Source organism: Schistocerca cancellata, chromosome 12 (assembly GCF_023864275.1).
Source record: "Schistocerca cancellata isolate TAMUIC-IGC-003103 chromosome 12, iqSchCanc2.1, whole genome shotgun sequence".
In the NCBI taxonomy this organism is placed as follows: domain Eukaryota; kingdom Metazoa; phylum Arthropoda; class Insecta; order Orthoptera; family Acrididae; genus Schistocerca; species Schistocerca cancellata.
The window spans coordinates 169,044,391-170,197,823 of record NC_064637.1 but is presented as its reverse complement, the minus strand read 5'-3'; the positions used below and the strand labels follow the sequence as shown (position 1 = coordinate 170,197,823).

General features: G+C 44.3%; 5 protein-coding genes across 21 annotated transcripts in view; 3 read left to right on the top strand and 2 right to left on the bottom strand.

The window, feature by feature from the left end:
* The first annotated feature begins 201,506 nt into the window (after window positions 1-201,506).
* Window positions 201,507-647,984, top strand: LOC126109559 (acetylcholine receptor subunit alpha-like). Its single transcript, XM_049914574.1, has 13 exons — window positions 201,507-201,606; window positions 330,204-330,343; window positions 443,439-443,483; window positions 487,172-487,281; window positions 506,345-506,525; window positions 544,615-544,730; window positions 551,174-551,342; window positions 557,464-557,600; window positions 568,776-568,922; window positions 574,822-575,016; window positions 615,730-616,030; window positions 621,510-621,711; window positions 646,231-647,984. Exons 1-12 carry the CDS (start codon window positions 201,507-201,509, stop codon window positions 621,705-621,707), a joined length of 1,839 nt encoding a protein of 612 aa, XP_049770531.1. The 3' UTR covers window positions 621,708-621,711; window positions 646,231-647,984.
* Window positions 647,985-654,634: 6,650 nt separating this feature from the next.
* On the bottom strand, window positions 654,635-725,593 carry LOC126109846 (uncharacterized). Of its 8 annotated transcripts, none has more exons than XM_049914909.1 (6): window positions 725,438-725,473; window positions 705,447-705,511; window positions 688,374-688,519; window positions 686,134-686,253; window positions 672,564-672,722; window positions 661,666-662,357 (listed from the first exon to the last, which is right to left on the bottom strand). In XM_049914909.1, exons 3-6 carry the CDS (start codon window positions 688,512-688,514, stop codon window positions 662,205-662,207), a joined length of 573 nt encoding a protein of 190 aa, XP_049770866.1. In that variant the 5' UTR covers window positions 688,515-688,519; window positions 705,447-705,511; window positions 725,438-725,473; the 3' UTR covers window positions 661,666-662,204. The 8 variants fall into 8 exon arrangements, with proteins under 8 accessions (XP_049770867.1, XP_049770868.1, XP_049770870.1 ...); XM_049914907.1 differs by lacking the exon at window positions 725,438-725,473 and adding an exon at window positions 725,079-725,390 and having other exon boundaries at window positions 688,374-688,523; XM_049914905.1 differs by having other exon boundaries at window positions 661,667-662,357; window positions 688,374-688,523; window positions 725,435-725,589.
* A 53,078-nt stretch (window positions 725,594-778,671) lies between these two features.
* Window positions 778,672-842,156, bottom strand: LOC126109848 (myosin light chain 1). 2 transcript variants are annotated; one of them, XR_007523737.1, is made up of 7 exons: window positions 842,027-842,156; window positions 818,522-818,549; window positions 802,022-802,162; window positions 791,221-791,388; window positions 788,595-788,681; window positions 784,891-784,977; window positions 778,672-779,123 (listed from the first exon to the last, which is right to left on the bottom strand). XR_007523737.1 is itself a non-coding variant. In XM_049914914.1 (6 exons), the coding sequence occupies exons 1-6, from the start codon at window positions 842,027-842,029 to the stop codon at window positions 779,065-779,067; spliced, it is 486 nt and encodes a 161-aa protein (XP_049770871.1). In that variant the 5' UTR covers window positions 842,030-842,156; the 3' UTR covers window positions 778,672-779,064. The 2 variants fall into 2 exon arrangements, 1 of the variants encoding a protein (XP_049770871.1); XM_049914914.1 differs by lacking the exon at window positions 784,891-784,977.
* A 166,196-nt stretch (window positions 842,157-1,008,352) lies between these two features.
* LOC126109880 (protein roadkill) overlaps window positions 1,008,353-1,153,433 on the top strand; it is a 695,429-nt gene continuing 550,348 nt past the window's right edge. The window contains exon 1 of the mRNA XM_049914959.1: window positions 1,008,353-1,008,364. The gene's annotated coding sequence lies outside the window, so the exon portion shown is untranslated. The remainder of the gene's footprint in view (window positions 1,008,365-1,153,433) is intronic.
* LOC126109878 (programmed cell death 6-interacting protein) overlaps window positions 1,118,080-1,153,433 on the top strand; it is a 157,669-nt gene continuing 122,315 nt past the window's right edge. For 8 of the 9 annotated variants that reach the window (XM_049914956.1, XM_049914955.1, XM_049914952.1 and 5 more), the window contains exons 1-5: window positions 1,118,080-1,118,389; window positions 1,119,898-1,120,016; window positions 1,123,146-1,123,273; window positions 1,130,552-1,130,705; window positions 1,149,632-1,149,756. In XM_049914956.1, the coding sequence (XP_049770913.1) occupies window positions 1,118,184-1,118,389; window positions 1,119,898-1,120,016; window positions 1,123,146-1,123,273; window positions 1,130,552-1,130,705; window positions 1,149,632-1,149,756 (732 nt within the window). In that variant the 5' untranslated portion in view covers window positions 1,118,080-1,118,183. The remainder of the gene's footprint in view (window positions 1,118,390-1,119,897; window positions 1,120,017-1,123,145; window positions 1,123,274-1,130,551; window positions 1,130,706-1,149,631; window positions 1,149,757-1,153,433) is intronic. The other variant, XM_049914958.1, reaches the window with a different exon arrangement.

Here is a 1,153,433-nt window from a genome sequence, read left to right as displayed (position 1 = left end):
GTTTTGATTATTATTACAAGGCCAGATCAGTCAATCATCCAGACTGTTGCCCCTGCAACTACTGAAAACGCTGCTGCCCCTCTTCAGGAACCACACGTTTGTCTGGCCTCTCAGCAGATAACCCTCCGTTGTGGTTGTACCTACGGTACGGCTATCTGTATCCTTGTAAGTGTCGTCGTAAGTGTCGTCGTAACTGCCGCCTGCTTCACGTCTGCTGTGCAGCGAGCTACCTTAATTTAAGTATTAACTGTATTTCTCTTACTTGTCACTTCTTCTTCCGTGTGTATTTGCTTTTAGGAAGCTTTAATTTTCGAGTGCTAGTAATAGTGTTCCATAGATTTCGTGTTTGTTTTGAATACAGAGTGAGTCCCTGTAGTCAGCCATAGTCAGTGTCAGTGTCGTCGTAACTGCCGCCTGCTTCACGTCTGCTGTGCAGCGAGCTACCTTAATTTAAGTATTAACTGTATTTTTCTTACTTGTCACTTCTTCCGTGTGTATTTGCTTTTAAGAAGCTTTAATTTTCGAGTGCTAGTAATAGTGTTCCATAGATTTCGTGTTTGTTTTGAATACAGTCAGAGAGAGTCCCTGTAGTCAGCAATAGTCAGTGTCGTCGTAACTGCCGCCTGCTTCACGTCTGCTGTGCAGCGAGCTACCTTCATTTAAGTATTAACTGTATTTTTCCTACTTGTCGCTTCTTCTTTCGTGTGTATTTGCTTTTAGGAAGCTTTAATTTTCGAGTGCTAGTAATAGTGTTCCATAGATTTCGTGTTTGTTTTGAATACAGTCAGAGAGAGTCCCTGTAGTCAGCCATAGTCAGTGTCAGTGTCGTCGTAACTGCCGCCTGCTTCACGTCTGCTGTGCAGCGAGCTACCTTAATTTAAGTATTAACTGTATTTTTCTTACTTGTCACTTCTTCCGTGTGTATTTGCTTTTAAGAAGCTTTAATTTTCGAGTGCTAGTAATAGTGTTCCATAGATTTCGTGTTTGTTTTGAATACAGTCAGAGAGAGTCCCTGTAGTCAGCAATAGTCAGTGTCGTCGTAACTGCCGCCTGCTTCACGTCTGCTGTGCAGCGAGCTACCTTAATTTAAGTATTAACTGTATTTTTCTTACTTGTGACTTCTTCTTCCGTGTGTATTTGCTTTTAGGAAGCTTTAATTGTGTTCCATAGATTTCGTGTTTGTTTTGAATACAGAGAGAGTCCGTTTAGTCAGCCATAGTGCCAGTAGTGCTAGTGTTTGTTTTCAATACAGTCCAGAGACAGGTAGTGCTATTTTCATTGTTTTCTACAATAAGTGGCTAGCAACCACAGTTTAGTGAATAAGCAGCCGCCTTTAGTGAATTAGCAGTCTAGTTAAAGGTTGATTAACTCTCTTCAGTAAATTGATTCCTTAGGATGGATAGGATGTGTGACTGCTGTGAACGGACGCAGGAGCTGGCCACTGTTCGCGAACAGCTGAGCGTGTTGATGGCCGCGGTCAGCCGTCTTCAGGCTGCTGCCTCGGAGTGTAGCGGCAGTGGGGAGTCCGGTGCGTCGCGAGGTACACCCCAGGTGTTACATGCTTCACCCACTGTCCCTGCTGTCGAGACATCTTCGCGGGTACCGGGCGCGGTTGGGCCACCCTCTCCCCAAGGGGAGTGGCGGGTTCAGCGGCGTTCGCGGCGCACGAGGCGGAGGGTCAATGTGGAGGCTGGCCGTGTGGCATCGCCCGCTCTGCCTGTGAGTGGACATGTGGCTGCTCCTTCAGCAAGGTCCGAGCAGGCACACGGGGGGAGGGGTTTATTAGTTATTGGGAGCTCCAACGTTAGGCGGGTGATGGAGCCCCTTAGGGAAATAGCGGGAAGGTCGGGGAAGAAGGCCAGTGTTCACTCTGTCTGCTTGCCGGGGGGCCTCATCCGAGATGTGGAGGAGGCCCTACCGGCGGCGATAGAGAGCACTGGGTGCACCCGACTGCAAATTGTTGCTCATGTCGGCACCAATGACTCATGCCGTCTGGGTTCAGAGGTCATCCTCAGTTCGTACAGGCGGTTGGCGGAATTGGTGAAGGCGGAAAGCCTCGCTCGCGGGGTGAAATCAGAGCTAACAATTTGTAGTATCGTTCCCAGAACCGATCGCGGTCCTCTGGTTTGGAGCCGAGTGGAAGGCTTAAACCAGAGGCTCAGACGATTCTGCGGAGATCTGGGCTGCAAATTTCTCGACCTCCGCTATCGGGTGGAGAGATGTATGGTCCCCCTGAATAGGTCAGGCGTGCACTACACGCCGGAAGCGGCTACAAGGGTAGCGGAGTACGTGTGGAGTGCACATGGGGGTTTTTTAGGTTAGAGAATCCCCTCCTTAGGCCCGACAAGATGCCTACTGAGACGCGGCAAGGTAGGAGTAGGCAAAATGCAACAGGGAATAACAATATTAATGTGCTAATAGTAAACTGCAGGAGCGTCTATAGAAAGGTCCCAGAACTGCTCTCATTAATAAACGATCACAACGCCCATATAGTACTAGGGACAGAAAGTTGGCTGAAACCAGACGTAAACAGTAATGAAATCCTAAACTCAGATTGGAATGTATACCGCAGAGACAGGCTGAACAGTGAAGGAGGAGGCGTGTTAATAGCGATAAGTGCAATAGTATCGAAGGAAATTGACGGAGATCCGAAATGTGAAATGCTTTGGGTGAAGGTCGCGGTTAAAGCAGGCTCAGACATGGTAATTGGATGTCTCTATAGGCCCCCTGGCTCAGCAGCTGTTGTGGCTGAGCACCTGAAGGATAATTTGGAAAATATTTCGAGTAGATTTCCCCACCATGTTATAGTTCTGGGTGGAGATTTTAATTTGCCGGATATAGACTGGCAGACTCAAACGTTCATAACGGGTGGCAGGGACAAAGAATCCAGTGAAATTTTTTTAAGTGCTTTATCTGAAAACTACCTTGAGCAGTTAAACAGAGAACCGACTCGTGGCGATAACATATTAGACCTTCTGATGACAAACAGACCCGAACTATTTGAAAAAGTTAATGCAGAACAGGGAATCAGCGATCATAAAGCGGTTACGGCATCGATGATTTCAGCCGTAAATAGGAATATTAAAAAGGGTAGGAAGATTTTTCTGTTTAGAAAAAGTGACAAAAAGCAATTTCAGAGTACCTGTTGGCTCAACACAAAAGTTTTGTCTCAAGTACAGATAGTGTTGAGGATCAGTGGACAAAGTTCAAAACCGTCGTACATTATGCGTTAGATGAGTATGTGCCAAGCAAGATCGTAAGAGATGGAAAAGAGCCACCGTGGTACAACAACCGAGTTAGAAAACTGCTGCGGAAGCAAAGGGAACTTCACATCAAACATAAACATAGCCAAAGCCTTGCAGACAAACAAAAATTACGCGAAGCGAAATGTAGTGTGAGGAGGGCTATGCGAGAGGCGTTCAATGAATTCGAAAGTAGAGTTCTATGTACTGACTTGGCAGAAAATCCTAAGAAATGTTGGTCTTATGTCAAAGCGGTAGGTGGAGCAAAACAAAATGTCCAGACACTCTGTGACCAAAATGGTACTGAAACAGAGGATGACAGACTAAAGGCCGAAATACTAAATGTCTTTATCCAAAGTTGTTTCACAACAAAATGGTAGATATCGAAATAGACGACAGAGGGATAGAGAGCCCCCCTGCGGGTCCGGGGATTAGAATAGGCCCGAGGTATTCCTGCCTGTCGTAAGAGGCGACTAAAAGGAGTCCATCCCCCTCACGGGGGTAGTTAGCGCCTGCGTCCGGAGACGGACGGTTTCACGACCTATAATCGTGGTCTTTTTGGTTTTAAACTTCTCGTTTCTTCCTTCCTTTTGTTGGTCCCTTTCTTTGCTCTTCTCCACCTCACTGTCTTCCTTACTCTTTCCCTTGACTTCTCCTCGCCTTCTCATTGCCTTTTTCTCCTTGCCTTCTCATTGCCTTTTTCTCCTTGCCTTCTCATTGCCTTTCTCTCCTTGCCTTCTCATTGCCTTTTTCTCCTTGCCTTCTCATTGCCTTCTTCTCCTTGCCTTCTCTGGTCTCCGCCTCGGCGTTTGAGACAGTCTGTCCTCTTTCTCCCTCTCTCTCTTCTTTTTCCTCTTCTTCCTTCCTCCCTGTGCGTGTCTGAAGGCCGACCCACGCGTTCGCACGCGTAGCCGGTGACGGGGTAACGCGTAAGTCCCCGCCCTGGGTAGACATGTAAGGCACGTGCGTACCCCCTGGTAAAGGCCAGACCCGGGGAGGGGTGATTGCCTGAGCTGATACCTTCTGACCATGCCGATTGGTCCCTCCGTCTGTTTCTCGGGAGGTGTGACCTGAGGTGTAAACATTCACCTAAGGCGGGAGTGCCCTCTGAGAGGGTCCCCACAAGGAAGGAGCGCGCCATCGGAGACGCTGGCAATCATGGGGGATTCCTCCGCAATGGATTCTACTCCATCGCTTTCGACTTCGACCCAAAAACGGAAACGTGACCAGCCAACAGTGACAAAAGTACTACCGCCTGCCCCACAGTTCCTCGTAGTTTCTCGCACTGAGGACGGAAAGGATTTTTCCTCTGTCAACCCTTTTGTTATTCAGAAGGGCGTTGATGCCATAGCCGGATCTGTCAAATCTTGTACCAGGTTGCGTAACGGCACCTTATTACTAGAAACTGAGAATGCCTTTCAGGCACAAAAACTGCTTCGGGCCACCCTCCTGTACACGTTCCCTGTCCGGGTGGAGGCCCACCGAACTTTGAATTCGTCTCGTGGTGTCGTGTATACTAGCTCCCTCGACGGATTGACTGACGAGGAGCTTCAATCTTTCCTCGCTGAGCAGGGCGTGACGGCTGTCCATCGGGTCATGAAAAAGGTCAACAACGACCTTGTACCGACCCGGACACTCTTCTTGACCTTCGATAGTGTTAAGCTGCCATCGCGCATCAAGGCGGGCTACGAGGTTATTTCTGTTCGCCCCTATGTCCCGACACCTACGCGCTGCTACCAGTGTCAGCGTTTCAATCACACTCGACAGTCTTGTTCCAATGCGGCTAAATGTGTCACTTGTGGCAGGGATGCCCATGAGGGTGACTGTCCACCTCCGTCTCCTCATTGTGTGAACTGTCAGGGTGACCATGCCGCATCCTCCCGCGACTGTCCTGTCTATAAGGACGAACGTTGCATCCAAGAAATTCGTGTCAAAGAGAAAGTGTCCACCTCGGCTGCTCGCAAGCTATTGGCTAGTAGGAAGCCCACGCTGCTCCCAGCGGGGAAATATAGTACTGTCCTCGCCTCTCCTCGGACTACCCGGGAGGTCGCAACCCAGACATGCGATCTGACCTTCAGCACCACGGTCGTCCGTTCGGCCAGTGCTAAGATCGCGCGGTCGACGTCTCCTCTTCCTCCCATCACACCACAGACACCAGCCACTTCCTCAGCTTCTGCTAAGTCGAAGACACCGAAGTCAGATGCACGGTCCTTCAAGAAGGAACCATCCCGTGCAGACTTCCTCCGTCCCTCGACCTCCCAGCCTTCGACCGATACTTCCACCAAACGTCCTTCCAAAAAGGCGCATAGGAAGCACAGTTCTCCTTCTCCGCCACGGCGCATCTCTTCTCCTGCGCCACCCAGCGGTTGCCGCCCCAGGCCGTCATCCGTTTCGCCTGGCCGCACCGCCGGTAGCCGTACATCTGGCCGTTCACCGGCGGAGGAAGCTCCCCCTCCCGGCCATCCTCCCGAGCTGGCCGATGACCCTATAGACCCCATGGACGATGACTGTCCGCCTACTGATAGCGGCGGCAGTGCTCGCTCGAAGCCAGGCCCTAAGCGGCCTTCGAGGTGACCCCTTCTCTCATCTTCCTTTTCTTACGATGGCACTTATTCACTGGAATATTCGCAGCATTCGCTCCAACCGAGAGGACTTGAAGTTGCTGCTCCGCTTGCATCGTCCGCTCGTCGTAGCCCTCCAGGAAACGAAGCTACGCCCATGCGATCACATTGCCTTGGCACACTACACCTCTGTGCGTTTTGACCTACCCCCTATGGTAGGAATCCCAGCTCATGGAGGGGTTATGTTGCTGGTCCGGGATGATATTTACTACGATCCCATCACGTTGCACACCGGCCTGCAGGCAGTCGCCATCCGCATTACTCTCCCCACTTTTACGTTTTCCTTTTGTACCGTTTACACTCCCTCGTCATCTGCCGTTACCAGGGCAGACATGATGCAACTTATTGCTCAGCTACCTGCACCGTTTTTGTTAACTGGAGACTTCAATGCCCACCATCCCCTTTGGGGTTCTCCAGCCTCCTGCCCGAGGGGCTCCTTGTTAGCAGACCTTTTCAACCAGCTCAATCTTGTCTGCCTTAATACTGGCGCCCCTACTTTTCTTTCGGACACATCTCATACCTATTCCCATTTAGACCTCTCTATATGTACTCCCCAACTTGCACGCCGGTTTGAGTGGTATGCACTTGCTGATACATATTCGAGCGACCACTTCCCGTGTGTTATCCATCTCCTGCAGCATACTCCCTCTCCGTGCTCCTCTAGTTGGACCATCTCCAAGGCAGACTGGGGGCTCTTTTCTTCCAGGGCGACCTTTCAGGATCAAACCTTCACAAGCTGCGATCGTCAGGTCGCACACCTCACGGAAGTCATTCTCGCTGCTGCTGAATATTCCATCCCTCACCCTACTTCTTCTCCACGTCGCGTACCGGTCCCCTGGTGGACCGCAGCATGTAGAGACGCTTTACGTGCTCGTCGACGTGCTTTACGCACCTTTAAACGCCACCCTACAGTGGCGAATTGTATTAATTATAAACGATTACGTGCTCAGTGTCGTCGTATTATTAACGAAAGCAAGAAAGCCAGCTGGGCTGCTTTCACAAGCACCTTCAACAGTTTTACTCCTTCTTCTGTTGTCTGGGGTAGCCTGCGCCGGCTATCTGGCACTAAGGTCCACTCCCCAGTTTCTGGCTTGAAGGTCGCGAATGAAGTCCTTGTGGCCCCTGAGGCTGTCTCCAATGCCTTCGGCCGCTTTTTCGCCGAGGTTTCGAGCTCCGCTCATTACCACCCTGCCTTCCTCCCCCGCAAACAGGCAGAGGAGGCTAGGCCACCTGACTTTTGCTCCTCGAATTGTGAAAGTTATAATGCCCCATTCACCATGCGGGAACTCGAAACCGCACTTGGCCGATCACGGTCCTCCGCTCCAGGGCCTGATTCTATTCATATTCAGATGCTGAAGAACCTTTCTCCTGCGGGTAAAGGTTTTCTTCTTCGTACATACAATCGCATCTGGATTGAGGGACATGTTCCCGCATGCTGGCGCGAGTCTATTGTTGTCCCGATTCCTAAGCCGGGGAAGGACAAGCACTTGCCTTCCAGTTATCGACCTATCTCACTTACCAGCTGTGTCTGTAAAGTGATGGAGCGAATGGTTAACTCTCGATTGGTTTGGCTGCTTGAGTCTCGACGCCTACTTACAAATGTACAATGTGGATTTCGTAGGCGCCGCTCTGCTGTTGACCATCTGGTTACCTTGTCGACCTTCATTATGAATAACTTCTTGCGGAAGCGCCCGACCGCGGCTGTGTTCTTTGATTTGGAGAAGGCTTACGACACCTGTTGGAGGGCGGGCATTCTCCGCACCATGCATACATGGGGCCTTCGCGGTCGCCTCCCTCTTTTTATTCGTTCCTTTTTAATGGATCGACAGTTCAGGGTACGTGTGGGTTCTGTCCTGTCCGACACCTTTCGCCAGGAGAATGGGGTGCCACAGGGCTCAGTTTTGAGCGTCGCTCTGTTCGCCATCGCGATCAATCCAATAATGGATTGCCTCCCAGCTGATGTATCAGGCTCCCTTTTTGTGGACGATTTTACCATCTATTGCAGCGCGCAGCGTACACGTGTCCTGGAGCGCTGTCTTCAGCGTTCTCTTGACCGTCTTTACTCCTGGAGTGTCGCCAATGGCTTCCGTTTTTCTGCCGAGAAGACGGTCTGTATTAACTTCTGGCGCTACAAAGAGTTTCTCCCACCGTCCTTACGACTTGGTCCCGTTGCTCTCCCACTCGTGGAGACAACCAAATTTTTAGGCCTTACCTTTGACAGGAAACTTAGCTGGTCTCCACATGTGTCATATTTGGCCGCCCGTTGTACCCGTTCTTTAAATGTCCTCCGCGTTCTCAGTGGTATGTCGTGGGGAGCGGATCGAACCGTCCTACTTCGTCTATATCGGTCGGTCGTCCGCTCCAAGCTGGATTATGGGAGCTTCGTATACTCCTCTGCACGGCCATCCATCTTACGCCGCCTCAACTCCATACAACATCGGGGTTTACGACTTGCGATCGGAGCATTTTATACCAGTCCCGTAGAGAGTCTTCATGCTGACGCTGGCGAATTGCCGCTCACTTACCGGCGCGATATACTGCTTTGTCGGTATGCCTGTCGGCTACTGTCAATGCCCGACCATCCGTCTTATCGTTCCTTTTTTGACGACTCTCTCGACCGTCAATACGGGTTGTATGTCTCTGCCCTGCTACCCCCTGGAGTTCGCTTTCGTCGCCTCCTTCAACACCTTCATTTTTCACTCCCTGCAACCTTTCGAGTGGGCGAGAGCCACACGCCACCTTGGCTCCAGGCTCAGGTCCGCGTTCACCTTGACCTCAGCTCGCTCCCAAAAGAGGTCACCCCCAGTTCGGTCTACCACTCCCGTTTTTTGGAACTTCGTTCGAAGTTCATCACCATGACTTTCATTTATACAGATGGCTCTAAGACCAATGACGGGGTCGGGTGTTCCTTTATAGTCGGGGCACAAAGTTTCCAATACCGGCTCCATGATCATTGTTCGGTCTTCACAGCTGAGCTCTTTGCCCTCTACCAGGCTGTTCTTTACATCTGCCGCCACCGACATTCTGCTTATGTCATCTGCTCAGATTCCCTGAGCGCCATCCAGAGCCTCAGTGATCCGTACCCGGTTCACCCTTTCGTACACCGGATCCAACGCTCTCTTCAGCGGCTGGTGGACGTCAGTCCGCCAGTTAGCTTTATGTGGGTTCCTGGCCATGTCGGTATCCCTGGGAACGAAGCTGCAGATGCCGCGGCCAAGGCTGCGGTCCTCCAGCCTCGGACAGCTTCTTGTTGTGTCCCTTCTTCCGATTTTAGCAGGGTCATTTGTCGGCGCGTTGTGTCGCTGTGGCATGCCGATTGGGCTGCACTTACCGACAACAAGCTTCGGGCCTTAAAACCTCTTCCCGTGGCTTGGACGTCCTCCTCACGCCCTTCTCGGCGGGAGGAGGTCGTTTTAGCAAGGTTAAGGATTGGACACTGCCGGTTCAGCCATCGCCATCTGCTGACGGCTGCGCCGGCGCCGTTCTGCCCATGTGGGCACTTGCTGACGGTTAGACACATTTTAATGTCCTGTCCCGATCTTAACCAACTGCGCCTCGATCTTAACCTGCCTAATACTTTCGATGCCGTTTTAGCGGATGACCCACGAGCAGCTGCTCGTGTTCTTTGTTTTATCAATTTGACAAACCTCGCTAAGGACATTTGATGTTGTTTTTTAATCCTATGCCTGTCAGTCTCTTTTAGCGTGTTTTCCCTTTTAGTTGTTGTCAACTTGTGCCTCGCGGTGCATTTTTAGAGTAGTCAGGGCGCTAATGACCATTGAAGTTGTGCGCCCTAAAACCACAAAAAAAAAAAAAAAAAAAGAGGGATAGAGAGACAATTAAAATCGCTCAAAAGAGGAAAGGCCTCTGGACCTGATGGGATACCAGTTCAATTTTACACAGAGTACGCGAAGGAACTTGCCCCCTTCTTGCAGCGGTGTACCGTAGGTCTCTAGAAGAGCGTAGCGTTCCAAAGGATTGGAAAAGGGCACAGGTCATCCCCGTTTTCAGGAAGGGACGTCGAACAGATGTGCAGAACTATAGACCTATATCTCTAACATCGATCAGTTGTAGAATTTTGGAACACGTATTGTGTTCGAGTATAATGACTTTTCTGGAGACTAGAAATCTACTCTGTAGGAATCAGCATGGGTTTCGAAAAAGACGGTCATGTGAAACCCAGCTCGCGCTATTCGTCCACGAGACTCACAGGGCCATAGACACGGGTTCACAGGTAGATGCCGTGTTTCTTGGCTTCCGCAAGGCGTTCGATACAGTTCCCCACAGTCGTTTAATGAACAAAGTAAGAGCATATGGACTATCAGACCAATTGTGTGATTGGATTGAAGAGTTCCTAGATAACAGGACGCAGCATGTTATTCTCAATGGAGAGAAGTCTTCCGAAGTAAGAGTGATTTCAGGTGTGCCACAGGGGAGTGTCATAGGACCGTTGCTATTCACAATATACATAAATGACCTGGTGGATGACATCGGAAGTTCACTGAGGCTTTTTGCAGATGATGCTGTGGTGTATCGAGAGGTTGTAACAATGGAAAATTGTACTGAAATGCAGGAGGATCTGCAGCGATTTGACGCATGGTGCAGGGAATGGCAATTGAATCTCAATGTAGACAAGTGTAATGTGCTGCGAATACACAGAAAGATAGATCCTTTATCATTTAGCTACAAAATAGGTCAGCAACTGGAAGCAGTTAATACCATAAATTATCTGGGAGTACGCATTAGGAGTGATTTAAAATCGAATGATCATATAAAGTTGATTGTCGGTAAAGCAGATGCCAGACTGAGATTCATTGGAAGAATCCTAAGGAAATGCAATCCGAAAACGAAGTAGGTTACAGTACGCTTGTTCGCCCACTGCTTGAATACTGCTCAGCAGTGTGGGATCCGTCCCAGATAGGGTTGATACAAGACATAGAGAAGATCCAACGGAGAGCAGCACGCTTCGTTACAGGATCATTTAGTAATCGCGAAAGCGTTACGGAGATGATAAACTCCAGTGGAAGACTCTGCAGGAGAGACGCTCAGTAGCTCGGTACGGGCTTTTGTCAAAGTTTCGAGAACATACCTTCACCGAAGAGTCAAGCAGTATATTGCTCCCTCCTACGTATATCTCGCGAAGAGACCATGAATATAAAATCAGAGAGATTAGAGCCCACACAGAGGCATACCGACAATCCTTCTTTCCACGAACAATACGAGACTGTAATAGAAGGGAGAACCGATAGAGGTACTGAAGGTACCCTCCGCCACACACCGTCAGGTGGCTTGCGGAGTATGGATGTAGATGTAGATGTAGATCGCTGAGGCACGCAAGCCTCCCCACCAACGGCAAGGTCCATGGTTCATGGGGGGAAGTTCACCTGGTAATTTGTGGAAAATTTTTATAGCAGCATATTTTACCCCTTTCTGTGCCGAAGATAGGTTGAGTAAAGAATAGGGTAAGTCTTTCTTTTTTCTGGTATTAAAATCATGAATTTCACTGTTGTTTTTAGACTGGTCCATGTTGTTGAGAACAAATTTCATTAGTGAGTAAATGTACTGTGAGGCTGTTGTAAGAATTCCCAATCTTTTAAAGAGATGCCTACAAGATGTGCGACTATGAACCCCACACAATATTCTAACCACTTTCTTTTGAGCAGTAAATACTTTTTGTCTAAATGTTGAGTTACCCCAAAATATTATTTCGTATAACATCAGAGAGTGAAAGTATGCAAAGTATGTTAGCTTACTAATTTCTATATCCTCAAAATTGGCAATTATTCTGATTGCAAAAGTTGCTGAACCTAGTCGGTATAGAAGATCCAAAATATGAATGTTCTAATTAAGATTCTCATATATGTGTACACCCAAAAACTTAGTATGCTCTACCCTGTCTACTGACTTCTGCTGATGTGTTATATTTATTGAAGGAACTGTACTTTTTGCAGCAGAAAATTGGATGTACTGTATTTTTTCAAAGGTTAGAGCAAGCCCATTTGCAGGAACCCAATTAATGACTTTTCCAAAGACCTTATTTGTATAATTTTCAATTGGAGTTTCTTTTACCAGATTAATAATGATGCTTGCATCATCAGCAAATGCTTTCAGTTCAGCTTCCTGCTTCAGATACGGAGGTCGTTCACATATATCAAGAACTGAAGGGGACCCATGATTGAACCCTGTGGAACACCTAATGTAGTTTCACCCCAGTTAGATGAAGTGGCAAACTTATTTAAATCACTTGACCCATATAAAGAAACCTTTTGCTTCCTGTTGTGTAGGTACGACTTAAAACAGTCATATGCTATTCCATTTATACCATAGAACTGTAATTTCTGTAACATATTGTCATGGTTCACACAATCAAATGCTCTGGACAAGTCACAGAAAATTCCTATTGGTGACATTGTACTATTTAAAGACTATTATGTGGTCAGTGAAATTGTATATTGCTGTCTCAGTGGAACAGCATTTTTGAAATCTGAACTGTGATTTACTAAGTATCCTACTGTTGGTTAGATGGTCTCATTCTCCCTAATAGTAATACTACCTACCCCAGTGGTTACTTTTCCTGTCTCCCTCCTAACAATATTCCATACTGATTTTATTTTATTGCCGGAGTTGCTAATTTCTTCTCTAACATACATATTTCTTGATTTCCTTACAACTTTTCTCAATATCTTACAATAATTTTTAAAACTATATATGGATCTTTACTAGTTCTTCCTCTCTCATAAAGTTTTCTTTTTCTTTCTGAAGACACTTTAATACCTGTAGTAATCCAAGGTTTCTTTGAAAAGCCTGTGGTGTTACATTTAGTAATTTTCTTTGGGGAACAATGTTCAAAAAGGGATATAAATTTATCGAGAAATATGTTGCATTTATCATTAGCATTTGGTTCATTATATACATCTCCCCAATTAATTTCTTTGAAGTGCTCTATAGATACTGGGCTGAGCGACCTTACACTTTTACTTAATGGTTTCCGAACTGTACACCCTGTTAGGTTTTGTAACTCAATCAGTTGTGCATCATGGTCTGACAGTCCATTTACCACAGGGAAGGCATATGTTTGTTTTACATCCTCTTTCTGTACAAAAAACATTATCTACTAGCGTGCTACTGTCTTGAGCTATATGTGTAGGGAAATTGATCTCTGATTCTAAGTTATATGTTGTTAATAACACTTCTAGTTCACTTTTCCTCTCAGAATTATTAAGAAAGCTTACATTGAAATCATCACAGCTTAATAACTTCTTCTTTTTGTCTGACATACAACATAATAGGGAGTCAGACGTTTTTATGAATAGCTCCCAGTCCCCTAATGGGGACCTGTACACTGTTGTTAATATCAGTACTACATTATCTAGCTGAAGTTCACATGCACAGACCTCGAAGTGCTGATCAACATGAATTTCCTTACTTCTACAGTTTGTTTTATGAAAATGGCAACTCCTCCTTTATCCATCGTAGATCTAAAAGTGTAAGATGCTAAATTATACCCACTTATACTGACACTATCCATGCCCACAGTTACATGGTGTTCAGAGAGACAGAGTATATCAATGTCAGTCTTATTTTTGAGATAATCTAAACACACTAATAGCTCATCTACTGTATTTTTTATTCCCCTGATATTTTGATGAAGTTGATACTGCCTTAGCTTTACCCCTATTTACTGTACATGAAGCTTCTTTTATTCTGTTTATCTTGACTGTGATCTGTCTGGACTTTGGTTTTAACCTAAGAAATCTGTCTGCCTGGACCCAGGTGTAATGAATTTAAGAGCCTCGTGTCTGTCCAGTTTGGCCCTAACTGCGTCCCGCAGGACGCACGGAATCGGGTGGAGCGGCGAGAGGTAAGACACAGACCACAGGATGAACAGATCCTTCATGTGGCCCTCTGTTGGTTTAAGTTCGCACTTGTTTCTAAGAACTTCGCCTCATGCAATCGAGTCTGGCTGCGATTTCATTGATAAGTAGCAGCTAGAAGTCGCAAGTAGCAACTTAATGGAGCATTTAACATTCAACACCACCTGCTATCTATTTACCGACGTTTGCACTTGTTCTAAGAACCTCGAGTCTCAGACTGGATATATGGCCCAACTACGGTTGAAGAAATGAACCGAGAAGATAATTTTCTCCGACAAAAGTTTTCAATTTGGCGTTTTAGCTAGCAAAGCACTGATATGTTTGGCCCGTGAAATCACGGTTGTGTAGTGTAGCCTGATTTTACATTAGGTTGAAATGTTGAGAGTGAAGCCAGCGAAAGCGAAATAGAGGTTGCAGTAACAGATTGACCTACAGTGTAGTGTAACGACTATCTTCGTGCCGTATTTGCAAAAATGAAACGCATTTTTCACCATAAAAACTGAAAATGTAATGTAAGTGCAGAAAACTTATAGTAGATAACGGAGAAGACTCCGACAAATATTTTGATGCGTATTACGAAACTACGAAAAACGCGCCATGCGCTTAGTGGGGAGGGGGGGGGAGGATGTCCCATTACGTCAATTTTATCAAATGTTTAAGTGTTTTCACAAGATAGACACCTCTTCAGTACTACAATACACAGGTAAACTTTTGTGTGTATGTTTGAGTATTGGTGTTAAACTAGTTAACTTGTCAACTTTTAACTGGAAGATATCTTTTAACTGGCATATGAGCAACCTTGAAACAACCTTCCACAACTTATTCGCAATAGATTTAAGAGTCCGCAATGGCTTTAATAAGGGGAGAACGGAATTTTGATTATTCACTCACTGTATATTTCACCTTTACGTATCATCCCTCTCAAATCGCATAATGATTTGAATGACAATTTCGAAATTCTCAGGTTGCACACTTTTCAGGCGAGAAAGTATCACATCCGCTACAATAACACAGTTCACCTGACCAGAAACACCAGTTGGCAGATACATTTACGAGTGCCCGTTAGTAGCTACTTGCGACTGATCACAGTGTAACGTCTACAGTTATAAACAGCATTTTAAAGTTGCGTTAATTGCGATTCTAAACTGTGTCGAATCGCGGCATTTACGGAAATGCCTGATATGGGAGTCCTCCTAGTGAGGAGGACGACTGCGCCCATTGGCCGGCTGGCCGGCGGCCGCTGCTCCTCCGCATGCGCGGCCCGGCTGCCCCTGCGCCTCCCGCCACGCGCCGCGCGCAGCTCGCGCTCTCAGTTTCGATCGAAGCGCCGTGCGGTGCGAACCGTCCCGCCTGCTGTGCTGTGCGCGGCGGCAGTCGCCTGCTGCGATCCGCCCAGGAGTCTCTGTGTCTCTCTCTCCCTCTGCCTCCGGTGAGCGCCGGCTGCTCCGCTCTGCTGTGTCGCGCTGCTGGCTCCGCTGCGATCACTCAGCTCTGTGCTAGCGCTGCCGCCCCGTCCCTCCCCGACCCTGAGGAGGCAGAAGGCGTGGCCGCCACAGTGTGGGCGGCGGGCCGCCCCCGCCATCTCTGGTCGTGGCGCGCGCCTCACATTTCGGCTGCCGCCGGTTACCCCGACTTTTGTGGAAGCGCGTTGCACTAGGCTTCTGTCTTGTGTCGTCGAAGCTGGTTTATTGTTCAACTGTGAAATAACTTTTTGTTCGTTCATTCTGGAGCATGTAGGAGATTAAAACCGTATCATCGTGTGTATGTAGGTAGTGGGTTACGTGTCGCGGGAGTTATCTGTAATGTATCGTTCGTCGGCAGTAATAAGTAAGTGTAAAAATGGTAAAGTTAATTGAATCTGCTCAGTAGTATGCAACTGATAAATTACAGGTTTTCCACCGGAAGGACACGTCACAGATGTGACAGCATGGCGTCTAGGATTTACATACGAAAGTCTGAAAACTACTCCATTGAGTACTGATTCACTTTCCCGTAAAGAAAACGAAACGGCTATCGCGCACTGATGGGCGAGCGCGTCAGACCCTGGGTGCTAAAGAATGTACCATTATTCGATAAGCAGATTGACCACGAAAAGCGTTACTTTAGTTTCCACCTTACGCAGCATAGAAACATATGTGGGGAATCTATAGCTGTGTACATTAATAGCAGACACTTTTGGTAAAGCCAAGTTACTATGCAGAAAATATGAAGTAAAACGTTCGCCAGTTACACATCTCTATGTATTGCAAGTAAGGACAAGCGAGAGTAATAACAGGAACGAGCTTTTCGATCAACAAACTTCTAATGTTCTAAGAAATGGCACATAGGTTTTTTACATATCGATACATTTATCTGACTTTATTCACTTACATAAATAGCCTCTACTTTTGTAGTCTTATCGGAGCGTCTACTTCCATGTTTATCTTACGCTTGAATGGATACATCTTATTATGACAGTATGAATCAACAAAAAATGTCATTATTTTATTTCTCGTATTTTATGCCACATCTGTATGTTAAGAAAAGTATATTGTACCTGTCTAATTTGCATACACATAAATAACAGATGATAATCTTCAGTCAAATACGGGGTGAATAAGAAGTCTTTCGCCAAATTTTTGGATCAAAGAAATAAAAAACCTCTAGGGCTTGTGGACTCTAAAAGGCATACATTACAAGCCATGAGCATTTGTTGATCTTCGACACCATCAAACGCATCTCTTTTACTGCAGGCTTTCCATATTTTGGAAGGAGGCAGACGGTTAAAAAAGAAAATGCCCAGTAAACATGTGTCTTAGGAGCAATGAGCACTTGTCCGGTAGAACAGATGTGTTTCACACTAGCCAAGATGAAAAAAAACAGCAGCTACGACTCTTAAGGTAGTCATTTTAAGAGCCGACGCAAACTGGAAATTTTTCCTTGTTTTGAGCCATACTATCATCTATCAAAATAAGGAAAGCAAAGAGCTTTCAGTAGAATAGACCTGTTTCACAGTATCGAAGATGAACAAGTCCTCATAATTGCTAAGGTATGCATTTTAAAGCGAAGGTTTACTGGACAGCTTTTGTCGTTTTGGTTCATACTTACTACCTTTGAAAGTTTGCCTGAGGAGTTCTGCTTCAACATCTGTAATAATCAGCTTCAGGGACAAGTGTTCACTATTGCTAAATGATCGAAAGCCTTTTATACAGAAGTAACCAGACAAGAGTTATGCAATAAACGTACTCTCCTACACCAGCAGCAAAACTTTCATAACTATTTCTATTGGTACACAACATATTGATGTGCCAAAAATATTCATGTTCTGTATCAGTGCAGACAGTGGCCTATGGTTTGCTACTGGTCCAGTACTGTTTCTTTATTGTATTTTTATGTGAAAGACTTTACACAGACTACGAACGGTGAAGACTTATCTCGGAGGTTGTGCTCTATATTTGATTGAAAATAATCATTAGTCATTTATGTCACGCAACCGTGTCCGTAAAACTGATTTTTCTTTACTGTATTTCACTTGGTTCTACCAAGCAGCGAAGGAAAAATATATTACAATGTACGAATTATTTGAAGACACACAATACTGGGCTAAACCGTCTCATTCAATACGGAACAGCAAACTAACTTTCTGCCACGTAATTTCAAATTTTTAGCTACTAACGACGACTGCAGCTTCGTAAACACTGCCGTAATTAGGCAAGAGGTAATGGTGAAGAGAGATAATTCGATAGTTTGGAAGTAATGCGGTCGCTTTCAATGAACGAGGATACAGCACTGATTTACGTTTCACTGACATGTGCCGCTACTTTGCTCTAGGACGTGTTAAAAGATTGGGTTCTTAGTTCTTCCGAACACCAACGGATAACTTCCAAATTGCTGAAGAGAATTTATACTTCTTTGTTCAGGTTTTCGACCGTGACATCACAAGTTACGTACACAATACTTTATTGGTGACCGGAGACACAAAAATCAGAACTATTGAGGTATGGTGGTCTTTCTTGAGACCAACGCCAACCATGTTCGCCTCGACGTATCTATCGTGGACAATATCTGTGCGTTGCACGCGTCATGTAGCAGCACAATGTGCCACATACCGAACTGCGCCCATATTCTGCAAAGCACCAGTAGTGGGTAGCTGCCTTCATACCAGATACTGCGGTTTCTTGCAGCTCCATTCACGTGTGCAGTGCGGAAAGATTGACGCGTAAAATGCCTCTGTGTGCGGTGTAATTAGTCTAGTCTTACGAGACTTTAGTAAGTATGTATATTCCTCAAGTAACTTTGTAAGTAGGTTTCCACGTGGTGTCTAACGTCTGTCTGCCCTCCAACACATTCTTTTTCATTTCCAAATCTTTCTCTCGTGCTTCTGAAAAAGCTGCAACCAATTGCCCTAATCCTCTTCGGGCAGGTTCAGTATCCAGTTTAATCATATTTTTTATGCGCCTCACTAGAGCAATAGTCTAGTAAACAATGTTGCTTATAGAGTGAATGCATTTTTGTAGTATATTATTATAATGTATCCTTCCTTTTGGGCAGATAATAAAGTGAGGAAAATAATTAAATCGATCGAAAAGTGTGCAATAACAATTTACTGTCAGTACGAGAATTTTTATTCAATAAATACGGTAAATTACAGGGCCGAATCACACGCACATCCTACAGGTTTGCAGACATCATCTGAAATGAAGTCTGTTACAAGAAGAATCTTATGCTCTGAAAAAATTGAATCAGGTTTAGATTTTCTTTTGCATTTCTCGTATCACTGTCGTTGAATTACAATCAATATTCATTCTCTAGTCTTCAAGTTGTATACATCTTTTATGATATGCTTCTAGTACTGATTAATAATTTCATCGTAAGAATTTTAAAAAATGAAAAATAGTACCTCTTTTACAAGATTGTTTCATTACTAATGAATCCAAGTGTACAATCTGCTTTACCTATGACTGAGCCTATGTGACAGTTCCATTTCATAGTGTTAACCTCAAGCTAATTCGACTGTTTCCAGTTGCAAATCGTTCATATTGTAGTCATAGCATACTACGTTTTCACGTTTTACACTTCAAAACGTCTAAAGCCGGCACCAGGGAAGATCTGTTTCGACTCTGGAGAAACATAGGAACACGCGAGGCAATACTGACCTTAAGACTTATCTTAGAAAATAGGTTAAGAAAAAGCAAACATATGATTATAGCATCTGGAAACTTAAGGGAAGCTCTTGAGAATGCTGACTGGAAAACTCTCTTAGAAATTCTGAAGGTCTTACTGGTAAAATACAAGGAGCGAAAGGCTATTTACAACTTGTACAGAAATCAGAAGGCAATTATAAAGAGTCGAGGAACATGAAAGAGAAGCAATAGTTGGGAAGGGAATGACACACGGTTGTAGCCTATCGCCAATGTTATTCAATACGTACATTGAGCAAGCAGTAAAGGAAAATTTGGAGTAGGAATTAAAGTTCAGGGAAAAGAAAACACTTTGAGGTTTGGTGATGATATAATTCTGTAAAATATAGCAAAGGTCTTGGAAGAGAAGTTAAATGGAATGGACATGGTTTTGAATGGAGGATATAAGACAAACATCACCAAATCAAAACAAGGATAGTGGAATGTAGTCTAATTAGATCAGTTGATGCTGAGGGAATTAGTTTATGAACTGATACACTTAAAGTAGTTGATCATATTTGTTATTTGGGCAGCAGAATAACTGATGATGACCGAAGTAGAGGGGATATAAAATGTAGACCGACAACTGCGAAAAAGTATTTCTGAAGAAGATAGTTTTTTAACATCAAATATAGTTTTAAATGTTAGGAACTGTTTTGTATGGAATGTAGCTATGTATAGAAGCGAAACATGGATGATAAACAATTCAGACAAGAAGATAATAAAGGCTTTTGAACTGTGGTACTAAGGAAGAATTTCAGCATTGTTCTGTAGCACCCAATCTCAACACCTTCTATTGTTACATGGACAGATCATGTAACAATTGAGGTTCTCAACAGAATTAGGGAGAGAAAAATGTGTGGCACAACCTGACTAGAAGAAGGAATCAGTTGATAGGACAAATTCTGAGGCATGAAGGAGTCACCAATTTAGTACTGGAGGTAAGTGTGGGGGTTAAAATGGTAGGAGACCAAGAGATGAAGACAATAAGCAGATGGAGATGCATATGGGTTGAAGTAGTTACTCGGAGGCTCACACAGGATGGAAGAGCATGGAGAGCTGCATTAAGTCAGTCTCCAGACTGAAGGCGATGGGCGTAAAGGAACTTGTCTGTCTCAGCACCATTCTGAGATATTGTCAAGACGTAAACGTAGGCTTCCGTGGCCGTTGTAACAGTCAATAAAATTCTTCTGGGTTTGAGGCCGCATTGTCAACTATAAAATTCCGACGTTAGAAGTACACCCTGAGGAAGGCGTCTTGCAACAGTCGCCGAAACGTCGGAATTCTATAGTTGACAATGCGGCCTCAAACCCAGTAGAATTTTATTGACAATTGTCAAGATCTTTCTGAAAAATTATGCAGCATCTTGTTATACAGCTTCATTTTAGATCATATGCAAAAACGGTGAGGCTAGTATTAACTCTCTGTGCAATGTCTTTAATATACAAGATGGACAACAAAGGTCCTATATACATGTACTATCTACACCTGGCCGCACGTTACTGTGGCTCAGACTGTTAAATGGAAAATTTCTAAATGTGTCGGAGAAGTGGACATGCGTCCTAATCTTCTTTCCTCCTGTCACTGTCCATCTCCTCTGCCCCCTCTCATTGTCCATCCCCTGTTCATCACCTTGTATCCCCCCTCCTCATCTTGTCCCCCCTCACTCTACATGTCCTGCTGCCTCCCCTAATTGTCCATCCCCTCATCCTTCCCCCTCTCCATTCATCACCTTGTATCCCCCCTCCTAATCTTCTCCCCCTCACTCTACACGTGTTCCTGCCTCCCCTCTACTTTCCACTGACCATCATCTACTTTCCTTTCTCGTCCATCTCGTCTTGTTCGTTCATTTCCCGCCGTCTCCTCTTGCCACCTCTCTCTACCATTGAGACTCGGTTATTGTTATTGCAAATTCAGATCCTATAGCAGTATCCTAATTATAATCCGATTACCCACAAATACAACTTTTTTTGTTCGCCAACATTTCACACACACACAATATATACAAAATCCAGACGCCCCCGAAAACATGTTTTTCATATTAGGTGCACTGTGTTGCCACCTGCTGTCAGTTACTCCATATTAGCGACCTCAGTAGTCATTAGACATAGTGAGACAGGAGAATGTGACACTCTGCGCACCTCACGGACTTCGAACGAGGTCAGTCGATTAGGTGTCACTTGTGTCATACGTCTGTACGCGAGATTTCCACACTCCTAAACATCCCTAGGTCCACTGTTTCCGATGTAATAGCGACGTGGAAACGTGAAGGGACACATACAACACACAAGCGTACACCCCGACCTCGTCCGTTGACTGACAAAGACTGCCGACAGTTGAAGTGGTTCGTAATGTGTAATAGGCAGGCATCTATCCAGATCGTCTCACAGGAATTCCAAACTGCATCAGGATCCACTGCAAGTATTATGAGAGTTAGGCGGGAGGTGAAAAAACTTGGATTTTAAGCCGCACATCACGCCAGTAAATGCCAAACGACGCCTCGCTTAGTGTAAGGGGCGTAAACATTGAACGATTGAACAGTGGAAAAACGTTGTGTGGAGTGACGAATCACGGTACACAATGTGGCTATCCGATGGCAAGGTGTCGGTATGGCGAATTCCCGGTGAACGTCATCTGCCAGTGTGTGTAGTGCCAACAGTAAAATTCGGAGGCAGTATGGTGTGGTCGTGTTTTTCATGGAGGGGACTTGTACCCCTTGTTGTTTTGCGTGGCACTGTCACAGCACAGGCCTACATTGATGGCTGCAGCACCTTCTTGTTTTACACTGTTGATGACCAATTCTGGGATAGTGATTGCATCTTTCAACACGATCCAGCACCTGTTCGCAATGCACGGTCTGTGGCGGAGTGGTTAGACGACATCCTTGTAACAAGAAACCTTCCAGCACCTGACTGAACGTATGCCTCCGAGAGTGGAAACTGTCATCAAGGCTAAGGGTGGGCCAACACATATTGAATTCCAGCATTACCGATGGAGGGCGCCACGAACTTGCAAGGTTTCCGGATACTTCTGATCACATAGTGTATGTACCAAACAGAATTGTACGAGATGGAAAAGACACACTCTGGTTAGACAACTGTGTTAGGAAGTTGCAACGAAGGCAAAAACAGCAAATTTAAACGTAGCCAAAGTGTCACAGGTAAACAAAGTCAAAATGTACGTAAGGAGGGCTATGCGTAAAGCTTCCAGCGAATACGAAAGTAAAGCTCTTGCTACCAACTTGGAAGAAAATCCTAAAAAGTTGTGTTATTACGTTAAATCAGCAAACGGATTGAAACCATCTGTCCAGGCATTCTGTGACCACAATAGTGGTGAGAAAGAATGCTTCTTCCGACGGTGATTCACAGAGGAATATCACACTGAAGTTTCTCCTTTACACCGTCACGCGAACGAAAAAATGACAGATATCGAAATAAGTGACCAAGCTGAAATCGCTCACCAGAGGAAAGGCCACTGGACCCGACAGGATACCAGTTCGGTTATACACACACAATCCGAAAGAAGTTAAAGAACTCGCCCCTCTTCTAGCGGTAGTCTACCGTAGGTATCCCTAGGAACAAAGCGTTTGTAATGACTAGGAAAAAGCACAGACCTTTCCTGTTTTCGAGAAAGGTCTTCGCAGAGACGCACAAAACTATAGGTCTAGATCTCTGACGTCGCTCTGTTGTAGAATTTTGGTTCATATTTTATGCTTGTGCATTATTTCATGACCGAAAATCTCCTCCGTAGCAGCCACCGTGAATTCCGAAACCAACGATCGTGTGAAACAGAGCTGACTGTTCGTCCACGAGACGCAGAAAGCAGCAGGTGCGGGCGCCCAGGTAGATGCAGTGTTCCTTGACTTCCGAAAGGCTTTCGATATAGTTCCGCATTGCCACCTAATGAACAAAATACCAGCGCACGGAATATCAGACCAACTATGTGACAGTACTCGAGAGTTTCTAGCAAAACAGAACACATCATTGCATTCTCAACGCAGAGAATTCTTCAGAAGTATTGGTTGCTACTAGCGGGGCCCAGAGGAATTTTATAGGACCATTACTTTTCACAATATATAAAAATTACCTAGTACAGAATGTCTGACTTTCCGTGAGGCTTTTCGAGGATGATGTGGTTGAAGACAGAAATCGGCGACATAAAAATCGTTGCGAAATTTAGGAAGAGCTGCAGAAGATCGACGCCCGGTGCAGGGATTGGCAACCGACACTCAACACAAAGAATTGCGACATATTGCAAATATGTAGACAGAAAGGCCCTCTATTGTACGTTTCCAAAATTTCAGAACCACCGCTGGAAGCAATTACTTCCACCAAATATCAGCGTGAGATTCATTGGAAGAGTCGTCGGGAAATGTATGGCGTCAACGAAGGAAGTTGCTAATACAACACTCTTTCGACCACTACTTGAATTTTGCAAATCAGTGTAGGATCCGTACCAGACAGGACTGACAGAGGAAATAGAGAAGATCCAAAGAAGAGTAGCACGTTTCGTTACAGGTTCATTTAGTAGGAGCGAACACGCCACGGAGGGCTCAGCCAACTAAAGTGGCAGACGCTGCTGCTAACTCAAATTTTGTATAGCATAGGACAGGGACTCCGGCGATCGTTCGAGCTTTAAGTTTCAGCGATTCAGCTGTTTCTGACCGTCACTGACACTAACATCTACTGTATTATTCACTGATGTGCCCGCAGTTGGCTTTTCTTTGCGATTCTTCTGCTGGCTACTGGTTAATGTGTTGTGTAACGGTGCGCCAGCACAAGTTGCTGGCATTGTCAGAAAAATCGCTAAACAAACGTAGGATAGAAACGTCGGAGACAATGATCAACCGGAAATAAAAGGAACGATTAAAAAGTTACCGTTCGAAGAAAGCCGTAGAGTCCAGAATCGGTATGCCAGGTCTGGTGTAGCCGCCGTGAGCACTGACACAATCATCCCACCGACGCACGTGGTTGAAGATACTCCTCTGGTAAAACACCGTGTCCAGCTGCGTAAGAAATCACAGCGTCGTATCGGCGACCTTGGAGGTCTGACATCAAGACTGTGGGGCGGCTGCTCGACAGTCTCCCACTTGAGTTGGCGCGAGTTGAGCCTTACGGAGACGTGCGTTGTCTCGCATCGCCACGTCACAAGAGGAATTTCGATCCGGGACTTCGTTAAAAACAATATTCGTTTGTTAAATACCATACTTTGAACTCAAAAACCGATTGTACATCATCAATTTCGCCATGCTGGTAATGTATACCACGTGAAAGTTTCACTGGTTGCCCATCCACACTAATGTGTCCGACGTCACCGTGCAATAACCACCCCCAGTCGGCAGGTGGCATAAAGCGTGTCTAGATGACGCAGAAAACAGTACAGTCTTTGTGGTAACACGGAAATGTCACGATTTGTCTGACGCCCGCAAGGGCATCGTCTCTGGCTTGCGGTCTGCCCCCTTAACTGAGACTCCGTCTAATAGGTCCAGGGAATCCCCCAGTCGGGGCTGGGTACTGTGTTGTCATCAACATCGACACGCAAGCTGTCCAATGTGCCGTCACCTGAAAACACTTGCAACTTGGTGGCCGAACGTTCCCAAGCGGGGACTCCCGGCTATCGGTGCCATACGATTACTTCATTTCATTGGCATTTGGACCGAGGGTGGAAGCATTTCCAAAAGCGCAATGTTTGTAAGCTGTCTGCGTACCGCTGGCAAAATGGAGCTGTATAAATCGGCGCCGAGGTAAACCGGGGGTAAACGACCAAGCAACACCAAATGTATACCAACTCGAGCACGTAGCGTTAAAGCCTTTTACCGAAGGCGAATGCGTAAAGGAGTGCCTCTTGCACATGTTCGATAAGAAAAAATAAGAGTTCAAACAGGTTAGTTCACCGAGACGAGCAGCTGTTCGTCGAACTGCATCATAGCTGATGACATTTGAGAGGTGGCATGAGCCCCCTCTCATATTTCTATCTTACGATTCTCCTCTATAATTGCATGCGGTGGAAAGTTGCTATTCCTTCACGCGCGGACTTCCCACGCAGCGTCTCTCGTCACCCGGGTGGTCCGGTGACAGGCGGGCTCTGCTGATCTGGAAAGCTTTAAGCCGACGGGTGTGAGGAAGTCGAGTGAATGCTTTGCAGACACCGACATTGTCAAGAGGCACGCCCGCAGAGCTTGAAGTAGTAGCTGGGCTAGAGGTTCCGTTACTTCGCAGAAACTTAGCGAAAACACTTTCTGGCGGGCTACCAGCGAGGCGTGGGAATGACTTGTGTACCCAGGCAGCTGTGGCGGGAAAATTCCCGCACTTTCTGCAAAATAGTAACTGTGATTGGCTTGCTCAGGGCATAGCTCCGTGACGTAGCAAGATCGGCGCAGAAATTGGCGCCAAGAATCTCCATTGGTGGAATGGTAGCGTTCCGGCAATGGAGTGGAATTTCCGCCGGTTTTCGAGTTGCTGATTGGAACGTTTAACCACGGCCACTGTCGTGGGGGCGGGAATGTTCTGTGTTCGGTTTTTGTACGGGTGCTCTTGTAAGGAGTCGTCTCTCGCCTTTCGGTCGAGGACGTCGAAGCAACCAGCCAACGGCTCCGGTACGGCAGATCGTGTCCTGGGAGTCAAGAAGGCGGTTTGGTAATGTATGTCCGCAGCACCGGCAGATAGGGATTTTCCTAGGTGATAATCAGAGCTCAGCAGAGCGCGCCTGTTCGTCTTTTTTCTAACCTTGTTCTGTCATGGGTAGCAGCAATTAATGTTGGGTTGGCTATGTGTTTTCTCTAAGATTTGAGTAGGAAGGAATTGGCTGCACATACCACTTCGTCATAATCCTCGCAATCTAGTTTAGGGACAACTTCACCTTCACAGCGTTTGTTTGAGTATCCCATTTGAGCCAATTTGATGTATTGTAAATGTTCATGTGTCTTTGCTTATTATTTTGTGTTTAGTCTTAATAAATCATATTGTTATTTTGGACCGAACTGTCATTCTGTTAATCGGTAGAGCAACCCCATCATTCCTCACTATGTTAATGAAACCTTCGTTTATTTAACTTATTTATCAAATTAAATTATTGCAGGTGCCAAACTCTCTTCTACTCCACTGGCAGGGTTGATTAGAGTCAGTTCGCGTATTTTTTTTTATCCTTGTGCAACAGAAAAAGTTGGAGTTAGAATAGGGGGGGCTTAGAGCATCATGTACATATGTAAATTCTAGAAGAATTGAGTGTTAAAAACACGGCTAGCCCCGGCACCTCGCATAAAATGGCGACCCTTGGCCTCGGATCTTCCCTGTGAATCTCTGATAAGCAAACAGGATTCTTAGTAGGAACATTCAATTTTTTTCTCTATTTTTTTTATTGATTAATACCCAAGTTTTTTCTGGTAGTTCCGCGTTTAGTTTTAAGTAGCGGTGCATGATTACTGTTTTTGTTTTCAGTGTATATATTTTTTTTGTTCAGTGTTTTTGTGTTTCGTCGATGTGGTGTCCGTACCACATCGCACTTTGTCGGATTTGTGTGCGGTTTCTGTACCACATCAAATTGTTTTTGTAATTACAGCGTTGGAACAGCGTTGTTGAAATTTTATGTCTATGTGGAGAAATATATGGAGTAGATTATTTTTATTGTGCATCGTAGATAAATTAGTTTTTTTCATGAATGATCACGAGAAGTAAGGCACGACTATTATCCAGCGAAGCTAAAACAAAAGAGGATACATAATGGATAAGGGGCAATTTACTGACGGGGATAGGTTCGGAGATGAGATGGGTACATTTTTAGCAGGACAGGACGGCAGGTTCATTGATGAGGAAGGTGATTTGGACGCGATCTCAGAGCAACGTCGCGGCCGTGATTATGATAGTGAGGTAGAGGATGAAACAGAGACAGTCACACAGGTCGAGACGGTAGCAGAAGTTTATAATCAAACGAACGAGAGCAGACAGGGGCCAGCTCGGCCACGTCAGAGCTCTAGCGCCCAGGTGTCCAGAGTTACATCGCCCATGGGTGACGAGGATCAAAATGATGACATTAACCCAATACTGAGCTTCCTACGATCAATGAAAGAAGAAGCTGACGAACAACGTAAGAGGGAGAAGGAAGAAGCTGACGAACAGCGTAAGAAGGACACTCAGGCAATAATTTCGCATATAGGGAAAATTCGTGGGGAATTACTAACAATAAAGAAAGAATGTGGAGAAGCAAAACAAATGTCATTGGTAGCACAAAAAGTAGCAGGCCTAGCCAAAACGGCAGCAACGGGGGCAATGAAAGTCGCGGAAGCAACTTCTAAACTCGCAGGGCGCTTGCGACGTACAACACAATCCCACTCAAAATCCCTAGCATTCTTAAAAACTCAAGGTAATATCGCGGTTGCGAACTCCACGAAACGAATGGAAGAAGTAGAGAGTCGAATAGCAAAACTAGAGCAAAACGGGCACACGAGCACTGCGCGTTCGGATACCCATGATGGAGTACACAGATTTGTGTCTCCGAGGAAAAGCCCGCCGTGCTCTAGCCCAATGACCGAGTGCGGAACTAACAATGCACACGCAGAAACAGCGAGTAATAGCTCCAATAATTGTAGCCCACTTGTGAATTCTGAGTGCCACTTCCACTGTGATACAGAGGTAGCACATCACAGTTATCACCAAGATAGAACAGGACACTCAGCAGACGTGCAAGTATCGGAAACGAGCGACAACACCAGTGCGAGGATCAGACAGGATTTTGATCAGAATCATTTCCTGTCGATACTAAAATTCCAGAAGTTCAAAGAAAATGGAGGGCCGATGCATCCGAAGAGCTGGGTGATGCAGTTTACAAATTCATTACCGGCATCATGGCCAACCCAGGCAAAATTAGAATTCATGTGTGGACACATCGAAGGCCAAGCCGCGGAAAAGATGCGGGGTGTAGCAGTGACGTGTCGGACTTATCAGGAATTTGTTGGTGCATTTCTGCGGACCTACTGGTCAAAGGAAACGCAGGACAGGATTAAAGAGGAAATAATATTTTGTCCTGAACTGGAAGTGTCCGGGTATAGGAGCGCAACCAAATTTCTTGATGAGTTACTCAAGAAGAATCAATTTTTAGATAGTCCATATAGCAACGGAGAAATCATTAAATTTTGCTTTTCCAAATTGCCAGTTAGGTACCAACAGACACTTGTCGGCAAGTGTGGATCTGACATAGAAGCATTCAAGAGTCTATTGCGCGAACTCGAAGTAGTCTTTGATAAACAAGACGCAAAGGACAGGAAGAAGGGGCAAAGTAACAAATACCACGGGCCAGGAAGGGAAGACGACAACAGATCGCATAATCGCACTGGTCAGTTAGGAAACCAGGGTTACGGAAGTCAAGGTTACGCTATTCAAGGTTATGGAAACCAAAGACACGGAAACCAGAACGTCAGGGAGCAGGGTCAATCTAGACAAGGAATCTGGGATAGGAGGAATAACGAACGGCAAAGCGACCGTAATTGGAGAGAGCGTAACCAAGGACAACAGTGGAACCAGGAGATTGAAACTAGACCCGCAAATCCTAATGCACGTCAGAGGAGGGGGAGCTTAACAAGGGATTGACGCCAGACTAGTGCGAACACAGGCCGCCGGAATTTCGCACGTAATCTCGGACCTGGCCAACTACGGATGATACATTACGAAGATTTATCAGAAATCCTGCTCGAGGAACATAAAGCAACTCCTCGACAAGATCGGCAGCCTCTTATCACAGTAGCAATAGCTGAAAAGAGTATGAATGCGATAATAGATAGTGGAAGCTACATAACAGCAATATCTGAGGCAGCATACAAGATGTGCTCTCAGGAGATGGACTGGCCTGTCCTATCGGTTAAGAAAACCAAAATAAAAGGGGCATTAGCGGGAAAATGTACGGAGGTCACCCAACAAACAAGACTGGAATTCTCCTGCCAAGGACACAAAATAGAGTCTAACTTCTGGATTGTGCCAAATCTGGCGATCGACATGATAATTGGAACGGACTTCCTAAATGAACATGAAGCGATAGTTGATCTAGGACGAGGTGAAGTGGTTTTGAGGAAAGGGAATCCCGTCCACATTAAATTCGACGATCAGCTGATCCCAGCTCAACTACCGTCTAACTGTGTACGGATAAACTATGCGTGTCTGAAAGACAGAAAGGAAGAACAGGTCGACGTTGCGGGTAGGGGAGCGAACACAGATGAGAATGAAGTCAGAATAATGGGGGAAATAAAGGAGAAAATAGGAGAAAAAGTGGAAGCAATAAAGAATATAAGGTGCGACCACCGCAAAGAACTTCATAAATTACTAGTAGAACATGCGGAGGTCTTCATTCCCAAGACAGGATCAATAAAGAACTTCCAATATGAATTTCGTGTACGTCCGCACAATCAGTTTCGTGTGCCACCCTATCCAATCCCCTTGGCATATCGACAGAAAGTAGCAGCTGAAATTACCCGAATGTTGAGTGAAGGAATAATAGAACCTACGGCTTCAGCCTATAATAACCCGTTAAGAGTAGTCGAGAAGGCAGATGGTAGTATTCGTTTAGTCTTGGACTCGCGACAAATTAATACCATAATAGAACCCGAAACAGACAGACCGGAACGATTAGAGGAACTCTTACAAAACTTCCATGGAATATCAATCTTCTCATCAGTTGATCTAAAATCGAGTTTCTGGCAGATCGAGCTCCATCCAAATTGCAGACAGTACACAGCCTTTTTAGCATTTGGAAGATGTTACCGGTTTCGTCGTCTACCATTTGGTTTGAACGTTTCATCTGCCGCATTCATTCGGGGGCTGGACGGCATACTAAGCGATAATTTGAAACGTCATGTCACCAGCTATGTGGACGATTTGCTGATCGCGGAGAAATCTTGGGGAGAGCACAATGCGGTCCTCGGTGAACTCCTTGCGACATTCAAGGAATACGGAGTGACTATCAATATCGAAAAATCGAATTTTGGGACGTCCTCTGTCAAATTTCTGGGACATATCATCACGGGTGAGGGCATTGCGCCAAATCCCGAAAAGATCGAAGCGATTGAAAAGTTTCCCATTCCTACGACAAAGAAGCAGTTAAGGGGGTTCTTGGGGATCATAAATTTTTACAACCGCTTCATACATGTCAAAACTCAGAGCAGTCCTAGGTTGCATCAACTTACAGGAAAGAAGATTCCTTGGGAATGGGATGAGGCGGCCGAATCCGAATGGAAAGCATTAAAATTCGCATTATTACAAGCACCCATCCTATCACACCCTAACTTAGCAGAAGAGCTTTGCATAGTAACGGACAGTTCATACTCAGGTCTGGGTGTCATGGTGTTCCAAGACTATGTACACGAAGGAAACAGGGTGTGGAAGACAATTGCGTTTGGTAGCAGAGTACTAGCCAAGAGTGAGAGGAATTACTCAGTAACCGAGTTAGAGGCGCTGGCTATTGTATGGGCGTTTGAAAAATTCAGATACCTTCTGTTTGGTCGCAAGACGAGGGTCTACACAGACCACAAGGCACTCGAGTTCTTGATGACTGCAAAGCTTAATCACAGGCGGCTCATTAGGTGGGCATCATATCTGCAGCAGTACAACTTTTCGATAGAATATATCCCCGGCAGTCAGAACATTATTGCAGACGCCTTATCACGGTCACCGATCGGATTGGAGCACAACATGGAAGAAGATCTGGAGGAAAATCACTACTGCCTTTTCTATATGCAGAAAGTAGCCTTTGAAAATTTTATTACCTGTAGTATGCATGACATCAAGAAGGAGCAAGACAAGGACCCTGCCCTAGTGTTATTGAAACAGAAATGGATAGACAGAAGACACGCCACCATCAGGCAGTTCTACCTCTTGCGGAAAGGCATAATTTTCCACCGAAATTATGCCAATGACACTGAATGGGGGGTATGCATCCCTGAACACCTAATAAACAAGGTTATATGGCATACTCACCTCAGCTATGGACACTTCGGACCACGCAAGTGCAATCTCAAGCTAAGGACCATGTGTTACTTTCGAAACATGGAGCGTCGAATTCGGAGGGTACTGTCGGTGTGTAAAGACTGCCAAAAGGCTAAGCACACCACTGTGAGCATGCAGGCACCATTATACCCAATCGTACCGACCAAATTAAGACAATTAGCAGCAACAGATTTGATGGGACCTTTGCCAAGAACAAGAAGAGGATATACTTACGTATTAGTGTTTGTTGAACTAACGTCCAAATATGTTACCTTTACGCCACTGAAGAGGGCGACAGGACGAACTGTATCTCGAGCCCTAATCCGGGATTTCCTACAACAGGTTGGTCATGTGAGTAAAATTATTTCTGATAACGGGCCACAGTTTAAGTCAAAAACTTGGAAGGAGACGTTGCGTCGATGTAAAATTGATCCCATTTTTATATCTTCGCACCATCCGAGCTCGAATGCTGCAGAACGGGTTATTAAAGAACTCGGAAACTTGTGCCGGTTGTACTGTAACAAACAGCACACGACATGGGACGTTTTCCTTAAAGACTTCCAGGAGGTGATCAATGAGGCACCCCATGGGATAACAAAATTGGCACCCATTACAGTACTGAAAAACCGGATTCCTAAGGACTTGATAACCGAGGTCGTAAACTTCCCACCAAGGGCGCGAACGCAGCACCAAGCCATAGTGGATTTGGCTCTCAAGAGGATACGTGCTGCAGCAGAGGTCAGGAAGAGACGTGCCGACAGGGGAGCTCGTCTACGACACTTCCAAATTGGACAAAAGGTGCTCATTAAGTCTTTCCGACTTTCGAACAAACAAAAAATGAAATGCCAAAAATTCTATTCTATTTACAACGGCCCGTACCGTATAAGGAGAGCAGCTCACCACAATGCTTATGAATTGGAGACGCTGAAAGGAAAGAAGTCCATAGGACTCCACCACATCTCTCACATAAAGGAGTTCGTGGAATAGAGTAGTGTAAGTGGTGTACGTAGTAGAATGGGCAAATATGTGAACCTTGCTATAGTAGTAGTGTAAGTGGTGTACAGAATAGAATAGGCAAAGATATGAACCTTTCTTCGGGGAACAATAATCGTTGCATTAATAGATTAAGATTGTTAAAGTATTAACACGCTGCGTTTTCTCGCATAAGAATTTACTGCTGCTAATTTTTTTTTCTGTTTATGTTCGCAAGCTCCACTGTCAATGCGATAAGAGGCACTACCTTTCCATGAGCAATGTTTTTGTCCTTTCCTATCTGGTGTCCATGATAAGGGATAGTGATGAGTGACGAGATGTCGCACAAACGGGCGCATACAAGAACGTGCTCTTAGAAGCGTTCTGAGAAGTCGTGATACGCTCAATAGCGGCCACAACCAGTTCGTGAGACGTTCATACCAATGCTTGCAGGCACGCGTCAGTGCACTGCAAGATTGTGGTATATTGCGTGATTTTGAGGATGAATATGGGCAGCATAGTTGTTTTTGCAGAGCTGCGCCAGCATCGTTGTCTTACAAGTCGGGGTTAACCTGTGAGCGTTTGACTCCAATGGTGCCCTAGAGCCCAGACGGTAGAAATGCGGGCATAAAGCCTACCATGCCAATGTGCTGGTTGGGGATTTAGCGTGCTGCTTGTGACTGTCACAGATGAATAACCAAGGAGTTATACTTGGTAGTTCGTGACATACTGTGTAGCTGATGTGTGGTGGGCGCCGGAATCCTCAACAGGAACCAGTCCTGGCTTGGTCATATTACATTGCCTCTGGAAAGGTGCGCTGTGATCGCGAAAACCGCATCACATAGAGAAGGAAGTTGCAACTATAAATTTATTATCTTATATAGCCATGGCTAACCCAGTCGCTGGAGTTTCAGTGAGGCGTAGTGAGAACTCGGAGGCCATGTCGTACGGCGCGCACATCACTGTCGTCAATAGCGGCGAGCAGCGAGACATCTCAGCGTAACAGTAACTATGTAAGAGTGTTGTATAAGGTAAAAAAAAAAAAAAAAAAAAAAAAAAAAAAAAAAAAAAAAAAAAAAAAAAAAAAAACAATAATAATAATAATAATAATAGCGAGAGTACCATATACTAGGATAAATTAAACTCTAGGATTTTACAATTACTAGATCCTTAATATTGTGGCGGTTTTCTACCACAAGTGTTCGGCGCTTGTTAAGATGCTATTTTCCAGGTCACCAAACCACAGACCCGAGATGGAGGGACGACGGGCGAGCGAAAGTAGCATAGTTGCATGTTCTTTATAGCTCAGTAAAACTTAGACCTGCGTAACAACATCATTTAATTAAAAGACATTGAATGTAGATCGTTGGCAAATGGTAGTTAATTCTTGAGCATGTCTACTGTCGATCTATATAATTAATAGTAATATTAGTGCGGGCCCGCACATTTAGTTGTTCATCCATTACATAGCATCAGTTATCACACACCATGTACAATACTGAGATCGGTCTCTACACAAATATCAAGATAAATTATTTCCATTTTTTGTTATGATAGCTACAGATAAATAACTATAAAATTAAAATTACAGTGTCTGAAATGACAGACCATCAATGTATCGTTATGTAAATTTATTATAAAATAGAAGGTCATGGGGAAAAGTTAGGCATAGGATTTTTGTAAGAATTGTGCAGATGACGGGGATTGTTGCAATCCAGAGGCCAGCCGGAGGTCATCGGCTACCTGCAGGAGGAGAGCGTCGGCGCGCTACCTGACGTGAGGGGCGCGAGGGCGTCCGGTCCTACAAGCTGACAGTCACCGGGGCGTGTACCTGAGGGATTAGGCGGGATCCTCGCCGGGCCACAAGCGAAAGTGAGGCTGGCCGTTGACACTGACACGCGACCCACACGAGGCAGCCGTTTGGAGGGATTCCCTGCGGCAGACCACGTAGTCGTGAGTACACGAAGAAGATCACATATGGTGTCATAACCGGCGTCACATGTGCCTCAGGACAGAAAGGGACGCTATATACTCACCTGTTTGGGTTTTTACAACTCACTAGCATTGGCCGATCTGCATACACAAAGCAGTATCGTGCCACACTAACAAATGTATGGTCTCATTTCTAACTTCTCCTCTCTATTAGAGAGCAGTTTTAGCAATCGTCGCTCCTAGTTCGATCCTGTATGGATGACCTCACACACTTGTGGAGTCACTCCACGTGCCATCATCCATGGTCGAACTGCAATATTGGGAAACGTAAAGTACTGTCCAGCGAGAGAAGAGACCTAGACTAGTGATGTATCCCAACAAGTAGATCTCAGAGACAATTAATGGACGTGAGGAGAGCCTATCACTGTGTCTTCCTACCGTACTGCCGTGATCATATGCGTGGGTCTGACTACAATCTCAACAGCGAACTGCAGACGCTCCAGCACTCCCTATTGCTGTTGCAACAACGTAGCAACAACACCCGACGTTTAGCCCTATGTGATGTCAGTACTGTGGCCCCATCCCAAAAGCCCCCCCCTCCAATGCTCAAGACATGGAACCACGTGCATCAATGCATATGACTCAACATGCCAACCCCCTCAGAGAAACTAATGAATTTGTGAAGTGCTTCGAACATTTCTAACAACGTGATTTAGTGCCTCATTCTCAGCACAGTCGTGAACAGTGTGCAATGTGCACGCACAACTTAAGGTCCCATGAACCTTGTTTTTTTTTTAATTTCTTTCTCTAGTGTTATTTTTGTAATGTATGTGATACCTTGTATGTGTTTGTTTTACACTGTAATTCTCATTACAAATTACTGTATTGTTCTCCACACCATTTTTTTTATCTTGTATTTATTGTTGAGTGTATGGAAACAGTGTGCCTGAAGTCCCCATAAACTGAAGCAGATACCACCTCTGTCATTGTGAATGGACCATCAGTTCAGGGAACATTTTGTAAAGGTTATTCTTGCTGCAGGGAGACAGAATGAATCGGAGGTCGTAATTAGATTCTGAAAGCTCACAAAGAGATTGTTAACTTAAATAGTATCATGTGTGAGTGAGTTCAGGTTAGTTTAATGATTAAAATTGTTGTAACATCTTGGGCATTTAATTGCGGAGCACTCCAACTCTGATTGTAAAGAATAAATTGCTCCATATTTGGCTCACATGCCCGGGCCATATTTAGAGAGTGAATGTCTGTGTGAATCGGTGTTTGGAAGGGGCTCCCTGGGTATGGATGTGTGATGTGAGTGTTAGTGTTCCATATTAAGAAGGTGAAGTTGGCTACATCATAAATAATCCTCCCTCTATGAGCTGCATTTTTCAGTTGCAGTTATTTTCTTTATAGAGTGCGGCATGTGCAGCCAGTTTGCGAGATTGTTCTTGGGCGATTGACTCACTACCTTGCTCCTAAGTGAGCCAACCGCTCACCAATTACAATCTAAAATGGCGTAGGGGCTATGAGAGGTGGCATGAGCCCCCTCTCATATTTCTATCTTACGATTCTCCTCTATAATTGCATGCGGTGGAAAGTTGCTATTCCTTCACGCGCGGACTTCCCACGCAGCGTCTCTCGTCACCCGGGTGGTCCGGTGACAGGCGGGCTCTGCTGATCTGGAAAGCTTTAAGCCGACGGGTGTGAGGAAGTCGAGTGAATGCTTTGCAGACACCGACATTGTCAAGAGGCACGCCCGCAGAGCTTGAAGTAGTAGCTGGGCTAGAGGTTCCGTTACTTCGCAGAAACTTAGCGAAAACACTTTCTGGCGGGCTACCAGCGAGGCGTGGGAATGACTTGTGTACCCAGGCAGCTGTGGCGGGAAAATTCCCGCACTTTCTGCAAAATAGTAACTGTGATTGGCTTGCTCAGGGCATAGCTCCGTGACGTAGCAAGATCGGCGCAGAAATTGGCGCCAAGAATCTCCATTGGTGGAATGGTAGCGTTCCGGCAATGGAGTGGAATTTCCGCCGGTTTTCGAGTTGCTGATTGGAACGTTTAACCACGGCCACTGTCGTGGGGGCGGGAATGTTCTGTGTTCGGTTTTTGTACGGGTGCTCTTGTAAGGAGTCGTCTCTCGCCTTTCGGTCGAGGACGTCGAAGCAACCAGCCAACGGCTCCGGTACGGCAGATCGTGTCCTGGGAGTCAAGAAGGCGGTTTGGTAATGTATGTCCGCAGCACCGGCAGATAGGGATTTTCCTAGGTGATAATCAGAGCTCAGCAGAGCGCGCCTGTTCGTCTTTTTTCTAACCTTGTTCTGTCATGGGTAGCAGCAATTAATGTTGGGTTGGCTATGTGTTTTCTCTAAGATTTGAGTAGGAAGGAATTGGCTGCACATACCACTTCGTCATAATCCTCGCAATCTAGTTTAGGGACAACTTCACCTTCACAGCGTTTGTTTGAGTATCCCATTTGAGCCAATTTGATGTATTGTAAATGTTCATGTGTCTTTGCTTATTATTTTGTGTTTAGTCTTAATAAATCATATTGTTATTTTGGACCGAACTGTCATTCTGTTAATCGGTAGAGCAACCCCATCATTCCTCACTATGTTAATGAAACCTTCGTTTATTTAACTTATTTATCAAATTAAATTATTGCAGGTGCCAAACTCTCTTCTACTCCACTGGCAGGGTTGATTAGAGTCAGTTCGCGTATTTTTTTTTATCCTTGTGCAACAGAAAAAGTTGGAGTTAGAATAGGGGGGGCTTAGAGCATCATGTACATATGTAAATTCTAGAAGAATTGAGTGTTAAAAACACGGCTAGCCCCGGCACCTCGCACATTATAAAAAGCTTTTCTGATCTGTCTGCCACATTCGAAGCGCTTGCGGACCATATTAGTGGTTTGCCATACACAGTTCAGCAATTTCTCTTCGTGGTATAGATATGAAGTGCAACGTAATGAAAGAATTATTAGCATTACAGCAATTCAAAGGTACCACTACTGAAGACATTTTTGAATAAGTGAAAAAAATCATCGAAACTTTCAATCTGCAGTGGAGTCAACATTTGTAAGTTTGTTCCGATGGAGCCTCTGTGATGGTCGGTTCACGAAAAGGTTTTATTGACACATTGAATGAAAAATTTGCTGGATTAAATGTTGAGTAAGCGAAATTAATACTTTTTCACTGCATTATTCACCAACAGTGTGTGCTAAATCAGTTAAAATGAAAAATGCCATGGATGTGATTACCATGTGCATCATTTTATAAAGTCCCATACATTAAATCACCACGTATTCAAACAGTATTTGGACAGTCTGTATTACGATCGTGAAGATTTGACTTATCACAGCAAGGTGAGAAGGCTGACTACGGACACTATCAAAGATAAACAACTGACTGAAGTGCATCAGCCCCTATGGATTTGTGATGACGCATTTCCGGTTGACATAACCCGTCTTTTAAATGACTTAAGTTACAAATTCCAGAAGTAAGACCACTTATTTCCCGAATTATACAGTCATAATAAAGCTCTTCACACTAAGGTGCTCTAGTGGGAAATGCAGATGAGAGCTGGAACCCGTTACCATATTCTTACAGTGACACCTCAGGAAAATATTAAGTTATTTATGATGATGAAGTGAAATTCTTACTAGCAAAATGAGCCACAAAATTTTCTGATTTCAGGTACAAAAACAGCATTTTCGCTATATCTGCTAACTCAGCAAAATGTGACGAATGGAATGCGTCAGAAAACCTTCAAATGAAACTAATTGCACTTCAGACAGATTTTTCTTTAAAATCTAAATTTGAAGAAGTAGACCAGGTCGAAATTTGTGAAACTTATTTGACTGAAGAAAAATATGCACATCTGAGATGAGATGCTACAAAGAAAATTTGACTTGCCGGAAGCCATGTAAGTGTCGACAATAGTTTTCTCTCACGAAAATAAATGCGATAGGAATACAAGGTTAACAGTCGACAACCTGGAAAATACCTTAAGACTGTGTCAGTGATATACAGGGTATTACAAAAAGGTACGGCCAAACTTTCAGGAAACATTCCTCACACACAAATAAAGAAAAGATGTTATGTGGGCATGTGTCCGGAAACGCTTAATTTCCATGTTAGAGCTCATTTTAGTTTCGTCAGTATGTACTGCACTTCCTCGATTCACCGCCAGTTGGCCCAATTGAAGAAAGGTAATGTTGACTTCGGTGCTTGTGTTGACTCATTGCTCTACAGTACTAGCATCAAGCACATCAGTACGTAGCATCAACAGGTTAGTGTTCATCACGAACGTGGTTTTGCAGTCAGTGCAACGTTTACAAATGCGGAGTTGGCAGATACCCATTCGATCTATGGATTAGCACGGGGCAATAGCCGTGGCGCGGTACGTTTGTATTGAGGCAGATTTACAGAACGAAGGTGTCCCGACAGGAAGACGTTCGAAGCAATTGATCGGCGTCTTAGGGAGCACAGAACATTTCAGCCTATGACTCGCGACTGGGGAAGACCTAGAACGACGAGGACACCTGCAATGGACGAGGCAATTCTTCGTGCAGTTGACGATAACCCTAATGTCAGCGCCAGAGAAGTTGCTGCTGTACAAGGTAACGTTGACCACATCACTGTATGGAGAGAGCTACGGGAGAACCAGTTGTTTCCGTTCCATGTACAGCGTGTGCAGGCACTATCAGCAGCTGATTGGCCTCCACGGGTACACTTCCGCGAATGGTTCATCCAACAATGTGTCAATCCTCGTTTCAGTGCAAATGTTCTCTTTACGGATGAGGCTTCATTCCTACGTGATCAAATTGTAAGTTTTCAGAATCAATATGTGTGGGCTGACGAGAATCCGCGCGCAATTGTGCAATCACGTCATCAACACAGATTTTCTGTGAACGTTTGGGCAGGCATTGTTGGTGATGTCTCGATTGGGCCCCATGTTCTTCCATCTACGCTCAATGGAGCACTTTATCATGATTTCATACGGGATACTCTACCTGTGCTGCTAGAACATGTGCCTTTACAAGTACGACACAACATGTTGAGCTCCTGCACATTTCAGTCGAAGTGTTCGTACGCTTCTCAACAACAGATTCGGTGGCCGATGGATTGGTAGAGGCTGACCAATTCAATGGCCTCCATGCTCTCCTGACCTCAACCTTCTTGACTTTCATTTATGGCGGCATTTAAAAGCTCTTGTCTACGCAATCCCGGTACCAAATGTAGAGAATGTGTGTGAGGAATGTTTCCTGAAAGTTTGGCCGTACCTTTTTGTAACACCATGTAAATCTAGATAAGAACTGTCTTGTGTTAAAAATTTAAGTTCAGAACTCACACGAATTTACTGCTGATTTTTTTTTTTCATGAATTAATCATTTCAAAGGATTTATCTCTGCATTTATTAAGTGTGACTGTCGTGATTTCTAGTAGCTGAAGGAAAAATTTTTTATCGTATTGAGGGAGATAAAGCCGCCAGATGAACACTAAGTGAATGCACTCTCCAAAACGCGAGGTTTTAGGCGTAATCGGATGGCGCGATGTGTCAGCAAGTGGCGCCGTTCCACTCCAAAGACATTAACGCCTCAGATGCTATTGTTCTCGCTTTATGCGCTAGGAGTTTCCTCACGTACTTACTCTGTCTCTTCATCTTCAGTTTGCTGCGTCGGCATGTATACCTGAAATATCGTTATCATAGTTGGTCTGTCGTCGTTTCTGTTCAGAGTAACACACTCTCTTCACTGTGTTTGTCCGTCAGTCTTTTAGAATACTGCTGCGCGGTGTGGCGTCTATACCAGATAGGATTGGCGGAGTTCATCGAGAAAGTTCAAGAGAGGACAGCACGTTATGTATTATCGGGAAATAGGAGAGAGAGTCACTGAAACGATACAGGATTTGGACTGGATGTCGTTAAAAGCAAAGCGTTTTTCATTGCGACGGAATCTTCTCATAAAATTTCAATCATCAACTTTCTCTTCCGAATGTGAAAACGTTTTGTTGAAGCCGACCTACAAAGGGAGAAACGATCATGGTAATAAAAGAAGGGAAATCAGAGCTCGGAAGGGAAGATATCGGTGTCCGTTTTTTCCGCGCGCTGTCCGTGACTGGAGTAACGGAATTATCGTGAAGGTGGTTTGCCGAGTATCCACGTAGATGTGGAAGGTCTGGGCAGAGGACTGCAGCAGGCTGACGGTGGAAGAGAACTGCCAGCTGCAGCTGCAGCAGTCGCCGCCCTGAAAGACGCCACTCTTGAAATCTGGGCAGGCCTCATCGAGTGGGGGAAATTTACAATTTCTCAACATTTCTGATACAATTTCTTTCCAGTCAATCAACGCCGTCAAGATTTGCACAGTCCTTCTTTGCATACTGTGTTAGTGCGACCTGATGTGTGTGCCGTACAGGTGTTTATTTCCCAATCTCTTTTGCTTGCCAGACATGAAACTTAATACACAATAGGCCGACAGCACTATTTTCCAATACTTTACAAATTAGTTGAAAACATGGCAATTTTTGTGAAGGTGAAAATAGGTTATATTCGATACCTTTTACAAATGCCGTTTCTATTAGAACTTCAAACCCATTATCGTCCGAAACAACGTGTTTAAAACACCCCCCCCCCCCCGAAAGAATAGTGGGTTTAGTGAGTTTCATTTTCCAAAATGGGGTATGAACGTTACATAAACTGCAGCAAAGTACCCAAATAAACCGCACTGAGAAAAAAGTTTTTACTTTGGCATCTTATATTTCGTTGATTAAAGCCGTGATAACCATTAACCGTGGACATACTAACTTAGCAACATAGGGGTATTCAATATAAAATATCACCGACATACTGAGTTCAAACTTTCTACAAAATCAGTTCAAACTGTTAGATGCAATATACACGCGCATCTTTGGAGCAGCGTGCATTTTATAATGCCCTCTCAGTTCTTGCAGCTACAATTAACTAATTGGCTGGTTCGTTTCTCCACAGTAGGAGCTAGGCGATGCTACAGCTAATTTCTAGGTGTACATCAGCCACTGTGAACGCAGAGTTTCACCCAAATTTCTTCTCTGCGTCGTACAGAGCGTTATGCGCTCCATTCTGCACTAGACGCCAGTTCAAAGAAGAGTTCCGAAAATTTCCCATCTTGACTTACTCATAGCCGAACTGTCTCCCCAACTGGGTTCTTTCGATTCCGCTCAAACATGCATTATAGGAACGGTGTGTTAAGTACCATCAGTTGAGTATCATCCCTTTTTGCATTACATACTGCTGGGCAAATTTGCTCACTACCGCCGAATTAAGTTAGTTGTCGTATTCACCTTCCCATTGTGATGTAAGGTGTGAATCTGACCTTCATTTATTCTGCCACCTTACATATCCTCCATGTTCCATTTTGTACTGGGTCAATCAATGGTTGAGAAATTGATTGAAGTCAGTGCAAAAATTGGTTGCAACTGCTGACTATAGCAACTGACATATTTACTGACCCAACTTCCTATTTTAAGATTTTGTATAACTTAAACAGTGTTTTGATTCAGTCTCATTACACTTCTAGTTTCCATTGTATTCGATTTCTTGTTTAGAGATTAGACCTCCTAAGTGATTTTCTTTCTTCCTTTTAAATTTTAACATTCTTATTAAATTTTTGCTTTTCTTACAACTCTATTTATTTTTTTCAAAATCGTTGTCTACGTGAAACTTCCTGGCAGATTAAAACTGTGTGCCGGACCGAGACTCGACCTCGGGAACTTTGCCTTTCGGGGGCAAGTGCTCTACCAACTGAGCTACCCAAGCAGGACTCACGCCCCGTACTCACAGCTTTACTTCTGCCAGTACCTCGTCTCCTGCCTTCCAAACTTTACAGAGGCTCTCCTGCGAACCTAGCACTCCCGAAAGAAAGCATATTGTGGACACAGCGTGGGGGATGTTTCCAGAATGAGCGAAAGTCTCATTCTCGTTGTCTATATTTTAATTGTAATTTTAAATTCAAGCCATTTGATTAGATATACAAAATTGTATCATACCTATCGTTTTTCTACTTTGAGACTAATCTGTTTCTTGCTTGTTTGATTTCTGTTAAATGATGATGACTATGCATTGAAATTGAGGGAACCTTAATATGACATTATCCTCCCCTTTTACAAAAAAATTTATGTCAATTATAATTTAAGCAGTTTAATTACTTACAATAAAGCTTTCTTCTCCTTAAATTATAATTTAAGCAGTTTAATTACTCACAATAAAGCTTTATGATCTGTAACTCAACCACTCCCATGACTTTACTGGCATAATCCTATATACACTCCTGGAAATTGAAATAAGAACACCGTGAATTCATTGTCCCAGGAAGGGGAAACTTTATTGACACATTCCTGGGATCAGATACATCACATGATCACACTGACAGAACCACAGGCACATAGACACAGGCAACAGAGCATGCACAATGTCGGCACTAGTACAGTGTATATCCAACTTTCGCAGCAATGCAGGCTGCTATTCTCCCATGGAGACGATCGTAGAGATGCTGGATGTAGTCCTGTGGAACGGCTTGCCATGCCATTTCCACCTGGCGCCTCAGTTGGACCAGCGTTCGTGCTGGACGTGCAGACCGCGTGAGACGACGCTTCATCCAGTCCCAAACATGCTCAATGGGGGACAGATCCGGAGATCTTGCCGGCCAAGGTAGTTGACTTACACCTTCTAGAGCACGTTGGGTGGCACGGGATACATGCGGACGTGCATTGTCCTGTTGGAACAGCAAGTTCCCTTGCCGGTCTAGGAATGGTAGAACGACGGGTTCGATGACGGTTTGGATGTACCGTGCACTATTCAGTGTCCCCTCGACGATCACCAGTGGTGTACGGCCAGTGTAGGAGATCGCTCCCCACACCATGATGCCGGGTGTTGGCCCTGTGTGCCTCGGTCGTATGCAGTCCTGATTGTGGCGCTCACCTGCACGGCGCCAAACACGCATACGACCATCATTGGCACCAAGGCAGAAGCGACTCTCATCGCTGAAGACGACACGTCTCCATTCGTCCCTCCATTCACGCCTGTCGCGACACCACTGGAGGCGCGCTGCACGATGTTGGGGCGTGAGCGGAAGACGGCCTAACGGTGTGCGGGACCGTAGCCCAGCTTCATGGAGACGGTTGCGAATGGTCCTCGCCGATACCCCAGGAGCAACAGTGTCCCTAATTTGCTGGGAAGTGGCGGTGCGGTCCCCTACGGCACTGCGTAGGATCCTACGGTCTTGGCGTGCATCCGTGCGTCGTTGCGGTCCGGTCCCAGGTCGACGGGCACGTGCACCTTCCGCCGACCACTGGCGACAACATCGATGTACTGTGGAGACCTCACGCCCCACGTGTTGAGCAATTCGGCGGTACGTCCACCCGGCCTCCCGCATGCCCACTATACGCCCTCGCTCAAAGTCCGTCAACTGCACATACGGTTCACGTCCACGCTGTCGCGGCATGCTACCAGTGTTAAAGACTGCGATGGAGCTCCGTATGCCACGGCAAACTGGCTGACACTGACGGCGGCGGTGCACAAATGCTGCGCAGCTAGCGCCATTCGACGGCCAACACCGCGGTTCCTGGTGTGTCCGCTGTGCCGTGCGTGTGAACATTGCTTGTACAGCCCTCTCGCAGTGTCCGGAGCAAGTATGGTGGGTCTGACACACCGGCGTCAATGTGTTCTTTTTTCCATTTCCAGGAGTGTATGAACATATTTATATTCCCCAAAAATCTTAACTCTATACATTATAACCTTGCAAAATTTTTCAAATTTTTTTTCAAAAGCATATTAAGTTTCTAATCCTACTAATTACTTTACAAACTTTTAAATTGACATCATGGAATAGCTAAACCCTTCATATTTATCTGTCCTATAATTTTATGGATTACACTAGAATCTTAACCTTCCAAAAATGTTGTTATTAGGTTTTCTTAACTTTAATATGCTAAAAAAATGTCAAGTTCAAAGAAATATTATTGATATGTCAAGATAAAAAAAATCTTCAGATTCACACATTTGTAAACACAGTAAGAAAATTTCCCTTTTTTTTCTCGTATAAGTCTGTCACAGACAGTTCTTTCCCCTACATCTTTAAAATGGTTTATAAAAAACTGTCATTTTTTCCTTCTTCCGCCGAACATGGAATGACGGTCGTTCGTGTGCCTCACCGTGTCTCTGTCGAGCATGGAACGACGCTCGGTTTGCGTCTCGCCGCGTTTCTGTTCAGTATGGCAGAGGGAAAGGTTGCTAAAGGTCTGAGCGTGTCGTGAGAGCGTGGTTGCCTTTGTTTCATGCTGCATGTGCCCATGGTGACGTTGTATTGGAGATCACTTTTCGGCAGCATAAACTTTTCTTCAATTTTCGTCGAGTCTTCACTCCGATTCATCATTGGTCACTTCGTCCTAGGTTTCCATACGATTTGTTATCTCCCGTTTTACGGTATGACATCTGAAGGTGCTGCAATTTGCCATAAAGAATATTGGATGTTTATATCGCTAGAACAGTTAAATTGTATTCTTGTTGGTAGTTAAATGCAATAATGGTCTTGTATGGGAAGGGATTTGAAAAGGTTTCTTGATCTCTTCTGGTCCAGGTTCTTCCTTCTTCCAAATCTTCTGCGTTGCATCTTCCGTTCTTGGTGCATCTTGCTGTCTTCTCACTTGTATCTTCGCTCTTCTCTGGACTGGGAATTAGGATTGAAGGCCCGTTTAACCTCGTTCTCGTTTAATCCGTTCTTATGGCGTCTTCTTTGCAATTGTTGTGTATTCTTCATTGTAATCGGTTGTTCGTCTAGATAAGTTGGACAGCCTTCCATCGTTTTCTTCTTCCGTCCCATGAGTGTTCAGGGATTGTTTTACAGTTGTCGAATTTCGTACGATCTGATAAGTTTCCGCTGAGTCTAAGCCTACGCTCGTCCTCGCTGTAATATGTCCGCCTCCGTCCCGGTTCGGTGGACCTCCATTCTCTCTTCAGCTGCTGCTTTGAATAGTTCGCGACAAAAGTGCCACGTATCGAACACTTTCGCAAAACCATTGTTATAACGCTTGTGTGTGGCTTTCATATGAATAAAGCTCACGCCATGGTACATGTTGGTTGTATCCGGGACGCGTTGTAGCTCTCCAAACTTCTCCACAGAGGAGTTATCCCCTAGGAACGTTGCATCTTCTGTCGTTATCACGTACCAGGCACTCGCACTCGGCGTCCCTTCCTCTCACGCCACGCCTAGCCGCTCTCCTCAGTCTTGTCGTCTATCTGGCCGCAATGATGCTGCACCTTGTTTGCTGACTTCATATCTACTGCAATGTTTCTCTCTTAAATTAAGCTAAAACTTTACAAACATTAAACTTCTTTCATGACTTTACAAAAAGTATCATTTACATTATAAAGAAAATGTATTTCTTATCACTATCTTCCTCCTTATTGACCATTTACTTAATTCTTCCTTAAGATAAAAGTCATGGTTTCCTCATCTTCATCAGATGGATACTAAGAGCTTTCTTCCCTCATCATACAAAATGCCTATCTCCTACCCACCTAATTATGTATTTCCTTCCTACTTCTTCACTTCCTTTCCTCTTCAAACATCAAATTCCTTTTCCTTCACACTACGTCTTTAAGAGAGAATCTACTACTATTTCGTCAAACTATCCACATGCTGATCTCTATTTTTCTCCTTACTTTCAACTCTTTCCCCAGAACGCATTTCGTTTGTAGAAGAGTTACTTTAGTTCTTATTTTCCTGTCATTTCTCATCACTCTCTCTTTACCTTACAAACAACATTTACTTTATTTATTTAATCGAGATAAGTACAAGTTAAAAGTTTTATCTGTGTGTGTTTTGCTATCTTTCATTCTTTTTTATCTCTGGACATTTAATTCAACTAAATTCTCATGTGGAGTTACTCCTTCTTCTTTTGTCTAACCTTTGTATACTCTTAAATGACTCACATGGTGCAAACCTTATGATTTTCCTGTTTCTTGATTCATCAATTCGACTGCATTATTTTGGACTACTTTATTTACTTCCATGGGGCCTTTGCAAATATAAAAGAGTTTGTTTTCAACGCTGTAACCTTCCTATTGCTTAGTGCTAATTTTACAAAAAGTCGATGTTTTAATTTAGGTACTGGAGGGACTTCACTTTAACTTGGGTATTTCTATTGGTCTTCGTACTGTTCATATAGTCAATTTCTTTACCTGGGTTTGGTGGCCTCAGCTCGACTTCTTCTACCGGTTCATTTCGCGTGTTTTGTCCCACTGAAGCTTGATTTTCCCAACCTTTCAACGTTCTGGTCATTCCATTATCACCTGAATAACCTAGATTTTGCTGCTAAAAACCTCTAAACCTTCCGCCTTCGTTCGCACGGGGATTGTATCTCGGATCATAGCTACCACCGTAGTTTCTAGGACCGAATCCACCATCCGCGGCCCACCAAAACCATAATTGTTATTTGCCCTTTGTGCGTTTCCAAAACCATAATTATTATTGTTATCTCATGGGCGACTACCACTCCTTCCAAAACCATGACCTTTTCCTACAATATTATTGCCACTGGAATTATTATTATTATTATTATTAAAACCTCATCGGTTGCTGTTATGCCTCATATTATTGTTTTCTCTGCTTGTACGTTGTTTCTTCGCGTCATCTTAACTGAAAATGAATTCAAGTTCCCTTAGCATTCCTTTAAATGCTTGTACGTTGTCCTACCAACCAATGATTGCTGATAACGTAACGGTAATTTCATTGTGCACATCCGTTTCTGTTCCCCATCATTGTATGGGTTATCTAAACACTGGTTTTTCTTTGTCATTTCTTCGAAAAATCTAACGGGTTTTTTTCTCCCGAATTTTCGGACAACTCTTTCTGTAATAACTCATACTTTATTCTATTTTGTGTTTCTATGGACCAGTATCGCTCCAAGAATGCGGATTTAAATTGCTCATACGATTGACAGTTTACAGCTACTCTATGCATGGATTCCGCTATTGCGCCGTCTATATGCCCACAAATGATGTCAAGTTTATGGCTAAGTGGCCAATGCGCTAGGTAAACCGATCTGAAATTGATTTATAAACGTACGTGGATGTAAGCCGTTCCTGCTTTCTTTGCAATGTTGGAATTTTCTGACTGTCAAAAAGTGATCATTGTCAAATTATTCTCTATCACCATAAGGCGTTTGTGTTTTCACAACATTATCCGTTCCTTCCAACTGTGTCATTTTCTCTTGTACTCGCTCTACCACATTTGGGTTTTCATATGACGTATGTATGCCCCATTTAGTATCGTATCAATGCCGTGGTGTGCAGTCATCTAAACCGCACCGTTCCTCATGTGTCAGACAGAAAGATTCGTTTACATTTCCCGTTAATGGCTCAGTATTTTGCCTTTCTGTTATATTCATTTCGTCTTGGGGTCTATAACCTGTTGCACTGTAACCTGGAAATCGCGAAATTGGTACATGTGTCACCGTAACTTGCTCTGCCCTCGCGTCACTCGCGTACGTTCGGAGGGTCGGCTGCCACTCTGTTGGAATGCGCGCATTTACCGTTTCTCGCTCCCTTGTCTGCTGTGACCGCACATAACCTGCCTCGCTCAGCTGTGTTAACTGTTGTTTTCCTATTTGCTTTTGTTTCGCTTCCGTATTTATGGACGCAGCCTCTTGTGGATACACGACTGGAATTTCATGACGTTTTTGTGTTTCCGCTACTGCTACGGAAGATTGCGCAACTGACTTGTTTATTTCCGGATTTCTGTCCATCACTATGTCGGATGATACAATAGATTCCGTTGCTTTGCTACTGTTTTCTGTACGATTCTCGATACACTGTTTTAGTTCTGTACGAAGGTGTTCGTACTGTTTCTGATTTTTCGAGACTATGTTTTCTATGCGTGTGTCGAATCGCTTTAATGCGGCTCGCGTGACACGTTTTCTGACATTGAGCTGAGCTCTTCCACGATTTGTTGCGCCTTACTAGACGTCTTACGTGCTAACTCATCCACTCTTTGATTAACGTTAGACACTGAATCCTGCACTTGGTCAACGTCAGAACGCATCTTTTTCTGATCAGCCATTAACGATTGTATAAGCTCGCGCGAGTCTGTCGCCTCCCTCCGGATTTCAGTAAACCGTTCATTAACTGCCATTCGTAGTTTCTGCTGATCTTCGCGGACTTTTTTGAACTCCGCGTAAGTTTCAAATTGGAGACTTCTTAAGGCAGCATTTGTCTCTGTTTTTAAATTTGCCGTTTCGATTTTTAAGTCTTCTAACCTTGCATTTGTTTCCGTTTTTAAATTCGCTTGCCCACAGCTCGTGGTCGTGCGGTAGCGTTCTCGCTTCCCGCGCCCGGGTTCCCGGGTTCGATTCCCGGCGGGGTCAGGGATTTTCTCTGCCTCGTGATGGCTGGGTGTTGTGTGATGTCCTTAGGTTAGTCAGGTTTAAGTAGTTCTAAGTTCTAGGGGACTGATGACCATAGATGTTAAGTCCCATAGTGCTCAGAGCCATAAATTCGCTAACCTCGCATCTGTTGCAGCTATTAAATTCGTTAACCCTGCATTCGTCTGCTTGAAGACCATAGTGAGTTGCTGCAATATTGCAAACACACTGTCTGACTGTTTGCCATCTTCACCTGTCACCATTTGATGAAATTTTGCCGTTTGAGTCTTTCACGTCGCGTTTCACCGACTTCTATGCACATTGCGGACTCACTCACACACATTCTTTCTGTTGGAAACTGTCCCGTTTGGTTCAAAATTATTATATTCGGTTCAACATACCGAAGTTGCTCGTCCTTTGACTCTATTTCTGACCCACTACATCCGTTATTTGTTTGTTTTCGTGCATTCTCAGACTCTGATACTAATCGTGAAGCTGCTACCATTCCCTCTGCACTATCACTACGTTCCGTTCTGTGACTCACTCGATACTCTTTGTTCTACAGCTATCTCTGTCTTGCCAAGATCTTCAGTTTGACCTATCTGCGACACTCGCCGTTCTTCAGCCATCTCATGTCGTCTCGCTGACCTCTGTTTTTCTCGAATTGAGCGAGCTTGCACTCCCGTCAACACCAAGTTATATGATCTTACACGTTTCCAAAATATCATAGAAAGTTTCTTAGATTATTTACTCATCATTAGCAACACTGTTCACTGTGTGTGGATTTTCAAATCTAGCCCAACAACGCCGTGAATAACTTCGCATGCACCAGTAAGGTCTTACACTAGCTACTTCTACACAGTGACAAGTGTTCATCTACACTCCTGGAAATTGAAATAAGAACACCGTGAATTCATTGTCCGAGGAAGGGGAAACTTTATTGACACATTCCTGGGGTCAGATACATCACATGATCACACTGACAGAACCACAGGCACATACACAGGCAACAGAGCATGCACAATGTCGGCACTAGTACAGTGTATATCCACCTTTTGCAGCAATGCAGGCTGCTATTCTCCCGTGGAGACGATCGTAGAGATGCTGGATGTAGTCCTGTGGAACGGCTTGCCATGCCATTTCCACCTGGCGCCTCAGTTGGACCAGCGTTCATGCTGGACGTGCAGACCGCGTGAGACGACGCTTCATCCAGTCCCAAACATGCTCAATGGGGGACAGATTCGGAGATCTTGCTGGCCAGGGTAGTTGACTTACACCTTCTAGAGCACGTTGGGTGGCACGGGATACATGCGGACGTGCATTGTCCTGTTAGAACAGCAAGTTCCCTTGCCGGTCTAGGAATGGTAGAACGATGGGTTCGATGACGGTTTGGATGTACCGTGCACTATTCAGTGTCCCCTCGACGATCACCAGTGGTGTACGGCCAGTGTAGGAGATCGCTCCCCACACCATGATGCCAGGTGTTGGCCCTGTGTGCCTCGGTCGTATGCAGTCCTGATTGTGGCGCTCACCTGCACGGCGCCAAACACGCATACGACCATCATTGGCACCAAGGCAGAAGCGACTCTCATCGCTGAAGACGACACGTCTCCATTCGTCCCTCCATTCACGCCTGTCGCGACACCACTGGAGGCGGGCTGCACGATGTTGGGGCGTGAGCGGAAGACGGCCTAACGGTGTGCGGGACCGTAGCCCAGCTTCATGGAGACGGTTGCGAATGGTCCTCGCCGATACCCCAGGAGCAACAGTGTCCCTAATTTGCTGGGAAGTGGCGGTGCGGTCCCCTACGGCACTGCGTAGGATCCTACGGTCTTGGCGTGCATCCGTGCGTCGCTGCGGTCCGGTCCCAGGCCGACGGGCACGTGCACCTTCCGCCGACCACTGGCGACAACATCGATGTACTGTGGAGACCTCACGCCCCACGTGTTGAGCAATTCGGCGGTACGTCCACCCGGCCTCCCGCATGCCTACTATACGCCCTCACTCAAAGTCCGTCAACTGCACATACGGTTCACGTCCACGCTGTCGCGGCATGCTACCAGTGTTAAAGACTGCGATGGAGCTCCGTATGCCACGGCAAACTGGCTGCCACTAACGGCGGCGATGCACAAATGCTGCGCAGCTAGCGCCATTCGACGGCCAACACCGCGGTTCCTGGTGTGTCCGCTGTGCCGTGCGTGTGATCATTGCTTGTACAGCCCTCTCGCAGTGTCCGGAGCAAGTATGGTGGGTCTGACACACCGGTGTCAATGTGTTCTTTTTTCCATTTCCAGGAGTGTATTTCCTAATACAACTTTTCTACACTTTGGATCACACATTTACTGTATTCTGTCCACTATACATTTACATACATTGGGTAACCTCGACACAAAACAACATGAAATTTTTTTTTCAAAATTAAAATTTTTTTATTTTTGTTACTAATTTTACTAATTGTCATCCAGGCAGACCAATTGCCATCCTGGCAGGGTCGCTATTTGTAAGATGCAATATTTCTGGTTTACTTGTTCTAGGATTGAGAACAACTGTGTAACTTGAAATGACATGTTTAATGTCGCAATATTAGCACAAAAATACACGCTTTTACACCGTTTCCAATGTGACAACAACAAAAAACAGCTATTAGGATAACGCATGTCGTCAACATCCAAAAGTGAAATAATCCTCAACACAACTATATTAAATCTCACCCCTCAAAAAGTTAAATAATTCTACAACACAACAATATTACAGTTTAACTGGAAGTTTCTTTTCAAAATTGTTCCTACACTTACGTTATGATGTTGGTCAGTACTACGAAAATCGTCCGATTCTGGTTTAAAGTTCAGTACTATTTTTAGGATGACGATCAAGTCTACGGTGGATGGGTAGTGATGTGACAAGTTGAGCAAATGTATCACCCTAGGCAGCTCCAGTTTACAGTGGACGCAAACTGGTGAACCAACAGTTTTACGCCTCTGTACGCGGAATTTACCTTAAGCTGCAATGGTCTGTCGTTTGCTAGGCCGCTCTCTACCGCTGAAATTCCTACAAAACTAATTAAACCTTTGCTGAATTTTCCTGCAGAAACTTTCCCTGTGTTTCTCGTTATGCGAGAGAACATGTATTCATCCCTAGTCTTAGAATGTGGCGATATACATGCACATGGTTGGAGCAGCGTGCATTTTATAATGCCCTCTCAGTTCTCACAAGAAATAGTTCTCTTTTTGCATTACATACTGCTAGGCAAATTTGCTCATTACCGCCGAATTAAGTTAGGTGTCATATTCACTTTCCCGTTGCGATGTATAAAGCTCTCATGTTGTAAGGTGCGAATCTGACTTTCATTTATTCTGCCACCTTCGAAAACATTTTCGTTTTGTAAAAACTCTAAAAATAGATCACATTCAATTTGCTTTCAAAGAATCTGTTTTGCATAACTGATTAACTGACTTGAGACTAATCACAGTTGCAAAGAGCAATTATCCAAGCATTCACCAAATCGAGTTTGATTTTTCAATGTACTTTAGTAGTATCTGGAATGGCGGACAAATTTGAGGGTATGTACCACGGCAGCAGGCTACATTGCAACATCCTGTTGTCAGTGTTTCGTTGCATGCGGTGGTGTTTTGAAATTGACAAGTAATATCTCACCATATTGCATCTCACTACGCTGCGTTAGTGCATGGTGACGTTGGCACTATCGGTTCCTCGACACCATTGCCATTGGGGTCACACCCAATAGCTGTGCAGTACCAGCCACGAGTGAGTTTCAGCATCCAAGTTCGTAAGTCTGTAATTTGGTTTCTTAATTTAGGTTCCAAAGGCTTGTTCGTGTCGTGGTTTGCTGAGTACCTTATTTCCGATTCTCAGATCTGTAAGGTGCCAAGCAAAAAGTAATATCATTTTGATTTTCAAATTATCAATGCTGATAACATTTTTGAGAAGTCAACAGAAGAATGGCTTGGCAAGCAGACTGGTTTCGCCGCAAAGTTCTGGAACATAAATTAAGGAGCTAAATTACAGGCTTGTTGATGTGGGCGAAGAAACCCATCTGTGGTTGCAGGGACGTAGCCAGGGGGGGGGGGGGGGGGGGGGAGGTGGTCGGATTTCTTAACAAAGACCTTAAAATGATACACGTTTTTCATTTATTCTTAAAATTTCCATAAAGAACGATAAACCATTTTATTCGACAATGATCTCGGAGTTTTGACCAAGTGGGGATATAATCTTCTTACTTAGGAGCGCCGTATTTTGGCAAACCACTATCAAGCAGTCACGTTGCAATTTCGCTTCACCCTCCAAGGTCATTTTTACTCTTTTCTTCTTTCAGTCTGGACTGGAGATGAGGAAGTTACCAGGAACAGACGATCGCTGATTTTTTGGGGCACAGTGATTGTTACTGACAGGGCTTTTGGAATAAAGAGATCTCTGTTCGATGGAGAAGCCAGAACAGTTTTGGTGGAGAAAATGCGAAGGATCCGGAATTATTCAACCTTACTCTTTCCCATATTTCCTCATTTAAGTATGCATCTCTCACTTCTTGCATTGTAAGATCATTTACTGCATTAAAGACTGTCCCAACAGGCAATACATGAGCCTAAAAGAGGAGAATTTCTTTATCCTGTGGCTTTCAGTGCCAAATTCTCAAAAGAGATGCTCGGCTTGTCTTTGATTTAGTAGCTCTTTTGATTTGAACAGTGGGGCTGCATGTTTTAGGAAATTGGAATCTTTCAGGAAATAAAGGTATTCGGAAGGAACTGGTTGTGGTGGGATCCACAGAAAATCAGTTTTAAAGTTGCAAGCGGATGGATTCAAACTGCCTCGCCTTCCGTATCCATGGATTGCCAGCTCTGCAGTCTAACACGTAGAGCTACCCCAAGTCGGTAGAGAATACGGAAAAACTGGTTGTTGTACACTGTTTTAAAATAAAGTAAAATGCATCACAAGGTTAATTTCTGACATTGTATGTTTTTCTTTAATTGTGTGTTTTAGTCATTTGATAGTCGATGAATGCATACATATTTTAAGATTTAATTGTGCACGAAATTTCTGGCTTCAGTCGTTACAGATGTATAGATCAAATCTATCATTGGTCTTGTTGGCTATCGATAGTGCATATCCCTTTCTCGTCGTATGAGTGAAAATCAAACTATCTTCCGATTTCATTACATGACAACTAGCTCGTGTGTAATTTCATTTAGGTGATCGGGGGGAGGGGGAGTCTGGAGCGCTTCCCCCTCCCGTTTGCTATGGCCTCGGTGGCTGTTGTTGCACAGCTATCGGGCGTGACCTTTATAGCGGTGGGGTTGCCGGTTCATGTTCTTCAAGCGGTAGTGCCAATGCCGTGACGGAGCAGAGCAGTAAAGTGAGGTATTACTTCTCACTTTAAAAACAAAAATCACATGCAAAGAAACACGGACAGCAGGATGCTGCAATATAGCTACCGCCACAGTTGACTCCCTCAAATTTGCCCATCATTTCATGTACTACTCGCCTGAAGATGGCTGTAAGGTTGTCAGCCGAAATATCGTGGAAAGAAGTCGACGAGATCCGGCTGCAATCCCGAAATCTTGGTGAATGTGATCTTTTTTATATAATTTTTGCAAAAACAATAAAATAAAATTAAAAATGAAGTTTGGGCTGATTTTGTAGAAATTTAGGTAGCCGTGCGTGAATGATATTTTGTTGTGAAAACCCTTATGTTGTTAAGTTACTGTGTCCAAGGTTCTACATCTACATTTATACTCCGCAAGCCACCCAACGGTGTGTGGCGGAGGGCACTTTACGTGCCACTGTCATTACCTCCCTTTTCTGTTCCAGTCGCGTATGGTTCGCGGGTAGGTCTGAAAGCCTCCGTGCGCGCTCGAATCTCTCTAATTTTACATTCGTGATCTCCTCGGGAGGTATAAGTAGGGGGAAGCAATATATTCGATACCTCATCCAGAAACGCACCCTCTCGAAACCTGGCGAGCAAGCTACACCGCGACGCAGAGCGCCTCTCTTGCAGAGTCTGCCACTTAAGTTTGCTAAACATCTCCGTAACGCTATCACGGTTACCAAATAACCCTGTGACGAAACACGCCGCTCTTCTTTGGATCTTCTCTATCTCCTCCGTCAACCCAATCTGGTACGGATCCCACACTGATGAGCAATACTCAAGTATAGGTCGAAGGAGTGTTTTGTAAGCCACCTCCTTTGTTGATGGACTACATTTTCTAAGGACTCTCCCAATAAATCTCAACCTGGTACCCGCCTTACCAACAATTAATTTTATATGATGATTCCACTTCAAATCGTTCCGCACGCATACTCCCAGATATTTTACAGAAGTAACTGCTACCAGTGTTTGTTCCGCTATCATATAATCATACAATAAAGGATCCTTCTTTCTATGTATTCGCAATACATGTTTATCACGGATTTAATCAAAGAAATATAACAAGCCAAAGCTAAACTTCATTCGCATTGTGTTTCCTCGAATACTTTGCCTCAATTTATGTAGCAGTGTGAGCCCATATTGGAAACAAAACCCACTGTTCTGTGTGGGGTGGGGGTGCTGAGCTTAAAACACTTTGTTTCGTATTATAATGGTTTTGAAGCTTTAATAGAAAGTGTCTTTTGTAAAAAGTGTCAAATATAGCCTATTTTCACCCTTTCACAAAAAATCGTCATGTTTATAACGAAGTTGTAGATTATTGAAAAATAGTAGGTGAGTGAAATTTGACATTCCTCATCTTCGTGCTACCGATCTACTGCGTACTGAGTGTCATGTTCAACAAGCGTTTTTTCTACGAGATATAAGAATCCGAATTTTATATTTTTTGTGTCGCGATTTTCGCGCCCAACTTTGATTCTAATTATCTAGCGTTGTTAGTCTGCGTTGGATAACAAAATACACTTTTTTAGTTGTTAAAACAATGATCTTTCTAATGTTTGTAAAGTTTTGTAGAAATAGTTTTTTGCAAAATCAGGTCGAAAATAACGCACTTTTTATCTTTTTACAAAATCTTCAGTTTCGCACTTCATTTATTCAGTATTGAAACATGGTATATAAATGAAATTTTGCATTTGAGAACTTTGTATCATTAGGTTACTATATGCCTATTTTCATGTTCGTTATACGTTTAATCAACTAGATATAAGAATCCGAACTTTCGGAACCAATTTTTTCGGGCGTATTTGTGCGAAATTTTGTGGCCTAATATGGTTCGTAAAATTCCTTTCATTATTATTTTTAAGAGAACGCATAAGCTTGTACAAGATGGCTAACTGTTTTTCTTTCAACAGAATATTGCCCGATATGTAACAGCCTAAATTCGCCAGGAATTCAAGCTCGCTCTGCGCAAAGCAACGCGTGCAGTCCGACGAGGGACTATCTCGGCCAGTGTTCACTGGGGCCATGGACGAATGCCCACATAATATTTCTCGAAATCCGTGGTGGTCGAGGAGGAGGCCTAGTTGAGCTGACCATACTGAAACTTTTACTGGGTAGGATTTTGTAGCAGAGTATGCAAAAAGGCTGAGATTCCAACTAACACTGTCTGCTAAGTCGTCAAAGCATAAAATGAACACCAAGTGTGTACATGTGGGACATTGTTCAAAAACAAATACCTCTTCATTGGTGATTCAGTCTACCCACCTAATCTTTAGCGTTCTTCTGGAGCACTATATTTAAACAGCTTCTATTCTCCTCTTGTCTACGCTGTTTATTGTATATAAGGATACAGTCCTGACAAATATTTCAGTCATAAGGTGGATTTATTTATGTATATTACTCTGTTCGATGTTTGAATAATAGAGAACTGTCGTGAAGATGGTTCCATGAACCATCTGCCAGTGTGATTTGGTGAGTATCCACGTAGATGTAGATTTAGATGTACATGTATTACGAATCCATATGTAATCCGTAATTCAAAACTGGAAAACAACACTGATTGCAAACTTTCTGTTTGAAACTTAATTTTGAAAATTCCGTTAATTTATCATTAATGCTGCAAGTTCTTTCTCCTTTTCTGTTTTTTTTAATCGGTCTTTCCAGAAGTTGTCATTAAGTAGCATAAATCTTCATGACCTCACTGATAGCCTGTGTTCCTTTATTTTCAAAGTGCTCCCTGTACATTACTTTAGGCTCATAATAAATGATTTTCAGGTCTGCTTTCAGGCCTACCCACATAACAAAATTACGTATGTATTAACGCTACCTCCGTGTAACGCGGATTCTCTCCTTGATTTGGCCGCTATCCGTAAGTGTGGGAATACTCGCCCTAAGTGTGGGAATACGTTTCAGTAAATCCTCTACGCTAATTCTTCTGTTATACCGATGGCAATATTGGCCTTGGGTAATAGTAGCCGCCTCCAAAAGCGAATCTGTGTTCTGAGCAATATTGTTAATTGTGTGATTTAAAAATAACTGATGCGAAGAAACAGCACATGGCTGTAATTGGAAAGGGTCACTAACGAACGATAATTGCAATAAATGATTAACTACACAACGAATTAATTGATTCCGTTATTTGTATTTTTGCATCAATTACGAATACAAAAATACGCACATAAAAGCTATAGAAATTTTGGGAGTATTTGTTGATCAATAGACAAAAGAAATCAGGATGAAAATTTGTAAACCGTTGCCTGCTCCAAATTTTATTATATGGAAAAAGAGGACCGCATTAAGTACGAAAATTGCTTGAAACAGTAAAGGAGTTCAAAAAACTGAATTTAACATCTACCTGGGATTATAAAATTCACAAACAGTGTGAACTGGAAGTGCATTGCCACATAGGTCATTGGAGTGTCCTTGCAAAACAGAACTTGCAGATAGGCTTCAAAATGTAAGGCTGGCTCACCTGCACACGCAGATATTGACATAAGATGCAGAAGAGCTTCAGTGGCCCATCAGTACGAGCGGAAATAGTAGACATCGAGAAGCACTTACCCGTCTAGATGATAGAACAGCATCTGGAACAAAGAAAGCGAAGCTGTCGTCGTTCTGCTAGCTTCACACACAGACAAAAACGGTAATTTCTCATTCAACAATAAAGTCACTGCCTGATTCAGGGCCGGATCTTGGGGAGGGGGGGGGGGGACAAAGTGGGCAGCTACCCAGGGCGGTAGAATTTGGGGAGACGGATTTTTTTTTTTTAAGAAGAAATTCTTAGGAAACACCCTAATGCTGCATTCATACTATTGTGGCTATCTAGCAAACAGTTCTTTGGAATGAAATGTTCAGATCAAGTTGCAATACATCTAGTGCCTTTTTGAGTTGTATTACAAGTCTACGTTATTACAATGCAATTTGTTGAGAAACCATCCCATAATCAAATCCTGGCTGTGCCTATGAAGTGCGATAGTTATTCGAGGAACCACTGCTGCGCTGCAGCCTCATTGCACCAGACGTCACGCAGTTGGCAGCAATAATCAGAATACTGACTCCAGCACCTATTAAGCTATCTGTTCTAAAGGTCCATCCAAAATATTAATACCATTATTAACCTATTGGAACTCCTTGTTTGAACGTAAATATTTTAATAACAATGTGCATCTAGTAGTTAAATAAAATTATTTAGTTGTATTTGCAGCAATACAAGAAAACTGCCAGAATTTCGGCTGTCGCCTAACAAAAACATTTTCTGGCTTTGTATTCCTTAAATTGGAGAGCATCGGCCGAAAATCGGCAAAGATGTTAGCACTGGCTGACAGGGAGTAGTTTCACACTCAAGCTCTCAGACATGAGCCGCGCCGCCTACGCTCTCCCGTCGCCATTCACTGTTGGGGCGCGACGGCGTTACGTGGCGTACCACTGTTTTCTGTTGTATTGATCTCTATTGTTCTTCTGTTGTGTATTTAAATTTGTTTAATAACTTTTATAGTTGACGGACGGTCGAAAACGGAGTAGTGGGGCGATGTATAGAAAAATAGCAGAAGAGAAGAAAGAAGTAAGTGAGGTGTTATCTCAGACACGAAAATTGGATTACTTTTTCACAAAGTCTACTGTCAGTAAAGAAAACGAAACATCGTGGAAGATTATATAACTTGAATTTAGGGTATTTTGTGTAATGACAATGTTGTAAAGGAGACTTTTCTAAAAAAACAAAAGAAAATAAATGCAAACCACTTGCACGGTTTAACTTAATCCCAACCTGAGGTCTTCAAATTATCGCTAATGTCTCCAAACTGCAAAATCGTCTTGCACTTACAAATAAAAATGGCCGCCATTCAGTAATAGTGCAAGATAATTTTTTTACATCTGTTTTGTTCTCAATTATACTGTAATCACATTAAAAAATCAAAATATTTAAAAATGGTCAAGCAATCCTCGCTGGGCCACTTCATGTGGATTGACTCAGGTATCAATCCCTTACAGTTACTGTAACACTACCTCAACGGAGAAGGACGTAAACAAATGACTCAAACACAGTAAATCTCTCAATTCCAATATGGATTATATATTTTTTGGTTTCAGGTGAAACGAAAGATCACCCGAGTACAAAGGTAATAGACGACACTGTGAAGTAATGTGAAACACTACTTCCTGGAACATCACCTAGTGTTCAGCAAAAGGATGAAACTTCTGAGTTTCAATTTGATTTTAACGATCCTGGTACATGTCCGAAGAGGTTTTATGACTATGAAATATGTAACATAAAAAAGAGATCATAAAACGAACGTGATCCTGACATCGATCAGAGCTATAGGGAAGATCACAAATTAAGTAAAGATTGGTTTCTAAAGCAGTTAAAAATGGGACAAAAGTTAAAAGATCATAGTTCGGTTATAGTGAGAGCAAAAACGCTTTATATTGTATTACCTGCTCATTATCTTGTCACTTAGGCTCAAATTCTGAATCAAAATCATTCTTAGGGATTGTTAATTTATAAAAAGCTTACTGGAAAATTGCCCGCCCATGAAAATTCACCAAACCATAAATTTTGTTTCTGCTCTTGGAAGGCTCTAGCGTCTTCTCTCGGAAGCGGAGCCACTGATACAGAGCTGCAAGATCAGATAAAAAAGAGGAAGCTCACTGGACAGCAGTGTTGCACTACAGTATGGATGCTATCGTCTTTCTAGCAAAGAAACGAAGTCCGTTTAGAGGAACAAAAGACGTTGGTGATTTTGGTGTTTCGCAGAGTGAGAAATTTCTAAGTGCCATTGATCTTATATCACACTATAGTGTCTCCTTTCATCTGCGTATTGAACGCCACAAGAAACGGCAGATTATCTATTTTTCCAAACATATACAAGATGAGTTCCTTGATTGCCAACAAAATAAGACAAGACATAATTAAAGATATTTTAGATGCTACATGTTTGACTGCACTCCAGATATCAGCCACAATGAGCAGATGACTCAAGTAGTTCACTATGTCAAGGCAAATAACTCAGAGTTTGTGGAAAGTTTTGTTAAGTTTTTTATAGTTACAGACAGAACAGGAGGAGGTCTTACTCAAGAAATATTGAAAAAAAATAGAACAAGATGGGTTGAACATTAAAGCTCAGAGGTCAGTTCTATGACAACGGGGCAAACAAGGCTGGAAAGTACAAAGGGGTCCATTCAAGAATAATTGAGAAGAATAACCTGGCCTCTTTCGTACCATGTGCTGCTCACTCTTTAAATTTAGTAGGGGCACATGCAGCCAACACATCTGCTGAAGCCCAAACGTTTTTTGGAACTGTCCACCGTTTGTATCTATTCTTCGCAGGTTCCGCATCAAGATGGGAAATCTTACAAAAACATGTTCCCACAACATTAAAACCGCAGAGCAAGACTAGGTGGTCTGCAAGAGTAGAGGCAGCTGAAGCAATTTATAAGCATTCTCATAAAGTTGTAAAGGCGCTGGAGGAAATTGAAACCTATAAATTCTCAACACCAGAAACAAAAACAGAGGCAAGCTCATATTTTTAAAAAAATATGAGAAAACTCAAATTTATTGCCTTAACTTGTTTCTGGTATGCAATATTAAAAAAATAGATCATGTTAATCAGTTTCTGCAAAGAGAAAACGTTATAATTGATAAAGCTGTTCGAAACATTCAAGGCCTTTTGAACTTTCTGGAAACTTCCAGAGACTCTTGTACCTCTGAAACTATTTCTGAGGCCAAAGTGCTAGCAGAAGATAATGAGGTATCAACGGTGTTCTCAGAAAAAAGGAATCGAAGAAAGAAAAAAATGACCGATGACCTTTGTGAGGATGAACTATCCAAACGTTCACAGGAAGATTTGTTCAGGATGTCCCTGTTAGAAATAATTGACAGAGTGATAATGGAGCTGAGTACCCAGTTTACTGCACTGGAGAACATTAGTGCAAAATTTAGTTTCCTGTGTGGTGTCCAAATTCAAGAAATAGAAGTGGAGGACTTAAATGCCAAAGCAGCAGAACTGTCTGATACCTACACGGAAGATCCAAACAAGGAAGAATTTATTTTTGAAATTGAAAGTTTCAAACACCATGCCCTGGTAATAGAGGGAGAGACTTGCAAAATGCCACTGCATCATCCACATTAAGTTTGATTTATAAAAATAAATTGGTACAGGGGTATCCCAACATTACTACAGCCTTAAGAATATTCCTTACCATACCAGTTTCTGTTTCCTCTGGAGAAAGACGTTTCAGCAAGCTTAAACTAATTAAAAATCATTTGAGGAGCGTGACTGCTCAACAAAGATTAACTAATCTCAATGTAATCTCCATAGAGCACAAACGAGCTTCTTCCATAAACTACGATGATATCATAAGTTTCTGCAGCTAAAAAAGCTCGGAAAGCGAAGTTTTAAATTGATTATTGTATGGGAATTATGGTATATTCTCGTACATTTGAAAATGGTTTGTGTTTGTTTTCTTTCATCTTAATTCATTTAATAAAATAAGTTAACGTTGTCACATACTGGCATTTATTTCGAAATATCTTACCCAAATTACTCTACAAAATTTTTGATTTTTATGAGTGGGGGTGAAAGGAGGGGCGGAAAATTTAAGCTTTGCCGCTTCGTAAAACTCCTAGACACGGCCCTGACCTGATTGACACACATTTTGCGTATATCTGCTCGAAACAAAAACTCAGAAGCTGTTTTGAACACTTGGCATATTGTCCGAATTGCGTTAGCACTTGTACGAAGACTTTGTTAGTACTGAGACTGATATTTTCAGTCCAGCTACCGTGTCTCGCCGAGGCGCTGCCAGTCGGCGCAGTTCTGCGATGTTAACTTACACACGCCAGTCAAATTTATGGACTAATGAACTAACGTTTTTGTTAAAGTTCATTTTACGAAATTAGGTGTCCGTCTCTACTTTCTGCTGTAGTTTGACACATTCTATGTAAACTGAGGCGTTAATAAATTGATAGTACTACTTTATGACGTCAGCAGAACTCCTTCGGGTACTCACCAACGACACAGTCGTTCCGTGCGTTTCCCACGCTACGCTAGGTCTACATACACCACGAACTTTCTGGAACATATGTCAGAGAAAGCTGCTTTCCCGCGCACCGGATGCTATGACAGTTTTTGGCCATTTGTGTTGGCCACATCCTCGCCTTCTCTATGTAAAGGCCCTCGTGCAGAATCAAACTTGTTTGTGAAATTTGCTCTTATCTAGCCACGAATTTGTCAAACAAGACTGTACACGTAACAACAAAGTTTGTCAGCTCTACATTACTTTTGAATAAGACGCTGTTCGTGTAAATGCTGTATATTGACACTAGTGGGAATGACTACAAATTGGGTTAAAGCATTTCTAACATTGACTCTGGCACTGTGTTTAAAGAAGAATAAAATTTCACCAAGAAATACACACCTGTAAGGAAAATGTTATACTCAGAACCTGATGATTATTTCGACTTTCTGGAAATGCACAGTGAAAATTTTAATAATTGTTCAGAGTTACTTCGAAATCACATTGAAAAAGGAGACACAAGCATGCGAAAATTTATTCTCTTCCACTTCGTCCTCTAGTGAGAGTTCACTAAAATAACATGGGAACTGCCTCGGGTGTGGATGTGTGTGATGTCCTTAGGTCGGTTAGGTTTAAGTAGTTCTAAGTTCTAGGGGACTGATGACCTCAGATGTTAAGTCCCACAGTGCTCAGAGCCATTTGAACCATAACGTGGGAACATATAACTCACATCATCTGTGGAAGAATTGGAGAACTGGGATTTATTTTTTATTAATGAGGCAGTTTCATGTATATAATGTGTTATATCTGTAAGCATAAATCAGAGCTCTCTTCCCAAAGCCCAGCATCGATTTGCACCAAATTTGGTACAGAAACAGCAAATCCCACGGGTATCTGCACAGTGGGGTCTATAACCACCTAGCTCCAATAGGAGGGCAGATACGAGCAAAAACGTGTTTTTTCCAGTCCCTGGTATATAGAACGCCCTGGATAACAGGTGTGTTGTGTGGGAGCAGCGTTGGTCTGCCAAATCAACTAGCTGCGCAGGGCAATCTATATGTCAAGGGGCAAGAACTTTTTTGGGCCCTGACATACTGGCTGCCCTGCAAGACAGGTGTGTTGTGGGTGTAGTATCGGCCTGTTTTATTGAACTGTATTGCAGGGGCTACATGTGTCAGCATGTTTGGGGACATGTTGAGATAGACAGATAATGGGACTGTCAGAGTGAGGAGGAGGAGGAAATGGATAGAGACAGCAGAGGAGGTGGAAATGCACGGGGAAGGTGCAAGGCGAAGAGGGCAGATGGGCAAACGATAAAGAATGAGGTCGAGGCAGAGGTAGAGATGGAAAGAGAGATGGAGGAAGAGAGGATATGGTCAATGGGAAGGGATGGAGGAAATGGAGAAAGAGAGGTGGAGGAGGAGATGATGAGGCAGAGAGAGAGAGAGAGAGAGAGAGAGAGAGAGAGAGAGAGAGAGAGAGAGAGAGAGAGAGAGAGAGGGGGGGGGGAGGGGAGGGAGGGAGAGGGAGGGAGAGGGAGTGAGGGGGAGGAGAATGACAGATGGAGCAACAGAAGAGATGGACACACAGAAGGGGCGAATGAGGTTTGTTCAATATGCACTGATGGAAAAAAATGAGCGAAAGCTGGTAGGCGTGTCTGTACGTCTAGAAGGTGATATCTGTTCAAATTTCGCGCCATTCGCAATGTAGCGCCACTGTGAGGATGCAAGTCACGTTTGCTTTAAATACACGATGTAACAGTCGTGGGTGTTACTTACCTTTAAAACTGAACACGGTGAACTGATATTAGTCAAAAATGCCTTTAAGGCGACAGAAACACCATCAACAATACACTGAGTTGGAATGGGGTCACGCAATAGGGCTAGAAGAAGGTAGATGTTCCTTCTGAGATACTGCAGAAAGACTTGGCAAGAATGCAGCCGCTGTACACGACTGCTGGCAGCAGTAGTCACGAGGATGTACACGTTACACTATTGAGGGGGAAGACCAAAATGGTCGGTGTATGGCTTTGGCGCATTGTATTGCATTCGCAGCAGCAATCTGATCGGCAGTTCGCACCGCAGTGAGACAGCAAACTGTTACAAACAGGGGCAGCTCCGAGACAGGCGCCCTGACCGCAAACCACCGCTATTTGCGAGAGCTCACTGTCGTGTCTTCTGACCAGTGACGGCCCTGTGTCGGTTAGAAAGAGTTGCAACCGACCTGTCTGCACGCTAGACACACCGGACCTGCGGCTGCAGTTACGGTCTGGGCTGCGAATTCTTATGACACCAGGAGAACTCGCACGGTTATCCCACGCATCACGACTGCAAATTCGACCAGTCTGTTGCCATTCGTGGACGGCATCCAGGGAGTGTTTTCCAACAGGACAAATGTCGCCCACGCACCGTTGTTGCCACCCAACACGCTCTGCATGTTTCGTTGGCCTGCCCGATCACCAGATCTGTCTACAATCGAGCACAAATGGAACGTCGTCGAGCAACAACTATAGCTTCAAGTACGACCAGGATTAACCGTCCCTGCATTGAGCGACCACGTGCAACAGGCTCGGAGCTCCATCCCGTAAATTGACTTCCGGCACCTGTACAACACAGCACGTCGGCGCTGTAGAATACTCGACGCTCGGACACCGGGCGGCTGCTGTGGCGAGCACACGGTGCGGGCGGAAGTTTGGAAGCCGTGCTGTCGGAAGGCGACAACCGCGTACCGTAGCTGTTCCTCCTGCCTCGGCCCAGCGCTGCGGGCTCCGCGGTTGCCAGGCAGCGCCAGTGCGGCATCACACGGCAGCCGCCCTCGCCTCCTGGCGGCCGGCCGCGCCCACGTGGGGGCGGGGGAGGCGGAGGCGGAGGCACAGCGGCCCGTATTGATCGCCGGCAGCGGCAGCGGCAGCTGGGGGCGGCGGGGGCGGCCGGAGGCGCACCGCGCTGGACCGGCCCGCCGGCTCCGGGGGACGAGAAGAGGCGTGACGTCGCTGTCAGACTGGGCTGCCGCCCCTTCCGGGGTTTGCTGTGCCCGCCGTCACACAACACGCGAAACAGCTGCCAACCTGAAGGACATGTCCCACTGCCCCGTAATCACTAGATTCCTTTTCGACCCCTTATGTCGAGCAAAAAATGTGTGTACGACTATGTTAATTACCTCAAGAAGCTGTCCAGTCCTTCCAAAACAGCGTTTTCTTTAAATATCGGCGTCACAATATAGAGCGTCTTTCCAGACGGCGTTAGAATGAAAGTAAAAGTGTGTAACTGTTAAAACAGAGCAATGGTATCAGAAGCAATAATAATTTGTTTCAGTACATTTCTAAAAACTTGAACTGACTCTCTCGTAACATTGTGCGCGATGCGGTCGCTGCTAACATAAAAAATGAAAAGAAGCTGTCGTAGAATTATTACGCGGAACGGTACTGATGTAGCCGACATTACAACTTGTGTCCCCAACAAACATTTATGCAGCTCTGACAGAAACATCATTGTTCATTCTAATCTACCAATCGGCTATCGAGCAGGACTAACCATTCGAGTCACAGGCGACATTACTAAAGGGATTCGAATAAACGTAAATTTAATTCCTCATTAAAACGTACCAAAGCATCTGCTAGTTTTCGTCTTACTCAACGACAGTCAGCGGATCGACCGTACATTCACTCTTTCAGTGTTTAAAATGCTACCTAAACGGTAGATGACAGAGAGGAGGTCGAAATACTTAATGCGGTCTTACGTAATAGTTAAACCGCGGAGGTTCGCAGTCGAGGCCTTCTTTTACCTGACCGCCGATATCACAAACACCCAAGCAAGTCGACGCGCAATGCAAAAGCGACTACAATCGCTTAGTACTGGAAAGACGTGTGGATGGGTCGCGACACTGGTAAGATTTTTACAGAGATTCTGCGAAGGAACTCGCTCCCCTTTTAGCAGCAGTTTGTCGTCGGTCGCTCTACCGACGAAGGCTGTCTAGCGACTCGAAAAAAGCACAGCTCATTCCAGTTTCCACGAAGAGTCGCAGCACAGATACACATACTTGTAGGCCGATACCACTGACACCGGTGTATTGTAGGATATGTTTTACGCTCACCTATTCTGACGTATCTGGAGGACAAAAACCTCATCTAAAACTGCGAAGCTGACGTCTCGCTGTTGGTCCACGTGGTGCAGACAGGGGCGCCCGACTTCCAGGGAGTCACTCACCTCAAGGTTTGCCGCCTATGTACATGTTGATGTAAGGTGACCAATGAAGATTACTTTTATCTGTTTACAACCTGACAAACCCGGCATTGCCTGGGTATTCATTCTGCCAATTTTCTATTAAAAACGAAACAAAAATTCAACTTTATTTGCAATATTAGTACCGGAAAAATTTCATTTACATATATTCGTGAAAACGTCTTTGAATTTATGAAACAGTCGTACAATGAAGTATGTATAATGTAGAAATGTGTAAGTAGAGCTGCTTCGCGTGTCCAAAACGCGACTTCGTCAACGTCGGTACGGCGAGACACTGCATAGCTCTACGGGCGGCAATTGTGAGCACCTGTAGCCGTCTGCGCTTCGCAATTGAAAGCTGTCAAAAGCGCTGCGAGGTGTGAGGGATTTACGTAAGCTGCACCTCAGTAGTAAAGGGTAAACGTATCGTAACTTTACGCCTGATGCGACATTTTTTCTAGCATCTCAGTGTTTAGGACGTAATATTTCTTGATCCATGATAGATTGATATAATTTTGTAGATACATTCAGCGGCATATGCGGATACCGTCTGCAAAATAGAATTAGTCACACAGAAATAACAAATTTTAACGTCATGCATAATGCGGTGGTTTCTTACGCATCTCATTGTTTATGAAGTGTGATAGGCAGGTGGTTCTGACCCCTGACAGCAAGGGATGGATATGTGCACGTCTGTCCAGTGGTAGGAGACGTGGAACACACACACACACACACACACACACACGTCAATTTTTATGAAATTCAGGACTAGCCTACATCTACAACCACATTCGCACTCCGCAACCCACTGTATGGTGCGTGGCGAAGGGCAGCCCTACCACTACTGGTCATTTCCCTTCCTGTTCGCTCGCAAACAGAGCTAGGGAGAAACGACTGGCTAAATGCTTCCATATGAGCCCTAATTTCTCGTATCTTGAGTTGGTGGCGATAAATTCGTTCTGCTGTCAGTGCACAATTCCGGCTTTGTAAATTCTCTCAGTAGTGTTTCGAGAAATGAACATCGTGTTCGCTCCAGGGACTCGCGACGTAACTCGGTAATACTCGCTTGTTGATCGAACCTACCGGTGCCAAATCTAGCAGCCCGCCTCTGAGTTACTTCGTTGTCTTCCGTTAATCCGACTCTGCGTGGATCCAAAACACTCGAGAAATACTGAAGAATGGGTTGCATTACTGTTGTATAAGCGGTCGCCTTCATAGATCAGCTACGCTTTCCTAATGTTCTCCCAGTAAACTGAAGTTGACCGTTCACCTTTCCTACCATAATGCTTTATGATCTTTCCATTTCATACAGCTTTGCAACCTTGCGCCTGGATATATATGCGACGTGATCGTGTGAAGTATACAACACTAATACTGTATTCGAATATTACCGGTTTGTTTTTCCTACTCATCTGCAGCAATTTACATTTTAATACATTTGCAGCAAGCTGCCATTCATTATAGCAACTAGAAATTTTGTCTAAGTCACCACGTATCCTCCTACACTCATTCAACGACGGCAACTTACCGTACACCACAGCATCATTAGCAGACTGCTGCCCACACTGTTCGTCAGAGCGTTTATGTACGTAGATCGAGAATACGAGCGGATCTATCCCACTCCGCTAGGGCACTCTCGACAATACGCTCGTCCTGACTAGGTTCTACTACCAGACAAGTCTTGGAGCTACTTCCGTATCAGGGAAGTCCACATGCTCGTACCTTCGCAGTGGGTCTGCAGTGGGTCACGGTGTCAAACGCTTTCCGATCATCTAGGAGCGTGGAATTTGCCTGTTGACCTTATTTCGTAGTTGACACTGTATCGTGTGAGAAACGGGCAAGCTGAGTATCTCACGGGCGTTTCTCTCTAAATCCGTGGTGATTTTGTGGATAAAAGCTCTTTCGTCTCAAGGAAATGCCTTACACTACTGGCCATTAAAACTGCTACACCACGAAGATGACGTACTACATGTGCGAAATTTAACCGACAGGAAGAAGATGCTGTGATATGCAAATGATTAGCTTTTCAGAGTATTCACACAAGGTTGGCGCCGGTGGCGACACCTACAACGTGCTGACATGCGGAAAGTTTCCAACCGATTAGTCATACACAAACAGTAGTTGACCGGCGTTGACTGGTGAAACGTCGTTGTGATGCCTCGTGTAAGGAGAAGAAATGCGTACCATCACGTTGTAGCCTATCGCGATTGCGGTTTATCGTATCGCGACATTGCTGCTCGCGTTGGTCGAGATCCAATGACTGTTAGCAGAATATGGAATCGGTGGGTTCAGAAGGGTAATACGGAACGCCGTGCTGGATCCCAACGGCCTCGTATCACTAGCAGTCGAGATGACAGGCATCTTATCCGCACGGCTGTAACGGATCGTGCAGCCACGTCTCGATCCCTGAGCCAACAGATGGGGACGTTTGCAAGACAACAACCATCTGCACGAACAGTTCGACGACGTTTGCAGCAGCACGGACTATCTGCTCGGAGGCCGTGGCTGCGGTTAACCTTGACGCTGCATCACAGATAAGAGCGCCTGCGATGCTGTACTCAACGACGAATCTAGGTGCACGAACGGCAAAACGTCATTTTTTCGGATGAATGCAGGTTCTGTTTACAGCATCATGATGGTGGCATCCGTGTTGGCGACATCGCGGTGAACGCGCATTGGAAGCGTGTATTCGTCATCGCCATACTGGCGTATCACCCGGCTTGATGGTATGGTGTGCGATTGGTTACACGTCTCGGTCACCTCTTGTTCGCATTGACGGCACTTTTAACAGTGGTCGTTACATTTCAGACGTGTTACGACCCGTGGCTCTACCCTTCATTCGATCCCTGCGAAACCCTACATTTCAGCAGGATAATGCATGACCGCATATTGAAGGTCCTATACGGGCCTTTCTGGATACAGAAAATGTTCGACTGCTGCCCTGGCCAGCACGTTCTCCAGATCTCTCACCAATTGAAAACGTCTGGTCAATGGTGGCCGAGCAACTGGCTCGTCGCAATACGCCAGTCGCTACTCTTGATGAACTGTGGTATCGTGTTGAAGCTGCATGGGCAGCTTTACGTGTACACGCCATCCAAGCTCAATGCCCAGGCGTATCAGGGCCGTTATTTCGGCCAGAGGTGGTTGTTCTGGGTACGGATTTCTCAGGATCTATGGACCCAAATTGCGTGAAAATGTAATCACATGTCAATTCTAGTATAATATATTTGTTCAATGAATGAATACCCGTTTATCATCTGGATTTCTTCTTGGTGTAGCAATTTTAATGGCCATTAGTGTATATTGGATCTGAGAATATGTTGAAGAATTCTACAGCGGACCGATTTTAAGGATATAGGTCTGTAATTTTACTGGTTCTATCGTATACCCTTCTTATATACAGAAGTCAACTACACTTTTTTCTAGTCGCTTCGGACTTTGCGCTGGGGAAGAAATTCGCAGTGAATGGAGTCTAAGTAAGTGCGTAATGCCACAGCGTTCTCTAGCATCGGCCGCGTGCCCGTCACCAGCGTCATATTATCTGCTGGTTTCTGAGAACATGTCAGAGACACTTGCCAATGACAGTGAAATAATTACAGAATTACATGACTTCTGATTAGCATATTAACTTTGGATATTACGTACTTATCAATGGCGATGTGCTTTTACTTTTATTTATCTACCTTACGGCGACAACAGCGAATATTGAGAAATACATACAGTTTAGAAATGTATATTTAAGGATTTAGGCACAAAACTAATAGTTCCAAATTCTTAAAATCAATAATTGAATATTACTAAAAGGAGGACGTTTAAACTACAACAGTAGGACTGTTAGTTCAGCATCTGTTTCATGAAGCCAGGTGATAGCAGAGGTAGCAGCATTAACGGAGTCACTGGGCAGTCTCTGACAATATGCTGAACGGTTTGTCCTCGGGCGCCACAACCACAGGCTGTCCCCCCTCTCGTGCGTCAGAGCATCGCAGCTGGCGTGACGAGTTCTTACCCTGTCCAGTCACTTCTCTTCAGATCAAATCCTGTTAGACTGGCAGATGCACCTCGATGTTTTATTGTTGAAGCATTCCATCTCCTGCACCACTCTCCTTCAAGGTCAAACTTCTTGTTGTTTTGTTCCACTATGCTACAGTGGAGTATGCGATATTAAGCGGTCTGGAGGAGGGTGTTTTAATGATGAATGGAAGTTCTTGAGGATAGTCGGAGTGATGCAGCTTCCTCCATTCTCGATCGGTTGGCGGAATGTTAGTGATGGTGTGTAGCCGAGGGATCGGTTTGGGCTTTAGTGTACCGTAATAGTTCTCTTTGATTCATTCAGGCGGATGTCTAGTTCTGGTGTGTGAGCACTGTGGGGTGCAGTGTTCAGTTTCGGAGATGTTGTCCGTAGAGTGGAAGCTTCAGCAGCCCAGGCTGTGCCAGCCAGTTTCTTTATGACGTTATTTCGAGTCTAGCTTTTAGAGTCTTTAGCTTTAGTGCGACACCAAGGTGTGGAGACTGGAAATTGTGTCTAGTCCTCTGTTGACAGAAAGTCACATTGAGCTGTCGGTTTGCAGTTCTGTTGCCTAAGTGGAATGCGCAGACTTCCGTCTTGGCTGCACTCGGTTCGAGTCTCCGTGTTTAGTAATACGTTTTCTGATTTGCTACGTCTGTAAACAACATATTTCCTTCTTTCTGGAGTGTGCTGGTTTGTGTGGCTATGGCAAGGACATCGACGTCGCTTTAGGCATGTCACTGGTATTCAGATTGAAGAGCTGAGTCGGATCCTTGGGGAAGCCCATTTTTATGGTAGATGACTTACTCTCTTTCTGTCCGACGCTAATAGTGAAGTAACCGTTGGTTAACATCTGTATTCAGTTTCTCACTTGGGACACGCTTTCTTGGCTTCAGCAGTAGTCCACCTGGCCAGACAGTATCATATGCTGCTGACAGATCAAAAACACCACCGATGTCTTTAATTTCTTCTGGAATCCATCCTCAATGTAGGACGTCAAGGCTACAACCTGTTCACAGTAGCTGCACTAGCTTGTAAGCCGGGTCTGATAAATTGGAGTTATGTTATTTATTACTCCTCGAATTCTGTTAAGGATAAGTCGTGCCAGTAGTTTGAAGCACACGCTGAGCAGTGCAGTTGGCCGTAACTTGAGGGCTCATCAACTGGCTTTCCGGACTTTAGGATGCATTCGCACGATTACACGTTAAATCCAGACCAGCAGTCAGAAGAGCGCATTGGACGAGTGCAGTTTTGTGTACGGCTTTAGCACCAAATGGAAGATAACGAACGCTTTATACATAACGTGATGTGGACTGACGAATCTAGCTTCACCCGTGAAGGTGTTTTCGACCTCCGTAACAGCCACGATTGGTCGGAACACAGCCCACATGTCACCTGTGAACGTGGTTTTCAGGCACGCTATGGCACAAACCAGAGGGCTTTAATTGTGGAAGGAGTGCTTTTGGGCCCGTTCCTATTCCCGGACTTGTATGGCACGCTTCTTTGCAGTACTTTCCGTGACACATCAGAAAAAGGTTCCACCAGGTGTTCGACGACAGCTGTAGCTTCAGCATGACGGTGCACCGCCACACTTTGGAATTAATTTGTGTAACTATTTAAATGAAATGAAGCGTTTCCAGGGAAATGGATTTATCGTGGAGGTCCATTGTTCTGGCATACACGTTCCCCGGACCATAATCCACTAGATTTTTGCTTGTGGAAACACTTAAAGGAACACGTTTATAGTACTCCACCCACGGATGTTCACGAGGTAATAGCTCACATGCACGCCGCTCGGACAATGGTGGATGCAGGTGAGTTGCCCAAGGTGCAGCGAAGTACGAGACAGCGAGTGGCGAAATGTTTACAAATGCGAGGTGGTCGCTATGAACATCATCTGTGAAGTGAACGTTGCTCGTTCGTGTACGTACCGGCTGTGTCAAGATAAGTCTGGGACGTATAGTGTAGGGGACCTGTTGTGTTCTCTGTACCCCACTGGATGCAGACGATGTTACCGTATCCACTATTATTTTCGATTGGCTTGGTCGTTTATGTCTATAAGTAGTTCATTTTATCTCTTAAAGTTTAAATAAAGGTAACATAGTGAGAAAGAAATACAGAAGATACTGTATTGTGGATACTGTTTGATGGTTTAAGTGAAAAGTTAGGCGCGAACGCGACTCGAACATCTGCGAGTCTGCATATCCGTTCGCCGCGGCATTGCCTCGTGTCACGGAGCTAACGAGACATCTCGTGCGACCGTTTTCGGCCACGCTGGACGCAGTTACAGCGTTGCGAGAGTATAGCTAGTTTAATCGCTTTTCTATCGAGTCAATTGGAGGGACTAGGTTTTTCTAGAAACTCTGTTGTCTCAAACTGGGACGAGGAATCGCAAGCCAGCCGCAAAATGTGAAATTTTTTGTTCACGTTGTAAATGTAAATTGCAGAGCACTAGTTGTTCAGGACAATATTTCTATTCTGGTTATCGTCAGTTCGTAGTATTTCCCACGAAATTTACTGAATTTAAAAATAAAATACTGCTTTCGGCTAGTACCATACACGTGCAGTTGTCGATCTTAAATAGCCGAGCAGGTGCACAACTGATCAGTAGAGTAGTTTTCCCGTAAATGTTAACACGTTTTGTTTTATCGCCATTCCACGTCAGACTGGCAACAGAAAGACTAGCTTTTGTGTAAAAGAAGTATAGGTCAATATAGAACGTAAGTTTCTTCGGTGATCTTTCCCAAAAGTATTTGTCTGGAGTGTAGGCTCGTATAAAAGAGAACTGTGGAGGATGACGATCAGCACAGATAGCGAGACGAAAGAAACTTTTCAAGTGTGGTCCCGCGAGAGAACGCTGAAGGTCGGATGCGTAGATCGGGTAAGTAATGTGGAGGGGAGTAAAAGAAGGGACAGACTGAAAGGAACAGGTAGTCTGCTGGTGGCAGGGAGGCGCGGGGGCCGCGTGGAGGTGCACGTGTCGGTCACATCACAGGCGCGGCAGACTGCCAGCTGTCTGGTGAGCAACTCGAGGCTCACCGACCGTCGTGGGGCGGCAGACGGCGGTGTTTTGTGGGGGCCGGGCAGCCGCTGGCCGCCCTGCGCCCTTTGAGGGCGGCCGGCCGTCCCAAAGGGCGCGGGGCCACCCTGTGACGTCGGCCGTGCTCGCCCGACACGAGTTGTGCGATTAGGACTCGTTGGCCGACACGAACGCAGCAGCTGGTGGCACGAGAGAACACGTCGTCCGTGGCCCGCGACACGTCGTGCTGACGGCGTGGGGCGCCTTCCGCCCGTGTAGGGGGAAAGCGGCAGAGGCGCGGGCCGACCACACCGAGGGCGAGTGACAACGGTGTGCTACGAATTGTAACTGTTGCCGTTCCTTTTTATCCGACCCGTGTATATTTCCAAAAGTAAAGTGTTTTCATAATTTATTTATTTACGTAAAGCATTAAATGTGGACTTTTGGTTGGTTTTAAAACGTCAATAATTGGTACTACACTGTCAATTTGTGTTTAAATAAATTAACAGCTACTTTTTTATTTGTATGTGTTCAACCTCTGTCTCTCTCTTCCAACTGGTTAGGTTCCATCATAAATAATTCTCTTTCGGTAAATTCTGTGGTAAAGTCAACAGAAAGCATATAAGATGCAACTGTTTAATACTTTAGTGACTTAATCGTTTGTTCTTCGAGCGTATACTGTCGCTTGTCGCACTTTTTTCTTTTTTGCGACAAATAATTATCATCATTCGTCAATTGTCTCGGGATTTCTTTCCTTCCTATAGTTTCACAATACGAATCATTCTTATAGTGTATATTGCACCGAATTAACTTCGAATAACTTTTTTATATCTTTCATTTCCAAGCCAACCAGTGCTTCGGCCTTCATCCAGACGCAAAGTTCACTATTAAGTAATCGCCTACTCATAAACATGGACGAAAAACTGAACTATTGTAGTGTATTGTTTGTTGACCGGGGACGTAGAAACGACGGAGAGGCTCCGTCCCCGCCGCAGCCGCAGTGGTCCACAACCCCACGACGACTACCGCAGCCCACACTTCACCCCTACGCCGCCCCACACAGAACCACTCTTTCAGAGTTATTGTGCGCTGCCGCCCCCGGTGGACATCCCCCCCCCCCCCCCCATCCCCCAGGGAACGCGTCACACCAGACGAGTGTAAGCCCTATCTTTCCGTGGTAGAATGATGGTGGTGTGCGCGCACGTGGAGAACTTGGGTGCGCACCAATCGCCGACATAGTGTAGCTGAGGCGGAATAAGGGGAACCAGCCCGCATTCGCCGAGGCAGATGGAAAACCGCCTAAAAGCCATCCACAGACTGGCCGGCTCACCAGACCTCCACACAAATCCGCCGGGGACCAGGCGCTCCTTCCCAATCGGGAAAGCCGTGCGTTAGACCGCACGGCCGACCGGGCGGGCAAAACTGAACTAACTTGTTGGCACTCTATGAAAAGAAAAATATCAGAAAGAAACAGCACTGACGAGAGGCGATAACACAGTGCACTCGACAATAATGATTTAGCAATGCCAAAGCGATGGAATCTTTTCATTCATTGCCAGCCACAGACTGGTGTCACTCCGTAGTTTTCGTTCGGTTGTTGGCATCAGTAGGAAGGGTCACCGACGCAACCACAAACGGTGCCAGCCAGCAACGGACGTGGACGCGAAATACCGACACACCCCGCGTCCCCAGACCGGACAGCGCAATAGGCCCTCGTCATTTTCCTTAGGCCTGCAGGTGAGTAGGTTAAGTCCACCCGTGAGGTTTGCACTGGATGATTTTTAACATATTCTCAAAAGCCTAACTCTACGCCTCGATTCGCTTCTTTGACACTATTGGTAATCCTCTTAAACGGAGGATTTCTGAATTGAGTCGTTGTCAGTCACGAATTTCGTGAATTGGCTCTGCGAAGGATTCGCTCCCATTGCAAATGCCACGACAGAAGCTCCAGAAATAGGCTCGTGTCGACTGCTGTAAGGATATTCGCAACGTATCCGGCCGAGGAGTTGCCAAGTGCGCGCGCGACACCGCAACGAGCCGACCGAGGACTGCAGAGTCCTTCAGCCGTGCGGCTAGCTGTGCAACGAAATGCGGAGTGCCGAATATCGAGTCATCTGCTGCGCCTGTAAACAAATCGTTTCATGTAAAAGAAGCAAAGTTACATCCGTCTACGTAGTTAGTTGTTCGTTAAGACTTTTGCAGTGTGCGTAAAAAATTAAATGGATTTGCGTGTGTTCCGCGAGGTGCAATCTTTCGCACTACACTGTGACGACACTGTTCTATAAAAGAGTTGATTTTTACGCGTCGTATAGTCTCGCGTCACAGACTGATAATGAACTAGCTTTCTTTTCGTTGCTGCCCGTACGTGTCGTGATACTTCGAAGTAGCTAAAGTGAAACACGGCAATTATTTTGAAACGTTTGCAAGTAAAACACGTCGTGGCCGGCCAGTTTAGGTTTAGTGCATTTGCTTCGTAACAGATGTAGCTCACGTATCGAAATTGTTTTTAACGCTGGAAGGAGAACAAGACGTCTGTCCAGTCCCGAGTAAACGAGCGACGTAAATCAGCGCTCGGCCGCTTCGGGCGGCGAGTAATCCCTGCAGCCTGCCTCCGCCGCAGTCGTTAAAGCAGCTCAATCTGACGCAACGGACACACGAGAGCACATATGTAATGAAGCACGGTGGCTGAAACAGGCCAGCCTGGGAACCTTCACAGGACCCGTTCAGCCTGCTACACCTGACAACAGGATGCACTGTGCATCCATTGCGACAGATTGGTGTATGTTTTCGTAGTAATTTTCACTGCAGTTCGCTTATCGTAACGGTGGGAGCAGCAAAATGAGCAAACCAAATTTAAAGGAGATGGCGGAAATATTAACAATTACGGAATATATATACCAGTCACGAGTCCAGCAGGATAAAAGTTGTCGTGTGTTTATGAGGCAGCATGAAATGAATCGGTACGTGTCTTCCAATGCAAATTCTGTAAATAGTTACGAAACACTGCATTATGTTACAATATTTTTGTAATTTTGATCAGCTGCTTCCTGACTCCATAAATATTTTGAAAGAGGATGAAGATGAGTGGCTGACAAGTGTGTGGAAATATATGCTAAGGACTTGCGGCCGTTTCGCATTATACAGGGCTTACAAATTTAGGGCAAATGTTGCACTAAATTATGAAAAATGCCTCAGTGGGTATTAAAAATCACATTCAGGTCGTACGCAATGTAATGCGAACACAGCTTAATATACAAGAAAAGCTTATTCTTTCAGATGTGTGCTTTTCAGATTAACATAGTATGAAAAACGAACTTCGTGGGGCACTTATAATAAATTCTGCGAATGCGCAATACACATCCTGGGAAAAGTAATTAAAACTGGTGTAACTGGGATCATATTTGGCTGGAACACACTAAGGTTACATAAACTAGACTTCTAAAACCTTACTTTAGTTGGCGTTGCAGAATAATACACATCTTCAGGTTCTTAGGTGCAAAGGACCTCGACTTTCGAAGATAGTTCTGATAGGTATGTACTAAGGTCTGATCAGGGTAGATCCAGAAAATAAAGTCGGTAGTTGCCAACCGCAAGGTGGAATGAGTATAATGTCTTTGAGTAGGGGGATCTTTGATGGTTAAGAGAGCCGGCCGCGCGCAGTAAAAAACTCGGGAGTCGGGCTGATGAAATGGTACTCGTCTGATACTGGGGTTGTGGAACAAAGCGTCTTGCATTTCCGTACTGAGGTCTATTGTTCGAAAACTGCCTGACGTTATTACGGAAATGGTTGTCTCTATTCTTTTGTGTTTCCGGGAAAGAGTGTTGAGTAGATCGTGGATTGTGTGTTTCATCCAAGAAGCTGTAAAACATCACGAAAAGTGTTCACGTTTTCTGTGCGATTCCCTCTCAGCAACGGAACTCTCAATGATCTAGGTGATTTAGAAATACCAAGCTGAATGAGACAGGAAGGGCTGTAAGGTTCACTTAAATGTTGATTCTGCTTAATCATGTGGTGAAAATATTGTGTCAAAGTGCCAAATTCTGAGTTATAAAAAGGTGGCATATTTAGCAACTGATCTTTCACAGCACGCTGTGAAGTGAGATTCCAGTAAGCATCAAGAAATTGTTATTGGAATGACTGGAAAGACAAACATTGCCGTGCAATGTATCTCATTCGCGTTACAGGTTCGCCTTCCAAGAAACTGCAGACAAGTTCTAATTGATGTGCCACTGGCCAATTTGGAGAAAAGAGAATGTAAATTGCTGAATCCAATCAAGAGAACGTAAATCATTCGGGTTATTCCGGAAGGTCTTAAATTTCTTGATTGACAGGAAGTGTTTGTCATCTACATTGTCTTGGCGTGGAAAAGAAGGAGCATCACGGGGCAAAGGAAAATTGGCTGGGAAGGTACTACTTTGTACAGGGTAATCTTGTGCAAATGGAGCCTGTGAAGATAAGAATGGGGGCTGTTGTTGGTGGTATGCAAACAGATTTTGCTGCTGTTCTGGGACAAAATTACGAGGCGCACTGTCATCCTGTAATTGTTGCTGAATATCGGAAAGTTTACTACGAATTGAGTTGAGTTCTAGTTATTGTTGTTCATTAACAGTGATTTCTTTACTCTTAAATTTAGCCAGAGCTTGGTATTCAGTTGTCTTTGAAAAGGGAACTGGGGTTGTCTGATCTAATTCATTTTCTGTTTTAGTTTCCAAAGCGGCTTTTCTTTCCGTTATGTTTTCTAATTGTGAGTGGAATTGCTCACCCTGTTCACTGATCTTTGTTTTAAGTTGAGTGACGTCAGATGTCAGGGATTCGGTACATGATTCTAAGGCCTGTATGTGCTCAGAATGAGCAGCGGAAGTTTGTTGCAACTTTTCAATAGATTCTGATGGAATTACTGCATTGATTATGTCCCTAAGGTCAGTAACGTCGCGCTTATGCGTTTCAATGATATCCTGTAATTTATTGTCAGTTACTTCTTTAAATGTGTCGATAGTTTGGGTTAATTTCTGAATGCTACCGGTGAGGTATTCGTCACGTTTTGCGTTCTGTTCATCACGTTTAGCATTGTCTGCGCGGTATTGAGCAAATTGTTCATCACGCTTTGCGTCACGTTCGCTCAGTAGTCGAAGGAAAAATCTGATTTATCTTCAACTAGAGCTGGGGATGTCACCTCGGGATTTGAGTGTTGCAACTCGTATTGCTGGGGAGGGTTGCTAAAAACTGTTTGAGATCTCTCAGATGAAACAATTTCTGTGCCTGTGGAAGAATATTGCAAGAGAAATTGACTGTCGGAATCAACCACATGGCTTTGTGAAGGTTGAATTAAGATGAACGAGTCATGGGAAACTAATTGGCTTACTGCGTTCTGAGAATCCGAAGGCAGAAGAGGAACCGATGCGGAATTTTGTCTCTGTGGCGTCATTACTTGACGCAGCATTGTTATCAAATTCCTGATCACTTTTTGAAGTAGGAGGGTTAGCTGACAAAACTAGGTCATTGTCCGGTTGTTGTTGCTTACGCGATTTTGAGGAACTGTACTTTATCACCCTGTCGATTTCTTTTCGACATCTTGAGGGAGACAATATGGCGGACAAAATTTCAAAATGGTCGTAATTAACAAGACGACATTTAGTACACAATAGGTAAAATATTTAGAATAGACACACAAAATTAGTATAAGTAGAATCAGAGATGGAAATAAATATTCACAAGCGTAGCAGCAAACGCAATATAACGCAACTAGCAATGCAGTGCACAGCTAAAACAGTGGTGGCGAAAAGAATGCTCGAAAACAAAATCCACAGTTACGGAAAATATATCCAAGAACGCCAGCACAGAGGATGTTGTTAAGTGAAAGTGTCTAACCAAAATTGTTTCCTTTTTAATTAGTGAAAGTATCAATGTTAAGATTGTTCCAAATTAATTATTCTACAAACCTGCATCTCACTGCGTCTGTGTAGCCTACTTGTTTCTTGCACTCCTCCATTTTGCCAGAAATGCAACATGTATTTGACTCAGCAATCAAGTTTAAGAGAATAATGCCGTTTGTGCAATGACATTAAGATGGTACTGAAAAATTAACTTTTGGCCCTGATGTTTACTTAATGAAATTATATCTTGACTCGAATAATGACAGTTGTGCAGTGACATAAAATTAGTTATTTGAAATAACTTTGCTCTGATAACGTTAGTTATGCCAAAATCGATTTCAAACCATGAACTGTACATATATATTGCATAGAGGCCTCATTTTCTTTACGTTCTTTCATTGGTGGGTAACTTTACAGTACTACTCATTTTCATATTCAATACAAGCAAAGGATGTGGATTATGACTCAGATTTAAACACATGTTGATCTCAATATATATATGTTGTTAAAATTTCAAGTCATACACAAAACCTACCATTTTCAACATTTTTGTGGCACGAATCACTCTTACAAAAAATTTTACAAAACGCTTACTGTGTCAAACCTTGGACATACAGATCCTAACTCTGAAATCATTATATATCTTCTCTCATTTACGTGCTAAGGTTTTCTTAGGGTAACTGCGTAGCGAGCGCGACTCCTACCTTGCACCTGTCACCACACGTCTGCTTTCTCCGGGCACCTACCTGCGACTCCTGGGTTTTTTGTTGCGCGCGTCCGGCTCTCTTAACCATCAAAGATCCTCCTACTCAAAGATATTATACTCATTCCACCTTGCGGTCGGCAACTACCGACTTTATTTTCTGGATCTACCCTGATCAGAACTTGGCACATACCTTTCAGTTCTTATTACTACAGAAAACATGTATTAGAAGTGACCTCAGCACGGTTAGGATTGAGAACAGCCAATACTAGTCGAAAGAGAGTGAAGTCTAAATAAATAAAAAGTCCGAAATACCCCTAATAGGAAAAAAAGGACAAATGAAACCACCACTTTCTGGCCTACAAAGAATGAATGTATATTTCGTTGGGCATCGCCTTGTAATACTCTGGTGTCTCGATCAGCTTCCTGATGCCTCTACAATGAAACTGCTACGAAGCAAAGCACAGCTGGTAGGCGGGCAGGCGATCCAGACTCGGCTTGGCGTTGCGCTGGTAACGCGCCGCAGTTCGTCGTTTATGAAGTCAGTTACGGTCACACTTTATGTTAACGCTATGTTAAGAGCTTTTAAATTTAAAAGTAGAGACAGACATTCGCAGAACGAAATGTTCACTCTGCAGCGGAGTGTGCGCTGATATGAAACTTCGTTCCACCAAGTCAGCTACCCGAGCACAGCTTTAATCCCGCCAGTGGGACACGAAGTACTGCCGCAGTTAAAGCTGTGAGGAGGAGTCGTGAGCCGTGCTCGGGCAGCTCAGCTGGAAGAGCGCTTGCCAGCAAAAGACCCGAGTTCGAGTCTCGGTCGGGCGCACAGTTTTAATCTGCCAAGAAGTTTCAGACTTTGGCAGATCCGTGGACAGAGTTACCTATCCACTGGATGTGTCTTCTTTGCTTGTTTGCACTAACAGTTTTATTCTCCAAACATTCAGTAACTATTATTGTAAACTAAGTTTCAAAAATTAAGAAAGTCGATTTGATAACAATTTACTTTGCGGTTATATAACAACAGAAATTCAAAGCACGAAAGGAAAATACACTTTCCGTTCTAGAAAAAGGATAAATATCGTTACAATGAAGTAGCTCTCTTCGTAGCTGCGAGGAGGCCAAGCAAGTAGACTGTCTTAACCCTTTTTTTCCATTTTTACAGCTCTTGGTCACGACAGATCCTCGACACTCAGCGGTGGTGGTGTACGTGGGGTTAAAAACAGAACAACACACCGAAAGTAGTGGATACAGAGTAGTCCGTTGTTACAATGATCGTTTTACGTTTTGTTTCACAACTACGGAGGATGAATTGAAATTTTTCATCTACCTCAGAATGTACTTCGTAGGCCTCGATTAATTACATCATCGCCTAGAAACGTTTTACAGAAGCAAGGCCCGAGACTAGCTATACCTGAGTCGAAATAACTTTAAGGTAAGGGAATTCTAGCGTACTAGTATTGTGTCTCAGCCGAAAATTATAGTAAATCAGTCACGTCTACTATTATTTAGAAAAGAGCTTTCACGTCAAATGTTTTGAAAAAGTTAATGATTAGGCCAATAACTGAACAAGATGAATTTTCTTTTCTTTACTGACAAATGAAAAGTCACATATAAATCTGTCTTCTCTCACGATAAGAGACATCAGTTAACTTTAAAGTAATAGGATGTGTGTACCAAATGAGAGGGTGAGTAACTCCTTTTAGTTTACTTTTCTGTAAAAATGCTTAACTCAGGCTCAACGAACGCAGGAGAAATAAAAGTGCTTTGTTCCGTAAACGTCAGTCCTTTTAGGTCGACACGCGGACCTCGTTCTGAGATTGCAACTGCCCTAATTGAGGAGCTGCACCTTCGTTATAAATATTTCCCGATGAACGTAACGTTTGAAAATGTCCCGGGCTCATTGCAGGCATTCGTAAGTGTCGTACAGCTTGCTGACACGTTGCTCAAGAACCTCGAAACTGTTACATTTTGCGTTTCGGATGCGCTGAAGTAGGCGTAAAACCTCGATACGGAATTTTAGTTTTTGATCCGTATCAGACATGGTGGGAACATGTCATTCTATCAGCAATACTGTCGAACAAGATCTTTCGCTGATCCACGAGTTACGCCGTGGGTAGACATAATGTTGCATTGCCATACTGACCTCCAAATCTTACCGTTCAACGTTTCTCATGAAAAGAGACATCAATTAACTGTAAAATAAAGTAATAGGATGTGTGTACCAAATGAGAACGAGAGTAACCTATACTTGAGTATTGCTCATCAGTGTGGGATCCGTACCAGATCGGGTTGACGGAGGAGATAGAGAAGATCCAAAGAAGAGAGCCGCGTTTCGTCACAGGGTTATTTGGTAAGTGTGACAACGTTACGGAGATGTTTAGCAAACTCGGGTGGCAGACTCTGCAAGAGAGGCACTCTGCATCGCGGTGTAGCTTGCTGTCCAGGTTTCGAGAGGGTGCGTTTCTGGATGAGGTATCGAATATATTGCTTCCCCCTACTTATACTTCCCGAGGAGATCACGAATATAAAATTAGAGAGATTCGAGCGCGCACGAAGGCTTTCCGGCAGTCGTTCTTCCCGCGAACCGTACGCGACTGGAATAGAAAAGGCAGGTAATGACAGTGGCACGTAAAGTGCCCTCCGCCACACACCGTTGGGTGGCTTGCGGAGTATAAATGTAGATGTAGATGTAGGTATTGTACTCCTCCCCTATGGGCTCTAACATTGGGGCTATCACTTGATTTTTATGTGCCGCGTTGAGACAGACGCGCGTAAACTTCACAAAATTTCCGAACTTAGCTAACCTGTAACTTGCTTCACAATAATTATCTTATACTTCTGCAAAGTGGTAGTTTTTCATGTCTTGTCTGGGTCATGACTGCACCATATTTAGAAAAAATCTGAGTGGGGGGGATTGGATACGTCACTTTCGTCCATTTAACTCACGTGGGACTATTCATTACGGTTAACGTGTTCATCACGGGAGCTGACGCAACCGCGCATTCTGTGCACACACTGACAGCGATTCCATCTGGCGCTGGATACTCAATGTTAGTAATTATAGTTATTTTTCGTTGCCATTGATACTAATATCATTCGTTATGTAATTTTATTTGCAGTAGAGAAAAAGATCACAATGTCACCAGAAAAACGCAGAAGGTTGAGGAGGTGTTGCACTGATACGTAATTCCGTTACTGTTTGCCAATTTAAGGATTTAGAAACTGCCTCTAGGGCAGACGAGCACAGATTTGCTGACACATATTCTGCTCACGTGACGCAGAATTTCCCACTACTCTGCCGCAATGTATCTAAAAATTGAAGAATCGACGTAGAAGCGCAGTGGGCACAAAATGAGCCACCTGCCTCGATAACGGCCTCGATTCGGCGAGTCTCTCTGCATGCCATTCCGATCGAGGCCACTCGTAAACGACAGCCACCAGACAGCGACGACGACGACGACGACGACGTCTGCGGCGTGTAACCCGCTGTTCACACAGCCCCCGACATTCCCTGTGGGTTTTAGGTGGGCTGATTTACCGATAGGGCGGCTGAGTCGACGTTTCCGCCATTGTATCGCATCTCCACAGTGACCCATTTTACCGCGATGGTACACTTCGCGAAGGAAACGTGTCTGCTGGTACGGCTTTGCAGTGCAGTCAGCGGGCCAGTTTCCCCGACCGACAGACAGGCTCGTGTGCGCAACCTCCCAAAGCGAGCAGTGTGGGCTTTTATGTGGAGTAGCGGGGACCAACATTTTGTTCTTCGATATAATATTAAACCCTGCCTTGTTAATAGGTCTCAGAGGAGACTGTGTTCATAGAGAGTAACAATCTTCTCAACACTTATTTATTTATTTATTAACTCAATCGTGTCAGAATCATAGTTACTCGTAGCATGCAACAAACTATAAGCGTTGTCATTTGTGCATGCAGTTTGCGGCATCGGCTAATCGCTGCCGACAGCAACGGTGTGGCCAGTAAGCGGCTTCCTCGTTCTCGGGAGAGCTCGTCGTCGTGGACCGGGTCGCAGGCAGATGGCCGCTGTTTCAGGCGGATTTTCGTTCTGGCAGCTCCACGCCGCAGCCTCTTGACCTGGAGAGAGGCTTCCAAAACGCGCCACCCGCCCTGCAAGGTGACGGCATTCAACCTGAAGAATAAGGCAGGCTCCCCTCCCTGCTGCCTCCATCCTCCGGGTCGCCGGCTGATAGCCGTACGTACCACCAGTCCTCAAATTCAGTGGCTTTTATTTGTTCAGCCTGGAAGCGCATTCGCGGCTAAAATGTGTAGGCTGAAGATCAGGCAAAAACTAAACCCTTTCACGTATTGCTGATATTAAACAACCTCTGGCGTCGTTTCAGGCGAGACCTGTACCGACACGGCAGGTGAACTCTACTGCTGAATAACGGAGAGCTCTGGCTCAAGTTGTTCAGATGCGACAGTGCTTCCCCCGAGGTGCCCCAGATAATTTCCGCCTATGCCTTCTTTTGGTGTTAAAGCATTCTGCTCTCTTGACGAATGCTCAGTCGACAGTTACTCCTAGATATGCGCCAGAGAAGCAGTGTTCTAGTTGTGAATCTTCAGGTTTTGGCGGCGCAAAGACTCTTCCATTAAGTTTGGGGTGTGCAGCCGCAAGAATTCTCCTTCTTCTAATATTTCGGCTGTATAACGTTCAGCCATGTTCAGACTGAGCCGCAAGACTGCCGCTCCAGTGCTCGCTTCGTTGTTCCGCGCAACTGCTCGTGCGGCCACAGATGTAAGTGCGCCAGAGACGTTACGTCGGTCGGCGGGAGAGGCGTGCCCAATGCGCGAGTTACATCTCTGACTCCGCAGTCGATTTGTGTCGGCATGTCGATATATCATTGTGAGCTGCACTGTGACGACGTCTTCGTGAGTTTATTACAGCAAGTGCCGGATTCCGTGATTTATCGAGGTTGAAACCACTATCTCTATTACTTAAATTCGCTGTCAAGCGAATTCCAATTGCCTCCTTCACTATTCAGTCCCAAAAAGATGATGTAGTTGCCAAAATTTCGACTTCGTCATACAACATACTGTGTGCTACGCCAAGATTCATCTGCATTAGTAAAGCTCTTTTTTTCATTGCGGCCAGGACCGACAATTAGTATAGGTGTCGAAGAATACAGGTACTAACATTTCCTCGTGCAAGGTTGCCTTTTACATTCACCCATCTGTTTCGCTGGCGTTGAAACTCAACATAGACCTGTATATTCTGCATAAAGCACTCAGTCATTCGAATGACTTACTCTGTTCACTTTCCTAAGCTCGTGTCGTAAGCTGATGTCACGCCAATAAAAGCTACTGCACCGATTTTCTTGTTTCCACAGCCGTCTTCTGTAAAGGATGTCCCAGGAGGAGTGGTCAGCATTCATGAACGATCATTGTAACCAAAAATGTCCGGTAAACGTGTACTCTGAAATGAATACCGTAAGAGCTTTTGGCACGTATCCAGTAGAAGAGATGCGTTTCGCAGTAGTGGAGATGAACAAGTGGTCATAGTTCTTAAGGTATGCGCTTCAGAGCCCATGCGTACTCGACTTTTTGGTTCGAAAGATTGTTCCTGTCACATCCCTGAATATTCCTCGTGCGTCGCTATGGACACTGCGTGAGTCGCAGCATTTGGGAAGTACAACTTTTTCTTGGCCGAAGCCTGCTTGTTGTGGTACGAGCGATGTATCTACCGCATCACATAGGCGGTTCAACATCATTCGTCCTAACATTTTGTGTGAACACCTACAAATCGAGGGCATTACGGTAGTTTGCAGTCACTGCTCCACTCCGAGAATTTGGTCAATTACTTCCGAACGGTATCTCGCGTTCGATGAGTTCTAAGACCGACATAGTTCCTTTTCAGTTTCTTGACTTGTATCCAATTAGGGAGCGCGTCTGAAGATACGTGGCGCTTGCACTGCCGCTGCGTTCCTTGCCCCGCCGTTTCGGCGGCCTCAGGGAGCCAAGTTGGCGACCGGACAGACAGCGGGCGCCCAGCGTCGGGACACACAGGCGCTGCAGCTGCCGACTCACAGCAGGTCATGGGATGCACTCTTAGTGGGAAACTGAATTACAGAATCGTAGCAAGTTTTGGACCGTTGCCCGTTAACGTTACAACAACACCTGGGAGGCAGTCAACAAGCACCAGACTGGACTTTTATGTACCTGGACTGTCGCTTAGCACAGACGCACGACGTACGCCTCGGTCAGCAGCAGTCCTCTGTAAAACGATGTCAAGTTCATGGCAGAGGGTGCTTATTACTAAAAGCGAGAAACAGCACCCGACTGAAAGTGGAGATAAAAAGGAGTCCGAAAATGCATCGTTGCTACGGAAGATGGCGATCGATGATGAATGACGGTTCCTCTGACCACGTGCTGTGTGTTCCTCGGGTGTTGCAGGCTGCGTGATGGACGCAACGTGCTGTAAGCAGCAGGATGGCTGGGAACAAGCCGGCACGGCGTTTGTGTACGGCCAGCCAGGTGGAAACGGTACAACACAGTACTGGAATGAATATTCAGACTGACATAGGCTATGAAATATAGTTTTAAATTACAGTTTACAGCTTTTTCGTTGTTGCGAGTAACAAAATGCTGTACTCTCCTGTGCTGCAAAACTGCGGTTTCATTTTGTTTCTCGCAGTCAGAGGGCATCTAAACCATTAGACAAATTGCTTCTGTATATATTTTTGAGCCTTACATACAACATAAGAGAAATCGTATTCAGAGCAATGAGCTATTTTGTTTTCTTTTTTATAGTCGGATTTAATAGAAACGGAAATTTTATTTATCTCTCATTGGCTTGGGCTTACGACACTACTATGTAATCTGAAACCTCGTAATCCTACCCGTTTGGAGATTAAAACCGTGCGAAATACTGCCTGTTCTCCCAGAGTGAGCAGCTGTACAGTATGCCTGCGATCGCAACGGATTTAACCTTCCATTTCAAGTGACACCAGTACTGAACCAAGGATTCGTTACGAGTAGCAATAGACAAGGCTCATCGTCAGAGAGAGGGAGGGGGAAGAGGAGCAGGGCAGAGTGGGGGGGGGGGGAGGGAGACAGAGGAGGAGGGAGAGAGAGAGAGAGAGGTGGACAGAGGGAGCGTGTAGCTGGAGGCGTGCGACGTCATTAAAATATAGCACGAGCAGCGAGGGTCCAAACACAGTTCAGGTTACTCGACGCCTCTTCCTCCTGCCTGTTTCTCAACCTCTAGCCCTAAGCTTCCGATTAAGACATGTACGATTGTCTCTGTTCCTTTGGAAGTTCTTTCCGATTACTATATACCGTAGAGGGTCCCCGTGTTTACGAAATGTTCTACTTGGTTCATATAAATCGAGCACACGTTCAACTAGTGCTCTTAACAAGAGTCACAGTCGTTCTACATTTTTCTCTCCACAACTAATAATTTTATGCTAGTCATTGAAATACTGCGGCCCTGGCTCTGTACGTAGTATGCTGAACATATAAATCCTTCCATCTGTTTCAGATGGTCTTTGGACTTGTTGTTACAGCTGCATCACGGTCACTGATGCCACTTTCAAAGCGGGCGACCTGAAAGAGGTCAGCCCTGTTGGTTTCCATTAAATAAAATACTTCTTCACCACGAGTATGCTGGTAGACTGTCTGTTGTAGACAGTTTTAACAGAAGTCATTTAGTAATGTTTCGCAGGATATCTTGTGACGCCCACTACTTAATAATGCCAACTGATTGTTGGACGATTAAAGTCTTCAGCCACGTCAACAGTTGGAAGTATCACCAACTGAAATGTGAATAAAAGCAAACATTAAGATGCGGTTCTCCCACTCGGGACCGTATCTGAACGTCCAGCACACTGCAGTGGCAGACAGGCGGGTTTCCGTCGAATCTGGAAGAACGTGTGTTCCGAGAAGAGTCGGCCGGCGTGTGCCTCTCTAGACGGGGACAGAAGGCCACGCCGAGGCTTCCGCCACTCCGTCTCCTCCTGAGGTCAATTCATTTCCGACGCGCGCCGACTGGTCAAATACTCGGCGGCCACGCTGCTCTCATTCAGTAACTACACTGAAAAAGTAACCGCCCACATTAACCGAAACAGTAGTGGACTGAATTAAAGGCCGCCTGGCCTCGAACCTTCTTGCAGAGCTGGACGGCAATATTGTGACCGTGAACAGCTGCAAGATGAGGAGGGGATAAGTATTTACAAGTGCAGGAATCCCCGTATAGAAGGTGTATGTATATTCGTAACGATTCCCAGTGAGCGATGTGCTATGTCTCAGTGTGGGGCAGCTCTCCTACTGCGGCGGACTGACACCGACCCAGCGTAGGGCGTGTGCCGCGGTGGTCTCGCGGTTCTAGGCGCGCAGTCCGGACCCGCGCGACTGCTACGGTCGCAGGTTCGAATCCTGCCTCGGGCATGGATGTATGTGATGTCCTTAGATTAGTTAGGTTTAAGTAGTTCTAAGTTCTAGGGGACTGATGACCACAGCTGTTAAGTCCCATAGTGCTCAGAGCCATTTTGAACCAGCGTAGGGCGAGGGCCGGCAGCAGGGAGCGGCACGGTCTGCAGTGCAGGGCTGCACGTGGGCAGCCTCACGACGACAGAACGAGCAGCTAAGGGAAGGAAGGAGGTTTACAGTCACAGAGCCAAAGACTGTGCCTCCCGGTGCCTGGATCACAAGAGAGAGACAGCCAACTGTGTTCTCCAGCGTCCACACACGTCACTCGTATTCCACGCAGGCTGTTGGCTAAAACCGATCTCGGGGATTCGCTATTAATTCAGCCATTCTACAGAAAGACTGTTTGTCCTAGTAGGGGCCTTAGGGATCTGTTACAGTATTTCATTTAGTGTAAGTGAGGAAACTTACATGTAGTAAGTTTACCAAATTTCATGGGATAAAAAAAACAGTAACATACTAACTCTTCAAATTTTGCGCTGAAATTCAAAAGCGTCTGTAATAATTGAAATCACCACTATCCATATAATCAAATCTTAAAATAAACAAAGTTAAAATCGTGTCACAGCGCTTCACAAAAGGGGAATGAACTACTATGGTTTGTGTTAGGTTGAGGAAAAAGTCTGTCATAGAAAGTACATGCTGGCGGAACAGAATCACTACTTATCTTTCAATGGTTTACAGGCGCCACTAGAAATGTGTAGTTGTTTCTACTATCGTTGCTGCAAAATGAAACTAATACCAAAACATAAAGTGCACCAACAGCGTGTCGGAATACTTTATTCTATGATAATCGAAGTATTTGGGTAAAAAAAAAAGACATAATAAATCCTGTTACTGCAGAACATTGACAACTAGTACGCAGAACGTCTGAAAAAGACTAATAAGCTAAGTAAGATCTTGCTACGTCATGTGACTGTTGTCGCGGATAATAGTCGCACAAACTCGTCCGTCTCTGAGCCGTCCACGGATAGCACAATGGTGAGCCAGCCGCTCGCAATAAGCGGCGAATCCGGGTTCGAGTCCCGGTCACTGTCGTCATTTCGTTCTACGGCTGACGGCAGCCATTACTCACAATTGCGAATTCATTTGATGGTTTCGTAACGGCTGTGTTTGTGGCAGTGTCTGCTCCATTGGACACGCACGAATGTCCGAAGAAATTAGAATATCGTAAATATCTGTCTTCAAACATCCTGGCAGATTAAAACTGTGTGCCGGACCGAGACTCGAACTCGGGACCTTTGCCTTTCACGGGCAAGTGCTCTACCAACTGACCTACCCAAGCACGACTCACGTCCGGTCCTCACAGCTTTACTTCTGCCAGTACCTCGTCTCCTACCTTCCAAACTTCACAGAAGCCCGTGAAAGGCAAAGGACCCGAGTTCGAGTCTCGGTCCGGCACACAGTTTTAGTGTGCCAGGGTGTTTCATAACAGAGCACACTCCGCTGCAGGGTGAACATCTCATTCTGGAATATCTGTCTTGTCAACTGTTCTTCGAGTTTACAGTTTTCAGATTATCAGGGGACCTTCACTGGCATAACAAAAGTTTGTAAAACAAAATTAGAGGCATTGAGAAAACCACGGCAAAACTCTAGAAAAGATAATTAAAATGTGTGTCCACAGTGACAAAACAGCTAACAATATCCTCTTTCTATTCATAAAACTTCGCAAAGGAAGAAATAGAATGTAGTCAGTTTTTATGCAGTTCACAAGATACGAAAAGGTTCGTGGCTAGAGCGTGGCAGACGCGTAGTGAAGTTTGTAACTGACGGGAGAAGATGCGACAGTATGACGTCGCCAGACCGTAATGGCGGACGGCAATGTAGAAGGGGGGGCTGGGGGTGAAGACTAAACTGTTAATGGTGAGAAAAAAATTGTTCTCCTTATTTTTCACAGATTACACAGAAAAATGAGCTTTCTTCGAGGAACTCTATATAATAAACAGAAGATGATATTCAAGCTAAACGTGCGCAAAGTCGGTAGCGTTGTAGAATGATAAATTAGTATGCATTGAGGCGGCGGTTGGAATCGTGGTGGGTGTACACTTTCCTTTTTTTATTTTTATTTTTTTATCCCTGACCATTTAAATATGTAATTTATCAAAGATATTGTAAGTAACCCATATTTAACCATCATTTTTCAAGAAAACTGCGTATTTTCTATTTTCTAATTACATATCGCAGGCAAAATACTGGTTTTCATTGCAATTATAAATTCTTAAGTGTCCGTATTTTGTAAAAGATTGTGAAAGATGGCGGAAGTTAAAAAAAAACATTACACAGTAACCTTATTTTGAGAAAAATGAAAAATAAAATACTCTTTATTTGAAGATGCCCGTTGTTTTGTAGAACAGGTGTTTTTTCACACGAGCCAGAGTGGTAAGCGTCGTAGAAACACGGAGAACAATAGTTTTTACTGCGTCCAGCGCACTGTACAAACGCTGCATTTTTAAAGTTGTCACAGTAGCACTGTTCTCTGAATACAATAGAACTGATCTAGAGCCAAGTTAAGGGATTTGTCACGAGAAATAACAAGACATTTAAGCTGCCAAACGTACTGGAACTAATGCGCGAAGCTTCGTGACACGTCACTGCCAAACGATGGTGAAATGCGGAAGAGAACGTCATAAAAGAGGAGGGTGAAATGTGGACTCTTTGGTGACTTCGGATTCTGTTGCTGATCGCCCCGTTCTCACCGCAGCAATACTGAAATCTATTCGGCAGAGTCCGATATGGAAGTAGTTCAGAGATTACCAGGCGACTGAAAGATTCCGTAGCGTAATGTTTTCACGGCGTTTATTCTCGCGATGAACGGAGTACAGTCGGCGGCAACAGCAGAGCCCGCGACGCGGGCGTCCCGGCCGGTGGGCGGCGGCGAGGCAGTGTGGCGACAGTGGGCGGCACAGGTGGTGGGCGGCGACAGCCGCGGGGGCGGCGCGCGGACCGAGGCAGGGGGCAGCCGCAGGTCCCTCTCCATTCAGAGTCAGCTGGTGGCCACTCAGCTGGGCCGGCTGCTGCGGCCGTCAAATGGGGCAGCCGCGCACGCAGCACGCACGTGCGCCGTGGAGAGCTGCTGCGTGCGGAACAACAGCGGCGAATACTAACCGATCACACATCAGGCATGAAGCTAAAATAAGAAGCCGCCATTGTTGTGCCCCTCTCACCTCTTTCTTTCTCCTCTCCCTCATAGCTTCGAATTTTACCATTCTATTTCTCTTCCTCTAACCTAGCTACCTCTTCTATGTCTCTTTCACCCCATTCTATCGTCTTATGTCTCTGCTCGATGTGAATAACTCACAAGCCGCAAGAACATGTCCATAATGTTCTGTACAAACTGAAATTCGTTCAATCTGAGTATGTCTGGTTAGGTGTAAGAGAGGGCCTGAAGGCCCTAATCTTGCCGGGTAAAATAAATGCATAAATAAATAAATAAATAAATAGACTGCCGCCCTATGGACCGATCGGTGGGGACGAATCGCGATGCACACAGGCAGTGAGAGGAAGAAGGTTATTGCACCCGGCTTACGACGACAACGTACTGCAGACCAGGACTCGTGGGTGGGCATCCAAGCCTGCCGTTAAATCACTGAACAGAAAATTACGTAAAATAAGGAGAATGTATTCCAACATACGGAATACGAGACGCGCACCTTGGGAGAAAGTTACCAGGTTTAGACCAGTGTAGGAGGACGAGCAACTGAAGAAAGTGGAAGAGGAGACGGTTCACGTTAAGATATGTTGGCGGCCGGTCACGGGACTCAGAGGCAAAGGTTGTGCCTCCCAAAAAAGACGTCCGTTCTGCTCGACCCCTGGACCACAAGAGAGACAGGTAAGTGTGTTCTGCGCTGTAGAGTCCACACACGCGACCTGTACTCCACACACACTATCGGTTAAAATCGATGTCGTGCATTCGTTATCAATTTCAGCAGAGGACTCGGGGCGTCTTTTGAAAGCAGCTTTACCTGGACAGTGGAAGTTATTCTGGGAGAAAACTTGAAAATATTTGACTGGCGCCTTTCAAATAAAATTTTTAACCCAATTCCCTAAAATACTCCTCGACTGGCTGTACAGGGTGGTCATTCTGGACGAGAGATAGAGATCAGCCCAGTGTACGGTGCCTGGTGTAGTGAAACAGGCAGAGATCAGCCCAGTGTACGGTGCCTGGTGTAGTGAAACAGGCCGAGATCAGCCCAGTGAACGGTGCCTGGTGTAGTGAAACAGGCCGAGATCAGCCCAGTGAACGGTGCCTGGTGTAGTGAAACAGGCCGAGATCAGCCCAGTGAACGGTGCCTGGTGTAGTGAAACAGGCCGAGATCAGCCCAGTGAACGGTGCCTGGTGTAGTGAAACAGGCCGAGATCAGCCCAGTGTACGGTGCCTGGTGTAGTGAAACAGGCCGAGATCAGCCCAGTGAACGGTGCCTGGTGTAGTGAAACAGGCAGAGATCAGCCCAGTGTACGGTGCCTGGTGTAGTGAAACAGGCCGAGATCAGCCCAGTGAACGGTGCCTGGTGTAGTGAAACAGGCCGAGATCAGCCCAGTGAACGGTGCCTGGTGTAGTGAAACAGGCCGAGATCAGCCCAGTGAACGGTGCCTGGTGTAGTGAAACAGGCCGAGATCAGCCCAGTGTACGGTGCCTGGTGTAGTGAAACAGGCCGAGATCAGCCCAGTGAACGGTGCCTGGTGTAGTGAAACAGGCCGAGATCAGCCCAGTGTACGGTGCCTGGTGTAGTGAAACAGGCCGAGATCAGCCCAGTGAACGGTGCCTGGTGTAGTGAAACAGGCCGAGATCAGCCCAGTGAACGGTGCCTGGTGTAGTGAAACAGGCAGAGATCAGCCCAGTGTACGGTGCCTGGTGTAGTGAAACAGGCAGATATCAGCCCAGTGTACGGTGCCTGGTGTAGTGAAACAGGCAGATATCAGCCCAGTGTACGGTGCCTGGTGTAGTGAAACAGGCAGAGATCAGCCCAGTGTACGGTGCCTGGTGTAGTGAAACAGGCAGAGATCAGCCCAGTGTACGGTGCCTGGTGTAGTGAAACAGGCAGAGATCAGCCCAGTGTACGGTGCCTGGTGTAGTGAAACAGGCAGAGATCAGCCCAGTGTACGGTGCCTGGTGTAGTGAAACAGGCAGAGATCAGCCCAGTGTACGGTGCCTGGTGTAGTGAAACAGGCAGAGATCAGCCCAGTGTACGGTGCCTGGTGTAGTGAAACAGGCAGAGATCAGCCCAGTGTACGGTGCCTGGTGTAGTGAAACAGGCAGAGATCAGCCCAGTGTACGGTGCCTGGTGTAGTGAAACAGGCAGAGATCAGCCCAGTGTACGGTGCCTGGTGTAGTGAAACAGGCAGAGATCAGCCCAGTGTACGGTGCCTGGTGTAGTGAAACAGGCAGAGATCAGCCCAGTGTACGGTGCCTGGTGTAGTGAAACAGGCAGAGATCAGCCCAGTGTACGGTGCCTGGTGTAGTGAAACAGGCAGAGATCAGCCCAGTGTACGGTGCCTGGTGTAGTGAAACAGGCAGAGATCAGCCCAGTGTACGGTGCCTGGTGTAGTGAAACAGGCAGAGATCAGCCCAGTGTACGGTGCCTGGTGTAGTGAAACAGGCAGAGATCAGCCCAGTGTACGGTGCCTGGTGTAGTGAAACAGGCAGAGATCAGCCCAGTGTACGGTGCCTGGTGTAGTGAAACAGGCAGAGATCAGCCCAGTGTATGGTGCCTGGTGTAGTGAAACAGGCAGAGATCAGCCCAGTGTACGGTGCCTGGTGTAGTGAAACAGGCAGAGATCAGCCCAGTGTACGGTGCCTGGTGTAGTGAAACAGGCCGAGATCAGCCCAGTGAACGGTGCCTGGTGTAGTGAAACAGGCCGAGATCAGCCCAGTGAACGGTGCCTGGTGTAGTGAAACAGGCCGAGATCAGCCCAGTGAACGGTGCCTGGTGTAGTGAAACAGGCCGAGATCAGCCCAGTGTACGGTGCCTGGTGTAGTGAAACAGGCCGAGATCAGCCCAGTGAACGGTGCCTGGTGTAGTGAAACAGGCAGAGATCAGCCCAGTGTACGGTGCCTGGTGTAGTGAAACAGGCCGAGATCAGCCCAGTGAACGGTGCCTGGTGTAGTGAAACAGGCCGAGATCAGCCCAGTGAACGGTGCCTGGTGTAGTGAAACAGGCCGAGATCAGCCCAGTGAACGGTGCCTGGTGTAGTGAAACAGGCCGAGATCAGCCCAGTGAACGGTGCCTGGTGTAGTGAAACAGGCCGAGATCAGCCCAGTGAACGGTGCCTGGTGTAGTGAAACAGGCCGAGATCAGCCCAGTGAACGGTGCCTGGTGTAGTGAAACAGGCCGAGATCAGCCCAGTGTACGGTGCCTGGTGTAGTGAAACAGGCCGAGATCAGCCCAGTGAACGGTGCCTGGTGTAGTGAAACAGGCCGAGATCAGCCCAGTGAACGGTGCCTGGTGTAGTGAAACAGGCCGAGATCAGCCCAGTGTACGGTGCCTGGTGTAGTGAAACAGGCCGAGATCAGCCCAGTGAACGGTGCCTGGTGTAGTGAAACAGGCAGAGATCAGCCCAGTGTACGGTGCCTGGTGTAGTGAAACAGGCCGAGATCAGCCCAGTGAACGGTGCCTGGTGTAGTGAAACAGGCCGAGATCAGCCCAGTGAACGGTGCCTGGTGTAGTGAAACAGGCCGAGATCAGCCCAGTGAACGGTGCCTGGTGTAGTGAAACAGGCAGAGATTAGCCCAGTGTACGGTGCCTGGTGTAGTGAAACAGGCCGAGATCAGCCCAGTGAACGGTGCCTGGTGTAGTGAAACAGGCCGAGATCAGCCCAGTGTACGGTGCCTGGTGTAGTGAAACAGGCCGAGATCAGCCCAGTGAACGGTGCCTGGTGTAGTGAAACAGGCCGAGATCAGCCCAGTGAACGGTGCCTGGTGTAGTGAAACAGGCAGAGATCAGCCCAGTGTACGGTGCCTGGTGTAGTGAAACAGGCAGAGATCAGCCCAGTGTACGGTGCCTGGTGTAGTGAAACAGGCAGATATCAGCCCAGTGTACGGTGCCTGGTGTAGTGAAACAGGCAGAGATCAGCCCAGTGTACGGTGCCTGGTGTAGTGAAACAGGCAGAGATCAGCCCAGTGTACGGTGCCTGGTGTAGTGAAACAGGCAGAGATCAGCCCAGTGTACGGTGCCTGGTGTAGTGAAACAGGCAGAGATCAGCCCAGTGTACGGTGCCTGGTGTAGTGAAACAGGCAGAGATCAGCCCAGTGTACGGTGCCTGGTGTAGTGAAACAGGCAGAGATCAGCCCAGTGTACGGTGCCTGGTGTAGTGAAACAGGCAGAGATCAGCCCAGTGTACGGTGCCTGGTGTAGTGAAACAGGCAGAGATCAGCCCAGTGTACGGTGCCTGGTGTAGTGAAACAGGCAGAGATCAGCCCAGTGTACGGTGCCTGGTGTAGTGAAACAGGCAGAGATCAGCCCAGTGTACGGTGCCTGGTGTAGTGAAACAGGCAGAGATCAGCCCAGTGTACAGTGCCTGGTGTAGTGAAACAGGCAGAGATCAGCCCAGTGTACGGTGCCTGGTGTAGTGAAACAGGCAGAGATCAGCCCAGTGTACGGTGCCTGGTGTAGTGAAACAGGCAGAGATCAGCCCAGTGTACGGTGCCTGGTGTAGTGAAACAGGCAGAGATCAGCCCAGTGTACGGTGCCTGGTGTAGTGAAACAGGCAGAGATCAGCCCAGTGTACGGTGCCTGGTGTAGTGAAACAGGCAGAGATCAGCCCAGTGTACGGTGCCTGGTGTAGTGAAACAGGCAGAGATCAGCCCAGTGTACGGTGCCTGGTGTAGTGAAACAGGCAGAGATCAGCCCAGTGTACGGTGCCTGGTGTAGTGAAACAGGCAGAGATCAGCCCAGTGTACGGTGCCTGGTGTAGTGAAACAGGCAGAGATCAGCCCAGTGTACGGTGCCTGGTGTAGTGAAACAGGCAGAGATCAGCCCAGTGTAAGGTGGCGGTTGTAGAGTTTCAGGAAGAAAGCAGTCCAGTGTATGGTGGCTGATGCTGGGCGACAGGCAGAGGGCAGCCCAGTGCAGGGTAGCTGTCGTAGCCAATGGGCAGAGCGTGGCCCTGTGTAGGGCTGCTTATGTAGGCGCATCCTAATGTAGGGCAGCTGTTCTGACAACTACCGCACCAATTGCTCCGTTCCCCTACCTGTCTGGAACAGCCAGTTCTGCTCCCGCCATAGAGATGATTGGCCAATCTGCAGCGATCGCCTCCAAAGGCCGGCCGCAGTGACAGAGCGGTTCTAGGCGCTTCAGCCTGGAACCGCGCGACCGCTACGGTCGCAGGTTCGAATCCTGGCTCGGACACGGATGTGTGTGATGTCCTTAGGTTGGTTAGGTCTAAGTAGTTCTAAGTTCTAGGGGACATGACCTCAGAGCCATTCGAACCATTTTCCAATTCGCCTCCAAGGGAGAGAAGCCAGTCCTGTTGTGGCTGCCCACAGCTTGCCCATGCAACGGAGGCGTCAGTGCATTTCGCCTCTGAGTCTCCTGGTGAGGGCGATGTGTGTTGCCTTGGCTTCACCTCAAACTCACGCTCTCAATTTGTGTGCCAAGAGGCAAAAAAAAAATGGCTCTGAGCACTATGGGACTTAACATCTATGGTCATCAGTCCCCTAGAACTTAGAACTACTTAAACCTAACTAACCTAAGGACATCACACAACATCCAGTCATCACGAGGCAGAGAAAATCCCTGACCCCGCCGTGAATCGAACCCGGGAACCACGAGCTGCGGACGCCAAGAGGCAGTCATTGCGCAAAATTGCACTCATTGACTGGTAACCACATGAGGGTAGGCTGGAAGCTAATGCGAACAGCCTTGTAAAATGTTATCTAAATGACCTTCTCCTCTACATGCATGCGCGTTTAGAACGTTTGATTCAGAATGACCGATGAACCACTCCGAAGGGTGTCTCAAGCCATATTGGAATATCTGACGAAGACGTCGGTTTCATTATTGAACAATTAGGATGCCGTAAACCCATTCACGATGGGTACCATGCCATGGGGGACGAGTTACGTATCCATCATAACGACCCAGAAGAACACTGAATATCGACATTCGTATTCTGCTCAGGCGAAGAAGTTCTTAACACAATCATCAGCAAGAAAAATCTTTTGGCTGTGTTTCGGGATGCTCACACGACTGACTTTGTGGTACGAGGGGCAACGGTAAATTCTTGTCAGTACACAGAGGCTCCAAAACGTGTCCGCTGTCGAGTTTGTCGCGTTAGAGGGAGCTCGGTGCCAAAAATTATCCAGCACGATAGCCGTCGTCCAAGCAATAGCGCCACCAAACGTGCTTTGCGAAACCTGAAGTCTGAACACGTAGCACGCCCTTCTTACTCCCAGGTCTAGCACTTTACGAATTTTATTATTTTTTTTTTCTGCACTCGACAGAGACTTGAAGGGTAAACTTTACTCCTCGGACGTTCAGGCAAAGGCAGCTGTTAAGGCCTGGATTCGAGAAAAGTCCGAAGAAGTTTTCAGTGACAGATTGAAAAAAACTTGTTACACATTGGTAGAAATGTGGTAGTCTTAACGGTGACTTACGTTGAACAATAAATGTACGATTTTGAAGCTTAAGAATTGTGTCTTACTGTGCTTTTGGTCCGGTCTTCGTGTTCTACACGGATGTGTGCACTAGTTTTCAGCCTACCCTGGTCAGGAATCACTTCAGTTCTTGCCTCCCCATCATTATCGAACTGAACTGGGCTGGGACTGACAGCGCACTCCGCTGCACGCCGTGCAGCTTTCCGCGCTCCTCCATGTGCAGCGCCTGACGCGTGTTGGCGCTTCGCTGAGCCGCTTCTCGCTGCACCGGGAGGCCGGTAATTTTTTTTCCGGGAGCCGCCTCCCCGCCTCCCTCCCGTTTGACCTGTGGAGCCAGAAGACTTCGGGAAGCGAGATTTCTTTCCGTTTGAACCGGCGGGGCGGCGGGGATCCCTGGCGGGCCTCGGCGGGCCTTTGTGGGCGCCGCCTTTGTGGCGCTGCAATCCGCCGCGGGCGCCGCTGCGCGCATGCGCGCCGCCCCCGCCTCCGCCTCCCTGCGCTGCGCTGCGCAGCAGCCACACTCCAGCTGCACACGACCGTCGTGTCGTGCCAACGGGAGGTCTAGGTTAAGCCGAGTACAGCCTCTGCTAAGGTTTACGTCCGCGTCACGTTACATCCGTAAGTTTCAGCCGATCGACACACCAGTTCGACCGAATGCACTCAGTCCGCCATCGTGCGGAGACGTTAACCCCGGTCCTACTAGATGGCTCTGTCGTCGGTCCTTTCCAGCAGACGCAACAAAGCAGCAGCTCGCTATGCCTCCAGGTGCCACTTGAGAAGCTGTTACTGCTTTTCCTTACTTCGTAACTGACAACTGAACGACTTCCGCAAATTTTATAAAAAGTGGACTGCTGATCTGTTAACGAAACTTGGCCGTCGAGCTTTGAAACTCAGAAATGTTCAAATAGCAACTGTTTACGTTATCTACCGATTGTGGTACTTGAGCTAATGAGAAACCAATACCCGTCAAAATATGGAACTCGCTATTGTTATCAAATCCCTGCCGGTGAGGCTAAATAAATAAGCAATCACACTCTATGTAAAAGAGTCATTAGCCGAGCTTTTTAGCGCCTGCCAGGTCGCAGCCTTTCTCTTCTTTTCTGCCGCATGCTCTCGGCAATCCCAGCATTACGGAAACAGCTCAGTTTATAACCAGTTGATGTGCCGCCACGGCTATAGTGTACCGTGCACGGCAAACAGCGCTATTCGAAACTGTGGTGCACCGCGAGCCGTAGACGACAAGAGTGGAGATGCGTACAACGAGTAGCAGCTGAGTGGAAGGGCTGCGAGCAGTGTGTCCGCTCAGCCTGGTGAATCTGCGACAAAGGCTGCAATTTGCACCCCAATACCGCAACCGAACATCCAGCTGGCCATTTTATGCTCCGTCAGACACACGGCTGTTAGTGTTTTTGCATTAGGAGTCGGTCCCCTTATTGCGGTTGAGAACCGTATGGACAGATGTACAGCATTCTGTACTGCCTACAGCGGAGGAACAATTCGCAGACGATGGTGGCACTGCACGTGGCCTTACACCGTATATTTTCGGTTATCTACACTGTGACAGGGGTGATGAAGTCACTGCTGGAAAACAATGACACCACCCATTTAGACAAGACTCGAATAACTAATAAAATCCGAACTCGGTGCAAATAAGTTTAGATTCCGTAGAAATGCAGGAACACGGGAGTCCTACTGACGCGGTAAATTCTACTACGAGACAAACTAAGGTAAGGCACTTTCATACCTATATTATTTTTAGGGAGAAGCAGGTCACCTACAGCTAGTACAGAGTCGGAGGACACGAAAAGGGGTCAACAGTGGAGAATATGGGCTGGGGGCGTGGGGAGGGGGAGAAGCGGCTGTGACTTATCCCTCGTATTGTTCAATCTGCATATTGAACAAGCAATCAAGGAAAGCAAACAGAAACTTATGAAATGAATTAAAGATCGCGAAGAAGAAATTAGAAATTTAAGATTTACAAATGAAGAAGTTCTGTCAGACTGGGCAAAGACATGCGAGAACGGTCCAGTGGTACGGATAGTGTCTTCAACATGTGAGCGCTCACATTTAAATATATGGCCGAAAGAGTCAGCCTACAGGAATTACGAATCGAAACCTGTCGTCCAGGACCGCATGCCACAAAGCGCGCAGATTCACCACGAGGTGGAGAAACTCACAGGCGTCTATTGTCTATTGAGGCCCAAGCGCTGTAGTGTGCGAGTGAGGCAGACCGAGAACCTGCGTCATAGGGAAACCCAGAAGAAGGCTTTAGTGGCCGAGGAGACGTAGTACTGTAAAATATGGTGGACCTAAGATCGGCCATAAAGGGAAACATATATCAAAACTATTTAATTCGTGGTGATCCCAATAAAACTTGAATATTGATCATATCTATAATAGTTTAGGATTTACTGTTAAAGTGAAATTAACAAGTTTTGTAACGAAGACCTGAATGCTAACATCTGAACGCCTTGGTCGATATTAACGATCGACATTTCATACAGAAGCTCATCATTAAAATGACAAACGTAGTAAATATCAGCTTTGTAACTGTATTTGTTTAAAAGATATAGTAAATTGAAATTGCCGGCCGCGGTGGTCTAGCGGTTCTGGCGCTGCAGTCCGGAACCGCGGGACTGCTACGGTCGCAGGTTCGAATCCTGCCTCGGGCATGGATGTGTGTGATGTCCTTAGATTAGTTAGGTTTAAGTAGTTCTAAGTTCTAGGGGACTTATGACCTAAGATGTTGAGTCCCATAGTGCTCAGAGCCATTTGAACCATTTGAACCATTGAAATTATGAGTATTTTCAGTTAAGCATCAGTTCATCATTTCCTCCACACAAAACACATTGAACGATGACAGCATGGCACCTTATTGAATCATTAAGTAATACAATACTTGTTGTAAAGTTTAGTGCATAATACTTACTTTTGTTCTTTATTTATTTATCAGAAAGCACATTGCTGCCAGGCTACTGGCCGCGACATTCAAAGTTAAGAAGGAAATCGTACTGGTTTTGTGTAAAAGAATTTAACAATGGATATTATTGTTGCTTTATTTAGAACGTGAAAGTGGTCGAGCTTTGATTATTTGAATATGTTAAAATGTAAAATAATGTAGAATAAGCTGTAGCCAATCAGATGGACGGCTTCGGGAAAGGGAACTGCGCCAGGCAGTTGAGCAGGGATATTCGGAGCGCGGGAAACGCGGCTGGGGACGGACACGTCGGACGGAGACGCGAAAGCGGACAGTGCTGGTGGAGGCGGCCGGTCTTTCGGTAGCTGGGAAGGAGGAAACTTCGCGTTTTGTGGTATCTCTGAGCGGTGAGCAGCCGCGCGCCTGGTTTGAACTCGCGGAGTACTGGGCTTGTGTTTCGCGATGAGATGGTGAATGAGCGACGCTACCAAATGGACATGCGCTGAGTGTAACAGTACGACCACTTTCTGAATAAACATTATTCTAACCAAATCGCAAGTGTGTGGCCTACGTCATTTAGTTCCCGATATCATTATTACTATTACTGTATGTTATATTTGTATTTCCCAAACTTGCCATCAACCAAACAATTTAACTTAAGGGCACAAGTGTCTAATTAAGGGCGTGTAATGCGACACGAACGGTTCACCCCCTAGACGAGTTGGAGCCAAGAGATTTCGACGAAGAGGAAGCGCATTGAGCCCGAACATCTCTGGAATGTTAGTTCGCAAACAGAGGTTAAAAGATCAACGTGAGATGAATTAAAATAATAATAATGAAATGGAGCCGAATTAAATCACGCGATGGTGGGGGAATCAGAGTACGGAATAAGGCACTTATAGTAGTAGACGAGTTTAGCTATTTGGCACGAAAACGACTGGCGATGGCTCATCGAGAGGATATGAAACTGAGACTTGCGAGACTAAGAGAAACGTGTCTGAAAAATAAAAGTACACTATGTCAAAAGTATTCGGACAGCTGGCTGAAAATGACTTACAAGTTCGTGACGCACTCCATCGGTAATGCTGGAATTCAGTTTAGTGTTGGCCCCCCCTTAGCCTCGATCACAGCTTCCACTCTCGCAGTCATACGTTCAATCAGGTGCTGGAAGGTTTCTTGGAGAATGGCAGCCCATTCTTCAATGAGTGCTGCACTGAGGAGAGGCATCGATGTCGGTCGGTGAGGCCTGGCACGAAGTCGGCGTTCCAGAACATCCCAAGGGTGTTCTATAGGATTCAGGAGTCTGTGCAGGCCAGTCAATTACCGGGATGTTGTAGTCGTGTAACCACTCCGCCACAGGCCGTGCATTACGAACAGCTGCTCGATCGTGTTGAAAGTTGCAATCGCCATCCACGAATAGCTCTGCGGAAAGCAAGAAGGTGCTTAAAACATTAATGTAGGCCTGTGCTGTGATGGTGCCACGCAAAACAACAAGGGGTGCAAGCAACCTCCATGAAAAACACGACCGTACCGTAACACCACCGATCCCTGTTGTCTGGCCAACATTTATGTTTCAAGCACCTTCTTGCTTCCCACTGTTGAAGAACAATTCAGGGATGGCGATTACATCTTTCAACACGATCGAGCACCTGTTCATAATGCACGGCCTGTGGCGGAGTGGGTACACGACAATAACGTCCCTGTAACGGACTGGCCTGCAGAGAGTCCTGACCTGAATCCTATAGAACACCTTTCGGATGTTTTGGAATGCCGATTTCGTGCCAGGTCTCACAGATCGACACCCACACCTCTCCTCAGTGAAGCACTCCTCGAAGAATGGGCTGGCATTCCCCAAGAAATTTTCCAGGATCTGATTGAAAGTATGCCTGCGAGAGTGGAAGCTGTCGTCTAGGCTAAGGGTGGGCCAACAATACACTGAAATCCAACATTACCGACGGAGGGCGACAGGAACTTGTAAGTCACTTTCAGCCAGGTGTCCGGATTCTTTCGATCACATTGTGTATTCATTCTCCTTATACACGGTGTTTCTGTAAGAGCGTGGAAACCTTTAACAGGACATGGAGGATACTCCACTGAACAATTTGGGGTGAGAACCTGGGATCGGGGATAACAATAATAAAATCACTTTACTGTGTACTTCTTTACTCACATCAGTTACAGTTAAGTACAAATACCATCACTGACACAATGAACACACCATTTGTACCGTCTCTTAGAAAATGAGCTGAAACTGACGGCCATCAACCTCAATGCAAGCACGACATCGGCTGATAACATTCTGACGCACCCTGGCAAATAGCCTCGGTGTGTTTCGAATCACATCACAGACAGCCGGAATTCTGGCAACTACACTGCTCAAAACAATTAGGGGTCAGGTGAGATATCATACAAAACAGACATGTGGTAACGTATTTTGTTCAGATATCGGTTACAATTGTAATTTGTGTCTGATACAGTACGATATGTCGCTGTCTCATCTCTTTACTTGAGATTTACATGACGTTTACGTAGAGCGAGGCACCATGGGGCTACCACATAGTGAAGCAATTATTCTCGTTGCCCTTTAATGTGGTGTGTGAGATCACCTCGGTTGGCCAGGACAGTTGCAGACCTGCGTGGCATGGACAGGATGAGGTTATCAATCAGTTCTTGAGAGATATTTGGCCATTCTTCTACGAGTGCAATATCCAGCTCGGCAGCCGTTGTGGGAGGTGCCGGTGTGGCTGCAACGCTTCTGCCAAGTGCATCCCAGACATGCTACAAGCTGGTCACTCCATTGGTTCAGTTCCCTCAGCTTCGAGCACGTTGCAGCTCTATGGGGACGAGCGTCCCACATCTGGCACTCAATAGGACGCAGGGGGTTATTTTTCATCGTCCACCGGAAGGAAGCTATCTCCTATGGCACCAGCGTAGGGCACAACTAAACGCCGAAACATCTCGGCTCTATACCTGTGAGTAGTCAAAGCGCCTTTTTGAACGGCATAGCGGCCCGTACGTCCGCCAGTACTGACTCCTGCCCACACCATTCGTCCACCACCACGATATGGTGAGTTTACTGCAGACAAGCAGGATTGTTCCGAGTTCCACGTTCTCTCCAGATGGAACGACGATTGTCCGGCTGAGCACAAAATCTTGACTCATCTTTGAACAGCACGAGGCGCCATGCCTGATGTTCCTCCGGCCAGTTTCTGCAGTGGTTGTAATGGGACATACACCACAGAGGGCACGCTCCCGAAGGCGATCTCGGACCGTCTGCGCGCTGTTGCTGCCTGGATGGTGCGTTGCAGCTGAGTTGAATTCAGCCTCCTGTCTCGACGGGCTATTAACCAGAGATAGCGGTCACCTCTTGCTGATATTACCCGTGGACAAATTTTACTGTTGGCAGTACACACGCCGGCAGATGACGTTCGCCAGGCATTCGCCATACCCACACCCTGCCATCGGATCGCCACATCGTGTACCGTGATTCCTCACTCCACACAACGTTTTTGCACTGTTCGATGGTCCAATGTTTACGCTCCTTACACGGACCGGGGCATTGTTTGGCAGTTACCGGCGTGAAGTGTGGTGTACGAGCAGCCGCTCGAGCACGAAGTTCCAAGTTTTCTCACCTCCCGCCTAACTGTCATACACTCCTGGAAATGAAAAAAAGAACACATTGACACCGGTGTGTCAGACCCACCATACTTGCTCCGGACACTGCGAGAGGGCTGTACAAGCAATGATCACACGCACGGCACAGCGGACACACCAGGAACCGCGGTGTTGGCCGTCGAATGGCGCTAGCTGCGCAGCATTTGTGCACCGCCGCCGTCAGTGTCAGCCAGTTTGCCGTGGCATACGGAGCTCCATCGCAGTCTTTAACACTGGTAGCATGCCGCGACAGCGTGGACGTGAACCGTATGTGCAGTTGACGGACTTTGAGCGAGGGCATATAGTGGGCATGCGGGAGGCCGGGTGGACGTACCGCCGAATTGCTCAACACGTGGGGCGTGAGGTCTCCACAGTACATCGATGTTGTCGCCAGTGGTCGGCGGAAGGTGCACGTGCCCGTCGACCTGGGACCGGACCGCAGCGACGCACGGATGCACGCCAAGACCGTAGGATCCTACGCAGTGCCGTAGGGGACCGCACCGCCACTTCCCAGCAAATTAGGGACACTGTTGCTCCTGGGGTATCGGCGAGGACCATTCGCAACCGTCTCCACGAAGCTGGGCTACGGTCCCGCACACCGTTAGGCCGTCTTCCGCTCACGCCCCAACATCGTGCAGCCCCGCCCCCTGCGGGTCCGGGGTAAGAATAGGCCCGAGGTATTCCTGCCTGTCGTACGAGGCGACTAAAAGGAGTTTCAACCGTTTCGGCCTTCCATGTGATGGTCCCCCTTGGGGTTTGACCTCCATTTTTCTAAATTTCTACAGAAGTACGAGCCTTTTGGGGAAGGACACCTTACGTGGTGTACCACTGGTCCTAAGTGCACTCAGACCTTGGCACTCAGCATTGCACCGGCGTTGTAACCATACCCACTATTACTCAAATTGGGCCTAAACGCCTTTTGGGTTGTCCCAGTTACGCCCATAGTGCGTCTCCATCTGCACCAGCGATCATGATGGACTTTCCATGGCACCAGAAATGCAGCACGGTAGCCAGCCCGTTGTGGTGGGGTCGTCATGTACCCTCTAGGTTGTAGCCCCCTGACAACACAGGGATCGTACTGCCGATACCTGAGCTGCACCCTCCCCACGTCGGCCAAGGAGTAGATGCCCGTCTCCTTGGGGCATCAGGACTCCCGGCAATCGTCATCCTGCCAGGTGGCCCTTGCTGCGGCTGGGTGGCGCCCGTGGGGAGAGCCCCTGGTCGGAGTGGGTGGTATCGGGGCGGACGTTTCGCAGATGAAACGTCACCACGTATCGGGTCGCTCTGCGGCCGAGTCTTTCAAAAGAAAAGGTACCGTTTCTAGTTCTGGTTCTCCTGCCCCTTCCCCCTTGGCCACTCCATGGGAGGAGGGACAGGCCCGCCAGCTTGGAGCGAAGTACTTCCCCCGCTATTTGGTCTGTTCTCGAACCGATGGGGGGACATTCGCCACCTCCAAGCCCATGTTCTTTGTTCAGCACATTGAGGACATCTTCGGGGAAATCGAGGCTCTCAGCAAGATGCGTTCAGGGTCCGTTCTTATCAAGACCACGTCCGCCACACAGTCGGCGGCGCTCCAGGCGTGCGACCGCCTAGGGGACATCCCAGTCTCCATTGTCCCACATCTGGCACTCAATAGGACGCAGGGGGTTATTTTTCATCGTGACCTCCTGCTACAATCTGATGAGGAGCTCAGGGCCAACCTGGAGCGCCGAGGCGTGCATTTCGTCCGGCGAGTCCAGCGCGGCCCCAAAGACCGTCGCATCGACACTGGGGCCTTTATCCTCGCCTTCGAGGGGGACGTTCTCCCGGAGAAGGTAAAGGTAATGTGCTACCGGTGTGACGTGCGACCCTACGTTCCGCCTCCTATGCGCTGTTTTAGGTGTTTGCGCTTTGGGCACATGTCGTCACGGTGTGAGGCTGAGCCCCTCTGTGGCGATTGTGGACGTCCTCTTCGTGAGGAACATACATGCACCCCACCACCTCGGTGCGTTAATTGTCCTGGCGTCCACTCGCCTAGATCCTCAGACTGCCCCGCATATCAGAAGGAGAAGAAGATACAAGAAATCAAAACTTTGGATCGGCTGTCTTATTCTGAGGCCAGGAAGAAGTACGACCGCCTCCATCCTGTGCCATTGACCACTTTGTTTGCCTCAGTTGTGTCCACTCCTTCCGCGGTATCCTCACCCCTCTCCTGTCCCCCCTTTGCCTCCTCCGCCCATCAGGGGGCTCTGCCTCCGCCTCCCAAATCCCTCCCTTCCAAATCCCCCTCCCCTGTGGCCCCCACCCCCTCTGCCCCAGGGGCCACCCTTCCTCCTCCTTCTCCCCACACGCCACCTGAGAAGCGATCCTCTTCTCAGGCGTCCATCGGGGAAACGTTCCGGACCCTGGCTTCCGAGGTCCGGCGTTCCAAAACGGACCCCGCGCGTGAGGACCTTCTTCGGGTCCAGCCCACCATCTCTGTGCCTCCTCAGCCTTCCAAGAAGGCCTCCAAGAAGAAGTCTCTATCCCCCTCTCCACCCCGGCGCGTTTCGACTGACGCTCCATCCGTGAGTCGCCGCTCCCGGCCGTTCTCAGTTTCGCCGGGACGCTCTGCTTCCAGGCGCTCAGCTGGCCTTTCGTCGGCAAATGATGCTGCCCCTCCTACACAACCAGGGACAGCGGCCGCAGCTGGCGACCAGTCGATGGAACCGGATCCGCCTCCCGTCGGTTGTAGCGTTGTTCCCTCGCCACCTGGCCCTCCGCGGCCGTCGAGGTGATCAGCTCTTCCCCCGTCTCGTTCCCCCAACTTTTTGACTAGCGATGGCGTTGTTTCATTGGAACATAAGAGGTATTCGATCTCATCGGGAGGAATTACAACTGCTCCTCCGCCTGCACTGTCCGCTCGTCCTTGGACTCCAGGAAACCAAGTTGCGCCCGACTGACCGTATTGCCTTTACCCACTATACCTCGGAGCGGTATGACCTCACCCCTGTGGATGGTGTCCCAGCTCATGGTGGGGTCATGTTGCTCATTCGGGACGACGTCTATTACCATCCCATCCCATTGACCACCCCACTCCAAGCAATAGCTGTCCGCATTACTCTTTCTGCTTTTACTTTTTCACTTTGTACCATCTACACTCCACCGTCGTCTGCTGTTAGTCGGGCTGACATGATGCACCTGATCGTTCAGCTTCCCCCACCGTTTTTATTGTTTGGCGACTTCAATGCCCATCATCCCCTTTGGGGCTCTCCTGCATCCTGTCCAAGAGGCTCACTCTTGGCAGATGTCTTCAACCATCTCAATCTTGTCTGCCTCAATACCGGCGCCCCGACTTTTCTCTCGGACTCCACTCATACCTACTCCCACTTGGACCTCTCGATATGTTCTACCACTCTTGCCCGTCGGTTCGAGTGGTATGTCCTTTCTGACACCTATTCGAGCGACCACTTCCCCTGTGTCGTTCGTCTCCTGCACCACACCCCATCCCCACGTCCTTCGAGCTGGAACATACTGAAAGCTGACTGGGGACTTTACTCATCCCTGGCGACCTTTCCGGACCACGATTTTCCCAGTTGTGACAGTCAGGTCGAATACCTCACGGCTGTTATCATCCATGCTGCCGAACGTTCCATTCCTCGTACTACTTCTTCACGTCGCGTTTCCGTCCCCTGGTGGAACGAGGCTTGTAGGGACGCTATCCGTGCTCGACGACGTGCTTTACGCACCTTCCGCCGCCATCCTACGTTGGCGAATTGTATTGAATACAAACGACTCCGAGCGCAATGCCGTAGAGTCATCAAAGACAGCAAAAAAGCTTGTTGGGCCTCTTTCACCAGCTCCTTTAACAGTTTTACTCCCTCTTCCGTCGTTTGGGGTAGCCTGCGCCGGCTGTCGGGCATTAAGGCCCACTCCTCGGTACCTGGCCTGACCTCAGGTAATGCGGTCCTTGTTGATCCGGTGGCTGTCTCCAACGCCTTTGGCCGCTTTTTCGAGGAGGTTTCAAGCTCTGCCCATTACCATCCTGCCTTCCTTCCCAGGAAAGAGGCAGAAGAGGCTCGGCGACCTTCCTTCCACTCGCTGAATCTGGAAACCTATAATGCCCCCTTTACTATGCGGGAACTCGAACGTGCGCTTGCACTGTCCCGGTCCTCTGCTCCGGGGCCGGATGACATTCACGTTCAGATGCTGGCACACCTTTCTCCGGCGGGCAAAAGCTTCCTTCTCCGTACCTACAATCGCGTCTGGACCGAAGGTCAAGTCCCCATGCGTTGGCGTGACGCCGTTGTTGTTCCTATACCCAAACCCGGGAAGGATAGACACCTTCCTTCTAGTTACCGCCCCATTTCTCTTACAAGCTGTGTCTGTAAGGTGATGGAGCGCATGGTTAATGCTCGGTTAGTCTGGATTCTTGAATCTCGACGGCTACTTACTAATGTCCAATGCGGCTTTCGTCGCCGCCGCTCCGCTGTTGACCACCTCGTGACCTTGTCGACATTCATCATGAACAACTTTTTGCGAAGGCGCCAAACGGTAGCCGTGTTCTTCGACTTGGAGAAGGCTTATGACACCTGTTGGAGAGGAGGTATCCTCCGCACTATGCACAGGTGGGGCCTACGCGGTCGCCTGCCCCTTTTTATTGATTCCTTTTTAACGGATCGAAAGTTTAGGGTACGTGTGGGCTCCGTATTGTCCGACGTCTTCCTCCAGGAGAACGGAGTGCCTCAGGGCTCCGTCTTGAGCGTAGCCCTTTTTGCAATCGCGATCAATCCAATTATGGATTGCATTCCACCTAATGTCTCAGGCTCTCTCTTTGTCGATGACTTCGCGATCTACTGCAGTGCCCAGAAAACATGCCTCCTGGAGCGCTGCCTTCAGCGTTGTCTAGACAGCCTCTACTCATGGAGCGTGGCAAATGGCTTCCGGTTCTCTGAAGAAAAGACGGTTTGTATCAACTTTTGGCGATATAAAGCGCTCCTTCCGCCATCCTTACATCTCGGTCCCGTTGTTCTCCCATTCGTGGAAACAACTAAGTTTCTAGGGCTCACGTTAGACAGGAAACTGTGTTGGTCTCCACATGTCTCTTATTTGGCAGCCCGTTGTACACGTTCCCTTAATGTCCTCAGAGTTCTTAGCGGTTCATCTTGGGGAGCGGATCGCACTGTCCTGCTTCGCTAGTATCGGTCCATAGTCCGATCGAAGCTGGATTATGGGAGCTTCGTCTACTCGTCCGCTCGGCCGTCCCTCTTACGCCGGCTCAACTCCATCCACCATCGGGGGATACGTCTTGCGACCGGAGCCTTCTACACTAGTCCTGTCGAGAGTCTTTATGCTGAAGCTGCCGAGTTACCGTTGACCTACCGGCGCGACTTACTGCTGTGTCGGTATGCCTGCCGGCTGTCGTCTATGCCCGACCACCCCTCTTACAAGTCCTTCTTCGCCGATTCTCTCGACCGTCAGTACGGGTTGTATGTGTCTGCCCTGCTGCCCCCCCGGAGTCCGCTTCCGTCGCCTGCTTCGACAATTGGATTTTGCCCTCCCTACCACCTTCAGAGAGGGTGAGAGCCCGACACCACCTTGGCTCCAGGCTCCGGTTCATATTTATCTCGACCTCAGCTCACTCCCGAAGGATGGTACTCCGGCTGCAATGTATTGCTCACGGTTTGCCGAACTTTGTGCTCGACTTGCCGGTCACACCTTTATTTACACCGATGGCTCCAAAACTGACGATGGTGTCGGCTGTGCCTTTGTCGTCGGGGCCGCCACGTTTAAATACCGGCTCCTCGACCAATGTTCCAGCTTTACGGCCGAGCTTTTTGCTCTCCATCAGGCCGTTCAGTATGCCCGCCGCCACCACCATTCATCATATGTACTCTGCTCTGACTCACTCAGTGCTCTTCAGAGCCTTGGAGCTCCCTATCCGGTCCATCCCTTGATTCAACGGATACAGCATTCCCTCCATTCTTTCGTTGATAACGGTGGTTCTGTCAGCTTTCTGTGGGTTCCCGGACATGTGGGAGTGCCTGGGAATGAGGCTGCGGATGCTGCAGCCAAGGCTGCAGTCCTCCTGCCTCGGCCAGCCTCCCATTGTGTCCCGTCATCCGACGTTCGTGGGGATGTCTGTAAGAGGCTTGTGTCGTTGTGGTGGGATGCTTGGTCATCCCTCCAAGGAAACAAGCTCCGGGCAGTAAAACCGCTACCAACTGCTTGGACAACATCCTCCCGACCATCTCGGCGCGAGGAGGTCCTTCTGACCAGGTTGCGGATTGGGCATTGCCGGTTTAGCCACCGCTACCTGCTCTCCGGTGACCCAGCCCCGCAGTGCCCTTGTGGTCAGGCATTAACAGTGCGCCATGTTTTATTGTCGTGTCCCCGTTTTAGTCAATTTCGTGTTGTCCTGTCCCTGCCATCTACTTTAGCGGATGTTTTAGCTGATGACGCTCGAGCAGCTGCTCGTATTCTGCGTTTTATAACTTTAACTGGCTTGTCCAAAGACATTTAATCTTTTTACTTATTTTGTCTGCATCTTTGTCGGGTCCTTCTGGTGTCCCCTCCATCCCCTTGAGTTTTACCAGATTCCATGTGCTCTAACAACAGTGACTGGGCGCTAATGACCTCAGCAGTTGAGCGCCCTTAAACCCAACCAAAAAAAAAAAAAAAAAAATCGTGCAGCCCGCCTCCAGTGGTGTCGCGACAGGCGTGAATGGAGGGACGAATGGAGACGTGTCGTCTTCAGTGATGAGAGTCGCTTCTGCCCTGGTGCCAATGATGGTCGTATGCGTGTTTGGCGCCGTGCAGGTGAGCGCCACAATCAGGACTGCATACGACCGAGGCACACAGGGCCAACACCCGGCATCATGGTGTGGGGAGCGATCTCCTACACTGGCCGTACACCACTGGTGATCGTCGAGGGGACACTGAATAGTGCACGGTACATCCAAACCGTCATCGAACCCATCGTTCTACCATTCCTAGACCGGCAAGGGAACTTGCTGTTCCAACAGGACAATGCACGTCCGCATGTATCCCGTGCCACCCAACGTGCTCTAGAAGGTGTAAGTCAACTACCCTGGCCAGCAAGATCTCCGGATCTGTCCCCCATTGAGCATGTTTGGGACTGGATGAAGCGTCGTCTCACGCGGTCTGCACGTCCAGCACGAATGCTGGTCCAACTGAGGCGCCAGGTGGAAATGGCATGGCAAGCCGTTGCACAGGACTACATCCAGCATCTCTACGATCGTCTCCATGGGAGAATAGCAGCCTGCATTGCTGCGAAAGGTGGATATACACTGTACTAGTGCCGACATTGTGCATGCTCTGTTGCCTGTGTCTATGTGCCTGTGGTTCTGTCAGTGTGATCATGTGATGTATCTGACCCCAGGAATGTGTCAATAAAGTTTCCCCTTCCTGGGACAATGAATTCACGGTGTTCTTATTTCAATTTCCAGGGGTGTAGTACTTGCAGTGGATCCTGATGCAGTTTGGATTTCCTGTGTCTGGACAGATGTCTGCCTATTACACATTACGATCCTCGATGTTTGTTAACAGCGTTTCCCCTTTAATTGTTACAGGCACCTCGCTAATAACCGGTATGTCCACCTTTGGCACGGACAACAGCGGCGACGCGTCACGACGTGCAAGCAGCGGCCTCGATACGTCGCTGGAACCACACAAGTTCTGCGGAAGGGGCGACGACAAGATGAGATGAGCTCCGACGCCACGTTCAGTCACGTCCGAGATACGTTCGATCGGGGTCAGATCAGAGGTGTTGGCGGGGGGGGGGGGGGGGGGGGACAGAACATCAACTGTAACCCGCCACTGTGTTGCTCGACGCACTCCATCGCACTCCGCACTCCTGGTTTTGTGAGACGGCGCATTACGTTGTTGAAAAATGCCACTGCCGTCGGTAAACATGATCGTCACGAAAGGTGGTCTGCAAACAGTGCACGACACTCCTTGGCCGTCACGGTGCCTTGCACCATCTGCACTGGGCCCAGAGATGCCGACGTGAATGTTCCCCAGAGGATAATGGAGCCGCCACCACCTCGTCTCCGTCCCGCAGTACAAGGAACTGTTCCCCTGCCATCGGCACGGTCAAGAAGGTATCTGCATTCACGAGACCGTGCAACGCTCTGCGTACGTCGTCGTCGGCTGCGGAGGCTCCCCGGCAGGATAGTCGCTGCACCGCGCGTTCACACGCAGCACTAATGCCTGGTGTCAGTTCCGCCGCAGTCCACCGTCTGTCCTGTTCTACCAGTCTGCCCGACCTCTGTAAGGAGGGCTGGGCGCCCAACCCCACGACGCCTGGACGGGTTTCCACTTTAGTTTCGCCACGTTTTGAAGACGCTCGCCACAGCACTCCTCGATACCCCGACAAGTAGTGCAGTTTCTGAAATGCAATACAATCTGCCCTCGGTCAAACTGTGGCAGACGGCGCGCCTTCCCCTTGTACACGAGGACAGCTCGCTCGCTGCGCCTGCATCTGATTAGCAGTCAGTCCTGGACGGTTTATATCGACGCTAGGCCGGAGATCATAATGTTCTCGCTCATTTATGTACCGTATGTATCAAAAATATGTATCCTATGTTTGCCCAAACGTTTATTAGAGTATTGTACAAATATCTGAAGAAAATCAGTCAAGAATTTTTTGAGCTTTTCTCTCAGCGTTTCTCCATACATACACTTCTATTAAAGAAATGTATAACCTATATGGATCTGAATGTGGAGTATCACATAAGTATCTAAGTTAAATCTGTCAAGAACTTTTCGAGATTTTTGCTAACCGACGTTCCCTCTATATGTATCACATATACTTTAAAAAATGTAGAACGTATGTCTTTCCAAATTTTCATTAGAGAACCGTGACAAAATTTCAAATAAATTGGTGAAGATGTTTTCGAGACTTCTGCTAACAACGTTTTTCCTTTATGCACCATACGTGTTAAAGAAATGTAGCCGATGTTCGTCTGGACTTTCACAGATGGTGCTGTCAGATTCGTAAAGGCATTGTTCCACGCGAAAGTACAGGGGATGCAGTTCTCCGCTGGTTGCCTGAAGACCACATTTACTCTGAAACTGGCAGTCTAAATCTTTACGCCGAAGCTGGGCAGAAGATTTTATAATTGGCTCCCCTGGTTATTGCTTTTGCAAGGTATTTCGACAAGTGCTTAAAAAGACTCTTTGACTGAAGTTCCATCAGCGACGATAAGACAATCCAAATCTTCAGTACCTGCACTGGAAAGCCCGAATAGTAATTTTGAACAAAGAGGTCACGGTTTCGTAATACATTATCTCCACGTATTTTTTCGTCGATGTTATGGAAGGAGTGTGAAGTCTTAAGACAGGGTGAACACAAGAAATTTTCAGAAGAGCTGCAGCAGCAAGTCATGAACAATAAGAATTAATAAATTTCATGCCACTAATCGAGAGTGCAGTTCGAGTGTGAGGAAGTACATTGAAGATACTATTCAAGAATCCTCCTTTTCTACGGTAATAAAGGCACATGTCATTATTGTCCATATACATAAGTGATTTGGTGGACAGGGTGGTTGCTTGCTGTCTGCGGGAACGTTCGTCGTTGAATGAGTGTAGAAGGATACACGGTGACTTAGAATTTCGCGTTGTTCTAACGAATGACAGCTTGCTGTAAATGTAGAAAAATGAGAGCTACTGTGGATGAGTAGGAAAAACAAACAAGTAATGTTCGGATACAGCACGTCGTTCAAATGTCTGGGCGTGACTTTGCAAGACGATGTGAAATGTAACGAGCATGTGAGCACTGTTGTAGGGCCGACTTCTGTTTATTGAGGGAATTCTAGGAAAGTGTAGATCATCTCTAAAGGAGACCACACATACGGCGCTAGTGCCACCTGTCCTTGACCGCTGCTCAAATGTTTGCGATTCGTACCGCGTCGGATGTAAGGAAGACATCGAAGCAATTCAGAGGCGGGCTGCTAGATTTGTTACTGGCTTCGGACACCACGCAAGTGCTACGAACTTGCTTCAGGAAATCAAATGGGAATCCCTGGAGGGAACGCGACATTCTTTTCGTGGAACACGATTCAGAAAATTTAGAGAACGGGCATCTGAAACTGACTGCCGAACGATTCTGTGGTCTTCAACATACATTGCGCATAAGGACCACAGACATAAGGTTCGAAGAATTAGGGCTTATAAGGAGGCATACAGACAGTCGTTTTTCCCCGGTCTGTTTGCGAGTGGAACAGGAAAGGAAACGGTGAGTAGTGGTCCAGGCAGTGGACTGCGGAGTATGTATGTAGTGTATATGTAGATTGTTTACAGCTTATTCGTAAGTCAAAACAGATCTTTACACTTTTCAAACGTCTTGGAGTGGGGTACCATCTTGAAATTACCTTAAAACAAGACACAGAAACGCGATGGAATTCGAAGTTGCTTATGTTGATTTCAATTTCACGCAACTTTCAACAGGTACCTTTATTAACACATATCACATCGATGATTCAGCACTATTTCTAACCGGTGCTACTTTATTTTATTTTTTTTCTCAGATGAGTCGTATTGTGAGGACTCTTTACAAACACCATTCATTATTCTGTCGCCGCCAGAACAACAAGCTGTCTTTGAATTAATCAGTTTTTTGACTGTTTCCGTGGAAGAAACAGACAAAATAGAACCTGCAACAGCACCGACGGCTGAGTACGTGCTTATGTCGTTGGCTTGGCTCGTAAAATACTGCGAACTCGAGGGCAGCTAAATGCGGCAATAAGAAATCTCAAACGCAAATCGCGACCTGTGCTGCCTGAAAAGTTTGTACCACACATCTGCAAAAAGTAACCGTGTTTTTACGGCCACAATTCCGACATCTTAAAATGCTGATACAAGAGGGTAAGAACAAGGTATGCAAGTTTTTTTGTCATGTGTTTTGTATGAACCGAAGGACAACAAAGTAGAAAGTGACTTAATTCTGTGCCGGCCGCGGTGGTCTCGCGGTTCTAGGCGCGCAGTCCGGAACCGCGCGACTGCTACGGTCGCGGGTTCGAATCCTGCCTCGGGCATGGATGTGTGTGATGTCCTTAGGTTAGTTAGGTTTAAGTAGTTCTAAGTTCTAGGGGACTGATGACCACAGCTGTTAAGTCCCATAGTGCTCAGAGCCATTTGAACCATTTGAACTTAAGTCTGTACCAGGTCAACGCTGAAATCAGAAAACTTTGTTCCACGATTCTGTTCTACAATAATGCGACCGAGCCAGGTATAGCGATGACGTGATGACTGCTATGACGAATGGGGTGACAGCGACGGAGAGAAGCCCACCTCAGGAACAGTCCAGGAGGTGGCCAACATCTGTTTGGTACTCTAAGGCAAATTTGTCAACTTTTCGAGAATCAGAAAATTTATTTTTAGGAGTATGATATATTTTCTGCAATGATTTGGGTTTGCAGGAACAACGTTACCCGAAACTCCCGAACATGGCGCGAAAAATTTTAGGAATACTAGCTACCAGCGTTTCATCTCAACGTGTGTTCAGCGCAAGTGGACAATTACTTTCGGCAAGGAGGTCAAATATTTTCCCTGCAAATATCGACAACATACTGTTTATGAACAGTACCCTACGAAATCTCCAACGGAGGAGAAATTAGACACGAAGTCTGTAACTGCTGGAGACAACAGTGTAGCTAGAAGTTTTTTCTTCGTTAGAAACAAATTTGACAATTATAATTCGTTGTCAATTTTTTCAACGCAAATCTAATGCTTCGTTTTGCCCAAAATTTACAGCTCCACAGCTAAATGAATTCCCTTCAGTAATTTCAGTATTCGGTTTATCACTTTCCTTTTCGTTATACGTAACCATACGCAATCGTTGTGGTAATACTTGGTGAATCTCAGGGATACAGCAGACACTTTCTTCACATACAACACGATAACTCCACAGATAACACGAAAGTCGAATTCTAAATGCATTTAACGTGCACGAGGCCATTATCGCCACTGTCTTATGACTTGGCTTAAGGCCCATTCACAGTTAAAAATGGTTTTATATTGAAATTAGCTTCTCCTCTTCTTCTGCATTATGCAGTTTGGGCACATCGAATTGTTGCGCCTTCTGTTACCTCATATACTGGTCATTCTATGACCTCCTTTCTTTTGGGTGTGTATTGTAAGGTCATTTTTCGAATCCCTGTTTCTTTCATTCCTTCCAGATGCTCCTTCCAGTTTTGTTTCTATTCATCTATATTATAATTTACTGCAAAAATATTTACTTTTTTTTTGAGTCCTGTCCAACTTATTGCAACGTTTAACTGTTCGTAAATATTTCATTTCCGCCGGCTGAAGGTGGCTGGAATCCTTTCTCTACATAATCAGGGTTTCACTGCCGTACTGTAGAAAATGTGTGGCCATTAACTTACAGATTTAATTTTTGTGATTCTTGGTGTTTTTTTTAATGTTTGCCTTAGTTTTATGGAGTGCTGTTTTAAAATTATAATCGTTTGCAACAAAAATTCAAAAGATCGATTGGCTTTTGAAGTTAGTTTTCAGAATTAATCATTAGTACAATGTCATTGGCATATTATAGTACGGTAATGCGTTAATTTTTTGTTTATATGGGTGGGTTCTGGAGCTCTCTCCTTCCGTTTTCGGATGGCGTCGCCTATGCAACTATTAAAAGGAGCAGCCGGTAAAGTACTTCATTATCTTACAATTCGGTTTATTAAAAATTTTTGTCCTATGTAATCTGCCTCACAGTCACATTTTAGAGAACTGGCTGTTTATAATCCTAGCTGAAGTGAAAAGTAACCAATTATTACGTTCTTCACATTATTTGTTGAAATTTGCCCACGTACGTGTCGAACTGCCTGCACCTGTCAAGCCCAGTTATGGAAAAAGTGTCTTCAGTTCCATAGCCGTCCCTCTCAAGCCCAGAGTTACGCAAAGGAACACAAGCTCTTACATAATCTATAGAAAATAAGTGAAGCCACCGTATTTTCCTTCTTTTCGAACGATTTGAGTTAAAACTCGTTTAAGCAATTCGCCGGTGCTGTGCTGAGGGAGGGGGGATGAATGAAATGAGGGCGGCTACCGTGTCAGGCGCCGCTCTCAGCAGCAGCCGCACAAAAAGAAGAAAAAAACCCGTAGCCGCGGCGGCGGCCCGCGATGTGAGCGACAGACGCAGCGGCTTTACAGAGGCTGCTGCCGACCTGAGGGGCACGCGGTCTGATGGGGCAGCCAGCACCCGCCCTGCCGTGACGTAGCGGCCGCGTCGCCTGGCAACCGCGTAGCCGCGGCAGCTGTGGGCCGCACTCCTACCTCGGAGGCTGCGATTCTTCGCGCGCGTTGTCGCTTTCGTGTTGTTACTTCTGTGTAGTGAGTGATTTGCAACTGGAAGTGTTCTCAGTGTGTGCAAGCAATGCCAGATTATGCTATTGTCGACTGTAATTGTCACAACTGCTACGCAAAAGCACAACTTCGTGCTTTTACTCGCGATGCAATTGTGCAAAAGATCTGGCTGTCGAAATGCTGCAGAAAAGACGCTGTGAATGTTGCAGATGCTACAGTACGTTCTCTGCATTTCAAAAACTCTGATTACGACAGAGACTTCCGTTCGAGCTGCTAAATTTACCGCGGAAACGAGTGTTGAAGAGCGGGACATTTTCGTCTTTTAATTTGCATCCTACTAATAGCGCCAGTGACAGCACAGCACGTGCAACAGAAGAAAGGAAGGAACGTTTCGACAAAAGGGAAATTCATTGAAGAAGCATACAAACTTTAAAACGCTTTCACAACGGAAGAATGCACAGTTACAGATGAAGTTATTTGTAATGGTCCGGAAAAAGTCAGTTTACTGGATTCCGTTGAGGTGTTAAAGAAGAGAAATGATCATCTGAGAAACAAGAGCATTGAACTGTGAACACGTAATGAAGATCTTCCAAGTCAGCAGTCATCAACGAAACGATGTCTGCACGATGAGGAAATAAACAGAAATGCACTTGTATCTTGTGGAAATTCATTCAATACGCGGCAAAATATTTTCACCGAACCTAATCAGAAGTGGATTAGACGGTTCAAAAGGGGATCGATTGGACGGAGGACGCTGGCTGTCGTCAAAACACAAGATACAGAAGGCACAAGCAGCTCATAGTCCCTAAGCAAGGAAGTGGCAGTTGACATCGCTTCAGGGTAGAAATGAACAAAATTCGCGAAAATTAAGTTATTTAGGAACCTGGATTAGTGACCGAACTGAAGATCCTCAGACTGTGTTCGTTTGACAACTGCATAGCAAGATTCCAGGACTGACGGTGCCAAGGTTTCACTTACTGCCTCGCACGCTACATTCCAGCTTTGCTGAACGGCAGGCACGATAAGTCACCTTGTTTATATTTGGCATAAATCATATTTTACAGCGCTGTTAGAACGTTCTCAATCTAATGTACCTCTACATGAGTTAATCTGAATAACTCTGATCATCATTCTCCTCCCATTTGGTTAAAAAATGCTGAGGTTGGTGGAGTGACTAAAACTGTAAGCGTGAGTGAAGCAGTTAGATTAGCTAATTCCAATGCTTCCTAGAAATGAGACACTCGCATAATTTCTTGGGTGAAAACGTCCGTGTTCACGTATTAGCCGAAGTTGTTTCAAACTTGTGAGGCATACAAAATGAAAATGAGTGTTAGCGGTAAAGATCTTGTTTATTTGTTAAAACTTTTCTCTGAGACAACTTAAAAAACTGCATTTACTAGGACAAAAAAAATTGAAAAACAAACTATACTTTGCGCTTATTTTTGGATGTTTCGATTCGACAGAGGTTTGAATTCTTTTTGGGTCGGCAGTATCTGAGCATAAATGAGCGGCCTGTACGTTATAACGCTGACAAAATGCGTTTTTAAACTGTTAACTCGCAACTCGGCGTATACGTAGTAACGAGAATTGCATCTTCTACTGCAGGGCTTCCCAACCTTTTCAGCTGGCGGACCCCTAGTCAGTCAAGAGCACAGTAACTTTAAATTTCAGAGCGAAACCCATGGGAACTGAAAGCTTCTTAATGCCATGTTCCCAATGAACCCCCCCCCCCCTCGAAGTATCAATAATCCTTGGTTCAGAGATGAATGAATACAACTTGAAATTAACGATCCAATTTGAATTCCCACTGTATCCAAACACGTGCTAGTGGATTTACTCCCTTTGTTCAACACACTATAGCCTGATTAAAATTGCTTGGTAATTGACATTTCACACGTTGGAGCTGCCTTCCTCCAAGAGCAATCAACGTCACGTCCAAACTGTTCGCTGTTGACTTGCTGCCGCTTGTGGTCTGTTCACTTTCACTGTTTGGCTACTTTGTGTAAGGAGCATGCATATTTCGTAACAGTCGTGTGTGTGTGTGTATGTGTGTGTGTGTGTGTGTGTGTGTGTGTGTGTGTGTGTGTGGTTTTTCGTGAAATCCGAAGAAAAATGTTCACATGTATTTAAAGTCTATGGGACTTAACTGCTGAGGTCATCGCCGGCCGATGTGGCCGAGCGGTTCTAGGCGCTTCAGTCTGGAATCACGCGACCGCTACGGTCGCAGGTTCGAATCCTGCCTCGGGCATGGATGTGTGTGATGTCCTCAGGTTAGTTACGTTTAAGTAGTTCTAAGTTCTAGGGGACTGACGACCTCAGATGTTGAGTCCCATAGTGCTTAGAGCCATTTGAACCATTTTTTTGCTGAGGTCATCAGTCCCTAGTCTTTCACACTATTAACCTAATTTTAACTTCCGCTAAGGACAACACACACACACACACTCGAACCTGCGGCGGGAGCGGCCGCGCAATCCACGACGACGTGGTCCCAAAGACTCCGCGGCCATTCCGCGCGGCTGTGAAGAAAAGAGGCAGACCCATGATTCGGGATACAAACACATCACGAAAGAAAAGAGGCCAAGGGATTGCCTTCATCTACATCTACATCTACATGTATACTCCGCAAGCCACCCAACGGTGTGTGGCGGAGGGCACTTTACGTGCCACTGTCATTATCTCCCTTTCCTGTTCCAGTCGCGTATGGTTCGCGGGAAGAACGACTGTCTGAAAGCCTCTGTGCGCGCTCTAATCTCTCTAATTTTACATTCGTGATCTCCTCGGGAGGTATAAGTAGGGGGAAGCAATATATTCGATACCTCATCCAGAAACGCACCCTCTCGAAACCTGGCGAGCAAGCTACACCGCGATGCAGAGCGCCTCTCTTGCAGAGTCTGCCACTTGAGTTTGTTAAACATCTCCGTAACGCTATCACGGTTACCAAATAACCCTGTGACGAAACGCGCCGCTCTTCTTTGGATCTTCTCTATCTCCTCCGTCAACCCGATCTGGTACGGATCCCACACTGATGAGCAATACTCAAGTATAGGTCGAACGAGTGTTTTGTAAGCCACCTCCTTTGTTGATGGACTACATTTTCTAAGGACTCTCCCAATGAATCTCAACCTGGTACCCGCCTTACCAACAATTAATTTTATATGATCATTCCACTTCAAATCGTTCCGCACGCATACTCCCAGATATTTTACAGAAGTAACTGCTACCAGTGTTTGTTCCGCTATCATATAATCATACAATAAAGGATCCTTCTTTCTATGTATTCGCAATACATTACATTTGTCTATGTTAAGGGTCAGTTGCCACTCCCTGCACCAAGTGCCTATCCGCTGCAGATCTTCCTGCATTTCGCTACAATTTTCTAATGCTGCAACTTCTCTGTATACTACAGCATCATCCGCGAAAAGCCGCATGGAACTTCCGACACTATCTACTAGGTCATTTATATATATTGTGAAAAGCAATGGTCCCATAACACTCCCCTGTGGCACGCCAGAGGTTACTTTAACGTCTGTAGATGTCTCTCCATTGAGAACAACATGCTGTGTTCTGTTTGCTAAAAACTCTTCAATCCAGCCACACAGCTGGTCTGATATTCCGTAGGCTCTTACTTTGTTTATCAGACGACAGTGCGGAACTGTATCGAACGCCTTCCGGAAGTCAAGGAAAATGGCATCTACCTGGGAGCCTGTATCTAATATTTTCTGGGTTTCATGAACAAATAATGCGAGTTGGGTTTCACACGATCGCTGTTTCCGGAATCCATGTTGATTCCTACATAGTAGATTCTGAGTTTCCAAAAACGACATGATACTCGAGCAAAAGACATGTTCTAAAATTCTACAACAGATCGACGTCAGAGAGATAGGTCTATAGTTTTGCGCATCTGCTCGACGACCCTTCTTGAAGACTGGGACTACCTGTGCTCTTTTCCAATCATTTGGAACCTTCTGTTCCTCTAGAGACTTGCGGTACACGGCTGTTAGAAGGGGGGCAAGTTCTTTCGCGTACTCTGTGTAGAATCGAATTGGTATCCCGTCAGGTCCAGTGGACTTTCCTCTGTTGAGTGATTCCAGTTGCTTTTCTATTCCTTGGACACTTATTTCAATGTCAGCCATTTTTTCGTTGGTGCGAGGATTTAGAGAAGGAACTGCAGTGCGGTCTTCCTCTGTGAAACAGCTTTGGAAAAAGGTGTTTAGTATTTCAGCTTTACGCTTGTCATCCTCTGTTTCAATGCCATCATCATCCCAGAGTGTCTGGACATGATGTTTCGAGCCACTTACTGATTTAACGTAAGACCAGAACTTCCTAGGATTTTCTGTCAAGTCGGTACCTAGTATTTTACTTTCGAATTCACTGAACGCTTCACGCATAGCCCTCCTTACGCTAACTTTGACATCGTTTAGCTTCTGTTTGTCTGAGAGGTTTTGGCTGCGTTTAAACTTGGAGTGAAGCTCTCTTTGCTTTCGCAGTAGTTTCCTAACTTTGTTGTTGTACCACGGTGGGTTTTTCCCGTCCCTCACAGTTTTGCTCGGCACGTACCTGTCTAAAACGCATTTAACGGTTGCCTTGAACTTTTTCCATAAACACTCAACATTGTCAGTGTCGGAACAGAAATTTTCGTTTTGATCTGTTAGGTAGTCTGAAATCTGCCTTCTATTACTCTTGCTAAACAGATAAACCTTCCTCCCTTTTTTTATATTCCTATTAACTTCCATATTCAGGGATGCTGCAACGGCCTTATGATCACTGATTCCCTGTTCTGCACTTACAGAGTCGAAAAGTTCGGGTCTGTTTGTTATCAGTAGGTCCAAGATGTTATCTCCACGAGTCGGTTCTCTGTTTAATTGCTCGAGGTAATTTTCGGATAGTGCACTCAGTATAATGTCACTCGATGCTCTGTCCCTACCACCCGTCCTAAACATCTGAGTGTCCCAGTCTATATCTGGTAAATTGAATCTCCACCTAAGACCATAACATGCTGAGAAAATTTATGTGAAATGTATTCCAAATTTTCTCTCAGTTGTTCTGCCACTAATGCTGCTGAGTCGGGGGGTCGGTAAAAGGAGCCAATTATTAACCTTGCTCGGTTGTTGAGTGTAACCTCCACCCATAATAATTCACAGGAACTATCCACTTCTACTTCACTACAGGATAAACTACTACTTACAGCGACGAACACTCCGCCACCGGTTGCATGCAATCTATCCTTTCTAAACACCGTCTGTGCCTTTGTAAAAATTTCGGCAGAATTTATCTCTGGCTTCAGCCAGCTTTCTGTACCTATAACGATTTCAGCTTCGGTGCTTTCTATCAGCGCTTGAAGTTCCGGTACTTTACCAACGCAGCTTCGACAGTTTACAATTACAATACCGATTGCTGCTTGGTCCCCGCATGTCCTGACTTTGCCCCGCACCCGTTGAGGCTGTTGCCCTTTCTGCACTTGCCCGAGGCCATCTAACCTAAAAAACCGCCCAGCCCACGCCACACAACCCCTGCTACCCGTGTAGCCGCTTGTTGCGTGTAGTGGACTCCTGACCTATCCAGCGGAACCCGAAACCCCACCACCCTATGGCGCAAGTCGAGGAATCTGCAGCCCACATGGTCGCAGAACCGTCTCAACCTCTGATTCAGACCCTCCACTCGGCTCTGTACCAAAGGTCCGCAGTCAGTCCTGTCGACGATGCTGCAGATGGTGAGCTCTGCTTTCATCCCGCTAGCGAGACTGGCAGTCTTCACCAAATCAGATAGCCGCCGGAAGCCAGAGAGGATTTCCTCCGATCCATAGCGACACACATCATTGGTGCCGACATGAGCGACCACCTGCAGATGGGTGCACCCTGTACCCTTCATGGCATCCGGAAGGACCCTTTCCACATCTGGAATGACTCCCCCCGGTATGCACACGGAGTGCACTTTGGTTTTCTTCCCCTCCCTTGCTGCCATATCCCTAAGGGGCCCCATTACGCGCCTGACGTTGGAGCTCCCAACTACCAGTAAGCCCACCCTCTGCGACTGCCCGGATCTTGCAGACTGAGGGGCAACCTCTGGAACAGGACAAGCAGCCATGTCAGGCTGAAGATCAGTATCAGCCTGAGACAGAGCCTGAAACCGGTTCGTCAGACAAACTGGAGAGGCCTTCCGTTCAGTCCTCCGGAATGTCTTTCGCCCCCTGCCACACCTTGAGACGACCTCCCACTCTACCACAGGTGAGGGATCAGCCTCAATGCGGGCAGTATCCCGGGCAACCACAGTCGTAGTCCGATCGGGGGATGCGTGGGACGAGCTGGCCGTCCCCGACAAACCCCCATCCGGACCCCCACAGTGATGCCCATTGGCAACAGCCTCAAGCTGTGTGACCGAAGCCAACACTGCCTGAAGCTGGGAGCGAAGGGATGCCAACTCAGCCTGCATCCGAACACAGCAGTTGCAGTCCCTATCCATGCTAAAAACTGTGCAAAGAACGTCTGAACTAATCTACAGAGAGCGCAAACAAAACGACACAAAATTGAAGCGGTTATTAAAATACAAGATTGCCTAGTAAATGCAGTAATGCTGCCACTTGTGCACTGCTGACACACTGCTCGGCGGCGGAAGGAGACTACGCGATTTAACACTATTCGAGTACTAAAACGTGATGCTACAACTCTCAAATACTATAATACGCCCGAAATTTATGAATTAAACAATGCAAGTACCAAAAACACGCAAAGAAATTAAGAATTAAACTATGTAACAAATGAGTGAGCTAGGAGTATACGACTTGCTGCTGCAGCTGCTTATCCAACGGCGGCAGGGAGCACACTGACTGTGACCAACCGACACTGGCCGTTCAAAACAAAAACAGTTGACAGACGACTACGCGAATTTACACTATTCAGGTACTAAAACGCGATGCTACAACTCTCAAATACTATAATACGCCCGAAATTTATGAATTAAACAATGCAAGTACCAAAAACACGCAAAGAAATTAAGAATTAAACTATGTAACAAATGAGTGAGCTAGGAGTATACGACTTGCTGCTGCAGCTGCTTATCCAACGGCGGCAGGGAGCACACTGACTGTGACCAACCGACACTGGCCGTTCAAAACAAAAACAGTTGACAGACGACTACGCGAATTTACACTATTCAGGTACTAAAACGCGATGCTACAACTCTCAAATACTATAATACGCCCGAAATTTATGAATTAAACAATGCAAGTACCAAAAACACGCAAAGAAATTAAGAATTAAACTATGTAACAAATGAGTGAGCTAGGAGTATACGACTTGCTGCTGCAGCTGCTTATCCAACGGCGGCAGGGAGCAGGGAGCAGTGCCTTTAAAGGACTATTGTGACATCTGTTGTGCAATGTGTGGGAATACATTCACCCAGTTTACACGCGTTTCCAAAACCGGATTTCGTAAGCCGAATTCCCAGTTCCGCTTATGGTTGGTCAGGTAAACACTTCAAAATCGATCCTGGAAATCTGCTTTTATAAAGCCGTTTTCCAGTTCCACAATCGATTTTCGTGCCCATGTAAACAGCTGGGAAAGTCTAGTTATTTTTACGTCTTTGCGTATCTACTGAACGGCAGCTGTCAGTCCATAGCCGGCAGCTAGCAGGCGGCGTTGCAACAGTGTTCTGTCAGTTTGCAACTGGCAGGCGGCGTGACAACAGCAGACATCATCAACTACTACTTGGACACGACTGTAAACAAATTAGGAAAACAAACAAACAGACTCTCTTATTTCTATATAAGAAGTCAAAGCATTTCACAGAACGTAAGACTTTTTTTTTCTTAAAGGAAACAATTCTGGCAGAGGGGGTTTACCTTTTACAAAGCGGCACGTGAAAAGTCCTCATTTGTTTACGCTCGCAGCCAGTTGCCACAATAGTGTCAGAGTAATAGCAAGTAATTGTAATTGAAGTATAGGCAGGCCAACTTTTTAACTGAGAGGACGGAATATATTAGAAAGAAAAGAAATTAGCTTTAGAGATCATTTTAATTTTCGTAACAAAAATATCAATGCCAACAGAATTCAATTAATAATTATTTTGTAAATGATAGAAGACAGAAACAAAATTCCTACAGAGTTATAGTACAGGTACGTTCACTGAGCATCTACGAAGAAAAATGCTTTCTTCTTTACTATAGATGAGTCTGTAGGAATAATAATGGAATCCTTATGCGACGGTTGAAGGTGCTTCTGCTGACACAATTGTAAAAAGTTGGGTTCAGTTGTCTGGTCCCGCATCTAGACAACTTCGGTACTTAGTTTTGTGGGAAGCATAGATCGAGAATCCAGATTCACACATATATGTTGTGGCAAATGGAAGAAGTACACGTTTTGCCTTTTCTACAAGGGGGTAGTCTTTCTTGTTATCCAAACGGATCCAAAAGTGTGAGTAACCGTCAATGTCAAAACTTGATTTCAAGGTAGGGTCTGTGACAATTTCTATCAACAACTCATATTCATTTGATGATAGAATGTTCGTTCGGCTTTTTGGATACAGTGAATGGGTTGACCACCCATTCGTATTTCTGCAGCTCCTCATATTCAGCTGTTGGGAAATAGTGCTCCAACAATGACATCAAGCTTCGGAATTGTTCCAGGATTTGATGAAACAAATTCTTCCCAAGCGCCAATGTTTTGTTTTTCAAAAACTCTTTGAGAACAGGAAAACACTCGACCTCCCGCTCCTCGACACTCTCTGCCCAGAAATTGGTTTTCCTCATGAATGGTCGAACTTTGTCGACAGCACTGACCTTTGTTTCACTTTGCCCTTGGAGTGAAATATTCATTTCGTTCATTTTAGACAAAATATCTGACAAATAGGCAAATATACATTGCCAATTTTCGTCATTAATAAGGTCTGCTAATTTGGTTTTATGCTCCAATCTTAATTCGTACAACCGAGAGAGTGTATTCCCACGAGAGAGCCAGCTCACTTCTGTGTGGAGAAGCAGGGAACGATGAAGGCTTCCCATATCTTCACACAGTATTGTGAAAAGTCTTGACCTCAACGGCCTTGATTTTATGTAGTTAATGATTTGAATGGATTCGTCTAAACCGTTCTTGAACGAAACAGGCATTTGTTTCGTAGCTAAAGCGTATCTGTGGAGAGCCCAATGACTACTGCTGCAATTCTTGGCGTTTTCTTTTATTTTCGTTATTGCTCCGACTGTAGGACCTGTCATAGCTTTTGCACCATGTGTGCACACATCTATGAAACAGACCATGAATCTCCGTTAGTCCTCAAAAAATCATCCAATAGACGGAATATTTGAGCACCTGTTGTGTTGACAGGTAGTGGTCTGCACAATAAGAGGTCCTCCTCAAAACATCCAGAGTATTCGTAACGGACGAAAGCCAATAGAATCGCTAATCCTGCAACATCAGTGGATTCATCTATCTGCAGAGAAAATGAATTGCGTTGGATGCGAGAAACAAGAGTGCCTTCCACATCATTTGACATGGCAACAATGCTTCTCTGGACAGTATTGTTTGATAATGGCACCAAAGATACAAGCCTTGCTGCCTTTTCGTCTAGCATGCAAGAAACAGTATCATTAACACACGGCTTTATGAGATTTTTTGCAATGGTATGAGCTCTGCCTGTTTTGCCACTCGATAACTAACCGAGAAAGAAGCTTTTAATGAATTTTCATTAATTGTTTTAGCATGAGTTTTCATGCAATTCTGAGAAGCAGCTAGTTCAGCACTCTTTCTTTTGAAAAAATCGATGTCTTTAGCCTGGAAATCCGGGTGACTACCTTCAAAATGACGGCGCAATTTAACTGGAACCACTGAACTGTTCGGAAGGACTCGCGCACAAATTACACACTTAGCTTTACCCTCCTTTGTCTCCATAAAGCCCATTTATAAATAGTTTTCGTTGTACTTACGCTTCTCGGTTATTCCACTTCCACAGGATATTGCAGCCAATGGAGTACTTGCAGCGTTTTCACATAATAAATCCGGCTGTGGAGCTTCTTGTGCTTGTTCTTCCTTTGGTCTCCTCCCTCCTCATTCATTTCAACTGGAAACTTCCCTTGTGAAAGCGATGGAGAAACTGCACACTTCTTCAATGATCCTGACTTCAGCCACCGATCCATGTTAGGAGTAATAAACTGGTCAAAATTCGACTTATGAAACAGGTAGTGCACTGAGAAAGCATGTTCAACATTTCCTGATGCCTGGGGCCGCATACGTGCCAGCGAGCGCTGTGATTGGTCGCGCGTGCGTAAAAGGTTTCAGCCGTGAGCCGGCGCACAAACGACCCCCGTATTGTTGCCAAACAGTCGAGGCACTGAACTGTGTATGCGTTCTCACTTAGGAACCGCAAAGGCTACTTGGGAATACGACCTGAAGTAAAAGTACACGTTTCTCACAAGAAAAAAAATGGTGATGAATTTGATTTTCACATTTTTTTATTCAATAATTTTACTCATTATTTTACACGATTTGGTGAAAGGTCCACATGGATAGAGTCCACATGGGCACCTGCAGTATGAGTAGCAGTTTGAGGTGAGGGACTGGGAGCGCCGTTAGGAAATTGGAACGAACACTTGTGGAAAGCTGTAGAAAAGGGTGCGACTGCAAGATGTGTAGGGTGTGACTAAAACCAGGTTGTGATTTTACTGTAGCAGACAGGTTCGAGGAAGGCGCCTCATTTAGATATATGAGAGTGCAAGATATATGATTCACTTGTGGGTGTGAGTCTATGCGTGTATGTGCTTGAATGGAAAGACCTGATTCCGAATGATGGGCGTAATTTCTAACATACAGCGTAACACTAGAGATCTGGGAAGCTAGCGCACATTTCTTTCTCCTTAGGACCACATCGTCTACTACTACTGTTTGTGCTCCTTCTCAATCAGTCATCGCCTATAACTCAGCGGATATATCGCGGAACCTCTGATACGGTCTCGAGACAGAATGCGTTGCAAATATTAAAGAATTTTCTAGTTTGGGCAGTGTGAGGGAGTCGGAAATTCCTCTTACATACCACGTTCCTTAGCACAATCACTTTCAAAGTTGATTGATTTTATGACGAGGTTGCGTCGTTGGCTGACAATACGTATTCGTACGGTCGCCGTCACGGTATCTGTCGTTCAGAGGGTATAGCATTTAATATGAATACTTGTGCGCACCTGTAGAACAAAGACCGCTTGTGACAGTAACATGCAGTAGTTGTTGGGATGGTGTTCTTTCTTTGACATCTGGTCGATTACGTCTGTGACAGAGTGGTAGGACTCGCAGGAAGAACGTGAGACATGCACACGGATCATTGATTTTCGGTCAGTATTGTTTCGTATCGTAGACAAACAGTTATTGACATAGTATTAGTGCTGGGTGCGTGATACGTTCGCATTTCAGCATGAGGTTAATAAAGTTTGTTTTTGTGTAAAGGAAATGACTGTGTTCAACGGAAAGGTGGGTATGGATTTGACTTGGGGTACTGCAATGGCAAAGGGAAGAGTATGTCCGGTAGTAAGGAAGGTACAGGTATGTCCATTTGCAAAGCAACAGCCTTCAGCGGTGTGTATTTCCGATACTTCGCTCATTGCCGAATGCCATTCAGTTAAGACCGCGACCGTGACATTTAATTGTAAGTACAATGATAGAAGATATATGTGGCCCGTTTTCTAGAATGTTTCTGTGTATGCAAAGTCTGTGGTGGTACTGATTAACGTTCGCCGTTAACGGCAGCAGTCTTCTGAATGCGGAGTGTTATTCTCTCCCATGTAATGTATAAAAGTTAACTATGCAGTCCTCTACACGACTGAATAGGGAACTAATACTTAGTACGTGTTGGGCAGCTTTCGTGATCAAGTGGAAATTTGAGATGGTGCGTTTGCGGTGGAGCGTTATTCTCTGCCACGTAAACTGTTCCGTCCACTCCTTCTGCACATTTGGCGCCTTTATTTCGATTGTGGTGTGTGCAAATGGCATGGGTAAGACATGGGTGCCTCTTCTCTAGACATGGGAAAGACCTTAGTTGGCTTGTAAATTATAGGGGTGATTTGGACTGTGCTAGATAAGCGAGATCGGTATTCGCGGGTGGAAATATGATGTTTAATGTGTTTGCTTCTAGTTACTGAGTGATCTAGAGCACGCTCCACGTAGCTAAAGTTTCGGGTTTGTAGAGAAATAATTTCCAGTGTATATCTTCGGAATTATGTTGCGCTTGGGATCGGTAGGCTACTGCTTTATGCTTGATATCGAGAAGTAGGGCGAAAATAATCTAATATTATGGTGAAAATAGGTGTGTTCATGTAATCCCAGAGTCTGGAGATGTCTCAAGAAACACAAGCAAGTAGGCAGGTCCGGACCAGAAAGAGTAGCGATGGGGAGACGAGTGTTCTTTGTACATCAGTTCTGAGAGTGACTTCGATTTCTCATGTAAAATGTGTGATTTTGTACGGCGTAGGATATGAATTGTGTGTTTACTAGATCGACGCGGTACGCGTTGATATATTGCTGAGATCGGTTTAACACACTATATTCAAGCCCCTGGCCCCAGCGGGAGGAGAGTAGATGTGTTTACGTATTTGACGATATGTATGGCACTTTGCGAGGTTTAGTTGTCGGTGCGAAGCGGTGATCAGTGTAAAGTAGTTTATTACCGCTGAATGGCGCGTCTGCAGAAAGAAAGAAAGGGCTGATGATGCTTCGCCAAGACTGGGGATCATCGTAACATACAGCTGGTGTGAGTGTAGGAGTACGATAATTTTTTAGGGTGCTGTACAGATGTAAAAGGTATCTGCACTGTTTGTCTAAAATGTGTATATATTGTATTATTAAGTTAGTGTGGTTTACATTGTGTAAAATGTGTATATATTGCAGTGTTCCATTGTAAAGTTAGTATGGTTTATGTTATGCCATGACTAGAGAGGATGACTGTGTGTCCTATTATGAGGGTCGTTGCATCTCATCCTTGCTGGAGTTTTTACAATGGTTCTTACAAAAAGTTTTACTTATAATCATCTAACATATGTCTAGTACCTACATTGTTTTACAACTTCTTAAAAAGCTTTACAAACTTCGGCGCCCTTTCCATATTACAATTCTAAGATATTTTGAGTTTTAACGTTTACAAGAATCCTCAAATTCGTTTTTTATTTTTGTGTAGTGTCGTGGTGTATAGCATTTTAGTATTTCATGCTGTTAGACTATCTACGCTTTTTCCCTTCACCTTAATCTATGGTACTATCGATGTTATTTTTGTTTTTATTGAAACCACTTTCTTTTTCCCACCTTCCTCTCTCTTCATTCTTCTTCCTCCTGACGATCTTACCTGCAACATAATCTTGAAATATTGTGCTGATTATTTACCAGTAATAAAATTAATCTTCAAACTTGTACTGAAAGTGTTTAATACTGCCAGTCTTAGGTAAAAATACCTCTGCTTTATCTCGTAAAATACCCTCTAATTCTCTTTTACTATGTTCCGAAATACCTTGAACTTCTTGCAATTTTTCGTCGATTTCTTTATGGACTTCTAACATGAGTTGAGGCGATTCCCCCTTTTGTGCATACCATTCTAATTCTTCATCCTCTTTATCTCGCGTCATTCTTAATTCTTTGTTTATAACTGGTATTTCTTCTCATTTTAGCTTTTGCTCAAAGAGAAGTGTGACATTCCCGAATGTTACGCTACCTTTCCCCATATCTATTATCGCTCGTCTCTCATTTAAAAAATCTGCACCTATAGTCAAATCTATAGTTAGTTTAGGTATAATCACGAAGTTGGCTTCGATCTTTTGACCTTGACACGAAAGAGTTAACCTTGTTTGTCTCGTAACTTCCGCAGCATTGTTTCTAATAGGACCTCTTACTTTAATCTTACGTGTTTTCAGCACTGACAATTCCTCATTGGCATTACACTGCATGAATAATTTTTCTGAAATCGCAGTCAGTTCACTTCCGCTATCAATTACAATATTGACTGGGATATGCTTTACCACGGACTTCACAACTGGTTGAATTTGAAAGGGTTGGTTCTGTTCTTCTTCTTCTTCTTCTTCTTCTTCTTGCATCAACGAATCCTCCACTGAATCATACATGAGTCTTTTTAGGAATTTCCCTTGTGAATTCGAACTTTCTGTAGGATAAGCTTCGACTGCTACTTCTCTCTCTTTTATTTCCTCTTCTCTATTTATTCCTTCATTTACGCTTTCTTCAACATCCTCCACTTTTTCCTCATCCTCGTCCTCGCCGATACCCCAGGAGCAACAGTGTCCCTAATTTGCTGGGAAGTGGCGGTGCGGTCCCCTACGGCACTGCGTAGGATGCTACGGTCTTGGCGTGCATCCGTGCGTCGCTGCAATCCGGTCCCAGGTCGACGGGCACGTGCACCTTGCGCCGACCACTGGCGACAACATCGATGTACTGTGGAGACCTCACGCCCCACGTGTTGAGCAATTCGGCGGTACGTCCACCCGGCCTCCCGCATGCCCACTATACGGCCTCGCTCAAAGTCCGTCAACTGCACATGCGGTTCACGTCCACGCTGTCGCGGCATGCTACCAGTATTAAAGACTGCGATGGAGCTCCGTATGCCACGGCAAACTGGCTGACACTGACGGCGGCGGTGCACAAATGCTGCGCAGCTAGCGCCATTCGACGGCCAACACCGCGGTTCCTGGTGTGTCCGCTGTGCCGTGCGTGTGATCATTGCTTGTACAGCCCTCTCGCAGTGTCCGGAGCAAGTATGGTGGGTCTGACACACCGGTGTCAATGTGTTCTTTTTTCCATTTCCAGGAGTGTAGCTCTGCAATACTCATTACTTCGTCCTTTCCTCCTACATTCGTTGTGCATGCCTCTGGTAATTCATCTTCCTCGTCAGTATTCTCCCAATTAATTTCGTCCCAACACGATATTGTTATTTTCTTGTCTTCGTTTTCATCTGGTCCCTGCGGATTTGTTTCTTCCTTCTTCTCTTCTCGTGATAAGATTTTTACTTCTCTGTTCAAGGTGCTGCAATTGTCCTTGGTCGGTGCGTCATTCTTTGGCATGGGCGCTTAGCTGTCAATTCGAACGTTTATCGGGATTTGGTGGTCTTACCTCCACCTCTTCTATCTGTATTCTCTTTTCTTGTGCAGCTTGTTGATAGTGGTTTCTTTGTTGATAATATGTCGGTCTATTGGTTCTCCAGTACCCGTTGCGGTTGTCGTTATTCCCTCTGTCATAGTTCTTACCGTTCCTGGGTGAATTATAGTTATTGCCATATTCTCTTCTAAATCCATAACCGGTTCTTTGTTGAAATCTATTCTCGTTTCTTGGTGCGAAGTTATCACATGGTTCGTAATTATTGTTTCTTCGTACTGTGTCTTGTGGATTCCACTGCTTTTTGCTTTCGTTTTCACGTGCGCTTCGTCTCCCGAAAATATGAACTCTAGTTCCCTTAGAATACCTTTAAATGCTTCGACGTCATTGCCTCCGCGACCTACTAATGATTGCTGGTATTTCAATGGTAGCTTCATCGCGCATAATTTAATCAACTCTCCGTCACTGTATGGTACATCTAAGCATTGATTTTTCTTTGCCATTTATTCGAAAAATTTCACGGGACTCTTCTCTCCCGAATTTTCAAAATATGGGTTCTGTAATAATTCGTACTTCACCCTGTTCTGTGCTTCGCTGGACCAATATCGTGAGTTTCTGCGACTGTTCCTGACATGTGTGCACATATAAAGTCTAATTTGTGTGCTAGCGTCCAGTGTTCTGGTAATCCTACTCGTAATTGATCAATAAAAGTTCGTGGACGTAATGAGTTTCCTTCTCGAAAGTGTTGAAATTTTCTGACTGTGAGGAAATGATCGTTGTCGTACTTCGTCACAGTTCCATATGAAATTCGCGATTCTTTTCTCATTTCTCCCGTCGTTCTTTCCGGTTGTGGTAGATCCATTGGATATTGTCCACTGTAACTTTCGCCTACCCTTGCGCAGTATCGTTGGAGTGGTACGCAATAATTTTCTTCTATTGGTTGTGAACGTGTAGCTGAATGCATTGCACTGTACTCTTCGCGACTTGGCTTTCCATTGTCAGGTATTCGTTCGGTATCTTGTCTGGCTAACCTTGCTGCTTCATTGCACGATCCAAACTGTCTTGAAACATACATTTGTGGTTCTGCGTGTGTTTGTGATGACGTTTGTTCATCAAGAATTTCGAAACGTGAATGTTGCTGTGCAGGCTGTCTGATTTCACGTATGTTACTTTCCGCCTGTGATTGGAATCGCAAATGCAAGATAACTTCGTTAATTGCTTGTTTTTCCGGTGCTGTTACAGATACGGACGTGGTTGCAGACTCAGTGCTTGTTCGATCCTGTTCACTACGCTCTTCAATGGTTTGCAACAACTCTGTTCGCAATTTCTGAAATTTTCGCTTCGTTTGCGCTTCTATTTTGACTATACGGTTATCACATCTTTTCAGCGCTGCTTTTGTGATACGTTTGTGTAACACACTGTTTTCAACAACTTCACGCGCTGTACCTGCTGCTTGTCTAGTAATTTCGTTTATCTGTTTCTCCAGTTTCTTAATTTCTCCCTGGGTGTTGTTAGTAATGTTTTAATCTCGTCCTGAGTGTCATTACGCAATATTTGTACGTCCGCTTGTACCTTGTCAATGTCTGTTCTCAATTGATTGTGACCTGTTATTAAGTTTCCTATCACTTCTCGAGATTCTTTTGCCTCGTCTTCAATACGACTTAGGTGTAACTGAATTTTTTTGTTTCGTTCTTTAATCTCACGCATTTGTCTCGTGGTTTCCGCATTCTGAATTTGAATTTGGTTCGCTATGTCTTTATTTTGCTTGTCATGGTTTCCGTAATTTGTTGTAATAATTCTGCCAGATTGGTGGGTCCTATTGCGTTTTCTTCCGACGTCCTACGCTCTGCGTTTTCGTCCAAGTGTTGGTACGCAACCGATTGCATTGAACTGTGCTGTGACACGTTTCTGCTCGCATTCCTTGTACTCTGTGGTGAGGGAGCTCTGATTACTTGTACTATGGGTTCTACGTATTCAAAACGCAAGTTAGAATCCTCATCGACTGTCTCTCTACTTTCCTGCTCATCTGTCGTATGCTGACTTACGTTTTCTATGCCTTGACGTACATTATCCTCGTTATGGTGCGTTATCTGTCCTATTGCTCGCGATACTGCATCGTCTGTTGTACTGTCCTCTATTCTCTGTCCGTCTTCATGTTGGGTCTCTACCTCAATTCGGTCAAGGTCTCGATCTGCCATTGCTAATCTTTCCGAATCCCTTATTTTCTGTTTTAAAAGCAATTCACGCGCCCTACTTCGAGCCAACATGCGCTCATACGATCTCACGCGTTTCATAAACATTTTGCACACACGACTTGACAATCCATTCACTTACTTGTTGGGTCAGAACCAACTTGTCAACGATGTATCCGCCACCTGTGCGCTTGCTTTGGAGAGAAAACTTAATTCTAACAATATTAAAATTCATAACTTAATTATGCTATTGTCTCTGCTAGAATGTCTCGCTATTTATCGCTGCAGCTACTGTTTTCAACTATTTATGCCTTTCAAAAAAAAAATTTTTTTATTACGAAAATTTTTTTTAACTGGATATTTTTCTGACCTAGTTAGGCATGTCGTCGACCTTCAGTCATGGTATTTTACCATCCTGACAGGGTCGCCATTTTCTAACATTCTACGTGGTGTCTGTTTGTTCTATATCGTGTCTCCGTACCACTTTCGCGCAACGACGCTCTGAGCGTGTTTTTTAGGTAATTGACTAGTTTGAACCTGGGACCTGTTGCTGGTAAGGCGACGCCAGACCACACATGACATGTAGAATTCAGAAGAGTTCAGTGAGACTAGCGATGATATAACCAAATACTTAATGATTTCAGCGTCAGCTCCACTGCACTCCCTGTAAAAGAATCTTAATACTAACTAAATTTAGTGGAAAGGGTTCAAGGCTTTCCTATTTTTAGTTAGCTGGTAAAATAACGTCGAAAAAGCAGTTAAGTTTACCATTGGAAATTTTATTCTACTCACAAAACATCGTTTATAAATTGCACTATTGATAAAAGGAAATGTTTTAATACAGGATGGTAAAAACCAACTGCGTTCAACAAAAATGTGAACGAATATTCCCTAAATGGGTTTCCAAGTTCTACAATGGATCGAAGGATGACCTATGCCATATCACATCTATAATCTAGGTTTAAATTAAGTTTCATAAAAGAGCAAACTATCAAAATGGTCTACAGTGACCCTCAATTATCTTCAATTACTTATCTAACTTGTCGTAAATTACAGTGGCTGATGTGGCTTCTCAATAACTATATAACAGAAAAATCATCGTGTTTCAGATTTTTACTTCTAGTGGCAAATGTGAACACCATGAGCTTTAATTGACGATCGACACTAGTATTACGCAAAATGGGGTGTAACAGATGAGACTTCTGTAGTCCTGAGTGAAGCTTTATGCGCTGTTACGCGGCATCGCATGCGTTCATTACCTTATAGGTGTTCGTCAGGGGGCGGCGGACAGCACAGCTCCGCTCACCTCGCCGTCTCGGAAGCAACTCTCTCCTAACTTCTCCTTACTACAATTTACCGAAGTTGGTTTAAAAAAACTATCTGGCTGTGTTTTCATCTGACCAATCAGGGTCTCAATGTTAACGTTAAGCTCCGCCTACAAAAATTCTGTCTATCCAATGAGAAACGTTATACTTTTCCTGGTGGGGCAATGTTTTTAAAGTTTGCAACGTAACAGAGACGCGAAAAAGTCTCACGCTAAAACTTGCAGCTGGGGTGGTCCTAGCGGTTAGCTGGCAACGTGGGTGTCCGTCCCCTATCGTAGGGCCTTTCAGCTTAACACGGTTCTGCTCTCGGCTTCTGTTCTCGTTTCTCCCCTCGGAACTGTGTCTGTCTCACGGTGGGAAGGTATGACATGCATTTAGGCATTCTTGTGTTAGTCTGTGGTATTCCATTTGCTCACTCGTTACTCGTATTACTTTGGTTAATTTAATGTCACGATTTATTCGGAGCTATGTGACATACTAATGGATTTGCTTATCATGTCAGGGTTTTCATGGAAGGTGTTGGATTTGCCTGACACCTTACAGGATGTATAAATTCAGCAGATTGATAACGGCGAGGGTATAAGTGAAACTTGTAAGTGGAAAATTATATTCGCTATAAATACTGAAGTACAGTCGTCAAGAGGAGAGATTACTTGTACATCGATTGGTGTCAGACTGTAGCAGCGATAGTAATATTTAATTGTAGTTACAGTGGTAAATATGTTCCTGACTTGCAATGTTCTGGTATGTTTTTGATAATGTGGAGAAAATTTTGCGGATTTGACTGTGAATGCAATTTAGCGATCTGTGTAATATAACGGCTGAAAGCACGAGAAACAATAGGTGGAAGGTGCTTCGATACCGGCGGCATAAGTAATCCGGCGTGTAAATTCGATAAGAGCAAATCAGAATGGTCGATGGATTAACGTTTGCGCTGCGATAGAGGAGCGGAGGGAACGTTTGCGTATGTCGAAATCTGGAGGCGAAAGACGTTAGGAGCGCTGGGATGAGTACATTAGATGTTATTTTCGTAAGGAGGTTCTGTTATAGTAGGAACATCTGTGCATACAGGCTGGGACAAATAGAAAGCTAGCGTTAATTTTTTCTGGGAGAATATACAATTCCGGAGAGGTCGAGTTGGCTATTATTCTTTTTACAAAGCCGTGTGACGTAAGAGTAACGTCGGGAATGTTGTTACTTGGCGAGCCGCCACGCAGACGTTTCGCCGGGAGACGCGGCGGGGGCCATGCCGGGGCAGTACGCACAGCCGAACACGTCACGTATGTTCCATTAGATGGAAACAGGCTGCGCTATTCTGCCATCCGCGGTACAGACAGTGCTGACCTGAGTATGGGAGTTCCGTGACCTGGGTGTAAGGGAAACTGTATAGACGCAACTTTCGCCTGCGTTCGGGGGCAGCCTACAGCTGCGCTCCCGCCCGATCGTGTCAACACGTGTCCAGGTGAACACGTATCTGGATAGGAACTTCTCAGAAATGAAGTACGAATGAGATGTGGCCGCCTCATGTTTGCGGGTCCTGAGCGGGGGGCTGTGCGTGGCGTGACGGCTGACGGCTGACGGCCGCGCCACGTCGCTGGTGCTGCCTGTGCGCTCTACTGGCCAGGGCTTGCCGGAGGGCATCGATTGAACTATTGTGCGAGCAGGCGTGTAGGCTGCGCTGTGAGTTTTGCGAGGACCGAGCGTGTCTAGACATAACTGTGCTGAATTATTTAGGAGGAGCCTGAATGTCTGTAATTAAAGTATTTCCGTAAGTTAGGAGTTGTTTGCGTGTCTGCAGACTGCGTATTGTGAGCGCAAGCCTCAGTGTGATACATATATTCGATCTCTGAATAAAATGTTCTAAAGTAAATAGAGTGGACTCCTTCCTTACTCTCCCCAGCAGCCTAGCGCAGCCTGAGTAATTTTAGCATAATTCTCGCCCCTACAGACCACCATCTGGGATTAGGTCATAGGACAGTACGATCTGATGGCAGTAATGTGTACTATGTCAGTTGGACAGTAAACCTCGTGGTGGAGACACCGCCTGCAAAGTAAATACTTGTGTTCAGCTCTGTTTTCCCGCCATTTCGCCCCACCATCTTGGATGACGTCATGCGCTGTGCACGTTAGTACAGGTTAGTGCGCGTCAGCCCGCCAACGTGGGTCGGTAAGGGGGCGCGGTGCTGGGATGAGGATCGTGGTGGAGAATTTAACTATTTGATTCCAAGTCCAGGTGGGTGTGGCATTGGTGAAAATTTATTCCGAGTCCTAAGTTCTGTTGTTGTGGTCTTCAGTCCTGAGACTGGCTTGATGCAGCTCTCCATGCTACTCTATCCTGTCCAAGCTTCTTCATCTCCCAGTACCTACTGCAACCTACATCCTTCTGAATCTGCTTAGTGTATTCATCTCTTGGTCTCCCCCTACGATTTTTACCCTCCACGCTGCCCTCCAATACTAAATTGGTGATCCCTTGATGCCTCAGAATATGTCCTACCAACCGATCCCTTCTTCTGGTCAAGTTGTGCCACAAACTCCTCTTCTCCCCAATCCTATTCCGTACCTCCTCATTAGTTATGTGATCTACCCATCTAATCTTCAGCATTCTTCTGTAGCACCACATTTCGAAAGCTTCTATTCTCTTCTTGTCCAAACTATTTACCGTCCATGTTTCACTTCCATACATAGCTACACTCCATACAAATACTTTCAGAAATGACTTCCTGACACTTAAATCTATATTCGATGTTAACACATTTCTCTTCTTCAGAAACGCTTTCCTTGCCATTGCCAGTCTACATTTTATATCCTCTCTACTTCGACCATCATCAGTTATTTTGCTCCCCAAATAGCAAAACTCCTTTACTAATTTAAGTGTCTCATTTCCTAATCTAATTCCCTCAGCATCACCCGACTTAATTCGACTACATTCCATTATCCTCGTTTTGCTTTTGTTGATGTTCATCTTATATCCTCCCTTCAAGAAACCATCCATTCCGTTCAACTGCTCTTCCAAGTCCTTTGCTGTCTCCGACAGAATTACAATGTCATCGGCGAACCTCAAAGTTTTTATTTCTTCTCCATGGATTTTAATACCTACTCCGAATTTTTCTTTTGTTTCCTTTACTGCTTGCTCAATATAGAGATTGAATAACATCGGGGAGAGGCTACAACCCTGTCTTACTCCCTTCCCAACCACTGCTTCCCTTTCATGTCCCTCGACTCTTATAACTGCCATTTGGTTTCTGTACAAATTGTAAATAGCCTTTCGCTCCCTGTATTTTACCCCTGCCACCTTTAGAATTTGAAAGAGAGTATTCCAGTCAACATTGTCAAAAGCTTTCTCTAAGTCTACAAATGTTAGAAACGTAGGTTTGCCTTTCCTTAATCTTTCTTCTAAGATAAGTCGTAAGGTCAGTATTGCCTCACGTGTTCCAGTATTTCTACGGAATCCAAACTGATCTTCCCCGAGGTCGGCTTCTACTAGTTTTTCCATTCGTCTGTAAGGATTTCGTGTTAGTATTTTTGCAGCTGTGGCTTATTAAACTGATTGTTCGGTAATTCTCACTTCTGTCAACACCTGCTTTCTTTGGGATTGGAATTATTATATTCTTCTTGAAGTCTGAGGGTATTTCGCCTGTTTCATACATCTTGCTCACCAGATGGTAGAGTTTTGTCAGGACTGGCTCTCCCAAGGCCGTCAGTAGTTCCAATGGAATGTTGTCTACTCCGGGGGCCTTGTTTCGACTCAGGTCTTTCAATGCTCTGTCAAACTCTTCACGCAGTATCGCATCTCCCATTTCATTTTCCTCTACATCCTCTTCCATTTCCATAATATTGTCCTCAAGTACATCGCCCTTGTATAGACCCTCTATACACTCCTTCCACCTTTCTGCTTTCCCTTCTTTGCTTAGAACTGGGTTTCCATCGGAGCTCTTGATGTTCATGCAAGTGGTTCTCTTTTCTCCAAAGGTCTCTTTAATTTTCCTGTAGGCGGTATCTATCTTACCCTAGTGAGATAAGCCTCTACATCCTTACATTTGTCCTCTAGCCATCCCTGCTTAGCCATTTTGCACTTCCTATCGATATCATTTTTGAGACGTTTGTATTCCTTTTTGCCTGCTTCATTTACTGCATTTTTATATTTTCTCCTTTCATCAATTAAATTCAATATTTCTTCGGTTACCCAAGGATTTCTACTAGCCCTCTTCTTTTTACCTACTTGATCCTCTGCTGCCTTCACTACTTCATCCCTCAAAGCTACCCATTCTTCTTCTACTGTATTTCTTTCCCCCATTCCTGTCAATTCTTCCCTTATGCTCTCCCTGAAACTCTGTACAACCTCTGGTTCTTTCAGTTTATCCAGGTCCCATCTCCTTAAATTCCCACCTTTTTGCAGTTTCTTCAGTTTTAATCTACAGGTCATAACCAACAGATCAGAGTCCACATCTGCCCCTGGAAATGTCTTACAATTTAAAACCTGGTTCCTAAATCTCTGTCTTACCATTATATAATCTATCTGATACCTTTTAGTATCTCCTGGGTTCTTCCATGTATACAACCTTCTATCATGATTCTTAAACCAAGTGTTAGCTATGATTAAGTTGTGCTCTGTGCAAAACTCTACCAGGCGGCTTCCTCTTTCATTTCTTAGCCCTAATCCATATTCACCTACTACGTTTTCTTCTCTCCCTTTTCCTACACTCGAATTCCAGTCACCCATGACTATTAAATTTTCGTCTCCCTTCACTATCTGAATAATTTCTTTTATTTCATCATACATTTCTTCAATTTCTTCGTCATCTGCAGAGCTAGTTGCCATATAAACTTGTACTACTGTAGTAGGTGTGGACTTCGTATCTATCTTGGCCACAATAATGCGTTCACTATGCTGTTTGTAGTAGCTTACCCGCGTTCCTATTTTCCTATTCATTATTAAACCTACTCCTGCATTACCCCTATTTGATTTTGTATTTATAACCCTGTATTCACCTGACCAGAAGTCTTGTTCCTCCTGCCACCGAACTTCACTAATTCCCACTATATCTAACTTTAACCTATCCATTTCCCTGTTCAAATTTTCTAACCTACCTGCCAGATTAAGGGATCTGACATTCCACGCTCCGATCCGTAGAACGTCAGTTTTCTTTCTCCTGATAACGACGTCCTCTTGAGTAGTCCCCGCCCGGAGATCCGAATGGGGGACTATTTTACCTCCGGAATATTTTATCCAAGAGGACGCCATCATCATTTAATCATGCTGCATGCCCTCGGGAAAAATTACGGCCGTAGTTTCCCCTTGCTTTCAGCCGTTCGCAGTACCAGCAGAGCAAGGCCGTTTTGGTTATTGTTACAAGGCCAGATCAGTCAATCATCCAGACTGTTGCCCTTGCAACTACTGAAAAGGCTGCTGCCCATCTTCAGGAACCACACGTTTGTCTGGCCTCTCAACAGATACCCCTCCGTTGTGGTTGTACCTACGGTACTGCTATCTGTATCGCTGAGGCACGCAAGCCTCCCCACCAACGGCAAGGTCCATGGTTCATGGGGGGGGCCTAAGTTCTATGAAGTCGAATAACGTGACTAATGCAGTAGCTAATAGGTGTGCAGCATTATAGGGTGGGCGGTGCTAGGACGTGAACAAACATTGCGCCGATAGTGGGTTAATGTGGAACTTTTCAATTGGTCATTGAATATTGAAATTGTAAATTGACTTATTGAATATTATTACAATTGAAATGGGATTAAGTACTTAGGTCATTGATAGGTTAGATGAGAGATGTTGGTGTCACTTGTGTTCAGTTAAATTCGTTAGCATATTTACAGAAGACTATGTCCGGCACGAGTACAAAGGCGCGGGCTTGAGGCTGTGACGTAAGCACTCGCTCGCTCGCGGGCGGCTGACGCGGCGCGTGTCCGGCTACAAACCTGTGAGGTTACAACACACACACTGTGTGGTCAGTAGCGCCTTCTGGTGGCCACGATACGAATTGTGTCGGTTGGGCTCTGGAGTTCGCGGTGAACACTGGGTACCGCCATCTCGAATCGCATCACCTTACGTCACGCTGGCGTCCTCTGGTGGCGACGATATGAACTAAGCCAGTTGGAGTGCAGACCCAATGGAGAACACACCTGCTTGAAATTAGTTAAATAATAAAGACAAGTACAGGGCTATTATAAATGATTGAAGCGATTTCATAAATTCACTGTAGCTGCATTCATTGACATATGGTCACGACACACTACAGATACGTAGAAAAACTCATAAAGTTTTGTTCGGCTGAAGCCGCACTTCAGGTTTCTGCCGTCAGAGCGCTCGAGAGCGCAGTGAGACAAAATGGCGGCAGGAGCCGAGAAAGCGTATGTCGTGCTTGAAATGCACTCACATCAGTCAGTCATAACTGTGCAACGACACTTCAGGACGAAGTTCAACAAAGATCCACCAACTGCTAACTCCATTCGGCGATGGTATGCGCAGTTTAAAGCTTCTGGATGCCTCTATAAGGGGAAATCGACGGGTCGGCCTGCAGTGAGCGAAGAAACGGTTGAACGCGTGCGGGCAAGTTTCACGCGTTGCCCGCGGAAAATTGGCTCGTGCCACAACTGGAGACCGACAGCGCCGACTTCATCTTTCAACAGGATGGTGCTCCACCGCACTTCCATCACGATGTTCGGCATTTCTTAAACAGGAGATTGGAAAACCGATGGATCGGTCGTGGTGGAGATCATGATCAGCAATTCATGTCATGGCCTCCACGCTCTCCCGACTTAACCCCATGCGATTTCTTTCTGTGGGGTTATGTGAAAGATTCAGTGTTTAAACCTCCTCTACCAAGAAACGTGCCAGAACTGCGAGCTCGCATCAACGATGCTTTCGAACTCATCGATGGGGACATGCTTCGCCGAGTGTGGGAGGAACTCGATTATCGGCTTGATGTCTGCCGAATCACTAAAGGGGCACATATCGAACATTTGTGAATGCCTAAAAAAAAATCTTTGAGTTTTTGTATGTGTGTGCAAAGCGTTGTGAAAATATCTCAAATAATAAAGTTATTGTAGAGCTGTGAAATCGCTTCAATCATTTGTAATAACCCTGTACTTTTTTCCCGTCATTTTCTTTGCTTAGTAGAGATAACTGGGGTGTGGTGCATTACCCTCCTGGAATTTGGACTTCTTGCCATTTTAGGGGGGGTGGGGCGTCGTACTATACCGCCAAAATTTAAACTTCCTGCCAAACTCCGCCATCTTGATTGACGTCATCTTCGCCATCTTGGATGACGTCATCACCGCCATCTTGGATAACGGTACTTTTTCCTCGTGCCACCCTTGTTCCAGTACTCGCTATATTTCGAACTTCTGCAAAACATTGCCAATCTTGGGATTTTGCGTTCCTTTAAATTTGTCATGCTTTTTTCGTTGCTTCTGCAACAACGATCTGACCTGTTTTGTGTACCATGGGGGATCAGTACCATCACTTATTAATTTATGTGGTACATATTTCCAGGTTGCCGTCGATACTATCTCTTTGAAATCATTCCACATGTTTTCTACGATTAAGTGATCAGAAGGGGTGGAGACTGTCTCTTAAAAAGGCGTTAAGGGCATTTTTATCAGCTTTTTTAAACAGATGTACTTTGCGTTTCTTTTTGGGGGTGTTACGGTATCCAGCCTAGCAGCAACTGCCTTGTGGTCGCTAATCCCTGGATACTCCCCATCAGCCTAGAATTCTTTGTTGCTAAGAAGTCAAGTATGCTTCCGCAACCATTGGGATCATGAACTAAATGTTCAAAATAATTTTCTGAGAAAGCATTCACTACAATTTCGGATGACGTTTTATGCCTGCCGCCGGCTTTAAACGTGTAATTTTTCCAGCATATCGAGGGTAGAGAGAAGTCACCACCGACTATAAATGTATGGGTGGGGCAACTTTTTGAAATGAGACTCAGGTTTTCTTTGAACTGTTCAGTAACTATATCTTTTGAGTCGGGAGGTCGGTAAAACGATCCAACTAATAGTTTAGTCTTAACCTCTACCAATACTATTTCGCAGGAACTATCTACTTCAATTTCACTACAAGGTAAACTACTTGTGGCAGTAATAAATACTCCACCAACAACTGTATTTAATTTAGCCTTTCTGAACACTGTTTGGGGGTGTGAAAAATTTGGGCTGAACTTATTTCCGGCTGTAGCCAGTTTCCCGTAACTATAACCATTTGAGCTTCAGTGCTTTCTATTAGGGCTTGGAGCTCTGGTTCTTACCCAACACAGCTACAACAATTTACAACTACAATACCGACCGTTTCTACAACTACCTTACTGTGTTTTACCTACCCACTCTTAGACGGACGCCCTTTCTGTGGTTTCCTGAGACCCTCTAACGTAAAAAACCACGCAGTCCCTTCCACACAGCCCCCGCTACTGGTTTAGCAGCTCCATGTGTGTGGTGAACTTCTGACCTATTAAGCGGAACCCGGAAACACACCGCCCGATGGCGTAAGTCAAGGAATCTGCAGCCTACACGGTCACAGAACAGTCTGAGCCTCTGATTCAGACTCTCCACCCGGTTCTGTCGACGATGCTGCAGATGGTGAGCTCCACCTTAATCCCGCAAACAAGACTGGGAGTCTTTGCCATTTCCGCTGGCCGCCCCAAACCAGAAAGAATCTTCTCCGACCCAAAGCGACACACGCCATTGTTACCGACATGGGGCACCATCTGCGGTTGGCTGGACCCTGTACTCTTCATGGTATCCGGAAGCACCCTTTCCACATCCGGAAACAAGTTGAGTGTTGCGGCATCGTTCCAGCCCAAGAGGAAATACCCCGCCAAATAAGAATGTGTTCCGCTATAGTACATCCTCCCTGTGAAATTATGGATGATGGATGACGGTTGACTGTGTATTCGGGAGAGCTCGCCTGAAAACCAAAAGCTTCAGGCTTTTTGTATACCGGTGCCTCTATAACGAACATAAGCCAAGAGAGGTGTGGAACTTCAGTGGAAGGCGCCATCGCTCTGATAACGTCTCAGTGGGATGCAACCGAAGAATAAACGCATTAATATCAAACATTCATCTCCGAGACGGTGGAGAGTGCCACGGCCAGCAGTTGACCGACTAATTTTAAACCTTAATGGGAATAGAAGAAATAGTCAGCAATAAAGACTGATTGAACGATTGCCAAGGCTTTAAAGAAACCCCAAAACGATGGGAACTGAAAATCATTTCTGACTTGTGTGCCCTACTCACAGGAGTTAAAATGACGAAGAAAATGTCAGATTCATTGAATCATTTGTAAATGTTGAATAGTAGTTTAATGTTGTAAATAAATTTAATGGGAGACGAAACGAGACTACCTCCTCGTCGTGTTCCCTGGGAATGACAACACGTCGGCAAAATAGCCCTCGAAATTTGTAAAATACTCCCTAATGAAGACTGTCCAGACTGCTCAAAGACCAAGTTCTTTCTAGGGAGTAGTCGCAGCATTCGCCTTGAAAGGTTCTTAGAATGAAAAATTGTGTGGGCGGACACCGAATACAAAATCTTTGCAGCGGAAACGCAGGCAATGAAATCCGTACTTTCTCCCTCCGTTAGAAGATAAGCAAACCAGTATGAAACTAGCAAAGACAAAATAAATCATCATAAAAAATGACTGATGGCAGTTTTGCAACCTCTTAACAAATGTGAATACTATTTTCTCGTAACAAATGTTGTAGACTGCAGCAGGCCTGCAGGCGCCGCGTCGTTGCGTAACGCAGCTCGGCCGGCTGGCAGCCTCAGATACCAACGTACAGCAAGGGCGGCGCACTGCTTAAGGGGAAATTATATAGAGATGTAGCACTACCCAAGTTTGCAAGTCCGTAACTTCATTGGTTTTCGAGTTTGGAATTTTAATATGATTTTAATGATATTGTTGAGAACCAGGTTTTGGGATTCACAGCGCAATTTTCTCATGACAGGTTCTGTAAGTTCATCCTCAATACTTGTACAACGGTCCTGTGCATTCATTTTGTGAGAAATATTAAAAATTTTGTTTTCAGCGTTTATTTATAATTTCAGCCTTAAATTTTCTCTAATTATCGGTACATAAAATGATAAAGTAAACAAATCACATTTTCGATAATATTAACGCATAGAAATACGCATACACATTAAGCCACTCCCTGCAAAAGTTTCGTTCAGATTGGTTAATAATTATGATGAAAACAATCGCACTAAGCTTAGAACAACAAACTTATCGTGAAACGGATTTTAACATTTTATCAAAAAATGAATGTTACTGTAGACACATCCCATTAAAATTCACCAGCGCCATAACATTTGCCCTTCTTGCTTATATGAGGCTTCTTCTTGTAATTTCAAGATCGAGATAGCTTTTTCTCAAATTTTTCTGAATAAAAATCTACCCACAGTCTTTTTGAGGACGTACAGTGGTAGGGACATCTGGTCCTAATCCTATGCGTGTTTCCTCGGAGCTTGTTGATTATACTTCATCGTATTCCCTAAATTTATATTTAGACAGTCAACAGGTTGTTGTTGTTGTGGTCTTCAGTCCTGAGACTGGTTTGATGCAGCTCTCCTTGCTACTCTATCCTGTGCAAGCTTCTTCATCTCCCAGTACCTACTGCAACCTACATCCTTCTGAATCTGCTTAGTGTATTCATCTCTTGGTCTCTCCCTATGATTTTTACCCTCCACGCTGCCCTCCAATACTAAATTGGTGATCCCTTGATGCCTCAGAACATGTCCTACCAACCGATCCCTTCTTCTGGTCAAGTTGTGCCACAAACTTCTCTTTTCCCCAATCCCATTCAATACTTCCTCATTAGTTATGTGATCTACCCATCTAATCTTCAGCATTCTTCTGTAGCACCACATTTCGAAAGCTTCTCTTCTCTTCTTGTCCAAACTATTTATCGTCCATGTTTCACTTCCATACATGGCTACACTCCATACAAATACTTTCAGAAATGACTTCCTGACACTTAAATCTATACTCGATGTTACAAATTTCTCTTCTTCAGAAACGCTTTCCTTGCCATTGCCAGTCTACATTTTATATCCTCTCTACTTCGTCCATCATCAGTTATTTTGCTCCCCAAATAGAAAAACTCCTTTACTACTTTAAGTATCTCATTTCCTAATCTAATACCCTCAGCATCACCCGACTTAATTCGACTACATTCCATTATCCTCGTTTTGCTTTTGTTGATGTTCATCTTATATCCTCCCTTCAAGACACCATCCATTCCGTTCAACTGCTCTTCCAAGTCCTTTGCTGTCTCTGACAGAATTACAATGTCATCGGCGAACCTCAAAGTTTTTATTTCTTCTCCATGGATTTTAATACCTACTCCAAATTTTTCTTTTGTTTGCTTTACTGCTTGCTCAATATAGAGATTGAATAACATCGGGGAGAGGCTACAACCCTGTCTTACTCAACAGGTAAAGGAATTGATTTCCAACGACTAACTGCCAATTGTTTCGCTTCAGTTTTCCTGGTAATCTTGCAACTTCTTTTACCCAGTTTGAGTTTATGCCAAGTTCGGTGTAACGCTGCTTTTGTTTGACGGCGATAGAAATAAAAGATTATCTTTGGCTCCTTTTGGTGTGCCACACCCCCTTATGCAGTAGGTATTTCAAATATGTCTTGACGTAATTCGAATACAGACAAATCATTCTCGGATCTAGATCCAAAGATGTGAAATAATCTTTAAATCTATTTTGAAAACATTGAAGTTTAGGATGGAGTCTCGCCTTAAAAGAGAGAATAGCTATTTGTAAAGGGGCAGAAACGTCAAAGCAGTCACATCAACATCAATCTATCAGTGCAGGATGCCTAGTCTACATATTTGTTGTACGTGGTGGCATCTTCATACGCTTAGTGTTCTATTAATGTGCTTCGAAACATTGAACAGAAAGAAAAAGCTTCCATGCAAAAGATTATGGACACTTGGAAGGCGAACAGCGAGAAGCTGATGTGAAAAAAAGGAAGAAAAAAAAAACGCTTTTAAGCGATATGACTAAAGAAAGTATTCATCATATGGCAGCAGAGAGATTAACATCTTAGCAACGTTTCCAACATTTTCACTACGAATATACATTTTTGTTTTAGTGGAGGAAGTTCAACGAATGAATCTGCAGTTAGATCAAGTTACAATAAACTTCGTTTCACCTTGCAAAGAGTGGCGCAGTTTCACTGATTATCGGCTTATGCAGACAGCGTGGAAACTCAGCTAGAGGTAGAAGGTACAGTGTGACGTTTGGATGATTAGAGTTTCATAGGAAAATTAGTGTCATCGACTTCTGTTCTTCAATGTGCTGGAGTTCTGCAGCTACGATTATGTCAATGTTTAGACTTACATGTACGTGCTGCTTCTTTTATGCAATGAAGAGAACGAAATCCGTCCACAGAAGCTCACTTGCAGGCTTAAGAGCTTGGCTTCGAATTAGTATTACTTAAAAAATGGTTCCAGATGTTGATCCTTTGGTGAAAAGTAAAGTAAGTAACAGTGATTGACATTCTGTGTTTTTCTGTTTAACGTTCAAATAAAATGGCAATGAAATATAAATTTGTCGATTTAAATTTCGCCCTGAAACGGCAGCCATCGTAAAGCTGAACTGTTCAATTTCGTTGCCATTTCTCATTACCTTGAATTTCATTGATACAAGAGTCAAATGTGTTCAAAAACAAAAAATGTTCAAATGTGTGTGAAATCTTATCGGACTTGACTGCTAAGGTCATCAGTCCCTGAGCTTACACAGTACTTGACCTATACTATCCAAAGGACAAACACACACACCCATGCCCGATGGAGGACTCGAACCTCCGCCGGGACCAGCCGCAGAGTCCACGACTGCAGCGCCACAGACCGCACGGCTAATCCCGCGCGGCAAGAGTCATAAAAATAAATTTGCCACGAAACGCGTCAATGAGATATCCTGAAGCGATATACGGTTGCTCACTGTCGGTGTGAGCGCGAAGCACCAGCAGCCGTGCCGAACTGCCGGACCTGACAGTGTGGCTGTACCACGGGCTCCGTGCAAGTGTCACCCCGTCAAAGTGTTCTTACCCCGTTCTGTGCCTCTCTTCTTGCCGGGTGTCCGCACTTTTTATGGACCAGACTCTTCTGCACAGTATTTCTCCTTGCAAAACCTGACGACGAAGTTGTTGTGTATCTCCAAGGCGTCTGCAGTTACTTCCACTATCTTTGTTAGAGGCAATTGTCTCTCTCTTTCTCGAAATATTCTCGCACCGAGCACACAGATTCACCTGTCTGACCACGCAAAATATAAGCAGACAATTGAACTCGAGTTTAGTACCCACATTTTTTGCGCTCTTCCACTACGAGCTTCAGTCATTCTGTTGCGCAAAATAAACTCGCCGCACGGAGAAAGAAAGCATACAGGAAACGGACCACAACTCTTACGCTACCAGCCGCGACTGTGGTCTAAAACCGACTGCCAGCAGCAGCAGAGGGATAGGGATCTGACAACGTCGAAGGGAACAGCAGGCGGCTGTCGCTGTGGTGGCTGCCCTGTGAACAGCCACACGTCAATCACTGATCAGAGTATATAAGGGTTCCGGATTACCGTTTAACGTACGGAACGCAAAAAAGTGGAAACGAGTGTGGAGTATAGAGTACTGAGAGAAAAGGTTTTCGAGCTAAACGAATGAGGTAGGCCGTGAATTTTTGACGCCTCGTGCTGCCGGGAGCGGCAGCCTGGCGGCGCAGCCCGAGGCGGTCTGGTCCCGGGAGCTGCGGCGGCACACTTGAGAGGCCAACTATGCCGGCGGCTGTGTGGAGAGCCGCGGCCCACTTGGGGAGGAATTTAATCATGCAGCGGTCGCCAAGTCGCGGGGTCGGAAAAGTGGGCGGCTGCGGTGCTAATACATTACTGCAGGCGAGGGGGTGGGCGGCGCTCTGCCACTGCCGCACTCGTTAAGGCCTCGGAAACGATCAAACAATTTGTCAGATTTACGTTTCTCGAAGATTTCGCCTCGTATTGTGATGTCTGACCTGTTTGTCAGGGGTAGTTCGTTTTGCACTTGTCCGTCGATCGTAGATTGTGTTTGACGCGTTTGTCGAGTACAGATCGGCTCTGATATGTTTGCGAGAAATGTCGATTGACAGAAACTTTGAGGAGAAGGCGGAGTCATAGTTTTGTTACAATTTATCTCACTGTACTGTAATTTTCTACGACGATCGAGAATAGAAACAAAATAGCGTTCGCAATTACCAAAATGGTAATTTATTTCCCAACCGTATACTACGGAGGGACAGGTTGACAAGAAAATCAGTATTCTACACACGACACGAAAGCAGAAGAGCAATGAAATAAAGAAAAGTCGGACCGAGTAGAAGAGAATAAATTTTCTCATAATTGTGTCTTCATTTGATTGTGAGGGCGAAGTAACTGTACAGAAGTTATTAAAAGTTTCGCTCGTAGTAATTGCAGACATTCGCTGCGACCAGACACTGACTGAAACCAATGGGGAGAGTTGAAAGTTTGTGTCTGACCGAGGCTCGAAGCCGGGTGTCCTGCTTACTAGGCGGATGCCCGTCGGCACACAGTGGTCACCGCAGCTGCACGGACTAGCCTAGCGCGCCTACCGCCAGATCCAGATTCACAACTTACGCACGCCACGCACTACTAACGCCCTCTGCCCTCGTTACTCGCGGCATTTCGCCGTAAGGGTTGGAGCCCGCAGAGCACCTGCACCGGAGGGGCCCGAGATCGGGTTGGAACGCCCCCCCCCCCCTCCTAAATGCGAGAGTTGGCATTCTGGGTCAGCGTGAGGTCGATTAGCGAGCGACACGCCCGCCGCTGCACGTGTCGGCCGGGGGGCGGCAGGCACGGGGTGGGGGTGGCAGCGGCAACAAAGCCGGGCAGACGCGCCGCGCCGCGCTGCGTAATTGTCGGCAGCAGCGGAGGCGCAGCACGCGAAGCCACGTGGCGCGGCGCGGCGTTCCTTCACCCTGCGCCCTAATCACTGCCGCAGCCCGCGGGGGCGGCGGGGGCGGCGCGGGCGGCGCTTATTTCGGGAGCCGTGCCGCAGCGGCCGTCCGCCGCAGCGCCGCAGCCGGCCGGCCGTCCGTCTCTCTTTCTCACTGTGTGTGTCTCTCTCTCTCTCTCTCTCTCTCTCTCTCTCTTCCTCACTGTATGTCAGCTCTGCAGCAGAAGGTCGGCGGAAACGTACTCCATAGCGTCCCAAAGGGGCGACGATTGAGGTTCGAGTCTTGAGAAACGATCGACGATCGATGTTAGTAGCTACACGGAGGCAATACCGAAATAAAAATCGGCAAACAGTGGGCCCTACACCCAACATCAATAGGTGTTTTTGCATGCAACGTCATCGTTATTAACGCCTCAAACGTGTCGAAAGTCTTACACGTATGTATGGTATGCGCCAAGTTGTGGTATATAAAACTCAGATTGCCGAAAAACATTCGACGGCGTCGCCAAAACACGAGCAAAACTACACCTCCGGTTGGTTCAAATGACTCTGAGCACTGTGGGACTTAACATCTGAGGTCATCAGTTCCCCAGACTTAAAACTACTTAAACCTAACTAACCTAAGGACATCACACATATCCGTGCCCGAGGCAGGATCCGAACCTGCGAATGTAGCAGCGGCGCGGTTACGGACTGAAGCGCCTAGAACCGCTCGGCCACAACGGCCGGCTCCTACACCTCCGGCTGTGTTGCAGTTCAGTTTGTCGCCACAGCGTCGCCAAAGGCGATATACTAGTCAAGTAAAAAACAGAATCCGAAGTACTCTTCCTCTCGGCAATACGCCATCTTAAATACATCTTATAAACAACACGGTCCTATCCGCGGCTCTCAAGAAATAAACGATCTGTTATCGGGAAGACGTACGAACGACATCTACAACTGAAAGATACAAATACAAACCTTCGAGACGCCATCTACATAATACACCGTAGGAATGTAGTGGTGGCTCGAAACTGCGCCCAGCCGCAAGACTGGGCCGTGCCGCCAGCTCGGAGGCGAGTGGCTCGCGTCGAGGAAATCTGCCGCTGCCACTTCTTCAGGGGAACCGTCCTTATACTGCGAGTATCCGCTCTAAACGATTTACGGAGACCGCGGAAAATCTGGTCCACTTGTAACGCTGGAAATGCATATCCTCTTATTTCCATCTAGTGTACTGTAATTTTTTCCTTGTTTTGTTACCTCAAGATATGACATTTCTGTCTCTTTATATATTGTAATTGTTTTACTGTTTGTATATATGTATGCACTTATGTCGATGTATAATTGGTTTGTTTCGTAAATATTATTTGTATTTTTACGCTGGGTCTTGCCTAGGGAAAACTGCTATCGAACGATTACATCGATAGTTCGTGTGAAGAATCAAAGTGTGTAGGATCTTTGGTAGTGTTAACTCTGCCGCGTGGAGCGCGGGCTGAGCAGAAGGAGTGGGGCGGGAGCATTAGCTGGCGCACATCAAGAGCCCGTTTCGTCTGGTGACCGTGTCGAGAAGAAGGCGCGCCAACATCCAGCTTCTGCAACAGCGACGGCCGACAATGAGTGACTGTCGCCACCTCCTCGACCGACGGCTTCAAACCTTCAATCAACCGACGAGGAAGACTGGACGCACGTAAAGTTTTAGAACTGTATGGCAGACCTCAGCTTTTCAAACTGTTCCATTTTCGTCACTATAATTACAGCAACTTAGCATGAACGTTTGTTGCTCATTGTCCCAATTGCATTACCAAGCAGGGTCCCTTCCTTTTCCGGAATGAACCCGAGTGTCATTGAAATTCAAACGCCAGCATTAAAGTAATATTCTATTTCAATGCTTTAATTTCAAATTTCAATTAAGGTACTCACAGCTGGCTACAATATTCAGATTACACAAGCACGAATTAAGAGTGCGAGCTTTGTTACCGTATTTTAGCTTGCCTGTGACTGCAGCTCAGCTTGGTACGTACTAAAATTTACTATTGTTAATTGTTCGGAATCATTTAATTCAAGTTCAAAGTTAAATCTCTTATTTCTAAATTGCGTAGATTCAAGTAGTTTTTGAAATGATTGTTGAGGTAGTCCAAGACTAACCGTATTTTACTGAATTTCGATGTGCTTCAGAAAGAAAGCTCACTATTAACTTCAGTCACTAAATTAACTTTCGATTTTTCGGTCTTATTAATTCTTTTGCTAAATTAAGTCAGGGTGTAGCGAAATTTATTACTTCTGACAAACTTTCAGTTTTCACACTACACGTGTCAACCTTCAGTTGCCACGCTTCTAGTGCTAATTATATGTGTAATAACCTTTCTTTTTCAGTTACTATAGTAATTGTCCTTAGGACTGGCGACCGTGATTTCCCCCAAATCTCAAATACCTAATTACCGCTAGTTAATTGTTAACGTAACGGCTGCACATTTACTTTCTTTATTAACTTTACCCCTTTTCAAAATTAATTTCCACCAGTTTCATTAGCACATTTCCTTTCATTTAGATGTAACCCTTTCCTCCCTCTTTACCGACAGGTTAACTTCGGTGACGATTGCTTTTCCAAAACTCCCATTAGGTACACGCGGTTTCATTTTTCACTGTCATTAAGGTCGGTAAGTGAGGGGGAGGTTACACGTGGCGACCTCGTGACAGGACAATCTTGGAATTTGAGGTTGTTCTGGACACGAATTTTGCATTGTGCAAATCTCGTAACAAAGTTCTGGTTACGAAATGGTCGTTACGTCAGCGAGAATAAGGAGTGGGAGTAATCCTAATTATATTTGAGATTTGTCATTTATATTGAAAATTATTAAAATGAGTGAAGGCAACAATTACCAAAATTTGGTAGACTTGGATACGGAACAATCGGTCGAACAGTGGGAAACGCGCACGGCGGTTCCCATTGTTCAGGGGCAGGCGGCTAGCATGAAAGACGCGACCGCCGAAACGCAACAAAGAGCAGAAATGGAATTCCAAACTTTAGAAAATGTTTCGGAATCGGAAGCGAAAATCAAATCTGTACCCCTTGATGATGAATACGGGGGAACATATATAGAGGAACCAGCTACGGAAGTAAAACCGGTAGTCTCCGGGAATTTAACTGATTTATTGAATGTTTTGATTAATGAAATCAAGAGTCAATCGGCAGAAATTAAAGCTCTGTCTGCCAAGCAAGAAGCTCTGTCTGCCAAGCAAGAAGCTCAGGCTGCCAAGCAAGAAGCTCAGTCTGAAAAAATTGAACGAAAGCTAGACAATCAGAACAAAGCTATTAATGTTGTTAACAACAATGTTGGAGTTGTTAATACAAAAGTTGATAAAATCAAAGAAGATATTGTTGTAATTAATACCGAAATCGGTAATCTTAAACAGGAAATGATAGGCGTTCAGGCGGAAATTGCGAGCATAAATACTCGTTTTGATTCCGAAATTAGCATAATCGAGAAAAGTGTAGGAGAAGCAGTTGCTCCGATCATCGAGAATAAGGTGACGGAACAAATTCAATTAGTGAAAAAAGAGGATCAACAGAAGGTGGAAACTTTAAAGGCTTTAGTGTCCGAAGTAGACACTAAAGTGAGGGAGCAGGCTAATACCTGCGAAGAGAAAAAGAGGGAAGTGGAAACGCTTGCGACAACCACTTGCCAAGTAATTACGGGAGTGTCGGAATTAGAAAAGAAACTTGACGAAAAACAGAGCTATGTGCCAATCTGTGCACATAGTTCGGAATTGTTGACGAAAGAGGAGCGGTTCGACCCCTTGAAAAAAGGCGGTATACACGCGACGGATTTCATTAAAAATTGTGAAAGAGTTTTACCCAGATCATGGACTAATGAGAGAAAAATTAATGCGGTTATTGATGTGCTGGCTGGTGATGCCAAGCGTTGGGGCTTAAACCTCAACATTACGAACCTGACTTTTAACGAGTTTAAAAATTTGTTTCTGGCTGAATACTGGTCAGAGCAAAAACAGCAAAGTGTCTGGCGCGAATTTGTCGTATCGAGGCCTTTCGATGCGAATTCGCGCGGTTCGATGAAGGAGTTTTGTGAGGGCTGGATCCGCAAGTTGGAATATTTGCGTGATCGCCGCACAGAATCCGAAATAGTCTGGGAACTCTACAAGAAGCTTCCAGATGATACAAAACGCTACGTAGGAAGCAATTACAGGACAATCAATGATTTCCTGGAAAGAGTTGAGGACGAGGACAATTGGCGCAATAATCGCGACAGTGGTAGAGGCCGTGGTAACAACAACGGGTACCACCCCAACCATAACAACGATAACCATGGGAATAATGCATACCGCAGCAATAACAATAATGGTTCGGACCGTAATAACAATCGGTACAATGCAAATAATAACAGGAATGACAGAAACCAGTATCATACTAACGTGATACGGGCTTCACAGAATAGTAATAACGCCAGAGGGTGTGATCAGCCGCCTCAGCAGCATCCGGGGAGCGTATCTGCTGGGACGAGACAGGGAAACCATTAGCCGCGCCGGTGAGGGGCCGAGCGGGCGTGGAGAAATTTTGGCGGCCCAATAACAGGAGAAAACCCAGGTATCGTCATTATGAAAATTCCGTGTGGAATAATCAACGGCGGGAGTGTGTGCCAGTGTTAGGAGAAAGGAGTGCGCCCACAAGTAGTAGATCAGCTGTATACACGGCAGTAGGTAGTACATTCACTGTCAGTGAGAACAATTTAAGTAGTGTTCCGGAAATCGATTATAAAGTGGCAGCTGTAATACCCACAGCGGAACTGGAGATTGAGTTTAGGAATGATTCGCAAGTGTTGACAGGAGATCAGATGTCGGATAAAATGTCCGTCATCGAGCGAGGGGATGCAGAGAGGGATGAGGTCTGGTTAAGGCAGTTCGGTCGCTTATACGACGAACTAAGAGATTATAGGGGCCTGTATGGGAGAAGTGTTTATGGGGAGCGCGTGCAGGATTTTCCGCGTCTCGTCCCGCAGGAAGATAGTGTTTGTGAAATGATAGAAAGTTCTGGCCCTAACCGGCAGACTTTACTAGAAATAGTTGATGTTAATGGGGAGCACGAGCAAGATTCGTCGTGTTTCGTCCCGCAGGAGTTGGATGTTGAAGTAGTAACGGAAAGTTCTGGCCCTAACCGGCAGACTTTACCGAAAGTTATAGTGGTGGAAGTAGCCGACCCATCCGACGCAAAACCTCCAGTTTAAACATTGCGAAAGTATTAAGGAGAAAGATTACGAAAATTTCAGTGATAGCCGGACACGATTGGTAGAAAAGCACGTAGATTACAGCGTGTATGAGGTTAGAGCTGACGTTATACGGTCAGACGGTAGCAGTGTGGGTTGCGCAGATCCAGAGGAAGTAATTGCAGATAATACTGGGCACATTCCTCCAGGTAGATTGGCAGATGAGATTAATCTGACCAAAGTGGAATCAACGAAGGTGACGATTAATGAATTGATAGCAAAGCAACACTCACTAGTTGACGAGTTACAGGAAAAGGTGTCGGTATTGGAGGCGAAGCTACAGCCTCAGGACAAACGTGTTGAAATTAAAACTGTATGTGAACAGAGGCTGAAAAAGCCGCCAGATAAGCCGGATTTAGGATCAAAGCCTGATTGTTTTTTCTGGAATGACCTGGATATAGACGAGGATTTACTGTGGGAAAATAAAGAAACAGTCGAGGACAAGTGTAGACAGATAGTAGTGTCTGTTAATATGTACGACCTACACCGGTGCAGAATTGAGTGCTGTATCTGCGAAAATATTTGAGTTACTGAAAGACAGACCTGACATCGTAGTTATGCCAATAACAGGAGTGAAAATTATCGGTGCTACTGGGAAGGCCAGTAAACCGGTCACAAAACAGATTTTTGTCAACTTCAAGATATGTGGGGCACGATTTGAACAAGAGTTTGTCGTCGTGCCAGACTTGACTACGGAAGTAATTATCGGGTTGGATTGGCTATTAAAGTACCGTGCAGTGATTAATTGTGAAAGCAAAACTTTGACATGTATGTCACAAGATAAAACAATAGTAGTTAGTTTTGAAGATGCAGGATACGGTGTGCATAGGCAATACCAGCCTATACACATTGTTAACTGGCCGGATGCTATTGACGTAGGTATGAATTTGAACTGCCGTAACGTGAAGAATCTCGGCATTGACAATAATGTAGAAAGTGAATTGGAAAGTATTGTAGACGGGGTGTCAAACGTAACACACGAACAAAGACGAGGCCGACTTTCCCGTACCTATTGCCATCACAACCATAGGGCATGGGGCAAATATGAAGCAGAATTTAAGAGAATTATGAACACCTTGAGACATGAATCGACGGGATTTTCTCCAGAGGAAATCCTGCTGGATGACAGAAGTAAAAGTTTAGTGGAAGAGATAATCAAATTCCCTCCACGGATTGACATTAGTATTGGTGTGAAAAAAGATCGTTTGCGAGAAGTAATGAAGCTAAAAGCCGATGCTCGCATACGTCGTCGTGACGCTAAAGCGCGTTTTGCTAAGTTTGCAATCGGAGACTTAGTACTTGTAAAAGCTCATGAGAAATCGAGCGAGATAGACCATGAAATCTCTAAATTTAAGCTTGTTTATAATGGACCATATAAAGTCATTGGTATACCTCACACAAATGCTTATTGCTTAGAGTATCCGAGCTCTGGAAAACGATTAGGTATACGGAATATTGTAGACTTGAAATTGTACCAACCTAGGATCGATTAATACCACACAATGGGTAATTTGTACAGTATGTAAATATAGAGTGTAAGATTTAAGGATGTGCCATGTTACGATGCTTTTGCCTGACCTAGAGGTCATTAAAGAAGTTTTAATTAATAAGTAATTAATTTTGACTAAATGATTTAAGAGTAACTGATTAGTAATCATCTGAAAAATCCAAGCTGCTAGTTTAAGTTTTCAGCTGAGTCACAGTAGATTAAGGAATGTAAATATGATTTTGTAACTTGCTGTAATATTTCATGAATGTGTGTTTTTATTAGTCATTGCCGATGTACTTAGACGCTGTTTTAAGTTTCAGGCTAGTACATGCGTGTGATGATGGACAGTGTTGAGTTATCCACTGTGATAGTGTTTATGGACTCCATGAGATTACTCGGGAGTGAGTTTTTCCGAAAGAATTCAGTGAAACGGACGTTCTGGAAATGCCGTTACAAGGGGGAGTGAGATCAAGCGTGCCGCACAGGCGGGCGCAACAATACTGGCAAGACTGAGCGCTGTCGGCTCTTGTGTCGCTGTCGGCTCTTGTGCCGCTATCGGCATTCTTTGTACTTGCGAGTACGGAATGTGGAGTTGCTTTTCTTCCCGGACAGCTGATGTGAAAGAATTCTGCTGTCAAAATTCATGTTTTTTTCGATCTGCTGTATATTATTTTCTTGTTTAGCGTTAATTGGACATGACGAGAAAATTAATTATGAAAAGGTTACATAAAAATGTGTATTCTATGTAATTAATCATTAGTTTACGTATTTTGATATACCTGTTTTTTATGACCATGTACTCTGATTAATTTTGCAAATAGTATTCCATTTCTTATAGTGTTACGAATTTTAATGATTTTGGAATAGCTAAACCATTTTCTATGTTTTTTATGAATTTTGATATGTTGTCAACCTGTTTTACTTTGTGCAAGATGACAGAGTGGAATAAGATTAGGAGTATCTCCACTCAATTATTATTGTATAAAAATTGGTTTATGATTAATTAAACGAATGCTAAATTGTTTTGATGTTTTGAGCGTATGCATTTCCGCTGTTTCTTTTTTGGGACATTTTCTGAGTCTGTTTAGGTTACACGAACATCCTCAGACAATGTGGGGCACGTGTAACGCTGGAAATGCATATCCTCTTATTTCCATCTAGTGTACTGTAATTTTTTCCTTGTTTTGTTACCTCAAGATATGACATTTCTGTCTCTTTATATATTGTAATTGTTTTACTGTTTGTATATATGTATGCACTTATGTCGATGTATAATTGGTTTGTTTCGTAAATATTATTTGTTTTTTTACGCTGGGTCTTGCCTAGGGAAAACTGCTATCGAACGATTACATCGATAGTTCGTGTGAAGAATCAAAGTGTGTAGGATCTTTGGTAGTGTTAACTCAGCCGCGTGGAGCGCGGGCTGAGCAGAAGGAGTGTGGCGGGAGTAGCGAGTGGAGCAGGTGTGTTGTGTGACGCTCCCGCGAGTTGCCGCGCTTTCGGGGTATGGCAGCATGTAATTGCGCTCGACTTGCGATGATAGTTTCTGACACGGTGTCGCGGACGGGAAGCATTAGCTGGCGCACATCAAGAGCCCGTTTCGTCTGGTGACCGTGTCGAGAAGAAGGCGCGCCAACATCCAGCTTCTGCAACAGCGACGGCCGACAATGAGTGACTGTCGCCACCTCCTCGACCGACGGCTTCAAACCTTCAATCAACCGACGAGGAAGACTGGACGCACGTAAAGTTTTAGAACTGTATGGCAGACCTCAGCTTTTCAAACTGTTCCATTTTCGTCACTATAATTACAGCAACTTAGCATGAACGTTTGTTGCTCATTGTCCCAATTGCATTACCAAGCAGGGTCCCTTCCTTTTCCGGAATGAACCCGAGTGTCATTGAAATTCAAACGCCAGCATTAAAGTAATATTCTATTTCAATGCTTTAATTTCAAATTTCAATTAAGGTACTCACAGCTGGCTACAATATTCAGATTACACAAGCACGAATTAAGAGTGCGAGCTTTGTTACCGTATTTTAGCTTGCCTGTGACTGCAGCTCAGCTTGGTACGTACTAAAATTTACTATTGTTAATTGTTCGGAATCATTTAATTCAAGTTCAAAGTTAAATCTCTTATTTCTAAATTGCGTAGATTCAAGTAGTTTTTGAAATGATTGTTGAGGTAGTCCAAGACTAACCGTATTTTACTGAATTTCGATGTGCTTCAGAAAGAAAGCTCACTATTAACTTCAGTCACTAAATTAACTTTCGATTTTTCGGTCTTATTAATTCTTTTGCTAAATTAAGTCAGGGTGTAGCGAAATTTATTACTTCTGACAAACTTTCAGTTTTCACACTACACGTGTCAACCTTCAGTTGCCACGCTTCTAGTGCTAATTATATGTGTAATAACCTTTCTTTTTCAGTTACTATAGTAATTGTCCTTAGGACTGGCGACCGTGATTTCCCCCAAATCTCAAATACCTAATTACCGCTAGTTAATTGTTAACGTAACGGCTGCACATTTACTTTCTTTATTAACTTTACCCCTTTTCAAAATTAATTTCCACCAGTTTCATTAGCACATTTCCTTTCATTTAGATGTAACCCTTTCCTCCCTCTTTACCGACAGGTTAACTTCGGTGACGATTGCTTTTCCAAAACTCCCATTAGGTACACGCGGTTTCATTTTTCACTGTCATTAAGGTCGGTAAGTGAGGGGGAGGTTACACACTGAACCACTCGATCCTACTGTATGTCCTCTGAAGTGTGATGGTGTCACGTGCTCCACAGATGGCAACTTCCACATGTTGTATGTTTGTGCAAAGTGAGCGATATTACCGTGTTTTCCTTTCTGTACGTAATTTACTTCTCGCGTCGCGAACTGCAAACTTGCGCAGGAAACGGGAGGTCAGGTGGGTGGTGGAACTAGGTACACAGCACGCACGCGCACACACGCTTCCTCCGTCCACACGACACGCCCCCGCTCCCCCTGCCGCGCGAGACCCGCACTCAGCACTGGCCGGCGCCTTTGTTCGGCAGCAGCCGGGAGGCGACACCCGCTGTCCGGCCCCACTGGTGTGGCGACCTGCCGACAGCCAGAGCAGCCGCCCTCTGCAGCGAGGCGTCGGAGAAGAGAGTCGGTGAGGTCCCGGAAGGTGCCGACCGAAATGTGGAGCCAGTGCCGTGTCCAGCTGCACTACGTTTCTCGGTCGAGGATCCATTTTGCGAACAGCCCTATTGACGTGGTTCCACATATTCTCCACTAGGTTCGAATCCAGCTTCTTTTGTGGCCAGGAGAGCACGGTAGTCTCTCTCGCTGGTGACCTTTGAACTACCCACTCACAGTGCGAGCGGTGTGACACCTCGTGTTTTCCTGCTGCTCGGTGTCTCCGTGCTGAGGAAAAACGACGACAGGTGCATACTCGTCTCGATACGCTGTGCTTCCATAATGACGAGATCTCCCAGGCAGTGCAATCGAAACATCCCTCCTCCAGCCCCGACTCTTCCCGCTATTGTCGCTGGGCCGTTAACCCGACTGCCATTCGACTGACCACGATACGCCGTTAATCTGAAAAGCCCGACTTCCGTCACTCACTACACTTCTGGCTGCGGTACTGGCGTTCGAATTCCGGTCTGCCTCGCCACGAACAGCAGTCGACGAGGGCCCTCGAATAGGACGTCCATACGCAGCTACGTTCGGTAAACGGTCGTCGAAGACACGCCATCGGTGGCTCTCCGAGCGATCTCGGCAGTCAGTTGCTCGACAGTCGCGCGTCTCTTCGCCCGTACACGTCTCCGCAGCTGGCGTTCGTCTCTGTCGTCTGCGGCCTGTGGTGCACCGCAGTTACCTCTGGTGCCTATTCTGAATAGCGCCATTTTCCACTCGCAGTATACTTTAACCACAGCGACACACGAACAGATTACGAAGTTATTCGTTTCGAAAATGCCTCCACCCGAGTATTGGGACAAAGCCTTTTCTGACCCATCCTCCATTGTTGCCAGATGTATCAAATTTGGCGGGGATGACGTCATCCGAGATGGCGGCGTGTAGACTTGGCAACAGCGCATCACGTCATCCGAGATGATGGCCGTGACATCGTCCGAGATGGTGGATTTTGGCAGGAAGTTTGAATTTTGGCGGGAAGATGGGTCAATTGGGCAACCGCCACTAACCTAACCGCCTCCCCCAGAAAATGGCGGGAAGTTCAAATTCCATCAGGACGATGCAACACACGTCTACTAACCTAAGAAAATGGCGGAAAAGATAGGGCAGTTCGGCTACCTCCACTACGCAAAGTCACCCGAACGCCACCTCATCCTAGCAAATGGCTGGAAGAGTACTCAACCTGTGCTGGACGTAAGTCTTTATTATTTTGCATGCACCAGTCTTTATTTAAACAATTTGATGCAGTACAGCCATCCAGTGTGTTCACCACAGGGTCCAGACTCCAACTGGCCTAGTACACAGTACTGCCACCAGAGGCCACTCTCATTTACAACATAATCAAGAGGGCGTTATGACGCCAGCTGATGATGCAAATACCGTTATCCAAGATGGCGGATTTTGGTGGGAAATGTGCGTTCACCATGAGGTATGGACCTAGTAAACATTACTGTCACCAAAGGGAGCTGTTGTCCATACTGTGACATAAGATGGCTGTCTCGAGAGGAAAATGACTAAGCCTGCGCTGGGCTGCTGGAGAGAGGAAGCAGTGTACTTTATTTATTGTGGAACAATTTATTTGGCTTTGAGCACGATGGGACTTAACTTCTGAGGTCATCAGTCCCCTAGAACTTAGAACTACTTAAACTTAACTAACCCAAGGACATCACACACATCCATGCCTGAGGCAGGATTCGAACCTACGACCATAGTGGTCGCACAGTTCTAGACTCTAGAGCCTAGAACCGCTAGGCCACCCCAGCGGGCAACAATTTATTTAGGGATGGATTTGGAAGATAGTATATCCTGCAAGCCATCCACAATACATGTGTATACATAGACATACAGAAAGCAGAGCAAACGCTCTCCAAATGTGGAGGTGACTGGATACAGTTGATTACAGCGCTTCACTATGCCTCCCGATCAATGCATTCGGGCTAAGTGTTGGCAGATGTACTACATTTACAAGCAATTCTAGAACACAGAACGAGAGGTTATGTCATGGTTGCATGGATGGAACTGACATAAAATCGATAGAATAGCGGAAAATGATGGGGGGATAGGTATAAATTGTCCAAATATACACCAAAATGTGGGTAAATTGAGGAAGTACTTGCGGATCCTCTGGTTGGTGCAGAACAATTTGTACACGGGAACAAGTATGCAGCAACAAGAGGAATCCGAGAAAAAGTCGACATGGAGGTGAAGGGAAACCGGGAAGCAGTCATTTTTTTCCATTGAGGCAGCATTATACTGTATATCTATTGAGGTACCAGTGATACATGTGAGTTGACTACTGTACTTGATGCTTCAGGAAGATTGAGAAATCCGCCTCTAAACTTACATGCATCTGCAATAAAGGGGACAGAGAGTGGACAAGGTGATCGATTCAGATGCAACTATGCTGAGGTACGATTTAATGGTAAACTGATGATGCATTCTACAGAGAGAGAGAGGTTGCTGTTGGTCAATTTTTTCCCACTGTTCTGTCAGAATGCATCAGTCGCGTGACATAGCCTGCGTTCGACTCGTATACAGCCACATGTTCTGTATGTGATTTAAAGCACTGTCTACTTGCGAACGTTAACAGTAAACCTGTCAGTTATCAGTGGACTTTCATCTCCTGTGTGATGAAACGTGATTTATGCAATGTACTCCATCCCTCTGTCGCATCTTGGGTATAAAATCAAGACGTCAGCTTCATAACTAAGTTAGTGATAGGTGCTTGTGAGGTACTACAATCCATGTGTATACATTTTCATGACTAATGTGATGCTTACAGAGTTAGCGGTGGAATGATTTGTATCTATCACATGTCGGACGCTGCTGCTATGCGTTTATCTGTTTAGTTGTAAGATGTGTTCCCCATTACTAACCATAATTTTATATAGGTCTGATTCAGGCAGAATATAATTTCTAAAGTGTGATAGGGTGGGAACAGTGGACTCTATATATCATTGGTAAGCTATATTGTGCTCGTACCAGACAGAGCCGATGTTTTAAGGAAGTTGTTTTTTCGTTTTACAGTTCGATAACATAGTTTATTGTAGAGAAACAGGGAAAAGGATGTATGTCATGTGCTTGAACTATATATCTTACATTGGAATATTAACAGCACTACATTCCATATGACTGATAGGTTGGAAATGCACGATCTAACATTATAGCCTGTTTTACGTGCAGAACCTTGTCTGGAACTCCACTCGACATAAAAATCAACCATTTCTTGTTCTTCTTCACCATCTGCTATTTCACTACTGGACTGGACGATAGTGCCCTCTGGTGAGAGTACTGTGTACTAGGCCCAGACCTTGTGGCGACCACATTGTTTCCTGCTATTTTCCCCCACCGTCTTGGGTTACATCACGGAATGGACGACAGTGCTCTCGTGTCAGTACTGTGTACTAGGTCCAGACCTCATGGTGAACACACTGTTTCCCGCCAGATTCCGCCATAATGTTACTTGCATCATGACGCCATCTTGTATTACATCACAGATTAGAGCATCCTCTGGTGGCAGTACTGTGTACTAGGCCACTTGGAGTCCAGACCTCGTGGTGAACATACTGGATGGCTGTACAGCATTAAATTGTTTAAATAAAGACTGGTGCATGCAAGCACAGGTTGAGCCCTCTATAAGTCATTTGCTAGGACGATGTGGCGGTCAGGTGACTTAGGGTAGTGGAGGTAGCCCAACTGCGCTTTCTTTTCCGCCATTTTCTTAGGTTAGTAGAGATAGCTCAAGTGACGTTTCTTTACTACCACAATTCAAACTTCGTGCCAATCCCTAGGAAGAGGTGGCGGTCGGATGACTTGGGTTAGTGGAGGTAGCCCAACTGCCCTTTCTTTCCCACCATTTACTTAGGTTAGTAGAGGTGTGCTGCATTGTCCTGATGGAATATGAACTTCCTGTTCTTTTCTGGGCGAGGGGGTTAGGTTAGTGGAGGTAGACCAATTGACCTATCTCAACACTGACTCAAAGGAAGGCCTCGACGGTTGTTGATGACGTCACGTCAGCTAGGCACGGCGAACGCCAGGTCTGTTGCAGGCAGAAACGCCTGGGTGTGCTTATCACTATAAATCTCTTATTTTTGGACAAAATGTTTGGTATTGTTTTAGATTCTGCAGTTTTATTTAGATGAAAGATTTTCTTACTATCGTAAAGCTGCAAATCAAGATCATAGTTCTGTATTACTGAATCCTGTCGAAACAAACATAGAACAATATGAGAAGACGCTTTGCCGCATGCAAGCTTCGGAAATTTTACATTCAAGTAACTATATTTACTTGATCCATTTTGTTATCGAAACTTACCCCAACCCCCTTACAATGAACTCGTTTCTTTTATTTATTTATTTATTTTCGTTTGACATTGTCACTGGAAATGTGAACTAATTTACATGTGTAAATGTCCAACTGTTGCCAGTCATTAGATTACAGGCTTGGTATTCAGTTGTCTCTGAAAAGGGAACAGGTTGTCTGATCTAATTCATTTTCTGTTTTAGTTTCCAAAGCGGCTTTTCTTTCCGTTATGTTTTCTAATTGTGAGTGGAATTGCTCAGCCTGTTCACTGAACTTTGTTTTAAGTTGAGTGACGTCAGATGTCAGGGATTCGGTACATGATTCTAAGACCTGTGTGTGCTCAGAATGAGCAGCGGAAGTATGGTGCAACTTTTCAACAGACTCAGGTGTAAGTACTGCATTGATTATGTCCCTAAGGTCAGTAACGTCGCGCTTATGCGTTTCAATATCCTGTAATTTACTGTCAGTTACTTCTGTAAATGTGTCGATAGTTTGGGTTAATTTCTGAATGCTACCGGTGAGGTATTCGTCACGTTTTGCGTTCTGTTCATCACATTTAGCATTGTCTGCACGGTATTGCGCAAATTGTTCATCACGCTTTGCGTCACGTTCGCTCAGTAGTCGAAGGAAACAATCTGATTTATCTTCAACTAGAGCTGGGGATGTCACCTCGGGATTTGAGTGTTGCAACTCGTATTGCTGGGGAGGGTTGCTAAAAACTGTTTGAGATCTCTCAGATGAAACAATTTCTGTGCCTGTGGAAGAATATTGCAAGAGAAATTGACTGTCGGAATCAACCACATGGCTTTGTGAAGGTTGAATTAACATGAACGAGTCATGGGAAACTAATTGGCTTACTGCGTTCTGAGAATCCGAAGGCAGAAGAGGAACCGATGCGGAATTTTGTCTCTGTGGCGTCATTACTTGCCGCAGCATTGTTATCAAATTCCTGATCACTTTTTGAAGTAGGAGGGTTAGCTGACAAAACTAGGTCATTGTCCAGTTGTTGTTGCTTACGCGATTTTGAGGAACTGTACTTTATCACCCTGTCGATTTCTTTTCGACATCTTGAGGGAGACAATATGGCGGACAAAATTTCAAAATGGTCGTAATTCACAAGACGACATTTAGTACACAATAGGTAAAATATTTAGAATAGACACACAAAATCAGTATAAGTAGAATCAGAGATGGAAATAAATATTCACAAGCGTAGCAGCAAACGCAATATAACGCAACTAGCAATGCAGTGCACAGCTAAAACAGTGGTGGCGAAAAGAATGCTCGAAAACAAAATCCACAGTTACGGAAAATATATCCAAGAACGCCAGCACAGAGGATGTTGTTAAGTGAAAGTATCTAACCAAAATTGTTTCCTTTTTAATTAGTGAAAGTATCAATGATAAGATTGTTCCAAATTAATTATTCAACAAACCTGCACTATGGGACTTAAGTGCTGTGCTCATCAGTCTCCTAGAACTTAGAACTACTTAAACCTAACTAACCTAAGGACATCACACACATCCATGCCCGAGGCAGGATTCGAACCTGCGACCGTAGCCGGCGAAGATTATGCACTCATCTGAGGTGTGGTACTGTCTGAAAAAAGCTGCATAAATATTCATCGGGATTTTGATAAGATTTCAAAATTGTGCAAAGATTGGCAACTCGCTTTAAATGCTTAAAAATGTAAAATCGGGCACAATACAAAAAACGTAGTATCCTATGACTATAGTATCAATCACGCACAGCTGGAATCGGCCAGCTCATACACGTGTACGGCTGTAACAATTTGTATGGATATTGAATGGAATGATTAGATAGGTTGAGCCGTGGGTAAAGCAGGTGGTTGATTTCTGCTTATCGGCAGAGTACTGGGGGAAATCAATCGGTCTAAAAAAGAGATTGCGTGCAAAACATTGGTGTGACCCATTCTAAAGTAGCGATCAAATGTGTGGCGGCCGTACGAAAGGGGATACTGAATGTACACAGGGAAGACCAGCACGAATGGTCATATGTCTGTTTGATCTGAGGGCCAGTTTCAGTCGAACTTTCGCGAGGACGAGACTGCATTAAGTTCAGGACAGAGGCGTTCAAACAGTCACTCTTCCCCCGCTCCATACGTGAACGAAACAACAGGAAGGAGCCCTAATGAATGATTCAGCGGAATACACCCGCTGCCGTGCACTTCACAATGGTTTGCAGCGTATGGATGCAGATGTAAAAATTTTTTTATTTCCTTGTATTGAGACGAGGGAAGTTTGTGTGAATCGAGCGGTGACAGTGACAGCGTTGTTAAAAAATTGAAATTTCCCGTCAAAGTTTTCGGTCCGCAATTTTGTGCAATTTCGGTAAAGGCTCAACTCGACAAAGACGTGTCTGATCGCTTCGTCCAACCTGTCACCGTCAGAAAAAGACTGTTTACAAGCGAAGTCCTGTGCATAATTTAGTCGCGGTTCTGCTTGTGTATACGACGGATTTCGTTAAGCATTTTTTGTTATATACGGGCTGATTATAATTATAATTCCAGTTCTAAATCGCTGTAAAAAACGAACCACCGCTCAGAATGGTCACAAATATGAACAAATTATTACCGAAGAAGGCGAAAGCGTTATTGCAACTAAACAATTAAATTTTAGCACTAGATGCCGTTTTTGCCGTCAGGACAATTAAAAACCGATTTTTCCCATACGATACGGATACGTCCTTGCCTCGGTGTGCGAGCTTACTTAACAGTGCCACAACTGTGCGATCAGCACAATGCAAAGTACGGTCGATTTAATGTGCAGCTCAACCGTAACCGTCGTATAGCGGTTCATCTGTCATTTGTAGCCAAATCCATTTACATTGTGACGTTAATGTGCCATCTAGCGGAAAAATTTTCGTTAACTTTTTTTGTTCCCATAGCGTTTGCCGCTTCGTCGACAATATTCTGTTCAAATTTGACAGTGTTCTGAGCAGTGGTCGATTCTTTACAACGCTTTGAAACTTGAACTCGAACTACAATCTTATCCTGTGTTTAAGGCTTAAGTCAGACAAGTAACGAGTTATTACGGAACCGCCGTAAGACGATCTGTTTAAAAATAAAGAAAAAGGGGACAGCCAGCTAGTGGGTAACTAAACTGCAAATGAAGCTAACTTGTATAGAGAACTGTACGCAGAAACTCGTCTACTGGAGAAATCGGCTCTGCCCGTCGAAGTTGAAGGTTTTGGCTGACTACGTGACGATAAGAAACTTGCGAATATTCTTAATCGTATATTTAGGATCTGAGAGTTAGGGCCTCCGTGTTGGTAGGGCGCAGCGCAGTATGCGGCAGTGGCTTGGCGTAGCCAAACAGTGGCGCCTCTCTCCGCAGACAGCCCAGTTAGTGCCTTTCCTCTTCCCGCAGGCTCGACGGACTGTTAGCAACGGAAGCTGATCCGTCAACAGTAATGTAGCGCAGCAGGAGTGGTGGGATTTACACACACACACAGAGCTGGCCCGCGGCAGTGCAGGGGGAGGGGGCGGCAGCAGGCGGCGAACGCATAAATAGCACCTTAATGTCAAGAAGCCACGTGTGGGTAACTACTTTCCCGGAAAAATACTGTAGTCATTGACTAAATATTCAGCAACAAATGGAACATGAAGAGGACCTATCTAAAATTAATAAGGAGGCAGCGCGTTTTGTTACTCAAAGTAGCGGCTTCGCTTCAAATTTACCGAGTCTCGTTCGGCTGGTGTAAGCAGAAACACTTTTACTGGTAAAGGAAATTAATTCCTGAACGAGTCCGCGCTCATTGTGCATATTTTGTGTGTAAAACCGTCTAAACCTCTTAACGCATTGCGTGCAGATCACGCGCCATCCGTTACGGACGGAGCTGCAGGCAACTTCTTCCCGTCTGCATAGGCCATCCGCTGTGACGTCGTCTGTCCAAGTGGTTACACTGGTTGTCAGTGTATCAGATTGATTCTCTCCGTGTACGTTCGTTTATTTAGCTTGTTCATTGTGTTTTGATATTTCAGATAGCTACAATTTTCATCTCGAAGTTCCTCCTGCTTTCAGAGACGGCCCAACTCAGCAAATGAACGAATTTGAAACACTTTGGCAAGTTTGTGACGACGATTATTCAAATGTTCCTAGTGAGAATGAAGATCCTGATGACTGTGTGGATCAAAGTTTTTATTGTTCCGAGAACAATTCCGTGGACGCTGACATCATCAGTCCTGTAAGGAAGTGTAAAGCGGCTGTGTTATCAGGGGATTCCGTTAATAACAATGAAGGTGATTATGTTCTCGCGCATAATTTCTTTTGTGATAATATTAACATGTGCCGTCATTTGTCACCTCGTTTACAACTGATGCCATCAGCACATCTCTAATTAATATTGATGCAACACGAGAACGAGAGGCTACAAAAACTGAAACAGTAACTGGTTAATATATTTTTTAAAAGTTCTGCACCAGGATTTAGAATTCGTTGAAACAAGACTGTGTGGCACGGGGAGCGAGTCGTGCGTTCTTCCGCGAGATGGAGCTCGCGTAGGCATTTCAATTTAATAATCCGACTGCTTTATTATTTTGTGATCTGTTTTGCAAGTAAGTTTTAGTTCACACGACACAGTTTACATCTGTGGGACATCCGCAATTCTAAGGAAAAGTACATCTACAACAGCATGTTAATGTGTAATGTGCGTGATATTACAGTTTATGCGACTGTTGTACAAATGTTATGTTAAAGCAGATTCAGTGAATACTTAAGGTGAAATTCACCTCAACTCAGTATGGAGTAATTGCCACCATGTGAACAGCTAGTTTTATGAATGTGCAGTTACTCTCATTTAAACCGTGTTTTATAATTTGACTTGCAATGTTTGTGATTTAAAGACTGTCCGTCATTTTATGAGTATGATCAGAAAAAAAGTTTGAAGGCAACGTCCTCCTCTCTCGACTAATCTTTGAAATATTGTCTGAGCCAAGCTGACAGTACACTCTCCGATTACCCGTAACTTATACTCGGAATCTCGTTCTACATGACGGCGAACAACCCCGCTCCCTGCTTGTCGAGCGGGTGGGGGAGGGGGGGGGGACGACGACGATGAAGAAACTGGATGTGAAAAGTAGCTGGCACATATTGGTCTGGTTTCAGAAGCAAAATAAAGACGACTCATTACTGAGGATGTGAGTGTCAAGTTGCGCAATGGATTGATCGAACAAGTGCCCTTTGGCTCCTGCAAGAAACAATTTCCACCTCACACTACTACAGAAGTCAGACAGACAATCCTAATGTACCAACAAGAACTGCTTGAAAAATATTCAGCAACAATATCTTCTGGAGTCGTCCGCATAAGGAAAAGACGCAGAAATATTTTATATTCTTACGTAACTAGTGGAATACTTGGGTATTGGAGTATTGCTAGTTAGTGTAAGAAAAACATTAAACGAACGAAAAATATTATTTATCGGAAAAAAATTCTGAGAAATCGAGTGAAACTTTTTCTTATAAAATAATAAATTTTCAGGTTCTTTTTGGAACAGTAGATTGCCTCTTATGGATAGGAATGCTATTATTTTACAAAGTATGGAAAGGTTCTTTTCTCCGTTTTCTTGAAGAATGTTATTTACTAAGCAGAATGGCTGAGAGCCCCGCCTACACAACTCAAATAACTTTTCTAGGTACGGTCAAGGCTGTCGCGTGAGAAATGTAATGGAGTGTACTGTTAAGGAGGACAGATGGGGCTCGCATACGCTGCAGCACACAATACCGTGGGCTGCGACAACACTCCGGTTTGCTGGCGACAGAGGTGCTCTCCCAGTGAAGTACTGAGGACAGACTTTGCGTACAAGTACGAGCGCACTCGCTCTCGTTACGTGTTCCCATTCCGAGAGAGACAACGGAATGGCTCCTTTTTCTGGAAAAGTTGCTAGGGTGTATCATTCACTGTCTTCCCTCACTCCTCTGGCTCTTTGCGTCAGAAATATTCCGCCAATCAGCGTTGCTCTTTTAACCGGGAGAATGACGTTTCGTTTAAGTCGACCAATGCGGAAATATGTAGCATCTCCATTAGACGTATACTGTCTTCCTGTGAGAACTCCGTAACTACGCAGTCAGTCCGTCAAAAAGTGCGTCTTCTGGGCGCTCCCACACAATGTAGCAGAATTTGCTCAAGTAGAATACAGGGTCGTTATCCCTTCGCTGTGTCCTCTCTGGGCGGTCGCTCCGGCTGAAGTAGGTGTGTTGACTCGGCCCTCTGAAGGGGCGGGCCCCCCAGCAGGCTGGCTGCCTCTTTAGAACGAAAATTCCTGTGGCCTCACGTTGTGTACGCCAGCCTCAGCTTTTTCAACCTCAGTGCGGACTTGCGTGTATTTACTAGATTTGCATATTGCTTACACGAATTCATACAAAATTGACTCTACCTTGTCGAGTTTGGGTTCGAATGAAGCGTCTTAATGTGCTGAATACGATTGTGAGGACGGAATATGTAAGAAACAAAGGTCAGGAGAGCACGCCACCTTACAAGGAGACTGACAGAAAGGCATGGCTGGCTGTTAGGATTGATGAAAAATGTTCTGAGGATATGGACGCACAGTTTCAAATTACTCCTCAGTTTAGGTGAAGATGTATTCGTGCCGGTGTCGCAGTGGAAGGAGCGGCAGTGCAGTGAGACGTGACCCACAGCTCGCGGTCCACAACCTGGCGCGTTCTCTGGTACCCAGACCAGTGCGTCCGGAGCCCATCTCACCTCAGCCCGATCACAGCGAGGCAGGTAGGCTCGTGATGAGGTTTATAGTTTCAGATCGCCCGTTACCTCGCGATTCCACACACGTGACTGCGAACTGGGGTCGGTCAGATAACGTCAAGTTCGGAGACCCGTAACAGCTACCGTCCTGTGACTCCAGATTCGGAGACCTAGAGGAGTCCGAGTTTAGAGACTCAGATCAGATGCTGTCCAGAGAAGGTAGGCATGTGGAACGATATCCTCTGAAGTCTAGTAAGTACCGATCGAGAATTTCAGATCCGCAACAGTACCTCTGTACATTTTCTCGCGTCGCACATACTCAGGAAGACAATTCGGGTTCGGGTTATCCTCCCCAGCAGTCCAGGTCATCATACACCAACCCCGCCCATTCTCATTAGCCGAGGCGGTCAGACTGCTGCAGGTGAAACTGTAGACGTAGTAACTCTTAACTGGTATTTGCGGATAGTGGCTTTTGTTTGTAGCGCCTAACATTGCAACTCCTGGCGAGTTGCGAGTAATATTGAAATAACTTTAGTGTTAAATTCATATACACTGTGTAGTGCTGAACTTACACATACAGTGTCGTGGGTGCACCAATTTGTCTATGTTTCAAAATATTATATGATAATTGAATGCAGTTGGAATTAATTTGTTCAAATTCTGTTACATATAAGAGTCCGGTAATGTGATACTTACGAATTGGCCTGTCTATTTTCTGTTAATGTTTTGCTTTTGTTGCCACATTAAACAAATTGCTTTTCCTATGTATTACGTGTTGTTTCTCAGTGCATATTATTTTAAACAAAGCTGTACACAGATGAATGTGCTATTTTACTTCCTTCCTTCCTTTCGGTTGCAACAGAAAACTTGTATATTAAGAAGGTTGTATTTATGGCTCATCGGCTTACAATTACAATACTACTACATAATTAGTAACGCTACCCATTCGCAGATTGAAAGTACGCGAAATAGTGTCATCGAAGTTACTGCACTGGTATATCGAGCAGCTGAAGAGTGTCACCAATCGATTTGCCCATTCAGTCTAACCTGACGTAGTTAAAACCTAAGGCGAGAAAATAGACGAAACCTCTTATTTTCCCAGCATAGCACATCGTAACATTTTCTTTCTCGCTGTCGATTTTATTAGAAACTCTGTACTTATTGTTAAAAAAGCAAAAGTAGTACATTTATGTTGGTTATTAAGGATACAGTGCAAACAAGTATTTCAACATTGTCTTTTCGGAAAGAGATATTATGAGAAATGCAGCTGTAGTAGAACTACAAGAACTATAACTTGACTGTACCAGCGCGACGTAAAAACTGATTGGCATTTAACCGTTACCGGTTCTGCACTTGTAAACAGACGCCCAGTCCAAGCTAGCCCGCCGGGGTCCGTCCTCAAAAATGGTTCAAATGGCTCGGAGCACTATGGGACTCAACTGCTGTGGTCATAAGTCCCCTAGAACTTAGAACTACTTAAACCTAACTAACCTAAGGACATCACACACACCCATGCCCGAGGCAGGATTCGAACCTGCGACCGTAGCAGTCCCGCGGTTCCGGACTGCAGCGCCAGAACCGCTAGACCACCGCGGCCGGCTGGGGTCTGTCCTCGTGCTCGCTAATTGCTCGGTGTTCTGAGATAAACAAACTTTTTCTTTGTTTAAAATTTGACAGTCTTACGGACAATGTGCGTAATTTGAGGAATCACACATATTCCGCGCGAGTATTGTAAATTTTACTCAGAAATGCGTTTCAAAAGCTGCAAGGTGCGCGGCAGAGGGCAGTGCGCTTCCCCCCGTGTGTGTCGCCTGCCGTGCTCAAAGCTGTGCGGGAACGTCTCTACATTTCTTTAATTACATATAAACATTTTAATACAAATACACATACATCAATAAGCACACAAGCAACATTTTTCATGAATAAGTGCCAGATTCATAAAGGAAATACTTCTGTACTGTGTCCAACAGTTAAATGTACAAACTGCATCCTAAATATACTTTATAAGAAAGTTGTCTTTATATGTGAACATATAATTATACGCTAAATGCAAAACAGTTAACAGTTTATAAGAATTAAGTACTTTCATCAAAATTATTTTTGCATTCTGTTCAATAGTTTTATGTTAAACAGTACTTTAAGTGAAGAATTCCTTTCCTTGTTGTAAACTATTCCATTACCATCATTGAATCATAGGATAGAGATGGCAACCATGGATGTTATGAAATAGCCTTTTCGAACCTTTAATATTCCTCACACCAGTGCACTAAACCGCAATGGGCCGGTTAGTTTTCAAATCTAGAAATATTCTTGTTGAAAGTTATAGTATACAAATATCTTGCATACAAATATAGAATATAAATATAGGAGCTATTAAATTTCAAGCAATACCATGATGTTGTTCACAAAATAGTCTTGTCCTGGATAGTTGTGAAACAGAAATTTTCTTTTATGTCTTCTTGTATTTTTCTTACCCTTTTCCGTAACTAAAACAATAGTGCCGCGTTTGTATGACAAGTGATATCTGTCTTCAGGTAGATGACTAGTAATCTTCGGATTAAAGTGTCTTCTTGTACAAACTAAAATTGCCTCCCTGCCAAATATAGGAAAAAAATAAGAAATAATAATTATATTAACATAGGATAGGTCTATAAGTTTTGCAGGTTTTCCATGTTCTTGTGAAACGTTGTTTTGTACTAAATGGTGACTTAAATAAATTGATACTCATCTGCACCATAATTTTCAACGTGTTTCCATACGTGTCAACGTAATCTCTTTGCCCTCATGTTCGTATTCCACATACATACAGTATTCTTCAAGTGTTGTGTGACAATGGTTGATAATATAAGCAGCGGCGTGACCTAAAATCCAAAATATGTTAAAAAATGACGAAATTCCTCGAGTTGTATTAAGGTGTTGGTTTTACTGGCAACTAGTTTCGATGTTGTTACAACATCATCTTCAGGCCCATACTTGTTGACAGTAACCGTATGTGTCTAACACTTGTAGTCAGTGGTGAGATAGGCTCACCACTGACTTTTCAAATCTTGAAATATTCTTGTTGAAAGTTATAGTATACAGATATAGGTGGTGAGATAGGCTCACCACTGACTACTGGTGTTAGACACATTCGGTTGCTGTCAACAAGTATGGGCCTGAAGATGATGATGTAACAACATCCAAACTAGTTGCCAATAAAACCAACACCTGAATACTGCTGGAGGAATTTCGTCATTTTTAACATATATTATACTAGCTGACGTCCCAAGTCGTCCGTTTCAATTATGGATATACGAAGATTAAAATAAAAAAGGCGGCATTTTGCTTCCTGCGTGGATATCGTATATTTCCTGGTTGGTTAATTCCATGATGTCGACGTTGTGCGAAACCGTGCGGTCAGTTATCGCCAGTCTGCTTCGCATGTGTGCCACGACCAGTCCAGCTGCACCACAGAATACAGGCGGATGTTGGGCTCGTGTGGATGCTGCGGAGTTTCTTATTGGTTGGAACTTTCTTGTTGATCATTAGATACCACGTAGACCGGATGCGTGATGGCAATATAGAGCTGTGGATATTTCGCCAGATGATGTTCCACGTTGCTTGCGGGTATATTTGAATGACTGTTTCCTCTACCATCTGTTGTGAGAAGAATACAGATTTTCTCGTTGGTATAAGGTGTATGGACGTTGATGTATGAAACTAAACTCGCAATTGTGCAATCTAATATGGCGAAAGGTTATTGGTATCATAGCTTCGTTAATGGGTGGCATTATACTCTATGGCTTCCAATTTAGCATGAAGTTCATAATTAACCTCAGTGTGTCGTTGTTGATAATTTTATGCATACGGTTGATTAGTAAGGTCCAACACTGATGAGACCCATCACTCCTCGTGAGGTTGGCCAGGTCAACGTTTGAAAGCTTACTTTGAAAATGTGGCCTCTGAGGACATAAGAGCAGAACGCCTTCTGTAAGCTGTCTGCTAGATGATTTGAGACTGGTAGGATTTGGCCTAGATAGTACATTCTGACTGAGTGTACACTTTGCAGGAGATCTAATTCCGTGTCCTAATGAATGCATGCAGTGGCTCAGGTCGGGTACTGCACCTCAGTAGACTCCGAGAGATTTGTTCTGTGGCTCAGTTGCACACCAAGCGGAGCTCACCATTTGCAGCATCGTCAGTAGAACCGACTGTGGTCCTTTGGTGCAGAGCAGAGTGGAGGGTCTGAATCAGGGGCTTAGGCGGTTCTGTGACCGTGTAGGCTGCAGATTCCGTGACTTGCGCCATCGGGTGGTGGGTTTCCGGGTTCCGCTTAATAGGTCAGGAGCGGGGGCTGTGTGGAAGGGACCAGACGGTTGTTTAGGTTAGAGGGCCCAGGAAACCACAGAAAGACCGTCCGCATAAATGGTGGCAGGTAAAACGCAGTAAGGTAGTTGTAGAAACGATCGGTGTTGTACTTGTAAACTGCCGTAGCTGTGGTGGGAAAGAACCAGAGCCCCAAGCCCTAATAGAAAGAACTGAAGCTCAAATAGTTATAGGTACGGAAAGCTGGCTAAAGCTGGAAATAAGTTCAGTCGAAATTTTTTCAAACGACCTAACAGTGTTCATAAAGGATAGATTAAATGCAGGTGCTGGTGTAGTATTTATTGCTGTCAGGAGTAATTTACCTTGTAGTGAAACTGAAGTAAATGGTTCCTGCGAAATAATATTGGTAGAGGTTATACTTGACAATCGCACTAAAGTACTAACTGGATCGTTTTACTAACCCCCCGACTCAGAAGATATAGTTAAGATAACTGCTGAACAGTTCAAAGAAAACTTGTGTCTCATTTCAAATAGTTACTCCACTCATACAGTTATAGTCGGTGGTGACTTCAATCTACCCTCGATACGCTGGAAGAATTATACGTTTAAAGCCGGCGGCAGGCATATCCAAAATTTTACTGAATGCTTTCTCAGAAAATTATTTTGAACTATTAGTTTATGAGGCCACTAGAAGCGTAAATGTTTGGAAAAGCACACTTTGAGTTCTTAGCAACAAATAATCCTCGTCAAATACGGAATATCATTACCAATACAGGGATTAGCGACCACAAGGCAGTTGCTGCTAGGCTGAATACCGTAACGCCTACAACTATCAAAATGAAACGCAAGGTACATCTGTTTAAAATAGTTGATAAAAAACTTTTAACGCCTTTTTAAGAGACAGTCTCCACTCCGATCGATCTGATCACGTAAGCGTAGAAAAGATGTGGAATGATTTCAAAGAGATAGTATCGACGGCAACTGAGAGATATATACCACATAAATTAATAAGTGATAGTACTAATCCCCCAGGGTACACAAAACGGGTCAGATCGTTGTTGCAGAAGCAACGAAAAAAGCATGCCAAATTTAAAAGAACGCAAAATCCCAAGATTGGCAAAGTTTTGGAGAAGTTCGAAATATGGCGCGTACTTCAATGCGAGATGCTTTTAATAACTTCCACAACGAAACTCTGCCTCGGAATCTGGCAGAAAACCCAAAGAGATTCGGGTCATACATAGAGCACACCAGTGGCAAGAAGCAATCAATACTTTCACTGCGCGATAAGGTCGGTGAAGTCATCAATGACCATGCCACTAAAGCAAATTTATTAAACACGGTTTTCCGAAACTCCTTCACCAAAGGAGAAGTAGTAAATGTTCCTGAATTCCAATCAAGAACAACTGCCGAGATGAGAAACAGAGAAGTAGATATCCTCGGAGTAGCAAAGTAGCTTAAATCACTAATAAAGGCAAGGTCTCCGGTCAAGATTGTATACCAGGCAGGTTCCTTTCAAATTATGCTGATACAACAGCTCCATACTTAGCAGTTATATACACCCGCTCGCTCACAGAAAGATCCGTACCTAAAGACTGGAAAATTGCTCAAGTCACACCAGTACCCAAAAAGGGAAATAGGAGTAATCCGCTGAATTACAGGCCCATATCACTAATGTTGATTTTCAGTAGGATTTTGGAACGTATACTGTGTACCTCGAAAAAAACGATTTATTGACACAAATAGCACGGATTCAGAAAATATTGCTCTTGTGAAACGCAACTAGCTCTTTATACTCATGAACTAATGGAATATCGCCTCAGTTGTGCGACTGGATTCGTGGTTTCCTGTCAGGAAGGTCACAGTTCGTAGTAATAGACGTAAAGTCATCGAGTAAAACAGAAGTAATATTCTGCGTTCCCCAAGGAAGTGTTATAGGCCCTCTATTGCTCCTGATTATATTAACGTCACAGGAGAAAATCTGAGTAGCCCTCTTAGATTGTTTGCAGATGATTCTGTCATTTACCGTCTTTTAAAGTCATCAGATGACTAACACGAAATGAAAAATGATTTGGATAAGATATCGTATGGTGCGAAAAGTGGCCACTGACCCTGAATAAAGAAAAGTGTGAAGTTATTCACATGAGTACTAAAAGAAATCCCCTAAATTTCGATTACGCGATAAGTCAAACAAATCTTAAGGCTATAAATTCAACTAAATCCTTAGGGATTACAATTACAAATAACCTAAATTGGACCGATCACGATGTTGTGGGTAGAGCAAACCAAAGAATGCTATTCGTTGGCAGAGCAGTTATAAGGTGCAATATGTCTAGTAAAGAGACTGCTTACACCACGCTTGTCCTCCTTCTTCTAGAGTATTGCTGTGCGGTGTGGGATCCGCATCAGGTGGGACTGATGGATGACGCCGAAAAAGTTCAAAGAAGGGCGGCTCGTTTTGTATTATCGTGAAATAGGGGAGATAGTGCCACAAACATGATACGTGAACTGGAGTGGCAATCACGAAAACAATGGCCGCGTTTTTCAATTCGACGGGATCTTCTAGTGAAATTTCAGTCACCAGTTTTCTCCTACGATTGCGAAAACACTGTTGGCAGCCACCTACATAGAGAGAAATGATTATCACGATAAAATAAGAGAAATCAGGGCTCTGGATTAAGCAAGGTGTTAGGTCGCATTTCATGTATCCTTTTGCTGTTTCCTTTTTTTGGGTAAAGGCGCAATGAAGCCTTTTGCGAGTTCCTCTGCTACTGATTCAAGCTGCCACAATTTATTAGCAAGTTGAGTTAATGTTGGGGCCAAGATATACCAGTAGTGTTGATAAAATTCCCCTCCGAGGACGTCGAGTCCAGGAGATTTTCGTTTCGTGGCGCTGAACACGGCCTGTTATACATCATCTTCACTGATTGGAGCCCCAGGCGCATCATTGTCATCACGAGACAATACGGAAACTATTTCATTGAGTACTTCGGTGGAGAGCGGGTCACTGATCTCCTCTGCAGTAGTTGTACACTTGTGATGAGACATCGCATTGTCTTGTAAATACAGTCCCCGTCCCACCAATAACCACTTCAGTTAGCTTCGCTTTCCGCCGCCGCGATGTTCGTAAAGTGTGGTACAGAGAGGCTGTTTCTTCTTATCCGATGTTCTTTGGTTGGGGTCGCGTTATCTTGCCTTCCATTTGTTTGCGGTACAGGGTTCGTAACTTTTGCTATGTACTTCTTTATACGTCGATAAGCGTCATCAGCTGTCATGTCGGTGGCGTCGTACAGTTCGCCGAGAAATAAAATTCTATTTTTTGTTTGACCCAATAGGACTTCTCGTAACCGCAACTTTTTACTGTTGATCTAATTTCTTGTTTGGCTGTATGCAGCCACCATTCAATAGTCGATCTGTATTGGGTTTTGGATGTCTGCATCCAGCTGTTTGTCTTGCAAAGGCTGACGTTCATTCTCGAGTAGCCTCTCCCACGAAACACTTCTGGGTGTCGGAGGTTTATGTAGCGTTGAGTGGCACGGTGGTCAGAAAAGACGACTGGAACAATATCACTGTCCACTACGTTATGATCGACAGTGGTAGAGACGTATATGCGGTCTATCCGACTGGCGGAATTGCAGGCTATGTGTGTGAATGCGACGCGGTTCAGGTGTATATTTTGCCAGGTTTCAAATAGTTTCAGCCCAGAGACTAGGTGGTCGAGTTCTGTGCGTTTATTTAAGTTCTCTGTCTCTTTTTCTGAGATAACACAGGTAGCCTACGATACAATTCGACCGGCCGCGGTAGCCGAGCGGTTCTAGGCGCTTCCCTCTGGAACCGCGCGACCGCTACGGTCGCAGGTTCGAATCCTGCCTCGGGCATGGATGTGTGAGATGTCCTTAGGTTAGTTAGGTTTAAGTGGTTCTAAGTTGTAGGGGACTGATGACCTCCGATGTTAAGTCCCGTATTGCTCAGAGCCATTTGAACCATTTTGTCCGTCACGAGCCTCAGTGTGATCCGTGACGTCTGTAAGCTGTGGTGTCGTCGTCATTGGTACTGTTACGTTTATTCAAAGAGGCTGTTGCAGGAACGTCGGATGTGACAGTAGTAAGGAGGGAGGCAGACTTGTGTTCATTACTACGATGTAATTAGGCTAGAAACAAGACTGGTTACAAACGACACGTGCATCCCGTCTTAGAAAATTACTAGAGTGTGCGGATGGCTTGCATCGTATAGGAGTAAAAGAGGATCCGGCGGTGCACAAGATGTGTCTTCCTTCCCTGCAACGGATTATTTCAAAACTGAATCGTCTACGGAGCTGCGTGAGTGCGAACTGAGTTCAGGAACAACTTCTGAGGTCATCTGTCCCCAAGAACTTAGAACTACTTAAACTTAACGACATCACACACACCCATGCATGAGGCAGGATTCGAACCTGTGACCGTAGCGGTCTCGCGGTTCCAGACTGTAGCGCCTAGAACGCTCGGCTATTCCGGCCGGCCTGTCTCACCTAAACTTATGTTAGTTTCCTCCCCAGGCCGACCCTTGAAACACTTCTGGAGCACCACTGTTCTGTTGGGTTTAGATTGTGACTTTCTTTTAGTCTGAAGTACTGTGCGAGGACTTGAGCCGTCTATTAGTTTAGTTTGTTTTAATTTTAAAATAAGGTCTTCAACTGACTTAAACTAAGCTTTCAAGATTGATTTGCTTAAAACTATTTTAATAAAGAGATTTGGTTCCATTTGAAATCTTTGTTATCCAGGCCTTAAGCCTCGAGTTGTTCAATGTTCAGTATGTGGCCTTTAGCCTAGCTTTTACGTGAAATATTTTTAAGTAAGGCCTTAAGCAGCGTGTATTCCATAAGGCAATTTTAATAACTTGTGTCCTTTTAAGGGCATGAGTGATTAAGTGTTTTCAAGAAAATAAAGTTTATGTGTTTTGTGCAACTGACGGTAACTGATTTTTGGCCCTTTTCCACAGCCGTAACCTGATCCTCTCTATCCTGCGAAACCAGATTTCAGCAACGTTTGCACGAACGTCGGACATTTCCACATCAGCGCTCCGTTCGTCATAAGAATAAACCTCATGTAAACATTACACTATGTGTTCTTCTGCGTTTGCAGGAATCTCATTGGATTTCGTTTCACGTGGAGCAGAAGCCAAGCTGTCTCGAGTACAGTGAAAGGTGGCTACACTGAGCCACAGCGCCAGAAATCGCGCCAGAGAGTATTGTTCCGCCGCCTCCACTGGCAGTGATTATTGAGACGTAGCGGCAAGCAGTTCTTGCCGAGAAGTTGTGGTGGACACTGCTTGTAGCTGAAGTTGGAGTGAGATGGGGTAGTAGTGAGTGTTTGTTCCATGTTTTATGCAGCTATGTGATGGGAGAGATAGCAGATGTTATTCTAATGGAGACATTGTAATGATCAGAGTGCATTTCGTCAATATAAATTAAGGTAACAAACTACTTTTATTCTTCTCTCTCATTATTTCAGTGACCTGAATAATGTGTCATTACAGGTTCAGTCAACAAGCATCTGGCGTGTGTTCTTGTATTAGAGTGTAATTTTGGTTTTCTTGCACAATTATAGTATTTGTAATTTTCTTTTATCACGTCAGTATAATTGGTATTTAAAAATTCTTGTCTTGTTGAAGAAGAACCGTGCCAGATGTGCGTTGAGTCATACTACCACATACAGAACAGCTACACTTGTGCTTTGTTGGTTTCGTAGGTTTTATAGTTGCTGGGGGCTTAATTAATTAATTGTGCTAACAGAAATTTTCTTACGTTCTTTGTTGTCATTCTAAGCAGTCAGATTGCGTACTAAAACTAGTCAGGGCCAGCCGTTTACGAAACAGCGTAATCGGACATACAGCGACAGAAAATTAAAAAGTATTTGCATTGCATTCTTATATCTTTATTTTAATTAAGCACCCATGCAACAGTCAAGTACGATAATGAGGATACGTTTTATGCTGGGCGTTACGCGTGCATCGATTCAGCGATAGTACGGGACAACAGCCATATCGGCGCATTTAACTTGGACACCACAGGCCAGCAACCTGGTCCAACAACCTGCAGTGATGTGAACAAGAGATGAGCACAGAACAATATAGTCTTGGATGTCATTCAGTTTTGAGACAGAAGGAAAAAATGATGAAACTCGGGCGGTACGCTTCTTAGGTGACCTAATGGAAAACACAGCATGCAGCATAGTACTGACATTAAAAAAAGTTCCTCACTTTAACAAGGGAAATGTTTCTGCATGAGCTATGTGCGGCGTAAAAGCGCACTGCTGGAATTTCACCATGAAGTTAAATATTGAAGCCAGTCAGTCGTCTGGTACATTTCAGTACTGCTGCGTTGATAACTAGGCGATCAGCAACAGAATCTCAAGTCCACATGTCCTCTTTTATGACGTGGTGTTTGTTTTTCGCCAACGCTCGTCAGTGACGTGTCACGAAGCTTCGTGCATCAGTTCCAGATCAGTTCTGTTGCATTCAGAGAACAGTGGTACTGTGAAAAATGTAAAAATGCAGCACTTGTACAGTGTGCTGGACGCCGTGAAAATTATAGTTTTCTATGAGTCTACGCCACTTATCACTCTGGCTCGTGTGAGACCACATCTGTCCTATAAAAGAATGGGCATATTCAAACAAAGAGTATTTGATTTTTCATTTTTATCCAAGAATTTAATTATGTAATGTTTTCTTAACTTCAAAATCTTTAACAATCTTTTATAAAATATCGGTGATTAAGAACATGTATTTGCAAAGAAAACCAGAATTTTGCGTGTGACGTGTGATTAGAAAATAGAAGATGTGCATTTTTCTTGAAAGATGATGGTTAAGTGTGAATTAATTAACTTATATTTGATAAGTTTCATATTTAAATGATTTAGGTATTCAAACCGAACAAGAAAATTGTAGACCAAAATGGGTTTCGAATCGCTGCCCACCAGCCCAATCGATTATAAATCAATATGCATCTCTATATTTATTACACAGTGTTTCTGAAAAGAGGGTCAAAGCTGATTTTTATCTGTAATGTTGTGAAAAACATTAAGAACAGTTTGTTTCTAGCGCTCGTGTTTCACTACAAATCAGGAAGCAGTGTCATCCATTTTCGCGGTACAATCAGAGCTCGAGCAGCACTTACAGAGACTGTTTCACGATGTTTCAAATAAAAGTTACGTAGCTAAAGTATGATTAAGTAAGACTTTGATGGCCGTCAGTGACATTGTAATAAGTATACCTCGGATTTTAGGTAAAAACGTATTTTGTTCCTCATCAAATAAAGGCAATAGAAGTTGTACATGCACGAATTACACCAATCTATGATCGAAATCACTAGTTTTATAGCACCTAGAAATACCTAATTTCAAGTTAGTACCCGATTATACCTAAATTTTAAAAATGCAATTAAATAAAAATTTTTATGGTTAACGTTCTCTCGTGGTCTTCTCAGCTAAGAATTACGCAAATATTTTATCAAAAATTGTAATTTTATAGTACCTAAAATGCCAAATTTCATGTTAGAACTTGATTGTACCCCATTCTTAAAAATCCTGAAAATTCCTATACTCGGGCCGCTGAAACATGTCACTTGACAGCTCGCGTGTGGCTGGCTGCACTGCTATTGCGAGGATGCAGTAGCTGCCACCGCACACGCCCACAACTCCGAAGTACGTTTTGTAAATGTAAGCTACGATCAACGTTTATACGTAAGTGCAACAAAGTACGTTTTTCTAACAATGGAGAGAACGACGACGGAGACCAAGCGTTAAATAGTATATTAAACCGGGAAATAAAAACACCTGAAGTTAATGACAATATCTATGGAAAGTCGTCCAAATTGTTACAGTAACAGCTGCATGTAAAACGTCGTATAATAATGCAAATCTAAGCATACCAAATAACACGCTATCCATACTCATAGAAAGAAATAAAGCAAAACATACATAGCCTACCCGATTGCAAAGAAAAAAGAATTAATTCTGTATACATTTACGCTCACCAATTTACGATGTCAATGGCGCAATTTCTTCCAGTTCTCCTTCACTGTCATCGGAATCGGCGCCAAAACCGTTGTCTTCTTCATCGTCATCATCATCATTAAGAGAAATCATTAACTGTTCGTTTTCATTTGTAATTCCATCTATAGTCTGGGCTTCTCTTATCAGTTTAGCAACATGGCCTACTTTTTTCCTCCATGAGGTAGCGTCTACAGTAGCAAGACTTTCACGAAGCAGTCTTTCCACTTCTGCTATAGTAGAAGTCTTGTTGTTACTTCTAATGTACGCCTTGACTTCACTCCAAACCAATTCAATTGGATTAAAATGACAGTGATAAGGCGGTAGCATAATTACCAAGTGACCCTGTTCGCTTGCAATTTCATCTGCAACGTATTTAGGCGTCACAGGCTTATTTTGTTTCACCAGCGAGAATAACAGCAGCTTTGTCATCCTCATGTCCGCAGCAATGTCTCTCGCCTGCAACCACTGCACCATAGTTTCTTTACGGTCACTGGTAGTGGCAGCTTTACCTAAAATCACGGAATGGTACGGTGCATTGTCCATCACAAAAACGGTCGGAGCACTAAACTGGAGAAACAATTTTTTTAAACCACTGTAGAAACCGTGGGTGGTCCATATCCTCATGATAGTCAGCGGTTTTTTTCGATCGAAAAACTAGAAGTCCTTCAGGCACAAAGCCGTTTGAAGATCCTGCGTGGGCCACAATTAATTGTGATCCTCTTCCTTTTGGCTGATGACCACTGCTATTCGGAGTATCATCTGTCCAGCATTTCTCAACTGATTCTCCAGCGTTGACCGAGGTATCGTCTAACCATATGACTGAGTGTATGTCCTTTCCTACAGTTTTGTGTAAGATAATGGTACGAGCTGCAACGACATGAGCTTTTTCTAGTAACAGTTTTCGTCCATCTAACTTTTTTATAACGGAAAACCCATACTTTTTAATCTCATCTTAACTGACGTTTTCCCCCCTGAGAAAAGTTCACTTTCTTTTAAAGAAATTAGCAACTTCGCTATTGTGGGGTATTCTTTCCTTTTATAGTATCCGTATATGGGCCGACGAATTGCACCGGATTGGAAAGAATCAATATCTGTAATAGGACGAGGCTGCCTCTTTTTCTTGCCCGGAGTACTTAAAAACACACTGTTTCTTCCACAGGGGCGCTTTCTTCCACACTGTTTATTTCACTGTCTTGTAAGTCTTGAAGTAGCGCCCCTTTCCTTATAACTGTTCTTTCACCGAGTCCTAGAGTTTTCGAGGTACGCTCTAAAACTTTATCGGCAAGAATCGACGCATGCCCATGAACAGAAACAAATTCTTTTTCTTGCTCGTAAGACTCACGCGTCCTCCGTAGTAATTCCAAAGCCTCACTATTTAATGGCACTCCACGGCGCAACGGATTGTCGCTTGGTGAACGACATCGTTTTGGAGACATTGGTTAACAAACAAAAACTGTAGTCGACGCGGTAACACAACGTGACAGCAGGCGTCCGCGCACTAACATACAGTGTTTACACGGAAGCCGGCAACGTGGTAGGGTCGACGCCGGAACCGGCTCTTTTGCTCGGTGGTTTCTGGATCAGTAGACGCGTCGGCTCCCGTTCCTCACTTGTTTGTTAGCTATCCTACCAACTCTACGGCGCTTGGGGAGTGACCTTGAAGTGACATATTTTAGCGGCCCGGGTATAATTTCATGTTAGAACCTGATTGTATCTAATTATTAGAAATGCAGTAAAATAAAATTTGTATGACTAAAACTACACTTACGGTCTTACCGGCTACATAGAAAACAGTAACTAAATGATAACTGGTTTGTTTGCATGCGTGAACGCCAATCGTGCGTCAGACGACGAAAGCCAGGCTGTTCTATCCAGCCCGCCCTGCTGCGCAGAGCTTTGTCGCTCGCTGTGAACCGTCAAATGGGCCGGCAGGGCAGGAGCCTTGTTACCTGCCTAGGGCGCCTTCCTGTTTTAAACACCTGCACTGTCTTCATGCAGACGGTCAGCGTGCTGCTTGGATGTAGTGAAGTATTTCATAGCGACAGTGTGTTTGTGGATAGTGAAGCACGCCGAAAGTAGCCAGCTCCATATCATCTCTGATTCGTCAGTGGTTTACGAGAATTTCCTGATTTCTCTGGAGACGGAAGAGTTATTCACTGCATTTTGTGCAACGAAGGCGTAAGTAAAATGTTAAACTTTTATCTCCTACGCCCACTCAGAGAACATGATGCCACTGTTTTTCCAGAGTTAACTTGGACCCGACACACGAGAATGCAAAAATATTTTTCTAAACACGTAATGTAGGTTAATTTTGCTAAGTAGATCTCATACGTAAATTCTTCCACAAAGTATTTCTCATTTCTTTTTGTTTTTAGATACGTTCTGAACAGAGGTCGCATTTAAGTCAGCATCTTGCAGGGATTAAACACCAGGCAGATTTAAAAAATAAATCAAACTTGAAACAAACGTTTGTATCTAAACCAAATGCAACAAACAGAAACGAATTTCATCTTGACCTGTGTCGATCCATTGCAGCAAACATAGCATTCAATGCAGTTGAAAATAGCAGGTTCAAAAGTTTTCTAGAGAAATACTGTCACTGCAGCATTCCAACAGAATCCTGACTGAGAAAGAACTGTTTAGACACTTTATATGAAAATACATTGAGCAGGATAAGGGAACATATAGGCGATCCATACATTTGAATCTCTGTCGGTGAGAGAGCTGACAGACAAGGTCGATATTTGGCTAATTTGATTGTTGGAAAGTTAGATGCTGGTATTCGCTGTGTACCTCATCTGATCTGCAGCAAGGAGCCAAAAAAGACTAACCAGGAAACAATTGCTCACTTTGTTAATAAAGCCCTCAAATTACTCTTCTCCAACAGTCTAGATGAAAATAAAGTACTTATAATCTACACTGATGCAGCCGCATACATGATTGCTGCTGTTAAATTGTTGAAAGTATTTTACCCAGCCTTGCTCCATGTCACGTCTTGCCCATGGCATGAATTGTGTAGCTGAGACTAGCAAAACGGTTTTTATTAAAGCAGCTACAAGAGTCCAGTTATTTCGAGAGGAACTTCCCTACGTTCCGCTTCCACCATAACCCATACTTACTCGCTGGGGAACGTGGCTAGAGACCGTGCAATGCCACAGCGAGCATTTGAAAGACATTAAGAACATTGTTCTTAAATTGTGGGAAGAGGCAGTGAGCTTTACTTCAGCTAAAGATCTTCTAAAGGACTCCAACAATTTCCAACGTCATTGCATACATAAAATTTCATTATGCATTTTTGGTCCCTGTTATTAAAGAGTGTTCAGGGAATCCAGTCTACACGCAACTGCGATTATTAGAAGAGGTGGAAAAAAAGCCCACTTGGTGCCAGATTCTGTTGGTACGAAACTTAGTGAGAAACTAAAGACAGTGCCACAAAAAACCCAGGACTGATCACCCTCTGCACAGTGGCTGACATTTTATCAGGTAAATCAACAGATTATGCACCAAATACAGTCATTTAAATATGCTCCGGTAACATCTGTTGACGTGGAACGCTCATTCTCGGCATATAAGATGCTATTAACAGACAAGAGATCCAGTTTCTCCACTGAAAACCTGGAGAAAGTGTTCGTTATTTACTGTCATTGTAATTATGGACATGGACAATAATATAATGTGGCTTTTTGTCGATCTATTTATCTTTCTACACAATAAAATGTCAGATTTTGGTCACCTATTTTCTGATTTTTATAACCTATTTTTGTAAGTGATAGAACCTATTTTAGGTACCTAATTTAAGAATTTTAGAACCTAGAAGTCCTAGGTGTAGTAATGAGATACCTAATACGTAAGTTCGACCTACTTCCAAGAGAGGAACAACATTGCTGTGCGACAGCTACGGGCTGCTGACCAATCGTCGGGTTTGTGTTTGTTTACATCAGGTATATTCTTATGATGAACGCAGACACTTCAGTTACCGTTGCCGCGGCAGCGAGTTCTACGTCATCGGCTGTCGCTGCGCGTAAACTGTTGGCGACTGCGGCGTACTGGGGGCCCCGCATCTTAACTGGGCAGGGAGCTGCTTCTTAAAATTTTGTAAGTCGGCTGATTCACGTCTACGTCCAAGAGTCTGTCTAGCCGTGTTCGCCAGCGTATCCGTAACTCTGAATTATGAGTTAGACAAACCTGTGACGATTTGTACCACTCTTCTCAGTATCCGTTAAGTATCCTCTGTCAGTCCTATAGGGCGCGGGCCTACAAACGGGCTGTACGTGTGGTTCGTAACCAGGCTGTCTTCTAGCCTAGCGATGAACAAAAGTCTTTCTCTCTCCTTAACTATGCCTGATACATTGTGATGAAATTGCAATCTGTTTCTGATGCTGCTCGGCAACAGTCATATAGCATGAAAGTCGCGAGCTCTTTCTTCTTATCTCGTGTTTTCTACTGAAAATCTCGTGTTTGTGCTCTTGTTAACTTTACTATTACAGAGATTGTCTAAACTTTATTTTTTTTATTGGTCCTGTGCGCAAAAAATAACTTACTTGGTCTTTCTGCTGCCACTGCTTGATCTACTGCATTCCATAATTTAACAAAAACAATATAAAAAACCATTATTCGTGGTGAGTGCAATGCATGTTCTGTATGGCGACTCCTGCTGTTGCTGCGGCTGCTGCTGCTTACTACAACTACATATAATTCAAGAGAAAGGGTTTGGTCAAATCTAAACTCGATAAATGATAACCCAAACACATAATTCTTTTTTTTAAAACTATATTCTGAAAGCGATTCTTTCTCATTCAATTCAAAACGTTAGAAGCTCTTTGAACAATCGCTTCGTATGTAAATCTGCCTCCAGTAGCATTAAAGCAATATTGCAAACTCTTAAGACAGACTGAAATACTTCTCAATTAAATACATAGTGAAACAATTCCCTGACAATTACAAAAGAAATCAGTGACAAAAATCAATACTTAATCTAACAGTGGTTTCCCTTAAGAATTCAACTTCTATCGTTATCAAAATTACCATCTGCTGCTACGCACATACACAAACCCTTTTCTTTAAATTAATAAGCGCGCTGCAAATTATAAAAAAATATCAACTAAATACCAAATGCTGTGTCGCTGCTGGCGGACACGGCAGCTCGGCGCCCAACACACGTGCTCACCACAGCAGGCGGGCTCCTACTACACTGGCTTCCAACTGCTGCTTGTTAGTCCGCGCGCTGCGAAACGCGACAACAGTATCTTGGATTCCAGAGCTTGTGTGTGCGCGCTGTAGCCAACCTTTAAATCCTAAGAGAGTATTGCCAACTCTCAAGCATTTTTTCATTTTTTGAAGGAACACACCACCATTTGACCATTTCATTGTTTATTTAAGTACAACCCTGTTCGGCCTTTTACGTCATTTTAAGTGCTTGATTTTATATCTTTAACATATATTGTCAGTCTTGAAATTGGCCATAAATTAAGAAGAATACTGGCTTCCCACGAAATGCCTGATGTAAAGTCACCATCTTGTAACAGATCAGTAAATAATCGTGGGAGCACGTCATATTTAGTAAATAATATATTCATATTTAGTAAAAACTAAAAGGGTTACCAAATGTTTCACTACAGGAAAGAGCAATAAAGATGGAAACGGCATACCAGCTATGCCGAAATGTATACAATAAAAAGTCGATCTCCATCAATGCCAAGCTCAGGCACTACAATGCGGTAATAAAACCAGAAAGTTTGTATGCGATTGAATGCATCCCACTGAACAGAAAACGTCTGTTGGAGAAATTGGAAATAAAAGAGAGAAAAATACTGAGAAAGATCTTAGGACCTAAAAAGGATGGACAAGAATATAAATTGCGATCCAATAAAGAGTTATACGAGAAAATTGAAAAACTGACAGCATCCTTTAAAAAGAGAAGACTGAGTTTCTATGGGCATGTCAAAAGAATGGCACCAGAAAGAACGGCAAAGAAAATCCTGGAATACATGGAAAGCAGAAAGACACAAATTAACTGGCTGAAAGAAGTAAAAGAAGACATTGCAGAAATGAACATTATACCAGAGACAGTTTACAACAGAATGGAATATAGGAATGCCATCAACAAAATACAGGGATTCAAAGACCGAACGCAATCAAAGAAGACGGGAACAACCTGGTCGCAAGAACGTAAAGAAGCCCACTCAGAAAAAATGAAGAAGTACTGGGAAGAACGCAAGAAAAAGCACAAGAAATGACTGATGCTTAGCGTAGTCCAAAGTTGACTGTAACGAATAATAATAATAATAATTTAGTAAAAACTAAGCCTCTTTTTACTATATCTGACGAGCTCCCACGATTATTTACTGATCTGTTACAAGATGGTGATTTTACATCTGGCATTTGTTGGGAAGCCAATAATTTCTCTTATTTTACGGCCAACTTTGAGCCTGACAACATGTTAAATGTCCTGCAATAGACATTAAAGACATAAAATCAAATACTTGAAAATGGCATAAAAGGCCTGAAGCTGGGTTGTACTTACATTAACAACAAAACAGCCAAACGGCGATGTGGTTCTTTAAAAAACTGCAAACTGTTACACCTAGAATGTTTTGAGCTGACCCATTCCATTTGTGACTCACTGATATTGTTGTCATAGCATACCATGTTCTCGGTTCTGTGAAGTGCACAGTTTTACATTCTTTGCACTACTATGACATTTTGTCAAAATCCGGTTGAATATTTGTGCCAATTTTTTCAGACAGTAATTCATTATAGACTACTGCTGCATCTGCGAAAAGGCTGCGGTAACTGTTAACGTACGACACGAATAGCGAGGGCCCCGACACGCCTGGAGTCATTTTTACAACTGTCAACATATCTCCATCCACGAAAACCTACTTCGTCCTCCCTAACGAGAAACAATCAGAAATACTGCTGGACACCCCGTACTACCGTACTATCGACGGTGAGGTAGCGGTGGTGCTGAGTCGGAGTTCCAGAAGTAGCTCACTCACCTAACGGCCTCCGTCCACGGCTTTTAGGATTTGATTGGAAAAAAGAGATAATTAGGTTTCACTTAATCGATGTTTTTGGAATCCATTCTGCTTGTCATGGAGATGCCTGTACGGCACAGCTCACAAGCTCACTGTAGACAGAGTTTAAACACTGACCTTTTTCTTCAGTGCCTTAATGAGAGATGATCTGTTTTTTATATCTGGGACTCTTCTCTCGGATTTTTATATCCAGAAAACTTTTCTGGCATACACGATTCGATTTTCACCTAGTCGTTAAGATTCTTCATTACTTATTTGTCACAAGACTTTCTTTTCTAATCAGATACTGACTTTCGTCCCACGTTTACATTAGTTTCGCGTGTTTTGTTAAAGGGATGGACTTGCGTTTCCAGATCCCCCGTTCCAATTCATCCCCGTCTTCACTTCGTACAGTCCAAAACTCTTCTTTCGTAACCTCGGCATGTGCAATTTATCTGCTCCAAGGGGGCTGTGTCTGCTAGGGCACTTAACTGTATAGATTATTTAAGCAGACAATTTTTAAAAGAAAAAGGCGACACAAGTAAGAAACACTTTGTACAAGAGCTTCGTGCTAAACTGCTTTGCGACGTACGATTCCTTAACACCGAAATAGCGCTCGTACAACAACTAATGCTCCGACAAAACGCGTCCCCCTACGTTCACAGCAAGAATCGGTGGAAGTCGCTTGCATGAAACGTATCCGTACTGTGTGGATTGTGAGGCCACAACCTAGTCGAACAAGCTGGTCGATTGCGAGCGATAAACTTGCACAGCAATGGAATTATAGGACATCAGTGACGCGACAGTAGACGGCCTGCGTTACACCGATACCAGAGGGATCGAGATACGAGATACCACGATGCCGCAAATTCAGTTACTAAACGGTGCAGGTAATCAGTTTCTCGTTGTATAACGGTGAAAGGTGGCTACACTGAGCCACAGCGCCAGAGATCGCGCCAGAGAGTATTATTCCGCCGCCTCCACTGGCAGTGGTTATTGAGAAGTAGCGGCAGGCAGTTCTTGCCGAGAAGTTGTGGTGGACACTGCTTGTCGTGAAGTCGGAGTGAGATGTGGTAGTAGTGAGTGTTTGCTCCATGTTTTATGCAGTTTTTTTGATGGGAGAGATAGCAGATGTTGTTCTAATGGAGATATTGTAATGGTCAGAGTGCATTTCGTCAATATATATGGAGGTAACAAAACACTATTTTCTTTTATTCTGTCAGTGTCCTGAATAATGTATCATTACAGGTTCAGTCAACAAAGCATCTGGCTTGTGTTCTTGTATTAGAGTGTAATTCTGGTTTCCTTGCGCAATTATAGTAGTTCTAATTTTCTTTTATTATGTCAGTATAATTGGTATTTAAAAATTCTTGTCTTATTGGAGAAGAACCGTGCCAGATGTGCGTTGAGTCATACTTCCACATACAGAACAGCTACACTTGTGCTTTGTTGGCTTCGTAAATTTTATAGTTGCTGGGGACTTAATTAATTAATTGTGTTAAGAGAAAATTTTCATTTCATTCATTGTTGTTATTCCATGCAGTCAGATTGCGTACTAAAACTAGTCAGGGCCAGCCGTTTACGAGACTTGCGTAATCGGACTACAGCTACCAAAAAATATTTGCATTACATTTTATTTAAATTAAGCCCCCATGCACGTGGCGACCCTGCCAGGATCGTCCCTTGGAATCTTCTGATTGTAAAAATAGTAGACAGTAGTATTGTTGTAGTAATTTGTAGTTTAGTAATTGTAGTCTATTTTGCATGTGTAGATTTGGTAATCGGCATTCTTCTAATGGTATTTTCAAAATTTAAATTTGTTGTCTTGTCTACGGGTTTGACAATTTAGTGCAATTATTTCAATTGTTCGTTAATCGTGTTTGAGGGAAACATTTCGTGTGAATGGTATTGTTGGAGATAAGGAGTCATTGTGTGTAATTTTCGTACAGTGACGAGCTTTGTATGTTTTGTAAATGATTACGCGATCTATGAAAAAGGCAAAAATGATGGATAGTGAGAATGACGAAATTGTTAACATGGCGAACTCGCCAACAGAGGAAAACAGTATCATGAATAATGAAGTGAAAAACAATTTAAGAAGTCGGGAAAATAGTCCGGAACCATTTCAAAATTTTTCTCAATCAGAAAATTCACAGAGTACGAGATTAACGATAGAAGATTCTGAAATAGTATCGAACACAGATAGCTTTATGGCTATGCAGAAGGAAGTTAGTTTTGCGGGAAATGTTAGGGGCGAAAAGAATTTCGAACCGGTTAATATGGAGCAGTTGGTGGGTGCTATATTACAGTTGGGATCACAGATGGGAACTTTACGATCTGAATTTAAAACAGAGATAGGAACAATTAAAACAGAGATGGGAACTTTGGGATCTGAATTAAAAACTGATATGGGAACAATGGAAACACGGTTTGGATCTGAATTAAAAACAGAGATTGGAAAAATTAAAACAGAGATGGGAACTTTGGAAACACGGTTAGATTCACGAATAGGGACATGTTTCAAAAATATGAAAGATGAATTAAAGAAAGAAATCAGAGGAGAAGTACAACCGATTTTGAATTCTCACAATTATAGATTAATTGCAGTAGAGATTAGACAAAGGGAACAGGATAGAGAACAGGAGGAAAGAGATCGCGTGATAGTACAGAAATTTTCAGTGTTAAATTTACAACGTGCACACGATAAGGAAGAAATACTTGAAAGAATCGAGGAATCCGTACCAAATGACAGAATAAATAACCTAACACAACAGTGTGAACAGTTAACTACTAAATGTGACAATACCGAAACCCGAGTCGCGACACTTACAGAAGACGTAAATAAACAGAAAGAACAAATAGGTGACTTATCGGAAAGAGTGGAGGAGATTTCAGATAAATTGACAAATCTTAGTTTAAATGGGAACAGAGATTCAGATGATACAGCACCATTGCCATTTGCAGAAACCGAAGAGTACCAGAACATAAATAAGCATGTTGAAAATCAGGGAAAATTTAATGAACGCGTTAAAAGGGAAGTTGAGGCATTACGAAAGCAAGTCAAGCAAATTGAAGGCGAAATCGTAGGAAAAGATAGCAGAAGAAATTTAGAATCACAGGTAGCAGAGGGGTTTGAAAAAAATAATTTGTTTCATTTACGGAATGCGACAAGAGAGCTCCAGGCGCGCGAACTTGACAATAATCGTCATTGGGACTGGGACAGACGCGGTAGGTCTTTGTCGCCACGAGGCGAAAACTTTGACTATAAACATTTCTTAACTGTTCGGAAATTTAAGATCTTTCGCAAATCTAAGAATGACATACATCCATGTTCATGGTTAACTCAATTTCTGTACGCACTTCCGCCAAATTTGCCACTAAGTCACAAACTGAACTTTATGTGCAGCTATTAATGTCCTCAGGGGATTCACTACTCTAAGTGAATATGTGCCGTAGCGAGCATAGGGCCCCGAGCTGTAGTGGTGCTATTTCTCTTTTAGTTTTCTGCACTGCTGCCTACTCTTTCACTATTCTTTGCATCTATCGAAACAACTCTTCAACTATCAATCTATCTAGACAGTAGGTAAAGAATAACCGGATATGACTATTTTACCCAAAAGTGACTTCGGAAATTACCGTTTGGACTTACTGTATCTTCAGCAGCATTCATTCGTAGCTTAAATGAAATTTTACCTGTTTATCTTCGTGACAATATTACTTCATATGTTGACGACATTCTTATTGCTAAACATTCTTGGAGTGAACACAACAAAATTTTGGATTCATTATTACGTATTTTTGCAAGAGTTGGCATTACAGTGAACTTAGAAAAATCTGAATTTGGTCGTTCTCAGGTGAAATTTCTTGGTCACATTATTTCTACAGAAGGTATTCTTCCTGATCCAGAGAAACTAGACGCTATTCGTAATTATGCTGTTCCTACCACAAAACGTGATGTTCGTAGTTTTCTTGGTGTCTGTAATTTTCTTAGACGCTTTGTTAGATTGGACGATTTGGCCACACCTCGTTTATGTGAACTATCTGGAAGGAAATCTAATTGGTGTTGGGATGAGGAAGCTCAGTCAGAATTTGAACAACTCCGTGATGCTTTAGTTGCTGCTCCACTTCTTTCACATCCGGATTTATCTAAAGATTTTTGTTTGGCGACGGACTCATCATACAAAGGCCTAGGTGCACATTTATTTCAAGAGATAGAAGAAAACGGCGTTGTAGTACAGAAAACTATTGCATTTGAAAGTCGTGTTCTTTCTAAATCAGAGAAGAATTATTCGATTACGGAACTTGAAGCTTTGGCTGTTGTTTGGGCTTTTACAAAATTTCGGACATTTTTGTTTGGCAGACATACTAAGGTTTATACCGATCATCGAGCTCTGGAATTTCTTATGTCAACAAAATTAGCTCATGGTAGATTGTCACGATGGGCGTTGTACCTACAGGAATTTCATTTTAGTATTGTTTACATACAGGGTTCTTCAAATATTGTTGCTGATGCTTTATCACGTGCACCTGTGGGTCTGAAACAAAGTGCTGAAGAGGACTGCAAAGAAAACAATTATTGTTTGATGTATATTCAAGGTGTTGCGTTTGAGAACTTTATTTCGTCGTCGCTCCAGGACATCGCTAAGGAGCAAAATAAGGATCCAATCTGGAAGGACATTAAGGAGAAGTGGAGGAGAAAGGAAAGCGTAGCGATTAGACAGCATTATTTAGTTCGCAATGACATTCTTTTTAAACGAAAATCGGTCGACAACTCTGTTTGGTTAGTTTGTATTCCTGATGAGTGGGTTAATAAGCTGATTTGGTATACGCATTTCAGTTATGCACACTTTGGTCCCAGAAAATACTTTCGTAAATTACGGGAAAATTGCTACTTCAATAATATGGAAAAACGTATTCGAGCTGTTCTGGCCAAATGCAAATTATGTCAAAAGGCTAAGCCGCCAACAATTTCTCACAGAGCACCGTTGTTTCCTATCATTCCAGCCAAATTAAAGGACATGGCTGCAGTTGATTTGTTCGGTCCAGTGGTTCGATCTACTAATGGTTTTGCGTACATTTTCGTAGCAGTGGATTTGACATCAAAATACCTTTACGCAAAGCAACAGCTCGTTCAGTATCTAATGCTTTCATCAAACATTTTCTTAAAGAAGTGGGTCATGTTGATAAGGTTATATCAGATAATGGATCACAGTTTCGTTCTAAAATTTGGCTTCGTACTCTACAGCGTCGTAAAATTAAACCAATCTTCATTTCACTTTTTCACCCTCAATCTAACGCTTCAGAGAGATGGATGAAGGAAATCAATAAATTGTGTCGTCTTTATTGTCATCAGAATCACAGAACTTGGGATCAGTATCTTCATATTTTTCAAAACATTCTGAATGAACTTCCTAATGACTCAACTTCTTTACCACCTATAGTGATATTAAAAAACAAAGCACCGACAAATCGCATATCTGAAATCGTTCCTTTTCCGCCTACATGGAAACTGTGGCATTCTGAAGTTGTGAACCTGGCTCTACAAAATATTGCCTCTGCGGCTGCTAGAAGAGAGAAATCAGCTAAGCGTCCTGGTCATTCAAAAATTTTGTCAGTTGGTCAAAAAGTGTTAATTAAGTCTCATCGTTTGTCTCACAAAGGAAAAGGCTTGTGTCGGAAATTTTTTCTGCTTTATAACGGCCCATATAGAATTCGCAAAATTATTCATGATAACACTGTTGAAGTAGAAACTCTTAAATCACGACGCTCTAAGGGAATACATCATATATCAAACGTTAAAATTTTTGTGGAATGACATACTTTCGAGAAACCAACAGTTTACGTAAACATGCAGAGAATACAAGGATACCGTGCTGTGTTTTGGCGGCGGCATATACTCAAAGCAACAGTCAAGTCTGCGCGCCGCACAGGGCAGTCGTTGACCGCAAACAATTGCTTTCTACGTCACGCGCCTACAGCTGATCGAGCGCTCAGTGCGAATGCACTGACAGCCGTAAACAATTACACAGTGTTTAATTTCTCCGATTAAATTGAGTATAAAGCTATAGTGACTTGATGAATTATGTTATTAACATTCAGTATTTTTCAGGATACGGTTCTATAAAATATTTAAGAACTTCAGGTAAATTCTGTGCGTGTCCGACGTTAAGACGACTTGCTATCGCGAAAATTTCAGGAAAAACGTCATTTAGAAGAAGAAAGTAATAAACTAAAAAGGTAATTATTAATTGAGTTTATTTTCAGGTAACATATTTCCACTTAGGTACGTACTTTAGACGTAATTTGCTGCTCGCGATTACGTGATTCATACTTTGTGCTAAATTTCATGTTCTATGAATTTACTTGTGAAGCTACGTGCTTGCGTACTTTAACTGGTATTGACAATGATTGATTAATGAACAGGGTTGTTACTTGTGTATATTATGCAACGCTTGGCTGCACTGCTTTTTCACTGATGTCATATTTTTCTATTATGTGCCTGCTGTGCTTAGTTATTTAAATTATAATTGTCACTTGATTAGTTGTGCTGATATGTATGTAAGTTATACTTTGTGATTTATCTGCTTGCGCCTTCATGTTTACTTAGATGACATGTGAACATTTATTTGCTTATGCTGATATGATGCTAATGACCTGTTTATTACGTAAGATATATGTTTACTGTTATGCGTATGGATTGCATATTTATACATTTCTGTTTGTCGTCACAACTACTCTTTAATTTGGTATATAGCAATGCTGATGTACAGTGTACGGACATGGAGTTTTGGTTACGCTGTGGTATTAGTTACAGATTGTTCGCTTGGCAGAGCCTCGTTGTAGGAGTTGTGCTGCATCCACTTGTTGACATTCTGTTCACTACTGGTATATTTACTCGCTATTGCTTGTTTTGCTTACGCTCAGTGCCTTATATTTTTAAGATAAGAAAATGAACTGCTATAATTCGACGAACGACATTAGTACAAGAAACGTCATAGAAGTCACATGAGCTGGAGGTTTTATGAAAGCTGTATAAATTTATGCTAATAGGAAGGAAGCTAACGACATGACATACCAAAAGTAGGTTTAGACCATTGACAGTTATTACACTGCATTTTTCGTGAGCGATTGAAATAGGAAGTGACACTTGACACAAGAAATACTCCACATATTTGCTTCTGTTTGCCATAATTCTTGAAGTGGTGTACACACTGTGAAATATTATGATCATTCACACTCCGTAATTGTACTTAATTACTGAGAGTTATTCGAACTAAGTCTGTTAGAGGTCATGCATGTATTTCTTTTGTTTATAATTCATAATGAGTAGAAGATTTGGATCAGATGGATTACCCAGAGGTTGTGTGTTGACAGTGTGTCTTCAGATTGTATGGGATGATGAGGTTTGCATTAGGATTTTGTCTGTACTTGTTCGAGGAGACTGACTAGAGGAAAGAGTTCTTATGGAAGTGAAATGATATTGGTGCTGAGGTTTATATGTGTCGACGTATTGAAGAGGTATTATTGAGGTATTGAGATTATATGAAGTTGATGATTATTGGAGTTTTTGTGGATAAGAGGTAAGGTAAATGATATTGATGATAAGATTTATATGTATCGACATAAGAGGTATTATTGAAGTATTGAGATTATGTGATGCTAATGATTATTGGAGTTTTGGTGGATAAGAGGTAAAGTAAGTGAGGTGCATTTTTTTTTTTTTTTTTGTTGGTCTATATGGAACAAGGAGGATGAAGATAGCAGACTAGAACACTAAAGTGGAAGGAAGATTGTCTACACACACTTTGTTAAATCACTAAGCAGTATGTACTTTTTTTTTTTTGAGAGAGGAAGCATTTGCATATCTTGGCTCACTGACAGTTGTTCAGCAACCGTACATTTTGATCTGGCTTGGCAAACATTGGTCTTGACATGATGACTATGACGTTGACTTAACTATTATTGACTGTTATACATTGCTGCCACTACTACTTGATACACATGATGAACATGAAATTTTGACAGATTTGCATTTACACAGTTAACACTATTCAATTACACAGTAGTACTTAACGTGGATGAAAGATGAGTGAGTGTGTTTTGTGTGTTTTCCTTTCCCAATCCCAAATTGGTACCGACCTATCTCCTAAATATTATTTTATTTGTTTGTAGTGGCTTGCACTGACACCCATAAGTATTATAGGTTTACTGATATTTGAGTATTTGTAATAGTAATATGACAATTATCTGATATCATTTGTGTGTTTATTAGAATTTGTATGTTTAGTGTAAGAGCATTGTAAAAGCATTTGTATGTGTATTCAAACTATTGTTCATACTTGAACTGTCTGATCAGTGATAGTAAATATTATAGACTGTTACTTGTACTTTTTCTACATGATTGGTGCCAATAGGACATGTTTACTTTCTGCTTATAAACTCTGATGAACAGTGTGATTAGTGATAGTGAATATTGTGGACTGCTGTCTGCACCTACTCAGCATTGCTGGGTGCCACTGATGGACTGCTTCTACTGAAATGATGTCACCTGTTGGAGTCTGCGCCTGTTCCACAATGCTGGGTGCCACTGATGGACTGCTTCTACTGAAATGATGTCACCTGATGGTGTCTGCACCTACTCAACATTGCTGGGTGCCACTGATGGACTGCTTCTACTGAAATGATGTCACATGATGGTGTCTGCACCTACTCAACATTGCTGGGTGCCACTGATGGACTGCTTCTACTGAAATGATGTCAACTGATGGTGTCTGCACCTACTCAACATTGCTGGGTGCCACTGATGGACTGCTTCTACTGAAATGATGTCACCTGTTGGAGTCTGCACCTGTTCCACAATGCTGGGTGCCACTGATGGACTGCTTCTACTGAAATGATGTCACCTGATGGAGTCTGCACCTACTCAACATTGCTGGGTGCCACTGATGGACTGCTTCTACTGAGATGATGTCACTTGTTGCGGTAGCACCTGTTCAACATTGCTGGGTGCTACTGCTGGAACTGTCAACTACTTGTTGTGAAAGCATTTTATGTGAATATTTGTATAAACTGATTTTTTGTGTATTACTGTTTGTGAAAAGTTATGAGACTCTTACCTGCACATATTCGTCATTGCTGACACTATCGATTGAATTGTTTAACCACATGATATTTGTGTAAACTATTATGTAAAGTCATATGTATGAAAGAATTTGTATTCCTTACTGTATTTTATATATTAGGCTATTGTAAGGTCAGTGCAAAGCCAAAATTTTATCTAGTTATATGATATTTACGTATTAATATTATCTTTTATTTTTGTCTGTATTTTTTTTGACGAATTTGGTGGTATTTTCACCACCAATGCTGGTAAAAATACCATCAAATTCTAGCCCGTGGAGGAGGGGCATATGAAAGGTGGCTACACTGAGCCACAGCGCCAGAGATCGCGCCAGAGAGTATTATTCCGCCGCCTCCACTGGCAGTGGTTATTGAGAAGTAGCGGCAGGCAGTTCTTGCCGAGAAGTTGTGGTGGACACTGCTTGTCGTGAAGTCGGAGTGAGATGTGGTAGTAGTGAGTGTTTGCTCCATGTTTTATGCAGTTTTTTTGATGGGAGAGATAGCAGATGTTGTTCTAATGGAGCTATTGTAATGGTCAGAGTGCATTTCGTCAATATATATGGAGGTAACAAAACACTATTTTCTTTTATTCTTTCAGTGTCCTGAATAATGTATCATTACAGGTTCAGTCAACAAAGCATCTGGCTTGTGTTCTTGTATTAGAGTGTAATTCTGGTTTTCTTGCGCAATTGTAGTATTTCTAATTTTCTTTTATTACGTCAGTATAATTGGTATTTAAAAATTCTTGTCTTATTGGAGAAGAACCGTGCCAGATGTGCGTTGAGTCATACTTCCACATACAGAACAGCTACACTTGTGCTTTGTTGGCTTCGTAAATTTTATAGTTGCTGGGGACTTAATTAATTAATTGTGTTAAGAGAAAATTTTCATTTCATTCATTGTTGTTATTCCATGCAGTCAGATTGCGTACTAAAACTAGTCAGGGCCAGCCGTTTACGAGACTTGCGTAATCGGACTACAGCTACCAAAAAATATTTGCATTACATTTTATTTAAATTAAGCCCCCATGCAACGGTTTCAACGTTTTATGACGCGCTCGTTTTTTACTTTACTTTTGCTCAGAACGCAAAGCGCGTGTAAAATAACTGAACTCTTGCTACTTGTGTGTGCGTCGCAAAACAATTGACGTATTTTATTTTCTCGTGGTTGGAAACAGTATTGGAGGAAAGCGACAACAGCAGCGGGCGAGTGAGAGCGTGTGTGGTGTTGCAGCCGGCCGCATGTGGAGGCGCGGCCGCCGCCGCTGACGACATGCGGGCCGCCGCCCCCGCGTCGCCGCCGCCGCCATGATGCGCGACGCCCGGCCGGCCGCCCCCGCCGCCTCCGCCGCCGCCGCCGTAGCCGCCGCCGCCGCTGCGCTGCTCGTAGTCTGCGCCTCTCTGCAAGGTCGGTGTCGGGCTGTCCCGTACCCTTACCTCAGTCTATAACGAATGAAAACTTAACGCTTCTTCACTTGCACAATGGTCGACTACGTAAAAGTTCCGAGATTAGATTCTGAACGCGTCAGTGGTAGCAACCGAGACATTCAGGAGGGGGCAACCAGCCACTGTGCGCTTCAAAGTGTGCCGCTGTCTCTGGACGGCGCGGCGGTTCAGCTTCGTGTCGTCCGCGGAGAGGCCACGACTCCTGTCAGGACTTGTCCCCCAGCCGGCCGACGTGGCCGTGCGGTTAAAGGCGCTGCAGTCTGGAACCGCAAGACCGCTATGGTCGCAGGTTCGAATTCTGCCTCGGGCATGGATGTTTGTGATGTCCTTAGGTTAGTTAGGTTTAACTAGTTCTAAGTTCTAGGGGACTAATGACCTCAGCAGTTGAGTCCCATAGTGCTCAGAGCCATTCGAACCATTTTGAACTTGTCCCCACTGCTGCGGCTGCCTCTCGCGCCACACCACTTGTCGGTTCCGCGCTTTCTTTTGTAGCGCGAAGTAAAGCGGGGGAGGCAGGCGACTCTTAGGCACGTGCACCACACCCGAGTTCACATTTCTTCACTTTTGACGAGAAGTCGCTTAGGAGATCAGCGACCATCTGGATTACTGAATGAAAATACGCTACTCCTGGTCACCAATTCATTTTTATTAACTGATGCCAACGTGTGGGCTCTGATGGTGCGCCAGAACGTAATAGCAGAGAACACGGGACGGAACACGGCTTTTCGCAGACCTAATGGTGGGGATGGCCCGAAACGGGTAATGATGAGATCTTAATGAAAATCGTGTTGGTGACCGAGACTAACGTATCTTTCGTTCAGTTCTCATTTGATTCAGTAAGCGCAAATACGACTGGTAAGTAACCTGTAGCATGTGTATCTATCTCTAAACAGGGAAAATACAAAAAAATTGAATGAATCTTCGTGGTAGTTAATATGTTGAATAACTACACTGACAAGCTTAAACATGGACCTGTATTACGTTTTAAAGTTTCGTTAGTATTCCTAACGGATCCAGTGCATGCTGACCTTCATTGTACATATTTACTTCTTTATTAAGGATTTTTCGTAGGTGAACTCACGATTCGTAGAAAAAATAATTAAAAATCTACTTTATTTTGCAAAATACTGCATTCTAGATTTATACCGCACATGTGCAATGATGCACATAACAATAAACGTACTTACTCCTGTACAAATTAGAACTGTAAATGGCGTAGTCTACATTTTACGACTGTAATCGTTTCTCCAATCTGTTACGTTTCCACAGATTTAAAAATAGATGCGAATCCCGCTATCTACGCGCCGTGTAACGATGACAGTGGTTGCTAAGTCAAAACCACTGTGACCGAGGCAGCTGATGTGCACGTGAGTTTCATCTGTTACAGTGAGCGGTTAAGAGACGTATCCACGCGTGTGACCGTGAGACTGCGGCAAGTTTTTACAGCCGCCGATTTCCTGCAAAAGTGGACCGGGTAAGACTACCAGCACTGTTCGGCCTGTGTCTGTGGGCTGTTCGAGGGCTACGCAGACGGAAAGCACAGCCCGAATTTTTAAAATGCAATTTTGTTCACTAAACAGCTTTATCTCTTTCAAAGCACTCTCCGTTATACGTAAGACATTTGTCCAATCGGTGGTGGTGCCAACATTCCTTACAGAGATGGCTGACATCGTCTCTCTCGCCGTTTCCTGGAACGCTTTTTACGTCCCTTTCCCGGGTGCAGAAACCAAAATACGAGGCACAACGGTAGGGAAGTACAGCATACGTGTGGGCAGCAGCTTTCTCGCATTGGAGAAACCAGTCCCATACCTCCTTGTCTGCGACACACAACACTCTCAGTACCTCTAAACAGAAAATTTTCATTAACGTTCCGGGGGCGCGGCGTGATTCAGAAGAACGGTATGTTTTCAATCCGCGCTGGCTATGCCTCAGCAGGTCCTATCTCGGAGGTGTTTCATAACGTTCGAACACAGTATATGTTTTAAAATCTTAATGAAAGTCGTTGTCAGTGACACGGATCTATAATTCAGTTCATTATTCCAAGCACGTCTTTGCTGGTCATTGGGGATCAGTTCGAAGCGGGACTCATCACTGGAGACAGTTCTGTTGCAGTCAGTGTGGTTCCAGGCCGAGGCGCCGCGAACAGTGCTGGGGTTCCCGCCGCACAGCCCGCTGGTCTGCGGTGGCGGCTCTCTTCACAGCACAGTGGTACTCTACGCCCCGTTTTGCAGACACCCTGAGCTCCCACGGTTTCGACTGCTTGTCGGACCCCACCTTGGACAGCAACGTCACCGGAACTCTCCGCAGTTGAGAATTATGGGCAGGACCTTCCAACCAGCTCGGGAGTTGGACGATTTAACGCGCCAATTCTCTCAAATAAACCGTACAATTTTTCTGAAATTGTAATAATTTGTTTGTCCGTTCGTGTACATCACATCAACAGAACTCTGTCGCATTCGGATGATTCCTTTGTGGTGCGTCATTTCTTTTTATTTATTTATTTATTTTTTTTTCTTACAATGTAATATTTGTGTCTGAGAGCCTAAGTAAGTTGACCAGCGTCACGCATTCGCTTAACCTTCCGAAAATCCACAAAAGCTATTTAAAGTTCTATAATCGCCGACAAACAATATTCAAAGTGTTAATCGCTCTCAAAGTTACCTCCAGGACAATTTCTAAAGTTTAGACTAACGAGGAGAACACGGCAAATACCGTAGACCGATTTCCCAGTAACTTTGATAAGTGGAAGAGGAGTCAAAATAACGGAACAAGTGCTTTCGCTTATCGACCGTATCTGAGAAAACGACGGTAAAAGTTTTCGATGTAATTTAGATGCCTTTTAGTGTGCGATAATATCATCCGACAAGGTGGCACAGTGGCTAGAATTACAGCCTCTTACTTCTGCACCCCATGTTTGAAACCCGATTATTATTTTTATTTAATTTTATTTATTTACTTCTTCATTTATGTATCTATATCCATCGAAGGTTACTACACGAATGTTTCTTATCATGTTAGGGGATACATGGGGGTTATTTAATTGTTAAATTACAGCTGCGTTTCACAATATCGTACATTTATTATATATTTGTGTACGGTATTCACAGTAGTTACAATCTTTTTAAACTTTTTTATTCTTATATTTCACTCGTGTATCGGTTATTATATTAATCCTTATATTTTATTCTTACGTTTATTCTTCAGGAAGATGAGGTACATTCCAGTGGATGACACTGATCGTACAAACACCACGAGCATCGGGAGAACGCAGGTTTGTCGCAGCGACATTTCTTCACTCACATAAGGAAAGTCGTTAACAATGCTCAGCATCTCGTTCGCTGCCACTAATTCCGTGCAAGTCATGCACAACGGGTCACTTTTTCGAAAACTGGCGCTCGCAACTGATTATAAATTACGATGCACCACAGGAATGTCTCCGAAAACAATAAAAAATAATTCTGTCATTCATTTATTGTTTTTTTTATTCACTCCTGAGACATGTAGTTAGTTGACGACTAAAGACAGCGGGCCGCTGTGGCCGAGCGGTTCTAGGCGCTTCAGTCCGGAACCGCGCTGCTGCGACCGTCGCAGGTTCGAATCCTGCCTCGGGCATGGATGTGTGTGATGTCCTTAGGTTAGTTAGGTTTAAGTAGTTCTAAGTTCTAGGGAACTGATGACCTCAGATGTTAAGTCCCTTAGTGCTCAGAGCCATTTGAACTATATCTATGGATTACCCGAGATGTGCGCTCGCTTATTCCGACTCCACTTTGGCTGAGCAAACTATCCGACATATAAGCTTATGGAACTTGTCGCGCTCTCCTCGTAAATCACCTAATCCGAAATTATTCAGAGTTCTCACGCTGAAAATGTTTTAAAGTAATTGTGACTGTCACATGCAAAATACTTTTCCAACCAAACAGTTCGAATGGCGGTAATTTTTGTAATTATTCATGATTTAAAACTATTCAGAGTTTTCACGATCATCACACGTGAAATTTTTACAGGTCCGCGACCAAATACTTAGAAGGTGTTACTGTCAGACAGCCGCACATTCGTCCCAACTCTGTTCCAACTGACTGTCGAACACGGAGCCAGTACTTGCAGGGCGCCCTGATGCGAGTCAAGGTCGTGCACTTTTCACTTACGAAAGCGTGTATAAACCGTAAATTTTAAGTTATATGGGGATAGTACACACGAATCTGGACGCGAAGTTCATCAGCCTTTCAATGTTGCTCGTAGTTTACACGTTACTCTTGTGGTGTGGACTGATTCGTGCCATTATGTCGTTAATGAATATTAAACAGTTAAACTAGTGACATAGACCTCAAATTACCTCTATTTGCTATCGTTGCCACTACTTTCTCTATTTCATCTACATCTACATCACACTCCGCAAGCCACCTAACGGTGTGTGGCGGAGGGTACCTGATCCCTCCAACCCTGTTCCACTCGCGAATAGTGCGTGGGAAGAATGATTGTCGCTAAGCCTGTGTATTGGCTCTAATTTCTCGAATTTTCTCCTCGTGGTCAATATGCGAGATGTATGTGCAGGTAAGGAGAAGAAGGTGTAATTAGATGAGTGGTTCAAATGGCTCTGAGCACTGTGGGACTTAACAGCTGTGGTCATCAGTCCACTAGAACTTAGAACTACTTAAACCTAAGTAACCTAACAACATCACACAACACCCAGTCATCACGAGGCAGAGAAAATCCCTGACCCCGCCGGGAATCGAACCCGGGAACCCGGGCGTGGGAAGCGAGAATGCTACCGCACGACCACGAGCTGCGGAAATTAGATGAGTGATGCACACGGACCTCACTTAACGAAGGTTTATTCAGCACTTGCACGTACAAGAGCGCGGAACGAACTGCCTCCCGCCAGCGCACATACCGTATATATACAGTCACAGAACATTCCAGTACAATGATTCTTTACATTTGTAGATACTTTGAAACGTCCCCTTTGAACATTTATACAAGACTGTTCTTAAACTGACACACAATATTTTTTTAGCGCAACGCAATCTGACTTTCAGAAAACCCTACAAAGGAATGGCCCTGACTAACATTAACCTGTACCTTTCACAAATCACTTACCTCACCAAAAATATTCGTTACTGGAACTACTGCAATACAGCGAGCGCCACTACTGCCAGCTAAATAAAAGATTCAAACTACTGAAGGCACTAACTACTGATAGGCATAGTTAGCAAATGAAAGATTTTAATAGAGAACAAACAATGTATTTACCTTAATAATCATAATATATATGCCATCCAGTCTTACAAATTTCAAGTCTCCGCCATTTCTCTCCCCACATCCACCAGTGCTGGCGGCTCACCTCCAACTGCGCAACGCTACGCGCTGTTCACATCCAGTTGCCACTGCCCAACACTACAATGGCAGACAACAATGCAAACTAGCCACAGACTGCACACAGCACAGCCAGTGATTTTCATACAGAGCGCTATGTAACGTTGCCAATAAGAAAACATAAACAGCCTACTTACATAGCCCCCATGCTCCCCACAAAAAATTTTACAAATTGTTTTGGGCAGTGGCCAAGAACGATTTGATAAAATTTTTCATAATTACAATAACAAAGATATCAAATGCACTCACTTATTGATACAATGTTGGTCATAAGCTAAAATTTTCTCACAGTCCATAAAGACAGTCCTGATCATTCATCACAGTAAAATTGCAGAGTTTTTCTCAAAGTCTGAGCAGTAGAAGAAAATGCACACGGAAGTGGTGGATTTCCCTGCAGTCTTGAAGATGTAGTGTTGGCCTTCCAACGAAAAGTGCTGATTCTTGACATGCAGACAGGTAATGGGCCACAACAGAGCAAACCCACCGCAGAGTCAGTCAAAGTTGATGAATATTGGTAGGTAGGTCAACACAGAGTAGACCCACTGTAGTCCTGGTAGAGATTGTGGCATTGGTGGGCCACCAGAGGCGCAGACCCACTGCAGTCCTTGTAGAAATAATGGTACTGGTGAGTCAGCAAAGGTGTAGACCCACTGTAGTCTACATCTACATCTACATCTACATCCATACTCCGCAAGCCACCTGACGGTGTGTGGCGGAGGGTACCTTCAGTACCTCTATCGGTTCTCCCTTCTATTCCAGTCTCGTATTGTTCGTGGAAAGAAGGATTGTCGGTATGCCTCTGTGTGGGCTCTAATCTCTCTGATTTTATCCTCATGGTCTCTTCGCGAGATATACGTAGGAGGGAGCAATATACTGCTTGACTCTTCGGTGAAGGTATGTTCTCGAAACTTTGACAAAAGCCCGTACCGAGCTACTGAGCGTCTCTCCTGCAGAGTCTTCCACTGGAGTTTATCTATCATCTCCGTAACGCTTTCGCGATTACTAAATGATCCTGTAACGAAGCGCGCTGTTCTCCGTTGGATCTTCTCTATGTCTTGTATCAACCGTATCTGGTACGGATCCCACACTGCTGAGCAGTATTCAAGCAGTGGGCGAACAAACGTACTGTAACCTACTTCGTTTTCGGATTGCATTTCCTTAGGATTCTTCCAATTAATCTCAGTCTGGCATCTGCTTTACCGACAATCAACATTATATGATCATTCCATTTTAAATCACTCCTAATGCGTACTCCCAGATAATTTATGGTATTAACTGCTTCCAGTTGCTGACCTGCTATTTTGTAGCTAAATGATAAAGGATCTATCTTTCTGTGTATTCGCAGCACATTACACTTGTCTACATTGAGATTCAGTTGCCATTCCCTGCACCATGCGTCAATTCGCTGCAGATCCTCCTGCATTTCAGTACAATTTTCCATTGTTACAACCTCTCGATACACCACAGCATCATCTGCAAAAAGCCTCAGTGAACTTCCGATGTCATCCACCAGGTCATTTATGTATATTGTGAATAGCAACGGTCCTATGACACTCCCCTGCGGCACACCTGAAATCACTCTTACTTCGGAAGACTTCTCTCCATTGAGAATAACATGCTGCGTCCTGTTATCTAGGAACTCTTCAATCCAATCACACAATTGGTCTGATAGTCCATATGCTCTTACTTTGTTCATTAAACGACTGTGGGGAACTGTATCGAACGCCTTGCGGAAGTCAAGAAACACGGCATCTACCTGTGAACCCGTGTCTATGGCCCTGTGAGTCTCGTGGACGAATAGCGCGAGCTGGGTTTCACATGACCGTCTTTTTCGAAACCCATGCTGATTCCTACAGAGTAGATTTCTCGTCTCCAGAAAAGTCATTATACTCGAACACAATACGTGTTCCAAAATTCTACAACTGATCGATGTTAGAGATATAGGTCTATAGTTCTGCACATCTGTTCGACGTCCCTTCCTGAAAACGGGGATGACCTGTGCCCTTTTCCAATCCTTTGGAACGCTACGCTCTTCTAGAGACCTACGGTACACCGCTTCAAGAAGGGGGCAAGTTCCTTCGCGTACTCTGTGTAAAATTGAACTGGTATCCCATCAGGTCCAGAGGCCTTTCCTCTTTTGAGCGATTTTAATTGTCTCTCTATCCCTCTGTCGTCTATTTCGATATCTACCATTTTGTCATTTGTGCGACAATCTAGAGAAGGAACTACAGTGCAATCTTCCTCTGTGAAACAACTTTGGATAAAGACATTTAGTATTTCGGCCTTTAGTCTGTCATCCTCTGTTTCAGTACCATTTTGGTCACAGAGTGTCTGGACATTTTGTTTTGCTCCACCTACCGCTTTGACATAAGACCAACATTTCTTAGGATTTTCTGCCAAGTCAGTACATAGAACTTTACTTTCGAATTCATTGAACGCCTCTCGCATAGCTCTCTTCACACTACATTTCGCTTCGCGTAATTTTTGTTTGTCTGCAAGGCTTTGGCTATGTTTATGTTTGCTGTGAAGTTCCCTTTGCTTCCGCAGCAGTTTTCTTACTCGGTTGTTGTACCACGGTGGCTCTTTTTCATCTCTTACGATCTTACTTGGCACATACTCATCTAACGCATATTGTACGATGGTTTTGAACTTTGTCCACTGATCCTCAACACTATCAGTACTTGAGACAAAACTTTTGTGTTGAGCCAACAGGTACTCTGAAATCTGCTTTTTGTCACTTTTTCTAAACAGAAAAATTTTCCTACCCTTTTTAATATTCCTATTTACGGCTGAAATCATCGATGCCGTAACCGCTTTATGATCGCTGATTCCCTGTTCTGCGTTAACTTTTTCAAATAGTTCGGGTCTGTTTGTCACCAGAAGGTCTAATATGTTATCGCCACGAGTCGGTTCTCTGTTTAACTGCTCAAGGTAGTTTTCAGATAAAGCACTTAAAAAAATTTCACTGGGTTCTTTGTCCCTGCCACCCGTTATGAACGTTTGAGTCTCCCAGTCTATATCCGGCAAATTAAAATCTCCACCCAGAACTATAACATGGTGGGGAAATCTACTCGAAATATTTTCCAAATTATCCTTCAGGTGCTCAGCCACAACAGCTGCTGAGCCAGGGGGTCTATAGAGACATCCAATTACCATGTCTGAGCCTGCTTTAACCGCGACCTTCACCCAAATCATTTCACATTTCGGATCTCCGTCAATTTCCTTCGATACTATTGCACTTCTTATCGCTATAAACACGCCTCCCCCTTCACTGTTCAGCCTGTCTCTGCGGTATACATTCCAATCTGAGTTTAGGATTTCATTACTGTTTACGTCAGGTTTCAGCCAACTTTCTGTCCCTAGTACTATATGGGCGTTGTGATCGTTTATTAATGAGAGCAGTTCTGGGACCTTTCTATAGACGCTCCTGCAGTTTACTATTAGCACATTAATATTGTTATTCCCTGTTGCATTTTGCCTACTCCTATCTTGCCGCGTCTCAGGAGGCGTCTTGTCGGGCCTAGGGAGGGGATTCTCTAACCTAAAAAACCCCCATGTGCACTCCACACGTACTCCGCTACCCTTGTAGCCGCTTCCGGCGTGTAGTGCACGCCTGACCAATTCAGGGGGACCCTACATTTCTCCACCCGATAGCGGAGGTCGAGAAATTTGCACCCCAGATCTCCGCAGAATCGTCTGAGCCTCTGGTTTAAGCCTTCCACTCGGCTCCAAACCAGAGGACCGCGATCGGTTCTGGGAACGATACTACAAATAGTTAGCTCTGATTCCACCCCGCGAGCGAGGCTTTCCGCCTTCACCAATTCCGCCAACCGCCTGTACGAACTGAGGATGACCTCTGAACCCAGACGGCATGAGTCATTGGTGCCGACATGAGCAACAATTTGCAGTCGGGTGCACCCAGTGCTCTCTATCGCCGCCGGTAGGGCCTCCTCCACATCTCTGATGAGACCCCCCGGCAAGCAGTCCTTGTAGAAATGGCCAGCACCATCTGTTGTGACTGTGCAGGTGCACAATCACCATTGAAGAGTCTTGCGGATAATATAGCAAGTCCATAACCACCACTTGTGCACTCACAAAGTTTTTGGAATTGTCCTTAGAACCAGCAATGCTGTTATCCAGTCCCTTGCTGAATTATTAACACACATGCAAACACTAACAGTCCCAACTTCTCACATATTGTCCATGTACTATGACCAACAGATACATATGGAGTGAAATGGAACTTACAAGTTACTTAATTTGATGACCTGGTGTCAATTACAATTTTATAACATAAGAATACAATTACAAAGGTACAAAATAGATCATTAAAGAACATAACAATACAGATAAAATTTGTAGTAAAACAGGCTTTACAAAAGAATAGAAATAGACATATACATCAGTGTTACAGGAATTATGACATAAGTAAATATATAAAAGATCAGAATAATTATTGAAACATCAACTTCACACATGAGCATTAAAACAAAACAGAATAAATAATGTCTAAACATCTTTACAAGGTAAATAACATATTATTAATGCCAATTATATTCGAGGATAACAGCATTCCTCATCATAGTGAATGTAGCTTAGTATTAGAAGAAGAAAAAAATCTATGAAACTACGCAGAGACAGGAAGAAAATAAATGCACAAGGGTACACAAACACATAGTGGGATAACACAAAAGGAAAGGACAGGGTTTGTTTTCAGTGTAACATTTGGTACTGCAATCCAACCCAAAACTTCGTTCCATAGATCGTTGCTCTTATTTCAACATTTGTTTCCACCAAAAAGTCCAATCCAAGCATGCTTTCTGTATTTATCTCGTATAACCTCTCAGTGCATTTCTTCAAATTCATCGCAACTCATTCTCTTATAGGCTACCCCCTCTTAAGCTAACTTAAATCTACTGGGCTCAGATGCTAAACTAAGGGACGAGGCAATGCAGCAGCACAAAACAATTAACACAAACAAGCAAGGACAAAAAAAATACAAATTGGCAAAGTAAGCAACAATATTACAACTAATATAAGGCAATGAGCAGCAAACAAGAAAAATAAATCAGCAGTAAATTGGCTTAGAAGAGTAACACAAAGTCAAATTCAGTAACACTATGCCTGGCAAACAGCAGCAGCAAATGAAATAACTTATATCTAAACATGACATAGCTCAAGCAGAAAAAAAACATTACACTAAAGACAATAATGCAAACAAGGGAAATGTATATTCACATCTTAATGTCTATGTAATTAAAGTGGTGCACCACAACTTATTCTACAAAAGAAATTGCCAAGTACTTGAAAAGAAAATTCTGTATGCAATTCGTGTGAAATGTTTTTGTGCTCCTTCGTTTTTTTTTTTTTAAAGTACATCATACAGTTATTTTTTTTACTGGATCTGTAGGCATAAAATATTTATATTAGTACATCTATAAAATTTTCTTTTAACCAATGCTGCTGCAGCTAGAAACTTGATATTAAACAAAATGAGCAATCTCTCTACTAGAAAGACAATAGATATAAAATTTTTCTCATCATTTCATTAGGCGTTTCAGTAAATATCATAAATTAAGACCTCCACAGTGTAATCATACGTTTTCAAGTTTGAGTGTGTCGTATTTGCGATGCTTTCTACAAAGGAATGTCAATAGCGAGGATAATGGCCTCCCTTTTTTTTTCTACCTGTGCCTCTGAAAAGTCCCACACTAATGGCTTTTTTTCCAGGCGTCTGACACAGCTGGGTGCCCACGACGCATTACGTGCAGGTGGTCACTTAACTTTCTTACGGAAATATTTACGACAGCAGTTTCCGCTACAGTGACAGTCTCATATACAAAATTTCACGGGTCGAGATTTTGCGTTACAAATCTGTAGAAACAAAATGCTATTGATATAACAGTGTCCAAAAAATTTTCGTCGGCATTGTAATTCATTCACGCATTTACATACATTTCATAACTCTTAAAGTACGATTCTTGGTTTCCAACAACCTTTTTCACAAACCGGAGTCCCTAACCACTACTCATTATTCCTTACCTTATTCGTCGACACCTCTTCAATATTTCATCATAACAGATATGTAGCATACTCAAATAACTCATATAGCATCAGCTTATTGATCATAACCATACCGCAACAGCATAATACACATAGTCATCGTAATAATAACATCATAACACCTCAGTCAACTCTCAAAATCGTCGTAGCTTCCTCCAATAATTAAAAAAAATTCTCTGCTCATGTCAAAAGTGTCATCTGCCTCAAATGTACTTTAAAAATCGTGAGCCCATACCAAACATATCATTCAAAGCTCTCATAATATCACAATGGGTCCAAAAAAATATGAACAGTTCACAAAGTACAGACAAAATACAATTTCGTAAGTGTGAAGTTATCCAGCTGTGTAATTACGTCAACATCTGTCACTGATGTAGTCGAATAAATATTTGTCTCTCTCAGTTAAATGATCAGATAGCTGTGTTATTCTGTGTTAGAGAAATATGGTACCGATGTGTAAAGTTGTATAAGCAAATACCATATTAGCTAGGGCTCCTTGTGCTTGCCACACATATGGTACACAAAGTAAGCATGTACCCCCCTGAGGATTAATGTAATTATACCCTCAGGTATTATAGATTATAACAATGGAATGAAATGTATTACGGAAAACCTTTGTGTCATTGTACTTCAAATATCTTTAAAAATAAATGATTTAAGTACAAAATTAATCACTCAAATACGTGTCCTGTATCGCTAAATGTGCGTCTTGCTGTAAGATAATCTCTGTGGAAGTGTCGTAGTTATCCATTGTTTTCCTGCCAACTGGTCATTGGAGCAGAGGTTAGAATTTATGTGTGGCTACTTGGAGGATGAACCAGCTGTAAGAATGCGATCGGTCATTCACGATTGTCACAGTGAAGGAGAATTTTACCATGTGTTCCTCTCAGCATATTGGTCTCAAGCTACACAAGACCGAGTAAAACATAGCATCATAATGATGAAACATTTCGAACAATCTGAATTTTCCAGTCTTGTGAAATATTTTGAAGACATATTGCACAAGAATCAGTACCTGTCAAACCCATACCACCCTTCAGAACTCATCCACATTTGCTTAATGAAATTGCCTGAACATGTAAGAAATATTATTTTGGCAGGGCGTTGCAAAGACGACATTGAAGCTTTTCAGGGACTCTTACAAGAATTAGAAATTGACACAGACAGCCGCGGGATGCGAAAACAGGAAAACAATCACTACAGGTCACATCCGTCGCAATTCCGCGATGGAAGAAACAATAACTGGACATGACAAGGCTATTCTCACAATACAAATCGTGAACAAAACAGACACCACCCATACGACAACCACTGGCAGAGTAAAAGTTACAGAGAAAGATCGCACTTCCGTAACTATGAATATGACAGAGATAACCATAGGAACAGACAATATGGAAACCAAAACAATTATTATCAAGGGAGACAGAATAACTTCAGACGCAACAGTTCAGCGCGCAGTTACGATTCCGGGAGAAATTCTCCACCACATGACCGACAAACAAGAAACTATGTAAACTACCGACAAAACGACAGGCCTGAATTCCATCAGGCTGGGCCCTCTCGGCAAGGCGAATTTGTAGAAGTTAGGTCTCCTAATCCAAGGAACGACACGCGGCAACAAAGAAACAGACAATGACTCGCACCGCAGGCAGCCACGTGCGCCTGCTGGCTCAGGGAAAAATAACATAGACGCTAACCTTGAGAAAAATTCCAGTATTCTTTACCGGCGTATACCAAATGATAATTGCGGTAAATTTGAAACTCTGCGTACTAGGAAGAGCAAAGGGTTGCACCACATTTCATATGTAAAGCCGTTTATTGAGAGATAATCTGCTTTTTAACTTAGTCTTTGCTAGAAAATTTTTCACTTCATGCTACTAGTACAATTTGTCACACTGAGAAACTGTTAACATGCAACTATGTTTTGAAGTTAACTATCCAGTCAAGAACCTAGGGAACTTAGACAAGTAATTACGAATGCATTGTTATTATGAACAGACGACACAGTGTTGTTGTGTGTGTACATTCTTGCTTGTTAGTTGCACGATTACGTAACGACTATGAGGCTCACATACTTAGAACGTATAGTGGTACTGCTAATGAGACGTTACAGTGCAGTACATTCTTCATCACGCCAATAAGCATAATAACTACGATATCTATACGCAAAGCATTTCGCTTTTGTTTATCATGAGGTTAAGTACATTGGCTTCTGCAGAACTTAGCTTTCGGAGGAAAATAACTACGACACTTCCACAGAATTATCTTACAGCAAGAGGCACATTTAGCGCTACAGGACACGCATTTGAGTGCTTAATTTTGTACTTAAACCATTTATTTTTCAAGATTTTTGAATTACAAAGAAAGTTTTCCGTGATACATTTCATTCCATTGCTGTAATCTGTAACACCTGAGGGTATAATTACATTAATCCTCAGGGAGGTACACGCTTACTTTGTGTATCATGTGTTTGGCAAACACAAGGAGCCCTAGCTAATATGGTATTTGCTTATACAACTTTACACATCGGTACCGTATTCCTCTAACACATAAATTACATAGCTATCTGATCATTTAACTGAGAGAGACAAACTTTTTTACTACGGCAGTGACAGATGTTTACGTAATTACACAGTTGGATAACTTCACACTTTCGAAATTGTATTTTGTCTGTACTTTGTGAACTGTTCATATTTTTTTTTGGAACCATTGTGATACTATGAAAGCTTTGAATGTCGCATTTGGTATGGGGTCATGATTTTTAAAGTACGTTTGAGGCAGATAAAACTTTTGACATGAGCAGAGAATTTTTTTTAGGTTTTGAAATTATTGCAGAAAGCTACGACGATTTTGAGATTTGACTGAGGTGTTATGTTGTTATTATTACGATGACAATGTGTATTATGCTGTTGAGGTATGTTTATGATCAATAAGCTGATGCTATATGAGGAATTTGATTTTGCTATGTATTTATTATGAAGAAATATTGGAGTGTCGTCACAAGATTGACGTGTCGATGAATATGTATGTGTGTAATAAGGTAAGGAGTAATGAATAGTGGTTAGGGTCTCTGACTTGTGAAAAAGGATGTTGGAAACCAAGAATCGTACTTTAAGAGTTATGAAATGTGTGTAAATACGTGAATGTATCACAATGCCGGCGAAAATTTTTTGGACACTGCTATATTCATAAGATTTTGTTTCTACACATTTGCAACGCAAATTCTCGACCTGTGAAATTTTGTATATGAGACTGTCACTTTAGCGGAAACTGCTGTCGTAAATATTTCCGTAAGAAAGTTAAGTGACCACCTGCACGTAATACGTCGTTGGCACCCAGCTGTGTCAGACGCCTGGAGAACAAGCCATTAGGGTGTGCCTTTTCAGAGGCACAGGTAGAAAAAAAAGGAGGCCATTATCCTCGCTATTGACATTCCTTTGTAGAAAGCATCGCAAATACGACATGCTCATTACTTGGAAACATTCTTACATCTGCACACCTGATTATGACAAGTGTCTTTCTACGAGAGTTGAGAGATTTTTTTACTACTTTATGAAATGCCATATGGCTAATGAATTATGTTTCATGCCTTCCTTTGTACATATTTTCATTTTTTTTAATATCTAGCTTCTAGCTGCACTGCAGCATTGGTTAAAATAGAATTTTATAGATGTACTAATATAAATATTTTCTGTCTACAGATCCAGTAAATACTAATTTTGTAATACATTTCCCAACAATGGGGGAGCACAAAGACATTTCCCTTCACAGGAACTGCATACATAATTTTCTTTTCAACTACTTGGTAATTTTTTTTGGTAGAGTAAGTTTTTGTGATGCATCACTCTAGTGTTAAGATGTGACATAGGTATTAGACATGGCCATTTTTACTGTAATATTTTTTCTGCTTGACCTTTGTCATGTTTAGATATAACTTATTTAATTTGCTGCTGCTGTTTGGCAGGCATAGTGTTACTGAATTTGACTTTGTGTTACTCTTCTAAGCCAGTTTACTATTGATTTATTCTTCTTGTTGCTCATATTAGTTGTAATGTTGCATTGCTTGGTAATTTAGATTTATTGCAGCTTGCTTTGACAATTTCCATTTTTTTTCATTGCTGTTTGTATTAATTGTTTTATGCTGCTGCATTTCCTCGTCCCTTAGTTTAGCATCTGAGCTCAGTAGATTTAAGTTAGCTTAAGATGGGGTAGGCTATATATGTGAACGAGTTGTGATGAATTGGGAGAAATGCATTGAGAAGCTATAAGAAAATGGTTTGGCCAAAAAAGTATTTTGAAAGTGGATATGAACAAAAAAAGTAGGGTTTAGGGACAACAGGTTTAGGTAGGATTTTCTTGGAAATAAATAATGAGGTAAGAAATATGTGAAATAAATACAGAAAGCATGCTTTGATAGGATTTTTTGGTGGAAGCAAAGGTTGAAATAAGACGAAAGATCTATGGAATGAAGTTTTGGGTTGGACTGCAGTACCAAATGTTACACTGAAAACAAACCCTGTCCTTTCCTTTTGTGTTATCCCACTATGTGTTTGTGTACCCTTGTGTATTTGTTTTCTTCCTGTCTCTGCGTAGTTTCATAGATTTTTTCCTTCTTCTAATACTAAGCTACATTCACTATGATGAGGAATACTGTTATCCTCAAATATAATTAGCATTAATAATATGTTATTTACCTTGTAAATATGCTTAGACATTATTTATTCTGTTTTGTTTTAATGCTCATGTGTGAAGTTGATGTTTCAATAATTATTCTGATCTTTTATGTATTTACTTATGTCATAATTCCTGTAACACTGATGTATATGTTATTTCTATTCTTTTGTAAAGCCTGTATTACTACAAATGTTATCTGTATTGTTATGTTTTTAATGATGTATTTTGTACCTTTGTAATTGTATTCTCATGTTATGATATTGTAATTGACACCAGTTCATCAAATTAAGTAACTTGTAAGCATTCATTTCACTGCACACATTTCTGTTGGTCATAGTAATGCACAATATGTGAGAAGTTGGGACTGTTAGTGTTTGCACGTGTGTTACTAATTCAGCAAGGGGCTGGATAACAGCATTGCTGGTTCTAAGGACAATTCCAAAAACTTTGTGAGTGTACAAGTGATGGTTTATGGACTTGCTATATTATCCGCAAGACTCTTCGATGGTGAATGTGCACCTGCACAGTCGCAACAGATGGCTGCTGGCTGTCTCTACAAGGACTACAGTGGGTCTGCATCTTTGATGACCCACCAATACCATTATTTCTACATGTACTACAGTGGGTCTTCATCTTTGATGGCCCACCAATACCATTATTTCTACAAGGACTGCAGTGGGTCTGCACCTCTGGTGGCCCACCAATACTGTAATCTCTACCAGGACTACAGTGGGTCTACTCTGTGATGACCTACCTACCAATATTCATCAACTTCGACTGAATCTGCTGTGGGTTTCCTCTGTTGTGGCCCATTACCTGTATGCATGTCAAGAGTCAGCACTGTCTTTCCGTTGGAAGGACAACACTACTTCTTCAACACTGCATGGAAATCCACTACTTCCATGTGCATTTTCTTTTACTGCTCAGACATTGAGAAAAACACTGCTATTTTGCTGTGATGGATGATCAGGACTGTCTTTATGGACTGTGATAAAATTTTAGCTTTTGATCAACATTGTATCAATAAGTGTGTGTATTTGATATCTTTGTTATTGTAAGTATGAAAAATTTTATCAAATCATTATTGGCCACTGCCCAAAAAATTTGTAAATTTTTTTGTGGGGAGCATGGGGGCTATGTAAGTAGGCTGTTTAGGTTCTTATATTGGTAACGCCGCCGCCACGTAGCGCTCTCTGTATGAAAATCACTGGCTGTGCTGTGTGCAGTCTGTGGCTAGTTTGCATTGTTGTCTGCCATTGTAGTGTTGGGCAGCTGGATGTGAACAGCGCATAGCGTTGCGCAGTTGGAGGTGAGCCGCCAGCAGTGGTGGATGTGGGGAGAGGGACGGCGGAGTTTTGAAATTTGTAATACTGGATGGCATGATCTGCTATATATATAATGATTATTGAGGTAAATACATTGTTTGTTCTCTACTAAAATCTTTCATTTGCTAACTATGCCTATCAGTAGTTAGTGCCTTCCGTAGTTTGAATCTTTTATTTAGCTGGCAGTAGTGGCTCTCGCTGTATTGCAGTAGTTCGAGTAACGAAGATTTTTGGTGAGGTAAGTGATTTGTGAAAGGTATAGGTTACTGTTAGTCAGGGCCATTCCTTTGTAGGGATTTCTGAAAGTCAGATTGCGTTGCGCTAAAAAATATTGTGTGTCAGTTTAAGCACAGTCATGTATAATTTTTCAAAGGGGACGTTTCAACTTCTAGAATTAACTCGAACCGAATATAGAAATTGAAATTTTACAATTCAGGTGAGATTTGAACTCACGACCCTCCATGCATCAGTCTAGTATCACAACCACTACACTACGGTTTCTGCACTTGCTTCCTCCCTAAGAATACAGCGTCTCGGTGTTACGTCTTCCTAGTCCGGGAACGAGTCATCGGTCCTGCATACTTCAACTCCCGATGACTAATGTTCGCCCTGGCGGTGATCTTCTTAGAACTTCCTTTGCCGCTACGCTCTTCGTCACATTTCCACTTGTTGCCTGTCGCTGGAGCTTCGAATTTGCCCTGGGTAGCAGGATCCTTACAGGGCTTCATTCGAAGGACGTGGACCGTATCTCTGATCTTTCGTCGTTTTGTGTCGGGGTCGAAATCTTCAACTTCGTAAGTAACATCAGACAACTGTATTACAACCTTATAAGGTCCAAAGTAGCGCCTTAGGAGCTTCTCAGAGAGACCGACCTTCCGAACAGGAGCGAAGATCCAGACGAGGTCACCAGGCTGGTACACAACACGGCGGCGGCTCGCCTCATACCTTCGGCGATCGTTTTCCTGAGCCTGCAGCGTGCGGAGTCGAGCTAACTGCCGAGCTCCCTCAGCTCTGGTTAACACCTGGCCGATGTTGTCGGCGTCCGCGTAATCAGGATGTAACGGAAACACAGTGTCTATCGTCGTAGTCGCCTCACGCCCATGCACCAGGAAAAATGGCGTAAATCCTGTGGTGTCTTGTTTGGCGGCGTTGTAGGCAAACGTCAGGAAAGGTAGCACCTCATCCCAGCTGCTCTGCTCAACATTGACGAACATTGATAGCATGTCGGCCAAGATCTTATTAAGGCGTTCAGTAAGCCCGTTGCTGACACACAGTATGCTCTCTGGATTATTGGTTGATGGTCTCCAGTGCTAATCCGGTGCTTCACCGTCGATTTGTCTAATTTGCTCTTCACCTGTGGATTGAAGCATTCAGAAAATTCTTAAAGAATGGCAAGTACCTTCTTTTGTTGTTACTTAGTGAATCTGGTAATAGTCGAGCTAGAAGATCTTGTCTCGTAGTGGTAGTGCTAATTTCGCCCACAGACTCGGCATGGAAGGTTTCTATGACGCTCTGCTGTTCTGTAATTAACAGCCCAACGTTTGCTACGCACATGTGTCTTGAAAGGATCTGCGCTTCTCGGCGACAGTTAACTATCCACAGTTCACCGGATCCGTACTTAAACGAGACGACAGAGGCTGGGATTATTCTTCAGTGGTATGCTTTTCTTACATTCCACTACAAGATCCGTGGGTTGATGCATGGCATGACACGTGACAGCTAACTTTCTGGCGCAGACTGCAGGAATGATCACTTCATCCAGCACCCGTAGTCTCCACACATTAGGATGCACGTCTTCCTGTCCACAGTAGCTCATCTCGTCTGGCATAATCTTCGAGCGATCACAATCTGTAATTGCCTGAGAAGCTTTCAAAAAGTCCCATCCGAGAATGACGTCATGACTACACTTGTAAGACGATGAATTCTAAGGGCTGTGTATGGCCACTTATACCCACGGGAATGGTACATCTTCCTGTAGGTTTTATATATTTCCCATTAGCCACCTTCAGCAGAGATGGTTTGTTGCCGACGAATACGGTTTTCTGCAACTGGTGACGGTACTTCTCCGAAATAAGTGAATATGATGCTCCAGAGTCCACAAGAGCTTGCTCTGGTCGGCCATCCATGAGGATATCGACATAGTTTCCTATCATATTTGTAGTGATCGACGAAGGAGGATTTTTCTCTTCGGCGGCCTCACCTCCAAGGAAGGTCGCACCCTTTAAGTTTCCTTCAGGTTCGTCCCGGAGTTGGCGTCGGCTAAGAGCAGTCTGCTGTCTTCCGGCGCGGGCGTCATCAAATATCCGCCGCCTTTCTCGACAAAAGCGCACCACATGTCCGGGTCATCCGCAGTGGAAACACACTGGTCGGTTATCCTGGGTCCTCCAGACATCTGTCTTCCTTGGTGCCCAAACAGGTTCCTCATGCGGCATTGGAGGAACGTAACTTCGCCTGGGTCTCGACTTTTTCACCGTTTTAAAGGGAAATGAAGGACCAGAGATTGGCTTCAATGTCTGTTATTCTTCCTCCCTTACGACCTATTGAAGCGTCTCGGTTTTTCACTCGCCGTGCAATCCAAGTGGCTTCTGAACTTCCTGCCTCACTATCTGACGAAGAAGATTTGTGAAATCAGTTTCTTCCTCTATCACAGACACCGATACGTCGTTTGGAAGCCGTTCAAATTTCTTGCGTGTAATTCTTTGTTGATGCATTGTCTCGATATACTGGAACCATTGTATGAAGTCTTCTGCTGTCGAAACCTCCTTCAGGAGTATGGCTTGATACATGTCCTCCGCAACACCCTTCGTGAGATGTCCAACCTTATCTTCCTCCTTCATTCTAGGATCCTCTATTTTACACAGCTCTAAGACGTCTCGAATGTAGGATGCTGTAGTTTCTCCTGGACGCTGTGCCCTCCACTTTAATTTATCTTCAGCCTTGCTCTTCTGTCGTTGTGTGTCGCCGAAATACTTGCGCAGTTCCACCTGGAATACTTCCCAGCTTGTGAGCTTCTCCTCGTTGTTCTCATACCATTGCTTGGCAGTGCCCTCCAAGTAGAAAAATACGTTATCCAAACACACGGTGTCATCCCATTTCTTAAATTTGGCTATAGGCTCATATACCTTCAGCCACTTGTTTGGATCTTGGCCATCGTCGTCAGAGAACCCGAAAAGATGTCTCATGTGGTGACTCACAGTTGCTGTCATCGTAACGTCCTCTTCTTCTTCTGTCTCCGGAAGATTGCAATCTGTTGAATGTGGCTCGAACTCGGCTTTCTCGCCACGTAAACGGCGGCTCTGTCGTGGCCTCATGGGAGCCACACTGCCGTCGGTAATGTGCGCTGTCACAAGTTCCAGTACCCGGCGCCTCCCACAGAATAATGTCACCTAGGAGAAGGTGTAATTAGATGAATGACGAACACTGACTTCACTTAACGAAGGTTTATTCAGCACTTGCACATACAACAGCGCGGAGCCAACTGCCTCCGGTCAGAATACACACGGTATATATAAAGTTACAGAACATTCCAGTACAATGATTCTTGACATTTGTGGATACTTCTAGAATGTACTCGAACCGAATATAGAAATTAAATTTGTACAGCGCAGGTGAGTTTTTAACTCACGACCCTTCATGCATCAGTTTAGTATCATAACCACTACACTACGGTTTCTGCGACAATATGTTGTCCGACTCCTCCCGAAAAGTGCTGTCCCGAAATTTCAATAGTAAATCTCTCCGTGATGCACAACACCTCTCTTGTAACGCCTGCCAGTGGAATTCGTTTCGCATCTCCGTAACGCTCTCTCGCGAACTAATCGATCGCGTGACGTAACGCGCCACTCTTCGCTGGATCTTGTCTAGTTTCTCTACCAGTCCTACCTGGTAGGGATCTCAGAGAGACGAACAGTACTCGAGAATCGGGCGAACAAGCGCCTTATAAGCCACTTCTTTCGTGGATGAGTTACATTTCCTTAAGATTCTTCCGATAAGGTTGCTCTGGATAGTTTGACGGCAGACGCTGTCTACAGCTGTTTGTCATCAACAGTGTACTGGATTTCTTTTCCTATGTATGCGCAATTTGTTACATTTACGAGGGTTGGAACTTAAGTTGTGGCAACTATTTATTTACAGTTCGTAGAATATAAATACGTGTTTCAAAGTTTTACTGACCTTGACAGTAGTCACCAGCATTGTGTATAACCCGTTACCAGCGATGTGGAAGTCGTAGGATACTCTTGGCAGTTCCATTAGTGTTGACAGTTCGAGGGGCGCGGTCTGTTGCCCGACGAATTTGTAGCAGTTCTGAAGCGAATGCCGTGAAGTGTTTCCTTCTGTTTAGAAATCGAGTTGAACTCACGAGAACTTAAGTCAGGGGAGTGCAGTGGGTGGTATAGCACTTAGCAGCGCCATCAGTCAAACAAATCAATAACAGCTTGCACTGCACGGGCTTGAGCACTGTCCTGCAAAATGGTAAGGTCCTGCAGAAAGTGTCATCACTTCTGTCTTTAAGCTGGTCGTAGGTCGTGTTCTGAAAATGAACTGTCAACACAACTGGCACTGCTAAGAGTATCCTACGACTTCCACATCGCTAGCAACGGGTTATACAAACTGCTGATGACTACTTTGAAGGTCAGTAAAACTTTTGTACGAGCTGTAAATAAATGATTGCCACTATTAAAGTCCCAACCCTCGTATTTACGTTCAGGGTCAAATGCCATAGCCTGCACCAATCATCAATTCTCTGCAGATTCTTACCATCTTCTGGCGTTGCTACTTTGGTATAGGCAACTGCATCACCTGCGAATAGCCTCAAAGAGCATCCGATCATTTACGTATATTGTAAACAGCAACGGTCCTATCACGCTTCCCTGTGGTACTCCGGATATTACCTTTACATCTGTCGATTTAGTTCCATTAAGAGCGACGTGTTGAATCCTATCGCAGGTCTGCTCCGATACTCCGTAAGCTGGTTTCTTTCCATTGAACGGCAGTGTGGGACGGTGTCAGATGCCTGATGAAGTCGAGGAACACGGCACCAGCCTGAGCGCCGTTGTCCACTGCGCTGTGGACCTCGTGGAGGAGCAGAGCGAGCTGACTTTCGCAGGATCTCTGTTTGACGAATCCGTGTTGATTTCTATAGAGGAGACGGTCATTTTCCAAAAACGTCATAATTCTTGAGCATAAAACATGTGAAACGTCCCCTTTGAAAAATTATACATGACTGTGCTTAAACTGACACACAATATTTTTAGCGCAACGCAATCTGACTTTCAAAAATCCCTACAAAAGAATGGCCCTGACTAACATTAACCTATACCTTTCACAAATCACTTACCTCACAAAAATCTTCGTTACTCAAGCTACCGCAATACAGCGAGCGCCACTACTGCCATCTAAATGAAAGATTCAAACTACTGAAGGCACTAACTACTGATAGGCATAGTTAGCAAATGAAAGATTTTAATAGAGAACAAACAATGTATTTACCTTAATAGTCATCAAAAGTCATAATATATATACAGCAGTTCATGACATCCACTTTTACAAATTTCAAAACTCCGCCATCTCTCTCCCCACATCCACCACTGCTGGCGGCTCACCTCCAACTGCGCAACGCTACGCGCTGTTCACATCCAGCTGCCCAACACTACAATGGCAGACAACAATGCAAACTAGCCACAGACTGCACACAGCACAGCCAGTGATTTTCATACAGAGCGCTACGTAACGTTGCCAATAAGAAAACATAAACAGCTTACTTACACATGTTCCATAATTTCACAACAGATTGACGTCAACGATATACGTCTATAATTGTCTGGATGTGTCCTACGGCCTTTCTTAAAAACAGGAATGACCTGCGCTTTTCTCCAGTCGTTAGGTATGTACCTTTCGTTACTCAAGCGATCTACTATAAATTACTGCTAGAAGGGGAGCAAGTTCTTTCGCATAATCTTTATAGAATGTTATGGGTATCTCATCTGGTCGTGAAGTCTTTCCACTACTAAGCGATTGTAGCTGCTTTTCAGTTCCGCCATCGGTTATCTCTATATCAGCCATTTCGATGTCCGTACGACGATCGAAAGGAGGGACAATCTTCCGCAGTGAAACAACTTCGGAAGGCCGAATTCAGTATTCCGGCCTTCTCTCTGTTATCTTCCGTTTCGGTGCCGGTCTGGTCGCTGAGAGAATGAATTGTTGATTTTGACCCACTTACTGATTTTACATACGATTCAGTTCTCTTAGTGTTTTTACTCAGGTCGGTCGACAACGTCTCACTTTCAGAATCATTGGACGCTCCTCCCATTGCTCTCCGTACGCTCATTTTAGCTTCGTTCAGCTTTTGTTTGTCAGCTATATTTTTACTTCTTTCGAATCTATGATAAAGTGCTCTTCGATTACGTAGCACTTTTCTAACACGGCTATTAAACCGTGGTGGATCTTTCCCATCCCTTAAAACCTTACTCAGAACATACTTGTCTAGGGCATATTGAACGATGCTTTGAATTTTTTTTCCATTTGTTCTCCACATCTCCGTCCTCATCACCAAATATTTGATGCAGATTGCTGAGATATTCTGAAATTTGCATTCTGTCACCCTTGCTGAGCAAATATATCTTCCTACTTTTCTTAACATTCCTTGTAGGACCCATCGTCATAGACGCTGTCACAGCCTTACGATCACTGATACCTTCCTCTACGTTAACTAATTCGATAAGTTCATGTCAGTTTGTCGCCCGGAGGTTTTACTAATGAGGCAATTCGCTTTTTTATGTGTGAAATATACATTCTGACCTATAATTTAAAGTACTTAGTTTTTACAAGAAATCTATTATGACAATTCGACAGTGCTCAGTCACACACACACATTCGTTCGCTCTCTGTTAGTGGCAAATGGTTCAAATGGCTCTGAGCACTATGGGACTTAACATCTGAGGTCATAAGTCCCCTAGAACTTAGAACTACTTAAACGTAACTAACCTAAGGACAGCACACACATCCATGCCCGAGGCAGGATTCGAACCTGCGACCGTAGCGGTCGCCCGGTTCCAGACTGTAGCGCCTAGAACCGCTCGGCTCTCTGTTAGTATGAATCGCTTAACGCATTCCATTTTATATCTAAACACCGAATAACTTGAAAACTGACTCTCTTAGGGAGGGCGCGTGTCCCCTCACGCCCTCGTCTAATTTCTGTTTTTACAACAACGTGACTGGCTCCTCCATCACTGGTTTGGTTTGGTTTTTGTTTAGAATTTCCCTTATATTTACTCGACTTAGTCAGTGCGGCCAAGGCGGTTACCCTACTCAGTCCATTCAGACGGTAGCGTTTTCGCCACCGCCGGGTTCAGAGCGCCGGGCTGGCCGACCTGTTCTCACAGGGGAAACTGCCCATCGCACCACTCTTAGATTTAGTGCTAAGATGGCTCAGCCGATAGCCCTCCGAAAACTGAACACACATCAAGCATGGTAACAGGAAGAAGATGTACTGAACTGTGAAAAAAAAGCAAAATGGAAACAGTGAACGGTTGAAGTATAAGAAATGCTATATAAAGCAGCATACATCAGGAACGGCGACGTGGTTGTCATAGTGTTGGAGTGCTATGCGGGTTGCCCCGTGTTCAAAAGTCCCTCGTCTCTTTATTTTTTATTTTTTCCAAAGATTGTGAAGTGTCCGTGCGGCCATTGGAATGTTTGTTCTCTTTCTGTAGTGTTGGGAGTTGTCATTCTGTACACTTGTTATAGAATATGATTCACGTGGTAAGAAACGTTACTGTTGCAGGTGAATGTGACGAATACTGAGAGCAGGCCAGGTACCACATAGACGTCTCACAGAAATGAAAACAACAAGTAGAGGGGTGTGAACTGTGTTACAACAAAGGAATTCAAGAGTCAAAAGTTCCAGAACGGAACGCAACTTAAAAAACGTTAAAAATATATGATTTGGCAGAACAGAGAGAAACTGTGTGATTGTGATACTGTTGCGTACATTTGTTGCAGCTTACAAACTATTACCTTTTCATATTTCCTTGGGAATGATCACATTCATTCGAGCGTGTAAATTGGAGAAGGAGGCATATCTGACTCACTCAACAGGCGTGTAAATTAGGTGTGTCGGTAAAAGATTCCTATCACTAATGCCGTGTATGACATAGCGGACGGATTTTCGGTGGAGGATTAGGTTGACTTGTCGCCTTATCATCAAATGTTTGCGGTTCCCATTCGAAAACTAATTCCTTTCGGCTGCTAACAGAGTCGTTTTGCAGAATCATCTGTCATTTTTGGTCCCTTCCTTACACCTCGCTGTTGCAGACGGAAGTTACACCACGACGCACATGCATATTTGAATACAGCGAACAAAACAAAAAAACGAAAAAATTAGAACGAGGTGGGTTCGAACACGGTTCGCCCTCCTGGCAGTGCAACACCGTACACGCTTTTTTTTTTTTTTTTTTAATTCGTTACATTTGTTCGGGGCAGACGTCCAATGACACCCGTTCAGATTCATCGTCGATTCACTCACTCACTGTTTTTGATGCAGAGGGCAGACGACCCTCTGACCGAACAACCGCTCAGCCACGACGCTGTAGCTGTTACGCGGTGCTCTCTTCTTGTCCTTCGACCTTCCACTATTTTGCTTTTTTTTCCATTTCGGTACACCTGTTTCCTGCTTTCGTGCTCGATTTGTGTCCAGGTTTTGACGGGCTGTCCGCTCAGCCCTGTTATCCCTGCATCTGAGCGTTGCGAGGTCCAGCAGCCGCAGGGCCAGAAGGCGCGCCCGCTGCCGCACTTTTCCCAGGGTGGCCCGCCTGCCCCGGGGAGGCCTCCGAGCTGTCCGCCTCGCAGCACGGCTTCACTCTGCTCGCGACAGCAGCGCCACGACCACCCCCCGGCTCCACCGTTCCCGAGACCGTGTTCCCGGGCGCCGCGCCAGGGTCCGTGTCGGCGCCACTGCTTGTTGTCGACCTACTAAAAACGAAAGCGAGAACATTTATCTGTGTCTGTGACGTAGCGTTGGTGACGCGGTATAATGATTTTACAAATTCACAAACGATTCTCACACGGGATTTGGGAACTCTAGACTCAAAGTAAATGAAACCAAAAGTGAATCGATCACCTTCCGTCCCAATAACAGGCACGCTGGCCGTAAAGCGCCAACTCCATTTACCTGCTGTCGTATAACCCATTCCCAAATGCCTCGGCGTGGTCCTGGACCACTCCCTAATATATTGAAAGCAGTTAACTGAAACAGCCTGAGAAATGAGAAGCCAAAGCGACGTATTACGCCAATTCTCTGGAACAAGTTGGGGAGCTAAGGCGTCAGCTCTGAAAAACAACTACCCTCGCACCCGTGTTTCCTGTTGAGAAAGTCGGTACCCAGTATGCTCATACGGACGTGGTCGATACACAGTCGAATGTGGTCGTGAGAAGTATATCTGGCACAATAAAATCCACATCCGCAGAATGGCATCCTGTTCTGTCTGACATCGAAACACCGAAGACAGGACGTCTACCTGGGCCGAAAAGGGAATGATCCTTCCTACACGTCGGTCAGGGTGTAATATATCGGTGAAAATGGCTGCTCAACAAAATAACACTTTGGAAATTTAGACGGCTCAAAGTTGTGTTGATTTGACATTCTAAGCCGAGACTTTGCTAAGGGATGAAAGTAATTTATTTTATCTGCACTTGGTGTATATCGTGTTACCAGACACAGACGGCAGTGTCCTCGCAGAGGTCCCGGACCGCAGGCTCTCCAGACGGCGTCACATTCCGCAGAGGCCGCCTCTACAACACAAGTTGCCGTAGTCCAAGTGCAAATGTGGGATTTCAGTGAAGTGACAAAAACACACCGGAATAGGGCGAGTATTTTACAACGTGCTCTCTCTGGCTTTTGGCTTTCAACCATTTTCCACTGTGGCTATCCAAAATGGGATAGCAATCCACGCGTCGGCCTTGTCGAGAGTCAGCAGCGTTCTACTCCCGATGTGTCTGAATCGGTGCACGCCTGCACTTGGACGATTCGTGGCCGAGAACCGTACCACACCGCAGTAGCTTCTGTTTCGTTAAATATGGCTATGTACAGGGTGTCCAGCCAAGCATTCCGTGATTTCAAAATTAAATACGTCGAAAACCTAGATTCACAGACGAGTACAACAAAAGACATGTTCGTGGTGATCTCAGTAAGCATTTTGTACAAAAGTCGCACAAATTTCGCTATAGTACGAAAAACTGCTAACAAATGGCGCTGTACGCTGTGCAATTCGTACATTCTGCGGCGTGCGTAATCAGACTCGCCCTGTGCAGGCGGTCTCTGCAGTCACATCGCAGTCTCTTCGAAATGTCCGCTACTCGCAGTACGGAGGTGGCGCAAAGGAAGAACGAAGCTCGCCGTCACACCCTGTTCTGTCTCAGCTCACAGGTCGCCGGTTGGAGGTCGTCCAGCGCCACAAGAAGCACTCACTGCGAGTTATATGGGCCACTCCACCCGTGCCCCAGAAAATCTGCACTAATCCAGCGCTGTAACTCTGTTCACGAGGTATTCGTCCATAAAGCGAAAGACGCCTTCGGAGTGAACCAGTCGGTGGCTGGAGACACTCCTGTGTGGCGACAAACCGTTCCACCATCGCAACGTCCACTGGTGACCGTAAAAAGGGCCAGTAATGCCTCTGCTGCGTACTGCAGCCCAAACACTAATTTTCGGAGGCTGCAGTGGTTCAGCTTCACACATACGAGGATCTTCGGAACCCCAGAATCGCCAATTTTGTTTATTCGTGACTCCGTTCACGTGGAAGTGTGCTTCGTCTGTGAAAGAGATGAGGCCAACATCGGATCTTTCGCTATCAGTTGCTGTGAGAACCTGGTCCCCCAGTGCGGCCCTCCGTCTCACAGCTCTGGAGTTTGAGTGGAAACACGAAGAGGCTCTGTCTCAGTATTTCTGCGCGCTGGGACGCTTCGAAACGGGCTCTGGTGCAATTCCCATGACGGATTTCCTGGGATTTTGCTGAGTAATTCCATAAATCGTGGCGACAGTTTCAGGCTTAAGCGCTGTTTGCCTGGCGCCGCCATTCCCCGTTGGATCGTGAGCAACGCCGCCTGTCTGTCGGCAGTGTAGCGAAGAACTCCCGAACGGTTCTGGCACCGGGTCCTTTTCAGACATCAAACTGCGCCTTGTCGCCGTAAGACTGTGTTCTAAGCTGTAGTATTGTAGTAGCAGGAAAACACGATTTCAACCTTTTCCTCCTGTACGCTAACCTTCATTCACGTCTCAGCGATGAAACTGATCTCTCTGAGCTTCGCCGTACTATTTACAGGCACTACGTGTCACAGCTACAATGCCATGTGTTAGCGACTTTTCGAGCTATTTCGAAACTTCTTTATAACTTCAGCAGAAAATGAACGTCGACCTTAGTTTTCGATATACTTAATTCTGAAATCAGTCACTCCTTCGCTACACACCCTGTAAGTGTTGACACGTGTTTTGAAGGAAAATATAGCTTACTGCTAAATGATACCTCTGTCGGTGACAATCGATATGGTATCAATATTGCTGTGCGTGTCGCGCTTGTTTTGTTTCTAGCTTTCTTGTTTGTGTGTGAAATCTTATGTTACTTAACTGCTAAGGTCATCAGTCCCTAAGCTTACACACTACTTAACCTAAATTATCCTAAGGACGAACATACAGACCCGTGCCCGAGGGAGGAGTCGAACCTCCGCCGGGATCAGCCGCACAGTCCATGACTGCAGCCCCTGAGACCGCTCGGCTAATCCCGCGCAGCTGTAGCTTTCTTAACCTTCAAACACGAACTGCTCGTAAATACATAGTTATGTTGTAAATGATGCTAATGAGTTATAGAACAGACCCTGTGGAGTGGTTGTCTAGCTAGGACTGCTATCTTTTTACCAAGTTCACGATATCACAATCAAGAAGGAAACCATGTCACGTCGGACGAAGAGGAAGTAAATCCCTCGGACCGCTTCGATGCTGACGCAGAAGGGTGTTTTGCATTTGTAGTGGGCCCCATTCAACTACAGCTGCAAAACAACCGCGGGGGGGGGGGGGGGGGGAGGTCGGGGGCGGCAGGACGGGCACAGCTGGCGGCGATATATCACCCCCGACCCCACCTGAGACAGCAAATGGTGGAATTAATAAACAGAGGGAGGCTCGCTACAAAGTGCGAGGCGTGGACGGTGCGAACAGAAAGTTGCAGTCCCTCTCTGCCGGTTTTTGTATTGCCGCGTCGCAAATACACGTAAATCCGCCTGATGATGGAAGTTTAAACCTCTGAAACGCCTGGTAGAAATGAAATAAACTGCGACTGACAAGAGTTATCTTGTAGTTTCACCTGTTATCAAAACGCAATGAGTTTATAGCTTGGAAACTTGTGGACTGTAATGTGGAATCAGACAAACCTAAGAACGTTACTCACTGTAAATGGTAAAAAGTAACACAGAAAGCGAACTTTGAAATTGTGCGAGCCCTGAAGTGTGTCAACCGCCACTCCGTGAACCTGTCCAGTTGCCTGCCTCAGCGGTGACGCTGTGCGCAACGGAAGCAGTCTGCGCGTGTGCCCCAGTCTCGTGGACCCGCACAGCATCCGAAGAAACACGAGTTGCTCCCGTAGCCCACGTGTGACGCTGTCACACGTCTGCATACACACTCCGTTAGCTGCCGTAGGGTGCCAGGCGGAGAGTACTCCGTACTAGGCATTTCCTTTCCTGTTTCACTCGCAAATAGACCGAGGGAGAAGCGGCTGTTATATGTCTCCGTATGACGCCTGATCTCTCGCGCTCTTACGCGCAATGTTTGATAGTAGCAGAAGAATCGTACTGCAGTCATTTTCGAATGCCGCTTCTCTATAACTCCTCAACAGTTTTTCTAAAAAAAAAAACGTCGTTTTCCCTTGAAGGATTCGCATATGAGTTCCTCGAAGCATCTCCGTAAAACTTGCGTGTTAATTTCAGCCTACCGGAAACAAATCTAGCAGCCCACCCCAGAACTGCCTCGATTTCTTCCTTTAATCCCACCTGGCTCGCATCCCAAACACTCGAGCAGTACTCGAGAACACATTGCACTAGTCCTAAAATTCTCCAAATAGACCAAAGTCGACGGTTAGCCACTGCATACTGAGTTGCTGTTTGAATCGGTGCTACTAACCTGTACCGTGTTAGTTGTACAGAGACTGATGAACAGACGGTGACTGCGTGGGTTGTCTCGACCCCGCACTAAGATCGAATAAGCGGTTATGTCCGACCGTATGCGGTGTGAGTAGGTTTTAGACATTTTATCGAGTGGTACTGTACAACGTTCCCTCCCACCCTCCGATTTTTAATCTTTAAATTATGCTGTGACTAAGTCCGTCTTTTAAAAGATGCTTTGACGTGTACGACAGATCGAAAATCGGCATTCGGAGGGAATTGGCGAATAGCGGAACATAGAAGACGGTACAGAAACGCAGCGTCTGAGGGTAAGTGACTTCCCGAGTACAGATCTGAGTCGGATATGCCCGATGGAACAGGTGCGACTCAGACGTCCACATTTCTGCATCTCCTCGACGGCTCCTTGACGTCTGTTTGAGTGTGGATGCTCTGCTGTCGTCCGGACTGCTACGGGAATCAGTAACTGGCGCGCAGAGGGTTCACGGACGACGGACGCCCCGGCAAGCTGCGGTTCTGGCTGGGACGGAAAGCGTGTCCGGATGGCCGAGGCAGTCGGGGGAACCGTCCTAGAGAAGCGGAGTGCCGGGCCGGCACAAATTTCCAGCTATCGCCATTGCGTTACCGCAGTGCCCTGTGCAGTTCGAAGTCACGAATTCCCCACCCGGCCTTTCCCTTTCTCTCCCCATACCGCATTTTACATAAATAAGTGCGTATCAAACTTTGTAGCGAAAAAAGACACGAGCGAAAGTTTACGGCAGAAGAGGAGGAGGAGGAGAAGGGGGAGGGAGGGGCTCCAAGTCGCTCGTCACGGAGAATGTTGCGGAACAGGCTGTGGCGTGTGGATCATTCGGCGGCGGTGGTGTGTTCGCGGACGCACCCTGTGCAGTAGCACGTGGAGCCTCGAATCTGTAACGCACACGAAGATGTGGGGACGGAGCGTCCCGCGTCGCAGCTGCGCCGCGCCTTCCTCTCGGCCCCACGGGACGTATCGGTCTGCAGACGGCGGCTGCCATTGTGAGCGGCCCTTTAGTAATTCAGCGGCCGGCCTCTGCCATCTGCCCGCCTCTCCCGTCTGCTCTCCTCCACCTTTGTACTGGACCGCCGGCCTACCTCATTCCCTACACGACCTCTCTATTTATTTACCAAAATGAAAAATGCTACTATAGTAGCACAAAGAAAGGCGAATATGTCGTGGGCAGAATCGGCGATGTAAAAGAAGCGAACTAGCTTCTCGACTTACCTGAGAGTTCATTTGAAAGACATTTAATCAGAACATCCCTGACATATTCGCGCTTTTTTACTTGTCCGTCTTAGTACCTGTGTCACATGATACAATGCGTAACACGACACGATGTCTTGTCGTATAACGTGGCACGTGCCACAGTATTATTCTTGCGTCTTCATAACGAATGTAGCTGGAGCTGCAGCTATGCCACTTCTTTTCATTGAAAACATTCCCCTATCATTAGTTTTAGCATATCTGAAACCGATATCTTTTATGTTTTGAACTGACGAAGCGCTACCTCTGCAGCTAAATTTTCTCATGCAGGGTTGTAACACGTTCTAGTTAAGTCGGCTATTCGTCAGTGTTGCAGATTTCTTGCGATTTCAATTTTTTACATACGACACTATACCAACAGTTCCTGATACTTTCCTTTACAATTCCTCATAAAGTTCTCTTGCGGCGCGTTCAACAATAGGAGCCCCTCCAATTTTGTCGTATGATGACATGATGGAGACCGTGGCTGTTGTTTGAAAACAAATGTTGATGGTGTTAGGGCAGCAACCAGCCACAAATTTACTTTCAGTTCCTTTACTCAAAGGAAACCGTTACCGGTTTCCAATCGTTGTGATTCATCCTCAGACGGTTTACACGCTTTCTTTATGACTTTTGGTGTGCTTTTACATATTAATTGTCCTAAAATATAAATAAAATGGCCGAGCGGTTCTAGGCGCTACAGTCTGGAACCGCGCGACCGCTACGGTCGCAGGTTCGAATCCTGCCTCGGGCATGGATGTGTGTGATGTCCTTAGGTTATTTAGGTTTAAGTAGTTCTAAGTTGTAGGGGACTGATGACCTCAGATTTTAAGTCCCATAGTGCTCAGAGTCATTTGAACCACTTATAAACAAAACATAATTATAAGCACGCCACACACCGATGGTTGCGTTACAGATTTTCGTTGCATGTGACTCACGTGAAACGTCGGTTTCGAGTGTTTGTTTTCATAACATTCGCCCAACAGATGTAAATGCATTCCCACTGCATCCTCGTTGTTGCACACGTAAATAGTTCTCACTGTACACTTTAGATTTGTTGCTGAGATCATTTCAACCACGCACCACATGTTTTGATACATACAAAGAGCTTACAAACATATGAGTATCACAGATGCTATGATATATCGTAACATTTGACGATGATGTCCTATGTTTGGACACGATCAGATATTCATTTACACAACTGTAATGCCTTTTACATTAGTACAGAGACATTGAATCTTTGAGTTGATATTGCTAAATTAATTATAAAGTTTTTTATATATATTTAGAACTGTATAGGTAAAATAGGAGCCCCTGTTTCAGATTCGAGTTTGAAAAACATGTAAACGCGCTAAATAAACCCCGTTGCCTGCTTGTGAAGCACTTAATGTTTATTGCCCTCACCTCTCGTATTTATGTGGAAACCACGCTCATACATTTACCACTGAATGAATAATTCGGTCGTTCTGTCATTGAAATTGCGTCGACATAAACTGTGGCAAGAGGACAGGTACCCTCGGCTGGCAGCGGTCAGTGGAGGGGGCTGCGCGAACTGTATACAGGCTACAGAATGCAGCAAGAAAAACGTTCATCAAAACGAGGAAGTTGTCAACATTGAATATAAATCTGAATGTTAGAAAATCTTTCCAAAAGCTTTTTGTACGAAGTGCTGCTTTGCACGACAGTGGAGCATGGATAGCAAATAGTAAGTACTCAGAAGCAGGGAAAAGAAAGTTTGAAATATGAGGTGCTAGAGAAGAATGTTAAAGATTAAATGTGTAGATCGAATAACTAGTGAAGAGGTAGGGAATTGAATTAGGGAGGAAACAAGTTCGTGGCACAGCGTGACTCAATAAAGGGATTAGCTGCTGGGCCACATCTTGCAGCATAAGTGGATAATCAGAGTTTGGAGGCGTGAAAACCGTAGAAGGGGATGACGGTTTTGAGTTCGGTGATCACGTTCAAGTGGACACGTAGGTTGCTGTAGTGATGCAGAGGTGGGGAGTCTTGTACAGGAAAAACCACCAGGGAGAGCTGCATCGCCGTACTTTTATATAAAAAAATGGTTTTTCTATCTTTTCCGGTTTTGCAGCTGAGCGTTCTGTTCACCAGGATTCACAGCAACCTCTCAGACCGTTGCATCTGGATGCAGAACCAGTGAACCTGAAGACAGTTAGCGACAATCTCAATATCGACCTGTGTGCAGCATCAAAATGGGCGCAGGATATAAGGTTAAAACTCAGCCCATCCAAAATCCGTGTTGTACTGGTTCGTCATTCTAGGCTCATTATGCCGAAATATCAGAAACCCCTACCGTCTTTAAACGTGAATGGGACAAATATCGAATTCTCTCCTTCAGCAAAGAGTCTAGGAGTAATAATAGATGAAAATCTACATTGGACTCAGCTCGTAACTGCTTGTGCAAGAAGGAATTAGCATCTCTCAGTGCCACACAACAATACAGAAAGCTACTCTCTCATCTTGAACTACAAAAGAGAACTAAACAGTGATTGATTACAGAGATGTTAGCCTGAAAGGCCTTTTATTAGGAAAGCTCACAGTGGTTACGTTCGTTATGTCTGTGATATTCGACCTCATGTTTCATCATCATATGGACAGCAATGCTGGCTGCTTGCGGGCAAGTGCAGAGATTTCCATACCCTCTGCCTTCTCTACTGTCTTGCGAACGCACGCTGCCCCTCATGTCTCCGCCACCTCAACGCTCTCATCTGAACAATCTGGCAGAAACACTCGTTTGCATCAGAGCAAAACCCTCCCTGTCCCACTCCGTCGTTCAGCTGCTTCCTCGAAGTCCTTCTCCGCAGTAGGCACCCGGCTATGGAATAACCTCCTGCATTATATTAGAGGACTGAATAACATCTCAGCTCCGTAAGGCAGTTAATTATATCTCTACTAAAGCAATAATAAGGATTACCACTGTCCCCGTATGCACTCGTCACCCTTGAACATCCTTCTCTCCAACCAGATCTTTCTAACTTCCCAGTATTCTTGGCTGGTACAGTCTCCTTGAATTTCCTTTCATCACATCAGAAAACATGCGCTTTGTACGCCTGTAAATTCTTTTTATGCCTGACACTATCGTGATTGTTATTATTGTCATTATTATTATTATTATTATCACTATTAGTGGCAGCAGCTCCAGTAGAACAAGTAATGTCATTGTTAACTTTGTTAGTTCATAGTCGGTATAATTTACTCACACTGCCACTTCAGACACTCAAATCATTTTAATAGTATTTGTCGTATTAAAAATGTTGTTCCTTAGGAAACTGTGATGTAAAAAAGGTACAGTATGTGTGAAACCCTGGCCCGATGTAAAAAAGGACCTGATGGCGCCAATTGGATCAAGTTAAATAAATAAATAAACAAAATGAAATGAAAAGCGTAAATTACCAGAAGTTTCGTAGTCAATCAGAGAGGGTACCTTTATTGGCCACAGTGTGGACACTGCCACGTGCGTGTGTGTGATTCCGGAGAACGAGTCGACGCACGGAGCAGAGCTTGGGGTGGTCAGTCGCCGTTGAGCGGCGTCCGGGTTTTATTTTTACGAGCGCGCTGCCCAGAGCAGAGCCACATTAACGTACCTGTTGCTCTGGTCGATAGGATTTCATTGTGGCCCGCCTGTGCAGGAGTTCTCTGGGGATGTGACGTGATGTGATCGCTGCGATAGCGCTGCAGGGGCTCAACACGTGGCAACACCGCTCCCCCTCCACCTACCGCGCGCTGCTGCCTTTTATTTCTTCTGTTCGTCTGATAGGAGGAGGGGGGGGGGGGGCACCATCGCATCTGCTCTGTTACGACGCGACCGACTGACCGTTTCTGCACAGGATTTTCTACAATCTCGGACCATGTCAAAGCTTGCGATGCGGTCAGCCGCCACATTTTACGGAGCACTTCAGAAAGGCGAGTTATTAAAAACCCTGTATCAGGAATGATAGAGATCCCGGGTAAAAATGGTTCAAATGGCTCTGAGCACTATGGGACTCAACTGCTGTGGTCATCAGTCGCCTAGAACTTGGAACTACTTAAACCTAACTAACCTAAGGACATCACACACATCCATGCCCGAGGCAGGATTCGAAGCTGCGACCGTAGCGGTCGCGCGGTTCCAGACTGCAGCGCCTTTAACCGCGCGGCCGCTCCGGGAGATCCCGGGTAGAGGCAAGTCTGCAGCCCACGCTTGTCAGTATCTGCCGGGTGCGGAGCGGGGCAACTGACGCGGTGGGAGGAGGTGACGATTGCAGGAAAGCACTCCGCTGAACGGTTGCGAGATACGTGGCTGCAACTGCAGTTTGGAGTACTGTCCCAGTTAGCTGCTGAGAGTACGGCCTCGGTCCGAGAAACTTTCCGGTTGGCGCCTTCTCTCGGAGCACGGCCATGCGACATGGAAGTCTCGCTGGCCTTTGTTGTATTCTCTTAGTTAGGACAAATGCGTTTGAACTGTAAAAGTTTCTATCACAACTCCGTCTAATTGGTCTCAAGTTTCTTCCATAGTCTGTGTGACGGTGCGGTTACCGATAACCAGTTACCCTGCAGTGACTTCTTCTTCTAGTCAAAACGTGACTATAAGGGATTGGTCGACAGGACATGTTCTGAGATCACCAATTTAGTACTGGAGGAAAGCGTTGGAGGATAAAAATCGTAGAGGGAGACTGAGATGAATACAGCAAGCAGATTCAGAAGGATGCAGGTTGCAGTAGGTATTCGGACACGAAGAGGCTTGCACAGTCACGGGCCACGGGCGAAATCTGAATCGAATTAGATAGAGACTTTATCTAACAGTTCAGCCAACGGCCTTGCCGCAGTGGTAACACCGGTTCCCTGCTGATCACCGAAGTTAAGCGCTGTCGGGCTGCACGGGTGGCCATCCGGTCTGTCGAGCGCTGTTGGCGAGCGGGGTGCACTCGGCCCTCGTGAGGCAAACTGAGGAGCTACTTGATTGAGAAGTAGCGGCTCCGGTCTCGTAAACTGACACACGGCCGGGAGAGCGGTGTGCTGGCCGCATGCCCCTCCACATCCGCATCCAGTGACGCCTGTGGGCCGAGGATGACACGGCGGCCAGTCGGTCCGTTGCGCCTCCACAGCCTGTTCGGGCGGAGTTTAGTTTTTTTTATCTAAAAGTTTGTTTGTCGCTTCAGCTAACTCGGGCAATACTTGTGCTGCAGGCGGCTGCCGCCCGTGCTCCCTCGGACACGGCTGCTGGCACTCTCTGCTCCTACCGACGTATCTGAGCCGCGTCAGTTTTCGCTGTTCACTGTGACAGACGCTGCATCTTGACTCTGTTGGACAACCGATACTCGGGATCTACTGACGCACTCAAATAGAACCACAATTTGCTGGTGACGATTACAGTCCTGCAAGAGAGCAAAGAGCAAAACATTGAGTTTCCCAGAAATGTGAGGACAAAGATTATACTTGTAGGAAGAGTCGCTGTAGGTTCTACAATAGCGCCGAACGGCCATCTTTTAGAACAAGTTTCGTATCTTAGCGTCTTAGGTCGCGGCGTAAGCAACCAGATTGATAAAGACATACAGTAAAGTTATAATAAATAACAGACGACATGTGGCACAATACACAGAACATCAGCCAAGAAAATGCGATAGAAGAAACAAAAATAAATTCGTATGGGATAATTGCTGCATCTGTTATCTCATAAGCTTGCGGGTCGAAGTGTTTAAGAAAGCGAGACCAAATGGCTGTACATATCAGTCAAATGGAATTTATCCAGTCAGTGACATCAGACGAGGAATGAAGACATCGGAGATTCTTTGCGAAAGAGTTCAAATAACGAATTAATAAACCGAAAGAGAGCAGACTGTTTGGTGATTCCAAGGCGCCACCAATGACGACTCGTTACGTGCAAGTATGTGCGACAACAGTCGCAATTCGGGTTGCAAAGGCATTTATTTGGCCGTATCGGTCGAACAGAAATAGGAGAAGAGAAAAGCGATTGTGCTATATTCCTATTCTGTTCGAGAGAGGCAGAAATTTAAATGTCTGCCATAATTTATCGGATGGCAAACATAGGTTGACCAAAAGTTACAGTTTATAAGCATGACCAAACAAATGAAGCGGATGCGGATTTCACTGAGGAACGCAATTTCCGCTGAGAGGTACACCAGTGCTGCTACGCGCTCCAGCCACGTCAATGTGACAACCGCCAGAGTTCGCCGTCAACGTGCAGTGACCGCCCACAGTTAGTAGGGGCAGCATTAGCAGTGGAGGAGAGGCGTGCAGTCGTTGTCGTGATGCGGAAACGGAGCCATTTTATCTGGCCTCCAAAAGGGGATGATCTCTGGCTGTCGGGTCGAGAGTGGAAGTATTTCCGAAACGGCAAAGTTTTCAAATTGTTTGACTGCCGCCGTGCTCGAAGTATACTGTGCGTGGCAAAATGGCGCTATCGAAGACTGACGGCGAAGCAACTGTGGTGGACCCCGGTGAGGGACGGCGGCAGCGGGCGACGGGCGACCGACTGACAGCACAGCCCAGGTGAACCAAACGGCTGTCAACGGCGCCTCTTGGACCACCGTTCGGCGAACGCTGCTGCGCCTGCTTAATGCACCGCACCCATGCTGACGGGGGCTGTAAGCTGCACGCCAACACAGCAGCTAGAAGCGTAGCACGTTTCATGCTCCGTCTGACAGATGGCCGTTGCATGTATGTCGTGAACTGTCTTAAAGCAAACATCCTGCAACAATCGTCCGAAGGGTCCGGGCCGAAGGAGGGGCCGTTACGTCCTTCGCAATGATTTCGCAGCATTCTTTCGGTGACCACGTCATCCTGTGAGGCACAACGGCTCAACACAAGCACGCGCCTGTCCTCGGTGACCGTGTCACCCCTACGTGCAGTTTCTTTTTGCTCTGCACGATGGCGTCTACCAGCAGGACAACGCAACATGTCACACAGCTCGAATTGTATGTGTGTAGTTCGAAGGGCGCCAGGATGACTCTACCGTACCGCCCTGGTCTGCAAACTCCCCGGATTTAAACCCAATCGCAATATGTGGGACTGTTCTCAACTGAGAAACGACGGGAGTCGGCGTGGCTTCACATCCCTTCCAGAGCCTCACTGACCTCTCCTTGCACGCCTCGTGCTACAAAGCTTCGTTCCTCAGGCTCTCGATAGTTTTTCGCATTAATGTTATGAAACGTCCCCTTAGAACAATTTATACACGACTGTGCTTAAACTGACACACAATATTTTTAGCGCAACGCAATCTGACTATCAAAGATCCCTGCAAAAGAATGGCCCTGAGTAACATTAAACTATACCTTTCAGAAATCACTTACCTCACAAAAATCTTCGTTACTCGAACTACTGCAATACAGCGAGCGCCACTACTGCCAGCTAAATAAAAGATTCAAACTACGAAAGGCACTAACTACTGATAGGGATAGTTAGCAAATGAAAGATATTAATAGAGAACAAACAATGTATTTACCTTAATAGTCATAATATATATAGCAGTTCATGACAAATTACAAAACTCCGTCATCTCTCTCCTCACATCCACCACTGCTGGCGGCTCACCTCCAACTGTGCAACGCTACGCGCTGTTCACATCCAGCTGCCGCTGCCCAACACTACAATGGCAGACAACAATGCAAACTAGCCACAGGCTGCACACAGCACAGCCAGTGATTTTCATACAGAGCGCTACGTAACGTTGCCAATAAGAAAATATAAACAGCCTACTTACAATGTGACTTGACAGTGTAATTTAATTATATTACTTTTGTCGTCTGGTATGCGGGTAGTAAAGCTGAAATGCGTCCGCCAAAGCTTGGCTGTCTCGTTTCATATTCCTTAAGAGCAAAACCTCGAGTTTCATTTTCCTTTCTTTTCCATTCGCACGGGACTTTACGATAAATGCAAGCTAAGTAAGGCGCCAATTTCACTTTAAGTAGATTGAACGGTCTAATTACCCACCGTCTCTGTTTGAAGACTCGGTCTCTCCGTGTATACAGTTACTTTAGAGCTGATAACGTTTTTTCAATAAAGTCGTTATTTGTAAAACACTCGGAGTGTTTTTCATTTCAGTGTCTATTCCATGCTTTGCCTTGTGTAATAGGGGTTTTTAACTACATACTCAAGGCTCCTTCTAACGTAGGTCAACCTATTGTTTCCCTTGTTCCTGAACCCAGTTGCCTCATCCAGAGAAACATTCAGGTGTAGGAAGCGAAAACAGACATCCAGAGTGCAGCGTTTTCCTTTGTTCTCGGGTGTACCAGGGGAAGGAGGATACGAGCATACTTCACTTTTTTCACCACTTTTCGTTTGGTATCACTTTTCATTCCCCAACATTTTTTTAAATTTGTAAACGTATTGTTCTCCTTCGTGTCACCCCTTAACCTATTGTTCTCTAACATAACGTTTGGTTTTCTAATCTAGTGTTCTGTGCACACTATTAATATGAAATTAATTATGCAAACTAATTAACTGATCAATTCAATCAGTCCTACCCACCGGGTTTTCTATGTCACCTTCCCCTTAACGTAGTGTATGCCTTTCTCGCCATCCTCCTCTAGCACCACTCTTGATTAAAAAAGTTGTGCTATGGAATTGATTGAGTAATTAATTAAGTCGATATCCTTTTATGTACGTGGAACAGTTTCTTCTTTTTCCTTCCTTGTGTCCTATTGGCGGAGTTCAGTCAAAATCCGTACTGCTTTGATTCCATGACCCCCAGTTCGGCCTCCCACCCCGTTCTGGGTAAACAAGAAAAATATTGATTACTCCATATAATATCTCGTTGACTGTTTTGGGTAGCACTTAAACACAGGGCAGGGCTGTGAAGCTCAGAAAGATCGCTTAAAACGCGTCTGGCGAAACAAAACACGCCGAGAGCGCCGCCCGGCGGCCCTTGGCCGCAGGCGAGAGTGAGGAAGGCGTGCAGAGTGCCGGCGGGAAAGCTCGGCTGCCGCTGCCTCCTGGGGCAACTGATTCACTTGAAACGCCGAGTGAGCTCAAGTCAGGGATATGAAGAGACTTATTTTCTTGTTTTCCTCACTTTTCGAAGCACAGTTCTACTGTGGGAAACCCACACTGGTGTCTAAGCACAGACGGGGAAATCAGAACAAGCACATATCTAAAAGTTCATCAGCTATTTCTAAACCCACAACACATAATGGAAAAAAAACACAACAGCGGTTCGGATGTATAACAGATTCTCCTAGCATTTGCAGCACTCTCCTACAGAGGAGAAAAATGGTTGGAATTTTCGATGAATTTCCGATGTCCTACAACTGCTGCTGGTCTAGAGAAGCTCTAAAGCCTTATTGTACGGTGCGGTCTGCCTGGACTTGTCTCTGTACCTTCAACCAAAAAATACACGTAACTCTCTGACGTCACGGACATTTCTGTAGATGACTTCTTCTGCTCGTGTCTTGTTGGAAGCATTATACAGCGACTATTAGGCCCCCTACAAAAGATGCCTTATGACTCTCTGATGTTACGAAACTTCCTGTGAATGAAGCATACTGCTCCTGGTGTGGGACCACTGTCTGCCACTTTCTCCAGGTGGGAAAATTACGAGAATTTCAGCGGAAAACTATTTTTGTACAAATCGAAAGAAAATACAGCGATCATATTGTACTGAAAGCTAAACCCTGCAAAAGGAGTCTGCAGATCATGAAATACGAAAACTATTCCAAAGACACTTCGTCAGTTACGCTGTTCTGCTACTGTCGAGGAAAGCTTGAACTTTTCTGCGTGAAACCGATCTCCAACCAGGCTTTATCAACAAAGACGATTTCACCACCGTGCCGTATCGCTACGTTGAATGGTTACCTTCCCCGTTGTTATCTTTCTTCTCTCTCTCGCAATCTGTGCCAAAGCGTCTCATATACACGATGCTTACCCGCTGGGTTCGACGCTCGGAAGGATTCATTGAAAGGGGACTGGCCCGAAGTTAGTATTTGATTGATTATGTGATTTTCGTATTAAGATCCCGCAACGGATAACGCGGGGGAGGCCTCAAGCAACCAAGTGGGCAAATAAGTAATTACCGCGCTCTGACATGATCTCTATTCTCTAGCCTTGTTAATTTTCATTCCCGCCAGATTATGATGACTTCAATTTAGTACTAACATTGTTCTCTACACAGGATGGGGGTGTTATGATCAGGCACTGAATCCATGAAATTAAATTCGTGAGACATTTTTATTAATTACCCGGAAACTTTATAAAAGTTATAACCATTTTTTTACTCGCTACTTAAGAGATATCATAATTGCAATTAACAAAGCAAAGACGAATAAATTCTATGTCATCTAGCACTGAAGCTGCCCGTATTATCAGAAATGTATTCAGCACTCTCTCTCACTGAAGATGCTTATATTATCAGAAATCTGGTCTCGTTTATAATATTGTGCACTGGGAAAGGGGAGGGACCTACGTTACTGCATCTGCAGTCCGTCTGCCTGGACAGTGATTGAAAGTCGCACCCCATGTTGTTACTCGGACCGAGTCGTTCTGAATTAATGAAGCGCGCTTCGCTTCCTCAATGATGACTCTCTCCATCGTAGCAAAGATTCTTGGTGGGAAAAGGGGCGAACAAAGCAGACACAAACATCTCTCGTATACACAAAAAACAATTTCTTTAAATATAGAAGATCCTATAAAATTTGGCACACGCATATTAAGAATTTACGGTACATGCACACATCCCATTTTCAAGAACGAACTGGTGGTGCAATCCGACACCACGTGGGTGATCGATACCAACAGCTAATATTTTTTGTACTCACCCCACTGTTCCTTCTTGTTTTCAATCTGTACAATTATTCACACTCGCAACTGATTATTTACCAGTTAGTTAGGACGTGGACCCTCGTCTAGGTTGTTGGTTGGAAATGGGAGTTCTCACGAATCGAAAGATCCGTGCATAAAATTTATGAATTACGCTTAGAACCTTAAGTAACTCACACAAAACACACGCATATCCTAGCAGGTTTCGCACGGAATCATGGTCTAAATTTCTCATCAGCAGTTACGACCACGTGTTAAGCTAAATAGGCGGGGCGAGGCCCCATGTTACTTTAGCAAGACCAGTAAGAAATTTAAAACTGCAAAACGCTGCTGCTAAAAGTGTAACTATATGATTTTTGAAACTTTTGCTGCTCTCGTGTGCTGAAGGCACTAACTGATTGCATTACTGCAAATGGATAACGTGAGGCCGTATGCTCACCTCTTGAAAAGAAATCCTAACTGAAAATTTTAATTTTACAGGCAAGATTTCTCAAAAAAATGAATGGTCGTAACGACATGCTAACTACTTGTATCCTGAAAAAGATGATGAATTATACCTCATCCCACAAAGAAGACGGAGATCGCCGTCAATTCCCCCAGAGTGACCCTGTCACGGCGGGGAGGGGAACCTGTCACCAGCCCCGAGCTACCCCTGGCAAGCAGGTGCATTTATGTTGGCACTGACCAACCCACAGAATGAGCTCATCTCTGCCTTGCAACTACCAGCAGACGAACTCTTACTACAGACTCAAAGTTAATTAACCCAAGGCAACGTAGAGGGATTAAGGAAAGGAACTGCATTTACGTAACTATGAATTAAATAAACAGGTAGTCCATTTCTTCAGTCGAGTTATACCATTTCTTAAATTTAGAAAAATGATGAGAGTATCTGAAACATCTAAAGTATTCAATATAATGCGACATAACAAGCAAACTGTAGTGAGATGGAACCAGCTGTTCCCTCTCCGCTCCACTTTAGTAAACACAATTCATGCGCTGCGCCATACGAAATTGTCCCCTCTGTATGTGGCTGCCGACCGCCAGGCACTCCGTCATACACTGAGAAGGCACACAGGTCCCGAAAACAGAAGCTCGTGCGCCGTAAGAAGCGTAAACATTGGACGATTGAACAGTGGAAAAACGTTGCATAGAGTGACGAATCACGATACACAATGTGCCGATCCGTTGGCAGAGTGTGGATATGACGAATGCCCGGTGAACGTCATTTGGCAGAGTGTGTAGTGCCAACAGTAAAATTCGGAGGCAGTGGTCGTGTTTTTCATTGAAGGGGCTCGCAGCCCTTGTCGTTTCGCGTGGCGCTATCACAGCACAGACCTACATTGATGTTTTAAGCACCATCTTGCTTCCCACTGTTGAAGAGCAATTCGGGGATGGCGATTGCATCTTTCGACACGATCGAGCACCTGTTCATAATGCACGGCCTGTGGCGGAGTGGTTACACGACAATAACATCCCTGTAATGGACTGGCCTGCACAGAGTCCTGACCTGAGTTCTATACAACACCCTTGGCATGTTGTGGAACGCCGACTTCGTGCCAGGCCTCACCGATCGATATCGATACCTCTCCTCAGTGCAGCACTGCGTGTAAAATGGGCTGCCATTCCCCAAGAAACCTTCCAGCACCTGATCGAACGTATGCCTGCGAGAGTGGAAGCTGTCATCGAGACTAATGGTGAACCAACACCATATTGAATTCCAGGGCGCCACGAACTTACGTCATTTTGAGCCAGTTGTCCGGCACCAGGCATTCCGTCATATAGCGCGAAGGCAGGCTGGTCCCAAGAACAGAAGCGCAGGCGCCGCATGTAGCCGCGGTGCTGCATGTCGGTGATCCAGCAGGCACTCCACGACAGGATGGGCGCCTTCCTCCTGCACACGACTGTTTCTGGCGACGCCTGCTCGCTGTCACGGTTTCTGCAACGAGTTGGGGCCATCTACAGACTCTGGGATCACGAGAATATTTACTTTTTGAGCTCTGTCAGTGAGAAATGCGTCGTCAGTCACGAAATAGTTTGCCGATCTCGAAACCGGTATCAGCTGCAATATCCGATTTTATGCAGAAAAAAAGATTATATTTGCGACACTTTTATGCTGAACTCATCGAGTTGCATATGAAAATGTACATAATATCGTGTATTTTCACAAGCTTTGCCGGACTATCACAGCATTTACGGGACTGCTTTCGACATCAACAGCATAGCAGTACGCCACTGATCGCTTGCACAGAATAATTCTGAAGATAAGGAGTGGAAATTATATGCACAGAATAATTCTGAAGATAAAGAGTTGAAATTATATCTTTAGAGAGCCGAAACTTTAGCGTGGGACATACAGCAAACTATTGAGTAACTAGGAACTTATCTGCTAAGATTTTTACGTGAAAACTCGAAAAAGGGGAAACATGTAGTTCCATTAGAATTTTTCTAACGAATACCTATATGTCTGGTATAACAGATTCCAGTTCACGCTTGTGCTTTACAAAGTCAACTAAGATTTTAATCCGCATAATCATGTGTGTTTCTCATGTATAGAGAACCAGAAAATGTCTCTTCCGTCGGCATTTCACCATCTCGATGCAAACAACACATCACTCTCAATGTTCTCTCAATCAAATAAAGATGGAAAATGTGTAGAATGCCAGTAGACCTCACAGTCGAGCAAGAGCCTTCTGGAATTCACAGACCTACAGGACGAGACAGAGAGAGAGAGAGAGAGAGAGAGAGAGAGAGAGACCGAGTTGTAACAACTTGTCTCGCTACAGCCCTAACAATGTCTTTGCTGGTCACATGGCTTCACATTCGAAAAACGGCTTCTGTTTCCGGTCTCCAGAAATTGGTCACATATGGACAGAAGACTCAAGAACAGGAGGCTTCTGCAAGCAGTTCAACGTATTGCCCCTGGAGGAATATCAAGATACCTGACTATTCGGCACGGATGAATAACTGAACGCTCAACAGCGGTGTGCCGGCACTGTCTGAATGTGGTCCTCGGCCAAGTGAAATCAACCTCATGTAGCTGTAACCCTAGGCTGCTCGAAGCTACTCTTTGACGCTTCTCACTGCTGATGTCTCCATACCTACACCTGCCGGAAACTTTTAGTATTGAAATACGTCTCCTGTGCGCATTCCCGTTCGTTAGATGTAGTACGAAGCGTTAAACGTGTTAAGGTTTTCCAGAAGAACTAGCATGTTAGACTGCTCAAAGTTACTGTTTGACACTTCTCGCTGCAGATACCTCCATACCTGTATCCGCCGGAATCTTTTATGGGCTGTCGTTCATTGTATTTAGTATCACGCGAGAGATGTTCACATTACTGCTCTTGAAAAAATTGACAGGAACGCTACATTGCTGTATATCCTAGTCGTTCGTTCAAAATACTTCCGGAACGCGTAAATGTCGCCCAGTGGCGGTGGCTGGCGAGCGTCGCCTCAGTTGCCTGGGGAGATGGCACGTGGAATGTGCGAGAGTAGCGTGGTCCATTCTGCGGTATGCACTCAGCTTCACGTGTTTAGATGGACAAGAGCCAACAGAAACTGGCGCTGGTCTAGAACAACAGCGTACTGTTGTGTGAGGGATATGCAGCCAGTGGTCCCCTCCGTTCGTAAATAAAGGACTCTGCCCATCATTTTCACTGAAAAAGTGAGTTACTGCTCTCTAATCTCCCTGTTGTCAAAACTATCAACAGCAGCCTTCAATAATAAGGCTATTTCCAGGGCATTCTGCTAAAAGCTTTCTCAGCAGACAGAGAGACAGAGACAGAGAGAGAGAGAGAGAGAGAGAGAGAGAGAGAGAGAGACAAAGTAATACTTGTCAAAACCAAGCAGTTGTTCGTAAACTAAATTCCTGTCTAGAATATCTCACAAACCGTTAAACGTTAACGCTTCAAAGACGTTCTTGAACACTGATGGGAAATCCTTTCTGCACTGAGAACAGTAGCAAAGTATCTGTTTGCTGACCACCCCTTCCTAAATGTATATCCTGCCCGGTACTCATAACGACTGAGGAAACACGTGTTAAAGTATCGTGAAAATCCTGTACAGCAGTATTGTTACATCTGGTTAAAAAAAAGTTTGATCTTACCTGCTGCGTCCCCTAAGAAGAGCGCCTGGTTACCACTGCAACACACGAATCCTATCCTTGGGCGCTACCGTCCTCCAGAGTGGATGCCGTATTTCAGGAACGACCGCATCTTTTTTCAAGAAAATATCCTGCCTGGGGTGAGCTCCTTGTTCCGCGATCGCAAAGTTCACATCACTAGACAGGTCGACAAGTCCACCCCGGATTTGTCGCGCAAACTGTCCGATTTACGTGGGAAATTAATTATTCGCTGATTTCAGAGTGTTAGATGTAGTTCCGACGTGAACAGAAATGTGTAAAAACTACAACTTCATTATGCGAAAATTAGACGTTATTTATTGACTTGACCGTGTGAGGTATGTATACGCGGTAAAACGCGGATAGAGTGTACGTTTTACATGACAAATGCGAGATGTATCAATGCTTTCAGCAACATTGTCTTCTTGTGTAAACAGAACTGACGCTGTAATGCATACCGATATGCTAACAACAACGGTTCCCATTTTTTCAGGAACTGGCAGTAAATCACATATCTTTTCTGACTTCTGCAGAAACGATATAACTTTGCTTTCACGTTTCGACATTCGACATCGGAATCCAGTGGAAGCGTTTCGTGTCATTATAACGCACAAGTCCTTATGCAGTCCTGCAGTGCATGTGGAGTACGCCGCGTACTGTTGTCGCCGTTACAGCGGAGCTGGCCGCGTTCCAGACAGAACCACAGCCGGCCGCGGTGGCCGAGCGGTTCCAGGCGCTTCAGTCTGGAACCACGCGGCTGCTGCGGTCGCAGGTTCGAATCCTGCCTCGGGCACGGATGTGTCTGATGTCCTTACGTTAGTTAGGTTTAAGTAGTTCTATGTTCTAGGGGACTGATGACCTCAGATGACAAGTCCCATAGTGCTTAGAGCCATTTGAACCATTTGATCAGAAGCATATCACGCTGCATGATTCACGTAGCAGTACTGTGTAGCCCAAGGCTTTCTTCATACTGAGTGAGCATGCAGGAGGGTGTGCTGTTTGTGGCAGCGCACACGGCGAAGATGTTCACAACTATACAAGTAGGTGGAAGTGACCACGAGTTGAGGCGCGTTGCACTGTTAGGGCACAGTGGAATTTTCACTACAGTCCTACAGATGGGAAAACTGCGAAAGAAAACAGTGTCGTCACACCGCCTTTAAAAATCCATGCAAATTAATTTGAGCGTCACATATTCTTTTAGTTTAGCTCACCAACTTGTCAGTTCCTAGTACTTGGATTGTTTTCCTTACGATTCCAAACCCGACATACGCATTCCACTTGAGTTCGCTCCAGGCGCTTACTGCTACACATTTTACAGCAGTTAACGCTCCAGATGACAGTGTGTGGGATTTCTAGTCCTACAGGTCTTTTTTTGTTACATTGCAGTCTCAACTTTATCTATAGTAATCACAGAAGCTAAAGAAATGAGTTAAAATTTGTCTTGTTCAGGACTTGAACCCAGGTCTCCTTACTAACCAGGTAGGTATGCTAGCTGTTACACCACTGTAGCAGCATCGTGATGATTCGAGAAGGGGAAATAAGTTGAAGACGTGAACTGCAGGTTGTGTTAGGGAGGGCATTGGACTAGGTTAGTCCATGTGTTACTTATACTGCTATAGGTGTAATGGCTACCGCAACTGCCCAGCAAGCAAGGATACATGGGTCGAGCCCTTTTGGTGGCACAAATTTTAATTCGTTTATTCAGATTTGATCTTTTCTCGTCCTATTAATGCGCAATAGATTTAGATACCTTCAGATCAATAACCAATTCCTCAAAGGTCTTCCCGCATAACTGCAGAACACTCAATCACCTGTGAACATCACTCATCTGAAACAAATACTCTGCAGGCGGCTGTACACATCAGTATTATCGATTATCTTTGTATCAAAATCTCACGTGCTGATTGAGTAAAAATTGTCTTTACAGATCCATACATACCCTAATCCACCCTGATGTTTCTGGGAGGCGTTTCCAACAGATTTTTTTTCTGTCACATATTTGAATGGAACATGCCAACCTATATGACTCTAGCAGAAGGCATATGATGCTTTCGCTTTACATATCAGTTGCAAACAGATGTGGGTTCACAGGATTGGTAGACAGCGCGACTATGCAGTATCGAGCTGTCGTATCGATGTTACTGTTCAACAGTACATATCATTTAATCAGAAATGGGCCTATGTATAGCAGCTTATAGTGAAAATTGAGAATGTGTAGTGAGATACGTAGGTGGTGCTCGTTCAAATAGAATGGGAAGCAATGTGGCAAACTGACATACATATATCGAGGATCAGGTGACGGCTAAGTGCCACACCTTCTGTCTTGGCATTCCGTCTTCCACAGCACGCAGTGTTAGCGTAGCTGCTCTTGGCGTTGCTACATTGAAATTGGCAGCTCGAGATGCATCACTGGATGTATTTCTAAACCAACAAATTGCCTTCAACACACGCACACGCGCGCACACACACACACACACACACACAGGAGCACTGAGCTGGAGATGTACTGTTTGTGATTTCAGCCACTAAATCAGATGTCTGTCAAAGCTATTTAAGTACAGCGATTCTATGTGTTCTACATCTACATCTACATTTATACTCCGCAAGCCACCCAACGGTGTGTGGCGGAGGGCACTTTACGTGCCACTGTAATTATCTCCCTTTCCTGTTCCAGTCGCGTATGGTTCGCGGGAAGAACGACTGTCTGAAAGCCTCTGTGCGTGCTCTAATCTCTCTAATTTTACATTCGTGATCTCCTCGGGAGGTATAAGTAGGGGGAAGCAATATCTTCGATACCTCATCCAGAAACGCACCCTCTCGAAACCTGGCGAGCAAGCTACACCGCGATGCAGAGCGCCTCTCTTGCAGAGTCTGCCACTTGAGTTTGTTAAACATCTCCGTAACGCTATCACGGTTACCAAATAACCCTGTGACGAAACGCGCCGCTCTCCTTTGGATCTTCTCTATCTCCTCCGTCAACCCGATCTGGTACGGATCCCACACTGATGAGCAATACTCAAGTATAGGTCGAACGAATGTTTTGTAAGCCACCTCCTTTGTTGATGGACTACATTTTCTAAGGACTCTCCCAATGAATCTCAACCTGGTACCCGCCTTACCAACAATTAATTTTATATGATCATTCCACTTCAAATCGTTCCGCACGCATACTCCCAGATATTTTACAGAAGTAACTGCTACCAGTGTTTGTTCCGCTATCATATAATCATACAATAAAGGATCCTTCTTTCTATGTATTCGCAATACATTACATTTGTCTATGTTAAGGGTCAGTTGCCACTCCCTGCACCAAGTGCCTATCCGCTGCAGATCTTCCTGCATTTCGCTACAATTTTCTAATGCTGCAACTTCTCTGTATACTACAGCATCATCCGCGAAAAGCCGCATGGAACTTCCGACACTATCTACTAGGTCATTTATATATATTGTGAAAAGCAATGGTCCCATAACACTCCCCTGTGGCACGCCAGAGGTTACTTTAATGTCTGTAGACGTCTCTCCGTTGATAACATGCTGTGTTCTGTTTGCCAAAAACTCCTCAATCCAGCCACACAGCTGGTCTGATATTCCGTAGGCTCTTACTTTGTTTATCAGGCGACAGTGCGGAACTGTATCGAACGCCTTCCGGAAGTCAAGAAAAATAGCATCTACCTGGGAGCCTGTATCTAATATTTTCTGGGTCTCATGAACAAATAAAGCGAGTTGGGTTTCACACGATCGCTGTTTCCGGAATCCATGTTGATTCCTACGTAGTAGATTCTGAGTTTCCAAAAACGACATGATACTCGAGCAAAACACATGTTCTAAAATTCTACAACAGATCGACGTCAGAGATATAGTTCTATAGTTTTGCGCATCTGCTCGACGACCCTTCTTGAAGACTGGGACTACCTGTGCTCTTTTCCAATCATTTGGAACCTTCTGTTCCTCTAGAGACTTGCGGTACACGGCTGTTAGAAGGAGGGGCAAGTTCTTTCGCGTACTCTGTGTAGACTCGAATTGGTATCCCGTCAGGTCCAGTGGACTTTCCTCTGTTGAGTGATTCCAGTTGCTTTTCTATTCCTTGGACACTTATTTCGATGTCAGCCATTGTTTCGTTGCACTCCATCGCACCATTAACAAATACTGCATTAAAATTATTGTCTTCCATGTCATATACATGTATGTAGACTCCATTCTAATTTCGAAATGTAATTTGCCTACGAACAAAAAATTACCGAGTAATCCTACGGTGCATTGGAATGAGTTGCATGTAACATACGTCCCAAACGACAGTATAGTGACGCTCTATATTGTACTCCCTTGCATAATTAATAGATGTTCCTTTAATGCTACAGTCTTCTGCACCCACGCTGATTTTTGGAATGTACTTACGTGTTGCTAACATTTAGACAGGACGAAACTCGTTCAGTTCATTCCCGTGGTATTAAATCGGAGCTTAAAAACCAAATTGCTTCTAACGGAGTGATCTTCCTGTCACTTTTCTGCAGAAGCAAAAACAGCCCACGACACAGTCACTGGCAGGAAGGTAGATTTATGATGAAATGGTGGCTAGATGTTGGAAAGTATAAGAAGATGAGCTTAAGCTATAGGAAAAAGAATTGTAAGAACTGCTAGCTACTGCAATATTCCAGACAACTTGTAAGTAGCCTGTTTGAATGTTGGAAGCGCTGCAGGCCGTGTTAATATCGCTCAAACGCTCTGCGCCCTCGGCAAGAAATTCTGTGGTAGGACGGCGTAGCAGTTAGCGAGTGGAGACTTGATATTCTTAGTGGAGACTCTGTGTTGGTAGCATATGCATTGTAAAGTGAGATGAAATGTGTTTGTAAGAAAATACACAAGGAAATGTTTGAAGATGGATGTTTGGTTGATAATATTTGGGCAGTGGAATTATTGACAACTACATAATTTTTAGGACTAGATGTCAAATGAATAAGGTAAACTTTCCTAGATATATTGTTTGCTCTTCAACAAAATCTTGCTTTCACTAACCACATGCCTCCTAGTCGTTAGAGTCTGTAGCAGTTAGAATCTTTTTTTATTTAGCTGGCTCGATCGTGTTGAAAGCTGCAATCGCCATCCCCGAATTGCTCTTCAACAGCGGAAAGCAAGAAGGTGCTTAAAACATCATCTGTGCTGTTGATAGTGCGACGCAAAACAACAAGGGGTGCAAGCGCCCTCCTCGAAGAAACACGACCACACCGTAACACCATCGCCTCCGAATTTTACTGTTGGCACTACACACGCTGGCAGAGGACGTTCACCGGGTGTTCGCCATACCCACACCCTGCCATTGGATCGCCACACAACGTTTTTTCCACCGTTCAATCGTCCAATGTTTACGCTCCTTACATCAAGCGAGGCGTCGTTTGGCATTTACTGGCGTGACGTGTGGCTTATGAGCAGCCGCTCGACCACGAAATCCAAGTATTCTCACCTGCCGCCTGACTGTCGTGGTACTTGCAGTGGATCCTGATGCAGTTTGGAATTCCTGTGTAATGTTCTGGATAGATGTCTGCCTGTTACACATTACGGCCCTCTTCAACTGTCTGCGGTCTTTGTCAGTCAACAGACTAGGTCGGCCTGTACGTGTCCCTTCACGTTTCCACTTCACTAGTACAGTGGACGTAGGGATGTTTAGAAGTGTGGAAATCTCGCGTACAGACGTTTGACACAAGTTCGAAGTCCGTGAGTTCCGCGGAGCGCCCCTTCTGTTCCCTCACCAGGTCTGATGACTGCTGAGATCGCCGATATGGGGTGCCTTGCAGCAGGTGGTAGCACAGGGCACCTAATACGAAAACCGTATGTTTTTGGAGGGGTGTCTGGATACTTTTGATCACGTAGTGTATTTGCAGAAGTGACGATTTTGTATGGTGCACTGTATCAATTGTGTTTACTAAAGTGACGTAGCAATATGGGATGGTGGTACAAACGTCTGTGTTGATAAAACCTGGTTGGAGATCGGTTTCACGGAGAAAAATTCAAGCTTTTCTCGACAGAAGCAGAACAGTGTAACCGGCTATATGTCTTTCGCAATAGTTTTCGTATTTGCTGCGCTTAGCTGTCAGTGCAATATGATTGCTGTATTTTTTTTTTTTCGATCTGTACAAAAATAATTTTCCGATGAAGTTCTCGTAATTTGCTCATCTGTAGAAAGTGGTGAACAGTACTCCCACACCAGCAACAGTATTTTGGCAGGAAAATTCAGTAAGATCCAATCAGGATGCTTGATTCACAGGAAGTTTCATAACATCAGAGAGTCACAAGACATCTTTTGTGAAGGGCCTAATATAGAATGCTTCCAACAAGACAGGAGCAGAGCAAGTCATCTACAGAAATGTCCGTGACGTCAGAGAGTCACGTGATGTCTCTTTTGTTCGAGTGTTCAGAGACAAGTGCAGACAGCCCAGCCTGGTCTGGAATGCTGTCTGCACCATCCATTGAGGCTCTAGAGTCTCCAAGCAGCAGCAGTTGTAGGACAGCGAAAATTCACCGAAAATTCCAGCCATTCATTCCCTCTGTAGGACAGTGCTTCAGATACTAGGAGAATGTTTTAGAGATCCGATCTGCTATTGCGTCTGTGTTTCTTTTCCACAATCTGTTGTGGGTTTAGAAAAGTGTGATGAACTTTTAGATATGTACTTGGGCTGATTTTCCTGTCTGTGCTTAGACACCAGCGTGGTGTGATTGAATTGAGCAATTACTTAATTTGCATTTTTAATTTGGTATCAGAAGTGATATAGGGGAGCAGTAGGTTAAGGGCTGACACGGAGCAGAAGAGGTAAAAAAATGAGAAAAATAGGTTAAAAAACGAAAACTGGTAAATAAGGCAAGTGTGCTCGTAGCTCCCTTACTCTATTATTCGTGATGTACCAGTTCAGTTATACCCTCATTGTCAGGGTTTAAAAGCGTTGAGCATTTGTGTCTCCTAGTCCTCTCGCGCTGTGGTCAGCACGCCACTGCCAACTGCCCGTGCGCACTGTCTCTGTGACGCATCAGTGTCAAACCGCATGAACACGTCTTGTGAACATGTTGTGTTGTGATCTCCACCTGAAGAGTGTTAGAAATGTCAGAGACACCCAGTAACCATTATGTACTCGTACTATTTTTCATATGTAAGAGTTGGTTTTTCTGTGTTCCATTGTTCACATTTATATTCAAGCGTCTAGTAGCTCAGGGTTGTCAGCATCTCAATGTCAGTCTCTTGTGAGCCAAACGAGCTTGTGATCATCGTGGTGTGGATTTTCGCTGCAGCTTTGTTCACATACATCTTCAGCCTGTATACTTTTGCATCTCCCCCACCTCGTTCACCTCTCTCCTCCCATCTCTCTGCCCATCTCATCCTCCTGTGTCTTTTCGTCTTCCACCTGCCTCCTACGTCTCCCCATCTTAATGTATACACATCAGACTACTGTCGTGCAGGGCAGCCTACACAGCGGCTGGCAAAGCGGCTGCAATGCAAATCACAGTGGTAAGGCAAGCTGACACTACTCCCACGCAATCCACCTGTTGTGCAGCGCAGCCTTTATAACAGGGCGGCGAAAAACTACCTTTTCGGCCGCATCTCCGCTAGGAGGCTGTAAACGACTGTACGGATAATCGTGACACGTGCTCTTTCTGTGGCAAATTTGGTTTAAATCGACCTAGGGGTTTGGCTGGAAATCCGAGACATACACACGTACATACACACTGCTTTCTATATGTAACAGGCAGGTGTTTTCTAAATTATTTCCTTTGTTGGTCGACTGCATTCCCCCAGTATTCTGCTAATGACCTGCCTTGCCTATGCCTGAGCCTGTGGGATTGTTCCAGTTCATATCCTTGCAATGTATTTTGCCCAGTGTTCGAATGACTGATTACAACTGTGATTGTAGACACTGGATCTAGACTTTTCTGCTTTTCGTGATGCTACAATTTTACTTTTCTGAACATTTCAACCAAACTGCGAATCTTTACATCACTTTGAAATCTTGTTGCGATTCAGCTGGGTGTCTGTGATGCCTTTTTCAGGTGGTTGTTCACTACAGAGATTACTGTTAATATTTCCTGGAATGTCATTAATACACAACATGTACAACATTGTTTGCAACCCAGTTCACTGAGGATCCACAGAAATTTATTAATTTTATTGTTATGTGTTTGTATGTAAGTTTCTGTGGGACTGTGCAACCCATAGCTAATTTCCCATGGAACGAGTCAGTACATCATTTGCAGAACACTGATGAAAAAATTTTATAATCGACTTAAATAAACAATTAATAAAAACATGAAAAAATTATAAGATAATAGGGGCCTATATCAATAAATTAAGCATGCCAGAGAAAAGTTCCCAACTGTAGAGAGGAATTCCTATACAGAACAGCAGTGTTCCAAAAATAAAATCTTCCTATTTAGATTTGAGCAGTGCATTGTTTCAGTTCTGCTGGAAGTCTACTGAAAATGAAACATGTTGAACTGTGCACCTTTCTGTGCAACACTTGAGGATGTGTTATCCAAGTGCACATTACTCTTTAATCTGAATGAACCAATATCGTCAACAAAACAAATACCACCATGGAAAGCATTTTGTGCAGTGCTTTAAGGAGTTATATAGGTGTATATGGTTTCCGCGTCTAGTGGTCACTGAATCAATGTTGCAGTGTGCCACAAATAAAATCTTCCTATTTAGATTTGAGCAGTGCATTGTTTCAGTTCTGCTGGAAGTCTTCTGAAAATGAAACATGTTGAACTGTGCGCCTTTCTGTGCAACACTTGAGGATGTGTTACCCAAGTGCATATCACTGTTTGATGTGAGTCAGTAGTTTCAAAAATAAATCGCATTACGGAGTATATTTACAGGGTCGCTGGGGTTACGGTTCCGAGATATCTGAATAACGGCCTACACGAAGTTTGCGAACTCACCACACAGATCTGCATGATCGCCCCTAAGAATATTCTCGGTGAAGGCACAGATTGCACAGAATATAACAAATACTATCCGAGATAACAGAGTTACACAAAGCAAAGCCTTTGCGTTTCGGCATCAGAGACAATGCAGACCATTCTTGTCGCAAAGACAGCAGCATTCCGTTTCTGCACAGGAACTCGAACGAGATACTTTCAAGAAGGCGTTCTATCGACCCTCAGTGCTCGAGTGTTTCAGCATATTGAGGACTTTAAAATTTTGTTCCTACAAGAGTTCCGTGTCATGAACTGTACGTATTCATTGTGTTTGTGGCAGCCGAGAGTGAGTGTGTTCTCTGAGAGTCGCGTGCTGCTGCTGACTGTTATGTGTTCAATGGACTGATCGCGTGCTGATGTTACATATTATATCATTTATGTTGCTAACTGCCGTATTTGACCGCGCGGATGCTCCTGCAGCTGCTGTGGCTGACACGGGTGGCATCCGTGCGCATGCGCAGTTACGCAGCCGTGTTCGATAGTCAGATGTTTGCCGCCTGCGTATAACGGCCGCGGGGTAAACAAGGGAGCGTCGTAGTGGGGGTAATGCGGCGAGCTGAGCTTCGTTTACGCTTGTTGGAGGGTTCTGCAGCCGCCTGTACAGCTGTCTCACGTTTATAACCAAATCACGTCTCTGTCAGGCAGTGACACTGAGGTGTGCTGCGGCAGAGAGCACGTTGTTACGTTTCTCGTCCGTTCGGTTCTGCTGTGAAAACGAGGTGTGGTAGTGGTCGAGGCACTCGGCACGACAGCTATTCAGATCGCTGACTCGCAAGTTGGGTACCAGTCATGTAGGTGTTAGTGTCAGCAGTGTTGCGAAACGGGCGGAAGTGCTAAATGGCAAGAAGGCCACAGGGTGCTACTCCTGTCAGGTATTATAACACAAGCTTCGGGCAAGTTAGCCATTTTTCAATAAGAATTCACTGTAGATCCTTCTAAAGAGAAAATGCTGTTCCAAGTAGTTGAAAAAAAAAAACAAAAACAAAGGCATACCAGTCTACGAAGAGGGTAGCTGAATACTCTGCCTGGCCAAAAAAGTGAAGCACCCACAAGACATGGCGGTATGTCGGCATAGCGTCGCACACTTACACACGCACATCAGTGGGATTGTGAATGACTACAGTTGCAATTCTCAGTGACAGGACGGTCACCAAATTGCATTGTTGTTGTTGGCGTTTACTGTTGTTACCAGACCCAGTTGGTATGTAATGGGCGTCGGCAGCGTCAGACGTCGAGTGATCACTGAGGAGGAGACGGAGAAGGTCCGTAACTTGGGCGAGACAGCGTCGTCGGCATCTGACGGTGTCTGAGAGAGCCTCCCCATTTGGCCGGCTGGTCGAATCGCGCAACCTCCAGATTTGTGCGGTTTTTGCTGTGACAGTAGCCTGAAGTTGGACTACGCGGGAACACGAGGGCCGCCATACACGTCGTCGAGGTTCTGGTCTACCGTGTCTGACCACCACAACAGAGGGCAGCCGTACTGTGCTCCGAGCTGCTCGTAGCTCCTTTGCGTCTGCCTCTGCCTTGTCAGACGAGTAATGGACTCCTGCAACATTCTCCGTCATCGCGCACCATACATCGGAGAGCAGCAGCGGCCGGCATTAGGCGGTCTTCAGCAGCACGACGCGTGTGCCGCGGCCGGGAAGCCTGCGCTGTCGACGCGTCGCGGGTCTGTCCTAAGCCGGACGGCCGTCGTTGGCGAGTACTGTGGCGAACCACAGAGAGGTCCCGATCTTCCAGTGTTTCAGAGGACCACTGCGATGTCGCTCTCGGCGTTGGGGCCTAGAGAGGAACCGTGTATGACCTGAGGACACGACTGCTAGCGACATCCTGTGTTACATCTCGTGTGACAGTAGTGTGTGGTGCCATTTTTCAGCAGGACACTGTTCGTCCGCGGTGTGAGCGCTGCTGGGTTCTCCCGCGGCCAGCGAGATTCCCAGGTCTGTGTGTGGAGCAGCTGCGTCCCAGTGGCAGCAGCCGCGATATCGAGGACCAGTTACGACAGTCGTGGATCACCTGGCCTCAGCAGAGGATTCCCAATCGAGTCGGCGCATGCGTCTAGGCCATAGGGCTTCAACATCATACCTGTTGATGCAGAGAAGGTACAGAGTTTCTCTCGGTTTCGGAAAAGCATTAGGAAAAGTACAGTCGCACGCGGTGTTAAAAGACATTTATGGATGGAGTGGGGGGTCTCTCGGTAGGCGGGACTTTGCCTTTTATCTCCGACGGAGAGTCATTGACAGACGGAGAAGTAAGTTTGAGCGTGTTCCGAGCAGTTGCGTTGCGAGCGTTCGTTGGCCCTGTTCTTTGGAAGTGATCTGACAGAAGTAATAACCTATGCAGGTTTTCCAGTTAAACGTATACATAATCAAGTACTGTCGGTATCTGGGCAGACTATCAACTTGCTTTCGACGTTCTACAATGTAAAACTGTGTTCTCCATAAAACGCAGAAACGCTATCAGTACAATGTGATTCACTCACTGTAGGAAGCAGTCAACTCATGTAGATAGCTGAGTGTAAAAATTTATGGAGTCACGAAGCGGAATGGAACCATAACACGGGTGCAGTCACACGTAAGACACGAGGCAGATTTGGGCTGATCGGCAGGGCACTGGGGAAATGCAGTCAATCGACCGAGGAGTGTGCTTACAGAACAGTGGTGTGACCTATCTCAAATCGTTGCTGAAGTGTATGTCAAGTATACCACGAATAAGAAGGGATATTAAATATACCCTATTTTATCAAAAGCAGGCGGACGCCCCTATCTAATGCGGAATTGTCCACAGGACGTCGCGAGAGGCGGAACTGCCAGTATTTAAGCAGGTGGGGAATAAAGAAGCAGTAAGAGCAGAGTGGGTCAGTGGGGAGAGCTGTTTATCGTCTGAGTAGGAAGTCCAGCCTAAGTCGATGTGATTGTGAAACCGGAAGACAAAGGAAGATTCGCAGCTAAAGCGAGACCAGCTGTCGGACGGGGGCCGCCGAGCAGTTTAGAGGGTGACTACGAAAAACTCCAAATAATCAGCCGAAACATCACTCTGGAATTGCAATGTCCTGCCAGCAGTCGAGCTAACAGAATGACCGTGCCTAAGGAGTGGTTGCTAAGAGACGCTCGAGGTGGTGTAAAGCCCACTATTTTATCATTGGACAGTGTACGACGAAACGAGTGATTTCGAAGTGACGACTCGCGCTCTGCGCTTTGGCAGTCCGACTGCGTGGTCTGTTTCTGGCGACAGTGGGCTCCTCCTATTGCGCTTAAGGAAACACTAAATGCAGAAGGATACGCTCGCATTTTACGGCGTACAGTCGAGGAACAGTTCCGAGACGACCATTGTTTGCACCCTGTGATGAAGCAGCGCCTGTGAGGCAACAGTTTGTGAACAGTACAGGCCTGTCCAGAGTGAAGCCAGTGAAACACCTAAGGAATTAGTTAGGATGTGAACTACGCTACGTCACTTCTTTGTCTGATTTTGGCTCTCGAGGCAGAATGGGCCGTTACTCCTGCAAAGGCATTCAAATGCTCCGCTGATGCATCCCGAGCAGACTGCCGCCTTCATAAAGCCGAGGGCGAACACGCCCACTAACGGCTGCCCTGATACTTCTGATCAGATGGCGGTTGTAAATACAAAGCGGAGAAATCGTAATACATCTACATCTACATCAATACTCCGCAAGCTACCTGACGGTGTGTGGCGGAGGGTACTTTGAGTACCTCTATCGGTTCTCCCTTCTATTCCAGTCTCGTATTGTTCGCGGAAAGAAGGATTGTCGGTATGCCTCTGTGTGGGCTCTAATCTCTCTGATTTTACCCTCATGGTCTCTTCGCGAGATATACGTAGGAGGGAGCAATATACTACTTGACTCCTCCGTGAAGGCATGTTCTCGAAACTTCAACAAAAGCCCGTACCGAGCTACTGAGCGTCTCTCCTGCAGAGCCTTCCACTGGAGTTTATCTATCATCTCCGTAACGCTTTCGCGATTACTAAATGATCCTGTAACGAAGCGCGCTGCTCTCCGTTGGATCTTCTCTATCTCTTCTATCAACCCTATCTGGTACGGATCCCACACTGCAGAGCAATATTCAAGCAGTGGGCGAACAAGCGAACTGTAACCTACTTCCTTTGTTTTCGGACTGCATTTCCTTAGGATTCTTCCAATGAATCTCAGTCTGGCATCTGCTTTATTGGCGATCAACTTTATATGATCATTCCATTTTAAATCACTCCTAATGCCTACTCCCAGATATTTTATGGAATCAACTGCTTCCAGTTGCTGACCGGCTATATTGTAGCTAAATGATAAAGGATCTTTCTTTCTATGTATTCGCAGCACATTACACATGTCTACATTGAGATGCAGTCTACGACTCATCTTAGAGGAACGATTAAGGAAAGGCAAACCTACCTTTCTAGCATTTGTAGACTTAGAGAAAGCTTTTGACAATGTTGATTGGAATACTTTCTTTCAAATTCTGAAGGTTGCAGGGGTAAAATACAGGAAGCGAAAGGCTATTTACAATTTGTACAGAAAGCAGATGGCAGTTATAAGACTCGAGGGGTATGAAAGGGAAGCAGTGGTTGGGAAGGGAGTGAGACAGGGTTGTTATTCAATCTGTATATTGAGCAAGCAGTAAAGGAAACAAAAGAATAGTTCGGAGTAGGTATTAAAAACCATGGCGAAGAAATAAAAACTTTGAGGTTCGCCGATGACAATGTAATTCTGTCAGAGAAAGCAAAGGACTTGGGAGAGCAGTTGAACGGAATGGACAGTGTCTCGAAAGGAGGGTATAAGATGGATATCAACAAAAACAAAACGAGGGTAATGGAATGTAGTCGAATTAAGTCGGGTGATGCTGAGGGAATTAGATTAGGAAATGAGACACTTAAAGTAGTAAAGGAGTTTTGCTATTTGGGGAGCAAAATAACTGATGATGGTCGAAGTAGAGAGGATATAAAATGTAGACTGGCAATGGCAAGGAAAGCGTTTCTGAAACAGAAAAATTTGTTAGCATCGAGTATAGATTTAAATGTCAGGAAGTCGTTTCTGAAAGTATTTGTATGGAGTGTAGCCATGTATAAGTGAAACGTCGACGATAAATAGTTTGGACAAGACGAGAATAGTAGCTTTCGAAATGTGGTGCTACAGAAGAATGCTGAAGATTAGATGGGTAGATCACATAACTAATGAGGAAGTACTGAATAGGATTGGGGAGAAGAGGAGCTTGTGGCACAACGTGACTAGAAGAAGGGATCGGTTGGTAGGACATATGCTGAGGCATCAAAGGATCACCAATTTAGTACTGGAGGGCAGCGTGGATGGTAAAAATCGTAGAGGGAGGCCAAGAGATGAATACACTAAGCAGATTCAGAAGGATGTAGGTTGCAGTGAGTTTTGGGAGATGAAGAAGCTTGCACAGGATAGAGTAGCATGGAGAGCTGCATCAAACTAGTCTCAGGATTGAAGACCACAACAACAACAACAACAACATTGAGATTCAATTGCCATTCCCTGCACCATGCGTCAGTTCGTTGCAGTTCCTCCTGCATTTCAGTACAATTTTCCATTGTTACAACCTCTCGATATACTACAGCATCATCCGCAAAAGGCCTCAGTGAACTTCCGATGTTATACACAAGGTCATTTATGTATATTGTGAATAGCAACGGTCCTACGACACTCCCCTGCGGCACACCTGAAGTCACTCTTACTTCGGAAGACTTCTCTCCATTGAGAATGGCATGCTGCGTCCTCTTATCTAGGAACTCCTCAATCCAATCACACAATTGGTCTGATAGTCCATATTCTCTTACTTTGTTCACTAAACGACTGTGGGGAACTGTATCGAACGCCTTGCGGAACTCAAGAAACACGGCGTTTACCTGGGAACCCGTGTCTATGGCCCTCTGAGTCTCGTGGACGAATGGCGCGATATGGGTTTCACACGATCGTCTTTTTGTAAACCCATGCTGATTCCTACAGAGTTAATTTCTAGTCTCCAGAAAAGTCATTATACTCCAACATAATAATGTTCCAAAATTCTACAGCTGATCGACGTTAGCGATTTAGGTCTATAGTTCTGCACATCTGTTCGACGTCCCTTCTTGAAAATGGGGATGACCTGTGCCCTTTTACAATCCTTTGGAACTCTACGCTCTTCTAGAGACCTACGGTACACCGCTGCAAGAAGGGGGGCAAGTTCCTTCGCGTACTCTGTGTAAAATCGAACTGGTATCCTATCAGGTCTAGAGGTCTTTCCTCTTTTGAGCGATTTTAATTGTTTCTCTATCCCTCTGTCGTCTACTTCGATATCTACCATTTTGTCATCTGTGCGAAAATCTAAAGTCTATTCACCGAGAGCTGGGACGAAACATAAACAGTGTCATGTGAGCGACTACGCTCGTTTCCAGAGAAAGCATTCGGTGTTCACGTGATACGTAGGGGTGTGGAAAATCCTTGGCGCACGCTTTCCAGCTGGCGGCGTTCGGCTGGCTGCCGAGCTGTCACAGCGGGCCGTGAGAAACCTGGGCAACAATGTACGAAATAAATTTAACAATAATGTTAAAATAATGTTAAACTGAGATCATTCTGTCGAAGCAGATTTATTTTCATTCAGGTTGCTAACAAAACGCTCCATTAAAACACATTTAATTGTTAATTTTAATAACAATACCAGTAATAATAATGAGAAAGGACGAAACAAGGTTCACTCTGTCGAACTTGAACTGTTTTCATTGAGATTTATAACAAACTGCTCCTCTCTCTCCTCTATAATGCAGTCTAATTTCCACATTTGAGTTTCCGCTTTTTCTACGACATGGAGGACGCACTTGTTCGAATCCTCTGCAGTCACTGTTCTTACTGCTTCTTCTAGCAGTACTTTAACTTCCGGCATTTTGTATATTTTGTTTTTCACTGCAACATAGCCTTTGATTCTGGCCCACACTAACTCTATGGTGTTTAATTCAGAGTGGTATGGAGGAATTATGAGAACTGTTTTCCCTGCATTATTCGCCATTTCATCTATTGCGTATTCGTTGTGCACTGTTCTGTGATTTTTAACTATATCTAAAAATTCTTTCTTCAACATATCGTCTTCGAAATGGATGTTTTTAGATTTTAGCCACTCTGATATTTCGTGCTTATTGGAATTCGCATTGGGAACTTTTTCTTTTCTCCGAGAATGGTACGGCGCGTTATCAAGAACAATAACTGCATTTTCCTGAAGCCGAGGAATAACATCTTGAAACCACTTCTCGAAGGTTTCGGCGCACATCTCCTCATGATAATCTCCACTTTTCTTGGATTCGAAAGTCCACAAACATCCTTCAACGAACCCTGCTTTGCTGCCAATGTGTGCGATAATCAGACGTTTCCCTTTACCTGATGGGCCCTTGCTTCCGGTGGATAACCGGGACAGAAACGCTCGTTTTGAGGAATTTATAGTGTCATCTACCCAGACGTAACTTCAGGTATGTCCTGCGTTCACCCACGTCTCGTGCAAATAGTAAATGGGTCTGCCTTCATCTCTCAACCGTTTAATGGTTCGAAGATAACGCCACCTCCATAAGAAGATGTCATCCCTGTCTATTAGCATGCTATCGCGCGCACGCCGGACAAATATGAAATTCATTTCTCTCAATAACTTATAAAATATAGTTCTCCGAAAATTGGCCAGATCTGCATCTTCGTTCACGACTGTAACCACTTTGTCAATTGATGGCAATTCGTTACGAAAAAAAAAATTCGTGTACTTTCCTTCGTATCGCATTTCTATCGAAGTCATCAACATTTTCTGAAAGTTTGTCGTAATTTTCCTTTCTTGGTAGACTTCAAAGAGTGTGTGGCCTTGTACTCACTTATCACACGATACACTGAAGAACGTCCAACACCTGTAGCTGCAGCTGTTTTCGAAACAATATCACTCATCGACTGCTCTGGATGTAAAAGTTCCGTTTTATACACATTAAGCACCATGTGCTTCTCAGAACTTGATGATTTCTTTTTTGCTCGCTTCTTTGGTGGACTCAAAACTGACACGTCGACCTCGCTCGCTGAATCCGTGGATGACATAATAAGGACAGCCGTATGTGATGCTAATGAAATAAGTGAATATATAAAATAAGAAACCATGTGATGCTATTGGATGCGCACATAAACAGTGAATGCTCAGCATGACTACAAACACATATACTTACTCTAATAATCAACAACTAGTCTTTCAAGCGTCTTTACAGATGAACATAAGATATGCTGAAATCGCCGCTGTACAACACCCACTAACGAGCTCACACCTGCAACTGAGGCGGCCACACTGACTGAGCGCCGCGCCTGCGAACCGCACAGTGCATCGCTCATAAAGGACAAACGGTTGCACCCATCACATTCGAACAAACTACAAAATTAAATTCATACCTTTCTGAAACTTTTCTCGCTTACACCCCCACAAAAGAATTTAAAGGGAAAAAGTTTGTCGCTTACTATATTTCGGATGATGATTTGGTAAAAGTTCTATATCAGACGTGAGATTTTAATTCATTGCTTCACTATTACTGACTCTATTGGGGAGAAAATTTGCAGACGTCGTCAACATATAGCACTGAAGGCAATTATAAAATTATTTTGCTGTGCGACACACAGTTTAGGAGATATGGCGAGATAAATATAGAGTAACGCGAAAAAACAACTTTTCCTGAAAGCTTAAATATTTCTCTTTTTGAGTGACAATAAATTTTAATGTAATGTAAATGAAGGTGTCGGAAGGTAGTTCTCGGATCACTTTATCATGTTCAGGTGCCAAATTATAAAAAACGCGACTTTCATTTTTTAATTTCTGACGCCCCAGCCTTGTACACCCCTCGACGGCAGCGCTGTGGTCACGCGCCTTGCTGTGTTTACAGTACGTCTCTTGTTTCGGTGAATGGAGTATAGAGAGGGAACTACAGTGCAGTCTTCCTCTGTGAAACAGCTTTGGAAAAAAACATTTAGTATTTCGGCCTTTAGTCTGTCATCCTCTGTTTCAGTACCATTTTGGCCACAGAGTGTCTGGACACTTTGTTTTGATCCACCTACCTCTTTGACATAAGACCAAAATTTCTTAGGATTTTCTGCAAAGTCAGTACATAGATTTTTACTTTCGAATTCATTGAACGGGCCTTGCATACCCTCCTCACACTACATTTCGCATGCCGTAATTTTTGTTTGTCTGCAAGGCTTTGGCTATGTTTATGTTTGCTGTGAAGTTCCCTTTGCTTCCGCAGCAGTTTTCTAACTCGGTTGTTGTACCACGGTGGCTCTTTTCCATCTCTTACGATCTTGCTTGGCACTTACTCATCTAATGCATACTGTACGATGGTTTTGAACTTTGTCCACTGATCCACGACACTATCTGTACTTGAGACAAAACTTTTGTGTTGAGCCGTCAGGTACTCTGAAATCTGCTTTTTGTCACTTTTGCTAAACAGAAAAATCTTCCTACCTTTTTTAATATTTCTATTTACGGCTGAAATCATCGATGCAGTACGTATCACAGTGGGGAATCCCTCTGAGGTTTGCAGAGGCCGGGTGTGCGTGTGGGTAGTGTAAGTGATGTGAAAGCAGCGTCTCCTCAGACAGGCGTAACTCGGCGCCTCGTGTGTAGGGTAGCAGACGGATATTGTGGGAGACGGGGTCTGCCGCTGGGGACGCTGCCGGGGTGAGGCGCGTGACGGCACATGTCTGGAACTGGAGACGGCCTGGAGGGAGCTGACAAGCAGTGCCGGCAGAAGCCTCGCCGTGAGAAAGGAGAGAAAAACAGCGACCAGCATTCTCGAAAGTCTTAGAAACGGCAATATGTATACGAGCGGCTTTTTAACCGTCTGTATGCAAATGCAATGCCAAAGAGATGAAACGTCCCCTTTGAAAAATTTATACATGACTGTGCTTAAACTGACACACAATATTTTTAGTGCAGCGCAATCTGACTTTCAATAATCCCTACAAAACAATGGCCCTGACTAACATTAACCTATACCTTTCACAAATCACTTACCTCACAAAAATCTTCGTTACTCGAACTACTGCAATACAGCGAGCGCCACTACTGCCAGCTAAATAAAAGATTCAAACTACTGAAGGCACTAACTACTGATAGGCATAGTTAGCAAATGAAAGATTTTAATAGAGAACAAACAATGTATTTACCTTAATAATCATAATATATATGCCATCCAGTCTTACAAATTTCAAGTCTCCGCCATTTCTCTCCCCACATCCACCAGTGCTGGCGGCTCACCTCCAACTGCGCAACGCTACGCGCTGTTCACATCCAGCTGCCGCTGCCCAACACTACAATGGCAGACAACAATGCAAACTAGCCACAGACTGCACACAGCACAGCCAGTGATTTTCATACCGAGCGCTACGTAACGTTGCCAATAAGAAAACATAAACAGCCTACTTACATAGCTCCCATGCTCCCCACAAAAAATTTTACAAATTGTTTTGGGCAGTGGCCAATAATGATTTCATAAAATTTTTCATAATTACAATAACAAAGATGTCAAATGCACACACTTATTGATAAAATGTTGGTCAAAAGCTAAAATTTCTCACAGTCCATAAAGACAGTCCAGATTGTTCATCAGTGTAAAATTGCAGTGTTTTTCTCAAAGTCTGAGCAGTAAAAGAAAATGCACACGGAAGTAGTGGATTTCCATGGAGTCTTGAAGAAGCAGTGTTGTCCTTCCAACGGAAAGACAGTGCCGACTCTTGACATGCTGACAGGTAATGGGCCACAACAGAGCAAACCCACAGCAGAGTCATTCGAACTTTTGAAGAATATTGGTAGGTAGGTCATCACAGAGCAGATCCACTGTAGTCCTGGTAGAGAGTATGGTATTGGTGGGCCACCAGAGGTGCAGACCCACTGCAGTCCTTGTAGAGATGGCCAGCAGCCATCTGCTGCGACTGTGCAGGTGCACAATCACCATCGAAGAGTCTTGTAGAGAAGATAGCAAGTCCATAAACCACCACTTGTGCACGCACAAAGTTTTTGGAATTGTCCTTAGAACCAGCAATGCTATTATCCAGTCCCTTGCTGAATTAGTAACACACGTGCAAACACTAACAGTCCCAACTTCTCACATATTGTGCATTACTATGACCAACAGAAATGTGTGCAGTGAAATGAATGCTTACAAGTTACTTAATTTGATGAACTGGTGTCAATTACAATTTTATAACATGAAAATACAATAACAAAGGTACAAAATACATCATTTAAGAACATAACAATACAGATAACATTTGTGGTACAGGCTTTACAAAAGAACGGAAATAAACATTACATTAGTGTTACAGGAATTATGACATGAGTACATACATAAAAGATCAGAATAACTTGCAAAACATCAACTTCACACATGAGCATTAAAACAAAACAGAATAAATAATGTCTAAGCATATCTACAAGGTAAATAACATATTATTAATGCCAATTATATTTGAGGATAACAGTATTCCTTATCATAGTGAATATAGCTTAGTATTAGAAAAATTCTACAACATAAATCTTACTAGCTAAACACATAAAGACAGGAAAAACTCAAATACACAAGAGTACACAAACACATAGCAGAATAACACAGGGGGAAAGGACAGGGTTTGTTTTCAGTGTAACATTTGGTACTGCAGTATTTTGCAAACAAAATCTTTATTTCTTGGAGATCTCCCTTCGTTCATCATTATTCCCAAAAAGTCCTATCTATATCTGCTTTCTGTACTTTTTTCGTATAACTTCCCAATGCATTTCTTCGAATTCATTGCAACTCATTCTCTTATATAGTCTACCCCCTCTTAAGCTAACTTAAATCTACTGAGCTCAGATGCTAAACTAAGGGACGAGACAATGCAGCAGCACAATACAATTAACGCAAACAGCAATGAAAAAAATGCAGATTTGAGAAGCAAGCAGCATTATAGAAATTAGCAAAGCAATTGCAATATTACAACTAATATAAGGCAATGTGCAGCAAACAACAAAAATAAATCAGTAGTAAACTGGCTTAGAAGAGTAACACAAATTAAAATTCAGTAGCACTATGCCTGGCAAACAGTAGCAGCAAATGAAATAACTTATATCTAAACATGACGTAGCTCAAGCAGAAAAAATATTACAGTAAAAATGGCCATGTTTAATACCTATGTCACATCTTAACACTAGTGTGATGCATCACCTTAACTTACACTACTAAATAAGTTACCCAGTCATTCACAAAAATTATGTATGCAGTTCCTGTGAAGGGAAATGTCTTTTTGTGCTCCCTCGTTTTTTTGAAGTAGATTATAAAATGGTTATTTACTGGATTTGTAGGCATAAAATATCTATATTAGTACATCTATTAAACTTTATTTTAACCAATGCTGCAGTGCAGCTAGAAACTAGATATTAAACAAAATAGGCGAAGTGAGGTGTGAAACGTCATTCACTAGCCATATGGCATTTCATAAGGTAGTAAAAAATCTCTCAACTATAAAGACAGTAGTCATAATCAGGTGTATAGACATAAAATATTTCTCATCATTTCATTAGGCATTTCAGTAAATATCATAAATTAAGAGCTCCACAGTGTTATCATATGTTTTCAAGTTTGAGCGTGTCGTATTTGCGATGCTTTCTACAAAGGAATGTCAATAGCGAGGATAATGGCCTCTCTTTTTTTCTTCTCCACCTAATGTCTTTCTTTTGCCAGACGACTACCTCTCAGCTGGGCGCCCAAAACGCATAACGTCAAGGTGACCTACCTTCCTTACCGAAATATTTACGAAATCAGTTTCCGCTACAGTGTCGGTCTCATATGAAAATTTCACAGGTCGAGAATTTGCGTTACATATGTGTAGAAACAAAATCCTGTAAATATAACAGTGACCAAAAACTTTCTCCGGCATTGTGATACATTCACGCATATACACACATTTCATAATTCTTAAAGTACGATTCTTGGTTTGTAACATACTTTTTCACAAATCAGAGTCCCTAACCACTACTCATTATTCCTTACCTTATTACCCATATACATATTCGTCGACATTTCTTCAATATTTCATCATAATAAATTCCTCATATAGCATCAGCTTATTGATCATAAACATACCTCAACAGCATAATACACATTGTCGTCGTAAAAATAACATCATAACACCTCAGTCAAATCACAAAATCGTCGTAGCTTCCTCCAATAACTTCAAAACCTAAAAAAAATTCTCTGCTCATTTCAGTAGTGTCATCTACCTCAAACGTACTTTAAAATCATGCTCCCTTACCAAATACATCATTCAAAGCTCTCATAGTATCACAATGGGTCCGAAAAAATATGAACAGTTCACAAAGTACAGACAAAATACAATTTCGTAAGTGTGAAGTTACCCAACTGTGTAATTGCATAAACATCTGTCACTGCCGTAGTAAAAAAATGTTTGTTTCTCTCAGTTAAATGATCAGATAGCTATGTAATTTATGTGTTAGAGGAATATGGCACCGATGTGTAAAGTTGTATAAGCAAATACCATATTAGCTAGGGCTCCTTGTGCTTGCCAAACACATGGTACACAAAGTAGGCGTGTACCCCCCTTCGGATTAATGTAATTATACCCTCAGGTGTTACAGATTACAGCAATGGAATGAAATGTATCACGGAAAACTTTCTTTGTAATTCAAAAATCTTTAAAAATAAATGTTTCAAGTACAAAATTAATCACTGAAATGCGTGTCCTGTAGCGCTAAATGTGCATCTTGTTGTAAGATAATCTCTGTGGAAGTGTCGTAGTTATTTTCCTCCGAAAGCTAAGTTCTGCAGAAGCCAATGTACTTACCTCATGATAAACAAAAGTGAAATGCTTTGCGTAGAGATATCTTAGTTATTACGCTTATTGTTGTGATGATGAAAGTACTGTGCTGTAACGTATTGTTATGCTACGGGAAAGGCTGTCTCCTTGTAGCTATACCACAAAAGTTACTACTAAAACATGTTTTACTTTCCAGAATAATACAGAAAAACTGTGCAGATATAAAACAGATACACCGCAAAAGCAACATTGTAAATTGTCACTCATTAGTAGCGTCGTGATAAAATCGTGTAGCTGTCACATAAGCTAACCACTGCGTCATCTGGTATCTCACAGAAAGTACTTTAAATCCAGAATATATTTTCAAGCAAACCAAAATGTTGCATTAAAATCTCATTAGCAGTACTGGTAAATGTTCTAAGTATGTGAGCCTTATAGTCGTTACATAATCGTGCAACTAACAAGCAAGAGTGTACACACACAATAACACTGTGTCGTCTGTTCACAATAACAATGCATTCGTAATTTCTATTTAAATAAGTTCTCTTGGTTCTTGACTGGATATTTAACTTCAAACATTGTTGCATGGTAACAGTTTCTAAGTCTGACAATGCATACTGGAAATGTGAAGTGAAAAATTTTATAGCAAAGACTAAATTAAAAAACAGTTTATCTCTCAATAAACGGTTTTACATGTGAGATGTGGTGTAACCCTTTACTCTTCTCAGTACGCAGAGTTTCAACTTGAATGCAATTATCATGCGGTATTCGTCCGTAAAGAATACTGGAATTTTGCTCAAGGTTAGCGTCAATGTTATTTTTCCCTGAGCCAGCGGGCGCAAGTGGCTGCCTGCGGTGTGAGTCATTGACTGTTTCTTTGTTGGCGTGCGTCGTTACTGGGATTAGGAGGCCTAACTTCTACAAATTCGCCTTGCCGAGAGGGCCCAGCTCTGTTAGAATCCCGCCAGTTCTGATGCAGTTCAGGTCTGTCGTTATGATTATATCGTCTGTCGTCATGTCGGTAGATTCCATAGTTTCTTTCTTGTCGGTTAGGTGGTGGAGAATTTCTCCCTGAATTATCACTGCACAGTGGGCCGTTGCGTCTGAAGTTATTCTGTCTCCCGTGATAATAATAGTTTTGGTTGCCAAATTGTCTGTTTCTATGATTGTCTCTGTCATATTCATTACTACGGAAATGCGATCTTTCTCTGTAACTATTACACTGCCAGTGGTTGTCATACGGGAGGTGTCTGTTTTGGTCACGATGTACGTTGTAAGATTAGGCTTGTCGTGGCCAATTATCGTTTCTGTCGTTACGGAATTGTGACGGATGTGACCTTTAGTGATTGTTTTCCTGTTTTCGCATTCTGCGACTGTCTGTGTCAATTTCTAATTCTTGTAAGAGTCCCTGAAAAGCTTCAATGTCGTCTTTGCAACGTCCTGCCAAAATAATATTTCTTAAATGCTCTGGAAGTTTAATTAAGCAAATGCGGATGAGTTCTGAGGGGCTGTATGGGTTTGACAGGTACTGATTCTTGTGCAACATGTCTTCAAAATATTTCACAAGACTGGTAAATTCATATTGTTCGAAATGTTTCATCATTATGATGCCATGTTTTATTCGGTCTTGTGTAGCTTGAGACCAATATGCTGAGAGGAAGGCATGATAAAATTCTCCTTCACTATGACAATCGTGAATGACTGATCGCATTCTTACAGCTGGTTCATTCTCCAAGTAGCCACACATAAATTCTAATCTGTGCTCTAATGACCAGTTGGGAGGAAAACAATGAGAGAATTGATGGAGCCAGGCTTGTGGATGAATGTCGTTGGCAGAATTCTTAAACGTTTTGAATTTACATGTAGTAATGAACAGCTTATAGTCAAAATCATCATGTCGGCGAGTCGCATGACGGTCATTGTTACGTAGTGTCGGCGGTTCTATCTCAAAATTCGGTGCACATTGCCAATTTCTTTCATAATTTCCGAAATGCGCTGTGTTATTATTTTGTGGCTGTTCCGTATTTCTATGTCCCTCTTCCCGTATTGGGGCGCGAGTGTCCTCTGAAATGCGTAATTCTTGAATTACCTGTGTCAGCTGATCTTGTACTTCCCGGATTTCTCTTTTGTGTTGCGTATTTATTTGATTCTGATTTTGTTTGAATTTCCTAATTTGTGCATACTCTTCAGTGTCAGTAAAGGCTACAGGTCTTGTGTCATTCAGATCATCATCTACCTTTGTAGATAAATTATTTAGCTGATCCGAAAGTTCATCTACTTTATCTGATAATGAACTAATTTCCTCCATGTGTCTTTCTGAACCAATTTTCAGAGTATCTACTGTGTCCTTTAAGTTTTCTTGAGTTTTTGCAAGTTGCGTAACCGAATCGGTAGATGCAACTAAGTCAATTTTAGATTGCAAGGTCTCATGATTTTCATGAACAATAGTTTGCAGTTCTTTTATGGCTGCTTCGTGATTCTGTAATGCATTTTCATGCCGCGAAAAAATAGGTTGAAAATGCTCACAAATTTGTGTTTTTCCATCATTACAGACTTTTTGACATTTCGATTCAATGTTATGTAACTCAGTAGTTAAATCTTCACGTGTTTATTCAAGCTTATGTTCCACTGAGTCTAACTTTTGAAGCTTTTGTTCCATTGTGTCTAACTTTTGAAGCTTTTGTCCCATTTGTTGCATTAATTGTAATAATAATGCACTGGTGTCTGAAACATGTTCCTCAGTGCTTTTCGGCAGTGAATTTGCACCGGCAACATTCACATTTTGGCAAGCGGAAAATGTGTCTTGACTCATTTGAGAAAACGTTGAGAACCCAAAACCTGAGTCTACAGTATTTGCAATATTGTGTTCTGTCATTCCCGATTCCTTAGGCGAGCTGTTGCCGACCGATCGATCGATAATGCTTTCCTGTTCACTACCTGTTTCACTGTCTACTCCATTATTTGACGCCCGCTCCATTTCCCTATGCACAGTTACCAAATTACTACTTTGAATATTAGTTAATTCATTACATGGTGGGGCTAACACACTGCTTTCGTCTTCACTGTCATTTCTCAGTTTACTTTGGAGCCTAGTATTACGTTTTTCACACGCCATTATTGTCACAATATTTCACACGACAACACAGAAAAAAACAATTTGAAGAGCAAAAATAGGGGAACACATTAATATAGCACTGAAAATAATACCTAGTTAATTGCAAGCGCAGCTGCGAAATATTTGGTGCAAATCTACATGCATGCCACAACTGTTTTACTGTACAACAATGAAAGACTGCAACTACAAAGGAGATTCTCTCTACAATTACGCAATAGCAATAAACAAAATCTACACTAATTACACAAACTACAAGAAAAAATCAGAAGATTCCAGTGAGGTATCCTAGGCGCAGGGTCGCCATATGAAACGTCCCCTTAGAACAATTTTACATGTGAAATGTCCGCTTAGAACAATTGTACATGACTGTGCTTAACCTGACACACAATAATCCCTACAAAACAATGGCCCTGACTAACATTAACCTATACCTTTCACAAATCACTTACCTCACAAAAATCTTCGTTACTCGAACTACTGCAATACAGCGAGCGCCACTACTGCCAGCTAAATAAAAGATTCAAACTACTGAAGGCACTAACTACTGATAGGGATAGTTAGCAAATGAAAGATTTTAATAGAGAACAAACAATGTATTTACCTTAATAATCATAATATATATGCCATCCAGTCTTACAAATTTCAAGTCTCCGCCATTTCTCTCCCCACATCCACCAGTGCTGGCGGCTCACCTCCAACTGCGCAACGCTACGCGCTGTTCACATCCAGCTGCCGCTGCCCAACACTACAATGGCAGACAACAATGCAAACTAGCCACAGACTGCACACAGCACAGCCAGTGATTTTCATACCGAGCGCTACGTAACGTTGCCGATAAGAAAACATAAACAGCCTACTTACAGAGACAGTCTGAATTTCTAGTGGCTTTCGGTATCGAAAAGGCTGTCTAGACAGCGAGAACGTGCGTAATTCGTTAGACAAGAAATTATAGAGTTGTAGCATATTCTGTGATATGTCAAAGACATTTGTCTAAATTGCGATATCCTTATAAGCAAATCTGAATATCAGGGTGTAGCAGGAAACGTTGCAAATGGTTCCAGTCGTATCTCCATGATAGTTACTCTGTGACGACCACAAAAATGGAATGAAAAAAAAATTATCTAGTTGTTGGCTTTTATTAACAACAAACTTCTTACAAAGATTGTGGTGCGTGAGATCCACAACCTGAAATTGCTGAATGTTACATTCTTTATGAAAAGTCGCTTCTACTGCTAAGGGGGAGACTTCATGACTACCTCAATTAGACTTAAATTTTTAGTTAGTCAGAAACTTAATTGGGAAACTATAAAACTATTACATAGTCTGGTAGAAGGATTCATTGAAAACAATCAATGTCTTTTTCAAAATTTTGTACTTAAGGTATAGGACTAGGTTACAACATTTACAAAAGGTGGGCACAAAGTAGCGGCCGGTGGTACTGCTAGGGCACCCACCAGCTGGGAACTGGCAGGCCTGTGCAGAGCGACTTCTGGACCGAGCAGGCAGCGGCCGCCATCCCCAGCAGGGACCTTTACATCTCACTCAGCTTGCTCAGCAGGCAAACTATTCGATCTACAAATATATAACTGGCCTCAACGCGTTCTAGAAGAGCTGCACTACATTCTGACTCTTTATCTGCAGCAACAGACTATTAAGAAGGAATACGGACAGTTTACGAAAACGCGTTTTCTGACGACGTTACGGAAGTCTCGACATGCAGGAAACCTTATTGTTACAGAAGTTAGCTGAACATGTTATGCGAACGAAAATATTGGGAATGCATTACCTATCTCCTCCAAGCTGCAAATCTGTCAGAGTTTTCTAACACGAAATAATTTCAAGTAAATGTGACGCACAAAGGTCCGGTTTCGCGGTCGCGCGTACCGTTTCGTTATGAGAAATTAACGTATCAGTAATTTTTCACATCTGCCTACTTATTTCTAACAGAACAAAAGATGAGACCTAAGCGTGTTTATCAGGATGAGAAAACGTATCTAAAATAGGCCAACCGGTATTGGGAGAAAGAACAAAAGCGATGCAAGAAACTACTTCAGTATTGCAGCAGTTAGAATGTAAATATAGATATTTAATTTGTGTGAGACGGACACAATTCCCGAGATCAACAACATTGGAGTTAGCAGTTGATAACGTTTTCTTATTAAAATATCAAAACCCACGAAAACATAATTATGTTATGTAGCTACTTTACATCTGTAACCTTGTAAGTAGGCTGGTTAGGTTTTTGTATTGGCAACGCCAAGTAGCGCTCTGTATGAAAATGACTGGCTGTGCTGTGTGCAGTCTGTGTCTGGTTTGCATTGTTGAAAAAATTCTCTATTGTAGTGGGCAGTTAGATGTGAACAGCGCGTAGCGTTGCGCAGTTGGAGGTGAGCCGCCAGCAGTGGTGGATGTGGGGAGAGAAATGGCGGAGTTTTGAGAGCGGATGACCTGGACGTGTGTCCATCAGAGACAGTAAATTTGTAAGACTGCATGTCATGAACTACTATATATATTATGACTTTTGAACATTATTAAGGTAAATACATTGTTTGTTCTCTATCAAAATCCTTCATTTGCTAACTATGCCTATCAGTAGTTAGTGCCTTCAGTAGTTTGAATCTTTTATTTATCTGGCAGTAGTGGCGCTCGCTGTATTGCAGTAGTTCGAGTAACGAAGATTTTTGTGAGGTAAGTGATTTGTGAAAGGTATCGTTTAATGTTAGTCAGGGCCATTCTTTTGTAGGTATTATTGGAAGTCAGATTGCGTTGCGCTAAAAATATTGTGTGTCAGTTTAGTGTTGATCAAAATAGGTAAAGAGCGAAATGTCTGAGTACGTTCAGTTCTGCTCAGCTGTTTGAAAATCAAATAATGTAAGAGGTTCGTCAGCACAGTCATTCACTAATTTTTCAAAGGGGACGGGACCTTTCAACCTCCGGACATGAAAGATGCAGCTGAATCGCAACGTAAAATGTTCTAAAACGCCCCGTATGAGAACGGAATTCCTCCGGGGCTCGTATCTCGAGGTTTGTTGGTGACGGAAAGGTAGGATCAAGTGTTTCGGATAGTTCTTGGTCTACTCTAGAGAGGACTACTAAACAGGAGCATCGTTACTCACTTCCTCCTCCTTAGGCAAATGGAGTACTGGTTGTTTTTTGCATTTGATGTGGTCTACGGTCGGCCTTAAGGTGTTTATGGACGCACCGTAAGTTCGTGGCGGTTCCTCGGAAAACATCGAGAAAAGGGGTTTTTAGCAGTTTTTCGTACCATAACCGAGTCGCGGATTCCAAGACGACTATGCGCATCAATTGGCTGAAATTTATACCATATGTTCTTAATATCCAGCTATTGAACAAACTTTAAAATTTTCTGGATATATTTATCCCTGTCTGGTATATAGAGATTCAAATTTAAGCAACTTCTACACGTAAAAACACACGTAATATCCAGTATCAGACAAAATCTAAATAATACAAAATCGCAGAAAACTGCTCAAATTTTAACGATATATTCTCTAGATATGGATGTAGAAATGCCGCCTTCGTTTTTCAAAATTCTTTATTAGTTCGTGCGCGGTTTCTTAGAAAACTCCGAAATTTTTGAGGAGACTTTTAAAGGTACTGAGGCAGCTGGTACGCCACGTTTTAGGCAGAGTCTTTTAAACGACCATATCCGCTCCGGTAGCTCCACAGCTATGGTGCTAATGAAGAACCTCCACTCACGGTACTGACGCCCGCTGACCCCAGTCTGCAGACCGGATGTTCTTAACAGCTTCTCTTGTGAGTGCTTAGATTGCAGAGAGGGTAAATTTATTAGTATCCCCGGCAGAGTAATCTTTAATTGGAGCGCAAGTTAATCTATTGAGTTGAAATGGCAGTGATAGGGCGTATCTTTTGCCAGCCCGTCGACGTCGTACGTGGAAACTGACCTCGTGGACAGATGCCAGTTCCACAAGCTCCACCTGTCTATGCTCATCTCTTACGTCGACGTCACGACGCTGAAGCCGTTGAGTCAGTTCGTCCTTTTCCCTTTGCCCTGGTGGGTGCCTTCTCAGCAACAACTGAATGGTAAGCAGCGTTAACGAGAACAAATGTTTTCGATTTTCCCAGTTTTGGAAGTAGTCATTCTACAAAACAGTAAACGTAAGTCGATTCATTTCTTCATGGTAATCTGCTGTGTTCTTTGATTGCAAAAATAGCAAACCGTTTGACAGAAAACCTGCTTGAGGAAGAATATGTCTGTCTGTCCTCCTTGCCATTATTCCTTTATTTTTTTTTCATCTTCAGCATTTCGTCGATATGGGACGAGCATCGTTTATCTAACAGTCCGTGAAGTGTTTATTAACAAAATCTGTCCCAGTTGCCGTACATGTGTTTGTCGACTAGTTTCGAACCAGCTGGTTCATTCTCACGCCTCATCTACTGGGGCTGCACTGGAAGTGCCTGATATTAATAACAAATATCAAACTGGCAATATATGCTTCACAAAGTAATCGCAGATGACCGGCACAATCAACATGAGCCTATTTAGCAAGTCGGAATGAAACCTGAGTTGAGAGTTCGATTCTGTCTCGCTAAGGAGGCACAAGTTGATTGTGGCAATCATCTGCGATTACTTTGTGAAGCATTTTTCGCCAGTTTAATGTTTGTCATTAAGATAAGGCCGCTGTGGCCGAGCGGTTGTAGGCGCTTCACTCTGGAACCGCTACGGCCGCAGGTTCGAATCCTGCCTCGGGCATGGGTGTGTGTGATGTCTTTAGATTAGTTAGGTTTAAGTAGTTCTAAGTTCAACGGGACTGATGACCTCAGATGTTAAGTCCCATAGTGCTCAGAGCCATTTGAATTTGAACCATTCAGATGAGGCACTTTCAATGCAGCGTCAGTAGGTGAGGTGTGAGAATGAATCAGTCGTTTGGAAACTAGTCGATAAACACACGCACTGCAACTGGGGCAGGTTTTACGAGTATTAACAAAGGCTTCGCTTTCCAGTTGTGTCGTCTGTTTGGTCCAGGTTGAGTGGCTTTTCATCCAGCCTCGGCACTGCGTCGATATCCACGCGACGGATATGCCTTAAAAATCGCCATCGGCATGCAGTTCGTATATCAGCCCTCCCCATCAGCAGCATAAGCCCACAGAAGTAGTTGTGGAAAAATGTGAATAACGATGTGCGATTGTCTTGAGAAACTCCCGATTCCTTTAATAAGTTGTTGAGCGTCGAATGTTCTTTTGTGCAGCAGTAATAAACAAGACGGCGATTCGCATCCTCATAGAGCAAAGTATATTGTCAGTCCGTATTTTTCCCCAGAGATTCAATCTTCGATTTTTTCCCTCTTCCTTTTCTTTCCCGAATATTTTCTTACCACTCGTGGGAGTAGTGTTTTTATTGATCTCGATTACCTTGTCAGTGGAGAGCAGTGGTCAATATTGAGTTTACCAGTCTCAGAGTAGGCGCTTGACACGCAAACCGTTTTTCTCCACCGACCAATCTCGCGCGGCTACCACCTGCCCGAGGGAAGGACATGGAATTTTTGGACTCGTAACTTCCGACAAAGTTCCTTCTGACGTTGTTCGATACTTTCTTCTTCTCGAGGCGCCTTCCCCTGATGGAAGTTGGCGGTGCAGCGCGGAAGGCACATTGTGAAGATGAATGCCCAGTACCGCACAAGAAATGACAGGAAGATCGAATAAAGTAGTAACTCCTGCAACCGTAAAAACCAACGCAGGACGGCGAGCTGCCCGAAACTGAAGCACAGCGGCAGTGGGAAGTGTTGCGGTCTTGCCGGGGTTGGAGGTTTGACAACTGCTGTCTAGAGATGGGGGATCCGCTCTTGAACTAATTCATAGAGTTCAATCTTTCAAAGGAGTGAACAATCAGTGATTCAGAAAAAAAGAACGGTAGCTCCAAACGTTTCCCACGGCAGAGAGAGAGAGAGAGAGAGAGAGAGAGAGAGACGGAGCATATCAGCAGCGCCTCTGCTGGTCAGAGCACAGTGCACGCCACACAACACAGCCAGCGCCGGCCTCTGCCCTGCTTCTACCTTGGCTGCCTGCATTGTGCAGTGCCCCATTGGATTTTGTGTTTCACATATGCCGTGCTGTCTCTGTGCGTCGTCTGCCGTGTGCGCTGTGCAGTGTCTGGCGCAGCTTAACTTCGCATCACACTCTGTCGGCGATCGTTTCAGTCGCACGTCCTGCCCTCTGGGCAGTTGATGCGAGCAACAGGACAGAGAGCCACCTAGCGGATAACATAGGAACTACTTGCAAAAACCTGCTCGCAAGGGAACGGACGATTTGTCTCGGAGCAGGTGAGTTCACCGCTCCCCCCCACCCTCGGAACTCACCCGCTCAACGCTCACCCCACCGTCTCGACTCTAGCCAGAGCGTCGAGCAAAGCGACTCAGGTGTCACTCTGGTCTCTGCGGTCTCAGCTCACGCAGTAATACAGCTTGCGCCTCGACCTGCTCGACTAGCGCCTCTGCATCGGAGTTCGTCCCCACTGGATATTGTTCTTCGTAGTAATACCGCAATGTATATTACATTAATATGTTATGTATACATCAATTGTTTTTATTTTATTTTTATTTGTTTAAACTGATTAGATTAGGTTCCTGATGACTCCTCTTACTATAGGATTTTTATTATGGACACTCGAATTTACGCTTTAATTACGAGCGAACCGATAAACGTATCGCAAAATGTGATACACCAATATTTTCCTTGTTTTATTCTGCGTAAGGCTATTAGCAGCACTTTCGTTTTACAGTCAAATTTATATTTTTTTTCGTATTCTGGTACGGATTTTGCGATTTTAGGCGTCTTCGAAAGGAAACGTTCACTTTAAAAATATATGGCTTGCGATGTATTTGTATGAGGTTGATGAAATTTTAATACATTATAGCCAAATATATTGTTAATGTAAATCTCAAGTTACAACATTTTCCGATCACCCAAAAAACCACGATAGTGCAAAATAAATCAATAATCAAAAACTTTGTCATATTGTGGAAATTTCAATAAACAATACAAAATTCTTACTCATTATCTGTGTTACTTCAAAATAGGATCAAATAAGATCAAAATACAGGTATAGTACTGGAATAAACCAAGTTTAAAGGGCAATGTGCCTTCCACTTATTTTCTATTGTAAATGAGTGGTGAGTCATGAAAAAGAGCTAATTCATTTCAGGGAGTGAACAGTTCTGATCCAATCTCTGAAAAGAACAGTTTTGCCCATCTCTACTGCTGTCACGTCCGTCTCTGGTCACTGCTGGCTGTACCGGCTTCGTTAGAGCGCCCGTCCGCTGTGCTTCCGCGTGCGGTGCCGAACAATATGCCAAGGTTTCACATCTGGTTACGCACAGAGTGAGTTATACACATTTATATTTGTTTAGTGAAGTGTGTATTTCATTTCGGTCCTTGCGCGGTCGTGGGAGGATGCTCGAAATGGTAGGCTGTATATACCACACAAGTTACGCGATCAACTGCGGCACACCAGCATTTCGCAAAATTTTTCGTGTCAGTTGCAGCTTCAAACGTGTGCTTTATGTCCAGTGTTTTTGTTTACATTGTAAAGTTTATGTAATAAGCAAAGATGTCACGTACATGTTACGCAAAGAATGTGTCTAGCAGGTGCAGCTGCTTCATATCGGAAAGAAATCTCTGTGTACGAGAGTGAACTTGCCATTTAAAGACTACAAGACACGTTGTCTGGCACAGGTTTTGTATTTTCTCTACCGATGCGGAAGTCTGCGGCTGCTCTCGGAACAGGTGGCCGCCCGAGAACTGCGAAGAAGACGGCGGGCGCGGCAGGTGTGGGCAGCGGCTCGGCGGGTGCCGGGCAGGTGTTCCGCGCACCTGCGCCGCGGGGGGCAAAAGATTGAGTGTTTGGCAGGAGTAGGGTGGGGCGCCAGCAGTTCGTGTCTCGCTAGTTTCCAGGCAGCGACCGGCGCGGGGGAAAGAGCACGGGACGGTAATCCGAGGGTCGTGGAGTCGAGACCTTACGCCGGAACCTTTTTTATTCTCCATTTTTTGCATTAGTTACACTGCAAGTAAACCGAAATAATGCTCGACACATGGTATTTATTAATGTATTCGTAAAAGGCACGAAAAACGAAAGGTATAGGAAAAGTTGGGTCCTTGACTTGGCAAATAAATTTCCAGGAAATAAATGTAAGGTCTATACCGGAACAACTAATATCAAATTAGATCCTTGTAACATTTTACAATCGACGATTTAAGCGTCCTGGAGTTATATTCGTTGTAAAAATAGGGGCAGCAGTAATTTTCTCGGCTTCTTGCACACACTATAAACGCCGTATTTTTAATGAATTGTTTGTGTTAGTCTACCCGAGAAAAAACGAACTCGCTTTACATTCATAAAAGCTTCTCTTTCATCGGAAAATCTGCGGCAAACCACCCCCGACAGTGCTGGAACGTCATTATGCAACTAGCTTAATACGAAGTCTTGTACGCTTTAATTACAATCCTTTCTTGGAAAGTTGCTTACAGATTCCTCGTGAACGCTGGAAGTAAAATCCTGTCTTCGTTATTTACTCGCAGTCTCAAATTTTCCTTTGCCTTTACTTTTTCAACTTCTTATGCAAATAAATATCTCGATACATTCGTAATGTACAGTAGCGTATAAACATTTCCCGCGCAGGACCTCGACCTCGCGACTGGAACTCCAGGTAACACACTGCGAGAGCGCAAGTGACGAGCCAGCCGCCTCCTCCAACTGCCCAGCACACGCTGCGAAGGCACAGGCAGGCAGAATGCACGGAACGCAACTTCAGGTCTTCTCGTACGGCGTCCTCAAAGCCACGGATCGTGGCAGCGAGGTGGATGCAGCTGTTGCTGACCTCCGAAATGCATGTGACACAGTGACATACCGAGGCTTGTTAACCAAAGCACGTTGGAACTCCGTAGCAAATGAAGTACATTGTTTCACTGTGAATTTTTTGGTGGAGTGGACGCAGCGTGTTATTTCGGATGAAGAGTCTTCGACGAAACAAGGAGTTAACTGGGGCGTGTCCGAGAGAAGTGTGACCGTGTTGTACATTAATCACTCGATACAAAATATTAATAGTCATCCCAGACCTTTCGCGTATAGTGCAGTGAGCTAATGTAATGTGCGGAAAGAATAGCAAATAACTCAGTCAGGCTTCCATAAGATTTCGAGCTTTCACAAAGATTGGCAGTTTCCTTTAAATGTTTGAAACCTAAAACTGTAGACTCTACAAAACGAAAACTCGTAGTATCCAATCCGTGACGATCGGCACCTCGCAGCTCATACAAATAACTACGTGTAATAATTTGTGGGGATACGAAGTGGGAGGGCCACATAGGCTCGGTCGTAAGCGCAGCAGTGCTCGAAACTGCTCAGTACTCGGCTGATGTGTTGACAATTAGTTTCTACTTGGAGGTTGTAACGTATTACTATCTTTACGACGTTTCTCATCGAGTCATATACGTTATCTCGCATTTCTAGCTGCTTCTCTCACACAAATAATGACAAAAATTGAGAAACTCAGGGTCACCATCAGCCCAAACCCTTCCTAACAATTTTGGAAAAAATGGAGCTGTAAAATTATTAGTTTGATTACTTTAATAATTTAATTACAAGTATACAAATTTCTTTAAGTAGTCAGATAAATAGCTCTCCATGTCCTGCATGAAGCAACTTGATTAATTCAGGATTGGAAATCGGAGTAAGTGGATAAGATCAACATCACAGAATTTATCTTTCACGTAGATTATTTATCTGGTTGCACATCCTAACTACACATAACTGGTGCCTAACTAGAAATATTTAAGTAAGAATTACATGAGAATGTAACAGAGCACAATTTAATTACAGCAAGAAGAAACACAGAAAACGGGGGACGAAGACAATGACACTATCATCTGCTTTGCATTCATACCATAAAAATATGTCAGTGAGAGTCGCGTTACGATTCCACGCATGCACTATTCTGGACAGAGGTTTAACCAGTGCACGAGGTTGTGCGATAATTATTCAACATACTAAGTGCGTCTGCTGCTTTCAAACGGCCGAACTAGAGCACGTGGTGCATTCCGAATTAAACTGTTTTGCTGCTTTGTAGAAAGCGCACGAAAGAAAAGATATTCTTGCAGAAATTATAGCTCATTAAACAAGCAAACTGTTAAAATAAAGCCTATTGCGGTGCCGTGGTGGACCAGAAGGGTTATTGATTACCAAACACGTGGCACAAAATCGACAAAAGCAACTTCCACAAAATATAAGATTAAAATCATTACAAATCATACTCGCTTCGACACAGTGTTACATTCCCGTACGGTTGAAGTGATCCTAACCAGCTTTTGCTAGTCAGATTTACCGTTTGAAATTCTACTTCATCGTTGTTCAAAATGAACAAAGTAACTTCGACACTTTTAACTCAAACACCCAAAAATCGCCGATTTAAATCAATATAATTATAGCACATTCTGAAAAATAACTCGCTTCACACGCTTCAGTTAAGCCGAAGTTCTTAAGTATTTCTACAGTTAAACATAACGAAGTCCTAACTCAACCTGCTTCCCATCACCTGAAACCTCCCTGAAGAGCTACTATCCGTACTCACCAGGCGTTCACCGAAGACGTTGCGCGGTCCAACTTCCGACTCGCGCACTGATATTAATTTGTGTTTAACTGGTACAATTTTCTCATTTAAATTCTTTATTGTGGGACTTCGGAGTGGACAGTAGAATGGTTACTTTTTGTGTCTGAAGAATCTTTTTGGGTGGCAGTTAGACTTGTAATAAAATCCTTATAAGTGATCCGGAACTTCCTTTTTCTGTCCATAACCAGTGAACGTGGCGAGAAGTTTGTGATTCTGCGTTTCAAATCGTCTTCTCGAACGTAGCCGAGGTTGTACTCTGGGCATTCGAATGCTGAGAGTTGCTCTACGGTTGCGTCGTTTACTGAAAGCTCGGTTCCCTTATGCTGTATCCGATCGAAGGCCGTAATTTTAGTTTTATTGAGGGAGATCTCCGTGTCGTGCATTTTCGCTGATCTGTAGATCGTCCCCGCGTTCTGCAGAAAGTGCCTGGACATCTGCAAACACGAATGTACCTAGGTCAATTTGTGTACGTATCTCGATTCTGCCCTGGGAATTTGTCTCTGTCCAGTGCTCTATACACGGTCCAGTCACACAGCCTGCGTTCGACGTCAAAGTGTAACAACCACTCACAGACGAGAGGTGGGAGAATGTAGATAGCGTGAAAACAGTGCAGCCTTTGTCGTAATGCGGAAATGGAGCGATTATCTGACCTCCAAAAGGGCACAATCGGCGGCTTTCGTGGCAAGAATGGAAACATTTCCGAGACGAACAAGTTTCTAAACAAGTCACGTGCCGCCGTGATTAGAGTATACCGTGCGTGACAAAATGGCGCTATCCAAAACCGACGCCGAGGCAACTGTTGTGAAGCACAGGCCACAGATGACGGGGGGAAACGACGCCTGCCCTGCAAGATGTGTGCGGGCGAGTAGACGTGCAGCTCTCGAGCCAGAGGGCTACCGGCAGCGACCGCCTCCCCAACAGACTTCTGGGTCGACGAAAGCTGGAGTTTGCTCGCCAGTACCCAGACTGGACGTCCAGTCAGTGTTGGCAGCTGGCATTTCCACACGAATCGCGTTTTCTCCTCCACCGGACAGATGGCGTGAAACGTCTGAATGCGAGTGGAGTGCTACGGTCTGGGGAATATTGTCGTGGCATTCTGTAAGGCACAATGGAGCAACACACATATACATTTATTGTCAGGGACCCTGTTCATCCCTACGTGCAGTTTGGCACCCGACAGAAGTGCAGTGACGTGCATCGTCCAGCGCCCTGGGTCCACACCTGGCCGCGTGGCTCCCTACCTGCCAGAACCTCATTCGCCCTCCTGCTCGTCTCGCAGCGGTCTCTGGTTACTCGAGCTTTTGAAAGGTGGTCACATTAACAGAAGCGTGAAAGCAAACACCGTAGGTTTACTCGCTGGTCAGTGTTCCCACTGCGACAGCTGTTGTCTGGTTCCTACTGCAATAATGTTCTGGTTGTACGTGTCCTGAACCGAACTAATACACGATATTTCATGGAGACAGGTTTGTCCGACTTGGGTTACGCTGGCACGGAAAACAGCTACATAAGGAGATGGTTGAAGATAAACGTCAGGCGTCCCGAGAAAATATTTTTGCGTGGTTTCAGGAGCCCGTATTGAGCGAAGAATGTACGAGTATACTACAGCGACCTGCAGTAGGTGCCAGATAGCAACATTAATCACCGTACCGTGTTCGTGGAGGCGTTTAAAGGGACACTGCACCCAAAAGCTTAACTTTTTCCTCCTTTGCCTATTTCGAGAATATTTTAAAATCGTGTGTATCCTGTAAAGATGTAGCAACACTCAAGTCCGGAATTCCACAACTTCGTAGCTTTTTGAGTTTTGAATTATAATGTAATTTTGAAAACCAGCTATTGGTTGTCAGATTACAGTTTTCGCAATCGCGATGTTTTATGTACATTCAGAAGACACAGATCGTTACTTCTATCTTTTCATTTTATGAGAAATATTATTAATTTACTTTCCGAATTTTTTCAAATTTCAAACTAAATTTGTTTTAATCACCGGCACGTTAATGTGACAGTAAAATATAGAAACTACGTTTTCGATAATATTAATTCAAATAACTCAAGTCTACTTCCTGTAAAAATTTTGTTGGGATTGGTTAATACGTAGGATAAAAAAGTCGGCATTGAACTTAGAAAAATAAACTTGCTGGAATATCGATTTTAAAATTTTATAAAACGATGAGTGCTAATACAACATACATACCCATTGAATGTAAATAAGTTATATAGAACAGCAACCAGTCAGTTTTTTGAATAATCGTGTTTTATACATGAACCGGTTTTCGAGCCTTTTCAGGTTCATCCTCAGATGGTTTCTGGAGGTTACATCATTATTTTTAGCGTAATGCTCTGTGACAAGAAGATAGAACTCGCTTTAATGTATCGCCTGGACTATTGTTTATCTGTCGATATGGATGCTGATTTAGTTTCTTTCTTACTGCCACAGTATGGGCGGCTTTTTTTCCATTAGTGTCCATCAGGAAGCAGACAGTTCCATCTTCTTGTCACAGAGCCAGCACCCAGCATTATGCTACAAACAATGTTGTAACCTCCAAAAACTATCTGAAGATGAACCTGAAAAGGTTCGAAAACCGGTTCTTGCAATAAAACATAATTATTCAAAAAAGTGACTGGTTTATGTTTTATGAAACTTATTTACATTCAATTAACAGTCACGCGTTCTAAAGTGTCCGTAATGGATAAGCTTAATATCCATTAAAATTCACGCGGGACATACATTTTCCGTTCCTGTTCGTGTGTAAGCTCTCCTTGTCGTAGTTTGAAATTTTCCTCCTCTGGGCATCACCTGTCGACTGCTTCGTCGATCTTCTTCTGGCAGGATGATAATGGAGTGCTGAGACTCCTGCTCCGTTGAGGCTTCAAACATCCCATACTGAAGTGAGAAACTGCTTCTACTAGACCCAAAACCATCTCCATTTTAGACACAAAAATTTCTTTGGATACCTCGCATCAAATGACGCTGCGCAAAGTTTCACTCGCATTTATGTATTGCCTGTATTACATCAGATGCGGGTCTCTGAAGGTACTGTCTTCATGTCAGCATCTCTACTAGCAGGGTGTCGATATTCTCTCTGTGAGATCCTGGTCGGTTCTAGGCGCTCAGTCCGGAACCGCGGGACTGCTACGGTCGCAGGTTCGAATCCTGCCTCGGGCATGGATGTGTGTGATGTCCTTAGGTTAGTTAGGTTTAATTCGTTCTAAGTTCTAGGCGACTGATGACCTCAGAAGTTAAGTCGCATAGTGCTCAGAGCCATTTGAACCATTTTTGAGATCCTGGCACTTCACTTGGTACTTATAATTCGAATACAGCCAACTATTTTGGCTTCTATGAGTACTCCAATGATGTGAAAGAGCCGTTAAACTTTTATTAAAAGTGAAATTTTAGGATGAAGTCACCTCCTCAGGCAGACGTTGTCCGCCCAATCTATTCGCGAGTGCAGTGGCACAGGAGCGTCGTAAGTACCCAGCGCCGCGCACCTGCAGAGACTATAGGAGGGACACCTCCTCTGTCGCGGAAGCCCGGCAGTTTCAGCAAGAAATGTTGGCTCCGGCGTTTACCGACAGAACGGGCGGTACATTGCGCGAACGCGGGGTAAGCGACCGAGTAGGTCGTAGAGCGGAAAAGGGTAAAAGCGATCCGCTCGCGATGTCGAGAGTAAACCGCATACCGCGTGGAAGTCCCAAAGTCTTTGTGTGAACGACCGAACAGCCCACGAGTACGGAAATCACCGAACATAAACGAAGCCGCAAACTGGGGACAGGCGGGTAAGCCGGCCTCCTGTGACACCGGCCACGGAACAAAGTTCGTACTCGCTGCCACGCTCGTGTCTTCAGGAACGCCATAGAAGTTTACAAACGCGACAGCAGTTTGAACAAGAAGTAGGAAGGTCTCGAGGTGGGGTCCTGGACGGCCTTGCTGCAGCGAACGACCGCTGGAGTCAGCAGGCGCTAAGGATCCTGGGGAGCGCCATTGTACTCCAGCCACACGTCACCTGGACTCCAGTCCTCTGACAGTACCGGCCACTCGCGCTGGCGAAACTCAGGAAAACCGTCAAACTAAGGCCGTAGGGCGTGCGGGCGTTTCTAACGTAGCGTCAAAAACTTAGTAATAACAATAATCGGGATATAACACTTCGCTAAAAGAGTCAGCTTACAATCACCAAAGAATATGACAACTTCCAACAGCCAGAGAGATTTAAGGCAATTACGGCGATAGGATAAATAAGCCCGATTCTTTAAGCAGCTACGCGAATTACAAAACATAGACGAATTGCGTTTACATAGATATTCCAGCATCTTTTATGTAATCTTGGTGCAAACATACACTACATTTTAAAGGCCGTTAAATGGTGGCAACCACAATAGAAATAATCGTTTAGTAAACCATTAAACCTTTTAACATTACTCGAAAGATAAATAGTTGCAACATAGGTAGCCAGTAAGAAAAACACAAAGCTTAATGCTAGTTTTAAATGACGACGGGGGAATGAGGCCGCATATTGATATTTAGTCTTGCGAGAGAACCCCACTTGTACTAAATTCAATTACACCAAAGTACACAATCTAGATAAGACAGTATTTTAATGTAGGAGGCAACCGCAAACGACGCAGCCGACAGCGGCAGACACAAACGTGCGAGACGCCGCGGCCTCTGTGCAGCCGAGGACTTCTGTGTGTAACGGTTCTCTTGTTCGTGTGCTATCTGACCTTTTTATATGCCGTTAACTCTTTTGCTCAGAAATTATCTGATCATCGTCGTGTGCAGTATGTACTGAGGCGTGCAACGACCAAGTAGCTTTGGCTCGGACGGAACTTGAGAGACAAATAATAATTCTGCACAGGAAGTCTGGGGTGAGTATTGGGGTATCTAGAAAAGTCGCTACTAAAACCTGCAACATTCTGCAGCCTTCGCTTCATAATCAGGACATCCTGTTGTTATGCGAAGACCTCCATTTCGATGACAATACGCCACAAACGTGCGGTTTGTAACTGTTTTGTTTACGTTTTTGTGCGTGAACCGGTTTCCTATTCTTAACTTTCCTGTGTGTCTGTGTTGAATGTGAATCTGGACAAGGCAAGTGGTTTAATTACATAAACGCTATCTGATAAAGTGTCGCTAAATGCATCTGACATTGTGTAGCTGCACGACAATTTACTTTTACTAAAATTAATTAAAATGATGAACTCTATAAAGCATTCTGTCCTGTGCAGTCCAGTGGGCAGCGCTACGATGCGCGACGTACGGTGCTCGTCTTACAGTTCCAACACTCATAAATAAACGAGTTTTGAAAGAATAAATGTCCAAATACTTGTATTAAAATGGCCTGTAAATTTACGTACGCAAGCTGACTAAATAAAATTCAAAATATTAGAATATACACACCCAAATCTAACATGCACTGTGACAGTAAGAATGTCTGCTTAACAAATGAAATCTGAGCTTAACTTTACCTAAACCGACACTGAAGATAATTTTGAAAGGCAGTGCTTAATTGTGAATGATTTTAGTGCGCCCCAAGTCTTTAACAGGTATGATGATGACTTATCTTGTGGCACCGGAAACTCGGCATTGTTCGGAAGTGGTGGAACTTAAAATGTAGCGCAGCTGCAAACCAGCTAAAGGGAAGAAAAACCGTCGCCCGAGCGCAGTGCGAGCAAAAGCAGCTATGGTGCCTTACGTTTTAACCAACTGTGTCCCGCCAAGTACAATGCGGCAATAAAACTTTTCTGAGGAGACGGTGTTAGAAACTGAATTTATTGAATGGTTCAAAACGCTCTAAGCAGTATGGGACTTAACTTCTGAGGTCATCAGTCCCCTAGAACTTAGAACTACTTAAACGTAACTAACCTAAGGACGTCACACACATCCACGCCCGAGGCCGGATTCGAACCTGCGACCGTAGCAGTCGCGCGGTTCCAGATTGTAGCGCCTAGAACCGCTCGGCCACCCTGGCCGGCTACTGAATGGTGCTGAAGAGACTAACATTTAAAAATTGTATTGTGAACTATGAAAGTCATTGCTTTGTAGCTACAACAATCTTTACAAAATTCATTTCCTGTTTACAGAAAATTCCTCTGTCATGTAATACATTACTGAACTGCTAAGGGTATGGTGACACCGTAAATGTGTCACTTACTTCTGACAGAATGCTACTTTGGCAACGACAACATTACTGCGACCAAAGATCACTGTGATTCTACTTGGAACCTCTGTAGATCAATTATTGAAGACTTGTGTTTGAAAAAATTCCAGTGTACGGATATGGAGTATAAATCGCCAAATAAAAAGACAGTTCATATCACTTCCACTGAACACCAAAGAAGAAGCTCCTAAACTTACAACCTGTGAATTTTGTCGATTTCTTTTGTGTACATCGCAAGGAAACAATCCGACACGATGGACATACACAGTTTTCAAAGGTGCCCACTGCAGTGTCGTATGCAAAGCAAATAATAACTGACCGAGACGTTTCCTTGTAGAACTTAGCGAACTTTTTCTTTTGGTAAGTATTTTTTTTCGCGTGTTGCACTACGAATATATGAAACAGAAGTAAATCCAATGCAGCCCGATCCCACGGAGACACGCCGACAGTGATTTCTTCCCGGCAGACGTAAAGAGAAACGCGGCCAGCTGATGCAAGGGTAGTCAAGCGAGCCACACACACACACACACACACACACACACACACACACACCACGCACTTCGGTGGCCCGCTCAGTGTAGCAGTGTACTCGCATGGCAGAGTACTAGTGTAGCAGGGCACTAGTGTAGCAGGGTAGTAGTGTAGCAGGCCAGTAGAGCAGCCGTGCAGGACCCGGATGAGAGGCGTGCGTGTGCGTGGGCGTGTGCGTGGCGGAGCTGCGGGGCTTCCGAGCGGCCAGGGGCTTCGCCGGTGCGTGGGAGGCACGGCGCTGCTCTGCTCGTCTGCCGTCTGCCGTCTGCAGGCTGAACGCGCAGCTCAGGATTGTCACCGCGTCCGCGATTCTCTGTGTTTTCCGTCTCTGTTTCCATCCGCAAATCGTCGATGAATCAATGTTTTTTCGAATGACGTTTTATATCGATGCTTTGTTTGAGATTTGAAACAGTGCCGTTGTTTGTCAACCGCCATTCAAATTAATAGTTTACTGTCTTCCCAGCTGTCTTTATACGTGTCTGGGACGTTGGTGACCTAAGGAAGGGGACCGACTACGATAAATTGATTGGTCAACAGTAACTTTACGTGCTAAATTTGTGATAACTGTGAATTGCTGGTTCAATCTTAACTCTGGAGTTGTGTGTACATACCTTGTTTGTTGTTCGTAATAGTTTAGTTGTTGTTGGTGTTTGGAATACAATTGCTCTTTAACGTCAGGGAAACTAGTCCGTTACTGGTCCAGTCCTAGTGTGCTCCTCTCTTACTTCGCGGAATATTTTATTGTGATGTCTGCGTTTATATATTCGATTTGTCCATAAAAAACTACTGTTTGGATTACATATTTCGATGGCAATTTCCCACACAAAGGGACCTGTCGGATTAATTCGTAGGATACTTTTTATGTCGGGAAGGGTTTCGCTGGGATTATTTTCGAATGTCGCGGGCAATTCAGTAAAGTTACCTATAACTAGTTGATCTAGGTCACGGTACATCTGTCTGCTAAATACCGCTAGTAAGTGGCCCGAACGAAACCGTTAATAAGTCTATCAAAACGTTCGATTATACTGGAATTAAAAAGTGAATTATGCAAACAAATAATAAAGCCATTTAAGAATCAAATATAACTCGATTATGGTACTGGCTGCTGCGTTTGACCGAAGGCTTACGGAAGTTATTATATTTAAAAGAACCTTTGGCCAAGAGTGCTGACAAAGGGACTCACAGACGAGCCAATAAAATCAGTAACCAATTCGATTATTCTCACGAGTCAAAAAAGGAAGGTGAGACTGTAAATAAAAATTTAGCACGTAGCAGTATAAAGTTTAGACAATCGTCGTGTACTGCTACAGTGGAGACCAAAGTTCAGATGTATCCTGGTTCATCTGTTGCTCTGATTCCACGTTCCCGGCACTGTATAAGTACACCGTGAAATATTTTCCACTTATAGGAACGTTGGTCCTAGCGAACCACTTTTTCCAAAAATTGTGCGACAATAACTCAGCAACGTAATCGTTTGACGATGAAACAGCTACCCAAGTGATCGTCCTTAAATTTAGTTACTGAGCAATAAAATATTACTTTGACTGCTAAAAAAAAAAAATTCTGATTACTGATGACAGCGATTACATTGTTATGTACTCTACTTGTGTTAGATAAAAATTTATAATAGAAATGTAAAATTGTAATCCAATATCATTTTATCAAAATTTGTGTTAGCCGATATTTAATTTCTTCCCGACGCGCACTTGATAGTACAGTAAAAACGTAAAAACTAATAGTTTTTGCTCCGATTAAAGAAATAGAAAAATAATGATGTTTCGATATATCGATGCCTTCTGTCAGACGATTCCTTACATCGATATACGCCTCACAACATCGATATTTCAATACGTCGGTGTACATCATAACGACGTTTGCGTCCCTACCCCCAACATCGCGTTATTCAGAGTGGATATGTGAGACGGCTGTATGTCGAATGCTACACACGCCGAAAACTTAGAGAGTATGTTATCTGTATGCTCTGTAACTATAGATTTTCGCTTTGTTATAGTACATGTTTATCTTTGAATGGTTCTTATATTATGTGGAATACCATTTGGACCCTCCGAATGATTTGAAAATTCGTCCCAAACCGAAACTAGTGACTGAGTAAAAAAGAGTGAAATTTGTAGCTGCGAGTGTTTTTCCGTTGTATGTAGAGAGACGCGCTTGCAGCACAGTGCGGCTACTTCCAACACACGAACATTGCAACACACTTGCATAAACAGGATTTTATCAAATGGCTCTGAGCACTATGGGACTTAACATCTATGGTCATCAGTCCCTTAGATCTTAGAATTACTTAAACCTAACTAACCTAAGGACAGCACACAACACCCAGTCATCACGAGGCAGAGAAAATCCCTAACCCCGCCGGGAATCGAACCCGGGCGCGGGAAGCGAGAACGCCAGGATTTTATCACATATGTTTATGCTGAGGGAATTACATTAGGATATGAGACACTTAGTGAAGGAGTTTTGCTATTTGGGGAGCAAAATAACTGATGATGGTCGAAGTAGAGAGGATATAAAATGTAGACTGGCAATGGCAAGGAAAGCGTTTCTGAAAAGAGAAATTTGTTAACATCGAGTATTGATTTAAGTGTCAGGAAGTCGTTTCTGAAAGTATTTGTATGGAGTGTAGCCATGTATGGAAGTGAAACATGGACGATAAATAGTTTAGACAAGAAGAGAATAGAAGCATTCGAAATGTGGTGCTACAGAAGAATGCTGAAGATTAGATGGGTAGATCACATAACTAATGAGGAGGTATTGAATAGAATTGGGGAGAAGAGACATTTGTGGCACAACTTGACTAGAAGAAGGGATCGCTTGGTAGGACATATTCTGAGGCATCAAAGGATCACCAATTTAGTACTGGAGGGCAGCGTGGAGGGTAAAAATGGTAGAGGGAGGCCAGGAGATGAATACACTAAGCAGATTCAAAAGGATGTAGGCTGCAGTAGGTACTGGGAGACGAAGCAGCTTGCACAGGATAGAGTAGCACGGAGAGCTGCATCAAACCAGTCTCAGGACTGAAGACCACAACAACAACAACAATGTTTATTTTGAACTTTTTGTCTTCGAAAGCAATAACTTTATTTCTTAATTAATACGTACATTAGGTAGTCCTAATACGCTGAGCAGAACGATAAAAAGATTTGCATTCCGACATTTAACATTAAGTTGTGTTGGTAATAAAATTATACATATTTCGATTTTAGAATAAGTAATATATTTGGAAATACTTTTCGCGACGCAGTCATACAGCAGATCAACATCTCTTAGACACTGACTGTACATTGTCAGTTTCATAACAGAATAAGAAAACCTTCGCATACATATTTTGAAATAAACACTGGAACAACTTTAGCAGTTTGTCTCTGCTCCCGGGGTAACGTTTCACAGGAGACTTGCACGTTCCTGGTTTGTACGAATAGGTATTTGATTCGGGTGCTAGACTGTACGCCTCTCGCCTCTAGTTGGAACTAATGAGGTGCGTTAGCGGCCGAAAGCGAGGACGGCCTGACAAATAAAAGGCAATCTGTGTTCAGTCGCGCGAGTCTCTTTGCGTACTCGCAATGAAATGCAATCACTGCAACGCAGTCAGTCGTGTCTGCTCCACACGTGGCCGCTTCGAGTTCTGGCAAATGTCCCACGTCGTGGACCTGCAACTGACTTGTGTGTAGGATCAATTTTTGTTCGATAGCATCTGTCTCGACTGGCGTATCTCCCCTCGCATTAAATGTAACGAATTCAAATGATCGGCGAAGTTGTCACCAATCTACTTACCGTGAACTCTGTTTTCTCCTTAACGGCCGCCTTCAGTTCTGTCGCGTCCTGGAGGGGGAGCTGAAAACAGGACAGTTACCTGTGGAGAGCAGCCACTACAAACACCGGCAGGTTTTAAGAAACTCGGCAGGTCACACCCCCTGCGCCACCTCCCCCGCCACGCCTGCTGGCAGTGCACCACCGCCCCCCCCCCCCTCGCCTCCAGTGCCGCCTCCAGCTCCACCTCTGTTACCGCTACGCGACTCCGTCCTGTCGCGAGCATTTTCTCACAAAATGCACTGAGGCGTTTTTACCTATACGCCACACCTCCTCCTGACGGGTAAATTTTTGGAATCATCGCCGTCGAAATATTCCCAAAAATTTCTTGTACGTTTACTTAATTTGCAGAGTGCCTGCTTAGTCATTTATTGCGTCTTTAGATACGTGACAATAATTTATCTTTTTTTTGGACAGTGTTGGAAGTTCTCCGAATCACGTATTTGTCATTATACAAAAATAACGTGATTCACTTGTCTGAAAATTTTTCCATTATTTGCTTTGTACGAACTGCGTTGTGCTCGTAACACACATTTCACTTTTAATTCCATTACATATCAGAACCCACTTATACTACATACATCTTACGTCTACGGTTCTCCGCGGCCTTAACGCTTTATTTATACCCTTATCATCGCTTACCTGTTCAGTGCGAGGGACTTAAATTATCTGGTTCATAATTTTCTCTCCTGTGTGAAATAAATGTTTGGCTACGGTTCGATAATCTCGCCTGTTCTTTAGGAGTATAATTCATGGGCACAAGTTCCTCTTCGTAAATGGCAGTCTTCTCGCAAGGAGGGTTCATAACGTTTGGCTGATCTTTCACTGTATCCGTTAATCCTAAAAGTTCTTTGCACTAGTCTAAAACAGTCTTCATAACATTTACAATATCTGAAAGCGCCCGAGCGCACGTATCTGCACATTGAGTAATAGCTGACTGGTAGGCCCGTAAACGTAGTCCGTAATCAGTCACATCTTCGAGTTCGTCCAGTTCGTGGCCCAGCCACTCTGAAACCATCCTCCTGCCTCGCTAAATATTCGTTAACTACATTAAAATGAAGCAGTGACATATTTTCCTTTTCCTCACCTAGAATATGACATCCTAAATCCGAACTTAAATTACGCACAATTTCATCATGTTGTATGACGGATCTAACACTGCGTTCTCATTGATTACTTGTCTGGGCTCCATACCCTCTAGATTTGTCTAAAAACTTTAATTTACCTGCAGCTCTAACTATTATGTCATATTGTTTTTCCTCATTACATGTTAACGTTAAGCACTCGTCTTTGGGGTGACAAAAATCTACTCATTACTTCGTATTTGTTTCCACAGGCTCTCATATTGCTTTCTGCATAAAGCTGTGTGGAATTACTGTTATAGGCTGTAAGATTCTCGCCTCGTACATCGCGTGTTCGTAGGTTGACAATAATGTTTGCGTCTGTATCCTTTGTTTTACAATTATCCTTTTGTGTCATAAACCGTGGACCTCGCCTACAGTGCGGTGGCTTGCGTGTCTCAGCGATACAGATAGCCGCACCGTAGCCACAATAACGGAGGAGAGCAGCTAATTTGATTGGAAACTGCAGTCCTTTAAATTGGAATGGGAGGTCAGTGTTATTCTCGGGATAAATAGTCTGTATCCTTTGTACTTTCCGGTCATAAGTCCTGCTTCGCTGACTTTATTCGACAGCTGTTTGACGATCATCCTTGTTCCATTACTTAGTTTTGGTGAGTTCAGATTTCTAAGTTGAATGGTCGGGGATCCAATTTTAAGTCGAAGGCAGTGTGATGGCATCCCCATTACTTTGCAAAGACTTTAGAAATTCTGTAGGGAAGAAGTTCACACTTTCTTCAACATTTACTATCGTGTCTATCGATTTGTATATTTTCTTTTGAATATTAAAGTTGATATCGTTGACATATTATTTTTAGTTGCCAACATGCCGTTTCAAACAGACACTCCGGATTGGTATAGCGGTGAACAGTGTTTGGATAAATTTGGTCGATGAGTTCGTACTCAGCAGCGGCTACGTTGCAGAAATCGCTGTCGATTTTGATGAGGCTGGTCGCCTGGTGCCCCCACCTTTTTGTAAAAGTTGTGTTGCTTCATCTTTCGATAGCTTAGCTCTAATGTTTTTTGTTAGTCGCAGTATTTGTATGTTTGGCCAGAGACGGAATTTTTTAAAGCATGCTTTGATCTCGTTTACTGATGTTGATTTGGAGATAACCTCCCGAGAGTACGAGTACAGCTCCTCCCGTCGCCTCGGAGTCCTCTCGCGAGTCCTGCAATGTTCTGTCCGTGGCTCCGTGTGATTTGTTTGTGTGCCGTTGTGCATTCGTCCCAGACGATAACTTTCGCTTGCTTTAGAGGTTCGTACCGGGAATTGTTCTTCGGCTGTATTCGACGGCAGTTGTAGGGCGGAATGGGCAGTTTGTCCTCTTTCCGCAAGTGTGGCTTCAAAGTTGGATGATATCAGCGCGACTGCGGTGTGTTGTTTAGAACGTAGATACGTCGAAGTAACGTAGATACGTCGAACTGAATAATTCCGCCAGAGTTACTGTCGATCCGATCCGTGATAACGTTGTAAATTTCCTTTTAATCGTTAGCGAGGAGTGGTTTGTTGTGAGCAATGTATTGAAGTAGTTCTTTCGTGTTTTAGGTTTTTCCCCTTGTAATTTCGACGTTTAGCACACTGACAGCATCTTTTCATGGTGCTTGCATCCCCAGTTATACTGAGGTCTTATCGTTTGCTGCTAGGAGAATGAGTGTGCCATTGAAGATGTCGCCGTTGAAGTCGACGAGCTTGTCGAATTCGGTACAGCGTGTCATCACTCGTACTCTGTTTGAAGGAGTCCCATAGCTGTTTTGGATTGGATGGGTTACACGTTGTTACAATTATGCCAAATAAGTCATTTGTTGAGCTGTGAGTGAGGCTTCTTGCAGTGGTTGTCGTTTCCCAGTAGTCGTAAGCGTTGCCAAGCTTCTCTTTGCGTCTGGCGTAGGTAACCGTCAACAGTTTTCGAGATCTGTGAAACTATTGGTCTCCATGTTTCGTGTAGCAATAACCGGAGATAGAAACATTCGCCGTTGTTCGGATGTACGGTATATACTCGGCGTAGTGCGCCAGTTTTCATGATTCCTGGATGGTCTTCTACTGGGATATCGTGTTTTCGTCATTGAAGGGTTTTTCTTGTTGTGTTCCACGTAGATGGGGTGCTGCTAGGAGAATGAGTGTGCTGTTGAAGATGTCTTCGTTCAAGTCGATGGTCGGTTCAGGACGAGCTGAAAACTCATACATGGCGAATTGGGGTTCAATGGGTCGCATGGCACGTGAATCATGTTTTTCACTGCTATGTCGTGCAGTTCCTTATCTTCGTGATTGGATAATTTTGTCGATGTCCGTGGGATGAATGTTGTCGTGTAGCCGTATGAGATTGAGTGAGGTTCTCCTCGTTTTTGCCATATAGTAACGTCTTCGCGAATGATTCTGTTTGGCAGAGTTGGTAAAAAGCTGTTAGTGTTGTATTGTGAGGTGCTTTGCTTGCAATTTTTCCGGCGGTGTGTTTTGTGAAGTAAGTTCTCAGTCCATTTCGCGAATGTGCTGATAGATGTTACACAGTTGTCTTGCGTTCGTGTGTGGGAAAACCGAAAATCCGCCACGCTTCTGCGTTACTGTTGATGCATCTTCCCATTTGGTACGTGATGATTTCATCGTTTTTGTTTTGTTGTTCGCTGTCTTTAACTATTTGAAATGCTGCCATGTCACCGGCTTTGTTCACATACTTACTGAAATATCTGATAGATTTAGCTGAATAGCAGTATTCTACGTTTATGTGTCCTCGGAACATTTTGAAAAGTGGTGTGCTGTATGGTACTACCCACTGATTATCTGTTCCCAGTTGGTCGCTGCCACGAATTCGTATTTTTGCTGTGAAGCCACTGATTTTTTTGAGCATCTTTTTTATTTGCGGTAGCCATCAGTTCTGGTTTGTGTGTCGTCCAAGAATGGTTTCTGGTATTTCTTGTACATTTTCCATTACTCGTACATGGCGAATTGTGGTTCAATGGGTCGCATGGCACGTGAATCATGTTTTTCACTGCTATGTCGTGCGGTTCCTTAGCTTCGTGATTCGTTGATTTTGTCGATGTCCGTGGGATGAATGTTGTCGCGTAGCCGTATGAGACTGAGTGAGGTTGTCCTCGTTTTTGCCATTCGCTTGTCTATATCCAGCATCTATCAGTTCCAAAATGTGGCATTTTGTGATGACTTCAATAAATCTCATTTGTTTTTGTCGGAAAACTCGGGCTATTTCGTGGTGCATGGAGGCTTGTGCGTATCTTCGTTGTTTTTTGATTTCTGGCCACGACGAGTTGCATGTGGATGTTTTGAAGAGGTCAGGTAGTCCGTATTTTCTTATGCAGGTCATGGCATCTTGTGTGTATTCGCGCATGTGTCTCGGGCGCCCTATGTAAGATTACCGTTGTTCCAATGTCGTCAGTGTTTCCGTCATTTGTAGCTGTGTCTTCCGTGCGTAGTTTCTTCTGATTCAATCTTATGTCAAACACCCGTTCCGCTTCTGTTATTCCGTACGTACCTACTAGAAATTGCTGGAATAAACAGAGAGCGTTGAGAATGTGATTGTATGTTTCACTGTCTCTGATCATTAAGCGGTAAGCATGGAACTCCTTGGAAGTAACGTCTTCGTTTGTTTCTGTGCCTGTTTCAGGTTGGATTAGTTTCACATTAAAATGATATCCGTCCTGTCCGTACAGAAATATTAATGAATACTGGAGGGCATCATACGAACGGTGTATCTCTGCTATGCTTCTCTTCTTCGGTGTACAACTACGTCACGGCTTCTGTTTTCAATGTCCACAGTTGCGATGGCGACTTCGTCTCTCTGACGTTCATTAAATCGACGTTCGTGTTCTCCAGCTGGTCTTTTGTCGGCTCAAATTACAACTTACAGTCATCAGAAATCATTCCGTCTAGTGCTGTTACGGATATGTGAATCAGCTGATTGTATTTGTGTAAGATCCTCTGTCTATCTTGGACTACTTCTCGTCTCAATCAACTGATATTTGTGCATCGTTGATCAATTTCTGTTTCTTCATTTCCGATGAAATATACTTGCAGAAATTTGTGGTCTTCGTTGGGTATTGGTAGTAATGATCCCATACTGTGATAGATTTGTCCTTGGATGGAAAAAACATAAGCGATTTCATCTCTGTTAGTGTTGATCGAACTGAAACCGAAAGAAGTCATTTGGAAGCAGGCGTTGTACGCTTTTATATTTTGAAGGAAGTGTTTTGATTCTGGAGTTTCCCGGTCGTGTAATATAAATATTCCTGCGGAGGTGCTTCCAGTGGTGGTAACCGAATTTTTCCATTCATACAATACATTTTCCGATTACGACGCGTATGTGTTTGTTATATTTTTTCGTCGGTTCATAGTGGAATGCATCATTTGTTAGCTTGTAGTATTTACTTGTCCTCGTCCGCGCTTCTCACAGGGTAATATTTTCATGGCTGGATTGAGTTCACAGTCTTTAATTATAAGATTGTGTCGCAATTCTTGATTCTTCAATCCGTTCATTTCGTCGTTCTTCGGTTTCTCTGTTGCTCACGGTGCTCATTGCTGTACGTTGGGAACTTCGCGCTCTTCGTCTGTTTCATTTTTTCGCTCTTTTTGTTTTCGCCGTTTTGCTTCATAATTGGCAAGATCTTCCCCTCTTTTGTGTTTGCGCATTGTCTAAAATAAAAATCAAATCAAAATTTTATTATCAAATGCACTAAGTACACTTTACACGCATTGCACACTTTATTTTCGATTTATATTGAGTCACTGTATCACTCTGACTACGCACACTTCACTGTTCTTTTTCATTCTCTCTCTGAACTACTTTTTCGGTTCCTCCCTTTGCCACTGATAACCCTACCAGTGGGTAGCCCCACCAGTGGCGAATTCCAGAATACACCAAAAAGGCTTCGAATGATCCACAATGTTCCAGAACATTCCAAAATTTTAGAGAGTATTTTAAAATGTTCCACAATGCCACAATGATCTGGGATATTCCTGAGTGTTTCCGAACATTGTGGAATCTTCCTAAATGTTCCAGACTATTGCTAAGCATTCCAGAACATCCCGGATCATTGTGGAGCATTCTGGAATGTGGTGCAATGCTCTCGAATAGTCTCGAATGTTCTGGAATGTTCTAGAAATTTCTAGAGGGTGAAACTTCCCGGCCCGTATATCTTCAAAACCACCCCTTTCAGGAAAAACGGGAACCATCTTCATGGATGATGGATAGAAGGCTACCTCACCATATATCTCCCTTGATCGTACCCGTTTTTGAGTTTTAGCGATTTGCACATTGTACACTTACTTTTATAATGTATGTTGATAAGAAAATAGGAATGTAGGTAAACTATTGTGGACAATAAGTTTCCTTTAATTTACGTCTATGGTCACAAACAATCAAGATTGTGACCATAGACGTAAATTAAAGGAAGCTTTTTACATATACGGGTCACTGTGTTTTTTCGCGACGATATCGCAGCTTGAGTAATATGGACAACATAGTGAACGCATTATCGTAGCAAAGATAGACACGAAGCACAATAATACAACATTATATGCCAACTAGCTCCGAAGATGCTGAAGAGATTGAAGAAATGTCTGAGGAGATAACAGAAATTATTTGGATAGTTAGAGGAGACGAAAATTCAATTCTGATGGGGGACTGTAATTCTAGAGTAGGAAAAGAAAGAGAATGTAAAATAGAAGGTGAATACGGATTGTGGGAAAGGAATGAAGAGGAAGCCACCTGGTAGAATTTTGCACAGAGCATAATTTAATCATTGCTAAAACTTGGTTTAAGAATCATAAAAGAAGGCTATACGTGTGGAACAGGCTTGGAGACAACAGTAAGTCTCAGATTGATTCCGTAATGGTTAGACAGAGATGTAGGAACGAGATTTTTTATTGTAAGACGTTTCCAGGGGCAGATGCGGATGTGATCACAATTTATTTGATTATGAACTGTAGATTAAAACTGAAGAAATAGGAAAAAGGAAGGAAATTAAGGATGTGGCTGGTTTGAACCGTCGTCCTCCCGAATGAGACAGCAGTGTGCTAAACTCAGCAATGTTTTGCTTCACTCGTCTTGATGGCGATTAACAAACGTTAACAGCTTGCTCGGCTGTCCTCTCGGTCTGTTCAAACTTATTTCCTAACTCCTTAACATTAATACGACTAATTTCCGTATCGGTGTAATACAGTCCAGGTGACGACTGAAGCTGGCGGCGCCCCTCCAGTGCTCTTCTCACCTTTCGTGGCCATACCATCACGGCGCACATCGCCTTCACGACACTTTCCTGCAGTCACGTACCTCCATGCTGTGCCTTCCTCTTCTGTGAATCACTACAGGACTATTCATCTCTATTACTGAGTACGGACATCTTCTCCAATGGCTATCGAAAATTGTGATCGCTTTCATCGTATAACAATACTCTATCTCCAGGACTGAAATCTACTGGGCTTTGTAATAATGATGAAAATGGTATATTTATTTTGTTTGCAACATTTACTGTTGTTAATGTAGTATAAGAAACTAGGCAAAATTGATTTCCATCTCTTATTAGTTTCTATCATATTGCTCTTCATATTTCTCCTTAGATTTCACTTGTTTCTCCCACGCACTTTGGTGTATGTACTGCATTCGCTGTTTCAGTTGTAAGACTTAATCGTCGTAGTTGTACATTAAATCTACTGGATCATTTTTGCACTGTCATTGGTATACCACGTGTTCGTTCGAAATAGTTCGAACGCTGTATGTGTGGATGCAATTGTATACAAATATGGTGTAAGGAATCGAGGTGTCCCAGTCAGTTTGTGTCCTATTCACGCAATGACACAAGATCTCGGGTCACTCCGTTAGTTTGTAGGTGATACGCTGTACTCTGTATTTTCTCTGTTTGTAGCAACTTGCAAACACGATTCTTTGTCTATCCAATGAAACTGCCACCAGTATCACTAAGCAGTGCTGAGGATCTGCCAGATTGTAGCGTTATTTTCACTACAAGTATATGCGCCAAAGTTTCAGTGTCTTGTTGCTCTTTCAGTTCCGCTACTATGAATTTCGTCTTGGAATGCTAAGAAATAATTGTTTCCGTCATTCGTGGTATTTAGGGATCCGACAGTGTTGATGTCACAGCGTTTAATAACGTATTCGCATGCCAGTGTTATTGCTAAAGGCATTCGTGTCTTCACTTGCACGATTTTATTTTTCTGATACCTCTCGCAACATAAACTTCAATATCGGCTTCCATACGTCTCCAAGTATGATACTTTCGTTTGATCTCGTAGCCTGTCCCTTGATAGCCTCCTATCGGCAAGCTGTGAAATTCTTTCAGAATACTTCCTTTCTCTGTATTGGTTAGCTCTTGCATCGATCGTTCCTCATCTTTCATCTACGTACATGCCCAACTCTTCCGCTTCATTGATTGCTCAACCTCACGTATTGTGGACAAATCATCTGCTACTTGTTTTATTTTTTCCTCTTCATACAAAATTTTATAGTCCTATTTACCTAATTTAAGCCGAAATTTCATTAACCTTATCAATGCATCGGACTGAATAACGTCAATGTCTTAATGATACACAGGGTCTAAAATACTTCACTGACCAGCATATATATATATTCGTTCTATTGTTCTGTACCCTTGTTTACATTTACTTAAAGTCCTAGAAATGTAGGCTAGTGGCATTCTGCCTGGCCTCAGTCTTTACTAGAGTCTGGGTGTTGCAGTACTGGTGGTTTTATTAGCCTCTCCTTGAGCCATGCAAATGCACCTTCTTATGTGGCCAGGTGTATGCCACGTCTTCCTTCAGCGCTTCATACAGTGGTTTGCCATTTTACTAAAATTGTTAATGAGACACCTGTAATATGTGACTAATCTGAGATATGATTTTAACTGCTTTGTGGTCTTGAGCTGCAGATACGTCTCTACTGCTGTGACTTTACTGCCGTCAGGGTTCAACCCGGCATTGGTTAGTACGTGAGGCAGAAACGTTACTTCTTTCCTCAGAAACTCGCATTTGTCGATCTGCAAGTTTAATTCGTATTTTCTCAGTCGTCTGAATATTTCTTATACCTTGCTGTTGTGCTCTCCCCAAGATGATCCAAACACTACACTATCATCTACATAAATGAATACTTCTTCTTCCTGAGGCCTGTTAAAATGGAAGTCATCCATTTTTGAAAAGTGATAGGCGCTGTTTTCAACATCATCATCATGCAAGAGTAAGGCTAAGGCCCACATGCCGTGCTAGATGCCGTTTTATCCAAATTCCTTTAACCTAGTAGCACTTGGTAGTATCCTTCAGAAAGATCAAGGATAAAAAAAATATTTCGTCCATTCCTGGTGATGGGTATTTTACATTTAACAAAATATCATTTAAGCTTCAGAAGCAGCTACGATTCACCATTTGCGAGTTCTGCTCACATCGACCTTTTTTGGAATCATAATGAGTGGCAAGATCGAGGCATTTTCGGTAGACGCTAATATACCGGTATCTTCCCTCAACATTTTACCTATCTCTTTCTGTAAGCACTGTCTGCTTGTGCGGAAAGTGATACAGTTGCTTATTGATTAAAGTGCGCTGACTCTCAAGCAACAATGTTATTTGGTGCTTTACTACATCTGTATACGTTAATCGATCTCCATCTAAATGAAATATATCATTATAATTCTGACCTTTCCTCACTGCTGAGGCAGTTTAATATTTTATTAGTCTGCCTAGCCTAGATTTACTTATCACTTCTGACTTATCGGATTTTGGCGACCTCTTTTCTCCGTCAGTGGTACCCATTCTGCTTTGAATATTACTCTATGAATATTGACTGCATTTTTGCCGATGATGATACATTTTCCGTTTTTACCGCACTAATGCTTCGAGTGCATGCAGTCCTGGCTGTACTTATTGTCTGGGTACGATCGGTTCAGTTACCCAACTAACTACTACTTTCTTTTGACAGTTATCTACTTTTGTGGTCGTATTTCTATTACGGCATCTTCGCGTTTATATCTCTCGTTTTGCGCACCTTTGTGTTCAGTGAGATCCCTTTTTGTGGCGCAGCCACTTCCGATTCTCGCTTCCTTTGCCTCGCTGCATCAGCTGTTCCTGTACTAGTTGCTGTTGCGGTAGCTTTTAACTTTTTCAGCTGTGTGTGACGCACGCTGTCGTGGAGCAGAATTACTCACCCCGAGAGCAGCCCCTCTCGATGGATCTGCGTAGCGAACCGGGTGTCTCGCAGTACACGTCACTGTTAATGGTTTATCCGCGCTCGAGGAATTCGACGAGCATCGGACATCGGACATCGTGAAAGACGGTTAGGAACCCCTTACTGCTGAGAGCACAGATGTGAATTTCTTAGGGACAGCTGACACACTACATTGGTGTTCCTAGATGTCTCACTACGTTATCTCAAAAAGACTACAATTTTCAACCTGTTTGGTTGTTACGACGTGTCGTACGTACGTGAACACTTCTTATAACATACCACTTCTTTTGTAAGTTTGTTTTTGGCTTGTTTTACTTGTCCGGAGATCGTGTGACCTGACAGAACAGGAAGAGTTTCGAGATCACGAATGGGCGACTCCTGCAGTTATAAAAGACGAGGCCTTGTCAGCAGATTCCCAGGTCCATAACTGGAGTGAATATAATTATTTCGTGATAGTTAGTCTACAAACTGTCTATTGGCTTCTGTCTCGGGTTCTTCGGCCGACGTTCGTCTGGTGCCTTTCTGACGTTTCGCCTGCATCAGTGGCTGGCATTGTCAAAGCTTCGCCCTCCATTGCCGGTGACGAACTGTAGCCGAGCTCGCGGCCGCAGACTATACTGTATGTACCTGGCGCGCCAACGTCCGGGGGCTTCTCCGCGGTCATTTCCGGTGCGGTTCTCCTCTTGCTACCTGCGGCGGTCGTTCGCTACAGCACGGGAAGCCAGGATCCGTTTACCTTAAGGCTTTCCTCTTTCTTGTTGAAGCTGTTCCCGTGTTTTTGTATTTCTACAGCTTCTCTGAACAAGCGGGTGTGATAGTGCTTCTCTACAGCCAGAACTTCCGTGTCTGCGAATTTTATTACGTGGTCGGTCTCACTCAGTGCGTGCTCTGCCACTGCCGATTTCTTCACCTGCCTCTACCTGCAATATCGCTTATGCTCTTTGATCCTGGTGTTGATTGATTGCCCAGTCATTCCGACATTAACTTCTCCGCATGTGCACGGTATGCGGTATATTCCCGACATTGCAAGTCGGTCCCTTTTTTCCTTTGCTGATCTAAGACACTCTTTGATCTTCCTTGTCGGTTTGCAAATCTTCTTTACGCCGTGTTTGCACAATAGTACGAGCAGAACGAATATGTGAGCCACAGCATTTCAGACGTGAAATGCGAGACCTGGAAAGTGTTCTGAATAGCTTCAACAAGAATCAGGAAAGCCATAAGGTAAACGGATCCTGGCTTCCCGTGCTGCAGCGAACGACCGCCGCAGGTAGCAAGAGGAGAAACGCACCGGAAATGACCGCGGAGAAGCCTTCGGAGGTTGGCGCGCCAGCTATAGTCTGTCGGTAAACTGAAGAGCGAGCGAGCGAGTCCCCACTCTGCCTACTCAGCTACGTCACGAGGCGCTTCTACAGGCTGCTTCACAACTTAGTACCGGTCCTGCCGCGGCGCGCGTTTTAAATCTTCGTCGACGCCGTGTACAGATACGTCCTGGCAGCGTTTATTTTTAGACAAATGCGTTAAGACCATAATGAATCCAAAAGACGATAGCTTCTTCCGAAACACAACATTATAGAATAAGTAATATTAACGTAGGAACGGAAGTCAGGATTCTGCTACAAATATAGAACCGAATGCCTGTTCATGTGAATGTATGTACCCTCTACTGCTATTCGCAAAACGAACCCCATATGGTGCAATCAATCTGTAGAATTTAAGCCTTGTTCTTACTTTATGTTTCTATTAAAAGCTAGAAATTTCCAGGTAAATCCCATTTTACGCTGTGTCTTACGTGAAACATCTTTCTGCCAAAGAAAACAGATATTTTTTTTTTTTTTTTGACGGCAGTAAGCAATGTCCATAATGTCGTCATTATTTTTTGGTTTATGTGAAAGGCCTCCATCGTTTGTCGAATGACCGATTTTGTGAAACTGCCTATAACGAAGAGTTTCCTCCCAAAATTATCAGTTTTCCTTCGTGGCGGTTCCAGTAAACCACGCGGTTTATTTTCGCGTTTCTTCCTTATGCGTCCTATTGTGGCGAGGCTGACGTTTGCATAAATTGCAGCCCTCTGATTGGGACTGGTAATATTAGCCCACAGTTCTTTTGTGCCGCCTCTTTAACACATGATGTTGTATCATTACAGACAATCAAACGCTCGTTACTCCATAAATACCTCCTCTTCTCCATATTCTGCACATTTTCTTGCAATGCAGGGCTGTTATCCATCACTTCCGGATACCGAAGTATATCAGTAAGCACACAAAATTAACTGTCTGACACTGGCAATTAAGATCCCACGAACAGAACGACGTGTATCACAGCTCGCTGATCTACACCGCTAGGCAGGTAACGGGCAACTGATTTTGGGTGCCTCTGTAGGCCAGTGGCAGGGTTCTCCTGGGAAAGGCCGCTTCCCCCACCTAAAGCACTGCTCGCTCTTGAGTTTACAGACAGACTATACATACAGTCTGCGGCAGCGAGCTCGGCTCCAGTTCACCACCGGCAATGAAGGGTCAAGCTTTGACAATGCCAGCCACTCGTGCTGCCGAAAAATCATCAGACGAGTGTCGGCCGAAGAACCCGAGACAGAAGCCAGTAGGCAGTTTGACAACAAGTGGCCACGAAAGCCTTAACAATTTTGGATCATTAGTTTGTCTAAATTACGGGTGCCTGATATGATCCTAAACTTAGCGAAAACGAAAGAAAAACTTTGTGTGATGATTGTTTATTGTTATTGATCTGACCAAAATAAAATAAATGCTCCACATCAACATGTGGAGCTGGTGCTCCCTCCGTCCTGCTGGTAACTCGCTGTCAGCCGTCTGCACGTTCCACTCTACCCCTCCTTTCATTATGGTGGTCCGTGACGCCTTTCTTATAGGGACAATCGAGCCATAACTCAGCATAAGGAAGTATTTTATGAACCGAACTGTCATTTGTGCAGTTGACAATGACACTGAAGGCTAATTTTCATGTGATTCAGTGGTTCAAAATAAAATTGGGTAGCCTAACAGACTGTCCGTTCTATTCTCATGCAAATCATCTCCGTAATACAAGTTGTTTTGAAAGATGTGAGGAACCTTAGGGATTTATACTTGACATCAAAACATGGGTCAAAAAATCCTTCACAAGAGTGATACATTTATCAGATACATTAAGACGACTGAATGGATTCTTTATTAGTGCCACAAAAAATACACTTACCAGACATAGTTACATTTTCAGAAGCTGCGCAAATGACCACCTCCCGCTTGCTTGCATCCCCTGATCTTGTCTCTCATACTTTGCCGTAGCTGTGCAAAACTCCTAGTGTGTTCTGTGTTTGGTCGAATCCATTTTGAATACATGCACTCAGAACAGCCGCAGTACGAAGAACCAGTTCTTCGAGGTCAGGCGTTCGTACATCGCGTGGTCCCCCATCATCTGTCACTATCTTCTCAAATGAGCCCGTCTCTTGCAAGTATTAATGAAGTACAGAAATTCTTGCAGAAGATAACTGCCTCCAAAAGGTATCGTTCAACATACATTTGATCTCTTACGTCGTCATTACCGTATGCTAGGTCGTAAATGTAGAGGATATAAATCATCTCTGACACTGAATACATCTATTGATGGAAGGTACTCTAAATCAGAACAAACGACAGTTGGACAAAAAACGTGTCATCACCAACTCTAAACAAGAAAGTGAGTAGAAATACATACGTGAGGTAAATTACACAGCTGGTATTCACTACCGGGAATTTCTTTCGTAACTCCCTAACGAAGGATTTTCGGGCCCATGTTCATATCAACTTTTTACAACGTTTTTAAGGTTTGTGACTCACAACCTAAGTATCTTTTGAACTGGACTGACTTGGAGATAGGAAGGCTAAAATCATACGAAAACGGAAATCAAAATTAACATACTGTGGGTCATACGTTTTAGTAATAAATTACTAATCTGGACTTGTGATAGCAATATATGTCGTAAATCATCGATTTATTTTCTACCACTTGGATGAAATAAATTACCTGAATCGAGGTACCTCGACCTCGTACACCAGCTACGATGCTTCAGCTTCTGACGCAACTACTCCAGCCACCTTTGTGGTATACCAAGACACGTTCACCAACGCTCGTGTGCGGTCAGACAAAGAGGTTCAAATTAGGTACACATTTATATTTCTCTGTAATACTGAGACCCACGTTAAAATCAAGACTCTAGCATAATTCATTTCTTAATATACTTTTATTGCTATTTGTATATACACTACTGGCCATTAAAATTGCTACACCAAGAAGAAATGCAGATGATAAACGGGTATTCATTGGACAAATATATTATACTAGAACTGACATGTGATTACATTTTCACGCAATTTGGGTGCATAGATCCTGAGAAATCAGTACCCAGAACAACCACCTCTGGCCGTAATAATGGCCTTGACGCGCCTGGGCATTGAGTCAAACAGAGCTTGGATGGCGGGTACAGGTACAGCTGCCCGTGTAGCTTCAACACGATACCATAGTTCATCAAGAACAGTGACTGGCGTATTATGACGAGCCAGTTTCTCGGTCACCATTGACCACACATTTTCAATTAGTGAGAGATCTGGAGAATGTGCTGGCCAGGCCAGCAGCCGAACATTTTCTGTATCCAGAAAGGCCCGTACGGGACCTGCAACATGCGGTCGTTCATTATCCTGCTGAAATGTAGGGTTTCGCAGGAATCGAATTAAGGGTAGAGCCACGGGTCGTAACGCATCTGAAATGTTACGTCCACTGTTCAAAGTGCCGTCAATGCGAACAAGAGGTGACCGAGATGTGTAACCAGTGGCACACCATACCATCACGCCGGGTGATACGCCAGTATGGCGATGACGAATAAACGCTTCCCATGTGCGTTCACCGCGATGTCGCCAAGCACGGATGCGACCATCGTGATGCTGTAAACAGAACCTGGATTAATCCGAAAAAATGACGTTTTGCCATTCGTGCACCCAGGTTCGTCGTCGAGTACACCATCACAGGCGCTCTTGTCTGTGATGCAGTGTCAAGGGTAACCGCAGCCGTGGTCTCCGAGCTGATAGTCCGTGCTGCTGCAAACGTCGTCTAACTGTTCGTGCAGATGGTTGTTGTCTTGCAGACGTCCCCATCTGTTGACTCATGGATCGAGACGTGGCTGCACGATCCTTTACAGCCATGCGGATAAGATGCCAGTCGTCTCGACTGCTAGTGATACGAGGCCGTTGGGATCCAGCACGGCGTTCCGTATTACCCTCGTGAACATACCGATTCCATATTCTGGTAACAGTCATCGGATCTTGACCAACGGGAGCAGAAATGTCGCGATGCGATAAACCGCAATCGCGATAGGCTACAATCCGACCTTTATCAAAGTCGGAAACGTGATGGTACGCATTTCTCCTCCTTACACGAGGCATCACAACAATGTTTCACCAGGCAACGCCGGTGAACTGCTGTTTGTGTATGAGAAATCGGTTGGAAACTCTCCTCATGTCAACACGTTGTAGGTGTCGCCACTGGCGCCAGCCTTGTGTGAATGCTCTGAAAAGCTAATGATCTGCATATGACAGCATCTTCTCCCTGTCGGTTAAATTTCTCGTCTGTAGCACGTCATCTTCGTGGTGTAGCAATTTTAATGGCCGGCAGAGTAACTTTAAAGGCCAGTTTCTCGTCGTGGAAACTGATTTGTTATAGGATCACCGCGAGAGAACTCGACGGCTTCTCCAAAATGGCGACAACCGTTTAGAAACCGTCGAAAATTTGAATGGGATCTTCTTGAAAGAGACGCACCGCTGCAGAAAACGTCCTCCCTCGCGTCGATTGGCGCCATGGCAGGATGGGAAATCCGTGAGGATCGAAGTCATTATCTGCTTTCTACGTCCCAGCGGCTGCAACTGTCCCCTGTCATTCTCAGCAGTCTTCTGCGGGGAAGAGGGCGGAAACCTACGAGAGCCACAATCAAACGGCGATGCAGACACGCTGCATACAACTTTGCATTCATATTTCTCAAAAACAGGATTGCAGACGAAACAAATTCAGTATTATTTATTTTGTGCGTGCTGAAGATGTAATACAATTTTTATTTCGTACGACCTGTTGACATACAGAAAGACGCAGACAATTTCACCGACTTTGGCATTCAGGCTACTATGTAAAAGTGACTTATTTAGTTTCATAATCAAAAGAAGCCCTCACAAACGCATCTGTTGATCGATATATTTTATCACTTTCGCAGTTGCATTGTCGAGAAGTAGAAGCCCTTTCAGAGGAAAATAAGGTAGACCTCCTGGTCAGTTTTAAGGTAAAATAAGATGGCTTTTAAGTGGGAACTGCACCGCAGATCGATCAGAAATGGCTCAAATGGCTCTGAGCAGTATGGGACTTAACTTCTGAGGTCATCAGTCCCCTAGAACTACTTAAACCTAACTAACCTAAGGACATCACACACATCCATTCCCGAGGCAGGATTCGAACCTGCGTCCGCAGTGGTCTCGCTGTTCCAGACTGCAGCGACTAGAACCGCTCGGCCATTCCGGCCGGCAGATCAATCAGTTCCATTTACATATGCGTAGGAGTGCTTTCAGCTGAAACGGCAAATGGTCTCGAAAACAGGTGTAATATTGGTAGTGTTGTCAAACGGTTTAGAAGACTTACCTTGTAATTCTTGAAACTTCGGATTTTCTTTAACACCAGTGAGCTTAGGGAAACTGACGGTGTTTTTTGTTAGAGTTTGTCCCTTTCACAATACGATTTCTTGTCAGATGCACTCCATGAAATCGTAAGTATTTGTAAGTAATTCTCATTTTCCAGTGTCTGACTATTGGCAGCGTGCAGTTGAACCCACTTAAAATCCTAGGTCTGGAATCCATACTGATGTACTAATTTTCGTTTCCGCTCTCCTTCATAACTTGAACGATAGCGGATTTTAAATCGAAAATTCGTTCCACGCGTGCTCCTTGACTTAAAATAGTGCTTTGCAGTAATGTATGAAGTCCGCGTACTGCTCGTTCAGTTTCATCGAAAAGTACTGCAACTGAAAGTGGAATAATGCGTCCGGCTTCAGAAAATTCACAAGTCGTACCGTCGGTTTAATCACGTGCTCTGTGCCTGCAAATTCAGCACTAAGTGCTTCTCGATACGCAGAACAATGAACCCCGTCTGACGCTCACTGAAATTTTTCGCTCTTTCATCGTGAATCGGTCCTTTAAATTCGGTCTCCACGGTGTCGTAATGTCGTTCCGTATCAAATTTGTGGTACCCGTAGATTATGCGACTGCATATCGCATAACAGATATTCAGAGTTGTCATCCTCGTCTTCTTTCATTCGCATTCATTTTTGAAAGGCTCGTTGCGGTAGACTGCCACTTTTTACGGATCTGTGATCGTCTTTTATACCACCAAAAATTAACGAAAACTTAAGAAGACTGACAGCACGGTTCTGGCGAACTAAAGAAAGTCACTCCGTGCCGCAGTACCGAGCGAAACGCCGGGCCGCGCCGTCTGCCTGCAAAGCCGAGGCGGCCGCCGTGGAGTGGGGCAGGCGAGGCTGCTGCCAGGCCTCGTGCACTCGTCTTGTGGCTGCAGTAACGGCCCGTTCTCCGCCACGTTGTAGCCGCTAATCGTTTAGTAACTTTCTAACAATGCGTATTTCCCTGTAGGAGGCAGTGTTCCATTTTGACTGATTTTTCCTTCGCTTCTTAATAGAACACCATAATTATCTCTCTTACATAGTTACTTCATTTCGGTTGCCGGTTTTCGGCTCACAGAGCTACCGTGAGACCTCGTGATGAGCCTGAAGCCAGAAATCGGTGACCAAAATACATTAATTCTCTGGAACACACACCGTATTGTGCTTGTCAGTGTTTTACTTCTGGCTGTCTGTAATGAATTTTTGGCTGGAGCAGCACTTTCGTCGAGGCTGTTCTCACCGATGCGAAATTTAATTATAGCCTTCTCCACTGTGTGTCGTAGCCCGTGTGCACCTCCTCATTTTCTTCACCGACACTATGCTGTTCGGTGACACGACGCCGGTGTCGCGCCGAGCCTGTCGCACAAATGCCCGTGGCTCGCACACAACTGCACACATTGCCGCTGGCACCACACTCGAGTCGTGCTCGCGCTGGCCACACTTTGGCGCCGTGGCCACAGCTGTCAATATTGCGTGCGTTCTGTGTTACGGAACAACAGGTTACACACATTAACACGTTGGTTCTTTTTATAATAACTCGTACGCTTTGATAATGGCAATCCAAGGAGAAGATACCATTATACCTGACGAATGTGGAGACAGGTTGTCTGATATTCCAGTCGATTTTGAGGACTGCGAAGAAATAGAAGACATTACATCGCCAGAAATACAGGGTGACGCAGAATCTTCTGATGGCTCTGAAATACGTACACAGAGAATTCGGCGGACACTACCGTTGTCAATTGATAGGGAAGAATCAGACCAAGATCACAGGGTACAGTGGTCAGATGTTGATTTACCAAGGACCAGCAATGAATTTGAAGGATTTCTGGATCGTAACGTATTTCCCAGAGACACAGAGAACGTCGAGGATGTCGTTGAATTATTTATAGCGAACAATTTGCTTCCCCTTCTTACTACCGAAACAAATAGGTTCTACAGTCAGACTTCAGACGGGAAGAATCCAGAGAAAGGAGGTACCAAATTTTGTCGGCGTGAAGGCAGCTAACTTAGAAAATGGTTCGGGCTTGTTATTCTTATGGGAATCATAAAAACAAGAATGGCGATTATTGGTCGACGAATCCGTTATTGGATACACCAATATTTCGCAAAACGATGTCTCATAATAGATTTCGACGAATGTTATCATTTTTACAGTTTCCGGAAAACAGTAACAAACCGGACAATACCGGTCGAATCTTGAAGATGCAAAGTATAACTGATTATTTCTCTAAAAAGTTTCCAGAAAACTTCAATCCCAGTCAAAACTTACCAAGGCTTGGACGATTACATTTTAAAGTTTATAACCTATCTAAAATTGCAAAATATGGTATATTCGTCGGGATGCTGTGCGATTTTATAACGGTATATATTTCCGCTTTCAGAATATACTTTGGCGTTAGACAGGCTTTAAAGCATGCAGTGAGGGACTTGTTGACACAAAACGACACCAGCTGTACATTGATAATTTCTACAACAGTATAGAACTTGTGGATTATTTGCCCACAAAGGAAATTCGGGTTTGTGAAACGCTGCGCCAAACAAAGGATTTCCAGCGAAGTTAGGGAATGCGAAACTAGATGTATTTCAAAGTAAATAGCAACGAGAAGATGAAGCACTCTCACAATTATTGAGAGCATCGAAGACCAAAATGGTACGAATAATTTCTACCATACATACGACGAATTTAGTTGACACATAAAAAATATGCAGAAAAACGAATCGCACGATTCAAAAACCTGGAAGTCTATTGGATTATAATAAATACATGAAGGAAGTGGATCGGGCACACCAGTTCCTTAGTTATTACCCTATATACCACAAAATGATAAAGTGGTCGCAAAAAGTGGTGTTACACCTATTTACTAGCGCTTTATGTAATGCGTTCACACTGCATCAACATTACAATGAAGGATGCAAGAGTCTCCGGTTTTGTCAGTTTTTATTGATTACCTGCTACTGAAGAGAACTTGGAGGTTGCTACTACACTGCGTACTTCAAAAGCTACATCAACTAACACAAATTTCAGAAACCGACAAACGAAAATGACGAAAGTCCAATGTATATTAAAAAAATTAGGACCACAGATATAATGTGTAAGTTCTGCTGTGTCGCGTTACACTTCGAAGATTGTTTTGCTTCCTATTATTTAAGAGACAAATCCTAAGTATTCAAGAAAATGTCACTAAATAAGTAGATGAAACAAAAAATCTTGTATTTGGTTATATACAGTCAAAACCTGTTTTTGTGTAGAAGACTGGGATCGCATAAACAACAGCCGATAAAAAGCTGCTCAGAAACCACATAAATAACTATAACAAAATATTGTTGACCACATTGTAAAGAAATTTGTTACCCAGTGGAGAGAGACCGCATAAAAAAGAGCACGAAATAAATAGTACTAAGAAACTCACATAGAAAAGGACCCCTCGAAAAAGGGTTCGATTGCATATCCTTCAAATTTCGGGAAAATGGAGGGACAGAATAGAGACCTCGTGGGAACTGACGATGAGATTAGTAAAACTTGAGGATGTACGATCTTCCGGGGACCCCGACAAGCCGCCGGCGTCAAGCCGCATGATCCTGCTCGGTCCTACCGGCGCCGAACAAAATAATCCCGAGTGTGCGGGCAGCATAGTGTTCATGAGTTTAAAACACCTCGCAGTTAGGGTCAAATGCGATTGCGTGACCAGAAATCGTAATTCATTTCCCCGCAGACAGGGTAATAGGTGACAGACATTAGCCTTCCCTCTCCCAGATAGAATGACAAACTGCTTCAGTATGCTTTTCAAAGAAAGCGCCGAAAACTGCGTCGAGCAGTGCCGTTGCGGCAATAGTTGGTGGAAGCTGTTCCCCAGCTATTTACTAAATGCCTAAACTCCCAGCTGATGGACGCTGCCGCTCGTCTGTGCTGCTAACGGGGGAAGCCCAGATGGCCCTGTGGACAGCTGAGCACGGGAGGAGGGAGGTGTACTGAACTGCGAAAAAAGAAGCAAAATAGAAACAGTGAACGGTCCAGACTTAAGATGTACAACATCGATCAAATGTGAACAGCCACGACGTCGTGGCTATGTGGCTACGGTTACGGTGTTGGACAGCGTGTTCAGACCTCCCTCCTCCTCTTGCTCCATACTTTTTGTCACAAAGTTATAAACAGTCCACATGGTCTCTGACGCGTCTGTTCGCTGTATTTAGATTTGTGTCTGTGTCGTGGCGTAACGTCCGTTTGCAACAGCGATGCGTAAGGAAGCGACTTCCAGATGTACGCAACTCCTATTTGTTCTACACAAGTACCACACGGTATGACTACTGCGTTTCTTTTTAGAAGTTTTGACCCCCGAATGTCTTTGTTCCAACATAGTTCACACACGTTTATTTGTTGTTTTCGTTTCTGTGAGAGGTCTGTGCGGCATCTCGCCTGCTCTCACTATTTATCACATTTCCTCTGGTGGCAATATATTCTTACCACATGACTCATATTCTATAACCAGTGTACTCTGTGACAACTACCGAGGCTGCAGAAGGAGAGCACACCCGTCAAGGGCCTGACGGAAAGATCATAATTTTGTGAAAAGAAAAGGGCATACGGGAGATTTGAACACGGATCTCCAAGTCGGCGGCCCACGACCGTGGCCACACAACCACGACGCCGCATCTCTCGTGGTTTCCTCGAAGTTGCCCATCTTGCACTTGGAGCGTTCACTGTTTCTGTTTTGCTTCTTTCTTCTTCTGTTTGCGTGCTTTATCTGTGCTCAGTTTTTGGGCCGTTGTACCAGTAAATCTGAGGGGGGTGCAATGTGCAGTTTCTCTTTTAAGCAGCTAAGCCGGCACGCTTAGAGTTGCGGATTGCCTAAACTAAAGGCGCCCAGGGGTAACATTCATGGTATTCAATATTTCATAAAGTTATCGAACGAAGAGAGAAATTTCATTATGAGCTATAATACTATTTCAAAGTTTTAAGACTGCAAGACAAGTATCACAGTTACAAACTGTGTATGTCTTGTGCCAGTGCAAATTCCCCTGGCTATATTTGTCCAGTTTTTGGCTGTGAGTCTTCCAACAACCTCCACACACAATTTCGAACCTTTACGATACATTTTCCCGCTGACACCTCCCACAAAATGTGGAAGGGAAAAGGTTTATCATTTACCACATTTTTGCTGTTCATGCAGACGAACTTCGGCATCGGGCATCAGTTTTTAATATATTACTTATTTACTACTACCTCTATTCACAACATATTTTTCACACCATATCGACATCTAGCGCTGAATGGACCTGCAGAATTATACAATTGCGCGACATTTACTTTAGCGGATATGACGTCATAAACATTGAGATTTTTCTTAAAATGCATCAAAAGTTATTCAGATTATGCCCATACAGTCTTTGATAAGAAAGGCACTTAGCGCCTTCCAATAAACTGTACACCTAATTTCACATCTTCTGTAAACTTATTCTATCTTACATGCTTTAACTCGTTTGGAATCAGACGTTTGCGGCTGTATTATATATATTTATATATAACAGTTCGATTCTTTAAAAACATAGGGGGTGTGGGGTGTAGTGGCATAACCTTTCGAGTCACTGGAAATAAGAGGTAGTTCTGTCTTCCAGTCAATGGTAGTACAGAACAGGGTATAATTTATAAGATGGAAATCAAATCCTGTAACTGGATAAAGTAGTTTCAAGTTAAAAAAATGGATATGGAGAGAGATGTGTAATTTCAACCATTTATGTTGTAGCCAAAAGTACCTGTCATAACAGAAACAACATTTGTTACGCGAAAATTTAGATCATGGTGAACAAAGGGCCTCCTCATAAGCAATCTGAAGATATACATGGAGTGCTCGCATGGATCTTTGAACTACGGAAAGGGTGGGGGGTTCGGTAGACTCGTATCACTCGTATCAGTTCGACTCACTGCACAGCCGGGTTGCACACATTATACTGCATTTCGCACTCCGTGTATCCAGGCACCGTGTACAAATTTGGTTATGTACTCCAAGTGCTCTTCCGTGTAAGTACAATAACTAAAATTTCGTTACTTGCTGCGCTTCCCGATTATGGAACTTTAATGACTACCAGTGTCTGAGCACAGATTCGATTTTTGCGACAAGTCCATACATTCCACGTAGGCTGAAAGAGACTGAGCGTCAAGACATGCTGCCTTCATTTTTTTCGACAGCAAAAGTGCACGAGCGTTTCTTTTGAATGCGACTGATTGATGTGTAGAAGCTCGTCGGTATGGCTGGGTCGCAGTCCGATGGAATGACTGGCAGCTCTTCTATTAACGTTGTCGATTGAGTCTACCTGTACATACGGTTTTCTTTTAATGTTTGAAAAACAATATCCTTCAGCACACATTTCGCAGCGATTCGACACGTGTAGGAGGTGAAGATCTAGACTTCACGTCTATCCCAAGATGATAGCATTAATTTATTGGGACTACAACTTGATAAAAAATTCAACTTGGAAGATTATTTCAGATAGCTGCTAAGGCGTGGGTGTTGTCGGACATAGTTGATACAAAAACTTGAAAAAACCAGTGTACTTTGCTGACTTTCATTCTGTAAAGTCTTGCGGAATCTTCTTTCGAGGGGAATTCATGAAGCGAAGGTTTACAGAATCCAAAACAACATGATACAAATTAACTGCCGTTTGAACTGAAGAATGCGTTGGAAAGGTATGTTCAAATAATTACAGTTGCCAACTAGTGTTTCCAAATATATTTATTCCATGAGTGAATTTGTCATAGTGTATCTCTCTTTGAAACAGACACCTCATTTACTTTGCTCCAGAAATGTCTCTGACGTTGAGGAAAACATATTTTCAGTAACTTTACAGCATCACAAAAACTTTGATCACTAACAGTGTTTAGTATAAGAGGAGCCGGGAGCCTTTATTGGTGCTTTTCCTACACCACTGACGAATTTCTTACTAGAACCAAGTGAGTTTCTATAATATTGATAATATCAAATAACTTGAGTTTAACGTAAAAAGCTGAATTTTCCACACTTTAGCGGAGTAATGTGGTCATTGTGAATAAACGTTAGCAGCTGCTGTCGTTTTGATCTTATGTGGCTACAGTAACCCCTAAATAGTCATCGCACCTCAGTATATTGCGGATTTCCTTGTTTTGTAACACGATTGATAATAACGAAAATTAATTTAAAACGTTTTGACTTACTCCACTCCCATAAATAACATTCCACTGAGTATGTGTGGAAGGGACATTATAATACAATCTTTTTTTTGTAAATATGTTGTATGTTTTCTTGTTTTACGACATATTCTATAACCTTGAAGATGTACATCTAGTCTTATCCTATAGAATGGCAGGTAGCACAGAGCTTCCCGGATGTCTCGAATGCTACAGATTACTCGCTCACTGGCGAGCGCAGTCTGCGGAAAGCGAGTTTATTTGCTTTCCGAGTTGTAAGCAGAATAACCAGCCCATTCTTTGCTGTGTCGGGGTTTTTTAAGTCGTAAGACGCGCTGTCGCGGGGAAATATGGACTTTCTTTATTCTCCTCTCTCTCCGCCTCTCACTTTTCTCTCTCTCCCTCAGCGCGAACAAACACGCTTTGTCCCACCGACGTTCATTCGCGGCAGCTAATGAGCAACAGAAATTTCCGAAGCGCTCCGAACAATTGGCTGTTTCGAACACGGCACACAATGGGATGGCGGAACCCTCCCCTCTCCCTCCCCACCCTGCAACCCTGAAGGCGGGCGTGTGACGTCACATCCTACTACCAATCACCCTGCAGCTGTAGCTAGGAATGTCACCCGCCAACACCCACACCCCATCCCCTTTCTCTTTTTCGAATCGTGAACGGTGAGCGGAAAGACCGATTGTTTTTGAAGCTCCGTAAGAGCTCAAATATGTCTAATTTTTACCTTCGCGGTCTGTTCGCCAGATGCATGCGCGAGGTGGCAGTAGCAGGAGAGACAGGTGCGACAGGCCACGTAAGCTGTGTGTGGAAGCAGAAAACCTGTCGAGGCGCGGTCTCCCCCGAATTACAGCAGACGATGCGCAACTTTTGTGACGTACGGAGGTAGTTTTTAATTTTGACAGCTGCCGGATTATGTCAGTGACTTTATTTTCAAGAGGAACACTAAACTTTTCCAGTGGGCTTGTAAATAGCCTTGAGAGACGACTTGGACGATGTAGCAGGTGTGTAACTTGATCGAATAGTCACAAACGACCTGTCCCACTCACAGGAGAAGAGGTCTCAGAAATGAAAGAGTAACCTAGGCACGGTTTCTGTGTTGTTTATTATTATCACTATCGTCTGAAGTCTACAAAATGTTCACCGTGAGCACCGGTACATCACAGTGTAAAGTGATTTGGGACATGTAACATTCCACGTTGAGTTTCGTCTGGCCTTATCGCAGAACGTGCGCATGTTGTATGGCGTTCCAGTCCTTGTGGAGCTGTGGGTGTGTCCTTGTACATCTCTTGTCTTCTTTTTCCCACAATTAAAAGACAATATAAGTTACATCTGGGGAGCATGTCGGCCATTTTGTGTTCTTGAAACTACAAATCGAATGATGTCCATATCATATGTTAAAAAGTTCAGTAATATCTGTGGAGAAATGGGCTGGGCGTTGGTCATACTGGTACTGCGTCAGTTACAATGTCTCCTGTACGATGTCTTCCAATAACTGCACCAGATAACTTGTTAGAAACTGAACATACTTGTTTCGGTTTAATGTCCCGAGGCCAGGAGTGGTCATTCCCCACAGTGTGTGGTGGAGCTGGTGTGGCGAAGGTCACAGAGCCAGTAGTTCACCGACTTGGGCGGGGAAGCAGTGGAACGGAGAGTGGGCGCAGAGTTGTCGTCTGACATTTCAGCACGAGAACAGCATTGCTACAGGGTTCGTTTATTGCCTAGCAAACTACACCACTAGTAGCAATGTTCGGGGGAGCTGACGCCCCCCCCCCCCCCCCCGAGGCATAAGGTGCGCACGACCCGGCGGGTGTCTCAGGCAGGCGGCCTGCTGCCACTGGCAGTCAAGTGGTGACGGCAGCTACTCGCCTGGGATGCTGGCAGCCCACACACCCGAGGCTGCCACGTGACTCGGGACGTCACGCTCTGGAGCACTCAAATCAGCATGTGGCCTCAGTGTGGAGGTGGCCCAGCAATACAGCGCCCTTGTACGACGTGGAGTCTCTCCTACAGGTGACGGCGACTGAACAGCTGCTCAGCTCCAGCCACAAACTTAGGGAAAATTTCACATCGACGTGTTTGGTCTTTCTACATACATTCTATGAAAAAAGAAAGAAAGACGACATTAAATGAATGAGACGGAAACAGCTGCATAGCACGTACATGCACTGTCAAAGAAATGATTACAGTTTCAGAATAATTGGATGATTTATTCAAGACCTTCACAAACTGACTAAGTCAGTAAGCCATTATCCAAGCAGCTACTCGCCTTGCATTGACTGATCGAGTTGTCGGATTGCCTGACATGGTCTCACAGGCGTCACCTGGGCTAGACACTGGGGGAAACATCACGCTAGGCCTGAAGGCCAGTACCTTGAATATGGGGAAGTTGCGGGGAGTATGGGCAGTGGCAGGCACCGTTACTCTAACAAGAGTCTTTTTTCCATTAAAATTTTACAACTCTGTTTACTTGGTATTAAAATAGCAAGATACTCAATACAGTTTCTTAATGAAAGTTCCTGAAGCATTATTTAACCACCAGTCTCTTGAATAATAACTGATCAAAGAACAGTTCTCAGAATCATTTTACAACGCTTAAAGCTCAAAATCCCTTTTCAAGCGAAGGACAAAATACAAATTGCATAAGGCAAAGATAAATAAAAGGTTCTAACGCCACGTGGCAATACCAAAATTTTCCTAGATATCACCTCTAAAGGCAATAAAATATTGATCACAAAATTTTAATTAAAACAACAACTTAAATGCAGTAAATTCTGATTACTATCAACGTACACTCAAACCCCACAGGCGCTACGACGCGCACCGTATCACAAAATATTTTCCTTTCTTTTAAACACTTTACACCATATACCTCATTATATGTGATGCATACGACACCAAACGAATTAAATAAGTAAGCATAGATGTTACAATTAACCAGGTATGTAAATCTTTTCCTTTGAAAATAAATAAAGAACACAAAACTCACCTCTTAAGCTCAGTGGTTACATCCGTTGAAAATAATATACAATACTTATCTCGTTATTTCGTCGTGGTCACGCGCTGTTGTGCACTGCGCTCTCCTTCAGGATCACATGCGGCGCGGGAAGGATCTTCCACAATGTACAAAACCGTAAGAAGTGAACTGCAATTAACACGATTCTTATGCGTCGGACTGAAAAGCTCCACAGTCAGTATTTCAATTGCTACAAACACTTAGCAGTACCTCCAAAGTTCACTCGTGGACATAATCAGAGTGTCAAATTACTCGTTATACCTGTAGATAACAGAGTTTAACACTCCGGGGGCAGACTTAGGTTTCTTAATAAGACAAGCAATGATTCGGTCCCTCACTTGGATCCACCTTCGGTCCAAAACAGTCATTTACTTTATAGCAGCCGCATAGATGACAATGCCGATATCAACACTCTGCTTCCAAGCAGTGCTCTAACTTGAGACTGCAGCACCGCAAAGCTTACACCACTCACGGGTCTGATGTGCGCTTCACCAGCGTGGACCTTTTTATAATTCTTATGTTCACCTCATACACCAAACTTGCCATTAATTCTTCGACGGAATCCGAGGGCAGAACCAAGAAATCACTTCTGACCCTCGAATGATCACACGATGGCCGCCATCGGGACAACACCGGCCCTCCACACTAGGATCTCGGAGCCCACGGCGCTCCGTCCCCAGCCGACTGCTTCCGCTGGGACCACCCAGCCGACTGCTTCCGCTGGGACCACCCACCAGGCGGCCTCGCCCTCCGACACCGACGCCGCTCCTCGCGCACAGTCCACAGCTGACTCCCAGAAACCCCTCCTTCCTCGTTTGTCGCCTCGCGGTGCGCGGGAAGCCACCTGGCCAAAGATATGCGGCGACCAGAGACTCCAATCGGATCCCGATATTGACATCGCGGCGAGTACTGAGAAGGCGTGTGATTTCAAAAACAAAAAATAATTTAAATAGCGAGCTGTACTGGCTCAGATATCGTGCCAAATTCCGTCCAATTGGCACGAGCTGGTCGGTGAGCCCTGCCCATAATGCTCCGAACATTCTCCATTGGAGAGAGATCCGACGACCTTGCTGGTCAAAATGGAATTTGGCAAATACGAAGACGAGCCCCAAGAAACTCTCACCCTATGTGGGCAGACATTAACTTGCTGAAACGTGAGCCCAGGATGGCTTGCCTTGAAGGGCAACAAGATGGAGAGCAGAATATCGTCGACGTACCATAAGTCTGCCGCGGATGACAACCAAAAGGTACCCCAGACCATGCCTGCTTTTCTCGGGCCATGTGGCAGGCGACACGCCTGGGCCGTCCCCAGGCACGTCTCCCCTGCAGCCTCGCTGACCGAAACAGGAGTGTCCTCAGCGACGAGTGCCACGTCGGACCGAGCCCCGATGACCAGAGGACACGCGTCTGGGGGTGCCCCGGGCAGCAGCGGGACACCGGGCTGACTGTTACTCGCCGTACGTTCTGATGGTTTGGGGTGACATTTCACTTCGTAGCAGGAGCCTTTTGGGTAGCATCCGCGCCACCCTTGCGGTTTTTTTTCTTTTTTGGGTCATCTGACTGGTTTGAAGTGGCCCGCCACGAATTCCTTTCCTGTGCCAACGTCTTCATCTCAGAGTAGCACTTGCAACTAACGTCCTCAATTACTTGCTGGATGTATTCCAATCTCTGTCTTCTTCTATAGTCTTCGCCCTCTACAGCTCCCTTCACTACCGTGGAAGTCGTTCCCTGATGTCTTAACAGATGTCCTATCACCCTGCTCCTCCTCATTGGCAGTGTTTCCCACATATTCCATTGCTGTCCGGTTCTGAACAGAACCCCCTCACTCCTTACCTCGTCAGTCCACCTAACTTTCAACATTTGTCCCTAGCACCACACCTCAAACGCTTCGATTCTCGTCAGTTCCGGTTTTCCCGCAGTCCGCGTTTCACTGCCACACAATACTCTGCTCCACACGCGCATTCTCAGGGAGTTCTTCCTCAAGTTGAGGCCTGTGTTTGATACTAGTAGACTTCTCTTGGCCAGGAATTCCCTTTTTGCCAGTGCTAGTCTGCTTTTGATGTCCTCCTTGCTCCGTCCTTCATTGATTATTTTGCTGCTTAGGTAGCAGAATCCCTTAACTTGCTGTTAAGTTTCTAGCTGTTCTCAATCCTGCTACTTCTCATTAGTTTCACGTTTCTTCGATTTACTCTCAATCCATATTCTGTACTCATTAGACTGTTCATTCCATTCAGCAGTTTATGCTATTCGTTCTCACTTTCACAGTCAGGATGACACTGTGATAAGCAAATCGTATCATTGATATCCTTTCACTTTGCATTTCATTTGCACTGCCGAACCTCTGTTATTTCCATCATCGCTTCTTCGATAAGCACATCGAACAGCAGGGGCGAAAGACTACGTCCCTGTCTTACACTCATTTTAACCCGAGCACTTTGTGGTCGTCCACTCTTATTATTCCCTCTTGACTCTTGTACATATTGTGTATTACCTGTCTCTCCCTATTTTTCTAAGAATTTAGAACATCTTGCACCATTTTACATTGTCGAACCCTTTTTCCACGTCGACGTATCGTATTAACGTATCTTGATTTTTCTTTAGTGTTGTTTCCATTATCAACTGTAACGTCAGGTTTGCCTCTCTGGTGCCTTTACGTTTCCTAAAGGCAAACTGACCGTCCTCTAATACCTCCTCAATTTTCTTTTCCATTGTGCTGTACATTATTCTTGTCAGCAAGTTGGATGCTTGAGCTGTTGAGATGATCGTGCGATAATTCTCGCACTTGTCAGCAATTGTTTGGATGATACTTTCCCAAAGTCACATGGTATGTTGCCAGACTCATACATTCTACACACCAACGTGAATAGTCGTTTTGTTGCGACTTCCCTCAATGATTTTATAAATTCTGGTGGAATGTTATCTGTCCCTTCTGCCTTATTTGACCTTTTGTCCTCCAAGGTTGTCTTAAATTTTGATTCTGATACTGAATCCCCTATCTCTTCTAAATGAACTCCTGCTTCTTCGTCTGTCACATCAGACAAATCTTCCCCCTTGCGGTGCGTCGACGATATTCTACGTCTCGGTTTTTACCTGCCCTTTGTGGCAATCTGTCCCGGCTCAGAGAAACAAAAGAGCACCAAAGGGCGTAGTGGGTGTCGAGAATCAGACTTACGATCACCCATGAAAAGCGTTGCGATAGCAACGGCAGCTCACAGCCGGGTTCGAGCTCACGCAGCGAGTACACATAATAGCAAAACTTGCAGCGCCGGAAGAGGGCGGCTGGGTGTGTGGACGAAACATTGTGCAGAAAATTGGAACAGGAACTCGGCCGAACTCCCGATAATCAGTCACACTGAGAAACGATAAAAGACCACGACGAACCAAATATTTTGGAGAAGCCGAGAAGTGATGCAACTGTGGGAGTCATTCACGAACATTCGTAGACAGGTAATGACAACAACGCAGAAGTTCAAAGTCCAGCTGCCGAGGATGAAGAAATGACTCACGTGGAATAAACAGTGAGATGGTTACAGTAAGGTCATAAGGTCATGTAGGACTCTGGGATATACTATCAGAAATATTTTATGCAGCGGCTGGTACATACAGATATTGAACAAAAAGATGGAGACACTACGTTAGCGTGCCTAAAACGATGTAGGAAAACCATTGGCATTCAAAACAGCTTCCAACCGTCTCGGACAGCATAAATATAGGTTCTGTACGATTTTCAGGGGAAGCTTATTCCATTCTGCCTGCAAAATAGTGTCGATTTGAGGTAACGGTGATGGAGGTGTATAGCAGTCACGCGCCCTTCTCTCCAAACTACACCACTAAGGCTGAATAATACTGAGAGCTGGTGGCTATGGTGGCCAGGGGCAATGCTGTACTCACAACACCAGCTGTGTGAACACGGGCCCTGCTGCCTTGGAACACAGCATCGCCGTTACGGAACAAACTGTGCTCCGTGTGTTGGTCACAATAGCCACAATGCTCAGATAATCTGCGACCTTGCAGAGAGACAAAGTGGCCCATGTAATACTACGGCATGGCTGCCAAAACCACCACCGGTTCTGCTTCATGGTTACACTTGAAGAGTAATCTCGACCACAAGTTGGAAACGGAGTGCAGCTAGTCTCATCCGACCAAATGACTCTCTTCCGTTGCTCGGCAGTCCGCGTTTTCCTGTTACGGGCATTTGCATCACCGATGATTGGGTTTGGACCTGCAATTCCCTGCTCACGCAGAACCCTTCGTGTTGTTTTGGTGGTGACAGGGTTGAGGAGTGCGGCACTCAGCTCTTCCTCATATCTTTTGTCACAGTACTCCCCGTCACCTTCACGGTGACTTAGCGGATGACGGTTTTCTGCTTTCCCGGTATGCGGTATAAACCTTCGAGACTGTGTCCCCTGAAACGTTAAAGACTTCGGCTTCCTCGGTTACGAAAGCACTCGCCATAAGAGCATCAAGAATCCCCCCCCCCCCCTCTTTTGAATCCACGTAGCTTCGGCGTAATGTACGCACAACTACACAGAACACAGTTCGGACCGCGTCGACAGGAGGGGTTCGTGGTCTGACACAGCAGCGCAGCCCGCAGTCTCGGCCAGCAACTGTATTCATGTTCGAGCCTACGTTTCTCGTGGTGTTCGAGGATTGTCGTCGGACCCCTGCAGGTAGTAACAGTAAGAGAGGTACTCAGTGTACGCCTACTAAGTATGACGTAAGACGAACACCTGACGAATGTGGACGATACAGATGATATGCATGAACTTATGTTAAAGTGACACGTTCCACATCATTACGAAATGTCGTCTTCATGATCTATGGAACAAGGATTATACATCTAAGGTTGTAACAGCCTGACAATGAACTACTTCATCTAAGGTAGAAAGGGGATGCGAGAATGTGGGATGTACTGTATTTCCAGAAATATTTTACGCAGTGCCAGATATGTAGACAGGGAGGCCATTTGGTTACGGTAAGCTAAATAAAAACGCGTGGCTGCAAATTTAACAGTCAATATTAATGTGTTAGCGGATAGTATTAGTCGCTGTCTTAGGCTTATTCCAGACGACGAATTACTGTTTGGTAGAAACTGCAGTTGCATCGATGTATATTTCACAAAACATTCGCCTGCTACATGGACCGTGTGGTAGTGGGTCTCAGCTAAACCACACGATGAGTTGCATCTAGCGGAGGCAAGCACTCACTGATACATTTTAAGTTATGGCCATTCTTTTAGAGATATATTTTTAATTACGTTCCAACATTTTGAAGCAGTTTGGTAATGGAGGAAAGACGAGGAGGTGAAGGGGCTGAGACAAAGGGGCTTACACAGGATAGGATAGCGTGAAGAGGTGCGTCAAAGCAACACCACAACGACGTTGCTTACATTCACTGCTTACAAGGTAATTGCGATTCAGTACGGCATTTATGTGATAGTGATAAATGAAGTGATTATTTTTGCCAGCTACCAGTACGAGTACATAAATACAGGGTGACTTTTATTAGAGTTTAAAAACCCTCGAACTACGTAGATGACGCTGAGGCAAGTGATTTAGAATGAGACATACTGGGCAGTAAATTTCGGGAAACGGCCCAAAAGTGGACGACAAATGATGACCGTGTGACGTCACGCGCCGCACATGCAGCGACTCAGCTTGTGGACGCTACCGTCTTCGTAAGTGGTACACATCGATCCACTACACTAGGCTAGGCTGCTTTCGAACAAGTTTTGTAGATATGATTTGTTGCAAACATGGAAATTACGAAATTATTGTCCTCGCTATAACCGAAGAAGAGCTGTTCTTATTTTTTTTGTTTCTTTCCTTTTATTCATTCGTTTTTTATTTAGAGGCTTTATTTGGTAAACGTCACGTGTGTCATTTACTGGTAGCGATGCAATTCTGAAGGTTATACTTGTTTACTTGTGACGCAATACAGTACTCTGCAATTTGCGAGCAGAAACCAGGAGACCGGTAAATAAAATAATAAATCTTATCTCAATATAAACACGCAGTGCAGGGAAGCACAGCCTGCCAGGCGCAAGACTCGAACCCCGCGCCACACGCGCCAAAGCCGAGACACCGGCGTCGACACTCGACTCGGGCCGGGACGGACGAGTGCGACGCGGCGCTTTCAGTGACGTCAGCTGTTCAACATTCGTCACCTACGTTTGGGGTGTTCCCCATTTGCTGTCTCATGTGTCTCTTCCAATAAATAACTTGTCTTAGCGCCATCTACGCCGCTTCTTTACAAGAGACTATCCCAAAACGGTTAATATCTTCTAACACTACGATTAAGAGTAACTTAATAGTTGTTGTTGGCTCGGTTTGCTGCGACTACCACGTGAGCGGCTCTTCATCTCTGCGAGCCACACGCATTTCAACTCGCTTGCCGTGTTTCCCTCTACTAGTTTTAACCACCAGACTTTCGTCCAGACTCTTTGACATCTCAGGATGTACGCTACGAACCGATCCTTCTTTTAGTCAAGTTGAGCCACAAGTAGATTTTTCCCAATTCGCTTCAGTGCCTTCTCATCCTACCCGTCCAATCTTCAATGTTCCCTTTAGCGCCACAGTACAAAGCTTGTAGTCCAAACAAGTGCAGTCGGAGTAGACATCCTAGCAAAAAAATGGTTCACATGGCTCTGAGCACTATGGGACTTAACATCTATGGTCATCAGTCCCCTAGAACTTAGAACTACTTAAACCTAACTAACCTAAGGACAGCACACAACACCCAGCCATCACGAGGCAGAGAAAATCCCTGACCCCGCCGGGAATCGAACCCGGGAACCCGGGCGTGGGAAGCGAGAACGCTACCGCACGACCACGAGATGTGGGCAGACATCCTAGCAGATGAGTTTATATCTGATGTTACGAAATTTCTCGGAATTTTTCGAAAATGAATGTCTCGTTGTTGCCTGCTGCAAATGTATCTTCTCTACTGCGGCCGCCGCTAGTTATTTTGGTATCTTATGTACGTATCCGTCTTACGACTGTTTTCCAAGACACTATCTATTCCGATCGGCTGACCTTACAGATCGTTTAATGCCTGTGACAGAATCAGAATGTCAGCCACCGAAGCAAAAGTTTTTAATCACCCTTCTCGATGTTTAATTGGCTTTCCAAATGTCTCTTCAGTTTCCTTTATTGCTTTCTCAGTTTATCGATGGAATAGCGCTGGGAATAGGCTACAAGCGTGCTTAACAATCGGATGCCCAGTCTACTAACGAAAATCTCTGAGTCATTTCCAACACTTTATATTTATTTTTATTTGTCGATTTATTTATTTAATATATAATGATTCGGACAATAAGTCCTTCTCGTACATCGGAACAGGATTCTACATGCACAATACACGGTAGTTAGCCTTTAAGAAATAACAATTTTATACGACAGATAGTATTTAGGTACCATGAGAAGAAACCTGAGACCGCGAGGTGGACGAAGGCGGGAGTCGTTGCCAGCGGGGAGTGGGCCCGCAGCGCCGGCCTCGGCACTGGCCCGGCACCTGGCTAGCTGTCTGAGAGCGGCCTGACCAGATACGTGTGCAGCCCTTCCCCCTGTGAGACGGGCGCCGCCCCCGCGTGTTGCAGGCGCGGCCGCCAACCCCGACGCGAAGCGGCTGTACGACGACCTGCTGAGCAACTACAACAAGCTGGTCCGGCCCGTGGTCAACGTCAGCGACGCGCTCACCGTCAAGATCAAGCTGAAGCTGTCGCAGCTCATAGACGTGGTGAGTACCCAGCCCCAGCGTCCACTCCAATGTTTCTGTGCGTTTCGATAAGCGGAGACTACGGGTGTGAGAGGAAGGGCAGCCTCGCGTCAAACACGCACTCGCTCTATTCCCTCAGTTCGAGGTACCGAAACGATGTTTCCGGCATATGGTAGCAGACGAAAGAGGAAGTAATTGCATTCTGTGTCCAGCCCACGGAACTATTGTTCCAAACGAGATATTTCTGTCACGCACTTTTTAATCGAACGATATATTCTAACGGCACTCTAGAGTTCTCCTATAACGCTCTTTAATACTGGCGTCAAAAGTTTTCGCAAAATATCCTAAAAATTAACTTAAATTCAAAAGTTGGACGGTCGGGATCGTAAACACTGCCGAGACGGCCTGCCTCTCGTACCTGTTCCCTTGTTTCGACAAAAGCTGGTTGCTTAGAAATAACGACTTACATTTCAAATAGTTTCTCGTGATACTTTCACGATACGTTGGAACGTCGCATATACGTTGCCCCGCCAAAAGAATCCGGACGCCCCTACGTGAAACCTAACTGGCCATTACATGCCGGCAGACGCGGACCCTTCAGTGTGAGAATAGGCCGGAACGAGACTCGAACTCGGGACCTTTGCCTTTCGCGGGCAAGCATCTGAGCTACCCGAGCAGGACTCACGCCCCGTCCTCCCAGCTTTACTTCTCCCAGTATCTCGCCTCCTACCTTCCAAATTTTACAGAAGCTCTCCTGCGAAACTTGCAGAACTAGCACTCACGAAAGATGCCGGCACGGTAGCTCAGTGTGTTCGGTCAGACGGCTAGTGGCTCTCTGTAATAAAAAAAAAACTTAGTAAATGGATCAACAATAAAATGGAACGGGTGTCTATCGACGTCCGCTCAGAGCAGATAGAGCGAACGAAAACGAACGAAAAGAGATTAAAAAAAAGAAAGGATATTGCGGAGACATGGCTTAGCCACAGCCTGGAGGATGTTTCCAGAATGAGATTTTCACTCTGCAGCGGAGTGTGCTCTGATATGAAACTTCCAGGCAGATTAAAACTGTGTGCCGGACCGAGACTCGGGACTTGCCCGCGAAAGGCGAGGTCCCGAGTTCGAGTCTCGGTCCGGCACACAGTTTTAATCTGCCTGGAAGTTTCATATCAGAGTACACTCCGCTGCAGAGTGAAAATCTCATTCCAGTATAATGTTGTCAGGAGAGAAGCAGTGGGTCGCTTAGGAGAGTTCAGTGACTCGCATCGTTAGCTGATCACAAATCCATCAGGGACATTTCAACCCCTCTAAACGTGCCATTGTGAAGTCGAAACACCTCGCAGTCACAGCTGAAGAAAGACCACGGAGACCTCGCGTACTGACTAACAGCGACCGGAGAGTGGCTGTAAAAACTGATGCCAAATCGGCAGGAGGAGTTACACGTAAGTGCCGAAGTGCTGACAGCAGTGCAGCTGACGCAGTGACTCTGCGTAGGGAGTGAAGAGATATGTGGCAGCTCCTCATAAGCCACACATTCGTGCAGTCAGTGCTGAGCGACATTTCGGACGCCGCGGGTCTGTCGGTGACAACGAGACGAGTGGTGTGGAGTGGCGAACCGCGCTGCAGTCCGCGGCAGTGCGAGGGAAGCGCCACCATCTGGCGAACGCCCGCAGCTTCGCGGCCACAACCCGGCTTCCACACTGGTGCGCCGTCCTGCACGTGTCCGCCGGCAGCAGCCGTCTGCGGACAGGTGGCGGAAATTACGAGCCTGTCATCTGTGGCCGAGAGCCGGCGCTCCTGGAACCTCTGTGGCGCGCGGGCAGCGGAGTCCACCTGCCGGGAGGCTCCGCACCGTCGTCTGGCGTGGAGGCAGCTGCGGGGGGGGGGATACAGTTAGTACGGACATCGCATTACAAAAGTTTGATTACAAATGTGCAAAAGATGAAATAACTTTTGCCATTGTCACTTTTTCTACGACTTTAAGGACATTCTTATTTGACTGTTGCTTCTATTCAGCAGCAGACTCTTTAAAGTGCGTGAAATGCAAGACCTTACACAAAAAACAACAAAGTCCAAGATATCCTACTACAAGTACTTCAAGAACTCTTTTAGACAAAGCAAAAAAAAAAAAAATTCTGCCATGTTACTCTTACATTTTTTTAACGTAATGTGAGTGCATGTGTGTTGTGTTGTGTTGCAATAGCAGGACTCAAACGAAGTGCAGCTAACCTCGTCACTGGGTGCCTATGTCCGCTCCACTGCGGTACCCTTGTGGGACGAACCAGAATGTCTTTGATGGTACCACCTCATTAAGACTTCAATCGCTAATACGTTATTGATGGACATTTAATTATAACAAATTGTACCAAAAATAACGGATATTTGAGAGACCTTAAATGTGTGGTTGCTTTGAAACCGCATACTTGCATAATACGCAAGATATAGTACGAAAATAATGAAATAAGAAAACCTTTTAAGCGCCAGTATAACGGTACAGGTCGTTTGTCCACGACCAGTTGTACAGATACCGAGAGGTCCTCAGCATGCTGCTACCTCGCAACATCACATACTCATAAGGCATCACTTGTAACCTTGTTGTTGTTGTTGTTGTGGTCTTCAGTCCGGAGACTGGTTTGATGCAGCTCTCCGTGCTACTCCATCCTGTGCAAGCTTCTTCTTCTCCCAGTACCTACTGAAACCTACATCCCTCTGAATCTGCTTAGTGTATTCATCTGTTGGTCTCCCTCCACGATTTTTACTCTCCACACTGCCCTCCAATACTAAACTGCTGATCCCTTGATGCCTCAGAATATGCCCTACCAAGCGATCCCTTCTTCTAGTCAAGTTGTGCCACAAACTCCTCTTCTCCCCAACTCTATTCAATACCTCCTCATTAGTTATGTGATCTACCCATCTAATCTTCAGCATTCTTCTGTAGGACGACATTTCGCATGCTTCTATTCTCTTCTTGTCTAAACTATTTATCGTCCATGTTTCACTTCCATACATGGCTACACTCCATACAAATACTTTCAGAAAAGACTTCCTGACACTTAAATCTATACTCTATGTTAACAAATTTCTCTTCTTCAGAAACGCTTTCCTTGCCATTGCCACTCTACATTTTATACCCTTCTACTTCGACCATCATCAGTTATTTTGCTCCTCAAATAGCAAAATTCATTGTTTATTGTTACTGTGATAATTCTTAAAGACCTGTAATTCACTGACATCTAACGCAGAAATTAAGCGGGATATGCCATTAAGAATTAAGTACAATAGTCTTTTCAAGTAAGTACCATTGTTTCACCTAATGTAGCCTTTCTGCTATCGGGTCCGAATCTTCATCTGTTTCGCTAGTTCGTGACGGACAATGTCAAAAATATATTGGAAAGTTTGTTTTGGAAAGTTTGTCGTGACATTCGTAACTGCCTGAAAGAGTGCTCTGCAGATTTTTTTGAGTTCCTGGTAGAAGTGGTGACAGCATCCGGAGTGTAGGCGTTCTGCACGCAGTTCCTCCTCTTCCTTCTCCTTGTCAGTAACCACAGTTTCTGCGGCGAGAAAATCACAGCTACTGTCATCAGACGATGCGGAGAGTACAGCCTACGCTTCACAGCACCGCAGGCAGCACCCTGCCAGCGAGCGGCCGTGTGCTAGCAGCTCACTGTGACAGACGGGCCAAGCGGGTCCGCCGTGCAGTTCTCGCCTCAACACAACTCTGTTTCACGTCACACATTACGTGGAATAAATAGCGGACAAGATACACTACTGGCCATTAAAATTACTACACCAAGAAGAAATGCAGATGATAAACGGGTATTCACTGGACAAATATAGTATTATACTACAACTCACATGTGATTATATTTTCACGCAATTTGGGTGCGTAGATCCTGAGAAATCAGTACCCAGTACAACCACCTCTGGCCGTAATAACGGCCTTGATATGACTGGCGTATTGTGACGAGCCAGTTGCTCGGCCACCGTTGACCAGAAGTTTTCAATTGGTGAGAGATCTGGAGAATGTGCTGGCCAGGGCAGCAGTCAAACGTTTTCTGTATCCAGAAAGGCCCGTACGGGACCTGCAACATGCGGTCGTTCATTATCCTGCTGAAATGTAGGGTTTCGCAGGGATCGAATGGAGGGTGGAGCCACGGGTCGTAACACATCTGAAATGTAACGTCCACTGTTCAAAGTAGCGTCAATGCGAGCAAGAGCTGGCCGAAGCGTGTAATCAGTTGCACCCCATACCATCACGCCGGGTGATACGCCAGTATGGCGATGATGAATACACGCTTCCAATGTGCGTTCACCGCGATGTCGCCAAACACGGATGCCACCATCGTGATGCTGTAAACAGAACCTGCATTCATCCGAAAAAATGACGTTTTGCCGTTTGTCTCCGAGCTGATAGTCCGTGCAGCTGCAAACGTCATACAACTGTTCGTGCAGATGGTTGTTGTCTTGCAAACGTCCCCATCTGTTGACTCAGGGATCGAGACGTGGCTGCAGGATCCGTTACAGCCATACGGATAAGATGCCTGCCGTCTCGACTGCTAGTGATACGAGGCCGTTGGGATCCAGCACGGCGTTCCGTATTACCCTCCTGAACCCACCGATACCATATTCTGCTAACAGTCATTGGATCTCGACCAACGGGAGCAGAAATGTCGCGATACGATAAACCGCAATCGCGATAGGCTACAATCCGACCTTTATCAAAGTCGGAAACGTGACGGTACGCATTTCCCCTCCTTACACGAGGCATGACAACAATGTTTCACCAGGCAACGCCGGTCAACTGCTGTTTATGTATGAGAAATCGGTTGGAAACTTTCCTCATGTCAGCACGTTGTAAGTGTCGCTACCGGCGCCAACCTCGAGTGAATGCTCTGAAAAGGTATATCATTTGCATATCACAACATCTTCATACTGTCGGTTAAATTTCGCGTCTGTAGCGCTTCATCTCCGTGGTGTAGCAATTTCAATGGCCAGTAGTGTAGCATCAGTGCGCAGTGGAGTATGACTCGCAGTCTGGCGCTCTACCGAGACACTGGCTGGACAGTGTTTTCGGGAGTGTGCTCCAGAGTTCCAGGCAGGTCCTTCAGTGAGAGCCTCCTCCAGTTCGACTGGCAGCCGCCGCTGCAGCAGCAGTCACCGCAGCCCACTTGCCCAAAGAGCATCCGCCGCTCTCGGGCAGTGCCTGCGCTGGATAGATGGGGCACTGTACCCTGCAGGACTAGGTACAATGTACAGTCATATATTGAGGCGGGTTTAGAAAGCATCGCTCGTGCGAAACTCAGCTTGCCCTTTTCTCACGCCATATTCTGCCACACATCTGTGAAGGGCAACAGCTAGGTTCCATATTCCTAGATTTCCGGAAAGCTTTTGTCACGATGCTCCACTGCAGACTGTTAACGAAGATACGACGATTCAGAATTGGTTCGCAGGTATGAGAGTCTCGAGTAACAGAAGGCAGTACGTTGTCCTCACCAGAGACAAGAGTGTCGTCAGGAGTGTCATAGAACTCTGACGGACAGGGGGGCAGCATTCTGTGGTTCTTTGCTGACGATGCTGTGATGTACGGAAAGGTGTCGTCATGGAGTGACTGTAGGAGGATGCAGGACGACTTGGACAAAATTTGCAATCGCTCTGATGAATGACAGGTTGCCCTAAGTGTAAGAAAATGTAAGTTATTGCATTTGAGTGGGAAGAAAGAAACAATTCTGTTGTGCTCCAATACAATGTCGGGGGTGTGCTGATTAAATATCCAGGCGTAAAGGTGCAGTGCGGTGTGAAATGGAACGAGTCTGTAAGAACGGTAGCAGGGAAGCCGAATGGTCGACTACGGTTTATTTGTCGAATTTGAGGAAAGTGTAAACGATCTATAAGGGACGACGCAGGCACAACACTAGTGCGACTTATTCTTAAGTTCGTGTTGACTGTTCGGGATCCCAGCAGCTGGCACTGAAAGAGGACGTCGAAGCAGTTCAGATGCGGGCTGCCAAACTTGTTGCCTGTAGGTACGATCAACAAGCAAGAATTACGGATATTGCTTGAGAACTCAATTGGGAATTTCTGGAGGAAAGGCGACGTTCTTTCCGAGGAATACTATGCAGAAAATTTAGAGAAGCGGAATTTGAAGCTGACCACACGACGATGCTACTGGCGCCAACGTCCATTCCGTGTAAGGACCTCGAAGACGAGACAGATTAGGACCCATACGGAGGCAAACAGACAGTCGTTGTTCCCTGGCTATGTCTGCGAGCGGAAACTGCTGCTAGTGGTACAAGGTTCCAAACACTACACGGTGGCTTGCGGAGTATATATGCAGAGACAGCTGTAGAGGTGTTGGGTTTCTGTGCGACTCTGAATACATGTTGTTGTTGTTGATGTGGTCTTCAGTCCTGAGACTGGTTTGATGCAGCTCTCCACACTACTCTGTCCTGTGCAAGCTTCTTCATCTCACAGTATCTACTCCATCCTTCAGAATCTGCTTAGTGTATTCATCTCTTGGTCTCCCTCTACGATTTGTACACCCCACGCTGCCCTCCGATACTAAATTTGTGATCCCTTGATGCCTCAGAACATGTCCTACCAACCGATCCCTTCTTCTAGTCAAGTTGTGCCACAAACTCCTCTTCTCCCCAATCCTATTCAGTACCTCCTCATTAGTTATGTGAACTACCCATGTAATCTTCAGCATTCTTCTGTAGCACCACATTTCGAAAGCTTCTATTCTCTTCTTGTCCAAACTACTTACCGTCCATGTTTCACTTCCATACATGGCTACACTCCATACATATACTTTCAGAAACGACTGCCTGACACTTAAATCTATACCCGATTTTAACGAATTTCTCTTCTTCAGAAACGCTTTCCTTGCCATTGCCAGTCTACATTTTATATCCTCTCTACTTCGACCATCATCAGTTATCCTTACATTTGTCCTCTAGCCATGCCTGCTTAGCCATTTTGCACTTCCTGTCAATCTCATTTTTGAGACGTTTGTATTCCTTTTTGCCTGCTTCATTTACTGCATTTTTATATTTTCTCCTTTCATCAATTAAATTCAATATTTCTTCTGTTACCCAAGGATTTCTACTAACCCTCGTCTTTTTACCTACTTGATCCTCTGCTGCCTTCACTACTTCATCCCTCAGCTACCCATTCTTCTTCTACTGTATTTCTTTCCCCCATTCCTGTCAGTTGTTCCCTTATGCTGTCCCTGAAACTCTGTGCAACCTCTGGTTTAGTCAGTTTATCCAGGTCCCATCTCCTTAAATTCCCACCTTTTTGCAGTTTCTTCAGTTTTAATCTACAGGTCATAACCAACAGATCAGAGTCCACATCTGCCCCTGGAAATGTCTTACAATTTAAAACCTGGTTCCTAAATCTCTGTCTTACCATTATATAATCCATCTGATACCTTTTAGGATCTCCAGGGTTCTTCCATGTATACAACCTTCTTTGATGATTCTTGAACCAAGTGTTAGCTGCGATTAAGTTATGCTCTGCGCAAAATTCTACCAGGCGGCTTCCTCTTTCATTTCTTAGCCCCAATCCATATTCACCTACTACGTTTCCTTCTCTCCCTTTTCCTACTGCCGAATTCCAGTCACCCATGACTATTAAATTTTCGTCTCCCTTCCCTATCTGAATAATTTCTTTTATTTCATCATACATTTCTTCAATTTCTTCGTCATCTGCAGAGCTAGGTGGCATATAGATTTATACTACTATCGTAGGCGTGGACTTCGTGTCTATCTTGGCCACAACAATGCGTTCGCTGTGCTGTTTGTAGTAGCTTACCCGCACTCCAATTTTTTTATTCATTATTAAACCTACTGCTGCATTACCCCTATTTGATTTTGTATTTATAATGCTGTATTCACCTGACCAAAAGTCTTGTTCCTCCTGCCACCGTACTTCACTAATTCCCACTATATCCAACTTTAACCTATCCATTTCCCTTTTTAAATTTTCTAACCTACCTACCCGGTTAAGGGATCTGACATTCCACGCTCCGATCCGTAGAACGCCGGTTTTCTTTCTCCTGATAACGACGTCCTCTTAAGTAGTCCCCGCCCGGAGATCCGAATGGGGGACTATTTTACCTCCGGAATATTTTACCCAAGAGCACTCCATCATCATTTAACCATACAGTAAAGCTGCATGCCCTCGGGAAAAATTACGGCCGTTCGCAGTATCAGAACAGCAAGGCCATTTTGGTTAGTGTTACAAGGCCAGATCAGTCAGTCATCCAGACTGTTGCCCCTGCAACTACTGAAAAGGCTGCTGCCCCTCTTCAGGAACCACACATTTGTCTGGCCTCTCAACAGATACTCCTCCGTTGTGCTTGCACCTACGGTACGGCTATATGTATCGCTGAGGCAGGCAAGCCTCCCCACCAACGGCAAGGTCCATGGCTCATGGGGGGAGGTAAATTGCGTTAATAGCGACATATTTGAAAAATGCCGTTATCCGCTATTTCATAGCTTTGGGGGTGGAATATCGAAAAATTCGTTTTTAAACGACCGCCTACAGTGTAAGTTTGGGCTGGCCGATGATAAGTAAGTGAATGAGTCAGTCGAGACACTGCCTTTGATGTGTAGAGATAGGCCGCGGAGAATACGTCCTGTCTGAGGCAGACTGAACATAAGAGTCGGTGAGAGTGTGAACGGCTCCCCACCAACGGCAAGGTCTATGGTTCATAGGAGGAGGACAGGGGGGGGGGGGGGGGGGGAAACATGTGTCGTTTGAAAATATAATTGTAGTCACTTCAGTAGTTTTGTTTAGTGGTACGCGTACCTGGTTTTTGGTCGGGGGTAGCGACGCTGTTGACATCGACACGAAGAGCACCTTTGCGTTTATTGTTTATGACAAATTGTAGCTACGAGAAGGAGCACTGGCCCCACGGGAATACGCTCTCTTTCCCGACGGTCGTGTGCCCACTGGAGTCGGGGCAACGTGGGTACACGCTAGTACCGTTATCCAAGATGGCGGCCGTGACGTCACAGACACACCCCTAGTGACGTCAATCAAGATGGCGGATTTTTGCGGGAATTTTGAATTTTGGCGGGAAGATGGTCAATTGGGCTACCTGCACTAACCTAACCTCCCCCCCCCCCCCCCCCAGGAAATGGTGGGAAGTTCAAATTCCAACATGGTAATGCGTCACACCTAGGAAAATGGCGGGGAAAATGGACTTGTAACCAGTTTCGAGCATGTGTGTCCGCCACCGGGTCTGGACCCAACTGGCTTACTTCGTATCGTCGCCGCCAGAGAGCGCCACTGTGACGTCAGATCGTGAGGCAAGTACGGTTATTCGAGATGGCTGCACCCAGGATATCCGCCACGTGGCTTGTACACAGGGGACGCTGTCTTGACGTCAGCTGATGTTGCGAGTACCGGTATCCAAGATGGCGACAATTTTTTTTTCTCCACTCAGATGACCGGAATTGGTGGTGCACATTCAGTCTTTGCTGACCTGTCGTTGTCAAACTATCGTCATGTGTTCCATCATCGAGATGAATGTGAAGGATAGAACAGCTGTCAATAGCTGCATTACAAGTAGACATTCGAGGGAGGACTGTAGCCACAGTTCACTACATCACTTGTGGAAGAATATGATAATTGAGGAGTGTAGGAGGAATAAGTACAAGAATTGTGTTCAGCAGATTTCGGCAATGCAGAGGGATGGAGCCAGGATGCATAGCTTGACCAGCACATGCTCATGCGCAAACTGCCGAGATATTCATCATGAAGCATTCGCTCTCCCAAAACGAAAGAGACGTCCAGTTGATGTCAATTCTCTTCGGTCTAAGCATATGGGTATACTCCATATATACCATTGAAGATCAGCTGCTCACACCCCGTCCTCGTGGCCGATGAGTTATTGGTGTTTGAGCGGGATGAGCTTAACAGCTATGTAGTTTGTAAGCATACAGCCGAGGACTGCCCCCATAGCCTCCTACATGCGGAATGGAAGCGCGCATTAATGCTCGAACATATGAATGGGAAGAATACGGTCCTGCAAACAAATGCGTTGCAAGGGGTGCTTTAAAGATGCATTGCCCATCTCATGAGGACCTTGCTATTGTTAGAACTGTCTGCCTTTTCTAAAAGCACCGTATAAGCTCCTAGCCCACAAGAGATGAGTGCCTCCGATCCAGCATATCGAAGAACTGATCTAGTTCACGAGCTCACCGCTAGAGGGCACTTCGATAGGTCATGTGACCACACGATTCTGCCAATATGAATACGGCATCATGATGACGTAGGTGGATGGAGGACTCGGCAGCTGCTCGATCTCTGTTCAGGTCGGTCAGTCAGTCAAAAGGAAGTGTCAGTCACAACAGCAGCAGCAGCAGCAGCAGAGTAGGAGGAGGAAATAGCAGAAAAGTAAGTATCTATTTCGCAAAATTGCTATTACTATTATTATTATTTCTGTAGCAACAGCACATTATGCTTATGAATATACTCTTTTTCCGCTGTGACGTCAGCATCAGCAGGTTCCAACCTGTCGGGGTCCGCACACGTGGTGACCTCGGACTCTTGCCCGCAGGATCCTGTAGCTCAGCTTCTCAGCACGCTGGAGCAGGGTAGCGAGGTGCTGATGTCAGTGCCAGAGACTGCGTTTGGGGCGGCTTCACAGGACTGGACTCCTTCGTACGCGCCGTCCATTGTTCATCACACAAGAGACGTACAACCACCAGTGCAAGGAGAGTAGGCTAACCGCGCTGGCGTGGAGTTGTGGATGAGAAGGTACCGACCTCCAGTGCACCACAGGCTTTACTGTTCGAGTCGTGCTATGTGTTAACAGTTAGTGGTTCAAAACGTCTTCTTCTAGGACTTAAAGTTTCACAAGACGGCAGCCTGTCAACTGTGTTAGTGCTCGAAAATGTGCCCAAAAATATTAAAGTTAGGTTTTCTGACTACGAGTGGGATGAACTCTGTCGCGTAAAAACACACATCAAGAAGCATATGACTACCGAATACGCTCCACCCCACTCCTACCAGGACGTGTACTGTGCCAATCTAACTGTATTCTATCAATTTATGACGATGCTACACTAAAAGTGCTGAGGGTCATAGTATTTTCGTGCAGCACTCGACAATTGATAACTTATTCAACCTAGAGATGGCAGTGACTAGTACAATAGAGAGAGTAACCTGCATTAACTGGCTTCACACCTGTACCGTTCACATAGAAGATATAGATCATTGTTTTAGTACCTGTAGAACTGCAGTACCAAAGTCTTGTGCTATTCCTCGAATATGTGTTGAAAATGTTGAACTCAAATTTACTGATGGAATACCAGACTATTGCAGTGCGCCTATCACATTACGAGATACACGTGCCGAATTTGAGAGATTTAAGAAGCAGCTATTTTCCTAATACTGTACTTCTGCTGCATCGTTTGAAAAAGAATGAAGTTATTTTTTTCCATGCTGATCATAATTGTAGATCGTGAATAAATACGTATATTTATAATCTTAAATTTCTGTTTGTCTTTTTATTTCTCTTGACAAAAATGTCACATACGTTAATGCACGTTAGTATACGTTTATGTACGTTAATGTATGTGACACTCTTCCCATGAAATATATCACTTGGAGTTGATTCTATCGTGTAGCCGTTGTAGCTCAGCTGGTGAGGTGACTGCGCTATAGTGGCTACACACACATATTATTTATCGTATACAAGCCTATTGCACGCCAGTACCTAGCAGAGTATGTATCGTGGCAGGCTGGCTGAAGCAGCCTCGCCGCAAGGACTTTGTTGTAGGTGGCTGGTCCTGTGATGATGACCGAGACCAGAAGACCAATAAGAATGCAGCACTCCTACCTGACAGCATACGGGCTATAATTGTAGGTCCTTCCACCTGTGGTAAGACAAATGTCCCCACGGCTCTGTTAACACACGTAGACGGAGTCCGCTTCGAGCACCTTTCCGTCTTCTCCAAAACACTCTCTCAAGCCAGCTACCAGTTACTGTAGAAAATATTAGATGGGGTAGATGGTGTAACGTAAAGAGCACTCGGTGAAAGCGACGACATCCCCCCACCTAAGAGGAGAAGCCTAATACTGTCTTCATATTTGACGATGTGGCTGTTGAAAAGCAGGATCAAATCCGTAGATATTTCTGCTTTGGTCGTCATATGGGTGTTGACGTATTTTATCTGAGTAAGACATATTCCAGAATCCCAAAACAGTTGATGAGGGATACCGCCAACCTCATTATAGCCTTCAAACGAGACAATCTCAATTTAAAACACATTTACCAGGCTCATGTAGGGACCGACATGTCATACAATGAATTTGTAAAGATATGTGCTGATTGTTGGAACCACTCACAATACGGGTTTCTCGTCATTGATAAAAGTCGTAAACTGAATGACGGTAGGCATAGCCGGAACTTCCAGGAGTTTCTCCATATATAAGAAAATGGCTGCGCACGGCGGGACAGTCGTGCTCCTCCCCGTGACCACGTTTCATGTGAGCAGCCACCGTGGGCGAGTTTAAGCGTATTGCGAACGGCGTGCACTTTAATCTCGCTTGTCATTTGAGGCCGTACAATAAGCAATTAACCACTTATCCCGTTATATAAGCAAAGCTGCAAACGTGTGAAACCACGGTTTTCTTACAAGCTGCACCCCAAACCGAGTCAGAGTGGCCGTCACACTGACACACCCGGCCACGCCCCACTGCAGTATGTTGAGCACGCTCTGGTCCAGGAAACTGCACAGTCTCGTTCCGGCACGGGTTCCCCTACTCGAGCACCGACGCGTACGCAAGGGATTGGTGTAGGAATGGCGACTCTCCGACGTGCGTGCGGTAAACTGTGCCTTCTTTCTCACCAAATGCGTCCAAACAGAACCGGAGCGCTGTTATTCTTATCTTTCTGTCCGACAACAGATGCTGGTAAACGTCCGTCGGATAATGAAGAACGTGTAAGGGTGGTTCTGCCGACTCGCATCGGATTCTGGAACAGAAACTTTTAAATCGCCTCTTATATCAAAAAATATGTATTTCCGGGTTTTCGTGAGTCACCAGCCTCTGGTATGCTATTAATGCAGTATTTATGGCAGCTGCGACACGATTAGCGGGCGGGACGGGTTGTACGTCGGTAGCTGGCTGCGGTTGCTCACTGAGCAGGGCTGCCAACCTGCGTGGAATGCCAGGCATGGGATTCCCCTCATTATTAACCCACATTCCTGCTGCTGCTGCTGCTCCTGGCTGCCTGTTTTACAGGAAGCTGGCGCTATCACCCTCTCTGCTTCTCTCTCTCTCTCTCTCTCTCTCTCTCCATCTCTCTCTCTTTTTCACGGGGATGATGGATCATGGATCGCGCGGAGTGGGGAACCAGCGTCAAACGCTGTGCGCGAGTGGACATACGGTACGTTATTTGGCCTACCTGTGCTGCAATTTCGGGTGAGGGTCATCTACGGATGAAACTGCTCAACTAGACAGTCTCTTAATCTTACTGGTGCTCACATCGTGCGGTTCAAATTCAAAACGAGAAGGAATGCCGCACAGCTACCGGAAGCAGAGATGAGCGGGTTTACACTGGGCGTGTTCAGACTGTAGGCGTCCAGACTGATCACAAACTGAGGGAGCCGCAGAAAGTACGTGTGAATGTGGGGAAGTTAAATTACAGAAACCTTTGCAGAAAAGAGAAACATTTCCATATAAATGGTAAGAGTTCTGTGGCACGCAAGTACTGAGCAACCGAGAGAAGGTTGAAAACTGACACGGATATACTGTGCGTCCTGTTTATCTCGACCATCTCAAATAAATTTTTGTCCCGAAGCAAAATAAAAAGAATGTTTCGAGCAAATGTTGTCCAGCTACCAGGGGGACTTGAACCAGCAGCCGTTCGTATAACTTCGTTCATTGTAAAGATACGAGCAGCAGTATTTTAAATAGTACACTACAGTAACAAAAGTCACGGGATAGCGATAAGACGTATACAGTTGGCGCTGGAATCGCGTACACGAGATGTGAAGGGGCAGTTCATTGGCGGAGGCGTCATTTGTACTGAGGTGATTCGTGTGAAAAGGTTTCCGACGAGGTTATGGCAGCACGACGGGTATTAACAGACTTTCAACGCGGAATGACAGTCGCAGCCAGACGCATCGGCCGTCCCGAGATCCACAGCGTCGAGAGCGTGCCGGGGGTGGCAAACCTGAGGCTCCACCTCTGGCCACGGACAACGCACTGGCCGACGTCCTCCACTTAACGACCTACAGCGCTGGCGTTTGCGTGCAGTTGTAAGTGCTAAGAGACAAGCAACTCTGCGTAAAAATAACCGCAGCAATCCGTGTGCGGCGTAGGACGTTAGTGTCCGTGGCGTAGTTTGCCGTTAATGGCCTGTTGCAGCAGACGACCGACGCGAGTCTCTCGTGGACTCGTGGCCGTGTCAGCTGGAGCCTGGACCACTGGAGAACCGCGCTCTGGTCAGCTGACTGCCTGCGTTCAGCTGGTAGGGTTCGAGTGCGGCGCACACCACACACACATGCACGGACGCAAGTTGTGGACAAGGCAGTGTGTGAACTGCTGGTGTCTCCATAGTGACGTGGGCTGTGTTTACATTGTAACGTTCTTTTATAAATGGTTCAAATGGCTCTGAGCACTGTGGGACTTAACTTCTAAGGTCATCAGTCCCCTAGAACTTAGAACCACTTAAACCTAACTAACCTAAGGACATCACACACACCCGTGCCCGAGGCAGGATTCGAACCTGCTACCGTAGCGGTCGCGCGGTTCCAGACTGTAGCGCCTAGAACCGCTCGGCCAACCCGGTCGGCCTTCTTTTATAAAAATGAACTTTTTAAGATTACGTTGAATGAATGTCTGAAGTGTGGAATGGGTACTGAACTAGAATTATCGTGTAGAGTGTTGTAACCGGAAGTGGTGTGTTTACTCTGTGTTATTGTTAGAAAAAACTTTACACAAATTGATCGCGCGATGCAGCTCCCAATACCAATAAAGAAATACAGTCACAGCAAAATACATTCAGCCCCTTAAGCACTGAATCATCTGGCTCTGTTCAAAACTGATAACTTTGGTCCCTGTGCACATAACAAGCAAGTTGAATTGTCCTACCTCTAAAGCAGCAACGGAGTGACGCGATATATTCTGCTCTCACAAAAATATTTATATGTCAACTACATGCTCAGCTGTGCGCAATGCTGGCCATAATACTTGAAATGCACATGAAGCTCTTTTGGCTGATAAACGATAACATTTAAGAAAATCCAACTTCTTCAAAAAATATATGACCTGGACAGGGAGCCGGTACTGATTATGCTGAATTACTAACACTGAGTTTTTTTTGAAGAATTATATTGGAAGTAAAGTTTGTCTTTTCAGAAACATTTGACAATTGCAGTTACATTACTCACAATCGATTCATAAACAATGAGATTTAGACAACACCTATTATCTAACTTCATTAATCCAACATAAATGCAAAGCATCAAATTAAATATAGCTCTGTTAACAAATCTTACAAACATTACAAAGTGAAATATCCAAGTAGCCTTTTTATCAAATCGGATTAGATACCTTCTGGGGTTACTCGACAATTACAAATTATCAGCCAACTCATCTATAATAAAGCGCTGGCAAAAACAGAAATCATAATTACTTAAGATTTTTACCATGCTCGCATGAAGACTTCTGCTTCCATCTTAAACAATATTGACATACTTAAATTAATCTAACACTTGGTGGCTTCAGGCAGCACACCACAAAAACTGCCTACTCCATCGTCTTTCGGTCACCGACAGCCACCGCCTACCAGTCAGCGCCAAGCGGTCTCTTACTCCAACACTATAACAGTCTCAGCGTCTCTGGGTCTATACTCCTGTCAACACGGATTATTCACTGGAAATGGTTGACCATCTGCAGCCACTGACGGACTTCACGTTCCGAAAAAAACAATTCGAGCCCATCCAGGTCGCCCGACGTGAAACCCACCGAAGATTAATCGAGAGGCCAGTTCGCGCACAAAATCCTGCGCCGGCAACACCTTCTCAACATTCAGGGCTGCAGAGGCAACGCAGGGGACTCCGGACGACTTGTCAGTCCGTGTCACGTCGAATGCTGCACAAGGAGGTCCGACGCGACACTTGGACGTATCCAGTGAGTTTTGCCACCTCTGCGTACATCATTTGTTCTGTACTCTGCCTCTCCTCGAGAACTGTTCAAAAACGCATCACAGTGTACTATTCACATAAACGCGACGCTGTTAAAAACGTAACACATTACTGACTTACACTGTTCTGTACTATAAACCTGGCGTAACGTAACTAAGAATATGTGAAGTCTTATGGGACTTACCTACTAAGGTCATCAGTCCCTAAGCTTGCACACTACTTAACCTAAATTATCCTAAGGATAAACACACACACCCATGCCCGAGGGAGGACTCGAACCTCCGCCGGGACCAGCCGCACAGTCCACGACTGCAGCGCCTGAGACCGCTCGGCTAATTCCGCACGGCGTAACGTAACTTTTGCATTTGCTGGAGCTGACAGTAAACAGTTGGGAATAATAGGAAAATGTGCACTGGCCATTTAGCCAGCTGTCTTCAGTTGAAGGTTGGTGTGAGTACAATGCACAGGGTGTTTCAAAAAGAGTATACGTATTACTAAGTATTATCTTGTCCAAACTATCGATCGCTGGGCATCGACTCCGCTATTGGAGAAACGAATACATAGTCTAATTTATATTAACAGCCGCAAGATGTTAGTTGTTTTCTGTTTTGCTTTGTAACCGTCGTGTGTTTAAAATGGCTACTCCGCAGCAGAAATCATTTTGTGTTCTCGAGTTTACGAAGTGCAATACCGTGATTACAGTGCAAAGACGTTTCAGGTTGAGGTACCAAATTGATCCTCCGAATGGGTGGAACATTCGCCGATCGTATCGACAGTTTCTAGATATAGGATGTGTATGTTAAGTGCACATATACATCTACATCCATACTCCGCAAGCCACCTGACGGTGTGTGGCGGAGGGTACCTTGAGTACCTCTATCGGTTCTCCCTTCTATTCCAGTCTCGTATTGTTCGCGGAAAGAAGGATTGTCGGTATGCCTCTGTGTGGGCTGGAATCTCTCTGATTTTACCCTCATGGTCTCTTCGCAAGATATACGTAGGAGGGAGCAATATATTGCTTGACTCCTCGGTGAAGGTATGTTCTCGAAACTTCAACAAAAGCCCGTACCGAGCTACTGAGCGTCTCTCCTGTAGAGTCTTCCACTGGAGTTTATCTATCATCTCCGTAACGCTTTCGCGATTACTAAACGATCCTGTAACGAAGCGCGCTGCTCTCCGTTGCATCTTCTCTATCTCTTCTATCAACCCTATCTGGTACGGATCCCACACTGCTGAGCAGTATTCGAGCAGCGGGCGAACAAGCGTACTGTAACCTACTTGCTTTGTTTTCGGATTGCATTTCCTTAGGATTCTTCCAATGAATCTCAGTCTGGCATCTGCTTTACCGACGATCAACTGTATATGATCATTCCATTTTAAATCACTCCTAATGCGTACTCACAGATAATTTATGGAATTAACTGCTTCCAGTTGCCGCCCTCGTGTTCCTGAAGAAAATGTTACACGACTTCAAACTGCTTTCCAACGTAGTCCTTCACTTATCAACTCGTCGTTCCAGTCTGGTGTTACAACTGCCTACAACAACAATTTGGCGTGTTTTGAGACGTCGGTTGGCTATGAAGCCGTACAAGTTACAGCTGTTACAAGCTCTGCGTTCTGATATAAATGGAAATGCCGTGTGACGAGGGCCTCCCGTCGGGTAGACCGTTCGCCTGGTGCAAGTCTTTCGAGTTGACGCTACGTCGGCGACTTGCGCGTCGGTGGGGATGAATTGACGGTGATGATAAGGACAACTCAACACTCAGTCCCTGATTGGAGGAAATCTCCGACCCAGCCGGGAATCGAACCCGAGCCCTTAGGATTGACATTCCGTCGCGCTGACCACTCAGCTACCAGGGGCGGACTGCGTTCTCGTGACAAACGCAAACGTGTGGCATTTTGCAGCGAGATTCTCGATGCTACTGGCAGTGATAACACTGTCGCACAAAGCATCGTGTTCAGTGATGGAGCGACTTTCCGTGTTGGTGGTCAGGTAGACAAGCACAGTGTTCGAATTTGGATCGTACAGAAACCACATGCAGCAATTGAACATGTACGAGATTCGCCCAACGTCAATGTGTTTTTTGCGGTATCCCGATCCTCTGTTTACGAAACTGATTGTTTCCGAGGCTGCACGAAGACAACTTCATTTTTCAACAAGATGGGACACCCCTTCACTGGAGTCTCCAAGTGCGTGAATATCTGAGTGAAACTCTACCGAAGCATTGGATTGGTCGTCCAGCAGCTGGTGACTTAGTACGTCTCAGCTGGGCTCTACGGTCACCGGATTTGACACCCTTTCACTTCTTCCTGTGGGGTTTCGTTAAAGACAACGTTTATGCACCACCAGACCATGCAAGAGTTGAAGAATCGGATCCGCACTGCCACAACATCAGTGACGAAGGATATGCTTGTCCGAGTGTGGGAGGAATTTGAATACCAATGTGATATGTTGGTGTCGCTGATGAAGGACATATTGAACATGTGTAATCTGAACTTGAGAGGTTCGTGAATATGTGTGTTAAGTTCCATATTCATATGTCTTAAAGTTTAATAAATATACGCATTCGAAATAGGTATATTCTTTTTGCCTGTATACTAACGAACTGTACTGCAGGTACTCGTAAGTCAGAAGACTTTTTTATTTCAGTTGCTGTTCCGCTGAGTATCACTTCTACCCAATCGGAATCAGACTACATTCCCTGAAAATTACTGACATTCTTGACAGCGCCGGCTGTAACGAAAAAAACTATACCACCTCCCACGTAAGATACACCAGGAGGGCCAAATACCCTCAGTTTTCAAGAGTAACGTAATAATTTCAAATAATAGAAACACGTGAGGCGATACTGACCTTAAGGCTTATCTTAGAATAGGGGTTGAAGGAAGACAGACATACGTTTATAGCATTTGTAGGCGTAGAGGAAAGCTTTCCACCGTTTTCGCTAGAATATTCTCTGTTAAACTGCGAAGGTAGTAGGGGTAAACTACAGGGAGCAACGGCTTATCTACGACTTGTGCAGAGTCCGTACCGCAGCTGTAGGAGGCGACGGCGTGGCGGAGAAGCAGCGTTTGAGACAGGGTTGTGTTGTTCGCTCTGTACATTGAGCAAGCAATAGAGGAAACCGAGGAAAAACTTGGAAAGGAGAATAAATTCCGATGACATTGTAATACTGTCATAGACACCAAAGGACTTGAAAAATCGGTTGAACGGAATGGACAGAGTCTTGAAAAGAGGTTGTAAGATTAACACCAACAAAGTAGAACAAGGCGAACGCAGTACAGACGAGTTAAATCAGTTGCTGATGTGGGAATTATATTAAAATGGGGACGCTAAACTTAATTGAGTTTTGCTACTAAGGCAGAAAAGAGAGCGGACGATGGCCGAAGTACAGAGGACACAAAATGCAGAATGCGAACATAACGTACAGAATGCCAACAAGGAAACACAGAGAAATTTGTTAGCATCGAATATACGATGCAGAGAAGTGAAGCGTGGTCGATGAACAGTTTAGCTAACACGAGAATAGAAGCTTTTGAAATGTGGTGCAGGAGGGAAACACTGTAGATTAGTTGGATAGATCCTAACGTACTAACGTTGTACTGAATCTAATTGATGGAAAACGAATTTTATTGCGAAATTTGCCTAATAGTAGAGTTGTGAGACATTATAGGCATCGAGGAATAGTCGATTTGCCTTTGGACGGAAGTACAGTGCGTGAAAGACGCAGAGGGAGGCGAAACGATGAACGCGGCAAGCGGGGGTGGTCACGCGCTCCAGTGGCCGGGGGTGGGCCGCACCCCCGCCCCCCACACCTCGGATGGCGACAACGCTATACGACTGTTCCTTTACCTTGTTTCAGTCGACTACTTTAATTTGAATTCTTTCTTTATTTCTTTCCGTTTTTCGCACAACCAGTCCATTGTTCAACTGCGTCATTAATACCCTTCATCGGTCCATCGCCTTTGTTCACAGCTGTTGTTCACCCGCTGCGGTGCCCACTGCGAGTTCTTCGTACCGAAATAAAAGTCAGGTGTCAGCTGCGCTACTGTTCGGACTTTTCTCGGAGAACTGTGTAACTTCATAACCCGTTCTTAAGTGGTAGAGCAACAAACGGATATCATGTTGAGTGTTTTTAAATTTTCACGTGGCGTGTTCCGCTTCTTCGGTGCATTTTGATTTATTCAAGTTAATTAAATAACTTTCTTCTTAGTATGTAAATATCCATTCTTTGAATATGATCGTAGAAAGCAACTGTTCAAATGTGTGTGAAATCTTATGGGACTTAACTCCTAAGGTCATCAGTCGCTAATCTTACACACTACTTAACCTAAACTATCCTAAGGAGAAACACACACACCCTCATGCCCGAGGGAGGACTCGAACCTCCGCCGGGACCAGCCGCACAGTCCACGACTGCAGCGCCTAAGACCGCTCGGCTAATGCCGCGCGGTAGAAAGCGACTATTCTCTTCCCGACTGAACTTGTAATTTTTTGAAATATGACCGTACAGATGTGGTTATGACGTTTTCTGTGTTCTCTTCTAAATATACGAATTTATTGGTCTGATTAATCTGGCGACATTTAGTTACCGTATTGTGTAGTGGTTGGCAGAGAGAGGGTTCAACGAAGCAGACTATTTCCGTACCGTTTCATTCTCGTATAGTGAGCAGGAAAAATGAATACAAAATATCTTACCATGCGACCTGCGACTTCACGTATTTTATTAATAATTTCTCACATGTAGGTTGGTGTCAACAAAATATTTTTGCGTTCTGAGGAAAAATTTGTAAATTGAAGTTTCGTGAAAAGATCTCAACGCAGGGAAAAAAACTTGGTCTTTACCACTACCACCCCAGTCGGAGTATCATGTCCGTGACACGCTACCCTACTTCCCGATACTACAAAACGAGCTACCCTTTAATGGACTTTTTCGGTGTCCTCTGTCAATATTATTTAGTGAGGATCCCGTACAGTGCAGCAGTAATCTAGAAGGCGTAGCGTAGGCAGTCTCTCTGCCAGACCTGTTACATCTTCCAAGTGTGCTGCCAATAAAACGCAGTCTCTGGTTCGTCTCCCCACAACGTTATCTATTTGATCTTTGCAATTTAAGCTGTTTCCAACTGTAATACCTGGTATTTAATTGAACGGACAGCCTTCAGATTTGAGTGATTGATCGTGTAACCGAGGTAATTCGTAATGTTAGAACACAGCGTGTGTTACAAAATTCTTCAGCAAAACGACGCCAGTGATGTGAATTTGTAATTCGGGGGATTACTCCTCTTTCCTTTCCTGAATACTGGTGTGACCTGTCCAAGCCTGCAGCATTTAGCTACGGATCTTTCGTCATGCGAGTCGTTGTACGTGTACGACTCCTAAGTAAGGGGGTATTATATCAGCACTACGATGAAAGGCACTTAATTGGTTTACAATGTGGACCGGGAGACTTGCCTTTATAAGGGGTTGTCTTAATTTGCTGCATATTTATCTTTTCTCAAATGAGATCCGAAAATTTGTTCATTTTTTTTAATTCGATATTATTATTTTGAAGGTGTTGCCCCACAGGCATAAGTATTTGAAAACAGTCACATTTCGCAATAGCCAAGAGCTGCTGATGGATCACTCTTTATTAAGAATTGGTTTGAGTCTTGACAACACTCGAAGCTATTTATAACAGGTGACGTGGCGAATAACATAAAAGGCGACGTTTGTTACTGCTCTCAGTAGAAAAATGCGTTACACAACTAGTAAGAAAACATGGCACGGCTGTTAATCTAGGATCAAGTATTACACCTGAGTTCCCGTTCGCACGTTATTTACCGCCACGGATTTAATATTGCCGTGTACTCTGTTACAGATGAGTGCAAGCTGATACGAAGATGGAAACCGATTACGGATATAAAAGTAATCAGTGGACGCTGCTGGCGCTTTTGCAGAACGACGTCGTTGTACCAGAATCGGCCTTGACTTGTCTTCTGAGTGCAGTGGGTGTTGTGGGCTGGCAGTGAGGGGATCGCAGTCGTAATGGTTGCCGTGGGATGAGGAGGGCGCAGGGGCAGCCGTGCACAGGGCAGAAACAGGCAGTTCCTTCCTCGCGTGAATGAAAGTCTATTCGAATCGAGGAAGCTATAATCTCCGCAAACTAGATTTCAGTCACCCCACTTTCTCCCTGTTATCATCAACCCGGGTATGCTGCCGCGCCTACACAAACACATACCCACACAAACTGCGTATCCTATACCAATGCAACTTCAGCCGGTCACCTCTCATTTATCCCCCTCACCAGCTGTAACCCTCCCCCACCTATCCCTCTCCACATGAACGCTCCCCCCTGCCCTCCCTCTGCAGGCCGGTCTGCCCACAAGACTCGCTGCTCCCACCTCAGCTCTAAAGGCCCCTATCCTTCTGACCACGCAGACTCTCGCCTCCGGCGCTACTGCTCACCCTAGTGCAAGTCCTTCAGCTTCTCAAGTGCAGTGCGTCTATGTTTTATCAAAAAGATTTCACATCCCTGCGATGTGTTTCTATACTGTGCATATTTCCGCTTTTTACTCTCAGCCTTTTTTATTTAATTTAAAATAGAACACAACCCACATCGCGTATGCACATCACAGTATACATTTTTTTAACGAGCTTGGCTGAAGAGCGCAGAATCGTACACATCCCCTCCACATGGGAGAAACAGCAGACAAAGGCAAAAATGCAAAGCAAAGCGACGTGAACAGCACTCAGGTCCACCTGTCGGCTGATACACACCTACAGTATGCAGAGCGGAAAGGCAAGTGTTTATCTTCCCTTCGTAGTATATTTCATTAACTTTGAGAGTGTTTTTCTGTTTAAGAAATACAATGTCGCGTTTTTCTAAGAGTACATTTGTACGTAGGCGTTTAGGTTTTTTATGTTGGTAACGCCATGTAGCGCTCTATATCAAAATCACTGGCTGTGCTGTGTGCAGTCTGTAGCTGATTTGCATTGTTGGAATTTGCTATTCTAGTGTTGGGCACTTGGCTGTTAACAGCGCGTAGCGTTGCGCAGTTGGAGGTGAGCCGCCAGCAGTGGTGGATGTGGGGAGAGAGGTGGCGGAGTCTTGAGAGCGGACGATCTGGACGTGTGTCCATCAGAGACAGTAAATTTGTAATGTTGGATATCATGAACTGCTATATATTTTATGACTTTCGAAGACTATTAAGGTAAATACATAGTTTGTTCTCTATCAAAATCTTTCATTTGGTAACTATGCCTATCAGTAGTTAGTGCCTTCAGTAGTTTGAATCTTTTATTTAGCTGGCAGTAGTGGCGCTCGCTGTATTGCAGTAGTTCGAGTAACGAAGATTTTTGTGAGGTAAGTGATTTGTGAAAGGTATCGTTTAATGTTAGTCAGCGCCATTCTTTTGTAGGTATTATTGAAAGTCAGATTGCGTTGCGCTAAAATATTGTGTGTCAGTTTAGTGTTGATCAGAATAGCTAAAGAGCGAAACGTCTGAATACGTTCAGTTTTGCTCAGCTGTTTGAAAATCAAACAGCGTAAGAGTTTTATCAGCACAGTAATTCATAAATTTTTCTAAGGGGACGTTTCACATTTACTCCGTTTGCGGTGCAGGTGTTGCTCATTTTTGACAAGTGTCCGTTAGATTAGTAACCCAGATAGTGATACTCCAGCTCTCAGCTGATATATATCTACATAGGTGCAAGTTTGGTTGTTATCTTTTCTCATATTTTCCTCGAAGTGCAGGTAATTAATTTGGAGAGCGTTTTTCAGTTTTAGAAAATTAATCTCCCGTTTTTGTAAGTGTAAAATATGTCAGTCTGTAGCGCAGTACTTGCTCATTTCTTTTGTTTTGAAGACAAGCGTCCGATCGTTTTGTAAGCTAGTCAGTGATCCTCCAGTTTTCGTCTCATTCCTATGTACAGTGGGGCAAGTTAAGTTTTTTTTTTCCCTCGTGTTTTCCTCGTTGCCTATTTCTCAAATTTCGTGCGTGTTTCTTTTTAAGCGGTACAAGTTCGCTCTTTGTAACTGTTATAAGTTCGTGTCTGTCGATAGCACAGTTTTGATTTCTTGTAATAATCCAGGTACATAGCTCATCGAAGCGTCAGCGTCAATTTGTGACACATTATGAGTGTAGGAAGTTGCATATTTGTCTGCTTTTATATTTTACTTTTCAGTCCTACTGGGACGCGATACAGCTTTGCCGCAGTTCACGAACAGCTGAACGCACTTTTGACTGCGGTCAGTCTCCTTCGGGCAGAGACTGCGGCGCGTCGCTGGTTTCAGCCACGGGCCGTCCTGCTGAGGCGCGCCGCACTGTGGAGCCGCAGGATGAGTGGCGGCTGGTTGCGCGTGGAGGAACACCCTGTGGGTGGACGTGTGGCTGGGGGCCCACTGGTTGTCGGGGGTTCCAACGTTAGGCGCGTTGAGCCCCTTATAGCGTCGGGAAGAAAGCCAGTGGGCTGTCGGTACGTCTGCTTGGGGTCTCATGAGGGATGTGGGGTGCAGTCACCTGCAGGTTGTGGCTCACATCTGCGTTCCGGGGCTGGCAGTGGTCTCACGTGTGGGGTAATAGCAGGCTACTGTGCACAGAGCTGGTGGAGCCGAGAGCACGGTTTGAGCCATTCGTCGACGCTTTGACGACCTCGGCTGCAGATTTCCAGACCTGTCATGTGTGTTGAGGATTTCTCTTAATAGGTCAGGGGTGGCCTGCACAAAGGAAGCAGCTATCTGGGTAGCGGCCTGCTTGTAAAGAGCAGATGAGGGTTTTCTTAAGGCTAGGCAGGTAGTTCGAGGTACTCTGATCGACACTCGCCAGTCCGTTCGCAGCAGGGGAAGTCAGCGTTCAGAGTAAAGACGCTTCGACTGTCAAAATCTTGTCAGTAAACTGTCCAAGTTCCCGAATTTACTGCTTTCCAGGAATGTTCTCGCGTTCAAATTATTCTTAGGACAGAGAGCTGGCTCTGAGATATTTAATGCGTCGTCGAATGTACTATATCGGAAACACGGATTAGAGGTACAGAAGGGGGACTGCTCTTTGCAGCTGACAAAAACGTACCCACTATAGAGGTCGCAATTGAGTGTTGATGGTGACAGTCAAGTTACCTGGTCGCATACAAAAGTTTCCAGGTGAAACCAGTTTAATTATTGGATATTCAAAGAATGGCTCTAGAACTGTCACAGCAGAATTTGATGGCCAGTAAAAATATCCAACAATTAACCTGGTTTCACGTAACCTTTCAAAGAATGTTTGTGGTCAGTTATGCGTAAATATCCAGAATACGCATTGCTGGTCGGAGGCAACTTTAGCCTACCGATTATTGACTAGGATATCTATGGATAAATTGGAGGGGATGCAGATAAAAAGTCGTCTGAAATACTTTTGAACACGTTTTCTGGAAACTATCTTGAGCAGCTAGTTCGGGAGACCACACGAATTGGAAATATCTTAGTCCTCGTACCTAAAAATATGTCGGACCTTATCGACAACGTCAGTTTAGAAACGGAGGTCAGCAGCCGTGATGTCATCATAGCAACTATGTTCACGAAAGGTAATAAATTAGTCAAGCAGTCTGTAACAGTATTTGTGCTACAAAAAGGAGATAAGCTGTCGTTAGCATCTCACTTAGTGAATTAACGTTACTTAGTTCCTGTAAGATTGAGGTGGAGGAATTATGGGCAGTATTTAAGGAGTTTGTGAATCGTGGTCTAGTGTAAGAGGAGTAAGAAGGGACAAGACCCACCACGGTTTAGTAACGAGATTGGGAAACTCTCGGCTCAGAAGAGAACGCGCAAATGACGACGGTTAGCGTAGCAGGTTCTGTGATCTGATCTATGTACGAAGCATACAACTACTAACACCGTCATACGTTAGTAAAAGATCTGGTAGAAAACCGGAGAAATTCTGGTCCTATGGAAATGTCTAAGTGGATCTACCAGGGGAATCTCCCCATCGCACACTCCCCCCCCCCCCTCCCCCTTTCTCAGATGGCCCAGTGGATATTCCGTCAAAAACTACATGAAAACAGGAAGAAGGCGTACTGAACTATGAAAAAAGCAAAGGAGAAACAGTCAACAGTCGGAGTTTAACACGCGCAACGTCGAGTATAGCGTTACACCTGTGTGGCTGGTTTAGCCGTGACAGGAGCGCTCCACACACGTTTGTTTACTCGCTGTGCGGCCGGGCAACGGTGGAACTCACGTTCGACGATTCCTACGAGCGTCCAAAGGCTTATGAAGTTGAACGGTTTTTGAGAGACGACATTCGTGTCGATCCCCAGGAGCTGATAGGCATACATCCGTCTATCACTTCCAGTATCGTCTACCCCAAGATGGAGAACGAAGAGGCATGTGACAACCTAGTCCGACGTTCCACCAACGGCTATCGCTTCCGCCACTGTGACGGTAACGTAAGCACGATAACTGTGGACGACGCGGGTGAGGGTGTGCGTCCGAAGTCCCAGCAGCGCTCGTTACTGACGCAAATGCCGTCGCACCTGTTCGTCGGCAGTTGCCGAGCCGTCATTATTTGTGACGGACAACCGCGGAGGGCCACGTCCGATCCAACTGCCTCGAGCGCCGCCTCGTCCAGGACCCAGGACAGCCTGCTGCTACCGCTTACGTACGTGGAAGCGGTGCGGCCGGTGTGGCCACGCTTGCAGTCCGACGCGCCCGAGAGCTGAGCCGTCGACGACGCCGCGACTGAGGCGCCCTCGAAAGACACGACGCCCGCAACCAGCAGCACCGCCTGCGTCTTACAGAGGCGTCGGTTCCGGACGCGGGCCACACGGCCGAAGGTGCTGACCCCAGCCCTGCGACGGGAGCGGACTCACGGACGCGAAAACGACGGTCGCCGAAGCGTCGTAAGGAACGCCGCCTCTCGCGGAGATGGGGAGCAGGCTGCCGGCGCCGTCGTCGCCAACGGAATCCACCAGCACCGCCGCGAGGCAGGCATCCGACAGCACGGGCAGGACGGTGGCCTCGCCCAGCGCAGGCCAGACCTTCCCACGACTGAAGCAGCCCCGCAGGACAGAGACGGAGCACGACGGCCGTGACGACGCGCCATCGCCGACCCCTTCCCCGCTCGGTGTCTGGGCTGCTGGAATGGAGGCAGAAGTCGCGCAAGGCACCCTTCGCCACACTCCTTCGCCACACGAGACTGGCGCCCCACGTGGGGAGAGCCTGACACCCGCGCAGAAAGGCCGCGTTAAACGTACCTGCCGCAAAGGAAGGGTAGCCGAGCGGTCCGTTATCACTGAGAGGCCGCCATTTGCACCTACTCACCCCTACGCTCCGTCATCAGAACGCGCATGTCACGTGATGTGTTCCGGGCGGCGGACCTGGATATCACCCTCCTTCGAGAAGTCCGTCCAGAGCTGCAGTTGAACATTTACGGATAAACAGCCTACAGTACCCCACCGAGCGACGGTGCCGGCGGAAGCGCCAACCCATTACGCGACGGCATCGGAGCGTCAGAAGTTACGTATCTGCCACCTGCACGAGGTGTTGCCGTCACGGTGGGAGCAGTCCGCGTCGTCAGTGTTTACGCGCCCTCTCGGACATCTCGTCGCAGAGAAAGGCTCACCTTTTATTCCGACGAAATTGCTCCACAGCTGAATGGGAATACGGAACACTACGTCATAGGCGGCGGTTACAATAGCGTCTCTACGAGCCCGGCACTACGGGCTCTCGTGTGTGATCTGGCGCTACACACCACGTGGCGTCTGCTTCTCGGGACCGCCGTGGCTGTACATGTCTCACCGACCACTCTGCCAGCCGCCTCGACCGGATATGCGCCTCACGAGGACTCCGCGCCGCGCGGAACTCTGCCGGAACGTGTCGGCGTGAGATGGCCGCTGCCTCCGGAGTTTGCGTTCGGATCCTCCCACCTCACATTGGTGGCTCGACCGCGCCAGGTGGGTGCTCCGGCGGACACTCGTGCGATACGGCCGTCACGGAGCGTGCGGGCGTCGGGCGACGTCGGAATTTTATTACACTGCGCTGAGGGAATTCGTGACCCAGCCGCCATCACGTGAACGGCAGGCAGTGGTTAATCGTCTCAGAGCTTTCCTACTCCGTCTCACCGCAGAACAGCTCGACGGAGCCCGAGTCTGGGCAAGGGTGCGGGATACCATCCCCACAGACATGGCATCCGTATATCACGTTATCAGAGAGACGCGCCACCTTACCACACCGGGAGAGGCAGCGGAGGGTCGGCAGTGTGCCACCGCCGCGGCGTTCGTCCGGCATTACAGGACGCTTTACGCCGAGGACCCGCAGACTGTCCGCGAGGACGAAGACATCCTGTGCGGTCTGCCTGACCCAGAGCAGAGGCACAGGGCGAACAAGTCACCGGCCTCTGACGGCTTACCGAACGAATTCTACGGCGCCTTCTATCCGCTGACGGTGGATTCAGATGTTTCCAGATCTACTCCGCGACGATTTCACCGTCCCCAAAGATTTCCTCGAAGGCATCGTGATACCCTATCCCAAACCGAGCGGTTCTCACTGTTGTCACGACTATCGTCCTCTCACGCTCCTGAACGCGGATTACAAACTTTTCGCCCGTATCCTCAGCACACGTATACAGACCACCATAGGACCCGCGGTCCCTCCTGAATACACGTGTTTAGGCGCTGACAGCAACATCCACAGGGCACTTGGCGCCTACTGTGACGTCACGGCGCTCTTGTCGCCGTCCATTTCGATCACACCTTCGATCGACCACAGTTTCCTTCGCGCCATACTCGAAAGCATAAATAAACGAATTTGACCCAATAAAGTTCTCTCGATCCTGCTGAACCCCTCTCCTTCCTCGGCTCTGAGACGGCGGCAACGGGACACTGAGGCCAGGCCTCGGAAGACGAGCCGTGCCCTCTTTGCCGCCGACCCTTCTCTTGGGTCCCTAAAAAAAAAATTTCACAACTTCACGAAGTCTCCTTCCGGTCATTGAAATGTTTGTTCTCTTGCTGTAGTCTCGGCAGTTGTCGTACGACACATTGGTTATAGAATACAAGTCAAGTGGTGGGAATACATTACCGTCGCAGCTAAATGTGATGAAGAGTCAGAGCAGGCGACATACCACATAGACGTCTCACAGAAATGTAAACGACAAATAAACGAGTGTGAACTACGTTACAACAAAAGAATTCGAGACTCAAAACTTCCAAAACGGAACGCAACTTCAAAAACGTTAAAAACATGTTTGACAGAGCACTGAGAAACTGAGTGATTGTGAAACTGCTGTCATATAATGTGACAAACTATTGTGTTTTCATCATTTCCTTGAGAGTGATCAAATTCGTACGAAGACCTAAATCGTGCAAGGAGGCACGTCTTACCCACTCATCACTCGTATCAAGTAGGTACTACGGTATTACACACATACTGTCGCTAATGCCGTGTATGGCACACCAGACTTGTGGAGGGTTCGGATGACTCGCCTTGTCATCAAAACTTTGCGGTTCCCATTCGAAAGCCGTTTCCTTTCGGCTGCTAATAGAGTAGTTGTCCACAAGCAACTTCCATTACAGGTCACTTCCTTACACGTACCTGTTACAGACGGACGTAACACGACGACGCAGACACAAATCTGAATACGGCGAATTCCGAAAAAAATTTAAGAACGCGGCCACAGTGTAACACAGTGACGACACCGTCGCTTCTCTTCTACGCTCAATGTTTGCAGTTGCCAAGCTTGGACCGTTCGCTGTTTCTATTTTGATTTTTCTTCGCGGTCCAGTACACCTTCTTCCTGTGTTCAGCTTTTCACAGGCTGTCCACTGCGCCCTCTTACCAGTGAGAGTGTGCCAGCTGAAGGTAGCTAAACAAAAGCCCAAGTTTCAGATTTCACGTTTCAGAAATCGTTCACGTAGGACAATCGCACAACCATTCCGTCATTTCAGCATCGAGCAGACTCCAGTACGGACGACATAATAATAACCATCCCTGGCGTATAAAAACAACTGAACGAGATCCGGGTGGAATCCCAATTCGGTTTTTGTAAGGGTACTATACGACTTTGATACCTTACTTTGCTTGCATTTATCACGAATCTCTCACCCAGCGCCAAGTCCCACGTGACTGGAAAGACAAAAAAAGCAGGTGACTACTATGTACAAGAAGGGCAAAAGAACGGACCGCAAAATAAACACCAATATTCTTAACTTCGATTTGCCTCAGATTCCTTGAAAACATTCTCATTTCGAATATAATACATTTTCTTGAGACGGGGAAGCTCATGTCCATGTATCAGTGTACTTGTATGTATATGGTGTACACCATTGATGACCTGCAGCCGTCTAGAACGAAATTAGAATTAATTTAATACCTTCATCCACTGACAGGCACTGACATACACTCCTGGAAATTGAAATAAGAACACCGTGAATTCATTGTCCCAGGAAGGGGAAACTTTATTGACACATTCCTGGGGTCAGATACATCACATGATCACACTGACAGAACCACAGGCACATAGACACAGGCAACAGAGCATGCACAATGTCGGCACTAGTACAGTGTATATCCACCTTTCGCAGCAATGCAGGCTGCTATTCTCCCATGGAGACGATCATAGAGATGCTGGATGTAGTCCTGTGGAACGGCTTGCCATGCCATTTCCACCTGGTGCCACAGTTGGACCAGCGTTCGTACTGGACGTGCAGACCGCGTGAGACGACGCTTCATCCAGTCCCAAACATGCTCAATGGGGGACAGATCCGGAGATCTTGCTGGCCAGGGTAGTTGACTTACACCTTCTAGAGCACGTTGGGTGGCACGGGATACATGCGGACGTGCATTGTCCTGTTGGAACAGCAAGTTCCCTTGCCGGTCTAGGAATGGTAGAACGATGGGTTCGATGACGGTTTGGATGTACCGTGCACTATTCAGTGTCCCCTCGACGATCACCAGTGGTGTACGGCCAGTGTAGGAGATCGCTCCCCACACCATGATGCCGGGTGTTGGCCCTGTGTGCCTCGGTCGTATGCAGTCCTGATTGTGGCGCTCACCTGCACGGCGCCAAACACGCATACGACCATCATTGGCACCAAGGCAGAAGCGACTCTCATCGCTGAAGACGACACGTCTCCATTCGTCCCTCCATTCACGCCTGTCGCGACACAACTGGAGGCGGGCTGCACGATGTTGGGGCGTGAGTGGAAGACGGCCTAACGGTGTGCGGGACCGTAGCCCAGCTTCATGGAGACGGTTGCGAATGGTCCTCGCCGATACCCCAGGAGCAACAGTGTCCCTAATTTGCTGGGAAGTGGCGGTGCAGTCCCCTACGGCACTGCGTAAGATCCTACGGTCTTGGCGTGCATCCGTGCGTCGCTGCGGTCCGGTCCCAGGTCGACGGGCACGTGCACCTTCCGCCGACCACTGGCGACAACATCGATGTACTGTGGAGACCTCACGCCCCACGTGTTGAGCAATTCGGCGGTACGTCCACCCGGCCTCCCGCATGCCCACTATATGCCCTCGCTCAAAGTCCGTCAACTGCACATACGGTTCACGTCCACGCTGTCGCGGCATGCTACCAGTGTTAAAGACTGCGATGGAGCTCCGTATGCCACGGCAAACTGGCTGACACTGACGGCGGCGGTGCACAAATGCTGCGCAGCTAGCGCCATTCGACGGCCAACACCGCGGTTCCTGGTGTGTCCGCTGTGCCGTGCGTGTGATCATTGCTTGTACAGCCCTCTCGCAGTGTCCGGAGCAAGTATGGTGGGTCTGACACACCGGTGTCAATGTGTTCTTTTTTCCATTTCCAGGAGTGTATATCAACGGGTACAGGTGAAAATGTGTGCCCTGACCGGGACTCGAACCCAGGATCTCCTATTTACATGGTAGACGGTCTGTCCATATGAGCCACCGGGGGCACAGAGGATAGTACGACTGCAGGGCCTATCCCGCGCACGCCTCCCGCGAGACCCACATTCTAACCTTGTATGTCCACACACTGCATTCCTAGTCCCCCTCCCCCACCCCCCAACACACCCGTTACTCCTGGAAGACAGTCTTACCAAGTCCCGTGAGAGTTCGGGGAATATGTGTGCATCCGCACAGAAGAAGAAGAAGGTCGTGGCCGGTACTGCCAGAACTATATACTTACATGGATATGGTGTCTGTTCTTTCGGACATGTCCCTGCAGTCACACTATCCTCTGTGACCTCGGTGGCGCAGATGGACAGAGCATTTGCCATGGAGATACCGGGTTGGAGTCCCGGTCGGGGCACACATTTTCACCTGTCCCTGTTGATATATATCAATGCCCGTCACCGGGTGAAGGTATTAAATTAATTATAATTATGTGTCAGTATGGTTTGAGAATGCATCGCTCATACGAAACACAGCTTGCCATTTTCTCACATCATATACTGCGAAGGGCAACAGCCAGATTTCGTGTTTGCAGATTTCCTTAAAAGCGTTTGACACGATGTCCCATCGCAGAGCATATGGAATAGGTTCCCAGATGTGTGAGTGTCTCGAAAGCTTCTTAAGTTGTAGACCCCAGTACGTTGTCGTTGACGACGTAGATTCATCAGAGGTAAGGACATCGTGAAGCGTGCCCTAGGGCAGTGTGACAGGAAGGACCGCCGCTGTGCTCTGTGTACGTGAATGGTTTCGCGGACAGGGTGGGCAGCAGTCTGTGAGTGTCTGGTGGTGGTGTTGTGGCGCGCGGTAAGCTCTCGAAGTTGAGTCATTGTTGGAGGTACAAAATGATGTAGACGAAATTTCAAGTTGGTGTTACGAATTGCAGCTTGCTCTAAATGTAGAATAATAATAGGTTAATGTGAATGAGTAGGAAAAACAAATCGGTAATGTTGGGATACTGCATTAGCAGTGTCCTGCTTGACGCAATCACGTCGTTTAAATATCTGCGCGTAACGTTGCAAAGCGAAATGAAATGGAACGAGCACGCAGGGATTGTGGTAGGAAAGGTGAATGGTCGACTACGGTTTACTGTGAGAATTCTAGGAAAGTGTGATTCAGCTGTAAAGGAGAACGCATACAGGACGCTGGTGCGACCTATTCTTGAGTACTGCTCCAGAGTTTGGGATCCGTGCCAGGTCGGATTGGAGGAAGATATCGAAGCAATTCACAGGCGGGCAGCTAGACTTGTTAGTGGTAGGTTCGAACGACAGGCAAGTGTTACGGAGATGCTTCGGGAACAGGCAAGTGTTACGGAGATGCTTCGGGAACTCAAATGGGGATCTCTGGAGGAAAGGCGATGTTTCTTTCGAGGAACAATGTTGATAAAATCTTAAGTTGAGCGCAGAACGATCATTGCCTCCAACGTATGTTGCGCGTAAGGATTGCTCACATAAGATACGAGAAATTAATGCTCGTATAGAGGCATATAGAGAGTCTTTTTCCCTCGCTGTATTTGCTAGTGGAAGAGGAAAGAAAATGACTAGTCGTGGTACAGGTTCCCTCCACCACGCGCTGTAAGCTGGATTGCGGAGTATCGATGTCGCGACATTGTCGATTCCTAGCTACCTACTGGAGATACGACAACGCGCCATAGTCGTTTGTGAATGACGCACCGGACCGTATCGTCTGGGAGTGTGAGATTAGACAAAACGTTACAGACTAGTAGAGGAACGTCTTCGGTAACACCGCAGTGCATAGCCTAAAAGGGGCGAGGAATTGTGGAATAAATTGGATTCGCTGAGAGCTAGAGTATCAGCCTACGAACAGCAAACCAACGTTTCTGAGAGACAAGCAGGAAGAGACCTCACACTGACAACGAGACGCACCACCGCAGGATATCTACCCACCACAAATTTGAGGAAGCAGTAAGCAGATGGGCCCCAGGAAGGAGCAGGAAGGATTTACTGAGAGCCTGACACCCGTCTCCCAGGCTCTCCGACCTCGGGGAGTAGGGCAGTCGAGCTCAGGAGCTGAGTATCCAGGCAAACGAAGAAATCTTTCTAGGGTCTGATACCTAGTGCGAGAGTGTAGTGGTGTGCAGTGTAGTGTTGTACAGTGGACCAGTAGCACGTGCCTTCTGGATTCCGGATGAACTCATATCTGTGCGCCAGGTGGCCAAAGAATAGTATGTAGATTATTCGAAAATTAATATTTCTTATGTAGATATACCAATAGATAGTCGATGTTCCTCAGCTATTGTAGGAGGGAGGGATGGAGAGAGAGAGAGAGAGAGAGAGAGAGAGAGAGAGAGAGAGAGCCCTTGGTCGGGCCACACAACAGACCCCCGCTGGAGCACTGATGGCGCGGCCCCCATAATGCGCGCGCTGTCCCCATCTTCTGGGCTCGTGATTGGATATCGAGCCGCGATTACGCGCGGTCGCCATCAATGTGGTGGGAGGGAGGGAGGGAGGGAGGGAGGGAGGACCCCCGCGGTTCGGCCCCCGAGTCAAGTACCAGCCGAGTCTTTGTGCCTCGTCGATAGCAACTGTGGATATGAACATCGCATTTCTGCCATCACACATATCACGCAACATTTTTCTATTCTTTTACTCGAATATTATCTGCGTTAGCTAAAATATGAAAATTGGTGCATCCGTAATAGTTGTCCGTGTAGATTTTCTGTTGTACCGTTGCTGTGCCCAGAGAGATCAATATCTGTCTAAAAATTAGAAGCACAGAAAGTTGAAGGAAGGCCGACGGAAGTGATATTATCTGAACGTCGAATGTATTAAATTGATGAGTACAACAAGTTTAGGGCTACTAGTTAGTGAGAAAGGTGTTTAAGTGTGGAGTAAAGATCGTGAGATTGAAAGAGGCTGAGGAGCTGATGCGTGGCGTAAGTGTGTGGCTTTCACTGAATTACAGTTAGCAATCATTTGTTATTAAACAGTGCTCGGCATTAAACGTCTAATTGTTTAACGTCATTCTTCTGCTTAATCAAAGACCGCGTCCACTACAAAGATACGACGTCTGTTCAGAAAATTCCTGAACGTTGTCCACAAAATTTTTCTACGCTTGCCTTTTAGTTATTGTGCACAGTGTCCTCCACAATTCGTATACTGGTCTCGACGCCGTTTTCACTTCCGGAAGCATCCTCGGTTCGCCTCTTGCTGGATAGAGCGAAGCTCCGTCCGCGAATTTTCTTTTTTCTCGTGTATCGTTGCAATTCTTCGTTCTTTCAACGGGGTTTTCAGCTCTGGAAGTAAAAAAAAAAATGACCCCAGGGGTCATGTCTGGAGAGTACGGAGGATGAGGCAGCACAGTGTGCGACAGCCACGCACCAAAAGGTTGCGTGTGCTGGTGCGTTATCGTGACGCAAGAGCCACGAACGGTCTCGCCACATTTTCTCGCAGACGTCGCAACATTTCCCGATAGTACCATAGATTAACAGTTTGTCCCTGTGGCACGAATTCGTGATAAAATAATCCCTCAAAGCCAAAGAAAAGTATCAGCACGGTTTTGACATTTTAAGTGACATGAGCAGTTTTTTTGGTCTCGGAGGAGCTGTCGCATTGTGAAGATTGAATCTCGGGCTCCACATCATAACCGGAGATCCACGTCTCACAACCATTTACGATTTTCTTAAGGAACGTCTCGTTCTCATTTGCACGGTCCAAAAACTCTTCACGGACTGCGACGCCAGAGTCTGTCTGGTCTTGACTCGTGAGCCGTGGGGCGAACCTGGCGGCAACGCGACGCGTTCCGAGGTGCCGCGTCTGGATTTCGTGACCGTCCCTGCGCGCTCTCTCGGACGGCCAGTCTTCTGTTGTTGTTCCTGACACGAGCGTCTTCGGTAGATGTCGAAGGGGGTACTGTACGAAGGTCACCTTTAACTTCCGTCCGGACATTTTTAAACAGTGTGAACTATTCGTACGGCTTAAGCACCCATCACCGTAGGTTTTCTGCATCATTTGGTGTCTCTGTAATTTAATGCGGACTCGTTGCTCCTGTAACTCTGCTATCTGGAAATTCGCGAACTGTGCGATGCAACGTTCTGCTCAATACAGCACTCAACCCTAACTAACGGACGCACAACAATGAAACCACTAGCAGGTACACACGGTAAACTCTGGCGAATGCAGGGATGCCACCCGCATTTCGCTCCAACTCACAACTGGCGTGAAATTACGAATGTTCGGAATTTTTTGAACAGATGCCGTACATTGGGTTTCGCGATCAAGTATAACTCAAACTCGACGATGGTGAGCGACTTGAAAATATCACAAATAGCGATGCCGCGCGCTACCGGTAGGTTCCGAAACTGGATTTTTCCGGGGCTCTTACTTCAGGGTCTGTTCGCGATAGAAAGGCAGGGTCGAGTGCTGCGAACAGCTCTTAGCCGACGGACCATTTCTATACCAAACACAAGAATCGTCTTATTGTAACTATCCAGCAGTGCAGCGTCAGTTTTTGAATATTACGCACTCCCTCAATCTTAGGAAAGTGGAGACAGTCTTCTGGTTCTTTTTGTGTTTGTTGTCTACGGTGAGCCTTGAAGGGCTTATGGAGGCATCATTTACTTCGTGGGCAGTTCCTGAAAAAACTCGACAAAAGCGTTTTCAGACATTTTTCGCAGTCAGTAGCGGATGTCTATATAACTAACAATAGCAAATTACTCTGATTTTTGGGGTGTGTTCTATACTAAACTAGAGGCGCCATCTTACCATTTTCGAAAGTTTTGATCCGTTATCGATAAAACCCCCCACCAAAACGCGGTTTTCGCGCACCAAAACCCAGCCGCTGACTCCAAGACGACTACGCACAGTAAATGACTGAAATTTTTACCACATAATTCTAAAATGCTAATCTCGAACAACCTTCATATTTTTCTAGATGCCTGTGTTTTTTTCCGAGATACAGAAGTTCAAAGTTAACGTACTTGTACGCGTGAAATACGCACGTAAAATCTGGTGTGACGCGAAAACGTAGTTGACAAAGTGACGTAGCGCAGAGAAATATGCTGTGGAGTGTGTCCGTCATCATCAGAAGCGTTCTGGAAACCCCATCTTGTAGTACTGAAGCACCTACAAAATTTTTGTGCTCGTAAAACCCTGTCTGAGTTTTAATATCACTTTTGCGTTATTTCAATTTCACATAAGTAAACTATGACGAACGTTTCATGGACATATTCCAGAGTGGGTTACGCTTGCATTACGCAACAGCAGGAAACGGCAGCATGAATGAAAAAATGGTTCAAATGGCTCTGAGGACTATGGGACTTAACATCTGAGGTCATCATTCCCCTAGAACTTAGAACTACTTAAACCTAACTACACCTAAGGACATCACACACATCCATGCCCGAGGCAGGATTCGAACCTGCGACCGTAGCGGTCGCGCGGTTTCAGACTGAAGCGCCTAGAACCGCTCGGCCACACCGGCCGGCGGCAAGAATGAATATTTGAATAAATTTTTGATCACAACTATATAAAATTTTGACTTAGCCTTCAGGTGTCGATCCATACAGGCACCTGATTACAGTTTTTAATCTATTGTGCTTAATTATTACAATTTCTCAAGATTTTTTAACTGGTTCAATTAGGTCGGGTACAACATTGTTGTTTAAGTACATGGCGAGATATGACTAATTAGAAAGATATAAGATTTGATCACTATGTGGCACAGCGCTAGGTCAGTTAAAACAAAACATGGAGTCAAACAGAAAGAGACAAAACCGTAATGGAACGAAGACACTGCGTAACTAGATAATAGTTATGTTACTGATAGAAATATTACCATGCACTTCCAGCATAGGGACTGGGCGTTTGTGTTGTCCTCATTTCATCATTATCATCGTCATCATTCGTGGCCAGTGGCTGGATGATGAACGCTCAGTTGAGCGCCCTACAAACCAAACACGATCAGCATCGCTCCCAGCATAGGGTACAGAAGAATCAGCCACAGTTAAGTGTATTAAGTCGCGAAATTTAACAGGTAATTTTAAATTTACAAGTTTGTTCTATCTCAAATAAACTGACTACACAGGGAGAGAGTGAGTGCCGTATCTCGACGCAGGGAACATTCTGGCTCTGCAGCTCGTTGCCTTCGGCTGTCGCGACCGAAAAACAAGTGCTTTACTGCATGCTGAATATAGAGATTGAATAACATTGGGGAGAGGCTACAACCCTGTCTCACTCCCTTCCCAACCACTGCTCCCCTTTCATGTCCCTTGACTCTTATAACTGCCATCTGGTTTCTGTACAAATTGTAAATAGCCTTTCGCTCCCTGTATTTTACCCCTGCCACCTTTAGAATTTGATAGAGAGTATTCCAGTCAACATTGTCAAAAGTTTTCTCTAAGGCTACAAATGCTAGAAACGTAGGTTTGCCTTTCCTTAATCTATTTCCTAAGATAAGTCGTAGGGTCAGTATTGCCTCACGTGTTCCAACAGTTCTACGGAATCCAAACTGATCTTCCCCGAGGTCGGCTTCTACCAGTTTTTCCATTCCTCTGTAAAGAATTCGCGTTAGTATTTTGCAGCCGTGACTTATTAAACTGATAATTCGGTAATTTTCACATCTGTCAACACCTGCTTTCTTTGGGATTGGAATGATTATATTCTTCTCGAAGTCTGAGGGTACTTCGCCTGTCTCATACATCTTGCTCACCAGATGGCAGAGTTTTGTCAGGACTGGCTCTCCCAAGGCGGTTAGCAGTTCTAATCAAATATTGTCTACTCCCAGGGCCTTGTTGCGACTCAGGTCTTTCAGTGCTGTGTCAAACTCGTCACGCGGTATCATATCTCCCATTCATCTTCACCTACATCCTCTTGCGTTTCTATAATATTGTCCTTAAGAACATCGCCCTTGTATAGACCCTCTATATACTCCTTCCACCTTTCTGCTTTCCCTTCTTTGCTTAGAACTGGGTTTCCATCTGAGACTTTGATATTCATGCAAGTGGTTCCATCTTGGTATCTATGTTTAAATCATTAAATAATCTCCTCCGTCAGTACAGTAAGTGGTGCTACACATTGTATAACACTACTTGCTGTATTTATGGAGGAGATTACGTAGTGATTTAAGAATATATCCTAAAGTGGCAACAGAGAATTGCCGAATCCGGTCTCGTCTATATAAATAAACGATTTTTAGTGATCTTGGCAGGTGAGAATTTATTCAGTGTTCAATGGCACTCACGACAAAGAAGTTTTGTTGAGGATACAGAGTTTCTCACGTCGCTTATAATATCCGGGTTAACCCACACCTAAGCGTGAGGTCAGGTAAGTCTTGCACCAGTTTCTCCCGATATAACGGCGCACATTTGATAAGGTATTTCCTCCTCAAGTGTGATGATGGTTCGATCGCTTCAGCGAGAAGTGCGGCAGTTGTAGGTGCCACGGCTCCAGGGCAATATATTTATAGCAGCCTTATACTGCCACCTGCTTAGTTCTTCGGACAGACTGAGTGGCATGGACAGAAAACAGAGGCGAGCTTAATATAACAAGGGGACGCCACGACGGTGGGATGACGGAATTATTTCAGACTTGGTACGCCATCAAAAAAACAATGTGCACTACTCTAGCAGTTCCGAGAAAATCGACAGAGAAGTCTAGCGCGTCTTTCGCCTAGAACCGCTCGGCCAACCCGGCCGGCTCTTTCATGTAACAGATGTATCTGTGCGTAGGTGCCGGACGCTAGAGTTCACGGTGGACAAACGGTTAGCGTTAAGAAGAACATGTACGAGGCAACGGTTCGACTCCCGCTCAAACTTTCATTCTTGGTGTCAAGTTTAAATTCTGCGACACTTAAAAAATTTGCACCTACACTATTCTTGCTACATTAGTCACGCCTCACTGCCTCTGTGTCTGCAGCTCGAGGCGTTGAGGTGCAAAGTAGTTCCGGGCACCTTACCAGGCTGCACGTGTAATGGGTTTCTTCGTGTCATAAATATGTTTGTTCTAATAATTAAATTTAATTATAAATAGTGAGGAGTCATATAAAGTGAAATTAATTATATTATTTATCAGATGTCATATAAATTAAATAATATGGCCAGTGATAAAGAAATCTAGTTTAAAAATTAAGTTTGCGTGGGAGTGGAACCTTCGCCTCGTACACGTTCGTCTTATGTAGCTCGAACTTGACCACCGTGAACTCCAGTCTCTGGCGCCTACGCACAGATATATCAGTTACACAATAGGCGCGTAAAAACTTCTCTTGCGATTTTCTCGGAATTGCCAGAGTAGTACACCTTCGTACTTGCACGTCTTGTTGTTTAAACGGCCAATTAAAGGTGTACAAAGTTTGAAGTAAGTCTGTGATCCCAACGTGGCGACATCCTCGGCATACCAGTGCTCCATATACGCCAGACGTGTATTTGTATAATTACAATTACCGCCCTATTATATCGACCATTTCTTCACACCTGCTTACTGCGTATTTGGTACGTGGGGCTCAGCTTAGTGTGCTGCCGGTGTAGAGAGCCAGAGTTCCACAATCTTCGTCGCAGGGAACTGAGAAGACCGAGTTCTGTTTGTTGCCTCTCTCGATGTCCTCGTCTTTTGTAGATAAAGAGGGACGATTTTCTCAGTGACACGTCCAGTTTTCTCTTAGCCAGCTGCTAAAATCCGCTAATGTTCTGTCACGCTTCTTTTCCCTTCACCTAAGTCGTCACTAATTGTGCGAATGCACAGGTCCTCGGCATACTGAGCTATCGTAATATCAGGGCGAAAATACTCTTCATATATATCGTAAACATGTTAGAGGATGGGACACTATATTGATCGTTCAGGCAAACGCGCACTACTATGTCCTATCAAGTTGTTACTGACTTTATGTCCACAAGTAAGGCACGAAGGTCTACCATAAACAAAACAAGCAGATTAGCAGATTAATTTTTTTCATCTTCTCCGACAGAAGGGATAGACTAACGCTGTTGTAAGCATTATCCATACACTGTTGCGGAATATTGGTGTAGGAAGTCTTCGTAGACATTGATTCTGTTAAAGTTGCCTCTGTCGAAAAATCAGCGTCCGCTTAGAGAATGATACCCTCTCTACAGGCGACAAAAGTCGTCGCTCCCCTAATATCGTGCCTTACGCCATGTCGCCCGGTGTAGGGCACGCACCAGTTCCACCCACCGTGAACTGGACAAGTCACTGGAAGTCCTCCGGCAGAAATGCAGAACCGTGCTGCCTCTGTACGACACCGAAGATGCCGGTGCAGGATTTTGTGTACGAACTGGCCGGGATGTTCTTCAAACCAATCGCAAACAGCTGTGGCCCCAGTGACATGGCGCGTTGTCATCTATAAAAACTCCATCGTTGTTTGGGAACATGACGTCCATGAATGGCTGCAAATAGTCTCCAACTAGCCTAACATAACCATTTCCAGTCAATCTTAGGTTCAGCTGGAACAGAGAACTCAGTCCATTCCATGTAAACACAGCCCACGCCCTTATGCAGCCGCCTACAGCTACATGGATACACTCAAGAGCCTGGCAGAGGGTTCGTCGACTCAGCTTCGCAGTAGTTCTGTATTACTGCAGTCTCGGTCAGCGCGTGGAGAAAACGAACACCTATATCTTTCCAAGCGAGCTTTTATTGTGAGGATCGTTTCTCCCTATGCAGGTCGCCGTCAACAAAATATTTCCGCATTCGGAGGGGAAAGGTAGTGATTGAAATTTCGTGAGAAGATTCGGCCATAACGAAAAAGGCGTTTATTTTAATTATGTCTATCCCAAATCCTGTAACATGTCAGCCACACTCTCTCTCCTATTTCGCGATAGTACAAAACGTGCTGCCCTTCTTTGAACTTTCTCGATGTACTCCGTCAGTCCTATCTGGTAAGGATCCCACACCGCGCAGCAGTACTCCAAAAGAGGACGGACAAGCGTAGTGTAGGCAGCCTCCTTAGTACATGCCTTACATCTTCCAAGTGCTCTGCTAATCAAACGCTGTCTTTGTTTCGGCTTCCCCAAAACATTTTGTGCGTGTTCTTTCCAGTTCAAATTGTTCGTAATTCTAGTTCCTAGGAAGTTAGTTGAATTTACGGCTTTTGGATTTGACTGATGTAACGTGTAATCTAATCGTAACGGATTCCTTTTAGTACCCATGTGAATGACCTCACACATTTCAGTATTGAGGTTCAATTGCCAATTTCCGCACCATACAGGTATCTTATCTAAATCGTTTTGCAATTGGATTTGGTCTTCTGATGACTTTACTAGACGATAAACGACAGAATCACCTGCAAACAACATAAGACTGCTGCTCAGATTGCCTTCTAAATCGTTTATATAGATAAGGAACAGCAGAAGGCCTATTACACTACGCTGGGGAACAGCAGATACCAATTCTGTTTTACTTGATGACTTTCCGTCAATTACTACCAACTGTGACCTCTCTGATGGGAAATCACGAATCCAGTTACATAACTGACACGCTATTCGATAAGCACGCAATTTCACTACTAGCCGCTTGTGTGGTACTGTGCCAAAAGCGTTCTGGAAATCTAGAAATACGGTGTGGTTAAAGAGATAGTTGTGTTTTGCAAGAACGATGTTTCTTAAATCCGTGTTTACTGTGTGTCAATAGACCGTTCTCTTGTAGGTAATTCATAATGTTCGAAGTCAATATATGTTCCAAAATCCTGTTTCATATCGACGTTAGTGATATGGGCCTATTTCAGCCGTCTTTATTCACACAAAGATACATGTGAATAACACAAGTAAACAAACACTCTTAGGAGCTAGTGCGCCGTACTCCCCGAGAGGAGCTCACAAGGGCGCCGGTTACCGCTGTTGGTGTAACCGCAAGACATTATATTATTCACAAGTACAAAACAAATTACAAATTATGAATACAAAGACGGTATTGCTCCTGCTATTGAAGCCCCAGGAGTCAGGGCAAACTAACCTAAGAAACACCAACTCACTAGCCCACGCCCTCCCTGTACTTCGGCCTTATCGACGTCATTTTTTCAAAGATTCCGAAGATCCATGAAGTCCCTCCGAGCACCCGCGTGCTTATGGTGCTTAATTCCCGCCTGCGGAATCCCAGTTGCAGGAGCTGGCGGGCAGATGTAGGTGCCCAAGTCCCCCTCCAGTTTAGGGTCACTGTCTCGAACTGGAGGCTGCTGGCTGTGGGTCGGAGTGCGCCGACAGCACGCCGCACCGACGGGACATCATACTTCGCCGCCTTCTGCCGGTGACACCAGTCGGTGTCGAGGTGGTCGCCGACTATTTGCGCATCCATGACATGCGCCACGCCATCCTTTGACGCTACGATGTCAGGTCTGCGGACTCCTTCTGGCGTTCGGAGGTGTGGCTCGACAGACACGTCGAACCCTCGTTGAGCCAGCCCGCGAGCGACGTATTTCACAACTGCGTCGTGACGCCGCACCCGGGCTCGGCTGGTGAGCCCGCAGCCCTGGACGACGTGGTTCGCAGTCTCGACGGCGTTGCACCTTGCGCTGCACATCTTCTCCCTGTCTCGGCCGCGACTCCTGCGCGCTTTAGTTGGTAGAGCGTTTATCCGCGTGCGGATGCACGCCACATAGTCACGGCCCGACAGGAAGCGACTGGTGTCCTCGACCCAGCTGTGTTGGCCCGATGTCCTGGCCGACGACGAAAGGGCTGCCCCGTCGAAGGTGATGTGCAGGCGTGCCGCCCACATCTCTCCGACTTTCGCAGCCGATGGCAGCAGATGGCCCTCCCACGTCAGGTGTCGTTCAAGCGCCGCCACTTCGTGTCGTGCCTCCCCCAGGTCTGCGTCGCCCCAGGTCTGCGTCGGTGGTAGAAGGCTCGAGCTGCAACAAAGTGAGAAGCCTGCCCCGCCTCAGGGTTGGCCCCATCCAGCGAGCGGATGGAATCCCAAGGCCCCCATAGGCTATTGGAGCGTGAAAGTAGCCCACGGGGGTGTCCGCTGGGAGGCGGAACCATTTCCTCACCGCAGCCCGAACGCAGATGTCCATGGCCTTGAGCGCACCGATGCGGGTGCGGCTCAGGGCGAGGCCATGGTACAGGCCCGGGAGAAGAACCTCACGCAGTGCATACAGCCGCTGCTGCGGCTTCAGCGGCGCCCGCGAAATGATGGTCAGCTGCTCTTCGATGTGGCGCCTCGGATGGAAGAGGCACCGCCCAGAGGAGGAGAACTGCAGTCCAAGATAGCGGAAGGTCTCACCCACTCCCAATGCCGGCATGGTGGTGTCCCCGGCATTGAAGGTGACGCTGGCATCCACCTTCACCTTCTTCTCGCGGCCGGACGCCACGAGTGCGAGGGTGAGACACTTCCGCGGGTTGACTCGCAGCCCCAGTTGGTCGAGGGCTGCCACCGCTGCGTTGATGAGGGACTGCAGGCCCCCCCTTGTGGAGGCGAAGAGCAGGATGTCGTCCGCGAAGGCCGCCGCGTTGATCTGGCGGCCCAACACCTTAACACCTATGTGTGAGGGCAGCTGGTTTAGAACACAATCAACAGCGAAGTTAAAAAGGAGAGGAGACAAAGGATCACCCTGCCGGACACCTCTCGCTGGCCGCACGGCCGGGGACTCGTCGCCGCCCCCCGCAATTACCGTCGCGCTGTCCGCATAGCAGCCCTCGACGTATTCGATGAATTCGTCCGGAAGACCATGGGCTTTCAGCACAGGGCGGAGGGCCGCATGGTCCAACGAATCGAACGCCTTGGACACATCGAGTGATGCCATGAACACAGAGCGACAGCGGCGGACGGCGCCGACGAGCACCCGGTCGAGAAGGAAGGTATTCTCCAGCATCCCATCCCTTGGGATGAAAGCCCGCTGACGTTCGTCCACAGCACACATCCGCATAAGGCGAGTCGCCAGAACCTTATGAAAGGTTCTGGCTAACACCGAGCAGACGGTGATGGGCCGAAAGTCAGCGGGGGATGCTGGGGCGGCTGTCTTAGGGAGCAGGGAGGTCCTGGCCCGGAGGAGGGATGAGGGAAGCTAGCGGGTCAGCAGGAAAAGGTTTAATAGTTTGGTGGTGACCTCCGCTGGAAGGCGGCGCAATTGCACCGGCGAGAGGCCGTCAGGGCCGGCAACGGAACCTCTGGGCGGCAAGGCTGCCGCGACCTCTTCTGCAGTGATCGGCCCCCACAGGCGCTCAAAGTCAACGGACTCCGAGCGCGGGAGAAGCCGGTCCGGGATGGAGCCTGTGTTGGAGGGTGGCTCCGTCGTGAAGAGGCTGCGCCAGAAGTCCACCAGCCCATGGATGTTCGGCGGCGGCTGGAGCAGGGTGCCATCCAGGAGGCCACGTACACATCGTGCACGGTTCCTCCTGAAGGCATCCTGGCATCTGGCGTACTCCCACCGGCGGCGCTTCCGTTTCGAAAGCGGAGGACCACCATCTGGCCGCCGCTTGGATGGCGGGCGCGGCGTCTTCCTCCTTGATCCTGCACGGAGGGCCTCAGGCAGCCCAGCCGCGACCGCTGCCGACGGCGTACCCGGTCCCAAGCACACGAGGTCATCCAGGGCCGAGAAGCGCGCGGCCGACCGCGGCAGACCGCCGAGGTGTCTCCATATGGCTTCGTCGACAGCAGATGTTGGTGGCGGGCGCTCTGGCTCCGGCGGAGAGGGTGGCTCCTCCGGCAGCGACTCCACGGCGGGTGGGTGGTGCAGTCCTTGCTGCGCCTGTTGTTCCCGCGTCAGCTCCCCCACGTACTCCCGCACCATCGCCTTGTGCGCCGCCGTCCTCCTCCTACACTTGATGGCGTCCAAGGTACGGTGCGGAAACAGGGGTAGAAGCTCCTGGTTGGCAAATAGAAGTTTGGAGTCGCTCGCACAGAAAAACCTAGCCTCCGCCAGGGCGAGCTCCCGCATCTCCTCTTCCGCCCACCGAGCTCGCTTCCTGTCTGTGGTGATCTCCGCATTTGCCGCTTCCGGATGGGCGCGGCGGCGGTGTTGACCGAGCCCGATCTTGCTGCGGAAGGCACGGCTGCAGATGCTGCAGTGGAACCATGGATCTCCGGCTTCCTTTACTTCAGGGACGGTTGGTAGGCTAGCAGTTGGGACTGTTGGGTCGGGTCCTTCAGCGGAAGGCCCGGTACCCGTATTCTCTTCTTTTGTTGGCCCAACGTTGAGGGTTATGCGATGGGGGGCTGGTAACCCCCCAAAGCCCCAAGTGCGGACTTCCACTCAGCTTACCAGCCCCATGAGGGCTGGCGTATCGGCGGGCCCACGGGAAGGGGGGAAGCCGCAGGCAAGGAGAGGCTAAGAGGGCTAGGACCATGTATTGCGCTTCACTTGCCCAGTAACTACGACCTTAAGAGAGTCATAGTTACTCCATGGGCCTATAATTTAGTGGACTACTCCTACTACCTTTCTTGAATATTGGTGCGACCTGTGCAACTTTCCAGTCTTTGGGTACGGATTTCTCGTGGAACGAGTGGTTGTATATGACTGTTAAGTATGGAGCTAATGCATCAGCATACTCTGAAAGTAACCTAATTGTTTGCTTCACTACTGCGAGGATTTCTACTTCAAAGTTACTCATGGTGACAGCTGTTCTTGATTCTAATTCTGGAATATTTACGTCGTCTTCTTTGTTGGAGGAATTTCGGAAGGCTGTGTTTAGTAACTCTGCTTTGGTAGCAGTGTCTTCGGTAGTATCTCCATTTTCTACCAGGTTTCGAGACAAAGTTTCGTTGTGGAAACTATTATAAGCATATCTTATTGAAATCGGCGCTAAATTTCGAGATTCTGTAAGAGGTACCCAATCTTGGCGATTCTGGGTTCGTTTAAATTGGCATTTTGTTGTTGTTATTTCTGCAACAGTGTTCTAATCCATTTTGTGTACCGAGGGTGATCAGCTCCGTCGTTTGGTAATTTATTTGGTAGAAATCTCTCAATTATGTCGATACTATTTCTTTGAATTCAAGTCACATCTGGTCTATACAGCCAGATTGTTAGGAAGACGTCACTTGAATTATCTGCTTTTTTTAATAGATAATTTTCCGTTTAGTTTTGGATGCTTTGTGGGTTACAGTATAGAGTCTCGCTACAGCAACCCTGTGCTCACTAATCGCTGTGTCCGTTTTGATGGTCGTTGTTAGCTCAGCCAGCTCGCACAGTGCCTCGTTGACAACTCGGGGTTCCCCGGCTTCGCGGTGTTCCCGCCACACTCGAACCCTACCATCGGCTCTTGCCAGCTGAAATAGGGGCTCGCCTGACCCTGCCACGGTATTCCAGTCGTGTGGGGTACAACCGATACGGTCACCAGCCCAGCAGAGACGCCGCGGGCGGTGTCGTGTCGTGGTGTCGGCGAAAGCAGCCGCGACAGGCTAGTGATGCCAAATTTAGCCGCACTGTCTTAACGGATGCGTTCGTCGTACGTCCCACAGTGATTTCTGTGGTTATTTGACGGAGTGTCGGTTGTCTGTTAGCACACTGTCTTCCTTGTAAGCGTAGAAAGTACGACCGGACATCTGTCAGCTTCTAGAAGTCGGTGTGTACCTCAGAATTGTGGGCGTGCTGCACTGCTGCCGTTGTGCCCCACTTCTGCTGTCGTCACTCTGTGCAGTCGTTTCAGTTTGTCCCGGCAAGCGCTCGCCTGCGCCGCGACCTGCTGCTTGCGGCCGCGGCTGGAGAGGGAGGGAGGGAGGGAGGCTGCCACTCGGCTCAGCTGGACGACTGTCTTCCGTGGCAAGCGCTCTGAGAGACGCACAGCGGACGTCCGCACCGTCAGACAGCGGGAAATGCTGGATCGCGATTTCTTTGATCACTTCTCAAAGTTTAGTTACCTGATTCGGCGGACGTAGTCTACAGCTGCTAGGTACACTAAGTCTAATTAGGATGCGAACCTCAGCGTGCACAGGTCACACCAATATTCAAGAAAGGTACTAGGAGTAATTCACGAAATTATAGGCCCATATCACTAACGTCGATATGAAACTGGAACATATATTGACTTCGAACATTATGAATTACCTAGAAGAGAACGGTCTATTGACACACAGTCAACACGGATTTAAGAAACATCGTTCTTGCAAAACACAACTATCTCTTTAACCACACCGTATTTCTAGATTTCCAGAAGGCTTTTGACGCAGTACCACACAAGCGGCTAGTAGTGAAATTGCGTGCTTATCGAATAGCGTGTCAGTTATGTAACTGGATTCGTGATTTCCTATCAGAGAGGTCACAGTTCGTAGTAACTGACGGAAACTAACACCTCTCAAAATGAGAAAATAAAGTACAACTATCACATCGAACATAAAACTATTACCCATTATGGAATACTGTGTATAGCAACTTCCGTCCAGCGGATACTAATCACCCTACATAACTCCCGCACTGCTGCAGACAGTATATGTACCATCCGACCGTTAACGGAATAACAAAAAATGAAGAATAATACAAAAAGGGACCGGTTGAAGCAATTTCGAGAAGCTTTTAAAAGTCGAATATAATCTAGAAAATGCGAGAGTCTCAACAGCACCACACACCTTTCAAGTTGTAAAAGACACGAAAAGAACTGAAAAAGGCTCCTGCTGATTAACATTTCTGCTGAAAGCAGACTTCGTAGTAAAGTTCGTGCTCAAATTAAAAATGCAGCTTCGGGTGTCAATACAAAAGCGGGCGTATTGTCAAAATTTACTTTGCAAGTTACTCGGTTCAAAACTAACAACAGACGAGAATTTACTGTTGCACTTTGACAGACCACACAGTATACAGGTACCACGGTATATGAAACACTGAACAAAGAAAAGCACCGTACAGAGTTCCGAGCTCTGGAGATGAAGCAGCCGGAAGGAACCTGGACAGACTCAACTGGACGCACGAAACAACGTAAACTGGCAGATATCGAGAACACATTGAGAGCGTGTCGTTGGTATTCTGTCATTCTGCGTAACGGATTAATCTGAGATGTACCCTTTACCCTGTGGCTCCTGCAAGATGCAATTTCCACCCCCACACTACTACAGAAGTCAGACAGACGCAGGACCGTTCTAAAGAGAAATGCGTGAAAAACGTTCAGCAATAAATATCTTCTGGAGTCGTCCACTGTAAGGAAATGACACAAAAATTCACAAAATTTCTTGCATAACTAGTGGGATACTTGGGTACTGGAGTAGTGCTAGTTAGTGTAAGAAAAACATGAAACTGGCGAAAATTATTATTTATTTTGCAAAAATTCTGAGAAATCGCAATTGCACTTTTAGTTATGAACTGAACAAGTTATTTCCAGGATCTTTTCGGAATGTGAAGTTACCTCTTGAGGATAGGATTCGCTAATGAAATTTCTATAGTAAGTTTAAGATTGTTATTGACTTGGCAGAATGGCTGAGAGCCGCGCCTACTCAACTCGAATAATTATCCGTTAGAATGTTGCTAGGTACGGTCGAGGCTGTCGCGTGTGAAATGCAGTGAAGTGTACTGTTGTGGAGGAAATATGGGGCTCGCAAGAGCTGTAGCGCACAATACCGTAAGCTGCGATGACTGCTGTCTGCGCCGCTCGCTGCTGACAAATAAGATAACTGCCGTTCTATCTGGATTGACCTTCGCCAATCAGACTCTCCCTACGCCTTGATGAAGTCGAGGACTCCTATTCGCTCCTAGTCTAACTATTGACGTGGTACACCGGTCAGATAACCAGTCTACCACGATGCCACTCAAAAATTCGCTCGCAGGCGTTTAACTATAACTCTGTCCGTTCACACCGCACAATAAGTGTGGCGGCCAACACAGTGGACAATGCTTAATCGCGAGGACTCAATAGAGTCGCACTCCGATTCGCTCTCGACAGAGGTGCTCTCCCAGTAAAGTACTGAGGAGAGACTTGTTCCTCGCTCTTTGAGTACACGTACGAGCGCACACGCTCTCATTACATGTTCTAGCTCCGAGAGCGACAACGGCTCCACGCCAGACGTGAAGGGGTATATCTTTCGGTCTCTTCCATTACTCCTTCAGCTCAAGGCGTCACGAATATCGTTTGCCAATCAGCATTGCTGTTCTCAGACGGGAGAATGACGTTTCGTTTAAGGCGACCAATGTGGAAATCTGTAGCATCGGCGTTTGGCTTTTGCTGTCTCCCTGTGAAAACCTCTGAAACTGCGTGCTACGTTTGTAAAGAATGCGTAGGCTGGGCGCTCCCACACAATGTAGCGGAATTTGCTTTTAAGCCGAACACTGGGTCGTTCTTCCCTTCAGTCGGGCAAACGCTGTGTGCTCCGTGGCCGGTCGCGCGCCGGCGTAGATAGGTCGAGTCGTGCTCTGAAGGGGCCGGCCCCCCAGCGTGCGGTTTGCGTCTCCCAGTCTAAAAGCCCCTGCGACCGTCGTGTCTGGAATGTGTGTGTGTGTGTGTGTGTACGCCAGCCTCGAGTATTTCAACCTCAGTGCGCATTTGCGATTTAATAGTTAATTGGATATCGTTTACATGAATTCGTACAAGATTGACTTTATCTTCTCGAGTTTGGATGTGCGAAATATGATTGTCAGGGCGGAATATGTAAGCAATGAAGGTCAGGAGACCACAACGTCTTACAACATTTGCTAACGAATGTAGAGCTTTCCATTGTTCAGTGGTACCTGTTTACTACGTCGTGCATCACAGTGCGAGACTAAATTTTCGTCTGTTACTACTTTTTAACAGACTCGTAATAATCGAGAATTTCTTCTGCAGTCACGAAATGGATGACAAATTTCCGTGTACGCCAATTTTTGTTTCGATACTTGAATCTGCATTTAATTTGTGCACGAACTTTATTGTGAAGTCTGCTTTCAGCAGGAGCGTTAATCAGTGTGGAGTCGAGGAGCCTGTCCCAGTCCTCGCTGCTGCACAGACTCCTCGCCTGCTCTCCGCCAGCATTGACAAGCAGAGGGGCGATTACCAGCGGAGCCAACAGCGAGAAGGAAACTCTCAAGTTAGATCGTTAGAGACTCCTTTTAAAAATAACAGATGTGTAAATAATAATTGGGTATTTCTTTCTGTCACATCGAAATCAACGAGATTATAAATTTTAATCTTTCTTTTCATCTCGTTGTGGAAACATTCGATTTCGTAAAATTAATTTCTGTAAATTCGAATTATTGTAGCAAGGGTATATAAGGAAAATCAATGTTTTATGCCGATACGTGCGACTTTGTGTATTCAGATGGAGAGACAATTTTTTTTCGCGAAACTGTGTCATTCTGCTGGCTCCGACGCACGCCTCGCGCAGCGACAGCCAAGCCGAGGGGGAGGGGGGGGGGGGGGGGGGGGAACCGCGGCCGGTGCCGGCGACGCCCGCCGCCCCTCGAAGTGACGCCCAGCGGAGTGCGGGGCTACGTGGACTCGCGTGCTTCCGTGTTTTCACTATCGCTGCACGTTAGTTACGTGTTTTAGGGGCCCCGTGTCGCCAGTATCAGTTAATGTACACAGATACGTGAAGACAGCTGTAAGAGTTACGAGCTGCAGTTTGCGTGAAGATCAGTTAGACCTTGCGTCGTGACTACTTCCCCTACAGCGCACAAAAACTCAGATAACTCCAGTATTATTATGGAGTGCCTGCTATGAACTTCCGCGAAGAGCAACGATGGAATAGGTAAATAACAATATTTGGCGATATCTGTTCTCAAATTTCTTCTAAAATACTGCAACGTACCTGTTACTTTTGGTGTTGGACGCAATTACAAATTGAACCTCAAAATTTTTCGTAGTCGAAAACAGCAGGAGCGATTCAGCATCGTTTGAGCATTAGGGATTGTAAAAAACAAAACTGTAAAACAGACTGTAATTGCTCTGGAAATCACTGCTGAAGACACCGACACTGGTCTCGCAGCTGTTTTTGTTGTTTCACTATGTCGCAGCCTAATTTGCGGAATTATTTTATTCGAACAGAAATACACATGTGGTGGTCGTGGTCAGGGGGTGGGGGTGGGGGTGGGGGAGGGGTATAGGGACTTCATTGGGGATGAATGTGAAAGGCAGCACTACAGCGTCATCCACACATATATTGTATCGGCAGCGGTCGTCACGGAGCGGTTCCTTTTTCCGGAAGCGCGTCCGTCACCTGGAGTCTCCAGGTGGCTACGGTTGGGCATAACGGCGGGGCAGGGCGGAGGGGAGGGAAAGGGGAAGGGTGAGGGGGGGGGCGCACAGTAACTTCAAACAGCACAGCAGGCATCCATTTCCATGTACAGCTGATCCCTGCTGTACCTGGTTCATTTTACGAAGATGCTGACATTCTAATGCTTTGATTATACAGTAATAACAGTACATGCGTTCTGCGTGGATGTATCCTCCATTGGTTATACACTGAACAGCCAAAGAAGCTGGTACGCCTGCCTGATGTCGCGTAGATCCCGAGCGAGCACGCAGAAGTGCCGCAACACGACGTGGCATGGACTCAAAGAATATCTGAAGTTTTGCTGGAGGAAAATTACACCAGCGGTAGTGTTTAAACTCAGAAGAGTGTTCCTGGGCCTCTCTGTACCAATTCTGTACGAGTGGGGTGTTGCATTATCCTGCTAGAATTGCCCAAGTCCGTCGGAATGCACAATGGACATGAATGCATGCAGGTGATCAGAGAGTCAACTGTCATAGTCGTATCTAGGTGTATCACGGGTCCCATATCACTCCAACTGCACACGCCCCACACCATTGCAGAGCCTTTACCGGCTTGGACAGTCCCCTGCTGACATGCAGAGTCCACGGATTCATGAGGTTGTCTCCATACCCATACAGGTCCGTCCGTTCGATACAATTTGAAACGAGACTCGTCCGACCAGGCAATATGTTTCCAGTCATCAAAAGTCCAATATCGGCGTTGACGGTCCCAGGCGGGCGTAAAGCTTTGTGCCGTGCAGTCACCAAGGGTAGACGGAGTACTCTGAAAGCCCATGTTGAACGGCTCGCACGCTGGCACTTGTTGATGGCCCCGCATTAAAATCTGCAGCAATTTGTCGAAGGGTTGCACTTTTGTAACGCTGAACGATTCTCTTCAGCCGGCCGGGATGGCCGAGCGGCTCTAGGGGTTATAGTCTGGAACCACGCGACGGCTACGGTCGCATGTTCGAATCCTGCCTCGGGCATGGATGTGTGTGATGTCCTTAGGTTAGTTAGGTTTAAGTGGTTCTAAGTTCTAGGGGACTGATGCCCGCAAAAGTTAAGTCCCATAGTGCTCACAGCCATTTGAACCATTTCTTTTTTTTATTCTCTTCAGTCGTCGTTGGTCCCGTTCTTGCAGGAACTTTTTCTGGCCGCAGCGATGTCGGAATTTGATGTTTTACCGGATTCCTGAAATTCACTCGTGAAATGGTCGTACGGGAAAATTCCCACTTCACGGATACCTCGGAGATGCTGTGTCCCATCGCTCGTGCGCCGACTATATCACCACGTCCAAACTGACTTAAATCTTCATAACCTGCCATTGTAGCAGCAGTAACCCATGTAACAACTGTGCCAGACACTTGCTGTTTTATATGGGCGTCCCCGACCGCAGCGACGTATTCTGCGTGTTTACATATCTGTGTATTTGAATACGCCTGCCTGTAACCAGTTTCTTTGGCGCTTCAGTGTACGTTGTCAACTTATTCCTCATTATTAAAAATCATCCTAGTACTGAATAATTTGTAGATTAATAAGATTAAATACTAAATATTTTACGCCGGCAATAAACTAAATAAAGTTCGCCACATGGTCCAGCATGTTTGATTTGGGTTCCGCTGTTTGTCATTCGAATTTTCAGGAGGACAGTACAGAAAGAGTGTCTCCTGCCTCAGCAAGGCGTTTTATCGATAAAAGAAGCCTAAAATTTTAAGTAGAATGCAACAGATGATAAAAAAATCTGATAAATCTAATTTTCAGCGTGTTTTTAGCACATAATTTCGCCACAGACTTAGGGGAGGGAGAGGGAGAGACAGAGAGAGGGAGAAAGAGAGACAGAAAGAGCTAGGCATTTTAACTGCACCGTCACAGTACATGTATTGGCTAATGAAATTCAACATAAATGAATCACGACAATTTGAGAAGAACAGTGATGTCCATACCTGCAGCACTACAAAGCGATGAAAGATGTTTCTTACCGATTGTTAAAACTGTCAGTGGCTCACAGAGGATTTGAGTACGCGGCAACAAAAATTTTTGATTATTTTCGCAATAGCGTAACACCAATTTAAAATCGTGTCTCCTGTTCTATTTAAAATGTGGTAGCCAGTAAAAATAAAAAAATAACTGTTGAAAAATTGTAGTTGGATGAGTAGGAATATAATGGTAATGTGTTCATTAATCTGGTAAACTGACTCGTTTCACATCACCTCGACAAAAGGATCGTTCAGACGATGTATGGATCACGCAAGAACACAGTGTTTGCTTGGAGGCGGCCTTTTGCTCCTCCTCTGCTCGCCGCCCCAGCTGCAGGGAGAAGAGGGAGCGCCTCGGTACTGGCGCCACAGGGGCTCCTCTGGGCCCGCCATGACGCCAGCTGTGCGCTGCTGGCGCCAGTTCCGAGGCGCGCACTGTCGCCAGGCGTGCCAGAGAACTGGCGGCCCTCCAGGGAGTGGCGGACGACTCCCGCAGGAGGGATCCGCCTGCTGGCGCCTCTATAAATTGGCGCCAGTAATGCGTGCTGCTCGCAGCAGGAAAGAAGCTAGGTGGCGCCACAGGGAGGGCACAGCACAGCAGAGTTCAGGCGGGACAGTAGCCTAGCGCTCTCTCTCTCTCTCTCTCTCTCTACATCCATCCCTCTCTCACCGACCCCCTCCTAGAGTTTATAACGTCTCATGTAGTCTTCTGTTTCCTCGGACACCTTTTTTTCCTTAACTCGGTGGGCGGCGCCTTTTCCGTCGGCCAAAAGGCGCCCCTTCGTAGGGGAGGCGCGTCGCCCACTCCACGCGCTTCTAAATTTCGTTCTGTGCGCGTCATCGCATTTCAGCTGTTCGGCCGTCGGAAGAAGCTTCGACTCGACGCCCTGGTCAGACAACTTCCAGGCAATCGTCTGAAATTCGGAAGATACCCTGCAGCGGTGTTAACTCGAAATAAAAAACAAATTGTGCACCACAACGCTATTTGAGTTCCGCCGCATAAATCAGAATCTGTAACGGTTCTGTGGTCGTGCTCAGTGTTGCTACTGATAACAGACCCAGTAGACAGGTCGTCAGGTCGTTCCACTGCTGCACACTCTCGTCATTCGGACAGTGCGTGGCAGAGTAAGAGGGGGGGGGGGGGGTGACAAAGCGAGGCGGGACGCAGTGCTCAAGTCGTGGGACGCCGGGCAGCTGCCGTCACGTCACGTCACGTCACCGCTGGGCCGGAGCGCAGCTGCTCCTCACCGACTAACACTGAAGGCGAGTCGCGGGTTCCGGAACGTCGAGGTCATGGTGCTGGTGGTGGCGGTGGTGACGAGGAAATGGAAACAACGACAAATCCGTATCCAGAGCGGGACAATGACGTGTCTGAGAAAACGAGTACCACATTTCCTACGGCTACAAACGAATGAACATGATCTCGAAATATGGAGAATTGTGTACCCTTCGCATCCGTCGAAGTGATCTATCTGTAAAAGTATGACATTGTCTACAGTAATTGGTTGAAGGTGAACGAGTGTAAGGCCTGCAGGAGCACCAGTGAGTGAAGAAATGACGCCGCGTCGCACACAGCTAGCACCGGCGCAGTGGGCAGCGTGACGAACCACTCGCCAGAACGCTAGGAACGTCCACTACTTCCAGAGTCATCTTTCCCAAAATAGATGTCACTGTGTTACGAATTTCTGTCTTATTCATCATGGATGTACAAATATGGAGATTGAATAAAGTAATCCACCAGAGTGGAACGGCTTGTGCCACAAACGTAATTGACTTCAGAATTTTGATGTAATGTTTGCGACTAAAATTTGGTTTAACAGAGGCGAGAAAGGAAATAGAGTTTCTTCATTTAATGCTAAGCTGGTATTCTGTGATATATTGACTTTCGAGTGTTTCCAGTAGGGTCATCGTCCTGCTGTCCTTGACAGAATGTAAAATTTCTCAATCTGCATCACGTCAGTGGCTTTCTATTAAAGGACGATCGTTAAAGATTCAATCTTCCTTTTTCAGTTTTCACTCATTGTCACGCTGAAATACTATAATTGCCTGACTGACCAATTTATAATTTTCCGCCCTGTAACAGTGGTTGCAGCTTATCTTTAGCGTCGAACGAGTATGCTGTTGGTATTCTAAAATACAGGTCTGTAGTTCCAACGCTAACTTTTTCGCGAGGCTATCTGAAATTTTGCAGACATATGGAATGACCTATGAACTAGTCACTCTTTCCTGTCGGGCAGAGCGTCTCGACACAAAAGTTTACGTCGTTACTCACTTTCCGCGCGACATTACAAATGTTATACTTTTCTTTATAAATACTGTACATATCAATTTTGCCTATTTCGCATCTGCGTTTGGGGCGTTCATCTCTCACTTTACGACGGCTTAAGGATCAGAAGGCTGGCTTGTGGTCAAATAAAAATAATTTTGTGGAAAAGTAGGAAATATTTCCTTTTTAATACTGTTTGGTGTTTTGCGAAGTACAGACGGAAAATACAGTCAGTGATCGGAAGGAGACTGCAGTAGGGCGAGTCTTTTGTTGAGGGTGGGGGCTGTGAGACGTGCAGCGGACGGCGGCGAGTTGGCAGCACACTTGGTGAGTCTGAGGAAGGGAGGCCGGCTGCGGACTGCGCGCCCAGCTCTGCAGCCGAGTTCTGCTGCAGCCTTACGTCTCCCACCGCCATCAGGTGCAGAGCTCGGGAGCCCATTAGCACCTCAGCACGGGATTGGCTAGCGCCTCCCTCTCTCTCCTAATTTGCGCCTGGCCCGTTTTCAGGATGTTAAGTTACGGAAACATCAGCAGCGCTAATGCAGAAGTTAGCGAGCGCGGGCGTCTGAGGATGCGGCAAACACACACACACAGACACACACACATACACACGTATGTTCAGAGTAACAGAATCGGCGAGTAGCTTTGGCGGACAAAGACCGTTGCGAGCAGATCGTGGGATTGCTATATTCCCCGTGGTCCTGTGGCCATGGAACACGCACTCATTCCCTTGATTGGATCCCTGACTCTACATTTACGTTCACATCGACATCCACAACCGCAGCCTCAAATGCGCTGTAAGGAGCGTGGTACAGGGCATTTACTGTCGTACCGCGGAAAGGCACTTTACTGTACGATTTGAAATTGCGGAAGAGTGACTGGAAGCACTTAATTTCACAAAATATCTCAGAGTACGGTCGAATTGATCGACCAGATAAAAGAAATCGCGAGTAAGTGAAACGGCAGACAGATCCACTCGAAAATCCTCTGGAAATGTAGGCCGTCAACAAAGGAAGCTTAAGTATCCAGTTGTGGGATGGTGGACAGATTAAAGAAGACGGTGCCTAGGTAGCAGTGGGCAATAGAAATTTATTCCCAGAAGAAAACTGCCAGAAACGTAGAGAACAAAACCCGTTCTGTGTGGAAGACTGTAAGAGATCGTCGTGATAATAAGAGTAACTGTCAGTCGACAAATGCAGCTACACGAAGGTGCGAGAGAGTGCGCCGCCATAGATGAACACCGCAGGGTCGGTGTCGGCCTTCGACCATAGATACTAGTAGACTGGCCTTGCTGTGCAGAAGCTATAGGGCTGGTGTGGCTCCAACATAAACCACGTGACTGTTGGCAAAACGTGGCGGGATTTCAAATCAGCGGTCTGCCATCCTATGTTTGTATCGTATTTTACCCACATTTCTCAGTTGACTGCCAAACGCTTCCAACAAAAATTACTTTTTTATTTGCGAAAAATTATGTCAGAACTACATTTGACCTGGATTTGTTCACAGTGCCATTTATAAAATCTAACAAATACATCGAACGCCCCTCTAGTGGGCAGAGGGACGAAATTACTATAAACTATCAATTAAAGTAAAATGTCGTTAAAATTCTTTAAACAGTTAAGAGTGGGCTCGTGTCAAAACTTCTAACATTGGATTCGCCGCGTTTTGAGCTCTAGTCACTTATAAAAGAAAATGGGATATGGGAATTACGTCAACTATAGGCGCCAAAATTGTCGACTTTAGGAGCAGGTCCATTTTAGAGTATCAATTTTAGGTGCACTCTAAAGGTTCAGTTCCTACTATTTTTACAAATGTTTAAACTATCAGTTTAAAAAAAAATGATATTTTAGATGAAAGGTGAGACTTTGAAGTTTCAGAAAATAATTTTGGAGCCTACATTTATTTAATAGTATCAGAAGGTAGAAAAAAATTCTCTTCATGTGTCGACTATAGGTGCTCTTAACTTATTATAATCTCACTTGTATATACAAAAAGGCGCGTATGTGCAGATGGCTTAAAGTTTTTCCATTTCAGGGCCTGTATCCAAAGCTGCCTTCGGTTTTCATCCTTAGGGAACCTATGAGTAGGAACGAGAAACAGTTATACTTACTTCTGTAACCGAATTATCACAGATACTTTCGAAAATGGAATATGAGTCTGACTTTACAGGCATCACTTTCAACACTTTAATTTACGTGGTACTCTATTTCAAGTGTAAAAAACATAAAAGTCACTTCAGCAGATTTCCATAAACGCATCTGCACCATCATAGGAACATTTACACGTGAAATGTAATGCCATTTCCCCCGACAAAACGCTGAGTACAGCCGTAAGCGCAACACGAAACAACCATGTTTTGCCAACATTCACGTGACTTTAGCCCTGAGATGTTGGAGCCACGAAAATGACGTCAGGGCCAGTCTATTATATTTATGTATATTTATGGTCGAAGGTGTCGGCGGCGCTGCGCCGCGGACTCCTGCCCGACTCCTGCGAGTGGCCGGCGGGGCGGCGCTGCGTGGCGGGTCGCCGTCCCGCCCCTACAAGCACTTGAACACTGCTCGCCGTACCAGAAAAAACGGAGCACATCCTAAGGAGCGCAGCGCGACTCGTTACGGGCTCATTCAGTGAGCGCGAAAGCGTTTCAGAGAGGCTCAGTGGCGAACCGTACGCGAAAGAAACAGAGGAAGGTGGAAGTGAGGCTGGTACACAAAGTATTGTCTGCCACGCGCTGTAAGGTGGCTTGCGGAGTGCTCACGTGTTATACGGTTTTCTCCCGTTCCGTTCACGTATGGACCTGCGTGGTCTCCAGTCAGTCAGACTTCGTCCTCGCGGTCCCTGTGGCAGAGATACGTAGCAGTGTGTAGTATATTTCACTGAAGGCACATACTTGAAAGTTTGCAAGCCAGCTTTTTGGGAATGAATTGCACCGGTCTCCTGTAGTGTAACCAGTTAAACTCTGTAACAGGCTCGCAAAGCCCGTCCGCGAGTGAAGCAAACCCCAGCCATTCGTGCTGCCCTTCTCTGTATCTCCTGGTGGTGCTGTCCACACATCTCATCAGTATTCGAAGATGGCTGGCACAAGTGGCTCGTAGGCAGTCCGATTTTAGGCTGACTGTATTTTCCCAATATACTACAAGTTGTAAGACTACAAGCAAATCACAAGCTATTTATCGAGTGAATGTGGGTACCATTTCTACATAATCTGTAAGAACACTTTGTGCAAATAAGTTTATGAGCTACATTCCTTCACATAAACTCATTATTCAATTCTGTTAGTTGAACTTTTGAAGTATTTGTCTTATTTCTGATCGTCTTCTAGCGGTGTCTTTCGTGGTAGTAAGAAGCGTTCCTCGTCAGGGCTTAATTTCTGTCGGCACGCACCGGAACGGCATTCCTGCACCTCCCAGGGAATATTCTTTTGAACTTACTGGAATAAGACTGGAGCGTAGGTCTAGTGTAGCGCACGTGTAGTAAATACCGCAGCGTCAACTCTCATTTGCAGCTGCGCCGGCGTCTGTCAACGTGACGATGAGTGAGCAACGTGTTGCGATGTCCAGGGCCGTGGGCCCAAGTGCGCTTTCTCTCTCTCTCTCTCTCTCTCTCTCTCTCTCTCTGTCTGTGTGTATATTATAAGGGACAACCCAAAGTTTCCGTTTGAGGGTGTTGGAACACAGTACGTGCAACGTTGCGTGGACATAAGCAGCAGCGACATGTAGCCAAGGGACGAGTGTAATCCGTCCGCCGTACGTGCGGTAAATGTGGAAACGTCAACTGTGACGCCATTATTAGCAAATGCGTCCAAACACGACCAACGTGCTGTTATTCTTTCCTCTGCTGCCAAAGGAATAACAACAGTAGACATCGATCGGAGCGTAAAGACTGCGCATGTAGCAGCATATATGTCCAAAACCACCGTTTTAGAATGATGCGCCAATGGGCCCTCTTGCTTCACGATAAAGCACGTCGCCATATCGCAAATATCGCAACACAGAAGTTACGCCAACTCACTCGAGCAGCGGCCCTACAATCGCCATCTCTGCCAGTGCGGTCCCTTAAAAAAGGCCTCGAAAGGCTGGCGATTGCTATCCGTTTGGCTGCGTAGTAGAGTTGTTGACTTCTTCACGCAGCAGGACTCGTTGTTTTACCAAAGGGACATCTTCAACTGGGCTATCCGTAGGACGATTGTCTCAATACTCAAGCCGATTTGGCCTCATTCGCATACCGATTCTGGAGTGTACGGCCTTCGAACGCAAACTTTTTGATCGCTACTTATAAATCTCGTGGTTTTATTGTTTCGATTATAAAAAATTATGTTTTAATAAAAAATAAAACGCAAGAATACAAGACTGGACAAACGCAGTTACCAATAGGCCAAGAAGCAGTACGTGTCGAGCAATGTGATGTGCTACAGCTACGACGACGCCGCCCACTACCAAGAACCCAGAGGGCCGTCCGCACCCCCTCATGGTTGGTGGTCCCCTCTTGCTGCTCCCTCACATCTAATTTGGGATCAGTGGCTTCGCACCATCCTCGCACTCGGAGAGGAATCACCTTCCTCTGGTTTCTCTCGCCTCTGGTCACTTCGAACTGGTCTACAACCGCACACCAGCCAGTGGCTGAGCGAGCCACAGGCTGTTGGCGCAGGGTTCACGATCATCATCTTTACCTAAAACTGATTTGGAGAATCCCTCACAGTTACAGAAACTCTCTAAGGAGAGGCAAGACACAAAAAATTCCTCCGAGGAGGACATTCCAGTGGCTCCCACGCGCACCACATCCCACCTGTTCACTGCTTCTGGCCGAGGTGGCGATTCCTGTGGTCAGTTCGTACCACATAAAGGAACCCAGAACCTGTGTACTATAGCTGCCTTGTGCCCTTAACCAGTGGCTGCAGGTGACCCGTAAGGCATAACCTGCCCTCTTGATCCCTTCATGGCCTCACTGTACATAGACAACATTATTCTCCAGTGGAAATGAAGCATTTTTTCCACCATTTGCCTGAGCTACAACATCTTTAAGCACTTACCCTGCCTTCTGTACTACTCTTTTGGAGACTTGGTTTCCAGCAAAGTTGACCCTGGCCCTTTGTGGATACCTGGTATATCATAAGAATCGTGCTACATATGATAGGGCTTCTTGGGTGTAATTTGCACGTATGTTCTGCACACTGTGTACAGAGAACTAGTGTCTCTTAACACATCTTTGGGAGCTGTGGCATTTCAGGATATTGCCATCTGCAGTGTTTGCATCCCTCTCGAGGGTGAATTGCTGAGAACATACTGTTTGCTTTGGTTTCTCTGCTCTTCCCAGCTTTCCTAATCTTTGGTCATTTCAACGCCCATAACCATCTGTGGGGTGGAACCATGGTTCTGGACATAGTAGAGAATTCGAAAATTTACTGGCACAACTCGACCTTTGCCTCTCGATTACTGGTACCCCAACACATTTCACTGTGATGCACAAAACCTTCTCAGCCAGTGAGCTTTCCATTTGCAGCCCTTGTCTTCTCTCATCTGTCCATTGGGGGGTCCAGAATGAGCTGTATGGAAGTGACTACTGTCCCTCCCTCAGTGCCCAGATGCTGACTGGGATGCTCTAGCCTCTGCTCTCGACTTTGGTTCCCCACCACATGAAGATATCGATGTGGTAGTCCAGAATACAACTACAGCCATTCTTTTGGCAGCTGATTTAGTGCCCCCCTATTCCACAGGCCTGCCCCAACAGAAGGCAGTACCTTCTTGGTCCACGGAAATCTCAGAGGCCACTCGAGATTGTAGGTGGGATCTCCAATGGTGGGTGGGAATAGTACATTACAAACATCGGACCACATACCACTCTGTCTCAGGTTTGGGCTAAGATCAGTGAAACTCCGTCAAGTTTTAGGTGCCTGGAATACGATATGGCTCGCTCTGACATCACCAAACAAACTACTGGTGATAAGGGAGACTACAAATCTGTTTATGCCCTCCAGCCAGGCCTCTAGTTAGGACTGTACCGTCCTTTGCCTTCTCCGCAGTGGCCATACTTGGCTGACTCAGTTATCTCCATCATAGCTCAGACATGCTCCACAGTCGTTATAGCTCCCATCTGATGGTGGTTCTTGTGGTATCCGACGCCAAATGTGGCGTATTGACAGCAAATGTAGTGGGTGGGATGCCAGGAAGTGCCGTATCAAAACTCGGCGAGAACTGTCCAGATGATTTATTCGTTTCCTCTACAGAGCTCCGTGCACCTCGGTCTGCGTCACAGGTGGCCCCCCAGTGGTCTGTGCAATGCAACGCTGTCGTGCCGGCCTTGTTTGCCGGCTGCAGAGTTCCGATCACGTCAGGATGGCTTCGCCAGCAGCCGACTGTCCTCATTGTCTCCGCACTGCTCCACTGGGAGACGTAGGCCAGCCCCGATGCTGCTTTTCCTCGCTAGCGTAGCTGAGAACGCGGTGGCACCGACCACCCGCGATCCGGCGTCCGAAATTGTGGCCCTCGTCAAGGAAGTGCCCGGCGTGTGTCGGCAGCTGAGGCGACTGCCCGCGGTAGCGAGCCGAGGAGTGGCCCGCCCTGGCTGGCTGTGGACCCCGCGTCGGCCTCAGAGGGTCGAACCGACGACCTGCCGTCGACTGGGACGCTGTCGCCCCGTCTGCTGCTGCATGCAGCCCGGCGGAGTGTCACGCCCCGCCGTCCAGGAGAGCTGCCACACTTGAATGAATCCACCTGTTTACACTCGGCTGCGCGCCTCTGCTCGGCTGATGCGTCGCTTCACGTCACGGAGGCTCCACACCCCGGCTGCGACAGCTTGCGCCGTGCGAACCGCTGCGTTTACTCTTTTCAGCGGTTCGACGGCCCTGAGGGGTCCATTCCACTTCGCAACCACTGGTCAGCATAACTTACTACAATCCGGCCCACACCTGGCTGTAACTTGTTCTCAGAATATCGCACAAAACTAACTTTCTCTATCCTAAACGGTGGTGCCGCTACAGTGGTCTACATTTTGCTGGTCTGTCCCAGCCTAGCCTCTCTGTGGCGGACTCTTCATCTTCCTGACTGGCTACCCCTGGTGTTATGAGACGATGCCCCAGTGGCTGACTTAGTTTTACGTTTTATTCGTGAAGTGGGCTTTTCCCAATCTCTTTAAGGGAGTGCCACTTAACCTTACCAGCCCATTGAGGGCTCGATAGAACACTGTTGCCTCCTCTGTCCAGAATGAGCTACAGTTGTCTGGCTTGGTGATCCAGCCCAGTCCTCTCCCTACCTGGTCTTTTACTCTCTCCTTCACACTCTCTCGTGTTGTTTGTTATACTTGTTTGTGTTTGTCTCTGTGCATTTCTCTTGCCCTGTCTGTGTTTCTAGTCTCTCTGAGGCAATCTCGGAGTAGAATACCTCTGGTAAGTGATGGCGGCTTGGGGCTGTACGTCCCCTCATTGCATTCTGATTTCAGGGGGTTCTGGCTGCTCCCTAGATGAGGCATCTTGCTTGCCTTTCTTCCTCTGTCTCCCTTTCCTCTTTTTGTCCCTTACCTCAACTTCACTAGCTTCACTGTGATCGATATACGTTAGGGTTATCTTCCCCCAGGATTTTGCGTGGAAGGCTATCTTTGATCTACAGTCTTAGAGTTCTATCTGTTCGAGGACAAGGGAACTACTGACCTAGTATTTTAATCCCTTAACCAACTGAAACGTCCCCTTAGAACAATTTCTGAATTACTGTGCTGATAAACCTCTTACATTATTTGCTTTTCAAACAGCTGAGCAAAACTGAACGTACTCAAACATCCACTAAAGTGACACACAATATTTTTTAGCGCAACGCAACCTGACTTTCAAAAATCCCTGCAAAAGAATGGCCCTGACTAACATTAATCTACACCTTTCACAAATCACTTACCTCACCAAAAATCTCCGTTACTCGAACTACTGCAATACAGCGAGCGCCACTACTGCCAGCTAAATAAAAGATTCAAACTACGGAAGGCACTAACTACTGATAGGCATAGTTAGCAATTGAAAGATGTTAATAGAGAAAAAACAATGTATTTACCTTAACAGTCATAATATATATAGCAGTTCATGATATCCATTTTTACAAATTTCAAATCTCCGCCATCTCTCTCCCCACATCCACCACTGCTGGCGGCTCACCAACTGCGCAACGCTACGCGCTGTTCACATCCAGCTGCCCAACACTACAATGGCAGACAACAATGCAAACTAGCCACACACTGCACACAGCACAGCCAGTGATTTTCATACAGTCAAGTACAGTGGCTACACTCCTGCCAAGTCTTTCTGCAACATCCAGCTTCTCGTAACCCTGTGATACGACCTCGTTCAAGCTCAGTGACGAGTTGATAATGCTGTCTTCCTTGCCTTAAAAGCGTTCTTGACTATCATGAATTGTCCACGACCTTTACAACGTGTATTTGCATCGTCATAGTCTACATCTACATCTACATCTACATCTGCATGGATACTCTGCAAATCACATTTAAGTGCCTGGCAGAGGGTTTATCGAACCGCCTTCACAATTCTCTATTATTGCGATCTCGTATAGCGCGCAGAAAGAACAAACACCTATATCTTGCATACGAGATCTGATTTCCATTATTTTATCGTGGTGATCGTTTCTCCCTATGTACGTCGGTGTCAACAAAATATTTTCGCATTTGGAGGAGAAAGTTGGTGACTGGAATTTCTTGAGAGGCTTCAGTCGCGCTACTAGCGCCATTCCCATGCGAGTGGCGCGAATATTGAATAAACGTCAACTTTCAGATGTAGAAACAGCCTATCAACTTTCATTTATGTCGCACAACTTCATAATGTACCCCTTATTAACTCCACATTTCTACAATTACTTTGTGGCTTACTTTCATAAAAGTTTCTCTCTCAGCGCACAGTGTGGCAGCAAACCATAGGGAATGCGACATTTCGCCAGATCCGAGAATAACTGGTGATGTGGAATGGAAAGTATTCTGATGCAGTCTTCTCAGGACGTGCTTTCTTCCTTTCTCTCTCTCTCTCTCTCTCTCTCTCTCTCTCTCTGTAAGAACAGTATTGAAGCTGTTAGAAGTGCTTCTCTCTCTCTCTCTCTCTGTAAGAACAGTATTGAAGCTGTTAGAAGTGCTTGGTAATGTGAAATAGCACTTTGGGATTTCTGGGACGGATTACGTTCACTGGATGATGTTGCTCAGTCAAAAGTGGATATGGAATTTTACGTATGCAACAGAATACCTACCTAAGGTGACCACAATTAATATCTCTCATTATACCTCTCCTAATAAAGCACTCTCCTTCACCACATCAGCTTGGTTTAGTGCCACCTAATGAAACACGTAAATTTTCTTTGAGTAAGAAAGCTTCCATTTATCGTGAATCTCTCAGCCATCACAAAGTCCCAAGCGACTGGGAAAAGGGCATGTGACACCATTATATTAGAACGATGAAAGAACGGACCCACAAAATTACAGACCAATATCCCTAACTTCTGTTTGCTGCAGAATCCTTCAACGTATTCTCAGTTCGAATATAATAAAATTTCTGAAGGCTAAGTAGCTTATGCCGAAGTATCAGCACGGTTTTAGAAAGCATTGTTCACGTGAAACTCAGCTTTCCCTTTTTATCACACGATCTACTGCGAACTATGGATGAAGGGCAACAGGCAGATTCCATATTTCTAGATTTCTAGAAAGCATTTTACACGGTGCCCCACTGAAGGCTGTTAATGAAGGTACGAGCATATGGAATAAGTTGACAGGCATGTGAGTGACTCGAAGAACGCAGTATGTTGTCGTCAACATCAGAGACGAGGGAATGATGAGGAAGTGTGACAGGACGGCTGTTGTCCTCTGTGGTGGGCAGCGTGGGCAGCAGTCTGCCATTGTTTGCAGCTGATGCCACCGTAAGGTGTCGAAGTTGAGTGACTGTACGAAGATACGGACAGACAAAACGTCCAGTTAGTGTGATGAATGGCAGCTAGCCCTAAATGTTGGAAAAGTTAATGCAACAAACCTGTAATGTTCGAATATAGTACTACTAGTGTCCTGCTTGACACAGTCAAGCCGTTCCGGCCTTTTTATGAATAAAATGAAGTGCTGTGATGCTGGCCCTCAACTATGCACCCTCTGACTCAGAGTTGAAATATTAAAAGTTTTGGCTGGTTTCGTTATCTAGGGGCTGGGATACGTAGTTGCCGCATTACAAGCCAAATACTTCTGAGTCTACAGTACACAATATCAATATACACACGAATCGAATGGTCGAAGGTTCCTATCACTCGCCAACTGCGAATTTTGAACGTGATATAGACGTTTATAAATGGAAGATTGCAATTAAATAAAATCTGCAGGTACTATGTTAACGACTTTAAATGATGAGTACGGTAGTAGAAGTACGTTTGAGAATGCGGTATATTTCTGGAAAACAAATAACTTGAAATTAAATAAATATTCCTACTGCTGGACCATAGACAGGCTCTAACACACATTATTAAATACATAAACAAATCAAATAAACATATGTCAAAGGAAAGCAAATGGTAGGCCAGTAGCCTAATGTCTCTGTGCTTTCTGAAACACAGTAAATATTTAACCAATTTCTTCGTGCATGGTATATATCGGATATAAACAAAGACATAGATGAATAAATATATTTATAAGCATGCTGCTACCGTTTTTTCGTGTAACTGTGGAGTAATTATTGCCTGACCCGATCGATAGTAATCAGGCATTTTGATCTCCAATAACCCATGTACTATTCAAGTTACATGCGTGTAATTTATACCAATTTAGGTCTATACTAATGGCTTTCTAAAAACACGTCGATCGACAAAACCGGTTCAGTCGTTTAGATTTTGGAAATTCGTTGCTGGGTGTTACTTGTATAATTTATTGTCAGATGCTAAACTTTAAACTAATAAAGATATTCAAAATACGATTGCACCATCAGAATCGTCGTGCGAATAACGGTAATGTACAAGTTTGTTTTTGAGGTATCATGATTCATCTGTCTACTATTAATTTCTGTACGAAGTGTGAAATGTCTGCCATTAATGTTTCATAAAGTCCGCCACCTTTGGCAGTCCCAGCATGTCTCCACGGAACTGCCAGCCACGCAGCTGGACCACGCGCTGGGGCTGCCCTCCTTGCTGAGCACCACGTGGCTGCAGGGTACCACATCTCGCCCGGTTCCTCACACCGTTTAAATATCTGGGCTAAACGTTGCAAAGCGATACGAGGTGGAACCAGCATGTGAAAACTGTAGTAGGGAAGGAAAATGGTTGACGTCGGCTTATTGGGAAAATTTTAGGAAAGAGTGGTTCAGCTGTAAAGGAGATGGTATATAGGACACTGGTGTGACCTATTCTTGAGTACTGCTAGACTGTTTGGGATCCGTACCAGGTAGGATTGAAGGAAGCAATTCAGAGGTGAGCTGCTAGATTTGTAACCGGTAGGTTCGAAGAAAACGTAAGTGTTACGAAGATGCTTCAGGAACTCAAATGAGAGTCCTTGGAGGTGAGGCGACGTTCTTTTCGAGCAGCACTATTGAGAAAATTTAGAGAAACGGCATTTGAAGGTGACTGCCAAACGATTCTACTGCCGCCAACATACATCGCGCGTAACGACCACGAAGATAAGATACGAGAAATTAGGGCTCATATGGGGGGGAAGGGGGGGGTACAGACAGTCACTTTTTCCTCGATCTGTTTGCGAGTGGAACAGGAGGGGAAATGACAAGTAGAGGTACAGGGTACTGTCCGCGACGCACTGTACGGTGGCTTGCGGGGTGTCTATGTGGATGCAGAAGTAATTCATCTATAAAAGTCTGTCGCATGTGCAGTGGTTGGGCCGAATCGGAGAAGAAATTAAGCCCTATCATGAATCTAATTGATAAAGCAATATTTATTTATTTATTTGCTTATTTAGCCTGACCAGCTTAGGGCCTTAAGGCCCTCTCTTACATCTGACCAGGAAGAACACATACAGATATATTACTAAAACATTCATGAAAATGATAACAATCTTAGAGATGATAATAAGCTAATAATAGTAATAATAATAATAGTTCACGATAATGAAAGTAAGGATAAATGGCAAATAATGACAGTAATAATAAAACAAAGTGCATTAAAAATAATACAGATTAGTTTAGAACAACTTAAATCATGTTTAGTACTGTCAGAAAAAGAAAGGATGAAGAACAAGAAAATGGGGAATGGCAGTAATAGTGGCTGTTAGGAGAGGACTTGATTGAAGTAAATAACTCTGTAAGCGAGGAGAAGGGAAAAGTTGTAGTGGGAGGAGGGATTGAAGAATGTGGGCTGCAGACCAGTATGTGGGAGAGAAGGAGAGCCATTAGCTGTGTTTTGAAGCCTGGAAGTGATTTAATTTCTCTGATATTTTGAGGAAGATTGTTCCAAAGTCGGGTTCCGGATACGGAAAATGATTTAGAAAACATGACGGTGTTATGTGGTGGTACTGAGAGGATCTTCCTTTGTTGAGATCGAGTATTTCTGCTGTGCTGTTCAGATAGTAATGTAATGGCTGAGGATAAGCAAGAGGGAGTCTGATGACTGAGAAGACGATGCGGTAAACATAAAGTGTACTAGTCCCTACGTTTGTCAGCACGTAGGCATAGGATGGAGTGATACGCTCGTAATAACGAACGTCACAAATATATCGGACGCAAGCATTCATCGCCAGTTCAAGCCTGCGAGAGTTTTAGTACGAAAGTCCTTGAAGAATAGCATCGCCATAGTCGAGAATACGGAGTATAATTCATCTATAAATGTCTGTCGCATGTGCAATGGTTGGGCCGAATCGGAGAAGAAATACGCGGTGGTAACGCTAGAGGCCACCGATCGTACGACGATACGATTTAGTTTTCTAACAATGGGAAGTACAGGATGAAGTGTAACGATGTAATGAAGGGGATAGTTGCTACTCACCATATAGCGGGCATGCTGAGTCGCAGAAAGGCACAACAAAAACACTGTCGGAAAGTTAACTTTCGGTCAACTAGGCCTCTGTTAAAAAGAGGCAACATACACACACGCCAGACTGGCTTCCGCTGCCAGAGACGGTGGTCATGCGTGTATGAGTTGCGTTTGCGTGAGTGTGTGCGTGTGTGAATGTTGCCTCTTTTTAACAAAGGCCTTGTTGACCGAAAGCTAACTTTCCGACAGTCTTTCTGTTGTGCCTTTCTGCGACTCAGCATCCCCGCTATTCGGTGAGTAGCAACTATCCTCTTCATTACATCGTTACACTACCCTTTTCATTATACTGATTTAGCTTTCATTATATCCTTTACAGGTATTATAAAATTCTTAACAAGTGCTTTGCAAATTCTCATACGTTAACTATCTGTGTGTGGGGGTGGGGTGGGGGGAGAGATGGGTGTGCTATAATGATTAAAAAGGAGATCTTGTAGGTAAATATCAAATTTATCACAGAAAGTCTGTTACTTTTGGGTGCAAATAACTAGAAAAGTAGTCATCGTAATTCACTGTATCATCTCACAGTATAGTCTGCTCGGACCTGATCCGGATCTCATCTCGGTAGTGGCCTCTGTCTCTCTCTCTCTCTCTCCTTCTCTCTCTCTCTCTCTCTCTCTCCACAAAGAGTGTGTGTACGTACAGAAGAGTATACAGAGCGCTTGATTGTTCCTGAAAGAAGATAACGATGCTGCTCGAAACTAAACGGGAATAATAAACATGCAGACGACGTCGATAGGACGATTAAAAGAACAAAGCGACCTCCCGTCGGCATCTTTACGTATCTTTAACGCAAATTCTTTACGTGATTCTCGGGTGATTGGAAAGCAAAATTTTTACTTCTGTCTCGAACAGAATTTATCAGTTAACTTCACTACACCAACCATTTATCCATTCGACTCGTGGTCCCTGGATGACGCACCAAGTTACAAGACCTCTCTGTGGGAAAGCTGTTCGGCAATATTGATTTAGGACACGAATTCAATAACAGGGAGGAAAATCACTGGAGACAAGACTGATCACAATACGCGCGAAAGACATCACTTAGCATAGCTAGCCAGTGGGGCCACGTGTTTGAAAACTGAACATCGGACAAAGCACGAGCACAAAGCCCAAAGCGGTTCAGAACTGAATGAATTTCACACGCAATAAGTAGAAAAATACGAAAAGAATTTACAAGGGAACAAGAAAGCGCTGATACTTTCGTTTATAGATTTCTTAATTCAGATACACCACGACTCAGTCGAATTTTGTGTCCACTAGGAACACCAAGGGGTGGAACACGAGGACAAGCCCACAGCAGCGGGCAGATGTTTTAGGAGGGGGGGGGAGGTGGCGTCGGCTGCGTTGGCCACTGAGGGTGGCCAGGAAAGCCGCCAGGGCGACCCCAAAAAGGCAGGCAGGCTTGTGATTCGCTGAAGCTGGTACGGGAACACCTCTTTCAGACACCAAAAGTACCTGCAAAGATAAATATAATACTTTGGAGAATAAGTATAGCGAATTCTTTGGCTTCTGCAAAGCATTCGAACCATTCGACCGTGCTTTCAAACTAAGTGGCCAAGGCGGGAAAAGGAAGCCATTAACGCTACACGAGATACACTGCTGCATTTAAGGATAAATAAAACAAAACACCTTACCCCTATCCTTCCTCAAGTATCAGTGTTATTTTGATGTAGCAAATTAAGAGCAACGATATCGTGCCATCGCGAGATAAAAAATGAAATAAATCACGAAAGGAGTGTGAAGCGAGCGCACGCCTCTCTCTTTTTGATCAAAGCGGAGTGACAAGCCTTCTGTCTCGCAAAATCTCGCCCTTAAACTGTGGATTTGTTTGTCCCCAACAGTCAGTTAACACAATAAATCTGTGTTCCCATATCTAGGACTTCGTGACATCAGTTAAAAGATTTTAGTATAAGGGTGTTGCAAGTTTCTCAGATGACGTAATGATGACGTTACTATATTTTGCCTTTGCCTTCCTTTCCACGTCTTTTATGAGAACATAATAAATACTGTTTATCGAGCATCATTACGATTTATTTGCAGTGTATGTAGAAATCGAGAATAAAAATAGATTCCCTGTGCTCATGTCCTAGTTCATGAACCACGGGCAACGTATGAGTGGCCAAGTAACTGGTCCCGACAGTCGGGATACCAGTTACTTTGGAATAAGGCTGGGCATCTCGGACATATTCTGAGTCGTGGTCACCTTTGTGCTCATACGGCAAAGACTACCAAATCCACCGGTTAGTCCCTCAGCCGTTAGGGGTAAAACCCAATGGGACTCGGGGCAAGTAAGGCTAGCAACCTGCTTCCCTGGTACTTTAAATATGATGCTGGCAACAATCAGAGCAAAATGCCTCGGACCTTTGGAGGTGACGGACTCCCACCTCTAACTGACAAACCAGGGACTCCTAAGATACGACTTGGCAAACAAATGGTAATGAGATGGGGAGCTATTAGTATCAATGGGGGCTACTCTGGGAAGAAGGTAGAGCTGGCAGAGGCTGCAAGTAAGATGGGGCTGGACGTTTTAGCTGTTAGTGACATTCGGGTAAGGGGTGAGAAAGAAGAGGAAGTGGGAGAATACAAGGTCTACCTGTCAGGAGTCAAAGCAGGAATAGCACAATGGGGTGTAGGGCTTTACATCAGGAAAGAAATGGAACCCAGCGTAGTTGCAATAAGGTATGTAAACGAACGACTGATGTGGATAGATTTGACAGTGTCTAGCAAGAAAATTAGGATTGTGTCAGTATATTCGCATTGTGAAGGGACAGATCAAGATAAGATGGATAGTTTTTATGAGGCACTCAGTGATGTAGTTGTTAGAGTAAAGGACAAGGACAGTGTTCTGCTCATGGGTGATTTTAACGCCAGGATTGGAAATCGAACAGAAGGGTATGAGAAGGTTATGGGTAAATTTGGAGAGGATATGGAGGCCAACAGGAACGGGAAACAACTCTTGGATTTCTGTGCCAGTATGGGCTTAGTAATCACAAACTCTTTTTTTAAACATAAGAACATTCACCGGTATACTTGGGAAGGCAGGGGAACCAGATCTGTCATTGACTATATAATAACAGATCAGGAATTCAGGAAGGCTGTGAGGGACACACGTGTATTCAGGGGATTCTTTGATGACACTGATCATTATTTAATCTGCAGTGAAATTGGGATTGTGAGGCCAAAAGTGCAGGAGGTCAGGTCCATATGTAGGAGGATAAGAGTGGAGAAACTTCAGGATAAGGAAATCAGGCACAAGTACATAACAGTTATCTCAGAAAGGTACCAGTTAGTTGAATGTAGTCAGTTACAGTCATTGGAAAAGGAATGGACAAGGTACAGGGACACAGTACTAGAAGTGGCTAAAGATGTCTTGGAACAGTAGTGTGTAAAAGTAGGATGAAGCAAACAGCTTGGTGGAATGATACAGTCAAGGCAGCCTGTAAAAGGAAAAAGAAGGCGTACCAAAAATGGCTACATACCAGAACCCAGGTAGACAGAGAAAGTTATGTTGAAGAAAGAAACAAAGCCAAACAGATAATTGCAGCATCCAAGAAGAAATCGTGGGAAGACTTTGGAAACAGGTTGGAGACTGGGTCAAGCTGCTGGAAAACCATTCTGGAGTGTAATTAGCAGGCTTCGAAAGGGAGGTAAGAAGGAAATGACAAGTATTTTGGACAGGTCAGGAAAACTGCTGGTGAATCCTGTGGATGCATTGGGTAGATGGAGGGAATATTTTGAAGAGTTGCTCAATGTAGGTGAAAATGCGATCAGTAATGTTTCAGACTTCGAGGTAGAATGGGATAGGAATGATGATGGAAATAGGATCACATTTGAGGAAGTGGAAAAAATGGTCAATAGATTGCAGTGCAATAAAGCGGCTGGGGTGGATGAAATTAAGTCGGAACTCATCAAATACAGTGGAATGTCAGGTCTTAAATGGCTACACAGGATATTTGAAATGGCCTGGGAGTCGGTACAGGTTCCATCAGACTGGACAAAAGCAGTAATCACACCAATCTTTAAACATGGAAACAGAAAAGATTGTAACAACTACAGAGGTATCTCTTTAATCAGCGTTGTGGGTAAAATCTGCTCAGGTATTGTTGAAAGGAAAGTGCGAGTATTAGTTGAGGACCAATTGGATGAAAATCAGTGTGGGTTTAGGCCTCTTAGAGGTTGTCAGGACCAGATCTTTACCTTATGGCAAATAATGGAGAAGTGTTATGAGTGGAACAGGGAGTTGTATCTATGCTTTATAGATCTAGAAAAGGCATATGACCGGGTTCCTAGGAGGAAGTTATTGTCTGTTCTACAAGATTATGGAATAGGAGGCAAACTTTTGCAAGCAATTAAAGGTCTTTATATGGATAGTCAGGCAGCAGTTAGAGTTGACGGTAAATTGAGTTCATGGTTCAGAATAGTTTCAGGGGTAAGACAAGGCTGCAACCTGTCTCCACTGTTGTTCATATTATTTATGGATCATATGTTGAAAACAATAGACTGGCTGGGTGAGATTAAGATATGTGAACACAAAATAAGCAGTCTTGCATATGCGGATGACTTAGTTGTGATGGCAGATTCGATTGAAAGTTTGCAAAGTAATATTTCAGAGCTAGATCAGAAATGTAAGGACTATGGTATGAAGATTAGCATCTCCAAAAGGAAAGTAATGTCAGTGGGAAAGAAATATAAACGGATTGAGTGCCAAATAGGAGGAACAAAGTTAGAACAGGTGGACGGTTTCAAGTACTTAGGATGCATATTCTCACAGGATGGCAACATAGTGAAAGAACTGGAAGCGAGGTGTAGCAAAGCTAATGCAGTGAGCGCTCAGCTACGATCTACTCTCTTCTGCAAGAAGGAAGTCAGTACCAAGACTAAGTTATCTGTGCACCGTTCAATCTTTCGACCAACTTTATTGTATGGGAGCGAAAGCTGGGTGGATTCAGGTTACCTTATCAACAAGGTTGAGGTTACGGATATGAAAGTAGCTAGGATGATTGCAGGTACTAGTAGATGGGAACAATGGCAGGAGGGTGTCCACACTGAGGAAATCAAAGAAAAACTGGGAATGAACTCTATAGGTGTAGCAGTCAGGGCGAACAGGCTTAGATGGTGGGGTCATGTTACACGCATGGGAGAAGAAAGGTTACCCAAGAGACTCATGGATTCAGCAGTAGAGGGTAGGAGGAGTCGGGGCAGACCGAGGAGAAGGTACCTGGATTCGGTTAAGAATGATTTTGAAGTTATAGGTTTAACATCAGAAGAGGCACCAATGTTAGCACTGAATAGGGGATCATGGAGGAACTGTATAAGGGAGGCTATGCTCCAGACTGAACGCTGAAAGGCATAATCAGTCTTAAATGATGATGATGATGATGATGATGATGTAAAGCCTCGAGCCAAGGACCTTCAGGTTAGCGCTCTGCTCTCTCTACGGTGCACGAACTGCCGCCTCGAAACTGCGCCAAGATAAGTGGTTCGTCCCTCGGCAAATTTCCTGATTTGGTGCGCCGTGTCTTTTCTTTAACTCTTTTTCATTTTCAGTATTTATATTTTTTTCTCTGGGTGTTCACATATACAGGGTGGAACATAAGTCAGTTATCACTAACAGTTTTGCCTAACGTTGTGGTAGTCGGTTATGAAGTTGACCAGTGTGTAGTACCCATGAAGTCAGTTGACACCGGCACTTTCAGGTTATGTTGTTTCTTGCTACCTGAGAAAGAGTTAATAGAAAGTTAACAACTACAGAACAGAGTGTGTTTGTTTTGCAAGGACGGTGTGAACGTGTCCACTGTCTTTCTTTTTGGAAAGTTTTCCAAACATCCAACCACCGTATCGACACGGTATTCGAAAATTGAAGTTAAGTTCTGAAGACACTGGGTCGCTAGCGGAACTTCCAAATTCAGGTAGACCAAAGTCTATTACTACAGAACAGAATGATAATGTTGAGAGGCACTTACATGCCTTGCTCATACTGTGGCATCAAGCAGTCAGGCCTGCAAGATGAGTGGTCTGCCAAGCGAGTGGATTCATTCTTATTTATCGAGTAACATGAACTCTCGTACTCACAATTAAGTTACAAATTATCCTCCTGTATGAATAATACGCAACGGAAACACGCATCTGACTATCAGTAATTTATAGAACTCTGACTGTACACTACGCATTGGCAATACCACATTTTCTTTCCTTTTTTATTTAACGGCTTTTGTCTACACGTGGCCATCGCACTGAATATGAATGGCACACACATCATAAATTCGGGACATTATGGCAACATACAATTCAATGGAAAAGTCCACCAATCTTTTTCTTTTCACTATCTTGTTTATTCCGATAAATTCTCTAACCTAAACACACAAATTCTATAACGTACAACAATAACACATGAGAAATTCCGCCCAGTAGGCATGACTTTACATTGGTGAATCTCTATATTATGATCTCGTAATTATTTTAACGCTACAGTGCACTTTCTGGATAGGATGGTGGATCTTTTATTATACCTCACACTTCGACTCTCACAAACATCATCACAAAACTTTCCTCCAGACCGAGCGGTACAGAAGGAACTAGCATAACCCACTAACCTTTGGAAACTACTTCGCTACACTCCCATGCAAACCACACATACCCAAATTACATGACATACACCACACTACAATATGAAATACAAGACAGTGAATAGTCACAACATTATCACTTTCAGCTTTCCCACTTCAATTAATATTTATCCCAGTTTCACACGACACTGCCCCACTTTGTAATTCTACTTTCCTACTATGAACTCTGGAGATATATGCACGTCTTCCTGTGCAATGCAAGACATGTGGCGTTGCTGGATAGACGGCCGACTCACCTTGCTTCTCTCTCAGAGTTTGAATATAGCGTCACACGGAATCGTATCACGTAAAGTAATATTACGAACTTTTTCATCACACACGCGAGTCCTCAACTGATACCATGGACGAGTACTTCTCTTCATGCTTTGTCTCATACACAGCTTGAGACTCACACAGTACTCACCACATGGAAGTACTCGTCTCTAATTCCAAGTCCTGCACACGCCATTTCTTAAATATTTCAACTTATGGTACACACGCTATTTCTTAAATATTTCAACTTATTGTACACACGCTAGTAATTCAGCTTAACTTAAGCACACGGAAGTATTTCAACTTATTGCTACACGTGGTTTCTTTGTGACTGTTGGTCACTTCCGAAGATTACTACAATCCCATTAATATTACCTGCCTGACATTTAATTCTCCCCACAAAAGTTCCTGAAATAGAGAAATTATTGTGATTCTTGAGTTTCTCCCGGCGTATTTGATAATCAAAATATCCACGGGTATGCTGCCGGTCTATAGTGTCCAACAGGCACAATATTTCGGCGATCAAACATGTCGCCATCATCAGGTGAACTGACGGACTGAGCTCCTGTGAACGTACCGGCACAGAGATCCGTACGCTATGGCTGCTCAGAGGGAACTGGGTTCGGTCGCGGCGGCGGCCGATTTAAATACCCTCCGCCCGCGGCGCGCTCCCTCCGCCGTCCGCGCCCAGCGCCACGGTCGCGCGGTGGAACAGATTGCGACGGCGTCTGAGATGTCGTCGGTGTGATGGCTCTGTCCGCCGTGGTCGTCACAACTATACGTCTGCTCGATTTACTCTTGATTAACCCGATCGCTGGTTCCCAAGCCTTGCTAAGATTATAGCCACAGTCCCGGTTTATGAGGTCGTCATTGGTGCGAATTTCGATGGCCTCTCTAACAACGCTGTCCCAGTATCTCGACGTCTGTACCAGAATCCTCGTGCGGTCATACTCCATATGACCGCACGAGGATTCTGGTACAGACGTCGAGATACTGGGACAGCGTTGTTAGAGAGGCCATCGAAATTCGCACCAATGACGACCTCATAAACCGGGACTGTGGCTATAATCTTAGCAAGGCTTGGGAACCAGCGATCGGGTTAATCAAGAGTAAATCGAGCAGACGTATAGTTGTGACGACCACGGCGGACAGAGCCATCACACCGACGACATCTCAGACGCCGTCGCAATCTGTTCCACCGCGCGACCGTGGCGCTGGGCGCGGACGGCGGAGGGAGCGCGCCGCGGGCGGAGGGTATTTAAATCGGCCGCCGCCGCGACCGAACCCAGTTCCCTCTGAGCAGCCATAGCGTACGGATCTCCGTGCCGGTACGTTCACAGGAGCTCAGTCCGTCAGTTCACCTGATGATGGCGACATGTTTGATCGCCGAAATATTGTGCCCGTTGGACACTATAGACCGGCAGCATACCCGTGGATATTTTGATTAGAGAAATTATTATTTCAAACTACTCTTAAATATTCCACATGCATACCATGCCTCCACTCTTTCGTCATTACGGAGCACAACTAAAACAGGTGTTAACAGCACGGGATCCTGCGGCAGAGTGCCGAAACATGGCCGTTCTCCAGGTCATCTCCCATCTCTGTCGAGGTGGGGAAGCCCCTTACTACCCTATTGGCCAGCCACATTTCAGGCGCTCAAAGCTCTGGTAAATTTAATCTCTTTGGTTCCACCAAAGGTGGCCAAAGGATCGACTCAAAGATGATCATATATTCACATTCACTATCTGCGGTTAGCAGACGACCATACATTCATTCATTTCAAAAGATCTCACCAAACTGGATGTAGGGATTTATTTTGTGGGAGTGCACATATGATAAATTAAATAAATAAATTGTCATTCTTTCCTACACTGGTATCCGGCTTCGCTGTATTAATTGAAATTGAGTTATTTTACAAAAAAAATGTGTTGCTCTGACAAAAATAATGAGGTATGTTGTACCTATTTTCAATGTCGGGCGGTACTGTACCCTTTCAATGTTGACCCGGAATGTTTTTGCAGTCGCCGACTAAATCTTAAGGGTTCAGAGAAAGCTGACATTCAGATCATATAGGCCTACTTTACTTCGAGGCCTACATGAAGATGATCCGGACAGAAGACGTACGGAAGTCTGCGAGCTGTACACAGACGGCGAAGCAGCCGTTCCTAAGTTCCGGTTAAGCATTCTCTGGAACGACTAGCCGACGTTCCGGGCTACTGGCAGTGCGAGCAGACTCCGCCGTGTCTGCTGTGGCTCTGTAACTCCCCGTGCTGCGATGGAGACGCAGGTAAACTCTCCCGGCGTGAGCGTGTGCGCCGGGTTTCCGACGATGGGCTAGTGGGGCCCCGATTTGTTTTTCTGTAAACTATGTAGATATGTTGTTACAGCTGGAAAATAGTCCATTTTCTGAACATCTACAGCCGGTTAAGGAAGAGTTGATATGGCAACAAGTCGGCGGACACCCCTCTCCCCCCCTCCCATCTCCTGCATTATGGAGTTGTTGTGAAAGACGTCTTACTCGAAAACTGTGATGAATGGATCGGCAGACGGATTACTATTCAGTGGCCTCCACGATTCGCAGATATCACACCCACGGATTTTTCAGTAGGGGAAAATTAAACAGTCAGGTTTATTCCGCCAATTTCGTACTGGTAATGTTGAGTACTTGAAAGAATGAATCCAGCCAGAATTTGAAAACCCATGGTCCCTGATGATTTGAGACAAAATTTGTAAATCACTGTTTGAAAGATCCATGTTTGTTTAGAACAGCACGGAAACCAGTCTGAGCATATTTCGTAGGGTCATTGAGCTCTACATGTACTTCTGCGTCGGTAATAAATTTGTATTTTCATATGTTTAGTATTATTGCACCAAACTCAGTTTTACCCTGTACGTGCATACAGCAGATCTCTGAAAATCTTAGACCGCCCTGAGATGTGATTTTCGGTTAAGATTTTGCGGCTTGGTATACCAACTACCTGTCAAACCGTCAAGGACACAACAGTTTGGAAATAAAAACGGATAGAGGCACATACAGTGAATACCTTTCCATTTTCATATGTACCTTGCCTTTTTCTTCCCCCCCCCCCCCCCCCCATGAACCATGCACCTTGCCGTTGGTGGGGAGGCTTGCCTGCCTCAGCGATACAGACAGCCGTACCGTAGGTGCAACCACAACGGAGGGTTATCTGTTGAGAGGCCAGACAAACGTGTGGTTCCTGAAGAGGGGCAGCAGCCTTTTCAGTAGTTGCAGGGGCAACAGTCTGGATGATTGACTGATCTGGCCTTGTAACACTAACCAAAATGGCCTTGCTGTTCTGATACCGCGAACGACTGAAAGCAAGGGGAAACTACGGCCGTAATTTTTCCCGAGGGCATGCAGCTTTACTGTATGGTTAAATGATGATGGCGTCCTCTTGGGTAAAATATTCCGGAGGTAAAATAGTCCACCATTCGGATATCCGGTCGGGGACTACTCAAGAGGAAGTCCTTATCAGTAGAAAGAAAACTGACGTTCTACGGATCGGAGCGTGGAATGTCAGATCTCTGTCGGGCAGGTAGGTTAGAAAATTTAAAAAGGGAAATGGATAGGTTAAAGTTAGATATGGTGGGAATTAGTGAAGTACGGTGGCAGGAGGAACAAGACTTTTGGTCAGGTGAATACAGCGTTATAAACACAAAATCAAATAGGGGTAATGCAGCAGTAGGTTTAATAATGAATAAAAAAATTGGAGTGCGGGTAAGCTACTACAAACAGCATAGTGAACGCATTATTGTGGCCAAGATAGACACGAAGCCCAGGCCTACTACTGTAGTACAAGTTTATATGCCAACTAGCTCCGCAGATGACGAAGAAATTGATGAAATGTATGATGAGATAAAAGAAATTATTCAGGTAGTGAAGGGAGACAAAAATTTAATAGTCATGGGTGACTGGAATTCGGGAGTAGGAAAAGGGAGAGAAGGTAACATTGTGGGTGAATATGGATTTGGGCTAAGAAATGAAAGAGGAAGCCGCCTGGTAGAATTTTGCGCAGAGCATAACTTAATCATAGCTAACACCTGGTTCAAGAATCATGAAAGAACGTTGTACACATTGAAGAACCCTGGAGATACTAAAAGGTATCAGATAGATTATATAATGGTAAGACGGAGATTTAGGAACCAGGTTTTAAATTGTAAGACATTTCCAGGGGCAGATGTGGACTCTGACCACAATCTATTTGTTATGAGCTGTAAATTAAAACTGAAGAAACTGCAAAAAGGTGGGAATTTAAGGAGATGGAACCTGGATAAACTGACTAAACCAGAGGTTGTACAGAGTTTCAGGGAGAGCATAAGGGAGCAATTGACAGGAATGGGGAAAAGAAATACAGCAGAAGAAGAATGGGTAGCTTTGAGGGATGAAGTAATGAAGGCAGCAGAGGATCAAGTAGGTAAAAAGACGAGGGCTAGTAGAAGCCCTTGGGTAACAGAAGAAATATTGAATTTAATTGATGAAAGGATAAAATATAAAAATGCAGTAAATGAAGCAGGCAAAAAGGAATACAAACGTCTCAAAAATGAGATCAACAGGAAGTGCAAAATGGCTAAGCAGGCATGGCTAGCGAACAAATGTAAGGATGTAGAGGCTTATCTCACTAGGGGTAGGATAGATACTGCCTACAAGAAAATTGAAGAGACCTTTGGAGCAAAGAGAACCACTTGAATGAATATCAAGAGCTTTGATGGAAACCCAGTTCTAAGCAAAGAAGGGAAAGCAGAAAGGTGGAAGGAGTATATAGAGAGTCTATACAAGGGCGATGTACTTGAGGACAATATTTTGGAAATGGAAGGGGATGTAGATGAAGATGAAACGGGAGATATGATACTGCGTGAAGAGTTTGGCAAAGCACTAAAAGACCTGATTCGAAACAAGGCCCCCGGAGTACACAACATTCCATTAGAACTACTGACAGCCCTGGGAGAGCCAGTCCTGACAAAACTCTACCATCTGGTGAGCAAGATGTATGAGACAGGCGAAAAACCTTAGACTTCAAGAAGAATATAATAATTCCAATCCCAAAGAAAGCAGGTGTTGACAGATGTGAAAATTACCGAACTATCAGATTAATAAGCCACAGCTGCAAAATACTAACGCGAATTCTTTACAGACGAATGGAAAAACTGATAGAAGCCGACCTCGGAGAAGATCAGTTTGGATTCCGTAGAAATGTTGGAACATGTGAGGCAATACTGACCCGACTTATCTTAGAAGCTAGATTAAGAAAAGGCAAACCTACGTTTCTAGCATTTGTAGACTTAGAGAAAGCTTTTGACAATGTTGATTATAATACTCTCTTTCAAATTCTGAAGTTGGCAGGGGTAATATACAGGGAGCGAAAGGCTATTTACAATTTGTACAGAAACCAGATGGCAGTTATAAGAGTCAAGGGACATGAAAGGGAAGCAGTGGTTGGGAAGGGAGTGAGACAGGGTTGTAGCCTCTCCCCAATGTTATTCAATCTCTATATTCAGCATGCAGTAAAGGAAACAAAAGAAAAGTTCGGAATAGATATTAAAATCCATGGAGAAGAAATAAAAACTCTGAGTTTCTCCGATGACATTGCAATTCTATCAGAGGCAGCAAAGGACTTGGAAGAGCAGTTGAACGGAATGGAGAGTGTCTTTAAAGGAGGATATAAGATGAACATCAACAAAAGCAAAACTAGAATCATGGAATGCACACGAATTAAGTCGGGTGATGCTAAGGGAGTTAGATTAGGAAATGAGACACTTAAAGTAGTAAAGGAATTTTGCTATTTGGGGAGCAAAATAACTGATGATGGTCGATGTAGAGAGGATATAAAATGTAGACTGGCAATGGGAAGGAAAGCGTTTCTGAAGAAGAAAAATTTGTTAACATCGAGTATAGATTTAAGTGTCAGGAAGTCGTTTCTGAAAGTATTTGTATGGAGTGTAGCCATGTATGGAAGTGAAACATGGACGATAAATAGTTTGGACAAGAAGAGAATAGAAGCTTTCGAAATGTGGTGCTACAGAAGAATGCTGAAGATTAGATGGGTAGATCACATAACTAATGAGGTACTGAATTGAATTGGGGAGAAGAGGAGCTTGTGATTGGCTTTCGCATTACTTTATGTCCACACCGTTGTATTCCCGCTTTGCAGTGGTAATGCAGTGAGCTTTTTCATACAATTGAATAAATGTGAAGATGGAAAAGTGCGACGTACGTTTATTGACTTTCTCGCTGTGTCAGCTAAAATGAAGATGACGGTACGAAAAACACACGCCATATAATGACGCCACGGGGCGGTGTTTGGTGCGCGGCGGCGGCAGGCAGATGAACCCGGGTGACCGTGCTCTGCGGTCTGTGGCGGCCCTCTCCGCTGGCCGCCCGCCTGTGACGTCACCGGCCTGCAGGGCAGGAGAGGCCCTCGACAGCCGCTGACGGGGCACACACCCTCCACCACACTCCACCCCCACCCCCCACCCACCCTGCCGGCGAGCGCCCTACAGGTCGGCCGACGTAACGGAATCCGTGGGGTAACGCGCTGCACATAACTGTTGCTAAGCAAAGGCCGACAGCGGATCTGTCTGCGCGGAAATACACAACCTGCAGGCGATGACCGCCTGTGCACCTGGAACAGGTGGCAAGGAACGCGGTGGAGTGGCTAACCCTCTGCCACCGACGAGCTGCTGGGCCTCCCTGCTCCTCAACACTGCGATCATCACCACAGTTCCCAGCCACAGGCCGGGTCTACCTGTACAACGGGCCTCTCCACCAGCATCTGCCCTCACTCGATCCAGTCTCCTTTCGTCTTTCGCACGCAGTCTTTCGTCGTTTCCAATCTTTCGCTCTTCATCTTCGCCTCTTCCCCTTCCCTTTCGTGCATCTTTCGGGGTGTCTTCTTCTGCATTCGCATAACATATCCGTACTATCTGCACCTCGATTCTTCTGACCTACCCTGTAATGGTTCCTCTTTCAATAATCTCCTGATTCTCTCATTTCTTAGCCTGTCCGTCTTTGTCGCTTCAGTGCTATTTCTCCAGAATTTTGTCAGCAGTTGGACAGTGAGCAAAGCTAGCCACAAGACCAACTTCACAGGAGCTCCTGTCTGGGTCGGGTATTTTGTGTGCTCGGGACTGTGTATGCGCGTGTTTTTTATCATCGTCGACTCGCAAGTCGACGAAGTGACGCCAAACAAAAAAGATTTGGTCCAGTTGGCCGATCATCTAGGTGGAATCTCCTGGACAATAGTGTCGAATGTACATTTCATTTCAAGAATTTCGTGTCACCAGCTTTGATTTAGCTTGTCTCTCTTCCTTTCATTACCAGGTCTCGAAGACATTCGTCAGGACTGGAACTTAGTACGACCGATGTACAACACTTCCACTGGTTTGAGGGACATCCTTGCTCCGTTTTGGGCTTATAATACTCTTCTGGAGTGGTTCTCGTCGTCTACCCAGCGCATTTACTTCCGTCGTTTCTTCCATTCCCCTGTACTATGTTTCCCAGGTACTTGAACCTCTCCACATACCTTGGTTGTTCCCAATTAGCTGTGACACTCTTCTCATCCTCGTTATTATCGTCGTTTCACACGAGCTTGAGCTAAACTTCATGTCAGACCCCTGTACTGTTTGTTGCGATACGTCCAAGTGCTCCTGTACGTCGTCCTCCTTGTTTCCCCAAATCACCAAATCGTCTGTAAACCCTACTGGTTTCATCTCTCCTTCACCAGTTACTTGTGCCACTCTGGTCAGTCATCTGTGACCACAGTGAAGAGCAACGGTGAAAGTTCACTCCTGTGCCTCCAGTAGTGCTTCTGTTCCACACAGTATGATCCTCCTCCTTCCACTTTCATACAGCTGTTGTAAATTCTTCTTATCCACCATATAGTCTGTATTTCTACTCCCCTGTTCTCCAGGTACTTCTTGTTTCCACACACACTACCACATGCTTTTTCAGTGTGAAGGAAGGCCATCAATAGATGTACTCCGTGGGTGACAGTGGTGTTCCTGGAGCTGTCTCGCAGCGGAAATTAGATCTCCTATCACTCTTCCTACTCTGAACTCATATTGTTCTTGCCTCATCCTTCCTTCTATTTTTGTCCCAAATTATGTTTCCAATAATTTCTCAAGGACCTTTGCACGTTGCTCATAAATGTCATTCCTCAATAGGTTTTCCAGTCATCTCCATCATCCTTTTCGAAGATCGGGACACTTATTACCGTCTCCCAGCTTTCATAGGTTCTAGTCTTTTCCCACACAGTTTTCATTACTCGATAGAGCCATTCTACCTCACCTCTGCTGCTGTTCCTCTCACCATCTGCACACCAACGGCCACATCAGTCCTCCTCAGCGCCTGGCAGTGTGTGACGCGGCCTACTTCTGATCACCCATCCCTCTTCTATTCGTCAAAGGAACGTGGGCAGAATGCTTGTCTCTAGAAATCTGTACTAGCTCTGATTTCGTGAATTTTCTCGTCGTGATCATTTCGCGAGACGTGTGTGGGAGGTAGCAACATGTATCCGCACGGTTCCTCCGGAACGTATATTCTCGAAATTTCAACAGTAAACACACATCCGTGATGCCTTTCTTGTAGAGATTAGAACCGGCGTTTGTCGAGCATCTCCGTTACGCCCTCTCGCCGACTAAACCATCCCGTGACGAAACGCGCCGCTCTTCGTTGGATCTTCTCTCTCTTCTGTCAGTCCTACCAGGTAAGGATCCCAGACTGGTTGGCAGTTCTCAAGAATCAGCCCAACAAGTGTTTTTTTAGCCAATTCATTCGTGGATGAATTCAATTTCTTTAAGATTCCCTCTCTGACTCTGTCTGGCATCTTCTTTCCCTGCTGTTTGCTTTATCCGACCATTATGCACTAAGAAGTTCCCCCTATATATCCCGCGGTAGATACTGTTCCCACCAATTTGTCATCGATAGCGCCGCTGTACAGTAGTGGATTCGTTTCCCTATGTATACGCAATGTGTTACATTTCTTTGCCTTCAGTGTCAACTGCCAGAGCCTGCACCATTCGTCTGGTCGTTCTGCAAATCCGTACTGTCTTCTGGCGTTGCTGATTGCTTATAGACTACCGTATCAGTTGCCAACAGTGCTAAGGACCTTCCGACGCTTTGTACTAGATAATTTATATGCAGTGCAAAGAATAACGGTACTCTGAAAATTACTTTTACGTCTGTCGATTTTGTTCCGTTAAGAGTGATGTGTTGAATTCTGTCTACAGGGAAGTGCAGTCACAAACCTGATCCGATACTTGTTGAGCTCCTTTTTTTTCAGTAGACTGCAGTGCGGGACGGCGTCACACGCCTTCCTGAAGTCGTCGAACGCCTTATGAACCTGAGCGCCGCTGTCTGCAGCGGTGTGGATCTTGCGGAGGAACAGAGAGAGCTGAGTTTTGCAGGGTCCCTGTTTGCAGAATCCATGTTGACTTTTATAAAGGAAATTTTCGTTCTCCAAAAATTGCCGTAATCTTTTAGCATAAAACGTGTTCCATAATTCTACAATAGATCGATATTTACTACTTAGGGCTGTAACTGTGTCTCTCTGCCCTGCAACCTTTCTTGAAAACGGAAATGCCGTGCTCTTTCCTTCCAGAGGCTAGGTACCCTTCCTTTCTCCAGCGACATTTGCAATTGTGTTTTTGCAACGTTTAGCCGGGATGAGCCCAGACACCTGCTGTGACTCCCAGTGTCAACAGAAAGCGTCGGTTTGTTTTCCATTACAAAGAAAATTATTTTAAAATTGGAATTTTTACGTGCCCGTTCGTTAGAGTGCTTCCAAGTTAGTCTGGCCCGATATTAGTTTCATCGATTTGTGTTAACAGTGACAGTAAAACACGAAGAATAAAGAGCAATCCAGCAGGGACTCACAAGGGAAATTCCCCATCGCAGCCCCATCAGATTTATTGGTAAGATGACGTAGGGGATAGACCGTGAATAACTGAACACAGATCAAGTATGAAAACAGGAAGAAGGTGTACTGAACTGTGAAGAAAAAAAAAAAAAAAAGCTAACTGTCCCAACACACGAAGTGCAACATAGAGCAGTGTGGAATAGACACGGCGTCACGGTGTTGAGGTACAAAGCGAACGAGAGGGAGTCAAAACTCCCTCGTGTCACGTATTTTTATTTATTTATTTTTTTCACAACATTATGAACTGCCCGTCCGGTCATGAAATGTTTCTTCTCTCGGTGTAGTCTTCGCATCTGGTTACAGAACATGAGTCATGTGGTGAGGATACGTCACCGTCGCAAGTAAATATGATGAACAGTGAGACCAGGCGAAGTACGGAAACAACGTGTGTGAACTACGTTACAACAGAGGAATTCGAGAGTAAAAATTTCGAAAACGGAACGCAACTTCAAAAACGTTAAAAACATGTTTTGACAAAGCACAGAGAAACTGCGTAATTGTGCCAGTGCTGCGTTCACTTGTTGCAACTAATGTGACGGACTGTTGTGTTCTCATCATTTCCTCTGGAGTGACCATATCGACACCGATACGAACATCTAAATCGGGCAAGGAAGCATATCTCCCTCACTCACCAGGCGTACAAATTAGGTGCGGCTATCATACGAGACACGTACTGTCACTAACGTCGCGTATGACACACCACACGGTGGAGCATTCGGTTGATCTGTCATCAAACGTTTACGGTTCCATTCGAAAGCCGTTTCCTTTCGGCTGCTAATAGAGTAGTTGCGCAGAATTATCTGTCATTACAGAACCCACCTTATATTTCGCTGTTGCAAACGGACGTCACACCACGCAGAGACAGAATTCTGAATACAGCGAACAGCGCCGGCTCGGCAGCCCAGCAGAGTAGCCGCCCTCCTTCCGGCACTTCCCGTTCTTCGGCCGCTGCTTTTCCTTTCTCAGTCCAGTCCGCCCTCCCTCCCTCCCTCCCGCCACTGAATCCCCCGCCAGCAGTGCTGAGTGCTCGCCCAGCCAGCTGCTGGAGTACCGGCTGTTCACGTCGATGAAACGAATATAGGACTAGACTAATCTGGCGTGGCCCTGTCGAATGGTAACGTTAAACTGCGATTTAAAAATCATTTTGTTTAAATAAAATAAAATATATGGGAGAAATCCGAGAACCATTCGAGATACATACTGTGGTCAGACAAGGAGATGGTCTCTCACCGCTTTTATTCAACGTGGTCTTTGATAAAATCGTCAAACAATGGGAAGAAAGAGTAAAATGGATTTAGTTAGGAAGAACATCTACATCTACATCTACATCCATACTCCGCAAGCCACATGACGGTGTGTGGCGGAGGGTACCTTCAGTACCTCTATCGGTTCTCCCTTCTATTCCAGTCTCGTATTGTTCGTGGAAAGAAGGATTGTCGGTATGCCTCTGTGTGGGCTCTAATCTCTCTGATTTTATCCTCATGGTCTCTTCGCGAGATATACGTAGGAGGGAGCAATATACTGCTTGACTCTTCGGTGAAGGTATGTTCTCGAAACTTTGACAAAAGCCCGTACCGAGCTACTGAGCGTCTCTCCTGCAGAGTCTTCCACTGGAGTTTATCTATCATCTCCGTAACGCTTTCGCGATTACTAAATGATCCTGTAACGAAGCGCGCTGCTCTCCGTTGGATCTTCTCTATGTCTTGTATCAACCGTATCTGGTACGGATCCCACACTGCTGAGCAGTATTCAAGCAGTGGGCGAACAAGCGTACTGTAACCTACTTCCTTTGTTTTCGGATTGCATTTCCTTAGGATTCTTCCAATGAATCTCAGTCTGGCATCTGCTTTACCGACAATCAACATTATATGATCATTCCATTTTAAATCACTCCTAATGCGTACTCCCAGATAATTTATGGTATTAACTGCTTCCAGTTGCTGACCTGCTATTTTGTAGCTAAATGATAAAGGATCTATCTTTCTGTGTATTCGCAGCACATTACACTTGTCTACATTGAGATTCAGTTGCCATTCCCTGCACCATGCGTCAATTCGCTGCAGATCCTCCTGCATTTCAGTACAATTTTCCATTGTTACAACCTCTCGATACACCACAGCATCATTTGCAAAAAGCCTCAGTGAACTTCCGATGTCATCCACCAGGTCATTTATGTATATTGTGAATAGCAACGGTCCTATGACACTCCCCTGCGGCACACCTGAAATTACTCTTACTTCGGAAGACTTCTCTCCATTGAGAATAACATGCTGCGTCCTGTTATCTAGGAACTCCTCAATCCAATCACACAATTGGTCTGATAGTCCATATGCTCTTACTTTCTTCAATAAACGACTGTGGGGAACTGTATCGAACGCCTTGCGGAAGTCAAGAAACACGGCATCTACCTGTGAACCCGTGTCTATGGCCCTCTGAGTCTCGTGGACGAATAGCGCGAGCTGGGTTTCACATGACCGTCTTTTTCGAAACCCATGCTGATTCCTACAGAGTAGATTTCTAGTCTCCAGAAAAGTCATTATACTCGAACACAATACGTGTTCCAAAATTCTACAACTGATCGACGTTAGAGATATAGGTCTATAGTTCTGCACATCTGTTTGACGTCCCTTCTTGAAAACGGGGATGACCTGTGCCCTTTTCCAATCCTTTGGAACGCTACGCTCTTCTAGAGACCTACGGTACACCGCTGCAAGAAGGGGGGCAAGTTCCTTCGCGTACTCTGTGTAAAATTGAACTGGTATCCCATCAGGTCCAGAGGCCTTTCCTCTTTTGAGCGATTTTAATTGTTTCTCTATCCCTCTGTCGTCTATTTCGATATCTACCATTTTGTCATCTGTGCGACAATCTAGAGAAGGAACTACAGTGCAATCTTCCTCTGTGAAACAGCTTTGGAAAAAGACATTTAGTATTTCGGCCTTTAGTCTGTCATTCTCTGTTTCAGTACCATTTTGGTCACAGAGTGTCTGGACATTTTGTTTTGATCCACCTACCGCTTTGACATAAGACCAAAATTTCTTAGGATTTTCTGCCAAGTCAGTACATAGAACTTTGCTTTCGAATTCATTGAACGCCTCTCGCATAGCTCTCTTCACACTACATTTCGCTTCGCGTAATTTTTGTTTGTCTGCAAGGCTTTGGCTATGTTTATGTTTGCTGTGAAGTTCCCTTTGCTTCCGCAGCAGTTTTCTAACTCGGTTGTTGAACCACGGTGGCTCTTTTCCATCTCTTACGATCTTGCTTGGCACATACTCATCTAACGCATATTGTACGATGGTTTTGAACTTTGTCCACTGATCCTCAACACTATCAGTACTTGAGACAAAACTTTTGTGTTGAGCCAACAGGTACTCTGAAATCTGCTTTTTGTCACTTTTTCTAAACAGAAAAATCTTCCTACCCTTTTTAATATTCCTATTTACGGCTGAAATCATCGATGCCGTAACCGCTTTATGATCACTGATTCCCTGTTCTGCGTTAACTTTTTCAAATAGTTCGGGTCTGTTTGTCACCAGAAGGTCTAATATGTTATCGCCACGAGTCGGTTCTCTGTTTAACTGCTCAAGGTAGTTTTCAGATAAAGCACTTAAAAAAAACACGTGCAAACGAGACAATCATAATACACAGAGGGGTCCAAAAAATGTATCCACTGTTTAAAAGTCCATAAATGGCAAACTATTTGACGGAGTTGTCTCATCTTTGGTAGTGTAATAGTTTGTAGTTCCGGCAATCGCCACACAAGCGTTGTATTGCGTTGTTTTGTTTTCTCAGATGACAGTCGCCAGATGGTCAGTGTTTTGTTCTTAGTTCCACCTAGTTACTCGAGTAAACGTGGCTGGCGCAAGGCTTACATTCGATGAAACGAAGTCAGTTTTGAAGTGCTATTTCAAGTACGAAAACAGTAATGACTTTCAACGGCAATCGCGAAATGAGTATCAAACAGAGCCACCGACACGTTTAACGATTCGTCGCATTCGAGACAAATTTGAAGCCGAAGGCTGTGTTAAAGATGTACACAAAGAACGATCTGGACGACCTGTAACAGTTAACAAGTCCATCTAACTCCCGTCGTGTGTTATAACAATTCACTCGCTCACCACATACGTCTGTGAGGCAGTGTGCCGGTGAAACTGGAGTGAGTCGCTCAAGTGTTGGGCGAATTTTGAAGACAGCAAAGTGGAAGTGCTACATCCCACCATTACTACACGCAATGGACGAGGACGACCCAGATCGTAGAATGGAGTACTGCGAATGGTTTAAAACATGGTGCGCAACGATGAAGAGTTTGCAGAGATGATTGTGTGGTCTGATGAGGCACAGTTCAAGCTCAGTGGTACAGTAAATCGCCACAGCTGCATCTACTGGGCCGCCGAAAATCCGAACGTCTGTGCAGACAAAGCCGTGCATTTGCCAGGGGTAAATGTGTGGTGTGGGTTGTCTTACCGGGGCTCGACTGGGCCATTCTTCTTTGACGGCACAGTTACCGGTCAGGTGTACCTTCAGAAGCTTCAGACATCCATTTTACCTGCCATCCGAGACTTGTATGGAGACGGAAGAGTTTACTTTCAAGATGGTGCCCCATCGCACTTCCAAAATCGTGTTAGGGCGTATCTCGACGAAAATCTACCACGAAGATGCATAGGCCGTAGAGGTGCTGTGGAGTATCCACCACATTCCCCAGACCTAACTCCTCTGGACTTTTACCTGTGGGGAACATTAAAGGACGTCGTTTATCGACAAAATCCACGCACATTGGATCAACTTCGAGAATCCATCGTACATTCGTGTGCAAATATCCGACTGAACACGTTGCAGTCAGTAGTTCATGCTGCAGTTCGGCAGCATCGTTTGTGTGTGGATGTTAATGGTGACCATTTCGAACACCTACAGTGATATCTTTAAGTTGGACTTTAAGCTACACTTTCACCAAAAATGAGACAACTCCGTCAATTAGTTTGCAAGTTATGGACTTTTAAACAGAGGATACATTTTTTTGGACCCCTCTGTATATCGGGTCTAGTTTGACAAAGATGCAAGAGGTATTCGGCTGTGGCCTTATAGTGGAACCTCCCTGCATAACCTGAAGTAATTGAGGGAAACTACAAGAAAACTAAATCAGCACGTCCAGTAAACGTAAACTATAAAAAAAAATTGTCAGAAAACCGTTCAACTTAACACAAACTATTATATTAAGAATAATGTATCATGCCAATGGTTAATTAACAAGTGTTAAAGGAAAGGCAGAGACTATGTACAAGTTATGAAAGGTAAAACTGATCTCTGTGGAAGAATCACATTCATTTTTCTTAAAGAAACAAAAGATTTTTTTTAAGGCCGTGTAGCTTTCCTCCTCTAACAGCTTTCTTCTGTTGTCGCCGCCCATGTGGTAAGAGATAATGCTGCCGAATCCCATGGTTTGTACTTTTATGAAATAGTAATGCCTTCATTCTTAAATACCAGGCGTCTGCCAGTGATTGCATATAATCTCTGATATCACAACACTGTACCGGTGAGTGAATTTGTGTGTTACTGATGGATGTCTCGGTAAATTGCGCTCGCATTGTCTGAAGACAAAGCGGCCGATTGCTCATCGCCTCGTGTCGTTTAAATATTTTACTGATCACAAGTCGAACTTACTGATTTTAACTAAGTCCGATCGAATATTCGTTACCGCTTTTTACAGGGAAGTCACAATGATATTTTGACTATCAACGAACCTTCAAACAGTGGCCACCTGAGAGGCTATATAACCGGCGATGGCATAGAAGTCTGAAACAACAGTGACTGAGTATTGCACTGTGTTAAATTACTAACCACATTGTACCATCGCATTTGTGATGTGTCTTTTGGGAGGCAAACTCATATTCATGCACGGCACGCTTTTTATTACATTAAATTTTTCTCTCCCCTTTACCAGTCCTGAAGTGTTTTTCTTGTCAGTTTACGGTTTTATGTACCTGCTTTCTCGCTCCTTGTAGTTGAAGCTGAGTCAGAAGTCTTCATGAGATCGATCACCCGACGTAGTATCTGACGCATTCACCTTCTTCTTCCTTAAAAAAATCCGGTCTCCGTTGTTGATTCCCTTCAAGCAGTATCTCTGAAATGCCGTGCGTAGCCGAGGAAATGCTTGACTACTTCACGTTCTCCTGCCGGTATTTCAGCAAACGAAACTTGTACTCATACAAAAAAAAAAAAAAAGAAAATCACGTCCACTGCTTCCCTTTTACTAAAATTTCCTCGAATGGGTGTACAGATCGTTAGAGTAGCTAGTGAGTTAGAGCAGAGCACAACTTTCCATACGACATACGGGTCGAAGGCTCAACATCGCCGCCAACATTACATTATATTTTATTTATCACAAAACCAGCTTGCCTTTCGTTTTCATTCTCGGAGTGTGTGGTTGGTCGTCAGCATTCAGGCCGCAACGACAAAACGTAGAAGTCGCCGCCCACACCAGGTGAAGCCCTTTTCTTGTCGTCACACCTTGCCGTTTTCTCGTATTCCACACATCCCGCTTAATGGCTGCACATACGAAAGGAAACACCTGCGCATGGTACATGTCCCGCGATTTACTCCGTACTTAGTATTATTCTGTCACGATCATCTTTCCTTGTATTGCACAAGAAGTGTGCCTAAAAGGCATGTGACATTTCAGTCACCCGAGAAAGATATATTACATCGGATGGAGATTGGAACCTGCAACCTCCCGCGTACAATGACAATCTCTCTGCAACAGAGAAACCTCATTCTGTTCATCCCTAGCGTACGGTACCGGTCTGATGATATATTGCTGCAAAGAAGTTCTTTCTTCGTGTGAAAATCTATTAAGTACTATACAGTTGGTCCATTGCGTAGCTTTGCTGTAAGGTTTTCCAGGAAAGAAAAGAAAGCATTACAGTGTGAAAGTGTGGTGTGAAACGACGGAGGTGTTTCATTATAATTTACTTGTACTGCACTTTTCCCACACCCGTACTGCGTTACTCCCAAGTAATTGCTTCCGTCAACCTTTGTAACTGAGCTCGTTCCAGCAGCATCTTTAACCTCCCAAGGAACCCGTGCCTCGGCGGAAGATGCTGTCGCGTCTTTTCCGGTAAGCGCGCTTCTTTGGATGCCGCCGTCTGCCGTGCGTCGTGGTTTCCCAGTTCCAGTCAGTCCGTGCTGTCATCGACATCTACATCTACATCTACACCACTACTCTGCGATCCACGCTCAGGTGTTTGGCGCGGAGTCCACAGAACAACACTCGGGCTGTTTCTGGACCATTCCATTCTCCAGTAGCACGTGAGAAAAATGAACACCTGAATCTTTCCGTGGGAGAGTTGTTCTTTCTTTTATTTTATTACGAGTGTCGTTTTTCGGTATGTAGGTGAGAGTGAAAAAAATTTTTTTGCATTCGAAGGAGAATGTTGATAATCGTAATTCCGTTAAAAATCTCTTCACAACGAAAAACGCCTTTGTTTCAGTGGCTGCTACCACACACGTGCGGCACTCCCTGCCTGTTTCGCGGCAACAGAAAACCAGCCGCCCTCCTGGGAACTTTGTGACGTGCCCCGCCTGTCCCACCCGATGAGGCTCAGGAGGAGTGGGACAGGCGCAGGGCGGCCAGTCCCACCTGCTGCCCCTTCAAAGTGTTCTGCCAATAACTTCCCCACAGCATTTTCTGTTTGGTGGTCCCAGTTTGTGATTGTTTGTGATTGTTATTCGTAACTATTTAGATGAATCGACAACCTTCAAAGTCGTTCGATTTATCGCGTAACCGAAATTCAACGGGATCTTTAAGTACTGATGAGGAAGACATCAGAATTTTTGTTCGTTGCCGGCAATTACCATTTTTCGCACAACACAGATGACTTCCTTAATTGGCTTGTAATTGGTTTTGATCTTTAGATGACTTAACGACAGTATCGTATGCAAACATTCCGATAGAGGTGCTTAGATTGTTGCAAACAATCTGAGAAAGTTGCTTAAATTGTCTCCTGGACGTTTACATAGATAAAAACAGCAGGAAAGGGAGGGGGGGGGGGAGCTTCATAGCAGTTGACAGGGGAGTCCCAGATATCACTTGTGTTCAGTAGATGGCTTTCCATCAGTAACTACGAACTGCTGCCTTTCTGACAGGAAGTGACGAACCGCGTCGGACAACTAAGACGATACTCCGTAGGCACGGAATCCAGTTACGAGCCTCTTCTTGGGAACGGCGGCACAAAGCTTGCGGAGATCTACAAATATGGATTCAACTTGGGATCTGCTGTCGGTAGCACTCTTTACTTCGCACGAATTATCAGCCACTTGTGTCTCACAAGAGTAGTCCGTCCTGCTTGTACGTCAACAGATAATTTTCTTCGAGGTATTAGATAATTTTGGCGCACAGTATACGCTGCAAAGTCCTATCAGAAATAGAATCCAACGATACGGGTCTGTAATTTAGCCCATTACTCCTATGTCCTTTCTTGTGTATTGGTGTGGGCTATTCAAGTTTCGACTCTTCAGATACACACGTTTCGTCGTGCGAGCTGTTGTATGTAATTACTAAAGTTGGAATTATCTCACTGGTACGATCTGAAACGAATGTAACTGGTATGGAGTCCAGACAGGACGAGATGCCTTTAGTTAAAGTCCCGGAAGCTGCATACCAGTCCGCCGGCTCGCCACCAGAGTCTCAGCCGCCATCGATCCGCAGGTCGGCGCTGGCTGCCGGCCACGTGCCCTGCGCATCTGTCCCTCTGAACCTCGGCACGAGCTCTCACATTATCGCTGTCTTACGTCTCCACCACTCCCTCCCTGTCCCACACAGATGAGCACTACTCTACATTTTGTAAACCATTGCTCTCGCGTGAGAATTATATTTCCTTCAGATTCTTTCAGTAAAATTCAGCCTGGTATCCGCTTCTGCTAAAGTTAGTTCTGTGTCATCATTCCACTTGGGGTAACTGCAAGGTGTTTTGCGGTAGTTATTCTTTCCACTACCTTACCATCACTAATGTAAACGAAACTGACGGATAATTTCGTCCATTTATCGAAAACACGTTACCTCCGTTTGCGTCGATGGTCAGCTGCTGGTCTACATGCACGCACACACACCGCAGGCCGTCGCATGGCGGGCACCCTGCACCACTACCGACCGTCTCCTTTCCTGTTCCAGTCGCCCGTAGAGGGAGGGAGGAACTAATGCCTGTTATGCCACCGTACGAACAATAATCTGTCTTAGCTATCTAGCAGACCGCCTGCGAATTGGTTCGATGTCTTTCTTTAATCCGACCTCGTTCGACAGCCAACCACTCGAACAGCACTCAAGAACTGTTTACAGTCGTGTTTTATGCACAGTCATAGGTGAACTACACTTTGGTAAAATCCTCGCAATATTCTGAAGTCGATCATTCAGCGTCCTTACTGCGGTCTTTAAGTGACCGTTTCGTGTCACATCGCTTTACACACATTACACTACTAATACTGCACACGTTATTCGAACTGTACGTTTTTTTTCGTAAGCGTCTGCATTAAATTACATTTTTCTACATTTAGAGCAACCTTCCATTCACAACCATAACTACAAATTTTCTCTAAGTCGCCTTCTATCTTCCTACAGTCATTCAACTTCGACCGACATTGTGCCGTGCACCACAGGAATTTAAGCTGTCCACTTCGATTCCTGTCTAACCGCACACTCCGAAATCGCGACATATTCGGGAAAAACGTCCGAATGTTTTAAACAACCATGATGACAGATGTCATTGCTCGTGATTTCATCCTCAACAATCTCATCCTTCATTTTATAGACGGGCAGAAGTCACAAAATTGAAAAAAATCGTCTCGAGAACGCACGCTCTCACGAGTATCGAATATTGCAGGACGTATTCCTCTTACATTCCTAGTAAACTCTCACAATGTGTTAAAACGCTAAAATGAAAAAAAAAATTACACGGCAGGACACGAGCCTTTGACTCCATAAAACACATCCTTATGCACTACACTTCACGAAAGATATGCAATTTCAGACTCAGCATCTCTTGAAGGCTTTTACCATCGATGTGTCATTGATTCGTGTTTAATTATAAGAAATCGTACCTATGCGAAAAAAACTAAATGCGGCGAAATCTGTCGCTCTGTTATACCTCCCTGGTTGCATCGAGTGATACGTCATTTTGACGTCACTCCCCGGTAAGGCAAATGTGTCGCTAGCTTCTCCTGCTCTGAGACCGCTTAACGCAACATTCTGAATCTGCCGATGATCCTAACAACCCCTTCTGTCCTCTCGAACTCACTTTTTCGCTTGCGCATTCTCTGTAGGTTGGAACGATATGACGGTTTATATCTGCAACCGTCTCCCGAATCCAATCGCACATCTGCTTTGATATTCGGTAAAGTTTTACTTAATTCACAAAACTAGAGTGCATGACTGCGTCGTACTCGTCCCGAAAGTCAAGAAACCCCGCACCTCCTGGCGACGCAACACCCGCCTTGCTGGTCGTTTTTCCTGCCCAACACCCAGACGAATACTTGCTGTCAGGATCGTCGACCGTTTCAGACTTCTTTTTCAGGGAGAGCGCCACAACGATTTGGATTACTGGTGAACAATGGGGGTCAGGGCGATGCTCGGCGGCTGCGGCAGAGACGTTACTACGCTCTCTCTCGACGAGGAGCAGACACGAAAAAAACCATTCAAATACACAATCCTAATTTTAAAACACAAATAACATTGATGATTATTAAATCTCTGGCGCTACACTCGTAGGATACATCCATCGAATACTGATCAGTCGAAACGTCTACCGCAAGGTTGCGGACACACAACAGCATGTAGGCGGAGCAGACGCGACCGGGGATCTGAGCTGTAAATGGGGAAATCTTTCACAAAGGAGACGTCATTATTACGCAGAGACTGTGAACGAGTATCTCGAAAACGGCGAAGCTAGTCGCATGTTCACGTGATACTGTCGTGGGCATCTACGGAAATGGGTAGGAGGACCGAGAAACTACCACTAGGTGCTAAGTGGTTGTAAGTCCACGACTGTTCGCAGAACGTGGGGTTCGGAGACTCGTGTGTAGCTGATGCGTGCCATCTCTGCCGAAAGAGCACAAGACTCGCGCACGCACAAGTGTTTCGGGGCACAATGTTCGTCGTAAATAGTTGAATGTGGAGCTCCGCGGCAGACCTCACAAGCTGACGCGACGACACCGCCAGCTACGATTGCAGTGGGCACCGGACCGTCGCGATTGGAGCGTCGGTCGATGGACACGTGTCGCCCCTCCGGGTGAATCACACTTTCGCTGCAGTAGGTCGCTGCTTGTCTCCACAAAGGCCGTCATCGAGTTGAACGGCGGCTCGAAACGGGCAGCGCTCCACGGTCACTGGCTGGTGGCAGCAGTATTGTGCTGTGGGAGACGATCTCCTGCGTTTGCGCGGGACCTGTGGCAGTAACCGAAGACACCCTGACAGCTGCGAAACACCTGCGTCGCTTCGTGCTTGATGTCTTCCCCGACGGCGATGTCATCTTGCAGCAGTATAATTCTCCGTTTCTCGGAGCCAGAACCGTGCAACAGTGGTTTGAGGAGCACTAAGCGAACTCACGTTGATGCCTCAGCGGACTAAATTCGCCCGATGGAGAAGCTGTGGAACCCATCCGGGTAGCTTTCGGATGCCATCACCGCGCACGCAAATCAGCGGCCGACTCTTTACGCGAATTATATGACCTGTGCGTACATGTAATGTCACATACCTCCACAAACCTACCACCCAGCTGTCGGATGCCTGATACACGGAATCAGTGACGTAGTTGCTTCCAAAGACGTATAATGTTTTGGGTCATCAGTGTACCGTCACCTGCAAACTGAATGTTGGGAGACGTTGTGCGATTGTCTTTAGATTTGCGTACATTACATCTTTTCATACCTTCGTTATCAACAGCATGGTGTCAGAGGAAGTACCACAGTACTGTACGGAACGGTGGGGCTTCCGACATAAAACCAGCTTGCACAGCCATGTGGAAACGTTTCTGTACTGGCCTGTTTTCATACAGTGAATGTTTAAGTGCACCTGTGGTATAAGGATACGGTAGCTCAGCGTGTTCGGTCAGAGAGCTGGCTGGTCTCGGTAATAAAAAAAAACTGAGTGAAGGGATCAACAACGAACTTCAACGGATGTCATGTGTCGTCCGCTACGACCAAGTACAACGAACAAAATGAAAAACAGGAAAAAAAGGGTAGCAGTTTTGATTAGTAATTAAAACGTCCTCGGTCTTACGTTCGAAACCCGCCTCCGCTTAAATTTTGATTAATAATCAGCATTGGTGACCGAAGACTTCCATCATAAGAAGTCAGCCTCATTCTGCCAACGGGCTGCTCAAGCGGACACGGGTTCACAGCACACTCTTGTCCTTGGGGTGGGAAACTGCCCCTGAAGGCGGAAGAACCAGCGATGATCAGCGACATGCGGATGCAGAAGGCAATGGAAACCACTGCATTGGAGACACATAACGTGTATCCATAGGACATGTGGCCTGCAATTCAAAAAGTGTCATGAAGATATCTCCATTGGCAAAAGATTCTGTAATACTCCCCCATTCGAATCTCAGAGAAGACTGTCAAGGGGGAGACGACCATGAGAAAAAAACTGAATAACCAGCCAAAGGATGACATTGTACGAATCGGGGTGAGGAATGTCAGAAGTTTGAACGTGGTTGGGAAGCTAGAAAACTTGAAAAGGGAAATGCAAAGGCTCAATGTAGATATAGTAGGGGTCATGAAATGAAATGGAAAGAAGACAAGGATTTCTGGTCAGATGAGTATTGGGTAATATCAACAGCAGCAGAAAATGGTATAACGGGAATATGATTCGTTCCAAGAGTTCCGGAAAGTGTACAGAAAACTGGAACAGAGACCAACATAAACAATATTTCTTCTCTTCTAACTGCTCACGAAAACCACACATTGCATGTTGTACCATCATACAGCGAGACCTTCAGAGGTGGTGGTCCAGACTGCTGTACACACCTGTAATACCCGGTAGCACGTCCTCTTGCATTGATGAATCCCTGTATTCGTCGTGGCATGCTATCCACAACTTTATCAAGGCACTGTTGGTCCAGATTGTTCCACTGCTCAACGGCGATTCGACGTAAATCCCTCAGAGTGGTTGGTGGGTGACGTCTTCCATAAACAGCCATTTTCAATCCATCCCAGGCATGTTCGATAGGCTTCATGTCTGGAGAACATGCTGGCCACTCTAGTCGAGCGATGTCGTTATCCTGAAGGAAGTCATTTACAAGGTGTGCACCATGGGGGCGCGAATCGTCGTCCAAGAAGACCCTGCCGATACGGTTGTACTATCGGTCGGAGGATGGCATTCACGGATCGTACAGACGTTACGGCGTCTTCCATGACCACTAGCGGCGTACGTCGGCCCCACATAATGCCACCCCAAAACAGCGGCGAACCTCCACCTTGCTGCACTCGCTGGACAGTGTGTCTAAGGCGTTCAGCCTGACTGGGTTGCCTCCAAACACGTCTCCGACGATTGTCTGGTTGAAGGCCTATGCGACACTCGTCAGTGAAGAGAACGTGATGCCAATCCTTTGCACTGCGCTGCACGGTGTCGTGGTTGGAAAGATGGACCTCGCCGTGGACGTCGGGAGTGAGGTTGTGCCTCATGCAGCCTATTGCGCACAGTTTGAGTCGTAACGAGACGTCCTGATGCTGCACAAAAAGCATTATTCAACATGGTGGCGTTGCTGTCAGGATTCCAGGATTCCTCCGAACCATAATCCGTAGGTAGCGGTCATCCACTGCAGTAGCACACCTTGGCCGGGCTGAGGGAGGCATGTCATCGACAGTTCCTGTCTCTCTGTATCTCCTCCATGTCCGAACAACATCGCTTTGCTTCACTCCGAGACGCCTGCACACTTCCCGTGTTGAGATCACTTCTTGGTACAAAGTAACAACGCGGACGCGATCGAGCCACGGTATTGACCGTCCAAGCATGGTTGGACTACAGACAACACGAGCCGTGTACCTACTTCCTGGTGGAACGACTGATTGGCTGTCAGACCCCCTCCGTCTAATAGGCGCTGCTCATGCATGCTTGTTTACATCTTTGGGTAGGCTTAGTGACATCTCTGAACAGTCAAAGGGACTGTGTCTGTGATACAATAACCATAGACAACGTCTGTCTTCAAGAGTTCTGGGAAGCAAGGTGATGCAAAACTTTTTTTGATGTGCGTAATTGGAACTTAGGACAGAGAGTTTATTACTGTGAACAGTTCAGTGAGAGGGTTTTTCTTATCGGAATCGACAGCAAACCAACGCCGACAACGATACTTCAGGTATACATGCCTACACCGTAAGCTGAAGATGAAGAGATAGAGAAAATGTATGAGGGTATTGAAAGGGTAATACAGTACGTAAAGGGAGACGAAAATCTAATAGTCATGGGAACTGGAATGCAGTTGTAGGGGAATGAGCGCAAGAAAATGTTACAGGAGATTGTGGGCTTGGGAGAAACACTAATTGAGTTCTGTAATAAATTTCGGCTACTATTAGAGAATACTCTGTTCAAGAATCACTAGACCAGGAGGTATACGTGGAAAAGACAGGGTGATGGGGGAAGGTTTCAGTTCGATTACATCGTGGCCAGACAAAGATTCTGAAATCAGTTAGTGAATTGTAAGTCGTACCCAGGAGCAGATATAGACTCAGATCAGCTGCGTGTAAAAGCAGCTCCTGCCAGCCTCCGCAACGTGATCAGTGCTACGCTGTCAGTATCGAGTGTTTCCTTGGACTCTGTGTACAGCACGAACTGTACTGCTTTCAGGTCGCCTCTCCCTAGCGACATTTGCTGTAACGAAAGTTGAGTATTGTCAGTTTGCTTTCTGGAAATAAAACTACTAATGTTATTTGTATGAAACTGATGGATACCATTCCGAGAAGGTTGCATCCCGTAGGAGCCCTATTAGCGATGAGTGGGCAAGAGCCCACACATCCAGCAAGTAGTTGAGGACGTTAGTTGCAAGTGCTACTCTGCTCTCAGGCATATAGTAGAAATCTATAACCATCTACATATCTGGATGTAATCGCCACCGTCTTTTCTCTAGTAGTAGTTCGATAGCCAAGAGAACTATTAAAAAAAAAAAAAACAGCGGGGGACGGTTGCATTCTCCTTCTCCCCCGCCTTCCACATCATCTGTCGTGTGCCCCCAGCACTCCTCGCACTTGCAGTTTACATCTTCCTCCTCTTTTTTATTTTTTAACTCTCATGAAATTATGTAAATTGTAATTTCCAAATGTTGGATTTAAGCTACACAGCTAGCGTATTGGTAGACAACATTACAAATACTGATCGATCGTTTCTGTTGGAACTCGAACATGCGTAGACGTACAGTTGTGCAGTTGTGCACGTACTCTTGTAGACTAATAAAGCAGAATTGTTGTAACTCATATCTTATCAAAAAGGTTTTGTTCTGCCGGTTGTCTGTGATACGCTAACAAAGCCGCCATGCATGTCGGTAAGGGATGACTAAGCTTCACAAGTTGTTGCATAAGGATTGCAGGAAATATGGAACAACCAAAGAAAAACCGATCTTCATTCTCTTCTTCTACACGAGAGCAGGAACACGTCTCTACGATGTGCAGCCTGTGAAGCTGTTTACGCAGACATTCGTCAGTTTAGGGCGTAGATTGCCTCCACATAGTCTCGTTGTCGATATGGTCCTAATGTTCAGAGGCAATGGTGTTTTTGCCCTGATGTGAGACAACTGTTGCCAAGAACTTGGCAGGGTAAATAAATCTGTATTAGCATGTACAAAGACAGGACGTTGTTTAACGTTGTTTTCAAAAATCTCCATAAGTTCTTGACCTATTTACTTCAGATTTTTACCCGTTACTCTAATGAACATTCAGACGGACTTGGGTTACATACTTTTTAGGAAACAGTTTAGTGCCTTATTCTTGTAAGCAGGTGTGAAAAAGAAAGTGCTGTGGTGTAAAAAGGTGTGGTTTCGTTTTCTTTCTCGCTATCAGTTTCAGCTATGACGTCAGGGCAGCTCAACCGTGTACCTTCTATCTCGTCATACATAACTTTAAACGGAAATTGTATAGGGAACAATGTGCTGTTTTGATTTCTTGCTCGTACTCAGTTGTAACAGAAAGCAGGAAAGTTTACGATCAGAATACTACTACGCAACCTGGAGCGTCCGAAACTTTGCAGTGCTACCCGTCCACAGGTAAAAACTGTAACAAGTAGCGTCACTGAAGGCGTTGATGTTATCCTCACACGTCCGACTGCTGGAGAGGTCTCTCTGACACGCCACACTCCAGTCAACCAAACTGATCTGCCCACTCATTTTAAGCGACTTCAGTGCCCAGTCGAGTTTGGTTTGCAGTAACAGTGAACAAGGTTGGAGGTGAGAGAGAGGGAGTAACAGGAGGCGGTAGGAGAGAGGAGGTGGGAGGGTTGCGGAGGAAGAAGGGGCAGCAGGAGAACGTGGAGAAGGGTCAGCAGAGCGACGAGCAGACGGACAGGGTGTTTATCGAATTCCCTCGCGTGTTCAGGGACTGCGAAGCACTGCCGGCTTCGTTGAGGTGGCACAGCGCAGGCTGGGTGCCGGGCGCTCCGCTACGGCGGCTGCAGCGCTCGCTCGGAGCTCCGCCGGCCCCGCCGTCCCCGCCGCCCCCGCCGCCCCCTCCGCCCCCAGGCCGGCTGTCATTACGGCGACGGCGGCTGCCTGGCTGCAGGCTGGCGCTAATCGCCGCTCGCTAATTCCATTTCCCGCCGACGGCGGCAGCGAGGTCGTTACTGCCGGGCAGAGTTTTGCTCCGGAGACGGCGGAACTGGCGGCCGCTCACCTCTGCGGCAGACGACTGTGTGGGGCGCGAAGCCGACTGAAGGTGCGCGGGCACCGGGCTAGGCGGGACAGGCGCACGTCGCAGAAAGAAGCTCCAAATCCTCGTCTTGCCGGTGTCGGATTACGGCCCACGTTTAAGCGTACCTTCTAATGCTATCAACGACTAAACCCGGCGATCTTCGTGGTGAGCGGATAGCTCTCGTCGAGATCGTGTGAATTGTTTAACAAAAGCTGATACATCTCAAGTTAAAACAGGGGTGGGCTAGCCGTGCACGACATACAGGCACCGAACCACACGAAGATAAAATGATTAGCGTTTCATCTAGCTACGGAAAGAAACAAAAGATCATACTAAAGTCCTGTTTTTACGAAAATGCTTAGAGTTTGCTTCTGAACACGGAATGGACAAAACGAGTAACTATCAGGTGCACGAGGCTATAAATGAACTACATCGACACGACCCTGACAAATGTGGAAAAACCTGGGACGGAACTGATCATGAGGAGGGAAATTAACTACGTGAGGGTAAACCGTCAGTGACTCCCGAATGAAGTATAAGAATCAGAACAGAACACAAATGCGTCAGTTCCCGCGTGTCGAGTCCAGCTCGCTGAGAGCGCAGCACAACCGAGGGAGTCCGCAGCCGGCTCAGCGCGCCGCCGTGCTGGCCTGCCGGAGGAGCAGCGCGGCCGCGGCGTTCGTCCAACAGCCGAGTCCGGCCCGTCGCCTGTGAGGACGGCGCTGCGCTGTCCGGCAGCCCAGCCCACCAGTGTCCTCTCTGCTTTTCTCCTGCTTTCCCCTTTTCGGCTGAGCACGCTTCAGACTGCCAAATGACAGCACTTACCAATTCACTTCTTCCTGGTGAGCCGACATCCTCCCCTGCATTCGCAGTTTATTTATCGCTAAGCGACTGACGGCCGGGGCTCAGAAGGGTCGAGAAAATCGCCCCCACCCTCTCCCCGTGCTCGTGTCTCTGCCAGTGGGTACGTGTAGCCTCGCTCAGTCCCGCTCCCCCACTGCGTCTTTATTTTGCTAAACCGATCGTGCCTACTCTAACAAAATTTTAATTAAATTCTCTGTGAGACGTCGAGTTCTTTGGAGCGTGGTGGGTCGCCCTTTCCCTTAGCAACTCTTGCCTTTTGCAAAGTGTCCCTTTGACCGCTTTTGTGAATGCGGTTTCACAGCCCGCATGTTTCGGCTCCCCGGTCTCGTACTGTTCGTGACGGGCTCCTGGCTTCCGGCGTTGATGCCCTCGCTGATCTTCCTCGAGAGCGCTCCCTGTCCCCGCAGGCAGCAACCTGCCTCGACTCTACACTTCTCTCACCACACAAGTCCCAGTTATTTTTGCAACCACTGGCTCCTTCTTCCGCCATCGCCACCTCACTGAGAGCCCCGCTGCGTGCCTCCTTTCTCTCGGCTGGAACAGAACGGTCAGACGTGGCATTCTCTTTGCACTCATTCTTTTTAAGTAATCTCTTATTTTCTTCAGTCTTCTCGTTAGTATTATAAACGTGTAGTTCATTCCTAGTATCTTCATTTCTTATTGATAGCCCCTGGTGACCACTGGCATTTACTTTAATTACGAGGGCAGTTCAATAAGTAATGCAACACATTTTTTTTCTGAAACAGGGGTTGTTTTATTCAGCATTGAAATACACCAGGTTATTCCCCAATCTTTTAGCTACACAACACTATTTTTCAACGTAATCTCCATTCAATGCTACGGCCTTACGCCACCTTGAAATGAGGGCGTGTATGCCTGCACGGTACCATTCCACTGGTCGATGTCGGAGCCAACGTCGTACTGCATCAATAACTTCTTCATCATCCGCGTAGTGCCTCCCACGGATTGCGTCCTTCATTGGGCCAAACATATGGAAATCCGACGGTGCGAGATCGGGGCTGTAGGGTGCATGAGGAAGAACAGTCCACTGAAGTTTTGTGAGCTCCTCTCGGGTGCGAAGACTTGTGTGAGTTCTTGCGTTGTCATGAAGAAGGAGAAGTTCGTTCAGATTTTTGTGCCTACGAACACGCTGAAGTCGTTTCTTCAATTTCTGAAGAGTAGCACAATACACTTCAGAGTTGATCGTTTGACCACGTTCGCACGCTCCGCCATTGCAGGAGTCACAGCTGTGCACGGCCGGCCCGCACGCGGGAGATCAGACAGTCTTGCTTGACCTTGCGGCGATGATGACACACGCTTTGCCCAACGACTCACCGTGCTTTTGTCCACTCCCAGATCACCGTAGACATCCTGCAAGCGCCTATGAATATCTGAGATGCCCTGGTTTTCCGCCAAAAGAAACTCGATCAGTGCCCGTTGTTTGCAACGCACATCCGTTACAGGCGCCATTTTAACAGCTCCGTACAGCGCTGCCACCTGTCGGAAGTCAATGAAACTACACGAGACGAAGCGGGAATGTTTGAAAATGTTCCACAAGAAATTTCCGGTTTTTTCAACCAAAATTGGCCGAGAAAAAAAATGTGTTGCATTACTTATTGAACTGCCCTCGTATTTGCATACTCTCGTAAATTACATGGGATTAACTTTAAGTACATTGAGTTATTGAACTGAGTGGGTTATTAATTACGCTATGGAGCTGTTCTAAAAAAACCGTTATGTAACACCGGCATCTCGGCTTACATAGCTGTAAACTTGTCAGCTAACGGCAGTATGTAGCAATAAACAAAGAGTCCAGTGAAAAAGTTCTGATAAAAGGTTTTCGTATCATAACTTTTTCTGATTAAAACAGTCAAAAAGTATTAACGTATACAACTGTTACTTTACTATCAGTGCTTAACGCTAATGCCATTCGAAAATTCTTCTACAGTTAGTAATCAAATTTACTGTTCTCATTAAACATTGGTCAGTTTAGACAGACGTAAAACTGCTCGCGAATAGAGTGTCGCTACAGGCGACACACAAAAACTGGACAGCACGACGAAACACGCCAATCAGTATACGTTTCATAAAACTTGGTGGTTTTATAATTTTAGGGTTCGATCGAGTAGGCTGAACGCCTTTCCTCTGCCTGCGTGTTCTTGTACGTGCCGTGCCAGAGAGGGAGACCGCAGTGAGGGAGTTTTGCAGCGACCTTACCTACGTCCGATGCTCGGCATCAGTGTTGCTGTACTCACTTGTTCTAAACACGGATGATCGCTGAACTGAATGAACGTCGGTGTACTTAAAAACGAATGCGACTGACTGTGTGAACTCTGGCGAAAATTCTCCGCCCAACGTAGCAGCAGAAGCGCGGGAACGGTGGCTGAAATTTCAGGACCGGCTCGAGGCGCCATTCTGGCGGGCGACGCTTGCGGCTCCCGGATGCGCTTCCGTCCGAGTTTTGGACGTCAGGCCGAGTGGAAAACTTTGAGGTGAAGCAGCCGGACGTCTTCTGCGCTGTTACTGTTGGCAAACTGCTGGGTGGGTGCGTCTCACCGCCCGCTGCGCGCTGAGGCGAGGCGGCTGCGTTTCAGGCAGCAGTCGCCGGGTTGCGGCCGTTCTCGATATGAGGCGCTGCTTGTGCGCCGTACTCGGAACTGAGGTGGCGGATGCTTGTTTGCTCAGTTTTCGGGTAGAAGTCTCTTTAATGATTAACCTCCAGCATTAGGACCGCTGTGGGGTTCTCACGAGTGGTAACTTCTCTACTGTTTCACTAAGAATCAGATGACACAACTTCAAGCATCGTGTGCCCAGTTAACTTTCGTGATTCTTTTCGGTGTAAGTCACAGCTCGCCTTTGACGATTCAGTAATTTCCGGAAAACGGTGAACTTTGCTGTCAGCTTCTCTGCAAGTTTGAAACTTTGTTGGTGAACTATTACAGTCCGCCGCTCGCGATTAGCCGAGCGGTCTTAGGCGCTGCAGTCGTGGACTGTGCGGCTGGTCCCGGCGGAGGTTCGAGTCCTCCCTCGGGCATGGGTGTGTGTGTGTTTGTCCTTAGGATAAGTAGTGTGTAAGCTTAGGGGCTGAAGTCCTTAGCAGTTAAGTCCCATAAGATTTCACACATTTTCTTATTACAGTCCGTTCCGAAGGAACGGTAACCTTAGGTATTTGTGTGTGTTCCATGTTAGTACCAGTAATTGACTAATACCATCTTTGTGCTCCTGACTTCTCAAATGTTCTATGATTAAAAGGTGGTTTAAATTTGGTTTTGCAAATATTACATCTGAACTTATTGCCTCTGTTTATTAATAATATTTTTGTCAAATTAAAATTGGTACCACATATATCATTTTTTGGTTTAATTTATAATGAAAAAAATTCAATATATTTTTAAAATATGAAAACATTACATCCTTTATTCTAAAGTCTAAATTTTTCGTGTATGACGTTTTCATAATCAGTTAAAATGCTAATTCTTCCGATTTTCTTTTGAATCATTGGATTTATATATAGTGAATAAATTAGACTGGGAATGAGGGGGGTGGGAGAAATCGACAAAGTAGATGGAAATAGCCATTAAGACCCACACCTGGGCCAGAATTGGCCTTTTCCGTCTACTGAAGCATTGTTGACTAAACGCCTGCCGTCACCAGCAGCTGCACACCACTTATTTTTCAATTCCACTTTAGTCGATTCAAAAGTCGAGTCAAAATCGTTGCGGATTCGAGATCTTTACAGACTTGCCGTGTTGTAACCAGTGTAGGCGGACACCGGTAATGATCGTGCGCTCGACTGGAGACGCCGCGGCACGGCCGCCACCCCCTCCCCCCCCCCCCCCCCCTGCAGCCCCTGAGGCGGCTGAGGCCCGTCACTCGCGCTCGGCGAAACCGGCGCTGCGCGGCTGTGAACCAGTGCGGGCCTCACAGCTGCGGTCGTTGTAAGAACCGCACCCCCGCGTGCAAAACACCTTCAAACGTCTCATTACCGTACAAATTAGTTGGTGTGTTAAATGACTGACATTGAACGTGTAAGCGAGAGAAATCGTTGGAAATACCTGAAACTATACTTAAAGTATGTGGGAAGTGATTAAGTGCTCTCACTATCGAACACTGGCTCAGTATGAGCTGGGTAATTCGCGCGCCCTTTCGAAGGAGGGCCGTGTTTTGACGCATCTCAATGTTCCTGTTTATGACGTCACATTTCGTGAATTACGTGTCGTACAAAGATACGATTTTGCGCGTCTATTCAGTGGAACATGTCGATACCGTCTGCAAAATATGTTGTAAATACAGGTACCAGTAAAGAAGTAACGAATTAAAACGTTCAAGTTTTACTGCAGCGACAGCGAAAATCCAGTATACAGTATCGGTTTTTGCTTTCATCATTTTGTGGGAGGCGTCGAAGAAGAAAAATGTACAAAGCTTCTGAATTACACGTAAAGGTTGTCAGGAGCATCTAAGTGGTCTCATCCTCAAATATTAGACGCACAATTGCGGTATTTCCGTGTCGTGACTTATGCTGCCTCAAGACTTGTACATGGTTTCTAACCCTAATACTTGCGTCGCTGTGCTAAACTTTTAACATACCATATTTCTTAATGTGTGGATTATGACAGAATATTACGTTTTTAAATTTGGGAAATATTTATACGAAATACTGAAGATCAAGTTTTGTTGCCCTCGGAAGCCGTAAGATAGGCAGCTGGCAGCGGGTTCTATCGGCCGGCTTAGCCGTATAGTGAAACAGATGAAAGGAGCCCGCACAGACGGACAGCGTAACTCGACATAACGTAACGTAACGGAACGGAACGTGACGCTGCTGTCAGGGTCCTGACCTGTTCATTTCCTCTCTCCCGTTCAGCAGACGCACGCCAAGTCCGGGACGGGTGCCCCGCGCGGCAGACCGCCCTGTTGCTGTACGGCAGTAAAAGCAAAAACGCCGACGGAAAAAAAGATAACACGGCGCTCCGCCCCCGCCTGCCCCCACCTGTTGGGGTTCCAGTGTGTCACAGCGAGTAGGCGGAAGTCCCGACACGTGCCGCCAGATGCCCAGGGACTGACTGACTGATTGAACACCGCCTGCTGGGCAGTGAAAGGGACAGACTGGCAGCAGAGGCACCGCGCCTTAATTAACCCACAGCAGGAAGCTCGGCTACTGTGGTGGCCAGTGCTCGGGGTGATACGTAATTGCTGACTAAAAACCAGTGGGATGTACACTCGAGCATAAACTGAAAGAATCATTACAAGTTGGTGTCGGGAAGGCTTAGAAAAAAGCGATCACAGCCCTGAAAGTTACTCTATCCTTCGTACTGACAGATTACATTTCACATTTCAGGATCTCCAAATCCTCCTTCACTATTACTGTCCTACGCACTGGAAAATCCGTGGCGTTCCACTTCCACAGATCTCAGTGGGAGTGCAAAAGTTCTGAGATGTGGCCCGAAGATCAAAAGTGACAGGATGGAAGACTGGGAGACAGCGCTGGCCGGACAAGTCGGTGACGTCCGGTCCACCTCCCAGGGTGGTGGTCACTCAGCCAGAACGGGCTGTGACAGCGTGGAAGGGGCTCCGTCGCCAACCAGCCACCTGGAACATCAAGTGGAGTGATTGTAGCGGCCTGAATGGGCCTCCAAGATGGCGTGTGGATTTTCGTTAGTCCGAAGGTGGTAACCGTGTCGATTGAAAATGCCGTTTGTGATTGATTTTGCTTCGTCCATCACCAGTACTCTACAGACGAATTGTTGATCCTTGGGCGACTCGGTTCAGCAGCCGAACGCAGAATGTTCTATCAGAGCCCGCGTGCAGCCCCTGCAGAGGTCCCACACGCAGCTCTTTGCGTACCCTTCCCCACACAGACTGCGGCGTGCAGCTGGTCACGGAGCACTAGTATTCCCTGAGCGTTCCACAGTTTGGAGAACCTCCTCCTCTCCAATCGTCCACACAATAAATCCAGTCCAGTACAGAGTCTAAAGCTACAGAGAAATCTATAAGGCGGCGTTCGGTCACAAAATGGTGAACACACTGGGGAGATTCTTTGTAGCCGAAGCGCGGTGATTCGACTATTCCGCGTTTGTAAGATGAATCACGACTGATGCCACGTGACATTCTGTCGAGTGTCTTCCACACGCCGCGAGGCATCTCCATGCCCGGTTGCGGTGAAGTGCAGTCGGTAGTGGGTGCAGCGTGACCTGATTTCGTTGCCTCCAGACCTTCTCTCCACATGGCGTTAATCTTGAAACTGTCCCTCAGAGGTACTTTCGTTGATGGTAGTGGGGGAGGGGGAGGGAGATCTAGGCTTAAGCCTCTGCGGAGCATCTTCAGTCAGGACAGTGCGCAGTGGAAGGTGCGGATTGGCTACAGATTTGTTGTACACCCTGACTGCGGACATAGGGAGGCGCGATATGTAGCCGAGGGAGGGGAGAGCTTCTTATTCAGCCACAAATCATTATCTTCGTCTCATTCAGTTTGGTTTCAGTCTTCTTCACCTGGAGGCTGTTTGACCAGATTGGAGCGTAGTATTTGGCAACCAAGCGCCTAAAAGTTGCCCCCTTCCACAGTGGTAATGCATAATTTGTCGATTACATTTTTCCTGCTACTGGGTTTTGCTTTAGTGTTTTCTAAATGACTCTTAAAAGACACTGTTCGGCCAGTTGCTATCTCCGAATATTTTGGGAAATAATTGTATCGAACTATGCTCTCGTTAAAATATACTTGGAGCTTTAGACGTACTTGTTTTTCATGGACGTGAAAACACGACATGTCAGTTTTGGTCTTGTTTGGAATCAGTCTCCAGTTGGCAAAGTATCTCGCTAGCTCTGTAAGGTCTTCCGGGGAGATGCTGCTGCCTTCCTCTACGAACTTCTGCGGGAGGCAAGAGCAAAGTCGTCAGCACATATAAATTTTCTAGATCTCGTATTTTGTGTATCCGAAATATGTAGGTTCTTTTTTATTTAGATGTCTGATTTTACTTTTACTGTTACCTGTTGTTAATTGGAAAGGTGTGTCGCAGAGAATATATTATTTAATAAAGATCTTATTCGACGGCATGGTACCGCATTGAGAATTTTGTAAATAAACCTTGCCTCCAAACCGTCTCGTGTGCAGAGGTCAATACACTGCACTCTTGTTTTCAACCGTTTCTGACATCCGGCCTCAGTGGGTGTTGTTCGGCTGAGTACCTGGTCGACAGAACTGCGACGGGGTCCCAATCCATCGCTTTCAACCGGAAAGCTTTCTGGTATCAGTGGACCTATTCCCTCTAGAACCGTCCTTTCTCTGAAACTTTCTATAACCTGTGGTTCTTTCAGTTTATCCAGGTCCCATCTCCTTAAATTCCTACCTTTTTCCAGGTTCTTCGGTTTTAGTCTACAGTTTATAACCAATAAATTGTGGTCAGAGTCGACATCTGCCTCTGGAAATGTCCTACAATTTGGAACCTGGTTCCTAAATCTCTGTCTTACCATTATGTAATCTATCTGAAACTTTCCAGTGTCTTTCGGACTCGTCCACGTATACAGCCTTCTTTCGTGATTCTTAAACAAAGTGTAGCTTAAGCTGCAACGCTAGATTTCCAGCGTCCACTTGCGCACCGTCTTAGTTCTGCATTTGCAAATTATGAAACTGTGTAGATTGTACCTCACATTTTTATGTAGTTTAACAGCGCTAAATTAACAAATGGAACTCTTGGAATATTCGTCTGGTATTGAGCGGGGTGCGGTACTTCGGCAGTCTGCGGTTGTCTGCCGCGGGGCGCCGCTCTCGTATCCTCTGGCGCAGTCCTCGCCACTCACACGGAGGCTGCTGTCGTGCTCGAGGCCGCCGCCCCGTGGAAGCCGCCGTCTTCGTGCAGACGGATGCCCGGAGCCTCTTTCAGACTGCAATCCCGGACTGTGGGAGATGCAACGCTGTGCCAAAGCGGGCTTCGTCGAGTGCAGGTTGACTGTGTGGCGTCTATGTTCGGTGCATCTCTCTGGTACCGCACGGGTAGTCGGGCCTTCGCACGCTGTGCCTGCACTGGCAGGGGTCTACATTCCAAAAGAGGCGGGGACTGTCATCCTTACAGCAAAAGAATGAAGTTCCACACTCCTGCTGACACGCACAGTGTACAGACAAACGCGTACAGCCTGATACTGGATGACACCTGCAGAGGACAGAACACGATCGTACCAGCCGAGTGAAGCAGGGCGGCCGCGTCGCTCAGACAGCACGGACGAGCTCCGGTCCGCGAGGCGGGAGTGTCCCACTGTGCGACGGCGAGCAGCCCACGGCCCACGGTGGCGGCAGGCGGCTGTGGCGGGCGCTGCCTCCTCAGTGCTGGCTCACTGCACCTCGACTGCTCACACTCGTCCGTCAGAGGCAGTGACGTCATCCCTCGGCGAGGATGGCCGAGTGTGGCCCGGTTCTCTGCGCTCGTAAGCGGTGTTCACTCTCGGTTTCTCAGCTGTGGCTTTCAGCCCTTCGGCATGCCGCTTCCCACAATGGCAGCAGGCTGAAGGGCGTTCTCGTGTAAGGTTTACGTGACGTTACGACACCCCGCACTGCTGCCAGAGTGAAGTTATCGCCAAATAGGCGATTCACACGTCTCGCTCGAGTAATGTGTGCCACAGTATTTGCAGCATCGGCTCTGCAGCCTGATTCTCGTTCCGGGCCTAAAATTGCACTCGGCACGCTTCGGCATTGGCTGGGGAAAAGTTCAGAAATGTTTACATCCACCCCCAGAACGTCTTTCTGTGGTGCAACCCTACTATCGATCTCTGAAAGGAGAAATAGTCCGTTTTAGAACTTCGATTCATTCGTTGTTTGATATTTTTCATTACACGATCAAAAATTTTCAGATCCCGATTTTTAAAAAAATAATCGCATTTCTTTCGGATAATGTCTTCCGTATTCTGTATTTTATAACTCCTTATTTCTCTACATGACACACACCCAATTTTAGATTCTATGCTTTACTGCAGCATTCCCCATATCAGAAACAAGGTCTAAGAAACGGAATAAAAAGCAGCTGCCGTGGACATACACTTAATGATGGTCAAAAAACAAGTGAATGACGCCAGCTGAACAAGTGTGAGAAGCGTAAACACGTCTTGGCGTAAGTAAAGTTATATATAAATCGTCCGGTTGCTGTCTAACAACTTTGTGACAGTAAAATTCTCTATTGTATGTCGAGACATGTCTTGTACCTCGTTTCCTGTGTATTACATGTGTTGTGTAGTCGTCCGGACGCCCACACGACTGGCGTAACTAATTCTTGTTCTTCTCTGTTTCAGAATCTGAAGAACCAGATAATGACGACGAACCTGTGGGTGGAACAGGTAAGTCTTCTCCGGCGTCTCAGTGCATTTTTTACATTAACAGCTCATAGCTCACCTTTCCTCTTCCTGGTTATTCTCTTCTGTAGACACATACAGCACACAAGCAGCGTTACTAGGGAGTACGTTTCCCACAAGAACAGCATCTGAAAAGTATACCAACATCTGTACACCACTGTACAGCGCATGGCAGACGGTATTTTCTAGCAGTGTTATGGATTTAGTGTCCTACTCCAAATATGGTGATGGCCCAGAGTGTGTGTCCGTTCATTTATTTTGTTCATTTATTTTGTCCGTTCATTTATTTTGTTCGTTCGTTCAGCCACTGACGGGTCCTTCTGTAAAGTATAGCGACAACAAAGTACGACGGGCGCTATCAAACCGATAATTATGGGAATAACCCCTTTATTACCGTGTACGTCTATTTTCGGAAAAAGAGAACAGCTATACTGGAAAGAACGACTGCTTTCCCCCTTACCCTGCTCGTTCTTCAAACACAGTGTTTACGTAATACAGAAAAGTATCAGCACTCTGTATGCATTAACGTCAAGGTCTACATAATTACACATCAGAACCCGTAGGAATTTACATTTGAACAAACGCCTGTCAGTGGATTGTCAACGTCATATCCTTGCCAGCATTAGCCACATCTGGAGCGAGGTCGAGCTCCAATGTCAACGGCGAGAAAGCATCGTCGTTCCAGTAGTGAAACCGTGTAAGCACCCACTACTAGAGATGGACAGTTATCGTCCAATTAGTCTCACTGCAGTTCACTGTAAGTTTCTTGAACACTCAGGCACCCGGTAGCTGCGTTGGCTCTTGAGCTTGAGGACCTCTAGCTTTGTCCCATGGTGGTTTTTGCCAAGACCATTCCACTAGTGATAACCTGGTTTACCTGGAGTCTGCCATCTGAACAGTTCCTGCTCGAAGTCAACACCTTACAGCCATCTTTCTAGACTTTCAAAAGGCTTATGACAACACAGGGCGACAACACATCCTTGCTGCCTTGCACAAGTGGGGCCTCCGGGGCGTGCTCCCTGTTTTAATCCACAACTTCCTGTCGCAGCATACACTCCACGTACAAGTTTGTGCTTCCCGCGGTACCCCCATATCCAAAAGATTGAGATGCCTTAGGGCTCTGTACTGTGTGTCTCTCTCTTTCTAGTAGCCATCAAATGTCTAGCAGTAGCTGTGGGGTCCTCAGTATGACCCTCCATCTATGCTGACGAATTTTGCCTCTACTGTTGCTCCCCTAGTACGTGTATCGCTGAACTTCGACTGCATGGCGCCATACAAAAAGCACAAGCATGAACCATCATCCATGGCTTTCCATTTTCAGCCGCCAATACGCATGTCATGCACTTCTGTCAACGTTGTACCATTTGCCCACAACCAGAACGTAATCTCGACAGCTAGCTACTCACTGTGGTGGAGACTTATCGGTCTTTAGGACTAGTCTTTGATTCTCAGTTGATGTGGAGACCCCATCTTCGCCAGCTTAAGCGAAAGTACTGGCTGCACCTTAATACACCTTACTGCCTGAGTAACACCAGCTGGGATGCATATCACACTACCCTTCTATAGCTTTACAAAGCCCAGCCGCAATCCCGTTTTCATTGTGGGAGTCTGGCACACTGTTCAGCAGCGCCCCCAGCACCGCAGGCACTGGATGCAATGCACCACTGTGGGGTTCGACTAGCGACAGGAACCTGTCGGACTAGTCCTGTGAATATTTTACTCATGGAGGCTTGCTTTCCTACATTGCCAATCAGGCGCTGAAAACAGCTTGTCAGTTAGTTGCCCACACTTGCAGCTTTCCTAAGCATCTGAACGACCATCACCTCTTTCCAAACAGAGAAATCCTTCTCCTGCAATGGTATCCAAGTGCAGTGATTCCAGTCACAATCCCTGTCTGGTCCCTCCTTTCTGAACCCTGATTGTTTGCTCTCCCGCCACCACAGCTTCATCTTGACCTATCACATAGTTCAAAATTCTCGGTCCTTCCTGAGGTCTTCTACCACCAATTTTTCTCCATCCTTGGCGCATCCAGGAATTTAGAAGCAGTCCGCACTGATGTCTCGATAGTTGCTGGATACATGGGACATTCTGAACTGCTCTACTTTCCAGATAACTGTAGTGTTTTCACTGTGAAGTTGGTAGCTATTTCTCGTATTCTTGAGCATATCTGTTCCTGCACCAGTGGGATCTTTCCTCATCTGTAGTGACTCAAGCAGTTATGAAGTTCTCGACTAGTGTTACCTTCTATCATTGCCATTCAGGATTCCCTGTGTGCGCTAGAGCAATGTGGATACTCAGTGACCTTCATCTGGAACCTGGGCCATGCTGGGATCCTGGGGAATGAACATTCATTGATAGCCTGGCCAAACTGGCTTCCTATAAACCAGCTCTTGAGATCGGTATTCCAGAAACAGACTTCTGATCTGTATTATACAACCAAGTTTTGAAATCTGGAATGTGTGATTTCTCAGTCTGACTTCACTAAATAAACTACTGGTGGTAAAGGAGACTACAGATCTGTGGCTGTCCTCCTAGCAGGCCTCTCACGAAGACGCTACCGTCCTTTGCAGGCTCCGCATCGGTCATACTTGGCTGACTCGTGGTCATCTCCTCCACAGCGAGGGCAAGTTCCATTGTCACTGTGGTTCCTGTTTTATGGTGGTCCACATTTTGCTGGACTGTCCCAACCTAGCAGCTCTGCACGGGACTCATCACCCTGACTCGCAACCGCTGGTGTAAGAGATGATGTCCCAGCGGGTGATGTAGTTTACATTTTATCGGTGAAGGGGGCATTTATCACTCTCTCTAGTGGAGGCCACTTAACTCAACGGCCCATTGAGGGGTCGGAAGCGTACTCCGATGCCTCCTCTGTACAGAATCGGCTAGAGCTGTCTGGCTTGGTGGACCAGCCCAGTTCTCACGCTCCCTGGTCTTTTTCTCTCCCCCACCCCCTCTCGCATTGTCTGTTAGACTTGTTTGTGTTTTGTCTCTCTGCTGTTCCCTGGCGCTGTGTGTGTCGCAACTCTCCGAGGCAGTCTCAGAGTCGAGTACCTCTGGTAGGTGGTGGGGGCTGGGGGATGTACGTCCCTCTTTGCACTCTGCTTTCAGGGGCTTCTGGCCGCTCCCTAGATGGGGTACCCTGCTTGCCTTTCTTCCTCTGTCTCCCTTTTCTCTTTTTGTCCCTTACTTCATCTCCACTGACAGACCGTGGGGTTTTCGTTCCCTGGTTTTGGCACGTTAGGCTATATCTGATCTACAGACACGTAGAGCTGTCTGCTCGAGGAAAGATGACCTTGTAGTTTAGCCCCTTTAATCACCCAACCAACCAACCGATCGACACACTGCGGGTTAAACGCCACACCGCGTATCTTTCGAAAAGAGGCCCAGCCGTGACTCGTCGCACTCCGCTACAGTCCCCAGTCAACTGTGCACAGTTTCTGGGTGTTCCTCCCATTCGAGACGCGGAGCTTCACGTGGCGTTTTGTGAGATACGCGACTCCGGATTCCATTGTGTGCAGTTCCCTTCGCAGTCTTTTCTCGGAAGCTGTTTGAGGCGGACGTGCATTCACTGCCAGCAGCAGCAGTTCCCGTGGGGTTTGAAACCACTTGTCATTGGCGAGCCGTCACGCTTGTCTCTGGTCCCTGTCCGTCAGTATCTTCCCGCAACCACTGTTCCTGACCAGCGCTACAGGGCGGCGCGTGCTGCACCATTCCTTGAAGACACGCTGGGCTGTCCTCGTCTGTACACCTGTGTACGGGGCAGCTTCCTCCAGCTTTTGTTCACGGACACGTCCAGAACAGGAGAGCTCCGGGTCTAGCCTTCTCACTGCACTAGCTGGTACGTACGCGTCATCAGCAGTGGAGAGTCAGATAACCACGTACCTGGAAGCAGCCTATAGCTCTACAAACTGAGTAGTCTGCTCTCTTAATGGGGGAGGCTAAACAGCAGTTTTGAGGGTGACCTTTTCTGCATCAAGTCAACATCAGACTCACGCAGCCGTGGTTGCATTTATCTATAACAATCTTCCTGTCTCAACACAGGTACACTGACGGAAGAAATCGCAACACCAAAAAATAATTAGTGGAATGGCATTTCGGGAATACATTCATCTAGGCAACATATGTAAGTTATTGACATTCCAACATCGCAGTGTGAGGCGGCAGGTTAATAACAAAAATAAGTCATAAGTAATAGGAAATATTAGAATTTGTTCGCTGTCTTTCACAAGAGCCTAGGAACTATTTTCGTGGTCAGCCAGAAAGTGATGGAGAACATACTGACCGTAGTTTCCAGTCTGCGAGTCAACATTCTTTTCCAGCCCACTGAAATAAATGTTTCTATTCTGTATTTACTCAACGGGCTCAGGAACTATGATTATAAATGAAGATGTTGAGTTCTAATTGGTAGATATATCTGACAAATTTTCACACGCACAACATTATTTTAATACTAATAATAATCTAAACAGCACTGTGAGCCGTTCAGAGGCGACCTTTACAGTAAGTTCCCAATACATGATCTTTCGCCCTGACTCTTGATAATCGAAATAATTGCTCGTCATAAAAGTGGAAAATAGTTGTCACCACTTGCCACGCAGATTTGTTAACATTACGCGCGGCACGCTAACAGTTACTTCCGCGAAATGTAAGCTATCGAGGACGGGGTACGGTCCTCGCGGTTTCACTTCCTATTTCTACAGAAAACGTGAGTTTAATTGCGGTCTTGCTGTGACGTCATCCGAGGCATCGCGTACTCCGGCGTTTGACTGATGTGGAGCGTTACGGTAGCTGGGTGCGAACTCAAGTCTTGCCTGTGTGGCCGTATTTACAAACAGCCGCGGCGGTCAGCTGCTGTTGCCCGTCCTATGCCCAAGAAGCAGCCTTTAAACGGCCACTTTCTCGGACACGCAATATTTTATAACAGTGTCATGAATCAATTTAGAATCTTCGTAACTTATGTATGAATGTAGTTAAGTTGGATATAATCGCAGAAAAAGACTTAGCTCGCCTACATATAAACTTTGCCATCTAGAATTTTTAGAACGGTACTGACAGCAGAACATGACTGCTGAACTACAACTTTAAGAGATCTTTGATTTGTTATTATTTACCTCCAGGCCTTGTTATAGCTCTATTCTTTAACAGGTTTCATCGCGTGCTGTAATCAGTACTTTCTAGCACTGAGATAACAGATACTTCATCTACTACACATAAGGACGTTTTTGTTCCAAATTTAGTTTTCAGTAAATTACTCGAAAACTATTAGAGATAGCTTAATGGGGTCACGTAGTTTTTATGTTGAACTGAAGCTTCATACAAATTTTTGGCTTTCTACCTTTATTATTTAGTGCCACTTATTCTTCGTAAAAATGAGGATTCTGACTAAAATTTTGTTCCGACCAAGTTGAAACATGTACCAGGTAATTTTGACGGACATCTGCACCTTATGACCAGTGTTTGGCTTCCTAGCTTTATTATTTAGCGCCACTTAATTTTTTTCTTAAAACGATGTATTTAGGGCAACAGGTGGGATCACCAGACTGAGGTGCAGAAATGTAGTGAAGGTGCGTGGGATAACCACGGGAGCGCTCCCGCTGCCCCCTTTTAGCCAATGAACAGCCGTACTGGCACCAGAAGGCACAGCAGGCCTGGACTCTGCCCTCTGACGAGCGCTCACCTGACGTGACGTGTTTTGGGGTCAGTGGACTCTGGCTCGGAGGTGGTGTCAGCTGCTGCTGCAGATGCGCCAGAGTCGTACGCCGCACACGATGGCCGTCCCACTCGGTGTTCACACGTGGCCGTCGTCTGGAGACCGCAATGTCTGCCGCTCGCCGCTGCCAGCAGTCACGTGCAGTGGCTGCTCTCCTGCCAAGCCTTTCTACAGTATCGGAGAAGCAACATTCTCCTAGCCCTACACTACTGGCCATTAAAATTGCTGCACTGAGAAGAAATGCAGATGATAAATGGGTATTCATTGGACAAATATATTATACTAGAACTGACGTGTGATTACATTTTCACACAATTTGGGTGCATAGATCCTGAGAAATCAGTACCCAGAACAACCACCTCTGGCCGTAATAACGGCCTCGATACGCCTGGGCATTGAGTCAGACAGAGCTCGGATGGCGTGTACAGATACAGCTACCCGTGCAGCTTCAACACGATACCACAGTTCATCGAGAGTAGTGACTGGCGTATTGTGACGACCCAGTTGCTCGGCCACCATTGACCAGACGTTTTCAGTTGGTGAGAGATCTGGAGAATGTGCTGGCCAGGGCAGCAGTCGAACGTTTTCTGTATCGAGAAAGGCCGGTACAGGACCTGCAACATGCGGTCGTGCATCAGCCTGCTGAAATGTAGGGTTTCGCAGGGATCGAATGAAGGGTAGAGCCACGGGTCGTAACACGTCTGAAATGTAACGTCCACTGTTCAAAGTGGCGTCAGTGCGAACAAGAGCTGACCGAGACGTGTAACCAATGGCACCCCATACCATCAAGCCGGGTGATCCGCCAGTATGGCGATGACGAATACACGCTTCCAATGTGCGTTCACCGCGATGTCGCCAAACACGGATGCGACCATCGTGATGCTGTAAACAGAACCTGGATTCATCCGACAAAATGACGTTTTGCCCTTCCTGCACCCAGGTTCGTCGTCGAGTCCACCATCGCAGGCGCTCCTGTCTGTGATGCAGTGTCAAGGGTAACCGCAGCCTTGGTCTCCGAGCTGATAGTCCGTGCTGCTGCAAACGTCGTCGAACTGTTCGTGCAGATGGTTGTTGTCTTGCAGACGTCCCCATCTGTTGACTCGGGGATCGAGACGTGGCTGCACGATCCGTTACAGCCGTGCGGATAAGATGCCTGTCATCTCGACTGCTAGTGATACGAGGCCGTTGGGATCCAGCACGGCGTTCCGTATTACCCTTCTGAACCCACCGATTCCATATTCTGCTAACAGTCATTGGGTCTCGACCAACGCGAGCAGGAATGTCGCGATACGATAAACCGCAATCGCGATAGGCTACAATCCGACCATTATCAAAGTCGGAAATGTGATGGTACGCATTTCTCCTTCTTACACGAGGCATCGCAACAACGTTTCACCAGGCAAAGCCGGTCAACTGCTGTTTGTGTATGAGAAATCATGTTAGCGCGTTGTAGGTGTCGCCAGCGGTGTCGTCCTTGTGTGAATGCTCTGAAAAGCTACTTATTTGCACATCACAGCATCTTATTCCTGTCGGTGAAATTCCGCGTCTGTAGCGCGTCATCTCCGTGGTGTAGCAATTTTAATGGCCAGTAGTGTATTATACGACCTCGTTCAACTCAGTGATGTGTTTATAATGGCTTCTTTGTCGTCTTATATGCATTCCTGACTACGTCGACTAACCATGTCCGTTGTCAAAGATAATTAGCGCTTAAGATCGTTGCAGAGTGTAGGCTACTCAAGGCAAACCTGACAACGGTTCTGGTAGCACCACTCTTCTGTGACTGGTTTCAAATTCCAATGGACATCATCTTTCAAATATAGGAACATTCCTACAAACTTTCGTTTGTCACACAACTCTATCTCGTTGTTGCAATTTTTTCTATCAATGTATTTTTTATTGCATAATTTATCCTCGTTCGTTTCGACTGCTTCCGTAACACTGCTGCTAGTGTGGTTTACGTACGTAATTGTTCCTGACTCTTTACAGTTTCTGTGGTTGTGGAGTCATTTCAAGGTAGGGAGTGGCCGGAGGGTAAGTTTTTCAATAAAGAAAATTTGTGGGCAAGAGAGGGCACACACGATAAATAACAATTTTCCCTTGCCCGATTTGGGTGTGCAACAGGAGTGGAAGGGAGTGAGTAGCGCTGGTAGAAACCACCCCCAACCGTGGACCGCAGGATTGCTTACAGGGTGTTGCACAGAATATGATCAACACCGCTTGGTGGTTTTCCTGGGCACAAAAGGCATAATTATAACATCAGCATACTGCAGCGATGCAGGTAGCTGTGCTATGTGTAAGACTGAAATAGCTTACGTGCAGACATGAGTTGGCCTCCGGTTTATTTAGAAACGTGACATGACGGTTTTCTGTTTCATTTACACTTTAATACGTGAGGCAGATAACCGTATAGTCTCCTCTCGACAGTCCAGATCAGACGAGACCAGACAAGACCAGACACACGGCCTCTGTTAGTCACCTGTTTGCAGTTTATCAACACTCAATTTATAGTCTCTAAAAGTCTCAACAATCACTTGTATTAACTTATAGTAATTTTCGTATAATATATCGTTTTACATTTCGTTTCGTCGGTTGTCCAAGGATAAAAGACGTTTAGACTCTGAAAATACTCTTCTTAATCCAAATTTCAAATTTATACTTGCGTTTTTATTATTAATTTCGTATTTAGTTTTATAGGACAAATATTTAGCTTCCACACTCGCCTACATGAATAAGATGATTTAAGATGTAGCTACGTTCGCAGCAATTTCAGATTTTATAAAAGACCCAAACTTAATCTGAAATACGTGGAGTTACATTGCGCGAACAATGAAGTACGCCACACATGTGTATTTTCATCAGACTTTCGCTAATTACGAAATCTAATTAAAAAGTAGTGAATATCTATAATTCGCAATTGAAAGTATCAGTTGCCTACTCAGAATCATATGACACTGCATATGAAACATTTTGTACGTCGTCCGAGACCAAATGATTTCTCCAGAGAGAAATGTGATGGTACGAGGCAGCCCTCATCTCTGGTCCGTAACGCAGGCGCATGACCTTGAAGCGGACTTAGCCGCTGAGCGAGGCAGCCGCGCGAGTGTGCGATGAAGCTGATGAAGCTGAAGTCAGATGTTTTAAGGTGTCTGCACCAGTTGGAGAATAAGAAGGATTCGACACAGTCCACGGAAAGCAAATCATCCTGGCCTCTCGAGGGACCAGGCGCTCCATAATGAGCTGCCATAGCGGAGCTCCAGGCTGGCCAACCCTCGGGCGCCAAATTATTACCCGTTTTGCGAAAGAAAAAAGGGAGACGTTTGCGGAAGTCGAGGGCGGTGAGTCGCGAAGCAGACCGGGGCAGCTGCCAGATCAGCAACAGGCAGCGACAGGCACATGGTAGCGGTGAGTGGCGGAGGGTGGGTTCTGCTGCGTCTCAGAGCGCCGGCTGAGTCCGCAGAAAAGTCGATGTCGGCGTACATTATTAATATTTATCTGCGGTGCCAACTTTCCGGGCAGCTTCAATAATAGAAGCGGTTCATGCACCGAAGCCAACTCGAAAACTAAACTCGCAACCCCAAAACTTTTTCACATCGAGCGACGCTAACTGCTTGGGAGGTTTCCTCTTTTGTTTTAGATGTTTTCCCTTCTTCCGAGACGGTAGGGCCGTGAGTTAGCGCACCCTACGACGTAGCGCGGTCCACCCTGCGCGCAACTCACCCTCGTTTTGTTTTGTCTCGGGTTCTGGTCCGTAACGTACGGAATGATGGGTCGCAGTAGTAACAGCGCGACACGTGTAATGGAGTGCGTTTTAAGGAACAACGACGTTATTAAAATCGTAGGTCTCTTCCGTAACAGTGACGGTTTGATGAGGTCTTCAGTCCGAAGACCGGTTTGATGCAGCTCTCCCTCATCTCTGCATGCGACTGGCTGAACATGCTTACTGTATTTTAAGCATCGCACTCCCTCCACAGTTTTGACCTGCCACACTTCCCACTATTCCTTTGCACCTCGGAATATGTCTTATCAGCCGATCCCTTCATCTAGTGTAGTTGTGCCACAGTTTTTTCCTGCTCATTACCTACTCGATCTGCCCCTCTGTCCTTTAGCATTCTTCTGTACTACATATTTCCGAAACTTCTGTGCACTTCCTGTCTGACCTACCTGTCAACTACGTTTCACTTGTGTACAAAGCTATACTCCAAACACTTTAAGAAAATACTTGCTAACTCTTAAATTTATAGTCGATCTTAACAAATTTCTCTTTTAAAGGAGCGCTCATCTTGTTATTGCATGCCATCATTTTATATGCTCTTTACTTCGGTCGCCCAAATGCCAAGAGTCATTTTCTACTTCCAGTTTCTTATTTCCTAATCTGATTTAATTCGACTAGATTCCGTAATCCTTCTTTTACTTCTCTTGATGTTCAAGTCATAACTTTTTTCGAAGCTCTATCCATTCTGTTCATCTTCTGTCTCAAGTGCTGTGCCGTCTGTGATAGAATTACAGTGTCATTAGCAAACCTCAAAGTCTTTTTTTCTTCATCCCGAGTTGTATTTCCCTGTACAGAGATCTCCTCGCTTTCGATAAGGAGTGATCTGGTCACTAGGAAGGTGACGGTTATTAACTTATGTAAGGACCACAACAGTCTCTAATAGCGAATATTTGTTTATTCAATTAGCGCTTTCAGTCACAATGATCATCTTCACATTGATGTGCCTTCAGGAAGGCCGGTAACTGAATGGAGACATATCTGCTGTCAGTGAGTGTTGTGGTTGCGGTTCTTCCACCGCAGCTTGCTCAGTATACGGACTGAACTCCCTTCTCAAATACCTCTCGCCTTTCACGACCTTCGACTCTCATAACTGCAGCCTGATTGTTGTATGAATTGCGAATAACGTTTCGCTCCCTTTATTTTATCACTACTTTCAGAATTTCAAAGAGAGTAATCCTTTCAAATTTGTGACAAGCGCTCTTTAAAGCTACAGACGCTATAAACGTTGGTATCCCTTCCTTCAGCCGCTCATCTGACATAAGTCGTAGGTTCAGAGTCACCTCGCGTGTTCCCACATTCCTCTGAAACGCAAACCGGTCGCCCACGAGGCTGGCTTCTACTAGCTTTTCCATTATTCTATAAGTATTTCGTACCAGTGTTACCCCCGTCAGCATGTGCGTTTTGTGGATTTGGAATTACTGCGTTGTTCATTATTTTTGAATTCTTAGGATACTTCGCTTGCTATCTTCCATACTAACTTTGATAGTTTTTTGTGGCTTAGTTTTGGCAAGAAAATTCTCATCTACTCCAGGGCCCTTGTTTCGATTTAGGTCTTTCAGCGCTACGTCAAATCGTTCTCGCACTATCACATCTCGCATCTCATTTTCATCTGCGTTCTCTTCCCTTTCCAAAATATTATCATCAAGTTCGTTTTCTTTCTGCAGGAGTGGAAGCTGTACTCCAATAGCTCCCTACGAAGTGAAAAATTAACAAATAAAATAGATGTAAGGCTCTGGAAAAACGAAATGACTAAAGCTATGGAAGAGCAGAAATGTATGTGGAAGCTATTTACAGACCCGTGAAGATGCATGTAACAATATATTTATCAACATACATGGCATATTACAGCCTAAGTTTCCGAAAGGCAGAGAGGAATTGGTATAGTGTTAACTCAACAAAACCCTTTTTGAGTCTCGTTTCACAAAAGTCGTTAGTACTCTACGACCTACGTTTCGCGTTATAAGCCCATTTTATAGTACAGTGGTAGTGTAGGAAATGGCTTTATAACACGAAGCCTAGGTCTCACAGTAATAATAGATGTCTGCGAAACAAAGCAGGGGAAGGGTTTCGTTTATGTGCAATGCATCAGCAAGGACCCACGGTTGATCAACTAAAAGAGAGAGGAACAGTTATTGACATTTTCCCTACTGGAGACGTCATAACAGCTGCCAAGTTGCTCTGGTCTGGCATTGCAGTGCATAATTTTGAAGGGCAATATGAAGTAATTAACGGGTGATGGTGATTTTGACGAGAGGGTCATGTGATACTCATTCACTTCATTATGAGAGTTAGGTTATCCCAGGTGACTGTAGGTGGGGACGGAGATGTGCGGAGTATCAGAGCGAGTGCCGTAGTAGGGCAGGGCCGTGGGGGAGGAATTCTCGGAGGGGAGGGGAGCGCCGGCTGGCCGACGGAAGCAGAGGCAGAAGCAGGCGCCGCGCCGTGGCGCCTGCCGAGGGCGGGGCCCGCCCCCACAACTCGCGTGGCGGCTGCTTTGTCCGACGTCCACGGCGCCGTTTTATTGGCATGTGTGAATGACATCTACATCTACATACATACTCCGCAATCCACCATACGGTGCGTGACGGAGGGTACCTCGTACCACAACTAGCATCTTCTCTCCCTGTTCCACTCCCCAACAGAACGAGGGAAAAATGACTGCCTAAACGCCTCTGTACGAGCCCTAATCTCTACCTTTGTGGTCTTTCCGCGAAATGTAAGTTGGCGGCAGTAAAACTGTACTGCAGCCAGCCTCAAATGTTGGTTCTCTAGACTTCCTCAGTAGTGATTCACGAAAAGAACGCCTCCTTTCCTCCAAAGACTCCCACCCGAGTTCCTGAAGCATTTCCGTAACACTCGCGAGATGATCAAACCTACCAGCAACAAATCTAGCAACCCACCTCTGAATTGGTTCTATGTTCTCCCTCAATCCGACCTGATAGGGATCCCAAACGCTCGAGCAGTACTCGAGAATAGGTCGAATTAGTGTTTTATAAGCGGTCTCCTTTACAGATGAACCACATCTTCCTAACATTCTACCAATGAACCGAAGACGACTATCCGCCTTCCCCACAACTGCCATTTCATGCTCGTCCCACTTCATATCGCTCTGCAATGTTACGCCCAGATATTTAATCGACGTGACTGTGTCAAGCGCTACACTACTAATGGAGTACTGAAACATTACAGGATTCTTTTCCCTATTCATCTGCATTAATTTACATTTGTCTATATTTAGAGTTAGCTACCATTCTTTACACCAATCACAAATCCTGTCCAAGTCATCTTGTATCCTCCTACAGTCACTCAACGACGACACCTTCCCGTACACCACAGCATCATCAGCAGATAGCCGCACATTGCTATCCACCCTATCCAACAGTGAACCTACCACACTTCCCTGGGGCACACCAGATGATACCCTCACCTCCGATGAACACTCACCGTCGAGGACAACGTACTGGGTTCTATCACTTAAGAAGTCTTCGAGCCACTCACATACTTGGGAACCAATCCCATATGCTCGTACCTTAGTTAGGAGTCTGTAGTGGGGCACCGAGTCAAACGCTTCCCGGAAGTCAAGGAATATGGCATCCGTCTGATATCCTTTATCCACGGTTTGCAAGATATCGTGTGAAAAAAGGGCGAGTTGCGTTTCGCAGAAGCGATGCTTTCTAAAGCCGTGCTGATGCATGGACAGCCACTTCTCTGTCTCAAGGAAATTCATTATATTCGAACTGAGAATATGTTCGAGAATCCTGCAACAAACCGATGTTAAGGATATTGGTCTGTAATTTTGAGGATCCGTCCTTCTACCCTTCTTATATACAGGCGTCACCTGCGCTTTTTTCCAGTCGCTCGGGACTTTACGGTGGGCGAGAGATTCGCGATAAATGCAAGCTAAGTAAGGAGCCAATGCAGTAGAGTACTCTCTGTAAAAGCGAATTGGAATCCCAACACGACCTGGCGATTTATTTATTTTCAACCCATTCAGCTGCTTCACAACCCCAGGGATGTCTGTCACTATGTCCTCCATACGGGAATCTGTACGAGACTCAAACGGCGGTATGTTTGTACGATCCTCCTGCGTGAAAGATTTCTCAAATGCTAAATTTAAAATTTCAGCTTTCGTTTTGCTGTCTTCTGTTGCCAGGCCAGACTGATCAGTGAGTGACTGGATCGAAGCCTTGGACCCGCTTACCGATTTTACGTAAGACCAGAATTTCCTTGGGTTTTCAGCAAGATCTTTTGCTAAGGTATGACGGTGGTAGTGGCTGAATGCGCGCATCGCTCTTTTTACAGTAGCACGAATCTCTACTAACTTTTGCCTGTCCTCATTCTCCCGATCTTTCTCGTACCGCGAGTGCAACTGCCTTTGCTTCCTGAGCATTCTCCGAATTGCGCTGTTAAACCACGGTCGGTCTTTTCCGTCCGTAACCCACTTTTTCGGCACATACTTGTCCAATGCGTGATTTGCAATGTGTTTAAAATTTGCCCATAATTCTTCCACGTCCATCGTACCGGAAGTAAATGAAGTCGATTCATTTACTAAGTGGGATGCTAACAACTGCTTATCTGCTCTTTCTAGGAAGAATACTCTCCTAGCCTTCTTGGCCGACTTCTTAATTTTCGTAACCATAGTCGTAATGACATCATGATCACTGATCCCTGTCTCAACACTGACACCGTCGATGAAGTCTGGTCTGTTCGTGGCTACCAGATCTAAAATATTTCCATTAAGTGTTGGCTGTCGATTTAGCTGCTCAAGACAGTTTTCGGATAATGTGTTCAAAAGTAATTCACACGACAGCTTGTCTGTACCACCTGTAATGAATCTATAGACATCCCAGTCTATACTGGGTAGGTTGAAGTCGCCTCCGACTAATATAGCATGATCCGGGTACCTCTGCGATACAGAGTGTAGACTCCCTTTGAATGATTCTAGAACTGTCACGGTGGAACCTGGTGGCCGGTAATAACACCCCACAATTAACTTTATTTCCTCTAGCCCTGTTAAACGTGTCCAGATAACTTCACAATCACACTCTACTTCGACCTCAGTAGACACAATATTTTTGTCAACTGCAATGAAGACACTACCTCCTACGGTGTCTAATCTGTCTTTCCGATACACGTTCCAACCCTCACTAAATATTTCAGAACTTCCTATCTCAGGGTTCACCCAGTTCTCAGTCCCGAGGATAATTTGTGCGCCACACGGTTCCTGGAAGGCAGTAAATTCAGGAACTTTATTCCGAACACTCTGGAAATTTACTGCTAATATCTTGGTAGCTGGAGTGTCTTTACACTGAGCGCGTCCTGATTTCCCTGCCCACACGTCGACTGGTGAGTGTTCATCAGGACTCCTCGCACTACTGCCTAGACTAAGAAAACCCCATGGGCACGCCACATGTACTCTGCTACCCGAGTAGCCTCTTCCTTTGTGTAGAGCACCCCTGACCTATCTAGGGGCGTCCTACAATTCCCCACCCAATAGCGCCAGTCTAGAAATCTGCAGCCGAGACCGCCACAGAGTCGACGAAGCCTCTGGTTGAGACCCTCCACTCGGCTCCAAACCAAAGAACCCCGATCCACTCTGGGAACGATGCTGCAAATAGGGAGCTCTGCTCGCACCCCGCGTGCGAGGCCAGCGGTCTTCACCAAATCCGCCAGCCGCCTGTTCGGACTGAGGAACGCCTCAGAACCCAAGCGACAGGCATCATCGGTGCCGACGTGAGCAACTACTTGCAGACGACTGCAGCCCGTACGCTCGATAGCCGCAGGCAAGGCCGCCTCCACATCTTGGATGAGGCCCCCCGAATAACAACTCTGCGACACGCTCATCTTCATTCAGCACGAAACAAAACAAGAGAGCGATGTGTTCCGCTGCAGCGCTGTCTGGCCTCGGTTTGGGAACGGCACGGCGTGGAAGTCTCTCTCCCGCTTCTCTTCTGTCGGCAGCTCTGCCCAGCTCACCCCAACCGCCGATGACCTGCCTTCTTTTATTACGTTCTCTTTCGACGTCGTTCTTATGGCGTCAACGATCCCTACTTTTGAATTACCACGTGCGCTAAGAATCAGATGAACCATTTCTGCTATTTCCAGTGTTGCCGAGGGCCAATTTTCAATGTGACTCGTGGACGAAAATAGTAATCGGGGAACCTACGAAATTGCTGGCTCCGTTTGCGTGTAAATCATCTATATGCAGTGTGAACCAGAACACGGCTTTCAAAGATGGTAGCACGGATCATAACAAGAAAAAAAAATAGTAAACGTGGGTTATAAAATGGATCAGTGTTTTAATCAATGAATATTTGTTAGAGCATTCTGTTTTGGATGAAAAGTCCTGAGACAAATTAAATAAATAGCTGTTGAAAACGGACACAAAACAAACATGATAGACAAACTAAACCAAAAAATTAGCGGAAAAGTAAAAAGTGCACCTAGCACATAGCAGCAAACTCATCAAACAGAGCATAAACACACACAATACATCTATAAAAGAAACATCAACAACAACAAACGAATAGCATACACTGACCTATAGCATTTGACAGGATATATTCATAAATTCTAGGCTCTAAAATAACTATCAGAGGTTCAAAACGCACATAAAACACACGCACACACAGAAACACACACACACACACACACACACACAGACACACACATACACACGCACAGAGAGAGAGAGAGAGAGAGAGAGAGAGAGAGAGAGACTCCAGCCCAGAGAATAAGATGGCAGAAGAAGTGAACATCACACAACAGTGAAGATCTGCATACAAACACCCTGTAAAAGCATGAAAACTCGACGTCTTTTACAATTAGAACAAGAAAAATTGTGTTTGCTCAAGGCAGAACGATATTTCCTTATTACAAAGAGCGTTCAAATGCAATGGTAGGAAACTTCGTGACAAATCGGTTGAAGTTTGCATATGCCACTTTGGAATAACGTTGAGAGACATCTATCCAAAGGAAGCAGGCATCTTCACCGGCCCCCTAAGAAATTCAAAGCTGAGCTCTTAGCGGGCAAGGCGATGCTCACAGTCTCTCTGGACGTTCGACGTCCGTCACTCATCGAATTCCTCGATCGCGGGAAACCCCGTCAACGGTGGAGACACTGCTCGGTGTACGCGAGTCCGCCGAGGGCAAACGGGCCGGGCTCCGCGCATCTAGTGGGAGGGTCGGCCCTCATCAACTCGGACACATTGAAATGTTGGGCCCTGTCACAGCCACACGAATTCTGGGAGCAGGGCATCCTTTGGCTCACGAAACAGTTGGCTAGTCATGCTCAGCCCTGTGGTGGTTACTTTCGAAGAAAGGCTTAGTTATACCCACGATGCTGTTTTTTGTCGAACACCCCTCGTGTACAGTGACAGTAGTCAAGGACTGTAAACAGAGTGGAAACGTGGCGAAGGCGACTCAGGCCAAATGCCGCGTGTGGATGCGAGGCGCACATGCACACAGCAGCAGGCAAACGCGTGCGCTGAACGTGCTTTCTGTCCTCTTCCAGTTTCTGATAAAACTGGAGCGGAGAATGTGGATCACCTACACCCTGAGTCTACTACATTGCGAGTGCAAGAAGGAATCTTTCGTGACGAGCCAATATGTGATCCTAGGGGTGGAAGAAGAAAGTACGGAAGTTGTTCAGAGCACTTTACCTCTAGTAAACGTGAAACGCTACACAAAACCTGTTACAGAGCAGCAAATATTTCAAGAAAGCCTGTTCCAGTATGTTTATTAACGGTCGAGGCCAAAGAAGACAAGACTGCATTTCTCTGCGTGAGTAGCAGGCCTACATGTTTTGAGTGTGGAAGGCCTCTTAATGGTGCCATGTGACTATGACAGAAATACTGCGTTTACTGTGGGACCGACTCAGAGCAAGCGGCAGCCCTGCTGGACAGAGGCGACAAGAGATTCAGCCACAGCTCACAACACCACCCAACCGAGGAGTCTGCTGCAGTTAGGCGCTTTTCCTTCCGTCCCTGTCTTGTGCCTTCTACCACGCTCACCCATTGTTTCCTCTTGCGCAACGAGCCACCCCCACAATATGGCTGTGGAGCCAGACTTACGATGTCCCATATATTGGTGAAATGTCCTTTTGGCCCTTAGTACTAAGTTCCAGATTCCTTGTCTTTAAAATTAGCACACGATTCGAGGTCGGTTCCACTGATCCTCAGTTTCCTACGTGATAGTGGTTTTTATTTTCGGATTGAGATTCCGCTTTTCTCCTGGAGCAGGGGCTGTGTGGTTGTGGTTTCTAGCTCTCTTCTCCTTTTCTAGGTCTCAGACCCATGACCACTCCATCACGCAAAGGCCACTCTTTTACCCCTCTGTTTCTCCAGTCGTTAGATTTGGTGTGCCAGCTTATGCCTTCTACTGTGTGTGTTTGACCCTCTGACTGGATCCGTCCACTTTAAGGGGCCCTTCTCTTATGCAAGTAACGTTGTAGTCGCGGGACTGATGACTTCGCCGTTTAGCCCCATAGCCCCTCCTCAATCGATCAGTCAGTCAGTCAATGTAACGGCGCGCCCAGGTAACGCCACTGTAAAGCTGCTCTCACACTGGCAATTTCGTCGTCGCGATTCAGCCGCGCGATTCGATCGCTGCTATGCGCGACTATCGCGCGGCTGAACCGTGCGACTGGATCGCCAGGCATGAGGCTCCACCGCGTGGCGGCAGCTGTCTGTGTGCTCGTGTCAGCCAGTTCCGAAATGGATTCTGACGAGGAAGTGTTGCTTTCAGCTCTGTTGTTGAGAAGGAAATACAGACGTCACCGCGTCAAAGAAAATACTGGATTCATCCTCTACTGAATACTCGAGAGAAACACAATTTTTTCACAATTTTTTACGAATTAAGAGAAAACCCTGAAAAATTCGTGAACTATTTCATAATGCTTACATATACCTTTATTTTTAAAGTAAGTTTAACAGTAATTTGCTCCAATGTGTAGTAACTAGTAAGCCAAAACAGTGATATTTCGCTACACAGAGAATAAATCAGTGACGACTAATGAATCAGATGATACAGGTGAAAGTGTGGCATCACGATTTGATGAGCATGGGCTTGGATTGGATGCAGGTACAGCTATGGGTGAATTTGAGTATACAGGCATTGGTATTTGCGAAGTGAACTGAAAATTGTAGTTGTCTAGTGAACTGTAAGAGCTGCTGCACTTCCTCAAAACTGATATTATTTCAAATTTAGCGTCCATTTTCAAATGTTGTGGCACAGATTTCAAATCATCTAATAATGATAGTACAATATGTTTCTCAGTGTAATCTGTTTCGGCCATTGATGAGTTTTTTTTTCTTGATGTTTGCTGAAAGTACCTGAAATAATTTCTCCTCGTCTGCCATCTTTTGTCTCTTACGGGAATTGGAGGCAGCTCCATACTGTACATCAGAATTATTTGTCTCATCAGTATGTGCATCAGCTTCTTCCAAATCTGGTGGTTTAGTAGGACTTAGAGGTGATAGGAAATTAAGCATATCGAAATATACATAGTTTTTGTGGGTTTCTGCAGAAGAACCACTTTTTGAGGCTTTTATCGTGTTGAGTTCTTTTCTGTAACAGTCACGAATGTTCTTCCACTTCTTCTGTAACTGTGTTGCTGCAAGGAAACAAAACTCTCTGATTTCAGGTACCTTGCTACAGGCTGTACATTTACAGAGCTACATTATTCCTTCAAATGTGGCATTTCAACTATATCAAAAATCGTGCTACCTATAACGTGGTGTCGCGTATCGTATCGTTCCTTCCCGAAATGTTTAGAAAGAACCAGTTTATTACCTCGCGTAGGACTGGCTCAGCACACCGTCTCACATCCGCTCTTCCTCGAGCCGAGTCGGGAACTGGAATTTTCGCAGTGCGTGCACTGCTGGCACACCACGACCTGAGGGCCGGTGTATTCTTCGTGCTTGTTCTTCTAAGTTCCTGTACGCCTGAATTCCCTTTTTTCTAACATCCCGAGTTTACTCGTCTTAATAAATCAGTCAGGCAGTATTCGTTGTTGTTTGGAACACGTCCTTTCTATCTGTCCTCTCACACTGGAGGTTTGCTACGATCATTATCCAGCAACGTTTCAGTTCCTTTCTCGCTGTTAACACTCACTCGATGAATTATATTTTCGAGATCGCCCTCAGAGTGAACGTTTGCCAATGTTTATGGTGGTAAATTTTTGTGCACGAGAATAAAGTCTGAGGTGTTAGTTTTGTGTTTCACGTAAGTAATGAAAACTTTACTGAGCCATAAAGTTCTTTTCATCCGAGTGGAACGCCCTGTGACAGGGAAAACAAGGAAACCGGGATAAAAACGCTCCTTTCCGAGCACTAAAATGGTGGATGTGCCCTTGTTTAATAAAAGACTCTGACTGAAAATTACGGTACCAGCTGCCTCATTATATTCGAGGTTTTTTTTTTGTGACGAGAGAGGAGGAGACAGTGGCGGTGGGACAGGGATAAGGAAAGGGGAGACAACGACAGTGACAACGAGGACGAGAGAGATGGTGACAGAAGGGACAGCAGCAGTGTGAAGGAACGAATAAGACAGCAGCAGTAAGAGGGAGAGGAGACGGTCGTAGTAGGGCAGAGGGAGGGAGGCTGTGAGACAGTGGCAGCTGGGGAGGCGCGAGGAGATGACGACAGCGCCTCGATTGAATCAGTGAGTGGGGGGGGGGGGGGGGGTGGACGGGCACGAGTGACTCGGAGCGATGCACTGGTGGCTGTGAGTCTGGGGGGCTGCGCGCTGGGCTGCTCAGGGGGGTGGAATGCGGCGGCTGATGCTCTGCTTTACAGGCCGAGTCCTTGAACCGCATTCACCGCTGTCGCAGAAATTCACCGCTGGTCAAGAGCGTCGATGGAGAAATTTCACACCACCAATGACATTTTTTTTTTTTTTTTTAAAATGGACTTGTAGTCCGGGGTGATAGGTTACAATACAGCATCACCGGTCTATTGCGGTCTAACTGTGTTGGTGAGCCAGTAAATTTCCACTGTGCAGTGACTGCGTCACTGCAATTCACTTTGGAGGTGTGGCGGTGGGACTCGTGGTCCCGTACCACCCTCTGACGGTGATAGTACTACATGAGTCAGGCAGAATTTATTGCCTAACATGTGCAGGTGAAGGTGTGGCGGTGGGACTCATAATCCCGTACCGTGGGTGTGTCACCACCAATGACAGCGCTATTTAGCAATTATAAAAACTATCAGAGCAATTTCGCCTACGAGAATTCTTCTAAAATTATCTGCTTCGTTAAAATGATAATCGTACTTAAATTATATGTTCTTATTACACTTTCAATTCAGACGTTTCTCAGATTATTTCTGATTCACTTCTCTACTGTTTTTGTGGTCCAAAATGAACCCAGTGAAGTCTTTTCTAGCTTGTAACGGCTGATGGTGCAAACTCTGCCTTCTCCGATGTAGCTAAGATGGCGTGGCAGCTCTCTCGGTTTATTGCGAATATGCATTAAAATAACTATTGACCGTCTTTTCCTAGCAACGCTCGAATGAAAGAGCTTTCCTGAAAAGTACCTACACACTTGGAGTACTGTATGAAGGAATGTCAAGGTTGGACTAATATTCTGTCGTATTCGATCGCAACGCCCGTCGTATATAAGCAGGGGGCAGAGGGCGATCCTTTATTGCACAGAAAAAAACAGAAGTGTGTAATTTGATCCATCATCTCTCACTGTAGTTCAGTAGAAAGGCACATTGTTCCCATCGTTAACAGAGCTTCTCTATGCTGATAAGTCGCACGCAGAAGATGAACAGTTCAGATCCACAGTTTCACAGACAGTCTCAAGGCATTGCTCTGCCTACGCTCAATGTCCCTCAGCTGTCCGTCCCTGTGTATTCATGTCTCCGTGCAGCACTCGCACGACAGGTAATACCATGTACGACAGCTGCAGACACACATATTTTACGAAACATACGTAATACCCTGAAAAGCCAAACAAACTGGCGCACTTGCCTACCGTGTAGGCCGTAGGACTCCCGCGAGCACGCAGAAGTGCCGCAACACGACGTGGCGTGGACTCGACTGACGTCTGGAGTAGTGCTGGAGGGAGCTGACACCGTGAATCCTGCACAGCTGTCCATAAATCCGTCAGCGTACCAGGGGCCGGAGATCTCTTCCGAACAGCACGTTGCAAGCCATCACAGATATGCTCAATAATGTTCGTGTCTGGGGAGTCTGGTAGACAGGGAAAGTGTTCAAACTCAGAACAGCATTCCTGAAGCCACTCTGCACAAATTCCAGACGTGTGGGGTGTCACATTCTCCTGCTGGAATTCTCCGTCGGAATACAGAATGCACACGAATGGACGCAGGTGACAGATAGGGTGCTTATGACGTGTCCCCAGTCAGAGTCGTATCCCATAACACTCCACCCCACACCATTACAGAGCCTCCACCACCTCGAACAGTCCCTGCTGACATGCAACGTCCACTGATTCGTGAGGTTGTCTCAATACCCGTACGCGTCTATCCGCTCGATGCAATTTGAAACGAGACTCGTCCGAACGGGCAACATGTTTCCACTCGTTAGCAGGCCAATGTCGGTGCTGACGGGCCCAGGTGAGGCGCAAAGCTTTGTGCTGTACAGTCACCGAGGGTACAAGAGTGCACCTTCGGCTCCGAAAGCCCGTATCGATGATGTTTCGTCGAATGGTTCTCACGCTGACACTTGTTGATGCCCCATCATTGAAATCTGCAACAATTGGTGGAGGCGTTGCACTTCGGTCACGTTGAGCGATTCTCTTCAGTCGTCGTCGGTCTCGTTCTTGCAGGATTTTTTCCGGCCGCAGCGATGCCGGAGATTTGATGTTTTACCGGATTCCTGATATTCAGGGTACACCCGTGAAATGGTCGTACGGGAAAATCCCTACTTCATCGTTACCTCGGAGATGCTGTGTCACATCGCTCGTGCGCTGACTATACACCACCTTCAAACTCACTTAAATTTTGATAACCTGCCATTGCAGCAGCAGTAACCGATCTAAGAACTGCGCCAGACACGTCTTATATAGGCGTTGCCGACCACAGCGCCGTGTTCTGCCTGTTTACTTATCTCTGTATTTGAATACGCTTAGCTATACCACTTTCTTTGGCGCTTCAGTGTTTTTAATAAAGACAAAGAAAGAAAATATATATAAATAAATACGTGAGGAAAATTCGGTCACAGACGGTTCCTGGTCTGGACCAGCAGCAGTGCCGGAGGGCATGAATGACGCGGGGTGGAGTGCCGGCAGTTGTGGGAGCGCGCAGGGCAGACACGGCCGGCGTCCGGGGGACTGGCAGTCTGCGAAGCGCAGCGTGCGGCCGACCCGGCCAAGCCGTAAAACCTCACAGCCCACTTCTGCTAGAGTACCAATAGGAAGCACTGATACTCCAACCGTTATAGGCACTGAAAGCTGGCTAAAGCCGGAGGCAAGTTCAGCCGAAATTTTTGCGAAGAACGTAACGGTGCTCCGAAAGGATAGACTACACACAGTTGGCAGTCGCGTGTTCGTTGCTGTTACAAGTAGTTTATCTTTTCGCGAAATTCAAGTACATAGTTCCTGTGAGTTAGTATGGGTAACCGGAATAAAATAATAATTCGATTCTTTTACCGACCTCCCAATTCAGATGATACAATTGCTCAAAGGTTCAAAGAAAACTTGAGATTGATTTCAAACACTTACCCGATTCACACAATTATAGTTGCCGGTGAGTTTAATGTATCCTCGATATGTTGACGAAAATATATGTTGAATTCCGGAGGTACGCATAAAACATCATCTGAAATTGTGCTGAACACATTCTCTGAAGATAATTTCCGATCCACGCGAATAGTAGACGGTCGTGAAACTACGCTTCACCTCTGAGCAACAAGTAGTCCCGAAGTAACAGCGGCCACCGAAACGGATACAGGGATCAGTGAACACTGGGTTGTCGTAGCGAGGCTCAATGCCGTAACTCCCAATTCATCCAAAAATAAACGAAAAATATACCTATTCAAAAAAGCAGATAAAAATTCATTGGGCACCTTCCTTCCAAATTAACATACAAGTGTAGACTATATGTGGCTTGAATTCAAAGAAATAGTATCGGCAGCAATTGAGAGATTTATACCAAATAAATTACCAAAAGACGGAGCTGATTCCCCGTGGTACAAAAAACGGGTCAGTACACTGTTACAGAAACAACGAAGAAAACATGCCAAATTTAAACCGACGCAAAATCTCCAAGATTGACAATCTCTTACAGAACCTCGAAATTTAGCTCGGACTTCGATACGAGATGCTAATAATAGTTTCTACAATGAAAGTGTCTCGAAACATGGCATCAAAATGCAAAGAAATTGTACTCGTACGATAAGAATCCTAGCGGCAAGACACAATCGATGCCTTCTCTCCGCGACAGCAAAGAACATGCTATCGAAGACAACGCTCCCAAAGCAGATTTACTAAACACAGCCTTCGCAAATGCCTTCACAAAAGAAGAAGAGGCAAGTCTTCCGGTCAAGAGTGTACACCAATTAGGTTCCTTTCAGAGTATGCTGATGCATTAGCTCCATACTTAACAATCATATACAACCGTTCGATCGACGAAAGATCCGTACCCAAAGACTGGAAAGTTGCACAGGTCACAACAATATTCAAAAAAGGTAGTAGGAGTAATCTACTAAATTACAAGCCCATGCTATTAACGTCGATATGCAGCATGATTTTTTAACATATATTGTGTTCCAACATTATGAATTACCTCGAATAAAACGGTCCATTGAAACACAGTCGACAAGGATTTAGAAAACATCGTTCTTGTGTAACACAACTAGCTCTTTAGTCGCACGAAGTGTTGAATGCTACTGACAATGGATTTCAAATGGATTGTTTGTTTCTGGATTTCCAGAAGGTTTTTTGACACTGTGCTACACAATCGGCTTGCAGTAAATTGTGTGCTTGTGGAATATCGTCTCAGTTGTGTGACTGCATTCGTGATTTCCTGACAGAGAGGTCACAGTTCATAGTAACTGACGGGAAGTCATCCAATAAAACAGAAGCCTTGGGTTGTTTGTGGATGACGCTGTCGTTTATCGACTGGTGAAGTCATCAGAAGATCAAAACAAATTACAAAACGATTTGGAAAAGATATATGTGTGGTGCGGAAATTGGCAGATGGCCCTAAATAACTAAATGTGTGAGGTCATCCACATGACTGCTAAAGGGAATCCGTTAAACTTCGATTAGACGATAAATAAGTCAAATCTAAAGGCTGTAAATTCAACTAAATACCTAGAATTGCAATTACGAATTACTTAAATGGGAAGGAACACATGGAAAATGTAGTGGTGAAGGCTAACCAAAGGCTGCTTTATATTGGCAGGATACTCAGACAATGTAACAGACCTACTAAGAGGGCTGCCTACACTACGCTTGTCCGTCGTCTTTTAGAATTCAGCTGCGGAGTGTGGGATCCTTACCAGATAGGACTGGCGGAGTACATCGAAAAAGTTCAGAGAAGGACAGCACGTTTTGTATTATCGCGAAATAGGGGAGAGAGTGTCACTGAAATGACACAGGGTTTGGGGTGGACACCGTTAAAAGAAAGGCGTTTTTCCTTGCAGCGGAATCTTCTCACGAAATTCCAATCCCCAAGTTTCTCCTTCGAATGTGGAAATATTTTTTGACGCCGACTTTCATAGGGAGAAACTATCACCACGATAAAATAAGGGAAATCAGAGCTCGTACGGAAAGACACAGGTGTTCGTTCTTTCCGCGCGCTATACGCGACTGGAATATTAGAGAATTGTGAAGGTGGTGTGGCCCACGGTAGTCGCGAGCTGGCGTCCAACGTAGCGACGGGCGCCTTCACAGTGGGGCGTCCCGTTACGTCATTACGCTGATCTACGTACCGGCACTCGCAAAAACGACGCGTCGATGGTAGTGAAAATGCGTTATGACACCCCATAAATGTTTTACCGAAACACCGTCAAAACTTGAAAAATCTTTCAGATGGGCGGTCTGGTTACCGCAGCACGGAGGGTGGGGTCCGACGTGCCGCCTGCGTTCTGACGTTCCTCAGACGAGCCGTGCCTGTATGTGGGCGAGCACGTAACTTCTGAGAGTCTGCCCTGAGAACTAAACTTGACAACAAATACGCAAAACTTATTGTATCTCAAAAACTGATACATGTTTAATTTGATACCTAAATAAATTATCCGCAACGACACAATCCTAGAGAAAACATTCTTTTCCTCCTCCAAATTTTACACTTTTCCCCACTCTTATACCACAGAAAATGGTGAATCATCTCAATCAAACTTGAAGCTCCTCTTCACGGTTTTCCGTGTGTACGATTTAAAATTTGGGTTGTTCTGAAATTCGCCTTATGCAGACATTATTTATTTGTTTTTATGTATTGAAACTGACATGTTTCGACACCTGTATGTCCTCTTCTGTGGGTCAAATATGTTTTTCTAAAGTATAATATAAAGTGTATAACCATCTATCTATTGTAGGCCTAAAAATTATAAAATGTCCATACTGCTTGGCTTGTTTAGATGTTGTTGTGTTGTTGTCGTCTTCAGTCCTGAGATTGGTTTGATGCAGCTCTCCATGCTACTCTATCCTGTGCAAGCTTCGGCATCTCCCAGTATTTACTGCAACTTACATCCTTCTGAATCTGCTTAGTGTATTCATCTCTTGGTCTTCCTCTACGATTTTTACCCTCCACGTTGTCCTCCAACACTAAATTGGTGATACCCTTGATGTCTCAGAACATGTCCTACCAACCGGTCCCTTCTTCTTGTCAAGTTGTGCCATAAACTCCTCTTCTCCCCAATCCTATTCAGTACCTCCTCATTAGTTATGTGATCTACCCATCTAATCTTCAGCATTCTTCTGTAGCACCACGTTTCGAAAGGTTCTATTTTCTTCTTGTCCAAACTATACATGGCTACACTCCATACAAGTAGTTTCAGAAACGACTTCCTGACACTTAAATCAATACTCGATATTAACAAATTTCTCTTCTTCAGAAACGCTTTCCCTGCCATTGCCAGTCTACGTTTTATTTCCTCTCTACTTCGACCATCATTAGTTATTTTGCTCCCCAAATAGCAAAACTCATTTACTACTTTAAGTGTCTCATTTCCTAATCTAACTCCCTTAGCATCACCCGACTTAATTCGTGTGCATTCCATTATTCTCGTTTTGCTTTTGTTGATGTTCATCTTATATCCTCCTTTGAAGAGACTGTGCATTCCGTTCAACTGCTCTTCCAAGTCCTTTGCTGCCTCTGATAGAATTGCAATGTCATCGGAGAACCTCAGAGTTTTTATTTCTTCTTCATGGATTTTAATACCTACTGCGAATTTTTCCTTTGTTTCCTTTACTGCTTGCTCAATATACAGATCGAATAACATCGGGGAGTGGCTACAACCGTGTCTCACTCCCATCCCAACCACTGCTTCCCTTTCATGCCCCTCGACTCTTATAACTGCCATCTGGTTTCTGTACAAATTGTAAATAGCTTTCCGCTCCCTGTATTTTACCCCTGCCACCTTTAGAATTTGAAAGAGAGTATTCCAGTCAACATTGTCAAAAGCTTTGTCTAAGTCTACAAATGCTAGAAACGTAAGTTCGCCTTTCCTTAATCTTTCTTCTAAGATAAGTCATAGGGTCAGTATTGCCTCACGTGTTCCAATATTTCTACGGAATCCAAACTGATCTTTTCCGAGGTCGGCTTCCACCAGTTTTTCCATTCATCTGTAAAGAATTTGCGTTAGTATTTTGCAACCGTGACTTATTAAACTGATAGTTCGGTAATTTTCACATCTGTCAACACCTGCTTTCTTTGGGATTGGAATTATTATATTCTTCTTGAAGTCTGAGGGAATTTCGCCTATCTCATACATCTTGCTCACCATATGGTAGAGTTTTGTCAGGACTGGCTCTCCCAAGGCCGTCAGTAGTTCTAATGGAATGTTGTCTACTCCCTGGGCCTTGTTTCGACTCAGGTCTTTCAGTGCTCTGCCAAACTCTTCACGCAGTATCGTATCTCCCATTTCATCTTCATCTACATCCTCTTCCATTTCCATAATATTTTCCTCAAGTACACCGCCCATGTGTAGACCCTCTATATACTCCTTCCACCTTTCTGCTTTCCCTTCTTTGCTCAGAACTGGGTTTCGGTCTGAGCTCTCGATATTCATACAAGTGGTTCTCTTTTCTCCAAAGGTTGTTTAGATAGCTCACCCAAAATTACATTATTAGTGAACCTGCGTTATTGTAGATGGGTTTGTGTAGATGGATTTATCTGCCCATTTTTGTCGTTTTTGACAGCATATCGTCTGCAAAGTTGTAACGAAGACAACATTTTTCTGCAGTTGCAAAGTACTATTTCATGGGTAGTGCTTATGTGCCATGATAAGCCAAACCATTTTGACCACGTTGACGTTGACGTTGCGGCCACGCGACGCGATAAGACAAGTACGTAAGCAGAGCAGACACGGACGGGGGATCGCCCTAGCGAATCCTTTGAGACAAGTGACTTTGACAAAGGGCACATTATTATTACGAGGATCTTGCGAACGAGTAGCTCGAAAACGGCGAGGCTGGTCGAACGTTCACTCGCTACTGCAGTGAACACCTACGGAAATAGGTAGGAGGACAGTATAACTACCATTAGGCGCTAAACGGTTGGAGTCGCACAACTCTTCACAAAACATGGGGTGCTGAGCCTAGTGTGCCGTGTAAAGTAGAAGGGAGGGTAATCCGTGGCATGTCTGCCGGAAGAGCGCTTGAGAGGACACAGTGGAACACGGGGCTCCGCAGCAGACGAGCCCTACGTGTGCACACACTGACCCGACGACACCGCCACTTCGACTTCAGCGGGCACGGCGTCGTCGGTCAGTGGAAACGTGTCGCTTCTTCTGGCGAACCACTTGGTCGACGGTCGCCGCCATCGAGGTGAAACGTGCAGCAGATTGGTGGGAGCAGTAGTGTATTGTGCTGCGGGAGACACAACGCCGCGCTTGCGTGGGACCTGTGGTAGTAATCCGAGGCACGCTGACAGCTGCGGAGCACCTGCATCTCTTCGTGCTCGATATCTTCCTCGACGGCGATATCATCTTCCAGCAATATAGTTGTCCGTGTCTCGGAGCCGGAACCGTGCTACAGCGGTTTCGAGAGCACTATAACGAACTCAACTTTGATGTCTCGGCCACCTAATTCGCCTGATGTAAATCGAGCCGTCCGGGTCGCTTTCGGACGCCGTCACCGCGTACGCAAATCGGCGGCTCGTTATTTATGCGAATTCAGTGACCTGCGCGTTGAGGTATAATACCACAGACCCTCTCAAACCAACCGACAAACTGTCCTGTCCCTGATACACAGAATCGGTGACGTATTTCCTTCCCAAGACGGACAGACGAGGTATTAAGCAGGCGGGCACAATGTTTTGGCCGATCAGTGTACGTCAGCATACTTAAACTTTCCGTCCTGCTGCGGTTCTCTAGCGAATGTCTCTGTCTACTGCTACTGAGTACACTTTTCACACTGTTATGTATAAAATTTCGCTCGCATGTTTACTTCACAGGTATTTTGCAAAACGTGAGTTGAGCACACTCTTGTACCTCCATACTCGTGAAGAGGTGCGGTGTTGTTGTCGCTGCCCACTTGTTCATCCTTTGCCTCACGTTTCGTGTGGCGGTAATTTTGAATGTTTCATGAGAACTATTGTAGTATGTCTGCTTGCAGAGAGGGAATGATTGTGATGCTCTCTCTCTCTCTCTCTCTCTCTCTCTCTCTCTGTGTGTGTGTGTGTGTGTGTGTGTGTGTGTGTGTGTGTGTGTGTAAATTGCGACAGAGAGAGCGAGAGAGAGCTGGAAAGAGGAGAGAAGGGGAGGGGACTAAGAAAACAAATGTTTTAGGTATTTGGGCAGCAGAATATGGTATTTTCTTTCTCCAGTGGATGTGTTATGATGGAATATAGATGTATACACGCACATTATATCGTGGCCGTGTTCTTCCAACTGTTATACAATAGCTCTGTCGTATAAACGTAAATGCAGAATCTGCGACCCGTTACGAGTTTTCTTTTTGCACACACAAGCGGTAAAGCACTGTTGTGATCACGTTGTACATCTGCGAGAGGAGGGTGTCCCTCTGGGGACGTACTCGCTGCCACGTTTACTTTGTGCAGGGAATCGACGGCAGAATCCGTGCGCCGGGGTGACGAACCGGATCCTGTCTGCTCGGCGAGCGTCAACCGGGAAGCGACAGGGTGGAGGTCGAAGCCGCTGTTTCGCTAAGCACGTGTCCCTCTGGACAGCGGACCGGGACAGAAACTGCAGCCGTACCGAGGAATCTGTGCGCTTTTCCGTGGCCAGAGAGACCGCCGAAACTGCAGTATTTCTCGTTACGGTCGCCAAAGTGCAACCTCCAGTTTAGTAGAGTCGCAGACGACGTTTGCTACAAATTCGAGAACATTTTGTAATACGAATGAAATCCCGCTGTCCAAAAGCCGGCCGCCGCCCGCGTGCTTCTCAGTGACGCCTCTGCCTCTGAGACAGTCGAGACAGCACAGGACAGCACGGGACAGCACAGGACTGCAGAGGACAGCACAGGACAGCACAGGACAGCACAGGACAGCACAGGACAGCACAGGACAGCACAGGACAGCACAGGACAGCACAGGACAGCACAGGACAGCACAGGACAGCAGAGGACAGCACAGGACAGCACAGGACAGCACAGGACAGCACAGGACAGCAGAGGACAGCACAGGACAGCACAGGACAGCACAGGACACACGCGGCTGGCCTACGAGGGCCGCCGAAGCTGGAGCGACGCCGTCCGTCTCGCACGCCACCGGCTTAGTCGTGCACTCACGAACTGGAAAGTTGGCATTTATACAAATTTTACTTAATAATTTTGCGAATTTTAACAGCGTAAAATTAACAATAAAATCGCTTTGTTCGTGTGGCGTCCTCCTTATTGAGAGACTACTGCGCTTGAAAATGATAAGTTTAGAACGAGTTGTAAGCGTAATCAGTTTTGTACCAGCACCGGGGTTCGATCCCCGGTCCCCTCCGTACCTGGGAGACGTGCTGATTGGAATCTGTATCTGGGGGCGAGATGGACTATGGTGATAGGTTTTTGTATAACTTCCGGAGAAGTTTGTTTTTCATTATGCTAACGGGAAAGGTTAATTTAATAACGTGAACGAAACAGCCGAATAAGCCGGTGGCGTACAACGGGCCACCAATCCCTTACTGTGACTACGCAACGGTCTTTTAATATTACTATTGACCGATTATCGTTAACTAAATCGTTACAAGTTGACAGAAATACGTAAAATTGCTAGTTACCTTCGTCGCAAAAGGCTAACTGTCCCACGAGGGGCCGGCCGGAGTGGCCGAGCGGTTAAAGGTGCTACAGTCTAGAACCGCACGACCGCTACGGTCGCAGTTTCGAATCCTGCCTCGGGCATGGATGTGTGTGATGTCCTTAGGTTAGTTAGGTTTAAGTAGTTCTAAGTTCTAGGGGACTTATGACCACAGTAGTTGAGTCCCATAGTGCTCAGAGCCATTTGAACCATTTTTTTGTCCCACGAGGGGAATGACGAAGCGCCTGAGGCAAAGTGTGTAGGCTCCAGCGACGCTATTCCGCTTATTTCAACTGTATGCCCCATGTCATGCGCCATGAATCTGTTTTAAAAAAACCTGTCAACTTAATACAATTATGGTATGTTAATTGTAATACATAACAGTATATAAAAGGTCGGAATTGCTTTACATGCAAAAAGTATTGAACAAACATCTGAGGAAGGCAGAAACCACAATATATAAAAATGGTGGGGCTATTCCACCCAATCGAGAGGGTATTCCATTCAGTGAATGTCAGTGTCAAAATCACAAGCATTTACCACAAGCAAACGTTTTTCGTGCACTTGCGTACACGCACTCTTCGTGAAACCACGTAACATATTACTGGTACTTTAACCAGAGGAACTGTCCGTAACAGTTGTTACTGCTTTTCTCATGTGTTCCTCGAACCGTGAAGCACTGGGCTTTTTTCTGTTCTATGAACGAACCATCTGAAAATAAACCAACAAAACGTGTTCTCTAGAATTTCGCAATTTAACATCAGTTCTACCTCTACATCGACACTCTGCAAGTCGCACGTAAGTGCCTGGCACACACTAATAATTTGACTGGACGGAAACACCCCACGTGCGCGGGACAAAATAGTCACGTGTGCGGACAGTTAGAAAGGTGCGGCAGATCAGACCTTTGTGCAAAAAGTCTGCGATATTTGTTGATACATACACTGCACAACCTGTTCTTCTACAGGTAACGTTGAGCGTTTCAAATTTGATCGTACCTGTTCACGGTACACCTTAATTTGTTATACTGTATTGCTTAACTATGGCAATAATCCACCACACTGAGCTTACCTCTAGAGGCTGTTCTTCTGTCCTGCCGACAGTGTGGCAAGAAGCACCCTTACCACAACCACAGGGGACGCGCCACTGCCCCACTGCTGCCGCATCTCTTATTTCTGGCGGATTACGCAGTATCTCAACTTCAAAAACAGGTGATTCGAGACAAGTTCTCATTCCGAACTGGGATCTGCCCGCCCCTCGGCCAGCTGGACTGGTGTGGCTATAAAGGCCCGCCTTCCCTTCCCGGAAGGGGAAGATAGCAGCAAGGGACGGCCGTCTCTCTCTCTCTCTCTCTGTCTGGCCTCCTGTCCCGGACACCGCCTGCCGCTGTTGTTTCGGCGCTTTTCCCCCGTTCTGTCAGACGGCCAATTTCTCAATCCACGCTCTCCTGCCAGTCCTCGCAACACATTGCCATTTCTCGTATATTTTTGCTAACGCAGTAGCTGGAAGCAGCCTGGGCCGCACTGCGTTTGCGTCCTCCACTTGCGTCGTCTCGTTTCCTGCGTCTCTGCTTAAAACGGCACCTGTAGCGTGAGCTAATGTAATTGCAAAAGTTACGAAACATTTGTCGCCTGAAGTTAATTACAGCCAAAAATTACGTGCCGCTCACGAGAACGAGCACTTTCACTGGCCACTGAGCTGGTACGTATACGGGCAGTGGGCAGCAACCGTACCGACACACTAAAGTCGAAATAGTATTCTCTTTAAATAACAGGGCTAAAATTGGTTGACCGTGGCTGGAGAAGGTGTGCCAGTTTGAAGAGTACAGCAATTCCGAAGAACCTAATTCACAGATGTGTAGCCACATGTGAAGGACTTCGTCGTCGATATTCCTCCACTGCTTGCTTCAGCTGGATTCTCTTCTCCCCACAACTGTGGCACCACTACTCAAAACGCAGGCAGGAACCACCTGTAAATAGTAGCTGGCATATCTGGCGCCGCCCGGGTGTTCATTTTCCCAATTCTCTATTAGAAACAGAAAAAAAGGATGAACTGTGTTTGTAGTGTAATATCGAAAAAATTTCTTTTCCATGTACTCGTGAAAACACCTTCCAAATTATTAAACAGTCGCACAAAGACATACGCGTAATGTACAAATGTGTAAGTAAATGTGCTTCGCGTGTCTACAACGCGATTTTGTAAATGTTTCCGTGGCGAAGCCTCTTCAAAGCTCTGTACACGGCCTACAGCCGCCCGCGCTCGGCAGCTTGAAGGCGCCACTTGTCAGGCAGTTCCTTACTCCTATCCGACTGTAGGAGTGTCTCCGGAGCAAAGAACAAATCCACTGGAACTTCGCACGATGCGGCACTTTATCCTCGCATCTAAGTGTTTACTTCATATCGCCTGGCTGGTTCTCATACCCCAGTGACTGTTGCCTGTCAGTAGGGATATTTTTGTCAAGTTCGGTTAAAATCGTTCCAGTGGCTTAAATATTGATTAATAATCAACATCGGCGGTCGAATATTTCCGGCATAAGAAATTACCGTCGTTCTGCCAACGGCCTTGTCAAACAGGGCGAAGGAGCGGACAGAGGTTCAGGACGCTCCCTTGTTCTCGGGGTGGGAAACTGCCCCTAAAGGTGGAACAACGACATGAGGATGCAGAAAGAAATGTAAACCACTGCATAAAAGACACACAACGTGTATCCACAGGACGTGTGGCCAGTAACTGAAAAACTCTCATGATGATCTCTCCATTGGCGAAAGATTCCGGTATAGTTCCCCATTCGAATCTTCGTGAGGGGACTGCCAAGGGGGAGGTGGTCATGAGAAAAAAACTGAATAATCAAAGAAAGAATGGCGTTCTACGAGTCGGGGCTTGGAATGTCAGAAGCTTGAACGTGGTAGGGAAGTTATAAAATCTGAAAAGGGAAATGCGAAGGCTCAGTCTAGATATAGTAGGGGTCAGTGAAGTGAAATGGAAAGAAGGCAAGGGTTTCTGGTCAGATGAGTATGGGGTAACATCAACAGCAACTGAAAATGGTATAGCGGGAGTATGATTCCTTATGAATAGGAAGGTAGGGCAGAGAGTGTGTTTATGCAAACAGTTCAGTGACAGGGTTGTTCTTATCAGAATCGACAGCAAACCGACACCGACAACGATAGTTGAGATATACATGCCGACGTCGCTAACTGAAGACGAAGAGATAGAGAAAGTATAGGAGGATATTGAAAGGGTAATATAGTACATAAAGGGGATGAATACGTAACAGTCATGGGGAACTGGAATGCAGTTGTAGCGGAAGAAATAGAAGAAAAAGTTAGAGGAGAAAGTGGGCTTGGGACAACAAAAACGGGAGGAGAAAGACTAAGAGCTCTGTTATAAATTTAACTAGTAATAATGCATACTCTGTTCAAGAATCACAAGAGGAGGAGGTATACTTGTAAAAGGCCGGGTGATACGGGAAGAGTTCAGTTTGATTATGTCATAGTCAGACAGAGATTCCGAAATCAGATACTAGGTTGTAGGTCATGCCCTGGAGCAGATATAGACTCAGATCACAATGCAGTAGTGGTGAAGAGAAGGCTGAAGTTTGAGAGATTCTTAGGAGACTGAGTTAAACTTCTGTGTATTAAAAGAGTTTCATTGTTTTAGGAGCAACAACGGACAGAAACATTTCTTTTACTAAAGCACTCAAGAAGACACTACTGTGGCTCTGTACTTTAATGCTAACTGTACTTGAACGAAGAGAGGAAACTTTCATTTAAGCTGCCACATAAAAACTGCGTGATCTGACACGAATACAGTGGCGAAGATTTTGCAGTTGCATCTCACAAATAAATTTTCAGCTAAATACCATACGTTTCACTACTCAAGAAGAAATGGAATGATTATGTAGGCAAATAAGATATAAATAATTACAAATACTCGATCTAGTACAGTATCGAAAGTAGAATCGTATGACGTATCAAGCGAAATTTGTGACTGGACTGAGCATCTGTTGGCAGGGAGGAAACAAAATCTTACCTTGGACGGAGACTGATCGACAGACGTAGCAGTGAGTTTAGGTGTGGACCAGTAGAGGTGTGCTTGGATCCTCGCTGTTCTTTCATATATCAATGACCTCGCAGACAACAATAACAGTAACAGAGATCTATCTATAGCGAAGTACTGCCTGAAAAAATCTGCACAAATATTGAGTCGAATCTTCATAAGATTTCAGAGTGATGCAAGATTGTCAGCTAGCATTAAATGTTGAGAAATGTAAAATTCCATTCTTCAGAAAATGAAAGAACGGAATATGCTCTTACTATAATATCAAAGGGTATAAATTGTAACTGCTCAACTCATACAACTATTTGTAGGCATTTGAGTCGGTTGAGAGGTGGCATGAGCCCCCTCTCATATTTCTATCTTACGACTCTCCTCTCTAATTGCATGCAGTGAAAAGTCGCTATTCCTTCACACGCGGACTTCCCACGCAGCGTCTCTCGTCACCCGGGTGGTCCGGTGACAGGCGGGCTCTGCTGATTTTGAAAGGGTAAGCCGACGGGTGTGAGGGAGTCGAGTGAATGCTTTCCAGACGCCGACATTGTCAAGAGACACGCCCGCAGGGGCCTGAAGTAGTACCTGGGCTAGAGGTTCCGTTACTTCGCAGAAACTTGGCGAAAACACTTTCTGGCGGGCTACCAGCGAGGCGTGGGAATGACTTGTGTACCCAGGCAGTTGTGGCGGGAAAATTCCCGCGCTTTCTGCAAAATAGTAACTGTGATTGGCTTGCTCAGGGCATAGCTCCGTGACGTAGCAAAATCAGCGAAGAAATTGGCGCCAAGAATCTCCATTGGTGGAACGGTAGTGTTTCGGCAATAGAGTGGAATTTTCCGCCGGTTTTCGAGTTGCTGATTGGAACGGTTAACCACGGCCACTGTCGTGGGGGCGGGAATGTTCTGTGTTCGGTTTTGTACGGGTGCTCTTGTGGGCAGTCGGCTCTCGCCTTTCGGTCGGAGTAGGTTACAAGACTGAGCTCTCGCTGCTCTGGTCAGCCTGCTTCCGTTGGCTGTCTAATATACGTTTATTTAATTGTAACTGCTTGACGAAGTTGCTGAAGTTTCGACTTCAACGTAACTTTCTGAGTACAGTTGGCAATTGAGCGTTCTGCGTACAAGAGGCCTATGTTGTCTGCCTTGAGCAGTTTTGGCTAAAGTTGACTGTATCGGAGTTACTGTGTGACTTCGCTTGTTAAAATCAATCACTGTACCGTCAGTGATTGGGTGGCGAGCCTTCTTCGTCTCCCTCAGAGGCGCGTTTGTATTGCTAGGAAGTCTTTAGTCTGGAACAACCAGACCAGGACAATTTGTTTCGGGCTATACTCGCGACATTATCATCACCACGACGGGACGTCGAAGCAACCAGCCATTGCTTCCAGTACGCCAGATCGTGTCCTTGCAGATAAGAAGACAGCTTGGTAATGTACGTCCGCAGCACCGGCAAAGTAGGCATTTTTGCTAGGCGATAATCAGAGCTCAGCAGAGCGCGCCTGTTCGTCTTTTCTATCTTTGTTCTATCTTGGGTGTTCATTGTCTGAGTTCTCACTAATGTAGCAGCAATTAATGTTGGGTTAGCTGTGTGTCTCTCTTAAGATTTGAGTTGCTAGGAATTGGCTCCACATACCACTTCGTCATAAACGTCACAATCTAGTTTAGGGACAACTTCACCTTCACAGCGTTTATTTGAGTATCCAATTTGAGCCAATTTGATGTATTGTAAATGTTTCATGTGTTTTTGTTCATTATTTTGTGTTTAGTCTTAATAAATCATATTGTTATTTTGGACAGAACTTTCATTCTGATAATCGGTAGAGCAACCCTACCATTTCTCACTACGTTAATGAAACCTTCCTTTATTTAATTTATTTATCAAATTAAATTATTGCAGGTGCCAAACTCTTTTTCTACTCCACTTGCAGGGTTGATTACAGTCAATTCGCGTATCTTTTTAATCCATGCGCAACAGCAAAAGTCGGAGTTAGAACAGGAGGGGGGGGGGGGGCTTAGAGCATCATTTACGTATGTAGATTCTAGAAGAATTTAGTGTTAAATACACTGCTAGCCCCGGCACCTCGCACGGTTGACAAGATACTGCTATAAGGCAGTGAATCTACAAGCGAGACTGGTTACGAAACAGTCGTGTGAGCCACTTCACAATATTGCTCGGGTGTGTGGGACTCGTAGCAGGTAGGACAAACAGGCAGAGAAGGGCAGCACAGGTTTGTTTGAGCAGTGGGAGAACCTGACTTAGCTGCTGAAGAAACTAACCTGGCATATCCTCGGGAGACAGACTGAAACCATCCCGCAGAAGCCAACGCGCACAACTGCAAGAACCGGAGTGTGGGAACATGCTGCAGACTCCTGCGTCCGCCTCACACAGGGACCGCCGAGTCGAGAGCCGGCCAATCACAACGCGCGCAGCCCTCCTTCCCGGGCGAAAACCCTGGAAAACACCCCTGGCAATGCACTTCACAATGGATCACAGAGCCTGGATGAAGATGAGCACAGATGCGTACAATTCTTTTCCACAAATGACAAGAAAAATAACGCTGACCTTCCGTTGCAGAACTAAAAGGTGTAAGGTGGCATTTTGCCGTAATTACGCTTGAAATACAGTACTGTACACAGCCGGCTGTGTCAGCTCTGCCCTCTCGTGGACTGAGCTCGAGCAGACGAAGCAAACTCCTCATATGTTGTTGTGGTCTTCAGTCCAGAGACTGGTTTGATGCAGCTCTCCATGTTACTGTATCCTGTGCAAGCCTCTTCATCTCCCAGTACCTACTGCAGCCTACATCCTTCTGAATCTGCTTAGTGTATTCATCTCTTGGTCTCCCCCTACGATTTTTACCCTCCACGCTGCCCTCCAGTACTAAATTGGTGATCCGTTGATGCCTCAGAACATGTCCTACCAACCGATCCCTTCTTCTGGTCAAGTTGTGCCACAAACTTCTCTTCTCCCCAATCCTATTCAATACTTCCTCATTAGTTACGTGATCTACCCATCTAATCTTCATAATTCTTCTGTAGCACCACATTTCGAAAGCTTCTATTCTCTTCTTGTCCAAACTATTTATCGTCCATGTTTCTTTCACTTCCATGCACTCCATACAAATACTTTCAGGAACGACTTCCTGGCACTTAAATCTATACTCGATGTTAACAAATTTCTCTTCTTCAGAAACGCTTTCCTTGCCATTGCCAGTCTACATTTTATATCCTCTCTACTTCGACCATCATCAGTTATTTTGCTTCCCAAACAGCAAAACTCCTTTACTACTTTAAGTGTGTCATTTCCTAATCTAATTCCGGCAGAATCACCCGATTTAATTCGACTACATTCCATTATCCTCGTTTTGCTTTTGTTGATGTTCATCTTATATCCTCCTTTCAAGACACTGTCCATTCCGTTCAGCTGCTCTTCCAAGTCCTTTGCTGTCTCTGACAGAATTACAATGTCATCGGCGAACCTCAAAGTTTTTATTTCTTCTTCACAGATTTTAATTCCTACTCCGAATTTTTCTTTTGTTTCCTTTACTGCTTGCTCAATATACAGATTGAATAACGTCGGGGATAGGCTACAACCCTGTCTCACTCCCTTCCCAACCACTGCTCCCCTTTCATGCCCCTCGACTCCTGTAACTACCATCTGGTTTCTGTATAAATTGTAAATAGCCTTTCGCTCCCTGTATTTTACCCCTGCCCCCTCAGAATTTGAAAGAGAGTATTCCAGTCAACAAGGTCAAAAGCTTTCTCTAAGTCTACAAATGCTAGAAACGTAGGTTTGCCTTTCCTTAATCTATTTTCTAAGATAAGTCGTAGGGTCAGTATTGCCTCACGTGTTCCAATATTTCTACGGAATCCAAACTGATTTTCCCCGAGGTCGGCTTCTACCAGTTTTTCCATTCGTCTGTAAAGAATTCGTGTTAGTTTTTTGCAGCCGTGGCTTATTAAACTGATATATTCGGCATATTTCCACTCACGAGGACAACACGGCAAGCGCCATAACCTGATTTCCCAGAAACTTCGCTCAGTGGAAGAAGAGCCAAACTAAGCGAACACGTGTTTTGCCTCACCCAGATATACTCAGAAGACGGCTGTCAAAGTTCATTTTCAACTGACGGATGCCTTTCGGCGTTTTTACATCAGTTCTTAATTCTTATATTTGATTTTTACGTACGTTCTTCAGGAAGGTTTGGTACATTCCCTTTCTCGATAGCGATCCTAGAGACATTCGAAACATAGGAACATAGAAATTCCGAACACTACGAGCATCGCGCGTAGGCAGTTTTACAGCACTGACGTTGTTCCATATGAAGCTCAGCCGGAAAAGAAACGACGTCAACATTGTGGAAGATATCGCGGGTTGGCAATTTTCGCGGAAAACCACGCATTACGGATCACTTTTCCGAAAATTGGCGCTTGTAATTGATTATAAATCAACATATACTACAGCAATTTCACGGAAAACAATTTCATCTGAGTTCCTCATTCCTTTATTGTCCTTTTTTTAATTCATCCACCAGACATACAACTAGTAGTCGAATAAGGACAAAATTATTTTAACATTAACTGGAAAACATTCGTGTCTTATCCTTCCGCGGACATGAGTAGATCAAGGAGAAACAGAATAAAACTAAGAACAGTAACTGGATGTGGAACACGGCGCTGAAAACTTGGACCGTCGTTCTCTCAGGGAAGTCGAGCATCAACGGACAATTCGACACACGTGTCCGCTTCTTTTGGTCGCTCTTCCACTGAGCGATGTTCCTGGGAAAGTCGATTATGGCTCTTGACGTGTTCTTATCGGCAGTTGTGTCTTGTGGAATAAGTTTCTGGTGCAACTCACCATGTACAAAGAAACAACTGACTCCACAAAAGCGAGCGGTAGGAATAATACGGCGTCTTCTGCCGCAGGCGTCATGAAGTAAGCCCTTCCAGGAGCTCGGCTTTTCAGCTGGACCGACACAATACGTATATTTCCTATAATGAAATGCGTCGTAATAATCCATCATAATTTGAGAAGAACAGTGATGTAAGTACGTGCCGCACCACAGGAAAAAATGATCTTTATTTCCCCGTGTGTGACGCACGTGCGAAACCCTGATCCGACGTAAGGGGTAGCCGTCAGTGGCTCAGGAAGGAGTTCAGTTTGCAGCAGCAAACATATTTGATCCTTCGCCCAATTACATAAAATGTCTGGTAGGTAGCAAAGGAAATTTTAAATCTAAATTACAGTCATTTCTCCTGGACAATTCTTTCTATTCCAAGGACGAATTTCTACTTAAAAACTCGTAGTCTGTAAAACAAATTTGTTATAGTTGCATGAGTAAGACTGAAAAACATGTTCATTAATGCTAACACACATCATGTATACTTATCTTGTAGCCTGACTCGTTCTACATATTGTCGATGAAAGAATTGTTAGTGCTGTGTGGAACGTGTAACTACGGTCTGATTGCCTCCATATTCAGGTTTTAGCGCTTCCCCGTCTCGTGGCAGAGCATCGCATAAAGAAGAAATGGTACGCTTCTCTCAGGGAAAGGTCAGCTTGCAGAGAATGTGAATAACTGTGCACTTGAGATATAACTTCATAATAACTTCAGCAATAGTCCTTTCCCAGTGTACAAGGCGGTTAAAAGCCAATATCGTGGATACAAACGGCTGTGACCTTCAATTGCATAGCGGTACAACGATAAATATTGCATAGAAAAAATACTTGATCGTTGCGCCACTGCAGCGTGTCGGAAGTACAAACATTGTACAGTCGTTTTTTTCCTCATTGAGCTAGTTGCTTCAAGAGATGTGCTCGAGCAGTGGCTGGCGCCACCGCTGTGACACGCATTATGTCTCCCGACGAGAGGAAGCCAGAGTCCGCTGTGGGAGCGCCGCCGGGGCTGTGCTGTGGGCGAGCCGCCTCCCCACTCCATCCTTTCTTCCGGGAGTGCCAGAGGTCGCCCCGCGAGTTTCGGAGCAGAACTTGTGCGAAGTTTGGAAGGCAGGAGACGAGGTACTGGCAGCAGTAGGGCTGCGAGGACAGCTGCCGAGTCGCACTTGGCCTGCGAAAGAGGAAGGCCGCAGGTTCGAGGCCCACATTTGTAGTCTTCCAGGAAGATTCGTGTTCCAGACCGTTGACCGGTCGCATCGCTGCTTCCTGCTCTTCGCCATCCCCGGACGCGATGGACACAGATTCCTTTTATATGAAAGACCCTGTGTGTGGGTCTTCTTTGTCGAGATTTCACGTGTGGTATGAAATATGTTACCACTTACAATGTTGCCCGTGTGATCGAGGAGAGTCGTATAGAAACCCTATAAAAATCGTTACAAGTATTTTAAGTGTTATTTTACAGTCACTGAATTCTTATCATTGTATTGCCATGCATTAAATTGTCGTAGCTAGGGACTGGGAAAAATCGTTTTATTTTTTGGTCAAATTCGGTGCCAATTTCTGTATTATTTTTGAAAATTTCGGTGTCATTTTATCCCCAGTTTCGGTGTCACATTTTTTGCCACTTTCGGTGTCATAATTTTTGCCAGTTTCGGCATTACTCCTTCTTCGTATTCGGCTTTACTTCTTTTCCGTATTCGGCGTTACTTCTTGCTCGTATTCGGCGTTACTTTCAGCCAGATTCAGTGTAAGTTTTTCGACAATTTTGGTATTTTGCCAATTTTTGTGGTTTTTCGCCAACTTCGATGTTTTTCTCCAATTTTTGTATTATTTTTTGCCAAATTCTGTTTTTTGTCAATTTCGGTGTTATTTTTGACGTTACATCATAGTCCATCGCTCAGGAAATGAACTTTTATTTTAAGATTACAGACGAAACTCAGTATAGAGGAAAAAATGAGTCAAATGCAATTTCAGTGTTGAATAAGTATCGGTTATCAATACAAATAAAATGCCGACTGAAGATTTATAACATTTTATATGGGAAGAATAATAAATATGCAGAATATTGCGTGATAGTATTTTGTAAAAATGTGTTAGCATAGAATCTCGTTAGCAGGGAAACACGATGTCGCTCGCTTATAAACGACCACAGTGGTCGCGCTGCGGCCTGCTGACCCGCGGAACAGCCTCAGGTCGGCCCACAAAGGAAGCCGCCCAGTCTACCGCGCGAGAGCTTTGTCGGCTATTTCGTAAGCGTGATTACTCTAAACTTCCGCTCGTGGTTAACAAAAGACAAGGGAATTTCGGAAATGTTAAGCAGAAAATAATTACGTTTACAATTAGACCTAAAATGGTTGAAATGGCTCTGAGCAATATGGGACTTACGATCTGTGGTCATCGGGCCCCTAGAAGTTAGAACTACCTAAACCTAACCAACCTAAGGACATCACACACATCCATGCCCGAGGCAGGATTCGAAGCTGCGACCGTAGCAGTCGCGCCGTTCCGGACTCAGCTCCTAGAACCGCTCGGGCACCGAGGCCGGAGATTAACGCTTATGAGCTCAGTAGTTTCGTAGAAAGAAGGTCAGACAACTAAAACGATTTAATTGTTAATTGTATTGTTACAGAGCATTATGTGGGAGGAACGGGGATGAGGAGGTAGGCGTAATGCACCACTTCTAAGCATAATTTTTCTGTAAAGACCATCCAAACTTTTAAAAAGAACACAAAATAATGGATTTGAAACAATATGTCAAAAAAAAACTTTACAATGAAGCTTTAATGCCTAATCTTGACCAAGAAAAACTTTGCAACCTTCATCCTATCAAAATTACTGCAGTTGCTCATTCGTCTATTCTCGCTCAATGCAAACTGTTAAAAAAGAAACCAACCCACCAGCATTCGTCTGTGGACGGGACACGAAAGTAACCACCTAAACGCAGTACATACGAATAGCGCGACAAGTTTCCGGACTCCACCTCCCGCAGAGTTCTCTGAGCCACATAAAACACGCGTGGAATTCACACCCCTGGGCGACGACCGTCCCCTTCACCACAGCTCACTACAACTCAGAAGCTTAGTGCTCGGTCGCCGACACCGACCACAGGCTTCTTAGTGTCCGGAACATGTCGTGTAGCCAGCAGGTGGCGCAGTGTGGGAGCTGGCCGGGGTGGCCGAGCGGCTCTAGGCGCTGCAGTCGGGAACCGCGCGACTGCTACGGTCGCAGGGTCGAATCGTGCCTCTGGCATGGACGTGTGTGATGTCCTTGCGTTAGTTAGGTTTAAGTGGTTCTAAGTTCTAGGGGACTCATGACCTCAGATGTTAAGTCCCATAGTGCTCAGAGCCATTTGAACCATTTGGACGCAGTCTGGCGACCGTTCTCACGCAGCTGGTGGCTCCGGGCCAGGGCGACACCGAAGTGGCGCGGGAAGGCTGCGCGCGGACGTGTGGCGATGATGCTGTCGACACAATATACTGCTGAAATCCACAATTTCTTGAAGGGAAATTTACTCAAACGTTATTTTAATATTTTGTAAGTGCAAGAACGGAGGACTGTCGCGGTCGACTCGGCCAAAATCTTCCGCGGTGCACGTGGGCTGCAGTTCAGGTGCCTTTTTCAGGTCAGTTTGTAGCTGTTTCCCGGTTTGATGGACCGCAAGTGCCCTGTATCAATTTGTCCATCTCGACTTGCCCTACCCCACTGAGGTAATTACCGCTCACAGCACGCATGTGGACGCGCGGTGTCGTTACGTGAGTAGCTTTGTCGACTCGCCTACACCTCGAGTGACAGACTGCAGCACGCCGTCCGCCCCGCCTTGCGCCTTGCCCCGCCCTGCTGTGCAGCTGTGCAGCGCCTCGCAGCTGACGCTCCGTTATGTTGGCAGTCCTGGTACGACTACAAGCTGCAGTGGGACCCGCGCGAGTACGGCGGCGTCGAGATGCTGCACGTGCCCTCGGACCACATCTGGCGGCCCGACATCGTCCTCTACAACAAGTGAGTACACCACCGACCCCTTCTCACAGTCCCCATCTCTAGAAATATACTGTATACTGTGAACCTTGGGATGGCAGAGCGAGGTGTAACTTAACTGTACGTTTCTCGGTTCCATTGACATTGTGACTGCGTGAGCCACACTTCGAATATTAATACCAAAGCTCAGTGTTCAGTACAAATAAATAATCTAGGAGGTAACTGAATCCACAGTACAATCAATTTGTTCCTCATAAACAATGTTGTGTAGTGAATGCGAATACATATTCGAACAAAAGACAGGAGGTAATGCTGTCTGGCTACAGAGGTCCAAATTTGCTCCACGGTCTGTATATTTGTGACCACATAATAAGTACTAGTTCAAACATTACGACTCGATCACCTGTATGGTATGAGAGCATAACTACATGCAATCTTCTGAGGTGACACGACTACTGAAGCAGTGCTGTTTTGCTCAGCATTCATTAATGTTACTGCACGGCAACTGAATGTGCTTTAGTACTGCTTCACGTGACTGCAGACTGATAATTCTGCACGAAGATGTGTGTCGAATAGTAATGCTGCTGTACGCTTCCTCACACGAGAGACTGGGCAGATGGCGTCAGAGAAGGTTTAGCAGCTGCTCTCACCAGCACTGGGAGAGGGTTAGCAAATGGACCGTTGCCCTCTGTGCAATTTCACTTAACGCACTAGCATTCAACACGTTTATTCTCTGCATTTGATTACAAATGTGGCACTAATGAACTCAGGTACCATAGCAGCCCCTGTATGTGGCCACATTCTCGGACGACTGTGACAAAATTCCGCGTTTGGAGGGACTGTTTGTAATGTTCACCGCTTAAATAAAGAAATTATTCGATAGAGGTTTTCAAGAGCATGCACGTGGTGAGAGCTTAGACACTGGAAATTGGCGAACTTTACCCGTAGCGAAAAGAAGGGCTTTCAAAATTAATATGGCCTCACACTTCATTGATAAGCTCTGTTTACGAAAGCTACCACTGCAAGCCGGGATGAACTGGTCGGATGCAGTGCCGCGCCCGCACAACCACAAAATCTCAGTAAACGCAGAACACGGCCTCCCTCAAATTACGTACCTGACGTGAATATCGCGACGTGAACGAGCAGAAATACACCTGAATGAGATTTTCACTCTGCAGCGGAGTGTGCGCTGATATGAAACTTCCTGGCAGATTAAAACTGTGTGCCTGACCGATACTCGAACTCAGGACCTTTGCGTTTCGCGGGCAAGTGCTCTACCGACTGACCTACCCAAGGACGACTCACGCGTCGTCCTCACAGCTTTACTGCTGCCAGTACCTCGCCTCCTGCCTTCCAAACTTTACAGAAGCTCTGCTGCGAACCCCCAGGCTCCGCAATATCCTTTCTTTCAGGAGTGCTAGTTGTGCAAGGTTCGCAGGAGAGCTTCTGTAAAGTTTGGAAGGTAGGAGACGAGGTACTGGCAGAAGTAAAGCTGTGAGGACGGGGCGTGAGTCGTGCTTGGGTAGCTCAGTCGGTAGAGCACTTGCCCGCGAAAGGCAAAGGTCCCGAGTTCGAGTCTCGGTCGGGCACACAGTTTTAATCTGCCAGGAGGTTTCAGAAATACACCTTTCTACATACTGAGGCACGGATGTACCTCGCCAGACTCTGCGAGCTATCTCGCCACAACCTGGCGGTGTGAGCCTCGTGTGTTGATCGGCCGGCAGCGCTGCCCTGCATGGCGGTGGACTGACCTCTGACCTCTGGTGACGTCACAGCTCGTACTGCGGGGAGAGGCGGGCAAGTGTCCTTCCCCTTCGCCCATCCTTCCCCCCACCCCGGAGCATCCAAAATAGACTAAGATGACCAAAACCATTAAATGATCATTCCTGTAGATTCCAGACTTCCACAATCCTCTACACCACCGATTCCCAAACACTTTCTCACACGATGCAGTTTCAGAATCCTGGTAGTCTGATGGATTACGTCCCTGATTTTGGAGGTTAATGAAATTTTAAGAAGTGGGAACAACTTCTTTTATTCAGTGATTACTTCAACTAATTACATAGAAATCGTAATAAAATTTAAAAAAATAATTAGTATCGTCAAAATGTCGAAAAAACAGTTGTTCGCGTCGCACTTATTGACTTCCTGTGCGACACCCGTGTCCCGCGGAACCCTGCCCCAGAGCTGCGACGCCTCTGCCGACGTTGCTGGGGTGTGTGAAACCCGAGAACTCAACCACTCCTTACTCACTCCCACAACTATGTGCTTCTGCCTCGCCCCCGCATATCCTCTCAAACTTGACAAAACTCCCCGCATTCCTCGAATGTCTTGACAAATTCTGTACGTCTACAGCAAAACTGGAGTGTCGTAGCAGTAATGCTTCGGCAGTGTTGGACTGCCACCGCGCCTCCCTCCCTCCCTCCGTATCCCCTCGGCAGGCTGGCGCCCCCTTCGTGACGTCAGCAGCGGCGCCTCTGCCGGCCTCACTGTCACCTCCACTCAGAAGGCCCGTCGTCCCCCCCCCTCCCTCCCCCCCACCCACTCCCACTGTGTGTTGCCTTGTCCCTCCAGCCTTCTTCCCCTGCCATCCAAAGTTCTGGGAGTGACTGGCCGGTTTAATCGTCGCCGCAACCAACAGCCATTATTGTAATGGTGTAGCTGTAAAAAAAACACGGTCTATACTGTAATGGTATCCGGCCGAAGTCCGGCACTGCGCCTGCCGCCAGCCACTTTCTGCCGCGCAGCGCAGCAGGTGCGCGTGGCTCTGGCGCGGTCGCGCTGTGTCATGTCGACTGTCGTGTCCTGGGTCTACGTCAGCGGAGGAGCACGGCCTTTGGGGTCGACCCTGGCCCACCGCGTGCTTCTCGCCTGTGATCGCCGTGCGTGGGCGCCGAGCTGCGTCCTGCGTCGCGCCCCGGCAAACCCCTCCCCTCCCCCCGCGACGGCACTCTTCGCTTTAACAGAGCCACATGCGGTCCTTGTCCGGAAGTGCGGTGTAAACTCTCCGTCTCTTATCTTTGCTATCTCATTCCCGTTGCCAGCTAACTGTGTCCCCATTCTTTACGAGTCGTTTACGTCTTTTTTGTTCCCCATTTCCTTAGTTACCTCGTCGGTTCTTCCCATCTCAAAGCGATACGCTGTGGCCTGATGCCTGACGGTAGAGTCGCACACAGCCGGTGCTGTTGCTTCAGACGTTGACCTCGGAAGCTACTCTCTCTAACCGCGAAGGAAGCCTTCAGATCTGGGAAGAAGAGAGGCCGACAGCGAGGGGGGCGTCCGAGGCAGCGAGCCACCGACTGCAGCGTCGCCCTCAGGTACAGGTGAACAGCGACAGCGAATGCTGTCAGAGCAATGAGCAACTCTGAAAATCAATTAATGTAAGTCTACAATAATCTACAGTCAATGAATGCAAAAGAAAATGGCAGAAATTAACGTCAGCTCTGAGAATTAATTCTTGTTTGTAGTTCAGTTGACGACAAATGTGAATTGGCATCAAAAGAGAGGAAAAACGGCCCAAAGTAGCTTTGAAAAACTAAATAGTGTTTTACAAACAAAACTTCCTTTGTGTTCGTATGGGTAAGTTTGTTCAGTGTGTGTTGCCAGTCTTGACTTAGGGCCTGTAAATGCGAAGCACGGACTTAATAATTGAAGAAGTCATTTACAAACAGAGGCTCGATTAATAACTAATGGTGAGACGTGCTGGGAATTTCTGTGATACACAAATACGAAGAAACGGGCCAGGGAACAACCTGGCAAGGAGAGTTTAATTGCGGCAGTGGCCGAGATGGCGTGCAGGGGTGTGCGACGCGCCGCCGCTCTGTGGGGCTGACGGAGACGAGGGAGGGGCGGGAGGGCACGCAGGCCGAGGCCGCGGAGGCTGACCGCCATAACGGACATAACGACCATTCTCACGATGACAAGGAGATAACGATGATGAGAGTGTGTCCTGGTCCACTGACTGACAGTTGCTGCACTGACAGTGCTGCACTGCACTGTGTGGTCTCGTGGGGAGTAGGAGGGATGGGGAGTGAAATGTGTGAATGCGTGGCCGCTGTTACTGCGAGTGAGTAACACCGTCCCTGAGCCGGACCCAACAGTTTTCAGCTGAGTGCTCCTCGACCATTCGATTTTCTGTGTGCTCCCGATGTGGACTTGTAATCTGCAAACGTAGCCGAGAGCAGAACACCGAATGAAAGCCTGCAACGAGAGTGAGGGAGTCAAGGTACGGCGCTGGCTCGAAATCCAATAAGCAGAACACGATTCTGAAAGCCTCAGAGGAAGAGGCGAAACTGATCCGAGCAGCAATACGGACGGTGGCGATAAACCTCCTCACCGAATCAGCGAGCATACGAGCCGTGACAGGTGACTGCAGCTGGAGTCGGCTAAAACCTGGCACACACCGTAGTGGCAACGACAGCCCGTGGTGGGAGCAGGGCTCCATGTCTTTTCCAGGTATCATTATGACACTCCTCCACTGGGAATCTACAACGCACATGCATTGCCAACACTCTTATTTAATGTCCCCCATTTTCGTTACTTCAATTTGCCTTTGTTACTCATTATTGTTACCTTAGCAGTCCGTCGTCAGTCCACGAGTGGCCTACCGGGACCATCCGACCGCCGTATCATCCTCATCTGAGGATGCGAATAGGAGGGGCGTGGGGTCAGCACACCGCTCTCCCGGTCATTATGACGGTATTCCTGATCGAAGCCGCTACTAATCGGCCGAGTAGTTTCTCAGTTGGTATCACGAGGCTGCGTGCACCCTGCCTGGATGGTCACCAATGCAAGTGCCGACAACGCCCGACAGCGCTTAACTTCGGCGATCTCACGGGAACCGGTGTGAACGCTGTGGCAAGGCCGTTGCCATTGTTACCTCGAATTTATGTTATTTAAAACAATATTTGCTTGGAATAAGGAACAATTTACGTCATAACATCACATTTTTTTTAAAATGCACGTCATGTTTTGAAAATATAGGGCAACAAATCACTAAATATGCAAGAAATGAATTGAAATGCGGCACAGGTGCGAATATTCTTTGGCACACTGACACATGTTGAGGCAGTGCATTGTTTGTCAATGGCTTCATTATAGACTGTCTTCAGACTAGGGACAAAACTTTCTCGAAATCCTTGAATCCCACGTGACATTGACATGGGCGCATTACCCGTGTTAAATGAATCTGTAAATCAACCTGTTTTTAGCCTGCCGGTGTGGCCGAGCGGTTCTAGGCGCTTCAGTCTGGCATCGCGCGACTGCTACGGTCGCAGGTTCGAATCCTGCCTCGGCCACGGGTGTGTGTGATATCCTTAGGTTAGTTAGGTTTAAGTAGTTCTAAGTTCTAGGGGAGTGATGACCTCAGATGTTAAGTCCCACAGTGCTCAGAGCCATTTGAACCATTTGAGAACCTGTTTTTAATGTGCTATATTCACTCCGAATGTCAACTTATCGCTTTACCCGATAAAACTCTCTTTTTTCTATCAACTGATGACAGTTCCAGTGAATATTCTCATAACTTTGAAGAAGAGGCTGAGAGGTCCACAGCTTTGTGCGACTGGATTCAATATTTTCTCGCCACGGCGAGTAACCCCAGAGCGGCTCCCTCTCCCGCGCCCGCCTCCGCCAGGGGGCGACGGCCGCCTCTGCCCGCCGCGCGGAGGACGGGGGTTCGGTTCCCGGTAGGAGGACTGGAGTGGGCTGCACAGCAGTGGAGCGGCGGCTCCAGTGTCTGGAATGCTGGAATGCTGGCGACGGCGTCGAGAGCGGAGTGCCCCCCACCCCTACCCTAGGCTACCGCACCGAAACGGCGTCATACGGTGCAGGAAGACACGGCGACCGGCCGACACCTCGCGATCCGCTGGACCTCTGATGACGGACTCAGGCTTTTATTTCTAAGGCCTCCTGTGACGTTAAACCGGATTCTGATTTCATCGTCCGGTTAAGCAGAATCGACGTGTGCCTCCACAGCCACTCATATTCCGTCTACCCGACACAGATTCGGGAGTGCTGGGCAGACTTTGATCCTCGCAGTAGCAGAGTCTTCTCTCTGGTCGCTGTCAACCGGCACGGAACGCGGACGCGGGACAAACACGCGAATTACTTGGCAGCAGTTCACGCGGCAGTGAACCGAGCGGGAAAGCTGGTGAGTCCTGCGTGCAGTCGCTGGGGGGAGGGTGGGGGTGGAGAGGTAGGGCTGCGGGTGGCTGGGCTGCCGTCGCGGAATTTACGAGGCGGCGGCTGTCGCCGTACCAGTTCATTCTCTCCCCACTTTTTTGCTCGGCGCAGTGGCGTAAACAGAGCTGCGTCACAGCCACGAGAAGCAGTGACACGGACGTTTGGGTGGAATCGATTTCCCGCGAGGCGTACGATAGTATCAGTGGGTGCCTTTAAGAAAATATTCACTCTGTGTGTGCTGCAGGTGCTCACCTTCGCTATCGTGTGACGCCGAGAGGAGGCGACGGGGCGCCGCCGGCGTGAGCCCACACAGTGGCGGCCTGACGTCGGGCGCCCGCTCACCTGCAAGCACAACCGGCGAAACGACTACAGTTCTGTACCAAAGCACACGTCTATTCGACAACACACAAATATTCGGCTCGGAGAGACCACTGTACAGTATCCCCAGCGTGTGACGGTGCCTCAGGGCGGCAGTCAGTGGACAGCAGAGTCCTCTCTGCAGCCCGCTCTCTTCACACGTGTTCTAATGTCGAGGGGCTCGGTTGGTTGCTTAATTTGGGGGAGGGAACCTAACAGCGAGATCATCAGATGAGGGAAGGACGGGCAAGGAAATCGGCAGCGCCCTTTCAAAGGAACCATCCCGGCATTTGCCAGAAGCCATTTAAGACACGGGATTGAACAGTCGTCCTCCCGAATGCGAGTCCAGTGTGCGTACCACTCCGCCAAAAATGGTTCAAATGGCTCTGAGCACTGTGGGACTTGTGAGCTCATCAGTCCCCTAGAACTTAGAACTACTTAAACCTAACTAACCTAACGACATCACACACATCCGTGCCCGAGGCAGGATTCGAACCTGCGACCGTAGCGGTCGCGCGGTTCCAGACTGTAGCGCCTAGAACCGCTCGGCCACCTCGGCCGGCCACTCCTCCACCTCTCTCAATGTGGAGGGGAATAATGCTTACTGCACGGATTAATCGCGCAGTCTGACTGTACGTATTCCAACTGAACTACACCCGTGGCTAACGCAATCGACATGTAATGGACTGCTGCAAAAACTGTAGTAACTGTTATATTCTCATCATTTCAATAGACTTAATGAGACTGTGGTTCCAGTTGTCTAACCACAACTTTACTGCTAAATAACCACTCATGTATTCTCATAACATATTCTTCAAAGATTAAGCAGAATTCATAATTCTTTAATGTGAGAGATTTATTTACTTCAATCATTTTACGAACACATTCATCACTCTGTTTCGATAATAATACTTCCACACTTTGTAGGACCCTCTCTGTAACCACAGACACTCTCAAGGAAGTTATCGATGCTGCAGGCTAAGAAAATTGGCTATTTGGTGCTGGGGGAAACAAACCTAAATCATAAACACTTCGTGCTTCAGGCGTAAGCAGCCACAAAGTTGGCTGCATAGTGGTGAAATGAAAAACCAATAAATAAGTTAGTTAATCTGGGTGTGTGCAGACTATAGGAGCAGTGGGGCAGCACAGAAGCCGGTGCAGCGGCAGTCTGCGGGATGGTAGGCCCGGTCAGCGGCGAGAGCGCACCTCTTTCCCTGACGTCGGCTTGTTGGAGGTGGCCTCAGCTCACCCTGAGGGGAAGGGGGAGGGGGGGTGACTATATCGTCGTGCGAAACATCGAGGTCTCGCGTGTATAATTGTCATACTGATACGAGAGATCAAATCTCAACTAATTCCAGTAAAACACGATGATACGTCCCCTACGGACATGTCTCGAGACAAACTGTGGTGACAGCAGCCGTGGAACTGGAACTGGTCCTGCCTTTCGCTGGAACTGTCGCAGCCAGTAAAGCCACAGAGCGCTCTTTATATCCCGGTGCACAGCGGTACTAACGTCCGCGGCGTCTGTCCCGCGTGTTTCGCGACCTCTGCAGCGCGCCGCTGGAATCTGCTGGCGCAGTCGCCCGTCCTCCGTTGCTGGAGGGAAGTCTAAGTGCCAGGAGTCGCGACTGTGGGCGACGACAGTCTGCGTTTCGTACATCCACATACAGCCGATCAGAGGCTGCGGCTAACTGCTGCCCGACTCTGGCTTTACGAACGGTGGAGCTTCCCCAGCTTTGTCCCGTAAGGCGTTAGGTGCCAGCGACCAGCGTCTGCCCGGCCGGAGCTGGCGGACTGCTGCAGAGTGGGGCGCCCAGCTGTCAGCGAAATCGCTCCGGTCGGCAGCGGCTCGGACTGCAGTAGCCGGGCAGGCTGACACGGGAGACCGCCGCGAAATCTGCGCTGAACCTGCTGGGGACCGCGAGAACGTGTACACCGCCGGTGCCTGGATACGCTTTAGTGGGCACTAATATGGGCTGTGTGTGTGGCCACCCTTAGGCTCGATGACGTCTCGAACTATGCTGGCAGCAGCTTCAGTGACCTGTGTGAACGTCTGTCGAGTAATCGCAGTCCATTCCTCCACGTGAACTGAAACCGGAGAATATAGTGATGTTGGACTCCAGGATATGGAGCAAAATCGGGTCGAGGTCGCGACTCGGGCCATGCCAGACCGTTTTGTCGACCGACCATTGGCTCACAGATGTTGCCTTACCGTCACGTCGACACAAATGACCACTCTGTCGTAGCTGTCGCTGTACTCCACGTGGTACACAATGCCGCACACGGTCCTTCTGCATTTAGCGTTTTCTTAAGCGCAATAAGGGGCTCACACCCTAAACGAGAAAGACGCCTGCGTACTGTAGTACCAGCCCCTCTGCACGCCACTGGTGGAACTACAGGTGATGGTAGGAAGAGTTCTTCAGCCGTTCGCCGGAGCCAAACCCTTCCGTCAGATTGCCATGCGGTAAAGTGTGATTTATCACACCGAATCACTCGCTTCCAGTCATCCACTGTCGAGTAGCGTCGTACAGCACTCCCTACAGGAATGTGTGGCTGCTCGTCTGTTGCACCCCACTGGTTAGCTGGCTACGTGCAGTCACTGTGTTACCTGGGCTGCTGCTAGCACTTTGGAACTCACGAGTGATTTCTTCAGCCGATTTCTTCCGATTTTTTTCGTAGCCACCCTTCACAATGCTCGACGGTCCCCCTCAGTCCGTGCACGAGGCCCGCCTGGTCTCGAATTAGTCGGTTTTGTTCTTCGCGTTTTCAGTTTCCAATCGTGACTCCGATAGTCGAATCGGGCAGATTAACGATCTTCTTAATGACCCTTTTGTATTTGCTACTCGAGTGACATCCAGTGACGAATCCGCAGTGGAAGTGACTGAGCTCTCCCGGGCGACCTGTTCTGCTTCTCTCCCCACATCGCGACTCTGCGCACCTCCTTCCGTACTGCCTGGTGCGCCTCTCTTAATTGCTGCCGCTCACTACCGAATTACACAGGAGTGTCCACAACTTCCGATCGTACAATCTATGTGGCTACCGCGGAACACTTACTTCTCGACTGGAAGCGACCAAATGTTGACATCTGCTTGCTGAAAAAATTCCCATGCTGAAAGGGGAACGAAGCTGTGGAAGACAGTGACGAAAAGTTGTCTCCCGACCAAAGCGAAGCTGCGACCAGCTGACTGGGACTACTCGGCAGCTCGCTAAACACTTGCCAGTAACGATGCACTCTGTGTACTTACAGAGTCGTGTATCCGAAGACAGAATTCGCTGTGTTTTCGTAAAATACTGGCTCATTCGTCACCGAAGTACAGAAGAGGATTGTCAGTGATACAAAAGAATGGTACAGCTTGTGGCAGAAGTCCGGTTGAAGTAATCGTCGATACGGCCGCGCCAGCGCGTACGGAGCGGAAGCGATGGGGAATGTCGCCTCACTGCACTCGACACATCCGTCTGAAGAGAGTTGCTCTCAGCTGGGATTCAACCTCTGTGGCGAGTGAGGGAGGAATGTACCACAACTTTGTGCAAATGCTGCATGCGCCAACATTACAAGTTTAAAGCAAATCTCCACCGTAATGTCGAATAATTACGCGTTCGCTGCTCATCTCGATGCGCTGTTATGTCGCTCCCTTACGCTGCTGTTGTCCTCAGGAACTTCCCCTCCGTCTGTCCGCAGCGGTGTGCCGGGCAGCACCAGTGGCGACGCGCGGTACTCGAGATCGTCTGCTCGACAAAGTGCAGATTTAGTCCAAGGCTTTCATTGGCCAATCTCACAACTCCAAAAGCAATGATAAAAAGCCCTTTAGCTCTCTCTATCTACCCTCGGGAACATTCCGAGATCGTCTGGTCCCTACCAACTTCTGCCTCGAATCTGCCTAATGGCAGTCAAAAGGAAAGAAGATACATGGAAAAATTAAGTAGACTTTATTATTTCAAAGTAGTTGGCTCAGTTATTGATGCGTTTACCTCTCTGTGCAGCAAGGTGGTCAGTGCTTTCGTGCGGCTGCGATTGTTCCCAAGCCTGTACCTCTCCGTCCGAACCAAATGGACGGCCGAGAAGATCTTTCTTCGGGGCTCCAAGAATATGGGAGAGATCGAGGCTATACGGAGGATGTGTGAGCCGGCCGACATATTGCCGAGGTTGTGTGGGAAACGCTACAGAACTTTCGCTGGAAGGCTCTTACACATTTTCCACACAGTTCCGTTCTATCCCCACGCGATTTCCATATTTTTGGAGTCCTAAGGAAAGAAATTCGTGGCCGTCGATGTGCGTCGGACGAAGAGGAGCGAGTCTAGGCACAGTCGTGGCTTCGTAGGCAGCCGCAGGCGCTGACTGTCTTGCCCCACAGTGGGACAAGTGTATTATTAGTTGTGGTGATTACTTTCGAAGTAAGGATCCGACAGACTGAGGTCTGTAAAAACATGACCCTTGTAGAATCATATTCCTGTCCACCTGTCCGTCTGTCTGCCCCTCTCTGTCTGTGGAACGGTTTGGCGTGTCAGCTTCAAATTCATGTCGCGTACTTAAAAAAAGATTTGGTCGTTTATATTACATATTTTGATACTGGCAGACTCATTCGTCAAGATAGAGAGTACTCCCCCTTAACCTCGAATGATGAAATTTCTGCAAGGAGCGAGGTCTCACAGTACAAGTAAAGCAAAAAAATATGACACGTGTTAAATTATATCAGATAGGGGAGAGTGGGGCATGTTAAGACAAATTTCAGATTTTATATTTTACATTTTTTTTGTTTTATTTTTGTTTTAATGGGGAAAATTATGATATTATACTTCAATTAGTTGTGCACTTTTTTATGGTATTGACGCTTTGATTAATCACATATATCTCCCAAATTAAAATATTTGTTTAATGCTGCAAAGTGTATCATAGTTCCCCACATGGGGGCAAGTTGATACTAGCGAGAGGCAAGTTGATACAAATGTATAAATAATAAGCTAATTGACATTAAGGTAGCAAATAATCACTCAGTAGATAATCGAAAACATTTATTAAGCAGAATATAGTACAAAGGCAACGTAAGACATATTATTAACTTATTTTAAACACACAGATCATGATTACAAAGTCAGATATACAGTGAATACAAGCGTACATCTTACAGTCTTTACCACATTGTATATGGGCCCATTCTTTGCAAGAAATGCACTGTATCCAGTCCTGACCTGGCTTGGATTCGGAGAATGGCTCCAAACATATGAGACACAACGCGTCGTTCTCTTCCTCAGACTCTGATGCAACCTTCATTTTATTCTTTGGGACGCATTTCTTTTTCTTCCCCTTGTTCTACTCCTTAGTCTGACTCTCTATCAAAAAGCCTTTTTTTGGCGTTTTCTGACTTGGCTACCATTTTAGCTTGCTTTTCTTTGGCTTCCTCTTCCAGTCTTTCCTTTACTGGTGTGCTAGTAAGGATAGCGGATTTTAAAGGTTTCTTCGCTTTTCTGATATTTTTTCGCTCTCCAGCTTTAGTGTAGGGGCGGATGCCTTGAGGGCTTACAGTGAATACACCTAGAGAAACATTCCTACTTGTAGATGGAACTGCAGTTGTAGTCTCAGTTCGGTTCACTTTGGACTGTCAGCCATCGGCATTGTTTGTCCCAGCCTGAGAAGTCTTGACAGTGCTGTCTTGTGAAGTCGTCTCTCTATCCGCGACTGCGCCGGACAAGACGTCATCATCAGCAAACACTTCTCTGTTGTATGCTCTAGGTAGTGTCATCTTTACTATGCCAGGAATTGTTACAGTTTTCCCTGGATTGTTGGTCATCCAGTCGTCGACTGAAGCGAAGCAAAATGTCTCGAAAGGCCCATAAACCGACCTGTCAAGCGGTTGCAGGCGGTGGGAAGCGTGCGGGGGAAACGACAACATGACGATACCATTTTCTTTGCAGAAGTTGAGCACTCCAATAGATAAATGTGATTCATGGTTATCCAAAACCAACAAGCAAGGATTGCCCTTGACAGATGTTACGTGGCCGTGAAAATGTTTAATGAACTTCAAAAACGATTCAGATGTGATCCATCCGGATGGGTAGGAAGTTCCAATACATCCTGGTGGTCCGTTAATGATGAAGTGATCCTTGAAGAATACTCTTGGAAATATGAACATCGGAGCAACTGAGTTGAGTTGCCGATGGCACTGACAGCCAATACCGTAGTGACAGTCTGCCCCCTTTCCACTGACGTAGTTTTCTCTACTTGGCGTACTCCTTTCTGAGCGACGATTTTGTTTGGTCTCTGAACTGTTTGCACACCGGTCTCATCGACATTCCAAATATCCTTAGGTTCAAATTAGTATTTATCCAAAGTACTCTTCAAATTGTTAAAAAAGAGATCAACATTGGCTTTATTAAATCTGGTAGCGCGACTAAGGCTCGTAGCCTCAGGCTCCCTTGTTGATAGTCGAGGGTGTCTTTTCATAAGTAAGCTAAACCAGTCCTTTGTAGCCATTTTATGGTTCATCCATGAATCAGGCAATGTAATGATATTCCTATTAGCCACAGCAAGTTCGTAAGCTAAAACTTTGATGTTTTGTGGTGTAGGTCCGTAGTAGATTTTAGTAGAGTGTATTATATACTCTTCGAGTTGAGATGCTAGTTGGTTTGGAAAAATTTGTCTCGGTTTGGCATACCGTTACACTGTAACCGTTTGACCTCGCGATTCATCTTTTTTTCTTATAAATCCAAACAATGTCATTTTGTCGATCTCGAAGGCTACAGCTGTTTCCCGTAAAGACACGGTTTTGGTCTTGGCGGCTTCATAGGCTTTTTCAAAGCTCTCGTTCGGGATTTCCTCTCGATCTGTCTTCCTCGTGTAATTCCACACCATGTTTCTGTAAGAAAAGACAAAATTCTAATTTATATTGGGGTACGTTGATACACTGTATCAATTTGCCCCAGCTACGCGTATCAACTTGCCCGATTGGATAAGTGTCTCTTAAGTCAAACTTTCTAAAATATAAAGTCTAGAAAGATGAAACTATCATGAAATTCTTACCAAGAAACAGGAGTTTAACTGTGCCAACAGAGAACTTCCTGAAAAATATCCTCTTGCTGGTACGCCAACTCAAACACACTAGCCAACAACTACTTTCTACTCATGGAAACACAGTTTCAACAGTAAAAACGCGTAGAGTACTGTGTTGACAGCTGGACGCCGTGTGGCGCTGCGTCGCGGTAAACAACAGCCTCTACTCACTCACGTCCGCCCTGCGCACGCGTGTTAGCGCACAGTCCCATCTCTATCAACTTGCCCCACTCTCCCTTAATATCTTTTCCCATCTGAACATACATTCGATTCGTGATTCGTCAGATGCAAGACAGACGAACACTAGTACACGCAGACTTAAAATGTAAGTTGTACTCATGTTTTATTAACTAATTAATTTTTTTAACAAATCATCTCTCTCTCTCTGCATGCTTAAAGTAAAGTCCCCTGCTCGCTTGTTTTCGTATGTCCTCTCTAGCCCGAGGAACTGCTGTGGAGATTTTGATATGGTGCTAGAATTATCCGGACCGATATCTTGGCAGTATCGATATCGATAACAGGTAAAAATGGTCCAGAATCTCGAGTCCTAGCACGGACGAACTATATATTCATACGTAATTACGTAAGTCCGTACGGACCGCTGAGTGCGCGACTCGTACTCGCACTCGGGCGGCTTTCCACCGTGTCTCTCCTCTTATTTGACACGCTTCTTGTACCGACCGAGCACGCGCTCGCTAATCCGCAATCCTCACCTAGGAAAGCAGCAGAATGTCTACAGAAAGTTACAGGTACGCACGAATGCACTGCACACTGCTTCGAACGATTTGTACTGGAAAAGTCAGGTCGTTGATTGCGCGGCGTCAGCAATTCTAGAATTCCCATCCGATGAAACACAAACTCCACTCTAAAGCGCCCACGAGTTGCTTTCTCAAACCCCCGTTGGCTGCCAGCTGATTACCATTTCACGGACTTGTCCAATTTCCAGAACCAGCATCCACACGCAGGCAGTTCCACTGCCCATTTCCCAGTCGCCCTAATGACATCCCACTACCGAATGCTGCTCCCTGTGTTTACTAACAGCAGGTTCTGGGAAAAATCCTCCCTGCTGCCATCCTGGGGAGCGAAATCAGTCGCCGCTGAGCTGGCCTCTCTGACCTCTCCCACAACCGATTTAGGAGGATTAGGGAAAGACGGGCCTCTGACCCCCAAGCTGGAAGAGGCTACCTCCCGAGGAAGCCAGTCCATGTGTGGACAGTAACTACAGGAGCAGCACGTACACTGTGTGATCAAAGTATCCGGGCACCCCCAAAAACATACGAGTTTCATATTAAGTGCATTGTGCTGCCACCTACTGCCAGATACTCAATATCAGCGACCTCAGTAGTCATTAGACATCGTGAAAGAGCGGAGTGGGGCACTCACTGACTTTGAACGTGGATAGATGATGTGAGATTTCCACACTCCTAAACGTACCTAGGTCCACTATTTCCGATGTGATAGTGAGTGGAAACGTGGAGGGACACGTACAGTACAAAGCGTACAGGTCGACCTCGTCTGTTGACTGACAGAGACCACCGATAGTTGAAGAGGGTCGTAATGTATAATAGGCAGACATCTATCCAGACTATCATACAGGAATTCCAAATTGAATCGGGATCCACTGCATGTACTATGACAGTTAGGAGGAAGGAGAGAAAACTTGGATTTCATGGCCGTGTGGCTGCTCATAAGCCACACATCACTCCAGTAAATGCCAAAAGACGCCTCACTTGGTGCAAGGAGCGTAAACATTGGACGATTGAACAGTGGAAAAACGTTGTGTGGCGATCCAATGGCAGGGTGCGGGTATGGCGAACACCCGGTGAACGTCCTCTGCCAGCGTGTGTAGTGCCAACAGTAAAATTCGGAGGCGGTGGTGTTACGGTGTGGTGGTGTTTTTCATGGAGGAGGCTCGCGCCCCTTGTTGTTTTGCGTGGCACTATCACAGCACAGGCGCACGTTGATGTTTGAAGCTCCTTCTCGCTTCCCGCTGTTGAAGAGGAATTCGGGGTGGCGATTGCATCTTTCAACACGATCGAGCACCTGTTCATAATGCACGGCCTGTGGCGGAGTGGTTTCACGACAATAACGTCCCTGAAATGGACTGGCCTGCACAGTGTCCTGACCTGAATGCTACAGAACACCTGACGGAATTACAAATTTGTGGAACGCCGATTTCGTGCCCGGCCTCACCGACCGACATCGATACCACTCTTCAGTGCAGCACTCTGTCAAGAATGGGCTGCCCTAAGAAACCTTCCAGCACCTGATTGAACGTATGCCTGCGAGAGTGGAAGCTGTCATGTAGGCTAAAGGGTGTACAAACACCATACTGAATGCCAGCATTACAGATGGAGGGCGCCACGAACTTGTAAGTCATTTTCAGCCAGGTGTCCGGATACATTTGATCACATAGTGTACGTGCGGCCGGGAAAGACGTGTTATCAACCGTCAAATATCAGTTGTACTTGTAATCTACCATACTTTAGAAATAAGGTAAATACTGTGGAATTGTAATGTCTTTCCGGGCATTCTGCCGATTTGCTGAGGGGACGTGTGAATTGTCGGATAACTGCGTCGTTATTTGTGCACAGTATTTTGCCAGCGTGACTCGTTACTGTCATCAGATGCCACTCCAGACTCCTCATCGAGTGAAAGATTCTGTATCGTCGTTCACGCACAATATTTTAGCAACGTGAGTCGCCACCTACTCACGTTGCTAAAATATTGTGCGTGAACGACGACACGGAATCTTTTTAAATTGTCGAATGTTTATCATGGTAGGTTCAGCAAAGTTCTTTAAGTATTGACCGCGTGTATTGAAACGCCCCACAGCACACTGCGGAAACCTGCTGTCGTGCCCTTCTTCGTGGCCTCTACAAACAGGACAGCTGCCGTTCCATTGGCCAGGCACTCCCGCACCCGTTGCGTGACGTCACCTCCGAGTACTGCACATTGCGCATTCACTAGCGTACTGCAACTTAAAATATCTCTGCCACCACGTATTAAACTATATTTAAATGGAAGCAGTGACCTTTATAGTCACGTACAAAAATGTAGACCTCAAGGAGTGACTCCATATTCTAAAATCATTGTTTGTGTCACCACTGCTAGCTGCTCGCATTCGTTTCGATTTTCATAATGTGTTGTAGCGGCCCAGTCGTCCGCTATAGCCTGTAGTTTCTCAACGCGGCATCCTTATGTAAAATCTTCTCAGTATTTATACCGCGATAAACAGGAGTTACAACTCGAGCTTTCGAAGATTAACACTGTGTTCTTCGTCAGGAGATGACTGACAGCGGCGAGCGAGGCAGCTCGGCTGCTACGTAACGGCGACCAACCGTGTGACTCATCGGATGACGTCGCTCGTAATTCTAACCTTTATGGCGCGGTGACGCCACCTGAAGGTTAGGATTCGTACGCGCATATGCAGGAAATGGGCAAAGACGCAACACGCTCCCTTCCTCCCAGCGGGTCTCGACTGAGTGGCGGAGAGCGTCGCCTGTTCGCCACGGCTTCTGGTCGTATTTCTTGGAAGATGCCCCGTCCCAAATGCTCCTCCCCAGGCACCTCCGTCTCTGTCAAAACTGCTACTCCACATCCGAATTTCTGCGGCTCATTGAATCCCGGTACGCGAGTGCACGGGATTCCCTCATCGTCGACCTCGCGGCCTCGCGCCGCCGCTCGTTTCTGGAGACCTCTGTACCTGTGCTCGGCGTGCCGCCCGCCGACTGCCGGGCCCGCGCAGTTCCCGCGCTGTGAAGAGCGGGCCCGCGCACATCCGGACTGCCGTTCGCCGGACGCAGCTCTGCTTCACTTTCCGTGCAGGTCGGAATTTCGGTCTAATACCACATTTACGTAATACGGGACAAATCTTTTATTGAGATCGATCTGCACACTGGAAGGAATGCCGTGGGGTTTTCTTCATACATTGGGCCTGCGCCTACGTTTATCAGCGAATAGCGCTCTAATTTGACGCAGTTTGAATCCGTTTTACCTGAACGAGTTCTTAAGCTGCTTCAAAGTCGAAAGGAGATTACAGTTTAACATCCCGTCGGCGGCGAGGCCGTCAGAGATTGCTGAGGTATTTCACTTCAGGTGGCAGGTGGTCGTGGTCTGAAACTGTGTGGACCCCGTTTAATGGAGAGGACGCTCTCGAGCTGGGTGGCGGTAGCCGCACCTGTGCTGGCGCCGCGACACCACCCGCTCCACCCAGAAAGCTCCTGGCACGGACAGTCGGCAACTGCAGCGGTCGCATTCGAAACTCTGAATCTTCGGTTAACGCTATTAAAGGCGTACACTTAGTTCCTAGTAACGCTACGGTGAGCCTAGATGTGGTTTCTTTATGTGCACAAGTACTGACAGCACATGCGTCGGAACTCGGAGCTGGCCATTTTCCGCCTGGCGTTCCAAAACTTTTTCAGCGCTTACTGACGTTCGACTGCGTCTGTGCTCAATCACTTTGACTTCCGTGCAACAGAACACGTGGTTTAGTACGGAATTGAAAATGAAGAGCAAGTTTCCGTTTTTGGAAATGTCGGTCGGACGAAATTTGGTTGGACGATTATTTGTACAGAAACGAGAACCGACAGAAGTCTTTATTTAAGTGAGCACAGTTTCCAGCATTCAGCTGAACAGCATTCTGTCATCAATACTTTAATAAACAGAGTGCAGACAATTTCAGGCGATTATCACCTGGTATCTGCACTGAAACCCCTTAAAAATTGTTTGGGCAAAAATAAAAGCAGAACACGTCGTATTAGTCCTGCATTCGCTGGTAAACGTGGGCGCAAACCCACCAGGCAAACGGAAGAAGAAGGAATGCCGCGGGATTCCTGCGGACGGACCTGAAGCACAACTGGGCTCGAGAGTATCTGGTGTCTGCAATGGGCCACACGAATGTGGCGAGAATTACGTAGGACAGAAAATCCGCACCGTAGCCGCGCAGTCACCCAAAGTACCGAAATAGGCGATAGCGAAACACGGCCTTACGGAAGGACACGAGATCGACTTTGAAAACGAAGATCCTCTCCCACAGTTCGACCTACTGGGATTCTGTAGTAGAAGAAGCCGCAGGAATTCGCATGTACAATAACACTTTCAACAGAGACTGAGTTCGTAATCTGTGTAGCGCCTGGAGGTGACCCCCTGTGACGTAACCCACTAGGGGACAGACGATGCTGGTGGAGGGGGGATGGGGGGGGGGGGTTGACACGACACTCTACATTGCCTATTTCCTCCATTTGCATCTGTGAATCCCACCCTGCGCGTAACGTCATACCGCCATTATAGAATTCCAAGAGACGTCCCCCTACCAATGCCGAGCTCGAACGCCGCTGTAAAGGGAGTCAGACTTCGTTTCCGGCACTCAGTCACCCCCTGATGAACAACACGGTGATAATGTTGGAAAGCTCGCGTTTTGCCGCGGACCTCACACGGTCTGAACACTGACGGGATTTGATGTGTGTGTGTGTGTGTGTGAGACGGCTGCCCGCCTGCCCGCAGCGCCGACGGCAACTTCGAGGTGACGCTGGCGACCAAGGCGACGCTGAACTACACGGGCCGCGTCGAGTGGAAGCCGCCCGCCATCTACAAGTCGTCCTGCGAGATCGACGTCGAGTACTTCCCGTTCGACGAGCAGACGTGCGTCATGAAGTTCGGCTCCTGGACCTACGACGGCTTCCAGGTCAGTGCTTCTCCAGTTCCAGACAGCATTTCACTGAGCACCACATTGGACGCCTACTAACTAAAGTACGATGCTGTACGGGTGTATAGGCAAGCAGGCCTCGGCTGAGTAGACATCCTGAGGCACGGATGATCAGTGGGGTAATACAGGGAAGTGTGATTGTGGGCTAAGAATGGTGCAGGCAGGTGGAGGGCTCAGTGCAGGATGTGCGTGTGGGGAGCAGAGATGTTGAGGCGCGCTCGGGGTAGATCAGCACGCAGAGCGGGACAGAAGACCACAAGGGAACTGCAAACGCCTGTACGTACATCCAGTGGTATCGTCACCGCAACCAAGTAACGGAACTCGACTGGAGGCTGTGCTATGTGACACGTACAGCGGACGGGTAAAAGTACGGAAGCACCGAGAGGACGGAAGTCGAAATGCCAGCCAAGCCGGCAGGCTGCGCTGTTGTGTTTGGCCACGAGCGGCACCTGTGTTGTGCGTGACAGTCGTGGTCCGAAATGTATTGCGTGTAGTAGTGAGTGCACTAAGTCGGAGCTCAGTTAATTCTAGCGTGGGGAAATGGTTGCTGCGTGTGTAGTGGATGCAGCCGAAGTGCCTGCACCATACCGTCAGTTCATACCCCATATGGGGAAAGTGGAAAAACGTCATCCACAAAGGCGCAACTCGGACGAAAGTGTGTGCCGAGTGCTCGTGACGTACAGTCATTAAAGAGGGTTGTCAGGAAGAGCACTACAGCTGCAAAAAAAAAAAAAAAAAAGAAGGAAAGGCCAGTGCAGAACTGAATGTGGCACTCGCGAACCGTGTCAGCACCAAAACAACACGAAGGCAGCTCCATAAGCCAGGAACTGCAGGGCGGACTGCAATTCGAAAACTTCCACTTGTGATTCAGATCCCCATAATAGGAAAACGTGATGTCGAAGTCGTAAGTCCGGTCGAATGTCTCTTGTTTATAATGTTGCCAACTTCTGGCCGAGTTTAGGTCCGAAACGTGAAACGTGGCTGGAGTTGGGTGATTCGGGCAGCCGTATAGCGGTACTACGTGGGCTCCAAAGTCGAATTACTGCCAAGGGTTGTGGAAACATTGTGGATGTCTCCAGCGCTGTGTTCCAGCACAAGGACGGATTGGCGCGCCTTCCCTGGCCACCACGGTCGTCAGACCGCGACATTATTGAGCCTGTGTGGTCTACCTGGGAGAGAAGCTATAACATGAAGACTGTTTTGTATATCTGAAAATTTAATGCATCCTTATGAAAGAATGAGTTAAACAAACAGTAAAAGAACCTTTGAAAACCGAGTCTCTCGAACGAGGTGCTTTATAGAATACACTCTGGCAAGTAAATGGAGAACGGAGAAGTTTCTATCGCCCAATGGATTTTCAAGAGGAATTTGCAATTAGCATAATAAATGCATGCTGTGTTTTACGAAGTAATGTGGCAGAAAGAGACTGTTCTCAATTTGAAGACATATTGTACATCCCTCCAAAACTGGAAATTTCCCGAGTCCTGTCGAAAGCCACCCTGAGACTTGTTTCAGGCTGCTTCTACAAGTGCAGCCTCGTACAGTAGGCTCTCTGCGAGGCAGCGGCAGCGCGGGCTGCAACGCACGTCGCTTCTTTACTGGCTGCCGCAGACGGCCTGCTAACAAGGGAACCTCCCCATCGCAGGCCCCTCACATTTAGTTATAAGTTGGCACAGTGGACAGGCCTTGAAAAACTGAATACAGATCAATCGAGAAAACAGGAAGAATTTGTGTAGAACTATGAAAAAAATAAGCAAAATATACAAAATGAGTAGTCTATGTGCAAGATAGGCAACAACAAGGATAGTGTTAGCTCAGGAGCGCCGTGGTCCCGTGGTTAGCGCGAGCAGGTGCGCAACGAGAAGTTATTGGTTCAAGTCTTCCCTCGAGTGAAAAGCTTACTTTCTTTATTTTTGCAAGTTATGAACTGTCCGTTCGTTCATTGACGTCTCTGTTCACCGTAAAAAGTTTAGTGTCTGTGTTTCGCGACCGCACCACAAAACCGTGTGATTAGTAGACGAAAGGACGTGCCTCTCCAATGGGAACCGAAATCATTTGATCGCAGGGTCATAGGTCAACCGATTCCTCCACAGGAAAACACGTCTTATATATTCTATACGACACTGGTGACGGCATCTGAGTTACATGATAGGAATATGTTGTCGACCCACCTAACTTGTACACTTGGCGAATGGGTAAAAAGATTCTTCTACCTTGCCCGATTTAGGTTTTCTTGTGGATGTGATAATCACTCCCAAAAAGTGATGAAAACATTAGAGTTTGTCACGTAAACTGCAACAAATGAATGCAACAGATTCACAGTCGCACAGTTTTCCCTGTGCTCTGTCAAAACATATGTTTTTAACGTTTTCAAATTTTTCCGTGTGTAGTCCGTCAAATCCTGCATATGTCCGAGCAAATCTGAGCATGTCCTGGCATTTTGGAGAGTGAAGTTGATTATGTGTGAGTGCCTGAACTTTGATAATTGTCTGAAAATAAAAAATTAGACTTTTCTCTCGAGGGAAGATTTAAACCAAAGACCGCTCGTTGCGCAGCTGCTCACGCTAACCACGGGACCACGGCGCTCCTGAGCTCACACTATCCTTGATTTTGCCTATCTTGCGCATGGACTACTCATTTTGTATATTTCGCTTATTTTTTTCATAGCTCCACACAACTTCTTCCTGTTTTCTCGATTGCTCTGTGTTCAGTTTTTCAAGGCCTATCCACTGTGCCAACTTATAACTAAATCTGGGGAGGTTCCTTGTAAGTGTGTCACAGCCCTACTACACCCGTCTCTGCACCTGCCTATCCGTCTCCCCCTCGCACTGCTAACACGCCGCAAGAACCCTACACAGGTAGCCGACGATGAGAAAGCAGGCGAAACAAACTCTCAATCTTCGAGACCTTTCTAAGATTGCTAACACTACCGGATATGCGTGTGTCCTTAATACACTCCTGGAAATTGAAATAAGAACACCGTGAATTCATTGTCCCAGGAAGGGGAAACTTTATTGACACATTCCTGGGATCAGATACATCACATGATCACACTGACAGAACCACAGGCACATAGACACAGGCAACAGAGCATGCACAATGTCGGCACTAGTACAGTGTATATCCAACTTTCGCAGCAATGCAGGCTGCTATTCTCCCATGGAGACGATCGTAGAGATGCTGGATGTAGTCCTGTGGAACGGCTTGCCATGCCATTTCCACCTGGCGCCTCAGTTGGACCAGCGTTCGTGCTGGACGTGCAGACCGCGTGAGACGACGCTTCATCCAGTCCCAAACATGCTCAATGGGGGACAGATCCGGAGATCTTGCTGGCCAAGGTAGTTGACTTACACCTTCTAGAGCACGTTGGGTGGCACGGGATACATGCGGACGTGCATTGTCCTGTTGGAACAGCAAGTTCCCTTGCCGGTCTAGGAATGGTAGAACGACGGGTTCGATGACGGTTTGGATGTACCGTGCACTATTCAGTGTCCCCTCGACGATCACCAGTGGTGTACGGCCAGTGTAGGAGATCGCTCCCCACACCATGATGCCGGGTGTTGGCCCTGTGTGCCTCGGTCGTATGCAGTCCTGATTGTGGCGCTCACCTGCACGGCGCCAAACACGCATACGACCATCATTGGCACCAAGGCAGAAGCGACTCTCATCGCTGAAGACGACACGTCTCCATTCGTCCCTCCATTCACGCCTGTCGCGACACCACTGGAGGCGGGCTGCACGATGTTGGGGCGTGAGCGGAAGACGGCCTAACGGTGTGCGGGACCGTAGCCCAGCTTCATGGAGACGGTTGCGAATGGTCCTCGCCGATACCCCAGGAGCAACAGTGTCCCTAATTTGCTGGGAAGTGGCGGTGCGGTCCCCTACGGCACTGCGTAGGATCCTACGGTCTTGGCGTGCATCCGTGCGTCGCTGTGGTCCGGTTCCAGGTCGACGGGCACGTGCACCTTCCGCCGACCACTGGCGACAACATCGATGTACTGTGGAGACCTCACGCCCCACGTGTTGAGCAATTCGGCGGTACGTCCACCCGGCCTCCCGCATGCCCACTATACGCCCTCGCTCAAAGTCCGTCAACTGCACATACGGTTCACGTCCACGCTGTTGCGGCATGCTACCAGTGTTAAAGACTGCGATGGAGCTCCGTATGCCACGGCAAACTGGCTGACACTGACGGCGGTGGTGCACAAATGCTGCGCAGCTAGCGCCATTCGACGGCCAACACCGCGGTTCCTGGTGTGTCCGCTGTGCCGTGCGTGTGATCATTGCTTGTACAGCCCTCTCGCAGTGTCCGGAGCAAGTATGGTGGGTCTGACACACCGGTGTCAATGTGTTCTTTTTTCCATTTCCAGGAGTGTATAATAAGGTAAATCGTAGTTGTAGTGCTACAAAACGGTGAAACTAAGCAGGAAATAGGAGGTTCCTAACGATTAACATCGTCAGACTTTTAATCTAAAGCCTCATGTATATGGAATGCTAATGGACGACAAGTGTCATCCGTAATGTTTTAGGGTTAAATTAGAATTAATTTAATACCTTCAGCTGGTGATGGGCGTTGATATATATCAACGGGGACAGTGGAAGTGTGTGCCCCGACCGGGATCTCCAGCTTACGTGGCGGTCGCTCTGTCCATCTGAGCCACCGAGGGCACTCAGGACGGTGCGACTGCACGGACATACCCACATCCATGCATAGTTCTGGTAATACCGGCCATGACCTTCCTCTTCTGTGCTGATGCACCCATATTCCCTGAACTCTCACGGGACTTGGTAAGAATGTCTTCCACCAGTAATGAGTGTGTTGGGGTGGGACACTACGAATGCAGTGTGTGGACATACGAGGTGAGAATGTGGGTCTAGCGGGAGGCGTCCCTGCCGTCGCACCATGGATAGAGCGTCTGCCATGTAAGCAGGAGATCCTGGGTTCGAGTCACGCTCGGGGCACACGTTTTCACCTTTCTCCGTTGATATTTATGAACGCCTGTCAGCAGCTGAAGGTATTAAATTAATTCTTATTTCGTTCTAGACGGCTGCAGGTCATCAATGGTGTCTGTTCTTTCGGACATGTCCGAAATAACACACGATATCCATATAAGTTTTTAGGATTAACTCAGAGTCAGCTTGCCATTAGAATATGGAATAGTTTTTCGATCCGTCATATGTAGAGTTTCGAGAGTTAAAAATGTTGGAAGAGACCCTTGGTTTGAGTTGCTACAAAGCAATGCAATTGTTGCTAGAAAGTCTTAAAAACAAGCAGTCACCCCTATTGCTGTCCATGACGTAGGAAGGCTTTGAACAAACCTCTGACATATAATAGCCAAAGAAATGTTAAAGAACTCGGGTCACGAGTTCCGAATGACTTTCTGACGTAAAAAGGTGATTTTATTAGGAACCTGGTTTGACAAGTCAATTATTTGCCACAAACTACAGAGCAACTGATGATTTCTCAATTTTTGTTGAAGAAGATTATGAGTTGGAAGTCATGCATTGAAGTCATGACTTAAGACGAGTTAAGGAGTACATTGCACATGTAATTTTTTTTCTTTAATATCAGAATGGCAAACCTCTATGAACTAAATAAGGTGTCTGATGAGACGTTTCAAGAAAAATTTTTTTGTGAAAACTGAAAGAAACGAAAAGTACATTCGTTTAATAAATGACAAAGAATTTGAGCTATAAATGCAGCTGTATTTCAGATTTATCTATTATCCTTAATAATTTTTATTCAGAGTTGACGAATAAGTGTTTTTATTCGTGTAAGTGAATAATGTTTCGAATTATATATGTTATTCAGGAATAACGAATATTCGTCATTCGCATACATTTCGTCCAACTCCGATGCTAAGTGAAGAATATCGTGCGTGTGCGTACTGTAAGTTCGCAGCCTGTGTGCGACTGAGTCCAGGCGCGTGAAAAGCGCGTGGCCCACGCGCTGAGACATGCGCTCACGCGGCTTTCATTAGCATCGGTAATCTTGAAACGTCCCCTTAAAACAAATTATACATGTGAAACGTCCACTTAGAACAATTATACAAGCCTGTGCTTAACCTGACACACAATATTATTTAGCGCAACGCAATCTGACTTTCAATAACCCCTACAAAACAATGGCCCTGACTAACTTTAACCTATACCTTTTACAAATCACTTACCTCACAAAAATCTTCGCTACTCAAGCTACTGCAAAACAGCGAGCGCCACTACTGCCAGCTAAATAAAAGATTCAAACTACTGAATGTACTAACTACTGATAGGGATAGTTATCAAATGAAAGATATTAATAGAGAACAAACAATGTATTTACCTTAATATTCATAATTGACATTCAGTCTTACAGATTATCAAAACTCCGCCATCTCTCTCCACACGTCCACCACTGCTGGCGGCTCACCTCCAACTGCCCAACGCTATGCGCTGTTCACATCCAGCTGCCCCTCTACAATGGCAGACAACAATGCAAACTAGCCACAGACTGCACACAGCACAGCCAGTGATTTTCATATAGAGCGCTACGTAATGTTGCAATAAGAAAACATAAACAGCAAACTTACATAGCCCCCATGCTCCCCACAAAAAATTTTACAAATGTTTTTGGCCAGTGGCCAATAATGATTTGATAAAATTTTTCATAATTACAATAACAAAGATATCAAATGCACTCACTTATTGATACAATGTTGGTCAACAGCTAAAATTTTTTTCACAGTCAATAAAGACAGTCCAGATTGTTCATCATAATAGTAATTACAGTTTTTGTTTTTCACAAAGTCTCATTAGTAAAAGAAATTGCACATAGAAGTAGTGGATTTCCATGCAGTCTTGAAGAAGTAGTGTTGTCCTTCCAACGGAAAGACAGTGCTGACTCTTGAAATGCTGACAGGTAATGGGCCAGAATGGAGCAAACCCACAGCAGAGTCATTCGAAGTTCTGACGAATATTGGTAGGTAGGTCATCACTGAGCAGACCCACTGCAGTCCTGGTAGAGAGTATTGGTGGGCCACCAGAGATGCAGACCCACTGTAGTCCTTGTAGAGATGGCCAGCAGCCATCTGTTGCGACTGTGCAGGTGCACAATCACCATTGAAGAGTCTTGCGGATAATAGAGCAAGTCCATAACCACCACTTGTGCATTCACAAAGTTTTTTTTGGAAGTGTCCTTAGAACCAGCAATGCTGTTATCCAGTCCCTTGCTGAATTATTAACACACGTCCAAACACTATCAGTCCCTACTTCTCACATATTGTCCATATACTATGACCAACAGAAATGTGTGCAGTGAAATGAATGCTTACAAGTTACTTAATTTGAGTAACTGGTGTCAATTACAATTATATAACATAAGAATACAATTACAAAGATACAAAATACATCATTAAAAACATAACAATACAGATAATATTTGTAGTGCAGGCTTTACAAAACAATAGAAATAAACATATACATCAGTGTTACAGGAATGATGACATGAGTACATACATAAAAGATCAGAATCACTTTTAAAAATTCAACTTCACACATGAGCATTAAAACAAAACAGAATAAATAAAGTCTAAGCATCTTTACAAAGAAAATAATAGAGTATTAGAAAAATTCTACAACATAGCTCTCATCAGCTAAACACATAAAGACAGGAAAAACACAAATACACACGGGTACCCAAACACATAGTGGGATAACACAAAAGGAAAGGACAGGGTTTGTTTTCAGTGTAACATTTGGTACTGCAGTCCACCCCACAACTTCATTCGATAGATCTTTCGTCTTATTTCAACATTTGTTTCCACCAAAAAAATCCTATCCAAGCATGCTTTCTGTATTTATATGTTCACATATTGCTTACCTCATCATTTATTTCCAAGAAAATCCTACCTATACCTCCTTCCTGTATTCTATTCATATTTCTTTCAAAATGATTATTTCTGATTGTACAATACTCATTTGGGCCCAAATCTTTTTTCATGTAACCTTGCAATGCATACTTTACCTATTCTCCATAGTCAGTTTCTTATATAGTCTACCCCCTCTTAAGCTAACTTAAATCTACTGAGCTCAGATATATATACCAAGGGACGAGGCAATGCAGCATCACAACAAATCAACACAAACAGAAATGACAAAAAATGCAAATTGGCAAAGCTAGCAGCATAAATTAGCAAAAGTCAAATTCAATAACACTATGCCTGGCAAACAGCAGCAACTTATACCTAAACATGACATAGCTCAAGCAGAAAAAATATTACAGTAAAAACAACAATGCAGACAAGGGAAATGCATATTCACATCTTAATGTCTATGTAATTAAAGTGGTCATCTTAATGTCTATGTAATTAAAGTGGTGCACCATAACAACTTATTGTAAAAAAAATATTACCATGTACTTGAAAAGAAAATTTTGTTTTTCCTGTTGCTAGTTCCTTCTTATTGTTCTTTCCTTTCCAAGTGCTCCTTTTTAAAGAATGTGGATCATAAAATAATTAATTAATAAATCTGTTGACAGAAAGAGTTCACATTAGCAAATGCATTTCATTTTATAAGAGCAATGCTGCAACACAGCTGGAAACCAGACATCAAATGAAATAAGCAACTACGAAAAACAAAGCATAAAAATATCATTCAGTAGTCATGTGACATTTCATTTCATAAGTTAATTGCTCTCAACTCTCGTACAAAGACTCTTGTCATAATCAGGTGTGCAGATGTAAAAATATTTCTTGTCAATTCATAAGCATTTCAATAATTAGCACAATGTGCGAGTAATCATATGTTTTTAAGTAACGAGGGTGTCGCATTAGCGATGAAAGGCACGCCCTAATGGCTTGTTCTCCAGGTGTTTGACACAGCTGTGTGCCCACAACGCATTACAAAAATCATATGTTTTCAAGTAGCGAGCGTGTCGCATTAGCGATGCCCTCTACAAGGAAATGTCATTAACAGGGGTATAGGCCTCTCTTTGTCCTTCTCTTCCATCTGTGCCTCTGGCACACCCTAATGGCTTTCTTTTCTACCTGAGCGTCTGAAAAGGCTTGTTCTCCAGGTGTCTGACACAGCTGTGTGCCCACGTCACATTATGTGCAGGTGGTCACTTAACTTTCTTACGGAAATATTTACGACAGTAGTTTCCGCTACAGTGACAGTCTCATATAAAAACATTTCACAGGTCAAGAATTTTATTGACATAAACATACCTCAACAGCATAATACACATCGTCGTCGTAAAAATAACATCATAACACCTCAGTCAAATCGCAAAATCGTCGTAGCTTCCTCCAATGATTTCAAAACCTAAAGAAAATTCTCTGCTCATTTCAGTAGTGTCATCTACCTCAAACGTACTTTAAAAATTATGATCTCATACCAAAATACATCATTCAAAGCTCTCATAGTATCACAATGGTACCAAAAAAATATGAACAGTGCAAAAGGTACAGACAAAGTACAATTTCTTAAGTGTGAAGTAATCCAACTCTGTAATTGCGTAAACATGTGTCACTGACGTAGTAAAAAGGATGTTTGTTTCTCTGTTAAATGATCAGATAGGTGTGTAATTTATGTGTTAGAGAAATATGGTACCGATGTGTAAAGTTGTATAAGCAAATACCATATTAGCTAGGGCTCCTTGTGCTTGCCAAACACATGGTACACAAAGTAGGCGTGTACCCCCCTGAGGTTTATTGTAATTATACCCTCAGGTGTTACAGATTACAGCAATGGAATGAAATTTATCACGGAAAACTTTCTTTGTAATTCAAAAATCTTTAAAAATAAATGTTTTAAGTACAAAATTAATCACTCAAATACGTGTCCAGTAGCGCTAAATATGCGTCTTGCTGTAAGATAATCTCTGGGAAGTGTCGTAGTTATTGTCCTCCGAAAGCTAAGTTCTGCAAAAGTCAATGTACTTACCTCATGATACACAAAAGTGAAATGCTTTGCGTATAGATAACTTAGTTATTACGCTTATTGCCGTGATGAGGAAAGTACTGTTCTGTAACGTATTGTTGTCCTACGGAAAAGGCTGTCTCATTGTAGCTGTACCACAAAAGTTACTACTAAAACATGTTTTGCTTTCCAGAAGGATTCAGAAAAAACTGTGCAGATATAAAACAGATACACCGCAAAAGCAACATTGTAAATTGTCACGCATTAGCAGCGTCGTGATAAAATCGTGTAGCTGTCACATAAACTAACCACTGTGTCATCTGGCATTTCACAGAAAGCACCTCAAATCCAGAATCCACTCTCAAGCAAACCAAAATGTTGCATGAAAATTTCATTAGCAGTGCTGGTATATGTTCTAAGTATGTAAGCCTAATAGTCGTTACGTAATCATGCAGTACACACACAATAACACTGTGTCGTCTGTTCGCAATAACAATGCATTCGTAATTTCTGTTTAAATAAGTTCTCTTGGTTCTTGACTGGATGGTTAGTTAGCTTTAAAACATAGTTGCATGTTAACAGTTTCTCAGTGTGACAAATTGTACAAGTAGCGTGAAGTGAAAATTGCAAAGACTAAGTTAAAAAGCAGATTATCTGTCAATAAATGGTTTTACATGAGAAATGTGGTGTAAACCTTTACTCTTCCTAGTACGCAGAGTTTCAACTTGAATGCAATTATCATGCGGTATTCGTCCGTAAAGAATACTGGAATTTTGCTCAAGGTTAGCGTCAATGTTATTTTTCCCTGAGCCAGCGGGCGCACGCGGCTGCCTCGGCTGCCTGCGGTGCGAATCATTGTCTGTTCCTTTGTTGGCGCGCATCGTTACTGGGATTAGGAGGCCTAACTTCCACAAATTCGCCTTGCCCAGAGGGCCCAGCTCTGTTTAAAGCTCGCCAGTTCTGATGCAATTCAGGTCTGTCGTTGCGATCATATCGTCTGTCGTCATGTCGGTAGATTCGATAGTTTCTTTCTTGTCGGTCATGTGGTAGAGAATTTCTCCCTGAATCGTAACTGCGCGCTGGACCGTTGCGTCTAAAGTTATTCTGTCTCCCTTGATAATAGTTATATTGGTTCCCATATTGTCTGTTTCTCTGATTGTCTCTGTGATAGTCATTACCGCGGAAAGGTGATCTTTCCCTGTAACTATTACTCTGCCAGTGGTTGTCATATGGGTGGTGTCTGTTTTGGTCACGATTTACGTTGTAAGAATAGGTTTGTCGTGGCCATTTATTGTTTCTGTCGTCACGGAATTGTGACAGATGTGACCTGTAGTGATTGTTTTCCTGTTTTCGCATCCCGCGACTGTCTGTGTCAATTTCCAGTTCTTGTAACAGTCCCTGAAAAGCTTCAATATCGTCTTTGCAACGTCCTGCCAAAATAATATGTCGTAAATGTTCAGGCAGTTTGATTAAGCAAATGCGGATGAGTTCTGAGGGGCTGTATGGGTTTGACAGGTACTGATTCTTGTGCAACATGTCTTCAAAATATTTGACAAGACTGGAAAATTCAGATTGTTCAAAGTGTTTCATCATCATGATGCTATGTTTTACGCGATCTTGTGTAGCTTGTGACCAATATGCTGAGAGGAACGCATGGTAAAATTCTCCTTCACTGTGACAATCGTGAATGACCGATCGCATTCTTACAGCTGGTTCATTCTCCAAGTAGCCACACATAAATTCTAATATGTGTTCTAATGACCAGTTGGGAGGAAAACAATGAGAGAATTGATGGAGCCACGCTTGTGGATGAATGTCGTTGGCAGAATTCTTGAATGTTTTGAATTTACGTGTAGTAATGAACAGCTTATAGTCAAAGTCATCGTGTCGGCGAGTAGCATATCGGTCATTGTTACGTCGTGCCGGCGGTTCCATCTCAAAATTCGGTGTACCTTGCCAATTTCTTTCATAATTACCGAAATGCCCTGTGTTATTATTTTGTGGCTTTTCCGTATTTCTAAGTTCCTCTTCCCGTGTTGGAGCGCGAGTGTCCTCTGAAATATGTAATTCTTGTATCACCTGTGTCAACTGATCTTGTACTTCCCGGATTTCTCTTTTGTACTGTGTATTGATTTGATTTTGATTTTGTTTGAATTTTCTAATTTGTTCATACTCTTCTGTGTCAGTGAAGGCTATGGGTCTTGTGTCATTCAGATCATCATCTACCTTTGTAGATAAGTTAGTGACCTGATCCGAAAGTTCAGCTACTTTCTCCGATAGTGAACACATTTCCTCAGTGTGTTTTTCTGAACCAAGTTTCAGAGTGTCCATTTGTGTTGAAATCGAATCTACTGTGTTCTTTAAGTTTTCCTGAGTTTTTGCCAGTTGCGTAACCGAATCGGTAGATGCAACTGAGTCAATTTTAGCCCACAAGGTCACATGATTTTCATGAACAATGGTTTGCAGCTCTTTTATGGCTGCTTCGTGATTCTGTAATGCATTTTCATGCCGCGAAAAAATAGGTTGAAAATGCTCACAAATTTGTGTTTTTACATCATTACAGACTTTTTGACATTTCGATTCAATGTTATGTAACTCAGCAGTTAAATCTTCACGTGTTTGTTCGAGCATATGTTCCACTGAGTCTAACTTTTGAAGCTTTTGTTCCATTGTGTCTAACTTTAGAAGATTTTGTTCCATTGTGTCTAACTTTTGAAGATTTTGTCCCATCTGTCTCTGATTTTGTTCCATTTGTTGCATTAATTGCAATAATAATGTATTAGTGTCTGGAATCTGTTTCTCTATGCTTTTTGGCAGTGCGTTTTCACCGGCAGCATTCACATTTTGACAAGCAGAAAATGTGTCTTGACTCATTTGAGAAAACGGTAAGGACGCAAAACCTGAATCTACAGTATTTGCAAAATTGTGTCCTGTCATTTCGGATTCCTGAGGCGAGCTGTTGCCGACCGATCGATCGATAATGCTTCCCTGTTCACTACCTGTTTCACTGCCTACGCCATTGTCTGACGCCCGCTCCATTTCCCTATGCACAGTTACCAAATTACTACTTTGAATATTAGTTAACTCATTACATGGTGGGGCCAACACACTGCTTTCGTCTTCACTGTCATTTCTCAGTTTACTTTGGAGTCGAGTGTTACGTTTTTCACACGCCATTATTTTCACAATATTTCACACGATAACACAGAAAATCACAATTTGAATAGCAAAAATAAGAGAACACATTAACATAGCACTGAAAATAATATCTAGTTAATTGCAGCTGCGAAATACTTGGTGCAAATCTACATGCATGCCACAACTGTTTTACTGTGCAACAATGAAAGTCTGCAACTACCCAGGAGATTCTTTCTACAATTACGCACTAGCAATAAACAAAAGCTACATTAAATACACAAACTACAAGAAAAAATCAGAAGATTCCAGTGAGGTATCCTAGGCTAAGGGTCGACATATGAAACGTCCCCTTAAAACAATTATATATATATGAAACGTCCACTTAGAACAATTATACAAGCCTGTGCTTAACCTGACACACAATATTATTTAGCGCAACGCAATCTGACTTTCAATAACCCCTACAAAACAATGGCCCTGACTAACTTTAACCTATACCTTTTACAAATCACTTACCTCACAAAAATCTTCGCTACTCAAGCTACTGCAAAACAGCGAGCGCCACTACTGCCAGCTAAATAAAAGATTCAAACTACTGAAGGTACTAACTACTGATAGGGATAGTTATCAAATGAAAGATATTAATAGAGAACAAACAATGTATTTACCTTAATATTCATAATTGACATTCAGTCTTACAGATTATCAAAACTCCGCCATCTCTCTCCACACGTCCACCACTGCTGGCGGCTCACCTCCAACTGCCCAACGCTATGCGCTGTTCACATCCAGCTGCCCCTCTACAATGGCAGACAACAATGCAAACTAGCCACAGACTGCACACAGCACAGCCAGTGATTTTCATATAGAGCGCTACGTAATGTTGCAATAAGAAAACATAAACAGCAAACTTACAATCTTCGGCAACTTCCGCCAACCTAGCGATCTCACTCGCGCTCCACAGGCGCGTGCAGGCCACGTGGATAGGGCACGCGTTTGCAGGGCTCCAGTACTTGCTTCCAAACATACCGTACGTGACGTTTTCTTCAGTTTTGTTCTTTCCAGTTTGTTCGTATACTGTACATATTTTCCACTGTGGTACAAGGGACGTGTGGTGTCGGGTGGCTCGTTACGGAAGCACGACGGTCATCGCTGTCGGAAGAACTGAGGCTGTTTGGTCAGTCGATTTGGGGGAGAGGACCAAACAGCGAAGTCATCGGACCCTTTCGACGGAACCGTGCCGGCTTTTGCCTGAAAGAAACCTAAATTGGCGTGGCTGGATGTGGGCTCGAACCACTGTTCCCCTTAATGCGAGCCGAGTGTGCCCCCTCCCACTGCATCCAGTGAAGCCACACGCCAGGTTTTCACTAGCGAACCTGTCCGCACCGCTGTGTACCACGACCGAGCAGTACTGAGTGCGAGCGAGAGGGTGTAGAGCTGAGTGGGCGTCGCCGTAGTGGTGAGTAAGTGTCGTCGCTGAGTGCAACAGCAACACGTTTCTGTCCAAACAAGCATACTGTTAACATTTGCGCTGTCATGAGGATATTTTAAGTACAAAACAGCTGCAAGCATAAACAGGGGGTTAAGAAAGGACACCAGTTATTGTGTGATGAGCCACAGGAGGCCCTGGGCTCCTTGTACCGAAGTACTCAGGAAACAACATGTTGTTCTATTGCGTACGACTTCGTACACAACGGTAAGGAGAGGTGTGCTACAGAGTGGAGTGGCAAATGTCGTCGCAGGAAAGCTGCTCGGGGGCATAGGTAACAAGTGAGCAAGTTAACACAGTAAACAGAAGAGTTACTTAACTCGAAACATACGGAGATTTAATACAAATAACGCTGCAAGAAACAGGGTCCAGCTCGTACAACAGCAGCTGTGACGACGTCGGAGCCGCGGCCAGGCGGCACCAGCACGACGTCCAGCAGCTCCGAGCAGAGGGGGGGCCGCCGGCGCCTCACGGAAAGTCGCTACTCCTTCGATACGGCACCTGCAGCGTGGTCTCGGTACGTGATACCGCCCGGTCGACGCACGGAATGTTGTAAGGCAGCGACTCTGTGTTTCACAAGTCCTCTCTGGGTTTCCGAAGGTGTCCGGCACCAGAAATCTACGCTCAGATCACGAAATTTGCGTAAATCGCGGACCAGCGTTTTGTGAGTGAAGAGCTCGTGCCTAATGGTGTCCCAGGTGTGTTCTGACAGGTTCAGATTGGCGAGTGTTGTCGCCAAGAAATGAACACGAGTTCTGTAATGTGTTCCTCGAACCACTGTAGCTCGATTCTCACCTGGTGACACCCCACAGGAACGTGGAACGCGGAGGGCCGCGGGTGGTCTGCCGCAGTGCCTTCCATTACTGACTGCCACAGCTCCGCTGGAAGCCCTGGCCCACCTATCGTGGGCAAGCCCTCCACCTCCAGTTTCCGTCATCACACCTCGTCGCCTTTTCGTTTTTGCACTGCTTACAAGTACTTTCCACGTATGCTCACGGCCAGTAGCACGCCAGTAGCCCGTCGTCAGCTTCGTCATTTCAGCATTTCAGAGATGCTCATTCCCAGTCTGCCGTTAGTCACAGTCGACATTGTGGGCGAGTTTCCCGCCGTCGTTAGATTCCCCCCATTCGGCTGTGTACTTCCCTTACGTGCCTCCAGCGCCACCTGTCCCACCGTGGGCAGCGGACAGACTGTGTCGATCGTTGACTGTGCTTGTCGTCGTCGTCCTTAGCCAGTTGGACCGGTAGCTGACGTGGCCTCTTGCAACATAGGATCCCAGTAGGTTTCTGCCGATATTGACCGTCCCATTGGCGGTTCGTTCCTGTCTCACCTGTCTGGTAATCGCGCTCTCGGTCTTTTTTCGTACACTGGGTTCCAATCTAGTATTTGCTTTGATCACCTGTCGTCTTTTCGTCGATCGGCATGACCAGGCCACACCCATTTCGACGCGTTCATTCTTTCCTTTATGTCACTGATCTTTGTTGTGCGTCTCATAACTTTTACTCTCTTGCTGTAGCTCAACATTGAGCTTTCCACTCTTCTTTGGGTTTCTGTTGGTTTTCTAACAGTGAAATTTAATGCCCGTGTCTCACCACTTTCTTCAGGTCAGCCAACGGTTTACACTTCGAAACAGAAGAGTATCTTCCATAAGCTTCCAGCCCAATTTGTATATGGCAATATTTCTGGTGTTAGATCTCCTTTGACATTAACAAGTTTACTCAGATACACGCACTCGGTGACGCTTTGCAGCTGCGTATTTCCAACACATACATTTCTCTCCATTGTCCATTCACGCACTATGATCTAAGTTTTATCGTACTGTATTTTAGACCAACTTCAGAGCAGACTAACCCAAATTCCTTAACCAGTATTTGTTGTATACTATTACAGACTGAACAAATTCATCAGCAAGCCTCAGGTAATTTAATGTCTTTCTAAGAAGATGCATTCCCTTAGTTTTCCATTTTAAGTTTGATACTGCTTTTTCTAGGCCTGCTGAAAACAATTTTGTAGATATAGAGTCACCTTGTTTTATACCATTTTCAATTTGAAATTATTTATTTCTTCGGTAACGTTCACGAACGCTGTGGAGATTCTTCTGTATGTGCTGCTCTTTCTTGTTCTCTTACATGAAACACAGCTGCATGACTGATCGAATCGAATGCTTCTTCGAAACCAATAAAGGCGAGGCAAGGCAAGGCTGCATATGGGGCTACTTGTCTCCTGCAGAGTGAGAATGGTGCCAAACCCTGAGGGCACCAGGGCCAGCTCAGCGCTGGCACACAGGGTGCTTCAGGGTAAACTTCCACCTCAGACAGTATCCTAATATAGTATTCACCCATATGAATTGTGAGATAGGCTTCACAAACTGACGTATACGTTCTTTTCTTAGCTATATTGATTACAGAGGTATCGGTATCTGCTTGTTTCGTTTATTTTTCAAACGTAACAGTAGAATATATGCTATTAGTATCTTACTTCTAAAAGATACGAATTCAACGTCGTTTCAGTCTTCAAAAACTAATTAATAGTTTTGGAGTTATTACAATATTTATGGTTCGAACATGAAAGCGATTGCTGCGTTATGCGGATGTCGGTGACGTCATACCCAAATAAGGCAGTAAGTCACATCACACAGTGAGGAAGCAGGCACAGCGGAAAGTAATGTGGCTCTCGTTCTGTGTGGCGATTGCTCGTTAGTCTAAAGGAAAAGTAAATGTTTTTCACAAACCGAGGGAAAGTATATGAGCAATTTCTTTACGGAGACTGCAGATGCAACCCGCGCATACGATGTACAACAAGAATGACGAGTCAGCGAATGTAGGAAAACTTGCTACTGGAAGTGTGCTGGAGAACCACGCCGGTGTGCTACGAGAGCAGCGGCCTGGACGTCATCCAGGCGTTGTGCGCGCACACAGCTTCCGTCCGTCTCGTGTGTCGCTCCGGCAACAGGTAGAGCGGAGCAGTCGCACGAGATCCGTGCAACTCTGTCTTTCGGTTTTGATACAACTTCAGCACGGTAGGTTCCTCCTTCAAAGAATTCTCCTTACATCCTCACCGATGATGCAACCTGTGAAAATGACGAAAATCTGAGCGTAAGCGACGTACGCCACTAGCGTAGCGCCCGCTGCTTCGCTCCCGCAGACTGTACTAGCTGCACAGATATTTTTTATTTTACTTTAATCGAATTTTTATGTCCACAAATTGGAACTCATTCTAAACTTTTGACGCCAATTAAAGCCGTACAGGCATAGTCTTTTCCGAATGTACTTGTAACCGTAAAGCGATTTGTGATAGCTGGAGTTGAAAGTTTCTGTTAATCGTGACTTTTCCAGTTTTACTTCCATAGAAACTTTCATCCCCTAACCGAGAACTGAGATACCAGTCTTCATAGATTTAGCTCGATTTTAATACAGCGAAATATATTCTTAAAAATAGGTCGTGTTTCCACCTTCTTGGTCAGGTCGTCCGTGATGTGTCTGGTAAGGTAACGACGCTGCCCGCCCCTCGCACGTGCTCACTGCCTCCACGCCTCTTCTCGCCAGACGGAGCGGACGGCAGCGTCGGGAGCACTTCGCCTCTGCTCCGGGCTCTTCTGCCCCTCCGTCACGGCTGTGGGCCACACCACACTCCGCACTCCCCCGTTGCGGGCCTCGGCCTTCCACGCGGCCTCCGAACAGATCCGGCAGTTCTCACGGAACACCTCGCGACTCGTTTCGTGACAGCCTCCTGTCGAGCTTCCTCCTCCAAAAACAGTGAGCTGAACCTTCCCCTTTTCACGCGGAATTCTGCAGTGGACGTTTTACTGAGTAGGAACTGCTTCTGGCCCTCTCTTCTTCCCACGATTCAGCTCCTGACACTGATTCCATCCATTACAAATTACTTCAGCACCTCCACAACGCCACTACCTCCTCCAGGTATTTTACAGTACTTGGCTCCAAGGCATTTTCTCCTGTCAATCGAGGGACAATATTAAGGTTCCTGTCCTTAAGTCTGGCAAGGAACCGTCGTTCCGTGACGGTTGCCGGCCCATCAGCCTGACCGGTGTCCCCTGCGAGCTCTACCTTGATGCCCGACATGTGTTCCGTTTCTCGGGTCTTCTTTTTGACCTCAGTCTTACTCGGTTGCCACATATTCATCATTGAAACGTTGACTGTTTGTGTAAACTCAGAGTTTTTTGCTTCTTTGCCCACAGCTTTTTCGGCACGGACCCTTCTCAACCTTTACATACATTAGTTCTATCTCAGTTGGAGTGTGTTTCTCAAGTTTATGGACCAATTACCTCTTCCACACTCCCCCCTTGGACCCAGTTCACCGTTGTGGTACATGTTTAGCCACCAGTGCCTTTCACACCAGTCCTGTCGACAGCCTTCTGGTTGATGCTGGGATCCCTCCCCTTCGACTCTGCAGGCCCAGCTCCTTGTTCCTTATGCCATCACTACCCCTTCCTCAGCCCTCCTGTTCCATTCTTTTCCCATCCTTATGTGGGATTACTGTTTGGGCTCTGCCTCGGTTCTCTCCAGTGACTTCCATCTTCCCTCCTCGTCCTCTTCCCCATGTTCTCTCCCAAACACTCCCCCCTTGATTAGTTCCTTGGCCACTGATTCGGATGGATCTCTTCTGGAGTGTGCTCCAATGGCATTTCATCGTTTTCTCTGAATGCTATAATGGGAGGTTCAGGACGCCATTATTTTTTACACCGATGGCACTAAATCTGCTAATCATGTGACATATGCCTTTACATCTTCCATTGGCATGGAGCACCGTGCCACATGTAGGGTGTTTACTGCAGAATTGATGGCCATCTATTGGGCCCTCTGTTTTATTAAACGGTTCTCCACCCCCAAAATTTTGTTGTGTACAGACTCAATGAGTGCCTTGAGGCTATCTCTCGGTGTTTTACTGCCACTCCATGATCTCTGCCATCCGTAACCTTGTCGCTGATCTTAGCGATACTGTTTGTCTGGTTGACTTCTTTTGGGTTCCTGGGCATATAGGTATCCCAGATCACAAGAACTGGCTCATCATCTGGCTGGGGGGGGGGGGAGACTTGGGGGTTGGCCACCTACCCCCCCCCCCCCCATTCTCTCTGATCCCTCTGGGAGCAGATCTGCGGCTTTACATCAAATCCCTTGTTGTTCGGAGGCTATCCCCCTGTCTAATAAACTTGGCGCAATCAAGGAGACTCGCACCACGTGGCGTTCTTCCCTCTCCTGGCGGGAACCTATCATCCTCTGCCGTCTTCGTATGGGCCACACTAGGTTGACCCACGGGGTTTCACTCCGCAATGAGCCCCCTCCCGCTTTTCTAGTTGCAGGGCTCCGCTCACGGTGATCAATGTTTTGCTGGACTGCTTCCTCCTTTTGGTCTTTTGCAATAAATATGTCCTCCCAAGTTCCTTGTGTCGGCTGTTAGTGGACGACCCTCGCACGGTTCCGTCTGTCCTCATTTATCTTCACGAAAGTGGTTTGTGCTCTCAGGTATGTCCTTGAATTTTCCTCTGGAATTTGAGTCCCTCATTTAGCGTAGGCGTTGGTTATGGAGGCCTTGACCTTATCTCCACAAGTTCTCCCCGCCTTGCCCCTACATTTCGCCTGGTCTGTTGTGCCGGTTCTCCCTCTTTAGTTCTGTCTTCTTCCCCTTGTGTTGTCCCCACAGTATCGTGATAATGGTGTGGTGTGGGTGTCGGGACGGTTCGGTGGTGGTGCTGTAGCGTTTCTGCGGCACCCCTGCTCTGCCCACCCCCTTTTGCTCTTTCGTCTTCCCACTACCATGACGTCACTTTTTCCTCTTTGTTTGCACTGGACTGTGCTGTTTATGTTGTTCCTCCCTTGATTTCTGCCATCTTGTATCATGGAATCGATGATATGGCTGTTTCGTCCCCTCTCCCAAATCAGTCAACCAACCATCCTTTTCTTAGAAATTTTCATCCCCTATTTAATACACCTAGGGGATGAATTTCCAAAAACACTGAACTATGTTTCTTTTTTTATTTGGAACCGAGAAGTCAAGTAACAATTTTCGTAAATGTAGCTTTAAAAATATTTTATTACTTCTTTAATAATGATTTATTTTCAAAAACAAATTTCACCCATTATTTCACTCCCTTAGGGGCTTAATTTCCAAAAATGCTCAAACACTTATTTCTTTATTTCTCACCGAGAAACTAAATGCCTGTTCTCGTAGGCCTACCTTCAAAATTGCGTTAATAGCGACATATTTTAAAAATGCCGTTCATCCGCTATTTCATAGCTTTAGGGGTGGAATGTCGAAAAATTCGCTCTTAAACGTCCGCATACAGCTAAGGTCACTGCAAATTTCCAGTTTCTAAGCTTAGTGGTTTGGGCTGACCGATGATGAGCCAGTGAATGAGTCGGTCAGTCGGTCGAGACACTGCCTTCGATGTATGGAGATAGGCCGCTGAGAATACGTGCTGTCTGAGGCAGGTTGAGAGTGTGAACGGCTGGTGCTAGATTTTTGCCTCTCGTCTTTGCTTCATTGAAGAAAACTTGACAAGTAAAAGACACGCACAGTTTCTTAACACAGTGCTAATGGCTCTCCTGAAAGAAATACCGTATGACGTGTACGGCTGCCGCTCGTGGCTACCAGAGCGCTCACACAGCTACGTGCTTCCTGCTCGCTGGACTGGAACGTGCAGACGCCGCTACACATTTTTTCTCTGGACCAATTCCAAGATTAAGTCTGCACACATGTTCTGGCTACCCAATAGAGCTTAAAAGGTCGTGTTGCCGGAGCATGTTCGATGATATCGAAGGAATGTCTTCAGTCTGTCCAGACGTCCTTGCACCACCGACTGCAAATTTGTATTGCAATAGGCAGTGGGCATTTGCAATACTTTGTGAGATAAGTGCAATTTTATGGAAGACTTTATGCCCAACATTCGCTGGTGATTTTCTTTTTATTACTGCTGCTCGTATAATATTGCATCTTGACATTTCTACGTCTACATCCATACTCCGCAAGCCACCGTGTGGTGCACGGCGGAGGGTGCCTGTTGCACTCGCAGACGGAGCGAGCGAAAAACGATTGTCTACGTGCCTCATATCACCCCTAATTTCTCTTATCTTCGCCGTCCTTAAGCGAATTTAAGTTGGCTGCAGTAGAATCGCTCTGCAGTCAGCTTCAAGTCTCCGTCCTCTAAATTTTCTCGATGGCGTCACGCGAGAAGAACGCCGTCTCCCACCCAGTCATCCCGTAACACTTGCAGGTTGTTCGAACCTCCCGGTAACAAATCTAGCAGCCCACACCCGAACTGGTTCAGTGCCCTCCTTTAATCCCAAGCTTTGTGGTACTTCCGAATGACTCGCACTAGTGTTCCATAAGCGATCTTCTTTAAGGATGATCTACACTTTCCTAAAATTCATGCAATAAACGGAAAACCTTTCAAACTATCGTCCTTGCGTGCTCGTTTCACTTCATACTGCTCTGCATCGTTACGCAACGTACTGGACCGTCCTCGGGCAGCGCACTACAAAAGCTGTATTGCAACGTTACGGGATGGGTTTTCCTATTCGTCTGCATTAACCTACATTTTCTACTTAGAACAAGCTGCCAGTCATCACACCAACTAGAAATTCTGTGCAAGTCATCCTGTATGCACCAACAGTGACTAAACGACGATACCTTCTCCAACACGATATTGTCACCGGAAAAAGGGTCGCAGACAGCCGCTCAGCCCGTCCGTCAGATTGTCTGCGTACAGAGGAAAGAGGAGCGGAGAGCGGCCTGCCACACTTGCTGGCGGCACTCGCCGTCGAGGACAACGCCCTGGCTTCTGTCACCCAAGAGAAGCACCTGGAAGCCTAATTCGTGTGCTGGCACCTTCGTTAACATTTCACCTATAGCGCGAAACTCTTATTCGATAATCCTTATATCTCAGTTCCCTATTAATCCATTCATTTATTTATTTAGCGTATGGAAAGTACAAATCTCGTTTATAGAAAAATAAGCTGCTACAATAACTTTATAACTTCGGCACTAAAAACAAGACATAGAGAATTAAATACAAATATGTCATGAACAACATATATACTGGGTGAGTCGCCTAACGTTACCGCTGGATATATTTCGTAAACCACATCAAATACTGACTAATCGATTCCACAGACCGAACGTGAGGAGAGGGGCTAGTGTAATTGTTTAATACAAACCTTACAAAAATGCACGGAAGTATGTTTTGTAACACAAACCTACGTTTTTTTAAATGGAACCACGTTAGTTTTGTTAGCACATCTGAACATATAAACAAATACGTAATCAGTGCCGTTTGTCGCATTGTAAAATGTTAATTACATCCGGAGATATTGTAACATAAAGTTGACGCTTGAGTACCACTCTTCCGCTGTTCGATCGTGTGTATCGGAGAGCACCGAATTACGTAGGGATCCAAAAGGAACGGTGATGGACCTTAGGTACATAAGAGACTGGAACAGCACATTACGTCCACATGCTAACACCTTTTTATTGGTCTTTTTCACTGACGCACATGTACATTACCATGAGGGGTGAGGTACACGTACACACGTGGTTTCCGTTTTCAATTACGGAGTGGAATAGAGTGTGTCCCGACATGTCAGACCAATAGATGTTCTATGTGGTGGCCATCATTTGCTGCACACAATTGCAATCTCTGGCGTAATGAATGTCGTACACGCCGCAGTACATCTGGTGTAATGTCGCCGCAGGCTGTCACAATACGTTGTTTCATATCCTCTGGGGTTGTAGGCACATCACGGTACACATTCTCCTTTAACGTACCCCACAGAAAGAAGTCCAGAGGTGTAAGATCAGGAGAACGGGCTGGCCAATTTATGCGTCCTCCACGTCCTATGAAACGCCCGTCGAACATCCTGTCAAGGGTCAGCCTAGTGTTACTTGCGGAATGTGCAGGTGCACCATCATGCTGGTACCACATACGTCGAAGCGTTTCCAGTGGGACATTTTCGAGCAACGTTGGCAGATCATTCTGTAGAAACGCGATGTATGTTGCAGCTGTTTGGGCCCCTGCAATGAAGTGAGGACCAATGAGGTGGTCGCCAATGATTCCGCACCATACATTTACAGTCCACGGTCGCTGTCGCTCTACCTGTCTGAGCCAGCGAGGATTGTCCACGGACCAGTAATGCATGTTCCGTAGATTCACTGCCCCGAAGTTTGTGAAACCCGCTTCATGGGTAAACAGGTAGAACTGCAACGCATTCTCTGTTAATGCCCATTGACAGAATTGCACTCGATGATTAAAGTCATCACCATGTAATTGCTGATGTAGCGACACATGAAACGGGTGAAAGCGGTGACGACGCAGTATGCGCATGACACTACTTTGACTCAATCCACCGGCTCTCGCAATGTCCCGTGTACTCATGTGTAGGTTCATGGCAACAGCAGCTAACACACCAACTGCACCCGCTTGTCCTGTGACGGGCCTGTTACGGACCCGTTTGCGAGCTACGACCATACCTGTTGCATACAGTTGGCGGTAGATGTTTTGCAATGTGCGGCACGTTGGATGCTCTCTTTCCGGGTACCGTTCTGCATACACCCTGCAGGCTTCAGCTGCATTTCGTCGACACTCGCCATAGATGAGTATCATCTCCGCCTTTTCAGAGTTCGAATACACCACGGTCACAGTTCCTACAACACTACACTATCACAGACGTCTGGTAACACGGTGTACTACAGTTGGTCTGCGTGCGGAGACGAATGCAGAATAACAATAGCAGCAAGCGCTACATGCGGACACTGCGACAGCTAGACCAAACCACAACAGTGCACTACAGCCACACTCGTAAACCCGGTCGTCATCGTAAGCATGTCCCTGCAGATGCTGCTCGCCGACCGTGGCCCGTGTTTGTTACAACACGCAACTGAACGTCGGAGGTTTCAAGCGTCAACTTTAGGTTACAATATCTCCGGATGTAATTAACATTTTACAATGCAACAAACGGCACTGATTACGTATTTGTTTATATGTTCAGATGTGCTAACAAAACTAACGTGGTTCCATTAAAAAAACGTAGGTTTGTGTTACAAAACATACTTCCGTGCATTTTTGTATGGTTTGTATTAAACAATTACACTAGCCCCTCTCCTCACGTTCGGTCTGTGGAATCGATTCGTCAGTATTTGATGTGGTTTACGAAATATATCCAGCGGTAATGTTAGGTGACTCACCCTGTATAATTACAAATTAACATTTAGGTTTTTAATATATTGAACTGCACTTCGAGTCGCATCCAGGAAGTCCGTTGTTTGACCTGAGTACGCTCTCAGAGGGCGCTCTGCAGTGATGTGCCGGACCGTCTGCTTGTCAGCGCCGCAGTCGCACTTTGGGGCTGGGGCGGCGCTCTTCCCCGTTTGTGCAGAGAGTCCGCATATCGACCGTGGCCCGCCCTCATCCTGTTTTACGTGGTGAGCCAAAGCCTGGGGGTTTCAGTAACGTGTTTACCTGTGGTGGTGCCGATTCTTCACATTCCACTTTCCAGCGTTCTTCAAGACAGAAACCATTTTCCTCCAGATCTTTGGCCCTTATAAGGGGTGGATGTCTAGAGCGCAGTCTATCTCTGTCAATGCCATTGCTCAAAGCGTGAATCGGAAGTTGCGGGTTGTCTTGTATTTTTTTAAATTCTCTGAGAAGCATTGTTCTCTTCTTAAGTGAGGTAGTGGTATGTGGCTCAGTACAGGTAGCCAGTGAATGGGGGTTCATTTTATTGTACCTGAAATAATCCTAATAGTTTGGTTCAGTACTGTGCCCACCATCTTGGTGTGAGCGCTCTTTAGCCAAACAGGGGAACAGTACTCTGCCGCAGAGTAGACAAGTCCCAAAGCAGAGGCGGAGGAGCCCCAGCTGGTACCACACAGTTTCTGAATGATATTGTTCCTAGTACGGATTTTTGCAGCAGTGTTGATGAGGTGTTGTTTGTAGCTCAGGGTCACTCCCAGGTATTTTGGATTTTTATTATAATGCAGAATATTGTTATCAAAATATATCTCTAGGCGTCAGTTAGCCAATTTATTATTCAGGTGGAAACACATAGCCTCAGTTTTAGTTGGACTAGGTTGTAGTCTCCATTCACGAAAGTACGTTCCCAGCGAGGAGAAGTCGCTTGTCGGGACAGTCTCAGTATTCTCCATATCTCGATGTTGTGTAGCTCAGGCCCAGTCATCTGCATATCCAAACTTTTCAGATTCAGTATTAGGCACATCGGCTATATACAAGCTGAAAAGTAGCGGTGCCAGGACTGATCCTTGGGGCAAGCCATTATCGAGCTTCATTGTTTTGCTCCTATAATTTCCAAGTATCACCTGGAATGGTCTGCTGCAGAGCATCTCGTTGGTAACGTTAGCCATTTTCAAACATGGCACGATGCGGAGTAGTTTGTAAATCAAGCCTTGCCTCCATACAGTATCATAAGCCGCTGTCAGCTCTATAAATACCACGGATGTTTTTTCTTGTCTCTGGAAGCCTGCCTCGATGTAGGAAGTTAGTGAAAGGACTTGATTTGTGCAGCTCCTGTTTGGCCGGAAGCCTGCTTGTTCCACAGGGATACACTTTAGCATATCTGGACTTATTCTGTTACATATAAGTCTCTCCAGTAGTTTGTAGATCGTGCTAAGAAGAGCAATTGGGCGGTAGCTGTTTGGTTGGTCATTCGGTTTACCTAGTTTCAGTATCGCTAAGATTTTTGCTTTCTTAAGGGTATTTGGTATTCTTCCAGTTTCCATTATGCTGGAGAAGAACTGTGCAAGCCATAATTTTGCAAATTTACCGCAGTGAATCAGAAACTCTGGATGAATTCCATCAAAACCTGGGGCTTTCCGTGGCTCGATGTCTCTCAGAACCAGTGTTTTCTCTTCTATTGAGCAGGGCTGCGAGTGTAGTGAACTGTTTCCTACTACAGATTTCAACTTTTGAAGTTCCTTTTTAACTTTTATGGTATGAGCTCGATCTCCTGGAGCTCTAGAGGCTTTCCTGATGTGCGCCGCAACCGTGTTTGGAGAAATAGAGCTGGTTGGTCGTTGGTCCCTGCTACTGCCAGCAAGCTTCCGAAGTAGCGACCACGCGTTTCTGCTTGATTTTGTGAAGTCCATTTCCTCAACAGTCTGTATCCATTTAGTGCGCCTGGCAGCGTCCAGACTGTGCAATAAGTCATCTGCAGCCTCCCTGTCCCCATGCTCTAGGAACTGTTTGTAGAGGCGCTCACACTTTTCGTTCCACCCCGGCACGTATTCTTTTCTAAATCCTCGGGAATGCTGTTATTAGCTGAGCTGATGACTGCTCCCACAAATCTTTTGTAATTTTTATAAGTTGGAGGTATCCATCCGAGGCGTTTATCAAGTTTTTCTGAAAGTAGCCCAGTCCGCTTTCCCAAAGTTCCATCTGGGCCGAGGATCGAGGAAATTAGGGGGATAGTAAGGCCTATTTCTATGAGCACCGGACGATGTTGGGAGTGAGGGAAGTCCCCAAGTATTCTGCGGGAGGCTGGTATAGGTTTGTTATTAGTGTCAGCCGTAACAAAGCTTAGAGAGGGTGGGTTTCAGTTCCACATGCAGCTGACTTAAATGCACTTTGGTCTTTGGCGTCTAAGATTAGCTGTGCATTGCAATCTTCAGCCCATTTCACCAAGTCTTCACCATTCTGGTCAGATGTGCGGTATTTCCACAGTTCGTGGTGGCTGTTGAAGTCACCCACATATATTGTGGGCTGAGGCAGGTGTTGTAGAACTTGTGGAGGCCACGAGTGGCCTGGAGGTTTGTAGATGTTGTTAGTTCACCTACTTTTACAGTAACTTCGTGGATATCACATGTGGTAGATGTAGAAATAAGGACTGCATCCTGTATGTCCTTTCTAACGTACGTTGCTGTACCATAATGCCTGTGACGTGTGGCACCTGTCAGGTCATAGCCCGTTACTTTACCTCTCGATCTTAGCTGCTCATCGTTTTCTGTATGGGTCTCCTGGATTGCAACTATGTCAATGTTGTACAATGTTAGAATTTTGTGCATGTATTGGCATTTGGCTTTACTTATGCCTTCAATATTAAGTTGGCAGACTCGTACGATCGGTCCGAGCTGCCCTCAGAAGGACACTCAGCATTCCGTTTTCTGTGAGTCATCGTGATTTGATTATGACCAGGAGATCGTTTCCGATTGTCTGGTCGCCAGTACGGTGCTAGTTCATTTAGCGTTACCCAGGGTGCACGTGTAGTTTTCAACTACGGACGCGAACTAGCTTTACCATTCAATTCTTGATTAACACCTTTCTTTGTAGGCTCTTACAAAAACAAGAGTAAATGCATTACCGTAGTTAACTGACGAATCATCCTTTCTTGCAGTTACGTATGTCGTTCCAACCAGATGTCTGCAAGTGCGCCGGCCGGAGTGGCAGTGCGGTTCTAAGCGATACAGTCTGGAACCGGGCGAGCGCTACGGTCAGAGGTTCGAATCCTGCCTGGGGCATGGATGTGTGTGGTGTCCTTAGGTTAGTTAGGTTTAAGTAGTTCTAAGTTCTAGGGGACTGATGACTTTAGAAGTTAAGTCCCATACTGCTCAGAGCCATTTGAACCGTTTGACGACAGTGAAAATTTGTGCCGGAAGCGGCATTCGAACTCTGGGCTCCGGCCTCACGGGCCACGGCGGGACCCAGACGTCCACCAGTCGTCGTCCGTGCATCACAACTTGTACACACGTCATGTAATTCCCGTACAGGGCAAGACACTTTAATTGTTGTCACTGCCTGGTATCGGCGTATAAATACGGCAGTGGAGTGCGTGTGTGTGTTGTTAAGAAGAACGGCACAGCGCGTGGATACATGCGTGTCCGAAAGGACATCGCGCCGTTCCTCTTAACAACACACGCACTCCAATGTCGTAGAATACACTTGATTTACTGAGGGCGTTGTCTCTATTTACTTGCGTAAAAACACGATTACGATAAGTTAAACGGGGCAGGAAATACTCGAGGTGAACCGCTTATTGTATATTGTACTAGAGCCATATTAGTGGCTTAATTGCTCTAAGCGTTTATTGTACCTAAAGATATAACAAAAGCACAAATATTTGTAAAGAGGATAAGAATATTTTCATTAGGCGTGCTCATGACGTATAACCGCTAGCACAGCGACTGGTTGAGTGGAGGAAATCAGTGCAGGGAGTCGAGCCGCGGCGGTCGTTACAGTCGCGAAGCCCCGCAGCGGCTGCCGGCAGGCGGGGGCAGAGCGCGCCTACTGGCGGGGGGGCGGGGGGGGGGGGGGTCTGTACCTACTCCATATAACATTGTGGGCAGAAAAGGGGCTTCTGAAAGGATACGCTGGGGATACCGTTCCTAGGGCAGAACAATTTTTCATTATCTAAAGCAGAGCACAAATAGGCTACAGTTATGCTGGAAACAGGAAAATATCTTTAACATTGAGTCGAATTTTTAAGAATTCCTTTTTGTTCCGTAAAATAATAAACCACGAATCACTTAAGGAAACGTACTTCAACTGAGTGTTCTGTGGTTAGCTCCTCCACTACAGCCGTCAGACTCGTCTAACAAAAGCTTATCGACTATTCGATTCAGGACCTGCTAGCAGATAGAACTCGACGTGTCGTCGAGCGGCTCTAGGCGCCACACTCTGGAACCGCGCGGCCGCTACGGTCGCAGGTTCGAATCCTGCCTCGGGCGTGGATGTGTCTGATGTCCTTAGGTTAGTTACGTTTAAGTAGTTCTAGGGGACTGATGACCTCAGATGTTAAGTCCCATAGTGCTCAGAGCCATTTGAACCAACTCGACGTGACGTGCTGAACACTGTTTCCGGGAGTAAACCGAGGCAGTGGATGAGGACATTATAAGATCAGCGTATAACTTACGGCGCTGATTGAAGATTAGCATAGACGATACAGTTATCTATAAAAGAGGTCTACTAGTGTTCTATTACACTATAAGCGAAGAGTCGCTGCAAACAGTAACAGTAACTGCCGTAAAATGCCTAGCAGTAACTACGCAGACACACAAGTGGAATAACAGCACAAAGCAGATAGAAGGGAAAACGGAGGCCTCGGTGAGATCCACTGCAAGATTGATAGCGAGATGTATGCCACCCACGAAAAATGTGGCCTACGAAACGCTCATTCGACTGGTCCTTGAGAATTGCTTATTAAACTGGAACCGTCACTAAATAGGATCACGAGAAGAGTTACGGAAGATGAAGCCGAGAGCTGTGCGCCACGTCACGGGAACGTGTAGTCGGCGAGAGAGCGCCAAGGAGGCGCTGAACGAGCTCCAGGGGCAGCCACTGCAAGCAGGCGATCATTCTCACAGGCAGACCTAGTTTTGAAATTCCTAGAGCACATATTCCAAAAACAGTCGGGTAACGTCTTACATCCTCCTACACACGTCTCATAACATGACCACAGCAAGAAAATTCGGGAAATTACTCGCCATACACAAGTTCACCGACAACTCGTCGCACGCGAAATTTCCGAAAGTAATGGGGAACGAGAGATCAGATAGCGGTACCAAAAGTACCCTCCGCCACACACAGGTGTCTTGCTGTATGAACCTGCACACATGCACAAATAGTGGCAGATTTAAAATTCTCTATTATTAACAATAACGAACGGAATACTTAGAACAAATTAACTGTAACATTTGGATCACCTAACTGCATCGCTCGTCCTGCATATTTACTGTGGCCCTATGCTGCTGCTGTGTCGTCATGCCGCCGGTACCTGTCTCACTGAGAAGCACACCTGGACAAGGAACACCGAGGCCTGTTATCGACTGCAGACTCTTCACACACATCACCAGCGACGCTGAAGGCCAACAACTGGACAGGGTTGCTGCCACGGAGAGGATGTGGCGAACCGGATCAGAGAGGCGGTAGACGCAGTGAATCAGACCAGAGAGGCAGACAAGGTGGTGAAGCACTTGAAAGTCTCTTTGGGTTTGCTGCCGGATCCTCAAATCAACTTGACTCGATATTTCGGCAATCCAACTGGTCGCCATCTTCAGGAAAATGCTGCTTCTGCTGATGAGTCCCGCTGAGAACTGAAAGCGTACGTAATCACAAGGTGGTGATGGATGGGTGAATCAGACCAGAGAGGCAGAGAACGTGGTGAAGCGGACCAGAGAGGCGGTAGAGGTTGGGAATAAGACCAGAGAGGCGTAGAAGGTGGTGAAGCGGACCAGAGACGCGGTAGAGGTTGGGAATAAGACCAAAGAGGCGTAGAAGGTGGTGAAGCGGACCAGAGACGTGGTAGAGGTTGGGAATAAGACCAAAGAGGCGTAGAAGGTGGTGAAGCGGACCAGAGAGGCGGTAGAGGTTGGGAATAAGACCAAAGAGGCGTAGAAGGTGGTGAAGCGGACCAGAGACGCGGTAGAGGTTGGGAATAAGACCAGAGAGGCGTAGAAGGTGGTGAAGCGGACCAGAGACGCGGTGGAGTTCGTGATTCAGCACAGAGAGGAGGTGGAGGCGGTGAATCAGACCAGAGAGGCAGTGCAGGAGGTGAATCAGGCCAGAGAGGCAGTGGAGGAGGTGAATCAGACCAGAGAGGCACAGAATATGGTGAAGCAGAGACGCAGTGGAGGTGGTGGAGCAGACCAGAGAGGCGGTGGGGTGGTGAATCAAACCAGAGAGGTACCACATCTGCATCTTCCGCATGAGCAGGAGTGTCTCAATCAAAGTGTGAATGGGCTTCTCCGAGACCACCTTCGCTTCGTTCAGGCGCTGTGGAACCATTTCCCTACAAAACAAATTACGCTATTTTGAGCTATTTTCGGAATAATATATCATAGAAAAGCAGATACTATGACACGAGGAGAGTGCGGATAGGATTTCGCTGAACGCCTCTAGCAGAGGTAGCACTTGTCTGATGAGGTGACAGAACAACAAGTAGAAGAAGATTTGGAAGAAATGGCGGATCCGATATTAAAATCAGAGTTTAACAGAGCTTTCGAAGATTTGTGATCAAAGAAAGTGGAAGGCATAGCTAACATTCCTTAGGAATGTCTAAAACCATCGCCCAAATGCCGCCTAGACGAGTATTCCTGTTACTTTTCTACAATCTATGAGACTGCATGCGTGCAGTTAGACTTTTGGAAGAATGTCATCCACACAATCCCGAAGATATCAAAGACATAGGTACAAGAAGCGTTGAATAATCATCATCAAAGCTCATGCATCCATGTGTGTGTGTGTGTGGTTTTTTTTGTTTTTTGTTTTTTTTGTTTTTTTGTTATTACAGACCCCGTAGAGAGTAGTAAGTGTGTAATTATGTGTCGTCAGGTGACCGTGGCGGCTACCGAATCGGACAATCTCGTCCTGTCCTCCTTTCGTAAACTGAGGGATACTTACTGAATGTAGAGACGAGGTGGTGGCCTATTCTGCTGGAATATGACATCGGGCAGCTGGTGTTCCAGTTGTGCGGTAGCGAACTCTTGTAGCCCGCTCAGGTAAACATCGCTGTTGACGGCAGGGTCGCTGAAAAAGAACGGGGCAGTTGCGTAATTGTCAATAAGTCACTGGTGCAGTAAGAACACGGCTCAGGTGAACTATGTAGAGCGAATTTATTAAATATAGTATCCTTCGTGGAGTTTTGAGTTACATACAAATGGACGTTCGGCTGGCTACTTGAGTCGAAGAAGGAAGTAAAGTACAGAGAAAGGGGCAGAAGGCCAAAGTGAGCAACGAAAAGCTTTAACTCCAGATCACTGGCAATGTTCTAGAGTTAAGTACACACGTAGTCGTGGTCTTGGCAAAGGCAGGCCACTTGCACTTAGTTGCCGTGAAGTCAGAGTCTGAAGAAGTAAACCCACTGCCCTAGGCTCGGTAGGTTCAAATGGTTCAAATGGCTCTGAGCACTATGCGACTTAACTTCTAAAGTCATCAGTCCCCTAGAACTTAGAACTACTTAAACCTAACTAACCTAAGGACATCACACACATCCGTGCCCGAGGCAGGATTCGAACCTGCGACCGTAGCGGTCGTGCGGTTCCAGACTGTAGCGCCACCTCGGCCGGCGGCTCTGTAGGGACTAGGACTGAAAAAACAGCACGGGGACCGCCACGACGGTTCCCCAGCCAGCGTCGCTGGACCACTGCTGGAGTTCCTGTACGCCCGTGCTCGTGACTCGAGGTCTAAGGGACACTTACGTAATAAAATGTAACGCCTACAGCCGTCCGTATGATGTCATTTATTTTATGGCTACCCGTTTCAGCGCTTTGGTGCACCATCTTCAGGCCTTAGCTGACGCTAATAAGGTTAGCACCATCCCTGTACACACCGTGCATCAGTGGCCAACATCTATAACTGGTTTTCGCAGAGTATCTTTAACAGCTTCAAACATCAACAATCACCTCAGTCGGTTGGGGAGACAATCCCGCTGTTAAAGATAGTCTGCGAAAACCAGTTATAGATGTTGGCCACTGATGCACGGTGTGTACACGGGTGGTGCTAACCCCATTAGCGTCAGCTAAGGCCTCAACATGATGCAAAGAACCGCCGAAACTGGTAGCCACAAAATAAATAACATCATAAAGACGGCTGTAAGTGTTACATTTTATTACTACTGTGGTTGCGCGTGGCCCGGACAAGTTGAAGGAATAACTGGTTCGTTAGCTGAGAGCGAACTGCCTCTCCGACGCACACACAGCGGCAGCTGCTAGCGGGCACGCGACACGGCGCGCGGAAGTCTGGCAGTGCCCGCCAGGGCAACGGAAGGCCGCCGCGCTGCCACTGTTGTTGTCGTCGTTCATAGATCGTTAAATACAACACAGTCCGTGTTTCAAACGATTCACATGTAGCAAAAATTTAACGTATCAGTTTACCATATAACTGTTCTCATATACATTTAAAGAACTCGAAACGATCGAGATTGTGCACAAAAATATCTATGGAGGACTTAAGTTCAAATAAGGCAGAAGTCATCGATAACATTCCATCAGAATTTCTAAGATCATTAGGGGAAGTGGCAACAAAACTACTATACACGTTGGTATGTATAATGTATAAATAAGTCTGGCAATATACCGTCTGACTTTCGGAAAATGTCATCCACACAATTCCGAAGACAGCAAGAGCTGACAAGTACGAGAATTACCGCACAATCAGCTTAACAGCTCATGCATCCGAGTTGCTGACAAGAATAATATACAGAAGAATCGAAAAGAAAATTGAGGATCTGTTAGATGAAGATCAGTTTGACTTTAGGAAAGGTAAAGGGTCCAGGGCAGCAATTCTGACGTTGCGGTTAATAATGGAAGCAAGACTAGAGAAAAATCGAGGCACGTACATAGGATTTGCCGACCTGGAGCAAGCTTTCGACAATGTAAAATGCTGCAAGATGTTCGAAATTCTGACATAAATAGGGGTAAGCCATAAGGAGAGACAAGTAATTGTACAAGAACCAAAGGGCAATAATAAGCTTGGACGACCAAGAACTAAAAGCTCGGATTGAAAAGGATATTAGACAGGGATGTAGCCTTTCGCCCCTATTGTTCAATCTGTGCATCGAAGAAGCAATGGAAATGGAAATGTCGTGTGGCTAGGGCCTCCCGTTGGGTAGACCGTTCGCCTGGTGCAGGTCTTTCGATTTGACGCCACTTCGGCGACCTGCGCGTCGATGGGGATGAAATGATCATGATTAGGACAACACAACACCCAGTCCCTGAGCGGAGAAAATCTCCGACCCAGCCAGGAATCGAACCCGGGCCCTTGGGATTGACAGTCTGTCACGCTGACCACTCAGCCACCGGGGCGGACACCGAAGAAGCAATGATGGAAATAAAAGAAAGATTGAGTAGTGGAACTAAAATTCAAGGGTAACAACGACGCGATTTGCTAATGATATTGCTATCCTGAGTGAAAGTGAAGAATAATTACATGATTTGCTCAACGGAATGGACAGTCTAATGAATACGGAATATAGACTGAGAGTAAATCGAAGAAAGACGAAAGTAATGAGAAGTTTCAGAAATGAGGACAGCGAGAAACTTAACATCAGGATTGATGGTCACGAAGTAGATAAAGTTCAGGAACTCTGCTATCTAGGCAGCAAAATAACCAATAACGGCCGGGGCAAGGAGGACATCAAAAGCAGAGTAGCACTGGCAGAAAGGGCGTTCCTGGTGAAAAGAGGTCTGCCGGTGTCAAACACAGGCCTTAATTTCAGGAAGAAATTTCTGAGAATGTACGCTTGGATCACAGCATTGTATGGTTGTGAAACATGGACTGTGGGAAAACCGAAAGAGAAGAGAATCGAAGCATTTAAGACGTGGTGCTACAGACCAATGTTGAAAATTAGGTGGACTGATGAGGTAAGGAATGAGGAGCTTCTGCCCAGAATTGGAGACTAAAGGACTATGTGGAAGATAAGTGACAGGCTGATAGAACATCTGTTAAGGCACGAGGGAATGACTTCCACGGTACTAAAGGGAGCTGTAGAGGCAAAAGCTGTGGGGGGAGACGGAGACTGGGGCGCACCCAGCACGTGGCTGCCCACTCGAGGTGGAGAGGTTGCCACGGGAGAGGAATTGGCGGCGGGCCGCATCAAACCAGTCAGAGGGCTGGTGAGATAAAAAGGAGAAGGCCGTCAGCAAACCAGTCACTAATCACCGTGTTCATGTAATAAGTTCTCATTCGGAATTAATTAGTAATTACTGTTACAGAAGTCATGATTTGAGCTCACGAGTAATGAAAACACACTGTAGGGAATGTATGCGAATGTTTCGAAATGTTAGTCATCGGAGTACGGCACGCTGCTCACGACACGTGTTGCCGCCTCTGTTCCCAACCGCAGACTGCCTCACCTCACATGTGACAGAGCAGTCATCTTAAATGAAATAGTTCATCAAACTCAAAATAGTGAACTTTATAATTAGTGAGTTAATTTAAAAATGCTACAAGTCAAATGGAACATAAAAAATATATGAACAAAATGATAATGCCTAAATTCAGAATATAACAGTAATTTTGACATAATGTATAACTAAAAGTTAGCAATAGTCTAAAGCCTGAATAATAATTAATTTGGGAGATAATTAGTTTCAGACAGTTTTAGATGCCTTACCGAAAAGTTGGAGACATGTACTTTCAAATGATAGTCGTTAATATGCTCATATATGTTTCCTACCCGTCACTCAATATATTAGGTCGCACTATATGAACCTCTATAATTAACAATATTTCATAATTAACAAATTAGATCATTGCAGCTATATTAGAAAGTAATATGTAATGAGAGAATTCAGTGGGAAAAAGCTTATTTACGAATCCGAAATTACTATACACTCACTGATTACTAGCTGTCGTTGTTGTCGTGGTCTTCAGTCCTGAGACTGGTTTGATGCAGCTCTCCATGCATACAGTAAAGCTGCATGCCCTCGGGAAAAATCACGGCTGTAGTTTCCCCTTGCTTTCAGCCGTTCGCAGTACCAGAACAGCAAGGCCATTTTGGTTAGTGCTACAAGGCCAGATCAGTCAGTCATCCAGACTGTTGCCCCTGCAACTACTGAAAAGGCTGCTGCCCCTCTTCAGGAACCACACGTTTGTCTGGCCTCTCAACAGATACCCCTCCGTTGTGGTTGCACCTACGGTACGGCCATCTGTGTAGCTGAGGCACGCAAGCCTCCCCACCAACGGCAAGATCCATGGTTCTCGGGGGGGGGGGGGGGGGGGGGGGAGGGATTACTAGCTACAGTACCATATTTTTACTACCACACTTTAGGAACAAATTTAGAAAATCTTGGGAGGTAGAAAAACATAGCAACTGAGGGCTGGATACTGAAGTTGCTTTGCCTCATTCCCTTGAAAATAAAAGTAAAATTGGGTTACATTGTCAGACGTCGGAAACCAGTTGTTACTGTAGAGTACGGTTGAAAGTTTACCGTCTTACCTCCTTGCCTAGGGACGCCAGATGAAAGTTGATGTCGTCAAGCCCTGAATGAGAATTGCGTGACGGATAACTGGGGAGACGAGCTACCTAGAGAGCGTGTCCTTTCTGTACGATACTAGGCAAGGGGCTGGAGGGATCACACGCTGATGTCTGGGTCCCTGCATTCTATAGCTTTTATTTTAAATAAATTCCTTTAACTTGACTTCTTTGTGATTTTTAAGGTATGTTAAAGATAGATGACAGTTGATTACCTATTTATTTTGAACATTATTACTCGACTTCACACCGATAGCAGCAATTGTTTCAGTTTGCAGATATTACAATTTTACACCTTATAGCTCGGGTATATTACATACTGATCTGCACGCACATTTCTACGGGCAAGACGGAATTGCGTTGGCTAAATGTATATCAGTAAAGTCTCCCAATATTTTACATAGGACATCCACTATGTGAGGAGGATAACGGGCCAACTGGGGACCAGATACATTAACACAGGGGGTCAAATTTCCTAAATTAATCATTCATTTCCTCACACAATCCGAAGCTGGAAATAAAAGAATTAGTACAAATATTCAAATACCTCTCCTCCATGCGTGAACATTGAGACAGACGCACTGAGGGCACGTCTGCTCACTCACCCGTCTTCTGTAACTCCCCCAGAATATGGCGGCCACCCGGAGGTCTTCCTGGGCCCCTGTGCAGGGGTGGTCGAACCACTTGGCCGTGACCAACCTCTCCACCCCAAATCTTGTGACACTGGAAGGTCTTTGACTTTTACCTGCCTGTGCTGTCTCTCTGATCCCCTAGCCAGGAGTAAGGTTAGCACTTCTATACTACGCAACTACTTCCCAACAAAGATTTGGCCACGCTTTACGGAAATGTGTGAGGAGGATTAGGAAAGTTCGTGTGTAGATTCACATCCAGGTACAAGAAATGCATAATACACGACACATATAAATACGTATTATGAAGCCAGACACATTTCTTTCCACCCGTCCACATGGGTTCTGTTGCACCCGCGGCCGGCCGCGTCGTGTAATAAAATTGGCTGCGGAGCCGCCTCTGTTTCTATTTTCCGGTGCGAGCGGGCAGCGAAACCTGCTGCTTATAGAGAGGAAACTACTGTACCGTTTCACGGTTTTAAATTTATTAAAGTCTAAAGCCTCAAATATAATTCGTGCAGCATCTGCGAGGTTTAAATATGACACTGTGAAATCTTTTATTTAGCTGGCAGTATTAGTGCTCGCTGTATTGCAGTAGTTCGAGTAACGAAGATTTTTGAGAGGTAAGTGATTCATGAAAGGTATGTGTTATTGTTAGTCAGGGCCATTCTTTTGTAGGGAGTGTTGAAAGTCAGGTTGCCTTGTGCTAAAAATATTGTGTGTTAGTTTAGTGGTGATCAGAATAAGTAAAGAGAGAAATGTCTGAGTGCGTTCAGTTCTGCTCAGCTGTTTGAAAATCAAATAACGTAAGAGGTTTATCAGCAGCGTAATTCATAAATTTTTCTAAGGGGACGCTTCAATTGATGTGTGCCTGTGACGTGCTCGAAAACCTACAAAGGCTATCGAGTACCTGCGACGTTATTTATAGTGGAATGAAATGTACGTGCACAGGAGTTCACCTATTCGAATTTGTTGATTTTTCACAGGTGGACCTGAGGCACATAGACGAGGTGAAGGACTCGAACGTGGTGGAGCTGGGAGTCGACCTGTCGGAGTTCTACACGTCCGTCGAGTGGGACATCCTCGAGGTGCCGGCAGTCAGGTGGGTCTCCGCACAGCTTTGAATACCTCGCACCCTCCCCCCTCCTGTTACAGTCGCAGTGCAACTCGGTATAGCGATTGTCGGTAACAATCCATCTTTTTGCAATATATATGTGGGAGGAAGCAAAATGTTTGTTGTTCTTCTAGACACGCGCACTCTCGGAACTTTGACAGTGGATGATACTGTGATGCAGCACCTGCCCCTGGGGCTGGCTGGTATCACCGTAACCCTGTACCAGTACTATCTGGTACGGATCCCACACTGACCAACAGTGTTAAAGAATCGGTCGAACTACTGTTTTGTAAGTTACACGCTTCACAGGTTGACTATACAACCCTAGGGTTCTTCTAATACAATACGAGTATCTCGGATCGTTATTTACCTTACGTGTGATTAGTTTGATGTACTGATTCCACTTCATTCTATACAAGTGACTCCACAGAAGAGACCTCCTTCAGACATTCACCATTGCCCTGGTGGAAACGCGCCGAAGGTTCGAAGCTCTGTGGAGCACCATCTCGAAACGAGGTGGTGTGAGTAACTGATGCACAGTGGAAGCCCCGTAGTGGATGATGCACGCAGCTAATGAATGTATACGATCAGGTAGCGAGGCAACAGTGGAACTTTATTAACACGACGCATCAAGAACGTTCGACAAAACGCTCCTTCAGAATAATCCGACTAAAAGAACGTCCAGATTCGATATGAGAGTGACACAATACACAGTAACAGTTTGTTAGAAGGTACAGGCTCGTCTCCGTGAGTCAGTCAAGTACGACACTCCGTCCTAATCGGGTGCCACTGGCGTGCTCTACTCGTGACGACGCAGTGTGTGAGGCCGACCGATGTCGTGGAGCGTGGAGCGTGGAGCGTGCTGCGCACTCGACTGAGCAGCCGAGCAGCAAAGACAACCGTCAGCTCGACTCCCGACGTCGACTGCCAGGAATCGTCTGGGTGACATCCCACAAAGTCGTCTGCAGGAAGAACAGCACCAAAGTGTGGCGGCAGCGCTGTGTACGGCACGAGCAGCGAACGCCCACGCCGCAGTCGTCTACGAGCTGCACACTGGCTGACAGCGCTTTAAATCCCTGTTCCAGTAGCTTTCGTTTCGTGCGAATTGCCTGTAATGTTTATTTGTCAAAGCTCGTCTACTCACGACAATGTCCCGTACTGCAGAAAGAGTGCTGCAGGAAGGTGTCGGCGCTTTTAATGGCGAAACCTGAATGATATTTTTTTTTAAATATTTGTGCTGTGTACGGCACAGCACAGTGAGAAGGTGAATCGCTCTAAATCGAGACACCGATAAAAGGAAATGAATTCAGTTTAAATACTCTCGTTTTACAAAACGTCGCATTTGCCAGTTAACGTACGGGCCACGATGGTGCTGTCTGCTGTGAGATTTCTCTGTGTACGCGACCGCTGCTGCCAGCTGCCACACATTTTTGTGTTTCGTGAAACGGCAGAAGAGGTGCACTCGTCGGCTTCCGGCACCAGCACTCTATTCGGTTCGACGCGGCACGTTGGCGGCATCGCCTGGACGAGTACAGTGGGTCGAAGCGAGTTGTGTTTGTCGTTGTTATTGTCGAGTGTACCAGGGAGCTGGGGGCATGACATTTCGTTTGCATCTGCAAGATTTACTGCGAGCTGCAGTAAGACAGTCTGAACTTTTATATATCTTATATTAAATGAAATTAACTTTTGACTTCCCTCTAGTGGGAATATACATTCCTGTTCTGGTGCTGGGGCGGCTAAACAACATCAAAATCTCCGTTTTTTACACTTAGACAGGGATTTATCCTTACTGGAGGGATGGCAACTATCAAAAGTAATTACACTGTTGAAATATTTCACTCAAAGATATTGTTACAGTTTAACTGTGCTGCGGTGTATGACAACATAGAGTAGCAGTTCCTATGGAGCGAGCATTCAGATGCGTGCCAAGGAATTTAATTTTTGTCGCCAAAATACAGGGGGACCCAAAAGTCCTGTAACATTCGAAATTGCTCTGATTCGCGGAATGATGTAGGTAGATAGATAAGAATTCACACACATGCCTGAAATGATACGGGGTTTTGTTGCAGTCGTCAACGAATGCAAAACTGGCCGACAGGTGGCGCTGCACAGCAACACGCGAGAGTCGTGTGTGAAATGACAGGGAATGAGAACGTCCTAGCCTGGCCGGTGAGCACCTGCTGGAAGGTACGGCGCTGCACGCCAGCTTGCAGAGCTCTGACGCGGCCGTCCAGCAGCTGACCAGCACAGCCGCTGACGCGCTGCAGCGTCGCCCCTCCAGTACAGGTCTTGCTGATGAACGACGGCCGGCATGTCGAGCATTTCTTATCAAGAACATCGTCTTTGCTAAAAACCACTTATGTTAATAATCGATTTTGTATCATGTGAAGGGTCATCTGTTGCTTATTTTGTGCACTTTCTTTGGTTTCAATGAAACCGCGTGCCACTTCAAGCATGTCTGTCGATTTTTACCCCTCCACCTACGTTATTCCGTGAAGTACTGAATTATGAAATGTTAACGGACATTTTTGTGACCCAGAAGATGGACTGCAACAGTCACCTGGCAAGGGTTTATCGATAGTCTTCCAGACTACTACTACACAAACCTGCGTTGGAAGTCGTAATCCTAGGGAATATAAAAGCACAGAGGTACTGGCGTGCACTTCCAGCTGTTATTAAAGACTGAACTGGCAAGTGGCCTCGTAAATACAGTTTACTCTCTCTCTCTCCCTCTCTCTCTCTCTCTCTCTCGCTCTCTCTGGTCAAACAATGACGCTGCTTGCTCATACGTTAATAATATTCGCTACATATAAAATCTGACGTTGGTCATCTTTCGTTGTGAGCTACCACTGTCTGTTTACTGTGTGTCTGGTTTTCTGCATGTTCCATACGAAGGGTCGTGGTCGATGTGGTCACGCGTACCAGAGGCTTAAGTTTCCTTGGTCAGACCTGAATCGCTGCATTTGTGCTTTGAAAATGACGGGGTTTTCAGCCACCGAAATGCCGGGGGTTGTGGAAGACGCCCCCTAGTTTATCTAAACAATTCTTACTGTCTTATCCGAGCTGTCAGCATTCCTCCACAGCACCCGATTTTAGTAGTTCCTACACTCTCCCTGTCCATAATGTTCAGCTTGCATATACACATATTTCATATTCCAACCAAATATTTTGAAAAAAGATTTCTTAAAACTTAAATTTGTATCCAGTGTCTAGAAATGTGTCTGTTTCAGGAGACTTTCTCTCGCTATTACTAGGCAAGAGCTGATGTCCTCTCTACTTCGGCCATAGCCAGTTATTTTGCTGCCAAATATCAAAACTCATCTATTAGTCTTAGCGCTCCAGTTCTTAATATGATTCTCTCAGCACCGTCTGACTTAACTGGACTACACTCCGTTAGCCTCGTTTTAGTTTTGTCGGTGTTCACCGTGTAACTTCATTTCAAGGCACTTTCCATTCCGTTCAGCTGATCCTCCAAGGCAGAATAATAGTGTTATCGACAAACATTTAAAATTTTAGTTTCTTCTCCCCAGACATTAACTTCCTTTCCAAATTTCTTCTCAGCTTCCTTCACTTAATGCTCATCGTGCAGGTTCAACATCGTGGGGGATCTGTATAGTGTATCAGGTATTTTGTACCATTTCTGACAAACGCATTAGAAACCAACGAATGTCGAAATGCTGCATCCTCAGTTGCTGTAAACGCAGTTATATCACTGCTGGAGGTAAACCTCTTCCCTTGCCCTGTTTGTCAGTCTTTATCGACGGTAGGAGAGTTAATTAAAGGCAGTCCGATGTTGTTTCGTTGGAGCTGAAGACCTCACATAAAGGTAAAACAGGGCAAGTCCTGAGCGCCTGGCTTCTACTAAAAGGCGCAGGACGATTCAGCTGCTCGCACATCGTTTACACTCAGTAATTGATATTCTCACTCTGGTTAGTGCCAGTGTGGGAAAATCAGTAAGGATCGGAAGAAAGCCTGTGTAGCGCGGTTGCTGTTTCTTAACATTCACACGCAATTGTTAATCGTACAACATGAGCCACTGTAAATTCGAATAAAGCTCGCTTAATGACTCGCTACTGCCATCTTTCCCTCTGAACCCTCCACATAACACTCTTCCTTTCGTCTCATTTTCATTGCTCGCGTATTAATGGAAACTCGTTTGACTTTTGGTGTTCGCTACTGCAGTTCACGCTGTTGCAGGAAGCACGGGTCCGCGAAGGAGCCGCTTACCCAGCCGTACAGTCAGCGAATCTCTCTCTCTCACTCTCTGTCGTGATAGCGTATAATGCCGACATCCGAACCTTCCTGCTGACTAGCACACATGTAGTACCGTACCCGAGCTACGACCAGCTGAAAAACATGCTAAGGAAGTTTGGTGACTCAGTATTGAGGATAAGAAATTGTCCGTAGAAAGCTGTAGAGGTAGAGGCTTAATGGTCATTGTGCACTTGGACTCATGAAAAAGTGCAATTAACAGTAAGTATCCCCTCCCAAAAAATTTAATGTGCTTTCAGATTTCTTTGTAAAGCAACAATTTTTATTCATTTTAACATTTAATGCGAAGAACACATGAAAATTTCTGAAAATTTCAATTTTATTTTGCAAAGAAATCAGTGAACTTTTTCTGCTTCGGTGATCTCCAGTTGGCTTGGTTAAGGGCGTTCGCTATTGTGAGCAAAGCCGGGAACACATCGTGTGTATTTCCATCGTAATCACGTACACGCTCAACGTTCGTCAGTCCAAAGTGTTCCGAGACTGCATTACTAAAAGAAAAGAAAAGTCAAGATGATGGTTTTAATGCTTCAGCTGTTCTACATCGCCCCCCCCCCCCCTTTAGTACAACGCACAGAACATTCACACAACCACGTGAAGCTGTCAAAAGGGTCCTTCAGTAGTATTTTGTTCAATCCGCACGTCACATCTGCTCCAATGTCAGTTATATGGTCAAAGCGTCGCCCTTCATGTGAATTTCTGCACTTTGCCGTTTTATGATAACACCGAGTCTCTTTTTTCAGAAAAGAACTGTCGGCGTTCCGCATTTCAGCCAAGTCCGTGCGTTGTGGCACACACTTTTGTCTTCTTCGAAACATTCTGGAGGATGTCTCGAACACTTCGTGTAGAGTCGTTACTGATACACCAGAGCTGCACATTCGCCACTTGACACCGTCTCCTCACACACCTATTAAACCTTCCACCGTGGTTGCTGCGCTCACGCCGCTTATACGCAAGGAATAAAAGCGGTCTCAGAACTTTTGGACGTACTCTGTGCTATATGTGTGCCGGAAGAGTTGAGTTGAGGTGGCCCCCTCCCTCTGCCCCCTGCCCCCCGATACAATCACGCGAGCGACAGACTGCAGCGATCCGCCACAAAGGCGCGCAGTGCGTTCTGCAGTTCTGCACGTCTCGGCAAATCGCCGATTGCCGAACGCTCGCAATTCCCGCGCAGTCCGACGAATCGCACGCGACCTGTGGCAGCACGGCTGCTGGGCTGCGACTGATTCGTCCAGTCACTGAGCGTGGCTCTGTAGTTCGGTTTCGTCGAGTAACCAGTTCATGTTACAATTTATGGACATTCCGGTGCCACGAACCGCTCTGAGAAGTTACGTTGCTTGTCGAGTTGCCACTTGTCTCAAGAAGTAATACAAGTTCGTATTTCGAGTAATTAACATTCTGAAGCTTATGCTACAGCAGGGGGACTGATGGGAAAGTCGTAGCGACAGCGCTCCATCTGATGGTTCTGAGTTATCTATGAGAGAACTACAAGCATGACCAAAGATTTACTGACGTACAGTACTTTAATATTAACAAGATATTTTAATTTAAATGTGTTAGACGACTCTACTCAAGTCACTCGCCATTTCATATAATCTACCTCTGCCTCACTCAGTTGGTAACAAGAGTTGTGGTAGTCAGCAGTGCTATTATTGACAACATCGATGTTGTCGCGCGGAGATTGCAAAACAAATCGTGTAGACACCGGCAGTTCGAGTAAGGCTACTAAATGAAAAAGAAATTGTGGACTAATAAAATGTAAAACGCGTTGTATTAGCCCACTGGAAAGATTTACACGAGCCACTTGGGGTCAGTGAAAAATGTAGTGTTTTCTGTGAAGTAACGGACAGTTCTCAAGAAATGCATTTCAAAAGAAGTTTAATAAATTTCAGCTACCGTTTTCATTTCTTTTTTTTTTTTTTTTTTTTTTTACACATTCGCTTTTTGCAAGTATTCGAATTCGACAGGGATACGCAGATCAGCTGCTAACTGTAGCAGTTGATTTTTTGTTGCAGAGCTACTCGGCTCGTGGTGCCGGTCGAAATCGCTCGCCTGTGGCGAATCGCTCGCCTGTGGCAGTGTGGTTTCCAGTTATCGAGTGCACGGAAGCGTGCACGACTTGTTCGAATAGGGAGCGCAGTGCGTGTGTGTGTGTGTTTCAGGAACGAGAAGTACTACACCTGCTGCGACGAGCCCTACCTGGACATCACGTTCAACATCACGATGCGCCGCAAGACGCTGTTCTACACGGTCAACCTCATCATCCCGTGCATGGGCATCTCCTTCCTCACCGTGCTCGTCTTCTACCTGCCCTCCGACAGCGGAGAGAAGGTAGGCGCAGCGCGGCAGTCAAAAAGTTAAACTGGTGGAAAGCAGTCTGGATCGCACGCCCATTTGTTAAACATAAGAGCAGCTTCGGCGTCTAGTCGTAGGCCATCTGGCTGGCGGTGGTGACCTTTGGAAGCCACGCCCCGCGGCCGGGTCAGCACGGCTGATCCAGGCGTCTTCAGATGGCTGTTTCCACGTATCTTACCTGAAATTATGATGGAATAAAAATGCTAGTAGCACTAGTGCCTCCAGGGTTCCCTACAAACTTAGTTACACTACTGGCCATTAAAATTTCTACCCCAAGGATAAATGCAGATGATAAACGGGTATTCATTGGACAAATATACTAGAACTGACATGTGATTACATTTTCCTGCATTTTTGGTGCATAGATCCTGAGAAATCAGTACCCAGAACAACCACCTCTGGCCGTAACAACGCCCTTGACACGCCTGGGCATTGAGTCAAACAGAGCTCGGATGGCGTGTACAGGTACAGCTGCCCGTGCAGCTTCAACACGATACCACAGTTCATCGAGAGTAGCGACTGGCGTATTGTGACGAGCCAGTTGTTCGGCCACCGTTGACCAGACGTTTTCAGTTGGTGAGAGATCTGGAGAATGTGCTGGCCAGGGCAGCAGTCGAACATTTTCTGTATCCAGAAAGGCCCGTACAGGACCTGCAACATGCGGTCGCGCGTTATCCTGCTGAAATTTAAGGTTTCGCAGGGATCGAATGAAGGGTAGAGCCACGGGTCGTAACACATCTGAAATGTAACGTCCACTGTTCAAAGTGCCGTCAATGCGAACAAAACGTGGCCGAGAAGTGTAACCAATGGCACCCCATACCATCAAGCCGGGTGATACGCCAGTATGGCGATGACGAATACACGCATCCAATGTGCGTTCACCGCGATGTCGCCAAACACGGATGTGACCATCATGCTGCTGTAAACAGAACCTGGCTGGCTCTGAGCACTATGGGACTTAACTTCTGAGGTCATCAGTCCCATAGAACTTAGGACTACTTAAACCTAACTAACTTAAGGACACCACACACATCCATGCCCGAGGCAGGATTCGAACCTGCGACCGTAGCAGTCGCGCGGTTCCAGACTGTAGCGCCTAGAAACGCTCGGCCACTCCGACTGGCTAAACAGAACCTGGATTCATCCGAAAAATGACGTTTTGCCATTCGTGCACCCAGGTTCGTCGTTGAGTGCACCATCGCAGGCGCTCCTGTCTGTGATGCAGCGTCAAGGGTAACCCCAGCCATGGTCTGAGCTGATTGTCCATGCTGCTGGAAACGTCGTCGAACTGTTCGTGCAGATGGTTGTTGTCTTGCAAACGTCCCCATCTGTTGACTCAGGGATCGAGACGTGGCTGCACGATCCGTTACAGCCACGTGGATAAGATGCCTGTCATCTCGACTGCTAGTGATACGAGGCGGTTGGGATCCAGCACGGCGTTCCATATTACCCTCCTGAACCCACCGATTCCATATTCTGCTAACAGTCATCGGATCTCGACCAACGGGAGCAGAAATGTCGCGATACGATAAACCGCAATCGCGATAGGCTACAATCCGACCTTTATCAAAGTCGGAAACGTGACGGTACGCATTTCTCCTTCTTACACGAGGCATCACAACAACGTTTCAGCAGGCTACGCCGGTCAACTGCTGTTTGTGTATAAGAAATCGGTTGGAAACTTTCCTCGTGATAATACGTTGTAAGTGTCGCCACCGGCGCCACCTTGTGTGAATGTTCTGAAAAGCTAATCATTTGCATATCACAGCATCTTCTTGCTGTCGGTTAAATTTTGCGTCTGTAGCACGTCATCTTCGTGGTGTAGCAATTTTAATGGCCAGTAGTGTATGTGGAGAACATAAATTCATCCATCCCGAGAATCCAGAATTTAGATGATTTTTGCCTGTTACCATTGTAAATACTGGCAATCGTGTATCAAAATGTGTGACATAAATGGTCGTATCTTCTGATTTAATTGACTTATAAACCTACATTTTTTACACCGCCAGCGGAGGATAGAGTTTAATGTGAGACTTCAATTTCGACTCGTTACATTTACCTCCTCTTGGAAACAAAAAAGTATTAACAGATGGACGAAGAGGCAGTCGGGCAACACGATTAAACAAAATTTCGCGTTATATTTTTACAAAGGAATAATTTTCTAATTTCTTCCTTTAGTTGTCTTGTCAAACTTTGCTGCTTGCCAAATTTCATGATTCTACGTGATGAGTGAGTTTGCGAGTATCAAAATATGTGACATAAATTTGATTGCATCGACTTGGCTTATATTTATTTCACAGTTAAGGGAGCGTACACCTCAGTATGTGACACAAATTTCAACCTGATACGGGAAGCCGTTCCTGAGGAGAAGGCTTCTCAACAGACAGAGAGAGACGGACAACAGAGCGATCCTGCGACGGTTCCGTTCTTAGCGATTCAGTTACAGAACTCGTTGGCTACGGGGCCAAGATTGCACCCAGGTGCGCACCTCCAGGAACATGGAGATATCGAGACTGTATGGATGACGTGTAAGGACGCCGCAGCGCTGGCTACGTGTGGGTTCGCCCACGGCTTGCAGTATTCCCGCCCTCGCCATGTTTTTGGATCTCTGGAGAGAGGCGCTTCGACCGGAGAGGCGCGCCGCCCCGCCTCACAGACTGATAGACGTGCGCGGCGAGCATCTGTGGCATAACAGACAGTCTGCTTACATTCTGTGGCGTGTCTCGTTTACAGTTGGATGTCGCTTAGTATTCAACTGAAAGGTTCAGTCGTACGTTGCTTACCCAACCGCTATCGGGGAGCAACAAAGATTCCATTCTCACTGTTTGATACAGATACTGACCGAATGTAAGAATTTAAAACGACGTGAAGGTGTGCTCACTGTGAGGTATAATCTTAAGTTGAGCGTTTAAAACAGGAATACCTGGAAACCGCCAGCGTAACTGTGGGGGCCGCAGACACCCACAGTGATGACCGTATCTCATAGCGAAAGCACTTTCGACGTAATTCGTATCCTTTCCAAAACTCTATTCCGCTTACATTGTTAACCTCAAATATTGAACACATTAACGCTTTTGTAAAGTAATGAGAGGTCTGAAGCTTTTGTCTAGACGGTAGTTCAGTTACTCAGAGAGTCAGAAGTGGGAGCCGGAGTTCACTGCGGCGTCACTCTGATTCCCGTGTGAAGGCGAGCTGCGCGGAACGGTGGACTGCTTTTAATAGCATTGCAAAACTCTAGACGAGACGAGCGCGTCGATGTAAGGCTTGCTGGTACTGGAAACGACGCGGTTCGCAGAAGTACACGAAAAGCAGCTCGGGGAGACGGTGCGCCGCCGGCTGGTGCGGTGCAGCTGGCTGTGTTTCCGCAACAGGCGGGCGCAGCCGCGTTTGGAGCGCTGCTCCCGGGTCGCTAGTGGCTCGCACACAGTCCCGTTCGCGGCAGTCGCGGCTGACGCTTTGTCTGTGTCGTAGCGAGCAGCGCCGAGAGAAGACGCTCGTCGTTTTAGTGCTGCAGGTCTGCTCGGCTGCTACCGGTAGAGACGGAACCAGCACAGGATTCCCGCCGCCCCATCTTTCGCTTTTGGAACATCTTTCGGATAATTAATGAAAAGCCACTGCGGTTGCTTACTTGGAACTTTATTAAGTCCACACGACAGGTTTCGGTCTCTACAGTAGGCAATTAGCAACTGTATCTGGAAGTTATGCCGTAGAGAGCAACGTGTTTTTTTTGTTTTCTTTTTTTTAATCATTTGCCGTTGCTTCTCCAGAGTGTGACTTTCAGAGATGAGTGTGACGACCTGACAGGAGCGTTTCACAACGCGGACCGCTGCGAGACGCGCAGGAAGGCAGCCAGTGAGGTTGTGGAAGTCCGGACACGCGCCGAATGCAGTGCCGATGCCAGCCGCAACGCTTCCGGCTCGAGCATCCAGTGCGCGAACAGTTGGATCGAGGTGGTGTCACAGGTTCCGCATCGGGCTTAAATGCGGCCTCCGTGGTGGCCAGGGCAGTGCGCCGAACTCGTCCCGCTGCTCTCCGGACCACTGCGAGCTGCGTGGCACGTCGCATTGTCGTGCTGGTAGATACCATCGTGCCGAGGAAGGACAAAGTGCACGTAGCGGCAAGGATAGATGCGTACTTTTGTTGGTCCAGTGTGCCTTCGAGAATGACGAGATCGTCCAGGGAATGCCACGGAAACATTTCCCGGACCGTAACACGTGGACGGTGTTTGCTTTCAGACGCTTCGTGTCGTACACGCCGAGGACGGTGCCGGCTGCAGCCGCCAGCAGGGCTGCGCGACCCGGGCGCCGCGCTCTGCGGGCGGTCGCCGAGCAGGCGCTGCCCTCGGCCCCCCGGTCCATCCCGTTCGGCCCCACACGTTTACGCAGCCGCCCGTCCTCCCCTGTGGTGCACCACAGATGCGTCGGCGCCGGTTTCGGCTGGGACCGTTTCGCAGTGCACAGTGTACTTTTATTACGGCGGCACGTGAACATTGTACAGACTTTGCCTTTTCGGAAATGCTTCCACCCTCGGCCCGAAAGCCAACGAGCCTCTCCTTTTGGACGTCACGTAAAGTCGCTCCGTTCCCGCATCGCGGCGACTGCACTGTTCCCCGCGTCCCCCAGAAACGCTTTATATACCCATCACTGCCAGTGGTGCCACATGCAATCTACGTGTGGTTGTTGTAGTGACATTAATGCGACTGGACCGTGTATAGAGGCCGAAACCGGTCGTGTGTACTCGATAAAGCTGCAATTAGGCAACTGCAGTGGCTTTTCGCTAACTGAACAATAGTCGTGGAATCAGCGTCGTCCGAGAAAGGACAAACTAATAATTTATCGGATACCTCTGCGAAGCTTTCCGCTGTCGATTTCGAACGAGGTTACGTCACCGTACTCGTCTTTGCTAGAGCTTCCGAATGCGGGTAAGCAAGTATTCAGTTCTATAAAAAGACATGCCTGCTACACGTAGAGCACGGAATCATGTGGCCACCTCTGTGCTGCAGTGAAAAGCCTGCCTGCACGTATAGGTGGGAACACGTGCGGCCTGGCTGCGAATCGTCTTGCGCTCCACTTTCTTTTTCTTATTAATCTCATTTTGCCCGTTTTCGTTGGTTGCATCTGCTCGGGGTGGACGTCGTAAATCATCCCTTCAAGTTTCTCGTCGATCGGTTAGCTCTTTTTTTTTTTATTTTATTTTTTTTTTTTTTTATTACAGAGGGCAGCTGACCCTCTGACCGAACACGCTGAGCTACCGTGCCGGCTGACAGCGAGGCTGGGGGCCCAGGGCCACTGCCGCGACGGTGGCGCACCCACTGGTAGCCGACACGTTCTGTTATTGAAGTTGAAGAACAATACACGGAAACCATAAACAAGCTGTACCTAAACTACACGGAAAAAATATCGGACGCACTCCGAAGATTTTTTTTCCCGTGTATTTTCATAGGACACACACGTGGACACCACTGACTCACAACAGACTAATTGAATTTCGTTTTGATCCCATATCCCCATTCATCACAGCGTCTGGATTGTACCAACAATATCTGCACAACAGTGCGAAAGCCGACGGTACGCGTCGTGTGTGGTGTACGGAAACAAACTAATTCCACTCGGTCACACTACTTGTTCTGCAGCGACTCTCCGCATTCACCGCTGCTCGCGTTTTTTTCCGAGACATTGTTACAGGCACGTCGCGACTCCTCAGCAGGACAGACGCGACTATTGACGGCGCGTGTTCCGCGAGTGCAGCGGAGGCGCCAGTCACAGCGCAGGCCCGCCACTAGTCGCGTCTCTCCCACTTTATTACTGGAGCGTTTCCATAATAACATACTGCAGACTTTCGCACTCAGAGAAACAAAGGTAAAAGGCGTAATAAACTGAATAACTGACACGATTAATCTCTTACGAGCCACCAGGCACCGTGGGCCGAAGTACCAAAACACAAAACTTTGCCGTCGGAGCTCGCTTCTACCTTGTGTACGCGCATTCACATACCTGCAGTGGCAGCTGGCCCGGCATTCGCCTGAAGTGGTTAAGGGCGGACAAAACTGTAAATGTGGTGGCTGGCTGGCTGGTGAAGCTGCCCCTGCTTGCCGCAGGTGTCGCTGTCCATCTCGATCCTGCTGTCGCTGACCGTGTTCTTCCTGCTGCTGGCCGAGATCATCCCGCCCACGTCGCTGGTGGTGCCGCTGCTGGGCAAGTTCGTGCTCTTCACCATGATCCTCGACACCTTCAGGTGGGCTACTTTGTTTCCGTAGTCGCCACTCGCCCCCCTTATCTGGTTACTGTCGCCAATTGTGTTTCCGTGTCCGATCCTTTTTCTATTGCTTTCAGCTACTGGATACATTCCGCGATCAAACCTGATTAAATCTTACGCCAAAATAATGGTATCCTGCATTGTGTAAAAGATATTTGACGATAATTGAAGCACAACGTTTTTCTACTTATACTATGTATTTTTGATTTCCACGAAAGTTCATGTAGGCAATCCATTAACGTCCTTGCATAAATTATTGTTTTTGTATAGGCCTTACTGTAAGCGAAAATGATTGTTCGGATTATTTTATGAATTAAGTTGTTCTTGTTCGATCAAAAACATTAATTTCTATGTTTTCAGTAGATTTTTTTCGCTTTAGACCACAGTACAAAACGTAACACTTACGTAGGAAAATTCGAGGTAGTAACGTTTCAGCGTAACCGACACTCAAACTCAGCACAAGTTGCCCCCATAGGTAGACCACCCGTCACACATTATTATACAACTCACGGATTTTACACGGTGTGCTTACAAAAATAAATCTTTTAAAATAACTGATCACAAGTTAACTTCTGTATGTAAACAATGTGTTCGGATGTACATAAGAAAAAGTGAAATAACTCATAAATTTATTTCGTGATTAAAAAATAAAAAAAATACTGATTGCTCGCGACGCACACACACACACACACACACACACACACACACGGATACGCACACATACGCGCTCGCGGACACACAAAGTTGTGTTTGCTACAAAAAGGAATCTACAATGATATAACAAAGTTCCAAATAAGAAAATCTCGAAATGAATAAATCAAAATCCACTTTGGATAGCATATGAAGGGACCTACACCTCGCAGAATGATATTTTGTAGCTCTAAAAACATTATGCGTGAGAGCACGAACATCTTCAATTTCACATACACAGTCTTTACGCGAGATATAAGTACGAGGAAGCAATGTATTGGTTGGCTCGTACGGAAAGATATAGGTGTTCGTTCTTTCCGTGCGCTATACGAGATTGGAATAATAGAGAATTGTGAAGGTGGTTCGATGGACCCCCTGCCAGGCACTTAAATGTGGTTTGCAGAGTATCCATGTAGATGTAGACGTGTGTGCTCCTAGGCGCGCACAATTCCGCAGTTGTAACACCAAACTCAGCCGCGATGCACAACGCCTCTCTCGTAGCGTCTGCCACCGGAAAATTCGAATAGAGATCAACGTAAACATCACTTCTGCCCTTCTTATTGTACCACCATACAGTGAGACCTTCAGAGGTGGTGGTCCAGACCGCTGTACACGCCGGTAATTCAGCACGTCGTCCCCTTGCTTCGGTGCATGCCTGTATTCGTCGTGGAAAACTATCCACAAGTTCATCAAGGCACTGTTGGTCCAGATTGTCCCACTCCTCAACGGCGATTCGGCGTAGATCCCTTCGAGCAATGATCAACGGCATGAGGATGCAGAAGGAAATGGAAACCATTGTATTAAAGACATATAACGTGTATCCACAGGACGTGTGGCATGTAATTCGAAAAAGTGTCATGATGATCTCTCCATTGGCTATAGATTCCAGTATAGTTTACATTTCGGATCTTCATGAGGGGACTGCCAAGGGGGCGGTAACCGTGAGAAAAAGATTAATTAATCAACGAAAGGATAGCGTTCTACGAATCGAGGCGTAGAATGTCAGAAGCTTGAATGTGGTAGGGAAGCTAGAAAATCTGAAAAGGGAGATTCAAAGGCTCAATCTGCGTAGATATTGTAGGAGTCAGTGAAGTGAAGTAGAAAGAAGACAAGGATTTCTGGTCAGATGAATATAGAACACTGTCAACAGCAGCAAGAAATGGTAGTACGGATATGATAGGAAGGTAAGGCACAGAGTGTGTTACTGTGAACAGTTCAGTGATAGAGTTGTTCTTATCACAATCGACAGCAAACCAACACCGACGACGACACATCAGATATACATGCCGACGTCGCAAACTAGAGATGAAGAGATAGAGAAAGTGTATGAGGATTTTGAAAGGGTAATACAGTATGTAAAGGGGGATGAAAATCTAATTACAGTAGATTATATTAGATTAGTACTTGTTCCATAGATCATCAATATCACACTTCGTAATGATGTGGAACGTGTCAGGTTACACAAAATATTACATGACACTTAATATTTTTTTGTGGGGGGTGGAGAAATTACCCACTTACTATATCCAAAAATTCATCTAATGAGTAGAAGGAGTTGCCATTCAGAAATTCTTTTAATTTCCTTTTAAATGCTACATTGCTATCTGTCAGACTTTTGATGCTATTAGGTAAGTGACCAAAGCCTTTTGTGGCAGCATAAAAATTACCCCCTTCTGAGCCAAAGTTAGATTTAACCTTGAGTAGCGAAGATCATCCTGTCTCCTAGTGTTGTAGCCATGTACACTGCTATTACTTTTGAATTCGTTCGGATTGTTAATAACAAATTTCATAAGTGAATATATATATATATATATATATATATATATATATATATATATATATATATATATATATATTGTGAGGCTACAGTGAAGATCCCTAGCTCTTTAAATAAGTGTCTGCAGGATGATCTTGGATGAGCTCCAGCAATTATTCTGATTACACGCTTTTGTGCAATGAACACTCTTTCACTCAATGATGAGTTACCCCAGAATATGATGCCATACGAAAGCAGAGAATGAAAATAGGCGTGGTAAGCTATTTAATGAGATGTATATCGCCAAAATTTGCAATGACCCTAATGGCATAAGTAGCTGAACTCAAACGTTTCAGCAGATCTTCAGTGTGTTTTTTCCAGTTCAACCCATCATCAATGCATACACCAAGAAATTTTGAATATTCTACCTTAGCTATATTTATTAATGGTGTCATTCCATTTACTTTGTGGAACTGTATGTACTGTGTTTTGTCAAAGTTTAATGAGAGCCCATTTGGAGAGAACCACTTAACGATTTTCTGAAAAACATCGTTTACAATTTCATCAGTTAATTCTTGTCTGCTGGGTGTGATAGCTATACTTGTATCATCGGCAAAAGTACCAACTTTGCATCTTAGTGAATATAGAATGGAAAGTCATTAATATACAGGGTGTTACAAAAAGGTACGGCCAAACTTTCAGGAAACATTCCTCACACACAAATAAAGAAAAGATGTTATGTGGACATGTGTCCGAAAACGCTTAATTTCCATGTTAGAGCTCATTTTAGTTTCGTCCACCTACGCTCAATGGAGCACGTTATCGTGATTTCATACGGGATACTCTACCTGTGCTGCCAGAACATGTGCCTTTACAAGTACGATTCAACATGTGGTTCGTGCACGATGGAGCTCCTGCACATTTCAGTCGTACGCTTCTCGACAACAGATTCGGTGACCGACGGATTGGTAGAGGCGGACCAATTCCGTGGCCTCCACGCTCTCCTGACCTCAACCCTCTTGACTTTCATTTATGGGGGCATTTGAAAGCTCTTGTCTACGCAACCCCGGTTCTTCGTGCTCGTATTGTTTACGGCTGTGATACAATACGCCATTCTCCAGGGCTGCATCAGCGATTCCATGCGACGGAGGGTGGATGCACGTATACTCGCTAACGGAGGACATTTTGAACATTTCCTGTAACAAAGTGTTTGAAGTCACGCTGGTACGTTCTGTTGCTGTGCGTTTCCATTCCACGATTAATGTGATTTGAAGAGAAGTAATAAAATGAGCTCTAACATGGAAAGTAAGCGTTTCCGGACACATGTCCACATAACATATTTTCTTTCTTTGTGTGTGAGGGATGTTTCCTGAAAGTTTGGCCGTACCTTTTTGTAACACCCTGTATATTAAGAACAGCCGACGACCCAAGACCGAACCTTGCAGCACCCCATTCTTGATTGTTCCCCAGTCTGAAAAATCAGCAGTTTGCAATGATTTAAACCATTTGATCGCTGTCCCGCACAGCACTTGAACTTATCTAGAAGTATTCGATGATTTACACAATCAAAAGCCTTTGAGAGATGACAGAAAATCCCAACGGGATTTAATATTTCATTAGTGAAAGTATATATAGCATTTTCCGTTGGAAAACGTTTCTGGAAACCAAACTGACATTTTGTTAAACTTCATTTTTACAAAGGTGTGAAGCTACTGTACAATACAGCACTTTTTCAAGAATTTTGGATAAGGCAGTCAGAAGAGAGATTGGGGGTAGTTGTTGACATCAGACATATCCCCTTTTGTATGCAGTGGTTTAACAATGGCATACTGCAGTCTTTCTGGGAAAATACCCTTCTTCAGAGAGCTATTACATATGTGGCTAAGAATCCCACTTATCTCTTGGGAACAAGCTTTTATTATCCTGCTGGAAATGCCATCAATTCCATGTGAGCTTTTATTCTTCAGAGAGTTTATTGTATTCCTAATTTCAGAAGGAGAGGTGGGTGGAATTTCAAATGGTGTGGGTAAGGCCTCTTCCATTAACTGCCTTGCTTCTTCTAATGAACTTTTAGATCCTATTTTCTCTTCAACATTTAAAAAATGATTATTCAAAATGTTTTCGAATTCCGGCTTGTTGTTCGTCAAGTTTCCTTTCGCTTTGATGGTGATGCCGTCATCCTGTACTCTTGGTTGCCCTGTCTCCCTTGTAATAATATTCCAAATTGTTTTGATTTTGTTATCAGAGGTATTAATTTCTGACATGATGCACATGCTTCTGGACTTTTTAATAACCTTTCTTAATGTAGCACAGTAGTTTTTATAATATTTATTACTCTTTCTTGTTGTTAGATACAGTTCCCTTTTGTGGTTACAAGATATTTTTATTCCTTTAGTAAGTCAAAGTTTTTGCATGGTTTCTTATAATTAGATTTAACTACTTTCTTGGGGAAACAGTTTTCAAATTCTCTTACAAGTGTATCATGAAATAAGTTATATTTTAAATTGGCATCAGATTCCTTGTACACGTCATCCCAGTCTAACTGCTGAAGATTTTCCCTGAAATTTCTAATTGTTGAGTCATTAATTGAACGTACAACTTTGGAGGGTAGTTTTGAATTACTGAATGGAGCTATGTCATATACTGTAACTAGCTGAGCACCATAATCAGATAGGCCATTCTCAACAGCACAAGAATTTATGTTTATAAACTTACTTTGGTCTATAAAAGTGTTATCTATCAATGTGCTGCTGTCATTTACTACCCGGGTAGGAAAATTAATAACAGGTGTCAAAGTGAAAGAACCGAGCAAGACTTCCAGGTCGTTCTTCCTATTACACTCTTTCAGTGAATCAACATTGCAGGCCTCACAAATAATAATTTACTTTCCCCTATCTGACAGATAGCACAACAAGGCATCCAAGTTTTCCAGGGATAAATGAAAGTTTCCTGAAGAGGACCTATATACTGTTACATTTATAAAAAGAGTCCTCCTTCAGTTTACGTTGACAGGCACGTTGCTCTAAACAAAACTTTTTTGTATCTAAGCTTTCTGCACAGCGATAACTTTTGACATTTATTAGAACTCCTCCTCTCACCTTGTTCTCTCTACTCATATGTGCACCTAGTTTATAACCACTGATATTTACCTTTTCCATATCAGACACAATGTTATGCTCATAAAGGCATATTATATCTATTACAGTATCAGATTCAATGTCATCTAAACAAACCAGGAGCTCATCTACTTTATTCTTCAATCCTGGAATATTTTGATGAAAAATGGTAACATTTTACTTTACTTTCGTGAGGATCTACTTTTTTCTTTAATCCACCAATATTTTGGTTAAATATGGTAACATTATTATTTACCTTACTGTTATGAGAATCTTGTGAGTTTTGGACCTCTTTCGCACCTGCCTGCCTGAACTTCTCATTGGACAGCGATATTAGTCTAAAAAAGAGGTATATCATTGAGTACCAGTGTCCCCCCTTATGGATTATGGATTTCGCTAACAACCCTGCCAGTTTACCCTCTTCTTTCCTATTGAGGTGTAGGCCATGCCTTGTGAAATCCCCCCTATCAATAGCCTCGACAGGAACCGATCCAATGTCTGACAGAGTGGCCGCCCTATGCAACTGATCCAACTCCATATTTACCCTCCTGTCAGAGCGGCTCAGCTGGGGCCTATCATGCCGCACGAAAGCGGGCACCAGCCCAACATTGGTATGGGTCGTTGCCGAGGCTATTTTCACCAGGTCACACTCAATACTGTAGATCTGATCCCTATCAATACTGTTTCCCACTCCATCCACTATCATCACATGATCCTGCTTTGAGAAACCCTTGCACAGGGAACCTATATCCTCTACCACCTGGCTAAGACATGCACTTGGCTTGAAGAAGTTTGTGACCTGCTGTCTGTCACCTAATTTTTCCTGCAAAATCTGGCCCACACCGCTTCCATGGCTGCTACCTAGCAACAGAACTTTCCTCTTACTTTCTACTTTTTTTTGAAACAGTTGGTTTCCTAGTGAGATTCTGTTGCATCTTTACTACATCTACTTCTACTGGAGCCTCTTCCTTACTTAACTGTGGTAGCAAGGCAAATCTATTGGTTGTGCCAGTTGGGAAACTGTCAGACACTGTCCTCTTTCTGTGGCCCGTGTTCCCACCACTGTTTACCTTCCTCCCCCCTTAACCTCTTCAGTTCCTCCATCGCTCTGTCCAGATCAGCCTGAAGGGCTCTAATTTTCTCCTCCTGTTCAGCTATAATCTTATCTCTTGAGCAAACCCTGCAAAAGAATGGAAGAGTCTCGTTTTCTTCCCCAATTCCCACGCCGCTACAATTTCCCCAATGAAACCACCTGTCACAACAGCTGCACAAAAGCCCTGAACTAACTTTCCTACTGCAGCTCACACACTTAGTATTCATGATAGTTTGGAAATTAGTTAAGAAAAAAATGGTTGAAATGGTTCTGAGCACTATGGGACTTAACTTCTGAGGTCATCAGTCCCCTAGAACTTAAAACTACTTAAACCTAACTAACCTAAGGACATCACACACACCCATGCGCGAGGCAGGATTCGAACCTGCGACGTAGCGGTCGCGCGCTTCCAGACTGAAGCCCCTAGAACCGCTCGGCCACACCGGCCGGCACGCAAGTAAAAGAAAACCTTTAATGGTGAGCTTGAGAAGCACCCTAATGAACGTATTTCATAAGTTAAACTATAGCAAATGCACTTACAATTGCGGTATAACGCTAAATATGCACACTCGAAAAATTAGGCCTAAGCAGCAGTAAGTAAACAAACGAACTTTTCGCGATCACTAGAACACTACGCAAATAAAAGAAAAACTTTTAATGGTGAGCTTGAAGAGTACACTAAAGAACGTATTTAATTAGATAAAAGTGGTCAACGACAATTAATTACAACCTAAATTACTTATCTTTCACGAGAGCTCTGTCTCCGTACGTGCGGCCTTGTGCAGGGCTACCATAGGCCTGGGGGACCGGAATGCAGTTGTAGGGGAAGGAGTAGAAGGAAAGGTTAGAGGAGAATATGGGCTTGGGAAAAGGAGTGTGAGAGGAGAAAGACTAATTGAGTTCTGTAACGAGTTTCAGCTAGTAATAGCGAAGAATCACAAGAGGAGGAGCTATACTTGGTAAAGGCCGGGTGATACGGGAAGATTTTAGTGAGATTACGTCATGGTCAGGCATAGATTCCGAAATCAGATACTAGATTGTAAGGCGTACCCAGGAGCAGATATAGACTCAGATCACAATATAGTAGTGATGAACAGTAGGCTGAAGTTTCGGACATTAGTCAGGAGGAATCAATACGTAAAGAAGTGGGATACGGAATTACTAAGGAATGACGAGATACACTTGCAGTTCTCTAAGGCAGTAGATACAGCAACAAGGAATAGCTCAGTAGGCAGTACAGTTAAAGAGGAATGGACATCTCTAACAAGGGCCATCACAGAAGTTGGGAAGGAAAACATATGTACAAAGAACGTAACTGCGAAGAAACCATGGCTAACAGAAGAAATACTTCAGTTGATCGGTGATAGAAGGGAGTACAAAAATGTCCAGGGAAACTCAGGAATACAGAAATACAAGTCGCTGAGGAATGAAATAAATAGGAAGTGCAGGGAAGGTAAGACGAAATGGCTGCAGGAAGAATGTGAAGACATAAAAAGAAATGATTGTCGGAAGGATAGAATCAGCATACAGGAATGTCAAAACAGCCTTCGGTGACATTAAAACCAAGGGTGATAGCATTAAGAGTGCAACGGGAATTCCACTGTTAAATGCATAGGAGAGAGCGGATAGGTGGAACGAATACATTGAAAGCCTCTATGAGGGGAAGATTTGTCTGATGTGATAGAAGAAGAAATGATTGGGGGAAGTGGCAACAAAACGACTATTCACGCCAGTGTGTAGAATATCTGAGTCTGGCGACATACCATCTGACTTTCAGAAAAGCATCATCCACACAATTCCGAAGACGGCAAGAGCTGACAAGTGCGAGATTTATCGCTCAATCGGCTTAACAGCTCATGCATACAAGTTGCTGACAAGAAAAATATACACAAGAACGGATAAGAAAACTGAGGATGCACTAGATAACGATCAGTTTGTCTTTAGGAAAGGTAAAGGCACGGGAGAAGCAATTCTGACGTTGCGGTTAATAATGGAAGCAAGACTAAAGAAAAATCAAGACACGTTCATGGGATTTGTCGACCTGTAAAAAGCGTTCGACAATGTAAAATGGTGCAAGATGTTAGAAATTCTGAAAAAAGTAGGGGTAAGCTATAGGGAGAGACAATATGTCCAACAGCCAAGAGGGAATAATAAGAGCGGACGACGACCAAGAACGAAGTGGTCGTATTAAAAAGGGTGTAAGACAGGGATGTAGCCTTTCGCTCCTACTGTTCAAACTGTACATCGAGGAAGCAATGATGGAAATAAAAGAAAGGTTCAGAAGCGGAATTAAAATTCAAGGTGAAAGGATATCAATGATACGATTCGCTAATGACACTGCTATCCTGAGAGAAAGAGAAGAAGAATTACATGAACTGCTGAATGGAATGAACAGTCTAATGAGTACAGAGTATGGACTGAGAGTAAATCGAAGAAAGACGAAGGTAATGAGAAGTAGTAGAAATGAGAACAGCCAGAAACTTAACATCAGGATTGACGGTCACGAAGTAAATAAAGTTAAGGGATTCTGCTAACTAGGCAGTAAAATAAGCAATGACGGACGAAGCAAGGAGGACATTAAGCCGGCCGCTGTGGCCAAGAGGTTCTAGGCGCTTCAGTCCGGAACCGCGCTGTTGCTATGGTCGCAGGTTCGATTCCTGCCTCGGGCATGGATGTGGGTGTTAGGTTAGTTAGGTTTAAGTAGTTCTAAGTCTAGGGGACTGATGACCTCAGATGACAAGTCCCATAGTGCTTAGAGCCATTTGAAACAGTTTTTGAGGACATCTGAAGCGGAATAGCAATGGCAAAAAGTGCATTCCTCTCCAAGAGAAATCGAGTTATATCAAATATCGGCCTTAATTTGAGGAAGAAATTTCTGTGAATGTACGTCTGGAGTAAAGCTTTGTATCGTAGTGAAACATGGACTGTGGAAAGACCCGAACAGAAGAGGAAGCATTTGAGATATGGTGCTACAGACGAATGTTGAAAATTAGATGGACTGAGGAGGTAAGGAATGAGGAGGTTGTGCGCAGTCAGTGAGGAAAGGAATATGTGGCAAACAATGACAAGGAGAAGGGACGGGTTGACAGGACATCCGTTACGACATCAGGGAATGACTTCCACCGTACTAGAGGAAGACAGAGATTGGCATACATCCAGCAATTAATTGAGGACGTAGGTTGCAAGTGCTACTGTGAGATGAGTTTAGCACAGGAGAGGAATTCGTGGTGGGCCGCATCAAACCAGTCAGTAGACTGATGACAAAGAAAAATTGTTGGACTATCGGTCGGAGGATGGCATTCACGTATCGTACAGCCGCTACGGCGCCTTCCATGACCACCGGCGGCGTACGTCGGCCCGATATAGTACCACCCCAAACGGTGTCGTGGTTGCAAACGTGGACCTCGCCGTGGACGTTGGGAGTGACGCTGCGCATCGTGCAACGTATTGCGCACAGTTTGAGTCGTAACACGACGTCCTGTGGCTGCACAAAAAGCATTATTCGACACGGTGGCGTTGCTGTCGGGATTCGTTCGAGCCATAACCCGTAGGTAGAGGCCATCTACTGCAGTAGCAGCCATCGGACGGCCTGAGTGAGGCACGTCGTCGACAGTTCACGTCTCCCTGTATCTCCTCCACGTCCGAACAACATCGCTTTGGTTGACTCTGAGACACCTGGGCGCTTCCGTTGTTGAGAGCCCTTCCTGGCTCAAAGTAGTAATGCGGACGCGATCGAGCCGCCGTATTGACCGTCTAGGCGTGGTTGAACTACAGACAACACGAGCCGTGTACCTACTTCCTGGTGGAACGAGTGGAGCTGATCGGCTGTCTGACCCCCTCCGTCTACTGGGCGCTGCTCGTGCGTGGTTGTTTATATCTTTGGGCGCGTATAGTGGCATCTCAGAGGGACTGTGTCTGTGATACAATATCCACAGTCGATGTTCATCTTCAGCAGTTCTGGGAACCGGGGTGATGCAAAACTCTTTTTGATGTATGTATGTTGCAGACAGAATGGTTAACAAAATTTATCTCATTCATTACGTACGTTGAACGTGCGACCGTTGTTGCAGTAGAGGATGCTTTCTGTTTCAATACTGACGCCATTCGGTCTGTACTGCATTCAGAAAACATTTAGTTTTCCATTCGCCAGACGTGGAACGACCGAAGCGTCAGATTGAGGCGGTCGGTATTCGCATCTCCCAGGTGCTACTAATCGCTGGAAAATAGTTGAAATTTTATAGATTCTTTCGTTTCGTGCATTTACATGTGTTAGCAAATCAGTTTCTCAGTTTTGTCAATATTCTTTTTGCTGTGAACGAACCTTTCACTTTCTGTAAATTTCCCTCACCCATAAGTATCCTACTTTCTTGCTGCACAGAACTTCTGTTTTCCGTCACTCACCTTTCTAAGTTGCTGCATTTGCCGTGACACAGCCTGCGCACTTTTGCGCCTGCCTCGCCCCCCGCCCCAGCCTGACCCCTGACCTGTGGTGCCCGCAGCATCTGCGTGACGGTGGTGGTGCTGAACGTGCACTTCCGGTCGCCGCAGACGCACGTGATGGCGCCCTGGGTGCGGCGCGTCTTCATCCACATCCTGCCGCGGCTGCTGGTCATGCGCCGGCCGCAGTACCAGATCGACAAGCGCAGGTGGGCTCACTGCAGCTGGCCGCGCCCACGGTTCAGTCACAGTTTGTATATGCAGTGTCGTCTGAAAGCGGGACAGGTGGGAAAGAAAGTAAGTAACCTGATTATTATTTCAAAAGTAATCGCCCTATATATCTCTCCCACTGTCAGACAAAAAGTTTGCGGTTGCCTGTGGACTCGCGGGCCCCACACGTTTCCGAGGATGTTTGGACTACGCTGCTCGAGTTCCCCTAGTCAGCCCTCACGCATCCTCCGCACAGTCCCGATCTCCGCCCGAGTGGTTGCCACATTTTTGGAGCCCTGAAACGAGACATTCCTGGCCGCCGATTTGCTTTGGACGAAGAGCTGCACGCCTGGGTATAATCGTGGTTCGCTAAGCGACTGCAAAAATTTCTCCATGGAGTCTTAGACTGTCTTGTCTCACAGTGGAGTAAACGAATTGACAGTTACGGCGATTGCTTTTGAAATAATAGCCTAATCAGTTTACTTACTTGTCGTCTGTCCCGTTTTCATTGTGTACCGTGACTCGTCACCCCACACAACGTTTTTCCACTGTTCAGTCGTCCAATGTTTACCCTCCTTACACCGAGCGGGGCGTCGTTTGGCCGCTCGACCGTGAAATCCAAGTTTTATCACCTCCCGCCTAACTGTCATAGTACTTGCAGTGGATCTTGCCGCAGTTTGGAATTCCTGTGATGGTCTGGATAGATGTCTTCCTATTACACATTACGACCCTCTTCAACTGTCGGTGGTCTCTGTCAGTCAAGAGACGAAGTCGGCCTATACGCTTTTGTGCTGTACGTGTCCCTTCACGTTTCCACTTCACTACTGCATCGGGAACAGTGGACCTAGGGATGGTTAGGAGGGTGGAAATCTCGCATACAAGAGTATGACACAGGTGACATCCAATCACCTGGCCACGTTCCAAGTGCGTGAGTTATGCGGAGCGCCCCATTCTGCTCTCACACGATGTCTAATGACTACTGAGGTCGCTGATATGAAGTACGTGGCAGCAGGTGGGAGCACAATGCACCTATTATAAAAACGTATGTCTTTGGGTGTGCCCGGATACTTTCGATCACATAGTGTATTTGTCTGGAGCATAGGTTTCGTGGAAGTGAAACGTGGACAATAAACAGTGTAAACAAGAAGAGAATAGAAGCTTTTGAGTTGTGGTGCTACAAAAGATTTCATGGGTAGATCGCGCAAGTAATGAGGAGATACTGAGAAGGATTTGGGAGAAAAGAAATCTGTGGCACCACTTGACCAAGAGAAGGGATCGTTTGACAGGACACATTCTAAGACATCAAGGGATCCCCAACTTCCCACCAGAAGGATGTGTGTGTGTGTGTGTGTGGGAGGGGGGGAGGGCAGGGGGCGGTAAAAATCATAGAGGAAGATCATGAGATAAGAATACAGTAAGCAGCTTCAGGAGGATGGGCATGTAGGTTGCACTAGTCATTCGGAGATGAAGACGCTTGCACAGGATAGAGTAGCGTGGACAGCTACATCAATCACATCTTCGGTCTGAAAACCACAACAGCAGCAACAACAATAACAACACATTTTTTGATCGTTAGGCTCGCTGATGACAGTCTTGATGACGTTTTAACCCTAAGATTGGGAGGTGGATAAGAGGACACTAAAGACAGTGACGCATCACACCATCTCCTATAAGCCAGAAGCGATTTCTACGAAGCTTAAGCACGTACGTCACTATCTGTCTCCAACAAAATTGTGGTCCCATAACACACACATATAGATGAGAGTGGGGTTGAAAGAAGGCGACATAAGAGCGTAATCTGGAAACGCCTGGATCTACTCCCACCACATTTGATATACACATCTGTTAAATATTGGTACAAAAATACTGTGGGATTAATATACCGCAGTTACCCGTCAGGGCGTGTCTGAGGACGAGGAAGGGTGATACGTAAACATATTCTTTCCTGCATTCAGCTAACTTGAAATACCTCAAAAGTATGAAGCACAATCTGTCCCTTATTTATGCAAAAAACAGCACTGCAGAAAACCAATAATATTGCTACCGTGTTTCTGGCTGTGTACCACAAATACATTTACCGTTTCCTCTGAGTCCACATGGTGTAAAATAGTGGAGAATCAGACAGTTGCCAAAATGACATATGCGCACGTGGGAGTAACTGCGGGCAAGAAACTAGAACATAACTAAATTTTTAGGGGATTTGCAGGCATTCAGGGAGAGAAATTTGGTACAGACAGCAGCCCCCTCCGGCAGCAACAACGGCTGTGAGCCGGCAGGGCGTCGAGTCGACCTGAGCTCGGCTGACAGACGCGGTTCCGTCACTCTGGGCGAGGCTTCACCAATCGTAGCGGCCGGTGTGACCAGATGTTTCCAGTGGGTGAGAGATCTGGAGGTAGGTCAGGACAGCACAGGCAGCATTCCATCTCCTGTTATCCTGTTGGAAGATTTTGTCGAGACTTCCAAGACAGGACACAGTGACCATTATCAACATATAATAAATGTAACAATGATGTTCAAAATACTGGAGGCGATGGTACAATGTACGCTGTACCAACCCGTCACATCATGTGCTGGGCCCGTATGACGATGATGAACACAGTCTGGCAGCGTTCGTTCTCCTCGGAGGCTCCACACACGGATACAGCCACTGTGATGCCGTTTGCAGAACTGATGCCTGATGTGCCTGGTCGCTTTCTCTGCTGCTGGCAGCGGGCGGGCCGTAGCTCCAGTCACTGTCGCGATGTCCGTGTGGACAGCGTGGTCTGCCTCAAACAGGCACGATTCCAGACTCGAGGCATGTAGGATCCTGAAAGGCTGAGTGGAAAGTCCGTCAATCCTCTCGGGCACTAGTCGCGTGAGGCCATTTAGACCCTTCACAGCGTTGAGCACGTCTCTCCTGAACCCGTGTAGGAATACACAGGTTCAGGACAGTCGTGGAATCTCGACTAACGTAAGCAGCAATATCGCAAAAAGAGAAAAAGAGAAAGGAGATACTACAGTTACTGTACTGAACCAAGAGTGGTATTTAACTAGCATAATGTTAGCATTGTCACCTAGCACTTCCAATTGCTTGACTAACAAGGAGATACAGCTGTACAGATTTCGAAGTATTAGATGATGGGACACACTAAAGCCACTCTCCATTTTAGATTGGGTAAAAATCCAAGTCGGAGGTCGTGGCACAGGATCAGTTTCAGGGCAAGTCGATTCGTTACAGCACTAAAAATAAGGAAATTTTATATTTACATATCAGAGCCACGATCTAATAGTTTGTGACGAAGAATTTGTCATTTCGATCCGTGGCGAGAGGCCAGGTGTTCGAGTGGTAACTATCTTGACGCAAAAGTACTCGACATCAAAGTACGAACCAAAACCAATGAGGTGAATCAGTGAAGGACTGAGACGAAACAACACTGAGAGTGTAAAAATATCTTGCAACCAAATACCTACATCAGAAATCAAGGCAGTTTGTTAGAAAATATTCAGTAATATTGAGATGTGGCAGGCAAAAAGGACAGAAGTGGGAGAGTCTAAAGAAAACTCGGGCCTTTCGTCCGGCATATTTTGTATCATGAGAACAGCTGTACTCGTTTCTGTCGTCTTTCTGAAGTGACTCGAACACTGGCAAGCCGGTGATGAGAGCCTCCGATCTCTGAATGTGCTGCAGACATTGCTGCAGACTCAATTAGATGCTACTAAGCTGTAATCACGACGTGGGGGTCAAAAAAATTTTTAAACCTTTGTCAAGCAGCCTAATCACAAGGTTACTCACAGGAGGCTCCCTGTTGCCTAGCAGTGCCGTGACTGTAAGATCCAACAGGTTAAACGTACCCAGAGAGCTGTAGCTGACAGTGCCTGTCCCACGTCAAGTCGCGTGTCAAACGCAGCGGAATGCTCGGAACAGTGACGTACCTGCACGTGGTGTATGTTTCGGTCCTACAGTCGACAGCTGACCTACCGACCCACCAACACAGGTGGCTGCCTCTGCAAAGGAACTATGCTCCATTGCTCGTAGCAGACACGAGAAGCAGTTGGGGGGGGGGGGGGGCGGGGGGGCGATAATGGCCAAACTTGAAATTGTCCATCAGAGACAAACTGGTCAAAAACTCGAAGCAGATGCCGCCAGATAGTGTGCCAACAAGTGTCTGGGAGCGTTGCATAATGCTACGGTTTACAACTACCTTGTTATGAATGAGACGAGGTGTGTGGAACGTTGCGACGGCTGCCCCATTTTTTAACTACTCTACTCCATTTGGCAGCCGCACAGTGGATCAAAATTCCGAAAACGTTGACAAAATCCAAAACTTCGGTCAGTATGAATAAAAATTGGTATCAGATCCAGTATGACCTACAAAATTCAAGCGAAATATGAATATATAGTCAAAAACAGATAACAGGGTACTCTTGAACGTATGAATTACGAATTTGACATAGAATTCTAAAAAATGAACATCCACTATGGCGAATAAAATCCAAAAAAGTACTAAATGGTTCTCTTACACCAGTTTCTAATATGTGAAGTTTTCTTTTGATAGCCAAGTGGAAAAAGAAGACTATCTTCGTGTTTGTCAAGTTTGTCTAAAAATTCTGCTATATATTGTTGCCTTGGGTAGTCTGGAGGACAAAACGTCTTTCCCAATATCTGAAGTGAGCTATTTTCCGTAGGCTTGGAGACTAGTTTGTGCAGCATATGATACGTCAGCTCGTCTGTAATTTGTCAACTACAGAGGGCATGTCTTACTGTTCAACCAGTAGTAGAACTTCTTAAAACGAAAGTGATTATTTTGATTCGTTGCCTCCTGTGGTTGAGCTCTGAGCTTGGTGAATAAAGTTGAAATAATTTGCCTCACACTGTCTGGCACTGCAATGGAATCTCTGGATCCTTTTCCTGGCCGCTAAAATCCCCTGTAGTTTACTCAGTAAACTTGAAAATCTCACTCGCTGATAGCTCGAGTAGAACACCAGATGAACCGGCAATGAACGTTAATATTCAATATTTACTTCTTGTAATATTAGTATCATTTATGCCTTTTAGACTTCTGGTCTTTTGTTTACCATTTACATACAAGAAAATACGATGGAAATGTTCACACCCTCATAATTATGCTTTACACATGGATCAGGGCCCTATATGTATAAATCTGGACTAAATCTTATATTTTTTAATCGACTTACAGAAATTACATAAATGGTGGCGTAGTGAGAGCGTCATTTCAAATGTGACTTATTACCAGAATAGTGAATAGTACTTGAATTTTACAGGTGCTTCTCAATATATACAGTCATACTTATCAGAAAATTGGAAAAATATAGAAATTCCTCACTTTTAATTAAGCTTTAAAATTCATTCGTTTCTTTTTTGTCATCACTGTTGCATGAGTAAATAAGTATTTAGTGGTTTTAATTTAAGTACATACCTCTTAAAGCAGCCTCCAGTATAAAAACAAATATTTCACATGACGCGAAAAATGCATTACTTTGTTTGCCCAATTAGCCTGGCGCGACATGACATCTCACGGACACCAGAGCTGTAAATGTGACGTGAAACACTATACAGTCAAGTTGACCGATTCTATGAGTAGCAATTAATGAGACAAATAATACTGTAGCCATCCTACGATCTCAAATTTCCTAACTGGAATTTTTATTTGTTTCAATTTTCGTATCCTGCCCCATTTGACAGACAGGTGTAATGTGTCCCGCCCATTTACTTGCCCCACTTGACAGCTGGGTCGAATGCACCCCGCCACACCTACTTACCCACATTAGACACCCACTCCCATTTACGAGACCCCAGACCCACCTGCCCCCCCCCCCCTGAGGCCCCCGCTCCCACGCGGCTGCTCAGTTGACAGCAGTGTTTAATCACACAACACCCGGCCCCCAAACTGCCCGCAGCTTCGGGCTGGCGACCTCGGCGCACCGCGTCATGGTGCGCACGTGCAACGGCCTCGAGCTGCGCGACTCGTCGCTGCTGTCGGCCGCCGCCGCCGCCGCCGCCGCCGACTCGTCGGCCTCGTCGGAGCTGGTGGCGGACCAGCCCTCGCCGCACGACTTCTTCCCCAGGCTGCTCGACCACGAGTTCACCTCCAGGTAGGCCGCCGCAGCCTGGCGCCTCTCTCCGCAACAGCCCTTCGCAGTATGCATTCGTCGTTCCCGTGTCCTCACCGAACGCCATTTATTTCTTCGCAGTTGAAAGAAGTCTGAGAGATTGTCTAACGGCTCTTCCTTCTTCTGCTCATAGTGTAAGACAGGAAAAGAGTACGCAGGCAGCTCAGACTATATAGGGTACAAGCCTACAGTTGGCAACACTGCTGACGGTATTTAACGTGATGTTTCAAAGACATCTACATCTACGTACATACTCAGCAATCCGCCATACGGTGCGTGGCGGAGGGTACCTCGTACCACAACTAGCATCTCTCCCTGTTCCACTCCCAAACAGAACGAGGGAAAAATGACTGCCTATATGCCTCTCTACGAGTCCTAATCTCTCTTATCTTATCTTTGTGGTCTTTCCGAGAAATGTAAGTTGGTGGCAGTAAAATTGTACTGCAGTCAGCCTCAAATGCTGGTTCTCTAAACTTCCTCAGTAGCGATTCACGAAAAGAACGCCTCCTTTCCTCTAGAGACTCCCACCCGAGTTCCTGAAGCATTTCCGTAACACTCGCGTGACGGTCAAACCTACCATTACAAATCTAGCAGCCCGCCTCTGAATTGCTTCTATGTCCTCCCTCAATCCGACCTGATAGGGATCCCAAACGCTCGAGCACTACTCAAGAATAGGTCGTATTAGTGTTTTATAAGCGGTCTCCTTTACAGATGAACCACATCTTCCCAAAATTCTACCAATGAACCGAAGACGACTATCCGCCTTCCCCACAACTGCCATTTCATGCTCGTCCCACTTCATATCGCTCTGCAATGTTACGCCCAAATATTTAATCGACGTGACTGTGTCAAGCGCTACACTACTAATGGGGTATTCAAACATCACAGGATTCTTTTTCCTATTCATCTGCATTAATTTACATTTATCTATATTTAGAGTTAGCTGCCATTCTTTACACCACATCACACGTTGAAGCCATATTGCCATCAGTCTGCGCAACTTTATTTAAAGATCACAAATTCAAATATGTTTTTCTGTCGCTTGTATCAAAGAATTCGAACTTAAAACATTATCTTTTTCTCAGTCAGTTTTCTGAATTAATTTTCTGCCGCCGATCTCAGTAATTTTATGTAATGTTCCCTTAACAGTGCTTGCACTCCATGACAATGATGGAGTTTGCCGACAGTGTGCGACTGTAGAACCTCCTCTGCTGACCAACTGAGTGACGCCGTATCTGACGTTGCCGACTAGAGAGTTAAAACTGACGAATCCTTACACCGAACACCAACTGAGCCTTTATTAAAATAAAAGTTTAAAAAGCAGTAAATGTATTGTAGTTACTCGCACAATTCTGTCACTGCCTCAAATTGAGACCAAGAAGGGGTGTGTCGAAAGAGCAGTGGCCCCACTCAAAAAACACAATTACCTATTTTCCATTCAAAAAAACTTAAGAGAGAAAATACCAACTATGAGACGCATAACTGTAGGGAATGATTTTTTAAACAAAAACATAGCACTGTAAATATTAAGAGCGAAAGAAAAGGAAAACGAAACGTGAAGAAGCTTTTTGAAATTGTTGGCCGAACATCTTCTACAACTTCAGCCTAAAATAACACTAATGAAGATATTTTGAGGACTCAGTACAGTCTGGTGCCTTCACAACGGTTTCTTTTCTTCCTCACTCGGCTTACGAATTGGGACGATTACCAGGAAACAGCGTCTGCAGTCGCCCCACTTTCTGACAGTATTTTTCTGTCACACAGTTACTGACTGCGCTAAATGTGGCACAGTGCAAGAGGTGCAGTTAAACCAATTTCAAGAAGAAGTGTGCTGTTAAGAAAATTACTCATCCTGCCTTTTCCTCATGGGAGAGGCGCCTTTAGTTCCACACGCACACCAACTGAAACACTTCCTTCGTGGAAATACTTTGCACTTCTCCCTCGCCCATTCCTTTAGGTTGGTTGCTTTTGTTCACAGGCGAACTTCACATCCCACCAGAATTTTCAACATGCGTCATTTACATATGCTGGCTTGGATAAAATTTTAGCGATTTTTCTAGCAACGAAATGGCCATATTTCTGAAATGTTCTCCACACTAGCGTAGGCAGGCATCTCTTCCGTTCGTTGTCATTCGGAGGGGAGGTCTGGCTACTCTCAGTGATGTTATCCGCAACAGCTCGTTGTATAGGTTTCTCTCGAAACTTTCCCTACTTGCGATCCCGTTCCTCAGATAAGCAAAACAGTTTCCCTTAATTCGCTGCTGTAGTGATGAGCCGGTCGGAGTGGCCGAGCGGTTCTAGGTGCTACAGTCTGGAACCGCGCGACCGCTACGGTCGCAGGTTCGAATCCTGCCTCGGGCGTGGATGTGTGTGATGTCCTTAGGTTAGTTAGGTTTAAGTAGTTCTAAGTTCTAGGGGACTGATGACCTCAGAAGTTAAGTCCCATAGTGCTCAGAGCCATTTGAACTATTTTTGTAGTGATGATTTGGTCAAAAGAGCAATGCAGACTCATCTCATTTGCACTTAGTTGATTTTTCATCGGCATCCGATGGTAGATATGACAGAGCATAGTCGACCATGTTTCCTAACCAGGGCAGTACACTGTCTTGAAGTCTTGCAGCATGAAAGCCCATCTCATTAACGCTCTAGGCAGCAATTTACAGGTAGCCTAAACAAACGGGCGCATAGAAATCTAAGTGATACGGAAGAAGTTGGTGCATCAGTCCAGCCATTGTACCCTCAAACACAAATTGCCAGTTATCTCATTACGACCATATTCAGTTCTTCTTCAGCAGCCCAGTTGGGTCCAGATCGATGAAATCCAACACGTTTATGAATTTCCTGTTTAAATTAATAGAAAACTCTGGAGTTGATTTCTGTTCCTAGGAGGGGGCGAATTTGTCAATGACGCTGGTTCAGGACGAACACAAGCAGGCATATTCACATGGCTGCTGCCACTAGGATATCGTGTACATAATAACATACAGATTTTCTTAGTTCACCCAGTACATAATTCAGCAGGTAAATTTAGTCCAAATGAGAGGACAGTAATTTGATAGACACTGTTTGGAATGTCGGCTGCCTTCCGACTGGCGCCTGCATAGTGAGACGGCTGAACTCGGCCGTCCGCCCGGGTTCCGCAGAAAAAACGCGCTTCCCTCGGCTCACCAGCGCCGTGCTTTTACTGCAGTCGTTTAAATAAGCACCATAGCTTATCGTTATTCCTTCCCTACAGCATGCAAGCAAGAGTATTAACTACTGCCTACCATTTCATCGTGATGTATGAAGTCAAATTGCAATGAAGATCATATTCCCTAAGAACGTGAAGAGGCATAACACCGAATTAGAAGTGAGAGTGCCCTGCAATCTCTCATGGTGAAAACAAAATCTTTTTCCTCCTGTGCTTCATCCAAACAGAGACCATTTGCAGAAAAAACCGCATTTGCATCCTCAGACAGGAACTGTAGCATTTGCACATATGCATGTTTCACCTACAGAGTAGCTATTTGGACTGTGACTGGAATTGCTCCTCGAATTATTTCTTAAATTAATTTTTTTTCTTATCTTTCGCAGATAGCCTTCGTTTAGCTTTTACTGTTAGTCTTGTTACAGTGGAGCGTATTATTTCTCTGTCTAGCATTACACCATCTCGTACAGCATCTGAAATTACTACAACAATTTGGCTGGATGCAGTAGTCTTTTCCATGAAAAACTTTCGTTGTTGTTTAGCCTACTGATCACGCCTCAAACACAACCATTGTATTTTCGGCTTCCAGACATGACTTTTTTTTCAATTTTATGTACTTCGTAGTTCCCTAAGTTTATCATATTCCACTACTTTAGTCCACATTTTATGGATGTCCTTCCCCTGTTCTCCGCTCAGTCTCTTTAATTCGCCTCCTAACTCTCCTGCTTCTTGTCATAGTTGTTGTCTCAGATTTTTCTTGCATGCTTCCGGCCCTACTTAGATTTGATTGCCATATCTGTCTTTCTTCCTCCTGTTCGTTATTCTTGCATTCTTTCTCAGCCATCTTCACTGTTTTTCCCTCACAGTCTGCCTCTGTGATCTGTTAGCTTCATTCTCTTTGTCTTCCGTTTCTCCCTCTCTCTCTGTCCTTTTCCTTTCCACCCTCTGTTCCCTGTCTTTCCCAACCCGTTCCTCACTCTATTCCCTCTCTTTCGTATCTACACCCATCTGTGCCAACAATTTTATGTGTTTCGTTTTTGTCTGCATTAATTTCTGACAGCTTAATTCTTTCCTGAACTTTCCCTTCTCATTATTTCTTCTTCTTTCCTCCGTTCATTCAATCCAGTGTGTACCCACACAGCTATTTACTTAATTTCTTCCCTTCGATTTCCCTGTGATTCTGATCCTTTGTCAGGGCCACCGAATGTAATGGAACACCTGTTGTTCTCCAACCTTAATAAAATTAACTGGCTTTAATACGCATCCTCCCAACACTGATGACTGCAAATAATTAGGACCGTCAGTCTCATATAAAAATGTTGATCCTGTCAGAAAAGATTAATTCATTGTCACATGTAAGGCCCTTTTGACTGCTCATTTCCCAAAGACCCAGCACCCATTCAAATTATAGGTGAACTATATTGATATCAACGCCAGCACATGCACAACAATAAATAGAATTAAATTAACAACACTTCTGTTCACTTACATCTCCCACATACACTCCTGGAAATTGAAATAAGAACACCGTGAATTCATTGTCCCAGGAAGGGGAAACTTTATTGACACATTCCTGGGATCAGATACATCACATGATCACACTGACAGAACCACAGGCACATAGACACAGGCAACAGAGCATGCACTCCTTTAGCAAAAAGAGTTCCATTGTGTCACCTGTAAACCAATTCTGGGTTACCTTCAGAACTAAGCAGATGGCATCTCTCTACTTTCTGCCACTCCAGATAGAACTGCAGCCTCTTCTTCCGTCCTGTGTACCCTCTGTGGCATTAATACCTCCAATATACCCTCGGACAGCCAACATCAGGATAACTGCACTCCCTCCCGCTCTCGTCCCCCAATACCCAACCTTGATCTGATCCCTCTGTTCCTCTGTTGGGTTCGTCATCTCATAAACATTCGTAGAGACATGCTCACATAGGTCAGTCAGATCCCTACTACTCACTGCCTTGCTTGCTCCTCCTAGGTAAACTTCATGGTACAGCTTTTGTTTGGAAATCACGATTATTACCTTTAATAGGAAATTGACGGAATTGCTAGATGTGGGCTCAGAGTGGTTGAATGCCAGCTGAAGGGACCTAGGTTCGATTCTCGGTGATGCACAGTCTTCATAGGAAGCATTGTGAAGAAGACAAACATGTATATTCGGCAAGCCACCTTACAGTGCGTTCACGGAGGGTACTTTTTGTACCAGTGTCACTCGCCCCCTCCACTTTCCTATTCCAGTCAAATGGGTTAGAGGGAAGAACAATTGCTGGTAAGCTTCTGCTTGGTCTCGAATATCTTCAGTTTTATCTTCACGGTCTTTTTGCAAGATATTCATAGGAGGAAGCAATATTTTGGTTGACTCTTCTAGGAATGTGCACTCCCGAAACTTTAACAGTAAACCACACCATGATGCACAATGCCTTGCTTGCAGCACCTGCCACTGTAGTTGGTTAAGCATCTTTGTGATGTTTTTTGTGCTTATTAAATGAAATTTTAATGAAAAGTGCTGCATTTCTTTCGATCTTCTGTACCTTTTCTATCAGTCCTGTCTGCTATGGATCCCATACTGATGAACAATATTCAAGTATTGGCCGAATAAGGGTTTTGCAAGCTACTTCCTTTGTTTATAGATTACATTTCTTGAGGATTCTTCCAATGAACCTCAGTTTGGCGTCTGCCTCTGCCACTAGTGACTTTATGTTATCATTCCACTTCAGATCACTCTGTGTACGTACGCCTAGATATTTAATGGATGTGACTGCTTCCAGTGATTATTCAGCAATAGTGTCGTATGTATGTATTGTTTGTCCAGAATTTCTATCCAAACCCCTCTATCGATCTCAACCAAATTCTCCACACAAACAATGAACATCACGATTGTCAGCACTTGGGATGTACAACATCCTTAGTCCAGCAGGAAAGGAGACAGGGCAATATGCGATTTTTCTTTTCTTCTGATGTGTAGACTGCTCTGCATGACATGTATGTTGTGTGGGAGTAGTACCAGGCTGTCTTACGAACCTGCTTTGCAGGGCACCTTAGACAAAACGAAAGTATCAGTTCTCCAGCACCCGACGTGTAGGCTGTCCGGCACGACATTTGTGTCGAATTTATGACTTGACTTGACGGGCAGCCAACATGATGTAAGCAAAATATGATTTTTAAGCCCCAGACATGTAGACTGCCCTGCATGACAGACATGTTGCAATAGTAGTATCAGCCTGCTTCATCAGCCTGTCGTTCAGCGGCGACATTCGTGGATGGACACAACCGGGGGAAGGTTAAGACACATAGAGAGGGGAGCTGGAGGGGTAAATAGAGGGGCAGGCTGAGGGAATACAGAGAAAGTTGGAGGAGGAGATGGATAGAGGAATGGGAAAGAGGGAATCGATAGGTAGAGGGGGCAGGAAGAGACGATTAGGATGAGGCAGGGAGGAGGAGGAGGTGTAGGGAGAGTCTCACAGGAGGAGATGGATAGGGAGAAAGGAGCAGGAGCAGAGAGAGAGATGGATGTAGGGAGAGTGGGGAGAGGGAATGGGCAGAAAGGGTGGGATGAAGGGATTGGCAGAGGACGTGGGCAGTGAGAGATGGGCAATATATATAAATCAGATTCTTGAGACAGAATTGTTCCAAATCTGACACAGAAGGCCTTGCTCCAAGAGTACCAACACAGGGGGGCTCACAATGCCTCGGGTCTAACATTTACGAAGATACAGATGTGTGTATTTTTAAGTCATTAGGTTGCCCTGCACTGCAGGAGTGGTATGTGGAAACAGCAGCAAACTGCTTTGAGAGGCAGCCTACAAGTCAGGAGTAAGAAGCGGTTTTCCGGCCACTGACGTGTAGGCGGGTCAGCACGCATCTCGTGGTCGTGCGGTAGCGTTCTCGCTTCCCACGCCCGGGTTCCCGGGTTCGATTCCCGGCGGGATCAGGGATTTTCTCTGCCTCGTGATGGCTGGGTGTTATGTGCTGTCCTTAGGTTAGTTAGGTTTAAGTAGTTCTAAGTTCTAGGGGACTGATGACCATAGATGTTAAGTCCCATAGTGCTCAGAGCGGGTCAGCACAGCAGACGTGTTGTGCTGCCTGCTTTCTAGTTAAAACTCTTTCACACTGAATGCCTCTGTTACAACTAGAATTTCCTTGCCGTAGCTAGAATTTACTGCTGAATATGTTTGAATTTTAGAACAAAACCATTTTCAGCTAGAGGAATTTGTTTGGGGGAACTATTTCAGTCAAAATCAATTTAGTGATGACTAGGATTTTAAAAAGATTTGTATTTGTTAATGCATAATAATCATACACTAAAGGAAATTTGTGAGGAACGTCACAGAGTCTCGTCGACTGTATTAATCAAAAAAGTGAGGTGAAAATAATCGTACACTAAAAATATATTAATTAGTCTGATACGTTTCATGAAAGTAGCTTGCATCTTAATAAAATACAAACACAACATAAAAAATAAAAAAATGGAACACGTAAGTTTAGATTACTTGTTGTTGCGACACAAACTGTGGTGTCAATTTGAGTTAAACAGGTTTCCTTTTTTCTTACAAAGGCACCTTTTTAACAAATACACCTTCTTACACACACGGCGAGCTGACGCTCTGTCATTTGCTAAGGCTTCTGTCTCGGATGCAGTCCTCAAAGATAAAGTTGTCTGTGGCACTTGTTCTAGTAGGAAGAAATTTTCTTTGGACACATCCAATTCGAACCTGAAAAAGCACATTTAGTTTGCTTACTTAAAAAGTGATTAGGTGTTTAACAGGAGCTTTTATGCAGTGTACATAAAGTTTCCGTTTGAGGATGTTGCGCAGCGTAGCGTGAGTGTCTTTCCGACGTGCGTGCGATAAGTGCTGGAAACTGAACTGTAGCTAAACTATTACGAAATGCATCCACACAGGAGAGTCGTGGTGTTGTTCTTTAGCTGACTACCAGAAGACAAACACAAGTAGACATCGGTCAGGGAATGAAGCACTTCTATCGGGCAGCACGTCAGTCGAAAACGTGAGTTGTGAAATGGTGCGCCAAGGGGTGCTGCTGCTTCGTCGCCATATCGCAACTCGAGCACCAGCCCTCCCCGTGCGACTATCGCGCCCTCGCTGGTTCTCGTCGGACGAGGATACGTAGTGGGCATTTGCGGACTTCTTCACGATGTTTCACCAGACGGCAATCTTGTCTGGTTGGTGTACTGTACTGTAAAGCCTTCGAACGGAAATTTTGTGATCGCCCCTTATACAATAAAAATATGAAACCTTAAACATTAACGAATTACGTGCACAACTGGCAACGTTAAACAGTGATTCATATATACAGTGAAAAAAGTTGTGTAGTATTACTCCCCTAGGTCACGTCTGAAATTACTTGTACATCTGAAGATTTCTCACAATTGTCAAAGACGTGTTCGCTAGGAACTTTTGAATCCAGTCACATAGTTGGTCTGACATTCCGCACACTCGTATTTTGTTCTTTAGGGTGGCGAGGGGTCGACAGTGCGGAACTGTACCGAAAACATTTCAGAAGTCAAGGCGCACAGCCCCTACCTAGGCGCCTGTGTCTGCTGTGTGGACAAACAGAGCGAGCGGGTTTCGCACGATCGTTGTTTTCGAGATAATATGTGAGCATAAAACATGCGATAACCATTTTGTTCCTGCGATCTGATTGACGTGGACAGAACTCGCGCTACCTGTCTCTACTTTCTGCTCTCTTTTATCAGCCGGTAGCAGGCCTAAGCGAGATCAGGGGGACAATACTCGTAAATAATAAGTCGTAATGTCAGATCAAACCACTCTTACGTTTAACATTTAAACAAAGTCGTTGGCACCTTGCTTCTTAATTAAATGCCGTCACAGTGAGACTAACGCATTAGGAATACAGGTGTTACATTTGTATTCAGAGGGTCGTCTAATCAGGATCAATTGTAGGACAGTAGTTTGGTTTTGAGATTCAAACCAATTCTGCGTTATGTAAGTCATTTATTTACTGAAAATCTCGAGACGTACCAAACATAACTTTCTAGGTAAATGAACATAAAATCTCTTAATTTTGCGTGAGAAACTGCACCGAGACAACGAGCTCAAGAATGAAACACAAAGCTATCTAGAAGGTCAGTTTCATCACGAATGTCCCGCGAGTACTGCGGGATGTAGCTCATCTGCGTGGACGACTGTTTCGGAATGTGCCCAACTCGCATATACAGAGTAAACAAGTCCGAGACCCACGGACCAATATAATTAATCAGGCAACACAAGTTGCGTAGCGAATTCAGCCAATGGTGGATAACACGAGTGCAAACAGCGGCACTTACTGGACTCCAGTGAACGGGCGCCAGAACGTGCCCGTGTGCCCCCCACACCCTCTGGACCGCTTGCGGCCCAGGCTGCATCGCCACAAGTGGCCAGCATTCTCCTCAGACTCCCGTTTTCTGAAAAACACTACACGGAGACGAAGATTCCGAACCATTGCCGAGGCGACTGACGAGAAATGCGAATACAGGGGAACCCTACAGAAATTACTCGTTCTCGGCTTACCAAACGCATCCTAACGTGGATGAGGTCGGTATCAGCTTCTAACTGTGTTCCACTCAATCGTCGAGCCCTTCGTACGTCAGAGAAGTCGCCGACAGCAGATGGACGGAGAGGGGCTGCGCCGTCACGGCTGAAGGCGGAGGCAGTCGCTTGGATGGCGTCATTCGGACGGAAGAGCACCGAATTTTCTCTGGATGCTAGAGCGACACCGTTGCGCCTACGTACGGGCAGCTGAAGGCTGGGGGCGGGGGCAGACCGCGGCCTGGCAACCCGGCCACCCCCTGTCGTGGGGGCGGACTCCTGGGCCCACGACATCGTGCGGAGCCTCCAAAACCCGCCAATAAATGAGTAAAACTATGAACTGCTATTGCTCAGGGATGTGTGCCAGTTCTACGACACACTGACGTCAGATGTAAAGGCCTATAGCTTTGTGCATCTTTTCGGCGACGGAAATGGCGTGCGCAATCATTAGGAATGCTTCGCTCTTCTACAGACCTACAGTACACTTCTTTCACGTACCCCGTGTAGGATCGAATCGAGCGGGTGTATTAGCCTTTCCTCTGTAGAGCGATTTCTGCTGCTTTCCTATCTCTCGGTAACTTATTTCGATATCTGTCATTTCGTCGCTTGTGTGGCGATTTGAAGGAGCAACTACACTGCGATCTTCCTCTGCGAAACCGTTTTGAAAAAGATGTCTAGTAGTTCAGCCTTTTCTGTGTCATCCTCTGTTTCAAAGCCACTGTGAACACAGAATGTACGGAAAAATGAGTTAGATACATTTATTGGTTTAACGAGAGACCGAAACTTCTTGGGATTTTTTGTCAAGTCGGTAGACAGAATTTTATTTTCGAATACGTCGAGCGCTTCGAGCTTGGGCCCTCTTAGGCTAATTATGGCTTCGGCTAGTTTTTGTTTGCCTGTGAGTCTTTGGCAGTGCAGCTCTCTGGTAACTCGGTTGTCGAACCACGGCGCGTCTTTTCCCTCCCTCACAACTTTTTGCGACACGTACCTGACTAAGACATGTCGTACAGTGCTCCCGAACGTCGCCCATTGATGATTAACATTGTCAGTGCTGGAGATTAAATTTTCATGTTAACCTGTCAGGTTGTCTGAAATTGGTTTAACGTTTCTAGTCGCTCTCGCTAAACGGGAAGATATACAAACTTCTTTGTTTTCTTGTTTGCAACCAAAGTATTCAGTGATGCTATAATGGAGTTACGATCACTGTTCTATGCTGAGTGGAAAAGTGGGGGTCTGTTACTCACCAGCAGAGTTAAGATGTTACCTTCACGTGCCGCTTCTCTAACTACTCAACGTAATTCTCGTATAAGGCACTTGGAACAATTTCACATGATTCTCTGTCCCTATTACCCGGCCTGATGACTCGAGTCTCTCAATCTACAGCTGGTAAGTTGAAATCTCCATCTAAAAATGTAACATCATCAGGAAATTTGTGTGAAATATCCTCCAAGTTTCCCCTCATACCTTCCGCCACTACTGTTGCTGAGGCAGGGCAGCCGACCCACATCTACATCTGCAAATCACACTTACGTGCCTGGCAGAGGGTTCATCGAGCCGCCTTCACAATAATTCTCCGTTATTCCAATCTCTTAACAGCGACCGAAAAAAGCGAATACCTTTATATTTCCGTGTGAGCTCTGATTTCCCTTATTTTATGATGATCGTTTCCCCTATGTAGGCTGGCGTCAACAAAAAAGTTTCCCATTCGGAGGAGAAAATTGGTAATTGAAATTTCGCGAGAAGATGCCGCCGCAACGAGAAACGGCTTTGTTATAATCACGTCCTCCCTCAATCCTGTATCATTCCCGAGACACTCTCTCCCCTACTTCCAGATAAAACGAAACGTGCTGCTCTTCTCTGAACTTTCTCGATGTACTCCGTCAATCCTACCTGGTAAGGATCCCACACCGCCCAGCAATGCTTGTCCCAGGATGGACAAGAGTAGTGAAGGCAGTCTCTTTCGCAAGTATCTTCTACGTGTTCTGCTAATAAATCGCAGTTTTGGTTCGCCTTCCGCACAACATTTTCTGTGTGTTCTTTCCAGTTTAAGTTCTCCATAACCGTAATTCCTAGGCACTCAGTTGATTTTACGGGCTTTAGATTTGATTTCTTAATCGTGTAACTGAAGTTTAACGGATTACTTTTAGGACTCGTGTGGATGATCTCACACATTTCATTAGTTAGCGTCAACTACCAAACTCCACTCGCATAACTAAGACGATATTCCATAAGCACGCTATTTGATTACAAGCCGCTTGTGAGGTACTGTGTCAAAAGCGTTTAGGAAATCTAGAAATACGAGATCAGTTTGAAATCACTTGTCGGTAGCATCCACCACTTCGTGTGAGTGAAGAGCCAGTCGATGTTTTCTAGATCCGTCTTGTCTGTTCTCTTACAGCTGATTCATAACGTTCCAACATCCTGCTGCATATCGGCGTTAATGAGGTGGGCCTGCGATTTAGTGGATTACTCCTATTGCCTTTCTTGAATATTGGTATGACCTTTGCAACTTTCCTGTCTTTGGTTAAAGATCTTTCGTCGAGCGAGCGATTGTATATGATTGTTAAGTATGGGGCCATTACATCAGCATAGTCTGAAAGCAACGTAATTGGTATACAGTCTGGACCGGAAGATATGCTTTTATTAAGTGATTTAAATTGCTTCACTACTCCGAGGATATTTACTTGTAAGTTACTCATGTTGGCAGCTCTTCTTGATTATAATTCTGGAATATTTGCTTTGCCTTCCTGGGTGGAGGAATTTCGGAAGACTGTGTTTAGTAACTCTAATTTGGAAGCCTGTCGTCGATAGTATTTCCATTGATATCGCGCAGAGAAGGTATTGATTGTGTCTTGACGCTAACATACTTCGCATACGACGAGGATCTCTTTGCATTTTCTGTCTGGTTTCGAGATAAAGTTTCATTGTGGAAACCGTTATAAGCATCTCGCATTGAAGTCCGCGCTAGATTTCGAGCTTCTGTAACAGGGAGACAATCTTGGGGATTTTACATTCAAAATTTTAAACGTGGCTCAAGCAGCAACTGTTGAAAATCTTCACGATAACCTTGACCACTGTTTCGATATATCTAAATATACCTTCATCAGAAGCAAAAATACACTAAAATCAGATTCTGCAGTGGAGATACATAAAGCAATCGCGTCAAAGGCGTCGTCAGTAGTTAAAATATCACCCCCATTTGCACAGCACAATTATGAAGAGAAGGTCTATGCGAACGCGGCATATCATCAGTACTTAGCCTGTGGACTGAGGAGGTGATGTTTTAATTTTGACAGCTGGTGACACGTGTGGCACGACACAGTCCGGGCCTCAGAAGCCGGAGCAACGGACGCTCCCTGTTTCTGCAGCGGCTGCGGCAGTTTTCTCGCGAAATCCTCGTTACTGCATCCGATCACCCACTTGTTTGTCGATATTACACATTTCACCTGTCCTCTTTGCTCCCCCTTCTCGTAGTTGAGAAGCACACTGGACTCCTTGCAGCGTTGTTTGCACTAGGTTCTTGCCAACGCCTCGACTACTGACATGTTCGGTTTATTTAACATACACGATTGTTCCTTGTGCAAATTCTTCATCAGTTTTGTTTTCCTTTAAAGAAAATTAACGTAACTGTAAATTTGTAGAACGCTGTTTAAGAGATAAACACTCACCAGAATCCTTTTCATCACCACTTTTGCAGGGGAACTTTGATCAGTTAATTTAATGAATAAATTGTATGAGAGGCTAGCCTCTCCAGGTAGGACCGTTATAGGATTGCGTTACACACCGTGTGCAGATTCAGTATAAACTTACTTTGGTGCGATTTGCCTGACATTCCGATTCTGCCCCCAACTGGCATATCAGTTAAGGGTCCCACGACACCCAACACGCAGTTAGTTTCCAACTGAACGTATGGCCCCATCATCTTCCCACTTGCAGATACCTCCTTTCTTTGCTGTTGACGTTATTACATTCTTCTCTAACTGCGAGCGTATTTCACTCTCATTTATCTCGCTTAATCAGCGGCAATGGTTTTTCCGCGATTATTTCTGCTACACGAGCAATAATTCCGAGGAAATGTCTACTCCAGGTGCGCCCCATGTTTGACACAGGTCTTTTGCTCTCTCAGATTCTTTTCGCTATATCGCATTGCCCTTCTAATCTTAATGCAATTCCTCTTTCCTAATATCAAGTTTCTTTCTCTTCTATATATACTACCAGTAAAAAGTTTTCTATCACTTAAAAAAAAAGCCACATACTTTATTTCAATGCACAAACACATCGTACAAGCTAAATAGAACAACAAAATAAATGTTTTCTCTATCGTTAAGTACAATGGTATGTGATTTAAATTTTAGTGTCTTCAGGAAAGCTGCACAAACTCTTGGCATTCTGAAGATGAGACTTCCTTGTGTTTTTGCAGACACTGCTGTCCAACACGTCTGTAAATAATTCCATACATCTTGAACATTAGATGGCTTTAGTTTTCTGGCTTCCGTCAAGTTCATCCCATAAGAGTTCAATGCGATTTAAGTCAGGTGACCAACATTGCCACATCATATTCTTAAGTTCCCCACATTTATCTTTCGTACTAGCATGCCCTCTGTACAAGTTAAATTTAGAATCATGTTTTGGATCATTGTCCTGCTGCAGAACAAACCCACGAGCAATAAGTCTCTTCTAAGATGGAAGTTTACTGTTCACGAGTATGCTGTGATAGCCTTCCCCCTTTAATTCTCACAAGATCACCCGAGAAACCTCCACCATGCTTCATCGTTGGTGTCACACACTCAGTCTTCGTACGTTCTGCACGAAGTTGTCGAACGAATATTCGACGATGGATACGAAATACTTCAAGCTTAGATTAGACCGTGAATAACACCTCGGACCACTGCTGCACGCTGCAGTTTTTTGTTGCTGTGTCTATTGCGCTCGCTTCACCGTAATTTATTTTCGTAGTGACGGGTTTTTGGCCGTCGCGGCCCCTCGAAACCTCGTTCACGGAGACGCCGTTGCGGTGTATAAAGTCTCTGACGAGCACTCACATTGAGTGAGTGTCTCTCTCTGTATACGTTTCCGACACCACCTTGTGTATGTAGGAGTGACTGTGTGTGCTCTGTTGTGTTGAATACCTACACCGTCGGTTCGATACAGGGCGATGTTGTCGCTTCCGTTGTTGTAGCGATCTGCTCCAGTTGCTGCAGACGGTGTATTAAAGCTGGAAGTGTTAATCAGAGTTGCGGAGATATATTCGTCTGGGCTCTGTTGCATAGCAATCAGATTTGCTTTCAGTTCTTAAGAAATGTCCAAGATTGGTGGATTTAAATGATCCGTGAAATTACTCCTTTTCCGAAGAAAGCATCAGACCATTTAATTAGAACTGAACGCTCCCGTCGGAAATGTTCTCGATCTGGTATCCATTGATGGATCATAATTGACGAATACGTCAATTGTGGAATAAACACGTACCTTCTTGAAATGAACAATCTTTATTGACTTTTGTGGCAATGAAATTCTTCTCGTAAGATGAATTATCTGTTCACTGGCTTATATACAGACATATAATACAATTTCCTTCAAATTCTCGCAATGGCGTCGATTTCTACTTCACAAGGATGAAACCTCTTAATGAATTACTTCTTAACAAGAGCAAAGACTTCCTACACTAAAAATAGTTATCTGAGAGCTAACCGCCACTGAGTAATAAAGAATATCTTTGTCTCTCTCTCTCTAGCACCGTCACGTCAAGTCACACTGCTGTCTCTCGTATTGCACGATACATCATAAGCGTTGAGACTGAAACTGGAGCTACTCACATACTACACTCCTGGAAATTGAAATAAGAACATCGTGAATTCATTTTCCCAGGAAGGGACAGAACCACAGGCACATAGACACAGGCAACAGAGCATGCACAATGTCGGCACTAGTACAGTGTATATCCACCTTTCGCAGCAATGCAGGCTGCTATTCTCCCATGGAGACGATCGTAGAGATGCTAGATGTAGTCCTGTGGAACGGCTTGCCATGCCATTTCCACCTGGCGCCTCAGTTGGACCAGCGTTCGTGCTGGACGTGCAGACCGCGTGAGACGACGCTTCATCCAGTCCCAAACATGCTCAATGGGGGACAGATCCGGAGATCTTGCTGGCCAGGGTAGTTGACTTACATCTTCTAGAGCACGTTGGGTGGCACGGGATACATGCGGACGTGTATTGTCCTGTTGGAACAGCAAGTTCCCTTGCCGGTCTAGGAATGGTAGAACGATGGGTTCGATGACGGTTTGGATGTATCGTGCACTATTCAGTGTCCCCTCGACGATCACCAGTGGTGTACGGCCAGTGTAGGAGATCGCTCCCCACACCATGATGCCGGGTGTTGGCCCTGTGTGCCTCGGTCGTATGCAGTCCTGATTGTGGCGCTCACCTGCACGGCGCCAAACACGCATACGACCATCATTGGCACCGAGGCAGAAGCGACTCTCATCGCTGAAGACGACACGTCTCCATTCGTCCCTCCATTCACGCCTGTCGCGACACCACTGGAGGCGGGCTGCACGATGTTGGGGCGTGAGCGGAAGACGGCCTAACGGTGTGCGGGACCGTAGCCCAGCTTCATGGAGACGGTTGCGAATGGTCCTCGCCGATACCCCAGGAGCAACAGTGTCCCTAATTTGCTGGGAAGTGGCGGTGCGGTCCCCTACGGCACTGCGTAGGATCCTACGGTCTTGGCGTGCATCCGTGCGTCGCTGCGGTCCGGTCCCAGGTCGACGGGCACGTGCACCTTCCGCCGACCACTGGCGACAACATCGATGTACTGTGGAGACCTCACGCCCCACGTGTTGAGCAATTCGGTGGTACGTCCACCCGGCCTCCCGCATGCCCACTATACGCCCTCGCTCAAAGTCCGTCAACTGCACATACGGTTCACGTCCACGCTGTCGCGGCATGCTACCAGTGTTAAAGACTGCGATGGAGCTCCGTATGCCACGGCAAACTGGCTGACACTGACGGCGGCGGTGCACAAATGCTGCGCAGCTAGCGCCATTCGACGGCCAACACCGCTGTTCCTGGTGTGTCCGCTGTGCCGTGCGTGTGATCATTGCTTGTACAGCCCTCTCGCAGTGTCCGGAGCAAGTATGGTGGGTCTGACACACCGGTGTCAATGTGTTCTTTTTTCCATTTCCAGGAGTGTATTTACTTCCTCTCGAATTTCGGGTACACTATGAGTCCTGTACGTTTACTGGTTCAAATGGCTCTGAGCACTATGGGACTTGACAGCTGAGGTCATCAGTCCCCTAGAACTTAGAACTACACTCCTGGAAATGGAAAAAAGAACACATTGACACCGGTGTGTCACACCCACCATACTTGCTCCGGACACTGCGAGAGGGCTGTACAAGCAATGATCACACGCACGGCACAGCGGACACACCAGGAACCGCGGTGTTGGCCGTCGAATGGCGCTAGCTGCGCAGCATTTGTGCACCGCCGCCGTCAGTGTCAGCCAGTTTGCCGTGGCATACGGAGCTCCATCGCAGTCTTTAACACTGGTAGCATGCCGCGACAGCGTGGACGTGAACCGTATGTGCAGTTGACGGACTTTGAGCGAGGGCGTATAGTGGGCATGCGGGAGGCCGGGTGGACGTACCGCCGAATTGCTCAACACGTGGGGCGTGAGGTCTCCACAGTACATCGACGTTGTCGCCAGTGGTCGGCGGAAGGTGCACGTGCCCGTCGACCTGGGACCGGACCGCAGTGACGCACGGATGCACGCCAAGACCGTAGGATCCTACGCAGTGCCGTAGGGGACCGCACCGCCACTTCCCAGCAAATTAGGGACACTGTTGCTCCTGGGGTATCGGCGAGGACCATTCGCAACCGTCTCCATGAAGCTGGGCTACGGTCCCGCACACCGTTAGGCCGTCTTCCGCTCACGCCCCAACATCGTGCAGCCCGCCTCCAGTGGTGTCGCGACAGGCGTGAATGGAGGGACGAATGGAGACGTGTCGTCTTCAGCGATGAGAGTCGCTTCTGCCTCGGTGCCAATGATGGTCGTATGCGTGTTTGGCGCCGTGCAGGTGAGCGCCACAATCAGGACTGCATACGACCAAGGCACACAGGGCCAACACCCGGCATCATGGTGTGGGGAGCGATCTCCTACACTGGCCGTACACCACTGGTGATCGTCGAGGGGACACTGAATAGTGCACGGTACATCCAAACCGTCATCGAACCCATCGTTCTACCATTCCTAGACCGGCAAGGGAACTTGCTGTTCCAACAAGACAATGCACGTCCGCATGTATCCCGTGCCACCGAACGTGCTCTAGAAGGTGTAAGTGAACTACCCTGGCCTGCAAGATCTCCGGATCTGTCCCCCATTGAGCATGTTTGGGACTGGATGAAGCGTCGTCTCACGCGGTCTGCACGTCCAGCACGAACGCTGGTCCAACTGAGGCGCCAGGTGGAAATGGCATGGCAAGCCGTTCCACAGGACTACATCCAGCATCTCTACGATCGTCTCCATGGGAGAATAGCAGCCTGCATTGCTGCGAAATGTGGATATACACTGTACTAGTGCCGACATTGTGCATGCTCTGTTGCCTGTGTCTATGTGCCTGTGGTTCTGTCAATGTGATCATGTGATGTATCTGACCCCAGGAATGTGTCAATAAAGTTTCCCCTTCCTGGTACAATGAATTCACGGTGTTCTTATTTCAATTTCGAGGAGTGTACTTAAACCTAACTAACCTAAGGACATCACACACACCCGTGCCGGAGCCAGGATTCGAACCTGCGACCGTAGCAGCAGCGCGGTTCCGGACTGAAGCGCCTAGAACCGCTCGGCCACCCCGGCCGGCCTAGAAGAACCACCAGGCACTCAGTCTTTACGTGTTTATACTTGTTTTATTATCAGAGCTGGTGTATGATAGAGCATTCCAAAGTAATTCCCGATGTTAACCACAAATCCATGTGATGGAGAACTTTTGACCTCCTTTCCTCAGCACTGGCACGGTATGTGAGCCCAGTAGCCAGAGCAGGTGCCGGACACAGGGGCAGAGCCGCGTCGCCTACGCGCTGTGTGTGTGAGAGACGGCTTCCAGAACCCGCCGTAGGGCTGTCCGCACAGAGTTGGAGGCTGCGTCATTCGCAAAACAGCGGCGCTGGCCCGGCCGAGGCTGACGTAAACTAACTGTGGTGCGCGCAGCGGCGGCCGTGGCAGCTCACAGAGGTGAGGCGCGGCGCCCCTCGCAGCGTGCCCTTCCATATCCGCCGATCGCGTACAGTGGTGGCTGTGGACGACGCGGAACACCGTGGCCCGTTCGGTCTGGAACCGCGTGACCGCTACGGTCGCAGGTTCGAATCCCGCCTCGGGCACGGATGTGTGTGTTGTCCTTAGGTTAGTTAGGTTTAAGTAGTTCTAAGTTCTAGGGACTGATGACCACAGAAGTTGAGTCCCATAGCGCTCAGAGCCATTTGAACCGTGGCCCGCCTCAGCGGCCGCTCTGCTGTGCACACCAGCATGATCGCACCAGTTCTCCAGAGGTTACTTCGGTGAGTGCAAATCTCCTGGATAAGTATTTGTCAGCATGTTACACACCTACTGGAGCAGTAAATACGCGGTCCGATCACATTAACGTGACCACCAGCTACCTCGGACGTCAAAGTGCAACAACAGCTCACTGACCGCAGGCGGCAGCACTAGCAGTGGAGGGCATGTAAAGTGTGTCCGAGGGATGCTAAAAACCGTGCCGTATTGCAGAAACGGAGCCATTTATGTGACGTCCGATGCGACACGATCGTCGGCTTTTGGACCACGTGTGGCAGCCTTTCCGAAACGGCTACATTTGGAAACTGTTCCCGTGCTGCTGCGATTAGAGTATATCGTGCGTGGCAGAATGGCGCCGACACAACTGCGGTGGATCGCGGACCGTAGAAGACAGCGGTGAACGGCGGCTGCACAAATGTGTCCGGCTGAACAGGCGTGTCGTCTCGACGAAAGTCGCAGCGTGCGAACGTCTGGTCGGAGCACCCGTTCTGGCTGCCGACAGTCAGTGACGAGGGCCGGAATTTGCGTGTCCGACGTCCACTGAGTGAGAAGAGGTAGCCTTCTCAGATGAATCAATCGGCGTGAAATGTCTGCAACCGAACACCCTGCGACAGAGTGCAGGCTGGAGGAGGGAGCGTTGCAGTGTGCACAGTGTTTCCGTGGCACCCCTTGGATTGTCTCGTCACCCTGGGTCGACCCGAGTGTGCCTCTACCCTTGGGGACCACACTCACCCCTAAATGCAGTTTGCAGACACTGCAGTGCGCCACACAGCCCGCCAGTGTACGTCGGCGGATCGCAGAGCACCGGCACGACCTTACGGCACTCCTGTGGCCACCGAACTGCCCGCATTTTGAGCCAGTCGAGAATCGGTGGGACCGCCTCCATCAGGCTGTTCACGTCACGGACACTCGACCGAGAAACCTAGCGCAGTTGACGGTACGGTTCCACATCCCTGTCGCTACTTCCAACACCTCGTTGTCTCTCTCTTCCTCTGTCCGCAGGCTTTTGACAGATGGTCACATCAATGTGACTTGGCAGTGTATAAGTGCATCACAATGATAGAGTATTAATCGCATATAACTGATATTCTTGAGACATTGGGTTTCACCTTTAGGTACGATAATGGTGTAGGCTGAATCGACAGTTTGCGCATTGGCCTAGTGAGCACGAATCTGGGTTAGACTCCCAGCACTGGTATAAATTTTAATTTATTGCTTCAGCCTACATCATTATCGTAGATGAAGGTGAGACTCGATATGTCTCAGAAATATCAGTTGCATATCACCTACACCTGACGGCCACGATTAACCCCATTTCGCCCACTGTTAAGGTGCTACCCCAATACTGGAGAACCTTGGCAACACTATGCGAGTTTAGATGGGGAATAGCGGTGCGCCGAGGCGTCAAGTGGAATTTGCATCGGCACGTGCCAGGGTAGTCCAGAGTGCATATGCCTAGCAAGCAGATGCTGCAGCCCACGTGACAGAGTCGGCCGCGGTGGCCGTGCGGTTCTGGCGCTGCAGTCCGGAACCGCGGGACTGCTACGGTCGCAGGTTCGAATCCTGCCTCGGGCATGGGTGTGTGTGATGTCCTTAGGTTAGTTAGGTTGAAGTAGTTCTAAGTTCTAGGGGACTTATGACCTAAGATGTTGAGTCCCATAGTGCTCAGAGCCATTTGCACCATTTGAACCACGTGACAGAATGCTGTGCGACCAACACTTGTTGTCAGGTGTGACAAAGGTCTGCTGTTTGCAGCACCCACATCAGACGGGAAACGTGTTACACCTACGTCGCTACTTAGGTGCCTGAAAGGAAGGTTCGTCAACCACCTTCAGACTGTTTCTCTAGCGTTCCACTCTCAAACAGAGAGTGTGAAAAAGGAACACTTAAATCTTTCCGTACGGGCTACGATTTGATTTATTCCTATTTAGACTGGCGTCAATAAACTGTTTTCGCATCCAGAGCAGATAGCCAGTAACAGAAATTAGGTGTAAAGGTCTCACCGCAACGAAAAATAAATAATTGCCGTCCCAAGTCGCCTCTGGTGTCCGTGACACTCTCTCTGTTAGTTCGTGATGATACACAACTAGCTGCCCTCCTTTCGGCTTGTTTGATGTTCTTTGTCAATCCTGTGTGCTGAGGATTCCTTACTGTACGCCGATGCTCCAGCAGATGACGGACCGAGCGTAGTGTAGGCAGAGTCTTTAGTAGACCTGTTGCGTTTCCTAAGTATTCTGCCAATAAATCGCAGTCTTTGGGTTGTCTACTCACAACGTTATCCGTGCGATCGTTCAGGTTAAGTTATTCGTAATCGTCATTTCTAGGCACTGTATGTAATTGAATTGACAGCCTTTAGATTGGTGTGCTTTATCGTACAACAGACATTTTACGGATTCCTTTTGGTATTCGTGAGGTGACCTCACATTTTTCATTATGCAGAGTGAATTGTCACTTTTTGCACCATACAGATATCCTATCTAAATCTTCTGATGATTTTACTAGACGGTAAATGATAGCATCATCAGCAAACAATCCAAGAGTAGCGGGTAGATTGTGTCCTAAATTGTTTATATATATTAAGAACAGCAGAAGCCTATAACACTTCTTTTGGAAACGCCATATATTATTTCTGTGATGGCTTAACGTCGATTATTACAAACTGTGTCCTTCCTGACAGGAAACCGCGAATCCAGTCACACAACTGAGACGGTACTCCATAGGCGTGCAATTTGTTTTGAAGTCTCTTGAGAGAAACGGCATTTCGCAAGCCGAGAAGTACGGAATCAAATTGACATTCCCTGTCGATAGCGCTCACTACTTCGTGTGAATAAAGCGCTAGTTGTGCTTCACACGAATAATATTTTCTGAATCCGTACTGGTTGTATGTTAATAGATCGCTTTCTTCGAGGTAGCTCATAATGTTCAAACGTAGTGTGTGTTTCAAAATGGTACTACGACTCGACTTGAATGATATGGGTCTGTAATTTAACGGATTACTCCTGTGTCCTTTCTTGAGTGTTGGTGTGACTTGCGCAGACTGGAACGGACGTTTTATCGAGGGAACGGTTGTATGCGATTGCTACCTGTGGAGCTGTTGTATCTGCGTACTCTGAAAGGAACGTTAGTGGTGTACCATCTGGACCAGAAGACTTGACCTTATTAAGTAATTTAAGCAGCTTCATTACACCGAGGACATCGGCTTCTAAGTTACTCGTCTCAGCGGCTGTTGTTGATTAGAATTCTGGAATGTTTGTTCCGTCTCCTCTGACGAAGGAAATCTGGAAGACTTAACTGCTGTCCTCGCTAACATCATCGTTGGTTGAAATGGTTCAAATGGCTCTGAGCACTATGGGACTCAACTTCTAAGGTCATCAGACCCCTAGAACTTAGAACTACTTAAACCTAACTAACCTAAGGACATCACACACATCCATGCCCGAGGCAGGATTCGAACCTGCGACCGTAGCGGCCGCGCGATTCCAGACTGTAGCGCCTTTAACCGCACGGCCACCACGGCCGGCCATCATCGTTGGTATTGCTCACTGGAGGTACCGATTGTGTCTTGCTACTGGTGTAATTTGCATACGACCAGTCTCTTTGGATTTTGTGCCAGATTTTGAGACAGAGTTTCGTTGTGGAAACTATTAAAAGCACGTAACACAGAAGTCTGTGCTAAGTTTCGAACGTCAGTCAAACATCGTGAATCTTAGAGATTTGGCGTTCTTTTCACTGCGGCATGCTTTTTTCAGTGCTTTTGCGACAGTGTTGTGCCTCGTTTAGTGTACGATAGGGGATCAGTATCATCTTCCATTAATTTACTAGCTTTTTTCCCACACGTGTGCATTCGACACATACACTGAATGCACGCTCTTCTCGGCTCTCCCTCCTCTATCTGTCAGCCTCCGTCGCTCCATCTCCTCCACCCCGCCTTCTCAATTTCCTCCGCCGCCTCCCTCTGCCTCTCTTTCCATCTTTGCCTCCCGCCTACCCACTACCCCTGTACAAGTTGCAGCTGCCAGCCTCCCAACTCCCCCCTCCCCCCCTCTGATCCATCTCATGCTCATCAGCACCTGCAGCCTCTGCAATGCCGATACTCCTCCACAACAAGTGTGTCGTGCAGGCAGGCTTCATGTTGAGCCCCAGGAAATCATTCGCCTGACATGTTTGCTAGGCTGCAAGGCCGGTTGATTACGCCGGACAATACTGTTCTCGCGCAATATTCCTGTTGTGCAGGACAACCTGTACGCCAGGGTCTGTAAAAAAAATACATTTTTGCCCGTATCTCTACTCTTAGTGGAGCTGATTGTTGTGAGGCCTGACGTTTCTGTGCCAAATTTGGTTGAAATTGATGCAGGGCTTTGGGAGGAGAGCTCGGACGTCCATCCATACACTCTGCTTCATTTTTCAGTATTTGGTATGAATCTCTCAACTGCCACCAGTGCTGTTTGTTTGAATGTGAGCCACATCGGTTGTATGCTGCGTGGACTGCACGAGTGTAATGCCTCCAGTCAGCTGCATCCGTAATCAGAATGTGCTCCCGTGCAGATAAAATTAGCAACTTTAACGCCACGCTTAAACCACTAGAATTTGAAATGAAAAACGTACAAGGAATGTGAGTGCTTCGGCCAGTTAGTGTTGTGGTTGCAGACTCAGTCACGGTGCCTGTGCCTCTCGTCCTCTGGCAGTGTCTGTGCAGTTTGACACGACTTTCGGGCAGCCACCGCCGCGGCTACACAGTGGATTACCTTTTGCTTCAGAGGAGGGCAAACCCCGTCGTACTGATTTTTCTTCCGGTATAATATTCTGCTTTGTCCTGTGCCGTGGACAGATCTGTTCTTACTAATTTTTTGCACGTTTAAGTAAAGCTCTCTTGACGAATTTTATTGTCGAACTCTCCGCAAGCTGGGAAGCGAGTGCCAGCATCGTCCTGGGTTTCTTACTTGTCATCTTCAGTCGCCTGATGATATTGGGTAGTAAATGCATTCAAATGTTGCGAACTGAGTTTCAGAAGCTCTCTGTTTCCGAATCTGTTTTGATATTTGTTCTCGAAATACGTCATAATAAGCATAATTATGGAACAAAACGTGTTCCATAATTTTGCACCACATTGACGTAAACGATTTGGGCCTATTATTACGTGCATCTTTCCTATGAGGTAGCTCACTAGTTACAGGAGAACCTGCAGCGGTCCGCAGTGCATCCCAGCAATTTTTCGCGTTGCCGGAGGTGAGAAGCTGCGTCAGGAAAATGCTAGCACGAGCTGTGCCATTGCTTCGTGCGCTGACAAGGAGGCAAACTTCCCCTCGTATCACGCAAGGGAATCTCTTAGTGTGTTTTCTCAGTACCTTCAGAGTACTAGTGATATCCTATGCCCACTGTAAGGAAATTGGATGAATTTGCGAAGCAAATAGTGGCGAAGGGGACGCTCGTATCTGTTACGGCTTCAAGATGGATCTCCGATATTGTGTGTAGCGAACCCTCAAGCCACGCTCTGTGTTTATGAAGCCACGGGCTGAGTTCAAATTCGGTGCTGATAAATTGCTGCCACAGAGCCACGATACGTTGCGAGCCCTCTGTGCGGCAGAGCGGGCCACACATGAGAGCACCGGGGCGAACTCTTCGGCGAGCAGCCTGCGCGGCCCTGCCCCCCTGCCCCCCTGCCCCCCTGCCCCCCTGCCGTGTAACATTAATGAGACCGCGGCCCGGAGCGGCCACAAAAGAAATGGAGTCGGCGCCGCGAGCCCTGCAAAGGCGGCGCGCTCCGGCCCTCGTCTGGACAAGTGCTCCGGTGCTCCGGTGCTCCAGCTCCAGCGCTCCAGCGCTGCTCACCTGCCGCAGCTCCCTCGCACTCTGCTGCCACCGACAGGCCGACACAGGGGCCGCCACTCGCCTGCTGAATATCTCACCAGCCGGTAACAGTCCAGCGACGGAGTGCTGCGCCTCGTGTACGGTGCACGCTACGAGTTTATTAGAAATAACTGCAGCGGTTTTGCCTTCGTGAATAGCTGAAAAATATTTTTTTGACATATTACGAGAGCTCCATATGAGACGCCCCCCTCACTGATTCTCAGATATCAAGTCGATAATCAGGTTCTTCCCACTTTCAGCACAGCACATGCTGTTTTAAAGCGCTGTCGATGCAATCTCGCTGTTCTGGTAGGTTTGTCGGTAGAGGACGCGAAAACACTGAATCTTTCACGTGAACCCACACAAAAATGTCGCACGGGGTTAGGTCGGACGCCATGACACGGACTGCTGATAATCAATCCCACCACGATCGATCCACCGGTTTCTCGAGTTCCTATTTAAGAATTCACGAACATCGTGATGGAAGCGAGCTGGGGCACCATCTCGAAGGAAGATAAACTCTACGCTGTAGGTCTCCATTTGTTGCACAGGTCAATTTCCACGTCCACATACGCTCGTCCTGCAAGAGTCCTTTCGTAGAAGTAAAATGGATTGTAAAGTTCAAACCGTCAGACTACACAGAACACTTTAACTTTCCACGAATCTCGACGTTTTGAGGTTTCTCTGACCCCCCAGATTCGCACACTGTGCCCTTCACAAAAAATGCTGCTTAGTCACCGAAGACAAAGTTCTCACGAAACCCATCCTCTTCCGTAAGCTGTCGCAACTGTACCGAATATTCGAAGCGTCTGACTTTGTCATCGGCAGTCGGGGCTTGTAACAACTGCAACTGCTAAGGCGTCAGCTTCAGTTGTCGTCTTAAGCTCTTCCAAACGGTCTGCTCTGGTACGTTCAGCTCTGTTCGACGACTTCTGTGGTCTACGTGGGAAACACACCTGTCTCTTCACTCTCTGCTTGCAGACCCGTCGATTTCACGTCGCAGAGGCATCCCAAAACTAAACGGCGCATACCGTCGCCAAACAGAGCTGTCAGTTGGTGGATCTTCTGTCAACTTGGTTCTGAAGTGTCGTTGCACCGCTACAGCAGACTGGTGTGAATGCGTTTCTAGCACGACGTACGTTTTCTCTGACTGCCCGCGGCAGAGGCCTGACTTGCTGCTGCAGCGGTGCAAAACTTTTGCAGTTTTGTGGGAATACGTAAATTACTGCAACTACAGTGAATCTATAAAATCACTTCCATCGTCTATAATAACCTCGTGCTTAGTTGGCACTACTAATCCGTTCGCAAACTTAGTACAGAGAAAACAACTGCCATCGGGGATTTCCTCGATTGTCCAGTCGTGGCTGTCTCGACAGGTACTGGGAGTGATTTCACGACGATGTTAGAAAGTTCCAAGGATGATGGAGAAGGACAAATGTATCAATCACGGCAACGGTCCCTGGTCCAGAAACCACCGAGTCGGAAGATGTAAGCGAAGATCGTTCTGGTACCTCTGACGGTCGACGCCTTCTATGGCGAGCTTACTGTATTTTTGAAGGACATAATGCGCACCAAAACAAGAAAAAATTTCTAAATGATCTTTAAAATTCGTAGCTTTAGAGCAATGAGCTATTGTTCAGTAGAAGAGATGTGCTCCACAATAGCAAAGATGAACAAATTCTTACAGCTCCTAAGGTACGTAATTTAGAGCTCAGGTTTACTGGAGAATTCTTTCTTGTTTTGGTCCGTACTACGTCCTGGCAAAATGTGGTAAGCAAAGAGCCTGCAGTAGAAGAAGTTCACTGTCACAGGTATCAGAATGATCTCCGCTTACACCTTGCGACGCGATCGTTAACGGACAGGATTCCCTTACTTCACATCCACACACTTTCACCCTTCTCCACCATTCCTGACAGTTTGTAACATCATCAAGGAATCGCCCTGTATGTGGAAGGACGCGATATGTTTTTTGACTCTTCTTGACACGTAAACTCTCTGACTATATCTCCAAGGCACGTAAACAGTCGTATTTTTCAAACACGGATTCGTCAGTAACGCGGTAATTTAAATAATCTATAGCAATCTTCGTTCAATTTAGAATTATTACAAATCGGGTTATAATCGCGGATGCGGAAAATAATTCAACATGTCCGTATGTGCTCGACGTGGCATACAAGACCAATACATTAGAAGTAACTGGACAAAGAGAATTCTATAGATACTAGAAAATCTTGGAATTATTTACATAAACGACAGTGGGATGTATTCAACATGCCTACTGTTGGAATGGATTAATGAAAACCCGATTCTGTACCGTGAGCATCTAAAACTGACCACCTCACAGAACAACGAACGTTAAGTTTGAACTCAAATAAAGGCCTGAAAATACTCCAGGCAAATATTGCGCCAACCTGCTAAACGGCTAGCAGCCATCTGAGCATACTTTTGTAGCTTTTTGCACGAGAATGACCACAAGAAAGTAGCTGTTCTCCTGTTAATTCTGCTCGGCAAGCGCCCCAGGGTATTGAGCAGGACTCGAGAATGTTACCACCAACACGAATCACACTGTTCGTTCAGCATCGTCTGTGACCAAAGTGTTGTGATTTGTTTCATATCTCCTAAATTATTTATTTATTTCACGTGATGTGATTTGCGGCATCAGGTCCTCTCTTACACCAGACCAGGGTTTCCCCCAGATAGTACCTTTTTTACGTCATGGTTCCCTAATAAACAATTTTAACGTGACAAATAATACTGGAATGTGAGTAACTAAAAACGATTACGAACTAATAAAGTTAATACTTGTACTGCTGCGAGTAATAATGTTAATAATAATAATAATAATAATAATAATAATAATAACAGTGACAATAGTAACAATAATGATACTTTCATATACAGAAAGAATTTATGGGTGTACAAGATAAAGGTTTTGTGATACGGTGAATTCTCGGGAAAGGAATTGCATCAGGTAAGAATACCGGGAAAAGAAGGATGGGCGAGGGTATCGAGTAAGTGCAGAAACAATGGTAATCCTTATTCTTGCTTTAGTCGATACTTTATTAACTGTCTTGTGAAGCTGTCATTTATTTCTCTAATACTGTGAGGAAGGTTGTTCCAAAGTCAGTTTTCTACTACTCTGAGGAGGACTGAGAAAGTGACGGAACGATGGGTAACGCTCCGATGGGAACTGATGTTTCTGCCACGGTGTTCAGACGAGAGCATTCAGGTCGAGGAGAGAGAGGGATGAAGGACAGTAGGATATGGGAATTTCTGTGCTTGTCTGCAGACACCCAGGATAGTTGCACATGGTGAAAGATAACCGGTCAAAGAATCGAACATCTCAGATATAAGGAACACAGGCATTCGTAACCAGTTCGAGGCGACGTGAGCTTTCCTGCGGAAGGCCTTGCAGGATATCAGTGACTGGAAGTATAAGTGTTTCTACAAGTTTTTTCAGATCAAGATGGAAGAGCTTATTTTATATTTTTTTAGAGCGCGGAGAGGTGTTGATGCCTTCTTGCACATTGCAGTTGCGTACTGAATCCAATTTAGATTTTCATCCATTATTACTCCTAGACCCTTTCTTGAAGGAGAGAAGTTGATATTTGTTCCATTTAGTGTTAAAGATGGTAGCGATTCCCGATATTTCGGGCTAGTGGGCCTATAATGACCAACCAGTACCGCTCGGTTTCAGCTTTAACCCTGTGTCTGTTTCCATACTGGACAGGAATAGGCACTGAGATTCTCGGTAGCTTCATTCGAGTTTATTGTTTTTGCACTGAGGGTCGACGGCGTACACGTGGTATTTGCACTAGGACAGAACTCAGCACACGTCACATACGTACAGTGGAAAGAGTACGGGAGCTGGTGCCGAGCCGTGCCGGTCGTGGGGCACTGCTGGCGAGGCGTCAGCCATCACCAACTGGCGAGGAACTTGGGCTGCTGGGGATAGCAAGTAAGAGATGTCCAAGCAGACGGTAATCGTGCATCCGTGCAAGCTTCCGGTCATCCGTTAGCTTTATTTAGGCATAAGTTGTGCTGCGATGTTTACAGAAACCTGACTGTTATTTGTCTAATATGTTGTTTGCAGTTCGTTAGCTGATTGTGGGCTATATATACTAAGGCTTTGGAGAATGCAGGCAAAATGGAAACAGTCGGTAATCAGAGGACGATGCAATTTTTCGCGGCTAGAGCCATTGAGAATGATGTCGGTACTCCCGTCCTCGAGAACCCTTCAGCGCCTTGTCGTACCTAGATCAGCTCGTCAAATCACGCGACCTTAACGATACAGAAACTGTGTAGAACAGCAGGTGAAGCGTAGCAGCCGACATCGTAGGAGTGTGGTAGCGCTACGGGGTCTGATGAGTAAGGGGTGGCTTCAGCTGAGGAAACTCGTGGATTCTGTTCCTCGTGAAATGGACGCCGCTGTGGAGGACGGGGGGTGGTATCACAAGGAGTGATCTGAGGGTGTCGCGTGTTCTCAGACAGAATGCGGAAACACAGGCCTATACGGGAGGGGTCCAATTTCCCACATAACTGGAGGACCACATTTCTCCGTTGTGGAGATGGAGCCACGAAATGGCAGACAGTGGGTGGAAGTGCGTGCACTTGGACCAGCCGCTCCCCACCGTTACCACCCAGTGCAGTCAGGTGCCAGCTGCTCTCTCTCTGCTGTTTCCCCGTCATCACCGCCTTTAGCGTCCAACACATGAAACTTATTATAAACGTATCGTGAGCACCGTATCCACGAAATATGCATCTGGTCGATCTTTCAGTGCTGGACCCGGGGAGAGCAGTCGGCAGTGCGCGGCGCCTGGAGACCGCGAGCTGGATCCCACAGGAGACGGGCTCAGATATTCGTAACGCTTAAGCCGACCGCTCGCGTAAAGCGGGAAACTGGGGTTCGAATCCTGGTGCGGCACAAATTTCGATCTGTCGCCACTGAGTTATTTCGATCCCCGATGCAGAAAAAGTCGAAAATTTCTTTCGTCGAGTCTGCAGGTGTTTCATTGAGTCGCGAACTAATGGCTCGGTGAAACAATTGGCAGTGCTTATGCCTCACAACCTTTTTTAAAATTTGGTTTGTCCACAGGCAGCACACATCATAAATCGTGATCGAAATCCAGTCCCTTGTTTTTATTTTCAATACTACTTTAGTCAAAAATATAATTTCGTATCTGTAAGTCTCGAATGCCATATTTCCTTTCCATGTGTCGGTTTGGATAGCGTGACTACGTGTATGTGTGCTAGAATGAATGACGAAGCAGTTCCTGGGGCGTGGCGAGTGCTACCTACAGGTCTTTCTAGGAAATGAAACATCAGTATGAAAGACAGCTATTGCTTTGGGCGGCCTGCGACACAGCGTGAACAGGAGGCGGGCTCCCAGCGGGCCACAGGCTTGCGGCAGAGTCTGCGCAAATTACGACGAGTTGCTCAAAAAATGTTCAAATCTGTGTGAAATGTTATGGGACTTAACTGGTAAGGTAATCAGTCCCTAACCTTACACACTACTTAACCTAAATTATCCTCAGGACAAACGTACACACCCATGCCCGAGCGAGGACTCGAACTTCCGCCGGGACCAGCCGCACAGTCCATGACTGCAGCGCCTGAGACCGCTCGGCTAATCCCGCGCGGGTTACGAGGAGTTGCGACGGACCGGCGCCCTGCTACGTGACCCGTGAGTGGATTCTTCAGATTCTGCGGGTATCCGTGGGCCTTTCTGTGAGGCCCTCGTCGTGAAAATGTTTCGCCTGGGTGGGCGAAATGGGCTGGCGCTGCAGGACGCCCGACGCACCGTCGCCGAAATAGCAGTGGCTTCTTTTTGAGACGTCACATAAGAACCGACCCACGACAAGTGGTTTCCCACGCTGGAAGAAAAACAGTTTGTCCATTGGGAATCCGACGAAGACGTCAAAAAAGTACCGGAAGTCGCCTATTCTCTGTCGCAGAAAGCACCAGAATTGGACGACACGAATTCGTCCGTCTTGTCTGCACTGAGAGACTAGAACTGTGCTATTGGTGTAAAGAAGCGCTGCCGCATTTCGATCGGTAGTTTTAGCTTCTCGAAAGTATCCGTACGGAGTGTTTTCGAAATGATAGCCAAGTGACAGAGAAAAGGGATCTGAGGCTTTGGGCGCGAGGCGAGAGGAGGCTGCAGCCGCCCACGAGGGACCTGCACGGCGAATGCTCGTTGTCCACAGCGCTCTCTTCCACACAGCAGCAGTCGCCGTTCGGTGCTGCCTTGCAGCTTCGTGGTTCACAATCACTGTCAGCCGGAGTACCAGGGTCGTTTGGTAAGTCAGGTAAATTTCCGCGAAAGAATGAAACATTTTTGTTGTGCCTTCACAGTTCGTAAGTTCGATTGTTCCGAGGATCGTATAAAGGATTTCAACAATGTGCAGTGCAGTCCATTGTTGACGACCGTCTGAATTAGTAAGTGTGTAGACCACAACTGAAAATGGAGAAAACCGAGCCTCGTACAGTTATTAAACATTTGCATTTGGAGGGTTGGAGTGCTGCACAAATCAAAACAGAATGAGATGAATTTCGCGCAGACTTGACACCATTGTCGAAGGCAATTTGCTTTTGGATTAATGCATTTAAAAGTGATCGGGCAAGGACCGAAAACGAGGCGCTCTCCGGCCGTCCACGTAGGCCGAGATATGGCAACGCGAGACCACCGAATAAAAGTTCGTGAGACTGTTGAGACTGTAAGCATCTCAACTGACTGAGTGCGCAATATGCTACATGAAGGACTGGTTGTGAAGAAGCTGTGTGTGGCGTGGCTGCCGCGATTGTTCGCCATCGACCGAAAGCGCACAACATTTCGACACGAAGTCTGGAGATGTTTAATCGCAACCCGTTGACTTTTTGCGCCGATTTGCGCCGATTCTTCACTCGTGTTCCTCTGTCTGATTCGTTGCGGTTAATTGAAGCCAGGTTTGGTGCTGATTTAACTAATCTCTTTAGGCATGTGTTGACATCCACTTACTTTTTATTTAATGACCAGTATTACGAGCAGACAGATGGAGTTGCGATGGGTAGTCCGTTGTCTCCTGTGATCGCAAATTTGTTTATGGAAGACTTCGAGGAACGTGCATTGAAGTCGGCGCCTTTAAAACCCGCCTGTTTCTATAGATACGTTGACGATACCTTCGTTGTTTGGCCTCACGGTAGGGAGAATTTGAATGTCTTTCTAGAACATCTGAACTCGATCCACCCGAACATTCGTTTTACGATGGAGGTGGAAGAGGATGGTTGCCTTCCCTTTCTCGACGTGTTGGTTAGGAGGAAGGATGATGGATCATTGGGACATGCAGTCTACAGGAAACGTACTCACACCGACTTGTACTTACAAGCTAATAGTTGTCACCATTCGGCTCAGCGTGAAGGGGTACTTCGTACCTTGGTACACAGGGCACATGTCGTTTCTGACGCTGAGACTTTGCCAGCTGAGCTGTCCCATCTTGAAGTTACATTTCGTCAAAATGGTTACAGTGATAGACAGATTGAACGTGCGTTGCGCTATCGACCAACTGTACATCAGGTGATTGATGATAATTCTGAGTCAACACCTAAGTCTACTGCCTTCTTGCCTTACGTAGGAAACACGTCCAATAAGATCGGTCGTATTTTACGGAAATACGATGTGAAATGTGTTTTCCGACCTCCATCTAAAATTAGAGCACTTTTGAGTTCCGTTAAGGATGATCTTGGACTGCGTAAGGCGGGTGTATATCGTGTCCCTTGTAGCTGCGGCATGGCATATATTGGTCAAACTATCAGGACCGTGGAGGACAGATGTACTGAGCATAAACGGCACACACGATTACAGCAGCCAAATAGATCTGCTGTTGCCGAACATTGCTTGGATACTGGTCACCCCACGTTATATAATAACACCGAGATATTGGCATGCACGTCCAGCTATTGGGACAGTGTGATTAGGGAGGCAGTTGAGATTAAATTAGCGAGCAACCTCGTTAACAGGGATGGAGGTTTCTGTTTAAACTCTGTTTGGAATCCGGCTCTCTCCCTTGTCAAAAAACAGAGGAACAGAGTCAATGCTGCCTCACCTGCGAATTCATAGTCTCACTATCGATAGCTCTGACTTTGGTCATCTTTGGTGGCACTAGTGTTCAGTGTGTGTGTGTGAGTGTTATCTTTCCTGCTTCGGTCCGAGAACCGAGGTATTAAATTTGCATGTACGCCGCCTGTCCGTTGCAGTTTGCCTTGAAAATGGCGGGGTGTTCTCCCGCCGAAATATCGGCGGTCGCTGAAAGTGTTACCTGGCTGAATTCCCGGAAGTTATTTGAAAATGGACAAGGGCTCGTGGAAGCGCACCGAAGAAGGCAGAGACCATTGCGTCAGCTGGTGAGGTGATGGCCACTGTTTCTTGGGATTCAGTCGTCGTGGGTCCTGTTTTTTCAGGATTTTGTTGTTGCCGCAGCGATGTCAGAGAAATGGTCGTACGGGAAAATTCTCACTTCTTCGCTGCCTCGAAGGTGCTATATCCTATCGCTCGTGCGCCGACTATAACACCACGTTAAAACTCATTTAAATCTTGACAACCTGCCGCTGTAGCAGCAGTAACCGATCTGACACCTGCGCCAGACACCTGTGTTGCCGACTGGCCGACTGCCTGTTTACATGTCTCTGTATTCGAATACGCATGCCTACACAGTTTCTCCGATGCTTCAGTGCAGATGTATAGCAGAAAGCGCACAGTGTGTGTGTGTAGTGGGGTGGACCATGTGATGAACCTGTAACTTCCACTACAGTGTGTCAAGCATTGTGTTAGTAATTGATCACTTACATAACCAATATTAGTCACACAACATTGTAACGATAGTGATCTTTTAAAAATAGTTTAGTTTCGTCACAGAAAGACAGTCAGACCCTTTTGGCTTTCTACCCCTCAGAAAATTTAATTTTAGCGTTTACGGCGTGATTACCCGCAGGTTGGGAGGTGGTGCTACTTGTTCCTTCTGATGCCCACGGTGCTGAAGAGCGCAGGTATTGATTAAATCAGACCAAGGAAATGGTTTCTGCCGAACAGTACAAGTAAAGCAAGGCTTCAATTCCTGTCCATGACTGGTTACGTTAAAGGCCAATTTTCAGTGATTGCTGGGTAAATGAACTATGCTGTAAGTACTGTAATGGCATTAATTGACTAAAATAATGTGTGCTATGGAAACAGCAGCGTAGTAATATAGTCGACATGTGCCGATTTAAGTTGTAATGTTGTTAATAAAGAAATCTAAACGCTACTTTTTCAAATTTTTGCATATATGGAGAGGCAATGAATGGACTTTTATTCTAATAAGTACGACAGATCACTGAAAAAATCGTTAAAAAAACAGAACTCAGTTTTTTTCCTCAATTCACATGTCTACAGGAAATCTGTGGGTCCTCCACTTCCCCCCCCCCCCCCCCCCAACAGACACATTCCCTACCTCCCGATACTGCTGCAGAGCTGACATCGTCAACGAATCGAGTAGTGAACGTCGGTAACGATTGTCACCCGCAAAAATTCTTTCGCGGAGGTCATGGATTCAAGGAGATCGCTGCTGATTAGCTGTCCATTTTAAGGCTGTCGTCCCATAATGGTGATTTTGTAGTCATTGGTAGATTTCGTTCCATTTGCCCTCCCCTACCGTTCTCTGACGCCGTCGGATCGTATTTTTTCCAGCCTGTAGATGATCAACATTGTTGTCAAGCAGGGCCTACGTTACCAGCTGATATGTCGCCTGCTCAAAAAAAAAAAAAAAAAAAAAAAGGTTCCAATGGCTCTGAGCACTATGGGACTTAACAGTTGAGGTGAACAGTCCCCTAGAACTTAGAACTACTTAAACCTAACTAACCTAAGGACATCACACACATCCATGCCCGAGGCAGGATTCGAAACTGCGACCGTAGCGGTCGCGCGGTTACAGACTGAAGCGCCTAGAACCGCTCGGCCACCCTGGCGGCGTGTCGCCTGTCTTAGTAGACAGCGCGACAAGTGTGGTAAGACTTTCAAGATTTTGTGGCACCAGTCTGGCTGCTTCGTCCGGGTGTTTTGTAAGCGATCATCCAGCCACACTTGACATTTTTGTAGCTTTATGCTACGGTTCACGTACGGTTTGAATAGTACATTTGAACAGCGACCGAGTTGCAAATTTTACCTTCTACACGACTGGGTACAAATGGTTTTGTGAATGTGAGTGAGAATGGATGAGGTGGTGTATTAAGCGAAATCATATTTCGAGGATTTTAGTGTGAGCAGCTTCAACCACAACTGGCTCGTGATATTTTAGGGAGGGCGCTAATAACCCTACCGTTGGTCGCCCTGAATGCGCGAAACACACACCCACGCACACACGTGTGGTGACAGTACTACAGATGTGGACCGCCTCGCGGGGAACTGAACTGTGATCCTCTGCGTGTCTTCGGCAGCGCGTCTCTCGGTGGCCGGGGTTCGTACCCCCTCCCCTCCCTCCTCTGCCAGCAGGTGTCTGCTGGGTTTACCGTGCTGCCGGCGCGGCGCGGCGCGACACGGCGCTAATTGTGAGGGAGCCGCCGCCGTCGCCTCGCCTCGCTTCGCCTCCGGTGTTTACCGCCCGCAGCGCTGGCGTCGCCGTGACAAAGCGCGCCCGCACCGCCCGGGGCTTCCCCGCGTTATGAGCTGGAAAATTACCCGCCGCCGCGCGGTGGCGCCGCGCGCCGCCATTGTCTCGGGGCACAATGTGGCGGCCGCATTGTTTCTGGCGCCGTCAGGCGGCGCGGCCGTGACAGGCGTGCCGGATCATCCGATAGGGGCGGCGGCGCATCGTGTGATAGCTGCGGCCGATGTGCGGGGACCCGGGATCTGGGCTGCAGCTAGAGGGGCACTTCGTGTTGCTTACCAAACAATTCCGAGACTTCACTGCAGATGATTCTGCGTACACCGTAGAGGGAAGTTAAAAAGATGGCTCTGTGAGATGATCAGTATGTTCGAACAAATTATCAGCAATGAACCATTATCTCTGTAATTGGTTTGTGTGTGTTGGCTTAATAATTTGTTTGTGTCAGTTACTGACTGTGTTATTGCCTCGGTCTAGTGAATGCCAGCTTTGTCGTAGGTTTGCTACTTTCATTAATTGCATTTTCAGATAGGAATGCATTTTGCTCTCCATTCTGTCTCAACGATACCTTTTCAATCTGTTTTCGGCATAATTTTGAAAAAGTGACGGTTATCTTCCTCCTCTTCCTTCGACTCGCTCACAATACTCAGATTTTCTCTGCCTCGTGATGACTGGGTGTTGTGTGATGTCCTTAGGTTAGTTAGGTTTAAGTAGTTCTAGGGGACTGATGACCGTAGATGTTAAGTCCCGTAGTGCTCAGAGCCATTTAAACCATATTCGGTATCAGTCTTCAGATTACTAAAAGAGGAAAGTAGGCAAGGAGTCGAACATAGCCATTTGGTGGGGACGTTACGAGGCCATCTAAAATACTCGTACATCTCTGTTCACAAGTGGAGAGTTTCAAATGTCTGCACGCATAAAACCGTCCACAGTGGAGCGGCTGGCACTGGCCCGGAGTCCCTGTGGCTGACGACTGCGGCACACCGAGGAGCCCTCCAGCTGGAGCCACGGCGACTGTGGAAACCTTAGGAGGGCTCGGAACCCCGTCTACTATCTGGTGGCCTCCAGAAACGAAATGGTGCAGGCCGCCTGTAACACTTCATCGATTAGGAGCAGGTTTATTTCGTGTAACTATGCATCTGCAATTTATGAAGTGTGTATTCTGTGTTGTTTAAAGTCCTCGATGTATGGCAAGAAAATTAGAGTTTCGGAATGTATATATGGAAAAAGCAGAAGAATATGTTGAGATTTTAAATTATTGTAGTATGAATATATTTATAAAAAAGAGTATTTTTGTTAAAAGCTGGTTCATGCTTAGGGCACTTGTATTTGTAACATGAAAACTCTGTAGGGAAGTCCCTCCGCAACGAAGGTGGCGCGATGTAAAAGGCGGCTTTGGCGGTCGAACAGCCAGCGGCACGCAGGCGCACCTCGGCAATGGGAAGCTGCATTAGAAGGGATGTCGATCTGGCTGTTATTTGGTATTCACGGAATACTGGAACGGCTGTAACATGTTGAAAATCCGACGCCGAGGAGAGATTCTATGGAGCAGTCGCACATCGAGAGCCGTGAGTTCAGTTAGCCGCCACTTCACAAACTTCATACATTCAGTTACGTAACATATGTTGGCACGGACCAGTTAATTTGTGCGTTGTTTCAATAATAATCACATAAAAAACAAATTCGTGTCCGGAACCACATTTTCAATCCCGACCACGAACCTACGCAGGGTCCGCACCTAAGTGCTACTAAAACCGAGTATCCTGGTTTAAATTAACAATTCTTGCATTCGTGTCTTTAAAAGTCATTTTTTGGCTAAACTAAAAGGAGTAGTAAAAGTTTAAGTAAGAGTGAGATTTGGATGCATTGTTAATGAATTACTCCAAGAGAAATTCTGAAGATAGGAAGTTTTAAGTACAAAAATTCAAAGATCAATTAATAGGAAAGTGAACTTGGATAGGCTTTTGCTAAAGTATCTTTATTTCATTATAAAATATAGTTTTGTAGGATTACACTGCAAGATTATGAAGATATTATTGCGAAGAATACCTCCGTCACAAGTAATTAAAGTTCAAGTACATATAAATCTTTAATGAACAGGATTTACGGTAGTATTGTTAGAAGAAAAATTATGCAAAATTTTAAAGAAGGTGTATTTTTGGTGCCCATCGTCAAAGGTTCCTTTTTTTAAGTTAATGGAGCCCAGTGTTGTATTTTATTGTCTTGCAAAGTAATGTAAGTGAATGATAAGCTTTTAGAGTTATTCTTTACTCTTGTAATAACCAAAGAGATTTGGCTAGTCAAACTATATTAGTTTATGGGACCCCATCATATTCTCCATCTATTGCTATTACTGTTACTAAGGAAAACTGATATATGTAGAGGACCTTAAAGAGTATATTTATGGCGTTATCCAACTATTTGTGTTTTTCGTGTCAGTCAAGATAGAAGCCCCTCACGCCCAAATTTAGTTCTGCACTTAGTGCAGTGACGTTTCGGTATTTCATTAAGTAGTGCTAACGATTGTGGCCGTCATTAGTGTGAGCTCGGTGCGGTTTTGCTCCCCACAATTTACTGCCGTGTGTGTTATTGGTAACTGCCGCTACACACAGTACACAGTGCAATGTGACAGTTTGTATCCTGTTTGCTATTCAAAGGGAAATCTCGACAAAAGTAACTTCAATAACTAACATTCCGTTTTCTCAAATGTATATTTCCAAATTAATGTGCCTAATAGGGCTGGCAACCGTTCGTTTGTTTCATTCATTTATGATTTTACCACTTTCGTTAACTCCCAAGATTAAAGCGCGTTTGGTTGTCACCAAATTCGAAATTATAGTCCGATTCTCTTGTCCGTTAGGCAGAGGCGCGGTCGAACCTGGAAGTCCTGTCAGAGGGCGGCTCCGGCACGCCAGTGTCCTCCGCCTGCTACCGGCTTCAGGTTCTCAGGCCGCCTTGCTATCCAGACACTTCTGTGGACGCCGACTTTCATCACTGGCCGATTCGTATTAATAAACATTCGTATTTAAATAGCACAAATGACTTTTTCTATGTCTTTATGCCTCGTGAAGGGAATACGCAGAGTACGAGTGGGTATTTATCTCGCGTATCGGCCACCTGCCTCGTCCCCTCGTCTCCGTCCGTATGCCTGAAATCGACTTGTGCTGTAGTATCGATTATGTTGGTTTTTCCCACTTTCTGACGCTGGTAGCTTTCTCCGGAGTTCTTTCCTTGACGAATCGGAGCCCTCCGGCGCCTGAGACCTCCACCGGCCGTCGTGGTCCTGAATCAATTAACATTTTGTACTTCTTTTGTCACAGTCAAGCGGGATTTCATTGCATTCAGTTTCTAAAATGTTCGGAAGTTTTATTCCATCCCGGTTAATCGACTTAGTTATTTTACGAGAGAAACACGTGCAAAAGCACTTCGCATCGTTCCCAACTGATGTGGCCACGTGCATTTACGAGTTGTCTGTCATTTGACTATTAAGTGGTGTGTTTTCTTGGCCACCGGGTATCAGAAGTTGCATCTCGGTCGGATTAATGTCTTCAGATGTCACTGTTACGCGATTGCGCTTGTGGAATACGGGAGTGTACGTCGTGTTTCGGAAGTCGTGGACTCCTCAATCCGACCGAGTAGTGCCCGTCTTGAGTCGTGTATAAATCGGGTAGAATATCAATACAAGAATATCTTCCGGTTTCCCGTGTACCTAACCACCACGCCTCTATACCTTCTCATAAGATTCGTAACCTGCTTTCACCTTTGGAATTAGTTTCCCCTCCAGTAATTATTGTCTCGAGGAACTATGATCTTATTACGTGTTCAGTATTATCTAGGTCGTAAGAAGAGGGTCGTTCTGCCCAATAACAAATTCTGTGACGTTATAAGATCCGTTTGTCAAGAGTAATTCTACGTCAGCGTGGCTCCTCTGCTCCTCTTCTCCTTCAGACAGTCGCGCCTCACGAAAAGACTAATGCAACGTGTTTTGAAAGGCAATAATACAGCTGTAACATTGTCTTATGTTCAGATAATCTAAACCACCTCGCCTGTAGTCATATTCGTTCGAGAGGAGCCCTTCCGTTGCGCATAATTCAAGTCAGTGTCCCTCGCTAATTTCAGAGCCCGATCGACCGTCATTGATCCTCAGTAAACTAATTATTCCGCTCCGCTTGTTCAGATATGTGACCACTACAGGAAGTGATCCGCTTCCAGCACCAGCGGCGAGGAGGACGCATTTCGGTTTTTCGAGAGTGACGATTACGGCGCGGTTCCGCAGGCAGCCCAAGACTGCTCCTATGCAGCTCGCCACGCTGGTCCACACAACTGTGTCGACTGTGTCTTCCTCTACGATGTGGCTCCTCTTCCCCACACGCCTCACTGCAGTACCGGACTGACAATTCTTTGCCACCTCCTCTCAACCTCCTCCCAACCGACACTCGTCAAGTCGTGCCATAAACTTCTCTCTTCCAAAATTCGATCGAGTACCTGTTCATTAATTTTTCGATGTGTCCATCTAATTAGCGTCACCTTTCGGAAGCTTATTGTTCACGTTTCACTGGAGTACGAGCCTACACCCCGAACAAATTCGTACCTCAAGAAAAGGCTTTCTAATGCTTCGATTTGTATTCATTGTCTACGAACTCGTCTTTTCAGAAACGCTTCCCTCATTGCTGCCACTTTCCGTCGTATACCCTCTGTACTGTGCCCACAATGAGTTGTTTGGCTGCCCACATAGTGAGACCCTCGTAAGTTCTTTTTGGACGCACTCCGTAACCTAATTCGGTCAGCGTCACTTACACCTTTGTTTTATTTTTCTTGTCCACCTCCTAACCTCTCCTTCGCCTGTCACCCATTCTGTTCAGCTGCTCTTTGCTGTCTGTGGCAAAATTATAATGTTATCAGCAACATTTAAGTCTTACTTTTTTATACTTCGGTCTCGGCTTTGCAGGGACAGCGACCTGGGGGGCTCGTGCCGCATCCACGGGCCCGGGGGCGGAGTGCCGCCGCCGCCGACGACGCTGCTGGCGGAAGAGGCGGCGCCGGGGGCGGCTGCGGGGGACGGCGCCGACGAGCCGGCCACCCCCAGCGCGGACGGGTGCGCCGGGGGCGGGGGCGGCGCCAGCAACGGCTTCCCGGGGGCGGCGCGGCCCGCCTCCCTGCACTGGCACCGCTGCCCCGAGCTGCACAAGGCCATCGACGGCGTGCGCTTCATCGCCGACCACACCAAGCGCGAGGAGGACTCCACCAGGGTGAGCGGCAAGCTGCGGGCGGCCGTAGGCAGGGCTGAAGCCTGAAGCCTGTCCCGGACATTAGAGTCTGGCGAGATAAAATGCCGGCTTCCGTCATTTACGGGATTATTCTGCCTAAACTGTCTAAACTGCGGGGCAACCGTATTTCATTCGCAACTGGAATCGTTCTATCGATATTTTCTTTTATATCCGATTGAATTTTGACTGCGCTGTTCACTTTTGCTGTATTTTACTTTCGATTTCGTATCGACCGACTCGAAAATCTCTCCGGTTGAACGCTGTAACAAAGAATAATTGGGTGCCGACAGAACATAGCATAATATGTTCTCAGCATTTTCGGGAAGAGGATGTACACCGGACATCAGTTTCCTCAGCTCGTATTAAAGGAAATACTGGATTACGAAAGCAGCGTTTTCGTATAGCGAAAAGAATGTTACGGTAACAGAGCGAAATCCAGTCTCATTACTAGATCAAATATGTACTTACCACAAGAAAAGGTTATGAAAATACTTTTCTGGCTCCTAGCTATTCACGAAAGGACTTTAACCTTTTCTACGTGAAAGATCTCTCACGCTCACACGACAGAATTTAAGAACGAGAAGCAACCGTCTGCTAATGTTTTGGGGCATTTAACGTGCCTCTGAAAGCGACGTGGCGCCACGTCCCTTATTGTACTGTACTTCCACGGACTGCTGCGTGAGGCAACTCAGAGCTCGTAGTGCTGACAGCACGAACCTGTAAACTCCTGCGTGCCTCGTCTCAGGAACAGCCTGAAAAAGGCTCAGAAACCAGTTCGTACAGGTAAAGGAATATTTAACCGATGGAAAAATTTTTCTACCGGAGCACAAAAAATGCGAATATGTTTTGTTTGAAAGACTCTGTGGGGTACCAGCTGCCTCATTCTACCTTCCTCGGCACTTGCCAAAAATTTTGGCATGCGAACATATTCGCGTTCTTTTTAACGTGTAACATCCCAAACTCCCAAAAGCCCCCCCAACTGAAACTCACTCACACCACTAGCCAACCACTCCCAGTTGCCCTTTCTCTCTCACTCACTCATTCTCGTTATCTCTTTGTGTCTCTCGGTGACAGCCCCAGCCCCCTTCGCTCTGTCCTACTGCAGTCTCCTCTCTCTCTCTCTCTCTCTCTCTCACTCTCTCTCTCTCTTTCACTGCTGCTCTTTCATTCCTTCCTTCCTACTGCTGCTGTCTCTTCTCACTACCACTGTCTGTCTCTTCCTCTTTGTCGCTGTCTCTCATTATGACTGGCCACTTTCTCCTTCTCTTTCTTCCTCTGCCACTGCATTGTCTCCTTCACCCTTCTGTTATTGCCAACTGCGTCCCACTGCCACGACGTTCGTCTCTCCCTTTCTCTCACACCGCCATTCTCTCCTTCGCCCCTTCTACACCACAGCTGTCTGCTACCTTCCAGTATTTATTACATTACCGTCTCTTTGCTACTATTGCTACTGTCTTTTCTCTCAGAACAAATACTTGAATACTACAACTTCAGGTTCCCAGATGATAACGGACACACTTTACGACATATTTCTCCGTGTTACATCACGTTATAAACTACGTTTTCGCCTCAAACCGGGTTTTACGAGCGTTTTTTACGTGTACACGTAAGGCAAATTTGAACCGCTGTATATCCAAAATGGATAAAGTTATGAAGCAAATTTTCAGGGTTCTTCGAAATCGGCATTTTAACAATACATCATAAAAAATATAGTTATTTTCTGTACATAGCCGTCTCGGTATCTGCGGCTGTGTTTTGGTACCCAAAAAACAAGTTTTTCGCGTAAGTAACGGATAAATATTTTTGAAAACAGGGAGATGGGGAGATGGCTCTTCTACATAAAAACCTAGAGAAAACACCGCTAAAATTTGAGCAATTTTCTGAGGTTATTTATTATTTAGATTTCGTCTATTACCGAATTTTGTGTGTAGAATAGGGTAGTAACTTTGAATCTCTGCACCTCGGAAACGGATGAAGATACGAAGAAAATTTTGAAGGGTGTTCGAGATCGGGATCCCTCCGGTACATCGTGAAAATTACAACCATCAGCTGTGGAAATGTTCGGCTGGGTTTTGGTCACCTGTTGACAGCGAAAATTACAGTAAAAAAAGAAAACAGTTTTCTGTGGTTTTCCGAGGAACAGCCCATGAACTGAATGATGCCTCTTTAAGCCTCTTAAGGGGATACGGAATCGCCTATCCCCGCAATGTTAAAATATGCCTACTATAGGGAACATTTTCTCACAAACTACTGGAGACAGATAAAGTTTTTACTGTATGTGCATTGATATCTTATAACAATAATGAAACAACAGTTTATTGTCAAAGTATTTTCTTACAGAGATATTTTACATTTATTTTTAAGTTAGTTTGTTCCATCACTTTTTACTATATTATCACCCCTAATCTTTTGTAAATCAAGTAATTAAAAAATCGTTGTTTCAGTGTGTAAAAGAAACCCATGTGACTAATTCATTAAAATTTCGGACTTGTAGGTTCAGCAGTACGTGAGATATTGATCCTAGAAGAAGTAAAAGCAAACGGAGAAAGAAGATTAAAACATTCACGATCCATAGTTAATACCCCCTTCACAGTCTTCATAATCATCTTCAAGTCTTCTTTTGCCACGGCTCTGCACTCGTCTTGCTTTTTTCACTAATGTCTTGATTATATTGTCAGCATGCCTTGGTCTGTGCTGATCTAAAGTCAACATAGCACGCACTGTGGGGGAGCCAACATGCAAACCCAACGTTTGAAGGACCTGGCATTTAGTTGTATTCCCAAGACTGAAGGTTGCTACAGCATTATACACAGCAAAGTGTAGAATATTAATTCCGACGAACACTGTTTTTGGGAGACGATGCCATATCACACTATTCGAGCACTCGTTGGGGCTCTGCGTTTTTCCATGAAGACATTTCATCAGAAGGCTTCTGTCAGCCAGGGCTCTGAAAATGGGCCTTATTTCTCCCGTGATGGCTAATGGCAGACTGTGGTGGTGAGTCTTAGTCCCCTATTGTATTTACAGCAGCTCTTTTCGCCTGTGGGGCACAAACCACTGTGGATGCGGTGTGGAAATACAAAGCCCATATAGCTTTCCTCATTTCTTCAAGATTTACTGTATTTTGCCTGATTGCAAGGCCATAGCAGTTCTGAATGTGGTCTATTATGGAATCAGTCAATCTTCCTTTGTCATGTAAGGTTTTCGATCATCTAGTTTTTTCCCTTTCATAACTCATTTTAACCTTCTCAGCCTGGCACCCATTCTCTTCTGCACACGTCCTATACATTCAAGTTTGCTTATATTTACACTGTCCCCTTATGATTTGCTTTCCAAAACATATGTGAATGCTTTAGAGTCACCATCTCCCAGATACTTGACATAGCGAACATTATACCACTCTGAAGAGCGATGAAATTTTTTTTTTCACCCCAGCAACCTCCATGCCACCACTACTACCATAATAATTAGCAACACAGTCATCACTATGTTCATTTTTCAGCCTGTCTATGCATGTACAGTATTTAGACATTATTGCAGCATCAATAACCTTGCCAGCGTGAACACTAGTTGGTGTTACAACACCACTGTTGGAGATGTGACCCCTTTTTTGCCACGTCCCATCAAAAGCTACTGTGAGTCCACGACCGCCATCATTTTCTTTCACTGCTTCTTGCAGAGCTAGCTGCACTGACTTCTGTGCTACATCTCCAGCTGTTCATCCTAGAACATAGTTGTAAGCTCCAAACTTCGAAGGTACACTTGGAAGATTTAGAACACCACATAGCGTATCACCAGCTGCTTTGCCCTTACCAACTGCTCGCAATCCGTAAACCAACCTAATATTTACACTATAAAGTTCAGTTTTCTTGTATCAATTATTTACAGTTACTAAAACAGAACTTGGAAACTTACAGCTGTACTTACAAACATTGCATATTAAATTAAACTGGGCAGCCAGGCCAACATGGAATTCTACTCGTACTTTGGGGACTGATGACCTCAGATGTTAAGTCCCATAGTGCTTAGAAACATTTGAACTCGTACTTTCAGAGAAACGTTTCTTTGACATTTTTTGCAGCACACACTGTTTTCAACAGCTTCGCGCAATATACTCCTATTTGTATTCAAGGTGGCCTCGCGTAAACGTATTGTATTACATGACTGTGTTGCCGTTTAGCGTCGTTCGTTGGTTTGATGTTTATCTATGTTGTGTACAGTGGAACAATATCCGTACTAACAGTTATATGAACAACTGATGTAGCACGTGAGCAGCAGTCGGTCAGTATTGGTACATACTGGTGAAGACTTGAACTGGAATTACAGAGTCTCTCGAACAGTTAAGTTGAAACACTTTCCCCCTTCGTATAATTTCTAACCTTGAAAACAAACGTGGCAAGCTCCTGACATATTTTGTGCATTTCCCCTCAGTAATGTTGTACGAATAATTTTGTGGGCTAACTCCTCACTTGGAAAGAAAGTGTCGACTGCGCAAAAGCGAGCAGTGAGAATAAAATGTGGTGTTCGCCCAGCGACGTCACGTAGGCACCTTTCGAAGGAGCTAGGCATTTTAACTGCGCCGTTCAAAAAAAATGTGTGTGATATCTTACGGGACTTAACTGCTAAGGTCATCAGTCCCTAAGCTTACACACTACTTAACCTAAATTATCCTAAGGACAAACACACACACACCCGTGCCCGAAGGAGGACTCGAACCTCCGCCGGGACTAGCCGCACAGTCCACGACTGCAGCAACTGCGCCGTCACAGTTGATATTTTCGCTAGTGAAATTAGTCATAAATAATCCTTCACAAGTTGAAAAGAACAGTGGTGCGCATACAATAGTAGAGGGAAAATGACCTTTATTACGCAATGTTAAAGCTATCCGTGGTTCAGAGAGGAGTTCAATATGCAGCAATAAAAACTTTCAATCATTTGCTTTGTAACATAAAATGTCTATCAGGTAGCGAAGCAACTTTTAAAAATAATTTAAAACCATTTCTGCTGGACAATTCCTTCCATTTCATTGACAAATTTCTACTTAAAAACTGGTACCCAGTTTAAAAAAAAAAAAAAAAAGGAAACCTTGTTTTAAGTGGGAATAAAATAATAGTGTGTTCTTGAATGTTAACACTAATAATGTATACATATCCTGTAAACTGACTCGTTAATACCATTTCGATAAAAGAATCGTCGAAACTATGTACGGAACACGTAACAAACATACAGTCGAATTTGAAGATAATCAGTCGAGTGAGACACTCGTATCGAATTAGAAGCCAACTTAGCGGCGGGGTTAATTCCAAAAAGTGTTGCTGCCCTGCAGAATTTATTCGGTACACTCGCTGATGGCGCAGATGCTCGGTATACTGCGAGTGCGCGCAAGCAGAGGCGCAGGCGTGTGATTCGAGCGATACGTGCGTTCACATGTAGACGGCGCCTCTGCTGACGCTTGCCGCAGGTGAAGGAGGACTGGAAGTACGTGGCGATGGTGCTGGACCGGCTCTTCCTGTGGATCTTCACGCTGGCCGTGCTGGTGGGCACGGCGGGCATCATCCTGCAGGCGCCCACGCTGTACGACGACCGCGTGCCCATCGACGTGCGCCTCTCCGAGATCGCCACCACCACCGCCAAGCCGCACATCGGCAGCGCCCTCTAGCCGGGTGAGTCGCCGCCGCGCTGCCGCCTGCTTCCTGGCGCGACGGCAGCAGTCTCTCAGCTACTCGTACGCAGGACGGGGGGCGGGGGCGGGGGCGGGGGCGGGGGCGACTTGCGCACAACCCACCTTCCTCTCCGCTCGGCGCATTACGTCACTGCCGACAAGCTCTGTTTGCGCGATATGTGAAGGAGACTCCCCGTCGTTAACGGTACTGATGCTAGCACAATACATTCCGCAATATAGTGCCGTGGAAGGATAATATTTCGGGGTTTCTGTCGAGGCCGAGAGGAATTCATTTCGCTCCCAGTGAATTTCCGAAAAGTACTCGAAAAAGTGAATTACAGAAGATCGGTACGCAGAGGTGACAAAAGTCCGAACCCAGCGCCGCACTCGGTTCTGGCCGGCACAGTGCGCCGACTCGCAGCGGCACGGACCCGGTAGCGGCCTGCAGAAATACTGAACGCTGCTGGCTGTCTGGCCGTCCACACTTGCGCGAGTGCTGCCGGTGCAGTGTTTTGTGGACACACGTACCTCTCGACCGCCTCCCGTAAATGTTCGATGGGAATCGTGTCGGGCGATCTCGGTGGCCAAATCTTTCGCTCGAATTGTCCAGAATGTTCTTCAAACCGACCGCGAGCTATTGTGGACCGGTAATACGACTCCGTTCTTTGGGAACACGAAATCTACGGGAAGCCGGACATAACGTTTTCCGCTCGACGGTCGGTTCAGTTGGACCATTCCACCGTTGGCTCGTCGACAACTTGGCTCCGCGGCTTCGTGAGGCGCGCACCACAGCACCACAGCACCACACTCTAACCCTACCAGCCTCACCGGGCCTCAGCTTTCCAGGCACTGCTGCCGTAGCTGACTAACGCCAAATTCCGTAACGGACACGTCCACCGAACGCCCCACCGTGGTTTCTGCGGCTGTTTCGCGCAGTGTCGCCTGCCTCTACGCAGACGCCGCTGCTCTCGGTCGTCTAGTGAAGGCCGTCCGCCGGTGCGCTGTCCGTGGTGGCAGCGAATGCCTCAGACCTGCTATCCTCGGCACACTTTGATATCGGAATACTGAATTCGCTGACGATTTCCGAAAGCCAATCTCACATGCGTTTAGCACCGAGTTCTACTCCTCGTTCAAAAATGGTTCAAATGGCTCTGAGCACTATGGGACTTAACTTCTAAGGTCATCAGTCCCCTAGAACTTGGAACTACTTAAACCTAACTAACCTAAGGACATCACACACATCGATGCCCGAGGCAGGATTCGAACTTGCGACTGTAGCAGTCGCGCGGTTCCAGACTGTAGCGCCTCTAACCGCTTGGCCACTCCGGCCGGCACTCCTCCTTCGAAGTCTGTTAATTCCCGAAGGCTACGCCATTGCTTCCTCTGCCTCGCGTAAAACATGAGCCAGTAATTTGTTTCTCGTGCTCAGGGCACTGTTCTCCCTTATTAAACAGTTGATTCGAGCCACACTCACGTGGGACACCATTTCACACGAACCACCTGAATACAAACGACAGCCCCACCGATGCGCTGCCCTTTTACACCACGTGTACGCCACACTACCGCCTTCTGTGTGTGTGTGTGTGTGTGTGTGTGTGTGTGTGTGTGTGTGTGAATATCGTTGTCCCATTACTTTTTGTTACCTAATTGTATAACGAACAACCGTGCGGTACATGGACAAATGAAATTCTTGGCTGCTCAGATATCACCGTATTACTCGTTGCTCGCAATAGCACAACAGCTTTCTTGACACTAAACAGAAACGTTCATTTTAGTTGTGGCAGTTTTCGGAAATGGCAGATAGGATGAGGTCAGCTGTCGGTGAGCACACGCGTGATTCCTAACAGTTGCCACGCCGCCAACAGTTGTCAGTCAGTAATCGGTAAATAATTGTTTTATTTCGTTTAGAACAGTTGTTCCAGTAGACGGTTACGTAGAAAACAGGACACGTAGACGACAAATTACGCAGTTCAGTTGTTTCATTTGTAATTAGTTGTTACTCTGGCCCACTGAAATGATCACTCGAAGCTCGTCAGATTTATTCCCACCGTTCTGCAAGCGCCTCGGCCGCTGATACACGACGCCGTAGTTCTAAAGGCGGCGGGTCCCGCACGTAAACATTGCGCCGTTCTTGGCCCCGCACTTTCGCACGATATATTGACATAATACTATCGCAAGTATTACTTACTCAAGTTTTGTGTTGTTACTCTTTGTTTTTCTGTTGTACCGAGTTCTTCGTTGTTTGAGATTAATAGTGCCGAACTGGGCTGTGACTTTACGTGAAAAGAGTAGTCAGACAACCAATCATAATTTTCCCAAACATACAGAGATATGTCATCTGTAGGTTCTCAGGAAGAGCTGATGGCTGTAACATTAAAAAATGCTACTCTCGGAGGAAAAATTTTAAACATCTATGGGCCGAACTGTGGAAATTTCGACAAATGAAGATTTGAAAGTAGATTGCTGTGCCTACATTACATCTTATCAAAACCGCTTCTGCAGTTGTTCCATCCCGTAGACAATAGGTGTAAGGAAACGATAGAAGGAAACTCATAAACGCAAGACTAACATTCTAGTTGCGCTAGAAGACAAAAACATGCCGTATCGAGGATGAAATTAAAACACTTGAGAAAAAACTTAAATTACTGAGAGAAAACTAAGTGTTTAGCAATAGAAAACAGTGCGCTGAGAAATAAAAACAAATTACTGGCTCGCGCTTTAGGCGAGACAGAGGAGGAAATGCCATAGCCTTCGGTTTCTTCACAGTGCTGAAGTACAGCAGATTTTACGAAAAGTCTTTACAGACACCGCTGCACGACGAAAACCCTTTGAAGTCAATAGGTGTAAGTAACACCTCGCATTCACGCCCTTTCTCCAGAAAGTAAGTAATTTACATGACGTGATGGGTGCACCACTAGCAGGATTTCTAACTTTGCAAAAGATGTGTCACTCTGGCATTTTGATTAGTGTGTCGAGTAAGCTCAAGATGCTGTATAATTATTCAGCTGTCAAGTAACTGTAATTGCGACGTTTTCTTCTTACTTTATGTCTGCATACGAAGATGTTAAATACTGTTGCTGATTGTTATGCACAAAATGTGTTTACTACACCAAAAACTGATTCTTGCGTATGCAGTACTACTGAAATTCTCGAATGTTCTGTGTTAAAACAGCCAGAATATATTTTTTATCACGTAGCTTGTAACCTGTTACAAGTTATTTGATAAAAAATATATTCGGTCTGTTTTAATCACAAGTTATCTGATAGAAAATATATTCTGCCTATTTTAACACGGAACATTCTAATGTACTTTCACCGAGTGCCTACTTATAGTTTCCCGTTCACACTCAGCACCTGCCTCTCACCGCCGCAGTCTCCCTTTTATCCCCCCACTGTCTCCACCATGCCCAAGACTTCTGGGGGATGCAACTTATTTTTTCCCTGTACCAGTGTTTAAAATTTCGGTCCGAAATGCGGCCCTACCCTACACCTACACGTTATAGTTCGTCCGGCTGGGAGGGTGCAGAACCCCCTCCCATCTACACTTTTCGTTTCCTCTATCACTCTGTCTTGCTCCCACTGCTTTTACCTGTATTCATCTCCCTTTCTCTTTTACCGCCACTGTCTCTCACTGGCCATCAATACGCCCTCTCTCTTGGGCTCGCACTGCTATTTACATCCATCTCTCTCTCTTTTTCACTGCAACTTTCTCTCTCCCGCCCATCCTCTCCTCTGTCTTCCTGTCTTCCACTCTTACAGCTCAAAAATGTTCGCATGTTAAAATACGTGGTGAGGAAAGCAGAATGAGGCAGCTGGTTGCCTCTTTACTGTCAGAGCCTTATAAAGAGGAACGTGTTCGCCTTTTTTCTGTCCTGACAAGCGCATTTCTCCGGTGGTTCCCTTCTTTTCCCTGCTACTGCAGGATGTGCTGCTTATACAAAACGAATTCTATATGTCGGGGAAGTTTTCACATTTTATTTATAGGGTTCGAAACGCTTATGTACTCGACACATATAAGCAACAAGCAAGTACGCATGGTGTAAAATTAATAGAAAATCGTTTTCTTTACGTTTTTCTGCATTCTTCGCTGATCGTTTGCTGTTAATCGAAAACGCGCGGCTTATGATCTATAACTTAAAAAAGTGAAAATATAATTGGAAATGTTGTCCTGAATTTAAAGTCTTCGCAGTTTTACATGATTTTTGGCAGTCATTTTAATTTGTTTTCAGGCATATAGAGACCCTTTTAGCCTATTTTTATCACTGCAGTGTCACTGTGAGCATAGCTGTACAGGTGTGGACTGTCCATTATACAGTGACAGCGCACTGTAAACTTTTATTAGTATGATTAAAAACATAATTCCATGACTGCCGAATCGTTGTGATGACATCTCCACTTAAGTAGTTCGGAATTTCTAGTGAGTTTTGATGTAGTTTTTCTTTTTACAAAAGTACCTCTTGCGGATTCCTTGACGCTAATTGGTCAACAGTTTGAATTGGACATCACTGCTTTGTTTCGACACGCTCTTTCCTCAACTTATTTTATGATCAACCAGGAATATTTTGAACAGTCTGACGGTGTCGCCATGGGGAGCCCCCTGTCTCCTCTGGTGGCTAACCTTTTTATGGAGGATTTTGAGGAGAGAGCGCTTGAATCAGCGTTTTGTAAACCAACAATTTTTTTAGATACGTCGATGATACTTTCCTAGTGTGGCCCCACGGAGAAGAAAAGTTAATGGAGTTTTTTCAACATCTTAACTCCATGCTCGAGAATATCCGGATTAGCTATTGAACTAGAGAAAGATGGTTCCCTTCCATTCCTGGATGTTTTTTTTTAACCGGAAGAGTGACGGCTGGGTGGAACATTCTGTTTATCGTAAGCCCATTCTTATTGATTTGTACTTGCGTTCTTCAATTTGCCATCACGCATCCCAAACATGAGTGTACTTAAAACCCTTGTGCACAGGGCACATACGGTGTCGGATACAGAGAATTCGCCTAAGAATCTTGCACATTTAAGGGCGGTGTTGAGAGACAATGGATACTCGACCCGGCAAATTAACACAGCCTTCTCAACTAGAGCCAGGACCCGGGAAATGGATAAAGAGGAGAGCGCGCAAGCCAAGTCCCTAGCTTTTCTTCCCTTCGTTGGAAATATCTCCTTCAGAATAGCGAGAATTCTTAATAATTATCAGGTGAAAGTGGTTTTTCGTCCACCTTCTAAGATTTCGGATTTGCTGGGATCGGTGAAGGACGATTTGTTACTGCGGAAGGCGGGAATTTACAAAATACTGTGTCAATGTGGTACGGCCAATATAGGACAGACAACGTGTACAGCGGAAGAGCGTTGTACGGAACATCAACGTTGCACTCGCCTACTGCAACCCAGTAAGTCTGCAGTGGCGGAACATTGTATTTCCAACGGACATTCAATGCAGTACGACAAAACTTCGATTTTGGCCACAGCAAGAACTTTTTGGGACTCCACTATCAAAGAATCGGTGGAAATACGCACCGCGGGAAATCTAATGATGGAGAACGTCTTCGTCGTCATCCTTCATCCGCCCCATCCTCTGCTCTGGCCATCCCTCCTGGAGCTCCGCCCCTCCCGTCCAAATCCCGGAACGCCACGCACTCCGCCTCGCCTATCGCATCCGTCTCCCATCACCCACACGGATCCTATGCGGCCTCACTCCCTTCCCGCACCTTCTCCTTTTCCTCGAACGGATGCTGAACCTTTAAACCTCCCGCTAGTTCGATCCCCGTCACCCACTTGCCTCTCCCACCCTCGCCCATCCCGCCCGCTACTGCGCCTGTACTCGTGCATCCCACGTGCTCTCCATCTTCACACCCTCCGTACCCTAACCCGAGGTGGCTTCCACCGACTCCCCCTCCGTGACGATGTCTTTGTCCCGTCCATCTCCCCCTCCTACCAGCGCTGACTCTCCCCTCCCTCCTTCACCCAGGGCTCCCTCTCTGCCTTCTCACCTTCCTTTTCCCTCCTCCTCTCTCCCACATCTCCCACTTCCACCCCTCTCCCCGGGCTTCCGCCCCCCCTCTGTCTCACCTCCCCTCCTACTCTCCCTTCTTTCTCCCACTGGCTCCACCTCCCCCCCTTCCTGCCCTCCTACCTCTCCCTTTGACCTGGAGGCCGCCCCCCCCCCCTTCGCCAGTGTGAGTGCTTTGCCGATGCTCGTCGCCAGTGTTTTCCGTTCGTCAGTGTCTCTCAGTTTGTGTACTGTGTCTTCGTCAGTGTTTTCTACTACGTTCGTCTCTCCACCTGGACGTCTTCATCTGTTTTCAAATGGTGCCATCCTTCATTACAGTGTCTTCCGTCGAACGACTTCTGATTTCTTGTGTAGTGTTTTTTTTATGTTTTCCATGCCTTCCGTGTATTTATGTTGTGTCTTTTGGACGAAGAGCGGCGTACGTAGGCCGCTGCCGGCCCGCCTCAGGTGAGGCATGAAATCACAATAAAGGGGGAAAAAAAGTCTTCGTCAGTCCTCGTTCGGCTCACTTGAAGATAGCTGGCAGTTGTCTAGCCGACCGGCTGCAAGCCCCACGTCTCTTTGGACGACACACAGGCGCACCAGGAAGTGGAACGGGAATCCTGGAGGGAAGACGACCTTCTTTTCGCGGAACAGTATTGAGAAAATTTAGAGAACCGGTATTTGAAGCTGACTGGGGAACGATTCTACTGCCGCCAACGTAAATTTCACGCAAGGACCATAGAGATACGATACGAGAGCTTAGGGTTTATACGAAGGGATATAAACAGCCCTTTGTCCGTCACTCTGTCTGCGCGTGGAACACTAGTAGTGGTACGCACCGTACAGTGGCCGAGACAGGATGATCTTCAGTAGGTGAATGTTCTAGAGCGTCTGGGATACAGCCTCGGTGGCAGGTACGTGATTTGGGATGGAGAAACGAAAAGTGAGGTGGTGTTAGCGATGTTGAGGATTTGTGGGGAGTGGTAACATTTGAGGTGGTCAGAGATCTATACATGATTTGCACGGGGCAAGATGACGATCTCGGAGCTGTGTACGATAGGTGTGAAATTTATTCGCACGCTCGGCCTATTAGTAGTTTTAATCTGTTGTAGGTTTTCTTTTGGATTGTTAGGTGGAGATTGAAATTTAGCTGTCGATCGCGTGTCGGTGTTTACGTTTCAGTAAAATTAATTGGGCGACTGTGGATTGTAAGGTAGGGGTCAGGGAAATGGAAAGTGTGGCTGGGTTTTTGTAGGATAGAGACTTAGCGATAGCTACAGCAGGTGGTGGGATTATTGAGGACCGACAGGAAAGCAGCGGCGTCTGTCTGTTACAGGCGCTGTACTGGACGGGGAGTGTTCCGGGAATGTCAGCTCCGCACAGGGCATCGAGAAGAGGTGACGGATGGATTCCAGGTGCATTCGTGTAGGGGGGTGGAAAATGTGGCAGTAGATGTCGTTTATTGATTCCTAAGAAGGACAGTTATACAGAAAGAACGCAGTCGATTGCAGCTGCATACTAGTAGAGGCAAGAATGTCGCATATACAGTAGCAGGCTTCTTCACTCTGTGGTAATAGGAAGACAGAGGGGGGGGGGGGGGAGGGGAGGTCAGTGGTTGTCGAGTTTTTGATACGGGAGCCCGTTGCAGTGAGTGTGACAATTGATCTGCAGGAAAGTTAGGACGGGTACAGGTGGAGAGATATGCTTGTAAGAAATGTCCACTTTTGGCGAGAGACAGAAATTGACAGAGAATACGTAACGTCTCGGCCCCCACACGGCAGCGAGGCCGCGAGCAGTGGCAACAGGGCAGAGGCTGTGCAAGCCACGAGCCGCAGCGAGCGGCTCTCGCGTGCAACTGGCCCCCCGCATCCGTATCCAGTGCTCACTGCGCCGCGGGCGACGAGCGAGGCGGGGCGGTCAGCAGCCGCCACAGCCGGAGTCGTGTGAAGTTAGCACCCTTTTTTTCAGAAATGTATATTTTTTTCAGAGTTCTTGATAGATATGAAATAGTTCTAGAGTTCTTTGTACAAAATTTCAATAGTTCTGCAGAATTTAGCGAAGAAAACAACAATACTCGAAAAAATATTCGTATCGAAAACATTCTTTGTCAATTTTCGCAAAATGTAAATAAGTACGACAGTTCTGAGCACAGTTCTGAATAGAGCTCCAAGAGTTCTATCGAAAATCCCAGTAACATTTTTTTGCGCAGCTAATAGTTTACGAGATAATTGCAATTTAAGGAGAAAATCTTTTCACTTACTGTGAAGTTGGCACCCTTTTTTTCAGAAATGTATATTTTTTTCAGAGTTCTTGATAGATATGAAATAGTTCTAGAGTTCTTTGTACAAAATTTCAATAGTTCTGCAGAATTTAGCGAAGAAAACAACAATACTCGAAAAAATTTCCGTACCGAAAACATTCTTTGTCAATTTCCGCAAAAAGTAAATAAGTACGACAGTTCTGAGCACAGTTCTGAATAGAGCTCCAAGAGTTCTATCGAAAATACCAGTAACATTTTTTTCTGCAGCTAATAGTTTACGAGATAATTGCAATTTAAGGAGAAAATCTTTTCACTTACTGTGAAGTTGGCACCCTTTTTTTTCAGAAACTTATATTTTTTTCAGAGTTCTTGACAGATATGCCATAGTTCTAGAGTTCTTTGTACAAAATTTCAATAGTTCTGTAGAATTTAGCGAAGAAAACAACAATATTCGACAACATTTTCGTATCGAAAACATTCATTGTCAATTTTCGCAAAAGTTAAACTCGTACAACAGTTCTGAGGACGGTTCTGAACAGAACCCCAAGAGCTCTATCAAAATCCCAATAACATTTTTCTATGGCTATAATAGTTTATGAGATAAATTGATTTAATGTGGGACACACTTTCTCTAAAGAAAATATAAATATATTCGTACAACAGTTCTGATGACAGTTCTGGACACCACGTGAAGAGTTCTATCGAAAATCCTGGTAGTATTTTTTTGTGCAGGTAATAGTTTAAGAGGAAATTGCAACATAATTAAGAACTCTATAAGAGCTCCCACTGTGAAGCTGGCACCCTTTTTTACAGAAATATATATATTTTTCAGAGTTCTTGATAGATAAGCCATAGTTCTAGAGTTCTTTGTACAAAATTTCAATAGTTCTGCAGAATTTAGCGAAGAAAACAACAATACTCGAAAAAACTTTCGCAACGAAAACATTCTTTGTCAATTTCCGCAAAATGTAAATAAGCACGACAGTTCTGAGCACAGTTCTGAATAGAGCTCCAAGAGTTCTATCGAAAATCCCAGTAACATTTTTTTGTGCAGCTAATAGTTTGCGAGATAATTGCAATTTAAGGAGAAAGTCTTTTCACTTACTGTGAAGTTGGCACCCTTTTTTCCAGAAATGTACATTTTTTCAGAGTTCTTGATAAATATTCCATAGTTCTAGAGTTCTTTGTACAAAATTTCAATAGTTCTGCAGAATTTAGCGAAGAAAACAACAATACTCGAAAAAATTTTCGTATAGCAAACATTATTTGTTAATTTTCGCGATAAGTAAATTCGTACAACAGTTCTGAGGACAGTTCTGAACAGAACCCCAATAGGTCTACCGAATATCCTAATAACAGTTTTTTGTGCAGCTAATAGGTTACGAGATAATTGCAATTTAAGGAGGAAACCTCTTCACTTACTGTGAATTTGGCACCCTTTTTTTTTCAGAAATGTACATTTTTTTCAGAGATCTTGATAGAAATGCCATAGTTCTAGAGTTCTTTGTACAAAATTTCAATAGTCCTGCAGAATTTTGCGAAGAAAACAACAAAATTCGTATAAATTTTCGTATCGAAAACATTCTTTGTCAATTTTCGAAAAAAATAAATTCGTACAACAGCGCTGAACAGAACACCAAGAGCTCTATCGAAAATCCTAATAACATCTCTTTGTGGCGGTGATAGTTTATACGGTAACTGTTTTGATGGAAGACCTACTGTATCCACAGAAAAAAATTAAATCTTGCAACAGTTTTGATGAACAGTTCTGGATAACACCCCAAGACTTCTATCGATAATCATAATAACATTTTTTGTGGTTATAATAGTTTGTAAGATAATTGATTAATTGTGGGACTCACTTACTCTAAAAAAAATGATGTCTATTCGTATGTTCTGATGACAGCTCTGGATAGCAATGTAAGAGTTCTATCGAAAATACTGGTAACATATTCTGTGCAAGTGTATTGTTTAGTGTATCCTGAAGAAGAGTTGTTAACGGACCTGTACATCACAGCCTGTAGTTTTTACTGGTACTTTGAAATTTAATAATGCAAGACTGTCAATAGATTCAAGAATGAAACTTTTATCAAAGAATTGGTATATTGTGAGCTCCAGGTGAAAAAAATTGTAAATCTGTGGAATACACTGTGCAGTGAATATTGATGTTTTCTTTCATACTGAATTACACGTAAATGGTATTTTAGGTTCAATGTACTTAACGCTATTCCAAATAAAAGATAAAAAACAAATTTTATTCTTTGAATTATTACATTGTTGAAACAGCAAACCAGTAATATTTACGTTTCATGTTTTGATTATTTTTAAAAAATGTATTTTAAGAGTAAATTTTTTTAATGATTTAAGAACATAATATGAGATACTGCAGCTTAAAATACTTAATCCATTGTTGAGTAATGTGATTCAGTGTGTAGGCAAGCACTATATTGTTATTCATCCATAGCTTTGTTTATGTAGCTTTAATAGTGGATGAGATACCGGTAACAGTATCTCGGTATGCAAACACGTTGATTACAGAAAACTGAAACTAAAGATTTGTATTTTTTGTATCTTTGTATCTGCTTATCACTAGGCCGCTAATTTAGTCTAGTACTGAGTGATAAAGGAGCTCAGAGTGTTTGAATGACATTGTTTCTCAAGTATTGTACATTAATATAGCGGTGTACTGGTGTCCATCAAGTAAGTTGCATAGTAACCACGCCAACCGCACTCCACCAGAGCTCATTGTACCTCTGGTGCGCTTCTCGACAGGTGTGACACCACCTGGTTAGTGGCGTGTGTGAATGTATCTGCCCTCTCAGCCATCTGTTTTGCACTGACGAGCCTTCTCTCTTTGAATCATCTAAGCGTGCACATCCCACGCTTCCACCTACAGTTACTACAATCAGTCTTAAGAAGGTGTACCGGCATTTGTACAGTGCTGAACATTTAGACTTTTTGTATTTAGTAGAATATATATCCGGATTTTCGGTTATCCGGATTACTTCCGGTCCCACATAGTCCGGATAAAAGAGCTTCTTGTGTACCGCAACTGCACAAAGTAACATTGTTTATGTCTCACATAATTCCAAAATAAAGGTGAGAATTTACGATCCGTCCTCATAGCTGTACTTCTAGCAGTACCTCATCTCCTGCTTTCCCAATTTCGCAGAAGTTGTCCTACGAAAATTGCAGAAGTAGCACTCCTGGAAGAAAGGATATTGTGACGATGTTCCTTCGTCACAGCCTGGGGTTAGAGACCCGGCCCAGTACACAGTTTTTATCTGCCAGTAAGTTTCACATCGGCGCACACCCACTGCAGAGTTTCGATAGAACTCTTACATTGCTATCCAGAGCTGTCATCAGAACATACGAATAGACATCATTTTTTTTAGAGTAAGTGAGCCCCACAATTAATCAATTATCTTACAAACTATTATAACCACAAAAAATGTTATTATGATTATCGATAGAAGTCTTGGGGTGTTATCCAGAACTGTTCATCAAAACTGTTGCAAGATTTAATTTTTTTCTGTGGATACAGTAGGTCTTCCATCAAAACAGTTACCGTATAAACTATCACCGCCACAAAGAGATGTTATTAGGATTTTCGATAGAGCTCTTGATGTTCTGTTCAGAACTGTTGTACGAATTTATTTTTTTCGAAAATTGACAAAGACTGTTTTCGATACGAAAATTTATTCGAATTTTGTTGTTTTCTTCGCAAAATTCTGCAGGACTATTGAAATTTTGTACAAAGAACTCTAGAACTATGGCATTTCTATCAAGAACTCTGAAAAAAATGAACATTTCTGAAAAAAAGGGTGCCAAATTCACAGTAAGTGAAGAGGTTTCCTCCTTAAATTGCAATTATCTCGTAACCTATTAGCTGCACAAAAAACTGTTATTAGGATATTTGGTAGACCTATTGGGGTTCTGTTCAGAACTGTCCTCAGAACTGTTGTATGAATTTACTTATCGCGAAAATTAACAAATAATGTTTGCTATACGAAAATTTTTTCGAGTATTGTTGTTTTCTTCCTTAAATTCTGCAGAACTACTGAAATTTTGTACAAAGAACTCTAGAACTATGGCATATTTATCAAGAACTCTGAAAAATATATAAATTTCTGAAAAAAAAAGGGTGCCAACTTCACAGTAAGTGAAAAGACTTTCTCCTTAAATTGCAATTATCTCGCAAACTATTAGCTGCACAAAAAAATGTTACTGGGATTTTCGATAGAACTCTTGGAGCTCTATTCAGAACTGTGCTCAGAACTGTCGTGCTTATTTACATTTTGCGGAAATTGACAAAGAATGTTTTCGTTGCGAAAGTTTTTTCGAGTATTGTTGTTTTCTTCGCTAAATTCTGCAGAACTATTGAAATTTTGTACAAAGAACTCTAGAACTATTTCATATCTATCAAGAACTCTGAAAAAAATATACATTTCTGAAAAAAAGGGTGCCAACTTCACAGTAAGTGAAAAGATTTTCTCCTTAAATTGCAATTATCTCGTAAACTATTAGCTGCGCAAAAAAATGTTACTGGGATTTTCGATAGAACTCTTGGAGCTCTATTCAGAACTGTGCTCAGAACTGTCGTACTTATTTACATTTTGCGAAAATTGACAAAGAATGTTTTCGATACGAATATTTTTTCGAGTATTGTTGTTTTCTTCGCTAAATTCTGCAGAACTATTGAAATTTTGTACAAAGAACTCTAGAACTATTTCATATCTATCAAGAACTCTGAAAAAAATATACATTTCTGAAAAAAAGGGTGCTAACTTCACACGACTCACAGCCGGGCAGCGCGCCGCCTCGCCACGACAGCTCACAGCCCCGCGCGCAACTGCGCCTCTTCAGGCGGTCATATCTCGGCTTCTGTCGATCAGAGCCGAAGCGAACTGAGAGAATCGGTCGGCTCTTTGCATTAGACGTGGTCCAGAGTGCACCTTACGTGGCTCATAAAAGCACTCGTCCTACACTGCCAATTCCCGAGAGCCCCCCCCCCCCCCCGCCCCCCCGCCCAAAAAAAAAAAAAAAACAAGATTTTGGGTACCAAAAGTACCAATTGTGTGCATTGGGTACCAAAAGTACCAATTGTGTGGAAGGCCACTTCTATGATTTCTGTTCGTGTGACGTCGTCAAAAATTTTACCGTACGTTCCTAGGCTAATATTCTCGCAGAAATTCGAAACCTTTTTTGGTATCATTGTCCGTTACCCGGATCTACAATATTTCCGAACAGGGGCAAAAAACTTGATAGTGGCGCTCCCCCACCCCCCCTCCAACCTGCCAGAGCGTTTCAGACAGGACGTCAAAAATATATTTAAAAAAAGAAAAATTTTTCAGAAACATGTTTATTCTGTAGCGAACACCTTTCTGAAGAGTTTCATATATAAAACACATACGTTCGAGGAAATGTAAGACATATTATTTGACCTTAAGGGTGCCAAAGTGTAATGCCACGCCTCTTCACACTGCATTCCTCTTTCGCGCGTCACTGTATTTCGCTCTGTGGGATTCAAACTTGTATATTTTGTAATGGAAGCCATCAAACCTATATTTTGGGACAGTGGGAATTAAAATGTTCTATGGTGCCCCCAGTTGGCCGGTTTTGACATCCCACACCCCTTTTTTTTAAAGAAACAAAACAAAACAAAAAAGCCTCACAGTGGGATATTTGTGACCGGGGGAATAAGAAGTCTTTAGCAGAAAATTTGCGCTCTTTATTGCCTATTAGTTAATAACTTTCTCTTTTGTGTGATTAAAATTAAATATAGGAAACATAAGACCAGCAAAGACAAGGTACAATCAGGACAGTACACATTTCTTCAATCTGTAGGTCCAAGCACTATCTTCTCTCTACTCTTGCTACAGCTTTACATGACGTACCTTCCTTTCTGCGAAAGAATCTATTACCTCATCAAAATTCGTCAAACGTTTTGCTACATAAAAAAATCAAAATTTCGTCGCCTAATACTGAGAAACCAGTTAATAGGAGTAGTACCCAAGACTGGTGTGGTTTCTCGATTTGATTACGTCTATTTTGCCACTGTTAGCTAGATAAAATGAAATAGGCCTTTGTAATATTGCAGCAGTTGTAACACACGCCAAATAAACGAGACTGTTTTGGCACAAACAACGTGACAGAATAGAATTCTCCAGGTAACAAAATATTAAATGCCTATTACATCTACGAGAAACAAAAAAATTTATGTTAGGAAATACACTCCTGGAAATGGAAAAAAGAACACATTGACACCGGTGTATCAGACCCACCATACTTGCTCCGGACACTGCGAGAGGGCTGTACAAGCAATGATCACACGCACGGCACAGCGGACACACCAGGAACCGCGGTGTTGGCCGTCGAATGGCGCTAGCTGCGCAGCATTTGTGCACCGCCGCCGTCAGTGTCAGCCAGTTTGCCGTGGCATACGGAGCTCCATCGCAGTCTTTAACACTGGTAGCATGCCGCGACAGCGTGGACGTGAACCGTATGTGCAGTTGACGGACTTTGAGCGAGGGCGTATAGTGGGCATGCGGGAGGCCGGGTGGACGTACCGCCGAATTGCTCAACACGTGGGGCGTGAGGTCTCCACAGTACATCGATGTTGTCGCCAGTGGTCGGCGGAAGGTGCACGTGCCCGTCGACCTGGGACCGGACCGCAGCGACGCACGGATGCACGCCAAGACCGTAGGATCCTACGCAGTGCCGTAGGGGACCGCACCGCCACTTCCCAGCAAATTAGGGACACTGTTGCTCCTGGGGTATCGGCGAGGACCATTCGCAACCGTCTCCATGAAGCTGGGCTACGGTCCCGCACACCGTTAGGCCGTTTTCCACTCACGCCCCAACATCGTGCAGCCCGCCTCCAGTGGTGTCGCGACAGGCGTGAATGGAGGGACGAATGGAGACGTGTCGTCTTCAGCGATGAGAGTCGCTTCTGCCTTGGTGCCAATGATGGTCGTATGCGTGTTTGGCGCCGTGCAGGTGAGCGCCACAATCAGGACTGCATACGACCGACGCACACAGGGCCAACACCCGGCATCATGGTGTGGGGAGCGATCTGCTACACTGGCCGTACACCGCTGGTGATCGTCGAGGGGACACTGAATAGTGCACGGTACATCCAAACCGTCATCGAACCCATCGTTCTACCATTCCTAGACCGGCAAGGGAACTTGCTGTTCCAACAGGACAATGCACGTCCGCATGTATCCCGTGCCACCCAACGTGCTCTAGAAGGTGTAAGTCAACTACCCTGGCCAGCAAGATCTCCGGATCTGTCCCCCATTGAGCATGTTTGGGACTGGATGAAGCGTCGTCTCACGCGGTCTGCACGTCCAGCACGAACGCTGGTCCAACTGAGGCGCCAGGTGGAAATGGCATGGCAAGCCGTTCCACAGGACTACATCCAGCATCTCTACGATCGTCTCCATGGGAGAATAGCAGCCTGCATTGCTGCGAAAGGTGGATATACACTGTACTAGTGCCGACATTGTGCATGCTCTGTTGCCTGTGTCTATGTTCCTGTGGTTCTGTCAGTGTGATCATGTGATGTATCTGACCCCAGGAATGTGTCAATAAAGTTTCCCCTTGCTGGGACAATGAATTCACGGTGTTCTTAATTCAATTTCCAGGAGTGTAGTTTCACATTTCATTGCTACGCTCCAGTTTCTGAAGTATGAGATCGAAAGTAGTACGAAATTTTTATATAAATTCTGAATCGTCATAATCTTCCATATAGTTTGTGTGATGTCCCCATTTCTTCTCCTTCCTTGTTCTGACAAGCAATCTTGTTATCACTAATTCTGTAACCATCCCTCCATTGACGAAACTTCTTCTCCAGTTAACTTCACTAACCCTGCCAGAATCACTGGTTTGGCTACCCGCGTTTATTCTGCTGTCAGCCGTTATTACGTGGTCGTACAACGAACGCGTTTTCCGCGCTATGCCGAGAAAAGAACTTAAGCGGCTGCTAATCGGGGACTGTACGACTGGCCCTTACTAGCGTAGCGATCTACCAAAAGTTTTCTGTCAAAATTTCATTTTCTTGGATGCACCGACAACATTGTGTGTAATCTCTCTTACCTGTTTATTCCTGCTAGTCCTTTATTTCCACTCTGGTAATCTGAATCTATGGATTTCGCTAGTAGTTACAGCAACGCTGATCATTCGGACACCCAATCAACCACGTTTCTAGATACGACGGGGACTGGCCTCGCAGAAATATCACGTACACTATGCACGCATTCAGAAATCGACTTATGATTCGTTCAGAAATCGACTTATAATGTGTTCGCAAACGTTCAAAACCCAACAGGGATGCGTTCCAGAATCATGTGAATAATCAATAGACAACGTGCGCTGGATGCTACGCGCTTTGTGAAATAAGGTTTTTTTTTCTTCAAGAATACGAATGTGGCGCCGCCTGAAATTGAAGCTCGGGGCAGATACCCCGGTTTGCCCTCCCTCCTCCACCTCTCTCCACACCCTCCCACTCCAGAGATCTGGGCCTGACCGTACTTACGCACGTAATATCCGGTCTGAGGCGTAAATGTAGTCTGAAATCGCGCACTAAACACACGTCAAGCATTCTAGGTCGTCGCAAAGTAAGATTTTAGACAGCATTTTTTCACCTATAAATATGACGCACTGTCTCTGTATGAGAAGCACAGTTACGCAGATACGCCCAAAGAAGTACTGCAGTCACAAAAAATCGGCTTTAAAGTGTCTGAACACGTCTGAAATGAAGTTAAAATTAGTGCCAAAATTATGTGACACTGGAAAAAAATTCGGAAAACATTTCTAATAACACTTTTTCAGTTTTAAGATACAAATCATAAGCTACGCGTTTTCGCTGAATTGCAGTCCACGACTAAAGCATCCACAACAAGTGTAAACCAAAAGTGGTTGTGTTAACCGTATAGAATGCATACTTATTCATTATTTATATCTGTCAAACTATAAAAATATACCGAAGTATATAAATACACTTTCAAAACTTTTCTGATCTATAAAATTCGTTTTATACGAGCTGCACACTTTGAAGTATCAGGCAACGGAGAGGGACCAGTGCAACAATGCCCCTGGCGGAGCGCAAAACAGGCAAATCTGTTCCTAAGACTCTGACACAAAAGTGAGGAATTAGCTGCCCCCATCCTCATTTCCCCTTCCTAACCAAAAAAGTTGGCACGCGAACATACGCTGTCTTGGACATCGTGTCGGGGCCTGCCGGTGTGGCCGAGCGGTTCTAGGGACTTGAGTCTGGAACCGCGCGACCGCTACGGTCGCAGGTTCGGATCCTGCCTCGGGCACGGATGTGTGTGATGTCCTTAGGTTAGTTCGGTTTAAGTAGTTGTAAGTTCTAGGGGACTGATGGCCTCAGATGTTGAATCCCACAGTGCTCAGAGCCATTTGAACCATCTGAACTCCGTGTCGGCGCTCGCTAGTGCAGCTACTTGACGTGCCGTGGACACTGCAGAAATACTGAGAGCCACGTTGCCTCTATAGCCATCCATAATTGTAAAAAGTGTCGCTGCTGCAGGATTTTGTTCACAAACTGACGTCTCGATTACGTCCGAAACATGTTCGATACGATTCGTGTCGGGTGATCTCGCTGGCCAAATCATTTGCTCGAATTGTCCAGAATGTTCTTCAAACCAATTGTGGCCTCGTTGTTTGTGAACGGCTGAAAATGGTCTCCGAGAAGCCAAACATAAGCAGTTGGACCAGAGGACGCAGTGCATTTGATGCACAACAGTGCCGTCTCCGCGGGGGTCTATGCGTCACTTGAACCCTGCCGCCAACTTTACGATCTGAAATCGGGAGTCATCAGGCCAGACAACAGTTTTCCACTCGTCTAGGGTCCGACTGAGCCCAGGAGAGCACTGCAGGCCATGTGCACTCGCGTCGGTTGTCTGCTACCGTAGCCAAAGTTTGCCACCCTGCCCTAACGGATACGTTCGTCGTACAGTCCCGTGTCGATTTCTCTGGTTATTTCACACATCTTTGCTTGTGTGTTAGCACTGACAATTCCACACAAGTACTGCTGCTCTCGGTTGGTCAGTGTGTTGTCTGTGGTGAGAAGTAATTCCTGAAATTTGATATTCTCGACACACTCTTGACGCTGTGGATCTCGTTATATTGACTTCCGTAATTATACCAGACGTGGAATGTCACGTGCGTCCAGCTGCGACTACCATTCCGCATTCATTCCCACTGTGCAGCCGTAATCACATTGGAAACTTTTTCACACGTATTATCTGATTACAAATGACAGGTCCGCCAATGCACTGTCCTTTTGTACCTTGCGTACGCGATATTGCCGCCTTATGTATATGTGCATATCACTATCCCTCGACGTTTGTCACTTCAGTGTATAAATTCTTAATTACAATTCTACATCAATTACATACTCGTATACTTATTTACATGTATACTAATGCATAATTCTAATTATATGATTATTATGTGCAGTTTTACTGGTACATACAGCTACCCGAAGCACATTTCTTGAAAATTACTCTCTACGTATTCGTCAACTGTGTAAAATTCTCGCTGTTTTAGTAAAGTTTCAAAAACTTCATTGAACTTGTGTAAGGCAGCTACACGAGCTGTTTTTTGGCGATTTGTTGAAGAATTTAAAACTCACGAGTGTATGGCTATGGTGTGTGTGAGAAAGTCTTGAGTACGGTAAATCTACCAGGTTAGTTCTTATATTGTAGGGGAAAGTGGGGTAAGACGGGGTAGCGGGTTAAGGAGGAGTACTTGGCTTTACGGCTCAGTTAGTGATGTGGAAAACGTTTATACTGCTAGCAGGGATGGAGAAAAAGAATACGTGTAAGCGGCAGCCATTCTGAACTGTTAGTTTGCCTTGTGTAAGTTTCCCTCGACTGGCGCCAGTTTTGCTGGAAAGTTTCTTAGTGAAGTTGAAGTTTGGTGTTTAATACAGGTAAAATACATTCATTAACTGAAGCACTGTATATATTGGTGGGAACTGTTATTTTTGGACGTTATGCTACGTATATTATAAATACTTTTAGTCGAAACCTAACCTAAAACTAGCGATAAATATTCCACAATGTATCAGTGGGGCAAGACCGGATTTTTTTTCTATGGGGCATGATGGGGAACTACCCCATCTTACCCAATAAATTTTACACTTTCGTTTTTCGTTTGTACGGGGTTTCTAAAGTAGCTGACACTTTTCGTGTTCCTCAAACAACTCTAGAAAGAAGAGTTAAAGTACCTCGTGATCAGACAGAAAAATCGGAAAATATATTTACTGCGTCATCGAGTGGACGTGTGTATCCAAATAAAACAACTCCAATTTTTGTCAAGAGTCTACGGCCAATTAAAACAGTTTTTACTCCAGAGGAAGAGAATATATTGGTGGAATACGTACTAAAAATGGAGGAAAGGTTAATTGGTCTGAGAGCATATGACCTCAGAAAACTTGCCTGTCAATGGGCAGAGGAGTTGTGTAAAAAGCACACATTTTCTCAAGAAAAACAAGTAGCTGGCAAAGATTGGTTCATTGGTCTCAAACGCAGGGATCCTCAGATAACCCTCAGAAGACCAGAGCACACAAGTGCAGCACGAGCTGCAGCATTCAACAAACAGAATACAACTAATTTTTTTGGTTTGTTAACTCGACTTATTGATACACATCAATTTACCCTTGACAGAATCTATAATTGTGATGAGACTGGAGTAACTGCAGTACCAAAACATAGGCCAAAAATTCGGTCTTTAAAAGCTAGAAACCATGTTGATGTGTTATCTTCTGCTGAAAGAGGCGACACTGTAACAATAGAAGTATGTTGCAATGCAGCTGGTTCATATATGCCTCTTCTTTTCATTTTTCCAAAGGTTCGAAATAACGACCAGTTAATGAAGCCTGCCCTCCTGGAGCCTGGGCAGCATGTCACCCAAGTGGTTGGGTGCGATCCGATATTTTTTTTCAATGGTGTGAGAAATTTCTTGATTGGAGCCGAGCTACTAAGGAGAGGCCATTTCTCCTGATTCCACCCACACCAGAAACATGGATTTTACTGAGTTTGCAGGGGAAATGGCGTAGCGTTGTTGTGCTTGCACTCATCTCTTACAGCCTCTCGATGTAAGCTTCGTGAAGCCTTTGAGTGCTTTTTATGACCAGGAAGTTTCATGCTGGCTCAGGTCGAATCCAGGATGTGTTGTCTCTTTGTTCCAAATATCTAAGCTATATGGAAGGACTTTTGTAAAGGTAACAACTATGTCCACAGCAATTAATGGATTTCACAATACTGGAATTTGGACTACCAACCAAGTCGTTTTTAGTGACCATGATTATGCCCCATCTTAGACTGCAGATAGGCCTAGGTCAGATGTCACAGATAATGAACCCTCAACCCACGGGGCTACAAACACCGACCAGCTTTCTGCTGCTTTCAACTCACCTCAGCCTGCTGCTTCCGCCTATTTAGGCCAACCTCAACCTTCTGGTGTCTCCAGCCCCCATCAGTTTGCTGCTAAACCAGATATGTCAACTCCAGCTGTTGCCTCCGACATTCTCCTGGCTGATACTGCATATGAAATACTTGAAGTTGCTGCTCCAATTGCAAATATTCAGCCTGTTTCAAGTCAAATTAATGTTACTACAACTGCTGGAAAGGCTGTAACCATTCCAAAATGTCCAACACTGGTTCCCTCTTGCAGTTGCCTCAATTCAAAAAAGAAGAGCCGAAAGCATGGTAAACCAGCAGTTTTGACTGAATCACCCTACAAAAATGATTTACAAGCAGAAATAAATTTAAAAAGAGAAAAAGAAATGAAGCAAATGGGACAAACTAGGAAAAACTTGACAAAGAGATTTCCTCAAACTAACAAAAATACAACCATCACTAACCAAGTATTGCTAAAGAAGTCGAATAGTAAGAAAAAATACAAAAGAAAGGCAAAGAAATTAACAAAACCAACTTAAAACGTAAGCAGATAAGTTCCTCTTCATCAGAACCTTCTGACGCTGAGTGTCTTTACTGTGGATACTTGTACTCACAGTCTACTGAAGGGTGGATTCAGTGTTTTATATGCAGAAGATGGGCTCATTGCTCCTGTGCAGGAGAAGAAGATGAAGCAGTTCATGTTTGTGCACTGTGCAAAGACTGACCCCATCATGCCCCACTAGTAACCCCATCTTGCCCCAGTAGATGGGGCAAGATGGAAACTTGTCATTGTATTACGAAGACAGTTTTATATTGTAATTGAAAAGTCGAAACAAATTTGTTTGTACTTCGTTCTCAGCTATAATAATGTACAATTACACCATAATTTTTTCAAAACCTTCTGACTATGATTGTTGATTTTATGGCCCCAAATATATTAACTATCCCGTCTTGCCCTACTCTCCCCTAGAGATGAACATTGTACGATATTGCAGTGCCTGTGTTATTCTGATTATGATGCGTGTCCAAAGGAACGCTCACTGCGGCGACTACAGCCAGTGTGAAATACATTAAATGAATTCGCAGTTGCGAATAAGAACAACCAATAGCTGTAGAATGGACTGGCAACAATTAAAATTTGTGCCGGACCGGGATTCATACCTGGATTTCCCACTTATCATTGTCTTCATTCCTCTGCACAGCTAAACATTGTTCTTATTCGCAATTTCGAATTCATTTAATGTATTTCATACCGGCTGTAATCGACGCAGTGCCTGCATGTCCAAATTAGTTTGGCATCGTAATCAGAAAAATGCAGGCACGGCAACATCATATTTATGTGCCGATACCGGGCACGTAACTTCCAAGTACAACGTCTGACCTGTACGGGAATATACACGATCGATGTAGGAGTACAAACTGTAACTGCACGATTGACGGCACGTGTAGGTTTGGTCCTGGCCGTGAGTCACGCACGGATAGCCAAACGTTAAGGTGACCGCTTGCGATATGCGGGAAATCCGGGTTCGAGTCCCACTCCGGCACAAATTTTCATTGTCATTAGTCCATTCTACAGCTAATGGTTCCCCTTATTTGCAATTGAGAATTCATTGAATGAACATTCTTTTTTAGTCCAAGTTCCTATAAGTATTCATTAGCATATGTTTGAAACTTCCTGGCAGATTAAAACTGTGTGCCCGACCGAGACTCGAACTCGAGACCTTTGCCTTTCGCGGGCAAGTGCTCTACCATCTGAGCTACCGAAGCACGACTCACGCCCTAACAGCTTTACTTCTGCCAGTATCTCGTCTCCTACCTTCCAAACTTTACAGAAGCTCTCCTGCGAACCTTGCAGATGGTAGAGCACTTGCCCGCGAAAGGCAAAGGTCCCGAGTTCGAGTCTCGGTCGGGCACACAGTTTTAATCTGCCAGGAAGTTTCATATCAGCGCACACTCCGCTGCAGAGTGAAAATCTCATTCTGGAAACATCCCCCAGGCTGTGGCTAAGCTGTGTTTCCACAGTATCCTTTCTTTCAGGAGTGCTAGTTCTGCAAGGTTCGCAGGAGAGCTTCTGTAAAGTTTGGAAGGTAGGAGACGAGATACTGGCAGAAGTAAAGCTGTTAGTACCGGGCGTGAGTCGTGCTTCGGTAGCTCAGATGGTAGAGCACTTGCCCGCGAAAGGCAAAGGTCCCGAGTTCGAGTCTCGGTCGGGCACACAGTTTTAATCTGCCAGGAAGTTTCATATCAGCGCACACTCCGCTGCAGAGTGAAAATCTCATTCTGGAAGCATATGTTTGACAAGTACAATTCTGCAAGTCCTCATTGGAGCCAGACCTGGACTACATCTAATGGCTTTCTTCTGTCATTAAAAAATGTAAGCTGACTGGTGCAATTAACCACAGCAGTATTCCATATTGCAGGTGTAAGTGGAAGAACGGATAATAAGAGTAAAGTAGCAGATTCTTACTGACAATTTGTCATAATTTATGTAACAAAAATAATACTCTTCCTAGTTTGCTGCTTAAATAATGTGTGTGTCCATCCCATGAAAGTCTTATCAATCACAAGTCCAAATAATTTCACATTTCAATGGTCTGAGACTGGAAAAAAAGTCCTCCTGTTTTTGTTTTGTTAATAGACAGCTGGTTGGCCAGACACCAAGTCAACTCGATTATTTCTGTTTGGTAATGTTGGACACCTTGTAAGTTTTCACCTGTTCTCATCAGCTTGATATTGCCATAAGCACATTTTCACACAGTATGTGTAGTGAGAAATTATTTACATACACCATGAAGAGGAAGGGTCCAAGAACTGACCCCTGTGGTATTCCACATTTTATTTTTGTGGACCCTTTCCCTTCCTTGTGTATATAAATAATTTATCAAGTCACATACCATGTGAGAATGTGCTGTATGCTGACAACATCACAATGATAACAACAGGTAAAAAACTATCTTCATCCTCATCTCAATGTACATTGCACACTTGAAAATTACAAAAGTATGCCTGTGTCATCAGCAAAGGTTACAGTTTCTTTACTACCTTCTACTGTAATTGTAAGATCATTTATGTAGGTTAGAAACAGGAGGGAACCCACTACCGATCCTCGTGGCACTCCACACGTGATGTTCACTCGCTTCTGAGACTATTTTCCCGAGTACTGCAGGTACAGAGGAGTTGTCGTTCCCGTCCCTGGGATCGACAACTTAGCTGTTCACCTGGAAGTACCCCAACTGAACTGAGAAATCAGTCAGATACAATCCGTTAATGAAACTTTCTGCTTCCTGTTTGGAAAGCAAGATTCCATCCGTACAAGAGTGATGCCATTAACAACATAACACTTCAGTTTGGCGAGTACAATTTTGTGGTACATGCAAGCAAAAGTTATTCTGAAGTCACAGAATATTTTTTCTTGTTTATCTCTACTAGCACTTTATTTACGAGATATTTTATTGCTTTCCGTGCGGAGAACCCTTTGCAAAAGGCAAACTCAGAGGTGGTTACTAAATCCTGCACAGTTAAGTGAGTTAGTATTCCATCATAAGACACTTCCTCACACACTTTTCAAAAAAGACTGTTGAGTGACATAGGTCTGTAATTAGGGGTAGTTTTCATATCTCCAGTTTTGTTGACGGGTGTTGCTATAGCATATCTAAGACAGTCACAAAATATGCCCCAAGTCATTGACCGATTACGAAGATAGCTCGAGGGTAGTCCTATCTAGTCAGCACAAGTTTCAGCACCATCATAACAGAATTACTACTCTTTAGAGACCTAATGAAACCTGCAATCTCTGTCAAGTTGTATTTTTTAATGTGATCCTGTCCTGTCTTGCAGGACCGCTGGAGGAAACGTGGCAGCCGGATCAGACAATTCGGTGCCAGCAAGGCAGTGGGCACCGGCAGAGAGTGGGACACGCGTGGCGTGTTCTCCGGGAACCGAGCAGGCGGGCACGCAGTCGGGGTTGCAGACTTGTGACTTACCACCTGACCGAGCTCACATGCATAATTAGTTGATCCTGCACACATAATTTACCTATACTAAGTACACCGTGATCCTGCACCAAAAAATTCTTCATTAAAAAACAATTCTCTAAACTCACTGTGCATTTCTGGCTTCTGTTACGGAACAGATTATTCTTCGTACGGTTTACAACTATATTTCGTTATCAGTTCACTTCCTGTATAAAGAAATGGGAGCTAATGGTCAATAGGAGAGTTATCAGCAAGGAGGATAAATTTCCATTAACGTTTGTCAGAAAATTTGAAAGCAATTTTTGCAGATGGCTTGTTATACAATAAAATATTCAGATTAATCTAGTACAAATTGTTTAGGGCAGTTTTTGTTGTTTGCAATGTATTTTCAACATGTAAAACATTATCAGTATTCATTACGGAACTTGTTAAATGGGGAAAGAAACAGTAATAGTTAATGTTGTGGCGAAGCAGCTGTTCGAAACAAATGTCAAAGACTGTTTTTTCTGTACATTACGTATGGCGAGTCTTTACCACTGAGCAGTTGGTGAGCTGAAGTTCCTTCAGTTAGGTACAGTATAAGCCAGGTACGCACCTACGTTCAGTTCATTTCGGACGTCGACACTGTCTGGAATATCAGTGGACATATCATATATATTCTTTGGAGGCAATAACAACAATGGTCTTAGTTACATGTTGGCCACAAATAACTCTTCTTATCGGTTACTGTGCATAATTTTAAATTCTTTGGAGAACAACAATCCTTTAGGTAAATTCTGCTATGCCTTACTGCAGTTTATACACACTATAATTACCACCCTTTGCATAATTATTTCTCATCACTGCCACTGGTAATGATTCTTCAGATTAGTTGCAAATCTCGTAACAAAATGAGAGAGCCATTTTCTTGGCATAAAACAAGAAAACTGCTGCCATATTTCTGTAAGTACAGGTTAACGAGTCGTGTGTTGTACATATGTAGCCACCGTACAAACTATCGTAAAAGAACGGGGAACACGTCAAAAGTAACTGGTGACGTTTCGTATTATCGTGTAGACGACAGATTAAAGAAGTAGCTCCTCACTGCCTCCAGAGTATAAAGAGCTGTGTGATCTCCCTTGTGCTATAGTTTGTATTGCAAATGTAACTCCAGAGAAGGGCCATAACTATAATTTGGAATTGAAAGTTACGTTTTACAAATGAGCGTGTGCTCTGTTGCACGGACTCATCTCTGCATTGCTCACACCGAGGTTACCTTTCTTCCTTAAAGTAAGGACAACAGTTTCCTCCTTAGCTGCAAGGACAAGACCCCTCCACTTCAGGCCTAGAGTACATCGTAATATAGAAATAATTTAAGATGGGTTTTTTATAGACACGCGACGCCTTTGCTAGTGGTAGGAAAATATTGATCGTGTTGCAATATTCTTTTCTGTCTCTGAATATATTTACGTGTAAGATAAATGAGCTTAGGGCACAAATATAAACGTATGTATGTATGTATACATGTCTTTATATATATACACCTATATGTAAGACACTTGTCATAATTTGTTTCTGTAAACAGTTGTGGGTTATCCACAGATTGGGTGTCTGCAGGAAGCTGTTTACTTTAAATAATGAAAGGATATGGTATTATTTTTATATAGCATTTTTAATGTACTTATGTTCCAGTGTTCACCTATAAAAGAGAATTACTGTAATAGCAAACACATGCCACGTACTCTGATTAGTCCCATTGTTTTGTCTACGACTGTTATGGCTGCTGTTTCCCATTTCCTCCTGTTTATATTAAACGTGGAGAAGCTGGGCAATAGGCCTTCCTGTGGCTGGGAATGTAAGAGGAGTGTGCCCAGGTTTCAAAACCCTCACACTGGCTTTGAACAGCCTCATTCTTGTCTGAAGTCATCAGTGCAAATACAAGCAAAATGTCTATCATTATTTTTAATTGATGTAACATTTCTTCATTTAATGTAGCCTGTCTGTATGGAAAGGAACTTCACTAAGTACCCATGTTAGGATGGAAATGGCACATCATTTTTTTAAAAGGAAGGCACGGCCTGCCAGGAATGCAGTGACCAATGTAACCAAAATTCAGGTAAAACAGCAACAGATCACATACAATTTGACATTAATAAGTGGTTTCACTTGGAAGCAGTGAGTGTGACAAATTAGGTGAAAATTTACAGTATCGCAGAACATCATCAGATATACTTAATCAGCTCAGAGTGTAGTAATTTGCCCTGGTGGCAATATGTTAGGCATCAAAAATAGCTGGTGAATGGTGATGAACTGGGCGAAACTAACTTGTTGTCACCAATAGAAAGAGTATAAGTTACTACACTCCAAGCTGAATACGTAAAGCAAATTGTGTTTAACCTGTGGTTGTATTACTTGAATGTCAATTAACAACTTCTTTATTCTCAGTGCAGTCCTCGTAGGGGGTCTGTGCTTCTCCTCCTTTTTTAATCCACAAAAAAAGGAGGGACCACCAAGATCTCTAAAATACACCTCCATCTCAACAAAGGTCTCTTCATTTCAGTAGAACTTTTTACCTGCAAGCCATTTCTTCACATTGAGAAATGAACTGAAATAGAGCGTCATGAAGTTACACTGTGACAACTTTGGGTGAATGTGCTGAGCTGGTGCATTGTCACAGTGAAACAGCACTTCGTTCTTCACCAAATTTCCTTAAATTTCTGGTTGAGGTGTTTCAGTACCTCAGTGTAGCATTGTCGATGTCTGGAGCAGATTGACTAGAAGGCCTAAGGTATTGTTGTGGCAATAAGCTGCATAAAGTCTTTCAGATCTCACTTAAATTGTTCTGAACAACTTCAAGCTGAAAGTCGTACCCATCCGTCGTCTACAGCCGACAATCGTGACGTCTGTTGGACCGACACTTCTTTTGTCCCCCGTTATTATACGTAATATTAACTGCCTATCCTGTTGATACACTAACTTTTTGCTCTTTCATTCCAGTGTCAATAAGAATCATTTTGTCTCTTTCAATGGTTTCTTCTGTAGCAACATTTGCTCAGTGTTCTGCGGAACCTTCATCAAAAGTGGATGACCACCTTTAAATTTGGTGTACTAAAAATCTAACGTGTCATTGTTGGTGAAGGATCACCATTGAGAGCATCCAACTTCAGTTTTCTCTCGCCACGTTTTCACAACGAAAATGAAATGTGGAGGTAAATCACTAAACAATATTGCACTTTTCTGTATTGGCAGAAACTGCAAAGCACAACTGCTACATCCGTACTACCCTACAATTTGGTAACATTTTTGTAACAGCACCAACTTGCATTTGAAACAGCACCTATCTTCAATAAGTACTGACAGTGCTTATGTAATTCATCATTTAGCCTGTTTTCTGGCTATATTTTGTCTTCCTTAATGGGAGTTTCCATTTTCTTGCACAACAGTAATAATTTACTTGCACTTGTTAGCCTTTTGTATAGTTGTCTGACCAGTCTTGTATTATTCTATTGTGGATACCACAATACACACAGCTTTTATCATCAGTAGCTCTGAGTCTCCATACTCCCATTCCCAACTGCCAGATTGAAGAGTCACTGAATAAAAACAATCCATTAACTAAAAATTGATAGATTGGTGTTAGGTTGGTAATCTGATAACAATTGTGATCTTTCCAGAATGTGATTTTCACTCTGCAAGGTTTGCAGGACAGCTTCTGTAAAGTGTGGAAAGTAGGAGACGAGGTACTGGCAGAAGTAAAGCTGTGAGGATGGGGCGTGAGTCGTGCTCGGGTAGCTCAGACGGTAGAGAACTTGCTCGTGAAAGGCAAAGGTCCCGAGTTCGAGTCTCGGTCCGGCACACAGTTTTAATCTGCCAGGAAGTTTCATTCTCATTTTTATCAGTGCTCTGTAACATTGTTGAACGATGTTTCCAGGCATGACTTTCCACCTTCAGTTTGTTCTCCTAGGTTCCCTTTACAGTACCTAAAAGTTTCTGTCTCAATTTGACCTACTTCAGACACTGTTTCCTAACAATTTCCCTGCTTTATTATAGTATTAATCTGAACTTATTTTCTGGACACCTGTTGTAAATAGTCACTTTCATGTCAGGCAACTAGTATTTGATTCACTCTCTAGAATTTTGATGAGTTACATTTTTCTTTAGAGTAATCAGTTGAGAAGCAGAAAAATTTGCAAATACAGCAAATTTAATGCCTAATTTATGCCAAGTACTTTGCAATAATTATTTTAGTAGCATGTCACACATATATTTCCTTCTCTCTCACACTAGATCTCTTGTATTATAATTCCCCCCTGCCCTACCTTCTCACCAAGTGCCCTAAAGGGGCAGCACTTACATTTTGTACTTAAGAGGTTCACCAAAAACATATTAATTTCTGTGAAACTATATGCCAGATAATAACAAATTACAGCTGTTGATAGTCGTTGTTGTTGTTGTTGTGGTCTTCAGTCCTGAGACTGGTTTGATGCAGCTCTCCAGTAAAGCTGCATGCCCTCGGGAAAAATTACGGCCGTAGTTTCCCCTTGCTTTCAGCCGTTCACAGTACCAGCACAGTAAGGCCGTTTTGGTTATTGTTACAAGGCCAGATCAGTCAATCATCCAGACTGTTGCCCCTGCAACTACTGAAAAGGCTGCTGCCCCTCTTCAGGAATCACACGTTTGTCTGGCCTCTCAACAGATACTCCTCCATTGTGGTTGCACCTACGGTACGGCTATCTGTATCGCTGAGGCACGCAAGCCTCCCCACCAACGGTAAGGTCTATGGCTCATGGGGGTGGTTGATAGTCACTGAAGTAAATTTTAATACACAACTGACTCATGAGGGTTTTATGTTACTGATACAGTAAAAATGAACTGCGTACTTGCAATAGAGTCCACAGAAGACTGACCATTGTTTGTGTTGGCTAGGCTGCCATGTTTACATGTCATTAAAAGTATAAACAGGTCAGGCAGTCTCGAGAAAGTGTGACGTGACATTATCACTTCAATAAAATTGAACTTTCACCGCCATTTTAACAATATCAGTTTTGGATAGTGCAAGTTTATCATAATGTAACTTTGTTTAGATGTTATTTATGTCACGAAAAATTTTGGGCTGGCACGGCTCGGCCATTAACACTCAAATATTTAAGACGTTCAGTGTGTGATATAAAATAAGAGACTATATTGTAGTTACGTGAAAATGTTCTCAGGTGCTAGCACAATACCGATTATATCCAGAAAGTATTCATGCGTGCTCCTCAGTAATTTTACAAAACATCAGTGTTACAGTACTCGTATGTGGCCTTCTTGCTCAAAAGTTGTACGGAAGTCTTCCCACAGAATTTGAAGCATGGGAACTTTGCTATGAGACACTATAAATGATAGTTATCCTAGTTAACTGTCTCCTCCCAAGTGGACTATGATTGCTCACTACTAAGTTTTTGGGGAATGAAAATTAGGGGAATTGTCTACACCCAATTTCTTGTGTCAGGTCAATCTTTTTAAGTTAGGCACTATCAACATTAACTGAGTGTTCAAGTTTTGAACCAGTGGAAACCTACCACCATATTCATCTTCAACTGTCCCTCACCTTATGTCTTACACTCATCTACATAGTCAATGTAAGCATTTAATTACTTACACATCATTACAGTTACAGTTCTATTTCATAGGTGAGCTGCACAGTGTCAGTATCAGGCTTCAGCTCTTCAGCAATGAAGATGCACCTCGTGTTACTAAGGAGATCAGCAATGGATGATCAGGCTTCATTATTGTAGCTCGGGTACAAAGACTGGCATAATTTCACGTTATACAAGATCTTACACGAATACGTCCACAGTTAACTTTGAGTCTCGAGATTAAAGAAGGAACGCAGAGAGGATGTAACTTCACGGACTGAGTTCTCGTTTCCTGCTTCCGTCGTCACTATCAGTCTGCTATCGATCCTCTAAGTAGAACCACTAATTGATCTTGTCCACTCGAAGACAACAAATTTTCCTCCATTTCGCTTTGATATCGGCTCTTCAATTATCTAGCATTCAGTACGATTCTTCAATTTTGCTACTGCTAAATATGTTCAGACTGTAGAATTCTGGTATCACCTGTGAAGCTATTTTGACAGCAGAAAGCTTGATTTGACATTACAATCACAGGTTACAATTAATGCCATAATTCCACACAACACAAATAATTGTGTTATAAAATTCGACAAATTGCAACTGACGAGTTTGACAATCATGATTATTTTGGGGGGCATTATATATTACTTAGAGGTTTTTCCATTGTACACTGTCAAAGCAAACAAACGACCTTCTCATTTACACGACTTCCACCAACTACGTGAAACAGTACACAAATGCTTCAAGCGTAAAAGTTTTGTTCGTCATCTGATAATTTTTGGTACTAGATTACTGCTCTAAAACTATATAGATCTATAAATAATTAACAGTGGCTTTGCCAGTCAATTTCTTCATGTACCTGAAATTGTGCAATTTTTGTTTTGTTTACCTGAAGATGACAGGAATCAAACGTCATTTGGATGCTGGTCAGCATAATGCTGTCTACCGGTCGACAGGAGAGAAAACAAATTTCTCCTTTAACAAAGTCTGTACAGTATAAAGCAAATTGTGAGATCTACAACCAAACATATCACCCTGACTCACTTTCATTATATGCATTGCAGTTTTATTATTTGACTAGTTACACAAAATGAAAATTATCACATGACAGTAAATGACAGACCAACATAGTCAGTCAAGTTCAGGTGCTGTATTTTAATATGATGTTTTAGCATTTGCTGTGCAGTTTTGAAAACTGATCAAAATGATCCTAAAACTTCATCTACTTTTTGTAGGCAAATCCATTCTTCTGAAAATGACATACTTTTGTACATTATCAGCGAGCCAAAATATTGTTCGTGACAAACTGTCTAATTGTGAGAATCCTAATACCATCACAGAAATGTCTATTTTTGTTGCTATAATTATTTCTTGAGAAAATGCATTATGTTGAAAAGAAGAAACAGTCTTTCATGTCAAATGCAGCAGGAACTCTCATAAAAAAAAATATAAAAAAAGTTTAATGTATTAGCTTTGTAACTTTGCACAAATATTAAAACATCTTTTATGGCCTCCACAATAGGAAATGTTAGTTGTCTTTTTTAGTAAAATGCTGTGTACTGAAGTGTCTGATAAACATTATTCTCACTACATATGACTTTTACAAGTATTATTTAGATGTGTAAAATTTTGTAGATATTGAACACTTACCTGTGCTTGCTTTGATGCATTACACTATCAACCATAAGAACACTGCACTAATGTAACTTCTCACCAAAGTACCATCATCGAATTACAATATCCCTACCCATTTTTTACTAAGAAAAAACAAATCATACAGCATCTGTGGCCATTGTCACATCCCATCAATCAACTTCCGCTACCAAGATGGGTACAGACAGAGAATAGGCCCATGTGCTGGTCACACAGCTTCTCCACCTATTTGTCTGCCCAGCACTAATCCCGGTCCCCATTTTTCTTTGGTTCTGAAATACACTTTATTCTGTCTTTCCAAACCTTCTTCAATTTTTCACTCTCTCTCTCTCCCTTATTAATAGCCTACCAGTTGCACTACTCTGCACTAAGGCAGAACAGCTTACTCATGAATCCCTTATACTGGAAAATGTTGTCAGAGTACTTTTTTTGTATTACCCTGCCAAATTTCAATATTTTTTTTATTCCTACAATGCATTTCCTGTTCTCAACTTTCATTCTTTTGATATGGCTGTAATACTGTAGTAGTTGTGAAATTCTGTTTGTGATTTAATTTCTTGGGTCCTTTCTGCTATCATTTTTGGGGTGTCCATGAGGTTTGGTCATTCAGATTCTTTGCACAACATTTTGTTGACAAATGTAGCTGTGTTCATCAGGTGGTGTTGGCTTTGGTCATATCTGTTCTTACTGCCTGGCCTATGACTATCAAATGAACAAACCATCTCTAATGACACTGTCAATGTTACATCAAACCCTAATTTATCTTATTCTGCCTCACGAAAAATGGCTACGTCAGTCATCAAATATAGTGACCAAAAACTTAACATTAGTTTCGGCTTGTACATATTTTGAACTATCATTTTTTCCTTAGAAGTTTCTGGACAATTTTCATTCTGTTTTCAGTATTTAATTTCCTCTTCAAAATTTGTGGTTTGAACTGTGGAAACATCCTAATCTAATAACAGGTCATTCCATTTTTCAGGTGTGTGTGTGTGTGTGTGTGTGTGTGTTCTTCTTGTTGAGCTGCAAAATATTTGAGTGACAGAAACGAAAAATGCAGACACTATATTATTTTCATTAGCTTTTAATTCATTTTACAGAATTTTATCAATGAAATGACCAGATTTCCTAAATTTTGTTATGTAAAAATAAAAGCAGCAGTGCTATGCAGTAAATTACCCTTAAAGCTTTTTTTTCCACTCTGTTTTCTCACTCCACCCATATCATTACTAAACTTCAGAGTGAATGGTTCCACTGCTTAATTTTCATTCTTCCAGTCACATAAAAACTATCTCTGTAAACACATTCTGTATTTAATGAAGTTGTTTCCAAAATTGCCATGTCAATAGCTCAGCTCCTCAATGCTCATAGAAATGGCACTGCAGATCACAAAAATTTCACTTTGTGTGAGAACAGCCCACATTGTTGGGTACTTAGAATTTAACACTTTTCTCTTTGTTTATCTTTTACTTATGTAACGTGAAGCCATTATGGAGGAAAAAAGTAATAAAAATTTTTGTGTTGCCTGAAGGCAAAAAAATAAACTAGTTGCTTACCAAAGACTAGCTCTGTGAACTGTGTCGCTCGTAACTTTCGTGGGATTGACATCCAAGCAAAATTTACAATTTCTGATACTCTGTGCATTTTTGACAGTGTAACATTATGAGACAACTGTTAATGTGAAGGACAATCAAACAATTTAAAATCAGAGATGGTAAAAAAGTCTATATTAAACTGAGTGAAAGTCCAAAGTCACAATACCTGTTTATTGTGTTTTCACTGTATGACAACCAGTTTCATACCCTGTTATATCTTCAGGTCACATGAAACTAATACATCATGTTCCACCAATCACAAGATGCATGTGCACATAAAAACAGGTTACTCCTTGGTAAAACCTTGGATGAAACAACAGATGGTCATCCGATCCGAACCATGCATGATCAGTAAGGCATCTCAAAAAGTCGTCAACATACTAAAATGTATTGGCAGGTGTCAAACCAAACTACATGTTACAGCTGTAGCCAATGTGTGGCTAGTGCTGTAACATGTAGTTCTATTTGATGCTTGTCAATATATTATAGTATGTTGACGACTCCCAAGGATTGTGTGTCTTAATTCTGTGTCTCGCAGATTTTAACGATGATGTCGTCCTAGTATACATGGACTGTCATGTGCTGCCCATGCTCTTCTTTTGACAGTGTTTTGGGGATGTCTTACTGATCATGCATGGTTTGGATCAGATGCCCATCTGCTGTTTCATCTGAGGTTTTACTGGGGTGTGACATGTTTTTATTCACACTTGCACCTTAGAACTCCTGACACATAAAGTATTAGTTTTATAAGACCTGAAGACATACCTCCAGGATATAAAACTGGCTGTCAGAGTGAAAACACAATAAACAGCTGCTGTGGATTAGGATTTTCACTCAGTTCAAAATATACTATTTCACCATCTCTGATTTTAAATTGTTTGACTGTCCTTCACACTACATACAAGGTTTTTATTCGTGATTGACTGATCTGTAGGGTTATTTGTAGTACTTTTAGTAACTGTTTATAAATTTGGCAAACTGCGCCATCTATAAAATCTTTGCACTACAGAGAACTGGCATCACAACAATGCACACCAAACGTTACTCACACTACCAGAAACTAAAAAATATTCATCAAAGAATTAAACGGGAAGTTTATGATTCAGTGGACATTTCCTCACCCGTTTGTCACCACTATTCAAGTTTTCATCCCGTGTAAAGCCATAATAAATTCTGTTTTAACTCCAAACCGTCAGTCTGCAATTTGTTTGGTGTAATATGTGCAAAGGCCCCCTCTCCCACTATAAAAACAATGCACAAAGAAACTTAATGAGAGAACATGTATTAGTAAAGTGCAATTTTTGCTTGAAATTCCATTTCACAGCTGCCAATATAAATTAATCTGGAACATTTTCAAAGTCTTCGTGGTCACTCTGTTAATATGACAACTCGACTCTGCAATGTCTCTTAACAAAGAGAGCCACTACTTTTTTGTTACTACAAAAATCTGTGGTAATTTATAACCATCTAAATAATGTCGCTTGTAACTGCAGAATTGCTGCTGCTTGTACATGACATGTGAGTAGAAATCAATGTGTTTCAGCAAATAGAAATTCCAGGGTGTAGTTTTTGCAGTTTCAACTCCTATTAATATGAAAGTTATGGTGCAGGTAGTCTTGTAATATTTTAGCAAGTAAATTAAAATGTTGGCACTGTCTGGATGGTTTAAATACACAATACAATGGTCTGAAAGTATTAATTTTTTATTTACTTGTATTTTACAAGCTTGCTTCCTTGTGCACTTTCTGTATTACTAACTTTAAAGATTTTCTTCAGTTTAGTTACGTTGTGTGTGATAAAACCACGGATTCTTTAAAATTATCTTAAAACAGGAAAATAAAATTATGCCAGATAAATAAACTTTCAAGCTTTGCCGCTTCGAAATCTGAACATTTGCACACAAATTAGCAACTGTAGAATGACCTAATGTGGCAAAACTATCATCCCAATAGTCATCAACAGACACGTCTTTTAAACATAATAAACATGCAGCAGGATGTTTGAAATGTCAACTGTGCATGCTGTTATAGAAAGATAAAGTGAAGTATCACAATAGAACAATGGCTGCACCTTAAAAGTAACGACTTGTTCAAAAATTTAAATCAATATTTTTCTGCAAATGTCTACAAAAATGAAAACTATGCAGTATCCTTTCCCACACTGGTTGGCTCATTTCTAACACAATAAAAGCAGACTGAAAAAAATGGTACACAAAGCTGATTTCACAACTGTATTCTAATGCAATTACTTGTGGTATGTTACAATATCTATGGCAGTACGTTTTAGGGGCTACCAGTCTTTCTGGTTGTTAATTTGCACCATCTGGATTTCTAAAATGGTGTTTGAATTTATTCCATCATTTCAGACCATCTTTTTTCCCATTTATGGATAGCACCAGAAATGAATCAATTGGGATATGCTGGACTCAGCAGTTGTGTAGCACTATTTCTGGCACTGATGACAAAGACAGAAGATGTTAATTACCAAAAATCTAAGAAAAGCAGATAGTATGTGACTTACTGGCTACATTACCGTATGGATCTTGTGAAATGGATTCTCTCTGCACACACTATTATTATCGTTATTTTGAATGTAGACATTCCTGAATGGAATGGTACTCCCCTTCTGTACAGCTGAAGTGAGTAAATGAATCTCTTAGTCAACAATATTTTCTATGAATTATGTGTCCATTTGCAGGTTGTGTTGAAACATTCAGTGGTACCCCTTGGAACTGGTATGCAACTGGCACAAATGTTTCTGACTTTAATGATGTTTTGACATCTTCAGGGTCAGAGATTAGAATTTTGTGTTTTGATTTGTGTGTGTGTGTGTGTGTGTGTGTGTGTGTGTGTGTCGTTATAGTTTTAGTTAATATTACGTATGGTACATGTAAATATTGTGTATCTGCTCAGGTTACTCTAGTTAGTGTTTCAGCTCAGGACAGCTGGAAACCTTTGTGGCAGAAATACAGTTGGAAGAAACTTATATCTGTTAGGGAACAACATCCTTTCATACAAACTAAATTCCCATTCAGTCAGCTACCTTTAAAAAAGAATGTGTAAGAACCATGGATAAAATATATATATTTTTATGTTTGATTATGACATTACCAGAGTTTAAAAACTAAAAAAAGACTTTATACTCATCTATCCTGTAACTAAGGAAACTGGTTAAACAATGTTTTGTAAATAAAATGTTTAATAAATTATATATACTATTTTTATTTAAACATTCTGTGTTTTGTAAACATCCACCCATAACTAATGATTTCTAAAATGAAGCTGATCATATTTTTTTGAAACCAAGCACTGTTGATAGAAATACAGGTGTGTCGTTAGCATCTCGACAACTGAGGTAAGCTCGTGTCTGTGTACTGATATTTCATTGTACATAGATGTAAGTAACAATTAAAAAGATAAAAGAAAGGGCACATAAAGGTTACGTGCTGACAATTTAAGAAAAAATGAGGATGTATGATATCTATTTTATAGATGAAGTAGCAGCCGAATATAATTGCAAGAAGATAGTGGAGGCTATGCGTGCGAGCACTGAAACACTATCGTAAAGGTAGAGGTGAAATTTCATGGGTAATTCATGAAATATTCCAGCAAGCTGATGAAAGAAAAAGGTGCAAGTGCACAAAGAATGACATGGGAAGTCAGTGGTAAAGCTTGTTTGGAATTTGCAGTTACCAAATAACTTCAGAATGTTTTAAAGAGAGATACAAGGATATTTATAGCATATGGTTATAGTAAAGTGCAAACAAGGGATAGGACATAACTGAGGATACTAAATGTGTTAATGTATGGTGTGCAGATAAAGAAACACTTAACTGTAGAATTTGCAGGAGTGTACTGAAAGACTGTATAATGAAAGTGAGCCCTCCTGACTTGCAATAGAATAGAAAAATGACGACCATGTAGAAAAAAAAGTGATCAAAGGATAAAGGCAGATTCTGATAGAGTACTGGGATTTTATTGAGCTTAAATCTGTTGGAATGAGTAACATGACTATAGCAACTATAAGGCCAAAAATACTATGTAAACTAAAAATGGATTATACATGGATCTGTTATGCCAACAATGATTATATATACGAACGTAAATAAAAAATTGCTATGCTGCTGATATAGGCATGTCAGATAAACATTTTGTCAAACATTATCACACCTTCAACCAATTATTTTGCAGCTTCAAATAAGAATGGCATTTATTGCTTAGTGCCATCAAAACTGAAGTCTCTTGTTTCCACGTTCATAACAGATCAGCAATCCAACTCCAGATGTCCTTAAAAAAATCAGTCAATACAATATAATTCCCAAAACACCCAAGTTACTTCATGTCGCACATTTTCATTTGAACCTAATTACCACGTCTAGGCGAACATCTATCGGGAAGCAGAAACACACTGCCAGAACAACTGCAACTCATTATAGCAATAGTGCATCTAGTTGAATATGTTTGCAGAACCTCATATGAGGAGAAATATACCCACCAGTGTCTAAACTACCGTGTGAGGACTGGGTCAAACTGAGCAGACTCCAATCTGTCAAAGTGTCACAGAAGCTTTGAGGATTCTCGTCATAAAAGAGACTATTTGGGCACCTTCACATTACTGTAGCATGCACCAGCAAACTGTCAATCCTATTATGGTGGAGTGTATCGAGGGGGGCTGGAATAACCACTGTCATCAGCTGGACTTATCACAGTTGGGCACTAACCTGTTAATAGTTTTAAAAGTTTAGTTACTCTTTCTTGACTGTGCCCTATGTTTCATCCCAACAAATTTTGTTTTCTTTTCAAATGTGATGGGTCAAAAAATTCATATTACAATTATGTATTTGTACTCCCATTTCATCATGCATGTCATAAGATAAGATGAAAATCATACATTTCCATTACAACAGTATCATTACACTACCAAAGGTCAAACGTATTTACACAACAGCACCGAATGATCACTCTGACATGTCAAATTTATAAATTGCTAACTAGAATAACATAACACACAGACAAATGGAAGATATGTTGAATAAAGGTAAGTTTCATTCTAGGAAAGATGAATTGATTTGATGCTTCAATCAGTAAGGGAAGGACATATAAAGAAAAATGAGAGTACCTCCCTGATATCTGTTGGTATAGTGTGTGACCCATCAACCATGAAAGGAGAAATAAGAGGCAAAAAATCCTCAACTTAATCTCAGTTAAGTGGAGGGAGGCAGGGAAAGAGAGAGGATCATCTCAGTATCCAGAACCCTGTGGGAGTTGGTAGCACAGAATTAACCTCCAACACTCTAGTGGCTCGCAGGATTAGTTATGACAGAGCTGTCTCGGATCGCATATTCACTGGCAGTAGTGAAAGTATAAATCTTTTAAATATTTTGAAAATGTTGAAACCACCTCCATTTTTCTATAAAGACAAATGCTAAACTAACTGCTAGTGACTACATCAGCAAGAAGCTAATTTAATTTTTAATAAATGGCTCACCATCTCTTAGAATGCAGATAATCCACCCACCTCACAATGACACTTCACATCGGCACTGCATTTACTAATAAAGATCCTAACATGCCACACTACACTCAATCAACATACATTTAAGAAACCACAACTTTACAGATGTACACAATCTCACATTTGTTTAACAGCTATTTAATCTGGTTCTCCTGCTAATAAAAAGAACTTTTTACAAAGATACTCATTGTGGTTACTGGAAATTAGATGCATTGAGCAGTCCTCAAAATACTAGCCTAACTAATTTTTGTTTCAGTTCAGAATGTCCCATTTATCATTTACAATTCTTCTCACCTGCAACACGCTCAGACTAACATTCCTCGCAACCGTTTGAGATGTGTTTCTTTGAGTCTACAGGCAAAGTACCTTCCTCAAGCACTTAACTTTGTGGCTGTAGCATTTAACACTGTGTTACACTGGCCGCTTGTCAAGGGTTCAAAACTGGTACACACTCAATTTCATGACGGCTACCAGGTCTGCCTCCAAACCTGTCAAGTAACTTCTGGTGGGACCCTCTTCAGAGTTTTTTAATATCTGACTACGCTTCTCCATTTCCCAGATCAGAGTTCACTTTCAAAATGACAGTCACTATTATTTCTTAAACAGTTGTGACATTCTGTAACGTACTCAAAGCCCTCTGTCACTCGTGTATCCATTTACTCTTGTATTAAAAGAAGAACCTATCACAGTTCTCAATCACACAAAACCCTCTTCCTAATTTCTTCCATTGTTAAACATATTAAGGAAAGACATACTTTGCTACGCTACAAACCCACTTTCAAAATGATCCTCTGTATTTACACACCTTTTTAGTTTGCATGAAGGCCGCAATAACTCTTTCGTGATGTTCTGTCAACTTATGTGAAAGGTCAGGGCTTTGTTTTCAGGAGGGGGGAGACATGCCAGACAAAGAGGAAAGACAAAGCAAACCTCCTTATGCAAAAAATCATCTTTACTAATCAAATAAATACCAAATCAATAAAATAGCAAAGACATGCACACGCACAAAACATAAAGTAGCAAAGACATGCACACACACAAAACATATGGCTAAACAAAAAACAGAGCACGGCCACATTTTATCTCAGTTTCTCGGGCAAGGCTTTTTTTTTTTTTTTTTTTTTTTTTTTTTTTTTTTTTTTTTTTTGTTTAGATTTTATGCTGTTAACTGGCAGCAATAGAGAAACTCCATAATTCACTTTTAAAAGTTAACATTCTCTTTGGAGATCATAAAGCAATATACATATGATAAATAACCATAATGGAGGTTTTTTGCTCTTATTTTAAAAAACGTGGAGAAATGCACGACGAATGTTTTGTCAAGCTGCGTAGATCTTTCACTGCACGATCGGCTGGCTGCTAAATTCGGAGAGTAGTTACGCAAGATATCAATCTCGTGTAACAACTTTCCATACGTCGCACACATACATATCTAACCCACTCACGTTACAAAAGATCTATGCAGTTCCACAAAAGATCTAGCATTGCTGATCATTTGTCTTATTGGACAGCATTCGCACACACTTATCCAGTGATGCCAGGATGTGATCTGGTAAGAAGGCATCGGGGTATTCCTCATGAACTTTCAGTTCTTCTCTTTTCTCCGCAATATGTCTAATTGGAGCCAACATCTGAAAGCATTAAATGACTTATCACATATCACACTACATTATAATTGTAAATACAGAAAATAAAATATCAAACAAAACAATTTTCAGCAATGTGGTAAAACACTAGACATACGTTGACAATGGCACAAATACAAAAGTTATCACGAAATATTACAGGGTGTATACTCTGACAAAAAAAAACACCTGGATTTTTCCTGGATAAAAATGCACTCCCACCCCCACATCAAAATACACTTTTTCCAAGGCGAAAATACACTTTTTCCATGATAAGAAACAGTGTACTTTCCCTCAGAGGTGTAAAAACATCAATCCTTTGAATGGTAAAGGTTTTATACACCAGCGAGAACTTCCTGGCACTTTAGAAAACAAAACTCGGCAAGGGGAGGGGGGGGGGGGGGGAATGTGTGTTTTGGAAAGATCTTTGATGTGCAGCAACATGTACGCTGCATATTTTCCCATCACGAAAGTATAAATTCAAATTCCACCAAACACAGCAAGTTTGTTTCCGAAGCACTAAAACAGAATTGCCATGAGCTATTGTAAGCCAATCACAGCACATAGAGTATAGCACACGTGATGTAGTCAGCCAATAGCAACATCACTTATGTAGTGTGGACACACAAATAGGAAAAGTTAATGGTTTGAATTAATGTACTTAGTGCAGCTAAGCTTTCACATATAATATTGGTCTTTTTTGTGTGTCTTACACTTTAAGATACATCACGAAAATGAGCCAGTAAAATTTTAAACAAAACATTAATGTCTGGTCTTCTGGACTCAAAATTATTCTGAGTAGCTGGTCCTGAATGTTTTAAGTTTTAAATGAGAGTCAAACACTCCGTGATTTAAGAAATCCATTGCACATTCTTACATATAACATAGTTCATCTCGCGTAAAAGAAAATTTCTTTGAAAATAATGCATTCACAATATTTTCCCACGACCTCCTAGACATGGGTTCGTTTCGGCAGCTGCCAGGGAGTGCCAGAGAACAGACATTACTGCGCGTAGGTAGCTACGATGACTTAGAAAGCCCATATGTTTGTACACATTGAGCATTAAGAGATCTTACATGACATCATAAAAAAAGAGCATAGGAATTTTATAAACCATTGTAAAATACATAATTTGGCTTAAAGGGCACATTCATATATCCAGATTCACATTGAAGTAGGCCCCAAACTGATATTAAGCTTTTCAGTGCACTTTTCGGGATGCAAATTTTTTTTGAGTACCAGTACTGTATTGTCTCACATTTGATTCTTAATTATGGCATAATGCCATACATGCCAGAAGATGAAAATGTGCACTAGTAATTCAGTGAACAGTTGAAACTGGCCAACTTATAACTAAATCTGAGTGGGGTGCGATGGGGAGGTTCCCTTGTTAGCAAACCGACAAGTAACGTCATTGTTGTACAAGGCAATTAATGCTCGACTGCCAAAAATGTGGAAATAAAAGAAAATCAGAAAACAAACTAATAACATATTTTAGCTTTCAATTATTATGTGTATGTATTTTAATCTACTTGACAGCTCCAGGCTACAGATATCCATTTTGTTTTCATTTGAGATGTGAACTGTAAATGAAGAGGAAATAGGACATCAGGAAACAGCAAAATCACTAAATGTAAACACGGATAACTATCCCCGTCCCCACTAAATCCAGACTGCTCTGTGCGCGCGCGAAACTGGCAGCTTGGGTGCGCCAGAAAAATTTTTCTGTGTAGCATGACTGCTTCTTGCTACTGCTGCAGCCCCACTTCAAGTAGCCATAAGTGGGAGAAGGCACTGCTCATATGCAACTCAACTGTGCATGCGCACGAGCCTGCTGGCAACTGCTCAAAACAAACTTAATGTAAACAGTTGTGACATCGTGCTAGTGTGAAGCAATTTCCTGTTATGAAGTATTTCACAGTCTTTGTCCTAAAGTTTTTCACATTTTGCTGTTTATCAGTTCTTACCAGTAAAAATGACAAAAAGTAACTAAAGACTAAAACAATGAAAAATTCCCGGAATTCTACAAAATTTCCAAGTTTTTCCAGGTTTTCTCTGGGATAAAAAAATTCCCGGGTTTTTCCCGGAGTGGATACACCCTGTGTTGGATTAATGCAATTGTAAAAACATGACAAAATGAAGGAAAAGAAAAACATAAGCCCAATAAGACTAAACACTCCCAGAAGTCAGCCAATCTTCATCAGGAACAGGAATGAAAAAATCTCTGTATGACAATTTTTGTATAATGTTATGCAACAGTTTAGGTATCGTGAAGTAAGAAAGCAAGCAAGCAAACAGTCCCATCAATATTAAAAAAATAATGTACTTTTGTGATATACACAAGTAGTATTGCTTGCAGGATGAAGGTGAAGCTTGCCATCTGTAGCACCGTTGACAGGGCTGACTGCAGACCATGTGTGGAGCCGAGTTGAGGGGTAGACAGTGCTGCAAGTACCAAGGCTGCAAAAATGCAGCACAGAGAGCAGAGGTGTCGGGATCTGCTAACAGATTGTGCATCCCTTACACACAGGAGGCAGCTACCCAGGTAGTGGCGGATGTGCGGTGTCAACTGGTCATTTTTTAAGTTAGGGGTCTCGGCAAAGAACAAACGCGGCTTCAGTCTCGAAGGGTAAGTCACAAACACAGGATGAGGGTACGTCTAGGAAACAACAGGATTATACTTGTATTGTTGCAGCTGCCTTGGGAAAGAACCAGAGCTACACGTGATAATAACAAACATTGGAGCTGAAATAGTTGTAAGTACCAAAAGCTGGCAACAGCTGCAGATAAGTTCAGCTGAAGATTTTAACAAGGAGCTAATGGTGTTCAGAATGGATAGACTAAATTTTGTCAGTGGTGAGTGGTGGCACGTTTGTCGCTGCAGGTAAAAGTAATTTCTATTTCAGTGAATTTGAAGTAGTAGTTGGTGAGAGTTAGTACTTGACAAACCATAATAAATTAATAATTGATTCCTTTAATGAACCCCGATTCAGATAACAATGTTGTCAACAGGCTCAAGGAAAATTTGAGTCATTTAGAACGAGTAGACGACTCTTACAATTACAGTTGGTGACGATGTCAATCTATCCTCGATGTGTTGGACAAAATACATGTTGAAAGTTGGTGGTAAGTATAAGACATCACCCGAAATTGTACTAAAAAGAACGTTAAATTTCGGTTACACAATAAATAATACAAAATTAAAGGTTGCTGTTTCTATTACATACTTAGGGATTACAATTACTGTAAACACGAATTGCACCCTTCGCATAGAAGATATTGTGGAGAAGGCAAACTGAAAACTGTTTTGCTGATAAAACACTTAGAACATTGCTATAAGACTGCCTACATTAAAAATGTGTCCTCTACAGGATTATTTATTGTACAGTGTGGGATCTTTACAAAATAGGACCGGCGAGGGCCATCGAGAAAGTTCACAGAAGGGTACCTCATTTCGTATTTTCGCATAATAGGAGAGAGAGTGTCACGGATACGATATGTTAGTTGGCAGGGCAGTCATTAAAATAGAATCGAACCCTACACGGACGGTCAGTCAGTCGATGCGATTCGAGTGGCGTGTCGTCACCAAATTCTTGACAGCAGAAGCGTTAAGCCCAACAAAATTTGTTTGGGGCTGTCTGCAGAAATTGCATCGACCTGAAGACACTGTCGTCCTTGCACTAAGTTCGAATACGGCAAGGTAGATGTCCGTCTTGTGTGACAGACGGAAGTTTGACATTCAATGATGTAACCACCGAATTGTGCGAGCAAAATGTCAACAGACCCATTCGGGACTACTTTTGTAACTATCTGTGAAAAACTGTGAGTATAACTGGCATTTCACAACGATACGGAGGTCACACTGCCGCTTTGCTCTATCGTAAGAAGATCTGTGAATGATACCTGAAATAAAAGTGCACAATCTCTGAAGTTAGCGGGATGTCTTCTCAGATAAAACAAATGGAGGTGATGCCTTTCTGCCTTCAGTTATGACTAGAGACGGAACACTAGTACACCTACTCAAACTGAAGATAAAAAGTCAGTCCGTGGAATGTTGTACGTAGGCTCGTGCCACGAAAAGAAACTCGAGGTAATATCCGGCTGGAAAAGTCTCGGTATCAGTGTCTCAGGACACGAACGGTCTTACCCCTGCCAATTTCCTCGACCGTGGAGCGGCACGTCACAAAGCTGTGAACTACAGTGTGACAACTGACCAGAGTGCAAAAGGGAAAGGGAAATGTTTCTTGGCAGCACAACAATGACAGACCGTGCACTTCAAATGGCACCACAGCATAACTTCAGAGACTGAAGGTAATCACCAAACACTGTTCCTTTGCACAGTTCTCACTCAGTGGCATCCGACTTCCGTGTTATGCCGGTAACGGAAGATGACCTTTGGGGCAAAACTTCACAGCCAGTGAGGTCTCGAGAACAGTGCGAGGCCAGTTGCCAGAACAGCACTGACTTCTGCGTTGGCTTCAAGAAACTTCCATTATTGGCAGAACTGTATCCAATTCTGTGGTAATTATGACCAAAAATAAAATCAGTCATTAAAAAAGCACATTCTAAGGATTATCTCTGCACTTCACCTATTAAAATGTTCCCATCGGGTAAGTTACAAAGGTCGTTTGAAACTAGAAGCACATTTCAACTACATACTTCACACTAGAAAATACTGTTGACCTACAGATAGAAATGCAACTGCCAGCAGAAATCTTCATTCGTTGTGCCAAGTATTTGCAACTCTCCAAAAATGATAGTATCTGAGATAGTAAGAACAATAACCCATCCTAGTACATTAACTGACTTCCATCAATTTATTTAAATCTTATTCTAAGATCTTAGTTACTTAATACAGGTAAGTAAACAAGAATAATTACATGGACTGTTGTAAAGAGTGAATGCAGCAACGTATCCCATCATCACTCTCTCAGACTATGAATTGTTTACATACACAACAGGCTGTGCCCTCAAAGGTTTTCCTGGCATGTCACTTCCTAATCTACCATAAGAACTTAGCTGTCCTATAAATATCATTTGTGATGAATCATTGGTGGTAAATGACATCAAGCCCTAAATTCCATAAAAAAAAATTACCCCTTATTCTTCTCAAACATATTCCAATACCATATCAGAAAATCGTCACCAACTAGTGTAGTTTTGGATGGCTTCTCAACTGGGCAGAAAATACTGTCACCACACGCACAAAGACGTCCACTTGCCTTTATGCTTTGAAACACCATTCCACAGCATGTGATATTTAGACTTGTGCAATTATTCATACCTCTACTGTTGCGACGTCTGACATGGCACGAGCACAGATCTGCAAATGGTGAGAACTGACTGAATGCTCGCGTTTGTTAAATCTCCGGCATCCCACTATTTGACTGAACTGAGATCAGCTAAGACGGATGCAGCCAGACTAGTTACATTACTGTCACGTGCCACATTTACATCGGTGCACTCTTATTCCAGTACCTCACGTCAGACCAAATATCTGTCGTCATAATTAAACCTCAAATGTCTGTTAGACTAGCTGTGCCTGGGCATATAAAAACATTAGCAAACTACTACTCCGTTTCGGGTTAAAGCACTTCCATTTATCAAATTCTAGAGTTTCCCTTAAATATCCGGTAACAATTAATGTAATGTTTATGATTTCTCAGGGATAAACAAATACATGGTGGTTCAATAAGTAAAGTAATGAAAGCTCCAACAAATTAATTTCCAGGCTAGATAGAACAGACTACCAAAGTTTTTGAACACCAAAGAGGTAACTTTACCAGTGCACTTCAATACGGATGCGAGAAACTGCAATTCCTTGAAAACTAATTGAAGTTTACAGTGTGAGTAAAATGTCATAAAAATGGATGTGGCTTTGGGGCCAGGATTTTAATAAAGAACAAATATGTAAGACGAGCAAAGGTCAGGGTGGGTGAGATGTTTCACCTCAGGCAATATCGTGTGCAATGTTGAGGAGTCAATCTGAGTCTACTGTAGCATTTGTGGCAGGCAGATCACACAAAATCTCACGTCTCCACTGGCTGTGTAGTGGGATTTACACATAACACACTGGACTACAGCAGATGTGTCCCGACTGGGTACGACAGTAACTATCTGATGAGAAATGCTGTTCCAGGTGGAGGGAGTTCTGTTCCTACAGCGCATTACCACAGGGAAGAAAACTGAGGTGCCCGATACGTGAGACACAGAAAACATCAGTGCTACAGAGACTCTCCACCTTCCTCCGCAAGATGTTCAAAGTGGCAAGATACTGTAACATCTGGATCATACTAATGGTAGATTTGCTCACGCGTGTAGAATCCACAAATGCTACAGACACTGAAAAAGCTGCAGTAAACTACTAAAGGAATGACCGAGATTACTTTTACCGGTGTCACGTGGTCCCGTAACAATACTTAACTGCGTACGACCTCCGATACAGGCGATTCAGTTCGGCGCTTCTGGCAATCTGCACTGGAACACACACTGCGCATCCCAGGCCCGCATCCTAGCAATTTCCATCTCCGACTGTTTGGAGAAGCATCTACTCGCTCACCACTTCGGGACGAATGCCGACACTCGTGAAGCTGTCGTCAGGTGGCTCCTAGACCCGGATCCCGTTTTATTCGTGCCAGTTACGGCAGATCGGTTCACCGAGGAAACCTAAGGCTTAACTGTGTCTCATTAGCCGTGTGCAACTTCTCGATTTCTCAAATAAACCTTTTCTCACAAAGGACTCATTATCTTATATTTTGAACCACTCTCACAAATAAAGAAATTCATAATACAACCAAGTAAACTAGGGTCTAAACCTACCAAAGTGTCACACTTACCCACAATATCCCCCCCCCCCCCCCCCGTCTCCCTGCCACCTTGTTGTTGTTATGGTCTTCAGTCCTGAGACTGATTTGATGCAGCTCTACATGCTACTCTATCCTGTGCAAGCTTCTTCATCTCCCAGTACCTACTGCAACCTACATCCTTCTGAATCTGCTTAGTGTATTCATCTCTTGGTCTCCCCCTACGATTTTTACCCTCCACGCTGCCCTCCAATACTAAATTAGTGATCCCTTGATGCCTCAGAACATGTCCTACCAACCGATCCCTTCTTCTGGTCAAGTTGTGCCACAAACTCCTCTTCTCCCCAATCCTATTCAGTACCTCCTCATTAGTTATGTGATCTACCCATCTAATCTTTAGCATTCTTCTGTAGCACCACATTTCGAAAGCTTCTATTCTCTTCTTTTCCAAACTTTTTACCGTCCATGTTTCACTTCCATACATGGCTACACTCCATACAAATACTTTCAGAAATGACTTCCTGACACTTAAATCTATACTCGATGATAACAAATTTCTCTTCTTCAGAAACGCTTTCCTTGCCATTGCCAGTCTACATTTTATATCCTCTCTACTTCGACCATCATCAGTTATTTTGCTCCCCAAATAGCAAAACTCCTTTACTACTTTAAGTGTCTTATTTCCTAATCTAATACCCTCAACATCACCCGACTTAATTCGACTACATTCCATTATCCTCGTTTTGCTTTTGTTGATGTTCATCTTATATCCTCCCTTCAAGACACCATCCATTCCATTCAACTGCTCTTCCAAGTCCTTTGCTGTCTCTGACAGAATTACAATGTCATCGGCGAACCTCAATGTTTTTATTTCTTCTCCATGGATTTTAATACCTACTCCGAATTTTTCTTTTGTTTCCTTTACTGCTTGCTCAATATACAGATTGAATAACATCGGGGAGAGGCTACAACCCTGTCTTACTCCCTTCTTAACCACTGCTTCCCTTTCATGTCCCTCGACTCTTATAACTGCCATCTGCTTTCTGTACAAATTGTAAATAGCCTTTCGCTCCCTGTATTTTACCCCTGCCACCTTTAGAATTTGAAAGAGAGTATTCCAGTCAACATTGTCAAAAGCTTTCTCTAAGTCTACAAATGCTAGAAACATAGGTTTGCCTTTCCTTAATCTTTTTTCTAAGATAAGTCGTAAGGTCAGTATTGCCTCACGTGTTCCAACATTTCTACGGAATCCAAACTGATCTTCCCCGAGGTCGGCTTCTACCAGTTTTTCCGAATGTCTGTAAAGAATTCGTGTTAGTATTTTGCAGCTGTGGCTTATTAAACTGATTGTTCGGTAATTTTCACATCTGTCAACACCTGCTTTCTTCGGGATTGGAATTATTATATTCTTCTTGAAGTCTGAGGGTATTTCGCCTGTTTCATACATCTTGCTCACCAGATGGTAGAGTTTTGTCAGGACTGGCTCTCCCAAAGCCGTCAGTAGTTCCAATGGAATGTTGTCTACTCCGGGGGCCTTGTTTCGACTCAGGTCTTTCAGTGCTCTGTCAAACTCTTCACGCAGTATCGTATCTCCCATTTCATCTTCATCTACATCCTCTTCCATTTCCATAATATTGTCCTCAAGTTCATCGCCCTTGTATAGACCCTCTATATACGCCTTCCAGCTTTCTGCTTTCCCTTCTTTGCTTAGAACTGGGTTTCCATCTGAGCTCTTGATGTTCATACAAGTGGTTCTCTTATCTCCAAAGGTCTCTTTAATTTTCCTGTAGGCAGTATCTATCTTACCCCTACTGAGATAAGCCTCTACATCCTTACATTTGTTCTCCAGCCATCCCCGCTTAGCCATTTTGCACTTCCTGTCGATCTCATTTTTGAGACGTTTGTATTCCTTTTTGCCTGCTTCACTTACTGCATTTTTATATTTTCTTCTTTCATCAATTAAATTCAATATTTCTTCTGTTACCCAAGGATTTCTACTAGTCCTCGTCTTTTTACCTACTTGATCCTCTGCTGCCTTCACTACTTCATCCCTCAAAGCTACCCATTCTTCGTCTACTGTATTTCTTTCCCCCATTCCTGTCAATTGTTCCCTTATGCTCTCCCTGACACTCTGTACAACTTCTGGTTCTTTCAGTTTGTCCAGGTCCCATCTCCTTAAATTCCCACCTTTTTGCTGTTTCTTCAGTTTTAATCTACAGGTCATAACCAATAGATTGTGGTCAGAGTCCACATCTGCCCCTGGAAATGTCTTACAATTTAAAACCTGGTTCCTAAATCTCTGTCTTACCATTATATAATCTATCTGATACCTTTTAGTATCTCCAGGGTTCTTCCACGTATACAACCTTCTTTCATGATTCTTAAACCAAGTGTTAGCTATGATTAAGTTGTGCTCTGTGCAAAACTCTACCAGGTGGCTCCCTCTTTCATTTCTTAGCCCCAATCCATATTCACCTACTACGTTTCCTTCTCTCCCTTTTCCTACACTCGAATTCCAGTCACCCATGACTATTAAATTTTCGTCTCCCTTCACTATCTGAATAATTTCTTTTATTTCATCATACATTTCTTCAATTTCTTCGTCATCTGCAGAGCTAGTTGGCATATAAACTTTTACTACTGTAGTAGGTGTGGGCTTCATATCTATCTTGGCCACAATAATGCGTTCACTATGCTGCTTGTAGTAGCTTACCCGCACTCCTATTTTCCTATTCATTATTAAACCTACTCCTGCATTACCCCTATTTGACTTTGTGTTTATAACCCTGTAGTCACCTTACCAGAAGTCTTGTTCCTCCTGCCACCGAACTTCACTAATTCCCACTATATCTAACTTTAACCTATCCATTTCCCTTTTTAAATTTTCTAACCTACCTGCTCGATTAAGGGATCTGACATTCCACGCTCCGATCCGTAGAACGCCAGTTTTCTTTCTCCTGATAATGACATCCTCTTGAGTAGTCCCTGCCCGGAGATCCGAATGGGGGACTATTTTACCTCTGGAATATTTTACCCAAGAGGACGCCATCATCATTTGATCATACAGTAAAGCTGCATGCCCTCGGGAAAAATTACGACCATAGTTTCCCCTTGCTTTCAGCCGTTCGCAGTACCAGCACAGCAAGGCCGTTTTGGTTATTGTTACAAGGCCAGATCAGTCAATCATCCAGACTGTTGCCCTTGCAACTACTGAAAAGGCTGCTGCCCCTCTTCAGGAACCACACGTTTGTCTGGCCTCTCAACAGATACCCCTCCGTTGTGGCTGCACCTACGGTACGGCTATCTGTATCGCTGAGGCACGCAAGCCTCCCCACCAACGGCAAGGTCCATGGTTCATGGGGGGCCTGCCACCTTATTGCCACCAAAATTTATTCATCTTATACTCACCTGCCTAACCGAAGGCTCCTCCATTTCGGGACAGTTCGGCAGATCCACACATCCTCCTCCCGCCTCGTCGGACAGGACGCTTTCCAGGAAGGACCGCAGCCCCGCCACCTGTCGGTGCAAGGCTCTCGAGCTCCGCAGCAGTTTCTCAGTTTCGCCATCCTGCAGAGAATTCGCCTCGTCAGTCGGTACATCTCGACGTAAAGAGTCACCGGCCGGGAGCTCGGGTCGTGCGGCCTACCGCTTTGTGAGGCACGGCCTGTTACAGGGGGACTCTGAACTACCGTGAGGTTCGACATTTTTTATGTTCACATTACCGGAGATGAATAGAGCAATAAGTGAACAATAAAAAATCCTACAGTAATCCAAACTTACAGATCCTCAGTCTGCCATTTTACCACAGAGCTACCGTCCCCGTCCCTGTGCGTTTTACGACTCTGAAACCTGCTCCCGCATCTATACTCGGCAAGCCACCGTACGGAACGGAATGTGCTCCGTGTACCACTGTGACGACCGAGATCACGGAGAAGACGACGCAGAGCAGAGCAGAGATTGCGAGGTCACGAGACTGGTGCCTGCCAGTGAGCTGGTGATGCTCATCGAGTCACTGCAAATTGAAACACTCGACAGACGGTATTATAATAAAATGTATAGCTCTGTTAACAGTTCTCAGCTCCACACTAGAAATACTACGTATTCCAGGAACAAATGTTTTTCCCAATTGACAAGAGACCTAAAAGCACATCCCATCCTACCCAGAGTTTTACTATTCCCTATAGTCCACACGAAGAACGTCTGTTTGAGGTCGACCTCTAGAAATGTGGCACGCTGGGTTGAGGAGGATCACTTCGAGTAGATGGGAGGGAAGGTGTTGAGGTTTTGAAGGAATGAAGACAGCATGTCTTGGCCCAGACTACAGATCGTGAAGATATTATCTAACAACTTGAACCAGACTAGAGGTTTGGCGTTTCGAGTTGACGGAGGAGGGCGCCGTATATGAGTGGCCACGGTCGTGCCGCAGATTTATTTGTAAATGATCTGGACACCCTATCTCTGTTCCTTCACAACATCGACACCTTCTTTCCCGACCACTCCGTGTGGTCCTCATCGACCCAGTGTGCCACTTTTCTGTATGTTGAACTACAGGGCTATTACAAATGATTGAAGCGATTTCATAAATTCACTGTAGCTCCATTCATTGACATATGGTCACGACACACTACAGATAAGTAGAAAAACTCATAAAGTTTTGTTCGGCTGAAGCCGCACTTCAGGTTTCTGAGGCCAGAGCGCTCGAGAGCGCAGTGAGACAAAATGGCGACAGGAGCCGAGAAAGCGTATGTCGTGCTTGAAATGCACTCACATCGGTCAGTCATAACAGTGCAACGACACTTCAGGACGAAGTTCAACGAAGATCCACCAACTGCTAACTCCATTCGGCGATGGTATGCACAGTTTAAAGCTTCTGGATGCCTCTGTAAGGGGAAATCAACGGGTCGGCCTGCAGTGAGCGAAGAAACGGTTGAACGCATGCGGGCAAGTTTCACGCATAGCCCGCGGAAAATTGGCTCATGCCAGAACTGGAGACCGACAGCGCCAACTTCATCTTTCAACAGGATGGTGCTCCACCGCACTTCCATCATGATGTTCGGCATTTCTTAAACAGGAGATTGGAAAACCGATGGATCGGTAGTGGTGGAGGTCATGATCAGCAATTCATGTCATGGCCTCCACGGTCTCCCGACTTAAGCCCATGCGATTTCTTTCTGTGGGGTTATGTGAAAGATTCAGTGTTGAAACCTCCTCTACCAAGAAATGTGCCAGAACTGCGAGCTCGCATCAACGATGCTTTCGAACTCATTGATGGGGACATGCTGCGCCGAGTGCGGGAGGAACTTGATTATCGGCTTGATGTCTGCCGAATCACTAAAGGGGCACATATCGAACATTTGTGAATGCCTAAAAAAACTTTTTGAGTTTTTGTATGTGTGTGCAAAGCATTGTGAAAATATCTCAAATAATAAAGTTATTGTAGAGCTGTGAAATCGCTTCAATCATTTGTAATAACCCTGTATTACTCTCTGATGGTTCCATCCACACCTCTGTCCTCATTAAACTCACAAAGTACCAAGAGTATCTGCACTTCGACAGTTGGCATCTCTTTCACACCACAAAATTCCTTCCATAAAGCCTGGCTACCTGGGACAACATATCTGCAATGACGAACTCCATTGCTCAGTATGCTAAGGATCTCATCCAGGCCTTCACAGAAAGGTACTAGACCCCAGATCTAGTCCACAAACAGATCTCCCATGCCATTTCCCCTCACATCCCCAATCCTCCCACCAGCCCCAGCAACCAGCCACAACGGAGTGTTTCCGTCGTCACCCAATACCACCCCAGACTGGGACAACTAAACCACATCTTTCACAAGGACTCTGATTACCTATCACTGTGCCCTAAAATAAAGGACATCCTACCCGAGATACTTCCCACACCTCCTAAAGTGATTTTTCAACGCCCACCCAACCTTCACAATATCCTAGTCCATCTCTATGCTACTCCTGAGCCCAAACCCTTGCCACAGGAACCATGTCCCTGTGGAAGACCCAGGTGCAAGAGCAGCCCAATCCACCCACTCAGCACTTCCTACTACACTCCTGTCATAGGTTTATTCTCCCCCACCGGGGGGGAGGGGGCACCTGTGAAAGCAGCCACGCCATCTACCAGCTCAGTGGCAATCACTGCTCAGCACCAGCACAACACCAGCAGCCCACAAGGATAAATGGCCACCGCCAAACTGTGGCCGAGAGCAAAACAGATTACCCTGTGGCACATCATGCAGCTGAACATAAAATACTTTATTTCATTGGCTGATTTACTACCCGAGCTATCTGGATCCTCCCCTCCACCACCAGCTTTTCTGAAATGTGCAGATACGAGTTAACCTTCCAACAAATTTTTTTCTCTGCTCCAATAATTCTCCCGGCCTCAACCTACGGTAACGTACTGTTCCCACACACTCCACCCAAGAGTTTCCACCCCCTCTGTCATACCATCTCCTCACTATCCCTGTCTCCAACACTGTTTATTTGTCCTCTCTCTGCTAATGCTTCCACCCAGCTTTGCCCGCTATCTCCCTTTTCACTCCTGCTTTCCCTACTTCCCTCCCCCACAACCTCCTGACGCTGCGCTTGTTGGCATTCTGGGCCCTGCACACAACACCGGAGAATATTCGTCTCTCTCCCCACCCGTACACTACCATTTCTTCCCCTTCCCAACCCCTCTACATTGCTGCTTGCATCCCATGTAATAATTATATTCTGGCCCAACATGCTGGAGTTGGTGGGCACGTGTGAATGATGTGTGCTCACTTGTGTTTATGAGTGGTGTGTCCTTTTGCTGATGAAGGCTGTGGCTGAAAACTTTATGTAAGTGTCTTTTAATTATGCCTGCTCGCAAGTTCTTTACGGTGTCTTCTTTATGGTTAGTAGCAAGATGCATGGGAAACTACATTTTGGAAACTGAAATTCAAAATTCTGAGGTGCACAGTGTCAAGACCGTGCCAAGAATACCAAATTTCAGGCATTACCTCTGTCCACAAACAATTCATTTAATGACACAGCAGCGGTCTGCAAAGTTGTCAGTGTTAAGATACGAGCAACACTGCACAAAATAACTGCAGAAATCGGCACGGGACATACGACGAACTTATCTGCTAGGACAGTGTGGCAAAATTTGGCATTAACGGGTCATGGCAGCAGACAACCGACAGAGTGCCTTCGCTGACAGCACAGCGTCGCCTGCAGCACCTCTCCTGGACTCTTGACCATATTGGTCGAGCCCTAGATGATTGGAAAACTGTGGCCCGGTCAAATGAGTCCCTATTTCAGTTGGTAAGAGCTGACGGTAGGGTTCAAGCCTGACACAGACCCCACAAAGCCGAGGACCCACGTCGTAAACGAGGCACTGAGCGAACTGGCGACGGTTCCGTAATGGTGTGGGCAGTGTTTACACCAAGTGGACTGGGTCCTCTATTTTATTTGAAACGATCATTCGCTGGAAACACTTATGTTCGGCTACCTTGAGACCGTATGCAGCCATTTGTGAACTTCACATTCCCAAACAACAATAGAAATTTTAGGGATGACAAAACAACCTGTCACCTGGCCACAATTGTTCGCGACTGTTTTGAAGAGTATTCTGTATGTTTCGAGCAAACGATTTGACCACCAGATCGCCAAACACGAATTCCGTCGAACATTTGTGGGACGTCTGAGAGGTCAGTTCGTGCACAAATTCTGTACTGGCAACACTTTTGCAATTGTGGATGGCAGACAACATTGCTCAGTATTTCTGCAGGGAACTTCCAACGACTTGAGTTCATGCCGTGTCAAGTAACTGCACTACACTGGGCAAAAGGAGGTCCAACATGATATTAAGAGGTATGCCATGACTTTTGTCGAGGTATATTGTTAGAACATTGCTGAAATACACACACTCACATTTTTAACAATAAACCACATTGTGATGCAGCTCTCTCTCTCTCTAAATGAAGCTGAAATGAAATGCACCTCTCTCATTTGGGTCTACTCTATTTCCTCTGTCAACTGTATCTCGTACTGGTTCCAAACTGATGACCAGTGTACAAGTATTGTTCGAATGAGAGTTTTGTACACTATTTCCTTTGTGGGTGAACTACACTTACTGAGGATTTTTCCACAGAACCTCACTCTGCCATCTGCCTTGCCTGGCACTAGTTCTATATAGTCATTCAACTTTAAATTGGAATGTATGCATACTTCCAGGTACCTAATGGATACAACTACTTCCACAAATTGTTCTGTGATTGTGTAATCTTAAAATAATGGATCTTTCTGTTTATTTATGGATAATGTGTTACATATGTTTATGTTGAGGGTCAACTGCCAATCCCTGTAATAAACATTGTTTGCAGATCTTCCTGCATTTTGCTACTAGTTTCTAGTATTGCAACGTCTCTATGCTTTTGACATTTGTGTGACAATTTAAGCGGGGAACCTCAGTGAAATAGTTCTAGAAAGAGAGAAATTTAATATTTTGCTCTTATCTCTGTCAGCAGTCATTTCCATGCCTGTCTCTAGTTGATCCATTGGCTGATTTAATGTAAGGCCGAAACTTCTTATCATTTTCAGTCAGATTGGTAGACAGAATTTTTTTCTTTTAAATGACCTTACCGTATTTACTCGAATCTAAGCCGCGCTTTTTTTCCGGTTTTTGTAATCCAAAAAACCGCCTGCGGCTTAGAATTGAGTGCAAAGTAAGCGGAAGTTCTGTAAAATGTTGGTAGGTGCCGCCACAAGTAACTTTTGCCGTCGAATATATGTAGCGCTACACAGGCATGCTTTGCAGGCACAAAGATAAATACTGGCGCCAAAACCTCTGAGTCAGTAAATAAATTAAAAAAAAGAAAAAAGGTGGGAGACGAGCTTTTTTCTACGCCCCAAGTTTCGACCACTGCATTTTCATACATTATCCAACGAAGTAAATACAAATTCCGTATTGTTCATCTTCGAATGTAGCAGCCTTTCAATGTACTACGAAAATCCGACTGGCAAAACTGTTTGGGATGTTTGTCAATATGGCCAACTCTACGTTCTGAATTTTTTCCTACCTGTGACAAGACATGGTTGCTAATAGGAACTTTTATGAATTGTGAATCACATGCAGTATTCTCATCATAATACGAATATAAACATTTTGCCATGCATTCTTTTGTGTTTGCTGCTACTTCATTTAAATCCTGTCTGCCTAATAAACTACGAAACTAGAGTGAGACAACAGCAATCGCGGAAGAATATACATATTAGTATTATTCTTACGCCGATTAGAGATACAGTCAGAAATGAAGCACGACAATTGAATAGATTTTTAAATCTAAGATGATTAATTTCTGTGCAGAAGGTAATGTACTAAAGAGGCATCTGCAAAGATATTCAAACGAAGAAAAATTTTCGCTAAACTCTCCTTCACAACATCTTCTATCACACGGAGTCTATTATTTGGTTCTTGTTGATCATTATCAAAGAAAACAGCAGTGTACGTAACAACAAATTGCAGTCTCTTGCCATTGTTTCGCTAATGAGACGATTTTATTTATTTATTTATTTTCAATTGGAAGCGGCGGTAGCGCGTATAAAAGCAAGCCATGCCGCGAGCGGCGACAGGTCGTAAACACTCATTATCAGAATGCGACAAACAATGCGTGACACAGTACAATAATGCATTTTCAACTTAGAGTGACGAAACACCTATAACAAAGTAACGGCACTTATCAGATCAAAGAAAAATAAGCAATCAATTCAACCCATACGAAGCACGTGAAAAAGGAAGGGTACCTGTATAAATAAGGACGGAGCGCCTGATGCATAGCAATGGCTACCTGGTAAAGCTTAACTGCTAAGCATACGGTTCAAACCAAACTACTGTAGCTGCATCGTCATTCATTCGACCTAAATTGTGGCTCATATTATAATGGACCAACTTTGTTTCGATTTGGACGTGCGGCCTAAAACTTCTCTCTCCCCTTGAATTTTGAATCTCAAATTTCAGGTGCGGCTTAGATTCGGGAAAAATTTTTTTCCTTGATTTCGAGTCTCATTTTTCAGGTGCGGCTTAGATTCGAGTAAATACGGTAATAATTTACTAAGCAACAACACAGAATCTGAACACAAAATTTCTGATACTTCACACAACCTACTCCCTAATTTGCAAGCTGCATTTATTTTTTACTGGATTGAATTATTGAAGGAAATGGTGAGAGAATCAGAAGGTACAAAATATTGTAGCAGTACAAAAAATTAACACCAGGTTACAACAAAGATTTACTTTAACAACTACTGTCTTCTATTTATATCTCAAATACTCTAATATAACTACAAACTAAAGCTACTTATTTCTAATATAGAAAAATTGGTTTAACTATTTTGACAATTACCTGCAAGTTTGGACAGTTGCATACGATACATGTACATTAATTTTCACCTTTGCAGATGAAATAACTCGCCACAATCGGGAACAATACGAAAACTTCTGTATGAGAAAAAGCAATGACTTTCAAAGTTTTCTCATTTGCAAAACATAAACACTTCTTGTGCAGCTCATTGGCTCAGTGGTGAAGTGCCAGATTACAGGTCCAGAGGTCTCGTTACTCTAGTGTTTGTACCTGTCACATTTCTCGTTTTTCAACCCCGGCAACGGCTGCCGAGACGCACCACAGTTCAAACTGTAGGATCCCCTATAAATGGCCGAGTAAGCCAGTTCGAAGGAGGGTGACTGCATACCTCAAACAATAGGACAGTGCTTAAAAAAGTGCTCCGATGTCCAAACCAATCTTCGGACTGACAACAGCTTTACTTTTTAAGCTATTTCTTTACAACTAATATAAATACAGTATAGTGTGTTTTGAGGTTTTCTGTGCAGGTTAAGTGTGAAATGGAAAGTTTCAGTCAAACACGGAAATAGTAAGGAAGCAGAAATACAGACAGGTACACTAACCAAGTTTTATAAACCTACTGCAGTGAAGCACGCGCATAGGAAAGTGAGCTATAAGCATTAGAAGAATCCGGCCTAAGTCTACAGTCTCCTCGAGATTAGTTTCGGGCAGAGCACAGGAGTCGAAAAGAAAAACTGGCAGTTGCAGTACTCGGCTCACACAAAGTGTTTAGTTTTTTCCCTTATTACCCACTACAGTGTGGAAGTGAACACGAACTGCACGTGCCTGCTGTGTCTGGCAGTACTTCGTAGAGATACTAAGCGACAGACTAGTCGGCCACCGACGACGTGCAATTTCTAGTACAGCCAATATGCATACATTAAAGTGAAAAAGCTTTCAAAACCTAATACCTTCCTCAGAAAGGGAGTAAGGATCGCTCATCGAATGTCGGGAGAGAGGGGCAGGTCGGACCCCGGTCGACAAGACGGGTGGGGACAGGGAGAGAGGCAGTTGACAGACAGGACGAAGTCAGAGCCAGTACAGTGACGAGTAAGCTGGCTGAGCCGAGGTAAAAATTGCTGTTTGGAAGAGCGCACCCCAGTGTGTAGTGTGAAGTAGTCGTCGTCCATTTTTGGCGGTGGCACCGCTGTGGCAATTGCAGCTTTGGTGTCTCCCTCTGGTGGGAAAGGGGAAAGGTTGCCTGTTCACGTGCATTTAAGTGGCGCTATGAGCTCGTCAGTCGGTCAGTCTGGCTCAGTCTCTCATACCCAGCTTGCTAGTCTGTCTCTTCTCCGCATTTGTTAGGCAGTTAGTGTCTGTCTGTCATTTGGATCAATCTTTAAAGCAGGCAAAATGCGAGTCTTTCCACTCCACCAGTAAGAGAACTCAGAAAGTGGTCGCCCGGTCGGGGCTTAGTTCCTGCATCTGAGTCTGCGCGTTAGGCCGCCAGTCTGCTCGAGTTTGCTCAGGAAATGCTCATTGGCGGTCGGATCGATCGGTCGGTCGGTCGCGCACTGAGACACGAGATGACTTGTCCGTCTTGAGCGTCGGCGCATGTGAGGTTGCCACGTGAGTCCAGTGGGCCGCGGCGTATAGCGGGGGGTAGTGACTTCGCGGTCGACAGGAGTCGCAACAGGACTCAACCCACGACATCAGTCTGGCCGGTGCGAGCTGCGACGCCGTGAGACGGGAGATTGGCGCACCTTCCTGCGTCCGTTGAAACAACTGGCAGCAGACGGTTCGGGAGAGCGATTTGGGGTGCTGGGCCAGGTCTTCTCGAGAAATCGCAATTTATTAGAAGTTAAGTGATTGGTGATATGTTGTTTGATTTACTCTTGTTAAATTCTACTTGTTTTCTTGGTGAGGTAACCAGTCGTTTTGCTTTAGGGTCGTCCCACCATTCTTCTCCGTTTGCCCACCCGCTGGAAGGTGGTTGTCTATAAATTGGGTGGTCCGTTTTTCCCTTTTGGAGCAGGGGAGGGTTAGCGCAACCTGCGGTTTGGGTTGTTCGGTAATCTCCCAATCAATCTACCACACATTAGTTGCTGCCTCTGTCACGTTTATCGGATTTGGCGTGTTAACGAATTTATTGCTTGGAGTGTAATGGGCTAATACCTGAAACATGTTTTGATCTTTGGGAACTTTGATATTATTGCCTATGATCTTGAGAGGCGGTATCTGTGTACTGTACAGCATCTTAACTATTGTTTGGCCAACCTTGTAGAATTTTATATAAGATTGCATTTCATGGGCTTTTATTTAAATGATCATTTTAGTATATGAAGTTGCCACCCTTTCACTGTAAGACCTTTCTTAGAAGTTAAAATCAAGTTGCACCTTCAGTGCAAGGTTAATATTTTAATTGTTAGTGTTTTGTACCATTTCCACCCCTCCTACAGGGGGTGCATAGTTTGTGTGCTTGTGTAAATTGTTAAAACTCTTAGTTTAAAGTTATCTGGTGTGTTGCAGATTTGCACCAGTGTAGTCTTTAGTCTTTCAGCGGCTGTTGCGAGTGGTCGTAACTACGGCCGTGTCAAAAGGGAGCAGCAAAGTTCCCTGCCCGAAAGCTGATACAGTAAAAACTTGTTTCTTTCTGCCTCTGAATAAACTGAAACTTTGATATTTAGAGGGTGCCTTCTGATTATAATTTTAAATCTATTTCTTTTAAAAAATGCTTTTAGGCACTATTAAAGTGAATAAAATTTAAAAGAAATTTGGTTATGATTTCAACAGTTACTCCCTGGCAAAAAACGAGTTAATGTGTTAAACATTTGACATCAAATATTTAAGTGAGAAAAAGCTAAAAAGAGGTTTGAAATTATGTATAAAGCTTCTTGGATGTCACACAGTGCTTTCATCACCCAATATTGGATTTTGCAGCCCAAAGTGGTGTTAAGGGTAAAAAGGAGAATTATTTTCTTTTTCAAATTTTGCAATGTTTTTCTTGTGACTACCACTACACCTCGGTGGCACGATGGTTATATAAGAAGCTCAGCGGCAGTGGGAATGGATCCCACTCACAGCTCTGCTGAGCTACGCACACTGAGCAAGTAATGCTTTCAGAACGTTCCGTCAACAAATGGGATGGCAGAGATCGGTTACGTGGGGAGCACGGCACGACAGCGAATCGCTCTCTCGTCCACCGACCCTGCTACCCTACGGATGTGTCTGCCTGCTCCTCTAGCCGAGGGCATAATGCTCTTCCACCACTATGTGCGGGTCCGTCCGCGGTCATAGCAGGTGATAGACCGAATGTACACTGTAGAATACAAGGAGGAGAATAATTCTCCATTTTTTGGCAACTCTTTCATTCCCCATGCTAGAGTGAACAGGATCAGTCCCAGATTCCCACTTTACTGTGGTTCAGACATAAAATGCAGTTTATAACCTTAATATTTGCTTTATTACGTTAAACCTCCAACGTATCACACTTAGCGGCGAATGGACTGTGTCGGTGCTTTAAATTTGGTCAATAATTGTACGAAATATTGAAAATCAAATTATTATTGCTCCCAGAAGCCACTACAATAACAACCTGCAACTAGGACTATGAAATGTGAAGTGGATAGGACATTTAGTTACATGGATCAGAACAGGAGGGATTCTTAACACAGTTTAGGTCCAACAGAATGCCAGGATGGGCTGGAGAGCCAGGGAGTTTGGGTAAAGAAGTACCAGGTACGAGGGTGCGAATGTCCCGCTAGTGCCGCAGCAGCTGCAGGCTCTCTGCTCCCTGTAGAGTACCAGCTACTGGTTGTCCACGAGCAGGCAGATCTTATGCGTCCAACCGCGTTATCAAATAGTTCTGAGATGGCTGCTCCTACACAAAAAATAATGCCATATTTTTGACCTACTCTCTCCGACGTGCCCCTGTCCCCAATTCGACTTTGCCTCCCGTCGTCCTCACCGCAGGTGAGTCCCTCTCACCCCAGTGACCAATTCAGCTGACCCTCCTTCAAGAGGAAAAAATTTGTGCGTGTTGGCGATACAAAATATTTCGCCTGCAGACGATAGCTAGAGTCGAGATGACGTACGGAGAACCCCGACACTTCACAGTGCCGTTCCCGACTTTCCACTCTGAAATGCTGACGGTTGCAGGCGAAAATAGTAGCCAGCTACGAGCTGTGACGGCACGGAGGTGTCACCACAGAGACATTTACAAAATTGTGTTACTTTATCGGTCGAGATAGGCTCGCGACAACCGGCCCGCCGAGACTGTCGGGGATCGATTTACACCGACTCGACCGTAGTGGCCGGCTATTCTGCTTCGTGTGACTCGCACGTGCTTTCTACCATTTTTTTGTACTTTTACACATTTATCGACAATATACATTTGGAACTTCACCACTTGACAGGGTGTGAAGTCCAGCCATTCTAACCCCACACAACATTACAGTCATTGCAAGTAAATATTTTGACAGTATTTTTTAATTTCTTTACTAACTCGTGTATTCTAGAGCACTGACTGCCATATCAAAGGTTTTGGTAGTGAAAAATAGTTTAGCCAAAACTGTGTCTCAGTTCACTATTTTGCTAATACAGCTGCTACTCCCAAAAAATTCAAAAGCTGCCATCACCTACTCAAACCCAGCGGTGCTCAACCCTAGAATATCAAAAATAAAGCAACACGTGAAACGAGGATGTTGCTTACTGACTAATGTGTGTTGTCTTTTACACAAGAATGAGAACCACCAGCTCTAAATGGACACAGAGTCGTTCGCCTCGTGGATGGCTAGCAATCGGCAGCTGTAGGGGGAGCCAAGTACCTGCTGCTGCTCACCAAGTGGGGCATTTTGTTCCTGCCACCCAATACCACTTTCCCCTCATCTTTGGAGGCAGAGAATGTTTCTGCACATATTTCTCGAGAAGCTTTCATTACTAAACGTCGCACAATACTGTCGACACTTGTGATCCTTTATGCAGTACACGAACAGATAGGAGGGCGAAAGTTTGACAAGAAATCTGTCTGGTAGTAATGCTGAGAGGCAGATTGAAACTGGGAAGCCTTTTTATATTACATTAAGCATTTAAAATATTTATAATAATAAACTAATAAATTTGTAACGATTTTTAAGTCGAGTGATTACCTACAAATTTTGGTAATAATATGACCCGCACAAAGTTTCGGTATTGACAGAACAGAACACTTTTCGCCAGGGGCACGAGAGGTGGAATGGCCACTACAGTGGGTCTCTCTCCAGGAGGCTAAAGGTGACCGGCGAGGGTGTAAGCGACACACGGCTACAGCAGGCGACAACGGGCCAGCCGGAGAGGCCGAGGAACACCACGCGCACCTGCCACGCGCAGTCGCCGACTCTCCGGGCCGTCTTTTCGGAGCCCTCGTCTACAAATTTTGCAGCTCTTCACACTGAGGGCTATAACAATTAGGCAGATGTCAGTCTAAAGATGGCCGACAGTTGCTACATCACTAAGGAACGGATCTTAGAAAATCGGTCGAGTAAATTCGAAGACTTTGCTGAGAATATTTTTGTCTGCTCAATGAACTGTAATGAAGGTTTGTACCATTTTCATGCTTCGCAGTACGCATTAAATAATCATCTTCGGCAAAGTGCACCAATATTCTCCACTTTGACCATAATCTTCACAAATTGCACTCCCTTACAAACTTTCTCAATGTAGACGTGGTGGGAAACGATCTCTTAGTGGGATTAAAGGGATAAAAGTTCGACAGTCTTATAGAATCATATAATGTACTCGTAGGTAGTTTTGCAATTTCGATGTCTGTCTGGATACACACACAATATCCTAACCCCACCCCCACCCCTTCCCCACACCCCACATAACATCAAACTTGTGAACTGAACTCACTTTTGGATTTTATATCACATCGAAAAAAATTCTGAAGAGAGATCGTCAACTAGATTATTTCTGACAATTTTAGGTCGTTCCAGACACTTTCCTCTGAATACCATTATTTCAGAATACTACACATACAAATTGAGATGTAGCTGACAAAGTAAACAATTACAGTTCAATTTATTCTGGACTGTCCCTTCAGATACTATTCGGAATGATCATTATTAACAGTTGACGGTCGTGTAGAGACTCGGTGGTCAGCCTTCAGTGCTCCATTTAGGGATGTAACCGTTTTAAATTGGTACCACTACTTCAACGATAGCCGTCAGCCAGTTCCAGAAAGGCAAAAATACCAATAAAGTTTCATTAAATGTTTGGAATGAACTACAAAAATTCGCTTTAGTTAAGGTATCAGTGTTACGGTCCGAGTGTCTCTGACAGCTCACGATTGTTTTCGGATGATATTTTTACAGAATGTAACAACATTATCTGCCTATAGTTCACACAGTAATACTTTACTATTCTAACTGGTCAATCTGTCGTATGACGTTTTAAGCAGTCATAATTTACCACTAAGTCTATGGCGAGAAAGAAACATCGAGACATTATTTGGAATGAATTTTTATATTTCTTGCAGAACTGCAGAGTGGTACAAATTAAAAAAGTTTTGTTCTGAAATGAAGCAGGAAAGGCTAGCCCAGAAGCCCTCACAGAGCCACACACACACAGCCAACAGCTGCAGTTCAGCCTAACCGAGAGGCACTACGCACACACTGAGCTCACCACAGTCGGCACGGGTAGCACAGCCACGGCACCGCCGACCTCTCCCAGCATCACCTCCTCCTCCTCTTCTATTTCTTCCACGTCTCCTTCGGCACTGTTAGTGGCGTCAGCTATAGTCTCCTGCGTAAAAATAAATTACGTCTGATCATTTGCCGTGTTCTGTAAGAAGCTTTGCAAAGGATGTACAATAAAAGCTTATATTAAAAAGCTACAAACGAGACAGAATTACAGGTCTCGGCTTCGGGAGACGAAATTTTTATTATTGCCTATCAGCAGCAGCAGCAGCAGCAGCAGCAGCAGCAGCAGCAGCATCATCCGCCACCACCACTGCCATTTCTATCGTCAAATGATGTGGCCTCTCCGAGTACCGAGTTCGGGTACGTCTGCAACATCATCTTCCACAAATGACTGTCTCGGGCAACGTTCAGCCGGGTAACCTGGCAACCTTCCACACGCCTTTGCCCCAGCTGTTCTCTCTGTGATGTCTTTTACATCAGTAATTGATCTCGTGTCTTCTGCCCTTTTCTTCTTCTTCTTCTTCTTCTTCTTCTTGCCTTGTAACCCAAACACAGACCTTCCGTGCCTCGCTGTGCAGTTCCAGGCTTCTGCCTCGTCTATTCATGAAGTGCACAGGTCCCACAGCCTCCAGTCAAAACTGGGAGGGCACACTGATCAGAAAACTTTTTCCCCAGTTTTACTGCCATATTTGATCTGAATTTTGTCAAATGTCTTCCGAACGATTGCCAGCCTAGCTCAATATGTCTAAAGATTTAAGATCTCAGGTCTCAAGTCGTATTTACGTGCTAGCCGAGACGGACGTATTCTCCGACACTGTCCGACAGTTCCTTTTCGAGCTGTACTTTTCCTACAGATCTTCGTTTAGTGGACAAATTTTGTCAACAGAAGATTTACATTCATTTCTGCCGCCCGGCATTCTCAGTCGAGATCTATAACCGAAGTCTGTCGCTCTTCAAAATCGTTTGCTAATACCACAAAGTCATCTGCAACGCACAGGTACAAGAAATAAACAAATGTGAAAATGAAGACATTACTCCTAGGTTTTGGAACTTACAGTCTCTTCCTCGAAGAGGAGAAAGTGACACGCCGAGCCAGATTAAAAAGGAAGAGTAGCTCACTTAGACCCCAGCTATAAAGAGGGTGAGGTGTCCGAGTTAGCTGCCGCTCCTTTTTAACCTTACTCCACCCGACCCTATCTCCTCTCTGAAAAGGAAACTGTAAGTTCCCAAATCTAGGTAGTGTGTCACGTCCTTTTTATGTACATCTATTCACTATACTAAAAATTACCTCGTAAAGCTAAGTACTGACTGGCAATTCTGTCTCTTAATTTTCTAATTTTCTCAAGTAAATTTTCTTTTGATACAAAGTACAGGTTAATATAATTGGATACACACATAAAAGTTGTGGAAATGTGCAAGCTTTTGGAGCCAGTGGCTCCTTCTCCTGGAAGACAGGTTGAAGGAGGAGGAAAAGTAATGAAGGAAAAGATCTGGGGAAGTTTACAAAACGGGTAGAGTTACAGAAAAATTGTCGAGAACACAGGTCGGGAGACTTACCAAATGTGACGATTATTGAGGACTGTATCAGATGAGATTTGAAAACCAGAGAGCTTACAAACTGAAGGTAAAGTGATATGCAAAACAGAGATTACAGGAGGGGGAAAACTTAAATAATAATAATAATAATAATAATAATAATAATAATAATAATCAGGCACGAGTTAAGAGCAGAAAGCTTATGGCATAACATACCACTTTGTTAAACTGATGTGTCACACAGGGTATTTAGGAGTGTCAAATGACAATCGTCAACTACTGAAGCACACATATTTAATATCGTTCAAAGAATAGAACACACTTGTCAAGTGTGAGGTTCTTCTGTACGTGACGAACGTCGTTTGTCGGTCCTAATACCCTGCACGACACGTCACTTTGTTACGTTGTAACACTGTGGCAGCAGGCCGTATCCCTGCCAGTACCTTCCAGAGCCTCTCTGGCACTCTCCTGCACTGCAAAAGGTGGTTATTCGGGCTTTTGACAGGTGGTCACATCAATGTGACTGGACTGTGTATTAAACATAGATATAAAAAATTAAGGATTTTAGTTTCATCAAGAGTTTTTTTAAAAAACACAGGCCACTGTGTTTTCAACTGTGTGTCGTACGGTAGCAAGATACTCTCATCTTCAAATTCCATACATGAAGGCAGTTGTCAGCAATGTCACCTCGTATTCCTTTACGTAGTTGGCAGTTTTACGAAGTCTCCGCAAAATTGACTCGTCTCCGATGTCGACTGGTTCGCTTCTGTGAGATTTCACAGAGTTGAGAAAAGAATCTACTGCCGTCCAATACTCTGTTTTCTCCATCTTTTCTGCCTGAAACAATTTACACGCCTTACAACCACACTGCAAATCGACAGAGAAAACATTCTCGTATGCCTCGAGCACAACAGAGTGTTATTCTTTGGCCTAGAACTAATGAATACCAGAACTATGCTCATCCTTTAGAAACTAATGATTTTTCTTATGTAAAAAAAACAGCATTTGGTAAGAGGAACTTAAGTAATGTCTACTGTTCATCAAATTACTTATACAGAACGATTTTGTTAATGACATAAGAAAGAAAGAAACACACACAGCCACCATCACCACTGTACTTGTCAAATGTCAAATCCCAGAACAAATTCTGAAAGACAGGCATCAAATAAAATGTTCATGCAGCTTATTTAACTATCATCTCAGTATACCCCCCCCCCCCCCCTTAATTCCCACACACACACATTCCCCTCTATTCCTTTGCCTCACCATGATGATTTTGATTACCACATAACTACAACATAGCCAGAGAAATGACTAACAACACAATCTACGATAAAAGTTGCCCAATACTGCTGGAAGCTCATTAGAAATCTGAACCAGAATAGCTGCTTGTAACAATCTTTATTAACAACGGACTTTTTCTCCATTTATCACCATTGTCAAGTACTGTAGAATGATGTGATGTTCATCTTACATCATCAGTGAATTGCCTTATAGCTGTCAGCGCTCTGATTGGAGGGTGAATAACGCAAATGTATTAAAAATAATATGTTAATTATGGTTTCACAGTAGTTTGACACTACATCATTCTAGATGTACTTAAGAATGGCAATAAACGCCAAAACAGACTGTCATTAATGAAGATTAATTATTACAAGTGGCCATTCTGGTGCATCTTTCTAATACCTAAATCATTATCTAACATACATAGTGCTGCTGGCCCTAACAAAGAAGAAAAGCGGCTAGCTGCAGTCATGTAGCAAATTTTATGGTCCACTAAACAACACAATGAGACGAAGCTCAGTCCTCGACCCATTATTGTTCACACTTGACATACGTGACCTTTCGTTAAGCTTACTTACTAAAAGAACATTTCTCTTTGACGAAGGCATCGCAAATCTCATATCTGGCAAAAGAACCTGGCTAGACTGTGTTGAATAGAAACACAACCCAACGGTGGCTTAAACAGACTGCTCCTTAAAGTAAAGTATATAGTTGATCTAACTTTTTGCAATACTAAAATAAAACTCCACTGGTCCCCACTGCATTATTAAGCTATAACCATGCGGAGTTTTTCAACAAAACAAAATTCCAAGGGATTTTCATCACCTACACTCATGGAAATCTCACACTGATATAACCACATGAGGAAAGTACGTTCTACAATTTGTTCAATATGAGATGTAGTGCATATCGATGTACTGTGCTTGTTCTCATTCAGTACTCAATTATGGGACCTTCTTTTTTTTTTTTTTTGGGGGGGGGGGGGGGGGGCAAAGTGCAGCTGGTGAAGTTTCTTAACTGTTTAAAGGTGAGCAGACAGAGCAATAGTGTTGAATTAGACAGAAAAAATGTGTAAATTACTGTTTAAGAAACCCCTTGTATGTCGGCATGCACTACCTATCATGTTTTACAAACAAAAACCTCAGTAAATTAGACAAGAACTAAGACCATGACAAGATCAAAAAACTGGAAAAGGTCGGTTGCCCACACAACAAAACAGTACAGTACAGCACAGCACACGTCAATGTCAACTGTAAGGGTATAAATGCCACTGAGGGAATTTTGAAACGTTCTCACTTAATCAGCCTTATGGTGCCGTCCAAATGGTGCAATATTTTGGCAAACTTACTTGCTGCCATCTTTAGCTGGGAACCACACACGAACATCACAAAACTACAGGATGCTTTAATAAATATAATAATTCATTGTTTTACAGTTAACAGGAAAACTTAGAACCTGATCTGTCATAAGCAGACAATTAGAGGCATTTATGTAAGTCGTGAGAGTACACAGACAACTGTGTACGAATTTTACAGTCTTAATCTTAGAGATGTAGATGAAGATGAAATGGGAGATACGATACTGCGTGAAGAGTTTGACAGAGCACTGAAAGACCTGAGTCGAAACAAGGCCCCCGGAGTAGACAACATTCCATTGGAACTACTGACGGCCTTGGGAGAGCCAGTCCTGACAAAACTCTACCATCTGGTGAGCAAGATGTATGAAACAGGCGAAATACCCTCAGACTTCAAGAAGAATATAATAATTCCAATCCCGAAGAAAGCAGGTGTTGACAGATGTGAAAATTACCGAACAATCAGTTTAATAAGCCACAGCTGCAAAATACTAACACGAATTCTTTACAGACGAATGGAAAAACTGGTAGAAGCCGACCTCAGGGAAGATCAGTTTGGATTCCGTAGAAATGTTGGAACACGTGAGGCAATACTGACCTTACGACTTATCTTAGAAGAAAGATTAAGGAAAGGCAAACCTACGTTTCTAGCATTTGTAGACTTAGAGAAAGCTTTTGACAATGTTGACTGGAATACTCTCTTTCAAATTCTAAAGGTGGCAGGGGTAAAATACAGGGAGCGAAAGGCTATTTACAATTTGTACAGAAACCAGATGGCAGTTATAAGAGTCGAGGGACATGAAAGGGAAGCAGTGGTTAAGAAGGGAGTAAGACAGGGTTATAGCCTCTCCCCGATGTTATTCAATCTGTATATTGAGCAAGCAGTAAAGGAAACAAAAGAAAAATTCGGAGTAGGTATTAAAATCCATGGAGAAGAAATAAAAACGTTGAGGTTCGCCGATGACATTGTAATTCTGTCAGAGACAGGAAAGGACCTGGAAGATCAGTTGAACGGAATGGACATGGTCTTGAAAGGAGGATATAAGATGAACATCAACAAAAGCAAAACGAGGATAATGGAATGTAGTCGAATTAAGTCGGGTGATGTTGAGGGTATTAGATTAGGAAATGAGACACTTAAAGTAGTAAAGGAGTTTTGCTATTTGGGGAGCAAAATAACTGATGATGGTCGAAGTAGAGAGGATATAAAATGTAGACTGGCAATGGCAAGGAAAGCGTTTCTCAAGAAGAGAAATTTGTTAACATCGAGTATAGATTTAAGTGTCAGGAAGTCATTTCTGAAAGTATTTGTATGGAGTGTAGCCATGTATGGAAGTGAAACATGGACGGTAAGTAGTTTGGACAAGAAGAGAATAGAAGCTTTCGAAATGTGGTGCTACAGAAGAATGCTGAAGATTAGATGGGCAGATCACATAACTAATGAGGAAGTATTGAATAGGATTGGGGAGAAGAGAAGTTTGTGGCACAACTTGACCAGAAGAAGGGATCGGTTGGTAGGACATGTTCTGAGGCATCAAGGGATCACCAATTTAGTATTGGAGGGCAGCGTGGAGGGTAAAAATCGTAGGGGGAGACCAAGAGATGAATACACTAAGCAGATTCAAAAGGATGTAGGTTGCAGTAGGTACTGGGTGATGAAGAAGCTTGCACAGGATAGAGTAGCATGGAGAGCTGCATCAAACCAGTCTCAGGACTGAAGACCATAACAACAACAATCTTAGAGTCTGTAACATACTCTAGTAACTTGATGACGATACTGCCTAAGGACATTTCTCTTTAAAAAGGTGCTTGTTATGTATTTTATGAATTTCTTAGTATGCACTAGGGTCGACTGACAAGTAATGCCTCCACTTTCGTAACTCTTCAACAGTCGGTAGCATCGGTATGCGGCACGTACTGGCTTGTTCCACAGCCTCTTCTCTACGGTTCCAATTGGTGGGAAGCCTTAGCATTGAAGGTTGTGTTGTTACAGCCCTGCACAGACGGTCGGTCAATGCAATTAGAGCAACGTGCAGTCATTCAATTCTTGACAACAGAAGATGTCACCCCACAGGAGATTCGTCAGAAAATGAAAGCAGTTTATGGTGACTGTGTTGACATTAGTACTGTGCATCATTGGGTGAGTAAGTTTAAAGATGTCGAGGTGGGAACATCTGACCTGCGTGACAGAGTTGGACGTCCTGTGACAGCAGCCACCGAATTTCACAAGCAAAATGCTGACAGATTGATACAGGACGATCATCGTATCACTCTGAGAGAAATTGCAAGCACAATCCTCATTTCACAAGAAGGTGTGGGTCAATTTATTGCTTCGCTTGGCTATTGGAAGTTCCGTTTTCCTGCAGCATGACAATGCCAAACCACACACTTCATGTGCAACCACAGCAAAATTTCAGAGACTGAATCTCACCACTGTACGGCATTCTCCATGCAGTCCAGATTTAGCACCGTCTGACTTCCATCTGGTCCCGATAATGAAATATGAACTGCGGGGACATCACTGTGCTTCTGATGATGTTGAGAGAACTGAGAGGCTGTGGCTGCAGAAACAGAGTGTCGATTCCTTCTGTGATGGCTTCAGAAAACTTGTTCATCATTGGCAGAAATGTATCCAATTGGCTGGTGATTATGTGGAAAAGTGAATATTGGTAATTAAACATCACATTCCAAGGATTATTTCTGCGTTTGATTTAATAAAACATTCCCATGCAAACCCAATCAACAAAGGTGGAGGTGTTACTTTTCATTCAACCCTCATATTTCCTCTTTGGTTACTATGAACTACTTGAAGATATTTACCTTTTAAATGTAACCGTCACACCACTTCCCATTTCCAGCCATATCGCCCACTCTGACTTGCAATGTATTCCAATGTGCTTTTTGTAACCTGCACAATCTCGAGAATGCATTAAAAATTGACATGCTTCTGCATGCTTTTGAACCAATTCTGCAAACATTTCTTCACTCTGGTGATGGTAGCTCAAAAACAGGGTTTTGGAAGGATCAGTCACACAAGGCAATAAAAATCACTGTCAGTGCAAGCTAAAGAGGTCTTAAGGCAATAGTCCAGATGAAGATGAGAGATTATACATTAATTGGAAGTTTTTCGCTGCTTCAGTTTTTTGACATGCTGTGTGCGAACAGGCAGTGTTCGTGACAAAGAATGCTGCTACTCCCAGTTTTGTACAATGTAGGCTTTCGTGATCAGTATTTGCGCACTCTTAATTTTGTTTCATGGTCAACAGATCGTGGCAGTAGGCACAGATTGATTGATTAATTGAGGGGGGGGGGGGGGGTCACAGGACCAAATGGTGACGGTATCAGTCCCGCAATTCCAAAGTTACACACAAAAGAGAGAGTCTGCTCAGAGTGGATGGATCCAGTAAGAAGAATCGAACTATAGAATGAGGAAGCTAAAACACACACAGTTAAAGGTTAAAAAGGGTAGCCCAAAGCATAAACCGGGAAAACAGAGGGCTAAAGGAGCAGTCTTTCCAAGGGGGAGTGGTCATGGGTCCCAGACCGAGAAAACAGGAAGAGGGGCCCCAACCACAACCGCCCTGCCCCTACTCCCGGAGTAAAGCAAAACCTTAAATCTAAAAATAAAAACCACTTTCAGGGACGAAACTGAGGGTAAGTTCAACCGTCCGTGAATCATCTCTTAATATTAAATTTAAGGAATCTGCAACACTCTACTTAGTACGAAGGGTCAAAAAAAGGGGACATTCCACCAATATATGTAATACTGTTAGTCTGGCTCCACAATCACACTGTGGGTGTGGTTTGTTACACAAGAGGAAACAACGAGCGAGCCTGGTACGACCAATGTGTAGACGACACACGACAGTGGACTCCTTCCGAGAGGAGTAGAAAGAAGCACGTGTAATTGCAGTAGACTCTTCGATTGTGCGGAGTTTATTACTGAGAGCAGTAGCTTATTATATGTCATTCAACTTTAGTGCAAGAGAGAGCTTCCCTGGGATGCCGCCATGACTCGGGACACCTAGAAAGACAACTGAATAGGTGGCACACTCGAGGGCAGAGAGGAGGTCACGGATATGAGAGTCCGAATGACGAAGAGAGTAGCATCGGTCGATAGCCTGCAGCAGCTTAGCTCATCGATTTGGTACATATTAAAACACTGTGGAATGAGGCCTGAGAAACAAAACTGAGGGCCCTGTTGATGGCTACTAGCTCTGCTGTGAACACACTACACGATTCCAGCAATAAAAATGGTGCTCTAAGCTAGGAGACAAAAGTGTATCCCACCCTCAAGGATAGAACATACGAGACACCGGAAAACCGTAGCGCCGAAAGAGACATTAGGACCCTAGAATAGGTTGGACTTAATCTGTTGCCTAGGCACCATCCAAGGGAGGGTGTGGGAGAAAATCCGAGGAGTGCATTCCAGTGAGTGGAGATGGAGATCCCGACGGGGGGGAAGTGAAATGCATTCCAATAATCAGTCCCACCCGTGGGTGGTTATCGGGAGTGAGACATCCCCCGTTTGCAAAGAAGACAGGGTACAAGGGACGGTCAGGGAATCTACGAATGGCAAATGCGTAAGAACCGGGAGTTGGTGCCATCATATTTGTATAGGGAGAATCTCCACTTCTGTCAGGGGACTGCCAACAGAACCAGTGTGAAAGGCACCAACAGCCAGATGCAGACCACAACGGTGTACACGGTCATGTATTTTCAGATTGGAAGGACTAGTTGAGCCATAAATCTGACTACCATAATATAGTCTGGACAAGTCCAGAACACGGTAAAGATGGAGAAGAGTAACTCTGTTTGCACCTTCATAAATGTGGGCCACGAAGCAGAGAGCATAAAGCTTCTGCACGCATGTCGTCTTCAGGTGGCGAATATGTGCAGCCGTGTGAGCTTCTTATCAGGAATAAGACCTAACAAACAGGACTGTGCTACAACACTGAGGAGCCGGTCACCTACATAAAGTTCTGGATCGCGGCGTACTGTCGGCCGATGACAAGAATGTGTAACCTGCACTTTGGAGGGAGAAAATGGGAAGCCACGGGAGACGGCCACGCAGAGACCCGTCAGATAGCGAAGTGGGAACTGCACCAGATGCAAAAATTGCCGACATAGGTCCTATCAGATTAGTGAAGGACGGGGAAGGAAGTCGGGCGTGCCCTTTTAAAGGAACCATTGCGGCTTTTGCCTGAAGCGATCTAGAGAAATAACAGTAAATCTAAATCAGGACGGCCGGACACGGGTTCGGACTGTCGTCCTGCCGAATGTGAGTCCAGTGTGTTAACCACTGCGCCACCTCGCTCTGTCGTCGACAAAAAACTCCAGGGTAGTGACAGTCCTGACAGAGTTCGAAAGCCAGTCGAGGAAGAAAGGGACTCGACACAGAACCCTTTGGGATACTATTCTCCCGAATCCGAAGGGTGCTAAGTCGAGTGTCAACTCGAACCTGGAATGGGCGGTGGGATAAAAACTTGCGCATAAAAATCTGAAGCTGGTCATCAAAGCCCCAGTCACGAAGGGTAACTAAAATGTGACAGTGCCAAGTCGTGTCGTATGCCTCATGTAGGTCAAAGAAGTCGGTGAGAAGGTACCGGCAATTAGTAAAACCCTGTCAGATTGCTGTTTAAAATCTGAGTAAACAGTCAGTTGGAGATTATACTCCCTGGAAACCACACCGATACGGGGACTCGAGGCCCCGAGATTCGAATATCCGACACGAAGTGAAGCTAACCATTCTCGTGAGCAGTCTACAAAGTACGTTCGTCAAGCTAATCGGGCGGTAGCTGTCGAGAGATGCCGGTTTCTTCCTGCGCTTAAGAACGGGGATAACTACACTGTCTCGCCACTGTCACAGGAAAACACCTACGAGCCAAATGCAATCGAAGACTGAGTAGATGTTGCCTCTCGGTAAACTCCGAGTGTCGGAATCCAGACCGCAGGACACGTCGTGTGTTTTTTTTTTTTTTTTTTTTTTTGTGGTTTTAGGGCGCACAACTTCAATGGTCATTAGCGCCCTGACTACTCTAAGAATGCACCGCGAGGCACAAGTTGACAACAACAACTAAAAGGGAAAACACGATAAAAGAGACTGACAGGCATAGGATTAAAAAATAACATCATCAAATGTCCTTAGCGAGGTTCGTCAAACTGATAAAACAAAGAACACGAGCAGCTGCTCGTGGGTCATCCGCTAAAATTGCATCGAAAGTATTAGGCAGTTTAAGATCGAGGCGCAGTTGGTTAAGATCTGGACAGGACATTAAAATGTGTCTAACCGTCAGCAAGTGCCCACATGGGCAGAACAGCGCAGGCGCAGCCGTCAGCAGATGGCGATGGCTGAACCGGCAGTGTCCAATTCGTAGCCTTGCTAAAACGACCTCCTCCCGCCGAGAAGGGCGTGAGGAGGACGTCCAAGCCACGGGAAGAGGTTTTAAGGCCCGAAGCTTGTTGTCGGTAAGTGCAGCCCAATCGGCATGCCACAGCGACACAACGCGCCGACAAATGACCCTGCTAAAATCGGACGAAGGGACACAACAAGAAGCTGTCCGAGGCTGGAGGACCGCAGCCTTGGCCGCGGCATCTGCAGCTTCGTTCCCAGGGATACCGACATGGCCAGGAACCCACATAAAGCTAACCGGCGGACCGACGTCCACCAGCCGCTGAAGAGAGCGTTGGATCCGGTGTACGAAAGGGTGAACCGGGTACGGATCACTGAGGCTCTGGATGGCGCTCAGAGAATCTGAGCAGATGACATAAGCAGAATGTCGGTGGCGGCAGATGTAAAGAACAGCCTGGTAGAGGGCAAAGAGCTCAGCTGTGAAGACCGAACAATGGTCATGGAACCGGTATTTGAAACTTTGTGCCCCGACAATAAAGGAACACCCGACCCCGTCGTTGGTCTTAGAGCCATCTGTATAAATGAAAGTCATGTTGATGAACTTCGAACGAAGTTCCAAAAAACGGGAGTGGTAGACCGAACCGGGGGTGACCTCTTTTGGGAGCGAGCTGAGGTCAAGGTGAACGCGGACCTGAGCCTGGAGCCAAGGTGGCGTGCGGCTCTCGCCCACTCGAAAGGTTGCAGGGAGTGAAAAATTAAGGTGTTGAAGGAGGCGACGAAAGCGAACTCCAGGGGGTAGCAGGGCAGAGACATACAACCCGTATTGAAGGTCAAGAGAGTCGTCAAAAAAGGAACGATAAGACGGATGGTCGGGCATTGACAGTAGCCGACAGGCATACCGACAAAGCAGTATATCGCGCCGGTAAGTGAGTGGCAATTCGCCAGCGTCAGCATGAAGACTCTCTACGGGACTGGTATAAAATGCTCCGATCGCAAGTCGTAAACCCCGATGTTGTATGGAGTTGAGGCGGCGTAAGATGGATGGCCGTGCAGAGGAGTATACGAAGCTCCCATAATCCAGCTTGGAGCGGACGATCGACCGATATAGACGAAGTAGGACGGTTCGATCCGCTCCCCACGACATACCACTGAGAACACGGAGGACATTTAAAGAACGGGTACAACGGGCGGCCAACTATGACACATGTGGAGACCAGCTAAGTTTCCTGTCAAAGGTAAGGCCTAAAAATTTGGTGGTCTCCACGATTGGGAGAGCAACGGGACCAAGTCGTAAGGACGGTGGGAGAAACTCTTTGTAGCGCCAGAAGTTAATACAGACCGTCTTCTCGGCAGAAAAACGGAAGCCATTGGCGACACTCCAGGAGTAAAGACGGTCAAGAGAACGCTGAAGACAGCGCTCCAGGACACGTGTACGCTGCGCGCTGCAATAGATGGTAAAATCGTCCACAAAAAGGGAGCCTGATACATCAGCTGGGAGGCAATCCATTATTGGATTGATCGCGATGGCGAACAGAGCGACGCTCAAAACTGAGCCCTGTGGCACCCCATTCTCCTGGCGAAAGGTGTCGGACAGGACAGAACCCACACGTACCCTGAACTGTCGATCCATTAAAAAGGAACGAATAAAAAGAGGGAGGCGACCGCGAAGGCCCCATGTATGCATGGTGCGGAGAATGCCCGCCCTCCAACAGGTGTCGTAAGCCTTCTCCAAATCAAAGAACACAGCCGCGGTCGGGCGCTTCCGCAAGAAGTTATTCATAATGAAGGTCGACAAGGTAACCAGATGGTCAACAGCAGAGCGGCGCCTACGAAATCCACATTGAACATTGGTAAGTAGGCTTCGAGACTCGAGCAGCCAAACCAATCGAGAGTTAACCATTCGCTCCATCACTTTACAGACACAGCTGGTAAGTGAGATAGGTCGATAACTGGAAGGCAAGTGCTTGTCCTTCCCCGGCTTAGGAATCGGGACAACAATAGACTCGCGCCAGCATGCGGGAACATGTCCCTCAATCCAGATGCGATTGTATGTATGAAGAAGAAAACCTTTACCCGCAGGAGAAAGGTTCTTCAGCATCTGAATATGAATAGAATCAGGCCCTGGAGCGGAGGACCGTGATCGGCCAAGTGCGGTTTCGAGTTCCCGCATGGTGAATGGGGCATTATAACTTTCACAATTCGAGGAGCAAAAGTCAGGTGGCCTAGCCTCCTCTGCCTGTTTGCGGGGGAGGAAGGCAGGGTGGTAATGAGCGGAGCTCGAAACCTCGGCGAAAAAGCGGCCGAAGGCATTGGAGACAGCCTCAGGGGCCACAAGGACTTCATTCGCGACCTTCAAGCCAGAAACTGGGGAGTGGACCTTAGTGCCAGATAGCCGGCGCAGGCTACCCCAGACAACAGAAGAAGGAGTAAAACTGTTGAAGGTGCTTGTGAAAGCAGCCCAGCTGGCTTTCTTGCTTTCTTTAATAATACGACGACACTGAGCACGTAAACGTTTATAATTAATACAATTCGCCACTGTAGGGTGGCGTTTAAAGGTGCGTAAAGCACGTCGACGAGCACGTAAGGCGTCTCTACATGCTGCGGTCCACCAGGGGACCGGTACGCGACGTGGAGAAGAAGTAGGGTGAGGGATGGAATATTCAGCAGCAGCGAGAATGACTTCCGTGAGGTGTGCGACCTGACGATCGCAGCTTGTGAAGGTTTGATCCTGAAAGGTCGCCCTGGAAGAAAAGAGCCCCCAGTCTGCCTTGGAGATGGTCCAACTAGAGGAGCACAGAGAGGGAGTATGCTGCAGGAGATGGATAACACAAGGGAAGTGGTCGCTCGAATATGTATCAGCAAGTGCATACCACTCAAACCGGCGTGCAAGTTGCATCATGTCTGCCCTGGTAACGGCAGAGGACGATGGAGTGTAAACGGTACAAAAGGAAAACGTAAAAGTGGGGAGAGTAATGCGGATGGCAACTGCCTGCAGGCCGGTGTGCAACGTGATGGGATCGTAGTAAATATCATCCCGGACCAGCAACATAACCCCTCCATGAGCTGGGATACCTACCACAGGGGGTAGGTCAAAACGCACAGAGGTGTAGTGTGCCAAGGCAATGTGATCGCATGGGCGTAGCTTCGTTTCCTGGAGGGCTACGACGAGCGGACGATGCAAGCGGAGCAGCAACTTCAAGTCCTCTCGGTTGGAGCGAATGCTGCGAATATTCCAGTGAATAAGTGCCATCGTAAGAAAAGGAAGAGGAGAGAAAGGGTCACCTCGAAGGCCGCTTAGGGCCGGGCTTCGAGCGAGCACTGCCGCCGCTATCAGTAGGCGGACAGTCATCGTCCATGGGGTCTATAGGGTCATCGGCCATCTCGGGAGGATGGCCGGGAGGGGGAGCTTCCTCCGCCGGTGAACGGCCAGATATACGGCTACCGGCGGTGCGGCCAGGCGAAACGGATGACGGCCTGGGGCGGCAACCGCTGGGTGGCGCAGGAGAAGAAATGCGCCGTGGCGGAGAAGGAGAACTGTGCTTCCTATGCGCCTTTTTGGAAGGACGTTTGGTGGAAGTACCGGTCGAAGGCTGGGAGGTCGAGGGACGGAGGAAGTCTGCACGGGATGGTTCCTTCTTGAAGGACCGTGCATCTGACTTCGGGGTCTTCGACTTAGCAGAAGCTGAGGAAGTGGCTGGTGTCTGTGGTGTGATGGGAGGAAGAGGAGACGTCGACCGCGCGATCTTAGCACTGGCCGAATGGACGACCGTGGTGCTGAAGGTCAGATCGCATGTCTGGGTTGCTACCTCCCGGGTAGTCCGAGGAGAGGCGAGGACAGTACTATATTTCCCCGCTGGGAGCAGCGTGGGCTTCCTACTAGCCAATAGCTTGCGAGCAGCCGAGGTGGACACTTTCTCTTTGACCCGAATTTCTTGGATGCAACGTTCGTCCTTATAGACAGGACAGTCGCGGGAGGATGCGGCATGGTCACCCTGACAGTTCACACAACGAGGAGACGGAGGTGGACAGTCACCCTCATGGGCATCCCTGCCACAAGTGACACATTTAGCCGCATTGGAACAAGACTGTCGAGTGTGATTGAAACGCTGACACTGGTAGCAGCGCGTAGGTGTCGGGACATAGGGGCGAACAGAAATAACCTCGTAGCCTGCCTTGATGCGCGATGGCAGCTTAACACTATCGAAGGTCAAGAAAAGTGTCCGGGTCGGTACAAGGTCGTTGTTGACCTTTTTCATGACCCGATGGACAGCCGTCACGCCCTGCTCAGCGAGGAAAGATTGAAGCTCCTCGTCAGTCAATCCGTCAAGGGAGCTAGTATAGACTACACCACGAGACGAATTCAAAGTTCGGTGGGCCTCCACCCGGACAGGGAACGTGTACAGGAGGGTGGCCCGAAGCAGTTTTTGTGCCTGAAAGGCACTCTCAGTTTCTAGTAATAAGGTGCCGTTACGCAACCTGGTACAAGATTTGACAGATCCGGCTATGGCATCAACGCCCTCCTGAATAACAAAAGGGTTGACAGAGGAAAAATCCTTTCCGTCCTCAGTGCGAGAAACTACGAGGAACTGTGGGGCAGGCGGTAGTACTTTTGTCACTGTTGGCTGGTCACGTTTCCGTTTTTGGGTCGAAGTCGAGACAGATGGAGTAGAATCCATTGCGGAGGAATCCCCCATGATTGCCAGCGTCTCCGATGGCGCGCTCCTTCCTTGTGGGGACCCTCTCAGAGGGCACTCCCGCCTTAGGTGAATGTTTACACCTCAGGTCACACCTCCCGAGAAACAGACGGAGGGACCAATCGGCATGGTCAGAAGGTATCAGCTCAGGCAATCACCCCTCCCCGGGCCTGGCCTTTACCAGGGGGTACGCGCGTGCCTTACATGTCTACCCAGGGCGGGGACTTACGCGTTACCCCGTCACCGGCTACGCGTGCGAACGCGTGGGTCGGCCTTCAGACACGCACAGGGAGGAAGGAAGAGGAGGAAAAAGAAGGGAGAGAGGGAGAAAGAGGACAGACTGTCTCAAACGCCAAGGCTGAGACCAGAGAAGGCAAGGAGAAGAAGGCAATGAGAAGGCAAGGAGAAGAAGGCAATGAGAAGGCAAGGAGAAAAAGGCAATGAGAAGGCAAGGAGAAAAAGGCAATGAGAAGGCAAGGAGAAAAAGGCAATGAGAAGGCAAGGAGAGAAAGGCAATGAGAAGGCAAGGAGAGAAAGGCAATGAGAAGGCAAGGAGAGAAAGGCAATGAGAAGGCAAGGAGAGAAAGGCAATGAGAAGGCAAGGAGAAGTCAAGGGAAAGAGTAAGGAAGACAGTGAGGTGGAGAATAGCAAAGAAAGGAACCAACAAAAGGAAGGAAGAAACGAGAAGTGAAAAACCAAAAAGACCACGATTATAGGTCGTGGAACCGTCCGTCTCCAGATGCAGGCGCTAACTACCCCCGTGAGGGGGATGGACTCCTTTTAGTCGCCTCTTACGACAGGCAGGAATACCTCGGGCCTATTCTAATCCCCGGACCCGCAGGGGGGACACGTCGTGTGAAGACGTAACAGCCTGCACTGAGTGAAGGTGGGGGTTAAAACAGAGGGGGGGGGTGTCTGTTCAACTCTGCATTTCTGCTGGAGAAGGGTACCAGGATAGGAAGAGGATGCCGATGACGTCGCAAAGTGTGTCACAACGTATTCCGCAAGGACCGACGGATCGATGCGCAGAGCACCTCGGAGAGTGAGAACCCGGACAGTCGACTGTCGCCGGTGGCCCAGAAAGCTGCCGAGCGTGGACCAGACGTGCGAGGATGAGGCACGAGTCCCCAAGGAGAAAACGTAGCACTCCCAGCATTCCATTTTACTCTGCTCAATAAGATAACGAGCCTCAGCTCATTTAAATCCCTACAGCTCCCACTGCCGGTCCCAGACGGCGACTGCTACGTCTTTGGTCCACATCGGTACCAGTTAATGGTGAGGGGGACTTGTGGATAGGGGGACAGCAGTGACAGCAGCACGAAGAATAGAGGCAGAGATGCCCCACACAAACGCACCAATGCAATTCGAGAGAGAGAGGTCGAAGCGCACAGCAGATGTACGTAGAGGCCAATAGGCCCTGCAGAATGCTCAACGCGGGGGCCCGTCTGCCTGGCGGCGGCAGGGGAACAATAGAATCACCGGAAAGTGGTCACTGTCACAAAGATAATCACGGGGTGACCAATGTACGGACGTCACGGGAGCGTGGGGAGGGGGGGGGGGAGATCGTTAGCAGTAAAGGTGCCACGAGTGGCACCGATGTGCAAAGGGGAACCGTCCCGAGAGAAGACACGGCCGAGGGGTTCTAAGCGCTTCAGTCTGGAACCGCGCGACCGCTACGCTGACAAGGATCGGATGACATCCGTAGGCTCCGGTTGCGAGGCGAGATGGTATATCTGGGGGCACTGCATGGGGGGGGGGGGGGGGGGGATTCTTGTCCTGGGACTTGTGTTTCTCCTTCTCTTTAAGAGGTGGAGGAGGGCAGGGCACAGAGGGAGCACAGGCTTCTGCAATATCCAGAAGAGAGCAGGCGACTAGGGGGCACGCAGATGGGGTGTCTCGTGGCCGAGTTGCGATAGAAGGCTTCCAGTCCGAGAGATGCCGGGGAGAGGGATTCCGGGGGGAGCCACACCACCGCCAAGTGCCAAAGGAGGGCAATCCGGCTGGGGAGGGGGAGCGGCACCCGGAGGGGAGTCACGGGAACGGCGAGGGAGGGAGAGGGGAACGGGACGGGGCGGGGATACGGAAAAGGCAGGAGCGGGAAAGGACGTAACGGAGGAAAAAGTTGAAGAAAGTGACACCGGATGGAGTCTCTCGTGCTTTTGGCGAGCCTCAGTGTAAGATGGGCAATCCGGGGACTTTCACTCCTAGATCATCTTTTCTCTCCTGTAAGCTGGGCAATCTAGTGAGCGAGGGGAGTGGCGGTCGTGACAATCGACGTACACGGGTGGCAGAATACGGGGGCTTCCCTCGTGGACCGCGTGTCCACAGTCACCACCCCGAGGGTCCGCCGTACGGTGGGAAAATGTATGCCGAAAACTCGAGCACCGAAAGCACCTCGGGGGTGGTGGGACGTACGGCTTCACATCGCATCTGTAGCACGTAACCTTCACCTTCTCTGGGAGGTATTCCCCTTTAAAGCAAAAATTTCTTCGCACGTCGAACAAAATGAATGCCGCGTCACTCCAGATTCCCTGGAGTCCGTCGTCAGCTGGCAGGGTGAGATCCCTACGAAAAATGACTCCGTGGACCGCATTCAGATCGGTGAGCGGAAACGGACATTGCCGAAACGATCACAATCGAAAAGAGCTGCAGATCGGGTGGCAGACGAAGCTTTCGTCAACAGGAAGCCCGACTGCATATTGCCGAGAGATTCCATTTCACCAAACTCGTCCTCAATATTCTATTTGTGGTGGCGAATATGACCCCGTCTGTAGTAGTACAAATGAGGTAGCGGGGAAAGTGTTTCGTCCCGAGACGGTGAGCACGGCCCTCTCGCCACAATGTAGCCAGGGAAGGAAAGGCTGCCGGGTCACACAAAGCGACATTCAGTGATCCTTCACCATTCGAACAGACGGCTGAGAACGGCCAGATTTTTGCAGCCCGATACGCTTCACACAGCAAGTATCTGCCCCGGTACCGCCCACTCCGATCGGGCTCTCCCCGTGGGCACCACCCGGCCACAGCCAGGGCTACCTGGCAGAGGCAGCTGTTGCCAGCAGTACTGACACTCCAGGAAGACGAGCAACCACTCCTCGGCACTCGTGCGGAGGGAACAGCTTGTGTACCGGTAGTGTCAGGGGGCTCAGCCAGACGGGTACATAACACGCCCACAACAGGACTGCCTACACGTGCCGGTGACCTCGCGCAGTGGAGAGGGGCTACGACGGGGAAGGAAAGGGGAAAGCAATCCACACCGCAGGCGCTAGGTAGGGAGTTCTTCCCCAAATGGCTCACACTGAAAACAGGAATTTAGAAGTGGAGGTGAAACCTCGAGTAGGGACCTAAACACCAGAAAAGATGATAGAACAGGCAGGAGGAACAAGCAATACGGAGAACCAGGTGGATAACAATGTCTACATAAATTAGAACACCGAAAGAGGGGAAGGAGGGGGCAGTGGGGGAGGATGTGAGGACAGTGAGGGAGGGGCAGGATGAAGGAAATGCAGCCCAGGTACAAATAATGGGCTGCCACATGCAAACGCAGAAAAGAACCTCGAGAACCCTGAGGGAGGGGGGCACTGAGCAAAAAAAATAACACAAAATTCTCCCGATTTTGTCAGCGAGTATGGGCAAATAGTGTGTCATATAGTATACCGTTCTGCATTAACTGTTCTTCGATTCCCTAAATTGACGGTTGTGACACATCCACTATCTCAAAAAATGAAAGGCTATTTTGCACAACTGTACAGAACTGTAAAACCTAACAAGTACTTTAAACACTTGGCAGCTTTTCTTCTAATGAGTTACTCCAGGTTTTGTAGTTTTCCAGTTACATCAGTTAGACACACAACTGCAAACTTACAGTACGAACTTTGTAAGTGACACATTCCGAGCAGGCAACTCAATATTATGAACTCCACATTGTAATCTTTTCCAGTACCAGTAATCGGAGAAATTAGCTGGATGATTTTGTTCAACACAGTGACTATGTGCTACTAGATCTCCTTAGGGTTTTTGTACCACATATGAGCAGAATATTGCATCAATATACAAACACAGTTTCCAAAAGCCATACCTCTGTTTGCACACCTCCTGCAGCTGGCTCAAAAAACCCGTGTGCAAGAGCCAACTCCACAACACCTGAAATTTAAAATAACTACAAAAAGGGAAGAAAATATACATAACAGAAAACAAACAAAAACACAAACACAAACACAAACACAAACACACACACACACACAAAAACACAAACACACACACACACACACACACACACACACACACACACACACACACACACACACACACACACACACAATGTTGCTTGCTCCACTCTGTTTATTAATGTCATCACCAAACACCTGCCCACACTGTTTGTTTACATGCATCAGTTTCTTTTACCATTTTGATCTACGAGTGATATACAGGAAGCAAGAATCTATATATTAAAAAGAAAGAGAGAGAAATCCATGTGCCACATATTCTACCATGTTTATGCTATTAATTTGTCTGAAGGCGTCAATATCAAGCACAATCGCGTAAAATCCCCATATTCCCTCTCGGTCCCAACACATTAATAAAAGCGAGTGATTATAAGACATCACTTCGCCATATTTTTTTATGTAGTCACCAATCAAAGCTAACAGCTTGCACTGCAATCTACAATATGTCTAAATTTAATATGCATATCTACTACTCTCAGACCAAATGATGCCATTATAAATTACACAGTTGCATTTTAAAATAAATGCAGCCTGATGACTATCAGATGAGCAGTACTCCAAAATGTATCACCCCATATATTCATGTTTAAAGTTTATATGTTTACATTCCAACATGCATAATTATTCTTAACGATATTTAGTCATATACAGAAATTATTTTAATTGGTCATAAATTGTACAATTATTGTTTGTAATGTAAGAAAATATCACAGTCATATCTTCAGTATAAACTGAAACAGAAGTAATTTACATAAAACATGAATTGTCATAAGAAACCATTAGAACTGGAGGGAAGTGGAAGGGAAGTTATAATTCAATTATGTATGAATTTAACGTCATGTAAAGTTTATTGTTAAAACAATTATTACAGTATGAATTTCAATTTACAATAATGCAAATTTTTTCACCTTCACTACTGAAACTCACTAAAAGGGGAGTACTTCAGCTGTCACACAAGGTGTAAACTATGGAAAAAAATCACAGAGGAAAGATAGAGAACAACAATAGAATTGCAGCTGCAAGACGGGCAATAGTGGATCTAATTTTTAGTATCTGCATGCTGATGGAAACATACCAGGAGAAAGGCAAGAACCTGTTAACTGTGTTCCTAGATGTAAAGGAGGCATACCACAGTGCTACAAGGGAACAGATCTGGAAGTGCCTGAGGAAAAAAGAGACGTACGTCACGGACTGGTGATGTCGTGCGAGACTGTTAGCTGTGTACGAGTTGCCGAGGGGCGGTCTTTGCGGTTTCAGATGAAGGGTGGAACTCAACAAGACCATACATTGCCCCCACAACTGTTCAGCACCGTTCTGGATGACATAATACGGAACATCAAGAAAAGTTTTTGTGAACTTAATGGAGTTGCCTTTGCTGATATGATCTTGGGGTGAAACAGATGAGAAAGTTCAGACCAGGCTCAAAATAAGGAAATCCCAGTTCCAGGAATACAGCTTCCACATCAATGAGACCAAGACGGTGATGATGGCAGTCAACAGAAATGGACATCTGGGAAGTGTGAAAGTGTATCACCAGTGAGAGTGTATGTACAGTTTTCTGCATCTCAGTAGATTACCGACACTGTGTAGTTGCTGAATTCTGCACATAAGTGAGAATCCTTTCACAGGCTCCAGATTCCTGAAAAAGTACCATTAATTATGTAAAATAGCTACTTCATACCAATATTGATCTAGGGTACTAAAGCATGCAGCCTCACAAAGAGTTTCCCAGAGACTGCAGGCATCAGAAATTAAACTTCTTCGACCAACAGCCAGAAGAAGTTAAGGAATGAGGAGGTGAGGCAGCAGGCACGACTCGGGACATCCCTTCTGGACTAAAACAGCACATCCAGACTATGGTGATACACTCGTGCAATGAGGCTGGAGCCAACAACAAAAGCCCAAATAAATTTGGAAAAAGAGGTGTAAGAACATACGCTATAATAAGACACACAACCTTTCATACGGACATAATTGCCGTCACCTACCACCGCGGCAACCACCAATGCTCTAGCTCGCATTTTCTCTTTGGAAGGCCTTCCCTCTAATCTTTTTACTGATAATGGTCCGCAATTTGCCTCTTCCGATTTTGCGGATTTTTGTACCTGTGACGGCGTCACGCATGTCACGGCCCCTCCGTTCCATCAACAGTCAAACGGTGAGGCTGAACGACTGGTCCGCACATTTAAGGCTCAGATGAGGAAACTCCTGACTTCTTCTGCTGATGATGCGCTTCTCCAATTTCTGGCTTCTTACCGTTTCACCCCCACAGGCGACCACAGCCCGGCTGAGCTCTTACACGGCCGACAGCCCCGCACGCTACTTCATCTTCTGCGGCCTTCCACCTCACGGCCGCGGGTGCCTTCGCTCGGCTGGTTCACCGCCGACGACCTCGTACGGGTACGGGGATATGGCAGGCGGCCAAAATGGAGTCCTGGCCCCATCTTACGACACCGTGGCCGACGCCTGTATGAAATCCAGACGGACTCGGGTGTTGCAGTGCGTCATTCGGACCAGCTTCGGCCTCTTGTGCCGGTAACGCCTTTTCCGGATGCCGCTACACCACCTTCAGCTATACCTGATGCTCGGGATACTGGAATCTCTCATTACTCACAACGCTGTCCTCTCACCATCATATCGGTGCCAGCACAAGAACTGACGCCACCAGGAGACGTGCCCGTGCAGGAACCAGATGACCGTCATCTGTCGGTGCAACTCTACTCGTCTCCTTCTCCTACGGACGCGGACACATCGCCCGTGTCTCCTGTTATAACAACCGGACTTGCCACAATGGGCAAATTGGTGCACGGGGCCCCAGCAGATTCAACCCCCACGTCTCCTGTCATCTCGACCCGTTATCATCGGGGACACTTCCATCCGTACGGGAAGCCTCCTCCTCCTCCTCGAGACTTTGCGGCCAGTCAAGCAACACCTATGGACGTTAGCAATCTACAGGCCACCTACATCAAGACCTGTGCAAAAAATTCAAAGGGAGCAAAAGTGTTGTGACTCGCTGATCTTTCAAAGTGCCTCTGCGCAGTTACGCGCATCCTCTACATGCGGTGCTGTCCGCCAGCCATGCAGCAGCAGCGCCACCTAAGCAGGCAGGCAGGCAGGCAGCCAGCGGCCACTGGACTTGGATGCCATTATGATTTGACTGTTTAAGCGTATACACGTTTTACTCTGTTTACTTGATCTGTGACTTTCATGTATTGCGTCTTCCTTGAAATATATTTGTTCAACTTGAAGTTATTACAGTATCTTACGTGAAGCAGTTACAGTTCATTAATTTGGAATGTTTGGACTTTATTATGGAAATACTGCTAGGACAATAATAATTATAGCAGGGATTTTACAGAGGATAATAATCAAAATAAACCATAATCTACCATTCGCCTTTATGATTAAGAGATTTGCAAGACATTCAATTTCGTTAACTCCAAATGGTGATAATGAGATATTTAAATGAGGTGAGGTGACTTATCAGTGAAGGAATGCATGCAGTTTCTTGTATATGAATGATTTTGTGAGAAAAGTCATAACGATAAACCTCCCTTTAGTTGCACTATAAGGAATGTAAACAAGGAACATTTACGTAACTTCATTCACACCCATTCTGTTCTCAACATCCAGTTGTGGAAAAAGTTAGGATTTGTTCACAGTTTCCTCTGCTCATCTTCCTGCAACACGCACATTTTCTTCAAGTACCCATCCCACACTACTCAGATATTGCTAAGGTACAAAGGTCTTTAACGTTCCCATCTAAGGTCAACTGAAGCTAGTACAGCAACAGTAATATGCCTACTCCCGAAGAAGAAGCAAATACAATGGCAGACCCACATGACCATTACTTTTACATTAAAAACAAAGTGAATAAAGGAAGAAATCCCCTCATTTTCAATGGGTAAACACAGTACAAAGGCTGATTTAGTTCTTGGCAAACTAGATTGAGAATGCTTACACATTCTACTACCACCACAGTAAAACAGCTGATGGCCATGGTCCACGACTATACAAAACAAATTAGGCTAAGTCAGATTTCTACAAAATGAAGTATTCTTAGATTTCAGAGTTCAGCATGAAGTCAAATAAAACTTCAGACTTACATAAAATGTTAAGTTTTATGCACTGAAAAACTGCATAATAGGGTGGGAACAGAAATTTTTCTTTTAAAAGAATAAATGCTTAAATTAAAAGAATAAATGCTTAACGTACCACCAACAGCTAAAACTTCTAACAAAAAAAGTTTTTTAGCAAATTGAGAGCATACTACAAACAGAATGCCTAGGACAATATAAGATCCCTGGATGGGTTACATACAACAAATGACAAAGTATTAAAAAAATCGACAGGAAATTTGGACATTTCACTCTGTTGTTGGCAAGTATATATTTCCGATACAAAATTGGTTGAATCCTTATTAAAGAAATCATCTAGCTCTTTTTATCGACACAGGAAAACCACGGAATAGCTAATCCCGGATGGGATTCGAACTGTTGTCTCTCCGAGACACGAAGTTAACAAAATTGGCAGACAACACGTGCACTGTTATCTAATGCAATGAGAAACAGCACTATTCCAATTCGAGCACACACTTTTCTGGTGCTGTTGAAAAATAATTGTAGGATGAACATCCAGTGGTATGGTCCTCTTCAAAATTTACTTTCCTGCAGCTTTATAACCACTTCTCAAAGACTGAAGAATGTTTGTGCTGTACAAAACCACCAGGCGAAAGGAGATTAAAAACATTAGCCTTTAATAATCGAGTATACAGAGAAAATCAAAACTGCACAAATTATTATGTAGCAATTCAGTTATCTGTGCAAGTTGCTAATGTAGGTCTGCCTTAAAGGGTGGGGATCATGTATCTATATTAGCTTTAAAGCTTGAGAAAATCTGACCACAATTAACGTAATTGCCAGTCACTGAAGCAACAAACCTAGATGTCTATAAGAAGTTAATCATTCTGTGTGTTTACCATTCACCTACTGGTAATGTGAACACTTTCGTCAACAAATTAACTGAAGTTCTGGAAAGGGTCCCAGCCCCTGAAACCAGCATAATAATACATGGAGACATGGATATTAACACAGATGTTGAGGGGGACATTAGTAACAGCTTCCCAAACATTTGTGAGCACTTCTGATGCGGCACAACTGGGAAACACTGCTATAAGGTTTTCAAACGGTGCAGCTTCAACTTTAGAGCAGGTACTTACAGGGAAAATTTTAAGTGTTTACATGAAATCTCGGAATTTCGGATCATTACTGTCAGATAAACATGCAAAACTGCAAGCCTACAAAAGGATTTTCTCAAATCTTAAGACTTTTAGGTCATCGGCAGATCAAAACTGGGACGAAGAGCATACGGAAATTGATATAGAAGCTAAACACTCTAAATTTCACGCATTGTTTAAATTAATTTTTTTGGAATGACAATTCCAAAAGTATCCATTTCTTCTGCTCCAGATAAAGAAGGGAGATGGACAGTTATGGGTATTCGAAAGTCCTCACTGACACAAATGTCTCACTTTCTTTCAAAAGTACTCCACTGATCCACAGTTTGTCAAGTACTATTACAGGTATAAATACAAAGGTGGATACTACTTGCAGCGAAAAAGTCGTCTGATGACAAATTAATATTGTCGCAGAAGAAGCTGAGTAGCACCGTGCTATAGTGGTTATGATACTAAACTGCTGCATGGAGGATCGCGAGTTCAAAACTCACCTGGACTGTTCGAGTACATTTTAGAAGTATCCACAAATGTCAAGAATCATTGTACTGGAATATTCTGTAGCTTTATATATACTGTATGTGTTCTGGCCGGAGGCAGTTCACTCCGCGCTCTCGTATGAGCAAGTGCTGAATAAACTTTCGTTAAGTGAAGTTAGTGTTCGTTAGGTGCTGGTTACTGGAACTTGTGATAGCGCACATTACCGACGGCACAGTGGCTTCCATCAGGCCACGACAGAGCTGCCGTTTATGCGGTGAGAAACCCGAGTTCGAGCCATATTCAACAGATCGCAATCTACCGGAGACAGAAGAAGAAGAGGATGTTACGACGACGGCAACTGTGTGCCACCACGTGAGACATCCTTCCGAGTTCTCTGGTGATGATGGCCAAGATCCAAACAAGTGGCTGAAAGTATATGAGCATATAGCCAAATTTAACAAATGGGATGACACCATGTGTTTGGCTAATGTGTTTTCCTACTTGGAGAGCACTGCCAAGCAACGGTATGAGAACAACGAGATGTTCACAAGCTGGGAAATATTCCAGGACGAAATGCGCAAGTATTTTGGCGACACACGACAGAAGTGCAAATTTCAAGATCAATTAAAGTGCAGGGCACAGGGTCCAGGAGAAACTACAGCAGCCTACATTCAAGTCGTCTTTGTGCTGTGTGAAACAGTGGTCCCTAGGATGGAGGAGGAAAATAAGGTTGCACATCTCATGAAGGGTGTTGCTGAGGACATGTATCAAGCCCTACTCCTGAAGGAAGTTTTGACAGCAGATGACTTCATAAAATGGTGCCAGTATACCGAGACAAAGCACCAAAAAGGAATCACACTCAAGCAGTTTGAACAGCTTCCAAATGTCGCATCGATGTCTGTGACGCAGGAAGCAACTGATTTCACAAGTGTTCATCAGATAGTGAGAGAGGAAGTTCAGAAGGCACTTGGATTGCACGGTGAGCAAAAAAACAAGACGCTTCAAGAGGTCATAAGTGAGGAAGTGGATCAGACATTGAACCTAATCTCTCGTCCTTCATTTCCCTTTAAAATGGTGAAAAAGTCGAGACCCAGGCGGAGTTACGTTCCTCCAGTGCCGCACGAGGAACCTGTTTGGGCATCAAGGAAGACTGACGTCTGGAGGACCGAGTATGTTTCAACTACAGGCGACCGGGACATGTGGTGTGCTATTGTCGAGAAAGGTGGGGCGGATATTTGATGACGCCCGCGTCAGAAGACAGCAGACTGATCTTAGTCGATGCCAACTCTGGGACGACAAAGATGAACAAGAAGATGTGGGTGCAGGACGACGTAGGTCACCATCGCCACAAGCTAGCTGCTGGAGAGGATGCTCCAACACACCGATCAAGGTCTCCATCACCATTTAGAAGCTCCAACCAATCACGTAGCCACAGCAACCCAGAAAACTAAAGGGTGCGGCCTTCTTCTGAGGTGAGGCCGCCGGAAATGAAAAATCCTCCGCTGTCGATCACCACAAAAATGATAGGAAACTATGTTGATATCCTCACGGATGGCCAACCAGCCCAAGCTCTCGTGGACTCTAGAGCATCATATTCAGTCATTTCGGAGAAGTACCGTCACCAGTTGCAGACCGTATTCATCGACAACAAAATATTTCTGCTGAAGGTGGCTAGTGGGAAATATGTAAAACCTACAGGAAGATGTACTATTCGTGTGGGTATAAGTGGCTATACACAGCCCTCAGAATTCATCATCTTACAAGAGTGTAGTCACGACGTCATTCTCGGATGGGAATTTTTGAAAGCTTCTCGGGCAATTATAGACTGTGGTCGCTCAAAAATTATGCTAGACAAGATGAGATACTGTGTACAGGAAGATGCGCATCCGAGTGCGCAGAGACCGTATGCTGGATGAAGTTATCATTTCTGCAGTCAGTGCTAGAAAGGTAGCTGTCATGTGTCGTGCCATGCATCAAGGCAAGGGTCTTATAGTGGAATGTAAGGAAAGCATACCACTGAAGAATAGCTCGGTCATCCCAGCCTCTGTCGTCTCGTTTAAGAACGGATTCAGTTAATTGTGGATAGTTAACTGTCGCCGAGGAACTGCAGACCCTTCAAAGACGCATGTGCGTAGCAAACTCTGAGCCGTTAACTGAAGAACAGCTGAGCGTCACAGAAACCTCCCGTGCCGAGTCTGTGGGTGAAATTGGCGCTATCACTACGAGACAAGATATTCTAGCTCGACTGTCACCAGATTTCACTAAGGAACAACAGAAGAAGCTACTTGCCATTCCTCAAGAGTTCTCTGAATGCTTCAATCCACAGGCGAAGAGCAAATTAGACAAATCGACGGTGAAACACAGATTAGCACTGCAGACCATCAACCAATAAGCCAGAGAGCATACTGTGTGTCAGCAACATAATGTCAAATAATTCGTGATGATGGTTGGTCGATTGGGGTTGAAGGGACCAAACAGCAAGGTCATCAGTACCTTGTTTCAAGTGTGGTCCATTCAGATAGTTTGACATCTCAGAAAAGTCAGAACGATAAAAGGGAAAAGGCTAAAAAACGTAAAAGTGCAGTCGTGTCGTCAATGGTAAAAACAAAATGAGGTAAGTCAGCAAGAGAGCAACCCCAAGGCTATGCTAGAGACAGGAAATATCCCACCTCTGAAGCAGTAGAGGCAAGACCACCTGTGACGTAAAAGTGTTCTCAACCGCTAGAATGTAGAAGTGCGTATGGGAAAAGGAGACTAAGCAATTCTAAAAAGTGATAAAAACAGAGTAAAAGGGGAAGAAAAGAGGATCTCGGCCAGGGAGGGGAGTCGGGAATCGCCAAACACAGCTTACAGTGGGAGATACCCCAACACTCACCGCCCTGCCGCAACACCAAAGTGAGATTAAAAACCTTAAAACTGAGAATAAAAACCACTTTCCCAGAGGAAACTGAGAACCAGTTCGACTATCCAGGAATCGTCAGCCAACATCAAAGGTAAAGTGCGGGGAAGTCTGTAATTACTACGCAGGGCCAAAAGAAGGGGGCATTCCACCAAAATGTGGGCTACCGACTGGAAGGCTCCACAACCACAAAGTGGGGGTGGCTCATTACGCAAAAGAAAACCATGGGTCAGCCTGGTATGGCCGATGCAGAGATGACACAGTGTGGTCGAGTCCTTTCGGGAGAGGCGAAAGGAAGAATGCCACGGGCCTGATGTCACCTTAATCGCACGAAGCTTACTAGACAGGGAGGTAGCCTCCCAAGAGTTGGCCCATGATTGTGCAAAGTGGGATTTGATGTGAAGCCACAAATCCACTGCAGGAGGGGTTACAGAGAACATGGGGTAAGTGACTGCTTCCCCGGCCAAATGATCAGCAAGCTCATAACCTGGTATACCCACGTGTCCAGGGACCCAAAGAAAGTCAACGGAAAAAGCAGCACGGTGAAGATTAGCGAGATGCTCACGGATGGCCGAGACCGAGGGATGGCGCGAAAAACACCGGTCAATAGCCAGAAGGCCTCTCATTGAGTCCGTACATAACAAAACGCGGTTGTGTTGGGACTGGTTAATAAAGGTAAGGGCCTGGAAAATTGCCATCAATTCCGCAGTAAACACCCCACATGTAGGTGGTAGCAGATCATTTTCCGTGCCAACAGAGGATGTGAAGGCATATCCCACACGATCACCAGATTTAGAGCCATCGGTGTAGAAAACAACAGCATCCCAACACTCCGATAAAAGTCAGCGGAAAAAGGAACGGAACACCATTGGGGGCATGCAATCTTTCGGACCTCGGCAGAGGAGAGCTTCTGTAAAGTTTGGAAGGTAGGAGACGAGGTACTGGCAGAAATAAAGCTGTGAACACAAGGTGTGAGTCGTGCTTGCGTAGTTCATATGGTAGAGCACTTGCGTGCGGAAGGCAAAGGTCCCGAGTTCGAGTCTCGGTCCGGCACACAGTTTTAATGTGTATATACTGTATGTATTCTGGCTGGAGGCAGTTCGCTCTGCGCTCTTGTACGTGCAAGTACTGAACAAACCTTCATTAAGTGAAGTTAGTGTTTGTCGTTCATCTAATTACATCTTCTTCTAGGTGACAATATATACTGCAGAAAATAAAAGCAAAGTGATGTAGGAGGTTATAAAATAAGAAACTCGAAAAGGCAGACACAGGCATAACAACATACAAGTAAAAGATGGGGGTAGAACAATGGAAAGTTCTTCAGAATTATCAAATTTTGTAAGTACATGTAGCACCCACAATAGCTTACGAAGCAAGAAAGACGATGACGATGACGACGACGACGATGATGATGATGATGATGATGATGATGATGATGACGACGATCTGCACAACAGAGCATTACGTTTGCAAGACTGTACAACAAGTAAACAAGAAATTTTCAGGCATAGGTGAAGTTACTGTCTCAGTTCTGAAGGTGTGCACAGATAGCATGCAAGCCACATTAACAACCATCATAAATGAATCTTTCACTTCAGGTATTTTTTCCAGAATATCTAAATATGTACAAAGAGAAAAGTAATGCTGCAAAGAATGAATACTACAGACCAGTTTCACTGCTGTCTTCATTCTCAAAAATAACTGAAAATCATGAAAGAGAGGCTGATAAGTTACATGAGTAAATACATCATTAATGAATGACTGTGTTACAGGCATTTTCTTAGACTTGTCCAAGGTTTTTGACTATTAACTACTACTGACAAGCTAGAAGCACTAGGTATTAGAGGCAATGAATACGAGTGGTTTCAGTCTTGCTCGGAAAACATCCGAACTCCAATTAGAGAAAGCATATGACAGTCTCAAGGATATTTAGAACAGTTGTACATAACAAATTAATGTTGAAATAAAAAAAACTAACAGTACGCTTTTCAGAATAAATAGAGGAAGCAACTCTGTCATTTTAAGCTTAGGTGATAAATCTATAGATTGTATAGCATAGGGATGAAAATAAATTGTCAGCTAATATGGAGTGAAAAACAAAGACAGTGGCAAAAAGACTCATCAGCATGCTACACTCTTACGGCGTTAGCATCAGTTTGTCACAGCCAATGTCTTGTAATGACATACTATGGCTACACACACTCAGTTCTTAGCTATGGGATTTTCTTCTGAAGACTGAAGGCACAAAACATGGACACAGTTTTTAACTAGCAGAAAAGTCCATAAGAATAAGGAGTGGCTGCAGTAGTCCGGTTCATTGCAAAGAGTGATTTTAAAAAATTGGGCATCCTTACTGCACCCAGTGAGTACATATAACAATCTGTGGTGCACATTAGGGAAAATATTAGGGTCACTGCACATCAAAACATGCAATAATTCAAGGATTTGTAACCCTCTATCTCAAATTTTCACAAAACTTTGCACATTTGTTTGTACTTACAACATAGGAACATCTGCAAAATATTTTTGGTCTCAGACTATAAACTTATTTTATATCGAATTTTAACGGTAGTGATATTCTGATAACTAGGCTCTGCAAGAATTTCAGTGCAAAAATAGTATTTATCTACATAAATGCCCATAATTCAAGTGTTTATGAAGCTTTTAACTTGATTTTTTTTTCAGAAGTTAAGTAAGGCATATAGTTAACAAATATCCAGTTACTGAAGCAGTAAAGTTACAAAGAAACTTTTTTAAAAATATTTATATATGTCAATTTTTGATTTCAGAAAAAGTGCAAGGACGTGGAAAAATGCTTATATCTCATTTCTCCAAGCCACTGAGAACCTGATTTTGGTGTTAAATAATCCCTTAGATTGAAAGCTTTCTAATAAAATAAAAATTTTAACATGTCTTCTGCTAATTGACACACACCTGAAATCAAAATACTTTTTGCTGTGACGGGAAAGGATCATTTCAAGTAAGTTCAGCCATTCACTGCCTCAGATGCAACGGTAACAAAGTAGCCTATTTAAGTATAACTCATTCTGGGGAAGCAAGTTAACTTTAAGTGTGAAAATTTATTTCCTTTCATTTGACTAATTAAGTATTTTTTAAAAAATTATTATATATATGATTTATGTGTTCAGCCAACATGAAAACAATGAAATAATTGCTGAAATTCATGGTTGAGAATAAGTGGCATGCAACACTTAGACTATTTGACCTCAGTTACTCTCTGTCTTTCTCCGAGATGGGTCATATCTGTTTGTCGTGGTGCTTGTATAAATTACGTTTTAAGTGAATTAGTGCTCAGTTAATTTCAATGGAAAATGTGATTCATGCAATGTTGGAAAATTACTAAAAACATCATGTCATTTTACAACCTGTACCTTAGTATAAAAACTCTACAAAAATACAAGAGCTGAGTGAAGACCAATGAGATTTGGTATTGCTGTGATTAAATATAAACTTCCCACAAGATCAAGAAAGTCCTATTGTAAGTGGACATCACAGATACTATTACTTAAAAGTTTTCGAAAGTCATCAAAGAACTTCTTGTGATACTTCCAAAAAACACAAACAGTTAAAAAATCTTTGAAGTCAGTTTGTCTCTGACTAAAAAAATTAAATGCTTATAGAATCTATGTAAAACCAGGCCAAAAACTGTACACAATGTGTCATAAGGTTTGTGAACAGAAAACTGACATCAATGATAGAAATGAAAGTGATGCCGCTGACCCAGAGGTGACATTTCATAAATCGGTACTACAGAGTCAAAGTATTGAGGCTGCAAATAGAACTACATGATTTGGGGTGCTCTCCCTTAAAATTCACTCCATTACAAATCACAGCAAGGTTTCATATGGCGAAAAGCAGCTAGAGAATGTGAAGCAAGTTTTGGAAAGAAAAGTGTGCTGGGCATTAGGTTGCAGTATTGAAGATCCTGACTGTAGAGAAGAAAAATTTGCTGATGAAATTGTTAAGAAAGTGAAAGATTTTGATGACATGATATTGTTAATGAGAGAAAAGTGGCCAGTGTAAGAATACCTGAAAAAATTCAAATTTTAACTTCGGCTCCACCCTCTTGGACAAAAGAAAACATTATGTCAGAATACAGTGTTTGTGATTATGTGGTTCGACAGGCTTGGAAACTGAAAACAGAAATAGGTATTTCATCCATTCCTAAACCAAAAAGGGGGAAGTTATTGCTGATGAATTGGTAAAGATTGTCACTGATTTCTATCTAAATGAGGAATATACTCGAATGTTACCAAGAGCAAAATACAAAGTTATCACTCAGAATGATGTGTATATGCAAAAAAGACTCATCCTTTGCAACTTAAGAGAACTGTACTCTTATTTTAAATGGGAGAATCCAAACATTAACATTAGTCTTTCCAAATTTTGGTCGCTAAGACCGAAGTGGTGTATTTTAGCTGGTGCTGTCGGCACTCATTCAGAGTGTGAGTGTGTGTGTGTGTGTGTGTGGGGCGGGGGGGGGGGGGGGGGGGGGGCATGTGCGTGCGTGGGGGGGGAATCCACCAAAATATAAAACTGCTTTTGAATGCGACACACATTGAAGAAACATACAAAGAACTTATAAAATTTCTTGTATGTGACACTGAATACTACAACTACATGGTTAATCACTGTGATAATTGTCCCACTGATGACAAACTATCAGAATTACTAAAACAAAAATTAGCTTACAAAGGTGCTGCTTATGAAATTGAGTTCAGCCAGTGGGTAAACACAGATCATCAGGCAGAAATGGCAAAGCAGTCTGCAACTGTTTGTTGGTAGCCTAACAGAATTACAGGCACTTTAACCACACTCATTTATATCTAAATGTCAGTCAAAATCATTGAAAAAAATTGAAAGAAAATCTAACCCTGGAAAAAGAAATTCTGTTAATGGACTGTGGAAAACTGCAGTTTTGTAATTCAGAATGAAATTCAGACATACCACTGGACAAGAAGTAGCTGTACAATCCATCCCGTGTAAGCTTATGCGGTAAATGAAAAAAGTAAACTGGTAATAGTAAACCATTGCTTTATAAGTGATGATATGGAACATCATGTAGGATTTGTAAATGCTGCCCAGAAAGAAATGGTTAAGTGGCTGGCAGAGCATTGCCCACCAAGTGAAGAGAGTGCATTACTTCACTGATGGATGTGCTGCTCAATATAAGAATAGAAAAAGGTTTAAAAATTTGTGTGAGCACAAAAACGATTTTTCAATTGATGTTGAACAATCCTTTTTTGCTACTAGTCATGGTACATCTGTGTGCGATGGTTTGGGAGGAACTATAAAACTTATATTGAGGAGAGCTAGCCTTCAACTAGCATTTACGATTTCTGCAAAGCTATATCGACAAATGTTTTTCCATTTCTTAGAGAACGTCACTGTGGATTTCCTATGTAAGAACCTCGAGAAGAAATTTTTGACAACCTACACAATACCTAGTACCAGGAATTTTCACAATTACACATCACTTTCTTGTGATTCTTTGGAGATTAGAAGAGTAACTTCTTCTGAAAAGCCTTCCTTGATTTTTTCATTCAATGAAAATGCCCCACATGGACATGCACTTGCCCTCACCAAAATTCTTTTGCAGCAGCTGTATATAATGACAGGTCTTCATCAGATGTGATTAAGGAGGCATTAAACTACATTTTCCTCCACCCACATGGACCAGCAGTGTCATTCTTTTGGCCTGCGAAGGAAGACTCTTGTTTTGTGCCTTTGAAAAACATTTTATGTGCTGTTAGTGTACCTAAATCAACATCATTAGGCAGAATGTATTACTTTAATGAGAACGATATGAAGTTAACAGAGTTTCAGGGATCTTCAATGCTGAACATGTACATTTTAAATTAACACTAGCTTGGCTAGAATAATTGTTGTTTAAAGATTCTAATTTTGACACCCTAAATAAATAATAAGCAATGAAAATGTTTCAAATAAATTTGTAGCTTTTGGCTCTATACTTTCATGAGGCAGCCTTACTACAGGTTGTCAGTCTACATAATCTGATATGAATGACCTTCTGAACAATGATGTGACACACGTTAAATGAACATCCAATACCTATCAAAACTCAGGATGATGATGATCTCTCCCTGCCCCCCCCCCCCTCTCTCTCTCTCTAAACAATGTCAGAGTTTCAATAAAAATAAATCTTGTATCAGCTGTCAGAAAGTGTTTCACATATTTAAAAATAATTTTTTTTGGACAACAGCTTAAGTTGATTTTCTATATTCCCAAGTATTATTATATTATTATTATTATTATTATAACTATTATAATAGTTATTATTTTTGTCTAAAATAATGCAACCCAATACTAACAACACAGTTTCTGTGATGTCATCTGGTCACACAAAACAGGTGTAGGTGAAACCAAGTTAACTGTTGGATATTTTTACCGCCACCCGATTCTTCTGTTGCGCCATTTACGTTTGTGAAATATTTACATTTTTCCCCTCAAACTAGATGAAGTTTGCATTGACTATTGCCGTACAGAAAGTAACAAGTAGAAAATGTTTTGTGAAAATCTGAAGCAGTCTGTGCCAGGTATGCATGATCTTCCTTAGAATTACTTTTTTCATCACAACACAAGGTATTGTGATTTCAGATTTATTTGTGTGTCTACTCATACAAAAACCCATTAATAATTTTATTTTATTACAGTGTGTACTGTCTAGGGAAATATTTAAGTCCAATTATAAGTTCCCACCAGATTGGAAGAATGTGATGTAAGTATTTTTCAATGTGTCTGTATGTTTTCCGGAAATTGGAAAGTGACATATACTAATTTTTTTTGTGCATTGTTCTTTGAAACTTTAATGCTTACATAATTACATCTCTGTTAAGTCTGTACTTCTCTTAACTTATGAAAAATATTCCAAATCAGAAGCTTCATAAACACATAGTTCTGGTCATGTAGGTAGGTAACATTTTGCCTTGACATTCTTGGAGACCCCCGTTATCAGAATATCACTACATTTAAAACCCCATACAAAAAAAATTTTTGTTGGAGAAAAAGATTTTGTGCCAAGTTCTTATAAATATAAGCAAATGTGCAAAGTTTCATGAAAATCTGACATGATGGGTGACATGACCTGCAAGATTTGACGTAGAATGGCCCATTAATAAATATTGCACTAATAGTTCCATACATAATCTTAGAACAAGAGTCAGTTTGGAGTTATATTTATTGCAGTTGGCAAAAATATTGTCTCTATTGAGGTCGAAGTAGACTGTGACAGTGACGTCATCTGGTCGCGTATAAAAGGTGTACGTGAAACAAGTTAATTGTTGGATGTTTTTACCGCCACCCGATTCTGGTGTGACAGTTCTAGTGTCATTCAAAGAAAGTCTATGGTCAATAGTGTGTAAATACCTAGATTATGCAATACTGGTTGGAGGTGACCAACCTGCCAAGTACAGACTGGGGTGTTTACGGATTCAATGTGGGGGATACAGCAGGCAGTCATGAGAAATACTTTTGAACAGGTTTTCTGAAAACTGTGCTGCTCGGCTAGCTTGGCAGCCCACATGCAATGGACATATCTTAGACCTTGCAGATAGAAATAGGCCATAGCGTATCAACAATGTCAGTATAGAAATGGGGATTAGCGTTCATGATGTCATAATAGCAACTACAATTATGGAACTAAATAAATCAGTCACGAATGCTGGGAGAGTGTTTCTACTAGACAGAGCAGATAAGCAGTTATTAACATCTCAGATAGTGAACTGGCATCACTTAGTTTCAGTAAGATGGATGTAGAGGAATTATGGGCAGAGTTTAACCAGACTGTAAATTGTGGCCTGGAGAGTTGTGTGCCTAGTATGCGGATAAAGGGTGGAAAAGATCTAGCACAGTTTAATAATGAAATTCGACAGATGTTGAGAAAGCAGAGGTTGTTGTATTCTTGGTTCAAATGGGAACACACAAATGAAGACAGACGAAAGTTACTGGAGATCCATGCATCTGTAAAATGATCTATGCGTGTAGCATAGAACAACTACCACTGGCACACATTAGCAAAAGAACTGGCAGAGAACAAGAGAAAATTCCGGTCTTACATAAAATCGTTAAACGGGTCTAAGGCTTCCATTCAGTCCCTTGTTGACCAGTCTGGCGTGACAGTTAAAGATAGCAAAATGATAGCTGAAGTTTTAAATTTCATGTTCAACAAATCGTTCACACAGGAGAATCGTAGAAACATTATCGTCATTTGACCGTCGGACAGACTACCGTATGGACGACACGGTAATAAGCATACCTAGTGTAGAGAAGCAACTGATAGATTTGAAAGCAAATAAACCACCAGGTCCTGATGGAATCCCAGTTCAATTTTACAAAGAGTACTCTATGGCATTGGCCCCTTGCCTAGCTCGCATTTATCGCGAATCTCACGCCCAGCACAGAAGTCCCACGCAACTGGAAAAAAGCGCAGGTGACTAGTATATAACAAAGATAAGAGAACGGACCTGAAAAATTACAGACCAATATCTCTAACTTGTTTGCTGCTGAATCCTTGAGAACTAGGGATAAAGGGCAATAGGCAGATTCCATATGTCTAGATTTCCAAGAAAACATTTGACAAGGTGCCCCATTGCAGGCTTTTTAACAAAGGCATGAGAACATGGAATTAATTCACAAATATGCGAGTGGCTCACAGACTTCTCAAATAATGGAACCCAGTATGTTGTCCTCAGTGGCAAGTGTTATCGGCGACACGGATATCGCCAGGAAATGCCTCAGGGAGGTGAGATAGGACCATTGTTGTTCTCTGTATACAGCAATGATTTAACTGACAGGAGGGGCAGCAATCTGAAGTTTTTTTGCTGGTGATGATGCGGTGTACGGTAAGGTGTCTCAGTTGAGTAACTATAGGGAGATACAAGACGAGTTAGACAACATTTCCAGGTGGTGTGATGAGCAGCAGCTGGCCCAAAATGTGGAAGACTGTAAGTTAATGCGGTTGAGTAAGAAGATCAAACATGTCATATTCAGATACAGTATTGCTAGTGTCCTGCTAGACACAGTCAAATCATTTAAATATCCGTGCATAATGCTGCAAAGCAATATGAGGTGGAATGAGAATGTGGTAGGGAAGACTAATGACTTCGGTTTATTGGGAGAATTTTAGGAAAAAAATTGTTCAGCTGTAAAGAAGACCATATATAGGACACTGGTGTGTCCTATTCTTGGTTAATGTTCAAGTGTTTGGGATCCGTACCAGGTCGGAACGAAAGAAGACATCAAAGCAATTCAGAGACGAGCTGCTACATTTGTTACTGGTAGGTTCAAACAACACTTTCAGAGATGATTTGGGAACTCAAAATGGGAATCCCTGGAGGGAAAGTGACATTCTTTTCGAGAAACACTACTGAGAAAATTTAGAGAACCAGCATTTGAAACTGGCTACCGAATGATTCTACTGCTGCCAACATACACTGCGTGTAAGGGCCACAAAGATAAGATACGAGAAATTGGGATTCATATGGAGACATGTGGTCAATCATTTTTCCCTCGCCTTAATCGTGAGTGGAACAGGACATAAAATGACTAGTAGTGACTAGTACAGGGTACCCTCTTCAAGCCCTGTATGGTGGCTTGTGGAGTATCTATAAAGATGTAGATCCGGGAAATACAAATAAAAACTCAAAACACTATTTTGTATCAGCAGATAAAATTGTACAAGACTGCCAACGGAAGTGAGAAAGATTACTAAACTACATTTGTTTAACAAAGACAGCTAAAACTTTCATCACAAGCAATGCATATTACACAATTAAAGGTTACTTAGTGGATGGTAATGATTTCGCTTTCCCAAGGTTCATACGTCAAAATATAATGCAGTAAAATCGGTTTGCTGTTTTTTCAGGTGGACAGTCGAGTGCGGAGTCTGGAACTGATTCAAGGGGCACAGCAGAATTTTCTCCGTCCAAAAGTCATCAGTTGGTGTCTTAGTGGAACTGTTTTCTATTTCAAGTGATCAGAAGCAGTCCAGGAGCCATCAGCAGTTCTCCTGGATCATTAAGGCAAATTTCAGGATACTTCAGTAATCTAGGATATGGCCCAACTCCTGTCAGTTCTGTAAATCTAGGGTTACTACAAGTACAATTAGTGTAACACATGGTGAGGAAATAATAAATTGGGTAGAAACCTCCATATTCATAGGTGTCCACATGCACTGATAAGAATTTGAATTGGAAAGAGCGCATTTTGGAACTCAAAAAACAACTTAGGTCAGCCACATTTGCACTTAGAATGACTGCAAATATTAGAGGGAGACAAATCAGTAAGATGACATATTTTGCACACTTTCATTCAATAATGTCATATGGAATAATATTCCAAACTAACTAATCTTTGACAAAGAAAGTCTTTATTGGGCAAAAACATGCTACAAGAATAGTATGTTATCTCACCCATGATCATCTTTTAGACTCCCATTTAAGGAATTGGGCATTCTGACTACTGCTTTACAGTATATTTATTACATCATAAAGTTTGTTATAAATAATCCCCTACAGCTCAAAAGGTACAATGATGTACATAATTACAGCACCATTAGAAAAAATGACACTCATTACTTCACATTGAGGTTGCCTTTAGCACAAAAAGGGCTGCCACAATTCTGCAATATATATTTTTGATCACTTACCAGTGATATAAAATGTCTGACAGGCATCAAAGTGTAAATCTAAGGCAAAGTGAGAAATTTTCTCCTTAACGACTTCTCCAATTTCCCAGAATTTCTATTACTGTATTGTGTAAAAGATTGTGGGTAGGAATTACTAACTCAACATCTATGTATATTTTTGTAGAAAAAAAAAAAGAAACCCTTACACATGTTCAGAATGTGAAGGTAAAATGACTCGTTCCACATCTTTACGCCTGATCGTGCAAAATAATTCACGGAACATACAACTACCTATCCCCTTAAAGCAAGTTTGTATGCTGCATTATCTGTTAGGCTTAATGATTATCACTGTGTTACTTTCTGAAATCCTAAATCGTTTTAGGTTGATCCTTGGATGAATAAAAGTAAATAAATAAATGAAAAGTACCATAACAAACAGCATTAATCTAGGTAGCACCCATCCACACAAATATCAACAGACACCAAAGTTATGCAAAACTGACAATGTGTGTTTCTAATCACGCATTTAGAACCAGATACGTCCACATATGCCTACACTAACCACCTTTGTTCAATTGTTTAACATCATCCTCGAGGCTTTCCATCTCCTTCGCCTATTTATCTTCTATTGGACAACCAACCAATTTCTCATCTAATTACCGGTACAACTTACACTTCCCGCGGACATGTAATCTAGTCAAAGATCTTAAAGTGAACCACAAAGAGATGCTAGTTTGTTTAAAACTGACATGGTGAGACCGTGGCTTTGTACAATTAATGTAGGTTAATTCTTACAAAGAAGAAAACAGCAACCAGCCACGATTAATTCTGCGATTTATTTAGATAAATAGCGCCGTTACCGATTTCAAACTGGCAAGTTCATCATCAGACGGCTGTTCACATGATTTTCAAGATACACTTTACATTATCGTCCGTTTTCGATTTTTATTATTCGACTGTAGCGAAGTATTTTTGGTGTGTTGTTGCCCTATGGTAGAAAAACAGTCTTAGAAGCGCCCTGTGTTAAATAACTAGTCTCCAAACGATGAAATACAGCGTAAATAAATATGTGAGGTTAAGTAAGTAAGATGTAAGTACCATAACCACTTAACCTTACATATTTTAATATTTATTTACGCTGTATTTCATCGTTTGGAGGTTAGTTATTTTCACATAGGGCGCTTCTAACACTGTTTTTCTACCGTAGGGCAACAACACACCAAAAATACTTCGCCACAGTCGAATAATAAAAATCGAAAACGGACGATAATGTAAAGTGTATCTTGAAAATCATGTGAACAGCCGTCTGATGACGAACTTACCAGTTCGAAACCGGTAACGGCGCTATTTACTTAAATAAATAGCAGTATTGATAGTGGCTGGTTGCTGTTTTCTTCTAAGAATTAACCTACACAAAGAGTTGTCTGTACGGCCGTGTTTCCATACGCGCGAATTATTTCCACATGCATTATGCCATCACCATTCGCGTTAAGATTTGATAAGAATAGATTAAATGTACTTTTCGCTTCAACCGGCGCATGGTGAGGAGATCCTCCAGAATGTAGAAATTTAAGACAAACAAGAATACACAATAAACATTTAGAATGAAAAACAAATATGCTAACGTTCCACGCCTACAACGTAGGAGAAATTATCGTCATGGATATGGAATGAGTCGAAAAATTTCTAACATATGGCTGAAATATGCTGAAGTTAAGCCACTGTTTAAGAAGGGAGATAAAGAAATAGCATCAAATTTCCGTCCAATTTCACTGTTGCTAGCATTCTCAAAAATTTTCGAAAAAGTAATGTACAGTCGTCTTTATAACCATCTTATCTCAAATAACATACTGTCAAAGTCACAGTTTGGATTTCTAAAAGGTTCTGATATTGAGAAGGCTATCTACACTTACAGTGAAAATGTACTTAATTCATTAGACAAAAAATTGCAGGCAACTGGTATATTTTGTGATCTGCCAAAGGCATTTGACTGTGTAAATCACAATATCCTTTTAAGTAAACTAGAATATTATAGTGTAACAGGAAATGCTGCAAAATGGTTCAAATCTTATATCTCTGGCAGGAAACAAAGGGTGTTATTAGGAAAGAGACATGTATCAAGCTATCAGGCATCATCCAACTGGGAACTAATTACATGTGGGGTCCCACAAGGTTCCATTTTGGGGCCCTTACTTTTTCTTGTGTATATCAATGACCTTTCATCAGTAACATTACCAGATGCCAAGTTTGTTTTGTTTGCTGATGATACAAACATTGCAATAAATAGCAAATCAAGTGTAGTCTTAGAAAGATCAGCCAATAAAATATTTGTGGACATTAATCACTGGTTCCTAGCCAATTCTTTGTCACTAAACTTTGAAAAAACACACTACATGCAGTTCAGAACTTGTAAGGGGTGTCCCAAGAGTATATGTCTAACATATGACGACAAGAAGATAGAAGAAGTGGACAGTGTTAAATTTTTGGGATTACAGCTTGATAATAAATTCAACTGGGAGGAGCACACCACAGAACTGCTGAAGCGTCTTAACAAATCTCTGTTTGCAATGCGAATTTTGTCAGACATAGGGGAAATAAAAATGAAAAAACTGGCATACTATGCTTACTTTCATTCCATAATGTCATATGGGATTATTTTCTGGGGTAATTCATCAAGCCAAGCTAAAGTTTGCCGGGCACAAAAACGTGCAGTAAGAATTATATGTGGTGTGAACTCAAGAACATCCTGCAGAAGCCTGTTTAGGGAACTAGGGATACTAACTACAGCTTCCCAATATATTTATTCCTTAATGAAATTTGTCATTAAAAATATATCACTTTTTCAAACCAACAGCTCAATTCATGGAATCAATACTAGAAATAAGAATAATCTTCACAAGGATTTAAAGTCACTTAGTCTTGTACAAAAAGGTGTGCATTATTCAGGAACACACATTTTCAATAACTTGCCAGCAGCCATAAAAAGCTTAACAACCAATGAAATTCAGTTTAAGAGAAGCCTAAAGGATTTATTGGTGGCCAACTCCTTCTACTCCATTGATGAATTTCTTAGTAAAACCAACTGATTTGTATATAAGTACAACATAACTTCTGCACAATTTCAGTGCAGTAATGTGTTCACTGAAAATTTGTGTGTTTGTGTGTGTGCTTGTGTGTGTGTAAGTATAATCAAACTTCTGCACCATTTCAGTGCAGTAATGTGTTCATTGTAAATAAGTATTACAGCAGTTGTATTACATGTTTCTTACCTTATAAATAAATAAAAAACTTTTTTATTTTAAATTCAGTGCAATAGTATTTGTAAAATGACTCTTAGTGTTCATTAAAAAATGACGATCATTCCACTTGGGACCTGTGGAATGGTACATTAGCTTATTTGTTTTAGTTGTAAATATTTGTCATGTATTGTTGTTTTTCTGACATGTTCCACATCCTGGAGGACCTCCTCACTACGGATCAATTGGAATGAAAGTAAATCTAATCTAATCTAATCTAATTCAAAAGGTGATAAATGCTAAGATCATTTTACAACAATTGTTTACAAAGTTCACGTTACTGCATTGAATTTGTGCACAAGTCAGATTGTACCAAAACTCACGTTATTTAATATTATTACTAATTCATACACATCAGTTGATTCTACTAAGAAATTCGACACTGGACTAGAAAGAGTTGGCCACCAATGAAATGTCAAGGCTCCTCTTAAAATGAACTGTATTGGTAGTTACGCATTATACCGCTACTGGCAAGTTACTAAAAATATGTGGTCCTGAATAAGGGACACCTTTTTGGATCAAAGTAAGTGAGTTTAAATCTTTATTTCTAATACTGATACCATGAATTGAGCTGTTGGTTTCGAAAACACATGTTTATTTTAATGGGGAATTTTACAACGCGCCCATATGGATGGACATCATAAATAATGTAAAATATTAAATACATCACAGTGATGAACATTTCGTCTGACTCCTCATTATTATTTTTAGTACACGTTACAATAAAAGTTTGATAAACGCTGTTTATGTGAGAATAATTGTGAAAGAATTTTAGTTATCAATGCAAAGAATAATCAGTGTGTCGTAATGTCTGTGAATAGTACATTGAGTAATAAACTCTGAGGTCTTCTTCCTTTAATTTGAATAAGATCGAACATTAAGGTACTTTGACTCTGGGTGTAGCTGAAAGCAGGCGCTCGTTACTTAAGCTGTTGTATACAGGTCTGTGTTGTGAGAAATAGGAATAATATATGCATTAAACATTACTTTTGTTGTTATTAATGTAATAATGATACCGTCCATGTTAAATATTTAAGCATTTGGATTTTACTTAAGTTTGGAACTTCTAGAAATATCATCGCTGACGTGCAACAATATCTCGACATTACGCGGCAGGTTCAAATTTGTGTAAATAGTGAGGTCCACGTTAAGTACGTTATATATTGTGAGTATAAGCGCATTAATGACTGAGAGTAACATAATTAATTTAAAGTCAGTTTTTAGTGTCTTAATATTCTAGCAATAGGCTGTGGTCTGTGCCTCCGTAACGTTAAAAATATTTTAATTAAGAATTTTATTTATTTACCTTACTCGAGATTCTAAAGCATTAAAAATAAGATTGCAAAAAAAAAAATATATATATATAAATTCAGAGATTATGATCTTAAGTAACAGAAGGCATAATTAATTTCTCCCCTTTTAACTGCAACTTATACGTTACTCTCTAACGTGTTTGCATATATGTCACATACAAATATTTATTTTAAAAAGTGGAAAGAGATAACTATGTAACAGAAGAGGGACACTATAACTGTCACCCAATAATACAGGGAAAATACATAAGACATAAATAGTAATTTGTACTTATGTATGTATTACACGTACTAATTATGACGCATTTTCTCTTGTATGGAATCTATGAAATGTGTCGAGAAAAAGGAAATTTATCTATGAAGAGAACGAAAATATAATACAAATAACATTTAGAAGAATTTAACGGAATTCTTGGAAAGTAAAAATAACAAAAGTATCGAAAGTGATATATATAAAAGGTAAGGGCATGCCCACTTCTTTTCACGCGTGCATTTGTAAGTGATGACTTGTGGTGCGTAATAAACTTTCACGGTATTTTTCATTAGAATCCACACTAACAACTTATAGATATATTAAATATGTGAAAGCAAGGCCTTTAACTGTCTTGTGTAGCCAAGCAAGCTGGAATATTTTTGCTGAAATTCTCAGTTAAATTAATTTTTCATTCCACCTCGCGCATAGTGACTGTGTAACTACTCGTGTGATTATAATTTTTGTGCAAGAGTATGTTGAGAAATATTTGAAACATACGAATGGTTCTGCCAGAGATTGTCACAAGCCTCAAAATCATGTTTTTTCAGGAGACCTTTCCCAATGTTTGATGAAATCCATACATCAAGACATGAGCATTTAATCTTAAATATTTATGCGAAGTATGGATTGCGTTGTTATCTAATAAATATTCGGTCTAAGTTAATATATTTAATGACATGTAACTATTTTGAGACATTATTTTATATTATGGTCATAATGTGTGGGTCAAATAAAAAATGCATTTGGAAAATTAAAATTTATGTTGTATTGCACTTTTAACAGGAATTTTACATAAATATTTTACTTGTCTTTTAGAAAATGGTAGCTTTAGAGTTTATTTCTAAATCACTTTTTCATTCCAAGTCTTCAACACTTGACCAATCATGTTGCTTGCATCAAGGGACTAGAAATAATGTTGGGATGTAGTTAAAAAGTGATTTTATATCTTTATTTTTCTTGATCTTAAATTTTGTACTGTGTTCTCATGGAAGATTCAATAGACTTAAAGCAACCTTTCGACCTTGCACCTAATAGTCACTTCTTTTTGTCAGTGTCATCATAATTGCAGATGACTTTTATTAAGACTAGATTCTGGCCCTCGAATTTGAAACTGACTGTTTGTGAAACGGAGACACCAGAATTCCTTACATGCACTTCTGGCATTCCACGTCCTTGAAGTCCTCCTTCTACGTGTTTATGTTGTTTATGTTTGGTTGATGATTCAGCAATAAAATTAGCCTAGTTATCAGGGTCATAAATATTCCTACCGTGCATCTCTATTCGACCAAAATCTGTCACATGATAGCCTTGTGTGTCCTACTTGGGAAACCAATGTGTAATGGTTTTGAAACTTTCACATTCTACAAGGGATCTCTCAAATGCCACTATAGTCCATTTCTTATTAATCAGATTGTGCAGTTGTCACTAATAATGTGTTTCCGAGATGATGAATTACCAACTTCCAAACATTTCATCTGCCAGAAAGTTTCATTTCAAAAGGAGATTTCAACCTCATCAGTCCCTTGCATGGCTTGATTTTTACTCCAAAGAAACATATAACCAACGGCAGTACGGCAGTCATGGATCCCGAAGATGTAGGTCCGGATCTTCCTACAGTAGAAAGTGGCTTCTATCGGTAGTTTAGGGGTAGGTAAGTCTGCTACAGGTTGATGGCAATAATATGAACGTTTCTGTCTTTCTTTACCAGTTCACTGAGTTATGTTTTGTTGCCTCAATTCTGCTTTTTTGTGGTAGGCATCTCTATTTACCTTAATTTTCTTGATTTATTCTTCAGAAGCAAACATGGATTTTACATAATGTAACTGTTTTGCAAAGAAATCACACTTATGACAGGTCTCTGACCTTGGTAATTTAAAGCCAATATTGAATTCAGTGTCCAACTTTGTGTTGGGTCTGTTGGTCAATTTTTGGAATATCTGTGCTGGGAGCAGCGTAACAGCTAACGCCGAGTATGAATCGGCAAGAAATTTACGAAATGATAGGTAACTGATACTTGCTGTACTGGAATTAAAGCATGAGTTCTTGTTGTAACTAAATTGGTGCCATGAACAGTCTTCATCACAGCGTAAGAGAAAGTTCCAACAATATTTTCGTGCAAACTTGGTGCTTAACCTAAAACCAATTGAGATAGTAGATGTTAAAAAAAAATTAGCTTATGCTGTCAGACTCTATCAACCACTTATTTGCATAAAGTGTCTGCTTTCATATACTATTACTTTTTAAACAAACTGTTATGCACATAGTTACAGTTTTAATACGTTCATATACAGGGTGATTCACCAAGATATTCAAATATTTAGGCCTAAATATGTTATTCTACAAGTAAAACTAAAGAAAATAGTTCATATAAACAAATGTTTAGTTACAGAGTTACAGATAATAAAAGATTTTGCCTGAAATTTAGTAACTTCGCTAATATTAAGCCACCACAGAACTGTATGAGGTTTAAGTAAAGCAAGATTTCCATGTATTTTGTTGTTATTGGTCTGGTGAATCTAATAAAACATGTCCCAGATGCGTATCTGCAGTAGTTTCCCAGAACATTCAGAGAAGCAAAGAAGCAATTTCGTAAAATTTTTAGTTTATCAATTAGCCTACTTGGCCCAAATTTTTTTTTTTAATTCAAGCCAATTGCAGAAGTTGTAGAGAATTTAACTTTGGGAAAATGATGGCAATAATGTTAACTGAAACTGTATGAATGTGTCAGATAATCTGCTTCTATTAACACCATACCACATGGAAGCTCAGTGTTAAGGAAGTTGTCCAGTGTATGTAAAATTTCATACTAAATGTTCAAATATGTCTCCAGAGTTCAATTCATTTAGCTGCAAGTGTATGAATGGACTTTGTTGCTCATTTCAGTTTCACAGGATTGTTCTTAATTACGTCCATTCTATTCATAGTGTGAGCAAGTAATGCCTCATGTTTATTGGCTTTGTCTTCACAAACTGTGTCTTTCATCCATCCCCATACACAAAAATCCATTGGTGTTAAATAGGGCGATCTGGATGGCCACAGACATGTAGCACTGCGGCCAATCCAGTTCTGGGGTAAATGTTCATTTAAATGTATAGTTACAGAAATGTGAAGGTGCGCCGTCATGTTGAAAATACATTTTAAATCGCATAGCAAGGGGAGCATCTTCGAGCAAGTGGGGCATTCCCTCTTCTTGAAGGAATTGGAAGTACGTCTCGCCAGTTAGACGTCCTGAGTAAATGAATGGTTCGATAAAATGTTTGTTGATTATACCACACCACACATTTATGCTAAACTGCAGCTGGAATTTGTGTTGCACTGTTGCATGTCGGTTTTCTTCAAACTGTATGTGCTTGTTATGTAAATTGTTTATACCATCTTGAATAAACTGTGCCTTATCAGTAAATAAAATTTATTTGTGTAAGTGCTGATTAGTATTTAACCAGTTGCACAATTCCAAGTGGAGGGCAGGATCTCCTGGAAGTAAATGACGCACTTTTTGTTTATGGTAATGATACATATTATTCTACTTCAGTGTATGCCATACCTTAGATTGTGAAATGGCTAATGGTTGAGAGATGCATCCTGTACTGGTACCGAGGCTATGTTGAACAGCATCCATAATATCATCATCATCTTGATGTATTGAGTGTTTGTACTGATTATGAATGCTAGGTAGAGAACCTGTCTTCAGTAACATTCGAAATACTCCACTAATGGTTCGTGCATTCAGAATCCTCAGAGTTAGATAATGTAAGCGACATTCATTAACTGCAGCTGTAGCATTATCATCACATTTGCCATAAATAAACAGCATATTGGCATATTCCTGTCAGCAATTTCAAAGGCATCCCTATTTCGTAAATAATCTACAAACTACAACAGTTACTATGTGGTTTCACTTAAATACACTGCTATGTTCTTCCACTGAACAATGCAGAAAACTAACTCATTTCAAAGTGAGAAAATGGCTGAAACAACTCACTAGCAGTTGCCAACAATGATATAAATGCTTCTACATTCTTAATGGAAAGTAATCAAATTCACTTGTATAATAATCTTGGCTTCTCTGGATGTTCTGGAAAATACTGCAGAACACATCTGGGGCATGTATTATTATATTCACCAGATCAATAACAACAAAATAAATGGAAATCGTGCTTTACTTTGACCTCATGCAGTTTTGTGATCGCTTCATATTAGCGAAGTTGCTAAATTTCAGGCAAAGTCTTTTATTGGATGCAACTCCGTGATTAAACATTTGTGGGCCTATGTTGATATGAACTCTTTTCTTTGCTTGTAGAATAAAATATTAAAATACAGGGTGATTCAAAAAGAATACCACAACTTTAGGAATTTAAAACTCTGCAACGACAAAAGGCAGAGCTAAGCACTATCTGTCGGCGAATTAAGGGAGCTATAAAGTTTCATTTAGTTGTACATTTGTTCACTTGAGGCGCTGTTGACTAGGCGTCAGCGTCAGTTGATGCTAAGATGGCGACCGCTCAACAGAAACCTTTTTGTGTTATTGAGTACGGCAGGCATTTCGAACGAAGTATGGTGTTAAACCTCCTGATAGGTGGTGTATTAAACGTTGGTATAAACAGTTTACAGAGAATGGGTGTTTGTGCAAAGGGAAAAGTTCTGGACGGCCGAGAACGAGTGATGAAAATGTAGCACGCATCCAGCAAGCATTTGTTCGCAGCCCAGGAAAATCGACTCGCAGAGCTAGCAGAGAGCTGCAAATTCCACAATCAACTGTATGGAGAGTCCTACGAAAAAGGTTAGTTATGAAACCTTATCGTCTGAAATTGGTTCAAGCACTGTCTGCAGCTGATAAGATTAAAAGAATCGATTTCTGTGATTTTATCCTTGCTCAAATGGAAACAGATGAATCTTTCGTTTCAAAGATTGTGTTTAGTAATGAAGCAACTTTCCACACTCACGGGAAAGTCAACCGTCACAATGTCTGTATATGGGGCACTGAGAATCCGCGGGAAACAACTCAGTATGAACGTGACTCGCCTAAGGTGAACGTTTTCTGTGCCATTTCAGCCAATAAAGTTTTTGGTCCCTTTTTCTTCGAAGGTGCTACTGTAACTGGACTACAGTATCTGGAGATGTTAGAGAATTGGCTGTTCCCTCAGCTCGAACAAGAAGCACAACAATTCATATTTCAGCAGGATGGAGCGCCACCACATTGGCACTTATCTGTCCGTAACTACCTGAACGTCAACTACCCGAGGCGATGGATCGGCCGCCAGGCAGCCCGTGACAGAACACTTCATCACTGGCCTCAAAGAAGCCCTGATCTTACCCCCTGCGATTTTTTTCTTATGGGGGTATGTTAAGGATATGGTGTTTCGGCCACCTCTCCCAGCCACCATTGATGATTTGAAACGAGAAATAACAGCAGCTATCCAAACTGTTACGCCTGATATGCTACAGAGAGTGTGGAACGAGTTGGAGTATCGGGTTGATATTGCTAGAGTGTCTGGAGGGGGCCATATTGAACATCTCTGAATTTGTTTTTGAGTGAAAAAAAACCTTTTTAAATACATCTTTGTAATGATGTATAACAGAAGGTTATATTATGTTTCTTTCATTAAATACACATTTTTAAAGTTGTGGTATTCTTTTTGAATCACCCTGTATTTGCATATCTCCTTGAATCACCATGTATTACATATTATTGCTGACATTCCACTCACACTTACTTCATATTGAATTTCATTTTGATTATTTTCATAAACAGTCATATAAGTTTAGTTTGTAAATAACAGATTCATTTAACTTCATATCATAGAATAAACATGTATAACCTCAGTTACATCGATCATCCTTATATTTATTTATTTATATCCCATAAATCCAATATTGTGAGGCATTCGCATGGATGTAGGACGTGTCAGAATTATTACAAATAATACAAAAGGAATGCATAAAAGTACCTCTTGCAAGAGGATATCTGGTATAAGACAACATACACATTAATTGGTATAGAAAAAATTACATTAAAAAAATATGGTAGACTTAATAGCTAAATGAAAGACAAAGTAATGTTAACAGTGATTGTATTATAATGCACAATAGCACATCAAATTAGTAAATGAAAAAATAAATTACAGTTAACTCTACTGAAATATTCTACTACCGAATAGAAGGAATTATCTAATAAATACTGTTTGAGCTGTTGTTTAAATTTGGGAAGCTTGTGGATAAGTAATTTCAGTGATGGTGGGAGAGCATTGAACACCTTGCAGCTCATGTAATGGACTCCTTTTTGTATAATAGTAAGGTTCTTTATTCATAATGGAGGTCCATCTTCCTCCTGGTATTGTGGGTATCGTATGAATCATTGGTTTTGTATGATTGTCCATTTTTACCAATGAAACATAACAGGGAGTAGATATATTGGCATGCGGTTGTCAGTATCCCTAATTTTCTGAAGAGGTTCCTACAAGAATGTCTTGGCTGGACTCCGCTCATTATCCTAATAAGTCTCTTTTGGGCAATGAATATTTTTTTGGATAGTGGCTGATTACCCCAAAAAACTATACCATACAGCAATAATGCATGGAAATAACTAAAATAAGCAGTTTTTGTGGTGTCTCAGTCACATACAGTGGAAATAATACGAACAGCGAATGTTACTGATCTGAGTTTTTTGTGGAGGTGCAAAATATGTTCAGATCAGTTTAGACCCTTACATACTTCCTTTCACATTAGCCATGGGAGCTTGTTATTTATTTATGGAGCAGATGGGAAAGCGTCAGCATCTGCACATGCGGGGACCAAGCAGCAATTGGTATTGTAATTGTAAACTTTCAAAGCTGCGTTGGTTAAGTACCGGAACTTCAAGCACTGATAGAAAGCACTCAAGCTGAAATTGTTATAGGTATGGAAAGCTGGCTGAAGCCAGAGATAAATTCTGCCAAAATTTTTACAAAGGTACACACGGTGTTTAGAAAGGATAGATTGCACGCAACCAGTGGTGGCGTGTTTGTCGCTATTAGTAATAGTTTATCCTGTAGTGAAATAGAAGTGGATGGTTCCTGAATCAGTAAGTGGATCGAAACAGCATATCCAGACACTCTGGGATGAAAATGGCATTGAAACAGAGGATGACACACGTAAAGCTGAAATACTGAACACCTTTTTCCAAAGCTGTTTCACAGAGGAAGACCGCACTGCAGTTCCTTCTCTAAATCCTGGCACAAATGAAAAAAATGGCTGACATCAAAATAAGTGTCCAGGGAATAGAAAAGCAACTGAAATCACTCAACAGAGGAAAGTCCACTGGACCTGACAGGATACCAATTTGATTCTACACAGAGTATGCGAAAGAACTTGTCCCCCCTTCTAATAGCCGTGTACCGCAAGTCTCTGGAGGAACGGAAGGTTCCAAATGATTGGAAAAGAGCACAGGTAGTTCCAGTTTTCAAGAAGGGTCGTCGAGCAGATGCGCTAAACATAGGCCTATATCTCTGACATCGATCTGTTGTAGAATTTTGGAACATGTTTTTTGCTCACATATCATGTCATTTCTGGAAACCCAGAATCTACTCTGTAGGAATCAACATGGATTCCGGAAACAGCGATCGTGTGAGACCCAGCTTGCTTTATTTGTTCATGAGACCCAGAAAATATTAGATACAGGCTCCCAGATAGATGCCATTTTCCTTGACTTCCGGAAGGCGTTGGATACAGTTACGCACTATTGCCTGATAAAGTAATAGCCTACGGAATATCAGACCAGCTGTGTTGCTGGATTGAAGAGATTTTAGCACACAGAACACAGCATGTTGTTCTCAATGGAAAGACATCTACAGGCATTAAAGTAACCTTTGGCGTACCACAGTGGAGTGTCATGGAACCATTGCTTTTCCCAATATATATAAATGACCTAGTAGATAGTGTCAGAAGTTCCATGCGGCTTTTTGCGGATGATGCTGTAGTATACAGAGAAGTTTCAGCATTAGAAAATTGCAGGAAGATCTGCAGCGGATAGGCACTTGGTGCAGGGAGTGGCAACTGACCCTTAACATAGACAAATGTAATGTATTGCGAATACATAGAAAGAAGGATCCTTTATTGCATGATTATATGATAGCAGAACAAACACTGGTAGCAGTTAAATCTGTAAAATATCTGGGAGTATGCGTACAGAATGATTTGAAGTGGAATGATCATATAAAATTAATTGTTGGTAAGGCGGGTGCCAGGTTGAGATTCATTGGGAGAGTCCTTAGAAAATGTAGTCCACCAACAAAGGAGGTGGTTTACAAAACACTTGTTTGACCTAAGCGTGATAGCGTTACGGAGATGTTTAGCAATCTCAAGTGGCAGACTCTGCAAGAGAGGCGCTCTGCATCGCGGTGTAGTTGCTGTCCAGGTTTCAAGAGGGTGCGTTTCTGGATGAGGTATCGAATATATTGCTTCCCCCTACATATACATCCCGAAGAGATCACGAATGTAAAATCAGAGATATTAGAGTGTGCACAGAGGCTTTCCGGTAGTTGTTTTTCCCACGAACCATATGAGACTGGAACAGGAAAAGGAGATAATGACAGAGGCACATAAAGTGCCCTCTGCCACACACCATTGAGTGGCTTGCGGAGTATAAATGTAGATGTAGATGAACTACACTATGCACTGCTTGTCTAACTATGCTTAGCACTGCCTCTAGGAATGAAGGAAGGAATCTATTTGATTACAGACTCATCAGATTACTAAGGAAAGGACAATAACTTGTATGTTGTGTTACAAGAAGACTCTGAATCAGCATTGTTCATGGTTTGGTATGATTTTTTAGTCCTTTTGATTAATAAATTTTCTACGAGAGAAACAGTTCGGGAAAAGGAAAGAAAGCTAACTACAGAAAGGGTGGTGGTGGTGGTGGTAGTGGTAGGTTTTGTTGGGCGCTCAAATGTGCATTCATCACCGCCTATACAAAATCCCAGTTTTTCATGCAGTCCAATTTCTTGACTCTGTCCAATTTAGACACTGTCACGGATGATGATGATGATGATGATGATGATGATGATGATAAGACAAACATCCAGTCCCCAGGCAGAGACGATCGCCAACCTGGTCGGGAATCGAACCCGGGACCCCGCGATCCAGAGGCAGCAACACTAGCCACTCAACCATGAGCTGCGGACTACAAAATTTTTTTCTACGTTCATTTAACATTCGCTAGAAAAATATGTTGATGTTTAGCTATGATTTTTGTCCTGCAAAATTGGTCACCAATTGCTAGGTCTGTAGATCGATTTTTGGAATAACCATGCTGGGAGGCAGCCTAACAGCTAGCACAAAGAATATGAATTGGCATTGAATTTATGTAATGAGAAATGATTACTATTTGCAGTACTGGAATTAAAGCACTAGTTCTTGTTGTAACTAAATTGGTGCTATGAATTCGTCACAGCATGAGAAAAATACAATGCAACATACCAACAGTGAAGTCACACACAGTATTTTTGCAGCAAACTTGGTACTTAACAAACAGCGATCAGTCAATCCACTAAATCTTGATGATTAGAAAATCTATATTTTAGGTGTCTCTCAGGATGGAAGAAATTACTGCCTTCTCTTATGATTTCAGGTGAGTCATGCTTATGATTGAACATTGGCATAATAAATGAAAATATTCATGTGTCTATGATAACTCTTAATATATGTATTTTCTTGCATTTTTTAATCACACATAATTTACTATTACATTGTTGACACACGAATAAAAATTACACATCCTAGTGTGAGGTCCAAAATGTAAGTACTCTCAAGCGAGATTGAAACAAAAGCTGTTAAAAAAATTGGATATTCTCCTGACATTGCTCCTTTGTTACAAAGATAATTTTAAAAGCCTATCTTTGCTGTCTTCTGTGGCAATGTACAAATTTCTTATTACTAATGAGGAAAAGAAAACATTCATAAGTATTACACATCTTTCTGGACTTCCCTTCTGAAACAACACTGGCGTCTTTGTGCTTGCTATAATCAAGGTAGAATTATACAGAACAGAAACATTCTTGTCACAGTCAAAGTACCACTTACCAGGATTTTCTGACCTACTGTAATGGGTGAAATATTTTGGAATATTGTTCAGAAAACCTCTAACACCTTTTTTGTTGTCTCCTCTATATGCCTGAGGAGGTATGCGTGATTACCTGTAACAAAATATAAAGTAATACTTTCTAAATGAACAATATTTATGGGATAGTAACTAATGACACAAACTGTTATTCAGGGTATGTAGTGTTATAAATATTTACATCACATCTCTGATCTAGTTTTGGAGTAGAACAGCTACTTTAGAGTTGTTTATGTGGATTCCAAATTCTTCCTATATGGCTCTGTACACCAAGAATGTTTAAAAATGCCTGTTAGCAAACATCTATTAGTAAGCATCTGCTATGAATTCAGTACTGGAATGCAACTCTCCTGCTATAAACGTCATGCTTTAATTATTCACATGAAAACTTGTTTGTTTAAAGCATATCATTATGATCAGAGATATTAAAATACTCTGAGTTCAGCTTTCTTATCTTCTCTTTACTTCTGTCATTTTCATTTGACCATTATGACCCAAATCCCGAAAGGCGTTAAAAATGGAGTCTTATCTCCAGTTTTTTTAAGCGTTTCTTTAAACAAGAGGATGATTTTTCCATGGATATGTTGTTGATGTTTTTGAACTTGGTCAGAGACCCAGGTTTGGCTTTTCCATTTCTTCTCCTGCTTTTTGGACATTTAAATGGAGTCACTTCATTTTTTGGTTTTTGGAGTAACCTGCAGAAGAAAATTAACATTGGCATATTTAACAGAGAGATAATCACAAGACACTTTAAAATGAAGTACAGTAAAGAATTCAGAATCTGCAGAAACATACTGTCTTGATTTCCGAGAACCGTTTGACTTGGTACCGCACCTACGCTAATTGTCAAAAGTATCATTTTGTGTATCAAGTGAAATTTGTGATTCAACTGAGGACTTCTTGCTAGGGAGGAGGCAGCAACTTACCTTGGATGGAGAGTCATCATTGGATGTAGAAGTAACTTCGGGTGCCCCTCAGGGAAACATATTGCGACCCTTGCTGTTCATGTTATGTATTAATGACCTTGCAGGCAATATTAACAGTAAAATCAGGCCTTTTTTCAGATGATGCAATTATATGTAATGAAGTACTATCTGAGATAAACTGCATAAATATTCAGTCAGATCTTGATAAGATTTATACATGCTACTGAGATTGGCAACTTGCTCTAGATGTTCAGAAATATAAAATTTTGCATTTCATAAAATGAAGAAAAAAAAATCTTATGACTATAATATGAATGAGTCACTGTTGGAATTGGCCAACTCATACAAATACCAGGGTGTAACACTTTGTAGGGATATAAAATGGAATGATCACATAGGTTAAGTCATGGGTAGAGCGGGTTGCAGACTTCAATTTATTGGTAGAATACTGGTGAAATGTTATCAATCTATAAAGTACGTAGCTTACAAATCATTTGTGTGACCTGTGCCAGATAGGACCAACAGGGCATATTGAATGTATACAGAGAAGGGCAGCAGGAATGGTCACAGGTTTGTTTAATTTATAAGATATTGTCACAAATATACTGAGGGAATTGAACTGGCAGACTCTTGAAGACAGATGGAAAGTATCTTGAAAAAGTCTATTAACCACATTTCAAGAATAGGCTTTAAATTATTACTCTAGGGGATATACTACAACCCCCTCCATATCACTCGCACAGGGATCTGAGGATGAGATTAGTGTTACTGCATGCACAGAGGCATTCAAACAATCATTCTTCCCACTCTCCATATACGAATGGAACAGGGGAAAAACAAAATAACTGGTACAATTGGATGTATCCTTTGCAATTTGTGTCACTTCTGTTCAGTATTATTTTACTGCCTCTGAATATAGGTTAAATAAATTTTTGAAGACAATGTTATAAGCCACTTAAGGTTATGTTCAAATAAGTAAGTAAAATATACTGTACCCATTCACATTCTGAATCTGATCCAGTGGTTTCATGATTCCATAAAGCTACACAACCAGAAAAACCAGTATCACTCTCAGTTGCAGCGTAATTAATGCTTAAATCCTAATTTTCTTTGGATGCAAACAAAAGCTTCTTATCTCCAGCCATTTTACTGTGGCTTGTAATTATCTCTCTAGATTTTTTGTGAATTATGATATGGCAGACAATAATACTGACTTATAATTACTTATTCAGCCACCAGAAGATATGTAGATAGGCATCTGTTGGTTGAAAACATAACCACCGACAAAAATTGCTTGGAATGTGACTTGTGACTGTCTCTGGCACAACCCTTCCTATGGTAAAACTAGGCTGAAAAATGTAATCTGAAATGAGCTCAGGTATTTTCTCACAAGGGAATATTCCTGATGTAAAGGCCCTCGTAAACAACCAAACGTTCTGTCAAGCTTAACTATACTTGACAAATGTTTGATCTTGTACGGTGCTGTTTCGCATGTTTCTCAAGCACTGATCATGTTTGCGAAAATTTTGATTGACGGAAACTTTGACAAGGGTATCACTTTCAACCCTAAACCTGAATTACGTAATTCATGCTGCTTTGGTGCAGGACCTATTTTCATTGACACGTAATGTCAACTGGAAATATCAGTTTGCAGCCCAGTCCCAAAACCTACCAACAGCACATCTGACATTGAAGCCTGCCTTGAACAGTTCTGACCACAATCCCAACTTGATCCACCACCTCTATCTCAATATGTTCCCTTAAAAGTCTTCCAAGAATTCCTCACATCTACACTGCTTCACCACCCTTCCTCAGGTCCCTACAACAAACCCCTAACCTGTCTTCTGCAAAACTCCGGGCTCAGCATTCCCTAAAAGCTGATGATTCCATCATTATCATCCCAGCAGACAAAGAATCTACCATAGTGGGACTTGATTGACAGGAATATGTTAGCGAAGGTCTATGCCAGCTGTCTCACACTCCTACATACAGCATCTGTCATCAAGATCCCATCCTTGTGATTCAAACTGGCCTGCAGTCCCTCCTTAAAACCTCAGACCCTCACAAGGACTAACAACTCAGTCCATAGAACTTCTTACTGCACCCAAACCATACACCCTCACATTTTATCTTCTTCCTAAGATCCACAAACCCAATCATCTTGGCCGTCCTGTAGATGCTGCCTTAGTTGATCAGCACCTGCAACCCATAGTACAAAGATATCTCTCCTATATTAAAGACACCAACCATTTCCTAGATCATCTGAAATCCTGTCCCACTCCCACCACATGCCTTGTTTGACACCATTGACACCACCTCCCTCTATACCATCATCCCTCACATACATGGTCTGCTGCTGTTGAACATTTCCTCACTCAGCACCCATCTGATTCCAAACCTACGACATCCTTCCTGCTCACCTTAACTTCGTACTTACCTTTGAGGGGCAGACAGACAAACAGATCAGGGATATGGCCATGGGAAAAAGGATGGCTCCTTCCTACACCAACCTTTTCATAGGTCACTTGGAGAGTGCTTTCCTGGAACCCATAAGCCTTCAGACTCAGGTTTTGTTTAGATGCACTATGTGATCGAAAGTATCCGGACACCCCCAAAACATATGTTTCTCATATTAGGTGCATTGTGCTGCCACCTACTGCCAGGTACTCCACATCAGCGACCTTAGTAGTCATTAGACATTGTGTGAAAGCAGAATGAGATGCTCTGCGGAACTAGCAGACCTCGAATGTGGTCAGGTGATTGGGTGTCACTCGTGTCGTATGTCTGTATGCGAGATTTCCACACTCCTAAACATCCCTACGTCCACTGTTCCCGCTGTGATAGTGAAGTGGAAATGTGAAGGGACACATACAGCAGCATAAAAGTGTACAGGCCGACCTCGTATGTTGCCTGACAGGGACTGCAGACAGTTGAAGGGGGTCGTAATATGTAATAGGCAGACCTCTATCCAGACCATCACACAGGGATTCCAAACTGCATCAGGACCCACTACAAGTACTATGACAGTTACGCAGGAGGTGAGAAAACTTGGATTTCATGGTTGAGCGGCTGCTCATAAGTCACACACCACACCGGTAAATGCCGAACGACACCTCACTTGGTGTAAGGAGCTTAAACATTGGACGATTGAACAGTGGAAAAACGTTGTGTGGAGTGACGAATCTCGGTACACAATATGGTGATCAGATGGCAGGGGTATGGGTATGGCAAATGCCTGGTGAATGTCATCTGCCAGCGTGTGTTGTGCCAACTACTATTCAGAGGCAGTGGTGTTATGGTGTGGTCATGTTTCATGGAGGAGGTGTGCACTCCTTGCTGTTTTGCATGGCACTGTCACAGCACACTGGCTGAAGCACCTTGCTTCCCAATGTTGAAGAGCAATTTGGGGATGGTGATTGCATCTTTCAACACGATTGAGCACCTGTTCATAGTGCATGGCCTGTGGTGGAGTGGTTACATGACAATAACATTCCTGTAATGGACTGGCCTGCACAGAGTCCTGACCTGAATCCTAAAGAAAACTTTCGGGATGTTTTGGAACGCTGACTTCTTGCCAACATAAATACCTCTCCTCAGTGCAGCACTCTGTGAAGAATGGGATGCCATTTCCCAAGAAATCTTTCAGCACCTGATTGAATGTATGCCTGCAAGAGTGGAAGCTGTCATCAAACCTGAAGCTGGGCCAACACCATATTGAATTCCAGCATTACTAATGGAGGACATCACGAACTTGTAAGTCATTTTCAGCCAGGTGTTCAGATACTTTTGATCACATAGTGTATATTGATGGCATCATCTTTGCCATATGGACTCATTTTGAGGCTGACTAGACAAAATTCATGGAATATCTATACCTTTTCCGAATTAAATTTCACATTGTCGTATGCTGAATCCCAAGCCACTTTCCTTGATGTTGATCTCATCCACACCAAAGGCCAGCCGAACTCTTCTGTCACATTAAACCTACTAACAAATAACAGTACTTACATTTTGACGGTTGCCATCCTATACATGTCAAACATACCCTCCCATACAGCCTTGACATTAGAGTCAAATATGTTTGTTCAGATGCAGTCTCTTTACAGCAATACACCACTATTCTCACCTCAGCCTTCACTAGTTGTTATTACCACACCAGCCTAGTTCAAAAGCAGAGTTCCTAGGACAGCAGATCTAATCCTGGTATTGTCGATCCCCCATCCCGCAAAAAAATAAATTTGGGGCAACGGGGCACACCACTTGTCACTCAGTATTATCCTGGTCTTCAATGTATTAATCAGCTAATTTGACAAAGCCATGACTTCCAAAAATCGTGTCCTGAAATGAGGTCCATTCTGTCTGAGATTTTACCCACCACATCTACAATAGCTTTTCATCGCCCTCTCAATCACAGCAATATTCTTGTCAGACCCTATGCTCCTTGGGCACTCATCTGCCTACCCTATGGCTCCCACCCCTGTGACCATACTCACTGCAAGACTTGCCATATGCGCCCTTCTATCACCACCTACACCAGCCCTGTAATTGGCAAAACACATACTAACGAAGGGAGAGCAGAAACAACATGTCATATACCAGCTGTTATGTAAACGCTGTTTGGCCTTTTACATCAGTGTGACTACCACCAAGTTCTCAATTAGGGTGAATGATCATAGGCAGAGAATGTATACAGGCAACACGCTAAATCCTGTAGCGGAGGAAGCCTTACAACATGACAGCTGTGACCTCAGTGTCTGTTTCACCATCTGCATCTACATCTACATCTACATCTGTAGACCACTGTGAGGTGCGTGGCAATGTATCAGTTATTAGGATTTCTTCCTATTTCATTCATGTACTGAGTGTGGGAAGAATGATTGTTTGAGTGCCTCTGTGCTTGCAGTATTTTTTTAAGTCTTATCCTCATGACCCCTATGTGAGTGACATCTATGAGGTTGTAGTATATACCAAGAGAAATGATTTAAAGCTGGTTCTTTTTAATAGCCTTTCTTGTGAATAGTCTTGAAACTATCTTAGAGTATTCCAATTCAGTTCCTTCAGAATCTCTGTGACACTCTTCCCACGAATTAAAGAAACCTGTGACCATTCATGCTGCCCTTCTCTTTATACGTTTAATATTCCCTATTAGTTCCATTTGGTATGGGTACCACACACTTGAGCAATGTTCTAGAACCAGTTGCACAAGTGATTTGTATGCAATATCCTTTCTAAACTGATTGCACTTCCCCAGCGGCCTCCCAATAAACCAAAGTCTACCAGCTGCTTTACCCACGACTGAGCCTATGTGATCATTCTATATCTCTGCACAGGTATTTGTACGAGTTGGCTGATTCCAACTGTGACACTTTGATATTACAGTCATAGGATACTACTTTTTTTTTCTGTGAAGTACAAAATTTTACATTTCTGAACATTTAAAGCAAGTTGCCAATCTCTGCATAGTGTTGAAATCTTATCAAGATATAACTGAATATTCTTGCAACGTATTTCAGATAGTACTTCATCGTCTGCAAAAATCCTGATTTTACTATTAACATTGTCTGCAAGGTCATTAATACCCAGCATGAACAGCAAGGGTCCCACCCACTTCCCTGGTGTAAACTGAAAGTTACTTCATCATTTGATGATGATTCTCCATCCTAGATAACACGTTGTGTCTTCCCTCTCAAAAAGTCCTCAATCCAGTTGTAAATTTCACTTGATACCCCACATGATAGTACTTTCAACAGTAAGCGTAGGTGCAGTACTGAGTCAAATACTTTTTGAAAATGAAGAAATACTTCATCTACCTGGTTGCCTTGATCCAAAGTTTCCAGTGTGTCATGTGAGAAAAGTGCGAGTTGGGTTTCACATGACCGATGTTTTCGAAATCAGTGTTGATTGGCATTGAGAAGGTCATTCTGTTCAAGATGCCTCACTGTGTTTGAGCTCAGAATATGTTCTAAGATTCTACAACAAATTGATGTCAAGGATATTGGATGGTAATCTCGTAGATCATTTCTAATACCATTCCTGTACACTAGTGTGACCTGTGCCTTATTCTAAAAACTGGGCAGTTTTTTGTTTCAGGGATCTGATAGACCATAGTTAGAGGGGCTAACTCAGCTGCAAATTCAGTATAGAAACTGTTAGATTCCATCAGGGCCTGGAGCTTTGTTCAGTTTTAATAATGTGAGCTGTTTCTCAACACTACTGACATTACTACTTATTTCATTTATTTCATTCATCTTTTCAGTGGCACTAGGATTAAATTGAGGTTAATTATCCTGAGTTTTCCATTGTAAAGGAATACTTGAAAATGAAGTTAAGTATGTCAGCTTTTGCTTTGCTACCCTCAATTAGTATGAACTGGACAATGGCTTTGGTGCCACTAACAGCCTTTACATACAACCGGATTTTCTTTTTGGTTGCGTGAAAGGTCACTTGACAATATTTTGCTACAGTAGTCATTGAAGATCACACATTGCTCTCTTGACAGTCAAATGCATTTATCTCTATCTATAGCCCTACACTTTGTTTCATGTCTGTCTCTTTAAAAATCTCATTACAGTGACTATATACCATGGTGGTTCCCAACCATTATGAACTGTACTACTGCATGTATATCTATCCAGTGCTTGGTCAACTGTTCTTTCAAACGTAAGCCAGAGTTCCTCTAATTGCTCCTGCCCAGCACCGAAAGTTACAAGTTCCTCTTTGAGATATGACTCTACTGATGTTTTATCAAGTTTGCTGAACATATGTTTCTTTCTGCTTGTTTTAGTTGTCCTTTGTAGTTTGGTAATCTTTGTTGCCACAACCACATCATGGTCATTGATACCAGTTTCGATGTGGACATCCTCAAAGAGATCAGATCTATTTATCGCCATTAGATTCAATATATTTCCATCGTGAGTGGGGTTCCTAATTATCTGTTGTTGGTAGTTTTCAGAGAAGGCATTTAATACTGTTTCACAGTATGTCTTATCACACCCACCACTAACAAAACTGTAAATTTCCCAATTAATTGTTGGATGATTAAAATCTCCACTGATGGTTACAGTATGATTGGGGAACTTATGTACAAGTGAACTGAGGTTTTCTCTGAAGTTTTCTGCTACATCAGGAGAAGAGTCTGGTGGGTGATAGAAGGACCCAATAATCATTTTATGCACACCTCTGATACTTTGCCTTGCCCAATCTCACATGCCGCTTCAATTTCTACCTCGGTGGATTTAGTTTCTTGTCTACTGCAACAAATACATCGCCTCCATTTCCAGTTTGCCTATCCTTTCGATATACACTTAAATATTCCCCAAAAATCTCACTGCTCTCCATTTCAGGTTTCAACCAGCTTTCTGTACCTAGTATCATGTGAGTTACACTGCTTTTCATGAGTGCTTCAAACTATGGCATTTTTTTGCTAGTGCGTCCACAGTTTACAGTAAAGATTTTGGTATTCTCACCTGTGGGAGGCATTTTGTTTGATCTTACACTGATACTTCTGGGTTTTCTACTGCTATCATTATCTGGATTCGAGAGTTGCCTGATCTAATACACTCTTGTCTGCACTCCAGACACAGTCACCTACCTGAGTAGCAACCTCTGATGTGTAGTGCACACCTAACCTATTCAGGGAAACCCTACAGTTCCCAACACTATGGCACAAGTCCAGGAAGCCACAGCCTAGCTTGTTAGAGAACCTTCGATGTCTCTGATTCAGTCCTTCCACTCAACACAGAACCAAAGGGCAGTGATCAGTTCTGGGGACAATGCTGCAAACTGTGAGCTTTGTAGAAACTCCATGCACATTCTCTACCAGTCGCTGGAATGACACGACAGGCATAATTTATTCCAATGTGTCCACAATCTGCAGTTGGTTGTAATCTGTTCCATTGATGGATACAAGAAAAGCGTCTTAAACATCTTGAATGAGGCCTGCAGGTGTATATACTGAGTGCACTTGATGACCTTTCCTGTCCCTTGCTGCCATTTTCCTAAGGTGTACCATCATTCACTGTACATTTGAACTGCTGACTATTAATAGACTCCTACTCTTTTGTGTTTGCCTCCTCCTTTCACTGGACAAAACAGGTGAAGTGAGTGCTGCTGGCTCAGTTTCAGTGAAAGACAGCACCTCGAACTTGTTGGTTAGGGGGGGATTGGTATAACACCCTGGGTCCTCTCTGGTCCCAGTCCACCCTGTTCAGGACTCCTAGGTCTACTAATGACATGTCACTTGCAGTGAGGTGTACAGGTAATGACGTATCCTATACTTTTTGCAGAGGAGAAAGGATCTACAAGAGAGGATAGTACTTGAGGTACCTCTAGTGTAGGTATCACAGGTACACAAGCCTTAAGAGCTCTTCCAACACACTGGTTAGCAGCAGCTGATAACCATTTAACAGTAGTCAGGGCACTTTCCAGCTGCTTACGAATGTCAACCAATTCATCCTGTGTTTGAGAACAGATTTCAAAGTGGGGCTTCATTTTGGCTGGTGAAATATATTTCAAGGCAGTGAATAAGTCTTTTAACCAGTTGAGCTAAAATGTTGCTAATTCCCTATAAGGACTGAAGCAGATACACAAAAACAAGATTTATATTAAGGCAACACAAAAACCTGTGGTAAAAGCTATTAGTTTCCTAAAATGTTTTGATGTTATTTATAGTTGTTAGCAAATTTGAAAACAGAGTTAATTTACGATAAATGCAGATAATGAATAGAGCTACTCCTCATCACAGGGAAATTAGATGTAACACAATATGTTAGTTAGAAAATGTGCTATAGTAACATCACAGATGCTGATTTGCTACAAATTGCTAGTAGGTTATGCAATGGTAGCTTCCAAAAACTCTAAAAAATGCACATTTATTTGCATTGATATATAATGAAATTCGGAGGTGATGTATTCTGATTCACTGTGTAATAAATTACATATCCAAAACACTCGTATCAATACCGTACAAAAATATAGCTTTTTAAGTGTCTGAAAATTCTCAAGCTATCCTATTTCTCATGGAATTGTACAATGAAATAAGAGAAAGATTGTTTTGAATGACAATAGGTCTACTGTTCTGAAATTTTTTTAATAGAGCACTGTTTAGTTTTGGCCTACAATTGACAATAACAGTACTAGTTTATCACAACACTCATGAGTGTTTGAAATTTCACATTACATCACAGTACAAATGGGTATACATACAGTCAATGGAAGATTATGCAAAAGAGTTGCAAACAGTAAAATATGCGAATCTGGGACTTCAGATTGTCACATGTTGTTGTACATGTGGTCTCACACAAGGGAAATTCTTAATTCAGCCATAATGAATGAATGAATGAATGAATAAACATGCATTTTGCACAGAGTTTTCACTTAGCCAATTCTGTGTACACTTCTACACTGGCATGTCGAAGAACAACACTGCAGCATTCGTTTATCTCAATAAAAATCGCCACATCTGTCATCTGGATTCTTCCCCCAGACACCAGTTTCTCAGAACTCCGTAGGTGGGAGGTAGTGCTGCAACGTGTCCTCAGCTCTCATCACCCACCTGGCCTTAATTTAAGTTAATTTCTTCCATTCCAGCATTTCTTCTTTCTTCACAATAACTCCTCCTTTCTTCACTCCCTTATAGTTTCCTTTGTCTTTCATTTTTTTTGTCCTGTCTATTTTTTGCTGTCCCCCTCTCACCTCTGTTACATGCATGGCACTTAGCTTCTTACTCTTATTAACTCGTGCACGATGTTTTAGCAGTAATATCTGTCTTGCGTGTTATCCTGTTTTCCACCTTTAATCTCTCAGGTTTTCAAGTCTCGTCCAGTGCAGTCCCCAACAATCAGTCTTTCCTTCTCATCCCGTCCAGCAAGCATCTGACCTGGGGTTCTGGGTGACTTTCCCAATCTCTACCCCTTTTCCTGAACCTCTCCAGTTCCTTTCCCTTCACCCTTCTTCATTCCACTTCAGCCCTTCTGCCAGAAGAAGGAGCCACTGGCTCAAAAAGCTTGCATAAGTAAAACATTTTTTTATGAGTGTGTGTTCTGCCACTGCTTGGTGAGTAAATTTTTTAGCTCTTCAATTACATTATATTGTGAAAAATTGATTATTTTCGTTGTTGCATAAATATTCAGTCAGATCTTGATAAGATTTCAAAGTGATGCGAAGATAGGCAACTTCCTTTATATGTTTAGAAATGTAAAATTGTGCACTTCACAAAACAAAACAAAAAAACATAGTGTCCTATGACTATAATATCAATGTGTCACTGTTGGAATCAGCCACAAATACAAGGGTATAACACTTTGTAGGGATATGGAGTGGAATGATCACATAGGTTCAGTCTTGGGTAGAGCAGGTGGTAGACTTTGATTTATTGGTAGAATACTGGCGAAGAGCAATCAATCTACAAAGGAGGGTGCTTGCAAATCACTCGTGTGACCTGTACCAGATAGGACTAACAGGGGATATTGAATGTATACTGAGAAGGGCAGCATGAATGATCACAGGTTTTTTTTTTTTTTTTTTTTAACCCCTGGGAGATTGTCAAAGAAATACTGAAGAAACTGAACTTTTGAAGACTTGATGAGAGACATAAACTATCCCGTGAAAGTCTGTTGATAAAATTTCAAGAACTGGCTTTAAATGATTGCTCTGAGAATGTACTACAACCAACTACATTCCACTCACATAGTGATTGTGAGGATAAGATTAGAATAATTTTTGCACACACAGAGGAATTCAAACAATCATGTTTCCCGCACTCCATACATACATGGAACTGGAAGAGACCCTAATAACTGGTACAGTGGTATGTACCCTCTGTCATGCACCTCACAGTGGTTTGCAGAGTATAGATGTAGATTCATATATGTTTTATGTTGTTGTCTTCCATAAATTTTTTCCATACTTTTGATGTGAAATGACTTTAATTATCAGTTAAAATTCCTTTTGGCATGCCTGCTGTGTGAAAATAGTCCTTTGTCATTTTACATGCATCAAAAAAAGTTTTCCATCGCCCCAATTCCCAGGACTCCTGAAGATAGACTTTGACTGTGGATATTGTATCACAGACGCAGTCCCTTTGACTGTTCAGTGACGCCACTAAACCCGCCAAAAGATCTCAACAACCATGCATGAGCAATGCCTATTAGACGGAGGGGGTCTGACAGCTGATCAGTTCCGGTCATTCCACCAGGAAGGAGGTACATGGCTCATGTTGTCTGTAGTTCAACCATGCCTAGACGGTGAATACTGTGGTTTGATCGCATCTGCATTGTTACTTTGTGCCAGGAAAGGCTCTCAACAAGGGAAGTGACCAGGCATCTCGGAGTGAATGAAAGCTATGTTGTTCGGACATGGAGGAGATACAGAAAGGCAGTAACTGTCGTGACATGCCTCGCTCAGGCTGCCCAAGGGGTACTACTGCAGTGGGTGACCACTACCTACAGATCATGACCCAAACTGTGCGCCATAGGCTGCATGATGCAACTTCACTCCCACGGCCATGGTGAGGTCCATCTTTGCAACCATGGCGCCATGCGGCTCGGCACAGATGGTACCAACACAATGCCAAATAGACCACTCAGGATTGGCATCACGTTCTCTTCACCGATGAGTCTCACATATGCTGTCAATCAGACAATCGTCAGAGAATTGTTTGGAGGTAACCCGGTCAGGCTGAAGCTGAATGCCTTAGACACACTGTCCAGAGAGTGCAGCAATATGGAGATTCCCTGCTGTTTTGGGGTCGCATTATTTGGGGCCACGTATGCTGCTGGTGGTCATGGGAAGCACCATAATGGCTGTACAACACATGAATGCCATCCTCTGACTGATGGTGCAACCATATCGGCAGCATATTGGCGAGGTATTCGTCTTCATGGTCGACAATTTGTGCCCCCATCATGCACATCTTGTGAACGACTTCCTTCAGGATAATGACATTGCTTGTCTAGAGTGACCAGCATGTTCTTCAGACATGAGCCCTATTGAACATGCTTGGGATAGATTGCAAAGGGCTGTTTATGGACGACATGACCCACCAACCACTCTGAGGTATCTACGCCGAATCGCCATTGAGAAGTGGGACAATCTGGACCAACAGTGCCTTCATGAGCTTGTGGATAGTATGCCATGATGAATACACACATGCATCAATGCAACAGGATATGCTGCTGGGTATTAGAGGTACCAGAGTGTAGAGCAGTCTGGACCACCACATCTGAAGGTCTCGCTCTATGGTGGTACAAGATACAATGTGTGGTTTTCATGTGCAATAAAAAGGGTGGGAGTGATTTTTATGTTGATCTCTATTCCAATTTTCCATACACGTTTCAGAACTCTCGGAACGGAGGTGATGCGAAACATTTTTTGATGTGTGTGGTAATGATTTTCTTGCTGGTTGCTTTCTTTAAAGGGTAGAGTTTACATATTTTGAGAAGAAATCCATCATGACACATGCACAGGGTTTTTTTCCACCCCGTGCAAACTCTAGGAATTGACTATGTGAGAATACAGAACGAAAAAGGTTTAATGAACTTATGTCCAAATATGCATCGTTTCCATGCTAGAGATCATTTATTTAGTCATACTTTGTTGCGGGACTGTGGTATAGAACGTGCTGTAGCATGTAATCACAGTTACAGTATGCATGTTTTCCCCCCTCTAGAGGATAGACTATTCCTCATACGTCATGCCCAAGCACCTTCTCCTGCCATAGTAATTGGTAATGTTGTGTCCGATTTACTTCTCTTGCTGACTCATTTCATAGTGAATGTGTTACAGAATTGTACACTATGGTTCCACATTCGAATTGAGAGCTTGCTGAAATGGTGTTCACGTACAGAAAGGCAAATGGCAATGAGCAGTGGGCAGCAAGGTTGTATGAGACCTATCCCCACCAACAACCACCACAGCAATGTTTGCAACAGTGTTTCAACATTTGCTTGAGAGAGGGTCATTTTAGGAGGCAGGAAATGATGGACATACCCGAAATGTTCAGACACCAGACTTGGTGGAAAATATGATTAACACTGTGACAGGCAACTGCTGCGTCAGTACCAGGCAGTTGGCCTACCAGTTCAGGGTAAGTCAGACGACCTTGTGGAACATTCTCTAAGACAATTGTTACTACCCTTATCACTTACAGCATGTGTAGGGCTTACTAGTGATGGACTTTCCACATCGGAAGCAATTTTGTCACTGGTTTCTTCACTAGGCAATGACAGTTCTGGAATTAGTGTCATCCATCCTATCCACAGATGAACCCATCTTTACACAGAGTGGTATCTCCAGCTTTCATAAGTCATCTGTGGATAGTATGCAGTATGGTGGCAACAAATCATCAGCATCGGTGTGGCCAGAATATGTGGTTGGGAAAATATGCGACCGTATTTTGGGACCAGTCTTCCTTCCACGTTGCCTAGCAGTCCAGAACTATCAACATTTCTTGTGGGTGACTGTCTCCCAAGCTGGAAGAAGTGCCATTGATGATTTGAAGGGTTATGTGATTGCTGCATGATGGTGGCCCAGCCACTTTGCCATTAATATCCAGACATGTCTCAGTCATGTCTTTTCTGGTCGATGGATCGGGCAAGGGGGTCCAGTTGTCTGCCCACTCACGGGGACCCCAACCTTAGCGGTTTCTGGTTACATGGACATCTCAAAAGCATTATGTAGGCAGTGTCCATTCCAGATGTGGAGACACTAGAGCAGTGTATTCATGGTCCCTTTGACACTGTTCAGATGCAGCCTGGATGATGTGAATATGTGAGACAGAACACCTATGCGTTGAGGCACATGAAAACAGTTTCCAACACATACTGTAACTGTGGCTGCCTGGTGCAGAGCATGTTAGACCACAGTCACTGTAACAATGTATGATTGAATAAATGGTCTCTAATATGTAAACCATGCATTTCCAGACATAAGTTCATTAGACCTTTTTTGTTCCGTATCCTCTCATTGGTCAGTCCCTAAAGTTTGTGTACGATGGGAAAAATCACCCTGTGTATTGAAAACCACCTTTAGCTCATGGCAATTTGCCAAGCAATCCAGTGCCTACTAAATCCTTTGTTTATTGGACATAACCCTTTGCCAATACCCTCTACCTGTTTTGTTGCTAACTTCACCCTTTGACATCTATCACAGCTAGCAAGAAATTTTTTGTCTCCTCTGACAATTTTGTGAAAATATATTTTCCTCTGTTTTCTGAATACAATTCAATGAACCACGATGTCCAAAACTTCCATGATTATATCTTAAAAGTGTGTCAGTATATTGGTCTGTCCAACAAACTTTCCATGTGTCACAGTCAGGATCATGTCTGTAAAACAGAATACCTTTATAAATCTGACAGTAAAGATGAACTTTCCCAGATAGCTTTTTACATGTTTTCAGTGATCATTGTGGTTTTTATTCCTTCTGAACTGCAAATTTTCCTAATTTCCATTTCATCCTTAACTCCTTTTAGGGACATAATTCTGAAATTTTACCATAGACTTTCATTCTTGTATCCATCTCTTCACCCTCTGTTGGTAACCTAGATAATGCATCTGCCATTACATTTTCTTTTAATATACTGAACTGTATAGTCAGACTGTTGTAAGTAAACTACCCACTTGGTAATTCTTCCATGACACAGCTTCCACTCTTGAACATATGATAGGGCTATGTGATCAGAGTAAACTTAAATTTTGTGGCCAAGCAGATAATTTCTAAATTTCTTAAATCCCTTAACTGTTACTAAATGTCCTTTTCCTGTGATCATATAATCCTTTTCGTGCTTTTGTAAGTTCTACTAGCGAATGCAATAGAATGATGTTCTGTTACTTCATTAACCTCTTTTTCTTCAAATAGATGCACACCTAATCCTATATCACTACTGTCTACATCTACATCTATACCCTGCAAACCACCATGAAGTGCATGGCAGAGGGTACATCCTATTGAACCAATTATTAGGGTTTCTTCCTTTTTCACTCACACATGGAGTGCAGTAAGAATGAATGTTTGAAGTGAATGCCTCTGAGCAAGCAGTAATTTTTCTAATCTTGTCCTCATGATCCCTATGTGAGCAATACATGGGGGGAGGGGTTGTAGTGTACCCCTAGAGTCACCATTTAAAGCTGATTCTTGAAACTTCAATACACTTCCTCAGGACAGTTTAGGTCTATCTTCAAGAGTCTGCCAGTTCAGTTTCTTCAGCATCTGTGTGACACTCTCCCGTGGATCAAACAAACCTGTGACTATTCATGCCGCCTTCCTCAGTGTATGCTCAATGTCCTCTGTTAGTCCTATGTGGTACGGATTGCACACACTTACTTAAACAATATTCAAGAACTGGTCACATGAGTGATTTGTAAGCAATCTCCTTTGTGGACTGATTGCATTTCACCACTATTCTCCTAATAAAGTGAAGTCTAGCAGGTGAACCTATGTGATGATTCCTTTTCATATTCCTACAGAGTGTTACATCCAGATATTTGTATGAGTTGGTCGATCACAGTAGTGACCCATTCAGCCATTCATATTATAGTCATAGGACACTATGTTTTCTCGTTTTGTGAAGTGCACAATTTTACATTTTTGAACATTTAAAGCAAGGCGCCAGTCTTTACAGCACTCTGAAATGTTATCGAGATCTGACTGAATATTTATGCAGCTTGTTTCAAATTACTTCACTGTAGATAACTGCATCATCTGGAAAAAGTCTGAGGTTACTATTAATATTGCCTAAAAGGTCGTTAATATACAGAATGACAGAAAAGGTCATGACACACTTCTCTAGTGCACACCTGAAGTTACTTCTACAGCTGACAATGACTCTCCACCCAAGATAACAGGCTGTCTCCTCAGTCCAATAACAAATTTTACTTGTTACCCCATATGTTCATACTCTTGACAAAAAGCATAGGTGTGGTACTGAGTCAAATGCTTTTCAGAAATCAATAAATACTGCATCTCTCTGACTGCCTTGATCCAAAGTTTTTAGTATGTCATGTTGTTGTGGTCTTCAGTCCTGAGACTGGTTTGATGCAGCTCTCCATGCTACTCTATCCTGTGCAAGCTTCTTCATCTCCCAGTATCTACTGCAACCTACATCCTTCTGAATCTGCTTAGTGTATTCATCTCTTGGTCTCCCTCTATGATTTTTACCCTCCACACTGCCCTCCAATGCTAAATTTGTGATCCCTTGATGCCTCAAAACATGTCCTACCAACCGATCCCTTCTTCTAGTCAAGTTGTGCCACAAACTTCTCTTCTCCCCAATCCTATTAAATACCTCCTCATTAGTTACGTGATCCACCCACCTTATCTTCAGCATTCTTCTGTAGCACCACATTTCGAAAGCTTCTATTCTCTTCTTGTCCAAACTAGTTATCGTCCATGTTTCACTTCCATACATGGCTACACTCCATACAAATACTTTCAGAAACGACTTCCTGACACTTAAATCTATACTCGATGTTAACAAATTCCTCTTCTTGAGAAATGCTTTCCTTGCCATTGCCAGTCTACATTTTATATCCTCTCTACTTCGACCATCATCGGTTATTTTACTCCCTAAATAGCAAAACTCCTTTACTACTTTAAGTGTCTCATTTCCTAATCTAATTCCCTCAGCATCACCCGACTTAATTTGACTACATTCCATTATCCTCGTTTTGCTTTTGTTGATGTTCATCTTATATCCTCCTTTCGAGACACTGTCCATTCCGTTCAACTGCTCTTCCAAGTACTTTGCTGTCTCTGACAGAATTACAATGTCATCGGCGAACCTCAAAGTTTTTACTTCTTCTCCATGAATTTTAATACCTACTCTGAATTTTTCTTTTGTTTCCTTTACTGCTTGCTCAATATACAGATTGAATAACATTGGGGAGAGGCTACAACCCTGTCTTATTCCTTTCCCAACCACTGCTTCCCTTTCATGCCCCTCGACTCTTATAACTGCCATCTGGTTTCTGTACAAACTGTAAATAGCCTTTCGCTCCCTGTATTTTACCCCTGCCACCTTTAGAATTTGAAAGAGAGTATTCCAGTCAACATTGTCAAAAGCTTTCTCTAAGTCTACAAATGCTAGAAACGTAGGTTTGCCTTTTCTTAATCTTTCTTCTAAGATAAGTCGTAAGGTCAGTATTGCCTCACGTGTTCCAACATTTCTACGGAATCCAAACTGATCTTCCCTGAGGTCGGCTTCTACCAGTTTTTCCATTCGTCTGTAAAGAATTCGCGTTAGTATTTTGCAGCTGTGACTTATTAAACTGATAGTTCAGTAATTTTCACATCTGTCAACACCTGCTTTCTTTGGGATTGGAATTATTATATTCTTCTTGAAGTCTGAGGGTATTTCGCCTGTCTCATACATCGTGCTCACCAGATGGTAGAGTTTTGTCATGACTGGCTCTCCCGAGGCCATCAGTAGTTCAAATGGAATGTTGTCTACTCCCGGGGCCTTGTTTCGACTCAGGTCTTTCAGTGCTCTGTCAAACTCTTCACTCAGTATCTTATCTCCCATTTCGTCTTCATCTACATCCTCTTCCATTTCCATAATATTGTCCTCAAGTACATCGCCCTTGTATAAACCCTTTATATACTCCTTCCATCTTTCTGCCTTCCCTTCTTTGCTTAGAACTGGGTTGCCATCTGAGCTCTTGATATTCATACAAGTGGTTCTCTTCTCTCCAAAGGTCTCTTCAATTTTCCTGTAGGCAGTATCTATCTTACCCCTAGTGAGACAAGCATCTACATCCTTACATTTGTCTTCTAGCCATCCCTGCTTAGCCATTTTGCACTTCCTGTCGATATCATTTTTGAGACGTCTGTATTCCTTTTTGCCTGCTTCATTTACTGCATTTTTGTATTTTCTCCTTTCATCAATTAAATTCAATATTTCTTCTGTTACCCAAGGATTTCTATTAGCCCTCGTCTTTTTACCTACTTGATCCTCTGCTGCCTTCACTACTTCATCCCTCAGAGCTACCCATTCTTCTTCTACTGTATTTCTTTCCCCCATTCCTGTCAGTTGTTCCCTTATGCTCTCCCTGAAACTCTGTACAACCTCTGGTTCTTTCAGTTTATCCAGGTCCCATCTCCTTAAATTCCCACCTTTTTGCAGTTTCTTCAGTTTCAATCTGCAGTTCATAACCAATAGATTGTGGTCAGAATCCACATCTGCCCCAGGAAATGTCTTAGAATTTAAAACCTGGTTCCTAAATCTCTGTCTTACCATTATATAATCTATCTGATACCTACTAGTATCTCCAGGATTCTTCCAGGTATACAACCTTCTTTTACGATTCTTGAACCAAGTGTTGGCTATGATTAAGTTATGCTCTGTGCAAAATTCTACAAGGCGGCTTCCTCTTTCATTCCTTCCCCCCAATCCATATTCACCTACTATGTTTCCTTCTCTCCCTTTTCCTACTGACGAATTCCAGTCACCCATGACTATTAAATTTTCGTCTCCCTTCACTACCTGAATAATTTCTTTTATCTCGTCATACATTTCATCTATTTCTTCATCATCTGCAGAGGTAGTTGGCATATAAACTTGTACTACTGTAGTAGGCATGGGCTTTGTGTCTATCTTGGCCACAATAATGCGTTCACTATGCTGTTTGTAGTAGCTAAACCGCACTCCTATTTTTTATTCATTATTAAACCTACTCCTGCATTACCCGTATTTGATTTTGTATTTATAACCCTGTAATCACCTGACCAAAAGTCTTGTTCCTCCTGCCACCGAACTTCACTAATTCCCACTATATCTAACTTTAACCTATCCATTTCCCTTTTTAAATTTTATAACCTACCTGCCAGATTAAGGGATCTGACATTCCACGCTCCGATCCGTAGGACGCCAGTTTTCTTTCTCCTGATAACGACGTCTTCCTGAGTAGTCCCCGCCTGGAGATCCGAATGGGGGACTATTTTACCTCCGGAATATTTTACCCAAGAGGACGCCATCATCATTTAATCATACAGTAGAGCTGCATGTCCTCGGGAAAAAATTACGGCTGTAGTTTCCCCTTGCTTTCAGCCGTTCGCAGTACCAGCACAGCAAGGCCGTTTTGGTTAATGTTACAAGGCCAGATCAGTCAATCATCCAGACTGTTGCCCCTGCAACTACTGAAAAGGCTGCTGCCCCTCTTCAGGAACCACATGTTTGTCTGGCCTCTCAACAGATACCCCTCCGTTGTGGTTGCACCTACGGTACGGCCATGTGTATCGCTGAGGCACGCAAGCCTCCCCACCAGCGGCAAGGTCCATGGTTCATGGGGGGAGTATGTCATATGAGGAAAGAACAAGTTGGGTTCCACTTGATTGATATTTCCAATGTCCATGTTGGTTGACATGGAGGAGCTCATTCTGTTGGAGACACTTCATTATGTTGGAGTTCAGAATATGTTCTAAGATTCTACAACAAATATGACCAGAAGTTCTGTGGATTTTGTGAAAGATCATTTTACAATTTCCTGCTATGGTAGTCATTGCTCTCTTGACAGCCAGACGTGTTTCATTCAGAGCCTCTCTATCTGTATCACTGTCTGTTGTTAAATAAAAAGGTAAAGATAAGTCTGGGCTATGTAGAATCTTAATGTCACGTAAGATTCTTAATTTCATCAAAAGCTAGCTGACATTTTTTGTTCTACACACTTTTCTTTAAAAGATTATTCAAGCAAGGTGCATTTAAATGCCTGTGTTCTAATATGGTTTTTATAGAATCCTACTGATCCAAAAAGCAAATTGAGTTCATTATTATTCCAGGTTTTGGAAATTTTGCCATGATTTCAATTCTTCCTTGATCGTGCAAAATACCCTCTTCATTGATGCTATAGCCAAGAAACTTCATCTCACAGCAAATCTACATTTCATTCCCCCTGATCTATTCCCAGTTCCTCTCATTGTTCTTCATAAATTCTGCTTGAGAACAAAACAAAATCTAATCCGCTGATAAACTCTGCTTCTGAAATGTTTAATCATAATCGTACAACACAATATTGAAAGCTTTTTCCATTATATAAAAATTCTGTATATTTTCTGGAATCATTATGTAGTTCAATTTGATCAAGCTTGAATTCAGGTCAAGACTAGTAATAAACTTTACATTTTCTAATTAATTTAGCAATTCATCAATGTTTTGTGGATGGTCTGTTTCTCTTACAAGGTACTTATTTAAGTGTCTGGAGCCTAATACAAGTCATATTCCTCCATCACATTTAGATACCACCACTCAAGCATTGTTCTACTGACTGCTACTTCTCTCTTGAATTCTCCACTTTTCCAGTTTTTTGCAAGTCTCTTTCTACTTCCCCCTTTTTTTTACGTGATGCAGATAGTGGAGGTTTGCTAAGAAAGATTAATAAAGCTGTGTATGAACTTATTTTATTAATTAAAATAACCAGCTTTCTTTACAATGGCTGACTTTTCACATGCAACGAAAACAATACAAAGAATACTACTACTGCAAAGAAGACAATGATAAACAGCTGCACTCACATAAATAAACTCTATGCACTAGTGGTCAGACTGTGAGCATAAACAGAACAAGAACTGCAAACACACGCAAATGTAATTATGCAAAACCTTTCTGACAGTTGGTATGGCCTACGCCTTAACAAAAAAATAGATCATGAGCTTTTAATTTATGTCTACACTTGCTAACCTTTTACTCTTCTTGGCTTAACATAAAAATATCACTTTATTCCCATAGAAAATATTCTAGATTTGTTTTCTGTACTAAAGCTTCTGCTTCAGATAATTTTTTAGCTACTAATTCATTATAGATGTTACTTTTTTCCCATCATTAAGAATTTCTTAATGTTCCTCAAAATAAATTCTATCTCCAAACTCTTCAACCTCCTGATCCCTCTGTGGGTCCAGGGGTTAGAATAGGCCGGAGGTACTCCTGCCTGTCATAAGAGGCGATACACGTTTCGGCTTTTATGTGATGGTCACCTGTCAGGTTTGACCTCCATCTTTCTAAAGTTTTTCAAAGAACAAGGTAACTGGGAAAGGGCGCCTTACATGGTGCATTGTGTCCATCATGCAATTCTCTACCTCTTGGGCGAGGACACCTTCCTGGGTGTATTTTCCATCATGCACTATGCAGTGTCGCTTTCTGCATTGACGATGACCGTGGATTTCTTAGCACCTCATATCCAGCACGATAGCCAGTCCATTGTGGTGGAGCCACCACGTACCCTGTTGGTTGAGCCCTCTGACTGCACAGGGACTGCTCTGCTGATGCCTGCGCAGTTACCTCCCCATGTATGCCAAGAAGTAGATGCCCATCACCCTGGGGCATCGAGACTCCCAACAATGGCCATCATACCAGGTGACCCTTGCCGAGGCTGGGTGGTGCCCAATGGGAAGGGCCCCTCATCAGAGTGGGTGGCATCAGGACGGATGACACGCCATGAAGCGTAGTATGTCATCTCTTGCTGATAATCTGCTGCCAGCAGTCTCTAAGTGGGCAAAGTCTAACTTCAATGCTAAGAAATATGACCCCAAATTGTTCCACTCCATGAGAGGAATGCCAGGCTAAGGATGGCAGTGAAGCTTATTTGCCATAGTACCTCATATGTACGAGAGTTTATGGGGAATCTTTCATGTCCATGAAGCCTCAATTTTTTGTGGAGCATTTGGAGGACAAGTTTGGGGAGGTTGAGGGCTTGTACAAAATGCACTCTGGGTCAGTCTTGATAAAAACAGCATCCTCTGCCCAGTCACGGGCATCACTTGCTTGTGACGAGTTGGGGGATGTTTCTGTTACCATCATTCTCTGTAAGAGCTTAAATACGGTCCATCGTATCATATTCCACAGGACCTTCTTTTGACGATGAGCTGCATGCCAACTTAGAGCAGCGAGATGTTCATTTCATCTGTCACTTCCATCGGGGTCCGAGGGATAATCAGGTTGCCACCAGTGCCTTCATCTTGGCCTTAGAGAGTGAGACATTGCCTGAGAAGGTCAAGGTGATGGTTTACCGCTGTGACGTCGAGCCATATATCTCTCCCCCAATGCGGTGCTTAAAGTGCTGGAAGTTCAGCCATATGTCTTCCTGCTGTACTTCCAGCATCACATGTCGAGATTGTGGACGTCCATCACATCCCGATACTCCATGTGTGCCGCCTCCAATATGTGTCAACTGCGGAGAGCATCATTCACCTTACTTGCCAGACTGCAGGATTTTACAGAAAGAGAGGAAAATCGTGGAATATAAGACCCTGGACCGACGGACCTACACTGAGGCTACGAGGAAATTTGAGCGCATACATCCTGTGGCTACGATCTCCTCTTCTGCTGCCGCTATGAGAGCAGTTGTCACTCCATCAGTTCCTTGCATTCCTGTCACCTCTCAGAACCAGAAGACTACACCTGGCCACTTGATGGTGGGGGGGGGGGGGGGCGGGCAACGTCCCCCCCAACCATCGAGAATATCAGTCCCCACCTCTGAGCTGGAGAAGTGTAAGTCTTCTTCAGCTCCTCTCGCTAGGAAGGGGTGTCATGGATCACTCCCTTCCCAAGTTTCTGCTAGTGGAAAAGATGACACCTGCCAGTGGCTGAAGAGCCCAAAAGCAGCTGGTCATAGGACTTCACGCTCTTCCTCAGTTCCGGAGACTGAATCAGTGAAGTCCTCCCAGCCAGAGAAACCCAAGGAGCAGCTAGAGAAATCCAAAAACTCCCCCAAGACCAAGGGAATTGCAGTGGAATCTACACCAGCACTACCTACAAGCTCTGCGTATGAGGATGAGGTGGAGATTCTGGCGTCCACTGAGGACCTAGATCTTGCCAGACCCTAAGAGACAATGCATATAAAGTTGGTGGCAGCAGGTGACCCTGAGGTGTAAACTGCCTCATTGAATGTTCCATGCCTTCCCAGTCTCAAGATGATGTCATCCTCCATTGTAATTGCGGCAGTTTTTCCACCGCCTGGCTGAGCTACGGGAAATGTCAAGTTTAACACCTGCTTTCTGCATTGCCCTCCAGGAAACCTGGTTCCCGGTAATGCGGAACCCTGCACTCCGTGGCTATAAGGGATATTACAGGGACTGTAGTGGCTATAATAGTGTGTCAGGTGGAGTTTGCGTTTATGTCCTAAACTCAGTCTGTAGTGAAACTGTGCCCCTTCAAACCCCTCTTGAAACTGTGGCTGTCAGAATAAAGACTACACAGGAAATAACTGTTTGCAACATATATCTCCCTCGAGATGGTGCAGTATCGCTGAATGTATTAACTGCACTGATTGATCAACTCCCTAAACCTTTCCTATTCTGGGAAATGTTAATGCCCATAACCCCATATCCTTGCCACATTATACAAGAGGGGTCTCCGAGGTCCACTCCCGATTTTTATCCAAAATTTCCTGTCGCTTCATACTTTCTGTGTCCAAGTTGGTGCCTCCCGTAGTTCCCCCATATCTAGGAGAATGGGGTCGAGCAGGGTTCTGTATTGAGTATATCTCTATTTTTAGTGGCCATTAATGGTCTATCAGCAGCTGTAGGGCCGTCGGTCTCACCTTCTCTGTGTGCAGATGACTTCTGCATTTCACACTGCTCCACCAGTACTGGTGTTACTGAGTGGCACCTACAGGGAGCCATCCACAAGGTGCAGCCATGGGCTCTAGCGCATGGTTTCCAGTTTTCAGCCACAAAGTCGTGTGTTATGCACTTCTGTCGGCGTTGTACCTTTCATCCAGAATCAGAACTTTACCTTAATGATGATTCACTCACTGTAGTGGAGACATATCGATTCTTAGGACTTATTTTCGACGCCCAATTGACTTGGCTTCCTCACCATCATCAGCTTAAGCAGAAGTGCTGACAGCACCTCCGCTGCCTGAATGACACCAACTGGAGTGCACATCGCTCTATGCTGCTGCTGCTGCAGCTTTACAAGAGTCCTTGTTCAATCCCGCCTTGACTACGGTAGTGTGGTTTACGGTTCAACGGCACCCTCACCGTTCCGTGCCTAGCGACAGGAACTCCCAGGATGAGTCCAGTGACCAGCGTCCTTGTGGAGGCTGGAGTCCCTCCATTGCAGGGTAGGCATGCACAACTGCTGGCCAGTTACGTTGTACACATTCGTAGTCCTCCTGTGCATCTGAATCACCATCTCCTTTTCCCACCCACAGCAGTTAATCTCCCACGTCAGTGACCCAGGTCAGGGCTTCCAATTGCAGTTCGTGTCCGATCCTTTTTTTCCGAACTAGAGTCCTCGCCTTTACCCCTTTACCACCTCTACTTGAGGTCCATTCACGTACACCTCCATGGTGTACACCTAGGCCCTTTGGACCTTTTACATGGCCCTAAGGACTCACTTAACCTCACAGCTCTCCACTGCCACTTCCCCTCGATTCTTGACATGTACCGAGGCCATGAAGTGGTTTACTCAGATGGCTCGATGGCTGATGCTGACGTCGGCTTCGTGTATGTCTGTGGAGGACATATTGAACAGCATTCCTTGCCCAATTGCTGCACATCTGTTCATGACGTGGGGAGTCATTTCATCTGTGTACTGACTCCTTTAGCAGCCTGCAAGCTATCGACCAGTGCTACCCTCATCTAGCGACATCCAGGAGTCCATTTATGCCCTGGAATGGACCAGTCATTCAGTGGTGTTTGTCTGGACCCCAGGTCATGTCGGAATCCCAGGCAAAGTACTTGCCAACAGGCTGGTCGAACAGGCCGTGCAGAAACCGCTTACGGAGATCAGCTTCTCTGCAACTGGCCTGCTTTCAGTACTCTGCCGCAAGGTTTAGCGGCTTTGGGAGATGAAATGCCGTAACCTCAGCATGCACGACAAACTGCGTGCCATTAAGGATACTGTGAATGTATAGCAGTCCTCCATATGGGCCTCTCGCAGGAACTCTGTGGTTCTCTGCCAGCTCCACATTGGCCTCGCTTGGGTGACACACAGCTACCTCCTGTGCCGTGATGACCCACCTCAGTGTTGGTGGGGCACCCGGCTGTCAATGGCCCATATCTTGGTGAGCTGTACTTCTTTGGCTGCCCTGCGATGGACTCTTCCGTTACCGGACTCGTTGCCACCAATTTTAGCTGACAACGTCTCATCGGCTAATTTAGTTTCGCATTTTATACGTGATGGTGGGTTTTATCATTCTGTATAAGTTGTAGCGCCTGTCCTTTGTCCCTTGGTGTTCTCCACTCTAATGCTTTTAGGGTGGATGTTTTAATGTGTCGTAGAGTGGCTGCCTTTTCCTTTATATTCTTGTGGTTGGCCAGCCATGGTCATCTGCTCTCTTGCTTTTTCCCCTTATACCTCTTCCTTGCTTCTCTCTGTGGTTTTGTTTTCCTGTTTGTCCATGGTAGTTTTGGTTGTCCACTGGTTCCCTCTGAGCAGCCATAGCGTACGGATCTCCGTGCCGGCACGTTCACAGGAGCTCAGTCCGTCAGTTCACCTGATGATGGCGACATGTATGATCGCCAAAATATTGTGCCCGTTGGACACTATAGACCGGCAGCACACCCATGGATATTTTGATTATCAAATACGCCGGGAGAAACTCAAGAATCACGAGGTTCCACTATATTTGTATCTGTCCCTGAATGGATTGTTTGGGGGAAGAGACCAAACAGCGAGGTCATCGGTCTCATCGGATTAGGGAAGGATGGGGAAGGAAGTCGGCTGTGCCCTTTCAAAGGAACCATCCCGGCATTTGCCTGGAGCAATTTAGGGAGCGATTTAGGGAAATCGTGGAAAACCTAAATCAGGATGGCCGGACGCGGAATTGAACCGTCGTCCTCCCGAATGAGAGTCCAGTGTGCTAACCACTGCACGACCTCGCTCGGTATATCTGTCGCTGACATGCAACCTATAAGTCGGCAGTATCAGGAGAACCTCTGAAAATATCTGAGCATCTCTGGGCAAAACATCGGCAACAATAAAGTTTTGTGGACTGCAACCACACAAACCGGAAGTTTCGTAAGCAATTCAAGTATTTGGTCAGTCGAGAGCTGCAGTAAGGTTAGGAAAATGTTCAATAACTGAGTTGTGGTCAAACCTGCCTGATGGGGCAAGGGGTTCCGCAAGTGTGCGAGCTCGAATCTAGAAGTCTCCGACAGCTTCACTGCTCTGTAGACAGTGCACAAAAGTGTACAGACGACACAAGGAGTTCAGGAACACTGCAACAAGACAATGGTAAAAGTGGAAGCTGAGGCTAGTATTAGTCAGAGGATTAAAATAAATGAGGTTCTTCTGCCTGGAGGGGAACATTTGAACTAGTACAGAACTTGCTGCTTAGAGAATACCAAGTAACTAGCATTGTTAAACCAATTGCAGCTTTCCTGAGGTTACCTAGGATGTAGAATCTCTGGGAAAAAATCTCAATCTAGAAGGCTGTGCAGTAATTATGCAGGGTGCCAGGAATATTTTGTAGCATACCTCAATTACACAATTGAGGATGACATCAGCACATTGCTGGAAATGTGATTGTCACTCTTTGAGTGATATAATGGGCTCTGAAGAAACTGTCCTGTCAAATGTCTAAGCATAGAGCTCCAGTAGTTCTCAACAGAATGGGACAACCTCATAGAGGTGTGAGTGACATGTTCTCCCTTGCACTACACGTGACACTGCCTACATCAGAATGTTTCCAGCAAGAGATTATGCCCACAACTAATTTTAAGGAGTGTTTGGTATAACAAGAGCACTGCCTGTCTGATCCCTGTGATTTCCAATATTATCACTGGGTCGTCTTAATGGTAAATCTAAAAGACGGAGCTGCCGCGTAACTACATGTACAGTTGCAACAATAAATGGAGAAACAGAAAGCTGCACCTCGGCCTGTGCAGGAGGTAACAATCACAATACATTTGGGTTTTCCCATCAAAACATAAGAAGCTCATTAAATGAGAAAGATGAGCTGCTCACAGCAGTACATAAATGTGATAATTCTGAATATACTTTTACAGACGAGTTATGTGTAAAAGAACATAATTTGGTAGTCAGAAATTGAACACATGCACCTATGTGGATACAACTTATCACATTAATGCAGGCATACTGTGGGAAAAGGGGGAGTGGCTATGTACACAAAAAGTGAATTGTAGTTCCAGGCTGTAGACGTGATTAAATACTACACTGAACAGCTATTTGAGTGCTGTACTTCAGTAACAGACTTCCAAACGTACAAGATAACAGTCTGTGACAGTCTATAGACACCCAACAGGAAATGTTTTAAACTTTGTCCTAGTAAGACAATAGAAATAATCAGAATGTGCTTGTATGTGGAAATTTCAACATTGGGAATCTGTACTAAATACGATTAGTAGGTAATACTGGATGTGTACAAAGAAGGGCAGCATGAACTGCCATAAGTTTGTGAAAAATCTGAGCTGGCAGATGCTAAGATAGATGTCTACTATCCTGCAAAAGGCTGCTTACAAAATATCAGGAGCAAGCATCCAGTGAGGAATCTAGGAACATACTACATCCCCATATCTATTGAACCCTTAAGAACTGTGAGGTATTTAAGCAGTCATTCTTCCTGAACACTGTATGGTAATGAAATGGAAAGAAATCTTATAGTGTGGTACAATGAATAATACTTACACCTTCTACCACTGTAGTTTTTAAAATGTAGATGTAGATGATATGTATACAATATTTAACTCCTTGATGACAGTAGTAGCAAGATAGATGATATTAAATGCAAATAATTGGTTGTGAAATTCAGTGAATTCTTCCTAGGAGAAGATACAGTGACAAAATGTGATATATCATTCAAAAGCAGATCTGTAAGATTTGCTTACACAGGTATTGCATATTATTTCATCAGATATCGGTTTGTCCAAACCATCTGTTGGAGAGATCACTAAATCAGAAGTCGCTAAAAAGTAGTAACTAATTTCATTGTGATAGTATTTCAACTAAAGTACTAAACCTCTTGCAGTAACTTTGTAGTGGCCTCATTTGTTTACCTTTGTAAACAACTTGATGAGTCAAGATGCAGTTAGTGAAAGTACACAGTCTTGGCATCCATTTACAAAAAATGGTAAATAAGTAACTGACCTCTAATTACAGTGGGATACCACACTCACCATTTGGTTCAGGAAGGTTTGAAGCTTGGTTTGGAAGTACTCTATGCTAAGCAGTGATTCCCGAGTCGTATTGTTTCTACAGTTTATCCCTTATAAATCAATGTAAAATATGATAATGCGTTCCCTGCAGGAAAAGTACTGGGAGTTTTATTTTATTCACACCATTTATTCAAAGAAAATTATACATACAGTTTCACATACTTCATTAGTCACTGTGTATCTAATTCTTTTTTTACTAGGAAGCTATCTGCAGTCACTTGTTTCTACCAACGCTTCAGTACTTGGTGAAAATATGACACAGCATTATCGTCAAATAAATTTGTAGTGTGTGTAGCCACTGTTTTATTGGTGATGATTTTCAATGTATGCTGCAACATTCCCATGCTTTCAGCATTTCTCTTATTGCAGAAGAAGATTGCTGCTTTGCTGTTACCGCCTCCTCCTCCTCCTCCTCCTCCTCCTCCTCCTCTGCAGAACTCTTCTCCACAACTTCCCACTGTGAAACACACTGCAACTCCATGAGTTCTTTGGTTGTTCTTTCTTGACTGTTGTTTGCTACAAGCTCATTGATATTATTGTTATCCACTTCTAGTCCCACACTCTTGGCCAAAGGCACGATCTCGTTGACTACAGGCTCCACAGGTACTGACTCAAATGCCTTAGTCACATTCAGTAACACACTCCGGCCAAAGCTTCTTGAAAGTAGAAGTGAGAGTTCTCTTGGTAACCCCTTCCTTTGCCCCTTTGATCATCTTGACGAGGCAACATTGATGAAGTGACATTTTCAAACCTCTCTGAGAGTGATATTGGTAGCTTCTTCAGTCAACTCAAAGCAATTCTTGCAAAGTGCTTTAGTGTAGAGCTTCTTAAAGTTAGAAATGATCAGCGGTCCATATGCTGGAGTAAAGGTGTGGCAGAAATTGGATCTTGATGAATTCCAATTTTCAAGGAGGTGGTCTTGTGGGTGTGGAGACTGGGCAGGATCGTTGTCCGTAACAATCAAGACATGGAATGGCAGATTCATCTCAAGCAAATATTTTTTCACCAAAGGACCAAACACTTCATTAATCCAATCATTAAAAAATCACATGTCACCAAAGCCTTGTTGTTAGACCTCCACATCTCATTTAACCTGCTCTTCTGGATTTTACAATTCTTGAAGCCTCGTGGAGTTCCTGAATGGTAAACAAGCATTGGTTTGAATTTTAAATCACTGCTTGCATTGCTGCAAAATAGCAGAGTCTTTCATTGGTTTGTGACTGGGCAATCCATTCTCCGCGGGCGCTGATAACCACGCAGTTGAGCGCCCCACAAACCAAACATCATTATCATCATCATCATCCATTCTCCTCTGCTCTTATAAAAATACATTTTGGCATTTTTTTCCAGAATAGACCTGTCTCATCACAATTAAAAACCTGTGTAGTAATATGGCAGAACTTAGAAAAGAAACATGCAAACAAGAGTCTAATTATTTGTAAAATAAACCAGTTCCCATGAATAATGGGCACAATATATAAAATAACATAAAAATAGATTCAACATAAGAAGAATGTCATAGTATGTGAATAACAGTCAATTTGTGACCAAAAACTTTCAGGTTTCTTACATGAGTGAAGCTAATGGTTCAGAGATAAAACAATTCTTTAAACTGATCATATCGATACAAAAATGAAACAATTTGTGTAACGGAGAGAGATAAAAGCAAAAATAGTAAAAACTAATGCAAACCAATTGGTATATGTTATAATGGATCAAATGTGGAAAATTATGCTAACAAAACCACACAAACAAAAATAAATGAATACAATATTCTGTTTTTAACAGATAGTCAAGGAAAAATGCTTGGAAAGATTTTTCAAAGACAGAGTAGAAACCCGCACACCCTACAGGTAATGCACCTGAATTATGACGACAAATTTTATATGCCAAAAGATAGAAAAAATGACTGTAAGTACAGAGAAACAAAACACTGTGATTCAATGTGTGGGAGTAGCAGCAGCAGAAACTTTAGCACTACCAGTAACAAAAATAACAACTTGGTCAGTGACAGTAACAGCAACAAAAACACCGGCTTCACTAACAGCAGTATGTCCACTTCCACCACCTTGGCATTACAGACAGATGTGGAGGCCCTAGCGGCAGACCCGCAGTGTCAGCAACAGACAGCTGCACTTTTCCGCATCTGAAGTACTTCTTAACTGCACGTAAGAAGAAACAGAAGCCACCACATTAAGCTGTAGCAGCAATTATGGTAGATGGAAGGATTCTGAGGAACAGGAAAATGGCACAGCTGAAAGACCAGGAATGTTTACGTCAAACAGCAAAGAAAGAAAATTAAATTAAATTTGAATATTTTATCAAAATGTTCAGTGTGCTTCTCAAATGGCATAGAAAACAGAAGTTGTATTTGCTGCTGGGGTAACAAATATTTTCATAATGACTAACTGCGTATGAAATGCACAGTTTACAGTGTCATATTTTTGTAGAACTGAACGTAAGTGGTGGGAAAGCATTATATGTGGATAACAGGACAATTGCAAACTGTAGAGAAATGTGTTTTCAACCAGCAGCTATCCAAACAAATTTTGTGGAGTGTTTGGGTATATTGCTTTGTGAGCTCTAGTGTTAAAGATTTCCAAATTGAACTTAGTGTTGATAAATGAGGAACCACAACAGCTGTTAAATGATCCTTTATTGAAATGGTCTGTTTCACAGCTTATAGTTGCATCCTCAGGTATACAAAATCAGTTCATGCAAAATCCAGATCGGGGTTAAGTGGACAACCCAACATTCTCAATCGAATATAAATAAAACATTTGTCAAAGGAATGATAGTCAGATAATAAAATCAGCAGACCGATGGAATCTCCCTCCCCACATAGCGAGAACTTATTGCATTACTTGACAAATTATTAAAGAATTCTTGTACTTAATAGTAGCTGATGGCCTAAATATAAATACACTCAAAGAGAGCAGTTGTACACAATATTTTCGTGGTGTTGTAAATTCTTACATGAAGCTACATGTAAATAGTTCAATGGAGTACTGTATCATAATGCACAATTGTAGGTCATGTTTTTACAAACATGTTTTTAAATAAACTTAAAATGTGCATAATTAACACATTCATTTCATATCAATATAGCCACTTAATTAAGCTACACAAAAAGAAATTTAAAATGTAGTTGTACAGTGAAGGCTGACAATGCTGTAAATACCAACATATTGGAAATGTTACTTAGATCAGAAGACTGGAAAGCTGTATGTAACAATGATGTGGAAGAAAGGAGGAAAAATTTCATTTCAATCTTAGATCACCATACAAATGTAGCTTGTTCAGAGGTATGCAGGAGCATAAACATCACACATAGCAAAAAATGGAGATCATAAATGTTAAAGAAGATTTTAAAGATTTCCATAAAAGTTAGCAGAAGTGTACAAGGCAAGCAGGTTATGGGCTGTACAGACACTACATGAAATAATAGTCATATAAAAAGGGAAGCAGAATTCAGATATTATCAACATCAATTTGCAACCTCCTCAAATATTTCTAGGACACTTTGGTCACACACAAATGCAAATAAGAATAAATGAAGTAGTACAGGAAGTCGGAATGTATTACTTAGTGCACAAGGAAGGGACCTGAGCCATGTGTAGTATTTTTCACTTTTAATCACTATTATACAAATGGAGTTAAGAAACTAATGAAATACAATGAATCATTAGCTAAAAAGAGTAAAACTTCACCAGAAGTTACAAATATAATCATATCACTGGAAAAACAAACACACAGAGGCACAAATGGCATCTCTGGTAGAGAAATGAAACACTGCCTACTGTATCTAGTAAAGCCCCTGACATTCCTCGTAAATGGAGAAGGGTCTGTTCCCAAATGTCTGAAAAGGATTAAGTGGTACCCGCTTATAAAGGTGATGATTGGGGATCCTGGGAACTATGGACCACTAATGATTACACCCGCCCCCCCCTCCCACTATAAAAAAAATTGTAGAATTTGTTGTAAAAGACTTTTATAAAACTTATAGAAAAACATCCGGGTTTAATCACAGCACGCATTTAGAAAAGGAAAATCTAGAAAAATAACAGTAGAAATCTTTGACACACACATCCAGAGCATTAGAAGAATAGGAGAAAACCTGCAGTGTATTCCTATCTCAAAAGTGTTCGACTGTGTATGACACACTGCACTCTTAGATAAACTGTGTACATATGGTATCAGGGGAATGCAGCCAGACTAATACAACTTTTTATATAAAACAGAGAACAAAGAGTAGATTAAGACACAAGGTAAATGATATGGTGTAAAATTTTTACTCTGCTTTTCAAGTGGTAACTATGCAGTAGTACAAGATTCAATACTCGGTCCATTTATGGCTTGTGCTGCATGCGAATGGTGTGGCAACATCAGTAAATGTAATCATGTATGCCGAAGACATCCCACAGAGTAAAATAAAACTTAATCATATATGCAGATGATACAGCAATAGAGTAGAAAAGGAAAATGAATATTTAAGTGAAAACAAACTATTTATTAAGAAAAGAAAACAGCCTACATACGGATACTTACAATGAGAACAACACATGAGGGGAAAGTAAATGTAAGACTTAGGGACACACTGCTAACAGAAGCTGAGAGTAATGTGTTCCTTGGATTGGCAATAAACAGATTTATGGGTTGGGAAATCATGTAGAAAAGACCTGTTCAAAAATAAGAAATAATGTATTTTTAACAAAGAAAATGTCCGCCACAGTTTATGTAGACGCGGTATTAAAGATGTATTACTGACTAATTCATCCACATTTACTGTTCTGTATAATAATGTGCAGTAGGACAGAAAATGTGCATACAAGCAGGCTGCAGAAATAGAAGGTTATCACCAAGGCAGTCATGTAAAATTAAATTCAAATAATTCAAAATTTGGGGAATCTGCTCTATTATGTATATAAATCAATCGTGTATCTCAAAGCAAACAGTGCCCGGATGCTATACAAAGAACTGTACAGTTACAGCACAGAGTCAAAGATAGTTACCACATAAACAGTTCCTGACTTAAACTGGCTGATAAAGATCGCCCTACAGCTGTGTGCTTGTTGTTGAACAGCCTAATACACAGTTTAAAAATGTAAAAGCACTAACAATCTTCCAAAACAAAACTAAGAGGGTACTTGCACACAGTATGTTTGTAGTGTACAGGAACATTTTGAGGCTAGTCCAAAGAAACTTGAAAACAGCAAGATCCTGAAAAATGCACTTTGTACTGTGTCAATGAGCACTGTATACATAATTTTCTTATTTGATCAGTGCTTAAGCATTTCAGCAGAAAGTGAAATTGAGTGCCTCTAAAGTTTAAATTAATAATAAAGTACTGTTTGTGTATGTTCCATGTATTGTTTATTTTTATACGTGTTTCTACAATTTGACTAATTACTTAATTTTGATTTCACATCCAATTCTATTACTTATTATTGATTAAAAGTTGTATATTACATGTAAAGTTACTGTGCATTGTGTTTAATCGTATAACTATTAAGGGATCAAATTGTAATTTACTTTGTAGCTGTAAAGGTATGCTGACATATCCGGTGTCTTTCCGAACAGCAATCAAAGTGGGAATAAATACGTAAACAAACAAGTAAATGCTTAACATGTTATAATGCTGAGATAAAATATAATGACAATAACTGTTAACAGTTTTTTTAACAGTCAGTTGAAGACAGAAACTGGTAGTTTGTGATATACCATCAAATTGTTATACTCAAATGAGTGCAGTTATGGCAAAAATAAAGAAAGGAATCTGTCCATGTTCAATCACCAGCTGTTACCTCCGTTGCAATAACTCTGTGGATGGGGTTGTCCTAACTGCATGCTGTACATAATAAAATGAGAAGTGCTATCATGGATCAATGTAAGATATGTACCAATCGTAATTCATTGCTTGAACAGACCTGCTCTAGACACAGTGTCGCAGCTGTACTTATAGTGTGGACACTAATGTGGCAGTTGGTCGTGAGTGTAACCAGATGAGAACTCGGAGTGCCTGGGAGAGCAGTGGTGTGGAGGAATGAGCCACACCTCCCCCTCGCCTACGCCCACGTTTAGTACGTCAGGAAAAGCATTGTCATAAGGATCACTGGCCCCTTCTGGTGTTGTGAGAGTCATACTCTGACCACATGAACAGTCATCACTCACTTCAAAATAAGAAAACAACAAGCAATGCACCACCACCGAAAGCAAAGCGAACGAAACAGAGCATTCGGTAATGGCTGCCACACAATTGCTTTCTCTGGAAATTTCGTAAAGTGGTAGTTTGAGCCTGACCTCTAGTGTTTTCTTACATGACTGTAGTTAAAAACATCTCCGACCTAAAATTGCTACATTAATGTGTCTACACAATAATGCAGTGTCCTCTACCCACTTTTGTTAAATTGCTGGCACAGTCACAGTATCTGTTGAATCCAGCAAAGAACTTCCTCGGGCCGTCTCCCAACCATTCTCCTTCCTGCACATCCCTCCAACTGCACATAATTGTCATTGTCAGTCTCTTACCTGATATGTTTCTTTGTTTTCCTGTCGCTATCAGTAACTCCCCACATTTCCTCACTGTGCAGCTCTCATTTCTTGAATGTTTTTTACATTAAAAGTCAACATCTCACAGCCATTAGGGACCACATATTTGGTGAGAAAAATCAACGTAATCTTGCACTTGAAGACAAAAATATTGTATACTTTATACCGGGTGTTACAAAAAGGTACGGCCAAACTTTCAGGAAACATTCCTCACACACAAAGACAGAAAATATGTTATGTGGACATGTGTCCGGAAACGCTTACTTTCCATGTTAGAGTTTATTTTATTACTTCTCTTAAATTCACATTAATCATGAAATGGAAACACACAGCAACAGAACGTACCAGCGTGACTTCAAACACTTTGTTACAGGAAATGTTCAAAATGTCCTCCGTTAGCGAGGACACATGCATCCTCCCTCCGTCGCATGGAATCCCTGATGCGCTGATGCAGCCCTGGAGAATGGCATATTGTATCACAGCCGTCCATACGAGCACGAAGAGTCTCTACATTTGGTACCGGGGTTGCGTAGACAAGAGCTTTCAAATGCCCCCATAAATTAGTCAAGAGGGTTGAGATCAGGAGAGTGTGGAGGCCATGGAATTGGTCCGCCTCTGTCAATGCATCGGTCACCGAATCTGTTGTTGAGAAGCGTACGAACACTTCGACTGAAATGTGCAGGAGCTCCATCGTGCATGAACGACATGTTGTCGTACTTGTAAAGGCACATATTCTAGCAGCACAGGTAGAGTATCCCATATGAAATCATGATAACGTGCTCCATTGAGCGTAGGTGGAAGAACATGGGGCCCAATCAAGACATCACCAACAATGCCTGCCCAAACGTGCACAGAAAATCTGTGTTGATGACGTGATTGCACATTTGCGTGCGGATTCTCGTCAGCCCACACATGTTGACTATGAAAATTTACAATTTGATCATGTTGGAATGAAGCCTCATCCGTAAAGAGAACATTTGCACTGATATGAGGATTGACACATTGTTGGATGAACCATTCGCAGAAGTGTACCCGTGGAGGCCTATCAGCTGCTGATAGTGCCTGCACATGCTGTACATAGTACGGAAACAACTGGTTCTCGCGTAGCACTCTCCATACAGTGACGTGGTCAACGTTACCTTGTACAGCAGCAACTTCTCTGACACTGACATTTCGTCAACTGCACGAAGAATTGCCTCGTCCGTTGCAGGTGTCCTCGTCGTTCTAGGTCTTCCCCAGTCGTGAGTCATAGGCTGGAATGTTCCGTGCTCCCTAAGACGCCGATTAATTGCTTCGAACGTCTTCCTGTCGGGACACCTTCGTTCTGGAAATCTGTCTAGATACAAACGTACCGCGCCACGGCTATTGCCCCGTGCTAATCCATACATCAAATGGGCATCTGCCAACTCTGCATTTGTAAACATTGCACTGACTGCAAATCCACGTTCGTGATGAACACTAACCTGTTGATGCTACGTACTGATGTGCTTGATGCTATTACTGTAGAGCAATCAGTCGCATGTCAACACAAGCATCAAAGTCAACATTACCTTCCTTCAATTGGGCCAACTGACGGTGAATCGAGGAAGTACAGTACATACTGACGAAACTAAAATGAGCTCTAACATGGAAATTAAGCATTCCCGGACACATGTTCACATAACATCTTTTCTTTATTTGTGTGTGAGGTATGTTTCCTGAAAGTTTGGCCGTACCTTTTTGTAACACCCTGTATATTATAAGTTACAGAAACTGTATAGTTTAGTAAAGTAAGTTAGGTGTTTTCTACTGTAATATGAAATATGTTCGTTTGCAACTTCCGTAACTTTTCCTCAGTTTGTTTTTACGCCACATGAAGTTTGGTGTAAAATCAAGTATTTATGGCTGTCACCTGTATTGTGATTAAATCACCTATTTGCCATAACTTTCAAACTGATTGCTACACTTCCCAGCAAAAACTGGTAATTAAAAAAATGTTTGTTTTGCATGTTGATGCTATAAATGTGAAATACATTACAATCAGTATAATAAAAAATATTCTTCTAGTTAATTTTTTGATAGCGTCTACAGCCTACTGTCACTTACAGAACACACAACATTTTTGAGGATTAAAAATACAGAACTGTACCTAAGAGCGCCAAAAGTTATTACAGTAAGGAATCTGCGAGAAGACAGATTTGAAAAATATAATACACCAGGGCATTATTAGGTTAGAAATGATGACTGTGGGAATGCTCGTGTTACAACAAAAAGTATTTATGATGCATCATATTCAGAGTACTGGTACTAGTATTAATGCAGAACACTGATCTTCAAATAATGAATAAATGTATTGACAAGCTAAATTTGATACGATATTGCAGTGCCTGTGTTAAGGACGGTCCAATGTTCTTTTGGACGTGTGTGCATCTCCAAAGGAACATTGAATTGTCCTTAACAACATGGGCAGTGCAATATCGTATTTATCTGCCAGTACTAGACAGCAACTTTCAATTTAAATGTCCTCCCTGTACAGGAATCACGCGATGTGTGTATGAGTACAGGTTGGGATGCAGGAATGACGACATATGGAAGTTGGGATCTGGCTGTGAATCGTGCACAGATAGTCAAAGCAGTTAAGGTGACCACTTGTGCGAAGTGGGAAATCTGGGTTCAAGTCCCAGTCTGGCACACATTTTCGTTGTCATTGTCTTATACAGCTCATGGTTGTTTATATTCACAACTGCAAACACCTGTCGTGTATCGCTAAATTTGAAGTTGTTATGCAGATATAACAAACACATTTCTACACTGTGAAGATGGCACTTGTTTTTTGCTCTGAGATGATATTTCTGTCAGGTAAAAGAAAATTGATTGACTTCTTTTATTGTTTTACATCACAATCAAGAAAGCATTTGACAGTGCCACAGGCTAGACAAAACCATATACTGCACAGTGAAATGGTAATCTAAGAGAAGGCATTTGCTCAGTCACAATCTCCATTGACAACACACCACAGAAAGATAAAAGTGGTGCAGGAATTATCTACAAATAAATCAGAATCGCCCACTTTGCAATTTTACATTCGGGACATGCCATTATGATGGTAGAATCCCAATGTCTGATTGCTTATTTCTGTTTACATTTAGGTGTTTAAAAATGTCCAGTCAAAATGCTTCCATAAGATTTTTATTCTTTAATGTCTTTTAGAAATTTAAATTTACGGGAATTTGTACGTTTCGATACAGAAAAAATACACAGAAAGACAAACACATGCACATACAAGAGACAGCTGTTATTTCATACTTTATTGCAATTTTCCTTATCCTGTGTTCCAGATTACAGTTTGTTTTCCGGCAAAAGAGCAATAATTTTGAAGGCAGTGATGTACAAAAAAAAAAAGAGAGCAGGACCACACCAGTTTATTTGACTCGACAGTTTATCTGTTGTACGACGGTCACTTTTGTCGACTTCTAGTCCACACTTCTTTGGCAGTTTCCTCCGGATTTGCTGTCCCGTCGCCTCCGCCCGGGCCGGTCGGCACTCCCGGCGCAGAGGACACCCGGCCGAGTCGGGCGAGCACCGCCGTTTCTGTAGCCATCGCTGGTGCAGTGGGTGCTGGAGGGTGTCGCGTGGAGCTCGCCGGGCCCGCTACGTGTGCGCCGCCTGCGATCTACTTGGCCTCGGCCGGCTTCTCCTCTGGTGGTCCTGCGATGAGGCGCTTCAGGAAAGCTGCAGGAACACACATTGGGGAGAGATATTAGAGTCTGCTGGTGAAAACCATCTGGACACTAGTCTGAATCAGGTCAGTGCCTCAGTTGCACCATATAAACACAGCGACACAAAATACGCTCTCTTTGCAAGACTGGGCACTGCCAGTTACGGAGATATGCAGTCAATAATAGCCCACTATAAATTTACTCATCTCCAGCACAATATAAAGAAGCAGTTAGACAGTTACAGTTCCTGGACAACGATCTTCAGATCTACAAAAAGTAAAGGGAAAAGGTTATCAGTTAGGGAAATCATACTAGTGAAAGATCAATCCATAACAACAGATTTAAAAATTCCATTTAAAAACTAAGTCACAGTGATACAGTATAGCTCCTGATTCAACTGGTGTCATAAAGTAGATTTTTGTGAGTAAGGGTACACAGCAAACAGCAATTTGCCCATTTGCGCTAGTAGCATAACAACACAGCCACCCTGAGACTAACCATTGTGCTATCACCATATTAGTGCATTGGGCACATTTTCAGTACCTCCGACAATCATTATTTGTTACTCCTAACAATGCACTTTTTGACATCAGTTGCGTCAGGAGATATCTATCCTGTCTTAATGTTTAAACGGATTTCTTAATTTAATTATCATTTTTTATGTATCAAGCTTTCACCAATCCTGACCTTTAGCCATTTCCTTCTACTTTTGTGCACTTGAGAATGGTAGTTTGACAACTGAAACCAGTTACTTTTTATGTTCTGTTCAAGACAAATAAATTTACAATACACCACTGTATCATACGAGTGTTAACACTGGGATGAGTAGACAACCATTCGGAGGAGGTGTCAAGCAGTGGCTCACATGTAAATGAAAGCCTAAAAATCGTGGCTCAGGGGTCTCCAACTCCTGCACTGTCATCATTCCCCCTCCAAATACATATACATAATGAAATTGTACAGGAGATATGTCGCTTAGTGCGGCAGTATGAATAAAGAGAGTCATCTTCAGTAGTGTGGAAGGGTAAATGTTGATAAGGAAGGTAAATACAGTGCGTGCAGTTTCCTGCCGGGGTAACTGCTTGTGCACATGTGTGAGAATAAATAGGGTAGTGTGGAGAGCAATACACAGGCCTAGAAAAGAGGTCAGACAGAAATGTGACCAGGAAGGGAAGTAAGGGTAAGGACTAGAAATGGAATGGGATTAAGCGTAGGCATAGGCAAAGGGCAAGGAGACGATAGAGGATAACACCCATCCGCACAGTTCTAAGTGGCTGGTGGCTGGATAAAGATGGCAGGAGTCTTGGAGAAGTCGCAGGCATCACTCAAGTTCTGGCCATTACAACCGAGATAGTCAATGATCTCAGTTGGGCCACACAACTGGGAGACTGTAGCTCTGCTATGAGGAAGACTATAGATTCAACAGATGACCTACAGTGTCCTTTATCTTCTTTATGTGACTATCTACAGTCCAATACCTAAGCATGGTGAGTGGTTGCCTTTACTCACTGTTCAATTTCCACCGATTTTCTCTTATCATCTAAAGAATGTTATAAATGTCAGATGTATTGGTGGGTTTATTGGAGTATCAATTTAATGATTAAAATTTCTCGGTTTAATAACTGGATATTGATGGGTTCCTCCTCCCCCAAGTAGCATAACTGTCCTCTTTCACATTTGGCTAACCTTGGTGGTCGTGTGTGTGTGTGTGTGTGTGTGTGTGTGTGTGTGTGTGTGTGTAAAATACTAGGTGTACGGTGGTTCTCATCCCACTTTGAATTACAGTTCCACTGTAACTCTGTGTGTGAGTAAAGGTATGCCTAGTGTGTTGTTCAAATAACTTACTGAAAGTCAATAACACCTTGCTTCATTACTTGGCTGGAACTCTAATTGTATTGGAGAGATATTGTCTCAGTGGACATAAAATCGGTCACCTCCAGCAGGCCCAAATTACTGTGATACCATCTGCACAAGTGATGTAGGAGATAACGACACCTGACCATTCTTGTAGGTCTGTCAGATTTCTTCTCTCATATTTGGAACACATTTGCAGGTAATTACACACATTCTGAATATGATTCAAATTCATGGATTTTGTAAGTCAGCTAAGCTTAATTACTCTTTAACATTTTACATATCAAGCATCTAACTATAGTCAAATAGCTGCAAAAACTGGTCTCATAGAATACATTTTCAGTACGATGATAAATAAGAGAGATAAGTTGCTCAGTATCTCTATTCCCAGTGTGCATCAAGTCAACGGAGGAGCCATTCCTATCTAATTTAAAACATCAGTTGAACAAGGCAGTCTGCTCAGTGACACTACTTTTTGCAAAGTCCTACTGCCCGGCATGTACAGTGACCACCTTGTGGCACAGCACTGTTATGTCTGCCCACTTGGCACAGGCTTCCCGTTACTTCACTGTAACTTACAAATCTGGGTGAGTAAACATCTCAAACTTAATGCTGCTATAGATATCTGTATGACACACTTCCTTTTGAATATTCATTCCAAAACAAACCAATAAGAGACTAGTGTTGCTGCAGCATAGCATTTTCTACCTCAAGTTGTGATATACTCAGGACAGCCCAATCTTCCAGTCATCTGTAGAATAATGTGACAGTTTCAACTACTGAAACAAACAGCACAGTCAAGAATCTGCCAGTCACACCACCTACTTCATTCTGTGTATTCCTTCTAGGCCAAAACTGATCAGCTGGTTTTGCCATCCTCACTGGCCCCATCCCCACGTTACTTACACTGTAGGCGACAGACCCTACTCTGTAGTTCCTCCGTCACACACTTTAAGTGCAGTTGGCATATGCTCTACCTCTTTCTGTTTTGTAGATAACCATGTGAAATGACTTAGCTTTGAGATGTCAAGTGACTAATTTTATGTGATTAAGCTTATATAGAAACAACATGATAAATATTTTATGTGCATTCTGGCCAACTTCCCACTTCAATTTGTCTCCATATATTACTTCAACAGTCCTACATTAAATCTCACAGTATTAATACACATCGCCTCAATCGAGAATGCGACTCAAATTTGGGGTGTGTTACATTGCAATGTGTAAGGCCGTTCACTTCCTTCTGTGGCAGTTTTATTATTTTTAAAACTGCAGAGTAGTGACTGGCTCTTACTACATAATTTAATAGCACTACAGCAGAAGTGATCATGATTAGAAAAGGAAAAAAAAAGTGTTTTTGCCCCAGGACAGTGTCCCTGCTGACACATCAGCTTCTGTGATGGCACAAGTATGGGAGAAAGGAAAACAAAGGTTTAAGTCTGGTTGAGAATGGACTCTCCAGAGCCCAGCTTAATGCCTGTAACTGGCACTGAAATGCTGCAGTGCTTGTAAGCTGCAGTTTTAATGACTGGACAATTAAGCATCGGGATCTAAACTGTTTATCGTTTAAAGCTAAACACTGAAAAGCTCATATAATAAACATTGCTGCCTCTTGAAAATGTGCTGGTGTCAGATCCTATAAATCACAGTTAATTGTATGAAGGACATGATAATGGGTTTTTATTTTCAACGTTTTAATTTAAACTTATAGTGTATGAATTGTCTGGCTGTAATTCTGTTATGTACCGCATGACACAGCCAGTACTGTGATCACACTTCAGTTCACAACTAAAAATATAATACACTTGCGATGTGTTCATATTTACCTCAAGTGTGCTGAGTGACAAGATTTATGATTCATTTGGCATAGGAACTGATATGTCTCCATGTTTTTAATATACTATTACTATGAAGGAATACACTGATAACTTAACATGCATAAAACTGTGACATGCCTTCAGCTGCCTTTCATTCATCAGTTTTTGTTCACCGACCTGGGCTCTTTGCATATGGAGTACTGTGCTATAGTGTACAATAAACTTAAGTTTTATTTGTTGTCTTATTTAATATCTCGTGTTCTGTTCAATTTCTATTTTGGGATATTCCAAACTTCCAAGAACATGAAAATGAGAATGGAGATATCAGAATGAAATTAAACATTTTATAATCTACTGAAATGCTAACCAGCAGCAGACACCTAGTACACATTTCAGTGTATTTTTATTTTAAAATGCATTAACTTTCAGCGTCAATTTACTTTTTTATATCCATTGCATATCTTGCAAAAATGATTCAGTTAATATTTCAAATCATTAGAAAAAAATTTGAAGCATTAATTGTGTATGGGGCTGTTTTATTTAGAATAACAGACTGACAATGATTTTATATGCTGCTCCCATACATAGTTATTTTAAAGATAATAATCAGTCATCAGGTGAAGTCATTCAATTGGATGGCACTTTAGTGACGTATGTCCCTAATCTTCCCCCAGTTATATGACTGGGAAAAGGGGACCTCAGTTTAATATGGAATCCAGACCACATGTCATTTCTGGTGACTCCTCACATCATTGAGAGGTGAAGTCAGTCAATTTTCGTGGTCTTGCTGAGATTTGATCTCATAACTTCTCAGTTTCCATGCGTACATTTTAATGGTAGACCATTGAGCCTGACATTACTTTAAATAAACTCTGATTTCTCTACAAAGCAGTAGCATGATAGCTTGATTTATTTTAAGATAACATTTGATAACAATAAGATACATTAAACAACATTCCACTATCTGAAGATTGGTACAATGTCTAATTGGTTTTGGGAGTGAAGTGAGGTCACTTCTGTTGGATTATGAACACTTCTCTTCCAAAATATGTTCCTGCAAGATGTCTGCCTGTGGGCTGTGCTCAAAGGATGGGCATATTGCTCGAAGACTCCACAGTCAAATGGCTTTCACAGAATACAGAGGTGGAAATTACTATCCGTACAGACCTAGTTTTCAACAGCCACTTTTTTCTGTTAAGTAATACAGTAAATTACTACAATACCCAATCAAATGTTGTCTTGCACTTTCTGCAGTACGAGTTGTCACATTCATTGTGTCTAGTGGAGACAAATAAACACTTTCAACATTGTCTACAAAGAGACTGTATTCTGTTCTGATATCTCCATTTCCAAACATGGGTTTTACAATTGGTTGAGAGCTTCCCCAAAAGAATTCTCCTGCACATTTCACGATAATTTATCTTATAAATCGGAGAGTGTTCCATTCGTTTTACTGTGCATGCCATTTAAGATTTAGATGAGTAAACTTAGTGTTTTGAGATCTCTATTGAATTTAATATTTACAGATATTTAGGTAGATATAAATAAAATGTATTATTTGACACAAGCTTGCTAGCATTAAAGATCATAAGCTGACATATAGGAAGCACTACCTTCAGATTGCATTAGTTTGTATCTGTGTACACTTCGCTATACATGTCTGTGTCTTTTATGTTAATTTGTAATGTGCTATTTCTTAAAAAGGCAAACATTTATAGAAATGTTTTGACAAAATCAAATTTCAGATAGTTTTAGTTCCTTATTTACGACATATACACTCATAAAAACAACAATTAAATCTCAAAGAATTTTGTGAAATGTTGTTAACTATAGACAAGTTGTGGCATTGTCAGTTCAACATATAATTTTTTTTTTTTTTTTTTAATAGCAGATAATTTTTTAATGTCAAGGAAGTTGTGAGAAAATTATGTAAAAAAATAATGCATGCAAGATGTGTTATCCCATTTCTCCAGCACACTGAAAAAATCTTAAAGCAGTATGACAGCAAGAGATAAAAACACACTTAGGCTCCACATAACACAGCCAACACAGAAACATGAAAGACAGTAAAACTGAAACATAATAATCACATACGAGCACAGTACTTACGATGGACATTAAATTTTGTTACACTTAATGCAATGAGTCTTTGGACTTCTAAGGTGACCATCTATGACATCAGCCGTTTGATGAATGCTGAAAATAGGGGACAATCACACAAACGTTATTAAACAAAACACCACAACTGGGGCTTTCGGAAACTTTAGGTGCCCTGCTGACATTTGTGTCCAGACTTGTCACACTGCACAGGTTACAATGCATTGTACATGTGTGTGGAAGCCCACACCGTCCAGCAGCAGGTATACACTACAGTGTATTATGTATGAGTTGCATAGACAAAAGGGGGCAAAAATCTCAGGGATAAGTTCCTCAAATGCAGAGGAGATAAAATGTTACATGGACATGAGACACACATTGTTTTACAGGTCTACAAAGGGGGTGTATATTATAGCTTGTAAACCTGATATGCTGCTTTACGTTCTGCATCCTCACCCTTACGTGGATTGTCAAAGCATCCACTCCAGTGATCGACAATACTTTATCAGTGCCACACTGTTCAGTGCACATGTGACTTTACACTGTAAAATAATTAACTGTTTATGATTTTAATACAGTAAAAAAATTAGTTCTCCTTTTTAGGAGCTGAGTGAGCTGAATGGTTATTCTGACCATAAATGAGAATAGTGGTGTTGGAGAGGACGTTCTATTTAGTAATTAATTCCTGAACCATTCCAGAAACATACTGACACAACCACATTTTCTTCCTTCATGTGCAACAAGTATATTCCCGAAATTTTGCCCCATTTACTTGTTATATCGTTCACTTTCACCACCTCCTTGAACTATGGTAAATATTTCTTTCAAAAAGAAATGTGCATATCAAAGTGTCATGGGAGTCTGACAATATTTGGTTGCAGTATGAGATTCTGGACACAAAGCAGCTTGCTCTCCAGTGAGCAGATGTAACATTATAATTATTTGCATGCAAGAAATACATTAGCAGCATCACCTGTTCTGTAAAGGTGAGCACAAGTGTTGGAAAAGGGCAGAAATGAACAGCAACCAACAGAGTACGTTGTCACTCTCAAAGTGCCAAAATTTTCTTCTTCTTTTTTTTGAAATTGTGGGCTTTTCTGAATGAATTAAGTTCACTACCTTAATTACACCAGAATTTACCTCAGCTATGTGCTAAAAGCCTTAGAGGGACACACATTGGTTTGCATATTAATTGTGGAACTATATCAATTTTTCTAGATTTGCATATCTAATATGGAACTACATCATTTTTTTTTAAACATAAGAAAAATCTGTTGTAGTGATCAAAAATAATTCTGTTGAGAGTCAGAGTACTTGCCTCGCAGAATCTTACACAGCATAAATGTGATAAGTTTCCTGGAATGGTAGTCTAAATTCAAAATCTCACACGCAAATGTATATTACAAAACATCCACCCTTCTCTTTCTCTGTGAATGTATGTGTGTGGGAGGGGGTTGGGGGGGAGGGGGGGTTGCGAGCACGCACGCTCATGTGTGTTTTACTGATTATGTACATTATGAAAGTCAGTATTTCATCTGCACATAAATAATGATACTCAACAAGCTATTGTATTAAGCGTGATGGAACACGCCTCATACATCTGTCTCCCCCTGCCCCAGTTCTATTCAAATGGGTTACTGTATAAATCATTTCTATACTGTCCCATGTGTATTTTAATCCCTCTCATCCTGTTTTTATGTTTTTCCCACATGAAACTTGCTAGTTACAGGCAAATATCTGAATTCCTACCACCATCTCCTCCTCCAGTCTCATTAATAGGTAAATGTTACCCACAAACAATTCCCACAAGTTTTATACTACTCTATCCCCTTTGCAGCTGTGCTAACTCTTCCCAAATTCCCCACATATGGTTGGTTTTATATATCCAATCTAAACTGACCCAATGGCAGATCATGAGCACTGTACTCAAATCTTTTCTACTCATTCATATTATCTTGCATTTATCACCAATTCAGACAATATGTCATTTGTTACACCAGCCTTATAGTCCATCTGTTACTTGAAATGACTCTAACAAGAAAGATGTCATCTTGCAGGACAGTTGACATGGTTTTACCCATCAAGAATTATTCCTAGAGTATACAACAATCATTGTGTTGGTGGTGTTAGTAAATAGTGTAATGGTGTCGAATGCCTCCGGGTGGGGGGGGGGGGGGGGATTCCTGTTCAACTGAGATCAAAATTTGTAAGGTATTGTGAAAAGTACATAAATATTTCACATGAGCAGTGCTAATGTTAGGTTACATGCTCTTTTCTATCTAAGTAATGCATTATATTTTCCTGCCTACTACTGTGCCATCAGTGCCAAAATTTGTGTGCTGTTTCAACAGGTTGCTTGTGTGTGTACAGAAAATAAAAACAGCCACCAAGGATAAACAATATGTTACAACAGCATTAATTTTTTAATGTGGAAGTGTATCCTGTCAGTCAAAATGATCTTAAAGATATTTCTACATCAATATTTGGGTATAATTGTGTAGAGTGCAAAATGCATGAGTAAACTCTGAACCAATGCCATTATCATGAAATATGTTTAAATTGGATCACAATAATTTATTTTATTCTAGAGAGTTCAGCTTCATCATTTATAGCTAATATTTCAAGACCTTTCATTACTCTACTCGAAAGGATTCCCTTTTTGTGTCAGCAAACAAATTTTTTATGAGATTCGTGACAATCTTAAGCCTTGTATAATGTACCTGACTCTGGCCTTGAGCAAGTCTGTTGTGCAACTAAGATGTGAAACAAAATCAAATTTTGAGATCAAATTATTACAAACAAAAGTAAGTGGTCTAATTACTTCAAAAGTCTGATTCAATTATGAAACACATAATATAGCTTATTTATATTGGCTGCTGTTCTTTTCTGAAAGTCTACGATTTCCATTTTTGTGTCTCTTACTTTGTAACAAAAAAACCACACACATTTAGAAACTATAGGAAAAATTAAATGCAAAATTAAATGCATTCATAACATCTCAGCTTACTTACTAAGAAAAGAATAAGGAGAAAACTTTGCATTCATGTTATTAATGAAGAAAAATGGTTCGAAGAATAAAAAGCACTAAGAGTATTTGTGGTATCCACGAGTCCTATGAGGAACCAAAAATACCCACAGTAAAATTTATAGAGGGCAAGAAAGAGCATAGATCTGAACTATTCATGTAATGGAGTGTGGCTCTCAATTCAGTATGTTAAACTATTATTTATTAAGTCATTTTACCATCTATGCTTGGTTCAAATTTTGCAATTGATTTCAAACTAAATATTTGATTAGTCAGTGCAACATAATTTCTCCTGACCCCAAACTGACGATCTTGAAAATATGTGCTTGTGAATTTTTCATACATATGAAAAAAGGCCTACTTGTAGAATTTTAAACGAAAATGTGGGGAGCATGCAATACGTAACAGATGCATAAATAGCTCAACTCCCTCCTATTACCAACTGCATGTGCCCCACATTTTTAGTTTTAAATTCTACAAGTATTTTCACAGTTATTAAAAATTCCAAGCACAAATTTTCAGGACTATATGGAGTTAGGAATCTGCATGGAGCTAGGAGAAATTGGTTCATATATGTGCCCAGTTATGTATCCACAGAATAGTTAAAACTATGCTCTCTAAAAACTTAAAAAAAAAAGAAAAACTGGAATGGAGACTGCTTTACACAAATAACTTTGAGATATATACATACGAGCATAGGGAACAAAACCATCCTCATCCTCAGGGTCCAGGCACTCCTTCAGGATGGACTCACACTCTTCATCTGTCAGTCTCTCACCTGTAACATTTATTTATCTACCATTTGATCATTGTTTAGGGTGACACTGATTATGTCAGTATACATTTACAACAGCAACTACAGGGTTAATTATAATTTGAGCACTTATATTATTATTTTGCAGTGGACTTTTACATACATGTTAACTAATTAATGAAAACATGGGCAAAATGAAAATTTTAACAGTAGTTTAATTTACGACACAAAGGCATCCGATTTAAATTTCTGCTGCAGTGGATGAGCAATACGAAACAATTTAAAGTTTACTTTTCATTGAGGTGTGTGTGTTAGTGAAATGTAAACTTGAAATTTTACTTATTTTTTTATTTATTAAGTTTGGATTGTTACAGGTACTCATTTCAACTACAAGATAAATCTGCTACCTATATTATCCACGTATATATGTGCAAAAAAGTCGTTTAGCTTTAACCACATAAGTGGTAGTACTGGGCAAAACTTTGCGAGTGTGAGAAATGTCGTCTGGACCAATGGGCTCATTGGTCAGGACGCGTGTGAGGCGAGCAAACGGGCGATGTGCCTGTTTTATCTCCCCCCCCCCCCCCCCTCCCGAAGTTATAGTTTGGTTTCGGGTCGGTGAAGCCAACGAATAAATCAGAAGACACTTGGGGGGCAGTTAGCGAGCATTCCAGTACTGATTCAGAAAAGTGTTGATCGTAACCTGTATATCTTATGGATAGTCACTATAGTGATCCGCGTCATTGCTGTACAATTTATCAAGTGTGGATTACTTGTCACAAGTTGTTCACTACCGTTTTCTTTAATAATTTTCACATTGCAAAAGTGTGGTTAGAACTTCAGTGGCATCGTGGAATTCACGAGCTGCACAGTTCTGCGATAGTTGCAGCACGTCCCTGACAGCAGTTATTTCCATTGTCATGGACACCGAAAGGTTCTAAATAAATCATGATATTAAATTTTAGCTTTAGTTCATCTCAAGAAAATGCGCCACCTGCTTGCTGTAGCTTTGTTGGTTACTGCTGAGAGCCACATTTATACAATAACTTAAGTTCCCGTCACATCTCAGAGCGTGCACTTTCAACATTCCTCGAGAAACACCAAAGTAACTCCATTAACGTTATTACCATTGACTTTTTGCTACAGTATTATAGGTTAAAGCAGCTTGTAAGAACTTCTACGTCCATGTATTATCGAATAATGTCGGTAGGTATTGCTGGGGTAGGAGCTTTTACGCTATACATCAGATGTCGACAACGTGTCTTCGTGTCAAACTGGCGACAGCCAATATATTTATATTGGCCAATGATGACAGTAAACTAGACAGGATGTTAAATCGAACACCTTTCAGCCGTCTATTTCTAAACTGTTATCGCAAGAAAATAAAATAACAATTTGGAAATTAGACGGCTGAAATGTGTTTGATTTGACATCCTGTGCCGATCAGGCGAGTCCTGTAATCATCTCTGAAAAGATGGACATACTGAAACTTGTTAACTATATAAGTTTTTATACCGCTATCGTAAGATTAAATAGTTGTACGTGCACAGTCTTTCCTTCACATTCTGCTTTTGTTGCATATTGGCACATCTTTTACGTAGAAATGTTATTAAAGACATGGTCTTAAATTCTATTCTTGGTTGCCGTGTCTAGTTACGAATTACTCGAGGTTGTGAGGCCAGCTTTTCTTAAATTGCTGCTTTTATCGCCCACAGCTGTTTCTTTTATTGGCATATAAAACATTGTTGCATTATTTGTGTTGAAATATTATTAGTAAGTTTTTCTAAAGGTCGAATTTACGTTGTGGCGATCGGTTGTTACGAAATAATCAAACAATGGAAAATCCAGGATGGAATGTAACAATATTATGAAAAGGAAAGTTACTACTCACCATATAGCGGAGATGTAGAGTCGCAGATAGGCACAACAAAAAGACTCTCACAATTAAAGCTTTCGGCCATTATAGCTAGCTATTTTTCGTTTCAGTCCCTGGAGAAATACTTGGTATTCAACACAACAATCTTGCCGGGATGTTTCCTGTCAAAGGGCACGGCCGACTTCCTTCCCTAATCCGATGAGACCGATGACCTCGCTGTCTGGTCTCCTTCCCCAAAACAACCAATCAACCACAACAATCTTACCATAGTAAGTTCTAGGTTGCGATCAAACTGAATTTTCGGAGAAAATCACTTCTTTTGCTGGAGGCCTAAAACACACACGCATGAAGTTTAACATTGTAATCAAAGTCCTCAAATAGTTTGACAGATTTACTTCAAATTTTTACACGATACACTAATAAACACACACGTGTGTGTTTGTGTGTGTGTGTGTGTGTGTGTGTGTGTGTGTGTGTGTTGGTTCCAGCAAACGAGGTGATTTTCTTCGAAAATTGAGTTTGATCGAACCGTAGAACCTATTACGTTAAGATAGGTGTTGTGCTGAATACTCAGTAGTTCTTCTGTGACTGAAACGAAAAAGCCTTAGATATTTGTCTGTACAAGTCAGCTGTCCCGCCATTATGACCTCCCGTCACTAACACACGGTTCAGCCGTGGCAAGCTTACCGAGCGACAGCAGTGTGTGGGACAGCTCGGCCGACAGCATCTTGCCGTCCTCCGCCTTGTCGTACAGCTTGAGACACTCCAGGAAGTCCTCGTACGATCCCACCTCCTTCTCCTTCTTCACCTGCGAGAAGATGGGCAAGAAGTCTTCGATCTTCAGCTTCTTCTCGTCTGCACAACACAACGAAAACAACTTTCTCTCACCGCTGTTTGTTGCACTAACTTATTCACACATCTTTAAGAATTTGCAAGGTATCAATGTTGTCACCAGTAACGTAATAACAGTGGCGAACAAACATGGTTACATGTAATACTTCATTACATTATACAGTGTGTACATAAAGTCAGGGAACACTTATTGCATAAGAACTAAACATTGTATCATGTCATACACATTGCTTTTGAGGAGAAACTCTGAAAGTTTTTTTTTTTACAAACATACGATATGCGAACCATGAGTGACCCAGCAGACGTCAATACGGTAATCGAATTCTTGCCATACCCGTCCCAGCATGGCATCGTCGGCTGTGGCAGTCGCTTTCCGTATTCTCTTTCGGAGCTCTGATCTTTAACGTGTCCCCACAGAAAAAAGTCACACATCTTTAAGAATTTGCAAGGTATCGATGTTGTCACCAATAACGTAATAACAGTGGCGAACAAACGTGGTTACATGTAATACTTCATTACATTATACAGTGTGTACATAAAGAGTGATCGGGGACGCCATTTCATGAAACAGCCGTTCCATTCTGCAGCACGCCACGTTTACGTCTAGCGCTGACTAACGGCAAATTACCAAACTACGCTGTGGCGGTATACATGGAAAATAAAGTTTCAGGGTTTCTCCTCAAAATGACATATGTATGATATCTGTACAATGTTTGATTCTTGTGCAATAAATAATTGAAAGTGTTCCCGGACTTGATGTACACCCTGCATAATAATACTTGTTCCATAGATCATGAATAAGACGTTTCGTAATGATGTGGAACGTGTCAATTTACCATTAGGTTTCTATACACATTCTTATTAATTTTTCTAGAAAGAAATACTTTATATCAGAAAATTCATCTTTCAGTAGAAGGTGTTGTCATCCAGAAACCCTTCTAATTTGTTCTTAAATGCTGATTGGCTATCTGTCAGACTTTTAATGCTATTTGGTAAATGATCAAAGAGTTTTGTGGCAGCATAATTCACCGCTTTCTGTGCCAAAGCCAAATTTACCCCAGAATAGTAAAGATCATCCTTTCTTCTAGTGTTGCAGCTATGCACTTTGCTATTATTTTTGAACTGGGATGGGCTATTAACAACAAATTTCATACATGAATATATATATTGTGAAGGTATTGTGAATATCCCTAATTGCTTAAATAAATGTCTGCAAGGTAATCTTTGGTGGGCTCCAGCGATTATTCTGATTTCGCGTTTTGCAAATGAATTAACCGTAAATATGATGCCATTTGAAAGCAGTGAATCAAAATAGATATAGTTGGCTAATTTACTGATATGTTTATTACCAAAATTTGCAATAACTGTAACAGCATAAGTAGCTGAACTGAAATGTTTCAGCAGAATATCAATGAGTTTCTTACAGTTCAATTTCTCATCAATGCACACACCCATAAATTTTGAATACTCTGTCTTAGCAACAGATTTCTGTTCAAAGTCTGTAGTTATCAATGGTGTTATGCCATTTACTGTATAGAACTGTATATACTGTGTCTTCTCAAAATTTTGTGAGACTCCATTTTTAGAGAATTATTTACAATTTCCTCAGCTAATTCTTATTTGTTGGGTATTATTACTATACTTGTATCATCAGCAAAAAGAATTAGCATTGCATCTTCATGAATATGGAGTGGCAAGTCATTAATATGTATTAAGAAGAATATTTACCCAGTTACATGACTCTATTGGTTTTTTTGCAGACTATCTGTCATTGTTAATTTCAAGTTTCTGCATTCTCCAAATTAAATATGAATTAAACCATTTGTGCATTTTCCCGCTCATACCACAATACTTAAGCGTACCTAGAAGAATTTTATGATTCACACAGTCAAATGCCTTTGAGAGTTCATAAAAAATCCCAATGGGCATCGTTACTGAGAGCATTTAATATTTAATCATTGAAAGCATATATAGAATTTTCTGTTGAAAAACCTTTTTTAAAACCAAACTGACATTTTATTAATACTTCATTTTTACAAATATGCAGAGCTATTCTTGAATACATTACTTTCCCTATAATTTTGGAGAAATCTGTCATAATAGAAATTGGGCGGTAGTTGTTAGCATCAGATATGTAATGCTTTCTTGTTTCAGTGAACTAAGACATGTGTGGCTGAGAATCCTACTTATCTTTTGGGGAACAACTTTTAGTACTCTGCTGTATATGCCATAAATGCCATGCGAACTTCTACTTTATTATTTCTCTAATTTCAGCACGAGAGGTAGGTTGAATTTCAGTTTTATGAAATTGCATAGGTATTGCCTCTTCCAGATACAAACTTACATTTTCTAATAAATAGCTGGATCCTATTTTCTCTACAACACTTAAAAAAGGATTACGAAAAATATTTTCTCTTTCTGACTTTTTATTAAGAAACTTTTAATTGAGTTTGATAGATACATAGTCTTCTTCTGCTCTCAGTTGCCCTGTTTCCCTTTTAAGAATATTCCAAATTGTTTTAATTTCATTATCAGAGGTGCTAGTCTCAGATATAATCACATACTTCTGGAATTTTTAATCCTCAGTGCAGTAGTTTTTATAATGTTTGACTGTTTCTGGATACCCTTTTCTATTTCCAGGATATTTTCATCCCTTTAGTAAACTACAGTTTCTTACAATTACGTGTAACTGTTTTCTTAGGGAAACTGCTTCCAAATATACTCACAAAAGTATCATAAAATAGGTTAAGTTTTAAATTAGGATCAGGTTCCCTGTACACCTCGTCCTTTACAATTACAATTGTTAAATCGTTAACTGAACACACTACTTTGAAGGACTGTATGAAGCTATGTTATGTACTGTAACATAATATTTAAACACTTTACAAGAAAGCACTATTGGTGCATAGATGGAGTAAGCATAATTATTATTCACACATTGTTTCTATAGAGAGTAGTAGGACATCCCGTTTGCACTTTCTAGGTAGCGCCTATAAAAGCTGAAAGCGATATCCACTTGAGTGATAAACGTATGAGAGTGCATCGCCGAAGATTCGCCTCAGCGAAACATAATTACATTTGCGTTGTTTCCTCCCCAAATATTTTATGACATACTGTTGTCATCCTTCTGAGAACTCTTTATTTAAGGACTTTAATTTCACCCCAAAATTGGCTTACCAGACAAAAAACGTACACATTGCACGTACAAGCCTAAATTTTTGCGTTACATTTTTCCTTCTTTGAACAGACTTCCGCCATTCATTACGACTACAAAATGTTTCTGAGGCACTTTCTTGTGACTGCTGATTGATTTGGTTCGGATTACAGCAAGGCATCTGCATTCATTGCGACCGTTTCAGCGAAACAGTTGGTCTAATCTCACTTCAATTTATGAACTATAACAAAAAGGGAATATGTGAAAGATAACCACGGAGGGAAGGAAGCACAAATCGCCTGACAAAAAAATGTGAAGCACCCAAAAGGGAAGGAATGAAACTTCTCTGATTGAGAGTGTATGTGATGTTATTTCTGCGATCTGAGGAGAACTTGGCAGTAATGAGCCCACACATCAGTACGATCTTGCACCCGCCCTCTAGCGCGGGTGCTCTCATCGATTCTGTTGCCTCGGCCTGCAACTGTTGGAAGTGCACCTCGATACCCACCCTGGATGCTGGCACTGGGACAGTGCTGACGTCCTGACTGACTCCACACACGTTCTGTCGGAGCCTGATGTGGGGATCTAGACCTAGATGGCCATCAGAGGACTTGAAAATCGCCCAGACGGTTCATACAGGCACATTCCGTGTGGTTTTGGGCATTGTCCTGCTGAAAAATGACACCACAATACTGCCATATTAGAAGTAACACACGAGGATGCACGATGTCCGTGACGCACTGCTGTGCCATGAGGGTTCCCTCAATCGCCACACGTCCTCACCTGAAGTTGTACCCGATGGCTCCGCACGGCACGACTTCAGGGCTAAGACCGACGTGCCTCGCCGAGACATCGGAAGAAAGGGACCTCTCCCCAGGTAGCTGACGGTGGTCATCCGTGGTGGTGCATAACCGCGATTCACCGCTGATGGAATTACGGCGCCGTTCGTCAGCTGGCCACTCTTCCCCGCACTGCACCGCTCAGACACCGCCGCTGGTGTTAGCGGCAGTGTATGCGTGGCACGGTAATTCCCTAGTCTGGCTACTGTTAGTCTCCAACCAGTGGTCTGGCATGACAGAATGTTGTTCTCGGATGGCAGTGGCAGTTGTGAAGGGGCTGCGATGTGCTCGGGGCACAAAACGGCGACCCTCCCTTCTGGTGGTCAATCAGAATCTTGATGTCGAGTATATCTACCCTTATATTCCCATACAGTCCAACATTTGGTCACTGTCGCATAGGAATGCCCCACAAATATGGGTACTGCACGGCCCGACCCTCTGGCAAAGAGGAGACCCACAAAAAGGCTCCTTTCGTACTCTGTCAGGGGCTGCTAAACCTGTCTCACACGAGTACATAGCATGCTCGTGTCCTGTACAATGATCGCTCTACATCTCACGCTGTTGACGTCTCTTATTCTACCATATCTGGTAACAACACAAACACCACCAATCCATTCTGGTGATCGTTCTACCTTTCACAGATAAATTGCAACTCTTAGTCATTTTGTGCGCATACGTGTACGAAGTTACATTGACATTCGACCATATCTCTTCGGTGGTGCACTTTCCTGTCGGGCAGTGCAATATGAATATATTTGAGATTTCCACTTTCTACTACTATCCATCAACCTTACTGCAAGTAAGATGCGAGACTTTTGTGTTGCATGATGCACAGAGTAAGAGACTATGAAGGGAACACTCGATGCTTACAACATAATCAATGGCCACACAGAATACAGTTTCTACAGGTTTCTGTAAGTGCAGGATACTAAACAGTGTAGTTTGGTGAGAAAGTGACTAATGTCAGTCGATGCTGGCGTTTTTACCATTTAATTCTTGTTTCACCTCTAGGAATGATATGTTGATGTGAGAAGTGCCAACAAGTTGCGAGTCCGCCTCAAGCTGTGCGTCCACCTTCGTGACCAATACGACCTATGTCGTAGAATTCTTGTTCTTGTTTGACGCGGTGAGTGTTTTTATTCTGATTCCGTACACTGGGAAGACCAAGTGCGCTGTCAGTTGACCTCAAGGACTCCTTCAGATAGTCTAATATCTGTTCCCAGGATCGGAATCAACTTCCAATAGAGCTTGCCGATCACCGCACAGAGAGCATGACGAGCACGTTGTGCTTCTGTTTCGACATTTATGTACTGGGTACTTTGTACGCCAAACGCGTTATGCTCCTTACACTCTTCCGGAGGAGTGTTCAGAAAAAAAGTATGGTTTCAGTTTATGGTTATGGAGATAGCGGTGCAGTGGTTCCCAACCTTTCTGATAACCAGTACCCCAGAAAGAGAAACGCCTAACGGAGTTCAACACATAGCTACACTTTAGAGTGGAAAAAATTGACACTCATGTTTTTAAAATTACAAGAAGGTAAGTAATACAAGATGTGTCTGAAAAGTGTGCGGAATGGTCTCAGAAAATAAGGAATCAAAAATTACAAAGAAAGTACCTGTACTGGTGTTCAAAGTGATGAGTGTTGCTACAAAACACTTCAGACATCGTCTGTAAAGTTGCTGGAATCTGAACTGTCAGCAAACGCTCCTTTGTGGCATCGCCCGATGCACCGCGGCCACACGTCATTGCAAGCTCGGATACTTGCGGGAGACGAAAGCTGGCGCTACCGATACGATCCGGAGACCTTGCCACAGCAGTGTTCGTCGTCTGCCGGCTGACAAAACCCAAGACTAAGTCGATGACGGGCGTCTTTTTGACAGCAAGGGCTCGAGCCATCACGAATTACCACTCGAGAGAGACGGCGGACACCACGACACCGAATGTCCCTTTTCCTCCAGATCGTACTGGTAGCACGAAATCTCTGCTGTAACGACGCGCATATCCAACAACACGGTGCTTCGAGCAATTCCACAAAAAGCGTTTGCTAACAAATTCCATCAGCTATATAACCGATGTCAGAAGTGTGATGTAGCTAAAGGGTGATGACGCAGAAAGCCAGTAAAGGTATTTTGTTTGTAACCCTTGTTTCCTGCATCTGAGCCCAGTAACCAAACTTTTCAGATGCACATTCTATTTAGTCAGTATTAAAACAAATAAACTCACACCTCTCCCTTTCTATTTCATTAAGTCGAGAAATATTGAGCCACTGAGACGGCCGTTACTGATTACTTCTAACACACTTTCTTCACTTTCATACCTATAAATTGTCGCGAATGGAATCACTGATCTGGAGACTTCTAAAGACAACAGTGGGATCTTCCCATCAATCCCTCGCAAAAATCCATATCAGGAAAATAATTACTAATAAACTAGATTACTGATGGCGAGTGAAACGCCCTTAATATGTGAACGAGGAATTTTTTTTTTCCCTTGCTTCGAGCATGATTGTTAGCTCTTGTTCTTTGCTTCAGTTAAGCGTCGGTAAATTTGCAACATCTGTTAAAGTGTCCTTGCAAGCCCCGATTATGTTCCAGCTCGACTGGCGAATGAGTAACTAACTAGCGAAACAATGAACGATATGAGAGACGCTAGAGCTGGGATTGCCGTTGCTGGAAGCCTCCGGCTTTGTACATCAATTCGTCTCACAGAGTGTATGACTCCCACTGCTTTGCATCACGTGCTAATGCTGGAGTCTCGATGCAATGACCTAACTAGGGGTAACTGACACCCAGGGAAAACATCTACACCTACACGGATACTCTGCAAATCACCTTCAGTGCCTGGCAGAGGGTTCATCGAACCACCTTCACAATAATTCTCTATTATTCCATCTCGAACAGCGCGCAGAAGAAACGAACACCTACATCTTTCCGTGCGAATTCTGATTTTCCCTTATTTTATGATGATGATGATGATGATTATGATGACTGTTTCTCCCTGCGTACGTCGGTGTCGACAAAATATTTTCGCATTCGAAGGAGAAACTTAGTTCTTCAGACTTTGACTCTTATTTTATAATCCGTCTCGACGCTTAGCCCGTTTACTCGTATATCGGGATCGCGACTTTATGCTGAGGCAGAAGCTAGGCATTTCAGTAACTAGACCGGAGTTGGAAAACTTTGAATGTGCGAAATGTCAAAATGTAAGAAAACAGGGAAGAGCCGTTATAGAGTCACATTACAAACCAATTTATTCGAAGGAACGCAAATTATGATATGAAACTATCATTTGTAACGTCTGACAGAACAAGTGCAGCAAAAGTTTAACAAGTTCAGGATTGAAATGAAATGTGTGTGTGTGTGTGTGTGTGGCAAGGACCTCCCGTTAGGTAGAACGGTCACCTGGTGCAAGTCCTCGCTGACTTGGGTGTCGATGAGGATGAAACGATCATGACAACACAACACCCTGTCCTCGAGCGGAGAACAACTCCGACCCGGCCAGGAGACGAATCCGGGCCTCTCGCCCGGTATTCTTCCGCAATCCGGGCCTCTCGCCTGCTGACCACCCAGCTATGTAGGCGAACAGTTTATAATAACGAAAGTATATAAATGAAAATTTAGGTAAAGATGTACGTGCCATGCTTCATTTCCAAGCGAGGTTACAGCATCACCTCGCTTATTTTTGAACAGTAACACAGAATGCAGTACTGAATAATGACACAATGAGAAATAAAAATCCCTGTATTTCGCTTCAAGAAAATCAGGCATGGCCAGTAGGTCTCTTAGTTTTTTCCCCTGTAGACCAACACACCTTTCACTGATCTATAAATTGAGTTTTGGTAAAGAAAAACATCCAATTTTGGAACTTTCAGTATTTTTCCATTTCGAGTTTTCAGTTCCGTCTTAGCCCATAGCACAGAATAACACACACCTTAAAGTCTCATTGCTTCCAACAACATCGCGATTAGCTTTCCATTGCCGATCAGCGCAAAGCCGTACCAAACCACTCCTCACAGTTTCTCTGTATAGGCTGACTTGGCATAACGAGAGATGCTCCTAAGGACGGTGTCTCTGACTGGTCTGATGCAGCCCGCCACAGCTTTCCCTCCTATGCCAAGAATCTCATCCCATCTCAGACTAGCAGGTTCATTTCCAGCCGCTGTTTTCACCCACCACAGCTCCCTCTAGTTCCGTGGAACTTATTCCGTTATGGTATAACAGCTTTCCTTCATTCTGACCTCTTCTCCTTGTCTATGTTGTCCACATACGCCTTTCTTCGCCGATTCTGCGGACGAGTTCCTCACTTCTTATCGTATCAGCCCACATTGTCAACCAAATCTCAAACGCTTCGACTCGTCTTTTTTCGTGTTTCCCAGAGTCCAAGACTCACTTTCATACAACTATGTGATCTAAACGTACATTCTCAGAAATTCGTTCCTCGAATGTTCTATAGGCTACAAAGAAATTTGATTTGGCAAGGAACGGTCTCTTTGCCTGTTATACCCTGCTTCTTATACCCTCCTTGCTTCTTCCGTTCACGTCCTTTTTACTTCCAACGTAGCATAATTTTTTGAATTCATCTAGTTCGCGATCCCCAAGTTGTTTGTGAAGTTTATCGGTTATCTCATTTTATGCTATTCCTCATTACTTTCGCCTCTGTTTGGTTTGCTCTAAATCAAGTGTCTGGTCGTTAGACTTCATTCCACTCAACAGATCCTGCCATTCTTCTCCACTTTCACTGAGGACAGCAATGACATAGTCGAATCGTACCATTGGTATCCTTGCACCGCGAATTTTAATATCACTTCTCAGTCTTTCTTTTATTTCCATAATTGTTTCTTCGATGTTGTAATTGGTTCTTTATTTGCGTAACCATTACCACCCGCTAACCCTATTTTTCGATACCGTAGATTAATGAATATTTTTCTGCGTAATGTCTCATATTTTTCACTCTATTCAAATTTGGTTTCATTTTTATATGTGTGTACGTCGATATTTTGAGATATTGAAATCGATATAATATCTAGTGTGAATATCTTTGTACTTATTGTTAGCTTTGATGCTGGTTTGGGACTTTTTTTGGCACGGCAGCGTACAGGGTAGTCAAGTTTTTCTGTTGAATATGAAGTCTTGACTTTGTGTTGGAAATGAACAGATGAGTCTGAGTTGTGGACAATGAAAAATGTGAGTTTTATTAAGAGCATTAACGGCTGCGAAATTGTTTGATGAAGTAATGTTTTGAACATGCAAAAGTATAAAAAGTTTAATAAACGTGAATTTTTGTAAAAAGTGAGTGTCAAGAATTATTTTCGAGTGACCATTGTTTAAAAAAATATGAAGCACATTGCAGTGAAAAACATAAATCAATCAAATTAATCCTGAAAGATTGTCTTCGTAAGCTTTTCAAGTCGGCGTAATTAACATCCGAGTGCCTTTCGCATCAACAGCGATAGTCGTGTCACCTAGAAAACATTTTTAATTACGAGTCAAAGCCAGAGCGAGATCGTCGTTCGATTACAAATACGAGATAAATGATATTATTTTTAATTTTCTTCAGTGACTGTAATAAATTGATGTAGCAATACCTGCCACATTAAAGACCTTTTAGTTGCGCAATAAAAAGATCATACTTTGAGTGCGCGAGGTGATAATTTTGAACCAATTAACTGTAGTGGAGGTATTGTTATAATGTATGCTTTGAACAGTAGGAGTGAAAGGTTGCGTCCCTGCGCCGTACCATTTCTAACCAGAGTACTTATTTCTTGGACCTCCATTCTTATTTTTCTCTCTTGGTTCTTGTATACATTGTACCGGTGTTTGTAATTAAAGCGCAACTACTCACAGAGCTCCAGTGTGGACTGTAATTATTATATGACAGCGAAACTTGGTAGATATTCTAATGTTCTAATGCGGAACCGATTTACGCTGGAAAAAAATTACTTCCAGTTTTGGCCACCATGTAGAAATCTGGCGCTGAGTATGCAAAAAAGAAATGTTTCCTTGTGTAATGGATTAGGATCGGGGCGTGGGTAGAAAAGGTCAAACAAGTGAAAAAAACATAATGTTGATTGTATTCTTAACCACTGCATACACAATTTGTTCAATGTGAGCACCGGAGATGTGGACGAGATACCGCACGGCGCCAGACGTGCACCTGGTACTGAATTTTCTCTAGTGTCAATCATATTCACATTAATGCATCTGCATATCCACCAAGTTTCACTCGCCATACGATAATTACAGCCCACACTGGAGCTACGTGAGTATATGCACTTCAGTTATAATCACCCGGTCATAGCTTATAGCTATTTTCCTGAGAATTTCGAATATCTTGCACCATTGTAAATTGTCGAACACTTTTTGTAGGAGTGAAAAACAAGAAATAAGTGTCTCTATACCAGGAAATGGAAGGTTTAATGGAACGATTCGTCACGGCAGTGCAGCGCAACCTGAATCTGCTCGCGACTGCCCCTCATACATCTGCACTGCCTTACCGTTTCTGTCACGCCCACAGTCAGGCCAATCAGCAAAATAGGTGGTGGTGGTGGTGATTTTGATAATTAGTGGCGACGTCATCAGCGCCCGCGATAACAGGCGTTTGAGATCTGCTTCAGTTTGGTGACAGAAGACTTTTGGTTACTTACTCTTCTTCTTGGTGCCGCCCATCTTCTCGACGATGGCCAGGGTGGGGTTGAGATTGAGGGCGCGCAGCAGGTCGCCCAGGTAGATGGCGTCGACGGTGCCGCTTCCGTCGAAGTCGTAGACGGAGAAGGCGAAGTTCGCCCCTGCAACACGGAACAGCGCGATGCGCCGTCACTACCCCGAATGTCGCGCCTGGTCTTATTACAAATAACCTGCAACCTAGTTATTAAGACAGGTCGTATTTTCACAATATTGTCCATATGTAGATAATGAAGCGTATTTGGCTCCTTCTTGTTTAACTTGCAACTTTAAATACTTGTAACCTTAAAATTAATTAGGAAACTGAAAAACTTAAAATTAACAATTTATTTATTAAGAAGATAGGAAAATATTTACTTATTTATTCATTGAAGCTTATCAGATTAGGGTGTTCAGACCATCTCTTACACTGGAACATGGTTTCACACATACTATCCTCTTTTTAGATCGTAGTTACCTAAGAAATAAGATAACTTTAATACAGTAATAGTAATAAAATAGCACTAATATAATTAAAATATTTTAGCGTATGTGGAAAGAATGTGAATAAATAGCACTGCCTAAGAACTAGTACAGTTAATACTAGCAGTACTAGTACTTCTACTGCTATCCCTATAATAATAATAATAATAATAATAATAATAATAATAGTGATAATAATAATAGTGATACCGGCAGATACTAAACGCACAAAGGCTATTTCTGATGTTGCGAATTCTAATGGAAAGAAATTTAATACCCAATATGACAGTAGTTTCGGTAATTGGTGTGGTACCGTGCCAAATACTTTTCGAAAGAAAACAGATACTGCGCCGATATACGCGACTTTCAGCATGCCATTTAAGAAAAGCGAGAGTTGGACGACCATTATTTTCTAATTGGCACAAAGGATGTCACTCCAGCACTGACAACGGTCGTCAGACGCCGTCGGCCGATAGGTCACAGTGCTCCCCATCTTGTTCGTCAGTCTACTCTGTCAAGGAGGTTAGAATCTGTTCTGACTTCCTTGGGCGGAGTGGATACCACGACACCTCTGTGCTCGGAGACGAGTGCTGTATTGTGGCTTTTGCTATAAAAACAAAGCCGAATGAATGGAAATGGGCTACATCCGCCTCGAAAAGAGCTGGCCTGTACCGTACACTCTTTCCTCAGTTACTGGAATGACCAGAGAAGCGTTACGCTTATATGAGGTGAAGAGAGAAACGTTCTGTTACATGTTAGAGACGATTCTTGGTGGCGTTGAAAAGAGTGACTGCATTCTGGACAGCTTCAAATAAATTCAGCAAAACAGAATATGTCAATGACTGTCATTCAGCATACGTGTGAAAGACAAACATAATTCTAAGAATAAAATACTCTGAAGACTTAGGCATCAAAACTGATTCGAACACACAATTTTTTGAGCTTATAATCTAGGACTAAAATTTCCGATACAGATTTTACTCGTATTGCAGATAACATGATGCCGTAAGTGCAGACATGAAGCTGAAACGTCTAGATACCCTTAGAACATACCTAACGTAATGTAAGATAACGTACAATTGATTATTATTAAATTTTTAAGTTGTTCGAAACTTCTGGTTCCCAATAAAGTAGAGATTTCAGACCATAGATTCCGAGTAGTATTCCACTTACTGTATTTCTCATCTCAGGTTGTCACAAACTTCTCCTTTCGTGTACTAAACTTAAAAATTCCTCACAATCCAAGTTTTGCGCGTGGGAACGTGGCACGATTCGACTAAAGAAAACAGACTGAAATTCCGTCAACCACCGGCTGACGTCTGTGTGTTGGGGATGAGGAGATATGGTGCACTGAGAATGCGTGCGTACTGTCGCACTGATTTGAAAAGATCGGCCGATGTCGGTAGCTGGTGGAACCCACTGTCACAGCTGCCTTACCGGTAGGCCTTCTTCACGCAGGACGAGTTGGCTGACGTTGACGTCAAGCTGTAATATTTTCGTGACGTTACTTCCTGATATTTCGCATTGAGCAGCCATTGCCACACGTGCAATCCTGCTGTATTTTGGGAACGTTAGATCAAAGAATGCTCTCTGCCTCATAGGCAGAACTTGGGAGACGCCATAGTGGATTCAGTCTTTTCAATTTGAAGCCCCTATTTGATGGATTTTATGTCCTACTAATGTAGGCCTATGCCATTCCAAAGCACGAGCACATTGAGGATCACCCGAAAATGCGTCGTTATGGCTACGATTTGTTGTAATGAAATCACGGGAAATGTCGTATTGGTAGCTAAAGAATTTTCCTACTATAAATTGCGTGTTACGGAAGTGTGTCATTTTGAAGCAACAGTGCACTGAAGATTCATAAAAAAAACGCGTTGTTCGAAGTAGGATTTGTTTCATAATTAAATGTCAGTTAATAAGATACTGGCGACTAAAGTCTCCACGAGATCGTAATATAAATAGAGGGGCCATACAAAAAAAGTTCAGTATAGCGTAGTGGGTTGAGCTGACAAGCTACCACGGTGATTCATGTTTTGCTGTATCCAAAAAGTTTTTAGTCACCTTCGTGTTTTCTGAAAGATTGTAGGGCTTCCTTATTAACTTAATATAAATACTTTCTTTAATATTCGATGTTTTGTAAATATAAGTGCATGCTTTCTCCGGAGAGAATTTGTTCGGTTTTGTGCACTTTTATAAGCTGATGTCTTTACTGACTGGAAATGGAACATTTTTGCCTTATGATATGCTCACGGGTACCAAATTTTTTATTTATAAAGGAAGGAAGACTGGGTTTAACGTCCCGTCGATATCGCGGTCATTAGCACAAGCTCGGATGATGTCAAGGATGGGGAAGGAAATCGGCCGTGACCTTTCAAAGGGACCATCTCGAAATTTGTCTAGAGCGACTTAGGGAAATCACGGAAAACCTAAGTCTGGATAGCCGGGTTTGAACTGTCATCCTCCCGAATGCGATTCCAGTGTGCTAACCACTGCGCTACCTCGCTCGATTTTGTTTATGTATACTACAGACAGAAAAACATGACTACTACGAGAGGTGTTAAGTAAGTAATGCAACACTTCTTTGTTCTCGCCCAATTCTGGTTGAAAAAATGCGGAATTTGTTGTGCGACATCGTGGAATAGTCCCGCTTCAAACCCTATAGTTTCATAAAGCTCCGATATGTGGCAGCGCTATAAATAGCCTTCAAAATGGCATATGTAACGGAGATGTGTTCTTGATTTTCTTTCGGCGGAAAATCATAGTGTCGCAGATATTCATAGACGCTTGCAGAATGTCTACGGAGACCTGGTGGTGGACAACAGCACGATGAGTTGTTGAGCGAGGTATCAGTCGTCATCGCAACAAGGTCCTGCAAACTTCTCCGATCTCCCGCGTACCAGCCGGCCGGACATACAATGTTGGAACGGGCGGACATTCTCATTCGAGGTGATCGACGGATTACAAATACCTCACTGCTCAACTTCTCCTTTTCCATGACAACCTAAGGCCTCGTACAAGTCCGCGCATCCGAGAGGAGCTTACAGAATATCATTGGATTGTTCTTCCTCATTCACGCTACAGCCCGGATCTCGCACCTTCCGACTTCCATAATTTTGACCCAATGAAGGATGCGCCCTGCCGGAAGGAGTACGTGGATGATGGGAAGCACCAAGACGTTGGCTCCGACGTCGAGCAGTAGAGAGCACACGGACTCTCCCACTAGGCTGGCGTAAGGTTGTCGCATTAAGTGATGTTGCAAAATAGGGCTTTTTAGCCAAAAGAGTGGGGAATAATGTGGTGTACTGGAACCTGCCTTCAGAAAAAAATTGTTGCATTGTTTATCGAGCGCCCCTTGTAATTGGAGAAGGGAGGAAATTTCGTTTTAAAGGAGCTAACGTAGGACTTTACGCGCATCCATTTTCATAAACAACCTGTGTGGTTCGCGTGCCGCTGGAGAGCGCTCAGTCGCAAATCACGTTAACCAGCACGTTCCGTGTTGCTGGATTCCTCGTCCACGTCAACTAGGGATGGCGGTTATCGCTGAAACAACCGGTTTCCGGTTATACCGGTCTTTTTCAACGCCAGTTTAGCCGAATTGTTAAAACAGCTCAAAAAACCGGTTTTTGAAATAACCGATATTCGGGTTTTTATTCCTATTATTTCATGTAATACACGTAGAAATTTAAAAAAAGATTGAAAAATTTTGGCTGTCTTAGTTTCAAGATATAAAGAAACTAAATATTAAATTACATAAGCTAATAAAACGTAGTCTGTTCAAGTTTCGCTGCTCTAAAAGTGACAAGTGGTTGAATACTACCGATTCTAATATGTGAACTTTTGCTCAAAAATCATGTTGTAATCGGGGATAAAATGGCTCTGAACACTATGGGACTCAACATCTGAGGTCATCAGTCCCCTAGAACTTAGAACTACTTAAACCTAAGGACATCCATGCCCGAGGCAGGATTCGAACCTGCGGCCGTAGCGGTCACGCGGTTGCAATCGAGTATAATACGTCTTTGGACATAACGAGCAGTCTGTGATAAAGGGTGAAAACTAAGATCGAAGAATTGTTTTTCGGTTTAACTTGCCCGTTTTCGAGGACTACAAAAAGATAGATGCACATTATGTAGACACAGGCAGCACATCAGTTAATAATAATTGCTAGTTTTTTAGTTTATTGCTCTCGCTATAATTTACTTGCTCTTTTATTACTCGATAGAAATGGCAGACAAAACTTTAATCTTTCATCGCAACGTCACTTCGTAAAAGTGTTTCCAGTTTAGAGTCGCTGTCATTCTGCAATACAACATGTGTCCGGCGATGACAACGAGAAACTACAGTACAGACCCGGTGGGGACAAGTCTCGCAGACTGCACGTCCACGCGTACCTTCAGTCAGGACACAGCAACAGGGACAATTCTGTCTCAGTAATGGCTTACCAGTGATACCACGTGTTTGTCCCTCGTTTCTCTCGGCATTGTTATTAAAATAGCACTGGTCGCTTTTCGCATTTACTATAATACCGCAATTTTTCAAACAAATGTTTTTTACGAATAAAAATTACCCTTTTTTTTTTAAAAAAAAGAAACAAAAATTTTAGCGCTCTTGCTATGCCTAATTGGTATTTCGGTGTTTTACACGGTTATCAAGGAAAAATAAAAAGACACTTGTTATAACCGAGACCAAAAAATACCGGTTATTCGGAACTAAAACAGCGGCGGGGATTTTAACCCATCGGTTTTTTCCATCACTGTGTCAGGAAGTCGTTTCTGAAAGTATTTGTATGGAGTGTAGCCATGTATGGAAGTGAAACGTGGACGATAAATAGTTTGGACAAGAAGAGAATGGAAGCTTTCGAAACGTGGTGCTACAGAAGAATGCTGAAGATTAGGCGGATAGATCACATAACTAATGAGGAGGTATCGAATAGGATTGGGGAGAAGAGGAGTTTGTGGCACAACTTGACTAGAAGAAGGGATCGGTTGGTAGGACATGTTCTGAGGCATCAAGGGATCACCAATTTAGTGCTGGAGGGCAACGTGGAGGGTAAAAATCGTAGAGGGAGACCAAGAGATGAATACACTTAACAGATTCAGAAGGATGTAGGTTGCAGTAGGTACTGGCAGATGAAGAAGCTTGCACAGGATAGAGTAGCATGGAGAGCTGCATCAAACTAGTCTCAGCACTGAAGACCACAACAACAACGTCAACGTCAGCTGCCTCGGCTTTAGGAAAGCGAGTGCTGGAATTGGGGACGAGGCGAGGCGGCCTCGCTGGCGCTGGCGCCGCTGTAACCGTAGAAGCGGCGCGCCGGGCCGGGCCGTGGCGCGTCGACGTCGGCGTCGGCGTCGGCAGCGCCGCCTGCGTCACGGCGTCGCGCCGGGAATAGCGGCGAGGCTTATAAGGCGGCCGCTATTCCTGGCCGCGAGAGCCGCGCTGCTCTGCTCTGTTCTGCTCTGCGGCGGGGGGCCGCGCGGATTTCCGCCGCCCCGCCCACTCGACGCGATCCTTAGGCCCGGGTCGTCACCTCCCACACTCGCTTCCGCGAGAAACGAGACTCGCTGTCAATCCTCGGCACGTTTCTCACGGAATACCACAAGCTATAAAAATAAGTTTCTTCAACTGTGAAGAACAAGTGTAAAGTGGCAACCCCAACTGGAAAACCTACTGCCAAAAATTAATGAAGTGGCGCGGTTCAGCTACGTTTGCATTACGCGAGATTACTGCTGTAGGTGATTTAAAAAGGAACGAACTGCTTTGCACATTTCCAATCGGTAACTAGTTACGGAGTCAGTTTCTTGGGGAACTGAAACAGCAGGGATAGCATTTTCATAATACGAAGCGTGTTATAAGAATGATATCGACATTTGTACGACGTAGGACTTAAACGATATGTACGACGTAGGACTTAAACGATATGTGAAGAGAATGGAAAACCTAAATATGTGTACCTGGATGGGATTCGAACCGTATTCTCTCCAATCTGGGTCCAGTCTCGCCTAAGATTGATATCGAGACACCGAGAGTCCCTGCTTTATCGCACAGCCCTTCCTTTACTGGTGCGTCTCGTGCCGTCTCTCTTGTTACGCTTATCGACCTCCTTAAGCTCGTGGCAGAACACACAGTAACACGAGAAGCTGGAAAACCGTGTAACGCTGCAGCTGAGTTCTCCGTGTAGGCGCAGGATAATTCTCCGGGTAGCTCCACCTTAAACTTCGTGCACTATTGAACATCCCGTTTCCAACCCTGCTCGAGGAATATTGGGCAGTACACTGCGTCACCCCTGCAGTTGGCCTCACACTCAAACTACTAGGACTCGTGCGGTATTTCAGTGTGTGGTCCTGTAAAGGGCGCAGTCAGTGCTCCACCTGCACGAGCAAACATCGCAGACGTACCAGTCCGTATCGACAGCGACTCACAAAGCGCTGATACGGTCAAACAGAACGTGAGATGGCTTTTAGTGTTGTTGCTGTGGCGGTGTTCAGTCCGCAGATTGGCCTCACGACGCAGCACTGTGCGAGTCTCACCACCTGCGCACAGCTAATACAGCCTGCATCCATCTCGACCTGCTTCCTCGGCCTCGCCCACCAATTTCCATTTCCCACGCTTCTTTCCATTAACAATTCCTCGTTGTCGTAGGATTTGTCCCTATCAACCGATAACTTCTTTTAGACAAGTTGTGTCACAAGTGTCTTTTCTAGTAACGGATACAAGACGGTACGTCTTGACCGATTGTCCGATCCATCTATCTAATCTTCAGTTGTCAACCGTTGTTGTTGTTGTGGTCTTCAGTCCGAAGACTAGTTTGATGCAGCTCTCCATGCTACACTATCCTGTGCAAGCTGCTTCATCTCCCAGTACTTACTGCATCCTACATCCTTCTGAATCTGCTTAGTGTATTTCTCTCTTGGTCTCCCTCTACGATTTTTACCCTCCACGCTGCCATCCAGCACTAAATTTGTGATCCCTTGATACCTCAGAATATGTCCTACCAACCGATCCCTTCTTCTAGTCAAGTTGTGCCACAAACTTCTCTTCTCCCCAATCCTATTCAATACCTCCTCATTAGTTACGTGATCTACCCATCTAATCTTCAGCATTCTTCTGTAGCAACGCATTTCGAAAGCTTCTATTCTCTTCTTGTCCAAACTATTTATCGTCCACGTTTCACTTCCATACATGGCTACACTCCAAGCAAACACTTTCAGGAACGACTTCCTGATTCTTAAATCTATACTCGATGTTAACCAATTTCTCTTCTTCAAAAACGCTTTCCTTGCTATTGCCAGTCTACATTTTATATCCTCTCTACTTCGACCGTCATCAGTTATTTTGCTACCCAAATAGCAAAACTCCTTTACTACTTTAAGTGTCTCATTTCCTAATCTTATTCCCTCAGCATCACCCGATTTAATTCGACTACATTCCATTATTCTCGTTTTGCTTTTGTTGATGTTCATCTTATATCCTCCTTTCAAGACACTGTCCATTCCGTTCAGCTGCTCTTCCAGGTCCTTTGCTGTCTCTGACAGAATTAAAATGTCATCGGCAGACCTCAAAGTTTTTTATTTCTTCTCCATGGATTTTAATTCCCACTCCGAATTTTTCTTTTGTTTCCTTTACTACTTGCTCAATATACAGATTGAATAACATCGGGGAGAGGCTACACTCTGTCTCACTCCCTTCCAAACCACTGCTTTCTTTTCATGCCCCTCGATTCTTATGACTGCCATCTGGTTTCTGTTCAAACTGTAAATAGCCTTTGGCTCACTGTATTTGACCCCTACCACCTTCAGAATTTGAAAGAGAGTATTCCAGTCAACATTGTCAAAAGCTTTCTCTAAGTCTACAAATGCTAGAAACGTAGGTTTGCCTTTTCTTAATCTTTCTTCTAAGATAAGTCGTAGGGTCAGTATTTCCTCACGTATTCCAATATTTCTACGGAATACAAACTCATCTTCCCCGAGGTCGGCTCCTACCAGTTTTTCCATTCGTCTGTAAAGAATCCGCGTTAGTATTTTGCAGCTGTAAATTAATAAACTGATAGTTCTGTAATTTTCACATCTGTCAAAACTTGCTTTCTTTGGGATTGGAATTATTATATTCGTCTTGAAGTCTGAGGGTATTTCGCCTGTGTCATACATCTTGCTCACCAGATGGTAGAGTTTTGTCAGGACTGGCTCTCCGAAGGCCGTCAGTAGTTCCAATGGAATGTTGTCTACTCCGGGGGCCTTGTTTCGACTCAGGCCTTTCAGTGCTCTGTCAAACTCTTCACGCAGTATCATATCTCCCATTTCATCTTCATCTACATCCTCTTCCATTTCCATAATATTGCCCCCAAGTACCTCGCCCTTGTATAGACCTTCTATATACTCCTTGCACCTTTCTGCTTTCCCTTCTTTGCTTAGAACTGGGTTTCCATCTGAGCTCTTGATATTCATACAAGTTGTTCTCTTTTCTCCAAAGGTCTCTTTAATTTTCCTGTAGGCAGTATCTATCTTACCCCTAGTGAGATAAGCCTCTACATCCTTAAATTTGTCCTCTAGCTGTCCCTGCTTAGCCATTTTGCACTTCCTGTCGATCTCATTTTTGAGACGTTTGTATTCCTTTTTGCCTCCTTCATTTACTGTATTTTTATATTTTCTCCTTTCATCAATTAAATTCATTATCTCGTCTGTTACCCAAGGATTTCTACTAGCCCTCGTCTTTTTACCTACTTGATCCTCTGCCGCCTTCACTATTCATCTCTCAAAGCTACCCATTCTTCTTCTGCTGTATTTCTTTCCCCCATTCCTGTCAATTGTTCCCTTATGCTCTCCATGAAACTCTGAATCACTTCTGGTTTAGTGAGTTTATCCAGGTCCCATCTCCTTAAATTCCCACCTTTTTGCAATTTCTTCAGTTTTAGTCCACAGTTGGTAACCAATAGATTGTGGTCAGAGTCCACATCTGCCCCTGGAAATGCCTTAAAATTTGAAACCTGGTTTCTAAATCTCTGTCTTACCATTATATAATCTATCTGAAACCGTCCAGTATCTCCAGGCGGCTTCCTCTTTCATTTCTTACCCCCATGCCATTTTCACCCACTACGTTTCCTTCTCTTCCTTTTCCTACTATCGAATTCCAGTCTCCCATGACTATTAAATTTCCGTCTCCATTCATTATCTGAATAATTTCTTTTATCTCATCATACATTTCATCAATTTCTTCGTCATCTGCGGAGCTAGTTGGCATATAAACTTGTACTAAAGTAGTAGGCCTGGGCTTCGTGTCTATCTTGGCCACAATAATGCGTTCACTATGCTGTTTGTAGTAGCTTACCCGCACTCCTATTTTTTTATTCATTATTAAACCTACTCCTGCATTACCCCTATTTTATTTTGTATTTATAACCCTGTATTCACCTGACCAGAAGTCCTGTTCCTTCTGCCACCGAACTTCACTAATTCCCACTATATCTAACTTTAGCCTATCCATTTCCCTTTTTAAATTTTGTAACCTACCTGCCCGATTAAGGGATCTGACATTCCACGCTCCGATTCGTAAAACGCCCGTTTTCTTTCTCCTGATAACGACGTCCTCCTCAGTAGTCCCCGCCCGGATTTCCGAATGGGGCCTATTTTACCTCCGGAATATTTTACCCAAGAGGACGCCATTATCATTTAACCATACGGTAAAGCTGCATGCCCTCGGGAAAAATAGCAGCTGTAGTTTCCCCTTGCTATCAGTTGTCAACTAGATCATCACAATCCGAAAGCTTATATTTTTTTCTTCTCAGAACTGCTTGACGTCAGTGTCTCGCTTCTATAAGAGGCGACACACTAGATAAAACCCTTCAGGAAAGACTATTGGGAGGCAATAAAAAAATTTAATACGGAAACCGAGATAGCTCTTTCCTTCATATCAGTTCAGAAAAGACACCCTAAAACCTAAATTTTTACTCGATGTTTATAAATTTCTCTTTCTCAGAAGTGTACATTTTACATACCCTCTACTTCGGCCATCTTCAGTTATTTTAGTGCCTTTTTTATGTTCATCTTATAACTTTATTTCGAGACACTATCCATTTGTGCTGAACTGATATTCCGACTCCTGTGCCACATCTAACCGAATTACGATGCCTTCGGCAAGTTTTCATTTCTTCTCCGTGACCTTTAGTCACATTTCTAGTTTCCTGCTCGTTTTGTTTACTGTACAGACTGAATAACATAAGGGATATTATTTAACCAGATCTCACCCGCTCGTCAGCTGCTGGGTCCCCGCTCATGCCCTTAGACTCGGCCTGGCTTCTGTGCAAGTTGTAAGCGCCCTTTCGCTCCCTGTACTTTATCCTGTTATCCTGAGAATCCCAAAAAGCGCGTTCAAGGCGACAATGTCAAAAAGCTTTATCACCGACGCGTGCAGAATCAGCCAATTTCTAACATAGACCACCATCTGCAGCAAGTTCAGTTGCGAGAAAAGCTGAGCAGAACATCGCACATAAGCGTTTGCTGCCACGCAGAGGTGTGCTTACAGCCTAGAACAGTTTCGCAAAAAGGAAATTGTTCTTTTGACAGCATTGTGACAATGTTTCCCTTTGTAGTCCGTTGACATTTTAGGGCAGAACTTGTGTTTCAGCAAGAGTCAACCAACATGTTACTTCCTTCCCAAATCCGTCTCACGAAATGACGATGGCGGAAGAAAAGGAGGAAAATTATAATATCCTCCACCACAGACCGTATCATAGCTTGTGGATTATAGTTGTAGATATATACTTCCATTATTGGCAGGGGTTTTAAATGTAATATTTGAGTAGTTCGGAAAAGTCAGCTTAAAGAGAAAATCAGAGCTGTATTTTTTTCCATCAATTCTGCCTCAGTGTATTTCTTTCGTAGGGAAAGTGAGTAATAGCAGCCGGTGCATGTTCTTAGAAACACCTGTTCTTCGCAAACATCGTCTTTGCAAGGAACAGTTTAATACAGGTTATGGCAAGAAGCACCCACCGCCCCGCGCTTTAACTCGGGGCGCCGATGCAGGCATTACTTCGCTACCCTACCTCTCGGACTGACGGTTACCGCGGTTTTAGGAGTAGCCCATTCCATGGGGGCGCAGAGCTCTTGCTCTGACGTCTGTAACAACAGCTCGCTGAGAATTTCTATGGTGCTCCCACGCTAACGAAACAAATCTTTGAACGAAACAAACCTGTGAGAAGCGATACTCTCCAGTCGGCCCGCCTATTGAACACGAACCGTCACCGCAGGACTTATGCTCAAGAGTCGAGCGAGAAGTGTTTAACACTTCAAAGAATTCTTCGCACGAATCAAAAACGTCTTCCTATGGGTCTTAACTAAACACGGATTCCCCTATGCGGTCTGTGTGTCAGGAAAGTTCTTTACATCATAGAACGAGTTTTAACAACAACTACTGCAATTTTTCATTTGGGCTGATGGTCAACGAATATTTCGCTCGTTTTCTGGAAACGGAATACAACGCTTTCTGGTTGCATAATTTGGATAAAGAGAAATTTGCGATACTACTCGTCGGCTTTGCCCAACACACAACGTACGTCGTAAAAAATATGGCGACTATAACGTCATTTCAATGACTATTTTCGCAAACTTCCGAAACACATACTGTTTTGACAGCGAGAAATTAATGCACAGTGAAACAGTTACTTCGAATCTGAAGTATTATGATCAGTCACATACCGTTTGTCCCATAAGGAATAGTCAGGAATAGGACAGGAACGATCACTCGACGTAAAAAAGTCCGGTATACATGCGCTCTAAAGTGTATGCCTTAACATCTATGAGCACTTGTTCATCTTCGCTCCTGAGAAACACATCTCTTCCACTGAACAATTGCTCACAGTTCGTAAGGTATGCATTCTTTTCTGCTTCGAATGATCATTCCTTTTATATCAATGAATACTGTCTATTCCTCATGCGACATCTTGCACAGACAAGGGAAACATTTGTTGGAAACAAAACGAATCGAGTATTGTAAAAACAAGCCCTATAACTGCAGCGCACATCATAACGCACAGTAGGCTACGAACTACAAACAATATTAGTCGTAAATAGATGACAGCTAGTATTGTAAAATACATTTTACCTATAATGTCGAGAGCAGACTGCGATATGCACTGTGGAATACACTAAGTATATAAAAAAAAAACACCAACAACACCGACGCACCACGAAGGAATTATGCATTACGGTAGATGTGACGTAAATGTACAGACAAAGAATTGCAATTTCAGAAAAATTGGATGATTTATTACAGAGAAAGAGTTTCACAAATTGAGAAAGTCAATAACGCTTTGATCCACCTCTGGCCCGTATACAAGCAGATATTCGGCTTGGTATTGATTGGTACGGTTGTTGGGAGTTCTCCTGAGGGGTATTGTGCCAGATTCTGTTCAATTGGCGCGTTATGTCGTCAAAATCTCGAGCTGTTTGGAGGACCCTGTCCATAATGATCCAAAGGCTCTCAGTTGGGGCGACATCGGGCAACCTTGCTGGCAAAGGTAGGGTTTGGCAAGCAGGAAGACAAGCAGTAGAAACTGACGCCGTGTGTGGGCGGGCTTTGTTTTTCTGAAATGTAAGATGAAGATGGCTTGCCGTGAAGGGCAACAAAGCGGGGCATAGAATATCGTCGACGTACTGCTATACTGTCAGGATGCCGCGGATAACAACCAAAGGGGCCCAACTTTGAAAAGAAATGGCACCCCAGACCGTCATTCCTGGTTGTCGGATCGCATGGCGTGGCGTCTCCAGACACGTGTTGGTTGGCCAGCGTCTCAGACACGGCTGGAATACTACCCTGCCTGTCGCCCGCCACACGGCTGGGGTGCCATTTCATTTCATAGGCGGACCCCCTCGGCCGTCTTGTGCGGCACCTTTATGGCACAGCGGTAAGTCGACGATATTCTACGCCCCGTTTTGTTGCTCTTCAAAGCAAGCCATTCTGATCTTACATTGCAGCAAGATAACGCCCGTCCGTATACGGTGGGATTTTCTACTGCTTGCCAAACCCCACCTCGCCCAGCAAGAACACCAGACCTCTCGCCAGTCGACAACGTTTGGAGTATTATGGTCATGGGCCACGAACCAGCTTGCGGTTTTTACAATCTAACGCGCCATTTGACAGAATTAGGCACGATGTCCGTCAGGAGGATGTTGATGAAGGGCCAGCGATCGGGAATGAATATTTCAGGCAGTGCGAGGTCTGGTCTCGAATGAACAGTGCGTGTGACGCGTGTGTTTGTAGCTTTCTCACGTTCCATAATAAATAAAATAAATGTTCCGTAGCGAACTGGGCTACCGGCGCTACGTCGAGAAGCAACATGCTGCCGACTGTGATGCGTCCCTTGCGGAGTTTACAGTTAGTGGCTGGGTCTGCGAGATGGAGCGTCACTCTTCACAGGAACTGGTGGTACACACGAGTTTAATGCGTGGTGTAGCAGGATGTTAGTGCGCAGGAAAGCTTAAGAGCTGGTCGTCATCCTAAGTGGTACAGCATTTACTGAGTCTCTTCGAGCGACAGCCAGTTGGAACGGCAGCAGTATCTGAAGAGAGGGTGTTGGGTTGTGTGGGGAGGAGATGCACCAACAAGCAGCACGCTCGGTTAACACGGTGCGGAGAGCACAGGCGGGTTGGCAGGCGCACCAGTAAGCGGTGGGGACACAGCGTTTGGGTGCGGCGTTGCGCGAGCACTGCGAGTCACAGCGTTGCTCTACACCTGGACCTGAGTAACGAAGTGAATGGCAGCTGGCTGGGTTTCTCAAGGTGATGCACCACAGCTCGTAAATATTTTTAAAATATATAGTTCACCGACAAGAGCTGACGATAAATACTTCTCAGTTTCGGTCTTCAGACTATAATCAGGTATCCTGTATACCGAAGGAGATGAACATGAAATACCAAATGCATTTCATGTATTATCTAATTTGGTATTAGGATACCTGATGATAATTCATGGCCGGCCGCGGTGGCCGAGCTGTTCTAGGCGCTTCAGTCCGGAACTACGCGGCTGCTACGGTTGCAGGTTCGAATCCTGCCTCGGGGATGGATGTGTGGTGATGTCCTTAGGTTAGTTAGGTTTAAGTAGTTCTAAGTTTAGGGGACTGATGACCTCAGATGTTAAGTCCCATAGTGCTTAGAGCTATTTGAACTTTTTGATAATTCATGAAATGTGAAATGGAGTTCATGTATTCTTTCTTCTGGAATACAAGATACCTGACGAGTGTCTGAAGATTGTAACTGCTCGTAATAGACAAGTGTTTGTTCTGCGCTCTTGGTGGTGAACTCTGACGCTTCTCAAAAGACCACTAGTTGTTCACGAGAGAGCTGGCACAGATGAAGGGCTCGAGTTTGGTGACGACTTGTGTCGTGTGCATCGCTCTGTTACCTCGGCTCTCGGTTACCAATCCGCTGCCGACAATTACCGTCTGTGACACAGCCAGTAAACCCAGCACCCCTGACTCTTCAAAAGAATTCAACTCCCACTTATAAAACAGCTTCAAAAGACTGATTACTAAGCACATAAATGAGAAAAAGTTTAGAGAAGGTTCGAAATTTGGTTTGACCTTTGTTGGAAGTTGCAGAGTGTTCTCATTATCAATCTCCCGACGACTGTAATCTGAGAAATTTCCGCTTCATTTTAAGCAAAAGCTAACTTTCCACGCATCTAAATGTTTATGATGATATGATATCTCGTGAGCTAGGTGTTTAGAACGATATAATTTTGATGGTACCTGCAGTGGTATATGCGCATATGGTCTTCAAAGTGTGAGTTAGTAGTAAGAAATTAAAAATCGTGCGTGATGCTGAACTTTAACCGAATGTGTAAGGTGCGATAAAAAAGTTTCCGTTGGAAGGCCGCATAATGAGAATCGGTGTGCCAATCAGGGAAAATTGACGTTATTATTGAGCCAATCATCGCACCGATGCACCAGGTTGAAGAAAGCCGCTTGGTAGAAAACCGAGTCCTGCTGCGTGAAGAAGTTCGCAACTGCCTGCTGCACAGCCTCGTCCGACAGGAATCGTCGACCCTTCGAGGCATTTTTAATGGACCGAAGGCGTGATAATTGCACTGGGAGAGTTCAGCACTATACGGCGGGTGCTCGAGCTGGAGTAATAGCGTCGCCGTAGTTCACGTTTCTGCATTTACGGAACGCACGTCGGGGAGACACGAATGCCACACTGATTCGTCGGTTACATGTCGGTGCTGCTCACATACCCGCACAGGAACCGCGCTACTTTACGTATACGCTGCAGCAACGCTCTCAAACGGAAACCCTTAACGCCGTTTCGTAGGAAACCGTGATTTCTTTTGGTATCATAAATAAACAAGCATAGTTCGGATCACTTCTTTTATTACTGGATACCGGTTTCAGTCTGCGCGGCACACCACCTTCAGGTGTGGAGCCGCACAAGTGCAATTTGTGAAAAGAAGTCATCCAGACGGCGTTTGTTTATTTACTATAAGGATATACCTCTTAATGGGTAGGTTAGGAGAGCATTTTAATTTTCTGATTTCGGTCAATAATTATCCGAAATACTGGTAATGGAATTTTTGTTGCCCCTGCAAGTCGAGCTGCCAGTGGGTGGGTGGACGGTGGCACAGGTTAGCCGGCTGTTGAGACGTGCTGTTGTATGCTTTGTTTCTCAGTAAGGTATGTTTGTTTTACGGAGTGTGCGAGGCTAACTGTGAAACTGCTTAGGGAAGTAATACGACAGCTACGACCCCAGGAAGCGAGATCAGTTCTGCACGTTGACGGGGGAGGTGTGGGCGTACTCGGTACAGCTGCCAGCTGCTGCTGCCGCCGGAGCCCGTATCGCCTCCTCGAAGCTGCGAGCCAGAGACGGCACCACATGTTTCCCTACTCGACTGTCAGTCGCTCTGTTGTTACGTTCCACGCTGCACTAGGTCTAGTGCAACAGCTCTGGACAGCTGGAAGGCGCGTGCTGCGAATGCTGCTCCTGCCCTGATGGACACCGTGCGGTACTTACGTTCAATATCCCTGGCGCTCAGGTCCGTCTGTGAACAGAAAAAGAGAAATTACAGTTAGTAACCAGTACCGAAGTTTCGGCCGCTCGCGCGTTTACTCTAGTACGCAAACACACAATCGTACTTGCTGAGGATCTGCACAGTGCATTGGTAAAGAGCAGGACAGTGGATAGGTTTCGTGGTCGGCGAGGTATACTGTAGTAGCGGGTGTGGTAGAATCTAGCTGGACAAGGTGTGCAACAAAAACCAGCCACTCGAGCCCGTCCCTGGACCTAGTGAGACCGGTTGGAATGTCGGCGTCTACTGTCTGTGAGACGAAACTCAGTACTCGGTGTGTGTGTGTGTGTGTGTGTGTGTGTGTGTGTGTGTGTGTGTGTGTGTGTCCGGTTTTTTACAACGCCAGTTTAACAGAACTGTTAAAACTGCTGAAAACAACCGTTTTCTGAAATAACCGATTTTCAGTTTCTTATTCCTTTTATTTTCTGCAATAAACGGAGAAATCTAACAATGATCGAAAAATTTTGATTCCCTCAGTTTCAAGTTACACAGAATCAAGATATTTAATTAAACAGGCAAATAAAAGAAAACTTAGTCCGTCTAGTGGTAAGTGGATTACTGATACAAAAAATCACCGATACTCTTCTGCTGATTGTAATTTTTTGAAACTCTGCTCAAAAATAATGTTGTAATGGGGGATCATATCACTATTTAGGCGTTACGAATAGTCAGTGCTGAAGAGTGAAAACTGAGACTGAAGAACTCTATTTTTCGTGTTAATTTGTCCGTTTTCAAAGGCTACAAGGAGGTAAAGGCATGTTATATAGCCAGAGGCAGCAGGTCCGTTGCTTTCTATTTTTATTGTAAACTACGAAGGAACTCTTAAGTTTTTTTCCTCCTCTCGTTTTTAATCTTTTAAAGCAGATGTACTTCACTGATATCACATTTCGTGAAATACTTCCAGACTAGTGATAGTACCATTCTGTAATACGAATGATGTCCGACGATGACAGTGAGAAACTACCTCGTAGACCAGATGGAGCAAGTCCTGCAAACTGCACGTACACACACAGCATGTAAGAGGCCACGCCACATGGTAGCAGGTACATTATTGTCTCAGCAATGCTCTACTAATTCTTATGTGTTTAAAAAATAGCACTGATAGCTTTTCTCATTTTCTATGATAATACAATGTTTTAAAGCAATGCAAATTTTACGAATAAGAACTACTCGTTCATTAAATAAGGGATTACTAAGAAACGAACAATTTTAGCACTGTTGAAATGGCTAATTGATACTTCGGTTATTTACCCGGGTATTGGTAAAAAAAAACACCTGTTACAACCGAGATCAAACAAATACCGAGAAATACAGGCTATTCAGAACTAAAATACCGGTATCGGTTTTAACCGGTCGGTTCTTGCCACGGCCCGGTCTAGCGGCCGCAGCTCTGCGAGGAGGCAAGCACGCACAGACTGCTGGCAAACTATCGTGCGAAATGCCTATCTGTTGCTTCAAATCGTTTGCCTGCTTCGCGGCCCGCAGCCCGCGGGCTGGTGGCTCGCGTCGCTGCCTCTACAACGCTGGTTCCTGGGCTCGATAACGGACGGGTCGGGGATTTTCTTGGCTCGGGTACTGGCTGCCTGTGTCGCCTTAATTATCTCGTCGTCGTCCTAAAGACGCGCAGGTCGACGAAGTGGCTTCAAGCAGAAAGAAAGAGTTGCGTCGGGCGGCCCAACATCCTGAGGTGTCGCCTGCCGCAGAATATAATGCCACACGGTCATTTCATTTCACTGTTTCTCAAAATACTCGGCTTTAAAATTTGAAACACTTTCTGCACGTGTGTTTGAACCAATTGTGGAAACATTTTTTTCCAGTCTGACATAGGTCGCTCAAAAAATATGGTTTCGATTATATTCGAGAGTTTCCTGATGTGAGTAAAATCGCTGTCCGTGAAACTGTTGTTCGACATAAGACGATAAAAATACTCTCTATGTGATAAATAATGTGAGTTCCGACAATAAGACATTAATTCCGTTTCTTCTTCGTCAAATAATCGATGTTTCCACGTGCTATGCGAAAGGTGTCATTGGCACGATGAAGAACGATGCGATATTTTCGGCTGTTTTCTTCTGGATTCATCGACGATTTGTCACAAACGTGTTGGTGTTTACTATTCAGAGTTAACAGTTCTTCGAGCCGCTAAAGTAACGGCCGTGACATGTTCAGCGCAACCAAACAGACGAGTCACCATTTCCTTCGAAATGCTTCATTATCGAGACACTTTTGTGGCTTTCGGATCAACTCGGAACACCAAAACAGCTGAATGCCACGAAGGTTCGACCCGCACGAATAAACCCTAGTTTCGCCTCCCGTGCACAGGTTTGGCGTCTGCGCGGCTGCAGCCCCCGCCGGAAGACGTGCCGCGCGCGCCCCCGTCTTCGACCTTGTCCGGAACGGCCTCCGTGTCTTGGGGACACAACAGCTGACTGTGGTCGAACTTTATGCAGTTTGCCGGTCGCGCACGAAGAAATTCTGCAAACGATGTGGAGTCTTTTGCGAATAAGCTGGATTAATAGTAAATTTTAAATGTTTGTGAAATCTTATGGGCCTTAAATGCTGAGGTAATCAATCCCTATGCTTATACACTATTTAACCTACATTATCCCACGGACAAACACAAACACACACACCCATGCCCGAGGGAGGACTCGAACCTCCGCCGGGATCAGCCGCACAGTCCATGACTGCAGCGCCTTAAACCGCTCAGGTAACAGTAAATTAAATTAAACGACTCGATCCTAGGTATTGCCTTTCATTTAGACCTTAACAAAAATAGTAAAAAATCAATCAACTAAAACACTGAAATAAATTTGCCGTTTCTTCACATCACAGCATATTTCAACCCTCACTGTAGACAAAATTCCACGCCAGTTCCTGAACTGCAGTAACTTCGAGCATAAAAATTCCGGATTAAGTGCCCGTAAGATTCGCGTGCCCGGGGTTCCGTAAAACTTAACTTACTATAGTTCATCCATCCTGGGAATCGAGAATTAGACGAATTTTGCCTGTTTTCGATATTGATACCGCGAAGATATCGGTCCCGAAATTTCCAAGAATTCCGAAAATGTTTTAAGTCTAAATTTATTGTGTAATTTGGGATTTGCTGTTGCAGCTTTCGTTTATTTTATTAATTTTGGAGTTTTATTAACACGGTATGCTAACTGGCAGTTACGTATGTTGACTTCATCTGCTCTCATTTCTGCTATTATTTCTCGTAAGATTTGACGGAAGTCTCCAGAGAAGAAAACGGCACAGCCGGCGATAAGGCTGTCTGTCGTTGCGCAGATGTCAGATTGTTCTGTGGAATGCTCCAGGAGCTATTTTACGGGACATCGGATCTCATCCCGAACAATGGAAGTGCGGTCTTGTACGAGTTACCGATACTACTTTGCTCTGAAACATTGCAGATGCCGTGCGAGTCGTAGACACAGATCGTCAGGGCGGCAGTGTGGCGGCCTGCCTTTCGCTTATCACCGCTAGGTGTCAGAAGCACCGTTTCTACAGCGGCAGACGACTCTGTTTCAAAGTAGCTCAGCCAGTTAGCACGAAATATTTGTAAATTACGTACGCAGGCCTCTCTTACGGATCATTCCACCTGTTACTGTCAACCAGATCAGAAACCCCAGATTAGTTGCTGAGACTTTTCACAGCTTACGAATGTAATGTAGCTTCGTAATGGCAAAGAAATATGACAAATGAATTGTGCGATATAATTACAAATTAACAGTTTTGGCGTTTTCCTTTACTAGTATTGTGCAACGTCGCTTCTTGCCAAATTTCGCGATTCTAGGTCAGTAGGAAACAGCCTATCAGTTTCGACGAATGAGTTTGCGAGCACCAAGAAACTTCGATATGTTTCGACTGTATTGGCTCAGAGGCTTAAATTTTTACACTGCCGAGGAGCTGTAGACTTTAGTACGGCACATAAATTTCACTTCGGCACCTCTATTCGTTCCTGACAAAAAGAGATCTCAATAGTGGGACAGACGTCAGACAGACAAGGAAGTGATCGTATAAGGGCTCCTTTTTTACTGTCTGAGGTACAGAATGCTAGAAATGACAAAATTTAAAGCGACGGCAGTGTGCCATCCCAGTTGCGTGGTATGCTGACAGCTTGTGAGAAAGAGTTAGAAGGCCGTCCTTGGGAGACGTCGGTGCCGAGTGAAATGGAGAGGTCGTTACGACGAGGCCGGCCGAGCTTTGGCCAGCAGCCGCTGGCACAGACAGGGTGGCAGGCGCAGCCGTCAATGAGCTGGCCGGCCAAAAGCAGGCAGCGGCTGGCGGCTCCGTCTGGCCGCGCTATTCCCGTCCCGCGTGCGGCGGAATGCGCCCACCACGCACCTCGCCTCGCCTCGGCTCACCTCACCACACTGGCCCGAATGCTCTGGCAGGAACTCGGGCGCCACAAGTGTCGCTCCGATGCCGTCAGCCCAAGCTGAGGCATCGTGCCTTACCTTAGCCAGTATAATCTACGCTCAGAAATACATTGTTACGCGACAAGATCGGTCGCTTCTCGAAGTGCGACGCCAAAAAACTAGTCAGACTTAGAGGTCGTTTTACCCTAACTCTGACTGTCAACTAAGCACATCTTCTTCACCACGATTGAAATATAATTCATCATCTCCAAATAGACGTAAAACTGATTTTAGTACATCTCGTACTTTTCGAGATATAACGGTTTTAAATTACTCGTAAATTTCTTTCCTCCTTTAGAACGGGTATTTCGATATTATGAATAACACATATCGGCAGATGTTCATCCAGCGATCCGTAACAAATGTTCTTTACGTGTCAGCATGAAAATCTAATGAAAGGGAGCGGACAGTTTTAGGTTTTTCCGTTCGAAATGTGCATTTCTACGCCAGTTTGTCAAGTTCAGGTACACGGTTTTTCGTGTCTAAAAAGCCCGTCCCTTGCTACGTTTGTGGCCTAATTCGATCGAGAGGCGAGAGATGGTTGGCTTTTAGTTCGATAGGATATCGTCGAGAACCGTCCAAAAGAGCGCACAGCAGTCTGGGACGTGTACGGGGTATCCGAGGAGGAGTGAGCAGAATTCAGCGATACGACAGTAACGAACGTTCGGAGCAAAAATGTCCAATAAACGTGGGCTCTAAAGCGCATGCCGTAAGTGCTGTGAGCACTTCTTCATCACCGATACTGTAAAACAAATATCTTCTACCGAATAGGTGCTCGTAGTTCCTAATTATGTTTGGTTTGTGGGGCGCTCAACTGCGCCCGTACAAAGTACCAATTTTTTTTCATTCTCCAATTTTATACGTAGTCCAGTCTAGCCACGAATGATAATAATAATAATGATGATGATGATGATGATGATGACGACGAAACGATGAGGACAACACAAACACCCAGTCCCCGGGCATAAAAAATCCCCATCCCGGCCGGGAATTGATACTGGGACCCTGTGATCCAGTGGCTGTACCTCTTAAGCTATGAGTTGTAGTGCCCACGTTTACTATACTTTTTTTCCCTTGTTTTCGTCCGTACTATCTGTTCCCAAAATATGGAAACCAAAGACGCTACAGCAGAAGAGATCTGTTTCACACTTCTAAAGAACTGCTCATAGCTGTTACGGTACGGCCTTTAGAGCCCACGCTCAATAAACAATTTTTGCTCGGAGTAACGGCTCCTGTCCACCCCTCCTGGGACGCCCTCTACACTGGTAAGACAAGACACGACGAGCACAGCTGCGTGACGGCGTCCTGGAACGCGGTACAGCAGCGGGTGTGCGCGGCGTGGACGCGTCAGGTCCTCGGTAGCTTTCCGAGGCACGTGCCACCACCAGACAACGTCTGCACAAAGGCCACGCGATTCCCGCAAATTACGGGTCTGTGGCCTGTGGGCGAGCAGCTGGCACGGGATGGCTTTCAAGATGTATCTGACACCAGCTTATCTCGCAAGCCAGTGTACGTCTGGAAACGCACCTTCGTTGTTAGGACTGCAGCTGGTTATTAAAATGCCCTCATTGAGATGTGAGCTCGAAAGAGAGGCATATCTACAGGCGCCGGACGATTTTCTCTCAATTCTACGTCTACGTCATATTCCGCAACCACCTAACAGCGTGTGGCGGAGGGTATTTCTGCTACCACTAACTGATCCCTGTTCCACTCGCGAATGACACGTGGGAAGAATGATTGTCGGTAACCCTCTGTATTGCCTATAATTTCTCGAATCTTGCCATCGTGGTCATTCGTGCGATGTATTTCGGAGCAACTAATATGGTGTCCGACTCTTCCCGGAAAGTGTTTTCTCGAAATGTCAGTACTAAACCTCTCCATGATGCACGACGGCTCTATCGTACCGCGTGCCACTGGATTTTGCTGAGCATCTGTGTAACGCTCTTACGCGAATAAACGACCCCGCGACGAAACGCGCCTCTCTTCGTTGGATCTTCTTTATCTTTTCTATCAGTCCTAACTACTAAGGATCCCAGACAGACGAGCAATACTTAAGAATGGGTCGAACAAGCGCCTTGTAAGCCACTTCCTCCGGTTCTGTTCGAAATCATCTATTCTCAGTGACCATACTGTCACCGAAACGAGATATAGCAGAGAAAAGAGTGCTGAATTCGGTATCCGCAATTGTTTCGCCGCGGAAGATCGTAACACGGTAGTGGAAAGACATCTGGACCAGAATGATTGACGCATAACATTCTACAAGATTATGTGAAAGTACTTGTTCCTCTTTTAGCAGCAGTTAATCTTAGATCGCTGGAGCAACGAAAGGGACCTAGCAACTGGGAAAAAGCGCACGTCATTCCCGTTTTCAAGAAGGATTGTAAGACAGATGCTCGTAATTATAGGCCTATATCTTTCAGTCTGGTGTAGAATTATGGAACATGTTTTGTGCTCATTTGTTATCAGGTATTTGGAAAACGAAAATCTCTTCTATAAAAATCAACATGGATTCCGCAAACAGAGATGTTCGTCCCTGAGCTCCACAGCGCCGTAGACAACGGCGCTCTGGCTGACGCCGTTTAAGAAGGCATTTGACACCGTCCCGCGAGAAAATACGTTCTTATCGAATATCGGAGCAGATCTGCGACTGGATCCAACACTTCCTTGCAGAACTCAACGTCACTTTTAACGGCTGAAAATCGACAGATGTAAAGGTATCCTCAGGAGTACCTCAAGGAAGTGTGCGAGGGTCCTTACTGTTTACAATATATGTAAAATGATCTAGTAGAAAGCGTCGGAAGCTATTTAAGGCTGTTTCCGGATGATGCAGTTGTCTACAAGAAAATAACGCCAGGAGACACTAAGGATTTGCAGAATGACCTTGCAGAGGATTGTGAAATATTGCTCTTACATAGGAAAAGAAATTCACTACTGCACGACTACACTATTGATGACAAATTGCTGGAAATCTCATCGTAAAATATCTGCGAGTAACTATGTCAAGAACGACCTTAAGAGAAATGACCACATAAAACAAATAGTAGGAAAATCAGATGGCAGACTGACGTTAAGAGCAATAATCTGAAGGAAGTGTAAGTCATCCACGAAGGAAGTGGCTTACAATGTACTTGTTCGACGGATTCTTGAGTACTGTTCTGCGACCCTCTGCAGATAGGACTGATAGAAGAGACAGAGACGATCCAACGAATAGCGGCGCGTCACGGCACGGGATCGTTTAGCCGGCGCGAGATACTCAACGAACTCCAGGGGCAGGCGCTGCGAGAGAGGCGTTCCACATCACGGAGAACTTTGCTACGGAAATTTCGAGTGAGTACTTTCCGGGAAGAGTCTGACTGCTTTTACTTCCTCTCATACACGTCTCGCGAAATGACCAGGTTGAGAAAATTCAGAGGCTTACTGACAATCACTCTTCCCACGCGCCACTCGCGAGGATGCCAATGAAGGGCTGGATCAGTTTGTTTTAACAGAAGTACCCTCCGTCAGACAACGTTAGGTGGCTTTTTTCATTTCGGTGAAGGAATTTATCAAGTTCACTGTGCTGTTCTATGAGAATGTGGTTCGTTGGAAGCAATATTAGACAATACAGGAAATCAAACAAAAATTCGCCTACTACCTTGACAATAGCTTATTTCATAAGGCAATGTATTTTTGGAAACACGCCTTCATTTTTAGGAGTGCAGGTGACCGCTGAAAGGTCCTCGAGAGAGGCGCGTCTCTCACCGCACAGTGGGCGGCGGACGATCGTCTGTACACTGGCCTGGCCTGGCATTCGCATTCTGAGGAAGGAGGGAGCCACTTTACTCTGCGTGCATCTCTAATCTCTCTCGTCCTTGTGCGAAGTACGTGAAGGTGTAAGTAGAACGGCCGCTCAGTTTTGTTGGAGTACAGATTCCATATTTATAGATTTCCGAAAATTGCAGATTGTTAACGAAGGTACGAGCATAGGAAATAGGTTCCCAGACACGTGAGTGGCTCGAAGATTTCTTTGGTAACAGTACCGTGTATGTTGTTCGACGGCGAGCGTTCATCAGAGACGAGGGTGTCTGGCGGATAGGGTGTGCAGCAGTGTGCGGTTATTTGCTGAAAACGCTACGGTTCGCGGTAAGGTGTCCAAGTTGGGTGACTGTAAGAGGAGACAAGGTGATTTAGACAAAATTTCTAGTTAGTGGATGAATGGTAGTAGCTAGCTCTAAACGTAGAAAAATGTAAGTCGATGCAAGTGAGTAGAAAAAACAAACCTGTAACGTTCGAGTACAGTATTAGTGGTGCCCTGCTCGACACAGTCACATCGTTTAAATATCTGGGCGTAACGCTACAAAGCGATACGAAAGGGAACGAACCTCAGGATTGTAGTAGGGAAGACGATTTACTGGGTGAATTTTAGGAAGGTGTGGTTCATCTATAAAAGAGACCGCATATAGGAAGCTAGTGCGATCTGTTCTCGAATGTTTGGGATCCGCAGCAGGTCAGATTAAAGGAAGACATCGAAGCAATTCAGAGGCGGGCTGCAAGATTGGTTAGCGGTACGTTCCAACAACGCGCAAGTGTCACGGAAATGCTTTGGGAACTCAAATGGGAATCACTGGAAGGCAGACGACGTTCTTTTCGAGGAACACTATTGAGAAAGTTTAGAAACCTGGCATTTGAAGCTGACTGCAGAACGATTCTGTTACGTCCAACATACACTGCGCGCAAGGACCGCGAATATAAGGTACGATAAGTCAACGCTCCTACGGAGGCAGACAGACAGCCGTTTCTCTCTCTCGCTCTGTCTGCGAGTGCAACAGGAAAGAAAACGAGTAGTCCTGGTAGAGGATGCCCTCCACCACGCACCGTACGGGGATTTTCGTAGTATGTATGTATGTGCAGGATGTGTGACTATACCCAAGAGACTGTCGCGAGATCTAAGTCGCCTTTTCTTCGAGGACTGCCATCGAAACTCCGCGACCAGGTGGGCAGTGTTACATGTGGGCCACTCCTCTTTTTCGAGAGCTCCTTCGGACAGTCGTGCAGCGGAGGAGTGGGCCTGGCATTTGGAGGAGCAGCGTCACGTGTGGCAACCTCACCTCGGGAACGGGGGCGGTGGGCGGTGGGCGGCACAGCGCGTGAGCCGGCTGCGCTATTCCTGGCGCCGCGGCTTGCACAGTGTAGGCTGTCCTCTGCTATAATAGGCGGCGGGCGGCTGTTGTTGTAGCTCCTAGCCGCTGGCCGCTACCTGCTGACCGCTCTGGCTGCTAGAGTTACGTCTGCTGCCTCCCTAGGGCCCTATCCGTACCGACTTTTGAGTCGTCGTAAACATCGGGCAGGCCGCGGTAAAATGACACGCACGATCCCAATTTTGAGTGTATACGTATTCGGCACGGAGGCCGCCTGAATCCTGTCACTCCACACGGGGCGACACCGAAAGACGGATCACATTTTAACGATGCAAATGGTTCAAAGGGCTCTGAGCACTATGGGACTTAACATCTGAGGTCATCAGTCCCCTACAACTTAGAACTACTCAAACCTAACTACCCTAAGGACATCACACACATCCATGCCCGAGGCAGGATTCGAACGTGCGACCGTAGCAGTCACGCGGTTCCGGACTGAAGCGCCTAGAACCGCTCGGCCACCGCGGCCGGCTTAACGATACATTCGTCATATGTAGAACAAGAAAAAGTGATACAAACAATTTAAATATAAGATTAACTTCAAACACAAACTGAAATTAGATATGCTCGACAACTCCTCCTACTTTACAGATTGGTGTCTCTGCGTTTGCTCTCGTAACGTCTGTTTGGAACGAGCTATTGCTTAGTGTACAGATCATACCACGTGTTCTCGAAAGCTGTAAGTGTGGTCCTACGGCAGGACTGGTTTTTCAACTGACTCCGGTGTGTTTAAGGTACACACAACGGTTGCCACAGACGTGACGAATGCAAATTTTGAAATATATTAAAATTTTCTGATGCCCCAGAAGGGCGAAACAAGTCAATGAAAATATTGTTTCCCCTACCACCGAGACTGTTTTCCTTTCGAAATATTATCTGTGGTTGCTGTACCAGGCACGCCACGGACTGGGAAGAATTGTATCGCCAAATTTTCCGCTGATGAGATGTACTACCGTGTATTTGTAGAAGTAACTCACTCCGTATCGTATCGAGAGGTCTCAGTTGTTATGCTCCACAGACTGTGCTGCTACTAACTCAGTGGGAACATGAGTCCGGAAAGGCTGTCTCACTATGTCTTATAGAATTCACTTCGTGCAGTTCTTCAGCGTACATTACTCACAGGAAACACAGCTACAGACCGTAACACTACATCACACGAAAGTGTTTATTTCAAGATGTGCAGAAAATGACATCTGGTTAACTAGTAACTCCTACATTCGCCACCAGCGTGATCTCGTAACATGTGGACGCGAAGTGTCCTGCACAGCTAAACATGCCAGACTTGTGGATGTGGGGGCATTTCGCACAGCGTCTTGGCACCCGCACCGCGTACTGTCTGCGGACGGTCAGCGCATCCGGGAACCAGTGCGATCGCGGCTTGACCCAAGTGTCAGTCCCAACACACAGCATTTTCAACATCTCACACAAGAAAGAGCTTCCTGTGGTGTGCTACCACGTTTCGTAGTGTGAAGGGTAAGTGCGGAATGAAGCGTTTTTGGACTCGTGTCCGCAGAAGATAGAACTAACAGCCGCTGGATTACAGGCTTCCGTCGGCCGGTTAGTCCACGTTTTGTACTCCGTGCGTCACTACGCTCTGACAAGAGGTTTAGCAGTAACAGCTCCACTACGAACGAGAACGTGACGAGTGATGGAAATTTGTGCCAAACCTGGACTCGAACTCGGTGTTTCCTAATTACCGCTAACAGTCGCCTGAAAGTATGGGTCCCGCACACTTCAGCAGTATTCTGAGATGGGTCGCACAAGTGTTCTGAAAGCAGTCTTGTTTCTAGAGTAGTTTTATTTTTCCAGTATCGTGCGAATGAACAGAATTCTGTCGGCTTCCTAACCTACAACTGAGACCGTGTGATCATTCCATTTCGTATCCTTACAAATTTTTACTCCCGAGTTGACCGACTGCATTTGTGGCTCGTCGATAGTGCAGTCACGGGATACTACGAGTACATTTCTGCAGTTTGTGACGTGTGAGAGTTTACATTTCCGAAGTTGCTAATTTGTGGACCACTTTGAGGTCTCAGTAAGATTTGGGCAGATATTTCCGCACCTTTCTCCAGGAAAGACTTCACTGGAGACGCTAAAAATCTGAGGCCACCATTTCGTACAGCACGAGTAAGACGGGTAGCGGCGCTCTTCCCAGCGGTGCGCCGGAAGTCGGCGGCAGGCTGCGTCCTGCCTGGCTGGCGAGAAACCTTCCAACGAGTCACAAACTTTGGATGCTCAGTAGCTTCGTACTTTCGGTAATAAGCCTCGTTATTGTAACGAGTCAAATATTTTCAAAGGTAAATAACGTAAAAACGGACAATGCCAGCTTTCATTTTATATCCACAAAAAAATAAACTTATTTTATATAGCCTAGTTTTTATTTCGATTCCTTCTTCCACAGCATTTTCTCTGTGGTAGTTTGTCGTATTATTGTAACTAGTTTTAAGCGTAAATTATAGTAAACAGGCAGCATGTTTCAACAATTGACACAAAACCCGTGTTTTGCTTCAGAAATGCACGCGTGGCGCCGTGTTCAGCGCCTGTCACTCACTGACCTCTAGAGCCTCCGGCCTTCGCTCGCCCTCAACGACGTGTACTCGCTCGCAGCTGTGGCCTCTGAACGCGGCAGACTCGGCTTTCTCAAAGAGCTCGCACTGACACCTCAGCTGTGCCTGGGCGTCTTCACTCGCCTCGTCCGCACCTGTCCTCTCGTTTCCATCCAGCGTATTCAGTTTCCGTACTTCACGCCCGGCCGTGTCAGACACTGGGCTGGCCTGCGCTGGGGTGGTATTCCTGAGGACGGTGGCTCGAATCCGCGTCGGGAACAGGTTTCCCTCGAATTGCTCGACGCGAATGCCGGAGTGGTTCTTTTCACAATGACACCCTGTTTGTTACCCTGCTCCGTCTCTAATGACTTCGTTGTCAGGATCTCGTCTTCTTTCTCTTTTCCTGTTTATACAATAGGAACAGGCAAACGACATTCACGAATGTTCTCTGTTACACAATTGGCGTGGAACTATTTTCACTGGCTGTGTTACACGGCTCAACAGTCACACTCGTGGTAGTGGTCTTGAACGACATGCTGTATCGAGTACAGAGTCCAGGCAGGCCGGCCTTCGTGGCCGAGCGGTTCTATGGGCTTCAGTCCGGAACCGCGCTCCTGCTACGGTCGCAGGTTCGAATCTTGCCTCGGGCGTGGATGCGTGTGACGTCGTTAGGTTAGTTACGTTTAAGTAGTTCTAAGTTCTAGGGGACCGATGACCTCAGATGTTAAGTCTCATAGTGCTCAGATCCATTTGAACCAGTTTTGAACGGAGTCTAGTTGTCGTTCCCTCCCACTGATCTGTTCGGCATAAACTCTACACCCGTTGCTATCCGCACCTGTCAGGGAACTAGACACGACCACCAGCAGATCTGTCACGGTTCTTATACCACTAAACGACCGCCACAAATTACCCTCTAAGTTGTGACGTGCGACACGTACATACAGACCACTGAAAACACTTTCAGAAATGTTAGAATAAAAGAGGGCAGGGCGATGAAGACAACTCAGAAAGCTAGCCACGTACCACAGCTTCCTCGTACTATTTTTTTCAGCCGCTGTTAAGCGGCCAGACGGCAAATCTGTCCATACGGTTTCTTGCGACATTCGTTTGGTCACGACCTCCATTGCACTTTGTTTCTTTTTTTTTTTTATACTTTCACCAACACGTAATTTTTTACGTCACATAACAATAAACATTTCTCAATGTTACATTCGCAGTAGATCAGACTGGAATGTTGTACTATTAACTAGATTCCATCTTTCTTAACATGCCTAGTTGCATCAAACAGATTTAAATGTTACGCGGACACAGTTGTATACTCTTAATATTTGAGTGTATTAACCTTACGGATCAAGTGAGTGAAAAGCCTATGTATAAACTTCCTGAGATCGACGTTGCAGTGCCGTCGAAAGGCTTGGTGTGCTACGTTTACATGTTGCACAGCTTTTGGAAGACGAAAACCTAATCTCCGAAACTGTGCTTCACCGTAGTGTTTACAGCTTAATTTATGAATGCGTCTTACTAGCCGGTTTTCCGCCCGTCGGTTGTTATACACGAATCATCTCCTGATTCTGCTGTTACTGTTTTTGATCTGGTCAACACGGTAACTGTATCCATCCAAGTACATATGTAACATTCTGGCCAGCCCAATACTATTTCTCCTCCTTCACACAAACTCACTCCGGCCTTACTAACCGACTTTCCAACGAATAAGTAGCTATCTGACAACCCAAGTACGCATCGGAAAAAGTAGGGCGGTTACCTGGTGGCAAATCATCGACTGCGGAAGAGGGAATCCAGCAGCTAGAGCCGCCTTACCAAAATCCACACGGGCATGCTAACAGGAGCAAGCAGAAACGACAACGGGAGCCACTATGCAGAATAATAATAATGATGATGATGATGATGATGATGTCGAGTGTCCCATTGCTGTTAATGTTTTGGACATGTAATGTCTCAGGAATATCATACACCGAATCTCTCTCTCTCTCTCTCTCTCTCTCTCTCTCTCTCTCTCTCTCTCATACACACACACACACACACACACACACACACAACACAGAGCGACTGATGTTGTAAAACATAATAAAACTGCAGAGCAACGCTGAAAGAAAATACGTACGTTGTACGCTTTCGAAAGAGCTGCTCAAAATGATGACAGCCACGGTCACGACAGATCGCAGAGAGAGTTGTCAGTTTCGACGCAGGCATTCTAGCATTCCACGATAACGACTTACAGATCGCTTCAACCCTGAGAATAAATTCCGTGCTGGTGTCTCGTGGACTGATCTCTTGTCATGACCCGAGGAGGAGGAGGGCGACGACAAACACGTCACTGGAGGGCAGAACGGGCTGCGGCGGCTGTCCCTGCAGCTGGGAGACGGCTGGGCAGCAAGTGTCAGCTCCCGGGAAGGCTGCGAGCGAGTGTTCGGCCGACGTTTTGTAGCTGTGTGCAGATGTAATCGACCTCTCCTGAAAGTTCCTCTGTAGGCTTCTCCACCACCTAGTGCATGCTTCTCCCCTTAAGAAATTACTTGCAGCTAAACAGCATTCCTTGTAGGTACGAAATGTGTTGCGACTTAACTTGCGTTAGGTATCCTCAGTGCCACAGTAACAGAATTGTGACTAGTAAGAATGCTGTTTGTTAACGCATATCTGAGAAACATAAGGCAAGAAATAATCCTAGCATTAAGAACAAGATAATGGAAATGTGTTGCGTGTAGAAGACAGAGGATGTCTATAGCCTGACGTTTAAGGTCCAATGTTCCGCCAAGCAGTCAACTGTCAGTAGCGGTCATCTCTCTGTGGCTCTGTCTCCCACAGTGTCGCCAAGCAACTCGCAAAAATTTTAATTAAAACGGATGATTTTTTCCCACCAGAGAAACGATTTCAAACTGTTCGCGTCACATCTCGAAAAGTAGTGAGCTCACTGAAAAGGCAGCGTGCTTTTTTTCCGCTGTCGCATAGTGTTTGAAATGTATAAGCTTCGGAAACGGACTTTAACTGATAACAACTATCAAGTTTAAAGTCATCATCTCGCACAAAAATAAAAAAGATTCTGGTATTCACAAATGGGGTAGATCTCTATAATGTCTCTAAGCATGACAAAAATATGTTCTCGAGCTTAATTAGACCGAATGTCATATTTTATTCTCTCGAAGAAGGCGAAATTCCGCCTCCGGGAAAGTCCGCTACGTGAGAACTGCCGAGCGAACGGCTTCAAGTTAGGCTGTATATGTTTGGTTTCAGCTGTGAGTAACCGACACAAATAATTTCCCAAGGAAGGCAACGAGTAACTCATTAGCCTACTCAGAGGGCTGTAGCAAGTTTAGCAGATACCGGTTACGTGCGTCTTAACAAGGCATCACAAGCGACGAGTTAGATAAGCTTTACGCATAGGTACCGAAATTTTAACTCTTCTCCGACGAGAACAACGCACAAATCGACGTGAAGAATGTACTTTATGCTGCATATAAAATTCTTTTCAATCATGAGTTAAGGACTCACTATTGGTGAAAATTGACTTAAAGAGCTAACATCTGCACAGTGCAGAAACATCTTAAAACAGTCGTTTCTGGTGTTAAATCTATAATGTTCTCAACACATATCTTTAAAGATCTCGATATTTAGAAAAATCACAGTGCATATCCTCATTAATGTGCTTTCCAGTTTCTCAAAAAGTACAACAACATGCCTGAAGTTAGTTTCTTCAGTGACTGAAAATGTTTGACATTAATGTGTAATAGAATCAAATCCTGGTGCCCGTGTTTCGAGCAACTTACCTAGGCTTATTACATGTTTGGTGAGAAACAAGCTGATTAGGGTGATATTACATATCTTTCTATTGGCCATCTCCTCCTACTCCAGTCGTGCTTATTATCAGAGTGATTCTCAACGACGAATGTAAAATTAATCACACTGTCTCAGCACAGTATTTATTGTTAGGTTAGTGCCTTTCTTACCAATATTATAATATTCCACAAATTTAGTTCATTCTGATTTGTTGTCCTGTCGTGGTCTCCACGCCTCTTCACATCCTTTTACTGTGCTCCAGCCTCGGTCCCCCCCCCCCCCCCCCCAGTACCTCTATGTTGTTGTTAGACTGCCCTTCTTCTTCTGTTCCCTTCTTGTCTCTGCTGTTCATCGCTCAGTTTTCATTCCCATATTTACGGATTCACTACGTTTCAATAAAATGCACGTTTGTAGTTTCTTTTCTGGTCATACGGCTTTATCAGTGCGATCCATGGAGTGTGACTAACGGAATGTGATAAAAAATGTAAATCGACAGAATAATAGGGAAGAACGCCGGAAGTACTCTCGGGACTCGCCGTTTGTACTCGCGTTGGCAGCACCTGCAGTTAGTGGGTGTTAACACTTCTCTTGGTTTGGAGGAGTCAACGCTTTATTGATTTGTGAGTCGTAGAATTCGTAACTTTGGTAAATAAATGCAGTAAGCAAGTTTTATTTGGAAAATATATCTTCACCATTGTAAATACTCTCCAGTGGATACAGTACATTTTGTCCTCCATAATTCCTTCAGGAAAGAAATCGTGTTCGTAACGCGTGAGTAACAAGAAAATAGGCGCAGACGAAATAATTTCCGTCCTTGTTGGGTGAACCTTCACCTTGGCCAGCACGCTGTTGTGAGGCCAGTGTTCGTTGTCTCCTGCTTTTAGCGATGCAGCCACGTTCCTTCTCGAGTCGAAACGAGGTGCCGCAAGTCGTTTGCAACGTGCTTCGACTTTTCGAGTCACAACTTTTCAGTGCCCTCGTGTAGTATTTTTCTTATCGAGTCAACAAAACGGCAACCAAAGCTGACCCATCTTTATACACACAGCTGCAGCTACGTTATGTGGCGATTCGACGAGGTGCCCACAGTTTCAATCGCAGCTTACAAGTTCTTCTTCTTTTTCTTCTTCCTTCAAGGAGTGGGCGATTCGCCTGATCCGGTATGTCTCTGTTGCCGTTCCGCCTGCGAAAGCTGTCGACACCGTATGTGGCTTCTGAAGTTCTGTCTGTTCGAGCCGGTCGGTGTGGCCGTGCGGTTCTAGGCGCTTCGCTCTGGAACCGCGTGACCACTACGGTCGCAGGTTCGATCCTGCCTCGGGCATGGATGTATGTGATGTCCTTAGGTTAGTTAGGATTAAGTAGTTCTAAGTTCTAGGGGACCGATGACTTCAGAAGTTAAGTCCCATAGTGCTCAGCCATTTTTTTTGTCTGTTCGAAAAGAAGCAGGAAGAGCATGTTTAAAACATTTACTGTGCATGTGTGCTGGTCATGACATTTTCATTAGAATCTTATTCGGAACTGCAACCAGATGTGCAGCGTAACGACAATATTGCAGAAGTGATACCGATATGAACTATTTCAGTGTATATGAGACTTTTCCTTGTTTTGGTGACAGAAAACAGCACCCAGACATGATTCGTGTAGTTTTCGTAATACATTCGTCTCGGAATAGGGGTTTGCATTCTGTCGGTCAGCTTTTTCTTTTCGCGTCTGTCAAAGTCTACTGTTTTAAAGCTACGCAGTTGCAGTGGGGGCGCAAACGGCAGTGGTCTCAGTGCTGTAGCCGCCGCTGGCTGTCTGATGCCGGCTAACTTAAACAGGACTCCAGTTTACAGGTGAAACGAGTGCCGCCGTCGGCAGATGTGCCCTTAGGCTCCGAACTGCTTACAGTCGAATAAATCGTTCTCTGCACGAGGTTGAGACTGGTTGCAAGGTTATCCCCATCACTACGGTCGTATATAGTTCTGCGGAGTTGTTCCGCCAGAGCGGACGCCGCAGCAGCCGCCCGCCCACGTGCCAGTCAGTGCCTGCGAGGAGCGCGGCGTGCCTTCCCTATCACGCTTCCCTCAGCCAGCGGCCGGCGTCTGCGGCACCGGTGGCCAGGGGAGGGACTGGAGCCGCAGCGACCGCCCCGCACTCGTCTGCTCGTAATCGAGTGGCGGATGGTACCACTTGTCATTTCCTTTACTCTTCCACTCGCAAATACGACTGTCTGTATGCCTCCTTATGAGCCCTAATTTCTCGTATCTTGTCTTCGTTATCCATACGCAGATCGTTCTGCCGCTTCTCTAAACTTAATCTATAGAGTTCCTCGAAAAGAACGCCGCCTTCTATCCAGGGATTCCCTTTTGAGTTCGCGATCTCCGTAACACTTGCGTATTGTTGGAGCCTACCAGTAACAAATCTAGCAGCCCGCCTCTGAACTACTGCCGTGTCTACCTTCGATCCGACCTGGTACGGATCCCAAGCCCTCGATTATTACTCAAGGATATATCCTATATGCGGCCTCCTCTACAGATGAACCACATTTTCCTACAATTCTCCGAGTAAACCGAAGTCGACCATTCGCCTTTCCTGCCACAATTCTCACATGCTCCTTCCATTTCACATCGGTTTGCAACGTTACGCCTATATATTTAAGCGACGTGCCTGTGTCAAGTAGTCACTACTATTGATGCTGTAACCGAACATTACTTGTTTGTTTTTTCTACTCGTCCACATTAACTTACATTTTTCTACGTTTAGAGCTAGCTGCCATTCATCACACCAATCAGAAATTTTGTCTTAGTATCCTCCTACAGAATCTCAACTTCGACATGTTACCTTTAGTGCTTAACGGGACCGACTATAACGTATAAATGGTACTGCAAAATTTTTACAATCTACTTTCTAGAACGTTTTGTTTTAGCAGGAAAGCACAGTGTCCATAATGTACTAATAGTGTCTCCCGTAATGTTTACTAAGCGTTTTGAAATCGTAAGCAGTTCCGTAGTGCCTTCATTTTGCCTGTTGTGGTGCATTTGCCTTTTTAAGTCACAAAAATGTACAGGGCCTAATACAAAACGTACCGTATCGAATACACTAAAGGTATTATCTAATGCCGAGTAATGAAAGCGTAAAAATTCCGAAACATCGTTGAATGGAGAACTAATCTTGTACATCAGAAAATGTGTAGAGGGTGGTCAGAAATAGTGTGAGAAGCTTGTAAGCGTGTTGCAGGGCGGGTTGTGCTGAGAAATAATTGTCAAGAAAAAAAATGGATACGTCGCGCCGTTTGCGATTTAATTAGCACTGACCTTACCCAATCCGGTAGCTGTGCTCGCAAATTCAAGCAGCGTGCCGGTTTCCTAGGTTGCTCGCCTAGTTTAAATCTATCACTTCCGGGAAATGCACTTTTCGAAAAGTGGTAACTCGGCGACCTACAGCTGTCTGTACATTACCGCATGCACATGCTTGAATTTGCGCGGGCAGTGACCTGATTGGCTCAGGTCAACGCTAATTACGTCGGAAACGGTGCAACGTATCGAATTTTTTTGACGATAATTATTTCTCAGCACAGCCTACCCTGCAACACCCTTACAACCTTTTCACACTGTTTTCGACCACGCTGCACACGCCAGTTGACAAATAAAGATAAATAAAATAAAAGACGGTAATGTACCAGAGTGCTGTTACAACTGTTGGTTGCTACACGTTTAGCGGTAGGCCTATTTCGGCACTATCGCCTACTTCAGGCTATCTGCAACCAAATACGCCTCGTTAAAAGTTGTAACATTATAACTAATAACGATTTTGTTTTACTGTTTGCTAATACTTACTGTCGCTGTCGCTGTCTTGTAATCTTAGTGTTGCATAGGTCATTTTCAATTGCAGCCAAGTTTTAAAATGTGTATCGCAATCTCTACTAATTGCTGCTGTTCGCAGATGTAAGCTAGGAATTTTATCGCCGGCAGCGTTTTTGTTGTGGTTTTGACAGCTACGATTCACAGCTAATGCAGCGATGCTGTACGGTTACATTTTTTGCTGTGGATCGAGACTCTCACGGACTGCTGATTATACTTCCACATTACACGGCAAGACAACCGCAGTAGCCTTTGAACGACACGGCCACGCTGCACTGCAGCTGGGTACTTCTTTACTTAATCCGTGGTTCCAAACACACCAGATGAAAAAGGAAAATGCCATTTTCTGCGCTAGAAGAGTGGGGGGAAAGCGTCAGACTTGGAGGTCGAAAAGACGTCCTCCGCAGGACTGGAGTGGCGAGGCGGAGCAGGGCAGGGCGGCTCGTGCCGCCACGGCTGCGGAGCCGGGCGGGCGCCTGCGCCTCTCCTCGCCTCGGCCAGAAGTCGCTCATCTGGCCCTGGCCTACACTTGACCTAACCAGCCCCGAAAAAGTACATCTCGAAACACGGTTTCTACAGCTTTAGATTTCGCAGTCAATATTAAAAAAATAGAAAGTACTAAAGATATAAAACAAATCTGTTAAAAGTTTAAGCAAACAAAGTGTTGTCGATTTATCGTCGTTCCTCCACGTCGTGGGGTATTAAAGTGGCGGAAATATTCCTTGATCATTTTTCTTAATATACAACATTATTTTCTCAATCGTTCTGATTTTTCTTTTCCTTTCTAGGTACGCAGTTTTCAGTTTCAACCTAACATTATCGAAATATTAATTATTATTTGTCAAGATTTTCGAACGTCGTTTCCGTAATTTGTTAGACACCCTGGATTTAATCATACGAGGAAGTAATTTCAGACTGTCGAATAAAAAATGCGGCATCCAAAATGGTTCAAATGGCTCTGCGCACTATGGCGCTTAACTTCTGAAGTCATCAGTCCCCTAGAACTTAGAACTACTTAAACCTAACTAACCTAAGGACATCACACACGTCCATGCCAGAGGCAGGATTCGAACCTGCGACCGTAGTGGTCGCGCGGTTCCAGACTGTAGCGTCTAGAAACGCTCGGCCACTCCGGCCGGCTAAAATGTAAACAGTCCCAAACTTTTAAAATATTGTACCAGTTCCAACACGTCTCGATATTCATAAAAGATGCATCCTTTGAGGCCGGTCTTTTGCACGACAGAGACTTGGCAGTACATCGCGTGCCCGGGGATCAACATTTTCTCTCCTGGCTGCTCTCGTAACACACTTGTAGGGTACTCCTCGAGTCAGTGCGCACCGAGGCCTCGTCGACTTCCTCAGTCGACTATGCGAACCGTTGCTCGACGAATGGCGTAAAACTCTGCGGATAGCATCGACACTAGGAAAGATTATCCACGCCCTGTTTGACCGTCAAAAACTGCGGTTCCCGCAGAGACGTACAGTTTGGAATCATTCGTGTACAATTCGTACCAGCCGAGCCAGATACTATCCTATTTCGACAGTGCCGAAGTTCTCAATTCACTCAGTGTTACGGATCTTTTAGCTACGTGACTCTCATACACAGCACCGTGCATTTTTGTAAGAGATGTCGTTTGCTCGGGGTCGACTCCGTACCACGGTGCAGCTCGGCAGACGTCACTGCCAGAGGTAGAAGAAGCGGCAGTGACTGAAAATATCGTAACGATCGAACCCCATACTCTGGGGTTTGTAGTCTGCCACTTGCTGCCGACACCAGCCTCGGGCCGTATCTAGTCCCGTCGATTCAAGTAGTAACTAAAGGCTACAAGTCAAAAACTAAATGTAGAAGAATTTTTGCGTGTGCAGAATATTTCAGAGCAATGGCGTCATTGTCGACCCATTTTTTATTTTACAGTTATAGATTTTTTAAAAGAAACCTGTCTCCGACATTGGTGGTATAGCTATAATGTCTTCTCGAGTAAGCACGGAATTTGGTTTCATAGGTTTACAGTCGCAGTGCATCCTTCGCTATATATTGTCCTCTTTATTAATGTATACCTTCATTTTACCGTACATTATTTGGTATGGTATTTATTTCATCACCTTTCGCTGTCCTCGTTCGTTACTGTTCCCTTAACTCCAAGTTTCGCACTTAATGAACAAAATTCATATTTCAGTCCCCATTAAAATAGACGGTAAGGTATTTTTTAAAAAAATTCCTCCGTACTGTACATAGTGGACATCCGTTACGCGTGCTGCACGACAGCTCCTGACTGTGATTGTAATTTTCCCAAATATGCTATTTAACGCAAACATAGTGAAGTGAGAAAGAATGAAAGAAATATTTCAATCGTGGACACCGAGGGAAAAAAAAGAACAGTTTATCTAGTCGAGTAATATGTTGAACGTTCCGAGAAGACTGCAGACAAAATAGAGAGAATGCAGACTAATATACAACACCTGTAAAGAAAAAACAGGATGAGTGCAATGAGTGGAATATAAAATCAAATACTATGGGGTATCTAAGGCAACATGTCGCTTAGCGGCAACACTATTTAACTTGCGCATTCAAGAATTAAGAAGGAAAGCGAGAAAACGTTTCAGTATGGGACTAAAAGCGAAAAAGAAACACAGCAATATAAGGGAGAATATCGATTAGTGATGAAGAACATAAAGATGAAAGTGAGTATGAACATTTTAAAGGAGTGTAATGATTTGCAATAAATGAATTGAGGCTGGAACAGCGGAAGAAGTGGGCGTTACCTCCCACCTACAGAGCAAGATAAATCAAGGTGGGGAAGCAAGGGAAGCGTTTAGAATCAGATTAGTGCAGGCGAGGGAAGCTGTCGGAGATTAAAAAAGTGTGCTGGAACTCTGCCAGGAGCTGCACAAAGCCTGTGTCTGCGCAGCAGGGCACTGAAGGAAAATCTCAGAAGAAACTGGCGTTTTAAAAGTCGCGCAATAGACATCTTTTAAAAGAGTGTAGGCTACAGAGATGAATTGTGAAACCACCTACTGTGGGTGTCCAACGAAAGAATACCAGAATGAATAGTCCACTACTACCTAGGACGAGCAGAAATGTTGGCAAACCGAATTGATGAATCCAATAAATCCTGACTTCAAGCAGCAAACGAACCTAAACTCCGACGTTTGGTGCAAGAACAAGAACACAGGTCTGGGACCGAACTGCCAACCTTCCAGTTTATAGTCAGCCAGTCACCCACTGAGCCAGAGAGAAAATGTCGCAAACTGAATTGTGCACCTCTTCCCAAGACCGTGTCTAGTTAAAACAACTGCATTTGTTTCATTATATTTAAAAAAAAACCTAAAAAATCTATCGCCAGCACTGGGAGCACGCGACTACGTAACTCTTTCCATTCACTGCTCCATCACACGGCAGCACACGCGTCCAGCAAACTCCTATCCCCACCGTTAATGCCTTACGAAAGCGGAGCTGCAAAATTCTCTTCCAAGTAATTCCCCTGTTGACCGCCCCCCCCCCCCCCCAAAAAAAAAAAAAAAATAAAATAAACTTAGCCGCGCCGGGTTCGAACCTAGACCCTCCGTCACACACGGTAGCAACCCCGTTTGAGAAAGACTCGTACAAAACAGTCTCGGCGGTGGTAGTGGCAGCAGTGCGCAATTGGCCCACTGTCAGCGCAGATGTCCTGTACTCACCATGTCGTCAGCGAGAAGAGAAGTTTGGATCGGGCTGCACTGCGGGAAGCCTCGGGTCCGGACTAGAAGTGCGGTGGCGCGCGGGCCCGCCGGCAGTTTTTATCGGCGCGCTCGCAGATGGCGCGCGAGTCGCGGCCGGGTTTCAGGTGTCCGAGTTATAACGAGCGTGCCTCTGGCAGCCCTGGCGGCGGAAGGCGGCCGCAGCCCCGTATTCCAGGCCGAGTGGCGAACGTATCGGCGTGGCGGCGATAAGCCGTCACTGGTTTTGCAACCGAATTAGACGTCCCCCTGAACTAATCACCGCAACGTGCGCGCTAGTGGACGCGCGCGGCGGCAGCAATCGGTCCCGTTCACACCAGCTACCTCTCCAGAGAAATCCCGTAGCGTGTAATTTGCTCCGTTTCATCTTCGTGACTCAGGTGGCAGCGATTTGAACAAAATTTTTGAACGTACGTAAAAATTTCAGCACGTAAGAGCAATCTTCTCAAGTGTATGGCAAATCCCCACGTACGGGCATATCTGATGACGGCATGCCGACGGCTTCCCGCCCCCTAGGAAGAAATGCTTTCTTTACCCATACAGCGATCTCAATAGCGCAGTGTCAATTATGACGATAACAACGTAAAGACAACACGACAACCGACCCCTGGGCGTAGAAAATCTCCGAAGCGGTCGGGTATGTAAATCCGGACCCCTTCGTTTAGTAATCCGCCGCGCTGACCTCACAGCTGTTGAGGCGGACGAAGAAATTCTTCGCGAAGGGATCCCGCGTCCCGCTCCGCAGGACAATCACTGTTGTCACTCAGAAAAACGTCAGACCGTTTGGTGGACCTTGACTACACCCAAGTGTGCCCAGATCCACTTGTAGTGAAACGTCAAACTGTTCTGTCATTCATCACCAAACCACCGTAGGATCTCTGCCGGTCTACTACTATCTGGCGAATCAAACAAACGTATTCACATGAGTGCCGTAACACATCCATTGTGTGATTTGGCGACGATGCTACAAACTTATAGCGACGATGGAAAAGCCTAACGTATCAGTTTGAAGTGAGGGAGGCTCGTCCGGAATCGCCTTAGTCGAAAGTTATAAGCGAAAATTCCTTCTACGCCTCTGAATATATGTAGCGTTACTGTTGATGCTAAATTGTAGGGTAGGCAACATTCAGAGGTGATAGTGCGGACCAAAACAAGAAAAAAAAGTCGAGTGAACATGACCTCCGAATTCGTACTTGTTCAGAGGAAGTGACGTGTTTCACAGTATCGAAGATGAACCGATGCTCACAGCTCTTCATGCATGCGGTTTAGAGCCCGTGTTTACTGGACGTCTTTTTTCTCGTTGAGATCCATACTACCACCTCTGACAGTTGTCTGACCTACAATGCTAGCAACAACAGTACCGGTACCACTGTCGGAGGTGTCAGAACGATTTTCGCCCATAACTTTCGACTCAGTCGTTTCCGGACTAGCGTCCCTTTACCCTTCTGCATCGTCTCTGAATGTCTGTAACATCACTACGGAATCATGCTATAAATATTAACAAATTTGTCTCACCAGATGCGCACTGACGGGCGCAGTTTAGAGCCCTAAAACCACATCACCGCCGACATATCACCCGCCCAGTCAGCTGGTGCGGTGGTTTGGAAACTGGGCACGTTTTGGGAGGGGGGCAGGACTCCACTTCCCAGCCACGTCTCCCGATTTAAGTTTTCCGAAGGACATGAAACGGAAGCCATAGATGAGAAGGGAGTGAGACAGGTTTGTTGCCTGTCTCCAGTATCATTCGACCTGAACGTTGTCAAGGAGGAATTTCGAAAGGAAATAGTTTGAGGAGAGGAAATAATAACTGTAAGGTTTGCGCAGACATTGTAATTCTGTGAGAGATGTCGCTGCAAAAAGACTCGGAAGAGCGGTTCGAGCAGAATGGATAGGGCCTCGAACACAAGCTGTGATGTGAGCATCAAGAAAACAAAACCGAGGGTAATGGAATGCAGTCGAATTAAAGAAAGCGTCGGCGAGGGAATTAGATTAGGACGTGAGTCATTAAAGGATTAGATGAGTTTTACTATTTGAGTGTAAAAGAACTGATGATGGTCAAAATAGAGACCTTATAAAACGCAGATTGGCAATAGGAAGAATATCGTTTGTGAAAAAGAGGAATTTATTAACATCTGACATCAGTTTAAGTATCAGAAAGCCTTTTCTGAAAATAATTTGTCTGGGCTATTATTTTGTATGGAGTAAAAAGTGTCCTGTAAGCACTAAGGAACAACACAAGTGCATACACTAGTTACGTGGATTCTGATCATCACAGCTTGTGTTCAAAATGATCGCCGGCAGTGGCAACACACGCTTCCAGTTTAGTATGGAGCGACGGCTGCACACGTACTGGTATTCCAGCGAAGGTGTCCGAGTAGGCTGCAGTAATACCTCGTTGCATATCATCGGGTGTAGTCGGTATGTCCTTAGGGATAGCGTTTTTCAGCTTTCCCCACAGAAAAAAGTCTACAGGCGTCAAATCAGGGGAACGGGTCCTCTGCGTCCAATCCAACAATTTGGAGACAATCCGTGAGGACATGCACTATTCGCTGGACAGCCATCATGTTAATATCAGAGGCTCCTCTTAGTCTGCAGAGGAACGTCTTCTAGCATCCGTGGAAGATGGTCTGTTAGGGGGCTGCGATACTTGTGCGCGTCCAGTGTTTCTTCTATGAAAAGAGGTCCTATGAACTGATGGTTCACCATCCCACACCACACGTTTATATACTCTGTGGACGCTGACGTTCCACGTGATGAAGCCAACGGGGATTGTCAACAGACCTATAGTGCGTGTTTCGGCGGTTTACCTGAAATGAATGGTAAAAAAGGCTTCATTACTAAACAAAATAGATACCTAAGGAGTACGCTGTATTAATGCAAATGTACAGAAATTAACACGATCCTAATAATCGCTTCTATGCAGCTGTTGATGGAGAGAGATGTGACAGGGATGGAACGTATATCGATGGAGAATGCGTAGGATACTTGCCACTTCCTCGTGTGACTACGCGGGAGCTAATGTACGAATCAACTGCAGTAGCGCTAAGAACATTGATTTCTCCCTCTCTGTCGTCACTTGTTTCCTTCTGTTAAGTTGTCTAGGTGTTACATTACCACTTTCACTTAACTGGTTGAAGAGATTCATAAATAATTACCGAAATGGTTGGCATGTATTGGTATATCTTGCCACGTACACAGTACAAGAACGAACTGCATTCTTCCTACACTCTCCATACACAATGAGCATATCGGCTTTTTCCCAAGGAGCACACAGGCACACTGTAAGCAAACATAATCACAACGTATGTAGCAACTACGCAGGTTGAACGGCACCAACAAGTGTCGGTGTCTAAACTTTTCGAAATACGATATCTCGTAAACGATTCGCACTAGAATCGTGCAGTAAACACCAGTGACATTCTAATTTACCCTACTTTTAATTTGTTAATGTCAATACGCATTGTTCCATTTAAAAAGTGTACATTTGTACAAAAAAAAACTTTCTAAGTATTATTACAATCTGTTTATTGGCTAACAATACGAGTCCGTGACTACCAATGCAATCTGTGAAAACCGAACATCAATAGTACTTTCCATTTCCGCAACATTTGCGGTGCAAGTTTTAGGTGATTCATCCTGTATATTTATCAATAAGGTGCGACGGCCAGAGGTCCACTCTGAGTGCCGTTGCACGCCGAGCCCGACCTGTTGCGGAAATGGGTTTGTGGGTGACGGCACGCCGACAGCGTGTGTGTGCTCGCGTGGCCGGGAGGTTAAGGCAGCCGCTCGCGTCAAGCGGGAGACCCGGGTTCGAGTCCTGGTCCGGCACAAACTTTCACCTGTTACCGTCGAATCATGTAGATAACCAAATGCGGCTAATTAAAAACCTTTTAATTGCACAGGACAGACTAACATGGAGAGCTGCATCAGTCCAGTCTTAGGACCCCACAACAACAACAAAGTTTCCTCAAACTACGCTAAGTACACTCCTGGAAATGGAAAAAAGAACACATTGACACCGGTGTGTCAGACCCACCATACTTGCTCCGGACACTGCGAGAGGGCTGTACAAGCAATGATCACACGCACGGCACAGCGGACACACCAGGAACCGCGGTGTTGGCCGTCGAATGGCGCTAGCTGCGCAGCATTTGTGCACCGCCGCCGTCAGTGTCAGCCAGTTTGCCGTGGCATACGGAGCTCCATCGCAGTCTTTAACACTGGTAGCATGCCGCGACAGCGTGGACGTGAACTGTATGTGCAGTTGACGGACTTTGAGCGAGGGCGTATAGTGGGCATGCGGGAGGCCGGGTGGACGTACCGCCGAATTGCTCAACACGTGGGGCGTGAGGTCTCCACAGTACATCGATGTTGTCGCCAGTGATCGGCGGAAGGTGCACGTGCCCGTCGACCTGGGACCGGACCGCAGCGACGCACGGATGCACGTCAAGACCGTAGGATCCTACGCAGTTCCGTAGGGGACCGCACCGCCACTTCCCAGCATATTAGGGACACTGTTGCTCCTGGGATATCGGCGAGGACCATTCGCAACCGTCTCCATGAAGCTGGGCCACGGTCCCGCACACCGTTAGGCCGTCTTCCGCTCACGCCCCAACATCGTGCAGCCCGCCTCCAGTGGTGTCGCGACAGGCGTGAATGGAGGGACGAATGGAGACGTGTCGTCTTCAGCGATGAGAGTCGCTTCTGCCTTGGTGCCAATGATGGTCGTATGCGTGTTTGGCGCCGTGCAGGTGAGCGCCACAATCAGGACTGCATACGACCGAGGCACACAGGGCCAACACCCGGCATCATGGTGTGGGGAGCGATCTCCTACACTGGCCGTACACCACTGGTGATCGTCGAGGGGACACTGAATAGTGCACGGTACATCCAAACCGTCATCGAACCCATCGTTCTACCATTCCTAGACCGGCAAGGGAACTTGCTGTTCCAACAGAACAATGCACGTCCGCATGTATCCCGTGCCACCCAACGTGCTCTAGAAGGTGTAAGTCAACTACCCTGGCCAGCAAGATCTCCGGATCTGTCCCCCATTGAGCATGTTTGGGACTGGATGAAGCGTCGTCTCACGCGGTCTGCACGTCCAGCACGAACGCTGGTCCAACTGAGGCGCCAGGTGGAAATGGCATGGCAAGCCGTTCCACAGGACTACATCCAGCATCTCTACGATCGTCTCCATGGGAGAATAGCAGCCTGCATTGCTGCGAAAGGTGGATATACACTGTACTAGTGCCGACATTGTGCATGCTCTGTTGCCTGTGTCTATGTGCCTGTGGTTCTGTCAGTGTGATCATGTGATGTATCTGACCCCAGGAATGTGTCAATAAAGTTTCCCCTTCCTGGGACAATGAATTCACGGTGTTCTTATTTCAATTTCCAGGAGTGTATTTGGAAATTTGTGGTAAGGTCTTATGGGACCAAACTGCTGAGGTCATCGGTCCTTAAGCTTACACACTACTTAATCTAACTTAAACTAAGTTACTCTAAGAACAACATACACACACGCACATGCCCGGGGAAGGACTCGAACCTCCGACGGGGGGAGCCGCGCGGACCGTGCAAGACGCCTCAGACCGCAAGGCACTACGGTAAGTAAATAGCAGCGTGGTTTGAAGCGTGAAGACTGCCTGTTACCTCTTGGACAGCGTTTCCCCCTCCCTTGTTTCTGCGTCGAGCAATATGGAAACGAAATATGTACATTTACTTGTTTATCGTAGCAAGGTTAGGACCTCGTCACCAGGCTCTCTCCTACATCTAACAAGACGTCCCACACAGTTTACATTATGTTCGTAACGAGACACTGCATTTGGAGTGCAACACTTAGAGAGAACGTTAACTGTGGAAAAGAGTAGTAGCTATAGTATGAATTTCGTGAAGATCAACCACTACATTCTATTTTGCACGAACATTTATCTGTGACCAGGATATGTTTCTAATGGATTCCGCATAATTTTTACCAGACTTAAGAACATAACGTACAGCTGCACAATAATAATATGAAAATTTGGAGGAATCCGAAAATTATCTTCACGGTAGGAGAGTGACGTACTCTGGCCAAATCGATACGACTAGCGCCGGAGACGACAATACGCATTTTCGTAAGATAGTCGTGTGACTTGGGAAGAGGAGGGGAGGGGGAGAGGTGTGACTTACAGATGGGGCAGAGGGAAGTTGGTAAGTGTGACTGCCTATTGCATTTTTATGGCAGTAGACTATTGAGTCTTACTCGGACAGCAAAATATGTGTAACACAATTGGCTTAGAAGCTCTCTGACTGGGCTGTTTCCAAGAAATTGTCACGGCTTAGGAAAGGGGAGGGGGATTGACGTGGCTTAGGAACGGGGTAGAGGAGGGGCAAGTGGGAGGGGGGTCAGGGAGGGCAGTGGGACGGTCCTAGTCGCGTGCATTTGGTCCACAGAGTACATTACCCTCTTGCTTTATAGCACCAGACAGAGAATACTCCCGTCGTTGTCCTCACCACCATCATCATTACCATCACAGTTGCAGCAACTGCCACTCGACATCGACCGCTCGATATATTTCTTCTAGACTTTTCCAAGCACTGCGGTTTTCTAATGTCGTCTCATCCCAACTTCTGTTACATCGTCGTCTCAGGGTTTCCTCATCTCTGGGAACACAGCATAGAACTTCACCGATCCAGCTGTCATCCAGTGGACAGGCTATATTGACCGCCAACCTTCATCGTATTACGTCCGGTGCTGCACACATGCTGCTCCTTGGTCAGTATGCTGCCCTCTCTCCCAGACACTGCCAAAAGGCCTGTCTTCACTGCTCGTTGTACAGTTGTCGCATCGGAAGTACACTTCTTACTTTCGGAAGTCAAAAACTAATTGCAAATCTTCCTTATCAGAATCATCGGAAAGTTAGTTTTGAATACCTGTTTAGTTTGCCGCGTGCCTAGCAGGGCATTTTAAGACTTGTCTTCGCTGACCTCAGCTGCTCAAAATAAGAGAGATACTCAGAAACCGATTATTTGATGAAAGGCGTCCGTTATGGTCGGCCATCTTCCGTATGTTCTTTGCTGTTTTATCTGATCGACTTCCGCACGTTCACGGCTGCGCTGGCTACACGCCTGTGGTCTCTGAGGCGAGGGTGCCTTCTACATCTACATCCATACGCCGCAGGCCACCTGACGGTGTGTGGCGGAGGGCACCTTGAGTACCTCTACCGGTTCTCCCTTCTAGTCCAGTCTCGTATTGTTCGCTGAAAGAAGAATTGTCGGTATGCCTCTGTGTGGGCTCTAATCTATCTGATTTTATCCTCACGGTCTCTTCGCGAGATATACGTAGGAGGGAACAATATACTGCTTGACTCCTCGGTCAAGGTATGTTCTCGAAACTTCAACAAAAGCCCGTACCGAGCTACTGAGCGTCTCTCCTGCAGAGCCTTCCACTGGGAACCCGTGTCTATGGCCCTCTGAGTCTCGTGGACGAATAGCGCGAGCTGGGTTTCACATGACCGTCTTTTTCGAAACCCATGCTGATTCCTACAGAGTAGATTTCTAGTCTCCAGAAAAGTCATTATACTCTAACATGATACGTGTTCCAAAATTCTACAACTTATCGACGTTAGAGATATAGGTCTATAGTTCTGCACGTCTGTTCGACGTCCCTTCTTGAAAACGGGGATGACCTGTGCCGTTTTCCAATCCTTTGGAACGCTACGCTCTTCTAGAGACTTACGGTACACCGCTGCAAGAAGGGGGGCAAGTTCTTTCGCGTACTCTGTGTAAAATCGAACTGGTATCCCATCAGGTCCGGCGGCCTTTCCTCTTTTGAGCGATTTTAATTGTTTCTCTATCCTTCTGTCGTCTATTTCGATATCTACCATTATGTCATCTGTGCGACAATCTAGAGAAGGAACTACAGTGCAGTCTTCCTCTGTGAAACAGCTTTGGAAAAAGACATTTAGTATTTCGGCCTTTAGTCTGTCATCCTCTGTTTCAGTACCATTTTGGTCACAGAGCGTCTGGACATTTTGTTTTGATCCACCTACCGCTTTGACATAAGACCAAAATTTCTTAGGATTTTCTGCCAAGTCAGTACATATAATTTTACTTTGGAATTCATTGGACGCCTCTCGCATAGCCCTCCTCACACTACATTTCGCTTCGCTTAATTTTTGTTTGTCTGCAAGGCTTTGGCTGTGTTTATGTTTGCTGTGAAGTTCCCTTTGCTTCCGCAGCAGTTTTCTAACTCGGTTGTTGTACCACGGTGGCTCTTTTCCATCTCTTACGATCTTGCTTGGCACATACTCATCTAACGCATATTGTACGATGGTTTTGAACTTTGTCCACTGATCCTCAATGCTATCTGTACTTGAGACAAAACTTTTCTGTTGAGCCGTCAGGTACTATGAAATCTGCTTTTGGTCACTTTTGCTAAACAGAAAAATCTTCCTGCCTTTTTTAATATTTCTATTTACGGCTGAAATCATCGATGCAGTAACCGCTTTATGATCGCTGATTCCCCGTTCTGCATTAACTGTTTCAAATAGTTCGGGTCTGTTTGTCACCAGAAGGTCTAATATGTTATCGCAACGAGTCAGTTCTCTGTTTAACTGCTCAAGGCAGGATATCTTGGGAAGGCGCGGTCGCCGCACGCGGCTTGCGCCCTGGAAGGATAACAGAGCTTTCTGCATCACTTTTGTGCTGCTCTGGAGTGAAGGTGTGTTCTGCTCGTGTGTGATATGGTGAGCTAACGAACGTGGCTGCATTAACATACACTGAGCAGCAGTGGGCTTGAATTGAGGAAGCGATGATAACGGCCGGCCGGTGTGGCCGTGCGTTTCTAGGCGCTTCAGTCTGGAACCTCGCGACCGCTACGGTCGCAGGTTCGAATCCTGCCTCGGGCATGGATGTGTGTGATGTCCTTAGGTTAGTTAGGTTTAAGTAGTTCTAAGTTCTAGGCGACTGATGACCTCAGAAGTTAAGTCGCATAATGCTCAGAGCCATTTGAACCATTTTTGATGATAACGAGCAGATCCAAATGTCTGTTCTACAACAGAACTAATATTCTCCACATTCGGCTGTCTGACGGGTTGCACTGGAACAGTGCCGCTTCAGCAGTGTTACCGAATGAGTGAAAGAGATAAAGAGAAAGACAGAGAGAAAGAGAGAGAGAGAGAGAGAGAGAGAGAGAGAGAGAGAGAGAGAGAGAGAGGCACTCGCCGTCACGATCGATGTGGGACAGATTCCATGTTGTTTCTGATTCGCGGTTGGGTCTAACGAGGCCATATCTCATTCACCAAGAGGTTTTGCATTTTGTATGTTCTTTTTCAAATCCACTTCACGGAGCAGGTCTTTGTCCTGAGAGCACAACGTAAATCGTGAAACCTGATCTGATTGTTCAGTGTGGGATGTTTCTGCTTTTTAGGATCAAATAATAACCTGAAGTTAAATAGGAAATTTCGTATCTTAACTGCTATTTCGATTCTTTCGTCAATTTAGTAAAAAATTATTGGTTTACTTCCGCAAGACGGCAGCACTGAACAGTCGCGAGGCTTGCACTGATGCTTTATGCAGAGGTAGTTACAGAACTGTTAACGTGTTTTACTTCTATGACAGCTGAATTGGAATGACTTCTGCTCCGAGCAGTTTATTCGAATATCAGGCATTTCTTAGCATCAGTCAATTATTTTCAGATCGCGGAAGGTAAGTTTGCCTCGAAAGATTAATGTCGACATCTGTTTCCTCATATCGTTACTATGTTACGTTACTAGGTCACCGAATCTACAGATCATTCAGTGATGAATTGTTACTGAGGATAGTCAGGTCGCTTAATAACATAATTTCCTTCGAGCTTTCTTCACTTGTATAGGGTGCATCTCCAATCAGGGCAATTTCGAGTGCAACTTCACTGCTACTAGCGAAGACCTTTCAATTTAACACACACGATATGGTGAGTATTTGTGTTGTTTCCTTACATTCAGGTCGGACATAAGCGACCTATAACTTTTAAAAGTCATTAATCCTTACAAACATTCGTTTATTATTCCAGGTCACAAAAATTATTTACACCGTCCAGTCATGTTAATGTCACCACATTTTACAAGCCCGAATAGCCACATTTTGCTGTGCAGGCCGGTGAGACGTGCAGGGGGAGAGTCACTGAGGTGCAGACAGCGATGTGGAGCCACGCCGCGGCCGGCTGCGCCAGGTCTCTTCCGTCGAGACGGTCTGACAGATTCACGATCTCAGACTGATGGCCAGAGGAGCACGGTGCTCATCGAATCACGCACGAGCACTGCGACCTGTGTGACAGGTTGGATTTTCCCGCTAGTAGATGCCATCGTGCCGAAGAAACATACTGCGATGGTAGGGGTGGAATGGTCCTCAAGGATTCAGGCGCACTTGCGTTGATTCGTTGTGCCTTTCAGATCACTCAGGGAGTGACATGAAAACCTTGCCCAGACCGTACCTCCCCCTCCTCCGACAATTGTCGCAGGGCCGGTGGAGCATGGAACGTGGTTCATCCTAAAAGGCTACCTGTCGCCGCTCACACCCATCACACACTCACATCGGTACCAAACGTTGTATGTCGATAGAGTATCAACCGAAACTCCGATTTAGTTTGTACTACGTGCTGCCGTCCAGCAGAACGGGCGTAAACGATAATTAAAAGTAACACCAGAACTAGGGAACACAGGAAAAGCGCAACTGAAAATAACATGTATAGCTTCCTCGAGTAAGTTGGTTGAGCGTTAGATCGTCCTGGGATCATATCCCAACTGCGACAATTTTTTTACTGTATTATGCGTGAATGCCTTATATAGGACTATTAATACTTTCGCACGTGTGATGCAACTGTTTTTTTTCCGATTGCTTATGTTTGATCTGTGTCCGGGAGGCTCCATTCGGGGAAGTTCAGCCGCCGAGTTGCAAGTCTTTTTTCAGGCGACGCCACCTTGGGCGACTTGCGTCTGGGTCATGATGAGAGGATGATGAAGACAACACAACAGCCAGTCCACGAGCGGAGAAAACCTCCAACCCGGCCGGGAACGAGACCCGGGCCCGCGGCACGGTACGAGAGCACACGTTACTACTCGGCTAAGCGGGCGGACTGTTTGTTCTGTGAAACTAAAAATGCACTAGCTGCTTCATCACTAGTGGTGTCTGTTCCGTCGCACATGTACTCTATAGGTTTGCTGCTTTCAACTAACTAAGCGAAAGCAGACTGCCGAAAGAACAATACAACAAACTCGGAAAAGTCCTTTTACACGTCAGGAAAAATGTTCTCCCCGTATGACAGTTACACGCGTAAGCGGTTAAAACTAATTTTTATCAGTGGGCTTTGGAGACGGGATCTCTGGCACCACGATCTCACGCTCTACCAGCTCACCACGCGAGAGCTACAAAACCTGTCACTCACAGTTATGCCTTTCCTGTGCTCCGTAGTTCTGGCTTCACTTTTAATTACCGTTTACGTATGTTCTACTGGATGACAGCACATAGCACCAACTACATCGCAGTTTTGGTTTGTATTCTGTCTACACAAAACACTTGGTACCGATCCGAGTCACTGACGTCTGGAGGTCTGGGTGCCAGTGGACGTCCAGCCTCCGTCGCCGAAGAACAGCAGTCGGCACGGCTGCACGAACCAGGCTCCTGCTGCCGCGGAGGCCGCAGAGGCCTCGGTTCACCTGGGTGGTCAGCTGCACGCCCATTCGCGCGCACACGTCTCCGCAGCCGTCGTCCACCACGTCTGTCATTTATTGCTCGTGATTGTTGTTGTTGTGGTCTTCAGTCCTGAGACTGGTTTGATGCAGCTCTCCATGCTACTCTATCCCGTGCAAGCTTCTTCATCTCCCAGTGCCTACTGCAACCTACATCCTTCTGAATCTGCTTAGTGTATTCATCTCTTGGTCTCCCTCTACGATTTTTACCCCCCACGTTGCCCTCCAATACTAAATTGGTGATCCCTTGATACCTCAGAATATGTCCTACCAACCGATCCCTTCTTCTAGTCAAGTTGTTCCACAAACTCTTCTCCCCAATCCTAACAATACCTCCTCATTAGTTATGTGATGTACCCATCTAATCTTCAGCATTCTTCTGTGGCACCACATTTCGAAAGCTTCTATTCTCTTCTTGTGCAAACTATTTCTCGTCCATGTTTCACTTCCATACATGACTACACCCAATGCAAATACTTTCAGGAGCGACTTCCTGACACTTAACTCTATACTCGATGTAAACAAATTTCTGTTCTTCTGAAACGCATTCCTTGCCATTGCCAGTCTACATTTTATATCCTCTCTACTTTGACCGTCATCAGTTATTTTGCTCCCCAAATAGCAAAACTCCTTTACTACTTTAAGTGTCTCATTTCCTAATCTTATTCCCTCAGCATCACCAGATTTAATTGGACTGCATTCCATTATCCTCGTTTTGCTTTTGTTGATGTTCATCTTATATACACCTTTCAAGACACTGTCCATTCCGTTCAACTGCCCTTCCAAGTCCTTTGCTGTCTCTGACAGAATCACAATGTCATCGGCGAACCCCAAAGTTTTTATTTGTTCTCCATGGATTTTAATACCTCCTCCAAAATTTTCTTTTGTTTCCTTCACTGCTTGCTCAATATACAGATTGAATAACATCGGGGGTAGGCTACAATCCTGTCTCACTCCCTTCTCAACCACTGCTTCCCTTTCATGCCCCTCGACTCTTATAAATGCCATCTGGTTTCTGTTCAAATTGTAAATAGCCTTTCGCTCTCTGTATTTTACCCCTACGATCTTCAGAATTTGAAAGAGATTATTCCAGTCAACATAGTCAAAAGCTTTCTCTAAGTCTACAAATGCTAGAAACGTAGGTTTGTCTTTCCTTAATCTATTTTCTAAGATAAGTCGTAGAGTCAGTATTGCCTCACGTGTTCCAATATTTCTACGGAATCCAAACTCATCTTCCCCGAGGTCGGCTTCTACCAGTTTTTCCATTCGTCTGTAAAGAATTCGCGTTAGTATTTTGCACCCGTGACTTAATAAACTGATAGTTCTGTAATTTTCACATCTGTCAAAACCTGCTTTCTTTGGGATTGGAATTATTATATTCTTCTTGAAGTCTGAGGGTATTTCGCCTGTCTCACACAATTTTGCTCACCAGATGACAGAGTTTTGTCAGGACTGGGTCTCCCAAGGCTGTCGGTAGTTCTAATGGAATGTTGTCTACTCCCGGGGCCTTGTTTCGACTTAGGTCTTTCAGTGCTCTGTCAAACTCTTCACGCAGTAACGTATCTCCCATTTCATCTTCATCTACATCCTCTTCCATTTCCATATTGCCCTCAACATAGAGTATACCATGCAGTTGGCGAGGTTGAAGCAGCCGGCTACCCTGACCACTGCCTTACGACGTGTGGTTCGTGTGGGACACGAGAACGGCAGGAAGGTCACCTTCTCGGTAATGGAGGCTGTAGACAGAATACAGCTAAAGTCAGTGAATCTCCCCACCGACTTCGGAGCCCTGCGCGACTTACTAAAGAAAGTCTTTGAAAGACGAGGCGAGAAATTCGACCTCAATGACATTTACGCACAACCCATTGTGGCAAATGGACGAATTACGTTCGACTGGAGTAAGACTTGGCCTAACAGTCACATCCATACGTACTCTCCATAATGACCAAAATTACCATTGACCAACTTAATACTTACAACAGCAGATTAGAGAAGCAGGAGCTGCGTAAGGAGGTGGAGGAGAAAAGACTGGATGTGCTCTGCCTGCAGGAGCCGTACTACCAAGCTGGAAAAACAGCATTTGCAACTGCGACCTGGCAGGTTGTCAGCAGAGGGGAAGACCCGAAAGCGGCGATAATAATAACAAAGTCCAGAGGGCTACGATACTCTCACAGTACACAACTAGTCACTGCAATATCGTGGAGCTGCAATCTCCCATGGGAGTAATCACACTAGTTGACACGTACTTTCAATACGGCGACAATACCGAGAGACATCTTGACCACCTGACTACAGTAACAACGGCGTTGCAGGGACGAAAAGTGATAATAACTGCTGACATCAATGGAAAATCCCCCCTGTGGTACAGCGGTACAAGGGACACAAACGGAGAAAAGTTAAGATAATTCACCAGAATTAATCACGGTCTCGCAACTAGTGGTGGCCAACAAGCCCGGCAATCCTCCTACCTACCGAGCGAGGTGGCGCAGTGCTTAGACACTGGACTCGCATTCGGAAGGACGACGGTTCAATCCCGCGTCCGGCCATCCTGATTTAGGTTTTCCGTGATTTCCCTAAAATCACTCCAGGCAAATGCCGGGATGGTTCCTTTCAAAGGGCACGGCCGACTTCCTTCCCCGTCCTTCCCTAATCCGATGAGACCGATGACCTCGCTGTCTGGTCTCCTTCCCCAAACAACCCAACCCCCCCCCCCTCCTACCTACGCTGCGGGAGGAGGACTAGGCACAAAACGCAGTCAATATCATCCAACTGTGGAAGGTTGAAGAAAATGCCACCACTAGCGACCATACTCTCATAACTTTCACCCTAGGTGATAGAGAGTGCCACTGGGCCATGGGGTGGGAGGTGCAAATGAATTATAAAAGAGCTGACTGGGAACGCCTAGCGAGGGAGTGCGACGTTACTGCTTTGCCAGAGGGTGACATACACCAGGACATAGATGTGAACGAGAGAGCTGAGGAACTGGTGAGTGCAATAACTAGAGCGGTGAAAGCGGCTGTACCAACTAGGAGGAAGGCCATGGCGGCAGCTAAGGCTCCAAAAGGAACTAAGAGCCGTAAGAACAAGAAGCTGGGAGAGCTACGTCCAGAATCAATTAGCCTTAGACCCATGGGGCACACCTTATAAACTAGTTAGAGAAAAGATCCGCTCTCCTGTGGAGTTGTCAACAGTCAGGCATGGGGACGGGATGACGGAATCCTGGCAGGAGACTGCACTCCTCCAGTCCCTGTTGCCTGATGATAGCGCGGATGGGAAAACTGATAACAATGACACGGCAGTCTACCCCTTCTCTGAAGAGGAGGTGGCTGCCCACATAAGATCACTAAAGAGAGGTGAAGCTCCCGGGCAAGACGGCGTTGTGGCGGAGGTGGTGCAGTTCTTAGCCCCCCAGCTAATTGTACCACTCACTCTCCTATACATTAGGCAAAGGAACTTACCGAAGATCTGGAAGATTGCAAATGTTGTGATTGTCAAAAAAGGACCTGATAAAGACCCGAGAGAAACAAAATCACATCGACCCATATGTTCGTCGGACCTACTTGGGAAGATATAAGAGAAACTACTGGCTGCACACCGAGTGCTGAGTGGGATGAGCAGCATGCACTTCGGCTTCAGGCCTGGGCGATCGGCATCTGATACAGTCGCACTGGCGGCTGAGGTCTGTGGCTCTACCCCGAAAAAGTACGTAGTTGGCATCATGGTAGATATCAGTGGTGCCTTTGACAACCTGTGGTGGCCTTCGCTCTTCTCCTGCTTGCGGGAGAAAGAGTGTCCAGGGTCGCTATATGGCTGTCTGAGGAGCTACTGTGAGGCTCGGGAGGTCTGGCTATCATCCCCCAGCGGGAGAGTGGGAAAATCGATAACAAAGGGATGCCCCCAAGGTTCCGTCTTAGGTCCCCTGTTCTGGGACATCCACGTGAAGCCGCTACTGGACACCTTGCAACAAAGTGAAGAAGTGTTAGAGGTGATAGCCTATGCGGATGACCTCCTCCTGTTGGTTAGCGCCCGTAGTCGCGAGGACATAGAGCCCAAAATAGAAAATTTATCGATGATAAATTGCAACTGTGGTGCCAAAACACAAATATGAAAATATCACTAAGTAAATCAACATTCCTTCTACTAATAGGACAGCTGATCAGGAATCCAACTGTGAGAATCGAGGGATCACCAGTTCTTCGGCGACGTGTGACACAAAACCTAGGATTCATCATTGATGAAAGGTGGAACTTCGGGAAACACATTGACACCGTAACCCAGAAAGCCCTCCATGCACTAAACAATCTCATCTCCACTGGACATAAAAGATTTCATCTTCCCTCTCACCTCATAAAACTATATCACAACAGCATTCTAACATCAATAGTGGGTTACAGCTCGGGAGTCTGGGCACACAGGCTCACGAGGGTAGTGCCCGCCATGACAGTGAGGAGAGTAGAGAGAAACATGATATTGAGGTCTGTGGGGGCCTACAGGACGTCTCCAGGGGGAGCCCTATTAGTCATAATGGGGCTCTGCCCCTTGGACATCAAAATTCGAGAACAGGCTGCATGGTTCTGGGCCAAAAAAAGGAATACCGCGAAGATAGAAGTCATATTAAGCATTGGTGTCGAGGATAAGGGTGAGATAAGGCGAAAAGGCGAGCAGTTATGGCAGGAATTGTGGGGAGCGGAAGAAACAGCTCGCAGAACATTCGAACCTTCCTAATTAATCATATAGGTGTAGACCAGATGTGGCTTAAATTCAGAGAAATAGTATCGGCAGCAGTTGAGAGATTTATACCAAATAAACTAACAAACGACGGAGCTGATCCCCCTTGGAACACAAAACGAGTTAGAACACTGTTGCAGAAGCAACGAAACAAACATGCCAAATTTAAACAGACGCAAAATCCCCAAGATTGGCGATCCGTTACAAAAGCTTGATTTTTAGTGCGGAGTTCAATGCGAGACGCCTATAACGGTTTTGTCTCGAAACCTGGCAGAAAATCCAAAGAGATTCTGGTCGTATATGAAGTATGTTAGCGGCACAAAACAATCAATGCCTTCTCTGCGCGATAACAATGGAGATACTATAGAAGACAGTGCTTGCCAAAGCAGAGTTACTAAACACAGCCTTCCGAAATGCCTTCGCAAAAGAAGACGAAGTAAATATTCCAGAATTCGAATCGAGAACAGGTGCCAACGTGAGTAACGTAGAAGTAAATATCCTCGGAGTAGTGAAGCAACTCAAATAACTTAATAAAAGCAAGTCTTCTGGTCCAGACTGTATACCAATTAGGTCCCTTTCCGAGTATGCTGATGCATTAGCTCCATACTTAACAATCGTATACAACCGTTCGCTCGACGAAAGATCCGTACCGAAAGAGTGAAAAGTTGCACAGGTCACACCAATATTCAAGAAAGGTAGTATGAGTAATCCACTGAATTACAGGCCCATACCGTTAACGTCGATATGCAGCAGGAGTTTAGAACATATATTGTGTTCGAACATTATGAATTACCTCGAAGGAAACGGTCTATTGACACAAAGTCAACATGGGTTTAGAAAACATCGTTCCTGTGAAACACAAATAGCTCATTATTCACATGAAGTCATGAGTGCTACCGACAAGGGATTTAAGATCGATTCCGTATTCCTTGATTTCCGGAAGGCTTTTGACACTGTACCACACAAGCGGCTCGTAGTGAAATTGCGTGTTTATGGAATATCGTCTGAGTAATGTGACTGAATTTGCGATTTCCTGTCAGAGGGTTCGCAGTTCGTAGTAATTGACGGAAAGTCATAGAGTAAAACAGAAGTGATTTCAGGCGTTCCCCAAGGTAGTGTTATAGGCCCTTTGGTGTTCTTTATCTATATAAACGATTTGGGAGACAATCTGAGCAGCCGTCTTCGTTTGTTTGCAGATGACGCTGTCGTTTATCGACTAATAATGTCATCAGAAGATCAAAACAAACTTAAAAACGATTTAGAAAAAATATCTGAATAGTGCGAAAAGTGGCAGTTGACCCTAAATAACGAAAAGTTCGAGTTCATCCACATGAGTGCTAAAAGGATCTCGTTAAACTTCGGTTAGACGATAAATCAGTGTAATCTAAAAGCCGTAAATTCAACTAAATACGTAGTTGTTACAGTTACGAACAAAGGCTGCGTTTTATTGGCAGGACACTTAGAAAATGTAACAGACCTACTAAGGAGACTGCCTACACTACGCTTGTCCGTCCTCTTTTTACTGCTGCGCGGTGTGGGATCCTTACCAGATAGGACTGACGGAGTACATCGAAAAAGTTCAAAGAAAGGCAGCACGTTTTGTATTATCGCGAAATGTGGGAGAGAGTGTCACAGAAATGATACACGATTTGGGCTGGAAATCATTAAAAGAAAGGCGTTTTTCGTTGCGACGGAATCTTCTCACGAAATTCCAATCACCAACTTTCTCCTTCGAATGCAAAAATATGTTGTCGACACAGACCTACGTAGGGAGGCACGATCACCACGATAAAATAAGGGAAATCAGAGCTCGAAGGGAAAGATATAGGTGTTTGATTCTTTCCGCGCGCTATACAAGATTGGAATAATAGAGAATTGTGAAGGTGGTTCGATGAACCCTCTGCCAGGCACTTAAATGTGATTTGCAGAGTATCCATGTAGATGTAGATGAAGATGTAATGTCAGGGAACGACTGGGCATGAAATACTTCGAACCTACCCGAGGACTGATCCATTTTCTCACTGGTCATGGGCCCTACCCTATATATGTATGTCGGTTTGAGAAGAGGACCACGCCCGCGTGTGAATGTGGGGTATCAGAGGGTACTTCCGATCATGTGGTCTACGAGTGCCCCCTTTTCAATGATGTAGCATCCACGTTACGTAACCAAATACCCGACCATGACACCTACCACTTTTGCACAGGCCTGCTGCAGCATCCAAACTGCTGTCGAGATTGTACTACTGTAGTAACTGAAGATCCATGTAATTTGCCAGCTGAAGATGGGTGCAAACCCGAAATGCATATTGGCATGAATAAAACGCATTAAAAAGTGGCTGGTTGCTGTATTTTTACAACGAAATAACCTACCACTTACTCAGACGAGAAGACACTTTTCAAACTCTTAACAAATTGGCTAACGAGGTATCACGAAAAGTGTTAAAAGAATACCTCAGGGACATTGATTAACTAACAACCTGAGACATACCTAATACCAGCTGAATCCAGTGCCCTCTTCCCATACCGCCTGTGCGTGGACAGGCCGACTTTCCTCACAGTCTGGAATCCGTCGTGTACAGGACTAGGAGGAGTGGGGTACAACACCACCGATATAGGACAAGCACCGGATATGACTTAGATTAGAAGTAGCTAGTAGGACTTAGAATTAGGAAATTGTTAGGAACCTTGGTCTGCCCAGTGTCATGGGCACGCTCATCGGGATTAGCTCGATGAGCAAGGCTCTACAAGTAGGTTTATAAACTACTGACACACCTGTGACGTTGCAGGCAGTAGAGATTAGTTATGCGTAGGTCTTATACAGTAAATATTAATAATAATAATTTAGTTGCCCACTAGTTATGGCTGTAGCTCACTCATTAAATTTGTAATCAGCTGCAATTAATGTTGAATAACATTAGGACCCACTAATCACTTAAGGAAGTGGGTTAAGATTGTATAATTATTATAAAGTTGTAAATAAAGAATGAAAAAAAGATGTGTATACTACACAGACTGATTCCCATAACCGAAGAACTGATTGGGGACTACCAATGTGGTTTCCGCACTAACAGATCCACTTTGGATCACTTATTCACATTGAGACAAATAACTGAGAAGGCATGGGAATTTAATGTAGATATCCATATTCTATTTATAGACTTCAAGAAGGCCTATGATAGCATACACCGACAGACACTCTTAAACACCATGAAAGAATTTGAAATACCATTAAAATTAATCAAATTAGTTAAAATGTGTTTGGAAGAAACCATATGCAAAGTTAAGACACCTGCAGGAGAGACTGAAAATTTTAAGGTGTACACTGGACTGAGACAAAGGGATGCCATCTCACCTATTCTATTTAATATTATCTTAGAGAAGATTGATAGAGAATTCACCAAAACTAATCCACAAGGGATCCAACTGCAGGGACAGAACATTACTAGACTTGCTTATGCAGATGATGTAGCCTTAATAAGCACTTCAAAAGCTGAATTAATCAGGATGATGCAAAATTATTACAAAATAGCTGAGAAAGCTGGACTTCATGTGAATGAAGAAAAGACAGAATATCTAGTCATAAGTAAAAAACTCCAAAAGAATACACCACTGACCGTAAATGGTCTCACTTTCAAGGCAGTTGACCACTTCAAGTACTTAGGGAGTCTTTTTAGCAGAGACAATAAAGCAGAAATAGAAATAGACGCCCGTCTAGCAGCAGCTAATAGAACTTTTTACAGCTGTATCAAAATTTTAAGGATGAGATCACTTAGTACTGAATTCAAAATCCGTTTTTATCAGTCAACTATTGTACCAGTAGCATTATATGGATGTGAAGCTATTACATTCAGGAAAAAAGATGAAGGAAAAACTGTTGATATTTGAAAGAAAAATACTAAGAAAAATATTTGGACCAATCTTCGATGAAAATGTCATGGAGTGGAGGATAAGGAAAAATGAAGAACTACGGGAGCTGTACAAACATAGTACCATTGTGGAAATGTTAAAGAAGAGAAGACTGAACTGGGCTGGTCATGTAGCAAGGATGCCGGAGAACAGACTACCCAAAATAGCATCCGCTAAGAAATTAGAAGGAAAGAGAAGAAGAGGAAGACCTCGAATTAGGTGGATGGAGAATATCCGGGAAGATGCAGCTAGGATGGGCATCAACTCTGATTGGACAACAATTTCCCTGGATAGAAATAATTGGAAGAGGCTCGTAGAGCAGGTGTATGGTCGATAAGGCCTTAGCCACGTGTAAAGTAAAGTAAGTAAGTAAGTAAATAAAGAATTTTTTTAAAAATTGTTCCACCTTTGATCCTTTACTACACGTTGACGTTGAACGTAACCGGTGATCACATTAATGTCGCTGAACCGTGTATAATCGTGACAAACAGTTCCCGGTAACACAGGTAGCCATCTTCAGAACGAACATGATAAACTTTGCTCTGTCTAATCACCAGGCTGGCAGGAGACACACTGTCATCAATAACTTACATTCCTGTGCTTAATAGCAGTCATAGCCCAACGTTCCTGTAAATGTACATATCTAGCTGTTTTAGGTGAAACTGTTTAGCACGACAATCAACAATTTTTGCGACCTTGACTATCTAAGGATCCATAACTTTTGATGGCTTCGTTGTTAACTAGCGAACCCGGCAAAGCTTTGCAATTGGATGCATGCCCTAAACTCCTTCCCTCCCTCTCGGTGCATCTCGTCCTTCCCCATTCGCGAACCTTGACTGGGAACTGAAGTCGCTTAAAGCGGATGCGTAAATCGCTTAGACTCTTGGGTATACGGAGTATGAGAGAAGCCTCTCCATCTGCGAGGATGGTGGCTTCACCGTCAGTATTTCGCACGGTTTTAATCTGCGAACGGGTAGGACTACACAGTTTCAGTTGATTCAGTTTTCGTAGCAGTGTTCTAATTGAAGGCCATAAATACAACTTTCCCATTTTGTGTAAAACTGACAGGAAGAAAACAAAACAGCACATTGTTGCGTATGCAATTTTTGTTTAAAATTATACATAAGGGGAAACAGTATATAAGGGAGGAACAATTCGTCCAACGGTTTAAATGTCCTGCTATCTTTGATAAAACTGAGTGTGAGAAAGAAAACGAAACCGTTCATTTTCACAGTACAGTACAGTATTTTTCTTTCTCGCAGTCCGCTTTAACAGAAAATTTCTTCATCGTTGGTTAAAAAGATATATAGCGTATTATACAGAATGTTAAAAAAAAAGAAGAGAAAAAGACAAAGGTTTGTATGTTGTGCGGGAAGGCAAACTGCTCGGTTTTCAAGTAGGCTCTCATATCCGGAAACGCACGGCTAGGGCGTTGGAGAGCGTCAGAATCTGGGAACAAACGGTTGCGCAAAATTGCATGCGGAACGTTTTCCTCACGGACAAACGCCACATCACGTTTGCGACCATTGAGGGACGCCTCCGAGAAGCTGGAAAGTTACACGTGCGTATTCTCTGCCTGAGACGCGTCCATTGCACGGTAAAGTCGTGCTCGGTACTTGAGAATACTGTCCCCAGTCTGCTGTTTGTCCTCTGGTAGGTGCGGAAACTCGATGCGGGCCGTCCACGCTCGGCCCGAACACTACAGCTGGAGAACTTTGAGGAGGACCCAGCCACCAGCACCCGGTATGTGGCACAGGCGTTGCACGCGGGTAAAGGTGCCGTGTGGCGTGTTGTCGAGGAACATCCGGCCATTACGGCAAGAGGACTACCCACGACGGGTACAGTTTGCACGGTGGCATTTACAACAATGCACACTCCACCTACAATTCCCGAGCTTGATGCTATTCACGGATGAATGCACTTTTTTACTAGAGACGGCATATTAAGCTTGCACAACATGCACGTTTGAGCGGACGAAAATCTGAGTGCGTAGGTGATTCAAAACCACCAGCACAGGATCGCTATTACCATCTGTCCGGTATAATCGGTGACCGTACCATTGGGCCATATCTGCTGTCAAACAGACTAACAGTAACGGTCTACCTCACATTTATTAGAGATGTTTTGCCTACCCCATTGGATTTGCCTCCACTAAGTGTTCGGAAAGGCACGTAGCTGCAACACGACAGGGCTCCAGTACACTTTAATGCCGATGTGCGGAATCACCTCAACGTCACAAATCCCAATCGATGGACAGGTACAGGTAGACCACTTCCATGGCCAGCACGACTGCTTTCTGTGGGACGGAATTGAGAGTTTTGTGCATGGAACACCTCTAACTCTCAGTGGAGACCTTATTGCCCGGGTCCACGGAACATTTGAAATACTTCAAACACAACCGCACGTATTGGATCATTTGTACGTGAGGCTCAGTACCGCCCATCTAGGCTCTGCCCTGACGTAGGACGTACGCAGTTGGAAGCCCGTTTGTAATGTAGACAGCGCGATGTGCTCCTCATGTTGGGTTCATTGAAGTAATGTGGAACACACGCACACCTCAGACGTCGACGCTCTCCAGCGAACAAGCCGTGCGTTCCTGGTTATGGGTTCCTTCTTGAAAATCGATCACTGTCCCTTCCCGAACAACATACTAGACTTTGTCGGTGTTTTGTTGGGACACCTTGTATATTTATTTATACAGTGTGTTCAAACAAAGTGTCGAATACTGTGGGGGTGGTAGTATTCATCGAAACAAGAAAAATAGGTCGAGTAAACATGTGTCCGGAAATGAATACTTTCTGAGATAAGTCCAATAAACATGGGTCCGAAAATGCATACTTTCTGCAATAAACACGTGTTTACAGAAGGTGTTCAACGTGGTGTCCATTCATGACAATGCACCACTCTACCATCCGGCGTAAGGAATGACGCACGCTTTGAAGTATACCCAGTTGTTGTTGTTGTTGTATACCTGCTGATAGCCGGCCGCTGTGGCCGACCGGTTCTAGGCGCTTCAGTCCGAAACCGCACTGCTGCTACGGTCGCAGGTTCGAATCCTGCCTCGGACATGGATGTGTGTGCTGTCCTTAGGTTAGTTAGGTTTAAGCTGTTCTAAGTCTAGGGCACTGATGAGCTTAGATGTTAAGTCCCGTAGTGTTCAGAGCCATTTGAACCTGCTGGCACGCATTTGAAGACGCGAGCCTGTAGTGTCCGTACATCGCTGATCCGCGTGGTACAGACCAATCCCTTCAAGTGTCCCAATAACGAAAAGTCCAGGGGATTTAGGTCTGTGAAACGAACAGCCCAAGATGTGTCCCCGACTAATCTGACGGTCCTGAAATGCCTGCGTCAGATGTTGTCACACATTATGACGAAAGTGTGCTGGTGCGCCATCATGCGTGAACCACATTTGTATTCGTCGGTGCAATGGCACAGCCTCCAGCAAGGTAGGCAATACCTTAATGAGGAAGTCCAGATAATGCTCCCCAGTTAACCTTTGTGGTAGCACATGTAGTCCTGTCAATCTATCACCAAGTACGCCTGTCGACAGGTTGATTGAGAATCGTTGTCGGTGCCTTCCTTCCTGAATTGCTTGTGGATTTACATCTGCCCATACAAGCTGGTTGTCCAAGTTCACGACACTATCTCTCGTGAACCCTGCGTCATCGGTAAGTAAAATCTTGGATGTGAACTGTGAATTTGCGCCATACTTCTGTTAGAGCTAGGGACAGAACCGCCGTCACTTGTCGAGTAGTGGGTTTCCATTGCTAAGAAAGTCCTGGAAGAGACCATCTGTAAGTACAAACAGAGCAATAACTTACAGTAAACACGCAAGTGAATCCGCAATTGGAGGAAGGTAAAACACCCTGATACGTAGCCAGGGTTGACAGTACTGTAAAATACGGTACACAAACGCGACGAAAACTAACGTAGACTACAACTACGTAGACTAGTACCGTGCAACTGACTACAGACCACCTAGAGTTCTGTCAGTAAGACATCGTAACACGCTGCTGACTCACTTGACTGAACTCCAACGCAACGACTGTGCTAATATCCGCAACCGTGCGTCGCGCAGCCTTTCCTATAAACACTAGTTTATCTCGGAAGGTGTGCATTTCCGCATCCACGTTTAATGGACTTATTTTTCTAGTTACGACGAGTGCTACCATCTTTCAAAGTATTCGTCACTTTTTTTGAATCCCTGTATATTATTTCTATTTAAGGATATATAGCTTACATACGTCCAAATGTCCATTAGATAAGTATGCAAAAAATTTGAAGTAAATGCGTCAAGAACATTTAAAGATTTTAGCTCAGAACGTTTCCCCTCGACGTATTAAGAGATGGTAGGCAATGTCCCTCTGAACGTTTATTCGACTATTGTGTAGAAATGCGGTGAAGAACTTCTCCGAGCTTCCCGGTGAAAATATGAAACATATTGTCTCAGTAGTACGGTGTTGGTCGTGCTCTAGTAACTGACTTGAAGGCGCATTGCACTACGTCGGCCCGCACAGAGTGAGCCACGGCGAGTGCGTGGCACGGGTCGCCGGCCGCCTGACACTGCCCACGCCCTGCTGCTACTGGCCGTGTCTGCCGTCCTGCCCTTCCCCGAGACACGTACTACTCGCAGCTATCGGAAAAAGTAACTTCACCACCGGCCAGAGGACACTCCCAAGGCACGTGTTGTGAAATTTTATTCAAATACAGCGACTGTTTTCGAAGATATTGAACAATTTTGTTCGATTGATTGGCGACTCCATGTTGTCTTGTGCACTACGACCAGATAACAGGTATACTTGAAAAAAGAGACAGCATTGGTCGTATATTTTTTACTATCGCAAAATCGATTTTCTGTCACTGAGTGACCATCTTCAGTGCTAGAAGTTAAAAATTTTTTTCACATTACGATCAGAGAGTACAACATAGAAAATCACAATTGCATCTGCATATGAACATAACACTTGTTAGAAACAAACCTATATTGTATAACTTAAATTAGGATGCACTGTTGTCACTAAGCTTTACGACAATCACATAGACTGAGGTCGCTGTTTACCTGCACTTGTTCAGCAGACCTCGGTGTGACGGGGCTTGACACGCCCTCTATGTGACATGTGTCACGTGAAGACATAGTATTACTGTTTTTGCGAATTATTAACACTAAATAACTCTTGTACTTTTGTGAATGGTGTAGTAATACAAATTTAAAATGTACGTACAACAAATAGCAGACGCAGGGGAATATCTAAAATACATTGGCGTATTGTTTTTTTATAAACTATAAAACATAAAATAGATCGATGATAAGTTGTTAGAGTGCAGAACATATGAAAAGCAAAAGATAATGCAAAAGAATAATAAATGAATAACATAAAAAGAGGCGTAACACAGGTTTTTTAAAAAAAAACATAATACCCACCATGTGGCGTGGGAAGTCAGAAATACAACGTTCGTAATTTATGTAACAAACGTTAATACCAAGGAGACAAATATATAAAAAATAATAACGTTAATACCAAGGAGTCAAATATATAAAAAATAATAACAGTACGAAACTGCCGTTACTTTTTTAAAGAAGCCGCACTTTTGGTCTTTCCTAAAGAAGTAACAGAAAGTAATACGAAGTACGACATTATTATCGTAGGGAGTTAATCACGCCTGACACATTTGTAAAAATAAGTTTTATTTCCCGACGTACTCGCTTTTACTTTTTGACATCACCGGTTTCAGTCGTCCCAAACGGTCATTTGCAGATCAGTGAGCAGCGAATTGTTGTACTGCAGATCCAGTTGCCGGGTGCGTGTCAAATTTTTAAAATGATCGTTAGCTGCAGAGGGGAGAGGAACGGATCTGACTCGTACCGTTAGTCACAGTCGGTGAATGGAGCAGATAAGGCGGGGCGCCGCTCCTACTACATTTCCACACCGAGCCGAGCCGCGCCGAAATCTGGGAGTGCAGTGCGCGATGCGGAACCGTGACTCGTGACGTCCGGACTCGGCCTCGCCACAGCGCCGAAGGCGAGGGTGGCTGACGAGTCTGCCGACTCCTTCGGGTAACGGGAACGTCACGTCCATGTTAAATAGCCCCGTTTCGGAAGCCTCAGTCATACCGTCTGCATCTCTGAAACAGGCCTCGCTACTGGCGCGATAACTCGTCGGCGAATCGCAGCGTGGTGGCCCGCAGCCAGCGAGCCCGGGCCCGGGCCGGGTCGCACCACGACCGCGCTCCTGCAGTAGCCTCCCTCTGGCTGCCGGCCGCACTTCCACGGCTGTAAGCAGTTTCGCCGGTTTGGATCTCGGGTTCCTGTGCAGCACTGGGGCGGTCCGCACGAGTTGCTGGTCAGCCACTACCTGCGTGACGTCGCTGTCGCTTCCCGACTTGCACGACGGCAGCAGCCCGAGGGAGTGTGTGAATCGGCGTGAGATCGGATGGCGCCGTTCCCTCGGCCTCCAGCGCCACCGCCTCAGCCTCGTCACCGCCCGAGCGGTGGCCCCAGCTACGTCACGACCGTACAGTCACCATCTCAAAACTAAAACGGACAGGGAAAAATATAAAAGTTAAAATTGATAATTCCTGTCAACTTCACTGCTCGCACTCGGCGAAACGTGATTCCGGGGAAAACTCACACTGTTTTGGCACTCGTTTGCATTTGCTACCTGGCTTCCGAGCTGTTATGTCCTTGTTTAACAGTAATGGCAAAGATGTAATTCTGCACGAGTAATAAAGAGATTGCAGTCATCGTACAAATTAATTGCTAATACGATATATGCAAAGTAATACATTGATAATCACAGCAGAACAAAATAAATTACTAACCCAGTCAACAAAGACAAAAAAAAGTCTCATCTGCGTGATTACTCTGCTATTCACAATTAAGTGCCAGGTAGAGGATTCAAGCTGTCTCTGTACCGTTCCACTCTCGAACGGCGCGCGGGAAAAACGAGGCTTAAATTTTTGTGTGCGAGCCCTGATTTCTCTTATTTTATCGAGATAATCATTTCTCTACGAGAAGATCCCGTCGCAACGAAAAGCGCCCTTGTTTTAATGATTGCCACCCCAATTCACGTACAATATCTGTGGCACTATCTCACCTATTTCGCGATAATATAAAACGAGCTGCCCTTCTTTGAACTTTTTCGATGTCATCCGTCAGACCCACCTGATGCGGATCCCGCAACGCACAGCAGTACTCCCGAACAGGGCGGACAAGCGTGGTATAAGCAGTCTCTTTAGTAGACTTGTTTCACTTTCTAAGTGTTCTGCCAATGAATAGCAGTCTTTGGTTGGCTCTACCCACAACATTATCTATGTCATCGTTGCAATGTAGGCTATTTGTCATTGTAATCCCTAAGCATGTAGTTGAATGTATAGCCTTCAGATTTGTGTGACTTATCGCGTAATCGAAATTTAGCGGATTTCTTTTAGTACTCATGTGAATAACTTCACATTTTTCTTTATTCAGGGTCAATTGCCACTTTTCGTACCACACAGACATCTTACCTAAGTCATTTTGCAATTCGTTTTGTTCATCTGATTTGACATACCCTGACGATAGCACTCATTACTTCATGAGTATAAAGAGCTACTTGTGTTCTGCAGGAATGATATTTTCTGAATCCGTGCTATATGTCAGTAAATCGTTTTCTTCGAGGTACATCACAATGTTGGAATACAATACATGTTCCAAAACCCTACTGCAAATCGACTTTAGTGATATGGGCCTGTAATTCAGCGGATTACTCCTATTTCCCTTTTGGGGTATTGGTGTGACTTGAGCACTGTGCTTCGGTAGCTCAGATGGTAGAGCACTTGCCCGCGAAAGGCAAAGGTCCCGAGTTCGAGTCTCGGTCGGGCACACAGTTTTAATCTGCCAGGAAGTTTCATATCAGCGCACACTCCGCTGCAGAGTGAAAATCTCATTCTGGAAACATCCCCCAGGCTGTGGCTAAGCCATGTCTCCGCAGTATCCTTTCTTTCAGGAGTGCTAGTTCTGCAAGGTTCGCAGGAGAGCTTCTGTAAAGTTTGGAAGGTAGGAGACGAGATACTGGCAGAAGTAAAGCTGTGAGGGCCGGGCGTGAGTCGTGCTTCGGTAGCTCAGATGGTAGAGCACTTGCCCGCGAAAGGCAAAGGTCCCGAGTTCGAGTCTCGGTCGGGCACACAGTTTTAATCTGCCAGGAAGTTTCATATCAGCGCACACTCTGCTGCAGAGTGAAAATCTCATTCTGACTAGGAAGGAATGCCGTTAACAAAATAGTAAAAATCCTAACCGATTTGTTCGAACGTTGTGCTCGGAGAGGGGGCCGGGGGCTTTAAAGGTTTTATGTTCTCCTCGAATAAATTGATAACCGCGACTTCTAGCGAAAATGTTTCCCGGTACAAAATTGAACCACATTAAATTTCCTACAAAAAAAAGCACTTTTTTTTGGGATTATTTTTTCCGTTTAGCAGGGGATAGAAAAATCGCGGATTACTAAAAATATTGTTATAACTGTGTAAAATTAATATTTGTCTTGAAATAAACTGCGTTAAAAACAAATGTGTGTACCACAGGGCAGCAGAACCGTGTTCCGGGGTCTTAGGGACGTGTGGCTCAGAAACGCCAGGGTAGCCGGGTCGCCGAACTGTGTTTGTGCTCTTCCCCGCTTCGTAGGTCTGCAGACTGAAGGGCGGGCGGCGACTACTGGCTGTCGCACAGCCCCAGGCTCCCTCCACACCGCGCTGTATCGGCCATTGTGGGGTCGCTCATTTGCCACGGAGTGCATAGACACTACGTGGAATGCAGGTACGACTTAACAGTAAGATTAACGCAAGAAACGCTTACGGAGAGAATCTGCCATGAAGCTCTCGGCACTGTTCTGCACTGCTAGAGGGCAAACTGATTGTCCGTCACCCCGTGTAGCAGCCGCAGTGCTCTGGCGGGAAAGGCGCCTTCCCCCACCACGAGAGCTACTCGCTTTTCAGTTTACAGACAGACCGTACCTTCCCTACTTTTCCTGTCCTTTTTTCTTATGCCAGAATACAAAATAAGTTCGCCGGTCTCCTGTTTACGTACTGGAATTATTATTTCAAATTGCCGACTGCTTACTTGCAGTCGTTAAGTGAACTATTGTGTAAAATAGCTCTGCAGCTCGAGCTGTCAGCTGTCAACCACACTGGAGAGGCCGTGCCGAGTCTAAAGTGCTGTCAATATGTATTCGACAACGTCCATTTCATTGTTTCCTCTATCACTGACAGGAATACTTTTCATAGCGTGGGGGTTATCCAATGCATCACACAGCCAAATGCTGAACAGACCCAGATTCTAGATTCGAATTCTGGTATATTTACTTCATCTTCTTCGGTGAAGGAATTTCGGAAAACTGTATTCAGTAACTCTGCTTTTGTGGCACTGTTGACTATGACATCACCATTGTTATTGCACGGTGAAGGTATTGGCTGTGTCTTTCTGCTGGTGTACTTTACATACGACCAGAAAATCTTTGGATTTTGTGCCACATTTCGAGATAGCGTTTCGTTGTGGAAACTACGTATTAAAAGTATCATGCAGCAAAAGCTTTAGTAAATCATTGCCAATCTTGGGGATTTTGCGTTCTTTGAAATTTTTTATGCTTCCTTCGTTGTTTCTGCAACAATGTTCTGAACTGTTTTGTGTACCTTGTGTGTTTAGTTTATTAGTTTGTTTGGTATATAACTCTCAACTGCCGTCAGTACTATTTCTCTGAATTCAAACCATATGCGATTACATAGTCAGGATGGAAAGAGTCGAGACTGACTCATAGGAAAGCTTCAACCGAATTTTTATCAGTTTTTTTTAAATAGATGTATTTTGCGTTTGTTTTTCGTGGGTCTTAATTTTACTGTATTTAGTCTACCTGCAACAATCTCGAAGTCACTGATTCGTTGTATCTGTCATGATGCTCCTTACTGCAGTCCCATTCTATCGGGCATACTCACTCCCATCTTGGATGATACGAGTATACTGTGCACGTGTGGTAAGTGCCTCCGCATAGTTTATCCCTCTCTACAAATGCCAGCACTTCCCCAATGGAAGGGATTGATGCAGTCCACCAGTTACACAATTAATGGTAAAAGAACTGCAGTATCTGTCCAGTCATCATTAATTCACCACCAAGTGTATACTACACAGTTACACAGCTTTACAATATGCAATGACTGATACCAGAAGGGTGCGACTTTTACCAATCGAACCCCTATCTCACCATATCTACAAAGGTCATTGGCAAAAAACACAAATTAAACGAACAGGAACGTATTTTGAAGAATAGCTCGCTAAAAAACAGCAAATAAGTACGCACTTAAGGAACTGTGAACTTATTTTGTCTTTTCATTGAGAATACTGAACAGGAAGAATGCTGGGTGGCGTATAGTCTGTCTGTAAACTGTAAAGCGAGCAGCGCTTGAGGTGGAGGAGTGTGCTTTTCCCAGAAGAATGCTGCAACTGCCATTCAGGAAGACTAACATTCACTTTCGCCTCTAGCAGAATAGAACAGTGTGCAGGGATTCACGTCAATCGCATACAGTGGAAGATAAATACTCGCGGGTACGTCTGCCCGTGGTCTAGGGGTCAGTCCGCTGTTAGCAGCGGTGGGGCAAGGTCGTCGTGCCTGTGTCCCCCTGTTAGCGTACCGCGCGCGTGAGTGTTTACTGTTTACCTTCCGCTGCGGCGAGTGTCACGCGTCCGTGTCTCGGTAGTGCCATGGCGCACTCGTATCGCAAGTCCACCATTAAGATCACATTTCAAGCGGACTATGCAAGACCTCGAGCACTTGACATTGAACGTTTCATCCGGGAAGAACTTCATATTGCACCTCAAGACATCATTGGGATCCACTTTTCTATAACACAAAGTGTCGTCTACATAAAAATGATCGATGACAAGGCGTGCACTGATGTTGTATGCCGACACGCTCATGGACTTAAATTTAAGCATTCTGATGGTCACATAGGAACTGTCACGATCGACCACGCTGGATTAGGCCTTCGCACTCTGAGGGTCTTCGAGCTGCCATTCGAAGTCCCGCCAGATGTTGTGATGACAGCTTTCAAACCATACGGCCACGTGCTAAGCCACTTGGCTGAAAAATGGCAAACGTTTGAAACGTATCCCGTCTTAAATGGAGTGCGACAAATTAAGATTGAACTGACGAAGCATGTGCCATCCTATTTAGTAATTGGCGGCTGCAGAGCCATTGTTATGTACGACGGACAACCGCGTACTTGCGCCGGCTGTGGCCAGGAAGGACATGTCCGATCGGCCTGCATTCAAAGCCGACTGACTCAGACACCGGTTGGTGAAGTTCCATCCCCGGCGACGCCTACTTCACTCCCCATCACGTATGCAGCGGCTGCAACCGCAACAGCTGTTCCTGCCCAGGATCGTACCCCCTTATTGCAGTCAGTGGTCGATGACAGTGTGGCGGACAGCATATCCCCCTCTACGACGTCATCGGCAGCCTTGCCTCAAGACGGTGATCAATTGTGCCACCAAGACGAGCCTAAAGAGAAGATGGAAGTAGAAACTGAAATTGTCCCGACCTCTGCCTTCCTACCAATGGAGACCGCATCAGATGATTGTCGCCCGCACTCTGACACAGAACAACATGTCCGGAAACAACGGTCCCCTCGAAAACGCAAGAAACGGCGCCATACGCCATCCGATGATTGCCTGCTTCGGATGTGTGACCCGGACGAACAATCGGCCTCGGACGACAATCAGGACTCTACCACCACAACTCACCCTTCCCGTAACGATGCTACGGCGGATACAATTTCTGAGCCTCAGTCTGACAACATCACTTCTGCTACTGAACATGCGCGCGAGCGCTCTACTGACAGCACTCATCAACAGTTACCAATTGCTGCATCTGATTCTTGAGCGGATGATGTCGAGGATGAGCCACAGCAACAGGAGGATGCCGAAGGCAGAGATGCTCCCGCGGCTGTACCCAGCAGCGACCAACAACATTGACTACGGCTGTATCGTCAGCCTCTGTGGGGCCGCCCCTGCCGCCCACACCTGGCCTCCTACACAACCCAGTTGCCGACCTGGCTGACCAAACGTACCGTCTAGCGACGATTAACATCAACAACATACGTGCCCGACATAAACTAAAGATGCTACAGGACCTGCTCAACGCAGCAGACATCGACATTGCGCTCCTTCAAGAGGTGTATGTCACAGACTTCAAGGGACCCTATGGCTACACGACTTGGGTCTCACATGCGTCTGCCAATGGCAGTGGTGTGGCGATCCTCCTCCGCGAAGGTATATCCGCAGAAGACGTCGAGTATCTCCCTGACGCCAGAGGCATGGCTCTTACTATCCAAGGAGTCAAACTTATTAACATCTATGCACCGTCAGGATCTGGTCGGCGTCGCGAACGATCCACCTCGCTCATACAATCACGCCCCTCTTTATGGGCCGTCAGGACGCCTTGATAATGGGAGGGGACTTTAACTGTAGCCAAGCACCTAAGGATCAGTTACCACACCATTCTCCCTGCGCAGAACTTACTACAGTTATAAATAATCTTCAATTGGTGGACTCGTGGGAACATGTTTGTGGCGATCGGCCCGGATTTACTCACTACACCAGCCATTCCTCCAGCCGCATCGACCGGATATACATCTCGCGCTCCATAGCTGTGGGGACAAGAGCTGCCGAAGTTTGGCCCACAGCTTTTTCTGACCACGAGGCCTACATCTGCGCTATTACCCTCGGCCGCCAGAAGGTATGGCACAGCCGTGGTCTTTGGAAGTTGAACGTCGCCCACCTCGCTTCTCAGGAATGCCGCCGCCTTATAGAGAACACGTGGGACTCATGTAGCCGCCGGCGTGGTACCTACCGATCTACACTGTCGTGGTGGTTACTCTGCGCCAAGCCAGCCCTCCGGAAGACCTTGATAGGCTACGACCGAGATGTTGCAGCATGGAAGAGACATACCATGGACTTTTACTACAGCATCTTAAGAGAATGTACAACACTGCAGTACTCATCTGCACGGCAGGTGACGGTGAACCGTGCCAAGGCACAGATCATCAGATTAACACGTTGCCACCTTGAGGGTGCGATCGTCAGAGCGCGCACTCAAGACAGAGTGGCCCAGGAGGAACCGTCTATGTACCACGTCATTGCAGAACGACGACGCCGACGCAGGACACTGATCCAAGCTATCACGACGGAAGACGGACGACGTCTTGATACCCAGCGCGACATAGGAAACGCCCTTCATGCTCACTACACTAGGCTATACTCGGAACGTCGACATCCCCCAGAGGTGATCGCCGAAGTCTCTCAACTCACTTATGGCTCGATCTCTCCGACAGCGGCGGCGGATTTGACAGCAGATGTAACGGAAGAGGAAATCATTGAAGCAATACAGGCTGGGGCTGCTCATAAGTCCCCGGGACCTGATGGCCTTCCTCTGGAATTTTACCGGACGTATCAACAATTGCTGGCACCAGCATGGACTGATATTTGCCGCGATCTTATGTCTCCCACGACGGAGATACCTGGGGCCTTCCTAGAAGGACTGATTGTGCCTATACACAAACCACGAGGCGGATCCAGGATCAGTGACTATCGGCCCTTGACCTTACTCAACAGTGACTCGAAGATTTTCACCCGGCTTCTGGGGGCACGCCTAAAGCGATCTGTACGATGTGTTGTGTCGCAGGACCAGGCATCGTTAGGTGGTGACCATAATATTCGCACTGCATTGTGCCGATATAGAGATATGATCGCGCTAGCCAAAGCTCGCCAACTGCCAGGAGTTTTGGCCTCACTCGACTTTAGCCAGGCCTTTGACAGAGTCGACCACACATTTTTGATGGAGGTACTGCGACACATGGGGTATCCGGACGTCATAGTTAATGTAGTGATGCGTCTCCTACGCGGTGCGACGTCCAAGGTGTTATATAATGGCCGTCTTACGCCGCCGGTACAGATCCAGCGATCGGTGCGACAAGGCTGCCCTCTTTCGGCGATATTGTACGCCCTCGTCTTGGAACCACTCCTCTGCGGCCTCCGACAACGCCTGACTGGAATATCCCTTGGTGGACACACTTTTTGCTGCACTGCCTATGCGGATGATCTGGTACTCCTTCTTCGCAATAATGACGAAGTTCGTGCAGCACTGGCGTGGGTGGCGACCTACGGCGCGGCATCGGGGAGCCATCTCAATCTCCACAAATCACACGCCCTGTCTATAGGCAGAGGCCTACCCGACGAGAGTGTCGCACCGCTAAGAATCAGTGACACAATCCGCTGTCTTGGCATTGATTTCGCATCTGATATGAAGCGTTCAACAGCCATTAACTACAGGCGTTTATTGAATCAGATGAGAGCAGGAATAAGTGACCACCGTCTGCGACATCTAGACCTCCTGCAACGGACACGATATGCTAACGTCTATTTGGCGTCACGTATCCCCCATTTTGCACAGATACTCCCCGTACCACCTACCCTGGCTCACCGCATGTTGGCGGTTTTGGGATCCTTTGTTAATACGGGCATGTTATTTAAGATTCGTTACGAGTCCCTAACCCTCCCGAGGAGCAGAGGGGGTTTAGGCCTTTGTCATGTTCAGAACAGAGCGAAGGCCCTGTTCGTCAGCTGTCACCTGCAACTGTGGCGACGAAGTCCGACGTGCCTCACAAGTCTCTTACTGGAAACCTTACGACCAATCTCACTCGCACCCCCTGTGATGATATCGGACATCCCAGCACCTTTCTTCTACATTAGCCAGTTCTTCCTTGAATTAAGCTACATCCGCACCGCACTACTACCCACACGCTTGATGATGACGAGGGCGATATATGCTGCCATGCAAATGAACATGACGCCGAATGTGATTGAAAGCAAACACCCCGTTACAAAGTGGCGCGCTGTGTGGCAGGCAGTGAATGCCACCACCCTTGATACTAACGTGCAATCTGCATGGTACGTAACTGTTAATGGGAAACAGTTGTGCCAGTCCCGCCTACATCACATCCACCTAGCTGATTCACCCTTGTGTGCCACATGCCAAGTGATTGACACGGATGAACATCGTTTAGAATGCGGGTCGGCAAAGGACGTTTGGTATTTGGTGCGTCAGATATTGGCTTTTCTCACACGCACGACTCCCGACAGGATAACTACCCGATCACTTCTTTTCCCCGATGAGATTTATTTCCCAAGAGCAAAAACGAACTGTGTGACGTGGATCAGCGGCCACGCTGTTCACTACCTCTTCGGTAATGGCGAAAAGACAGTACCCGATTTTTGGTATTACCTCAACGAACGACATTGTGCGATCGTCAGGAACCCTAAATATAGGCAATATTTTTCTAATTTTCTTTGGAGCGCATTCCATAATCCGCCTCGCAGCTGGATTATCGATGACATGAGAAGATAACCATAGCACCTCTTCCCAATTCCTTTTTTTATGAGATTTGAACAAACAACGGCAACAACACAGCAACGAGAAGACAGTCATCGAAAAATTCGCAGCGGGCTATAGTATGGAGCATCCTTTGTCGTAACGGGACGACTTCCTATTATTCTGTTTATGTAGCCGCAGAGGAACGGCCTCCCTTTCATCCATTTGTATAAAAATAAAATAACATAAAATAAAAAAAAAGCAGAAAAACCAACCTTCCAAAATCATTTTTCCTTTTTTTTCATTTTTGTTAAAAAAAAGGGGTAGCGTCTTTGATACATAATCAAAACGTCTTCGGTCCCGAGTTCGATCCCCGACACTGCCTAAATTTTGATAAATAATCAGCATTGGCGGCCGAAGACTTCCGGCATAAGTAGTCAGCCTCATTCTGCCAACGGCCTTGTCAAAGAGGGCGGAGGAGCGGATAGAGGTTCAGGGCACTCTCTTGTCCTAGGGGTGGGAAATTGCCCCTAAAGGCGGAAGAATCAGCAGTGATCAACGACATGAGGATGCAGAAGGCAATGGAAACCACTGCATTAAAGACACGTAACGTGTATCCACAGGACATGTGGCCTGTAATTGAAGAAGTGTCGTGACGATCTCTCCATTGGCAAAAGATTCCGGAATAGTCCCCCATTCGGATCTCCGGGAGGGGACTGCCAAGGGGGAGGTTACCATGAGAAAAATATTGAATAATCGACGAAAGGATAACGTTCTACGAGTCGGGGCGTGGAATGTCAGAAGCTTGAACGTGGTAGGGAATCTAGAAAATCTGAAAAGGGAAATGCAAAGGCTCAATCTAGATAAAGTAGGGGTCAGTGAAGTGAAATGGAAGGAAGACAAGGATTTCTGGTCAGATGAGTATCGGGTAATATCAACAGCAGCAGAAAATGGTATAACAGGTGTAGGATTCGTTATGAATAGGAAGGTAGGGCAGAGGGTGTGTTACTGTGAACAGTTCAGTGACCGCGTTGGTCTAATCAGAATCGACAGCAGACCAACACCGACAACGATAGTTCAGGTATACATGCCGACGTCGCAAGCTGAAGATGAACAGATAGAGAAAGTGTATGAGGATATTGAAAGGGTAATGCAGTATGTAAAGGGGGACGAAAATCTAATAGTCATGGGCGACTGGAATGCAGTTGTAGGGGAAGGAGTAGAAGAAAAGGTTACAGGAGAATGTGGGCTTGGGACAAGGAATGAAAGAGGAGAAAGACTAATTGAGTTCTGTAACAAGTTTCAGCTAGTAATAGCGAATACCCTGTTCAAGAATCACAAGAGGAGGAGGTATACTTGGAAAAGGCCGGGAGATATGGGAAGATTTCAATTAGATTACATCATGGTCAGACAGAGATTCCGAAATCAGATACTGGATTGTAAGGCGTACCCAGGAGCAGATATAGACTCAGATCACAATATAGTAGTGATGAAGGGTAGGCTGAAGTTCAAGACATTAGTCAGGAAGAATCAATAGGCAAAGAAGTGGGATACGGAAGTACTAAGGAATGACGAGATACGTTTGAAGTTCTTTAACGCTATAGATACAGCAATAAGGAATAGCGCAGTAGGCAGTACAGTTGAAGAGGAATGGACATCTCTAAAAAGGACCATCACAGAAGTTGGGAAGGAAAACATAGGTACAAAGAAGGTAGCTGCGAAGAAACCATGGGTAACAGAAGAAATACTTCAGTTGATTGATGAAAGGAGGAAGTACAAACATGTTCCGGGAAAATCAGGAATACAGAAATACAAGTCGCTGAGGAATGAAATAAATAGGAAGTGCAGGGAAGCTAAGACGAAATGGCTGCAGGAAAAATGTGAAGACATCGAAAAAGATATGATTGTCGGAAGGACAGACTCAGCATACAGGAAAGTCAAAACAACCTTTGGTGACATTAAAAGCAACGGTGGTAACGTTAAGAGTGCAACGGGAATTCCACTGTTAAATGTAGAGGAGAGAGCAGATAGGTGGAAAGAATACATTGAAAGCCTCTATGAGGGTGAAGATTTGTCTGATGTGATAGAAGAAGAAACAGGAGTCGATTTAGAAGAGATAGGGGATCCAGTATTAGAATCGGAATTTAAAAGAGCTTTGGAGGACTTACGGTCAAATAAGGCATTCCATCAGAATTTCTAAAATCATTGGGGGAAGTGGCAACAAAACGACTATTCACGTTGGTGTGTAGAATATATGAGTCTGGCGATATACCATCTGACTTTCGGAAAAGCATCATCCACTTTACTTTAGACACAGTTTAATCAATTCCTAAACTGTTTGTCGCTTACATGCTTAACGTCAAATATTTAACACAATAACCCATCTGTAAAGTAATTAGAGCTCTGAAACTGTTTTATAGATGAGAGTTGGATTCTTGAAGAAGTCTGGGTCCACCGTTTGCTTACTGTCTGCAAAGGTGCAGTCTGCAGCTAAGAACTTACATCCCGTAGCGGTGGGGACAGAGAGGGACTCGTGTAGAAGCCCAACTCAGGAACGCCTGGAGCAATTCCGACCAAATTTGTTCGGTACGTGACTTCTTATTGATATAAAAATACTGTGGGAGTAAGGTTTCCCACCAGCACTACGGGTGGGGCTGCATTTGAGAAAGGGCAACGTAAAGATGTCGATGTTGTAATCGGTGACTCCAGAAGACAATTGTAATACAGAGCTCCACGAAATTGAAGAATGGTGTCTAAGTGTCAAACTGACACTAGCTCCTCACAAAAGTACCTACCTGCTGCTGAATCAGAACCTAAAAGGAAACCCTAAAACGAAACTAATTGATGTCACGATTGGAAGAAGCGCAGTGACGACATATATAAAGCTGTTCCTGGACGAATATCGTAACTTTGCTGATCGTAGAGAGAAGGCAGGCAGGAAAGGTACAAAGGTGATGAACAAAATTATAACTATTGCAAACAGGCAATTTTGGCTTCCTTCGAAACAATCAGACTGTATCACCAATCTGTATTAGCATCAGCCGTAGGAAACGGTGTGTGTGTGTGTGTGTGTGTGTGTGTGTGTGTGTGTGTGTGTGTGTGTGTGTCTGCCTCGAGCCACAAGAAGTCAACCTCATTAGTGGGAAGAGTTCAAGAGGAGGGCTGCTAAGATTAAGAGCGCCTTGTAATTCTAGCAAAGTTAACAAGAAGATCGCATATTACAACTGTGGCAAAACGGACAGGATATTTCAGGTACAGGCGGGAGAATGTACGAATTTCTGCCTAAAATGAGGGACAAACTAGAAAAGTGGCTCCTTAACGTGTCGAGTGGATTGATATGTTGCCCGACCGGCCACGGCCCTCGCAGTACGGTTCTCTGCTGCTGGGTTCCAGGGCAGTCAGGAAGGGCGAGCGGCCGAGGCGGCCACGCCGCAGCAGCAGCACGCCGCTCAGTCAACTGGTCGGTGCGAGTGAGCACAGGAGCGTAGACTCCGAAACGTAACAAAGAATAGTGGAATCATTTTTATGCTGGAAACGCTGCTGACGCGCTGCCCTGCGCCCAAGGGATCCAGCGTACGAAGGCTGCTGACCGGGGTAGTGGGAACCAGTTTAAACGCATCAAAATAAATGAACGAAAACAGAAGAGATTCTGTCCTACTAACGGCAGTATTAGTAGTTGGGTAATTGGTTACGAGTTGTGGTAGAAGTAGTTCCAGTATTACTATTTTTGTAGTATTACCTTTTTTGTATTAAGTACCAGGAATAAATAAGTAAAATGTATATTTATTATTTTCCACGAAAACGTGAATTCTACGACCTATTCAAGTGTCTTAGACAATAGGCTTTAACTGTGAATAATAAATACGTAAAAAAATCATCCAACGCATTTCAGTCATAGCTCCTCATTTACATCACTTTTCATTTACTCATTTAATTAACGTGTTCACTTTTACTGCACTTTCGCTTCTTACCTTCCACCGACAGATACATTACTTTAATAATTACAATATTAAATACAACTCGTTTCAATTACAATTTTTTCTATTTTCACGAATAGGTCTTGAGGAGAAAAAGTGGATTACCGAATAAAAGAATAGGGTGCAGTTTGAAACAGGCGTGCTGCAGTTCATATCCTCACAAAGCTCAATGTTACAAGAGAAAAGCTATCGTGCTGGTTAAGCCCCCATCCCCGCCCAATCCCGTAGCTAAAAACATTTGCTTGGCACATTTTTTATTTAGTTTCTAGACAAAGTTATTCAGTGTCGTCGAGAGGCACTCTGTTCACAGGACGCAACAGAAGGTTTCGCTGAACCTTCAGGAGAATCTTCATTTAAAGGAGCAGAAACTATGCTCTTTACACATGGATTCTGGTTCAGAATGGTTCAAATGGCTCTGAGCACTATGCGACTTAACTTCTGACGTCATCAGTCGCCTAGAACGTAGAACTAAATAAACCTAACTAACCTAAGGACATCACACACACCCATGCCCGAGGCAGGATTCGAACCTGCGACCGTAGCGGTCGCTCGGCTCCAGACTGAAGCGCCTAGAACCGCACGGACACTCCGGCCGCCTACATGGACTCTGGAATTGCTTCTTTTACATATTAGAATTGATGCTGTACAATTCTTCGCAGTATATTATTCGTATGAAAGACACGCGCAACAAAAGAATAGACCGTACCACCAAACCACATGAAATGCTTTCTTACATGAAATGTCCGAAATGCCTTCTCAGTAAAACCTAGTAAAGCTGTAGTCCTGAGGTTCAACACCAGAGTGGTTCCATGGCGGGTAGATAGAACTACAGGCGGACCAATTCCATGGCGTCCACGTTCCCTGGGCTTTTAGTCGTGGAGGCATTTGGAAGGTCTCGTGTATCTAGCTCCGGTACGAGGCGTAGGGTCAGCCCGCTTAGCTGAGCGGTAACGTTTTCGCCTCCCAAGAAGTGGATCCAGGTTCGGTTCCCGGCCAGGTTGGAGATTTTCTAGCTCGTGGATTGGGTGTTGTATTGTCCTCATCATCACCGACGCGCAGGTGACCCAACGTGGCGTCACCTCAAAAAAGATTTGCACCCGGCGGCTGAACTTCCCCGGCCACCAACGTCACACGATCATTTCATTTTTTAGAAGAGGCAGAGGGTCTTTGAGCCCGCACTGTGGAAAGCTGCGAAACCATACGAAACACATCAGAGATTGCAGACCGAAATACCTCACAAATTGCGTACGGATGTCGAGATAACTCGTGTTTTTTACACGCCGTCTGTAGATGCCACCTGCTGTGATTTATTGTAACCAGTGGCGGATATAGAAAAACCTCGAGGGGGCGCTAAAGATATCTGGAGCTATATTTACTTCTACCGTAATAAAAAACTGATCAAGTCACATGCAAAGTTTAAGAAAGTTTTTTATACACATATACAAGACAGTGCCATCTTATTATATAAATAGTTACAGTTGTGGTTCTCTTCCTTAAAAGATGAATTTTATGTGCCTATTCTTCCTGGCAAATTCGTTAATTACATCGTCAATAGGACAATCAATGAAGGGGTGCGTGTTCAACACAGATAAGCCATAAATCGATCCTCCTTCATTGTCGACCTCAGCCACGTCTTTGTAACGCTGCAATGTTGAAAAATTTCTTTCTAATGTATCAATAGATGCAGATAGACAAGCAAGTATTTTGTACAGCGTGTACAAAGTAGGATAATCAGATCTAGAGTAGGACAAACAGACAACGCTTGCATAACAGAATACGATCATTAAGGGCGTTTATGCTCGTTTGCTTGTACTGAAGAACGTCTCGCGTTAGTCTCTTTTTAATTACAAATCTTTCCTCGAACAAATGCCAGACAGAATAACGAATCGAGATCACCAGAATGGCCGCAACTTTTCTCGTAGGTATGTGTTAGCTATCAATGTACCAGACAGAAACGTATGAAATACGATGACGCGGACGCGCGTTCTACGTAGGAAAGTACAACCACTCGATGAGTCGAGACGACTGACGAAAGAAGCGAACAAATAGCGCGCGGGCTGACTGGCGCTGGTTGCTGGTTGCAATGCGGGTGGCAACTCAACTACTTCGTCTACTTAGGGGTTTACAATGGTAGTCAATGTGTCGAACTTGATTGCTTTCACGTACTCATTGCGTACTTAACATTTTGATAGTTCAAATAGTTACTGTTTTCGTCTTGAAGTTTCTCCTGCGCTAAGACATGGCCCTATTCCTAAAACAAAGAAATGAACGAATCTAAAATACTTTCGGGGATTTTTGACGATGATTTTCACATGTTGCTAGTGAGAATGAACACCCGTATTAGTGAGGGAATGATTGTTTTATGGTCCTGAGGACGTCATTAGACCTGTAGAGAAGCGTAAGGTGTTTGTGCTTCCAAGTGAATCCGACAATAACGGTGAAGATGATTCCGCTTTTGTTAGTGATTCGTTTCGTCATAATGTTAGCCATTTGGAGCCTCGTGCGCCGTCTCGAATGTTTAACAGTCGCTTGCGGCAGCATTCTTGAACATGCTCTATAAATTTGAATATAACATTGCTCGAGACAGAAAAGTTTCCATTCACAAATCAGCACGGATTTACAAAGCTTCGCTCCTGAGAAAATCGCTTTGCCCTTTTTGTCGCATGATATCCTGCGACCGTGGATGAAAGGCAACAGGCAGATACCGTATTACAAGATATCTGCAAAGCGTTTCACACGGTGCCCACCTGCAGGCTCTTAACGAAGATTCGAGCGTACGTATTAGATTCCCAGATTATTGAGTGGCTCGAAAACTTCCGAAGTAATAGAGACCAGTACGTTGTCCTCGGCGGTGTATGTTCTTATCATAGACAAGACGTCGTCTGGAGCGCCCAGGAAAAGTGTGATAGGGCCATTCTTGTTCTGCTTCTGTACACATAAATGATCTGACGGACAGCGTGACCAGCAATCTGCTGATGATGTTGTTCTATACGGGAAGGTGTCGTCTTTGAGTGACCGTAGGAGGATCCAGGATTTATTTAGACGGAATTCCTATTTGATGTGATCAATGGCAGATTGGCCTAAACGTAAAAAAAAATGTAAAGTTAATGCAGATGAGTAGGGAAAACGATCACGTGATGTTCCAGTACAGTACTGGTGGCTCACTATGTGACACAGGCACGTGGATCAAATACCTAGCCGTGACGTTGCAAAGCGATATGAACCGTACGAACACGTAAGTTCGCTATCACTGAAAAAGAATGGTCGACTTCGGTTTATGGGGGAAATTTTTGGAGAGTACAGGTCATCCACAGAGCAGACTGCGCGCACAATACTAGTGCGACCCGTTCTTGAGTACTGCTCGATTGTTTGGAATCCCTACCAGGTCGGATAAAAGAAAGATACCGGAGAAATTCAGAGGCGGGCTGCTAGATTCGTAACCGGTACGTTCTATCACCAGTCAGTACCCAAGTAATACGAAATGTTTCGTAAACTCAAATGAGAATACGTGGAGGGAAGGTGGCGTTCTTTTCGCGAAACACTGCTGAGAAAGTTTAGAGAACCGGTATTTGAGGCTAACTGCAAAACAATTGTGCTGTCACCAACGCATATTTCGGGTAATGAACGGCGAAGACAAGACGAAAGAACGGGTATTCCGTCTCTCCGTTTGCTAGTGGAACAGGAAAGGGAATCACTAGTAGTGGTACATGATAGCCTTTCTCGGTACACCGTACGGTGGGTTGCGACGTATGTATATAGATGCACGAGGACCATTCAGTGAGTAATGCAGAACGTTTTTTTCTCGGCCAGTTTCGGTTTTAAAAAAGCGGAATTTGTTGTGAGACATCATCGAATATTCATGAAGTTTCGATAGGTAGCGTTTGTAACGGAGGAGCGTTCCAAGCAGAGAAGCGTTACTCACTTTCTTTTTACGGAAAGCAGGAGCATCACAGATATTCTCAGGCGCTTGCAGAATTTTTGCGGAGAGCTGACAGTGAACAAAAGCACGGTGAGTCGTAGCGCAAGGAGTCAGTCGTCATCGCAGTGGCCCGCAAACCTGTCCGAGTGCAACGATCAACTCTGAAGCGTATTGTGGTGCTGCGCCCTCAGGAAACTGAAGAAACGACTTACGTGTTCGTGTCTGGTGTATCAGCTAAGTGCGGGCGGCAACCACACGTCACGGCTGGCCGCTAAGCGCAGAAAGCGCTTGCCGCTGTTTCCTGGAACGTCGCGAGAAATGAATACCGGGATGTGGCAGTGATTCAGTACTACCGCCAACAGAGTTTGATTCTTTGGGATGCGGGGTATCTTTTTGGCCAAGAAGAACCAAAAACCGACAAATCTTCACATTATGCTTCAACAATGACAATCAGATGCACTTTGCCTAGCTGTAAATATAATCGGGGCGCTCTGCTTGAACAATGGGGCATTCCGATTACGCGTATTGTATTACGTACGCATAGATACGAACAAATCCTCCGATGGTCAGTCGGAGCCGACATTACGATAGTATTGCGCAAGCAGTTGAAAGGCTGCCTGGCGGTGGGGTGAAACTAGTCCCCTGATTTTACTGAAACAGATATCTCACTCTTAATCACGATTCATGGGTGACACCCCCACCCCCTCCCTTACATACACTACTGACCATTAAAATTGCTACACAAAAAAGATATGCAGATGATAAACGGGTATTCATTGTACAAATATGTTTTACTAGAACTGACATGTGATTACATTTTCACGCAATATGGGAGCATAGATCCTGAGAAATCAGTACCCAGAACAACCACCTCTGGCCGTAATAACGGCCTCGATACGCCTGGGCATTGAGTCAAACAGAGCTCTGATGGCGTGTACAGGTACAGCTGCCCGTGCAGCTTCAACACGATACCACAGTTCATCGAGAGTAGTGACTGGCGTATTGTGACGACCCAGTTGCTCGGCCACCATTGACCAGACGTTTTCAAATGGCGGGAGAACTGGAGAATGTGCTGCCCAGCGCAGCAGTCGAAGATTTTCTGTATCCAGACAGGCCAATACAGGACCTGCAACATGCGGTCGTGCACTAACCTGCTGAAATGTAGGGTTTCGCAGGGTAGAGTCACGGGTCGTAACACATCTGAAATGTAACGTCCACTGTTCAAAGTGCCGTCAATGCGAACAAGAGGTGACCGAGGTGTGTAACCAATGGCATCCTATACCATCACGCCAATATGGCGATAACGAATACACGCTTCCAATGTGCGATCACCGCGATGTCGCCAAACACGGATGCGACTATCATGATGCTGTAAACAGAACCTGTCTTCATCCGAAAAAAAGACGTTTTGCCATTCGTGCACCCAGGTTCTTCGTTGAGTACACCATCGCAGGCGCTCCTGTCTGTGATGCAGCGTCAAGGGTAGCCGCAGCTACGGTCTTCGAGCTGATAGGATAGTTCGTGCTGCTGCAAACGACCTCGAACTGTTCGTGCTGATGGTTGTTGTCTTGCAAAAGTCCCCATGTGTTGACTCAGGGACCGAGACGTGGCTGCACGATCCGTTACAGCCGTGCGGATAAGATGCCTGTCATCTCGACTGCTAGTGGCACGAGGCCGTCGGGATCCAGCACGGCGTTCCGTATTACCCTCCTGAACCCACCGATTCCATATTCTGCTAACAGTCATTGGGTCTCGACCAACGCGAGCGGGAATGTCGCGATACGATAAACCGCAATCGCGATAGGCTACAATCCGATCATTATCAAAGTCGGAAACATGATGGTACGCATTTCTCTTCCTTACACGAGGCATCGCAACAACGTTACACCAGGGAACGCCGGTCAACTGCTTTTTGTGAATGAGATATCGGTTGGGAACTTTTCTCATGTCAGCGCGTTGTAGGTGTCGCCACCGACGCCAACCTTGTGTGAATGCTCTGAAAAGCTAATCATTTGCATATCACAGCATCTTCTTCCTGTCGGTTAAATTTCGCGTCTGTAGCACGTCATCTTCGTGTTGTGGCAATTTTAATGGCCAGTAGTGTAATTACATTCAATAATCTCTCCGAAAAATGAGGTTAAGTACAGGATATTTTAAAGTGGTTCTATAAATTACTAAAATGATAGCGAGATTTAGTACGACAATGAGATTTATTGATTTGAGGCACGAATGACGATGCAGGACTAATCCAATATATGGCACGTAAAATAAGTTTCGAAACTTCCTGGCAGATTAAAATTGTGTGCCGGACGGAGAGTCGAATTTTGCGTTTCGCGGGCGAGTGCTCTGCCGACTGAGCTACCCGAACACCTCTCAGTACCCCATCTCCTACCTCACAAACTCCACAGAAGCTCTCCTGCGCTACGACTCCTGGAGGAGACGCGCTGTGAGGACGGGTCGCGAGTCGTCCTCGGGTCGATCTTTCGCTGGAGCACTCGCTCGGAAGTTTCGTATCAGCGCGCACTACGCTGCAGAGTGAAATTTCATTCTGAAAACAAGTGTCCATAAATAATTAGTTAGCAAAGTTGAAGCGGTCGCCTGTCAAACTCGTGTAGTTGCCTGTCCTGTACTGTGAGAGGACTGGTTATCCAGCCACATTTGCTAATTCGCTAACTTGTGCTACAGTGATCGAGTAACAGGACTCAACTATAAAGTCGAAGACGCAAATTAGATCCGCCGTGGTCACTGTGCGGGCGTCAGAGTAAGTGACGGTGTCCCTAGTTTGCCGGAGCTGCCAAATAGTTTACCAAACGGGCTGCAGTGCAGGATGCAATTGGAACTGTCGAGGGCGACGTTCCGATAAGACGCGATGTCGAAACTTGGCCGTGCTGGCCGGCGGTCCCCACCAGCGCTGACCAGAGCTCTGTCCGGCCTACCGGCCTACAGATCTGCGGTCGCTGCTCCACGCCTTCTCTCTCCGGCGGTCCGGCGCAGAGTCCACGAGTAGTCGGCTCTGTGCACAGAGCCCGACAAAGTCGGAACGCAGCGACACCGCCGAGACGCGGGGCTGCCGGCAGTGGTCGGTCGCGGCTGCTAGCTGTCACATGCACGACCCCTCCTAAAACACCGCGAAGGAGACTACTCCAGCTCAGAGGCTTGCCGCCAAAAAATAAATTACAGAGGACAAACCGAAAGCATTTGCCGTCTCTCACAGTCTCACGAACCGAGCTGGTTCGCGTCTCTTCGTAACCGCTAGTAATGATTCTACTCAGACTTCCGTTTTGTTCAATTACTTCTCTAAACGTAAACTGGTACATTAAGGTAAATGAATTACTACGACAAGTTTTTGCGGGAGCAACAAAGCTGTTTACATTTTAAAGTCACTAGCAGCCGTTGTTAGAGCATATCTGGCGCGTTTTGTAGCCACTCCGAGGTGTGACTCCGCCGCCGTGACAGGTGCACCTTTCGCCTTAACACCCTCAGCTGGCAATCGTTCCCGACCGCGGATGTCTGGGAACGCTCCCTGACGCCAGATCAATCTGCCCGCTGCTGTATCCCGTTAAGAGAATTAACAAAAATTCCATTAATTGGTGTTGTCATGTATTGTCGACTTATTGGGTTACCCGTTGTTAAGCTGAGGCCGTTGTAAGCCATCTAGAGCGTTCCGAGACAGGAAACTAGAAGCACAATGCTGTAGACGGTAGCATTTAGGTTATGCGAGGTAAACGGTGGCGAAAGTAGACATAATCTAGAAAGACGCTATACTGAGGAAACCGTTTCGGCCGCGGTTACAGCGGCCCCCTCGTGCGTCTACTGATGTGCTTCAGCTGTGGAGAGTAGTTTATGTAGGCTGGGAAAATAAAAGTGGCCTGGACTAGCGGAGGAGGAAAAGATCCGCAGTTACTTCCGACAGGATGGAGCGACTGCCCGTACAGCCGGCCGAATCTTGGAGCACATTTACACAAACTTCACGCCTAACAGAGTTGTTAGCGAAGGTCAGTCAGGTGGCGTCCCTATCTGGCCACCCAGGTCACCTGATTCTTGAGTGTGCAATTATTTTGTGTGGCGAGCCTTAAGTTTGAGGTGTATCGCATTAACGCTCATAAAGAAATGCGACAGGACATTTCCGATGAGACTGCAGCATTTACAGCAGTCTAGCTTCGATCCATCTTGAGCAACTTGCTATCGAGGGCCCAAAAGTGCCAAGAGATGAATGCTCATCACTTTCAACATCTGCTACAGTCACGTTAGTACTGTATTTGCTTTCCTCTGCTGTGTTTCTTTGTACTCTGGATCTCTGTTCTCTGGGCCATTTTTATTTGCCCCACCCTCTATTTTGTCATTGCCTCTCACTGAAATGATATTACAGCATAATTTTAAAAAGGTCGTACTTCCGGTTGCTACTTGAGGAGGAAGGAGAGGGAACTTTATTATAATGGGTCGCTACTGTGGAGGGAGAGCGTATCTGCCGTTGTCTATTGCTTCTCGCATTGTTTGTTACGACTGGTGCTCGTCGGCGAACGAGACGTAGGCTCCAGTACGCCTCCTGCTGGAGGCAGGCCGCTGCTCGCTGTGCGGCCCGCTGGATTCCGAGGCCTGGGGGCCAGCCTGTATCCACATTCTCTGTTCGTGTCGTTGGGGTGTGTTATTGTTTGTGCGGATTCTCTGGCCTCGCATTTCGTCAAAGCTGGCTGTTGAGCCAGTACGCGAGTTTCGTTAAATTTGATCTACGATACTCGTAAAACTTTTATGTCAACTGACTCTGTCCGCGGAAGACTATGCAGTTATACTGTAGTCACGAAAGACGCACGTGAACTGCAAACATGCCGGACAGCTCCTCCAGGGTACGAGTTTCAGTTGAGAGAGCTGACTGCTAACTTCGTACGCCGTCTAGACGGTGTCGTGAGGTGCCGTAGTAGACGGTGGTCGCACACGTACACGTCTTACCAGAGGTAGCAAGTAGTCTGCCCTCGCCACAAGAGGGCGGGGCAAAGTCACGTAAAACACTGTTGTTGCTAGCCGTACTAGGAAGGGCAGGCACGTTTCGCTTTCTCCCGAAGGCTTCTGCCACCGAACACGGAGATCGTTAGAGTAGTGGCCAGGAACGTCCCTGCCTACAGTGGGGGAGCAGGAGAGGATCGTGAACGCGTCGGTGAGCCGGCCGGTGTGGCGCTTCAGTCTGGAACCGCGTGACCGCTACGGTCGCAGGTTCGAATCCTGCCTCGGGCATGGATGTGTGTGATGTCCTTAGGTTAGTTCTAAGTTGTAGGGGACTGATGACCTCAGAAGTTAAGTCGCATAGTGCTCAGAGCCATTTGAACCATTTTGAAGGCGTCGGTGAGGTGCGGAGCCCCCGGCGACCTGGCGGCCGGCCGACTGCTGCGCGGCGGAGTTGCCTGGCCGGGCGAGTCCCCACTCACAACGTTCGGACGTCAGCTTCGCGCCAGCCTCCGATTCGAATCTCTCACTCGGAGTGCGGGTCTCAACTGTTTGTTCTTTACGGTGCTGTTAGCCCCGCGGACTGAGACAATGGTTTCTGTTATGCGAATGCTTAGAAATGACCTGCAGTGTAGCAGTTAGTACTAGTTAGTCTGAAAGCACTAAACAAGCTTTGCCAGTCATTGTGGTCTCCTACTTTTCGAATCCTAGTGACAGTGGTCGGTGCTGACAGGAGCAGTCGCACGCGGTCGCTGCAAGTATGTCTTTCTGCATTTGGACTCGCAAACCGCGGACTGACCCGAACTGCCCTGTAATCGTCACACGCTTCCTCTAACCTGTACGAGGACACGGTAGCGTGCTCAGCACAGACGGTCGCGGCACAATCTGTCCTCGCGGTTGGCGGTGCTTTTCCTTACAGCCTGTGCTTACCCGCGCACGTGCATCGGGGGATTTCTGAAATCCGCGAGCAAACGTGGACGGCACTGTGGGAGGACGACACCAGTTTGGCCGCGGCAGCGGCAGCGGGGGCGGTGTCGAGCGTTGGCGGGGGGCCTTCCCGGCAGAGGGCGGGGAGCGAGAAATATCGCCAGCGTGACGCAGGGGCCGGCGAAGCAAACAGCTCGGCTCGCGGGACCTTTCCGCGGCCGGGCCTCTCTCTCCCTCACTCGTGTACGACCGGCCGCGTGGACAACGCGCACACAGTTTCCAAAAATACAGGACAGCGGTGGCGCCACTCGCGCTCTCTGTTTGCTTCGGGAAAGGAGTGTCCAGAGAAAATCCCGTCCACTCTTTTCTGTGAGAGGCACTCGCAAGCCTCAGCGATAGGCTGACAACTGTAGGTATTTCCTCGATTTAACGACACTATTAGATTATGTGGATCGCACACCGCTTTTATGTAAGTTGGAACGTTATGGGTTTAGGGGAAAAGCTCAACAGTGGTTCATATCCGCACAGTAGGAAGCGGAAGGTTCACTTCCAGTGTCAAAACACAGGGAACAACTTTGAATGTCCCTGCCGTCATGTAAAGTGGGCGTGGCACGGCGTCCTGTCGTGGGTCCGTTGCTTCCGTTGATATACCGGGTGAAGAAACGTTCGCGCACTCGGACTTCGCAGTGAGATTCCTCACATACTAGCAACACAAAAATGTCTCACAAAATGTCGTCCTGCATATATCACTGGCATTAAATGGACGTTAAAGGCTAGCAACAGTGTAATCACGTGTACGATAACTACGTCTGTCAGAAAATAGTGTCCGTGCGGTGCTGTCGGTGCAGTGGATAGCGTTTTTTAAGTTAGCAGGCAGGAGGTCGGGGGTTTGATTCTGGGTCGAGGTTGACTCGTTGAAGCCTTTTGCACGTCGTGGACGCGAATTGTACCGCGTCAAACTGTGTCTACCGGATTCCAAACCGGTTGCCTGTGCGTCCTCTTCCAGTGGTCCAATATAAATTATCTGAATAACCCTTTGCTAGCCCTACTGATGACGTGAGGGCCTAGCGAAATGTAACGGACCTGAACATGGCAAGAGTAGTAGTCGGTATTAATCGATGTGACAGCTGAGGCAGGGTGCACGTAATACAGGTTTTGAATCTGGTAGACGCAGTGGTGTGAAACAATTCGCGTCCATGGCGTGCAAAAGGGTTCTTTAAGAGCTGACCAATGAAAACGATTGTACTTCAATTTCTGTGTTCGCATTACGTAACTGCAAATATTTTGTAGAAGACCCACTGTAATGAAACTTCTTGGCAGATTAAAACTGTGTACCGGACCGTGACTCGAACTCGGCACCTTTGCTTTTCGCGGGCAAGTGCTCTACCGACTGAGCTACCGACGCACGACTCACGCCCCCTGCTCGCAGCTTTACTTCTGCCAGTATCTCGTCTCCCACCTTCCAAACTTTACAGAAGCTCTCCTGCGAACATGCAGGACTAGCACTCCTGGAAGAAAGGGTACTGCGGAGACATGGCTTAGCCACAGCCTGTAATATCTGTATGACGATTAAAACGCCAGATACCGTTCCACGCAGACTACTTTCAGCAAACAAAAACAACTCAACCTCGAGCCAGAATCGAACCATCGACCTCCTCCCTGCTGGCCTCTATACCAACAGCACAACACTACTGCTATCTTATGACAGAGGTAGTTACTGTACACGTTATTTCAGTGTCGTCAGATTGCCAACCTTTAACGCCCATTTACTGCCCAAAATGTGCACTGAACGAAATTTTGTGAGAGACATTTTTGTATCGCTAGCATATGAAGACTCGTATTGCAAAGTCCGAGTGCGCAAATTTTTCTTCACCTTGTATAAATTTCTGCCAATAAACATGACAGGTGTCACAAATGTTGTTTTCTTTGCCGCTGAGACCAGTATTATTGTGAAAGACGTGGAATGTAGTATAAATGATGTGGCTAACAGGGTACACAGTAACAGTAACATCAGCTCGCGGCTTCCAGAGGACAGACACATTCTCAACTGCAACAACTGGCGCTGAACTCTTCTAAAAGCGAAATATTATCGTTGCAAAGTGGGAAAACAGTCAGTGAATTCTTAGTACTGAGAGTACACGGAATGCTATCTTGGGAGTAACACGTGTAACATCTAGCACAAGAACTGTCTCCACTACGAGAGTGGCGTGCAGCGTGTCCGACACTGAAACACGGAGGCTTTAATAGTAAGTCTGTCGTCTCGTACGGTGTTATATTTTGGGGAGCCCTGTGCAGTCGGCAGTGATATCCTAAAGCTCAGAAACGACCGGACAGGGAGGTCTAGGGTGCGCCGCCAGTTCGCCAGCTTGGTCTAGGTCGCTTTTCAGCTGTCCCACAATTCTAACGCCGCCGTCTCTGTAAATAGGACTTTACAACTTTGGAGATAACTTACAGGATCGGTAGACGTGTCATTTTGTCGCACTCGGGCTCAGGCTTGTGTCACGTCGTGCATCAGTACCCCATTCCGCCACCAGGAGCGCCGGCGCAGTGCACACTAAAATTGGCTGCTTTCGCTGGTGCGGAGCGTGCTCGCTGCCTGTTGTGGTGTCACGAAACGAACTCTGTAACGACGATTCGGAATACATTTGGCGCCGAATACGCTAAACAATTTCTAAGCAGGCGTACAATTTACTATAGGCTCAAGAACTTTGTTGAGACAGATTGTTAACTACGACGTGATAAATCAACAGGTCATCCGCGTGCTGACGATTATGTGGAACAGGCTAAGGAGAGCTTTGTCCGCAGTCCATAAAAACCAACGCGACGTGCGTCGCGAGTCTGGCATTCCACAAAAGACTGTTTGGCGAGTACTGCTTCACGGTGGCACAGCATAAGGTGGCTCGCAGGGTATCCTGGTGGAGATGTTGCATCGGACGGAAGACCACGACACGTTCCTGAACACAATAATTTTCAGCGAAGAGTTAACGTCTAGTGACACGATGGACACTCACAGCTGCAGAATATGTAGCAGCGAAAATCCACATGTAACTCCCGAAACACGTTTGCGACAGCCCCGAAGTTTATGTGTTTAAATTATAGGCCGCTTTCTTCTTCATGGAGAAAACGGTCACTGGTATTATGTATCTAGATATGCTTCAAATCTTATTAATTCCACAGATAGATGAAGATGACCGACATGGGATGGTTTAGTACCAGCAAGACGGTGCACCACCTCATTTCCTCTCTTCGATAACCGCTTTCCGGGCCGGTGGATTGGCTGTGAGGGGCCAATCGCATGGCCAACTCGCTCCCCAGACGTGACACCGCGGGATTTCTTCGGAGTTTCATTAATGACTGTGTGTATGTTACCCCCTACCAAACTATTTAGCCCAGCTGAAAAATTTAATCTACGCTGGCATTGCACTTCTTACGCCCGATTTGCTGCAACGAGTGTGAGAAGAAATTAATTACGGGTGGAATGTTTGCCGCATCACAAATGGCATTTACACGAACCAAAATGGTGCTTGATACTTTTAGGTGAAACTTGAGGTTGTTTGATACAAAATGACACATCTACCGATTCTATACGTTATCTCGATAAATTTATATATCATTCCAAAGTTGTAAACACCTATTCGAGTTACCGTGTATATTGCGCCGTGGGATTCTTTTGTTGACACTACTGAGTCATTCAGAAGACAGTGCAACACCGATTCAGTGAACACTAGACGCAAAAGCGTTACACACTCAGATAACAGTTACTTACGCCTTGTGGAAAAATGTGTGTACAATTCCGCAGGTTACATTTTCATAAGCCTTCCAGCAGAATTGAAAATACTTAGTGATAAACCTCAAGTATTCGAATCCGAGTTGACAGTTTTCCTTGTAACAGATAACCTCTACTCCATACGTGATTTCCTCGCCACAGTTGATAACTTTTTCTGTAATGCGTTATTTATTCGTATAGTGTTTTTTCGTTATTTATTAATTCTTTAACTCTTAGTTTATAAATCTTCTAATCAGGATTCTGTAAAGTATGTTATGACTCGTTGCATGGCCACGTAGCTTTGACCGTCATGATCACAAGGCAGCTGGTAAATTACAGTAAATAATAAAATAAACGGACTGCGCTGTTGGCATTACTATTGATTTTAAATTCGTCACTTTGCGGTGACACAACAATGGCACATCATAAACTAACCCAGGAGTTTGTTTAAAACGAGCGTTTAAAACATAAATGTTGAGAGAAAAAGGGAAGTAAAGATATTCCTTGGATGACTTTCTATAATTTTCGTTGAGACTTACGTCGACAAGAATGACATAAATCACTTCGATCGACTTCTGGTAGTAAATCACCTTCCGAAAGGTCTGCTTACCAATGTTTTGAAGAATTTCGTCGCCCTCTTGCCTTGGTCAGCGATGGGTTCCAGCGACGTTAATCAAAACCGGCTCTTGTTCCAAAAAAATTTGACGTTGTTGCGCAGCGCGCCAAAGAGGGTCGCCCTGTGGCCTTACCGAGAGTCGTACAGGTGTCATTAGGAACAAGGAGGACTGCAACACACGGGATATCTTCACGAACGCTAAGCTGCGAAGAACACGTATCTCCTCCCGGCTGATTCCACATATTTTTACCCGAAGTTCAAAAACAGACACGTTTCAGCTGGTGTAAGGAGATGCTCAAAAAATTCGACCGGGAAAATGTAACACCCGCATACAACATCGTAACAGGAGATGAAATTTTGACATATTCACACAAGCTGAAAAAAAGCAGCAATCAGCTGTGTGAGTGTTCCGAGATGAACCGAAAAGAACAAAAAAGGTTCGTCCGCGAAGCCGCGCCAAGAAAATCATCGCTCGTTTCTTTACTTACACAGGTTGCGCTAGTCACGGACGTAATGAGGCAGAACAAGCGGAAACGTCACGCCATTCATCCTGACGATAAAAGCTGTCTCAGCGCGCGTCAAACAGGCGATTATGTGGCGGGCGAACATCAAAGTGAAAAAAAAAATCCAAAATTTGGCTGAACACATGCCTAAATACGTAAACATTAAAGGAGAATCTTTTGAGCAACAATTAAATGATTCGTGCAAAAGAAGTTTTTGTTTCATTGTTTTGTAAAATCTTGAAATATAGCTCTCGCCGATCGCACGAGGCACACAACACCATCAGCAGGGAGCGTGGAACCTGCGTGCCCCCGAAACGGACTCTGCTGGCTTTGTCCTGCTTCACGAATGCACAACTGCCACCTGGAGCGTGGAACCCACGCGCTCAGAGTTTCAGGTGTCCGCTTTCACACGATGAGCTACGTTTTACAAAGCGTTCCCGCCGCAACGACAGAGCTACAGAATCGGCCGCACTAGTCCTCTGCGAGCGATCGCCTGCATACGTCAGAATATGCCACACACGTATTACTCCAGCGAGACTTAGGCCGCCACCTGCTTTCGGTAGAGTTAGAGTTATTTGATTACTGAAACTGCTGTACGATGTATCTACATCTACATATATACTCCGCTAGCCACCAAGCGATGTGTGGCGGAGGGCACTATTCGCGCCAAAATCACATGCCCCCACCCCCTGTTCACTCGCGGATCGCGCGAGGGAAAAATGACTGTCTGAAAGCCTCAGTACGAGCTCTAATTTCCCTTATCCTTGAGTGGTGATTATTGCGCGATTTGAAAGATGGTGGTAATAATATATGCCCTACATCAAAAATGGTTCAAATGGCTCTGAGCACTATGGGACTTCTGAGTCCCCTAGAACTACTTAAACCTAACTAACCTAAGGACATCACACACATCCATACCCGAGGCAGGATTCGAACCTGTGACCGTAGCGGTCGCCCTGTTCCAGACTGTAGCGCCTAGAACCGATCGGTCACCCGGGCCGGCTGCTCTACATCCTCGGCGAAGATCGGATTTTGCAATTTAATGAGCAGCCCCTTCTGTTTAGCGCGTCGTCTATCTGCAAGTGTGTCCCACTTCAAACTTTCTATGAGATTTGTAACGCTCTCGCAATAGCTAAATGTACCAGTCACGAATCTTGCCGCTCTTCTTCGGACCTTCTCAATCTCTTGAATCAGACCCAACTGATGAGGGTCCCATACAGACGAACAATACTCTAAGACTGGACGAACTAAAGTATTGTAAGAAATTTCCTTTGTTTAAGGACTGCATCGCTTCAGGATTCTACCAATAAACCAACATCTACAGTTCGCCTTACCCTTTACTTGTGTAATCTCATCGTTCCATTTTAGATCATTTCAAATAGTCACATCCAGATACTTGACGTGTGTCGGAATTTCTATGCGGCTTTTCGCAGATGATGCTGTAGTATACAGAGAAGTTGCAGCATTAGAAAATTGCAGCGAAATGCAGGAAGATCTGCAGCGGATAGACACTCGGTGCAGGGAGTGGCAACTGACCTTTAACATAGACAAATGTAATGTATTGCGAATACGTAGAAAGAAGGATCCTTTATTGTGTGATTATATGATAGCGGAACAAACACTGGTAGCAGTTACTCCTGTAAAATATGTGGGAGGATGCGTGCGGAACGATCTGAAGTGGAATGATCATATAAAATTAATTGTTGGTAAGGCGGGTACCAGGTTGAGATTCATTGGGAGAGTCCTTAGAAAATGTGGTCCATGAACAAAGGAGGTGGCTTACAAAACACTGGTTCGACCTATACTTGAGTATACATCAGTGTGGGATCCGTACCAGGTCGGGTTGACAGAGGAGATAGGGAAGATCCAAAGAAGAGCGGCGCGTTTCGTCACAGGGTTATTTGGTAAGCGTGTTAGCGTTACGGAGGTATTTAGCAAACTCAAGTGGCAGACTCTGCAGGAGAGGCTCTGCATCGCAGTGTAGCTTGCTGTCCAGGTTTCGAGAGGGTGCGTTTCTGGATGAGGTATCGAATATATTGCTTCCCCCTACTTATACTTTCCAAGGAGATCACGAATGTAAAATTAGAGAGATTCGAGCGCGCACGGAGGCTTTCCGGCAGTCGTTCACCCCGCGAACCGTACGCGACTGGAACAGGAAAGGGAGGTAATGACAGTGGCACGTAAAGTTCCCTCCGCCACACACCGTTGGGTGGCTTAAGGAGTATGAATGTAGATGTAGACGGATGTTACCGCTTCCAACGACTGGGCATTTATTTTGTACTCGTACATTAAAGTATTTGGCGGTTGGGACTGATTCCAGTCATTGCCACGCAATAGTGTAGTAAAAATGGAGACTTTGGGCACATCATTAGTTTCTTACGCTGAGAGTCATCCGCGAGTATTTGCAGCGAGCTTTGGCCTGTGTTCTTCATCCTAAAAACAGCCTCACACAGCTAGTGACCCGCTGTGCATTGAGCTGACTGCTGCACCACCCCACCTGGAGATGACGATGTTCCACCAAAAAAAGTTGAAGCTGAAGGCAGAGTAATGAAAGTAAACATAGCACACAGCAGTATGGAGCCACCGCCAGCTTGCACGGTGCCTCGGTGACAACTCGGGTCCACTGTTTTGTGGGGTCTGCGCCACTCTCCAACCTTATCGTCAGCTCTTGCCAACTGAAATCAGCACTCACCTGACCAGGCAACGGCTTTCCGGTCGTCGAGGGTCCAACCGATACGGTCACGAGCCCAGGAGCGGCGCTGCAGTCGACGTCGTGCTGCTAACAAAAGCACTCTGCTGCCACAGCCCATTAACGCCAAATTCCGCCGCACTCTCGCAACGGACACGTTCGTGGTTCGACCCACATTGATTTCTGCGGTTGTTTTTCGCAGTGTTGCTTGTCCGTTAGCGCCGTTAAGCGAAGGCCATTGGCCACTGTATTGTCCACAGCGGGAGGTAATGACTGAAATTTGATATTCTCGGTACACTCTTGATACTGTGGATCTGGAAATGTTGAATTCGCCAGTAATTTCCAAAATGGAATGTCCCTTGTGTCCGTCTCCAACTGCCATTGTGCATCCGTTGTCTGTTCCCGTCGGGCAGCTCACCTCACCTCACACGAACCACCGGAGTACAAATGACAACTGCACCGATGCACTGCTCTTTCATACCTTGTGTACGCGATACTACTGCCATCTGCATGCGTGCGTACCGCTGTTCCACGAGTTTTGTGACCTCAGTTATATGTGTGATATCTTCTTTCGGACGCCACACGTATCACAGCAATATCTAAGCCTCGATGGCAGTTGACGGTATCTTCAAAGTGGATGCGCGCTAGGTCGACCTCACGCGAGATGCTGCGAGCGGCAGCGATGGTGGGCAGGGTCAGGGGGCGGGCGATACGGAAGTACAGGTAGCGAGCTGGCGCAACACCGACTCGGTGTTGGCTGGCGACGGCTCGCGTTCTACTGCCGCTTGTTGCCATCGAGTTATTGCAGTGCCCTCGTGCGGCTGACGTCGGTATTTCTACATGTAATATGTGATAACAGGTCTTGAGAACTCGGGCACCAACTGAGTCTGCACTATTAACACTTGAGCACACACGTTGCATTGGTGCAGCTTCCATTACACTTCATCAGAGTGGAGCCATTCCGGGTTTTTCTACAGGAAATATTATTAATGGTAAATATCTGAGTTTCCCTCGCTTTGCTGAGCAGATAAATTCAAACGATGAACGAAAGGCCTTAAAAGAGTTTGGAAGTAAGCGTCAAAATAAGTCATAAGGCTACAAATGTGTTGTTGTTGTTGTGGTCTTCAGTCCTGAGACTGGTTTGATGCAGCTCTCCATGCTACTCTATCCTGTGCAAGCTTCTTCATCTCCCAGTATCTACTGCAACCTACATCCTTCTGAATCTGCTTAGTGTATTCATCTCTTGGTCTCCCTCTACGATTTTTACCCTCCACACTGCCCTCCAATGCTAAATTTGTGATCCCTTGATGCCTCAAAACATGTCCTACCAACCGATCCCTTCTTCTAGTCAAGTTGTGCCACAAACTTCTCTTCTCCCCAATCCTATTCAATACCTCCTCATTAGTTACGTGTAAAAAATAAAAAACAGAAAAAATACCGCAAATTACCGATCAAGTCAAAAGACCAGTACGTATGTCTTTGTACTCAGGGCAAAGAATGAGGCAAGATTGGGGTTACCGTCGGTAAGACGGGTTGGGTTCGAATGTCTCTGTTCTGTCACTGCACACCGTCGGCGGACTTGCGGCGGTACGGCACGGACTTTGAATGTGGAAACCATTCTGCACTTACGTACTTCGCGAGCGACCACACGGTGCATGCCTCAGGGTACCCTGTACCACTACGAGCCATTCCCTTTCCGGTTCCACTCGCAGATAAAGCGAGGAAAAAACGACTATCTATATGCCTCCGTACTAGCCCTAAATTTTATTATCACAATTTTATCTTATCCGTAATGAATATGTGGTCGTGGCTGTAGAAAATCAGTGTCAAAATGTCGGCTCAACCACTTATTTACAGTGTAAAAAAAAAATTAGAACTGGTGCGTTTCGAAGGGTCAACGTTTCATCTTCAGAATTACTGTACAAGAAACATCGAATAGCGACCAATATAAAACATAAAAGAGAGCAAAAAATAAAAAATAACGTGGCTACAACTCTTACCTTGCCTTCGCGAAATGTACATTCCCGACTGTAGAATCATTCTGCAGTCAGTCGCAGATGCAGGGTCCCTAAATTTTCTCCTTCCTGTTTCGCTAAAGCAACGCCGTCTTTCTTCCAGGGATTTCCATTTAATTCACGAAGCATGTCCGTGATACTCCCTTGTCGATCAAACCTGCTGGTAACAGGTCTAGCAGCGCGCCTCTGGATTGCTTCGGTGTCTTCCTTTAACCTGACCTGGTGGGGACCCCAAACATTCGGGGAGAAGTGAAGAATGGGTGACGCTAGAGTTGTATACACGTCTCCTTTATAGATCAGCCATACGTTCCTGAATTCTCCCGATAAACCGAAGTCGGCCATTCATCTTCCCTACTGCCATCCTTACATGCTCGTTCCATTTCGCATCACTCTGCAGCGTCACGCTCAGGTATTCAATCGACGTGACTGTCTAAAGCAGCACACCACTCACACTGAACTCGAACGTTACAGGATGACAGGATTTTTTTCTTTTTGTCTGCATTAACTACATTTCTCATTGCTGCATTTTGGGCAAGCCGCCAATCATTGCACGAAATAGAAATTGCATTTGCCGGGGCACTCCCCATGGCCCATCGAGCAATGGAGAGGTGCGTGTGAGGAATTATTGGGGGAGACAGTAGAATCACAGCATTCTTGGCATAGCAGGACCCTTTTGGTTGACATTCTTTGCAGCTTAGCGGTACTTGACAGTATTCTACGCCATGTTTTGTTTCTATTCGTGGCAAGCCCTCCTGGACTTACATTTCGGCAAAATAATGCCCCCCCCCCCCCCCCCACACACACACACACACACACACACACACACACACACACTGCGAGAGTCTCTACTGCTTGTCCTTGCGATTGCCAAAGACTACCTTCGCCAGCATGGCCGCCAGATCCCTCCGCAGTTCAGAACATTTCGAGCATAAAGACTCGTTCAGCCTGCTGCACCATTCAACGTGACTAGAGATGGGTCGTTCGCGAACTAACAGGTCCAAGGGAACGGTTCACCAGAATGAACGGAAGGAGCGACTCTTGGAGCCTTCCATCCTTCAGTCACCTGTGCTACTAATTTTCAGTTTTTCATAAGAACCATATACTAAGCACAAATGAACTGTGAACGAGTAAAAATGAACGGTTCCCAAAAACGAGCAATCATCAGCGAACGAGTTTGCCCACTGGTACGTCCGCTAAACCCGCTGGGCAGAGCAGGTGGTCAGGACTGTGGAGAGGACCAAATAAGGTTGGGGTCAGTTTCACCTTAAAATTGAAATTTATTGTAATTTAATAACACATTTACAACCAAAGCGGCACATACCCGAACTTTTACGAGTTTATAACCCCCAATTCTTTCACGGCTGAAGGCCTCCAAACAAGAAATCTTAAAAATCAACAAGATAAATTTCAATTACAAATAAAATAATTAAAATCTACATATAACACAGCTAGGCTGAAACCCTGAAGACAAGGGTAGATAGACAAACATAAACAAGATACAATACAAACGCCTAAAGGCCCACAGTAAAATTTTCAAGATTTTAAAGCAAATTACCATAACCTTTCAAAGGCAGAAGACCGCAATATTTAAGCTTGAAGGGTAATTTTTAGAATAAGGTGCCAAGCAGCAATATTTAAGCTTGAAAGGTAATTTTAAGAATAAGGTTCCAAGGTTGAATTTTCCAAAATTTAAAAAAAAATTAACCCAAAGCCTTAAGTTTTAAGTAGCTGAAACCGGACTAAAAGAAAAGACAACACAACGGCAATAGTCTTTCAGCAAATATCCACTTGCCAGAATTCAAACTTACTTACAGAAAACACAGTAAAACCAAAAATTTTTTATCGTTGCCTATGATAGCTTATAAACAAACAATTAAACACCTGTGAGAAAGACAGTAAAGACAAAAGCACTCAGAAGCCTCCAGGGCGTCGTTCTGCCCCTCGTTCACTTAGATGAGACAGGTGGTGAGCCGAACTACACTCGATCCGTCGGAACCCAACCAGGGGACAGCCACAGACCGACCGCAAACGACTCGCTTGCCACCAATCGGTACATGAGAATTCAAACACAAAATGTTACGGGCGTGATTATCCACAATCAAATATGTATATGTATTAAGCTGTCAAAACTACACACCGTGCTGGACGGCGACAACATGTGAGGAAAGGACACTGCCTGAAGTTGCGTTAGTGGCCAGGGGAGGTAACTGGAACACTAATGGCCAAAGGCAGAAAATTGCACTGGTGCACTTGAATTGTGCTCACAGGAAAACCTCCCCATCAGCAAACCACCAAAACGAACCACACAACATGAATGGACGTGGCTCGGGTAGTTGAAACCACTACTCAACTTCGACGTCCTGGGTCGGTGAACCACGAAGCTCGTAGCGATCGGACAGCTCCACACACGCTCCGACACTGCGCAGAGACCGCCAGCGGACCCGGCCGACTGCACCGCGCGGAGATAACTTCCCTGGTCCGCAGCAACCGACCGACTAGCCGCAGAATGCCGACAACGTCTAAAATAGTGGTCAGTGGAAATAACTACGCCAACTACACACACAACCTGGCAAACACGTGCACGAAGACCTGAACGATTCCCAACAGTAACTAAGCACGCACGAAGACAAATCGGGAGTCGATGCACACACGCAGCCGACTCGTGAACGGTCGGCGAGTAAAAACGCGTCTTCCGGTAGGACGACCGACCGACGATCCACCGAGACCGCGGCCCGGCTCAAATGATGCGTGGCGGCAATGGTCGGGCGAGCCACGTCGACGCAGACCTCACTGCTCCAACCCGACTGCACCAGTGCCGCATTGCAACTGCCCGACTGGCAGGTCCGGACTGCGCTTCAGACACGTTCCAACTGACTGGTAGCCCGAACTCGCTTACGACAGACAATGACCGGGGAGTAATAGCAGTCGAGCAAAGACACTGCGAAATGGGATATATCGGTACGCGCTGCTTACGCCGCTGACGGCCAGGCAAAGCAGCAACTCAGTGACAGTAGTAATTTAAATTAACGTAGTGGGGTGGAAGTATGTTAAAAACAGGGTGTGAAACGCACGATGACGGGAACACGAGCCACGCACGGCTCACCCACCTCTAAACGTGACTGTGGAATGGTCAGGTGTGCATTTGCTTAGGTAATTTCAATGCAGTTCATTCGGCATCACTGTGCGAGCAGCGAAATGAACAAACCAAACTCAAAGGAGATTGAGGAGAAATTAGCAATCGGGGAATATATACCAGAATCCAAATCCAGAAGAGGAAAAGATTCCCTGTGTTCATGAGACAGATTCAAATGAACTAGCAGGTGTCTCGCAATGCAAATTGTGTAAAAGATTGCTAAACAATCATTCGTGTGAGTTATTGATGAAAAAATTCGGAATTTTGCGTGACGCTCAATAGCATTAAAATAGTAGCATCATACTGACTTGTTCCGTGGTGTAATGGATAAGATAAGACCTACACATAAGAAGGTTGTGGGCTGGAATTTTGTCACGTACTTACATTTTTTAATTGTTATCGAAATCACTTTGATCATTATTTTTATTCAGTTAATTGGTTCAAATGTAATTTTTCATTTTTAATCCTTTGTCACATCATTTTAATCAACAAGTGAATCTCTCAATTTGCTCTCGCTTCTTTCTATCATTCTTTTTCGACGTGAAATGTTCGTTCACGTGACTTCAATTAATTTTATGTATTAGTTTCTATTTAATTTCTTTTGTTTCATCTTCCTATTTTTTCATCCATGTTACTGCAGTCATTATTTCTGTTCCTCATTTTTCTTGACTTTCATTTTACTTATAATCCCTTCTTTCGTTTCATTCTTCATCTGTTCACAGTGCAATAGGAATTTAGGCTGTGTTTTCAATGTTTGTACGACGATTACCATCAAAAAAGAAGTACGTCTTGGAATGAAAAATACGTTTTTGACGTTATTGCATAGTCAATACAAATAGATTACTTCTTTTTCTATTTTTAACTGACAGATCGGCATTTTCAAATATTTAAATATCATAATAGATACACATAATGAAGTTCACATTCAAAAGAATTCCAAGTGGAAGAAGGATGATGTAAAGAAATAATGAGAACAAATTAAAAATTCATATGTTGATTAAAATGAGACAAAGGAGTAGAAATAAAAAATTACATTAGAAACAGTTAATTTTTAACAATAATGATCAAACTCATTTTGATAAAGATCAAAAATTTAAAAAAATGATTTATACGGTGATCAAAACGTGAAAAAAATTAAAGCACATGACGTGATTCGCTGAACTTGTGCATGTGAAGGTTTTACCCTAGCCATTACACTAGGCAACAGTTACATAACTCTTCTCTCTTAACGGTATTGAGCGTGACATAAAATTCTGATTTTTTTCCGTTGATTTCTTGCAGACGGGGCCCCACCAGAGTGAATGGCTACCTGGGGTCTTAACCTACACACCACGTAGATGGTTTCAAAAAGGCGGTTCCACCACTGAGAACCTCTCCTTGTTAGTGGCTCAGAAATGTGTGCTAAGGACTTGAGGCACTTCATCAGTGTAAAAGCCTTCTAAATTTAGGGCAAACATTTGTTGAAATAGAAAAAATATGGCTTAGTAGACACTAAAAACTACACTACTGGCCATTAAAATTGCTACACCAAGAGGAAATGCAGATGATAAACGGGTATTCATTGGACAAATACATTATACTAGAACTGATTGGTTCAAATGGCTCTGAGCACTATGGGACTCAACATCTTAGGTCATAAGTCCCCTAGAACTTAGAACTACTTAAACCTAACTAACCTAAGGACAGCACACACACCCATGCCCGAGGCAGGATTCGAACCTGCGACCGTAGCAGTCGCGCGGTTCCGGACTGCAGCGCCAGAACCGCTAGACCACCGCGGCCGGCTATACTAGCACTGACATGTGATTACATTTTCACGCAATTTGGGTGCATAGATCCTAAGAAATCAGTACACAGAACAACCACCTCTGGCCGTAACAACGGCCTTGATACACCTGGGCATTGAGTCAAACAGAGCTTGGATGGCGTGTACAGGTACAGCTGCCCATGCAGCTTCGACACGATACCACAGTTCATCAACAGTAGTGACGGGTGTATTGTGACAAGCCAGTTGCTCGGCCACCAATGACCACACGTTTTCAGTTGATGAGAGATCCGAGAATGTGCTGGCCAGGGCAGCAATCTAACATTTTCTGTATCCAGAAAGGCCCGTACCGGACCTGCAACATGCGGTCGTGCATTATCCTGCTGAAATGTAGGGTTTCGCAGGAATCGAATGAAGGGTAGAGCCACGGGACGTAACAGATCTGCCGGCCGGAGTGTCCGAGCGGTTCTAGGCGCTATAGTCGGGAACCGCGCGACCGCTACGTTCGTAGGTTCGAATCCTGCCTCGGGCATGGATGTGTGTGATGCCCTTAGGTTTGTTAGGTTTAAGTAGTTCTAAGTTCTAGGGGACTGATGACCTCAGAAGTTAAGTCCCATAGTGCTCAGAACAATTTGAACCACTTAACACATCTAAAATGTAACGTCCACTGTTCAAAGTGCCGTCAATGCGGACAAGAGGTGACCGAGACGTGTAAGCAATGGCACCCCATACCATCACACCGGGTGATACGCCAGTATGGCGATGACGAATAAAAATGATTCAAATGGCTCTGGGCACTATGGGGTTAATGTCTTAGGTCATCAGTCCCCTAGAACTTAGAACTACTTTAACCTAACTAACCTAAGGACATCACACATATCCATGCGCGAGGCAGGATTCGAACCTGCGACCGTAGCAGTCCCGCGGTTCCGGACTGCAGCGCCTAGAACATCACGGCCACCGCGGCCGGCGATGACGAATACACGCTTCCAATGCGCGTTCACCGTGATGTCGCCAAACACGAATGCGATCATCATGATGCTGTAAACAGAACCTGGATTTGCCATTCGTGCACGCAGGTTCGTCGTTGAGTACACCATCGCAGGCGCTCCTGTCTGTGATGCAGCGTCAAGGGTAACCGCAGCTACGGTCTTCGAGCTGATAGTCCATACTGCTGCAAACGACCTCGAACTGTTCGTGCTGATGGTTGTTGTCTTGCAAAAGTCCCCATCTGTTGACTCAGGGACCGAGACGTGGCTGCACGATCCATTACAGCCATGCGGATAAGATGCCTGTCATCTCGACTGCTACTGGCACGAGGCCGTTGGAATCCAGCACGGCGTTCCGTATTACCCTCCTGAACCCACCGATCCCATATTCTGCTAACAGTCATTGGATCTCGACCAACGCGAGCAGGAATGTCGCGATACGATAAACCGCAGTCGCGATAGGCTACAATCCGACCTTTATCAAAGTCGGAAACGTGACGGTACGCATTTGTCTTCCTTACACGAGGCATTACAACAACGTTTCACCAGCCAACGCCGGTCAACTGCTGTTTGTGTATGAGAAATCGGTTGGGAACTTTTCTCATGTCAGCCCGTTGTAGGTGTCGCCGCCGACGCCAACCTTGTGTGAATGCTCTGAAAAGCTAATCATTTGCATATCACAGCATCTTCTTCCTGTCGGTTAAATTTCGCGTCTGTAGCAAGTCATCTTCATAGTGTAGCAGTTTTAATGGCCAGTAGTGTATATTCTGGTAGTATACAGTGTAGCATGAATGAAACTTAGTAAGAAAGAAAACTACTTCTTTATATGTTTACTTTTTAGAATAACATAGTATGAAAAGCGAAGTTCGTATTAGCTAAAATCGTATGGGGAATTTAGAATCAACTATTTGGCCTCGTAGAATGAATTCAGCAAACCCAGAATACACATCCTGGAAACGTTAATTAAAATTGGTATAACTGGTGTCATACTTGGCTGAAACACACTGAGGTTACAGAAAATAGACTTGCAAAACCTTACTAAATTTGCGCTGCAGTATAACATGCATCTTCAGGGATGTCGACTTTCGGGATACTACAGAAAACATGTATTAGAGATGACCTGATGATGGTTCGACTAGAGAATAAGCAGTACTTATCGAAAGAGGGTGAAGTTGCAGAGAAAATCGTTCATATCGAAATAAATAAGTAAGCCCGAAATACACCGAAAAGGAGAAAAATCACAAACAAATCCACCATTTACTGGCCTCCATTGAGTGCAGCCTTGTGAAACTCGAGTGAAAAATGGTTTTGTATAAAGTTAGGAACCTTGTTCATAATTCTATAGTGAAAGCGTACAGAATACAGCGGGAAGGCAAGCCTCTTATAGCCTGCTCGGCTCGGGCGGCAGCGGAGCAGCCCGACACGTTGCGGTGGCCCGTCTGGTGAGCGGCCACGTGCAGGCGGGCTTTCTTCGCTGTTTTTGCCATTATTTTCTTATTTGGTAATTTTTTAATCTTGCAGATTCTATTACGGTTGTATGAAATGTAAATATGAAAGATCGTAAAAACTTTCAGAAGAAACGAATAGGAGGACTGAAAAGAAATAGAGATGTTAGTACCACCACCAAGATGTCTAAAGGTGAGTCCCTCGGCAGTTTCGTCGAGCTGTTGATCTTCACACATCGCTCTCGATTTATTGCTCTTATGTTTAATTAATTACGCCACCAATATCCTAATTTACATAGTGTTGTTGTTATGGTATTCAGTCTGAAGACTGGTTTGATGCAGCTCTCTCCATGCTAATCTTTTCTCTGCAAGCCTCCTCACCTCCGAGTAAATACTGCAACTTACATCCTTCTGAATCTGCTTACTGTTCTCATTTCTTGGTCTCCCTCTACGATTTTTACCCCACACGCTTCCTTCCAGTACTAAATTGGTGATATCTCGATGTATCAGGATGTCTCCTTCCAAACTATCCCTTCTTTTGATGAGGTTGTACAACAAATTTCACTTCTCCCCAATTCTATTAAGTAACTCCTCTTTATTTACATGATCCACCCATCTAATCTTCAGCATTCTTCCGTAGCACCAGTATTCAAAAGCTTATATTCTCTTCTTGTCTAAACTGTTTATCGTACGTGTTTCACTTCCATACATGGCTACACCACATACAAATACTTTCAGAAACGACTTCCTGTAACTTAAATCTCTACTCGATGTTAACAAACTTCTGTTCTTCAGAAACACTTTTCTTCCCATTGCCAGTCTGCATTTTATGTTCTCCCTACTTCAACCATCATTAATTATTTTGCATCCCAAATAGCAAAACTCATCTACAACTTCGAGTGTCTCATTTCCTAATCTAATTCCCACAGCACCACCTGATTTAATTCGACTACATTCCATTGTCCTCGTTTTGCTTTTATTGATGTTCATCTTATGTCCTGCTTTCAAGATGCCGTCCACTTCGTTCAACTGCTCTTCTAAGTCCTTTGCTGTTGCTGCCAAAATTGCAATGTCAGCGGTGAACCTCAAATTTTTATTTCTTCTCCCTGGACTTCAATTCCTATTCCAAATTTTTCTTTAGTTTCCTTTACCGATTGCTCAATATACAGACTGAATAACATACGACGTAGGCTACAACCTTGTCTCACTCCCTTGTCAACCACTGCTTCCCTTTCGTGCCCCTCGCCTCAAATAACAGCGCTCTGGTTTCTGTGCAAATTGTAAATAGCCTTACGCTCCCTATATTTTACCACTGCCGCCTTTAGAATTTGAAAGAGAGTATTCCAGTCGACATTGTCAAAAGCTTTCTCTTAGTCTACAAATGCTATAAACATAGGTTTGCCTTTCTTTAACCTATATTCTCAGAGAAAACGTAGCGTCAGTGTTGCCTCGCGTGTTACGACATTTCTCTGGAATCCAAAGCGATCTTCTCCGAGGTCGGCTTCTTCGAGTTTTTCCATCCTTCTGTAAATGATTCGTGTTGGTATTTTGCAGCCGGGACTTAATAAACTGATAGTTCGGTAATTTTCACACCTGTCAGGACCTCCTTTCTTTGGAGCTGTCTCGTACGTCTTGCTCTCCAGACGGAAGAGTTTTGTCATCGTTGGTTCTCCCAAGGCTATCAGTAGCTCTAACTGAATGTTGTCTACTCCCGGGGCCTTTTTTCGACTTAGATCTTTCAGTGCTTTGTCAAATTCTGCACGCAGAATTCCTCTACGTCATCTTCCATTTCCATAATATTACCTCAAGCGCATCGCTCTTGTGTAGACCCTCTTTATACTCTTTCCACCTTTCTGCTTTCCCTTCTTTTCTTAGGAGTGGTTTTCTATCTGATCTCTTGTTATACATACACGTGCGTCTCTTTCCTCCAAAGGTCGCTTTAATTTTCTTTTAGACAGTATCTATCTTACCGCTATTGATACATGCTTCTACATCCTCTAGCCATTCCTGCTTACCAATTTTGCACTTCCTGTCAATATCAGTTTTTAGACGTTTTTATTGCCTTTCATCTGCTTCATTTATTGCATTTTTATATTTTCTCCTTTCATCGATCAAATTCAATATCTCTTGTTACCCAAGGATTTCTACTAGCCCTCGTCATTTTACCCCCATCTGCTTAAATTCCTGCGTTTTTGCGGTTTCTTCAGTTTTAATTAGCAGTTCATAACCAATAAATTGTGATCAGAGGCCACATCTGATCCCCGGATATGTCTTACAATTTGAAATCTGGTTCCCAAATCTCTGTCTAACCATTATATAACCAATCAGAAACCTTCCGGTGTCCCCACGTCTCTTTCACGTATACAACCTTCTCTCATGATTGTTAAACCAATTTTAGCTGTGATTAAATTATACCAGGCATATTCTCTTTCATTCCTTTCCCCAAGTTCATATTCACCTACTACTTTTCCTTCTCTTATTTTTCCTACTATCGTATTCCAGTCTCCAATGACTATTAAACTTTCGGCTCCATTGAAGATCTGAATAATTTCTTTTATCTCATCACACATTTCCTCAATCTCGGCATCGTCTGCGGAGCTAATTGGCGTATAAACTTGTACTACTGTGGGGGGGCTTCGTGTCAATCTTGGCTACAATAATACGTTCACTATGCTGTTCATAGTAGCTTATCCGATTTCCAATTCATTTTTTCACTCATTATTAAACCTACTCCTGCATTACCCCTATCTTATTTTCTATTTATAACCCTTTATTCACCTGAACAGAAGTCATGTTTCTCCTGCCACCAAACTTCACTAATTCTCACTATATCTGACACTGACCTATCCATTTCCCTTTTTAAATTTTCTAACCTACCTGCCCGATTAAGGGATCTGACATTCCTCGCTCCAGTCCATAGAATGCCAGTTCTTTTTTCCTTATGACGACGTTCTCCTGAGTAGTCGCCGCCAGGAGATGATAGTGGTTGACTATTTTACCTCCGGAATATTTTACCCAAGAGGACGCCATCATCATTTAACCATACAGTACAGCTACATGACCTCGGGAAAAATTAAGGCTGTAATTTCCCCTCGCTTTCAGCCGTTTGTAGTACCAGCACAACAGGCAGTTTTGATTTACAAGGCCAGATCAGTTGATAACCCAAACTGTTGCCGCTGAAAGTACTGAAAAGGCTGCTGCCCGTCTTCAGCAGCCACACGTTTGTCTGGCCTCTCAACAGATACCCCTCCGTTGTGGCTGCATCTACGTTACAGCTATCTGTATCGCTGAGGCACGCAAGCCTCCCTACCATCGGCAAGGTCCACGGTTCATTTAAATATTATTCCTAATTAATTATATACAGGTTTATGGTGCCCGCTGCCTTTGGCAGTTTGCGACAATACGGCGACACTTGGACTAACTTATACTTATGTGCATCACTGAAGAGTCTTCATGTGGCCACATGAATTTGAAATCTGGTTCCTAAATCTCTGTCGAACCATTATATAACCAATCAGAAACCTTCCGCCGTCGCCACGTGTCTTTCACGTACAAAACCTTGTCTCATGATTCTTAATCCACGTGTTAGCTATGATTAAATTATGCTCTGTGCAAAATTCTACCAGGCATATACTTAACTATGACTGTGTCTGAGCTTGCGAGCAATTTACTATTTACAAATTGTCTTGCACGCCTTCTTGCAGCAGTTTATCGTACATCGCTGGAGCAACAAAAGATAGCTAGCGATTGGAAAAAAGCGCAGGCCATTCCCGTTTTGAAGTAGGACTGTAGCACAGATGCACATAATTATAGGTATATGTAATTGATGTAAATCTGCTGTAGGATTATGAAACATCTTTCACGCTCAAGAATTATGACGATTTTGGATAACGAAAAGTCGTCTGTAAAAATCAACATGGATCTCGCAGACAGAGATCGTGCGAAAACCAGCCTCTCTGTTCCTCCGTGAGATCCACAGCGCCGTGTACAGCGGCGCTCAGGTTGACGCCGAGTTCCCCGACTTCGGGAACGCACGTGACATCCCCACGCTGTTGTTTAGTGAAAAAAAAAAACTCGAGCTCACCGAGTATCGGACCAGATTTTCGACTGGATTCGAGACCTCGTTCTAGATAGAACTCAACACGTCGCTCTTAGCGGATTAAAATCGACAGTAGTGAAGGTAATTTCCGGAATGCCCGAAGGAAGTGTGATAGGGCCGGTACTGCTTACAATGTGTATAAAAGATCTAGTAAATTCGGAGACTGTTCGCAAATGACATACAGTAGTCTATAAGAAATTAGCAACTCCAGAAGACAGTATCAGTTTGCAGAATGAGCTGTAGAGGATTGACGAATGCTGAAATCTATGGCAGCTGACCCTAAACGTAAATGAATATAACATATTGCTCGTGCATGAGAAAGAAATGCAGTACTGCACGACTACACTATCGATGATAAATTGCTGGAAACTATCGACCGTAAAATATCTAGGAATAACTATCGAGAGCGACTTTTAGTGGAATGACCACATAAAGCAAATAGTAAGAAATGGAGGAAGGGAACGTAACTCACCCACGAAAGAAGTTGTCGGACAGATTCGTGAGAACTGTTGCTCAACGTGGGACCATTACCGGGTAGGACTGATAAAAGAGATAAAGAGGAACCAGTGAAGAGCGGCGCGTTTCGTCATGGGGTCGTTAAGTCGGCGCGAGAGCGTTACAGAGGTGCGAAACAAACTCCTTCGGCAGTGGTCACAAGACTGGTGCTGTACTTGCACGGAGAGGTTTATTACTGAAAGTTCGAGAAGAATCGGTCGAGATACCACTTCCTCCCAACTACATCTCGCGACACAACTGGATGTACTATGACTGACACAGAGGTTTACCGACAGTCACACGCGAGTAAAACTGGGTTGGGGGGGGTCAGCTAGCGGTACCAGATGTGGCCTCCGCGCAGTGTGATGGAGACGTCTTTTCGATCGTCTTCAACCCTACTCAGGTGTTCCTCATTTCTGATGGCATCGCATATTTGTTGTTCGTTGTCCGTGCGCGTGTGTGTCGCGTACCTGCAATGTGTCTGCAGTTCCCGCAGAGTAGGATAACGCGTCCGGGAGACCCCGCCTCCCTGCACGAGTAAAGTGCCGTCTGGGTGCATGGGCGTGCGATTACGTCGGCATCCTGTCGAAAAATGTTCAGTATCGTGATCAGGATCAGCGTGTTTCATTCTTAACCGTTCCGATGTGTGTGATCTCTCCGTCCGTCATCTCGTGACCCGCATTCATCTTGGCCGGTTTCCGTCCGCCGGAGTGTTTAAGCTGGCGCTTGCTGTCCGGACACGCAGAGTTTTACAGCGCTCTCCCTAACTCACGGACCATCCGTTTCAAATAAGCTACGCACAACTAGAATCCCGTGCCAGCTGGATTAGAGGAATACCAATCAGGTTTCCGTTAACGTCGCAGGATAACATCTGTAAGAGATCAGCTGAAGCTTGTCACGAATAAATGAGACACGAATTTCAAACACTTCAGCAAAACCTCTGACACCCTCGACTTGGACATTTTATTTGCGAAACTTAGCAGCCTAAATTTCTCGTCAAGTGGAGTAGCAGTGGATTTGTTCACACTTGATGTCTGACCGGCGCCATAAAGTCACAATGTTGACAGGCAGCGTCAGGGTTATCCCACGGCTTTGTATATCAGTGAGGTATTACTAGTTTTTTCCTATTGCAGGTACTACACGTACGCTGACGACGTCTACTTGTATCTAAGTGCAAAACCAATGAACCTGAAGACAGCTATCGAGAATCTCAGTGCCGGCCTCTGTGCCCTGTCAAAATGGGCGCAGGACGTAGCGCTAAAGCGCAGCCCGACCGTAACAGTAGCCGAACTGGTTGGTCACTCTAGCTAGACTCTTCATCCCCTGACATCTTTAACCCTAAATGGGACAAATATCTTCTCTGCCTCAGCAAAAGTGTAGGACAAATATTAGATAAAAATCTAAATTGGACTCGGCACGTAACTGCAATGTGCAAGAAGGCTCAGCAGCTCTCCGTGCCCTAAAAAAATAATAAAAAGCTCTTTCATATTGACACGAAAAAGAAGCTCGTACAAACACTTCTTCTTGCAATTATTGCTAACAGCGATGTTATCCTGCAGAACCGTTCTCGGGAAAGCTCACGGCGCCTGAAACTGGTTACGAATACTTGCGTTCGTTACATCTAAGATGTTCGAGTCTCTGATCATATTTCACAGTTATTTGCACAACTACCGTAGCTGCGTGCAGACAAGCGCAGAGATTTCCACGTCCTCCGTCTTCTGTACTGTCTTATTAAAGTACACTCTCCCCCATATCACTCCTCGACCTTAACGCTCTTGTCTGATAAACAGCAGAAATTCTCGTTCCCATGAGAACAAAATCCTACTGTATCGTTCAGCCACTTTCTCAAAGTCTCCCTGAGTAGCAGGAACGCGACTCTGGAATAAACTCCCGCACTATATTCGAGAACCGAATAACATGTCCAGTTTCAGAAGGGAGTTAATGTCTTTTCTACTAAGGCAATACTAATAATTACTGTTGTCCCTGTACCCACACGTTACCCTCGTACATAATTCTTTGCAACCAGATCTTTCTCATTTCCCAGTATTCTTAGCTGATGCAGTGTCCTTAAATTGCGTTTGCCGCGCGGGGTAGCCGAGCAGTCTGCGGCGCCTTGCCACGGCTCGCGCGGCTCCCCCTGTTGGAGGTTCGAGTCCTCCATCGGGCACGGGTGTTCTTAGCGTTACTTAGTTTAAGTTAAAGTAGTACGTCAACCTAGGGACCGGTGACCTCACCAGTTTGGTCCCATAGGAATTTACCATAAATTAAAAAAAAAAAATATTTAAATTTCCTTTCCGCAGAACTCGCTATATCAGAAAATATCTATTTTGTACACCTATAAATTATTTGTATTTCTGACTTTATCGTTACTGTTATTATTATTATTATTATTATTATTATTACTATTTTCATCACCATCATCATCATTATTGGCAGCAGCAGTAATAGACGTACTGTCAGTATTAACTTGATTAGTTCGTAGACGGTATTACTTATTCGCATTGTCTATATAGTCACTTAAATCATTCTAATAGTATTTGTCGTGTTACTACCGTTGTTTCTTAGGTAACTATGATGTGCAGGTGTGCTCCTGCTCTCTGATCACATCACGCCTGCCACTGCCACTGCCACCGCCACACGCTTCTCCTTCCGCCTCCTGCCACAAGCAGTTTGCCAGAGACGAGTGCAGCCGCGCTGGTATTTCACGCCATATTTTCATTTCCGTGTGATTCACCCGTTTCATTTCACTCGACTTCAGTGCATTCAGTTCATTTCGTAAGCAGCAGGGACAGCCACGGTTTCCCTCGAGGCGCTGTTTTGTTCCACTCCTACACAACCTGAGGCGCACTCTGCCGGCATCTTCACGGGTCGCCGTGTTAATTACTGGATTTGTCGGACGCCCTTTCTGTTGCCACACTTTCCTCACAGTGTAACATCGTACACAATGTAAATACTAGCAATGGGATACTTTTAGAGCCCGTCTATGTTTGCTTCGTCCCTTCTCTCTTTGTAGGACATTTTTTATCACTCACGTTCTTATTTTGTGTCCAACCTACCTCGCTGGGTGAATTTGGAAGCAAACTACATTCCAATACTAACAGACTCAAATTCGGAGTTTAGCCAGTAGTCTGCGACCTACTTACCACTATCGCGACACTTACTAACTCGACGTAAGAGTGAAAAGAATCGTAGATTCCTTGTGCCATCGCAGTTGACTGTAAATAAATTCCAGAACTCGTTACCATAAAATGATTTCCTTTCTCTTATTGTAATTGCAGTCCTGGATCACGATTTTTATTTCTGATCAGATTATTAATTTCGGTCGGTAAGGACCATCTTCAGACCTCAGTGCTAATTTTCTGTTTCAGTTTGCAAAGTATTTTAAATTTGTCGACTGCCTGACTTAGCACCAAGTTTGCCAGTATCTTGAAATGAGACAGAAAATTGTTTTATCTATTTATTATGCCAGATGTCCATTTATGTTAATCTCACATGCTGGCATTAAAGGACATATGCTGGCTCACCACATTACATCTTACGTAAGTTCACAGTTATTGTTAGTCGCAGAGTCGGCTATACTGCCTGGAAATGTGCGTCATACTACCCCCAGCCCCCTGATTTTAATGTACCTACACCTCACAATGTTATTTTACACCCCTAGGTTAATCTGAAGATGCCGCACAAGGGCGGAACGCGTCGTTGCCGATAAACAGATAAAACAATTTGCGACCGAGACTGTCCTATTTCGAGAAATTCATAACCGGTTGGTGTACCGGGCGCCCAGCATAGAATGAAACCAAGTTTACCCATGACTGGAAATGAACATTGTGAGCCGGGACTCAAATTACAGTAAAGCAAATATTTTCCTGAATCGCTGGAAACTTTTTCGTGATTGTGTCAGAACTTTATTTCCTTTGGATTTTGTGATGTTTTTGTTCCAATTGCCCCCTGTGTTAATGAGTAATTTGTCCAAGCACGTCGAAGATGTTGGGCAAAGCGACGCACCCTGTGACGTGTGAGTGGTGATGGCTGCTGAGACAGATATGACGTCCCGAAGCCCAGGGAGCGCCGGTGACCACACGGTTGAACGGTGAAGCAATTTTAGCCACTACCGTTACAAAGTAACGAGGGGCGGCAGTTTCTAAATATTATTGACAAGGTTATTTTGATTCGAGGATCTAAGTTTTGTGAATGTATGTTAATTAACCTATACTATAAAAAACAACGTTAGTTTTGAAAGATGCGTGTGGTTACATAAAACAAAGCGTCATTCGATAGCGAAAGAGAAGTGCCATGAAATGATATACGCAAACACTTAGTCATTATTCGCAATTTTAAACCGAACTATATCATACCATTGAGATGTGTTATTGTGGCCTTCAGTCCAAAGACTGGTTCGATGCAGCTCTCCATGCCTCCTTATCTTGTGCAAGTGTCTTCGTCTCCGAATAACTGCAGCGACCCACATTCTTCTGAATCTGCTTACTGTATTCATTTACCAGTCTCCGCTTTTTATCCCCCCCCCCCCCCCTCCTCCGCACACATCCCAAACACGCGCACTTCTCGCCAGTACTAAACTGGTGACCCCTTGATGTCTCAGAATGTGTACTGTCAATCTGTCCCTTCTTCCAGTCAGCCTGTGTCAGAAATTTCTTTTCTCCCCTATTCTGTTCAGTTCCTCCTCATTATTTACGTCATCTACCCATCTAACCCTAAACATTCTTGTTAGCACCATATTTCAAAAGATTCTATTTTCTTCTCGTCTAAACTGTTTATCCTACATGTTCACCTCCGTAAATGGCCACGAAAGACTTTCTAAAACTTAAATCTATATTCCATATTAAAAATTTTCTCTTCCCCAGAAACGGTTTTTTGCCATTGCCAGTCTACATTTAATATCCTCTCTACTTCAAGCATCATCAGTTATTTCGCTTCCCAAATAGCAAACCTCATCTACCACTTTGAGTGTCTCATTTCCTAATTTAATTCTCTCAGAATTACCTGATTTAATTCGACTACATTCCATTGTCCTCGTTTTGCTTTTGTTGATGTTCATCTTATGTCCTTGTTTCAAGATACTGTCCATTTCGTTCAACCGCTCTTCCAAGTCCTTTGCTCTTGCTGTCAAAATTGCAATGTCATCGACAAACCTCAAAGTTTTTATTTCTTCTCCCTAGACTTTAATTCCTACGTCAATGTTTTCTTTAGTTTCCTTTACTGATTGCTCAATGTACAGATTAAACAACATCGGGAGTAGGGTACAAATCTGTCTCATTCCCTTCTCAACCTCTGCTTCCCTTTCGTAGCCCTCGCGTCATATAACAGTTCTCTGGTATAGGAAAAGTCGTAAAGTCAATATTGCCTCGCGTGTTCCTACATTTCTTCGGAATAGAAACTGATCTTCCCCGAGATCGACTTCTACCACTTTCCCCATTCTTCTGTAAAGAATTTGTGTTAATATCTTGCAACAATGGCTAACTATACTGATAGTTCGGTAATTTTCACACCTTGAGCACCTGCTTTCTTTGGAACTGTAATTATTACATTTTTCTCGAAGTCTGGGGATATTTCGCTTGTGCTATTAACATCTTGTACATCAGATGTAATAGTTTTGTCGTGGCTGGCTCTTCCAGGGCTATCTGTTTTTCTAATGGTATATCGTTTACTCCTGGGACGTTGTTCCCCGCTTACGTCTGGCTACGACAGCACTATGTGACGAACGTCGATAAAAGGCAGCACTTGGAATGGCCATCACGCCTGAGGAGAGACAATTCGTGGGATAGCGATATCCGCACATGCAGATGGAGCCAGTGTCACATAGACGAGGTATAAAGGGGCAGTGCATTGGTGGAGATGTCATCAGTACTCAGGTGATTCGTGTGAAAATGTTTCCGACGTGATGCTGGCTGCACGACGAAAAGAAACTAAGAGTGCAGAAGGGCAGTTGGAGCTAGGCCCGAGGAGCATTGGCGAACTCAACATTCCCAGATCCACAACGTCAACAGTGTGCCGAGAATATCAAATTTCAGTCATTATGGACAACAGAGTGGCCGATGGCTCCCACTTAACGACCTAGAACAGAGGCGTTTGCGTAGCGTTGTCAATGCTAACAGGCGAGAAACACTGCACGAAACAACCGCAGAAATCAATGTGGGACGTAGAACTAACGTATCCGTTAGGACAGAGCGGCGAAACTTGGCGTTAATTGTTATGGCTCCAGGCGAGCGAGGCGAGTGCCTTTGCTAGTGGCACGACACCCCCTGCGGCACGTTTCCCGAGTTGGTGAACGTATCGGTCGGTCCCCGGACGACTGGAAAGCCGTGGCCTGATCACACGAGTCCCGACTTGAGTCGGTGGCAGCTGGCGGTGGGGTCCGAGTGTGGCGCAGACCACTCCAGAGTTGTCAACAGTGCACTGTGCAAGCTGGCGTTGGCTCCATAGTGGTGGGGGCTGGTTCCTCTGGTTCATCTCACTGGAGACGGTTATGTCTGGCTATCTGAATACCACTTGCAGACGTCCAGGGACTTCACGTTCCCAAACAACGGTGGAAGTTTTGTGCATGACAATAAGCCATGTCACCGGGCCACAGTTGTTCGCAGTTGGTTCGAAGAACATTCTGGACAATCATTTGTCCACCCAGATCGCCCGACACGAACTCAATGGAACATTTATGGGATATAATGTAGAGGTGAATTCGTGCACAAAATCCCGCGTCGGCGACATCTTCGCAGTTGTGGCAGCCCGGCTCCGTATTTCTATACGGGGACTTCCGGCCACTTGTCGAGTCCGCGCCACGTCGAGCTGCTGGACACGACATCTGTATGTGCAAGACACAGTTACTTGTGAAAAGCGTCGAACTGTACCTCACGGTATAATTCCAAGTACACCGAGAGGAATCTGGTCTACCAAAATATAAACATATCAGTGTGCAGCTCTTAGGTATGTCACTGTCAGTGTGTCGTATCACCGCACGTCCAGTACGCAATATCCGACTCGATACCTGAGGCAATAATTAGGATTTTCTGAGACCACAATTACTAATCGTGCATCGGTGAAGAAAGCAAGCGGCGAAGTGAAAACCACGAAAATTTTCCAGTGTACGCGTGTCAGCGGTGTTACCGGTGTGACTGGAAGGCACCCAGTCTGGCAGGCGGCGGACGTGTGGGCGCGCGCGCACGGTCCGTGTCCCGTGCGTACGACGTCGAGGGTTCTGCTGCGGAGGATTCCGCAATTGTGGTCGGCAAAAGTCGACTCGGGGCGGAGCGTGTTCTGTGTCCCGCCGCTGCCAACGTCGGCGATCTAAGAATAGTGCACGTGTGCGCAGAGTCGCCAGAACAGTGCCCGATCTCTCTACACAGATACGTCACGACCAGAACTAGGAGGAATGGGGCGCTCACAGGCGGTGGGGAATCCGTTTCCTCTGTCTGGAGTACAGAAATTAGTAGCTAATATCAGTAGCGCGAAGACGCACACGGGCAGGTCGTACGTTGCACTACGTCGCTAGTCGGGAAAGAGACTGTGTGGGGTGCAGCGTTCCTCCGGGGAGAGGGCGGAGGGCGCAGGGCGCCGCTGGCTCTCCGCGTCGCCCCCTGACAGCCGCGGGAGCACGCGCGTAGCGCCGACGGCTCGGCGTGCTGCACGCAACCGCCTCTGGGACTCGCAGAGAGCGTGCCGGGGCCGTTTTAAAAAAAACTAATGAGAGGTACATTTCCCCGATACGAATACACTGTTGTGCAAAATTAAAACAACGAACCGAAATTTTGCAACGTTGCGTTGATTTTGCCTCAAAACAGTATAATCAGATCTTTGTAAAGTAGAAACAATGTAAAGAATACAGAACATAACAAATGCAACATGCGTAACGGTAGACAAAAATGTTCTTCGATTTTTCCAACTTAATGGATTTACACACACATTCCTACAACTGGTTAACGCACTCAGTAACGGGCGTGCCCACGTCTGGCAGTAATAAAGGCCTGACAAACGATGGGCCACGCTGTGAATGGTTCAAATGGCTCTGAGCACTATGGGACTCAACTGCTGAGGTCATTAGTCCCCTAGAACTTAGAACTAGTTAAACCTAACTAACCTAAGGACATCACACACATCCGTGCCCGAGGCAGGATTCGAACCTGCGACCGTAGCGGTCTCGCGGTTCCAGACTGCAGCGCCAGAACCGCGCGGCCACTTCGGCCGGCCCACGCTGTGAATGATGTCATTGATCTAATGCTCCTCCGGCGCTCGAGAATGGTTGGTAGATGCTGACTCGATGCAATCAGTGTGGGCAGTGCATCTCAGGTGTGCTCTATGGCATTCGAATCGGGAGAGCGAACGGGCCACGCCGTGCTCGCAAAATCTTCCATTTCCAGAAAACATCGACTACCCGTGCTCTATGAGATCGACCATTATCCTGCAGCAGTACGAAGTCTGGGCCCACAGCACCTAGCAACAGCCACACGCCAGATCACCAGATCTCGTCTCCGGAACCGCGCGACTGCTACGGTCGCAGGTTCGAATCCTGCCTCGGGCACGGATGTGTGTGATGACCTTAGGTTAGTTAGGTTTAAGTAGTTCCAAGTTCTAGGGGACTGATGACCACAGAAGTTAAGTCCCATAGTGCTCAGAGCCATTTGAACCATTTTTTGAAGATCTCGTCAGATACTTGACAGCAGCCAAACCTTGCCGCCTTAACCGCACAGCCTCGTGCAGAGATGGTAAACATTGTCGCTGCCCACACCGTTAGGGATCCTCCCCGATACCGGTCTCTTTCCACAATGTTTGGGTCCCGAAATCGTGTTTCACGTTCCCTCCAGATGCGGATCCATCGAGCATCACTCTCCAGACTAAATCGGAATCGGCATTGGCCCACTCTTCGACCGTCCACGTGGCATGTTGGCGGCTCCACTCCAGACAGATATACAGCAGGTCTTCGACAATGAAGGCCACTCTGCCGAAGCCTCGTGTGCACCGTCTGCCGACTGGATGCTGCGAGGTCACACGCCAGTTGCCGTGCAGCACTAAGGCTGTAGCGTCGTGCCCTTACAGCCAAATAGCGCTCCTCTCTTGCTGACGTTACAAGTCGTCTTCTCTATAAAGTGTCGCTACATCTGAAAAGCAACAGAAGGCCACCGGGCCATACCAGTCAGCGGCTGCCCTGCTTCCATTCTCCACACAGCCCTCCACCAGCGAGAGGCTGCTAGGCGCCTTCTCTGTGGCTGAGTGTACAGCGATACGGGACTACCCGCAGACACTGTCCCTTTTGATGGGTGCCTTGACGTCATCGTCGGCACGGTTGTCCGTAGACCAGAATGCCATTTTCCTTGCAGAACACGATCGTACGGACATCTGTCGACAGTTTGTACGATTATATCGTGAACTAGACGCAGGACGGGAAATGGTGGTTTACTGCTTTCATTTTGGACTCCAGTGTAGTTTCAATGCTTCTCAAAAGATTCAGCTTTAAAATTTATGTAGCCTACGTAGTTATGTATGCTTTCGAAGGAAAAAAAAGTCCGCTCGCTGCGATATTCGTTTCTCGAAAACACGTTTCTCAAAGGACTCGACAACTTACGGACTTGAAAACCGCTGTCCAGCCTACTTTTGTGTGACGAAAGGCAACAAAACGAAATCGTAAGGCAATAAATGAAGTGAATGCAGGCACTGGACTGTGTGTGCACCGGGCCGTGTGACAGAGAACGGTGCGGCATTTGAGGCTGTTTTCCTGATTTTATCGGTAACCTGCGACAGATTGTTGTACACCATTCAGCACTGACATTTCTTCGGTCTTCTATAACAGTGCTTGGAACGTGCCCAGTGTACGAAAGGGAAAGAGTGATTTTTTTTTCCTGCTCTCGGTTCATCTTTGAAAATGCGAACAGTCGATTGCAGGTTAGGTTCTTATTTCCTCGGTCTATTTTTTTGTCTTTCTTTTTGGATTTTTCTTTGACGATTCGAACAATGCTGTTTTTGAGCTTTTCTCAAACTGCACGGAATTAACTGGGAACGGATTTTGTACACCAGTTGCGGACAGTCTCTTCAGATTGGCCAGAGTTGATGGAAGCTGTTGGAACGTGTCGTTTGTGCCCTTCTTCCTCAAACTGTCACTATAAACAAACGGCGCGGACGCTCTGTGAGCCGCCTCTCGCTATCCCGGATTCGGCCAGAGGTCGGTCTTCGTGGGTCCAGACGTCGCGTGCCGCCTGCGCCCGCGTCCAGCGTGACGCCGCGTCAGAGTCGTCTAGCTGAGGCGCTCCACAGACCAGTCAGTACGAACTTCGAAAGCGTCGCCCGCGCCACAATCACTTGTCCCTTTCTCACACGGTGCCCTGCGGAGCAGGTGCGAGGGGCAGCGTCCGTATTCCTAGACTTATGGAAAGCGGTCGACTCGGTGCGCCACCCCAGACTGCTAACGAAGGCACGAGCGTACGGGGAGGGGTTTCCCGATACGTGAGTACCTGGGGCAATTTTTAAGTAACAGAACGAGTTATCGTCAGAGAGCAGGGTGCCGTCAGCAGCACCCCAAGGAAATGCGACAGGACCGCTGTTATTTTCTATACAGGGTGTTACAAAAAGGTGCGGCCAAACTTTCAGGAAACATTCCTCACACACAAAGAAAGAAAAGATGTTATGTGGACATGTGTCCGGAAACTCTTAATTTCCATGTTAGAGCTCATTTTAGTTTCGCCAGTATGTACTGTACTTCCTCGATTCACCGTCAGTTGGCCCAACTGAAGGAAGGTAATGTTGACTTTGATGCTTGTGTTGACATGCGACTGATTGCTCTACAGTAATAGCATCAAGCACATCAGTACGTAGCATCAACAGGTTAGTGTTCATCACGAACGTGGATTTGCAGTCAGTGCAATGTTTACAAATGCAGAGTTGGCAGATGCCCATTTGATGTATGGATTAGCACGGGGCAATAGCCGTGGCTATTGCCCCGTGGGGGAGCACGGAACATTCCAGCCTATGACTCGCGACTGGGGAAGACCTAGAACGACGAGGACACCTGCAATGGACGAGGCAATTCTTCGTGCAGTTGACAAAATGTCAGTGTCAGAGAAGTTGCTGCTGTACAAGGTAACGTTGACCACGTCACATATGGAGAGTGCTACGGGAGAACCAGTTGTTTCCGTACCGTGTACAGCGTGTGCAGGCACTATCAGCAGCTGATTGGCCTCCATGGGTACACTTCTGCGAATGGTTCATCCGACAATGTGTCAATGCTCATTTCAGTGCAAATGTTCTCTTTACGGATGAGGCTTCATTCCAACTTGATAAAATTGTAAATTTTCACAATCAACATGTGTGGGCTGACGTGAATCCGAACGCAATTGTGCAATCACGTCATTAACACAGATTTTCTCTGAACGTTTGGGCAGGCATTGTTGGTGACGTCTCGATTGGGCCCCACGTTCTTCCACCTACGCTCAATGGAGCACGTTATCGTGATTTCATACGGGATACTCTACCTGTGCTGCTAGAACATGTGCCTTTACAAGTACGACACAACATCTGGTTCGTGGACGATGGAGCTCCTGCACATTTCAGTCGTACGCTTCTCGACAACAGATTCGGTGACCGACGGATCGGTAGAGGCGGACCAATTCCGTGGCCTCCACGCTCTCCTGACCTCAACCCTGTTCACTTTCATTTATGGGGGCATTTGAAAGCTCTCGTCTACGCAACCCCGGTGCCAAATGTAGAGACTCTTCGTGCTCGTGTACTGTGGACGGCTGTGATACAATACGCCATTCTCCAGGGCTGCATCAGCGATTCCATGCGACGGAGGGTGGATGCACGTATACTCGCTAACGGAGGACATTTTGAACATTTCCTGTAACAAAGTGTTTGAAGTCACGCTGGTACGTTCTGTTGCTGTGCGTTTCCATTCCACGATTAATGTGATTTGAAGAGAAGTAATAAAATGAGCTCTAACATGGAAAGTAAGCGTTTCCGGACACATGTCCACATAACATCTTTTCTTTCTTTGTGTGTGAGGGATGTTTCCTGACAATTTGGCCGCGCCTTTTCGTGACACCCTGTATACGTAAACGGTGTGACGGACAGGGCGGGCAGCGACGTGTCGTCGTTTGCCCTTCGGCAATGACAGCACGTCGGTACTGCTCGGGCGCATTCGGTAATTACGTGGCCGTAGTTCACGTTTCCGCGTTTACCGCAGGCACGTCAGAAACACACGAATGCCGAACTAGTCCACTGCCTGCGTGTCGGTGCTTATATACCCGCATCGGAGTCGCGCTGCGTCGCATATACGCTGCAGGAACGCCGTCAGACGGGAAGTTTTTGACCGCCGCTTGTAGGCGGACGCAGTGGCTGGCCGGCGCGTCAGCTGGTGGCGGCGCGCCTCCCCCGACCCCCGACCCCCGACCTCGCCGTCGCAACGAGAGAGGCTGCGGCGGCCGCGTGCCGACCCTGGAGCGGCGCGCACCCGCCCCTCGCCCCTCGCCCCTCCCCACAGATTTCTTTCCATCGAGACGAGTATCCACGTGGAGCCTGTTTGCTTATTCTTTTTTACTTACTTACTCGGTATTTTGTTTCCGTGTTACCTAGATACGAGAACAGACCAAATTTTGCACGTGAATTGGCACCATTACCGCGGCATAACATTTTGACGCAACGTGGAATCTGCCAGTGCAGCTGAGCGTCCTCTGCACGGCACGAATGCCGCCCGTCACGGAGGAGTCCCCGCGGCGTCGGCGGGCGTCGCCAGACTGCGGCTTCTCAGCCGCGTCTTATAACGGTAGCCATCTACAGACTGACGGCACAACCCAAAAATCTCAATTAACGACGAGAGCTTCTTAAGAATGCAATTCTCCTGCTCATTGACCAACAAAAATCCTTTCGGAGAAAATAACTTTTTAAGACGTGCTTCATTTCAATTCACGTCGGCTGCAATGTAAGTAAAGTTGGCCGCTCACCTCGGGGACAGAGGGGTAAGTAGCGCGGTCACTGCCGGGACACTCGATGTGGCGGGCGGAGCTGTTGCGTCGTCTGTCCGACCCCTACCGGTCGGCTGCTACGGCATAAACTGCGAAGGGAAGTAACACGAATTCGGGACTCCCTATTACAGAGACGGTCATCTTCAAATGCGGTACATATTTGCGGCTAGAAACGTGAAAGTAAATTAACGCTGTTGTAGTACAACGCAGTACCTACGAAAAATGACATTCGTAAAAGCCAGTAAACCTTTATGATCGTGCCTCGCATTGCACAATTCATTTAGATATAAGTGCAATTACCGTCACTAATCGATTGATCGTCCTTTCGCGCCCACTGCGTCAGGCAATCACAGTGTCGCAACTATGAGGTCGTCGAAGGTAGCAGCGATCTGAAACGCAGAGCAGTCCATACGAAGTTTTCTGACTGGTGTCGACTTTTCACGATCAGTGTTTGGGAGCTGGCGGTCGACTTACCGCATCCTCACTATAGCTACCCTATTGGGGCTCGTAACATATTGCTTTATGTAAAGCCGGCCGGAGTGGCCGAGCGGTTAAAGGCGCTACAGTCTGGAACCGCACGACCGCTACGGTCGCATGTTCGAATCCTGCCTCGGCATGGATGTGTGTCATGTTAGGTTAATTAGGTTTAAGTAGTTGTAACTTCTAGGGGACTTATGACCACAGCAGTTGAGTCCCACAGTGCTCAGAGCCATTTGAACCATTTTTTTTTTTTTTGCTTTATGTAGATTAACATTTAATAACTTGGTCCGTTCGTATGCGGCCCGAGGTGCCGCTCCGCGATGGCCGGCCGTCGTGGCCGAGAGGTTCTAGGCGCTTCAGTCTGGAACCGCTACGGTCGCAGGTTCGAATCCTGGCTCGGGCATGAATGTGTGTGATGTCCTTAGGTTTAAGTAGTTCTAGGGGACTGATGTTAAGTCCCATAGTGATGAGAGCCATTTCAACCATTTGAACGCCCCGCGATGTTGCTATTGGCGACCACTGCTGAAAAAGTCAGGGTGCAGTTATGGAGGACTACGTGCCTTCCCCCAGCCCGGATAAGCGTTTCTGAAACTTTACCTCCTAGCTATGAAGAGCAATGGATGACTAGGAAGACATATGGAGTTGGCAGATCAGAGGTCAATTTGTCAAGACAGGTCTACAATGATAGAGATGATATTCAGTGCGACTATGGAGGAGACCAGACTGTTTGTCATATGGCGACTGTGTCCAGCCTCTCGGTCACAAGATGAACCTTATCGAGGAACAGAAGGCGCTATCATCTGGACAAAAGTACCATAGTCATAACTGTGCACTATTATTGACAGGAGAATAAATAAAATAACAAAGCATCATGGTGTTAAAGGGCTGGGGAAGGGGAGAAGGAATCTATATACCATATCTACATTAGGAAAAACGCGATAATTTTTAAAGAGAGAAAAAGATGTTCTACTTACTATTCTTTGGCCATGTGGCACACGTTCATTCGGTGTCCAGAGGAAAAATGCTATCGGTCTGCTGTGCTATGCTGCACCCCTCGATTACAGTAATTTTCAGTTTTGCAGTACAATACTACACAACATTACTCTAGACAGCACTACACTACAGCACACCGTAATTGGTAACAGAACCGAGCTAGATTTCTCATTTGTCCGCATAGTTACGCATTGAGGCGCTGAGGACCCTGCCTCACCCGTGGTGTAGAGATGAGAGATTGCTGTCAGGATCTCAGGAAATCCTTCCCGACCCTCCCCGAGGCTCGTCTCCTCCCCGCTTCCGGCAAAGTTGCGCAGTTGGATATTCTGCCGTGGCATTATCACGATATATGTATGGCCTCTCCTCAGCCGTGTGTGTGGGCTTGCAGTTGACAAGTCTAGCCGTCAGGGAACTCAGTTTGCGCCACAGTCCCTTATATTATAGCCTGTTCCATTTCCAAATACGTTCCTGTCTTGGCCTGTCACGTCTCGTCTAATGACAAACTGCCAGACGATGTGGTCCGGTGTCCCTATTGCTCACCCTGCTGTGGTGTGTCGCCGCAGCAGTACGCCGGCTCCTCCGTGCCGGCCGCACAGCACAGCCTGCGCCCTCCTCACCTCTCAGCCCCAAACGCTCCACCCACGGCCTACAATAGCGAGCAACACTGCGTTTTGGTACAACATTCTTCTCGCACTCACTGGCAGCTCAGAACTTCCTTGTCAAGCTGTTGCCACTTCGTAGACGATTTAAACGTGTCTACTGAAAGTTTTGCTTTTCGTCGATGAGGTACCAACACACTTCCTTTCTTTTCACAAGTTGTCTGTGTGATAATCTCATAGGCGGTTGTAGGATGATCTCGGACAGCCCATCTGTGTTACAGCCTTTTGAACAGGACAGGATACCGTAAATTATTAAACGCTCGGTAATTATACCTACGACGTACTGGTGTTCTGCGGTGTTCAGAATATTCGCTGCGTGATTTATGGCATCCTCGGTGCATTTTCCCTTTCCCGGAACTGTACTGCAGGAGGCTCACGCCCACTACCTGTCTGTAGAGACTGAGGCGGCTTTCCCCGTGCTCTGGCTAGAGCATTTACCGAGCAAGTCGGCCTCTAAGATTTCGATTCCTTTGTATCTTCGTCTGCACCTCTTTTTAATATAACGGTTTTGGAGACTTACGTAATCCTGGGCGTCCGTCCCTACAAAAGACATTCGTTTAATAACACTGTTGTACACGATACAACTTGGCCCTGTAGCTGACGCAACACCTGTGCCACGATTCTATGGAACCCCGGTCACAATTACCAGCCTCACAACAATATCATCGACACTCTGGCGCAGTAACACAGGCGGAAGGAGCTGACGGCGCTGCGCACGCGGCCCGCCCCGGTCGCGGGCTGCCGCCGGCCCCGCACAACGCTTAAAACTTACATCTCGTACTCTTCGTAACATTTCTCGCTTTTGCAGCCGTAATATACTGCCCCGAGCGTCGCTCCGTGGTCTGTTTGAGACTGAACTTCGGAAGTAGAGTGAGGCGCGCACAGTGAGAAACTGGGTAAAAGTATAATTCCAATTAAACCATCTACCGTCTAACTACCCTGTCAGTACTGAGGTATCACCCGTTTACTTCAGATGTCATTTTTATAACAACTTTCTGGTATATGCAAAATGAAATTTTCACTCTGCGCCGATAGGAATCTTCCTGGTAGGTTAGAAATGCGTGCCGGACCGAGACTCGAACTCGGGACCTCTGCCTTTCGCGGACAAGTGCTCTACCGACTGAGCTACCCGACCGCGACTCACCACCCACCCCGTCGTCCCGAGTTAGATTCTCGGTCCCACACACAGTTCTAATCTGCCAGAGAGTTTCAACTTTCTGTAAAGTATTCCTGACACTGTCTGTACGCGGACGATCTGCAACGTACGGTAACTGAGGAAAAATTCACGAGCCGTGGTCGCTAAACTGTCATTTTACTGGATGACCGTTTCGACACAGCTATGCTGTCATCATCAGACCTTACGCTTTAAGAGGGCACAGTCACGAACAGGCTCAAAAAAATTCCAAAAATTCATTTTAATCTCGTATAATGCCTCAATAAAAAAAAATGGCTCTGAGCACTGTGGGGCTTAACTTCTGAGGTCATCACTCCCCTAGAACTTAGAACTATTTAAACCTAACTAACCTAAGGACATCACACACGTCCATGCCCGAGGCAGGAATCGAACCTGCGACCGTAGCGTTCGCTCAGTTCCAGACTGTAGCGCCTAGAACCGCTCGGCCACCCCGGCCGGCCAATCATTTGGCTACAAAATACCATCTGTTTCATTGAAATTTGATGATTAGGTCGGGAGTAGTTAATTTTTTCCTCATCAGTGACAACTAAGTACCACGCCGACTTTTGCTCTGTCTTTCTGAGGATTGACTACATACAGCAGTTATTTGTATTCCGGCGTAGCAAAAGAAGAAGTGCACTTGAATGATCCAAAATCTGAGGTTTTTATGGCAGTTGACAGAAACGTGGACGAAAACCCCTAAATGGTGGGAAGGTTCTGGATACGGAAATAATAAGTTCTGTGACATCTGTGGCAAAAATCCCACTAAGCAAAATGTGTGCAGAAAGTACTATAATGATTCTAATAGAGCCATGGGACTGACTGGTGTTGTCAACATTTTCAGAAGCTCTAAGGAGTCAAAAATGGTTCAAATGGCTCTGAGCACTATGGGACTTAACTTCTAAGGTCATCAGTCCCCTAAAAATTAGAACTACTTAAACCTACCTAAGGACATCACGCACACCCATGCCTCTAAGGAGTCGAGAGATGTCCTGTGTACACACTATCTTGGGAATGGGAAAGTGGTAGAACAGAAAAAATAAGGGACTATAGTCGAAATCAATAAACTGGAATGTATAGAGCATGTAGAGAAAAGAAAGAGATGACGAATTGTGAAGATATGTAAGGAAAGAATCTTAGGTGGTGAACATGACGTGACAAAGGTTGACATAGACAGGATGCAAAATTATTATGGTACGGCAATTACGAATAACTGTAAAAATGCAGAAGCATTGAGAGGAGCTATCTGGGCTATATTGTTCCAGAATCTTCTTTGTGACAGGGACCTGATAGGTGGTTCAAATTCAACAACTCAGCTACAGCTTCCTATTATAAGCACAAACATTCAGTTCCGGAGACTATTTTACTTGCTGCCAAACTAATTTTCAGAAATCTTAGCCAACAAGAGCTGTTTAAAAGGTAAGTTTGGTGTTCATCATGAAACGATGTGCTTCAGTGTTGCTGTGTCACAAAACAAAGGGTGATGCCAATACTGAAAGGGGACTGGATCGTATGCGCTATGGCGAAATTTCTGCAGGTAATCTTACAGAGGAGGCCAGGATAGACAGTAGATCAAAGAAAAGGAGAAGATAAGGAGGTTGAAACTGAGTCACAGTATAGTCCTGGAATATTAAAATGTGTGTGTATGTGTAGTAATGTATATTAGTTTCTTGTATGTAAATTTTAATGCAGTTTCCTCTAAACTACATCTATTGATATTCTGGTACTGTTTTCTCAAAAACTAACACTGACAAAGACATCAGACTTTCAGTATCTCTTATTAATAAAACAATGATGAATCAGATAAAAATATGGGACCTGTAGTGACACCGAGGACAAATTTAAAAGCTTCAAGGCGTTTAAAAAATCTATTTTTTTTCTTTTAGAACGAAAAAGGCGTTCCTGATGACATATACAAAATACAGAAACCAGTTTTTATGTGATGTGAGAATATTGTTTCATCGATATTCTGTGAAAGTTTGGAGTCTCTGTCTCTACCAATTTCTTCACGAAGTGTACCTACAACACGCTCATTTTAACATTGATTCCTTATGGACGTTCGTCTCCGGCCATCCTGATTTAGGTTTTCCGTGTTTTCCCTTAATCGCTTCAGGCAAATGCCGGGATGGTTCCTTTGAAAGGGCACGGCCGATTTCCTTCCCCATCCTTCCCTCACCCGAGCTTGCGCTCCGTCTCTAACGACCTCGTTGTCGACGGGACGTTAAACACTAATCTCCTCCTCCTCCTCCTCCTCCTTATGGAAGTTCCTTCGCAACTGTGTCCCCATAAAAGCTTTTAAACTACGAGATCCGATGATAGCATAGCTATGTGGAAACGGGTCATCCAGTGAAATGCCTTTTTACGTCGGTTTGTGAAGTTTTCTTCAGTTAGCAAACTTTGTGTAACGTTAGAATGACGCTACTGAGAGGAGGAACCACTCGGTGCAGCGAGACGGGCGCGGTGCCCGCGGCCGAGGCGTGCAGCGCGGGCCGCGTCAGGCCGGAGAGCGCGTGCCGAGTGTGTACGTCTCACTCTGTAGGCGTACGTTTGTCAAGTATTTTCTTGTCTGTTGCGTAATTCGTGTGGTAATCAATAAGGCTTCTGGCATTTCAGAATCAAATCTCACTGATTATTTCTGTTGTGGCGTAGCAAGACAGCCACGCCACTCGGAAGTAGCCGAAATGCACGCGTTACACACGCCGGCTGGCGTGAGGTCTGAAACAGGATACGTAATGAAGGCTATAAAGAAAAGTACGTAGCTGCTGGAATACTTAACTTTAATCCATCATTTGTATACAGCATTCTTGATGATACAAGTGAGACTCTCTCTAGAAATGGTTAATGGCACCTTGCTAGGTCGTAGCCATGGACTTAGCTGAAGGCTATTCCAACTGTCTCTCGGCAAATGAGAGAAAGGCTTCGTCAGTGTAGTCGCTAGCAATGTCGTCGTACAACTGGGGCGAGCGCTAGTACGTCTCTCAAGACCTACCGTGTGGTGGCGCTCGGTCTGCAATTACTGACAGTGGCGACACGCGGGTCCGACATGTACTAATGGTGAAACGTCCCCTTAGAACAATTGTACATGACTGTGCTTAACCTGACACACAATATTTTTAGCGCAACGCAATCTGACTTTCAAAAATCCCTACAAAAGAATGGCCCTGAGTAACATTAACCTATACCTTTCACAAATCACTTACCTCACAAAAATCTTCATTACTCGAACTACTGCAATACAGCGAGCGCCACTACTGCCAGCTAAATAAAAGATTCAAACTACTGAAGGCACTAACTACTGATAGGGATAGTTAGCAAATGAAAGATTTTAATAGAGAACGAACACTGTATTTACCTTAATATCATCAAAAGTCATAATATATGTAATTTCAAAACTCCGCCATCTCTCTCCTCACATCCACCACTGCTGGCGGCTCACCTCCAACTGCACAACGCTACGCGCTGTTCACATCCAGCTGCCGCTGCCCAACACTACAATGGCAGACAACAATGCAAACTAGCCACAGACTGCACACAGCACAGCCAGTGATTTTCATACAGAGCGCTACGTAACGTTGCCAATAAGAAAACATAAACAGCCTACTTACATAGCCCCCATGCTCCCCACAAAAAATTTTACAATTTTTTTTGGCCAGTGGCCAATAATGATTTGATAAAATTTTTTATAATGACACTAACAAAGATATCAAATGCACACACTTATTTATACAATGTTGGTCAAAAGCTAAAATTTTCTCACAGTCCATAAAGACAGTCCTGATCATTCATCATAAGAGTAAACCTGCAGTTTGTTTTCTCAAAGTCTGAGCAGTAAAAGACAATGCACACGGAAGTAGTGGATATCCATGCAGTCGTGAAGAAGTAGTGTTGTCCTTCCAACGGAAAGACAGTGCTGACTCTTCACATGCAGACAGGTAATGGGTCACAACAGAGCAAACCCACAACAGAGTCAGTCGAAGTTTTGAAGAATATTGGTAGGTAGGTCATCACAGAGTAGACCCACTGTAGTCCTGGTAGAGATTGTGGTATTGGTGGGCCACCAGAGGTGCAGACCCACTGCAGTCCTTGTAGAAATAATGGTACTGGTGAGTCAGCAAAGGTGTAGACCCACTGTAGTCCTTGTAGATATGGCCAGCAGCCATCCGATGCGACTGTGCAGGTGCACAATCACCATCGAAGATTTTTGCGGAGAATATAGCAAGTCCATAACCACCACTTGTGCACTCACAAAGTGTTTGGAATTGTCTTTAGAACCAGCAATGCTGTTATCCAGTCCCTTGCTGAATTATTAACACACGTGCAAACACTAACAGTCCCTACTTCTCACATATTGTCCATATACTATGACCAACAGAAACGTGTGCAGTGAAATGTAACTTACAAGTTACTTAATTTGATGAACTGGTGTCAATTACAATATTATAACATGAGAATACAATTACAAAGGTACAAAATACATAATTAAAAACATAACAATACAGATAACATTTGTAGTAATACAGGCTTTACAAAAGAATAGAAATAAACATATACATCAGTGATACAGGAATTATGACATAAGTAAATACATAAACGATCAGAATAACTTTTGATACATCAACTTTACACATGAGCATTAAAACAAAACAGAATAAATAATGTCTAAGCAATAACATATTATTAATGCCAATTATATTTGAGGATAACAGTATTCCTCGTCATAGTGAATATAGCTTAGTATTAGGAGAAGAAAAAATTCTATGAAACTACACAGAGACAGGAAGAAAACAAATACACAAGGGTACACAAACATATAGAAGGATGACACAAAAGGAAAGGACAGGGTTTGTTTTACTGCAGTATTTTGCATGGAGATCTCCCTTCGTTCATCATTATTCCCAAAAAGTCCTATCTAAGCCTGCTTTCTGTATTCTGTTCACATCCTCTGTCAAAATAGTTTTTCTCCACTGTACAGTATCCTTTTTTTTTTTTGCCCAAACCATTTTCATATAGCTTCTCAATGCATTTCTTATAAATTCATCATAGTTAGTTTCTTATATAGTCTACTCCTCTTAAGCTAACTTAAATCTACTGAGCTCAGATGCTAAACTAAGGGACGAGGCAATGCAGCAGCACATAACAAATTAACAGAAACAGCAATGCAAAAAAAATGGAAAATTGCAAAGCAAGCTACAGTAAATCTAAATTACCAAGCAATGCAACATTACAACTAATATGAGCCAATGTGCAGCAACAAGAAAAATAAATCAGTAGTAAAACTAGCTTAACAGAGTAACACAATTTAAAATTCAGTAGCATTATGCCTGGCAAACAGCAGCAACTTATACCTAAACATGACATAGCTCAAGCAGAAAAAATATTACAGTAAAAACAACAATGCAGAAAAGGGAAATATATATTCACATCTTAATGTCTATGTAATTAAAGTGGTGCACCACAACAACTTATTGTAAAAAAAATATTACCATGTACTTGAAAAGAAAATTATGTGTCCAGTTACTGTTATAGTCCCTTCTTATTGTTCTTTCCTTTCCAAGTGCTCCTTTTTAAAGAATGTGGATTACAAAATTATCATTTAATAGATCTGTTGACAGAAAGTGTTCACATTAGCAAATGCATCTAAGTTTATTTTATAAAACTAAAGCTGTAACACACCTGGAAAACAGGTATCAAATGAAATAAGCAATTACGCAAACCAAAGCATAAAAACATCATTCAATAGCTATGTGGAATTTCATAAGTTAGTAGAAATTCTCTCAACTCTCGTAGAAAGACGTTTGTCGTAATCAGATGTGCAGATGTAAAAATATTTCTCGTCATTTCATTAGGCATTTCAGTAAATATCATAAATTACGAGCTCCACAGTATACTTTCAACAAGGAAATGTCAATAGCGAGGATAATGGCCTCCCTTTTTTTTCTACCTGTGCTTCCGGTAAGGCACACCCTAATGGTTTGTTCTCCAGGTGTCTGACACAGCTGTGTGCCGACGACGCACGTGCAGGTGGTCACTTAACTTTCTTACGGAAATATTTACAACAGCAGTTTCCGCTACAGTGACAGTCTCATATAAAAATAGTTCACAGGTCAAGAATTTGCGTTGCAAATGTGTAGAAACAAAATCCTATGAATATAACAGTGTCCAAAAAATTTTCGCCGGCATTGTGATACATTCACGCATTTACACACATTTCATAACTCTTAAAGTACGATTCTTGGTTTCCAACATCCTTTTTCACAAGTCAAGAGTCCCTAACTTCTATTTATTATTCATATAAACACGTAATCACATTCCTCATATATGGTAGCATCATCTTATTGACATAAACATACCTCAACAGCATAATACACACCGTCATCGTAAAAATAACATCATAACACCTCAGTCAAATCTCAAAAAAGTCGTAGCTTTCTGCAATAATTTCAAACCATAAAAAATATTCTCTGCTCATGTCAAAAGTGTCATCTTCCTCAAACGTACCTTAAATATCATGATCTCATACCAAATACATCATTCAAAGTTCTCATAGTATCACAATGGTTCTGAAAAAATATGAACAGTTCACAAAGTACAGGCAAAATACAATTTCTTAAGTGTGAAGTTATCCAACGGTGTAATTACGTAAACATCTGTCACTGACGTAGTAAAAAGATGTTTGTTTCTCTGTTAAATGATCAGATAGCTGTGTAATTTATGTGTTAGAGAAATATGGTACCGATGTGTTAAATTGTATAAGCAAATACCATATTAGCTAGGGCTCCTTGTGCTTGCCAAACACATGGTACACAAAGTAGGCGTGTACCCCCCTGAGGTTTAATGTAATTATACCCTCAGCTGTTACGGATTACAGCAATGGAATGAAATGTATCACGGAAAACTTTCTTTGTAATTCAAAAATCTTTAAAAAAATGTTTCAAGTACAAAATTAATCACTCAAATACGTGTCCTGTAGCGCTAAATGTACGTCTTGCTGTAAGATAATCTCTGTGGAAGTGTCGTAGTTATTGTCCTCCGAAAGATAAGTTCTGCAGAAGTCAATGTACTTACCTGATGATACACAAAAGTGAAATGCTTTGCGTATAGATAACTTAGTTATTACGCTTATTGCCGTGATGAGGAAAGTACTGTGCTGTAACGTATTGTTGTCCTACGGAAAAGGCTGTCTCCTTGTAGCCATACCACAAAAGTTACTACTAAAACATGTTTTACTTTCCAGAAGAATTCAGAAAAACCGTGCAGATATAACACAGATACACCACAAAAGCAACATTGTAAATTGTCACGCATTAGCAGCGTCGTGATATAATCGTGTAGCTGTCACATTAACTAACCACTGTGTCATCTGGTATCTCCCAGAAAGTACTTTAATCCAGAATGTATTTTCAAGTACACCAAAATGTTGCATTAAAATCTCATTAGCAGTACTGGTAAATGTTCTAAGTATGTAAGCCTCATAGTCGTTACGTAATCGTGCAACTAACAAGCAAGAGTGTACACACACAGTAACACTGTGTCGTCTGTTCGCAATAACAAGGCATTCGTAATTTCTATTTAAATAAGTTCTCTTGGTTCTTGAGTGGATATTGAACTTCAAAACATTGTTGCATGTTAATAGTTTCTCAGTGAGACAAATTGTACAAGTAGTGTGAAGTGAAAATTGCAAAGACTAAGTTAAAAAGTAGATTATCTGTCAATAAATGGTTTTACATGTGAAATGTGGTGTAAACCTTTACTCTTCCTAGTACGCAGAGTTTCAACTTCAACGCAATTATCATGTGGTATACGTCGGATTCTGTAAGGTCCATTGTAAACTAGAAAGAATTTGTGACTCAAGTGTTTCTTCTTATGTGACAATGAATGAGCTTTAATGAGAACTTTCTGACCAATACATAATTTCTTTGCATTTGCTTTACTGTGTAGTTTTCTCCTTTTGTCTGCTGCAGATTTTATATTTTTAAGAGCCAAATCAATTATGTCTTTGTGTCGAAGTTTACGTGTATTCGGGAAAGGTACAAGCTCTCTGATTCTGTTCGGTGGTTCTTCATTCTTCAGTACAAGAGTAGGTGGTAAAGCAGTGGAATCATGAGGCATTTCATTCAGCACATTTTGAAATACGTGTAAATATCTGTCGCAATGCTGATGCTTTCTGTGACAATAAAGTCTGCAAAGCTTATTGATTTCTTTCATAATCCGTTCAGACGGGTTACAATGTGGTGAATACAATGAAATAAATACAGGTTTGATTTTATGATTCCGAAGCATGCGTGACCAAACAGCAGATCTGAATGCGGTCCGTTATCTGAAATGACTTTACTAACGTGTCCAACTTCACGTAAGAAATTTTTAACAAAGGCGTTGGATACAGACCGTCCAGTGGCTTTACGTAACGGAGTGAAAGAAACAAATTTTGAAGTAAGTTCAACAGCGACTAGAACGTACGAAAATCCATTCGATGTTCTGACAAGGGGTCCCAAGAGATCAACAGCAGCAAATTCTTTTAATTTAGAAGGAATGATAGGAAACAACGGAGCACGATGTGAGATAGTAGAGAGCGCCACTACTGCCAGCTAAATAAAAGATTCAAACTACGGAAGGCAGTAACTACTGATAGGGATAGTTAGCAAATGAAAGATTTTAATAGAGAACAAACACTGTATTTACCTTAATATCATCAAAAGTCATAATATATGTAATTTCAAAACTCCGCCATCTCTCTCCTCACATCCACCACTGCTGACGGCTCACCTCCAACTGCACAACGCTACGCGCTGTTCACATCCAGCTGCCGCTGCCCAACACTACAATGGCAGACAACAATGCAAACTAGCCACATACTGCACACAGCACAGCCAGTGATTTTCACACAGAGCGCTACGTGGCATTACCAATATAAAAATCTTAACAGCGTACTTACAATGGACCGCGGCCGATTTAAAGCTACCACCTAGCAAGTGTGGTGTCTGGCGGTGACACCACAATTTCGTCTCTTTCAGAGCTTTAGCGTACTCATTACACAGTCTCTTACTGCCTCACCTCGAGAGCAACGGATTCACCAGCCACGTGCTGCTTCTGGCCAGAGTGGCTGCACGTTTACGGAATACCTCAGTACGGCAGAGTGCAAACAGGCCCCTCGCGTGCCCTGCGCTTCCAGTACAGATGAGGACAACTACATGTCACCTACAGAGGAGGAACGCCACGGTCGCAGGTTCGAATCCTGCCTCGGGCATCGATCTGTGTGCTCTCCTTAGGTTAGTTAGGTTTAAGTAGTTGTAAGTTCTAGGGGAGTGATGACCTCAGAAGTTAAGTCCCATAGTGCTCACAACCATTTGAACCACTGGACACCGACTGCAGCCGCCACGTTGACTTCATTCGTGGCCGTTATCTTGCTGCTGTGCTGTAATACGCACAATAAGCAGATATTCGTCGTCTGCAGTTTTGGCGGCCAGCAGTGTAGACAGCGAGCAGCGTCGTGTGCGCCCACGGCAGGCAGGCAACCGCCTGCAGCGCCCTCGTGACGTATCTCGCTGAACAGCAGGTTCTTTGCCCGAGTGTGACTTGTCACCGGTTACCGGCGGTCGAGCGCCGAGTTGAGCCACAGTTGCCAGTCTACTGGGACGTCCCTGTGGCAGTTTCGGATACTTTTCATCGAAAAATCACAGTCTGGTGTGCGACCGCGAGTTTTTCTCACCGCTGAAGACAACCGAAAAACACGGCAAGTACTTTTCATTGATTTCTAAAGAACAATGAGACGAAAAAAATGCCTTCCGTGACGATTCGTTTTCAGTTGCTAGCGCGTGTGTTCGACGCGTTTTGCTGATTCGGATTATTAGAGGGATTTGAAAAGTGAACAGTTGATTGTTCCCCCCAAAGGCAAGTTGAAGCCTGATACTGTTCCAACTCTGCAGCAGAGCTGATTTGCGGGAAAGTAATGAGGCTAAGCGAGACAAAAACCGAGTTATCACAAAGAAGCGTAAGACTTTACTGCTAAATGTGTTGCCAGCTAACGAATAAACACCAAATGGAGTGAACATTAGCTAAGGACACGTACAACTGTATTTGTGTCAACAGTTAGAAATATACCAGAAGAAACAAAAGAACTTGAGCGAGAGAATACAGACTTACTGGATCGCCTCCCTTGCTGTAATACTGAGCTACTTAGAATGAAGCATTTTAAAAGATGCAGCACGGTTCTTTTTCTGACTGTCAACGGCAAGTGGCTACGAAAGCACGGCGCACCAGTTAGTCGACAGAAGATACTGCAAGGGCACCGACTCTGCGCCACCAGCCTCGGGCAGTTTAGTATTGTATCGCGGAAACCCAATCTAACCCGTCAGAAGGATTGGGCGTTTAACTGTCTCTGGGGTAAAGATCATCTTGTTGAACAATGTGATTATCCTCATTCCTCCTGCAACCCAAAACGTTCTGAGATATGTTTTCAAAATATCCCGGAGAGGCTGACCCAGTGAGCAATAGCAAAATACCTGTCTACTGACCGCCACATCCCAAATATGTACGAGTTATCAGACCTAGATTTGCCTCAGAATGCACCCGTATAGAAGCGTTGCTATTGACCCCACCAAATTAGGCGGATGCTTCGACAACTCAAATGGGAATCCGAGGAGAGAATGCGATATCTATTTCAAGTAACACTATTGAGAACTAACGGAAGGATTCTAATGCCACCAACATACATTTCGTGTATGGACCACGAAGATAAGGTACGAGAAATTAACGCTCATACGGACACATATAGGGACTCCTTTTCTCGCTCGTTCCATTTTCTGGTGGAACAGGAAAGGTACGCTTCGCCACGCTCCGTACGACGGCTATCGAGGTATTCATATACATGTAGATATAAATTTAGTCTCCCTATTAAGATATAAGTTCTTTCATTTATAGCCACACAAAAATCTTATGTATCGAGAAAAAAGAGACGGAACTTCTGCTGCTGATTGTCGAACAGTAGAAACCTTCGTATTAGCCCCTTATTTTCTCATTGCGGTCACTTCACGAGATGTATATAAGAGAGTGTAATATGTTTGCCCACAAAGAAGGAACGGAATAGAGCTCACCTCTCAACTCCCCTTTCGTTAGAGCGTCGCTTACCTGACGTATTCTCACAAATCCTCCAGTCTTAAATATATGGCATTTGAAGCCACCCGATTTCGACGAGTAAGACATGTCCCCGCGTAGTGACAGACCCCTGCTAACTATCTCGAAATCCCGTCAAGTTCCGACAGCACTGTTCCATTAGTTAGAAGGCCGTGTAGTCCTCCACCCACTACTGACAAAGGTAGGCAACTATCACAACGACAAAAATAGCACACTAATACACAGGAGGGAATTCACAACTATGCAAAGTATACACGGAGTGCACAAAGAAATTCAGAAGGATAACACCTACAATTCATCGAGATCGAATGACTGTCTAAAAATATCGCTCTGTTCGTGACCTAATCTCCTTTACGATATTCCTAAGGTTACCACGCTAGAAACGCGTCGATGTTACGGTGTCAGAGTCTTCGTTGACCACAGTCTCTGTCCCTGTTTCTATCTCTTTCCTCCTTATTTTTGTAACATCCAACGAAGTGAAACTGCGAAGTACGAAAACATCGCTAACGTTACGTGGTAGAGGGTAGATGCGCCGGAGCAGCCGAGGCGCGCGTATCGCTGGTGAAGCGCGCTGCCTGCGCTCGGCCAGAAGAAGAGCTGTGGACCTGTGTGCTCTGGCCGTGGCGCGGCGCTGACACAGCAAAATTGTCGTGTCCTCGCGTCACAGAATGGGCAGAAACGGACACAAGAAGAAGACAGACGTAGAGAAGAAGCCTTCGACACAGCAACCGCAACCCGGCAGGAATGCGGATCGAAAGTGCGAAGGGCAGCGTGTGCCTGTCCCCCCCCCCCCCCCCCTGTACATTCAGTGCAGTAGAGGGTCGTGGGCAGAGATGAGTGACGTTACAGGCAGCTGCAGTAGGCGTAGAGTCCCTCGACTCTGACGCCACCGTCCAACTGCAGGCAGCGAGTGTGGCCGACGAGCGCGCACTGGGGAGCGCTGTAGACGAGACGGCCGCGCCGAAACAGCGCGAGCAGCAGGCCGAGGCCCCGGTCAGGGGGCTGCTTTGGGTACGTGACGAGGAGGGCCGTCACGTGCCGGGCGGATAAGAGGCGGCCGCCGCTGTACGTCGTCGTAGTGGAAACTGCGACGGATGGCAGCGACATCTTCGGATTAAGAAAGCACTTACCCTAGGCACGCACCCTAAGCCACAGTGCTTCAAGTGTGGAGCCGAAGTGCGTGGCTAAATACTGCCGCAACTCGCCGCGGTGCGTAAAGTGCGCCGGCGCGCACCACACCCGCGCCTTTCACAGAAGAAGAGAAGAGGCGCCGACTCGGGCTCGCTGCGGCGGGCCAAATGTGGCAGACTGGCGCGGCTGCGCCGGAGACGGGGCGCAAAGAGAGAGGCAGCGACACGGAGCCGCAAGCGACACCGAGCGAAGGCGAAACCGGAAGGAGAGCAGACTGACTGCTGCCGCTGCCCACAGGCGGCCGGTGAGAGTGGCGCGGGGGACCGGCCGGCGGCAGGAGCTGCTGGCCACGGACGCGGGTACGGCAGCCTTAAAGGCTGACTGCACAGGCGCAGGGGGCACGCAGAGCGAAGAGAAGACGCCAGCCGCCGCTCCCCTGGCAGGACGCTGCAGTGCGTCGGCCGCTACACGGGGAAGACTCGGCCGCGGCGCCCACTCAGCCTGCGCCCGGCTCGGACGCACTGGTGGACGACCCGGGCCCTCCCCCGCCCCAGGTCACCGCTGACAGCGCGCCAGGGGCTCCCGTCACGGACTGACTGGTCTCTGATGACCGACACTTGGCATGACACGGTATCCACCCGCTTCTAACTTAACCCATTCTTGCACGACCTATCGCAGTCAGCAAGACATCCGCTACTGCTCTTACTACCCGACCTAACTATCGCAGAGGTTTCTTCTCTTGGTGCTCGCCTTGGCACTTTTTTCCCCTCTGCCCTCCAAATCGCTACCCTTCGTTCTACTTTCGACCCAATCTATCTCCAGATGAGCGCCTACAAATGGTTAACCTTAACCAGACGTACGCAAACATCGCAGTACCCACATCCTGCGACACCTCAATTTCGTGAACACTAACCCTTATGCAGAGATGACACTAGACGTTTTGAGTTGGTCGTCACACCGGCGTGGAGGGGCTCCATCTCAGAAAAAAATTACAGTGTGTGTCTCTTCCGATATGTCGGAAACAAATACCGTTTGCGTATTGACATCGGCCATATGTATTATATGTATTATATACATGTATGGGCCACTGGAGCACGCAGCCAACGATCCGAGTCGCTTTCGAGTACGTGAGTACAGTTTTATTCCCTGTTCTGGAGGAAGACCGTATCTCACAGTCTTTCAATCACAAAGAGAGCGTTCTTGTGTTGTTTCATAAGCAGTTTGATAATTGGCTTTTTGCTGTAACACACCTGTGACCACAGTTGTGTAAACAGCCACACACTTTGTTTTCCTGCCACGACTTCCAGGCGTGTGTCAGGTCCTAAACGAAAATTAACACCTTTTCAGCCACTGGCTCTCACGGAACGCTGGAAATCGCACGGGGTAAACTATACAGCTCTCACAACACACACGATGGTTGAAATAAAAAAGACAGAGGCAGTGTTCCTTATTGACAAACATGTGGAAGACATCGCAACGTATGGAAACGAAGAGTTTGCGTCTATGTGAATCGTTTCCAAACGGCTGTCCGAAGGTGGTTACCCCGACATTTAATCTCATCTTCCACAGAGATGGGGTAGCAGATGTCTCGTTTTTGAAGAGACCCAGAGCTTTGATTCCTCATATTGGTGGTGCATATTGCACTAGCTTGGTAGTAAACGATGTTGTGTGTAACATTGGCTCGGTTTCAAATAGTTCAGTCCATGACCTAAGTTCTTGGCTTATAGAAAATAAACGAACGCTAAATCATAGTAAGACTCAGATTTTACAGCTTCTAACACAGAATTAAACAAAACCCGAAGTTTTAATTTCACAGAATGAGCATATGATTAGTGAAATTGACATTTCAAATTTCTAGGCGTGCAGATAGATAGTAAACTGTTGCGGAACGCCCACGTTAAGGATCTTGTTCAAAGCCTTAATACTGACTTTTTACTATTCGAACGGTGTCTGAAGTACGTGATTGTTCGACTCGAAAATTAGTCTACTTTGCTTATTTCATCCGCTTATGTCGTATGGTGTTATATTTTGGGGTAACTCTTCCCATTCTAAAAGAATATTTTTAGCTCATAAATGGGCGGTTCGGGCAATAAGTGGTGTAAGTTCGCGAACCTCTTGTCGACCCCTGTTCACAAGTCTCGCTATTTTCACATTGGCCTCTCAATATATATATTCTTTACTGTCGTTTCTTGTTAACAATATCAGCTTATTCGCAAGAACAAGCAGCTTTCACTCAGTTAATACTCGGCAGAAATCCAGCCTCAATTTGGATCGGACTTCCTTCACTCTTCTGCAGTATTTTGCTGCATCCATTTCCAATAAACTACTACAAGAATTAAAAAATCTTAGCAGTGATCCACGTGCTTTAAAATCGAAACTGAAGAGATTCCTCATGTGCCACTCCTTCTATTCTGTTGGGGAGTTCCTTGGAAAATTAAGCTGATTCTTATTTTATATTGTTGATTGCGTGTAGTTAAATTTATGGCTTGACTTTTTGGGTTCATAAACATTTTATGTTTAACTGTTATTACTTTTATTTTATAATTTCATGTACTGACACGTTCCATGAGCTTGGAGATTTTCTCCTCAATTTGGTCCTACAGAACTTGACGTGTAAATTAATAAATAAATAAATATTGCACCGAGGTAGACGATCGGTGTTTTGGTGTCCTAGGTGGTAGTCATCCTGACCTCCAAATATTTGGACACTGCGTCTTTCATTTTTATGACTTAACAACGCATAACGACATGTGGAACAAGGGAGTATTCTCTAGAACTTAAACCCACAGAGGACAGATAATATACACCATCATTTGTCAATTCCACCGTGGGAGGAATGGAACTACTTTCACACATCCGGGCAACCACGCGAGTCCCCTGTTCCCTCTACATTTTGTCATATTTTTGTCAATTTTACATATTCTCCACCAATTTCGCATTTCACCAGCTTTTCTGTAATTTCGACGCATGTACCCAATTACTCAAGGTCCAAACCATCACTCTCGAGAGGTTGTCACGTCAACAAAACATCTCATTGCACCGATCTCGTGCTGCAATTGCTGAATTCGCAGCATGTTTCTCAATTTCTGTATCAGTGCCAAACAACCCTCTGCATTATTTTGCGAGGGTCATATACATGTGGACATATTGCGAACCCTTTTACACTGCCTATATCACATTACATAAATACTGGTCATTTGTGTAGGAAATAGCCATCAGCAGAGAGGTGGTGCAAAAACTGTCTTCCTTAGCCGATACAGTTCGTAAATTCGGTAAGATTTTATTACGATTTGCCATCTCCCCCCATTTGCACGGAAGTCGCAATGTATTATCGCATTTGTAGGATAAAGTTGAAGACTGAGAGATCTCCCTGAACTGCCTTTGACCAGCCCTTCCTTTAGCATTGTCTCCGATGTAATTTGAAACTGAGGGTACTATCCCCGCAACATTCCACGTCTCACGAAGGAATACAGTGAGACGTGTCCACTCTAGTCTTACTCACGACACCCATTCAAGTGCATACGTGGATCAGAACTTTGGTCAAAGGCGACAGACACCCATCTGCACAAACTTCAAACTCTGCAAAACCGTAGCCTCCGTACCATGGCAGATGCCGATGGATATACGCCCAACACACATATCAAAGAATTATTAGGCGAACCATCCATACTCACATACATTAAAAGAAAGTCGGTAACTTTATATGAAAAGACTTCAAATTCGCCCCATAAACTAATTCATCAGCTAGGCACACAATACCCCAACGCTTCAAATAATAGAACAATATCCATAATAACCAGACTACTTAGGGAATAACAGATACAAACATACAGTCACGCATGCAGACCATCATTTAGACGAATAAATAAAAGCTATCTTCATACAGTCATTAGCCATGCTACAAGTCAGATGGGCAAAGCCCTGTGGTGGTTCAAATGGAAATACGTGTAGATAATAGCAGTCAGAGTGCAGATGATCACATGACGAGCAAGTTAGCACCCCTTATTGGTGTATGGTAGGTATGCGACTGTTGTGATGATGTAACAGGTTGTTAAGAAGAAATGTGTTATTTATGCATAGTGGACTCCAGACAGATGAGGGGTTTGAAACGTTTTACGTAAATCAACTGCGGAATCAATACTCGAGTTATTGTTGTAGTGCCTGGAATCAGAACCAGGGAGGTATTTGCAAGAGGCAACATGCACTCCTCTGCACTTAAACACGCTATAATGTTGAAGGCATATGGTTTCCGAGATATTAGTAATGTGGGACGCAACACTCTTAATATTCTAATGCATGACATACAGGGTGTTCATACGAACTGAAGACATTGAAATATCTTGAAAACTACACATCGGATCAAAAAAAGCTATGATCACAATTTTTTTCTCGAAGGGGGATATCCAGTGATATCACACTCGACCCCCCACCCAATCCCGCGAGTGGTTCGTGGGGCCAACTTCGAATTCTTCAGTGGAAACACCGTTTTCTTAGTTGCAGATTGCGATTCTGTGGTTAAATGTACATGCTTTTGTCTGAAGCATTTTCTTCATTTCGCCTCAGATGGTGCTGTAATCGAAGGAATAGAAGTGGGTACACAATCGTTATTTACGGCAAGCTAATCAATGGCCCTTGAATATCCAATGGCACATCCATTATGCGAGGGTAGGACAGGCCAGTATTTGATAACTTTTAACTGGAACTCTCATTCGCGACGTTGTGTTCCTTCGAATATCGAACAGGGGACTACTGAACAAGCCACTGTGGCTGTATAGCGAACTACGACGTATCAGGCAGCTGCCTTATCGTTGCCAATGATCACATTACTGTTTCCCTGAGTCTCAGTGCTTCCGTTTAGATTTTTTTCCGTATTTCTCTTGCTGTCCCACACTCGTTCCCACGTACAAGAATTTTCCTGCGCTGGGCAGAGATACATGTACTCTCTCATTCTCCCTCAATTTTCTCGCGTTTTGTCGTATTTACCCTTAACTTAAATGTATTTTCTGTCAATTTTCAATTTTTTTTACCGATTTTTAGGTCATACATATTTTTTTGATATGTATATGCCAATGTTGCTAACATAACCAGGTGTGGTTTGATTTTATACTTGTAATGTGTATCAACCTACTATAAAATTTCTGCAAATTTCCCTCTTTACGATGATCTATAAGCATTCATTTCAGATGGGATGAGCATGAAAGTAATCGAACTAGATTGTTGGAAGCATAGTAGTCATCGTTTCGTCTATGAGTGCAGCATGTGAGGGATAAACTGGAAACTCGAAGTCTGTAAACAAATCAATGTATCGTAGAGAGACGTGGAAGGGGTGGATCTACCAATCTAATAAGGCCCAGATAATGTTCAGAACGGATCCACCCCACATATGATCCTAGGCAATGGAGGATATTGTTCGGTATGAATCCAGCATGTTGTACCTCCTGGGGATCCTGTTTGCACTGGATCCAACAATAATTAATATTATTTGTGACAGTTCCACTAACGTAAATGGCCAGGTATCGGATGGGATGGATCCATCTGCATAATGATTCCCGGATAATGTTTAGTATGGATCCAACCCACTATATAGTGTGTAAGTTAGACCCTCCTACTTTAGGTTCAGTGCTACCACCACAGCGGATTCGGTGTAGGCTGAGTGCAGTGGAGAGAGCGTGGATTTCCAACCTGGGAATCCTGTACGAGAAACAGCTTAATTACGTTCTGGGTGTTTACAACAGAATAAGGTCGGTATTTTAACTCCAAACATCCATACATGTACGTCTTTTTTATTGACAGATTGTAGATACCTTGGCTAAGTTATGGGGCATGTACCACGGTCATGTTGATGTTTGAACCAATTTCCCACAAACTTTTTCACGCCCTCGTTGTCCTGGAACCTCTTCCGACGCAATGCTTTCTCCAGTGCACCAAACAACTGGAAATCAGTAGGTGCTAAGTCAGGACTGTAAGGGGGATGAGGCAGTATTTCCCAGCCCATTTTTGTCGATGGTTTCTTGGGCTAGTTGAGCAATATGAGGACGTGCGTTGTATTGTTGGAGAATCACACTTCTCATGGCTGGCTTCACCTTGTTTAAAAGCAAATCCGAGTAGTATTGGCTGTTCATTGTACGCTGCTCTTCGAGATAATAACAAAAAATTGACCTTCAGTATCCCAAAACACCATCAACATGATTTTTCCTGCTGATGCTTGAGTTTTGAATTTTTTCTTGATAGGTGAGTTGGTGTGCTTCCACTCCATGCTTTGTCTTTTTCATTCTGGCTTATAACAGTGAACCCAAGTTTCACCAGAAGTTAAAATTTTGTTGAGGTTGTGCTCACCTTCTCTTTCATAACGTTCCTTCAGGTACGTGCACACTCTCAACCTTGTTTTCTTGTGTAGCCGCGTCAACTCCTTTGGGGCCCATCGTGCATATGTTTTGCGGTACTTCAGCTTGTTACAGATAACGTTATGAGCTGTACCAGTACTAACTCGAACCTTATCAACTATCATTTCCACAGCCACACGGCGGTCGGCACGAATAACGTCATCAGTCTGACTTTCAAGCGAGGGAGCTGAGACTGCAACACGGCCAGAACGGTGTTTGTAAGTCACTGAGTCGCGACCATTTTTGAACTGCTCTACCCACATGCAAAAACTTGCACGATTCATACAACCTTCACCGTAACTTTAGACATTCTACAGTATACATTCACTTATTTCTCGCCATCAGCAAATAAAAAATGAATAATAGAACGTTGTTCAACTAATGTCGACGCTTCAAGCGGGCTCGCCATCTTGAAATGTATATTTGAGGTTATAAACAAAACAATGTTGATACAGCAGCTGATCAGGGCTCATCCCAGTGATACCAACTTAAAGCCGTAAAAGTACCAAACTTGCCCCACTAAGTTTTTTCCCCAGAACAATTCGCCTCTTTAATTATTGAATGACCCTCATATCAGAGGTGGATGGTATAAACAGAAGTAGCAGACCACACATGATAGGTAATAGGAGCATATACTTATGGAAAATGGAGGCAGCAGCAGGAGAAATCAGCCTCGTTCATAGCTCATACCCGTCGAAGATCCCTATAAGTAGGAGTGGGAATCAAGTCAACGTGCAGAACAGTTCCCGGGCTTTGTCTCCATCAGCTGCACCACTACACGAGTCTGCAGGCACGCTCTCTCATGCGTCGGTGTGAGACACTGAATTGTTTCTAACCTTTGAGTTTCCCTCGCATGCTGCACTCGTAGTCTCATACAGTTACGAAGCGAGTGTTACTATACTTCCAACTATATAGATCGATTACTTTCAAACTCATCCCATCTGAAATGCATGCATGTAGATCATTGGAAAGAGGGAAATTTGCAGTAATTTTTTAGTACTTTGATGGATAATACATGCAAAATCAAACCACAACTGGTTATGTTAGCATTAAGAGCATATGTATATCGGAAAAATATGGAAAAAATGACCTAAAAGTCTGTAAAAAGAATTACAAAAAATTGACGGAAAATACATATAAATTGAGGAGAGATACAACAAAATGCGGCAAAATTATACGATAGAGAAAAATCGAAATGGAAGCACTGAGACCCAGCGAACCTGTAAACTGATCATGGGCAACGATAAGACGATAGACTGTTTAACGTGCATGTCCAGCAGATGTTGATGTTGTTGTTGTGGTCTTCAGTCCTGAGACTGGTTTGATGCAGCTCTCCGTGCTACCCTATCCTGTGCAACCTTCTTAATCTCCCAGTACCTACTGCAACCTACATCCTTCTGAATCTGTTTAGTGTATTCATCTTTTGGTCTCCCTCTACGACTTTTACCCTCCACGCTGCCATCCAATACTAAACTGGTGATCCCTTGATCCCTTCTTGTAGTCAAGTTGTGCCACAAATTGCTTTTCTCCCCAATTCTATTCAATACCTCCTTATTAGTTATGCGATCTATTCATCTAATCTCCAGCTTTCCTCTGTAGCACCACATTTCGAAAGCTTCTATTCTCTTCTTGTCTAAACTATTTTTCGTCCACGTTTCACTTCCATATATGGCTACACTCCATACAAATACTTTCAGAAACGACTTCCTAACACTTAAATCTACACTCGATGCTAACAAATTTCTCTTTTTCAGAAACGCTTTCCTGGCCATTGTCAGTCTACATTTTATATCCTCTCTACTTCCGCTATCATCAGTTATTTTGCTCCCCAAATAGCAAAACTCCTTTACTACTTTGAACGTTTCATTTCCTAGTCTAATTCCCTCAGCATCAGCCGATTTAATTCGACTACATTCCATTATTCTCGTTTTGCTTTTGTTGATGTTCATCTTATATCCTCCTTTCAAGACAGCTGCTATCCTCCTTTCAAGACAGCTGCTCCTCCAAGTCCTTAGCTGTCACTGACAGAATTACAATGTCATCGGCGAACCTCAAAGTTTTTATTTCTTCTCCATGGATTTTAATTCCTACTCCTAATTTTTCTTTTGTTTCCTTTACTGTTTGCTCAATATACAGATTCAATAACGTCGGGGAGACGCTACAACCCTGTCTCACTCCCTTCCCAACCACAGCTTCCCTTTCGTGCCCCTCGACTCTTAGAACTGCCAACTACTTTCTGTACAAATTGTAAATAACCTTTCGCTCCCTGTATTTTACCCATGCCACATTCAGAATTTGAAAGACAGTATTGCTGTCAGAATTGTCAAAGGCTTTTTGTAAGTCTACAAATGCTAGAAACGTAGGTTTGCCTTTCCTTATGCTATCTTTTAAGATAAGTCGTAGAGTTAGTATTACCTCACGTGTTCCCATATTTCTACGGAATCCAAATTGATCTTCTCCGTGGTCGGCTTCTACCAGTTTTTCCATTCCTCTGTAAAGAATTCGCGTTAGTATTTTGCAGCCGTGACTTATTAAACCGATAGTTCGAAAATTTTCACATCTGTCAACACCTGCTTTCTTTGCGATTGGAATTATTATATTCTTCTTAAAGTGTGAGTGTATTTCCCCTGTCTTATACATCTTGCTCAGCAGATGGTAGAGTTTTGTCAGGGCTGGCTCTCCCAAGGCTGTCAGTAGTTCTAATGGAATGTTGTCTACTCCCAGGGCCTTGTTACGACTTAGATGTTTCAGTGCTCTGTCAAACTCTTCACGCCGTATCATGTCTCCCATTTGCTCTTCATCTATCTCCTCTTCCATTTCCATTATATTGTCCTCAAGAACATCGCCCCTGTATAGACCCTCTATATACTCCTTCCACCTTTCTGCTTTCCCTTCTTTGCTTAGGAGTGGGTTTCCATCTGAGGTCTTGATATTCATGCAAGTGGTTCTCTTTTCTCCAAATGTCTCTTTAATTTTCCTGTAGGCAGTATCTATCTTACCCCTAGTGATATACGCCTCTACATCCTTATATTTGTCCTCTAGCCATCCCTGTTTAGCCATTTTGCACTTCCTGTCGATCTCATTTTTGAGACGTTTGTATTCCTTTTTGCCTGCTTCATTTACTGCATTTTTGTATTTTCTCCTTTCATCAATTAAATTCCATATCTCCTCTGTTACCCAAGCATTTCTACTAGCCCTCGTCTTTTTACCTACTTGATCCTCTGCTGCCTTCACTATTTCCTCTCTAAAAGCTACCCATTCTTCTTCTACTGTATTTCTTTCCCCCATTCTTGTCAATCGTTCCCTAACGCCCTCCCTGAAACTCTCTACAACCTCTCGTTCTGTCAATTTATCCAGGCACCATGTCCTTAAATTCCCACTATTTTGCGCTTTCTTCAGTTTTAATCTACAGTTCATAACCAATAGATTGTGGTCAGAGTCCACATCTGCCACTGGAAATGTCTTACAATTTAAAACCTGGTTCCTAAATCTCTGTCTTACCATTGTGTAATCTAGCTGAAACCTTCCAGTATCTCCAGGCTTCTTCCTTGTATACAACCTTCGTTTATGATTCTTGAACCATGTGTTAGCTATGATTAAGTTATGCTCTGTGCAAAATTCTAACAGGCGACTTCCTCTTTCATTCCTTACTCCCATTCCTTATTCACCTACTACGTTTCCTTCTCTTCCTTTTCCTACTATCGAATTCCAGTCACCCACGATTATTAAATTTTCGTCTCCCTTCACTATCTGAATAATTTCTTTTATCTAACCATACATTTGTTCAATCTCTTCATTATCTGCGAAGGTAGTTGGCGTATAAACTTGTACTACTGTGGTAGGCGTGGGCTTCGTATCTATCTTGGCCACAATAATGCGTTCACTATGCTGTTTGCAGTACGTTACCTGCGTTCCTATTTTTTATTCATTATTAAACCTACTCCTGCATTATACCTATTTGATTTTGCATTTATAACCCCGTATTCGCCTGACTAGAAGACCTGTTCCTCCTGCCACAGAAATCCACTAATTCCTACGATATCTAACTTTAACCTATCCATTTCCCTTTTTAAAATTTCTAACCTACCTGCCCGATTAAGGGATCTGACATTCCACGCTCCGACTCGTAGAACGCCAGTTTTCTTTCTCCTGATAACGACGTCCTCCTGAGTAGTCCCCATCCGGAGATCTGGATGGGGGACTATTTTACCTCCGGAATATTTTACCCAAGAGGACGCCATCCTGATTTAACCTTACAGTAAAGCTGCATGCACTCGGGAAAAATTACGGCTGTAGTTTCCCATGCTTTCAGCCGTTCGCAGTACAAGCACAGCAAGGCCGTTTTGGTTAGTGTTACAAGGCCAAATCAGTCAATCATCCAGATTGTTGCCCCTAATAAATTTACATATGCAAGATTATAAGCCCATGTGGGACCACAAAGTTATCTGTAACCACTCACCTTACAGTTTTTTATAAAGTGTCTCGAGAAGTGACTACGAAAAACTTATACATCCTTCTTAGGTAAAGAGTGTTGTATTACCAGGTTTGGGGCTGCAATATACAACTACTGAATGAATCGCTTGTTTGTCCCTGTGCAAGACTGCCTAACTGTTTTAAACCCTGAATAAAACGTTCTCGGTTTTCCAGCCGCGTCAATTCGAATAAAGTGTCGAGATGGAGAAGCACGGCAAGCTACCATTCTTGGGTGTTTTGGTTGAGCGGAAGGCAGGATTCCAGCTTGGTCATTCAGTGTACCGGAAACGAACACACACTGATCGGTACTTGAACGGCAATAGTTTCCACCACCCTGTACACAAGAAAGCTGTCCTTAACACGTCGGTTCATAGAGCCAAGATTATCTCTGACGACGACCACCTACAGTCTGAATTGCAGAACTTAAAACGTGTTTTAGTGGAAGATGGATACAGCAAAAGAGACATCGCAAACGCTTTCAAGGGCCGCCGACGAAAGACACCTGGTGAATCAGTAGAAGAGGCCAAACGGACTGTATTCCTGCCATACTGTGGAGCAACTAGCAGTAAGTTAGGGCATCTGCTGCAGAAACGTGGGCTAAGACCATTGTTCCAGCCCGCCCCGAAGATTCGAGATATGTTGCGCCCTGTTAAAGACGACATTGCTCTCCGAGTGTCCGGCGTGTATGGTGTACCCTGTGAATGTGGCACCATGTACATCGGACAAACAATTCGCACGGTTGCGGAGCGTTGTACTGAGCACAAGCGCCGTATAAAACAGTGGGAGCTTGACAAGTCGGCCACAGCTGAGCATTGCATAGAAAACGGACATAAAATACAGTTAGAGAATACAAAAGTGTCGGCTCGTGCGTCTACATACTGGGACTCCGTTATAAAGGAAGCGGCCGAGATTCGTTTAAACAACAGTAATTTCAACAGAGACCAGGGATACACACTCAGCAGGGCATGAGGGCGGGCGTTGGGCATCGAAAGAAAGCAGAGACGCGGGAGCGGCGGTTTCAGACGTGGCGCCTGCCCCTGGGGCCGTCCGACGTCACCAGCGCTGCCACGGGCAATAGCTCCGCTAGCTGCCCGGGTCGACTTACGCGCCCGCCGCATTGGATCGATCTGATTGGCTGCTGACGATGTCATCACGCCTATATCAGCGAGAAACCGCAACAGCCCCGGCCATCAGTTAACTCCTGACGACGATGGCGGAGTGGCCATCGAAAGCTCGAGGATTTTATTCGAATTTACGCGGCTGGAAAACAGAGAACGTTTTATTCATGTATGCCGTCGCGAAAGACTCCGAGGACACTTGTCTTAAACCCTAACAAACAGTACTTACAATGTGCTTCTCTGTACTCTCTACCAATCACAACCATGTGGTCCTGCTAACAATTACCTTACAGAACAGTTGCCGCACGGATTTTTTTAACATCATCTTGCACTAAGTCTACTGAGGACGTACGACTTCCTACAAGTTGACTGCTGTCTCGGATGATTTCCTATAAAGTCTTCAAGGTTGAGTTAGAACGCTACATTTCTGCAATAGTTAATAGCAAACTTCTCCATACCACGTCCAAGAGAGGACTTCCAACGGATCTATTTTGGCACACTCATTTACATGAGCGTAGATACACCATTTCCTGGTCGCATTTTGAACATAAATCGAGTCACTGCTTTCACAGCTACTTTGATTGTAAGTCACTGACAGGGACTGTGTGTACATTTGCTTGACAAATGTTTTGTGTGTGTGTGTGTGTGTGTGTGTGTGTGTGTGTGTGTGTGTGTAAGAGAGGGTGCTCTGTTCACGGAGTTAGTGCAACATTTCCACCAACCGACTGAAAACCATTTTGGCCCCCTCCTTTACATGAATGAAATGCACACGAAGTATACCATTCCCCAGTCACATTTTGGACATGAATCGATTCTTCGGCTTCATAACTACTTTCATTGTAAGTCACTGACAGTGTCTTGAGATGTACTGCAAACCCTTTGTGTATATTTGGTTGACAGTTGTTATGTTCACGGAATTAGTGCAGCATGGCGCATAATTTCGTATGTCAGACACCAATGCTATGGATTTGTCTATTTCCTCATAACTGCATTTTCAGTTGCTGGCGATCATGTTATAGAACTGACACGAGCATAGCATAATTTCTGAACCATAATCGGACGTCAACGATGAGCGCTATAGACTTCTGGAAAACTATATTGTGCATGTATCACAAATAATCTGTTTTTCTTTGGTTTAGAAGGAACTAGTTTTATTATCTTAAAGTTTGTCACAAAAGTGAGTGGGATAGAAAACTTGCAAGGTGGATGTATGTCAGATGTATCCTGCGTTAGAGTCTTAAAAGCGTCGCATGCAACACGACTAATACCCCGGAAACCACATGGCTTTAACACCAAGCGTCTTTCAGACCAGAACCGTGTGTTTATGTTTTATGATCGTTTCTCTCTTGCCAATACCTTCTTGGTACTGCCTCCAGACACTAGGACAATACTCCAGAATTAACAGCATAGTTGATATGCTTGAAATGTTTCAAGCTCTGTCCGTTTGGAGCTCCATTATGCATAAAGCAGACCCTCATGTCCACTAACCCCCTGGACACGCACGCAGCTCTTTGCACTTGGACGGGTGTCGCGAGTAAGGCTGGTGTGCAACAGTCTTCGGTGAACAGCAGTTGTGGAGTCAGCTCGCCCTGTTCCTTCACGAGACGTGGAACATAGCGGGTAGAGAACCCTCCAACTTCTGGTCAGCTGCAAATTCGACCGGCGACATTGTTCCAGAGAAGGGTGCTCAAGGACAGTGTTGGGAAATCTTTAAATCTCCGTGTTTATCCTACGAAAGCGAGATTGCTTTCTGACTTCCATCGATATGAGGGGAGATGGCAAATCGAAATAAAATCTTACCGAATTTATTACCTGTTTCGGCTAAGGAACGCGGTTTTTGCACCTTCCCTCTGCCGATGGATATTTCCTATACTAAGATACAGCATTTGTGTCATGTGATGTAGGCAGTGTAACATGGTCCGCAATACGTCCGCATGTATATCATCCTTACAAAGTATTGCAGGGGGTGGTTTGGCAATGATACAGAACTGAGAACCATGCTGCGACGTCGATGGCTGACAGCATCACGAGCTCTGTTGACGTGATAACTCCTCGAGAGTGACAGTTTGAGTAATTGGTAAAATGCGTTGAAATTAAAGAAAACCTGGTAAAATTGATGGAGAATACGTAAAATTGATGAAAATATGACAAAAATGTGGAGGAATGAGGGGTCTTACATGGTCACCTGGGCGTATGAAAGTAATTCCAATCCTACATCGGTGGGGTTGACAACTACAGTACTATCTGTACTCTATGGGTTCAAGTCCTGCAGAATACCGCCTTGTTCCACATGTCGTTATGCACTGTTAAGTCATAAAGTGTTCAAAGATATGGAGGTTAGAACGACTGCCACTGAGGACACCGAATACCTGGGTGCAACTTTCACCACTAACTCCAGGAATATAGTTCTCTGTGTCTCTACGAAGACGAGGCATCTGCTACCCCGACACTGTGGAAGATGAAATTAAATGTACAGGTAATCGCCTTTGGACAACTGTTTGCAAACGCTCCCAATCTGCTCCAGTTTCCATGTGTTGCGATGTCTTCCATTTTTTTGTCAACAAGAAATAACGCCTTGGTCTTTCATTTCAGCCAACTTGTCCGATGTGGGAGCAGCATAGTTTACACCAAAGCAATGCCCAGCTTTCTGTGAGAGCTAATGGATCGAAACGTGTTAATGTTAGTTTAGCATCTGACACAGACACGAAGTCATGGTAGAAAAAACAAAATGTATGACTGTGCACTCACCTCTAGTCACACACTGCGTCGATGTGTCACTGCAAGAAAAATGTATCAAACTGCTTATGAAACAACAACGCAAAAACCCTCTCTTTGTGACTGATAGTCTGTGAGATATGGTCTTCTTTCAAACGGGTCTGAGCACTACGGGACTTAATATTTGAGGTGATCCTTTCCCCTAAGGACAGCACACACACCCACGCCCGAGGCAGGATTCGAACCTGCGACCGTAGGAGCAGCGCGGTTCCGGACTGAAGCGCCTAGAATTGCTCGGCCACACCGGCCGGCGGCCTTCTTTCAGAACAGGCAATAAAACTGTACTCATGTCCTTGAAAGGGACTTCGATCATTGGCCACGTGCCCATACATGTATATTTAATGGGATCACTACATATCGTCGATGTCAATATGCAAACGGTATTTGTTTCCGACATATCGGAAGAGAGACACACTGTATAATCTTATTGAGTTCTCTACCAGGTGACGTTAGCGAAGTTTTTATAGTTCGTAGATTTACTCCGTTGGATGTTAGAAAAATAACGAAGAGACAGAAACAGAGAGAGAGAGAGAGAGATAAAGAAAGAGAAGAAAGACAGTGTGGTCAACGAAGACTCGTAGACAATAAATAACACTGACGTATTTCCAGCGTGGTAATCTTAGGAATATCATAAAGGAGATTAGGTTATGAACAGGAAGATATATTTAGACATTCATTTGATATCGGTGAATTGTAGGTGTTATTCTTCTGAATTTCTTTGTGTAGTCCATGTATACTCTGCATAGTTGTTAATTTCCTCCTGTGTGTTAGTGTGCTATTTTTCTCCTTGTGATAGCAGTCTACCTTGTCAGTGGTGGGTGGAGGACTAGACTAATGGACCAGTGCTGTCGGAAGGTGATGGGATTTCGAGGTAATTAGGGGAGGGACGTATCTTACTTTTCGAAATCAGGTGGATCAGATGCTATATATCGAAGACTGGAGAATTAGTCAAAATATGGCAGGTAAGCGATTCTCTAATGAATGGGAGTTTAGAAGAGAGCTCTATAGTGTTTCTTCTAAGTTTTATCGGCAAACATATTACAATCTCTCACACATGTCTCGTAAAACGACTGCAATGAGAAAAATAGAGGTTAATACAAACGTTTCTACAGAGAAACAATCAGCAGCAGAAGATCATACTTCGCGAGCCATCGTAAGGTGGTGGGTGGAGAGTAGCCAGTAGCACTACTGGTGACTTCCAGTCGTAAGCAGAAGAAGAGTCGTTACATGCCTCCCTATGAGCACTAGTTTCTATCTTCGTGGTCCGAAACGAAATATATGTTGGTGGGTCGGTTCTCAATAGTCTTCCTTGAAAAGAACTTCGCATTGCCTCCGGGTATACCAATTTCAGTTCTCGGAGCATACGCCCAGTAATTTGGTGGTGGCCACTATGAACGCTTCCATGGGAGTACATTCTGAGGGAAACCTAGGTCTGCAGACTCGTACACGTTTTGAATGTGGCAGTCAGCCTTGCCGGGATATTTTGAAAGCACATCTCAGAACTTATTGCTTTGCAGGAAGTATGGGGGGATGCATATCGTTCAACATTCTGGTATTTACCGTAGCGACATTTGAGCGCCCCGTCCTTCTGCGAAGCATAGGACAACTTTTTCGAATATGGAATCATTACTAGGTGTGTGGCAGGGCGAGCAGTGGGCTGTCGGCCAGGAGCGGTACAGTCCTGACGTGTGGCGGCAGTTCTGCGACCCAGTGGAGGCGGCGGCAGCTGTTCACGTGTGACCTGGGAGTAGAGGCATCGTGGGGGTGAAGCGTCCTACTGTCCCCACACACCGACAGGTCTCAGCAGGATTCGTTCGGGAGCAATATACCAGAATTCTGAGTCACTTATTTCCACCACCAGGACAAGACAACCGAGAGACGGGATGCAATTAGCGTTGGTTGTGTTCGGCTATTTGACGACGGTTACCACCCGTTTTGGTATCGGAGGAAGTGATTACCTAGCCTGTGGGGGGCCTGCAGAGGCGTCATGGAAGCTCTCTAATGGTTATCTCAAGTGTGTAATCCAACTGCAGCCAAAAAGTTATTACACCGTGCAAAGTGTTCCTAGGATCCAATTACACTCTTTCCCAGGAAAGACAGAACATGTTGAACGAGTAGAGAGATATGATGTCCATAGTCACAGGACATTTACATTATTATGTTCTGCAGCAATGAATAGCATTTTAGTCACCTCAGTTCAGCATGTGTCCTGTTGCCTTGTAGGCACAAGGTCTGATATGGGCCCTGATAACTTGTCCCTGCATGATGGCATCGACGCGAATAAGGTGCAAATGGCGACCTGTGGTATAGCCGTCCGTGCTGCATTTACCTGGTTCCAAAGTTCATCTGTGACAGTTTGCACTGGGTCACAGTGCGGCACCTGTTGTTTCACCATATCCCAAATCTGGTGATCTGCAGGGCCAGGTCAAAAGACCGACATCCTGTGACACATGCGGTTGTGCATTGTCTTGTTGAAAAATGGCTTCTGGGGGTCGTGCGGAAAGAGTGTGGCTACGGGTAGCACGATTCACAGAGGTCACTCTGGTCACAGTGTCCCGGACACGCACCAGCTGTGACTTGTGGCTGTACCCAGTAGCACAACGTACCATAAAGACTTGTGCTGAATGTCTGTGATGCCGCTCCTCATCTGCAGTGAACCAAGATGCGGCCGTCATTTTCAAACAAACAGAACCTATATTCGTCCGAAAACACTATGTGATGGCATTCCTGCCCACACTCGTTCCACACACCACTGCCATCTAGCACGTTTATGCACATTCCTCAAAGCTAGACGGAGAGTTGAACGACGCACGCATGACCTGTGCCATCACAAAAGGCGAGGACTGTCACCCGCCACACTGTACGATGTGCTACACTGTTCCACTGCTGCGGTAGAGCCGAGGAGACACAGATCTGTCCTGCAGTGTCATTCAGATGAGGTGTCGATCTTCTCTGGGTGGTGCAACCTGACCCACCTCGTCATCTACTACGGCCTTCCGTGAACCATTCTAGACACACCCATTGCATTGCTGAAACGCTTCATCCCACATTTCCCAGATGGATGCGCCGCTTTCTCAAATCACAATAAGCCCCCTTTCAAACTCACAGATTTGACGGCGAGGCATCCTGCACGTCTGCTCAAGTCACACTGAAGCATTGCCTTCGATTTACAGCGACAACGAGAGCCGCAGGCCCGTTTTACCGGTAGTTGGTGTTGCGCCGCGATATCGCTGTTGACCTCGAACCCACAGGCCGACATCGTTCAGATACTAATAATTTCTGCAGAACATACTAATGTACACATCCTGTGAATATGAGTGTCGTATCTCTGGTGAGTCAGAGTGTTCTGTTTTTTTTTTTCTGGATATGAATGTAATTAGTCAATAAATTTGATACCAATGATATGCCGCCTGGAGGGTGGGAGCGAACGCGACAGTATGATTCGAGAGTTGGAACGGTAATCAGAATTTAAGTCTCCCGCCTACACTGGTAGAAATCGTCATCGTAATAAAATAAGCTACAGTACAAATAAATGGCTCTGAGCCTGTGGGACTTAACATCTGAGGTCATCAGTCCCCTAGAACTTAGAACTACTAACTAACCTAAGGACATCACACACATCCACATTCGAACCTGCGACCGTAGCAGTCACGCGGTTCGAGACTGTAGCGCCTAGAAGCTACAATACAGAATTTATAAAATGATACATAGAATAAACCCGATATTTACACCTCCTCTGTGGTGCTACCTTTAGCAACATCGTAGGTGACGGGGCATTTGATTACTTTAAGAGTGATCGAAAGTGAGGAGCATCCTGTGACAGAGGTAAAGTATGGTCTTAGCACTCCGCCATGGGCCATAAACGACTTTAATATTCCAGTTCTGTGATACAGGACGTGGCAGATAGTAAGGTGATAGGAACATGTTTTTGTACCTGGTGAGAGAATGCGTAGCCTACGCCAGAGTGGTGTACAGGATTCACACAACAGGTAACGACACTTTAGAAATGTGAAAACGCCTGTACGGTCCGATTTCTTCTGTCTTCGCTGGCCAGGGTGGCCGAGCGGCTCTAGGCGCTACAATCTGGAAACGCGCGACCACTACGGTCGCAGGTTCGAATCCTGTCTCGGCCATGGACGTGTGTGATGTCCTTAGCTTAGTTAGCTTTAAGTAGTTGTAAGTTCTATGGGACTGATGACCTCAGATGTTAAGTCCCATAGTGCTCAGAGCCATTCATTCTCTCTTCGAAGATAACTGTATGAATGGCACGAATCTGCATTTCAGGCGGGAAATTCGAGACGTATTGCCAAAACAACATCCACATTTTGGATGTGTGTTTCATTCCCAAATGATGTTGCTACACGAGTCCTGTGTATAGGAGCAGGGATTTATATCCACCCTTCCCTCGCGAATTCCGACGCCTCTACCGCGCTTTTCTCCGCACTCGTGACCGGGACACACTCACCCGCCACCGGCAAATACGACGACACATCCGCAACATCCTTACTGCGAAGAAACGCCGTGCCTGGCGCCAGACGTGTACACAACTCAACACCACGCTCCCCATAAACTCTTCCAAGTATTGGTCTGCTTTCCACTGCCTTACTGGGAACCGTCCTACCTCACAGTACCCTCTTCTCATTGATGACCGTCCCTTTCCTGTCAGCCTCAATAAGGCCAACCACTTTGCCACCCACCTATCCGATGTTTTTTCCATCCCAGATTATTCCCTCTTCCCTGGCGTCATCGACTGTACGAATACCTCTGCTCCCCCCCTTGCTCCTAGCTTCCAGTACTTGGGCCACACCCCACCATCTGCACTTAACACTCCCATCACTACACAGGACATCAGCCTCACACTCCGCACTAAACGCAACACTGCTCCCGGCCACGACTGCGTTACCTACCGCCACCTCAAACACTGCCCTCCCTCCTTCCTTGCAGTCCTTGCCACCCCCTACAACGTAATCCTTGCCAGTGGCTCCTACCCTGACCTGTGGAAAACCTCCCATATCCTGATGTTCTCCAAACCCAACAAGCCTCCATCTCACGCCTCTTCCTATCGCCCTATATCTATCAACTCAGTGTTTAGCAAGTTCTCGGAATCCATCCTTACTCGGCGCATCCGTCATCACCTCCACCGACACTACCTCCTCCCCAACACCCAATGTGGCTTTCGACCTTCCTACTCTTCCGATGACCAACTCCTACACCTCCCTCATCTTCTCTCTCTCCACTTAACTCCCGTCGCTCCACCATTTTTGCCTCCCTCGACCTCGAAAAGGCCTACAACCGTGTCTGGCATCCCGTTTTAACTCCAGACCTACGCTCTTCCTGTCAGCTACATCTGTCTGATTGCCTCCTTCCTCTCCCACCGCTCCTCCTATATTACCATCCACAACGCCGATTCCCGCACCTTCTACCCCTCCGCAGGTGTACCCCAGAGCTCTGTCCTCTCCCCTCTCCTCTACCTCCTGTACACGGCAGATATGCCCCAACCCCACCCCACCCCTCCAGTACACCTCTTGCAATATGCCGATGACACCGCCTTCCTTGCCCTCGCTCCCACCCTTCAATGGTCCCAACGCATCTCCAGAATCACCCTGACATTTTTGCCACATGGTGTAACCAGTGGCTCCTGAAAATCAGTCCTTCCAAGACCCAGGCAATCATCATAGGTCATACCACCCGCTCTTTCCAGGTCCTGGATTTCTCCCTTACCATGGGCACCCGTCCTGTCTGCCTTTCCCCCACTCTCACCTACCTTGGCCTCACCATTGACCGTCACCTCAACTGGATCCCTCATCTCCGCTCTATCCAATCCAAAGCACACAAACGCCTCCGACTCCTCAAACTCCTTGCTCGCTGCATGTGGGGGTTGAACCCCTCTACCATCCTCCACACCTACAAATCCTTAATCCGTCCCATCCTCTGCTATGCCAGTCCCACCTGGATATCCGTCCCATCCCCCAAATTATATCAGTCCCTACAGATCCTTGAGCACCGTACACTCCACCTCGCCTTCTGTATATGTCTCCCATCCCCATGCAGATCCTCTATGATCAGATTCCTTTCCCCCATCTGCTCCTTTTCCTCAAACATATCTGTGTCCTCTACACCTTCCGCTGCCTTGATCCCTCTCATCCCCTGGTTGCTCCTCTCCTTTCCAACCCCCGCCCTCTCCTTTGCCTTCACCGTTGTGTCCCCCCCTGCCCTTCACCTCTACACCATCTCCTTTCGCTAAGTGGCTTCCGTCAACTCCCCCTCCCAGATGATGCCCTCTCTCCCTCCATTTATCCCTCCTATCAACTCTGATCATCACCTCCCCCTCCCTTCCTCAGTCCTTTTCCTGGGCTCCCTCTCCCCCCTTTCATCCTGTTTTTTTCCTCGTCTACCCTCTCTCTGCCTCCCTTCTCTCCTCCGAGTACTTTTGCATTCCCCTCCTTCGCCTTTTCCCACTCCCTCTCGCATGTTCCCTGCCTCTCTTATCTCTCCCTCTATAAGTCCCCCCCCCCATTTGCTTTTTCCTCTCCTCCCCCCTTTTTTTCCCATCATCTGTCTAGATCCCCCCTATCTGCCCTTGGTTGTGGTGTGTCATCTTCGTACGAACTTTTTAGTGCAGTGTTTTAAGTGAGTGTTAAGTGTTGTGCGTCTTTTCCGAAGTGTTACGAACAGAAATCATACTGTCACTGGGTGTGATTTTTTTATATCTCTTGCGAACGGAAACCAGACTGTTGCCATGTTATTTTAATTGTCTGTCTACTATTATACCTGTCTGCTTCCTGCGTATCTTATTAGTATCGTCAACCCTTTTTTTATGTTTTAACTGCCTCAATTTTCCGCCATTTCACAATTTAAGTCATCGTTTTTATCGCCTGCTTTTATTGTTTATTATCTTCTTTTTATGGCTTAAAAATTCTGTGAGCTGAAGAGCGGTGTACTAAGCTGCTGCCAGCCCACGCCCTTCTGGGGGAATCGAAACTCAATAAAGGAAAAAAATAATATAGCCACCCTGGGCCCCCAACCCCCATAGTTTCCTCCTTCCTCTCCACCCCCTGCCCATTACCAGCTGTATCCCTCCCTGTCTCTCCACCTCCATCAGGGCAATTTCCAGCACCTCCCCCTCCCAGATGTTGAACTTCACTGTGACATCTACCCTTCCTTCCAACGGTAACCTGGCCTTGTGCCCCCCCTCCTCCCCAGGGCCCCCCTTTTCCCCTCCCCTCCTTCTCCCAGAGCAGATTTTCCTCCTTCTCTCCCTGAGTCTGTGCACCCTCTCCTCAACTGCTTCCCTCCCATGTCCTTCCTTCCCTGGCCCATATCCCCCCTCTCCTCCCTCCCTTCTTCCCCTCTCGCCCCATCTCCACCCCTCCCTCCCTCCCTTCTTCCCTCCTCCCTTGTCTCCATGCCCGTGGCAGATCCTCTCGGTATACCCATCATAACCAGTGTACTACAGCAGTGTTGTGTTTTGTGCTGTTCTCCCCGTGTCAAGAGCTGTGATTTTAATTGTGTTCTGTTCTTGTAGATAGTGTTACTATCAGTGATTGTTATGTTCTACGCCATCTGTCGATACTCTTATGCTCCAGTCATACTTCTCTTTGTGTTCTTTAATTGTCCCAGTGTGTGGTTTTCCTGTGTGCACTACTTTTTTTACTGTTTTTATCTCCATTTTACAGTCATCCCCTTTTTGTCTGTTCTCTTCCGTACTGTTCCTCATCTGTTATGTCTATGTATGCCATATTTTCTCCATTCTATTATTTTAAATGTCTTCTTTGTCTTTCGGCTGAAGGGCAGTGTATGTGCTGCTGCCAGCCTGCCCCAGATGAGACATTGAAGCACAATAAAGGAAAAAAAATCCAGCATGGGACAGTTGTTAAATTTCCCGCCCAGAGGAGGAGGGGGGTTAGACTGCACCAGTATTCTGGCTGGATTGGCCCTCTTGTGTTGTGTTGTTGTATACTGTGTCAGTATTTCAAAGATGAGGAAATATGGAGAGTAGCCTACATCCTAGAACACCAGTGATCTACAAATTGAGTTTCTATAAATAAAGAATACATTATTAGTATTGTTATTATGTCCTCTGAAATACAACGCAAATAACATTTGAATTTGCCGCCAAAATTCGAATTTACCACAGAATTTTGAATATCCCGCTATTTTCTTGAATTTCTCACCACTTTTTTAATTTGTCGCCACTTTTTTCTGCGTGAGGGAGAGGAGAGGATGGGCAGAGGGGGGAAGGGTGGGACAGGGATTTCTGAGAGAGGCGGTAGGGCAAGGGGACATGTGGCGGCTGGGGAAACCCCATGACTTCATCATGTAGGAGGGGATAATTCATTGATAAATTAATTAATTTACATAATTAATTGGATATCCAAATTAAAATTCACCAGAAACCTCTTTACCCTACTACATACACACACATATATCCACTTGTATGGCATGTATGGGTATTCATTGAAAACGTTAGGGGTGCTGTTACACTCTCTTCAGGCACACCCGCTGTTGCTTTCATTTTCGTGGGGCACACGCCTTTCCTGTATACGAGTACGCAGTAACGTACTGACGTCTGTTACGTAAATACCCCTCGAACGAGAGACACATGTGCAGATACACTGCGTACGATTCTGTGTCATTCAGTATTCGATCATGTGTCACAGTGCTGAACGCCTTTCGGATCTCTGGGAACACGAAATTTACACGTTCACCTGCCACATACGCACAGAAATCAAGCAAGCTGTGTTATTTATCTGAGTCCGTGTCGACTCTTCGAGACGAGCTTGTTTTGCTGCAGGAGCTATACACTAATGTCTGAGGTTAGAACGTGCTCTCCGATCCTACAATAGAGAGTCACCTGAAACCTCTTGGCCTGATTTTTTACTTTTTTAATAAATAGTAGTGACTAATTATCAATTATATGACTTAATTCCGCAGCGTATTCAATGTAAAATCTGACATTCCGTCAGGAAGTGGTGCCTTGTCCGCTTTAAGTGGTTTTAATTGTTTTTCGATAATGTGGTTGCTAATATCGACATCTCACCTGTGGGACCGCCATACGTTGTTACGGTAGTATCGCCTCGCGCGAACGAGGAATTTAAAATTTCTCTTTCCTATCTTCAGTTTCATTGACAGACTGAATGGAAGGTTCACCCATTAATTGACCTACACATGGCTAGAACGTCCTAGGATTTTCTGAAAAACCTTTAGCCATGATCTGACTGCGATAATTATTGTGTTTGTCAAACGTAGCCCTCCTTACGGTTGATCGAGTTACAGTGTGCAACGAAAACGTATGGCAAACCTCGCTAGAAACATTCCTCACACATAATGGAATCAAATGTGTTATACGGACATTGGTCCGGAAACGCTTTGTTTCCGCGTTTAAGCTCACATTTTACTTCTCTTCATAATCACATTAATCATGGGAAAAACAGTCACAGAACGTACCAGCAATAGGTGAAACTTTGTCTTTCATGAAACGTTCCAAATACCCTCCTAATTATTTTTGGTTAGAATGTCAGTAAGCTGTAGTTCTTAGGTTCACCATCACCACCTGAGCAAAGGTAATATTGACTTGCGACTAACTTCATAGCTCGCTCGTGTTGACACGCGTAGGCCCCAAATACTAGATTCCGTGACGGACGGACAGACAGAGGTGGACCAGTTTCTTGGACTCCACTAGACTTTTACGTGTGGGGGCATTTTAGGGCTGTTGTGTTAGGAACCGCGGTACGAGATGTTCAGAGTCGCCGTGCCCCTATTGTGGAAGGCTGTGAAACAACGAGCAATTCTCCAAGGGTACATCAGGGATTCAGAGCGACGGCGGGTTGATGTGTGTACCCTTCCTAATGGAGTGTATTTTGCACCGTTCATGTCAGAAATCTTTCCATGAATCGCTGGTATGTTTTTTTCCTGCGTGTTCCATATGATTAATGTGAAAGCGAAGAGAAGTAGAAAATGAGCTCTAATTCATATTCATACTTTATACTAATCTAGCAGTAGTGGACACCGGAAGATCCCAGCAGAGGGGTCGAAACGTCGATTATTTTAGAGAAAATATGACGCAGCCTAACAGCCCAGAAAATTTTAACTTCAGTGACAACGGTCACGAAAGCCTGCTGACTTATATACTAATATAACGTCTGTTACGCTTCCACGACTAAACTGCTGAACCGATTTTGTTAAAATTTGGTATGGATGTAGCTTGAACGCTGAGGAAGACCATAGGTTACTTTAGAAAATGTGTAGTTCAACATATTTAATGATTTGAGGATACAACGCGAAATACGGAACAATAATTACTCTTTGAAAAACGCTATTTACTATTTGGCTTTTGAACTTTATCATATTTTTGAATATGATTTTACTGTTGATGTGTTCTAAGCAATACGATTTGACGTAAACAATACACCGTATATTTAATTCTCAACATGTTTAATCCATTGTGAAAGTAACTCCCTCTTGTTTTCACGACTCTGCCTCTGAACCGATTCCGATTCAGACGACGGTGGCGCGATGGTCGTCACTGTCGTTGCCTGTCGATTATTCCGCGACACCGCAAATACAGTGGCACTGCTGAAGTGATAAGGTGGAAACACGACAGTAAAGTCGATCGGTAAGCCCGAGAACTGTATTCAAAACTACTGCTACACTGAAGAGCCAAAGAGAGTGGTACACCTGCCGAACATCGTGTGGGACCCCGCGAGAACACGACGTGGCGCGGACTCGACAAATCTCTGAAGTATTGCTGGAGGCAATTCGCACCGTGAATCCTGCAGGACTGTCCGTAAATCCGTAAGACTACGAGAGGCGGACCTCTCCTGAACAACACGTTGCAAGGCATCGCAGATTTGGTGGCGAGCGGAAGTGTTTAAACTCAAAAGAGTCTTCCTGGATCCACTCTGTAGCAGTTCTGGACGTGTGGGGTGTTGCAGTGTCCTGCTGGAATTACCCACGCCCGTCGGAATGCACAATGGACGCGAATGGATGCAAGTGATCAGATAGGATGCTTACGTACGTGTCACCTGTAAGAGTCGTAACTAGACGTGTCAGGGGTCCCACATCACCCTCCCCCCCCCCCCCCCCCCCCCGGTTGTTGCTGGCCCAGCATTGAAACCTGCAGCAGTTTGCGGAAGGGTTGCAGTTCTGTCACGGTGGACGATTCTCTTCAGTCGTCATCGGTCCCATTATTGCAGGATCTTTTTCCGGCCGCAGTGGTGTCGGAGATTTGATGTTTCACCGGATTCCTGATATTCAGGCTACATTCGTGAAATGATCGTACGGGAAAACCCCCACTTCATCATTACCTCGGAGATGCTGTGTCCCATCGCTCGTTCGTCGACTATAACACCACGTTCAAACTTACTTAAATCTTGATAACCTGCCATTGTAGCAGCAGGAACCGATCTACCAACTGCGCCAGACACTTGTCTTATATAGGCATTGCCGACCGCAGTGCCGTATTCCGTCCATTTACATGTGTCTGTATTTGAATGCGCATGCCTATACCAGTTTCTTTGGCGCTTCAGTGTATAAGCCTGCGAAGCATAACTCTGATTTAGCGCATAGTTGTAAGAGAGCTCAAGCTGTGAAAGTTCGTCCGATCCGACAACCCTCAGAGCAGTCTCACGTCCGGACCTCGGGTGCAGACCTGCAGGCGTCCTACAGAGACATCAGGAGAGTCACAAGATGCCTCTCGCAGCTTCTGAGGCGCTCCAGGACCCACAACGACGGCGCCGTCTGATGGCTGTACGACAAACGGGGAGTCACGCCTTTGTATGTGGAACATGCGGTGCTTTCGGTGAGAGAGCTATTAACTGACTGTGTTAATCGTAAATTTGTCATCATAGGGGGTCGATTCAAGAAATGTAGTCATCATAAAGCATCAAAATGGAACGAAGGAGCGGTTGGTATGTATTGCTCTGGTGGCAAGATCAGAGGGAGAGAAACCCCTAAAAATTCTACTTCTGCAAAAAGTAATGAATTGAAGCATTTTCTTACATATAATTAGAAAATATAACGCACGGTTTCAGATTCGACATACAACAGAAACATATTCATTACGTGCCTACATACCGGCAATGTATACTTTTTTTACACATACGTCTCTACGCCACTACATACAAAGACATCTCCTAAAATTACTTGCTTACTTACTCACCGTCATTCTTCACAGCAAAGCTACTGATATGCGAGCGAAGCAGCGGGCAACAGCTGGTGTGTAAGTAAAGCGTTTCCAGACCCGTGCACATATCACATGTTTCCTTCCTTTACGTGTGAGCAAGTCCCCTCAATGTCTGGCCATACCTTTTTTTTTTTACGCTATGTGTAAGAGGCTGTAACAAATTCCTAGAGTCCACAGTTAAAACCTGAAACTACGTAATGAGGCTATCGCGGGAAAGTTGTCGTCCGCCAGTTCACGTTTCTCTGTATTTCCGAAACGTACTGCAGTGAGTGGAACAAACCTGCGACCTTTCGTGCTGCACGTATTTGTGCAGTTTCAGCATGCTCCGTCAGTCCCATTTCGTGCGGGCCCTGCAAACTTGAGCACTAGTCTTCGTGTTGCTGCAAATCTTTTTCCGCCCAAGTATTTGCACGAGTTGACAAATTCCAATTCCGGAGTACTGATTTTATACTCACGAGACAGCACTGATATTCGTTTCCTGAGTGCACAAATTCATATTCCAGAGCACGTAAACGAAGTTGACAATCATTCCGCCAAAAGCTGTGACGAGACATCTGTGCAGCTTTTTACAGATCGTTCTCCAGGCACTCGGCAAACCCAAGCCGCCGATGAGACGGCCGCGGGGCGCAGCGCGGTTCGCCGCTCCAGACCAGCCGCGCCGCGTGGCGCCGCCCTCTGCGCCAGCTCGAGCGCCGCTCCAGACCAGCCGCGCCGCGTGGCGCCACCCTCTGCGCCAGCTCGAGCGCCGCTCCAGACCAGCCACGCCGCGTGGCGCCGCCCTCTGCGCCAGCTCGAGCGCCGCTCCAGACCAGCCACGCCGCGTGGCGCCGCCCTCTGCGCCAGCTCGAGCGCCGCTCCAGACCAGCCGCGCCGCATGGCGCCGCCCTCTGCGCCAGCTCGAGCGCCGCTCCAGACCAGCCACGCCGCGTGGCGCCGCCCTCTGCGCCAGCTCGAGCGCCGCTCCAGACCAGCCGCGCCGCGTGGCGCCGCCCTCTGCGCCAGCTCGAGCGCCGCTCCAGACCAGCCGCGCCGCGTGGCGCCGCCCTCTGCGCCAGCTCGAGCGCCGCTCCAGACCAGCCACGCCGCGTGGCGCCGCCCTCTGCGCCAGCTCGAGCGCCGCTCCAGACCAGCCGCGCCGCGTGGCGCCGCCCTCTGCGCCAGCTCGAGCGCCGCCCAGCCATCACGGCGGAAGTGGGGAGCTGCTCGGCCGTCATTCACCTCTCCTTCTCTCTGACTCCCCACGCACGCTCATTCCGCTAGCTGAGACACTGCTGGAACTCGCCAGTCATTCCTGGTGAGACGCCGTCTGCTGACATCTAGTGGCCAAATCCCACGTTACGTCGGGTGCCCGTACACATTTGATCACGGAGTGTCTGTCCCTCCCTCTACAGAGAAACGTTTACAGAAACCGAGCTGAGCTACCGTAAAGGTTTCCTCAGAAAAGTCCCTCAGTTTGCCGTTGTAAGTTACCTCGTCGAACAATTTTGAGAATATGGGAAGAAGCGATATGGCTCCGTACTTAATGTTAGAGATGACTTGCGTATCTCTAATTTCATAAACGAGTATCACTACTGTAGAACCGAGACACCGCAGTGTCCACACATACGCCCCTGCTACTGTCAGCTACACTTGACGGACACAGCTGTGGCTGCCCCTCGCGTATCCCGGCCAGCAGTGTCGTTGCCGCTGCTGGATTCTCAGGTCTTGCTTTCAGGTAAACGCACCTCGACCCGTCGGCTGGTGACGGCGATTACGAGATTTACATCCGGCAGTGAACTACGTACTCTGCGGTTGCGACGCTGTTTTACGAAACGGCAAGCGGAGGGAGTCTTAGGTCTACGGAGCAGACGTCTACACCTACATCGACATTCCGCAAGCCACAGTAGGTTGCGTGGCGGAGGGCATCTTGTAACACTACTCCCTGGTTAGGCTTTCTAGAATGTATACAGCCAGGGTACACACTTCTGGCATCATCGTTCACTGCGGTCTTAAGGCCGACATTCCCGTTGCCGACTGTTTTAGTTTTCTACCTTAGATTGTGATAGAATCGATTTATCTGTTGACACTGACGCTTAAAAAAATGTACAACGTCGGTAACTGCCTTTGGCTCATTACGTATATTTAATACGTATTTAAGTTAATGTTCAATTGTACATAACATATACTTCTGACAACAACGTAATTTTGCTGGATACTCTTGGAGCTGTCGGTTACAAAACACACTAAATACGTTTATTCGTGTAGACATCTGCAACTCGAATACACACTTTCAGTCCCTCATTTGTGTACACGCCAATTGTTTAAAACATTCACTGAAGGCAGACTCACACTTCATCCAGTGTGGCGTAATAGTCTTTTCTCTAGAGCACTACTTGATTAAACTGTTCCGACACGCCCGACACGCACTGATATTCACACACGGAATTGCGTCACTGAGATGCTACCAATGCCGACGACGCAGGGTGCCAATCTGACTCCGATGCTACTAAAAGGCTATGTTTCAGTAAACACCGAAGAAAATAAATAACCATATTAAACAATTAATACCACACGACTTTTGTCACAGGGTACTATTAACAACAGCAATAATCTCTACATGCATAATGCAAGCACGTGATATACATAAACTTATCACACTTTGTGGTAATATGTGTAGTCCGTGTGCCTGCAACATCTTTTAACCTGTAAACTACGATTTTAAACCGATTCGCTTCACGCAGAAAAGTCAGCTGGTGCCACGCTCTCGTATGGAACAGGCGTGACGCCACTTCCTGCCATCTGCTATACAAATCGTTTAGTAATTTTAGGTTGGCAACATATCAGCGGTAGTTTGTTCAGTTAATGAGTACGCACTAGTGACGAGTGTCTAGCTGTTTACGTAATCACGCGCACCTTACATTTGTTTGATCTGTCGTGCCAACTGATACAACTATACGTCACGGCGTCTTCGTCCATCTCACATCTACTGGTGTATTCGCTTAATTTCAGTACAATTAATTAAGTTCAGTAACTGCATTTCTTTCATTTAATGACTTGCCATCCGTCAGTTCTGTTGCCTAATAGCGAACTGTAGACCTGCAACCCCAGACTGCGCAAACGAGTACAAATTTTCGTTTCTTTGCACATATTGGATAGACGAATGGTTCCGCTCTTGCGGCGTTTTCCAAAAATAGGTGGACACGATGCAAGGAAACTGTGTCTTGCCGGGGCACAAATGAGACACTGGTACTAGATGATGATGTTTGGTTTGTGGGGCGCTCAACAGCGTGGTTATCAGCGCCCGTACAATGTCTCAACCTTTTGCTCAGTCCAATTTCGCCACTTTCCTGGATGATGATGAAATGATGAGGACAACACAAACACCCAGTCATCTCGAGGCAGGTGAAAATCCCTGACCCCGCCGGGAATCGAACCCGGGACCCCGTGCTCGGGAAGCGATAACGCTACCGCGAGACCACGAGCGGCGGACACACTGGTACTAGATTGTTTATAGGGTCGCGTCTGGGACATGTTGTCTGAAAGCAAAGTTACATTTATCACACAACCGTTGCAAACAATACCGTAATAAATTAACATGGGTGGAGCAGATCGTGATGTCGAACAGAATGGTTCATACGTTCAATCGTGTTAACTATTAGAGCTGTTAATGTAAAAGTATCTGAACGATTATATTAAAGATTACATTATTGCAAGGAAAGAGGAATTGAATGAAGATGAAATGGGAGATACGATACTGCGAGAAGAATTTGACAGAGCACTCAGAGATCCGAGTGGAAACAAGAGCCGCTGACTAGACGGCCCTCTGAGCCTTAGGAGAGCTAGCCGCAGCAGAACTGTTACTCCTGCTGGGCAGCCCAGGTAGCCTTCAAATAAGGGAGGTGCTGAATATTACCGAACCACCAGTTTAATAACCCACGGCTGCAATATAATGACAAACAGGTAGAAGGGAAGTCTGAGTTCCAGAGAAATGTACGAACACGTGACTCTACGAACTATCTTAGGAAATAGCTTAAAGAAGGGCAAACCGTCGTTTATAAGATTTATATTTTCACAGAACGCTTCTGACCATTTTCTCTGGAATACTCTCTTTGAAATTCTGAAGGTAGCGGGGATAGAATAATGGGAGGTTATTTACAACTCGAACAGAAACCGGGCTGCAGTTGTAACTGCCGAGCGAAACAGTTGTTGAGAATGGAGTGAGACAGCGTTGTAGGCTATCGCCAATTTTATTCAGTCCGTATACTGGGATAGCAGAAAAAGGAACCCAAAGAGAAATTTGGAAATAAATATGATCTTTGAGGAAAAGGAATAAAATCTCTGCAGATGACGCTGTAATTCTGTCAGAGATAGCAAAGATTAGAACAGCAGTTTAATGGACTGGAATAACGATATAAGATGAAGGCAAAACAAGGTTACTGGAATGTAGTCAAATTTCATCAGGCGACGCTCAGTGAAGTACTTTAGGAAGTGACATATTCTAAAAGTGACATATTGTAAGTGGTAGATTAGTTTTGCTGTTTGGGCAGTAAAATCACTCGTGATGGTCCAATAGAGAGGATACAAAAGGGAAGCATTTCTGAAAAAGAGCAATTTGTTAACACCGGATATAAACTGACGTGTTAGAAAATGTTTCCTGTGGTACGTGTCTGGAGTGTAGTGTAGTGCGGAAGTGAAAACACGGACGATAAGTAGTTCAGATAAGAAGTGAATAGGAGCTACTGACGTGTGGCGCTACAGAAGAAAGCCGAAGAGTAAATGGGTAGGTAACGTAACAAGTGAGGAGATACGGAATAGAATTAGGAAAAAAGAAATTAACATCACATGTTGTCTAAAGGAAGGGATTGTTCGATGGAGCACAACTAGAGACATTGAGGAATCGTCAGTAGGGAAGTGTGCGAGGGTAGGGATTGTAGAGGGCCGCCACGGCACGGGCACAGTGGGCAGGTTCAAACGGACGCAGGCCTCAGCAGTTCTGTCGAGGTGGGTGGGCGGGCTCACGCGGGACACAGCAGCGCCAGGTGAGGCGGGCTGAGGCCCGCAGCACTCACCCGCCCTGCCTCCCCGTCGTCACCGCCTTACTTACTGCCGTTAAGCTCGCGAGCTGAGTACGTGTGGAGACCGCCCTTCACCTCACAGCTCCAGCTTCACCATGACACGCCCGCTCCCAGCGCGCCTGCTTCATCCTCGCTACGCTGTCAGGGCCGCCCGCAGGTTTTTATGGCAGCGGGGACAAAATATTTTTCGTATAAATTTGATTTAGAAATTTTGACGACACTGTTATCTGCTCACAGTTTCCTCCTGTTGGTTTCCAAAGTGCGTTTATAGTACCTGGCCAACGTTTTAAACATGTAAGTATACACGTATACAACGTTTTACAAGTATTGTAAAACGTGTTTTTACATTCCCAGATATTATGTTTCTCGGCCATTTATGTTATTTTCTATTCGGTTGTCGTAAGCCGTGTCCTCTCAGTTACTTATTTTCCCTACATTAAAATTTTCGGATGAAAACATTTCCCACATATTGCGCTTTTGCACCACTATTACATGTTCTAACATCGCTTTTCAAATCGATTCGTGCGGAAGCTGTTTAGTGTTCCCGCTCACGCACTACCTGTAGGAGAATTTGAGCTACGCCTGGTGACCCGCGAACCTGATCCGCGCACGAGTCGTCTAGCTCACGCGGCCGCTGCATTCACGTTTGCGGCGTAACCCACTAGTACGAACACTGCCCTTTTCACGACGCGCCTCACCATCAATTTATGTCTCAAAACAATTTTGTGCTCGCACCATCTTCAAATGTTTACAGTTATTTACGTGTCGTGAACATTGATTCTTTAATTACGACGTTTTACAATAGCTGCCTTAGAAGCTTCCGTAGCAAAATTCTGCAACGCCGTTAGTAAAGAAGCAATGCTCACAACAAGAAAATAAACGTAAACTTCTGATGATGAAATGCCAGGGACCTTGAAATGTCATCGTGAAAAAATAGGTGTGAATAAAAGCAACTGCTTGTAGCAAATTCATTATAAATTACTTTCAGTTTGAACAGTCCGTGCCGGCCGGTATGGCCGTGCGGTTCTAGACGCTACAGTCTGGAACCGGGCGACCGCCACGATCGCAGGTTCGAATCCTGCTTCGGGCATGCATGTGTGTGATGTCCTTAGGTTAGTTAGGTTTAAGTAGTTCTAAGTTCTAGGGGACTGATGACCTCAGAACTTAAGTCCCATAGTGCTCAGAGCCATTTGAACCATTTTTTTTAACAGTCCGTGACGGACAACAATTATTTACTAATATTAATACGAGAAACGACTGAAATATAAAATACAGCAATGAGATAGGTCGATAAGCGTAAATACGAATAATAACCAGAAGACTACCATTCTTTTCCTCGAAGCACCTGAAGCCAGCAGAGATACTGGCAAGGTCCATATTCTCCCCACCAACATAATTACTGGTTTTTTTTTAAAAATAATGTTTGACTCACCGTTTTTCCGTGATATTTCATCGCAGTTACTACATTCTTCAATTCTCTCACTTCCGCTTTCAGTTCGTTTGTGAGGTAGAAATAACGTGCAAATATCGGTAACCTCTTTATTCTGTTCACGGCTCTTTTACACCTCACCATTCATAAAATTCTAAGTAAGCATATTCACACATCACTCCTCACTTGCACGTCACTGTTGTCTATGGATAAATCGAAAAACAGCTTCATTCGCTGCCGACGACACTCTCGCACCCTACCGATAAGCTGTTGCCTGACAGCGCATTATAGAGACGTTCACGCCCAAGTGTGATGCTTATTTCCAGTACTGATTTTGAAATTAATGAAATGAAGGCTGTTGTACAGCAAATACTCAGTGAGGGTCACCCAGTGTTATATCGCATAGATACGCAGTAGTTCGGCGCAATTGAAAATTAGCACCTCACAGTTGCCAACCACTATTCGAATTTTCAAGCAGTAAGCTTTGTTTTGTTGGGCAGAAGTTTTGGTACACCTATAACCATCTGAGTTTTATGCAGATCTACGCAACTAGTAACGTGGGAACAGAGGGAATGACGTTTCCGCTTCCTAGGAAGGCAACATTTCCGAAGCAGTACGGCAAAGTCGATTCTGGGATACTTTTGATATCAAAGTGATGTCAAACTAATTATGTAAATTAATTAATTTATCAATTAATTACCCCCTTCCCAGATGACGTCATGGTTTTCCCCAGCTGGCACGTGGGTGCCTTCCCCCTCCATTCCTCCCACCCTCACTCCTTTCCCCTTACAACATCCCTCACCCCCAGAAATGGCGACCATCACCAGAGGGTGATGTTGGCCCTCTTCTAGTCCTCCCTCACTTGTGAGGAAGCTCCAGACTGTGCTGGACGGACATTAAGTCTCTGAGCTGCCGGACAGGACAGACATTAACTATTTATTTTCCATGCAGCACAAAATGTTGTTTATTTAAACGATTTCTGTTGGGCAGGGATAGTTGCCATGAATCAGACACTAGACAGTAGCTCCATCCAGTTTCATCAATAACTCCTGGACGCACAGAGGATATTTTCGCTACTAGAGACTTGCTCCAGCCAGTGTGGCCAAAGCCCTGTACGAGAAGGATGGTTAACAATAATAGGACAGCAAGTTATCCCTGAAGTACAGGGGCGTAGCTTCCTGAGAATCTACAGGTGAATAGCCGGTGGGAGGAACATGTTGTTTGTTGTTGTGGTCTTCAGTCCTGAGACTGGTTTGATGCAGCTCTCCATGCTACTCTATCCTGTGCAAGCTTCTTCATCTCCCAGTACCTACTGCAACCTACATCCTTCTGAATCTGCTTAGTGTATTCATTTCTTGGTCTCCCTCTACGATTTTTACCCTCTACGCTTCCCTCCAATACTAAATTGGTGATCCCTTGATGCCTCAGATCATGTCCTACCAACCGATCACTTCTTCTGGTCAAGTTGTGCCACAAACTTCTCTTCTCCCCAATCCTATTCAATACTTCCTCATTAGTTATGTGATCTACCCATCTAATCTTCAGCATTCTTCTGTAGCACCACATTTCGAAAGCTTCTATTCTCTTCTTGTCCAAACTATTTACCGTCCATGTTTCACTTCCATACATGGCTACACTCCATACAAATACTTTCAGAAATGACTTCCTGACACTTAAATCTATACTTGATGTTATCAAATTTCTCTTCTTCAGAAACGCTTTCCTTGCCATTGCCAGTCTACATTTTATATCCTCTCTACTTCGACCATCATCAGTTATTTTGCTCCCCAAATAGCAAAACTCCTTTACTACTTTAAGTGTCTCATTTCCTAATCTAATACCCTCAACATCACCCGACTTAATTTGACTACATTCCATTATTCTCGTTTTGTTTTTGTTGATGTTCATCTTATATCCTCCCTTCAAGACACCATCCATTCCGTTCAACTGCTCTTCCAAGTCCTTTGCTGTCTCTGACAGAATTACAATGTCATCGGCGAACCTCAAAGTTTTTACTTCTTCTCCATGGATTTTAATACCTACCCCGAATTTTTCTTTTGTTTCCTTTACTGCTTGTTCAATATACAGATTGAATAACATCGGGGAGAGGCTACAACCCTGTCTTACTCCCTTCCCAACCATTGCTTCCCTTTCATGTCCCTCAACTCTTATAACTGCCATCTGGTTTCTGTACAAATTGTAAATAGCCTTTCGCTCCCTGTATTTTACCCCTGCCACCTTTAGAGTTTGATAGAGAGTATTCCAGTCAACATTGTCAAAAGCTTTCTCTAAGTCTACAAATGCTAGAAACGTAGGTTTGCCTTTCCTTAATCTTTCTTCTAAGATAAGTCGTAAGGTCAGTATTGCCTCACGTGTTCCAGTATTTCTACGGAATCCAAACTGATCTTCCACGAGGTCGGCTTCTACTAGTTTTTCCATTCGTCTGTAAAGAATTCGTGTTAGTATTTTGCAGCTGTGGCTTATTAAACTGATTGTTCGGTAATTTTCACATCTGTCAACACCTGCTTTCTTTGGAATTGGAATTATTATATTCTTCTTGAAGTCTGAGGGTATTTCGCCTGTTTCATACATCTTGCTCACCAGATGGTAGAGTTTTGTCAGGACTGGCTCTCCCAAGGCCGTCAGTAGTTCCAATGGAATGTTGTCTACTCCGGGGGCCTTGTTTCGACTCAGGTCTTTCAGTGCTCTGTCAAACTCTTCACGCAGTATCGTATCTCCCATTTCATCCTCATCTACATCCTCTTCCATTTCCATAATATTGTCCTCAAGTGCATCGCTCTTGTATAGACCCTCTATATACTCCTTCCACCTTTCTGCTTTCCCTTCTTTGCTTAGAACTGGGTTTCCATCTGAGCTCTTGATGAGGAACATAAGGATGGATAACAGCGTTAGAACAGCTTTTTTTGTGAGAGGTTGAAGTACAGCTTCACTGCTGAATCACGGTCTTACTGTCTCGGTGGATGGTTAAGCTGTCCTGCGGGCCAGTGTGGCCGAGCGGTTCTAGGCGCTTCAGTCTGGAACCACGTGACTGCTACGGTCGGAGGTTCGAATCCTGCCTCGGGCATGGATGTGTGTGATGTCCTTAAGTTAGTTAGGTATAAGTAGTTCTAAGTTCTAGGGGACTGATGACCTCAGATGTTAAGTCCCATAGTGCTCAGAGCCATTTGAACCATTTTTTAAACTGTCCCATTCGACAATGGTGTCATTGCAAAGACATCACTGGAGTTCATGTTGAAGGTTTGAAAGTGGGACCAATCGGGATGGCTATTTTTTTTCTTGTTTTTTTCTTTATTGAATTTCAGTGCCCCATATGGGGCGGGCTGGCAGCAGCATAGGCGCCGCTCTTCAGCCGAGAGACAGAAAATAACAGGGAGATACTTCCGTTAGAGTACCGCTTGTTTGCCATATTCTGACGAATCCTCCAGTCCTTGACTTTTACTGTTTGAGCCCAACTGATTATGATGAATAAAAGACGTCCCCCGTTAAGTACCTCGAAATTCCATCATATTCCATTAGTAAGAAGACCGTCTAGTTCTGCACCTGGCACTGACTAGGTAGCGAGCTATCACAACGACAAAAATAGCACACTAATGTAGAGAAGGAAATTCACTACCATGCAGAGTGTATGTGGACTGCACAAAGAAATTCAAAAGTGTAACACCTACTATTCTTCGCTATCATATGGCTATCCAAAAATATCACCCTGTGCATGAACTGATGTCCTTTATCGTATTCCTTTGATTATCATTACAGTGTCTCGTTCTCTGTCCTCATTATTTTTGTAACATCCAATTGAATACAACTACGAACTAAAAATACTTCACTAACGGCAGCTGGGAGAGAACTCAATAAGATTTTCCATCTCTCTTCTGATATATTGGGAAACAAATATCGTAGGCGTGCTGACATAGACCACATGTGGTGATCCCATTAAATATACATGTATTGGTCCACAGGGGTAGGCGACCACTGATTGCAGTCGCCACGATGAATCTGTGTATAGTTTCGTTGCCTGTACTGGAGGAAGACCACAATGACTCTCAGGAGAGCTTTCTTGTGTTCATAAGCAGTTTTGATACGTTGTTTTCTGTAACACATCACAGCAGCGTATGACTACAGTTGTGCACACAGCCATACATTTTAACATTATAGCACGTTTAAGAGCTGAAACGTGGAGCCTTACATGTGCGCACGTTTGTTTTCTACAGTCGTTTCTCTATTCGCAATACTTTCTTGGTACGGAACTGATGGAATTTCGAGAGAATTAGCAGGGATTTGTAACTAGGTGCGGGGCATCTCTTACTCGTGGATTCAAAAGCTATATATCGGAAACTGGAGGCTTCTTCAGAATACGGCAGGTAAGCGATGCTCTAACGAAATGGCAGCTGAAATGTGAGCGCCATACTTTCTCTTCTTAGTATTGTGGGCAACGACATTACAACCCCTCACATACGTCTTGCGAAGAAATTGCAGTGGCAAATTTAGGGGCTAATACGAAGGTTTTTACAGAGAGGCAGTCAGCAGTAGAAGTTGCTTTCTTTATCGATAAATAAGAGACAACATTTTTCCATGAGTTTTGTGTGGCTATAAATGGATGGACTGATATCTTAACAGGTAGACTAAATTTAGATCGACATCTATATGCTTATCTCGCAAGCCATCATATGCTGATTGGTGGAGGGTATTCTGTTCCACTACTAGTCATTTCTTTTCCTGTTTCAAGCGCAAATAGAGCGAGGGAGAAAAAGACCGTATGTCCCCGTATGAGCGCTAATTTCTCGTATCTTATCTTCACGGTCCGTATGTGAAATGTATGTTGGTGGCAGTAGAATCCTTCTGCGGTCAGCTTCCAATGTCAGTACTCAACAGTGTTCCTTAAAATGAACATTGCATTCCCTCAAGGGTTTCCAATTTGAGTTCTTGAAGCATCTGCCCTCTAATTTGGCGGGAGCCAATAGGAATGCTTCTATAGGACTGTGTTCTGAGGGAAACCTATGTCTGCAGGCTTGTACACATTTGCGTTGTGGCAGTCAGTAGACAGGTATTTTGTTATTACTCACTGCAACAGGCTTTCAGAACGTTTTACAGGAGAGATGTGGGGGCAAATATTGTTCAACATCCTGGTATTTACCCCTGCGACATTTAAGCTCCCAGTCCTCGTGAGAAGGGTAGGAAAACTTTTGCGAGTGTGGAATCATTAACAGCTGTCCGTCACGGCGAGCGGCGGGTTGTCGGCTAGGAGTTGTACAGCAGAGGTTTGCGACCTGCTGGTGCGGCTGGCAGCCGTTCACGTGCGCCCCGGAGGCGGAGGAGAGGGAAACATCCCACTGCACCCGAAGAACGACAGGTCTCGGCAGGGTTAGTTCTGAAACACTACGTCAGAATTCGAAGTGAGTTACTTCTACCACCATGACAAGGCAACTGAGAGACAGAATGCAGTTAGTGTTGGACGTCTTCAGCTTTTTAACGACGTAGCTGTCCTCCATTCTTATTACATGCCCATAGCATAACGTGTATCCACAGGACATGTGGCCTGTAATTGAAGAACTGTCGTGATGATCTCTCCATTGGCAATAGATCCCGGAATAGTCCCCCATTCGGATCTCCGGGAGGAGACTGCCAAGGGGGAGGTTACCATGAGAAAAAGATTGAATAATCAACGAAAGGATAACGTTCTACGAGTCGGGGCGTGGAATGTCAGAAGCTTGAACGTGGCAGGGAAACTAGAAAATCTGAAAAGGGAAATGCAAAGGCTCAATCTAGATATAGTAGGGGTCAGTGAAGTGAAGTGGAAGGAAGACAAGGATTTCTGGTCAGATGAGTATCGCGTAATATGGCTGTTGATATACTTTCCGGGATGTGAGGTCGTGGTCGAAGAACTTTTCTGCTCCTTACGTTTCGTCCAGCGCAGTCCTGGACGAAATGTAAGGAGCAGAAAAGTTCTTGGACCACGACCTCACATCCCGGAAAGTATATCAACAGCCATGTCACCCGGTCGTGAAAGCCTTCATTCTACTATCGCGTAATATCAACAGTAGCAGAAAATGGTATAACAGGTGTAGGATTCGTTATGAATAGGAAGGTAGGGCAGAGGGTGTGTTACTGTGAACAGTTCAGTGACCGCGTTGGTCTAATCAGAATCGACAGCAGACCAACACCGACAACGATAGTTCAGGTATACATGCCGACGTCGCAAGCTGAAGATGAACAGATAGAGAAAGTGTATGAGGATATTGAAAGGGTAATGCAGTATGTAAAGGGGGACGAAAATCTAATAGTCATGGGCGACTGGAATGCAGTTGTAGGGGAAGGAGTAGAAGAAAAGGTTACAGGAGAATATCGGCTTGGGACAAGGAATGAAAGAGGAGAAAGACTAATTGAGTTCTGTAACATGTTTCAGCTAGTAATAGCGAATACCCTGTTCAAGAATCACAAGAGGAGGAGGTATACTTGGAAAAGGCCGGGAGATACGGGAAGATTTCAATTAGATTACATCATGGTCAGACAGAGATTCCGAAATCAGATACTGGATTGTAAGGCGTACCCAGGAGCAGACATAGACTCAGATCACAATATAGTAGTGATGAAGAGTAGGCTGAAGTTCAAGACATTAGTCAGGAAGAATCAATATGCAAAGAAGTGGGATACGGAAGTACTAAGGAATGACGAGATACGTTTGAAGTTCTCTAACGCTATAGATACAGCAATAAGGAATAGCGCAGTAGGCAGTACAGTTGAAGAGGAATGGACATCTCTAAAAAGGGCCATCACAGAAGTTGGGAAGGAAAACATAGGTACAAAGAAGTTAGCTGCGAGGAAACCATGGGTAACAGAAGAAATACTTCAGTTGATTGATGAAAGGAGGAAGTACAAACATGTTCCGGGAAAATCAGGAATACAGAAATACAAGTAGCTGAGGAATGAAATAAATAGGAAGTGCAGGGAAGCTAAGACGAAATGGCTGCAGGAAAAATGTGAAGACATCGAAAAAGATATGATTGTCGAAAGGACAGACTCAGCATACAGGAAAGTCAAAACAACCTTTGGTGACATCAAAAGCAACGGTGGTAACATTAAGAGTGCAACGGGAATTCAATTGTTAAATGCAGAGGAGAGAGCAGATAGGTGGAAAGAATACACTGAAAGCCTCTATGAGGGTGAAGATTTGTCTGATGTGATAGAAGAAGAAACAGGAGTCGATTTAGAAGAGATAGGGGATCCAGTATTAGAATCGGAATTTAAAAGAGCTTTGGAGGACTTACGGTCAAATAAGGCAGAAGGCATAGACAACATTCCATCAGAATTTCTAAAATCATTGGGGGAAGTGGCAACAAAACGACTATTCACGTTAGTGTGTAGAATATATGAGTCTGGCGATATACCATCTGACTTTCGAAAAAGCATCATCCACACAATTCCGAAGACGGAAAGAGCTGACAAGTGCGAGAATTATCGCACAATCAGCTTAACAGCTCATGCATCGAAGCTGCTTATAAGAATAATATACAGAAGAATGGAAAAGAAAATTGAGAATGCGCTAGGTGACGATCAGTTTGGCTTTAGGAAAAGTAAAGGGACGAGAGAGGCAATTGTGACGTTACGGCTAATAATGGAAGCAAGGATAAAGAAAAATCAAGACACTTTCATAGGATTTGTCGACCTGGAAAAAGCGTTCGACAATATAAAATGGTGCAAGCTGTTCGAGATTCTGAAAAAAGTAGGGGTAAGCTATAGGGAGAGACGGATCATATACAATATGCACAACAACCAAGAGGGAATAATAAGAGTGGACGATCAAGAACGAAGTGCTCGTGTTGAGAAGGGTGTAAGACAAGGCTGTAGCCTTTCGCCCCTACTCTTCAATCTGTACATCGGGGAAGCAATGATGGAAATAAAAGAAAGGTTCAGGAGTGGAATTAAAATACAAGGTGAAAGGATATCAATGATACGATTCCCTGATGACATTGCTATCCTGAGTGAAAGTGAAGAAGAATTAAATGAAACTTCCTGGCAGATTAAAACTGTGTGCCCGACCGAGACTCGAACTCGGGACCTTTGCCTTTCGCGGGCAAGCGCTCTACCATCTGAGCTACCGAAGCACGACTCACGCCCGCACGCTTCGGTAGCTCAGATGGTAGAGCGCTTGCCCGCGAAAGGCAAAGGTCCCGAGTTCGAGTCTCGGTCGGGCACACAGTTTTAATCTGCCAGGAAGTTTCATATCAGCGCACACTCCGCTGCAGAGTGAAAATCTCATTCTGGAAGAATTAAATGATCTGCTGAACGGAATGAACAGTCTAATGAGTACACAGTATGGTTTGAGAGTAAATCGGAGAAAGACGAAGGTAATGAGAAGTAGTAGAAATGAAAACAGCGAGAAACTTAACATCAGGATTGATGGTCACGAAGTCGATGAAGTTAAGGAATTCTGCTACCTAGGCAGTAAAATAACCAATGACGGACGGAGCAAGGAGGACATCAAAAGCAGACTCGCTATGGCAAAAAAGGCATTTCTGGCCAAGAGAAGTCTACTAATATCAAATACCGGTCTTAATTTGAGGAAGAAATTTCTGAGGATGTACGTCTGGAGTACAGAATTGTATGGTAGTGAAACATGGACTGTGGGAAAACCGGAACAGAAGAGAATCGAAGCATTTGAGATGTGGTGCTATAGACGAATGTTAAAAATTAGGTGGACTGATAAGGTAAGGAATGGGGAGGTTCTACGCAGAATCGGAGAGGAAAGGAATATGTGGAAAACACTGATAAGGAGAAGGGACATGATGATAGGACATCTGCTAAGACATGAGGGAATGACTTCCATGGTACTAGAGGGAGCTGTAGAGGGCAAAAACTGTAGAGGAAGACAGAGATTGGAATACGTCAAGCAAATAATTGAGGCGGGACGCATCAAACCAGTCAGTAGACTGATGACCAAAAAAAAAAAAAAAAAAAAAACATTGCAACTTCCTTCTATTCTTCATGTCAGGTATTCTTTCTCTTACTTTTTACTTCCATTCTCTTTATGATTTCGTCATTTCTTACTTTCTCTTTTCTAGAGTAATGGGGTAATTAACTGATCGATTAATTAATTTTCACAATTAGTTGGATATCAAAAGTGACCCAGAAAAGGCTTTTCCCTACTACTTTTCGATACAGAACTCTCAGCACAGACATCCTTCTTAACAGGACAGTGCACTGATGCACTAATTTTGTCACTCAGTTTATCGGCAGCTTCGTCACATTTTATTATATCTCATTAGTGATGCGCCGAGTTTTTTGATATGGAATCTTTCTTTCGACATGAGCTACACATTGTTTGCAAGTACTGAGTTCCCGAATAATCTGGCTATCAGAGTCAAAGTAACTTCATACTCGGGGAATGAGCCTAGGGGAGCAGATGGAGGAATCCTGTGCAGGGTGCTGCTGGAGCTGGTCCGCCGTTGCCTCCCTTTGTCGTGCTATGAAGTATCAAGATGAGCGTCATATGTGCGTTTACAGTGAGCGTTGTCCTGTATGAAGGGAAGGGAAAGCAGCCCACTCCTCTGAGGGGGCCGGCGAACTTAACGTCGCCATCCGACCGACGGATCACCGTCAACAGCGTCCCACGCCCTCGCTATGTCACACTGCCAAGAGGTTTGGAATTTATTCCAAGAATCTGGCGCAAAGAGTGCGCGTCAGAAGCTTTACGCCACCGCTTCTCCTCCCCTTGCCATTCAGTTACTGTTAGTGAAAATTTTCCACCACCAGGGTTCGAACCGGCTTACCTCCGAGTCGAGCACCACCGCACAGGCGTGCGTTGGCAACCTAGGATGCGGAGGTGGCTATAAAAAATGCTAATTTCACTTTGCATTTTTCGTCATTTTAGTCATCAGTCTTCTAATAGGTCTCGTGCAGCCTACCAGGACTTCCTCGCCTGTGCCAACATTTTCACTGCACAGTAGTAGCTGCAACCTACATCTGTAATTATCTGCCGGATGTATTCGAGTCTGTGATTTTTCTTCAGTCTTTCTTCCGTTATCAACCGCAACGTCAGAAGTGCCTCTCTAGTGTGTTTAGATTTTACTTCATTTTTATATATTTGCCTCTAATCTCGATTTGTGACCCAACAATTCACAGCTGTAACGTTGGTGAGAAGGAACAGCCGACGTACCGCTAGGAAGCGGGCAGCTGCCAGCCGTCTGGTGCGGCCAGCCTACCCCCACCCCTGCCGGCACACTAAAACCTCCGATGCTTCCTTCGAATGCACGTTATTTCATTAGGAAAGGTGCCTAATATGAGACACACTTTTGTAAACCCGTCTGAAGGACCTAAAAGTAAGTGCAATTGTATTTTTTATGATGGTAATAAGATCTTGCATTATTTAATTTCATCATACAATTATCGTATTTGCAATAATAAACAATCTTTCAGAGTGGTTATTAAATCTTCACAAACAAGGCATTTCGTAGAAATGAGATCAAAGTTTCCTAATATGAGACAGTAATAGTATTTTGCTTTTCATTATTTTATTACAGAATAATGACATAGGAATATATAATTTTTACATGTTCATTTCTGTTATCCTTCACTCATTTCACACTACTTAGGTTTATATTTACGACATCCGGGGCAAAAAAAATTGTCTTCTGTGACACCACAATATTCATGAGCCCAGCGATAACATTTCGTGCACTGTGCCCCTGTCTCCCCGTGTTTGCCATCAGAAAAGCGCCCAGTACAGAACAGACACTCTGCGTCATCGTCATCACTGCTGTCTGAATCCCCACTGCCATCAAGATGGACATCGGGTGCCGAGTCACTAGACGATTCTTCTGCTTTAGGTCTACGATTGGAAGATCTCCCACTCTTCTTCCCAAATAACTCTCTGCTGCTTTCTTAGCTTCAGCCTCTGATTTCTTCTGTTTAGATTCTTTCAAAGGCTTCACATAAGGAGTTGAAGTTACTAACGCAGCAGAGCACGAACGCGATGTTTGACCTATTTGACTAACTCCAGGTGGTTTTGCGATGTGTGGGAGAGTTCTGATGTCTGCTGGGCTGACAGCTTGACCATCACCATCAGTAATTTCATTTTCGTTTTTGGCATCTCTTTCTTGAAGAACGTTAGCATGGCGATGAATTGAAAATTCATGTTCCCTAAAGATGTTTCTGTTGCATGGGATGAGACCTGTTTTCCTGAAGGCATTCACATATGCTTCCATTGTTGCTGCTCGGTTGTAAGCTGCCCCAAATAACTTGGCTATTAATAATGGGGTGATAACGCGACCTGGGTTACTTGTCAACCACGTTTCTATCTCTTGGACATAGTAGGTTTTCAAAGGCCCCATAAATCCGACGTCAAGCGGCTGCATGTTATGCGTTGAGTGAGGTGGGAAACATAAAATATGAACATTATTTTCACGTGCTTTATCTAACACATCGAGATTCTTTGTGTGGGAATAATGCCCAGCAAGAATCAAAATGACAGTGTCATTTGAAGATGGCTTTACATGACTCACAAAATGATCAAACCACTGAGTAAAAATGTGAGTTTGTATCCAGCCACTTGCATGACACGCTGATATTGATCCTGCAAATGCAACGTCCATCAAGTTCCAGAAAACATTCCAATTTCTCATCATAAGAGTAGTCAAAGTAATCCCTGTTTATGATAATTTAATCGAATTAAAATAAACGCTGTTGCCAAAATTTTACTACAGTAAATGATGAAATATTGTTATCTCATGATAGTATTGCGTGAAATACATATAAAAATCGTGAGAGAACGAGTTCCCCCAATATGCGATAGGTATCGTAATATGCGATACTGTCGCATATTTGGATCCCCATACTGTCGCATATTAGAAATTTCGCCATCTTATAAAAAGTATCACGGACTTGCTAACAACTTTCGTTGGAAAATGAACCTAATTGTCAATCATTATAGGTAATACCGTTACAAATAACAACAATAAAAGAGTGTAGTAATATCCAGTCACCTTCAAGCTGAAATATTGTCTCAACACCGATGTCGCAAATACTGCAAACGCAAGAAATTTTATATCAACCTCTACGTACTGTGTCCGGCTCAACTATGGCGTCCTACTCGCTGTGTCGTCGTCTGGCACGCAGTAGACGTGTTTAACAAACTCTCCACCAGAGTGCAACCCTTAACATCAGCACAGCTGGGGTGTCTCATATTAGGGAACTATCGCATAATAGGCACCTTTCCTCTACCTCACAAACCGCTCAGAAACGTTTCAAAATCGGTGTCGTACGCCACGGCGTTGATGTGGAAGGCAATGTAATCTTTTATTCAATTATCGCTGTAAATCACGTAGGGACTGAGGCACTTGGATGGAAATAACACGTCACCATCACTGTTAAGGTATATGCTAAAGATCAGGAGCAGTCCTAGAATGGTGAATTCAAACTACAATGTAATTTGTTTAAGTGGCATTGGTAAGGAAATTTACGAGGTTACCAAATTGGTGTTCGTCAGATTTATCAGTATTCCTCATCAGTCTGGGCGCTTAGCTCGATACAAGATACAATGAGGAGCGGCGCGCTTTTTCGCGGCTCTGTTTAGTAAACGCGAGGGCGTTACAGTAGTGTTCGTGAAACTCCAGTCGTGCCGCATCGTTGACGGGTTTCCCGGTAACGTTCCGACAAGAGTCGAGCTGCATACTATTCGTCGCCTGCCCCGAACATTTCGCGACGTAGTCGTGACGCGAAGGATCGGGGAAGGTCTGTCGACAGCCAGTGGAAGAAGGGGACACTTTGCAACACGCTAGGCTGTTGCTTTCGGGATATGCGTGTTGCAACAAAAAGGTGCCACTTTTGCGACCTACATCTCACACCTAGACGAAGAAAGTGGCGGGAGACGCAGGAGCCAGCAGCCCTAAGCTCAGTCGGCCTCTAAGACTCAACACGCAGAGAGAATGGCCAGTGCTCTCTGACGTGGATTTGACACTCACATTATGGCAGAAATTGTAGCTTCTTGTTTAGTATGTGACTAATATACATTTCATGTGCAGGAAATTGAAGTGTGGCTTGATGCAGCGTGTTAGCCATTTATTATAACTTTCCAGAAAAAATGTTAATCGACCGAGGAAAAAAAGTTTCATTTGTATTATTGGGTTTGTGCGTAAGTTCGTAACGTATTTCCACATGTTTAATAAACACATCAGATACACGTAACAGAGACTTTAGTAAAAAATAATTATTCTTGACTATCTACAACAGTCTGCCAACGCTGGGATAACTTCCGATTCCGCGACTATATAAATCACGTGGTTTCGAGGCGAAGAACTCGTCGAGCCCTCTCCGGAACGGATTTTCATTCAAAAAGAAAGTTCTCTGGAGGTTCTTCTGTAGAGAACGCAAAAGGTGAAGATCTGAGGGCGCAAAATCAGGCGAATAAGGTGGGAGTGGAATGACTTCCCAGCGCAACTCCGGTATAGCAGAAAGCGGGCGGGCTCTATCGCGGAGTACCACCCACTCCACGCAGTCTTCCTGGTCGCTGTTCTCGGACTGCGTCTGCAAGGCGTCCCGGCCGTTGACGGTAGATGTGAGCAGTGATGGCTACGCCTCGGCAGCAATTCGTAGTACAGACACTGTTGCTGTTCCACCACAGGCAGAACGTTATCTCTTGTGGATGCGCGGGGCGTTACTGTTCCTTATGTTATCGTAAAGACACAATTTCTCGTCAGCAGTGACGATACCGGGTAGCAGTGGTCGGTGTGTTCACGAGCCAGTCGATGACGAACAAGCAGAGATGCACGTACGGCCACCCGCTGATTTTTGTGATTTTGATTTAGAGCATGCGGTACATCCAAGTTGTGAACCTTCCCCATTGCATGCAGATGTTGCAAGGTGGTGGAATGATCACAGTTCATCACATTTGCCAATTCTCGAGTACAACGACGTGGATCATTGTCGGTTAATGCGTTTAAACGACCTTCATCAGAACTGACGGTCTTCCTTCACTAAAACGAGAAGACAATTTGCTGGCCGTCTTGCGTCCAAAGCCTCGCCCCGTGTCTGGCTGCCTCGGCAGAAGAATATGTCGGACATTTTCTCATTCCTCCACTTGGCATTCCTTTTCTAGTGTCCGTAGTTCCACTCACTATCTCCAAATGACAAAATGACAATATGTAAACTCAAATAACAACAGTCAACTACAAATAAAAAGTGACATTCGATAAATAAACGCATAAATCGGAATACGAAAATCCGAAGCAAAAACGCTACGAACTTATGCACCAACAAAATATTTTAGTCGCTCTGAAACGATTTCAGTGTTTCCTGCTTGAATATTCATTGTTGAAGTTAGTAGTCTCTAAGCTTGATATAGTTTTTTTTTCCCTTCCCAAGTAACATATTTAAGATGAGATCATTGCGGATCTAGAAATTATGTCTTATACTGGAAATATCCAGAAGACATACTTCTGTTATAATACTTAGAAGCGCTAAACAATGAATGCATGGTAAGGCAGTTTTACAGTATCGGTAGCAGGTTTTCTAAAACGAAACTTCCGTTATTACAGAGACTCGCATTTTCATGCGATTACTAATTAAACATGAAAAGATTATGAGCCTCAGTTTAACTGACATTTCAATTCAACAAACGCAATTTAAATAAAGCAAAAAAAAAATGGTGACAGCGAGAATCTAACTGCTGACAGTATGATCCAAAATGTTGAATGCTAGTTACTGAGTTGCATGCGACATTTCGAGACACAGGCTAAATATTTTGAAGATGTCAGTGACCAGAAATTTTCCAAGTCGGATATTTTCTTCCCATAATAATATATCTGTAGATGTGATATGCTATAGACTGAAACTGTTCTCCGATGGTCTTCAAAACAAAAATCCAACTCCACACAGCAATACGGCGGCCGAACCCCGAAGGGGATGTCCCGGCCAACAAATGCCGTATGATCATTTCATTTCATTACTGGGAACATACGAATCGAGAAAGACCTGTCTAAAAATATGGCGTCGCGGCTGATCTACCAATCACGTGCGATTTCGCCAGTGGTCCGTGTCCCTCTCTTTCTACCTGACAGAAACCCACGGTACCTCCACTTTTGGGGCCAATTGCAAGCTCTCGTGATCGAATCCTCGTACAAGATTCAGGGTGTCTTGTAGGTGTAGGCCTCTCTGCTATGTAACTGAATTTCCTTTCATGAGGTCCTCTCCACCACAGAGCTGCCAATTACAAGATAGGGGAAAGGGGAGGGGTTAATTAATGATCAATTTAATTAAGTAGTCAATCAAAATGATAGAGTGATAGGGGGCTATTCGAATAACTCAGGCCTGAAAATGTACCTGTATCAGTGTTGGGGAGAAGGAAGGGTTGGAGGTTTGCTGAGGGGTTGGGAGGAGGAGTGGGAGGGGTGGGGGAACTTTAGGTGAAGGGCCTGTCAATCGTGGCCGGCCGCGGTGTTCTCGCGGTTCTAGGCGCGCAGTCCAGAACCGCGCGACTGCTACGGTCGCAGGTTCGAATCCTGCCTCGGGCACGGATGTGTGTGATGTCCTTAGGTTAGTTAGGTTTAAGTAGTTCTAAGTTCTAGGGGACTGATGACCACAGCTGTTAAGTCCCATAGTGCTCAGAGCCTGTCAATCAAAAGGAAGGATTATCCCCAGGGGTCCGTAGCTTGTCAATCGAAAGAGAACAAAAGATTTGCCTCTGAGTGCACACTAGCCCCTGATGCAGGCAACCCACACTAACAGATTGTCCTCGTGTCCTCTTTGCCCCACTACCCGTATTGTGACAGGTTGTGGAACTGTACACAATACGTCAGTGCTACAGCGGGTCGACGCACGTACCGACGCTAATACGGGGCAGTTCGAGCGCGTCACACGAGGAAGAGTTTCGCACGGAGCTCCGCTCGCACAGTTTAACGCGGGGCTCACTGCATTGCGAGGCAGTGACGTTAGCCAGATGTGAACTCGGTCCACACGGCTGAGTGACAACTGTCAATCTGGAGCACTGGTTAATATGCCTCTGGTTTTTACACGGTTTTCTACGCCCTTATTGGCAAATACTGGGCCAATTCCTAATCTCCGCCACAGAAAATGTGGCACACAAAAGGGCAAAATACAATTACAACCAGAAAAAAAGTTAACACGGTTCGGAAATTGGTGGCGCCCTTCCTGAAGTTAACTGATGACACGGAGCACGTCTGACCGCAAAGCTGAAAAGAACTAATTTGCCAAATCTCGAAGACGAATGATACAGAGGAATACACGCAAAGGAAGTGAGACACAAAGAGTTTGACAACACGGCTAAGCGTTTTCAGCTCTGTCTGGATCGTTCCGGTTATCAGTTTGAAGAAAACTGTACGAAGGAATTGTACTGTAGATTTAATTCCACGGATTTAGAACTTTGTCTGTAATGTGGGGGAGGTGGTGGCAGGGACGGTGTGAGGACGAGTCGCGGTTTGGCGACTTGGACGGCGACCCGGACGCGCCAGCCCAAGTTGGGCAGGCTCGCGTGGCCGGCAGGGGGGGAGTGGGAGGGGGAGGGGGAGGGGCAGTGTGAGTGTGGCGACGAGAATAGCGCCAGGCCAGCCCGGGCTGCGCCGGTTCAAGGCCTGGCAGGCGGCGCGCCGGCGCTGACCCACATGGCTCACCGCGGAACCCTCGCACGATCGGTTTGTTGTCCGTCTGTCCGTCCCACTGGTAAAAGCCCTTTTCCTCAGGACCAGGTCAGACGTATCGAGTCGAAATTTATGTCATATACAGAGAGATACGCTCCCTCGGTGGTGTACAAACTGAAAGCTTCTAACTCAGTGCAGTCAGAAGATACGGCCACTTACGTCACATACTTAGACATTCGCAAACTCACTGTTCGAAACCTGTAGGGTACTTCCGATTGGCCTAGAACCGTGTGACATTTGTCAAAACGGAAGGTTTCAGAGCAGAACCAACGTGAAAAATATGAAAAATGTAAATTTGTAGTTGTATCACACGAAAAAAGAATGTTTTGTTACTTCTTATCTGATGCCTGTTCGTGCACCTGTCAATAAATCTTTTTCTTAGGAACGCGCAGAGCTATCGAGTTGAAATTTATATCACATACTGCGATTTACAGTCCCTTGGTGGCGTAATAAATAAAAGCTTCCAAGTTAACACTATCGAAAGATAAGGCCATTTGTGTCATATATTTTGATGCTTGCAAACTTACTCGTCAAAACCCATAGGGTACTTTCCCTTCACGTAGGATCATAAAATTTGGCATAAAGCGAGGTTTCACAGGACAAGTAAAGAAAAAATTCGAAAATTGTTAATCTGTAATTACATCACACGAAAACATATTTGTTCCGTCATTTGTGTTCCTACGTCAAACTTGGAGTTAAAACAGTCAGCAGTTATTCAGAGAAGAGCGTTAAGGTCGAGGAGACAGACGGGGGACAGTGCACATTAATAAGAAGTAGAGAACACAGAGGGCATGGAAATCCCTGCACGCAGCCTGGATAGTTGTGCAAATGATGATGAAACATGATCAAAGAGTCGAGCGTCACAGATACAACAAACGCAGGCAACGATAAACAGTTCGAATCGCCGTCAGCTATCCTGGGAAAGGCCTTGGAGGGTAAAATCGCTGTTATCAATAATTGGAAATATAAGCTTTTGTACAAGCTTCTTTTTCGGGTCAAGATGGAAGAGCATTTTATATTTTTATAGGCCTTGGCGAGATCACGACGGTTTCCCGCACATTGCAGTTACGTGCTGAGTCCAGTTTAGATTTTCATCTAATATAGACTCTTCGTTGAAGAGAGAATTAGAGCGTGATGATTTAGGTGAGGGGGGGGGGCGCAGAAACGGTGCGAAATATAGTGAACAGAAGCAGCCACCTCTGGCTGGATAGCTCCGCTGCCAGATACGGCCGCGGCTGTCGCTGCACGCAGCTTCAGCTGTGAGCCAGAGTTCGCCAGTGGCAGTGGCGAGCAACCCGAGGCACGCGGTTCCCAGGGGATGGGGCGTCTGGTGAACGTGCCGGCCACTGCACCGTCCAGCGCCCTCCACGTCCAAGTAGCTCAGCACAGCACGGTCAGGTTGAGCAGCGAGATGTTCGACCACTTCGAATGAGAGTGTCCGTACGTTCCAACACTGCAGGAATGCCAGCAGTGCGCGCTCTGCCGGCACGCAGGAGGTCGGACAGGTTTTGCGCCACCTTATTGCGACGGTGACACACGTCTCGCCCAACGACTCACCGTGCTTTTGTTCACTGCCACGTCGCCGTGGACGTTCTGCAAGCGCCTACGGATATCTGCGATGCTCTGGCCTCCCGCTGAAAGAACTCGATGGCAGCCCTCTGCTCGGAACGCACCTCCCGTTTCAGACGCTATTCGGAAGCTACGTGTAGCGCCGCCACCTGTCGGAACTTCGTGAAACTATAGGGGCTGAAGCGGCAATATTCCGTGATGTCTCACAATAAATTCCGCCCTTTCTTTTTTTCAATCGAGAAAAAGTGTTTCATTACTTATTCAACCCACCACGTACTTAAAGCGCCCACAAACTGCTCGAAGTGTAATTTCATCGATACATCATTTGACCTCTTGATTATACACTGCGTGTTTCATCGACGACTACGTCGAACAGCAAACAATTCGGCCGGCGCGCTCATCAGTCGAGTCGCGCCGTCCGAGTCTCGTAGACTACAGTCTGCATGCCGTCTGGTTCCAGTGTCACCGTAAGTTAACGCAACTGCTACTCTGCGGTCTAGTTCAGTTATTTATAAGTTCTTTCAATCGTAGCTGCGACCTCTCACTATTATGCTGAACGAGCCATCATACGGTACACTTTCACAGTGCAAAACTCCTCTCCATTTATGGGTATTGCTGTTGTTTTCGTATAGTGATAGACTGATAACACAGACTTCATAACACTGCCGTCCGCAGGAATTTCTCCAACGTGGAGCCGTTTTCTGTATACCCAATTCGCTAAGTTTGAGGTCCTGATATGCCCCAAAAACTAAATTCGTCGACACGTACACATAACGTATAGCACCACTTTGCGATGATAGATACCTATGTATATCTCGCGAAAAGACCGTAAATATAAGAGAGATTCCAGTCCACACGAAGGCTTGCCGGCTCTCGTTCTTCCAGCCAACGATTTGCAGCAGGACTGACAAATGGGGGAGCTGACATTGGAACACAAAGTGGCCTCAACCAGACACAGTTACGTAGTTTACGGTTTAGTTGATATAGGTTTACACGAAGATGTCTGTAGTAGTTGCTTCGTTGAAGGAGTGAAGCCTCCGTAACATTTGCACAAAGACTCGGACAAGACTTGCATTTGTGGTAATGACTGGAAATGTCTTTAAATGTGGATAAATGAAAGATAAAGGCTCTAGCAAAGGGACAGATCCGTACAGTATCCGACCCCAAGGTTTGTGGTGCCACATTGAGCTCGTCACATCGTGTAAGTATTTTGGGGTAATACTAAGAAGCGATGTGAAACGGGGCGATCTCGTCAAATATGTGTTAGGAAAGGGGAATGTTTGGTTACACGTTTTGGGAGGGTCCTGGGGAAATGGGCTGGGCCTGTAAAGGGAATGGCGTACAAGACGCCAGCGGGGGCAGTTCCAGTAGTCACCAGGTAGGCATCGCAGCAGGCACGGAACGAATTCATACACGCGCTGCTGGGATCGTAACAGTTCAGTATGGCACATATCGAAGGGCGACAGACATGCTGGGGGAACTAAAATGGGAAGGCGACGTAGTTCTCGTGAAACTCTGCTGGCTAAATGTAGACGACATGTATTAGGACATGACTGTGCAACCCTTATGCTACGCCGATTGTATCTCTCATGTAGGGATCAGATGAATAAGATGAGGCAGATTAGTCAGCGTACAGGGCCACAAACACTGAGGTGACAAAAAGGCATGGGATAGCGATATGCATAGTATTGGAACAAGGGAGGTATCAGCACACTCTGCATTCTTGCCAGATGTATCTGACACGGCGACGATGATGTCTTCCAAGATGGCGACATATATACTTGGCAAAAGCGCATGACGTCATCCAAGATGGCGGCCATGACGTCATTCAAGATGGCTGATTTTGGCGGGAAGTTTGAATTTTGGCGGGAAACTGCCACGCCAACTTCCCCCAGAAATTTGGTGGGAAGTTCTAATTCCAACAGGATAATGCATCACATCACAGGTTTCTATACTAAGCTAAGAAAATCGCGGGAAGATAGGACAACAGGGCTACCTCCACTAGCCAAAGTCACCAGATTGCCACCTCATCCAAGGAACTGGTGCCAAATTTGAATTTTGGCAGTAAAGAAAGGTCACTTGCGGTTTCGCTACCAACCTAAGAAACTCGCGGGAGGATAGGTCCGCCTGGCCTACCTGCACTAACCTAAGTCACCTGACTGCCACCTCATCCTAGGAACTGTCGCCAAGTTTGAATTTTGGCAGTAAAGAAAGGTCACTTGGGGTTTCGCTTCCAACCTAAGAAAATTGATGGAAAGAAAGGACACTTGGACTAATCTCAGTCTCCCGACCGCCACCTCTTCCTAGGGATTCGTGCGAAATGGAATCATCCTGCACTGGGCTGCTGGAGAGAGGAATGAGTGTACTTTATTTAGTTAGGAACAATTTGTTTAGGGATGGAGTATATTTATCACAGTGATACAGAACACATGCTCTGACATGCCACACAGCATACAGACTGGAAACTAGTCCTAAATAACTCATCTATAATGCTCTACACATAGGCACCTGCAATTGTAAACGGTCAAAATAACGCATTGCACAGCCTACGGACATGCAGACCACTCGTAAATAACGCAATACATTTACATCCAGAGAGCCAAACAACTCCTAAATTGTCAAAACAATAATCCGTCTTAAAGACTCGGCAAACGTGGTTGCTAATTGTCAACTATCCTAATCGTGCATCAGTCTTTATTTAAAGAATTAGAGACTGCACCACCATCCACTGTGTTCGCCAACTGAGTTAGTACACACTACCACCAGCAGAAGATGCTATCGTCCGTGACATCATCTGATGACAAGACTACCGATATTCAACATGGTGGCGTACATTGTGTTCACCATGAGGCCTAGTACATATTGACACCCCCAGAGAGCGCTACTGCGGCCTTGGAATGAATTTTCGCGAATACCACACCCACATGGACTTGAAAGGAAATAGTTAAAGTCTCCACCACGATCAACAACCGACCGCCAAATCCCCTTCCTAACCCATGTTGTGGGGCTAAGGTACACTAATGTCTACTAAAGTGTACTCACGTGCACTAATGTGTACTAATGAGCACGGATATGCACTAACGTGTGCTAACACGTACTAACGTGCTCAGCACGTGACATCTTCCTAGATGGTGGAGGAAAATGGTGGAAAAACGACTCTGCCTATGATGCACATTAGTTTTTAATTTGCAAGCAATGTCTCCACCATGAGATCTGGCCTTCAACTGACCTAGTACACAGTACTGCCACCAGAGGGCGCTGTCATCCCTCCTGTGACCTAATCCCAGATGGTAGTCTGGAGGGTGAAAATGGCGCGAAAATGACTCACTGTGTGCTGGGCTGCTGGGGAGAGTAAGGAAGGAGTGTACTCTTTTTAATTTCGAACATTTTATTTAGAGATGGAGCATATTTATCAGACTGATACAAAACACACACTCTGACATGTCCAGAGTCACGCCACACATCTCACATATCTGTAAACTACTCCTAAATATCGCTCCTCAGACACACAAACAACTCCTAATTTACCAAAATAATTTCAGTACAGACATGCAGGCTCCTCCTAAATAATGCAGCACAGTGATGTGTAGACGCTCTCAGTACTCGTAAACTGTCCAAATAATGCACAGGGCAGCTCACAGATCTGCTCGCAAAATAATGCAACAGACACGCAACCGACACACGAGACACTGTCCGCCACCCCATGTCCAGTAGAGCACACAGAGGGCTACCCACGAAGCGTCGCAGCCGTCAGCTGTCAGACTATACGCAGATGTCCCCAGGCATGAGGTTGTGACATTCAATTCGTACTCGATACCAGAGAAATTCCTATCCAAATATGTGTTCGTGTAGGCACCGATGCTGGCGCGACTAACCAATGACGCGCGCGCTGTCACAGTTTCGTACCCACCGCCTGACGCAGGTGAAAGTTGCATCTATTTTCAAGTATACAGCCACTGTTATACTGACGTCACACAACTCCAAGGCGCAGCCCTTATACGCGAAACACCTCCAGACAGTACTTGTCTTTACCATTGAAGAGTAGCTGCAAACGTTCACAAACGCATCTAGCAGTGTTCTCAATCTTATACTCATGTCACGTGACTATGTAAAAACCAAGAACTAGTCGACCTCGCGGAAATTGTATACTGTCCCAGAAATAGTTAACACTCGCTTTCTTGACGTCTCAGCTTGTATGCACGAAAATTCTTGCCCTAACAGAACCTGTTTACGAAAATAACGCAGAATAACGTCGAATGCAGTCTTCCCAGCGCTCCTAGCGTGATAGCCTCCCTGCTCTCAACATACGCAAATGTTCTCACCGCTATGTAGAGGCTCCTATATCCCAGCACAATGTACGTGAGTGAATCGAGCATTATGATTGGCTCTTATCGAATTTACCTGCCGAATTACTGTTGTCGTCGGTATCGAAGCACCATCCACCTTTTCTTTCTTTCATCAGATGGGACATTCAACGGTAAAATTAATTTGCATAGATCGCTAAAGTGCATTGACAGTTAAAACCGTAAATTTGTCTACGGATCACCAAATACATACGAGAATCACAAGGATATTGGAAGCCAGGAACATATTTAACAGTGTAACCACAATTAAATATTACGATTGCTGCTACAATCTGACACCAATCGATGTACAGGTAACATCTCCTCTTGACGGCTGTGCTTCTGGAACGAATCTCAGTATCTATAGTGCACATAATTTTCCAATTAAAAAATCTCTCGCCGTTATCGATGTGCTGAATCTATACGTACCTCACGGTAGGACCACAGTCATCCTCTCTAGTCATGCCACACCATGAACCACAGTAGCTTTACAATGCAATATATGCACATTTTACACAACATGAGCCACATTAACTTTACAATGCAATATACACACATTTTACACAAACAATGCAATTATCTTTTATATCTGCAGAGCACCTGAAAAGATTATGGTATACCTGGAATCACACCGGCTATATGTCACGATGCCCCTCAGTCCTAGAGAAGCACCGTCCGCCTTTTCTTTCTTTCTACAGATGAGACTATCAGCGCCAATAAACTATTTTACACTGATCACCATACTGCAGCGACAACTAAACCTCTCCAAAGTGCCATACATATCGTCAAATACACTGCTCTCCCACAGATAACAGGAGCTTGAACACAAGAACACAAGTATTTTCGCATGGTTTACCATAATATTATATCATTTTCGCGGTACCTGACGATATCAAGCACACAGCAGTAGCCTCCCGATCGCTCAGTCAATATAATTCCGAATATATACACTGGAAATTATTTCTCTACAAAACAGAAACTTTAGTTCGGCGGAGCATGCTCTAGACCACTGAGTAAATAGGAACAAACAGATGCAAAATCATATTCCCGTCCTCAAATGCCGATCTCACTGATGTAACAGATTCAGGATCATCCCTGTAATTTACAAGCCAACTAACGTCTTTCTCACGTCTAGAGAACAAGGAAACGTCTCTTTCACCTGCTAGATGCACACCCACAATCGATCTTCTGTCAACTAAATAAAGGCGCTAAATGTGCAGAATCAGTCAACAGAACAATTTACATGGGATCAAATAACAGTCCAATGCAAACGCACCTCCAAACTCATTCTCAAATTTCCACTTAATCACGAAAGCTATCCAACACATACTAAGTTCGCTATTCGGTCGTCTAGAGGTTGGCAAAGTTAGCTCAGATACATTCCTAAACTCCAACAGGCCTTTGCATTCAGATGGATGCTGCCGTTAACGCGAAACATGAATCATTCCCACCACAGGCCGTGCATACGCGGAATCATTCTAGAAAACCGGTTACATATATGTTTTATCATTATACTTACAAAAAAATGTTACAGTCACTGTCTCAATTGAATGGCATTCGACAATGAGCGAAGTATCGGAAATACACCCTGCTGAAATGGAAATATATGTACCTTCCATACGACTGCACATAGTCATTTCCTTTACACAAACACATACTTTATAAACCTGATGCTCAAATGCGAACATATCACGCATCCACTAATGCTAAGCGTAATACTTCGTCAATAGCTGATTGCTACAATACGAAATAATACTGACTGAAAATCAACGATGCGTGTACATGTCTCTTAGATTTCTTCCTGCAAGTGCTACCACTGTGTCTTAGAAAGAGGGACATAATCGGCCAGATGTTAAAAAAACCGATCACAACAACTACTACATGTTACTGTCACAAGCGTTCTTGGTTCTACAAGTGCACACAAGTATCCATGTTAAAAGCTATACCCGCTTTACGAATCGAGGTACGACATCACCTCTGAATGAGGTGGCTTTTTTTTTTTCTTTTTTTCCGGACAAATACCGTGACGGCACCTGAGAGCATCTCTCGCATTCAGTGTCTGCAAATAAACCATCATGCATGTGCGTATTACAAACATTTCAATCTTCCATGCCGTTGGCTCACATGTCACATCAAAACACATTCATTGTACGTTTTACAACAATAAGCTATAGTTCAAGAGAACATAGCTGTTTTGTACACTGTGGCAGGCCCTGTTTTATCAGTGGGATGCTATATCATACTAGCGTTTATGAAAAAATTCGTGAGAGCCTGTCTTGTCCTGTGAGGGTGGGGGATTGAAATTTCGTTAAAAGATATCGCCACAACGAAAAGAAAAGAAACGCCTGTCAAGAATCATTGTGTGGTGCGCTAGCCATCTCCTCCACCCACCAGATCGCATGTCATTGATGTCAATTTGATAGGATAAGTAATTAAATTGATCATGAGAGTCAGTTTGCAAGGCGAGTAATTTTTTTTCACTAGTCAGATGACACTAACCACGTAGGTCAAATGGGAATCTATGGAGGGAAGACAATGTGCTTTTCGAGGAACACTATTGAGAACCGACATTTGAAGCTGACTGCAGAGGGATTCTACAGCCCACACTATACATTTCGCGTAAGAACTGTACTACTAAAAACACAGTTGTAGCCACTATGTAGCGGTCTTGAGTCTACAGGCACACTCACGAGTAGCTTTTGGGTAGAAACGCTGTCTGCGATTTTGAATCAAGTCTATCCATTCTACTACGTACTTGGGTTGGATCTTCTAGAGACGTCTTTTAGTGATTACAGCCACTGGTGAATCATATTCGTGCCAATCTCGAAACGAGTCACCTTTTTTTGGACCTCTGCTAAAGAACCAATACAGCAAAAAGTCCAGCGCAATTTTTTAGACAGTCCCTCAGCATTTTGGTCGTGATCGAAGTCGCTTCCGCAGACCGCTGTAAAGTTTCATCACCTGTACTGTAGGATGACCATGTCTAACAGACTATCGATCACACGAGAGGTTTCCTGGATTGTTCCTGCATAAGCAGGTTAATAGATTATTTTTTCGGTTGTAACACACCCGATCAGTGTACACCACCATACACTTTGAGACATAGAGATTAATGTCAGCTGCTGCCAAACTGACATTAACACATTTCGAGCCTCTGGCTCTGCCACAAAACTAGACATCGCACGGTGAGAATCATGTCGGTGCTGCTGATCCCACAACACATCCACACACTGGGTGGTTTAAATAAAAGACAGTCACTACATAAGGAAACTGGAAGACTTCTGAGATATTGTGGAGCATTTCCAAACTGCTGTCCAAAGGTGACTGACGACCTCTACATTTGAATAGCTGATGCCGTTGTGTTCCATTTGATTGATCCCTCATATTGCAGCCATGCTCGCAATCACTGTTTCGGTGTTAACCATCCGCAGAAGGTGTTGCCTCCTGCACCAAGGCTCTTTCCCCGTCTCAAACAAGCGATGTCAGTCAACCGTTATGTAGCAATCAACAGCGTACCAGTGGACTGTTGGGAGACAACTCACCATCGATGTACTGTAATAATAAGAATCATAGGTGATAGTGCGATCAATTTTAGCAATTTTATCGTAATTTCAACACCGACCAATGACGCCGCAGCATGTGTACCAATTTCTGAATCATCGCTAAACAGCCCCTCCACTACTTTGCGAGTACTATCGCGAATGTAAGAACAAGACTGTGCAGCACATTCATTCATTGTTAATTCTCGATTATACACACCAAAGTATACCAGACAGTGACCTACATGTCTCTAGTACTTCAATCACAGTGCGTAATTTACGGTCTGTCTCTATGTGGATGGGAGTCACAGGGCATTCTCGGGAGACCGAAAGATCCCCTCGCGTTGTCTCTGACCAACGCTCCCTGCAGCACTGGCACCGATTTTACCTGCAGCTGACCAGAAGTGGACCGCTACATTCCACGTCTCGTGTAGCAACAGTGCGACCTGAGACTGTAACTGCTGTCCCGCACCTATCCGAGAGCACGAGATTTCTCCAGATGTGCGAATGTCGAGGAGGCTAGCGCCCCTTACCAGTGTGTAGCAGGTATGAATCTGTTGTGACGATATAACAGGCGGTTAAGAACAAGAAACGGGTGGTTTTCATGCGTGATGGAGCTGCAGATGGCTGGAGTTGCTGCATTTTACGTAAATCAACTGCTCTATCAATTCTAAAGTATTTTTCTGTGTCTGGAGTCATTAACAAGAAATTATTGGTAAGAGAGAGCATAAATACATGCAGTCCTTAGGTTACAAGGTTCTGCGCTTAAAACACGCTAAAATGTTAGATCGTTGCGGTTCCCGACCTATTAGTCGCACGGAATACAACGCTGTTACTATCCCAACGTAAGAAATATATTTTCAGTGCATGACATACATTCTCCTTGCCGGTTTCTCTACGGTGATAAACTGTAAAATGAGAAACTACTTCCTTAAAACATCGATTCCTTGTTATACATGTACAGTATTGCTTTCCACAGGTGTATAGCCCCCACTATTCACATCCGACCACGGTTCAGAAATTATACAATACTTGCATCAGTCGTACATAAAATGATCTTTAGTAACGGAGAATGCTTCTTACAAAGAAAGAGACAAATGCATAGCGGATCCACAATATACCACGTCTGGAATATGATTTGAAGACGGGTCCGCCGCGCGTTATATTCGGAGCGATATCGGGATCCGGATCCACAATATACCACATCTGGAATAGGATTTGAAGATGAATCCGCCACGCGTTGTATCCGAAGCGATGTTGGGATGAGGATCCACAACACATCACATAGGTGGGCCAATGACGCGTTACATACGGAGATTTGTTCTATGTTCGAAGTTGGATCCACCAGCGGGAAGAGCACGTCATGCACAGACACAGACATACATAAAACAGAGCAGACGTGCTGCAACTGTAGAATATGCTGTTGGAGTCGACTGGTTGCATTCGAGTACAGTGCTATACTATGCCGTCCGACCAGAAAAATAGTGCATTTGCGCTAGGTGTTGGCTGCTGTATTACATTTACAAGCAATTTTGGAACACGGAACGATAAGTGATGTCGTAATCGCACGGATAGAAGTGACATAAAATCGGTAAAACGACGGAAAAGAAATTAATTGAACGAAATATATAAATTGAGAGAAAATACGGGGAAATTGAGGGAAGTACATAACCTCGGTGTAGCAAAGCAGCTTAAATCACTTAATAAAGGCACGGCCTCCGGTTCAGATTGTATACCAGTCAGGTTCCTTTCAGATTATGCTGCAAGGTGGTGTTATTTTTACAATTTACAAACCGCGTTTACATCCAATACGACGTAAGTAAGCCCCTTCAATGATAGAAAAGACAGGTTTATGCTCGTTTATTAAAAACATGTATGTGACTGACATCGTCTGATACACGTAATTTCTTGTATAATGTCTGCATGTTGGGTAACTGGGGAATAAGCAGCGCTGTGAAACTCGTGGTAAAACGGAAGGACACAGGAAGCTCACACATTGCTTCGGACAATAGGACGGCACAGCTGCTAATCCTGGGATCCGCCTGTGAGCTAGGCCACCTGCAAGACGGGAGCGCGTGTCCGGCGGGCCAGCGTGAGAAGGCGGCGTGGTCGGCCCGGAACACGTGGCAGCGGGTATTCGCGTACTTTCCTACGGACGTAGGAAGAACTTCCAGAAACTGCGATTTGGATTTTAAACAGCGACTGGTCGGCCTTCGGAAACGAGCGCCTTCCGAAAAGATGATTCGCCACCCAAATTTAAGGGGGAGAAAAGATTTTGAGCAGGAAAAGAGGAGAGAAAAACAACCGGAGTCGTTGCGGGGTTGTGGAGCAGAAGAGTCGCCTTGGAGGTCCACGGCAGTCGACGGACGTCTTCGGATGTAATTTTGGTGAAGTACGATTTTGCTATTATCTCGCTGAGGCGAGAAATCCTACCGTTATAGCTTCTGATCTTTACGGCGATGTTGCTTATGCACCGGCGTGTGGGGAAGTGAATCACGTGTTCCACTCCGTTCTGCACTGAGGTTTCACACCGCTCATTGAGATAGTGGTTCCTTCCTGCTATTTAGTACACGGGGGATGTCCGTTACTCCGCACCTAATCACAGATAGCGAGTACATCAGAGGTCAGAGCCAGACAGTTTAACGGCCAGTATTAATACAGGGAGAGTGTGAGATTTTTAGTCCTTACTTGGTTTCTTTAAATTGTTTTTATGATGAATAAATGTATTAAAATGACAGCATTTATCCTTTAGTAGTATTTTCACGTACTACTTCATCTTGTCTCTTGTGTACATTTTATAACTTATTGATTAAAAGGGGGACTGGAGTTTGTCGGCTCATCTGACATTCTGTCGTATCCACAGGATAAGATTAGGAAACGGGTAGGTTATCACAAGCTAATTTACATAATTAATGAGAATAACGTACTCCTACTGGGGGACGTATAAGCGTCAGAGCGACTTCAGTAGCGTTAAAATATCCATTGGGCAAATTATCACTTGTACGTACTCGTGGCAAATCTCCGCCATCAATGACCAGTAGAAGAGGTGGAGTAGTAGTAGTAGTAGAAGGGTTGTGTGGGCGCACGACAGCAAGGTCTTCAGCGCCCGTTCAGTATCATAGTGAGACGGGTGTCAAGAAAAAAACTCAGAACATTTACATATAACGGAACAGAAAACACGGGGAACAATCATTGAAAAACATGTGCTCACCCACACCGAAGCGTGGGATGAAGCAGGGCGTCAACAGTAAAACATGAACAACACGGGAAGAAAAAGGTAGAGGGTGCTAAAACAATGTAGCAGATGGAAGTGGCTGGCTGACCGCAAGGAAAAAAGGGAGGAGTCAGCCACTCTGCAATACACTAAAACCTCCAGCCTAAAAGTTTAGGCCAGAGTCCAGACGCATCACAAAACTTAAAAACCCTAGACACACACGTCTCATCGTTAGCTAAAACATAGGGCAGATCCCCATCAACTTGTGCTTCTGCCCTTGCATCACGGTATAAAATGCAGTCTGTTAAAATGTGCCGGACAGAGATGTGCACACCACAAGCATCACAAAACGGAGGATCCTCCCGCCGTAATAAATAGCTATGTGTGAGAGGACAGTGCCCGATCCGAAGACGTGTGAGCGCCACCTCTTCCCGCCTGAGCAACCGGCAGGAGGAACGCCACGGCCGAGTGGTTGACTTTACCGACCGCAGTTTATTGGCCGTCACCGCCAGCCATTCGTCCTCCCACAACTCCATGCACTTCCTGTGGAGTGCAGCGATGACTGACTGCAAGGGGATGGGACACTGGACCACATCCTGCTCTCTGCAGGCCTCCTTGGCAGCCCGATCAGCCTGTTCATTGCCCCATATGCCGACATGACCAGGCACCCAGCAGAAGGATACCTCTTTACCCCGCCGTTGGAGCAAGTACAGTTGGTCATGTATCAGCTGGACCATCTCTTCAGTCGGGTACAGGTTCTGCAGCGACTGTAAGGCACTAAGAGAATCGGAGCAGAGAAGAAATCGATCGCCCCGAACACGATGCATCTGCTCCAGTGCCGTCAGGATCGCGTGGAGCTCCGCTGCGAAAACGGTATATTCAGCAGGGAGGCGAATCCGGGTAACATGATAAGGGAACACCACAGAACAGCCAAGGAAAGTCTCCTGTTTGGAGCCATCAGTATAAACGACAGTGAAACCATGATGCACATCTAAAATGTTAAAAAACAGAGATTGGAACGTAAAATTTGGTGTGCCAGCTTTCTTAAAATTAGTCAAATCTAAAATAAGTTTGGGTCTCCGGAGGAGCCAAGGTGGAGATCTGCTCCAACCGCGACGTAAAACATGAAGACCAGCCATAGACATCGCACCGAGGCAATCCTGTGCACGGATCCCATAGGGCTGCGTCGCACGTTGCCGGTTATGAAACAATCGTGCCAGAGGAGGCTGAGCAACGGTATGGTATGCAGGGGTGTATGGTGTGGACAAAGCTTGGTATGGGGCTAGTTCGGAATGCCCCAGTGGCCAACCGAAGCCCTTCATGGTGCACAACATCCAACAACTTTAAGTAAGAAGGCCTCGCAGACCCATACACCGTGCACCCATAATCGAGCCGAGATCGCACAAACGCCCTGTAAAACTGGAGCAGACAAGTCCTGTCAGCTCCCCATGTACTGTGGCTAAGACATTTTAAAATACTTACAGCCTTAAGTGACCGCCGTTTCAGGTCTTTAAGATGAGGTAACCACGTGAGCTTCGAGTCAAAAATGAGCCCCAGAAATCTCACCGTGTCTTTAAAAGTAAGTATAGTGTCCCTCATCCTCAACTCAGGAAAGGTTAAAATCGAACGAGAACGGTTAAAAAGAACACATACAGACTTCTCGGTGGAAAACTTAAAACCACTCTTCTGCGCCCAGTCATCCAAACGCCTAATCGTAAGTTGCAACTGACGAGTTGTCGTTGCAAGGCTTGAAGAAGAGCAAAACAAAGAGAAATCGTCCACAAACAAAGAACATTGGACAGGACTTTTCACTATGGACGTAATGCTATTAATAGCGATGGCAAAGAGAGTCACACTTAAAACGCTACCCTGAGGGACACCGTTCTCCTGCTCAAAGCGATCAGATAGGACGTCACCAATCCGGTATGTAAAATATCGTGGCGAGAGGAAAGACTGAATAAAAAGAGTAAGACAACCACGAAAACCCCATTCGTGAAGCTGCTCCAGGATGAGACGCCTCCAAGTAGTATCGTAGGCCTTCTCGATGTCGAAAAATACACCTAGAAGGTGGTGACGGCGTAGGAAAGCCTGTTGTATAGCCGCCTCCAGGAGGGCAAGGTTATCGAAGGTGGAACGAAACCTCCTGAACCCACACTGAAAGCGACTAAGGAGTTGCCGGGATTCTAACATCCAGACAAGGCGGCGGTTAACCATCCGCTCCAAGGTCTTCCCTATGCAACTAGTGAGGGCAATACTACGGTAGCTACTTGGGCTCGTGCGGTCTTTCCCAGGTTTTAAAAAAGAGATTAAAACTGCCTCACGCCACGCGTCAGGAAAGTGACCCGACGCCCAAATGGCATTAAAAAGTGCGAGGAGGATTTCTTTGTTGCGCAATGTGAGGTGCCATAGCATACTGTAATGGATCCTGTCGTGTCCAGGGGATGTGTCACGAGCTCCAGACAACGCAGAATCCAGCTCCCACATAGAAAATTTGCAGTTGTAAACTTCATGAGAGGTGGAATGGAAGTCCAGACTACATCTCTCAGCAACGGCTCTATGGCGCTGGAAACCTGGATCCTGACTGGTTGTTGCAGTAACTGTGGCGAAATACGCTGCCATAGTCTGGGCAATGTCTCGCGGATCCGTATGGAGAGTGCCATTATTCATTACAGCAGCTATGGGATACCTCCCTCCTCTGCCAGAAATTCTCCTGATGGTGTCCCACACAATGGAACTTTTGGTGGAACGATTAATGGTGTTCAGGAACTGTTGCCATGACCTCTTCTTGCTCTCACGAATAACGCGACGACATCTTGCCCTCGCCACCCGAAAGGCTGCAAGATTCTCAGCAGTCGGCCGACACTTGAACCGACGCAGAGCTGCACGCCTCGTCCTGATTGCAGAGCGGCATTCGGCACTCCACCAAGGCACAGGTGGCCTCTTCCGGTGGCCTGTGGACTGTGGAATGGATGCTGCAGCAGCGTGGTGGACCATTTTGGTGATGTGATCCACCCACACCTCAACATTCGCACAGTGTTCGAATTGGGCCAATTGGCTATAAAGTGTCCAGTCAGCTCCACTGAGCACCCATCGTGGTGGTCTCCTTTCGGGGCCCACGCCATCTGGCAGGTGAATCCAGATTGGGAAATGATCACTGCCGTGCAAGTCAGCGACCACTTGCCAGTGAGCACTGGCGGCAAGAGCTGGAGAGCAAAGCGAGAGATCAATGGCAGAGAACGACCCAGTCGCTGTGGAGAAATGAGTACTCTGTCCTCCATTAAGCAAGTAGGCACAGGATGACAGGAGAAGCCTCTCAATTGCTCTACCCCTGGGGCAGGTAATTGCAGAGCCCCAAAGCACATTGTGGGCATTAAAATCACCACAAATAATGAATGGCTGGGGGAGCTGGGTAAGAAGGTCAGTGAGGGCCGCTTCATCAAGAGCATCATTTGGGGGCAAGTAAAGTGAACATACAGTCAATGGATGACGCACGTGCACGGACACAGCGACGGCCTGTAAAGTCGTCGTAAGTGAGAGAGGCGAGGAGTGGTAGTCCGTCCTGACGAAAATACCTACGCCTCCTCTAGCTCTCTCTCCACGTAGGTCGTCCTTTTTGTGGAGTGTGTAGCCTCGTATCTCAGGGGAGTATGATGGATGGAAATACGTCTCCTGGAGACAGAGACACAGTGGTCTACCCTGAGAGAGTAGACGAAGTTCCTCCACATGCGTCCTGGACCCTTGCAAGTTCCACTGGAGTATGGAAGCCATCTATGTTGGGGGTAGCACCTTCATCCTGTCTCTCCGACGGGGCGGGGAGACCGCAGCAGGTGGAGGGGCAGGCGTGGGACGAGATGATTGCCCCACACATACATCGTACTCCATCAACTCTGGGGAAGAGTCAGATGAAGCCTCACCTAAAACAACATCCGCATGGTCAGATGGTTTACCACGGGATTTGACGCGCTGTTGCTGCTGTACAATAGCTTTCTGTGGTTTGGTGGATTTTGGGGGAGCCGATGTGGGTGTGGTAATTGGCGCACTGGGCTTGGGAACAGCCTCAGCTGTTGGAGGCGCCAGGGCCTGGCCCAAGTTCGCCACTGTACCTTTGTCTGCCGTTCGAGTAGGGGCTACTGGCTCTGAAACACTGGCTGCGTTGCAAGTGCACTGACAGCTGCAGGTGTTAGTGCCAACACTCACCACCTCAGTCTGCGTTGAGGCATCGACTTTTGGAGTAGGCTTCTGAACCAGGGATGCAAAAGATGTAGCAAATGTGGGAGGTTGCATCGACTTATAGATCTTCTTGGCCTCACCATAGGGGATACGCTTGGTTGTTTTTATTTCCTGGACCTTGCGTTCCTCTAAAAATATTCGGCAGTCCCTACTCCAAACAGGGTGGTTCCCAGATCAATTAATACATTTAGCCGGAGACGAGCAACCAACTCCTTCATGAGTAGCCTGACCACAGTTTCCACAAGTCGCTTCGCCTTTACAGCCTAAGGTGGTATGACCAAAACGCTGGCATTTGAAACAGCGCATTGGGGTCGGGAAATAAGGCCTCACACTAAGGCGAAGGAAGCCAGCTTTAACATGTTCAGGAAGCTTTGTGCTACTGAAGGTCAGAATAAAGGAGTCGGATTTGACAAGAATGCCATCAACCCTCTTCATTATGTGTTGGACATCAACGATACCTTCTGGAGCCCACTCACGTTGCAGTTCTTCCTTGGGAATGTCAACTAGATCCCGGCATGTCACAACACCTTTGCTGTAGTTCAAGGTGCTGTGCAGTTCAGTGTCTATGGCATACTCTCCAAGGCTTTTAGCAGATTGGAGGTTAGTTGCTTGCTGGGAAGTGGAAGTTTCCACTAGCAAGGTCCCATTACGTAAGCGCTTCACCGATTTTAAGGAACCACAGATTCCCTCCAATCCCTTTTGTATATAGAAGGGCGAAACCTTCTCGAAACTACCCTCCTTCCGTTTCACAATGAGAAACACATTCGGATTACCAGAATGCATTCTGTTACCTAAGACTGGACTGTTCAAAGAAGCGCCGGAGTCAGGGGGACTGACTGCACGGGCCCTCTTAAGAGACTGGGTGTTGGAACCTTCCAGCGGCCCACCCTTTCCGCTGGGAGGAAGAAAAGAGGATTTCGAAGGATCCATCTCGGTCCCACGAGCAGCTAGGGAACTAGAAGTCCGCCTAGACAGAGCCCCGCGTGCCTAGGTAAGCCTTATACAACTGAGGTGCGGCAGGTTCCCCAGAGGTTGCCCGCTATCGACTGTTCCACCTCAACAGCCATGCATCTCATCAGCGCGCAGCACACCTTGAGATTGAGGGTTTTTTTTATAGAGGTTTATTCCATCCTCGCGATCCGGGCGGTCAAGCCAAGATCCCCATTCCCTGAGACACACAACGTTCCACCGCCGCGCCGCACGGTGGTCGCTGAAGTATGCTCAGAGCTTACGGTGACAGGGGACTGGTGGCGCTTACCAGTCCCCAGCTCAGGAACCCCGGGGTCGCCAAGCCCGTACCCAGCAAATGAATGCTGAGCCCCTGGGGGCAGAAGAGGTGGAGCACGTTGGAATATACAACCGCTCGCTCACAGAAAGTTCCGCACCTAAAGACTGGAAAATTGCTCAAGTCACGCCAATACCCAAAAAGGGAAATAGGAGCAATGCACTGAATTACAGGCCCATATCACTAACGTCGATTTGCAGTAGGGTTTTGGAACGTATACTCTGTTCGAACATTATGAATTACCTCTAAGAAAACAATTTATTGACACATAGTCAGCACGGCTTCAGGAAACATCATTCTTGTGAAACACAGCTAACTCTTTATACTCATGAAGCAATGAGTGTTATCGACAGGGGATGTGAAATTGATTCCATATTTTCAGATTTCCAGTAGGCTTTCGACACCATTCCTCACAAGCGTCTTCTAACCAAACTGCGTGCCTCTGGAATATTGCCTCAGTTGTGCGACTGGATTCGTGATTTCCTATCAGAAAGATCACAGTTCGTAGTGTTGTTGTCGTGGTCTTCAGTTCTGAGACTGGTTTGATGCAGCTCTGCATGCTGCTCTATCCTGTGCAAGTTTCATCTCCCAGTACCTACTGCAACCTACATCCTTCTGAATCTGCTTGGCGTATTCTACCCTCCACGCTGCCCTCCAATACTAAATTGGCGATCCCCTGATGCCCCATAACATCTTTTACCAACGGATCCCTTCTTCTAGTCAGGGTGTGCCACAAACTTCTCTTCTCCCCAATCCTATTCAACACCTCCTCATTACAAAATTGTTAAGTTTCAACAAGAAAGAGGAAAGCCTTAAGGTAAACGGATCCTGGCTTCCCGTACTGCAGCAAACGACCGTCGCAGGTAGGAAGAGGAGAACCGCACCGGAAATGACCGCGGAGAAGCCCTCGGACGTTGGCGCGCCAGGTACATATAGTCTGCGGCCGCGAGCTCGCCTCCAGTTCACCACTGGCAATGGAGGGTGAAGCTTTGACAATGCCAGCCACTCGTGCTGGCGAAACGTCAGAAAAATCATTAGATGAACTTCGGCCGAAGAACCCGAGACAGAAGCCAATAGGCAGTTTGACCTCCTCATTACTTATGTGATCTACCCATCTAATCTTCAGCATTCTTCTGTAGCACCACATTTCGAAAGCTTCTCTTCTCTTCTTGTCTAAACTGTTTATCGCCCATGTTTCACTTCCATACATGGCTACACTCCATACAAATACTTTCAGAAACGACTTGCTAACACTTAAATCAATACTCGATGTTAACAAATTTCTCTTCTTCAGAAACACTTTCCTTCCCATTGCCAGTCTACATTTTATATCCTCTCTACTTCGACCATCATCAGTTATTTTGCTCCCCAAGTAGCAAAACTCCTTTACTATTTTAAGTGTCTCATTTCCTAATCTAATTCCCTCAGCATCACCCGACTTAATTCGACTACATTCCATTATCCTCCTTTTGCTTTTGTTGATGTTCATCTTATATCCTCCTTTCAAGACACTGTCCATTCCGTTCAGCTGCTCCTCCAAGTCCTTAGCTGTCACTGACAGAATTACAATGTCATCGGCGAATCTCAAAGTTTTTATTTCTTCTCCATGGATTTTAATACCTACTCCGAATTTTTCTTTTGTTTCCTTCACTGCTTGCTCAATATACAGATTGAATAACATCGGGGAGAGGCTACAACCCTGTCTCACTCCCTTCCCAACCACTGCTTCCCTTTCATGCCCCTCGACTCTTATAACTGCGATTTTGTTTCTATACAAATTGTAAATAGCCTTTCGCTCCCTATATTTTACCCCTGCCATATTCAGAATTTGAAAGAGAGTATACCAGTCAACATTGTCGAAAGCTTTCTCTAAGTCTACAAATGCTAGAAACGTAGGTTTGCCTTTCCTTAATCTAGCTTCTAAGATAAACCGTAGGGTCAGTATTGCCTCACGTGTTCCAATATTTCTACGGAATCCAAACTGGTCTTCCCCAAGGTCGGCTTCTACTAATTTTTCCATTCGTCTGTAAAGGGTTCGCGTTAGTATTTTGCAGCCGTGACGTATTAAACTGACAGTTCAGTAATTTTCACATCTGTCAACACCTGCTTTCTTTGGGATTGGGATTATTATATTCTTCTTGAAGTCTGAGGGTATTTCGCCTGTCTCATACATCTTGCTCACCAGATGGTAGAATTTTGTCAGGGCTGACTCTCCCAAGACTGTCAGTAGTTCTAATGGAATGTTGTCTACTCCCGGGGCCTTGTTTCGACTCAGGTCTTTCAGTGCTAGTCGAGCTCTTCACGCAGTATCATATCTCCCATTTCATCTTCATCTACATCCTCTTCCATTTCCATAATATTGTCCTCAAGTACATCGCCCTTGTATAGACCCTCTATATACTCCTTCCACCTTTCTGCTTTCCCTTCTTTGCTTAGAACTGGGTTTCCATCTGAGCTCTTGATATTCATACAAGTGGTTCTCTTTTCTCCAAAGGTCTCTTTAATTTTCCTGTAGGCAGTATCTATCTTACCCCTAGTGATATATGCCTTACATTTATCCTCTAGCCATCCCTGCTTAGCCATTTTGCACTTCCTGTCGATCTCTTTTTTGAGACGTTTGTATTCCTTTTTGCCTGCTTCATTTACTGCATTTTTATATTTTCTCCTTTCATCAATTAAATTCAATATTTCTTCTGTTACCTAAGGATTTCTACTAGCCCTCGTCTTTTTACCTACTTGATCCTCTGCTGCCTTCACTACTTCATCCCTCAAAGCTACCCATTCTTCTTCTATTATACTTCTTTCCCCCATTCCTGCCATTTGTTCCCTTACGCTCTCCCTGAAACTCTGTACAACCTCTGGTTCTTTCAGTTTATCCAGGTGCCATCTCCTTAAATTCCCACCTATTTGCAGTTTCTTCAGTTTTAATCTACAGTTCATAACCAATAGATTGTGGTCAGAGTCCACATCTGCCCCTAGAAATGTCTTACAATTTAAAACCTGGTTCCTAAATCTCTGTCTTACCATTATGTAATCTAGCTGAAACGTGTCAGTATCTCCAGGGTTCTTCCATGTATACAACCTTCTTTCATGATTCTTGAACCAAGTGTTAGCTATGATTAAGTTATGCTCTGCACAAAATTCTACCAGGCGGCTTCCTCTTTCATTTCTTACCCCCAATCCATCACCTACTACGTTTCCTTCTCTCCCTTTTCCTACTACCGAATTCCAGTCACCCTTCACTATCTGAAAATTTCTTTTATTTCATCATACATTTCTTCAATTTCTTCGTCATCTGCAGAGCTAGTTGGTATATAAACTTGTACTACTGTAGTAAGCGTGGGCTTCGTGTCTATCTTGACCACAATAATGCGTTCACTATGCTGTTTGTAGTAGCTTACCCACATTCCTATTTTTTTATTCATTATTAAACCTACTCCTGTATTACCCCTATTTGACTTTGTGTTTATAACCCTGTAGTCACCTGACCAGAAGTCTTGTTCCTCCTGCCACCGAACTTCACTAATTCCCACTATATCTAACTTCAACCTATCCATTTACCTTTTTAAATTTTCTAACCTACCTGCCCGATTAAGGGATCTGACATTCCACGCTCCGATCCGTAGAACGCCAGTTTTCTTTCTGCTGATAACGACATCCTCTTGAGTAGTCCCCGCCCGGAGATCCGAATGGGGGACTATTTTACCTCCTGAATATTTTACCCAAGAGGACGCATCATCATTTAACCGTACAGTAAAGCTGCATGCCCTCGGGAAAAATTACGGCTGTAGTTTCCCCTTGCTTTCAGCCGTTCGCAGTACCAGTACAGCAAGGCCGCTTTGGTTAATGTTACAAGGCCAGATCAGTCAATCATCCAGACTGTTGCCCCTGCAACTACTGAAAAGGCTGCTGCCCCTCTTCAGGAACCACGCGTTTGTCTGGCCTCTCAACAGATACCCCTCCGTTGTGGTTGCACCTGCGGTACGGCTATCTGTATCGCTGAGGCAGGCAAGCCTCCCCACCAACGGCAAGGTTCATGGTTCATGGGTGGGTTTGCAGTTCGTAGTAACAGACGAAAAAGTCATCGAGTAAAACAGAAGTAATATCCGGCGTCCCCCAAGGAAGTGTTACAGGCCCTCTATTGTTCCTGATCTATATGAGCAACATAAGGAGACAATCTGAGTAGCCGTCTTAGATTATTTGCAGATGATGCTGTCATTTACCGTGTTGTTAAGTCACCAGAGAACCAAAACGAATTGCAAAATTATTTAGATATCTGTGTGGTGCGAAAGGTGGGAATTGACACTGTACAAAGAAAATTGTGAAGTTATTCACATGAGTAATAAAATAAATCCGCTAAATTTTGATTACGCGATAAGTCACACAAATCTGAAGGCTGTAAATTAACTAAAAACTTAGGGATTACAGCTGCTGAGAATTCTTCCGGTTGTATGCCCGTGGAACTCTTCTATCCCTGACCGCTCTTTTCAGACACTGTCTTACCTCTAGTCAGTTCCAGTGGGAAGATGAGTTTTATGAGCAGGTCGATGATGTGGCCATGGGTAACCCACTGTTTCCTACGATCGCTAATTTTTACATGGAAAAATTCGAACAATTAGCTCTGGAAAAAGCGAATAAGTAACCATGACGATGGTATCGATACGTGTATGATACATCTGTAGTTTGGTCACATGGCAAAAAAGCTTTAGAGGAATTCTTTTGTTATTTAAATAGTATAAATCATAAAATCCAGTTTATCATGGAAATGGATAAAGACAATGCAATATCTTTGTTGGATATCTTCGCTATGAGACAGACTGACGGCAGCCTGAAACATAAAGTCTTTCGGAAAATTACACATATCGACAGATACTTGCATAAAGATTCCAATCATCATCCACAACAGAAAAGAGGTGTAATTAATAGTCTAGGGGACAGAGCTAAAAGGATTTGTACTCCGAAATACCTGGACGCCAAGCTAAAACATCTAAAGCAGGCTTTTGAGAAGAATGGGTACTCTAGTAAGGAAATAAATAGAGTTTTGCGACCTAATAACAGGAGGCCTAAGGACAACGATAGGACACAGCGACGGAAGAATACGGTTTCTCTACCCTTCATCAAAAAAAGTAACGGATGAAATCGGCAAGATTTTAAGGAAACATAACGTTCGACTGATTTTCAGACCAACTAAGAAAGTAGGCCAAGCACTTCGTTCCGTTAAGGATAAACGCCCATTCTGTCGGCAAGTGGTGTATACAAGATTCCGTGTACGTGTGGTAAGATTTACATTGGAACTACAAGGAGAAGCGTGAATACACGGTTTAAGGAACATATAAGTCTTTGCCGACTAGGGAAAACAAACAAGTCAGCCGTGGCGAAACATGCTCTCCAGTCAGGTGATCACGTAGTGAAATTTACGGAAACTGAAGTTTTATGTACTATGACGAACTATTATCCACGGCTATATAGAGAAGCCATCCAAATATATAAACATGGGGATAATTTTAACACAAAAGAAAATGCCATGAAACTCAGCGATACATGGACAGTGGCGTTACAGAATCGATGAGAAGTTTCTACTTTGACGTACTATGATCGATAGTTATATTTTATCTTTCTGCAAGGTTTATCTCTCTTATCACGTGAGATCCAGACCACGCCCACTTTCCACGGCATTTAGGCCGCCGCTCTTCTAAGTCTGACTCGTCAGTCGGCACAACCAGAAGCACCTCCGAAGATGTCCGACGTAGCCTTGGACGAAACGTCAGGGACGGAAGAGTTCCATGGACCACGGCCGTACAACCTGGAAGAATTCTCGACAGCTGAAACATCCGGTCGTGAAAGCCTTCATTGTATGATTAGGGATTACAATTACAAATAACCTAATTTGGAACGATCGCATAGACAATGTTGTGGGTAGAGGAAATCAAAGATTGCGATTCATTGGCAGAACACTTAGAACGTGCAACAGATCTACTAAAGAGACTGTTTACACCACACTTGTCCGCCCTATTCTGAAATGGTCATCACGATAAAGTAAGAGAAATCAGGGCTCGCACAGAAAAATTTAAGTGCTCGTTATTCCCGCGCGCCATTCGAGTTTGCAACGGTAGAGAGATCTTCTGTCAGGCACTTTATTGTGAATATCAGAGCAATCACGTAGATATAGACGTAGATAGATGTAGATGTCTTCTGATTGGTGCAGGACAGTTGTTGTACATGGGAATGAGTATTCGACAGCAAGAGGAATACGGGAAAATCGCGAGATGGAAGCACCGTGAACCTGGGATACAATCTTCTGTTTTTCATCGAGGCAACATTCTACTGTATGTCTATTGACGTAATAGTGACATGCGCGAGTTGACTGCTGTCTTTGATGCTTTCTTGTAGAAGAAATTTAACAATCTGTCTCTAAACTTACTTGCACATGTGTTAAAGGATGACCGAGAGTGGATGGAGCGATGAGCTGAGATGGAGTTGTCACGAGGTAGGATATAATAGTGGACTGATGATGCATTCTAGAGAGAGAGAGAAAAACATGTCGCTGTAGGTCACTTGACCATTTTTTCCGTTGTTCTGTCAGGATGCATCAGTTGTGTGACATAACCTGCGTTCGACTTGACAGCTGAGTGTGGCTTACACCATTGTCTACTTGCGATCGTTAACAGCAAACCTCTCGGTCATCAGAGGACTTCCATCCTGTTTTGACACATTCCTCTAGACGAACGAAAGTTTATGCGACGCACTCCATCTCCCTGAAGCATCTTGGGCATAAAATCGAGTCTTCGGTTTCATAACTGCGGTGATTCTAAGTTAGCGACAGGTGTTTGTGAGGTACTACAATCCCCACGAATACATCTGCTTGACGGATGTCCTGTTTACGGACTTAGTGACGGTATGACGTGTAATTTCACATGTCAAACACCGCTGCTATGCGTTTGTCTCTTTCTTTGTAAGAGGCATTCTCCGTTACTAAAGATCATTTTATATAGGACTGATGCAAGCATTGTATAATTTCTGAACCGTGGTCGGATGTGAATAGTGGGGGCTATACACCTGTGGAAAGCAATACTGTACATGTATAACAAGGAATCGATGTTTTAAGGAAGTAGTTTTTCATTTTACAGTTTATCACCGTAGAGAAACCGGCAAGGAGAATGTATATCATGCACTGAAAATATATTTCTTACGTTGGGATAGTAACAGCGTTGTATTCCATGCGACTAATAGGTCGGGAACCGCAACGATCTAACATTTTAGCGTGTTTTAAGCGCAGAACCTTGTAACCTAAGGACTGCATGTATTTATGCTCTCTCTTACCAATACCTTCTCGGTAATGACTCCAGACACGGAAAAATACTTTAGAATTGATAGAGTAGTTGATTTACGTAAAATGCAGCAACTCCATCCATCTGGAGCTCCATCACGCATGAAAACCACCCGTTTCTTGTTCTTAACCGCCTGTCATATCGTCACAACAGATTCATACCTACTACACACTGGTAAGGGGCGCTAGCCTCCTCGACATTCGCACATCTGGAGAAATCTCGTGCTCTCGGATAGGTGCGGGACAGCAGCTACGGTCTCAGTTCGCGCTGTTGCTACACGAAACGTGGAATGCAGCGGTCCACTTCTGGTCAGCTGCAGGTTAAATCGGTGCCAGTGCTGCAGGGAGCGTTGGTCAGAGACAACGCGAGGGGATCTTTCGGTCTCCCGAGAATGCCCTGTGACTCCCACCCACACAGAGACAGATCATAAATTACGCACTGTGATTGAAGTACTAGAGACTTGTAGGTCACTGTCTGGTATACATTGGTGTGTATGTTCGAGAATTAACAATGAATGAATGTACTGCACAGTCTTGTTCTTACATTCGCGATGGTACTCGCAAAGTAGTGGCGGGGCTGTTTAATGATGATAGAGAAATTGGGACGCATGCTGCCGCATCATTGCGCAGCTTCACTCCCGCCGTCTATGGCGAGGTCCACCTTTGCAACTTTGACACCATGCAGCGCCGTACAGATGGGCCCAACAACATGCCAAATGGACCGCTCAGGATAGGCACCACGTTCTCTTCACCGATAAGTGTCGCTTATCCCTTCAACCAATCAATCGTCGGAGACGTGTTTGGACGCAACCCGTCAAGCTGAACGCATTAGACACACTGTCAAGCGAGTGTAGCAAGGTGGAGGTTCCCTGATGTTTTGGGGTGTCATTAATGTGGGGTCAACATACGCCGCTGGTGGTCACGGAAAGCGCCATAACGACTGAACAATATGTGAATGCTGTCCTGCGACCGATAGTGCAACCATATCAGCTGCATATTGGCGAGGTCTTCGTCTTCGTGGACGACAGTTCGCGCCTCCATCGTGCACATCTTGTGAATGACTTCCTTCAGGATAACTACATCGCTCGACTAGTGTGGCCGAACATGCCTGAGATCGATTGAAAAGGACTGCTTATGGACAACGTGACCCAGCAAGCACGCTGACGGATCTATGCCGAATCGCTGTTGAGGAGTGGGACAATCTGGACCAACAGTGCCTTGATGAACTTGTGGATAGTATGCCATGACGAATACAGGCATGCATCAATGCAACAAGGTGTGCTGCTGGGTATTAGAGACACCGGTGTGTACAGCAGTCTGGACCACCACCACTGAAGGTCTGGTCGTATGGTGGTACAACTTGCAATGTGTGGTTTTCATGCGCAATTAAAACGGCGGAAATGACGTTTATGTTGATCTCTATTCCAGTTTTCTGTGCAGGCTCCGAAATTCTCGGAACAGAGGTGACGCAAAACGTTTTTTGATGTGTTCTTTGCCCTGATGAGTGTTCGAGATAACGAGGGCATTCTGCGGTGATCAGTAAGTTTCGCTACAAAATAGTCGAAGCTTTTTTTCCTAATTTATTATTGGCGATATTGTGTTTTTTTAATAGTTGATTTATTATAGGAGTCGTGTTGATGAGAAATACTCCAGCACAGGACAGAGGGCGGGTTCCCTAACAGCTGTGGCTCTCCCTCGGTCGGGATTGCAGTCATTTATCACGGTTCTGAGGGATGCGGCGTGAGGTTACACTCGCTTTAGGCAGAACTGGCTTTTGAAACAGCCATCTGGAGCGTTCTCCGGATGGGCTGGGTTACGGTACTAAATTTCCCTTTTTTGTTGTCTAGGCACACCGTGTAGGGCCGAGTGCGGCCAGCGGGGGCGCGTCTGCTGTGGGCGGTCGCCGGACACAGCCGCTCTCTGCCGAGGGGGCTCTGTCGCTGTATTTTAGACCGACAAGTGGACGTCCTTTTATCTGCTAATGTTTAGTTGACTATACACGCTATTGTGTTGGCGTAGGAGCACCGCCTTAAGGTGGCGTCCAGACGGTGGAAAGCCGAGTGCTTCGGACCAACTGGACTGTTCTCTGGAATTAGAGAAATACTTTTAACAGATTGCAGGAAAGAGTTGTTGACCTTAAATGAAAGTGTTTCCAAAGCAGAAGAAGAGGCCTATTCGAGGCGTTGGGGGCCTGCGTAGACTGCAGGTGCGTGCCCCTAACCACAGACGATCAGGTTGCACTCGGGACAGCCATCCTTTTACATCCTATTGCTTAGTCAACTATACCTGCTTTTGTATCGGCGAAGGACCATCACCTCAAGGTGGGCAGTGGACAGCACGTGCCACGAGGTGGAGTAGCTGGCTATTTGAAGATGCCTGGGCCCCCAGTAGGTGGATGGAGGGAGGGAGGGGAGAGGGAGGGAGGGAGGGAGGGAGGGAGGAAGAGGGCCTCGATTTTTGGCAGTTTGTGGACGCCTATCAAGGAGAACACAGTTCAATTACAGCCCACTTTGGAGTCTTCTAGGACGACGATTTTCCCCAATAAATGTGCTGCATTATGACCCGTTCATTACGAGCACTGATTTTTTCACGACAATTTCGAAGTGTAATTAGAACTACCACGCATTTTTCTCCATCAGCAGTTATAGCATGTACTAGCTTCGATTACCTGGGCTTCAGGATGGTTTTGGAGCAGGCGTTTGACGTCAAACAGCGATAGGTACTGTATGCTTTCAGGTAATACACTTTTTAAACTCCTCTCTGTCCAGCACCGGCATCTCGTCAGATGAGTGTATTGCCCACCAAAAAGAATAAAGTACCTTACATCCCCTCCTTTTCCCACCAACTTGTAGGTGTAGGGCAGAGTTTGAGTGTGTCTTTCGCTAGTTTCGAGTGGTATTGCGAAATTTTTTCCCAGCTGGATAACACCACTTGTATGGCATCGTCAATTTTTTAGATGTATTGCGATTTTAGACGGCCCTAGTGTAGTTCCATGCATATAGTTGTGTAAATAGGCCCGATCTTTTTGATTAATTACGTAATTAGGATCGATCTTTGCGTCAGTTTCCTGACCACAATAAATAAAGTACACTAACCTAGAATGAGATTTTCACTCTGCAGCGGAGTGTGCGCTGATATGAAACTTCCTGGCAGATTAAAACTGTGTGCCGGACCGAGACTCCTCTCCCGCATCTGGGCAGTTTCCATGTGTTGGGGGCTTTCCATCCAGTAGAATCTGGGTTCGAGTCCCGGAAAGGGCACTCAATTTTTAATTTTCCATCAGTTCCAAGCGCCTCTGGTGGTATAATTGTGTTGGGGGACGCATTTGGGCATTCCGTCCTGGAGGACCAGGGTTCGAGTCCCGCCAATTTTAATTTCCCGCCAATTCTTGGGTGGCTTGGGACGCAGCACAGCCCTGGGACAAAGAAATTCCGACGAAAATTCGAAATCCGCGGCAAAATTCGAAATTTTCACCAATAGAGTAAGTTGGGGGAGGAGGACGGTGGAGGAGGGGCCTGGGGCCCACATGCACGTGACGTCATCTGGTAGTGGGGCAGGGGTGATTAATTGATCAATTTAATTAAGTTGCATATCAATTTGATATCAAAATTGCAACGACAGCGCCATCTCCCTACTACTAGAATGGCCCTAGAAATCGCCTTTTACCTGATTTTGCAATTGAAAAATGAAACTAAATTAGTTGACATCCTGACATCTTACGATTCTCATTGTGGTCAGCATTTGAACCTACGTTCTTGCCGCATTATTATGCACTTTTTACTGCAGAGACGTTAGAGTTGGCGACCGATGCAGAAGAAACCAGTTGCAGCAACGTCTATGAGATGCGAGGTAAGCAAGTTGTCTACAATTCAAAACCTAGAACTGGAGGCGGACGTACTGGACCTTCATATGTAAATCACACGTAGTATCCCCATGTACATAATGTGACGTACGATGTTTTGAACATTCATTCCTCTGCCCGCTGCGAGAGTGTTACACTTGGGTGTGGTAGCGTTACATGTGGCATCTGAGTGCGTGGATGTGTGTTTAAAGTGGCAGACACGTTGTTGACAATTTCTTTGTAGCTCTCATGTGACACTGTTACACTTGGTGCACTTTGTGTGGGGAAAAATACCTTTAAACAGCGTTTAATTTAAATAGGGTGCATTAAACCCTCATTATAGTGTCAAAAAGAGTGATACGTTTGTGTGTGGGGCAGCGTGTTAAGAAGTCTATCGAAGGAAGGATGGCGCAAAAGCCTTACAAACCGGGACTAAGGCTCCAATTAAAGTGAGGCCTGGGATCCAAAACTAAACCTACAGACTGCCTCATCCATCACAATCACACTGGCTATGCGGGACATGTCACGACCATTGCTTTAGAGGAGCGAAGAACAGTTAACGCTGAATGGTATACAACAATCCGTTTGCCAAGTCATTTGTTGCTATCAGGGAGAAAAACCTGAAACGTAGCATTATTCTTCTTAGTAACATCAGCAGTTGTTACACAGCATATTGAAGAACCAATTACTCGACGAAAAAAAAAAAAAACACTGAAAAACGTCCAACAGTTTTGTGAAATGATAAGTCCAAAAGTAAGAAATAAAATAGATTAGCGAAAAATTTGACGCACTTTTCAATCTTGCTGGAAATCATGCACGACAAATGAGGTGCTAACTGAGAATATAAAGTTCGATATTTTACTTGTCATTTGAAGGATGCTTGTATGTAGACAGTGCTGTCTGCCCTAACACCACGTGAGGTCGGTAGTGGGGCAACGGCAGTCTCACGCCACACTACAGGTTGCATACAAACAGGGGTAAACTCGACTAATTTATGACCTTAACCTAAGAGGTTTATGACCCCCTGAAGATTGATTTATGACCCTCTAGGTATAATCCCCCCTTCCGAGAAACACCCCACCGCTCCACCTCCCCCAACCCTCTCAGTACTACCCTCCCAATACAAGCACTTTTGATATCAAATTAATTGAGTAACTAATTAAATCGATAAATTAATTACCCTCTCACTCTCCTGAGAAATCCCCCCAGCCTACCTATCTCGCTGCCCCATCCCCCTCTCCTCCCCATATGGTAATTGGTGGGAACAAGACCCACTCTGTGCTGGAAACGAGGGATCTCACAAGAGAAATTCAATTACACACCGTATATTTATACAATTAAGTTTTCAAGTTTTGAATCTCTTTATTTGGTGGCAAAGCTCACTTCCAGCAACTACATGTCCTAATTACATCCTTACACTGCTGTAGACTGGAGGCATAGTCTTCTTGGGAAATTTTATGTGTGCAGTCACCTTGACATGAGGGGATTGACTGAGCTAGTTCACAATGCCACCATCAGAGGACATCCCTCCTCCCACCCATCCCAGAAAAATTGTCTGGAATAAGACTCACTCTGTGCTGGAGAGGAATGCCACGAAATTCAAATTAATGTCAGTAACGCATTGATGCATATTCTTTACTTAATCAGTCTGTGGAAGACAGGGATCGCCAACTGTGGTAAAGCTCACATCCGCAGCCCCCATCCCCACTTCCCGTGACACAGTAACTGTAAGCACCGCGAATTAAATGAAGTGCGGTGTAGTAGCCACGATTGGGGGGTCTCCTGCATGTGTGTGTGTACCGTCCTGGCGCTGCCACAAACATAAAAAACTGCCAATTCCCTAATTACAGACAATGACACTGAATACCACGAATCGTGCAGCTGATATCACCCTCCTTCGATCTCACGACCCCTAAACACAGCATCAAGTGGCGCCAAAATCCAGACTCACTTTCTGTCTCTCTCAAGAGGCCACTTCCTGTTCGTCTTTGCGAACCAACGTCTCCAAACGCAGAGGCAGAGGTTTTCATCTTTCCTCAGAATGCTGTGTCACTATCATCAAACAACACATGGGTATGTCAACAATATGACCATATACTGTACATATGGAAAACTATCGAAAGAAATGAAAAATGGCATCAAATAGGTAAAATTCGAGGAAAACCTGTTATAATCACTAAAAATTGATGTGAAGTACACAAAATTCAGGGAAATAGGATGAAATATATAAAATCGCGAATACCTAGCAAAATTACTGAAGTTGACTGAGGATACATAAGATTAGAGACAAAATACCATGAAATGAATACTGACCAAAATCAATAAAATTGTCTGTTCTGAACTGATGCAACATGTACACATCTTAATAGTGAAAACAGAAGGCATTCTAGAGAGGTGGTGTCAAGGCAAAATGGCCACATTATCCCGCACATGAGCAATACAACCGAACATCAGACCATGACCTCTGTGTGTAAGAGGAGGATGGCCAGAGGCTGTGGTAAACTGCAATAAGACTGTTACATCTCCTCTGGCTACTGATTGTGGTGTTTATTGTCTTGTAAGATGATGCTATTTCTTTGTATCCGGTTTCTGGTGCCGACGATCCGTTTACAGGACTGTTGTGAACATATCAGAATTTCTGAACCATAATTGGGCTTGAACTTCGTAAACAGCAGGCGCCATATACCTCCAGAAACCTATCTAGTGCTTCTGTGGTGTGCAAGGTGGGTGTTTTAGCACCTTACAGTTTGTCACCAAAGTTTATTGGAGAGAAACTTGCAGGAAAAATCAAGACATGCGCTGGAAATATATTCCTTATGTTGGAATATTAACAGCATTGCATTCCACACGAGTAATGGGTTAGAAATCACACAGCTCTATCATTATAGCATGTTTAAGTGCAGAACCATGTAGTCCTTGGAATATATTTATATTCCACAATCATTTCTCTCTTTACGATACCTTCCTGATACGGACACAAGACACTGGAACAATACTTCAGAATTATTAGCTTCAAATTCTGTCCATCTGGAGTTCCATCATGCGTAAATCTCATCTTTCTTTTTAACCATCTGCTACATCACAACATTCTCATATCTACTATACACTGGCAACGTTTGCTAACCTCCTTAACATGCATGCATCTGGAGAGATCTCGCGCACTTACATGGGCGCTGTGAGTAAGGCTGGTACAGAACGGTGTTAGCTGAACAGCAGTTACAGACTCAACTCGCTCTGTTGCTTCACGAGATGTGGAATGTAGCAGGTATAGCACCCTCCAACTTTGGGTCAGTTCCAAATTATATCGGCTACAGTGTCACAGGGAGGGATGGTCAAAGACAATGTTGGCTGAACTTTCAATCTCCAACTTTAAGCTAAGAATGTGAGAATGCTCTGTGACTCCCATCCACATAGCGACAGATGGCCAACCATAATCGTAAATTCTGTATTACGATCGAATCGTTAGAGATGGGTAGGTAACCTAACTCCATCAGTACAGGACGCTGTCTGGTATACTACAGTGTACATGTCCAAGAATTAACCATGAATGGACATACCGAATAGTCATCTATCAACATTTTCAATCTAGTATATGGTTTAACGAAGAAAGAGAAATTGGGAAGTGTGCTGCTGCGTCACTGGTTGACGTTGAAATTATGGAAAAACTGGTAAAATTGCTAAAATTGTGGTGCATATTACAGCACATGGTACTATAATGAAGGTGTCATTCATCCACAGGTGCACTGCTGATTACCACATAATGATTGACCAACACCAGTTGTTTGAGATGGAGAGAGTCTTGGAGGGAGCAACACCTTCCAGGGATGGCCAGCACACATGTGATTGCATACATGGCCGCAATAGGAAGAATTAATTCTCAAGGTCATTTCAAAAACGAAACACATAGGCATCTGTTACCAGATCAATGTGGAACATGAGTTTCATCAAGCACCTTCGGATAACTGTTTTGAAATGCTCCACAATGCCACAAACTCTTCCGGTTTTCGTTGTCACACTGTCCTCCACATTTTTTCAATAAGGAACACCGCCTCTATCTTTTATTTCAGCCATTCTGTGTGTTGTGAGAGCAGCATAGTTTACACTATGCGATGTCCATAGTTAACACCACGCAATGCCCAGCTTTGTGTGAGAAATGTGTTAATTTAGGTTTGGCACCTGTCACAGACCTCGAAGTCCTAGTGGAAAAACAAAATGGATGGCAGCGTACAAAGTTTTAGTCATACACAGCTTGGATGTGTTACAGCAGAAAAAAACAATGTATCAAACTGTTTATGAAAGAACAACATAGGAAACCTCTCTTGCGATCGGCAGTCTGTGGGATGTGGTTCTCCTCCAGTACAGGTGACAAAACTTTACACTGGTCTGTGCAAGGGACGTCGATGACTGGCCACCTGCTCCAGTGGACCGGTACCCGTATACTTAGTAGGGTCGCCACATACGCGCGACATCGGCATGCAGGCAGTATTCGTTTTCGATATATCAGAAGAGAGGGGTGCATAACACCTTGTCGAGTTCTCTACTGGGTGCCATTAGCAAAGTTTCTATAATTCGTAGTTCTTCTCTGTTGGATGGTACAGAATAACAAGGAGGGAGGGAATATTTGGGTGACAAACATGAATGCTCACTGAGAGACATAAATCTCCTCTGGACTGCAGTACCTGTACATAGTTGGGAAACGCACAGCAATGCAGTAGCAAAATCCTCTGCCATCTTCCAATTCCCATATGATGTGAAGTATTCCTAATTTTCTCGATAAGAAACACCACCGTAACTGCTCATACTGTCTTTTCTGCTACCTCATGTTGTAGGAGAGAGCTTTGCTTGACGCTGGCCTTACACATTGTACACGGTTGGTAGAGCTACAACAACGTATTCCCTTTTCCACTGGGTTGTCAAAACATTGGTCCTGTCGCATCAACTCAGCTCACCCTGTTTCTCTACAGGACGCAGAGGGCGATAGATGTAGCACTCTCTGGCTTCCGCTCATTCCGACTTGACTGGAACGATCACATGGAGAAAGCTGCACGGAGGGTGGGTTAGAGACTGAGGAGCTGTTATAAGATACAGAGAGACTGTCTAAAACCGTGCTGGAGTTATGGGGTCCTTAGCAGATAGATTCGATAAAGGAGACTCGTTTCGTGATGTGAGCGTGCCACGAATTCGCCAGTGGCTGTAATCATTAAAATACATCTCCATAGGATCCAAACAAGCGTGAGACTTAATTCAAACCGCTGACAGAATTTCTACCAGAGAGCATAACACTATAGATCTGAAGAGCCAGAATTTAGGATTTTGTACATTTCTTACAACTTCAGTCCAGCATTGCATTTTTAAGCGATTCCTCACATAGTACTCCATCTACTTCATGTGACCATTCCCAATCGACCACCATTCTCCCTCGCCTATAGCCCTGTGGGTGTATTGCAGTACATCTGTTACACTGTCTACATGGCATCAGGACAGAATGCACTATAAATATGGTTTCTTAGCATGAAAAATATCTAGCAGCAGAATGAGGGAGTTGCAAATATCGGCTTAATACCACGTTCCTTAGCCGAATCACTTCCTAAATTCGGTAAGAAGGGTGATTTTATTACGAGCTTTCACAGCTGGTGACATGCGCCTGCGCTTTCGGTCTGTAAATACACGCCCCTGTAATCACTGTCTATATCAATGTCGCACAATTTGTGTGAAAGACTTCCTCATTCTAAAGCAATATCACACCTCGATTTAAAAAGCATGTATAGTTCTTAAGATGCATATCGTCAGCGACTATTGTGTGTGCCTGCACAATCAAGACGGCTTTTTATGCAGGATGAAGGTAATATAATCGTCGTGATTGTGTTTGTAATAGCGTGGTCCTTACGCAAAATGTATGTTGTTGGTGTAGAATTTTTGTGCAGTCAGCTTCAAATGTCGGTTCTCAATAGTGTTCCTCAAAAAGAAAATCGTCTTCCCTCGAAGGATTCCAATTTGAGCTACCTGGAGAGTGTAATCCGATAGCTGAAAAAAAAATTACTCGCCTTACAAAGTAACTCTCATGATCAGTTTAAATTATTAGCTTACCAATTTGATGCTAATGATGAGCCACCTGGTGGATGGAATCGATGGCTACGATAGCACGGATATGATTCTTGGGATGGAGCGGTAACCAAGGCAGTTTTTTCGTTGCAGCGATATCTGTTTATCGAAATTCCGGTCTCCCATATACACTGGGAGAGATGACGATCGTAATGAAATCAGATGTATTACTGAATGTATGAAGTGATACGTAGAATAAATGTGATATTCAGAACTTCTCTGTGCCGTTACCTTAAAGGACTTCGTATGTGCCGAAGCATTTGGTTACTTTAAAGGAGTTCGAAAGTGAGGAGGCATCCTGTGAGAGAGGTAGATCTTAGCACTGTGTCATGAGCCAAATATGAGTTTAATATTTTAGTCCTGTAATGTAGGACATAACAGCTTATCAGAACATGTGTTTTTACCTGCCGAGAGAATACTTAGAGGAAATATGGTCTATATCATACTGTTACAGGATTTTCACAACAAGAAACGATACTTATGCGATGTGAAAATGTGTGTACGCTCCGATTTCATCTGTTTTCGAAAATACCTGGTATAAAAGGAGGAAATCTATATTTTGCGTGAGAAATTCTAGGTGTATGGTCAACAACATCGCTGTCTCAGATTGGGTAAAGTGGATTTTTAAAATCGGGGGAGTGCCGCGCATCTATAGATCTTATAATTTACTTCTCCTCAATGGAAATGAAATTATAAGATCTATAGATCACCGACACCTGAGGTACAGGATTTTCCCGCTACGTCCAATTCTGGGGTGCTATTACAATGCCGGGGAGCCTCAGCAACAGTGGCGGTTTAAGAAGGGGCAAGTAAGCTGAAGATATGGACTGAAGTCTGTGTTGGGGGAGGGGTTTGGACTTCGGTAGATCGTGCAGCAATGTTAGTCATAGTGTTGCCGTGGTGTAATGGCTAGCATTCTCGAAGGACACCTGCGTTCAAATCCCAGCTGTGCACAAATTTTAATTAATGTCTTGGACTTCCATCAGTATGGCGGGTCTATGCTGGGGTAGAATTGTTTAGAACTACTGTAAACATCCAAGCCGCTGCCGATAGATCCCTTATCATTTAGCTACAAAATAGCAGGTCAGCAAGTGGAAGCAATTAATTCCATAAATTATCTGGGAGTATGCATTAGGAGTGATTTAAAATGGAATGATCATATAAAGTTGATCGTCGGTAAAGCAGATGCCAGACTGAGATTCATTGGAAGAATCCTAAGGAAATGCAATCCGAAAACAAAGGAAGTAGGTTACAGTACGCTTGTTCGCCCACTGCTCGAATACTGCTCACCAGTGTGGGATCCGTACCAGATAGGGTTGATAGAAGAGATAGAGAAGATCCAACGGAGAGCAGCGCACTTCGTTACAGGATCATTTAGTAATCGCGAAAGCGTTACGGAGATGATAGATAAACTCCAGTGGAAGACTCTGCAGGAGAGACGCTCAGTAGCTCGGTACGGGCTTTTGTCAAAGTTTCGAGAACATACCTTCACCGAAGAGTCGAGCAGTATATAGCTCCCTCCTACGTATATCTCGCGAGAAGACCGTGAGGATAAAATCAGAGAGATTAGAGCTCACACAGAAGCACACCGACAGTCCTTCTTTCCACGAACAATACGAGACTGGAATAGAAGGGAGAACCGATAGAGGTACTCAAGGTACCCTCCGCCACACACCGTCAGTTGGCTTGCGGAGTATGGATGTAGATGTAGATGTAGGTACAAAGAATGAGGAGATCTGTCTGTTCTTGTCTGCAGAGTACCAGGTGAGCGCCGACAGAGGTGGATGTGTGTGTTGCACGAGGAGATTCAAGATGATGGGTGTTTGCACTGAATGATTATTCCACCCATGTGAATTGATCGGTTGACTGCTTGGTGACAGTCTCTCTGACCTCAGAGCATTCGGCACAGCGGGCGTGTGGATGCCGGAGGATGGGCGCACAGCTGCCAGCATAGCTGTGTGTGGGCCTCACCCACGAGATGATGCCATGTCCTGCACGACCCGGCAGTTGGTGAATGGTGCAGTTTTTGCAATCGCGTGTGCGACGAGTTGGAATTCTTCACCTGATTTGCTTAGTGGAAACACCGCGATGGAGGAGGGCACTTGTGTTCTAAAACTCTGACGCATATAAGTCCTCAGATATATTTAGCACTACGATCTATTTTTGGCGGAAATTTAATTATTCGGTTTGCACAACGTTTGCATACGATACTCAAATGTTCAAAATGTTTTTATTACGAAGAAGGATCATCTTAACGTGGTGGTGAGTATTTTAAGCGATCTGTTTGACCCCTGTACATTGTTAAACAATTAATTTGATAGGGTAGTGGAAGCGGACTCTTTCCCTCTGTTTTTGATATCGGAAATGCGTCAGCTCTTCCTTTGCCCCCAGAATTAGCCAATGGTAACACAGCATTCTGAGGAGAGATGAAAACCTATGTCTGTGTGTTTGGAAATCTTGGTTCACACAGACAAACAGGAAGTGGACTCTTGAGAGAGATACAAACAGGAAAGAAGCCTGGATTTTCCCTCTCAACAGAATGTCGCCACTTGGTCCTTTGTTCGTTTGGGAGTTGTGAGATCAAAGGAGGCCGGTATCCGGTCCGTGGTTGGTGATATTTAGTACTATGATCTGTAATTAGGACGTAGGGCAGTTTTAAAACTTCGTGGTGGCGCCCAGACGACAGACACACATGCGAGAGACGCCAAACGGTGGCTGCCGTAATGCACTTCATTCCATTCCTCTGCACTTGCTGTTATTGGGGGGTGCAGACGTGAGCTCTACCCAAGTGGGGGCGCCCTGTCCTGCACAAACTGATTAAATAAAGAATATGCATCATCGTAGTGCTGACACTGATTTGAATTTCGTGTCGTGGGATCCTTCCTCTCCAGTGTGCTTGTATCGCTGAGGGAAGTTCTCAGAGGAGTGGGGGAGGTGGAGGGGGAGGGATTTCTCAGAAGGAAGGATTATACCCGGTCCCCAAGTGGTCATAAAGCAACCCTCATGGAGAAAAAAACAGCAGCATTTTTGGGATGGGGGGGGGGGGGGGAGCATGGGGGGGAAGTCTTCTGGTGATGGCACTGAGCACACACATGAAAATTTCCCAGCAAGACAAGACAACACCTCCAATCTACAGCAGTGTAATTACACAATTAGGACATGCAGTTCCTGGATGTGAACTTTTCCCACCACATAAAGAGAGCCAACCCCTGAAAATTGAAATTTATAAACAAACAGTACATCCTTTGCTGTGTAATTCAATTTCCTGTCATGACCAGCGCAGACTGGGTTTCTTTTCCTGACAATTTCCAGATGGGGGATGGGAGAGGGAATGGGAGAGGGTCGGGATGGGAGGTCTGGGAGGATTTCCGAGGAGGGGGAGGGGATAATTAATTTATCTATTTAATTAATTATTCAATTAATTTGATATCCAAGGTGTGCTTGCATCGCTGAGGGAAGTTCTCAGAGGAGTGGGGGAGGTGGAGGGGGAGGGATTTCTCAGAAGGAAGGATTATACCCAGTCCCCAGGTGGTCATAAATCAACCCTCATGGGGTCATAAACCACTTAGTCGAACAACAGGTTAAGGTCAAAAAACAATCAAGTTTGCCCCTGAAAATAATGCTTGGCCCCTAATGTACGAAACGTGGTGTGACACTGTCATTGCCCCACTACTGAAATCAAGCGGCAAAATATTTTACTTATTGAGATTATATTGCTAAATAAAGCACAGTGGTTAAGATCTTAGCAATAGAATTACTAGTAGAAAAGATTCTACTATTATTAAAGGTACCTGTACGGTGCAAAAATTAGCAATTGACCTTAAATAACGAAAAGTGTGAGGTCATCCACATAAGTACTAAAAGAAATCTATTAAACGTCGGTTACACGATAAATCAGTCAAATCTAAAAGCCATAAATTCAACCAAATACCTAGAATTACAATAACAAACAACTTAAATTGGAAGGAACACACAGAAAATATCGTGGGGAAGGTTCACCAAAGACTGCGTTTCATTGGTAGGACACTCAGAAAATGTAACAGACCTACACTACGCTTGTCCGTCCTCTCTTACAGAACTGCTGCGTGGTGTGGGATCTTTACCAGATAGGATTGACGGAGTACATCGAAAAAGGTAAAAGAAGGGCAGCAAGTTTTGTATTATCGCGAAATAGGGGAGAGAGGGTCACGTAAATGATACAGGATTTGGCGTTTTTCGTTGCGGAACGCAATATTCTCACAAAATTCCTGTGGTGTCACCGCCAGACACCACACTTGCTAGGTGGTAGCTTAAATCGGCCGCGGTCCATTAGTACATGTCGGACCCGCGTGTCGCCGCCATCAGTACTTGCAGACCTAGCGCCACCACATGGCAGGTCTAGAAAGACGGACTAGCACTCGCCCAGTTGTACGGACGACATTGCTAGCGACTAGACGTACGAAGCCTTCCTCTCATTTGCCGAGAGACAGTTAGAATAGCCTTCAGCTAAGTTAATGGCTACGACCTAGCAAGGCGCCATTTGTAACATTGCATGTATCTTAATGAGTCTCACTTGTATCATCAAGATTGCTGTATACCAAAGGATGCATAAAAGTTAAGTGTTCTAGTAGCTACGTTCTTTTGTTTATCGCATTCACTAACTATCCCGTTCCAGAAATCACGCCAGTCGGCGTGTGTGTACGCGTGCCTTTAAATCGGCTACCCGTCACTGTGGACTGGGTGCCTTGACAGTCCACAACAATTCCAATCACCAACTTTCTCCTCCAAATGTGAAAATATTTTGTTGACGCTGACCTACATAGGGAGAAACGATCACCATGGTAAAATAAGGGAAATCACAACTCGTACGGAAAGATATAGGTATTCGTTCTTTCCGGGCGTTATACGAGATTGGAATAAAAGAGAATTGTGAAGGTGATTCGATGAACCCTATGACAGACACTTACATCTACATCTACATCTACATCTATACTCCGCGAGCCACCTTACGGTGTGTGGCGGAGGGTACTTATTGTACCACTATCTGATCCCCCCTTCCCTGTTCCATTCACGAATTGTGCGTGGGAAGAACGACTGCTTGTAAGTCTCCGTATTTGCTCTAATTTCTCGGATCTTTTCGTTGTGATCATTACGCGAGATATATGTGGGCGGTAGTAATATGTTGCCCATCTCTTCCCGGAATGTGCTCTCTCGTAATTTCGATAATAAACCTCTCCGTATTGCGTAACGCCTTTCTTGAAGTGTCCGCCACTGGAGCTTGTTCAGCATCTCCGTAACGCTCTCGCGCTGACTAAATGTCCCCATGACGAATCGCGCTGCTTTTCGCTGGATCATGTCTATCTCTTCTCACTTAAATGTGATGTGCAGAGTATCCATGTAGATGTACTGCTCTGCAAATCGTTAACCATAGCATCTGAGATGGTCTGTGGTAGTGACGTCAGGGGACAACTGAGTGAAATTCTAGCAGACAAATATCCTCTAGCAGTCTTTAAATTCCAAGATTCTAAGTTAAACTCCGAACTGTAAATTCTCAGTCGGACCTCACTTATTTTGCATGATTTTGAGCATCATTAAAAGGTGCTCAAACGTTTCTCTAACGACTGAACTATGGAGAAACGAAATGTGGAAATAGGAAGGGGAGTGAGACAAGGATGTTGTCTGTGGCCAGGTCTCTTCAACCTGTGTGGAGAAATGCTGGCGAGAGCAGCGCTGAAAGGATGCGGAAGCTTCAAAGTAGGAGGACGCCTCATCGACACCATCAAGTATGCAGACGACCTGGTAGTGCTGGCCAGAAATCAGTGACAGCTGCAACACATGATGAACAATTTGGGGGAAACGGGAAGAAAATACGGCATGGAAATCAACATCGAAAAATCAAAAGTGAGAAACACTTGAAAATAACTGTTGACAATCGGGAACTGGAAAATGTGAATCAGTTCAAGTACCTGGAAAGTTTTATCACAAAGGATGCCCACTGCCCCAACGAAATCCGATCAAGAATCGCCATGGCCAAAGCTAGATAGGCGCATTCTGCACTCTGAACGTTTTCACAAACTGTCACAACAGTAGCACTCGGTTTAATTTTAATCTGTCGAGTCCCGTCCAACATTGTGAGGCGAAGCTGTTACGAGGCGCTACACGCAGACCGCAGGTAAGGAAATCTGGAAAAAGTGAAAACGACTATAAGACATAAAACACAAAAAAGGTTTACAATCTTACGTACAATACGTATACCTTATATGGTGGACGAACCAGCGTGTAGCTGCCAGTTACTATCAGCCAAGCACAGAAACGTTCTGTTCTGAGGATTAGCTGCATCGGGCGGAAAACCGTTTCAGACGCTGAAAACCTGTCGAAAGAATCCTGCCACTAGCGGAAACTGTTCAAAAGCAACGGCCACAACAAGCGACAAGTTTCGCAAATCACTTCACCGAAGACTCGTAAGCAGAAGGCCATCGAGAAAGACGCGAATTACTTTGTGTTTTTGCCGTTCAGTGGTCAGTAACAGGAAAATATAGCCGTCTACGAGAGGAGCATAAAATCAACTCAGTCTTAAGGCCACCAGCAAAAATTCGACGAGTAGTGAGGCCTGCGAAATATAAAATAGAATCCCAGGACTATACAGAATACCGTGTGGGCGTCGACGTTTTTATTTCGAATAGACTGCGTAGTATTGAACAACGCTGTATAGAACACGAGAGGCTGAGAAATCAGCGGCAGCAGAAAGTGCTACGGAAAATGACACAAAAGTGCACTCGACGAGACTTCTGTTAGTAAACGTATGAGTCGGAGCAGTTTATCACAATATACCGCAACGAAACCGTGCATTGGTCCATGGCGTGTATGGCGAAGTAAACGAAACCCTATGGGAATGTCAGTGGCAGATGATAGTCTCCCCTGTTCACAGGTAGCCAGGTGATAATTGCTGAAAATAGTGGCGACTCTATGTATTAGCTGTGGAAGCTGTCTGAAGAACGTGACAAGTGAGGTTAAAAAATTAACATACACTTAAAACAGAGCATATGAAAATGGGTAGTGAATAACAGCGTGATTTACATGCTGGGAATTTCTGTAAGAAATGTTGTTGTTCTTTTAAATATCTACGTGTCATTTTAGCTGCGAATGGAAAGAATGCAGAAGATATCGAAAATAAAATTGAAGAAGGGAAAATTGTCATTCGACAATTAGATCCAATCCCTTGGAGTAATAAGAATCACAAATAAAAGTAAAAAGATTGTGTAGAAAACAGAAGCCTTGGTTCAGAAGGTAGAGAGGAACAGATCAGCTGCTATCCTAGGAAATGGACTTACTGGAGATAAGGCCACATTAGAGAAGAAGGAAACTGAAAAATTATGGAAGTGGAATGGAATATCGTGGAAACTAATGCGAAGGGCAGAAATTACTACAAAACGCCCATTTAGAGCGAATGGATGATAACAGATGACCAGGGATAAATCCTAGAGGAAACAAGGAGACGAGGTTGACCGCCTACAAGACATGTGGCATGTATCGAGGAAGCTGTGGAGTGCAGCAATGTGCAAGGGGGATATAGGGAAACCTGTAAAATATGGACAGACGGCGCTGACTCTAAACAACTCCGATGTTACAGTGTGATGCTCTAAAGTATTGTGAGGAAGAACTATACAGAATAAAAGGAGCGAACCGCAAGGAAGCCAATCAACTATTAAAATTGGAAATTTGGGATTTATCACTCAAAATTTGCAGTCCTTGCGGAAGTCTATAGCAAATGAAACCTGCATAATAGTGTACAGTTTTCTGTACAATATGCTTAAACAAGTGAAAATCGTTTTTTCTGAGTTCAGCTGTAAGGTCCTTTTGAGCGATGCACGTTATTAACCATAAATGCCACGTGCAAGGACAGCAGACTTGCACCAAAGCCGCGAACTGAGACCGAATATCTTTCTCAATTCCCTTTTATGGGCTGAGAATATTATTTGTGAACGCAACTAACTGCCCGAAAATACACGGTTTTCAGTGTCTGAGGCAGTGGAGATTATTGCTGTAGTATAAACAGCGATATTTAATTTCTGCACGAAATCCTTTCATCTATATTCAGTCCTACGAATTTTAAATCTCGATTTCGCTGATTATCTGTTCACCACATCACTAAAAAAGAATTCTGTGTCACAGACTGCATGCGCGTTGTGTTTCATTGCAGTTAAGCGTCTTTCTGCTCTTTGTAAGGCAATCGCTAAAATCATCGAGTGCCCTATTTACATTACATTCTATATATTTCACAATAACACTTGTGTCTTCAACAAATTGAATTTTTGTTAATTACCTGATCTGTTTAAAGTGCCACACCACTGACCAAGATATTTTTGCTCAACGACCCTCTGTTTTACAGAAAAACGCTCCTCATGTTCATGGCGGACAGCTGACTCAAAATCGTCGATATCGGTAGATAGTTGAAAATCGAGGATTTTTCATCATCGTAACGTATGTGACCCGCAACGCACATTTTCCTAGAAATCGGGGAAAGAAACTTTTAGGCTGCTGGTTAAATAATCCATCGAAGCGCCAAGACAGTGGCTGGGGAGCAGAGAACTCACTTCGCAATCCACCTCACGGCGCCTGGCGGAGGATACCTCGTACCTCTACTGGTCATTTCCTTTCCCAGTCGCAAATACACTCCTGGAAATGGAAAAAAGAACATATTGACACCGGTGTGTCAGACCCACCGTACTTGCTCCGGACACTGCGAGAGGGCTGTACAAGCAATGATCACACGCACGGCACAGCGGACACACCAGGAACCGCGGTGTTGGCCGTCGAATGGCGCTAGCTGCGCAGCATTTGTGCACCGCCGCCGTCAGTGTCAGCCAGTTTGCCGTGGCATACGGATCTCCATCGCAGTCTTTAACACTGGTAGCATGCCGCGACAGCGTGGACGTGAACCGTATGTGCAGTTGACGGACTTTGAGCGAGGGCGTATAGTGGGCATGCGGGAGGCCGGGTGGACGTACCGCCGAATTGCTCAACACGTGAGGCGTGAGGTCTCCACAGTACATCGATGTTGTCGCCAGTGGTCGGCGGAAGGTGCACGTGCCCGTCGACCTGGGACCGGACCGCAGCGACGCACGGATGCACGCCAAGACCGTAGGATCCTACGCAGTGCCGTAGGGGACCGCACCGCCACTTCCCAGCAAATTAGGGACACTGTTGCTCCTGGGGTATCGGCGAGGACCATTCGCAACCGTCTCCATGAAGCTGGGCTACGGTCCCGCACACCGTTAGGCCGTCTTCCGCTCACGCCCCAACATCGTGCAGCCCGCCTCCAGTGGTGTCGCGACAGGCGTGAATGGAGGGACGAATGGAGACGTGTCGTCTTCAGCGATGAGAGTCGCTTCTGCCTCGGTGCCAATGATGGTCGTATGCGTGTTTGGCGCCGTGCAGGTGAGCGCCACAATCAGGACTGCATACGACCGAGGCACACAGGGCCAACACCCGGCATCATGGTGTGGAGAGCGATCTCCTACACTGGCCGTACACCACTGGTGATCGTCGAGGGGACACTGAATAGTGCACGGTACATCCAAACCGTCATCGAACCCATCGTTCTACCATTCCTAGACCGGCAAGGGAACTTGCTGTTCCAACAGGACAATGCACGTCCGCATGTATCCCGTGCCACCCAACGTGCTCTAGAAGGTGTAAGTCAACTACCCTGGCCAGCAAGATCTCCGGATCTGTCCCCCATTGAGCATGTTTGGAACTGGATGAAGCGTCGTCTCACGCGGTCTGCACGTCCAGCACGAACGCTGGCCCAACTGAGGCGGCAGGTGGAAATGGCATGGCAAGCCGTTCCACAGGACTACATCCAGCATCTCTACGATCGTCTCCATGGGAGAATAGCAGCCTGCATTGCTGCGAAAGGTGGATATACACTGTACTAGTGCCGACATTGTGCATGCTCTGTTGCCTGTGTCTATGTGCCTGTGGTTCTGTCAGTGTGATCATGTGATGTATCTGACCCCAGGAATGTGTCAATAAAGTTTCCTCTTCCTGGGACAATGAATTCACGGTGTTCTTATTTCAATTTCCAGGAGTGTAGAACGAGAGAAAAACGACTGTCTGTATACCTTCGTATGAACCCTGGTTTCTTCTACCTTATATTCGTGCTCCTTGTGCGAAATATATGCTGCAAGCAGCTTCAAATGCAGGTTCTCTAAATTTTCTCAGTTTTGTTCCTCGAAAAGAGCGTCCCCTTCCCTCTAGGGATTCCCATCCGAGTTCTCGAAGCATCTCCGCAACACATGCGTGTTGTTCGAACCTACCCGTAACAAATCTAGCAGCCCGCCTGTGAATTGCTTCGCTGTCTTCCTTTAACCCGACCTTGTACGGATCCCAAACACTCGAGCAGGACTCAAAAATAGGTCGCACTGTCTCCTTTACAGATGAAGCACACTTTCCCAGCATTCTCCCAATAAACCGAAGTCAGCCATTCGCCTTTCCTACTACAATCCTCACATGCTTTGCATCGTTACGCCCAGATATGTTCCGTTCCCAATTGCATTCCGCATTTTTTTCCATTTGTATTTTTTCCGTAATGAAACTGGAGTAAACAGGAGGGTTATGAAGGTAAGCAAGTCAAAAATAATATGATAAGTACCATCGACCGAGTTATAGGGATGGCGGTTATCGCTGAAACAAGCAGGTTTCGATTTTATCCGCTTTTTCCCCCTCAGTTTAATGTGATTGTTAACATCGCTCACAATAAACAGTTTGCGAAATAATCGATTTTTGTTTTTTTGTTCCTATTATTTCCTGTTACAAACGTAGAAATCGAACAAAGAAAAGTGTTAGGTGGTTGAATACTAGAAAAAATTCATCAGCATTCACGCATTGCTTGCAATTTTTTGAAACTTTACTCGAATATCGTGTTGTAATCAGCGATCATATAATATTTGGGCATTACAAATAGCCATTGCGAAATGGTGAAAACTGAGGGTGAATGAGTCCGTTTTTCGTGTTAACTTGACCGTTTTCAAGGGCTACAAGCAGAAAGTTACTTTTTGTTTTTATTGTATACTACGAATGAACTGCAATTAAGTTTTTAATTTATTACTGTAACTATAATTTCCTCCCCCTTTTATTATCTGATAGACATGGCAGAAAATCTTTAATATTTTAAAGGAAATGAAGCATTGTACTTCATTGCTACGTGACTTCCAGACTGGGGCTGGCGTCGGTCTGCAGTACAACCAGCGTCCGGCGACGGCGGCGGCGGCGGCGAACTGCCGCGCAGGCCGGCTGGGGCACCGAGCCACACGGCGACTGCGGCATTTGTGTCTCAGCGACGCCGCACCGGTTTTTTTGTCCGTCTGCCTGTTGCTCGTCTCTGTCGGCATTGTTATTGAAATACCAGTGACTGCTTTTCCCATTTTCTGTAATAAAACAATATTTCAACATAACGCAAATTTCACGAACAAAAGCAACTTCTCTTTTAGAAAAATTTAGGACTGTTGTTATGCCTAATTGATATTTCGCTTTTTTTACTCGATTATTACAAAAAAAAGTCCTTATGACCGAAAAATACCAGTTATTCGGAACTAAATTACCGGTAAGCGATCGCTTTTTCCCACCCCTACCTAGTTATTTGAAGGCAAGTGAGTACACGTAATAGAGTTAAAGAAGCATTTTACAGTGATCAGGATTAAAATATAAATTCTTTACTAATACGATTCGTTTGTGAAATTTATTTGCCTACTTCCGTATCATTCCTTATTGACTGCGTTATTAACCCTCCTATTCCTACCAGTTTCGATGTGGAAAGGAACACAAATGAAAAAAGTAACTGTAGGGCGTATGTGGGGACGGCACAGAGGTGATATTCTCCGCAGGCAGACAGCTCGCAGTTACGCCAGTGGTGCTTCGGTGACATATTTAAGCGGAAGCCCTAAGAGTCTCTCTCCTCGATTTCTAGGAAAATCAGCGTTTTTGGACCCCATATATGATGATGAAAAGTGCTCAATTTTCAATTATCCATCGATCACGTCAGTTCTGAGTCGGTTGCGCGTCACGAATTTAATGGACGATCTCGGCACAAACAGGTACTGAGCCAAGCTCTGGGAGTTTGGACGCGGGCGCGGCGCGCCGCTGCCTGCCCCCCTCTGACTGCGCTGCTGCCGCCAAACCCCGCCTGCCTCCGTGTTCCGGCGTCCGAGCAAGCTTACAGCCGAACGTCTGCCGTGCAGTCGCCGCACTCACTGCTCTGAAAGTTGTTGCCGTCTCACTGTTGGAACGATGCTAGCGCCTTTACCGGCGACAAAGCCAACCGTAACATTAAACCTTGTTTTTAATTATTTTTGCAGTTAACTAACGAAACAGCTATTGCTTTTTTTTCTGTTTCATGCATTACTAAATTATCGAGATGCACGAATGATGATGAAATAGACGTAAAAACAGCCGACTCTCACTGATCCAGTGGTGTGAGCTGCGAGTACAAAGTATCTCGAACGGAACAACACAGATCGTGTGATATCTATCTCCCAGTTATTTCACGTGGCATCTTGAAAATCGTGGACCGTGGCAGTCAGGTAAATGCAGTTTTCACAAAAGAACCATCAACTTGACTGAAATTACTTTCAATGGTCAAGAGCAAAAACTATTGGATAAAGGATTAAAGTATACTATCGAACCTAGATTCCACAATACTGAACAAAAACAACTAATACCATCTCCAAAAGTACCACTACACGTAGAAAACTTACCCGTAAAATAACAGAATGAAATTACTATCAAAATAGCAAACACGACAGAAAGAGAGTTCAAAATCAGTAAAACCTACAATACCTATTGAGATAATAAAACACTATGCCAAATTAATGAAAAGTTAACGAATAGCAAGGCTCTAGCTTCTAAATCAGATAAATGCAGCAGTCTACTTATCACAAACAAAAACGATTTCTTTGGTAGTAATGGTATCACACAAACCAAGAGAAACCCCACACACAAATTTGTAGAACATTCCAATCCAGGAAACAATAAATATCGTATGACAAAACCTACTCAAGTACAGAAAAATCTCAGGACAAGGCACTACAGAAATTTCACAACTAATAAATCTTGTCTTACTCTAAAATTACTTTGAGTTTCATAATAAAATATATACACAAAAAGATGGAGTCGCTATGAAATATAGCATTGCTCTAACCGTAGATATATTTCTTAACAGCTTGGAAGAAAAATTCTTCAAAACAGAAAACACAGCTAGTCAAAGAATCATAGGCCTTCACTACTACAGACACGTAGACGACACTTCAATGCTTGTAGTAGATAACCTTACTGACATAGACGAAAGACATGAAGCATGGAAACAGTTGCACCCCAAAATGAAATTTACCACAGAACATGAAACTAACAAAACAATAACTTTCTCGGCTTAGCTTTGAATAATACTAACAACAAACATCGCTTCGAAATTTACAGAGAGCCTACAACAACAGACTATATTATCAATGCACACTCATGTCATCCCAAAGCCCCCAAACTCGCACTCCTCCAAACAATGCTTAACAAATTAATGAATTTGTCACCAGAGGACAAAGCATTTCAGAATGAAATAAAAATCTTAGAATACATAGCCCAGCAGAAAGATTATGACCCCAAAATTATAAATGAATTATACTACAGTAAAACACAACCAACAACAGGCCCAATATTCATAAAGAAATAACATTAAACACACACAACGAAAAAGAAGAAAATAACATACATAACCACAACTTATCTTGGAAACATCTTAAACAAAATTAACAAATTTTTCAACAAAACATACATGGCCTTTGCATATGAATACACACACAATCTCAAACACAAAATCCACAAAGGCAGCTCCAAAACTCCCATGCACAATCAGCCCAGCGTTTACAAAATTTGATGCCACAAATTCTGCATAGGACAAACCGGTAGAAACTTCAACGTTTGCTATAAAGAACACACCAGAGATAGAGAAAACAACCCATCCACATTTTTCCAACTTCAACAAACGGAAAGACACGACGTAAAACCCATAAACGAAGTACTAGAAGTCCTCCATGTAACGGAGAAGGGAGTACTCGTGAACATCACTTGAGAAAACATACGTATTCACATGCATACAGCAGCCTCACAAATTCAGTGAATGAACAAACCTAAAGCGCAAAAAGTACATAGAAAACTTTTATGACATTATAATGCAGCAAAACGGGTAGAGGTTTTAATCGAAGACACTAAATAGTACATGTCCATACTAACAGCGATAACAACATGAAGAGTACACACTAAAGACATAACCAAGAAAACAACACAAAGTATAGACAATAACAAAATTCTCTAAAACAATATAACATAAAAATCTCAATTAAAACTAAAACATAATCTCAGGCGAAATCTATAAAAATAACAAAAAATCCGAATTGCCACACATCACGTACTTATAATGGTAACTATACAATGTAGACATGTAATATCGCTGATCCACGGTCATCCAACTGTATGCTCCAACGCACATCTAAGAAGAAGCTAATAATTCTAAAAAAAGAAAAGAATAGAAAAGGGGGGGCAGGCAGCAACGATATTACATGTAAGGTAAAAAACACCAAATGAATGTATTATAACTTTTCTGATTATAGTTACAGACTATTTTATTAAGACCATCGCTCACTTACGTATTTACAAAGCACCTGATACTGGTAATACGCAGAAATGGGGTCGTTGTGAGTGATTTATGAAATAAAAACTATTTAATAAGCAGTGTAGCTGGTACTAGGACAAGTACGATCGTGGGCGATTTCAGACGAAATACACTGACGAAAAAGTCCACAGCTCGTGGTCTAGGCTAGCATTGCAGCCTCTGGATCACAGAGTCCCGGGTTCGATTCCCGGCCAGGTCGGGGATTGTCTCCACCCAGGGACTGGGTGTGTGTGTTGTCCTCATCGTCTCATCATCATTCGGGTAGTAGCGAAACTGGAAATGGAAAGATTGGAACTTGTAGGGGCGCTGATGACCACGCTGCTGAGCGCTCCACATACCGACATCACTGCCGAAAAAAAAATCTCAACAGCAAAAAATAATTAACATAGAGTAATCAAATTTCGGGAATACATGTGTCTAGGTAACACATTTAAGTGATTAACATTGCAAGATCTCATAGTAGTGGAAGCCTGATATAAGCCATTGCAAAAGTGAAATGCTGGTACATTAATAACCCTCGTAACCGCAAGAATGCTGAATGCGAGCATGCAGACGCAATGCAGTGTGTTGTACAGGTGCCGGATGCCAGTTTATGGGATGGAGTTCCGTGCCTGTTGCACTTGGTCGGTCAGTACAAGGGCAGTTGATGCTATCTGTGGACGGCACTGGCGCTGTCGCCCAGTCGTGTCCCATATTCAGTCGACTGTACACGGAGCTGGTGATCGAGCAGACCGAGGCGACATGTCAACACTCTGTAGAACATGTTGGGTTACAACAGCAATATGTGGGCGCGCGGTATCCTGTTGAAAAACAACCCCTTCAGTGCCATTTATGAACGGCAGCACAACACATCAAATCACCAGACATACAGATCTACAGTCAGGGTGCGTGAGATACCCCAAAAGTGCTCCTGCTGTCATACGAAATTGCGCCTCAGACCGTAATAACTCCAGGTGTAGGTCCTGTGTGTCGAGCACACAGACAGTAGTAGTAGGATGAAGGGGGTTCTGGGGCAATTTTGATATCAAATTGATATGCGAATTAATTAAATTGATTGATTTATGACCTTAACCTATTGTTCTGCTAAGTGTTTTTGACCGCCTGAAGAGCGATTTACAACCCCCTGGAGATAATATATCCTTCTGGGAAACCCCCACCCCTCCCCTTCCTCCTCCCCCACCTCACCAGCTCCACCTCGCACACCCCACTGAACCACTTTTCCTCCTCCTGGAAATTCGCCAGCCCTCCCCTTCTCCACTTCCCCCTTCCACACCACCGCCTGGAAATTGGCAGGAGAAAGACGCAATCTGTGACGGACAGGAAGGATCTCGTAAGAAATTCAAACCGATGTCAATAACATATATTGCTGCACTTTCTTTATTTAATCCATTTGCGGGAGACGAGGCTCCTCCCTGGTGGAAAATAACTCAGTTGTGTTATCTGCAACATTATGACATCAATTCACACCTATTGGTGAATACCAGTGCAGTAGGTCAAAATCCTTAGTGCATCAATCCTTCAATCCATCAGTTCCCCAGAAATATTGAGGTACTTCTGAGTGATTGATTGCATATTTTATGGAAAGTATGTTATCAAATTGGTTGACTGTGTGGAATATTGGAATTTACAGGAAAAGCACTCAGCATATATCCAAGTTCTGGTGATTTCACAAGCACCCTCCTCGACGACGACAACCCACATCAGGGGAAACAAGTCTTCCGATCACTCCTTCACACGAACTGCAGGGCGGTCGTGCAGGCCGCCTCACCTGTCACCACGTGGGCATGTTCAGAAAAAGCACCATACACAGGGCCAGCTTGTACTGCTCGCAGACCGAAAGTCGTGCTAATCCCCCAAACAAAGCGTCCAGTAATTGCAACCCTTCGGGCGGTTGTGCCGGTAGGTCAGCGTCGTCCCGAGATCACGTGTCACTTGAAGTTTAACGTCACAAAGTGCGCAGAAAGCAATTCTCACTCCAGATATTGCTACGCCGGATACGGAGAGCGACCGCTGCGACCGATGGAATGTGGAGACCGCCACCCAGGCGTCCTAGCGAGTGCTGAGGGCACCGGCTGTGCTCTTGCGTGGTCCATTCTCCACCATCAGTTGCTTTACCAGTGTCACTTGCAGCCTGCGCAAACCTCTCAGTCCACAAAACTACCACGCCGGAAAGGTTTGAAATTTTCCAGAATGGTTCGCAGAAGAACTTCTGTAAAGTTTGGAAGGTAGGAGACGAGATACTGGCAGAAGTAAAGCTGTGAGTACCGGGCGTGAGTCGTGCTTCGGTAGCTCAGATGGTAGAGCACTTGCCCGCGAAAGGCAAAGGTCCCGAGTTCGAGTCTCGGTCGGGCACACAGTTTTAATCTGCCAGGAAGTTTCGAGTTTCGTTTCAAATTTTGTTTAAAGTTTGTTGGTAGTCGCTAAATGTGCTCGTTATGAAGCACTGGATGAATATGAGTATAAACTGGGTAATCTGCGCCCCGTTTTAAGCAAAAGCTAGTTTTTACGCTTCTCAGTGGTTAACGATTTCGTATCTCCTGAACTTTGCGACAAAAAGTTTCGTAACAAAAGCTGGTCGGTACCCGCCAGGGCAGCAGGTACTTGCGCTGCCGCGAGACACACACACACACACACACTGTCTGACCGTACTGGTTCTCTTATCACGACAAACTTTTAACAAAAGATTGTATCTCTTAATGAGTATAGTGTGCCAGCATTTTCATTTTTTTAATTTCGATCAACAGATCTGTGAAATACTCGAAATCAAATTTTTTTTCCGTACACTGCAACTGGTTCTGGGGTAGTGTTCTAGTAATAAACATGTGCAGGATGGAATTGTGGGTGATGGGTGACAGAGTCACAGCGCCGAACCCTTCACCAGAGAAAGTAACAGATCACTAGTTTCTGCCCGAGAAATTCCTGCGCTATTGGAACTACTTACATTTGAAGAAAAACAGTGCACGTTGTTTGTGTATGGCGGGGCATCCACGCAGTTTTCTACACTTCTTAAGGCAGAACCCAACTCAGACGTTTAGAAAGCGAAGTCCATTAGCACACTTTAGAAAATTCCCTATGAGGAGATTTAGAAGTTCCTCGGTGTCTTCGTCACTCATCGACAAATCACACACGTGACAGGAGCGTGTCTTCCAGGCACGCGCGTAATTCTGTGCTGAGGGCAGCCGGTGCGCGTCTTTTTGAGAAGGTAGGCTGAAGGGTGTTTGAGAACGAGTGGCAGCCACACGCCGAGGATAGGCTAACCCAACTCTCAACCAGTGTTTATTTCCGGACATATGTTTATAGGATTTTTAGCCAGCACTAGCTCCTGTAGAAATATGCGACATTTTTTTTTAAGTCGCTTACCTGCAACGAGAGCGTGTGGCGCTCACCCCTGCCCCCTTCTCTACACCACAGTCGGAAACAACCCTCTGCGCTGTCGGATGACTCTTCTGTTTCATACAGGGTGTCGCAAAAGGAAGTTTGTGTTTGACGTGTCTTATTTTGAGGTTGAATTCTATCGACAAAATCTTTATGTATTATTGAATTATACAGTTTAGGAATTTACCTGTTAAAATAATGTCATTTAAATGCAATCCAGTACGTCTACGGTACTCATTTAAACAATGAACAAAATTTTGCATGACATCTCGGCATGTGGACACTACGATGGCTGCGACTTTGTTACGGATATTTTCTGTCAGTGCTCCAGAGAAGTCGGATTATTGACATACACTTTAAATTTGACATATCCCCTTACGAAAAAACTCATCTGGGCTGCGAGGGGGCCCGTTTATGTCACCCTTCCTGGAGATCAATTCGCCAGGAAAAATTTCACGAACTCACTGTACAAGTATAGATTTATTGGACATATATTCTGTGCTTCGTCTTGCTGAAGCCACTTTATGCAGTTATGAAGAGGAAAGTGGAAAGTTTTGTAATTTAGGCAATAAAAAGTCGTTTAACATCGTCACATAACGTTCCAAATTCACTTTAACTGCACGATGGCTCACGTCCTCGAAAAAGTACGGGCCAATTGTTCCTCGAGAGGATTTCGAAGCCCGTACAGTAACTTTTGGCGACCTGAGGAGTTTTCATGCTTCTGTTTAGCATTCGTTATACTCCAGTACAGCAATCTTGCTTATTGACGTGACTGTTTAGGAGCAAATAAGCGTTGTCAGAAAACAAGGCGTTCTTAAATGAAGCGCACTCAGTCACATCATTAACGAACTGCAGCCTACATCTGGCATCCTGGGGCACTAATTGTTGCACACACTGGATTATATAAGGGCGCAGTTTAAGGTATTTTTGCAAAATTCGGTGCAATGATGATCTACCCACATTCAAGGAATTTGCACGCTTACGAATGGGGAGGTTCGGATAATCGAGAACAGACTGATTTACACGGATTCGCCCGTTCTCGATAAGCTCGTTCGACCGGATTTCGGTATGGCCATTTCCGGATAAAGGGATTTTAAAAAATGGTTCAAATGGCTCTGAGCACTACGCGACTTAACATCTGTGGGCATCAGTCCCCTAGAACTTAGAACTACTTAAGCCTAACTAACCTAAGGACATCACACACATCCATGCCCGAGGCAGGATTCGAACATGCGACCGTAGCGGTCACGCGGTTCCAGACTGAAGCGCCTAGAACCGCAAGGCCACACTGGCCGGTGATAAAGGGATCACTTGGAGTATCATTTAATCTACGCAGTACACGATCACTGCGAAATTTCCTCCGTGCTAAGGTCGCCGAATGACGGTTTTTGTTTCTCGCACGCAGAACATGCAGTCCTCTCCTGAGAAGCGCTCCATGTCGTCTGAATTCCTAACGGCCTACTCTCCTCCGGCTTGTTGCACATGCGCAAAGAGCTCTTCAAATATAAACTTTCTTCTGAGAAACCCTGTAGTTTCTACACGTTAAATGAACCATTGTTGACCTTCACCTTCAATTCCGTCATGTTCCAAGTTACTAAAAGTGTGGCACGGTCCACATGAAATCTCTCCACTTAATAAAATTTTCCGCTTATGTGTTTTCAGTCGTAGTACACAAGATAAATCATAATTAAAGCCACACTGATGTAGTCATACAATATTGAAAGAGAAAACGTAGTAGTAAACATGGATTCGCAAGCGAGCCGTTCGCGAGAAAACTGTAAATCTGCTGTTACGAGCAGTCACTGAATTCGATATGAAATATTCTTCTAGATGGAGAAATATGGCACAACTTCGACGTAAACATATACGTTATCACGAGTCGCCACATCGGCAACATTTCTCGGTGTTAGGTGACGGCATCGTTTCACCACGCATCCTTCCAACAAAACTCGACACACGCGGCGGTACCTTCGGGTCTTCCAGGAGTGCTCCGCTTTTGTTACGTGTGGGAGAGTGCCGGAAGCGTACCTCAATCTTCGGGGGACGTTTCAAAAGTGCACGGCTGAAGAACTGGCCCATCGAACTGCACACATTTGTCAAGGCTTGGGAGAATTCGTTAGTGACTGCAGAGACGGTTACAGTGCTGCCTCGAAATGCGAGAACAACACGCGGTACACCTCTAACAGGCGCGAGTGTTCAGTAGACTGTGACACGAAGTGTGCTTTTGTATTTCTTGTTGAGGTGGGTAATGGGTGAGATTTGATGCCAACTGGATGGAGAAGTGATTCGAAAGTTACCAAGCAGGGAATATTTGATACTGCAGTCAGCGGACTCTCGTGGCAGCACGTTGCCAATTACAGGGTATATGGCAGAAAAGAAAAAGAAAAAAATCCCAGGTTTTTCCCGGTTAAAAATACACTTTTTCCCGGATGAAAATCACTATATCCCACGTGAAAGTACATTTTTTACGTGTTAAGTGACAATATTCTTTCTCATGGAGCTGTAAAACTTATCAGTCTCTTGAACTGTAAAGGCTTTCTTTTCCACAGAGAAGCCAATTACGTGTGAAACTGCTCAAGAACTCACCTCGCACTTTTGTAAAGGATGATTATACTTTTTTCCATCGTTATTGTAAAATTTGCAATCTACGAAAGAATTAAAATAAACATGAAGAACAAACCTTGAAGCTTGGTCTTTTTTGACGTGTGTAATCCTCTAACATACATCAAACACAAATGTGGGATTAAAATTTTAAATAATGGCACAATGGCTGGTGTTCTGGATCCGAAATTTTTCTAAGTTGCTGGTCCTCAAAGAGTTAATTTTTGAATGAGAGTCGAACGCTCCGTTATTCGATAAATCTGTCGCACATTCTCAAATGTAATATAACATATTTTGCGCAAAAGGAAATTTACTTTAAAAATAACGCTTCTGAAACCATCACTCACAATATTATCCCGCGCCCTGTTAGAGCCGACCGGAGTGGCCGTGCGGTTCTAGGCGCTACAGTCTGGAGCCGAGCCATTTGAACCATTTGAAACCTGTTAGAAATGTAAACAGTAGTGACGTCACGCTCAACACAAACAGTATGTTGCTACGAAGCATTGAATAGTCTTCCTCCTAAAGTCATTGACATATTTTGCTGTCGGCAGACGCCTGTGTGCGTACTGTGTTTTGTTGTTGTAAATGGCGCATTTTCTTTGCAGCTTAAGTTGATTTTGGTGATACTCTCTCGTTTCTGTTTTATTGCTGCATCGTTATTCTGCAGCAGCGGGCTAAAGCAAAATTCTTTGTAATGGTACCCGTTCTTACCAGTTAAAAATACAAGAACTTAACGGAAAACTAAAACAATGGAAAATCACTGTAAATCTAAAAAAAATCCCGGGTTTTTACAGAATTTCCAGGGCTTATACATCCTGAATTCCACGGCAAAGGCTTCGCCTGTTGCCCCACGTTTTCTGAAAGGTTTTGCTTGTGTAATCGGTGCTTTCGCCCGCCCCAGTTGTCGCTGTTGTACAACAGAAAACTAACGCTGTGATAATTACAGAGGATCGTACGAAAGCGTCGCTACTGTCTGGGACGTTGCGTCGGGAGGTGCGGCGACGTTTCGATCGATCGCGGACTCCTCATCTCGGCGGAATAGCGCAACGTGGCGGCCGGTATTTACGTCGCTCCCCGACGCGGAATGCGCACGCGCCGGCCGAAATAAGGTGCGAGGCACCGGCTCTGGCGTCACTGCAAACCGCGGGGGCGAAACTGTTTGGGCCACCTCGCGCTCGGCCGCTCGTGCCACACGTATCTGGGTGAAATTTCTCGCAAACGTTCTTCACCGAGGAAAACAAAAAGTTTGCGCTGTACACAAACGCCGGCTTCTGAAATTTCAAAGTTGTCGTTTTTTTTTATTTATTTATTTTAACGGTAACTAATTCCTGCGCAAACTGTTCCGTCGCACCTACGCGTTGCTGGATATCGTTATAACCGACTGTAGCTTCTTTATTACAACTTTCGGTGGGCATCGGTGAAGATAATGGAGTCGAAATTAAAAGAAGAAAAGCCCTGTCCGCCGTTGCGTGGGAAGGCAGGCAGCGATCGGCGCATGCGCTCCTGCCCGTTTATTGGAGTTTGCCGGGTGGCGTACTGATTTTAGCTGAATTGGACGAGTTAGGAGTGGCCTCGAAAAGATTTCCGAGAAAGTCGTTGCGCCGTTCTGCACTCGAGCAGCTGAGCGCAAACACAAAATAAACCTCCCGGCGGTTTCGCAACGAGTGTCGAACTCACACATTGTTGCTCCAGCTCAGTACTGCAACTGGATACCGCCGTTGTGCACGGTGGAGAGGCTGTTTCTTTCTGATGCAGCACGGCTGCTCTGTGAGCAGACGCTACTCGACTGCTAAACGATGCACTTCTTTCCGAGGCCACTCCCAGCTCGTCCAGTTCGACAAGTCGATGCGCCACCTGCCAAGAGTCCGAGGTACGTGCTGCAGAGTATGCAGCAATCGAATCCTGCCCTTCCACACGACGCGGACACAGCAGTCGCTCGCACGAGACACACGCTGTACTTATAATACCGAAATGCTGATTATTTCCTCACTTAGCGAAAAAAAATTTTCTTTAAATTGTGCGGCTAGCTAGAACCAGAGTCTGAATTACGACGCCTTCATTGTATTCTTACAGGGCGATTCGCCAACTGATTATAGTCGTTGATATGCAAGCGACAGAAAAATTGCGTATACATTTGGTTAACGACGCCCAAGTTTCGACGTAAAAGCCGAAATAAGTATTTAGTACTCTTTAAATGCCGAACATGTGTGCGAAATTTCGTCGTAAGCTGTGATGGATAATTGCCGGCCTCTCCTTGCGAGCCAGCGCGATGTTGACGAGCTTTAGTACCAGCGTGGGAAATTGCATACTAGGGCGAATTTCACGATTTGAGTGTACGAGTTTCCGAGCTGTTATACCGTCTAATTTCCTTAAGACGAGAGGCAGTCACAGCGCCGCCACAGCAAACGGGACTACACTCGTGTTTAGCGCCAAATTCTGGGAAGGACTCTCTCGTGGCCACACAGAAGATTAAACTGCTTGCATACCTCGCGACCTTCCTGGTGCTGCTGGCAGCAGAACTGACCTTCAGAGATCTCCCCTTCCGCTGTGTCTCTGTTGACTCGGCCGTCCTTCTCCAAGATGGCATCCAGTAGACCTCAGTCCACTTCCTGCAGTATCGGCTCTGCCCGGTCTGGAACAGCATAGAGGACTTACCACTTAGCAAAAGCCACTTGTCAGTGCTGCCGACATCGTCAAATTCTGCTCCGCAATTGTCTAATATGTGTGCTCTTTGTTTTCTGTCCTTAGTTAAAATGTTTATATTTGTATTGAACGTTGTTCGATTCCGACACAATGAATAAATAAAGTGGGTTTCCTTTTATTTTGCTGTAGAAGATAATATTAGAAAACAAAGATATACAAGTACGATTATTATACTTAATATTATGGTCGATTCGTACAAAATTAGTGACGTTTATAAACCGTGTACACGCATTTCTTGTGTAAGTTACGTATCTGTGTCATAAGTCATGTTTATTGAATAAATCCGTTAAAAAAACGTGTAATCATAATTTTTCGTTGCGCAATTACAGCTAAATAATCGTTCTAAGCAGCTCCTTGAAAAGAGGTTACAGTATGAGCGTCAACAACAGTAAAACACTTAATGTTGTATTGTACAACGTCTGTTCTTGATGATCCACAGCTGCTCATTAAATATTATGCAATTTTATTCACAACGTGCAAATCTAAATTTACTTCAGCTACACTGTCTATTGGTGATACACAAAACAGTGTGCCGGATCTGGTCTCTAACCTAGATTTCACTCTCATCACGGGCAGTCGTCTTAAGAACTTTGGCTGCCTGTGTCATAGGTGTACACATTTACTAATAGTCACACTCACATTATGTGATTCCCGCAACAGGGAGGGACATCTGTTGTGATCGTCGTATGTTTTTGAGGCACGTAATACTTTTTACTTTTTTGTGCTTCAAAAATACGTGCGCTTCAGAAGGAACAGAAACTGCTTAATGATCCACAGCTGCATCGTCACCAATATGTAGACCAGCTGAAGTCAATTTAGATTCCTATTTGGAAATAAAATTTTGTAATTAATATTTAAAGAGCAGCTTTGAATCGTTAAGCAGTGTCTGGAAGAACAATGTATGTTGTGAATTGCAAACACAGAGATTGTACAATAAAATAAGAAGTATTAAGTGCCTCGCAGGGTTAAAAAGAAGATCAGAACAAACGTACCTCCCTGTATGTGTGTGCGAGCATTAGGAAATGTCTACACATGTGACATACGGAGGTTCGAGTCATTACGGGGAGGGGGAGGGGGGGGGGGCACAAATTGGCGATCGTTCGCGATAAGCGGCAATCCGGGTTCGGATCCCAGTCTGGCTCAAATTTTCAAGGTGTCACCGATAAATAGTACAGCTAACGTCAATTTATATTCGCAATTTGTGAATAAAATTTGCAATGTCTCAAGTAAAGCACAGAAAACGGAATTAGATTGGGAAATGAGACAATAAAAGTAGTGGACGAGATTTGCTATTTATGCAACAAAATAACTGGTGACGACCAAAGTAGTGAGGATATAAACTGTAGACTGGCTATAACATGAATAGCATTTCTGAAAAAGAGATTTTTTTAATGTCTTCTACATAGCTATACACAGAAAAATTAGGCAGTGATTACTTTGCAGTGGTGAGGATAACGCACAAAGTTATATTTAATGATGATGATGTTTGGTTTGTGGGACAGTCAACTACATAGTCATCAGTGTCCGTACAGAGTCGCAATTTTTCCACAGTCCATAATAGCCACTGCCACAAATGTTGAGGATGATGATGAAAACGACGCGGACAACACAAACACCCAGTCCCCAGGCAGAGAAAATCCCCAATCTGGCCAGGAATCGAACCTGGGATCCCGTGATCCAGAGGTAGGAACGCTAGCCCCTAGACCACGAGCTGCAGACAAGTTATATTTAATGTTGACGTGCCTCAACAGATGCTGTTCCCATTTCTTCAGTAATAGTATACAGGGCTGATCATCCTCGAATACACGAACTGGCACATGGAGAGGAGTTTGAAGCCGTCCAGCAAGTATTTCAACCAGAGTAACTCAGCAGCAGCTGTTGCCAGAGCTACGTATTCTGCCTCTGTAGAAGACAAAGCAACACTAGTCTGTCTCTTCATTGCTCAACAGACAGGATTTCGAAACAACTGTAGCAGATAACCAGAGACAGAGCTTGCGTCTGCCTTTTTCTCCAGTTTGCATCAACATAGGCCAGAAGAGCTTCTCGATTGCCTTTCCAATAACGTAGTCTCATATAGATGGTTCCTTTGACATATCTCAAAAAATTTTTCAAGCATCCCTAGAGTTCTTTCGATAGATTGTTTCGGTATCTGCTTAAAAAGTTGTCCGCAGCACACAGATCAGGTCTTGTTGCTGTCATTGCATACATCAAGCATCCAATCAACTCTCTGTATGGCTTATCAATCCTTTTTACTTCCTTGATTTCCAGTTTAACTTCCATAGCTGTCTTGACGGCATTACAATCTTGCTTGTTGAATCGCTGTAGCAAACTCTTCAAATACGATGTTTGGCTCAGACACATTTCTTCTTTGTTCCTTGAAATCTCGATTCCCAAGTATGATTGTGACTCTCCTAGTTTCTTTATTTTAAACTTCTTCTTTAAACTAAATTTCACTCTATCCATTTCATATCAATTATTTCCTGCCATCAGAATGTCAACATAGAGCAAAATGTAAATGACAACTTCCTTTAAAATCATATAGTAAAGACATTTATCTGCTTCTGACTGAGTGCATCTTATAGAGATAAGCAACGTATGAATAGAATGATTTCATGCTAGTGGTGCTTGCTTTAAGCTATATAAAGACTTCTGTAATGTGCAAACCAAAGCAGTTGTGGCTTTCAGTTCTACAAGAATAGCCAGTCCTTCAGGAATATTTTCTTATTGCGTAATCCGTGAAGAAAAGCATTGACAACATAAAATTGTTCGAGAACCAGTTCCTGTTGGATTTCAGCAACAAGCATCATTCTAACAGATGCAAGTCGAGCCACTGGTGCATATGTTTCCTCGTAGTCAAACCTTTTTGTCTGTGTACATCCTTTAGTCTTATGATATTTCCATCCTTGTCCTTCAACTTGGCTACCCACTCACTGCCAATGGCCTTCCTTCCAGGGGGTAATTTAACAAATATCCAAGTCTAGCTTGCCCTTATAGAGTCAGTTTCACGCAGTATAGCTTTATACCAGTATTCCATATCTTCACGAGTTGCAATTTCCTTATAGCTTTTCAGCACATGATCAACAAATGATTCGGCATTCAGTGCAAGAGCAGCATAGTCATGTAGGTATTTAGGTGGGTTCCACTTCCTGGTAGAAAATTGAACAGCTTCATTTTTAATTTCCTCTTCATCACTGGTCAGTTCTGGTATGGGAATTCTTTCATGACCTCCATCATTTAAATTGACATCGTTTTCAGTGAGTTCACATCCATTATCATCTTCGTGTTCCTTCTTTGATGATTCCTGTACAGATTCCGGAGTCCAGTACTTGACTGGGATACATTCAATGTCAAATCTTCCTTTGTTGAAAACAATGTTCTTCCTGTGACTACTTTTCCTTTCTCTGGACACCAAAGTCAGTACCCATTAGGACAGTAGCCAGTGGAGTAGCACTTCAAAGATTTGCTGTCAGTCCTCCCAGTTCTCAATTCCCTTGGTTCCAGGAGACAAGCAATACATCCAAATACTCTCAGCTTACTCAAGTTAGGTTTCTCATCGAACCACAAAGCTGCAGGAACCTTTCAGCTGCAGGAACCTTTCCTTCCAAAGTGACGGCAGGATTTCTATGCAGTAGATACACAGCAGTACAAACAGCTTCTGAACACAATGTTAGACTTAACTTACACTGAAATATCAAACAGCAAGCTTTCTCAATAAGAGTTCTGTTCATTTGCACCAAGACACTATTTTGCTCAGGAGTATATCTTATTGTAAACTCAAACTGTATTCCTTGTTCTTCAAAAAATTGCTTCAGCTCGTTCGATATGTATTCGCGGCCATTGTCATAGCACAATCTGCTGATCTACGAGTTGAAATGAGCTGTAGCCACAGCGTGAAACATCTTCAGATAGCAAGTTACCTTTGGCTTTGATTCCAATGCGTAGGTCACTGTGAAACTTGTAAAGTTGTCAACAAACGTGAGCACGTACTTCTCACTGTTGAATGACTCGTCACTGTGGCTCAACTCGAGAGGCCTAGTGGCAATGTTTGCTAGTACGATTGTATCGCAGCTGTGACTGCTTTCCTTTGACAGTCTGAGTGTCGTTCTGTGGGGATTGCTGAAGTGTCCAGTTCCATACCATCAACTTGTGACTGAAACTGTTTAATGCTATCATAACTCGAATGGCCTAATCTGTAGTGCCAGTTTCACATTAGTTTCAGTTGAAGCAGCTGACAATGCTTTATGTTCAAAAGATTTAAAATATAGCTGAGATTCATTCCTATTAGCAATGGCAACGATTTCTTTTCCCCTTTGAATTAAACATTGAGCGTTTTCAAATATGGTACTAAAACTGTTCATCCAATTTTCTAACTGACATAAAATTATAATTGAGATCAGACACTGATAAAACATCTTTGATTGTTATTTGAATTTCCTTTTCTTTTGCAACACTAGTGACTTTAATTTCTCCTTCTACTTTAGCCTCAAGAAAAATGACTGACTTAGCTGCTTCAACTTTAACTGGTTGTTTCAGTTTCTTTAATTTAGTGAGACGTGTTTTACTGTTAATCAAATGTTCCATTGCTCCAGAGTCCAAGAACTTATTTATGTTGTTCACTGACTGATCTTCACTTGATGCTGCAAAACAAAAACCACCTTCCTCTTTGACATTAGATATGACCACTGGATTGCTTGTTCCTGAGTTCGAGTTGGTAACTTAACTATGCAGTTAGCCCTTTTGTACCAGGCTTTCCGCAACAATGACAAGTAAAGATGAATGAGTTTCCCGAAGTTAATTGCCGAATTCTCGTTTTACTGGCGTCTGACGAATCTTTTTTCTGATACCGTTGAGTCTGAAAAGCTGTAGGAGGCGGTGTATCCTCATTTTTGTTTTTCTCGACAACTCCCTTCTGCTTCAACTCTTCACCCAGTAGCCTGTTTTTATGAAGCTCAGCATCAAGTCTTTCATTGAGAGTGTTTCAATTTCATTGACGACTACGTTGTATTCTGCAGGCATCATCAAAAGTAGATGGCATACAATACCGGTTTCTTCAACATTAGCTCCCGTCGAACGTAATTCTTGAATCAATTTATCAAACTTCAGAAAGTGATCAACTAGCATATCACTTGCTGCAATAAATTTCATAGTTAACAACTGTTTTATCAACAGAAGTTGGCTAGCAATTCCTTTTCTCTCAAACGTATGCACAGAGATGTCCACAAATTGAAAGAGGTTACCTTATCTTTCACATATTCCAAGTGACTGCCGGCGATGCGTCGAATAAGATGAGACTTACATTTCCAATTCAGCCAGCCGTGTTTCCATTGTGACACACTGTGCATCTGCCACTCCTTCCACAAATTCCACCTTTGTGAGATAATTCGCTTGCATAAATCGTAAAAGTTCCAGTTACTCGAGTAGAGTTTCCATCCTGAATTTCCAATTGTTGAAATTTGTTTTGTTTCGTTATTTGCCTTCTTAAATGACTTTTTTGTTTTCTTCATTATATTTAGTGTTTGCAAGGGATGTGACATAAGATAAGGCTGTCATTCTGTATTCTGAGTATGAGGCTATGTCCGCCTTTGCAAAATTACGTAAGTCAGAATAATTTCCTACTTAAATTGAACTATTTCACGTAACTAGTTTTACTAAAGCTCATTTTGATTAACTAACAGTATTTATTTGCTATTCTAGTCATATTGTTGACATGTAAACAGATGTAATTACTATGTTACCGATAAAGTCAGGAAAATAACCAATAGAAATTTTTAAAGTGTTCATGTAGTCAATTTACAAAAATTGGTGGGACCTTAGTACTTAATAAGTTTCCAGATAATTATCACTTTTATGTACGGTATTGTTTATTTGCAGTTTCGTCGTCAAGAAGGCTTAGTTCAGTCGAAACTCTTACTGTAACTTGACGTTCAGAACAAAACCAATTTTTCTGCACTATTCAATTAATTTGAAGTGTCAAATTCCAATTGTAAATTACCAAAATTACATATTTAAAAATGTGTAACTTTAGTAGCTATTTCTGAAAAACTATACAAGCACTGGACCTGAAGCCATTTTTTTAAATCAATCTGTTCCGAGATTTCGAGTGTGTAATCCGTGTCAGTAAACACGGCAATAGTGTCGTGGTGCGATGGTGTGTTGCACGAATAAGAAGATGGACAGTGAAGTAGGGCTGTTAACAATGATTGCTGATTAACTTTAAAATAAAAGTGCCACCCACATTATTCATTTGAGTGTAGCTTGTCAATTGATTAGGTTATACTGCACAGTGAAACTATTGTCATATAATTAGGTGGTGCAGTATGTGCATACCTGGTAAATGAGACTTAACTATTCAATTAAGACACAGACTGGCCACATCTAATTCGGAGGTGGGCGGGGGAGAGGAGGGCGGAGGGGGGAATCTGACTTTTACGGAAGTAAAACCTGTGGAACCAAATGTGTACGTATCGACCACTTTATCGGATGTAGATAGTGCTGTGCACACTAACATTTACAGCCAATTTTTCATCACGATTGCTGCCACCGAGGAACTACGAGCTGATATACGGCCACGTATGTCGCAGTGTGTGTGTGAGAGGGTTATGCGTGTACGAATGTGTGTTTCTTTTCTTTTGTCTTCATCTGCTAAAAGACTTATTCCAACACATAAAATATTCAGGAATCCTGTTTCAATGCGCTTGTCTATCACTCGACATCTCCTCTATGTGGTTTTACCCATTTCTTGTGTCAGAAGCATTTGCACATCAAAGAACTGAAAAGTAACTCAGTTACATGTTGCATAATAATTAAAAGAGGAATATTGAATAAGTTATGTATACATGTAATGATAAGTAAACAGAAATAGCTACTACATAGACATTACATTTTCCCAGACTCATATTTGGCCACAGAGAGTGCATTTGCTGAAGCTTCAGTGAGATCTTCGGCAGTACACGTAGCTGGGCACAGGCTGCACTTCAACGCCCGTTCGACGGTGCACTCACACAGTGTCAACTCCGCTGTGTAAACCTGTCTGCGAAGGTGGGATCTGCAACTCGTGATACCACTTTGAAGTCAGTCGAGTATCTTCCGAGTGTCCCAGTCTTCTGCTCGGCACCGGACAGTCTCTGTCGTGCCGCTTCCTGGTGGGCAACTTCTGAACTCGAGTGGTTCTGTGAGCACCTAAGTTGTTCTCGAGGAGCTCTCTCGGTCATGACAGCTGGTGTCTGAACAGGGGGTGGGCTGCAGATGTTGCGGCTTTGGTTCTCTCTCTTCTGCCTTGTGAGAGCCTTCGTATGTCTGTGGGTGCTATTCCAGTGAGGTAGTGCAGCTTCTTCAGAGCTGAGGGGTGGAAACAGCCGATGACAATCTGGCAGGCTTCTTTAAGAGGTACATCCACAGTTAAATATTGGCAAGACTGATACCACACAGGGTGGGCATATTCTGGCAACAGAGTATAACAAGGCTAATGCAGACGATTTTGCTCTCTCCGATCTCCTGCACCACACCGTTTCTCGCAACCACTTTCTACTCGGTATTTGTGCAGAGTTTCTTATAGATCTACACTCGATCAAAATAGACTCCTGAAATACTTAGGGCTGTGCAGTTTTTGAGCAGAGCTCCTTGCCAGGTAGTCTGTAGGCTTCTAGTGGCCTCTTCATTCTTCAGGTAGAATGCACACATCTGTATCTCAGAAGGATTTGACATCAGCTGGCTCATCTTGTAGCAGGTGGACACTAAGACTAGGGCTTTTAACAGATTTTGCTAGAAGCTTCAAAGTCTTCTCCCAGATCTGTGACAGCGTGATCGTCTGCATAAATGAAACTGTGAGTTTATTCTGGTAGGGGCAGCACATTTCCCTATCTCACCGCCTGCTTCTTTGTCTTTGGAACTCTATGAAGAAGCTTAAGTTCTTGAAAAGTTTCCTGGTAGTCTGGGTGAAAACATAGTGCTTTGTTAATTTTTTTCTAAGCAGAAGACGACAGTTAATGGAGTTGTAGGTTGCTGGCAGGTCTGTAAACACTGTCCCTGTGATTTCCTGCCTTTCAAAGCCATTTCTACAGGCTGAATCAGTTTCAGTTATTGAGAGGTGCAGTTCATTCCTTCTCTGAATCTAGCATGTGGGATGATGAGCAGGGGGAACATTCTTCATCATCCTGTGCAGGAGTAATCTCTGCGTTGTGAGCAGCAAACGAACCTGCTCGTATTGTTATAACCGAGTTAAATATTTTGTTATGTACCACAAGTTTATAGCTGGTTAATTCATTTTACAGATATTACTGATGTTTTTCTTATTATGAGCCTAAAATAACCAAGTTAAATGTTTTCTTAAATACCATAAGTTTTTAACCAATTTGTTTCATTCTACAGATGTAACAGTTGTTTTTTCTTAGTGTGAATTAATTGTATCATTTATACAAATCATAACTGCGACTTGCCCCATTGTTCTACTGATTTTTTTCTTATTATGTGTTAATTATAACTTTTATACAAACAGTAAATGTGACTTGTCCCACAACTATCGGTAACAACATACAACAGGATTTCTGGGATCATTAAAAATCAAATCAGATCAAAACAAAACTCTTTGAACATATTCTGTGTAACAGGTTAATAAACTTTTTTAAATCAGCCAATATCCTATCCAGAATTCAACATGGATTTCAAAAAATAAATCTGCTACTTCAGCAACACAAGAACTTGTTGACTATGTAGTACAAACACTTGACAATGAAGAATTCTTGTCAAAATCTTTTGAGTTGGTTCCTCATCAGACTCTTCTAGAAAAGCTATGTTCTATAAGGTGAAAGGCAGTGCCTTCAATCTGATAAAATCATACTTAAAGAACAGATATCAAAAAATAGAAACATTATGAGAGTAATAAATGTTACTCAGACATGGAGTAGATCTTAAGTTGTGTTCCTGAAGGAAGTGTTCTAGAGCCACTGCTTTTCTTAGCATACATTAATGACCTTCCTGATGATATTCAAAAGAAATTCATTCTATTTGCTGGTGAAACCAATATTTCAATTGAGAAGACAGATTTGGATGAAGCTGCTCATGGAGCTGAAAGAGTTGAACTCAGGCTAGATAACTGGTTTGGAAATAATAAGCTGACAGTAAATTTAAAAAAAAGAAGCATACACATCATTAGCTTTCAAAACAACTGACCCAAAAATCAATGAGAACAAATGCGAGTAAGTAGCCTGTGTAAAATTTCAAGTTTTCTCTTTGATTATAAATTAAGGTGGGCATGTTAGCAGCATAAGCAGTAAATTAAATTCAGTATATTACAAACTAAAAAAGTTAGCCATAATTGTTAGTACTGAAATAAAAAATGCTTTACTTTGCATATTTGAATCCATTATGTCATATGAGATGGAACTAAGGGGAAGCTCAATAAACACGAAGAAGATACTTATTGTGAGGGAAAAGGGCTATCTGTATAATGACTACTGAGAAAAGCTGAATGACGTACAGAGCAAAATTCAAATGACTAAATATTTTAACAGCAACAGATATGTGATACATGCCAATAAAACATCAGCCAGTTTAAGAAAAATGATGAGGTACATCAGCATGAAACAAGAAACTTGTCATCAGCTAAGAATAATTCAACATAGGACAAATTGTGATGGAAAATGTGTACACAGGGATGTATCTATTCAACTGCCTTCCAGACAATATCAATAACATTAATGCTCTAAGTCAAAGAAATATTGCAGAAAAATTCGTTTTAGTCCACAAATTTATTTTCTGACTTTTGGAAGGTAAATATCAAAGTATGATGCACACTCAAAAGAAAGAAATTAGAAGCAACTGTAATTTAGTTTTGATAAATTATATAACTGTATGTAAATTTAATCATAAGGGAATTGGTCATGAATTGTAAAAAGTCATCTATTAATTATACTATAATCTACAATGCTACTCAGTGCAAAGATGACACACTTAGTTGCAGACAGACATTACGAAAAGCTGTGACATGTAACCTTTGGCTCTCTCTCTCTCTCTCTCTCTCTCTCTCTCTCTCTCTCTCTCTCTCTCTCTCTCACACACACACGACTGCTATCTCCAGCCACTCCACACAGAATTAACATTATTAATACTGCTGATATCCCAGCCTGTACTTTCCATTGTTTTACACTGTAATCTGTTGTATATATACACTTAATTTCAAAAATTAAACTGGGGTAGTACTTTAGTATTTCTGTTTTGATTTTCTACCCTCAATTTCAGTTCCTGTGTTATCCATTAATGTCTGGGCACTAACATCGGTGTCACAGACAGCCTTTTCATACAGCCATAATTTCTTTTAGCTCTGTGACAGATCTTTTCATAATAAAATCCTGTATAACTCTAATTTTTACGTCAAAAAGGTTTTGAATTTCCCAGTACACAGACAGGTGATAGTGGTATGTGTAAAGTTACATAAATGCTTTGTTTTGAAGTAGTAGACAAAAACAGCAGCTATATTGTACAGGAGAAGGAACATTAACTTTTTTTCAAATTAGCATGCATCAAGCAATCTAGAAGTAATTCCCATAAATACTAGATTGAGTATATCAACACTAATAACCGATTGATTCATTCAGTCATCGTGATCCACACATCCTGTCCATGAGGAGAATCTTCAGCAATGAGGCGATGAGGAACGTGTCAAGATAAATATTAATGTGAGATTAGTAAACTGTAGAAACTTAATCCGTATTCTGTACTGACAATGAACTGTAACTAGATGCATTAATGATATGCCATCAAAATTTGATTTTTTTTTAAAATAAGAAAGCTGCTCCCTCATCACTTTTACTGTATAGCTTAACATCTGCCCCATTACAATGGCATTTTTAAAAGAAAATATTTGTACATCTATAAATACTGTGACCTATTTGTAGTGTATTCACTTCAATTCAATTTATTAGCGTCCTTGTAGTACATCATCAAAATGACATAGGACTTGTCGATAAACATTACAATTTAAAATACATGTACATGAAAATTTATAATTATATACCTAAAAACAAAGATGATGTGACTTACCAAATGAAAGTGCTGGCAGGTCGACAGACACACAAACGAACACAAACATACACACAAAATTCTAGCTTTCTTTGCCTTTACAAATGTCTGCTTGTGTCTGTGTATATGCGGAAGGATATGTGTGTGTGTGCGAGTGTATACCTGTCCTTTTTCCCCCCTAAGGTAAGTCTTTCCGCTCCCGGGATTGGAATGACTCCTTACCCTCTCCCTTAAAACCCAAATCCTTTTGTCTTTCCCTCTCCTTCCCTCTTTCCTGACGAGGCAACCTGGTTGCGAAAGCTAGAATTTTGTGTGTATGTTTGTGTTCATTTGTGTGTCTGTCGACCTGCCAGCACTTTCATTTGGTAAGTCACATCATCTTTGTTTTTAGGTATATTTTTCCTTCATGGAATGTTTCCTTCTATTATAACCATATCATTAATTTGAACCCAAAATTTATAATTGAATTTACTTGTCACTTAGACATTACAATTTTTATAGAACTATAAGAACATTAACATAAAAATATACAAGTAGTATAACAAAATACAAAAAAAAAAGTTAGTGATTCTCACATCAAAGATTATTTACATTCTTACATTAACACTGTTTCACTTAGAAACAGCAAGTATTTAAATGTGAGCAATTACACATATTTATTATGTCAGGCAAATATTAACTGCACTTTTATTGTCAACGATTCATAAACTCTTCAATACTGTAAAAACTATTGTTCAATAACATGTTTTTTTAATTCTCTTTTAAATATGTGCAGTTTTGGTATTATTTTTAGTTCTTTGGGGAGAGCACTGTAGAGGATTTTGGGTTGGTATAGTACACTTTTGTGATACATAGCTGTTTTATGAATTTCTCTGTGGAAATCATTCCTATTACTTGTTTCGTAGTTGTGAAATTGTCTGTTTAATGTAGAAAATTCCTCGTGTTCTTTTAAGAAACATATGCTTTCATATATGTATAAGGATGGTGGTGTCATGATTTTTAATTCTTTGAAAGCATGCCTACAAGAGTCTCTATATCCTATACCTTTTATTATTCTGACTGCCTTCTTTTGTAGTCTAAATGAGTGTTTTGTTAGACTGATGTTTCCCCAAAACTGTACACCGTATCTTAATACACTGTGCATGAATGAGAAATAAACACACAACACTGTTTTAATATTGCATGAGCTTTTAAGCATTCTAAGTATATAACACGTTTGACTTAATTTTTTGCTAAATGATATTACATGCTTTTCCCATCTTAAGTGTTCATCAAACCATACTCCCAAGAATTTAGTGTATGATGCTTGTTCAATCTTACACTTACCCAGTTCTACTGTAAGGTTAGTTTTTATTTTATTTGTAATATGTCTGAAGTTGATCCACATTGTTTTTTTGGCATTCACAATGAGTCTGTTTTCATTAAACCATCTGTCTGCTTCATCTGTTGCTAATGAGACTTTTTCCTGTAAGTCAGCTTCACTATTTGCTTTAACAAACAAACTTGTATCATCAGCAAACAGTACTGCCTCTGCTTCAGATAGTTGACTTGGTAGGTCATTGATAAATATTAAAAACAGTAATGGCCCTAATACAAATCCATGGGGTACTCCATACAAAACTCTCTCGAATCTTGATGAATATGTCCTATCTGCATGGCTTATCTCCACCTTCTGATACCTGTCCGACAGATATGATTCAAACCATTTGTGGGCAACTCCACGTATCCCATAGGCATATAACTTCCTAAGCATTAACTTATGGTCGATGACATCAAAGGCCTTTGATAAGTCTAAAAACAATCCACAATTTCATTCCTTTCTATTTATGGAATTTAGAACAAGTTGCAAAAAATTGAAGATAGCTGTTTCAGTTGATTTATTTTTACGGAAACCATTTTGCGCATTAACCAATATTCTATTCTTAATAAGAAATTTGTATAGTCTCTGATACAGTATCCTTTCTATTATTTTTGAGAAACCTGACAACACTGATAAAGGCCTAAAGTTACTAACATCATATTTATCGCCGTTCTTGTAAAGTGGCTTTATAGTTGACATTTTAAGTTTTGATGGAAACACCCCTGTCTTAAAAGATTAATTTATTATTTGAGTGAGATATGAGGCTATGTTTCTTGCACTTTGCTTAATGACTTTGTCAGGAGTCCCATCACACCCACATGACATTTTATTTTTTAACTTATTTATAGCATTTAGTACCTCTGATTCAGTTACTGGATAAAGAAACATTGTCATGTCATTCATGGGGATTTTTACCTTGCTATTGGAATTGCATTTAGTTTTAATTAAATTTATGGCTATATTTGTGAAATGTTTGTTAAATATGTTGGAAATCTGAAGTGGGTCCTTAACAGTTTTACCCCCACTTTTAATGACACAGCTGTTATCTTTTCTTTTGTGTCTACCTATATTTTTATTTATTACCTCCTAAGTTGACTTCATTTAGTTGTTACCTTTCTCAATATATGAATCATTATCAAGCTTCTTAGCTGCAATTATTACTTTCTTGTACAGGCTTCTATAACATTTGACATGTGCTTTCAGTGCTACATTCTTCGTGGCTGATTTATTTAACTTTCTGAGAGTGTCTGATGACTTTCTAATTCCCTGTGTAACCCATGTATAGGTTTTATGTTTAGTTTTGACTCTTTTTTTATAGGAAAGGCAACATCGATGCAGTGTTTGTAGCTTTCAAGGAATTAGTCAAACTTCGTGTTGACATCACCACTTGATTCACTACCCCAGTTGTTATTTTTCAGAATGTAATTAAAAATTCTTATGTTGTAATCATTTATAAATCTCCTTTCTCTGTAATTGTTATTGATAACAGGATCCTTGTAAGATGTGACATTTAAACTCAATTTGATACCCTTGTAATCTGAGAAACCAGTGTCAATTACTTCAGTGTTATATTCACACTTGTCCTTGTTTATAAATACTTGATCTATTATAGTTTCATACATATTTCCACATCTGGTAACTTCATTTACAGTTGCCATCATATTATGACACAAAAACAGATTGCACAGTTGCTGTTGTTTACTACAATCATTCTTAAAGTTAACATTAAAATCACCAAGAACAATTACATTATGTTTAAGTTCATTCAGTAGTCCCTCAAGGTTTTCCATAAAAATGGCAAAGTTGCCCAATGGTGATCGGTACAAACACACAATAGTAATTTTTAATTTGGTTTGCTCACATACACTGTATTCAAAATCTTTTTCTATGCATTGTAGTTTATATTTAATTTCTTTTGATTCTACCCCTGTCCTAACATAAATACGTGTCCCATCCCCTTTATGGTTGATTCTACAAAATTTGCTACTCATTTCAAAATTTGGAATAATTATGCTACACGCTTGCATTTCTTTTACCCAGTGCTCACTTATGCATAGTATGTTAATGTCTTTTAGACAGTCAGTTAATAGAACTTCTATTTCAGCTAATTTACTTTCTAGTCCCTGCACATTTTGGTATACAACTGTTAAAGTTTCATGTAGTGGATTTGCTGCACTATTTACCTTTGTACTTTCTTGTTGCTGACACTGTAAAGATTCTGCCTTTTCTTCTCCTTCAAATTGCGAAGATCCCATAAAAAAAAAGTCACTACGCACAGCAGCTCTTCTTATCCTGAGGCTCTTCCTTTGAGATGTCTGCAGAGCAGCTGATGAGTTTCTGGATCTAATTGAATGGTTCTTGGCTGTTGGTGTGGTTGCAGTCCTAGTTACAAGTGAGCATGAAGCATTAAGTGTGTCGAACGTGCTGACAGCTTCATCCTGGGAGGTTTCAGGTGCACATGAGTTTACACTAGGTTTGTAGGCTTTCTCATCTGAAGAAATTGTTTCCTCTTCAACTCTGCTGGATGTTCCTGACATTTCTGCTGATACCCCATATTCTACCACTCCTTCAGATACTGGCACCGGTATGTTAGGTGTCTCTCCCATCTTAGACGTTTCCTTGCAAATTTCCATTTGCGCAGTTACTGCTATGGTGAGGATACCAGGCAGTTTGTGTTGATCATTGAGATTATTTATTGTTTTCATAATTTGACACAGACATACAGTTCTCCTGCTCTATTTAGGAGATCTCCACTGTTTATGAAATGTTGTTTTCTGAAAGCTAGCTGGACAAATGTTGAATTTGGGTAGCACTTTTTTATTTTGTGAAGCAGTCTATTAGGTTTTTTTTTTTTTATTTCTTCGTTAACATGAGATTTCTTTAAAAAATCATATGGAATGCCGGTTACCATCACATGTACATTTTTGAGCTTTTAGAGCGTCTCTCTTAGCGCTCGTCTTGCTGATAATACATCATTGCAGCAAACGTCTACTCCGCCCCCTAGGATTAGAACACAATCATTTTTCTTTATCTCGATACTCAGATTTTCGCAGTTGTTGACGGTCTCTTTCAGTGGAGCATCAGGTTTTATTACGCTAGTAACACTGCATCCTGAGTTATATAGGGTTTCTGCCAATCTTTTTCCGAGACTGTCGGCAAGTATATACACAGTAAAAGCATTATTTGTTGTGCTCAAGTCTTCCCAAGTTTTGCAATCTATTATACGATCTTCTTTCTTTTCACAGTCTCTGTGTATTATATTATTAACAGATTTTAACGTTTCGAGCACATTATGGGCCGAGTTGTTAAGTTTTCGCTCGAGGTTTCTGTTAACAGTTGCTCGTATGTTAGGTGTAACGAACTTTTCGGAGGCTTGTTTACTTTCAGTTCTCACGACACTTACTGCTTCCACTCTCTCGCCGCAAGATTTTATTTCGTCACATATTTCCAGAGCATTGTATCTGTTTTGTACAGCATCTTTTTAGTTGCTTTTAGTTCGTATTTTTTAAAATTTACACTCGTTTTTGGAAGAATAGGTGTGCTGTAGATTTCGGAGTTTGTGTGAAGTGATGATACTCCATTCAATTCACATTCACGAAGCTTTGCTTTTAGGACTTTTATTGTTTTTTTAGCACTTTGCAATTCATACAACACACTTTGTAACGCATTAATTTAACGTCCGGTAGCGTAAGCGACTAACGTAGCGTTAAATCCGTTACAACTTCCCTGATCACATTCACATGAAAACAGTTTTTGCATTAATGTATCTCACACACACAGAATGTATCCATAATTGTGATTCTAAGCAAAGTCTGAAACCATTTTGCACATTTGAATTACAGATTACACACACGATTACTTTAGAATTACTGTTTTCTTGAGAGAAACTATCACATAATGCTGTTACTGACGCCATCTTGCTGTTAACTGTATGATTACTTGCTACACAGCCTTCAACACCTAACAGAACTTGTCAACCCCCATATCTAGATATTCACATAATTCACAGAAAGAGTAATTAATGACAATTTTTTAATTGTCCTTTTATGAAAGTTAGATGAGGGCTTAGCAAATATCTTACCACCAGAGTACAACACTAGATGAGGAGGCAGAGATTACACAAAAATTATTTTTGTGTTTTTCATTTTGATTGTATCAAATCACAGTTTAGTTAAAACTGATTTTTATTATCAGTAAAAATGAACTTTACAGATTCAATGTACCGACGGCCTCGCCACAGTGTTACCACCGGTTCCCGTCAGATCGCCGAAGTCGAGCGGTGTCGGGCTCGGCTAGCACTCGGATGGGTGACCACCGGTCTGCCGAGTGCTGTTGGCACTCAGCCCTTGTGAGGCAAACTGAAGGGCTACTCAATTGAGACGTAGCGGCTCCGGTCTCGTAAACTGCCGTGTGGCCGGGAGAGCGGTGTGCTGACCGCAGGCCCCTCCAAACCCACATCCAGTCATGCCTGTGGGCTGAGGATAACTTTTTAAGGATTCAATCTATTGGAAAGTAATTGTAGGAGTTCCAGGATCCCTAACATGTACCGTTACTGACTTTGTGCCGTAGTCTTACTGCTGACAAACATTTTATTTACTTCTGATGTACTGCCCTAAAAGAACACAGCAGGGAGTGAAAATATACAAAACGAGCCAACAGTATTGCCTTTAGGCCCACATAATGAGAGACACTTGTAAGGGCATTACACACCAAACTGAGCTTCTCAATTAATCTCTCTGTGTGTTGACTGCATTGTAACTTGTTATTCCAGATGGACCCCGAGGAACTTTACACATTGTGCTTCATTCAGTGTGTGACCATTAATGCCTATTTCTGGTGCTAAAAGGTCACTACTGCTAGTCTGAAACTGCGTAATATGAGTGTTTGTGATATTAAGACTTAAACTATTGACTGTGAACTACTCGTAGGTGTGTCCTGCTAAAATCTGAGTTAAGGTCAAATTCAAACTCTCAATTAATACACTCGTGTTGTTGGCAAGTATTACACATTTTGGAGTGCCCTTTAAAGTCAGTGGAAGATCGTTTGTGTAAATTAAAAATGAGAGTGTCCCAGTACCACTCCTTGTCTCAATTCACACATTATCCCCTATTCTGAGGCTATTTTCATGCCCTAGAGATGGACTGTTAATGAGACCCTCTGCTTCCCATTGACGGAGTTAAGATTCCGTCTGAGCAAGAGGAATTCCATTAGTGCCACAACCCTTTAGTCTCGTAAGTAGAATTTTGTGATTCACACGATGTATGGCTTTGGCAAGGTCACAGAATATACCGACAGGATACCCTTCCTGGTTTAACTTTACTAGAACTTCATTTGTCAGGTCCTGCATTGTTTTCTCTGAGGTGAATCCTTTATGGAAGCCAAGTTGAGAGCCACTTAGTTTGGCTCAGTTAAATGAGTCAATGTTCAATCATAAACCAATTTCCAAACAGTTTTGATAAGAGTAGAAGGAGTTATATATGTCTGTAACTAAATGAAGTTTGCTTGTATCCAGTTTTGTATATGAGTGTTAGTACATCATATTTAAGTAAGTTGGAAAATATGCCCCTAGTCATTAACTGGTTACAAAGATAGCTCAAGAGTAATCCTAAAGATTCAGCACAAGATATTAATATTCTGCAAGAAACACCATCATAGCGAGCAGAATTACTACTCTGTAGTGACCTGATGAAGTTTGTAATCTCCTTAGATGCTGTATTTTGTAAACTAATTTCTGTTGGTGGTGCACGCAGTGTCCGTACAAGTAAACCTAATGCATCTGTATTTAGTTGTTTATTACTGAGTTCAGTCTTTGCACTGACTGTGATGAATTAATCATTGATTTGGTTGCTTACGGCTTGAAAGTATAACCATTTCCGCCAGAGCTATTTTCTGGGATTTAAACTACATTAGGAGCACTAGTTTTGTTTGTTTCTTTTTTAATAATATTCAAAATGGTTTTTGGCTTGTCCTTGGAGTTTGTGGGTACAGAACACAAGTTTTGTTTTTTAATGACAAAGTCAAGGATTTGACAGTACTGGTGGCAACAGACTCAAATCTCAGCTCTTTCTCTAAATTATACAGAACTTTCTCTTCCTAGAATCAGATACTTTCATCCCAGCAGTTATCAACCCCTTGTCCTCATTTCTGTTCAATTTTACCTTCATTTGTTTTCAGGGAAAATAACATTCAAAGTACTGTATGAATACATTTAAGAAATAGTTATATATTCTATCAACACTGTATGCCTTACAAATTTCTCCACAGTATTCTTCCTGTCATTTTTCTCTGAACGCTGTAATGGGGTCACTGTTTACAATTCTGCAATACAATACTTTCCTTCTATGATCTGTGTCTGTCTGGTCAGTAAATTTTATTGTTTACATTTGACCATCATTGTCAGATAACCTAGTGGCAAATTGTTTTACAGCTAAATCACTGCATGCTGTTGGGCCTAAATAGCTGTTGCACTATGTCTTTCAGTCCTCGTAACAAATATAATTTATTGTCTGTATACTTTACAGAAGTAGCCTGCTGTGGCTACTCCTGGGTGTTAACATGTAACTGGACTTGTTCCCACCCCTTAATGTTCTTTTCCGTAGCAAGAAATATAGGACATTGTGTGTGTGTGTGTGTGTGTGTGTGTGTGAAGTAAATAATTAATGAATTTGGACAATGTCTTTCATCAGAGCTAAGTAATGAAGACACACGCATATGCACACATTTATAGCTGCATTGTCCTGGCCAAAAAACATTATTGTGGCACACATGCTCATAGACACAGCATTAGAAGCAAATTAAATATCTGCACAACTCAAACTAGAACAGCATTTGTATTACTATGCAACTAATCCAGAACCTGGAACCCCGTACCAGTTGCAGGTTGCCTAGCATCTTAAAGAGGCAACAAAAATTTTATTTTCAATATTTTGCATAATTATTGACCGAATTAAAAAATTTAGAACACTGTCACAATCTACTCATCAAGAGATATAATCTTATGTTAAAAGTTTAACTCAGTAAGGCTTGTACAACAATCAAAAACTACGTGCTAGTCTTGAGGCAGTGTAACAAGTGGTACACAGATGTCCAAACTTTACTCATCCAGTATTTGAGGATGAGAGCACTCGGCAATTTCCGACAAACTTTACACGTAATTTCAAACCTTTCAAAATCTTTTTTCACTGACACCCCACAAAACGATTAAAGGAAAAATGTTTACTGCATACTTCATCTTTGCTCTTTGTGCAGTAAAACTTCAGCATCAGATATGACGTTTTAATTTATTACTTCTTTGTATACATCTGTAAAGTAAAATTATATCACTGATTGCCACATTAGTTCACAAAATATGGCAATTTAAACACTGAGACGTGTGAAAAACTTGCTTTCACTTAATTACCCAGACTATACTCATCCAATATTTTATAATGAGAGAACTTAGTGACTTCTGGCAAATTTTAAGCATAATTTCAAACCTTTTCTGCAATTTTTTCCTTTTCCTCTCTTACATGCTTAATATCAAATATTTAACACATTAACTCATTTGTAAAGTAATCAGATATTTGAAACTGTTTTATACTCAGGAGTTTGTGTCCGTAAAGAATCAGGGGGATTGCTTGGTTATATTAGAAAAGTGTTTTACACATAATAATTAAAACCATTGTCTGGCCAACTTAGCATTTAAAATAGCAGGAAAACAAAAATTCTTTATAAAGAAACAAATATCATTTCTGATGAGATATCGCTTTTACTTAGTAAAATAATTATTGAATTATAAAAAATAGCATTTGGAAACTGAAATTCAGACTGTCAAAAATTTCTACACATCATTATAATAAGTAAATTATGATTGCAATTTCTAAACTGACATTTGAACTGCTTGTATTTTCTCTCTTTGTCTCTGTTTGTATTGTCCTATGCCCATTGTACCATTAAGCTACTAAATGGATCAAAATGAGCCATTAAATTATGATGACGGGTGCACATTTAATAGGAAATTATTTTTACTTCTAGTGGTCCTCTTGTGGTTGTGAACTGCACAGTTCAGTAACTTTTCAATCTCGTTTATGTGCTTGTTTACTGTTAAACATTTCAGTTATATGGTGACAGACTACCTTTACTCCTCCCATTATTCCACAGTTTCTTAGCCTTGTTTAAAAAAATACTCATTTACAAACAGTACAGACTCATTAATGTGACAATGATTATTTTCAAATAACTGAAGACTGCTCTACATCATTTTAGTCTCTTTGAGCCGCAAATAGCCCTGGCATCCATTTCCTGCCTGTGATTAAGTAAACAAGACTGTATTGTCCTTAAATGAAAATCTTTTGTATTTCTCAATGCAGTTTAGTGACATAAGGTATAATAACACAGCCAAGCAGATCTAGAGTACTCATATATGAATGGTATTGTCCACTATTTCTTTTATACCAGTCACTACAAGACAGCTGCCAATTCATTAGGAAGCTCACAACAACCACAGAGCATATAACGAAGTTGTGTTATATGAAATACAAAGATAAGTTAGTACAATCAGGAAAAAAAAATCAATGCCGAATAATGCATATGGTTATAATGTTTCTTTCCAGTGTCTGCTTTATATTTGTCTCTGCCATAGAAAAAGTTCTTACATAAAGGCAAAAATTTGTTAAAATAAATATTTGCTTGGTGAGATTTAGACCATGATGAAGCAAACAATTGTGAGTGTATCTAGGCGTAACATTGAAAAGTGATACAAAAGGGAACAAGCACATTAGGACATCAATGACGAAGGCAAATGGTCGACTTCAGTTTGGGAGAACTTTAGGGAAGTGTAGCTCGTCTACAAAGGAGACTGGGTATAGAACACTAGTATGATCCATTCACAAGTACTCTTCAAGTATTTGGGTTCGACACCAGATAGAATTAAAAGAAGACATCGAAGCAATTGGTCGACACATGAGTATTATGGAGATGCTTTGCTGAGTCAAACGGGAATCCCTGGAGAGAAGATGATATTCTTATCACAAAACAGTATTGAGAAAACTTAGAGAACCAAGATTTGCAGCTTACAGCAAAAGATTCCACTGCTCTCAGGGAAATGACTATACTCTGTTCATCATAAGCCTAAACTTCATGTTGATATTACACTACGTATTCTTCCATATTTGCTGGAACCCGAACAGATTTCGTTTCACGTGGAGCTGGCCCGAATACAGTCAAGTACGATAACGAGGATACGTTTTATCCTGTGCATTCCGCATACATCAACTCGGCAATGATACGGGGCAACAGCTTTTCTGGCGCATTTAATGACCAGGCAAGTGATCCAACTACACTGCAGTGATGTGAACATTAGCAGTACAGAAATTTAAAAAAAGACGTGCAGAGAACAACATAGCACTGAATGTCATTTAGTTTTTAGACAGAAGGAAATAATATATGGCAAAACTCAGGAGATACGCTTCTTAGGTGACTGAATAGAAAACATAACATGCTCTCGATCTTAGCTAACCCAGTACTGCAATTAAAAACAAGAGTGATGAAAATTCCAGACTTTAACAAGGGTGCTTTTCCTGCATGAGCTATGTGTGGTGTAAAAGTGGATGCTGATTTCACATGTAGTTAAATACTGAAGTCACTGAAGGTATTACTGTCCCTCGTCTGGTAATCTCTGATCCCATATTGGACTCCAAGGTGCACATTATAGTACTGCTACACTGATAACGAGGCAATCGACAATAGAATCCTAAGCCACCAAAAAATCCACATTTCCTCCTCCCCTTTTATGATGGGCTGTTCTGCAATTCCCCACTGTTCAACAGTGACATCTCACAAAGCTTCGTGCATTAGTTATAGTACATTTGGCAGCTTAAATGTCGTTTTGTTTCTCATGACAAATTCCTTGATTTGGCTTCAGATCAATTCTGTTGGGTTCAGACTGCAGTGGTACAGTTACAACTGTAAAAATGTAGCATTTTTACAGTGATTGATTGATTGATTTTTATTGTTGTAGAGACCTCAGAGATCACCTGAGGCATTACAAAAGTCAATGTTACATAGTATAAATGTTACACAAATAATTACAAAAACAAGAAAAATATTGCACAATATAAATATTACACAAATAATTATGGCACATCATGGTCATGGCCATCAACATATTCTGTTCTTTCGAGAACAGTTACTGTCTTCATATATACGGTTAAAGGCTACCCAGCCATTGACCTCCGTCTGTGCGAATGCGCACAGGTTGCCCAAACTCTTACGGGAATCGCCAAAGCGTGCGCGAGTAATGAGTGAATAGGCAAATGTCTGTAAGGTACATTACATATGTACACTTGTGGACAGCTGGGAATGTGAGTCTCACGGGAAGCGTGCAAGGGATAAGTCCCTGCAGTCGCATTATTCATCTGTGTCCTCAGTGGCTCAGATGGATAGAGCATCTACCACGTAAGCAGGAGATCCCGGGTTCGAGTACCGGTCGGGGCACACATTTTCAGCTGTCCACATCAAGGTATATCAACAACACCTGTCACCAGCTGAGGGATTCAGTTAGTCATCAATTATGGTACCTTCACACAAAAACAAAACAGAGAAACTTCTGGTACAAATTGATATTGCATAGTAAATTTAGCCAATTACAGACTTACTCATATATAGAACCCTATAAAAACTGATCACAAAGTGTAGTCGTACCATATTCTTTGCCTCCCTTAAAAATTCATCAGTTTCATAAATGCTGAGCTCAAGAAGAAATTCTTTTACTTTTTTTTTAATTATTGAATTTGAAGATCCCTGATATGTTGGGGTATGGCATTAAAAAATTTTATGGACTTGTATAAGAAGCACTTTAGTGTTTTTTTATAGTTACATCGGAAAGAAACTAGGTCCTTCTTGTGTTATAATTATGTCGCATGTCGTACTGTGTGCTTGACACCATGAAAATTATTGTTTCCCATGTTTCTATGACACTTATCATGAAATCTGTCCTATAAAACAATGGGCACATTCAAGTAATGAGTAGTGGGAGGGTTAATCATTAGACTAACATTCAACACAGTAAGAAACTGGAGGGTTCCTATATCATAGTCCTGCATGAGATAAGATGGCCTGGGCAAGGCGTGCACAGAGAGAAAAACTATACAATCATATATAGAGGAAAAAATATGGTCGCCACATATTTGGGACATGATTTGCTCTACGTAATAAAATATTGGTCAATGTGATGATACTGGAACATCTCAGTGAAAGGATATGCTACAACAGAATCAAAGGTAAATACAGAAACATCTCATTAGCAAGTGCCCATGCCCCAATTGAGGACAAGGAGGAAGACATAAAAGACAAATTCTATGAGACCTTAGACCAGATGTGCTCCCGATTATCACAGTATGACATCAAATTGTGCTGGAAGACATGTCAAAATAGGGCAAGAAAGAAGACCAATGGCAACCATATATACAGGGTGTTACAAAAAGGTACGGCCAAACTTTCAGGAATCATTCCTCACGCACAAAGAAAGAAAATATATTATGTGGACATGTGTCCGGAAACGCTTACTTTCCATGTTAGAGCTCATTTTATTACTTCTCCTCCAATCACATTAATCATGGAATGGAAACACACAGCAACATAACGTACCAGCGTGACTTCAAACACTTTGTTACAGGAAATGTTCAAAATGTCCTCCGTTAGTGAGGATACATGCGTCCACCCTCCGTCGCATGGAATCCCTGATGCGCTGATGCAGCCCTGGAGAATGGCGTATTGTATCACAACCGTCCACAATATGAGCATGAAGAGTCTCTGCATTTGGTACCGGGGTTGCGTAGACAAGAGCTTTCAAATGCCCCCATAAATGAAAGTCAAGAGGGTTGAGGTCAGGAGAGCGTGGAGGCCACGGAATTGGTCCGCCTCTACCAATCCGTCGGTCACCGAACCTGTTGTTGAGAAGCATACGAACACTTCGACTGAAATGTGCAGGAGATCCATCGTGCATGAACCACATGTTGTGTCGTACTTGTAAAGGCACATGTCCTAGCAGCACAGGTAGAGTATCCCGTATGAAATCATGATAACGTGCTGCATTGAGTGTTGGTGGACGAAACTAAAATGAGCTCTAACATGGAAATTAAGCACTTCTGGACACATGTTCACACAACATCTTTTCTTTATTTGTGTGTGAGGAATGTTTCCTGAAAGTTTGGCCGTACCTTTTTGTAACACCCTGTATATGCATGTTCAGCTTGCACACTGAATCAAGTGATAACAGTATGACGCTCATCAACTATGTCACAGCTAGAAACATGAAAATAGTCAGTACATCATTTCCCCACATAGACATACATAAAGCGACAGGGACCTCACCAGATGGGATAACTAGGAACCAAATAGTCCACGTGTTGATAGACAAAAAACATAAAACGACAGTAACAGATGTTAGGACAATGAGAGGGGCTGAGACAGGATCAGACCATTCTCTTGTGTTAATGAAGATGAAACAATCATTACCAACACAACCGAGTAAGAGCAACAGTGGCAAAAGAACCCACACAGTAAATGTGAGTAGGCTAAAAGAAGAGGTGGTGAATAAATAGTTTAAAATTAAGCTTATAAATATACTCACAGAACTAGAGAATAAAGCAATAGGAAAGAAGATGAAGACATCAATACAAAATGGAACAAGATAACAACAGTTATAAAGGAGACAGCACAGGAACTATTAGAAGATAACAATAATAGCAATATCAAGTGCAAACCATGGTCAGTGAAACATTTAGAAAAGTAGTTCAGGCCAGGGTGACTTTCCGACAGGCAACGATAAGCAACAAAATATGAAAACCAAATATCTGTGACAGCAATGATAGAAATGGAGAGAACAATCAGGTGAGAGAAAAGATCTTTCATAAATAAACAGAAAGAGAAGGCAGAGGAGGACTATAGCCACAACAATAGTAAACAATTTTACAGAACAATGAGAAGCTATTGAAAGAAGTACAAAGCTAAACCTGTGATAATGAAGGATGAGAATGGAATACTGATCATTACAAATGAAGGGAATCTAGAGAGCTGGCAGAGATACTTCAAAGAACTACTGAACAACTCCCAGTAGACACCTACATCAACAAAAACAGGACAGAAAACAATCAGAATGTACAACCAGCTCTGGGAAAGGCGAAGGAGGCAATAAAAAGACTAATAAATGGGAAAGCCCCAGGTATAGATATGACATCAGCAGATCTCATCAAAGAAGATGGAGACAAGATATATGAATGGTTAGTCAAATTGATAAAATAGGTGTGGAGGAAACAAGTAATGCTGGAGGAATGGAAAACCGCTACTGTACGTCCCCTATACAAGAAGAGAGTCAAAATGTTGACACTGAACTACAGAGTGACGTCTCTACTACGTATGTGCTATAAAACAACATCAAGAATTATACTCAACAGGCTCAACTCATATACTGAAGAAATATTAGACACAGCATAAGCAGGGTTCAGAAAGGGTAAGTCAACAACTGGCCAAATATTACCCTAAAACAAATACTAGATAAGAACTGGGAACACAATCAGGATATCTTCTGTATGTTTATACACTTCAACAAAGCATATGACAGCATAGTGAGAGAGGAGATGTGGAGGACAATGGCAGAGTATGGGATATTGGCCAAGCTGATAAAGCTAACTAAAATTTTTGTGACGGAATCAAAGTCTAGAGTGAAAGTACAGGGGGAGTTCTCAGAAGCATTTGAGGTAAAAGCAGGAGTGAGACAAGCAAATATTATATAACTAACCCTGTTAAATTTGGCACTCAACAACACGCTAAGGAGAGTAACATAAGAATTTGCGGGAGTCACCATAGGGGAAAAACAATAAATGTTCTGGCTTGCAGGAATGATATTGCATGATAGGAAAGAGAATAGAAGGCTTGGAGAAACTGGGAACTGTACTCATGAGGGGGGGAATCTCGGCACTTTTGAAAATAATTAAGTACTGAGAAAAATCTAAAGCAGTTATGGATGGAGAAGCCGTAAGAATGAGACCACTAGGACATCCAAGAATGAGATGGACGGATAATACCATGGGAGACATGAAGATACTGCATCTGAGAAATGAAGATACAACCGACAGGAAGCTGTGGAAGGCTGGAATAAGTGAGGCCACAGACCAGCTGTGGTTTGTGTGGCCAGTATAAGTAAGCAATGTTTTCTTAACTTGTACAATCTTTTATAAAATATCAATAATTAAGAACTTATATTTGCAATGAAAAACAGAATTATGCCTGCAATATGCAATTAGAAACCAGAAGATGTGCATTTTTTAAAAAATAATAATTAAGTATGAGCTAATTATCATATATTTGATGAATTTCATATTTAAATGATTTAGGTATGCAAACCAAACAAAAAAAATTATAGATCACAACAAAATTTGAACCACCACCTCACAGCATACACAATTAACATTCTCCGATGCTACCAATTATGTTATGCATGTAATTGGAATACGTCCTTGTATTTATTACGTAACGTTTCTCGAAAAATGTCAAAGCTGATTTTTTTCCTTAATCTTCTGAAAAATATTGAGAACAATTTGTTTCTCGCCATTAATGGTATTCTGCATGTGTGTTTCACTACAAAACGGGAAGCAGTGTCATCCATGTTCGTAGTACTATTAACAGTGAGACAATCAGAGCACAAGTAGCGTTTACAGAGACTGTGACTGTGCACGATTTTTGAATAAAAATTATGTAGCTAAAGTATGATTAAGAAAAACATTGATGGCTGTTGATACACCAGAATGTCAAGTTTCATTTACAGTGACATAGTAATAAGATATCTAATACATAAGTTGGACCTACTTCCAAGAACGGAACAACATCAGTGTACAAGAGCTACGGCTGCTGACCCATCAGCACATTTTGTGTTTGTTTACATCAGGTTTATTCTAACAATGAACAAAGTACAGTAATAGTACGAGGTGTACCCTCGACTGTGCACCATACGGTGGCTTCCAGAGTACATATGTATGTGCAGACATACAGTGTACTGTACATTTTTTGACAAGAAGCTATTCCTTCCACATGTAGTGTGTAGCCCTGAAATTTGTTTGCAACTCCAACCTTGGTAGTCATTAACACTACATCTTCATTGCTGGCCTGTTACTGACCACTACCTCACTTATGTGGGATGTTGCTAAGACCATTGCATAAAAGAGAAGAGAGTGCGCATTCTGGCTTTTCTGCAGAGTCAGCTCTGCTGCAGTACACATAACACTGAAATGGCATGGCAACTGCATACTTACTTCAAAGTTGAAGTATGCAGGACAGTACAATTCTTGTGAGCCTAACATATATAATGCACACAGATTCACTGTAAAAATCCTGCAGTATTTATTTGTTTTTATTTACTTATTTACTTAGCATCGTTGTATCTCATCATTATAAAAGTGATATAGGATTTGTCATACGGTACATTGTGTTACATAGAAAATAGGACATGAAAAGATTTACAATTGTATGTCCATAAATAAAATATTATTACATATAACATGAAACCATATGCGTAACAACATTCATAATATGCTAAATTAGAATAATAGATGAATACAATTTAGTTTTCAATGCGCATTTTGGGTCATTGCGATGAAGGAAATAAGCTACTGTACATTGAATGCTGGTGATTTAAGTATTCCTTGACACTATAAAAACTCTTGCCATTTAACATTTTTTTAAGTTCTTTTTTGAATATGTGGAATTTTGGTATACTTTTAATTTCATTTGGTAGTACACTAAACAAGATTTTTGGCTGATAAAGAACACTTTTGTGATACAGAGTTTTTGTGTGACTTTCTCTATGAAAGTTGTCTCTATTTCTCATTTTATAGTAATGAACCTGACTGTTTAACAAAGAATGTTCCTGGCGTGCCTTCATAAAACATATACATTCATAAATATAGATACATGGTAGAGTCATGATTTGTAGTTCCTTGAAAACTTTTTTACATGATTCTCTGTGTGTCATACCTCTGATTATCCTTATTGCCCTCTTTTGAACTACAAACGAATGTTTGGCCAAACTGGTACTCCCCCAAAACATGATACCATATCTTAGCGTGCTACGGATGAGTGCAAAATATGAACATAACACAGCATCAACAGTACAGGAATTTTTTAGTATTCTAAGAACATAACAATACTGGCTTAATTTTTTGTTTAACATTTCTGTGTGCTTCTCCCACATTAAATATTCATCTAGCCATAATCCTAAAAACATAGTGTGGGGGGTTTGCTCTATCTTACACTGCCCAAGTTTTACAGTTAGGTCAGATTTCACCCTTTGTTATATGTCTGAAGTTCATCCAAACTGTTTTTTTGTCGTTAACAATTAATTTGTTGTTTGTAAACAACATGTTCACTTCTTCTGTGGCTACTGTGACTCTCTCCGGTAAGTCAGTTTCATTCGTAGCTTTGACAAATAGACTGGTGTTGTCAGAAAACAATACTGCATCTGCTGCTGATAAATGGCTTGGCAAATCATTTATAAATATTAAGAACAGCAATGGTCCCAGTACAGAGCCCTGCAGCACACCATACCCCTACTCTTTGGTATGCCGACGAGTAAACTTTACCCGCATGCTGTATCTCTACCTTCTGATACCTATTAGAAAGATAGGATTTGAATCAATCGTGTGCTACTCCACGAACCCCGTAGCAGTATAGTTTCCTTAGCAGTAAATTATGGTGACATCAAAAGCCTTAGACAGGTCCAAAAACAGGCCACAGTTTAATTCATTTTTGTCTACAGAATTTATGATCAGTTTTAAAAAGTTGTAAATTGCTGTGTCAGTTGACCTATTTTTCCTAAAACCGTTTTGCCCTTTAACTAGAATTTAATTTTTATTAAGAAAATGATACAGTCTTTCATGCATTAGCCTTTAAATTACTTTTGAAAATCCAGATAACAATGATATAGGCTGGTAATTGATAACATCAGACTGGCCACCCTTCTTGTAAATAGGCTCGATAATCGATTTCTTTAGTTTTTCTGGGAAGGCTCTTGTGCTAAATGACATGTTAATCATGTCAGCAAGTTGGGAATCTATGTATCTTGCACTGTTCTTTATTACTTTGTCTGGAATCCCATCACAGCCACATGTCATTTTATTTTTTAACTGATTTAAGGCATTTTGTACCTCTAATGCAATAACAGGGTATAGTAACACAGTTTTATCATTCATCGGTAGTTGCCCTCTGGAGTTGAAATCACATCTTCCTCGAATTAGTTTTGTGGTGATATTTGTGTAATGTGTGTCGAATATGTGGAGCAAAATGCAATGTCACATTCAACTATAGTGAAACGGTGCCAACAGTTTGACAGAAGCCACATCGACATGGGTGACACTAATTGGGAAGTTATTGCACAATAAATTGTCCGTATTTTAGGCAAGCCAGAAGAACATCTGTGGGAAATAGACTTTCCAATGATGAGGACATTCAAACAGCTGTTCTCAAATAGCTCTGTAACCGAGGAGTGGATTTCTATTGTCGAGGAACTGAATGGTGGGTAGAACGTGCTGACCTTTGCTTGCAAACACTGAGTTGAAAAATAAAGTCATGGTGTGTCACTTTGAAATGTAGTGCAGCATTCAATAAAAGATGTTTAAACTGCCATAATAATGTGTACCTGACTTTTTCCAAGCAAAAAAAAACCTAAGGTCAGTTCTAGGAATTAAGTTCACCTTAGTCTTTACCTTACACATTCACTCAGCAAAACTTTACCCCATATGCAAAATTTGCTTTAACAAATTCAAAACTGGTCAAGTAGATTTCATTAATGCCTATCTGGTCGTATTGTTGCATTGAGGTGTATAATGCTTAATATACAATAACTGGTGTTTTAGCTATGCCACAGCAACCTTCCAAAGGGCAAAGACTGATTTAGCTAGGGCTGGGTACTTAAAAGTATTGTGCTTACATTGCTCTTGCAGGACCATCGACTTCAATTTTCTAAGTTTTAATTGGCCTCAAAATACCAGTGGTCAGGGGCAAACCAGAGCTTCTACCGTTTACCGATGTTGGTAGTGCTTTGTACAAAAATGACTAATGAGGAGGTACTGTGTTTTCCTGCTCTTAGCTGTGGAAAAAAATGATAGCAGTTCATGTAAATGTTGAGTGTAACTACTGTCCAATAATTACATTTGACCTGCCTATCGGGACTGCTAGCGACTGGGACGTCGGAAGCCTGTAACTGTCCTCTTTGCCGATGTTGCTGAGCCACTTCAGTTGCTAAGCTGCTTCAAGATTTCAGTCGTTTTTCTCTAATTTTGTCTGTGCCTTTGTGTGTGTACGACTATCACACGAGTCGAGCATTTTGGAATCTTATAGGCTTCCTGCAATTGTGGTGGCGTTCTGCTAGTTCTAATCTGTTGTGCTGCCCCAGCTGAAAGTACTCACGTTCTGCCATCCATGTAATAAGAGGCCTTCCAGGTCCCCCACATTAGCACCACTCGACTCACGCCGTATCTCGTGAGTGTATGCAGTGTCGAGAGATTTTATACGATTATTGCTGACACGATGTCGGGTAACGGAGACAACAGCTGCGTACGCTGCAGCAACTCCAGAACCTCCGTACGACGCCTCCGCAGTGTAGCACCTCACCTACGTGTTTTCCGATGCCTTCCCCACGTAACGTAAGTGCGACACTGGGAGTTGGTGATCTATCTCATTCCTCTGATTCACTTACTGTCGGAAATTGTAGATCTTATTATTTTGCAAGAGTGGCCACAGTATTCGGAACTTGGTGGGGTGCAGTGAGGATGTAGCATCAGCTCTCAACACTACAGTCATATACGAGATAAGGTGTGAGTGCGGTGCTGGCTAAACAGAGTACACTGAAACTTCCTGGCAGATTAAAACTGTGTGCCCGACCGAGACTCGAACTCGGGACCTTTGCCTTTCGTGGGCAGAGTGAAAATCTCATTCTGGAAACATCCCCCAGGCTGTGGCTAAGCCGTGTCTCCGCAGTATCCTTTCTTTCAGGAGTGCTAGTTCTGCAAGGTTCGCAGAAGAGCTTCTGTAAAGTTTGGAAGGTAGGAGACGAGATACTGGCAGAAGTAAAGCTGTGAGTACCGGGCGTGAGTCGTGCTTCGGTAGCTCAGATGGTAGAGCACTTGCCCGCGAAAGGCAAAGGTCCCGAGTTCGAGTCTCGGTCGGGCACACAGTTTTAATGTGCCAGGAAGTTTCGTATCAGCGCACACTCCACTGCAGAATGAAAATCTCATTCTGGAGAGTACACTGAGTTACCTGTTCGCCACTGGAGACCGGAACACGACATCCGGCAGGATCGGCACGACAGATCGGTAATAGCTTGACACGGTTTCAATTGTCTGCAGCCTGTAAACTTCCGCAATACGTGATCACTTGCGAGACAGCCGACGACAGTCACGTGATGAGAGACGTCAGTAGAAATGCAATATATTGAAGTACCACCCCACTTAGATTAGTCTCTACTTTAAAGAAGGTTGCTGCAACACACCCCAGGGTGTCAGTTATTTTAGTATTTCAAGCATTTTATACAATGGTGCAGAAGTAGGCCCAGAAGAATTTTAATGGAATTGACACTGACTGCAGAAGTATACATATTTATGTTTGAACAAAATTTATGACATTTCATAAGAAATCTCCACATTTAATTCGACTCCTAGTATAACTAATTCAAAGCTTATAAAGAACAGAAAGAATGACAAGGCAACCCTATGTAAAGAGCTGAGGAATAAACGTGAAATCGGTATATATTCTGACAGTCGTGGCAGAGGAATCACAAACATTTTACGAAATGATCACAGTGTAAACACCACCGGTGTCATCAAACCGGGAGCTCCTACGTGTGAAGCTGTTAAGAATTTCGCCAATAAAGAATGGTGTACAGTAGTAATAGCAGGTGCTAACAACGTGTACAAAAATGAACTCAAAGAAGCCACTAGATGCTCAATGAAAACACCGAAATCACTGGACAAGGAAACAAAGATTGTTGTTGGAATTCCACACAGGCATGAGCTTCCATATTTCTCCTGTGTGAACAAAGAGATCCAGAAAGCCAACAGATTGTATTACACAATCTGCCAAGCCTTTCACAATGCATTATTTCTCCCTACAGGGGACACGGAGCGTGAATTCTTTACCAGACACGGTATGCACTTCAATAGGAGGGGAAAATCATTTCTCAGTAAAAAAAAATTGTGGAAATTTTGAGAGGTTCTCATTGCACACCTGATTTAACAACCTTTCCTCTACCCCAGACAGGACTAACAGTTTCACAGAACGGTAATCATAGTCAATCAAAGTGCAGTGAAGCGTCCCAAACCACAGGAACAGCATCAGAAGATTGTTCCCACACTGACAGTAGGCCTACACAATCAGTGTCAACACCAGATACCTCTCAAGGAAGATACCCAAGAAAAAGTTATGCTAGCATCATGAATACAGGCGCAAAAGTCCCAGCTTCTGCTATAAATACAGAAGAAACAACACCAGCAGCAGTGTCCATTGAGCAGGGCAGAAGGAAAAGAGTACCGCCTTCCCACCTGAATGAGTTTTTAATAGAAAACGGAGCAAAGAAGAAGAACGCGAGACAAACAGGGTCAGGACTTCATTTTAGGTGAGTGGTTCATCAGAAATGACTAAAAGCAGTAGCTGCAGTAAGCAAATTAAATCCAACCTTCTGCCATTTCATATAATGTATCATAATGTTCAGTCTCTGACTAACAAATTGCAAGAACTAGAAATAATACTGTGTTCTGACCTAAATGTTGATGTTATCTGCATAACAGAACATTGGGTAGAAGAACTGCAAATAGAAACACTAAAGATCCCTAGTTTTTCCCTAGTCAGTTAATTTTTCAAGTCTTATTATAAACATGGAGGGATAGCTATCTTTGCAAAGCAGAATTTAAGGTATAGAGCAATCCAAACAGATCCTGAACTGAATAAAGAAGAAGTCTTTGAAATGGCGGCTATTGAACTTACTGACATTCAGCTAGCCTAGTTATTATAACTGTATACAGATCCTCTGATGCTGACATAGAAGAATTCCTGTGTAAATTTGAAATTATGTTAAATATTGTAGAACGAAAGAAAAAGAAAATCATCTGTGGAGACTTCAATGTAGACTTTCTGAAACCCTCAAACTACAAAGATGAATTACTATATATGATAAAGAGTTTCAACTTAACCCCCACAGTAAATACACCAACAAGAATCATTAGACATGGTAAAACTGCACCAGACCAAATTTTTATTCAATAAACCTTTTCTTAATACAGTAGTGAAGCAGTTAAGATGGGATACAGTGATCATGAGGCTGTGTTGTTATCGCTGGAATTATGTTCACAGAAAATATCTCCCATTAAAATAACTGAGTGCAGAGATTTCAGTGATGGCAATATAGCAAACTTTTGCAACATATTAAACTGAGAAACATGGGATGAAATGTTCAATAAAACAGATGTAAATAGAATGTTTGATAACTTTCATGGATCATATAAGTACTATTTTGACATAGTCTTCCCACTAAAGCAATGTAAATTAAAACCAACCAGAAACAAAAGTTGGATTACTAAGGACATAAAAATCTCAGTGCAATGAAAAGATTTCTACATTTGAATAAAAAACAAAATAATATATCAATAGAAATGGAAAATTATATCAAAGAATACAGTAAGATCTACCACAAAGTTATTAAAGAGGCAAAGAAAAGGGGAAATGGTGAATATATCTGCTAATCAAAAACAAAAGACAGGCCGCATGGAACATCATCAGATCTGAAACACACACAAAAGCAGTGGCAAAAAATATTAACTTAAAGCTGGAAAACAAACAAGTATCTGATGCTACCTCTGTAGCTAATATATTCAATAAGTACAGGGCTATTGCAAATGATTGAAGCGATTTCATAAATTCACTGTAGCTCCATTCCTTGACATATGGTCACGACACACTACAGATACGTAGAAAAACTCATAAAGTTTTGTTCGGCTGAAGCCGCACTTCAGGTTTCTGCCATCAGAGCGCTCGAGAGCGCAGTGAGACAAAATGGCGACAGGAGCCGAGAAAGCATATGTCGTGCTTGAAATGCACTCACATCAGTCAGTCATAACAGTGCAATGACACTTCAGGTCGAAGTTCAACAAAGCTCCACCAACTGCTAACTCCATTCGGCGATGGTATGCGCAGTTTAAAGCTTCTGGATGCCTCTGTAAGGGGAAATCAACAGGTCGGCCTGCAGTGAGCAAAGAAACGGTTGAACGCGTGTGGGCAAGTTTCACGCGTAGCCCGCGGAGGTCGACGAATAAACGTACCACAGCCGACAGTTTGGAAAATCTTACGGAAAAGGCTAAAGCAGAAGCCTTACCGTTTACAATTGCTACAAGCCCTGACACCCGATGACAAAGTCAAACGCTTTGAATTTTCGGCGCGGTTGCAACAGCTCACGGAAGAGTATGCGTTCAGTGTGAAACTTGTTTTCAGTGATGAAGCAACATTTTTTCTTAATGGTGAAGTGAACAGACACAATGTGCAAATCTGGGCGATAGAGAATCCTCACGCATTCGTGCAGCAAATTTGCAATTCACCAAAAGTTAACGTGTTTTGTGCAATCTCACGGTTTAAAGTTTACGGCCCCTTTGTCTTCTGTGAAAAAAACGTTACAGGACACGTGTATCTGGACATGCTGGAAAATTGGCTCATGCCACGACTGGAGACCAACAACGCCGACTTCATCTTTCAACAGGATGGTGCTCCACCGCACTTCCATCACGATGTTTGGCATTTCTTAAACAGGAGACTGGAATACCGATGGATCGGTCGTGGTGGAGATCACGATCAGCAATTCATGTCACGGCCTCCACGCTCTCCTGACTTAACCCCATGCGATTTCCTTCTGTGGGGTTATGTGAAAGATTTAGTGTTTAAACCTCCTCTACCAAGAAACGTGCCAGAATCACTAAAGGGCACATACTGAACATTTGTGAATGCCTAAAAAGACTTTTTGAGTTTTTGTATGTGTGTGCAAAGCACTGTGAAAATATCTCAAATAATAAAGTTATTGTACAGCTGTGAAATCGCTTCAATCATTTGTAATAACTCTGTACTTTGGCAAATCTGCAAATGATCTTGTCCAAAGCAACTTTCAGAATACTAATATGCACTACATTGAAAACTGTAAACCTCCCATGGGGTCTATGTTCCTCAAGCAGGTCACACAGAGTAAGCTCATACTGGCAATGAGCTCGTTAAAGAAACTTTCATGTAGTTTTGATGAGATTCCAGATTGTATCATAAACCACACAAGATATCATATTGCAGTACCTCTGAAGCATATGTTCATCACTCCTTTTCCACAGGTACCTTTCCAAATCTTCTAAAGATTGCAAAAGCAAACCCCCTTGCACAAAAAGGGAGCCACAGACAATATTAACAATTACAGACCTGTAGCACAGCTTAGTGGCTCCCCAAAGATCTTTGAGAAGCTCTTTTATAATAGGTTGCTATAATTTGTTAACAAAAACTCATTGCTGTCAAATCATCAGCATGGCTTCAGGCAATCTAGATCAACAACCACAGTAGTCTATGAATATTTGCACTCCATTCTAAAAGCTGTAGATGAAAAGGAATGGCAACTGGAATATTCGTGGACCTATCAAAAGCATTTGACATTTTAGATCATGGTATCCTACTACATAAGTTGGAAAGAAAGGGAATTAGAGGTATTCCAAATGAATGGATTAGATCGTATCTTACTAGCTGGCAACAAAAAGTTGTTCTCAAACAAGACACAATAACTGAAAACATTTCAAGAACAACAACATACACATCAGGAAAAACTACCATCAAATACAGTGTGTCACAAGGATCAACATTAGTGACCTGAATGGCACTGTTCATGCCAAACAGAACTTTATTTGCAGATGATACCAGTATTTTGATTACAGGGTCAGACCAAAAAGAGCTTCAATTAACTACAGATGCATCATTGCTGGAGCTAACTGGTTTGAAAAAAATAAACTTATAATTAACACTGGGATTACGGTGGCCGTGAACTTTCATATATCCCACTATAAACAACAAAATGAACACGCATTGAAAATAAACAACAAAATTGTAAAATTAGTTGATGATGTTAAGTTCCTAGGAATATATCTGCAGAGTGATCTCAAGTGGCATACACACATTAAAGCTCTTACAACCAAGCTATCATCAATCTGTTACATGCTACGGATACTAAGCACAAGCTGTAATAGAGAAATAGTAATACAGGCATATCGGCAATCTGAAATGGGATATTTTGGGGGAATGCGCCCTGTAGTCAATCTTTTTTCAAAAGCCAGAAACGAGCTATCAGAATCATCTCCAACTTAAAGAAGCAAGGTTCTTGTCGCTCTCTTTTTCTGTGCCTATATATATTTGAAAAAATAGTCTTTGTAAGAGAATATTTAAGAACCTCTAACGCCTATCAGCTGAACAGCTCTGTGCACAATTATACAACAAGAAATGGCAAAAACATTCATGTCTCATATGCCAGAACATCAGCCTACCAGAAGAGTGTCCTTCATAGAGGCACACAATTGTATAACCACCTTCCTAACAACATAAGGTTGGTAAAGCAAGACAGCTTGTTAAAAAAAAAGCTTAAGTAATTTTTACCAAACGAAAGCGCTGGCAGCTTGATAGACACACAAACAAACACAAACGTACACACAAAATTCAAGCTTTCGCAACCAACGGTTGCTTCATCAGGAAAGAGGGAAAGACGAAAGGATGTGGGTTTTAAGGGAGAGGGTAAGGAGTCATTCCAATCCCGGGAGCGGAAAGACTTACCTTAGGGGGAAAAAAGGACAGGTATACACTCGCATACACACACATATCCTTCCGCACATACACGTGTTATGTGCATGAGATGTCTTCCTGAAAAGTTTGCATTGTATTATTTATTTAGAGTAAAACCAAATTCCAGACATCATCTCAAAAATTTACTTGGAAATAATTATGGATTAGTCTTCCCTTTCTCCTACTTCCAAACAATTGGAGGTCAGTCCAAAGAGGCAAATAATATAATGCTCAAACATTTGCCACAAGTAAAATATTATGTATTTTCCTTTGACATAACATTTCATTACCGAGGATGAATTTAAAGCAGATTATTTGATGTATTGAAAATAAATCATTGTAACTTTGTTTTGTCCTGTCAATTGAGTTTTTTTGGCCTGTCTGTGACACTCTCCCACGGATTAAAAAAATCTATGACCATATCCCCTGTCAGTCCTATTTTTTAATCGTCCCACACACTCGAGCAATATTCTAGGATGGGTCACATGTACGATTTATAAGCAACTCCTATGTAGATTGATGAACTTCCCCAGTATCCAATCAATCAAGCGAAGTGCTTTATCCACGATTGAGGCTATGTGATCATTCTACTCGTATCTATACAGAGTCTTATATCCAGGTATTTGTATGAGTTGGCCAATTTCAACAGTGAGTTGTTAATATTATAGTCATAGGATACCCCTTTTCTTCATTTTGTGAAGTGCATAATTTTACATATCTGCACATCTAAATCAAGTTGCCAATCTTTGCACCACTTTGCTATCTTGTCAAGATTTGTCTCAAAATTTATGCAGCTTTTTTCAGGTACTACTTCATTACAGATAACAGAATCATCTGCAAAAAGTCCGATTTCACTCTTAATATCGTCTGCAAGATCCTCAATATGAAGCATGAACACCAAGGGTCCCAAGACACTTCCCAGGGGTACACTTCCCAGGAAGTTACTTCTACCTCTGACGATGAGTACCCATCGAAGGTAACGTGTGTGTCCAGAAAAAAATCTTCCACAGAGTCACAAATTTCACTTGATACCCCACATGATCGAACTTTTCACAATAAGCTTAAATGTATTGAATCAAATTCCTTTTGGAATTAGGAAATACTGCACCTAGCTGATCACCTTGATCCGAAGCTTTCAGTATGTCATGAGAGAAAAGTACAAGTCGAGTTTTTAAATGATACATGCTCTCAGAATTCGTGCTAGTTGGCACTAGAGATGGGGGATCCGCTCTTGAACTAATGCATAGAGTTGAATCTTTCAAAGGAGTGAACAATCAGTGATTCAGAAAAAAAGAACGGTAGCTCCAAACGTTTCCCACGGCAGAGAGAGAGAGAGAGAGAGAGAGAGAGAGAGAGAGAGAGAGAGAGCATATCAGCAGCGCCTCTGCTGGTCAGAGCACAGTGCACGCCACACAACACAGCCAGCGCCGGCCTCTGCCCTGCTTCTACCTTGGCTGCCTGCATTGTGCAGTGCCCCATTGGATTTTGTGTTTCACATATGCCGTGCCGTCTCTGTGCGTCGTCTGCCACCTGCAGTGTCTGGCGCAGCGTAACTTCGCATCGCACTCTGTCGGCGACCGTTTCAGTCGCACGTCCTGCCCTCTGGGCAGTTGATGCGAGCAACAGGACAGAGAGCCACCTAGCGGATAACATAGGAACTACTTACAACAACCTGCTCGCAAGGGAACGGATGATTTGTCTCGGAGCGGGTGAGTTCACCGCTCCCCCCCACCCTCGGAACTCGCCCGCTCAACGCTCGCCCCACCGTCTCGACTCTAGCCAGAGCGTTGAGAAAAGCGACTCAGGTGTCACTCTGGTCTCTGCGGTCTCAGCTCACGCAGTAATACTGCTCGCGGCTCGACCTGCTCGACTCAGCGCCTCTGCATTGGAGTTCGTCTCTACTGGATATTGTTCTTCGTAGTAATACCGCTATGTATATTACATTATTATGTTATGTATACATCAATTGTTTTTATTTTATTTTTCGTTATTTAAACTGATTAGATTAGGTTCCTGACGACTCCTCTTACTATAGGATCTTTATTATGGACACTCGAATTTACGTTTTAATTACGAGCGAACCGATAAACGTATCGCAAAATGTGATACACCAATATTTTCCTTGTTTTATTCTGCGTAAGGCTATATGCAGCACTTTTGTTTTACAGTCAAATTTATATATTTTTTTTCTTATTCTGGTACGGATTTTGCGATTTTAGGCGTCTTCGGAAGGAAACGTTCACTTTAAAAATATATGGCTTGCGATGTATTTGTATGAGGTTAATGAAATTTTAATACATTATAGCCAAATATATTGTTAATGTAAATCTCAAGTTACAACATTTTCCGATCACCCAAAAAACCACGATAGTGCAAAATAAATCAATAATCAAAAACTTTGTCATATCGTGGAAATTTCATAAACAATACAAAATTCTTACTCATTATCTGTGTTACTTCAAAATAGGATCAAATAAGATCAAAATACAGGTATAGTACTGGAATAAACCAAGTTTAAAGGGCAATGTGCCTTCCATTTATTTTCTATTGTAAATGAGTGGTGAGTCATGAAAAAGAGCTAATTCATTTCAGGGAGTGAACAGTTCTGATCCAATCTCTGAAAAGAACAGTTTTGCCCATCTCTAGTTGGCACTGAGGAGATTATTCTGTTCAAAATACTTCATTACGTTTCAGCTCAAATACGTTCTAATATTCTACAACAAATTGACGTCAAGGATATTGGGTGGTAGTTTTGTGCATCACTTCTACTACCATTCTTGTAGACAGGTGTGACCTCTGCTTTTTACCAAGAACTGGGCACAGTTATTTGTTCAATGGATTTACGGTGAATTACAGCTAGGAGAGGTGCTAACTCAGCTGCAGATTTAATATAGAACCTAACAGGGATTCCACGGAGCCCTGGAGCTTTGTTCAATTTTAACAATTTCACTAATCCTTATTTCATTCACCTCATTAGGAAAATAATAAACTTGATTAAAAGCAAAAACTCACATGGAATTGATGGCATTTCCAGTAAAATACTAAAAGCTTCTTCTCAACAGGTAAGATTCACAGCCACCTGTGTAGTAGCTCTCTGGAACAGGGCATTTTCCTTGATAGACTGAAATATGCTATTGTTATACCTTTGCATAAAAAAGGGGATAGGTCTGATGTCAACAATTACCATCCAGTCTCCCTTCTAACAGCTTTATCCAAACTTTTTGGGAAAGTAATGTATTCAAGAGTAGCTTCACATATCTGTAAAAATGAAGTACTAACAAAATGTCAGTTTGGTTTCCAGAAAGGTTTTTCAACAGAAAATGCCATATATGCTTTCACCAATCAAATTTTGAATGATCTGAATAACCAAACACCACCCATTGGGATATTTTTGTGACCTCGCAAAGGCTTTTGATTGTGTAAATCATGAAATTCTGCTAGACAAGCTCAAGTATTGTGGCATGAGTGGGACAGTGCACAAATTGTTTAATTCGTACCTAACTGGAAGAGTGCAGAAAGTTGAAATAAGCAGTTCTTATAATATGCAAAGATAAGCACATTGCTCAAACTGGGGAACTATCAAGAATGGGGTTCCACAAGGGTCGGTCTTGGTTCCTTTGTTGTTCTTAATATATATTAATGACTTGCCATTCTACATTCATGAAGAGGCAAAGTTAGTCCTCTTTGCTGATGATACAAGTATAGTAATCACACCTGACAAACAAGAATTAACTGATGAAATTGTCAATAATGTCTTCCAGAAAATTACTAAGTGGTTCCTTGTAAACGGACTCTCACTGAATTTTGATAAGACACAGTACATATAGTTCCGTACAGTGAATGGTATGACACCATTAATAAATATAGACCTTAATCAGAAGCATATAGCTAAGGTAGAATATTCAAAAATTTTAGGTGTGTCCATTGATGAGAGATTAAATTGGAAGAAACATATTGATGATCTGATGAAACGTTTGAGTTCAGCTACTTATGCAATAAGGGTCATTGCAAATTTTGGTGATAAACATCTTAGTAAATTAGCTTTCTACGCCTATTTTCACTCATTGCTTGCATATGGCATCATATTTTGGGGTAATTCATCACTGAGGAATAAAGTATTTATTGCACAAAAGCGTGTAATCAGAATAATAGCTGGAGTCCACCCAAGATCATCCTGCAGACATTTATTTAAGGACCTATGGATATTCACAGTAGCTTCTCAGTATATATACTCTCTTATGAAATTTGTTATTAATAACTAAACCCAATTCAAAAGTAATAGCAGTGTGCATAACTACAATACTAGCAGAAAGGGTGATCTTCACTACTCAAGATTAAATCTAACTTTGGCACAGAAAGGGGTGAATTATACTGCCACTAAAGTCTTTGGTCACTTACCAAATAGTATCAAAAGTCCGACAGATAACCAACAAGTATTTAAGAAGAAATTAATAGAATTTCTGAATGACGACTCCTTCTACTCCATAAAGGAATTTTTAGATATAAATTAAGAAAAAAAAGTTATATTAACTTAATTATGTTGTTAAATTAACTTAATTATGTCATGTATTGGAAAATTTGACTCGTTGCACATCATTACGAAATATCGTATTTGTGATCCATGGAACTAGTATTAATCTAATCTAATCTAATCAGTGGTATGAGTATTAAATTGACTCAGTTCTTACTGGGTTTTCCTTTGTAAACGAATATTTGAAAATAGAGTTAAGCATTTCAGCTTTGCTTCACTACCCTCAATTTCAGTTCCTGTCTCTTTTGCTAGGCACTGGACACTAACTGTCATACCGCTAACAGCCGTAACATATGAGCAGAGTTTCTTTGGGTTCTGTGAAAGGTCGTTTGGCAAAATTCTGGTTTGGTACTTGTTGAAGTCATCACTCATTCTTCTCGTAACAGCCAAATACATTTCATTCAGCATTTCTCTATCTATAGTCCTACACTTTGTGTTACACTTATTATGCAGTGATCTCTGTTTCTCTATGTATAGTCCTACGCTTTATGTTACACTTATTATGCAGTGATCTGTTTCTTTACAAGTTTCCTTACAGTGGCTGTGTACTATGGAGGTGTACCATGGAGGTAAACTTGAGCCAAAGTTCCTCTAGATGTCCTGTGCTAAAAGTTTCAAGTTCATCACTGAGATTGACACTACTGGTTTTTATCTAGTTTACTGAACATATATAATCTTTCTGCTTGTTTTAGTTGTCCTTTGTACTTTGGCAATCATTGTTGCTACAGCTGCACCATGGTCACTGATACCAGTTGTGATATGGATATTTTTAAAGAGGTCAGGTCTATTTGCTACCATTAGATCCAATATATTTTTATCATGTGTGGTGTTCCTAACTATCTGTTCTAGGTAGTTTCCAGAGAAGGGCATTTTGTAAAGTTACACAGGATGTCTTTATAATGTCGACTACTAACAAAACTGTAATTTTCCCAATTAATTTCTGAATGATTAAAATCTCCACCAATTATTACAGTATTATTGGGGAACATAAATATAAGTGAACTGAGGTTTTCTCTAAAGTTTTCAGTGATGTCAAGAGATGTGTCAGGTGGGCAATAGAAGGATCCAGTTATCATTTTATCCCCACTCCTAATACTGAGTCTTGTCCACACAATCTCACATGTAGTTTCAATTTCTATCTCAGAGAATTCGAGTATCTTGTCTACTGTGACAATAGTACCACCTCCATTTCCCATTTGCCTGCCCTTTTGATATACACTTAAATTTTCCCCAAAAATCTCACTTTTATCAATTTCATATATTCCCCAAAAATATCACTGCTATCAATTTCAGATTTCAACCATTTGTCTGTACCTAGTATTATGTGAGTTTCGATGCTTTTCATGAGCACTTCAACCTCTGACACTTTGATGCAAATGGTTCAGGTTATTTTAATACTCTCACCTGAGGGGGGCATTACTTTTGATATAACACTGATTCTTCTGGTTTTCCTACAGCTATCGTAACCTGGAGTTGGATGGAGAGTTGCCTAATCTAATACACCCTTGTCTGCAGTCCAGACACAGTCACCTACCCGAGTAGCAGCCTCTGATGTGTAGTGCACACCTGACCCATTCAGGGAAACCCTACAGTTCCCAACACTACGGCACAAGTCCAGGAAGTCACAGCCTAGCTCGTAAGAGAACCTTCGATGTCTCCGATTCAGTCCTTCCACTCGACACAGAACCAAAGGTCTGTGATCAGTTCTGGGGACAATTCGGCAAATTGTGAGCTTAGTAGAAACTCCACGCACGAGGCCAGTCTTCTCGACCTTCTCTACCAGTCGCTGGAATGACATGACAGGCATCATTCATTCCAATGCGTGCCACAATCTGCAGTCGGTTGTAAACTGTTCCATCGGCGGACACTGGAAAAGCATCTTAAACATGTCGAATGAGGCCTGCAGGCATACATACTGAGTGCGCCTGATGACCTTTCCTGTCCTTTGCTGCCATTTTCCTAAGGTGTACCGTCATGCACTGTACATTTGAACTGCTGACTATTAATAGACTCCTACTCCTTTGTGTTTGCCTCCTCCTGACACTGGACAAAACAGTTTTCCCCAAAACAGGTGAGGTGAGTGCTGCTGGCTCAGTTTCAGTGAAAGACAGCACCTCGAACTTGTTGGTTAGGGGGGGATTGGTATAACACCCTGGGTCCTCCCTGGTCCCAGTCCACCCTGTGCAGGACTCCTAGGTCTACTATTGACACGTCACTCGCTGTCAGGTGTACAGGTAGTGACGTATTCTACACTTTTTGCTGAGGAGAAAGGATCTACAGGGGAGGATAGTACTTGTGGTACCTCTGGTGTAGGTATCAGAGGCGCACAAGCCGCAAGAGTTCTTCCAACACACTCGTTAGTAGCAGCTGCCAACCAATTAACAGTAGTCAGGCCGATTGCCAGCTGCTTACAAACGTCAACCAACTCGTCCTGTGTTTGATAACAGCTTTCAAAGTGAGGTTTCATTTTGGCCGGTGAAATATATTACAAGGCAGTAACAAGTCTTTTAACCAGTTGAACTAAAATCAAAAAAAGACGCTTGTGTACACCCCACCAACATTCAGCTACCTGAGTAGCACCCTCTGACGTGTAGTGCACACCAGACCCATTTAGGGGAACCTTACATTTCTCAACCCTATGGCGCAAGTTCAGGAAGTCACAGCCCATCTTGTCACAGAACCCTCGAAGTCTCTGGTTCATTCCTTCCAGTCTACTCAGAACCAAATGGTCATGATTAGTTCTGGGGACAGTGCTGCAAACTGTGAGCTTTATTGAAACTCCATGCTCAAGGTTACTCTTCTCAACCTTCTCTCCTAGTCGCTGACCCAAGTATGGCCTTGGAGCCGAGACAACAGGCATCATTTATTCCAACGTGTGCCACAATCTGCAGTCGGTTGCAATGGTTGCCGGAACAGCTTCTCGACATGATGAATGAGGCCCACAGGCATACACACTGAGTTCCCGTGGCGTGCTTTCCTGTCCTCCCTGGCCCCCATCCACCCTGTACAGGGTGCCTAGATCTACCACTGTCACGCCACTTACAGTCGACTGGACGAGTAGTGGGAGATCTTGTACTTTCTGCAGAGGTACACGCCTCTCAGGAGCTCTTCCAACACACCCATTCGCAGTAGCTGCCGATTGTTTGACAGTGGTCAGGGCGATTTCCAACTGCTTTCGAGTTTCAACCAATTCATTCCGTGTTCGAGAACGGCATCCACAGTGGGGCTGCATTTTGGCTGGTGCAGTGTATTACAAGGGAGTGAACAAATAACTTTAAATGAAGTCCACTGATTATCTTTCTATCTGTTGAGTTAAGAAGTTGATAATTCCCTCTAAGAATTGAAACCCACGTTTATTTGCGTTGATATACTACGAAACTCGGGATTGATGTATTCTTGGAAGCAATTTGAACCACAGACGCTGATCTGCTAGAAATGAATTATGTATCCAAAGACTCGTACCAATAAATCCCGAAAATATAGTTTGATAAGCATCAGAAAATTCTCAAAAATGACCTCTTTCTCACGTAATTGTGGAATGAAATTAGAGAATATTGTTTTGAACGTGGATAGTGCTCTCAAAAATTTTAAAAGAACACTATTAAGTTTAAGCCTACAGTTGACAATTACAGTACGAGTTATCACAGCAATTTCAAACGTTCGAAATTTCATAATATTTCACAATACAAATGGATATTGATAAAATCAATGAAAGATGATGCAGAAGCGATCCGATCAGTAAAACAACTGAATCTCGAACTTCAAATTGGTACGTAGTTCTTGTAAACACAGTCTCACACGTAGTAAAATTCCGTAATCGGCTTCTATATATAAATAAACGTGAGCGGATGTTTCGCTTAGCTGATTCTGTGCACACTTCTACACTGGTGTGGCGGAAGAGAACACTATAGCGCGAGTTTATCTCGGTGAAAATCGCTAACATGTGCAGCACCAACAAAATACATCTTCTGTCTGTTGCAGCTAACAAACCCCTCAAGTTTCTGCAGTAGGCCCCTTTACATTGATGCTGTTTTCCCTTTCCTTAATAATGTGAGACATTTGTCCAGACTCTGTTAAGTATATGTTAAATACCATTCCTAAAAAATTCTTTTTGAACACAGTGGGAAGGAGAGACTGCCTAATAAGATGTATGATATGGACAATCATATCCTTCTACAACTGAAGTGAACTATAGATGACTTTTCAGTTTCAATACTTAAGCCATTATCATCAAACTATAGTGTAAGTGTACCAATGACCACTTCTAAGATAAGGATAGAGCTTCTGTATCTTGGCGTACAGAAGGTGGGCACAGATCATTTGTATTCTGGACGGTTTTAGCATCTGATAAAAATATGTAGTTCATGAAGACGAAGTAAATATCTCAGAATTCGAATCAAAAACAGCTACCAATATGACTAACTCAGAAGTAGATATCCTCAGAGCCATGAAGCAACTTAAATAAAGGAAATCTTCTGGTCCCAACTTACACCAATTAGGTTCTTTTCAGAGTGTTTTGATGCAATAGCTCCATACTTAACAATTGTATACAACCACACATTCGACAAAAGATCTGTACCCAAAGACAGCAAAGTTGCACAGGTAACAATATTCAAAACAGGCAATAGGAATGATCTACTAAATTCAGGCCCATATCATTAACGTAAATATGCAGCAGGAATTTGGAACATATATTGTGCACGAACATTTTGAATTACCTCAAAAAGAACAGCCTATTTATACATAGCATGGATTTGGAAAATGTCATTCCAGAAGGCTTTCGACACCGTACTTCACAAGCGACTTGTAATCAAATTGCGTGCTTATGGAGTATTGTCTCAGTTATGCTACTGGATTCGTGATTTCCTGTCAGACAGGTCACGGTTCGTAGTACTGACAGAAAGTAATCGAGTAAAACAGAAATTATATCTGGCATTCTCCAAGGTACCGTTATAGACCTCTGCTGTTATTTACCTACATAAACGATTTAGGAAACAATCTAAGCAGCTGCCTTAGACTGTTTGCAGATGATGCTGCAGTTTACCATCTAACAAAGTCATCAAAAGATCAAAACCAGTTGCAAAACAATTTAGATGAGATATCTGTATGGTGCGAAAATTGGCAGTTGACCTTAAATGACGCAAAGTGTGAGGTCATCGAAATGAGTGCTAGATGGAATCCTTAAACTTCAGTTACACGATAAATCAGTCAAATCTGAAACGGTTCACATGACTCCTCGTGTCGGAGGTTCAAATCCTCCGTCAGTCATGGGTGTGCATGTTGTCCACAGCGTACGTTAATGTTAGATTAAGTAGTGTGTAAGCCTAGGGACTGGTGGTCCCATAGGAACTTACCACAAATTTACAAATCTAAAGGCTGTAAATTCAACTAAATACCTAAGAATTACAATTACAAACAACTTAAATTGGAAGAAAAACATAGAAAATGTTGTAGGGAATGCGAACCAGAGACTGCGTTTTACTGGCAGAACACTTACAAGATGCAACAGATCTAATAAAGAGACTGTCTACACCTGTCAGGCCTCTTTTGGAGCACTACTGCAACGTGTGCAATCCAAACCATATAGGATCAACAGAGTACATCGAGAAAGTTCAAAGAAGGGCAGCAAGTTTTGTATTATCGAGAAGTAGGAGAGAGAGTGTTACGGACTTGATACAGGATTTGAGGTGGAAATCATTTAAAAAAAAAAGGCGGTCCTCGTTGTGGCAGGAACTTCTCACGAAATTTCAGTCACCAAATTTCTCCTCTGAATGCGAAAATATCTTGTTGGCAGAGGCCCACATAGGGAGAAACGATCATCATAATAAAACAAGGGAATTCAGTGCTTGCATAGAAAGATAGAGGTGTTGACTCTTTCCGTGTGTTGGTCGGGGGTGCAATAACAGAGAATTCGTGCAAATATGGATTCTATGAACCCTCTGCCAGACACTTAACTGTGATTTGCGGAGTAGCCGTGTACATGTAGATGTAGGTGTCCCGCATTTAGATTAAAAGTAGAAGAGAACTGAGACTTGATCTGCTGAGCTATCCTCTTGACTCTGTGCAAAGGTCATGTAATTTGTTCTGGAATCATTTTTATTTTGTTCTTTGTGTCAAGGATGTATAAATGGCAGATACAGATTGTTTTGGAACGCCTGTATCGCTTAAGTTTTAAAGTTAAATCAGAATAAAGACATTCACATATGTAGTCTTCATGTCAGACAGTGCTGCTGTCGCGTGATGTTGATTGCTGGATACTGAAAGAAGTCCATAGTGCAGCATAGACAGACTGCCAAGGGTTCTTTTACCTTTTAGGTATCTGAACTCACTTTTTTGGAAACAGATTCTTGGATCCCAGCCACAATTCTGGACGGACGTTAATTAGACTTTCTAGAGGTTTTCCGATAGGCTTGGGAAGATAATTATTTCCACACAGGCCATCACTAAAGCGTGAAGCACTAAGAATATAAGCAGACTCGAGTCTGACAACCTACCAGCTCCTGTGCGAAATATCATTGGCTGCAGTAACTTGCCGAGAGGAATGGATGCTTGTAAAGCCAGTGTGAGCTAAGACTAGATTTCGAGTTCATTGGCTGCACGGTTGTGGGAGCGCCGTCCCCGTACCTCCCTCCCCCCATGTTGGCCACATCGTCATCTGCAACTGGAGCTGCATGACCTACGCTTGTTTCTTTATTTCCACTGAATCTTTGCTGCCATTCTCATTTTGCAGAATCTCAAATGCGTGTTCACTTTGCCACAAAATCTGCCTGGGTTCCACATATGAGGGCGGAAGAGTCGTATATGTGGAATCAGTGTGCAGTATGACATGCGAAAAATCTGTTAGCGCCTCGTGCAAGAAAACTGTGTGTGAGCCGTGATGTACGGCCTGTGCTTGTCGATTCTTTGCCACATGATCACGAATCCTCTGTACCAACAAAGGTACTCTGGTCCAGCAGAGGCGCAGAGGTACGAAATTTCGCTATCACCCTTAATGGCTCTCCGTCTCGACCACTGGGGCGCCGATATCAGCCTCGAAAGCTGTCTGTAGCCCCAACACTACCAGAGCGAGTTCTTTGGTCGAACTTTCTTTTTAGCATATGAGAGCTGCTTTCAGAGCATGTTGCCACTTTTCAACCACAACATTCCATTGCTGGCTGGGTGGTAATTGATGGAATGGTGGTGCTGGAATCCGCACAGTTTAGCCAGCTTGCTTAACGGGGTTGATTCAAACTGCCTTCTCTGGCCTGTCATAATGTGAAGGGAACAGCCAAAGCACTCCAACCAGTGTATGACAAATGCTTCTGCAACTGTGTCAGATGGTATGTCCTGTCTGGTTTGGCCTCCACCCAACTTGTACATCGACACAATAATATAGGCAAGTCGACATCGCAACCTGGTACTTCGACCCACAGGAATCACAGACTCAAAGAGTGATCTGTCAGCCTCGCAGTTAACAGTCTGCCATTTGTGCGTCGGCGAGGTTGTCGTACTTCGGGATCGTAACAGCACCGACCACACAGGAGAGACAGTCGGCTGCTATGTTTTCAGCGCATCGAATATGTCGAACATCTATCATAAAGTGGACAACAAACTCGATGTGCCTGAAATGTCGAGGTGAGCACTTATCGCTTATATGTTGGAATGTGTGTACAGTCGGCCTGTGGCCTGTCACTGGACGAGCTTTGTCGTGAGGACAGAAGTGCTTCACACTGCCAGTAACTCCCTACCATAGGCACTCCAGTTCATTTGCTGTAGCAGTAGCATCTTCAAAAAAAAATCCTAACGGCTGTTAACAATCGTCCACTTTCTGGTGCAGCTTGGCCCCAATTGTTGTCTGACTGGCGTCTACGACCACAGCTAATGGTGTGGCTGCTACTGGCTGGGCGAGTGACACTGACTGCACAAGACTGTTCTGCAAAACATGGAACGCCTTGTCCATCTCCAAAGTCCATTTCAGTAAATATTTCCCCTTAGTGTAGCGGTGCGCAGGTGCAGCCGTAAGAGTTACCTGAACAGCCCCTGTTGCTGGTAATCGTTCACTGCACCTAAGACCCTTCGTAGCAGTCGGCAATTCTTTGGACATGACAGCTCTTACAGCAAAGCCAGCTTTTCCATTACGCAAAACTCTATAGCTGGGAAAGGTCACTTCACTTTTACTCTCTGTGCATTTCTGTTCATTCAGTAACAGACTGTAATCTGGTAACCTTTACCATATTTTAGCCACATCCTGACATGGAGTTGTGCATCAGTGCATAATATCAAATGTCCTCAAGATACACAAACAAGTCGGCAGTCCTTGGAGCACTTCATCAACGAACTGTTGCCAGATCTGAGCCACATTTTTAAGAACAAAAGACATCTGCAGAAACTCGGAAAGGGCGAATGCCGTGGTCACTGCTGTCTCGGGAACATCCATAGGTGCTACAGGACTCTCGTTACAGGCCATGCGACAATCGAGAACTGTAAAAACTTTTCAACCTGCTAAAGAATATGTGATTTCTTGAATGTGTGGAACAGGACATTTGTCTGATACAGTTCTGGCATTTAATCACTGGTAATCCTTATAAGGACGCCATGTACCATCTTTCTTCTGGATAAAATGTTGTGAAGATTGTCAAAGACTGTCCAAACCTTGTATGACACTAGAACTACATCATCTCTCCAAAAACTGTTTTAATTTACAAAATTTTATCTGGCACAATTCTGTGGATGAGCTACACAACTGGTGGCCCTGGAATCATATTTCTAGCGTTTTGGAGCATCTTGTACCAACGGATTGCCGATGAGGCATCTTGAGCCTGAGTGAGGCTCTGAGCTGGCAGACTGGTAGAACTTTGTATATATGGCCATCTGTTGAACCCATCTGAAGATCAAATACCTCTAATTGGCTGTCCATCTTTTCCAGTGTAGTCTGAAAATTTTGATCAGGTCTGGTCCTACTCAGCATCCGCCGAAATGACGCCACTGCGCAGCAATACACATGTTCTTTTGACGTCTCCAAGCCTGATTATTACTTGTGGCATCAGTATCTGCCGATGCTACAGCTGCCACATCTAATGTGCTGTGTATGCGATCAACTGCCCACAACAATTGATCCAAAGGTTGCCCCTCACTCGCTATCAAGGTTAACAGCACCTGTGGAGGATGTTGCTGTTGCCAGGTGTGGCACAGCAACTCTTTAGAGACTATATTAATTTCCACAATAGCCTGTAAGTGTCTCCAGAATTCCGATGGGTTTCTCTCACCTCTTCGTTACGATGCAGCATCTGCTTGAGCATTTGTTTCGCTGACTTGTTGCAACGAGTAATCAGTGCTGTCTTGAGTGTGTTTTAAGTCTGTCGGAGTGGAGGTTGTGGGATAATATCCCTAACTACAGCAGTTCCTGGTGTAAATTACTGGTTGCCAACGTAAATTGCTATGATATTTTATTGGGTGCAAATCTATATATTTAAAGAAGAGTGTGTGTTCGTTTGTTTGTAATCCATGCAAATCTACAGTTTTGTTGCAATGTTGATGAAGTTTTCCACACTTTACCTTCAAGACAAGAGGAAGATTTAGCGATCTTATTTGAAATACACACACACACACACACACACACACACACATATATATATATGTTATTATTTAGGGTGGTCAAGATAAAGGGGATGCCCTGTATATATATATATATATATATATATATATATATATATATATATATATATATATATATATATATATATACAGGGCATCCCCTTTATCTTGACCACCCTAAATAACTATATGTTCTTTAGCCATCAGAGGGATATCAGTCAGCATGATTGTCTTCATTATAGCTTTGTTTTTTTACAAAGGCATGAACAGCGTTATGACTTTTTTTAAATGGAACCGTGTATTTGTTATTCGGTAATTCATTTCCTCTCCTAAAGACCTATTCAAAAATCTATCACAGTGTGCCATTCACTGAAACACAACATTATTAATTACATAACACAACACTCACGTTGATGCTCCCAGCTCTTAGTGCAGGTACTCAGGGTAATGGAACACATCCATGTGCTGACATTGACAGAGGACAAATGTAAACATAAGTAGAAGGCACACCCGTCATTCCGTCAACCATCGTCAGTTGAAGAGTTGTGTGATTAGAATGTACAACAACAAAGAGAAGGTAGAAATGCTACTCATCTGCGGGGAATGTAAGTTATCATAACAGTAATTGCAATACTGTTTTCTTATGTACGGGTACATTTAGTACAGTAGTTCAGTCCTTTTAAATACTATTATGGAGAGTAGGCATACAGTAAAGGCTGTCCTTCCTACGAACTGCATCGACTTAACGTTTCTTTTATTGTTGATGTTTAAGGTAGGCGAAATGCTACGTAGGAAGCGGAACTGTACAGAGGAACTGCATCGACTTAACGTTTCTTTTATTGTTGTTGTTGAAGGTAGGCGAAATGCTACGTAGGAAGCGGAACTGTACAGAGAGTGATATCCTGACAAGAACCCACCTTCCCGACGTATGTTTCTCGTCTTGTTGTGGTGCTTCAGGAAACGGGAAACTTCAACCCACGGCAATGCAGTCGTCGTAGCACTCACGCAGACGAAGCTGCCGAAGTCACTGTTCTCGCTTCCGTTGCTATGAATCCACAGGTGAGCACACGACAGCTTGAACACGAGATTGTCACTCTGTACATCGTATTCTTACACGTCACCGGTTCCATCCTTACCCTGTACACCTACGTCAAGAATTGCATGGGAATGATTTCCAGAATCGTGTGCAGTTCTGCAGTGGGCACAGCAGCAAATCATCCCCAACCTGAGCACTTTTCCAATGTTCTATTTAGCGATGAATGTTCCTTCTCAAACAAAGGACAGGTAAATACAAGGAACGTGCATTATTGGTCCAGCGACAACCTACGATGGCTTAGACAGGTGGAACATCAGTGTCAATGGAGAGTTAACGTCTGGTGTGGGATGTTTGATACTAAAATTATTAGCCCTTATTTCATCAATGGTAGTCTAAACGGCACATCGTATGCCAGCTTCCTTAGACAAATTCTTCCTCCTCTTCTGGATGAAGTGCCACTAAGAACCAGAATGCTTACGTGGTAAAAACATGATGAATGTCCAGCACATAATGTCTTGTATGCACATCGTGTTCTGAACGCAAGGTATCCTTAAATCCTCCGGACTTTTTTCTTTGGGGATGGATCAAAGGCTTTGTGTATCTCGATATTCCAACAACTCCAGAGGACATGCAGGAATGTATCATGCTTGCCTGTAATTCTCTTCAGCAGGCAACACTGGAAACAGTAAATAATTCTTTCATTCAACGAGTGCACCAGTGTATCGGTGACCAGGGACACCACTTTGAGCACCTTTGAATGTTCTACTTCTGGGCTATGGTACAGGAGAGTCAATTTCGTGTTATGTTTTTACTTGGTTTTCATTTGTTTTCTGACAACTCCAGCAAGTGGACTAGTTTTTGATCCCAGGCTCAAAGTCAGTGTTGTGTTGTGTAATTAATAACGTTTTGTTTCAGTGAATGGTACACTGTGATACATTTTTCAATAGGTCTTTAGAAGAGAAAATGAATTACTGAATAAAAAATACAGGGTGCCATTTAAAAAGTCATACCGCTGTTCATATCTTTGTAAAAATAAAGTTACAATGAAGGCAATCATGCTGATTGATGTCCCCCTGATGGCTACAGAATATTTCCTTGAAACAATGTGTAATTTGCATCAGGACAAACAGTTATTTAGGGTGGTCAACATAAATAGGACACCCTTTACATATAAAATAGATAAAGGGGAAAATTTGTTACAAAATATCTCTAAAAGTTCTTGTCTGGTTTACTTCAGTTTTCTACATGATCTCCTAATGAACATTTGGATGCACAGAGGCTCTCTCTCTCTCTCTCTCTCTCCCTCCCTCCCTCTCTCTCTCTCTGCACACACACACACACACACACACACACACACACACACACACACACACACACACACACACACACACACATATATATATATATATATATATATATATATATAGTGTAAATATACATACAAAATATGTAAAGGAGGAAATTTGTTACCAAACATCTCAAAAGTACTTGATTGATTTGCTTCAATATTCTTGGCTGATTTACTTCAAAGTTTTACATGCAGACACAACAATGAAGAAAATTAACGAAAAATTAACTGGATAACAAGTGAAGAACATCATGTGCAGTCAAGCTTTGTCATAATGGTTTTATTTTACAGTTGTTTTCGAGCTTGATAAAATTATACCTTTGCTGCCTCTACATACACTTTAACTATGTTTTCGTGAAAAGGAAGTTTCACAGCTTGCAGTGTGGAAGCTGCTAAATCAGTATGTCTTTTTCTGTAATTAGGGGTTTTTCACTCTATTTTCTGTAAACATGTATTTAAATTGTACAAAATATGAATAAATATATGTATTATTTCTTCATTAAGCATATGCACATATTTTTTGAGTCAAAATAATTCATGCAAAAAATAGATATATTGAAATAATAAAAGTATGCATTTTACAGTTAGATTTTATATTATGCATTACAGATATATTACTTTAATTTGTAATTCAAATCAAAGCATAATTCATTATGTAATAGTTATTGTTAAATTTTTAGTTTGAAATTGGTGTATATTGGCAAAAGTTAGAATGGGAAGCCTGGAAGCTGATTTTTATGAATGGTGCAGGTGAAGCTGTATTCATTTGTCGCACTCTGTTGACACCCAGTGATTCAGATATGACCTTCGATTTAAAGCAATTCCCCATGTGGCTTTCATTCACTATGAGTATCAAACAGGGCATAGGGCCAATCGCTCTGTGTGGCAGATAGTAAACTTCCTGGGCAATGACAGGCACTGCAGCTAGTACTCCCTAAATTTGCGAACCAAAACTCAGGTTGTGCAGACGAAGCAGTGCCACCCTCAACTGTAACTGTGGTGTGGACTAGAGATGGGCAAAACTGTTCTTTTCAGAGATTGGATCAGAACTGTTCACTCCCTGAAATGAATTAGCTCTTTTTCATGACTCACTACTCATTTACAATAGAAAATAAATGGAAGGCACATTGCCCTTTAAACTTGTTTTATTCCAGTACTATACCTGTATTTTGATCTTATTTGATCCTATTTTGAAGTAACACAGATAATGAGTAAGAATTTTGTATTGTTTATGAAAATTCCACGATATGACAAAGTTTTTGATTATTGATTTATTTTGCACTATCGTGGTTTTTTGGGTGATCGGAAAATGTTGTAACTTGAGATTTACATTAACAATATATTTGGCTATAACGTATTAAAATTTCATTAACCTCATACAAATACATCGCAAGCCATATATTTTTAAAGTGAACGTTTCCTTCCGAAGACGCCTAAAATCGCAAAATCCGTACCAGAATAAGAAAAAAAAAATATAAATTTGACTGTAAAACGAAAGTGCTGCATATAGCCTTACGCAGAATAAAACAAGGAAAATATTGGTGTATCACATTTTGCGATACATTTATCGGTTCGCTCGTAATTAAAACGTAAATTCGAGTGTCCATAATAAAAATCCTATAGTAAGAGGAGTCGTCAGGAACCTAATCTAATCAGTTTAAACAAAGAAAAATAAAATAAAAACAATTGATGTATACATAACATAATAATGTAATATACATAGCGGTATTACTACGAAGAACAATATCCAGTAGAGACGAAATCCGATGCAGAGGCGCTGAGTCGAGCAGGTCGAGCCGCGAGCTGTATTACTGCGTGAGCTGAGACCGCAGAGACCAGAGTGACACCTGAGTCGCTTTTCTCAACGCTCTGGCTCGAGTCGAGACGGTGGGGCGAGCGTTGAGCGGGCGAGTTCCGAGGGTGGGGGGGAGCGGTGAACTCACCCGCTCCGAGACAAATCGTCCGTTCCCTTGCGAGCAGGTTGTTGCAAGTAGTTCCTATGTTATCCGCTAGGTGGCTCTCTGTCCTGTTGCTCGCATCAACTGCCCAGAGGGCAGGACGTGCGACTGAAACGGTCACCGACAGAGTGTGATGCGAAGTTACGCTGCGCCAGACACTGCAGGCGGCAGACGACGCACAGAGACGGCACGGCATATGTGAAACACAAAATCCAATGGGGCACTGCACAATGCAGGCAGCCAAGGTAGAAGCAGGGCAGAGGCCGGCGCTGGCTGTGTTGTGTGGCGTGCACTGTGCTCTGACCAGCAGAGGCGCTGCTGATATGCTCCGTCTCTCTCTCTCTCTCTCTCTCTCTCTCTCTCTCTCTCTGCCGTGGGAAACGTTTGGAGCTACCGTTCTTTTTTTCTGAATCACTGATTGTTCACTCCTTTGAAAGATTCAACTCTATGCATTAGTTCAAGAGCGGATCCCCCATCTCTAGTGCGGACGACACAAAGGAGATGGCTGGAGGATTGAATGTGATGCATGGGTGCGTTTCCAGGATGTAAAATATCATCTGCAATGGTAAGTTCGTTGTAAGTGAGCTATCACCACTCCTCAGCCTAGAAACTTCCAGAACTTCAATCTCCCACTGTAACTGCTGTCATACTGCAAGTAACAGTTTCGCCACATCCCATATGACTGTGACAAAAAAAAAACACAAAACTCGACCATACTTTCTGTTCATGATCTATTTTTGTCTTGGAGTCACCAGTTACACAGTATAATAAATGACAATACCCACATATAAGATATATAAGCTTTACTTAAGCAGAAAGCAGCTCAGAACGACAATTCACTCAAGGAACAGTTATAATTCACTGTTCACACACTTGGAAGCGCTCTCCACTTTGGGAGATACTGATTCCCATAGAGTCATTCAGCTAGAAAGAAATGGCTCTTACATCCAAATGTCATAGAAGATAAGGAACATCACAAAAGCCTAAACTGGTAGGTTAGAGATCATAGGATGGTGAACATACTACATCGAACAAAGTTTGTTGAAGTTTTGTTACATTCTTTAACATAAATCGAAGTGACAATCACGGGAAGTGTACTTACTGGGAAATACTAGGACTGCAAACGAAAGGAATAGACCATCCTGTTATGCTTTTTTCCACCAGCTGGCATTTGTTTCACTATGTTCTTACAAGTCCCAGTTATGTTCCCTAAGTTTTCTTCAGTGTTCAACAGACGTCTCGGCACCTCAGTAATTCATTTCTCACAGCCATTTAGCAGATGACTACTGTGACCCCATAGAAAAGTAGGTTTTCTGACAAAAGAGTGTGATGCTACTGCATTATGCCACAATTTGTGACATCACCTTAATTGCCTGCGTGTTCTCAGTTTTACGCAGTGCCTATCCATAAGGCGTCACTTGAGATCGGATAATTCTTCCAAGCACCACTAGCATGCGCCATCATCTACTTTGCTTATTTCCTCAGAATATACTACATGGAAATGAACAGAAACTACAACTGTGTAAATACTGCAGGGTCCTAACTAAAGTGCAGCTACTCACAGAGGTCCAGTGTGCGAAGTAATTATCGTATGGCAGTGGAACTTGGTGCAATTTCTATTGTGCTGATCTGAAACCGGTTTACATTGGAACAAGATTAGTTCCGATTTTGGTCACTAGGTGCAAATCTGGCACTGTGAATGCATGAAAGACGTTTGGAAAGGTACCTACACGTTATGGATTAGGAGCTGGTCATGGGCATAAAAGGTAAAGCAACTAAGAAAGCCATAGTATTGATTGTATTATTAACTATCACATAATTTGGAGATGTGAGCAACAGTTGCTGGCAGCAGCTCCATTGGAGTCTGAGCAACATATTCCTGTATACTGGCATAAATTGGTTCCAAACATGTCCCTGAGCAATAGGTTCTTTTAAATATCCCCAGTGTCAAAAGTCACACGAATTAAGAACAGGTGATATTGCAGGCCATGCATCTGGAAAACCTCTGGAGGTAATACATTCGTGGAAGGTTGCGTTAAGTAGCGCTTTCCCTGGGTGACCTTCATGAGGTGTTGCCCCATCTTGCATGAAAACTGTGGGTTCCACAAAGTAGCGCTCTTCCAAAGCAGGAATCACAAGCTGGACAGAGGTCTCGACAATGTGGAGACTTCATAGTACATCTGACAGGTCTTCTAGGTGTATTCTCTTTAAATAAGAATGGACGGTGAATACAGATGCTTGTGAATCCACACACAGCGAGTGCAATGGCTCTTCACTCACAACACACAGTACTCCAAATTCGGCAGTTCTGTGTATTCACGAAATCCTGTAATGTAAAATGTGCCTCGTCACTCCTCGAATATTTCCCAGCCACATGTCATCAACTTTGAACCATGCCGAAAACTGAGGAGCAAAATCAGAACATTGCTGCAAATCATGAAGTTCCAGTTGCTGCACCATCGGGATCTTTCATGTGTACCAGTGTAAAACTGGCCACAAAACTGTTGACCATGGGCGAACAATCCTCATGACGGTGTGTGAGCACTAGTACTACCTGGGGCACATGCTGCATGGTCAGTTACAGCAACACCAACGTCGTCAATAACTTCCACCATGATAGGACACCTTCCTCTCTCCGATGCTACACCACGCTCACTCTTGTTTTGGAATTTCATTATCGTCTTCTTTAAATTATTCAATGACACTGTAGGGAAGCAGCCTACTCAAGGCTTATAAAATTCACATCAGTCTTTCCATTGTGTGCCAGCCTAGTCCGCTGTAACTAGTTCTGATGTCATAAATGTTGGGCAATACTTTAAAAATCAAATAAATAACCTGAAACGTTTCTAGCATGTCAGGAGTAATACTAAATCAATATGTGTTGAATATCAGTTCAATAACGTTAACCATTTTCGAAATTTGGACGTTTTTCTGTAAAAATCATTGGCGCAACACAAAAGAGCTAGAAACTTAAAAAATTATATTTAGATTCCTTTTGCATAATAATTTAGTAGAAACAGTATTCTGGGTCTCACAAATTAAAATTTTAGTTGAAATTCATGATTTTCTTGTTTTTATCTTAAAAATTAAGGAAGCAAGATAGATTAAGTAGGCGAATAAATAAAGTTAGGATGTTTACATTTAAGTAGAAGGGAGATCCGCTATAATCATAAAGATGTGAGAAGTTTCAACTGAATAACTATAAAACTATAGCGATAGCGTAACTCCGAAGGGTAAGTTCAGAGCTCGTCTACTGCGTGTACTGTAATTAAATTAATTCTCTCGCCCAAAATATTTGACTTAGCCACGTCAGACTTTTATTATTATCATTACTTAATTGTGATTGCACAATTAAATTGAGAGGTTCATTGGCCATCAGCAAAGGAAGCAATGATGTATTCGATAACTTAAAGTGGTGCATTACTAGCCCAGCGGCTAGTCGGGAGAGCAGATTTGATCAGGCGTTCCCTTTTTTAGCCGGCCGCACAGCGGCTTTATATGTAAGAACGCTGCGCGAGAAGTAAGGCCCCAGTTCTCTCCAGACGCTGATTAGCGCACCACCTGTGCCGGGAGTGGCGTCGCGTCGGTATCGTTGATATAAACAGCCTTGGATGCAGTAGTAAGTTACTCGGGATACGCGTAACCATGAAATCGTTTTCGAGTGAAGTGTTACTTTTGGGATGACGGTAATGATCTATCTTTAGTTTGCGTATGTCGTATTTTCACATGCCGCCGCAGGACAGACATTCTACCATTATTAGCATGGCGTTTGATGAACATTATCATCAAATTATGGTGAGCATTCACTTAAACATTTAATTTGAACAGTTATAGTTGCATCAGCGCATTAGACTCTGAACTGCTCTGGTAGTTGGATTGTGTGGATTCGTTTTGGTCTGTGACTTTCAGAATATAGTGAACATTTTAGAGAGAATGGTTTTTGATTATGAATCCCAGACAATCTTCTAATTCCTCAGAGCTATAAGCTGTAGCTATAAATGTATTTCTCAGATGAAGTGGGCACTAGGAATTCTAATTACAGGCTTCACGTTTTGCTAATCACTTTCTGGTTGCCAATATTGTAGTTAGAGAGCCAGTGTTGAGAACGGCAAACAACAGCATTAAATAAATAATAGGAACATTAACAATTATTCCACCCGCCACCCCACAACACTGGGCTTCTCCTCAGAACTTTCAGTTGTCATACTCTCTCAGTGTAGCACTGTTATCGCTGCCATTCACATAAAACAGTTTCACTAACAGCACATGTTCTCTCGCCTCGACAGCCATACTGTTCATTCACGTTATGACTTGTCAAACGAGGGCATAGATATCATTCCATCATATAAACAGAGCAGAGCGCCAGATTTGCTCCTGGTGGCTACAGCTGGAACTAATTTGTTTTCCAGCATAAATCGGTTCCACATTAATGCATTCGCATGTCTACCAAATTTCCCTGGCATATGAAAATTATGTTCCACAGAACAGAATAAAAGTGCTTGTGAATCCACACCACACAGTCACATACTGTGAGTGCCCAACAGCTCTTCATGCCCAACACACAATTTAATAGTACCGTTCTTATCTGACACAAAATAATACATATACTTGTATAGTTCTATTGTTGACTGTAAACTATAATTCTCTGTGATGTGCAAGTTTCTCACTCAACAACATTCATTTGGGACACGAGAAGATAAACTTGCAACTAGGAAGATCTTAAAAGACTGATACTGCCCACCAAGGTTAAATATAATCTTACAGGAGGACTTTCTTGGTCACTCCTTTGGCCACTTTGGGGCATATGGTATCCAGGAGAACTCACAATCCATCTCTGTCCTTGGATATTTACCTCAGTCCTGACCAGGTTTCGACAATTCTCCTTTCTTCCCCTTCCACCATCCTCTTCGATGTGCTTCCTTATTCCCTCAGGATTCCATTCCAGTGGCTTCTTTTGAATAGCTTCCTCTGACTTTCTCTATGTGTGCCCTATTTATCTCCACTTTTTCTCATGTATCTGACCCTCCATTTTTATCTGGTTTGTTTTCCTACAGAGTTTCTCACTACTTATTTTTCCTGGCAATCAGATATTCAAAAACTTCTCTTAATGAAAATGTGTAACTGTAATGTATTCTAGTCTACTTTCCAACTTTCATTGCCATATAGATGGATAATCTTCACTTACGAATTAAAAAGACGAATTGTTGTTTTGCATGTGATACTTCTATTTCGCAATATTAGATGCAGTTGTATGGTAGCAGTATTTTCCTTCTTTATGTGGTCCCTCACATCTTCTGTCACCAATTTGTCCTTGTACAAAAACGCGTCGACAGTCTTCTGCTGCTGCTCTCCCATCAAAATGGGCTACTCTTTGTTCCCAGCATTTACTCTCATTTCCTTTGTTTTACCAATATTTATCCCGAGACAAGTTGTCCCAGCTTATTTTTAGGAAGTTGAATTTATCTTTCTATTTGTCAGTCTTTGAGCTAGTAAAATAGTATCGCATGTATAGTCCAAATCATCCAGATCTTCAGGGGCTCTCCATTGGTTTCCTTTTCTCCTACCTGCTGCAACTTTTCTGATAACTAAGACAAGAGCGACAAGAAAAAGGCTTTGTGATAAAATTCACTTGTGCCGTACTCTGGTTGTTACCTCTGTTGGCTCTGGGAGACTGTTTCTGGAGCACACGACATTTGTAGCCATCATACAGCTCTTCAATGATGTTTGGGATTTTCTGTGGTACACAATATTTCGGCAACACCTGCTACAGCATTTGATGTTTCACGTCATCAAAGACTTTTCAGAATCAATTAAAGCCAGGTACACAGTAGTCTGGAATTCCTTCCTTTGCTTAATATTATACCAAGAGTATTAATAAGATCAACACAACTGCACTATGTCATAAAACTGATCTGTTGTTTATGCAGTCGATTTTCAAGTGGAACTTTAATCCTATTTAAGATAACTCTCACGGGGACCTTGCTGGGAACTGGCAGAAACGTAATATGATGCCAGTTGCTACAGACTGTCAGATTTCATTTTGTTGGTATCTTTACCACACACCCACTTCTTCACTTTTTTGAGGATTTCTCTTCAAGCCAAATTTGCTTCAACAAGGGATGGAGCGTTTTAACAGTAATTTCTTTATTGGCTTTTAAGAGCTCCAATGCTATATTATCTAGGCCTGGAGCCATTGCATATTTCAGTATTCTCAAAGCAATCCTAATTTCGCCCATTGTAGGACACTGCAGGAAGATCTGAAAGATCTCTTACCTGTTCCTGTTAGTTGTTTTCACAATTTATTGGCTCCATGAAATACTGTTTCAATCTTTGTAGCTGTACCTGTTGGGTCGTAATCATCACCCCATCCTTGCTCTTAACTGGTCCTTCAATACGAAATTCTCATTGAAAGTTATAAAGTTATATGGCGCTGTTGTACAGCTCCTCTGTATTCCCATGTCCTGCTGCCTCTTCTGCTGATTGTGTCTGATCATCTGTCCATTCCCTTTTATATCTCCTTTTCCATATTATCACCTTTTACTTGCCTCAGTGTATTCTTGATACCCTTCGATTTTCTGCTCTGTATTTCACTAAGATTTAACTTTTGTATACTGTTTTCTCTTCTGACCAGGACAAATATATTCTTCAAGGCTTTGTAAAGATAAAGAGAAGGCTTGTTATTCATTTTTATTGAATACAAGGAGAAAATTCGATAAACATTAAGGGGATCAGAATCAGTGAAGAATTTACAGTATGTTACTCCACAAATAGAGTCTTGTTGTAAATGAAAACATTTTAGAAAATTTGTCAATTTCTAGATACCCATAAGGCAATTACACATTTCAGTATGACAGTCTGAATGAAATACCAGTATACACATATACATTTTTTATTTGTGTATAACTTTTTTGTGTGAGTCAATTACAAACACTTGAATAGCATTAATTTGTAGCCATATTAGATTACATGGAAGCCATTGGTGAATGCCGCTTTATATTTTTACATTGTGAAAGTAATATATTTTTTGTACTTATGTATATTTATGACGTTATATATCACTTTCCCATTAACTGTGACAAAGAAATTGTTTTTAGATGATCTAACCAGTAATGGGTGTCCACTCTTTGATACTAGCCACTTCAATGTAGAAAGCCAGGCAAGAGTTTCATAAGCTGCTCATACAATAGTCTTTGAGACTAAAAGTTGAGAATTTCATAAGCTGCTCATGTCGTGGTCATTACCACTCAGAATTGAGTTACATCATATTTGTAATGTTATATAACACTTTCCCACTGCTTGTGACAGATAAATTGGTTTTTATTGATTTAATCAGCAATGGATGTTCACTCTTTGATACTAGTCGTTTCCACATAGAACACCAGGAACAATATCATAAGTTACTCATATCATGGTCATTGTAACTTATAGATGAATTACCTAAAATGTGAAATACGCTTTGCACCCTGTTCCTAATGCAGTGTACTGCAAGAATGCTATTGAGTATACCTGATCTGTGTTGGGATTGCTTGTATTTCAACTAAATCTACATATTTGAATGACTACATTGAGCAATTGATTTTTATTTGTTTCCTTTGATTACATTACCTACAGAGTGTGTACTTGTAATATAGGATAGGTCAACTTAACCTAATATCTTAAAATATTTAGTGTGCATATTACAGTATGATACTACATACTACAATTTTTCAGTTGATTAATACACATATACACAAGAATCAACAGCATTCCTCATTTTTACACATATATTCCTTTACAATTTTTTTTCAATGAGTAATCCTTTTGAAGTCGTTTGACTGTACTTTCGCTTGTACTGTCTTATAGACTCGTGGCAAGATGCTTTATCAATTGTAAACCTGAGTATTGAGGACCTTTTCAGCAGCTCGCAGTCTGTCAGGTATTCTTCTCAGCTGGCATTTATTTCTTGTGTGATGTAAATGACCATCTGCATTTTTTTTAGTAATTTATTGCCTTTTATTAATGAAATTATTGTTCTGCATATGCACATAGTGGAAAACGTTAATGCTTCAAATTACAGAAGACCGTTCTGGATGAATCTATTTTTATTCAGAGTGATCCTAATGGCCTTTCTTTGCCATAAAAAATTCATTTTGTATCGTTATTGCTGGAGTTTCCCCAATCAGTAATGGAATACTGTACACAGTGTTCAGATACAGCATGGTACACTGTGCAATGAAGGTTTTGTTAGCACAATATACAAGCTGTTTCATAATAAATATTAGCCTGTTTAATTTTTAACAGATTTTCTATACATCTTCTTTGTTGGAGTTTATTGTCAACTGTAATTGCTAAAAAAAATTATAGACGTAATTTCTTTCAATCTTGAGTCATGTATGAATATATATATATATATGTGGTCTCACTTTTCTCTATTTGAGAACACCATGAGCATTGTCTTTCTTAGATTTACCATTAAATCACTCTGTATGAGAAGAGTAGAATAGAGTGGACTTTTATTGGTCCCGGTAATCATATACTACAGAAGTCGTACATTCTGCTGTAGGACAAGTCAATTTAAAACAAAATATAGCATTAAATAATTTAAATTTATATTACTTTCACTATTTCTACATTAAATGATCATTGAGTTAGAATGTACAGATCAAATATTGCACAAAAATAAAGAGGAGACATATTAAAGGAGAAGGAGCATTTACTATATTGGCAGATTAATATTTGTATTACAATGACATTTACATGTTTAATCATTAAGATTCTAGTATCATTTATATAATACATCACTAAGGAAAAGACACAAACCTTGACTGTACTTCCTGAAGAGACTCATAGAGGCTACAGAAATGGTGATGAGTCAGATAAAACACAGAGTTGATTTGAAATTTACGAGGTCATTTTTTAATTTAATTTCAGGGAAAGTTTATTTAAAATAACTTGCCCATAATGTAGGGTCCTTTTCGTGTAGTGTATTGTTGGTGGGCTCTAAATAATAGTTTCCTTTAGCCTAGTGTTATAGGAGTGGATACTTTCATTTTTTTGGAAGTGAGTGAGATTTTCCATTGAATTTTTTTCACAAATACAGTTATTGCATACACATATATACAAGGAAGTGGGAGGATTTTAGTTTTTTTAAGAGTGGTGTACAGGTTTTGTTCCATTTCAGGCCTGCCTTTGTTCTTATAGTTCTTTTTTGTAGCCTAAAGAGCTTTTGGTTAAGAGAAGAGTAACTCCAGAAAATAACTCCACATTTCAGTTGTGGGTACATGTAGGCATAATATACAGTTTTCAGACAATCTTTGATGCAGTATGCTTCTAAAATTTTCATAAATAGCATGCATTCCTCAATTCCTTACAGACTTTTTCAATATGTGTTCCTCATTTAATATCATCTTGGAGTCATACACTCAAGAACTTCATGTTGTTCACACTCTGAAGATTCTTGTCAGATATCTGAATCTGAACAGTTTGTTCACCTTTTTTCACATTATAAAAAAAATTAGTGCCACTGTCTTACTTGCATTTATTATCAATTTGTTGTGATTGAACCAGTTTTCAATATTGTTCAGTGTCTCTGTTGCTGAGTTCTGAAACATTCCCATTTCTTTCCGACTCACTAGCACACTTGTATCATCAGCATACTGTATGGTGTTCTCACACAATTCGTGTAGGTCATTCACATACGAAATACAAGAGATCACAGAGCTGAGCACTGTGGCACTCCTTGCTTAATGGCTTCATAGCATAAGTAGTGTTGAGTCAATTTGGAGAAACTTTGATGTTGTGCTTCAACCACCTGTTTTAGATTATTTAGATATGATTTTATTTAGTTTTTAGATGTTCCTCTAATCCTCATGTTGCCAAGATTAGTCAGTAGTTTTGTGTTACTTATGATATCAGAAACCTAAGAGACATTTGGACATATTTCAATGACATTTTCACGATTATCTAGTTTCTGAAGTACTGCACTTAATAGTTCAAAAATTACTGTATCGATTCATCAGCCTTTCCTGAAACCATGTTGTGCTGTTGATAGTATTTTGAGCTCTTCCAGGAAATCTACTACCCTTCTTTGAAAATTTTTTTCTATCATTTTTGAAAATACAGATAGTAGAGCAATGAGCCTGTAGTTAGCCACTTTATCGTTTTTACTTTTTTTGAACAATTGTTTGAGCTCGGCAGTTTTTAGGCATAATGGGAAAATTCCAATTTGAAAGGAATAATTAAAGAAGTGATATGATGGTTCAGTAACGATATCTACACAGTTTTAATAATATTGTCTGGGATGCCATCTATTCCAGTCGAAAGGTTCATTTTTAAAGTTCTGGTAACTGACCTGACAGGACTCCTTCCTGGGTTGTTGAACTGAAAAAAAAGTGAAGTAGGATTTATATTGGTATTTACAGGTGATACTGGCCAGTTTTTATAGCTAGATTTGATTTAACTTATATTGCTAAAATAAATACTCCACACATTTACTATTTCTTTAGGATCATGAAATTCTTTGATATTACAATCCAATTTGATATTGAAATTTTGCTGTTTGCTTCGTGAAAGTAGATTATGAAAATATGTCGTGTGCTTGTGTAACAAAATGTAACGGTCGTTTAGCTGCAAGTGAAATGTGCCATGCTAATCGTGAACTTACCTACGTGAAACATTACAGAAATAACTGAAAGCCCCTAAAGTACACGTTCTACACCTGGAAAACTTTGTTAAAAGCCTATCTGAACCACCACATGAAGACCATGGACGCTATCACACGTACAGTGAAACAAAGAAATGTGCAAAATCTAAACATGTTTTAAAGGAATTTAAGGTTCCTTTAAGAAATCGATTCCAACATCTTGTTATGGATGGGGAACAAACTGATGAGTTTATCATCACAGATAAAGCGTATCGATCTAAAAAAGTCAAAAGTCAAATGCGTAACACGTCAGTAGAATCCGTCTGCTGCGAGAATGTAAACAAAGGGACACAAATGAATGCATACGTTATTGCAGTTTTGCCTGCTGACAGCTACGTAAGAGAACTAGCAGGAATTCTTCGTTATCAGCAAGATTTAAATGTTACAAGCGTTATGAAACATGCAGCAGGTTTGCAAGATGTTCTAAAAAGTCCTGTTTCGCAAAATCATGAAGCCCCATCTATGTGATGGATATTTGGGCATTCTTCGTTAAACATGTAGAACCCTTGCAAAAAAAAAAAGATAATGTCCATCTGCTTTCTTAGGTTCATCAAATAAGAACTGTGGGAGGTGTGTAGCTTGTGGCCGAACAAAAGATATATCAACAACCATTATTTGTAATATGTGGAAGAAGTTTGTAAGAAACATAATATGGCAATATCTTACACTTGCAACAACTGTAATGTTGTGACTTACGTTCACGAGGCCTAAAATGTGAGGGACATGTACTAAACTGAAAAATAAACTAAGTAAAAGTCAAGTGAAACACTTTGTATTAACTTTTAATGAAATATTTAAATTTTACCCTAAAAGAGTTCAAATTATCAGGCTGGATCACAAAAAATATAGAATTCAAATGCTCAGTAACAGTATTCACAAGATAAACACTATTTTTTAAAAGTCTGGGACTGAGTTATGTAAATTATGTTATGTGACATAAAATTTAAAATACCCCCACGCGCCTGCTGGAAATGTAGGCGTCTGCTCAAGGGTTAACAACTTTCGTTTCAGATTTTTGAAATTCGCGGAAATCGTCACCAGGTTATTATTTGTCTAAAAACCAGACTCTCACTCAGTCAACATAGGGATAGGAAAGCAGTTCGCAACTATAAACTTGAAGCCTCCAATTATTTCTAATTGACGTAATTTCAGTAAGTCAACGATATAAAAGTCGGAAGCTGAGTCACTGAAATATGTGTCAGGTCCAAAGATACGTATCACCTGACACTTACTGTGGAAGGTTAGACAACAAAAGGCGGAGTCCTGGGTGGTGTATGAAATTGTGATAATTTTGTTGATTTTACAATGGCAGACCTCTTGGTGGTTCCTCTCAAAAAACCGTCGGAAGTGGACTTGGTGAAGCCACTGAAGAACTTGATTTCTTCCTCTTACAATACGTCAGATAAAACCGAAGATTATAATGAAGCAATTAACGAATTTGCAAAACTCCGAAGTAATGCGGTGTGGCGTGCGTTTGAGAAGTACGAAAGCTCGTTGGAAGTGATTTACAGGTAAATATATTTCGCGAAGAAACTTTTGCGTGAATCATAAAGTGGTGACGGTATTGGTACGTTTTGTAACTGTCACCAGTTTCCGATCCGACGTGGTTGTAATGTCAGCACTTGGGTGCGAATTTAGATATACTTTCTTCCACGCCCTTTTTGGTAACTGTATTTTTTATGATCATCCTCAATCCACGACATATTACAGCTTAAAAAACGAAGTGTGTTTCATGTGTCTTCATTATGTTCAGTTGGCCCTCTACGTCTCGTGAAAATTAAATTTGGGATTATCGCATGAAAGTAAAGATATGTCGCGCTTTTAACAGACAGTATTTTAAATCTTTAGTCCTATGTGAGAAAAAAATTATATGAACTGGAATTATTAGCACCTGGTTGTCATTGAACTCTGATCTTCATTCGGCAAATCACATTCACTAGCAGAAATTCCTACCCGTTCAAAATCCTAGAACTGGAATTGGCAAGAAAATAGTGATCTCTTTTGCAGTGTTCACTGCATACAAACATTAATGCATAGTGTTCATCTTCAGAATTTAATGTGTGACTAAAATGGTCGTCTGTGGTATTACCCTTCAATTATAACAATGTGTTTACTTTGAATGTAGTGTAAATTAAAACATTTAATGCTTTCTTCAAGATCTTGCAGTCGTTGTGAGCTTTTTAGTCTCGTAACGTTGATTCATAATGTGTCATATGCTACTGCTTCCATATTGGTAATGGAAATGAGGAAGCAGCAGAGAATGGTTATTTAGTACCGGTGGAAAACTATAGACAGCAATATATGGCTTGTCAACAAATGTGATACGAGATGGAATGGATATGTTGTTTGTTCACCTGCTTGTAAACAAATGCAACACGTGAATTCAAGCAGAAAGGGTTACATTGTGGTGCACCAAACTTTCACCTGTAGGAGTGACTAACATACTTCATAAATAGGCCTACTTGAGAAACAACTTGTTAATATTTGTGGATTGTCACTACTTTGACACATTACAGAATACTTCCATAGTAATAGGTGTTCATGATCCATCACAGCACAGAAAGAATAACAGTACCTGTTTTTATAATGGTAGAAGAAAATGTGGCTTTCTTCGGCCTTCATCAAAATTGAATAAAAAAAGAGTGCAAATCCCAAGATGCTTACTTACTTGCCCATTGTTATAAAGTACCGTACACATACTAATATCATACCCTTATTCCATAAAACTAAGTGTATTTAATGCAATATATTCTCATTTTTGGATGCTTGTCAAGTAATATTTAAAGTAAATGTTTAATAACCTTTCAACTGAGTCTGTCATTATAATATTGCATGCAGACCCAACTGATAAACTAAATGTAACACTGTCAGGTGAAAATATTCTGAAGTAGCATAAAACTTTTGTCGGCCTATTGGTGTCAACAATTACTGTTAGTAAATTGCGTTTGTGGAACATCATAATAAGTAGATGACTGACATTTTTACCAGTGGTTTCTTTCTATGGTGCTTTTTGTTGCAGTTATTATGATCAACTTTGTGCACTTGAAGGAAAGATTCCTTTCCATGAAATCCAGGTTCCATTCAAATGGAAAGATGCTTTTGATAAGGGTACCCTGTTTGGTGGCAGAATGAGTATGAGTAAGTATACATATGCACTGAATTGTCTTAGTTTTTAAAATTTCTTTTGCAAAGCACACAATTTTCACACACACATGACCCCTCTTAGATTCCATATGTTGTAGTTAATGGTGTGTGGTGTAATGAAATACCATTTTGATTGCATAAATCCTGTTATCAACAGAAAAATCAAAAGTTTGATACTGATTGAAAGCACACGAAAGAAAATCATTTGGATTCGTGTAGGAGTTACGCAAGCTAATCTTATGTGGCTGGTAAGTTCACCATAATTTGCTGCAACTTGTTTAATCTTGAAGGGAAGAACAGTGCTAAGACTCTACTGGGAGATCTTCCACTCTCTACACCAAAGTGCATGTCGGTAATGCCTGTTGGGAGGCAGTCAGTGGAATTCGAGATGACAGAACAGTGTACGTGCATAGCAAATGTCTTTGCAAAGTTGTATGAGAGATACTAAGTAGTTAATGTAACAACATTAACATACTAGATGCTATAGTGTAATCGGACCAAAGGCACCCGTACCCTTGGGCAAGCCTCCCATCTTTCAAGGAAAGCAAAAAATATAGTGTAGCAAGGTGTTTTTCTTTCAAAAAACTTATTTAAAAATCAGTATTACACAGAGTTTTTAACAGGGTTGGAATGGGAGCTTTTTTATGGGCACTTGCAAGTTGTCATTCGTCTTCCAAAATATTAAAAATACACCATACCCTCAGGCAGGGGCGGGCAAACGTTGCACCCGGCTCGTGAGCGCACAGCGCTGCACGTGTGCTGCTCGCGTGCAATCGGGCAGTGGCGACAGCCGGCAGGTTGTGGCAGTTCAGTACAAGGCTAAGCTGCGGACGTTGATGCTAAGCAACCACTACATAGTTAACGTTGTATTTCAAGAACTGGAAAATGCAGAGTGAATCAAGGAAACAGAGACGTGGAGATTTGCTATCTTTTAAAAAGTAATGGGAGAATCCTTTTTTCTTTGTGCAAAGACGTGAAAATTCGAAATGTTTAATATGTGGCAGTATTCTCACTGGTCAGCGGAAATTTAGTATTGAAGGCCATTATAATAAATTTCACAAGGACGAGTACAGTTTATTGTCGGATTCCGAGCGGATGGGGAAATTGACTGAGCTTAAGAAGAGCAACCTGACGATATTAGATGCATCTGTCCTAGTTGCCGTTGTCACGAGAGATCTGCGACTTTCTCTCGTCGTGTCTCTCATATAACTGATTTAACATTTTATGGAGCACTGTTTTCAATTTTTCAGGACGACAACAATAATAGCCCAGTGGTACGTGCAAGCTATAAAATTGGGCTTAATATAGTGAGAGCTGGAAAACCATTTGCTGAATTAATAAGCCTCGGTTAAGAGCAAACATAAGTGATGAAAATTTACGTAACTGTTTGCGTTTGTCTGTATGCAGAAATTTTGTTCCAGATATTAAACGTATTGTAAACTCCACCTGTGATAATTAAATAAAACGTATCGTAGTTAATAGGTACTCTTTCAAACCGTGATTTATTTCAAGCACTCCTGCTAACCTTATTCCACCATTCAATAAAACAAGCTAGAAAAACAAAATGCATTAGAGGAAGGAGTGGACAGAAGGTATGGTGGGGAGGGGAGGTAAGCGGGTGGCCAGCTTGCCCCTGTGTGCACGCAGAACACCTGTTAACTGCATGCGTGCAGGTGCACCGCACACGTGCAGGATTCCTGCCCGCCCCTGCACTCAGGTCTACCCCCACGCCACCACAAACTATTTTACGGGTACCCTTGGATCAGACTGAATTTTCTAAGAAAAATACTTCGTTTGCAGGGGCAAAAACACACAAATATGTAATAAGTAATTTAACATTGAGTTTTATTTAATAGTTTTTCCCGCACCTTATCTCCTTCGTACCCCCACGACGAACAATGATGTGATAGTGTACCACTTATTCATTTAGGTTGGTCTCTTATCTTATATACAATGAAAGTTTTGTGGAGCTCTCCATATCCAAATATGACAAACCTTTCACGTCACCAGTTATATTAAATATAGTACTTTCAAAGCTGCAGCACTCTCGAGAACTCGAATGATTAGCTGGCATTGAGTGAAGAATGGAAGGCTGATAAAAATTTGGCAGTAATAAATATACGGGCTATACAAAGGAACGAAACTCGAGGACAAAATTATGGACAAGGAAGAGGAAGTACACGAAGGTTTGGGACGCCATTTTCCAAAAATATGTTGCACAGGGTGTAGTCTATCTGGAAGCGAACACGGTAGACAAACAGTACGGGCAAGGGGATGCGGAAGGACTTCAGAGGATCAGCTGAGTAGATTGAATAACTGATCAAATTGGGGAGAAATTTATGGCATAAGGTAACTAAAAGAAGGAATCAGTTGATAGGAGACAACCTGAGGTGTCGAGGAATAGTCAGTCGGGTAGTGGAGGGAAGTGTGGGGAGTACAGATTGTAGACGAAAACTGAGGCTCGAATACAGTAAGCGGCTCAGATAGGTGAAGAGGGTCCTACAGGATAGGCTCGTGTTGAACTCTGTGAAAAATGCCAAACTGCTGTTCAAATTGGAGTCTGTGTTAAATTATAGGTCTCGCATAATTGGCTGGGCGAGCCAATTTGAAGGTCGAACGTGGGTGATGGCGTCCCACCTGCGATAGGACTGAGCCGCTGGTAAAGCACTGCATTGTGATCGAAGCGATGTTCAGGTTAAGGACAGCTTTACGCAAAGCTTGTGCCTTCAGACCGAAAGCAGAAATCCTTTTCACTGGCATAGTAACTCAAATATGTTATCCCCCATACGTCACTGAATGAAGGTGTTTGATTCGCAAAAGAACAGCCAAATTATTGTTATCAGAGGACTGTGTGTTGACCTGTTTGGTCTTTTCGATTACTTTTAGGATGATATCGAGAAATAATATTTGTACGTCTCAGCTAACACTTACGTGCTCGAGCAGAAAGGAGTTCCGAAAGTTCGCAGCGTGTCTCTTTGTGCTTAATAATTCGTCGTTTTAATAGGTTGGTCGAGTTTGCAGTTGACTCTTTTTTTTGTCTGTTAGTAAGCTGTTTCTCCTTAAGTTGCCATTTTTCATTTGAATCTATATGTACTGTCAGTTTCACGAGACCTTCTGTTTCAGCTGTTCCATCATTTGCTTTTGAGAAAATGTGTGTGCTGTTCAACATTGCTGCTCTTCAAAGTGCCGTTGCAGCGAGTCAGAGTGTGGATAGTGATGAGGGCCTCAAACTTGCAGCAAAATTACTTCAGGTAAATAAAAAGTAAATCCTGTTGTACATCCTCGCTGTTTATTTTGTGTGGTTTAGAAATACTGAACCTGTCTGTACAGACCTGCCGAAAGGGCTCATCGAAATCTGGCGTACATTAAATATGCACCTTAAGAGGACTTCTAGTTATTCTTGTGAATTTGCTGGCTATGCCATCTCACAGCCAAACTGTCACTTCGTGATGTAACCTATACCTTGTTCTATGTTGCAGATAAGTTTGTGACCACATCGAAGATTTCGTATTCACATTTGTCAGCTTAGCTAACCCGACACCAAACTGTCGCCTTCCAGTGTGACCCGGAGCTTACTTAGGATGCACTACAGATCAGTCTGCGGACAATATAAAAGCAAAATAAATATTTGTTCTGTCGAATCTCTGTCTGTGCCTATATAACACCACATTCTACATCCACATTATGATGTGGGCCAAAGCTGACACCCAATATTAGCAGGTCGAATAGACACAGTGTTCCTGTACATTAGAGTTCTGAGAAATATCGGCACTATATGTTGCATTGTATGTGGGCTCTTTGTATTCGGGATTAAAGTATGTGCAGATCGAATGGCTGTAGGTTGCAGTACTGACATAGAAATGGAGATTTGCACATGATAAACAATTGTGGAGTGCGCATCAAACCAGTATTTGGACCGAAGATGATGACAGCAACACAAGAACGGTTACTACTCGCCAAATTACAAAACAACTAATCGGGGAAGGGATTTTAAAAACAATGAATTGCCTAACTTCCAGTTCAAAATAAACAGTGCAACAAATACTTAAATGTAACAATGCACAATCCGGGATGCAATGTAACAGTATAATGAAAAGGGTAGTTGCTACTCACCAAAAAGTGGAGGTGCTGAGTTACAGAAAGACACAACAAAAAGACTGTCAGAAAGTTAGCTTTTGGCCAATGATGCCTATGACAAAAATAGGCAAAACACACACACACACACACACAAATGTAACCCACACATACATGACCACAGTCTCAGGCAGATGGAGCCAGAATGTGAGCAGCGTGGCATTACGGCAGAGGCAACTCTGTGGAAGGGAGGGGGGGGTAAGGAGGAGGCTGAAGTGGGGAGGGGGAGGGATAGCAGGGTAGGGGTGGGGGACAGCAAAGTGTTGCAGGGACCGGGTGGAGAGTGGGGCAGCTAGGTGCATTCAGGAGATTACACGGAGGGCAGAGGGGGTTAGTGGAAAAGGAGAAAAGTAAATGGACTGGGTACGCTGGTGGAATAGAGGGTAGTGTAGTGCTGGAATTGGAGCAGAGAAAGACTAGATGGGTAAGGACAATGACTAACAAAGTTTGAGAGCAGCAGGGTTTATGGGGATGTAGGATGTATTCCCACCTGCACAATTCAGAAAAGCATTGTTGAGATAGGTGGTGATTGTGAGAGGACTGGAGTAGGTGGTGGTCGATGTAGGGGACAGGTTTTGCATCTGGTATTCCTCCCACCAGTCGTGTCACAAACATCATCTATCTCATCAAAGCTTTTCTGAATTGTGCAGGTGGGAATACATCCTACATCCCCATAAACCCTGCTGCTCTCAAACTTTGTTTGTAATTGTCTGTACCCATCTGGCCTTTCCCTGCTCCCATTCCAGCACTACACACCCCTCTATTCCGCCAATGTACCCAGTCTTTTTACTTTTCTCCTTTTCCATTAACCCCCTCTGCCCTCCGTGTAACCTCCTGAATGCACCTAGCTGCCCCACTCTCCACCCGGTCCCTGCAACACTTTGCTGTCCCCCACCCCTACCCTGCTATCCCTCCCCCTCCCCCTCCCCACTTAAGCCTCCTCCTTACCCTCCCCTCCCCCCCCCCCCCCCTGCCCACAAAGTTGCCTCTGCCGTAATGCCATGCTGCTCACATTCTGGCTCCAGCTGCCTGAGACTGTGGTCATGTATGTGTGGGTTACATTTGTGTGTGTGTGTGTGTGTGTGTGTGTGTGTGTGTGTGTTGTCAATTTTTGACACAGGCCTTATTGGCCGACAGCTCGCTTTCTGACAAACTCACTGTCGTGCCTTTCTGCGACTCGGCATCTCCGATCTCTGATGAGTAAATACTTAAATGTTAAATTTTGTTATCTTTAAATTTTTTAAATCAGATTAAGTGTCTTTAATTGTATAGGCTTTTGTGCCCAGACTCATTTAATGTGTCATATCGTAAACAACTATCGCTGCTCAGTCATTTCCACCGCAGTTATAGATGTCTTTTGGTGCTACCCAGTTGCTATTTGTTTATTTATGGATTGTCATTTTTGTTTTGAAATTAAAGTTGTGAAGTTGTGCTGGAGCTTACATAATTGAGTTTTCAATTTTGATTGTTGGGTAATTCTGCTGTATCGTTTAAGTGTGCTGCACATTTTTACAAATGCTGAGTATGCTGGTACAGTAGTTTTGTGCCGGTTTTGTAATGGAGAGGCTGCTGCTGATGCTCGTATAGAATACGGTAGTAGATTCCCTAACAGCAGAGCACCAGACTCCAATGTGTTTTCTCGTGTTTTCTCTAAACTGTGTAAGACCGCTGTAGTGCCCAGCAGTCCTGTTTAATTTGAATGTGCAAATGAGCAGAGTGTGCACGACATTCGGTCGGAGATAAGCCGGCCTTCGACGAGCACACGTGGGATCCCTCCGCGTATCGTGTTCCGCATATGAGAATGTGGCATTTATTACGTACGCGTGGTGTCTCCACTTACTATTTACTGTGTGTTCGACATCGTGTAGGAGGAGGTGGAGGCGGTTAATTGCAGACTGCCTAGTAATCCCATTAATACTGTTCACTGACGGAGCAACTTTCACTTGTGACAGTATCGATAACACTAGAAGATCTCGTTGGTTGTACGACAAAAACCTATGTGCCTTTGTGGACACACATTTTTTGAGGACACTTTTGAATAATTGGTCGGTGTGGTACGATAGACGACCAGTCGATCGGGCCCGTTGTGTTACTGCACCGTCTTACAGTGCCCCATCGTATAGACATTCGTGAAAGTGTACTTCCAGAGTTCTTGTTGGTGGTCTTTCAGTAGCTGTTCTTGCACATCATCTTTCCTTTGTTAGATGTTTTCTATTTCCTAATTATCTCCAATACAAGATAATAAAATTTAGAGAAATTTTCTGTCCTCTCTGGAGTTTCATCCTTTCTCGGTTGGCTTACTTCCTGGAAGCATCAGGTTCTTTAATAATTTTTCTGTTGCAACTTGCATCCTTAATTTTTCGAGCTGATTTTCATTGCCTCATTTTCTGTTAAGCTCATTTCCATGATTGCTTCTTCAATTACTCTGTGCCAGGTATTTAGTTGTTCCTCCAATTTCTGCTCATTGCCTTCCCATATCATCACTTTCACATTTGCTGATGTTCCTTACGATGTTGTCAGTGACTTTATTGAAGAACACTGCTGAGAGTGCACAACCTGTTTGAACCCCTCTCTGTTCCGAACTGTCCTGATTTTTGTCATCTATGATAACACAATTTAGGTTCTTTGTGTACATGTTTCTGAGTTGAGTTGCATTCCTTTTGACAGTTCCAGTCTTTTCAGACCTTGTGATATCTATGAATGCAACTGTGATGTCTTCCCCAGATTCCAATTTCTTTTTTACTTCCTGTCTGTCTGTAAACATGACATCCATAGTTGCTCTTCTGGGCCGAAATTCTTGTTCTTCTTCACTTAATTGTGGTTCTGTCTTATTCCTGATTTGCTGTAAAATTACTTTCTTTAATCTTCACACAGTGCTACAGTAATGATAGTCCCCTGTAGTTACAACAGAGCACTATGTTAACCTTCATAAAAGTAGGTACAGTAATTTCCTTTGCCCGAGCGTCAGGAATTTCTTTTCTGGACATACTCTCCTCATTATTCTATGTAGCCACTGCATTTCAGTAGGTCCTGAAGTTTTTTTTTCATTTTGAGAGTGATGTCATCTACTCCATGAGCTCTGCCATTTTTCATTTATAACACAGCTTTCTGTACAGCCAACAGCGGTAGACGTTGCTTTTTACTACCTCTTTAGTGGCATTTTCTTCCATCTCCCTCTGTTTCATTATGTGTATTTCTTTTGCCCTGCCCTTTGTACAGATTTTGGAAATATTCTTTCCATACTTCCAAAACTACTACTCGTTCACACACAGGATTTCCTCCTCTGTTGACGGCTCTCGAAGTATTTTCTTTCTTCTTCCTTCCATTACTTAATATGCACGAACGAACGAGTGGCAGTACGGTACTATTGGCCAGTGCGAGTCTTTCTATTTGACGTCACTTTGGTGAACTGGGTATCGGTGGAGGCGAGATGAGGGTTAGTTAAACACAGACACCCGGTCCCCGAGTGCTGAGAATCGAACTCTGGGCCTCGCTGCCTAGAGGTGATAAGTTGTGAGCTGCAGACACGATGTGGTGTATTATTATAGTCTTTTGATCCTTAAAACTCTTATATTTCCCTTGTGAATTTGTCCCGAGACATCATCTTAGCCAATTCAATAATTTTTCTTGCTGCTCTGCTTAGTTGTTCCCATTTGTCCCTATTATATTCCGTTCTGTTCTTCGAACTGTTCGCTCATTCCTCCACGTAGTTTCTCTCCGTGTGACATTTGTCAGTGTCGTTCCACACATTTCTTCTGCAGCCTTGATGAGGCTCTGTTCGGACCTCCTCTGTTCTTCTTCTGTATCGGCCCTCCCGTCTTTGGGAAGCTGTATCTTAATCCTTACCTCTTGGGTTCCTCCATTTCCACCACTCAATTTTTGCACTTCTTTTTCCCCCATTCATAGTTTTTCTGAATTTCTTCAATTTCCCTACAGATAGTCTGAAGTCAATGTCAAGATAGCACCCTCTGTCACTTGCACTTCTGTCGGGCCTCTTAAGATTTCTTCAGTTATTATTATACGGTCTATTACGTATTTCTGTTCCTAAATCCAACTGTCTGGGAAAATTGTGACTGCAATATCTCTCTTCTTACACCATCCCTTACCAATTATCCATCAATTTCTCAGGTATGCCTAGTAATACACCCCTTTCCTCATTTCTGTGATATTCTCCATGGCTTTGGTGCCCTCTTCCATTATTCCCAATTCTAGCATTAAAGTCTCCTATAATCACAGTCCTAGTAGATGTTACAGCATCTCTCAGTTTAGTGATAGAAATGTTGTATTCTGATTATCCTGTACTACCACAGATTAATATATTATTGTTCCTCCTAGAATGCCCTGCACATCTGACAGTTGGCAAAACTTCTGTTATGTAAGTGTACGTATCGACTACAGGGGAGTGCTTGTCTTTCCCGATTTTTGTTTGTTTTTATCCTGGAGTTTCTCTTATTGTAATATCTGTTTACTTATATCTTATACCTATCTCCCATTTTCTTCTCGTACTCTCTCTCAGACCATTTTCTTCTCGTACTCTCTCTCAGATGAAGACTAATTGGAATCGTAAGTTTTAGGATTTCGTGATATACGAGGGTCGTTCAGTAATTAAAGAGGCAAATTGATCTGGAGAAAAAAGCATTTATTTTTACAAAACAGTACTTTTTCTACCTTTCATCATAATCCCCTTGAACATTTGTGCACTTGTTCCAATGGGCTACACTCTTTTTTTTATTCCGGCTGCAAAGAACTCTTTACCTTGATGTTTGAACCAATTTCCCACAAACCTTTTCACGTCCTCATTGTCCTGGAACCTCTTCCCACGTAATGCCTCCTTCAGTGAACCAAACAAATGGAGAGAAATCACTAGGTGCTAAATCAGGACTGTAAGGGGGATGAGGCAGTACTTCCCAGCCCATTTTGTTGATGGTTTCACAGGTTAGTTGAGCAATATGAGGACGTGTGTTGTCTTGCTGGGGAATCACATCTCTCCTCTGAGACCCACGGCATCTCTCTCTCTCTCTCTCTCTCTCTCATGGCTAGCTTCACCTTGTTTCAAGAGCAAATCTGAGTAATATCAGTTGTTCATTGTACGCTGCTCTTCGAGATAATCACAAGAAACTGGACCTTCAGCATCCCAAAGCACCGTCGACGTGACTTTTTCTGCTGATGCTTGGGTTTTGAATTTTTTCTTGACAGGTGAACTGGTGTGCTTCCACTCCATGCTGTGTCTTTTTAATTCTGGCTCATAATAGTGAACCCAAGTTTCATCAGAAGTTAAAATTTTGTTGAAGTGCTCACCTTATTTTTCATAATGTTACTTCAGGTCTGTGCACGCACTCAACGTTGTTTCCTTGTGTAGCCGCGTCAACTCCTTTGGGGCCCATCTCTTACATGATTTGCAATACTTCAGCTTGTTACAGAAAATGTTATGAACTATACCAGTACTAACTTGAACCTTATCAACTTATCATTTTCACAGTCACAAGGCAGTCGGCACGAATAATGTTATCAATTCGATTTTCAAGTGAGGGAGTTGAAACTGCAACTGGTCGACCAGAACGGTGTTAGTCGGTGACCGAGTCGTGACCATTTTTTAACTACTCTACCCACTTGCAAAAATTTGCACGATTTGTACAACCTTCACCACAAACTTTCGATATTCTACAGTATATATTCACAGGTTTCTCGCCTTCAGCAAGCAAACAACAAATAACAAACATTGTTCGACTAATGTGGACATTTCGAGTGGACTCACCATCTCGAATGTGTATTTTTGAGGTTACGAACAAAACAATGTTGATACATCGGCTGATCAGGGCTCGTCCCAGAGATGCCAACTTACAGCCATAAAAGCACCAAAGTTGCCTTACTAACAGTTTTTCCCCTGGACGAATTTGTCTCTTTAATTATTGAATGACCCTCGTATGTTGCAAATAGTTGATGATCTCTCTCTAAGTTTGCAGTGTACAATAATGTGTGCTTTTCTTTTAAAGGAGTCATTAATTAGAGATTTTACACTGTTTGCTGCGTTTCTTTTTCCTGAACGGATTGTCGGTGCAACTTCCGGTTCCCCGTTTTCCCTCTGCTCTCGGGTGATCGAAACACAGCTACGGTGAATCGATGTTAAGTCCCGGTCTGTGAGTTTTCAATGTTGAATTTAGTTTTAATTTAACTCGGTAAGTGAATACCTAAAAGTCATTAAAGCACAACGAGAGCACTGCAAGTACATTAATTTGTTCTAGAGAGTTAATACTGTCTTTGCCAGATATGCCATCTAAATTGAGACAAGATGGACAAACTGACAAAAAAGGAACTGTCCTAGTGAACTAATACAATCATTCATTGAGATGCAGAGGGTACAGACAAGCTTTTTTTGCCGTGTGTTCCATGTGCAGCAAGCAGCCGGAATCTTCAACTACCTGAAAGCCAACGTGATGTTGGCGATCCAGCAGGAGCCGACGCAGGACCTCAATCCGGAGACCCTGGGTGCGCTGTCCTCGCTCATGATCGCCCAGGCGCAGGAGATCTTCGTCTACAAAGCCATCCACGGTAAGACCGGCAGTCGCATCGCTCCCAGAGCGGTGCGGTGCTCGTGTCGGGCAGTGAGGACACGCCGTGCCTCCGGGCGCGCGTCAGTGGGGTGTTCGATCCGCCGTCTGTCGTAGTAAATAATTTGGTGCCGAGTTTTAATTTTCTGGTTTTGTCACACCTCGGCATTTCTGTCACCGATAAACACGTACGACGGACACGGGCGTAAAGAAACTTACGAAAAATGAAGTGTGTTAGCTTCTGAGCTAATGTAGTGCTCTGACTTCGCTACTAGTGAGTCCGTCACCTCAATCTGTACTGTGCTAACTGTCGACCCGACTCTTCCCTTCTATCCTAATCTAAACCGCAGGCTGCCCTATACGCCAGTGTTACTACAGTGTAGATTCTGCCTCGAGGATGAAATTGTTAATAATATTTTGACACAGACAGTTTATTAGCGAAAGCTGTATCAAAATCCCTACAATAGTTCCTGAGAGTAGCCCGAATGTACAGACAGAAACTGCAGCAGAGGAGTTTTATTCGCAATACGTGTTGACAGATGAGATTGTCTACAACAAATTGACAGTGGACCCCATTTGACGGAATACTAGGCCTCGGGACTGTAAATTCCCATTAATCTCAGTCAAAACAGATACAGTGATCTGCAAATGCTGTGTTCAGTGTGGCAGATAGTAACAGCAGCCGAGTAGTGTAGCAGGACACAGCTGACTGTTTTTCTCTCTACGTTGACAATTACTCCAGTAAGCACCAGTTTGTTGTAGCATACATTACATAATTCGACACACCTGAAGGATTTCCTTTTGTTATAGGATTTACAAAACTTCTAGTTTTATTGTAAAAAAATACAGTAAATAAAGTAAACAAGATTGTTGTTGTTGTTGTTGTTGTTCTGTGATGAAACAGTCCTTGTCAGTTGTTTGACAAAAAGTGTTTACAAATGGATTTGTACTCGACTGTATTTGAACACACCGCGGTCACGAAAGAAGTATTCCTTCGCAGGACGACACGGGCCGAGCCGGTGTAGCGACGGAGGCGCTTCTCGGCTCAAATTGCATTCTGGATCGCTCGACGTACATTTTTTTCTGCGGCTCCCGTAACTGATTTGGGAGACTACCTGTATTTTCCTTCTTTGAATTCACAGCCGTGGGGAGCTCTGAGTGGAGGAGGTGGTGCCCAGTCTCCCCCCTCCTGCCGACAGTGAGGCACACTTTGTTCCCTCGAGGATCCCGACTGGGCACGACTGCATTTTCTCAATACGGCTAATTACATTGTTGCAGGAGTAAAAGATACCTAGAAAAGCAAAAACAAATTTCTACGTACCTCCTCTTCAGAAAATATTTATCTGCTACGTAGCTGTAGGCTGCGAGTAACACTGTGTTCGAAACTGAAAAGGTAACGAGGTTTTGTCGCCTGTCTTGTCGCGGAGATTATTTCTGTAGCAGAAAACAGATTTTTGCCACTAGTCACTTCATCCGGGGTATTTTATTTTTTCTATCTTTGCAAGTATTTATTATCTTTTCCACTGCTCGTTCTTAAATGTTATCGTACCCGATCGTTTAGGAGTGCTAGTCCTCGGCTAGGCGCCGCTTACCGAGTGAAATGGAGAACGCGTTTCCTCGACGACAACTAGCTGCTTGCGTACGATAATTTGTACGAGTGAGCCTCTGGAAATGAGAATAAATTCTCGTATCATTGTTATGAAAAGTAACAATTTAAAAAATAGAACTATCTTTGCAGAGTCACTGTCGACAGAAATTCGTTTCCTTTCGTACCGTCACTGTCTCCGTCACAGCTATTGTATAATAAAGTGAAATTGTTTTGACAGTGAGTGCGGTGATGTGTTCGTGTGACGGTCAGTGTGCTAGGATGCCGTTATTGAGAAAGATACTGCAAGCTCTAGTTAAAAGATTGAACATTTTTTTGCGGTAAGGAAGAAGTTACAATATAGAGAGGGAGAGTCAATAAGTAAAATTAATTTCATTTTTGTATTGCCCGATGTCATCGGAGCCACGTTTGTGAGCGACAGTGGGAGTAATGGGTAGGCTCCGCAAATTTTATTTGTAGTGTGTCGTATATCTCAAATTACATCGGCGATGTGATATTTAGGTTCTAAATTGAGAGAACAGAATCCTTTTTTCCTCAGTTGTGGTTTTGTGCTCTTGGGTGTGGTGACCATTTTGAGGCTTGTGCAAAAGAGAGAGAAACAACATTTTATGTCGCAGCATCGGCAGCCAATGTATGCGTGTTTGCTTCAGATATTTGACTTGGCACTGTCTGCTGGGTTCCTTACTTCAGGCGGCAGGCAGCTTTTCTGCTGCCCTCGTGAGTTTCTCACAGCTCACAAATCCAGCCCGGAGCCTCGTGTTCAGTAACGAGCACAGACATTCGATTCCACCGGCAGTAGAAGAGCACAGTCTGTCGAAGATTGCGAGGTCACGCGACCCGTTCAAAGAAGTCGTCCCGGCGTTCACCCGGAGTGATTTTGCCTGGACGACAAAATATCTAAACTGTAATTCGTGGAGAAAAAATATCTTTATTTCTCTCTTTTTGTGTTTCTTGTCCCATTCCCATGTATCTCAGATGTAAATGTAGTTAAATTTGACAACAAGTACAGCTAAATGGGAAAATAAAAAAGTCCTTGTTTTCCACCACTATTTTTTTATCAGTTAACATCCCCACAGTCTTCCATTACTGTGGAAGCTACGAGAAGAAATTAGAATTACTGGAATGGTGTTAAATACCAGACTGTGGAAGCAGCCAGAATACCGGTAATCTTCCCATTTGCCTTTCTGTTTTCAGAGATTTAAGAAACAATCTTGTCAAGTGCATGTGCAGGGATAAGAAAGAATTGGCTACCACTGGAAATTCGTCTCGCAAATATCTCTTAAAAGAACTTGCTAAAATATCTGGTACTGCTATCAGCCATTAATTACCTCCCTTATTATATTTGTTGTAATGTCAGTTCTGTCCCTCGAGCATCCAGCTCATTTTCCTAATTTAAGAAATACTAGATCCAGTGCCTAGCCATCTGTATTTAAAGTAAGGCAATCGGGAGTCCCTCGGAGACGTGTGACAGTTTCTGTACGTCGTATCGTCCCGTGTTTGCACTTCACGGTGGCCGTGTCTGACCGAGATAGTGGTGTGGAGTCAGACTGATAACGTGCAGCAAACAGGCCGGTGATGCTCGGTCTCGGTAAACAGTTGCACTCGTTTGCACTGAGTGCTCTGTGACCTCTCGAAATGTTGCAATTATTTACCGAGTAAATGATCCTTATCACAGTTAAACCAGATCGACAACTGGGTTGTTGACTGTAGTAGTATACTGAGATCCCCTAATCGCTCACAGAGCGTCCGTAAGGAACCATGAGGATGAGATAAGTTTAATTGCAATGTGCACAGAGGCATTTAAATAATCATTCTTCCCGCGTTCTGTACATGATTTGAACTGTTAGTCCTGTTTGAGTAATTTTCTGGAACCAGTTGCACGAGTGATTTGTAAGCAATCTCCTTTGTGCACCGATAGCACTTCCCCGGTCTTCTACAAGTAAGCTGAAGTCTACCACCTGCTTTACCCACGACCGAGCCTGTACGATCACAGAGTTTCGTATCCCTACAAAGTTATACACCATGTATTTGTAAGAGTTGGCCAATTCCGACAGTGACTCGTCGATATTAGAGTTTTTGAATTGCACAATTTTACGCATTTAGATCGACCTGCCAATCTTTGCACCACTTTGAAATCTTATCGAGATCTCGTTTAGTATTTATGCAGCTTGTTTCAGACTGTACTTCATTATAGATACCTGCATCATTTTCAAAATGTCCGAGCTTACTATTTATTTTGTCTGCAAAGTCATTAATATACAATGTACAGCAAGGGTTCGTGGGGCTCACCTGAAGTTACTTCTACATCTGACACTGACTCTCCGTACAAGGTAACACGCTGTTTTTCCCCTGCCAAAAAAAAAATCCGCAAGCTATTCGTAAATTTTTCTCGATACCCCGTGTGATCGAACTAATAACAGTAAGCGTAGGTGTGGCACCGAGTCAAATACTTTTTCTAGCTGACTGACGTGATTCGAAGCTTTCGGTATGTCACGTGAGGAAAGTGCGAATTGGGTTGTGTGTGACATGTTTTCAGAATTCGTGCCGGTTGGCTTTGAGAAGGTCATTCTGTTAATGGTACATTATTGTGTTTGAGCTCAGAATATGTTCTCTGATTTGACAGCAAATCGATGTCGAGGATATTGGACGGTAGTTTTGTTGATCCCTTCCACTACCCTTCTTGCAGACACGTGTGACCTGTGGGTTTTTTTTTTCCAGGAACTGGGCAAAGTTTTTTGTTTGACGATCTATAGTAGATTATAGTTAGAAGAGGAGCTGACTCAGCTGCGAATGCACTACAGAATCTGACAGGGATTCCATTGGACCATTGAGCTTTGTTCAGTTTTAACAGTTTCAGCTATTTTTCAACACTACTGACACTAATAGTTATTTCATTCTCCTTTTCAGTGGTACAAAGATTAAATTGGGGCAATTCTCCTGGATTTTCCTTTGTAAAAGAACCAGAACCTAGCAGTGCCTCCATCAATATACCAGCTCACTCAGTGTCGTCCAGTGAAGGAACACTTCTTTTGCAGCCACTGTAAATTTAAATTGTCATATACAAATCCATCTGTGAAGTGTTACTGTCAAACGGGCAAGGAATGTTCCATCACATCATGATGATAAACAACAACAATTTAAAACCAAGATATTGGAAGAAACTTATGAAGTTACGTAAATGAAAAATACAGCTGCTTCAGACTTTGTCATCACACATATCCACCGTTTTTACCGGTCGTGTGTGTGTGTGTGTGTGTGTGTGTGTGTGTGTGTGCGCGCGCGCGCGCAGTGAAGATAGTGCTATAAATTTGTTCGTATACTGTTGTCAGACAGAGGAATACTTGTGTTATGTAGCAAGGCATGTTACTAGTCCAACCTCTAAAAGCAATTTGGAATAGTTCAAATATGCCTCAGTATGAGACAGTCTAATAGGGTTGGAAATGATGTGTGTGCGGCTGCATGAGATGTCTGTCTAAAATCTAGTCTGTGGAAATTGTTCATTAGAGCTCTGCATTTTTGTGCTATTCTGAGTAAAACTCCAGGCATTGTCTCAAAAATTTACTCAGAAATGATTACAGAGTAGTCTGCCATTTCTGTAACTTCCAAACAATTGGATGTCAGTTCGAAGAGGCAAATGATGTAATTCTCAACTATATGCCATGAGTAAAATATTGTGTATTTTCCTCTGGCATAACAATTCATTACCGAGGATGAATTTAGAGTAAATTATTCGATGTACTCGAAACAATTCTTTGTTGCAGACAGATGCATCATCATACAGTAATAAGCGTAATTTATTCCTTTTTGGTAAGCAGTCTCTCTTGTAGACTGGCTCTCATTTCCACAGCATCGTATCGAAGAATTGAAGGCTCCCCTCTGTTTTGCGTATGACTGAACCTATTTTGTTGTTCCGTTTCTTACCTGCACAGACTGTTACAGCCAGGTGTTTGTACAGATTAGTCTTAGGGTAATGCTGTTTGCAATTTGTAAAGTGTGCAGTTTTACATTTCTAAACATTTAAAGCAAAAATCTCAAATCTCCACACCACTTTCGAAACGTGTCGAGATCCGCCTTTATATTTATGCTGCCCTTTTTGGCTGGCAGCTCTTTGAGGTGACTACATTGTCTACAAAAAATCTGAAAGTGGAGTTGTAGCCCCATTCAGCCGAGGCCGAAGAAGGTGGAACGGGGGAAAAATTCGTGTAGTCGCAAATTGTTGTACGGGGTAGGAGGGAATGCCACAAACATCTGCAGGGGTGAGTGTTAGGATGGGGGCGAGGGGGGAGGGTGCAGTTAAAAGGTTACTTTCTCGTTTTTCGTGAATAAATTGAAAACTACTGTTTGTAGTGAAAATGTTCATTAGCACAAAATTAACTGGCATTAAATTTCCTGCAAATTGGTCCTATTAATTTTTACTCTTGTATTAATAGTTTATGCTTTGTAGGAGATGGAAAAAGTGTTTCATTGGTGTAAAAATGTTCATAAAATTAATGTCGGTCAAGTGAAATGGTTTAAGGACAAATCTTAAATGTGTGTACCACGTCTAAGTGCAGTAGAGCCTTTTTAAGAGATACATCGCGTTCTGGGGTCGTAACAGGCGGAGGGGGCGAGCGTCTAGGGTAGAAGCGCGAAGGAAGGTGGGTCTCCGCATCGGGAGTCACGCATTTCCCTCCTCTGTACGTCTGTCCACCAACTGGAGAGCGAGCAGGTGACTCCCCTCTCTCTCTACACACCACTGTGTCACTAGAAGTGACTCCAGTCTGATCCACACAGTTATACTGACCTTCCTCAGCACATAATACGAACTGCTGGCGACACAGTATGCGGATGTGCCCGTTGCGGGATTTATTTTCCACAAAGTGAATTGACACTACACGCAATGCGGGTAAGAGTTACTAATAATAGTAACTCGAGAAACACGTACAGACCGAATGTTCGTAAATCGGTGCACTCCGTCCTTCACCGATAGACGGGGAAATCGATCCTCGATCGTGTACACCGACTGTAGCTTTTCTTCCAGGGAAGCGGACTTCCCCCGCCACGCGTACTCCTCGCTTCAGAGTTAATAGGCAGACCGTACCTCCGCAGTATTTCCTGTCCTGTCGAGTGAGCTATTACGTAAAAAAGTTTAGACAGCTGTAGCTGTCAGTCGTCCACCGAAACGGAGATCCTATCCCGACAGTAACGAGCCGTCAGTACGTATTCAACAGTGTCTATTTCGTCGTCTCCACTGTCACCGGCCGGAATACGGCGAGAGGGATGTCGGATGCTTCGTCCCGACCTCGGCTCTCGCAAAACCTGAAGGGGCCGGAGCCTCAAACTGGAGGAGTGTCGTGGAGCTTCAGATATTTAAAAGAGAGTCGAGCAGTGTTGTTCAGCAGATCAGTGTTCTAGCCTGGAACGCGATCAGCCTCGGTCCGTCCACCTCGTGGATGTGTGCACAGTGGCACCACTCGGTGCAGTCTGCAGTGCGGCGTAACGCCCTCAGTTTCGCACATCGACGGTGGTTCTGCAACGTAAATCGTCCACCTACCTCGGTACTGCTGCAGATCTACACACGTAACTCCTGACTGCACCTACTTGAGAGATCTCGGAAAAGCAGTGTTGAAGAAACTGAGATTTCACTACTACACGTTGGAGGCCACTATAAGTACAAAAGGCTGAAACAAGTCTTGTGAACTATCATATCCTCTCTTCTCGCTATCCGCCAGGCCTCAATCTCCGCTAATTTCTAATTTCAATCTGCCGCCGCTCATACCTCACCTGTCTTTCAACATCATCTTTGCCTCTGTACTTCCGTCCCGAGGCCCAAACTCTTTGCCTTTACAAATGTCTGCTTGTGTCTGTGTATATGCGGATGGATATGTGTGTGTGTGCGAGTGTATACCTGTCCTTTTTTCCCCCTAAGGTAAGTCTTTCCGCTCCCGGGATTGGAATGACTCCTTACCCTCTCCCTTAAAACCCAAATCCTTTCGTCTTTCCCCCTCCTTCCCTCTTTCCTGACGAGGCAACCGTTGGTTGCGAAAGCTAGAATTTTGTGTGTATGTTTGTGTTTGTTTGTTTGTGTGTCTATCAACCTGCCAGCGCTTTTGTTTGGTAAGTCTCATCATATATATATATATATATATATATATATATATATATCTGCTTGTGTCTGTATATGTGTGGATGGATATGTGTGTGTGTGTGCGAGTGTATACCCGTCCTTTTTTCCCCCTAAGGTAAGTCTTTCCGCTCCCGGGACTGGAATGACTCCTTACCCTCTCCCTTAAAACCCACATCCTTTCGTCTTTCCCTCTCCTTCCCTCTTTCCTGATGAGGCAACAGTTTGTTGCGAAAGCTTGAATTTTGTGTGTATGTTTGTGTTCGTATATATATATATATATATATATATATATATATATATATATATATATATATATATATATATATATATATATATATATATATATATATCTAAAAACAAAGTAGATGTGACTTACCAAATGAAAGTGCTGGCAGGTCGACAGACACACAAACGAACACATACATAGTCTTTAAATATGTCTGCTTGTGTCTGTATATGTGTGGATGGATATGTGTGTGTGTGCGAGTGTGTACCCGTCCTTTTTTCCCCCTAAGGTAAGTCTTTCCGCTCCCGGGACTGGAATGACTCCTTACCCTCTCCCTTAAAACTCACATCCTTTCGTCTTTCCCTCTCCTTCCCTCTTTCCTGATGAGGCAACAGTTTGTTGCGAAAGCTTGAATTTTGTGTGTATGTATGTGTTCGTTTGTGTGTCTGTCGACCTGCCAGCACTTTCATTTGGTAAGTCACATCTACTTTGTTTTTAGATATATTTTTCCTTCGTGGAATGTTTCCTTCTATTATAACCATATATATATATATATATATATATATATACCTAAAAACAAAGATGATGTGACTTACCAAATGAAAGTGCTGGCAGGTCGACAGACATTATTAAACGTACTCTTGCATTACCCCTACTTGATTTTGTATTTATAACCTTGTATTTGCCTGAGCAAAAGTCTTATTCCTCCTGCCACTGAACTTCGCTAATTCCCACTATATCTAACTTTAACCTATCCATTTCCCTTTTTAAATTTTCTAACCTACCTGCCCGATTAAGGGATCTGACATTCCACGCTCCGGTCCGTAGAATGCCAGTTTTCTTTCTCCTGATAACAACGTCCTCTCGAGTAGTCCCCGCTCGGAGATCCGAATGCGGGACTATTTTACCTCCGGAATATTTTACCCAAGAGGACTCCACAACCATTTAACCGTACAGTAAAGCTGCATGCCCTCTGGATTTGATATTTGATCATAACTCGCTTCATTTAACTGTAAACATTAATTTTATAACCATTAAACAGTATTTTTAATAATCTGTTTTTCTTTTCTTTATCCTCCTCCATGAACCCCCATGAACTATGGACCTTGCCGTTGGTGGGGAGGCTTGTGTGCCTCAACGATACAGATAGCCGTACCGTAGGTACAACCACAACGGAGGGGTATCTGCTGAGAGGCCAGAGAAACGTGTGGTTCCTGAAGAGGGGCAGCAGCCTTTTCAGTAGTTGCAGGGGCAACAGTCTGTATGATTGACTGATCTGGCCTTGTAACACTAACCAAAATGGCCTTGCTGTTCTGATACTGCGAACGGCTGAAAGCGAGGGGAAACTACGGCCGTAATTTTTCCCGAGGGCATGCAGCTTAACTGTATGATTAAATGATGATGGCGTCCTCTTGGGTAAAATATTCTGGAGGTAAAATAGTCCCCCATTCGGATCTCCGGGCAGGGACTACTCGAGAGGATGTCGTTATCAGAAGAAAGAAAACTGGCGTTCTACGGATCGGCCCCCTCTGGCCGTTACGCGAGCGGTTACTCGGCTCGGCATCGATCGGTAGAGATGTCGGGTGCCCTCCGGAGGGATATTGTACCGAATTCTCTGCAATTGGCGCATTAGGCCGTCAAAATCCCAGGGCGTTCCGAGGGCCGTGTTCGTAATACTCCAAACATTCTCAACCGGGGAGAGATACGGCAACCTCACCGGCCAGAGTAGGGTTCGGCGAGCGCAGAGACGAGCGGTAGGATCCGTCGCCGTACGTGTGCGGGTGATATCTTGCCGAAATGTGAGCCCGGGATCGCTCGCCGAGAAAGGCGACAAACTTGATCGTAGAATATTGTCGGTGCACTACTGTGCTGTAAGGGTGGCACAGATGACAACCGATCGGGTCCTGCCGAGAAAAGAAATGGCACCCCAGTTGTCAGGCCAGCTGGTATCCCACCGCTGCTGTCAGCTGCCCGACATACCTCTTGTGCAGTCATTGTTTTTGGCCCTCTCTGATTGGTGCCAGAGGCTGCAATCGTGCCTGTATAAGCGGACGACTGTGTCAGCCCCGGCAGTCGGTGGTTTTTACTCCCGACGACAGTGGCGGGGAGAGCTGTCATGAGATCGAGTATTTTATTCGAACTGACACGGCAGAAGACTTTATTTAAAAAAACACTTACCTATATCTGGAACAAGAGTCCTGTTTGCAATGAATTACTGACAGTCACGCAGCCGCACACTGAAAACTACCGTGCGGTCTACAGGAATTTTCAGTTCTTAAATCTAGGTAATCAGATAATTTGTAGAAGTAACTAATGTGATATGTGTTGTTTTCTTTTGAACTGACAGGGAGTTCTAATTTGTTGCTTTATTTTAGATGTGAACTTAGCCCTTTACACTTGACTTCGTAACTGCTATCTACGTGCTAGACAGTGGGGAAAAATCTATGTGAAGCCATATGTGTCTTATTTTCTGATACTGAAGATTACAGATTAACTGAAACTGTCATAAGCTGTAGAAACTAAATAATGTGACTCAACAGTGTAATTGTTAACAGCACTGTAATGACTCTGGACTAAAATAAGAGAGCCTAAAACATTCAAAGAAGCTCCTGCAAGGATTACGTAATTTTGTTCAAAAATAGTACTGTATCTGTGGAATGGTATTTTGTTTTTCTTTAATGATTATTCCCCCTCTCCCCTTCAGATTATTTAGTGTAATTTACTGTGAGTCACACTCATATATACGCTCCAGAGTTTATTACAGGTATCGCAGTATTGTTGTGGAGTCCTATAAAATTAACGAGGTTTTCAGTTAAAATTTGTCATGGCAGTCTTGTCTGCGAGTACTACAGTTTTGTATGAAAAACAATACAATTCAGCTGTAAATTAAGATACACAATGTATGGCTATGGGAAGAAATGAAAGTTGTGGTAGGCTTGACCTTTTTTTTTAGTTGATAGCAAATATTTGACTTCTTGTGTCCAGAACACAATTCCTCTTTTTTGGGCCACAGGACCAGACAAAGGCATTCCTTTGCTACCACCCTGCACAAATACACAACAATGAGTATAGAAGAGATGTCAAATTCTGAAGCGGATGCTGTTTGATCCTGCTCAGTACGTGCACGGATTATTTCCTTCCATCCATTTGCGTGTGGAATCTATTCTAATGCACATTCGCGCCAACACCGGTTTTCCTCTCTGTGGCCTGCAGCACAGCCTCCAGCTGTGCTGTCCTAGACGTGGTTCTGGCCTGGCCGAAAATATTCTTTTTCCCTCTGTTTGAGCATGGCTAAATGGATGCCTTCCTGAACTCTGTAACATTATGTAAAATATTTTACATCGAAAATGTACATACTTAACTCACTTTCCACGTCCTGGAGCTGCACATTAAAATTTTCATTTCTAGAACTCTTCCAATCCGATAACTGTGTCAAAGGTTAGTTCGATGTCAACCTCTGTGCAGACACTGTCGACAGTTGACAAATAATGTGTGCCTTTCGACCTGGGAACATCTCCGCACGGTGGAGCTGGTCTCGCAACTCCTCGCATCTTGACAGTGATTTCTCAGCCTCTACTTCTAGTGGCACTGTTCTCCTCCTCATTTTAAGGTGGGGCTCCATTTCCCCGTGGCCGCACGTCGGGCGTCTCAAAAGAGTGTCGCTTTTTTCCCTGTTTGTTTTGACGAGACACCGAATGGAAGTGTCATTGCACAAACTGGCAATTTTTTTTAATAGAATAATTTTGGCTATCGGGCCGTGTCATTATAAAACACTAAAGCAACTAAATTGCCAACATTTCGACTGACTCGCTGCAGTCCTCTTCGGGGCAGTGAATTGCGGAATACTGGTGAATGTCTTTCCCTACATACTGTCTATTTCAGTTATACGGTTGCTACCGACATCACGTATCTGGGAGTCATTGGACAATTTGAAGATAGATAGCTGTGCCGTATGGTAGGCTATTGCCTGTTCTACTCTGGTGGCTGATTGGGTGACAACTCCAATAGGTGATTGGTAGGAAATAGAGTAGGTGGATGGTAGGAAATAGAGTAGGTGGATGGTAGGAAATAGAGTAGGTGGTTGGTAGGAAATAGAGTAGGTGGTTGGTAGGAAATAGAGTATCGGCTATATAACTGAAATAGTTAACATGTGGATGTCAACATTCACCAGTACCCAGCAGGTAACACCTTGAAGAAGATCACAGGGAGTCAGTGGAAATCTCGGCAACTTAGTTGCTGTAGTATTTTATGATAACGTGGCCTGATACCCAAAATTATTTTTTCGAATATGACTCTGGTCGTGGAAGCTTCGGAACTTAATAGCAATTTTTACTTTAAAAAATGATAGAAATTTGACAGTCTAGATAGATGAAGATATGATATTCGGTATTAGAAAAAATTGAAATTTGTTTAAACCCATGATGTCTTTGTATCCCTTCCTGATCACCCGCTGTTTATGCCTGTTAGGGGAACATTGATAGTGTCTTCATTTTTCATAAGTCAGTGTATGTCAGAGTAGGCATCATTTGGTTTACAGTTAAAGTTTGTAATGGCCAATTCATGTTTACTTCTAAACACAGGTGACGTTAGAGTATTTAGTTCCACACTGTGCACACAAGTATATCTACTTTCTTCTAGTTTGTACAGATATTTCCAATACAGAATCTTTGCAAGTGCATTTCAGATTTCTCTCAAGGAATGTGGTTATCTGTTTTTCAGATTTCTGCCAATATATTTTGTCTATATCTACACAACTAACCTGCAATTCACACGCGAGTGCTCAACAGAGGACCTGTCGAACCATTTCAGCTGTTTATCAGTCGTTCCATTTTTGAATAGCACTCGAGGTAAAAGACACCTCAGTCTTTCTGTGTGAACTCTGATTTCTCTTATTTTATTGTGACAGTCATTCCTCCCTACGTAGGTGGGAGCTGACATGTTTTTCACATTCGGAGGGGGAATTTGATAATCGAAATTTGGTGAAAATGTCTAGGCGCAATAAAGGTAATCTTTATTGCAGTGATTGCCACCCAAACTTGCATGTTGTATCTGTGACACTCTCTGCAGTATTTTGTAATGAAACAAAACCAGCTGCTCTTCTTTGAACTCTTTCGATATCCTAAGTCAGTCGTGTCTGGAATGGGTTGCACACCACACAGCAGTACTCCAGAAGAAGATGGACAAGCCAATCTCGTTCAGTAGACCTGTTACACATTCTAAATATTCTGGCAATAAAACACAAACATACACACAAAATTCAAGCTTTCGCAACAAACTGTTGCCTCATCAGGAAAGAGGGAAGGAGAGGGAAAGACGAAAGGATGTGGGTTTTAAGGGAGAGGGTAAGGAGTCATTCCAGTCCCGGGAGCGGAAATACTTACCTTAGGGGGAAAAAGGGACGGGTATACACTCGCGCGCACACACACACATATCCATCCACACATATACAGACACAAGCAGACATATTTAAAGACAAAGAGTGTGGGCAGAGATGTCAGTCGAGGCAGAAGTGCAGAGGCAAAGATGTTGTTGAATGACAGGTGAGGTATGAGTGGCGGCAACTTGAAATTAGCGGAGATTGAGGCCTGGTGGATAACGGGAAGAGAGGATATATTGAAGAGCAAGTTCCCATCTCCGGAGTTCGGATAGGTTGGTGTTGGTGGGAAGTATCCAGATAACCCGGACGGTGTAACACTGCGCCAAGATGTGCTGGCCGTGCACCAAGGCATGTTTAGCCACAGGGTGATCCGCATTACCAACAAACACTGTCTGCCTGTGTCCATTCATGCGAATGGACAGTTTGTTACTGGTCATTCCCACATCGAATGCATCACAGTGTAGGCAGGTCAGTTGGTAGATCACGTGGGTGCTTTCACACGTGGCTCTGCCTTTGATTGTGTACACCTTCCGGGTTACAGGACTGGAGTAGGTGGTGGTGGGAGGGTGCATGGGACAGGTTTTACACCGGGGGCAGTTACAAGGGTAGGAGCCAGAGGGTAGGGAAGGTGGTTTGGGGATTTCATAGGGATGAACTAAGAGGTTACGAAGGTTAGGTGGACGGCGGAAAGACACTCTTGGTGGAGTGGGGAGGATTTCATGAATGATGGATCTCATTTCAGGGCAGGATTTGAGGAAGTCGTATCCCTGCTGGAGAGCCACATTCAGAATCTGATCCAGTCCCGGAAAGTATCCTGTCACAAGTGGGGCACTTTTGTGGTTCTTCTGTGGGAGGTTCTGGGTTTGAGAGGATGAGGAAGTGGCTCTGGTTATTTGCTTCTGTACCAGGTCGGGAGGGTAGTTGCGGGATGCGAAAGCTGTTGTCCGGTTGTTGGTGTAATGCTTCAGGGATTCCGGACTGGAGCAGATTTGTTTGCCACGAAGACCTAGGCTGTAGGGAAGGGACCGTTTGATGTGGAATGGGTGGCAGCTGTCGTAATGGAGGTACTGTTGCTTGTTGGTGGGTTTGATGTGGACGGACGTGTGAAGCTGGCCATTGGACAGGTGAAGGTCAACATCAAGGAAAGTGGCATGGGATTTGGAGTAGGACCAGGTGAATCTGATGGAACCAAAGGAGTTGAGGTTGGAGAGGAAATTCTGGAGTTCTTCTTCACTGTGAGTCCAGATCATGAAGATGTCGTCAATAAATCTGTACCAAACTTTGGGTTGGCAGGCCTGGGTAACCCAGAAGGCTTCCTCTAAGCGACACATGAATAGGTTGGCGTACGAAGGGGCCATCCTGGTACCCATGGCTGTTCCCTTTAATTGTTGGTATGTCTGGTCTTCAAAAGTGAAGTAGTTGTGGGTCAGGATGAAGCTGGCTAAGGTAATGAGGAAAGAGGTTTTAGGTAGGGTGGCAGGTGATCGGCGTGAAAGGAAGTGCTCCATCACAGCGAGGCCCTGGACGTGCGGGATATTTGTGTATAAGGAAGTGGCATCAATGGTTACAAGGATGGTTTCTGGGGGTAACGGATTGGGTAAGGCTTCCAGGCATTTGAGAAAGTGGTTGGTGTCTTTGATGAAGGATGGGAGACTGCATGTAATGGGTTGAAGGTGTTGGTCTACGTAGGCAGAGATACATTCTGTGGGGGCTTGGTAACCAGCTACAATGGGGCGGCCGGGATGATTGGGTTTGTGAATTTTAGGAAGAAGGTAGAAGGTAGGGGTGCGGGGTGTCGGTGGGGTCAGGAGGTTGATGGAGTCAGGTGAAAGGTTTTGTAGGGGGCCTAAGGTTCTGAGGATTCCTTGAAGCTCTGCCTGGACATCAGGAATGGGATTACCTTGGCAAACTTTGTATGTGGTGTTGTCTGAAAGCTGACGCAGTCCCTCAGTCACGTACTCCCGACGATCAAGTACCACGGTCGTGGAACCCTTGTCCGCCGGAAGAATGACGATGGACCGGTCAGCCTTCAGATCACGGATAGCCTGGGCTTCAGGAGTGGTGATGTTGGGAGTAGGATTAAGGTTTTTTAAGAAGGATTGAGAGGCAATGCTGGAGGTCACAAATTCCTGGAAGGTTTGGAGAGGGTGATTTTGAGGAAGAAGAGGTGGGTCCCGCTGTGACGGAGGACGGAACTGTTCCAGGCAGGGTTCAATTTGGATAGTGTCTTGGGGAGTTGGATCATTAGGGGTAGGATTAGGATCATTTTTCTTCGTGGCAAAGTGATACTTCCAGCAGAGAGTACGAGTGTAGGACAGTAAATCTTTGACGAGGGCTGTTTGGTTGAATCTGGGAGTGGGGCTGAAGGTGAGGCCTTTGGATAGGACAGAGGTTTCGGATTGGGAGAGAGGTTTGGAGGAAAGGTTAACTACTGAATTAGGGTGTTGTGGTACCAGATTGTGTTGATTGGAATTTTGAGGTTTTGGAGGGAGTGGAGCTGGAAGTGGGAGATTGAGTAGATGGGAGAGACTGGGTTTGTGTGCAATGAGAGGTGGTTGAGGTTTGCTGGAAAGGTTGTGAAGGGTGAGTGAGTTGCCTTTCCGGAGGTGGGAAACCAGGAGATTGGATAGTTTTTTGAGGTGAAGGGTGGCATGCTGTTCTAATTTGCGGTTGGCCTGTAGGAGGATGCTATGAATAGCCGGTGTGGATGTGGGAGAGGAAAGATTGAGGACTTTTATTAAGGATAGGAGTTGACGGGTGTGTTCATTGGCTGAGTTGATGTGTAGGTGAAGGATTAGGTGGTGAGGGCAATGGATTGTTCAGATTGTAATTGTTATAGGGACTGATGGAAAGAAGGGTTGCAGCCAGAGATGGGAACAGGGAAAGTTTATATATAAAAACAAAGATGATGTGACTTACCAAATGAAAGTGCTGGCAGGTCGACAGACACACAAACTAACACAAACATACACACAAAATTCAAGCTTTCGCAACAAACTGTTGCCTCATCAGGAAAGAGGGTAGGAGAGGGAAAGACGAAAGGATGTGGGTTTTAAGGGAGAGGGTAAGGAGTCATTCCAATCTCGGGAACAGAAAGACTTACCTTAGGGGGAAAAAAGGACAGGTATACACTCGCGCGCGCACACACACACATATCCATCCGCATATACACAGACACAAGCAGACATTTCACAATGTGTGCTTGTGTCTGTGTATATGCGGATGGACATGTGTGTGTGTGTGTGTGTGTGCGCGCGAGTGTATACCTGTCCTGTGTACACCTGTCTTTCCGTTTCCGAGATTGGAATGACTCCCTGCCAGCGCTTTTGTTTGGTAAGTCTCACGGCCAAACTTTCAGGAAACATTCCTCACACACAAAGAAAGAAAATATGTTATGTGGACATGTGTCCGGAAATGCTTACTTTCCATGTTAGAGCTCATTTTCATCGAATCACATTAATCATGGAATGGAAACACACAGTCCGCAGCTCGTGGTCGTGTGGTAGCGTTCTCGCCTCCCACGCCCGTGTTCGATTCCCGGCGGGGTCAGGGATTTTCTCTGCCTCGTAATGACTGCTTGTTGTGTGATGTCCTTAGGTTAGTTAGGTTTTAGTAGTTCTAAGTTCTAGGGGACTGATGACCATAGATGTCAAGACCCATAGTGCTCAGAGCCATTTTTTAAACACACAGCAACAGAACGTACCAGCGTGACTTCAAACACTCTGTTACAGGAAATGTTCAAAATGTCCTCCGTTAGCGAGGATACGTGCATCCACCCTCTGTCGCGTGGAATCCCTGATGCACTGATGCAGCCCTCGAGAATGCCGTATTGTATCACAGCCGTCCATAATACGAGCACCAAGAGTCTCTACATTTGGTACTGGGGTATTGTAGACAAGAGCTTTCAAATGCCCCCATAAATGAAAGTCAAGAGGGTTGAGGTCAGGAGAGCGTGGAGGCCACGGAATTGGTCCACCTCTACCAATCCATCGGTCACCGAATCTGTTGTTGAGAAGCGTACGAACACTTCGACTGAAATGTGCAGGAGCTCCATCGTGCATGAACCACATGTTGTGTCGTACTTGTAAAGGCACATGTTCTAGCAGCACAGGTAGAGTATTCCGTATGAAATCATGATAACGTGCTCCATTGAGCGTAGGTGGAAGAACATGGGGCCCAGTCGAGCCATCACCGCCAATGCCTGCCCAAACGTTCACAGAAAATCTGTGTTGATGATGTGATTGCACAATTGCGTGCGGATTCTCGTCAGCCCACACATGTTGATTGTGAAAATTTACAATTTGATCACGTTGGAATGAAGCCTTATCCGTAAAGAGAACATTTGCACTGAAATGAGGATTGACACATTGTCGGATGAACCATTCGCAGAAGTGTATCCGTGGAGGCCAACCAGCTGCTGATAGTGCCTGCACACGCTGTACACGGTACGGAAACAACTGGTTCTCCCGTAGCACTCTCCATACAGTGACGTGGTCAGCGTTACCTTGTACAGCAGCAACTTCTCTGACGCTGACATTAGGGTTATCGTCAACTGCACGAAAAATTGCCTCATCCATTGCATGTGTCCTCGTCATTCTAGGTCTTCCCCAGTCGCGAGTCATGGGCTGGAATGTTCCGTGCTGCCTAAGACGCCGATCAATTGCTTCGAACGTCTTCCTGTCGGGACACCTTCGTTCTGGAAATCTGTCTCGATACAAACGTACCGTGCCACGGCTATTGCCCCGTGCTAATCCATACGTCAAATTGGCATCTGCCAACTCCGCATTTGTAAACATTGCACTGACTGCAAAACCACGTTCGTGATGAACACTAACCTGTTGATGCTACGTACTGATGTGCTCGATGCTAGTACTGTAGAGCAATGAGTCGCATGTCAACACGAGCACCGAAGTCAACATCACCTTCCTTCAATTGGGCCAACTGGCGGTGAATCGAGGAAGTACAGTACATACCGACAAAACTAAAATGAGCTCTAACATGGAAATTAAGCATTTCCGGACACATGTCCACATAACATCTTTTCTTTATTTGTGTGTGAGGAATGTTCCCTGAAAGTTTGGCCGTACATTTTTGTAACACCCTGTCTATTAGGAACAGCAGACAGCCTTAACACTTCGTCAAGGAATACCAAGGATCACTTCTCCCTAAAATGGTGTCAATCTTGTAGATTTTGAATTCTTTTAAATGTGACGTGCTTTTTTCTTCTGCTAACAGTGTCCTGACTTGTTACATGTTAATTTATGTGGTACAAAACTCTCAATTTAAAGCTGTTTCGGTATATACGCAGTCCGATGTATTCTATTTCTGGTGTAACAGGCACAAACATCTCTGCGTATCGTCCGAACGGAGAGTGACTGTATCGGATGTTCATTTCTTTAAAAGGTAATCGACACGATTCCCTACCGGTAATGCCCGTTACTGTCCTGAGTACCCCGTTTTCTCTCTCCTCCTCCTCCTCCTCCTCCTCCTCCTCCTCCTCCTCCTTTGACCCTCCCCCCCTCTTTCTGTCTCGACAAAATACAGAGACGGTCACATTTGCAGGGTTTCGTCTCCTCGGAAGAGCTGGAGAACTTTTGACATTACTGTTGCAGATCGCATGAAGGACGCGGTGGTGGCGAAGCTGAGTGCGCAGTGCGAGGAGCTGTACGCCGAGGTGATGAAGCTCTTCCAGAAGGAGCTGCTGCACGCCCTGTGGGACCGCGACTGGCTGCCGACGGTGGGTCTCGCACCTCATCGAAACTAATTCCCTCAACATTGCCCTGTCAGTTTGTCGATTTCATCTCGTTTTGAGACACGGTCCGTTTCGTTCGACAACTCTTCGGAGTTCTTTGCCGTCTCTGACGAAATTACGGTGTCGGCAAACCTCGAAGATTTTATTTCTTCTCTGTGAACTTTAAACCTGTTTCCAAATTTCTGCTTCGTTTCGTCGACTCCCTGCTCGTCATACGGACGGAATGACGGCGGAGCTAGACTGCGACCCTTTTCAACGGCCGCTTCACGGTCTTATGTTTCTCCAGAACCTAAACTGATCTTCCACAAGGTCAACTTCCTCTTGTTTTTCCATTGTCCTCTAAATAATTTTACAGCTGTGATTTATTAAAATGAAACTGGTAGTTTGGCAGTATTCGCACTTTCCAGCACCTGCCTTTCTCGGAATAGGAATTACTATATTCTTTTTGTATTCTGAGAGTGTATAACCTTTCTAGTATGAGGACGGTTTGATAAGTCTAGTAAATTCCCGTAAAAGAATGTAACATTTATGTCGCACCTTCGCAGTCGATAAGCTGGATCGTTCCGAGCGTCGTATAAAGAATTTTGACGACGTACGGTGTACGGCTCGTTGTTGACGGCCGTACGTATCGGTCGGTGTGTCGACTGCAGTGTAAAATGGAGAAAACGGAGCTATGTGCTGTTATTTAACATTTTCATTTCACGGGTTAGACTGCCACACAAATTGAAATAGAATTGGTTGAAGTTCAGGCAGACTCTGCACCATCATTGAAGACCATTTACTTTTGGATTAATGAATTTAAATGTGGTCAGACAGGCACTGAAGACAAAGCCCATTCCGGCCATCCGGTTGAGGTCACCACGAAGGAAACCGTTGGCAAAATCTGTGATCGGTTAATGAAAGACTGACGAATAAAAATTCGTGAGATTGCCCAGACTGGAGGCATCTCAGTGGTGTGAGTGCATAATATCCTGCATAGCTGTGATGGAGCTGTGTGTGAGGTGGTTGCAGTGGTTGCTCACAGTCTACCAAAAGTGCGTCCTGCATAACATTTCGACAGTGTCTGTCAATTTGTGACTGTTGATGAAACCTGGATCTGTCATTACACACCGAGGTCAAAATGGCAGTCGAAACAACGCACGAAGGATGGTGAAAGTGCACTGAAGAAATCAAATGCCATTTTGTTAGCGGGTAAGGTAATGGCCGATGTTGTTTTGGAAATCCTCACAGATTAATTGGAAAGGTAGAACCGTAACTGGACTCTACCACGAATCATTATTGGATCGTTTGAAACTTAAGTTGTCTGAAAAAGACCGAGGTTGGCTCAAAAAGAAATGCTCTTTAATCGGGATGTTGCACCGTCCCACACGTCAGTGATAATAATGACGAAATTGCACGAATTGGGTTTTGAATTTGCTCCTCGTCCACTCTATTCTTCCTGTTCCCTAACTTCAAACTTTGTCTTGCCGGGGACAAATATTTATCATATAAGGAAGTGGTATTTGCAATCGACCAGCATTTTAGAGTTTGACAGAACCTATATTTCCGACGGGATGAAAATGCTGGAGGATCGCCGGACCGAGTTTCAGTCCCTCGAAGGAGACTGTCGAGAAGTAAGGTGAGTAGTTCACAAAACACACACATTTTCTTGCCTTTTCACCTGACTTATCATTCTGCCCTCGTATATCTCGCATATCGATTAGAAAAATTCTGTCGTGGCTGGCTCTGCTGAGAATCTGTTATTCTGAGGGAATGTCTTCATCTCCAGGGTGTAAGCTTTCCACCCATAATTTTATACTTTCTGACTGCAGTTCCTAGTGGCTAGCAATCGGACTGTGGGGAGAGAAGCCTATTTCAGCCACGATCTCATAAAGAATTAAACTGCAGTGTGACTGTACTGGGCAGGACTGTAATTATTTACTATGAAATCAATCGTGGAAGATGGCAGGTTTCCTCTGGAATAAAAGGTATGTATTTTATAGATTATGCATTAGTTAATTACATTTGAGAGATCTCCAGTGGTGTGTTACATACAAAAATTATGTACAAACTGTTCTGTTTTGTTACAGTCATAAATTTTATGAGTATTTAGTAATTGAGGGCCAACTTCACTTACTAATTTTCTAACGTCCTTTTGATCCGTCATTTCAACTACAAGAAAATTTGTGTTTGCTCCCGCCAGGCACGAGTGCTTTATCGAACTAAGGGCATCGGTGGTCTGTAATTAAAGATACAGATACTTCGATTTGTTTTTAAGATCAAAAAACGGGCCATTGATGATGCTTTATTTCAATAAAGCAAACCGCACTGGTGGGGGGAAAAATTCACATTTTCTTGTAGTTGTGATGACGGATCAAAAATACCCTCAGGAATTGGAAAACTACTATGGACAATATGGCCACACTAATGAAGAATTCAATTTATTCATCTTCAAACAGAGGGAAACACACACAACTACATCAGACACATTCACTTTGATGATACTGACAAATTTCATTAAGGTTCACGGACTACAAAAACCCACCGATAATTGAGTATTCGCATTCCAACTAAATATTTCCCTCGGTACGCTGTTAATCACTTCGTAATCCGACGTCCCGTACTTGTGATTCACAGCTCTTTCACTATACGTTCACTTGACTGAGTGGGCCTCACTACTGCTCTCGGGTGCTCTGTACTCACTCGCACTGCCGTCGTGACCCGACACTGCCCCGAGTGCCGGAAAAAAGGCAGGAGACTGCAAAAAGTCTTATAAGCTGACGCTTACCAGCTACTGACTTCTACTAGGTAATTCGTTGTCAAAGTTATTGATTGCGGTATCTTACTTCTCCACCCTTAATTGTTTCACAAAATGCAATTTTGACAGAGTAACAGCTCAAAATCCCATTGCAATTACAAATACCCCATCTAGATCAAAAGCAAACAATAACACGAAACATTCGATCGACCGTCTGACTTTGCTACACTTTTCAGCATGACGGTGCTCCGACTCACACACACACTAAAAGTTTACAGTAGATATCAAAGTGGTAAGCAATTATTAACAGAAAAGTCACACAAATTAGAAATACCGATAACACGTAGAAAGATACGGCGTACTATAAAAACTCGGTAAATGTGGGATAATATATGGCGTAAATGGTAAAAAGTGTGCTCTTGTGTAATTACGTTTAGTTAACCGTGTGGATCATTCGAAAGTTTAAATTGTGCCATGTATTTTCTGTACATGTAGTATGTCAAATGTAAATAGACAACTGTTTGGCAACTTTCTTTTGAAAGCACAATGTGTGAATAACAGAGATTAACTCGTCGAAGACGTAATGTACGTATATTGCAAGCGTAGGTATTGGGTCATTCCATGTCAAGTCACCCAGGCCTTGACACCAACCATGTCAGATTTTGATGAAACTTGGTACAATTACTTCTTTTATCATCCTGAAAGCACTTGTAAAATTTTTTTGCTCTCTCTCTTATAGTTTTTTTTATAAATTTTTAAAGTTTTTAGATTTGGCTTTGTTTCAGCAGTCGGAAATTGTAACTTAAACGTGTCCTCACAACTAAAAAAATTTGTATATTAAAGAACACTCAAGATATCAGTATGAAATGTTGGAATAAGTTTGTATATTATATCTAAATGTTAAAAAAATTACCATAAAGATATA

What these genes read in the sequence shown, in the direction of transcription:
- LOC126109559 (XM_049914574.1), top strand. Translation starts at nt 201,507, where the DNA reads ATGATGCGCGACGCCCGGCCGGCCGCCCCCGCCGCCTCCGCCGCCGCC. An exon ending in CTCGAGGTGCCGGCAGTCAG is followed by an intron (nt 544,731 to 551,173) that starts GTGGGTCTCCGC and finishes TGTGTGTTTCAG; the next exon opens with GAACGAGAAGTACTACACCT. An exon ending in TACCAGATCGACAAGCGCAG is followed by an intron (nt 568,923 to 574,821) that starts GTGGGCTCACTG and finishes AACTGCCCGCAG; the next exon opens with CTTCGGGCTGGCGACCTCGG.
- LOC126109846 (XM_049914905.1), bottom strand. Translation starts at nt 725,477, where the DNA reads ATGGAAAGCCTCGAGGATGATGTTAAACAATTGAACAAAGGTG. An exon ending in CAGGAGGTGTGCAAACAGAG is followed by an intron (nt 688,524 to 705,446) that starts GTATGGCTTTTG and finishes AAATTGTTTCAG; the next exon opens with GCAGAAAAGATGGAGAAAAC. An exon ending in ACTACGTAAAGGAATACGAG is followed by an intron (nt 686,254 to 688,373) that starts GTGACATTGCTG and finishes ATTTTTACGCAG; the next exon opens with GAGACTATAGCTGACGCCAC.
- LOC126109848 (XM_049914914.1), bottom strand. An exon ending in CCACACACTGCTGTCGCTCG is followed by an intron (nt 788,682 to 791,220) that starts GTAAGCTTGCCA and finishes TAAATGTTACAG; the next exon opens with GTGAGAGACTGACAGATGAA. An exon ending in TGGTTTTGTTCCCTATGCTC is followed by an intron (nt 779,124 to 788,594) that starts GTATGTATATAT and finishes GTGTTCCTGCAG; the next exon opens with CTTTCCTGAAGCGCCTCATC.